Source organism: Podarcis tiliguerta (assembly GCF_965153285.1).
Source record: "Podarcis tiliguerta genome assembly, chromosome: 18".
NCBI lineage: Eukaryota > Metazoa > Chordata > Lepidosauria > Squamata > Lacertidae > Podarcis > Podarcis tiliguerta.
In genome coordinates, this window is record NC_139551.1 from 2,470,701 (window position 1) to 3,476,852 (window position 1,006,152).

At 49.4% G+C, this 1,006,152-nt stretch overlaps 32 protein-coding genes and 5 long non-coding RNA genes across 80 annotated transcripts in view; 9 read left to right on the forward strand and 28 right to left on the reverse strand.

The window, feature by feature from the left end:
• Positions 1–3,322: 3,322 nt before the first annotated feature.
• Positions 3,323–27,963, reverse strand: TBXA2R (thromboxane A2 receptor; the record flags this gene model as incomplete). Its single annotated transcript, XM_083421724.1, is given in 6 exon segments — positions 3,323–4,228; positions 4,472–5,160; positions 6,078–7,013; positions 27,801–27,833; positions 27,837–27,945; positions 27,947–27,963. Coding segments are annotated over 5 exon segments (1,365 nt in total). The 3' UTR covers positions 3,323–4,228; positions 4,472–4,890.
• Positions 27,964–34,746: 6,783 nt separating this feature from the next.
• On the reverse strand, positions 34,747–49,648 carry CACTIN (cactin, spliceosome C complex subunit). The gene is made up of 10 exons (XM_083421510.1): positions 49,390–49,648; positions 47,341–47,824; positions 44,811–44,906; positions 43,539–43,684; positions 41,806–41,968; positions 41,038–41,152; positions 40,327–40,519; positions 39,398–39,535; positions 37,522–37,796; positions 34,747–35,907 (listed from the first exon to the last, which is right to left on the reverse strand). Exons 1-10 carry the CDS (start codon positions 49,497–49,499, stop codon positions 35,417–35,419), a joined length of 2,211 nt encoding a protein of 736 aa, XP_083277636.1. The 5' UTR covers positions 49,500–49,648; the 3' UTR covers positions 34,747–35,416.
• Positions 49,649–63,979: 14,331 nt separating this feature from the next.
• Positions 63,980–82,202, reverse strand: CILP2 (cartilage intermediate layer protein 2). 2 transcript variants are annotated; one of them, XM_083421379.1, is made up of 11 exons: positions 81,743–82,202; positions 81,603–81,698; positions 77,646–77,732; positions 75,874–76,137; positions 74,858–75,049; positions 72,665–72,823; positions 71,027–71,341; positions 69,353–69,461; positions 67,772–67,929; positions 65,401–66,545; positions 63,980–65,358 (listed from the first exon to the last, which is right to left on the reverse strand). In XM_083421379.1, the coding sequence occupies exons 2-11, from the start codon at positions 81,664–81,666 to the stop codon at positions 64,153–64,155; spliced, it is 3,699 nt and encodes a 1,232-aa protein (XP_083277505.1). In that variant the 5' UTR covers positions 81,667–81,698; positions 81,743–82,202; the 3' UTR covers positions 63,980–64,152. The 2 variants fall into 2 exon arrangements, with proteins under 2 accessions (XP_083277505.1, XP_083277504.1); XM_083421378.1 differs by having other exon boundaries at positions 63,980–66,545.
• A 4,943-nt stretch (positions 82,203–87,145) lies between these two features.
• Positions 87,146–206,900, reverse strand: YJEFN3 (YjeF N-terminal domain containing 3; the record flags this gene model as incomplete). Its single annotated transcript, XM_083421875.1, has 7 exons — positions 206,568–206,900; positions 107,341–107,488; positions 102,211–102,319; positions 99,757–99,867; positions 97,572–97,685; positions 91,507–91,657; positions 87,146–87,345 (listed from the first exon to the last, which is right to left on the reverse strand). Exons 1-7 carry the CDS (start codon positions 206,647–206,649, stop codon positions 87,146–87,148), a joined length of 915 nt encoding a protein of 304 aa, XP_083278001.1. The 5' UTR covers positions 206,650–206,900.
• On the reverse strand, positions 111,305–183,492 carry ABCA7 (ATP binding cassette subfamily A member 7). Its single transcript, XM_083421318.1, has 49 exons — positions 183,351–183,492; positions 181,290–181,383; positions 179,956–180,097; positions 178,122–178,249; positions 176,681–176,802; positions 173,780–173,968; positions 171,850–171,939; positions 169,817–170,051; positions 167,917–168,056; positions 165,818–165,934; positions 163,593–163,772; positions 162,882–163,096; positions 161,814–161,999; positions 159,649–159,871; positions 158,472–158,693; positions 156,691–156,895; positions 155,173–155,292; positions 153,892–154,063; positions 152,781–152,912; positions 151,644–151,783; positions 150,868–151,005; positions 149,990–150,210; positions 148,978–149,044; positions 148,628–148,830; positions 147,889–147,931; positions 147,649–147,753; positions 142,361–142,515; positions 140,967–141,091; positions 138,789–138,887; positions 137,323–137,521; positions 136,017–136,111; positions 135,143–135,175; positions 134,136–134,241; positions 132,881–132,955; positions 131,672–131,841; positions 130,150–130,327; positions 128,386–128,501; positions 127,277–127,421; positions 125,133–125,256; positions 122,990–123,119; positions 121,174–121,294; positions 119,955–120,017; positions 118,967–119,073; positions 117,737–117,878; positions 116,753–116,887; positions 116,520–116,623; positions 115,333–115,425; positions 113,338–113,575; positions 111,305–111,820 (listed from the first exon to the last, which is right to left on the reverse strand). The coding sequence occupies exons 1-49, from the start codon at positions 183,417–183,419 to the stop codon at positions 111,689–111,691; spliced, it is 6,783 nt and encodes a 2,260-aa protein (XP_083277444.1). The 5' UTR covers positions 183,420–183,492; the 3' UTR covers positions 111,305–111,688.
• Positions 198,589–216,632, reverse strand: CNN2 (calponin 2). The gene is made up of 7 exons (XM_083421874.1): positions 216,472–216,632; positions 205,674–205,795; positions 204,093–204,159; positions 202,741–202,878; positions 201,290–201,406; positions 200,015–200,161; positions 198,589–198,961 (listed from the first exon to the last, which is right to left on the reverse strand). Exons 1-7 carry the CDS (start codon positions 216,532–216,534, stop codon positions 198,701–198,703), a joined length of 915 nt encoding a protein of 304 aa, XP_083278000.1. The 5' UTR covers positions 216,535–216,632; the 3' UTR covers positions 198,589–198,700.
• Positions 216,633–221,119: 4,487 nt separating this feature from the next.
• On the forward strand, positions 221,120–268,641 carry ARHGAP45 (Rho GTPase activating protein 45). Of its 4 annotated transcripts, none has more exons than XM_083421394.1 (24): positions 221,120–221,433; positions 230,786–231,086; positions 235,032–235,175; positions 236,742–236,826; positions 237,728–237,800; positions 239,310–239,388; positions 241,584–241,721; positions 243,443–243,507; positions 244,153–244,263; positions 245,323–245,403; positions 247,304–247,492; positions 249,534–249,671; positions 251,877–252,067; positions 253,929–254,065; positions 255,820–255,909; positions 256,178–256,267; positions 257,517–257,680; positions 258,836–259,024; positions 260,327–260,464; positions 262,300–262,535; positions 263,662–263,911; positions 264,486–264,579; positions 265,565–266,727; positions 266,988–268,641. In XM_083421394.1, exons 1-23 carry the CDS (start codon positions 221,344–221,346, stop codon positions 265,942–265,944), a joined length of 3,453 nt encoding a protein of 1,150 aa, XP_083277520.1. In that variant the 5' UTR covers positions 221,120–221,343; the 3' UTR covers positions 265,945–266,727; positions 266,988–268,641. The 4 variants fall into 4 exon arrangements, with proteins under 4 accessions (XP_083277520.1, XP_083277522.1, XP_083277519.1 ...); XM_083421393.1 differs by lacking the exon at positions 221,120–221,433 and adding an exon at positions 224,039–224,359; XM_083421396.1 differs by lacking the exons at positions 255,820–255,909; positions 256,178–256,267.
• A 664-nt stretch (positions 268,642–269,305) lies between these two features.
• On the reverse strand, positions 269,306–278,976 carry POLR2E (RNA polymerase II, I and III subunit E). 2 transcript variants are annotated; one of them, XM_083421955.1, is made up of 8 exons: positions 278,854–278,976; positions 276,597–276,771; positions 275,482–275,597; positions 273,662–273,742; positions 272,220–272,278; positions 271,412–271,490; positions 269,965–270,051; positions 269,306–269,878 (listed from the first exon to the last, which is right to left on the reverse strand). In XM_083421955.1, exons 1-7 carry the CDS (start codon positions 278,908–278,910, stop codon positions 269,986–269,988), a joined length of 633 nt encoding a protein of 210 aa, XP_083278081.1. In that variant the 5' UTR covers positions 278,911–278,976; the 3' UTR covers positions 269,306–269,878; positions 269,965–269,985. The 2 variants fall into 2 exon arrangements, with proteins under 2 accessions (XP_083278081.1, XP_083278080.1); XM_083421954.1 differs by having other exon boundaries at positions 269,306–270,051.
• A 7,926-nt stretch (positions 278,977–286,902) lies between these two features.
• Positions 286,903–294,185, forward strand: FGF22 (fibroblast growth factor 22). Its single transcript, XM_083421942.1, has 3 exons — positions 286,903–287,305; positions 291,685–291,788; positions 293,710–294,185. The coding sequence occupies exons 1-3, from the start codon at positions 286,918–286,920 to the stop codon at positions 293,902–293,904; spliced, it is 687 nt and encodes a 228-aa protein (XP_083278068.1). The 5' UTR covers positions 286,903–286,917; the 3' UTR covers positions 293,905–294,185.
• A 2,998-nt stretch (positions 294,186–297,183) lies between these two features.
• Positions 297,184–315,850, reverse strand: RNF126 (ring finger protein 126). Its single transcript, XM_083421861.1, has 9 exons — positions 315,695–315,850; positions 308,678–308,736; positions 308,207–308,270; positions 306,713–306,957; positions 305,062–305,130; positions 304,861–304,930; positions 303,739–303,832; positions 300,400–300,515; positions 297,184–298,268 (listed from the first exon to the last, which is right to left on the reverse strand). Exons 1-9 carry the CDS (start codon positions 315,767–315,769, stop codon positions 298,110–298,112), a joined length of 951 nt encoding a protein of 316 aa, XP_083277987.1. The 5' UTR covers positions 315,770–315,850; the 3' UTR covers positions 297,184–298,109.
• An 11,749-nt stretch (positions 315,851–327,599) lies between these two features.
• Positions 327,600–391,176, reverse strand: ARID3A (AT-rich interaction domain 3A). Of its 3 annotated transcripts, none has more exons than XM_083421629.1 (9): positions 390,702–391,176; positions 375,886–376,650; positions 371,124–371,421; positions 342,933–343,005; positions 335,760–335,943; positions 332,045–332,292; positions 330,678–330,983; positions 329,240–329,329; positions 327,600–328,751 (listed from the first exon to the last, which is right to left on the reverse strand). In XM_083421629.1, the coding sequence occupies exons 2-9, from the start codon at positions 376,269–376,271 to the stop codon at positions 328,591–328,593; spliced, it is 1,746 nt and encodes a 581-aa protein (XP_083277755.1). In that variant the 5' UTR covers positions 376,272–376,650; positions 390,702–391,176; the 3' UTR covers positions 327,600–328,590. The 3 variants fall into 3 exon arrangements, with proteins under 3 accessions (XP_083277755.1, XP_083277754.1, XP_083277756.1); XM_083421628.1 differs by lacking the exon at positions 390,702–391,176 and adding an exon at positions 383,122–383,219; XM_083421630.1 differs by lacking the exon at positions 390,702–391,176 and adding an exon at positions 383,122–383,198 and having other exon boundaries at positions 375,886–376,646.
• Positions 391,177–397,115: 5,939 nt separating this feature from the next.
• Positions 397,116–410,929, forward strand: REX1BD (required for excision 1-B domain containing). The gene is made up of 5 exons (XM_083421958.1): positions 397,116–397,229; positions 401,859–401,941; positions 404,262–404,466; positions 405,917–406,005; positions 410,500–410,929. Exons 1-5 carry the CDS (start codon positions 397,131–397,133, stop codon positions 410,570–410,572), a joined length of 549 nt encoding a protein of 182 aa, XP_083278084.1. The 5' UTR covers positions 397,116–397,130; the 3' UTR covers positions 410,573–410,929.
• A 5,037-nt stretch (positions 410,930–415,966) lies between these two features.
• Positions 415,967–443,970, reverse strand: CRLF1 (cytokine receptor like factor 1). 2 transcript variants are annotated; one of them, XM_083421791.1, is made up of 8 exons: positions 443,699–443,970; positions 428,614–428,895; positions 425,770–425,899; positions 423,998–424,167; positions 421,189–421,346; positions 420,199–420,367; positions 417,805–417,980; positions 415,967–416,205 (listed from the first exon to the last, which is right to left on the reverse strand). In XM_083421791.1, exons 1-8 carry the CDS (start codon positions 443,766–443,768, stop codon positions 416,182–416,184), a joined length of 1,179 nt encoding a protein of 392 aa, XP_083277917.1. In that variant the 5' UTR covers positions 443,769–443,970; the 3' UTR covers positions 415,967–416,181. The 2 variants fall into 2 exon arrangements, with proteins under 2 accessions (XP_083277917.1, XP_083277916.1); XM_083421790.1 differs by having other exon boundaries at positions 416,174–416,205; positions 417,801–417,980; positions 443,699–443,861.
• A 137-nt stretch (positions 443,971–444,107) lies between these two features.
• TMEM59L (transmembrane protein 59 like) lies at positions 444,108–480,012 on the forward strand. Of its 3 annotated transcripts, none has more exons than XM_083421788.1 (8): positions 444,108–444,493; positions 467,326–467,431; positions 468,976–469,070; positions 471,776–471,922; positions 473,627–473,735; positions 475,069–475,177; positions 476,754–476,952; positions 478,142–480,012. In XM_083421788.1, exons 1-8 carry the CDS (start codon positions 444,485–444,487, stop codon positions 478,298–478,300), a joined length of 933 nt encoding a protein of 310 aa, XP_083277914.1. In that variant the 5' UTR covers positions 444,108–444,484; the 3' UTR covers positions 478,301–480,012. The 3 variants fall into 3 exon arrangements, with proteins under 3 accessions (XP_083277914.1, XP_083277912.1, XP_083277913.1); XM_083421786.1 differs by lacking the exon at positions 444,108–444,493 and adding an exon at positions 461,551–461,918; XM_083421787.1 differs by lacking the exon at positions 444,108–444,493 and adding an exon at positions 461,551–461,918 and having other exon boundaries at positions 476,835–476,952.
• LOC310668649 lies at positions 460,920–461,494 on the reverse strand. Of its 2 annotated transcripts, none has more exons than XR_014506752.1 (3): positions 461,228–461,379; positions 461,058–461,086; positions 460,920–461,010 (listed from the first exon to the last, which is right to left on the reverse strand). It is a non-coding gene; the product is annotated as an uncharacterized lncRNA (long non-coding RNA). The 2 variants fall into 2 exon arrangements; XR_014506753.1 differs by lacking the exon at positions 461,058–461,086 and adding an exon at positions 461,437–461,494 and having other exon boundaries at positions 460,927–461,010; positions 461,199–461,363.
• A 965-nt stretch (positions 480,013–480,977) lies between the features above and the next one.
• Positions 480,978–493,988, reverse strand: SCAMP4 (secretory carrier membrane protein 4). Its single transcript, XM_083421941.1, has 6 exons — positions 493,840–493,988; positions 491,954–492,082; positions 489,786–489,942; positions 488,166–488,267; positions 487,040–487,157; positions 480,978–485,362 (listed from the first exon to the last, which is right to left on the reverse strand). The coding sequence occupies exons 1-6, from the start codon at positions 493,844–493,846 to the stop codon at positions 485,186–485,188; spliced, it is 690 nt and encodes a 229-aa protein (XP_083278067.1). The 5' UTR covers positions 493,847–493,988; the 3' UTR covers positions 480,978–485,185.
• Positions 493,989–502,080: 8,092 nt separating this feature from the next.
• Positions 502,081–506,305, reverse strand: UBA52 (ubiquitin A-52 residue ribosomal protein fusion product 1). Of its 2 annotated transcripts, none has more exons than XM_083422003.1 (5): positions 506,161–506,305; positions 504,707–504,828; positions 503,515–503,601; positions 502,424–502,526; positions 502,081–502,332 (listed from the first exon to the last, which is right to left on the reverse strand). In XM_083422003.1, the coding sequence occupies exons 2-5, from the start codon at positions 504,807–504,809 to the stop codon at positions 502,239–502,241; spliced, it is 387 nt and encodes a 128-aa protein (XP_083278129.1). In that variant the 5' UTR covers positions 504,810–504,828; positions 506,161–506,305; the 3' UTR covers positions 502,081–502,238. The 2 variants fall into 2 exon arrangements, with proteins under 2 accessions (XP_083278129.1, XP_083278130.1); XM_083422004.1 differs by having other exon boundaries at positions 506,186–506,293.
• A 3,738-nt stretch (positions 506,306–510,043) lies between these two features.
• Positions 510,044–524,859, reverse strand: FSTL3 (follistatin like 3). The gene is made up of 5 exons (XM_083421926.1): positions 524,308–524,859; positions 516,996–517,181; positions 513,581–513,796; positions 512,214–512,441; positions 510,044–510,763 (listed from the first exon to the last, which is right to left on the reverse strand). The coding sequence occupies exons 1-5, from the start codon at positions 524,366–524,368 to the stop codon at positions 510,711–510,713; spliced, it is 744 nt and encodes a 247-aa protein (XP_083278052.1). The 5' UTR covers positions 524,369–524,859; the 3' UTR covers positions 510,044–510,710.
• Positions 524,860–533,500: 8,641 nt separating this feature from the next.
• On the reverse strand, positions 533,501–544,844 carry LOC310668520 (serine protease 57-like). Its single transcript, XM_083421904.1, has 5 exons — positions 544,436–544,844; positions 540,663–540,837; positions 538,583–538,727; positions 535,141–535,401; positions 533,501–533,791 (listed from the first exon to the last, which is right to left on the reverse strand). Exons 1-5 carry the CDS (start codon positions 544,503–544,505, stop codon positions 533,639–533,641), a joined length of 804 nt encoding a protein of 267 aa, XP_083278030.1. The 5' UTR covers positions 544,506–544,844; the 3' UTR covers positions 533,501–533,638.
• A 1,259-nt stretch (positions 544,845–546,103) lies between these two features.
• On the reverse strand, positions 546,104–590,884 carry PIP5K1C (phosphatidylinositol-4-phosphate 5-kinase type 1 gamma). 12 transcript variants are annotated; one of them, XM_083421525.1, is made up of 19 exons: positions 590,681–590,884; positions 576,452–576,483; positions 575,769–575,861; positions 573,437–573,567; positions 572,303–572,420; positions 571,128–571,280; positions 570,394–570,693; positions 568,910–569,115; positions 567,767–567,850; positions 567,004–567,052; positions 565,325–565,409; positions 563,731–563,892; positions 560,705–560,843; positions 559,300–559,332; positions 558,259–558,369; positions 557,008–557,140; positions 553,768–553,842; positions 552,199–552,285; positions 546,104–549,589 (listed from the first exon to the last, which is right to left on the reverse strand). In XM_083421525.1, exons 1-19 carry the CDS (start codon positions 590,826–590,828, stop codon positions 549,587–549,589), a joined length of 2,142 nt encoding a protein of 713 aa, XP_083277651.1. In that variant the 5' UTR covers positions 590,829–590,884; the 3' UTR covers positions 546,104–549,586. The 12 variants fall into 12 exon arrangements, with proteins under 12 accessions (XP_083277651.1, XP_083277652.1, XP_083277648.1 ...); XM_083421526.1 differs by having other exon boundaries at positions 552,199–552,282; positions 590,681–590,878; XM_083421522.1 differs by having other exon boundaries at positions 557,008–557,136; positions 558,255–558,369; positions 590,681–590,878.
• Positions 590,885–592,874: 1,990 nt separating this feature from the next.
• LOC310668599 (UPF0449 protein C19orf25) lies at positions 592,875–600,137 on the reverse strand. 2 transcript variants are annotated; one of them, XM_083422013.1, is made up of 3 exons: positions 600,067–600,137; positions 596,645–596,806; positions 592,875–594,300 (listed from the first exon to the last, which is right to left on the reverse strand). In XM_083422013.1, the coding sequence occupies exons 2-3, from the start codon at positions 596,778–596,780 to the stop codon at positions 594,104–594,106; spliced, it is 333 nt and encodes a 110-aa protein (XP_083278139.1). In that variant the 5' UTR covers positions 596,781–596,806; positions 600,067–600,137; the 3' UTR covers positions 592,875–594,103. The 2 variants fall into 2 exon arrangements, with proteins under 2 accessions (XP_083278139.1, XP_083278138.1); XM_083422012.1 differs by lacking the exon at positions 600,067–600,137 and having other exon boundaries at positions 596,645–596,854.
• Positions 600,138–602,049: 1,912 nt separating this feature from the next.
• On the reverse strand, positions 602,050–606,423 carry MRPL54 (mitochondrial ribosomal protein L54). The gene is made up of 3 exons (XM_083422001.1): positions 606,273–606,423; positions 604,708–604,864; positions 602,050–602,288 (listed from the first exon to the last, which is right to left on the reverse strand). The coding sequence occupies exons 1-3, from the start codon at positions 606,376–606,378 to the stop codon at positions 602,156–602,158; spliced, it is 396 nt and encodes a 131-aa protein (XP_083278127.1). The 5' UTR covers positions 606,379–606,423; the 3' UTR covers positions 602,050–602,155.
• Positions 606,424–609,210: 2,787 nt separating this feature from the next.
• On the forward strand, positions 609,211–839,794 carry GAMT (guanidinoacetate N-methyltransferase). 3 transcript variants are annotated; one of them, XM_083421896.1, is made up of 7 exons: positions 609,211–609,259; positions 828,972–829,169; positions 833,245–833,390; positions 835,650–835,713; positions 836,247–836,314; positions 838,580–838,690; positions 839,441–839,794. In XM_083421896.1, the coding sequence occupies exons 1-7, from the start codon at positions 609,226–609,228 to the stop codon at positions 839,576–839,578; spliced, it is 759 nt and encodes a 252-aa protein (XP_083278022.1). In that variant the 5' UTR covers positions 609,211–609,225; the 3' UTR covers positions 839,579–839,794. The 3 variants fall into 3 exon arrangements, with proteins under 3 accessions (XP_083278022.1, XP_083278023.1, XP_083278024.1); XM_083421897.1 differs by lacking the exon at positions 609,211–609,259 and adding an exon at positions 620,919–620,967; XM_083421898.1 differs by lacking the exon at positions 609,211–609,259 and adding an exon at positions 827,824–828,044.
• APBA3 (amyloid beta precursor protein binding family A member 3) lies at positions 610,380–633,368 on the forward strand. The gene is given in 14 exon segments (XM_083421479.1): positions 610,380–610,525; positions 610,528–610,569; positions 610,571–610,581; positions 613,037–613,384; positions 618,136–618,868; positions 619,945–619,984; positions 621,178–621,323; positions 624,308–624,394; positions 624,557–624,715; positions 626,612–626,809; positions 628,820–629,032; positions 629,940–630,059; positions 630,693–630,833; positions 632,406–633,368. Coding segments are annotated over 14 exon segments (2,367 nt in total). The 5' UTR covers positions 610,380–610,468; the 3' UTR covers positions 632,478–633,368.
• Positions 635,495–695,496, reverse strand: TJP3 (tight junction protein 3). Of its 4 annotated transcripts, none has more exons than XM_083421451.1 (20): positions 695,338–695,496; positions 677,454–677,510; positions 675,879–676,003; positions 674,956–675,058; positions 671,650–672,121; positions 669,989–670,092; positions 667,534–667,696; positions 666,156–666,249; positions 664,957–665,015; positions 661,581–661,650; positions 660,595–660,751; positions 659,194–659,302; positions 657,918–658,137; positions 656,117–656,313; positions 653,932–654,027; positions 653,178–653,248; positions 649,634–649,945; positions 641,650–641,907; positions 639,731–639,783; positions 635,495–636,042 (listed from the first exon to the last, which is right to left on the reverse strand). In XM_083421451.1, the coding sequence occupies exons 2-20, from the start codon at positions 677,499–677,501 to the stop codon at positions 635,934–635,936; spliced, it is 2,820 nt and encodes a 939-aa protein (XP_083277577.1). In that variant the 5' UTR covers positions 677,502–677,510; positions 695,338–695,496; the 3' UTR covers positions 635,495–635,933. The 4 variants fall into 4 exon arrangements, with proteins under 4 accessions (XP_083277577.1, XP_083277575.1, XP_083277578.1 ...); XM_083421449.1 differs by lacking the exon at positions 695,338–695,496 and adding an exon at positions 688,123–688,790; XM_083421452.1 differs by lacking the exon at positions 695,338–695,496 and adding an exon at positions 688,372–688,786.
• Positions 702,144–754,662, reverse strand: APC2 (APC regulator of WNT signaling pathway 2). 2 transcript variants are annotated; one of them, XM_083421316.1, is made up of 15 exons: positions 754,446–754,662; positions 732,026–732,184; positions 730,796–730,886; positions 729,710–729,899; positions 728,799–728,907; positions 726,829–726,942; positions 725,771–725,848; positions 720,570–720,656; positions 718,391–718,778; positions 717,390–717,485; positions 714,657–714,796; positions 712,645–712,722; positions 711,512–711,628; positions 708,758–708,972; positions 702,144–707,742 (listed from the first exon to the last, which is right to left on the reverse strand). In XM_083421316.1, exons 1-15 carry the CDS (start codon positions 754,497–754,499, stop codon positions 702,228–702,230), a joined length of 7,431 nt encoding a protein of 2,476 aa, XP_083277442.1. In that variant the 5' UTR covers positions 754,500–754,662; the 3' UTR covers positions 702,144–702,227. The 2 variants fall into 2 exon arrangements, with proteins under 2 accessions (XP_083277442.1, XP_083277443.1); XM_083421317.1 differs by lacking the exon at positions 754,446–754,662 and adding an exon at positions 735,594–735,862.
• Positions 763,369–768,816, reverse strand: RPS15 (ribosomal protein S15). The gene is made up of 4 exons (XM_083421993.1): positions 768,757–768,816; positions 768,035–768,147; positions 765,241–765,475; positions 763,369–763,535 (listed from the first exon to the last, which is right to left on the reverse strand). Exons 1-4 carry the CDS (start codon positions 768,799–768,801, stop codon positions 763,422–763,424), a joined length of 507 nt encoding a protein of 168 aa, XP_083278119.1. The 5' UTR covers positions 768,802–768,816; the 3' UTR covers positions 763,369–763,421.
• Positions 763,542–765,377, forward strand: LOC310668681. The gene is made up of 2 exons (XR_014506789.1): positions 763,542–764,865; positions 765,204–765,377. It is a non-coding gene; the product is annotated as an uncharacterized lncRNA (long non-coding RNA).
• On the reverse strand, positions 773,787–827,447 carry DAZAP1 (DAZ associated protein 1). 11 transcript variants are annotated; one of them, XR_014506692.1, is made up of 14 exons: positions 826,962–827,329; positions 811,151–811,191; positions 810,308–810,474; positions 808,191–808,256; positions 804,885–804,989; positions 799,507–799,555; positions 793,790–793,872; positions 789,709–789,862; positions 787,695–787,724; positions 784,869–785,009; positions 784,201–784,383; positions 783,757–783,832; positions 780,244–780,333; positions 773,787–774,948 (listed from the first exon to the last, which is right to left on the reverse strand). XR_014506692.1 is itself a non-coding variant. In XM_083421768.1 (13 exons), the coding sequence occupies exons 1-12, from the start codon at positions 826,991–826,993 to the stop codon at positions 780,254–780,256; spliced, it is 1,134 nt and encodes a 377-aa protein (XP_083277894.1). In that variant the 5' UTR covers positions 826,994–827,331; the 3' UTR covers positions 773,787–774,948; positions 780,244–780,253. The 11 variants fall into 11 exon arrangements, 7 of the variants coding, with proteins under 7 accessions (XP_083277894.1, XP_083277895.1, XP_083277893.1 ...); XR_014506691.1 differs by lacking the exon at positions 780,244–780,333 and having other exon boundaries at positions 826,962–827,447; XM_083421768.1 differs by lacking the exon at positions 783,757–783,832 and having other exon boundaries at positions 804,885–804,992; positions 826,962–827,331.
• On the forward strand, positions 785,016–787,775 carry LOC310668659. The gene is made up of 2 exons (XR_014506764.1): positions 785,016–786,162; positions 786,241–787,775. It is a non-coding gene; the product is annotated as an uncharacterized lncRNA (long non-coding RNA).
• Positions 839,680–840,520, reverse strand: LOC310668679. Its single transcript, XR_014506787.1, has 2 exons — positions 840,080–840,520; positions 839,680–839,830 (listed from the first exon to the last, which is right to left on the reverse strand). It is a non-coding gene; the product is annotated as an uncharacterized lncRNA (long non-coding RNA).
• Positions 840,521–842,406: 1,886 nt separating this feature from the next.
• Positions 842,407–852,100, reverse strand: NDUFS7 (NADH:ubiquinone oxidoreductase core subunit S7). Its single transcript, XM_083421950.1, has 8 exons — positions 851,994–852,100; positions 850,090–850,126; positions 849,486–849,554; positions 847,517–847,637; positions 846,177–846,356; positions 845,075–845,121; positions 844,042–844,130; positions 842,407–842,606 (listed from the first exon to the last, which is right to left on the reverse strand). Exons 1-8 carry the CDS (start codon positions 852,007–852,009, stop codon positions 842,509–842,511), a joined length of 657 nt encoding a protein of 218 aa, XP_083278076.1. The 5' UTR covers positions 852,010–852,100; the 3' UTR covers positions 842,407–842,508.
• A 2,846-nt stretch (positions 852,101–854,946) lies between these two features.
• PWWP3A (PWWP domain containing 3A, DNA repair factor) lies at positions 854,947–875,133 on the reverse strand. 3 transcript variants are annotated; one of them, XM_083421550.1, is made up of 14 exons: positions 874,973–875,133; positions 872,923–873,053; positions 871,060–871,151; positions 870,479–870,573; positions 867,981–868,772; positions 866,226–866,336; positions 863,580–863,650; positions 863,391–863,467; positions 862,300–862,360; positions 862,064–862,139; positions 860,524–860,574; positions 858,782–859,212; positions 857,502–857,590; positions 854,947–855,880 (listed from the first exon to the last, which is right to left on the reverse strand). In XM_083421550.1, exons 2-14 carry the CDS (start codon positions 872,977–872,979, stop codon positions 855,790–855,792), a joined length of 2,094 nt encoding a protein of 697 aa, XP_083277676.1. In that variant the 5' UTR covers positions 872,980–873,053; positions 874,973–875,133; the 3' UTR covers positions 854,947–855,789. The 3 variants fall into 3 exon arrangements, with proteins under 3 accessions (XP_083277676.1, XP_083277674.1, XP_083277675.1); XM_083421548.1 differs by lacking the exon at positions 874,973–875,133 and adding an exon at positions 874,697–874,848; XM_083421549.1 differs by lacking the exon at positions 874,973–875,133 and adding an exon at positions 874,714–874,847.
• A 3,022-nt stretch (positions 875,134–878,155) lies between these two features.
• LOC310668654 lies at positions 878,156–880,257 on the reverse strand. Its single transcript, XR_014506759.1, has 2 exons — positions 879,531–880,257; positions 878,156–878,387 (listed from the first exon to the last, which is right to left on the reverse strand). It is a non-coding gene; the product is annotated as an uncharacterized lncRNA (long non-coding RNA).
• A 4,485-nt stretch (positions 880,258–884,742) lies between these two features.
• LOC310668457 (calcium/calmodulin-dependent protein kinase type IV-like) lies at positions 884,743–923,786 on the reverse strand. Its single transcript, XM_083421784.1, has 12 exons — positions 923,570–923,786; positions 922,640–923,236; positions 911,989–912,067; positions 911,673–911,735; positions 904,796–904,878; positions 903,333–903,405; positions 898,460–898,550; positions 897,445–897,519; positions 896,123–896,198; positions 889,386–889,512; positions 887,911–888,063; positions 884,743–886,603 (listed from the first exon to the last, which is right to left on the reverse strand). Exons 2-12 carry the CDS (start codon positions 922,738–922,740, stop codon positions 886,334–886,336), a joined length of 1,191 nt encoding a protein of 396 aa, XP_083277910.1. The 5' UTR covers positions 922,741–923,236; positions 923,570–923,786; the 3' UTR covers positions 884,743–886,333.
• A 9,684-nt stretch (positions 923,787–933,470) lies between these two features.
• Positions 933,471–934,684, reverse strand: LOC310668515 (prohibitin 1-like). The gene has a single exon (XM_083421895.1). The coding sequence runs from the start codon at positions 934,385–934,387 to the stop codon at positions 933,557–933,559; it is 831 nt and encodes a 276-aa protein (XP_083278021.1). The 5' UTR covers positions 934,388–934,684; the 3' UTR covers positions 933,471–933,556.
• Positions 934,685–939,375: 4,691 nt separating this feature from the next.
• EFNA2 (ephrin A2) overlaps positions 939,376–1,006,152 on the forward strand; it is a 182,254-nt gene continuing 115,477 nt past the window's right edge. Inside the window, exons 1-2 of one of the 2 annotated variants that reach the window (XM_083421970.1) lie at positions 939,376–939,397; positions 962,579–963,887. In XM_083421970.1, coding sequence (XP_083278096.1) covers positions 963,766–963,887 — 122 coding nt within the window. In that variant the 5' untranslated portion in view covers positions 939,376–939,397; positions 962,579–963,765. Of the gene's footprint in view, positions 939,398–961,848; positions 962,096–962,578; positions 963,888–1,006,152 lie in introns of those variants that run through there. The other variant, XM_083421969.1, reaches the window with a different exon arrangement.

Genomic DNA, 1,006,152 nt, shown 5'->3' on the forward strand with positions numbered 1-1,006,152 from the left:
CCTTGGCTCAGGGGTCGCATAACTCTATCCCCTCCAGCGTTTCTCCCGTGAAAATAGGGACGTCCTATTCCATCCCCTCCAACGTTTCTCCCCTGAAAATAGGGACGTCCTATTCCATCCCCTCCAACGTTTCTCCCCTGAAAATAGGGACGTCCTATTCCATCCCCTCCAACGTTTCTCCCCTGAAAATAGGGACGTCCTATTCCATCCCCTCCAGCGTTTCTCCCTTGAAAATAGTGACGTCCTATTCCATCCCCTCCAACGTTTCTCCCCTGAAAATAGGGACGTCCCATTCCATCCCCTCCAGCGTTTCTCCCCTGAAAATAGGGACGTCCTATTCCATCCCCTCCAGTGTTTCTCCCCTGAAAATAGGGACGTCCTATTCCATCCCCTCCAACGTTTCTCCCCTGAAAATAGGGACGTCCTATTCCATCCCCTCCAACGTTTCTCCCCTGAAAATAGGGACGTCCTATTCCATCCCCTCCAACGTTTCTCCTATGAAAATAGGGACGTCCCATTCCATCCCCTCCAACGTTTCTCCCCTGAAAATAGGGACGTCCTATTCCATCCCCTCCAGCGTTTCTCCCTTGAAAATAGCGACGTCCTATTCCATCCCCTCCAACGTTTCTCCCCTGAAAATAGGGACGTCCCATTCCATCCCCTCCAACATTTCTCCCCTGAAAATAGGGACGTCCTATTCCATCCCCTCCAACGTTTCTCCCCTGAAAATAGGGACGTCCTATTCCATCCCCTCCAGCGTTTCTCCCTTGAAAATAGCGACGTCCTATTCCATCCCCTCCAACGTTTCTCCCCTGAAAATAGGGACGTCCCATTCCATCCCCTCCAACATTTCTCCCCTGAAAATAGGGACGTCCTATTCCATCCCCTCCAACGTTTCTCCCCTGAAAATAGGGATGTCCTATTCCATCCCCTCCAGCGTTTCTCCCTTGAAAATAGCGACGTCCTATTCCATCCCCTCCAACGTTTCTCCCCTGAAAATAGAGACATCCTATTCCATCCCCTCCATAGTTTCTCCCATGAAAAGAGGGACGTCCTCTTCCATCCCCTCCAACGTTTCTCCCCTGAAAATAGGGACGTCCTGCACAGACCACCTTATTTCGTGAGGCTCCCCACCCCCCCGTGCTCAGGTCTACATGGACCCGAACCTCAGCCCGATCGCTCACATGCCCTGTTTTTTTTGCAGCAAAGCTTCACGTTAAGGAAAAACCAGCATCGTAATAAAAAAATAAAAGGTAATGTCAACACTAATTTTTTCAGAAGGAAGCCCCTCAACCTTCCGGAAGTCAACTCTCCCGCCTTTGACTGTGATGTACATAAAGTTTTGTTGGTTTGTTTTTGAAATAATTAAAAAGTTATTTAAAAACCATTCCTTTTTTTTTAAAAAAAGGGCATCGTTTCTACAAGGGCAGTGCCGCTCAATAGGCAGAGCACCCGCCGTGCGTGCAAAAGGTCCCAGGTGCAAGATAGTAGCATCTCCCAGGAAGGTTGGGAGAGATGCGTCGGATAGCCTGGAAACATGGAGAGATGCTGCCGGTCCGTGCAGACAGCCCTGGCTACGTGGACTGGTGGTTTTCCCTTGCAGATGAAATTCGGTTGCCAAGAGCTCCACGCAGCTCCCCAAGTTTCGCTCCTCTCCAGGGCTGTTTCCAAGCAATCTGAGACTGCGCCCATGTGAAGGCAACCTCTGCTCTGCTCTTTTCACGCCGCTGCTGGTTCTGGGAGACAAGCAGGGAGGGGAGCTGGTCACAGCAGGAGGGGGAGACCTCCTTGACTCTTCCCCAGCCGGACTCCTCTCTGCCTCTTGGCCCAGCTCCCTCTATTCACAACCATGAGAACTAATAACTTGCACTGCCTTCCCCATCCATTCTTCTCTTTGAGGCTGGGAGCTCAGGGATTCTGAGCTGCATGCTGGGATGTGCTTGTGCGTGCCAATAATAATAATAATAATAATAATAATAATAATAATAATAATTTATTGTTTATACCCTGCCCATCTGGCTGGGCTTCCCCAGCCGCTCTGGGAGGCTTCCAAAAAAATATTAAAATACTGCAGTACATCAAACATTAAAAGCTTCCCTAAACTGGGCTGCCTTCAGATGTCTTCTAAAGGTCTGGTAGTTGTTGTTCTGTTTGACATCTGGTGGGAGGGCGTTCCACAGGGAGGGCGCCACCACCGAGAAGGCCCTCTGCCTGGTTCCCTGTAACCTGGCTTCTCGCAGCAAGGGAACCACCAGAAGGCCCTTGGAGCTGGACCTCAGTGTCTGGGTAGAACGATGGGGGTGGAGACGCTCCTTCAGGTATACTGGACCAAGACCAAATCCCAGCTTAAGTGCCTTCATTACGCTGACGAGGGGACAAACCCTAAACCGTTACGAGGAGGGAACGGGCAACTAATCGCCCTGTTCAAATTGGAATTGACTCTTTATTGGCAAGAAACACGATCCACACGGACTTGGCGGGCTGTCAGGCCTAATGAGCACAGCAGCTCATTCCCTGTAGGTCTTGCCCCATGGATCAGTTGCCAAGGCTGAAAATCCCCGCTCCCCACAGCTGTCTTAACGCCCCTCCTCTCCAGGATTTCCCCCATGCAATCGGAGATGGCGCCAGCCGGAAGCCAACCTAACCTCCGCCCTTTTCATGCCGCTTCAGGTTCTGGGAGACCAGGGAGCTCGTTGCAGCAGGAGGGGAGACCCCCTTGCCTCTTCCCCAGCCGGACGCGTCTCTGCCTTTTGGCTTCCCTCCTCCGCTCCTGCCTCCGAGTCTGGACTGCTCTCTGCCACACACTCTCCCCGCTCACTAAGCCCTGTCGCCTCTTCGGTTTCCAACACCTCCTCCTCCCAGTCTTCTCCCCCTGACCACTCGCTGTCATCCCACCACCAATCCCCAGGCTCTGAGCCTTCTTCCCTTGACGGTCCCCTAGGCTGCTCCCCCCCCCCACACCATTCCTCCTGGTTCCTCCTGGTTCTGGGAGACAAGGGGAGCAGGCAGGAGGGGGAGACACCCTGGCTTCTTCAGCAGCCTGGCCCCACTGAAAGGAGCTTCCCCTCCTTTCCAGCCTCTGCTTCCGCCTCTGAGTCTGGACTGCTCTCTGGCACTGATTCTCCCCGCTCACTAAGCCCTGTTCCCTCTTCCGCCTCCAACACCTCCTCTTCCAGCCTTCTCCATCTGACCGCTCGTCGCCGCCCCACCACCCATCCCCGGGCTCTCAGCCTTCTTCCGTGGGGGGGTCCCCTAGGCTGCTTCCCCCCCTGAACCCAACCGGCACCCCGAATCAGAAAAACAACCACCACCAACGACCACAGGCAGGAGATGCCACAGGCTTTATTACGGCAACAATTATGCATGCAGTTGTGTCGCTCCCTCTTCCCACAACGGTCCAGGGACCCCCCAATTCTGGCTGCAGGATACAGAGCGTCCAAGCGCCACCCACAACGTCTGTCAGAAAGACAACCGCACCGTTCACTCGTCCTGTCCCTGAGTGAGCGTTCAGGCTCGACGCGGCCGTTTTTAAACATGCTATATTTTTGTTGCCACCAACACAACATGGGGAGGAGAGCTTCTGGGCTCAGGATCAGATGTCGAGGGGGCGTGCAGGATGAGACAGAGAGGGCATGCATGTATGCGTGTATCGCCACCCTGGGACCTGGAGGGTACAATGTGGGAGGTCAACAGCAGGGGGCGCCAGAGCCAACGGGAGGAAGGGCTGATGAATTCTACTTCCCACTGCGATCGAAATGATTCAACCGCCCCATTCCAAATCAGGTTTATTATCAAAAGTTTTAATGGGACGCGGGTGGCGCTGTGGGCTAAACCGCAGAGCCTAGGGCTTGCCGATCGGAAGGTTGGCGGTTCGAATCCCCACAACGACGGGGTGAGCTCCCATTGCTCGGTCCCTGCTCCTGCCAACCTAGCAATTCGAAAGCACGTCAAAGTGCAAGTAGATAAATAGGTACTGCTCCGGTGGGAAGGTAAATGGCGTTTCCGTGCACTGCTCTGGTTCGCCAGAAGCGGCTTAGTCCTGCTGGCCACATGACCCAGAAGCTGTACGCCGGCTCCCTCGGCCAGTAAAGCGAGATGAGCACCGCAACCCCAGTGTCAGCCGCGACTGGACCTAATGGTCAGGGGTCCCTTTAACTTTTACCCACCTACATTAAGGTTGACGTCCCCGTTTCCCTGATTTACAGCTTAGTCCTTTGACAAAATCCATCTCATAGAATCATAGAGTTGGAAGAGACCACAAGGGCCATCGAGTCCAACCCGCTGCCAAGCAGGAAACACCATCAGAGCACTCCTGACATATGGTTGTCAAGCCTCTGCTTAAAGACTTCCAAAGAAGGAGACTCCACCACACTGCTGGGCAGCAAATTCCACTGTCAAACAGCTCTTACTGTCAGGAAGTTCTTCCTAATGTTTAGGTGGAATCTTCTTTCTTGTAGTTTGGATCCATTGCTGTTTAGTAGGAGGTTGAAACGCGTACCTGAATTCATTGGAAAAAATCTGGTCACCTTAGCCTACATGCTAGCCGGGATTAACATCGCCGGAGGAGGCGAAAACATGCCCGGCTCCTTTGACCGGTCACAAACTTGGGAGACACGGGAGACGTTTAGCCCAACCCCTGGAAATAACGAAAACGCAGCTCATGCTAGGTTAGGGGTCACCGGTTTGGGGTTGGAGACCCGGCCCTGCGAAGGGCACAGAACTGTTGGCACGGGCGGCGGGAAATTGAGAGCGCTTTCGCCGCCCTGTTTATAGCACGGAGCGGCGCACATCGGTGCTGAGATGCTGCGGAGACGCGGGCGCCGGCTGGCTTCGCTGTGACCACGGAGGGGCTGTGCCACTTTCCCCTCCTGCCGTCGCAGACCCCCTGTCCTACTGGAGAACAGATTCCTGGGTGAATTTCCTCCTCAGGGAAGGGTTGAGCACCGGGTACAGCGAGACGATAGAGGGCCGAGTTTTGAAGCTGGGGTAGATCCTTCGCAGCACCGCCCGTCGGAAGAGGATGTAGACCCACGGGTCCAGGATCTGGTTCCAGGTTGCTACTCGAAGGTAGATGAGGAGCTGGATTTCGGTGTCCCGGGGGATCTGGCTGAGGGGCAAATCGCCTCGGGGAGCCCCGAGGGCCGTCTGTGCGATGAGGATCTGCGGGGCAGGGAAAGAGAATATGATGAAAACGATGCATAGATGGTATATTAAAGGTAAAAGGACCCCTGACCATTAGGGTCATGGGCCACAAGCACAAAGGTTTTCATTGATGTGCAAAACTGCAGTTCATGCCAACGACTCCCACAAGCTACCGTATTTTTCGCTCTATAAGACGCACCAGACCACAAGGCGCACCTAGTTTTTGGAGGAGGAAAACAAGAAGAAAAATATTCTGAATCCCAGAAGCCAGAACAGCAAGAGGGATCGCTGTGCAGCGAAAGCCGCAATCCCTCTTGCTGTTCTGGCTTCTGGGATAGCTGCGCAGCCTGCATTCGCTCCGTAAGAGGCACACACATTTCCCCTTACTTTTTAGGAGGGAAAAATGAGTCTTATAGAGCAAAAATTACGGTATCTATCTATCTATCTATCATCTATCTATCTATCTATCATCTATCTATCTATCATCTATCTATCTGTCTGTCTGTCTATCCATCTATCTATCTATATCTATCCATCCATCTGTCTGTCTGTCTGTCTGTCTATCCATCTATCTATCTACAGTATCTATCTATCTATCTATCTATCTATCTATCTATCTATCTATCTATCTATCTATCTATCATCTATCTATCTATCATCTATCTATCTATCTATCTATCTATCTATCTATCTATCATCTATCAATCTATCTATCATCTATCTATCAATCTATCAATTATCTATCTATCTATCTATCTATCATCCATCTATATCTATCTATCTATCTATCTATCTATCTATCTATCTATCTATCTATCTATCATCCATCTATATCATCTATCTATCTATCTATCTATCTATCTATCTATCTATCTATCTATCATCTATCATCTATCTATCTATGTTCCCTTTCTGTGGCTTATCCACTCACTCACCAGCAGGGGGAGCCAGCAGACGCTGGCGATGACCATGATGCCTAGCAGTTGCACCATCATCTCCACCTCGCTGTCTCGCCGCCGCTGGACAGACTCGGAGTCGTGGTAGACGCGGCAGAGGGTGACCACGCTGACCGTGTTGAGCAGGAAGGAGAGGCCAACACAGAAGAGGCCGAGAAGAGCGAAGATCAGGCAGAAGACCACGTTCCTGGGGTCGTGGAGCAGCGTCAGGAAGCACCAAGAGTTGGGGTACTGCAGGGTGTAGTCGCCCAGGCCGAAGACGGGCAGAAGGCCCAGGATGAAGCCCCCGGCCCACACCAGCCCCACCAACGTCCATGCCCGCCGTTTGGTCATCTTGGTGGAGCGCGAGAAGGGCCGGTTGATGCCCAGGAAACGTTCTCCGGCCATGGTGGCGCCGAGGAGCAAGGGGCACAGTCCGAAGAAGACCATGACCAGGCCCATGAAGTTGCAGAGGTGGCAACCGGGATCCACCAGCCTCCAGTCAAAGCGAGTGAAGTGGTACGGGACCACGATGGAGAACGTCAACAGGAGGCCCATGAAGTCAGTGGCCACCAGACCACAGAGGAAGACCAGGAAAGACGACCGTGAGCGGCTGTGCATCTTCCGGGAGGAGTTGACCAACACACAGAAGGCGAAGAGGTTGGAGGAGAGTCCGATGAGGCCAAAGACGGTGGAAAACCACGGCGAGGCGGCCGCGTCGCCGCGGTACGCCTCTGTGCCATTGGCGCTCCGGAAGCAGGAGCCGAGGGTGCGATTCTCGGTGGAGTTTGCCATCGCCCCGGCGCTCAGCGTGGTCCTGGGGAAGGAGACTCGTTGAGAGGTCCTCCTGGGTGCGAGGTGGCGGCGGTGGCCGGTGGTCTCGCAGCGCCCATCGCGCGGCGCGGTGGGGTCAGTCTCGGTCGTTGGGTGGCGGCTCTGAGCAGAGAGGGGGGGGAAAGAGACAGGTCTCATCTGGACAACCTGTTTATCAATCAGTCAATCAATCAATCAATCAATCAACCCATCGGTCAATCTTTACAGTGGTACCTCAGGTTAAGTAGTTAATTCGTTCCGGACTCTGTTCTTAACCTGAAACTGTTCTTAACCTGAAGCACCACTTTAGCTAATGGGGCTTCCTGCTGCCGCCGCGCCACGGGAGCACGATTTCTGTTCTTATCCTGAAGCAAAGTTCCTAACCTGAAACACTATTTCTGGGTTAACAGAGTCTGTAGCCTGAAGCATATGTAACCCGAGGTACCACTGTATTACGGTCCAGAGACCCAACAAATCGTCACAAAGCAACGCACAATTCGGACCGTTCAGGATTACCAACGGAAGAAGAACGGCAAACGAAATTAGTGGACTGTGCAGAACTCGATAAATGAACAGAAAGGATTCGGAACCTGCGGGATCAGAGATTCTTAGAGGACTGGAGTGCAGTGGTACCTCGGGTTAAGTACTTAATTTGTTCTGGAGGTCCGTTCTTAACCTGAAACTGTTCTTAACCTGAAGCATCGCTTTAGCCAATGGGGCCTCCTGCTGCCGCTGTGCTGCCGGAGCACGATTTCTGTTCTCATCCTGAAGCAAAGTTCTTAACCTCAAGCACTATTTCTGGGTTAGCAGAGTGTGTAAGCTGAAGCGTATGTAACCTGAAGCGTATGTAACCCGAGGTACCATTTGAAAAGCAATTGTAATAAACAGATTATGCTAGCAGGACTGCAAGAAGTTCTGTAAGGAGGACTTTGTGAAATAAGGCTTTGAAAAGAATGATTAGTTAAGGACAACTAAAAGTAACAGAGAAATTAAGAAATGCAGAGAAAGTGATAAAGAACGGAGAATCTTCAGAGGTTGTTGACAGAATTCTAAAATATTGTATAAGATAAGAAGTTATGTTAAATGATTGTTGGAACTTGTATGTGTGTGTATATATATGTGATGTATGGAAGTGAGAGCTGGGCCATAAAGAAGGCTGATTGCCGAAGAATGGATGCTTTTGAATTCTGGTGCTGGAGGAGACTCTTGAGAGTCCCATGGACTGCAAGAAGATCCAACCTCTCCATTCGGAAGGAAATCAGCCCTGAGTGCTCCATGGAAGGACAGATCCTGAAGCTGAGGCTCCAAGACTTTGGCCACCTCATGAGAAGAGAAGACTCCCTGGAAAAGACCCTGATGTTGGGAAAGATGGAGGGCGCAAGGAGAAGGGGACAACAGGACGAGATGGTGGGACACTGTTCTCGAAGCTACCAGCATGAGTTTGACCAAACTGCGGGAGGCAGTGGAAGACAGGAGTGCCTGGCGTGCTCTGGTCCAGGGGGTCACGAAGAGGCGGACACCACTAAACGACTAAATAACAACAACAATATATATATATATAACCTTCAAGGAAGGAGAACGCTCCACCTTCTGAAGGACTCAGTCCCGCTGTCAAAGAGCTCTTGCTGCCCCGAAAGCATCTCCCGATGTCTAGTCAGCGAGAATTGGGACCCCAGCCAGACTGCCATTGGCTTCTGCTCAGCAACTTGAGCTAAACCATTTGTGGAAAGTTAGGATAATCCCCTGTTCTCTGCATTGTTTAAAAGAACTTGTATCCAGCTTTTCGACAGTCCGATGGCCCCTAAATTATATGAAGACATCGGTGATGGACGAGTTTGTTCCCAGATCCTCCCTCCATCCCTCCCCAAACATCCCTCCTTCAACCATTCCTCATCAGGCTCAGTTTCCAGACCCTTGATCATCTCAGTCTCCCTCCTCTGCCCACCTTCCAGCTTGTCAACCTCCTTCTTAAATTGAGGCACCCAGAACTGGACACAGGATTCCAGGCGTGGTCTGACTGAGGCAGAATAGAGCGGGACTATGACTTAAATCAGGGACGCGGTTGGCACTGTGGGTTAAACCACAGAGCCTAGGACTTGCCGATCAGAAGGTCGGCGGTTCGAATCCCCGCAACGACGGGGTGAGCTCCCATTGCTCGGTCCCTGCTCCTGCCCACCTAGCAGTTCGAAAGCACATCAAAGTGCAAGTAGATAAATAGGTACCACTCCGGCGGGAAGGTAAACGGCATTTCCATGCGCTGCTCTGGTTCGCCAGAAGCGGCTTAGTCCTGCTGGCCACATGACCTGGAAGCTGCACGCCGGCTCCCTCGGCCAGTAAAGCGAGATGAGCGCCGCAACCCCAGAGTCGTCCGCGACTGGACCTAACGGTCAGGGTCCCTTTACTTTTTCGACTTAAATCTGGACACTAGACTTCTGTTGACGCAGCCTAGAATTGCATTCGGCTTTTTCCCGCCGCTGCATCGCACTCATTATGCGCTTCTGCCCACGGCTTAGGATCGGAGCGCTTACGAGATCGGAGCATTTGCTTCCTCCGATTCCGGGAATCTCTCCGAGGGGTCAGGATCGGCCCTCGGCATGTGTGAGATTGCCCTGCAGACATTTGACCCCGGGGATCAGACCAACATCGCAACTGCTTTGCCTCGGACCGTAAATCAAGGCTGTAATATAGTAGGAATTCCGATGGCTTCCAGGAACTGATGCAAGATGAGGAGAAGCCAGCCAAGGATTTGGGGCCGAGGGGCAACCAGCTGGGACGGCCCGCCCTTAGAAGCACAAATTTATTTAAGGAGGGAGCGTCCCGCTGGGAGCAGGGGGTCAGAAAACAGAAGCTGCGCAGCCCCATCTCATAGCTTGCCACTGACGCCATCCATGCCACCCACTTGAATCCCAGAGAATCTAGGGACTGTACTTTCATGGCGCTACAACTCCTAGCACAAACTACAACTCCCATGATTTTATTTTTTTTGGGAAGGCAGGTGCTTTTTCAGTAGGTGAAGAAAGACGGAACGGAAAGACCGCCGGAAAAGGAACCTATCGACGTCAGAAGCTGCCGTGTACAGTCTGAGCATAGAGTTCAGTTTTGTCTACTGTTACAGGAATTCTAAGGTCTTATATACCGTGTTTTTTGCTCTATAAGACGCACCAGACCACAAGACGCACCTAGTTTTTGGAGGAGGAAAACAAGAAAAAAATAATAATTCTGAATCTCAGAAGCCAGAACAGCAAGAGGGATCGCAGTGCAGCGAAAGCAGGAATCCCTCTTGCTGTTCCGGCTTCTGGGATAGCTGCGCAGCCTGCATTCGCCCCGTAAGACGCACACACATTTCCCCTTACTTTTTAGGAGGGGAAAAGTGAGTCTTATAGAGCAAAACATACGGTATATAGAAAATAAATGTTCATAAATGTACAAGGAAACACGTAAATAAGAAGTGCTGTTTTGGGGGCACAGGAGGCGGGCAGGTGTGGGGGACTCCCTGGTCCTGAATGGGGTAACTTTGCCCCTGAAGGACCAGGTGAGCAGTCTTGGAGTCATTCTGGACTCACAGCTGTCCATGGAGGCGCAGGTCAGTTCTGTGTCCAGGGCAGCTCCATCTGGTACGCAGGATGAGACCCTCCCTGCCCACAGACTGTCTGGCCAGAGTGGTGCATGCTCTGGTTATCTCCCGCTTGGATTACTGCCATGTGCTCTATGTGGGGCTGCCTTTGAAGGTGACCCAGAAACTACAACTAATCCAGAATGTGGCAGCTAGACTGAGGACTGGGAGCAGCCGCCGAGACCACATAACACCGGTCCTGAAAGACCTACATTGGCTCCCAGGACGTTTCCAAGCACAATTCAAAGGGTTGGTGCTGACCTTGAAAGCCCTAAACGGCCCAGTATCCCTGAAGGAGTGTCTCCACCCCCATCGCTCAGCCCGGACACCGGGGTCCATCTCCCGAGGGTCTTCTGGTGGTTCCCTCGCTGAGAGAAGCCAAGTTACAGGGAACCAGGCAGAGGGCCTTCTTGGTGGTGGCGCCCGCCCTGTGGAACACCCTCCCGTCAGATGTCAAAGAGATAAACAACTACCAAAATTTTAGAAGACATCTAAAGGCAGCCCTGTTTTGCTGGAAGCCGCCCAGAGTGGCTGGGGGGACCTGGGATGGAAAGGAAGGAAGGAAGGAATGAGAGAGAGAGAGAGAGAGAGAGAGAGAGAGAGAGAGATGGGCATTGAGGAGGGAAGGAAGGAAGGAAGGAAGGAAGGAAGGAGAGAGAGAGAGAGAGAGAGAGAGAGAGATGGGCATTGAGGAGGGAAGGAAGGAAGGAAGGAAGGAAGGAAGGAAGGAAGGAAGGAAGGGAGGGAAAGGAAAGGAAAGGAAAGGAAAGGAAAGGAAAGGAAAGGAAAGGAAAGAAAGCACATCTGCAAACTGAAATTCCGAAATCATTTTGAAATGACTCAAAGCCCTTCCTACCTTCTTCCTTGCAAGGGAGCACTTGGCCTGGAAAGCTAGAAAAGGAACGAGGCCGCGGGCCAAGAGAACGAGAGACGATCGCACAAGTCTCCAGAGGCTTAGACGACAGCTAATAAGTCACGGAGGGGGAGAAATCTGGCTCGAGGGGGAGAACCGGCGCACACCCCATCAATCCCCATCCCTGGCAGCGTTCCTGGGACGCCCCGGCCGAAAAGAGTCTGGAAAAGAGGGCCTTGCCCTTTTCGCTGGGGAAAATGTCACATCTGGTTGGCAGCTGGGGAAAGCGAGGAACGCCGGAAACCCCCACAGAGGTTTTTTAACGCCCATGGGGAAGGCTGGAAAGACCCAGGGCGGTCGGACAACCCCGTCCCTCTTTGCCGAGAACGCTGAGAGGCAGCGCGGTGCAGTGGTTATACTCTCGGGGCCATGACCTGGGGAGAGACCTGGGTTCGAATTCCGCCCCCCACTCAAGCTCGCTGGGTGAGCCGGTGCCTCTGCGTAGCTTGTCTCACAGCGGATTAAAATGGGGAGGAGAATAGTGCTTGCCGCCTCAAGCTGCTTAGAGAAAAGTCAGGAAACAGACGTAGAAAATAAATAAAATTGCAGCTCAGTTCGGGAAATTAAAGGGTGCCTCTTAGCACCTCTCAGCCCCCTGGGCATACTGCAACTCCCAGAATAATTTGGGGAACCCATGGCTGTTTCATATTGTCCTATTATTATTATTATTATTATTATTATTATTATTATTTACTTTTAACAATTATCATCACACATAAATCAAAATCATGAGCTCTTAAGATACCCCATAAGGGAAAAGGAGCAGGTTTCATATTGTCCAATTATTATTATTATTATTATTATTATTACTATTATTACTATTATTAACTTTTAACAATTATCATCACACATAAATCATAATCATGAGCTCTTAAGATACCCCATAAGGGAAAAGGAGCAGGTTTCATATTGTCCAATTATTATTATTATTATTATTATTATTACTATTATTAACTTTTAACAATTATCATCACACATAAATCATAATCATGAGCTCTTAAGATACCCCATAAGGGAAAAGGAGCAGGTTTTTTTTTTTCTTATAACAAGCGCATGCAAAGATGTCCTCTATTTCCCAAATAACTCGTCAGAAAGATCTGCCTGGTCCAGCCTCACGTTTCTCACATTGCACAACCAGATATTACATCCGGAGATTGCAGAAACTACAAGCGGAAGAGTTTTGGAGCCTGAGCTCGCTCGGTTTCCTCTTCCCTCCTCATTCCTCTTTCCTTTTGTGTTGTCTGCTTGGCCTCTGTTATTTTCTCCTACTGATAGGGAACACACTTAAGGACTCTAGACGGGCTCTGGAACACCTCATGAAGGAAAAGGAGCAGTTTTTTCTTATACCACCGGCACCGACGGACAGCAGCTGGAAGAGGTTTCAGACCCAAGGCTTACCTGGAGGTGGCAGGAATCGAACCCAGCACCTCCGAGCTGCAAAGCTGACGCTTTGCCACTGTACTGCTGCCCTCCCCCCTGTGCACTGCAGCGTCCTACTTAGAGTAGACCCATTCAGATGAATGGGCCTGGTTTCCTTCCGCCATCCCCCCGGAGAAAAGAGAGAATAAATTACTTTGCCCTGTTTCCTTCCAGATATCAGAAGGCAGGCATTGCATCTAAACATACCCAATTGCTCCACGCAGGAATCGATTTCTGCAGAGGATCGTGACCTGGGCAATTTATGACGGCGCCAATTCATCCCTCGCCCTTCCAAAAAGTTGCATTTGGAGTGTGTGGATATAGGATTGAAGCCCGGAAGAAACTGAGGAGGACTGAGGACACAACCTAAATTCCTGTCTTTGGGGCTTGTAGGAACACGCCTGGGGAAAGGTCTCCACCTCAACGGAAAAAGGACGCAGACATCCTCCGGCAGCCAGGAAAACTCAGAGGCTGGCCAGGTTGCCAACTTCCCAGGAAAGCCTGCTCCAGTGCCCTTTCTGTTGTTCTTGTTGTTGTTTAGTTGTGTCCGCCTCTTCGTGACCCCCTGGACCAGAGCACGCCAGGCCCTCCTGTCTTCCACTGCCTCTCGCAGTTTGGTCAGACTCATGTTCGTAGCTTCGAGAACACTATCCAACCATCTCGTCCTCCGTCGTCCCCTTCTCCTTGCGCCCTCCATCTTTCCCAACATCGGGGTCTTTTCCAGGGAGTCTTCTCTTCTCCTGAGGTGGCCAAAGTCTTGGAGCCTCAGCTTCAGGATCTGCCCTTCCAGTGAGCACTCAGGGCTGATTTCCTTCCGAATGGAGAGGTTGGATCTTCTTGCAGTCCATGGGACTCTCAAGAGTCTCCTCCAGCACCACAATGGGCCCTTTTGACGGCTCTCAAAACCCCAACTTGAGATGCAAAACCACCCACACCCTGTGGTTTCGTCTCCTAAAATGGGACCCTGTTTTCCAAGGATAGTCCAGGATTTACAGAAGCCGTTCCGGTTTCCAATTTGATCCCGGAATGTCCCGCTTTTCCTTGGGACCTCCCTATTTTCAGGGGAGAAACGTTGGAGGGGATGGAATAGGACGTCCCTATTTTCAAGGGAGAAACGTTGGAGGGGATGGAATAGGACGTCCCTATTTTCAGGGGAGAAACGTTGGAGGGGATGGAATAGGACGTCCCTATTTTCAAGGGAGAAACGTTGGAGGGGATGGAATAGGACGTCCCTATTTTCAGGGGAGAAACGTTGGAGGGGATGGAATAGGACGTCCCTATTTTCAGGGGAGAAATGTTGGAGGGGATGGAATAGGACGCCCCTATTTTCAGGGGAGAAACGTTGGAGGGGATGGAATAGGACGTCCCTATTTTCAGGGGAGAAATGTTGGAGGGGATGGGGTCACTGAGCTAACAGCTACCGATCTTTCGGCAAATGAGTATTGCTGCCTTTAATGGGAATTGATGGCTGGTGCCTGCTAGCTGAAACCCTGTTAATTCCTGGGTTTCGCTTCAACTTCTTCGTTCATTGCTCCATTTTTGCCTTGCCGCTTCCCTCTCCCAACTCAATCATCTTGCTAGGAGGGCGGGGCGAATTTATCGATTTATCTCCGTCCCGACACCCCCAGGCGCACTCAAGCCGAAGGAATGTCCCCTTGGCCCTCTGCGAGTCCTCTGAAAGTCCCCAAGCAATGGGTTCTAAAACTGCTTCCAGCTTTCCTCCTTTCCCATCCACGACTGCCGGCCTCACCCTGCCATTAGCAGAAATTAAAAATAAACCCCTCAGCTCGGGAAGCCTCGGACGGGAGTCGCTGGAGGGAAGGAATTTGCTGTTTTGTTTTGCCTCGCAAATGCCAACATAGAGGAGCTGGCCTGGGAACGGACCTGAGAGGCAAAAAACAGGCTCCGAATTTCGCCCTTCCACCCTCCTCAGTGTCAATGGCCACTGCCTTCTTTTCTGCGCATCGTCTCCACGGCCTTACTATTACTCAATATTATTACTGGACTTAACCATCCAGAAGTCCTTTTCTTGTTGTTTAGTCGTTTCATCGTGCCCGCCTCTTCGTGACCCCCTGGACCAGAGCACGCCAGGCCCTCCTGTCTTCCACTGCCTCCCGCAGTTTGGTCAAACTCATGCTGGTAGCTTCGAGAACACTGTCCCACCATCTCGTCCTCCGTCATCCCCTTCTCCTTGTGCCCTCCATCTTTCCCAACATCAGGGTCTTTTCCAGGGAGTCTTCTCTTCTCATGAGGTGGCCAAAGTCTTGGAGCCTCAGCTTCAGGATCTGTCCTTCCAGTGAGCACTCAGGGCTGATTTCCTTCCGAATGGAGAGGTTTGATCTTCTTGCAGGCCATGGGACTCTCAAGAGTCTCCTCCAGCACCAGAATTCAAAAGCATCCATTCTCTGGCAATCAGCTTTCTTGATGGTCCAGCTCTCACTTCCGTACATCACTACTGGGAAAACCAGAGCTTTGACTATACGGATCTTTGTTGGCAAGGTGATGTCTCTGCTTTTTAGGATGCTGTCTGGGCTTGCCATCGCCTTTCTTCCAAGGAGCAGGCGTCTTTTAATTTCGTGGCTGCTGTCACCATCTGCAGTGATCATGGAACCCGAGAAAGTGAAATCTCTCACTGCCTCCATTTCTTCTCCTTCTGTTTGCCAGGAGGTGATGGGACCAGTGGCCATGATCTTAGTTTTTTTGATGTTGAGCTTCAGACCATATTTTGTGCTCTCCTCTTTCACCCTCATTAGGCTGCATGGAGGCTCCATGGCGCAGTACCGGCTGACGGCCTTTGGCAGACAAAAACCCCCACCCGTGGCATTTTATCTAAATCTCCTACCGACGCCCCGTAAGCCACCGGCCCATCTTGGCACATCGCAGATTCCAGAAACGGATTGTGCGCCGGGTGGAAGGGGATGACGGCTCCTCGCCCCTTTCCCAGTCCCTGGGAACAACTCAGGTCACGACCCCTGGGTCATTAGAAAAGAATGTCAGCAAGCTGCAATAGGATGATAGCGGGTCTCCGGTTATCAAGCCATACAAGGGAAAAGCTCTGGGAAGGAGAGATAACTCTGGCACACTGCAAAGCGTGGTGCCCACAGACGCTGCGCCAATTTTGGTCCTTCTTCCTGACCCACCCTGAGAGCAGCCTCAGGGCCCTTTGTGATTTGCACCCTCTCTGAATCTGCCCCCTTCCCTTCGCCCTCCTTCCTCAGTAAGTTAAAAAGGTAAAGGACGGTTAAGTCCAGTCAAAGGCGACTAGGGGGTTGCGGCGCTCATGTCGTTTTCGGGCGGAGGGAGCCGGCGTTTGTCCACAGACAATTTTCCGGGTTGCGTGGCCATCAGGACCAAACCGCTTCTGGCGCATGGTGGAAACCAGAGCGCACGGAAACGCTGTTTACCTTCCCGCCGCAGAGGTACCTATTTATTTCGGTACCCGAAATGTCCCGCTTTTGCTTAGAATGTCCCTATTTTCATTAGGAGAAAACAATGACAAACCTAGACAGCGTCTTAAAAAGCAGAGACATCACCTTGCCAACAAAGATCCGTAAAGTTAAAGCTATGGTTTCCCCAGTAGTGATGTATGGAAGTGAGAGCTGGACCATAAAGAAGGCTGATCAACGAATAATGGATGCTTTTGAATTCTAGTGCTGGAAGAGATTCTTGAGAGTCCCATGGACTGCAAGAAGATCAAACCTCTCCATTCGGAAGGAAATCAGCCCTGAGTGCTCACTGGAAGGACAGATCCTGAAGCTGAGGCTCCAAGACTTTGGCCACCTCATGAGAAGAGAAGACTCCCTGGAAAAGACCCTGATGTTGGGAAAGATGGAGGGCGCAAGGAGAAGGGGATGACAGAGGACGAGATGGTGGGACAGTGTTCTCAAAGCTACCAGCATGAGTCTGACCAAACTGTGGGAGGCAGTGGAAGACAGGAGGGCCTGGCGTGCTCTGGTCCAGGGGGTCACGAAGAATCGGGCACGACTAAACAACAATAACATTTTCATTGGAGAAATGTTGGAGGATACGGAGTTATGCAAACCCAAAGCCATGGAGATAAGTAACCTTTGGAAGACACCTGAAGGCAGCCCATAACAGTATAGGGAAGTTTTTAAAAAAATGTTTAATGTTTCATTATGTTTTTATATATGTAGGAAGCCGCCCAGAGTGTGTGGGGTATAAACGATAACATTATTATCATTACGATACAGTGGTACCTCGGTTTTTGAACATAACCCGTTCAGGAAGACCCTTCGACTTCCGAAACGTTCGGAAACCAAGGCGCAAAGGGCGGTCTGCAAAAACTGTGGGAAAATAACATTTCCGCACAGTGGAAAGATGTTTGACTTCTGTTTGAAAACAGAAGCATTTACTTCCGGGTTTTCGGCATTCGAAAACCGAAATGTTTGACTTCTGAGATGTTTGAAAACCGAGGTACCACTGTATTATTATAATTATTATTATTATTATTATTATTATTATTACTGAATAGGTAAAGGTAAAGGGACCCCTGACCATTAGGTCCAGTCGTGGCCGACTCTGGGGTTGCTGCGCTCATCTCGCTTTACTGGCCGAGGGAGCCGGCGTACAGCTTCCGGGTCATGTGGCCAGCAGGACTAAGCCGCTTCTGGTGAACCAGAGCAGCGCACGGAAACGCCGTTTACCTTCCCGCCGGAGAGGTACCTATTTATCTACTTGCACTTTGACGCGCTTTTGAACTGCTAGGTTGGCAGGAGCAGGGACCGAGCAACGGGAGCTCACCCCGTCATTGCAGGGATTCGAACAGTCGACCTTCTGATCGGCAAGTCCTAGGCTCTGTGGTTTAACCCACAACGCCACCCACGTCCCTATTACCGACTAGGACGCGCCTATTTTAATCGGATAAATGTTGGAAGTTACGCACTGGCGCAGTCCTGCAGGAATCTCCTTATCTCATGTTTTGCCACAAATTGCATCAAGTCTCTCCTTCCACGCCTGTTTTGGAGGGTGAGATAACTTTGCTGCATCTTAAAATCTGGGTGACTGACCCAAATCCCTCCCTGTAACTGGCACAGAGGGGCTTCATGTCTGAGCAATAAATATTGTCTCAGAGGAGAGCTAGGATTTCATCATGGCAATGTTCCTAACTTTTCGTTTTCTGTTTCATGCAATCTCCCAGGGTTGATGTCGCTTGCAAGATTTTTGGCGTTTCCCCTCTCTCTTTCGTAGCTGGCCGTGGCATGTTTTGAAAATATGACGGTGATTGATTCGGCAATCTGGGTTCACGGCGTTCCTTGTGGACGCGCGAGAAACTAGGGACAGATCCTGCCGTCCTTGCTCTGCACCCAGACCCTGGGAATGGACTGGTTTTGTGTGTGTTTTTAGCCCCTGGCTGAATCTGAATCTCCAGGCACCAAGCGTTTTCCAGAACTGTACGGCACCCTCTCAAGAACGCTCAGCCTGAGCTCTTGAAGACCGGGGGGGGGGGGGAGAGATTTATAGCTGCCAAGAAGAACCGAAATGTTTAGATCTAGGCTAAGTGACGGCTGAAAGGAGCGCCCAAATATTTGGAGACTCGAAAGCCGAGCTGACACACAAGAGAGATTCATTTCGGCGCAGTGGGGGGGGGGGATAGGGTTTCATATGGAAGGTGTTTTTGGTTTTTTTCCTGACCGAACATATTGCAGAGGGGAAAGGAAGGAAAGAGGAGGAGGGAGGAGGAAAAGCGCGTTTCGAATCCTGAAAGGGAACAGAGATCTGAGGATGCAGGGAATGAGAAGCTCAGATTCACTTGCTTGCTCTAAAATATAGACGCACTTTTACGCTCACGAGATTGAATGTCTTGCCCTCGGCTGGACTTGAGGGGCGATGCCAACAGATCCCCTGTGGAGACGGCAGTCCCGAATTGGTGGCACATGCCCTTCTGGCTTGCCCTCTTGATAAAGACTTGAGGAATGAGATTATCACCCCTCCTTTATCGTCCATCTCAGGTCACCCAGCCACTGGCCCAGGGTCCTTTCCCTTGGCAGACCAAGATGAGAGAGAGAGAGAGATGGAGGAGAGAGAGAGAGAAAGAGAGAGAGAGAGAGAGAGAGAGAGAGAGAGAGAGAGAAAGAAAGAAAGAGGGAGGGAGAGGGAGAGGGAGGTGAGAGAGAGAGGAAGGAAGGAAAAGAAACAGAGAGAAGGAAGGAAGGAAGGAAGGGAGAGAGAGAGAGAGAGAGAGAGAGAGAGAGAGAGAGAGAGGAAGGAAGGAAGGAAGGAAGGAAGGAAGGAAGGAAAAGAAACAGAGAGAAGGAAGGAAGGAAGGGAGAGAGAGAGAGAGAGAGAGGGAAGGAGGGAAGGAAGGAAGGAAGGAAGGAAGGAAGGAAGGAAGGAAGGAAGGAAGGAAGGAAGGAAAGAAGGAAGGAAGGAAGGAAAGAAGGAAGGAAGGAAGTGTCCTTTCTCTTGGCTGACCCAGATGAGCAGGTGACAGCAAAGGTGGAAAGGTTTATAGCTGGGGCAATCAGAATAAGCCCCACTATTCAAAACCCTAAAATATATTGTATATAATTGACTTTTTATTTCTATTCTTCGTATATCGTGTTGTTGTTATATTGCTATGGCCGACGGCTGATGCAAATAAAGATTCATTCGTTCATGCTTGTTCCTCGCGTTTATCCATTTGTTTCTTCGTCTCCTGAGTTTATTTATTATTGTTAAGAGAGCGGAAGTATTCCTGTTAGGAATACTGGACTCAGAGCTACCTAAATATCAGGAGAAACTGTTTTTCGATGCCGCCAGAACGATATACGCCCAGAAATGGAAAGAAGAGTCGTTTCCAACTGAAGAAGATTGGCAATTAAAACTAACGGAATATTCACAAACGAGAAGAAACTTCCCGGAAGAACAAGAAATCGAGACGGCGGACTTTTTAAATACTGAATGGGGGAAATTTCGGAACCGTTGTAAAAAAAAACAACACATACTGAAGGGAGTGAGATAAGTATCTTAGGCAAGTTAAACTTGTTAGGCAAGGATGGCCCCTAGTAAGAATGACCACGTAGCGTATATGAATAGAATGAACACGTATATGGAGAGAATAGGACACGTAGTAATTTACTAACTGAGCATGCGTAGGAATGTAAGGTTGCCTTTCTCCCCCCATGCTCCAAGAAGGTGGGGTGCATAGGTGGAAGCATATGATTGGGTGTAAAGGGGGGGCAGGAGGAGAACTGAGGGGGATAAAAGCTGAATGCTCCTTTGTTTCAATGCGCCAGTCTTGGGAAACTATTCCACTGGTGCCCTTCTGTGCAGATGAAAATAAAACCTTTCTCTCTGAAGAAACTGGTCCCTGGTGCCTTTGTCTCCTCCGAGGTAGGGAGTGCGTGCTAAATGGGCTCAGGCCCTGGATCCCCGTGGTAAATAAGGCTTCAGATCTGGGGGCTCGTCCGGGATTCAGCCCCTCCCTAATACCTGGAGGCCAGGCTTGACCGCGGTGAACAGCTCCAAGGCCGTTGGCGAATTCCACGCGCGCACTCCACCAGATTCGTGGAGGGAGTCCGCCAGACCGCTTTGCAGTGGAGACACTCGGTCGAGAGAGAGAAAGGACCGGCCGGAGAAGGAGAAGGAGAAGGAGAAGGAGAAGGAGAAGGAGAAGGAAGGGGGTCTAGACGGAAAAAGGTAAGCCCAAGGGAAAGGGGCACGAGACCTGATCAGTCTCACCTGGCCGTGGCAATAAAGTGCCGCCGGGAAGGGAGGTAATGGCTGAACGGGGAAAAGGAGGTGGTTGGGGACCGGGGAAAGGGAGGTTTTTGGGGAAATAAAGTGTGTGAAGTGTGTCAAAAGTAATCCAGTGAAAGGATGAATGTTTGAGTGACCACGGCTTAGTGCCCCATGGTCAAGCGTGTGCAGGATTGTGCAATTAAGTCACAGTCTGTAGCGGAAGTTGTTTGCCTGGACAGAATTGTTTTTTAGGAGCGGATTACTTTGTTGAGACATGAGGTCGGGAGCAGGAAAATGCACCTCCCAGGGGGAAAATAAATGCACCCCTCTGAAATGCTTCCTAAACAACTGGAAGGCGACCACCAAAAATGATGATTGGGGATTCAAATTAAAGAAAGAGAGACTCAGAACACTTTGTGAAGTGGACTGGCCGACACAAGGGACTGGGTGCCTTTTTGAGGAAACTTTTGATTTGCAATTAATCAATCCCCTCTGGAGAAATATTATCAATGTCCACCCAGACCAAATCCCCTACATTTTTATCTGGAAAGCCAATGTGGATCAAAATCCCTCATGGCTTTGGGAAAAATAAAATTGTGACTGCCCAAGTCAAACTGTGTTCAGTACAATTACAAATTTGAAAAAACAGCAGTCTTGCCAGTCCCAGAAGAACAGTCCCAGAAGAAGAGGAGGAAGGAATAATTAGCCCCCTCCACCCTATGCAGCAACTGCACCAGGGCTAAATGAGGTACCCCCTACCCAACCCCCAAAAGCAAAGAGACTGAGGAAGAAAAGACAGGAGAAAAGAGGAGAGGAAGTTGAGAAGGTGAAATTCAGAAGGAATCAGGTGAAGTGGGCAAGCAGTCCAAAAGAGTATTTCTGTATGTGAATTGGCAGAAAGAGAAGATTTTAAAGAGCAGCGTGAGATAGAGCCAGTAAGCAATCCAAAAGAGTGAGCTGGATGTGGCTTCTTGGTTCTAGAAGCAGCACAATGCAAGGATGTGAAGTGACAAGAAAGAAACAGAAGGGTAGGCTTTGAGAGCCGCATAGGACAGAACTGTTAAAAAGAGAGACAATTAAAAAACCAAGAGATTAAAAGCCCTAGGATTACAATACTGACCATTGAGGAAATCCGCAAGATAAATGCCTTCAGGGCAGCGGACAATACTGATGTTGCAATTGAGGCAGCTAAAACTCCACTTTGATGGCCCACCCCACCGAGTGTACGACCCCTGGAGTCATCTGATGTCCAGGACCACAGACCTCCAAGCACTTTAAATCAGAATCCTTCTTTCGAAGAGGACCCAGCCAAAATAATTAGGAGTTTGTCTTCAAGCAGCCAGCAGCCAAAAATGCAATCCCGGAGGGTGTCCACGGGAGGGGCAGAAGACGCCTAGGGAAGAAGCCAGTGCGCCATCTGCAGGCAAGAGGGTCACTGGGAAAATGGAATGCCCACAGGCCCCACGCGCGACACGCCCGACACCCCCACAGGCTGAGAACAGCCACAAGCCCAGCCCTGAACTCCAGAAAAATGAAGGCAGAGGGCAAGAACAGGGATCTGTGCAGGGATACCCCATGGCCTGAACCCCACCTCACCAGCCCTAAGAGAAGGGAAGAAAAAAACTTACTAGGAAAAAACCAGGCCCAACAAACGCAGGTTCCCAGAAGCTGCCTGGCCCTGGTCCAACAATGGTTGCTCTGCACACAGAATGAGGTTTCTGAAAATGATTTCCCTCCCCCTTTGTTCAAAGACTGTTGAACTAACTGTTTCTCATTCATGCAAGTAACAGGACATCAGCTTTTTTTTTCTCCTTGTACCAGGCGCTTGGAGGTAGCTTCAGAGCGTTATCTCTTGGCTGCTATCCCAAGAGGAAAATGCTGCATTCTTACCAACCAGCTACCTTGAATCCCACACTGTCTGGATTTATGATTCAGCCACAAAAATTCCAGAAGGCCAAGGGTTACCCACCCCCCCTTTGCCTCAAGCACTAACCTGAAGAAATGACTTTCTTAAAAAAAAAAAAAAAAGCAAGTAAATGCTTTCTGTGAAAGAATTTATTTTTAGGAGCTACTGAAGAAGTGCAGCATGCTCAGATTAAAACGCTTCTGCACCATAGGAATTGATACTTTGAGGAATTTGAAACTTTGCCAGAAGCAAGGAGCGCATTGTTTTTTTTTTTTCAGAGACTGGCAGTCTTTGGCAAATCAACTGGAATTTGCAACATGGCTTAGAGGCCACGAGAGCTCTGAAACTTAGAGCACACGAATGAGACTTTAAGAAAAAAAAAAAAATCTCAGCTGGCAAAACTAAACCCAAGGAACAGAACTGTTAACCGCTTGTGAAGTTTCCTGCCAAGCATCTAGGCCTATACCTTAGGTGCAAATGCTATCTGTCAATGTGCAGTCGTTCTGCCGTGTGTTTTCTTTTTCTCTTCTCTGGACAGGTATACCAGCCAGAGGCTGTCCTGTTTCTCTACAGCTGTTAAAGTCACCAGCATCTGTGACACCTGATCTGCATTGGCCCCTTCGACTCACCCCAGACACCCAGACATCGCTCCAGCATTGTTGGAAGAGACCCAAGACGCCCCGACGCCCACCAGCCCTGCTCACGTCACTCCAGAAGCTGACGTTTTGCACGGCTCAAGAATCCAGCATGGATTGAAAGAGGACATTTTTACATTTTCTTTCCTTTCCTTTAGCATAACTGAACTTTATTGAAGGTACCTGTGCCTGATTTGCTTTACGCCACCCCTGCAGAGGAGAGTGTCCAGTGGGTCTTCTCTTTCAGCGTAATTACACCCCAACCCACTCTCTAGCACTTACCTAAGCCCCTCCAGGCGCATACAATGGTTCAAATATGACTGTGGGTCCCCGTGCTGGTATTTCTGCTGTCTTTGTCCTTTCAAATGCCAATACCACTCACAGTGACCAGACAACTGCTGCAATCAGGGGGGGCCCACCACACATATAATAAGTGGATTCAGGTTGCTGAGATGGTTGCGTTCTCTGCAAATCGGACCAATTGTGCCGTTTGCACTCTGGCCCCTGTAGATGCTCTGGGAGGAATGCCACTCCTCCCTGTGCCTTGGAATGAATCTTTGTGTCAACAAATGACGCCAGTGATGCTCAGACTTATGTGGGCACTTCCCACTGTGATCGTACCTTCCCAGCCCCAACTAACATGCCTGAGTCCGAGACAGGAACTTTTTCTGGTTCCAAATTGGCTGCATGCCTGGCCCGCTTGCTGACAGGCACCACATCTGCCCATGGTCAGGACGTTTACTGGGTGTGTGGCAGAAAGGCCTATCATGCCCTCCCAAGAGGATGGTATGGGGTCTGTTTTCCAGCCTACTTGATACCCCCCATGTGGATTCCTGACCAGATATTCTCTGCAACCCCTAGAAGGAGGCGTTCAGCTGACCTGGCAACACTTGCAGGTGGCAGCTCCCAGAATTGAGGCCAAAATCCGTGGCCTCTGGAAAGGATACTGGCCCATTGTGCTCCAGCCTCCTGGAATCGGGGAGAGAGAAAATCTCTGAGGCAAAGGAGGCCAATCTATAACTTGAACCGCATAATCAGACTCCAGGCAGTGGTAGAGATTGTTGCTAACACAACAGCCACGGCCCTTAGGCTAATTGACACGCAATTGGATGAGACACGCAATGCATTTCTTTCATTTTGGCTAAACAAGGTGGTTTTTGTGCAGCCCTCAACCTAACTGGCGGAGCATGTTGTTTTAATATTTCAGATCATGGTGAAGCCATCCGTGATTTGGCTGCCAGCATAGAAAAGGTGGCACACGTTCCGGTACAAACTTGGGAAGGCTGGAATATGTCCTGGTTAGACAAATTCCTACCAAGTGGTTGGCTTTGAGGACTGTTTGCTGTGATGATGGGACCACTGCTAATTTTGCTTCTTCTTTGCTTCTGTATCCCCCGCTTAATGCAATGTTTGCAAAATATGATGCACAGGATGGTCTCCCGTATGATGGGACCTCGTGTGCTTGCTTTAATGCAAGAATACCGTCCCCTCCCATTGGACGAACCTAGGAGTTAGGTTGTCCCAAAAGAACAGGTGGGAATTGAAGGGAGTGAGATAAGTATCTTAGGCAAGTTAAACTTGTTAGGCAAGGATGGCCCCTAGTAAGAATGACCACGTAGCGTATATGAATAGAATGAACACGTATATGGAGAGAATAGGACACGTAGTAATTTACTAACTGAGCATGCGTAGGAATGTAAGGTTGCCTTTCTCCCCCCATGCTCCAAGAAGGTGGGGTGCATAGGTGGAAGCATATGATTGGGTGTAAAGGGGGGGCAGGAGGAGAACTGAGGGGGATAAAAGCTGAATGCTCCTTTGTTTCAATGCGCCAGTCTTGGGAAACTATTCCACTGGTGCCCTTCTGTGCAGATGAAAATAAAACCTTTCTCTCTGAAGAAACTGGTCCCTGGTGCCTTTGTCTCCTCCGAGGTAGGGAGTGCGTGCTAAATGGGCTCAGGCCCTGGATCCCCGTGGTAAATAAGGCTTCAGATCCTTAAACTGGACTGACATAAGACCGAGCAGTTAAGTGCTGTTTTGGGGGGACAGGGGGCGGGCAGGTGTGGGGGACTCCCTGGTCCTGAATGGGGTAACTGTGCCCCTGAAGGACCAGTTGCGCAGCCTGGGAGTCATTCTGGACTCACAGCTGTCCATGGAGGCGCAGGTCAGTTCTGTGTCCAGGGCAGCTCCATCTGGTACGCAGGATGAGACCCTCCCTGCCCACGGACTGTCTCACCAGAGTGTTGCATGCTCTAGTTATCTCCCGCCTGGACTACTGCAATGCGCTCTATGTGGGGCTACCTTTGAAGGTGACCCGGAAACCGCAATTAATCCAGAATGCAGCAGCTAGACTGGGGACTGGGAGTGGAGACCACATAACACCGGTCCTGAGAGACCTACATTGGCTCCCAGTACATTTCCGAGCACAATTCAAAGTCTTGGTGCTGACCTTGAAAGCCCTAAACAGCCTCGGTCCAGTATGCCTGAAGGAGCGTCTCCACCCCCATCGTTCTGCCCGGACACCTGGGTCCATCTCCCGAGGGCCTTCTGGCGGTTCATTCACTGCGAGAAGCCAAGTTACAGGGAAGCAGGCAGAGGGCCTTCTTGGTGGTGGCGCCCGCCCTGTGGAACGCCCTCCCACCAGATGTCAAAGCGATAAACAACTACCTGACATTCAGAAGACATCTGAAGGCAGCCCTGTTCAGGGAAGTTTTTAATGTTTGATATTTTAGTGTATTTTTGGTTTCTATGGAAGCCGCCCAGAGTGGCTGGGGAAACCCAGCCAGATGGGCGGGGTACAAATAATAAATTATTATTAAAATATTATTATTATTTGAAGGGAGTATAAAATAATAATAATAATATATATAAGGAGATTAAAATTAGGGGTGCAGAGATAAGTGTTAACAATATAGGTAACGGCAGAAAGGGGGAGCGGGAGAAGTCAATTTGATTTGATGAAATGTATCTCTCCTGCTTTTTTCTATTTAAAAAAAATAATGAAATTGGAATTGGAAAAAAACAAAAACAAGAGAGCCCTGTATAATTGTTCTTTGGCAAGGCTGGGGAATTTTTTTTTTAATTTTTTTTTTACAAGAATGCTTTATCAGAGACTGAAGGCAATATACAGCCATCGTGACTCGATAGCCTTATCGCTCGAGATTAGAAAGCAAATCCGAGACAATTGGATGGAGTCTTGACAGCTGTCAATTATTACTGCCCCTAATGGCAACGTTCCGGATTGACAACTCTCAGAGTAATACCAGAACTCATTGCCGAATTTCAAGGAAGCCCGATGTTGAAAGATTCAGGAGGGATAAAAGAAAAAGTAGAATTAAACCAGATCAGGAATAAATAATTCTTTTTTAAAAAAAGAAGAGGGGGAAAATTCGTAGCATGTTTGGAAAATGATTGCAAACCACTTTAGACGTTAGCAGGGTTAGAATAAACCGAGCAGTTAATGTATAACTGGAATCAGGAAAATGGGGGGAAAGGGATTAATTAGAATATGCAAAAAGGAAAACAAAACAGAGGGGGAAAGGGAAGAGAAAAATACCTAAAAAGAGCATTTGTATATCAAGTTTCTAGACCTCATGGCTGCAAGAGATTGAATGTATTAAATTCAATCATTTAAATTCTGCCATTTATATGACTGCTTTAAAGCCGAAAATGATAAATAATACATACAAATGTAAATTTTTAAGGATTCGTAAAGTGAGGAACGCACTCCTTCGGGAGGCAGCAACGGACAGGGAGCACACAGGGATCAAATTAAGGGGGGACACACATCAAATGCCCCCCCAAACAATCCAAAGGATGTATTTTGAATGACAGGAGAGTGCCTTCAGTTCTCCATTCTTTCATCTTACTCCGTCTTTGTCCAGCCTCTCCGCAAGAGCATTTGAGGCACCCAGGGCCTCTGATCGCGTGCAGAGTGCATCTCTCCCTTGCCCATAGCAACTTTCAGAGCCTAGGAAGGCAAAATGAGGGCTTCTGGGTGAGAACACATTGCCCTTCCTTCCTTCCTTCCTCTCTTCCTTTCATCCTTCCTTCCTTCCTTCCTTCCTTCTTTCCTTCCTTTTCTTCCTTCCCCTCCCCTTCCCTCTTCAAAACCCATCTCTCTCTCTCTCTCTCTCTCTCTCTCTCTCTCTCTCTCTCTCATTCCTTCTTTCTTTCTTTCTTTCTTTTCTTCCTTCCCTCCCCCATCCCATTCCTCTTCAAACCCCCTGCCCTCTCTCTCTCTTTCCTTTCTTTCCTTCCTTCCTTCCTTCCTTCCTTCCATCCATACCCATCTCTCTTTCTTTCTTTCTTTCTTTCTTTCTTTCTTTCTTTCTGTCTGTCTGTCTGTCTGTCTTTCCTTCCCTCCCCAGCCCCTTCCCTCTTAAATACCCTTCATTCTCTCTCTCTCTCTCTCCTTCCTTCCTTCTTCTCTCTTTTCTTTTCTTTCTTTCTTTTCTTCCCCCCCTCCCCACCTCCCCTTCCCCCTTCCACTGCCCACATCCCTCTCCCCTCCAGTCCCTTCTCCCCATCCCTCCCTCTTCCCTTATCTCTCCCGGAGCCTCGCTTCCCCTTTTGCGCCTTGAAATAAAACCGCTCCCCCCCCCCCCCCCGGCTTGAGGATGTGCTCCAACAAGCCTTTGCTAAAAAAACAACAACCAACCATCAGGCTTGCAAAAGACTCACCACCAGCAGCATAAAAACCAGTATAAAAACCATCACCCTTAAAACAAGGATTTGGGCTACATACCCTTTTCCAGTCTAAGTTCCCAGAAGTTGAGCGCTAATTCTTGGGAGGCAGCGACGAGTCTGGTCCCTTTGCCCCACTTCGTCTGTCTGATGCATCTGAGAAAAAGCGCTTCTTTTTTTTTGGAGAAAAGGGAGGGACCAAGAGAGGAGGCTGGGCGGCTCATCCCTTTTCAGGGAAAAGATTGCACAGACAGAGAGAGAGATAAAGGAGGAGACTTGGAGGAGTTTCCCCCCCCCCCGGAGGGAAAACGGGAGAACTTCTTTTGGCTTTTTGGGAAGAGGCTTTTGGGAGGTATGTCAAGTTTCTAGACCTCATGGCAGCTTTTTATTTTCTATTAATCTATTTTCTATTAATTCATTCTATTAATCCCTGCATGTCAAGTTTCTAGACCTCATGGCTGCAAGAGAAAATGCCTAAAAGCATTCATATTTCAAGTTTCTAGACCTCATGGTTGCAAGAGAAAATGCCCAAATATCAAGTTTCTAGACCTCATGATTGCAAGAAAAAATGCCTAAAAGCATTCGTATATCAAGTTTCTAGACCTCATGGTTGCAAGGACTTATAAAGTTTGACTCTCTTTTCGGGAGGAAGGGAAATGATTCGCAGACTGACCGGCTTCCTGCAATTCCAGAACTCGAACTCACAGCTTCGCAGAGAATTGGCCTTGCCAGCGGTGGTTTATTTGGGATCTCCAAAGATGGGCAATACAAGTTGTTTTTTCGGCTTTCTGCGGGGATTAACAAGCCCTCTCAGATGACCTGTTTATTGAGAATTCCTCGTGATTTGTTTGCAAGAGGATTAGAGGACAGCCAAGGAGCAGCGAACGTTGTTTTGCAGGGATCTGGGATGATGTTTTGGCGCAGCAAGTGTGATCCGACACATCGCCTGTCCCTCCAAACACTAAAAATTATTTGATTCTATTCAGCGACGTTTCTGACCGTTTCGTTCCTTCGCTTTGCCCAGGAAACAGCTCGCCCGGGCGATGATAATGAAAAGAAACCCCAAAATGCCCATCAAAATGACCGCATAATTGGCAAAACCGTGTTTTCAGCTGAGAATTAATTGTCAATTAAGCGAGGCCTGCGGGCAGGAGAATTTTATAGAGGGGTGGGGAAGAAACGATTTGCCGAATGATGGGAACCACAACGATATGCTTTTAGGCGTTTTCTCTTGCAGCCATGAGGTCTAGAAACTTGATATATGAATGCTTTTAGGCATTTTCTCTTACAACCATGAGGTCTAGAAACTTGATATATGAATGCTTTTAGGCATTTTCTCTTGCAACCATGAGGTCTGGAAACTTGATATGCGAATGCTTTGGGGCATTTTCTCTTGCAGCCATGAGATCTAGAAACTTGATATACAAATGCTCTTAGGCATTTTCTCTTGCAGCCATGAGGTCTAGAAACTTGATATACAAATACTTTTAGGCATTTTCTCTTGCAGCCATGAGGTCTAGAAACTTGATATGCGAATACTTTTAAGCATTTTCCCTTGCAACCATGAGGTCTGGAGAATTGATATTTAGGCATTTTCTCTTACAACCATGAGGTCTAGAAACTTGATGTATGAATGCTTTTAAAGGCATTTTTCTCTTGCAACCATGAGGTCTAGAAACTTGATATACAGTACGAATACTTTTAAGCATTTTCTCTTGCAGCCATGAGGTCTAGAAACTTGATATACGAATGCTTTTAAGCATTTTCTCTTGCAGCAATGAGGTCTAGAAACTTGATATATGAATGCTTTTAGGCATTTTCTCTTGCAGCCATGAGGTCTAGAAACTTGATATTTGAATGCTTTTAGGCATTTTTCTCTTGCAACCATGAGGTCTGCAAACTTGACATGCAGGGATTAATAGAAAATAAAAAGCTGTCTCATGCAGAGCCAGACATGAGGATAATGAATCTTCGATAGCCCTTTCATCTTTTGTGGGGCTCGGCTGTGTGTCTTTTATTGGCCTTGACAGTTCTGCCGAAGAAAAACAGAGATAAAGAACTATGTAGCTGGGTGAATTGTAGCAGGAAAACAGAGCAAGAAAATGAGGCTGGTTAGTATATATAAGAGGAGAGCGCAAAATACGGTCTGAAGCTCATCATCAAAAAAATGAAGATCATGGCCACTGGTCCCATCACCTCCTGGCAAATAGAAGGGGAAGAAATGGAGGCAGTGAGAGATTTTACTTTCTTGGGCTCCATGATCACTGCAGATGGTGACAGCAGCCACGAAATTAAAAGACGCCTGCTTCTTGGGTGGAAAGCAATGACAAACCTAGACAGCATCTTAAAAAGCAGAGACATCACCTTGCCAACAAAGGTCCATATAGTTAAAGCTCTGGTTTTCCCAGTAGGGATGTACGGAAGTGAGAGCTGGACCATAAAGAAGGCTGATCGCCGAAGAATGGATGCTTTTGAATTCTGGTGCTGGAGGAGACTCTGGAGAGTCCCATGGACTGCAAGAAGATCCAACCTCTTCATTCTGAAGGAAATCAGCCCTGAGGGCTCACTGGAAGGACAGATCCTGAAGCTGAGGCTCCAAGACTTTGGCCACCTCATGAGAAGAGAAGACTCCCTGGAAAAGACCCTGATGTTGGGAAAGATGGAGGGCGCAAGGAGAAGGGGACAGCAGAGGACGAGATGGTGGGACAGTGTTCTCGAAGCTACCAGCATGAGTTTGACCAAACTGCGGGAGGCAGTGGAAGACAGGAGGGCCTGACGTGCTCTGGTCCAGGGGGCCACAAAGAGGCGGACACGACTAAACGACTCAACAACAACATGGGGATTAGCAGCTAATAAAAGTTTGGGTTCTCTTTTGTTTGGGGCTTCCATCTTGTTCCACCTGGTGGCAGGTGGGAGTCCTGTCGCGACCGTCTTCAATAAAGACCAAGCCTACTAGCTGCTGTTTTGCTCTGGTATTCCTGGCTGGTGTCCTTGCTTTTTGTCCAAGGGAGCCCTCAGATTTCTCTATTAACACCTCCACCGCCTTGCCCCCCACACTTCTGGGAATCCGGGCTTGGAGGAAAAGGCATTATGAAAGACAAAACGGCTTCTCTCGGCGCGAGAAGAATCCCCGGCGGGAGGTTGCTGGCGCCCTCGGGCCGTATCTCGTAGGGGTCTGGCACCAGGGCCCGGAGTTTATCTGCTCCCTATGGGACAGGGGGAAAGAGGCAGTTGGAGACATGCCATCGCTAAATGGAACAAGGCTCTGGAGGGGGGTGGCATTGGCAGAGGGGCGAAAAGACAGAGACGCTTTGCAGGAAATATCCAGCATGTGTGCCAGAGACAGCTGTTTGCAAGGAAAGTAGAGATTAAGGGGGAATCTTTGGCTTTCAGGCCCAGCTTACTCTGCAAGCACTCAGCCCAGAAAGGTAAAAAGCAGAGACATCACCTTGCCACAGAACCGGGAGGGAAACCGACAGAATAAAAGAAAACTACCGTATTTTTCACTCTATAAGACGCACCGGACCATAAGACACACCTAGTTTTTGGAGGAGGAAAACAATAAAAAAAATATTCTGAATCTCAGAAGCCAGAACAGCAAGAGGGATCGCTGTGCAGTGAAAGCAGCAATCCCTCTTGCTGTTCTGGCTTCTGGGATAGCTGCGCAGCCTGCATTCACTCCATAAGACGCACACACATTTCCCCTTACTTTTTAGGAGGGAAAAAGTGAGTCTTATAGAGCAAAAAATACGGTTTTTCAACCACAGAGCCTAGGGCGTACCGATCCAAAGGTGGGCAGTTCGAATCCCTGCAATGACGGGGTGAGCTCCCGTTGTTCGGTCCCTGCTCCTGCCCACCTAGCAGTTCAAAAGCACGTCAAAGTGCAAGTAGATAAATAGGTACCGCTCCGGCGGGAAGGCAAACGGCATTTCCGTGCGCTGCTCTGGTTCGCCAGAAGCGGCTTAGTCCTGCTGGCCACATGACCCGGAAGCTGTACGCCGGCTCCCTCGGCCAATAAAGCGAGATGAGCGCCGCAACCCCAGAGTCGGCCACGACTGGACCTAATGGTCAGGGGTCCCTTTACCTTTTTATATCAACAACCTCAGATGTGCAGATGACACAACCTTGATGGCAGAAATTGAGGAGGAATAGAGGAACCTTTTAATGAGGGTGAAAGAGGAGAGCGCAAAATATGGTCCGAAGCTCAACATCAAAAAAACGAAGATCATGGCCACTGGTCCCATCACCTCCTGGCAAATAGAAGGGGAGGAAATGGAGGCAGTGAGAGATTTTACTTTCTTGGGCTCCATGATCACTGCAGATGGTGACAGCAGCCACGAAATTAAAAGACGCCTGCTTCTTGGGAGGAAAGCAATGACAAACCTAGACAGCATCTTAAAAAGCAGAGACATCACCTTGCCAACAAAGGTCCGTATAGTAAAAGCTCTGGTTTTCCCAGTAGTGATGTACGGAAGTGAGAGCTGGACCATAAAGAAGGCTGTTGGCCGAAGAATGGATGCTTTTGAGTTCTGGTGCTGGAGGAGACTCTTGAGAGTCCCATGGACTGCAAGAAGATCCAACCTCTCCATTCGGAAGGAAATCAGCCCTGAGTGCTTTCTTATAAAAAGCTCAACAGCTTTGATTTCATAAAAAAAGCTCCACACTCAAAGCCACTCAAAGAGATCTTCGGTGTCAGATTTGGGGGTGCCCTGCCTGGTTCCTGATCTCTGGGGTGTCTGATCAAACATCCCTGACCCAAAGTAATTTCCTAGGCAGGTTTCTGCCCTCTCAGACATGACTCTGAAAGGCACGGCACAAAAGGAAAAAGGGATGCGTAGGGAGGAGGAATGGGGACGCCGACCCAGGGCACGAGTTCTACGTGTTTTTACAAGTTTCTGGAAGTAGATGCCCAGAGTTGTCCTTCAGGGTTTCAGGCGGCCCTCGGGAGGCGGAAAGCAGCCAAACTAGGACCCTCTAAACTTCCCCAGTCCTTCCCCCCCCAGAAACCGTGTTGTTTAAAGGAGGGAGGGGGGAATACCCCACGGAGAAAAGGCAATGAGGCTTCCGGGAAAGAGCTGGGAACATGCCCCATTTTCATCAGAGCTTTAAAATGTTTCAAACGCATCGACCCCCCCCCCAACTGCAAATTAATATTTGGATAGCGGTTCCAGTAAGTCCATTAAGGAATTATGACTTATGCATTTGTTTATCGGGAGGATCTAATGTCTCGCTCATTACAGAGTTCAGTTCTCTTCCGCCCCCCCACCCTCCCAAATAATAATAATCATCACAGATTGCAAAAGAGCTGATGAAGTCATCGCTTGTTCATTTAGGACATCTGTAATTCCACGAGAGGCGCAGACACCCGTTAGTTCAACCGCAAAACAAGTTTCTTGACCACGGGTGGGAAATCTCTGGCCCCAGGATGGCCCTCAAATGCGGCCCTGTGTGCCTCTCTACCTGGAAGTCATTTTGGACTCACAGCTGTCCATGGAGGCGCAGGTCAGTTGTGTGTCCCGGGCCGCTGTCTCCCAGCTCCATCTGAGACACTCCCTGCCCGCAGACTGTCTGGCCAGAGTGGTGCATGCTCTGGTTATCTCCCGCTTGGACTACTTCCATGCGCTCTACGTGGGGCTACCTTTGAAGGTGACCCGGAAACTACAACTAATCCAGAATGCGGCAGCTAGACTGGTGACTGGGAGTGGCCGCCGAGACCATATAACACCGATCCTGAAAGACCTACACTGGCTCCCAGGACGTTTCCGAGCACAATTCAAAGTGTTGGTGCTGACCTTGAAAGCCCTAAACAGCCCACTAGACCTGAAGGAGCGTCTCCACCCCCATCGTCCAGCCCAGACACTGAGGTAAAGCTCTGAGGGTCTTCTGGCACTTCCCTCCCTGCGAGAAGTAAGGTTACAGGGAACCAGGCAGAGGGCCTTCTCAGTGGTGGCGCCCACCCTGTGGAACGCCCTCCCACCAGATGTCAAAGCGATAAACTACTATCTGACTTTTAGAAGACATCTGAAGGCAGCCCTGTTTAGGGAAGCTTTTAAAAAAAAATATTGTGTTTTTAATATTCTGTTGGGAGCTGCCCAGAGTGGCTGGGGAAACCCAGCCAGATAGGCAGGGTATAAATCATAAATTAATATTAATATGATTACAGTGGTACCTCGGGTTACAGACGCTTCAGGTTACAGACTCCGCTAACCCAGAAATAGTACCTCGGGTTAAGAACTTTGCTTCAGGATGAAAACAGAAATCGTGCGGCGGCAACGGGAGGCCCCATTAGCTAAAGTGGTGCTTCAGGTTAAGAACAGTTTCAGGTTAAGAAAGGACCTCCGGAATTAAGTACTTAACCCGAGGTACCACTGTAATAAGATTATCATTATTATCTTTACCAGGCCCTCAGAATGTGGCCATGCTCCTCATCACACCCCAAATCTTTGAGTGCCAGTCACGACTGCTCCACAGAACGGGAAAACAAACCAGAGGATTCAGAAGGCAAGAAAGGGGAATAATCCCATCTTCCATTTGACAGCTCTTAACATCTGACGTGGGTGGCACTGTGGGTTAAACCACAGAGCCTAGGGCTTGCCGATCAGAAGGTCGGCGGTTCGATTCCCCGCAATGACGGGGTGAGCTCCCATTGCTCAGTCCCTGCTCCTGCCCACCTAGCAGTTCGAAAGCACGTCAAAGTGCAAGTAGATAAATAGGTACTGCTCCAGCGGGAAGGTAAACGGCGTTTCCGTGCGCTGCTCTGGTTCGCCAGAAGCGGCTTAGTCCTGCTGGCCACTTGACCCGGAAGCTGTATGCCGGCTCCCTCGGCCAATAAAGCAAGATGAGCGCTGCAACCCCAGAGTCGGCCACGACTGGACCTAATGGTCAGGGGTCCCTTTACCTTTACCTTCTGACGGGAGCTGGGAGTCCAGATCTGCTCCTCTTGCCCTGCTCAAAATTGGCGCATCCCCATCGACAAGAGTTTGCAAAAGACGGCAAAGGACAGCTCGGACCATCTAAAAAAATTTATTGTGCCTGGACAGCGCTCTCCGGAGAGAGCCACTGGGAGAACGGTTATACGAAAGGGCGGTTTGGCACCGCTAAAGAAATGTACACAATGCCATTGCTGCCCTGCTTCAGAAAATAACAAATACACGTAATCTATGCCTGGCAAATGGATCCGTTCGGTGTCGCAGGAATCTACACAAAGAGTCGGGGGTTATTGTTGGTGTCTGCAAGGAGGATGGGGAACACCTGCCGATTTTGGGGAAAGATGGGACACCAGGTGTATCTCAGATGTTCTCCAGTCCTGTTTCCAAAAAGAAAAATTCCCTATGCAATGATGGGCGGGTGACTCTGTTCGGAAGAGGAATCCCCGTCTTCTCCGGACGGGGAAATCCCATATCGCTTTTAAGAGTGCCTCTTAAAAGCAGAGATGGAGGAAAATAGGGGGCTCTGGAATCCGGACGGTTGGGAATTGCCGGGGGCCAGAACCCCACAACATCTAGAGGGGTGTTGGCGGCCCCTAAAACCGTAATGGAAAAACGGGGGTCCCTGCCGCCCAGCAAACAGCGCAGAGGTCGGGCATCTCGGCGGTTTGCGGCGATGCGGCCGCTTTCGACGCGGGAACGAGCCCCTTCCGCTGGCCTGGGGGGGGGGCACGGAGGAAGCCCCCCGCCCTCACCGCCGGTAGCGGTAGCGCTTGAAGTGGAACCAGAGCTGAAAGATGCCGTTGGCGAACTGGCAGCGGAAGCCGTGGCGGTGGGAGTATTCCCACTCCCGGTTGACGATCTTGAAGGCGATGTCTTCGTACGGGGGTCCGGCGTGGAAGCGGAGGGTGGCGAAGTCCTTGTTGTCCGGGCAAGCCTCCAGGAAGTACTCCGGCGTGGAGCGCTTGTTGATGAGGTCCGGGTAGAAGATGTTGAATTTGTAGCCCTGGACGATCTTGGGGGGCGGGTTGTCGAAGTCGTAGTGCGTCTGGTTGTACTTGTTCCACTCGAAGCCGGTGTGGACGCGGTTGAAGAAGCGGGGCTTGCGGGGACGGTACTTGTCGGCCCACAGGTAGGCCTTGCCCGTGAGAGGCATTTCCACGCTGAACTGGGCCTCGTCCGCCCCCATGCCCTCCTTGGCGCGGCGGAAGAAGATGTCCTCTGCGCTCTCGCTGGCGTCGCCTGGGGAGGGACAGAGGGGAGAGGGTGCGTGAAAATTCGGGCGCCTAGTGTGGCAGCGGCTAGACTGTGGAACTCCCTGCCAATGGATCTTAGGCCTAACTATGGAGATATTGTTGCCCTGCTGAGAAGGAATAAAATCATCTTCAGGTGGAAGTTCCCCCAAGGACTACCTTTCAGTTTTAAAAGAAGGAAAATAAAAATAAGATCAGTAGAGGACAAAGTAAAGTTCTTCTTTAAATACGAAGAAGGTTGATGGACTATATGGAATTGGCGGAAAGGACTGGCAGAATCCGGGACCTGGGAGAAGAGTCGGTGGAAGAAGATTGGAAAAAGTTTAAAGACTATTTACAGAAATATTGTAAAACTATGAATGTTAGAAAAATGTTGGAATGAGCTTACATGGCTTTAGTAGAAATGTTATAAGGAATTAAATGTAAATAGATTAATAGAGTATTAAAGGGAAAAATAAGGTTAGAATGTATTAAGATGATTACAGGATAGAAAACAGAGGAAGATGGAAAGGAATTGCTGAAACAATTAATAGAAGGGGAATACAAAAAGGGAGGCGTGAGGAGGTCGTGGAAATAAGTGAATGAAAGATAAGATAATGAAACTGTTGGATGTGTTTGATGTATTTTAAACTGTTTTTGTATTGTATTGTTTTTTTTTCTTCTTTTTTCTTTTTCTTTTTCTTTGTAATTGTTGGAAAAGTAATAAACATTATTTAAAAAATAATAATAAAGTTAAGCATTCCATGGGGGGGAAAAAAGGAACTCCCTGCCAGTGGATGTTAAGCAGGAAAGGCAGCAGTGGGCAGGCGGCCTTGGAGTCTGGATTTTGCGAGGATTCGGGCGTCTAGTGTGGCAGCGGCTAGCCTTTGGAACTCCCTGCTAATGGATGTTAAGCAGGAAAGGGGTGGGGGCCTGAGGGGAGGGCGTGGCTTAAGGGAAGGGGTGTGGTTTGAGGAAGGGAGCGTGGCCTTGGGAGAGGGGGCGTGGGCGGAGGAGAGGGGTGTGGTTTAAGGGAGAGGGGTGTGGCCTTGAGAAAGGGGTGTGTGGCCCGCAGAGAGGGGGTGTGGTTTAAGAAACGTGGGTGTGGCCTGCGGGGAGCGGCTGTGGGCTAAGGAGGGGGTGTGGCTTGTGAAGAAGGGTGTGGTTTAAAGAAAGGGGTGTGGCCTCAAGAGAAGGGTGTGCGGCCTGCAGGGAGGGGGTGTGGTTTAAGGAAAGGTGTGGCCTTGAGAGGGGTGCGGTTTAAAGAAAGGGGGTCTCCTCGAGAAAGGGGGTGTGGCCTGCAGAGAGGGGGTGTGGTTTAAGGAAAGGGGTGTGGCCTCAAGGAAAGGGTGTGGTTTAAAGAAAGGGGTGCGGCCTCGATAAAGGGATACGTGGCCTTCACAGCGGGGCATGGTTTAAATAAAGGGGTGAGGCCTCGAGCAAAGGGTGTTAGCTGCCCAGAAGGCGTGGCTTGAGGAATGTGGGCGTGGCCTGAGAAGAGACCTGAGGCCAGGTAGGCTCTTGCTTTTAGACCACAAGATCCGCAGGGCAGTTGCCCCCCACGGCGCCAAGCCAAGCCCTTCGACGCGGCCCCAGAGCCCCCCCAGCACCCTTCCCCTCCTACCTGTGACCTGGAGCTGCTGCCGGGAGAGCAAGAGCCGCTGGCAGTCCTCATCGGCCTCCACCACGTGGGCGTCGAAGGGCAGCTCGTGGGACGTCAGAAGGCGGGGGCTGTACTTGCCGGCGTCGTAGTCGTCCAAGCTCTGCTGGATGAGGTCCTCCTCCATCAGAACCGCCTCGCCGTCTCCCTCCGCCTTGGCCTCCGATTCGGGCTCGGCGCCCCCGGGCTCAGCCGTGGAGGTGCTGGGCTGCGCCTGGGCGCTGTCCTCCGGCTCCAGCCTGCAGAAAGGGAAGAGGGAAGTTGCTGTTGGGATACTGCCAGGGAGACAAAGTCCATCTCGACTCCACGTCGTCTCCGGACGTCCATTTATCTCCCGTAGACGCGCAGTATCAGCAATTAGCGACACGAGCTCCAGAAATAGCTTGCCACATTCCAGAGCTGATGCACGCTCTATCAGCAGATAATTCACAGCGAAAGATGCACGCAGGAGAGTATTATTCACAAGTTTATTCAGAACAAAGAAAAACATGACTGCCTGCTTCAGTGTTCCGGCACAGAGAGAGAAACGAAAGCAAAAGACACAACAGAAACATCCTGTGAACAGGAAATACGCAGACTCTGTGACTCACAAAGGCTGCTACCTTTTAAGGTGGAACGGAAATATCCTAACAGTTGCCCCCCTTCCGCTCTGAGCTGTCTACCAGCTCCACCCAAGACGTAGACTGTCTGGCCAGAGTGGTGCATGCTCTGGTTATCTCCCGCTTGGGCTACTGCAATGCACTCTACGTGGGGCTGTCTTTGAAGGTGACCCAGAAACTACAACTAATCCAGAATGTGGCAGCCAGACTGGGACCACATAACACCGGTCCTGAAAGACCTGCATTGACTCCCAGGAACGTTTCCACACACAATTCAAAGTGTTGGTGGCGACATTGAAAGCCCTAAACGACCCAGTATCCCTGAAGGAGTGTCTCCACTCCCATTGTTCAGCCCGGACATCGGGGTCGCTCTCCCGAGGGTCTTCTGGCGGTTCCCTCCCTGCGAGAAGCAAGGTTACAGGGAACCAGGCAGAGGGCCTTCTTGGTGGTGGCGCCCGCCCTGTGGAACGCCCTCCCATCAGATGTCAAAGAGAAAAACAAGTACCTGACTTTCAGAAGACATCTGTGTTTTAATATTCTGTTGGGAGCTGCCCAGAGTGGCTGGGAAAAACCAGCCAGATGGGCGGGCAGGCTGGGGGTCATTTTGGACTCACAGCTGTCCATGGAAGCGCAGGTCAATTCTGTGTACAGGGAGCTGTCTCCCAGCTCCATCTGGTACGCAGGATGAGACCCTCCCTGCCCACAGACTGTCTCGCCAAAGTGGTGCATGCTCTGGTTATCTCCCGCTTGGACTACTGCCATGCGCTCTCTGTGGGGCTACCTTTGAAGGTGACCCGGAAAGTACAACTAATCCAGAACACGGCTGCCAGAGTGGGGACTGGGACCGGCCGCCGGGACCATCGAACATTGGTCCCGAAAGACCTACGTTGGTCCTGTAAAGGTAAAGGGACCCCTGACCGTTAGGTCCAGTCGTGGCCGAGGGAGCCGGCGTACAGCTTCCGGGTCATGTGGCCAGCAGGACAAAGCCGCTTCTGGCGAACCAGAGCAGTGCACGGAAACGCCATTTACCTTCCCGCTGGAGTGGTACCTATTTATCTACTTGCACTTTGACGTGCTTTGGAACTGCTAGGTTGGCAGGAGCAGGGACCGAGCAACGGGAGCTCACCCCGTCATTGCGGGGATTCGAACCACCGACCTTCTGATCGGGAAGCCCTAGCCTCTGTGGTTTAACCCACAGCGCCACCCGCGTTGATCCTGAGAGCCCCCCAAATCCAGCTCACCTGCTGCTGCTACTGCAGCCTCCTGGGGGCGAAGTCTCCTTCTTAATGATGGGGAAGAGGGGCTCGCTCTCGACTCCTTGTTCCTGCTTCAGCTTGTAGAGTTTTTGGCGGAGGACGTCCTGGTGGCGCTCCCTCAGCCTGGGAAAGGAGGAGAAAACACAGAAAAGCTCAAGATACACGTTGATCTACCCACACTTTTTATCCCTGAGAAACGTAGGAAATAACAGAGTATTTATCCGAAAGTCTTCAAACTTAAAGGTAAAGATAAAGGGACCCCAGACCATCATTATTATTATTATTATTATTATTATTATTATTACTACCCCGCCCATCTAGCTGGGCCTCCCCAGCCACTCTGGGCGGCTTCCAACAGGATATTAAAAGTAAAGGGACCCCTGACCGTTAGGTCCAGTCGTGGCCAACTCTGGGGTTGCGGCGCTCATCTCGCTTTATTGGCCGAGGGAGCCGGCGTACAGCTTCCGGGTCATGTGGCCAGCAGGACTAAGCCGCTTCTGGCAAACCAGAGCAGCGCACGGAAACGCCATTTACCTTCCCGCCGGAGCGGTACCTATTATCTACTTGCACTTTGACGTGCTTTCGAACTGCTAGGTTGGCAGGAGCAGGGACCGAGCAATGGGAGCTCAACACATCGCGGGGATTCGAACCACCGACCTTCTGATCGGCAAGCCCTAGGCTTAACCCACAGCGCCACCCGCGTCCCAATTGCTTTTTTAGGGGTTGTTTTTAAAAGCCTGGAACAGATTAATCCATTTTGCCTTACTTTCTACAGGAAAGCCTTGGTTTTGGAATGCTTGGTTTTGGAACGGATCGAGTTTGAGAACCAAGGGGCCACAGTATTTTTAAAAGGTTACGGTCAGAAATTAGGCTGCCGTTGTGGGAAAGTGGTCCAGTCAGGGCGATCCACTCACCTTGCCCGGGCCATGTAGGCTTTCAGCTGCTGCAGGAGGCTCTCCCAGTAGCCTATGTCCAGGTTGGGGCCTCCGGCCAGGATCTTACCCTCAATGCCCTGGTAAATAACCTGCAACTGGTTGTAGGTTTTGCCTTTGAAGACGGACTGCACGTCGGAGCTGACCGAAGCGTTAACCCCTTCCCGGCGCTCGCCTGCAGGACGTAGGAGGGGAGGGAAATGCCGTCAGCACAGGAGAGGGGCCCAGGAACCTCGACGCCTCCCCGGCCGAGGAGTTGGGTGCGAATCCGGATGTTGTTCCAACCCCCAAGTTGATCTGAAGAACTGTGGGCTCCCTATCCTTTCACACAGAAGCTCTTTCTCTCGATACGATAATCTTTATTGTCATTGTCCCACACAGAACGACGAAATTGAAAAATCTACATATGACATTCAAAGCCTGCTATCCTAGCCTGGTTAGCCCCCTAAAAACTATGATACCCCATTTTAAAATACAATATACTCCCATAAAGGTAAAGGGACCCCTGACCGTTAGGTCCAGTCGTGACCGACTCTAGGGTTGCGGCGCTCATCTCGCTTTCCTGGCCGAGGGAGCCGGCGTACAGCTTCCGGGTCATGTGGCCTGTAGGACTAAGCCGCTTCTGGCGAACCAGAGCACACATTTTTGTTCCGCAAGCAAGGCTGGCCCTCCGATGCTTCAGTTCACACCTACCTGGCCCTTTCCCAGACGCCTCTAATTTGCGGAGCTTAGCGATTTCATCCTCAGTGATGATGGTCATGTCTCTCCAGAAATCCACATTTTTCCCTTGTTCCAGCTCCATGTAAACCTGGAAAACAAAGGGGGGAAACAGCTGAGGCTCTGGACTCATCTCAGGCCTGGGGGGGTGCGAATGATTTTCTTGACACCTGCCCCCCACAAAGAAATTACAGTGGTGCCTCGCAAGACGAAATTAATTCGTTCTGCGAGTTTTTTCGTAGAGCGAGTTTTTTCGTCTTGCAAAGCACCACGGCGGGGAGGGGTGGGGAGAAGCAGGGCAGCTGCCGCAGCCGGTCCTTGGACTCACCCGCGCCTTGTGGACACCGTGCAACGCGGCTGCTGGAGGGCGGCGGGGCTCAGGAGCGCGACTCCAGCTGCAACGCTGGCTGCTGGCGGCAACGGCTCCTGAGGGGAGCGCGCGAGGGCGGTGGGCAGCGGCGCGAGGCAGCCGGAAGGTGGGAGGGAGCCGGAGGAGCGGGGAAGTGTGCGTGCAGTGACCGTCGCCATGACACGAGAGGCAGGGCTGTTTCGTCTAGCGAAGCAAGCCCTTAGAAAAATCCGTCTTGCGAAGCACCTCAGAAAATGAAAAACGCTTTCGTCTAGCGGGTTTTTCGTCTTCCGAGGCATTCGTCTTGAGGGGTACCACTGTACTCCCGTTTTATATCGTTTAGGGCAGGGTGGGGAATGTGAAAATCGCCACGCTGCGTGGGATCGCAGCCCTACCTGAATGTCTTCTAGCAGGTCTTCCATGTCCGAGACGGTGAGGCCGTTCAGGAAAGTGTACGGCTCGTGCATCTCCACTGCCAGGTCGTCGTCCTCCGCGCTGATGTATTTGGCCAGGAGATCGATGGGCTTGGCCCGCCCGTCTCGGATACGAATCTTGGAGCTGCGGGGGGCGAGGAGAACACGAAGGAGACGAGGTCAGGCTGAAGGATGTAGAATACTCAAGCAAAAGTTTTATTTACAACCTGGCAAACACAAAGCTTTTAATGTTTAAAGGTAAAGGTAAAGGGACCCCTGACCATTAGGTTCAGTCGTAGCTGACTCTGGGGTTGCGAAAGTGCCACCGCGTCCGTTTTAATGTTTAGGGAAGCTTTTAATAGGTTTAATAGGTTATTGTATTTTAGTGTTCTGTCGGAAGCCGCCCAGAGTGGCTGGGGAAACCCAGCCAGGTGGGTGGGGTATAAATAATAAATTATTATTATTATTATTATTATTATTGCCTGAGCTCAGAGCCCTGCAGAATGAGGCCCTCCCACACGGATCACGTTTGCAACCCAAGCATCCACTGTATTATTATTATTATTATTATATTTTATTATTATTATTAAAAGCATGTGGGTCTTCTCTTTTGCAGGCAAATTCAAACGGCAACTTCTCCTTTTGTACACATCACCTTCTATACTTAATCAGCCTTGAAAACCACTCGCAGAAACAGTTCTTAAAGCTACAATAGTCTTTTCTGTTTCTTTGAAGAAGAAGAAGAAGGAGAGGAGTTTGGATTTGATATCCCGCTTTATCTCAAAGCGGCTAACATTCTCCTTTCCCTTCCTCCCCCACAACAAACACTCTGTGAGGTGAGTGGGGCTGAGAGACTTCAGAGAAGTGTGACTGGCCCAAGGTCACCCAGCAGCTGCATGTGGAGGAGCGGAGACGCGAACCCGGTTCCCCAGATTACAAAACTACCGCTCTTAACCACTACACCACACTGGCTCTTATAAACTGAGATCTATAAGCTAATCGCCAAACGGCACCTAAAGCGCAGGGGAAGGTCGCCACAACGGAATGCCTGGGCGCTTTGTTTTTTTTAAAATTAGATTTATTATTACTAACAATAATTTCATTTCATTTTTTACTTTAAAGGGGAGTGAAACTGATGAAATACGCAGAAATGGACAGATTGACGGGGAGAATTAGGAACCAACGTGACCAGAGATTCTCCGAGGACTGGAAGAAATTTACAGAGTATATCAAAAATTTCTGTGATGAGCAAATAAGGTTCGTTGGCTTTCAAGAAGCTCTGTGAAATTACTGTTAGAAATATTGTTTAAAAAATATGATGTGATTAAGAGTATTTGAGTGCAATATAATATTGGGAAATGTGATAAAAAATAAACGGAAAGTTATCAGACAAGCTGAGGGAAGTTCTGGAAAAAAGGGTTTAAGTTAAAAATGGATGTATAATTTTGTAAAAATGTTTTTTTTAAATGGAAAATCTAATAAAAAATATTTATTAAAAAAAAGAGGTGAGTGGGGCTGAGAGACTTCAGAGAAGTGTGACTGGCCCAAGGTCACCCAGCAGCTGCAGGTGGAGGAGCGGAGATGCGAACCCGGTTCACCAGATTACGAGTCCACCACTCTTAACCAAAACACCACACTGGCTCTCAGGATGATTTGGAGTCTCCCAGCCTCTGGCATCCCTGAAACCCTCATTCTTTCCCGCTCCCCTCACATACCGCAGCTTTGCCTGCTGCAGGTGGAAGTTGTCCTCTTGCTCCTCCCACGTCTTGAAATGCTCCGCCTCCTTTTCCCGCTGAAGCATCTCCAGCTCTTGCTCGCGCATGGCCTTTTCGCGCTCCCGCTCCAAGCGCAACTGCTTCACCTGCAGAGAGAGACCCGAGAACGAGGTCGGATGATGTGTGTGTGCAATAGACAGATACCGTATTTTTCGCTCTATAAGACGCACCTAGTTTTTGGAGGAGGAAAACAAGGAAAAAAATATTCTGAATCTCAGAAGCCAGAAGAGCAAGAGGGATCGCTGCGCAGTGAAAGCAGGAATCCCTCTTGCTGTTCTGGCTTCTGGGATAGCTGCGCAGCCTGCATTCGCTCCATAAGACGCACACACATTTCCCCTTACTTTTTAGGAGGGAAAAAGTGAGTCTTATAGAGCAAAAAATAGAGTGTGGGGCTACCTTTGAAGGTGACTCAGAAACTACAACTAATCCAGAATGCGGAAGCTACACTGGTGACTGGGAGCGGCCGCCGAGACCATATAACACCGGTCTTGAAAGACCTACATTGGCTCCCAGGATGTTTCCGAGCACAATTCAAAGTGTTGGTGCTGACCTTGAAAGCCCTAAATGGCCTCGTCACAGTATACCTGAAGGCGCGTCTCCACCCCCATTGTTCAGCCCGGACACTGAGGTCCATCACCAAGGGCCTTCTGGCGGTTCCCTCACTGTGAGAAGCCAAGTTACAGGGAACCAGGCAGAGGACCTTCTTTGTGGTGGTGCCCGCCCTGTGGAACGCCCTCCCACCAGATGTCAAAGAGAACAACAACTACCAGACTTTCAGAAGACACCTGAAGGCAGCCCTCTTTAGGGAAGCTTTTAATGTTTGATGTATTACCGTATTTTAATATTTTTTTTGGAAGCTGCCCAGAGTGGCTGGGGAAGCCCAGCCAGATGGGCGGGGTATAAATAATAAATTATCATTACCAACAAGAAAACTGATCTCGGTTTAAGTACATATGTACAAAGCAAAAACGAGAGTTAACTGCCCACAGAGCACCTAAACCCAAGTTCACAGGAGAGGGGAAGATTCAGCAGGCAATCAAAATCTGAATTACCGGTCAATTCCCCAAGGGTCAAACAAACCTGCAGCTCAGATCTTCCAGACCCTAGCGGTCCTCTCCTTTTTGTGGCACCAGGGTTTCATCTCTAAGGAAAATACACTCTGTGCATGCCCAGAGAAACCCTCCCCCAGCTCACTGCTCCTTTGGGTCTTACCTTCTGAAGCTCCAGTCGGTTTTCCTCCTGGATGCGTTTGTTCCGGTCTTTTAACTCCTTCTCCTCCAAGTGGCCGATTCCCTTCTTCTCCAGAGCCTGAGATGATAAATAAAATCGAGGCAGAGAGAAAAACGTTTTAACATTCAATCAATCAATCAATTTCCTTTATTCGACTGACAGTCAGAAATAAAACATTACATAATAATTATAGTCTATAACATCATAGGGGTACATAAATAAGGTAGGGCCACAGTACTAGACCTCTCACAGATAACCCACATCAAGACATTCAATTATACGCTTCCGACACTTGAGTGCCAGGAAAAGGAATTTAGCCACTGACAAAGTTGTTTTCCCAGAAGACTTATTTAGCAGATACGCTGTCTGCTTTCCTCTTTGTTGGGAACTGAGCTGGGGTAAATATGGAGTTATAAGATACTGTCTTAAATCGTTGTAGATGGGACAGCTCAGTAAAATGTGCTCTGTGGATTCTACCTCACCCAATGCACAGTGGCATAATCTCTGGTCATATGGGACTTCTCCATATCTTCCCTTCAGAACCGCCGAGTCAAGAACATTCAGCCTAGCCGCAGTAAATAGTCTGCGGTATTCCACGTAGTGGATATCCGCCAGGTAGCGAGCTGGAGCAGCCCGATACAACTGCTCCCCCAGAAACAACCCAGGTTTCACACGGGCTATGTCCTCCTGTCTGGCAATATCCCTTAATCTTTGAGCGATCACCGCCTTTGCATGGCTATACGTCATGGACTCTATATAAAGGGAGGACAGCCCGCACTTCTGCACTTCCTCCACTATCTCCCCTTCCCATGGAGATTTAAAGTTGTCCCTCAGAATCAAGGGGGCGAAACCCACCGGTCTGAAACAGAGCTTGAGCCATAGCCATAACATTCAAAGGAGGCGTTCCTTTCCCGAGAGGAAGGCCTCTTCTTAGATCAGGAACGGGAAACCTGGACCCCTCCAGAAACTGCTGGACTCGAACTCGCAGCTGCCCAATCAGCACAGAAGGGAAGGTTTTTAGCCCCTGAAGAGCCTTTTACTCCTTGTTACTGATGGAGGACTCCCTGGTCCTGAATGGGGCAACTGTGCCCCCGAAGGACCAGGTGTGCAGCCTGGGAGTCATTTTGGACTCACAGCTGTCCATGGAGGCGCAGGTCAATTCTGTGTCCAGGGCAGCTCCGTCTGGTACGCAGGATGAGACCCTACCTGCGTGTGGACTGCCTGGCCAGAGTGGTGCATGCTCTGTTTATCTCCCACTTGGACTACTGCCATGCGCTCTACGTGGGGCTACCTTTGAAGGTGACCCGAAAACTGCAACTAATCCAGAATGCGGCAGCCAGACTGGGGACTGGGAGCGGCCGCCAAGACTATATAACACCGGTCCTGAAAGACCTACATTGGCTCCCAGTACGTTTCCGAGCACAATTCAAAGTGTTGGTGCTGACCTTTAAAGCCCTAAACGGCCTCGGTCCAGTATAGCTGAAGGAGCGTCTCCACCCCCATCGTTCTACCCGGACACTGAGGTCCATCTCTGAGGGCCTTCTGGCGGTTCCCTCACTGCGAGAGGCCAAGTTACAGGGAACCAGGCAGAGGGCCTTCTCGGTGGTGGCGCCCTCCCTGTGGAACGCCCTCCCACCAGATGTCAAAGAGAACAACAACTACCAGACTTTCAGAAGACACCTGAAGGCAGCCCTGTTCAGGGAAGCTTTTAGTGTTTGATGTATTGCAGTATTTAAACGCTCCAGAGGCTTTAGGTTGCCTTCACTGAAGCCTGGAGAGCGAGAGGGGTCAGTGCGCACCGACCCCTCTCGCTCTCTAGGCTTCCAAGGTAGCTGCCTGAAGGCGACTGAACGCACCTTGAATGGCACCTTGTTTTATAGGGGGAGAACAAGGGGAAAAAAATTCTCCCCCTCTCTGCGCAGCACCTCCTGCCGCTTCACTGAAGGGGCGCTGGGCAGAGAGGGGGAGAATTTCCCCCCCTTGTTCTCCCCCTATAAAACAAAGTGCGTCCTATAGAACGAAAAATACGTACTGGAATGAAGTTACATGGTTTTAGCAGAAGTGTTATTAAGAATTATATGAATATTAATTGTTAATGTGCTAAAGTGGAAAATTTAAAGTTAAACTGTGTTAGGATAAATTATAGAACAAAAATTGAGAAAGAGGGAAAGGATTTGTTGAGTTAGCTAATTTGAACTAGAATACAAAAACGGGAGGTGCGAGGAAGTCGAGGAAACAAGCATATGAAAGATAATGAAATGAAAATTGGATGTGTTTAAATTTTTTCTTGTTGTTTTGTGGTATTGTTTTTTCTTTTTCTTTTTGTTGTACTGTTCGTTAAATTTTCATTGTTTCTTTTTTTCTTTTTGTAACTATTAAACTTTTAATAAATATCATTTAAAGAAAAAAAAAATAGAACGAAAAATACGGTAAACCAAATCCACCGCTTCCACATTGACCTCTTGGCTACAGTGCCAACATCCCGGGCTGCCGACAGCGGTCCGAAACTCACCTTGCTCCAGATGAAGGCTCCCAGAAGGTTGTTATCCCCAAAGGGGTTGTCGGTGTTGGTGTACCCCATGTACTCTTCCCCCCAGCCCATCTTCTCGCGCTTCTTGCGCTCCTTCGCTTCCTTCTTGGCCAGCCGCCGGGCCCTTTTCTCCTCCGGAGTCTCCAGAGCCTTAACCATCTCCTTCTGTTTTTTCTTGTCCTCTTTCAGCTGCAGCCGTTCCTGGAGGCTCAGCTCCTCGCCCAGGTCCCCCCGAGAGCTCTGCGAGCGGGATGGCGAAGGCGACGTCACGGAGGACACGGAGGATCGGGACCCGGACCGCTTCCGGGTCCTCTTCCCCCTCCTCTCGCTGCTACGCCCTCGCCTCTCCGGGGACGAATCCGAGCTTGGGGAGCGGCCGCGAGATCGTCGCTTCTTGTGCCTCTTCCCATGCCGTTCCTCGCTTTTCTCTTTCTTTTTCTGCCATTTCTGACTCTCTTCCTCCGAGCTAAGGAGAGAGAGAGAAATTTTGATTTGAGAGGGGCAGAACTCCAGCCAGAGGTAGCCCCCCAAGGGTTGGAGGCAAAATGGGGCAGAGGAATGAGCGAAAACTTTTAACAATTCTACAAGAGGCTAGTTTCTACACATACCCAGTGCATTTTTTCAGTGCTAGGTTGGCAGGAGCAGGGACCGAGCAACGTCAAAGTGCAAGTAGATAAATAGGTACCGCTCCGGCGGGAAGGTCAACGGCGTTTCCGTGCGCTGCTCTGGTTCGCCAGAAGCGTCTGAGTCCTGCTGGCCACATGACCCGGAAGCTGGACGCCGGCTCCCTCGGCCAATAAAGCGAGATGAGCGCCGCAACCCCAGAGTCGGTCACGACTGGACCTAATGGTCAGGGGACCCTTTACCTTTACCTTTATGCATGCCTAACTAGTGTTTATAGTTTAACTTTGTCCCCAACTTGGGGTTTGTTTAAATGCTCAGAAGAAATCTGATTGGTTCTTACGAACATTCTGTAAAAAGTTCTTTTGTGAATAAAACGAGGGGCTAGGGGTAGAGGCAGACAGAGAGATTATTAGATGCACCCTTCCCAGAGTCTTATTGGTTCAAGCCTCTGTGTGTATTCTTATTAATCAGAGTTCAATCCTTCCTTTACTTTGGACTACTGCAAAGCGCTCTACGTGGGGCTACCTTTGAAGGTGACTCGGAAACTAAAACTAATCCAGAATGCGGCAGCCAGACTGGTGACTGGGGGCGGCCGCCGAGACCACATAACACCGGTCTTGAAAGACCTACATTGGCTCCCAGGATGTTTCCGAGCACAATTCAAAGTGTTGGTGCTGACCTTGAAAGCCCTAAATGGCCCAGTATCCCTGAAGTAGCATCTCCACCCCCATCGTTCTGCCCGGACACCTGGGTCCATCTCCTGAGGGCCTTCTGGCGGTTCCCTCCCTGCAAGAAGCGAGGTTACAGGGAACCAGGCAGAGGGCCTTATCGGTAGTGGCACCCTCCCATCAGATGTCAGAGAAATAAACAACTATATGACATTCAGAAGACATCTTGAGGCAGCCCTGTTCAGGGAAGTTTTTAGTGTGTGATATTTTAGTGTATTTTTGGTTTCTATGGAAGCCGCCCAGAGTGGCTGGGGAAAGCCAGCCAGATGGGCGGGGTACAAATAATAAATTATTATTATTATTATTACTTTGTGAACGCCTCACACCAGGCGGTTCCTACTTATGGTTCCCCTCGGAGGCAGCTGCTGGGATGCTGGACTATGATCCCCCCCCCCCTGGCCTGAACCAGCTGCAGGGCACTTTTGACATGCTCAGGAGCACTCTTGCCACCTTACTTATTTGCCCCCTGAGCCAAAGGCACGCCGAAACCTAGAAGGAGAAGCAGCTTGGGGGGCTTAAGCCCCTTCCCCACATTTTAAGCACCTCGCTATAGGGGGAAAGAATCCCCTATAGAGACCTATAGGGGAGAAAAACAACAACCGCTCTACCCCGGGAGAACTCTATGGTCCGGAGACTCTATGGTCCCCAGGGCGGCGCCCCGCCGGGCTTCCCCGCTCACCTTCCACCCCGCTCTCTCCTCCTCCTCCTCTGCCTCCTCCTCTCCCGCTCCTCGGATCTGGACCGGCTTCTCCTCCGGCGCCGTTCCCTGGACCGGGACCTGGAGCCCATGGCCACTCTAGGCCTGCCCCCACGACTCTGGGCGCTTCCGGCCTATTTGAGGGCGGGCGCAGGGACTGGGGCCCTTCTTCGGCGGCGTCGCGCGTCGGGGCTGGCCTTGGCGGCGCCTGAGCAGAGAAGCGGAATCTCCCGCCCACCTAACAATTCACGCCCACCCCACCCTTAAAAAAAACACACCACCTGACGTGTCCTTGTGGGGGCTGCTTAGGGGTCGCGTGCGGCGAGGGTGACGGGGAGAGAGATTTAATTATTGGTCAGGCACTAGAGAGGGCAGATCACTTCCTAGTCTGAAACCCAGCGTTGTTCCATGCAGGCTGACCTACCTTGCAGGGGTGTCGTTAAGTAATCTCTGCAACCTGGAATAAATGATGTTTTCTGGGCATGGCTTGACTCTGATCACTTCCCTGCTTCAAGCCAGCACTGTATAATAATTAATAATCAACAAATAATCATTTATTAATTATTAATTAATAATAATTAAATAATAAAGAGGAATTAAAGAACCTCTTAATGAGGGTGAAAGAGGAGAGCGCAAAATATGGTCTGAAGCTCAACATCAAAAAAACGAAGATCATGGCCACTGGTCCCATCACCTCCTGGCAAATAGAAGGGGAAGAAATGGAGGCAGTGAGAGATTTTACTTTCTTGGGCTCCATGATCACTGCAAATGGTGACAGCAGCCACGAAATTAAAAGACGCCTGCTTCCTGGGAGAAAAGCAATGACAAACCTAGACAGCATCTTAAAAAGCAGAGACATCACCTTGCCGCCTCTTCATGACCCCCTGGACCAGAGCACGCCAGGCACTCCTGTCTTCCACTGCCTCCCGCAGTTTGGTCAAACTCATGCTGGTAGCTTTGAGAACACTGTCCCACCATCTCGTCCTCCGTCGTCCCCTTCTCCTTGTGCCCTCCATCTTCCCCAACATCAGGGTCTTTTCCAGGGAGTCTTCTCTTCTCATGAGGTGGCCAAAGTATTGGAGCCTCAGCTTCAGGATCTGTCCTTCCAGTGAGCACTCAGGGCTGATTTCCTTCCGAATGGAGAGCTTGGATCTTCTTGCAGTCCATGGGACTCTCAAGAGTCTCCTCCAGCACCAGAATTCAAAAGCATCCATTCTTCGGCGATCAGCCTTCTTGATGGTCCAGCACTCACTTCCATACATCACTACTGGGAAAACCAGAGCTTTAACTTTACGGATCTTTGTTGGCAAGGTGATGTCTCTGCGTTCCCGCATATTCTGCCTGGATTCCTTGCCTCCCCAAAACTGGGCAGGCATGAAAATGAAAATCCGCTCTGTGCCAGCAGCTTCTGAGTTTGCAATCATAATTCCGAGCCGTCGGACAAAAGGTGGTTTGGGTTGCTATTTCTGCCGCTGACGTGCTCTCCTGAGCTGCCGATGTTTTCTTTGGAGAGCCAAGCAGAACTGCAGGAATCTTCTGGGTTCTGCGTTACTCAAAGGGCCCCTTGCACCAGGGCGAAACCGACACCGGTTGGCTGAGAACCCCCAACCTTGAGAACCTCAAATCCTGGCTCGTGCCAGGATCCCTTTGGAGCCAATATTCCCGGGTCTGGAGGCAGCCGGTCAGAGGCACCGGGGAAACTCATGGGGGCAAAAGGAGGGGCAGAAGGATTCAGAGGTAGATTGCTCCTAGACATTGTAGCAGGAACCCCCCCCCCCCCATCATTCAGTTTGTACAGACTTCACACACACTCACACTCACTCACTACATACGCTACACTTCTGTTATAAATTCACAGAAAATCAACCATACATCAGATTTGCACTGTTCCACTTTCATTCTACTCCATATCTCAAGGACTAGCTAAGGGGGGTGACCTGGTGACGGTCAGCCATAATCCCCTGAGCGAGCAGTCACGTACCCGACTACTGCACCTGGAGGGGCATGACAAGCTAGATAAGCATCCTGATGGGCTCAGACTCACCATCATCATGAACACAATGGACTGCATATGGTTGTGTATTCAGGGCAGACAGCAACAAAAGGACCATGGCCGGATTCCCCTCAGGGGGAAGGAAACTGCACCTTTTCTTTGTTATTCACAACTGGTTCATGGGAGGGGGAGAAAGGAGGAACCAGCCAGGTGACAGGACACTCAGGTTACCACCACAACTCCTCCCTCAACCCCTCCTTTCTGTAATGTATGCATGATGTTTCTGGGGGTGGGCTTGACCTAGAGGAGGGGAATTTCAAAAGTTTTTATAAGGTCTGGCACACCATTGTTCTGGGTCCCTCCTCTCTCCTGCGAGTGAGGGGAACACCCTGCTGCAACAGTACAATAAAGGCCAAGCCTACAGGCTGCTGATTTGCTCCAATTTACTCTGGTTGGTGTCTTTACTTTTTGTCCAAGGGAGCCCTCGGATTTTTCCGGCAACAACATGGAGGGGAACCGAGAATATTCTGAGCGAAGAATTGGAAGAAACAAGATTTACCAACTATCGAAGAATGGCAGATGAAGATGATGGACTATATGGAACTTGCCAAACTGACCGGGAGACACCGAGACCAGAGAGAAGAGACGGTGGAAGAAGTTTAAGGAATATTTGGAAAATACAGCATCTGAAAAAGTAGAGACATCACCTTGCCAACAAAGGTCCCTATAGTTCAAGCTCACAGCGATCTACCTGTCGTGGTGTCACTGTCAATTCCTCTCCCCCATCTACTGCTGTCCTGACTTCCACCTTTCCTCTACAGCCATGTTTTGCCGGCAGATGAAAACAGGAGGTTTCTCTCCCTCCTCGCCCCCCCCCCCCCGCCCTGCCATGAATCTGTGTGATGGATGAGTCCGTTCAAAAATTTTTCAATTTTGCTTTATTAAAGACAGGTGGGAAACCTCCAGGGCTGAGGTTTGCTGCAACATGAAGGCCAACAGACCTCCGGAGGTAGAAATAGACTCTCTCTCTCTCTCTGTCTCTCCTCTCTCTCTCACACACAGACACACGCACACACACACACACACACACACAATGTAAAGTTTATAAAATCTGGAGCAAATGGGCAGAGCAGGAATCGGGCAATGTTGGGTTTTGGGGGATACCTGTAGCCCCCGGTTTGAGGATAAATCACTCCGTTTGCGGGGGTTAACACAACACGAGAGGTTCGTAGCACGAAACGAGCGAAAAACTTTGGCACCCATTTGGAGGGGATTCGAAATTTCAGGATGAGGCCGCAACAACGCCAAGCATTCCTACAATGAACAACTTTCGCATCTCTGTATGTGGGATTGCAACGGGCAAAAGTCTCTCTAGCCAAGGTTTGCAGCTAAACGCTACTCATTCTTCATTCTGGAAAGGATTTCGATAGCCCTAAATGGCCCAGTATCCCTGAAGGAGTGTCTCCACCCCCATCATCTAGCCCAGACACTGAGGTCCAGCTCCGAGGGCCTTCTGGCAGTTCCCTCCCTGCGAGAAGCGAGGTTACAGGGCACCAGGCAGAGGGCCTTCTCGGTGGTGGCGCCCGCCCTGTGGAATGCCCTCCCACCAGATGTCAAGGAAATAAACACCTACCTGGCTTTTAGAAGACATCTGAAGGCAGCTGTCATGGTCCGGTTTACGGGTGATCAAAGTACCGGCTGAGGACGTTGGGTCCAGGGGCAAGATGGCGGGAGCAGGAACGAGAGTCCAGAAGCCAGGAGTCATGAAGCCAAGGGTCCGAGGACCAGAAAGCAAGGAGTCACAAAGTCAGGGGTCTGAGGGTCAAGAAGCAAGGAGTCACGAAGTCAGGGGTCCGAGGGTCGAGAAGCAAGGAGTCACGAAGTCAGGGGTCCGAGGGTCAAGAAGCAAGGAGTCACGAAGTCAGGGGTCTGAGGGTCGAGAAGCAAGGAGTCACAAAGTCAGGGGTCTGAGGGTCGAGAAGCAAGGAGTCACGAAGTCAGGGGTCCGAGGATCAAAGAGCAAGGAGTCACAAAGTCAGGGGTCCGAGGGTCGAGGAGCAAGGCGTCAAGGAGCCAAACACAGCAAGGCAGGGAACGTGTTGCTGTGGCAAAGAGCCGAAGGGAAATGCTGACCTTATATCCCTTCCCGGCTCTTGCCACCAGGTGCTGTGAGTTACCAATTGGCCTCACCTGTGCGGCCACACCTTGCCTCTTCAGAACAAACTTAGGAAGGCCCCAGTCCTGCGAAGCCCTACTGGTCCCAGGCCCTGGCTCCTGCATGCACTCTTGACAGCAGCCCTGGGTAGGGATGTTTTTAACGTTTGAGGTTTTATCATGTTTTTAATATTCTGTTGGGACGCAGGTGGTGCTGTGGGTTAAACCACGGAGCCTCTTGGGCTTGCCGATCAGAAGGTCGGCGGTTCGAATCCCCGTGACGGAATGAGCTCCCGTTGCTCGGTCCCTGCTCCTGCCAACCTAGCAGTTCGAAAGCACGTCAAAGTGCAAGTAGATAAATAGGTACCACTCCGGTGGGAAGGTAAACGGCGTTTCCATGCACTGCTCTGGTTCGCCAGAAGCGGGTTAGTTCTGCTGGCCACATGACCCGGAAGCTGTACGCTGGCTCCGTCGCCCAGTAAAGTGAGATGAGCGCCGCAACCCCAGAGTCGGCCACGACTGGACCTAATGGTCAGGGGTCCCTTTATCTTTACTGGCTCACTGGGAAAACTTCACAAATTCATATACACATAAGAAAATAATAATAATAAAAAATCCTTCCAGTAGCACCTTAGAGACCAACTACCGTATTTTTCGCTCTATAAGACGCACTTGACCATAAGACGCACCTAGTTTTTGGAGGAGGAAAACAAGAAAAAAAATATTCTGAATCTCAGAAGCCAGAACAGCAAGAGGGATCACTGCGCAGTGAAAGCAGCAATCCCCCTTGCTGTTCTGGCTTCTGGGATAGCTGCGCAGCCTGCATTCGCTCCATAAGACGCACACACATTTCCCCTTACTTTTTAGCAGGGAAAAAGGGAGTCTTATAGGGCAAAAAATACGGTAAGTTTGTTATTGGTATGAGCTTTTGTGTGCATGCACATAGTTGATTGACTATTGCACACCAACACAGCTACCTACCTGTAACTAGAACTTTTTTTCTTTAATTTATTTGGGAGCCCCCCTGAGAGTGGGGCCCTAAGCTATAGCTTGGTTAGCTTTTGCGTAAATCCGGCACTGGACATAACTGCAAAAGTCACTATTACAATTAATTAGAAAAAAAATATGCTTTGCTGCCCTTAAAAAGAAGATGGAATTTGAGCAATTTTCTTTCAAGCCCCATTCTTCGACATCTGGAGTGCTTCTGAAAACAAAACGCCCCCGTCCGAAAGGCTTGGCTTGTCATCCGCAAGCTCTTCAAGACGCGTCATTATTCATATTTATTATACAAATATTGGGATGATTTAAGAGGCCGCGGGATCTTGAAAACAACTTGCTGCTAGTTTTGCCCCGTGCCAGACTTGCGGTTGGGAACGATCTGCCCCCAGAGAGGGTTACGGAGCCGGCGGTCTGATTTTTTTATCCACGTCGTCGGGGAAAAAAGAACATCTAAAACTGCAGGTGGGAATTTGTGTCTCAGGCCCTTCCACGGCTCGGTTCGAACTCAGGACATCGATCCGCCGAAATCTTGGGGGCACGGAACAGTTTGTTATCGGAAGCCATGGGCTCCGAGAACCCCAACCGAAACGGCGGAATTGAGGAAGTGTTGTAAACTAAAATTTTCCCTTATGGGGTATCCAAGAGCCCATATAGAGTCCTTACATGGGTTCCCTATTGGTAGGAGAGAATAACAGAGCACAGCACCACCCGCGTCCCCTCTCTCATGTAAAGGTAAAGGGACCCCTGACCATTAGGTCCAGTCGTGGCCGACTCTGGGGTTGCGGCGCTCATCTCGCTTTATTGGCCGAGGGAGCCGGCATACAGCTTCTGGGTCATGTGGCCAGCAGGACTAAGCCGCTTCTGGCGAACCAGAGCAGCGCACGGAAACGCCGTTTACCTTCCCACCGGAGCGGTACCTATTTATCTACTTGCACTTTGACGTGCTTTCGAACTGCTAGGTTGGCAGGAGCAGGGACCGAGCAACGGGAGCTCACCCCGTCATTGCGGGGATTCGAACCGCCGACCTTCTGATCAGCAAGTCCTAGGCTCTGTGGTTTAACCCACAGCGCCACCCGCGTCCCCTCTCTCATGTATACCCCCTCAAAAAAACTGTGGAATTTCTGAAACCGGCCGGGAATTTTGAGAAACAAAAGACGCCTCTCAGAACAGGGCCTTCGTGTTCTGGCAAAGGGGAGCCAGGATTTGAGCTGTTAAAAAACCTTTCTCTCGCCGCTTCTTCCTAGACACGAGGGGAGAAGGGTTGGGTTGTGCTTTTCACAGCTCGTTTCCTCCTCAAGGAGCTCTTTGTCTCGGGGAATTTGATGGTTTGTCCAGAGGGGAGCTCAGCTGACACGGTTTGGCCAGACAGACGGGCAGAAATGGAATCCGCTGGCGTGATTCGAGGGAGGAACTTGCAGCGGTGCTATTTTAACGGGAACACACCCCGAAACCCACATTAAGACGGGAGGCTCCCACCTCTCAGGCATAATCCTGTGAGACGTGGTGCAATTCCTCCGCAGAACCGCGTTGTTTCGAAATTGCATCTAGCGGGTTGGGATAGATGACCGCTGAAGGTCCCTACCGGCTCTACGAAAATCCAAATCGGCAGCTAACCCTGAAATCGTCCACTATGCGTTGAAAGCAGGGCCGGGCCACAGCCGTGGCTTCATAATGAAATCCTGGGAACTTTAGTTCTGGGTGCTGAGAGTTGTTCGGAAACCTGACCCCATTCCGCTTGTGGCGCTACAATTCCCAGAGTTCCCAGGCGCAGGACAAAGGCAGCTTCTTATCCAAGCCAGCCATGGGGACTAGAATCTTGCTTTTCGGGGGGAAAGGCAGAACATTGCACATAAGATGCCCTGGGTTCGATTTGGCATCTCCAGGCCGGAACCAGGAAGGCACCCAAAGCTGAGACCCCGGGGAGTGGCTGCCAGCCAGTGTTGCCAGACCAAAGGTCCATTTCCTAGGCACCCACATTCCCAATCTTTTTCCCCAAGCGTGGTTTTTCGGGGCCGATTCCCCGGCACAAATTCACAGAGCTTGGGGTCACCAGCAGCTCTCTCCATGGCGCTCAAGGATGTGGAGGGAAGGCAAAGCGAAGACAGGCGGGGCCTTGTTTGTGTTGGCCCCCATCCACCGCTAGTGCCAGACATGGCTCCCCCTTCCTACCCTGCGTGGATGGAGACGGCGGAAAGGAACAGGATGGGAGGGTGCTGATCTTAGCGCACACCCTGATTCGGGGTGTACGCTCATCCCTGTAATCTTCTGGAAGTCACGGCGAGAAATTGGGGCCACCCCCAAAAAGGCCCCGATACCTCCTGCCCTCCTCTTTGCTCTACCAACCTGCATTTCTCATCAGTCGCTCCTGGAGCCGCAAAGCAGGGCAAGGAAACAAATATAGAGAGGAAACCACAGGCCGCCCCAGAGGCTCGGGACGCTCATAAAACCCGACCGGACTCCGAGACGGGCGAGGGCATTCCGGCACGTTCCTCCGTCGCTAAGTCAGCCTTGGCTACAGAAAATGTCTCTGGGAACGGGGAAGGTTCCTGGGTTATCCTTGCTGCCGGGAAAGAGTTTTACCCCACGGGGAATGATGCCTCTAGGCCTATCTTGGCGCCTGCCCCCTCCAAACCGGGAACGAGAGAATTGGTCCGCTTTGGAGTTCCTCGTTTCCCCGGTTTCGTGATACACTCCCACGCATTTTTGCCTCAATCCGCCGTGCTGCAGAGACAAAACGTCCCCACGAAAGTTCGCCGGTGGTTTAGTGCAAATTTCTCCCCCTCCACACATTTCACTAGGCGTTCTTTACCCAACAGGAGCATTTTCCGCAAGCCCTTCTCCTCCGTATAATGCACCTTGATATATTACTTTTGCACGCCTGAGCACTATTTGCACAGGCATCGCCCTATCATGTGGGCGTTTTTGCACACACCTCGGTTCTCGGACTTAATTTCCGGGAGTCCATTCGACGCCCGAAACCGTTCGAAAATCAAGGCACGGCTTCCGATTCACTGTCTGCGCTCAATTGGATCAGATGTTCAGCTTCTGAAAAACGTTTGCAATCTGGAACACTTCTGGGTTTGTGGTACTCCGGAGCTGTTTTGTTCGACAGCTAAGCCGTTCGGCAACCAAGGTACCACTGTATTAAAGGTAAAGGGACCCCTGACCATTAGGTCCAGTCGTGGCCGACTCTGGGGTTGCGGCGCTCATCTCACTTCATTGGCCAAGGGAGCCGGCGTACAGCTTCCAGGTCATGTGGCCAGCAGGACTAAGCCACTTCTGGCAAACCAGAGCAGCGCACGGAAACGCCGTTTACCTTCCCGCTGGAGTGGTACCTATTGATCTACTTGCAATTTTACGTGCTTTTGAACTTCTAGGTTGGCAGGAGCAGGGACCGAGCAACGGGAGCTCACCCCATCATTGCGGGGATTCGAACCGCTGACCTTCTGATCGCCAAGCCCTAGGCTCTGTGATTTAACCCACAGTGCCACCCACGTCCCTACCACTGTATTACTGAAGGGCAAAAAGAAAAGCCTTGCTGATTCTAGGTCTGGCTTCTGGGATGCCAGTAACGGCTCCATGTTTGGTGAAAGCAGAACGTTTGAATTTTTATTTATATCTGCATTGTCCCTCTTGTATTCATTTGCGTGCTGTCTACACTGCTTTTTGCACCCAAATATTTGAGTATTTGCTTCTCGATCTGCTACTTTTTGGTTTACCGCTCCCTCATTGGATGTCCACACACAAATGCCTCATTTTTATAATGACAACAAGAACCTGGGACTTCCAGCAGGAAAAGCGATATTCCTTTCCTCCGAAAACAAAAGCAAGTTATTAGTCCTCATGGGTGTGAATAGAGAGGTGATTGAAATAGGAAGCTGCTTTCTACGAATATTGGTTTATCTAGTTCAGAGTGTCGTCCACCCTGACTGACGGAGGGTTTCAGTCAGCGGAATACAGTGGTGCCCCGCAAGACGAATGCCTCGCAAGACGGAAAACCCGCTAGACGAAAGGGTTTTCCGTTTTGGAGGTGCTTCGCAGGACGAATTTCCCTATGGGCTTGCTTTGCAAGACGAAAATGTCTTGCGAGTCTTGAGATTTTTTTCCTGCTCCCCACCCCCTTTTTCTAAGCCGCTAAACCGCTAATAGCCTTTTAGCAGCTAATCCGCTAATCCCTTAAGCCTTTAATAGCCGCTAATAGCCGCTAAACCGCTAATAGCGCTAATCCGCTAAGCCGCTAATAGGGTTGCTTCGCAAGACGAGAAAACCGCTAGACGAAGAGACTCGCAAAACGAATTAATTTCGTCTTGCGAGGCACCACTGTATTCCCATCCCTACCTGGAAACGGCGTTCAGGATCGAACCACGGACATTCAGCCGTTTCCCTGCTAAGCTACGGCCTTCCTGAACGAGGACCCATCTGAGCCGTGTCCTGAAAACCGGGGCGCGAAATGTTTTCCTCATCCTCCGATTACCTCTGCTGCAAACTCGCCAACTGGACGTTTTGAAAACCAGGTCTGCTTCTCCCGGAGCGTTTGATCTTGCCGCCGTGCGTTCCAAGAATGTTTGGGAACGGATCCTGGCTCGCCGGAGACATGCTGGGCTTTGCAGAAAAGGCTCCATGCCTTCACCCGTCGTATATAACGTTTCAACGCTTGGCACGAGCGGCTGGCCGCTCCGTTGCGTCTCGCAAAGCTCAGGAGAGTTGTGGTCCCCTGGCCGGGAGACAGGCGGACATCAATAATTTCCACCCCTTCCCTTTGGCAAGGCCTTGCCGCTCGTAGACTTTAATGTCTCGTTTTTGCTGAGAACACAAATCTCCGTACATAAAGACCCGGCGTAGGAGGGAACGGGAGCCCTGGGCCAACGCACATACCTGAAACATCTGGACTCTAAAGAATCTTTCTTTTCCAGACCCCTGAGACATGGGGGAGATGCTAAAAAAATGTAGTATAAACACCGACAGTTGAGGAACACTGGCCTGCGAGCGCTCCAGTTGGAGAACAGCCTTGACCAAAGGTGTCGTGGGCTTTGAAGACACTCGAACTCAGGACGCAAGGGAGAAACGTGCTAAGAGGAAGGCACGCTTAGCAAATCCACACCGTGATCATCTCCTGCCCGGAAACCTATGTCCCCACTGTGGAAGGACGTGGGGATCCAGAATTGGCCTCCACAGTCGCTTACGGACTCACTGTGAAAACCGTGTTCATGGAAGACAATCTTACTCGGCTACAAGGGATCACCAAAGAAGAGCGTCCAGATCAATGGAAGGGATGGTGCTTCGAACTCAGGATGCAAGGGAGAAATGTGCTAAGAGGAAGGCACGCTTGGCAAACCCTCACCATGATCTAGATTTAGTAAGTAAAGGACCCCTGGACAGTTAAGTCCAGTCAAAGGCGACTATGGGGTTGTGGCGCTCATCTCGCTTTCGGGGCGAGGGAGCTGGTGTTTGTCCGCAGACAGCTTTCTGGGTCATGTGGCCAGCAGGACTATACTGCTTCTGGCGCAACGGGATGCCGTGACGGAAACCAGAGCGCATGGAAACACCGTTTACCTTCCCGCTGGAGCGGTACCTATTTATCTACTTGCGCCAGTGTGCTTTTGAACTGCTAGGTTACTGGCCGAGGGAGCCGGCGTACAGCTTCTGGGTCATGTGGCCAGCAGGACTAAGCCGCTTCTGGCGAACCAGAGCAGCGCACGGAAACGCCGTTTACCTTCCCGCCGGAGCGGTACCTATTTATCTACTTGCACTTTTGACGTGCTTTCGAACTACTAGGTTGGCAAGAGCAGGGACCGAGCAACGGGAGCTCACCCCATCATTGCGGGGATTCGAACCACCGACCTTCTGATCAGCAAGCCCAAGAGGCTCCATGGTTTAGACCAGTGTTTCCCAACCTTGGGCCTCCAGCTGTTTTCGAACTACAATTCCCATCATCCCTGACCACTGGTCTTGCTAGCTGAGGATTATGGGAGTTGTAGTCCAAAAACAGCTGGAGGCCCAAGGTTGGGAAATGCTGGTTTAGACCACATGTCCATAAATGGCTTTAGATACCTATTAGGTCCGTAAATTACCATATAGCATATATTCAACACCAAAAACAGTGGCCATTTGTTGTGGGCAAAGGACAGCTGGACATAGAAAGGGCCCCATTACCTTCAGGAGCTGAGGGCCGCATCAAACCTAAATCCGGCCCTGGTGGGGTGCGCGGAAGTGAAATGAGACGCAAGACCACTTCGCTGGTGAAAACACAGTCATATATTTTGGCAATAAATAACGCATCTCCTTTACATATATATATATATATATAAAGTTGCTGTTTATGTGACCAACGGTGAAAGAGGGGTATCTCGTGGGGAAAACACTCATAATGGAAACGGCTTCTCATAAGAGCCCTGGCGGATATCGGGTCAACAGCCTTAGAATCATAGAATCATAGAGTTGGAAGAGACCACAAGGGCCATCGAGTCCAACCCCCTGCCAAGCAGGAAACACCATCAGAGCACTCCTGACATATGGTTGTCAAGCCTCTGCTTAAAGACCTCCAAAGAAGGAGACTCCACCACACTCCTTGGCAGCAAATTCCACTGTCAAACAGCTCTTACTGTCAGGAAGTTCTTCCTAATGTTTAGGTGGAATCTTCTTTCTTGTAGTTTGGATCCATTGCTCCGTGTCCGCTTCTCTGGAGCAGCAGAAAACAACCTTTCTCCCTCCTCTAGGTGACATCCTTTTATATATTTGAACATGGCTATCATATCACCCCTTAACCTCCTCTTCTCCAGGCTAAGACCCCTTGACCCCTCTACTTCTCCCATCCTTCCCGCAACCATCAACAATTATGTTACGTTCTTTCAGGGTTTCGCCGCTCGCGCATGCGCAGGTGTGCAAAACAACGTCACGCGCATGCGCAGAAGTGGCAAGTCGCGATCCGCGCTAACGCGGGTCGCGTTCTGCTCATGTTGCGAACGGGCCTCCGGAACGGATCCCCTTCGCAACCAGAGGTACCACTGTACAGATAACCCTTAAATTAAAATATATTTACTCTTTAACTTACCCGGTATATTTTAAATCAATTCCTTTTCTCTTCCTTACTCTTTCTCTCCTTCTTCTTTCGATAAGATATTTAATATTGTTGTTGTTTTTTTTGGGGGGGGATATATTTGGTAATAAGCTCTGTATTCTTTTTTTTATACTCTAATAAAAGTAATTTTTTAAAAAAATAAGGATATCCAACAATCCACAGGTGGGGCAGTTTGTGATTGACTGCCTCACCCTGTGCAATTTCCCCGTGGGTGTGTGGAGCTCAAGAGAGCTCTCAGGTGGCGCCGAGTGCGAGGGAAGACAGTCAAACAGGGGCTTGCGCTGGTGCAAGTTTGGTTCATAGGTCCATAGGTCCTCACCTGTGACCACTCACAGGAAAAGAGGAATGCCTATAGAGCGGTACCTCGATTCTCGAACGTCATCCGTTCCAGAAGACCGTTCGAGTTCCGCAAAGTCCAAAAACCCAAGGCGCAAAGGGCGGTCTGCAAAATCGATTGAGAAAATGGAAAAACGCGCCGTTCCGACTTCCGAGGCGCGTCCGAAAACCCGGTTTTCGGTGTCCGGGTTCCGAAACGTTCACCGGCGTCCGAGAACCAAGGTACCCGTATCTAGAAGAGACATTCGTTTTTAAATGCTGCTGGGATCCCCGTCCCCAGAAGGTTGGGAATCAGGGAATCGTCATTTGAAAAGAAGCACATCCTCTGGCAGCACAGAAACAAGACTCCAAAAGGACCCCCCCTTTTTTCTATTCATTGACTTGTTAGATATTTATATGTATAAAGGTAAAGGTAAAGGGACCCCTGACCGTTAGGTCCTGTCGTGGCCGACTCTGGGGTTGCGGCGCTCATCTCGCTTTACTGGCCGAGGGAGCCGGCGTACAGCTTCAGGGTCATGTGGCCAGCAGGACTAAGCCGCTTCTGGCAAACCAGAGCAGCGCACGGAAACACCGTTGACCTTCCCGCAAGAGCGGTACCTATTGATCTGCTTGCACTTTGAGGTGCTTTCGAACTGCTAGGTTGGCAGGAGCAGGGACCGAGCAACGGGAGCTCACCCCGTCGTGGGGATTCGAACCGCCGACCTTCTGATCGGCAAGTCCTAGGCTCTGTGGTTTAGCCCACAGCGCCACCCGCGTCCCTATTTATATGTATACATATGTCTATATAACATCCAGGTTTTTCAGAATGAATTCTGGGGGTGTGGGGTGTGGCGTGTGTGTGAGAGGCTTGCTCAGGATTCCTTGACTCGACTCCAAGCAATTATCTAGTCCTCATGAAGGAGCTGGCTTCAACTTCCATGCCTGAATTGTTGTGGGTTTGGTCTCGGGGTTCCCCTCCCAGCAATACAATTCTACGATTCTGTGTCAAACAAACAGGGGTTGGGGGGTGGCCGCAAGACTATAAAGATCTCCCCAGGGGTTTCCGAGTTTTAAATTACAGGTCAGCCTAAGAACATCAGAAGGCTCAAACCCATCTCGTCCGGCATCTTGCTTTCACCGGTGGACAAATCTGATGTCCCCAAAGCACAACATTGCCCCCCACTGCAAGCCAATGAGGCGACGACAAGGCTTTCAAGTTTGTTTGCGACATGTTAACATTGAGGGAAGTTGGAGGAAAGCAATCGAGGAGAGGCTGGGTACGTCTCCCCTTTTCTTTGATGGGGTTCCTGCTTCACGCTAGCGTTTTACATAGGGGTGATTCTTTGCTTGTATTCAGCTGGCTAAAGCTGAACCACGGCAGCCGGGAGTCAACGCCATTAGGCCTGGGGCGATTTAGTCGAAGGAAACCACGAATTGGGCGGCAGTTATGCCAATCTTAATCAACCATGTATCGTGCTATATGTACACTGTGTGTGAATACAGTGGTACCTCGGGTTACATACGCTTCAGGTTACATACGCTTCAGGTTACAGACTCCGCTAGCCCAGAAATATTACCTCGGGTTAAGAACTTTGCTTCAGGATGAGAACAGAAATTGTGTTCCGGCAGTGTGGCGGCGGCAGCAGGAGGCCCCATTAGCTAAAGTGCTGCTTCAGGTTAAGAACAGTTTCAGGTTAAGAACGGACCTCCGGAACAAATTAAGTACTTAACCCGAGGTACCACTGTAATGAATTGAACCTGCTGCCTATATTTTGGGACCCTCCGTGGGGGTGTGGCTTTCTATCCGTGGGGTGTGTCTTTCATTGGGGGCGTGGTTATCCTCGTGTGTGTGTGATTAGAGGCTCTCCTTGGGGGTGTGGCTATTCCTGGGGGGCGGCCACGACTATGGCACTCTCCTTGGGACCAGGGATACGGGGGCCAATCAGGATGAGCCCCTGCCCTTCACAATTTACCACTACACCCTTGGGGAAGACCACAGGCAGGGCGCGGGTTAAGGAATCGACACTGGGGAGTAACAGCAGGCGTGAGGCCAGGAGATTGTGTTTATCTTTCTTGGTTTCGAGGCATCAATCTGGAGGGAGGCGGGACAAAGCTTTCCTCGTGGATACACCTCCTCACTCAGTGCGAGAGAGATGAGGAACATGCCAGTTTCATGTGAAGACGACCCATCAGTTCTCTTCCTTGCTCACTGTCCGGTCTGTGAAGCACCCACCCTCCTCCTGCGGCTGGGGGTCCGACGGGCCTGCGCCGCAAACACGGTCCGCAACCCCGCCGGGTACGCCACCACCTGAGAAGCTCCCCGTAGCTGTTCGTTGCCCCCCATCTCACGCCGGATCTCCGTCAGTGTCTGGGCGGGGGCTTCAAGCAGGCGCTGGAAGAAGCTCTTGCGTCCCACCGGCCGTTCCTGGCAAAAGAAAGTGACCGCCGTACCCCGATCAGATTTCATCTCCCGCGAGAACCCGTCCGAGGTGCCGTCAAAGCAGCGGCCGATGGCGATTTCCTTGGCCAGGCGCGGGTTCTGGTCGGTCACGGTGTAGATGCCGTAGTTGTGCCCCAGCGGGTCCACGGGAGCTAGCATGGTGAAGGCAGAGGTGTCGTTGTTCTCCATGACAGGTGGATGGCGGCCGAGGTACTCCCTCAGGTAGCTGTTGACCGCCGTACGGCGGCAGCTCCCCTGTGGGATGACGGACACCAAAGTCCTGTCGACAAGTCCCTGGTCAAACAGCATTCCGCTGCACTTGAACTCGAGACAAGCAGCTGACGTGTTATACGTCTCGAGGTCCCGGACGCTCTGAGAGTCCCGCAGGCCGTAAAGTTGTCCTCGAGTCCTGGGGTGACTGCCCCCCACGTTTCGAGACCGGACCATGTATTGTTGAGGCCCGTTGATCTTCACCTTGATGTAGCAAGCCCGGAACTCTTGAGGATTGGGCCACCAGGAGAGGTAGTCCCCGGTCCACGATGTCAAGTCGCTCTCCTTGAAGGGCACCACATTGTACTCATACTTGTCCACTTCCACCCGGTAGAAGCGGAAGTGGTTGGCTGTGACGGGCGCCTGGTCGCAATCCCTCAGGCTCCGGTACGGGTAGATGGGACCGTTGGTCTCGTCAATGTTGTTCTGGTTGGGCTTGGCGAGGTTGATCTTGAAGGCCGTCTTCTTGAGGGCTGGGTCGTCGTGGTCGGATCGCCGGTAGCCCAGCTTGTTGAGGTACGGCTGAGAAACGCCCACGGCGCGAGGGTCAAGCTTCGGGCTGGACGCCACGGCCTCCAGCTCCTCCCCGCCCATTGTGGCAGTGACATAGGCTGTGTAGGCATCAGCCTGCTGGCCGTCGCAGAAGGCAGGAAGGCACGCACCATTGCGACCTGTCACCACGCTGTCAAAGCGGCCCCAGGCCTGAGGGTTGGACGGAAAGCCAGGCCGGGGTTCGAGGTTCACCAGGGTAACCACCACTCCCTCCAGCTGTTCGTTGGGGTTGAGCTTTTCGTTGATGTAGGCTCGGACCTTGACGAAGCAGCGGCGGTTTTCTGGCACGTCCAGGTTGAACAGCCGCCTTTCACGAATTTCCAGGTTGCCAATCAGGAAAGCCCTCTCCTCTCGTTTGCGGCGCCCTGCCGCGGCCCGCTTAAAGGAGGCCTCCTCTTCCCACAGACCTGTCACGGGGTTGAGGGACCAGAGCTTCATTTTCTGGACGTGCCCCGGCATCTTAATGAGCTCGGCGTCCATCTTGACCTCCACGCTCCTGGCCTCTAATCCCTGATTGCTGCCCTCTTCCCAGAAGTCCATGGAAAACATGCCGTACGTCCGGAGAGGGAAGAGGTCGCCTTCAGCGTTGATGAAATTCAAGTCGCTGGAGGCGGCGTTCACCGTGGCAAAGTCCCGTGGATCCACGAAGGTGACGCTGGCCCGTACGGTCCCATTGTAGGGCAACCCGTCAGGCCTGAAGAAAGATCCCGAGGGGATGACAATCTCCCCGATGGGGTCCTCTCCAGCTACATCTCCAAGCTGGATGACGTTGGTCTCCAAGGCTTGCAAGTCAACCGGCTCCTTCCTCCTTAACAACTTGACGTCCTGGTAGACGGCTCCACCGCGCTGATCAAACGGGAAGACCTTGACGGCCTCGACAAATTTCTGCGTCCGGTCCACAAACTTCACCACCAGCCTCTTTGTGTCCGGTGGGACCTCGATGGTGAAGGTGCCCTTGTAACCGGTGAAGCCGATCTTCTCGGCCCCCAGGTAGATCTCACCAAAACGCAGGGGTTCGCCATCGTCCGCTGCCGAAGCCTTGCCACGAACCAGTACCTTCGGCCGGGTGCACGAACTGCAGCCGCACTCCGCAACCACCTTGACGGGGAGGACGTACCCGATGCAGCGAATCTCCCGCACTTCCATGCGGCGCGTCCCGCAGCAATGCTGTGTGGCGTCCCGGCACTGCAGGCCGTTGGCGAGGCTGCCGGCACAGCGGGCATTGGGGCACTGGCCGACGTTGTAGAACTGGGAGCCGGTCTCCTCTTGGAAACACTCGTCGGGGAGTTTGATGAGATATTCTTCTGGCTCGGCAGTGCAGCCTGGGACGCCTGGGTCTGAAACGATAGAAGAAGACCGAAACAAGAGATCTGTTAGCAGCTGGTAGAGCTGTGCTGTGGCCAGTGGCGTAACGTGGGGGGTGCGGGGGGGGGGCCGGCCGCACCGGGCGCAACATCGGGGGGGGGGCGCTCGCACTCGCAGCTCTCTGCCCCTACCTGGCTCACTCACTCTCTCTCACTGCAGTGCTGGCTGTGCGAATCCGAGCCGAGCCGCCGAGTCGCCGCCCACTGTGGAGGGGAGGGTGCCAGGCGTGCGGTGCGGTGCGGAGAGAGAGCGAGGGACTATCTGGGGGAGGGACAGTGCAGGGGGGGGCGCAAATTACTTGCCTTGCCCCGGGTGCTGACAACCCACGCTACGCCACTGGCTGTGGCTCAAGAACAGGGCCGGGCGATACCTGGTTTTCAAGCTTGTGATGTACAGTGGTACCTCGGGTTGAGTACTGAATTCATTCCAGAGGTCCGTACTTAAACTGAAACTGTTCTTAACCTGAAGCGCCACTTTAGCTAATTGGGCCTCCTGCTGCTGGCGCGCCGCCGGAGCACGGTTTCTGTTCTCATCCTAAAGCAAAGTTCTTAACCTGAAGCACTATTTCTGGGTTAGCAGAGTCTGTAACCTGAAGCATATGTAACCCGAGGTACCACTGTATCACCAGTTAAACATTGCGAGGGACGCAGGTGGCGCTGTGGGTTAAACCACAGAGCCTAGGACTTGCTGATCAGAAGGTTGGCGGTTCGAATCCCCGCAATGACGGGGTGAGCTCCCGTTGCTCGGTCCCTGATCCTGCCAACCTAGCAGTTCGAAAGCACGTCAAAGTGCAAGTAGATAAATAGGCACCGCTCCGGCGGGAAGGTAAACGGCGTTTCCGTGCGCTGCTCTGGTTCGCCAGAAGCGACTTAGTCCTCCTGGCCACATGACCCGGAATCTGTACACTGGCTCCCTTGGCCAATAAAGCGAGATGAGCGCCGCAACCCCAGAGTTGGTCAAAACTGGACCTAATGGTCAGGGGTCTCTTACCTTTACCTAAACATCGCGATATACAGTGATACCTCGGAAATCGAATGGAATCCGTTCCGGAAGTCCGTTCGACTTTCAAAACGTTTGGAAACCAAAGCGTGGCTTCTGATTGGCTGCAGGAAGCCCCGTCAGACGCTCGGGTTCCAAAGAATCGAGCCTGAACCTCACCCAGCCCGAGTTTTGCCTCGAAGCAGGAATCTGAGCTCACCTATCACAGCCAACTGGGCCACGGAGGACTTGACGGAGCCGAGGTCATTGCTGGCTTTGCAGTGGTACGAGCCGGCCTGATATGGCCGCAGGTCCCTCAGCACTAAGCTGCTGTCATATCTGAGCACCTTGCGGTCCAGGAGGGTCCCGTTGTGGTACCTGGAGGAAGAGAGGAAATGGGGAAGGGGGAGATCAGAGGCCAACTGAGCGATCAGGGCTGCAAACAACAGTAAGCTCCTTTCCCTCTGGCTGGCTGTTGGCTCTTGTGAGCTTGGAAGCTCTCTGATGCTCCCCGATTGTAGCTGCCAACTTACAGATTTGAAAATAAGGGACCAGCAGCCTCGAAAATAAAGGATCAGCAGCCAAAATTAGGGATTTTAGTGAACCAGCAGCCAAACGAAGCCTCAAGTGGTGGTTCCCACAGCGCAGCAACCCGGCAAAGGGGATGCAGCAAGGAAAACCACCGTCACCTCTCCGCTGGGAAGCGCTGAGCAAAGGCGAGTCCCCAGGCAACACGGCCGATTTGATCGGCACAAGGCATGCAAGCTCCACCCTCCAGTCGTTCTTAGACTCCTTATTGGGTGAGCAACGCAGCCAAGCAACCCAGTTGGAGCCTCCCTCCTCCCTGGCCGGCAGGGAGGGAGGGAGAGGAGCTGCTTCCTTTGAAAACCGGGAAATTTAAGGGACATCATCAATAAAGGACAGCAGCGGGACATGGCACTGGGATAAGGGACTGTCCCACCAAATAAGGGACGGTTGACAGGTATGTCCCCGATGAGTGAAGACAGATGCAACGAAGACAGACGTAATAAGGGTGAAAATGGGGTGGAGGGGAAGTTTCAACAATGCCGTTGCGGGGCATTCTTCCGGCTTCTGGAGGTAACTTGAATTACGTACCTCACTGGCAGGCTTTGGTTAATATTTTGGGGTCTAATCTCCTGGTCTGGGCATTACTATTTCTGCAGCAGCATCTAGAGCAGCTGGAGAAACCAAGTCAGATGGGTGGCGTATAAATAATAAATTATTATTATTATAATATCATTCACTAGAGCCGCCCAGTCAGAACAGGCCCCCCCTCCCTGTTGAACTTCTGCCCGAAGACTTTTTTTTTTATTATTCCAGCATGAATTTTAATTGATGCTTGATTTCATCGTTTTGACTCGAATCATCTCTTTTTGTGCAATGAAATCAGCCCTGAGTGCTCACTGGAAGGACAGATCGTGAAGCTGAGGCTCCAAGACTTTGGCCACCTCAGGAGAAGAGAAGACTCCCTGGAAAAGACCCTGATGTTGGGGAAGATGGAGGGCACAAGGAGAAGGGGACGACAGAGGACGAGATGGTGGGACAGTGTTCTCCAAGCTACCAGCATGAGTTTGACCAAATTGCGGGAGGCAGTGGAAGACAGGAGGGCCTGGCGTGCTCTGGTCCAGGGGGTCACGAAGAGGCGGACACCACTAAACAACAACAACAATCTTTGTTGCGTATAAATTGTTTGATATTGGAGAGAGAGAGTGTATGCGTTTTTGAAAGGAGCCCCTTCCTCCTCCTTCCCCAGCAACGGGCCCCGATCCCAGGCACTCACCAGTAATACTTCATTGGCTCTGGAATACCCTGCGCTCTGCAGCAAAACCGTACGTTTTGTCCAACTGTCCTCACTTTCTCTTCCGGATGAGACACCATGTAAGGTTTTTCTGCCGGGAATGGACCGAGGGGGGGGGGGACAGGGGGGAGGGGAGAAACAGTATAAAATCAGGATAAATAAATAAATGACCTGTCTTTTTAAAAAGGCGCTCCTTTGAAGGTGACCCGGAAACTGCAACTAATCCAGAATGCGGCAGCCGGACTGGGGACTGGGAGCGGCCGCCGAGACCACATAACACTGGTCCTGAAAGACCTACACTGGCTCGCAGGATGTTTCCAAGCACAGTTCAAAGGGTTGGTGCTGACCTTGAAAACCCTAAACGGCCCGGTATACCTGAAGGAGCATCTCCACCCCCATCGTCCAGCCCGGACACTGAGGTCCAGCACAGAGGGTCTTCTGGCGGTTCCCTCCCTGCGAGAAGCGAGGTTACAGGGAACCGGGCAGAGGGCCTTTTCGGTGGTGGCACCCGCCCTGTGGAACACCCTCCTGTCAGATGTCAAGGAAATAAACAACTATCTGACTTTGGGAAGGCATCTGAAGGCAGCCCTGTTTAGGGACGTTTTAAGTGTTTGATGTTTTATGGTGTTTTTAATATTCTGTCGGGAGCCGCCCAGAGTGGCTGGGGAAACCAGATAGGCGGGGTATAAATAATAATAATTACCAACTGTATTACTTGGGTTATGAAGGCTCCCTAAGGACGTTAGAGCAAAGATTATGGGATAGTGCACACAGTGACTTGCGATCTCGATCACGCGCGGTCTGTAGTCCGCTGGCAGTAGGAGTTCAATATGGGCATGTCTTTAAGTTAACATCTTACATTAAAAACCTGGCAGTACCAAACTATCAAAGGCTTTTCACCAAAGCCAGACTAAACGTCTTTCCTTCTGCAGTGTTGAGAGGAGTTCCCTACCAGGACAGACTTTGCTCGTGTGCTCAAGACATCGATTCCATAAAACATATTTTGTTGCACTGTGCAAAATATGAGCAAGCCAGGGCTGAACTGAAATTACCCTTGCTGGTACCTTTCCCAGGAAAATCAGAGGCTCGCTATGTCAGGCTCCTATTAGAAGACCGGACAAACGCTAGAACATTAGCAGTGGCAAAGTTTTTATCTTTTGAACAAAATGCTTGTTTAACTTGGAGGTAAAGTAAAGGTAAGGGACCCCTGACCATTAGGTCCAGTTGTGGCCGACTCTGGGGTTGCGGCGCTCATCTTGCTTTATTGGCCGAGGGAGCCGGCGTGCAGCTTCCGGGTCATGTGGCCAGCATGACTGAGCCGCTTCTGGCGAACCAGAGCAGCGCACGGAAACGCCATTTACTTCCCGCCGGAGTGGTACCTATTGATCTACTTGCACAATGATGTGCTTTTGAACTGCTAGGTTGGCAGGAGCAGGGACCGAGCAACGGGAGCTCACCCCGTCATTGCGGGGATTCGAACCGCCGACCTTCTGATCAGCAAGTCCTACGCTCTGTGGTTTAACACCCACGTCCCTAACCTGGAGGTAGGCTGTCTGAATTGTGCATTGCTTTGCAACGATTTGTTGGGTCTCTGGACCGTAAGAAAGAATGATGATTATCTCAATGCAGCTAAGGAATTGGAGTCTGCCCTGTTACCTAGTCGATGGAGCACTAGGTCCACCACTGATGTCCGAGAGCTGTTGGCGATCACCGGGCCACTGCCTTGGGCAAACCTGTCGAGCTTTGCGCTGACGTTGACCCCGCTCCCGGCACAGATGCCTCGGACGGTGAATTGGCCGTGCCGGTTGCTCTTGGCCAGCAGGGCCAGGGGCCGGTCCTGGAGAAAGATCTGGGCGCCGGCGAGGGCCACTCCCTTCGCGCTCCGTACGGTGCCCAGGACGGTGTGATTGGGGCAGGTGCAGCTCGTACAGTCCTTGCTGGGGACGCCCACATCACAGCTGAGCTGGCAAGCTGGAAACACAGAGCCACAGAATTGTAGAGTTAGGAGGAAACTTGAAAGCCTTGTCATCGCCTCATTGGCTTGCGGCGGGAGGGCAATGTCGTGCTTTGGGGACATCAGATTTGGCCACCGGTGAGAGCAAGTGATGGCAGAAGAAATAAAGATAGAAAATAAGTAATGGAAGGAGGTAAGTGATGGCAAAAGTAAGTAAATAAGCGATGGAAGGAAGGAGGGAAGTGATGGCAGAAGAAAGAAAGAAAGAAAATAAATAGTGGAAGGAGGTAAGTGATGGCAAAAGTAAGTAAATAACTAATGGATGGAAGGAGGGAAGTGATGGCAGAAGAAAGAAAGAGAGAGAGAGAAAGAAAGAAAGAAAGAAAGAAAGAAAGAAAGAAAGAAAGGAAGGAAAAAGAAAAAGGAAAAAAAGAAAAAAAGAAAAAGAGTAATGGAAGGAGGCAAGTGATGGCAAAAGTAAGTAAATAAGGGACGGATAGAAGGAGGGAGGCAAGTGATGGCAGAAGAAAGAAAGAAAGAAAATAAATAATGGAAGGAGGTAAGTGATGGCAAAAGTAAGTAAATAACTAATGGATGGCAGGGGGGAAGTGATGGCAGAAGAAAGAAAGAAAGAAAGAAAGAAAGAAAGAAAGAAAGAAAAAGAAAAAGAAAGAGAGTAATGTTAGGAGGCAAGTGATGGCAAAAGTAAGTAAATAAGTGATGGATAGAAGGAGGGAGGGAAGTGATGGCAGAAGAAAGAAAGAAAGAAAAAAGAAAAAAGAAAGAAAGAAAGAAAGAAAGAAAGAAAAGAAAAGAAAAAGAAAAAGAGAAAAAGAGTAATGGAAGGAGGCAAGCGATGGCAAAAGTAAGTAAATAAGTGACGGATAGAAGGAGGGAGGGAGGTGATGGCAGAAGAAAGAAAGAAAGAAAGAAAGAAAGAAAGAAAGAAAGAGAAAATAAGTGATGGACAGAAGGAGGCCAGTGATGGCAGAAGAAAGAAAGAAAGAAAGAAAGAAAGAAAGAAAGAAAGAAAGAAAGAAAGAGAGAGAAAATAAGTGATGGACGGAAGGAGGGAAGTGATGGCAGAAGTAAGTAAGTGATGATGGATTGAAGGAGGCCAGTCACCAAAGATCTGTAGGAAGCGATGGTGTATGTGATGTAATTAGGTAGGTAGGTAAGTGATGGTAGAAGAAATGGAGGGGGGGGGTGATGGGTGGGTGGAAGGGAGGGAGGGAGGGAGGGAAAAGCAGAGGGAGAGGATAAGGGCAGGTGCTAGGATGGGGATACCTGACCAGGTGCAGAGAAGCTTTGCCAGAGGAGCAGAGAGAGAGGTTTGGTACCTGGACAGGGTGACAGCGAACATTTCTGCACTTCCGAGGGACGGCCGGGGCAGCGGATGAGCTTGGACTTCGGGCAGCTCCGCCGACGGACCCTCTTCCCTCCGCCGCCGCAGGTCTTTGAGCAGGGGCTCCAGGCCCCCCAACTGCTCCAATGGGGCTCTGTGGGGGCGGAAGACACAGGATTAGAACCCACTTCCGCACAAAAAAAGAGGTACGCTAAAAAGCAGAGACATCACCTTGCCAACAAAGGTCCGTATAGTTCCACTGCCTCCCCCAGTTTGGTCAAACTCATGCTGGTCCCTTCGAGAACACTGTCCAACCATCTCGTCCTCCGTCGTCCCCTTCTCCTTGTGCCCTCCATCTTTCCCAACATCAGGGTCTTTTCCAGGGAGTCTTCTCTTCTCATGAGGTGGCCAAAGTCTTGGAGCCTCAGCTTCAGGATCTGTCCTTCCAGTGAGCACTCAGGGCTGATTTCCTTCAGAATGGAGAGGTTTGATCTTCTTGCAGTCCATGGGACTCTCAAGAGTCTCCTCCGGCGCCAGAATTCAAAAGCATCAATTCTTCGGCGACCAGCCTTCTTTATGGTCCAGCTCTCACTTCCATACATCACTCCTGGGAAAACCAGAGCTTGAACTATACGGACCTTTGTTGGCAAGGTGATGTCTCTGCTTCTTAAAATGCTTGTTTAGCTTATATGTAAATCTGGCACCGGCCAAACTACCCCACGGGGGGGGGGGGGAGTATAATGTACGCAGAGAAGAGGGGGGTGGAAATCTCTGGCCTGCAGTCAGAATCAGGCCCAAACCTTAAGTCCAGGTCCCCGCCAGTCGCCCGAGACATCAGCTGGTTTTGCTGCAGATTATTTAGCTGATATTGCAGTGGGTCAGACTGGATGACCCCCCCAGGACGGAGGACCCCCTTCAAGCTTTTAAATTCCTGCTCTCCTGCCACTGCGCATGGCACGGACCCGTCTTGCGCCTCTGCTATTTCCATCGCGAAACCTCGGGGGGAAACATTCGGCTGCCGTTTTGGAAGAGCTTGAGAGGGAAGAAATGCAGAGGGTTTGCCAGCCCCCAGCCAGAAACCGAGAGAAAAAGACTTATTTGTAGAGGCTGCCCTCCTTTTTCCAGGCAAAACAAGGAGAAAGAGGCGATCGGATGACTCTCCCGCCTCAGCAAGAATGTTCAAAGCACGACTGAAAATGTACTTGGCATCTCGCGTTGGCGGGAGTGAGGTTCATTAAAAAAATAACTCTTGTCTATAAAAAACAACAACAGGCCGTTTTGGAGACCAACTACAACATTCCTGAAATTTTTCTTCGGTGATGGGCTGACACCATTGGGAAGAGGGGGACGGACAGACCTGTGTCTCCGTTTCCCAAATAATTGCCTCGCCTGTTCCGTGGACTTTTGCAAATTCACGAAGGAGGTGAGGAACATCTGAGAGTCCCTATTCACCCGGATTGACAGAAGCCGTCCCGGTTTCTGACTTGGTCCCAATTTTCCTTAGGACGTCCCTATTTTCAGGGGAGAAATGTTGGAGGGGATGGAATAGGACGTCCCTATTTTCAGGGGAGAAACGTTGGAGGGGATGGAATAGGACGTCCCTCTTTTCAGGGGAGAAACGTTGGAGGGGATGGAATAGGACGTCCCTCTTTTCAGGGGAGAAACGTTGGAGGGGATGGAATAGGACGTCCCTATTTTCAGGGGAGAAACGTTGGAGGGGATGGAATAGGACATCCCTATTTTCATTGGAGAAACGTTGGAGGGGATGGAATAGGACGTCCCTATTTTCAGGGGAGAAACGTTGGAGGGGATGGAATAGGACGTCCCTCTTTTCAGGGGAGAAACGTTGGAGGGGATGGAATAGGACGTCCCTATTTTCAGGGGAGAAACGTTGGAGGGGATGGAATAGGACGTCCCTATTTTCAGGGGAGAAACGTTGGAGGGGATGGAATAGGACGTCCCTGTTCTCACGGGAGAAACGTTTGAGGGTATAGGGCGCCCCTGTTTTCACTGGAGAAACGCTGGAGGGTGTGGTGGAAAGGCAAGGGCCGAAGGGGAGGCGTTAAGAGAATGAAGCATAGGGGCAAGAGCCTAGCTCAGGAACAGAGCAGCTGCTTTGGGTGCAGAACGCCCACAACAAACACAGCCCCGCCCAGCGGTACCCAACCCCAGGATTCACACTCGTTACCTCGGCAAGGTTCGTTGCTGCATGCCCGACGTTCGGCAGATTTCCCCGGGCATTTGGTCAGTCTCCCCAGGGCCGGTGCAGAGCTGTTCAAGCAGCTCCGGTGTCTGGTTTGGATGCCGTTCGTGCCGCAAGCCGTCCGTGAACAGGAGCTCCAGGAGGACCACGCTGACCACCCCAACCAGTCCGTGGGATCTTTCAAAGCGACGTGAAGCCAGGAGGGGAGAGAAGAAGGTGGAAAGGATATTTAGCGTGGGGAAAACATCTTTAAAATGCAATTGCTTTTTTAAAATATGGAGTTGGGAATCCTAAATTCAGCCCAGGTCTCTCTATCCGCCTGTTGGAACTCTCCCCAGGGGAAAAAAACCCTTCCTGAAGTCTCAAGTTGGAGGGTTCGATCCCCAGGTAGTGTGTTTAATTTTTATTTTTTATTATGAGGAAACTGAGCACGAAGTCTGCAAGTGTCAGCCCTGCGGGATCCAGCTGCAAATTACGGCATGCATTTTCTGGAGAAGTCTGACAATCTCTGAGCGTCCCTATTTTCCAGGATTTACAGAAGCCGTCCCAGTTTCTGATGCGATCCCAGAATTTTGACCGCACTTTTCCTTGGGACGTCCCTATTTTCAGGGGAGAAACGTTGGAGGGGATGGAATAGGACGTCCCTATTTTCAGGGGAGAAATGTTGGAGGGGATGGAATAGGACGTCCCTCTTTTCAGGGGAGAAACGTTGGAGGGGATGGAATAGGACGCCCCTCTTTTCAGGGGAGAAACGTTGGAGGGGGTGGTGTCTGCCCTCCCCTCCTCCCTCTCCCAATTAACCTCCGTCTCCAGGGCTCAGTGGAAAGTAGGAGAACAAGACCTTGTCTGGTCTCCAGAGTAGCCTGGCGATGCCATTGAGCAGGACACATTCCTAATGCAGCCCAGGGTGCTTCGAAGCCTTGGCGGCCATCACAAGATGTCCTTGTGATTGACAGGTGAGCAGTCCCGCCTGCAAGGGCCGGCCACCTTAGCGCTCTCACCTGGGGGGCAGAGGAACCGGACGTGGTAGTTGGAGCACGTTTTGCCCCCGGGCTGCTCCTGGTTGTGGCACCGGAAGCCTTCTTGGGGGCTGGAGTGAACCATCTCCCCAACTTCCTCCGGCAGCTCCCATTCGGTGGTCCGGGCTTGGATGGCAGAGGGCTGGGCGCAGACGCGATCCGGGTAATAGAAGCGGATGGCTTCAAGGGTCTCAAAATCGCCTTCGCCTCCCGGGTGGTCCACGTTGAACCAGGAGGTCCACTCGCCTGCAAAGGAGAGCTGGGGTTTAGCAGAGGCCGGTTCCCCCACCTCTGAGCTGGGGAGGCCTCCTCCATCTCACCCCCCCCCCCGGAGCTGGATTTATGTACAGCGGTAAGCAAGAACCTTTTAATGAGGGTGAAAGAGGAGAGCGCAAAATATGGTCTGAAGCTCAACATCAAAAAAACGAAGATCATGGCCACTGGTCCCATCACCTCCTGGCAAATAGAAGGGGAAGAAATGGAGGCAGTGAGAGATTTTACTTTCTTGGGCTCCATGATCACTGCAGATGGTGACAGCAGCCACGAAATTAAGAGATGCCTGCTTCTTGGGAGGAAGGCGATGGCAAACCTAGAAAGCGTCTTAAAAAGCAGAGACATCACCTTGCCAACAAAGGTCTGTATAATTAAAGCATTTCCCAGTAGTGATGTATGGAAGTGAAAGTTGGACCATAAAGAAGGCTGATCGCCGAAGAATGGATGCTTTTGAATTCTGGTGCTGGAGGAGACTCTTGAGAGTCCCATGGACTGCAAGAAGATCAAACCTCTCCATTCTGAAGGAAATCAGCCCTGAGTGCTCACAGGAAGGACAGATCCTGAAGCTGAGGCTCCAATACTTGGGCCACCTCCTGAGAAGAGAAGACTCCCTGGAAAAGACCCTGATGTTGGGAAAGATGGAGGGCGCAAGGAGAAGGGGACGACAGAGGACGAGATGGTGGGACAGTGTTCTCGAAGCTACCAGCATGAGTTTGACCAAACTGCGGGAGGCAGCGGAAGACAGGAGGGCCTGGCGTGCTCTGGTCCAGAGGGTCACAAAGAGGCCACACAGAGCCACCCGCGTCCCAAGTATCTTGGTAGGCTTGTGTAAACCACAATGTTTTTAGCAGGAACCGAAAAAAGAGACGGCGAAGTCGCCCGCCTGACGTCAAGAGGCAGGTAGTTACAAGGTCTAGGTTCTGAGGAAGGTGGAACAGGCATCCGGGGGCAACTGTAGTAGTGGAAATTGAGCTGGAAAAGGCATCAGATTAAACCAAATTTAAGGACATGGGTGGCGCTGTGGGTTAAACCACGGAGCCTAGGACTTGCCGATCAGAAGGTTGGCAGTTCGAATCCCCGCAATGATGGGGTGAGCTCCCGTTGCTCAGTCCCTGCTCCTGCCAATCTGGCAGTTCAAAAGCACGTCAAAGTGCAAGTAGATAAATAGGTACCGCTCCGGCGGGAAGGTAAACGGCGTTTCCGTGCGCTGCTCTGGTTCGCCAGAAGCGGCTTAGTCCTGCTGGCCACATGACCTGGAAGCTGTACGCTGGCTCCCTCGGCCAAGAAAGCGAGATGAGCACTGCAACCCCAGAGTCGGCCACGACTGGACATAATGGTCAGGGGTCCCTTTACCCCTTTAAGGAGGAATCGGGTGCAACGGCGAGACAGAACGGTCTGTTTGTTGCTTGCAAAATCTTCTCCGGCCTTCCCCCCCCAAACCCTCGGAGATAATTCCGTATTTCCAGGACAAAATGACCTACCAACCATTCCCGGGTCGAAACTCGAACGGGCGCTCTCTCTCTTCTTCTGTTCCTTGGCTGGGCGCGATTCGTTCTTCGCCGGTGGATCTGTTGGAAAATGTGCAACAGCCCGTTCAGAGAGACCTGTGGAACCGCAAGGCTTGCGACCACGATTATGTATGTTTTCGTCATTCCCGTTTAAGAGTACAGTGATACCTTGGTTCTGAAACGCCTTGGTTCTGAAATGCCTTGGTTCTCAAACGCCTTGGTTCTCAAACACCTTGGTTCTCAAACACTGAAAACCCAGAAGTTTTGCTGAATTTTCGTATGTGCTGTAAGCTGCCCAGAGTGGCTGGGGAAACCCAGCCAGATGGGTGGGGTATAAATAATAATAATAATAATAATAATAATAATAATTATTATTATTATTATTATTAACGGTCTTAGAGAAAATTTTCTCCCTCCCTCCTAACATCTGAGTTTGTATACATCTATTGAAGCTGTATGTGGGGAATTATTATTATTATTATTATTATTATTATTATTATTATTATTATTATTACCCCACCCATCTGACTGGGATCAAATCAGAAACCGGGACGGCTTCTATCAATCTGGGACTGTCCCTATAAAATCAGGACAGGCTGGGATGGTCTGTGACGGCAGTAAAGAATAGCAGTATATATTAAATTCTTCCCATTTTTTCTGTTTCGCCCCAGGATGTTTTAAATTGCATGTTTTTGGAAAGCTTTTTTAAAAAAGGGAGGTGGAATATATATCCAGCACTGGGTCTTTCCTTTTAGCAGAGCAATACAATCAGGCGATAGCAAAAACTGCAAGGTTTTTAGCAGCGGCGATTAGAATAAGATCTATTATTTGGTTATTGATGCAAAACACGCCCCTCCCCCCAAATGTGTTTTCTATAGTTTTTTACCTCTACCTTCAGTACATTTTATTGCTATAGCTAGTGGCTGTTGCAAATCAAGATTCTTATCCTCTTCTATATTCCCAGAGGAGACGGAAGGAATAATTCAGAATAATTCCTGCACGGGGCATTGACCAGACTCAGATCAGAAGGAAATTGTGCCGATATTGGAACGGAAATGCCGATTTAAATTTTGATTTAAACCATCCCCCATCTGAACCTCTCTGCGTGACTGAGATTTGTGCCGGGAGCAAACACACAAATAGACCCATTTCCCCTCCCTGCAAAGTAGAGGGCGTGAGACTCTTAATTTCAGGGTTGCGGGTTCGAGTTAGGCGCATTTTGGGCAAGAGAGCATTGCATTGCAGGGGGTTGGACTGAATGACCCTCGCGCTCCCTTCCAACTATTCTATTCTATGATTTAAACCCTTTTTTTAAAGAGCCTTGAAGGCTCTCATCGCCACTTCCAGTGGCAAGCAGTTCCGCCGAACCACAAAGTCCTTCCATCAGTCTGTGAGGAAGTTATTGCCCGAGGATTTCATCAGACGACCCCAGTATTATGGGGAGGCAGAAAACTCCCTTTCCCCCTTAATTTATTCATATTATTATTATTATTATTATTATTATTATTATTATTATTCTGCAGGGGGTTAGAATAAATGACATTTTCGGGTCTCTTTTAGCATTCGGGTCTAGTCTGAGTTCTCAGCCATATGGCCCCCCCGCAGACACCCAGATATTCCACGGGGGCCGCAGGCGAAATTATATAACTATAAAAATTATCAGTAAAGCTTCTATTTACAAGCAAAATAGCTAGCTTTCTGCTGGTAGGACAGGGGGGGGGGAGAGGAAATGAGGTCGGAAAGGGGGCCACGAAAAGGTCGAGAAACACTGGGTTAAGGCATGGTTAATGCCAAGGTTGCAGGTTCGAATCCTGTATGCGACGAAACTCAAAGATGGTACGATGAAGTTCTGTGATAATTCCCTGCCCTTCGCCCTAAGGTCCCAGGGCAGGTTATACAGCAATTAAACACAGTGTGTGTGTGTGTATGTGTGTAATTACATAGATATATAGATGATAGATAGAGATAGATGATAGATGATGATAGATAGATGATAGATGATAGATGATAGATGATAGATAGATAGATAGATAGATGATAGATAGATAGATGATAGATGATAGATAGATAGATAGATAGATAGATGATAGATAGATAGATAGATAGATAGATAGATAGATAGAGATATAGATGATAGATAGATGATAGATAGATAGATAGATGATAGATAGATAGATAAGATGATAGATAGATATAGATAGATAGATGATAGATAGATGATAGATGATATAGATGATAGATAATCGATAGGTAGATAGAGAGATCAATCGATCGATCGATCGATCGATCGATGATAGATAGATAGATGATAGATAGATAGATAGATAGATGATAGATAGACAGAAAGATAGCTAGATATAGATGATAGATAATCGATAGGTAGATAGAGAGAGATAGAGATAGAGATAGAGATAGAGATAGAGATAGATGATGATAGCTAGCTAGCTAGCTAGATGGATAGATAGAGATAGAGAGATATAGATATATAGATTATTACTTATTAAATTTATATACCGCCCTATACCTAGGGGGGGGGTGTTCCCTCAGGGAGGTTCACAGAACAAAATCAAGATATCAAAAACCACCCACAAAATACATAATAAGAATTAAACAACAACCCAATAGCCCGCCCCCCCACAAAAATACACATTTTAAAAGGGCGTAGGATGTAAAAAGTTCAGCACAACTTCCAACCGCAGAAATAAGGTGGATTCTAAAAGAAAAGGAAAAAGTCTTCACTTCCGCAAATTTCAGGGAGAGACGGTGATTTCACAGCTCAGACGCAACATTCACACATTTCCCTTAGTATTTTGGTCTCCCTTTTTGGGTGAATTTTTGTGTGTAGCTGTGCCTTGTAGCTGCTGGAGTTCGGAGGGGGGGGGCACAAAAATTATCTGCCCCCCTTTGTATTGAAATTTTCCTGCTTCAAATCCAACCTTTTCTGGATTTGCTTCAGGAAGTTTTTAACGTTTGATGTTCTATTGAGCTTTTAATATTCTGTCGGGAGCAGATTATTATTATTATTATTATTATTATTAATCCCCCTTGTCAGGTCTTAACCTTCAGTTTGCTTTGTCTCCCCACGAAGGCGTGACTCCCACCCTCTCGAATCGTACAAAATTCGCACACAACACCCCCCCCCCCAAAAAGACACACACAATTTCTGCAAGCAATTTTGCACAACGGGGAAATAAAATTTCCGCAAGGAATTCCCTCCCCCCCCCCATTATAAGGAGCCGAATCGAGCGCTAGCCCTACTCAGAGTAGACCCATTGGAAAGAACAGACACAGCCAACTGAAACCTGCGGAGTTCAACAGGTAGGATTGAATGGGCTGTAACCCAAATGTACAGCCGTTTTTGCAAAAAAATATACTCTTCCTCCTGACTGCAGGGGGGCACCCCCCAAAAAATGCACCCCCCCAAAAAAATAAAATAAAAGAAGGGGATTTCCCAGATCGCATTTCTGTTTTTTGGGGGGTGCCTCATAATATAATTTTAGATCCGGAAGACTAAATCCCCCTTTTCTCTTTTATCAGTAAGTAACATTTATATTTCTATAAATGTATATATTTATATTTATATAGGGGACGCAGGTGGCGCTGTGGGTTAAACCTCAGAGCCTAGGACTTGCCGATCAGAAGGTCGGCGGCCAACTTATATTTAATATGGGACCTCTTACCCTGCCATGTAAATTTTAATAAATCTCTTTTCCATGTGTCAAACCATCCAATTATAGGAATCATCCTGGTATTCAACGTGGGGCAGATTTGCAGGGACTTTCCGTGTTTGCGGCTCTGTGAACCGGTCACACCTGCCCCTATTTTCTGCCACCTCATTCCTGCTCCGAAAGGGGGGGTCAGGCTAGATGTCCTCCGGGGTGGCCCTGCGATTCGACGGCCGGAAACTGGGAGGACAAAAAAGGCGTTTACCTTGAGCCGCCACGCAGCCGAAAAGCACCAAGCAGAGGAAAACCTCCACCTTCCGGCCCTCCATCTCTCCGGCCTCGGGTTCGAATTCCTTGCACGCTTCCTTTCTTCTTTTTTCTCCTCCTCCTCCCAGGTTCGGACACACAGGAGACTCAGGGGTCCGGCGTCGTCCCTTCTCGCAGGTCTCTTTGAAACTGGAGCTGCGTTGGAAAAAGCAGGTCTTTATAGGAGGCCAGTTTCTCTCTCTCCCGTTGGCTCAGGGGCCTTTTTGGACAGCGAAGTCTTGACCGAGGGAAATAAGAGAAACTGGGGAGTCTCATCCAGTTGGGCAGAGCTGGAAGATTATCAGGAGAGCTTTCAAAAAAAATATAAAAATATTTTATTTTATTGTTGTTGGTTTTGGGAAGACTTCCACAGTAGCCTTTGCTGGTTTAGGCTGCTAAAATTGGACGGAATTTGGGAAGAATGAGAAGAGGCAGTAAAACCAGAAATGAGCTCATGTGGTCCTCGTTCCAGAGGTTTCATTTTAGATGTGTTCTTTTGAAGCCAGCGGTGCGTCGCTGTTTATTACAGACCACTGTTTTTGACTCGGGTCGTGTTTTTATTACGATTCGTTGCAGCCAGCCACGGATCGCCTTCCTAAGAATTCTGCAATGGAGCCTCGTCGGAAAGGCTGTGTGATTATTATCACAATAATATTATAATGATTTATTATTTATACCCCGCCGATCCGGCCGGGTTTCCCCAGCCGCTCTGGGTGGCTCCCAACAGAATATTAAAAACATGATAAAACGTCAAACGTTAAAAGCTTCCCTGAACAGGGCTGCCTTCAGATGGCTTCTAAAAGTCAGGTAGTTGTTTATTTCCTTGACATCTCATGGGAGGGTGTTCCACAGGGCGGGCGCCACCACCGAGAAGACCCTCTGCCTGGTTCCCTGTAACTTGGCTTCTCACAGTGAGGGAACTGCCAGAAGGCCCTCAGAGCTGGACCTCAATGTCCGGGCTGGACGATGGAGGTGGAGATGCTCCTTCAGGGTTACTGGGCCGTTTAGGGCTTTCAAGGTCAGCACCAACACTTTGAATTGTGCTCGGAAACATCCTGGGAGCCAATGTAGTTCTTTCAGGACTGGTGTTATGTGGTCCCGGCGGCCGCTCCCAGTTCCCAGTCTAGCTGCCGCATTCTGGATTAGTTGTAGTTTCCGGGTCACCTTCAAAGGTAGCCCCACGTAGAGCGCATGGCAGTAGTCTAAGCAGGAGATAACCAGAGCATGCACCACTCTGGCAAGACAGTCTGCGGGCAGGGAGGGTCTCATCCTGCATACCAGATGGAGCTGCCCTGGACACAGAACTGACCTGCGCCTCCATGGACAGCTGTGAGTCCAAAATGACTGTGAGTCCCATATGGTCTCAGCGGCCGCTCCCAGTCACCAGTCTGGCTGCCGCATTCTGGATTAGTTGTAGTTTCCGGGTCACCTTCAAAGGCAGTCCCACACATTTATATAGGGTGTTAGGGGAGGGGCAGTATCTTTGCCGGGGGCACGCCATGCTCCTTCTGGGGTCAATTTCTCCACCTTTGGCCCCTAACCTGCACTCAGCTATCACCTGCGGCTCCTAGAAGCCCTCAGCGTGAGACAGCGGAACCACCTGGGAACGGCTTTAACTGGTCGGCTAATCCAGGTGAGGGCAGCTAAACCAGGTAAAGGGACCCCTGACCATTAGGTCGAGTCGTGGCCGACTCTGGAGTTGCGGCGCTCATCTCGCTTTACTGGCCGAGGGAGCCGGCGTACAGCTTCCGGGTCATGTGGCCAGCAGGACTAAGCCGCTTCTGGTGAACCAGAGCAGGGCACGGAAACACCGTTTACCTTCCCGCTGGAGTGGTACCTATTTATCTACTTGCACTTTGATGTGCTTTCAAACTGCTAGGTTCGCAGGAGCAGGGACCAAGCAATGGGAGCTCACCCCGTCGTCTTGGGGATTTGAACCGCCCACCTTCTGATCAGCCAGCCCTAGGCTCTGTGGTTTAACCCACAGCGCCACCCGCGTCCCTTTCGGTTTGCCTACCCATGCCTTAAACAGTCACGGTTTCCCCTAGAGATTCCTGGGAACTGGAGTTTGAAGTTTGAAGTTATCCCCAGCTTGGTTTAACAGCCAGCCCCTCTTTTCCAGGGAATTCTGGGAACTGTAGTCCTGACCAAGGACTCTGCCCTACAAAACTGGGGTGGGGTGGGGCTTGCCCCCCAAAGCACCCGCCACCTGAGACATTTATCTCCCATTGATAAACAGAGGCAAGCAATTAAGGAAACAAAAAACCCGTATCCAGAAACTCAGAAGTTGATGGCTATGATATTTTTGTGTATTTGTGATGTGCTGTTTTCTTTTTGTTTACAAGAGATGTGCTGTTTTTCTTTCGTTCTGTTTCCCCTTCCCATCCCCTCTCTCTTTTTCTTCACCTAAGTTTTCTTTCTGTGTGTATATAGGTTGATTTTAAACCGATAAAGATTGCACTTGGAAAACAAGCAAAAGGTATTCGTCTCCCTCCGCCCAACGAAATAGAAAGCTAAAAAGTTTCCCGTGTGTGTGTGTGTGTTTGCAGGCACGAGGGCAATTTCCGGAAGCTTGCAAAGGAACCCGGGGCATTTTTCTTACCTGCATTCTGCTACACATACACATCCATGAGCTCTGCAGCTGCCAAATCGCCCCCTTTCCGCTGCCCCGGTCAGCCAGATTTATTCACAGATTCAGCAGGAAAAGGGATTAGGTCAACACAAACCATCAAATGCGGCCAGAGAACAGCCTTGCAAAATTGCAAAAGCAAACCTTCACGAATCGTTTCGGAAATCCGCGCACGGGGCAGATTTGCCGTTCATCGGTTCCCTGCCCCGCCGGAGACCCGTAGACTCACTCCGATGCCCTCATTTCAGTGGGCCTACTCTGAGTTAGAACTCGATTGAATACAGCCCAGAAATATTTTATTATTTCTTACCCAAAGGACCTGGGGCAGTTACGAGAAACACAACTTAAGCAGCCTACGAAAGAAACCTCTGTCCGTACCCCCCCCCCCAAATCAAGAACTGATTATCAGCAAATCGCTGTGTATCTTTTACGGACACAAAACACACACATGTCGTTCTTTGGGCCATCAAACTGTAGCCCAATCTAGCAACGAAGGGGAGGAAAAAAACTTCTAGTTGTGGCGGAGGTGAAATATTTGGAAAGGAGTGATTAAAAATGAAAACAGACACAGCACAAAAGTCCATTTTTGGCCTAGTACAAAACATCGGGTGGCATTTCTTTTTTAATGTTTTAAAAAGCATTTTGCGCACGAATCATAATTTACATTACCGGCGGTGGCCCGAAGGGGATCTGGGCAGGTTGAGAGCCCCCACCAGTCCCAAGTGGCTTTTTTCTAAGGTCATACAACATATTAAGCGGAGCTAAAAAGAAGAAGACAGACTTCAGCTAAGGCAGAGATACCCAAGCGGCACCCACCGGGTGCAGCTAAACTACAACTCTGACGTCTGGAGGGCCAGGGGTTCTGACATCCCTGATCGGCAAAGAGGCGGCTCCTGCTCTGAAAAAGGAATATTTATTTTAAATAGAGACCCTGACCCGGGAGGACTTAAACAGTGACAGGCATTACGTGGCTAATAATGTTCTACTAACATATATATAATAGGGACGCGGGTGGCACTGTGGGTTAAACCACAGAGCCTAGGGCTTGCCGATCAGAAGGTCAGCGGTTCGACTCTGGGGTTGCGGCGCTCATCTCGCTTTACTGGCCGAGGGAGCCGGCATACATCTTCCGGGTCATGTGGCCAGCAGGACTAAGCCGCTTCTGGCGAACCAGAGCAGCGCACGGAAACGCTGTTTACCTTCCCGCCGGAGCGATACCTATTTATCTACTTGCACTTTGATGTGCTTTCGAACTGCTAGGTGGGCAGGAGCAGGGACCGAGCAATGGGAGCTCACCCCGTCATTGCGGGGATTCGAACCGCCGACCTTCTGATCGGCAAGTCCTAGGCTCTGTGGTTTAACCCACAGCACCACCCTATTCTATTACATATTCTCTGCTTAAGAATTACTACAATTTGAGCTTCTGTTATCGCATGATTGCAGGTGTGGGACGATTGAAAGGCTTGTTTGCCTCGGTGATATTGAATTGAACACGTTCCCTAATTTTGTTCACATGGTATTGATTTATTTTATTAGTTGTATCTCCACCATATGCCCTCTATTCAAGAACTGTGAAATAATACAGGATATGTATGTGTTGTCGGAACACAATTAGCCACAGGTTGCCTGTTATTGTTTAAGTTTGCCCGTGCTTGCAACACAGGGGATCTACCGTATTTTTCGCCCTATAAGACGCACCAGACCACAAGGCGCACCTAGTTTTTGGAGGAGGAAAACAAGAAAAAAAATATTCTGAATCTCAGAAGCCAGAACAGCAAGAGGGATCGCTGCGCAGTGAAAGCAGCAATCCCTCTTGCTGTTCTGGCTTCTGGGATAGCTGCGCAGCCTGCATTTGCTCCATAAGACGCACACACATTTCCCCTTACCTTTTAGGAGGGAAAAAGTGAGTCTTGTAGAGGAAAAAATATGGTGTTTTGTTACGTATCGCCGACCCGGGAAGAGGCATTCTCTTCCACACAGCAGCGAATGCTGATTCTTCGATTAGGGGTCAAGAGAATCTGTGTCGCTTAGGACGCTGCAAAACTACAACTCCCATCGTCCCTGCCCATTGGTTGTGCTGGTTTCCGGGGCCGGTGGAATCTGCAGCCAATTTTTGGAAGAGGCATTTCCACACTTCCAGGAGGAAATTAATCTACTAGCTAGAGGCAGCTCATTCAATGATATTCAGAGTTGCAGATAAAGTGGTACCTTGGTTCTCAAACGTTGTCGAACAAATCGGCTCCCCGATGCCGCAAACCCGGACGTGAGCGCTCCGGTTTGCGGACGTTTTTCGGGAGCCGAATGTCCGACGCGGCTTCCGCTTGAGTGCAGCCCATCGGAAGCCCCTCGCCTTGGTTTCCGAACGGTTTCGGGAGCACGATTTCTGTTCTTATCCTGAAGCAAAGTGCTTAACCCGAGGTAACCTGAAGCATATGTAACCCGAGGTACCACTGTATGTGTGTGTGTGTGTGTGTGTATCGGAATGGATTAATCCGTTCTGTATTACTTTCTATGGGAAAGCAGCACGCCTTGGTTTTGGAACGCTTTGGTTTTGGAACGGAATTTCCGGAACGGATTAAGTTTGAGACGCAAGGGACCACTGTATTCCCAATCCTTAATCCTTGACCTAAAGAGGAGCTGGGAAGGATCATTTTCAGATTGGGAGCAGGCAGAATCTGTAGCCTTCCAGATTGGGCGGAAACGGCACCCTATAGCCTGCCCCACAAGCTACGGTGTGTATATTTCCAGAAGTCTAGGCGCAGAATTCGCCGGTTCTCAGGTTCTTTGCCCAACCTCTTGCCGCTTGGGAGAAGCCAATGGGGCTCTTTGGGGGGGGGGGGCGCGATGTGGGAAAGGAACTCCTAGGCCCCTCTCTAAAGAGAAACCACGTCGTCTGTGCCAGGGTACTCCGGGAAATTCAGTTCGAACTTTTTCTGCACGTCATAAGGCAGGAAGCGGCCAGCCACCAGGTGGTGCTTGCCCACAAACCGCGTGGCGCACTGTTTGGGGGCGGCCAGGGAGACGAGGACGTCGGGACTGATGCCGTCGGAAGTGCCCGTCTCCACATCCCAGCCTGAAAAGAAAGGGGGTTTTGGGGGGGACAGGGAAGAGAGAGGATAATCAGAAGCGTCTTGCTGGATCGAAGCATCTAAAGCCCACAGAGGCCACCCCTTATCTCTCTACCATCCCTGTTCTCTGTTCGTGGCGTTAGGGGGTAGACTGCTCTTGGGCATGGAGGTTCTATTGAGCTGACGAGACTGAATGTGAAAAGGATCTAGGAGTCTTGGTTGACCACAAACTTGACATGAGCCAACAGTGTGACGCGGCAGCTCAAAAAGCCAATGCAATTCTGGGCTGCGTCAATAGGAGTATAGCATCTAGATCAAGGGAAGTAATAGTGCCACTGTATTCTGCTCTGGTCAGACCTCACCTGGAGTACTGTGTCCAGTTCTGGGCACCACAGTTCAAGAAGGACACTGACAAACTGGAACGTGTCCAGAGGAGGGCAACCAAAATGGTCAAAGGCCTGGAAACGATGCCTTATGAGGAACGGCTAAGGGAGCTGGGCATGTTTAGCCTGGAGAAGAGGAGGTTAAGGGGTGATATGATAGCCATGTTCAAATATATAAAAGGATGTCACATGGAGGAGGGAGAAAGGTTGTTTTCTGCTGCTCCAGAGAAGCGGACACGGAGCAATGGATCCAAACTACAAGAAAGAAGATTCCACCTAAACATGAGGAAGAACTTCCTGACAGTAAGAACTGTTCGACAGTGGAATTTGCTGCCAAGGAGTGTGGTGGAGTCTCCTTCTTTGGAGGTCTTTAGGCAGAGGCTTGACAACCATATGTCAGGAGTGCTCTGATGGTGTTTCCTGCTTGGCAGGGGGTTGGACTCGATGGCCCTTGTGGTCTCTTCCAACTCTATGATTCTATGACTGCTCTTGGGAATGGAGGTTCTATTGAGTTGACGATACTGAATGTGGGAATGTTTATAAAAAAAATTCAAACAGTCTGGTTCCTGTATACCTGAAGGAGCGTCTCCACCTCCATCGTCCAGCCCGGACACTGAGATCCAGCACCAAGGGCCTTCTGGCGGTTCCCTCATTGCGAGAAGTGAGGTTACAGGGAACCAGGCAGAGGGCCTTCTCGGTGGTGGCGCCTGCCCTGTGGAACGCCCTCCCTTCAGATGTCAATGAAATAAACAACTCTCTGACTTTTAGAAGCCATCTGAAAGCAGCCCTGTTTAGTGAAGTTTTTAATGTTTGACGTTTTATCGTGTTTTTAATATTCTGTGGGTTAAACCACAGAGCCTAGGACTTGCCGATCAGAAGGTCGGCGGTTCAAATCCCCACAATGGGGTGAGCTCCCGTTGCTCGGTCCCTGCTCCTGCCAACCTAGCAGTTCGAAAGCATGTCAAAGTGCAAGTAGATAAATAGGTACCGCTCCGTCGGGAAGGTAAATAGCGTTTCCGTGTGCTGCTCTGGTTTGCCAGAAGCGGCTTAGTCCTGCTGGCCATATGACCTGGAAGCTGTACACCGGCTCCCTCGGCCAGTAAAGCGAGATGAGCCCCACAACCCCAGAGTCGGCCACGACTGGACCTAACGGTCAGGGGTCCCTTTACCTTTTTATGTAGTGAGGAAACTGCCCAGAGTGGCTGGGGAGGCCAGATGGGCGGAGTATAAGTAATAAATTATTATTACAGTGGTACCTCGGGTTAAGTACTTAATTCGTTCCGGAGGTCCGTTCTTAACCTGAAACTGTTCTTAACCTGAAGCACCACTTTAGTCAATGGGGCCTCCTGCCACCGCTGCACAATTTCAGTTCTCATCCTGAAGCAAAGTTCTTAACCTGAAGCACTATTTCTGGGTTGCTGGAGTCTGTAACCTGAAGCATATATAACCCGAGGTACCACTGTATTATTATTATTATTATTATTATTATTAGCCCTGAGATGGCTTACACAACCTCACACCACCCAGGGAAAAGCATATTCCAAACAACAGCAGTTGAATCAGAGAGCACCTTCGCTGTGGCTGAATTATTATTACAGGGATTACCGTATTTTTCGCCCTATAGGACGCACTTTTCCCCCTCCAAAAATGAAGGGGAAATGTATGTGCGTCCTATGGGGAGAATGCAGGCTTTCGCTGAAGCGTGGAGAGCGAGAGGGGTCGATGCGCACAGAACCCTCTCGCTCTCCAGGCTTCAGGAAGCTCTCCGCAAGCCTTGCAAGCCCAGCAGCTGTTCCCGTCGGGAGCGCAAGGCTTGCGGGCGGCAGCCTGCAGCCCGGAGCACGGGGCACCCTCTGGAGGACACCCTGTGCTTCGGGCAGGTGTCCGCAAGCCTTGCACACCCGGGGGGAGTTCCCCCGGGTGCGCAAGGCATGCGGGCAGCTGCCTGCAGCCCACAAGCTCGGGGGACAGCGGGGAGGCGGAGTGCCACCATCCCGCTGTTCCCCAACCTGGTTTTGGGGGGGAAATAAAGGGGGGAATTTTTTTCTTTATTTCCCCCCCAAAAAACTAGATGCGTCCTATGGGCCGGAGCGCCCTATGGGACGAAAAGTACGGTAATTGAGGAAGCGGGAGAGAACCAGCCTCTTTGAGCCGACGGAGAAGAAAACCTGGTATGGAAATGCCATTTCCCAAAAAACCTTTCTGCTCCGTCACGGTGCAGAGCGGCTGAAAAAGAAAGGAGGGAACGGAGGGAGAGATTTCTCAGATTCACCTCTCCTCGTTTGCTCTTTCTGATGGCGAAAGCAGAGACCCGGTTGCCGCTGTCCAGCCAGACACAGAGAGAAAAAAAAGGGACTATTTGGGTTATGACTTCATGTCTCGGTTTGGAGAAGCTGATGCCTCGCCGTTTTTTGAGCTTCCAATAGCTTCTGGAGACGGCTGCTGTTTGTGCCAGGCCGCTGGGGTGAAACTGGGCAGGGTGGCGGAAGGGGGGGCGTAATTCCTCAGACCACCGCGAGAGGCAAGGTTTCAGGCTAAGCCCGTAGGGCATGGGTGGGTAAACTAAGGCCCGGGGGCCGGATCCGGCCCAATCGCCTTCTCAATCCGGCCCACGGATGGTCCGGGAATCAGCGTGTTTTTACATGAGTAGAATGTGTCCTTTTATTTAAAATAATAATAATAAATTTTATTTATATCCCGCCCTCCCCAGCCAAACCCGGGTTCAGGGAGGCTAACAACCATAAAATAGTACAACCTTCTAAAATCATTCATTATAAAATTAATTCAAATCAAATTGATGGCAACCGTTAGGCTAGAGTTCTGTAAAGATTGCCAAAGGAGGGGGTCAGGCTGTGCCCTGGCCAAAGGCTTGGTGGAACAGCTCCGTCTTGCAGGCCCTGCGGAAAGATGTCAAGTCCCGCAGGGCCCTAGTCTCTTGGGACAGAGCGTTCCACCAGAACGGAGCCACAGCCGAAAAAGCCCTGGTTCTGGTTGAGGCCAGGCTAACCTCTCTGTGGCCTGGGACCTTCAAGATGTTTTTGTTTGAAGACCGTAAGGTCCTCTGTGGGACATACCAGGAGAGGCAGTCCCGTAGGTACGAGGGTCCTAGGCCGTAAGGTAAGGTAAAGGTACCCCTGCCCGTACGGGCCAGTTTTGACAGACTCTAGGGTTGTGCGCCCATCTCACTTAAGAGGCCGGGGGCCAGCGCTGTCCGCAGACACTTCCGGGTCACGTGGCCAGCATGACAAAGCCGCATCTGGTGAGCCAGAGCCGCACACGGAAACGCCGTTTACCTTCCCGCCAGTAAGCGGTCCCTATTTATCTACTTGCATCCGGAGGTGCTTTTGAACTGCTAGGTTGACAAGCGCTGGGACCGAGCAACGGGAGCGCACCCCGCTGCAGGGATTCGAACCGCCGACCTTCGATCGGCAAGCCCTAGGCACTGAGGCTTTTACCCACAGCGCCACCCGCGTCCCCAGGCCGTATAGGGCTTTAAAGGTTAAAACCAGCACCTTAAACCTGATCCTGTACTCCACCGGGAGCCAGTGCAGCTGGTATAGCACCGGGTGAATGTGATCCCGTAGCGAGGACCCCATAAGGAGTCTCGCCGCGGCATTCTGCACCCGCTGGAGTTTCTGGGTCAGTCTCAAGGGCAGCCCCACGTAGAGCGAGTTACAATAATCCAGTCTGGAGGTGACCGTCGCGTGGATCATAGTAATTCAACAGGGATTCGCCGGGGACACACACGACACAGCAGGCTGCTGTTCAGCAGGGGAAGCATACCAGATGGGACGTCCAGGCTGATGAGAGGGATCCGTATTTGCTTGAGCGTGGCCAGGATCGTACCGAACGGCTCCGGCAACTCGCCCGGCGTGGCCTCCACTCCGAGCAAGGCGTCAATCACCAGGTTGTAAGCGTCGCTGATCAGCTGAGTCTGACACCAGAGGAGAGGATGAGAGAGGAGGGGACTCACATCACAACCACGCAGTTGCGGGTTCCCCAAGTCTTATAGCTACACAAACAAGTTGTTGTCACCAGGTTGATGGACTATATGGAACTGATAGAAAGGACTGACAGAATCCGAGACCAGGGAGAAGAGACGGTGGAAGAAGATTGGGAAAAAATTAAAAATCTACCTAGAGAAATATTGTAAAATTAATGTTAGGAAATGTTGGAATGAAATTACATGACTTTAGTAGAAACATTATAAGGAGTTAAGTACAGTGGTGCCTCGCAAGACGAAAAGAATCCGTTCCGCGAGTCTCTTCGTCTAGCGATTTTTTCGTCTTGCGAAGCAACCCTATTACCGGATTAGCGCTATTAGCGGTTTAGCAGCTATTAGCAGCTATTAAAGGCTTAAGGGATTAGCGGATTAGCTGCTAAAAGGCTATTAGCAGCTTAGTGCCTTAGAAAAAGGGGGTGGGGAGCGGAAAAAAAATTGCAAGACATTTTCGTCTTGCGAAGCAAGCCCATAGAGAAATTCGTCCTGCGAAGCACATTGAAAAACGGAAAACCCTTTCGTCTAGCGGGTTTTCCGTCTTGCGAGGCATTCGTCTTGCGGAGCACCACTGTATAAATAAATTTTAAGGTTTTGATGGTAAGATAAGGTTAAAATAAATTAAGATAATTAAATGACAAAGCAGTGAAAGATGGAAAGGATTTGCTGATATAGTTAATAACTGGAATACAAAAAAGGGAGATGTGAGGAGGTCGAGGAAATAAGTTAATTAAAGATAAGGATAAATATTGGAGGTGTTTTTAATTGTTTTTGTTTGTGTTTTGATGTATTGTGTTTTTTGTTCTTTTTTATGTATTTTTATGTATTTTTTCCTTTTTCTATTTTTTTCTTTTTTCCTTTTGCTTTTTCTCTGTAATTTTTAAACTTCTAATAAATATTATTTAAAAACAAAACAAAAAACAAGTTGTTGTCTACCGAACGAGGTGCATGTAAAACACCGTGTGAAAGAATCTCGATGCAGCCCTTATTATTAATACTATTAGAGTGGTACAGTGGTATCTCTGGTTGTGGACACAATCCGTTCCAGGGTGTCGTTTGCACCCCTAAAAGTCTGTAACCAAAGCGGCGCTTCTGTGCATGTGCAAAGCGCAATAGAGCGCTTCTGCGCATGTGTGAAGTGCACAGAACGCTTCTGAGTGTGCGCTATTGCACATGTGGCGAAACCCAGAAATAACATTTCTGGGTTTGCTGCGCTCTTAACCCGAAAAAACGCAACATGAAGCGTTCGCAAGAAGAGGTATGACTGTACCTTGGTTCTCAAACTTAATCCGTTCCGGAAGTCCGTTCCAAAACCAAGGCGCACTTTCCCATAGAAAGTCGTGCAAAATTGATCAATCTGTTCCAGACTTTTAAAAACAACCCCTAAAACAGCAATTTAACGCGAATTTCACGATCTAATGAGACCATTGATCCATAAAATGAAAGCAATCATCAATGTACTGTGCTATACAATAAATAAGACAGTATTGTAGATGATAAAAATTAAAATTACCTTTTTTTCTTCCCTGCACTGATGATAAGTCATTGTTTGGGTGGGGGGGCTTTTATCCATTTTCACAGTCACAGTATCAATCAATCAGTAGCTGAACTGGGATCCACACAGTCACAAAAACAAATGAACCGAAAAAGCCTCAAAAACAAAAATGCAAAATAAATAGCAAAAGCGCCAGATTTAATCCACTCCGGAAGTCCGTTTGACTTCCGAAACGTTCAGAAACCAAGGCGCGGCTTCTGATTGGTGCAGGCTCCCCAGAAACAATAGCTGACAGCCGCGTCGGACGTTCGGCTTCCGAAAAACATTTGAGAACCGGAACACACACTTCCAGGTTTTCAGAGTTTGAGAACCAAGGCATTTAAGAACCAAGGTACCACTGTTTTACTATTATTTTTTTATTTGTACGCTGCCCAACTGACTGGGTTGCCCCCCCCCCCTGGTCATCTCACAGTCTCTGCCTCCAGCTGCAAACCTGCGCCCAATACCTTGCTGAGACAACATGAATCTCCTGTCTCCGCTTCAGGACTGCTGTCCGTGGTGCTGAATTAGTTCTGTAGCCACTGTCCAAGGTCCTGGACCTAGCTTGGCCTTAAGCCATCGGTTCTCAACCTGTGGGTCCCCAGATGTTGTTGGACTACAACTCCCATCATCCCTGAGCTCTGGCCTAGATCAAGGAAAGTAATAGTGCCACTGTATTCTGCTCTGGTCAGACCTCACCTGGAGTACTGTGTCCAGTTCTGGGCACCACAGTTCAAGAAGGACACTGACAAACTGGAACGTGTCCAGAGGAGGGCAACCAAAATGGTCAAAGGCCTGGAAACGATGCCTTATGAGGAACGGCTAAAGGAGCTGGGCATGTTTAGCCTGGAGAAGAGGAGGTTAAGGGGTGATATGATAGCCATGTTCAAATATATAAAAGGATGTCACATAGAGGAGGGAGAAAGGTTGTTTTCTGCTGCTCCAGGGAAGCGGACACGGAGCAATGGATCCAAACTACAAGAAATAAGATTCCACCTAAACATTAGGAAGAACTTCCTGACAGTAAGAGCTGTTTGACAGTGGAATTTGCTGCCAAGGAGTGTGGTGGAGTCTCCTTCTTTGGAGGTCTTTTAGCAGAGGCTTGACAACCATATGTCAGGAGTGCTCTGATGGTGTTTCCTGCTTGGCAGGGGGTTGGACTCGATGGCCCTTGTGGTCTCTTCCAACTCTAGGATTCTATGAACATCTGGGGACCCACAGGTTGAGAAAGGCTTACACCAGGCTTCCTCAACCTCGGCCCTCCAGATGTTTTTGGCCTACAACTCCCATGATCCCTTGCTAGCAGGACCAGTGGTCAGGGATGATGGGAATTGTAGTCTCGAAACATCTGGAGGTTGAGGAAGCCTGGCTTATGCAGACTCTATGGAAGAGCTTCCCCTCTATCCTCTTAGCTCAGTGGTTCTCAACCTGTGGGTCCCCAGATGTTGTTGGACTACAACTCCCATCATCCCTGAGCTCTGGCCTTGCTATCTAGGGGTGATGGGAGTTGTAGTTCAACAACATCTGGGGACCTACAGGTGGAGAAAGGATGTAGACTTAGCTGTTTTGCTACTAGGTCGGGGTCCTGTAAAATACAGAGAGTTGGAAACTCATCTCGCTTTTCTGGCCGAGGGAGCCGGCGTACAGCTTCTGGGTCATGTGGCCAGCAGGACTAAGCTGCTTCTGGCGAACCAGAGCAGCGCACGGAAACGCCGTTTACCTTCCCGCCAGAGCGGTACCTATTTATCTACTTGCACTTTGAGGTGCTTTCGAACTGATAGGTTGGCAGGAGCAAGGACCGAGCAACGGGAGCTCACCCCGCCGCGGGGATCCGAACCGCCGTCCTTCTGATCAGCAAGTCCTAGGCTCTGTGGTTTAACCCACAGCGCCACCCGCGTCCCTTAGATATGCATTACGATACGATAATCTTTATTGTCATTGTCCCATACAGAACAACGAAACTGAAAATCTACATCAGACATTCAGGCATTCTCTAGGATCCAAACTGAGTACAGAACATAAAATCAGCTACAACTGATCCTCACGGAAGCTGTCCCAAGACCAGATCTGACCCGCAACATTGCAATGTGCCGTCACTGCACATTAGGGAGCAACGAGACCCAACTGGCCACGAATCGGCATGAAATGAGCATGAAAAACATGGCACAGATGCTCACCAACGTTGCTCCCTCTATTATTTTTGCAAATGTCTTGGACACCAAAAAAATGTCTGCAAGCAAACTTCCAGCGTATTTCTGGCACGCTCCCTGCGGTTTCAAGCAGTAACATTTGGTATGATCCCTAATTTTAGCTCTCCAGAAGGACGCTTGCCATTTTGTTTTAACTTCTCTTGCAGCTGGCTTCTTCCTGAGCACAAACACTGCAAGATTATAGCAAACGGATCCGGCTTCTGTTGCGATTTAGCAAAAACTGCAAAGCCAAAGATTTTCGAAATAATGAGGGCAAGGGTCTATGACGCTGTGAGGTTAGGGCGTCCGTCCCAGGAACCAGCGAGGAACTGGGATATGACCAGAAAGCCACACACATACTCAAAACCTTTCTCTGTAATTTCTTTTCAGGACGTCAGGACACAAAAATGTCATTAAAAGAGGCTTGGAGATGGACGTCTCTTTTAAAACACAGAACAGGATGCAATTTGCGAGGCCACAACCAATCCCCCAATATCTAAAGTGAGGGCCTTGAGGATGGTGGGGAAAGCGTGGAATTCGATTCAATTCATATTTAAAGGCCGATCTACCATATTCAAGGGACGTGGGTGGCGCTGTGGGTTAAACCACAGAGCCTAGGGCTTGCCGATCAGAAGGTCAGCGGTTTGAATCCCCGTGAAAGGGTGGGCTCCCATTGCTCGGTCCCTGCTCCTGCCCACCTAGCAGTTCAAAAGCACGTCAAAGTGCAAGTAGATAAATAGGTACCGCTCCAGCGGGAAGGTAAACAGCGTTTCCGTGCGCTGCTCTGGTTCGCCAGAAGCGGCTTAGTCCTGCTGGTCACATGACCCGGAAGCTGGACGCCGGCTCCCCCGGCCAGTAAAGCGAGATGAGCGCCGCAACCCCAGAGTTGGCCACCACTGGACCTAATGGTCAGGGGTCCCTTTACCTTTTTTACCTCATTCACACTTCCTGAGAGAAGAGCAAACCGAAATAGGGTGGTACCTTGGTTTTCAAACGGCTTGGTACTCAAAGAACGTGGAACCCAAACGCTGCAAAGTAAGTGTTCTGGTTTGCAAACTTTTTTGGGAAGCTGAACGTGCTCCATTTTGAGTGCTACGCTTACGATTTGTGAGTGCCACACTTCCGTTTTGAGTGTTACGCTGAGGTCGGCCTGTTTTTGCTATTTATTTTGCGTTTCTGTTTTAGCGGCTGTTTTTCGTTTTGTTTTTGTGACTGTGCGGAACCCAGTCTGGCTACTGACGGATCGATTGTGCGACTGCAGTACATTGTTTATTGCTTTCATTTAATAATAATAATAATAATAATAATAATAATAATAATAATAATAATGTTATTTGTACCCTGCCCATCTGGCTGGGTCTCCCCAGCCACTCTGGGCGGTTTCCAACAAAGATTAAAAATACATTAAAATGTCACACATTAAAAACTTCCCTGAACAGGGCTGCCTTCAGATGTCTTCTACAAGTCAGGTAGTTGTTTATTTCCTTGACATCTGATAGGAGGGCATTCCACAGGGAGGGAGCCACCACCGAGAAGGCCCTCTGCCTGGTTCCCTGTAGCTTTGCTTCTCGCAGGGAGGGAACTGCCAGAAGGCCCTCGGAGCTGGACCTCAGTGTTCGGGCTGGATGATGGGGGTGGAGACGCTCCTTCAGGTATACAGGGCAGGTTAGGGCTTTCAAGGTCAGCACCAGCACTTTGAATTGTGCTCGTAATGGTCTCATTAGATAGTAAAATCCATGTTTGATTGCTGTTTTAGGGGTTGTGCTTTTAAAAGCCTGGAACGGATTAATCCGTTTTGCATTGCTTTCCATGGGAAAGCAGCGCGCCTTGGTTTCGGAACGCTTTGGTCTTGGAACGGAATTTTAAGTTTGAGAACCAAGGCACCGCTGTACAATCATCTGTTAACATCTGCCATCAAGAAGGAAACAGAAAAATAACTACCAAATTTTTAGATGACATCTTTTAGTGTTTAATTGGTTATTGTATTTTTGTGTTCTGTTGGAAGCTGCCCAGAGTGGCTGGGGAAACCCAGCCAGATGGGCGGGGTATAAATAATAAATTATTTTTGTTGTTCTTGTTGCACCAAGATGCTCCCTTGCAACTGAGGGACCAGAAAGACTTTGCTCACCTCCGCTGGCAGGTAAGAAAGAAATGGTATGTCCATCTTTTCGCACTGGGTGGTGAAATCCCGGAAGAGAGGATTCGAAGATCTCTTCGGGTAGAAAATGGTGGGCTCGTATTCCTGCAAGAAGAAACATGAGGCGGAGACAAAAGAGGAAGGGATACTACTACTACTACTACTACTACTACTACTACTAATAATAATAATAATAATGTTGTTGTTGTTTTGTCGTTTTGTCGTGTCCGCCTCTTCATGGCCCCCTGGACCAGAGCACGCCAGGCACTCCTGTCTTGATAGCTCTCACTTCCATACATCACTACTGCAAAAACCAGAGCTTTGACTATACAGACCTTTGTTGGCAAGGAGATGTCTCTGCCTTTTGAGATGCTGTCTAGGTTTGTCATCGCTTTTCTCCCAAGAAGCAGGCGTCTTTTAATTTCGTGACTGCTGTCACCATCTGCAGTGATCGTGGAGCCCAAGAAAGTAAAATCTCTCACTGTTCAAAAGGTATATCAGTGCATTCAAATCTGAATTGTCAAATTGTGTTGTTATTGGTATTATGGTTTTTGTTGTATGTGTCTTTTGCGGTTGATGTTTGTATCGAAAACACAATTCAACAATTATTTTTTTAAAAAGAGATGCAGAATCGCTGGGGTGAGGTTGAAGGAGAGAGAATGCTCTGTGTTAGCACTAAAAATATTGGCACCGTTGGCCGGGGTTTTCCTGAGCTTTGTAAACTGCAAAGAAAGCTCAGAGAGAAATGCATGGTTCTGCTTTTAATGCAAACGGCGCTTTAGCTTTTGAAACCCACAAAGCAACGGCCCCGGCTGGTTTGGCAGACTTTTAATACACCGTGTTTGCAGCGTACAAAGCACCCTGGAGTCTCTTTCTCGCCCTGAATTCGTCTCGCTAAGAAATAGCTCCAAGTCGCCCGGGGGAACGAGGAGGAGAAGGGAAAACAGGATTTCAAGTCCCCTTCCTTTTCTGAAATTTATTTCTCAGGGTTGAAGTGGTTTGCTTCCCCTTCCTGTGCCAACCAGCCTGCTTCTGAAATTTATTTCTTAACTTTTATTCAGAGTTTAAAACCCTGTCCGTTATCAGTTAGATATCCGGTTCCCTAATTCAGGAAGGCTGGAGTGTAGAGCAATGAGGGAAATGTCGCTTCAGCAAGGCTTCCACTTGAATAATAATAATAATAATAATAATATTTTTTTACACCCCGTCCAACATTTTGGAGGTCCCGAGCCACAAGGTGGTTAGATTGGTCTCAACGAGGGCCAGGGCCTTTTCAGTACTGGCCCCGACTTGGTGGAACGCTCTATCGCAAGAGACCAGGGCCCTGCGGGACTTGACATCTTTCCGCAAGGCCTGCAAGACAGAGCTGTTCTGCCAGACCTTTGGTCTGGACTCAGTCTGACCCCTATGTTTCCCTCCCCTTATGATCTTGATCTATGGGCTACTTTTAAAACGAGGCTGCATTTTAAATTGCATTTTAACCTGTATTTTAAATTGGTCCCCCCCCCATTATGTTTTTACTGTAATTTTACTGGTGTTAGCCACCCTGAGCCTGGCATTGGCTGGGGAGGGCAGGGTATAAATTATTATTATTATTATTATTATTATTATTATTATTATTATTCAGCGTCTTAAAAAGCAGAGACATCACCTTGCCAACAAAGGTCTGTATAGTTAAAGCCATGGTTTTCCCAGTAGTGATGTATGGAAGTGAGAGCTGGACCATCAAGAAGGCAGATCGCCAAAGAATGGATGCTTTTGAATTCTGGTGCTGGAGGAGACTCTTGAGAGTCCCATGGACTGCAAGAAGATCAAACCTCTCCATTCTCAAGGAAATCAGCCCTGAGTGCTCACTGGAAGGACAGATCCTGAAGCTGAGGCTCCAAGACTTTGGCCACCTCAGGAGAAGAGAAGACTCCCTGGAAAAGACCCTGATGTTGGGAAAGATGGAGGGCACAAGGAGAAGGGGACGACGGAGGACGAGATGGTGGGACAGTGTTCTCGAAGCGACCAGCATGAGTTTGGCCAAACTGCGGGAGGCAGTGGAAGACAGGAGGGCCTGGCGTGCTCTGGTCCAGGGGGTCACGAAGAGGCGGGGACGACTAAACAACAACAACAACAAATAAATAAAATGCAAATTTTAAAAAGGGGGGAATGGGGGGTGGCAGGTACCTACAAAGACACGCAGGTGACGGGCGCACACCAGACCAACCGCCCCGTTCTGTTCGCATCCGCAGACCACCAGCAATGTCGGCTGCTTCCTCGGCAGAGACCTCCGAGGGAAAACCTGGAACAAGACGCCTGGGAAAATTAGGGTGCAGGACGACGGGGTGTGGATGGGGGCTCAGGATAAAAACAGAGGCACCCGACGGGAGAGATCTGAGGACCAGAACCTCGATGGCTTCCATCAGGAATATAAGGAGGTATTTCTGGCAGCACATCTCCCCTTAGCTCTGTCAACACTGACTGACAGCGAATCTCCAGGATTTCAATCTCACAAGCCTCTCCAATAGTCATTTTAGACTCACAGCTGTCCATGGATGCGCAGGTCAATTCTTTGTCTGCCAGCTCCATCTGGTACGCAGGCTGAGACCCTCACTGCCTGCTGTCTGTCTGGCCAGAGTGGTGCATGCTCTGGTTATCTCCCGCTTGGACTACTGCCATGCGCTCTACATGGGGCTGCTTTTGAAGGTGACCCGGAAACTACAACTAATCCAGAATGCGGCAGCTAGACTGGGGACTGGGAGCGGCCGCCGAGACCACATAAGGCCAGAAAGAACTACATTGGCTCCCAGGACGTTTCCGAGCACAATTCAAAGAGTTGGTACTGACCTTGAAAGCTCTAAATGGCCTCAGCCCAGTATCCGTGAAGGAGCGTCTCCACACCAATCATCCAGCCCGGACACTGAGGTCCAGCGCCGAGGGCCTTCTGGCAGTTCCCTCCCTGCGAGAAGTGAGGTTACAGGGAACCAGACAGAGAGCCTTCTTGGTGGTGGCGCCTGCCCTGTGGAACGCCCTCCCACCAGTTGTCAAGGAAATAAACAATTACCAGACTCTTAGAAGACATCTGAAGGCAGCCCTGTTTAGGGATGCTGTTAATGTTTGATGTATTCCAGTATTTTAATATTTTTTTGGAAGCCGCCCAGAGTGGCTGGGGAAGCCCAGCCAGATGGGATGGGTATAAATAAATTATTATTATTATTATTATTATTATTATTATTATTATTATTACTGGCTGCCCCAGTGCAATGCAGTGCAAATAGCCGATTTCAAACCAGAGGTAAAACTCTGGGAAAATGAAATTTTAAAAATTGCCCAAATAGCAACTCAACTCCCCCCTGTGGTGGGGGGAGAGGGAGGGTTCCCCATTCCGCCCTCACCGCGGGCAGGGCCAGACTCCGAAAACCGCTCAGCATTTCCTCAGCGGTGGAGGGTCGGGAGAGGCTGCGAGCGATTAAAAATCCAGATGCGGCCGCTCCACGTCCAAAACTAACAGGACGAAAATGAAGGATACAGAGATGCTCTGGGCAACGTCAAAAAGAGGCGACTTTGGTGGTACCGGAAGGACGCGCTGGACCGAAGAACAACAGGCTGCCACCTCAGGGCGCTCGGAAACATAATAATATATATAATAATTTATTCTTCATACCCCGCCCATCTGGCTGAGTTTCCCCAGCCACTCTGGGCAGCTCCAAATCAAGTGTTAAAAACAATACAGTGTTAAATGTTAAAAGCTTCCCTGAACAGGGCTACCTTCAGATGTCTTTTGAAGATCGGATAGCTGCTTATTTCCTTCACATCTGAAGGGAGGGTGTTCCACAGGGTGGGCGCCACCACCGAGAAGGCCCTCTGTCTGGTTCCCTGTAACCTCACTTCTCGCAATGAGGGGACTGCCAGAAGGCCCTTGGAGATGGACCCAGATGTCCGGGCAGAAATATGGGGGTGGAGACGCTCCTTCAGGTATACTAGGCCATTGAGGGCTTTCAAGGTTAGCACCAACACTTTGAATTGTGCTCGGAAACGTCCTGGGAGCCAATGCAGGTCTTTCAGGACCGATGTTATATGGTCTCAGCGGCCACTCCTAGTCCCCAGTCCAGCTGCCGCATTCTGGATTAGTTGTAGTTTCCGGGTCACTTTCAAAGGCAGCCCCACGTAGACCACATTGCAGTAGTCCAAGCGGGAGATAACCAGAGCATGCACCACTCTGGCTAGACAGTCTGTGGGCAGGGTGGGTCTCATCCTGCGTACCAGAGGGAGCTGCCCTGGACACAGAATTGACCTGCGCCTCCATGGACAGCTGTGAGTCCAGAATGACTCCCAGGCTGTGCACCTGGTCCTTCGGTGGCACAGTCGCCCCATTCAGGACCAGGGAGTCCCCCACACCCGCCCGCCCCCTGTCCCACCAAAACAGTCCTTCTGTCTTGTCAGGACTCAACCTCAATCTGTTAGCCGCCATCCATCCTCCAACCTCCTCGAGGGACTCACAGAGGACCTTCACCGCCTTCGCTGGTTCTGATTTAAAGGAGAGCTCCGAGACCACGAGGGTTGCCAACCTGGCGCCCTCCAAACCAGAAAGTTTCCCTTCCTCCTCTTTCAGCTGTTTCCATCCCAGCTGGTAACCTGTGCTTACCTTGGTGACTGCCATGGCACATGCGTGACCCCAGATCTCAATCAGCTGCTGTTGTCCAAACCTAAACTCCTCCAGGAGTTCTTTATCGATCGCCAATGCTTCTGCTCTGCTGCAAGACACAGGAAAAGGTACATAATTCAAATAATCGAGCAACGGCTCTGTTGTTGTTGTTGTTTAGTCATGTCCGCCTCTTCGTGACCCCCTGGACCAGAGCACGCCAGGCCCTCCTGTCCTCCACTGCCTCCCCCAGTTTGGTCAAACTCATGCTGGTCGCTTCGAGAACACTGTCCCACCATCTCGTCCTCCGTCGTCCCCTTCTCCTTGCGCCCTCCATCTTTCCCAGCATCAGGGTCTTTTCCAGGGAGTCTTCTCTTCTCAGGAGGTGACCAAAGTCTTGGAGCCTCAGCTTCAGGATCTGTCCTTCCAGTGAGCACTCAGGGCTGATTTCCTTCAGAATGGAGAGCTTGGATCTTCTTGCAGTCCGTGGGACTCTCAAGAGTCTCCTCCAGCACCAGAATTCAAAAGCATCCATTCTTCAGCGATCAGCCTTCTTGATGGTCCAGCTACAACCATGAAACACAGCACTTGGGACCTCATACGCCGAAATCCTGTTTTCCAGAAGCCGTAAAAGGCCATATTTAGGTTTGATGAGGCCCTAAGCTACTGGAGGTAATGGGGCCCTTTATATGTCCAGCTGTCCTTTGCCAACAAAAAATGGCCACTTTTTTGTGTTGAACATATGCTATATGGTAATTTATGGACCTAATAGGTATCTCAGCAGAGACATCACCTTGCCAACAAAGGTCCGTATAGTCCAAGCTACGGTTTTCCCAGTAGTGATGTATGGAAGTGAGAGCTGGGCCATAAAGAAGGCTGATCGCCGAAGAACGGATGCTTTTGAATTCTGGTGCTGGATGAGACTCTTGAGAGTCCCACGGACTGCAAGAAGGTCAAACCTCTCCATTCTGAAGGAAATCAGCCCTGAGTGCTCCCTGGAAGGACAGATGCTGAAGCTGAGGCTCCAAGACTTTGGCCACCTCAGGAGAAGAGAAGACTCCCTGGAAAAGACCCTGATGTTGGGAATGATGGAGGGCACAAGGAGAAGGGGATGACAGAGGACGAGATGGTGGGACACTATTCTCGAAGCTACCAGCATGAGTTTGACCAAACTGCGGGAGGCGGTGGAAGACAGGAGTGCCTGGCGTGCTCTGGTCCAGGGGGTCACGAAGAGGCGGACACGACTAAATGACTAAACAAGGGGCCCCCCAAAGGCCATCCGGCCCACCCCCCGCAATGCACGGTTTTGCACTGTCCGATATAAGCCCCCTTTTCACACTGGAAAGCAGCTGGTCTCTCCTTCTCGCTGGATTGAGGCTCCCCCCCTCCCAAATAAATAAAAAAGAAATCTAAGGCTTTTCAGCTTCCCGCAGCGTTTGGTCCCGTCGCCACGGCAACCGCTAAATAAGAGGCCTTTGGAAAGAGAATCTTCCCACAATGCTATAATGGCTGGGCAGAGCTGGGGGGGCGGAGGGTGGGGGGCGAGTTAAGGGGGGCGACGGCACCGCAACTCCCTCTCCCCTCTATCCTCTCCTGGCTCTGTCCAGTCCATCACTCCAAGCTCCATTTCCCATCGTCTGGTACCCGAAACCAGAGGGTCTTATTTCAGACACCCATTTCCCCATCATCAGCTTTTCATCTTTTTCTGCTACCCAAACCAGAGGGTCTTCTATGAGACCCCAATTCCCCCATCATTTGCATTTCAACTTTTTCTGGTACCCAAACCAGAGGGTCTTCTATGAGGCCCCAATTTCCCCATCACCTACGTTCAACTTTTTCTGGTACCCAATCCAGAGGGTCTCCTATGAGACCCCAATTTCCCCATCATCTAATTTTCAACTTTTCTGGTACCCAAACCAGAGGGTCTTCTATGAGACCCCAATTTCCCCATCATCTGCCTTTCAGCTTTTCTGGTACCCAAACCAGAGGGTCTTTTATGAGACCTCAATTCCCCCATCATCTGCGTTTCAACTTTTCTGGTACCCAGACCAGAGGGTCTTATTTGAGACCCCAATTTCTCCATCATCTGCTTTTCAACTTTTCTCGTACCCAAAGCAGAGGGTTTTCTGTGAGCCCCACATTTTGTGCAAAGTCTGTGATGCGTTTAAATGAAAGACTTCTATAGATGGTAAATCTTGTTTCTTCCAATTCTTCGCTAGCGATATTCTCGCAGCTGTTGCGGCATACAGAAAAAAAGGAACATAGAAGAATGGCAAATGGAAATGATGGCCTATATGGAGCTTGCAGAACTGACCGGGAGGACCAGAGAGAAGAGATGGTGGAAGAAAATGGGAAGAAGTTTAAGGAATATTTGAAAAAAATAATGTTAATATTTAAATCTTAGAATAGCTTTGGAAGTGGAGATAGGCTGTAGGGTTAGAAGTAGAAGATAGCGTATTTTAAAATACTATTATTTGCAAGTGATAAAATGTGAAGTTATTTTAAGTGTGGTTAAAAAAAAAGATGGTTAGAAATTATGATATATATATAAACTGCTAAAGATGAAGTAAAATGAAAATCAGATAGGGGGGACTTGGGGAAACCCACTTAACAATGTTTAGAAAAATAAGGATAAGACAAGAATCTGTTTATGTTGTTTGTTTTCCTGTTTGTGTTATAAAATGAATTTTAAAAAATGGGGAAATTATATATATATATATATATATATATATATATATATTCTTTGACACTTTTGAATTCAGCCCTGGTGTTGTCTCCTTAAGAGTGGAACTGCAAACCCAAAAAACGTGCAAGACGAAAAAGAGATTTAACGGGTGGCAGAAATGCACACTCGTTTTCTCTCGTGCGCCCCACAACCCGAGGAGGAGACAGATTTAATAGCATCGCTGCAAAGGAAAATATATATCTTTCTCTGCTCCCAACACCCACATCACACTCGAGAGCGAAGCTTGTTTTATGGTTGCCATGGAGATCAGAGGCGAGCGAGTCGCTCTTTGCAAAACCCGCGTTTGCAAAGAGAAAAATAGGATTCTTTTCGGTGTTGCAACCACACAGATCTTCGCGGCCCATATAAACGAACAAATGCATATTCTGTGATTTTCCATGCATAAGAGTAGGGTTTTATTATTATTAAAAAATCATGTTAGAAATTTGGGGAGGGCGCGTCTTATACACGGATCGTGCATTAAAAGCTCAACTATTGTGGGCAATCGCTCCCCCCGTTTTCTTAATTTTGAGCGCCCCCCCCAAAAAAGGTGGCATCTTATACACGGGGGTTTGTTGTACACGGGAAAATACGGTAGAAAGAGAATTGAACCGAAGAACACAGATGTAAAAACCTCACAGGTATACCATGTTTTGAAAATGCAAATAATGTTCATTACTCTTTCAAGATGTGGAGGTTTTTTTGGGGGGGGGTGTTGTTTTAATTCTGGTTATGCATTTTGTGGTTTTGTATTCTGGTTTTATTCTGGGATCCGGCCTGAGACCTGCAGCATAGGGGGCAGGATATTAATTCAATAAATAATAATAATAATCAGCCCCTCCCTCTAATTTCCTCCTTCTCCTACCCCTGGGTACCATATTGTCTGTGGGAAAAAAGTATAATCTGAAAAGACAGAGAGCGAAACAGCACACATTCTTTTGCAGTTCATGGAAGTAGAATTTTAAATGGAAATTGGTTTTTAAAAAAGGAAGGTCAGGGCGACGGCGAAGCAAAAATCCAGCTTATGGGGCTGTGCGTGGGGAAAGGAGTTGTAAGGAGGGGCTACGGGATGGATCAGGCCCATCCGACCAAGTACCCCCAAGGAGAAACAGATCACAAGAGCGCCCCCCACCCCGCTCTGGGACCCCCCCAGCGACTGAAATTCGGAGGCATCACTGCCTCGGCAGCCATGTCGCCGGTGAATTCACCTAATTCTCGCCTAAAGCCATGTAGTTGGGTTGAATCCAGTGGAGGAGAGTTCCGCAGTTTAACCACCTGCGGTTCTGGGCTGGGCCTACGAAAGGATCGTTTTCTGGGCGCCATTGGCTCTGCACCGATCGCCTGCATGGGGTTCGTTCACACTCCCAGAGTCGCAGAACGGTAGAGAGTTGGAAGAGACCCCAGCGCTCATTTAGTCTGACCCCTTGGCGCAATGCAACATGTCCCATACAGGGCAGTGCTTTCTTTCCCCTTTAGAAAATATGTTTAGGAGTGTACTCTCGTTTTCCTACTCATATTGAAATAATAAAGGTAAAGGGACCGCTGACCGTTAGGTCCAGTCGTGGCCGGCTCTGGGGTTGCGGCGCTCATCTCGCTTTACTGGCCGAGGGAGCCAGCGTGCAGCTTCCGGGTCATGTGGCCAGCAGGACTAAGCCGCTTCTGGCGAACCAGAGCAGCGCACGGAAACGCCGTTTACCTTCCCACCAGAGCAGTACCTGCTTACTTACTTTGACGTGCTTTTGAAGTGCTAGGTTGGCAGGAGCAGGGACTGAGCAACGGGAGCTCACCCCATCATCGCGGGGATTCGAACCGCCGACCTTCTGATCGGCAAGCCCTAGGCTCTGTGGTTTAACCCACAGCGCCACCCGCATCCCTCAATTTAAGATCCACAAAATGTTTAGGGGTATGCGTCCCCCCAGAAAAATACGGGAATTGAACCCACGACCTTGCCGTTACCGGCATGTTCTAACCAGCAGAGCTCCCCAGTCCTTAAGTCAGCCTTCCCCAAGGTGGTGCCCTTTAGTCGTCGGACGACCGCACCCAAGTACCCAACCTGCCCAAAAATCGGTCCCCAAGTCGAGCTCCCTGATGGGTCATTTTTGGGCAGGTTGCCATCATCATCTGTCTACCTGGGTCCGTTGGCATTGAGGTACCCCTGGCTCCATCATGGACCCTGCCTGTCCCCCCCCCCCTCCATATTCGAGAAAACATGCCCCTAATTGCTTTGGCCCGCAAACCCATTTCCCAGCCCGCAACTACCGAGGCCAGCGCCTTAACGTTGCCTGGCTACAGTCGCAGACAGAATCGCAACAGGTGCAGCCTCCGGACAGGTGCGCAAAGAGCTTCGCGGGGGGGGGGGTGTGGCGAGAAAGGCTGGGGGGGGCTTCCCCGCAAGGCGGCCAACTTACCTTAAATACCGTAGGGGCTGGATCTCCTCTTTGCTGTGGGACGAGTTGCAAATGGTCTTCTCCATCGTCTGGGTGGAAAGAGAATTTTCTCTCCTTCCTGCCCCCCCTTTGCAACCCCAGGAAGGAAAAAAAAACAGCGACACCCTTTTTTTTAAACACCCACCCCCTGCTTTCTCTTTATTCTCCTTGCGGTTTATAAAAGATAGCAGAATGGGAAGAAACACCAGCGTGGGCACCGCGGCAATCAATTGGCTGTTTCTTCCTGGAGGAATATAAAAGAAAAATTCCCCCAATGGAAAAACGAGGGGGGAGAGAGAGAGAGAAGGCTGGTGGTTAACCCTGTGTGAGTGTCTGGAGGCGGCTGGAGGATGGATGGCGGCTAACGGATTGAGGTTGAATCCTGACAAGACAGAAGGACTGTTTTTGGGGGACAGGAGGCGGGCAGGTGTGGGGGACTCCCTGGTCCTGAATGTGGTGACTGTGCCCCCGAAGGACCAGGTGCGCAGCCTGGGGGCATTTTGGACTCACAGCTGTCCATGGAGGCGCAGGTCAGTTCTGTGTCCAGGGCAGCTCCATCTGGGACGCAGGATGAGACCTTCCCTGCCCGCAGACTGTCTGGCCAGAGTGGTGCATGCTCTGGTTATCTCCCGCTTGGACTACTGCCATGCGCTTTACGTGGGGCTACCTTTGAAGGTGACCCGGAAACTGCAACTAAGCCAGAATGCGGCAGCTAGACTGGGGACTGGGAGCGGCCGCCGAGACCATATAACACTGGTCCTAAAGGCTCCCAGGACGTTTCAGAGCACAATTCAAAGTGTTGGTGCTGACCTTTAAAGCCCTAAATGGCCCAGTAGACCTGAAGGAGCATCTCCACTCCCATTGTTCTGCCCGGACACTGAGGTCCAGCTCCGAGGGCCTTCTGGTGGTTCCTTCACTGCGAGAAACCAAGTTACAGGGAACCAGGCAGAGGGCCTTCTCAGTGGTGGCGCCCGCCCTGTGGAACGCCCTCCCACCAGATGTCAAAGAGAAAAATGACTACCAAACTTTTAGAAGACATCTGAAGGCAGCCTTGTTTAGGGAAGCTTTTAATGTTTAACAGGTTATTGTATTTTCGTGTTTTGTTGGAAGCCGCCCAGAGTGGCTGGGGAAACCCAGCCAGATGGGAGGGGTATAAATAATAAATTATTGAGAGCCCCCCAAGATGGCTAGCGGCACCGCAATTGTCTGCGGGGGCTCGCGAGGGGCAGACCCGACCATCTCCGTAAACAGATCTTAAAATTATTTTGTTATTAAGCAGCGCATAGAAAGCTTTCGGGTAATGATAAAAGATGCGTTCGGATCGGGTGCCTGGTTAGGTGATGTATCTGAATATGGATTTTTTCGGCGCATCCGTAACCCAAAAAAACGCAACCTGAAGCGTCTGTAACCCGAGGTATGACTATATATCGTATTGTTTTATTGCTGTGGCCGATGCAAATAAGAGTCATTCATTCATTCCTCCACCAACCAGCAGGGGTGCTAATGAGACCATCGCGACGCTCTGCCTCTCCGACTCTATGGTTCTACGGACAGACGCACAGAGGTAGCAAGAAGCATTCTTAACAGAACATAGCATAGTTTTATTCAGTAAATATATCTATATTTGTTTGTGTCCAGCATATAAGCATAAGGAGCTGAAGGCAGAAGATGTGATGGGGGTGAGCGGCCCCCGTCCGCAGAAAGGACAGCAATGTAGCTCGCCAGAGGCCGAGTTCGAATCCTGACACGTGAGCTAAACACTGCCAGCTGCAAATCGCCAGAACCCCCCGATTGTAAGAAGTGGGCACTGCCATGTCTTTGAATCCCAAAGGCGTTTTTTTCCCTGGACCACTCATTCCCCAAAACTATGCATAAAGGTAAAGGGACCCCTGACCATTAGGTCCAGTCGTTGCCGACTCTGGGGTTGCGGCGCTCATCTCGCTTTACTGGCCGAGGGAGCCGGCGTACAGCTTCCGGGTCATGTGGCCAGCAGGACTGAGCCGCTTCTGGCGAACCAGAGCAGTGCACGGAAATGCCGTTTACCTACATCTGCGGTTGCTGGACTACATAACCCATCACCCATGGCTGTACTGAAGACCGGGACTGACGGGAAGCTGGAGTCCAGGGACATAGACACTGCCATCCCTGATGAAGCATTCCCTGCTGCCTCTTGCAAATTGAGGCATTTATAAATACAGTGGTGCCTCGCAAGACGAAAAGAATCCGTTCCGCGAGTCTCTTCATCTAGCGTTTTTTTCGTCTTGCGAAGCAACCCTATTAGCGGATTAGCAGATTAGCGCTATTAGTGGTTTAGCGGCTATTAGCGGCTATTAAAGGCTTAAGGGATTAGCGGATTAGCTGCTTAAAGGCTATTAGCAGTTTAGTGCCTTAGAAAAAGGGGGTGGGGAGCGGGAAAAAACCTCAAGAATCGCAAGACATTTCCGTCTTGCGAAGCAAGCCCATAGAGAAATTCGTCCTGCGAAGCACCTCCAAAACGGAAAACCCTTTCGTCTAGCGGGTTTTCCGTCTTGCGAAGCATTCGTCTTGCGGGGCACCACTGTATTTTTTTGCATAGGCTGTGCTACATTTTATGTAATCAATAAAATAAAATAAATAAAGGCAGCGACAGCTGGGGGGATACATGCTTCCCTAGACCTCGAGTCAATGCCAATTCTAAAAAGAGGAATTTATCCCGGTGCTTTAGCACGGCAACTTTACTATTCCACCATTCCATCTCCTACAAAAATGCAATTTCGAGGGAAATCCGTGGCCCTTCAAATATTGCTGGACTCTGGCTCCCCATCACCCCCGGCTAATGGCCGTCTTGGATGTTGGGAGGCGGCAGTCCCAACGATATCTAGGGGGCCGTTGCCCCACAACCACCGGCCTCCAGTTCCTTCTCTGCTTTCCACGCCAGCTGCCTTGAAAACTCTCCCCCTCTTAACACCCCCGCCCTGAAAGTGCAGAGTGTACATTCACAGGTCGTGTGAGCCTCTAACTTTTTTTTAGAAAAAGAAGAAAAAGAAAGGACTTTTTTTTAAAAAGTGTGAAAAACGAAGGGGGCGGGTGGCGTCCCGGGCACTGGCCAGTCAGCGCTACGCGGAGCTTCCTTCTGCATCAAAATGAGGGAAGTTGTGGCTTTCGAGATTTTCCTTTTCTCCAAACCCCCATCCTTCCTGACCACCGGTCCCTGTAATTTCTGGGGGTCCTCATGTCGAACCCCTTGGGGGTTTAGGGGCAGCGATGTCTCAGGCTCTCCGATTTTAAATCTTCCTGCAGAAAACGACTTCCGCTGCGTAGCTCAGGAGCGAAACGCCTCCGTCCTTTAAAAGGGGGCACCCCAGAAAGAAATCAGAGGTTGCCGAAAGACTGGGGGTCCCAAATGCAAGCTGTAGGGCTCACCCCAAAGAACAGCCCGTCTATGACATTAGCGCCCCCAATTGGCAGTAGGGGGGAATCGCAGAGCAATTGCAAAGACGCTGAGATCCCAGAGCGTTCAACACATTCAACTGGTACAGAAGGAAATTAACTCGCAAAATATCAACAACTGCAAAGCAAGGGGGGGGTAGACTCATCTCAGGCTGGGCTAGCAGCAAAAGCGAGGATAAGTTATTTTATCGATGCACAGCAGCCAAACGCCAGCGTTCTCCCGTTCCGCCCCTTTATCTATCTGCAACCCCCCCCCAAAAAAAACCTTTGAAATTGTTGGTTTCTCTAACGCCGCCCCTGCCTAGCCCAGCAATTTAAAACCGGCTTGCACAAAGCTTTTTAAAGTTGCTTAAATAAATCCGCCCCCACTCGCCTTGTTGGGGCGGGGGGCGAGAGGAAACGAGGAGCAAATAAACCGCTCCCGTCTTGTAAACGAGAGCTTCCGGGATGTTTTCACAGCCGTGCTCAATTTTCAGCACGTGAGTCCCACCTAATACATACTTTGCGCGTGTGCGTATGCAAATACACGATTTTTGCACGGGGAGAAAATTCGGCAGAAGGCGAATCCCAGAAAAACAGCCCCATTTGAAGTTCGTGTATTGGTTCGGGACGGGCAAACGAGGTAGTTTCGGATCTCGATATTCATCTCCCGTCCCCCACGGCTCCGAAACCTAAAGAGAACCCTCTTCTCTGCTTTCCGGACCCCCTTACCGGAGGGATCGAAGGATGGGGGGCGCTGGCTGTTAAGTGTTGGCCCCAGAAAGACCCTGTCCTTACATTCACTCCTTTGAGACTCCGGGAAATGGGGGTTTCGCTTGTGTGGGTTCAACTCCACATTCAGGGCCGTGGAGACCACCCAATGCCCATCCTCAAAACGAGGTTCAAGTCCGGATCGTGTCTCTCAGACCCGGGTTTCTTCTACGTTCTTGTCCTCCAGGAAACCAAGAATTCTCCTCCAGCGGCTGGGGGCCGTGGGGTGGTCCGTGGGGCAACAATCATCGTCGCTTTGGTCTTTGGCGAAGTGAACGAACACCTTGCGGCAAAAGGGAACAGGGCGGTGAGGGAAAGGCAGAAGAGGATATAATAATAATAATAATAATAATAATAATAATAATTTATTATTTATACCCCGCCCATCCGGCAGAGCTTCCCCAGCCACTCTGGGCGGCTCCCAATCGAGTGTTAAAAACAATACAGCATTAAATATTAAAAACTTCCCTAAAGAGGGCTGCCTTCAGATGTCTTTTAAAGAAAAGATAGCTACTTATTTCCTTGACATCTGACGGGAGGGCGTTCCACAGGGCAGGCGCCACCACCGAGAAGGCCCTCTGCCTGGTTCCCTGTAACCTCGCTTCTCGCAGGGAGGGAACAGTCAGAAGGACCTTGGAGATGGACCCAGGTGTCCGGGCTGAACGATGGGGGTGGAGACGCTCCTTCAGGTCTACTGGACCATTTAGGGCTTTCAAGGTCAGCACCAACAGTTTGAATTGTGCTTGGAAACGTACTGGGAGCCAATGCAGGTCTCCCAGGACCAGTGTTATGTGGTCCCGGCAGCCGCTCCCAGTCCCCAGTCTGGCTGCCGCATTCTGGATTAGTTGTCGTTTCGGGGTCACCTTCAAAGGTAGCCCCACATAGAGCACATGGCAGTAGTCCAAGCAGGAGATAACCAGAACATGCAGCACTCTGGCCAGACAGTCTGCAGGCAGGGAGGGTCTCATCCTGCATACCAGATGGAGCTGCCCTGGACACAGAACTGACCTGCACCTCCATGGACAGCTGTGAGTCCAAAATGTCTCCCAGGCTGCGCAATTGGTCCTTCGGGGGCACAGTTGCCCCATTCAGGACCAGGGAATCCTCCACATCTGCCTGCCCCCTGTTCCCCAAAAGCAGTACTTCTGTCTTGTCAGGATTCAACCTCAACCTGTTGCCCGTCATCCATCCTCCATTACATTTTTTAATAGCGTTATTCTTTTCAAAACCGCTCCGTTTAGGACCGGCCGAAGTTTCCAAGTTACCTTCAAGGGCCCAGCCTCTAAAGTTAAGCTACTAGTCCCTACGAGTGCAGAAATCAGAACGAAACTGGGCGGATTCTCAGAAGCGAGAAGGGAAACAAGACAGGCAGGAGCCTTGTTTGGAAAGGGGGTTTTTGGGGGGAGGGGGTCCCCAAGGGACACGGGTGGCTCTGTGGGTTAAGCCACAGAGCCTAGGGCTTGCCGATCAGAATGTCGGCGGTTCGAATCCCCGCAATGACGGGGTGAGCTCCCATTGCTCTGTCCCTGCTCCTGCCAACCTAGCAGTTCGAAAGCACACCAGTGCAAGTAGAAAAATAGGTACCACTCTGGCGGGAAGGTAAGCGGCGTTTCCGTGCGCTGCTCTGGTTCGCCAGAAGCGGCTTAGTCCTGCTGGCCACGTGACCCAGAAGCTGTACGCCGGCTCCCTCGGCCAATAAAGCGAGATGAGCGCCGCAACCCCAGAGTCGGCCACGACTGGACCTAATGGTCAGGGGTCCCTTTACCTTTAGGGGGTCCCCACTCACACCACCGGCCTCACCTGGTCGAGAGTCGTTTGAGAGACGGAGTAATCTTCAATGTGGTAGGTGGCCCGGTGAGCCGAGAGGACGCTGAAGATCTTGGCCAGGGAGCAGCTGTGAGAAGGCAACTGGTACTGGAGGGTGCAATGATGTTTTTCCTTCAAGATGATTCCGGGGAAAGAATCCCGGATGAATTTCTCCACAGGGCCCAAGTCGGCGCTGGAGACCCGGAGGACGATGGTGTAACCATCTCCGAACCTAGGAAGAGAAACCGGGGCAGAACTGTACTTGGAGGGCTTGCCTATTGGTTCTACATGAGTTTCTGTTCTGAGCGGGCCTCCTGATTGCAATAATAATAATAATAATTTATTATTTATACCCCACCCATCTGGCTGGGCTTCCCCAGCCACTATGGATGGCTTCCAAAAAAATATTAAAATACTGTAATACATCAAACATTAAAAGCTTCCAAAAACAGGGCTGCCTTCAGATGTTTGGTAGTAAAAGTTTGGTAGTTACTTTTCTCTTTGACATCTGACGGGAGGGCGCCACCACCGAGAAGGCCCTCTGCCTGGTTCCCTGTAACCTCGCTTCTCGCAGTGAGGGAACCGCCAGAAGGACCTTGGGAGATGGACCCAGGTATCCGGGCTGGACAATGGGAGTGGAGACGCTCCTTCGGGTATACTGGACTGAGGCCGTTTAGGGCTTTCAAGGTCAGCACCAATGCTTTGAATTGTGCTCGGAAACGTACTGGGAGCCAATGTAGGTCTTTCAGGACTGGTGTTATGTGGTCTCGGCGGCCGCTCCCAGTCCCCAGTCTGGCTGCCGCATTCTGAATTAGTTCTAGTTTCCGGGCCACCTTCCAAGGTAGCCCCACGGAAAGCGCATGGCAGTAGTCCAAGCGAGGGATAACCAGAGCATGCACCACTCTGGCCAGATAGTCCATGGGCAGGGAGGGTCTCATCCTGCGCACCAGATGGAGCTGCCCTGGACACAGAATTGACCTGCGCCTCCATGGACAGCTGAGAGTCCAGAATGACCCCCAGGCTGCGCACCTGGTCCTTCGGGGGCACAGTGACCCCATTTAGGACCCGGGAGTCCTCCATAAGATCAGATGGGATTACTATGAGGAATTATAAAATCTGCACGATGAATGCATTGTGTTGACTGGATTTGATTCATTGAAAATAATTTCTGATCACATCCCACAAGCCTCTACATCTCTGCCATTTTCCCTCTACTTCCCAGTTCTCTATGTCTGACAAGCTGGGTGTGGCCTGCAGAGAGGGGGTGTGGCTTATGCGAGGGGTGTGGCCTGGAGCAAGGGAGTGTGGCTTATGTGAGGGTGTGGCCTAGAGAGAGGGGTGTGGCTTATGCGAGTGGTGTGGCTTATGCGAGGGGTGTGGCTTATGCGAGTGGTGTGGCTTATGCGAGGGGTGTGGCCTGCAGAGAGGAGGTGTGGCTTATGCAAGGGGTATGGAATGTAGAGGAGGGGTATGGAATGTAGAGGAGGGGTGTGGTTTATGTGAGGGGTGTGGCCTAGAGAGAGGGGTGTGGCTTATGTGAGGGGTGTGGCCTGCAGAGAGGAGGTGTGGCTTATGCAAGGGGTATGGAATGTAGAGGAGGGGTATGGAATGTAGAGGAGGGGTGTGGTTTATGTGAGGGGTGTGGCCTAGAGAGAGGGGTGTGGCTTATGTGAGGGGTGTGGCCTGCAGAGAGGAGGTGTGGCTTATGCAAGGGGTGTGGAATGGAGAGGAGGGGTGTGGTTTATGTGAGGGGTGTGGAATGGAGAGGAGGGGTGTGGTTTATGTGAGGGGTGTGGCCTAGAGAGAGGGGTGTGGCTTATGCAAGAGGTGCGGTCTGCAGAGAAGAGGTGTGGTTTATGCGAGGGGCGTGGTCTGGAGAAAAGGGGGTGTGGTCTGTGCAAGGGGTGTGGCCTTTAGGACTGAAATCCCACCCCCAAACAGCACATTATCAATACAACACACCCTTCCCCATCGCAGCAAGGGGCTTACTTGTTCTTCAGGTGCTGCACGCTCCCCAGACATCGAAAACGGCCGTTCACCATGATCGCCATTCTGGTGCAAAGAGCCTCGCACTCCTCCATGCTAGCAGGGGTGAGAAAGAGCGAGAAGAAAAGGCAGTTAGCTCCTTTCGGCCGATTCTTTAAGAAGGTGCCTCTCCGGTAAACGGCAGGGGAATCTGCACCTGTGGAATTTCTGCCTGGATATTCACCCCAGTTGCTGGGAGGGAGGATGGGGCCTTTTGCAGATCTGCCTGGCTAATAATAATAATAATAATAATAATAATAATAATAATTCATTACCAAAAATAACAGGAAGGCGAGAGAGAGAGATTTTGCCTTTGGCAGTTGGAGGATGGATGGCGGCTAACAGATTGAGGTTGAATCCTGACAAGACAGAAGGACTGTTTTTGGGGGACAGGAGGTGGGTAGGTGTGGAGGATTCCCTGGTCCTGAATGGGGTCACTGTGCCCCCAAAGGACCAGGTGCGCAGCCTGGGGGTCATTTTGGACCCACATCTGTCCATGGAGGTGGAGGTCAATTCTGTGTCCAGGGCAGCTCCATCCGGTACGCAGGATGAGACCCTCCCTGCCCGTAGACTGTCTGGCCAGAGTGGTGCATGCTCTGGTTATCTCCCGCTTGGACTACTGTGATGCGCTGTCCGTGGGGCTACCTTTGAAGGTGACCCGCAAACTACAACTAATCCAGAATGCGGCAGCCAGATGGGTGACTGGGAGCGGCCGCCGAAACCACATAACACCGGTCTTGAAAGAACTACATTGGCTCCCAGGATGTTTCCAAGCACAATTCAAAGTGTTGGTGCTGACCTTGAAAGCCCTAAACGGCCCAGTAGACCTGAAGGAGCGTCTCCACCCCGGACACCTGGGTCTATCTCCCGAGGGCCTTCTGGCGGTTCCCTCCCTGCGAGAAGTGAGGCTGCAGGGAACCAGGCAGAGGGCCTTTTTGGTGGTGGCACCCTCCCTGTGGAACGCCCTCCTGTCAGATGTCAAGCAAATAGGCAACTATCTGACTTTTAGAAGACATCTGAAGGCAGCCCTGTTTAGGGAAGCTTTTAATGTTTAATGTATTTTAATATTTTTTGGGAAGCCGTCCAGAGTGGCTGGGGAAGCCCAGCCAGATGGGCGGGGTATAAATGATAAATTATTATTATTTGTTTACCTGTGGGATGTGAGTACCACCGACCGGCCCTCCCTTATCACGCCAAGGATACAGTTCCATAGGAAGCGTTTGGCCCTCGGGTCCATCCCCGTCGTCGGCTCGTCCTAGAACCCGCAAACAAATGAAAATTCAAGCCTCGCCAAGTTCTTGCCCACCCCGGTTACACACAGCCCCCCTTCCGGCTCAAAAAACGGCCGGCGACACTAAAGGCGCCGCCGCTCCCGATCACTGACCAGGAAAATGACCGGCGGTGCTCCGATGAGCGCGATGGCCGTGGAGAGCTTCCGTTTGTTGCCGCCGCTATAGCGTCCGGCGGGCCTGTCCGCGTAGGCCGTCAGACCAAGCGTCGACAGCCCCCATTTGACCACCTGGCAGGGAGAGAGATACCGGTTGGGCAAGAGGTGGGGAGCCGGGCAGCAGGGGGCGCCAGAGCGAACGGCAGGCAGAGGCAACGGAGCCTAGATTTGCCCACGTCATAATAATAATACGGGCGTACCTTGGAAGTCGAACAGAATCCGTTCCAGAAATCCGTTCAACTTCCCAAACCTTCGGAAACCAAAGCGCAGCTTCCGATTGGTTCCCACACGGAAACTAAAGTGCAGCTTCCAATTGGAAGCCAACCAGACGCCCCGTTAGACGTTTGGCTTCCAAAAACCGTTCAGAAACTGGAACGCTCACTTCTGGGTTTAGTAAATATAAAAGGTAAAGGGGCCCCTGACCATTAGGTCCAGTCGTGGCCGACTCGGGGGTTGCGGCGCTCATCTCGCTTTACTGGTACAGCTTCCGGGTCATGTGGCCAGCATTACTAAGCCCCTTCTGGCGAACCAGAGCAGCCACGGAAACGCCATTTGCCTTCCTGCCAGAGCGGTACCTATTTATCTACTTGCACTTTGGCGTGCTTTTGAACTGCTAGGTGGGCAGGAGCAGGGACCGAGCAACGGGAGCTCACCCCGTCATCGCGGGGATTCAAACCGCCGACCTTCTGATCGGCAAGCCCTAGGCTCTGTGGTTTAACCCACAGCGCCACCCGCGTCCCTTGGTAAATATAGTTATCCTTTATTAGGCACGTTATCAAACAGACACTTTGGGTTTGGATCGTTCAGGAGCCGATTAGTTCAGGAGCAAGATACGACTGTAATAAACAAGCAAGGCACCATCTGAGCATGCTCAGAGTGCTTTTTCGGCCAGAGAGCCGGCCCTTTTTTTGCCACTCTCACCCCGGGAATTTCGGTTTCCGGGACCCCGCGCAGGCGAGAGTAGAAGACGAGATGTTCGCGTCCGGTTAGCAGGTCGTTGATGGCGTCAAATTGGGGGCAATAGCCCATATTCTGGTGGACAGCTTGGAGATCAGTGATCACGCTGTAGGTGGGGGGACAGTGAGGGTTAGGAAAGTGGGAACTGGAGAGACAGGCGGCTTTGAAGCAAGAAGCAAAAATCATAGAATCATAGAATCCTAGAGTTGGAAGAGACCACAAGGGCCATTGAGTCCAACCCCCTGCCAAGCAGGAAACACCATCAGAGCACTCCTGACATATGGTTGTCAAGCCTCTGCTTAAAGACCTCCAAAGAAGGAGACTCCACCACACTCTTTGGCAGCAAATTCCACTGTCAAACAGCTCTTACTGTCAGGAAGTTCTTCCTAATGTTGAGGTGGAATCTTCTTTCTTGTAGTTTGGATCCACTGCTCCGTGTCTGCTTCTCTGGAGCAGCAGAAAACAACCTTTCTCCCTCCTCTATGTGACATCCTTTTATATATTTGAACATGGCTATCATATCACCCCTTAACCTCCTCTTCTCCAGGCTAAACATGCCCAGCTCCCTTAGCCGTTCCTCATAAGGCATCGTTTCCAGGCCTTTGACCATTTTGGTTGCCCTCCTCTGGACACGTTCCAGTTTGTCAGTGTCCTTCTTGAACTGTGGTGCCCAGAACTGGACACAGTACTCCAGGTGAGGTCTGACCAGAGCAGAATACAGTGGCACTATAACTTCCCTTGATCTAGATGCTATACTCCTATGGATGCAGCCCAGAATTGCATTGGCTTTTTGAGCTGCCGCGTCACACTGTTGGCTCATGTCAAGTTTGTGGTCAACCAAGACTCCTAGATCCTTTTCACATGTACTGCTCTCAAGCCAGGTGTCACCCATCTTGTATTTGTGCCTCTCATTATTTTTTTTGCCCAAGTGCAATACTTTACATTTCTCCCTGTTAAAATTCAGCTTGTTTGTTTTGGCCCAGTTCTCTAATCTGTCAAGGTCGTTTTGAAGTGTGATCCTGTCCTCTGGGGTGTTAGCCACCCCTCCCAGTTTGGTGTCATCTGCAAATTTCCCAGTAAAGCTTTAATCTTACTACAAGACCACCACATATGATAAACAGAACCTTCTTTCTCTTTAGATTTCCAACACTTACTTGATTTAGATTTATGCGATTTCTCCCAATCGGCACTGACCTGTAGCCTTTCAGAAAGGCCTTCCCAGACGTGACCTCAGAGTCTCCCGTTAGCATTTTGAAAGTTGACGTTTTCCCGGCGCCGTTGACCCCCAAGAGACCGAAACACTGCGGGGAAAGTTTGGGTTGGACTTCTGCGCCAACACAGTGTGCGGACAGCGACTGGGGGAGCATAACTAAAAGGCCGTCCGCAATATCTTTGCTTTGTTTTATTAAAAAAAAAAATTACAAGCCATCAGTCCTCTTCACCAGCCCCCAGCAGCAGCTTACAAAACATTTGATCAGCTTAAATACAGTTTCAAATAATCAATTGTCCTCTCACATCCCTTCCTACACCCAGTGCAGAATGTACCGTATTTTTCGCTCTATAGGAAGGGGAAATGTGTGTGTGTCTTATGGAGCGAATGCAGGCTGCGCAGCTATCCCAGAAGCCAGAACAGCAAGAGGGATTGCTGCTTTCACTGCGCAGCGATCCCTCTTGCTGTTCTGGCTTCTGAGATTCAGAATATTTTTTTTCTTGTTTTCCTCCTCCAAAAACTAGGTGCGTCTTGTGGTCTGGTGCATCTTATAGAGCGAAAAATACGGTATTGGGGGGGGGGGAGTTTTGTGCCTGCAAGGCAGCTGCCAGTTTGAGCTGGGAGGCAGGGCTTCTTTGAATCTGGGTTTTTCCCATCCAAAGTCCGCTTCCTCAAGCTGTTTTTCCTTCCAAACTGCTAGATTGGCAGTAGCAGGGATCGAGCAATGGGAGCTCACCCCGTCATTGCGGGGATTCGAACCACCGACCTTCTAATCGGCAAGTCCTAGGCTCTGTGGTTTAACCCACAGCGCCACCCACGTCCCTATAATATAGCACAGTACATCCATTTATTTATTTTTTGACCCCTTGAAATCTCCCACGTTTCGAGAATATAATTTAGAATTAAATTCAGTTCCCCTAAATATGCCTCTCCTCAAGAACGCCCGGTTCCTTCCCCCGTGAGCTCACTTACTTCCCCCGGAGGGATCCCCACGCACAGGCGATCCACCGCTGGCTTCTTGGTCCTCCGGTAGATCTGGGGGAAGAATTGCAGACTAGCAGTCACATGTGAATTCCACTCCCCACCCACTAGGGAGCGCTGCCAGATTGACACATTTCCTGCATGTGATGGCTTGCGACTCGGGTTTGGACTAGGAACCAGAGGGGACTCAGTCCGCACCGGATCCTTTGCCTCAGACGGCATCTGAACCAAGTCTGGGGCCTGATCCTGAAGAGTCCCAGTCTGCACAGGTTCCCCTGCAACAAGCCCCAGCTGGGCCGAGTCAGGGGCCTGATCCTGCCCTGGCTCAAGATGCGGGGATGACCTCGTTGCCTTCAGCTGGGACATCCCTTACAGCTGCTCCACTACCAGAATCCGGAACGGATTCCATTGGGGAACCAAGGGACGACGGTAAAAGGTAAAGGTAAAGGGACCCCTGACCATTAGGTCCAGTCGTTGCCGACTGTGGGGTTGCGGCGCTCATCTCGCTTTATTGGCCAAGGGAGCCGGCGTACAGCTTCCGGGTCATGTGGCCAGGACTAAGCCACTTCTGGCGAACCAGAGCAGCGCACAGAAACACCGTTTACCTTCCCACTGGAGTGGTATATATTTATCTCCTTGTACTTTGACGTGCTTTCGAACTGCTAGGTTGGCAGGAGCAGGGACCGAGCAATGGGAGCTCACACCATCATCGCGGGGATTTGAACCGCCGACCTTTTGATCAGCAAGCCCAAGAGGCTCCGTGGTTTAGACCATGTGGTCATGTGGCCAGCAGGACTAAGCCGCTTCTGGCGAACCAGAGCAGCGCACGAAAACGCTGTTTACCTTCCCGCAGGAGTGGTACCTGTTTATCTACTTGCACTGGTGTGCTTTTGAACTGCTAGGTTGGCAGGAGCAGGGACCGAGCAACGGGAGCTCACCCCTTTGCGGGGATTCGAACCGCCGACCTTCTGATCAGCAAGTCCTAGGCTTTGTGGTTTAACCCACAGCGCCACCCACGTCCCTAGGGACGACGGTAGTAGCAATCAATTGCAAATGGCTGCAAAATGTGAGGGACTCAATTTAAAGTTCAGGGAAAACAAGAAGAGAAGGGGAACTGGCAGGAGCCTTCGCTAGCGAGACACGAACGCCTTAAGCAAATACATTGCCCGTTAAAACGTGCTGTGCGTTTGCCCCCCCCTGCCCCCCACACCTTCGTCAGCTGCTGCAGTACGAGGATGTCCGTGGCCGGTACCCCGCTGGTGACCCTCTTCCGTTCCTTGGCAACGTCCTCATCCTCTTCTCCCAGCGGGGACTCCTTGACCGGGGAGGGCCTGGAAGGGAAAGGCAACGTAAATACCCCTCCATCAGCTCTGCAGCGGCTGGCCGGCCCCACCAGTCCTCCTTTGAATAGGTAAAGGGACCCCTGAACATTAGGTCCAGTCGAAACTGGGCGGATTCTCAGAAGCAAGAAGGGAAACAAGACAGGCAGGAGACTTGTTTGGAAAGGGGTTTTTGGGGGGGAGGGTGTCCCCAAGGGACACGGGTGGCACTGTGGGTTAAACCACAGAGCCTAGGACTTGCCGATCAGAAGGTCGGCGGTTCGAATCCCCGCAATGACGGGGTGAGCTCCCGTTGCTCCGTCCCAGCTCCTGCCAACCTAGCAGTTCGAAAGCACACTGGCGCAAGTAGATAAATAGGTACCGCTTTGGTGGGAAGGTGAACGGTATTTCCATGCGCTCCGGTTTCCCCCATGCATTAGAAGCGGTTTAGTCCTGCTGGCCGCGCAACCCGGAAAGCGTTCTGCGGACAAACGGCCTGAAAGCGAGATGAGCGCCGCAACCCCATAGTCACCTTTGGCTGGACTTAAAGGTAAAGGGACCCCTGACCATTAGGTCCAGTCGTGGCCGACTCTGGGGTTGCGGCGCTCATCTCGCTTTCCTGGCCGAGGGAGCCGGCGTACAGCTTCCGGGTCGTGTGGCCAGCAGGACTAAGCCGCTTCTGGTGAACCAGAGCAGCGCACGGAAACCTTCCCGCCAGAGCGGTACCTACTTATCTACTTGCACTTTGAGGTGCTTTTGAATTGCTAGGTTGGCAGGAGCAGGGACCGAGCAACGGGAGCTCACCCCGTCGTTGCGGGGATTCGAACAGCTGACCTTCTGATCGGCAAGCCCAAGAGGCTCCGTGGTTTAGACCATGTGGTCATGTGGCCAGCAGGACTAAGCCGCTTCTGGCGAACCAGAGCAGCGCATGGAAACACCGTTTACCTTCCCGCCAGAGCGGTACCTATTTATCTACTTGCCCTTTGACGTGCTTTCAAACTGCTAGGTGGGCAGGAGCAGGGACCGAGCAACGGGAGCTCACCCCGTCATTGCGGGGATTCGAACAGCCGACCTTCTGATCGGCAAGTCCTAGGCTCTGTGGTTTAACCCACAGCGCCACTCGCGTCCCAGTCCTCCTTTTACCCCTCCCCATAAAGGGTCCCCTGATGGGCAGGGACGTCTTGCCGCTAGAGGCAAATGGCGTGGGGCGCCAGGGTGCCAGGGAAGAAGCGGAGGCTGGGGGCGGTTTAAATCAATTTGATTTAAACCAAATCCACCTTGCTTCCAACGTAGGAAACCTTTGCCCGACGCGGGGCGCGAACACAGAACCCTGAGATTAAGCGCCCCGCGCTCTGCGGAAGCCGGCGATCTTCAGGGAGCTGAAAATGGAGTCGGCAAGGCATGGGCGCAAAACTTTCCCGCATGATGGCTCCTAAAAAAATTTGGGACCCAATCCCCATGATTCTGCACAAAGAGCTGGTTCAAACAGGGTGCGCTTTCAAACAGCGGCTGCCCCCCAAACCTAAAAATAAAGTTAAGATTCTAGTCCTCATCGAGGTCAATAAAGGATTGCCTTAACGGGAGCGTACAAAGCTCCCTTTTATCAGCAGGCGGTTTGGTGCACCAAAGGCCACGCTGACCTCGAAGCCCTGCCTTTCCGCATGCGAGGCCGCTGGCTCTAACCACTGAGGCACACAGCCCCCTCACCGGAAAGAGAAGAAGAATTTGTACTGCACCAGGAGAGTGAAGGCAAAGAAAACGGCTCCTTCCACAGCCATGGCGAAGATGTTCTTGCCTGCTAAATCCCAGCTTAGAGGAGAAATGAATTTCTGGTCACCTGCAAGAGGGAAGAGATGTAAACATGAACTGAGAGCAGCCTCTACCGGCGAGAGAAAAATGGAGAGGCAGGCTTAATCGGTTTGCGGCTTTCTTCAGTTGTAGAGGGATAGCTGCCTGTCTGTGCAGCAGATTATTATTATTATTACAGTGGTGCCCCGCAAGACGAATGCCTCGCAAGACGGAAAACCCACTAGACGAAAGGGTTTTCTGTTTTTCAATGCACTTCGCAGGACGAAGTTCCCTATGGGCTTGCTTCGCAAGACGAAAATGTCTTGCGAGTCTTGAGATTTTTTTCGCTCCCCACCCCCTTTTTCTAAGCCGCTAAACCGCTAATAGCCTTTTAGCAGCTAATCCGCTAATCCCTTAAGCCTTTAATAGCCTTTAATAGCCGCTAAACCGCTGATAGTGCTAATCCGCTAATAGGGTTGCTTCGCAAGACGAAAAAACCGCTAGAGGAAGAGACTCGCAGAACGAATTAATTTCGTCTTGCGAGGCACCACTGTATTATTTATTACTTAGACCTGGCTGGTAGCCAGATTCTGCGCCCAGATTTGTAGACACAGATCATCTAGAATAAAATAGCTTACTAGGGAAATGCTGAAATCGCCCTTTGGGGCGCCTCAGGGTCAATTTTTGTGGTAGCCCAAATCTCAGTCGTACAGGTGTATGTATATATCTCAATTTTAACTCACCAGCTATTGCTGCAATCTGCTCTGATGGTATATTTCATCTTTATGCATGCTGTTTTTACTGTGTTATGCGAGCTGGCCTTTGACCGTAATAAATTATTGATCTATTACGTATACACGACCCATCTGACTGGGTTTCCCCAGCCCCTCTGGGCAGCTCACAATAGAGGATTGAAACACACGACAAAACATCAAACATTAAATGCTTCCCTAAACAGGGCTGCCTTCAGATGTCTTCTAAAAGTCAGGTAGTTGTTTATTTCCTTGACATCTGACGGGAGGGCAATCCATGGGGTGGGTGCCACTACCAAGAAGACCCTCTGCCTGGTTCCCTGTAACCTCACTTCTCGCAATGAGGGAACCGCCAAAAGGCCCTCGGAGCTGGACCCAGGAGTCCGGGGTGGAGACGCTCCCTCGGGGATACTGGACCTTTGAGGCTTTTTAGGGCTTTCAAGGTCAGCACCAACACTTTGAATTGTGCTCAGAAACATCCTGGGAGCCAATGTAGGTCTTTCAGGACTGGTGTTATGTGGTCCTGGCGGCAGCTCCCAGTCCCCAGTCTGGCTACCGCATTCTGGATTAGTTGTGGTTTCCGGGTCACCTTCAAAGGTCGCCCCATGTAGAGCGCATTGCAGTAGTCCAAGCAGGAGATAACCAGAGCATGCACCACTCTGGCGAGACAGTCTGTGGGCAGGGAGGGTCTCATCCTGCGTACCAGGTGGACACAGAATTAACCTGTGCCTCCATGGACAGCCATGAGTCCAGAATGACTCCCAGGCTGCTCACCTGGTCCTTCAGGGGGACAGTTACCCCATTCAGAACCAGGGAGTCCTCCACACCCGCCCACCTCCTGTCCCCCAAAACAGTCCTTCTGTCTTGTCAGGATTGAACCGCAATCTGTTATCCGCCATCCATCCTCCAGCCCGTTTTTGCTAGTGCCCAGCTTCCAGGTCGGCGGCGAGAGAAGCGATTGAATCATAGAATCATAGAGTTGGAAGAGACCACAAGGGCCATCGAGTCCAACCCCCTGCCAAGCAGGAAACACCATCAGAGCACTCCTGACATATGGTTGTCAAGCCTCTGCTCAAAGACCTCCAAAGAAGGAGACTCCACCACACTCCTTGGCAGCAAATTCCACTGTCGAACAGCTCTTACTGTCAGGAAGTTCTTCCTAATGTTTAGGTGGATTCTTCTTTCTTGTAGTTTGAAAGGGAAATGCTTTCTGATCGTGGAATAACGGGATTAAAGAATTGTACGGTTGGGAGGGACACCAAGGCACAACCGCTGTCTCGTTTGTTTGGCAGCCGCCAAGCGCCACTCACCGAAGCGCTCAAAGGCGTCCGCCATCGCCTGGTTCTTCACCATATCGATCAAACCGCGGCCAAGACAGAAGTGCGGAAAGATGAGGAAGACTTTTTTGAGGATGACGTTGATGTCGTTCAATTTCTGTTCGCGAAAGGGAAGCAAACACATGAACACGTATTTATTTAACTTTTTATAAAATTTCCCATGGATAACCAGGCTTCTCCGCCACAGGATTTCCAAGTTGGCGTCCCCAGTACAGCGTAACAACCGTTTCCTACATTACTATTACTATTACAGTGGTACCCCGCAAGACGAATGCCTCGGAAGATGGAAAACTCGCTAGACGAAAGGGTTTTTCGTTTTCTGAGGTGCTTCGCAAGACGGATTTTCCTAAGGGCTTGCTTCGCTAGACGAAACAGCCCTGCCTCTCCTGTCATGGCGACGGTCGCACGCTCGCTTCCCCCTCCTCCGGCTCCCTCCCACCTTCCTGCTGACGGCTCCTCCGGCTCCCTCCCACCTTCCGGCCGGCCTTCCGGCTGCCTTGCGCCGCTGCCCACCGCCCTCGCGCGCTCCCCTCAGGAGCCGTTGCAGCCGGAGTCGCGCTCCTGAGCCCCGCCGCCTTCCAGCAGCCGCGTCGCGCGGTGTCCACAAGGCGCGGGTGAGTCCAAGGACCGGCTGAGGCAGCTGCCCTGCTTCTCCCCACCCCTCCCTGCCATGGTGCTTCGCAAGACGAAAAAACTCGCTCTACGAAAAAACTCGCGGAATGAATTAATTTCGTCTTGCAAGGCACCACTGTACCGTATTTTTTGCCCTATAGGATGCACCGTCCCATAAGGTGCACCTAGTTTTTTGGGGGGGAAATAAAGAGGGAAAAAATTATTTCCCCCCCCAGGCGTGGGGCTGGGGCGGGGGAAGCCTGAGTTTCCCCCGACCCCAGCCCCCAGAACAAGCAACTCTCCGCAAGCCACGGGAGCCCAGCCTTCGGCATGCAGGCAACTCTCCGCAAGCAGCGGGAGCCCAGTGTGGGCTCCCACGGCTTGCAGAGATCTGCGCGAAGCCTGGAGAGCGAGAGGGGTCGGTGCGCACCAACGCCTCTCACTCTCCAGGCTTCAGTGAAAGTCTGCATTCGCCCCATAGGACGCACACACATTTCCCCTTCATTTTTGGAGGGGGGGAAAGTGCGTCCTATAGGGTGAAAAATACGGTACTACTTTATTTTTTTCCAAAAAAATTATTACATTTCCCACAATTTTAACAAATATAACATAAAAAAACACACAAGAAAACACATTGCAATACTAAAAAGAAACAAAATATATAAGCACATGTTACTTTTAAAACCCAATTTAACTTTCACTGTTATCTGACTTTCTATTCTTAGTTTATTTATTGAATTTATATTTGCCCAATACCCAAAGGTCTAACATTTCCAAATTCTGCAGCCCATTGTTTTGCAGGCCTCTAGTTTCCAGTCCTCCTGAAGGAGCCTGCTCTTTTTAAAAAATAATAATAATATTGGTGTTTGTTTAAGCTTCAAGGTATGCACACAATCTGCGCCTTACATAAATAAATGACGTTCCTTCAGGTATACAGGACCGAGGCCATTTAGGGCTTTCAAGGTCAGCACCAACACTTTGAATTGTGCTCGGAAACATACTGGGAGCCAGTATAGGTCTTTCGGGACTGGTGTTATATGGTCTTGGTGGCTATTCCCAGTCCCCAGTCTTACTGCCGCATTCTGGATTAGTTGCAGTTTCCGGGTCACCTTCAAAGGCAGCCCCACGGAGAGCGCATTGCAGTAGTCCAAGCGGGAGATAACCAGAGCATGCACCACTCTGGCAAGGCAGTCCGCAGGCAGATAGGATCTCATCCTGCGTTCCAGATGGAGCTGCCCTGGACACAGAACTGACCTGCGCCTCCATGGACAGATGTGAGTCCAGAATGACTCCCAGGCTGCGCACCTGGTCCTTCAGGGGCGCAGTTGCCCCATTCAGGACCAGGGAGTCCCCCACACCCGCCCGCCCCCTGTCCCCTCAAAACAGTCCTTCTGTCTTGTCAGGACTCAACCTCAATCTGTTAGCCGCCATCCATCCTCCAACCGCCTCCAGACACTCACACAGGACCTTCACCCCGCAAGGACCCAGTCATCCCCGTAGCCTACCTTGTCGGTGAAGAGCTCGAGAACAAAGGTGGCCACGCTCCCGTTGATGCCAATGAAGAGATTGACGCTTGTCAGAACCACGTAGGCCGTGCTTGGGACACTGAAGAGGAAAGAGGCTGGATACATCAGGGGGGTGATAGACCAGCTGGGGGCAGGCAAAGAGAGAGGAGGAAATGAAAAAGAGCCATTGAACCTTTGAAGAATATCCTAAATACAGCAGTGCCTTGGTTTTCAGACGCCTTGGTACTCAAACAACTCAAATGCATCCATTCTGAAGGAAATCAGCCCTGAGTGCTCACTGGAAGGTCAGATCCTGAAGCTGAGGCTCCAAGACTTTGGCCACCTCAGGAGAAGAGAAGACTCCCTGGAAAAGACCCTGATGCTGGGAAAGATGGAGGGCACAAGGAGAAGGGGACGACAGAGGACGGGATGGTGGGACAGTGTTCTCGAAGCTACCAGCATGAGTCTGACCAAACTGCGGGAGGCAGTGGAAGACAGGAGTGCCTGGCGTGCTCTGGTCCAGGGGGTCACGAAGAGACGGACACGACTAAACGACTAAACGACGACAACAACAATTACAGCAGTGCCTTGGTTCTCAAACAACTTGGAACCCAAACACTGCAAACCCGGAAGGAAACACTGGAAACCCGGCCCATAGGACGCACCTAGTTTTTTTTGGGGGGGGGAATCAAGGGGGGATTATTGCCCCCCCAGGTTTGCGCAGCCATCCCCAAGCTCCGTCTCCCTCTTCTGCCTTCAGGGACAGCCTCTCTAGCCAGTGGCGTAGCGTGGGTTGTCAGCACCCGGGGCAAGGCAAGTAATTTGCGCCCCCTAACCCGTGGATTTGCGCCCCCTAACCCTAACCCCCATATGTTGCGCCCAGAGCGGCCGGCCCCCCCCTGCACCCCCCACGCTACGCCACTGTCTCTAGCCTCCGTGACCTAATGGTCAGGAGTCCCTTTACCTCCCGAGACAGACGGATGTGAACAAACACGGCCAGAGAACCGTACTGCCAAATCTGGCGAAACTCAAACCCAGCTGTGTTTCGTTCTGCGTATTCTTTTGGGGAGCGTGGACTGAATCGAATCTCTTTCCCCCTTGCCCCTTACCCGTAGAGGAGGAGCAGGAGGATCAGAGCCGGAAGGTTGGCCAAAGAGACGTACGATTTTTGCTGGAAACAGAGGAAAATCAGCACCACCAAGAGAGCCGGAACGAGGTAGTTACACTGGAAGAAGAATGAGAAGACGCAAAGTTGAGTTTGGCATAACGTTGACAAGGGAAGGCTTGGATTCTTGGAACTCTGAACTGGTTTCCAATCTTTCTTTTTTAATTCTTTTTATTGAGTTTCTCTTAAGAAAGGGGAAAAAAAAGATCAAAAACAAAAAGAAAAAACAAAAATCAACAGATTAATAAGCAATATCCGTACATAACACAGGAATGACATTCATTACCGTTTTTGTCCTTTTCCTTAAAACATTATATTTTAAAATATTTAAACCTTTTCCCTACACCTCCCTTGACCTCCTACCCTCCCGTTTTCGGGTTTCTTAATAAGAAGTTCTTTCTTTTTTCTGCAGCTATTAATTGTTACTGGTTTGCGCGTCGTAAGACTTATATCAGACCTGCTATAGTTTTTAAGTCTCTGTAGTTACCATAAATTTGTTCCAATCATTAATAAACTTTGTATTTTTTTGGTTTCTAATTTGTTGTGTCATTTTTGCTGACTCAACATACTCATATAATTTTGCTTGCCAATCTCTGATCGTTGGGATATTTGGACTTTTCCAATTTTGTGCAATTAATATTCTGGTTTCCAATCTAACTGGTTTCCAATCTAACAGTAGGCCCAGCTGACTTGGGGACATTGGTTTCCGTGGGTCTACTCTGAGTAGGGCTTGACCAGCTGCAACACAAAAAGCAGCGACCATTTGTTGTGGACAAAGGACAGCTGGACATATAAAGGGCCCCATGACCTTCAGTAGCTGAGGGCAATGTTTTGAGACTACAATTCCCATCATCCCTAGCTAACAGGACCAGTGGTCAAGGATGATGGGAATTGTAGTCCCAAACATCTGGAGGGCTAGAGTTTGCTTATGCCTGGCTTAGGGCCTCATCAAACCTAAATCCAGCCCTGGCAAGTTCGCAGCGTCGGCCTCGCTGTGGCGCTTCCACTTCCGGGGCCCTCCTGATCACGTGCGTGGGCCCTCCCCCCAAATTTATTTTATTTTTAAAACAGACGTTTCCTTTAAAACGTAAAAATCCGCCCTGATGGGCCTGTTGGCCCTGCAAAATAAAAATAAATTAATGATAATGATAATAATAATAATAATTTATTACAGTCATACCTCGGGTTACAGGTGCTTAAGGTTGCGCAATTTTGGTTTGCACACCGCGCCAAACCCGGAGATACCAGAACGGGTTACTTCCGGGTTTTGGCGCTTGGGACCCCTGACCATTAGGTCCAGTCGTGGCCGACTCTGGGGTTCCGGCGCTCATCTCGCTTTATTGGCCGAGGGAGCCGGCATACAGCTTCCGGGTCATGCGGCCAGCAGGACTCAGCCGCTTCTGGCGAACCAGAGCAGCGCACGGAAATGCCGTTTACCTTCCCGCCGGAGTGGTACCTATTTATCTACTTGCACTTTGAGGTGCTTTCGAACTGCTAGGTTGGCAGGAGCTGGAATCGAGCAACGGGAGCTCACTTCGTCACGGGGATTCGAACCACCGACCTTCTGATCGGCAAATCCTAGGCTCTGTGGTTTAACCCACAGCGCCACCCGCGTCCCTATTAAACATTAAAAGCTTCCCAAAACGAAAGAGAACGTGTCCTGGTTTTCCAGGACGTATGGCAACCCTTGCTTCTCTCTCTCTCTCACCATATCCCAGGCAAAGTTGCCCAGCCAGTAGACGCCCGGCTTCATCCCGCTGACGATCTGGAGGTGTTTGGCTTTGCTGACGCGCTCCTCGATGAGGAAGAGGACGAAGCTGGCCGGGACGAAGGACATGGCGAACATCACACAGATGGAGACCAGCACATCCACTGATGTGGCCATCCTGCCAGGAAGGAGAATCGGAGGAAGACAGTAGAGTTGGCGAAGAAGGACCCCCTCCCATCTACTCTGACCCTCCGTGATGAAGGAGGGAGAGAAGGAAACAGGGACCAAGTGAGCTCATATCTTTAAAAAATAAATACCGTATTTTTTGCTCTATAAGACTCACTTTCCCCCTCCTAAAAAGTAAGGGGAAATGTGTGTGCGTCTTATGGAGCGAATGCAGGCTGCGCAGCTATCCCAGAAGCCAGAACAGCAAGAGGGATTGCTGCTTTCACTGCACAGCGATCCCTCTTGCTGTTCTGGCTTCTGAGATTCAGAATTTTTTTTTTCTTGTTTTCCTCCTCCAAAAACTAAGTGCGTCTTGTGGTCTGGTGCGTCTTACAGAGCGAAAAATACGGTAATCTTATTTATTTTCCACGCACAAAAAAAACAAATTTTAACACAGACAGTAAGTTACTTTATCTAGCCAACCCTTTCGTGATTTCCCTATTTACTCTTGAATGCTGTGTATTTCGCGCCAATGATATTGGATAAATCTGTCGTTTTAATCTATTTGTTTTAATAATTCACTCTCTTTTGCTCATCTTTCAAGCCCTGCTGGCATTCATAGCAGTTCTTTGAATACCCAGTAAAAAGTGTCCAGTCCTCAGTGAATTTTTCCGTCTCCATATAAAAGAACAGAAACGGTTTATTGACTATTTACAGACAAATTGTAAACAGATAAAAACCCTGGCAGGATTCTTGTAATAACTTGCAGTTACATAAGAGTATATATAGAAGTGTACATATGGTTAATTTGAATGTTATTTACATAAGAGTATATATTTAAAGAAGATTTAAAAATGAGTAAGTTAAGTTGGATACGCAGACGATATTAAAAATAAATTTAAGGGACCACAGAAAGAGGGGGAAGGAAGTTTTAAAATGTCCAAATGACTGTAAAATCAATGAAATGTAGATTATCTGAAAAGTGTAAGTAAAAATGTATTTTTTTTTTTTTTACGGCTAATAAGCTCATAGCATTTGGCCATAGCCGGCATTTAGATTGGAAGCTGGGTGGGGCAGAGACCACTCCCTGCTTCTTCATGTAAATGGTGCTAGCTAGATGACTTTGGAAAGTCCACAAGGACAACAGAAACTCGACCAAAACCCTCCCTGTCTGTGTGATCCCCAGGAACCAGAATTCAGAGGCAAAAACCAACCCAATTCCCGGTTTCCATGAACGGGATGCCGTCCCCCAACTCCAAGAGCAGTGGGAGCACCCACGAGCTTCCGTGATGTCACAGCAGCACAGCCAATCACGGCGCCCAGAGACCTCCCCAACGCTTCTGCACCATCTACTCACAGGGCCACCTCCGAAAGCTGCTCTTTGGTCAAGTTGAGCGGGTGGTTGATGGTCGTGATGCCGTAACGCGAAGGGTCAGCCCCGGCAGGTAGGCTCGCCCGCAGGAGACCGTTGTTTGCCACGTTGACGAAAGACACCATGGCATGCCAACCCTTGTTGTTGAACCACACCTGTGGGCAGGATAAGGTAAAGGTGAAGGGACCCCTGACCGTTAGGTCCAGTTGTAGCCGACTCTGGGGTTGAGGCGCTCATCTCGCTTTATTGGCCGAGGGAGCCGGCGTCCAGCTTCCGGATCATGTGGCCAGCAGGACTGAGCCGCTTCTGGCGAACCAGAGCAGCGCACGGAAACACCGTTTACCTTCCCGCCGGAGTGGTACCTATTTATCTACTTGTGCTGGTGTGCTTTCGAACTGCTAGGTTGGCAGGAGCTGGGACCGAGCAACACTATTAGTTGCGGTGCTCTTGTAATTATTACAGTCGTCTCTTGGTTTTCAAACAGCTTAGTTCTCGAACATATTGGGCCCCCAACGCCACAAATGTTCCAGCTTACGAACTATTTTTGGAAGCCGAACGTCCGGCGGGGCTTCCGATTGGCTGCAGAAGCCAATCCTGCAGGAGCGGGGATTCGAACCGCCGACCTTCTGATCAGTAAGCCCAAGGGGCTCGCCCGCCCAGTGTGGGAGAATGCGAATGCAGGAATTAGAGCTCGTGGGTATCCAGCAAAGTGGGATCTTCCAAGGTTCTTCGCTCCGTTAAACTGCGGAACTCACTGCTACAAGAGGCATGGATTGGCCCAATTCATGGAGGAAGGGGCTGTCGTAATGCTGGTGGTCAACAAAAGAGGTTCAAAGACTCTCTCAAGGCAAATCTTTAAAATGGAGTATAAACACCGGCAACTGGGAAACACTGGCCTGCGAGAGCTCCAGTTGGAGAACAGCCTTGACCAAAGGTGTTGTGGGCTTTGGAGACACTCAAACTCAGGACAAGAGGGAGAAACGTGCTAAGAGGAAGGCACGCTTGGCAAACCCTCACCGGGATCAACTCCCGCCCGGAAACCTAAGTCCCCGCTGTGGAAGGACGTGGGGATCCAGAATTGGCCTCCACAGTCCCTTACGGACTCACTGTGAAGACCATGTTTGTGGAAGACAATCTGACTCGGCTACGAGGGATCACCAAAGAAGAAGAAAAATAAAATATGCAGAAGCACACCTTCATATTCTGACGCGTTCTCAGCCCCTCAACGAAGCCACTGAGGTTATTCAGAAGTCTGTCGAGAGCACCCCCCTGTGACGAGATGGGAAAAAAGATCACAGTAGGGCTTAAATAGATCACCGTAACAACTTTTGTTATTCATTCGTTCAATACATGACCCTCAAATCAGCTCCTAGACATCAAACAATAACGAAGGAAGAAGCCACCGTCGAAGAAGATTGGGAAAACAAAATACCTAACTATGCAGGACGTATTAGATCATTTGAAATTCAAGAATGAAAAAGGACATTCATTTTTTGTATACCGTATTTTTCGCTCTACAAGATGCACCAGACCACAAGACGCACCTAGTTTTTGGAGGAGGAAAACAAGAAGAAAAATATTCTGAATCTCAGAAGCCAGAACAGCAAGAGGGATCGCTGCGCAGTGAAAGCAGCAATCCCTCTTGCTGTTCTGGCTTCTGGGATGGCTGCGCAGCCTGCATTCGCTCCATAAGACGCACACACATTTCCCCTTACTTTTCAGGAGGGGAAAAGTGAGTCTCATAGAGCAAAAAATACAGTATATAAAAAAGGAGACATGTTTAACGCATAGCATGCAAGCTTTGCGTACAGCTTTCTATATGAGCTGAACTTCTAAAAGTCACTTGTAACTTTTGTTTAATAGACTATTGTATTTTAATATTCTGTTGGAAGCTGCCCAGAGTGGCTGAGGAAGCCCAGCCAGATGGGCGGGGTATAAATACATTATTATTATTATTATTATTATTATTATTATTACAACAAGATGAATAAGGTTTAAAATTGTACTGTTGAGAATATAAGACAGTATATGAATAAGTATAAAATAATGAAGCCAGGATCGGAAGAGGAGGGAAGTCAATTAAGATTTACGGTTGAATTATTTGATTGTAATGGGAATTTGTTTTTGTTTTTTCATTATCATAAAGTTAATAAATTGTATACAGCGGACACGCGGGTTGCGAACGTGATCCGTGTGGGAGGCATGCTAGCAACACGCAGCGTCACGTGTCGTGATTCTGTGCATGCGCAAAGCGCAATTTAGTGTCTCTGCACGAGCGCCGGAACCTGGAAGCAACCCATTCCAGTACGGCCAGGTTCTGTGCGGTGCGCAACCTGAAAACGCGCAACCTGAAGCGTCTGTAACCCGAGGTATGACTGTATATGAAAAAAGAGATTTAGGATCACGCCAGCAGGTCTCCCTTGCTTTCCAACCACTGGCTGAGCCTCACCTCAGCAACGACGAGCCGGTCGCGGATCTCTCTTGCGACGGCGGCCACCTCCGACGGCGACGGCAGGGCCTGGAAACTGCGGCCGCCCAAAGAGAATCCGCCATACCTTGCGAAGGAAGAGGGAGGAGAGGTGTTAGCCTTGCAGGGGGAGGGCAGTAGGGTACCCCAACCCCCAGCAGATGAGATATCTGGGCTGAGATGGCCACTGGCTCCTAGGCTCATACAACAACAACAATCTTTATTACGGTCCAGAGACCCAACAAATCGTTACAAAGCAATGCACAATTCAGACAAGCCTACCTCCAGGTTAAACAAGCATTTTGTTCAGAATATAGGGATCATTGGTTCTTGCAACCACCGATAAAAACTTTGCCGCTGCTAATGTTCTAGCGTTTGTCCGGTCTTCCAATAGGAACCTGACATAGTGAGCCTCTGATTTTCCCGGGAAAGGGACCAGCAAGGGTAATATCAGTTCAGCCCTGGCTTGCTCATATTTTGCACAGTGCAACAAAATATGTTTTATGGAATCGATGTCTTGAGCACACGAGCAAAGTCTGTCCTGGCAGGGAACTCCTCTCAACACTGCAGAAGGAAAGAAGTTTAGTCTGGCTTTGGTGAAAAGCCTTCGGTAGTTTGGTACTGCCAGGTTTTTAATGTAAGATGTTAACTTAAAGACATGCCCATATTGTACCCCTACTGCCAGCGGACTACAGACTGCGTGTGATCGAGATCGCAAGTCACTGTGTGCATTATCCCATAATCTTTGCTTTAATGTTTTTAGGGCGCCTTCATAACCCAGGTAATACGGTTGGGGGGGTGACAGACCAATAAGCAGAATAAGCCCAAGAAATAAGCGGATGGTTTTCTGATTTGTGTGTATGTGTGTGTTTTTGCTCATATAACATCAAGACGACCACGGTCCTCACTCAACTCCAGGTCTTTCAAGACCCCCCGGAAACTGCAAGTTTCCAAGCCAGGAAAGGTTCGAATAAATGAACGCCGCTTACCGTTGTTCATTCACCCATTTTTTCGTCCGTAACCTAAAAAAAAAATGAAACAAGATCAAAAGTGAGTTTGTGGCGAGCTTAACACGAACCAACAGTGTTTTTAAACCAAACCACGGATTATCGGCTCAACACGCTGTCTGCATGCCGCAGATCCCGAAGCAATTCCCCCCCCCCCAAAAAAAAATATTAGTTTTCACAATATTATAAACAAACAAACACACAAGACAAACACACATAAATCATAGCCTTATTGAACATTACAGTTATTAACTTTGTTAAGTGACTTCCTCGCTTCCCTTTGGTTGAATTTCATTGCATGTCCTTTTAACGGTTTTCCAAATCCCAGTTTTAATAAAATTTAAGCATTAACATCCTTAGATCTTCACCTTATGGAATTAAACATATTAATTCATCACTTAATATAAATAAAATCCTTAGCCCATTAGGTATCTGCAAGCTATTTTCAGTTAGTTTAACTGAACAAATTTAACTAAGCAATCATTAAATTTATTCCATTCTTCCTGATACTCCTCCTCCTTCTGGTCCGGACTCTTCCGTTTAGGTCAGCTAGCTCCAAAAAATCCATCATCTTCATCTGCCATTCTTCTATTGTTGGTAATTCTTGGGTTTTCCACTTTTTAGCTAACAAAATACGAGCAGCAGTTGTGGTATACAAAAATAGTTTAACATCTTTCTTGGGCAATTCCAAACCTGTTATTCCAAGAAGAAAGGCCTCTGGTTTCTTTATAAATGTACATTTCAACATTTTTTTTCAATTCATTATAAATCTTTTCCCAGAAGTCTTTTACCTTGGATCCCGAAGCAATTTTGATGAGTGTGTGAGAGAGAGAAGAGAGATGTGTCGCCCACGTACCCTTGGCGGATGACTTTTGGGTAGGTCTTCACTAGGTAATCGGAGATGTTTCTCCCGGTGAGGTTCTGGAGAATGTCACCCGTGTTTCTCTGCATCTGGAAGGGGGAGTTCAGACAGGTCACCAAACCTGCGTCGCTGTAGCCTATTGCAGCTGACATAAAAAGTCAGTCTGAGGCTGTTTACACCTGGAGAGTTTGATTTACATCTCACAGAGCCCAGGAGCAAAGACCTCCAACCGCCACCCTTTCCAAGAGGGCGGATTTGCAATTCACATGTATAGTAACAGAAAACAATGGAGAATTATCAACTCAACTTAAAGCTCAAAGTCCCTTAGAAAACCGCAGTTATAAAAAAGAATAATTTATTATTTATACCCCGCCCATCTGGCTGGGTTTCCCAAGCCACTCTGGCTGGCTCACAACAGATGAAAAACGGAATAAAACACCACACATTAAAAACTTCCCTAAACAGGGCTGCCTTCAGATGTCTTCTAAAAGTCAGATAGTTGTTTATTTCCTTGACATCTAATGGGAGCATGTTCCACAGGGAGGGTGCCACCACGAGAAGGCCCTGTGCCTGGTTCCCTGTAACCTCGCTTCTCGCTTCTCGCAAGGAGGGAACCGCCAGAAGGCCCTCGGGAGATGGACCCAGGTGTCCGGGCAGAATGATGGGGGTGGATATTCTCCTTCAAGGTCTACTGGGCCATTTAGGTCTTTCAAGGTCAGCACCAACACTTTGAATTGTACCCGGAAACGGACTGGGAGCCAACGTAAGTCTTTCAGGACCAGTGTTATATGGTCCCGGCGGCCGCTCCCAGTCACCAGTCTAGCTGCCGCATTCTGGATTAGTTGCAGTTTCTGTGTCACCTTCAAAGACAGCCCTACGTAGAGCACATGGCAGTGGTCCAAACGGGAGATAACCAGAGCATGCACCACTCTGGCCAGACAGACTACAGGCAGGGAGGGTCTCATCCTGCGTACCAGCTGGAGCTGGGAGACAGCTGCAGTGTCCCGTATTTCATTTCCCATTTCAGTGTGAACTAAACCAATTATACTTAACCCTGGAAAAGACCCTGATGCTGGGAAAGATGGAGGGCACAAGGAGAAGGGGACAACGGAGGACGAGATGGTGGGACAGTGTTCTTGAAGCGACCAGCATGAGTTTGACCAAACTGCGGGAGGCAGTGGAAGACAAGAGGGCCTGGCGTGCTCTGGTCCAGGGGGTCACGAAGAGGCAGACACGACTAAACAACAACAACTTAACGCTGGCTTTTCATCAAAGTGGGGTGAGGGGTGTTGAGCTTTACCTGAGGAGGGGGCAGCCCCCCGGCCGCTTCGGGGCAATCCGGAAGCATCTTCCGGGACTTTCGGGAGCTGCACACACAGTCCGGAGATGGGTTGGCCGAAGTCCAGTTGCCGTTCTCGAAAAACGAAGCCAGCGCCGGCGACACTTCTGGGGTCACGAAGCCTTGTTCGTGGGGCGCTACCGACGAGCAAGGAGCCTTCCTGGAGCCCTCAAGGCAAGCAGCAGGTTATGGGGGGATGTGGCCGCAGGTTAGGGGTGCCCATTTGAATAAAATATTGAGGTGGGGGGCCAGGTAAGCCACACCCCACATAATCAATCACAGGGCAGAGCATGCACACACACTATTTGAATGGCAATGACCATCAACTTTGGGGACCCCCTCAAATCATCCCTAGCTAACAGGACCAGTGGTCAGGGATGATGGGAATTGTAGTCCCAAAACATCTTGCGGGCCGAGTTTGCCTACGCCTGGTTAATAAATTAAGGTGAAGGTAAAGGGACCCCTGACCGTTAGGTCCAGTCGTGGCCGGCTCTGGGGTTGCGGCGCTCATCTCGCTTTACTGGCCGAGGGAGCCGGCGTACAGCTTCCGGGTCATGTGGCCAGCAGGACTAAGCCGCTTCTGGCGAACCAGAGCAGCGCACGGAAACGCCGTTTACCTTCCCGCCAGAGTGGTACCTATTTATCTACTTGCACTTTGATGTGGTTTCGAACTGCTAGGTTGGCAGGAGCAGGGACCGAGCAACGGGAGCTCACCCCATGGCGGGGATTCGAACCGCCGACCTTCTGATCGGCAAGCCCTAGGCTCTGTGGTTTAACCCACAGCGCCACCCGAATTCCAGGTTTAATAAATAAATATCCTTTATTAGGCATAGCAAACCACACATTATGAAACAGACACCGTATGCAAAGTGTACAAAATACGAGCTCAACATAACAAAGTCAGATCTTTAACTCCAGAGAAAATCAATTTGCATAAGGAATACATTACAACACTACTCCATCACTGATCAATTAAGAACCGCTAAAATCTCTTTATAATGGCCCAGTCTTTCTACATGGACAGCACTCAAAAATTCAGCCACTATTAAAGTAATTTGATCATTTCTGTCCGAGAACAGTTGGTAGTATGGAATCGAACCTATTGAGTTTTAAGGCCTCTAATAATTGTCTTCTGGCGTAAATGCCAAAATCACAAGAAAATGTGCTCCGAAGAATCAGGTTCCTGTTTACTACGTTTGCAGAGACGCTCTGATTCTAGGGGACCTAAATATCTTCCTCTTACTATCATGGAGGGAAACATATTCAAGTAAGATTGATGTTATGATGGAAAATATTGAGAAAAACCAATAAACATTATTACGAAAAACAACAACAAACCCACAGGCCATGGTGGTTATGGAGGTTCAGGATCCACGAAACATATTAAATCTATGCCTGGTTTAAAGGCTGCTCTGCGAGGTACTCACAGATCCGGAAGATCCCTCACGCACTTGGTCCCAAAGCCGGGTTCACGGAGGAGAGATTCGAGGAGCCGGGAGGAGACAAGATCGCCCGTGGAATCGTCACTGAGCGGCGGGGAGAAGAACGAATGAATGAATCTTTGTTTGCGTCAGCCGTCGGCCAAAGCGATAAAACAACAATACGATATACAAAGAATAGAACTAAAAAGTCAATTACTGTATTTTTCGCCCTATAGGACGCACTTTTCCCCCTCCAAAAATGAAGGGGAAATGTGTGTGCGTCCTATGGGGCGAATGCAGGCTTTCGCTGAAGCCTGGAGAGCGAGACGGGTCAGTGCGCACCAACCCCTATTGCTCTCCAGGCTTCAGGAAGCTATCCACAAGCCTTCGGAGCGCGGCGGGAGTTCCCGTCGGGCTCCCAAGGTTGCGGATAGCAGCCTACATCCCGAAGCCTGGGGCGCTGATATCGGGCAGCCCCACAAGCTCGGGGGACAGCGGGGAGGCGGAGCGCACCTTCCCGCTGTTCCCCGACCTAGTTTGGAGGCTGCCAGCCCCACAAGCACAGGGGACAGATATCCGCAAGCCTGGGGAGACCGGCGCGACTTCACGCCAGGCTCCCTAGGCTTGCGGATAGCAGCCTGCTCTGGGGGCTGTGGTCGGGGGAAGCTCAGGGATCCCACGCCCCGCGCCTGGGGGGGAAATAAATTTTCCCCCCTTTATTTCCCCCCAAAAAAACTAGGTGCGTCCTATGGGCTGGTGCGCCCTATGGGACGAAAAATACGGTATATAAAATACATTTTGGGGTTTTGAATCAATGGTCAAATGGTGGATCTGATTCTGATTGCCCCAGCTAAAAAGCCTTGCCACCTTTGCCATCACCTGCTCATCTTGGTCTGCCAAGGGAAAGGACACTGGGGCAGTGGCTGGGCGACCCAGAATGGACGATAAAAGAGGGGTGATAATCTCATTCCTCAAGTCTTTATCAAGAGGACAAGCCAGAAGGGCGTGTGCCACCGATTCGGGACGGCCGTCTCCACAGGGACGTTTTCCGTGTGGGATCTGTTTGAATCATCCCTCAAGTCTTTGGATTAGATGATGAGTCTTTGGAAATTGTGTTTCTAAAGGAGCTTTTGTTATTGCCCAATGTCAAGGTGTTTGCATTATTTTGTTATGGATAAAGTTAGAGCTTAATAATTATCTCACTATTAATATGCTTCCTAATTGTATTTCACTATTAATTTAGGTAAAGGGACCCCTGAGCGTTAGGTCCAGTCGTGGCCAACTGGGGTTGCGGCGCTCATCTCGCTTTACTGGCTGAGGGAGCCGGCGTACAGCTTCCGGGTCATGTGGCCAGCAGGACTAAGCCGCTTCTGGCGAACCAGAGCAGCGCACGGAAACGCCATTTACCTTCCCGCTGGAGCGGTACCTATTTATCTACTTGCACAGCACCACCCGCGTCCCATCTTAAGTTAGAGCTTAATAATTATCTCACTATTAGTATGTTTCTAAATTGTATTTCACTATTAATATACTGGGATGCGAGTGGCGCTGTGGGTTAAGCCACTTGCCGATCAGAAGGTCAGTGGTTCGAATCCCCGCAACGGGGTGAGCTCCCATGGCTCAGTCCCTGCTCCTGCCAACCTAGCAGTTCGAAAGCACGTCAAAGTGCAAGTAGATAAATAGGTACCGCACCGGCGGGAAGATAAACGGCGTTTCTGTGCGCTGCTCTGGTTAGCCAGAAGCGGCTTAGTCATGCTGGCCACATGACCCGGAAGCTGTACGCCGGCTCCCTCGGCCAATAAAGCGAGATGAGTGCCGCAACCCCAGAGTCGACCACGACTGGACCTAATGGTCAGGGGTCCCTTTACCTTTACTTTGATTAATATACTTCTTAATTGCATTTCACTATTAATATACTTCTTAATTGCATTTCACTTTTAATATACTACTTGTTAACTGTATTTCAGCTCAACAATTACTTTGATAAAATACCTATTTTGCGATGTGCAATTGGCTTTAGATGCCTATGAGGTCCATCAATGACCATATAGCATATATTCAACCCAAAAAAACCAGCGACCATTTGTTGCTGGCAAAGGACAGCTGGACATATAAAGGGCCCCGTTACCTTCAGGAGCTTAGGGCCTCACCAAACCTAAACCCGGCCCTGGTTCTGAGACGTACCTGACGAAGGTATATTGAGGTCCGTACATCCAGGGTTCGAGGCGCAGAGGGGGGTACTTGCCGAAAGGGGGGACGATGAGGCTGAAGAGGAGGGCGATGCAGACGAAGACCGCCGGAAGCACAATCTGCAAAAGGAGGGAGCAGATCAGTGGCAGGCAAACTGTAGAATCGTGGAGTTCGAAGGGACCCCCAGCGGTCGTCTAGACCAACCCCGCGGTCGAGGCAGGAACACGCAGCTGCCGACCAGAGAATAATTGAACAATCACAGGCAACACGCAGCTACTGGATAGGACCGTTTATCTGTTATTGATTCATCATTCATTATTGGTTATATATACAGGATTGTCATTTCTGTAATTATATTGCATTTGAATATAATGGGTTTTGTTTTACATCGTTGCCAGCTGATGAAGGGTTACGATCGGAGCAGTTCGTCATCCGGAAAAAACTGAGGCTGCATTTTAAATTGCATTTTAACCTGTACTTTAAATTGTGTTTTTTCCCTATTATGTTTTACTGTAATTTTACTGCTGTTAGCTGCCTTGAGCCCGGCTCTGGCCGGGGAGGGCAGGGTATAAATAAAAGTATTTACAGTGGTACCCCGCAAGACGAATGCCTCGCAAGACAGAAAACCCACTAGACGAAAGGGTTTTCCGTTTTTCGATGCGCTTCGCAGGACGAATTTCCCTATGGGCTTGCTTCGCAAGACGAAAATGTCTTCCGAGTCTTGAGATTTTTTTCCGCTCACCACCCCCTTTTTCTAAGCCGCTAAACCGCGAATAGCCTTTTAGCAGCTAATCCGCTAATCCCTTAAGCCTTTAATAGCCTTTAATAGCCGCTAAACCGCTAATAGCGCTAATCCGCTAATAGGGTTGCTTCGCAAGACGAAGAGAGGGTTGCTTCGCTAGACGAAGAGACTCGCAGAACGAATTAATTTCGTCTTGCGAGGCACCACTGTATTATTATTATTATTATTATTATTATTATTATTAGGGGATTGCGACTGTCGAAAGGCTTGTTTGCCTCGTCGATACCGACGGACTGCATTTTCTAATTTTGTTCCTGCAACGTTGATCGGCTTCCGTTATCCGTGACTCCATTGCATATTTTTTGTTTAATGGGGGAGCGTGCCTGAAGTCTCGTTAAAGGCTCGGCTCGTTATTCGCCGTCGGAGGAGAGCCCGGACGGGCTCCGAAGATGGAGAGCCATTACAGCTCGGTCGCACGGAAGCGCCGGCAGGCCCTCTGTCTGGGATGCTTTAGCCTCGCAAGGGGGTTGGGATGGATGACCTCCTGGGGTCCCAATTCCAGTTCTATGCAGGCCAATCCCCGAGAGAGACCCCCAGCCCCCCAACCTCCTCCGAACCCGGACGGAAGAGGCGTCGGGCGTTGTACTTGCGCAAGAAATCCCCTGGTGCTCCTGCGGGCGTATAGAAGGCGCTTGGTGAAGAGGGCACGGAGTTGTTGGCGGAGCAGCGCCCAGTCCGTCAGTTGGCGAGAGGCCTGGACACCCATGCCCCTCAAGAGGTCTGTCTCCTTGGCTTCTTCCGCTGCCAGAAAAAAAGAGAGGGAAGCCGTGAAGCCGGAAATCTGAAAAAATCCACTAAGACAACAACAACAACAACAACAACAATAATAATGATTTTTTATTTATACCCCGCCCTCCCCAGCCAAGGCCGGGCTCAGGGCTGCTAACAAGCAGCAATAAAAATAAGTTGAATGAATACAACTTAGAAACAAAATTAAAATATTTAAACATTAAATGCAACCTAAAGCCAAACTGGAAACGGAGTTGTTGGATTCTAAAGTTCAAAATTTGTCTAAAATGTATACCGTATTTTTCGCTCTATAAGATGCACCAGACCACAAGACGCACCTAGTTTTTGGAGGAGGAAAACAAGAAAAAAAATATTCTGAATCTCAGAAGCCAGAACAGCAAGAGGGATCGCTGCGCAGCGAAAGCAGCAATCCCTCTTGCTGTTCTGGCTTCTGGGATAGCTGCGCAGCCTGCATTCGCTCCATAAGACGCACACACATTTCCCCTTACTTTTTAGGAGGGGAAAAGTGAGTCTTGTAGAGCAAAAAATACGGTAATTTATTGTTGGAGTGGCACACAAAGGACGAACAAGTTAAATACATGGTGATGGATTGGGCAAGAGATGTGGGACATAATGTTTGACGACTGGGAAAGGTTGTGGAGGAAAGGGGTCAAGGAGATTATTATTAAAGGAAAATATTATGAAAATGATGTATAATGGTGTATGGAAAACCGTTACAATGATATATATTGAAATTCAGTCAAGGGAATTTAAGGAAGTCACTTAACAATGTTATTAAGATTGGATTAAGTACAGTTATGATGTGTGTTGGTTAATTCAAAATTTTGGAAAATTAATTTTAAAAAATTGAATGAAGATAACGCAACCTTCTTTATTTACAAATTGCAATTGAAACTATTCCACACACACACACCCCATTGCAAATCAGTGATTTCCTTATCACATGGCTCAAAAACCCTTTGTATATATTTCCGTATATTAACTAAGAGTGCCATCTCTACCAGTTATCATGTCCTCAGGATCCAACACATCAGTGTCTTTTAATGTAATCCATTCCTTTAGCCATACCAATCATGCGGCCTCATAATATAATTCCAAATCTGGGAGCGCAAATCCTCTTCTCTCCCTTTTATCTATCAACACACGACGCTTAATTCTTGGTTTATTTCCGTTCCAGACAAATCTAGCTATTTCCTTTTCCCATTTCTTGAAACATTTCAATCCTCCTAAAATTGGTATTGTTTGAAACAAGAAAACCATTTTGGGCAAGATCTTCATTTTTACTAGCGAGATTCTTCCCCAAAGGGAGAGATGGAGCCTGGTCCAATTTTCCATATATTTTAAATATCTTTCCATGTTTTAATGTAATTGTCTTCATACAGATTTGTGGTTTTAGTTGAAATCCAAACCCCCAGGTATTTAACCTTATTTTTGATTACCAAGCCTGTTCTTTCTTGCAATTCAATTTTTTCTTCCTTGCTGCAATTCTTGCATGCATGCACAATTTTATTTTTGGCAACTCTAGCCCAGTCAGACCTAGCAAAAAGAAGTTCCTGGTTTCCCCCTATTGCCATTTAAAACTTCTTAATTAGTTGGTTGTTTATCATTTCCCATTGAGCTTTTTTTTTTGCAAAGCCACCGCACGTTAATAAAAGCATGATCAGCTCGTATACATTTCCAACATTCCAAATTTCAAAAAATTCCGCTGGAAAAACGTTCTCGGTTGCAATCAAGATTATTCAAAGCCCCTCATTACAAATCAGGTTCGTTATCAAAATTTTGCAGACTTTTCAGCCGTTTGAGAACTTGCATTTTTGGCCGAATATCGCCCAATTTGCAATGGGGGTAGTGGAATAATGTTGATTGCAACTGCGATTAATCGATAAGCGATTAATGGATGCATCGCAACCACTGAAGAATGCACCTTATTGTTGCAAATGGAAATAATTTTAAACTGCTTTCAACACGCCATTCTGACTGCTGTAACCTGAACCCAGGACCCTGGGGCGAAGGACGGGATTAATATTATTATTAATAATAATAATCCTGCCCCAAAGCTTCTTTTTTTACCTTTCTTGCGTCCTTTGATTTAAGCGTAAAGGTGGAGGAAGGAAGGAGAGAAAGGGAGAGAGAGAGAAAGAATAGAAGAATAGAAGGAAGAAGTTAGATGCATCTCAAGCCCTCCCTCCAGGATTCGCACCCAGAACTTCTTGTATTTTGAGAAGCAAGGAGGAAATTGAAAAGCCATTCTCATTCCAGCTCCCCAGTCTATTCTGTGTGACGCCACACCTGCTCTATGATGCCATTTTGTGTGATGCCAATTCCCCCTCCATGGCAGCCATCTTGCATGATGCCACACCTGCTCTATGGCGCCATTTTGTGTGATGCCATCCCCCTTCCATGGCAGCCATTTTGTGCGACTCAACACCTGCTCTATGGCAGCCATTTGGTGCAATGCCAGGCTACTTCAGTGGCAACCATTTTGTGTGATGACAGGTTACCTTCACGGCAGCTATTTTACGTGAAGCCACACCTGCTCTACGGTGCCATTTTGTTTGATGCTATCCCCCCTTCCATGGCAGCCATTTTGTGTGATACCAGGTTGCCTCCATGGCAGTTATTTTGCATGACGCCACACCTGCTCTATGGCAGCCATTTTACGTGACGCTACCCCCTCCATGGCAGCCATTTTGTGTGATTCCACACCCGCTCTATGGCAGCCATTTGGTGCAATGCTAGGCTACCTCCATGGCAGCTATTTTGCATGACGTCACACCTGCTCTATGGCAGCCATTTTGTGTAATTCCACACCCGCTCTATGGCAGCCATTTGGTGCAATGCCAGGCTACCTCAGTGGCAGCCATTTTGTGTGATGCCAGGCTACCTCCATGGCAGCTATTTTGCATGGCGCCACAACTGCTGTATGGCAGCCATTTTGTGTGATTCCACACCCACTCTATGGCAGCCATTTGGTGCAATGCCAGGCTACCTCAATGGCAGCCATTTTGAACGACACCACACTTACTCTATGACAGCCATCTTGCATGGTGCCACAACTGCTGTATGGCAGCCATTTTGTGTGATTCCACACTCACTCTATGGCAGCCATTTGGTGCAATGCCAGGCTACCTCAATGGCAGCCATTTTGAACGACACCACACTTACTCTATGGCAGCTATTTTGCATGACGCTACACCTGCTCTATGGCAGCCATTGTGTGTGATGCCACTCCCCTTCCATGGCAGCCATTTTGTACGGCGCCACTCCTCCTCTAGGCTGGCCCTTTTGTGACTCTCAAAAAGTAAACTGTGCCCGCTCTAGGGGGGGAAATTTTTAGAATTCCTGCTCCGCGATTGCAGTCATGGGATTTTTGTCTATCGCATGACGGTGTATGTTTTGACTCCACAGAGTGGAAAGTGACGGAGACAGGATTTTTGTGTTCTGTGAAGTGGGACTATTGTCCTTTTTTACTCCTTGCTGTCTGATGCTACAGAGAGAGGGAGCCATGTTGCAGTGCTCCGCTTCTGTTTATATGCAAATAAAGTAGATTAGCCAAAATGCTGAGGTCTGTCACGCAAACTGCACAGACTCTGCAGATCCCTAAGTGTGCTGATGTCTGTTGGCATCGGTCGCTGCGATGTTTGGGCAGAATAATAATAATAATAATAATAATAATAATAATAATAATTTATTTATACCCTGCCCATCTGGCTGGGTTTCCCCAGCCACTCTGGGCAGCTTCCAACATATCACTAAAATAAAATAACCTGTTAAACATTAAAAGCTTCCCTAAACAGGGCTGCCTTCAGAGGTCTTCTAAAAGTCTAGTAGTTATTTTTCTCTTTGACATCCGGTGGGAGGGAGTTCCACAGGGCGGGCGCCACCACCGAGAAGGCCCTCTGCCTAGTTCCCTGTAACTTGGCTTCTTGCAGCGAGGGAACCGCCAGAAGGCCCTCGGGAGATGGACCCAGGTGTCTGGGCAGAACGATGGGGGTGGAGACGCTCCTTCAGGTCTACTGGGCCAGTTAGGGATTTCAATGTCGGCACCAACACTTTGAATTGTGCTCGGAAACGTACTGGGAGCCAGTGTAGGTCTTTCAAGACCGGTGTTATGTGGTCTCGGCGGCCGCTCCCAGTCCCCAGTCTAGCTGCCGCATTCTGGATTAGTTGCAGTTTCCAGGTCGCCTTCAAAGGTAGCCCCACGGAGAGCGCATTGCAGTAGTCCAAGCGGGAGATAACCAGAGCATGCACCACTCTGGCCAGACAGTCTGTGGGCAGGGAGGGTCCCATCCTGCGTACCAGATGGAGCTGCCCTGGACACAGAACTGACCTGCGCCTCCATGGACAGCTGTGAGTTCAAAACGACTCCTAGGCTGCGCACCTGGTCCTTTGGGGGCACAGTTGCCCCATTCAGGACCAGAGAGTCCTCCACACCTGCCTGTCCCCAATCCCCCAAAAACAGTACTTCTGTCTTGTCAGGATTCAACCTCAATCCTTTAGCCACCATCCATCCTCCAGCCGCCTCCAGGCACTCACACAGGACCTTCACCATCTTCACTGGTTCCGATTTAAAAGAGAGGTAGAGCTGGGTATCATCCGCATACTGATGGACACCCAGCCCAAACCCCCTGATGATCTCTCCCAGTGGCTTAATGTAGATATTAAAATCATGGGGGAGAGGACGGAGCCCTGAGGCACCCCACAAGTGAGAGCCCAGGGGTCCGAAAACTCATCCCCCACCACTTTCTGGACACAGCCCAGGAGGAAGGAGTGGAACCAGAGGTTTCGAAGCTGCCGAACGATCAACCAGGAGGGAGAGAACATGCCAGTCGGGCATGTGACTCTGCCAGGGTCCTACTCGAGAGTAGGACGAGCTCCAGACACAAATACAGTTGGCCAACCCCAGCGGCGCACCGGTTCCGGAAACAAATCCATTGGCGCTGCGGACATGTTTCCACCCTGACCGGAGGGCAGCGATCCCGGCGCGGTGCGGACCTGAACCGTGGCAGATATCCTCTGGTGCCCAAGCAGAGGGTGGCACGGAACCGACTTTTTCCGGAACCTTCCGGCACTTTTTCCAGAACTTTCCGCCACTTACTTTTTCTGGAAGCTTCCGGCACTTACCGGGCTCGGCGTCCGCCGCTTCCGCATCCTCGCTCAGCGTCTGCAAGGTGTAACCAGAGGCCGGCGTGGACGTCCTGAGGTCGGCAGGGGCTGCCTCCATGTCTCCTGCCCAGGCGTGAAAGAAAATATAACCCAGTTGGAAAAAATTTGGAAAAACCAAATATTCCCAAAACCGAAAATGCGGGCAGAGTTGTGAATTTTTTTGTTGTTGTTCCACAAGACAGCTGGCCTTCACCTTACCTGCGACATCAACATTGGTGTCTTCTGCCACTTTCAAGAAGATCTGGAAGAAAAAGCAAAGTTGCGCTTTAAAACAGAGGGTCCCACCTCCATTCCCCACTCTCCAACTTCCGGGTCTCGCCACTCGCGCATGCGCAGAAGCGCTGATTTGCTCTTTGCACATGCGCAGAAGCGCCAAATCACGGCGCTGCGGTTTGTGGGTGTGCATCCGTCACGGATTATATCCGCAATCCGAGGTTCCACTGTATTGTAATTATATTATTAGCCTGCCGTTCTGTTTATTATATTATTATTAAATTATATTATTAAATTATATTATATTATTAGCGGGACGCGGGTGGCGCTGTGGGTTAAACCACAGAGCCTAGGGCTTGCCGATCAGAAGGTCGGCGGTTCGAATCCCCGCAATGACGGGGTGAGCTCCCGTTGCTCGGTCCCTGCTCCTGCCAACCTAGCAGTTCGAAAGCACGTCAAAGTGCAAGTAGATAAATAGGTACCGCTCTGGCGGGAAGGTAAACGGCGTTTCCGTGTGCTGCTCTGGTTCGCCAGAAGCGGCTTAGTCCTGCTGGCCACATGACCTGGAAGCTGTACGCCGGCTCCCGCGGCCAGTAAAGCGAGATGAGCGCCGCAACCCCAGAGTCGGCCACGACTGGACCTAACGGTCAGGGGTCCCTTTACCTTTTTATATTACTAGCCTGCCATTCTGATTGTTCTGTTTTCCTTTTTCTCGTTTACGAACCTCTTCCAGGCTGGTGTCCGAAATCCCGTACCCTGAGATCCCCAGTTCCGCCAGGCGGGCGTCCAACTCCCGGAACAGCTGCCCGAAAGCGCCATCTTTGGCTCCGCTGTACGGGAGGACGTAGAGGACTTCCTGGCAGACGTCCTCCACCAGCCGAGACCCGGGGACCAAATTTTGGATCACGGCCGTCAACTGGGGCACATCTGCACAAAAAAAGGAAAAAAACACAATGCAGAAACGTTTGGCGGCAGTCATTTCACCCCGAGCCTGGTGGATTCCCCATCCGCGCCCGTCGCTGGCATACAGCACTTTGGCAGGATTCGAATACGGTGCTTTGGCAGAATTCGCACCTGTGCCCTCGCTGTTCTGCTCACTGCCCAGACCGGTGTCGCAACTTCTTTCCGAGTCGCTGTCTGCCTGGAGAGGAGGAGTCGAAAGGAACAGCCTTTGGTGAGTTTGACTTTGACCCCCGTAGAACTTTTTAAAGCCCCTTGTATTAAGACGGATAAAAAGGTTTTAAATTTGGATTAAGAATGTAAGGGGCTTTATGGACGGGCAAGGAAAGAACAACGGAGTCAACAGGGGGAGTGGAAGGAAGTCAGCTGAGTCAAGATTTATTATTTGAATTTTTGTTGGTTGTGATGGTTATAATAACATAATGATTTATTATTTATACCCCTCGCATCTGGCTCGGTTTCCCCAGCCACTCTGGGTGGCTTCCAACAGAATATTAAAATATTTAGAAGACATCTGAAGGCAGCCCTGTTTAGGGATGCTTTTAATGTTTAATAGACTATTGCATTTTAGTATTTTGTTGGAAGCCGCCCAGAGTGGCTGGGGAAACCCAGCCAGATGGCCGGGGTATAAATTAATAATAAATAATAATAATAATAATAATAATATATTATTATTGAGGATGGACGGCCACTTTGACAGGATCCTTGCCTTAAGTGCAGCTCAGACTTAAGCGCGATTCCTTTCCAACTCTGGGTTTGTATAAATAAAAAATTATTATTATTAATTATTATTATTATTATTATTATTATTGAGAATGGACAGCCACTTTGACAGGATCATTGCCTTCAGCAGGGGTCAGACTTAAGCGCGGTTCCTTTCCAACTTTGTGCTTGTATAAATAAATTAATAATGATGATGATGATGATAATAATTTGTTGTCATTATAAAATTAATAAATTCTATTTCAAACAAAGAAAAAGAAAGCCCAATTAAGGAGCGTGACGTGTGTGTCCCCCACCAGTGACCCCCCCTCCCCGATCACCCCACATATCCCCAATAAATTGAAAGCTCTCCTTTCAAAGAAAACCACTGTCCTGTTTTGGGTTTTGCTTTGCTCAAGTTTACCTTTTTGCCGGCGGGGGCCACCACCCCGTTGACGCCCGCCGAGTGACGCCCCCTGCCCGCCTCCCTCTTCACCAGCGTCAGGTAGTATCCTGTGCCCAGCTTGGTCTTGAGGAAGAGCGAGGACCCACAGCAACAGAGGCGTCCCTGGGAGATGATGGCCACCCGGTCGCCCAGGAGGTCAGCTTCGTCCATATAATGCGTCGACAGGATGACCGTCCGGCCTGGGGGAAAGAGGGGGGGGGACGTGGGTCAGATTCGCAAAAACGTACCTTTCCTCTTTTTTTAAAATACAGTCATACCTTGGGTTAGGGACGCGGGTGGCGCTGTGGGTTAAACCACAGAGCCTAGGGCTTGCTGATCAGAAGGTCGGCGGTTCGAATCCCCGCGACAACGGGGTGAGCTCCCGTTGCTCGGTCCCTGCTCCTGCCAACCTAGCAGTTCAAAAGCACGTCAAAGTGCAAGTAGATAAATAGGTACCGCTCCGGCGGGAAGGTAAACGGCGTTTCCGTGCGCTGCTCTGGTTTGCCAGAAGCGGCTTAGTCCTGCTGGCCACATGACCCGGAAGCTGTACGCCGGCTCCCTTGGCCAGTAAAGCGAGATGAGTGCCGCAACCCCAGAGTCGTCCGCGACTGGACCTAATGGTCAGGGGTCCCTTTACCTTTACCTATACCTTGGATTACAGACGCGATTCTGCGATTCTAAGAGTGGCCTCCCCCAAGGCTCTACAGACTCTCAGAACAGAAATGTAAGTTCTTCCAGGGCAGATTCCTTAAAATACCTGCATAAAATTAATCGGGGAGGTGGCTTGATCCTGTGTGTCGAAATGCACAAAGAAAACCGCCCCCCCGCCCACCAAATAAAAACCCCACGACTCAGACCTGTACGGTATTTCAGCAAGAGGTCCCAGATGCCACGGCGAGAATAGGGGTCGACGCCGGCCGTCGGCTCGTCCAAAATCACCACTTTGGAGCCCCCCACGAAAGCGATGGCCACAGACAGTTTGCGTTGCATGCCTCCTGGAAAGATAAAATGTTGGAGGGGATGGAATGGGACGTCCCTCTTTTCAGGGGAGAAACGTTGGAGGGGATGGAATAGGACGTCCCTCTTTTCAGGGGAGAAACGTTGGAGGGGATGGAATAGGACGTCCCTATTTTCAGGGGAGAAACGTTGGAGGGGATGGAATAGGACGTCCCTCTTTTCAGGGGAGAAACGTTGGAGGGGATGGAATAGGACGTCCCTCTTTTCACGGGAGAAACGTTGGAGGGGATGGAATAGGACGTCCCTCTTTTCAGGGGAGAAACGTTGGAGGGGATGGAATAGGACGTCCGTATTTTCACGGGAGAAACGTTGGAGGGGATGGAATAGGACGTCCCTATTTCCAGGGGAGAAATGTTGGAGGGGATGGAATAGGACGTCCCTGTTTTCAGGGGAGAAACGTTGGAGGGGATGGAATAGGACGTCCCTGTTTTCAGGGGAGAAACGTTGGAGGGGATGGAATAGGACGTCCCTATTTCCAGGGGAGAAATGTTGGAGGGGATGGAATAGGACGTCCCTGTTTTCAGGGGAGAAACGTTGGAGGGTATGGACCCTGTTCATTCCTCTTGCCTTAGGACCCCCCTCCTTCTCCCCCATATCCTATGACCCCAAAACTCACCTGACAGGTTCTTGGTCTGATCTCTCCTCTTGTGGGGCAGACCCACATCCTGAATGATCTGTTCCATCTCTTCTCGGACTTGCTCTCCGGAGAGGCCCTTGAGGCGGCCGTAAAACCAGATATGCTCTTCCACCGTCAGGCTGGAGGGGAATGGCAAGTTTTTTGGGGAAGGGTGCGGTAAAGAGAGAGAGAAGACGTCAAGACCACGAGGATGCTAAATACTTTGCGGCGAAAACGCCATTAGATCAAACCGTAGGGGCTGGAAAAGAGATCCGCAGAGAAGACCTAGACGTGCCTTTCAGCTTCTCTATGTGTGGATTATTGCAATGCGTTCTACGTAGGGCTGCCTCTGAATAATAAATTATAATAATAAATTATTACTTGTCAAAGAGAAAAATAACTGCCAAACTTTTAGAAGACATCGAAAGGCAGCCCTGTTTAGGGAAGCTTTTAATGTTTAATAGGTTATTGTGTTCTGTTGGAAGCCGCCCAGAGTGGCTGGGGAAACCCAGCCAGATGGGCAGGGTATAAATCATAAATTTATTATTATTATTATTATTACTACTACTACTACAGTGGTACCTCGGGTTAAGTACTTAATTCGTTCTGGAGGTCCGTTCTTAACCTGAAACTGTTCTTAACCTGAAGCACCACTTTAGCTAATGGGGCCTCCTGCTGCCGCCACACGATTTCCGTTCTCATCCAGAAGCAAAGTTCTTAACCCGAGGTAATATTTCTGGGTTAGGGGAGTCTGTAACCTGAAGCGTATGTAACCTGAAGCGTATGTAACCCGAGGTACCACTTCTTCTTCTTCTTTTTTATTATTATTATTATTATTATTATTATTATTATTATTATCATCATCATCATCATCATCATCTGAGGCCCTTCTTCGTAAGCTTGCTCTGCGCGAGGTCCAGAGGGTGAAAACACAAGGACAGGGCCTTTTCAGTGGTGGCTCCTTTTGTGGGATGCCCTCCCCAGGCATTTTTTAGGCACCAGGCAAAAACGTTTTTTCTCTAACCAGGCAGATTAACACCCTATCCTTAAAACTGGGGGCCGCTGGGCGAGTTTGTTTTCGTGTGATTTTACGCTCGAAACCGAAGAGACAAACAGACGAGAAAATAACCGAGTTACATGTCAAAGAGGACGTTGTGTTGAGGACAGACACCCATCGTTCTCCGGATGATGTCCATGTCGGAGCAGATGTCCCTCCCCATCACATACGCCGTCCCGGAACTGGGGGGCAGCAAGCCAGTCAGGATGGACCTAGGGTATCGCAAAGAGGCAGGGAGAAATGAGCGATTCGGCAGCCAAACTTAGCTCCCAACAAGTCATCCTTAAGAGGTCAGCAAACTTTTTCAGCAGGGGCCGGTCCACTGTCCCTCAGACTTTGTGGGGGGCCAGACTATATTTTTTTGGGGAGGAATGAACGAATTCCTATGCCCCACAAATAACCCAGAGATGCATTTGAAATAAAAACACACATTCTACTCATGTAAAAACACCAGGCAGCCCCACAGATAACCCAGAGATGCATTTTAAATAAAAGCACACTTTCTACTCATGTAAAAACACCAGGCAGGCCCCACAAATAACCCAGAGATGCATTTTAAATAAAAGAACACATTCTACTCATGTAAAAACACCAGGCAGGCCCCACAAATAACCCAGAGATGCATTTTAAATAAAAGGATGTTTAAATGACTATTCCAAATTGCAAAACAGAAAATGTAAGAAATAAAGAAATAAAATGTTTACGGAACAAGTTATTGCTTTATCTTGTGTTAACTGCTTTGGGTATGTTTGTTTGTTTAAAAAGCAGTGTATTATCGTTATGAGATACCATCTTTTTTGCTCTATACGACTCACTTTTTCCCTCCTAAAAAGTAAAGGGGAATGTGTGTGCGTCTTATGGAGCGAATGCAGGCTGCACAGCTATCCCAGAAGCCAGAACAGCAAGAGGGATTGCTGCTTTCACTCAGAATATTCAGAATATTTTTGTTCTTGTTTTCCTTCTCCAAAAACTAGGTGCATCTTGTGGTCTGGTGCATCTTCTAGAGCAAAAAATATGGTAAATAAAAATAATTAGAGGAGAACGAACATCTTCATGCAGAGACCATTTTTAGCAGGAATGTGCTTCCTCGACAGATGTCTTTCGACAACATCTGGAGAGCTAAAAGTTCCCCAACTTTGAAAAATACACAGAAACTAACCTCCGGGTCAACATATTCCCGGCTCAACTTACATTGTGGTCGTCTTCCCGGCCCCATTGTGCCCCAGAAAGGATGTGATCTGGCCCTCGTAGAAGTCGAGGCTCAGTCCGTTGACGGCAATCTTCCCGCCGCTGTGATAGATCTTCACCAGGTTACGGATCGAGACCCCCACCTTTAGGTGGGCGGGAGGTTCCTCCATGATTACTGTGGGGAAACGAGACGCCGGGTCAGAAAGCTGTGTGCAAATGTGCATTTGTTCTGTTCCGTTCCATTCACAAGACGCAACCTCAAAGCACAGGTAAAGGACCCCTGGATGGTTAAGTTCAGTCAAACGCGGCTATGGGGTTGCTGCGCTCATCTCGCTTTCAGGCCGAGGGAGCCGGCGTTTGTCCGCAGACAGCTTTCTGGGTCATGTGGCCAGCAGGACTGAACCGCTTCTGGCGCACGGCGGAAACCAGAGCGCACAGAAACACTGCCTACCTTCCCGCTGCAGCGGTGCCTATTTATCTACTTGGACTTTGACGTGCTTTCGAACTGCTAGGTTGGCAGGAGTTGTGACAGAGCAACAGGAGCTCACCCCGTCACGGGGATTCGAACCACCGACCTTCTGATCGGCAAGCCCAAGAGGCTCAGTGGTTTAGACCACAGTGCCACCCACTCCCCTAAGGTAAAGGAAAAGGACCCCTGGACGGTTAAGTCCAGTCAAAGGTGACTATGGGGTTGCGGTGCTCATCTCGCTTTCAGGCCAAGAGAGCTGGCCTTTGTCTGCAGACAGCTTTCCGGGTCATGTGGCCAGCAGGACTAAGACGCTTCTGGCGAACCAGAGCAGTGCACGGAAACGCCGTTTACCTTCCCGCCGGAGTGGTACCTATTTATCTACTTACACTTTGATGTGCTTTCGAACTGCTAGGTTGGCAGGAGCAGGGACCGAGGAACGGCAGCTCAGCCCGTCATTGCGGGGATTCGAACTGCCGACCTTCTGATCGGCAAGTCCTAGGCTCTGTGGTTTAACCCACAGCACTTTATAAATCCCAATAAATCAAGAAAGTTTGGGGTGGCATGTTAAGAGTATATATACTGGTCTCAAAGGACACAGCATTTTTCCGATTCAAGGCACCAGACAGCATTTGCTTCCCTGCCATCCGAGACCACGAAGACAAGAGGCTAAAAGGGCTTTAAAGTTTTGTTCCATTGTTTACTCAGCTACAACAAAGCATTGAGAGATACGGTTGCCACACAGACTGGGGGAGGCTGCCCTCGAAAGGAGAAAATAGGCAAAGGGGCCACGCCAAAAAAGGCCCTGCAGGCTTTACCTTCGGCCGAGTTGAGAGAATTTGTAGGTATGGGGCATGGGGCGCCATCAGCCAAGGCCTCTCCGAACCAGTAACTCTTCTGGAATGGAAAATTCCATGGCTTGGGGATCCCATATTGGCCTGGAACACAAGCAGGCGACAAAAAATCAGGGTTGCCATATTTAGAAGAGCGAAAAAACGAGGACACGACTTCTGCTTTTAACTACAGATCGCCTCTCATTCTAAATACCCCTCCTCTATGTAGGCTTTAGAAGCTGTGACCCATTGCTAGAAGCAATGTTCTTAACTTTCTTTTTTTCTTTCTTTTGAAGGAATGGGTTTCTGTGCAGTCAGTTTGAAACTGACCCAAAATCCGCATTTTTCGTTCTCCAAGGGAGCATTTCTAAAATGCGTTAACTTGAGCTGTTGAGCAAATGCATAACAGGAACCCAGCTGTATAAACAAAGCGCTCTCCTTTATCAGTCCGTGACGGCAATCTATGGCCTTGACTGTTCCAGTGGAGCAGGGATGGCACGTCTGGGTCTTATCTTACATCCTGACCACACTCTCACGCACAGACCTAGTCCGGGAACAGCGCCAGGAGAGTTGGTGACCTTCTTACCCCAAGATAAGAGTGCCGGAACAGGAATACCCTTATATGGTCAAGAGTACAGGAAGAGGAACACCCTTTTACGGTTAAAAGTACCGGAGCAGGAACATCTGTGATGTCAACCTTCGTGTATAAGCTGACGTGGCTGGATTCCTGGGGAAGGGGGAGAGGGTGCCTGGAGGATATATATACTGCATGAATTTTCTCATTTCTTTGGACTTGCTGTGGACTGACCACGCAAGTGCCTTCTGCTATCCGGAGAGTAGAAATAAAGGAACTCTTTCTCTGAACCAGCCCTCGGTGTCATTTGACTCCTTCTTCCCTGTTCTGGGAGCAATGCTCTGTTAGGATATTTCCGTTCCACCTTAAAAGGGAGCAGGATGTTTGTGTCACAGCCTGAGCATTTCCTGTTTCACAGGATGTTTATGTTGTGTCTTTGCTTTCGTCTGTCTCTCTGCCGGAACTCTGAAGCAGGCAGTCATGTTTTCTTTGTTCTGATCAACGCAGAAATAAACTTGTAAATAATGCTCTCCTGACTGCATCTTCCGCTGTGTGCATTATCTGCTGATAGAGTGTGCATCGGTTCTGGAATGTGGCAAGCTATTTCTAGAGCTCGTGTCGCTAATTGCTGATACTGCGTGTCTACGGGAGATCAATGGACGTCCGGAGACGACGTGGAGTCGAGATGGACTTTGTCTCCCTGGCAGTATCCCAACACGCTCACCCTACCATCGCTAAAGTCTAATAAGGCTACACTTTATACCTTTCAAATTTGTACAGAAATTTTAATCCTGAAAAGGAGGGGAACAGAGGACGTATGGCAACCCTACGTGATCGGCCTGCAAAAACTACACCATGGAGGTCGCGGTTACAGCGCTGACTGGGATGAAATTCTCGCTGCCTTGAGAGAACGGAGGTGTGTCGCTTACCTGGGAATACGCCTTCGATGTACCAGGTGGCCAGTCCGTACAGGACGGCGTCCAGGAGCAGCAACCCGCCCGACGTGGCTAAGGTGTACCGGTCGCCTTCCACGGGGCTCGCGTTCAAGTTGTGCCACTGGATGCCCAAGCCCTGCTCCTCGTAGAGGGAGAAATATTCGCAGCCGAAACCAAAGGCGACAGGGGACAAGAGGCTCTGTCGTGAGGGAGAGACGGGGCGGGGAGAGGATGCTTAAAAAGCTGGACTGGTGCCCAGTGCGAATCACGCTGATCTACTGGAATGAATAATAATAATAACAATAATACTAATAATACAGTGGTACCACGGGTTACATACGCTTCAGTTTACAGACTCCGCTAACCCAGAAATAATGCTTCAGGTTAAGAACTTTGCTTCAGGATAAGAACAGAAATCGTGCTGCGGTGGAGTGGCAGCAGCAGGAGGCCCCATTAGCTAAAGTGGTGCTTCAGGTTAAGAACAGTTTCAGGTTAAGTACGGACCTCCGGAACGAATTATGTACTTAACCTGAGGTACCACTGTAATTGGGATCAGAGTAAAACAGCAACTCTCCACATACGCAAGCTCCAGTAGTGTGGTACCTTTGTGCTCCAACTTATTTTATTTTATTTGTTCTTTATCTTATATTTTGGAAATGTACATCCAGTTTTTTTCCTTTAATTTTTGTTGGGGGTCCCCAAGAGAGCGGGGCCCTAAGCTGTAGCTTGTTTAGCTTATACAGGGGTACCTCAGGTTACATACGCTTCAGGTTACAGACTCCACTAACCCAGAAATAGTACCTCGGGTTAAAAACTTTGCTTCAGGATGAGAACAGAAATCACGCGGCAGCAGCAGGAGGCCCCTTTAGCTAAAGTGGTGCTTCAGGTTAAGAACAGTTTCAGGTTAAGTACGGACCTCCGGAATGAATTAAGTACTTAACCCGTGGTACCACTGTAGTAATTTGTTTTTTATACCCTGCTCATCTGGCTGGGTTTCCCCAGCCACCCTGGGTGGCTTCCAGCAAAATATTAAAATACATTAATTTGACTGACACATGTCTGTTAATTTCCGGGGACAGGGTCTAACCCTGGGTTTTAGGATGTCGGAGAAGCAAGGCTAGAACATATGGTTGTATCCAATGTTGTTTAGGATAATGACATTTAAAAAATAGGGAGACGCCACATCATTTAAACAACAAGAGGGCATCTTAAAAAACAGTGATATCACCTTGCCAACAAAGGTCCGTATAGTTCAAGCTCTGGTTTTCCCAGTAGGGATGTACGGAAGTGAGAGCTGGACCATAAAGAAGGCTGATCGCTGAAGAATGGATGCTTTTGAATTCTGGTGCTGGAGGAGACTCTTGAGAGTCCCATGGACTGCAAGAAGATCCAACCTCTCCATTCTGAAGGAAATCAGCCCTGAGTGCTCACTGGAAGGACAGATCCTGAAGCTGAGGCTCCAAGACTTTGGCCACCTCCTGAGAAGAGAAGACTCCCTGGAAAAGACCCTGATGTTGGGAAAGATGGAGGGCACAAGGAGAAGGGGACGATGGAGGACAAGATGGTGGGACAGTGTTCTCGAAGCGGCCAGCATGAGTTTGACCAAACTGCGGGAGGCAGTGGAAGACAGGAGGGCCTGGCGTGCTCTGGTCCAGGGGGTCACGAAGAGGCGGACACGACTGAATGACTCAACAACAACAGGGATGGTTTTGGAACGAAGGAAAGCGAGGTTTTTTTTGGAGAGGGTGGAACAGACAGGGAAGAGATCCTCTCACCACAAAGATCCGCAAGGGGAAGGTGATCCGCTCTCGCCAAGCCACACAGAGGACGTAGGGCAGGTAGAACGAAAAGTAGATGATTCCGCCGCAAGCCGAGGCCAGGTTGGCTCTGGAGAAGAAGGTGCTGATGAGGAAACACTGGGAAATGGTCGCCACGGCAAAAGTGGCCAGGAAGAGGAAGACCACGGCGGGGTCGCTGTAGGGAAGGATGTCTCCCACCTAGAACAGAGAAAGGAAAACCTGTCAAAAATGGCTAACATTTGCTCGAATGCTAATGGTTTAGCTGTGAACAGAAAAGGACTCTGTTTTTTTTGGGGGGGGGGTTAATCAATTTGACATGAGCCAACAGTGTGACGCGGCAGCTAAAAAAGCCAATGCAATTCTGGGCTGCATCAATAGGAGTATAGCATCTAGATCAAGGGAAGTAATAGTGCCACTGTATTCTGCTCTGGTCAGACCTCACCTGGAGTCCTGTGTCCAGTTCTGGGCACCACAGTTCAAGAAGGACACTGACAAACTGGAACGTGTCCAGAGGAGGGCAACCAAAATGGTCAAAGGCCTGGAAACGATGCCTTATGAGGAACGGCTAAGGGAGCTGGGCATGTTTAGCCTGGAGAAGAGGAGGTTAAGGGGTGATATGATAGCCATGTTCAAATATATAAAAGGATGTCACCTAGAGGAGGGAGAAAGGTTGTTTTCTGCTGCTCCAGAGAAGCGGACATGGAGCAATGGATCCAAACTACAAGAAAGAAGATTCCACCTAAACATTAGGAAGAACTTCGTGACAGTAAGAGCTGTTCGACAGTGGAATTTGCTGCCAAGGAGTGTGGTGGAGTCTCCTTCTTTGGAGGTCTTTAAGCAGAGGCTTGACAACCATATGTCAGGAGTGCTCTGATGGTGTTTCCTGCTTGGCAGGGGGTTGGACTCGATGGCCCTTGTGGTCTCTTCCAACTCTATGATTCTATTTTATGAGGGAATAAGGTGAAATTACCAGAATAGTTATTATAGAGGCCTTAGCGAGCCTGAGCAAACGCTGCCGTTGCAAACTTAAAATAAAGGGGTGTATATTACTCTGCTGAAATTGGGTAGCTTGTTAGCACAAGTTGGACAAGGATATAATCAGACAATATATCCTCTCCTGCATCCCTGAACATTCCCACAGGAAGAATCTCACCTTGAGAATGAGGACTAGCAAGGCGGCACTGGCCAGGAAAGGGATGAAACTGCTAAGAAACCAACTGAACCACAGGGTACCGCTGCTCAGCCCCATGATCTTCATCGTCTCCTTCAAACGGGCTTCTTTCTCGTGGACCACCCCCTTGATGATCATCGCGACCGAGTAGATCCACGCCAACGTCATGAACAGCGGCAGCGAGCGGTTGAGGACGCGCAGGAATCTGGCAAAAAGCAGGTTGGGAGGGGAATCCACGTCAATCAGTGGAGCGACAGAAGCAGTCCTGAGCTGTTTAATGATCTTATTATCTAAAGGCTGAATGAATGAATGGTTTTTGCAGTGGACGTCCCAGGAACTCACTGGGACCTGGCTGCAACTTACACGAATTTATTTGTGCCGGCCAGCAGCCGTAGCAATAAAACAACAACAGGATATACGAAGAATAGAAATAAAAAGTCAATTGCATAAAATACATTTTAGGGTTTGGAATCAATAGTCAATTAGTGGACCTTATTCTGATTGCCCCAGCGAAAAACCTTGCCACCTTTGCTGTCACCTGCTCGTCTTGGTCTGCCAAGGGAAAGGGCACTGGGGCAGTGGCTGGGCGACCCGGAATGGACGATAAAAGAGGGGTGATAATCTCATTCCTCAAGTCTTTATCAAGAGGGCAAGCCAGAAGGGCATGTGCCACCGATTTGGGACAGCCGTCTCCACAGGGACGTTTTTCGTGTGGGATCTGTTGGAATCCCCACAAGGGCAAGACATTCAATCTTGTGAGAGTCAAAGCGCGTCTATATTTTGGAATTGCTGCATTATGCAGAGAGGGTGCCAGAGAGTCAGAATGGGAAGGTGGAAAATAGTCATACCATGGGCAAAATTTCCTTATTGTGGCCAAGCTGTTCTGACACTTGAGATCATTTAAAGGTAAAGGGACCCCTGACCAGTCGTGGCCGACTCTAGGGTTGCGGTGCTCATCTCGCTTTACTGGTCGAGGGAGCCGGCGTCCAGCTTCTGGGTCATGTGGCCAGCAGGACTAAGCCGCTTCTGGCAAGCCAGAGCAGCGCACGAAAACGCCGTTTACCTTCCCGCCGGAGCGGGACCTATTTATCTACTTGCACTTTGACGTGCTTTCAAACTGCTAGGTTGGCAGGAGCAGGGACTGAGCAACGGGAGCTCACCCCGTCATTGCGGGGATTCGAACCGCCGACCTTCTGATCAGCAAGCCCTTGGCTCTGTGGTTTAACCCACTCGCCACCCACGTCCCACTTGATATCATTTAGATGCTGACAAATTAGACTGTTTGCTTTACTAAAACCCAAAGTGAGTAGCAGTTGTGGTGACAAAGCACAAGAGTGAAGCTTCCGATAGACCATTTTAGACCAGGCGCTTTGGGGATCTTGCAGTGCTTTTGGGATATTAGACCGGGGGGATTTGAGTTTAGGCAAAGCCAAGAGTTCAATGTCCTGGGCCAGATCCATCATTCTGCCGAGGGAAGATTAGCCTCTAGGCGCAATGATGCGTTTGGGACACAGGGCGGGACAGAGAAAATTTGCCTGAAGAACTTTGACTGGACAGCTTCTGTAGCTCCAAGGTGAGTGCCTGTCCAGATCTGTGCCCCATATAATTGTTAGGATATTTCCGTTCCACCTTAAAAGGGAGCAGGATGTTTGTGTCACAGCCTGCGTATTTCCTGTTCACAGGATGTTTCTGTTGTGTCTTTGCTTTCGTCTCTCTCTCTCTCTGTGCCGGAACACTGAAGCAGGCAGTCATGTTTTTCTTTGTTCTGATCAACGCAGAAATAAACTTGTAAATAATGCTCTCCTGACTGCATCTTCTGCTGTGTGCATTATCTGCTGATAGAGCGTGCATCGGCTCTGGAATGTGGCAAGCTATTTCTGGAGCTTGTGTCGCTAATTGCTGATACTGCGTGTCTGCGGGAGATCGATGGACGTCCGGAGACGATGTGGAGTCATGATGGACTTTGTCTCCCTGGCAGTATCCCAACAACAGGTTATGGGCCCAGCACGCTTCCGCTGCGCTGGGGGGTCTAGCTTGGAACACTTTGAGGACTGATGGTATATGTTTACCATCTTTTGTGTGGAAAAAGCGTGTCTTGCAATTTTGGTGCATTGGGACACCTCTTCTTTTGCACATTTCTGACTTACATGTCGTCGACGTAGCAGGGATAAGGCATCTGTTGAATGTAGATCCCCACGCGGCCCTGCGGAGACGGCTCCTCGCCTTGGACCCGAACCACGGCCTGCTCCACGAGGTCTTGCACGTAGGCAAAGCCGCCCCAGACGTATCGCAGGTCGTCAAAGGGGTCAGCCGCCGGCCCCGGGTCCCAAAACCTGGTTAACGTTCACAGGAAGAGGGAAAGGGTTGAGAGTCCCTTTGAGCAATCCTGAGTGCACAATCCGTTTTTGTTTGTTTTGTGGTCAGGAGAACCTTTTATTCCATTTCTTAGCTGCTCTTCAAAAGATTCTCCCCCCCCCCAAAAAAAAAAAACCCCACACACAATCGTTTCTATTAAATCTCGAAAAATATTCCAGAACATTATCCAATTAAACAAACTGCAAACCCTAAACTTTCTTATTGACTAGGGCTTAGTCCGTCAGAAATAGCGTCCGGGCGGAATTTCCTGAAATTGGCAAAAATGTCTCGGAAAACATTTGGCAAACAATGCTGGAAGCGCTGGGTTTTTGTGTGAATTTCCTTAATAGCTCAACAACTTCGGGGGGGGGGGGTGATTTTGCATAAAAGGAAAAAAAAAATAGCTCAACTTTGGCCAAAAAAAGGAAAAGAAAGCTCAACAGCTTTGCCAAGACAAGCTCAAGAACTTTTGTGTCCGGATTTTCACTTTAAGAAATATGGCAACCCAATTATTGACTTACCATTTCCCAATGTTTGTTTACTCCATTTTATTAGTGTATCGCCATTGAAACCCCAGTATCGTGGGTTCTTTCATCAACCCACAGCTTATAATGCCACGCGCTTCAAATGCACGCTCGTCTGAGGTTTCTCTTTCCTCCTCCCCCCGCAATCCGCTTTCCTCTCGTGCCGTGCCTTTTCAGGCTGCAACCCTAAGGGGCGGGATCCTTTGCTCCCTCCTAAACAAGAGGAAGGAAAGCGCACGTGCGATATTTACGCCCAGAAGGCGGGGTTGGACTAGATGACCCGCGGATCCCTTTCCACGAATCTTTCTCAAACTGGGTGGGACAGCGGCGGCTCACCTGTCCTTGATCTTGTTGGTGCGGGTGACGTCATCTATGTCCATTCGGATTTTGAAGCGGACGTGCGGAGGGAGGACCCGGCCGAAATCGCTCTGGTTGTCCGGCGGCAGGAAGACCACCCCGGCCCAGAACTGGCGGTCCTCCAGTAGCCTCATGGCCTGCAGAACCAGCTGGTCCTCCGAGTCCACCGCCTCAATTTTGTTCAGGGAAATGCACTAGGAGAGAAATGTTCCCGTTGTCATGGGGTGGATCAGAGGCGAGGGCAGTTGCTCCTTAGGCAGAAGGTTACAAGTTCGATTCCTGACACCTTCAGGTTTGTATTTACCGTATTTTTTGCTCTATAAGACTCACTTTTTCCCTCCTAAAAAGCAAGGGGAAATGTGTGTGCGTCTTATGGAGCGAATGCAGGCTGCGCAGCTATCCCAGAAGCCAGAACAGCAAGAGGGATTGCTGCTTTCGCTGCGCAGCGATCCCTCTTGCTGTTCTGGCTTCTGAGATTCAGAATATTATTTTTCTTGTTTTCCTCCTCCCAGAACTAGGTGAGTCTTGTGGTCTGGTGCGTGTTATAGAGCGAAAAATATGGTAGTTAATCCCGGCCCAATCCCTCCGGGTAAGAACCCCCTGCCCAAAACCCTGCAGAGCTGCTACCAGTCCGGGCGGGCAGTGCTGAGCTCGCTGGGCAGGCAGCCTCTCCTGCGAGGGGCAACGCACCTCAATAAACTGGGACAAGGTGCCGATCGCAGCGTCCACTTCGTCGTAGGCCTGGCGCCAAGTGTAGGCTCGGCCGTCCGTCTCCGGCGACAGGAAGTCTCTCAAGGCCGACATGTTCCAAAACATTCCTTCCAGCTGCTGCTCCAGGAACTGGGCCACGCCGGGGGTCTCCAGCAGGTTCTGCGAGGGATAATAATAATAATAATAATAATAATAATAATTTATTTATACCCTGACCATCTGGGTGGGTTTCCCGAGCCACTCTGGGCGGCTTCCAACAGAATATTAAAATACAAGAATCTATTAAACGTTAAAAGCTTCCCTAAACCAAGGCATCCATTGTGAGGGAAAGGGACATGGGTGGCACTGTGGTCTAAACCTCTGAGCCTCTTGGGCTTGCCGATCGGAAGGTCGGCGGTTCGAATCCCCGCAAGGACGGGGTGAGCTCCCGTGGCTCGGTCCCTGCTCCTGCCCACCTAGCAGTTCGAAAGCACGCCAGCGCAAGTAGATAAATAGGTACCACTCTGGTGGGAAGGTAAACGGCGTTTCCATGCACTCTGGTTTCCGTCATGCGCCAGAAGCGGTTTAGTCCTGCTGGCAACGTGACCCGGAAAGCTGTCTGCGGACAAACACCGGCTCCCTCGGCCTGAAGGCGAGATGAGCGCCGCAGCCCCATAGTCGCCTTTGACTGGACTTAACCGTCCAGGGGTCCTTTACCTTTTTACCAATTGTGGGGAGAGATGGCGAAGGGGATTTTCCGGGGGCAGGCTTGCGCCCGAGAAAATGCCTCTCCGGACACGGAATTGCAGAGCTGGAAGCAAAAGCTTGATCCAATCCATCAAAATCCCATTTAGAACGGATAAATCTTGTTTCTCGCCCCAAGCCTTATATCCCAGCTGACCGGCAGGGAGTATTGCCGGTCATAACCAGAGCTGGTGAGGCTCATTCAACGGCAATGAGGAAACGGAGCCTTTTTAGTGTCGTCAGCCCAGCCCTGTGGAACTGCCTGCCACTGGAAATTCAGGATGTGCTTCCTGCGCCAAACAGAAATCATGTGGCGGCGGCGGCAGCGGGAGGCCTCATTAGCTAAAGTGGTACCTCAGGTTAAGAACAGACCTCCAGAACGAATTATCAATCAATCAATCAATCTTTATTACGGTCCAGAGACCCAACAAATGCTTACAAAGCAATGCACAATTCATACAGCCTACCTCCAGGTTAAACAAGCATTTTGTTCAGAATATAGGGATTATTTGTTCTTGCAACCACCGATAAAAACTTTGCCACTGCTAATGTTCTAGCGTTTGTCTGGTCTTCCAGTAGGAACCTGACATAGTGAGCCTCTGATTTTCCCGGGAAAAGGACCAGCAAGCGTAGTATCAGTTCAGCCCTGGCTTGCTCATATTTTGCACAATGCAACAAAATATGTTTTATGGAGTCGATGTCTTGAGCACACGAGCCAAGTCTGTCCTGGTAGGGAACTCCTCTCAACCTGCCATCCAGCACTGCAGAAGGACAGACGTTTAGTCTGGCTTTGGTGAAAAGCCTTCGATAGTTTGGTACTGTCAGGTTTTTAATGTAAGGTGTTAACTTAAAGACATGCCCATATTGTACTCCTACTGCCAGCGGAGTACAGACTGCGTGTGATCGAGATCGCAAGTCACTGTGTGCATTATCCCATAATCTTTGCTCTAACGTCCTTAGGGAGCCTTCATAACCCAAGTAATACAGTAGGTAATTATTATTATTATTACTATTTATTTATACCCCGCCTATCTGGTTTCCCCAGCTACTTTGGGCGGCTGCCAACAGAATACTAAAAACACGATAAAACACCAAACATTAAAAGCTTCCCTGAACAGGGCTGCCTTCAGATGTCTTCCAAAAGTCAGATGGTTGTTTATTTCCTTGACATCTGACGGGAGGGCGTTCCACAGGGCAGGCGCCACCACCGAGAAGGCCCTCTGCCTGCTTCCCTGTAACTTCACTTCTCGCAGGGAGGGAACCGCCAGATGGCCCTCTGTGCTGGACCTCAGTGTCCGGGCAGAACGATGGGGGTGGAGATGCAACAAAATATGTTTTATGGAATCGATGTCTTGAGCACATGAGCCAAGTCAGTCCTGGTAGGGAACTCCGAGGTACCACTGTAAATATTTTAATTGATAAATACCTCCTCCCAGCACAGACCCTTCCTCCGTTCCCGGTTTCAAGTTCAAGAGACAAACCTGAACAGCTCTCACTTCCGGACTCGAGTTCATGAACGTGTAGAGTTGAGGTCCCAAATCTTCCCACGCCCCCCTCACTTCACGCAAGACGGCCAAGTTCTGAAAAGTCCGGTTGACCTGGAAAACAGGCTCCCTTGAATTAGAACGGCGAAAACTCCCCCAAAAATGTTATTTTCTTTTCTTTTCTTTTTTTAAACTCTTTTTATTAATTTTGTATGCCAAACAACAAACAAAGAAAAAGAAAATTAATTAAGACACACCAATAAAGAAACAAAAAACAAAAAACATCAACCAAAGCATGAACATGTAAACAAACCAAAAGACAAACATAAATTAATACAAATAATAATTGACTTCCCTCCATCTCGGTTTTGGGTTATATAAAATAGTAATTCTATTCTGCAGTCTTCATTTTGTATCATCTAAACATCGCAAGGATTATATTAAACCTACTGTGATTTTTATATCTCTAGAATTTGATTCCATGTATGTTATAAATTTACTCCAGTCGTCAATAACAATAATGTTATTTTCAAAACAGCCCTGCGAGGTAAGCTAGACTGAGAGACTGCTCTGTGAGGTTTATAATGCATGTTTTCCCCTGCCTTCTGGAGATTTTTCTCTCTGATAGTCTGCCTACTGCAGCCTCCCTGGGTGCCCAGATTTCTCTCAAAAAGCCATTGACTTCCATAGCTGGGCTCTCTTGTAAACTGGGAAGACTGGGGAGTTGCCTATTGGTACCACTGATACATGTCAATTATTAACTTTTTAATATGAAGTGTTTTTATTTTCATATAATCAGATTATGGTGCCTCCGATTGGACTTTGTTTTGGTTGAAAGTCAAAAATTGGGGGGGCGTCTTGTACCCCGATAGAAAACGCAGGGGGGCCGACCTCCCCATTAAAAGCTCGGCAACTATTGGAGATCTAACCCCCCCCCCCAACAAGCTCAGTAAGTGACGTTGTAGTGCTTTAAATGAACGAGTGGGAATGTAGCTTTGGGGTCACAGGGGTTGCAATGGCATGGGGATATTTGCTCCCCTGGAAAGGGGAAAGTTTCCCCAAAATCCCGGTACCAGCAGACGAGAAGTCTAGAGAGACAGATCTCTCCCCCAAAAGGCAACCTGATATCCCAAACATAATAATAATAATAATAATAATAATAATAATAATAATAATAATAATAATTTATACCCCACCTATCTGGCTGGGTTTCCCCAGCCACTATCGGCGGCTTCCAATGAAAGATTAAAAGCACATTAAAACATCGGTCAGTAAAAACTTCCCTAAACAGGGCTACCTTCAGATGTCTTCTAAAAATCAGGTAGTTGTTTATCTCCTTGACATTTGACGGGAGGGCGCTCCACAGGGCGGGCGCCACCACCGAGAAGGCCCTCTGCCTGGTTCCCTGCAACCTCGCTTCTTGGAGGGAGGGAACCGCCAGAAGACCCTCGGGAGATGGACCCAGGTGTCCGGGCTGGACGATGGGGGTGAAGACGCTCCTTCAGGGATACTGGGCCATTTAGGGCTTTCAAGGTCAACACCAACACTTTGAATTGTGCTCAGAAACGCCCTGGGAGCCAATGTAGGTCTTTCAGGATGGGTGTTATATGGTCTCAGGGGCCGCTCCCAGTCCCCAGTCTGGCTGCCGCATTCTGGATTAGCTGCAGTTTCTGGGTCACCTTCAAAGGTAGCCCCACAGAGAGCGCATGGCAATAGTCCAAGCAGGAGATAACCAGAGCATGTATCACTCTGGCAAGACAGTCTGCAGACAGTGAGGGCCTCATCCTGCGTACCAGATGGAGCTGCCCTGGACACAGAACTGACCTGCACCTCCATGGACAGCTGTGAGTCCAGAATGACTCCCAGGCTGCTCACCTGGTCCGTCGGTGGCACAGTGACCCCATTCAGGACCAGGGAGTCCTCCACACCTGCCTGCCTCCTGTCCCCCAGAAACAGTCCTTCTGTCTTGTCAGGACTCAACCTCAATCTGTTATCCGCCATCCATCCTCCAACTGCCTCCAGACACTCACACAGGACCTACACCGCCTTCACTGGTTCCGATTTGAAAGAGAGGTAAGAGTTGGGTATTATCGTACCTCCGCCATGACCTTCTGCGTGGCTGGTGTTGGAGGGGCGTACAAGATCTTCCCGACGAAAAGGGGCTTGATCCCCCTCCACAAGATCCGAGAGAACGGGTTACTCTCCAAAGTCCGGATCAAATCTTTGCAGAAGGGACCTGCGGAAAAAGCAATCTGTAACCGTCAGGGGAAAGGCAACCGGGAACTTTCACATCTTCCCCAAATCTGAGCAACTCCATCATTTGTAGGCGCTGAATCCAAACGATCTGATTCTCAGGACTCAGCCAAACTGCTGCAAATGCAACGCTTTAAGTGCATTTTAAGTGCATTATACGAAGGAGAGAAAAAGCACTGAGTTCATACATTTCATTAATTTTACAATCATTTTTTACATTTCCAAGTTTGACTTCCTCCGCCCTCTTGCTCCGGTTCCTTAAAAAAAATTCGTTCCAGGGGCCACTAGGTGGCGCGTTGGAAGATGACTGACAATAACATCTCTCTGACCCATACGAGGTATTAAGGGGCTGCTATGGGAAGTAGGCAGCCTTCCCCCCCCCAAGGGTATGGGGGGGTCTGCCCTGCCAGCGGTGTTTACAATGCACCCCCTGATTCGAGAGATGGGGGTGCGGAACACTTGGCACAAGCCCTCGGTGGAGTCAGATCTTCCCGACGCCGATTCCAATCAGCACGTGCTGGTTGCTTCAGCTTGGAATTATAATTGGAACTAATTGGAGAATAATAGATTTGGAAGGCTGAGGCACATATATCAAGTGAAACTCGACGATAAAGACTGCTGACTAATGGATCTCTGCGACCGGGAGTGACGGATGGATAAGTAAATCTTTTGCTGAACTATCACTAAGAGAATGTATGGCTGGAATGAAGGGGGGGTGGAGGGAAAAACCTTTCCGATTTCCCTTGCATGATGTGATAATAATACCCTCCACCCCAGGAAGAATCAAGATCGTCACGTTCTAACAATTCATAAACAGAACTTTAAGATTTGTGTGGGAGGAAATATAATACAACAAGAGAAGATCAAACGGTGAGAAGGAGGAATTTCTATGACGCAGTTAAAAAGAAATGGCGTCTCGCCAAGACAGGCCGGTCGGAGAAGAAGACGAGGGGGAGGAGTATCAGAAGGAATGCTGGAATGCAAGTTTGACCTGACAGAGCCCCCTAATTAATTTATTTGATTTACCGGGCCAGCCTGAGGAATAATAATGGACAGACCGAAGATTATGGAAGTATCTAACAGAGGCTGTTCCTGAATAATATGAGTTTGGAAGACTACAAAACCCACACAGTGACACCAAATCTTTCAATCTGTTTGTGAAAATTATCAGAGATCGCAAAGAAAGGAATAAATGATAACAACAAGAAGAGAAAGAAGGTAATAAACGTCTATCCGAATCGAACTGGATGGAACTGTCGAACAAAAGCAGCAAATAAGTGATGTCTGGAGTCATCTGGAATTTGGAATCGTGCGGAGCTTGATATATGGGTACCCCCAAAAAATTTAAAATTTGGCTGTATAATCTGGAATTAATGTGATTTGAACAATGTGATATGATTGGCCTGTTAATAAAAATTATTTAAAAAAAAAAATTCGTTCCTTGCAACTCTACAATTCTACAAAATGGGGGAAATTAGGTTAAAGGTGTGTGAAAGAAAGTAATAGAAGTGGAAAGAAATTGCAACTGAGTAGATTGGAAGTCTAACACAAAGGGGGGGTGATGGGAAAAGAAATTATCTGTGGGATTGAGTGTAGGCATGTTTGAACATTTTTAAGGACTGTATGAAATGTATGTTTGTATGCTTGTATATTCGCAATATGTGTGTATTAATGCTGCATTATTTTAACAAAAGAAACTTTTCAAAAAAAAATCAAATAAAAAGACAAGTGTGTGTCACTCACTTGTGCCATTGTCCAAAGCGATCTTTTGCTCCGATTCGTTGCGACCGAGGAAGGACTTGACGTCGTTGTCCTCGTACCAATTCAAGGAGGGAACCTTGAGGCCTCCCCCTTCGGGGTGGCCGCAGACCAGGCGGGAGAAGACTTCGAAGGTTTGTCGGGCGGAAGACACCGGGTCCTGGCCAGAGAGAATCCAGAGAGCCTCGCGGAACTCCACAAAGCTGGTTGCGGCGGAGATCTGGGTCGCAGGGAGGTGATGTGGGTAAGAACGATGTGAATGTATAATGGAAAAATAAATAAAAATTATATATATATACAGTACGTTTCCGAGCACAATTCAAAGTGTTGGTGCTGACCTTCAAAGCCCTAAACGGCTTTGGTCCAGTATACCCAAAGGAGCATCTCCACCCCCATCGTTCTACCCGGACACTGAGGTCCAGCGCCGAGAGCCTTCTGGCGTTTCCCTCACTGGGAGAAGCCAAGTTACAGGGAACCAGGCAGAGGGCCTTCTCGGTGGTGGCGCCCGCCCTGTGGAATGCCCTCCCACCAGATGTCAAAGAGAAGAACAACTACCAGACTTTTAGAAGACATCTGAAGGCAGCCCTGTTTAGGGGAGCTTTTAATGTTTGGTGTATCACAGTATTTTAATATTCTTTTGGAAGCCGCCCAGAGTGGCTGGGGAAACCCAGCCAGATGGGCGGGGTATAAATAAGAAATTATTATTATTATTATTATATACAGTGGTACCTCGGGTTACAGACGCTTTGAAGGGGGAAGGAATAGGTTTCTGTGCAGTCAGTCTGAAACGGGACCCAAAATCCACATTTTTCCTCCTCCAAGGGAACGTTTCTAAAATGCATTAACTTGAGCTTTTGAGTCAATGTATAAACAGAAAGACGGCTGTATAAACAAGTGCTCAAAGCCCTCTCCTTTGTCAGTCTGTGACGGCAATGGATGGCCTTGCCAGTTCCGTGGAGCAGGGATGGCACGTCTGGGTCTTATCTTACATCCTGACCACACTGACGCACAGACCTTGTCAGGTCTGACAAGAGACCCGGGAACGGCGCCAGGAGTGTTCTCAGAGTTGGTGACCTCCTGCCCCAAGATAAGAGTATAGGAACAGGAACAACCTTTTATGGTCAAGAGTACCAGAACAGGAATATCTGTTTATGGTCATGGATGTCAACTTACGTGTATAAGCTGACGTGGCTGGATTCCTGGGGAAGGGGGGGGAGGGTGCCTGGAGGATATATATACTGCATGAAATTTCTCATTTCTTTGGACTTGCTGTGGACTGACCACGCAAGTGCCTTCAGCTATCCGGAGAATAGAAATAAAGAACTCTTTCTCTGAACCAGCCCTCGGTGTCATTTGACTCCTTCCTCCCTGTTCTGGGACCAACGCTCACCCTACCATCGCTAAAGTCTAATAAGGCTACAGCTTCAGGTTACAGACTCCGCTAACCCAGAAATAGTGCTTCAGGTTAAGAACTTTGCTTCAGGATGAGAACAGAAATCATGCTGCAACAGCCGGAGGCGCCATTAGCTAAAGTGGTGCTTCAGGTTAAGAACAGTTTCAGGTTAAGAACGAACCTCCGGAACGAATTAAGTTCTTAACCAGAGGTAAAGGTAAAGGTACCCCTGCCTGTACGGGCCAGTCTTGACAGACTCTAGGGTTGTGTGCCCATCTCACTCAAGAGGCCGGGGGCCAGCGCTGTCCGGAGACACTTCCGGGTCACGTGGCCAGCGTGACATCGCTGCTCTGGCGAGCCAGAGCCGCACACGGAAACGCCGTTTACCTTCCCGCTAGTAAGCGGTCCCTATTTATCAACTTGCACCCGAGAGTGCTTTCGAACTGCTAGGTTGGCAGGCGCTGGGACCGAACAACGGGAGCGCACCCCGCTGCGGGGATTCGAACCACCGACCTTTCGATCAGCAAGCCCTAGGTGCTGAGGCTTTTACCCACAGCGCCACCCGCGTACCAGAGGTACCACTGTATATATAAAGGGACAAGCTCATATCCATGCCACGACCTACCTCCTCGGCTAAAGATGAGGTCCCTTGAAGAAGGGTACGGAGGGAATCCACTGTGTTTGCAACCTCGGCCGACGCAGCACTCATGCGCTCCTGTTGAGAAGAAGAGGGATTTATTCCTTGTTTGGAGGCAGGCGTCCTTCGCTCACAACCATCTCCCGTCGTTTCGGAAGTTTCCGAAAGGGCAGACGTGGTAGATCCACATTTTAAAGCAGTGGCGTAGCGTGGGTTGTCAGCACCCGGGGCAAGGCAAGTGATTTTCGCCCCCCCCCCCCCGCTGCACTGTCCCTCCCCCAGATAGTCCCTCGCTCTCTCTCCACATCGCACGCCTGGCACCCTCCCCTCCACAGTGGGTGGCGACCCGGCGGCTCGGATCGGATTCGCACAGCCAGCACTGCAGTGAGAGAGAGTGAGTGAGCCAGGTAGGGGCAGAGAGCTGCGAGTGCGAGCGCGCTCCCCCCAGATGTTGCGCCCGATGCGGCCGGCCCCCCCTGCGCCCCCCACGCTACGCCACTGTTTTAAAGTGAGCTTCGTCAAATCTCTCTCGCTCCCCCTCCCTGCCCCGCCACACAGATTCCTCCTAACGGTAACCAAAATCATTACAGCGCTACCTTGGTTCTCAAACGCCTTGGTTCCCAAATGCCGAAATCCCAGAATTATGTGTTCCGGTTTTCGAACGTTTTTCGGAAGCAGAATGTCCAACGCAGCTGTCGGCTATTGTTTCCGGGACGCCTGTGCCAATCAGAAGCCACGCTTTGGTTTCTGAACCTTTCAGGAGACAAGCGGACTTCCGGAATGGATTAAGTTTGGCGCTTTTGTTTTTGCCATTTATTTTGCATTTTTGTTTTGGGGGCTTTTTCATTTGTTTTTGTGACTGTGCGGAACCCGGTTCAGCTACTGATTGACTGGCTGTGTGACGGCGGAAATGGATAAAAGCCCCCCATCCAAACAATGAACTACCATCAGTGCAAGTAACAAAATAATAATAATAATAATAATTTTTATCATCTCCAATACCGTCTTATTTACTTTATAGTACAGTACATGGATGATTGCCTTCATTTCATGGATCAGTGGTCTCGTTAGATAGTAAAATTCATGTTAAACTGCTGCTTTAGGGGTTCCTTTTAAAAGCCTGGAACGGATTAACCCGTTTTGCATTACGTTCTATGAGAAAGAACGCTTTGGTTTCGGAACGGAATTTCCGGAACGGATTAAATTTGAGAACCAAGGTACCACTGTACAGTGGTGCCTCGCAAGACGAAATTAATTCGTTCTGTGAGTTTTTTCGTTCTACGAGTTTTTTTGTCTTGCGAAGCACCAATGTGTATTGACAGTTTCCCATAGGAATGCATTGGCGGTTTTAAAAAAAAGGCGCAAGACGTTTTCGTCTTGCGAAGCAAGCCCATAGGGAAATCCGTCTTGCGAAGCAACTCAGAAAACGAAAAACTCTTTCGTCTTGCGAGTTTTTCGTCTTCCGAGGCATTCGTCTTGCGAGGTACCACTGTATTATTATTTTTCATTTGTGTAAAGGTAAAGGTAAAGGTACCCCTGCCCGTACGGGCCAGTCTTGACAGACTCTAGGGTTGTGCCCCCATCTCACTTAAGAGGCCAGGGGCCAGCGCTGTCCGGAGACACTTCCGGGTCACGTGGCCAGCGTGACAAAGCTGCTCTGGCGAGCCAGAGCCGCAAACGGAAACGCCGTTTACCTTCCCGCCAGTAAGCGGTCCCTATTTATCTACTTGCACCTGGGAGCGCTTTCGAACTGCTAGGTTGGCAGACGCTGGGACCGAACAACGGGAGCGCACCCCACCGCGGGGATTCGAACCGCCGACCTTTCAATCGGCAAGCCCTAGGCACTGAGGCTTTTACCCACAGCGCCACCCTTTTCATTTGTATACCGCTATACAATTGTATACCGCTCCACACCTACCGCGAGAATTTTGGCCCAGTCCACTTGGGACAGAAAGCGCCGTTCCAGGGATCGGAGGGTGACGTCCGGCAAAGCGCACAGGTTTTGCCGAAGCCCCTCAGCTGCCTCCGCGTCTTCGGAAACCAAAAATTTGGAGAGGATGGAAGCATTGCAAACTATCTGTTTCAAAGGCGTCCCGGCGAGGGAGAACTGGAAGAGGAGAGAGAGAGGAATCAGCGCCGTGAGAACGGCAACTGCTTGGCCCAAAAATGGAAGCAAAATGAATTACCAACATTAGAAGAACGGAAGATGAAATTGTTGGACTACGCAGAATTAGACAAGCTAACAGGAAGGATCCGAGACCGGCGGGACCAGAATCGTAGAATAGAATCATAGAGTTGGAAGAGACCACAAGGGCCATCGAGTCCAACCCCCTGCCAAGCAGGAAACACCATCAGAGCACTCCTGACATATGGTTGTCAAGCCTCTGCTTAAAGACCTCCCAAGAAGGAGACTCCACCACACTCCTTGGCAGCAAATTCCACTGTCAAACAGCTCTTACTGTCAGGAAGTTCTTCCTAATGTTTAGGTGGAATCTTCTTTCTTGTAGTTTGGATCCATTGCTCCGTGTCCGCTTCTCTGGAGCAGCAGAAAACAACCCTTCTCCCTCCTCTATGTGGCATCCTTTTATATATTTGAACAGGGCTATCATATCACCCCTTAACCTCCTCTTCTCCTGCCTAACCATGCCCAGCTCCCTTAGCCGTTCCTCATAAGGCATCGTTTCCAGGCCTTTGACCATTTTGGTTGCCCTCCTCTGGACACGTTCCAGTTTGTCAGTGTCCTTCTTGAACTGTGGTGCCCAGAGATTTACCGAAGACTGGACTAAATTTACTGAGTATTTGAAAAGTATTTGCAATGATCAGATCACGTTTGTAGGACTACAAGAAGTTCTGCGAGGAGTAATTTAAGAAATATTGTAAAAATAGAAAGGGAGAAATGACTTGTTAGAAAAAGTAAAGGCAATAGTAAGTTAAGAATTGCAGGAGAAATAATCAAGATGGAAGGCTATCAGGGATGCTGGAGGAAGCCCAAGCAAGGACATATGTATAATAATTTGTGTGGTATGTCTTAAAAAAAATTCGTGGCCGAAAGCTGCTGCCCACGTTCCCGGCCTCCTCATTCCTCCGGCTGTTTTGTCAGCCTCAAGTTTCTAATCCTCCAGAAGGAGGCTGCTCTTCTTTTCTTAAAATAATAATAATAATAATATTAATAATAACAATAATAATAATAATAATAATTTATTATTTGTACCCCGCCCATCTGGCTGGGTTTCCCCAGCCACTCTGGGCGGCTTCCAACAAAGATGAAAAATACACTAAAATGTCACATATTAAAAACGTCCCTGAACAGGGCTGCCTTCAGATGTCTTCTGAAAGTCAGATAGTTGTTTATAGCTTTGACATCTGGTGGGAGGGCGTTCTACAGGGAGGGCGCCACCACCGAGAAGGCCTTCTGCCTGGTTCCCTGTAACCTCACTTCTCACAATGAGGGAACTGCCAGAAGGCCCTCGGGAGATGGACCCCGGTGTCCGGGCTGAGCGATGGGGGTGGAGACACTCCTTCAGGGATACTGGACCGTTTAGGGCTTTCAACGTCGGCACCAACCCTTTGAATTGTGCTCGGAAACGTACTGGGAGCCAATGTAGGTCTTTCAAGACTGGTGTTATATGGTCTCAGCGGCCGCTCCCAGTCCCCAGTCTGGCTGCCACATTCTGGATTAGTTGTAGTTTCTGGGTCACTTTCAAAGGTAGCCCCACGGAGAGCGCATGGCAGTAGTCCAAGCGGAGATAACCAGAGCATGCACCACTCTGGCCAGACAGTCTGCGGGCAGGGAGGGTCTCATTCTGCGTACCAGATGGAGCTGCCCTGGGCACAGAACTTACCTGTGCCTTCATGGACAGCTGTGAGTCCAAAATGACTCCCAGGCTGCGCACCTGGTCCTTCGGGGGCGCAGTTACCCCATTCAGGACCAGGGAATCCCCCACACCTGCCCGCCTCCTGTGCCCCAGAAACAGTCCTTCTGTCTTGTCAGGATTCAACCTCAATCTGTTAGCCGCCATCCATCCAATAAATAAATAAATTAATAATAATAATAATAATAATAATAATAATAATAATGGTGTTTGTTTAAGCTTCAAGGTATACACACAAACCGCGACAAAACGTTTCCAAAATCTGAATCCCCGTGTTTTCTCGGCCTCAAGTTTCTAGTCATCCTAAAGGAGGCCGCTATTCTCTTTTTTTACAAAAAGAAATGGCAATATGGGTGCTTGTTTAAGCTTCAGGGCATGTGCATAAATTGCACCTTACGTAAATAAACGACCTTTTTTAAAAATAATGAATTTACATGTTGCTCTATACCCGGAGGTCTCAGCGCAGTTCACAGAATAAAATCAAAATATAAAACCACAAAATACATGATAAAAATAAAAACAACCGCCCAATAACCCCCCGCAACGGTTCAAAAATCCGCACCCCAATGTTTTGTCGGCCTCAAGTTTCTAGTCCCCCAGAAGGAGGCTTCTCTTCTTTTAAGTAAATAATAATAATAATAATAATAATAATAATAATAATAATAATAATGTTATTTGTTCCAGCTTCAAGGCATGCACACAACTCACGCCTTTGCGTAAATACATGACTTTCAGGCCTAACGCTTCCAAAATCCACATCCCAGTAATTTTAAAAACGGAAACACAAATTATTTGTTATAAGTCATACCAGTTCCTCGATTTAATTTGCCCATTTCCGAGACATTTCCACAGCCATTCCCCTATAGCTGGAACCTGAGAATCTCCCCACTTTCAAGCCCAGATTAAACGCATCAAGGCACTAGTCCTCAAGAAGGACTTTTACTTACCACCCGTGGGTCAAGCCTGGACCCAAGCAGTTCCTCCACGGCGGCGGGTGGCAGGGAGGCATCGGTCCAGAGGAAATGGGAAAAGGTCTCGTTTTCTTTCAGGTAGGTCCTCACTTGTAAATCTGGTAAAGGGGAGCGAGTGCGGATTACTTCCACAGAAACGCTGACAAAAACCGAAATAGGAAGCTGCTGAAACCAGGAAGACATGTGTAAATAGCTGCGAGGGGGAAATCTTGAACCCGGACCCGGTCGTACTATTGAAGAACTTGCGTTTTCCCTCTGCCCTCCTGGTTCCTTTCACCTCGTGTGTCGTGCAGGCAGGGACAAATCTTGCTTTTTAAACTTTAATCGGGAGCCTTTTTCGTTTGCTGGAAAGCGCTCCCACATCACTCCTTAAGAATCGGTAGCCGAGCTTGCCTTTTTCCTCTGCCCTGCCCATCCCTCTCACCTCGTATGCCGTTGCCGTTTCCCCATATTGCAACCTGGTTGGGGGATGATGACTGCCTTGCTTTTTAAAACTGATCGATAGATGATCCATCTATCTATCTGTGCTGCGTCCGGGGGTAACCCGTGAAACGCGGTCCAGGTCCGGTCCAGAATCCGGAGTCAGTCCGACAGGGCCAAGGCAGGAAACCAGGCAAGGACAGGTACAGGATTTCAGGTAGGATCTAGCATGCAGCAATGTTGCTCCCGCAACCTGGGGCGGGGTCCGACAGCCTTTTATCTCTGTCGGGGCAACGGCCGGTCCTGATCCCCCGGCGACTCACCTCCCTGTTTCGCCCGAAGGCGAGCACTCCTCCTGCGAGTACTCAGGTCTCTCCTTCTCTCAGACCTCAGTCTCTGCAGCTCGGGAGACGTCGGTGGGTTACTAGACCCAGGGCCGCCTCAGCCTCCCCTGACCCTACCAGTAGTGGAGCAGCTGTAAGCGATGGCCCAGCTGGAGGCAACGAGGTCACCCCCGCATCTGGAGCAGGGCAGGATCAGGCCCCGGACTAGGCCCAGCTGGTGCTTGTTGCAGGGGAACCTGTGCAGACTGGGACTCTTCAGGATGGTTCAGATTATGCCTGAGACAAAGGATCCGGTGTGGACTGAGTCTCCTCTGGTTCCGAGTCCGAGCCCCAGGCCATCACACTTTCTACCATATTTTTTGCTCTACAAGACTCACTTTTACCCTCCTGAAAAGTAAGGGGAAATGTGTGTGCGTCTCATGGAGCGAATGCAGGCTGCGCAGCTATCCCAGAAGCCAGAACAGCAAGAGGGATTGCTGCTTTCGCTGCGCAGCGATCCCTCTTGCTGTTCTGGCTTCTGAGATTCAGAATATTTTTTTTCTTTTTTCCCTCCTCCAAAAACTAGGTGCGTCTTGTGGTCTGGTGCGTCTTATAGAGCGAAAAAATCGCTATCTATCCATCCCAAATCATCGCAAGCTCTCACAAGCCCTTACCTGTTTGTGAGCTAACATTTCCGCTTATCTGACGCAAGGCGGACAGGAGCCGGGAAAAACTGCTTTGCGCTTCTGGGTTGTTCATTCGATGGACGACTTTCTGCACATCGGCAAAGAGGCGAGAAATACTGTTTGGGGAGGCGAGGGAGAAGGAGGAAGAAAGCTTTATTTTTATTCCGGTGAAGGTTTCCTTCCTTTCGTTTGATATAATAATATAATAATTTATTCTTTATACCCCGCCCATCTGGCTGGGTTTCCCCAGCCACTCTGGACGGCTTCCAACAAAACACTAAAACACAATAAGCTGTTAAACATTAAAAGCTTCCCTAAACAGGGCTGCCTTCAGATGTCTTCTAAAAGTCAGATAGTTGTTTATTTCCTTGACATCTGATGGGAGGGCGCCACCACCAAGAAGGCCCTCTGCCTGGATCCCCGTAACTTGGCTTCTCACAGGGAAGGAACCGCCAGAAGGCCCTCGGAGATGGACCCCGGTGTCCAGGCTGAGCGATGAGGGTGGAGATGCTCCTTCATGTATACTGGGCTATTTAGGGCTTTCAAGGTCAGCACCAGCACTTTGAATTGTGCTCAGAAACGTCCTGGGAGCCAATGTAGGTCTTTCAAGACTGGTGTTATGTGGTCTCGGTGGCCGCTCCCAGTCCCCAGTCTGGCTGCCGCATTCTGGATTAGTTGTAGTTTCCGGGTCACCTTCAAAGGTAGCCCCACATAGAGCGCATTACAGTAGTCCAAGCAGGAGATAACCAGAGCATGCACCACTCTGGCCAGACAGTCTGCGGGCAGGGAGGGACTCAGGCCACATACCAGATGGAGCTGGTAAACAGCTGCCCTGGACACAGAATTGACCTGTGCCTCCATAGACAGGTGTGAGTCCAAAATGACTCCCAGGCTGCGCACCTGGTCCTTCAGGGGCACAGTGACCCCATTTAGGATCAGGGAATTCTCCACACCTGCCTACCCCCCGTCCCACCAAAAACAGTCCTTCTGTCTTGTCAGGATTCAACTTCAATCTGTTACATGATAATGCATGTAAAACCGAGATGAAAAACACATGCTGAAAATTGCAGAGGGTTAGACTAGAGAACCTCTGGGGTACCCTTTTCCCAACCTTACAACTCTTACAGGCACCATAAACCAGGGTGGATTTGATTTAAATCACTAGTATGTAAGACTTGATTTAATTTTTTTTTCTTTTTACAGAAATACTCATTCTCTCTGGTATCATCTTAATATTTACAACCAGATGAAGGATTCATTTTTGGAATAATGAATTTCCAGAGTATATTTTACAGTTATATCCAAAATTACTGATTTGATTACCCTATTCGAAATGCACAGAGAGATAAATATGGAATTACCGTGAGGTTTAATAAATTGGCTGTTTCTATCAGGACAACTTTTCCGCCGCGCTTTGTCGGAAGGAGAAAAACAATCGTTTCCTTTGTAACAATTTAAACAATTGATTTAACTAAAACAATAGCATTGCTAGATGTATCTATGTATCTAGATGTGGTTAAACAATGGAAAAAACAACTTAGACTGAGTTTTGGAACACATGAAAAACTTAAAACAAACCTTTATTTCCTTATGAATAGCCTTTGGACTATAAATAGAAAACCTTTCGAAAGATTTTTTTTTCCTCCAAAAGCATTTTATTTTAAAAATACGATTGAAATGAAAAAAAAAATCCTATTTAAATGGGAAAAAATCCTATTTAAATGAAAAAAAAATCCTATTTAAACATTTAAAAATCCGATTTTTTTTCCATTTTTCGTTTAAAAAGTAATCAATTTTTAAATCCACCCTGTCACAAACTCACATGGATCGGTTGAAGTTATCCACCAAGCCAGGAGTCTCGCCGGCCGTCAGGTTCCGGAAGCAGGGATTGTTGATGTTGCAGACGATGCCCTGTAGCCAGGGCAAAGTCCCGGCGGACGGCAGAGCCTTGTTGGGAAAGTGACCTGCGTGGAAAGACGCAGAAACCGAGCGAGTCTCGAACCCGAGCCTCAGAGCCATCTTTCCCTACATTGCAGGGGGTGGACTAGATGTCTCTGGGTGTCCCTTCGCAACAATTCTGTGCTTCCATCATAGCCTCTCTGTTGGGGCCAACTCTGGGCTCCTCTCCTTCTCAGAAAATTTTATGTGTATAAACTCCGGCCCTCCAGGTGTTTCGGGACTACAAGTCCCATTATCCCTGACCACTGGGTCCTGTTAGCTAGGGGTGATGGGAGTTGTAGTCCCAAAACATGTGGAGGGCCGGAGTTTGCCTGTGCTTTATTGCATTTTTTAAAAAGCATGAATTAAACCTGAGGTCCAAATATTCAGAAAGAAAAAGGGGAAATACAAAAAAGGTAAAAATATTAAAAGAAAGGGGGAAGATAATAACGAAAAAGAATTAGTCAGGTACACGAAGTTGTACAAAGGGTACAAAGGGTAATTTAAATATTCTAAACGCCGGGTTCTCAGAAAGAAATTACCGTATTTTTCACTCTATAAGATGCACCAGACCACAGGACGCACCTAGTTTTTGGAGGAGGAAAACAAGAAGAAAAATATTCGGAATCTCAGAAGCCAGAACAGCAAGAGGGATCGCTGGGCAGTGAAAGCAGCGATCCCTCTTGCTGTTCTGGCTTCTGGGATAGCTGCGCAGCCTGCATTCGCTCCGTAAGATGCACACACATTTCCCCTTACTTTTTAGGAGGGGAAAAGTGAGTCTCATAGAGCAAAAAATATGGTACATTTGCAACCCTTCTTTTCTTTCTTTCCTTACAGTCGCTTTCTTCCTGTTCCGGAAAACTAGTTTGAATCTCTGCTATATGAGTTGACTTCCCTCTGTCTCCTTGTGGCTTCGACACTTCTATTAAGTGACAAATATCTGTACTCATTTATTAAAATCAGGTCCCCCCCCCCTCTCAGAATATTTCACCCTCCTAGCTGGTCCCTGAGCTCGCTCTTTCTTCCTCATCCACCCACATCCCTTTTTCCTTTTGTGCCGTAGCCTTTTTCCAATGGCGGAGAGTATCCCGGAACCACAATTCCCATCATCCCCGTCATGCAGAAAGCAAAAAGGATCCTTTCTGCCAGCACCGAGTCATCCATTTCCCGTAAGAAAAGTTGCAAAGATGGAGCTATTTTCACCCCTTTCACACTTACATTCGTGTTGCTCAAAAGGCGGGTGGGATTGTCTCACGGAGATGAGGATGAAAAACAAGAACAGGGGCCAGAGGACCTCGATGACCAGTTGCAACTGGGGAGACAAAAAGGGCAGGAATCAGGATCTTATTTTTGCAAAAAATAAAAAATCGCATCCATTCTTTCCTCATCCCCCCGCGATCCTTTTTCCTTTTGTGCCACGGCCTTTTCAACAGCAAGCACAAGAGCAGGAGCGCCAACAGCAAAATTTGACAGCGAAATTAAGAGACGCGAGCGTTTTACGGAAGGACGGATGATCTTTCTGGACTGTTTAAGGAAATATCATGGGATGGTGATCTCGTGAGCAGGATTTGTGCTATGAGCAACAGAGGCCCTTAGATGATAATATTGTGCTTATCAATGGATAGATAGATAAGACTGCAGCAGAAGGAGAGAAATGAGAAAGACGACAAAAATAAAAGACAAAATTGTGTTCGGATTGCGTATGTTAAAAAACATTATTCCTTGGAAAGGAATAATATGTAACGGGGGGGGGGGATAACTAGCCAAGTTTTTAATCAAAGAAGCAAGCTATAGGAGGGCCAAGCGTTTGGGTAATTTAAATAGGAAGCTGCTAAGATTCCCTGCACCCTTGAACTACAATTCCCATGGGCTTCATGCTGCAAACGTGACCTGCACATTTTTCTCTAGTCGGACACATGGGAAGAACAGAGCTTTCCCCCCGCTCACCCCAAGAGAAACCCGAGAGCTGCTATAACTCCCTGCACCCTTAAACTACAGTTCCCAAGATGCCTTGGGGGAAGCAAACACGATTCCACCCCCGCCCCCCCCCCCCGTCACCTGTAAAACATTATCATCACAGAGCTATGGCGCCCAGCGGCCTTAAACTACAGTTCCCGGGTTCTCTAATAATAATAATAATAATAAATATTATTTATATCCCGCCCTCCCCAGCCAAAGCCAGGCTCAGGGAGGCTAGCAACAATAAAACAGTACAACATTCTAAAATCATTTCATTATAAAATTAATTCAAATCAAATTGATGGCAAAAAATTGGGCTAGAGTTCTGTGAGGATTGCCAAAGGAGGGGGTCAGACTGTGACCTGGCCAAAGGCCTGGTGGAACAGCTCTGTCTTGCAGACCCTGCGGAAAGATGTCAAGTCCCGCAGGGCTCTAGTCTCTTGTGGCAGAGTGTTCCACCAGATTGGGGCCACGGCCGAAAAGGCCCTGGCTCTAGTTGAGGCCAGCCTAACCTCCCTGTGGCCTGGGACCTCCAAGATGTTTTTATTTGAAGACCGTAAGGTCCTCTGTGGGGCATACCAGGAGAGGCGGCCCCGTAGGTACGAGGGTCCTAGGTCGTATAGGGCTTTAAAGGTTAAAACCAGCACCTTAAACCTGATCCTGTACTCCACCGGGAGCCAGTGCAGCTGGTATAGCACCGAGTGAATGTGATCCCGCAGCAAGGACCCCATAAGGAGTCTTGCCACAGCATTCTGCACCCGCTGGAGTTTCTGGGTCAGTCTCAAGGGCAGCCCCACGTAGAGCGAGTTACAATAATCCAGTCTGGAGGTGACCGTCGTGTGGATCACAGTGGCTAGGTCAGGGCGAGAGAGGTAAGGAGCCAACTGCTTAGCTTGGCGGAGATGGAAAAATGCCGCCTTTGTTATAGCTGCAAGCTGCGCCTCCATGGAGAGAGAGGTGTCGAAGATTACACCCAAACTCTTAACGGACGGTGCTGGCACTAATTGCGCCCCCGCAAGAGATGGGAGTTGGAATATTCTTCTTCTTCTCTAGTCACCTCCATGCTGCGCACGGAAATCGCAAGCTTCCCCCTGAAAATTCTGGGGACTGCAAAACATAATTGCCGCAGAGCTATGGTGCCCTCAGGCCTTAAACCACGTTTCCCAGGGAGAACCCCCAGATACAGCCATCCCAGCAAACTAATAATAATATTTTTTTATTTATACCCCGCCCATCTGGCTGGGTTTCCCCAGCCACTCTGGGTGGCTTCCAGCAAAATATTAAAATGGAACTGAAAGCACCCGTGGCGCTACGACTCACCGTCTGCCGGCGCCGGTATGTGAAATTCTTCCAGAGTAACAGCGCCAGTTGGATGCCGAACCCCATCATGCGCCAGGAGGTCTGTGGTCCCCCCAAACATGCTCTACCGCGGGAGGCACATTGGGGCGATCTTAACGCAGGAGACCTGGAACAAGAAAATCAGCGTGCTGTTAACGAACAACGACGACAATAAATATTACAATTTATAGCCGATTCTACAATTCCGCGATGCGATTCCCCCAACCAGGGCCGGATTTAGGTTTTATGCGGCCCTCGGCTACTGAAGGCAATGGGGCCCTTTCTATGTCCAGCTGTCCTTTGCCAACAACAAATTGTCGTTGTTGTTTTGTGTTGAATTTATGCTATGTGGTCATTGATGGACCTAACAGGCATATAAAGCCATTGGCACATCGCAAAAGATGCATTTTATCAAAGTCATTGAACTGAAATACAATTAAGAAGTATATTAATAGTGAAATACAATTAAGAAGTATATTAATAGTGAAATACAATTAAGAAGAAGTATATTAACAGTGAAATAAGTACCGTATTTTTCGCTCTATAAGACGCACCAGACCACAAGACGCACCTAGTTTTTGGAGGAGGAAAACAAGGGAAAAAAATATTCTGAATCTCAGAAGCCAGAACAGCAAGAGGGATCGCTGCGCAGCGAAAGCAGCGATCCCTCTTGCTGTTCTGGCTTCTGGGATAGCTGCGCAGCCTGCATTCGCTCCATAAGACGCACACACATTTCCCCTTATTTTTTAGGAGGGAAAAGGTGAGTCTTATAGAGCAAAAAATACGGTATTTAGCTCTAACTTAAAATGATTTTTTTATCCACAACAAACTGAATAACGCAAAGGCATTTGGCAATGACAAACGTTCCTTTAGAAACACAATTTCCAAAGACTCATCATCTGGTCTCTAGAAACTCGCTATAACACGAAATAATAAGAGGTGTAAGTATATGATGCAAACTACTAATAATTATAAAGAGCAGAATGTAGGCACCCTATATATAGAAAGGAGCAAAGCAGTGATATTTTAGGGAGCAGGCTAGCAGGCCCTCTGATCTGAGTGTTATACTGAGGTCTGTCTGTTTTTGCTTTTTATTTTGCGTTTCTGTCTTTGCGGCTCTTTTCCGTTTTGTTTTCGTGACCGTGCAGAACCCAGTACAGCTACTGACGGATCGATTGTGCGACCGCAGCACATTGATTATTGCTTTCATTTTACGGATCAATGGTCTTGTGAAATAGCAAAACCCACGTTAAGTTGCTGTTTTAAAAAGCCCGGAACGGATGAATCCGTTTTGCGTGACTTTCTATGGGGAAAGCAGTGTGCCTTGGTTTTGGAACGCTTTGGTTTTGGAACGGAATTTCCGGAAGGGATTAAGTTTAAGAACCGAGGCGCCACTGTAGATAAATTTATTTTAGAAAGCGGGGAGGGGAAAAACGAAGGGTCCGCTCTCGACAAACAGCAAAGCCTTGCAAAGAGATTCTTCTATGACGCTGAAAAACACCTGTGTGCCCGCAACGCCAGAGGCGGTTATGGCATCATGGCAACTGTGCGCCAATTATGCGCCTCTCTCGAGGATGGGGAGAAGCAGAGTGCAGGGGCCTTGTCAACAAGCACCCTTGAGAGCCACAAATCATTTCGTCCGTCCGTCCGCCCAGCTCCGCAGAGAGAAATTTATCTGGGCCCCTTAAGCAGCAAGCAAGCTTGCCAGATGATTATCCTCCCGGGCAAAATATCAATTAAACCACTGTCGCCAGGGAAACAGATCTGCCAGGCAAAGTTAAGAGGATTTAGACCTTACCATCTTCAGCAAACTTTGCACACAAACCTCGGCTGCAAACACCAGCCATCTCACTTGACCAGACTCTGTTCCAAGTTTCTAGTCCCTAGGAACGGATGGGCTCAGATTTTTGCCTTTCTTTCGGCAGCCAGATTATTCATTTCCTAGAATAAGCTGTGCAAAAAAAGCCTATGCAAAAGCCTTTGACTGTGTCGACCACAGCAAACTATGGCAAATTCTTAAAGAACTGGGAGTGCCTGATCACCTCATCTGTCTCCTGAGAAATCTCTATGTGCGACAAGTTAGAACTGGATATGGAACAACTGAGTGGTTCAAAATTGGGAAAGGAGTACGACAAGGCTGTATATTGTCTCCCTGCTTATTTAACTTATATGCAGAATTCATCATGCGAAAGGCTGGGCTGGATGAATCCCAAGCCGGAATTAAGATTGCCGGAAGAAATATCAACCACCTCAGATATGCAGATGACAACACAACCTTGATGGCAGAAATGGAGGAGGAATTGAAGAACCTTTTAATGAGGGTGAAAGAGGAGAGCGCAAAATATGGTCTGAAGCTCAACATCAAAAAAAACGAAGATCATGGCCACTGGTCCCATCACCTCCTGGCAAATAGAAGGGGAAGAAATGGAGGCAGTGAGAGATTTTACTTTCTTGGGCTTCATGATCACTGCAGATGGTGACAGCAGTCACGAAATTAAAAGATGCCTGCTTCTTGGGAGAAAAGCGATGACAAACCTAGACAGCATCTTAAGAAGTAGAAACATCACCTTGCCAACAAAGGTCCGTATAGTTAAAGCCATGGTTTTCCCAGTAGTGATGTATGGAAGTGAGAGCTGGACCATCAAGAAGGCTGATCGCCAAAGAATGGATGCTTTTGAATTCTGGTGCTGGAGGAGACTCTTGAGAGTCCCATGGACTGCAAGAAGATCCAACCTCTCCATTCGGAAGGAAATCAGCCCTGAGTGCTCACTGGAAGGACGGATCCTGAAGCTGAGGCTCCAAGACTTTGGCCACCTCATGAGAAGCGAAGACCAAGCCCCCACAAGGCAGGAATACACATGGACCCAACCCGGGACGTCCCGCGTGAAAAGCAGTTGCTCTACTCACTGAGCGACGCTCTCTTTTTCCCATCGCCACAAAAAAACCCACAACCCTGCGCTTACCTTATTAAGTCGGCACGGAAATGTTCGGCGGTGCTTGCCCCCGTGCCGTTTCTGCAACTTTCAGCCCGAGGGGGGGGGTCCTTCTACCACCGAATCTGCCCCACAGACCTCACCACCCTACAAGCAGCCTGTGTGTGTGTGTGTGTGTGTGTGTCTCTGCCTGCCAGCTCCTTCGACCTTGCAGAATTGTACAGGTAACGTGAACCACAACGAGTCGGTTCCGCCTCTCGCCGGCAACGCCTACCAACTGGGCTCCCAGTCCACCGGCCCCAGTGGGGACCAGTTAACCACCTGCATCACACAGAAGCACGACAGCCTCCCCCTTTTTAATTGAAAATTTGATTTAATTTTAAAAGCCTTCTTCCTAGCAAGAAGCAAGGAGAGACACTCTCGCCCACGGAGCGAGGAAGCAGTGCCCCTTCCGTGCCCCCGCAACCCTAATCGGGCGATCCCTCTTGCCCGCATGGATAAAGGGTTTTGGAAGGAGCCAGAGGCGAAGGTTGAATTCCTTCTCCCGGGACTAATCTCCTTACAAAAGGCTGATCTCCTCCGGAGGGGGGGGGGGAGATTTCGCAGATGGAACAGCCCCACATCTCGGGGCCTGGAGGTTTCGCTCTCAAGAATTCAGAGCCCGATGGGGCCGGGTGTTCCCAATGGCCCCAACTCGCCGGGCAGTCAGTGGCCAGGAGTTCCATAGGCCCCATAAGGAAGGCTAGGCGTGACCCTTATTTGGAAAACAACGGCAAACAAGTGAAAACCCTAGCAGAATTAAGGTACAGTGGTACCTCAGGTTAAGTACTTAATTCGTTCTGCAGGTCCGTTCTTAACCTGAAACTGTTCTTAACCTGAAGCACCACTTTAGCTAATGGGGCCTCCTGCTGCTGCCGCGCCGCCAGGGCACGATTTCTGTTCTCATCCTGAAGCAAAGTTCTTAAACTGAAGCACTATTTCTGGGTTAGCGGAGTCTGTAACCTGAAGCGTATGTAACCTGAAGTGTATGTAACCTGAGGTACCACTGTATATAACACGGGTAGACAACTGAATCCGGCCCAGTCGCCTTCTCAATCCGGCCCGCGGACGGTCTGGGAATCAGCGTGTTTTTACACAAGTAGAATGTGTCCTTTTATTTACAATGCATCTCTGGGTTATTTGTGGGGCATAGGAATTCGTTCATTTCCCCCCCCAAAATATAGTCCGGCCCCCCCACAAGGTCTGAGGGACTGTGGACCGGCCCCCTGCTAAAAAAGTTTGCTGACTCCTGGTATATAATGTAGTTATAAACTGGACTTTATAATACAGTGGTACCTTGGTTCTCAAACAACTTGGAACCCAAACGCTGCAAACTCGGAAGTAAGTGTTCTGGTTTGCAAACTTTTTTCGGAAGCCGAACATGCTCTGTTTTGAGTGTTACCCTGAGGTCTCTCTGGTTTTGCTCTTTATTTTGCGTTTTTGCAACTCTTTTTCAGTTTGTTTTTGTGGCTCTGCAGAACCCAGTTCAGCTACTGATGTATCAATTGCGTGACTGCGGCACATTGATTATTGCTTTCGTTGTACGGATCAATGGTCTGGTTAGATAGTAAAATCCACGTTCGATTGCTGTTTTAGGGGTTGTTTTTAAAAGTCTGGAACGGATTAATCTGTTTTGCATTACTTTCTACGGGAAAGCAGCGCGCCTTGGTTTTGGAACGGACTTCCGGAACGGATTAGGTTTAAGAACCAAGGTAAAGTAAAAGGTAAAGGTACCCCTGCCCGTACGAGCCAGTCTTGACAGACTCTAGAGTTGTGCGCCCATCTCACTCAAAGAGGCCGAGGGCCAGCGCTGTCCGAAGACACTTCCGGGTCACGTGGCCAGCGTGACATCGCTGCTCTGGCGAGCCAGAGCCGCACACGGAAACGCCGTTTACCTTCCCGCCAGTAAGCGGTCCCTATTTATCTACTTGCACCCGGGAGTGCTTTCGAACTGCTAGGTTGGCAGGCGCTGGGACCGAACAACGGGAGCGCACTCCGCTGCGGGGATTCGAACCGCCGACCTTTCGATCGGCAAGCCCTAGACGCTGAGGCTTTAACCCACAGCGCCACCCGCATCCCTGATAAGAACCAAGGTACCACTGTAGTAATAACAATAACATTTATAACTGGGAACTTTTAAGGGAGGGATTTTTTGAACTCGGCCCTTTACTATCCTATGTGCTATGGCATTTTGGGACTTGGAGCTTTGAAGATGGCTTTTAAAAGACGGTTAATGCACACTTAATGCAAGGCTTCAGAAACTTTTGCTGGGAAGCCATTAATAATTCCACGATCAGCCCAAGACCAGGAATTCCAAGAAACCTTAACGATCTGGACTGTTTTGAAACCCGGGTCTCTGAAATGCCATATCTATGTTAAACAGTTGTCCAGAGGAACAGCTTCCCAATATACCGTATTTTTTGCTCTATAAGATGCACCAGACCACAAGACGCACCTAGTTTTTGGAGGAGGAAAACAAGAAAAAAATATATTCTGAACCACAGAGCCTAGGACTTGCCGATCAGAAGGCCGGCGGTTCGAATCCCCGCAATGACGGGGTGAGCTCCCGTTGCTCGGTCCCTGCTCCTGCCCACCTAGCAGTTCGAAAGCACATCAAAGTGCAAGTAGATAAATAGGTACCGCTCCGGTGGAAGGTAAACGGCATTTCCGTGCGCTGCTCTGGTTCGCCAGAAGCGGCTTAGTCATGCTGGCCACATGACCCGGAAGCTGTACGCCGGCTCCCTCGGCCAATAAAGCGAGATGAGCACCGCAAACCCAGAGTCGGCCACGACTGGACCTAATGGTCAGGGGTCCCTTTACCTTTAGATCAAGACCACCCCCAAAAACATCATACATACATCACAGAAGGGGTGTAGCTCAAGACCACCACCCCCAGATACATCATACCTACATCTAAGACCTCAAAACTCTTATCACAGTACAAAACACAAATAATAATAATGATAATACTAATAATTTATTATTTGTACCCCGCCCATCTGGCTAGGTTTCCCCAGCCACTCTGGGCGGCTTCCATAGAAACAAAAAATACAGTAAAATATCACAGATTAAAAACTTCCCTGAACAGGACAGAAAGTCCTTTTCCAAGTTTATTAAACAAGCCACTCACAAAGTTGCACATTTCTTAGAAGGTTACAAACAGAAAATAAACATGTTGTAAAATGTAACTAGATAAAATTATACTCACAGCAGCAGCTAGCAGTCAAGAGTCCTTTTACTGGTCAAAAGCACCAGGGCAAGATGTTCTGCAATTTGCATCTAGACTCCCAAATCCTTTATCCTTGCAAACCCACCCGGAGAACAGGCTAGGGACCAATCATCTCTTTAGGTTAATTACCAATTTACCAATGGCTGCATGATGAGAATATATCTTCTGATTGACAGGAGGCCAGCACAGCTGAACTTTGTTTAGGCTCAGAGACCTTGTTTAGGCTCTGTTCCAAGGCCTCACTTCCACATCAGGGAAAGGGAAAGGGACCCCTGACCATTAGGTCCAGTCATGACCGACTCTGGGGTTGCGGCGCTCATCTCGCTTTATTAGCCGAGGGAGTGGGACACGGGTGGTGCTGTGGGTTAAGCCACAGAGCCTAGGGCTTGCTGATAGGAAGGTCGGTGGTTCGAATCCCCGCAACAGGGTGAACTTCCGTTGCTCAGTCCCTGCTCCTGCCAACCTAGCAGTTTGAAAGCACGTCAAAGTGCAAGGAGATAAATAGGCACCACTCCAACGGGAAGGGAAACAGCATTTCCGTGCGCTGCTCTGGCTCGCCAGAAGCGGCTTAGTCCTGCTGGCCACATGACCCGGAAGCTGGACGCCGGCTCCCTCGGCCAGTAAAGCGAGATGAGCGCTGCAACCCCAGAGTCGGTCACAACTGGACCTAATGGTCAGGGGTCCCTTTACCTTTAGATCAAGACCACCCCCAAAAACATCATACATACATCACAGAAGGGGTGTAGCTCAAGACCACCACCCCCAGATACATCACACCTACATCTAAGACCTCAAAACTCCTATCACAGTACAAAACACAAATAATAATTTATTATTTGTACCCGCCCATCTGGCTGGGTTTCCCCAGCCACTCTGGGCAGCTTCCATAGAAACAAAAAATACAGTAAAATATCACAGATTAAAAACTTCCCTGAACAGGACAAAAAGTCCTTTTCCAAGTCTATTAAACAAGCCACTCACAAAGTTGCACATTTCTTAGAAGGTTACAAACAGAAAATAAAAACGTTGTAAAATGTAACTAGATAAAATTATACTCACAGCAGCAGCTAGCAGTCAAGAGTCCTTTCACTGGTCAAAAGATGTTCTGCAATTTGCATCTAGACTCCCAAATCCTTTATCCTTGCAAACCCACCCAGAGAACAGGCTAGGGACCAATCATCTCTTTAGGTTAATTACCAATTTACCAATGGCTGCATGATGAGAATATATCTCCTGATTGACAGGAGGCAAGCACAGCTGAACTTTGTTTAGGCTCAGAGACCTTGTTTAGGCTCTGTTCTGAGGCCTCACTTCCACATCAGGGAAAGGTAAAGGGACCCCTGACCATTAGGTCCAGTTGTGACCGACTCTGGGGTTGCGGCGCTCATCTCGCTTTATTAGCCGAGGGAGTGGGACGCGTGTGGCGCTGTAGGTTAAGCCACAGAGCCTAGGGCTTGCTGATAGGAAGGTCGGTGGTTCTAATCCCTGCAATGACGGGGTGAGCTCCCGTTGCTCGGTCCCTGCTCCTGCCAACCTAGCAGTTCGAAAGCACGTCAAAGTGCAAGGAGATAAATAGGTACCGCTCCGGCGGGAAGGTAAACGGCATTTCTGTGCGCTGCTCTGGTTCGCCAGAAGCGGCTTAGTCATGCTGGCCACATGACACGGAAGCTGGACGCTTCCACATAGTAAAGGTAAAGGGACCCCTGACCATTAGGTCCAGTCGTGGCCGACTCTGGGGTTGCGGCGCTCATCTCGCTTTACTGACCGAAGGAGCCGGCGTACATCTTCCGGGTCATGTGGCCAGCAGGACTAAGCCGCTTCTGGCGAACCAGAGCATAATAATAGAGATTGACAGGAGTGGGGAAGGAGAGAAAAGACAGCTAATAATAATAATAATGTTTATACCCCGCCCTCCCCAGCCAAGGCCGGGCTCAGGGCGGCTAACAAGCAATAATAAAAACAAGTTGAATGAAGACAACTTAAAAACAAGATTAAAATACAACAATTAAAATATTGAAACATTAAAATATTAAAATGCAGCCTCATCGCAGGAGGAGAAAGGAAAAAGGAAAAAGAAAGAGGGGGAGGGAATCAAATATACTGTAATTTATATTTTATATAAACCCAGCTCCCTTCAAGGGGGTTTCAACTTGATTGATTTCTTACCTGCCGGCTCCTTTTTTCGCGGCGCGGCCCCTTTAAGGGGAGACCCCCTCGCCGCCTCTCCCCCGCATTGTTCGCAACAGCGGCGGAGGATCAAAGGGAGTTGTGTAAGCAGCAGGCCACGCCCCCTCGCCGGCCGGCGTTCGGATTTGGAACGCCGGTGGGCGGAGGCCCCGCCCCGGTTTAAAGCGCAGGGGTTACCGGAGGGCGCGTGACGTCAGCCTCAGCATCCTTCAAGGTGACGCAGCAGCTTGTTTTGATGATGGTGGCGATTTTATGATTTCTACCCAGCCACTCTGGGTGGGCCGGCTTGCAGCACATTAAGAAATTGGAAACTGTACACAGCTGGCATACACAAGTGATTGCAATTATTGATCTCAGTTTATTTTTATATTTTTAAAAATAAAAACCCAGTATGTGTTATATATATAGAGAGAGAGAGAGAGACAGAGAGTAATATATGTGTTTTATATATATATATATATGTATATATATATGTGTATATATATATGTAATACTATATATATGTAGTATTATATATACAGTATATGTAAATATATATATGTATATACAATATATATATATAATCACACACACTGAGTATACACACACACACACACACTCTCTCTCTATATAAATATATAATGTGTAATATATATATATATATATGTATGTATATATATATTACACATGTAATATATATATATCAAATATATAGAGTAATAGATAATGTAATATATCATGTGTAATATATGTTTATATATATATATATATATATATATATATATGTAAGACTATATATATGTAGTATTATATATATATATATGTAGATATATATATGTATATGTATATACAATATATATATATAATCACACACACACACACACACAGTGTGTTTGTATTATATATATACAAACATACCTCATGTTATGTTTGCTTCATCTTACATTCTTTCCGTTTACGTCCCGTGGCGACCCGGAAGTACCAGAAAGGGTTACTTCTGGGTTTCGCCGCTGCGCATACACAGAAGTGCTAAATCGCGCTGCGCACCTGAGCAGATACGGCCCTTCAGGTTGCGCTCTTTTCATGTTGCGAACAGGCCTCCGGAATGGATCCTGTTCACAACCAGAGGTACCACTGTCTTTTATATATATATATATATATATATATATATATATATATATATATATATATACACACTGTATTTATTTTATTTTATTTTATTGCTATAGCTAGTGGCTGATGCAAATACAGCGGTACCTTGGTTCTCAAACGCCTTGGTTCCCAAATGCCAAAAACCTGAAAGTAAGTGTTCCGGTTTTTGAACGTTTTTCGGAAGCCGAACGTCCAATGCAGCTGTTGGCTATTGTTTTAATTTTTATCATCTACAATACTGTCTTATTTATTTTATAGCACAGTACATTGTTTATTGCTTTCATTTCATGGATCTATGGTCTGGTTAGATAGTAAAATCCATGTTCAATTGCTGTTTTAGGGGTTGTTTTAAAAAGTCTGGAACGAATTCATCCATTTTGCATTGCTTTCTATGGGAATTGGTTTTGGAACGGAATTTCCGGAACGGATTAAGTTTGAGAACCAAGGTGCTGCTGTAAAGACTCTTCTGATCTATCCGTGTGTCGAGATGTTTAGTGGATGGTCTATTGCAAAATGGAAAACCACGTATCGCCCAGCCCTAATATAATCAAAACACACAATGTCATCACCCTTTTGACAGACACACACAATTGGAAAAAAAACGCACACCAAGGTTTGTTCTGCTTTTGAAGCACTTTATTGCTTATATTCAAATATTGCAGTTTCACATTTATTTATTTTTTTGTCCCAGTTACGTCCCTCTTCCGTTTCACAGGATAAAACACAACCCACTCTCCAGCAAGGAAAATAAAGTTTGCGGCGCCTGTTATCCGTACAGTTATGGGGGAACACTGTCCAGTTTACGTTTTAAAAAAGGTAGGACATTTAGCAATGAAGAAAGAGCCACATTTTTTTTGGGGGGGGGGTGAAGAAGCCTTTTTTAAAAATTAAGAAACACACAAGGAATGGCATTGGCCTCGAGGTTTAAAAAGCAGGGAAGGGAGAATCTGGAAGTCCTGGAAAGGCCAACCCCAAATTTAAATACAGCGGAAACCTGGCGCCGCGAACTAGAACTCCCAGCAGCCGATGTGGCAAATGTCAAGAATGGTGATTCCAGGGCATCAGATTCCCCATGCTTGGAATAAGGGGCATTTTATAGCAAAAAGAACCCCCAACATCTTTGCTAAAAACATATTCTTAAGGACTAGCACCCCTGCTATCGCAGTGAGCGCAAACCAAGAGACTTCTGCGACAAAATAAGAATTGCAGGCAGTCTTTTTTTCCTGGGGGGTACGCAGAATGGCAGAGTTGGAAAAGACCCCAATAAGCCTCGCAAACTTATTTTTAATATTTCCATCCCAGTTGATCTGCGTTGGGTTAGAAATGTCTGATTTGTATTGCTGGTTTTCTTATTATTGCTGAAATCAGAGCTTTCCCCCCCCTGGGGGTACACAGGAATACGCACACCCCTAAAAACATTTTGTGAATCTGTGTACTTTTGTCCATTTACTGTATATGGTTTCCCCCGATTTGAACGGTAAAATGGTGATTTTCTTGAGTAAATGGTTTTTAAAGAAAAATAAAAATTATTATTATTATTTAAAGAAAAAAAGCACTGATTGCAGGAGATTGTGGACGGGCGATATGAGTTGTTCATAGGCGGCTAGTGTTCCCCCTCGCTTCTGGAATCAGAAACAGCCTTTGTCTCTGAAGAGACACAGATCAGATTCTGCAAATATTAAGTCTCAAGAGATCTGTGTAGCTCCGAAGTCTGCAACTATCCCCCCAAAGTCCTACTGAGAGCCAACAGAAATCGACGAGACGTTCATATACAGGTCAACTCAAGAGTAGGAGTTAGCAGGAAACATCTTAGTGGACGATAGCTTTCTACTTTCCCCAAACTTGGGTTTGGTTTTTTAAGACTACAATTCCCATCGTCCATGAAGCACAGGTCCGGCCAAGTTTGGGATGATGGGAGTTGTAGTCCAACGAGAACTGGAGACCTAAGTTTGGGGAATCTAACGGGTTCCTTGACTGTGATCTTTTCTGTAGTCTTTCCGAACTTTTTTCCACATCCATTAGCAAACAGACAATTTAGTGACTCGTATCATCATGAGATTCCCTACAGAGAAATTAAGGCTATTTGATGGAATGCTTATAAAAGATTTAAGATGTGCGGACATATTTTTTTAAAAACAACATACTGGTCCCTCAGCATCACAACAACAAAAATAGATCCTTTAAGCATTATATAAAGGCTTACAAACTTATTTTCAATTTCTTTCTTTTTAAAAAAGAGGAGTTTTGGTTTTATTTAGGAAAGGAAGAATTCTTGGTCCCTTAAAAAGAGTTATGTAGCAGCAAGAAATGGACACCTAAGGCCTCTGAGGAGAAGAGGGGTGCAGGGAGGAGATGTTGCAATCTTGAAAGCCTTTTCAAGTGGCTAGACCTCATTGAGTTAGGCAACCGACACCCCATAATATAAGACCTCTGCTGCCCCAAGCACTACGCAAACAGGCTACAGAGATAGCGATCCTGGCACAATCAAAAATCCCCAAAGACAGGGACGGCAGCTAGATCTTCCTAAAATTATTAAAACCGGATCTCGACCTCCGTGTGGCAATTTGAGCTTGCAAACGAGCTTTTGATAAGTATCGCCGTCGACATGTGAATCAAGAAATTTGCAGTTTCGACTGAACGTCAAGGTCTAGCGGCAGAAAAAAAGTTTTCAACCGGACTTCAAAACCGAAGGCACCAAGGTGAACTGAACCGCGTTAAGTGCTGTAGATTAAAAAATGTTATTTTTTTTTACCTTCTACAAGCCACGTTTGGTGTGAAATCGGCTACGGATTCCACAGGCTTCATATTTTAAAAAAATAATAATCTAAGTTTCTAGTCCCTGTGATGGACGTATTTAGAAAATAGGTATTGTCCTTGAAGCCCTTTCTGGGCCTTTCCCTCCAGTTTATCTTCCTTTTCCCAGTTTGCCCCTTGCCTGAATCGACGTTAATATCCCTTGCACACAAAAATAAAACAAAGGACCTCCGTTCTGAAAAGACACCAATAAAATGCATGGGAACCGTCGTCAATTTTGCATAATTCAGGTTCCAGCAAGGAAGGAAAAATAAAATCGACCTTGCAGAATAATTATGATTATTTTTTAAAGTGGGGGCAGTTCAAAAGGCTATATGTGTACACCACCACTCCATGTGAGCACAGAAGGCTGGGCTGTTTTCTTGCTACAAAAAACACACACAACAACCCAGGATTTGCAGTGTTTTCTAGACCATATGGTTGTGAACATTGTGGTCTGTGGACGACGCGGGATTCCTCGCCAGTTCAGGAAAGCGATTGCACAACATCAGGCTTATTTTGCCCAGCCCAATTTATCTCTGGCTCTCTGGAGCCTCATGGAATTGTCAAGTTGGAAGGAGACCCCCAGCGTTCATCTAGTCCAACCCCATGAAATCTCAGCTAAAGCATCTTAACAGAACATTTCCTAGCACAATTCAAAGCGTTGGTGCTGACCTTGAAAGCCCTAAACGGCCCAGTAGACCTGAAGGAGCGTCTCCACCCCCATCGTCCAGCCCGGACACCGGGGTCCATCTCCCGAGGGCCTTCTGGCGGTTCCCTCCCTGCGAGAAGCGAGGTTACAGGGAACCGGGCAGAGGGCCTTCTCGGTGGTGGCACCTGCCCTGTGGAACGCCCTCCCGTCAGATGTCAAGGAAATAAGCAACTATCTGACTTTTAGGCGACATCTGAAGGCAGCCCTGTTTAGGGAAGCTTTTAATGTTTAACAGGTTATTGTATTTTAGTGTTTTGTTGGAAGCCGCCCAGAGTGGCTGGGGAAGCCCAGCCAGATGGGCGAGGTATAAATAATAAATTATTATTGTTGTTGTTAATGCCATCGGAGTGCATTTTTCTCCGAGTACACCCACTGGAAAATCAATCGGCCAGGGTTTCAACGGGTCAACTCAGCAAATGGCTGATGTGGGATGACAACAACCGCTATTGCAAAAGCGTCTAACTCTCATGAGTCTGCGATCTACTCCCAGTATGAAAAAAGCTTGTCCCTTTATATATACAGTGGTACCTCGGGTTAAGAACTTAATTCGTTCCGGAGGTCTATTCTTAACCTGAAACTGTTCTTTAACCTGAAGCACCACTTTAGCTAATGGGGCCTCCTGCTGCTGCCGCACAATTTCTGTCCTCACCCTGAAGCAAAGTTCTTAAACCGAAGCACTATTTCTGGGTTAGCGGGGTCTGTAACCTGAAGCGTCTGTAACCCGAGGTACCACTGTACACCCACCATCCACCCATAGCTATCAACTTACAGGTTTGAAAATAAGGGACCAGCAGCCTTGAAAATAAGGGATTTTGCCGTTGTAAAGAGTTACATACATTGGTAGGATTGACAGATGCTGTCAATCTGGCATGAGGTGGTTGCGGCGCCGCAGCGGCCGCTGAAGCGCCGCCCTTCTGCGTCCCTCCCCATCCCCTCCTCTTCCTCCTCCCTCAGGCCGCCCCCTCAGCCGCCGCCACCACTGCCGCCTCCGGGCTCACGGTTGGCGTGGGCGAGTCTCTCTCGGGCGCAGAAGGGCCGATGGAACTCCTTGCACCAGGACGACGACGACAGCGCACGCTCTCTCTCGTGGCGGAGGACCCCGAGCCGCTGCTTCCCTCCCGATCCGGGCGAGCATGAAACCCAGGAAATTTAAGGGACAGCAGTAGGACACGGCGCTGGGATAAGGGAGTTACCCGCCAAATAAGGGACGGTTGACAGCTATGCATCCCTCCAGCGCTAAAGGAAACTACAGCCATACCTCGGGTTACAGACGCTTCAGGTTGCGTTTTTTCGGGTTGCAGACACATTCGCAACCCGAGCGTCCACCGTACTGCCATTCGTCAGCAGCAAATGCCAAACAACCGCCCGCTGGACGCACCGTAGCGAGAGAGAGGGGTGGGGTTGGGGGACGGAGACCTTAATTCCACAGCATTCCCCATACAGCGATCGGTTACGATCCCGTGATCGACCCAGATCTCTCTGGGATCTGCCTGTGGATCGCAGCCGGCCGCTTGGACATCCCTGGCGTGTTAAATCCAGAATCTTGATTTAATCTCACGGGTTGGTGGTGTAAGCACAGCCTTAGATCTGGGCCCAAATAGACTCCCTTTCTTAAAAAAAGAAACAACGAATGGAAGACCTTTGTTTTAATCCAGGCGTCCGCAACCTCGGCCCTCCAGATGTTTTGAGACCACAATTCCCATCATCCCTCACCACTGCTCCTGCTAGCTAAGGATGATGGGAGTTGTAGCCCAAAACATCTGAGGGCTGAGGTGGAGGGAGCGTGTTTTCATCTCTGCTATGCGGAGAAAAGGTTCTCATTCTTTTGAAAGTTGCAAATACAGTGGTGCCCCGCAAGACGAATGCCTCGCAAGACGGAAAACCCGCTAGACGAAAGGGTTTTCCGTTTTTCAATGCGCTTCGCAGGACGAATTTCTCTATGGGCTTGCTTTGCAAGACGAAAATGTCTTGCGATTCTTTTCCGCTCCCCACCCCCTTTTTCTAAGGCACTAAGCTGCTAATAGCCTTTTAGCAGCTAATCCGCTAATCCCTTAAGCCTTTAATAGCCGCTAATAGCCGCTAAACCGCTAATAGCGCTAATCCGCTAATAGGGTTGCTTCGCAAGACGAAAAAACCGCTAGACGAAGAGACTCGCGGAACGGATTCTTTTCGTCTTGCGAGGCACCACTGTATATAAAGATTGCAGTATCTGTGGCAATTAAAGAGGCAGAAACTGTACAATGGTGATTTTCCGGGGGGGGGGTCGGGGGGAAATCGGAGGGAAACACCCCCCCCCAATTCCTCAGGCTCATTGCTCCTCTCCTTCCTGGTAGTAGTAATATTCAGCCGAGTTCCCGTCATTGTGCGCCGCGTTGGCCGCCTCGCCGGCGTTGCCCTGGGGGCAGTACTTGGGGTCATAGATTTGGCGGCCCAAGCCGAAAACCTGCCCGCTTTGGTTGGCCCCCTGGTTGTAGCCCATCTGTAGAGACATGGAACTGTCGTCGCATTTGTCCGTCCCCAGCTTCGAATCGTAGATGTGCCGCCTCGTTCCCGGAGCGGTCATCCCCACCTGATCAGGAAGGGAAATATTAAAAAGAAAAGAGGAAGAATTTGAGCTCCTATGCACAACACCGTTAAGAGTTCGGGTGGGCGATAGTGGAAGCAGAATTTTCATCTCAATCGGCCACTAGCCATAGCAATGAAATAAAATGAAATGTGCTGAAGGTACAGGTAAAAAACTTACCGTATTTTTGGCTCTATAAAAATAAGGGGAAATGTGTGTGTGTGTGTTATGGAGCGAATGCAGGCTGCGCAGCTATCCCAGAAGCCAGAACAGCAATTTAAGAAGATTTAAACATTTCTGAGGAAAACTGGGTGCTGTACTTTCGCCCACAGATATGTGGAATTTTGAGCGAAATATACTTAGATCTCAGAGAGGATGAAACCGACCGATTCCTTCACATTTAAAGAGAGAGCGGAAGTGTGCCCTGCAGAACGGAGCCAAAAATCCTTCCATGATATTAAAAGAAAACCGGCAGAGATTTATGCCCAACTGGGGAACCGAATAAAGCTCTGGTGGAAGCGAGTAAAGTTAGAACTGTCGATGAGCTTAAACAATTAATCAGTTTAGAGCAATTTTATAGACAGGTTCCTGCGCAGTTAGGCTGCCACACATTGGAAAACGGAAGCAATTACTTCCGGGTTTTCAGGGTTCGAAAACCAAAAAATTCGGCTTCTAAGACACTCAAAAACCGAGGTACCACTGTACGTTATTTTATTTTTTTTAATGTAATTTGGAAATCTATGTAATATCGGGCAGCAAATAAGGGCTGGATGGTGAACCATCAAAGCAGGGGAAGTCAACTTTTAAATGTGTATTCAATCTGATGTCAATTGGTTAAAGTATTTTGGAAAGCAGTAAAAAAAAATTAACTGGCAAAAAAAATAAAACCCGCATCCACTTTCTAAACAGCCAGGTAGTCTGGACTGGACAAGAATTATTAATTTTTTTAGCAAATAATACAGCAAAAATCACCCGCCTGGTATCAATTGGCAAGGAGTTCCAAAGATCAGAGTTCTTACCGACGTGGAATTGGCACAATTATGCGGCAACTGTCCTTACCTGACTAGCACATTTGTTTGTTCCCATTTGGAGGCTGATGGTGGAATGGTCCATCGGAGGTAGGATCTGGTTTTTGGGGTCGTAGAGGTGTCTCCGGGTTCCGTAGGCGGTCATCCCAGACTGGCTGGCGCATTTGTTGGTGCCCATCTGAAACCGGGGAGGTTTGGGAGTTACTACGGCTAAAAGCAGAGACACCACCTTGCCAACAAAGGTCCGTATAGACAAAGCTATGGAGGAGACTCTTGAGAGTCCCATGCTCCTGCCAACCTAGCAGTTCGAAAGCACATCAAAGTGCAAGTAGATAAATAAGTACCACTGTGGCGGGAAGGTAAACGGCGTTTCCGTGCGCTGCTCTGGTTCGCCAGAAGCGGCTCAGTCCTGCTGGCCACATGACCTGGAAGCTGTACGCCGGCTCCCTCGGCCAATAAAGCGAAATGAGCGCCACAACCCCAGAGTCGGCCGCGACTGGACCTAACGGTCAGGGGTCCCTTTACCTTTACCTAAGGAGTCTCAAGGGGATGTGGGTGGCGCTGTGGGTTAAACCACAGAGGCTAGGGCTTGCAGATCAGAAGGTCGGCGGTTCGAATCCCGCGACAGGTGAGCTCCCCTTGCTGGGTCCCTGCTCCTGCCAACCTAGCAGTTCGAAAGCACATCAAAGTGCAAGTAGATAAATAGGTATCGCTCCGGCGGGAAGGTAAACGGCATTTCCGTGCGCTGCTCTTGTTCGCCAGAAGTGGCTTAGTCCTGCTGGCCACACGACCCGGAAGCTGAACGCCGGCTCCCTCGGCCAGTAAAGCGAGATGAGCGCCGCAACCCCAGAGTCGGTCACGACTGGACCTAACGGTCAGGGGTCCCTTTACCTTTATTATTATCCATGAGGCCAGACATCCCAGGGATGAGCTGATGTTCATTAGGCCTGACAGTCCACCAAGTCTGTGCAAATCCGTGTTCTTGCTAATACAGTGGTACCTCGGGTTACATACGCTTCAGGTTACAGACGCTTCAGGTTACAGGCTCCGCTAACCCAGAAATATTAAGAACTTTGCTTCAGGATGAGACGAGAAATTGTGCGGTGGTGGCAGGAGGCCCCATTAGCTAAAGTGGTGCTTCAGGTTAAAAACAGATTCAGGTTAAGAACGGACCTCCAGAACGAATTAACCCGAGGTACCACTGTAAAGAATTGAACTCCAGCTCGGTCGGTGTGATTTATTCCTGGCTCGTTAGGAGTAAACCTCCAGGTAATTGCTGGGCTCTGGCGGCAACAGCGTCACCCACCTGCAAACCGATGACACACTGTCCGGCTTTCAGCTTCGCGTCGTCAAAACACCGCTCCTGCTTCTCGGAATATTTCACACCAATGTCGACTCCGCTGTCAATCCCCTTCGTCTTGGCCTGGGAGGGGGAGTAGAAGCACCTTAAAGCAAACCTCGCCCGGTCAGTCTCAAAACTGGCTTAAAACTTTTGCAGATTTTGATTGCGTCTCCGCAAGTCTCTAGTCCTCATGGCCCGTGAGGAATAGACTCTGCAAGCAGAGGGGGGGACTCTTCCTACAGGAAGAATCTTCCACATTTACTTAATATACCGTATTTTTTGCTCTATACGACTCACTTTTTCCCTCCTAAAAAGTAAGGGGAAATGTGTGTGCGTCTTATGGAGCGAATGCAGGCTGCGCAGCTATCAACAGAAGCCAGAACAGCAAGAGGGATTCCTGCTTTCACTGCGCAGCGATCCCTCTTGCTGTTCTGGCTTCTGGTGCGTCTTATAGAGTGAAAAATACGGTAGCTCTTTGGGTGTATTGCCGGCCCCCTTTTGCCACATCCTTGCAAAGAATTATTCAGGACAAGCCTGGAGCTACCAAACTGAATATTAAGGAATTTATATTTTAACACCATAGGCTAGGAATTAAATTTCTTACAGGGTTCTTTACTCACTAAGTTTTGGAAGAAAGCCCTGGACCAAATAAATAAGACTGTATGGAAAGAGTTAAAATTTTCATCAGCCACTACCATGCTGGTGCAGACCAGTCAATCAGCCACCCCAGCGTGGTGCAGCCAATCAGCTGCCACCACCCTGGCACAGCCCAGCCAATCAGCCATCCCGACAGTGCAGCCCAGCCATTCAGCCACTACCACCCTGGTGCAGCCCAGCCCATCAGCCACCCCATTCTGCGGCACAGCCACTACCACCCTGGCACAGCCCAACCAATCAACCACCCCATTGTGTGATGCAACCAATCAGCCAGCACCACCATGGCACAGCCCAGGCAATCAGCCACCCTATTCTGCAGCCCAGCCAATCAGCCACTACCACCCTGGTGCAGCACAGCCAATCAGCCACCCCCCCCCCAGTGCAGCCCAGCCAATCAGCCACCACCACCCTGGCACAGCCCAACCAATCCACCATCCCATTGTGTGGCGCAACCAATCAGCCACCCTATTCTGCAGCACAGCCAATCAGCCACTACCACCCTGGTGCAGCCCAGCCAATCAGCCACCCACCCCCCGGTGCAGCCCAGCCAACCAGCCACCCCATTGTGTGGCACAACCAATCAGCCACCACCACCCTGGCCCAGCCCAGCCAATCAGCCACCCCATTCTGTGGCACAGTCAATCAGCCACCCCCACCATGCCACAGCCCAGCCAATCAGCCTCCCCATAGAGGCCATGGGGCACTGGGCACTGTCGTTCAGCCCCAAGAAGGCGCCCGGTTGCGCAAGCTTGACTCACCATGCCCGCCAGCGCCAACAGCGACACCTGGACCTGGGTCATGTTGCCGTTCTCAAACAGGTCGTTGGCTTCGAAGACGTCAACGGGCTTCAGGCCGTAGCTCATCATGGCTTTGATGAAGTTGGAGAGGTTCTCAAGCTGCCGAAGGAAAGGGAAGCCGGGTCAAGGCTGGCGACCCCTAGAAGCCCCTTCTCACAAAATTAGGGGACTCCTTTTAAATCGTCTGGGGTTCCTGTTGGGTATTATCGGTCCGTTTCCGGAAGGGGCAGAGCTCACCCCCGATATAAGTACCAAGGTGGAGGTTGGCAGATTGTAAAAACAGTGGTACCTTGGTTCTCAAATGCCTTGGTTCTCAAACGCCTTGGTTCTCAAATGCCTTGGTTCCCAAATGCCTTGGTTCTCAAATGCCTTGGTTCCCAAATGCCTTGGTTCTCAAATGCCTTGGTTCCCAAATGCCTTGGTTACCAAATGCCTTGTTTCCCAAACGCCGAAAAACCGGAAGTGAGTGTTCCGGTTTTCGAACGTTTTTCAGAAGCCGAACGCCCGATGCAGCTGTCGGCTATTGTTTCTGGGGAGCCTGAGCCAATCAGAAGCCGCGCCTCGGTTTCCGAACATTTCGGAAGTCAAATGGACTTCCGGAACGGATTAAGTTTGGCACTTTTGTGTTTGTTCTTTATTTTGCGTTTTTGTGGCTTTTTCAGTTCATTTGCTTTTGTGACTGTGTGGAACCCAGTTCAGCTACTGATTGATTGATTGTGTGACTGCGGAAATGGATAAAAGCGCCCCCCCCCAATCCGAACAATGACTATCATCAGTGTGGGTAAGGGGAAAAAAATAGTTTTTACTTTTGTCATCTACAATACTGCCTTAATTATTTTATAGTACAGTACATTGATTTATGGGACGCGGGTGGCGCTGAGGGTTAAACCACAGAGCCTAGGGCTTGCCGATCAGAAGATTGGTGGTTCAAATCTTCTGCAACCCCAGAGTCGGCCACGACTGGACCTAATGGTCAGGGGTTCCTTTACCTTACATTGATTTATGCATTTTATGGATCAATAGTCATATTAGATAGTAAAATTCATGTTAAATTGCTGTTTGAGGGGTTGTTTTTAAAAGTCTGGAATGGATTAATCTGTTTTGCCTTACTTTCTATGGGAAAGCAGCGCGCCTTGGTTTTGGAACGCTTTGGTTTTGGAACGGAATTTCTGGAACGGATTCAGTTTGAGAACCAAGGGACCACTGTATGCTTCCCCTGCCCCCAGAACACAGGTCAGCCTTAAAGGCATTCCTGAGGCCTCCCTAAAAAAGAATAAAATCCCTTAGTCGTATCAAATCCGTATCGAACATACCTGGTGCCAATTGAGGCCTGAGCGATTAATTTTCCTTATCGAACCCGGCTGAAGTTTGTTCATTAGCCTGGGGAGGGAGAACACAAAAACAAACATGTAAGGTTTCGACGCCATGTTGGGCAGGAGTAGGTAAAGGTAAAGGTACCCCTGCCCGTACGGGCCAGTCTTGACAGACTCTAGGGTTGTGCGCCCATCTCACTCAAGAGGCCGGCGCTGTCCGGAGACACTTCCGGGTCACGTGGCCAGCATGACATCGCTGCTCTGGCAAGCCAGCGCAGCACACGGAAATGCTGTTTACCTTCCCGCTAGTAAGCGGTCCCTATTTATCTACTTGCACCCGGGAGTGCTTTCGAACTGCTAGGTTGGCAGGAGCAGGGACCGAGCAACGGGAGCGCACCCCGCCGCGGGGATTCAAACCACCGACCTTTCGATCGGCAAGCCCTAGGAGCTGAGGCTTTTACCCACAGCGCCACCCGCGTCCCTAGGGCAGGAGTAGGACTTTCCCCAAATAATTAAAGAACGGTTTTTCAACCATTCTGCCTATCGTTACAAATATGCCAGCGAGCGAGCTGGTGTATTGAAGCGATGATTCTCCAACATCAACATCGTTGGACTGGCCATGTTGTTCAGATGCCCAATTATCGGCTTCCAAAACAACTCCTCTATTCCGAACTTGAAAATGGAAAGCGTAATGCTGGTGGTCAGCAAAAGAGGTTTACAGACAAGGCAAATCTTTAAAAATGTAGTATAAACACCGACAACTGGGAAACACTGGCCTGCGAGCGCTCCAGTTGGAGAACAGCCTTGACCAAAGGTGTCCTGGGCTTTGAAGACACTCGAACTCAGGACAAGAGGGAGAAACGTGCTAAGAGGAAGGCACGCTTTGCAAACCCTCACCGGGATCAACTCCCGCCCGGAAACCAATGTCCCCACCGTGGAAGGACGTGTGGATCCAGAATTGGCCTCCACAGTCCCTTACGGACTCATGGTTAAGAGCGTATCTGAAGAAGTGTGCATGCACACGAAAGCTTATACCAATAACAAACTTAGTTGGTGCTACTGGAAGGAATTTCTTTATTTTGTTTTGACTACGGCAGACCAACACGGCTACCTACCCGTTAAGACTGTGCTCATGGAAGACAATCTTAGGTAAAGGTAAAGGGACCCCTGACCATTAGGTCCAGTCGTGGCCGACTCTGGGGTTGCGGCGCTCATCTCGCTTTATTGGCCGAGGGAGCCGGCGTACAGCTTCCGGGTCATGTGGCCAGCAGGACTAAGCCGCTTCTGGCGAACCAGAGCAGCGCACGGAAACGCCCTTTACCTTCCCACCGGAGCGGTACCTATTTATCTACTTGCACTTTGAGGTGCTTTTGAATTGCTAGGTTGGCAGGAGCAGGGACCGAGCAACGGGAGCTCACCCCGTCATTGCGGGGATTCGAACCGCCAACCTTCTGATCGGCAAGCCCTAGGCTCTGTGGTTTAACCCACAGCGCCACCCGGGTCCCTTGGCTCACCTGAATCCGTTATAAAACAAAATTTTAAAAAATATATACCACACATGAAACACACGTGCCTACTCACTCGCAAAGTGCAACACCATCTTTCAGCCCCTTCTGAAAATCGGGGCCGATGTCTCTTCCGGTGATGCTTTCTATCCATGACCTTAATTCTGCTTCCTTCTGAGGGTCGTATTTCAGCGCAAGCTGGAGGGGGAAAGAGAAGAGAAACAGATTCAAAATTCCACAAAGAGCACTCGCTAAGGGCTGGCCAATGGTGTTAGAAATCAAGTCACGTACAAGGTGCGACCGGAAGGTTTGGTGAATGGTCACAGAAATCAGACAGCGAGAAATATCCGAACGTGCAACCGGCATCGGAAACCCACCAAATTACAATTATGTACGGAGGTGAAAAGCAATGACAAACCTAGACAGCATCTTAAAAAGTAGAGACATCACCTTGCCAACAAAGGTCCGTATAGTAAAAGCTCTGGTTTTCCCAGTAGTGATGTACGGAAGTGAGAGCTGGACCATAAAGAAGGCTGATTGCCGAAGAATGGATGCTTTTGAATTCTGGTGCTGGAGGAGACTCTTGAGAGTCCCATGGACTGCAAGAAGATCCAACCTCTCCATTCTCAAGGAAATCAGCCCTGAGTGCTCACTGGAAGGACAGATCCTAAAGCTGAGGCTCCAGTACTTTGGCCACCTCATGAGAAGACTCCCTGGAAAAGACCCTGATGCTGGGAAAGATGGAGGGCACAAGGAGAAGGGGGCGACAGAGGACGAGATGGTGGGACAGTCTTCTTGAAGCTACCAGCATGAGTTTAACCAAACTGCGGGAGGCGGTGGAAGACAGGAGGGCCTGGCGTGCTCTGGTCCAGGGGGTCACAAAGAGGCGGACACGACTAAATGACTAAACAAGAACAACAAATGTTCAAATATTTCTCGCCGTCCGATTTCAGTGAAGATTCCGGTCATGCCTTGTATTTTTTAACTGGTGCGGGTCCAGTTGCGACCGTGTGGAGATCTCTGGGCACCAGGGTTGCAATGGACGTTTCCATCTGTCTGGCCCCTCCATCTTTCTTAAGCAGGGAACCAGAAAGAGCTTATTCCTTGCATTTATCTATCTCCGTTTTTCTCCATCATGGTTCTCCAGATGTTTTGGGACGTGCATCCATTTTCCTCTTGCGTACAAGCCTCCAGAACGGATCCCGTCCACAAAACATGGTTTGACTGTATTATTATTTAATTTTGCTTCCATTTCCCCCAACTTACAAAAGCAACATTTAGCAGGGCTATGAACCATTCTATCTATCTATCTATCTATCTATCTATCTATCTATCTATCTACAGTGGTACCTCGGGTTAAGTACTTAATTCCTTCCGGAGGTCCGTTCTTAATCTGAGACTGTTCTTAACCTGAAGCACCACTTTAGCTAATGGGGCCTCCTGCTGCCGCCGGAGCACGATTTCTGTTCTCATCCTGAAGCAAAGTTCTTCACCTGAAGCACTATTTCTGGGTTAGCGGAGTCTGTAACCTGAAGCGTCTGTAACCCGAGGTACCACTGTATTTAAAACCCTTTTCAAAGTTCTGCTACTTAAATTATAAGCCTGGGGAAAGAAAACGAAAGCGCAAAACAGCTCAGCGACGAAGCAACTTAAGTTTTTCCCCATTTTATCACGGGGCAGCTACAGGAGAAAAGGAAGTTAAGTCAAGGGAGTCGTCGACTGGGAAAGATTGAGAATCTCTGGCTACGCTGGCTAGCAACAGCAGCTCTCCAGGGTTGCAGACTCAGGGGGATACCTCGAGATTCGAACTCAGGACCGGCACGCTCTATAGCACCAAACTCCAGCCCTTCCGCTGGGCAATTATGAGTTTGGGCGCTTGCGTAATCAAAAGCCTTTCTTGCCCCAATGTGCTTGCCGGTTACAAAAGAAGAAAGAAAAGAAAAAAGCCGGAGAGAATGAAGAAATCCCATAATAACCTGGACGAACAGGGCAAGCTTGATGCCACAGGCTGGCGGCATGTCTCAACTTCCTGCTGAATGAGCAAGAAACAAGGAGAGGTGTGCGGCAAGGCCTTCTTGGCAAAGACGTCGTACGCTTCCGTGTTCCTTTCAGGGTCATTTCTCGGCCTCAATAAAATTTGAAACTTTGCTATTTGGGCAAAAAATAAGACCCGCCGCTATGAACAAAAACACGCCTGATTCAGCCACACAGGTCCATATCCCTGCAGCCCTGGCGCGAGACAGAAACTGTCTTGTTATATAAGATCCAAACAGATCTGGCACCTGTGCCAACTTTCAGGGTGTCTGCGGAGACGCTCAGGAGAAGAGATTTGGGCAGTGCCAGTTTTAGGTATAAGCTAAACAAGCTGTGGGAAGCGGTGGCGCTGTGAGTTAAACCACAGAGCCTAGGGCTTGCCGATCAGAAGGTCGGCTGTTCGAATCCCCGCAACGACGGGGTGAGCTCCCGTTGCCCGGTCCCTGCTCCTGCCAACCTAGCAGTTCGAAAGCACGTCAAAGTGCAAGTAGATCAATAGGTACCACTCCGGTGGGAAGGTAAATGGCGTTTCCGTGTGCTGCTCTGGTTCGCCAGAAGCGGCTTAGTCCTGCTGGTCACTTGACCCGGAAGCTGTACGCCGGCTCCCTCGGCCAGTAAAGAGAGATGAGCGCCGCAACCCCAGAGTCAGCCACGACTGGACCTAACGGTCAGGGGTCCCTTACTTTGGTTTACGAACTTAATCCATTCCGGACGTTAGAGGGAAGGAAGGAGTTGATGCCTTATTTAAGCAATGTTATTTTTTGATACCGAAATGTAATAAAATATGGAATACTTAATAAAAATTATATTAAAAAAGGAAACGTCAAATCTTCACCAAGGCCAACTATCCAGACTGGTCCTACGTGGGCCAGAAAAAAGCCAGGGAAGTCCCCAAATAGGAGTTCTAGTACAGAAGGAAAAAGATAAAAGGGGGAACTCAGCAGCCTGAGTTTAAGACTCTCTGCCAACTGAGCTAAACCCTCATGTAAACAAAGGTGCCAAGTGAAAAAACGAGAAGCTCTTGGCTTTGATGCAGACTTGAGTTGCGTGCCCTTTGGCAAGTCTCTCCGGTTTCTTAGCCGATGCCCGTCTTAACCGAGCCGCCCAGGTCCTCAGGGAATGCTAAGGGGTCAGTTACGTGGCGCCATCAAGCACGCGAAGCGTGGCCCCCGCCGCTTGCAAACTGGGTTGGCTTACAACAAGAAGGCACCCGGTTCCCGGCCCATCAGCACATTTTGAAAGGAGACTCTCGCCGCTCAGCGATTCTCCTCCTCTGCAGCCGCGTTCCGCGCCCAAGCCGGAGGGGGAACAGACAGTATGCCACAACTGCTGCATGGCTCTTACTAGCCAAAAAATGGAAAACACAAGAACTACCAACAATTGAAGAATGGCAGGTGAAGATGATGGAGTTTATGGAGCTGGCTGATCTCACCGGGAGAATCCGCGACCGGAAAGAAGAGGAACATCAAGAAGACTGGAAGAAATTTAAAGACTATTTGAATAAATGTTGTTGTTGAGTCGTTTAGTCGTGTCCGCCTCTTCGTGACCCCCTGGACCAGAGCACGCCAGGCCCTCCTGTCTTCCACTGCCTCCCGCAGTTTGGTCAAACTCATGCTTGTAGCTTCGAGAACACTGTCCCACCATCTCGTCCTCTGTCGTCCCCTTCTCCTTGCGCCCTCCATCTTTCCCAACATCAGGGTCTTTTCCAGGGAGTCTTCTCTTCTCCTGAGGTGGCCAAAGTCTTGGAGCCTCAGCTTCAGGATCTGTCCTTCCAGTGAGCACTCAGGGCTGATTTGCTTCCGAATGGAGAGGTTGTATCTTCTTGCAGTCCATGGGACTCTCAAGAGTCTCCTCCAGCACCAGAATTCAAAAGCATCCATTCTCCGGCGATCAGCCTTCTTGATGGTCCAGCTCTCACTTCCATACATCACTACTGGGAAAACCAGAGCTTTAACTATACGGACCTTTGTTGGCAACGTGATGTCTCTGCTTTTTAAGATGCTGTCTAGGTTTGTCATCGCCTTCCTCCCAAGGAGCAGGCGTCTTTTAATTACGTGACTGCTGTCACCATCTGCAGTGATCATGGAGCCCAAGAAAGTAAAATCTCTTTTGCATAAATACTGTAATATTAAAGATATGTAACCACTTGAAAGAAACAATTAGGCCTAGGGTTAAACTGGGATCCAATCTATAAATAAGAAAATGTACGATAAGGAAAGCGATGTAATATGATTAGGACTGTGATACAGTTTTTTGAAATACTGATATTGGAAACTGCTACATATAACTACTAAGAAATTCAGATGGAAAAGATTTGAGGAAGTCAGGTACTATGTTTATGAAGATGGATGGTACTTAATTTTAATTAATTAAGTGGTAATATGCTGTATGTATCTTTTTTCTTTTTATCTCTTTTTTTCATCGTTTTTCTGTTTTATTCTGTTTGTTTTTATTACTGTTAATTCTTTTTTATTATGTTTATCTACTGAAAATAATAAATATTATTTTAAAAAAACAAAACGAGGGTGGAACAGAGGCTCCGATTCTTGATCCGAGAAAAAGAGAGAGTTCCTTTCAGATGTGCGCTCTCATTGTTTTGCAGGGGGTTGGTGATTTTCTCACGTCAAAATGAGAGTAGCCCCTAAACATTTTTTTTTTAAGAAAAAAAAAGCACTGGCTGAAATAAAGTTGGGGGAGCGATTCTCGCGAGCGGCACAAAATAAAAATAAATAGCGACCCCAGTGGGAAAACTCAGGACCCAAACCAGCCACTAGGTCCAGAAGTTCCAGGTTCAAATTTCGCCTTTCCCAGGAACTCAGCAAATGACTGTGTCAGACACAAGTCACCAGCCCCTGTTGATTGCTGTTCCAATGTCTCCGCGCTGCTAGCTGAGCGACTCATGAGGAAGTGGAATGAGATACACTTGGATGGCAATGATTCAGATTTGCTCACACGCACAAGTTTGGGAGAAGACCAAAATCCCCTGAGCGTGGAAACTCCCCTCCAGCCTTTTCAATAGATTGCCTCTTTCCAGATTTGGCCTTGTCCTTGATTTAAAAAAAAATACTTTCGCAACAGGCCATGCCCTCAAAGTCCAGTCTCCATCCAGATAGCTGCTAAAATCCCAATGAAAAAGATAAATAAACAAACTGCGACCTGTCAGCAATAACTAGATCTATTCGTACTTTCCGACAGCAATGACTGACATTTCATCTCCTTCTATTCCTCCACCCCAGTTGCTCACTACAGCAGCTTACTTCACCGAAGACTCGAATCTGAGTTTGTTTACTTCCTCCGCCCTCCTCGTCCATTTTCCTTTTATGCCTCGTCTTCTCAAAAAATTAAAAATAAAGGTGATTTTAGAGGCCTCGTTGGGCCGAGGAGTTAGGTAGTTTGCATAACTTTCCATACAAGTAAATTTTAAAAGCACAACTTTGCTGCCGCGTTAACCAGCTTTCTCTCGAGCTTTTTGGGTTAGCAGGGCGACCTGCGATTTGCACCCAGAACGCAGGGATGAAATCACCACACGCTCGCTGCCCTATGGTGGAATCGCACGGGGTGGAAAAACGGGAATTCCTTCTAGACTTTGCCATGTCTCGGCACGATTAGATGGCTCTGACGAGACTCCAGAATGAAAACAAAAGTGGTTCCCAGGCAGTTTCTGGCACGCAGCCAGAACAAGACCAAACTGAAGCAACTGGGAGTGGGTGGGAGAAAACTGGGGAACCGAGCGCAGCTCTAGGATTTGCAAGATATCAGAGTCAAAAGGGGTCAGAGCAGTGTCATAAATGCAGATATATAAGCCAGGCACCGAACGTGGCACCTCGAATGCCTATTCACCCTGGGGTTGAGATGGATGACCCTCAGAGCCCTTAGAACAATTCTACGATTCTGTGATCTCAGCTCGACTGTGGCTTGTTCTGACAACAATTCACTTAGTCCCAGTATGCGAAGAGGAGGAGAAACACGCAGAGGAAATGTAAACGGCATTAACTAAGCACTGGGGCAGAGGTTTTTTAGAAGAAGAAGAAGAAGAAGAAGAAGAAGAGTTTGGATTTGATATCCCGCCTTTCACTCCCTTTAAGGAGTCTCAAAGCGGCTAACATTCTCCTTTCCCTTCCTCCCCCACAACAAACACTCTGTGAGGTGAGTGGGGCTGAGAGACTTCAGAGAAGTGTGACTGGCCCAAGGTCACCCAGCAGCTGCATGTGGAGGAGCGGAGACGCGAACCCGGTTACCCAGATTACGTGACTACCACTCTTAACCACTACACCACACTGGCACTACACCACTTTTAAACCGTTTGCGAATTCCATTTCAAATGACGGGACAGCTAAACGCCTCTGCCCTCTCCACCTTGCTCTTAACTTTCCTTGCTGCGGCAATGGAGGACTTGCGTGTGAGTCAACTGGCTTGGCGGAGATAATAATACAGTGGTACCTCGGGTTACATACGCTTCAGGTTACAGACGCTTCAGGTTACAGGCTCCGCTAACCCAGAAATATTACCTCGGGTTAAGAACTTTGCTTCAGGAAAAGAAGAGAAATTGTGCGGTGGTGGCAGGAGGCCCCATTAGCTAAAGTGGTGCTTCAGGTTAAGAACAGGTTCAGTTTAAGAACAGACCTCCAAAACGAATTAAGTACTTAACCCGAGGTACCACTGTAAAATTTGTTATTACAGTGGTACCTCGGGTTACAGACACTTCAGGTTACATACGCTTCAGGTTACAGACTCCGCTAACCCAGAAATATTGCTTCGGGTTAAGAACTTTGCTTCAGGGTGAGAACAGAAATCGTGCTCCGGTGGTGCGGCAGCAGCAGGAGGCCCCATTGGCTAAAGTGGTGCTTCACGTTAAGAACAGTTTTCAGATTAAGAACGGACCTCTGGAATGAATTAAGTACTTAACCCGAGGTACCACTGTATTATTATCGGCTGCCAACCTGGTGCCCAGAAATATCCAATTGGACCTGTGCTGATAGCAAAACGTACCTGGGGGACGGCTAACGCTGCTCTGTAGGGCTTGGTTTTAAGACCCTTGGCCGTCATTCTTTGCCACCGGGACAGGTAAGGGTCGTCCTGGGAGTTTTGAGTAGTCTATGCCCTTCCTCGCCCCCTTAATCTCCTGGGAGTTGCTTGCCCTCTGTGCCCAAGAGACAGCACACAGGCGGTGGCAGCGAGGAAGAAGAGGCAGGCAATGGGCAGAAGGTCAAGAGGTTTCAGAAGTTGGCAGTGCCCTCTACGCCACTGCCACGGCCCCCCCAAAACCTTGCACCACGGTGATACAATGGGCTGAAGATTTTGGAGATACCTCGGGTTACATACGCTTCAGGTTACAGACTCTGCTAACCCAGAAATATTGCTTCGGGTTAAGAACTTTGCTTCAGGATGAGAACAGAAATTGCGCGGCAGCAGCAAGAGGCCCCATTAGCTAAAGTGGTGCTTCAGGTTAAGAACAGTTTTAGGTTAAGTACGGACCTCCGGAACGAATTAAGTACTTAACCCGAGGTACCACTGTATTCAGTTAGAATCCTGGGGAAGGTTGTGGAAGTAAGGCATTAATTTTACTGCATGCAGTGCACTTGAAGAAAATGTTATGAAAATGATGTAGAGGTGGGATTGAACACCAGCTAAACTTGCCCAGGTGGCGCTGTGGGTTAAACCACAGAGCCTAGGACTTGCCGATAAGAAGGTCGGCGGTTCGAATCCCCGCAATGACGGGGTGAGCTCCCGTTGCTCGGTCCCAGCTCCTGCCCACCTAGCAGTTCGAAAGCACGTCAAAGCACAAGTAGATAAATAGGTACAGCTCCGGCGGGAAGGTAAACAGCGTTTCCGTGCGCTGCTCTGGTTCGCCAGAAGCGGCTTAGTCATGCTGGCCACATGACCCGGAAGCTGTACGCCGACTCCCTCGGCCAATAAAGCGAGATGAGCGCCGCAACCCCAGAGTCGGCCACGACTGGACCTAATGGTCACGTAACAACGGTGAGGACTGCAGCGAGCCAGCTGGCTCAATGCGAAACTTCAGTTGCCAACCCAGCACCCACAAATTGCCACGCAGTTGTGTCAGTAGCGCCTGGGGGATTTCGAGCGCTGGGCAAGAGGTTCCAGCGAGGACGAAGGCAAAGCTTTAAGCCAGAAATAACCCCAAGGAGGAACAACTTTCAGCCACCAACTTGCACGGCTCTGAAAAGAAGATGAGACAAACTGATGGAGCGAAGGTAACAAGGTAAAGGACCCCTGGACGGTAAAGTCCAGTCAAAGGCGACTCTGGGTTGCGGCGCTCATCTCGCTTTCAGGCCAAGGGAGCCGGCGTTTGTCCACAGACAGCTTTCGGGTCGTGTGGCCAGCAGGACTAAACCGCTTCTGGCGCAACGGGACACCGTGACGGAAACCAGAGTGCACATAAACACCGTTTACCTTCCTGCCGCATTGGTACCTATTTATCTACTTGCACCGGCATGCTTTCAAACTGCTAGGTTGGCAGGAGCTGGGACAGAGCAACGGGAGCTTGCCCCGTCGCGGGGATTCGAACCGCCGACCTGCAAGCCCAAGAGGCTCAGTGGTTTAGACCACAGCTGGTTTATTTGTTGTTGGGTTTTTTTTTTTTAAAAAAAAGGATCTATTTTTTGCATCCCAGGTACTGTTTTGCAAATATCAAAGCAGTTCAGAGATGCTTTCGAATAACCGCGTTAAAAAATAAATAAACTTTTTCGGAACGATCTGTTTGAGTTTTAAAGATTTGTTTTTGAGAAAAACCAGAGGCTGAGAAGGAGGGTATGTCAAAAGGAACTGCTACTGATTTTAACGTATTAGCAACTTTGTATTAATGCAACCTTTTTATCAGTAGCTCTGCATTTTTGTCACATTTTGTTTAGGTTTGTTATTGAGATGAGCGATAACAAACTTAGTTGGCCTCTAAGGCGCTAATGGAAGGAATTTTTTAATTTTGTTTCGACTAGGGCAAACCAACACGGCTCCCTACCTGTAACTTTGTTTAAGCTGCCTGCTTTTGCCTTTGGGGTTTTGTATGTTGCTTAGAGATGTTTTCAAATATATCAAGCAGTACAGAAATCAAATGCCAACAAAGGTCCGTATAGTTAAAGCTATATTTTCCCCAGTCGTGATGCATGGAAGTGAGAGCTGGACCATCAAGAAGGCTGATCGCCGAAGAATGGATGCTTTTGAATTCTGGTGCTGGAGGAGACTCTTGAGAGTCCCATGGACTGCAAGAAGATCCAACCTCTCCATTCAGAAGGAAATCAGCCCTGAGTGCTCACTGGAAGGACAGATCCTGAAGCTGAGGCTCCCAGACTTTGGCCACCTCAGGAGAAGAGAAGACTCCCTGGAAAAGACCCTGATGTTGGGAAAGATGGAGGGCGCAAGGAGAAGGGGATGACGGAGGACGAGATCTGCTACTTGTTTCTTTGACTATGTTTGTTTACTTGTTTGACTTTTTTTAATAAATGTATTTGTTTTAAATTAATAAAGATATATAATTTTTTTAAAAAATGAAATAAATAAAAATAAAATGCACCCAGAGCGCACTACTTCTCCACCTCACGGGGTTGTCGCTGGGATTAAATGATCCATAAACGTTGCCCCTTTGGAAGAAAAATGTGGATATGTCTATGTGCACATGGGCATAGCTGCGCCACCCCCCCCCCCGTCAATAAAAATATTTAACTGAGGTTCTGCCTCCCCGCACAACATAAAGCCTGCCCCCCTAACATAAATCCTGTGTGTGTGTGTGTAATAAATAAATTAAATAAATCCAGAACGCTCATGGAGAAAGCCCCGTTTCCAGAGCTGCCTAGCTCGCAGGGTTGGTGTGCGATTGAATCGGTGCTGCGGGGGGGGGGGGGGGAGAAGACCCACATACGCCAGCTAGAGTCCCTGGTAGGTGGGGGGGGGGGGAATGGGCTCTGGACTGCGTTAAATGGATGCAATTCGTGCGTCGAATAAACCCGCAGCGCTCTCGGCGCCGCCTCTCCAAAGCCGCCTACCTCGCAAGGTTGTGTTAGGGATTGAATCAGCGCTGGGGGGGTGGGGGGCAGAGACCGACATACGCCACCTTGAGACGGGGTGGGGGGGGCGTGGTGGCTCTAGCCTGCCTTCAATAAACGCAAACCGCCCGCCGGATAAACCCGATGCGCTCGCGGTGCCGCCTCTCCAAAGCGGACTACCTCGCGCGGTTGTTGTGGGGATTGAATCGGCGCTGGGGGAGCGGGGGGGGGGAGAGAGAGAGAGACCCACATACGCCACCTTGAGTCCCAGATGCGTATGTTTGGGGGGGGGAGTGGGCGCTAGACTGCGTTCAATAAAGGCAACCCGTCGGCCGAATAAACCCGGAGCGCTGGCGGCGCCACCTCTCCAAAGCGTCCTACCTCGCGAGGTTGTTGTGGGGACTGAATCACCGCTGGGGGAGCGGGGGGGGGGGAGAGAGAGACCCACATGCGCCACCTTGAGATCCTTGGGGGGAGGCGGGAAGAGGGCGCTAGACTGCGTTCAGTAAAGTCAACCCGTCGGTCGAGTGAACCCGATGCGCTTGCGGCGCCGCGTCTCCAAAGCGGCCTACCTCGCGAGGTTGTTGTGGGGATTGAATCGGCGCTGGGGGACTGGGGGGGGAAGGCAAAGACCCACACTGAGATCCTTGTGGGGGGGACGGGAAGTGGCTTCTAGACTGCATTCAATAAAGGCAATCCGTCGGTGGAATAAACCCGGAGCGCTCGCGGCAGCGGCTGCGGCGACGCCTCTCAAAAGCGGCCCGTCCGTGCGCCCAGGGCGCATTTACGCATTTGGCGAGGGGCGCATTTGGCGAGGGGGCGCGCGTCGGGACCCCTTACCCGGTTCTTGACTTCGGCCGACAAGCCGTAGCTGGGTCCCTTGTTGAACTGGTTGTTGCTCATCCTGTGCCGGGGCAGGGCGCTGTCTGGCGGGGCAGGCGCGCTCGCCACACGCTCCAAAAGCAAGGGAACCCGCTCCGCGCGCCTCCGCCCGCCCTCCGCCAAGTTTTTGGGGGCCAGCCCAGCGCCGCCTCCCGCGCGCTGATTGGCCGCCAGTTGAAATAGCCTTATAAGGGCAGAAAGAGCCGAATTCCTGCAGGATGGTAGTTTCCTGTGTGTGGGTCTCCTTCGAGAGGAAAAGAAAGCGAAAAGGAAAAGCGAGAAAAAGCGCAAATTCCCCGCAAAGGTCATAGAAATCGTGGAGTTGAAGAGACCCTACGGGTCATCTAATCCAACCCGCCCTGCAACGCAGGAGCGCCCAGTTTTGCGGGCATTGCTCCGCACTTCCTCTCTCCCTGCGTCTTTGAAATAGTAGACATTCAACCGGTGAAGCTGAAACTTAAAACGGCTTTGAATCCTGCCGACTGTCATAAAGTCCCCTCTCCCCTGAGCCTTATAATGGGCTCCTAGCAAGGTTTGCGGGTCCTCCAGTTTTGGGGACAGACAGGCATTCAACTGGTGAAACTGAAACTTAAGTTGCTTAGGGGGAAAAGCGTGGCCCTTCACCCGAAGCCTTGTAATGGGCTCCTGGTGGCCTCCCGTGTCTGTGACAGGTAGACATTCAACTGGGGAAGCTTTTGGTCACGCTGCTTAGGTTACGGTTCACACCTTAACAGATTTTTGCCGTTGTTTATGGGGTGAGGACACTACTATAATTATGACTATTACTTTGCCCTGTTAAGACTTGATATAGATTTGGAAGTAAGGCAGTCATTCAAGTGGTGAAGCTCAGGTCAAGAGGCGAGGTTTGTGGGTTGGCTGCGTGGCCACTGGGCGCTCTGCTGGGTTGGTGCTGAGCTTGGAATCCCTAAACGGCCCAGTATCCCTGAAGGAGCATCTCCTCCCCCATCGCCTAGCCCGTACACTGAGGTCCATCTCCCGAGGGCCTTCTGGCGGTTCCCTCCCTGCGAGAAGTGAGGTTACAGGGAAGCAGGAAGAGGGCCTTCTCAGTGGTGGCACCCTCTCCTATCAGATGTCAAGGAAATAAACAACTACCTGACTTTTAGAAGACATCTGATGGCAGCCCTGTTTAGGGAAGCTTTTTTATGTCTGATCGCTTTATTATTATTATTATTAATATTCTGTCGGGAGCCGCCAAGAGTGGCTTGGGGAAACCCAACCAGATGGGCAGGGTATAAGTCATAAATTAGTAGTAGTAGGAATAGTCATAGTATGTCACCTTGATATCTTTGATGAAAAGGTGAGATATAAATGAATAATAATAACTATTCATTTGACAATTATTCATCTGACAAGGTCAGAATACACACACACACACACACACACATATATGTATAGAAAGATATATAGATATATACACACACACACATCTTAAATGCAGCTCTCTGGGAAACCCAGTCAGATGGCGGCATATAAATATTAATACAGTGGTACCATGGTTTGCATACTCAAACCCTGAAGTGCGGGTCGTGGTCTGAAACCTTTTTTTTTAATTACAACCCTTTTTTTTATTACAAACAATTATTATTTTTTTGGAGGCCCCATTGGCAAAAGTGCGCTTTGGGTTACAACCTGTTTTGGTTTACAAACAGACTCCGGGAATGGATGGTGGTTGTAAACCAAGGTAAGGGACCCCTGACCATTAGGTCCAGTCGTGGCCGACTCTGGGGTTGTGGCGCTCATCTCAGTTTAGTGGCCGAGGGAGCCGGCGTACAGCTTCCAGGTCATGTGGCCAGCAGGACTAAGCCACTTCTGGCAAACCAGAGCAGCGCACGGAAACGCTGTTTACCTTCCTGCCAGAGCGGTATCTATTTATCTACTTGCACTTTGAGGTGCTTTCGAAGTGCTAGGTTGGCAGGAGCAGGGACCGAGCAACGGGAGCTCACCCCGTCATTGCGGGGATTCGAACCGCTGACCTTCTGATCGGCAAGTCCTGGGCTCTGTGGTTTAACCCACAGCGCCACCTGCGTCCCAGTAAACCAAGGTATACCACTGTAATTGTTATTAAGAAGAAGAATTATTATTATTACAATGGTACCACGGGTTAAGTACTTACATTCGTTCCAGAGGTCCGTACTTAACCTGAAACTGTTCTTAACCTGAAGCACCACTTTAGCTAACGGGGCCTCCTGCTGCTGCCGTGCCGCCGGAGTACGATTTCTGTTCTCATCCTGAAGCAAAGTTCTTAACCCGAAGCAATATTTCTGGGTTAGCGGAGTCTGTAACCTGAAGCGTATATAACCCGAGGTACCACTGTATTTAGAAAGCCTACAGAAGGGAGGGGGCATTTAGAGAAGGCCCAGACTTTGAATGGCATAAAAAGGCCTTATTTAAAACAACCAGGGGGGAAACCACCTTGCGCCCCTTTAACCGGCTCAAAAACATTCTGCACCCCTTTAAAACCATACACAATTTGGCTGAGCTGGTTTCAGGTTCTGGGCGGAGCCGCCTCCCTCCCTCTTATCAGATTTCCTCAGAATTGTGTCCTTAAAACTTGATCTCTTAGGAGGCGTGTCTCTGAAGAAGCAGACGTCATGGGACTGGCAGAGTCTTGGGATTTTTGGAATAGCTCCCGTTGTTCACCAAAGGTTCCTCCGCCGCCGCCCTGGGAGAGCCGATCTCCTTACACAAACATACTTATCAGGAGAGTGGTTTTTTTTGTGTGTGCTATAATTCCCTCCCACCCCGGAAAAAAGACTCTGCGCCATCCGGGGGGGGGGACAAAAACCCCTGCGAGGTTCTCCTCGCTAGCCCTGTGATTTCCCTGTTTAGGATGCCAAGCCGGTGACATCATAAGGACTAGTCGCTCAAGGCCAAGTGGATCGAGAAAGCAGGATGGGGGGGGGGGTCTCCATGGGCAGGGGCGGCAGGGAGGCAGCTGCCCCTCCTAGATCAGGGGTCAGCAAACTTTTTCAGCAGGGGGCCAGTCCACTGTCCCTCAGAGCTTGTGGGGGGCCGGCCTAAATTTTGAAAAAATAATAATGAACGAATTCCTATGCCCCACAAATAACCGAGAGATGCTTTTTTTTAAAAAAAGCACACATTCCACTCATGTAAAAACACCAGGCAGGGCCCACAAATAACCCAGATACGCATTTTAAATAAAAGCACACATTCTACTCACGTAAAAACATGCTGATTCCCAGACCGTTCACAGACCGGATTGAGAAGGCAATTGGGCCGGATCCGGCCCCCGGGCCTCAGGAGAAGAGAAGACTCCCTGGAAAAGACCCTGATGTTGGGAAAGATGGAGGACGCAAGGAGAAGGGGACGACAGAGGACGAGATGGTGGGACAGTGTTCTCGAAGCGACCAGCATGAGTTTGACCAAACTGCAGGAGGCAGTGGAAGACAGGAGGGCCTGGCGTGCTCTGGTCCAGGGGGTCACGAAGAGGCGGACACGACTAAACGACTCAACAACAACAGTAGTATTGCAAAAAGAGCAACAAATGAAACCTCAAACTAAAGCACGTAATAAATCACAAAAAGTCTGCAAACTGATGCTTTTGCAGTTGGTTTTACACTTGCAAAACTGCTAGGAAGCCACTGTGGCGTCTAAGCGAGATAGAAAATGTTTGCCTGTTCCTTTTTTTATAGCTTGATGACGATTGCCTCCAGTAGGGGGCACCAACATAGCAGAATTCCCCAAAGCCCGGAACCTAGGAAAGGTCTGATTAAATAGCTCTTCAAATCTGTAGCAAAATTCGCTCTCCCTCCAAATTCAAAGTTCTGCACATTCTCCGGTGCCTCTTTTTTTAGCAAGCGGTTTCCTCCAAATTTTGTGCATCGGTCTTACCGACAAGTGCATTTTAATGCACAGCTAACAGACAGACCCCCTGGCATACATTACTGGGTTGGAAAAGCACGTTGCAAAATTCAGGGAAGTTTGCAAGTCGAAGGCACAATTACAATCTTGGAAAACACGGATGTTGTAAGGTAAAGGTAAAGGGACCCCTGACCATTAGGTCCAGTCGTGGCCGACTCTGGGGTTGCGGCGCTCATCTCACTTTACTGGCCGAGGGAGCCGCTGTACAGCTTCCGGGTCATGTGGCCAGCAGGACTAAGCCGCTTCTGGCGAACCAGAGCAGCGCACAGAAACGCCGTCTACCTTCCCGCCGGAGCGGTACCTATTTATCTACTTGCACTGGTGTGCTTTCGAACTGCTAGGTTGTCAGGAGCAGGGACCGAGCAACGGGAGCTCACCCCGTCATTGCGGGGATTCGAACCGCCGACCTTCTGATCGGCAAGTCCTAGGCTCTGGGGTTTAACCCACAGCGTCACCCGCGTCCCTTCCAGCACATATATAAAAACACAATAAAATATTTTTTTTAAAGGCAAAATACAGGGTGGCCTTTGGACGGCCCGCATCTCTCTCTCTTGCAGGTTGCGGCCCGCAAACCGGGGTTAGGGAGGGAGAGGAATCGGCCCAAAAAAGGGGGCAGAAAGAAGAAAGAGAAAAAACAAGTAGAACTTCCCCTCTGCTCCTAACCACACTCTCTCTCACACACACTGAGCTTTTCCTGTGTAGATTTGAAGGGTGTGTGTGTCAGACAAAACCGAGCCAGGAAGTAAGTTTGCAAGCGTGTGCTCTGAGCCGCAGGCAGCCCCGCCAAATCCTGAGCTCATTTGGCACCTGGAAACGCCTTTTGGGGGGAGCTGTGGTCCGTCAGATGGCGGGGAAAGCAACCCCTGGCCAGTGAAGGCACCCCGGGTGCCGAATCGTCCGGGACGGGTTTGGGGTTCAGAGGGCACCATGTTTTCGAGGAAGAAGCGGGAGCTGATCAAGACGCCGTCGATTTCGAAGAAGGGCCGGGGAGGAAGTCCTGTGCCGCCGTCCTCTCTGGTGAGTAACGGGGTTGCGTCCGCGGGGCGTTGCGAAACGGGGGGTGGGCACCCCGGGCGGCGTTTTCACAAGAGGTCGCTGGGCTGCGCCTCCAACGGATCGCGGCGGCCGTTCATTGGCTCCGACTCGCCCCGAAAAAAAGGGCATCGTGGATTTGGGGGGAAGGGTTCAGGGCGGCTCAAATGTTTCAGGGGACGGAACAAGTCCTCTGCGGAGGAAAGGTTGCAGCTTTGGGGGGGCTTCTTAGCTTAGAGAAAAGGTAATAATAATAATAATAATAATAATAATAATAATAGTCATATAATTTATTTGTACCATTGGTTGTCACTCTGAGTGGCTTCCAGCATATATAAAAACATGGCAAAACATTAAACCTTGAAAACCTTGAAATAACAATAATAATAAAATAATAATTATTATTATTTATTTGTACCCTGAGTTGCCTCAGCTAACGTCTTCCAGCATATATAAAAACACAGCAAAACATTAAACCAGGCTTCCTCAACCTCGGCCCTGCAGATGTTTTCGGCCTACAACTCCCATGATCCCTAGCCAGCAGGACGAGTGGTCAGGGATGATGGGAATTGTAGTCTCAAAACATCTGGAGGGCCGAGGTGGAGGAAGCTTGCGTTAAACCCTGAAAATGTCAGGAGACCTATTAAAATGACCCTGGGCATGGAGAAAACGGGGGAGAGGAGCGTTTTCCTCCCTCCCCAAGGGCACTAAAAGCCGTGGTCGAGTTTTCAGGGCGGATAAAAGAAAGGCGTTCTTCGTTAACCGGTGGAACTCGCTGCAGCAGGAAGCAGCTGCAACCACCAAACTGGCATTGTTGTTGTTGTTTAGTTGCTTAGTCATGTCCGCCTCTTCATGACCCTCTGGACCAGAGCACGCCAGGCACTCCTGTCTTCCACTGCCTCCCGCAGTTTGGTCAATCTCATGATTGTAGCTTCGAGAACACTGTCCCACCATCTCGTCCTCCGTCGTCCCCTTCTCCTTGCGTCCTCCATCTTTCCCAACATCAGGGTCTTTTCCAGGGAGTCTTCTCTTCTCATGAGGTGGCCAAAGTCTTGGAGCCTCAGCTTCAGGATCTGTCCTTCCTGTGAGCACTCAGGGCTGATTTCCTTCTGAACGGAGAGGTTTGATCTCCTTGCAGTCCATGGGACTCTCAAGAGTCTCCTCCAGCACCACAATTCAAAAGCATCCATTCTTCGGCGATCAGCCATCTTCATGGTCCAGCTCTCACTTCCATACATCACTACTGGGAAAACCAGAGCTTTTACTATACGGATCTTTGTTGGCAAGGTGATGTCTCTACTGGCTTTAAGAGAGGGTGAATTCATGAAGGAGAGAGGGCTATTGATGGCTACTGGGAGCTGGAGTCTGTGGTCATTTTATTCCCCGCACCCCCCTTTTAGGACAGATCCGGCGGTGCCAATATTGGGGGTGTTTTGTTTTTTCGCTTTTCGTTTTTGTGGAAAGCGCTCCAAGCGAGGTTTCGCTTCCTGTCGGCAGGCCAGACGTCAAGCCTGCAAGATCCGAGTGGGTGTTTTCGGTACAAGAACCCAGCAGCGGACCTGGGTTCAAAATAACACCCGGCGGCTGGAGCTGGGTGCGAAATAACGGCCAGAGAAGGGGGGTGGAAGCTGGGAGGGCAGATGTTTTAATGTATTTTAAATATTTTGTTGGAAGCCGCCCAGAGTGGCTGGGGAAACCCAGCCAGATGGGCAGGATATTATTATTGTTATTATTTTCAAATAAGATTTATTATTTTCAGTAAATAAGCATAACACAAAAGAATTAACAGTAACAAAAACAAACAAAAGAGAAAACAAAAAAAGATAGAAAAAAAATAAGAACATACAATACAGCATAATGCCACTTAATTAATTACAATTAAGTACCATCCATCTTCATAAACATAGTAATTGACTTCCTCAAGTCTCTTCCGCCTGAATTTCTTAGTAATTATCTGTAGCAGTTTCCAATATCAATATTTTAAAAAACCACATCACAGTCATAGGATAATAATAATAATAATAATAATAATAGTAGTAGTAGTAGTAGTAGTAGTAGTAGCAGGGAGGTCAACAGTAGAGGGCGCTAGAGCCCCTCCAATTCTGCATAATGGGGGGGGGCTCTCTCTCTTTTGTTTCACAGAGGGCTGTAGAGGCTGAATAGAGCCCCCCCCCTTACTGACAACCAGTCCTGCCTGTCATTTCCCTCCTATCTCTCTCTTTTTTAAAAAAAATAAGAATTTGTTAAAGTTTTTTGCCACGAGACAAAAGCAACCAATCCAGATAATTGCAGAGAGAGAGAAACAAAACAACAACAAAAAAATGGAAATAAAAGAAGGGGGGGAGGAATTTTTTTTAAAAAACCTTCCTTCTCTATAAACTCAGCGCTGCTTTAAAGAATAAAGTGAAATACGGCGGCGGCATCTGACGCCCCTCCCAAAAAATCGCTTTTATATTTCTGTTCAGTTTTGCACAATTCAGGGCTGCAGAAAGAGGAAGCCGTCCGAACCGCCTTCCTCTTTGCTCAAGTTTGTGGCTTTTTCCCCTCCGCCCGCCCCTTCTAAGAAGCTGCGCCCGGTGGGTGCTGGGTGCGTCGTAAATTTTTTCGAAAAAAGGAAAACCACCCCGGAATAAAACTAAAACCCGCAAGCTTTCCAGAAGCGATCATGGGTGTGGCGGCTCTCAAAATCCGCCTGGGCGCTGGAGGGGCGCCCTAGGCCTCGAAATCATCCGCGCCCTCTCTGCCTAGTGGGGTTCGTGGTTTTTGGGGGGGCAGCTCGATCGTGGCCATGCACGGAAACCGGGGCAAAAGCAGCTACAGCCCGTATTCGGCCGGACTGCGGAGGAAAGTCTCGAAAGCCGGCGGCCACGTCTTGGAGACTGTCTCCAACAGAGCCAGTGTTTGGCTGAAGGTACCAAACTCCCACCAGGTTTTCGGAAGGGCAGCGAGGGGCTGTGTATGTTCTGGTAATTTTAAACAATTGATTAGAAATATATATAAACGTACAACAACGATTTAGACTCCGAATATCCAGATTGCTCTGAATCTCCTGGCTGCCCCTCATCCTTTCCATGGGGCCTAATGATAATATTTACAACGACATTTCAATATTTATCCACACTTCTAAATTAGCCACACTTTCCGTTACTTTGCAAGTGTGGTTAAAATGCTGCCAATGTTTGAACCTGCTTGCAGCAGTCTCATAAATAAATCACAAACTTTTCCCATTGTTTTTTTAAAAGTTATGGTCTTTGTGATTTTCGAGTTAACTTTGCTGCTGGGATATCATTTTCTAAAAATGAAAATCCGTGCAAAAATCTGCCTTCGGATTTGCATTGTGTCGCAGAAAGCACATGGGAAGGTGTGTGTTTTTAGTCTAATGGGTGCATCTGCGCACCTAAAATACACTTCTTGAAAATACAACACACCATTAGGAAGCGTTTGGCTGAAGATATTTTCAGCAAACTCCCACCGGGTTTTTGGAAGGGCAGCGAGGGGCTGTGGTTTTCAAGTGGGAAAAAATCCTGCATTTTGGAGGTCGATGTTCCTCGTGCTCTGGTCCAAATTTCCTTTGCTTAAAGCGCCTTACAGTCCCTTTATAGACAGGGTGGGTGGAAAGGGACGACGAAACCGTTCCTGGGAGATCGAAAAGACACGTCACGCGAGGAAAGCGGTGTGGGGAGGGAGGAGGGCAAGCTCAAGCACTAGTTTTGTTAAAATAAGAAATCGCCGCAAGACGTGGACTATAAAGTGCCGTATTTTTCGCTCTATAAGACGCACCAGACCACAAGACGCACCTAGTTTTTGGAGGAGGAAAACAAGAAGAAAAATATTCTGAATCTCAGAAGCCAGAACAGCAAGAGGGATCGCTGCTTTCACTGCGCAGCGATCCCTCTAGCTGTTCTGGCTTCTGGGATAGCTGCGCAGCCTGCATTCGCTCCATAAGACGCACACACATTACAACTTACTTTTTAGGAGGGGAAAAGTGAGTCTTATAGAGCAAAAAATACGGTAATTACCCTTCGAATTGTCACATTTCTCCAAATTTTGTAATGCAATTTTCGGCTCAAAAACAAAGTTTTTTTTCTTCCTAATGGTGTGTTGTGGTTTCCAGAAGCGTATTTTAGGTGCAGAGATGCACCCATTAGATTAAAAAATTGCCTTCCCATGTGTTTTCTGTGACGCGATGCAAATCTGAAGGCAGGTTTTTGTACGGATTTTCGTTTTTAAAAACTCAGAAATCACAAAGACCATAACTTTTAAAAAAACAATGGGAAAGGTTTGCGATTTATTTATGACACTACTGCAAGCAGGTTCAAACATTGGCAGCATTTTAACCACACTTGCAAAGTAACGGAAAGTGTGGCTAATTTAGAAGGGGGGAAACTGGATAAATATTGAAATGTCATTGTAAATATTATCATTAGGCCCTGTGAAAGGGATGAGGGCAGCCGGGAAATTCAGAGCAATCTGGATATTCAGAGTCTAAATCGTTGTTTGTTGTATGTTTATATTTTTAATCCTCTTTCTTTTATTAAATTTGATTAAAAAATATAACCTCTGTTGTGCTCTCTTCAACAGCAAAGAGCCGATGAAGAGAGCACAGCAGAGGTTATATTTTCTGAGAATCCTCCGGAAAAACAATCTCTCAAAGGACCTGTTGATGGCATTTTACCATTGCACTGTGGAGAGTGTATAAACTTATGGTCTGTGCATGTGGTTTGGGAGCTGCACGGCCAGGGAAAAAACAATGCTGTCCAGGGTTGTAAAGACTGTGGAGAGAATAATTGGGTGCACTCTTCCCACCTTGGATCAAATCTACGCTTCCAGGTGCCAGAAGAAAGCTGCAGAGATAGCGCAGGACAGTGCGCACCCCGGAAATGATCTATTTCAGCTTCTGCCTTCTGGAAGAAGGTACAGGGTTATAAAGACTAGGACTAGCTGCCTGAGAAACAGTTTCTATCCAAATGCAATTCTGGTTCTAAAAACAGCATAAGGAGTCTCTATAGTATATTGTATTTTAAAATGGGGTTTCAGAGTTTTTAGGGGTTTATGTAGATTTTCTATTTCATTGTTCTGCATGGGACAATGACAATAAAGATATCGTATATCGTAAAATTACCAATATATATATATATATACACTGTATTTTTCGCTCTATAAGATGCACCAGACCACAAGACGCACCTAGTTTTTGGAGGAGGTAAACAAGAAAAAAAATATTCTGAATCCCAGAAGCCAGAACAGCAAGAGGGATTGCTGCACAGTGAAAGCAGCAATCCCTCTTGCTGTTCTGGCTTCTGGGATAGCTGCGCAGCCTGCATTCGCCCCATAAGACGCACACACATTTTCCCTTACTTTTTAGGAGGGGAAAAGTGAGTCTTATAGAGCCGAAAATACGGTATATATCACAGATCCATGTGGAAACATACGTGAAGTTACGCAAAGGTGGTCTCCCTGTTCTGAGTCATTGCACCCTTCGAATTAAAAGCGGGGCTAAAAGTGGAAGCCGTATTATTAGAACAACGATAATATTTGCTACCTATGTACATCACAGTATCCCAGGGGTCTCTGTCTGGTGGCCACGCCCCTCCTCAGGCCACACCCCTTCACCTCAGGCCACACCCCCATTGCTTTGCACCTTCCTTGAATGTTTTCGGCTGGCTGCAAGGAGGAATGAGAGATTTTGTGTGAGGAAATAAGGATGTTTTTCCCCACCTATATTGGCTGCTAACCCCAGAAAAGGTTTTCTGGAAGCAGAAGCGGTCCTTCGGCCAAAGGAGGTTCCCAGACCCCCCCAGATGTAAGAGATAAACGCCTTTTCTAAGGTGGCTCTCGTCGCGTCGGAAAGGGGTCCGAGGGTCATCCAGCCCCACCCGCTTTCCAATGCAAGAATCTCGGCTCAAGAAAGATGGCCATCCGAACTCTGCTTAAAAGCCTCCAAAGACACCGTCCCACGGTCGAAGTTCTTCCCCACGTTGAGCCGGAATCTGCTTTCTCGTCGTCCGAATCGGGGATAGAACTCGAACCCGTGGCTTCAAGCCGCGAGAAAGGAGGTTCCGACTCAACTTCAGGAATAACTTTCTGACGGGAAGATCTGTTTGACTGTGGGACGGAAGGTGGACTCTCCTCCTCGGAGGCTTGGACTCCTGCCATGCGCTCTCCGTGGGGCTGCTTTGGAGGCGACCCGGAAACTGCAACTAATCCAGAATGCGGCAGCTGGACTGGGGACTGGGAGCGGCCGCCAAGACCATATGGGACTCACAGTCATTTTGGACTCACAGCTGTCCATGGAGGCGCAGGTCAGTTCTGTGTCCAGGGCAGCTCCGTCTGGTACGCAGGGTGAGACCCTCCTTGCCCGCAGACTGTCTGGCCAGAGTGGTGCATGCTCTGGTTATCTCCCACTTGGACTACTGCAATGCGCTGTCCGTGGTGCTACCTTGGAAGGTGACCCAGAAACTGCAACTAATCCAGAATGCAGCAGCCAGACTGGTGACTGGGAGCGGCCGCTGAGACCACATAACACCGGTCTTGAAAGACCTACATTGGCTCCCAGGACGTTTCCGAGCACAATTCAAAGTGTTGGTGGTGACCTTGAAAGCCCTAAACGGCCCAGTAGATCTGAAGGAGCATCTCCACCCCCATCGTTGTACCCGGACACCGGGGTCCATCTCCCGAGGGCCTTCTGGCACTTCCCTCCCTGCGAGAAGCCAAGTTACAGGGAACCAGGCAGAGGGCCTTCTCGGTGGTGGCGCCCTCCCTGTGGAATGCCCTCCCACCAGATGTCAAGGAAATAAACAACTACCTGACTTTTAGAAGACATCTGAAGGCAGCCCTGCTTAGGGAAGCTTTTAATGTCAGATGTTTTATTGTGTTTTTAATATTCTGTTGGGAGCTGCTCAGAGTGGCTGGGGAAACCCAGCCAGCTGGGCTGGGTATAAATAAGAACTTATTAAGGTAAAGGTAAAGGTACCCCTGCCCGTACGGGCCAGTCTTGACAGACTCTAGGGTTGTGCGCTCATCTCACTCTATAGGCCGGGGGCCAGCGCTGTCCGCAGACACTTCCGGGTCACGTGGCCAGCGTGACAAAGCCGCATCTGGCGAGCCAGCGCAGCACACGGAAACGCCATTTACCTTCCCGCTGGTAAGCGGTCCCTATTTATCTACTTGCACCCAGGGGTGCTTTTGAATTGCTAGGTTGGCAGGTGCTGGGACCGAGCAACGGGAGTACACCCCGCTGCGGGGATTCGAACCGCCGATCTAACGATCGGCAAGTTCTAGGCGCTGAGGTTTTACCCACAGCGCCACCCGCGTCCCTTAAGAAATTATTATTATTATTATTATTATTATTAAAGCAGAGGTTGAATGGGCACCTATCAGCGATGCTCTACCTGAGATTCCTGCGTCAGAGGGGGTTGGATTAGATTATTATTATTATTATTATTATTATTATTATTATTATTATTATTATTATTATTATTATTATTTATACCGCTCCCATCTGGCTGAGTTTCCCCAGCCACTCTGGGGAATATCTCTTAGAGATATTTTCCAAGTCTACAAATCTATAATTTCATGATATCCAATAAAGCCAGCAACTGGGATGTGGCCTAAGGCCAGTGGTCAGCAAACCTTTTCAGCAGGGGTCCGGTCCACTGTCCCTCAGACCTCGTGGGGGGCCGGACTATATTTTGGGGGGGAAATGAACAAATTCCTATGCCCCACAAATAACCCAGAGATGCATTTTAAATAAAAGCACACATTCTACTCCTGTAAAAATACGCTGATTCCCGGACCGTCCGGGGGCCGGATTGAGAAGGCGATTGGGCCGGATCCGGCCCTCGGGCCTCAGTTTGCCTACCCATGGACTAAAGCAGGCATAGGCAAATTTGGTTTTGGGACTACAATTTTGTCCAATTCTGCAATTCAGGAAACAGATTCAGACGTCTGGTAAAGAGTATTGTTAGCCCAGAAATGGAAGCAAGAAGAAATTGCAGAATTGGACAAAACAACAGGAAGGATTCGAAACCTGCGGGACCAGAGATTTACAGAAGATTGGAAGAAGTATATGAATTATTTGAAGAGTAACCAACAAATTACGCTAGTAGGACTACAAGAAGTTTCGTAAGGAGGAATATACGAAGTGTTTACAAGGTAGATAAAAGATAGAGATATTGGTTACGAGTTTGAAATGTGATAGGGAAGATAAGAAATGCATACTGAGAGATTAGATTGGAAAATTTTCACACAGGACTGATGGAAGTTAAAAATTTGAATAAGATGTAAAAGCATGTTTAATGACTGTTGAAAATGATACGTTAAAAAAAAATTATATATATATAAAAATATGTTTTTTGGGACTACAGTTCCCATCATCCCTGACCACTGGTCTTGCTAGCTAGGGATGATGGGAGTTGTAGTCCCAAAACATTTTTTTTTTAATATATAATTTTTGGGCAGAGGTCATACGGCTACGGTTTCTCAAGCGCCGGCAAGATTGACGTCAAAGCTAAAGTCATTGCTGTTGAGCAATTGTGGTTCCTAAGATACCACGAGACTCAACCGCTCCACTCCGTGGAATAATTTGCAGAATGTGGATTTTTTTGCAACAAAGGGCTGGACCTTTTTCCGCCCACGTGAACCTTCAAAAAGAGGATTCGGCAAATTCCCAAATCACAATTAATTAATTCATTGCCCATTCTTTTTTCTTAAATTTCAAACTTTTCCAAAAGTCAAACTTCTCCAAAAGTCAAAAACAATCAAGAACCCCGCTCCCACAAACACTTAGTATTTTTACTTAAATTTGAAATTTCCCCAAAAGTCAGAACAAACGGATAACCCCCCCCCCCTCGCACAAATGCCTCTTCTTATTAAATTTGGAAATTTCACAAAAGTGACACTTTCCCCAAAGAAACGAATCAAGACTCCCCCTCCCACAAACACCTTTTCTTATTTATTGAAATTGAAATTTTCCCCAAATTCAAAACAAAGAGTGAACCGAGTGCCTATTGGTTCTTCCAAGGCGTTCTGCAGTTGGTGGGGCCAAAGGCTCTGAGTTCTAGTTCTGCCCTGAGTGACCCGAATGGCTTTTGCTTCTTCCAAGGCGTTCTGCAGTTGACGGGGCCAAAGGTTCTGAGTTCTAGTCCTGCGCTGAGTGCCTATTGGTTCTTCCAAGGCATTCTGAAGTCGCTGGAGCCAAAGGCTCTGAGTTCTAGTCCCGCCCTGAGTGATCTGAGTGCCTATTGGTTCTTCCACTGAGTTCTGAACTTGGCGGAGCCAAAGGTTCTGAGTTCAAGTCCAGCCCCGAGTGACCCAAATGCCTTCTCCTTCTTCCCAGGAGCTGCCGCGCCGCGATGGCCTGGACTCCTCGACCTCCTCCAGCCTGGCGGACCTCTCCGCGCCCACCCCGGCCGGCACCCTCAAGCGCCCCACCAGCCTCAGCCGCCACGCCAGCGCCGCAGGGTTCCCCCTCTCGCCGGCCGTCCCCCGGGGCCTGGGAAAGGCCGCCAAGGCCTATAGCCCCTGCGACGGCGGAGAGGGCAGCCTGATGGAGCCGGAAGAAATCTCGCAACTCCTGGCTGACGTGACCCGCTTGGCCGAGCCCCTGGAGAAGCTGCGGGACGTGGTTCTACGGGAGGGTAAGTGGTCGGGGGCCGGATTGAGCTTCGATGCGGCCCTCAGCTCCTGAAGGACCTTTCTATGCCCAACCACAAATCGCCGTTTGTTTTGCGTTAATAATAATAATTTATTGTATTGCGCATGTTCTGCACCTAGAGGTCGCTGGCTTGACACTGTTTTGCAATGCATATGTTCTGCCGCTAGGTGTCGCTGTGGCAGTGGGACCCCCAAATACAAAGGCTGTGTTGTATTGTGCATATTCTGCCCCTAGAGGTCTCTAGTGTGGCACTGTATTGCAATGTGTCTGTTCTGCCGCTAGGTGTCGCTGTTGTACTGGGACCCTAAATACAAATATAATAATAATAGTAATAATTTCCAGCCTCCCAGAATTTCAGCACCTCTTGTGATAGTTTGACCCCGTTCTGTTTTAATAATAATAATAATTTATTATTTATACCCCACCCATCTGGCTGGGTTTCCCCAGCCACTCTGGGCGGCTTCCAACAAAACACTAAAATACAATAACCTGTTAAACATTAAAAGCTTCCCTAAACAGGGCTGCCTTCAGATGTCTTCTAAAAGTCAGATAGTTGTTTATCTCCTTGACATCTAGTGGGAGGGCGTTCCACAGGGAGGGCGCCACCACCGAGAAGGCCCTCAGCCTGGTTCCCTGTAACTTGGCTTCTTGCAGGGAGGGAACCGCCAGAAGGCCCTCGGGAGATGGACCCCGGTGTCCGGGCTGGACGATGGGGGTGGAGACGCTCCTTCAAGTCTACTGGGCCTTTGAGGCTGTTTAGGGCTTTCAAGGTCAGCACCAACACTTTGAATTGTGCTCAGATATAATAAATAACATATTATTATTATTATTATTATTATTATTATTATTATTATTAATGTCCTGGGAGCCAATGGAGGTCTCTCAGGACCGGTGTTATATGGTATCAGCGGCCGCTCCCAGTCCCCAGTCTGGCGGCCGCATTCTGGATTAGTTGCAGTTTCCGGGTCACCTTCAAAGGCAGCCCCACGTAGAGCACATGGCAGTAGTCCAAGCGGGAGATAACCAGAGCATGCACCACTCTGGCCAGACAGTCTGTGGGCAGGGAGGGTCTCATCCTGCGTACCAGACGGAGCTGCCCTGGACACAGAACTGACCTGCACCTCCATGGACAGCTGTGAGTCCAAAATGACCCCCAGGCTGCATACCTAGTCCTTCGGGGGCACAGTGACCCTATTCAGGACCAGGGAGTCCCCCACACCTGCCCGCCCCCTGGCTCCCAAAAACAGTCCTTCTGTCTTGTCAGGATCCGACCTCAATCCGTTAGCCGCCATCCATCCTCCGTCCGCCTCCAGACACTCACACAGGACCTTCACTGGTTCTGATTTGAAAGAGAGGTAGAGCTGGGTATCATCCGCATACTGATGGACACCCAGCCCAAACCCTGCGTCCTTTGGGGAGCGGCTGCCAGTCCATGTTGGCACTATTGAGCCAGATGGGACCTGGCAGCCCTGAGTTGGCAGTTTTGGGGAAAAGGAACGGCGTGTCCGCCTGGTTTTGCAACTGCCAGCTGGTGACGGCCTCTGGGGACAGAGAGCGAGGCGGTTGCCACATCAGACGGTGGCAAGAGGGTTTGCTGCAAGGAGAGGGATGGCAAGTTTGTTGCTTCCTGCCTCTATTTTCATCTGCCTCCCTTTCCTGCTTACGCCGAGCCTGCGGCAGCTGGCAGCACCCTGATAAAACTATCGTGGGCGTGTCTGGGTGCCCGTCGCCCTCCCCGCAATGTCCTCTGGCTCAGGCTTGCAGTCGTGCGCCGTCGTGCCGCGAGGCCTGAGTTCGAATTCTGACCCAGCCACGAAATTCGCCCCGGGTGGCCTTGGGGACAGGGCAGCCACTGCCTCTCTCAGCCGAACCGGCCTCCCAGGGTTATTGTGAGGGTCGCAAGCTTGTTAGGAGCTGGGAGATCTGGGTTCGAGTCCCGACCGAGCCACAATGAGGGGACGGTCGATTGCCTCTCTGCCTAATCTACCTCGAAGGGTCGTTGCAGGAGGGGTCGTTGAGGAGGAGGTGAACTGTGCAGGGGAAAAGGAAAGGTGGAAATATAAATGCTAAAAATAATTAAAACGTATTGGGGGAAATTGCCGCCACCTGAAAAAAAAGGACCTTAGTCAAAGCTGCATACAAGACGGGAAATTGCACTAATATTCTGCTGAGTTTTTGTAAGGGTTTAGTTTTAGTTTTAGTCTTAGTTTTTAGTTTATTTAGTGTTTAGTTTAGTGGTTTAGTGTTTAGTTTTCAGTTTTTAGTTTAGTTTAGTTTAGTTTAGTTTTTAGTTTAGTGTTTAGTTTAGTTTTTAGTTTAGTTTAGTATTTAGTTTAGTTTAGTGTTTAGTTTAGTGTTTAGTTTAGTTTTTAGTTTAGTTTTTAGTTTATTTAGTTTTTAGTTTAGTTTAGTTTAGTGTTTAGTGTTTAGTTTAGTTTAGTTTTTAGTTTAGTTTAGTTTAGTGCTTAGTTTATAGTTTTTAGTTTAGTGTTTAGTTTAGTTTTTAGTTTAGTTTAGTTTTTAGTTTAGTTTAGTTTAGTGTTTAGTTTAGTTTTTAGTTTAGTTTAGTTTAGTTTTTAGTTTAGTTTTTAGTTTAGTTTTTAGTTTAGTTTTTAGTTTAGTTTTCATTTTGTTTTGTTTTTATGGCAACCGGGTGCAAAACCTGCAGAACCCGAGTTTGAGAACTGGAGAAATTAGGAGCGAAACCCGACGTTCGCTCCTTCCTTCCCGAGCGGTGAGAACGCAAAGAAACGGTGGAAGTGGAAGATACAATCTGGGCGGTTGATGGTTCAGGGATGGGGTCAGCGGTCAAGCGGTCAAGCGGGTTATCTCCAATGTCACAAGAGGCGGTCACTTCCTTCTTTCCAACTTCCCTTCCTGGAGGTAAACAGGAAGAGAAACATTCCAGAAAACTCCTTGGACAGAGGTTGCCAACTTACCGGGTTTGGGGGGGGGAGGAACAGTACTATGCTCCTCCCCAAATAATTGTGGGAGTGGTAGTTTCGGGCGCTTGCTCTGCCCCAAAGAATTGTGGGAGTTGTAGTTTCGGGCACTTGCTCCGCCCCAAAGAATTGTGGGAGCTGTAGTTTCGGGCGCTTGCTCTGCCCCAAAGAAAAATGGGAGCTATAGTTTCGGGCGCATCCTCTCCCCCAAAGAATTATGGGAGCTTTAGTTTGCTCTGCCCCAAAGAATTGTGGGAACTGTAGTTTGGGGCATATGCCCTGCCCAAAAGAGTTCTGGGAGCTGTCGTTTGCCATCTTGGCGTCCTGTAAAAAGAATCTTGGGCGACGGTAGTTTAAGGTGTGCTGCAAGCTGAAAAGGAAAGCCTTATTTCCCCCAACACAGAAAACTACAATTCCCAGAGGGTGTGTTGTTGTTTTTTGGCAAGACAGATTGATTGTTAAATCGCTCTGGATAATATAGCGCTCTGGGGGAATAGGGGTTCTCGCATCCCCACGATCACCCAGTGAGCTTCGTGGCAGAGCAGGGATCCTACTCTCCATAGCTGTAACCACTACACCGCTGCTGCCTCCCGAAGCAGCGGCTGGATTTCTCACCCCATTAAAAAACTGCGCATCTCTCCTGCCCCGAGGGGCAAATGATAATGTAATTGTGGGTTCTGGGACTTATGGGGAGGAAGGCAAGGAGCTCAAGAGGCAGAAACAAATATTGGAACTATAGACTTGGGAAGGGACCCAGCGGTCATCTAGTCCAACCCCGAAATGCAGCTGCCTTAGACGGGTATCGAACCTGCAACCTTGCCGTTATCAGCTCTAGCCAGGTGAGCTGTTTGGGGGGTCCGTTCTGCTTTTCTCCTTCTTGCTGAATCCCGCATCAGCGGGACGGCGGACAGAAATCCAACAGGCGCAGCACATGCTAGGATTGCACCGACGGGCCGTAACCGGCAGGTCTCCTCTCTCTTTTGCAGACGGGCTGGAGTCTCGCCGGGCGCTGGCCCACGAGAGCCTGGGGGACGCCTTGCGGATCCTGCGGCAGGTGGTCGCAAAATACCCTCTGCTCAACACGCTGGAGACGCTGACCGCGGCGGGGACGCTCATCTCCAAAGTCAAAGGTCAGTCACACGCTTTGCAAAATGACACGCGGCTGAAATTCCTCACTTCCCCAAAACTCTCCTTTATTTTCTAAAAAAAACACCACCTCCGTAAATTTAATCCAAATGTGATACAGTGGTGCCTCGCAAGACGAAAAGAATCCGTTCTGTGAGTCTCTTCGTCTAGCAGTTTTTTCGTCTTGCGAAGCAAGCCCATTAGCGGATTAGCGCTATTAGCGGCTATTAAAGGCTTAAGGGATTAGCGGATTAGCTGCTAAAAGGCTATTAGCAGCTTAGTGCCTTAGAAAAAGGGGGTGGGGAGCGAAAAAAAATCACAGGAACTCGCAAGACATTTTCGTCTTGCGAAGCAAGCCCATAGGAAATTCGTTTTGCGAAGCACCTCCAAAATGGAAAACCCTTTCGTCTAGCGGGTTTTCCGTCTTGCGAGGCATTCGTCTTGCGGGGCACCACTGTATTTTCTAAAAAAAACACCACCTCCGTAAATTTAATCCAAATGTGATATATGCATTAGGAAAGTGCTTTTTTTCTGGGGATGAAAGACAGGGGTACACATACCCCCTAAACATTTTGTGAATCTTTGTACAGTGGTACCTCGGGTTAAGGACTTAATTCGTTCCGGAGGTCCGTACTTAACCAGAAACTGTTCTTAGCCTGAAGCACCACTTTAGCTAATGGGGCCTCCTGCTGCTGCCGTGCCGCCGGAGCACGATTTCTGTTCTCGTCCTAAAGCAAAGTTCTTAAACTGAAGCACTATTTCTGGGTTAGCAGAGTCTGTAACCTGAAGCATATGTAACCTGAAACGTATGTAACCTGAGGTACCACTGTATTATTATCTCCGCCAAGCCAGTCGACTCACACAAAAGTCCTCCATCGTCCTCCAAGTTTTTTCCAATTTACTGTATTTATTTTCCCCAATTTTTAACTATAAAATGGTGGTTTTCTTGAGTCTAAATGAGAGTACCCCTAAACATTTTATAAAAGGGGAAAAAAGCACTGCATATTGTGGGACGCGGGTGGCGCTGTGGGTTAAACCACAGAGCCTAGGGCTTGCCGATCAGAAGGTCAGCGGTTCGAATCCCCGCAATGACGGGGTGAGCTCCCGTTGCTCGGTCCCTGCTCCTGCCAACCTAGCAGTTCGAAAGCACGTCAAAGTGCAAGTAGATAAATAGGTACCGCTCCGGCGGGAAGGCAAACGGCGTTTCCGTGCGCTGCTTTGGTTCCCCAGAAGCGGCTTAGTCGTGCTGGCCACATGACCCGGAAGCTGTACGCCGGCTCCCTCGGCCAATAAAGCGAGATGAGCACCGCAACCCCAGAGTCGGCCACGACTGGACCTAATGGTCAGGGGTCCCTTTACCTTTACCTTAGGGTAATATCACAAGATCAATTTTCGTAAGAATGCACTGGAGTATATTACATTGCAATTTTTTAATTTCTTTTTATATATATGCATATTTGTTTTCTCGTCCCCTCCCCCTCATTTCCTCTCCCCCCTGTGTATCACTTTATTCTTTTATCATTGCACTTCTTCAATGAATATATTAATAATAATAAAATAATAATCCGTAGGTTTCCATTACGAATCCAACATCGAAACTGACAAACGAGAATTCGAAAAGGCCCTGGAGATGATCGCCGTTTCCTTCAGCGGCACGTAAGCAGAGGCCTTTTTTGTGCGTGCTTCCGGGTCGTAAAATCAGAGGGGGCCCTTTAGAGGACATCCAGCTCAACCCCCACTCAGGGGATGGAAAATTGGGGTTAGATGTGGCTGGGCAGCCTTTGCTTGAGGTTACAACAGCTTTTAAACAACCTGTGATAGCCAGGCCCACCCTAAACATTTTCCTGGGTATTTAGTGACTTTTCTGGGATGAAATCAGAAGGCCGTTTTGGTCCCTGAGTATGATATTGATTTTTTGGGGGGGGGGGAGAAGATGTTAAATTACCGTATTTTTCACTCTATAAGACGCACCAGAACACAAGACGCACCTAGTTTTTGGAGGAGGAAAACAAGAAAAAAAAAATATTCTGAATCTCAGAAGCCGGAAGAGCAATAGGGATCGCTGCGCAGTGAAAGCAGCAGTCCCTCTTGCTGTTCTGGCTTCTGGGATAGCTGCGCAGCCTGCATTCGCTCCATAAGACGCACACACATTTCCCCTTACTTTTTAGGAGGGGAAAGGTGAGTCTTATAGAGCAAAAAATACGGTAACTCAAGGTGACATTACCTGGAGACGATTTGGGGTTTGTGAATGAGGAGGAACAACCTGATTTTGGGAAGAAGCGACTCAGCTACACAACTGCAAGAATAGTGTGCATTTTCAGCGCACTGTACAAACGAGACACTAGGTGGCAATGGTGAGCTAAGGGCAAATTCAATATATTTTTCCAAAAAGCATTTTCACAGCGTTTTTTTTACATGCATCTAGATTCCACCCTGGTCCATTGGGTAATTAATGGAGGCGAACGAACCAGAGAGATTGGGGGCAAAGTGCAAAATTAATGTGCTTGTTTCGTCACTCGTTTTGCTTTATGAATGTGCTTTTTCTCCCCCCAAACAGGGTCTCCGAACTCCTCATGGGGGAAGTAGATAGCAGCACCCTTCTCTCCATCCCTCCTAGTGACCACAACCAGGTGAGGCATCCCGGCTAATGAACGAACAACTGAACTCTTTATAGCTGAAAGCTAAATGCCGTCACAATTGGCCACAATGCGTAGAATACAAAGAACTGGCTTGAAACTGAAGCACAAGAACAGCAAAGCAAACATAAGGTAAAGGGACCCCTGACCATGAGGTCCAGTCGCGGCCGACTCTGGGGTTGCGGCGCTCATCTCGCTTTACTGGCCGAGGGAGCCGGCGTCCAGCTTCCGGGTCATGTGGCCAGCAGGACTAAGCCGCTTCTGGCGAACCAGAGCAGCGCACGGAAACACCGTTTACCTTCCCGCCGGAGCGGTACCTATTGATCTACTTGCACTTTGACGTGCTTTCGAACTGCTAGGTGGGCAGGAGCAGGGACCGAGCAACGGGAGCTCACCCTGTCACGGGGATTCGAACCGCCGACCTTCTGATTGGCAAGTCCTAGGCTCTGTGGTTTAACCCACAGCGCCAGCTGCGCAAAAGTCATGCCTGCATAAATTAAGGACTCCACATCTCACTCCCCCTTATGATACTTGTCTTGGTAAAGGGACGTGGGTGGCGCTGTGGTCTAAACCACTGAGCCTCTTGGGCTTGCCGATCGGAAGGTTAGGGATACGAATCCCCTCGACGGGCTAAGCTCCCATTGCTCGGTCCCTGCTCCTGCCAACCTAGCAGTTCGAAAGTACGCCAGTGCAAGTAGATAAATAGGTACCACTCCGACGGGAAGGTAAACAGCGTTTCCGTGTGCTCTGGTTTCCGTCATGCGCCAGAAGCGGTTTAGTCCTGCTGGCCACGTGACCCGAAAACTGTCTGTGGACAAACGCCGGCTCCCTCGGCCTGAAAGCGAGATGAGCGCTGCAACCCCATAGCCATCTTTGACTGGACTTAACCGTCCAGGGGTCCTTTACTTTTTTACCTTTTAAAAGTCTGAAATGGATTAATCCATTTTGCATTCCTTTCTATGGGAAAGCACACCTTGGTTTTGGAACGCTTTGTTTTTGGAACGGACTTCCGGAACGGATTAAGTTTGAGAACGCGCGAGAATTTTAAAAGCAAGCCCTGAAACAGCAATTTAACATGAATTTTGCTATCTGACGGGACCGTTGATCCGTAAAACGAAAGCGATAAACAATGTCACACAATCAATCCATCAGTAGCTGGACTGTGTTCCACACAGTCACAAAAACAAAAGGAAAAACAGCCGCAAAAACAGAAATGCAAAATAAATACCAAAAACAGACAGACCTCAGCATAACACTCAAATCGGAAGCGCGACACTCAAAACGGAGTACATTCGGCTTCCGAAAAAGGTTCGCAAACCGGAACACTTCCTTCCTGGTTTGCAGAGTTTGGGTTCCAAGTTGTTTGGGTACCAAGTCGTTTGAGAACCAAGGGACCGCTGTAACACCCAGATTGAGGATGTTCAGATATGCGCGTGCATCTCTGACTTTCGCGTGGTTGGAAATTCCTCGATCGTAGGACTAACGACGTTTTCTCGCCCCCAGTCGATGGAAAATCTCTACGGGGGAATTCCTGGACAAGGCGGGGAAGGCATCTCAGACGGCATGGAAGGTTTTACCTCGAGTAAGTGTGAATCTCTGTCGCAGTGGCGTAGCGTGGGGGGTGCAGGGGGGGCCGGCCGCACCGGGCGCAACATCTGGGGGTGGCGCGCTCGCACTCGCAGCTCTCTGCCCCCTGCTAAAATCCACGGGTTAGGGGGCGCAAATTACTTGCCTTGCCCCGGGTGCTGACAACCCACGCTACGCCACTGCTCTGTCGTGGCTTTCTGGCCTGCCTTTTTCACTAATGCACACCGGTTTCACTAATGTTTGCGCATTGATCCAACCCCCCACGAATGGGACCTTGATAGGGCCATAATCAAACGTCAGGCTCCTTTTTTTGAGCGATAGCATGCTGCCCCACCGTGCTAAAATGCCTGGAAACAAGAAAACAAGACCCCCTTCTGGGAAGCTTGGAAGCAGGTCTTCCTAATCTAAACAGTATATTGAGACAACAACAACAAGAAGAATAACAACTACACACACACATACTGCTGGGTTTTCCCAGCCACTCTGGGCGATTCCCAACAGAATATCAAAAACACGATAAAAGATAAAATATTAAAAGCTTCCCTAAACAGGGCTGCCTTCAGATGTCTTCTAAAAGTCAGATAGTTGTTTATTTCCTTGACATCTGACGGGAGGGCGTTCCACAGGGCAGGCGCCACCACCGAGAAGGCCCTCTGCCTGGTTCCCTGTAACCTCGCTTCTCGCAGGGAGGGAACTGCCAGAAGGCCCTCGGGAGATGGACCTCAGTGTCCGGGCTGGAAGATGGGGGTGGAGACGCTCCTTCAGGGATAGTGGGACATTTAGGGCTTTCAAGCTCAGCACCAACACTTTGAATTGTGCTCAGAAACGTACTGGGAGCCAATGCAGATCTCTCAGGACCGGTGTTATGTGGTCTCGGCGGCCGCTCCCAGTCACCAGTCTGGATTAGTTGCAGTTTCTGGGTCACCTTCAAAGGTAGCACCACGGACAGCGCATCGCAGTAGTCCAAGCGGGAGATAACCAGAGCATGCACCGCTCTGGCCAGACAGACAGCAGGCAGCAAGGGTCTCATCCTGCGTACCAGATGGAGCTGCCCTGGACACAGAATTGACCTGCGCCTCCATGGACAGCTGTGAGTCCAAAATGACTCCCAGGCTGCACACCTGCTCCTTCAGGGGCCAGATACAGCCGTAGTTGGAGGCAGCAGGTTGCTGGAAGTAGACGCTTCTCATGGAACCTCCAGCTCCCAAGCCAGTCTATCCGGATTCTTGGGTTCTTAGGGGCTCCTGCGAGAATATAGATGGATTTTTCGGAGCTAGCTGACTTGACTGGAAGAATCCACGACCAGAGAGGAGTTTCAGGAGGACTGGAGGAAATTTAAGGACTGTTTGAATAAATATTGTAAAATTAAAAATTAAACATCACTTGAAAGAAACAAATAGGCCTAAGATTAAACTAAGGTACCCCTGCCCATACGGGCCAGTCTTGACAGACTCTAGGGTTGTGCGCCCATCTCACTCAAGAGGCCGGGGGCCAGCGCTGTCCGCAGACACTTCCGGGTCACGTGGCCAGCGTGACATCGCTGCTCTGGCGAGCCAGAGCCGCACACGGAAATGCCGTTTACCTTCCCGCTAGTAAGCGGTACCTATTTATCTACTTGCACCCGGGAGTGCTTTCGAACTGCTAGGTTGGCAGGCGCTGGGACCGAACAGCGGGAGCGCACCCCGCCGCGGGGATTCGAACCGCCGACCTTTCGATCGGCAAGCCCTAGGCACTGAGGCTTTAACCCACAGCGCCACCCGCGTCCCTAAGATTAAACTAAGTTATAATTAAATAGCTGGGATTTAGAATATCAAAAAAAGTGAATAAGATGGATTATAATTGGAAATTGTTGTAGTTTAATAATGATATTGGGAAGTTGTTGCTTTCAACTACAAGGAAACTCAGAAGGGAGGGACTAGAGGAAGTCAGCTAAGATGTTTAAAAGGTTGGATTTGTGTAGAATTAAGTTGGTTGTCATTGTTTATCTGTTTATTGTTCCTTTTTCCGTTCGTTGATGTGTTTTTCTTTTTTTCCTGCTTTTGTGTGTCGTTCTGCTTTGCGGTTTTTGTTATGATTGTGGAAAATCTAATAAAATAATTATAAAAAAGAGACTATAGATGGGCTCAGGGCCTAGATCCTGAAGGTAGCCCCTTCTTACGTCTCGTGCCTCTCTTCTCGTTCTCTCCCCAGTCCGTCTGTCGGCCGAAGAGGTGGACGTCCTCCTGCAAAGGTGCGAAGGAGGAGTCGAGGCGGCTCTACATTACGCCAAAAACGTCTCCAAGTATATGAAAGACCTCATGTATTACCTGGAGAAAAGGACTGCCCTAGGTGAGCAGGGCGAAGGAGGGAGGGAAGTGGCAGGGATTTCTTCCACTCTGTTGTGGACAGTGCTGGATATTTACTACAGTGGGACCCCTGACCATTAGGTCCAGTCGTGGCCGATTCTGGGGTTGCGGCGCTCATCTCGCTTTACTGACCGAGGGAGCCGGCGTACAGCTTCCGGGTCATGTGGCCAGCAGGACTAAGCCGCTTCTGGCGAACCAGAGCAGCGCATGGGAACGCCGTTTCCCTTCCCGCCAGAGCAATACCTATTTATCTACTTGCACTTTGAGGTGCTTTCGAACTGCTAGGTTGGCAGGAGCAGGGACCGAGCAACGGGAGCTCACCCCGTCATTGCGGGGATTCGAACCGCCGACCTTCTGATCGGCAAGCCCTAGGCTCAATGGTTTAACCCACAGCGCCACCCACATCCCTACTACAGTGGTACTTTGGGTTAAGTACTTAATTCGTTCCGGAGGTCCGTTCTTAACCTGAAACTGTTCTTAACCTGAAGTTATAATCCAGAACTTTGCTTCAGGATGAGAACAGAAATTGCATGGCAGCAGCGGGAGGCCCCATTAGCTAAAGCAAAGTTCTTAAACCGAGGTACTATTTCTGGGTTAGCGGAGTCTGTAACCTGAAGCGTATGTAACCTGAAGTGTATATAACCCGAGGTACTACTGTATAAGCTAAACAAGCTATAGCTTAGGGCCCCACTCTCTTGGGGGCCCCAAAAAAATTTAAAGGAAAAAAAACTGAATGTACATTTCCAAAATATAAGATAAAAAACAAATGAAAGAAAAACAAATGAAAACAAATGAAAGAAAACCTACATCCAGCAACAGTGTTTTGTTTTGTGTAGGCTCCTCTGGTGTAAGTCAGTGGTGGCCAAACTTGGCCCTCCAGCTGTTTTGGGACTACAATTCCCATCACCCCTGACTACTGGTCCTGTTAGCTAGGGACGATGGGAGTTGTAGTCCCAAAACAGCTGGAGGGCCAAATTTGGCTACCACTGATGTCAGTCACGGGCCCCGCCTGCTCCCTAAAATATCCCTGGTTTGTTCCTTTCTATATATAGGGTGCCTACATTCTGCATGGACTGGTTGCATGGAAACATGGGCAAATGGCTTGAGATACCTATGAGGTCCATAAATTGCCATATGGCATATATTCAACACAAAAAACAGCGACAATTTGTTGCTGGCAAAGGGCAGCTGGACACAGAAAGGGCCCCATTACCTTCAGTAGCTGAGGGCCTCATCCAACCTAAATCCGGCCCAAATCTTTTACATCTCCGTTATGCCCAAAATTCACTGTTAACCTACAAGTGTTATTCCAGTCCTGCTAACAGTTTTAACTGTTTGCAGTGGTGTTTTGTTTTTTAAAGATAAATTATTATTTTCCCCCTTTCCTTATTTTGATCTTCCTAATTTCTGATTCTCCCGGTCATTCGTCACAATCCATCAACTGAATCTGCCATCCTTTTCTGAAAATTATTAAAAAAGAGTATGACTCCCAGGTCGTAGTCTGAAACAATAACCCAGGAAAGGGAGTCTGCAAGAAAAGTTAGCTCTGTATTGTTTTTAATACTTGATTGGGAGCCGCCCAGAGTGGCTGGGGAAACTCAGCCAGATGGGCGGGGTATAAATAAATTATATTATTATTATTATTATTTTAAATATACATTTTTATTTACAAAAATACATTCTCTTTTCCCTCCCTCTGCCCAGAAATGGAGTTTGCCAAGGGTCTTCAGAAGATGGTAAATTCTTGCAAACAGACCATCAGTCAGGAGGTAAGATGTTATCCCAAAATGCAGTGGGGTGCAGCCATTTCTAAATTTATTTATTTTTTATACCTGTTATCTCACCTTTCCTCCAAAGCCCAACCTTTTCTTTGGGGGGTGAGGGCCAGGGAAGCAGAATTGTTGCAACCGACAATTCCACATTCTGAATTTACCCCAAGATACCGTGTTTTTCGCTCTATAGGAGGCACTTTTTTCCCTCCAAAAATTAAGGGGAAATGTGTGTGCATCTTATGGAGCGAATGCAGGCTGCTTGGCTTCAGCGATAGCAACGGGAAGCCTCCGAAGCGCAGAGGGATGCTCTGAAAGGTGTTAAAATATGGTACAAAGATATCTTTATAGCGATGAGCATGAGCAGTTAAGGTGATTTTTTAAGATTTATAGCCGAACAATTACCCGTTTGCTTTAAACTATGAATTCATCAACTGCCTAGCTCTAGTCTTTTCACGTAAACGACTTCTACGATGCTAAGCGATGCAAGATTTCTCCGTTTAATTCAGTCAACACTGAGCAGAACTAAAGTTTTGGGGAAATTCCGTAAAAACAGGTTCGAAGGACCTGGTGTTTTGTCTGCCTTCTGCTCCTGTCCTTTTCGCTCCTTGCACAAAATGACCCCCATTTTTTCCTCCTTCTCAGCCTTTCATGCCCTTTTTCTCCATCTACTCCCTGGCGCTGGAACAAGACGCAGAGTTCGGAGTCAACTCGCAGCAAGCGGCCGTCACCTTGCGGTCGGAAACATTCCTGCAGGTAAGAGGGGAGCTGGTGGAAAGAGCACGTCCCCTGTTCTTTCAGATGTGGCGGCAGCGACGGATTTACAGTGGCACCTCGGGTTACATACGCTTCAGGTAACAGACTCCGCTAACCCAGAAATAGTGCTTCAGGTTAAGAACTTTGCTTCAGGATAAGAACAGAAATTGGGCACCGGCAGCGCGGCAGCAGCAGGAGGACCCATTAGCTAAAGTGGTGCTTCAGGTTAAGAACAGTTTCAGGTTAAGTACGGACCTCCGGAACAAATTAAGTACTTAACCTGAGGTACCACTGTACCTATCAGCTAATCTATCACAGAGCCTAGGGCTTGCCAATCAGAAGGTCGGCAGTTCGAATCCCCGCAATGACGGGGTGAGCTCCCGTTGCTCGGTCCCTGCTCCTGCCCACCTAGGAGTTCGAAAGCACCTCAAAGTGCAATTAGATAAGTAGGTACCGCTCTGGCGGGAAAGTAAACGGCGTTTCCGTGCGCTGCTCTGGTTCGCCAGAAGCGGCTTAGTCCTGCTGGCCACATGACCCGGAAGCTGTACGCTGGCTCCCTCAGCCAGTAAAGCGAGATGAGCTCCGCAACCCCAGAATCGGCCACGTCTGGACCTAATGGTCAGGGGTCCCTTTACCTTTACCTTTAATCTATCAATCAATCGATCAGGAGCTGAACTGGGTTCCGCACAGTCACCAAAACAAATGAACCCAAAAAGCCTCAGAAACGCAAAATAAACAGCAGAAACAAAAGCGCCAAACGTAATCCATTCCGGAAGTCCGTTTGACTTCCAAAATGTTCAGAAACAAAGGCGTGGCTTCTGATTGGTGTAGGCGACCCGGAAACAATAGCCGACAGCCGCATCGGACGTTTGGCTTCCGGAAAACGTTCAAAAACCAGTACTTCTGGGTTTTCGGTGTTTGGGAACCAAGTCATTTGTGTACCAAGGCGTTTGAGAACCCAGGTACCACTGTATCGCAGTGTTGAAAACCAGAAGTCGCCCAGTTACAGCCAAAGGACTTAGCCACTCCTCATCCCTCCCTGTTATTTTTCCTCGTCAGCCGCTGGCAACCAGGCGCCTGGAGCATGAAAAGCGTCGGAAAGAGGTCAAGGAGCAATGGCACCGGGCTCAGCGGAAACTGGTGAGGATCTGGGGCTCAGGGGGGCATTTAGCTGCGATCCCCACATTGCAGGTGGTTGCACATAGACCTTCCAACTCCAAATGCATGGGGTCCGAGTTTTGATTTTTCCTCCTCCCTCCCCGATCCACTTTCCTTTACTGCTGTGTCCTCTTATGATCGCAACCCCCCTTCTTTGGGTGAACCCAGGTGCTTTTAAACGGGCTGCGTGGGTAGGATGGCCCAAAGCAAAAGTGTGCATCAATTCAAAATGCTGCAGACAGAATAAAATAAATTCAAATCTGAGTGGCATTGAACAACATTACCACTTTTCACCACGATGGTGAGAAACCATTGCATCTGGTTAACTCCAGTCTTGCAGTTTAACCAGATGCAAATTCACCCGACAGTTTCTTCGTTCAACCAACATTTTACCAACTTCTTAATAATAAGAATATTCTTAATAATAATTTATTTATACCCCTCTCATCTGGCTGGGTTTCCCCAGCCACTCTGGACAGCTCCCAACAGAATATTAAAAACACGATAAAGCATCAAACATTAAAAGCTTCCCTAAACAGGGCTGCCTTCAGATGTCTTCTAAAAGTCAGATAGTTGTTTATCTCCTTGACATCTAGTGGGAGGGCGTTCCACAGGGAGGGCGCCACCACCGAGAAGGCCCTCTGCCTGCTTCCCTGTAACTTGGCTTCTCGCAGTGATGGAACCACCAGAAGGCCCTCGGAGCTGGACCTCAGTGTCCGGGCAGAAAGATGGGGGTGGAGACACTCCTTCAGAGAATATCGTGGGGGATTTTTGCCGCAAGCCTTACTGAAATCAAGACATACTATGTCCGTTGCGTTCCCCTGATCCACCGATCTCGTAGTTTTTACTGAAAATAAAATGAGATTTTAAAATGATGGCATATGTGGAGCTGGCTGACCTTACTGGAAGAATCCGCGACCAGAAAGAAGAGGAATAAACAAAAAGAGTGGAAGAAATTTAAGGACTGTATGAATAAATACTGTGATATCAAAACTTAGAAATTACTTAAAAGTACCAGAATGGGCCTAGGATTAAATTAAGAGTTAATTAAATAAAAAAAAGATTTAGAACCTAAAGGAAAGTTAAGAAATTTTATTTTAATTGGAATACTGTGTTTTTTAAAAATGATACCAGAAAACTGCTACATTTTAATTACAAGGAAATTCAGATGGCAGGACTCAGAGGAAGCCCAAAATATGTTTATGAGGTTAGAAGTCTAAATAACTGATTAATTTGTGTTGTTTAGGTGATTACGTTGTTTAGGTATTTAGGTACCTTGTTTTTTATTTTATTTTTTTGTTTATATTTGCGATCGTGTCTTTTTTCTTTTGTTTCCCCCCCCCCGTTTTTCTTTTGCTGTGATGTGTGTTATATTTGTAAGAAAGATAATAAAAATTACAGTGGTGCCTCGCAAGACAAAAAGAATCCGTTCCGTGAGTCTCTTCGTCTGGTGGTTTTTTCGTCTTGCGAAGCAAGCCCATTAGCCGATTAGCGGTTTAGCGGCTATTAGCGGCTATTAGCGGCTATTAAAGGCTTAAGGGATTAGCGGATTAGCTGCTAAAAGGCTATTAGCAGCTTAGTGCCTTAGAAAAAGGGGGTGGGGAGCGAAAAAAACCCCCAAGAATCGCAAGACATTTTCGTCTTGCAAAGCAAGCCCATAGCAAATTTGTTTTGCGAAGCACCTCCAAAACGGAAAACCCTTTCGTCTAGCGGGTTTTCCGTCTTGCGAGGCATTCGTCTTGCGGGGCACCACTGTATTTGTAAGAAAGATAATAAAAATTATTTTTTAAAAAAGAAAAGAAAACGAAACGCGATTTGTTTGGGATGGCATGTTTTTGGGAAGCAAGACAGGGTCTTAACTTGTGTGGCCCCCTCCCAATAGCAAGAGGCCGAGAGCAACCTCAGAAAAGCCCGGCAGATGTACATGCAGCGCTCGGAAGAGTCCGAAAAGGCCAAGCATGTGATGGTGAAGGCGGAAGAGGAGCAGCTGGGGTCTAGCGCCGGCAGCAGCACTGCAGCCACGAAAGCGCTCGACAAGAAGAGGCGATTAGAGGAGGAAGCCAGGAACAAGGTGGGTCATAAGTGGGGAAGGGGGGAAAATGGACCCTTGAAATGAGGGTCCCAAATCTGTGCAGGAAAAACTGACGGGCAAAGGTCCAATTTGCCGTCCTTCGGAACCACAAAAGACGGGAACCTCCGCTCCTTTTTTCTTCTATAATAATAATTTTATTATTTATACCCCGCCCATCTGGCTGGGCTTCCCCAGCCCCTCTGGGCGGCTTCCAAAAATAATATTAAAATCCTCTAATACGTCAAACATTAAAAGCTTCCCTAAACAGGGCTGCCGTCAGATGTCTTCTAAAAGTCTGGTACTTGTTTTTCTCTTTGACATCTGGTGGGAGGGCGTTCCACAGGGAGGGCGCCACCACCGAGAAGGCCCTCTGCCTGGTTCCCTGTAACTTGGCTTCTCGCAGGGAGGGAACCGCCAGAAGGCCCTCGGGAGATGGACCCAGGTGTCCGGGTAGAATGATGGGGGTGGAGACGCTCCTTCAGGGATACTGGGCCGTTTAGGGTTTGAAAGGTCACCACCAACACTTTGAATTGTGCTTGAAATGTCCTGGGAGCCAATGTAGGTCTTTCAGGACCGGTGTTATGTGGTCTTGGCGGCCGCCCCCAGTTCCCAGTCTAGCTGCCGCGTTCTGGATTAGTTTCAGTTTCCGGGTCACCTTCAAAGGTAGCCCCACGTAGAGCGCATGGCAGTAGTCCAAGCGGGAGATAACCAGAGCATGCACCACTCTGGCCAGACAGTCTGCGGGCAGGGAGGGTCTCATCCTGCGTACCAGATGGAGCTGGTAAACAGCTGTCCTGGACACAGATTTTAAAGAAAGGTTTTCATTTATACTTTTCAAGTCTATGCATTTTATTAGTTCTACAATCAATTTGTCATTTCAAAACCTGACTTCCTTCCCCGCTCTTTCTGCGGTTCCTTAAAATTGTTTTTTAATACCCAAATTCATTTCACCTGCTCATTTAATTATCTGCAGTAAATATATGCCCTTATGAAAACTGCAGCTTATTACGATAATCCTCCTAATGTTTTTACCCGTTTCCAATTTTTCTGTAAATATTCGATAAGCCATTTCCATTCTTTTATAAACAGTTTGTTATCTTGATTTCTTGTTGTTCTGGTAAGTTTCGCCATTTCTGCATCTTCTGTTGGAAGGTGGGCTCTGCTGTTCTTAACTCAAAACATTATACAGTGGTACCTTGGTTCTCAAACTTAATCCGTTCCAAAACCAAAGCGTTTCAAAACCAAGGCGTGCTTTCCCATAGAAAGTCATACAAAACGGATTAATCCATTCCAGACTTTTAAAAACAACCCCTAAAACAGCAATTCAACATGGATTTTACTAACGAGACCATTGATCCATAAAATGAAAGCAATAATCAATGTACTGTACTATAAAGTAGATAAGGCAGTATTGTAGATGATAAAAATAATGTTTTTTAAAATTCTTGCCTGCACTGATGATAGTCATTGTTTGGATGGGGGGCTTTGATCCATTTCCGCAGTCACACAATCAATCAATCAGTAGCTGAACTGGGTTCCACACAGTCACAAAAACAAATGAACCGAAAAAGCCTCAAAAATGAAAACGCAAAATAAAAACAAAAGCGCCAAACTTAATCCGTTCCGAAAGTCCGTTTGACTTCTGAAATGTTCAGAAACCAAGGCGCGGCTTCTGATTGCTGCAGGTGCCCCGGAAACAATAGCCGACAGCCGCGGCAGACGTTCGGCTTCCAAAACTCCTTCAAAAATCGGAACGCTTACTTCCAGGTTTTTGAAGTTTGAGAACCAAGGCGTTGTTTGAGAACCAAGGCGTTGTTTGAAAACCAAGGCATTGTTTGAAAACCAAGGCGTTGTTTGAAAACCAAGGCGTTGTTTGAAAACCAAGGTACCATTGTATCCTTTCCTCATAGCGGACTTGCACCAGAAGCTTAAATCGTTAGGGTCGCCCCTTTTTTCTTGAGCTGAAATAACAGGGGGCTCTTGTCCTCGCTGCCCACCCCTTGCCTCTCTTGGCGACGCTAACTCTCCTTGCCCGCCCCAGGCCGACGAGGCGATGGCCACTTACCGGACGTGCATCGCCGACGCCAACACGCAGAAGCAGGAGTTGGAAGATACAAAAGTGACCGCCCTGAGGCAGCTCCACGAAGTGGTCAAGCAGAGCGACCAGATCATCAAATCGGTGGGTCTCTCAAGCGCTCGGCGGCGTGATTCCGAACATCTCTCTGCCACTAGCAACTTGCTTTTCGTTTAAACCGCAACCGAGACGTGTCCGTACCCAACTTTGGTCTCACTGTGAGCCTTGGCCTCCTCCAGGTTAAACAAGCATTTTGTTCAGAATATAGGGGTTATTTGTTATTGCAACCACCAATAAAAACTTCGCCACTGCTAATGTTCTAGCGTTTGTCCGGTCTTCCAATAGGAGCCTGACATAGTGAGCCTCTGATTTTCCCGGGAAAGGGACCAGCAAGGGTAATATCAGTTCAGCCCTGGCTTGCTCGTATTTTGCACAGTGCAACAAATTATGTTTTATGGAATCGATGTCTTGAGCACACGAGCCAAGTCTGTCCTGGTAGGGAACTCCTCTCAACACTGCAGAAGGAAAGACGTTTAGTCTGGCTTTGGTGAAAAGCCTTCGATAATTTGGTACTGTCAGGTTTTTAATGTAAGGTGTTAACTTAAAGACATGCCCATATTGTACTCCTACTGCCAGCGGACTACAGACTGCGTGTGATCGAGATCGCAAGTCACTGTGTGCATTATCCCATAATCTTTGCTTTAACGTCTTTAGGGCACCTTCATAACCCAGGTAATACAGTTGGGGGGGGGGGAGACAGACCAATAGAGGTGGCTTTTTTAGCCATGGCTTTCTGCCATTTGCTGACAAATTCTTCATTGGTCAGGTGTTGGTACAAACCCTTCCCTGGATCAAACCCTGAAATCCGGAGCCAATGTTTTAGGGCAGCCCACCACGCTTTAGTTGAAATTGGGCATTCACCAGCCTCTAACAGAAGTATGGGGTTGGGGACACAGTTGGGTATATTTTATACACACACACACACACACACACACACACCGTATTTTTCGCCCTATAGGACACACTTTCCCCCCTCCAAAAATGAAGGGGAAATGTGTGTGCATCCTATGGGGCGAATGCAGGCTTTCGCTGAAGCCTGGAGAGCGAGAGGCGTCAGTGCGCACCGACCCCTCTCGCTCTCCAGGCTTCAGGAAGCTGTCCGCAAGCCTTGCGCACCCGGGGGGAGTTCCCGTGGGCTCACAAGGCTTGCAGGCGGCAGCCTGCAGCCCGGATCGGCGGGGGAAATAATTTTTTTTTATTCATCCCCCCCCCCAAAAAAAAACGAGGTACGTCCTATAGGCCAGTGCGTCCTATAGGGCAAAAAATACGGTATATATTATAATAATAATAATGGTGGTGATGGTGATGAAAGGTAAATTTGATTTGTTTTCTTGCTGGAACCTGAAATATGCAAAGTCGACAACTTGCAGCTCTACGTTTCCAACGGTTCTGCGGCAGGTCGGATCAGAGGCGTATCGTGGGTTGCCAGTGCCCGGGCCTTGGGGAGGGGAGGGGGACGGACGGAGTATGCATGCACATTGCGACCACAGAGATAAGAAAAGAGTCGTTCCGGTGTCTGGAGAGGTCGCTTCCTGCTTCGTTCTCAACAGAAGCGCACAGCTGTGTCGGCATAGCGCCGGGTGTCGAAATTCGGTGCCCCTGATGGTTCTGCGCTGCCACGGGCACACCCTCCCCTTGCTACGCCACTGCGATGGATCAGACCCATAGCTGTCAAGCGTCCATTATTTGGCGGGAAAGTCCCTTATCCCAGCGCCGTGTCCCGCTGCTGTCCCTTATTGATGGATGTCCCTTAAATTTCCCGGGTTTCAAAGGAAGCAGCTCCTCTCCCTCCCTCCCTGCCGGCCAGGGAGGAGGGAGGCTCCAACTGGGTTGCTTGGCTGCGTTGCTCACCCAATAAGGAGTCTAAGAACGACTGGGGGGTGGAGCTTGCATGCCTTGTGCCGATCAAATCGGCCGCCTTGCCTGGGGACTCGCCTTTGCTCAGCGCTTCCCAGCGGAGAGGTGACGGTGGTTTCCCTTGCTGCATCCCCTTTGCCGGGTTGCTGCGCTGTGGGAACCACCGCTTGAGGCTTCGTTTGGCTGCTGGCTGGGCTTTCTGCCTTTGGCTCGGAGGGGCTCAGAAGTCGAACATCCCTGTGCTTGGAAAATCTCTTATTTTGGCTGCTGATCCCTTATTCCAGAGGCTGCTGGTCCTTTATTTTCAAGTCTGTAAGTTGACAGCTATGATCAGACCTCCTGCTGCCTTTCCTCTGACGTGTGTCCCCTGCTTTTTCCGTCCGCAATCTCCAGGCGACCATCTCCTTCTTCCAATCCATGCACATGCAGACAGCGCCTCTGCCCGTCTACTTCCAGACGCTGTGCGAGAGCAGCAAACTCTACGACCCCGGGCAGCAGTACGCCTCACACGTCAAGCAGCTGCAGCGGGGAGACGAGCCCGAGACCCAGTACGACTTCGAGCCCTACGTCTCCAACAACAGCTGGTGGGTGATCCTGGGTTCGAATCCTGCCCCTACCGCTTTCCAATTCCTGAGGGAAGGTCACAGGCAGAGCAACTGCTCTGCGTGTAGAAGGCAACGGGTTCAATCCCTCGTGGCGTTTCCGGGAAGGTCGGATAGCTCGGCAGATGGAACGCGAGACTCTTGATCTAATGGTCGCGGGTTCGAGAACCGTTTTGCGCAAAATTCTAGCCTTGCACGGGGTCAGACTGGATGACCCCCGAGGTCCCCTTCCAACTCTACAGTTCTGATTTTAAAGTACTGAGCGAGTGTTCTGCTACAACAGGGAACCTAACTTGCATTGCTAAGCTTTGAAGTTGCAGTATTTAATTAATTAATTAATTAATTTATTATTATTATTATTATTATTATTATTATTATTATTATTATTATTATTTATTGCTTACAAACGACCCATCTGTCTGGGTTTCCCCAGCCACTCTGGGCGGCTCCAGACAGAATATTAAAAACATAATAAAACATTAGACATTAAAAACTTCCCTCAACAGGGCTGCCTTCAGACGTCTTCTAAGTTTCAGATAGTTGTTTATTTCCTTGACATCTGGTGGGAGGGCGTTCCACAGGGTGGGTGCCACCACCGAGAAGGCCCTATGTCTCATTCCCTGAAACCTCACTTCTCGCGGGGGGGACACCACCAGAAGGCCCTCGGAGCTGGACCTCAGTGTCTGGGCTGGACGATGGGGTTGGAGACGCTCCTTCAGGTATTCTGGGCCATTTAGGGCTTTCAAGGTCAGCACCAACACTTTGAATTGTGCTCGGAAACGTCCTGGGAGCCAATGTAGGTCTTTCAGGACCGGTGTTATGTGGTCTCGGCAGCCGCCCCCAGTCCCCAATCTAGCTGCCGCATTCTGGATTAGTTGCAGTTTCCAGGTCACCTTCCAAGGCAGCCCAACGTAGAGCGCATGGCAGTAGTCCAAGCGGGAGATAACCAGAGCATGCACCACTCTGGCCAGACAGTCTGCGGACAGGGAGGGTCTCATCCTGCATACCAGACAGAGCTGCCCTGGACACAGAACTGACCTGCGCCTCCATGGACAGTTTAAATCTTTGCCGTCGGGCTCTTTGGATAGATGCAATTCAGAAATCTGTTTGTCTCTGAAGCCAAGAAGCTAAGGTCATGGGAGCTGCCGTATTCTGAAGCCCCGTCCACACTGTACAGGAATAGCTCCATCCGCAGAGCCCAAGGCCCTTCATCCCAGGGTTGTGGGTTCGAGTTCCACATTGGGCAAAAGACTCCTGACTTGTAGGGGATTGGACTAGATGACTCTCAGGGTCCCAGCCAATTCTGCAATTCTGTGATTCCAGGAAGGCCCTGTCAAGCTTCTGCCTGTCAGTTGTAGATGACACTGAACAAGAATTTCCCCCCAAGTGGGTAGCCCTGCCAATTTTGGCAACGGGTCGGGTTTGACGGACTCTTCCAAGCTTTCTGCTGGGAATTGGGTGGCGCTGTGCGTTAAACCACTGAGCCTAGGACTTGCCGATCAGAAGGTTGGCGGTTCGAATCCCCGCAATGACAGTGTGTGCTCCCGTTGCTCGGTCCCTGCTCCTGCCCACCTAGCAGTTCGAAAGCACGTCAAAGTGCAAGTAGATCAATAGGTACCACTCCAGTGGGAAGGTAAACGGCGTTTCCGTGCACTGCTCTGGTTCGCCAGAAGCGGCTTAGTCCTGCTGGCCACATGACCCGGAAGCTGTACGCCGGCTCCCTCGGCCAGTAAAGCGAGATGAGCGCCGCAACCCCAGAGTCGGCTACGACTGGACCTAATGGTCAGGGTCCCTTTACCTTTACTTTATCCAAGCTTTCTGAGGGTCTCCGGTCCCCCCACAGGTCTCCTCTGCCCCGTGCGAGAAAAAGCAGCTTCACCACTGGCGATTTACCGGCAGCGAGCGGATCTGAAGCGTCTGGCAAAGAGGCAGCAGAGGGCGAGGGAGCGCAGAGCCGGCCGGCCAACCCCGAGCGGCGAGGTGAGTCTTCTTTCGCACTCGCAGCCCTCAATAAAAGCTGCACACACAAACACCTCAATTTTTGAAGTCAGGACAAATTCGGCAAGATTGCAACTTGTGCAAAAAAACGCTTAGCGGAACTTCCATGGCCACAGGCAGTCTACTGCCTTTTGCAAGACCTGCAGGGAGTAAATGGCAAGCAAGGAATCCTGAAGAGGCATTTCTGAGTAACCAAAGGAGTAAAATACCGCATTTTTCACTCTATAAGACGCACCAGACCACAAGACGCACCTAGTTTTTGGAGGAGGAAAACAGGGAAAAAAATATTCTGAATTTCAGAAGCCAGAACAGCAAGAGGGATCGCTGCGCAGTGAAAGCAGCAATCCCTCTTGCTGTTCTGGCTTCTGGGATAGCTGCACAGCCTGCATTCGCTCCATAAGACGCACACACATTTCCCCTTACTTTTTAGGAGGAAAAAAGTGAGTCTTATAGAGCAAAAAATACGGTAAGGTGGTTATATTTTACCTGCCTTCCTCGCGCACATCCCCGAAGCAAGATTCAGGCGCAACCAAAATTATCCAACCCCCACTGTAGATGAGGTTTATTATCAAAATTTGCAGAATTCCTGCCGTTTAATAAAAGGAGAATTTCAGCTGAATTTCGGGGCTGACCTAGGCTTAAAGGATCTGTTGCGTTGAGCTATTTCAATGGACTTGCTCTTTGCAAACAGCTGAAAGTCTGCGAATCTTGATAATAAACCCAATTCGCAATAGGGGGTTGGATAATTTTGATTGCGGCCGTACAAAAAGCCAGAGAAGCATCTCAGTGCCGTGAAACAGAATAATAACAGGCGATGAAATAAATAAGACAGGATTGCAGGTGATAAAAATTATTATTTTCTTTACCTGCACTGATGACGGTCGTTGCTCAGATGAGGGGCTTTTATCCATTTCCACAGTCACACAATCCGTCAATCAGTAGCTGAACTAGGTTCCACAGAATCACAAAAACAAATGAACCGCAAAAGCCTCAAAAACGCAAAATAAAGAGCAAAAGCGCCAAACTTAATCCGTTCCGGAAGTACGTTTGACTTCCGAAATGTTCGGAAACCGAGGCGCGGCTACTGATTGGTGCATGCGCCCCGGAAACAATAACCGACAGCCGCGTCGGACGTCCGGCTTCCGAAAAACGTTCGAAAACCGGAACACTTACTTCTGGGTTTTTGGCGTTTGAGAACTAAGGTGTTTGAGAACCGAGGTACCACTGTATATTGAAGAAAGAATAAAATATTATTATCTTTTAAAAAAACTATTTGAAAAATACACATAGGCAAGCATTAAAACACTTGGACAAAGATATATAAGACGCACTAGATATATAAAATATATATAAGACGCACCAGACCACAAGACGCACCTAGTTTTTGGAGGAGGAAAACAAGAAAAAAATATTCCGAATCTCAGAAGCCAGAACAGCAAGAGGGATCGCTGCGCAGCGAAAGCAGCGATCCCTCTTGCTGTTCTGGCTTCTGGGATAGCTGCGCAGCCTGCATTCACTCCATAAGACGCACACACATTTCCCCTTACTTTTTAGGAGGGAAAAAGTGAGTCTTATACAGCAAAAAAACCGGTATATACACATGATATGATATATATATAATGCACACCACCTTTCCAATTCCTGAAAGGGACAGTCTCGCAAAGGCAGGGAATTTCGCCGCGCCCAAACTCAAAACGACCCGGTAACAAAACCTTGCCCTGTAATTGGCTCCTCAGGTGGGCGGGGCCACCAGCTGCACAAATCGTGGCCGACGGCTATTGCGGAGACAAAGGGCAGCCTCGAATCTGGTCCCACCGCCAGCTCAGGTAGCGTCACAAAGACTTGGCCGGGACCCCGTGGGGTCATCCATCCCAACCCCCCGGTGATGCAGGAACCCTGGCCCACGAGTTGGGTGGGCTCGAACCATCCACCTCCCTGGCGCTTGGGAATCTTCTGTAGGCCATGCCCCTTCTCCCCAGACCCCGCCCCTTCCTTGCGCCCGGGTGGGACATAAAGAGCCGGGTGCGAGTGTGTGCACCGTGGAAAAGTTGTCCTTGATCTCCCCTCCTGACTACGGGTTTCCTTCTCGGGTAGGTGGGTCCCCCCAGAAGTCCCAGGCGGTGCCGAGTAATGGGATGTCCCCCGGAGACGAGTCGGACGGGAATTCGCCTTCCTTTGAGCAAAGTACGTTCTGGGGGGGGTAGAAGTGCAGCCCGTTGTTAGCCGAGGGGTGGGGTAGGGGGTCGGGCGTGGAAGGGGGCAAGGAAGATACCCGGTGGTCCTGAGGACGAGAGACGCAGTAGCATGGAATATGGGATTGCAGGGGGCAGGGATTGCCTGCTAGTGGCAGAATATGTACAATACAACAGAGCCTTTGTACTTGGGGCCCACTGCAACAGCGACACCTAGCGGCAGAACGTATGCATTACAATACAGTGTCACGTTAGCGACCTCTAGGGGCAGAATGTACACAATACAACACAGCCTTTGTATCTGGGGTGCAACTGCAAACGAAAACGCAAAATAAATAGCAAAAACAAAAGCGCCAAACTTAATCCGTTCCGGGGGTCCGTTTGACTTCTGAAATGTTTGAAAACCGAGGCGCGGCTTCTGATTGGCAAAGGCGCCCCAGAAACAATAGCCGAGTCAGACTTTCGGCTTCTGAAAAACGTTAGGAAACCACTTACCTCCGGGGTTTTGGCGTTTGGGAACCAAGGCGTTTGAGAACGAAGGTACCACTGTACTTACATTCCAGTAGTTCGAATTGCTCTCGTTTGCACCTTGAAAGCAGGACTTTTGGGGCAGCTAAACCAGCTGTGCTGGTCCTGAGGGTTAGCCGTGCGGCAAGGTCCGAGTCCAGTCCGAGAGTGTGGGTTGGAGGCTGTCCGTCAAAGCTGAAGCTGGGTCCAAGGCAGGGAGTCGGGTGAGATCAGGAACTCTGGCAGAAGAGCAGGACAGGGTGCAGGCAGGAACAGGCTACCAGCAATGTTGCTCCTGCAACCTGGGACTGGGGCTGGCTGGCTTTTATCTCCCCCGAGGCCTAGGGCGGCCCCGGTCCTCAGGTGACTCGCCTCTCCTGGCCTGGAGGTGAGCCCTCCTCCTGTGAGAACTTAGTTCCCTCCGCCTCTCTGCCCTGAGCCTCTGCAGCTCAGGAGAGGCTGGAGGGTTCCCGGACCCAGAGGCAACCTCAGCTTCTTCTGACGGGGCTGAGAGTGGAGCACCTGCAGGCAATGGGTCCTCCATCACCTCAGGAGCCAGAGCAGACTCACCTGCGGCCCCAGCACAGGTGAGGACCCTTCAGGCTCAGGGCCCAGCCCTGGCTCAGCTGGTTCTGGAGGCAGGGACTCCTGTGCAGGCTGGGATTCCTCAGGTTCAGCCTCCGAGTCCGAATCCCAGGCAATCACACCGGCCCTTTCCCCTCCCCGATTCCCAGGTATCGACGACATGACCCCAGAGATCTCGACGCCCACCGGCCCTTTCCGCCACATGGGCTTATCCAAAGCTGCGCAGACCCACCGACTGAGGAAGCTGCGGGCCCCTTCGAAATGCAGGGAGTGCAACAGCTACGTGTATTTCCAGGGAGCCGAGTGCGAGGAGGTAGGAAGCGAACTGCAGGGTGGGTGGGCTGGATGACCTCTGGGGGAACCCTCCTTCCAACTCTACGATTCTACAATTCCATTTCGAATGGGGGTGGGGACCAATCCGTCAATAACTCAGATTCCTTCAAATGTTTTAAATCTTAGCTGGGTTCCTATCCCTAAAAATAAATCTCTCTAGGTAGCCCACTCTCCTTTCATATTTAGTTTCTTTACCGATATTGCTTCCAGTGGGGAAACCCACCATGGAGTTCTAAAAAGTAAAGGGACCCCTGAGCATTAGGTCCAGTCGCGGACGACTCTGGGGTTGCGGCGCTCATCTCGCTTTAGTGGCCGAGGGAGCCGGCGTCCAGCTTCCGGGTCATGTGGTCAGCAGGACTCAGGCACTTCTGGCGAACCAGAGCAGCGCACGTAAACGCCGTTTACCTTCCCGCCGGAGTGATACCTATTTATCTACTTGCACTTTGACGTGCTTTCGAACTGCTAGGTTGGCAGGAGCAGGGACCGAGCAATGGGAGCTCACCCCGTCATTGCGGGAATTCGAACCGCCGACCTTCTGATTGGCAAGCCCTAGGCTCTGTGGTTTAACCCACAGCACCACCCACGTCCCTTAAGTTGCCTTCTTGTTGTTTAGTCGTTTAGTCGTGCCAGACTCTTCGTGACCCCCTTGACCAGAGCAGGTCAGGCCCTCCTGTCTTCCACTGCCTCCCGCAGTTTGGTCAAACTCATGCTGGTATCTTTGAGAACACTGTCCCACCATCTCGTCCTCCGTCATCCCCTTCTCCTTGTGCCCTCCATCTTTCCCAACATCAGGGTCTTTTCCAGGGAGTCTTCTCCTGAGGTGGCCAAAGTCTTGGAGCCTCAGCTTCAGGATCTGTCCTTCCAGTGAGCACTCAGGGCTGGTTTCCTTCCGAATGGATCGGTTGGATCTTCTTGCAGTCCATGGGACTCTCAAGAGTCTCCTCCAGCACCAGAATTCAAAAGCATCCATTCTTCGGCCATCAGCCTTAAGTTGCCTAACCCTACTCTAAAAGCAGCCAAGGGGGGGGGGGGGGGGTGTGGCAGGGCAAGCGGCGCCACCCGGTGGCCCTTTCTAGAACTGGGCGGCACCCTCCTCTCACGCCGCTGGTTTTCCCCCTGCCTCTGTCGCCCGCAGTGCTACCTCGCCTGCCACAAGAAATGCCTGGAGACGCTGGCCATTCAGTGTGGGCACAAGAAGCTCCAGGGGAAATTGCAGCTTTTCGGAAGGGACTTTGCCCAGCAGAGCCGCCTCAGTTCCGACGGGGTTCCCTTCATCGTGAAGAAGTGTATCTGCGAGATCGAGAGGCGGGCGATGAAGACGAAGGTGAGCAGGGTGGATAAACAAAACCCAATGATTCAGATTTTATCTTGGTTGTGGTCAGGGCTGTCTTAAGCATACCCGGCGCCGTGGGGCAAAGATCCTACCGGCGGAGCCCCCCTTCCAGAGTTGCTGATCTTTTTTAAGGAGGGCGACGCGCCCAGCTTTGCAGGGCTGGAGGAGGCGGGCATAATAATAATAATAATAATAATAATAATAATAATGTTGTTTAGTTGTTTAGTCGTGTTCGACTCTTCGTGACCCCATAGACCAGAGCACGCCCAGCACTCCTGTCTCTTCTTCCATTGAGTTTTATCGGCAGGGATACTGGAGTGGCTTGCCGGTTCCTGCTCCGTTAATAATAATAATAAAAATAACAATTTATTATTTATACCCTGCACATCTGGCTGAGTTTCCCCAGCCGCTCTGGGCGGCTCCCAATCGAGTGTTTCAGTTCTTTCAGATGATATAATCCTTTCAGTAAAGGTAAAGGGACCCCTGACCATTCGGTCCAGTCGTGGCCGATTCTGGGGTTGCGGCACTCATCTCGCTTTACTGGCCGAGGGAGCCGGCGTACAACTTCCGGGTCATGTGGCCAGCAGGACTAAGCTGCTTCTGGCGAACCAGAGCAGCGCACGGAAACACCATTTACCTTCCCGTAAAATATACAGTAAAATAATAATAATAATAATAATAATAATAATAATAATAATAATAATAATGTATTCTTTATACCCCGCCCATCTGGCTGGGTTTATTTATTGATTTACATTTATTTGTTATGTGCGCATGCAGGCAATAATTATTTACTTATTTATTTCCCCCCAAATTTTTTTTTATTGGTTTTCCAAAATTTTAAACGGACAAACAGACATACATCTTAGCTCTACTTGATCCAATCTTTGGAACATTGTTAAGTGACTCCCTCAAATCCCCCTGGCTGTGTATCATTGTAATAGTTTTCCAAAACCTATTTTCCCATAAAATTAACTGAATCCCTTAACCTCTTACTTTGTTTTCGTTTTGACTTTAAACATATTATTCTCTAAAAATCACACAATTAAATCCTAAGCCTATCTGGAATTTGCAAGCTTTTCCAATGAAGATTTCACTAAATAGTCTTTGAATTTCATCCATTCCTTCTGGTACTCCTCCTCCTTCTGGTTGCGGACTCTTCCAGTCATGCAGACAATCATTATTATCCCCTATTAAATTGCCCTGTCGTTGGCGATTTGCGATCCATCGGTGGGTTTCGGGTTGGAAGCTTGGGCACTCCGGTCTCTAAACGGTTCGCCACCACTGCTCTAGGGCATCTACCGCGTCAACGGCGTGAAGACCCGCGTGGAAAAGCTGTGCCAGGCATTTGAGAACGGGAAAGAGTTGGTCGAACTGTCCCAGGCCTATCCTCACGACATCAGCAATGTGCTGAAGCTGTACCTGCGGCAGGTGAGTCTCCCCGGGACGGTGGGTGGGACCTGGGCGGTCTTTGGGCTGGAAGGTGGCAAAACTGAGAGCTCCCTTCTCCATGCGGAGAAGGAATCATAGAATCATAGAGTTGGAAGAGACCACCAGGGCCATCGAGTCCAACCCCCTGCCAAGCAGGAAACACCATCAGAGCACTCCTGACATATGGTAGTCAAGCCTCTGCTTAAAGACCTCCAAAGAAGGAGACTCCACCACACTCCTTGGCAGCAAATTCCACTGTCGAACAGCTCTTACTGTCAGGAAGTTCTTCCTAATGTTTAGGTGGAATCTTCTTTCTTGTCGTTTGGATCCATTGCTCCGTGTCCGCTTCTCTGGAGCAGCAGAAAACCACCTTTCTCCCTCCTCTATGTGACATCCTTTTATATATTTGAACATGGCTATCATATCACCCCTTCACCTCCTCTTCTCCAGGCTAAACATGCCCAGCTCCCTTAGCCGTTCCTCATAAGGCATCGTTTCCAGGCCTTTGACCATTTTGGTTGCCCTCCTCTGGACACGTTCCAGTTTGTTAGTGTCCTTCTTGAACTGTGGTGCCCAGAACTGGACACAGTACTCCAGGTGAGGTCTGACCAGAGCAGAATACAGTGGCACTATTACTTCCCTTGATCTAGATGCTATACTCCTATTGATGCAGCCCAGAAGAAACACTTTATTTTATGACAGGCACTTGTTCTGCATTTCTTAATTTCTCTATTACTTTTAACTGTCCTTAGCTAATCATTCTTTTCAGTCTTCCTTGCAATATTTCACAAAGTCCTGCTTCTCGCAGTCCTACTAACGTAATCTCGCTTTTCAAATACTGTATTTTTTGCTCTATAAGGCGCACCACACCATAAGACACGCCTAGTTTTTGGAGGAGGAAAACAAGAAAAAAAATATTCTGAATCTCAGAAGCCAGAACAGCAAGAGGGATCGCTGTGCAGCGAAAGCAGCAATCACTCTAGCTGTCCTGGCTTCTGGGATAGCTGCGCAGCTTGCATTCGCCCCATAAGACGCACACACATTTCCCCTTACTTTTTAGGAGGGAAAAAGTGAGTCTTATGGAGCAAAAAATACGGTAGTTCAGATATTTACTCCACTCCTCTAAGAATCTCTGATCCCACAGGTTTCAAATCCTTCCTATTAACTTATCAGATTCTGCATAGTCCATTAATTTCATTTGCCATTCTTCTTTCGTCGGTAATTCTTCTTGCTTCCATTTTTGTGTTGTTATTGTTGTTTGAATTTATATACCGCCCTATACCCGGGGGTCTCAGGGCAGTTCACACAATAAAATCAAGATATAGGTAAAGGGAGCCCTGACCATTGGGTCCAGTCGTGGCCGACTCTGGGGTTGCGGCACTCATCTCACTTTACTGGCCGAGGGAGCCGGCGTGCAGCTTCCGGGTCATGTGGCCAGCATGAATAAGCCGCTTCTGGCGAACCAGAGCAGCGCACGGAAACGCCGTTTACCTTCCCGCCGGAGTGGTACCTATTGATCTACTTTGACGTGCTTTCGAACTGCTAGGTTGGCAGGAGCAGGGACCGAGCAACGGGAGCTCACCCCGTCGTCGCGGGGATTCGAACCGCCGACCTTCTGATTGGCAAGTCCTAGGCTCTGTGGTTTAACCCACAGCGCCACCCGCGTCCCTCAAAATCAAGGTATAAAAACCACAAAATACATAATAGAAATAAAAGCAGCAACTCTGATGGCGTTTCCTGCTTGGCAGGGGGTTGGACTCGATGGCCCTTGTGGTCTCTTCCAACTCTAGGATTCTATGATTCTAACTCAATAGCCCCCCTCTCGCCCCGTCCAGCTCCCGGAACCCATTATGCCATTCCGCATGTACAACAGCCTTATGGGGTTGGCCAAAGAGAGCCTTCAGGGAGGAGCCGAGGGCAGACCTGGGAAGAGTATCGCCGAGTTGGTGGACAGAGGACCTGAGACCGAGAAGGTGGTCGTGGCGCTGGTGACGAAGCTGAGGGACCTTCTGAAGGAGCTTCCGTCGGAGAACTTGTCAACCCTAAAGTACATCGTTCTGCATTTGAGGAGGTAAGTGGGAGAGGGAGGGGACTGCTGGCTGGCGACCCTGCCTCCAATAAAAGGGTGGTGGTGAGATTTTCCCTCCCTTCCTTCTACAACAGCCGGTACAGTGGTACCTTGGTTCTCAAACTTAATCCGTTCCGTTCTGGAGGTTCCACAAGCTCAGGAGTCTCGGCGTATTGGCCTAAACCTGTGACGTCACCAACCATCTCTTTCCCCGCCAAATGTAATTTTTTAATTGGCTGTGTGCCTTGTAGGCAATACAGTGGTACCTTGGTTCTCAAACTTAATCCGTTCCGGAAATTCCGTTCCAAAACCAAAGCGTTCCAAAACCGAGGCGCGCTTTCCCATAGGAAGTCATGCAAAACGGGTTAATCCGTTCCAGGCTTTACAAACAACCCAGTTTAACATGATTTTTGCTATCTAACGAGACCACTGAATCATAAAATGAAAGCAACAATCAATGTAGTGTACTGTAAAATGAATAAGCCAGTATTGGAGGCGATAAGAATTAAAATTACTTTTTTTCCTTACCTGCACTGATGATAGTCATTGTTTGGATGGGGGGCTTTTATCCATTTCCACAGCCACACAATCAGTCAACCGGTAGCTGAACTGGGTTCCACATAGTCACAAAAACAAAACGAGCCGCAAAAACTCAAAACAAATGGCAAAAACAGACAGACCTCAGTGTAACGCTCAAAACCATCAGACGTTAAAGAGAACAACTACTACCAGACTTTTAGAAGACATCTGAAGGCAGCCCTGTTTAGGGAAGCTTTTAATGTTTGATGTATTACAGTATTTTAATATATTTTTTGGAAGCCGCCCAGAGTGGCTGGGGAAACCCAGCCAGATGGGCAGGGTATAAATAATAAATTATTATTATAAAACGGAAGCGTGGCACTCAAATCGGAAGCGTAACACTCAAAACGGAGCACGTTTGGCTTCCAAAAACAGTTCCCAAACCAGAACACTTCCTTCCGGCTTTGGGTTTCACGTTGTTTGAATACCAAGGCCTTTGAGAAGCAAGGTACCGCTCTATTTAGAATGAGAAGACCCCGCTCCCTCGGTGCTGCAAAACAGACCCGGGTTCCCTTGTGAACTGTGCCGTCCTCCCCGATTCTGCCCCCAGGATCGTCGAAGTCGAACAGGAAAACAAGATGACCCCTGGCAATCTGGGGATTGTCTTTGGCCCCACGTTGATGCGCCCGAGACCCACGGAGGCCACCGTTTCCCTCTCCTCGCTGGTCGACTACCCGCATCAAGCCCGCATCGTCGAGGCCCTCGTAACCTTCTACCCTGCCATCTTCGAAACTGGCGGCGCTTTGCCGGAAAGCCCCGAAGATGCGGTTCGGGAAGATGGCGACGCAGCCGAGAACCAGGTAAGGGGGGCAATTTTCGGGGAGGTTGCTGTTGCAGAGGGAGAGTTTCCTGAGCGGGGACTGCTGGATTTTTGGGAATCTTCAGGGTGGCAGGAGAGGATATATTGTTTAATATCCTTCCTAACTTGACGCGGATGGCGCTGTGGGTTAAACCCCAGAGCCTAGGACTTGCCGATCAGAAGGTCGGCGGTTCGAATCCCCGCAATGACGGGGTGAGCTCCCGTTGCTCAGTCCCTGCTCCTGCCGACCCAGCAGTTCGAAAGCACATCAAAGTGCAGGTAGATAAATAGGTACCACTCCGGCGGGAAGGTAAACGGCGTTTCCGTGCGCTGCTCTGGTTCGCCAGAAGCGGCTTAGTCCTGCTGGCCACATGACCCAGAAGCTGTACGCTGGCTCCCTTGGCCAGTAAAGAGAGATGAGCGCTGCAACCCCAGAGTTTTGAGATTCAGAACAATCTCTTTATAATGGCTTTGCAATTGATATTGTTGTATGTTTATTTTTTTTAATCAAATAAAAATCACTATTTTAAAAAATAAATAAAATACCTCAGCAACGTCTTGCATTCTACGTGCAGGGAGACACATGCCAGCCGTCGGACGACACAGACCTGTACCTCACGGCCTCCGCTGAGCAGGCAGAGGCTGCTTTTCACGAGGACCTGTACAGAGGTGAGGCGGAACACACCTGTCCGAAGGTGGGACGCTGGGTGATAATACTATATTTTCCTTTCTACAATTTATTATACTCTCCCAGCTTCACCTTAAGGTCCCAGGCGGGTCGTGGAAATTAAAACACAATGTGGAAAGCAGTTTGAAACCGAGGCGGCCCCATAATTGTCAACGCAGGCACACACTCGCAGTCTCTCTCTCTCAGCCGGCTCGCCTCGCAGGGTTAGTTTGAGGATAAAATGGGGACGGTGAGCCACGAATATAGATCTGCTTGGTGGAAGGACAAGGGAATAAAAAAAGGAAGGCAGTACACTGGTACCTCGGGTTACATACGCTTCAGGTTACAGACTCCCCTAACCCAGAAATAGTACCTCGGGTTAAGAACTTTGCTTCAGGATGAAAACAGAAATCGTGTGGCGGCAGCAGGAGGCCCCATTAGCTAAAGTGGTGCTTCAGGTTAAGAACAGTTTCAGGTTAAGAACAGACCTCCGGAACGAATTAAGTACTTAACCCGAGGTACCAGTGGCTGGGGAACCCTAGCCAGATCGGCAGGGTATACATAATATACAGTGGTACTTCGGGTTAAGTACTTAATTCGTTCCGGAGTTCCGTTCTTAACCTGAAACTGTTCTTAACCTGAGGTACCACTTTAGCTAATGGGGCCTCCTGCTGCCGCCGTGCCGCTGGAGCACGATTTCTGTTCTCATCCTGAAGCAAAGTTCTTAACCCGAGGTACTATTTCTGGGTTAGCAGAGTCTGTAACCTGAAGCGTATGTAACCTGAAGTGTCTGTAACCCCAGGTACCACTGTATTATTATTATCATCACCATCATTATTATTATCATTATTATTTTTATTATTATTGCTGGCCCACCTAGCAGGGATATTGAGGATAAAATGGGGAACCCACACAGATCTCCTTGGCAGAAGCACAAGGGAGTAGAAAAAGGAAGGCAGTAATGAGTTGCATTTTATCCCAACACAGAAGACAGCACTCGTTTCATCGATTCGGACTCTGATCCCGAAGACTCTGCAGAGGCGGCCATCGAGGGGCCCCCGCGGCGAGGCAGCGAGACCAGCGGCGACGAGGAGACCCCGTCTGCGGACGAAGCCAGCGAGGAGGGGACACTGAGCCGCACTTACAGCGTCGGTCAGTCGGACTCCGAAGATGTCTCTCCGTTGCAGCGCTGCCCGACCCGGGAGGAAGGCCGCTGCGATGTGGACGAAGATGGCGTTTTCGGGAGAGAGGGAGATGGGGAGAGTGCGGAAGGGCAGGCGGGAAGGCCGCCGGAGGCTTGCAACACCAACCAGTCGAACAACGTGGCGTTTCGGCAACCGCCTTTCGGCTACAAGGCGTTAGAGTAGTTTCCCCAGCCTCGAAAAAACGGTCCGTATGCGTAAGACGGGCCAACGGAGAAAAGCCAAGTCCCGCAGTTCTTGGTGCCCTATCTAACCCGCCTTTCAACGCAAACCTGGTTATCCTTTCGCCCGTTTTGGAATTGGCCGCGAAACCGGAGCGTGCCGAAATGAAGGTTTCCGTGTGGTTTCGCAGGCTCCCAACCTCTTTTGCACGAGCGACGTGTTAAAAAGAACAGATACAACGCCACCGCAATTTATATTTGCACCGTCCTGTCCTTGTTCGCAGAGGTTCTCGGTTCTCTGCCACAAACTACCCGGAAAAGCAGCCCCTTTCAAAGTACTGATTTGAAGGACCTTCACTTTAGCCAAGCAGAACTCTTTGTTTATTTTGCTACGGATAGGGTTGGGTTTTTAAATGCCAGCCCCTTCAGCTATGTCATTGTGTTGTTTTTTTAAAAGTCAGGGTACAAACTGACCGTGGGGGAGGCTTGCAGGGTTACGTGGTACTCGAAAGGTTGTGATCCACCCTTTCCGGGAAGCAAGCGCCGTCGCGGACTTGCTACTGAACAGACAAGCGCCGGATTGCAGCCTGCTGGTGATGGTTGCAGTTTGCTTTTCGCACCCGGCTCCAGAAAATACGCCTAGCTCATTAAGCCAGAAAAAGAATTAAGCAAAAGTCTTTCTTATACGAGATGGGTTTGTTGGACGAGCGGATCCCAGCTCAGGATTTCAAGCTAGAGCAACCTGCATCCTTTAGTGAACAGAAGATGGGTGCGTCGATAACTTACCGTATTTTTCGCTCTATAAGATGCACCAGACCACAAGACGCATCTAGTTTTTGGAGGAGGAAAACAAGAACAAAAATATTCTGAATCTCAGAAGCCAGAACAGCAAGAGGGATCGCTGCGCAGTGAAAGCAGCAATCCCTCTTGCTGTTCTGGCTTCTGGGATAGCTGCGCAGCCTGCATTCGCTCCCTAAGACGTACACACATTTCCCCTTACTTTTTAGGAGGGGAAAAGTGAGTCTTATAGAGCAAAAAATACGGTAGTTCAGATTTTAAGAGGCTTTTCCCGACTCTAGCAGTCGATGCGTTGCTGGGAAAAGGCTGTGGCTCGGTGCTTTATAGAGCATGTTTGGTGTTTAGGCGGCTGCGATCTCCGGTATCTCCCAGTTTAGACTGGGAGAGACTCCCTTTCTCCGAAACCTTGGAGAATCGTCGCTAGCTGGTGTGGCCAGTATTGAGCTAAATGGACCAGTGGTCAAAACTCAGCATAACACAGCTTTAAACCGATTCAGGACAAATTCTTGGCATTAGGCAGCTTCCAATTTCTCCACCCCTAGGTACCCAAGAGATTATTTACCTCTGAACAAAACACGAGAGGGCGGCGACCGTGGCTCTCACTCGGGCTGGGCAAAACCTAGTTTTCAACACAGCGGCCAAAATGCTGCATTTATCTACTCATCTATCACGTCTGAAATAAAGATGGAGCTATGTCGAGGCGTCCGCCGGCTTCACGGTTCCCCCAATTGTGATTTTTTGCGTACACAAACATCGCAATCCACGATGTACTACCAGGTCAAAAATTACGAAAGTGGCACCACGATACGGACTTCAAACCAGTTTGGATGATATCTGTCCAGCCCTATACACACCCAGTCACCCGGTATAAGTGTTTTATATATATATATATATACATGTTTTTAGCATTTTGTCGGGAGCCGCCCAGAGTGGCTGGAGCAACCCAGTCCGATGCTGGCATATTAATAATAATTATTATATTGCTTTAAAAAGGGGGCAGGTCTGGGTTGCTCCAGCCACTTTTTAAAGCTTTTTCTTCCGGGAGGTCAATTAACTTGCCAAATCCTATGCAAAAACCATTTTCAGCATCATTAAGGAGAGCTCCGATTTAGATATGGCCCAAGACACCCACCTAATCCAACGGCCCGTTCTCGCGGTGTCCTGGCAGAAGCTGAGCGCGACGGCGCTGCCTAGTGGCAAGGGCTTTCGAAGAACCAAGGTGCCTCTTTCGAGACTCCGTCGTGCTTTAATGGGATGGCGGTTCCCAGCAAAGGGTGGCGCTGTGGGTTAAACCACAGAGCCTAGGACTTGCCGATCAGAAGGTCGGCGGTTCGAATCCCCGCAATGATGGGGTGAGCTCCCGTTGCTCGGTCCCTGCTCCTGCCAACCTAGCAGTTTGAAAGCACGTCAAAGTGCCAAGTAGATAATTAGGTACCACTCCGGCGGGAAGGTAAACGGCGTTTCCGTGCGCTGCTCTGGTTTGCCAGAAGCGGCTTAGTCCTGCTGGCCACATGACCCGGAAGCTGTACGCCGGCTCCCTCGGCCAATAAAGCGAGATGAGCGCCGCAACGCCAGAGTCGGCCACAACTGGACCTAATGGCCAGGGGTCCCTTTACCTTTAATGGGAACAGAGGCAAAAGAAATCTCAGCTTCCGGAGAAGGCAGGAACGGTACCGTGTGTGTGAGTTTTGTTTCATGCGTCAAGGATGGATGAGGGGAAAGAGTGTGGAGGTTCAGCTCTTAATAACCTCAGCTTTTTAATTATTTGTACATAAGGTACCCCTCCCTGTGTTGGAGAGCCTGCCTGTTTGGCAGCCCGCTGGTTCGCTTTTTAAACTGCTGCAATCGCAATCCTGGACTGATGCTTTCGTTAGGTATGAAAATAAAGTAAGCGTACACCATCTGTTGGAGTTGTGTGTCAATTTCCTCCCCCCGTCCCCGCAACAATTGACAACCACCCTGGAAATAGCTTTGGCAAGAAGTCTCCAAAATACCTGTAATACCTCGCTGGTTAATAACAAAGTGTTGTTAAATTCAAAGTGTTGGTGCTGACCTTGAAAGCCCTAAACGGCCCAGTATACCTGAAGGAGCGTCTCCACCCCCATCGTCCAGCCCGGACACCTGGGTCCATCTCCCGAGGGCCTTCTGGTGGTTCCCTCCCTGCGAGAAGCGAGGTTACAGGGAGAGGGCCTTCTCGGTGGTGGCACCCTCCCTGTGGAACGCCCTCCCGTCAGACGTCAAGGAAATAAACAACGATCTGACTTTCAGAAGACATCTGAAGGCAGCCCTGTTTAGGGAAGTCTTCAATGTTGGATCTTTTACTGTGCTTTTAATATCCTGTTGGAAGCTGCCCAGAGTGGCTGGGGAAACCCAGCCAGATGGGCAGGGTATAATCAATTATTAATTATTATTATTATTATTATTATTATTATTATTATTATTATTATTATTATTATTATTATTACACAACTGGGGGCATCGTTCCTGCCATGGTTTCCCTTTTCAGTTTATTCCTACAAAATGTTAGGCACTTTCCAAGCGCTCAACAATAATCCTAATAAACGTCATTCGTTCTAACGCTTTATTGAAACGATAACCTTATTAAGACAGTCGAGGCTCCTTTTGAAAGAGGTGGATTTCCCCCAGCAGTGATCAGCAAAGCAGAGAAGGGAAGAGGGACGTTCTCAGGAGTCTAGAAAACCCTTTTCCTCACAAACGGTTTACTGCAAGCAGAGAGGCCTCCACATAGATCCTCCATTAAGGCTTCTACATCCAAAGCACAAAGCCAAAAACCGCTTCCAGGCCACCCCATCAGTGTAAGCAAAATATCCCTGGGCCCAGTTCAGCTGGGGGTGGAATGATCAGCAGGGTGCTTATTGTGAAGTTAGCAACCGGTTCCACTTCAGACCATGAGATCTAGAAGCTTGGGTGGTTCGAAGCAGCGATCGTCTGTCCAAGAAGACGCCCACCGGCCTGGGATTTCCCTCTGAGGAGAGACACAAACACCCAAATTCCAATCCTTGCGGTCGCTGGGAAGGCAGGTTTGCCGTCCATGCGCTGCGTGCCGGACGGAAAATTGACGGAACCGCGAGGCGGGACAGGAGAAGTGTTGGTATCTTGTTAGGTATGCTGGTCAAAATCTGTCAAAGAAACGTTTCTCAGCAAAGAAGAGCTCTCTGAAATGAGGCCGCCCACATTTCCTCTTAAGGTAAGGAGATAAGAGTACCTTGCTATGTAGTTCTGCCGGCTACTGCACCAGCCGGTAGGTGATATACCGTCCGGCCGTCTCGCTGGGACGAATGATCTTCACCACCTGGAAGAAGGCAGTTGTCAAAATCAGGAACTGTTTTCAAAATCAGGAAATGATTTGGGAGAAAGCAAGTAAAGTGGTACCCCGCAAGACGAATGCCTCGGAAGACGAAAAACTCGCTAGACGAAAGGGTTTTTCGTTTTCTGAGGTGCTTCGCAAGACGGATTTTCCTAAGGGCTTGCTTCGCTAGACAAAACGGCCCTGCCTCTCGTGTCATGGCGACGGTCACTGCACGCACACACGCTCGCTTCCCCGCTCCTCCGGCTCCCTCCCACCTTCCGGCTGACAGTTAGTGCCTCGCGCCGCTGCCCACCCCCCTCGCGCGCTCCCCTCAGAGAGCCGTTGCAGCCGGAGTCACGCTCCTGAGCCCCGCCGCCCTCCAGCAGCCGTGTCGCACGGTGGCAACAACGCGCGGGTGACTCTGAGGTACCGGCTGCGGCAGCTGTCCTGCTTCTCCCCGCCGTTGTCAGTGTTTAAATGCAGTGGTGTTTCGCAAGACGAAAAAACTCGCACAACGAAAAAACTCGTGGAACGAATTAATTTCGTCTTGCGAGGCACCACTGTACTGGTTTCAAAATCAGGTACTGATTTGGGAGAAGGCAGGAAGAGAGCCAGTAGCCTTTTTTAAAAAATACACGCGTAATATATTGGAATCTGTTGGCAGTGGTGATGGCAGCTAATTTCAGTAGTTAAAAAAACATGAGACTAAGCCCCCCACCCCCTTTAAATTAACTCAGAACAGATCTTAATGTTGTTCTCCTTCCCATGACTGTAAAACAAGCATCTCCAACGGGTAAAAACGGGGCTTTTCCTCCTCCCTAAAAAAAGGTCAACAACTTTGACCTTTTTTTAACTAGATCACTGAAAATTTTTAATTCTGTGAGTAGATCGCAGTCTCTTGGGAGTTGCTGTAGAGCAACAGAGAGGCCATTGGGACGCGGGTGGCGCTGTGGGTAAAAGCCTCAGCGCCTAGGGCTTGCCGATCGAAAGGTTAGAGGTTCGAATCCCCACGGTGGGGTGAGCTCCCGTTGTTCGGTCCCAGCGCCTGCCAACCTAGCAGTTCGAAAGCACTCTCGGGTGCAAGTAAATAGGGACCGCTTACTAGCGGGAAGGTAAACGGCGTTCCGTGTGCTGCGCTGGCTCGCCAGATGCAGCTTGTCACGCTGGCCACGTGACCCGGAAGTGTCTGCGGACAGCGCTGGCCCCCGGCCTCTTGAGTGAGATGGGCGCACAACCCTAGAGTCTGTCAAGACTGGCCCGTACGGGCAGGGGTACCTTTACCTTTACCAGAGAGGCCATGAACTGGTTCCTGTCCCCTTTGATTCACAAGTGGCCCAATGGTGGCCTGTCCGCAAGTCCTTACCTGGCCTCGCTTGATTCCAAAGTAGCGAGCCACCGGGTCCCCGGCCTGTATCCTGGGTAGCTGGTTCTCTCGGAGCTTACTGGGAGAAAGCAGTTAAGGGAAAGCAATCCGTCCGTTTCACCTCCCCGGGAAGAAAGAAGGCAAAGCGTAACAAGCCAGGTTCGATTCGGGGAGAAGCTGAACTCATTCAGCTCCACGCTTGTGACAACTAGCGTCAGACCAGGGCGGTGGGGGGGGGGACCCCTTTTGGCCCGAGGGCCACGCTCCCTTCCGAGGGCCACATTCGGAGGGCCAAAGGGGATGAAGAAATCAACACAGAAGCTGTGTGGTACAGGGGTTAGTGTCAGTGTTAATTATCTTCCTCATGTATTTTGTGTTTTCGTAACATGGCTTTTGGGACGCGGGTGGCGCTGTGGGTTAAACCACACAGCCTAGGACTTGCCGATCAGAAGGTCGGCGGTTCGAATCCCCGCAATGACGGGGTGAGCTCCCGTTGCTCGGTCCCAGCTCCTGCCAACCTAGCAGTTCGAAAGCACATCAAAGTGCAAGTAGATAAATAGGTACCACTCCGGCGGGAAGGTAAACGCCGTTTCCGTGCGCTGCTCTGGTTCGCCAGAAGCGGCTTAGTCCTGCTGGCCACATGACCCAGAAGCTGTACGCCGGCTGCCTCGGCCAGTAAAGCGAGATGAGCGCCGCAGCCCCAGAGTCGGCCACGACTGGACCTAATGGTCAGGGGTCCCCTTTACCTTTACTTAACATGACTTTTGAGACCTACGAGGATAGGGCAGCAGAACGAAAAGAAGGATACTATCGGGCCAGTAACTCGGTCACCTCCTCTTTCGTCATGACAACATGTTCAGGAACCAACTGCAGAGGTGGAAAGAAAGAAAGGTATAATAAGAATAAGAACAATTTATTATTTATACCCAGCCACTCTGGGCGGCTTCCAACAGAACCTAAAATACAATAACCTATTAAGCATTAAAAGCTTCCCTAAACAGAAAAGAAAAACCAATTTAAAATACAGGTTAAAATGCAATTTAAAATGCAGCCTCATTTTAAATTAGCCGATAGATCAAGATCGTAAGGGGAGGGAAACAGAAGGGTCAGACTGAGTCCAAACCAAAGTCCAGGCGGAACAGCTCTGTCTTGCAGGCCCTGCAGAAAGATGTCGAGTCCTGCAGGGCCCTGGTCTCTTGTGACAGAGCGTTCCACCAAGTCGGGGCCAGTACTGAAAAGGCCCTGGCCCTAGCTGCGACCAATCTAACCACCTTGCGACTTGGGACCTCCAAAGTGTTGTCATTTGTGGACCTTAAGGTCCTCCGCGGGGCATGCCAGGAGAGGCGGTCCCGTAGGTACGAGGGTCCTAGGCAGCATAGGGCTTTAAAGGTCAAAACCAGCACCTTAAACCTGACCCTGTACTCCACCGGGAGCCAGTGCGGTTGGTAAAGCACTGGATGAATGTGATCCTGCGCCGAGGATCTGGGCCGCATCAATAGGAGTATAGCATCTAGATCAAGGGAAGTAATAGTGCCACTGTATTCTTCTCTGGTCAGGCCTCATCTGGAGTACTGTGTCCAGTTCTGGGCACCACAGTTCAAGAAGGACACTGACAAACTGGAACGTGTCCAGAGGAGGGCAACCAAAAAGGTCAAAGGCCTGGAAACGATGCCTTATGAGGAACGGCTAAGGGAGCTGGGCATGTTTAGCCTGGAGAAGAGGAGGTTGAGGGGTGATATGATAGCCATGTTTAAATATATCAAAGGATGTCACATAGAGGAGGGAGAAAGGTTGATTTCTGCTGCTCCAGAGAAGCAGACACAGAGCAATGGATCCAAACTACAAGAAAGAAGATTCCACCTAAACATTAGGAAGAACTTCCTGACAGTTAGAGCTGTTTGACAGTGGAATTTGCTGCCAAGGAGTGTGGTGGGGTCTCCTTCTTTGGAGGTCTTTAAGCAGAGGCTTGACAACCATATGTCAGGAGTGCTCTGATGGTGTTTCCTGCTTGGCAGGGGGTTGGACTCGATGGCCCTTGTGGTCTCTTCCAACTCTAGGATTCTATGACCCCGTAAGGAGCCTCACTTAGCACCTCTCCCCACCCCACCCCCAATTTCCAACGCCCACTTTCAGAACCACCGTTTTAGAACAACCCAGAGCATTGGTTGTGGCTTTGTTCTCATCTTCGAAGCTTTCTGTTGCATAAGCGGCATTTTCATAGTGTTAAATCAAACAGACGAGACGCCTCACCTCGTGTTCTGTGATGTTGATCAGCAGCTCTTGCTGAAGGAACTGCTCAAGGATATACTTGGGAGCCATGTCTACAAGAGACTGAAAAAGAGCAGGAGGAGAAGGGGCATCAGCTAATGTCAGGCTTCAGGGAATCAGCTTCCTCCCCACACCACTCCCTTGGCAGTAGATAAGCAAAGCAAAGGAAAATGAGCTTTCGAACTGCTAGGTGGGCAGGAGCAGGGACCGAGCAATGGGAGCTCACCCCGTCATTGCGGGGATTCAAACCTAGTCGCGGGGATTCAAAGTCCTAGGCTCAGTGGTTTAACCAACAGCACCACCCGTGTCCCTAAAGGCAAAGGTACCCCCTGACCATTAGGTCCAGTCGTGATCGACTCTGGGGTTGCAGCACTCATCTCGCTTTATTGGCCGAGAGAGCCAGCGTACAGCTTCCGGGTCATGTGGCCAGCAGGACTAAGCCGCTTCTGGCGAACCAGAGCAGCGCACGGAAACGCCGTTTACCTTCCCGCCGGAGTGGTACCTATTTATCTACTTGCACTTTGACGTGCTTTTGAACTGCTAAGTTGGCAGGAGCAGGGACCGAGCAACGGGAGCTCACCCCGTCATTGCGGGGATTTGAACCGCCGACCTTCTGATCGGCAAGCCCTAGGCTCTGTGGTTTAACCCACAGTGCCACCCGCGTCCCTTAGGCACTAGGTCAGCAGTCCCTGAACCAAATAACATCGGCACCAAGGAGAATAACAACCTGCACCAAGGTACCATATTTTTCCGTGTACAACACGTCCCCGTGTATAAGACGCCCCCATATTTTGGGGGACTACAATTTAAGAAAATGGGGGGAGATGGCCCAGAGTTGTTGAACTTTTCCTGGGGGAAGGATTGCCCTGAGTTGTCGAGCTGTTTCGGGGAATGCCGAAAACCACTCACCCGACTCGCAAACGCTGAGATTCGAACGTGCCGCCAAAGCAAACAAGCACCTCTCAGCTCGCCAACAATTGCCCGCCCAATTGTGGCAGCAACAGCCAATCCTAAGCAGCCCTTGCCGCAGCCACCAATCACACACCTGAGCACCGGTGACGAGCGGCTGCTCGTGGCTGAAACAAATTGCCCGTCCACTCTCTGCACTATCTGTGTGTAAGACGACCCCCGATAAACCCACAAGGGGAGAGTGGCTACGTCAGCTCTCGGAATACTTAGAATTAGCCAAATTGACAGATATAATAAGACAAAAACCAAAAAGTGAAGTTAAAAAAGAATGGGAGTGCCTAAATGAAGGCCTCAAAAACCAAGGTTCGAGGGCAGAAGTCTGGCTGAGTCTGGAATAACCTTGCGAAGTGAAAGGATATGAAAGAAGGATTTATATCTAGATGTTAGGAGAGAGAGGATGAAGAAAACAGGAAAACAGAATGAAAGATAAAGGAGGTGCTGTGGGATTGGTGGAAGTCAATGTTTTGTTGTTGTTTCAGTGTTTATAATTATAACTTGCAAGATACGGATTTGTTTGGGGGTTTTTTGTTTTGTTTTTGTTGTCTTTTTTAGTTTTCGAATGTTGATTTTCGTGTGCTGTGTATTGTTATCTTTTGATATCTATCGTGTTGTTGTTGTTGTGTGGGAAATACTAATAAAATTCATTTTTTAAAAAAGACGACCCCCGATTTTTAGCATTCTTTTTGAGTAAAAAAACCAAACCCTCGTCTTACACACAGAAAAGTACAGTATTTCTTTGCCTGCAAAGGTTCGCTGCCTAGCAAACGTCTGGTGCCCAAACTAGCGCCAGCTGTGCCCTCTAGGTTGGACACTGCAAAGCCGGACTTGGCTACCTGTTTAGCTGATGGGGTCATGCCCTGCTGAACCACGATGAGAGCCCGAGTGATGTTTTCCTCCTGCATCCGTTGGCAGTACATCTTAATGGTCTTAATCCCAACCTTGGGCTCCTCTGCAAGGGAAGAAAGAATAATAGTTTATACCCCACCCATCTGGCTGGGCTTCCCCAGCCACTCTGGGCGGCTTCCAAAAAAATATTAATATACTGTAATACATCCAACATTAAAAGCTGCCCTGAACAGGGCTGCCTTCAGATGTCTTCTAAAAGTCAGATAGTTGTTTATTTCCTTGACATCTGACGGGAGGGCATTCCACAGGGCAGGCGCCACCACCGAGAAGGCCCTCTGCCTGCTTCCCTGTAACTTGGCTTCTCACAGTGAGGGAACTGCCAGAAGGCCCTCGGTCTTGAAATACCTACATTGGCTCCCAGTACATTTCCGAGCACAATTCAAAGTGTTGGTGCTGACCTTTAAAGCCCTAAATGGCCTTGGTCCAGTATACCTGAAGAAGCGTCTCCACGCCCATAGTTCTGCCCGGACACTGAGGTCCAGCGCCGAGGGCCTTCTGGCGGTTCCCTCATTGCGAGAAATGAGGTTACAGGGAACCAGGCAGAGGGCCTTGTTGGTAGTGGCACCCGCCCTGTGAAACGCCCTCCCGTCAGATGTCAAAGAGAAAACCAACTACCAAACTTTTAGAAGACATCTGAAAGCAGCCCTGTTTAGGGAAGCTTTTAATGTTTAATAGGCTATTGTATTTTAGTGTTTTGTTGGAAGCCGCCCAGAGTGGCTGGGGAAACCCAGCCAGATGGGCGGGGTATAAATAATAAATTATTATTATTATTAAAACAGAAAGGGGTCAAACCATCACAAGAGGTGCTGAAATTCTGGGAGGCTGGGCAGTTACAATGGAATGGTCTCGTTGGTGGGGTGCATATTTTTATTGTAACTTATGATTATTACTTCGTCAAAATAAAAAGCTCCAAAAATAAAAAATAAAGCACATCCTGCTGAAAGAAAAAAAGAGAAAGCTAACCAAGCCTCGGAAGAAGACGACACAATCAAACCAGCAGTTGAAAGGGGATCAAACCTTTTGCTGAATGCCATCGACTCACCTGGGAAGAAGACAAACATCTGATCGGTGGGGTCGTCGTTGTGGGCTACCAACACGGTGAGGTCCGTCCGCCGGGGTCGCCCTTCGCTGGGCTTGTCGCCAAACTGGGCTTTGAATTCCTCCAGGGTCTGGTCCAACTCATCCTGGGTGACTAGGTAACCTCGATCGTGACACAGCTGGAGAGATTTGGAAGTAAGGAAGAACAAGAGGGGAGAGAGAGGTCCATTGCAGGTTACAGCAACAGCCAAGGCGACATTTTTCCACCCCAAAGAGCCGCTAGCTCCCAAAATTTAAACGGCAGTTTCTTTATCCCAAGATAACCTGTCTCTGCTTTTAAAGATGTTGTCTAGGTTTGTCAATGAAATTGGCGTCTTAGTCTCTCCCAACCTTATGCAGGTAGAAACACTGCGATGAGGGCAGTGCTGCAAAAATTGTGCAAAAATTCAGAATGGAAATGAGTTGCAGGGGGGTGGCTGGGTGTGACAGAACGACGGAAGCAGCCCCCTCCAGGAAACCCGAGCGGGGAATTCAGAACTCCGAAATCGACGGAGAGATGCAGCCGGGAATAATTTTGAGAGGTTTCCCCCAGCTGACAGCAAGTTATTAAATGATAAGGCAGGGAGGGCCAGGAGATCTTGGCCACCAGCCTAATTGCTGGCGGGGGGGCAGAGACAAGATCTCACAGCTTGCAGGGACAAAAATCTCGTAGCGGCAGACTCGGCTCAAGAAGGCAGAAGGGGTGTTTTGCCCCTTAAGCATTCCCTAACCTGGTGCCCACGAGCTCTTTTGGAGCTGGAACAAACTCCTGCAAGAGGTGGCCAGGCCAATAAAATGACAAAAAAGGGGTTTCCGACTAAACCTTAGGTGCCACGTGATTCTAGTTCCACATTCGTAAGAAATCAACCTTTTAGTGTGTCGCCAGTTGCCCTTCGGCCCCTTCATGGATCCCTGCCTTGCCATGGCGAAGGGGCTTGAATAACTCAGAGAAGCTATTAGCTATGCCCTGCAGGGCCACCCAAGATGGACAGGTCATAGTGGAGAGCTTTGACCAAACGTGATCCACCTGGAGCAGGAACCGGCAAGCCACTCCAGTATCCCTGCCAAGAAAACTCCATGGACAAAGACAACAGGCAGGCATGAAGGAGGTATGTAATGTCAATCTGTTTGGGGTTTCTTTTTTTAGCTTTTGTGTTGTTTGGAAAGCAGGGTCGTGAAATTTCCCCTTGGATCTCCCCGCTTTGCCTTTTTTTGTTTGTTTGTTTGTTTTACATTCAAGCAAGGGGCATATTTTAATGGAATAAATAGATAAAATAAATAGATAAATAAATAGATAGGTACATAAATAAAAAGATAAATAAATAAACAGATAGATAAATAAATAAAGAATAAATAGATAAAATAAATAAATAGATGAAGCTATTTCCTCGCTGGGAGCATTTCTCCCCTGCTTTCCCTCCAAAAGACTCATGGGGGGAAGGAAAGTATGTGTGTGTGTGGAGGGGGGAATAGTAATGTCAATCTGTTCCGGGGTTTTTTTTAAGCTGTGTGTTGTTTGGAAAGCAGGGTCGTGACAGCAGCCACGAAATTAAAAGACGCCTGCTTCTTGGGACGAAAGCAATGACAAACCTAGACAGCATCTTAAAAAACAGAGACATCACCTTGCCAACAAAGGTCCGTATAGTTAAAGCTCTGGTTTTCCCAGTAGTGATGTATGGAAGTGAGAGCTGGACCATCAAGAAGGCTGATCGCCAAAGAATGGATGCTTTTGAATTCTGGTGCCAGAGGAGACTCTTGAGAGTCCCATGGACTGCAAGAAGATCAAACCTCTCCATTCTGAAGGAAACCAGCCCTGAGTGCTCACTGGAAGGACAGATCCTGAAGCTGAGGCTCCAAGACTTTGGCCACCTCAGGAGAAGAGAAGACTCCCTGGAAGAGACCCTGATGTTGGGAAAGATAGAGGGCACAAGGAGAAGGGGACAACAGAGGACGAGATGGTGGGACAGTGTTCTTGAAGCTACCAGCATGAGTTTGACCAAACTGCGGGAGGCAGTGGAAGACAGGAGGGCCTGGGACAGGTGAGGCTGCTGATCCCTTAATTCCCCTCCAGGACTGTCTTGGCACAACGGCCCTGCCAGGTAGGCTTCCGAAGTACTGCGCACGCGCGATGAAAGGGAGCCCCCCCTCCTCCCCCCACCTCGTTCCCGGTCTCTTCCGACCCCCGCTCCCCGCTCCCCTTCTCCCTGCCCGCCCGCCCAGACCTGCATGATGGTTTTCCGGATCTTCCACAAGCGGTACGTCTCCTCCTCGTCGTCCATGGCGCCCGGCGAAGAACACGAATGACACGCTGCGCAGCCGCAATAGGGTTTATAAAGCCCCCGACGAAACTACGCATGCGCAAAGCGCGTCGACGGGGCGACGTTTTATGACGGAGAAGGCTTCACGCATGCGCATAGAGAATTCAAGGACTCGTCACTAACGAGCGCCCGCAATGGCAGTTCTGCGCATGCGTGATTTTTTAAAAAGCTATCGTGGGTTTCTCCAGCGCCGTACTGCGCAGGCGCCAACGCTTCCGGTTGCCCTGCTGTCGCTATAGCAACGCTGGGACCATAGAGATACTAACCAAGGGGGGAAAAATGAAGAGTAGTGCTAGGGACACAAAAGTTGAGGTTTTTGTTTGGGGGGAAGTTAACCCTATAAATGGCTTAAATGCACAAAAACCCAATATATTGGCTTTTTTCTTTTTGTTTTCATTTTATATTTTTACTTTTTTGTATATTTTATTTTATTTTTGGAAGATTTGGATGCAATGTTTAATTCATGCCTTCCCTGTCATTTTAAAAATGCAATAATTTTATATAATAATAATAATAATAATAATAATAATAATAATAATTTATTTATGCAATATATTAGCTGCAGGGAGATGGAATTGGCAGATATGCAGATTCTGCTGAGCTACAACACCCAAGAAAGAACTTCAACTCCCAGGAAAGAACTACAACTCCCAAGGAGAGAGAAAAACTACAACTCCCAAGGGAAAAAACTACAGGTCCCTTTTTTCTCAGGCGGAAAAGCCTCTTCTGCATAGAGGCATTCCTCCAATAATATCAAGCTGCATGCAGGTCCCCCATTGCAGACAAAAGAAGAGGCATTCTCTGCTCTCCGGAAGGGGTTCCCTCCAACATTTTTAATTTTTTATTAATTTTCTTTTCTCCCATTAGCATACAACTTACACAACATCTCTCCCTCCCTGATTTTGGACTTCCCTCAACTTCCATTTCTGATTTATTTACCTCACTAATATATTCTGCCATTTTCTACAAATATCGTATTTTTCCCTTTTATTACATTATTTGTTCTCTATCCATAAAGTTGTGAATGTCGATTTAAACCCTACCGTCAGGTCAATCTTCTTTCTTAGGTTCTGCAGATATAATATAAAAGGTTCCCCTTCATTTCCAAAATCCCTCTTGTCCTTTTCCCGAAGTCTGTCCACCAGCTATGCTTTTTTTTCGGGAATTATAGGGACAGAACTACCTGAATTGTATAGGAATTTATTCATGTTTGCGACTTCAGCGGCAAGATGGAAAGAAAGAAAGGTGATGGACTATATGGAATTGGCTGAAATGACCGGCAGAATCAGAGACCAGGGAGAAGAGACGATGGAAGAAGATTGGAAGAAATTCAAAGATTACCTACAGAAATATTATAAGATTAATGAATGTTAGGATGACATCAGATTGAATGCAAAAGGTTAATAGTATAAAGTTGTAATATTAGATTTAATATTTTAAGATATTAAGGAGATTAAGTTATATTAAGATACCAAAATTAAGACAATGATCAATTAAGACAGAAGGAAGGGATGTGCTGACTAAATATATGATTTGGAATACAGTGAAGGGAGGTGTGGGGAAGTCGGAGAAATAAGTAAATGCAAGAAATATTATGAAGATGGAATTGTTTTTATTATTTTTTTCTTTTTGATGTGTTTTGTTGTTCTGTGTTTTTGTAACTTTGTATTTTTCTGCTTTTTTCTGTTGTTTTTTGTCTCTTTTTTGTGTAAAAAAACTAATAAAATATTTTTTAAAAAAAAGATGGAAAGAAAGAAAGGGAGAATGGATTTTTTAAAAAACTTATGTAATATGCAGAAATGTGTGAAACTTACCGGAAGAATTAAGAAATCCCGATAAAACTTTTTATAAAAGAACAGAAATGGTTTATTGAATATTTACAGATAAATTGCAAACGGAGAAAAACATTGGCAGGGTGACTGTAACAACCTGCAGCTTCGTAAGAGTATATATTTAAAGTGGATAATTAATTTGAAATTAATCTTTATAATGAAATGTTTCTAGAATGTTGCACTATTTTATTGTCGTTAGCCGCCCTGAGCCAGGCTTCAGCTGGGGAGGGCAGGATATAAATAAAATTTATTATTATTAATATTATTAAATCAGCAGATTAAATGAATTTGCGTATGCAGAAGGCATTTTTAAAAATAAATTTAAGGAACCGTGGAAAGAGGGGGGAAGGAAGTCAAATTTGCAATGCGAAAATGATTGCGAAACGAATGTATAAGCCTGATGGGTATAAATAGAAACTTAAAAAATAAAATAAATAAATGTGCCTTAGTCATGCCCATTCATTTCAATGGGCTTACTCTGAGTATGACTAACACCCAGACATTGTAAATATCCACCTGCATGATGCGCAGGGGGGGGGGGGGAAGGTAAACAAGCGTGAGCTCATGGGGAAATGAAAATCCAAAAATAATACAGACAATTATGTTAAAGAGCTTAAAATGACGAAGGCACAAACCGGCTCGTCGGCTGATGTAACGGGGTAGAATCCTGCCCTCTTGACTCAGGCTGCAGAGGACGTCTCCTTTGCAACCCAAAGGCAGGGCTGAAAACACTTTGAAAGCACATGACTCCTCCCTTAAGAATTCCAGGAATTGTAGCTTAACCCAACTACAATTCCCGGCACCCTGGGCAGAACTACGGTTCCCAGGGTTCCCAAGTGGTGGGTGGACTTCTGCGGGTTTCCCCCCCTTTTCTTTAATGTATAGTACAGCCTAAGAATAGAATACAATAGAATAGAATAGAAAATGAAAATAATAATAATAATAATAATAATAATATATTTCGGCGCGTCCGTAACCCGAAAAAACACAACCTGAAGCGTCTGTAACCCAAGGGATGACTGTAAATATAGGTAAAGGTAAAAGGACCCCTGACCATTAGATCCAGTTGTGACCGACTCTGGGGTTGCGGCGCTCATCTCGCTTTACTGGCCGAGGGAGCCGGTGTACAGCTTCCGGGTCATGTGGCCAGCAGGACTAAACTGCTCCTGGCGAACCAGAGCAGCGCACGGAAACGCCGTTTACCTTCCCGCCGGAGTGGTACCTATTTATCTACTTGCACTTTGATGTGCTTTCGAACTGCTAGGTTGGCAGGAGCAGGGACCGAGCAACGGGAGCTCACCCCGTCATTGCGGGGATTCGAACCGCCGACCTCCTGATCGGCAAGTCCTCGGCTCTGTGGTTTAACCCACAGCGCCACCCGTGTCCCTTGACTGTAAATATCAATATCAATAAATAAGACCCCAGTCCTCATTGGTTTCGGAATAAAGGGCTGGTCTCAGTGGCGTAGCGTGGGTTGTCAGCACCCGGGGCAAGGCAAGTAATTTGCGCCCCCTAACCTGTGGATTTGCGCCCCCTAACCCTAGCCCCAAGATGTTGCGCCCGGTGCGGCCGGCCCCCCCTGCACCCCCCACGCTACGCCACTGGCTAGTCTCAAGCAGCAGCGTCGGATACAGAGCCAGATTATGCCTGCACTGGCTGGCAGCTGCTCCCCAAGGTTTCAGGCGGGGGGGGGTCTCTCTCTGCCAGCCCTACCAGGATATTCCCTTGGCGATGGAACCTGCCTTCTGCATGCAAAAAAAGAGATTTTGCAGGAGAAATCAGAGCACTGTGCCCCTTCCGCCGGTCTTGCAAATATTATGCAGATCTGTGGCGGAATTAAAGAGTTTCCTGTTTGTTTGGCTGGACAGCTGCCGAGTCAGCAGAGTTGACTGGGCCAGAGTTATGTATCTAGGCTAGTTCCTCTCCCTCCCAGGAACGGTTAGGAATGATGCCAGGAAATGAATCAGGAATTTAAAAGTGCAGGCATGCGCAATATATGTAGTCCAAGTACCTGTAATGGTTTTGTTTTATTTTTGTTTTTTAAAAAGAGGGTGCAGGGAAAGGGCAAATGATATGCGAGAATGGATGAGGAAAGGACTTTGTGTGTGTGTATGTGAATTTTTTATTTTATATATAAAATAAAAATGATTATAAGTAAAATAAAATGATATATACAGCATATACAGAGAAACGTTGGAGGGGATGGAATAGGACGTCCCTCTTTTCAGGGGAGAAACGTTGGAGGGGATGGAATAGGACGTCCCTCTTTTCAGGGGAGAAACGGTGGAAGGGATGGAATAGGACGTCCCTCTTTTCAGGGGAGAAACGTTGGAGGGGATGGAATAGGACGTCCCTCTTTTCAGGGGAGAAACGGTGGAAGGGATGGAATAGGACGTCCCTATTTTCAGGGGAGAAACGTTGGAGGGGATGGAATAGGACGTCCCTCTTTTCAGGGGAGAAACGTTGGAGGGGATGGAATAGGACATCCCTATTTTCAGGGGAGAAACGTTGGAGGAGATGGAATAGGACGTCCCTCTTTTCAGGGGAGAAACGTTGGAGGGGATGGAATAGGACGTCCCTATTTTCAGGAGAGAAACGTTGGAGGAGATGGAATAGGACGTCCCTCTTTTCAGGGGAGAAACGTTGGAGGGGATGGAATGGGACGTCCCTCTTTTCAGGGGAGAAACGTTGGAGGGGATGGAATAGGACGTCCCTATTTTCAGGAGAGAAACGTTGGAGGAGATGGAATAGGACGTCCCTCTTTTCAGGGGAGAAACGTTGGAGGGGATGGAGTTATTTAACCCCCTAGCCAATGGCCTTTAGGAGTCTTCTGAAAGCAGCCTTGTATAGGGAACTGTTTTTAAATTTATCATTTTATTATTATTATTATTATTATTATTATTATTATTATTATTATTTATACGTTGGAAGCCACGCAGAGCAGCCGGGGCAACCCAGTCCAGATGGATGGGGTGCAAAGAATAAAATTATGACGATGATGGAATTGGACGTCAAGCCTAGCTGTTGCGAAACCAAAGCATCACCTGTTTGTGGATAACCAAAAAAACAGGTCAGAGACGACGATGACACCATTCCACACGGGCAAAACACCACAAGGAAGCCCAAAACAGGTGATGAGATAACCCTTTCCACGCTTGTGCCAGGTAACTTGTCATTTTAAAGAAATGCCACCCTTCTGGTTGTTGTTATGGCAAATCTTCCCAGGTAAGCAGAAGTCAAAACGAAAGGAAAGATGTTTCTAGGATGCTATGAATCCCATAGAATAGAGCAAACTTTTCCAGCAGGGGGCCGGTCCACTGTCCCTCAGACCTTGTGGGAGGCCGGACTATATTTGGGGGGGGGAAATAATGAACGGATTCCTATGCCCCACAAATAACCCAGAGATGCATTTTAAATAAACGGACACGTTCTGCTCATGTGAAAATACGTCAATTTGCGGACCATCTGTGAGCCAGGTTGAGAAGTCGGTTGGGACGGATCCGGCCGCCGGGCCCCATGGCTGGACAGTCAAAGCTCTGGTTTTCTCAGGAGTGATGTATGGAAGTGAGAGCTGGACCATAAAGAAGGCTGATGGCCAAAGAATGGATGCTTTTGAATTCTGGTGCTGGAGGAGACTCTTGAGAGTCCCATGGACTGCAAGAAGATCCAACCTCTCCATTCGGAAGGAAATCAGCCCTGAGTGCTCACTGGAAGGACAGATCCTGAAGCTGAGGCTCCAAGACTTTGGCCACCTCCTGAGAAGAGAAGACTCCCTGGAAAAGACCCTGATGTTGGGAAAGATGGAGGGCACAAGGAGAAGGAGGCGACAGAGGACGAGATGGTGGGACAGTGTTCTCGAAGCTACCAGCATGAGTTTGACCAAACAGCGGGAGGCAGTGGAAGACAGGAGTGCCTGGCGTGCTCTGGTCCAGGGGGTCACGAAGAGGCGGACACCACTAAACAACAACAACATTTATTTGAGATTTCTGCAGCAGCATTGCTGCTATATCTGTCCCCAGGTTTCCACCTCCCAGAAATGTTTGCAAAAGAAAGCAGGGCAAATATTTCCTCCCAGGGCGGTGCGTTCTCGCCGTTTTGAGAGCAAACGGGTTCGGCATGGCCTCAAATGACGCAGGAGACTGGAACAGCCGCATTCCCCGCAGGCCGGGGTTTTTGGGAAAGAGAATTTGGGTCATTGCCGAGCTTGGAGGAGCAGCCAAAAACTGTCAGTGGAACGTGTGTTGCTAGCCATCCTTCTGCACTATGGCTAACCCTAACCCTATAGGGCTGTGTCCTAATTTGCATTGCGTTCGCAACATCACACCCAGGGCCGGATTTAGGTTTGATGAGGCCCTAAGCTACTGAAGGCAATGGGGCCCTTTATATGTCCAGCTGTCCTTTGTCAACAACAAACTGCCGCTATTCCTTTGTGTTGAATATATGCTATATGGTCACTGATGGACCTAATAGGTATCTCAAGCCATTTGCACACATTGCGCTGCAACCAGTCCCTGCAAAATGTAGACACCCTATATATAGGGTGAAGGGACCCCGGACCATTAGGTCCAGTCGTGGCCGACTCTGGGGTTGCGGCGCTCATCTCGCTTTACTGGCCGAGGGAGCCGGTGTACAGCTTCCGGGTCATGTGGCCAGCAGGACTAAGCCGCTTCTGGCGAACCAGAACAGCGCACGGAAACGCCGTTTACCTTCCCGCCGGAGGGGTACCTATTTATCTACTTGCACTTTGATGTGCTTTCGAACTGCTAGGTTGGCAGGAGCAGGGACCGAGCAACGGGAGCTCACCCCGTCATTGCGGGGATTCGAACCACCGACCTTCTGATCGGCAAGTCCTAGGTTCTGTGGTTGAACCCACAGCGCCACCCGCGTCCCTCACCCTATACATAGAAAGGAGCAAACCAGGGATATTTTAGGGAGCAGGCGGGGCCCATGACTTACATCCTAGGAGCCTGCACAGCACAAAACACTGTTGCTGTAGGTAGGTTTTGTTTTATTTGTTATCTTATATTTTGGAAATGTACATCCAGGTTTTTTTTCCTTTAAATTTTTTGGGGACCCCTAAGAGAGCGGGGCCCTAAGCTATAGCTTGTTTAGCTTATACGTGAATCCGAACACGTAAAATACAAACATGCAAACAGCTAATAGTCTGTACCTTTTGATCATGAACCCGATTTGAAATGGGTTTTGAATCGTTTCGATTGCAACTGCATATATATATACCGTATTTTTTGCACTATAAGACTCACTTTTTCCCTCCTAAAAAGTAAGGGGAAATATGTGTACGTCTTATGGAGCGAATGCAGGCTGCGCAGCTATCCCAGAAGCCAGAACAGCAAGAGGGATCGCTGCTTTCACTGCGCAGCGATCCCTCTTGCTGTTCTGGCTTCTGGGATTCAGAATATATTTTTTCTTGTTTTTCCCCCTCCAAAAACTAGGTGCGTCTTGTGATCTGGTGCATCTTAGAGAGCAAAAAATACGGTATATGTGTGTGTGTGTGTGTGTGTGTGTTCTTAACATAACCTTTGCCTATTCATTTTGCATGTGTGTGTCAGCCTCGCCGAACCAAAACAGGATGGGATTTGCAAAGCGCCGTCCGGTGCCAAAGGCACAGAACATCTGGCCAACTGCAAAACAGATTTATGAATGGGGAATAAAATTCCATTCACAGCCACACCCTAGCTCCGCCTCGAAGGTTCGGCGATTGGCTGTCGGGGGGCAGGCCCAGCCAATGCCGGGCTTCCTGGTCAGAAGGAGGGAATGTACGGCTGGAATTCTTGTCAATGAGAGAGCTGTTTGGGTTCACGCGAGGCTGGCACGCACCTCCGTCTCCCGTCAAAGCTAGATTCTCCCGGGAGCTTTGGCAAAGCGAGAATAAACCGAAAGAGGAGCTTCGAGCTTCCGAGTTGGGGATTCTGGAAGGTGCGGCAAGGCGCTAGACCTCAAGGAAACCGCTGCCAGCTTCTGGAAGGCGCGGCAAGGCGCTAGACCTCAAGGAAACCGCTGCCAGCTTCAAGTCTGCTGCCGAATCCTCTGATCGAGACCGGCGAAACAACAGCAGGATCACAGATCTGCAGGATCACAGATCATCTAGTCCAACCGTCATGACGCCGTTCGTAGGATGTTAACCGCGCCCAACGGTGACCCGTGGGACCTCAGGCCTCGCCGCCGAATCCTCGCCGGGCTGCCTTCTGAAGCCCCATGGTGGCCCTCGCCCGAGAGCTGGGCGAAATTTTCTGGCATGGGTCACCAGGACCCACCGACTGCCCACGCAGCCTGGTGTTTTTTGCTGCTGGTCTGGCTCGCCAACTCTGCCTTGGGGCACGGAGACACGGCTTTGCAGCCGCACGGCGGGTATTGGTGGCCGAGGGGGGGCAGGCCCGCCCGCAGCTACCCCCACCTCCAGGGCGACGCGCGGAGGAGGCGGCTCTACTCGTCCACTCACTACTTCCTGCGCATCGGCGGGGACGGCAAAGTCGACGGCACGCGTCGGGTCGAGTGTCCAGACAGTAAGTCTCGCTTCCATTTGATGCTTTTGAAGCTTCTGTTGTTGTTGTTGTTTAGTCGTTTAGTCGTGTCCGCCTCTTTGTGACCCCCTGGACCAGAGCACGCCAGGCCCTCCTGTCTTCCACTGCCTCCCGCAGTTTGGTCAAACTTATGCTGGTCATTTCGAGAACACTGTCCCACCATCTCGTCCTCTGTCGTTCCCTTCTCCTTGCGCCCTCCATCTTCCCCAACATCAGGGTCTTTTCCAGGGAGTCTTCTCTTCTCCTGAGGTGGCCAAAGTCTTGGAGCCTCAGCTTCAGGATCTGTCCTTCCAGTGAGCACTCAGGGCTGATTTCCTTCCGAATGGAGAGGTTTGATCTTCTTGCAGTCCATGGGACTCTCCAGAGTCTCCTCCAGCACCAGAATTCAAAAGCATCCATTCTTCGGCCATCAGCCTTCTTGATGGTCCAGCTCTCACTTCCATACATCACTACTGGGAAAACCAGAGCTTGAACTATACAGACCTTTGTTGGCAAGGTCATGTCTCTGCTTTTTAAGACGCTGTCTAGGTTTGTCATCGCTTTTCTCCCAAGAAGCAGGCATCTTTTAATTTCGTGGCTGCTGTCACCATCTGCAGTGATCATGGAGCCCAAGAAAGTAAAATCTCTCAGCTTGCCAGTTCCTCCTCCAGGTGGATCACGTTTGGTCAAAACTCTCCACTATGACCTGTTCATCTTGGGTGCCCTGCTCAGCATAGTTCATAGCTTCTCTGAGTTATTCAAGCCCCTTCACCATGGCAAGGCAGGGATCCATGAATGGGAAGCAAGCTTCTAGCCCTCATTAAAGCAGAAAAGTGCACTAGCGTCCTCAATGAAGCAAGCCTGGGGAGGAAAGAGTCAGGGAGCTCCTTTAGGGGAAACTTTGGTGGTTCCAGATTTTGCCTGCCTCTCATCCTCCCTGGGAGTTGTAGTTCAGCAGCGCCCGGTGCGCTAAAGGTTCCTGACGCCAGCTTTAGGAGAGCAGAATCCTAATTTCAGACGCAGTGATGCTTCTGAATCGTGGCTGCCGAAACCAAAGGCGAGTGATCTTGTGTTCGAATTCTGACAAGTTTCCTGCTTTGAGAACAGGGCTAGTTGATTCTGATTCTCACTGGTGAAGCAAAGCTAGCATCCTAAACCAATGGAGTAAGCTCCTTTGGGGTTCACCTCCGACTCGACACCGTTAGCAAATGCACTCTGAACGGGCGAAACTTCCAAGTTGCCAAATCAGTTTAGTGTCGGTTTTTACGGATAAGGAAGTTGCACAAGTCCTGGCGGTTCTGCAGAGACGTGTGACTGATTATTCAGAGTTTGTTTGTTTTTAGAAAATTGCAGTCTGTATGACCTCAGAGTTCCTCTCATCACAACGACTGCGTTTTTTCATGCTTCAGAGAGAGCGCAGAATCCAAAACAGACTTAAGCTCCAGGTTGTAGGTCAAAGCTCTCAGTTCCCAAAGGGCCTGAGTTGTTGTGATGTGTTTGTTGCTGTTGTTTAGTTGTTTAGTCGTGTCCGACTCTTCGTGACCCCCTGGACCAGAGCACACCAGGCCCTCCTGTCTTCCACTGCCTCCCGCAGTTTGGTCAAACTCATGTTCGTAGCTTTGAGAACACTGTCCCACCATCTCGTCCTCCGTCGTCCCCTTCTCCTTGCGCCCTCCATCTTTCCCAGCATCAGGGTCTTTTCCAGGGAGTCTTCTCTTCTCATGAGGTGGCCAAAGTCTTGAAGCCTCAGCTTCAGGATCTGTCCTTCCAGTGAGCACTCAGGGCTGATTTCCTTCCGAATGGAGAGGTTTGATCTTCTTGCAGTCCATGGGACTCTCCAGAGTCTCCTCCAGCACCAGAATTCAAAAGCATCCATTCTCCGGCGATCAGCCTTCTTGATGGTCCAGCTCTCACTTCCATCCATCACTACTGGGAAAACCAGAGCTTTTACTATACGGACCTTGATTGGCAAGGTGATGTCTCTGCTTTTTAAGACGCTGTCTAGGTTTGTCATTGCTTTTCTCCCAAGAAGCAGGCGTCTTTGAATTTCGTGGCTGCTGTCACCATCTGCAGTGATCAAGGAGCCCAAGAAAGTGAAATCTCCCACTGCCTCCATTTCTTCCCCTTCTATTTGCCAGGAGGTGATGGGACCAGTGGCCATGATCTTCGCTTTTTTGATGTTGAGCTTCGGACCATATTTTGCGCTCTCCTCTTTCGCCCTAATTAAAGGGTTCTTTTATTCCTCCTCACTTTCTGCCATCAAGATTGTGTCATCTGCATATCTGAGGTTGTTGATATTTCTTCCGGCCATCTTAATTCCGCCTTGGGATTCATCCAGCCCAGCCTAGCCTAACCTTGCTCTTAAGTGCCTTCATTATGCCAACGAGGGGACAAACCCTAAACCGTTACGAAGAGGGAACAGTCAACAAATTGCCCTGTTCAAGTTGGAGTTGATTCTTAGCAAGAGACTTGGTGGACTGCTAGACCCCCGTTGGTCTTGCTCCATGGATCAGCTGCCAAGACTTGAAACCCCCACCTCCCCAAAGCCGTCTTAAGTCCCCTCCTCTCCAGGATTTCCCCCATACAATAGGAGACTATGCCAGCGTGAAACCAACCTGCCCTACGCCCTTTTCACGCCGCTGCTCGTTCTGTGAGACCAGGGGAGAGGGGAGCTGGTTGCAGCAGGAGGGGGTTCTTCAGCCCCCCCCCCCCGCTCACTGCAATAATAATAATACAGTGGTGCCCCGCAAGACGAATGCCTCGCAAGACGGAAAACCCGCAAGACGAAAGGGTTTTCCGTTTGCAGAGGCGCTTCGCAAGACGAATTTCCCTATGGGCTTGCTTCGCAAGACAAAAATTGACGAAAATTTTTGGATTTTTTTTCCGCTCCAAAACCCCTTTTTCTGAAGCGCTAAGCTGCTAAAAGCATTTTAGCAGCAAAACCGCTAATCCCTTAAGCCTTAAAAAGCCGTTTTTAGCCCTTAAACTGTCAATAGCGCTAATAGCACTAATCCGCCAATGGGCTTGCTTCGCAAGACAAAAAAATCACAAGACGAAAAGACTCGCGGAACGGATTCTTTTCGTCTTGCGAGGCACCACTGTAATAATAATAATAATAATAATAATAATAATAATATATTTATTATTTATACCCCGTCCATCTAGCTGGGTTTCCCCAATCACTCTACAGTGGTACCTCAGGTTACATACGCTTCAGGTTAAATACGCTTCAGGTTACACACTCCGCTAACCCAGAAATATTGCTTCAGGTTAAGAACTTTGCTTCAGGATGAGAACAGAAATCGTGCTCCAGCGGCGCAGCGGAAGAAGGAGGCCGCATTAGCTAAAGTGGTGCTTCAGGTTAAGAACAGTTTCAGCTTAAGAACGGACCTCCGGAAGGAATTAAGTACTTAACCCGAGGTACCACTGTATTTTAGGCAAGTGTCCACAAAAATGAATATAATCGTGAATATACCATAACGCAAAAAAAAATTTTGCGTTGTGTTGGGTTCAACTGCTTGCCAGAATATGACCATTAGGTAAAACTGCAAACAAAAAAAATGTGTTTTGATTGGGATGAATTAAAACTGAAACGCCGAAGGATTTCTGCGAGGATATTTTAAAAATAAAACCACAAATCGCTGCGGATGTTCAGAGAGCTGGATCGAAGAAAAGTTACGTATGGGGAGAAAAAAAAAACGGACGTTTCCTTCCGTCTCTTAACTCTGGGGCTCTTCTGGCCTACCTCACTTTGTTGTTTGTTTAGTCGTTCAGTCGTGTCCGACTCTTCATGACCCCCTGGACCAAGAGAACGCCAGGCCCTCCTGTCTTCCCCTGCCTCCCACAGTTTGGGCAAACTCATGCTGGTAGCTTCGAGAACACTGTCCCACCATCTCGTCCTCTGTCGTCCCCTTCTCCTTGTGCCCTCCATCTTTCCCAACATCAAGGTCTTTTCCAGGGAGTCTTCTCTTCTCATGAGGTGGCCAAAGTCTTGGAGCCTCAGCTTCAGGATCTGTCCTTCCAGTGAGCACTCAGGGCTGATTTCCTTCCGAATGGAGAGGTTGGATCTCCTTGCAGTCCGTGGGACTCTCAAGAGTCTCCTCCAGCACCAGAATTCAAAAGCATCCATTCTTCGGCGATCAGCCTTCTTTTTGGTCCAGCTCTCACTTCCATACATCACTACTGGGAAAACCATAGCTTTTACTATACGGACCTTTGTTGGCAAGGTGATGTCTCTGCTTTTTAAGATGCTGTTTAGGTTTGTCACTGCTTTTCTCCCAAGAAGCAGGCGTCTCTTAGGTTGTCGTAAATGAGGAGAAGGAATTTAAGTGCAATTTTAAAAAAACAGAAATAAATTAAGGGCTTTTCCCCGTCTCTTCCAGATATCGTGGAGATCCGATCTGTGCGTGCGGGGATCGTGGCCATCAGGTCAGTCCACAGCCGGTTCTACTTAGCGATGAACAGAAAGGGGAAACTCTACGGCACGGTAAATATTCACAGCGGCGTCTCCTGCAAAACAGCGCCCTGCTGTCAATCGGCTGCTGTTACCCTGATGGGCGGGTGACACCAGTTGATGCGATGGGGCGAGATTTAGTTCTGCAGAGTCCTCCCCCCATCCACAATGGGTCAACCCTGGTGAACCCATGTATTACTAAGAATAAGAATAAGAATTTATTATTTATACCCCGCTCATCTGGCTGAGTCTCCCCAGCCACTCTGGGCAGCTCCCAATCACATGTTAAAAACAATACAGCATTAAATATGAAAACCTTCCCTAAACAGGGCTGCCTTCAGATGTCTTTTAAAGATAGGATAACTACTTATTTCCTTGACATCTGAAGGGTGTACCACAGGGTGGACGCCACCACCGAGAAGGCCCTCTGCCCGGTTCCCTGTAACCTCACTTCTCGCAATGAGGGAACCGCCAGAAGTCCCTCGGAGCTGGACCTCCGTGTCCGGGCTGAACGATGGGGGTGGAGACGCTCCTTCAGGTATACTGGGCCGTTTAGGGCTTTCAAGGTCAGCGCCAACACTTTGAATTGTGCTCGGAACGTACTGGGAGCCAATGCAGATCTCTCAGGACCGGTGTTATGTGGTCTCGGCGGCCGCCCCCAGTCCCCAGTCTGGCTGCCGCATTTTGGATTAGTTGCAGTTTCTGGGTCACCTTCAAAGGTAGCACCACGGACAGCGCATCACAGTAGTCCAAGTGGGAGATAACTAGAGCATGCACCACTCTGGCCAGACAGTCCACGGGCAGGGAGGGTCTCATCCTGCGTACCAGATGGAGCTGCCCTGGACACAGAATTGACCTGTGCCTCCATGGACAGCTGTGGGTCCAAAATGACCCCCAGGCTGCGCACCTGGTCCTTCAGGGGCACAATGTCCCCATTCAGGACCAGGGAGTCCCTTGATGTCAGATGATTTGAGAGCTGACTGGCTCACCTGTCATGGTTGGGATTAGAGAGTAAGAGATAGATCTGACCCGCTGTGCCAAAAAGTTCCCCCTAAGACTGGTAGGCTGTGCGGCAGAGGCTGAATCCGGAAAGCTTTTGCATGCTCGGCCGTTGACGACTCACAGCCCTTCCCTGAGAATTCGGGCATATTACCCAAACCAGAAGCAAGAACATAGTCCTCATGGTTCCGTTTCGAAGCCGGTTTCTTCTGCTAAACGACAAGGAGGCGTCTGCCTCAGCATTGTGCAAGCTGCAGCTGTCTGGGGGCCAGCCCAGATGTCAGGGATTAAAAGGGGGGGGTCTCTTCTGCATGAAAGCAGTGACGGATTTAGGTATAAACAAGCTCTGGGTTGCGGGTGGCACTGTGGGTTAAACCATAGAGCCTAGGACTTGCCGATCAGAAGGTCGGCGGTTTGAATCCCCGCAATGACGGGGTGAGCTCCCGTTGCTCGGTCCCTGTTCCTGCCCACCTAGCAGTCTGAAAGCACCTCAAAGTGCAAGTAGATAAATAGGTACCGCTCCGGCGGGAAGGCAAACGGTGTTTCCATGCGCTGCTCTGGTTCGCCAGAAGCGGCTTAGTCCTGCTGGCCACATGACCCGGAAGCTGTACGCCGGCTTCCTCGGCCAGTAAAGTGAGATGAGCACCGCAACCCCAGAGTCTGGATCTCGCGGGGATTCGAACCGCCGACCTTCGGATCGGCAAGTCCTAGGCTCTGTGGTTTAACCCACAGCGCCAAGCGCGTCCCATAGCATATATTCAACACATAGCGTTTATTCAACACAAAAAACAGTTGTTGACAAAGGGCAGCTGGACATATAAAGGGCCCCACCACCTTCAGGAGCTGAGGGCCTCATCAAACATCAATCCGGCCCTGCTTGCAAAGGCAGGTGTCCTAACGTCCGAGCTGCGGCCGCTGGATCAAAACCAACCTCCGCCTCCTTTTCTCTCTGCAGAAAGCGTACACCCCCAGCTGCAACTTCGTGGAGAGGATCGAGGAGAACGGCTACAACACTTACGCTTCGTTGCTTTGGCACCATGAGGGGCGCCCCATGTTCCTCTCCCTCAACGCCAAGGGCGTCCCGCGAAAGGGGCCCAAGACCCGGAGACAGCACCTCTCAGCGCACTTTCTGCCCATGCTGGTCTCCTGACGGATAGTTGGCAACACACCATGGACACGTATTGCTTATCAAATGCCTTCTTACATTGAGTATTTAAAAAAAAAACCAACAACTTTCGGGTGAGAGGGGGGTTATTTATTACTTTTGTACAAAAAATAAAGACGCGCCGGCGTACGACGCCGGAATGGAAAATCCCAGGTTTGTTGGCATCGCCTTTGTCGCCGTTTTCGGAAGCTCAGCCGGGACCAAGTCCTTGCAGGTCCACCAGAATGTTTTGGGGAAAGGTGCTGCAAGACTTTGGATGGAGGGCCTAAGGGGCTAGAATCATAGAGTTGGAAGAGACCACAAGGGCCATCGAGTCCAACCCCCTGCCAAGCAGGAAACACCTTCAGAGCACTCCTGACATATGGTTGTCAAGCCTCTGCTTAAAGACCTCCAAAGAAGGAGACTCCACCACACTCCTTGGCAACAAATTCCACTGTTGAACAGCTCTTACTGTCAGGAAGTTCTTCCTAATGTTTAGGACTAGCGGCAGGGTGACCAAGTTGTTGTTGTTTAGTCGTTCAGTCGTGTCCGACTCTTCGTGACCCCATGGACCAGAGCACGCCAGGCACTTCTGTCTTCCACAGGGTGACCAAAGCTCTGTTTAAAAACCTTCCAAGAAGGAGATACTGGGGCCAGGCGATATATCATCCAGTAGTTTTCAAGCTGGCAATATATAGTTGAACGCCGGCTCCTGAACGCCTCCATTTTGGAACGTTTTGGCTCCCGGACACCAAAAACCCAGAAGTATCGTATTTTTTGCTCTTTAAGACTCACTTTTTCCCTCCTAAAAAGTAAGGGGAAATGTGTGTGCGTCTTATGGAGCGAATGCAGGCTGCGCAGCTATCCCAGAAGCCAGAACAGCAAGAGGGATTGCTGCTTTCGCTGCGCAGCGATCCCTCTTGCTGTTCTGGCTTCTGAGATTCAGAATATTTTTTTTTCTTACTTTCCTCCTCCAAAAACTAGGTGCGTCTTACGGTCTGGTGCGTCTTATAGAGCGAAAAATGCGTTAAATGCTTCGGTTTTCAAACGTTTTTCAAAAGCCGAACGTCCAACGCGGCTTCCGATTGAGGGCAAGAAGCTCTTGCAACCGATCGGAAGCCGCGCCTCGGTCGTCCAACGTTTCGGAAGCCAAACGGGCTTCTGGAATGGAACAACTGAGGTTTGACTGTATCGCAAAACCTGATGTGTTTTTCTGCGCTGTGCAAAACTCACAATGTGGTGGGGGAGAACCTTTGAAGCCAGATTCTCCCGATTCCTGTAGCCCCTGTTAACTTCGCCGGCTCAGCTCCCCCCACCAGCCTCTTGCATGGGGCAGCGAATCGCAAGAGGAGCACTGGCAAAAATCACAATGCAGGGAAAACCGTGAAGCCAGCCGATTCCTTTACATAGGTAAAGGTAAAGGGACCCCTGACCTTTAGGTCCAGTCGTGACCGACTCTGGGGTTGCGGCGCTCATCTCGCTTTACTGGCCGAGGGAGCCGGCATACAGCTTCCGGGTCATGTGGCCAGCATGGCTAAGCCGCTTCTGGCGAACCAGAGCAGCGCACGGAAACGCAGTTTACCTTCCCGCCGGAGTGGTACCTATTTATCTACTTGCACCAGTGTGCTTTTGAACTGCTAGGTGGGCAGGAGCAGGGACCGAGCAACGGGAGCTCACCCCGTTGTTGCAGGGATTCGAACCGCCGACCTTCTGATCGGCAAGTCCTAGGCTCGGGGGTTTAACCCACAGCGCCACCCGCGTCCCTAAAGGTAAAGGGACCCCTGACCGTTAGGTCCAGTTGTGGCCGACTCTGGGGTTGCGGTGCTCATCTCGCTTTATTGGCCGAGGGAGCCGGCGTACAGCTTCCGGGTCATGTGGCCAGCAGGACTAAGCCGCTTCTGGCGAACCAGAGCAGCGCACCGAAACTCCGTTTACCTTCCCGCCAGAGTGGTACCTATTTATCTACTTGCACTTTGACGTGCTTTCGAACTACTAGGTGGGCAGGAGCAGGGACCGAGCAACGGGAGCTCACCCCGTCATTGCGGGGATTCAAACCGCCGACCTTCTGATCGGCAAGTCCTAGGCTCTGTGGTTTAACCCACAGCGCCACCTGTGTCCCTTCCTTTACATAGCTCTGCCCTTATTTCAGACATTGCGATATATCGGTTTCCGTTGGTTCGGGTCCTCCCCTCCGGAGCAGTAGGGGAAAAATCTGGCTCTATCTCCCATATGGGAGGGTTGCCACACATCCAGAATTTCCCGGGATTCAAACAGCGAAAATAACACCCGGGGGGTGGAATTTGGAAAAAACGACACAGCGTCTGGGGTTCCTGGTAACAGAACCAGGAAGCGTGTGTTTAGGTATCACTCTTTGCATTTATGAGGCGAATTCTCCCCAAAGAGCTCAATAACTTTTTGGGGGATTCCCTCCTCACCCCATCAATGGTTCCTCTTCATCCTGGAGAAGAGTGACTAGTGGGGTGCCACAGGGTTCTGTCTTGGGCCCGGTCTTATTCAACATCTTTATCAATGACTTGGATGATGGACTCAAGGGCATCCTGATCAAATTTGCAGATGACACCAAACTGGGAGGGGTGGCTAACACCCCAGAGGACAGGATCACACTTCAAAACGACCTTGACAGATTAGAGAACCGGGCCAAAACAAACAAGATGAAGTTTAACAGGGAGAAATGTAAAGTATTGCACTTGGGCAAAAAAAATGAGAGGGGTGAAAGCACTGATTATTATTATTATTATTAAAATAAAGTATTTTCTACACGGACCGTGAATCTCTTGCAGCCCTAACCGAAGACGTTCAAGCTTCTAGTCCCTGTGAAGGAGCAATTTAAACAGGAAACCTAAGAGAACCAGGGTACCACTGTAGAGACATTCCCTCCAGAAGAGAAGAACTTCTTCTTCTAAGAACCGGGACATCCCTGTAGATGTAAAAGGACTTTCAACTCCTATTGTTGCTAGCCAACATGGATGACACCTGGGGATCAAGAAGATGTCAAGTTGGCCACCCCCGACTTAGATCTGAGGCCTGATTTTCCATTCCAGGACAAATTCCTAGATCATACTGTTGGAAGGGACTATAAATGCCTTGCAATGCAGGAATCTTTCGCCCAGCGTGGGGCTCGAACCCACAGCCCTGAAATTCAGACTCTCACGCTCCACCGACTGAGGGTTTCTCCCAAGGAGGTGATAAAATTAGGCCACCGTTTCAAATCAGGCGTTTATAACTCAAAGATGCGGGAACGAACCCAAACATGCGTGTACAGGATCCGAGCTGAAATGTCCGTTTATTTCAACAGCAGTAATAATTTAACATTATAAAAACCCCTTTCTCAACGCCGGGCTGCCCAAAAAAGAAAAAAAGGGGGGGGGGAGGGAAAGGGTGATGTTAAAACAGGGGAGGGAGCGGGGGAGAGGAAACTAACGAACCTGAAAATGTGGGTCCGGTCGTTAGGGTATGCTTTCCGCACACGACCTGTGTCCCCCCCCCCCAAAAAAAACCCTTCCTTGGCTGGCTTTCTTTCTCCCAGCTAGGAAGTAGAAAAATCCATTAGGTTGGGACGGGAGGGAAGAGGGAACAAAAGGCTTAAGGAACTGAAAAGAGACCCCCCCCCCAAAAAAAAAGATGGTCGAAATGCTTTAAAAAAAAACAACCAAGCTACTAACAGAAACGATTTCCGCTCAAAAAAAAAAAGAGAGAAAACCCCAAAAAGTCTCACTTCAGTGCTTCCACGTTCCTTTGCCGGGTTTTTCCTCAGAGAGTCTGCGTTTTTTTAAAAAAGGGTGGGCTTCCCTCGTAACCCCCGCTCCCACCCCGGAGAAAACAAAACGCGAGAGCGCCCGAAACACCCTTGCGGGGGCGAAGAGACAAGGGTGTGTTTGTGTGTGTGTGTGCGAAGGACCTCGGAGTCATCGCAGTTCACGGGGGGAAATGTGTCGTGGGGGGGGGGGTCCCCTGCCCCACACCCTGCCGCCTTTGCTCTGTTCCAGGGCTAGGGGGTTTCCTCTCCCATCCCCACCCCTCCACAGAGACCCGCCCGCCCCCCAGGTGGGGAGGAAGGGTGCGAGGCGACAAAAGGGCGCGAGAGCAGCGACGTTTTTGTTTCGTTTTTTGCTTGCGATCGAAAGGTGTGTTTCGTTTTCCGACCCGACTCCCCCCCCCCCCAAACCTCCCGCCCCGCCGTTGTTCCGCTCTCACGAGTTGTTCGCCGCGTTCTCGTTACTCGGCGAGCTAGAGGAAGAGGAGGAGGAGGAGGAAGACGAGGAGGCGAAGTTCATCGCCGAGAGTCCCGGGGGGTTGGTGGCAGTGTTCTGTCCGCTGAGGCTCTTCCGGCAGACGGGGCAGGTGTCGTGCTGGAACGAAACGCGGAAAGGGAGAAATTGAGACGGGCCGTCGCTTCCGTAGACGCCCGGTCTAATTTCTAACACTGGCACTTGACTAATAATAATGATTTATTATTTATACCCCGCCCAATGGGATGTGGGTGGCGCTGTGGGTTAAACCACAGAGCCTAGGACTTGCCGATCAGAAGGTCGGCGGTTCGAATCCCCGCAAAGACGGGGTGAGCTCCCGTGGCTCTGTCCCTGCTCCTGCCAACCTAGCAGTTCAAATTACAAGTAGATAAATAGGTACCGCTCTGGCAGGGAGGCAAACGGCATTTCCGTGCGCTGCTCTGGTTCGCCACAAGCGGCTTAGTCCTGCTGGCCACATGACCCAGAAGCTGTACGCCGGCTCCCTTGGCCAGTAAAGCGAGATGAGCGTCGCAACCCCAGAGTCGGCCACGACTGGACCTAATGGGCAGGGGTCCTTTTTTTACCCCGCCCATCTGGCTGAGTTTCCCCAGCCACTCTGGGAGGCTTCCAAACGAGTGTTACAAACAATACCGCGTCAAATATTAAAAACTTCCCTAAACAGGGCTGCCTTCAGATGTCTTTTAAAAATAAGATAGCTGCTTATTTCCTTGACATTTGATGGGAGGGCGTTCCACAGGTCGGGTGCCACCACCGAGAAGGCCCTCTGCCTGGTTCCCTGTAACCTCGCTTCTCGCAGGGAGGGAACTGCCAGAAGGCCCTGGGCACTGGACCTCAGTGTCCGGGCAGAACAATGGGGGTGGAGACACTCCTTCAGGTATACAGGACCGAGGCCGTCAAGAGCTTTCAAAAAGATCAGTCAGATCACCTCTCTCTAAATGTCCGTTGGCACTCTGGAAAAACTGCCAACAGGTTTGTGGTTTTACGGTTGGAGGATGGATGGCGGCTAACGGACTGAGGTTGAATCCTGACAAGACAGAAGTACTGTTTTTGGGGAACAGGGGGCAGGCAGATGTGGAGGATTCCCTGGTCCTGAATGGGGTAACTGTGCTCCTGAAGGACCAGGTGCGCAGCCTGTGAGTCATTTTGGACTCTCAGCTGTCCATGGAGGCGCAGGTCAATTCTGTGTCCAGGGCAGCTCCCTCTGGTACGCAGGATGAGACCCTCCCTGCCCGTGGACTGTCTGGCCAGAGTGGTGCATGCTCTGGTTATCTCCCGCCTGGACTACTGCCCTGCGCTCTACGTGGGGCTACCTTTGAAGGTGACCCGGAAACTACAACTAATCCAGAATGCGGCAGCTGGACTGGGGACTGGGAGTGGCCGCCGGTACCACATAACACCGGTCCTGAAAGACCTACATTGGCTCCCGACGCAGCTATCGGCTATTGTTTCCGGGGCGCCTGCACCAATCAGAAGCTGCACCTTGGTTTCCAAACATTTCGGAAGTCAAACGGACTTCCGGAATTGATTACGTTTGGCGCTTTTGTTTTTGCTGTTTATTTTGCGTTTTTGTTTTTGAGGCTTTTTCGGTTCGTTTCCTTTTGTGACTGTGCGGAACCCAGTTCAGCTACTGATTGACTGGTTGTAAGACTGCGGAAATGGATAAAAGCCCCCCATCCAAACAATGACCATCATCAGTGCATGTAAGGGAAAAAACTATTTTTAATTTTTATCATCGACAATACTGTCTTATTTATTTTATAGTGCAGTGGTACCTCGGGTTACATACGCTTCAGGTTACAGACTCCGCTAAGCCAGAAATAGTACCTCGGGTTAAGAACTTTGCTTCAGGATGAGAACAGAAATCATGCGGCAGCAGCGGGAGGCCCCATTAGCTGAAGTGGTGCTTCAGGTTAAGAACAGTACCAGGCTAAGAACGGACCTCCAGAACGAATTAAGTACTTAACCCGAGGTACCACTGTACAGTGCATTGATTCTCGCTTTCGTTTTATGGATCAATGGTCTCGTTAGATAGTAAAACTCATGTAAAATTGCTGTTTTAGGGGTTGTTTTTGAAAGTCCAGAACGGATTAATCTGTTTTGCATGACTTTCTATGGGAAAGCAGTGCGCCTTGGTTTTGGAACGCTTTGGTTTTGGAACGGACATCCAGAACGGATTAAGTTTGAGAACCAAGGTACCACTGTATTGAAATTCTCTCTCTTCGCAACTCACCTGTTCCAGCCATGGAACTATGCAGCCGTCGTGAAACAAGTGATTACAGGGCAACTGCCGGACACTCTCGCCCGCTTCGTAATCTTCCTTACAGACGGGACACTCCAGACCGGAACCTGCGGTTGCAGAACAAGGAACTTTGGGTTGATTTACTGGCCCGCGTTGTAATAAACAAACAAATAAGTAAATAAATAAAGGGGGGGGGACCTGGCGAAAGAAGCAACAACCTTTTGAATCATAGAATCATAGAGCTGGAAGAGACCACAAGGGCCATCGAGTCCAACCCCCTGCCAAGCAGGAAACACCACCAGAGCACTCCTGACATATGGTTGTCAAGCCTCTGCTTAAAGACCTCCAAGGAAGGAGACTCCACCACACTCCTTGGCAGCAAATTCCACTGTCAAACAGCTCTTACTGTCAGGAAGTTCTTCCTAATGTTTAGGTGGAATCTTCTTTCTTGTAGTTTGGATCCATTGCTCCGTGTCCGCTTCTCTGGAGCAGCAGAAAACAACCTTTCTCCCTCCTCTATGTGACATCCTTTTATCTATTTGAACATGGCTATCATATCACCCCTTAACCTCCTCTTCTCCAGGCTAAACATGCCCAGCTCCCTTAGCCGTTCCTCATAAGGCATCGTTTCCAGGCCTTTGACCATTTTGGTTGCCCTCCTCTGGACACGTTCCAGTTTGTCAGTGTCCTTCTTGAACTGTGGTGCCCAGAACTGGACACAGTACTCCAGGTGAGGTCTGACCAGAGCAGAAGACAGTGGCACTATTACTTCCCTTGATCTAGATGCTATACTCCTATTGATGCAGCCCAGAATTGCATTGGCTTTTTTAGCTGCCACGTCACCCTGTTGGCTCATGTCAAGTTTGTGTGGTTGGGTGGTTGTGGGCACTTTTCCTTCCACGTGGGCTGGGAGATTTCGGATCCTTAAAAAATATTTACAGCCCTGTTCCCCCGGAATTTCCCCAACTGTCAAGTGAAAGACTCTCTGGCCCCTACCATCAATTTACTTGAATTTAACTGGTGTTATATACAGTACAGGGACGCGGGTGGCGCTGTGGGTTAAACCACAGAGCTTAGGACTTGCTGATCAGAAGGTCGGCGGTTCGAATCCCCGCAATGACGGGGTGAGCTCCCGTTGCTTGGTCCCTGCTCCTGCCAACCTAGCAGTTCGAAAACACCCCAAAGTGCAAGTAGATAAATAGGTACCGCTCCAGCGGGAAGGTAAACGGCGTTTCCGTGCGCTGGCTCTGGTTCGCCAGAAGCGGCTTAGTCCTGCTGGCCACATGACCCGGAAGCTGTACGCCGGCTCCCTCGGCTAATAAAGCGAGATGAGCGCCACAACCCCAGAGTCGGCCATGACTTGACCTAACAGTCAGGGGTCCCTTTACCTTTTTATATACGGTACGATAGCATCCAGGGCCGGATTTAGGTTTGATGAGGCCCTCAGCTACTGAAGGTAATGGGGCCTTTTATATGTCCAGCTGTCCTTTGTCAACAACAAATTGCTGCTGTTTTGTTTGTGGAATATATGCTATACGGTAATTTATGTAGCTAATAGGTATCTCAAGCCATTTGCACATGCAGAATGTAGGCACCCTATATACGGAAATGAACAAACCAGTGATATTTTAGGGCAGGCGTAGGCGAACTCTGGCCCTCCAGATGTTTGGGACTACAATTCCCATCATCCCTGACCACTGGCCTTGTTAGCTAGGGATTATGGGAATTGTAGTCCCAAACATCCGGAGGGCCAGAGTTTGCCTACGCCAGTTTTAGGGAGCAGGCGGGGCCCATGACTTACATCACAGGAGCCTACACAACGCAAAACACTGTTGCTGGATGTAGGTTTTATATTACAGTGGTGCCCCGCAAGACGAATGCCTCGCAAGACGGAAAACCCGCTAGACGAAAGGGTTTTCCGTTTTTCAATGCGCTTCGCAGGACGAATTTCCCTATGGGCTTGCTTTGCAAGACGAAAATGTCTTGCGAGTCTTGAGATTTTTTTTCGCTCCCCAACCCCTTTTTCTAAGCCGCTAAACCGCTAATAGCCTTTTAGCAGCTAATCCGCTAATCCCTTAGACCTTTAATAGCCGCTAAACCGCTAATAGCGCTAATCCGCTAATGGGCTTGCTTCGCAAGACGAAAAAACCGCTAGACGAAGAGACTCGCGGAACGTATTAATTTCGTCTTGCGAGGCACCACTGTATTTGTTTTTTATCTTATATTTTGGAAATGCATATCCAGACTTCTTTTCCTTTAAATTTCTGGGGGCCCCCAAGAGAGTGGGGCCCTAAGCTATAGCTTGTTTAGCTTATACGTAAATCCGGCACTGATCACACTGTTTGCACAACGAACATTTCAACTCCTGGTCCTTAACCTCTGACCGTGCTGCCAGCTCATCTGGATAGAGGGTTTAGAAAGGCGGGTGTGAGTCTGTTTTTATGTCCCTTTTCCCCCCACCCCGAAGAATGCCCCCACGATGACCCTGTCTGAAGTTACAAATGCAATATCTATCTATCTATCTATCTATCTACTATCTAGAAATCAGCAAAACCAAGCATAAAAACAAGCGATGTCATGAGATGTTACCGTAGTTTTCACTCAATAAGACACACCTAGTTTTTAGAGGACGAAAGGGGGAAAGCCCCGGTTTTTTTGGGGGGTCAGTTCACAGTTCACAGCTTTTTTGCAAAGGGGAAAAGCCCCTTTTTTTGAGGATCAGCTCAAAGTGGTTGAGCTTACTTTGCAAAGGGGAAAAAATCCTGTTTTTATGGGGTTCAGCTCACAGTTCTGCAGCTTCTTCCCAGACAGATAATCTAATCAGCCAGTCACATGTCGCTGGGGAAACAAACAACCTCCGTCTGCAGAACATTCAGCAATGGAGGCCTGGGCAAGGGAGCCAGCGATCGACCACACATTCGCTCTATAAGACGCACAGACATTTCCCCTTACTTTTTAGGAGGATAAAAAAGTGCATCTTATGGAGTGAAAAATACAGTATACAGTGGTGCCTCGCAAGACGAAATTAATCCGTTCCGTGAGTCTCTTCGTCTTACAGTTTTTTTGTCTTGCGAAGCAACCCTATTAGCGGCTTAGCGGCTATTAACGGCTTAGCGGCTTTAAGAAAAAGGAAACAAACTCGCAAGACGTTTCGTCTTGCGAAGCAAGCCCATAGGGAAATTCGCCTTGCGGAACGACTCAAAAAACGGAAAACTCTTTCGTCTAGCGAGTTTTTCGTCTTGCGAGGCATTCGTCTTGCGGGGCACCACTGTATTTTGGGGGGAGGGTGTGAGAGGAGAAAAGAAATGCGGAAGGAAAAAAGAGACTAACCTACGTGTTCTTCTGTTATGTGGATCGTGGGAAGCGCTTGGATTTTCTCCTTGTCCGCCGGAGGAGGCCCTGTGTTCTCGAACTGATTCAGAAGCTGGAAGAGAACAGGGATGCGGGAGGTAAAGGTAAAGGTACCCCTGCCCATACGAGCCAGTCGTGTCCGACTCTAGGGTTGTGCGCCCATCTCACTTAAGAGGCCGGGAGCCAGCGCTGTCCAGAGACACTTCCGGGTCACGTGGCCAGAGTGACGAAGCCGCTCTGGCGAGCCAGCACCAGCACAGCACACGAAAACGCCGTTGACCTTCCCGCTATAAAGCGGTCCCTATTTATCTACTTGCACTTAGGGGTGCTTTCGAACTGCTAGGTGGGCAGGAGCTGGGACCGAAAGACGGGAGCTCACCCCGCCGCGGGGATTCGAACTGCCAACCATGCGATCGGCAAGCCCTAGGCGCTGAGGTTTTACCCACAGCGCCACCCGCATCCGGGGACGTTTTTTGTGCATGCTTCCGGGTCGTAAAATCAGAGGGGGCCCTTTAGAGGGCATCCAGCTCAACCACCACTCAGGGGATGAAAAATTGGGGTTAGAGGCGGCTGGGCGGCCTTTGATTGAGGTTACAACAGCTTTTTAACAACCTGTGATACCCAGGCCCACCCTAAACATTTTCCTGGGTGACTTTTCTGGGATGAAATCAGAAGGCAATTTTGGTCCCTGAGTATGATATTGATTTTTTTTGGGGGGGGGGAGATGTTAAATTACCGTATTTTTCACTCTATAAGACGCACCAGACCATAAGAGGCACCTAGTTTTTGGAGGAGGAAAACAAGGAAAAAAAGATTCTGAATCTCAGAAGCCAGAACAGCAAGAGGGATTGCTGCGCAGTGAAAGCAGCAATCCCTCTTGCTGTTCTGGCTTCTGGGATAGCTGCGCAGCCTGCATTCGCTCCATAAGACGCACACACATTTCCCCTTACTTTTTAGGAGGGAAAAAGTGAGTGTTATAGAGCAAAAAATACGGTGATTTTTATTTTACTTTTGGAAATGCGGACAGTGTCTCTGCAGAAGACGGAAGCGACGCAGATTTCGAAACCAACGGTTCCCCCCGGAAGGGCAGAGAGGTTTTACCTGGGTAATGATGGCGTCTAAGCCGTTGGCTCCCCAGGCGTAGTCCATCGGATTCGAATGCAGGACTCCCCTTCAGGAACGTAACGATAAATGGGGTTGGGGGGGGGGGAGAGAAGCAGAGAGGAAGGGTTAAGATTTCCGCCGGGACCAAAAGGCCTCTGGGAAAAAGGACGGAGTGGGGGGGGGGCGTTGTGAACTCACCAAGGCCCCACGCCTAGGTTCGGTATCGTGGTGGGGGCGATGATGCCGTTGACCAGTTGCTGAATGATTCTGCGGAAAGAGAAGGGAGGTGGAGAGAAGGAAAAGTGAGCGGACTGCCGGGAGAAAGAGGAAAACTCGCGAACGCCGATCCTCAAGGCTTTGGGACTCCGACTCAGCACCAATCCTGACCATCGTGCCTGTATCTTTTCTCTCATGCTCTATCTGCAGCTCTCAGTTCCATCAGGCAGGGCGGGAGAAAGGGGGGGCGGGAATAGCGCCCGAAGTAAACCCGCAGATCTGACCATCTATGCTAGTCACTACAAATCTTTTTTTTTTTTAATAATATTTATTAGAAGTTTAAAAGTTACACAAAGAAGAAGAAAAAAGGAAAAAGAGAAAGAAAAAGAAATTTTAAAAAATTACATAATAAAAAAGCAACAACAAAAACACAATACATCGATACCCAAAAAACACAAAAACAAATAAGAACACCTCCACTCTTTATCCTTATCTTTCATTATTTCCTCGACCTCCTCACACCTCCCAATTTTGTATTCCAGTTATTAATTATATCAGCAAATCCTTTCCATCTTCCACTGCTTTCTATCATTTAATTATCTTCGTTTATTTTAACTTAGTTTATTTTAACCTTATCTTACCATCAAAATCTTAAAATTTATTTATACTTAACTCCTTATAATATTTCTACTAAAGTCATGCAATTTCATTCCAACATTTCCTAACATTCATTAATTATACAATATTTCTCTAAATGAATTTTTATATTTTTTTTCCCAATCTTCTTCCACCGTCTCTTCTCCCTGGTCGGAGTCTGTCAGTCCTTTCTATCAGTACTAGTCACTACAAATCTATGGGAGAAGGGCTTGCGGTCCTTTCTCCGCTTTCCCCCAATATGCTTAGCCCTTGGAACACCTGCCCGCGCCTCCACCTCCTCTGAACTGCTTTCTCTATGGTTGCCCTCGCTCTCCTCTCAAGGCTCCTCAGCAATTCATAGGCCGCGCCAGGCTGCCCATCTCATCCGGGTCCTTCGCGGCGCAACTGCAGTATGGCCTAGCGGGAGGGGCGGTGGGCAGAGGGGAGGCCCCAGGCAGAGACACTCAGTTCGGTTTGAAAATAAGAGAACAGCAGCCTCGAAAATAAGGGATCAGCAGCCAAAATAAGGGATTTTCCAGGGAGCACAGGTATGTTCAACTTTGAACCCCTCCGAGCCAAAGGCAGAAAGCCCACCCAGCAGCCAAACGAAGCCTCAAGCGGTGGTTCCCACAGCACAGCAACCCGGCAAAGGGGATGCAGCAAGGAAAACCACCGTCACCTCTCCGCTGGGAAGCGCTGAGCAAAGGCGAGTCCGCAGGCAACACGGCTGATTTGATCGGCACAAGGCATGCAAGCTCCACCCCCCAGTCGTTCTTAGACTCCTTATTGGGTGAGCAATGCAGCCAAGCAACCCAGTTGGAGCCTCCCTCCTCCCTGGCCGGCAGGGAGGGAGGGAGAGGAGCTGCCTCCTTTGAAACCCGGGAAATTTAAGGGACATCATCAATAAGGGACAGCAGTGGGACACGGCGCTGGGATAAGGGAGTTTCCCGCCAAATAAGGGACGGTTGACAGCTATGCTGGAGTTGTGTACTCTCACCCTTCCAGCGTGGGGACGCCTTCGTGCCTGCCGGCGGCCCTCCGCGCCGTGAACCTCGCCCGGGGCTGCCTGGTGCCGTATCTGTGCCGGGACTGGTTTTCCCTCTCACGCCGGTTTTCTGCGTCCCGGTTGTCCTCGGGCTGAGCGTTGGACCCGAAGGCCGGGAACTCGAAGGTGTCGTCGATGATCCCGAAGGCGAACTGCCCGTAGCCCTGGGGCAGGGTGAATAAGTGCTGGTCGGCGTTCTGGAGCGGAGGGGGAGAGGGTCAGGGGCGTTGGGAAGACGCCTTGTGTACGGGTGCGGGGTTCTAGCTCCGCCTACTCCTGCCTCTGGCCCCGCCCACCGCTGGAAGATCCCGCCCCAGAAAGGTACGCTGCCCTCATTCATTCATTCATTGAATTTACCGTATTTTTTGCTCTATAAGACTCACTTTTTTCCTCCTAAAAAGTAAGGGGAAATGTGTGTGCGTCTTATGGAGCGAATGCAGGCTGCGCAGCTATCCCAGAAGCCAGAACAGCAGGAGAGATTGCTGCTTTCGCTGCGCAGCGATCCCTCTTGCTGTTCTGGCTTCTGAGATTCAGAATTTTTTTTTTTCTTGTTTTCCTCCTCCAAAAACTAGGTGCGTCTTATAGAATCATAGAGTTGGAATAGACCACAAGGGCCATCGAGTACAACCCCCTGCCAAGCAGGAAACACCATCAGAGCACTCCTGACATATGGTTGTCAAGCCTCTGCTTAAAGACCTCCAAAGAAGGAGACTCCACCACACTCCTTCGCAGCAAATTCCACTGTCAAACAGCTCTTACTGTCAGGAAGTTCTTCCTAATGTTTAGGTGGAATCTTCTTTCTTATGGTCTGGTGTGTCTTATAGAGTGGAAAATACGGTGTATGCAGCCCTATAAGGGATACGGGTGGCGCTGTTGGTTAAACCACAGAGCCTAGGACTTGCCGATCAGAAGGTCGGTGGTTTGAATCCCCGCAATGATGGGGTGAGCTCCCGTTGCTCGGTCCCTGCTCCTGCCAACCTAGCAGTTCAAAAGCACGTCAAAGTGCAAGTAGATAAATAGGTCCCGCTCCGGCGGAAAGGTAAACGGCGTTTCCGTGCGCTGCTCTGGTTCGCCAGAAGCGGCTTAATCCTGCTAGCCACAAGAACAGGAAGCTGTACGCCGGCTCCCTTGGCCAGTAAAGCGAGATGAGAGCCACAACCCCCAGAGTCGGCCATGACTGGACCTAATGGTCAGGAGTCCCTTTACCTTTACAGCCCTATACCCGGAGGTCTCAGGGCGGTTCACAAAAAAGATCAGACAGAGGCCTCCGCTTCCAGCCATAGATAACCTCCGCCTGGCAAAATTAGTCGTCTGGAAACGACCCTGACTCGCCCAAAGGCAAGCACTATTTTGCCAGCAGCCCAACTCCATCCTTTCCCTCCCAGCTTCCAAATTCTGGCAAAAACACGCCAGTGCAGAATCAACCTGCCACGCTCGGCGCCTCACCTCGAACGGGTGCCTGCTCTGCTCGCTGGTCGACGCCGAAGAGTTGGATCCATTTTCGACGTTCCTGAAAAGATTTCGAGATAAAAGAGCGAGCTGAAGGCAAGCAGGCAAGAAAGTAGCGTCGACACCTGCTTAAAAAACACACCTCTAAGGCAGGAGAAATGAACAAGTCTGTTGTTTCTCTCTCTCTCTCTCGGCTGCCGATTCCTTAATGTTGACTAGCTACTTGTGATGAACCTGTGCCCTTCAATCCGCGATTGGTCTGTGCTTGACAACAGTCAAGCATTAATTAAGGACTCGTCGTTCCTCTTCCTTGTCTCCCCAGACCGGCTTTTGCCCGCAAGCTGTGGCCATCTTGGGGTCTGACCGCCGCCCGAATGCGGCCCCCACAACCCGAAAAGGAGGCCCCGCCCCCAAAACTGCAAACCAGCAAAATCTCGTTTTGTCCCATATCAGAGAGTTGGGCTTTACCTAGGTTCTTCCGGCAACTCTTCGATAAAGCCAGATTCGCACCGCGGGCAGATGTAGTCCTGCGGGGGGGAAAAACCAGTGCAAATTAGCTTTATAAAACAACAACAATAAATGCACGCAATTGGGACTCTCTCGCACCCAGAGGAAGTCGCTTGCAAAATGTAACCCACATTTAAGAATTGATGTTTGCTGCGACCAAGCCTTGTCCCTTTAAAGGGGTGAGCCCTTTCTTCCTTTTAAAAGGAACTTCCTTGCAAATGCTTACAGCAGTAATACTAATAATAATAATGCAAATTTATTATTTATATCCTGCCCATCTGGCTGGGTTTCCCCAGCCACTCTGGGCGGCTTCCAACAAAATATTAAAAATACAATAAAACTCCAAACATTAAAAGCTTCCCTAAACAGGGCTGCCTTCAGGTGTCTTCTAAAAGCCAGATAGTTATTTATTTTCTCGACATCTGAACGGAGGGCGCCACCACCGAGAAGGCCCTCCGCCTGGTTCCCTGTAACCTCACTTCTTGCAAGGAGGGAACAGCCAGAAGGCCCTCGGAGCTGGACCCCGGTGTCCGGGCTGGAGGGCTGGGCGATGTATCGGCGAATCATTCGAAATCTACATGGCAGTGTTGATTTTGAAATTTCAGATCAAGCTATATACGGCGAATCGTCAGCGTTTCGCACAAGGCCTCCTCATTGCCCAAAGAACCGCCCGAAGCCCACTCCCTCCGTAGCCCAGCCACCCCCTAATATACTGGCGCAGGACCAATTGTGACCACATGGAAGATGTTCGGGTGCCAAGTTGCCATCTCTATTTAGCAGGTAAGAAAAACAGCTCCTCCATGGCATTTATCTCCTAACCTTTTAGTCTGGGAATGAAGTTTTACAAAGTACAGAAGCCGCCATTCTGCTACATCCTCATGTTTAAAAGGTTCTCCGGTCTACTCAAAGGCAGAAGTCGTTTTCCCACTATCTGTATTCTTCAAAGCCGTTTGCTCCGGAGACAGGCTATGTCTGCCTGGGGCTCTCTGTTATTTTCTCTTTCATTTTTGCATTTTGTATTTCAGCATGCCGTACCTTTTTTTGCTTCCGCTGAGTGCAGGAAGCTCCTGCGACCAACCAGAAGCCGTGCCTCAGTTGTTGAACGTTTCGGAAGCCGAACAGGATTACGTTCAACAACGGAGGTTTACTATATAAGGTAAAGGGACCCCTGACCATTAGGTCCAGTCGCGGACGACTCTGCGGTTGTGGCGCTCATCTCGCTTTACTGGCCGAAGGAGCCAGCGTACAGCTTCCGGGTCATGTGGCCAGCAGGACTAAGCCGCTTCTGGCGAACCAGAGCAGCGCACGGAAACACTGTTTACCTTCCTGCCGGAGTGGTACCTATTTATCTACTTGCACTTTGACGTGCTTTCGAACTGCTAGGTGGGCAGGAGCAGGGACCGAGCAACGGGAGCTCACCCCGTCATTGCGGGGATTCAAACCGCCGACCTTCCAATCGACAAGCCCAAGAGTTCTGTATTTCGCTTTATAAAGGTAAAGATAGAAGGACCCCTGTCCATTAGGTCCAGTTGTGGCCAACTCTGGGGTTGTGCCGCTCATCTCGCTTTATTGGCCGAGGGAGCCGGCGTACAGCTTCCGGGTCATGCAGCCAGCATGACTAAGCCGCTTCTGGCGAACCAGAGCAGCGCACGGAAACACCGTTTACCTTCCTGCTGGAGTGGTACCTATTTATCTACTTGCACTTTGACGTGCTTTCGAACTGCTAGGTTGGCAGGAGCAGGGACCGAGCAACGGGAGCTTACCCCGTCATTGTGGGGATTCGAACCACCGACCTTCTGATCGGCAAGTCCTAGGCTCTGTGGTTTAACCCACAGCGCAACCCGCGTCCCTCCCTTGACTGTATATAGGGCTGTATTAAACATATGAGGTGCCGGGGTGCACAGATCCACCTTGGCTAGTCGCCTGCAAGCGTTCTGTACTCACCCAAAGGCGAGCAGCTACTTATATGCAGCGTAAGCCCCAGGGAGGGGAAGGGGGCTTTATGCTAACAGTCCTGTTCTTCCTCCGCACAACTCCCACACCTTCCAGACAATCCCTCATTGCCCAACCAGACTAAGGCGAAACGACCGTCACAACTTGTACTCTCAGTGCGGTTAAATTATGCCCTTTATGGAAAATAAAATCTAAACAAGACTATTATCTCCAGCACGTAATTGAGCGCTGCAAGGAAGGCAACAATGACAGATTATTATTTTTTAAAGAAGCTCTTCTGCTTAACAGCTTAAGAAATCTGGAGGAGCTTCGTGGACGTATTCGGGATCCGTTCAGCAGAAAAAGCGTCCGGGTGGAATTTTAGAAAATCCGTCCAAACGCCCAGCTCAATAAGCTCCGAGATTTTGCAAAACGAGCTCAACGGCACCAAAAGAAAGCTCGACCGTTTTTGCGTCCGGATTTTCGCTTTTTTTTGCAAACACGGAAGCTCTAGTTGAGGACTACATTTCCCATCATCCTGGACGCATGAACCTCGGGAAAGGCCTGCTGGCTGGCTCGGGCCCAGCTTCCTGTCCCCGCAGGGGCCAGCTAGATGGGAAGCCCCCTGAGCAGGGCCTGAGCAAAACTGCAACACCCCCCGATTGGTATTCAGAAGGAGAACACAGCCATTATGGTTGGTACCCATTGCCAGCCTCCTCCTCCTGTGGCAGTGAGTTCCATAGGTTTTTTGTTATTATATACCGCCCTATACAGGAGGTGGGTGGCGCTGTGGGTTAAACCACAGAGCCTAGGACTTGCCGATCAGGTCGGCAGTTTGAATCCCCGCAATGACAGGGTGAGCTCCCATTGCTCGGTCCCTGCTCCTGCCCACCTAGCAGTTCGAAAGCACCTCAGAGTGCAAGTAGATAAATAGGTACCAATGCAGCAGGAAGGTAAACGGCGTTTCTGTGCGCTGCTCTGGTTCGCCAGATGCGGCTTAGTCCTGCTGGCCACATGACCCAGAAGCTGTACGCCGGCTCCCTCGGCCAGGAAAGCGAGATGAGCGCCGCAACCCCAGAGTCGGCCACGACTGGACCTAATGGTCAGGGGTCTCTTTACCTTTACCGCCCTATACACAGGGGTCTCAGGGCGGTTCACGGAATAAAATCAAGGTATAAAAACCACAAAACACACAATAAAAGTAAAAGCAACAACCCAACAGCCCCACTCCTATAAAAAAACCCCACATTTTAAAAGGGCATAGAATGTAAATCAATTCAACCAAAGGCCTGGTTAAAAAGGAACGTTTTTGCCTGGCGCCTAAAGGTGTATAATGAAGGCACCAGGTGAACTTCCCTGGGGACAGCATTCCCACAAACAGGGAGCCACTGCAGAGAAGGCCCCGTTTTTGGGTTGCCACCCTCTGCACCTCTCGAGGAGTTCAACTCACTGATGCCTGGAGGAGAACTTCCCTTTTAGCCGTCCCCAAAATCTCCTGACATTCAGCTTCCTTGGACTTACATGAATTCTAGGGTTATGAGGAAGGCGGGTAAAATATACTGTATTTTTTGCTCTATAAGACTCACTTTTTCCCTCCTGAAAAGGGGAAATGTGTGTGCGTCTTATGGAGCGAATGCAGGCTGCGCAGCTATCCCAGAAGCCAGAACAGCAAGAGGGATTGCTGCTTTCGCTGCGCAGCGATCCCTCTTGCTGTTCTGGCTTCTGAGATTCAGAATATTATTTTTCTTGTTTTCCTCTTCCAAAAACTAGGTGCGTCTTGTGATCTGGTGCATCTTATAGAGCGAAAAATACGGTACTTTTCTCTACAGCGCATTGTTTTGCACACTGTCAGTCGCATTTTCCCTGAACTCAGCCCCCACCCAAAAAGCCTTTCCTCAGGAGTTCCCCACGTTCAACATTGGTCACTTTGGGAACCGTTCGATCAAACCGCCTGCACCTTTTTCAAAATAAATAAAATGTGTTGCAAAGGGGCTTGGGACAAGACGACCGGCTGGAAGCTTTCCAGAGCTCCCGTTCTGATTCTGCGATAATAAATATATTTTGCCACGGACCCAGCTCCACGCACAACTGCCAGGGGGTTTTTGGGGGAGGGAGAAAATAATAAAACGTCCACGATTCTTCGATTGAGCCAGCAGCTGAGGAGAGACACATGGGCGGGCAAGGCCGAGAAAGAGATAGCGAAAGAGAAAGAGAAAGCAGGCCTTGAGAAAGATCGAAGTCATGCTGACTGAGTTGATTTCATTTGTAAATGCAAAATGGAACCTCTGTGTTCCAGCATAGTCTATCCCTGGCTGCTGGCAGGCGACGAGGGGACGCTGTTCCTTTCAGGCGTTGCTCGTAATAATAAATAATAATAAATTGTATTTATACCCCGCCCTCCCCAGCCAAGACGGGGCTCAGGGCGGCTAACACCAGATATAAAGCAATTGATTGAAATACAACTTAAAAACAGTAGGCCAAACAGGCCTGGTGTTTAATCAATGCCCTTATTAAGTGGAACCTCCTTGGGAAAGAGAAGTCTACCCTCGCTTTGGGGGGGAAAGAGGGGAGAAAAGAGGTGGGGCTTCAACACCCCCAACCCAGCCAACCCACATACAGCGGCAAGGCCTGGGTTTGGAGGAGACGGGAGGGAGACCCCCCCCCTTAGCCAGCAACTGGGATGGGCGCCCCCAACGACGGACACAACTCCACCACTTTTAGAGGAGCCCCCCCCCCCCGTTTACCAAAGCAAGGGGGCAAAACCCTCCGTTGCAAACAGGCCCAAAACACCCCCTGCAAGAAAGGACTTATATAAATGGGAGGAAACAACATCCGGCAGTGGAGCCTCCGGGGCAAAGAGCAGTCTACCCCCACCAAAAAAAAAAGAGGAGACAAGGGGGGAGGGCAACACCTCCCCACTCAACCCATCTTTACCTTGATGGGCAAAAGCCTCCGCTGCAAACATGCCCCCCCCAAAGGGCTTATATAAATGGGAGAAGGAAGCAACGCCTGGCAGTGGAGCCTCCAGGTGGGAGAACAGTCTATCCCCCCCACACACAAAAAAAAGAGAGAGAAGAGGGCGGAGGGCAACACCTCGCCCCCAACTCTGCCCCCCCCCCGAGAACCAGCCTTGCAATGGCACCTGGAGTGGGGGGGGAAAGGAGGGGAGCCTACACTATCCTCCCTCCATGAAAAAAAATGACAAGGCACCTACCTACCTGGATAGGCAAAACCCTCCACTGCAAACATGCCCCCCCCAAAAAAAAACTGCCCCCCAACCCCCACCAAAGGACTTATATAAGGGGGAAAGGAAGCAACGCCTGGCTGTGGAGCCTTCAGCTGGAAGAGCAGTCTACCCCCCCCCACAAAAAAGAGGGAGGGCAACACCTCCCCACCCAACCCATCTTTACTTTGATGGGCAAAAGCCTCCGCTGCAAACAGGCCACCCCCCCAAAAAAGGACTTAAGTGGGAGGAAGCAAAGCCTGGCAATGGAGCCTCCAGGTGGAAGTGCAGTCTACCCCCCTGCCCCCTAAAAAGGGAGAGAGAAGGGGGGAGGGCAACACCCCCCAAGCCTTCTTTACCTTGATGGGCAAAACCCTCCACTGCAAACATGCCCCCCCAAAGACTTATATAAGGGGAGGAGTGGAGCCTCCAGGGCAAAGAGCAGTCTACCCCTCCCCTCCTCTTAATTGGGGGGGCCCTCCCCCTTATTTGGGGGGAGAAAACCCTTAATTGGGGGGAGAAGGAAGCAACGCCTGGCAGTGGCAGCCAGAGGGGGACGGGAAGGGAGGGGAGCCTATACTATCCTGCCCCCAATTAAAAAAAATGACACCTACCTACCTTGATGGGCAAAGCCCTCCACTGCAAACATGCCCCCCCCCCCCCAAGACTTATATAAAGGGAGAAGGAAGCGACGCCCAGAAGTGGAGCCTCCAGGGCAAAGCGCAGTCCCCTCCTCTTAATTGGGGGGGGGGGGGCTTGGGGGAGAAACCCCCTGTCTCATCCCCCTCCCTCCCCACCCCCCAAGGAGGCCCAGGCGCCATTCTCCAGTAGTGGAGCCTCCAGGTGGGAGAGCAGTCTACCCCCCCCAAAAAAAAACCCTCCACTGCAAACATGTCCCCCCAAATAACACCCCCCAGAGAACCAGCCTTGCAATGGCACCTGGAGGGGGGGGGAGGAGGGGAGCCTACACTATCCTCCCCCCAATAACATAAATGACAAGGCACCTACCTACCTGGAGGGGGAAAACCGTCCACTGCAAACATGCCCCCCCCCTAAAAAGGACTTATATAAGGGGAGAGGGAGTGGAGCCTCCAGGTGGGAGAGCAGTCTACCCCCCCCCCACAAAAAAAGAGAGAGAAGAGGGGGGCAAAACCTCCCCACCCATGCCCCCCCCTAAAAAGGACTTATATAAGGGGAGAGGGAGTGGAGCCTCCAGGTGGGAGAGCAGTCTACCCTTCCCCTCTTCTTTACAAGGCTTTATTGGGGGGGGGGCTTGGGGGAGAAACCCCCCGTCTCATCCCCCTCCCTCCCCACCCCCCAAGAAGGCCCAGGCGCCATTCTCCAGTAGTGGAGCCTCCAGGTGGGAGAGCAGTCTACCCCCCCCCAAAAAAAAGGAGAGAAGAGGGGGGAAACACCTCCCCACCCATAAAAGGACTTATATAAGGGGAGAAGGAGTGGAGCCTCCAGGGCAAAGAGCAGTCTACCCCTCCCCTCCTCTTATTTGGGGGGGCCTTGGGGAGAAACCCCCCCCTGCCTCCCCCCCCAAAGGACTTATATAAATGGGACGAAGCAACGCCCAGCAGTGGAGCCTCCAGGGGAAGGGACAGTCTACCCTTCCCCTCCTCTTCACAAGGCTTTATTGTGGGGGGGGGGGGCTTGGGAGAGAAACCCCCCCAAGAAGGCCCAGGCGCCCTCCTCGCGTAGTGGAGCCTCCCCCCGGCAGCGCAGTCTACCGGCCTTCCCCGCCGGGCGTTGCGGAGCGGCGGGTCCTCGGGCCCCGGAGCGGAAGCGGGACCGCCCGCTAACGGCCCCCCGCGACTCACCGGCAAGCGCGGGGCGATCTCGGCCGAGCAGCAGTGGCAGAAGTAGCGTCCCGGCTGCGGCGAAGCCTCCGCCATCTTGTCCCCTCCTCCCTCCTCCTCCTCCCTGACGGGAGGCCAAGCCCCGCCCTCGACGCGCCGGCGACGTCACCGCGTCGGGACGGGGACGACGGCGGCCCGCAAGGGCCAGAAAAGCATCGAGTGGCGAGGCGCGAGAAACACTTCCTCCTCCGTCAACGCTCAGCGCGTTGGTCTAGACCGGCCGCTTCCGGTCTCGGAGGCGGGATTTCCTGTGTGTGTGTGAGGGGAGATTGATGGATTCCTCTCGAAGCGAGGGTTGCCCATAGTCATGCGCAGATGGGCCTCCGCGTCCGGAATTTCCCGGACGGCGCCCGGGGATATCCGGACGGGTAGCAACCCGGTGCCGGAAGTGTAGATTTGGGGCGGATTTCCTTGAAAAAACCTCAGAAACGTCATTCCCTTCAAAATAAGATACTGTATATATATATATATATATATATATATATATATATTTGCTTTCGTAGATTTTCACGGGTACAGGAATGCAGGTTTTGGTGTCCTCGGGTGTCTTCCCGTGTAAAAGTTGGGGTGTCTAGGCGACGTTTCGACGAGGTCTCACTCGTCATCTTCAGGCTGGTGCTTTCGGCTTCTTGTTACTGGAACAGAGCAGGATCTCAGTGTTTGAGTTCCTATAAATACTGTTGAGGAGGTGTGGTGTATAGCCTCCAATGTTCTGGGCAGAGAGGAGGTTCCCAGGCTAGTGTGCCTTTTCTTCTTTTGTTCCTTAATTACTTGAGGGATATCTTGAGTGATTTCTTGAGTGATTTCCTGAATCCCACTTAGGTGGGTCATTAGGTGTGGATTAGTTGCTAAAGCCTTCGTGTCTTGAACTCTTGAACTTTGTGAAGAGTTTTTCTGAGAAGATGGCTGTACTGCACTTGGTTGTGCTCTGGCTTGGCTTCGTGTATAGGGGCGAGCTGTGGTTTTGTGGCCTGTGCCAGCCAGATCTGTGTAGGGATTGCAGGGGGGTGCAGCATCCGGAGGTGCCACCCTGGTTTGGCTACTGGATGGTGTCTGTAATTTTGCAGATTCCAAATTGCTCTTTAACATGGAACATCACCACAAGAGAATAATCATGGAAGCCATCGAGATAGAGAAACACCCTCACAACATGAACAAGCGTGACGACACATCCCGCTTGCCAGACATCTGGAAATTAGCCCTCCCCACAAAATCTGACACCAGATCCAGAGGCACACAGAACGCCATCACCAATCAACCACACCAGACCCAAACCCAGACCCTCTCCACAGATAAATTACAGACACCATCCAGTAGCCAAACCAGGGTGGCACCTCCGGATGCTGCACCCCCCTGCAATCCCTACACAGATCTGGCTGGCACAGGCCACAAAACCACAGCTCGCCCCTATACACGAAGCCAAGCCAGAGCACAACCAAGTGCAGTACAGCCATCTTCTCAGAAAAACTCTTCACAAAGTTCAAGAGTTCAAGACACGAAGGCTTTAGCAACTAATCCACACCTAATGACCCACCTAAGTGGGATTCAGGAAATCACTCAAGAAATCACTCAAGATATCCCTCAAGTAATTAAGGAACAAAAGAAGAAAAGGCACACTAGCCTGGGAACCTCCTCTCTGCCCAGAACATTGGAGGCTATACACCACACCTCCTCAACAGTATTTATAGGAACTCAAACACTGAGATCCTGCTCTGTTCCAGTAACAAGAAGCCGAAAGCACCAGCCTGAAGATGACGAGTGAGACCTCGTCGAAACGTCGCCTAGACACCCCAACTTTTACACGGGAAGACACCCGAGGACACCAAAACCTGCATATATATATATATATATATATATAACAGGTCAACAAATAGGAGAAATAAAAGGACTAAACTAAAAGTAAAATATATAAAATAAAATAGAAATAGAAATAAAAGGACTAAAAATAAAATAAATAAAATAAAAGGACTAAAAATAAAATAAATAAAATAAAAGGACTAAAATTTGTGTCCAAATTTTCAATTATTATTATGGAAATACTGCCTCTCATTGTGTAAATAATGTTCTTTCCTTTTCGTCTTTTGAATTTTTTTTATTTCGTATCTTTATTTTTTCTTTTCCGCTTTTTTGTCCCTTTACAAATTTTCAAGTCCCTACATAATTTCCTTTTTTCTTCATATATAAAGATAGCATATCATGTTTGTATAGATATGTACATTTTTAATCAGCAAAGAATTAAAAGAAAATTCAAAAAAGAAAAAAAGCAAGCACGCAAGTGGAAGTAGATAAATAGGTACCACAGCAGCAGGAAAGTAAATGGCATTTCCTTGCTCTCTGGTTTCCGTCACGGTGTCCCATTGTGCCAGAAGCGGTTTAGTCCTGCTGGCCACGTGACCCGGAAAGCTGTCTGCGGACAAACATCGGCTCCCTCGGCCTGAAAGCGAGATGAGCGCAGCAACCCCAGAGTCGCCTTTGACTGGACTTAATCATCCAGGGATCCTTTACCTTTTCCATAGGGGAACGGGTGACGCTGTGGGTTAAACCACAGAGCCTAGGACTTGCCGATCAGAAGGTTGGCGGTTCGAATCCCTGCAATGACGGGGTGAGCTCCCGTTGCTCGGTCCCTTCTCCTGCCACCCTAGCAGTTCGAAAGCACACCAGTGCAAGTAGATAAATAGGTACTGCTCCGGCGGGAAGGCAAACGGCATTTCCATGCGCTCTGGTTTCTGTCATGCACTAGAAGCGGTTTAGTCCTGCTGGCCACACGACCCGGAAAGCTGTTTGTGGACAAACGCTGGCTCCCTCGGCCTGAAAGCGAGATGAGCACAGCAACCCCATAGTCACCTTTGACTGGACTTAACTGTCCAGGGGTCCTTTATCTTTATCTTTTTACATGCATAATGTAACAGAAACGCTTTGGGCGTTTTTTGTATGTTCTCATGAAGACAGACTTACCCTGCCATCTATCTGTCTATCTATCTATCTACCTACAGTGGTGCCTCGCAAGACGAAATTAATTCGTTCTGCGAGTTTTTCGTCTTGCGAAGCACCAATGTGTATTGACGGTTTCCCATAGGAATGCATTGGCAGTTTAAAAAAAAAAGGCACAAGACGTTTCGCCTTGCGAAACAAGCCCATAGGGAAATCCGTCTTGTGAAGCAACTCAGAAAACGAAAAACTCTTTCGTCTTGCGAGTTTTTCGTCTTCCGAGGCATTCGTCTTGCGGGGCACCACATAAATATCTATGTATCTATCTATCTATCTACCGTATTTTTCGCTCTATAAGACGCACCAGACCACAAGACGCACCTAGTTTTTGGAGGAGGAAAACAAGAAAAAGAATATTCTGAATCTCAGATGCCAGAACAGCAAGAGGGATCTCTGCGCAGCGAAAGCAGCAATCCCTCTTGCTGTTCTGGCTTCTGGGATAGCTGCGCAGCCTGCCTTCGCTCCATAAGACGCACACACATTTCCCCTTACTTTTTAGGAGGGAAAAGGTGAGTCTTATAGAGCAAAAATCTAGTGGCCAGTCTAATGGTTCCAAAACGCTTAAGTTCAAATGCACCACCCTCCCTGTACATGAATGCCCACCGCTGCTAGTTTGCAGCAAAACTGCTCCTGTATATGCAGGCTCCATGGCGCAGTCCCGGCTGACGGCCTTTGGAAGACAAAAAGCCCCACCAGTGGCATTTTATCTAAATAACCATACCGACGCCCCTTAAGCCACTGGCCCGCCTTGGTACATCGCAGGTTGAAAGCAAGATGAGCGCCGCAACCCCATAGTCTCTTTTGACTGGACTTAACCGTCCACGGGTCCTTTACCTTTTCCTTAGGGGAGTGGATGGCGCTGTGGTCTAAACCACCAAGCCTCTTGGGCTTGCCGATCAGAAGGTCGGCGGTTCGAATCCCCGCGATGGACGGGGTGAGCTCCCGTGGCTCGGTCCCTGCTCCTGCCCACCTAGCAGTTTGAAAGCACGTCAAAGTGCAAGTAGATAAATAGGTACCACTCTGGCGGGAAGGTAAACAGTGTTTTCGTGCACTCTGGTTTCCGTCATGTGCCAGAAGCGGCTTAGTCCTGCTTCCCACACGACCCAGGAAGCTGCCTGCGGACAAACGCCGGCTCCCTCGGCCTGAAAGCAAGATGAGTGCTGCAACCTCATAGTTGCCTTTGACTGGACTGAACTGTCCAAGACAGGGGTCAGCAAGCTTTTTCAGCCATGGGCCGGTCCACTGTCCCTCAGACCATGTGGGGGGCTGGACTTTACAGTGGTACCTCTGGTTGCGGACATTATCTGTTCCGGGGTGCCGTTCGCACCCTGAAAAGTCCGTCACCAGAGCGACACTTCTGCGCATGTGCAAAGCGCAATAGAGTGGTTCTAAGTATGCGCGAACCATGCAGAACGCTTTTGCGCATGTGCGAACCATGCAAAACGTTTCTGCGCATGTTGCCGCGTTCTTAACCCGAAAAGACGCAATGTGAAGCGTTTACAAGAGGTATGCCTGTTATTTTGGAGAAAGAAAACGAACGAATTCCTATGCCCCACAAATAACCCAGAGATGCATATTAAATAAAAGGACACATTCTACTCATGTAAAAACACACTGATTCCCGGACCGTCCAGGGGCCGGATTGAGAAGGCGATTGGGCCAGATCCGGCCCCCAGGCCTTCGTTTGCCTACCCCTGGTCTGGGGGTCCTTTACCTTTGCTGTGTGAAAAGTTGAGGAATGATAGAGGCACCCCCCCTTTGGAGCTGCCCCCCTTTGGAGCAGGGCTGGGGGAAGCACCCTGGGAACTATAGTTTGCTCAGGGTGCCGGTGGCGCAGGACGTGGGTGGCGCTGTGGGTTAAACCACAGAGCCTAGCACTTGCCAATCAGAAGGCCGGCGGTTTGAATCCCCGCAATGACGGGGTGAGCTCCCGTTGCTCGGTCCCTGCTCCTGCCAACCTAGCAGTTTGAAACATATCAAAGTGCAAGTAGATAAATAGGTACCGCTCCGGAGGGAAGGTAAAGGGCGTTTCCGTGCGCTGCTCTGGATTGCCAGAAGCGGCTTAGTCCTGCTGGCCACATGACCCGGAAGCTGTACGCCGGCTCCCTCGGCCAATAAAGTGAGATGAGCGCCGCAACCCCAGAGTCGGCCACGACTGGACCTAATGGTCAGGGGTCCCTTTACCTTTACAGGGTGCTGGGCGGTGTTGTGAAGACCCCCTACTCCCTTCCCAGAGCTAAAACTCCCAAAGCAAATTAATAACCAATCCCTCTTCCTGGAGAACTGGGCTCTCCCATCGACTCTCAGCACCCTCAGCCAACTACAATTCCCAGATGCGTTGGGGCTGTTAAAAGTCGTATATACTGCTTTAAATGCATATAAAGGGGTGCTTTGGTTCTCAAACGCCTTGGTACTCAAACAACTTGGAACCCAAACACTGCAAACCCGGAAGTAAGTGTCCCGGTTTGTGAACTGTTTTCCGAATCCGAACGTGCTCCGTTTTGAGTGCCACGCTTCCGTTTTGAGGTCTGTCTGTTTTTGCTATTTATTTTGCATTTTTGTTTTCGCGGCTCTTTTTCATTTTGCTTTTGCGGCTGCGTGGAACCCGGTTCAGCTACTGACGGATTGATTGTGCGACTGCAGTACACTGTTTATTGCTTTCATTTTATGGATCGGTGGTGTCGTCAGACAGTAAAATCCATTTTCAGTTGCTGTTTTAGGGGTTGTGTTTCGAAAAGTCTGGAACGGATTAATCCATTTTGCAATACTTTCCATGGGAAAGCGCACCTTGGTTTTGGAACGCTTTGGTTTTGGAACGGACCCCTGGAACGGATTAAGTTTGAGAACCAAGGTGAACAGGATCAGGGAACTTCATAGGCTTCCAAAAACCCAGACACACAAAACACACAAACACACAGATGACAAGACCACCTTCAGACAAATCTCCTTTCCTCCTCTTTTTCCTTTTTTAATATTTCTCCAACTTTACAAGGTTACAATCGTTTTAAATATTTCTGAAGTTTAAATACAATCTGTAATAATAATGTTATAAAATGTAAACTTTTTCAGTGTTTTTTTTTATTATTTTATTTCTCTCTTAAGTCACAAAGGTTAATAATACCTGAATGTTTTGCGAAAACGTGATATTCTTTCTTAAGGAAAAAAAAAACCAACAACAACACACGAAAAACAAACAAACGAAAAAAACGAAACGAAAAATAAAAAGCGCAAAACGCAGAGGCTGCCTTAACCCCCCCTCCCCCAAAAAATACCCCCGCCGTGACGAAAGGCAGCCCCCTGCGGTTTTCAGAGGTAGAATGTGGTTTATTTTTCGATTTTTATTTTCTTTCCTGAGTCAAAAATCTACCTACGTGGTACAGATTGCATATCTTTGCTGCTCGTTCAAATCTGATTATTTCCTTTGAAGGAGAAAAAAAAAACAAACACAACCCCAGAGTCGGGGAGAAAAAACACACCCTGAAATTACATCTTATTTAAAACTTGATATGCAGAGAGAGAGAGAGAGAGAAAGGAAGAAGGGGTTTGCACCCCCCCCCAGAAAAAAAAATCAGACCCACCCCGCAAAAAAACACAGTGTTTGTACAAATGTAACACAAATCCTATTACTACCAGCTAAAGTCTTCCCCTTTTCGCTTTTCACAAGCGAACTAGACGTAAAATGGAATTGCGAGTTGGGGGTCCGCTCAGAAAATCCTTGCTTTTGTGGGAAAGGTGTAACTGAAAAACAACAAAACCCCGAAATCCTGCAGCTATTTTTAAAGTTTTTTGGGGGGTCCGCAAACCCAACCTCTGCAATCTCGCTCCCACGAATCTTGCCTCGAACGCAGTCTCTTTTTGTGAAAATTTGCGCAGAAATCGAGAACCCGGAAAACGTTGATGGCAGGGTGCGATCGAGCGGCGAAACATTCCCCCAAAAAATAAAATTTAAAAAAGGGTTTCCCCAAGCGTCGCCCCGTTCTTGGGAGCGCGGAAAGCCCTGGGTCGGAATTCGCACCCGGCACACCCCCAGCCGCCATCACCGCAAGCAAATTTTATTTTATTTTGGTTTGTTACCTGTACACCCAACCCAAACCCGTATCCCACCCGCCACCCCGACCCTCGCAGCCCCTCCAGAATACAATCAAGATCCAGACAGCATTTTCAACATTCCCCCTGAGTCGCCATCGAACCCTTAAAAAGCAAAATTTCTGGCCTGAGAATGAAGGAATTACGCCACGTTCCTTGAGAGAGACACACACTTAAAAAAAAAAAAACAACCCACAAGCATACACACTTTTATATATATTTATATAAATTTGGATATAGAATTTCTGACTCGCCCACCCACGCTAAAAACTCCCCTCTCTTTTTCTCTCTCTCTTTTTTAAAAAATATGTCTAGGGTGGGGGGAAATTCACACAAACACACACACAACACACACACACACGCCTGGCAACAACAACTCCTTCCAACAAGGAAAATGGGTTGCACGTCAGAGAGCAAGGGTCTCTTCTTTAGGGAAAGGCGGCTGGAGGTTCTGGGTTCGAGTCCCGACTCCGGCCGTTTCGCTGACACAAGGACAGAGTGAGTGTGCGAGGCAGTCATTTGGGCAGGGTATAAATAACAAAATTACTATTCTCAGACTGGCCCTGTGCACACCACACAGCGGCCAAAGCCTGGCATTTAAAATTCAGGTGATTGTCTCGGTTTACAGGCCTTTACCTCCAAACCCAGACCGCAAAAACGCCTAACCGCAAAGTTCCGCGTTTCACCTCGAACCCAAAACCCTCTTTTTATTTTTGGACAAGCGTCGGTTCACCCAACCGACCTCAAATCGTAGTTAAAAGCAACGTACGCAACATCCCTTCAAAACACCTCCCCTAAAAATAAAAGAATATTGGGAACTGTAGTTCACCCCCTAACGGTGCTATAGTTCCAAAGACCCTCAAACTATAATTCCCAGGATTTTGGGGTGTTTTTTTTTTTAAAGGGATGGTGCATATTCTGCCTTAAGAACAGAGGTATTTCCTATACTTTCCAAGTTTGAAGACAGACAGCTGTGGTTTAACCGGGTTCCATCGAAGCAGCCAGATTTGCGTATCGGGTTCGTAAACCGATTTTTGACCCATCTCTGTGTCTCCAGGCGGAAAAGGGAGGGTTTCACACCCAGGATTCGGCGCGGCAGCTCGAGGACCCGAAAGGAAAGGCAGGCAGGCTTGCCCAATGGGTAGATTTTTTAAAAAGAAATTATTTTCAGGGGTGGGGAAGGCAGGAAAGTCTGCGAGGGGAAGACCCACAAGAGAGATTGGTATGAGGTGGGTCAACGCACCTGAAAACGGAGTTTAAAAAACAAAAATACTAGGCAGATGTTGAAGGAACAGTTTGCCCCCTCTCCCTAGATCCATACCTGCCCCACGGCCGACGGACGCCCTGGGTCCGTGCGAGAGGCCATTTCACCCGCAACTCAAAGCAGACACTTTTGTGATCCGCGGTACCCGTATGGTTTGATTAGTAAGCTTTCCAAAAAATAAAAAAAGGGGGGGGCTGTTTGCGATACGAGAGGATTGGTGGCAGCCGTGGGATCTCGCAAGCAATATTTCTATATATTTCCGGGCTGGGTAGCTTGGGGGCTGGATTCTGAGATTCTTAAGGCAGCCGCAAAATGCAACATTGCTTTGGTGATGGGGGGTGTCGCTTCCTTGCCTCTCCCCACTGATATCAGCCGCCAATTGGGGCCCATTCGCTTCAATGGGTCTACTCGGAGGAGGAGGCAAGAAGGATCCGACACGCCCAGACTGCCCCAAGTCCGGGGTTCACTTGCAAAGTCCTTAAATTCACTATAGGGCGACTCAATCAGAAATAGTGCCCTTCTTTCTCTTCCCTAGAGAAATAGTGAAAATGGGGGCCAGTTCAGAGGGGGGGGGTGGATGTTAACTGCTACCGCGCTGGAAGTGGGTACCCAATGTATTCAGGGTGCAAGAAATAGCCGGAACCGCACTGCCGGCTCCAAAGGCTTTTGAGGTGCGCCGAAAAACTGCCCAAAGCAGTTCCGCAAAGGAGTATAAAATCTGATTTACGGGACACCTGCATCTCTGTTTGCTGAGCTGTCGTTTTGAAAAAAGAGGAGCGGGAAGCAAAGAGCTATTCCCGACGGGATCTGAGAGAGCTTTATTATTATTATTATTTAAAAATAATATTTTAAATAATAAAATAATATTTTAAAATAATAAAAATAAAAGGACGCCGAATTTAAAGGCTATCAATGCCCCTCAGGCTGGAAGTCCCATTCCAGAAATCGGCAAGCCCAATTTTTTAAAAAGCAACATCGATAATTAAATGTAAAAAAACGCTCGCAGCGCTACAATTCCCAGTGCCTTGGGCAAACTACGGTTCCCGCGAGGTTGGGGAGGGGAATGTCGTGTGCTTTTAATTTAATAACGCAGCCTAAAAAAAACCCCACAAAAACCACCTTAAGATATTCTCGGTTGTGCTCTCCAAAACTTTGGCCACGTTCCGAAAGCGGGAACGATGTGGGCAGAAAATGGATTTTTGTTTTTCTGGGTGGCAGCACTCTTTGGGGTCCGTGGAGAAGAGAGATCCCTTTGTCCGTTCCTCTGCCAGCATCTAAATATAAGGTAGGGGAGACTTCTTTGACCACAGGCCTCAAAATAGGCTCCAGAAGAGTCAAATCACGTTTAAGCACTGCAGTGCCCCTGGAAACCGTCGTGGTTTTCCCCAAAGAGAGTTGTAGTCTTGTTACGGGCGCCAGGAGCCATCAGGAGACCCGGGAAATTCCCCTCTATAACATCTTAAGAATGGCACAGCAACCAACCCCTCTTCCCCCGGTGAGCCCCGGGAACTGTAGCTCTGGCCACGGGGGAACAGGGCGCTCGCCTCACAACGCTCAGCACCCGGCACAAAACTACAGCTCCCAGGAACCACAACGGTTTCAAGGGGAACCGGGCGCTCAGGGGATGAGGACGCTCAGTGTCTACAGGGTTCGCCGCCAATCTAGAGCCGTCCGGGTGCGTTGCGCTACAACTCCCAGAGCGCACGGCACCCAAAGTCCAGAGGGCGCCAAGTCGATACCCAATGGAAGATATATTATTAGTGGGTTTGGGGGAAATAGGAGCGATGAGATGCACCCTGTAAAAATTCCTAGAGCCTTGAACAGAACATTTAAAAACGTTCCCAAGCAAAAGTCTGGGTTCTACAGCCTTATTATTAACGGAGGGAGAGAGAGAGAGAGAGAGAGAGAGAGAGGGAGGGAGGGAGAGTTGTCGCTATTGGATCCCAGAAAGCGACAAATTCTAAAAATCATTTTTAAAAATATATAGAGAGAGAGGGAGGGATAAGCCTTTTGTTCGTTCCAAAAAGCAACCGTCTGCTTAACGGTGCCGGCAGAAACAAAACAGGACTGGGTCAAAACGGGGTCTCCTTTAGGGAGACAATAATCTGTTTTGTTGAGGGGGGGGTCCCAGTGGCGTCTTCTCCCAGCCCCCAACCCCAGTTAAGAAATTAAAACCAGCACATGAGGGGACAAGGAGGTGATAGAGAGATGGTTTGAGAGCCCATGTTGGTAGTAGTTTGAGCGTTTTGCTTCGCTTCGTTAAAGGAAAGCTGAATTTCTAGAAATATTTCTGGGGAGGGGGTCCGGCAAAGAGAAGACACTGGTGGGGGGGAGGAGATATTCTGATTCAAGAATCCTCTCCAATCTGCCCACCCCCGGGGGAACTGGAAAGGAGGAGAAAGGGATACGCTGAGGTAGATATGCCAACACAACAAATTGTCGTCGTTAAGTCGAGGGGGCTCTCTGGCGGCTAGCCGCAAATATTTGAACCCCCTCTTCGAAATGGTGGGCTTCCCCCCCCCCCCGCCGCCTGGTTCTACAAGAAGTGAGATTCCTGCCAAAGTCAAGGACGCGGCCCCTATATTCAAAGGAAACCACAAATGAGTTTGGAGGGAGTAAGGGAAAAGAAAACCACAACCCCAAATTTTATCCTCTCCGCCAGTTGCGCCCCCAAAACATCGCCAAAACCCCCAGCTCGCCACGCTACTCCTCAGCAACGCACCGTTGCGGGAAATCTGAAAGAACTGCAACCTGGCGCCCTCTGCAAACTACGTTTCCCGGGTTATTTGCAGGGAAGCCCTGTGCTTCGAATGCTCACGGAAGATGTGATGTCTGGAAGCAAAGTTAAAAAACCGGTTTCGTCCTGGCAAAAGCCAGTCCGATGTCTGAGGTCCCCAAGCACCCTCTGCAAAGTATGGTTCGCGGGATTATTTGCAGGGAAGCCCTGTGCTTCGAATGCTCACGGAAGATGCGATGTTAAAAAGAAGGTTTTTTTTTTTTTACTGGCAAGAGCCAGTTGTGGAAATGGTGACGTCTGAGGTCCCCAGTTTTCCTGGGCGTTGGGGAGACATCAAGCCCCACAGACTTTGCAGAGGTTAATGCTGTGGTTTTTAAATTATTTGGGAGCTGGAGGCGAGTAAAAACAGCCCAGTGGGTTTTTTGGTGTCGTTGTTTTGCCATCGCAAAGGATAAATGTTTGAGGGTAAGGGGAGCGAGACGCTAAGACGCAGGCAATCCTCCGATTTCCACGCAAAGAAATCTCCGTACAAAAATATCACCCCGTGAAATCCCAAAGCAATTGCTTGCGCGCTCCCCCCCGACCCACCCCAATATGTAGAAAAAAACCCACCTGAGCTCGTTCGTCAAAGACAATTGTCCCCAAGACCCCCTCCCCGCAAAAAAAAAAAGCCCCTGCCAGTGTTACACGAAAAGATTTGGGGAGCGAAAGTGCAGCCGTATCGTCACCGGAAAACACACCTGAAGCAACGCGCGTTAAGAGGATAACCGCCAAAATAAAAACCTACAGAATTTGCTCTATAGATCTGCTTTCGCTTTTTCTTTTTTGGTTGTCTGTATTCCGAAAACAAAAGAAGTTTCTATTTACACACACTCCCCCCCCGAATTTTCCTTATATATGTTTCGAGAGCGGTTGTTGTTTTTTTGTAAAAAAGAAAACAAAAACGCAATAGCTAAAAGCTTTCCCACTGCCCCCCTTCCCCCCCCTTTTGTAAATGCTGTTTGGGATGGGGTTTAAAAAAAGGATTTCGTTCTGAGACCACCTGCACCCTGAGACCGCCTGACGAGAGCTGTCTCCCCGCCACCGCCCCGGACAAAATAAAAATAAAACACAGTGCAAAAGTGTGAGTTCGCATGAGGTAAGGAGTTCTGTGACTACAATGCATTACGTCAAAATAAAATAAAATAAAAAGAGCTAAAACCACAGTGTTTTCCATCTGGCTCAGAAATCATCGGCGCTCAATGCGCCCCCCCCGCCCCCAGCCCTCCAAAATCCAGGATGAAAGCTTTCTTTGTTTTCGTTTTTTGGTTCTTCTATTGATATCTTTAATGCTGGGCACTGGGGGAAATATTTGGTGGAAGAGGGGAGAGAAAGAGGAGGGAGAGATTAGGAACCAGCGGCTCCCCCACCTATTTCCCCCCCCCCAAAAAAAAGTTTGGTTATTTTGGTGTCAAGCTGAGATGGGTTGGGATACCTCCCACCGTTCCTGGTTGGGGTACAACCAAAACATCTCCCTGCAGCAATGGCAAAGAGGTTCCTTTATTTTGGGGGGGGGATTTGGGGGACAGGCGCCTTCCAGACCCCCCCTTGCCCCTCGGAAACAAACAAGGCGTGTGTGTGGGTCCATCTCTCCCCTCTCTCCGGAAAACACCCCCCAGGAAACCCCCGTCCGGACAGGCGGATAAGGGTCCAAACCGGGGATCTTTTCTCGCCGACCGTGCGTCGCCGAGACGGGGGCTATCGGCTTTGGCAGGACGAAGAGGAGAAGCGGGGAGGGTGTCCTTAAGGCGACGAGGAATTGGTTGAGGTAGACGTCGGCGCGGCGGGGAAAGCAGTCTGGGGGGCGCTGGCGGCTTGCCCGCCCTGCGAGCCACTGCGACCGCTGTTGGAGTTTCCTTTGCTGTGGGAGGACGAGGGCCCTGGAGTCTGGGCGAACAGCACACCTGGAGGAGGACGGAAGAAGACACTTGGTGGGCCGCCGGAACCCTGGACCCGTTCCTTCTCCCCAGCCTAAACACCCGACCGGTCCCTTAATCCCGGTTGCATCAGACGTTTCTGAGCACAATTCAAAGTGTTGGGGCTGACCTTGAAAGCCCTAAACGGCCCAGTATACCCGAAGGAGCGTCTCCACCCCCATCGTTCTGCCTGGACACTGAGGTCCAGCTCCGAGGGCCTTCTGGCAGTTCCCTCCATGCGAGAAGTGAGGTTACAGGGAACCAGGCGGAGGGCCTTCTCGGTGGTGGCGCCCGCCCTGTGCAACGCCCTCCCTTCAGATGTCAAGGAAATAAACAACTCTCTGACTTTTAGAAGACATCTTAAGGCAGCCCTGTTTCAGGAAGCTTTTAATGTGTAATAGATTATTGTATTTTAATACTCTGTTGGAAGCCGCCCAGAGTGGAAACCTTTCTGAGGTTCCTTCAACCGGGTTTACCTGTATAAACGATGCCGTTGAGCTCAACTGACATGTTGATGCTGTTCGTCCCGTTGGTGGCCAAATTCATGGCGGAGTCTTGGCGGTTTTCTGGAAGGCAAAAAAGGAGGGGGGTAAGACAGAGGCAGGCAGACAGCCGTTTCCCTTCCGGGGGCGGGGCCAGGGGCAGGCAAAAGTGGGCGGGGGAAGAAATGCAAATTTCCACACCTGTACAGGTGCCTAAGGGACGTGGGTGGCGCTGTGGGTTAAACCACAGAGCCTAGGACTTGCCGATCAGAAGGTCGGCAGTTCAAATCCCCGCGATGACGGGGTGAGCTCCCGTTGCTCAGTCCCTGCTCCTGCAGACCTAGCAGTTCGAAAGCACGTCAAAGTGCAAGTAGATAAATAGGTACCACTCCGGCGGGAAGGGAAATGGCGTTTCCATGCACTGGCCTGGTTCGCCAGAAGCGGCTTAGTCCTGCTGGCCACATGACCCGGAAGCTGTACGCCGGCTCCCTCGGCCAGTAAAGCGAGGTGAGCGCCGCAACCCCAGAGTCGGCCACGACTGGACCTAATGGTCAGGGGTCCCTTTACCTTTATCTTTACAGGTGCCTAATGTCCACACACAGATCATTATATAATAATAATATATTGTTTATACCCCGCCCATCTGGCTCGGCTTCCCCAGCCACTGTGGGCGGCTTCCAAAAAAAATTACAATACTGTAATACATCAAACATTAAAAGCTTCCCTAAGCAGGGCTGCCTTCAGATGTCTTCTAAAAGTCTGGTAATTGTTGTTCTCTTTGACATCTGGTGGGAGGGCGCCACCACCGAGAAGGCCCTCTGCCTGGTTCCCTGTAACCTCACTTCTTGCAGGGAGGGAACTGCCAGAAGGCCCTCAGTGCTGGACCTCAGTGTCCGGGCAGAACGATGGAGGTGGAGACGCTCCTTCAGGTATACTGGGCCGTTTAGGGCTTTCAAGGTCAGCACCAACCCTTTGAGTTGTGCTCGGAAACGTACTGGGAGGCAATGTAGGTCTTTCAAGACCGGTGTTATGTGGTCTTGGCGGCCGCTCCCAGTCACCAGTCTAGCTGCCGCATTCTGGATTAGTTGCAGTTTCCGGGTCACCTTCAAAGGTAGCCCCACAGAGAGCGCATTGCAGTATTCCAAGTGGGAGATAACCAGAGCATGCACCACTCTGGCCAGACAGTCTGCGGGCAGGGAGGGTCTCGTCCTGCAGACCAGATGGAGCTGCCCTGGACACAGAATTAACCTGCGCCTCCATGGACAGCTGTGAGTCCAGAACGATGGGGGTGGAGACGCTCCTTCAGGGATACTGGGCCGTTTGGGGCTTTCAAGGTCAGCACCAACCCTTTGAGTTGTGCTTGGAAACGTCCTGGGAGCCAACTGAGGTCTTTCAAGACCTCCATCTGGGCAAGGCAAGAGATCAAGGATACCTGGAGAGCGGGTCCCTTGGCTGTTAATGCGGATACTCATGGGGAGCTGGGCTGTCATGGCCAGGAGATTCTGCTGCAGTGCCCTCTGCATCAACCGCTGCTGCTCGTCCGTCACCAGAGCAATCTTCTTCTCCGGTGGCTCCCCGGACTCCAGTTTCTCCCGCAGGTGCTCCAGCGCGGCAGCTTGAGCCACCGCCGCCGCCTGGGCTGCCGCCGCTTGGACGGCTTGGGCCGCGATGGCCGGGTGGCCCGCCAGCGAGACGGGCAGGCGGCCGGGCACGCCGATGGGGATGGCCGTCTCCTCCTCTGTTGCAAGAATGACAACAAAAAGGAAAGCTCCTTTAGCGCAAAGAAGTGCAGACAGGTGAGATGGAGAGCGATGCAGGGAGACAGATAGATAAACTTTATTCGCCTTAGCCAACGGCCATAGCAACATAAAACCAGCAATACAGTGGTACCTCAGGTTAAGTACTTAATCCGTTCCAGAGGTCTGTTCTTAACCTGAAACTGTTCTTAACCTGAAGCACCGCTTTAGCTAATGGGGCCTCCTGCGGCTGCCGCGCCGGCAGAGCACGATTTCTGTTCTCATCCTGAAGCAGAGTTCTTAACCTGAAGCACTATTTCTGGGTGAGCGGAGTCTGTAACCTGAAGCGTATGTAACCCGAGGTACCACTGTACATACAAATAAAAAGACAGCAGAAAGGGCAATCAAATGACCAAGACTATCGTTCAGATACAGTGGTACCTTGCAAGATGAATGCCTCGCAAGACGAAAGAGTTTTTTGTTTTTTGAGTTGCTTTGCAAGACGAATTTCCCTATGGGCTTGCTTCGCAAGAGGAAAACGTCTTGCGCCTTTTTCTTAAAACCGTCAATGCATTCCTATGGGAAACCGTCAATGCATTTCCTATGGGAAACTGTGCTTCGCAAGACGAAAAATTCACAAGACGAAAAAACTCGCAGAATGAATTAATTTCGTCTTGCGAGGCACCACTGTCGTATCACTCAGACGGGCTGAGCTCCCGTTGCTCGGTCCCTGCTCCTGCCAACCTAGCTGTTCGAAAGCACGTCAAAGTGCAAGTAGATCAATAGGTACCACTCTGGCGGGAAGGTCAACGGCGTTTCCGTGCGCTGCTGCGGTTCGCCAGAAGCAGCTCAGTCCTGCTGGCCACACGACCAGGAAGCTGTACGCCGGCTCCCTCGGCCAGTAAAGCGAGATGAGCGCCGCAACCCCAGAGTCGGCCATGACTGGACCTAATGGTCAGGGGTCCCTTTACCTTTTTAAGCCAACCCGGGAGACCTTTTAGGTTGAACAGAGGGGCACAAAACGTGTGCGGAACCAAACGCGCAAGGCAATCGTCTGCCGTACCTTTTTTGATTTTCGGGACGGAGGCCAAGGAGCTGCCATTAGTGGTCGACGGCAACCCCAGCGTTGGCACTTGGAGCTTGGGCGAGGACAGCATCCCATGGGTGCCGCTGGGCGAGTACGTGAAGATGGAGCCGCTGAAGCCTTGCCGGCGACCCTCACGGCGGTTGCTGTCAATGGCGGCTTGCAACTCATTGGGGTTGCTCAGACCTCTCTTCTCACACTCGTAGGGGTACAAATACTTCATGTACCTTTGCAGGGAAAAAGACACACACACAAATCAATCATTTGCGCTTTGTTCGATTCAACGCACGCTGCCAAGATGGACAGAGTTGGCACCCTATTCCAATGGAATGGGACGTCCCTATTTTCAGGGGAGAAACGTTGGAGGGGATGGAATAGGACGTCCCTACTTTCAGGGGAGAAACGTTGGAGGGGATGGAATAGGACGTCCCTATTTTCAGGGGAGAACCGTTGGAGGGAATGGAATAGGACGTCCCTATTTTCAGGGGAGAAACGTTGGAGGGATGGAATAGGACGTCCCTCTTTTCAGGGGAGAAACGTTGAAGGGGATGGAATAAGACGTCCCTATTTTCAGGGGAGAAACGTTGGAGGGGATGGAATAGGACGTCCCTATTTTCACGGGAGAAACATTGGAGGGGATGGAATAGGACGCCCCTATTTTCAGGGGAGAAACATTGGAGGGGATGGAATAGGACGTCCCTATTTTCAGGGGAGAAACGTTGGAGGGGATGGAATAGGACGTCCCTATTTTCAGGGGAGAAACGTTGGAGGGGATGGAATAGGATGCCCCTCTTTTCAGGGGAGAAACGTTGGAGGGGATGGAATAGGACGTCCCTCTTTTCAGGGGAGAAACGTTGGAGGGGATGGAATAGGACGTCCCTATTTTCAGGGGAGAAACGTTGGAGGGGATGGAGTTATGCAACCCCCAAAATCAAGGAGATAGGGAAGTTTTTTAAATGTTTGATGGTTTATTGTGTTTTTCTAGGTGTTCTGCACACACACACACACACACACACACACGGTGCTTTTTCGAATCTTCTGGCAGCATTTAAGGACAGGCAAGACGCTGCTTCTTTTTTTAAGAGAACGGAAGTCGGGTTTACAGCTACGAAGGAGTTAACAGCTCTCCTCCCACTCAACTCCCCCCCCCCGCTCCACCCCTCCCTCCCCACCCACAAATCCCCACCCACAAATCCTTTTTCCGCCACCTGGTCCTCTGAATTCCAGACTAATTAACTTTAGCCTTGATTAGGGTGGATGTAATAGGTGGGGGAAGAGAATGGGAAAGAAGGAAGAAGAAGAGAGAAAGAGAAAGAGAGAGAGAGAGAGAGAGAGAGAGAGGAGAAAGGATGGGGTCAGAATGAGCCCATTCCCCCGCTTTCAAAAATTCAAGGGTGCGTCTCCATATAGAATTATACGTAAATTTATTCCCAATGCACCCTTGATTCACTGGAAACTACCATAGTTTTTGCTCTATAAGACGCACCAGACCACAAAAAGCACCTAGTTTTTGAGGGAGGAAAACAGGGGAAAAAATATTCAGAATCTCAGAAGCCAGAAGAGCAAGAGGGATTGCTGCGCAGCGAAAGCAGCAATCCCTCTTGCTGTTCTGGCTTCTGGGATAGCTGCGCAGCCTGCATTCGCTCCATAAGACGCACACACATTTCCCCTTATTTTTTAGGAGGGGAAATTCGAGTCTTATAGAGCAAAAAATACAGCAAGCCTTCCTAAAGAATTACGAACCCCCCAAAAAGAAAATAGGATGAAAACCGCCTCCCACCCCACGGCCAAACGTGGAGTCGGAATCTCCTTCCTTCTGACGTGAAGCCACGGGTTCGAGTCCTGCCCTCTGGAGTGGGAGAAAAGAATCTCTCTCTGTCTTCCGCAGCACAGTCCTTGAGATTTATTTATTTCTGAAGACGGCCCTCCCATCTCCGTTTTCTCCGGCCCCAAAACAGCACCGCGGCTTTCCGTTTCGGCAGCCGCAACCCTGGTTTAAAGGAGCCGTTTGGCGCCAGGTTTATAGATAATGTCTCTATCTTATAGAGATATACAGCGGTACCTTGGTTCTCAAACAACTTGGAACCCAAACACTGCAAACCCGGAAGGAAGCGTTCCGGTTTGCGAACTTTTTTCGGAAGCCGAACGTGCTCCGTTTTGAGTGCCACGCTTCCGTTTTGTGTGTTACGCTGAGGTCTGTCTGTTTTTGCTATTTAGTGTTTTTGTTTTTGTGGCTCATTTTGGTTTTGGTTTTGTGACTGTGTGGAACCCAGTCCAGCTACTGATTGTCTGACCGCAGTACATTGTTTATTGCTTTCATTTTATGGATCATCGGTCTCGTCAGATAGTAAAATCCATGTTCAGTTGCTGTTTTTAAAAGTCTGGAACGGATTAATCCGTTTTGCATTCCTTTCTATGGGAAAGTGTGCCTTGGTTTTGGAACGCTTTGGTTTCAGAACGGACTTCCGGAACGGATTAAATTTGAGAACCAAGGTACTACTGTACCGGTTTGATACACTGTCAAAAGAACCAGTCTTCTACAGCAGTACCTTAAGAACGGAAGTCCCTTCTTAAACCAAAATTGTTCTTAAACCAAGGCGCACTTCCCCTGAGGCCTCCCACCGCCAGTGCCGTTCCACTGTTTGGCTTCCGTTTTCAGACCGAGGTAAAGTTCTCAAACCGGGACACTATTTCCGGTTTTGCAGAGTTCGTAAACCGAATCGTTCTTAAACCGGACTGTTCTTAAGCCGAGGTACCACTGTAGTGGTTTGATATACAGTGGTACCTCGGGTTAAGAACTTAATTCGTTCCGGAGGTCCGTTCTTAACCTGAAACTGTTCTTAACCTGAAGCACCACTTTAGCTAATGGGGCCTCCTGCTGCCGCCGGAGAACGATTTCTATTCTCATCCTGAAGCAAAGTTCTTAACCCGAGATACTATTTCTGCGTTAGCGGAGTCTGTAACCTGAAGCGTGTGTAACCTGAAGCGTATGTAACCCAAGGTACCACTGTATTGTCAAAAGAACTGGTCTTCTATTTTAACTGATTGTCTGATTTTATGTTAACGTGTTATACATTTGAGGTTAGCCGCTCTGAGCCCGGCTTCGGCTGGGGAGGGCGGGATATCAATAAAAATTATTATTATTATTATTATTATTATTATTATTATTATTATTATTATTATTCTATATATGCCCCGGGCAGCTCAAATAATAATTGCAGACCAACCAAAAACAGCTTTAATTCTTAAAACAGGTCTCTGAGTACCACTCACTCTGCAGCTTTGCAACAGAGAAAACTACATAGGATTTGAGATTACAGTGGTGCCTCGCAAGACGAATGCCTCGCAAGACGAAAAACTCGCAAGACGAAAGAGTTTTTCGTTTTTTGAGTTGCTTCACAAGACGAATTTCCCTATGGGCTTGCTTCGCAAGACAAAAACGTCTTGCGCCTTTTTCTTAAAACCGTCAATGCATTTCCTATGGGAAACCGTGCTTCGCAAGACGAAAAATTCACAAGACGAAAAAACTCGCAGAACGAATTAATTTCGTCTTGCGAGGCACCACTGTATGACCATTTCACACGGGGCGAAAACCCACCACTATGAACCGGCAGCTGCGCCCCTTTCTTAAAGCGGCAGCTCCGGCCCCTGGGAACATCCCGGGGGCCGTTCTGGGTTGCGGGGCAAGACTTACTGAGTGCGCAAGGTGAAGGCAGCGCTGGTGATGGACGTGGGCAAGTTCAGGCCTTTTGTGATCTCCCGCCAGAGCTTCTTGTTGATCACCTCCACCAAGCCGCCCTTCTCGGTCACAAGGACATAGAGCATGTACAGATCGAGGACCTGCTTGGCCATGATGGGGATGCGGTTGACCGGCGTCCCTGCAGATAAAAAGAGAAAGCAGCAAAATTAGCAGATGGGCAGGGGCCGAATTGCAGCCTCGCTCGCCGGCTGAAGCTGACCGTGGCAGCGACGAAAGTTTCCGATAACTTTCCGATATCTCTCCAAAAGACTGCGGCAACCGAATTCGGCACGGAATCACAGAATCGGAAGGGACTTCCAGGGCTCATCCTAGCCAGCTAAAAATATCCATTGATAATAATAATAATAATTTATTATTTATACTCCGCCCACCTGGCTGAGTTTCCCCAGCCACTCTGGGTGGCTCCCAATCGAGTGTTAAAAACAACACAGCGTTAAATATTAAAAACTTCCCTGAACAGGGCTGCCTTCAGATGTCTTTTAAAGATAGGATAGCTGCCTATTTCTTTGACATCTGAAGGGAGGGCATTCCACAGGGCGGGCGCCACCACCGAGAAGACCCTCTGCCTGGTTCCCTGTAACCCCGCTTCTCGCAATGAGGGAACCACCAGAAGGCCCTTGGGAGATGGACCCAGGTGTCCGGGCTGGACGATGGGGGTGGAGACGCTCCTTCAGGGATACTGGGCTATTTAGGGCTTTCAAGGTCAGCACCAACACTTTGAATTGTGCCCGGAAACGTACTGGGAGCCAATGCAGATCTCTCAGGACCGGTGTTATGTGGTCTCGGCAGCCGCCCCCCGTCACCAGTCTAGCTGCCGCATTCTGTATTAGTTGCAGTTTCCGGGTCACCTTCAAAGGCAGCCCCACAGAGAGCGCATGGCAGTAGTCCAAGCGGGAGATAAACAGAGCATGCACCACTCTGGTGAGACAGTCTGCGGGCAGGGAGGGTCTCATCCTGCATACCAGATGGAGCTGCCCTGGACACAGAATTGACCTGCGCCTCCATGGACAGGTGTGAGTCCAAAATGACTCCCAGGCTGCGCACCTGGAAGCTTGTTGTGAAATGATTCCATCAACGCCTTTAAAAGTTCCTTTCATTTTTATTTTCATTACAACTGCTGCTGCTATGACAGACCAGACCAGCAAGTTCGGGTTACGAGGCGGGATTCGAACCGGCAGCTCCCTCGACTCGCCCCTCAAGTTTCTGAGCCGCGGGGCACAGTCTCCGCCGGCAGAACCAGGCATGCAATCAGAAGGGCAGGTTCCCTTCCTGATATAGACAATTATAAGGATTAGGAAGGCATTGCAAAGATTAAGGTAGACCGCCACTCGCTGCATTTTGGGGTAGATGTATTTTCCTGTGCTTGTCCATGGGCAAATGACCCCGGAAATAGCCTCTCCACCCCCATTGTCCAGCCCGGACACCGGGGTCCACCTCCGAGGCTCTTCTGGCGGTTCCCTCCCTGCGATAAGCCAAGTTCCAGGGAACCAGGCAGAGGGCCTTCTCGGTGGTGGCACCCGCCCTGTGGAACGCCCTCCCATCAGATGTCAAAGCGATAAACAACTACCTGACATTCAGAAGACATCTGAAGGCAGCCCTGTTCAGGGAAGTTTTTAATATGTGACATTTTAGTGTATTTTTCATCTTTGTTGGAAGCCGCCCAGAGTGGCTGGGGAAACCCAGCCAGATGGGTGGGGTACAAATAATAAATTATTATTATTATTATTATTATTATTATTATTATTATTACTATTGCGTAGATCTGGGTTATTTCGAAAGTTGCGTGAAGTTTTTCATTCAGCGTTCAGTGCTTGACAGAACCGACCGCATTATTTCACTGCTTTCTGCTATTATTATCATAATCAGAGGGTTGTTTTTTTAGGGGGGGGGAGATTTGATCCCTGGTCTCTGCCATGACCAGCGCTCTAACCATTACACCGCGCTGCCTCTCTTCATCGGATATGCTCTATTTGCACGCCTGCCTGTTCTGAAACAAACACCCTGGCAGGTTTCAGAAAGCAAACAGGACTCTGTTGCTGCTTCCGCAACACCTTTGACCAAAGACAAGCCACAGAGCCTCCAATTTGCATCAGACTGTTTTTCTGGCGCATTCAAATCGCGCCCTTTCCGCATCTGCTCGGGGCCGAAATGAGAGAGAGGGAGAAAAACAGAAAGAGAGAAAGAAAGAAAGAAAGAAAGAGAGAGAGAGAGAGAGAGAGAGGGAGAGATGGGAGAGATTATCAGGAGGTTTGGGCTGGGTGTCCATCAGTATGCGGATGATACCCAGCTCTACCTCTCTTTTAAATCGGAACCAGTGAAGGTCCTGTGTGAGTGTCTGGAGGCAGCTGGAGGATGGATGGCGGCTAACGGATTGAGGTTGAATCCTGACAAGACAGAAAGACTGCTTTTGGGGGACAGGAGGCGGGCAGGTGTGGAGGACTCCCTGGTCCTGAATGGGGTAACTGTGCCCCTGAAGGACCAGGTGCGCAGCCTGGGAGTCATTCTGGACTCACAGCTGTCCATGGAGGCGCAGGTCAAATCCGTGTCCAGGGCAGCTCCATCTGGGACACAGGATGAGACCCTCCCTGTCTGCCAACTGTCTCACCAGAGTGGTGCATGCTCTGGTTATCTCCTGCTTGGACTACTGCCATGCGCTCTCCGTGGGGCTGCCTTTGAAGGTGATCCGGAAACTACAACTAATCCAGAATGCGGCAGCCAGATTGGAGACTGGGAGCGGCCGCTGAGACCACATAACACCGGTCTTGAAAGACCTACATTGGCTCCCAGGACGTTTCTGAGCACAATTCAAAGTGTTGGTGCTGACCTTGAAAGCCCTAAACGGCCCAGTATATCTGAAGGAGCGTCTCCATTCCCATCGTTCTGCCCGGACACTGAGGTCCAGCACCGAGGGCCTTCTGGTGGTTCCTTCACTGCAAGAAACCAAATTACAGGGAACCAGGCAGAGGGGCTTCTCAGTGGTGGTGCCCGCCCTGTGGAACGCCCTCCCGTCAGATGTCATAGCGATAAACAACTACCTGACATTCAGAAGACATCTTAAGGCAGCCCTGTTCAGGGAAGTTTTTAATATGTGACATTTTAGTGTATGTTTCATCTTTTTTGGAAGCCGCCCAGAGTGGCTGGGGAAACCCAGCCAGATGGGCGGGGTACAAATAATAAATTATTATTATTATTATTATTATTATTATTATTATTATTATTATTATAGAAAGAGAGAGATATATAAAGAAAAACAGAAAGAGAGAAAGAGAGAGAAAGAAAAAGAAAGAGAGAAAGAAAAAGAGAGAGAGAGAGAGAGAGAGAGAGGAGAGGTGGGAGACAAAGAAAGAAAGAAAGAAAGAAAGAAAGAAAGAAAGAAAGACGCTTTTAACTCTCTGCAGGTCCAACGTTTTGCATTCGCCTCAAAACATTTATATCCTGCGACGATTCAAGCCGCGAATCTCATCAGGCGATTTCGGGGAACAGTATCTCTCCATCTCTCCTCTCTCTCTCTCTCTCTCTCTCCTACCTCACAGGGTTGTTGTCAGAACAAAACAGGGTGGAGGAGGCAGAGGATCATGGCCACCAGCCCCGACCTCCTTGGAAGGAAAAGGGCAGAGCATGCTTAACAAGAATAATAATAGCTATGATGATGATGATGATGATGCCGTCATGAGGTCTAGAACCTTGAACAAGCAGCGAAAACCCGAGGTTCTTGGGGAAACTGAATCCTGGCCCATGAACAAAAAAAAAGACAATTTTGGCACACAAATGGGTATGGACACGCCTAGTTAGCGGACAAAAGGAGCGGCTTTCAAAAGGGGGGCAAAACAAACCCCGCTTCCCCCTCTAATTGATTTATTGCTTCCTTAAAGCTGAAAGGAACAATCGGGAGGAGAAAACAAGAGCCAACGGCAGCCGCCCATCAACCAGAAGATTTTTGTGTGATGGTGTTGTCCTCCGACAATTTTATTGCAGGAAGGAACGGGCCATTTTCCAGGATTAAACCGTGTCCGGCCAGAGGATGGGCCGGCCGGCCTATGGCTTGGATCCCAGGAGAGAGAGACTTTAAGGGAGGATGCTGGGGGGGGGGTCTTGGGGGGTGGGAAGGAGGAGAGGTCTTTTTGCAGCCTTAACTATCCTACCTGTAAAATGGGCAGTTTATTTACAGCCTGTGAAATGGGGGCAGTGAGAGATTTTGCTTTCTTGGGCTCCATGGTCACTGCAGGTGGTGACAGCAGCCACGAAATTAAAAGACGCTTGCTTCTTGGGAGAAAAGCAATGGCAAACCAAAACAGCGTCTTAAAAAGCAGAGACATCACCTTGCCAACAAAGGTCCATATAGTTAAAGCTCTGGTTTTCCCAGTAGTGATGTATGGAAGTTAGAGCTGGACCACAAAGAAGGCTGATCACCAAAGAATGGATGCTTTTGAATTCTGGTGCTGGAGGAGACTCTTGAGAGTCCCACGGACTGCAAGAAGATCAAACCTCTCCATTTGGAAGGAACTCAGCCCTGAGTGCTCACTGGAAGGACAGATCCTGACGCTGAGGATCCAAGACTTTGGCCACCTCAGGAGAAGAGAAGACTCCCTGGAAAAGACCCTGATACTGGGAAAGATGGAGGGCACAAGGAGAAGGGGACGACAGAGGACGAGATGGTGGGACAGTGTTCTCGAAGCTGCCGACATGAGTTTGACCAAACTGCGGGAGGCAGTGGAAGACAGGAGGGCCTGGCGTGCTCTGGTCCAGGGGGTCACGAAGAGGCGGACACGACTAAACGACTAAACAACAACAAAGGGACCCCTGACCGTTAGGTCCAGTCGTGGCCGACTCTGGGGTTGCGGCGCTCATCTCGCTTTATTGGCCGAGGGAGCCGGCGTAGGACTAAGCCGCTTCTGGCGAACCAGAGCAGTGCACGGAAACGCCGTTTACCTTCCCGCCGGAGAGGTACCTATTTATCTACTTGCACTTTGACGAGCTTTCGAACTGCTAGGTTGGCAGGAGCTGGGACCGAGCAACGGGAGCTCACCCCGTCATTGCGGGGATTCAAACCGCCGACCTTCTGAGCGGCAAGTCCTAGGCTCTGTGGTTTAACCCACAGCGCCACCCGCATCCCTTAAACCCACAAAAGCATCTTGCAATTTCCTTTACACCCGTCCTCGCCCATTGCACACCCCCCCCCCCGTAATCGTTTCCTAGATGCACATTCCGGTCGTGCAAAGCTCTTGGGACAAGACCATCTGCTTCTCTGCCCCCACAACCGCCCCCCCTTCCCAGCAATCGGATTCCTTGACTTAAGGTAAATCTCTCCTCTCCCCACCACCTTTGTCGACACTCCCTTCAGCTGCCAGCCAGCGTGGGTTTCTATTGCCTAGTAAAACCCACATTAAAGGGACGCAGGTGGCGCTGTGGGTTAAACCACAGAGCCTAGGACTTGCCGATCGGAAGGTCGGCGGTTCGAATCCCCGCAATGACGGGGTGAGCTCCCGTTGCTCGGTCCCTGCTCCTGCCAACCTAGCAGTTCGAAAGCACGTCAAAGTGCAAGTAGATAAATAGGTAGCACTCGGGCGGGGAGGTAGACGGCGTTTCCGTGCGCTCCTCTGGTTCGCCAGAAGCGGTTCAGTCCTGCTGGCCACATGACCTGGAAGCTGAACGCCGGCTCCCTTGGCCGGTAAAGCGAGATGAGTGCCGCAACCCCAGAGTCGGCCACGACTGGACCTAATGGTCAGGGGTCCCTTTACCCTTTACCTTAAAACCCACATTAGGCAATGTAGCAGCAGAAGTCTCGGCGTATTGGCCCAAACCCGTGACGTCACTAACCATCTCTTTCCCCAACCCCTGCGACTGCTGCAAAGCAATTCTTTTAATTCTTTTACCAGGCAATCTTTGAAGACATCGCAGGTTTTGCTTTTTAATTGGAATGGGTGAGATCAACAATTCACCTCATTGATTAATTTTAAGGACACCTGAAAGATGTGGTCTCTATATCACAGACCCAACCTGCTTGCTCTTTAATTAACATTGTTACTCGTTCATTATGCACCTTTGGGCGCCAGGGAAAAACATTCCTTTTTAACCAGGCCTTTGGTCGAACCGATTTTTCATTTGATTTTATATGTTGTGGTCTTGTTGTGAACTGCCCTGAGACCTCCGGGTATAGGGCAGGGTATACCGTATTTTTCGCTCTATAAGACACACCAGACCACAAGACGCCCCTAGATTTTGGAGGAGGAAAACAAGAAAAAAAATATTCTGAATCTCAGAAGCCAGAACAGCAAGAGGGATCGCTGCGCAGTGAAAGCAGCGATCCCTCTTGCTGTTCTGGCTTCTGGGATAGCTGCGCAGCCTGCATTCGCTCCAACATAAGACGCACACACATTTCCCCTTACTTTTTAGGAGGGGAAAAGTGAGTCTTATAGAGCAAAAGATACGGTAAGTTGAATTAATATTAATAATAATAATAATAATGAATAAATAATAAAATAATCTCTAAGCTGTTTGTGCACTTCCACCTCTTAGGTAGGAAATTACCTATTTTACATAGATCTAGTTCCAGGGTCTATGTCATGGGTAGGCAAACTAAGACCCGGGGGCCAGATCCGGCCCAATCACCTTCTCAATCTGGCCTGCAGACAGTCCAGGAATCAGCGTGTTTTTACATGAGTAGAATGTGTCCTTTTATTTCAGATGCATCTCTGGGTTATTTGTGGGGCACAGGAATTCGTTCATATAATTTTTCCTTCAGAATATAGTCTGGCCCTCCACAAGGTCTGAGGGACACGGACCGGCCCCCTGCTGAAAAAAGTCTGCTGGCCCCTGGTCTATGTAAAATATTGTATAAGGGTGTTTACGTAAACGTAAAACTGGATAAAATGCATAAAGGATTTTTTTTAATTGCCTTTTTTCCGTCGGAGGAGGAGCAGAGATTGACGCAACAGAAATATTTTTCTGCAAACTGGCACGCCCCTCGCTGTGAGTATGTGTGTGACCTTAGCAAGCACAGAGGAAGATTACCCAAAGCTGGCTTTGCAAATGCCTCCGTTGCAAAAGATTTGCCGGACAGACAGACAGGCAGGGAGGGAGGGAGAAAGGGGTGGGTTGTCGTCTCACCTCGCTTCTGCATGAAGCTGAAGAGGTCGTCAAGGAATTCCTTCCTTTTCGGGTCTCCGTCGAGTTCGTAAAGCTGCAGGCGGAATAAGACGAAAGAGACACGTTATTCGGAGACCATTTCTAACGGGGTGACACGAAAACGCCACCCTAACTCCCAGCGCCGAGACCCAGAAATCTCGTTTTCGCTTTTGGTATTTTTTTTATTTGTTAAGTAAAGGTAAAGGTACCCCTGCCCGTACGGGCCAGTCTTGACAGACTCTAGGATTGTGCGCCCATCTCACTCAAGAGGCCGGGGGCCAGCGCTGTCCGGAGACACTTCCGGATCACGTGGCCAGCGTGACATCGCTGCTCTGGCGAGCCAGAGCCGCACACGGAAACGCCGTTTACCTTCCCGCTAGTAAGCGGTCCCTATTTATCTACTTGCACCCGGGAGTGCTTTTGAACTGCTAGGTTGGCAGGCGCTGGGACCGAACAACGGGAGCACACCCTGCCGCGGGGATTTGAACCGCCGACCTTTCGATCGGCAAGCCCTAAGCGCTGAGGCTTTTACCCACAGCGCCACCCGCGTCCCAAGCGCCACCCGCGTTATTTTTCCTCAATTAATAAAGAAGAGTGTATTTTATTTCAAACTTATACGGCATTCCAAACATTGTTGCTCTTTTTTTTCTTTTTTTTGGAATATGCTGTTTATTAAGTTTTCATTTTCAACAAACAAAAATATCAAGTCTTTTGACATCTATCTTACTTTATGCTCCACAGAGCCATTGACTTCCCTCCTTCCCTTCCGCAGGTTTTCTTATTCCAACCTTTAATTCACAGTTTCATTAGTAAAAGACTAAAGCATGATATTTATGATATCGCTTTTGGTATTTTTAAGGTTCGCAATCAGGTCTGAAGCAAAGCAATACCTATACAACCAAGTTCCCAATTACCGTATTTTTTGCTCTATAAGACTCACTTTTCCCCTCCTAAAAAGTAAGGGGAAATGTGTGTGCGCCTTATGGAGCGAATGCAGGCTGCGCAGCTATCCCAGAAGCCAGAACAGCAAGAGGGATTCCTGCTTTCGCTGCGCAGCGATCCCTCTTGCTGTTCTGGCTTCTGAGATTCAGAATTTTTTTTTTCTTGTTTTCCTCCTCGAAAAACTAGGTGCGTCTTGTGGTCTGCTGCATCTTATAGAGCGAAAAATACGGTAGTCCCCCCCCCCCATGAACCGAAAACACTTGGCTGCAGGTGATGGTTATCGCTGCGATTCCAAAAAAACAGGAATTCAGTTCGAGTTGCTCGGATTCTGCTACTGATGATCAATTTCATCACGGTCTACATCTTTCTTTCTTTTTGGTAAAGATTTTTTAATTTCGTTCGATAAGGTCTATAAACCCAGAGAGAGGTCTATATAAGGTCGATAAGGTCTATAAACCCAGAGACGGTAAACGGCATTTCCGTGCGCTGCTCTGGTTCGCCAGAAGCGGCTTAGTCCTGCTGGCCACATGACCCGGAAGCTGTATGCCGGCTCCCTCGGCCAGTAAAGCGAGGTGAGCACCGCAACCCCAGAGTCGGACACGACTGGACCTAACGGTCAGGGGTCCCTTTACCCTTAAAGCAAGCAAGGAAAATGAATTAGCCACTCAGAAAACTCAGGGCATGGTTAGAAAAGCACCCTCGACCCCAAAGACCTGGTCTCTTCGTGGGGACGCAAGGGAGCCGGCAAATTGCTAATTTCCCGAGGTTCCCCAGGAAACAGACTCGTCAGGTTTGTCTCAGCCTTAATGGTTAGGCAGAAAGATGTGTTCTTTAAACCCAAAGGCGCCCGGCTCGAGGCAAAGGGAGTGGGGGACCCGGGGACAGGTGGAAGCTTTTGTTTTCAAACGCGCCGCCGAGCCCAGCCCTGCAGCTAATGAGAGGCTCCGCGGGCAGAGAAATCTGCCAGGTCAGCAACTCTGCAAAAAATGTACACAACGTCCAGAGCCCCGTGTCGTCCCGCTCTGGGCGAAGGAGAGAGGTGCGGTCCCGTGTACAGCAGCAGTCGAAAAGCACAGGCGAATTAGCAAGCTGTTCCTCAATTTCCCATGCTTCGAACCTAAGAACAGCCCTGCGGCTGGATCAGGCCCAACTGGGACCCTCCTAAGGCAGGATCCTGTCCTCACCGTAGACCACTAGATTCCCCAGAGGGAATCTATACAGTGGTACTTCAGGTTGCAGACGCTTCAGGTTACAGACTCCGCTAACCCAGAAATAATACCTTGGGTTAAGAACTTTGCTTCAGGATGAGAACAGGAATCGCGCGGTGGCAGCAGGAGGCCCCATTAGCTAAAGGGGTGCTTCGGGTTAAGAACAGTTTCGGGTTAAGAACGGACCTCAGGAACGAATTATGTACTTAGCCTGAGGTACCACTGTAATTGGGATCAGAGTAAAACAGCAACTCTCCACACCCGCAAGCTCCAGTAGAGTGGTACCTTTGTGCTCCAACTTAATGCGTTCCGGGTGTCCGTTCCAAAACCAAAGTGTTCCAAAACCAAGGCGTTCCAAAACCAAAGTGTTCCAAAACCAAGGCGTTCCAAAACCAAGGCGTTCCAAAAACAAGGCGCATTTTCCCATGAAAAGCAATGCAAAACGCACTAATCCGTCCCAGATTTTTAAAAACAACCCCTAAGACAAGCAATTCAACATGGATTTCACTATCTAACGAGACCATCGATCCATAAAACGAAAGCGACAAACAATGTACTGCAGTCGCACAATCAATCCGTCAGTAGCCGGACTGGGTTCCACACTGTCCCCCCGAAAAAGAGAGCCACAAAAAGGCAAAATAAATAGCAAAAAGAGACAGACCTCAGCGTATCGCTCAAAACGGTAGAATGGAACGCAAATCGGAAGCTAACAATCAAAGCGGAGCATGTTCGGCTTCCGAAAAAAGTTCTTAAACCGGAACGCTTACTTCCGAGTTTGCAGTGTTTGGGTTCCAAGTTGTTTGAGTACCAAGGCGTTTGAGAACCAAGGTACCACTATAACTAGCATACAGAGGAATTTATGGCCAACGCCACTGTGGCTTGTCTTTCCTATTTTAAGGTTGGGACGCGGGTGGCGCTGTGGGTTAAACCACAGAGCCTAGGACTTGCCGATCAGAAGGTCGGCGGTTCGAATCCCCGCAATGACGGGGTGAGCTCCCGTTGCTCGGTCCCTGCTCCTGCCAACCTAGCAGTTCGAAAGCACGTCAAAGTGCAAGTAGATAAATAGGTACCGCTCCGGCGGGAAGGTAAACGGCGTTTCCATGCGCTGCTCTGGTTCGCCAGAACCGGCTTAGTCCTGCTGGCCACATGACCCGGAAGCTGTACGCCGGCTCCCTCGGCCAGTAAAGCGGGATGAGTGCCGCAACCCCAGAGTCGGCCACGACTGGACCTAATGGTCATGGGTCCCTTTACCTTTACCGCCCTATACACAGGGCGTCCAATGCAGGGAGATTCTGGCTCCCCACCAACCGAATCGCAACACCCATGACCTCCGGCGTGTGACGGCAACGCGCCTCTCCCCCTTGGCAAGTTGCCTCTCCCCTCGCTGGGTTCCCCGGCGGGCGGAAACTGGGTGCCCCTGCTCCCAGCTATTAATAGGCAGCTGTCAACAGGAATGTTTCTCTCTGGCACCAGTTGCTGACCTCCTGGCCGGTCCTCCCGTACGTGTCACGTCAGTCGGAAGCCGAGATACCCCGCGTGGAGTTTCCAAGCCCCCGGGCTCTCGCTTCTATTTATTCCCCCTGCCCTGCCCGAGTTGGCTACATGCAGCTACGGCGGAGGAACACATTCAAACGGCGGCCAAAGAGCATAGATGTCAAGCGTCCCTTATTTGGCGGGAAACTCCCTTATCCCAGCGCCGTGTCCCGCTGCTGTCCCTTATTGATGATGTCCCTTAAATTTCCCGGGTTTCATGCTCGCTCGGCTCGGGAGGGAAGCAGCGGCTTGGGGTCCTCCGCCGTGAGAGAGCGCGCGCACATGAGGTGTCGTGGGCTTTGAAGACACTCGAACTCAGGACACGAGGGAGAAACGTGCTAAGAGGAAGGCACGCTTGGCAAACCCTCACCGGGATCAACTCCTGCCCGGAAACCTATGTCCCCACTGTGGAAGGATGTGTGGATCCAGAATTGGCCTCCACAGTCACTTACGGACTCACTGTTAAGACTGTGTTTATGGAAGACAATCTTACTCGGCTACGAGGGATCGCCAAAGAAAAATTCAATGCATTAACTTTGATATGTGTATTAGGGTAAGAATATATACATCTATATATTAACGTACGGTAATATAACCGTATCCCCCCACTAACTTGTTTTTCTTTCGTTTCCCCCCTCCCGCCATCTTTTCATAATAAATGAGTGTCTTCTAAGAAGATACTAACTTTAAAAAGTAGAGACATCACCTTGCCAACAAAGGTCCACATAGTTAAAGCTATGGTTTTCCCAGTAGTGATGTATGGAAGTGAGAGCTGGACCATAAAGAAGGCTGATCGCCGAAGAATGGATGCTTTTGAGTTATGGTGCTGGAGGAGACTCCTGAGAGTCCCATGGACTGCAAGAAGATCCAACCTATCCATTCTGAAGGAAATCAGCCCTGAGTGCTCACTGGAAGGACAGATCCTGAAGCTGAGGCTCCAAGACTTTGGCCACCTCATGAGAAGAGAAGACTCCCTGGAAACGACCCTGATGCTGGGAAAGATGGAGGGCGCAAGGAGAAGGGGACGACAGAGGACGAGATGGTGGGACAGTGTTCTCAAAGCTACCAGCATGAGTTTGACCAAACTGCGGGAGGCAGTGGAAGACAGGAGGGCCTGGCGTGCTCTGGTCCATGGGGTCACAAAGAGTCGGACACCACTAAACAACTAAACAACAACAACAATATAACCGTATACCCCCCCATCTCACTTAATTTCCTTCGTTTCCCCCCTCCCACCATCTTTTTATAATAAATGCATTTCTTCTAAGAAGATACTAACTTAAAAATAAAAATCCAGCAACTATTCATCGAGCCGTTTACTCAAAATCCAAACAAAACCTTTCGGTTTCATGGGTGTAACCAAACTGAGCCAGAGACACCCCCAGAGAATTCCACTGCCCCCCCCGGGGGCTATACACACACACCCCACACACTTTGGAAAACGCTAGGTTTAAAAGAACAGCAATGGATAAAAACAGCCTCCCCCAGCGCACCTTCAAAACAAAACAGGAAGTGGATTCCGTAATTGGCGCCTGTTCCGCAACTTCCTGCAAAAATCCGTCGACTTTTTAGACCACAAATGCACAGGGTGGGGGCAGAATTGCCCTGGTTCAGGGGGTGCTTCCAGCAGGCGGCGGCCCCAATCCGATTTTTACAAAAATGTTCGGGCGGGCGTAGACAATTTCAGGCTTGCTGCATCTCAAAAAGCCAAAAACCGGCGACACCCTGAAAGCTGCTGTTGAGCTTTTCTTAGGAAACCCCCAAAATTGTTGACTTTTTAAGTGGCTAGTTCTCATGGTTTCCAAATTTCAGATTGGAAGGAAGAAGGAAGTTATGCAAGAATTGATTTTCTTTTCTTTCTTTCTTTCTTTCTTTCTTTCTTTCTTTCTTTCTTTCTTTCTCTCTATCTCTCTCTCTTTCCTTCATCCATCCTTCCTTTCTTTTCAGATCTCACAGAATCTCGGAATTATCGTTTTTTGCTTTTTTTGCTTTTAAGCGCTTTATCGGTTGAAAACTTCGTAATGTAAACGTACAATAGATATTACGAGCAAAACGAGAAATAAAAACAGTTATTCTTTAACTAATGCTTTCTTTGTGGGTCTGTTTGTGATTACGTTTGTCAAGACCACTGATCTCCCCCTTGCACTCCCGATCTGAATTCCTTAAATACACGCTTAAACTTCTGTTTCTACGTATTATTTGACTTACTATAAACTTTGTCCTATTTGCACACCGAAGTTCATTCAAGACCTGCCAACGGACTGATCTTTCGACAATGCTCTTTTATATAAAACTCTGTAAAATAACCCTCCCACTTTTTCAAATGTAGTATCTCTTAACCTCGCCGATAACCTTGCCAGTTTGGCGTATTCTCTTATTATTATTTTTTGCCAGTCTGATTTAGATGGAATTATCGCTTTTGAGACAACATCTTAAAAAGCAGAGGCATCACCTTGCCAACAAAGGTCCGTATAGTTCAAGCTCTGGTTTTCCCAGTAGTGATGTATGGAAGTGAGAGCTGGACCATCAAGAAGGCTGATCGCCGAAGAATGGATGCTTTTGAATTCTGGTGCTGGAGGAGACTCTTGAGAGTCCCATGGACTGCAAGAAGATCCAACCTCTCCATTCTTAAGGGAATCAGCCCTGAGTGCTCACTGGAAGGACAGATCCTGAAGCTGAGGCTCCAAGACTTTGGCCACCTCATGAGAAGAGAAGGCTCCCTGGAAAAGACCCTGATGCTGGTAAAGATGGAGGGCACAAGGAGAAGGGGACAACAGAGGACGAGATGGTGGAACAGTGTTCTCAAAGCTACTAGCATGAGTTTGACCGAACTGCGGGAGGCAGTGGAAGACAGGAGGGCCTGGCGTGCTCTGGCCCAGGGGGTTACGAAGAGTCGGACACAACTAAATGACTAAACAACAACAACATCGCTTTTGAGAAAGAGAGGCTCGAGGCAAAACGCTACAACCGCCGGACCTGAGAACCCGGCGGATAGGGAGGGAGGGGTGGCAAAAAAAAGATAACAGAAATTGAGGAACCGAAAGCAACTACTTGCAGGTGAAGCGAACCCGTTAAATGAGTCGGCACAGAAACAAACAGGTGCGCTGGGGCTGCACCAGTCATTAAAAATAAAACCACACGACCAGGCTGTGTTGCGTACATGCAAAGAGATTCTAAAAGGGGAAGCCAAGAAGGTTTCCTCCCCGTTAACGCAGCCGTTTGCAACCCAGAGGGGCTTGACTACTACAATGGGGGGGGGGGGTTGGCGTGGGGCTGACCCTCGGAGACTGTTCAGAAAACCTCTCCATTATGGCCGCCGTCCTGGGTGCGAGAGGGAGGAGAAAATCTCCGTTTAGAAGAGGCATCCCCTTTTAAGGGCGGCAAAGGATGTCGTGGGGACCCCGGTTCCCATCCATTCCCCACCCCGCCAGCTCAGGGACGATGGGAGATGTAGTCAGGCAATATCCAGAGATAGTAAAGGTAAAGGGACCCCTGACCATTGGGTCCAGTCGTGGCCGACTCTGCGGTTGCGGCGCTCATCTCGCTTTATTGGCCGAGGGAGCCGGCGTACAGCTTCCGGGTCATGTGGCCAGCAGGACTAAGCAGCTTCTGGCGAACCAGAGCAGCGCATGGAAACACCGTTTACCTTCCCGCCGGAGCGGTACCTATTTATCTACTTGCACTTTGACGTGCTTTTGAGCTGCTAGGTTGGCAGGAGCAGGGACTGAGCAACGGGAGCTCACCCTGTGGCGGGGATTCGAACCGCCAACCTTCTGATCGACAAGTCCTAGGCTCTGGGGTTTAACCCACAGCACCACCCGAGTCTCCACAAAGTAAAGGTAAAGGACCGTTGCTCGGTCCCTGCTCCTGCCCACCTAGCAGTTCGAAAGCATGTCAAAGTGCAAGTAGATCAATAGTTACCACTCTGGCGGGAAGGTAAACGGCGTTTCCGTGCACTGCTCTGGTTCGCCAGAAGCGGCTCAGTCCTGCTGGCCACATGACCCGGAAGCTGTACGCCGGCTCCCTCGGCCAATAAACCTAATGGTCAGGGGTCCCTTTACCTTTAAGTTGCTGCTGGGGGCTGCTTTGGACAAGATACGGAGACTTTTCCGCATCTTGCTCAATGAGAACTAGAAGCGCAGAAAAGGATCTGGAAAAGGTGGTGATGGAGGAAAACCCCAAAGCCTTCAGCTCCTGGCAGATGTCTAAAATCACACCCTGTCTCTCATGTCTCGTCACACTGCCGCTTCAACGGGGATGTACGCTCGGCATTTATCACTCCTGTTATACAAAAATCTCCAAACGGGTCCAAACTTCAATGTCTAAAACTCCTGGTAGAGGACAAGGATCTAGAGGTCACGCTAAGGGTGGCCAAATTCTGTGCCACTGCCATAAAATTTAGGGAACAAGGTGTAAAGTGGTACCTCGGGTTACAGACGCTTCAGGTTACAGACTCCGCTCACCCAGAAATAGTGCTTCAGCTTAAGAACTTTGCTTCAGGATGAGAACAAAAATCGTGCTCTGGCGGTGCGGCGGCAGTGGGAGGCCCCATTAGCTAAAGTGGTGCTTCAGGTGAAAAACAGTTTCAGGTTAAGAACGGACCTCCGGAACGATTTAAGTACTTAACCTGAGGTACCACTGTACTACCAAAATCATTTAGGTTTTAAATGACAATTTTAGGTTATATTTTAATATATATTTTTAACTGCCACTATGTCTGTATTGCCTCTGTTATAACCAACTGCAATTCCTGTTGTGTTTTATGCTTTTCCCGATATTGCAAGCGAGCCGGAACTGGTCTGTGACCGTAAGAATAAAATTCCACTACAATCGCACCTACATTCTTGAGCGGTGAGCAAAGAGCTGCAATCAGCTCCCCGCAATCCCGAGTTCGAGAGAAATGGATAGCCCGCTCGGCTGTAAACGGGAACGGCCGGACGGCTTCAGCCTTCCCAGAAATGCGAGGAATGTCGAAGGAATTCGTTAAATATATATGTGAGTGCCTGGAGACTCTCCCACCAATTCCAGCTTCGCCCTCCTCTAAAAAGAACCCCCTCCCCAGCTGTCGGAAGTGAAAAGCTAGGCTGCAACCAGAAGTGGAACCTACAGCTGCCATGGCAGTGTACCTTGTGAGTGTCTGGAGGCGGTTGGAGGATGGATGGCGGCTAACAGATTAAGGTTGAATCCTGACAAGACAGAAGGACTGTTTTGGGGGGACAGGGGGCAGGCAGGTGTGGGGGACTCCCTGGTCCTGAATGGGGTAACTGTGCGCCTGAAGGACCAGGTGCGCAGCCTGGGAGTCATTTTGGACTCACAGCCATCCATGGAGGCACAGGTCAAATCTGTATCCAGGGCAGCTCCATCTGGTGCGCAGGATGAGACCCTCCCTGCCCGCAGACTGACTGGCCAGAGTGGTGCATGCTCTGGTTATCTCCCGCTTGGACTACTGCCATGCACTCTACGTGGGGCTGCCTTTGAAGGTGACCCGGAAACTGCAACTAATCCAGAATGCGGCAACTAGACAGGGGACTGGGAGCGGCCGCTGAGACCACATAACACCAGTCCTGAAAGACCTACATTGGTTCCCAGGACGTTTCCGAGCACAATTCAAAGTGTTGGTGCTGACCTTTAAAGCCCTAAACGCCCTCGGCCCAGTATACATGAAGGAGCAGCTCCACCCCCATCGTTGTACCCGGACACCTGGGTCCTGCTCCGAGGGCCTTCTCGGTGGTGGCACCCGCCCTGTAGAATGCCCTCCCACCAGATGTCAAAGAGAACAGCGACTACCAGACTTTCAGAAGACATCTGAAGGCAGCCCTGTTTAGGGAAGCTTTTAATGTTTGATGTCTTGCAGTGTTTTAATATATTTTTTTGGAAGCCGCCCAGAGTGGCTGGGGAAGCCCAGCCAGATGGGCGGGGTATAAATAATAAAATTATTATTATTATTATTATTGCTAGATGCCTGCGGATCGGGTCCCATCCTGGGTCAATTCCTTTCCAGAAGCAACCGGCTGGTTAAAGAGCATGCAGCAGAGCGCAGAATCACAGGAAGCAGAGTCAGGCCATTGGTGTTCATTGGTTCTCAGACTCGGAAGTCCGTTCCGAAACCAAAGCGTTCGAAAACCAAGGCATGCTGCTTTCCCATAGGAAACAAGACCGTGGATCCATAAAATTAAAGCTACAATCAATGTACAGTGGTACCTCAGGTTACATATGCTTCAGGTTGCATACACTTCAGGTTACACACTCCGCTAACCCAGAAATAGTGCTTCAGGTTAAGAACTTTGCTTCAGGATGAGAACAGAAATTGGGACCTCCTGCCACCACCGCACAATTTCTGTTCTCATCCTGAAGCAAAGTTCTTAACCTGAAGCAACACTTAACCTGAAGCAACACTTCCTTCCGGTTTTGCAGTGTTTGGCTTCCAAGTTGTTTGAGTACCAAGGTGTTTGAGAACCAAGGTACCCCTGTATCCGACTTTTACAAGACATCTGAAGGCAGCCCTGTTTATTTTAGGGAAGTTTTTTAACGTTTAATGTTTTAGCCTGTTTTTAATACAGTGGTACCTCCGGTTAAGTACTTAATTCATCCTGGAGGTCTGTACTTAACCTGAAACTGTTCTTAACCTGAAGCACCACTTTAGCTAATGGGGCCTCCTGCTGCCGCCACGCCGCCGGAGCACGGTTTCTGTTCTCATCCTGAAGCAAAGTTCTTAACCTGAAGCACCATTTCTGGGTTAGCGGAGTCTGTAACCTGAAGCGTATGTAACCTGAAGCGTATGTAACCCGAGGTACCACTGTATTCTGTTGGGAGCCGCCCAGAGTGGCCGGGGAGGCCTGGCCAGATGGGCGGGGTATAAATAATAAATTATTATTATTATTATTATTTGTTTGTGCATGGGGGGGGACTAGAGGGAGTTGTGGGTCCAGCCTCGTCCGCCTCCTCTCCAACTGACCCTCCGCCCGACGCTGAAGGAGTAACGTAAGCCGGGCCGTATCCATGACAGCAGGTGTGCACAGCTGCCGAAATGTCACACCAGGCTGAGAATCCTTGCGGATTCCTCTCCGGTTCTCAGTCTCCCCCTCCAGAGGGACAAAAAAAACCCCACAACAGGCATCTTCCGGAAGGAGGAGGAGTCCAGAGGCCCGCACGATTAAAAAAATAAAATAAAACGAGCCCCGAACCTGTCAAGCCAGGAAGAACGGCAGAATCGGAAGGCGGAAGGGTGCCTGCGAAGATCATCCATTCCAACCCTCTTCTAGGAATACTACTAGTAATAATTTATTATTTGTACCCCGCCCATCTGGCTGGGTTTCCCCAGCCACTCTGGGCGGCTTCCGCAAAGACCCAAAATACACTAAGATGTCACACATTAAAAACTTCCCTGAACAGGGCTGCCTTCAGATGTCTTCTGAATATCAGGTAGTTGTTTATCGCTTTGACATCTGGTGGGAGGGCGTTCTGCAGGGAGGGCGCCACCACCGAGAAGGCCCTCTGACTAGTTCCCTGTAGCTTGGCTTCTCGCAATGAGGGAACCGCCAGAAGGCCCTCGGCGCTGGACCTCAGTGTCTGGGCTGGACGATGGGGGTGGAGACGCTCCTTCAGGTATACTGGCCCGTTTAGGGCTTTAAAGGTCAGCACCAACACTTTGAATTGTGCTCGGAAACGTACTGGGAGCCAATGTAGGTCTTTCAAGACCGGTGTTATGTGGTCCCGGCGGCCGCTCCCAGTCCCCAGTCTGGCTGCCGCATTCTGGATTAATTGCAGTTTCCGGGTCACCTTCAAAGGTAGCCCCACAGAGAGCGCATGGCAGTAGGCCAAGCGGGAGATAACCAGAGCATGCACCACTCTGGCCAGACAGTCCGTGGGCCGGGAGGGTCTCATCCTGCATACCAGATGGAGCTGCCCTGGACACAGAACTGACCTGCGCCTCCATGGATGGCTGTGAGAATGACCCCCAGGCTGCACACCTGGTCCTTCAGGGGCACAGTTGCCCCATTCAGGACCAGGGAGTCTTCCACACCAGCCTGCCCCCTGTCTAGGCAGGAATCCGCAGTTGTTTTTATGGACGACGATCGAAAACCGCGGCAGAGGAGGATTAAACCACAAAGAAGTTCACAGGACACACAAGCCTGTCTTGGTTTGTTAAGGTTCGGGGGCCGGCCGTGCGAGGGAGGCGAGGCGAAAGAGAGAGAGAAATGGAAGCAAGAAGAGTTACCGACGACTGAAGAATGGAGGATGAAGTTAATGGACTATGCAGAATTAGATAAACTAACAGGAAGGATTCGAAACCGGCGAGACCAGAAATTCACGGAAGACTGGAGTAAATTTATGGACTACCGTATTTTTCGCTCCATAAGACGCACCAGACCACAAGACGCACCTAGTTTTTGGAGGAGGAAAACAAGAAAGAAAATATTCTGAATCTCAGAAGCCAGAACAGCAAGAGGGATCGCTGCGCAGCGAAAGCAGCAATCCCTTTTGCTGTTCTGGCTTCTGGGATAGCTGCGCAGCCTGCATTCGCTCCATAAGACGCACACACATTTCCCCTTACTTTTTAGGAGGGGAAAAGTGAGTCTTATAGAGCAAAAAATACAGTACTTGAAAAGTAATTGTGAAGGACGACTTGCAGGGTTGCAAGAAGTTTTGTGGGGAGTATTATTGGAAGTATTGCAAAAATGGACAAGGGGGAGGATGATTCGTAAAGGCAATATAAAGTTAAGAAATGCATAAGAAGTGGTTAAAACGGTGGATCATCAGAGGTGCTGACGGAAGTCCAAAAAGATTGTATAAGTGATAAGTTTTGGGGTACATTTTATAATTTATATGTTAAAATTAATAAAAAATATTTTTAAAAAAAGAGTGAGAGAGGGGAAGGGAGATAAGTGACCTAACCAACTAGGGGGATTGTTCGAACTCGGAGCTCCGGCAAAAATAACCCGGCACCTGAGCCGGTTTCCCGGTCAGACTGGCTGCGGCAAAACCACGGTCCCAAGCTCTCCCCTATGGGAACTTCAAGAAAAAAGTTTGGCCGTAAATGAAATGTCACTGACCACGTACAGACTGCCCCTCGGGTCTGTTTCAGAGCCTACGATCTATGGGCTAGTATTAAAATGAGGCTGCCTTTTAAATTGTATTTAAACCCGTATTTTAAATTGGGGTTTTTCTCCCCCCCCCCCTTATGTTTTTATTGCAATTTTCCTGGTGTTAGCCAGTCCTTTTATAGCTCTGTTTAGATAATAATAATAAATTTTTATTTACCGTATTTTTCGCTCTATAAGACACACCAGACCACAAGACGCACCTAGTTTTTGGAGGAGGAAAGCAAGAAAAAAAATATTCCGAATCTCAGAAGCCAGAACGGCAAGAGGGATCGCTGCGCAGTGAAAGCAGCAATCCCTCTTGCTGTTCTGGCTTCTGGGATAGCTGCGCAGCCTGCATTCGCTCCATAAGACGCACACACATTTCCCCTTACTTTCTAGGAGGGAAAAAGTGAGTCTTATAGAGCAAAAAATACAGTATATCCTGCCCTCCCCAGCCGAAGCCAGGCTCAGGGCGGCTAACAACAATGAAATAATACAACATTCTAAAGAGATTCTAGAGTAGGTTATGTCTTGATAACGTAAACGTTTTTAGTTTTTTGTATCGATCCAGTACATTTCCTTTTAATTGTTGAATTATTCTGTGTGCATTGCGGCAGCCTTTGGCTACCTGCAATAAAACTGACGGACCGACAGACAGATAAACTTCGGAGCTTCACCATTTTATAACATGCAGATAAAAATATACGTTGAGAAACCAGAGATAGGAGCTGGAGGGAGGGTATCTGTTTAGGGGAGGGCTGGGAAAAAATGCGGGAGGGAAGCAATTTGGATGATGTATCTTCGTTAAAATTGCTATGTTGAAATTCCTAATATATTTTTTTTAATTATTATTTATAATTATTTCATTTTATTTATTATTCCTAATCATTTTTTATTTTTTATTATTATTTATAATTATTGTATCTTAATTATTATTCCTAATCATTTTTTTATTTTAATTTTTATTTATAATTATTGTATCTTAATTATTTTTCCTAATCATTTTTTATTTTTATTTTAGTTTATTTTTATTTATAATTACTTTATCTTAATTATTACTCCTAATCATTTTTTTTATTTTAGTTTATTTTTATTTATAATTATTTTATCTTAATTACTATTCCTAATAATTTTTTATTTTTATTTTATTATATCATTATTTATATTTATTTTATCTCAATCTTTATTCCTAATATTTTTTTATTTTAAAAAGACCCTCAAAAAAATAATAAATGGTCTGAATCCGTGTTGTTAAGGCATCTTTCGCGAGCGGCTTGCAAATGTTGGGACCGTAAGCAGAACTCACACGCCCAGGAGTCGATTTCCAGACAGCTGCTGGCTGCGAGGGGCAGATTATCTGCCCGGCCGGCTAATGCAGAGAAAGCCCTAATCAATATTTTAGAAGAAAGTAAATTGACCCTCCTGCGGTCATTACGGGAGAGACGCAATCCATCTCTCGCGCAGCCGGCACATCCGCCGAAATCCACCGGGTTCCTTTTTTCCTTCCTCTCCAACCCTAGCCCCAATCCCTGGGCACGCTTGCAAAAGAGGAGGGAATAGACCCAGAATATCTACATTTATGGGGTGGCGCTGTTAAACCACAGAGCCTAGGACTTGCAGATCAGAAGATCGGCGGTTCGAATCCCCGCAATGACGGGGTGAGCTCCCGTTGCTCGGTCCCTGCTCCTGCCAACCTAGCAGTTCAAAAGCACCTCAAAGTGCAAGTAGATAAATAGGTACCGCTCCGGTGGGAAGGTAAACGGCGTTTCCGTGCGCTGCTCTGGTTCGCCAGAAGCGGCTTAGTCCTGCTGGCCACATGACCCGGAAGCTGTACGCCGGCTCCCTCGGCCAATAAAGCAAGATGAGCGCCGCAACCCCAGAGTCGGCCACGACTGGACCTAATGGTCAGGGGTCCCTTTACCTTTATCTACATTTATATATATATATATATATATATATATATATATATATATATATACAGGTGAAGCTCAAAAAATTAGAATATCGTGGAAAAGTTCATTTATTTCAGTAATTCAAAGGCGAAACTAATATATGAGAGAGACTCATGACATGCAAAGAGAGATATGTCAATCCTTTATTTGTCATCATTGTGATGCTCATGGCGTACGGCTGATGAAAACCCCAAATGTTCATCACAATGATAAGAAATAAAGGATTGACATACAGTGGTACCTCGGGTTAAGTACTTAATTCATTCCGGAGGTTCGTACTTAACCTGAAACTGTTCTTAAGCTGAAGCACCACTTTAGCTAATGGGGCCTGCTGCTGCTGCTGCTGCCGCGCCACCGGAGCACAATTTCTGTTCTCATCCTGAAGCAAAGTTCTTAACCTGAAGCACTATTTCTGGCTTAGTAGAGTGTGTAACCTGAAGCCTATGTAACCCAAGGTACCACTGTATCTCTCTTTGCATGTCGTGAGTCTATCTCATCTATTAGTTTCACCTTCTAAGTTGAATTACTGAAAGAAATATGCAGATGATCTCTTGCACAGCTCACCTGGGTTTGGATTGGTGGAAACCCAGCTATGGATTTTGTTCCTGCGGGGGGGGAGGCTGTGGGGCGAGACTCAGTCTCCCTTATCTGTGAAATGGGCTGTGTTTGCTAAACATAAGAGACCTCGACACCAGTTTGGGCCAGGAGAAAAACGCCTGTGTCAAAACACAGAAACATCCAGAGAAAGTCACAGAGCACACTGGTCACCGCGAGACAGAATGGTGCAACCTTCCAGGCCTAAACAGAACGCCTCATTTTGGCCGGTCCTTTACAACTTCCTTGGGAATCAATCCCAAAACTCGGGCGGGTGAGGAAAACGCTTTTATTGCCCAAAGGAGCTCTGTTGTGCCCACACAGTGGCTTAAATTGCCCCGCCATTAAGAGGGAAAATAAAATATTTTGGTGTTTTTTAAAGAGGTCACTGTCAGCAAAGGTTTGTTGTTCCCGGGGAGGCCATAAAGAGTCTAGACGCTCCCATAAAATAGACAAAAACTAGAAAGGCGAGGAGGCCAGGTGGGCGGAGGAGAAAGGAAGACAGGAACTGCTGTCAGCTTGGAAAATAAAAAAATAAGACAAGAGGGAGGTCAGGAACCGGGACGAGATGAAAAGGGATCAAGGCATTAAAAAGGTTTGCAGCTGGCGAGAAAATTAGGAGAGGTTCTATGAAGGCACGACGGTGACCTATTCCGGTTTGGATTGTCTCGGAATACGGGGACATAGGGACCTGTGGCTCGCCGGAAGTTGAAAAACTACAGTTCCCATTGTTCTTTGCCGCTGTCCGCAAGCTAGCCGGCTGGCGCTACTGGGAGACACGACGGGGCACCAGTTCCCCCAGTATCCCTGCTCGAAGAGGAGGCGTTATTGAGAGGGTTCTGCCCCAGCTTGGTCGCAACCCCTTCCTGGAGTCCTGTGGGTTCTGGGCGCCCCATTTGAAGGAGGGTGCCGACAAGGTGGAAGGAGGGCAGCCAGGGAACTGGAAACCGATCCTGATGAGGAACGGTCGAAGGAGCTGGGTATGTTTAGCCTGGAGAAGAGGAGATAGGAGAGCCGTCTTCCAAATATCGGAAGGGCTGTCGCAGGGAGCAAGCTCGTTTTCTCCTGCTCCGGAGGGCAGGACTCGAACCCGTGGCTTCAAGAGGCGAGGAAGGGGATTCCGACTAGACATCTGACAGCAAGAGCTGGGAACGGTTCTCCTTCCTTGGAGGTTTTTAAGCAGAGGTCAGGCGGCCATCTGTCCTGGATGCTCCAGTTGAGATTCTTGGACTGTAGGAGCGGGGTCAGACTAGATGACCCTTGGGTCCCAACGCTACGATTCTATGAATTTGTCCCTTTTTCCAAAGCCATCCAAGTCGGCGGCCGCTCTTGCCTCCTGCAGAAGCCAGTTCCATAGTCCAACCTTCCCTTTTACCCGCCCTGTCCTGAAATCTCCCGGCGTTCGGTACCCGCGCCACGGGTTCGAGTCTCCCCGCCCCTCCTTAAGAAAAACACCTCTTTCCCTTCATACACCAACAGGTGAAAGTTGAAAAATTAGAATATCGTGGGAAAGTTCATCTATTTCAGTAATTCAACTTAAAAGGTGAATCTAATCTATGAGATGGACGCGGGTGGCGCTGTGGGTAAAACCTCAGCGCCTAGGGCTTGCCGATCGCATGGTCGGCGGTTCGAATCCCTGCGGCGGGGTGAGCTCCCGTCTTTCGGTCCCAGCTCCTGCCCACCTAGCAGTTCGAAAGCACCCCTAAGTGCAAGTAGATAAATAGGTACTGCTCCGGCGGGAAGGGAAACGGCGTTTCCGTGTGCTGCGCTGGTGCCGGCTCGCCAGAGCAGCTTCGTCACGCTGGCCACGTGACCCGGAAGTGTCTTCAGACAGTGCTGGCCCTTGGCCTCTTTGAGTGAGATGGGCGCACAACCCTAGAGTTGGACACGACTGGCCCGTACGGGCAGGGGTACCTTTACCTTTATCTATGAGATAGACTCATGACATGCAAAGAGAGATAGGTCAAGCCTTTATATGTTATCACTGTGATGATCATTTGGGGTTTTCATCAGCTGTACGCCATGATCATCACAATGATAACACATAAAGGCTTGACATTAGGTCCGTACAGTCAAAGCTATGGTTTTCCCAGTAGTGATGTATGGAAGTGAGAGCTGGACCATAAAGAAGGCTGATCGCCGAAGAACAGATGCTTTTCAATTGTGGTGCTGGAGGAGACTCTTGAGAGTCCCCTGGACTGCAAGAAGATCAAACCTCTCCATTCTGAAGGAAACCAGCCCTGAGTGCTCACTGGAAGGACAGATCCTGAAGCTGAGGCTCCAAGACTTTGGCCACCTCATGAGAAGACTCCCTGGAAAAGACCCTGATGTTGGGAAAGATGGAGGGCGCAAGGAGAAGGGGACGGCAGAGGACGAGATGGTGGAACAGTGTTCTGGAAGCTACCAGCATGAGTTTGACCAAACTGCGGGAGGCAGTGGAAGACAGGAGGGCCTGGCGTGCTCTGGTCCAGGGGGTCACCAAGAGGCGGACACGACTAAACGACTCAACAACAACAACAACAAAGGCTTGACTTATCTCTCTCTGCATGTCGTGAGTCTATCTCATATATTAGCTTCACCTTTTAAGTTGAATTACTGAAATAAACTTTTCCACGATACAGTGGTGCCTCGCAAGACGAAATTAACTCGTTCTGCGAGTTTTTTCGTCTTGTGAATTTTTCATCCTGCGAAGCATGGTTTCCCATAGGAAATCCATTGACGGTTTCCCATAGGAATGCATTGGCGGTTTTAAGAAAAAGGCGCAAGACGTTTTCGTCTTACGAAGCAAGCCCGTAGGGAAATTCGTCTTGCGAAGCAACTCAAAAAACAAAAAACTCTTTCGTCTTGCGAGTTTTTCGTCTTGCGAGGCATTCGTCTTGTGAGGTACCACTGTAATCTCATTGTTCGAGTTTCTCCTGTAATTAGCGCAAACCCACCAGAAAGGACATCGCTTCCTGGATGCCCGGGGGATGCTTTGAAGGCAACCGTCTACCTCTTCTTTTTTTTTCGTTTTGTTTTTTGGCGGTGGGGAGGAGGAAGGAAATTGCCGCAGCAGCAGGAGGTGTGTCGCACAGAGTCTCAGAATTGCTGCGTCAGATTCACCGACCTGCTCCCTGCAACCCGGTGCCTTGCCAAAACTTGCACAACCCAAGAAAGGGAGAAGAAAAAGTCCGGTGTCAAGGGGGATGGGGTTTTTTTTGGGGGGGAGGAGATAGTGGGAGAGAGTAATATATTTTGCAATCCAATCAAAACCTCCCGGGGTCTGACCTGCAAGCCAGGGACGTCGTGCAACCCAGCTTTTTAATTCGCGGAATCAGAGAACTGGAAAAATGACGCCAAAGGTCTTCTTGTCTGACCCCCCTTGCAATAAACATCCTTTCCTTACGCTGCCCCCTCCCCTCGCCACAGGTCGCCCAAAGTGCCCCGAAGAACCCAGAACTTAAGCGATGGGGTTGTTTTGTGTGTCTGTGTCCACACACACACACTCACACACACGTTTGCGAGAGTGGGTACGCTTGGAATTTGTTTGTGTGCACACGTGTTATTAGGGCCATTGTAAACATGCAAGAAAAGGTCCGTTTGCGTGTCCTGTTCAGAGCAGACCTGCTTAAATTAATGAAGCTAAATCAATCACGTCTATTCTATTCTATATTCTATTCTATTCTCTATTCTATTGTATTCTCTATTCTCTGTTCTATTTTATATTCTCTGTTCTCTATTCTCTATTGTATTCTATTCTATATTCTATTGTATTCCATGCTATATTCTATTCTATATTCTGTTCTATTGTATATTCTATACTCTACAGTGGTACCTCAGGTTACATACGCTTCAGGTTACAGACTCTGCTAACCCAGAAATAGTACCTCGGGTTAAGAACTTTGCTTCAGGATGAGAACAGAAATTGTGCTCCATGGCGCGGCAGCAGCAGCAGGCCCCATTAGCTAAAGTGGTGCTTCAGGTTAAGAACAGTTTCAGGTTAAGTACGGACCTCCGGAACGAATTAAGTACTTAACCCGAGGTACCACTGTATCCTGTTCTCTATATTCTATACAGCCCTGTTTAGGGATGCTTTTCATGTTTAATAAGACTATTATATTTTAATATTTTGTTGGAAGCTGCCCAGAGCGGCTGGGGAAACCCAGCCAGATGGGCAGGGTGTAAATAATAAATTATTATAGTATTATTACTATGAACGGTTTGCTCATTGTAGGCACGAACGGCCAGGAAGGACCAGGGCCCCTTTCCACGCAGACGGGTTTTTGCAGAATGATGCAAGGCCACGCAAGGAAACCGATGTCTTCACCCAAAAGTGGTGGCAGGGAAAAAACAGTGCTGTGGGAACCCTCAGCTTGCAAGGCAGGAGTTAGAATATGGGGAGGAAATAAGAGAGAGAAAATAGGAAGTTCTGCTGAGAAATCAACAGCCGCAACAGAAGATCTTCCAGTAACTCGGTCAGTTTTCTACAAACACACACACACACACACAAACACGCTTTGAACAACAAAGAGTTCCGGCACGCAACGTCCGAATTACGCAAGGTTTGCTCGGGGGGGGGGGCTCCCTAGGAAGCTATCGCCCTGGGTGGGGGGCCGGATGGTGGAGACGAACCCAGCCCTGTCTTGTTGAGTCACAGAATAGGCACCTTGCAGCGACGCTTTCTTTCCTCCACCCTGCCCGTTGCGCTTTCCTCTACTGCTGTGCCCGGCGGACTGCAATTCTCCCCCCCCCGACACACAATTATTATTAAATTTTCTGTTTTTACAATGTGAACCTCGTTCAGAGGAGCTGAACATTTCAAAAGCCGAACGCCGAAAACCTGGAAGGAATTGCTTCCGTATTCGAAGGAGACTCGGAAGTCGAGCGTGTTTTTCCATTTTCTCAATGGAAACTGCCAAACGTTTCAGAAGTCGTACAGTCTTCCGGAACAGATTACGTTTGACAACTGAGGTTCCGCTGCACTCTTTCCACGGTTCATTCTGCATATCATAAATCCCAGCATATTTTACGATTTTTTTTTTCTACGTTTATTCAGACTTTGAGGTGTTTTGAGATTGAGCTTTATTAGAATTGGAAAATATATAAAATTCTGTGATATAGGAGGAGAGGAGGAGAGACAGGAGGAAAGGAGGTCTATAGGCTCTAAGGCATGGGTAGGCAAACTAAGGCCCAGGGGCCGGATCCGGCCCAATCACCTTCTCAATCCGGCCCGCAAACGGTCCAGGAATCAGCGCGTTTTTACATGAGTAGAATGTGTGCTTTTATTTAAAATGCATCCCTGGGCTACTTGTGGGGTATAGGAATTTGTTCATTTTTTTCAAAATATAGTCCGGCCCCCCACAAGGTCTGAGGGACAGTGGACTGGCCCCCTGCTGAAAAAGTTTGCGGACCCCTGGACTAAGAAGCCAAAGAGGTAAAGTGGTCAGTAATGATGTCATTATATACAGTGGTACCTCAGGTTACAGATGCTTCAGGTTACAGACTCTGCTAACCCAGAAATATTACCTTGGGTTAAGAACTTTGCTTTAGGATGAGTACAGAAATTGCGCGGCGGCAGCAGGAAGCCCCATTAGCTAAAGTGGTGCTTCAGGTTAAGAATACTTTCAGGTTAATAATGGACCTCCAGAACGAATTAAGTTCTTAACCCGAGGTACCACTGTATATTCAAACGAAAAATTATTTTAAAAAATAACAACCACCATGGATCCCTAACCGGGCTGGGCTAGATGACCGGTGGAGGTCCCTTGCAACAGCACAATCCTACCCGTCTGAGGGAAGTGAGAGCGAAGGCTGATCGCCGAAGAATGGATGCTTTTGAATTCTGGTGCTGGAGGAGACTCTTGAGAGTCCCATGGACTGCAAGAAGATCAAACCTCTCCATTCTGAAGGAAATCAGCCCTGAGTGTTCACTGGAAGGACAGATCCTGAAGCTGAGGCTCCAAGACCTTGGCCACCTCATGAGAAGAGAAGACTCCCTGGAAAAGACCCTGATGTTGGGAAAGATGGAGGGCGCAAGGAGAAGGGGATGACGGAGGACGAGATGGTGGGACAGTGTTCTCGAAGCGACCAACATGAGTTTGACCAAACTGCGGGAGGCAGTGGAAGACAGGAGTGCCTGGCGTGCTCTGGTCCAGGGGGTCACGAAGAGGCGGACACAACTAAACGACTAAACAACAACACCCGTCTGAGCAATGAGACTTTGTGCGTTTGCGAAAGAGAAAAGCCGGCTTTGGGGATTGCCTTTCCCCGATACGCGACGCAGCAGCCAGCGCTCGCCTTTGGATCCCGGCCAGCGTTCAAGCGCTTGGCTGGGAGTCCCGCTTGGCCCCGCTCCAAGGAGAAGCCGACTCAGCTCTGAACGCTCTCCAAGCTCAGCTGGTCGGCCGCAGGCTTGGCAGGGAGACGCCGGGGGAAGAGGAGGAGGAAGGAACGCAGGAATGTAAACAGAACAGGGCTCGGAGGAGCCTGCGTGCCAGAGCTTGCCAAAGCGCTAGCGCCGCCACCTCCGGGGCCGTCCCGCGAAGGAGGACTTTGGCAGCGGCACAGCCGGGTGACTTCTTAACCCCAAAGCGCGGCTCCGAGGAGGGTTGTGGTTGCCGCAACCCAGCGTGCATAGAGAGAATCCTGACCTGGGTTAGAAATTTGGAGACAGAGCGGTACCTCGGCTTACATACGCTTCAGGTTACAGACTCCGCTAACCCAGGAATAGTGCTTCAGGTTAAGAACATTGCTTCAGGATGAGAACAGAAATCGCGCGGCAGCAGCAGGAGGCCCCATGAGCTAAAGTGGTGCTTCAGGTTAAGAACAGTTTCAGGTTAAGAATGGACCTGCGGAACGAATTAAGTACTTAACCCGAGGTACCGCTGTATAGCCCCAAAAAGATGTTAGACTGTTTTTGTATGCGGAAATGTGGAAAATCAATAAAAAAAGTTTTTTTGGGGGGGGGAAGAAACTCGGAGATATATACGTCGGGCGCCCCACGGCTCCTTAAACCGTGGGCAGGCAAACGAAGGCCCGGGGGCCGGATCCGGCCCAATCGCCTTCTCAATCCGGCCCGCGGACGGTCCAGAAATCAGCGTATTTTTACACAAGTAGAATGTGTGCTTTTATTTAAAATGCATCTCTGGGTTATTTGTGGGGCATAGGAATTTGTTCATTTCCCTCCCCCCAAAAATATAGTCTGGTCCCCCACAAAGTCTGAGGGACAGTGGACCGGCCCCCTGCTGAAAAAGTTTGCTGACCCCTGCGTTAGATGCTGTGTAGTCAATTAATGCTTAGTTGATAAGGAGCAGACTTCGAGCTCCTAGGGAGGTGAAGGGAAGCTCAAAATTGCACTCACGGTGCCTGGGGAACCTCAAAATCTGATCCAGGGGTGTTTTGCGGGAGTAAAATTACAGTAAAATCATAATGGGGGGAGAAAACCCAATTTAAAATACAGGTTCAAATGCAATTTAAAATAAAAAAAGGCGACCATAGATAGCTGAGAGCAGTGGCGTAGCGTGGGTTGTCAGCACCCGGGGCAAGGCAAGTAATTTGCGCCCCCTAACCCATGGATTGCGGGTGGCGCTGTGGGTAAAAGCCTCAGCGCCTAGGGCTTGCCGATCGAAAGGTCGGCGGTTCGAATCCCCGCGGCAGGGTGCGCTCCCGTTGTTCGGTCCCGGCGCCTGCCAACCTAGCAGTTCGAAAGCACTCCCGGGTGCAAGTAGATAAATAGGGACCGCTTACCAGCGGGAAGGTAAACGGCGTTTCCGTGTGCGCCTCTGGCTCGCCAGAGCAGCGATGTCACGCTGGCCACGTGACCCGGAAGTGTCTTCGGACAGCGCTGGCCCCCGGCCTCTTGAGTGAGATGGGCGCACAACCCTAGAGTCTGTCAAGACTGGCCCCGTACGGGCAGGGGTACCTTTACCTTTTAACCCATGGATTTGCGCCCCCTAACCTATGGATTTGCGCCCCCTAACCCTAACCCCCAAATGTTGCGGCCGGCCCCCCCTGCACCCCCCACGCTACGCCACTGGCTGAGAGTCCAATAATATTTGGGTGGGGGCCCCAACGGACGCACCCCCTGCCTTTAACCAGCACTGTGTCATCGGCACAGGGGAAAAACAACAACACAGCCAAGACTTTCGAATTCGGGACCGCTCCGACCTGCGGACCCCGCAGCCAAAAATCCAGGGCGTCTGGCCTTGCTTACCCAGCCGAGTGCGCCCCACCCAGGGAATTAAGCGGGCTTGCGACTCCTTATCTCGGACACACCCTGCCATGCTTCCCGCTATCTCTCTCTCTCTTCCCCCTCCCAAGGTCTTGATTCCCAGAGGCAGCGACTTAGGCGGCCGACAAGAGCCAAACAGAACCGCCCCAAAGTTTCCAAGCCGAAAGGGAGGAGAAAATAAAGGGTCGACATCCGCCCAAGTTCTGGGGTAAAGGTAAAGGGACCCCTGACCGTTAGGTCCAGCGGTGGCCGACTCTGGGGTTGCGGCGCTCATCTCGCTTTATTGGCCAAGGGAGCCAGCGTACAGCTTCCGGGTCATGCGGCCAGCAGGACTGAGCCGCTTCTGGCGAACCAGAGCAGCGCACGGAAACGCTGTTTACCTTCCCGCCGGAGTGGTACCTATTTATCTACTTGCACTTTGAGGTGCTTTCAAACTGCTAGGGTGGCAGGAGCAGGGACTGAGCAAAGGGAGCTCAACCTGTCGTGGGGATTCGAACCGCCGACCTTCTGATCGGCAAGTCCTAGGCTCTGTGGTTTAACCCACATTGCCACCCGCATCCCTAGCTCTTTGGTAGCTGGACAATAAAGAAGGCTGATCGCGGAAGAATGGATGCTTTTGAATTCTGGTGCTGGAGGAGACTCTTGAGAGTCCCATGGACTGCAAGAAGATCCAACCTCTCCATTCGGAAGGAAATCAGCCCTGAGTGCTCACTGGAAGGACAGATACCGAAGCTGAGGCTCCAAGACTTTGGCCACCTCATGAGAAGAGAAGACTCCCTGGAAAAGACCCTGATGTTGGGAAAGTTGGAGGGCACAAGGAGAAGGGGACGACGGAGGACGAGATGGTGGGACAGTGTTCTCGAAGCTACGAACGTGAGTCTGACCAAACTGCGGGAGGCAGTGGAAGACAGGAGTGCCTGGCGTGCTCTGGTCCAGGGGGTCACGAAGAGGCGGACACAACTAAACGACTAAACAACAACAATATCCAGCTTGATTAAGTCATACAGAGATGCAGTGGGCAGACTCTCCCAAGGGGGGGGTGGCTAGAATCAGCCTCCACCCTCCAAGGCTCGACTGGAGACCCTAAATAGCCACTGCCGGATGTTACTGAGCTTGGTGGTCTGACGCTCCGGCTTAGCGCGAGGCTGCAGGGGACTCATCCAGAGATACAGCGGGGAACCTCTCCGCACCAGAAGCAAATCAGCACCCCCACCCGAGGAAATACAAGACGAAAAGTCGGCCGCCATTAGCGAGGGGGGAAAGCTTGCCTCCTTGCACAGCAGAGACTCGCCGAGAGAGGCGACAGGGAACCTCTCCCACCTCCAAGGTACTCAAAACAGCCCTTATCTGAGAATGAAACCTTAAAAAACCAAAATCCAATGTATGGAACCAGGAGGATATACAGAACCAAAGCAATTTTCTCCTGAAACGACGAAGGGCTTGTTTTCAAATTACTCCTGCCGCTTTGTTAACAATTAATAGTAATTATTTATTTATTTATTTTCTTTTTCCTTTCTCCTCCTGTGATGAGGCTGCATTTTAATATTGTAATGTTTCACTATTTTAATCTGGTTTTTAAGTTGTATTCATTCAACTTGTTTTTTTTATGGCTTGTTTTTGCTCCCTGAGCCCGGCCTTGGCTGGAGAAGGCGGGGTACAAATAAATAATAATAATAATAATAAATAATAATAATAAATAAAAAACCTCTCTCTCTCTCTCTCTCTTCCCATCTGGATTCCATCTGCTGCTGTTTGGTTTGAGGCAGATTTTTCTCCCCCCAAATTCCCAATGTATTTACAACTCAGACATCAAAGGAGGCTAGTCCTCTAGGGAGAAGAGCCTTGCAAAGAGAGCGATTTCCTTCTATTAACTCTACAGCTTTCCTGATTCAATACCCAGACCGGACTGATCAAACAAGGAGCGAGGGAGCCTGCCGGAAAGAAAGGAAGGATTTCTTTCTCCACAAAAAAAGGAAAAAAGAGTAGATTTTTGGGTGGGGGAGGTCGGAGCCGCGAAATTACTGCTTTCTCTTCCTCTCTCTCTCTCTCTGTGTGTGTTTCTGATCAGTTTGTTGCAAACGACATCTCTTGCAATAATTGCCGGTGGAAAAAAACAGAAGAAAGAAAGAAAGAGAGAGAGAGAGAAAGGAAAGAGAGAGAGAGAGAGAGAAAGGAAAGAGAGAGAGAAAGAGAGAAGATTCATGCAGATAACCGGATGAATTGCAGGCCGCAATTCCAGCTACACATGCGAACATTCGTCGAAATGCAAACTTCTCCGCGCAGCGTGCAGTTAAGCTGCAAAGCTTGCTCTTTGCGGGAGGCACCAAATGGCCACCCACCCAGACGGGCTCGAAATTCAAACCCGCGGGGAAGGAGAGAGCTAGCTGCGACCCAATATCTGAAGCAGCAGCGCCCAGTGCGATCCGAAAGCCCGCTGCGCCGAAGAAGAGCTCTGTGAGATCCGGAAGCCTGCTAAACATGAAAACGTGGGCTATTTCCACACACACCCCAGGACGCCGGAAACACATGCGCCGTAGCAAGAACGTTAAGAAAAGCACCTTCTTATAATGCCCAGCTTTTCTTATGTTCTTAATACCTTGTGTGCGTTTGGGAATCCTGGGGGAAATACCCGTTTTTATTTCAGCAAGCTTTCAGGCCGCACAGAGCTCTTCGTCGGCGCGGCAGGCTTTCGGATCACACAATGCGCTTCCCCAGAGCAGCTATTGGGCCGCAGATAACTCTTTTTTCTCCGGACGCCGCCATTCAAAGCGACCCAAAACGCTTTCTTTATAAAATAAAATACGAAAGCCAATCCCTATCCATTCTTAAGGAAATCAGCCCTGAGTGCTCACTGGAAGGACAGATCGTGAAGTTGAGGCTCCAAGACTTTGGCCACCTCATGAGAAGAGAAGACTCCCTGGAAAAGACCCTGATGTTGGGAAAGATGGAGGGCGCAAGGAGAAGGGGACGACGGAGGACAAGATGGTGGGACAGTGTTCTCGAAGCTACAAACATGAATCTGACCAAACTGCGGGTGGCAGTGGAAGACAGGAGTGCCTGGCGTGCTCTGGTCCAGGGGGTCACGAAGAGGCGGACACAACTAAACAACTAAACAACAACAACAAATGTTTGCTGGCTGAAATTAGAAAAGGGTCTCTTTAAGGAAATGCAAGAACGCCGTCTATTTAAACTGCAGCACATATAAAGCAAAGTTGCGGGTCGAGGCAAAACCCGGACGAGCTTGTTCCAAACAACCGTAGCGCTGTTGTTTTTTATTGCGGCACCCAGGAAAATCTGGCTGACGCCAGTCCGTTTTGCCAGGGGATAAATATTTCCAGACTAGCAAGATTCTCTCTCGACCCCCCCCTCCCCGCCACTCTTGCGGACTTTGACACGGCTGAATTTCAAATGGAAAAATTCGGCTTATCTTTGTCGTAAACACACACACACAGCCTTAGCCAAAGCCACACAAAGGAAGGAGAGGCTGAAGAAGCGTTTTCAGATTTCAACAATCTCCCTTCAAGCCCCAAACCTTTATAAAAACACCGGGTCGCAAATCCCATCACTCCCAGCCAACAATCTAGGGGTGCGAGTCGGAGAAAGCAGCCCTCGGAAAACGCAGGTTGTGCAGAGCCCCTGGACCCGTGCAGAGTGCTTTTCAGCAGTAATAATAATAATTTATGATTTATACCCCGCCCATGTGGCTGGGTCCCCCCAGGCACTCTGGGTGGCTTCCAACAAAACACTAAAATACAATAAGCTATTAAACATTAAAAGCTTCCCTAAACAGGGCTGCCTTCAGATGTCTTCTAAAAGTTTGGTAGTTACTTTTCTCTTTGACATCTGACGGGAGGGCATTCCACAGGGCGGGCGCCACCACCGAGAAGGCCCTCTGCCTGGTTCCCTGTAACCTCACTTCTCGCAATGAGGGAACCGCCAGAAGGCCTTCGGAGCTGGACCTCAGTGTCTGGGCAGAACAATGGGGGTGGAGACGCTCCTTCAGGTATACTGGACCGAGGCCGTTTAGGGCTTTGAAGGTCAGCACCAACACTTTGAATTGTGCTCGGAAACGTCCTGGGAGCCAATGTAGGTCTTTCAAGACCGGTGTCATGTGGTCTCGGCGGCCGCTCCCAGTCCCCAGTCTGGCTGCCGCATTCTGGATTAGTTGCAGTTTCCGGGTCACCTTCAAAGGTAGCCCCAAGTAGAGCGCATGGCAGTAGTCCAAGCAAGAGATAACCAGAGCATGCACCACTCTGGCCAGACAGTCTGCGGGCAGGGAGGGTCTCATCCTGCATACCAGATGGAGCTGCCCTGGACACAGAATTGACCTGCACCTCCATGGACAGCTGTGAGTCCAAAATGTGTCCCAGGCTGTGCACCTGGTCCTTCGGGGGCACAGTCGCCCCATTCAGGACCAAGGAGTCCTCCACACCCGCCCGCCCCCTGTCCCCCAAAAACAGTCCTTCTGTCTTGTCAGGTTTCAACCTCAATCCGTTAGCCGCCATCCATCCTCCAACCGCCTCCAGACACTCACACAGGACCTTCACCGCCTTCACTGGTTCCGATTTGAAAGAGTTTGGTAGTTTCCCACCTTTCCCAGCCGAAGCCCCAGGCTTGTCCGCCGAAAAAGAAAGTTTCCCGTGGAAGCTTACCTGCTTGAACTGTTCCTCGTAGGTCCAGTCGCCGTGGTCCAGGGGTTGGGTCGGCACCTGCGACAGGTGGGGCAGCGAGGCCGAAAGTCTCTCGGGACCCCCAGCCAGTCTGGACGTCTCCCCCCTGTAGGGCAAGGTGGGCTGCTGCTTGCGGAGAAGCGGGGGGCCCGGGCTCGAACAGGCAGCCTGCCCGGACATGGGGACCCCTTCCTCCTCCTCCGCCATCTCCTCCTCGTCGTCGTAATCGTCCTCTTCCTCAAGGTCTTCGTCGAATTCCTCGTCGGCCCATTTGGCTTTCCTGGGGAGGTCCAGAAAGAGGAAGAGGTCAGCGGCCGAAGGAACGCCTAGCTCAGCACCGCAGGCACAGGCCGGCAGCATATCCCACCCCCGGGAACCGCCGTCCGCTAGGCTACGGGCCTTTTCCCCCTCTAGAGAAAAGCAGGTTTCTAGTCATCAAGTTTCTTAACCCGGAACTGGCCACTGCAGTGGTACCTCGCAAGACGAATGCCTCGGAAGACGAAAAACTCGCTAGACGAAAGAGTTTTTCGTTTTCTGAGTTGCTTCGCAAGACGGATTTCCCTATGGGCTTGCATCGCAAGACGAAAACGTCTTGCGCCTTTTTTTAAAAACGGCCAATGCATTCCTACGGGAAACCGTCAATACACAGCGGTGCTTCGCAAGACGAAAAAATTCACAAGACGAAAAAACTCGCAGAACGAATTAATTTCGCCTTGCGAGGCACCACTGTAATTTGATTCTGAATTGGCTTTAGAATGAATTGATTTTAGAATGTATTTCAATTAATTGGTTGTGATTTTATGTAAACTGTGTTACTTTTACTGTTGCTAGCTGCTCTGAGCCCGGCTTCGGCCGGGGAGGGTGGGATAGACGGTACCGTCTTTTTCGCTCTATTGGACGCACCGGACCAACGGAGGGGGAGAATGGGGGGGGATTTTTTCCCTTGTTCTCCCCCTCAAAAACAAGGTGCGTTCAAGGTGCGTTCACTAGCAGGCCCACCGAGCTTGTGGGGCTGGCGGTGGGGGGGGGAGCGCTGTTTTCTCCCACCACCAGCCTCAAAGATCCCTGAAGCAGCTGCACTCCAAAGGCTTAAGGCTTCAGGGATATCCTTTTTAGCCTCCGCAGGGTGCCTTCACCCTGCCGCCCTGCAGAGGCTTTGCGCAGCCGTCCCAAAGCCGGAACAGCGAGACGGAGGGCTGCACAGCGCCCCGTCTCGCTGTTTTGGCTTCGGGGACAGCAGGCTGCTCTCTGCAAGCCTTCAGAGCCCAGCGGGAACTCCCGCCGGGCTCCGAAGGCTTGCAGAGAACGGCCTGAAGCCCGGGGTACACAGCGCTGTGCTCCCCGGGCTTCGGGCTGCAGCAGTGGCGTAGCGTGGGTTGTCAGCACCCGGGGCAAGGCAAGTAATTTGCGCCCCCCCCCCCCGCTGCACTGTCCCTCCCCCAGATAGTCCCTCGCTCTCTCTCCGCACCGCACCGCACGCCTGGCACCCTCCCCTCCACAGTGGGCGGCGACCCGGCGGCTCGGATCAAATTCGCACAGCCAGCACTGCAATGAGAGAGACTGAGTGAGCCAGGTAGGGGCAGAGAGCTGCGAGTGCGAGCGCCCCCCCCAGATGTTGCGCCCGGTGCGGCCGGGCCCCCCTGCACCCCCCACGCTACGCCACTGGGCTGCAGGCAGCTGTCCGCAAGCCTGCGGAGCCCAGCAGGAACTCCCGCCGTGCTCCGAAGGCTTGTGGATAGCTTCCTGAAGCCTGGAGAGCGAGAGGGGTAGGTGCGCACCGACCCCTCTCGCTCCCCAGGCTTCAGCGAAAGCCTGCATTCGCCCCATAGGACGCACACACTTTCCCCCTTCATTTTTGGAGGGGGGAAAGTGCGTCCTATAGAGCGAAAAATACGGTAATTGGTTGTGATTTTATGTAAACCGTGTTACTTTTACTGTTGTTAGCCGCTCTGAGCCCAGCTTCGGCTGGGGAGGGTGGGATATAAATAAAATTTTACTACTACTATTATTATTATTAGGAAGCAGCAGTCAGAGCCAGAAGGTGGCACAGGTTTTAAAAGAAAGGCCGGGATCCTTTAGCTGCTAGATGGCCCTTGCGGGGTCCCCACTCCCAGCTCTAAACGCATGTCTCCAGTCTGGAGCTCCCATTAGGGTCTCTGAACAATCGATTCGGCAAATTATTCAGAACACTACTACTACTACTACTACTACTACTAATAATAATAATAGTAATAATAAAAGGTAAAGGTAAAGGTACCCCTGCCCGTACGGGCCAGTCTTGACAGACTCTAGGGTTGTGCGCCCATCTCACTCAAGAGGCCGGGGGCCAGCGCTGTCCGGAGACACTTCCGGGTCACGTGGCCAGCGTGACATCACTGCTCTGGCAAGCCAGAGCCGCACATGGAAACGCCGTTTACCTTCCCGCTAGTAAGCGGTCCCTATTTATCTACTTGCATCCGGGAGTGCTTTCGAACTGCTAGGTTGGCAGGAGCTGAGACCGAACAACGGGAGTGCACCCCGCCACGGGGATTCGAACCGCCGACCTTTCGATCGGCAAGCCCTAGGCGCTGAGGCTTTTACCCACAGCGCCACCCGCATCCCAATAGTAATAATAGCTGTCAATTTTTCCCTTTTCTTGCGAGGAATCCTATTCGGAGTAAGGGAATTTCCCTTAAAAAAGGGAAAACGTTGACAGCTATAATAATAATAATAATAATAATAATAATAATAATCAGTTGTTGCTTGGATTTTTCCGAGGGGAGGGGAAATCTCTCCAAACTTCGGAAAACACAGCCGCTTTCAAAACAGCTGGAAATTTTTCAGAGAGGGATAAGGAACTTAAATCGAAAGCTCTCCGGGCATTTAAGGGGGTGGCAGCGAGTGGGGGGGGAGAGAACCTGTCAAACTGGTCTCTCCTCCCTGTTTATATTGTCTCCTGACCCCAAGCAGATCAGGGTGGGGCAAGGAAGCGGCAGAGACACAGGAGGCCAGTCAGGGAAACTGATTTTTCAAGTTATTTCCCAAGGATCCAAACTCTTTGCTATTTTTCCAAGCTGGGGGACGAGAATCCTTGCAAGCGCCTTATTAAATCACCCAACCTGAGTCTTTTTAAAAACTTTCCTTCTTCTCTCCTTTAGAGAAACACTTTCCAAAATAAATTAATAAAAATCAGCAGAAATGCAAGCTTATTTTGTTCCCGCCAGCTCCTTTCTTTCCACCTTTTAAGGCATCCTTCCTCAAGATGTGGGTCCCAGATGTTGTTAGACTACAACTCCCATCACCCCTAGCTAGCAAGGCCAGAGCTCAGGGGTGATGGGAGGTGTAGTCCAACAACATCTGGGGAACAGCTGAGCTAAGAGGATAGAGCGGAAGCTCTTCCATAGAGTCTGCATAAGCCGTAGGTCCTCCAGATGTTTCAAGACTACAATTCCCATCATCCCCGACCACTGGTCCTGCTAGCAAGGGATCATGGGAGTTGTAGTCCCAAAACATCTGGTTGAGGAAGCCTGGTGCAAGCTGAGCCTTTCTCAACCTGTGGGTCCCCAGATGTTGTTGGACTACAACTCCCATCACCCCTAGCTAGCAAGGCCAGAGCTCAGGGATGATGGGAGTTGTAGTCCGACAACATCTGGGGACCCGCAGGTTGAGAACCACTGTAATAACAGTTTTGCAATTCTTTTTATTGCGGCGAAAAGGGGAGATTCGGCTCTGCGGCCGGGCCTGTTTATTACGTAATTCAGTGGGGCTTGGAAGTGCCTCGTTCTAAACCAAACCATGGGTCCCACTCATCATGCCCGCTCTGGCCCCAGCAGCTCTCCAGGGTTGGGGGCCACCGGGGAAGAGCTCCCGGCCCTACCGTTGGGGACTGAACCCGAGGCCTCCTGCTCGAAAAAGCTTGTGCTCAACCGCTGAAGATGCAGCCCTTTATCAAAGCATCAAGCAAGGCTGTAGTCCTCATTGTTTTCGGTTGGCTTCAGAGGAAACTGCCTCTTGCGGAGCCAGCCCTAAACAGAGTTGCCGCCAGGGATCTTTGGAGAGAGCAAAGGCACAGAGGTACCTTGGTTCCCAAACTTTAATCCGTCCCGGAAGTCCGTTCCAAAACCAAAGCGTTCCAAAACCGAGTCGCGCTGCTTTCCCATAGAAAGCAATGCAAAACGGACCGTCCCAGGCTTTTAAAAACAACCCCTGAAACAGCAATTTGACGTGAATTTTGCTATCTAATGAGACCGTCGATACATAAAATGAAAGCAATATACGATGAGCTGCAGTCACAAAAGCAAACTGGATTCCACGCAGTCACACACACACAAAAAGAGCCGCAAAAAGCAAAATAAATAGCAAAAACAGACAGACCTCAGTGTAACACTCAAAACGGAGCACGTTTGATGGACCTAATAGGTACCGTATTTTTTGCTCTACAAGACTCACTTTTTCCCTCCTAAAAAGTAAGGGGAAATGTGTGTGTGCATCTTACGGAGCGAATGCAGGCTGCGCAGCTATCCCAGAAGCCAGAACAGCAAGAGGGATTGCTGCTTTCACTGCGCAGCGATCCCTCTTGCTGTTCTGGCTTCTGAGATTCAGAATATTTTTTTTCTTGTTTTCCTCCTCCAAAAACTAGGTGCATCTTGTAGTCTGGCGCGTCTTATAGAGCGAAAAATACGTTAAGTACGTAACCCGAGGTACCACTGTACGTAAATCCGGCACAGCCGGTCCCCATCGCTCCGGGATAAAGAGCAATACTCACATCTCCTCGTCCTCGGAGACCGCTTCCCGCGGGAACACCCCTCCGTCATCTTCCTCCTCCTCCTCCTCCTCTTCTTCCTCCTCCGCCGAGCCGCGGCTGGCCTCCGACGGGCCGGGGCTCGACGACTGGCTCAGGCCGGCAGCCGCCTCCCGCATGGCCGCCAGTGCCGCCATCTGCGCCCGCTGGATCCGGGCGCTCTCCGGTTCCCCTGCCTCCTCGGCGGCGGGCTCCTGGCTACGGCTGCGGGAGTAGGCCATCACGGCCGCGGCAGGAACCGGAAGCGCGCCCGGCAAGTCGGCCGGCGGAGGCTGGCGCGACTCCATTTCTTGTTGCAGCCGCGCTCTCTGTTGCCTCTGCAAATTCTCCATCACCGCCTGCAGCTTCATGGCCCGGCCGGCGGTGGGCCTGGCGGGGGCCGCCACCGAGGAGCCCTCGCCCTGCAAGGGGGGCGCCGGAGGGCAGGGTCCGGGCGGCGGAGGCAACGCCGTGGGGGATGCCGTCGAGGGGCCTTTCTGCCCCAGCGGTCCTGGCGGCTGTGGGAAAGGGGTTCGGGTGCCAAACGGTTCCTCGCAGGGCACGGGTTTCAGAGGCCAGCCGCCATGCCTGGCCGCGGGGTCCCTCCGCTTCCCAGCCGCCCCGAACCGCGCCGGCGGGGCGGTCCTGCGGTGCTCCCGGGGGCTTTCCCGAAGGGGGTGTTGGGTTCGAGAGGCGTGCTTCGAGGCCGGGGCCTCTTCTGCGTCATCTAGGCATCAGGGAAAGCGCTGCCTGGAAGAACAGGGCAGAGAGAGAGAGAGAAAAAAAAAAAAAAATAGGCACGTTAGCACAATGAGGACTAGTAAACTGACTTCGTTTCCCGCTCCCCAAGCGACAGGGACTAGAAACTTGATTTACAGCCGCTTCGTTGGGTTAGGGAACGAACACACCCAGAGCAGACCTCGACATATTCGCACAAAAAGAGGAAGGAAAGAGAGAGGGGAGGGATAAGTTTATTCTTTTCGGTTTTAACAAAAGAGAAGGAAGGGGAGGTTCAGCTTGGGCAGGAAGAAACAGACAGACGGGGCGACTCCAGTTGCCGTTTGAAGTTAGCAGAATCTGACCTTTCAACCCGTGCTAGAGGCTGAGATAGATAGATAGATAGATAGATAGATAGATAGATAGATAGATGATAGATAGATAGATAGAGTAAAGGTAAAGGGACCCCTGACCATTAGGTCCAGTCGTGGCCGACTCTGGGGTTGCGGCGCTCATCTCTCTTTACTGGCCGAGGGAGCCGGCGTACAGCTTCCGGGTCACATGGCCAGCATGACTAAGCCGCTTCTGGCAAACCAGAGCAGCGCACGGAAACGCCGTTTACCTTCCCGCTGGAGTGGTACCTATTTATCTACTTGCACTTTGACAAACTGCTAGGTTTGCAGGAGCAGGGACCGAGCAATGGGAGCTCACCCCGTCGCGGAGATTCAAACCGTCAACCTTCTGATCAGCAAGTCCTAGGCTCTGTGGTTTAACCCACAGTGCCACCCATGTCCCATAGATAGATAGATAAATAGATAGATAGATAGATAGATAGATAGATATAAAAGCTAATTGTCAAATGGCCTTCTCGGTGGTGGCGCCCATCAGATGTCAAGGAGATAAAGACCTTTTAGAAGAAGGCAGCCCTGTTTAGGGAAGCTTTTAATGTTTGGTGTTTTATATAGTGTTTTTAATTTTCTGTTGGGAGCCGCCCAGAGTGGCTGGGGAAACCTAGCCAGATGGGCAGGGTATAAATAATAAATTTATTATTATTATTTTCATTTCTATACAGCCTTATAATTCAAAGGGCATTAAAACACCCAATGAAAACAATCCGGGGGGGGGGGGAATAAACTCAAGGAAAATATTTCAGACCCTTCTCTAAGAGCGTTCCCTATATTTATTTGCTTAAGGACCTGGGAGATCTGGGTTCGAATCCTGCTCGGTCCTGAACCTCGCTCAGCCTACCTCGCCGGGCCATTATAGGGATTAAGTGAGGAAGTGAGCAAAACCATGGGCTCCTTGCAGAAAAAGTTGGGAAAATATTCTAATAATAATAATAATAATAATAATAATTTATTATTTATACCCCGCCCATCTGGCTGGGCTTCCCCAGCCACTATGGACGGCTTCAAGTGTTAAAAAAAATACAGCATTAAATATTAAAAACTTCCCTAAGCAGGGCTGCTTTCAGATGTCTTTTAAAGAGAAGATAGCTGCTTATTTCCTTGACATCGGAAGGGAGGGCGTTCCACAGGGTGGGCGCCACCACCGAGAAGGCCCTCTGCCTGGTTCCCTGTAACCTCGCTTCTCGCAATGAGGGAACCGCCAGAAGGCCCTCGGGAGATGGACCCAGGTGTCCGGGCCGGACGATGGGGGTGGAGATGCTCCTTCAGGGATACTGGGCCGTTTGGGGCTTCAGCACCAACACTTTGAATTGCACTCGGAAACATACTGGGAGCCAAGGCAGATCTCTCAGGACCGATGTTATATGGTCTCGGCGGCCGCTCCCAGTCCCCAGTCTGGCTGCCGCATTCTGGATTACTTGTAGTTTCCAGGTCACCTTCAAAGGTAGCCCCACGGAGAGCACATGGCAGTAGTCCAAGCGGGAGATAACCAGAGCATGCACCACTCTGGCCAGACAGTCTGCGGGCAGGGAGGGTCTCATCCTGCGTACCAGATGGAGCTGCCCTGGACACAGAACTGACCTGTGCCTCCATGGACAGCTGTGAGTCCAAAATGACCCCCAGGCTGCGCACCTGGTCCTTCAGGGGGACAGTGACCCCATTCAGGACCAGGGAGTCCCCCACACCAGCCTGCCCCCTGTCCCCCCAAAACAGTACTTCTGTCTTGTCAGGATTCAACCTCAATCTGTTAGCCGCCATCCATCCTCCAACCGCCTCCAGGCACTCACACAGGATATAAAACGCAGCGAATAATCTCTTCTGGCTGAGCTGCTTAAGAAAGTTGGAGAAGCCAGACAGGTTGCCAACACGGCAACCAAAAATCTCCACGTGGTGATGATTGGACCCACGCCAGTCATAAAACGCCAGTCGCTTCTCAGCTTCTGCGTAAAACAGGTTTCAAGAGTCGACAGCCATTAAGCAACTGGTCCGGCTGGTGAGTCCAGAATCAAGTCGCCGGATCTCAAGGAATGCTTTTTTTGACCTGCACACTCTCTCCTAATATTTAACCCAGTGGGCAGCTGGCAAACCAAAGACAGACACATAATTCTGCTTTGGGGTCCCCTGGAAACCCGTTGCATCTCGCCATAGGCGACCGAGCCAAGGGGCTGTATTTTCAAATATTCTGGACGGTTTCCTCTTTGGAAAGAGGAATGTCTCAGGGACAGTCTCCTGCAACCTCGATTTTTTTTTGAGGCGATGCTCCTCTCCAGGAAGAGGAAAGATAATGTACGTTTCCATGTTTTTGTTTTGGGTGTGTGTGTTTTTAAAGATATCTTATATAGGCACAAGGGACACAGGTGGCGCTGTGGGTTAAAACAAAGAGCCTCTCTCTTCGTGAAACAGATTCAGGAACTCACCGCCACAGGGTTATAGAAGGGCATTGGGCAAATTAAAAGGAGAAGGCAGAATCTGTTTCTCAGCAGCCGTTCGCTCCCCATCGCTAGCTGGGCTCTTAAAGGATTAAAAACCCAAATTATAAACCTGAAGGCGAGACACTCAGTCCTGGAAAAAAAATACCTATTTCCAGCTAGGTTCAAGCGTTCCCAGACACACGATGGCCCCGTCTCGCTCGATTTCTGAGCGCATTCGGCAAAGCGCATCTTATGGCACACCCTATAATAAGAGACTTACTCAGAGGAGGACCCACTGAATTTAATGGGCACCTGCGTTAGCCGAGGCCATTTTGACGGGTCTCACAGCATTGGATACCTATGTTTACATATATATATATATATATATATATGCAGGTTTTGGTGTCCTCGGGTGTCTTCCCGTGTAAAAGTTGGGGTGTCTAGGCGACGTTTCGACGAGGTCTCACTCGTCATCTTCAGGCTGGTGCTTTCGGCTTCTTGTTACTGGAACAGAGCAGGATCTCAGTGTTTGAGTTCCTATAAATACTGTTGAGGAGGTGTGGTGTATAGCCTCCAATGTTCTGGGCAGAGAGGAGGTTCCCAGGCTGGTGTGCCTTTTCTTCTTTTGTTCCTTAATCTGACACCAGATCCAGAGGCACACAGAACGCCATCACCAATCAACCACACCAGACCCAAACCCAGACCCTCTCCACAGATAAATTACAGACACCATCCAGTAGCCAAACCAGGGTGGCACCTCCGGATGCTGCACCCCCCTGCAATCCCTACACAGATCTGGCTGGCACAGGCCACAAAACCACAGCTCGCCCCTATACACGAAGCCAAGCCAGAGCACAACCAAGTGCAGTACAGCCATCTTCTCAGAAAAACTCTTCACAAAGTTCAAGAGTTCAAGACACGAAGGCTTTAGCAACTAATCCACACCTAATGACCCACCTAAGTGGGATTCAGGAAATCACTCAAGAAATCACTCAAGATATCCCTCAAGTAATTAAGGAACAAAAGAAGAAAAGGCACACCAGCCTGGGAACCTCCTCTCTGCCCAGAACATTGGAGGCTATACACCACACCTCCTCAACAGTATTTATAGGAACTCAAACACTGAGATCCTGCTCTGTTCCAGTAACAAGAAGCCGAAAGCACCAGCCTGAAGATGACGAGTGAGACCTCGTCGAAACGTCGCCTAGACACCCCAACTTTTACACGGGAAGACACCCGAGGACACCAAAACCTGCATTCCTGTACCCGTGAAAATCTACGAAAGCATATATATATATATATATATATATATATATGCAGGTTTTGGTGTCCTCGGGTGTCTTCCCGTGTAAAAGTTGGGGTGTCTAGGCGACGTTTCGACGAGGTCTCACTCGTCATCTTCAGGCTGGTGCTTTCGGCTTCTTGTTACTGGAACAGAGCAGGATCTCAGTGTTTGAGTTCCTATAAATACTGTTGAGGAGGTGTGGTGTATAGCCTCCAATGTTCTGGGCAGAGAGGAGGTTCCCAGGCTGGTGTGCCTTTTCTTCTTTTGTTCCTTAATTACTTGAGGGATATCTTGAGTGATTTCTTGAGTGATTTCCTGAATCCCACTTAGGTGGGTCATTAGGTGTGGATTAGTTGCTAAAGCCTTCGTGTCTTGAACTCTTGAACTTTGTGAAGAGTTTTTCTGAGAAGATGGCTGTACTGCACTTGGTTGTGCTCTGGCTTGGCTTCGTGTATAGGGGCGAGCTGTGGTTTTGTGGCCTGTGCCAGCCAGATCTGTGTAGGGATTGCAGGGGGGTGCAGCATCCGGAGGTGCCACCCTGGTTTGGCTACTGGATGGTGTCTGTAATTTATCTGTGGAGAGGGTCTGGGTTTGGGTCTGGTGTGGTTGATTGGTGATGGCGTTCTGTGTGCCTCTGGATCTGGTGTCAGATTTTGTGGGGAGGGCTAATTTCCAGATGTCTGGCAAGCGGGATGTGTCGTCACGCTTGTTCATGTTGTGAGGGTGTTTCTCTATCTCGATGGCTTCCATGATTATTCTCTTGTGGTGATGTTCCATGTTAAAGAGCAATTTCAGTTGGAAAACCAAGGGGTCTATGAAATACCCTGCAAAGTCTGCCCAGCCACGTACATTGGACAAACAAACAGACGAATAAATGCACGGATCGCAGAACACAAGAATGCCGTCAAAAAAGAAGAAAAAACTTCCTCTCTTTTCCAACACATGAAAGAAACAGGACACGAAATTAATTTTGCAGATTCCAAATTGCTCTTTAACATGGAACATCACCACAAGAGAATAATCATGGAAGCCATCGAGATAGAGAAACACCCTCACAACATGAACAAGCGTGACGACACATCCCGCTTGCCAGACATCTGGAAATTAGCCCTCCCCACAAAATCTGACACCAGATCCAGAGGCACACAGAACGCCATCACCAATCAACCACACCAGACCCAAACCCAGACCCTCTCCACAGATAAATTACAGACACCATCCAGTAGCCAAACCAGGGTGGCACCTCCGGATGCTGCACCCCCCTGCAATCCCTACACAGATCTGGCTGGCACAGGCCACAAAACCACAGCTCGCCCCTATACACGAAGCCAAGCCAGAGCACAACCAAGTGCAGTACAGCCATCTTCTCAGAAAAACTCTTCACAAAGTTCAAGAGTTCAAGACACGAAGGCTTTAGCAACTAATCCACACCTAATGACCCACCTAAGTGGGATTCAGGAAATCACTCAAGAAATCACTCAAGATATCCCTCAAGTAATTAAGGAACAAAAGAAGAAAAGGCACACCAGCCTGGGAACCTCCTCTCTGCCCAGAACATTGGAGGCTATACACCACACCTCCTCAACAGTATTTATAGGAACTCAAACACTGAGATCCTGCTCTGTTCCAGTAACAAGAAGCCGAAAGCACCAGCCTGAAGATGACGAGTGAGACCTCGTCGAAACGTCGCCTAGACACCCCAACTTTTACACGGGAAGACACCCGAGGACACCAAAACCTGCATTCCTGTACCCGTGAAAATCTACGAAAGCATATATATATATATATATATATAGACATGGGTGGCGCTGTGGGTTAAACCACAGAGCCTAGGACTTGCTGATCAGAAGGTCGGCGGTTCGAATCCCCGTAATGACGGGGTGAGCTCCCGTTGCTCGGTCCCTGCTCCTGCCAACCTAGCAGTTTGAAAGCACGTCAAAGTGCAAGTAGATAAATAGGTACCGCTCCGGCGGGGAGGTAAATGGCGTTTCCATGCGCTGCTCTGGTTCGCCAGAAGCGGCTTAGTCCTGCTGGCCACATGACCCGGAAAAACTGTCTGCGGACAAACGCCAGCTCCCTCGGCCAGTAAAGCGAGATGAGCGCCGCAACCCCAGAGTCAGCCAGGACTGGACCTAATGGTCAGAGGTCCATATATATATAGATATATAGATATATAGATATATAGATGGATAGATAGATAGAGATAGATGATAGATGATAGATAGAGAGATAGAGAGATGATAGATAGATAGATAGATAGATAGATAGATAGATAGAGATAGATAGATGATAGATAGATAGTTATACAGATATATAGATATATATAAGCAGCCTGTAAATTTTCAGAACAGATAAAAGCATTGAGTGGACTCTGCCAAGCAAATCGGCTACAGATACGAACCGGTTTTGATCCCGCGCGCAAGCAATAACATGGCCACACACCTTCTCCTCTCTCGCACAACTGCCACGGAAGGCGACCACGAACCTTTCTGATGTCAGAGGGCGCTGCGGCCAATCGGAAGCTGCCCCGCCTCTCCATTGACCGCGGCCAACAGCTTTCATTGACAGAGCCTCGCGAAGGTTTCCGCCCTTCCTAACTCATATCCGGGAAGGTTATCGACGCCTCTGGAAAAATACCGAGCAGCTGGGAACTGCGATCGGGGAAAGTCGCTTCCCACTGGCTGAACTTCCAGTATGAGGGGCAGTCTACCTCCCAAATACCAGCTGCTGGCAATCCCACCCAACCCAAGGCAGAATTGCGGCAGGTGCGCTCAGGGCCAGCTTGCAAACAAAACGAGCCACCCCCAAAGTACCGTATTTTTTGCTGTATAAGACTCACTTTTCCCCTCCTAAAAAGTAAGGGGAAATGTGTGTGCGTCTTATGGAGCGAATGCAGGCTGCGCAGCTATCCCAGAAGCCAGAACAGCAAGAGGGATTGCTGCTTTCACTGCGCAGCGATCCCTCTTGCTGTTCTGGCTTCTGAGATTCAGAATATTTTTTTTCTTGTTTTCCTCCTCCAAAAACTAGGTGCGTCTTGTGGTCTGGTGCATCTTATAGAGCGAAAAATACGGTACTGGTTATTCTCTAGCAGGGGTCAGCAAACTTTTTCAGCAGGGGGCCAGTCCACTGTCTCTCAGACCTTGTGGGGGGCCAGACTATATTTGGGGGGGGGGGAATGAATGAATTCCTATGCCCCACAAATAACCCAGAGATGCATTTTAAATAAAAGGACACATTCTACTCATTAAAAACACACTGTTTCCCGGACCGTCCGCGGGCCAGATTGAGAAGGCGATTGGTCCGGATCCAGCCCCCGGCCCTTAGTTTGCCTACCCATGTTCTTGAGTAACACACAGCTTTTAAGGTTCTCATCCGGTTGGCGGATTCCGCTTCTAGTTAACTACACAATCTGCTTTCTTACAACCACCTAGAACCAACCAATTTATAAGTCCGCTTCACACCCCAAACCAGGCACCCCCAAACTCAGCCCTCCAGATGTTTTGGGACTACAACTCCCATCATCCCTGACCACTGGTCCTGTTAGCTAGTGATCACGGGAGTTGTAGTCCCAAAACATCTGGAGGCAGAGTTTGCCTTTACCTTTACCCCAAACCTTATAATACAACTTTTTCAGTGGGGGGCACTCTTAAGGAACAGCCTCGGCCCAGTATACCTGAAGGAGCGTCTCCACCCTGGACACCGGGGTCCAGCGCCAAGGGCCTTCTGGCGATTCCCTCCCTGCGAGAAGCGAGGTTACAGGGAACCAGGCAGAGGGCCTTCTTGGTGGTGGCGCCCGCCCTGTGGAACGCCCTCCCATCAGATGTCAAGGAAATAAACAACTACCTGACTTTTAGAAGACATCTGAAGGCAGCCCTGTTTAGGGAAGCTTTTAATGATGCTTTATTGTGTTTTTAATATTCTGTTGGGAGCTGCTCAGAGCGGCTGGGGGAAACCAGCCAGATGGGTGGGGTATATATAATAGAAGTATTATTAGTATTACAGAAAATCTGCAGATTTCGCACCCCTTAGATCCACTTTATACCTGGAACCCGCAGCTGCTCAGTTCAGAAAGAGGAAGGAGGGGATTTGAAGAATGGCGGAGCTGCCGTAGGAACATCTCTCTCCTAAACCACCCCGCGTGCTAAAGACATTAATTCTTTAATGATCTTGTAGGAGGCAGAGCCGACAGACAAAGGGGAACTCACAGAAGCCCCTTGCAAGCTTACAAAAAAAGAAAGAAAAAACTCCTACAGGCGTTTCCGCTTTTCCAGCAGAGTCCAGATGTTAAGGCCCTACAGTGCGAGAAAGAAGTTATAAGACATCTGGTTTGCAAGAATCCATCTCTCTCTCCCAGCATTCAACTGAAGCTAAATAAAAATCAGTTAAACAGGCACAAGGATTCTCCCCATCTTCCCGAAACAAATCGCTTTTGAGAACTTCTGAGCAAATCCCGTTGTTGTTGTTTAGTCGTTTAGTCGTGTCTGGCTCTTTGTGACCCCCTGGACCAGAGCACGCCAGGCCCTCCTGTCTTCCACTGCCTCCCGCAGTTTGGTCAAACTCATGCTGGTCGCTTTGAGAACACTGTCCCACCATCTTGTCCTCTGTTGTCCCCTTCTCCTTGTGCCCTCCATCTTTCCCAACATCAGGGTCTTTTCCAGGGAGTCTTCTCTTCTCATGGCCAAAGTCTTGGAGCCTCAGCTTCAGGATCTGTCCTTCCAGGGAGCACTCAGGTCTGATTTCCTTCAGAATGGAGAGGTTTGATCTTCTTGCAGTCCATGGGACTCTCAAGAGTCTCCTCCAGCACCAGAATTCAAAAGCATCCATTCTTCGGCGATCAGCCTTCTTGATGGTCCAGCTCTCACTTCCGTACATCACTACCGGGAAAACCATGGTTTGAACTATATGGACCTTTGTTGGCAAGGTGATGTCTCTGCTTTTTAAGATGCTGTCTAGGTTTGTCATTGCTTTTCTCCCAAGGAGCAGGCGTCTTTTAATTTCGTGGCTGCTGTCACCATCTGCAGTGACCATGGAGCCCAAGAAAGTCAAATCTCTCACTGCCTCCATTTCTTCCCCTTCTATTTGCCAGGAGGTGATGGGCCCAGTGGCCATGATCTTTGGGTTTTTTGCTGTTGAGCTTCAGACCATATTTTGCACTCTCCTCTTTCACCCTCATTAAAAGGTTCTTTAATTCCTCCTCACTTTCTGCCATCAAGGTTGTGTCGTCATCTGCATATCTGAGGTTGTTGCGTCACTTTGAGATCTAGGGGGCAGAGTTTGTAAATGGAATTCAAGTCGGAAAACAGCAAGGGAGAAATGCGCTAAGACCGGCACATGCTTCAACTGTGAGCACAAAGCCAAGCCAGCCTTCTGCTCCATTCATCGGCCCAAACCTCCAGGTTGGCGGCCTTGCCCCTGCCTCCAGTGGCAGGCAGTTCCACCGTTTAACTCCGCAAAGAAACCCTTCCTGAATCTTTATCAGCTTTATCGGACGGCCACAAATTCTGGTGTTAGGAGAGAGGCAGGAAAATTCTTCTCTGTCCTCTTTCTCTACGCCGGGATTAATTTCAAAGCGCAAAGAGGGCCCTTTGTTGTTGAAAACAGCTGTATCTCCCGCACTGCAAGGGGGCTGGACTAGATATCTCTGTGGGTCCCTTCCGTATTTGGTGCCAGCCATCCCAGTGGTGGCGAACATAAGGAGGGTTGTACATAGAAGATACTCCTTTTTCTCTTCTTTGGCGATCCCTCGTAGCCAAGTAAGATTGTCTTCCATGAACACAGTTTTAACAATGAGTCCGTAAGTGACTGTGGGGGCCATTTCTGGATCCCCACGTCCTTCCACAGTGTGGACATTGGTTTCTGGGCAGGAGTTGATCTCGGTGAGGGTTTGCCAAGCGTGCCTTCCTCTTAGCACGTTTCTCCCTCGCGTCCTGAGTTCAAGTGTCTTCAAAGCCCAGGACACCTTTGGTAAAGGCTGTTCTCCAACTGGAGCGCTCGCAGGCCAGTGTTTCCCAGTTGTCAGTGTTTATACTACATTTTAAAAGATTTGCCTTGTCTTTTGTTGACCACCAGCATTGCGCTTTCCATTTTTAAATTCGGAACTCCTTTCAAGGAGTTGGAGATGGCGTTTATAAGTGGTCCATGTTTCACAAGCATACAGTAAGGATAGCTTTGTAAACAAGCCTTTTGGTTTCCCTGCCTAAGATAAAACAGGCAGCCATGTGCTTCCATGCGCAGAGTGCATTCTCCGGACAGAGGAGATATTTTCACTGCCCAAATGGCGGGTCTCCTCTGCCGATTCTGCACTGACTTGTGGGACCAACTCAGTTTTAAGAGTCAGTTAAGAGGAGACGATTGCACCCAGGGAGGAAAATTTCACTTCCTGGCTCGGACGGAAGTGTACCATTCGAGAGCCGAATGGCGCACAGAAAGTCCCCTCAAGTGGTTTGTTTAATTTTAGCTTCGGCCACAAGCCGGTTTAAGAAACGGGCCGAGAGGGGCGTTTGCTTCCATGCTCAGCTCCACATGCAAATGTCTCTAAACGACACCTTAAGATCTGCAAAAGTCCATCTGTCCAATTGCTGGATTAGACGGGCAACGATGTGAAAATTTGCAGAGCGGGGAGAGGGGGTGTTGCGCGACCTTGCCAGTGACTTTTTAATATATTTCTCTGGACCTCTAATAACGTTGTAAATCATTGCCTAACCGAGATTCCCCCGTGGGGGAATAAATAAAAGAACACACACCCAGAGGCACTTTCAACATTCCGTCACACCTTTGTGTGACCAATAAACCCAGGACCGGAGGGGTGGGGCTCTGCAACTAGTTGGAGGGTCACCTTTAAACTTCGTCACCAAAGCAAGCAATGAAGAGTCGCCCCTATGGAGAAATACGTAGTGAATAATTGGGGTTGGGGGAAGCCTGGCAAAAACATCCCACTGGCCACTTTTAAAAACGTGCATTTCATCTGTCTTAATATGTAGATGGGACGCGGGTGGCGCTGTGGGTTAAACCACAGAGCCTAGGACTTGCCGATCAGAAGGTTGGCGGTTCGAATCCCCACCACGGGGTGAGCTCCCGTTGCTCAGTCCCTGCTCCTGCCCACCTAGCAGTTCGAAAGCACATCCAAGTGCAAGTAGTTAAATAGGTACCACTCCGGCGAGAAGGTAAATGGCGTTTCCGTGCGCTGCTCTGGTTCTGCTGGCCACATGACCTGGAAGCTGTACGCCGGCTCCCTTGGCCAATAAAGCGAGATGAGCGCCACAACCCCAGAGCCGGCCACGACTGGACCTAATGGTCAGGGGTCCCTTTACCTTTAATATGTAGATAAGAGACTGCGCTCGCCATGGCCACAGAGATATCTGCTAGCTGGCAACAGGGGACTCTGTTTATTCTACGCTGTGGTGAGCCACACAGCACCCCCAAATTATCTCAAAGTTTCCTGCCTCAGAAGGTCATCGGAAGAGTCTAGCTCAGGGGTCAGCAAACTTTTTCAGCAGGGGGCCGGTCCACTGTCCCTCAGACCTTGTGGGGGGCCGGACTATATTTTGAAGAAGAGAAAAATGAATAATTTCCTACGCCCCACAAATAACCCAGAGACGCATTTGAAATAAAATCACACATTCTACTCACGTAAAAACACCAGGCAGGCCCCACGAATAACCCAGAGACGCATTTGAAATAAAAGGGCACATTCTACTCATGTAAAAACACGCCGATTCCTGGACCGTCCGCGGGCCGGATTGAGAAGGCGATTGGGCCGGATCCGGCCCCCAGGCCTTAGTCTGCCGACCCATGGTGTAGCTGTTGGACCCCCAATTCCAGCATTTTGCTCTCAACTGGCGAAAACCCCGTGACCAATTCCCAGCAGCTGACATTCAGAGGCATTTATTGCCGCGGACAGATGAGCGAGAACAGAAGTCACCATTAATAGCTTTATCCTGCACGGTTGGTGTATGAAACCCATTTAGAGGGGCCAGAATCGCTGTTTAAGTCTCTCCAACACACACACACACAACAACAACAACAACAACAACAACAACACAGTTGACTTCTCGGCTGAAACACTTTTAACTCCAAAAACTCCCCCCCCCGCAAGAAATAGGTGATAATCAAACCTCCTCACCCCCAAGAAATAGGTGAGGATAATCAAACGGGAAGGGGAGGTTCCCTGCTGTCTCTCTGCATGATTCACAAAGCCAAAGGACCTCCTAACTCCCAAGAAACAGGTGAGGATAATCAAATGAGAAGGGGAGGGTCCCTGCTGTCTCTCTGAATGATTCACAGAGCCAAAGGACCTCCCCACCACCCAGAAATAGATGAGGATAATCAAATGGGAAGGGGAGGGTCTCTGCTGCCCCTCTGAATGATTCACAGAGTCAAAGGACGTGGCTCCTGGCCTTGAGGGCAAGCAGACCTCCCCAGTTCAAGACACATTTTCTCCTCGCCTCCTCCAAGAAGGAATCGTCTCCTTCCAAAGAGGAGTCGCCACCCCCCTGAGAACAGAGACTCACGCAGGAGAACGCCCCAACTTTTTACATATTAAAAAAATAAAATAAAACCACTGCTTTTGGGATCTGCCTGCTTCTCTGTTATTTTAAAAAAACGAGGGTGCCCACATGGTGCTAACCACCGACTTCCTGTCTTGGCAAGTTTGGGCCGGGTGTCCTTTGAGGAAACTTTTCAACTCTAGGATATTCTAGGAGATACAGATCATTTCAGGGAAGAAAAGAGAGGGAGCGGCTGATCGGTTTTGGAAATAAAGAGCTGGTTAAAGCTGAGAAGGTCGTGGTGGTTTGTGTTTTTTTAAAAATAAAGAGAGTCATGCTCTTATCAGAGAGGGGCGTGTGAATCAGCCGCCAGGCCTTTAGAATAATCCAGTATGTACATTTTATTTCCCCCTCACCCAAGAGTTTAAAATAGCTTGTGTGTGGAGAGAGAGAGAGGCCACTATAAAAAAAAAAACATTAACAGAGAAAGGATACAGACCTGTACATATATATATATATAAAATTTGTAGATATGCAAACCTTTTGCAAATCGATCTTTTAAAAAGCACACATAGTCAGCCGCACATTTTCTGCAAATTATCCCCCATGGCCATTGCAAAGGTAATAATAGGAATAGCAGCGTATTGGGCCTAAACTCTGCATAGGATAGGAAACGGGGGTGGGGTGGGGGGTGGGCTGTCTAAAATGATTGTGCCCAGAAGGGGATGGGGGGGACAGGAGAGGTTTAGGTGTGTGTGTGTGTGTGTGTTGTGTGTGTGAGACGCCTCCCTTTCCCCAGCTTAATCACATCAGATAAATTTGATGTGAAATGTGCTTTTCTTTAAAAAACAAAACAAAAAAGCCAGCCACAGGGAACAGTCTAAGGAACAAATATTTTGGGGGCATAGATCCATTAGAGCTTCTACACTCAAAGTCCCTTCCAAGCAAACCTACACTTTCAATTTTTAAAAATATATATATATACAAACCAATACAGTATTAATTAAAATATCGCATGATCTTGGCCGATCTTTTAATGCCTACCGTTTCTCAGAACCTCCTGGAGAGCAGACCCCCTTTAGTAAAAGCCTAACTTCGGCGGGTCTACTCTCGTGTAGGATTCGGCTCAGCGATAACTGCGCGCTTGCAACTTAAGCTTGGCAAAAATGTATCCAGAGCCACGCGCACACACACACGTTTTGGGCTTCGTTTAGGAAGTTATTAGCCAACAAGAAACATTTTAACTTGGGTACATAAACATCCGAACCCATTGCGAGAAAGTATCGCTTTTTTGAAAAAATATAAATAGATAAATGTTGGCACCACTTCGCCAAACACGCGCCCGCGCGTATTTACGCACGGCACCCTACAACCCCGGCTTTGGAGGAGGCGGAGGAGGGGGCTGGGGAGGGGGGAGAGGAAAACACACACATACACCCCCCCCCCAATTCGCAAATTCTTATTTAGCAAGTTGCAAAAGAAAATAGGGTCTTACCCTGCAAAGGCGGCGGCTGGAGCAGCTTCATTTTCTCCGCTTCTCTTTCCCTTCCAAGGCGAAAATAATAAAATTACGCACGCCCTCCGCCCCAAGCAGGTGATCCAAGAAAAGGGAGGAAAAAAACCAGCTTTCCAAGAGACCGGGTCCTTATTGATCCGTCGCCGTTTTGCCCTGCGCGCGCGCGCAAGCTGCGCCTCTCTTGTTTTATTTCAGCGCAGCCAGCCTCCTTTATCGGGCTCCCATCTGCAAGTTTCCTTTTACAAGAGAGGAGGCCATGGCGGCGGCTGCGGCGGCGGCTGGCTGGCTCCTTTCGCCACCACCTCCTCCTCCTCTTGCTGGGTCGCTGGGTGCCTAAGGCGTGCTCAGCAGCGCAGGAGAGACAAATCATAGGATGACAAAATAGCAATCAGATGCAAATTCCTAACCTCTGAATCAGGGCCCGGACACCGGAGAGGGGTTGGGTCCCGGGGCTCCAGGGGACGTCGCGCAATTCCGCTCCTCGCGGAAGGAGGGCGTGCGCAAGAGAAAAGGGTTTTGGCATTTCATTCCCCGCACACAAGTTTCTAGTCCTCACGGTGAAGCTGCTTAATGAGCTTAAAATAGCCAACGCGCGCAGGCCGGGAGCTACAGGTCCCAGCACCCTTAGCAAAACTACAGTTCCCAGCTCCCTTGGCACGCTGAGGCTTCCAGCGCCCAGGAGAAACTGCAGTTCCCGGCGCCCTGAACAAACTGCACTTCTCAGAATGCTTAAACTACAGTTCCCAGAGCCCTGACGGACAGTGGCGTAGCGTGGGGGTGCAGGGGGGGCCGGCCGCACCGGGCGCAACATCTGGGGGGGCGCGCTCGCACTCGCAGCTCTCTGCCCCTACCTGGCTCACTCACTCTCTCTCACTGCAGTGCTGGCTGTGCGAATCTGATCCGAGCCCCCGGGTCGCCGCCCACTGTGGAGGGGAGGGTGCCAGGCGTGCGGTGCGGAGAGAGAGCGAGGGACTATCTGGGGGAGGGACAGTTCAGCGGGGGGGGGGCGCAAATTACTTGCCTTGCCCCGGGTTAGGGGGCGCAAATTACTTGCCTTGCCCCGGGTGCTGACAACCCACGCTACGCCACTGCTGACGCCTGTAACAAACTGCACTTCTCAGAATGCTTAAACTACAGTTCCCAGCACCCTTGGCACGCTGCGGCTTCCAGAGCCCTGGAGAAACTGCAGTTCCCGGTGCCCTGAACAAACTGCGGTTCTTGGAACGCTTAAACTACAGTTCCCAGAGCCCTGACGGAACTACAGTTCTTAACAATCTACAGTTCCCAGCTCTCTTGACATGCCCTGGTTTCCAGAACCCTTAACCACAGTCCTCAGCGCCCTGAAGCAGCGCCCAGCACCCTTAAATTACAGTTCCCGGGATGCTTGGTTGGGGGCGCCTTAAATGTGCGGTGCGGCTAGCGGCGTTGCAACGCCAGACTCGCACAGATCCCAAATTAAGGGCAGCTTTAGGCAGGAAGGTGGAGAGGCAGTGCGGCCTGGTGGTTAGACTGCCAGACTGGGACCTGCGTTCAAATCCCTTGCTGGGCTATGAAGCTCAGCGGGTGACTTTGGGGTCCCTGCTCTGCTTGCAGCCAGCAGGGCCAATGGTTAGGGGGCGATTATTCATCCGTAGTTGTATTCATTCAACTTGTTTTTATTATTGCTTGTTAGTCGCCCTGAGCCCGGCCTTGGCTGGGGAGGGCGGGGTATAAATAAAAATTATTATTATTATCATTATTATTATGACAATGGTCCCATGTTGTGTTGTACTGTTGTACCATGTTGTGTTGTACTGTTGTACTGTTTTGTTGTTGTTCGCCGCCCTGAGCCCGGCTTCGGCTGGGGAGGGCGGGATATAAATAAAATTTATTATTATTATTATTCCTCCAGGCGGCCTACGTGGTCGTTTTAATTTCCCCGTGGGTGCGTTTCAGGGCTGAGCAGGGAGCAGCGGAAGGGCAAGGATTCGAAACCTCCAGTCCAAGTCCAGTGCTCTAACCACTAAACCACACTGCCATCCCCTCAAGTGGAGTCCAAAAACAGCCACAGATGCCCCATATTCTCTGACTCTCTGAGATTGCCAACTGTCCTCTTTCTCTCCCTTGTGCAAAATAAAAAAGGGGGGGAGACCATGAAAAAATGTGACATTTTTGGTTCTTTGCAGACGCTCCCTAGAAGTCCTGGCAAAGTCAGTTCCGCCTCTCTCTCTCTCTCTCTCTCTCTCTCTCTCTCTCTCTCTCTCTCTCTCCATTTAAAGGAACCGCATCCCTTTTTCCACCCAACTTCCGCCCCCTCCCGCAGCTTCAACATTTCCATTAATACCTAACTAACCAACCCCATAATTGGAACTGGATTAAGTACTGTAGATAGGTTTGTTTTTATATCGTGAAAATAGACGGGAGGAAAAGTGAATTGTGCAAAGGATAGGCTGGCCAAGATCAAAGGAAACAAAGATTATTATTTGGGTTCTTTAAAATAAAACAAAAAATGACACATTCCCCCCCCCCCATGGATTTCAGAACAAATATGTCCCAAACATTATAATGCAAGGAGTTGTATTGACAAGGCAGGGAAATCCTACTCAGAGTAAACCTATTGGAATGAATGGATCTGAATTAGTTGTGTCCTTTGATTTCCTGGAGAATTCCTAGTTAGGGGGAGGGAGTGGCTTGTTTCGGCTCTTGTTTTTATTAAGTATTTTGTATTGTTGTTTCACAAATCCCACATCAAAATCCGATACACAAGTTTTTCCCCTTTTGCATAATCAGCTTCCCATCCCATTTCCTGGAATTTTCTTCTCTTTTCCACCCTTAGCTGCAACTTATCTTCCCTCTTTTATATCATAATAATAATAATAATAGTGTTTTTATCTTGTATAAAGGGTAAAACTCCTGCCAACCTAGCAGTCCGAAAGCACGTCAAAGTGCAAGTAGATAAATAGGTACCACTCCAGCGGGAAGGTAAACGGTGTTTCCGTGCGCTGCTCTGGTTTCGCCAGAAGCAGCTCAGTCCTGCTGGCCACGTGACCTGGAAAAACTGCGGACAAACGCCGGCTCCCTCGGCCAGTAAAGCGAGATGAGCACCGCAACCCCAGAGTCGTCTGTGACCATATAACACCGGTCCTGAAAGACCTATACTGGCTCCCAGGTCATTTCTGAGCACAATTCAAAGTGTTGGTGCTGACCTTGAAAGCCCTAAATGGCCCAGTATCCCTGAAGGAGCATCTCCACCCCCATCGTCCCGCCCGGAGACTGAGGTCCAGCTCTGAGGGCCTTCTGATGGTTCCCTCCCTGCGAGAAGCGAGGTTGCAGGGAACCAGGCAGAGGGCCTTCTCGGTGGTGGCGCCCGCCCTGTGGAACGCCCTCCCACCAGATGTCAAAGAGAAAAACAACTACCAGACTTTTAGAAGACATCTGAAGACAGCCCTGTTTAGGGAAGCTTTTAATGTTTGATGCTTTACCGTATTTTAATCTTTTGTTGGAAGCCACCCTGAGTGGCTGGGGAAGCGGGGTATAAATTATAATATATTATTATTATTATTATTATTATTATTATTATTATTATTCTCCAAGGCGCTAATTACATGCAACCTGTCCGCTTAGTTTATCCTCACAGCAACCCTGTGAGGTATGCCTGGCCTGGAAAGATTGTGCCTTGCACACACCCACCCGCGGTTTCATGGCAGATTGGAGATTTGAACCCAGATCTTATCGTCAGACATTTAACAACTGGTGCCAAACTCATGCTGTGCCAAGAGGGAGCCCTTCAGGGCTTATAGAAATCCTACTGACAGGAAGGGAAGTTGGCACAGGCGAGGGAATGAAGGGATATATAAAACAAATCATTAAGTAAACAAGAAATACCGGTTTCTTTCCTTCTTCTTTCGCAGTAAAAAAACGATAACAACCGCCCAAAGCTCTGCAAAACTCCATTGCAAAGTGCTTTAGATTTTGAAAGGCCCTTTTGATTAATTCTAGGCTGGTGTGTGTAACAAAACAAGAATCCAATATCTCTGCTCAGACCAGGTCCCTCCACAGAGCACGCCAGGCCCTCCTGTCTTCCACTGCCTCCCGCAGTTTGGTCAAACTCATGTTGGTAGCTTTGAGAACACTGTCCCACCATCTCGTCCTCTGTCGTCCCCTTCTCCTTGCGCCCTCCATCTTTCCCAGCATCAGGGTCTTTTCCAGGGAGTCTTCTCTTCTCCTGAGGTGGCCAAAGTCTTGGAGCCTCAGCTTCAGGATCTGTCCTTCCAGGGAGCACTCAGGGCTGATTTCCTTCAGAATGGAGAGGTTGGATCTTCTTGCAGTCCGTGGGACTCTCAAGAGTCTCCTCCAGCACCAGAATTCAAAAGCATCCATTCTTCGGCAATCAGCCTTCTTTATGGTCCAGCTTTTTGAGAGCACTTTGGAGATCTTTATTCTCCACCCAGACCAACCCTTCCCAGAGTTCCCAGAGGTTTTGGGCATCTGTTTCGAGAGGCAATGGAGTATAGCTCTGTGGGTGAAATCAAACATTTTCAGCAGGCGCTGAAATAAAGGGGGGGGGGGAATAGATAGCATAGGTCTAGAAGTTTGACATTTGTAACATATCTCAAGCTGGTAAATTAAGGTTACCAGACGTCCCCATTTCCTGGGGACAGTCCCCAGATTTACAAATCAGCCCCCTGAGAAAATCCATCCATTCCAACTGAAGTTGAAAAGTGTCCCCGGATTCATTGAAAAAAAATCTGGTAACCTTCCCGTAAATTTACATTTATTATCTCAGGCCCTTTATTTTAGAGTAGAGTATATAGATTTTAATTTTTAGATGGTTAGATTCATTTTTGTCAATATGGGATGTAAATCTCTAAAAGCAATCAGTCAATATAATTGTCAAAAGTTATATTTTAGAAAGAAAATATGTGTGTCGCTTTTTAAAACAAATAAATAAATAAAGCATTGTCTTCATGCCTTGATGTCAAGGGGCAGGCAGTTCCAGAGTTGTCACAGTAACTATTGTGAAATTTTTGTTTTTTGTTGGTATAAATAAGGAAGCATTAGTTTTGCAATCAGCACTGATCCCAATACAGTGTATCATTGTTGTTGCTCCTGTCTTCCACTGCCTCCCACAGTTGGGTCAAACTCATGCTGGTAGCTTCGAGAACACTGTCCCACCATCTTGTCCTCCGTCGTCCCCTTCTCCTTGTGCCCTCCATCTTTCCCAACATCAGGGAGTTTTCTCATGAGGTGGCCAAAGTCTTGGAGCCTCAGCTTCAGGATCAGTCCTTCCAGTGAGCACTCAGGGCTGATTTCCTTCAGAATGGAGAGGTCTGATCTTCTTGCAGTCCATGGGACTCTCAAGAGTCTCCTCCAGCACCAGAATTCAAAAGCATCCATTCTTCGGTGATCAGCCTTCTTTGTGGTCCAGCTCTCACTTCCATACATCACTGCTGGGAAAACCAGAGCTTTTACTATACGGACCTTTGTCGGCAAGGTGATGTCTGCTTTTTAAGATGCTGTCTAGGTTTGTCATTGCTTTTCTCCCAAGAAGCAGGCGTCTTATAATTTCGTGGCTGCTGTCACCATCTGCAGTGACCATGGAGCCCAAGAAAGTCAAATCTCTCACTGCCTCCATTTCTTCCCCTTCTATTTGCCAGGAGGTGATGGAACCAGTGGCCATGATCTTCAGTTTTTTGATGTTGAGCTTCAGACCATATTTTGCATTCTCCTCTTTCACCCTCATTAAAAGGTTCTTTAATTCCTCCTCACTTTCTGCCATCAAGGTTGTGTCGTCATCTGCATATCTGAGGTTGTTGATATTTCTTCCGGCAATCTTAATTCCGGCTTGGGATTCATCCTTCTTATACAGTGGTACCTCAGGTTAAGTACTTAATTCGTTCCGGAGGTACGTTCTTAACCTGAAACTGTTCTTAACCTGCAGCACCACTTTAGCTAATGGGGCCTCCCGCTGCCGCTGGAGCCCGATTTCTGTTCTCATCCTGAAGCAAACTTCTTAACCTGAAGCACTATTTCTGGGTTAGCGGAGTCTGTAACCTGAAGCGTCTGCAACCTGAAGCGTATGTAACCCGAGGTACCACTTGTATGGGCTAAATCTTGGGTTGCAGTGACCCTTCCAGGCCTGCAGAGAGCAGCAGAGGGCCTTGTGCCACAACCACGTGGCAGCAGCAGGAAGTGCCGGGTTGACCATAGAGGTGTTGACCATAGATGTAAGAAATTGTAGAGGAGCCTGAATTTCCCCCACGGTCACTTTCAAGAGCACTTGGTTGGAGAAGGAAAGATGGGATCAGATCAAAAACCGAGCATTAAATCAAGGAGAGGAATGAATTAATGCATTGGTCTCTGAGTGTGGGAGGGGCACAATTATTATTATTTGGGGGGGGGGGGAGACTTTTTATAGTGATCCAGGAAATGCCATGCCTAGGTGGAGGGAAGGGTCATCTCTATTATTTTCGTGCCTCTACGGTGCCGGTGGAGGACAGCCTGGGAAGAACCAGAATTGCTGCAATGGTGAGAGCAAGGGATCCCCTTAAAATGAGGCTGGGGGCTTCCCTCTGCATTTGCATGGGAGGGCCAAGGGCGCTGCAAAATTGCAATGGGCAGCAATTGCTGGGGGGAGGGAGCAGAGTCCAAAATTTAAGAGGCTTTTGCTGCAAACCCTGCAAAAAAAACCCCCAAATACAGTAAAAGGAAATTTGGAATTAAAAGTGGCGATACCAGCAGCGGCCACCGGAGGGCGCGCGCACTTTATAAACTTCCTCGTTCTGTTCATTCCTTTCCCATCTAAGCTATTATTCCCAGCACGGACCGGCAGCAGCAGAGCTTTCTGACAAGCTTTTTTCTTCTTTTTCTTTTTCTGGCCCAGCTTTTCTGCGGGAATTGGAGGTGGGGAGCAGGGAAGGGTTTCGGCCCCCGGCAGCGCACCCAGAAAGGGACATGGGGAACCATTAATGCGCAAATAAATAATAATAATAATAATAATAATAATAATAATAATAATAATTTATTATCTGTACCCCGCCTATCTGGCTGGGTTTCCCCAGCCACTCTGGGCGGCTTCCGACAAAACACTAAAATACAAGAACGTATTAAACATTAAAAGCTTCCCTAAACAGGGCTGCCTTCAGATGTCTTCTAAAAGTTTGGTAGTTATTTTTCTCTTGGACATCTGGTGAGATCTAAGATTCGAATGCTGTACTTACATGTCCCTTGCTTGAGCCGACTGAGCGGAGCGTTTCAGGGCGGTAGAGCTCGAAACCATGAGGACTGGAACCTCGGCTCATTTTTATTTGAAGCCGGCGATCTCTGCATTGCAGGGGGTGGATTAAATGACCATCAGGTCCCTTCCAACCGTATGATTCCGCAATTCTATAAGTCTATTCCAGGTCTCAGATTCGACCCCCAGTAGCCTGGTGTGCCTGTTTCTTCCTATTTAAAACCGGGTCTTTTAATTCAGAACAATGAGGACTGGAAACTTGACTTCTGAGCTCTCAGGGAGCAGTTCTGATGTTCTCGGGTTAGGCTAATTGATCGGAGGAGAATTAGCCTTCCCGCTGATGTCAGACTCTGGGGTGGGGGGGCGATATCTATGTCTCCCGACCCTTGAAACCCCTGCCAGCACGGTCGATGGCCGTCCGGGAGTCGTAGCTGGAATGCACGGGCACAGTCTATTGTTGTTGTTTAGTCGTGTCCGCCTCTTCGTGACCCCCTGGACCAGAGCACGCCAGGCCCTCCTGTCTTCCACTGCCTCCTGCAGTTTGGTCAAACTCATGTTCGCAGCTTCGAGAACACTGTCCCACCATCTCGTCCTCCGTCGTCCCCTTCTCCTTGCGCCCTCCATCTTTCCCAGCATCAGGGTCTTTTCCAGGGAGTCTTCTCTTCTCATGAGGTGGCCAAAGTCTTGGAGCCTCAGCTTCAGGATCTGTCCTTCCAGTGAGCACTCAGGGCTGATCTCCTTCCGAATGGAGAGGTTTGATCTTCTTGCAGTCCATGGGACTCTCAAGAGTCTCCTCCAGCACCAGAATTCAAAAGCATCCATTCTTCGGCGATCAGCCTTCTTGATGGTCCAGCTCTCACTTCCAATAATAATAAGAAGTTATCCCTGGTGGTTGAGAATGGCTGCATCCCAACCCTATGGGCAAGGTATAAATAATAAAATTATTATTATTATTATTATTATTATTACTACTACTACTACTACTACTACACGGCCGCAACGTTCACAACAGCCCTGTAAGGCCGGCTGGCGTCCTTTAAACCCATATTCCAGACTGAGGGCAAAGACAGCCTGGCTGGCTGTTCCTTCTCTCCCGCACTAAAGGGTCGGTGTCGGGAGGCGAGACTCGAACCCAGCACCCGCCAGTTCCAATCAGTCAGCGGGACAGGGAAGGGGGGAAACATTAGCTTGTCTGAGATGGGACACACACAGACCCCAACTGCCGCCCCAGGATGGATAGATGTTTCCGCCAAGGCAGGGGCGGTTTGGGCGGCCTGCCACGAAGGCGTTTTGGAGCCCCATGGCCTGGAAAGCGCATTTAAACTGTCGGTTTTAATTGGGTGGGGGAACGGAAACACCACCCCCCCCCAGCTGCTGTTGTTGTGCCTGGGGGGTTTGGCGCAGGCTGTCAATTTCTCCTGCAACCCACCCACAACTTTCTTTGCAACAGGAGATTGGGGGGGAAATTTGTCTGTGCATGCCAAAACTGCGTCCTGGAGGTGTCTCTGAATTGATGCCGTCTGCCGCGAGGCCGGCAGTTTGCTGTAGAAACGGGACAGAGACCAGGAAGCCGGCGGGTCTGTGTATATGGGGCATATCTCTTATTTATTTACATTTTTTAATTAACATTCAACGAGACGATCCACGATCCGGCGAGCCCACAGCCAGGCATGACGCAAAGGACTTGTTCTTCTAAGGATCGTAAAGTTGGATGGTGTATTATTGTTAAAATTATTGTGTTGAAATTTCCAATAATATTTTTTTAAGTTGGAAAGGGGTCCCCGGAGGTCATCCATCCCAACCCGCTTGCAAGGCAGAAATCTCGGCTAAACAGAGGACCACCCAACCACCCTTGCAAGCGGGTTGGGATGGATGGCCGGGGAAGCTCAGCCAGATGGTCGGGGTATAAACAAATTATTATTATTAATAATATTATAGTCCAGCCCCCCACAAGGTCTGAGGGACAGTGGACTGGCCCCCTGCTGAAAAAAATTGCTAACCCCTGATTAAGACCCTTCCCCTTGGTGTAGGAGGAGGAGAAAAAACACAGCTGCGGGTTTCGCCTGCGATTCCTACCTCCATCACAAGGGGGTTGGTTTGGATGACCCTCAGGAGACCCTCCCAGCCCCCCAATTCTGTGCCGCCGGCGTGTTCCTTTGGCCCAGGCCAGGCTTCAGAACAGCCTAGCGGAAACCTCCTTATGGAGTGTGATCGAAAGCCAGATTTGGCACGGAAGCCAAACCGGACACCGTCCGTTCCAGAGCTCAGGTTTTTGGGGAATGGGGGCCGGAGTTTTAGGTTTGTGGACTTGCCAGCTCAGGGTGGGGGCTTTGAAACCCATATCCCCAACCCCTTCCAGCCCACGATTTGCACGTAATATATACCTATATTTCTCGAAGCGGAATGAAGCCCGCCGTCGCTGTGGGTTCCTTGTTTTGCACACACGCAAAACAGAGAGACTTTTAAAAACGATTATTTCTTCTCCTCTTGTTTCCTTCCATCGCTTTGTTTTCTGCGGCCGAGACTCTTTTAATAAAATAGAGAGAGAGAGACTTTTAATGTACCAAAGACTATACAGAGCCAAGGTCTAGCTGCCGGCAAGAGCTGGTTTTGGCAAGGAGAGCATAGCCCAAGCGTGGCAGGAAGATTTAAAGACAATAAAAGAATAACATTTAAGCATTTCATGGTAGAAATGGTTTCTTTATTTGTTTGCAGAATATGGGTAGATATTTGAGAGCGGCTGGCTGTTCTGCTACAGACATTGTGCGAATACGAAAGCTCAGAAAAGTGAAAGGCTTTTTGTTCTGTTTCTTCGTCTCAAATTAGACCTGATATAAATTAGTCCTGACGTCTCTCTCTGTGAGTTTCTGTACGTCTTTCAGATATATATGCAAGAGGCTAATTTATAATGGTATTTTGGGAATCACTCATGGGGCTGCATGGTTTTATACTTCCTGGGTCAGCTGTGACCACATTATCAGAGAATTGTCAAATCGGAAGGGACCCCGGCGGTCATCCAAACCAACCCCCAGCGATGCAGGAATCCTTGGCCTAGAGAGCTTTGTGACACTGTCAGAATTCGAACCCAGGTCCTGGCCCGGCCCTCTCTAACCACTACTCTCCCCCACTGTCTTCCTAGACTTCTTCTGCTATAGGGCAAACTCTATAAATTAAGTAGGCCAGTAAATACAGTGGTACCTCGGGTTACATACGCTTCAGGTTACAGAAGCCGCTAACCCAGAAATAGTACCTTGGGTTAAGAACTTTGCTTCAGGATGAGAACAGAAATCGTGTGGCGGCAGCGGGAGGCCCCATTAGCTAGAGTGGTGCTTCAGGTTAAGAACAGTTTCAGGTTAAGAACGGACCTCCGGAACGAATTAAGTACTTAACCTGAGGTACCAGGTATACAGTGGTACATCGGGTTAAGAACAATACGCTATACAAAGAATAGAAATAAAAAGTCAATTATGTACAATTGGGACGCGGGTGGCGATGTGGGTTAAACCACAGAGCCTAGGACTTGCCGATCAGAAGGTCGGCGGTTCGAATCCCCGCAATGACGGGGTGAGCTCCCGTTGCTCGGTCCCTGCTCCTGCCAACCTAGCAGTTCGAAAGCACGTCAAAGTGCAAGTAGATAAATAGGTACCGCTCCGGCGGGAAGGTAAACGGCGTTTCCGTGCGCTGCTCTGGTTCGCCAGAAGCGGCTTAGTCCTGCTGGCCACATGACGCGGAAGTTGTACGCCGGCTCCCTTGGCCACTAAAGCGAGATGAGCGCCGCAACCCCAGAGCCGTCCGTGACTGGGAATCTCAGGAGAGGAAAGCCGCTCTTGTGATCGAATCCTGCCACGGTACCAAGAGCTTCGGCCCCTCGCTCCATCAAAACACATCTCCCAAGCTTAATTCCCTTTTTCGTCCATTTGCAGTTGGAAGCGGACGTTCAGACCCTCGTCCACCGCTTCTATGCCCTTCAGAGCGAACGGGTCGAAGCCTACCACCTCTTCGAAGAGTGAGTATCGCCGGCCGGTTGGGGTTTTATTTAGTTGGGGTGGGGGACGTGGCCAGAGTGGCTTCCCGTTGAGGTGCCCGATTGAGGCCTCTGAGAATGCCTGGCCTGGACCCGAAGTTATGGGACTACAAAGCCCATCGTCCACTGCCAGCTCGGCCAACAGCACTGGACGATGGGCGTTGTAGTCCAACTTTCTAAATATGAGCTCCACGGCGACGCATTGGGTACATATACGCGCGTCCCACTACGGGGCGTGTTTTGCGCCGCGTCCTAATGTTATTATCCTGCGATCTTATTCTTCCTGCTCTCAACGGCTGTTTATTATTATTGCTTCGTTTCGTTTGGCTGGTTTGTTTTCAAATAAACAACAGCAAATAGAGAAGAGGACCCGAAAACGCCAGGATCCCAGCAACCCAAGTTTACCGTTGGCCGGTTTTCAGGACCCCAGAAAGGTGGTTTCGAGACCCCCTCAAGGATCTCACCCCCATTCTTTTCTGGGCTGCCCCCAATTTCCGTGCCTCTCCGTCCAACAGGGGAAGGAGGCCCAGAAGGGGTGGGGGGGTCCCCTCCCCGCTTTTCCTGCCGCACCCAGGGCTTTTTTTGGCTCGGGTGCCCCCTGATGAACACCAGATGAGCAGAACGGGGGGTGGAAAACCTCCCTCCCTAAACACCTGTCTTCGATTTGCAGAGAGAAGGCGCTCTGGAGCGAAGTCTCTGGGCAGGGGGGCGGTAATTGACTTCTGGGGAATCGAGAACCGAGACCCTCCGGCAACCCCCCACGACTCCGACCGAGCGGGCCTGGCTTCTCAACCGCCCCCCCTCCCGCCAACCCACTTGGCAGGGGTGACGTCCCCCCCCCCTGGCCAGGCAGGCTGGTGTGTGTGCGATCCTAATTCACCCATGCCTCTTGCAAACCCAGCCCAGCGAGGCCACGCCAAAGGGGTGGGGGCTTTTTAGATTTGGGAGAGGGACGCGGGTGGCGCTGTGGGTTAAACCACAGAGCCTAGGACTTGCCGATCAGAAGGTCGGCGGTTCGAATCCCCGCAATGACGGGGTGAGCTCCCGTGGCTCGGTCCCTGCTCCTGCCAACCTAGCAGTTCGAAAACACGTCAAAGTGCAAGTAGATAAATAGGTACCACTCTGGCGGGGAGGTAAATGGCGTTTGCTGCGCTGCTCTGGTTCGCCAGAAGCGGCTTAGTCCTGCTGGCCACATGACCGGAAGCTGTACGCCGACTCCCTCGGCCAGTAAAGCGAGATGAGCGGCGCAACCCCAGAGTCGGCCACGACTGGACCTAATGGTCAGGGGTCCCTTTACCTTAACTTTACCTTTAAGATTTGGGAGATAGCCCCAAAGGCATCTAGGCCAACCCTCCACAATGCAGGGTTTTTGCTTTTGTTTAAATCCCTGTACAGGGCTGCCTTCAGATGACTTCTAAAAGTCAGATAGTTGCTTATTTCCTTGACATCTGCTGGGAGGGCGTTCCACAGGGCAGGCGCCACCACCTAGAAGGCCCTCTGCCTGGTTACCTGTAACCTCACTTGTCTCAGGGAGGGAATCGCCAGAAGGCCCTCAGGAGATGGACCCAGGTGTCCGGGCAGAACGATGGGGGTGGAGATGCTCCTTCAGGGATACTGGGCCATTTAGGGCTTTCAAGCTCAGCACCAACACTTTGAGTTGTGCTCGGAAACGTCCTGGGAGCCAACGTAGGTCTTTCAAGACCGGTGTCATGTGGTCTCAGCGGCCACTCCCATTCCGCAGTCTAGCTGCCGCATTCTGGATTAGTTGCAGTTTCCGAGTCTCTTTCAAAGGTAGCCCCACGTAGAGCGCATGGCAGTAGTCCAAGCGGGAGATAACCAGAGCATGCACCGCTCTGGCAAGACAGTCTGCGGGCAGGGAGGGTCTCATCCTGCGTACCACATGGAGCTGCCCTGGATGCAGAATTGACCTGCGCCTCCATGGACAGCTGTGAGCCCAAAATGCCCCCAGGCTGCTCACCTGGTCCTTCGGGGGCACGGTTACCCCATTCAGGACCAGGGAGTCCTCCACACCTGCCCGCCTCCTGTCCGCCCAAAACAGTCCTTCTGTCTTGTCGGGATTCAACCTCAATCTGTTAGCCGCCATCCATCCTCCAACCGCCTCCAGGCACTCACACACCTGATTTAAAAGAGGCCATTGAGGTCCTTCCCAACTCTCCGATTCTGTGCCAGGAAGCACAAAGTCGGGACATTCTGCATTCGGCCCAGACCTCGGTCTTCAGGTCCAGGCAATGGGTACACCGCTGCTTCTCTCAACTCTTTTCTCCCCCCTCTTTCCCGCCAGGGGCCACCGGGCGTATCTCCGAAGCGGCCCCAACTACGACTTCGCCCGCTACCGCCAGCTGGTGCACGAGATCACCCAGGCCTTCAGTGGGATCTCACGGGAGATCCTGCAGATCAAGGAGCAGCTGGAGGGCCCCCGCGGGCGGCCTGACCTCGCCCAGCACCTGGGGCGCCTCCAGGAGAAGGAGAAAGAGAAACTCGAGCTGGTGAGAGAAAGAAGGGGCGCGTGGAGGCCGGTCTCAATTTGCGCCCATTTTACAGATGCAAAAACTGATCCCCTTCCGGTTTTGTGCTAGAAGAGTGTTTCAATCTTGTAATCGGGATCGGTGGTGCCTGGAATATCAGGTGCGGACGTCCCTTGAGAGCTTTGGGGTTTTTTGAGCGGCTTGTGTGTATATGTATTCATGGAATCATGGCATTGGAAGCGGCCTAGCTCAACCCCCTGCAACGCAAGGATATGCGGCCGTCCCTTACGGGATTCGAACCTGCCACCCTGTCACTGTCTCCCATCTGCAACAGATGCTTCGGCTAAAGTTTCCTTCATTGCAGGGGGTTCGACTAGATGACTCTGGAGGTCCCCCTTTCCTGCTCTAGAATTCTTTAATTCTTACCACGCTGTAACCGGCTGAGCTACCCAGCTCGCAAAAAGCCGGAACGCCCCTTGCGCAATAAACGCCTCGTTTATTGTTTCGCCTTGCGAACTGACCTGATCTCTCTTTCAAACGAACGAACAAATATTATTTACAGCAAAAACGGCGGTGGGGGGGGAGAGAAAGTGATAAGAGACGGCAAATCATCAGAGGTGTTGACGGAAGCCTAAAATAGTGTATAAGTTACGTGTGTGGTTGTTAGAAATGATATGTTAAAAAAACTAATAAAAGTATAAAAGGGGGGAAAAGAAAGCTTTAGCAAAAACATTATTTTGTTAGGTAAATCCTGAAATACTGGCTTATTTCGTTCTATAATAAAACATTTAAAAAAAATTACACTGGTGCCCCGCAAGACGAATGCCTCGCAAGACGGAAAACCCGCTAGACGAAAGGGTTTTCCGTTTTGGAGGTGCTTCACAGGACGAATTTCTCTATGGGCTTGCTTCGCAAGACGAAAATGTTTTGCGATTCCTGGGGGTTTTTTTTCGCTTCCCACCCCCTTTTTCTAAGGCACTAAGCTGCTAATAGCCTTTTAGCAGCTAATCCGCTAATCCCTTAAGCCTTTAATAGCCGCTAATAGCCGCTAAACCACTAATAGCGCTAATCCGCTAATGGGCTTGCTTCGCAAGACGAAAAAACCGCTAGACGAAGAGACTCACGGAACGGATTCTTTTCGTCTTGCGAGGCACCACTGTATTTATAAATGAATATTATTGCGCTTATAGCCTGCCTTTGCTCTCAGGGGCTAATTCTCTCTCTCCCTCTCTGCCTTCCCTTTTAATCTTGACAACAGTCCTGTAAGGTTGGTTAGTGACCAGCCAGAGGTTGGATTCAAACCCAGGTCTGCTCCTGCCTTTCGGGTCCGGGTCGCTAACCACTGCACGGCACTGCCCCTCTTGCACACTGCCGCCCCAGCAAACTGGGGAGAGGGGGGGCTGGTGATTTCTGCGCCCCCTTTCGTCTCCGCCGTGAGGGTCTCACCTCCTCGTTTCTCTCCCCTTCCCAGACAGCTCAGCTGCAGCTTGCGAAACAGAATGCTCAGGACCACCCCGGCGTAGAAGCCCACCCCCAAGAGGTTCGGGAGCTCAAGCAGAAGTAAGTGAGGGGGACCCCTGTGGTTGTAAATTGGAAAGAGGGGTGCAACGCTTTTGCTTTTAAACAACACCCCCCCCCCCCGGATTGCATAAAGGCTCTCCAACCAGAAAAAAACCAAATGCGTTTATTTTTATTTCCCAAAACTCGACCATAACTCTCAAAGTGTCTGCATGCAGAGACGCCTCTCAGTCCTTGTTTTAAGAGGGGAGTCCTGTTGGTTTCAGGCTTGTTGTTGTTGTGTCGTTTAGTCGTGTCCGACTCTTCGTGACCCCCTGGACCAGAGCACGCCAGCCACTCCTGTCTTCCACTGCCTCCCGCAGTTTGGTCAGACTCATGCTGGTAGCTTGGAGAACACTGTCCCACCATCTCGTCCTCTGTCGTCCCCTTCTCCTTGCGCCCTCCATCTTTCCCAACATCAGGGTCTTTTCCAGGGAGTCTTCTCTTCTCATGAGCTGGCCAAAGTCTTGGAGCCTCAGCTTCAGGATCTGTCCTTCCAGTGAGCACTCGGGGCTGATTTCCTTCCGAATGGAGAGGTTGGATCTTCTTGCAGTCCATGGGACTCTCAAGAGTCTCCTCCAGCACCAGAATTCAAAAGCATCCATTCTTCGGCCATCAGCCTTCTTGATGGTCCAGCTCTCACTTCCATACATCACTACTGGGAAAACCAGAGCTTTTACTATACGGACCTTTGTTGGCAAGGTGATGTCTCTGCTTTTTAAGACGCTGTCTAGGTTTGTCATTGCTTTTCTCCCAAGAAGCAGGCGTCTTTTAATTTCGTGCTACAAAAGTAGAAATTAACAATTTGGGGAGAAAGTAAAAGGGGGGCACAGCTGGGAGAGAGTCAGTGTCTGGGGGGGGTTAAACTCCTCCCCCCCCCCCGTGGACCCACTGCCATATCTGTGGGTTGTGGTTTTTGGCCCAGATCCTGTATATTTTGTCAAACAGAGCTCTGACAGAAGTTCAGGAATCTGTGTTGATCTGTCGGAAGTCGGGTGGGCTGGTTCTTGCTAGTTTCAGATTTGACCCTAACCTGCATGAAACTCACCTAAAATTGACAATTTTTAAAAAAAATGGCTCAGAAGACAAACTGGCTCCCTTTCCTGCCAAAGTCATGCCGGGGAAACAATTAGATTTAATTTCCATGCCCAACTCAAATTCACGACCCCTTCAGTCCGTTGGCAATCCCAGTTCATTTCTCACAAAAACCTTGAGAAAAAGCAAGCTTAAATCTGTTTTTGTGGACAGCTCAGTCGGTAGAGCGTAAGGCTGTTTAATCTCAAAGGTCGTGGGTTCGAGTCCCATGCTGGGCGAATGGTTCCCAAATTGCAGAGGGGTGGGCTGGATGATCCTCGGGGTCCCTTCCAACGATACAATTCGCTGCAAAATAGTATCCTACCCGATAAACTCACGCCTCCCTGCTCTAATATAGCGCCCGTGTCTTTTCTGCCGCAACAAATCTCTCTGAGAAAAGGGGTGCTCTTTTTGGACCGACGGGACCTGATCTCCCACAATGCCCCCCCTGGTCGCAGTCTCCCACAGTGCCCCCCCGGTCGCAGTCTCCCACAATGCCCCCCCGGTCATAGTCTCCCCCAGTGCCCCCCCAGTCGCAGTCTCCCACATTGACCCCCCCGGTCGCAGTCTCCCACAATGCCCCCCTGGTAGCAGTCTCCCACAATGCCCCCCCTGGTAGCAGTCCCCCCCGGTGCCCCCCCCGGTAGCAGTCTCCCACGGTGCCCCCCCTGGTCGCAGTCTCCCACAATGCCCCCCCCTGGTAGCAGTCTCCCACAATGCCCCCCCTGGTCGCAGTCTCCCACAGTGCCCCCCCGGTCGCAGTCTCCCACAGTGCCCCCCCGGTCATAGTCTCCCCCAGTGCCCCCCCAGTCGCAGTCTCCCACATTGACCCCCCCGGTCGCAGTCTCCCACAAGGCCCCCCCGGTCGCAGTCTCCCACAATGCCCCCCCTGGTAGCAGTCTCCCACAATGCCCCCCCTGGTAGCAGTCCCCCCCGGTGCCCCCCCCGGTAGCAGTCTCCCACGGTGCCCCCCCCATGGTCGCAGTCTCCCACAATGCCCCCCCCTGGTAGCAGTCTCCCACAATGCCACCCCTGGTCGCAGTCTCCCACAATGCCACCCCCGGTCGCAGTCTCCCACAGTGCCCCCCCCGGTCGCAGTCTCCCACAGTGCCACCCCCGGTCGCAGTCTCCCACAGTGCCACCCCCGGTCGCAGTCTCCCACAGTGCCACCCCCGGTCGCAGTCTCCCACAGTGCCCCCCCCCGGTCGCAGTCTCCCACAGTGCCCCCCCCGGTCGCAGTCTCCCACAGTGCCCCCCCGGTCGCAGTCTCCCACAGTGCCCCCCCTGGTCGCAGTCTCCCACAAGGCACCCCCCCCAGTAACAGTCTCCCACAGTGCCCCCCTGGTCGCAGTCTCCCACAATGCCCCCCCTGGTCGCAGTCTCCCACAGTGCCCCCCCTGGTCGCAGTCTCCCACAGTGCCCCCCCTGGTCGCAGTCTCCCACAGTGCCCCCCCTGGTCGCAGTCTCCCACAGTGCCCCCCCTGGTCGCAGTCTCCCACAGTGCCCCCGCTGGTCGCAATCTCCCACAATCCCCCCTTGCTTGCAATCCCCCCCGGTAGCAGTCTCCCACAGTGCCCCCCCCGGTCGCAGTCTCCCACAGTGCCCCCCCGGTCGCAGTCTCCCACAGTGTCCCCCCCGGTCGCAGTCTCCCACAGTGTCCCCCCCGGTCGCAGTCTCCCATAGTGCCCCCCCTGGTCACAGTCTCCCACAGTGCCCCCCCTGGTCACAGTCTCCCACAATGCCCCCCCGGTCGCAGTTTCCCACAATGCCCCCCCGGTCGCAATCTCCCACAATGCCTCCCCTGGTCACAGTCTCACACAATGCCCCCCCCCGGTCGCAGTCTCCCACATTGCCCCCCCCGGTCGCAGTCTCCCACATTGCCCCCCCCGGTCGCAGTCTCCCACATTGCCCCCCCCGGTCGCAGTCTCCCACAGTGCCCCCCCCGGTCGCAGTTTCCCACAGTGCCCCCCCCGGTCGCAGTCTCCCACAGTGCCCCCCCCGGTCGCAGTCTCCCACAGTGCCCCCCCCCGGTCGCAGTCTCCCACAGTGCCCCCCCGGTCGCAATCTCCCACAATGCCTCCCCTGGTCACAGTCTCACACAATGCCCCCCCTGGTCACAGTCTCCCACATTGCCCCCCCCCGGTCGCAGTCTCCCACATTGCCCCCCCCGGTCGCAGTCTCCCACAGTGCCCCCCCCGGTCGCAGTCTCCCACAATGCCCCCCCGGTCGCAGTCTCCCACAGTGCCCCCCCCGGTCGCAGTCTCCCACAGTGCCCCCCCCCGGTCGCAGTCTCCCACAGTGCCCCCCCCGGTCGCTGTCTCCCACAGTGCCCCCCCCGGTCGCAGTCTCCCACAGTGCCCCCCCCGGTCGCAGTCTCCCACAGTGCCCCCCCCGGTCGCAGTCTCCCACAGTGCCCCCCCCGGTCACAGTCTCCCACAGTGCCCCCCCTGGTCACAGTCTCCCACAGTGCCCCCCCGGTCACAGTCTCCCACAGTGCCCCCCCCTGGTCGCAGTCTCCCACAGTGCCCCCCCCGGTCGCAGTCTCCCACAATGCCCCCCCCGGTCGCAGTCTCCCACAATCTCCCCTTTCTCCCACAGTGCCCCCCCGGTCGCAGTCTCCCACAATGCCCCCCCCGGTCACAGTCTCCCACAGTGCCCCCCCCGATCGCAGTCTCCCACAATGCCCCCCCTGGTCACAGTCTCCCACAGTGCCCCCCCCGATCGCAGTCTCCCACAGTGCCCCCCCTGGTCGCAGTCTCCCACAATGTCCCCCCGGTCGCAATCTCCCACAATGCCCCCTTTCTCCCACAATGCCCCCCCTGGTCGCAATCTCCCACAATGCCCCCTTTCTCCCACAGTGCCCCCCCCTGGTCGCTGTCTCCCACAGTGCCCCCCCTGGTCGCAGTCTCCCACAGTGCCCCCCCGGTCGCAGTCTCCCACAGTGCCCCCCCCTGGTCGCAGTCTCCCACAGTGCCCCCCCTGGTCGCAGTCTCCCACAGTGCCCCCCCTGGTCGCAATCTCCCACAATCCCCCCCTACCTGCAGTCTCCCACAATCCCCCCTGCTTGCAATCTCCCACAATGCCTTGGGTGGAGAGGCAGAACCGCTCTCTCTCTCTGGACCCAGACCCCTTTACAGGATAGATTTTGCGGGGTGTGGGTTGGTGTGGAGATTCAGAGCCCCCCAAAAAAACCCTTTTTATTTTTGCAGAAGAGGGGTCTTTGGAGAGGTCCCCCCCCCCCCGATTGCTCTGCTTCGGCACTTGGGATTTTTGGCTTCCCACGGGCCATTGGATCGCTGCGTTTCATAAACAAGCGGCGAGGGCCGGGGAGGGAGGTGGGCAGGGCCGGGCGGCCCGAGCCAAGAGCGTGCCTAATCGCCTCCATATGCTCCTTTATTTATCGTTTCCATCCGCCCGAAACAGGCTAATTCAAACCATCGAGGCAATCAGCGAAATTCTCCAAGATTTCAAGTACGATTCTGAAGAAAGCTCTTGACGGGACGTCCCACAGGAGGAGGAGGAAGGAGGTTTTTTTCGGCGGGGGGGGGGGGAGAGGAACACCCCCTGCAAGCGAGCAACGTTCGGATCGCTCTCTCCCCCCCCAGCCCCCCTGCCCGCTTCCTTACCCGGTCTGGGTTCTGACCTGCCTCGCACGCAGGCCCGACGCGAGGGGCTTGGCCGGACGTGCTTTGGCCCTCTGCCCGGCACGAAAGGCTCCAGACCCACGCCGAACGAGCCCAATAAAGACTTCTCCCTAGACTGGGAGGGTTGGCTGAAGCTGGAGATGTGGGGCAAGCGGGTGGGAACGTTCTCCTCGTTCGTTTTGAGTCAATAAAAGCCAGCCTCTTGTTTACTTGACTGTTTGCAGGACTCCTTTTTCTCCAAACCTAAATCCATTCCACCGGGACGTGCGATGGTTGGGCAGGGTGTGGGCGGACGGACAAGGTGGGGAGGCGAAATTTGCCGGCCATTTGCTTGCCCCCGTTGTTAGAAGTTTATTGGCATCTGGGCGTCTTGAGAGGCAATGGAGTGCGCTTCCGGGGGTGAGGCCCAAACGGCTGTGTTAGCGGCACGGAAGTAATGTCCCCGGGGTCGAGAAGCAAGAAGTCACAAAGTCAGGGGTCCAAGGGTTGAGAAGCAAGGAGTCACGAAGTCAGGGGTCCGAGGGTCGAGAAGCAAGGAGTCACGAAGTCAGGGGTCCGAGGGTTGAGAAGCAAGGAGTCACGAAGTCAGGGGTCCGAGGGTCGAGGAGCAAGGAGTCATGAAGTCAGGGGTCCGAGGGTCGAGAAGCAAGAAGTCACGAAGTCAGTGGTCCGAGGGTTGAGAAGCAGGGAGTCACGAAGTCAGGGGTCCGAGGGTCGAGGAGCAAGGAGTCACGAAGTCAGGGGTCCGAGGGTCGAGAAGCAAGGAGTCACGAAGTCAGGGGTCCGAGGGTTGAGAAGCAAGGAGTCACGAAGTCAGGGGTCCGAGGGTCGAGGAGCAAGGAGTCATGAAGTCAGGGGTCCGAGGGTCGAGAAGCAAGAAGTCACGAAGTCAGTGGTCCGAGGGTTGAGAAGCAGGGAGTCACGAAGTCAGGGGTCCGAGGGTCGAGGAGCAAGGAGTCACGAAGTCAGGGGTCCGAGGGTCGAGAAGCAAGGAGTCACGAAGTCAGGGGTCCGAGGGTTGAGAAGCAAGGAGGCACAAAGTCAAGGGTCTGAGGGTTGAGAAGCAAGGAGTCACAAAGTCAGCATGAATGTATTGCCAAGAATGTTGTTTTTATTTCAGACATTGCAAATTATAGACAAAACTGACTGTTTCAAGAAGTGGCAAAAAGACATATCTAGATTTGTCTGGCAGGGCAAAAAGCCAAGGATAAAATTCAAAGTATTAACTGATGCAAAGGAAAGAGGAGGCTTTGCCCTGCCAGACCTGAAACTTTATTATGAAGCAGCAGCTTCTTTGCTGGCTAAAAGAATGGCTACTTCTTGAAAACACTGACATTTTGGATTTAGAAGGATTTAATAACGCCTTTGGTTGGCATGCATATCTATGGTATGACAAGGTTAAAGTGCATAGAATGTTTAAAATTCACATTGTTAGGAATGCATTGTTTAAAGTTTGGATGAGGTATAAAGATTTGCTTGAAAACAAGACTCCAAGGTGGTTGTCTCCAATGGAAGCAAAAGCACTAAAAAAACTCAATATGGAGGCCAACTGGCCAAAATATTGGGAGATTTTAGAACAAGACGGAGATAAATTGAAATTACAGAGTTTTGATAAATTAAAAAGTAAAGTCTGAGATTGGCTTCACTATCACCAAATAATGGAGGCTTTTAAAATGGATAGAAAAATTGGCTTCCAGGTGGAAAAATCAAAATTGGAAACAGAACTGCTAGAACCCAAAACCAAGATTTTGTCAAGAATGTACAACTTCCTGTTGAAATGGAATACACAGGATGAGGAAGTGAAATCAGTGATGGTTAAGTGGGCCCAAGACCTGGGTCATAACATAATGTTCGCTGACTGGGAACGGTTATGGACCACTGGTATGAAATTTACGGCATCTAATGCTTTAAGAGAGAATATTATGAAAATGATATACAGGTGTATATCAGTCAAGCTTGCAAAAATCTATCACTTACCTGACAATAAATGCTGGAAATGTCAAGAGGTTGAAGGTACATTCTTTCACCTTTGGTGGACATGCCCAAAGATAAAGGCATTCTGGGAGTCACGAAGTCAAGGGTCCGAGGGTCGAGGAGCAAGGAGTCACGAAGTCAAGGGTCCGAGGGTCGAGGAGCAAGGAGTCACGAAGTCAAGGGTCCGAGGGTCGAGAAGCAAGGAGTCGTGAAGTCAGAGGTCCAAGGGTTGAGAAGCAAGGAGTCACGAAGTCAGGAGTCCGAGGGTTGAGAAGCAAGGAGTCACGAAGTCAGGGGTCCGAGGGTCGAGAAGCAAGGAGTCACAAAGTCAGGGGTCCGAGGATCAAAGAGCAAGGAGTCACGAAGTCAAGGGTCCGAGGGTCGAGAAGCCAGGAGTCACGAAGTCAGGGGTCCGAGGATCGAGAAGCAAGAAGCCAAACACATCAAGGCAGGGAACGTGTTACTGTGGCAAAGAGCCGAACGGAAATGCTGACCTTATATCCCTTCCCGGCTCTTGCCACCAGGTGCTGTGAGTTACCAATCAGCCTCACCTGTGTGGCCGCGCCTTGTCTCTTCAGAACAAACTTAGGAAGGCCCCAGTCCTGCAAAGCCCTACTGGTCCCAGGCCCTGGCTCCTGCACGCACTCCTGACAGATGAAAACGGGCACAGAAAGGGGGTGCGGTAGGGGCGGGTCGCCCTGGGTGTTGCCACTGAGGGGGGCGTGACAAAATGCCGGGCGGCACTCACTGCGGAACCTGCAGCGCGCCCGAGCCACGCGTCTCTCCTGGGAGCGATGCGGTGGCTTGGGGGCCTGCAGGCTCCGCGCTGCCTCAAAACGGTTCACCCGCTGCCTCCGCCTAGCTATAGGGCGGCTGAGCGGGAGGAGGCAGGCAGACTTCTCAGAGGCCCCGTGGATTGTGTTGACCCGGACCCCACGGGCAGTTAGTCCCACCACTGGGTGCAGGGCACACGCCCTGCCCCGGCCACCCGAACGGCTTGCTCCACCGCTGGCTCCCCCCCATGCGCGGCTCGCCCTGCGCCCATGGATGTCTCAGCCCCCGGAACTCTCACTGCAGTGACCCCAGGACGCTTGTCCCGCCCCCATGGCTCTTCGGCTTTGTGCAGGATTTACTCCTGAGCATTTCTCTTCTCTTGGAAGATATCCTGCAAGGCAGCGGAGATTTAGGCGTTTCCGTGTGCTGCTCTGGTTTGCCAGAAGCGGCTTAGTCCTGCTGGCCACACGACCCGGAAGCTGTACGCCGGCTCCCTCGGCCAGTAAAGCGAGATGAGCGCCGCAACCCCAGAGTCGGCCACGACTGGACCTAACGGTCAGGGGTCCCTTCACCTTTTAGGGACGCGGGTGGTGCTATGGATTAAACCACAGAGCCTAGGACTTGCCGATCAGAAGGTTGGCGGATCAAATCCCCGCAATGACGGGGTGAGCTCCCGTTGCTCGGTCCCTGCTCCTGCCAACCTAGCAGTTTGAAAGCACATCAAAGTACAAGTAGATAAATAGGTACCGTTCCGGTGGGAAGGTAAACGGCGTTTCCGTGCGCTGCTCTGGTTCGCCAGAAGCGGCTTAGTCATGCTGGCCACATGACCCGGAAGCTGTACGCCGGCTCCCTTGGCCAGTAAAGCGAGATGAGCGCCGCAACCCCAGAGTCGGCCACAACTGGACCTAATGGTCAGGGGTCCCTTTACCTTTTTTTATTTTTCTTCTCTTGGAAGATATCTCACAAAACAAGGTTTAGGGTTCAGGGTTTTCCTAGATGGGCTCCTTTCCCAGGCGGACGAGCTCTGCCGGTCCCTTGCCTCCCTCTCCGGAACGGGCAGAAACCGCCTTCGTCATCTTAGGGCCCGCGATTCGTCGCGTCCGCCCGTCGTTGCAGCTTTTCAGAGGCGGCGTTGTGGGAACTGCAGCAGGTCTTGGGCTTAGGGGGAACGGCCGGGGGCCAATCTCGCTTTGTGATGTCTGCAGTGAAACGAATCACGCAAGGGTAGAATCATAGAATCCTAGAGTTGGAAGAGACCACAAGGGCCATCGAGTCCAACCCCCTGCCAAGCAGGAAACACCATCAGAGCACTCCTGACATCTGGTTGCCAAGCCTCTGCTTAAAGACCTCCAAAGAAGGAGACTCCACCACACTCCTTGGCAGCAAATTCCACTCTCGAACAGCTCTTACTGTCAGGAAGTTCTTCCTAATGTTTAGGTGGAATCTTTCAGCTTTGCTGAAGGGGTGCTGCGCAGGAAGGGAAAGCTGCGCAGGGGAGAGAGGGGAGCACTCATGCTGCGCTCAGGAGGCTTCGGGCAGCTATCCCTGAATCCAGGAGCGTCAAGAGGGATCGGTGCGCACCGATCCCTCTTGCTCTCCTGGCTTCAGCGAAAGCGGCTCAGCCTGCATTCGTTCCATAAGATGCACACACATTTCCCCGTTATAGGAGGGGGAAAGTGTGTCTTATAGAGTGAAAAATGCGGTAAATGATGTCCACAAAACTTATGCTGACAAATAACACGGAATCTGCTCACCACCACCTTTGCACGCCCCTGCGATTGTGAATATGCTTTGGAGGCCTGGACCAAGTGACCCATATGGCGCCCCCTCCTTCTGGACCTGCGCTTTGGCCTCATCCGGAGCCTGGGCTCTTTGGTTTAGAGACAATCCTGGTCTCCCTAGCTAGACGATTTCTTACGCCCAGATTCCTGTGGTCTTGGTAAGACCCTCTCGTTAAGGAAGGGGTGCTTTGGGCTGCGACGGAGCCTGCGTAGATTATGGGGTTTGGGAAAAGAAGACCATAAGACGCACAGAAACTCGGCTGAGAGACAAACACACAACGCACACGTCGTAACATTTATTTGGAGAAGAAGTTTGCAGAATAAAACGAAATCCACGAGGCCCCTTTTTTCTGGGTTGGCTTTTATCCCCGTCTCCCAACTCGGAGAAAGGGCTCCTTCGCCATACCAGTCCCCAAATTTTAGTGGTACCAAAAACCTCCCTGCAGCACATATATACCGTATTTTTTGCTCTATAAGACTCACTTTCTCCCTCCTAAAAAGTAAGGGGGAATGTGTGTGTGTGTGTTATGGAGCAAATGCAGGCTGCACAGCTATCCCAGAAGCCAGAACAGCAAGAGGGATCGCTGCTTTCACTGCGCAGCGATCCCTCTTGCTGTTCTGGCTTCTGAGATTCAGAATATTTTTTTTTCCGTTTTCCTCCTCCAAAAACTAGGTGCGTCTTGTGGTCTGGTGCGTCTTATAGAGCGAAAAATACGGTATATATAGGGGTAAAGGCAGAGACATTTCCGGCTCTCCCTTTTCCCGGATTTCGAAAGGGGAGGCTGGCGGTGGTTTGCCGGTTGGTGGCGGGTTCAGGTGCCGACGCGGCTCCACGCGGTTCTTCGGCGCCCCCTTCTGGTGACGCTGCTCGCCACCCGGGAGAACCGGCCGCCCGACTGCTTTTATTCGTCTTGGGCCCTTTCCTGCCGCCGCTAGGACTTATCGCCGGAGAGGACCTGAGAAGGAAAGAGAGAGCGTGTGAAATGTGAGATTGCTGCAAGGTTCGCCTCCGCTGACCTCGTTCCTTGGTGGGATGCATAGAACCATAGAATTTCAGCGTTGGGAGGCGAGGGTCATCTAGTCCAACCCGCTGCAGCGGGACTCGAACCCGCGACCCAGGGGTTAATTGTCTCGTGCTCTAGCGGCGGAGCCATCCCAGGGGTGTGGCCACCGTCGTTATGATGTCTTAAGATGGGAGGATCCAACGAGGATTCCAACATTTAAAAACATGATAAAGGAGAAAAACAACTCTCTGACTTTTAGAAGGAATCTGAAGGCAGATTTTCATGTTTGATGTCTTACTTTGTTTTTGTAATTTGCTGGAAGCTGCCCAGAGTGGATGGAGCAACTTAATAATAATAACTAACATTAGTATTTTTAGTATTAATTTTGAAAATGATTTTTTATTAATTTTTAGTTACAAAAAATCCAATACATGTCACATTGTATCAATACCAAATTACCATTCCAATTCAAGTATAGATCAATTAAAAAGCCAATTACACATTTTAGATGGCCTTCTGTGTGCCGGATTTCAAGGGAAGATAATTTCATTTAATTCTGCTTCCATAAGGTAAAGGGTAAAGGGACCTGTGACCAATAGGTCCAGTCGTGGCCAACTCTGGGGTTGCGGCGCTCATCTCGCTTTACTGGCCGAGGGAGCCGGCGTACAGCTTCTGGGTCATGTAGCCAGCAGGACTAAGCCGCTTCTGGCGAACCAGAGCAGCGCACGGAAACGCCGTTTACCTTCCCACCAGAGCGGTACCTATTTATCTACTTGCACTTTGACGTGCTTTCGAACTGCTAGGTTGGCAGGAGCAGGGACCGAGCAACGGGAGCTCACCCCGTCATTGCGGGGATTGAAACTGCCGACCTTCTGATCGGCAAGTCCTAAGCTCTGTGGTTTAACCCACAGCGCCACCCGCATCCATAGTCTTACTGAAATGCAATTACATTTCAGCTTTCATCATAATCCCTTATACAACAGCTACAATCTTTTCAACTTCCATTCATATTAACACAATTAATAATTTGTATTCCTGCAAGCAAAGTTCTATATCCTTTATTTTTCCTGCTTGTAACATTCATTTTCTATTTCTGTTTCTTTATTTTGCCCGTATTGTTTCTTTTTGCCCTTGCAAAACATTATATCTTCATTCTTCCTGGTCTCCATCATGCCCTCTTTATTCCTACTTGCAAAAGGCAGGTCATCGAGGAGCTGTGTCCACTGGCGTAGCGTGGGTTGTCAGCACCCGGGGCAAGGCAAGTAATTTGCGCCCCCTAACCCGTAGATTTGCGCCCCCTAACCCTAACCCCCAGATGTTGCGCCCGGTGCGGCCGGCCCCCCCTGCACCCCTCCACGCTATGCCACTGGCTGTGTTTTCCTCCTCGCTTGTTTGCCGTCGGCACGAGCCGATTCGCCATAGGCGATCGGCCGCTTTTGTTTCTTTTTAACAGCGCCAAATTCGCCACACTGATCCTTTCTACTTGCTGCAAGGACAGCTCAGGGGCTGACAGGGGAGATGGACGGATGGGGGTTTGTTTTCCTTACCTACCTGGTTCCGTGTTTTGTGCGACTTCTGGAGCGAGACCCGCCACTGGTCGTACATTTTGATGCTCAGGCTTGCGCAGCTTCCGTGTTTCCGCATCCAGCCGAAAAACTGTTTCAGCTCCCGGCGCAAAGTGTTGTTGTGCTCCCCGCTTTTGGGCTCGCAGACCCCCGGCGCCCGTCCTGAGAAGGTTGGGAGAGGGAGGGGAGAGAATTAGATAAATTAACTTCATTACCTGGGTTATGAAGGCGCCCTAAAGACATTAAAGCAAAGATTATGGGATAATGCACACAGTGACTTGCAATCTCGATCACACGCAGTCTGTAGACCACTGGCAGTAGGGGTACAATATGGGCATGTCTTTATGTTAACACCTTACATTAAAACCCTGACAGTACCAAATTATCGGGATGCGGGTGGCACTGTGGGTTAAAGCACTGAGCCCAGGACTTGCCGATCAGAAGGTCGGTGGTTTGAATCCCCACAATGACAGGGTGAGCTGCTATTGCTCGGTCCCTGCTCCTGCCCACCTAGCAGTTCGAAAGCACACCAGCGCAAGTAGATAAATAGGTACCGCTCCAGCGGGAAGGTAAACAGCGTTTCCGTGTGTTGCTCTGGTTCGCCAGAAGCAGCTTAGTCATGCTGGCCACATGACCCAGAAGCTGTACGCCGGCTCCCTTGGCCAGTAAAGCGAGATGAGCGCCGCAACCCCAGAGTCATCCACAACTGGACCTAATGCTCAGGGGTCCCTTTACCTTTACCAAATTATCAAAGGTTATTCACCAAAGCCAGACTAAACGTCTTTCCTTCTGCAGTGTTGAGAGGAGTTCCCAACCAGGACAGACTTTGCTTGTGTGCTCAAGACATCGATTCCATAAAACATATTTTGCTGCACTGTGCAAAATATGAGCAAGCCAGGGCTGAACTGATATTACCCTTGCTGATACCTTTCCTGGGAAAATCAGAGGCTCACTATGTCAGGTTCCTATTGGAAGACCGGACAAACATTAACAGAGGCGAAGTTTTTATCTGTGGTTGCAAGAACCAATGATCCCTATCTTTTGAACAAAATGTTTGTTTAACCTGGAGGTAGGCTGTCTGAATTGTGCGTTGCTTTGTAACGATTTGTTGGGTCTCTGGACCGTAATAAAGATTGATTGATGGATAAATTAACAGGAAGGATTCGAAACCTGCGGGACCAGAGATTCTTAGGAGACTGGTGTAACTATATGAACTGTTTGAAAAGTAATGGTAATGAACGGATCACGCTAGAAGTTTTGTAAGGAGGACTATTTGAAATATTGCAAGAAAGACTCTGAGAAGAACTGTTAGTTAATGATAATCAAGAGTAATAGAGAAATTAAGAAATGCAGAACACCGTATTTTTCGCTCTATAAGACGCACCAGACCACAAGACGCACCTAGTTTTTGGAGGAGGAAAACAAGAAAAATAATATATTCTGAATCTCAGAAGCCAGAACAGCAAGAGGGATCGCTGCGCAGCAAAAGCAGGAATCCCTCTTGCTGTTCTGACTTCTGGGATAGCTGCGCAGCCTGCATTTGCTCAATAAGACGCACACACATTTCCCCTTACTTTTTAGGAGGGAGAAAGTGAGTCTTATAGAGCAAAAAATACGGTAAGCGATGAAGAACGAAAGATCATCAGAGGCGTTGACGGAAGTCTAAAATATTGTATAAGACAAGAAGTTACGTTATATGAAATGATACGTTAAAAAAACCAATAAAAATGTATTTTAAAAAGGAGAGCGAGGGGAGAGTCGTGAGGAAGGCAAGAAGGAATTCGCAGGCGTAGCTCAAGTCGGGAGAATGCAAGACTCCGAACGTCAGGGTTGTGGGTTTGAGACCCGTGTCCAGGGCCGGATTTAGGTGTGACGAGGCCCTTAAAAAGTCTGGGAACGGCTACTCTGAACCAGAAAGAGCCAGGCACTCTGGTCTGGCTGCTCCTTCCCCCTTGATCATTTTGACTGCCCTTCCCTGGACCTTTCGCTTTCCCTGCCTGGAAGCGAAAATCAGGTGTCCCCTCCAGTAACCAGGAAAAGGAGAATGACATCATCTGCGAAGCTCTGGCCTGCGAAGGGTGTGAGCTTTCGGGGACGACTTCCGAGCTGGGAAATAAAAACAAGACCTCCAGTCTGGCCCCAGGACAAATTATCCAGGTGCTGGGCATATGAGGAGGCTGCGATTTCTCAAGAGACAATTTCTCCCCATCCCCAAAGCCTGAGTTTTTGGCACAGGTCTGGTTCTCCGGACGCCTGCTCGGGTTTCTGGGGAGAGGGGAAGAGGCGGCCGCGGCTAGGGAGGGACCCCCGAGCGAGGGGATCGCGGATGCAGCTGCGAGCGCCAAATCTCCGGGGCCGCCGGGGCGAGGGGGCCACGCACCGTTGCGAGGGGTCGAGGCGGCCGTAGGGTTGCTCCATTCGCTCCAGATCCCGGCCTTCTTGGAACCGTAGATGCCAAAGGGGTTGCAGCGCACCTGGACGAAGTAGACCGTGCCGGGCCTCAGACCCGCCAGCCGGCACGAGGTTTGGTTGCCCACGTTGTCGACCACCTGCGGCGGGGGAGAAAGAGGCGTCGGAAAGGGGGGCTTTTTTGCAGGACGGAGACATGGCCAGCTTTACCTGGAAATGTCGGGGGTTGAGGTCTAGGTGAAGCAGGCATGCCCAGCCCCTCCAACATTTCCCCTGTGGAAATAGGGACATCCTATTCCATCCCCTCCAACGTTTCTCCCATGAAAAGAGGGACGTCCTATTCCATCCCCTCCAATGTTTCCTCCCTGAAAAGAGGGACGTCCTATTCCATCCCCTCCAACGTTTCTCCCCTGAAAAGAGGGACGTCCTATTCCATCCCCTCCAACGTTTCTCCCCTGAAAAGAGGGACGTCCTATTCCATCCCCTCCAACATTTCTCCCCTGAAAATAGGAACGTCCTATTCCACCCCCTCCAACGTTTCTCCCCTGAAAATAGGGACGTCCTATTCCATCCCCTCCAACGTTTCTCCCCTGAAAAGAGGGACGTCCTATTCCATCTCCTCCAACGTTTCTCCCCTGAAAATAGGGACGTCCTATTCCATCCCCTCCAACATTTCTCCCATGAAACTGGACTTCATAAAGAAAAGTGGGACGTTCCGGGATAAAATCAGAAACCAGGGCGGCTTCTCTAAATCAGTGATGTCCCTGGAAATTTGGGACGCTTGGAGAGTGTGCTTTTGCCCCAAAACATTTTGGGTTTAGCTGGCGCTGCTCGCCATTGGCTCTTCTCTCCGCACATCACTGCCTCTGGCTCCACCGCCCCCCATTCGAATGCCCCTCCCGTCGCCCCCCCCAAGGAGTTTCCATGGCGCCAGGCCCCCGCCAGTGGGCGAGACCCTCACCTTCCACTCGGTGCTGTCCTCTACACGGTACTGAATCTGGTACTTGGCTTGGAAGAGGAAGTCCTTCAGGGCCGGAGGGGCACTCCAGCGGACACTTAGCTGGTCCTCAAGGTCGCCAACGCGGTTGACGTGGACATCAGATGGTGGGTCGGTCGTGACTGTTGGGGGAGCGCAACAGGCAGTGCCAGATTTATGTATAAGCTAAACAAGCTATAGATTAGGGGCCCACTCTCTTGGGGGCCCCAGTAAAATTTACAGGGGGAGAAACCTGAATGTACATTTCAAAAAAATCACTTTAATTGCTGTTTTAGGGGTTGTTTTTAAAAGTCTGGGACGGATTAACCCGTTCCGCATTACTTTCTATGGGTCTTGGTTTTGGAACGCTTTGGTTTTGGAACGGACTTCCGGAACGGATGAAGTTTGAGAACCAAGGGACCACTGTATTCTTGGAAAATACGTGGACCGAGTGGTTCGTCTCGCTGAGTTACCATTAAGTTTCCATTGCGCAAAAAGTGCTCAGATGGTTCCGTTCCACCGTGTAAATATTTCCTTTATTTTCTAAAGAATGCAAATTCTCCCCCCCCAAAAATAATAGTTCGATTGTTCTTTTCAGTTTCGTTGTTCCGTATGGGCAATGGCAATAAAGATATCGCATCGTATAATTGTTGCAGATGAAACCGAGATATCTCCAGAACAGGGTTCTTTTTGCCTTTTAAGGGAGTTTAACCTTGCTTCTCGCAGACTTGGGACCTACACATCTCCCCCGCCTATGGGGCACAGCGATCGCACGTGCAGGATTTGACCTCGGCGGGCGTCCAGGCACAAAGGGAAAGGGTTAAGGAGAAGCAGATGTCTGGAAGCCGCCAGAAAGGGAGAGCGAGATCTAGGAGAGAGATCTCCTAATTAAATTAAGAGACCAATTCCGCTCACATACAAGATATTTCCTGCTTTCGCCTCGCCGGGACGCCCGAGACAATCCCAGTTTCTCCCCCCCCCCCGCGTTTCCTGACTCTGCTAATGAGGTCATCGCCTCCCCTCTGCGTGATGTCACAGGTGCCCGCAGTGACATCACCACACCACGGAAAGTGGGTTTTACGGGCTCGGGAATCGATGGGAAGGCCAGGAGTCGAAATAACATTTTGCCTCCGGTGGCGTTTAGCCGGGATTATCGGCGTGCGATTTCCACATGGACGGAGGCTGAGACACAATACAGTGGTGCCCCGCAAGACGAATGCCTCGCAAGACGGTAAACCCGCTAGACGAAAGGGTTTTCCGTTTTTCAATGCGCTTCGCAGGACGAATTTCCCTATGGGCTTGCTTCGCAAGACGAAGATGTCTTGCGAGTCTTGAGATTTTTTTCCGCTCCCCACCCCCTTTTTCTAAGCCGCTAAACCGCTAATAGCCTTTTAGCAGCTAATCCACTAATAAGCCTTTAATAGCCGCTAATAGCCGCTAAACCGCTAATAGCGCTAATCCGCTAATAGGGTTGCTTCGCAAGACGAAAAAACCGCTAGACGAAGAGACTCGCGGAACGAATTAATTTCGTCTTGCGAGGCACCACTGTATGGGAGTCATCTTCAGATATCTGAAAGCTTGCCTCCAGCCGCTCCAGATGGTTGTTGTTGTTCTAATTATTCTAATTATTTTTAATTCTTTATACCCAGCCCCCATCTGGCTGGGTTTCACCACTGGCATTGGGCGGCTTCCAGCAAAATATTAAAAAATAAAATAAAATCCAAACATTAAAAAAAAACCCTTCCCGTTGTAGGACCAGAATTGAGGGGTTTAAATGTCAAGAAAGGAGATTCAGCCTGAATTTTAGAAGGGAATTTCTGACCGCAAGAGCTTGTTTGACGATTGTAGAAAGTGGTGGAACTTTCCTTCCTTGGAGATTTTCGGGCAGACAGTTCAGGGGCTCTCCAGCTATGATCCAGCACTGCAGAGGTTTGGACTAGATTTCCTCCAGGGGTCCCCTTCAACCCCCTGCTGAGCTCCAACCCCCCCCCCCACACACACATAACCTGATATCCCGGTTATGAAATTTGAACCGGCGGAGGACTTGCAAGAGATTTCTGATCGCCAGCAACAGAACTTGCAGATTTCTGCAAAAATGTTTTATCTTTCCTTTTAAAAAAAACTTTAAAAAAGAGAGAAAAGATCTGCTCTGATTCTTCTCCACTAGCGATATATATATCGCTCTATAAGACTCACTTTTTCCCTCCTAAAAAATTAAGGGGAAATGTGTGTGCGTCTTACGGAGCGAATGCAGGCTGCGCAGCTATCCCAGAAGCCAGAACAGCAAGAGGGATTGCTGCTTTCGCTGCGCAGCGATCCCTCTTGCTGTTCTGGCTTCTGAGATTCAGAATATTTTTCTTCTTGTTTTCCTCCTCCAAAAACTAGGTGCGTCTTGTGGTCTGGTGCGTCTTATAGAGCAAAAAATATGGTGATTCGTTCCGGAGTTCTGTTCTTAACCTGAAACTGTCCTTAACCTGAAGCACCACTTTAGCTAATGGGGCCTCCTGCTGCTGCCGCGCTGCCGGAGCACGATTTCTGTTCTCATCCTGAAGCAAAGTTCTTAAGCTGAAGCACTATTTCTGGGTTAGCGGAGTCTGTAACCTGAAGCGTATGTAACCTGAAGCGTGTGTAACCCGAGGTACCACTGTATACAGAGCTGCCTGTTCCTGATAGGGGGAAAACACACATTTTTTACATGCAGAAACTCACTAAGATGGTTTTCTGGGAATGAACAGCCCATAACCAGCAACAGAAGCACCATCTCTGGATGAAAGAGCTCATAGGACTTCCTTACCTACGTCCACGATGTCCAGCATGACCACGTCGGACGTGGATTCCCCCAACCGGTTGGTGGCTACGACCCAAATCTCGTAGGGCGTGAAGAGGGCCAGATCCTTTGGGATGTGGCAGGTGTAGGGCCCGGCCGTGTGATATTCCCGGCAGACGTTGTCTCGCCCGTACCACCTAGAATGGAAGCGCCAGGATACCGTCGTCATGGGATACGGAAATAGCAGCCAAGTACAACAACAACATTAAATGGGACGCGGGTGGCGCAGTGGGTTAAACCACAGAGCCTAGGACTTGCCGATCAGAAGGTCTGCGGTTCGAATCCCCGCGATGACGGGGTGAGCTCCCGTTGCTCGGTCCCTGCTCCTGCCAACATAGCAGTTCGAAAGCACACCAGTGCAAGTAGATAAATAGGCACCGCTCCGGCGGGAAGGTAAACGGCGTTTCCGTGCGCTGCTCTGGTTTGCCAGAGGCAGCTTAGTCCTGCTGGCCACATGACCCAGAAGCTGTACGCCGGCTCCCTTGGCCAGTAAAGCGAGATGAGCGCCGCAACCCGAGAGTCGGCCACAACTGGACCTAATGGTTAGGGGTCCCTTTACCTTTACAACATTAAAAAGAGGAAATAACCTTGGGCACTTCAGAGATCGACTGTCCCTGAAACCGGAGGCTACATTTAGCATCAAGTCCATTTTTAGATGCATCCAGTCGCTTCAAACTGCAAAATATTAATACCTGCAATGGACACAGCATGAAAGGAACGTGGTTTGGGAGGGATGAGGAAATAAGAAAGCTCAGGGACTTCAGAGATAGACTGCCTCTGAACCCGGAAGCTGCATTTAGCATCCTGGCCAATAGAAATGGATAGAGCGACTCAATTGATCCAACTACCGTATTTTTCGCTCTATTGGACGCACCGGACTATAGGAGGAAGAGAACAGGAAAAAAATTTTTTTTTCTTGTTCTCCCCCTCTAAGTCAAGGTGCGTTCTGTGCATTCAAGGTGCGTTCACCCGAAGCCTCCGGAGCCCAGCGGGAGTTCCTGCTGGGCTCTGGAGGATTTGGGTTCCTTTCGACCTGCTCTTTGGGGCTGGCAGTGGGGGGGGGAGCGCTGCTTTCCCCCACTGCCAGCCCCAAAGACCAGGTCGGAGAACAGCGGGAAGGCGGCGCTCCGCCTCCCCGCTGTCCCCCCAGCTTGTGGGGCTTGCGGTGGGCAGAAGCGCTGCTTTCCCCACCGCCAGCCTCCAGACCAGGTCGGGTTTGGAGGCTGCTATCCACAAGCCTTGGGAGCCCGCGGGAACTCCCGCCCGGCTTGAGGGGGCGGACTTTGGATGGGAAAAACCCAGATTCAAAGAAGCCCTGCCTCCCAGCTCAAACTGGCAGCTGCCTTGCAGGCACAAAACTCTCCCCCCCAAAATACCTTATTTTTCACTCTATAAGACGCACCAGACCACAAGACACACCTAGTTTTTGGAGGAGGAAAACAAGAAAAAGAATATTCTGAATCTCAGAAGCCAGAACAGCAAGAGGGATCGCTGCGCAGCGAAAGCAGAAATCCCTGTTGCTGTTCTGGCTTCTGGGATAGCTGCACAGCCTGCATTCGCTCCGTAAGACGCACACACATTTCCCCTTTTTAGGAGGGAAAACGTGCGTCCTATAGAGCGAAAAATACGGTAATCCTTGGATTTTTGTCTCACCTGGGAGGCATCTGCACCCTGTTGGGCTTAAACAGAGCTTCCGATCCTTTGCCAGGCCAAGCCCCCTGCCCCTCTCAGGACCATACCTCAATTTGTACTTCAGGGTATAATTGGTGTGCAGGTACGTCTCTCCCTCTGTCCCAGGTGTCCACCGGCAGGTGAGGTCCTTTAGATTTTTGGACCAGCAGGAGATGTTGGTCGGTTTCTCTGGCGGCACTAGAGGATGAAAATATAGAATGATGATGATGATGATGTATTTATACCCCACCCATCTGGCTGTGTTTCCCCAGCTACTCTGGACGGCTCCCAATAGAATATTAAAATCACGATAAAACATCAAATACTTCCCTAAACAGGGCTGCCTTCAGATGTCTTCTAAAAGTCAGCTAGTTGTTTATTTCCTTGACATCTGATAGGAGGGCTTTCCACAGGGCAGGTGCCACTACTGAGAAGGCCCTCTGCCTGGTTCCCTATAACCTCACTTCTCGCAAGGAGGGAACCACCAGAAGGCCTTCAGGAGATGGACCCAGGTGTTCAGTCCGGACGATGGGGGTGGAGATGCTCTTTCAGGGATACTGGGCCGTTTGGGGCTTTCAATGTCAGCACCAACCCTTTGAATTGTGCTTGGAAACGTCCTGTGGGCCAATGTAGGTCTTTCAGGACCAGTGTTATATGGTCTTGGCGGCTACTCCCAGTCCCCAATCTAGCTGCCATGTTCTGGATTAGTTGCAGTTTCCGGGTCACCTTCAAAGGTAGCCCCACGGAGAGCGCATGGCAGTAGTCCAAGCAGGAGATAACCAGAGCATGCACCACTCTGGCGAGACAGTCTGCGGGCAGGGAGGGTCTCATCCTGCGTCCCAGATGGAACTGCCCTGGACACAGAACTGACCTGCGCCTCCATGGACAGCTGTGAGTCCAAAATGACTCCCAGGCTGCGCACCTGGTCCTTCAGGGGCACAGTTACCCCATTGAGGACCAGGAAGAGACAAGTCATTAGAGTGTGATGTTAACATGGAAACAGACATGCTTAGCTCATGAAAAAGAACAGCCTGTTTTGCGAGGGGAAACAGAAACTCTTGTCTTGCTTGGCACAGTAAAATGTTTAAAGCTTGTCCTCTGGCTAGCAACGATTTGGACCGGGGCGTTTGTGTGCCGCTGCGGCAGGGCGGGCGTTGGAGCAAAATCTTTCCCTTTTCCCAGCCGGAGGTTCCCATCTTTCCGAGCGGAGTATCTTAAAAATAGCTTGCGATAAAAATCTTACGAATATTGATTTGGACAACTGCAATTTGGCAGCGGCCCGCCAAAATAGCTTTTTCCCGGGGAAACGAGCCCTTGTTGGCTAACGATGGCAGGCCCTGCTACGAAACTCCGGAGACCACGAACCGTTTTTATTACCCAAAGGCCTGGGAATAAACGGCCAAGGCATGTTAGCGTGGGAAAAAGGGGCCAATGGGTCTGGCAATGGGAGAGGTTGGATCTGGAGGTGGTTGCTTGATCCAAGTGCGACAGAAGACAGAATCGGGATTCAAAAATGGAGACTGGAGAACAAAATGAATTTCAGGAGGGAGAAACTTCAGGTTCTGCAGTTAGGCACGAAGAACCAAATGCACAGATATAAACATGGAGGGCACGGACATCTGGCTTACTAGCAGTACGTGGGGAAAGGATATGGGGGTCTTAGTGGACCACGAGCTGAACGTGAGCCCACAGTGTGATGCAGCAGCAAAAATGGCGAATGCTATTCTAGCCTGCATCCACAGAAGTCTAGTGTCCAGATCAAGGGAAGTCATTGTCCCAATTTATTCTGCTTGGTTCAGATCACACCTGGAATACTGTGTCCAGTTCTGGGCTCCACAATTTAAGGAGGATGCTGACAAGCTGGAAGGTGGGCAGAGGAGGGAGACTGGGATGATCATAGAATCCTAGAGTTGGAAGAGACCACAAGGGTCATCGAGTCCAACCCCCTGCCAAGCCGGAAACACCATCAGAGCACTCCTGACATATGGTTGTCAAGCCTCTGCTTAAAGACCTCCAAAGAAGGAGACTCCACCACACTCCTTGGCAGCAAATTCCACTGTCAAACAGCTCTTACTGTCAGGAAGTTCTTCCTAATGTTTAGGTGGAATCTTCTTTCTTGTAGTTTGGATCCATCGCTCCGTGTCCGCTTCTCTGGAGCAGCAGAAAACAACCTTTCTTCCCTTCTCTATGTGACATCCTTTTATATATTTGAACATGGCTATCATATCACCCCTTCACCTCCTCCTCTCCAGGCTAAACATGCCCAGTTCCCTTAGCCGTTCCTCATAAGGCATCGTTTCCAGGCCTTTGACCATTTTGGTTGCCCTCCTCTGGACACGTTCCAGTTTGTCAGTGTCCTTCTTGAACTGTGGTGCCCAGAACTGGACACAGTACTCCAGGTGAGGTCTGACCAGAGCAGAATACAGTGGCACTATTACTTCCCTTGATCTAGATGCTATACTCCTATTGATGTAGCCCAGAATTGCATTGGCTTTTTTAGCTGCCGCGTCACACTGTTGGCTCATGTCAAGTTTGTGGTCAGCCAAGACTCCTAGATCCTTTTCACATGTACTGCTCTCAAGCCAGGTGTCACCCATCTTGCATTTGTGCCTCTCATTTTTTTTTGCCCAAGTGCAATACTTTACATTTCTCCCTGAAATGTCAGGGAGACCCCGAGGGCTGCTTTTTGTCTGGCTGATGCAAAAGCCAGACTAGGGCACCCCAAATTTTGCAGAAACACAAGGAAATGTTAGGGGTCCCCCACACACACACCCATTTCACAGACTCGGCCACTGAAGATCCCGCCGGACGGTGGAACGGAATGGAGTTGCCTAGAAATGGGCAAGGCCGGCTGGCTGGCTATACTACAAAATTTTGTTGCAGGAGAGGGGAGGTTTTTTTCCCAGACGTACATCCTACGTAGAGACAGGATCCAGCCAAAATGCCTCCGCCTTCCTTGCTGTGGCAGACTAGGTTGTCTCCCGACTGCTGCTGTGATCCGTTCAGGTTAGAGATCGTGACACCCAGGGTGTTGGTGCTGAGGACTTTGTACGTCTGCGCCGGGAGCCGCCGGCCGTTCAGAGTCCAGTAAAGGTCCTCAGCTCGCAGGCTCGAGTCGGCAGCAACCGAGCAGTTGGCCGTGAGCGAGGAGCCGATGCGGAGAGTCGGGTCTTGGGGGAGGATGACGGCCGGGTCTGCAAGGGAAAGGAGCGAAGAGAGAGAGAAAGAATAATGGGCAAGGAAGATCAGGAAAAGGTGCGCAGCCTGGGGGTCATTTTGGACTCACAGCTGTCCATGGAGGCGCAGGTCAATTCTGTGTCCAGGGCAGCTCTATCTGGTACGCAGGATGAGACCCTCCCTGCCTGCAGACTGTCTGGCCAGAGTGGTGCATGCTCTGGTTATCTCCCGCTTGGACTACTGCCATGTGCTCTACGTGGGGCTACCTTTGAAGGTGACCCGGAAACGACAATCAATCCAGCTAGACTGGTGACTTGGAGCGGCCGCCGAGACCACATAACACCTATCTTGAAAGACCTGCATTGGCTCCCAGGATGTTTCTGAGCACAATTCAAAGTGTTGGCGCTGACCTTGAAAGCCCTAAACAGCCCAGTATCCCTGAAGGAGCATCTCCACCTCCATCGTCCAGCCCGGACACCTGGGTCCATCTCCCGAGGGCCTTCTGGAGGTTCCCTCCCTGCGAGAAGCGAGGTAACAGGGAACCAGGCAGAGGGCCTTCTGGGTGGTGGTGCCTGGCCTGTGGAACGCCCTCCCACCAGATGTCAAGGAAATAAGCAACTATCTGACTTTTAGAAGACATCTGAAGGCAGCCCTGTTTAGGGAAGCTTTTAATGTTTGATCTTTTATCGTGTTTTCAATATTCTGCTGGGAGCCGCCCAAGGTGGCTGGGGAAACCCAGCCGGATGGGCAGGGTATAAATAATAAATTATTATTATTGCTCGGCTCCCAAGCCATATCCCAGGACGTTCTCCGACGTACGGGGCGTCCCTCGCTTTGCAGATTGTTTCCATCGCTATTCTACCGTACGTATCTCTTTCATGAGATTTCTTCCTCGCCGGGTTGCCAGAACGAAACGAAAACCTCAGAGCGATTTACAAAGACAAGATCTCTTGACCGAAAGCTCAGGAGACACCCTATTCCTGTGACTGCAATTTGTTCTTTAATTCTGGATTTCGGAAGGTCAACCAGATGTTTTTTTAACATCTGCCGCTCTGGCAGATGTCGAGAAACGCATCGGTTATATTTGCACTAGGAGCAACCTTTTTGGGGCAACCTTTTTGGGGAATGTAAGTGCCAAACCCCAGGATTAGGCTGACCAGAAGAGATGTTTTTTGAAATTCTGGACATTGTAAATTTGTCCTGGTCTGGTGCATGCATGCAAAGCCTTCTGTTCTGTAGCTTGGTGATTTGTGCTTATATGGTCTCGCCATGGCCATTGGCTGTGAACAATAAAAAAAACCCAAAACTGCTGGTATTGAAATTTTTAAATACAGTGGTACCTTGCAAGACAAATGCCTCGCAAGACGAAAAACTCGCAAGACGAAAAACTCGCAAGACGAAAGAGTTTTTTGTTTTTTGAGCTGCTTCGCAAGACAAATTTCCCTATGGGCTTGCTTCGCAAGACGAAAACGTCTTGCGCCTTTTTCTTAAAACCGTCAATGCATTCCTATGGGAAACCGTCAATGCATTTCCTATGGGAAACCGTGCTTCGCAAGACGGAAAATTCACAAGACGAAAAAACTCGCAGAACGAATTAATTTCGTCTTGCGAGGCACCACTGTATATGAGATTGACTCGTGACATGCAAAGCAAGATATGTCAAGCCTTGATTTGTGATCGTTGCCATGATCATGGCGTACAGCTGGTGAAAACCCCAAATTAACCATCTCAGAAAATTAGAATATTCAAGCAAATCAGCAAAACAAGGGTTGCAAATCGAGCAAGATTGGACCTCTGAGAAGCAGAAGCACGTCGCGCTTTGCATGTCACGAGTCGATCTCATATATTAGTTTTACCATTCAAGTTGAATTCCTGAAATCAATTAACTTTCCCACGATATTCTAATTTTTCGAGTTTCACCTGTATTGCAACCCACCTTGGGACCTGTTGGCGAAGGGTGAGGTATTTTGGAGCTAAAAGGGACCCTGGAGGTCATCCAGCCCAACCCCCCCCCCCCAGAAATGCAGGAATCTTTTACCCAACTTGGGATTCGAACCCACGACCCCTGAGATGAAGAGTCTCGTGCTGTACCGAATAAATGGATTAATACTCCTCCTCTTTTATTACGTTTATTATGTGCACTTTAAATGTGCTTTAAATGTACGGTTTGGATTAATAAGAATAAATAAACAAATATTAGTAGTAATAAATATTCCAAACCGTACCTTGAAAGTATGTTCTATCCTTTCACACACACACACACACACACACACATGATTTTATAATTTACATTTCAAAATATTTATTTAAACAACTTTAAATCAATGGCTTCCCTTATTCTCTGTGTATCATCCATCCCCGCATATTTTACTGAACGAAACCATTCAGCAATCCATTGATACATCCATCAAAACTTATTTACGCTGCTGAGTTTATCTTAATGGTCAATGAACACAATTTTCACCCATATATTCAATCAACATTTCCCATCCTTTTTTAAATGTGCTTCCCCAACATCAGGGTCTTTTCCAGGGAGTCTTCTCTTCTCATGAGGTGGCCAAAGTCTTGGAGCCTCAGCTTCAGGATCTGTCCTTCCAGTGAGCACTCAGGGCTGGTTTCCTTCTGAATGGAGAGGTTTGATCTTCTTGGAGTCCATGGGACTCTCAAGACTCTCCTCCAGCAGCAGAATTCAGAAGCATCCATTCTTCAGCGATCAGCCTTCTTGATGGTCCAGCTCTCACTTCCATACATCACGACTGGGAAAACCAGAGCTTGAACTATACGGACCTTTGTCGGCAAGGTGATGTCTCTGCTTTTTAAGATGCTGTCTAGGTTTGTCATCGCTTTCCACCCAAGAAGCAGGCGTCTTTTAATTTCATGACTGCTGTCACCATCTGCAGTGATCATGGAGCCCAAGAAAGTAAAATCTCTCACTGCCTCCATTTCTTCCCCTTCTATTTGCCAGGAGGTGATGGGACCAGTGGCCATGTTCTTCGTTTTTTTGATGCTGAGCTTCAGACCATATTTTGCACTCTCCTCTTTCACCCTCATTAAAAGGCTCTTTAATTCCTCCTCACTTTCTGCCATCAAGGTGCCACCTGCATATCAGAGGTTGTTGATATTTCTTCTGGCAATCTTAATACTTGGAGGCTCAAAAATGAGATCATAGTATCATCGAATTGTAGATTCGGAAGGGACACCCAGTGTCATCTAGTCCAGCCCTTTGCATCTTCAACTGAAGATGCCCCCCCAGATTAAAAGTGGGGAACCTTTGGCCCTCACAATGTTCCTGAGCTATGACCCCGCAAGTGTGGGGTGCGAGTTGTAGCCATCAACACCTGGAGGGCAAAAGGCGTTGGCGTCTCAGACTAGGGAGAGACACGAGTTCGAATCCAGCTCAAGTGGGTGGCTTTGGGGGCCGGTCACTGCCTCTCAGCAAAACCTACCTCATAGGGTTGTTGGGAGGGTTTAAAAGGGGGGGGGGAGCGACACACAGCACACCTCGAGCTCCGTCGGAGGAAACGCCAGGATGTAAACATACAGAGGTATCTTTCGATCTTGCGGGATGCCGGCTTCCACCGCCGTTCGGAGTCCGACAACATCTGGAGAGAAAGCGCCGATTCCACTCCCCCCCAACCCCCCCCCCATGCCCTGATCCTTTGCAAGGCTAATTGATCCTTCGGTGGGAATACGGCCCGCAACATCTGGAGCCACTCAGCGAAAGGGCAACCAAATATTGAGGTAATTGGTTCCGTCTGCGGAGAGCCAAGACGGATTCTGCTGAGCATCCGTAGCAGCAGAGGGGGAAAGCTCCTCCTTAGTTGTTCCGATTGTGCCATTCAGCTTAGTATTGTCCACACGGGCTGGCAGCAGACCCGCGAGGGTTTCAGGCAGGGTGCCCCTAGCCAACTCTGTCTGGGGACGGCGGGTTCCGAACCCGGGGCTTTCCGCATACGGAGCAAAAGCTCTGCCCATACAGAGCGGCTATTCTTCCCTTAAAAACAAAGCAAGATTCTAGTCCTTATGGGGTTGCCAGTTCCCCCCCCCCCCGATATGTCCTCTTTTTCATGGGTAAATCGAGAGTCATCATAGCAAACTTGGCCATTGTGTCCTCTTTTTTATTCAAAATATGGCAACCCTAGCCGGGATGTTAGGGGAGGGCTAGTACCCTCTGGCGGGGGCACACTATGCCCCTTCTGGGGTCAATTTTGGCCCCTCATCCTGCACTCAGATCTGACCTGTGGTTTCTAGAAGCTGCCGGCATGAGACGGTGGCCACAATCCCGGGAAACGGCTTCAACTGGCCGGCTAAACCAGCTGAAGGCAGCTGATGGGTCTCAAACCCTCAGTGAGTTAGGGCAGGGGTCAGCAAACTTTTTCAGCAGGGGGCCGGTCCACTGTCCCTCAGACCTTGTGGGGGGCCGGACTATATTTTGAAAAATAATAAATGAACGAATTCCTACGCCCCACAAATAACCCAGAGATGCATTTTAAATAAAAGGGCACATTCTAATCATATAAAACCACGCTGATTCCTGGACCGTCCGCGGGCCGGATTGAGAAGGCGATTGGGCCGGATCCAGCCCCCGGGCCTTAGTTTGCCTACCCGTGAGTTGGGGCTTGAGAAGACAGGCTATGTCGGACAGAGAGGACGAGAGCAACACTGGGTCCAACGGTCAAGAAGGCGGTTTCTACAAGTGATGTATGGAAGTGAGAGCTGGACCATCAAGAAGGCTGATGGCCGAAGAATGGATGCTTTTGAATTCTGGTGCTGGAGGAGACTCTTGAGAGTCCCATGGACTGCAAGAAGATCAAACCTCTCCATTCGGAAGGAAATCAGCCCTGAATGCTCACTGGAAGGACAGATCCTGAAGCTGAGGCTCCAAGACTTTGGCCACCTCAGGAGAAGAGAAGACTCCCTGGAAAAGACCCTGATGTTGGGAAAGATGGAGGGCGCAAGGAGAAGGGGACAACAGAGGACGAGATGGTGGGACAGTGTTCTCGAAGCTACCAGCATGAGTTTGACCAAACTGCGGGAGGCAGTGGAAGACAGGAGTGCCTGGCGTGCTCTGGTCCAGGGGATCACGAAGAGTCGGACACGACTAAACGACTAAACAACAACAACAACAGAGTACAGGACGTCCCCAAACCACAGCAATTACCAAAGGATGCTGGATCCGTCTGTCCCCGACGAAGAAGGGGAGGGAAGGGGCAGGAAAACAGCGGAGGAGTCTACACAAATCTGCAACGCAGGCCAAAATCTTTCCAGGATCTGTTTTCCGGAGGGATTTCGAGGCCGGCGGAGATGGTGGACCCCAAATTTTCCACCCGTCGTTCTAAATGCTAGCGAAAACCAAAAAAAACCCCCAGAGGTCTGGAGGACGGCTGCTGTTTTCCTCCCATAGTCCTCCTTCCTTCCTTCCCCCCAGATGCAAGAACCCCCTAAAACATGTGTTTTAAAAGGAAAGGTGTGATATTTTCACACTGGGAGAGGAAAATCTTGGAGCTGCGCTGGAGAGGTTATGGGGAGTTTCAGTCCCACTATACCTGTGAAGGACTTTATCACTTTCTCCTTCTATTTTTATTTATTTTCTCCTACTGATCAGGTGTTAAGTTATGCCGGGAAGTGAAACCAGATTTCCAAGGTGTCAGAGACATTTATTTGCTTTTGCTTTTTTCGAATGGCTGGCTTTTACCGCACCTCCATCTCTCTCTCTCTCTCTCTCTCTCTCTCTCTCTCTCTCTCTCTTTCTCTCTCTCTTTTATTATTGCTACTTTTTAAAACAGCTGGAGGAGACCAGAATTGCAGCAATTGAAATTGCAAACTTTCCCTCCTCTATCCCTCCTTGTATATTATTATTATTATTATTATTATTATTATTATTATTATTATTATTATCCCGCCTTTCCCCCAGACCCAGGAGCCAAAGTCCGCTTGCACAAAGCAACACGGCACGGATAAAACACGAAAAGCTAAAAACGTATGTGACATCGCCGTTGGCAAGTAATCAGACGATAACGGAATCTGAGCAATATCGGGAAAAAAAAAAATCTATTGAAAATGCAGATAACGGCAGCAGTCAAAACATCACCACGTTTTTATTTCCTTAAAAGCAGTCGGTTGGTAGAAGAAAGTCTTTATCGGCCGGCAAAAGGACAGCAAGGAAGGAGCCAGTTTGGCTTTCCTAAGCAGAGAGTTCCAATCTTGCCTGAGAGGAGCCACCACCGATAAGGCCCTGCCACATTCCCAACAAGGATAAAGCAGCTTTTTCTGTTTTATCTGTGTTTTTGTATTTTATCTGCAAGCCGCAGATTGAGCCCTGACCTGGACAAAAGGCAGGCTATTTTTATTTTTTTATTTTTTTTATTATTATTATTATTAGTGTGGCTGCCCCTGTTCTGGCCCCTGCAATCCACAATCTCAAGCCATACGTCCAGAATTTCCCGGGATTCGGCAACCTGAAATTCACATCTGTGCGAAATTTTCGGCAGCCATTTAAAATTGCTCAAAAACTGGGTGTGTGTTTTTTTTGGGGGGGGACGGACTCAAGAACTTTGATCACCACCACCCCTGCCAAAAAAAAGGTCAATAACTTTTGTGTCCGGATTTGAACTATCCTGAAATACGGCTACCCTAACTCTGAGTATAACTGGGCTGGATTGAGGGACCGAGAATTCGCAACGTTAAAAAATTGCAAGCATTAAGAACGGGAAACGGGGAGTGTTAATGTCATTTTTCAAACAAAAATCTGTCGGAAGCTGCGCCAGAAGCAACAGCAGAGAATAATATTATTATTATTACTATTATTACTACTACTACTATTATTATTATTATTATCATTATTATTATTATTATCCACTATTTTCCTCATGGGATTCAAGGTGGCTTACAGGCAAAACTAAGATCCCCCAGAACCAGTCTTTTAGAACATTGATGGGCTTAAAACTATACGCATCTATAAAATCTTCCCAGTTCCAAAACCTTTCCTCGCCACATATATTTAACCCTGCGTTTATTTGAACGGAAACGTCCGCTAATCCCGGGACATTTATAGTTCTATAAAACATGACGGACATCCCTTTTATTATTTCGGCTTTTATTGCGCTGGACTAGTCCTTTAAAAGGGGGGAAAGCAGCCAGATTCTGAACCAACAAATACATGTTTCGGGGGAAATATTCTTATTTTATTATCTATGAGCTTGGCGGGTGGAAGGGAGACAGATTGCAGCCGGTTTGCCAGGCCAATCCAAGTAATTTTTTTGCGCTAGCCAAGAGAATGAACGGACTGCTTGCGTTTTTTAAGAGTGCATTTCAAGTACTGATCTGGCGCACTTATTGATTTAAAATCGCATGCATAACCTTGATGCACACCTGCAAAGTACAGTGGTAACTTGGTTCTCAAACGCCTTGGTTCTCAAACACCTTGGTTCTCAAACACCTTGGTTACCAAACACCGAAAACCTGGAAGTGAGTGCTCCGGTTTTCAAACGTTTTTCGGAAGCCAAACATCCGATGCGGTTGTCGGCTCTTGTTTCTGGGGCGCTTGCGCCAATCAGAAGCCGCGCCTCGGTTTCCGAACATTTCAGAAGTCAAACGGACTTCCGGAACGGATTAAGTTCGAGAACCAAGGTACCGCTGTATTAGGCTCTTTGGGTTTTGCTATTCATTTTCTGTTTTTATTTCGGAGGCTTTTTCGGTTCGTTTGTTTTTGTGACTGGGTGGAACCCAGTTCAGCTGGTTTGACTAACCCTAACTGCTGTGGGTTAAACCACAGAGCCTAGGACCTCCCGTCAGAAGGTTGGCGGTTCGAATCCCCGCAATGACGGGGTGAGCTCCCGTCGCTCGGTCCCTGCTCCTGCCAACCTAGCAGTTCGAAAGCACGCCAAAGTGCAAGTAGACAAATAGGTACCGCTCCGGCGGGAAGGTAAACGGCGTTTCCGTGCGCTGCTCTGGTTCGCCAGAAGCGGCTTAGTCCTGCTGGCCACATGAACCGGAAGCTGTACGCCGGCTCCCTCGGCCAATAAAGCGAGATGAGTGCCACAACCCCAGAGTCGGCCACGACTGGACCTAACAGTCAGGGGTCCCTTTACCCTTTTAACCCTAACCCCCGCCCAAATTAAAGGAATACGTCCAGCTGTCCTTTGTCAACAACAAATTGCCGCTGTTTTTTGTGTCAAATATATGCTATATGGTAATTGATGGACCTCATACAGGCATAGGCAAACTGGGCCCTCCAGATGTTTTGGGACTACAACTCCCATCATCGCTAGCTAACAGGACCAGTGGTCAGGGATGATGGGAGTTGGAGTCCCAAAACATCTGGAGGGCCTAGTTTGCCTATGCCTGACCTAATAGGTATCTAAAGCCATTTGCACCTAATAGGAGCCGACACAACACAAAACACTGTTGCTGTATGTAGGTTTTATTTGATTTGGGGTTTTTTATCCTATATTTTGGAAATGTACATCCAGGGTTTTTTTTCCCCCCTTTAAATTTTTTTTGGGGGGGTCCCAAGAGAGTGGGGCCCTAAGCTATACAGTGGTACCTCGGGTGAAGTACTTAATTCGTTCCGGAGGTCCGTACTTAACCTGAAACTGTTCTTAACCTGAAGCACCACTTTAGCTAAGGGGGCCTCCCGCTGCCGCCGCACCGCTGAAGCACGATTTCGGTTCTCATCCTGAAGCAAAGTTCTTAACCTGAAGCACTAGTTCTGGGTTAGCGGAGTCCGTAACCTGAAGCGTATGTAACCCGAGGTACCACTCTAGCTTGTAAATACGGCACTGAGACCCACATTGGGCGAAAGATTCATGCCTTGCTGTGGGGTCAGATTGGATGACCCTGGGGGGTCCCTTCCAACGCTATGATTTTATGATTCTGTAAAAAAAAATGGTATAAGGTCTCCTTCCAAGACTCGGCTCTTGAGAAACACGAGAAAGGTCTCCGCTCCCAAATTGCAGTTCCGCGGATCTGACCCCGGGGATCGCACAACAGCCTGACAAGGTCTGCCATGTCTGACTCAACACAGGTTTGGCCAGGGAGTTAATCCGGCCTTCGTGATCTTGGTTAAGTCAGAGTATTTCGAGGTGTTTGCGGTCAATTTCTAGAATGTGGGTTTTAAGGGGGCAAGGGGTCACTATTGGGGTTCCCCCCCAACGTTCGACGTCTCCATTTCCCGCCTGGCAAAACGGCAGCGTCGCAGAAACCTAATCCCGACGGAAGCTCGTTAGGACGTCTCGCTAATTGAAGTCAGGAGGTGGAAGGCCGGCCGAAGACATTGAGGTTATGGCCTCGGAGAGAGAGAGAGACAGCTTACAAGACGTTCTGCATTTTGCAGTTTGGGAGCGGAGACCCAAATTAACCTCTGGAACGCCCTGCCTCATGATAACAGGCTTCATCTCTGTGCTGTTTTTGACACCCCACTTGAAATATTTCCATTGTTTGCTAGCCTCTTGTTATATCAACCGTCTTACTTTTTCTTTGTGGTCATTCTATTGTCCTGGCCTGGAGAAAAGGCATTATTTTTTTATTATTATTATTATTATTATTATTATTATTATTATTATTATTATTATACTTGATGCATTTTTTAAAGCTGTTTCCTAGTCTGTTGTTATTTCAACTTTCCAGAAGACATAAATTATTGATTTTTCATAGGGGTCGTTATTATTATTAATTAATTAATTGATTGATTAAATTTGATGCACGTTTTAATCTGTTTCTTAGTCTGCTGTTATTTCAGCTTTTCAGAAGCTATAAATTATTGATTTTCCATTGGGGTTATTATTATTATTATTATTACTATTATTATTATCTGTATACCGCCCTTCATCCGCAGATCTCACCAACTAAAATGACAATAAAAGCCCCCACAAAATACATCCTGGAGAGAGATTCCACAAATGGGGAGCCACCACAGACAAGGCCCTGTCTTTTCCAGCTCTTTCAGCTAAGAATCTGGAGACGAGAGGGATTGAAAGCAGCGTCTTCTGCGTGCAAAACAGGCCTTCCTCCACCTGCTTCAAGGCCTTAAAAATAAGGATTCTAGTCCTAGTGTTTCTAGATAAACAGGAACACACCTAGACAGCATCTTAAAAAGCAGAGACATCACCTTGCCAACAAAGGTCCGTATAGTTCAAGCTATGGTTTTCCCAGGAGTGATGTACGGAAGTGAGAGCTGGACCATCAAGAAGGCTGATGGCCGAAGAATGGATGCTTTTGAGTTCTGGTGCTGGAGGAGACTCTTGAGAGTCCCATGGACTGCAAGAAGATCAGACCTCTCCATTCTGAAGGAAATCAGCCCTGAGTGCTCACTGGGAGGACGGATCCTGAGACTCCAATATTTTGGCCATCTCAGGAGAAGAGAAGACTCCCTGGAAAAGACCCTGATGTTGGGAAAGATGGAGGGCACAAGGAGAAGGGGACGATGGAGGACGAGATGGTGGGACAGTGTTCTCGAAGCGACCAGCATGAGTTTGACCAAATTGTGGGAGGCAGTAGAAGACAGGAGGGCCTGGCGTGCTCTGGTCCAGGGGGCGGACATAACTAAACGACTAAACAACAACAAATACCAAGACTGACCTGCAGCTCAGTATTGTCTGCACTGGCTGGTAGCATCTGTCCAGGGGAGCAGGCAGAGTGATGCTCTTCCATCGTGCAAAAGAGACCTGGAGACTGAACCCAGAGCCTTCTGCCTGCCAAGCAACCGTCCTCCCTATTGCCCTTCATTTAAAAGGAACCAAGTCTCCAGTCCTCAAGGGAATAAACGCTTTTGAACGGAGGCCTTTTCCCGCCCTACCTCAAGACACCAGAGATCAAACCTGGTGCCTTCTACATGCCAAGCAGCTGTCCTCCCCCTTGCCCTTCCTTTGAAAGGAACCAAGTCTCCAGTCCCCAAGGGAATAAACGCTTTCGAATGGAGGGCTTTCCCAGCCCTACCTGAAGTCGCCAGGGATCGAACCCTGAGCCTTCTACATGCCAAGCAACTGTCCCCCCTCTTGCCCTGCCTTTGAAAGGAACCAAGTCTCCAGTCCTCAAGGGAATAGATGCTTTCGAACGGAGGCCTTTCCCAGCCCGACCTGAAGTCGCCAGAAATCGAACCTCTGGCCTTCTGCATGCCAAGCACGTGCTCCCCCCCCCCCCCGAGAAATCGAACCTCTGGCCTTCTGCATGCCAAGCACGTGCTCCCCCCCCCCCGAGCCACCCAGAGGGGGTCAAGGAAGGGAGCCTTTTGCCGAAATCCCCCAGAGTGGGGCCCAGCTGCGGACGGACACAGGTGTAGCTCTGAGCCAGTGTTCAGTTTCACTCCAGATCCTCGCTTTGTACGTGTGCAGAAACTGTGTTTTTCCCCCCAAACGAGCTTCTCAGCTGCGTGTATTTGCATTGCGACTGTCCCACCAGCGACAAGTAAAAACCCACCACCTCCTTGGACAAACCTCTCACCCTGAAGAGGAAATATAAACTTCCTGTATCAGGAGCAGAGCATTTCTGTGCTTCCCTGAACCACTAAAGACAATCACCTCCTGTCTTTTCGGAGCAGGACGGACGAGATCCGTTCCAAGAACGAAAGCTAAATTTTGCGTTTACAGCCCTCGAGGGTCCGGTGTGTGTGTGTGTGGAAAATCCACTTTCTCCTGGAGAAAGTTCGTAGGGCCGAAACGCCAAATTTCGACGGCCGGCAAAAGTCCTCCTTGCAGAAACTTAATACGGCCATCCAGGCAACTAAGGCCTTTTTTAAAAAAAGTGTGGGAGAAAGAATTAAAATAAAGCTTTTAAGGCTTTTAAAGCGAATTCTCCCCCCACCCCGGTTTGGAGAGATTTCTGGCAAAGACCCGAGTGATTTGGCAACGGGCCACAGACGGAGGATGAGAGAAGGCCACCCTCACGACTTTCTAACATTAATTATTGGGATTAAAGAGAAGGAAGAATATGTAGAGAATTTACTTTGATCAAGGTTTCTCCTTGTTCTTAAGACAAAGGAGCAGGGTGGTTTTGGTGTGTGTGAGGATACGGGACAGATTTGCCCTTGTTTTCGGCGTGTGGGGATATCTGGCCATTTCCAACTTTGCAAGGTTTACACAGCCATTCTTTGTTTTCATTCTCAAACTTCCACTTTCCTCTATTGTTTCCCGCGATCATAAACTCCAATCAATATGAGGCAGAGAGCTGGCCTTCTCGTAGGGAAAAATAGATATATATACGACTGTAAATCATTGTGTACGTACGCCAATGACCCCCCCAAACAAACAAACAATCAATAAATACATACATATGTTTCATGGACAGCAAAGAGCAGACAGAGATTCTCCACTATTTTGAATCTAGGGGATCCAGTGGATTATCTCGCATCCTCCGCTATGCAGTAAGAAGACCGATCCTCTAGCATTACCGGGAAATTATATTATTATTCTGGAAGCAAAGAATGGCCCCCTTTCTGTGGCCCTACAGAAAGGTGAGGTGTGTGGATTGCTATTAATATTATTATTAGGTGCGGAATATATATATTTTTAAGCAGGACATTTTTTGCTACAAAGTTTGGCCCCAGGGATCTGTGAGGTTTGACGAAAGGTCTCTCTAGAAGAAAACAACACTGAAAATAAAAGTGTTTCAGGTATAAAAACGATAAATCAAGAGCGACACAGCAGTTTGCTGCCCCTAGAGATCTGTCTTGGGGATTATGTGAGAGATACAGTAAGCAAGAGATCAGTCCTTGGGATTCTACAGGGTTTTGAATTCTTTGGCGGGTGCGTAGATTTTTGCTCTTATGCTCCAAGGCTTCTGGAGGGTGGACGGTAAATGGCAGGGTAGGATTGGCCCAGGATTTCATGTGCATTAGTCATTATCGCTTTGGGAAGTTCTGGGTTTTGGAGAGGGAATTGTTCTCTTCTGCAGTCCTCCATCGGTAGGACCGATTAACCATTTTGATTCGGCTGCAAAAGTGGATGCCAATTTCCCACCTTCCATTCCAAAATCCTGCCGCCCTCCCCGAAAAAATATTGTTTTTTGGGGAGGTACTATTATATGGATTTTTTTACACACGCTTATACAGGAATAAAGAACAGGTCTTTTGCAGGGGTTTTATGACTGGCAGAAACTATACATAGGAAGGTTGCACGAAGGAGTTTTATTCTTACCGAAAAGGGGGAGAGGAAAAATGAATCGCAAAGTGGAAGGCGGTTGCTTAAAAACAGCAGGTTTAAGGGAAAAAAGAAGAATATTCGATATTTCTGGGTTGTAACGAGGCGGGGTTGGGTTTCAGGTTTTTAGATACTCTTTCCCCCAACCCCCCAAAAAAGGAGGGAGAGAACTTTACCTCCAGTATATGAGGACTGAGGTCTTTGTTCGGAACATGCAACAGGTTTCAGTCTGAGGTTTGGGGCATCATCTTGGCGGTCCCTATCCTGACACTTTCTGGTGTGTGAAAAACAGACCATTTTCTTCACCTGATTTAAAAAGGGGGAAGGCTTAACAGGATATCTAACTCAGTTCCCTTTGTTATCAGACTTTTACACAGACACACACAATTTTTGGTGCTATCCTTTCCCCCCCACACACACCTCCTCTCCGAAGGATTAAAAATAATAAATAAAACATTTTTGTGTGTATATACACACACACACACAAACACACAAACCCCCTGGCCTGCCTTGGCCACACACAGCCCGCACAGCTAAATTAAGAAAGAACTCACTTTCCTTTGCTCTTTACGCAAGTGAATTTCCTGACTAGGACAAAGACGCAAAGGAGGGGGGGGTGTCTTTCAATATGCCCCCCTCCCTACCGGTTTTTCCAACCACTGGCATGCTTAGATTTATTTATTTTCTAATGCATTTTTTGGGGGGAAGGGGGGTGGGAAGCGTGGGGGGGAGAAAGGATTCCAAGCTAGTAAATAAAAAAATAAATTAAAAAACCCAGAAAGCAAACTCTGTTGGAACAGCGGAGATGTGAAGTTTTTGGATGTGAAAATCAGATTCAAGCACGGGGGGGGGGGGGGGGGCGGCTTGCGGAAGAGATGGGGAAGGTGGTCCCGAATTTGGCGGACCCCCCCCTCCCCACATTGCAACACCCCCCTCTTTTCCTAAATCAATCCCCACCCAACCCCAAAAACGCATGCCCAAGTTTGCCACGCGCAGTTACCCTGAAAGGTGGTTTATAATTTTTGAGAGAGTGAAGAAGGAGGAGGAGGAGGAAGAAGGAGAGAGGGAGGGAGGGAGATTCGGAGCCGGGGTGGGGTAAGGAATTAATCCCCAGAGGCGTTTTAAAGGAGAGAGAAAGAAGATCTTTAAAAATTGCGCTCTGTGTGTGTGTTTTGTTCACACGCAGAGAGAAAATCACAGCGCTTCGAAACTCCCGGTGGCGCTTTCCCTTCCAATCTCTTATTAATGGGACGTTTTGCCTGGCACGGCTAAGGTTCATCCCTCCAGCCGCCCACGACCAAGAAAAATAATCAATTTTCTTGTTTAAAACAGGTATTATAAGGGCCTTTTTCTCCTTCCCGAGCTGGACAACGCAGTGTCCCTTTTAAATAAAAATAAGGACACACGTTCCCAAAAATGACCCTTGGGCATCTATTTGTTTCTTAGGTGGAAGAGACTGCTTTTTAAAAAGTATTGAAATAGCCACGGTTTCCTGTGCCCCCGCTCCGCAAAGAAAAGGAAAACAAACGCGCCCATCACCGTCGCCTCCGGGCGCCCAAGTCTTAATTCCACCATCTATTGCAATTCCGGCTGCGCCAGGCGCCCATCTGCCCACCAGAAAAAAAATAAACGAACAGATAGATAGATTAGAAATTACGCAGGAGAGATTCCGGACGGCTGTACTCACACATCAGGGAATCCACGCGGAGGAGAATCCACAGGCACAGAACAAATACTTTGTTCATGATGCAGAACATTTAAAAAAAAAACCTATATATATGAAATGAAATGGGGAGGAAGAAAACCGTCCCTTCTCTTATTCTTCCCTGAGAGCTGCTTCTTTTAAAAAAAGCGCAGCTAGATAGATAAGGTTTTTTTTTTCTGCCCTCAAAGCTTTTTTTCCTCCTCCGTTCCTCCAAAAAAAAAATTATGGAGAGACAAACAAGAGATTTCCTAAGCAAGTCTGAACAGTTCAGCTTGACATGTTCCTTAATGCGCTTTTTTACACCCCGCCCATCCCCGCCCCTCTGGCCTTTTTTTATTATTTTTTTGGGTGGCGGTGAGAGTCAATGAAGTTGAAATTAGCAAGTCCTTTTCTGAAATGGACCTGCAAGGCGAGAGACCCTCCTGGAGACGCGTCGCATCCTTAGGGGCGTCTCTCTCAAAATCTCTCCACCCTAAACCCCTTTCCATTTCTCTCCTCCCGCAAAAAAACACCTCTTTTTTCCCCCCAATCCCGCCTGTTGCTCAATCAGCAAGCAGAAAAGATCATTTCTGACTCAGGGCAATAAATACCTACTCAACCCCCCCCCCCCCGCCCTGCCCCAATCCTTTTGGCACATCTATTCAAGACTGCTTTCTTTTGTAAGGAAAATCATTTCTTTCTTGGGGAGCTGGGGAAAAAAATCTCGCAAGGGAAAAAAGGTCTTTCTCTCTCGCGCGCGCAAACCACCCCCGTTGTGTTCTCCGCGCAATGGCTGAGGTGAGTAATACGGGACGGGGGGGGGCGCAGTCCAGTCTTGCAACCCCCTGAAACCCTCTCTGACCTCAGCAAGACAGAGGAACCGGACGCCTGGGTTTATTCGCGTGCCAATGCAGTTTGAATAAGCTTTCCAACGCAGGGCGAAAACGTGCGCGCGCGTGTTTTTTTCGAGGTATGTCTAAACTTTGTTTTTCTTTTTTTTCTGATTCAACTGTGCAGGCTTTAGGGTTGCGCAGGGCTCCGCCGCAGGCGTTGCTGAAGAGTTCTGTGTGACTTCAAAAGCTTGCAAAGTGGTTTGGCTTCCTTCCTCTTTTTCCCCAAACCCCCCACCAAAAACCCTGATTCTGCTTCCATATAAGTAACCTGTCCGTCAACAAGCACCCCCAAAATTGAAAGGTACAGAAAAAGAATTTCTCAGGGTGGAATGGGTGGGGTCCCCCCCCCCCCAGTATTCAGGACAAGTCTGTGTCGAACTTGAAATCTACCCCCACCCCAGAGGTTCCTGGAATGGGGGGGCTCCTCTTTATCCATCTCTCTCTTTATCTATCTATAATTGGGGCCGATTCAACTTTGTCAGTTTTTGAGTAACACAGGCCTTGACGAAGAGTTCTGAGTAAGTTAAAAGGTTGCCAATTGCTTCGGTTTCCCTCCCTCCCTGAAAACCTTTCCTGCCTCCACATAACCCCAGGAAACCTTTCTATCGGTGAGCACCTGCAAAAATAACAATAATATGCAGATAAAGTCGGCTTTTAGAATCACACACAGAGATCTGTCATTGAGTCGGTAGAGCACGGGACACTTAATCTCAGGGTTCTGGGTTCAAGTTCTGCGATTTCTGCATTGCCGGGGGTTGGGCTGGATGAACCATGGGGTCCCTTCCAACTCTACATTGCTACGAGGCCTGGGAAACGCCCCCTGTTTGGGCCAAGGAACTTAACCGGACTGCAAGGAATTTCCTATATAATGTTTTAAGTGTGTTGTAATTGTATTATACAAATGTGACACAAGACGGCGCTGATGAGCTAAGGGCAAATTCCATATATATTTTCAAACGGTGGCGGGGGGGTTGTTTGTTTGTTTCAAAGAAAGCTACTCTGCTTCCAGGGATGCGGGTGGCGCTGTGGGTTAAACCACAGAGCCTAGGACTTGCCGATCCGAAGGTCGGCGGTTCGAATCCCTGCGATGACGGGGTGAGCTCCCGTTGCTCGGTCCCTGCTACTGCCAACATAGCAGTTCAAAAGCACGCCAGTGCAAGTAGATAAATAGGTACCGCTACAGCGGGAAGGTAAACGGCATATCCGTGCGCTGCTCTGGTTCGCCAGAAGCGGCTTAGTCCTGCTGGCCATATGACCCGGAAGCTGTACGCCGGCTCCCTCAGCCAGTAAAGTGAGATGAGCGCTGCAACCCCAGAGTCGGCCACGACTGGACCTAATGGTCAGGGGTCCCTTTACCTTTACCTTTAAGAACCATTTTATAGGGATGCCATGCTACTGTGGTCTGAACCACTGAGCCTAGGGCTTGCTGATCGGAAAGTTGGCGGTTCGAATCCCCGCAATGATGGGGTGAGCTCCCGTTGCTTGGTCCCTGCTCCTGCCAACCTAGCAGTTCGAAAGCATGTCAAAATGCAAGTAGATAAATAGGTACCGCTCCGGCGGGAAGGTAAACAGCGTTTCTGTGCGCTGCTCTGGTTCGCCAGAAGCGGCTTAGTCCTGCTGGCCACATGACCCGGAAGCTGTACGCCGGCTCCCTCGGCCAATAAAGTGAGATGAGCGCCACAACCCCAGAGTCGGTCACGACTGGACCCAATGGTCAGGGGTCCCTTTACCTTTACTCTGCTTCCAGATCTCACTTGCTAGAAACTGCAGGCGGGGAGATTTGCTCTCGTTTCAAATCCTGCTTTTGGTTTCCCTGTTGGGGCAACTATTTGGCCACTGTGAGAACATGGGGCAGCTAGACTGGGGACTGGGAGCGGCCACCAAGACCACATAACACCAGTCCTGAAAAACCTACATTGGCTCCCAGGATGTTTCCAAACATAATTCAAAGCGTTGGTGCTGACCTTTCAAACCCTAAATGGCCCAGTATCCCTGAAGGAGTGTCTCCACCTCCATCGTTCTGCCAGGACACCTGGGTCCATCTCCTGAGGGCCTTCTGGCGGTTCCCTCCCTGCGAGAAGCGAGGTTACAGGGAAGCAGGCAGAGGGCCTTCTTGGTGGTGGCGCCCGCCCTGTGAATCACTGCGGATGGTGACAGCAGCCACAAAATTAAAAGACACCCGCTTCTTGGGAGAAAAGCAATGACAAATCTAGACAGCATCTTAAAAAGCCAAGCCATTACCTTGCCAACGAAAGTCCGTATAGTTCAAGCTCTGGTTTTCGCAGTAGTGATGTACGGAAGTGAGAGCTGGACCATCAAGAAGGCTGATCGCCGAAGAATGGATGCTTTTGAATTCTGGTGCTGGAGGAGACTCTTGAGAGTCCCATGGACTGCAAGAAGATCCAACCTCTCTATTCGGAAGGAAATCAGCCCTGAGTGCTCACTGGAAGGACAGATCCTGAAGCTGAGGCTCCAAGACTTTGGCCACCTCATGAGAAGAGAAGACTCCCTGGAAAAGACCCTGATGTTGGGAAAGATGGAGGGCACAAGGCGAAGGGGACGACAGAGGACGAGATGGTGGGACAGTGTTCTGGAAGCTACCAGCATGAGTTTGACCAAACTGCGGGAGGCAGTGGAAGACAGGAGGGCCTGGCGTGCTCTGGTCCAGGGGGTCACAAAGAGGCGGACATCACTAAACGACTCAACAACAACAAAAGTCCTCATGATTCTGAATGAAGGACTGATTTAACTTGCACCGAATAAGATCATCAGTCCACCTGTCTCAAACTTCCAGGCAAGGGTCTCTGTCTCCCTCGTCCCCTGGGATCCTCCGCAGGGCGACAGCCCTTCTCCAGCTTCACTTTCCGGGGTGCCTCTGAGCACGAACAGAGTTCCTTCACACACACACACCTTTGCCAAGTAAACGTAGCCAGGCCAGAAAGCTGGATTTGCAGTCTGCAAGGAACAAAAGGAGAAAAACGGCTTGAACGACAACGAGCAAATTTCCAGGAAGAAAAGGGAGTAAAATTTGATGCGAGGCGGGCAGACAATTGTTCGTAAGGTCAGGCAATGACAGTCTCTCCCCCCCCCCTTTTTTTGCAAAAACCGCTTGTGCACGGTTTATCCTGGGGGGCCGGTTTTGTGTATCACACACCCACTGAGTCACCCAGCTGCCGGGAATTTGTTTTAGTGGCTATTTTCTCTCGACCTTTCGCCGGATGAATCACCCATCCCACACCAAGCGGGACAAATCTCGGACGAGGAGGAAAACCTCCCAACGGAGTTACTCTCTTTAGCCAGGCCTCAAAAGAGGAACCACCACCACCCTGCTTCTAAAATAAAAATTTTAAAAATCCCTTTTTTGGGCACGGAGGGCTCCACCTCTTCCCCAGGTTTTGGTTAACGTAACTGAGATTTAATTAAGAATTTTTATTCGGGGTCGCGGGGATTGGCATTCTCTGTCCACCCCCCCAGGTTTGCTTGCCAGAGGTCCTGAGTTCGAATCTCCAGCATCTAGGAGGAGACAGAAACTCGGCTGTTCTCATGAGGACTAGAACTTTAGCTTCTGGTTATTTCTTTTTAAAAAAATCATATACAAGTTAGCCTTGGTGAAGACCTGACGTTTTTCTCCCCCCAAAAAGTTTTTGATTGAGTTCCACTGAAATGAGGCTGCATTTTAATGTTTTAATGTTGTATTTTAATCTTGGTTTTTTTAAAAGCTGTATTTTAATCCATTGTTTTTTATATTTCGGTGTTAGCCGCCCTGAGCCCGGTCTTGGCTGGGGAGGGCAGGGTATAGATAAAATTTATTATTATTATTATTATTATTATTATTATAATTATTACAAGGATCTCTCGTTGACAATTTGCACAGTCCGTACACAACTGAGGATAGCCGTCAAACAGAAGCCGAACCAAAAATAAATAAACCACAGGTAGGCGTGTAAAGTAGCGACAGGAAGGATTTATAATGCAACAGTTAAACAAGGCAAGGTGATACACAACGTGGGCACTGTTGTGTCATGTGTGGCGCAGCAGCATAGCTCAGTCGGGAAGAGCACAAAGCTCTTGATCTCAGGGTTGTGGATTCATAGAATCATAGAGTTGGAAGAGACCACAAGGGCCATCGAGTCCAACCCCCTGCCAAGCAGGAAACACCATCAGAGCACTCCTGACATATGGTTGTCAAGCCTCTGCTTAAAGACCTCCAAAGGAGGAGACTCCACCACACTCCTTGGCAGCAAATTCCACTGTCGAACAGCTCTTACTGTCAGGAAGTTCTTCCTAATGTTTAGGTGGAATCTTCTTTCTTGTAGTTTGGATCCATTGCTCCGTGTCCGCTTCTCTGGAGCAGCAGAAAACAACCTTTCTCCCTCCTCTAGGTGACATCCTTTTATATATTTGAACATGGCTATCATATCACCCCTTAACCTCCTCTTCTCCAGGCTAAACATGCCCAGCTCCCTTAGCCGTTCCTCATAAGGCATCGTTTCCAGGCCTTTGACCATTTTGGTTGCCCTCCTCTGGACACGTTCCAGTTTGTCAGTGTCCTTCTTGAACTGTGGTGCCCAGAACTGTGGTGCCCAGAACGTGATTCGAGTCCCACGTGGGGCAAAAAAGATTCCTGCATTGCAGGGGGGTGGACTACAGAACCCCTGGGTGTCCCTCCCATAGCTATGATTCTAGGATTCAGAGTCAATATATCAGCCAAGCAGGGTCCATGTTCCTCCTTGCTGGCAAGCAAAAGAAAGGGCTGTGCTTCAGCACTGGATCGGAGTAAACAGCAGCCAGGTTTTCTGCGGACGGCTGTTGGTTCCGATTTATCGCGAAAGAGCGGATTTTTCCCAGGGCGAAGGCAAAACTGCTTTCTAGGCCCAAGGCCGGAGGAACTCTGCACAAGCCCTTTTAAAGTCAGGCCAAGCAGGTAGAATCACAGAATTTAGGAGATGGAAGGGACGCTGAAGAATATGAAATTTCCCCCCTCCAGAACAGCAATAGGCCACATTTTAGTGCACCAAGTATTAAGATTTGCCCCATCGAACTCCCCCCCCACACACGGTCCAGTCCAATATTTGAGGCATTATTGTATTTTAATATTTTGCTGGAAGCGGCTGGGGAAACCCAGCCAGAAGGGTGGGGTATAAACAATAAATTATTATAATATTATTATTATTATTATGGTATATATACGTCAGCTTTCCAGGTTCGTGATGGCGCAGGCCGTTTGTACGGAACTGTGAGGACTAGAAACTTGCTTCGTCTCTTTCGGGGAACTGGCCGTAGCTCAGCGGCGGAGCGTGCAAGCGAGCCCCGGGTGGACATCTTGTGGCGGGGGGTTCCACAGGCGCCGCTCGACACATTGTGGAGTTGGAAGAGACCGCCTAGGTCATTTGGTCCACACACACACACACTGTTTGTGGGGTGTACAACATCCCTAACAGTTGGCCACTGTCGAAATACCTTCTTCAGAGGAGAGTCCCTCACTGCCTGAGGTTTAATTGGCTTATTACCATGGGGGGGTTTTAAAACGCAAGGGCCATTTTCCTTTGTGTGAAGCCTTCTGGGGGCCACCGGCCTGCTGTAGCTGGGGCAAAGGGGGCTGAACTAGATGACTCAGGGGGCCCCATCCAACTCTCTGAATAAAATCGCTATACATTTAAAGCCTCAAAAAGTTCCTGGAACTGAAATTCCCCTCTGCACCCTTAAACTACAGTTCCCAAAATTCTCCGTATTTTGCGTACTGTGGGTCTGCCCCAATTGTGCCCTGGCTGCGTGCGCAACATACACCGAAAACCCCCGCATTCACGAGGTCTGGGAGTTATAGTTTCCGCGCTACAACTCCCGGCGCCCTGAGCAAACTGGTTCTTCGGGACGGGGTGGGAGATGCGCTTTGAAAATGCGGCGCTTCGCTCACATAGCGCAAACTTGCATTTCTCGTTTGGCGGTGGCGGCGTTTACTCGGGAGTAAGACATCGCTGTGTTCGATGAGACGCCCCGCTCCGAGGTAAGCATGTGCCAGGAATCGTGGCCCTCGCAAAACTCTTGGCTGTTAGAAAGAAACATCTGACTTTGTGGCGTGACAACTCAGCCAAGATGTATGCTACATCCTTCCTTTTCTTAAAGGACTTTGGGGGCAAATAAAAGAGGCAGAAATGCGAAGAATCCCGCAGACTTAGAGTGTTTCCCACTTGAAATCTTTACTCACTACCATTGCCAGATTAATAGCTCATTTATTAACCTCCTTCGCCCCTTTTAACTCCTTTCTCTCCAAATAGGGGATAACAAAGAACTTTTCTCTTCTTGGAACGCAGCAGAAAACCCCATTTCCCCCCACAATGCAAGGGGAGTGAAAGGGGCGGTGCCTGGAAGGGTCAAGGGGTGGAGCTAGGCAGGTAGGGGTGGGGCTTTGGGGTGGGTGGGGCCTGGGGGACGCAGATCCGCCGCAGGTGAGACAAAATTCAAGAATTATCTTCATCTCCGTCAGCCAGGATGCTAAATGCAGCCAAGTTCAGAAGCAGTCTATCTCTGAAGTGCCTGAGCTTTCCTATTTCCTCTTCCCTCCCAAATCACGTTCCTTTTATGCTGTGTCTCTTGCAGTTATTCATATTGCACGGGATGCATAAAAACCGGATCCTTTTGGAAACGAAGCATCGTCCGGACCCGTTAGATATTATTCAAAACTTTACCTACAGAACGTCCTTCGAAACAGACATCGACTGATGCATCCAAACAGGTCCGTACTAAGACATACACCAGTCCGAGGCAAAGGCTCAGCATCTTATGAAATAATTCCAACAAACCGAGAAATAGAGGAGAAACAGGAGTTCCCCTCCAACGTTTCTCCCCTGAAAATAGGGACGTCCTATTCCATCCCCTCCAACGTTTCTCCCCTGAAAAGAGGGACGTCCTATTCCATCCCCTCCAACGTTTCTCCCGTGAAAATAGGGGCGTCCTATTCCATCCCCTCCAACGTTTCTCCCGTGAAAATAGGGGCGTCCTATTCCACCCCCTCCAATGTTTCTCCTCTGAAAATAGGGACGTCCTATTCCATCCCCTCCAACGTTTCTCCCCTGAAAATAGGGACGTCCTATTCCATCCCCTCCAATGTTTCTCCCCTGAAAATAGGGACGTCCTATTCCATCCCCTCCAACGTTTCTCCTGTGAAAATTTTTTGTTTAGTCGTTTAGTCGTGTCCGACTCTTCGTGACCCCCTGGACCAGAGCACGCCAGGCACTTCTGTCTTCCACTGCCTCCCGCAGGTTGGTCAGACTCATGTTTGTAGCTTCGAAGACACTATCCAACCATCTCGTCCTCTGTCGTCCCCTTCTCCTTGGGCCCTCCATCTTTCCCAGCATCAGGGTCTTTTCCAGGGAGTCTTCTCTTCTCCTGAGGTGGCCAAAGTCTTGGAGCCTCAGCTTCAGGATCTGTCCTTCCAGTGAGCACTCAGGGCTGATTTCCTTCAGAATGGAGAGGTTTGATCTTCTTGCAGTCCATGGGACTCTCAAGAGTCTCCTCCAGCACCAGAATTCAAAAGCATCAATTCTTTGGCGATCAGCCTTCTTTATGGTCCAGCTCTCACTTCCATACATCACTACTGGGAAAACCATAGCTTTTACTATACGGACCTTTGTCGGCAAGGTGATGTCTCTACTTTTTAAGATGCTGTCTAGGTTGGTCATTGTGAAAATAGGGACGTCCTATTCCATCCCCTCCAACGTTTCTCCCCTGAAAATAGGGACATCCTAAGGAAAAGTGGGACGTTCCGGAATCAAGTCAGAAACCAGGACGGCTTCTGTAAAACCGGGGCTGTCCCAGGAAAACAGGGACAGTTTCGAGTTTCTGTGACCCTATTGTGGTCATACTTATTTTGGGAGGGAAGATAAGCGATGACGGAGCGAAATAAAAGAAAACTGGTCTTCCCGGGTCTCGACAGAAGGCCTTCAAGGAAGTGGCGCTTGGCACAGAGAAAGAGAGAGACGGGAGAGGTTTTTGTTTTGTTTGCTAGCGCACAGTGCGGGGGCGATGTGGAAAATTGCTTTATCCCTTCGAAGGAGCTGTTGTGTTTGAGTTTCCCTGCAAGCCCAAGCGGTCTCTCTCCTCATCCCTTCGAGAGAAACTAGACTTCGCATTTGGCACGCAGGTGGGTCTGGACAGGGGCCAGAGTGGAAGAACAGGGTTTGGTTTTGGGGCTGTACAGAAACTGACCTCCTTCTTAATTCCCCTTTTTATCTTCTGCACCAAAGAGCCTTCCTGGATCAGGGCCAGCGGCCCAGCTAGCAGGGCATCCTGTTCCAATAATAATAATAATAATAATAATAATAATAATAATAATTTATTTATACCCCACCCATCTGGCTCGGTTTCCCCAGCCACTCTGGGCAGCTTCCAACCAAATATTAAAAACAACACAGTGTCAGACACTAAAAACTTCCCTAAACAGGGCCGCCTTCAGTTGTCTTTTAAAAGTAAAACAGTTGTTTATTGCCTTGACATCTGGTGGGAGGGCGTTCCACAGGGCGGGCGCCAACACCGAGAAGGCCCTCTGCCTGGTTCCCTGTAACCTCACTTCTCGCAGGGAGGGAACCGCCAGAAGGCCCTCGGGAGATGGACCCCGGTGTCCGGGTTGAACGATGGGGGTGGAGATGCTCCTTCAGGGATACTGGGCTGTTTAGGGCTTTCAAGGTCAGCACCAACACTTTGAATTGTGCTCGGAAATGTACTGGGAGCCAATGGAGGTCTTTCAGGACCGGTGTTATGCGGACTTGGCGGCTGCTCCCAGGCCCCAGTCTGGCTGCCGCATTTTGGATTAATTGCAGTTTCCGAGTTAGCTTCAAAGGTAGCCCCACGGAGAGCGCATGGCAGTAGTCCAAGCGGGAGATAACTAGATGCCCAGAGAGAACGGAGGAATCAAGATAGACTGCCTGTGGCCCTGGAAGCTCCATGAAAACATAACACAGCCCTTCCATCTGGAATCTCCCAGCGTTCAGCTGTCTCGGATTTCCATGCCTTCTAGCGTAACGAGACTGGGAGGGGAAAGTTTCCTCTTTCTGTTTTCCTCCAGGCTTTTGCATAATTTCCACAAACTTCCCATTCGCCTTCCCTTTCAACCGGGAAGTCCCAACGCCTGCCGTCTTTCCTCCTCGGAGCGTCTCTCCGTCCCCAAAGGAGCCTTTCAGGACACAATTGCAGAATCACATCCTGACTAAATCCCAGTTGTGCAATTAAAATGGGCTTTTAATGCTCTTAGGTAATAAAACCGGCCTCTCTCTCTTACACACACAAACACACACACACAAAAAACCCCAAACTTGTAGCAATAAGGAAATTGACAGCGCTGCGCCGCCGAAAGGTGTGGGGCAACCTTTTTATTGACAAAATGTTGCCTAACCTCAACTCAACGATATCAAGAAGGATTGCTTGTTCAAACAGCAAACGTCATCTCACAAAATTTCTGCCAGCCTGGCTCAACATTTCCTTTCCCTGGCTGGCAGCAGCAGGTGGGTCTCTATGGTTTCAGGCAGGGGACATTGCTAGCCCTACCTGGAAATCGTCGAGTTGGGACACCGGGGGGTCATCCATCCCAACCCCTTCCAATGCAGGAATCGCAATTCAGTATTGACCGGCAGCTGCTTTTGGGGCGTTCAGACGGCGAGTCTTCCACAGCCCTACCTCGAGATCTTCTGCAGATGCATCCTTTAAAAATAAACTAAGATTCTGGTCCTCAAGGTTGTGGAATAAATGGCTTCGGGTAAAGGCCTTCCCTGGCGCTACTTGGAGGACAATTGAACCCTGGGGCTTGCAGCTGCCCTATTCATGAGAATAAGATAATAATATTTAACCTCTGGAAAGGAATCATAGAATCATAGAGTTGGAAGAGACCACAAGGGCCATCGAGTCCAACCCCCTGCCAAGCAGGAAACACCATCAGAGCACTCCTGACACATGGTTGTCAAGCCTCTGCTTAAAGACCTCCAAAGAAGGAGACTCCACAACACTCCCTGGCAGCAAATTCCACTGTCGAACAGCTCTTACTGTCAGGAAGTTCTTCCTAATGTTTAGGTGGAATCTTCTTTCTTGTAGTTTGGATCCATTGCTCCGTGTCCCCTTCTCTGGAGCAGCAGAAAACAACCTTTCTCCCTCCTCTATGTGACATCCTTTTATATATTGGAAAGGAAAGCCGCAAAACCGAGCCGTCTTGCCTGGAGAAAGAGGGGAGGCCGAGAGGGGAACAGACTGTAAATATTAGCCTCTTGCAAAGAGACGGGGAGGTTTTTCCTATTAAAACCCGGGCAGTTCTGGAGTTGAACTCTGCATATTGTGAGCAGGTGCATAGAGCGGTTTTCCTGCCAGGGCGCATAAATCTCAATTCCTCTCATCTTCGCCGATCGTCCCAAACACACAAATGGCCAGGGCGGCGTTCAAGGTTGCCAACTGACCTGAAAGCGTCTAAAACCTTTGCTGACAGGAGTGGTGCAGAGCTAACAATTTGCTCATAAATACAAGGAAGACAAAGGAACTTGTGGTGGACATCAGGAGACAGAAGAGCAATGTCCAGCCACTTTTGATTGATGGGGTCTGTGTGGAGAGGGTAACAACGTTCAGATTTTTAGGCATTGAATTACAAGAGGATCTGTCCTGGAGTGTCAACACAAGGGGGCTTGTGAAGAAGGCGCAGCAGAGACTGTACTTTTTGAGAATACTAAGGACCATGCTTAAAGCACAGGAAACAGACATAGACAAACTGTCCCCAACCCCATCTCCACTAATTCCCACTATTCCATCACGCAGCCCAAAACCTCCAGGTAAAAACCTGGCAAACCAAAGGCCCACATCGCCTAACAGACCTCTATAAAAATAACAAACCCTTCCGTGGATGCAGCCTAGCATTCTCCTTTTTTGCTGCTGCATCACACTGCGGGCTCATGTTCTCCTTTTGGTCCACCACAAGACCCTAGCTCCTTTTCTCATGTCCTGCTAGTAGGCCAGGTGTCCGCCATCCTATATTTGTGTGTCTGGTTCTTCCTAACTGCATCTGCAGCTAGCCAGGAGGCAGTCGGTGGCAGCAGCGCTCCTAAGTACCAATCGCCGGAAACCGCAGAGCGCCTCTCGCACTCAGGACAACGCTTGCAGGCTTTCCAGGTCGGCCGCTGTGAGAACAGGACGCCAGACATACGACAGGGTCGCCTTGGGCCTCATGCAGCCACACTTCGTCACACGACTTAACGCTTCACATTTCGTGTCTGAAACAGAGCAGAATTGGATGCAAAAATTCATCCAATATACCCAGTATCCATGAAAGAGCATCTCCACCCCCACCGTCCAGCCCGGACACTGAGGTCCAGCTCCGAGGGCCTTCTGGCAGTTCCGTCCCTGCAAGAAGCAAAGCTACAGGGAACCAGGCACAGGGCCTTCTCAGTGGTGGCGCCAGCCCTGTGGAACGCGCTCCCATCAGACGTCAAAGAGATAAACAACTACCTGACATTCAGAAGACATCTTAAGGCATCTTAAGTTTTTAATGTGTGACATCCTAGTGTATTTTTTGTCTCTGTGGAAGCCGCCCAGAGTGGCTGGGGAAACTTGGCCAGATGGGCGGGGTACAAATAATAAATTATTATTATTATTAGGGAGCGAACTTTGCAAAAGTGCAGCTGTGCCCCCCCCCCAAAAAGAAGACTTATCCAGAACTGGAACCCACGAGAATTGCAAAACCACATCGCGCCCCCTTCCTTCTCCCTGGGCCATTGCGCCCGTTCCAATTTTCTTAACCCCTCCCATGTGTTCCCCATTAAGCCGCGGGGGGAGAGGGGTTTGCGCAAGGCAATAAATTACGTTAATGAGGTTTGGTGGAGAAAGGGTGGTATCCGCAGCGGGGGTTTGGGGTGGAGATGAAAGGGAAAGCTGGTTTGGACGGGGTCGGACGCTGCAGGGGGGGGGGAGGCGGGCTGACGCAGGTGGGAAGAGAGATGGTCTTGTTCTCCCGTTCACATGTGTTGCGGAACTGGAGTCATAAATCACACACCTTCTGGGGTCAAGGGTGCATCTTTGACTTGCAGGGGGGGCTGCAGAACTTTGCAGACCCCGGTGAAAAACGAGGCTTGCATTAGACATCTGAAGCGCGTTGGGAAAGTGTGTGGCGCTCCCCCCAAAGAACCGTGGGAACTGTAGTCTTCCTACCGTGGCGCTACAGTTCCCAGAAGGGTGCGCCTTGCGCCAAATATCCCAAACAATTAAACCCCTGTGTTGCAAACCATTATGGTAATATCCAAGGCAACACGACGGCCAAGCACAACAATGCAATATCCATATAAACTTTTTATATACCGTATATACTTTTTCCCTCCTAAAAAGTAAGGGGAAATGTGTGTGCGTCTTAGGGAGCGAATGCAGGCTGCGCAGGTATCCCAGAAGCCAGAACAACAAGAGGGATTGCTGCTTTCACTGCGCAGCGATCCCTCTTGCTGTTCTGGCTTCTGAGATTCAGAATATTTGTTTTGTTTTGTTTTCCTCCTCCAAAAACTAGGTGCGTCTTGTGGTCTGGTGCTTCTTATAGAGCGAAAAATACGGTAATCTATACGGAACATTGAACAATCTCTTGTTTATTTGGCTCTATATTTTCAAGAGAATCCATCAAGTGTGCGTATTTTGTGACTTTCAGAGATTCATAAGATTTCTGATGGTTTTGCAGAGAATGCGTATTTCATATTGTTCAATGTTCAGTATAGATTATATAAAGAGTTTATATTGATATTGCATTGTTGTGCTTGGTCGTCGTGTTGCCTTGGGTATTACTGATACAGTGGTACCTCGGGTTATATACGCTTCAGGTTACACACTCCGCCAACCCAGAAATAGTGCTTCAGGTTAAGAACTTTGCTTCAGGATGAGAACAGAAATCGTGCTCCGGCGGCGCGGCAGCAGCGGGAGGCCCCATTAGCTAAAGTGGTGCTTCAGGTTAAGAACAATACCAGGCTAAGAACGGACCTCCAGAACGAATTAAGTACTTAACCCGAGGTACCACTGTAGTTCGAATCGGGGGAAATAAAGACAGTAAACGGACAAAAGGACAAAGATTAGCAAAATGTTTTGGGGTATGCGTACCCCTAGGGGGGAAAGCACTGTATAAATTCAATAAATAATTTCCCCATACGCCCTAGAAACGCAAGGCACAGATTCCCTACACGCCAATGGCACATCCAAGATGCTCTGGAGGGGAAATATGAGGCGATTGCAAAATGTCTTTGATCGTGATTACAAATTAACGGCTCCCTCCTTCCTTGGGAAGCGAGTGATGGACCCAGGGACGGAGGCGGTGGGGTGGCGTAGGGGGAGAAGCCCCCCCCCCCGACAACAGGGTGGTCAAAAAGTACGGGAGGCCAGCCTTGACCCGAACCGATTGGTGTTTTGACAAGCCGTGCACCCGCTGAGAATTCGGAGCGGGATGCCAAGGCGCCCGCTGCTTTCTGCCCTCGTCTCGCACGGATCGTTGGCAAGCCAAACAGATGTTCACGACCGGGGAACAGGATCCGAGCCACATTCCTTGGCCATGATGCCATGGCGTTCCCGGACGGGCCTTTCGCCACCTCGGAAGACGGATGAGGGCGGCCGAGCTGTCACCACGGGCCTGATGAAAAATGGGGGGACCAGGCACGGTGACATCATCGGCCGGGGTGTTGAAGCGACGGGGCACCTGGCATCCGCATGACATCACTTTGTACTCTAGTAAAGCAGACCGTCTCATTTGTCAGCGCCGAAATGGTAGCGAGCGTCGGAACGACTTGGCCACAATAAGGAAATTTTGCCCGTGGTACAACTATTTTCCACCTTCCCGTTTCAACTCTCCAGCACCCTATCTGCATAACCTGTTGTTGTTTAGTCGTGTCCGCCTCTTCGTGACCCCCTGGACCAGAGCACGCCAGGCCCTCCTGTCTTCCACTGCCTCCCGCAGTTTGGTCAGACTCATGCTGGTAGCTTCGAGAACACTGTCCCACCATCTCGTCCTCTGTCCTCCCCTTCTCCTTGTGCCCTCCATCTTTCCCAGCATCAGGGTCTTTCCCAGGGAGTCTTCTCCTCTCATTAGGTGGCCAAAGTCTTGGAGCCTCAGCTTCAGGATCTGTCCTTCCAGTGAGCACTCAGGGCTGATTTCCTTCCGAATGGAGAGGTTTGATCTTCTTGCAGTCCATGGGACTCTCCAGAGTCTCCTCCAGCACCATAATTCAAAAGCATCAATTCTTCAGCGATCAGCCTTCTTGATGGTCCAGCTCTCACTTCCATACATCACTACTGGGAAAACCAGAGCTTTCACTATACGGACCTTTGTTGGCAAGGTGATGTCTCTGCTTTTTAAGATGCTGTCTAGGTTTGTCATTGCTTTTCTGCATCACCTAGCAATTCCAAAATATAGACGCTCTTTGACTCTCACAAGATTGAATGTCTTGCCCTCGGCTGGACTTGAGGGACGATTCCAACAGATCCCACACAAAAAACGTCCCTGTGGAGACGGCAGTCCCGAATCGGTGGCACATGCCCTTCTGGCTTGCCCTCTTGATAAAGACTTGAGGAATGAGATTATCACCCCTCTTTTATCGTCCATTCCAGGTCGCCCAGCCACTGCCCCAGTGTCCTTTCCCTTGGCAGACCAAGAGGAGCAGGTGATGGCAAAGGTGGCAAGGTTTTTCGCTGGGGCAATCAGAATCAGATCCACTGTTTGACTACTGATTCAAAACCCTAACATGTATTGTATATAATTGACTTTTTATTTCTATTCTTTGTATATCGTATTGCTGTTTTACTGCTATGGCTGGTGCAAATAAAGACTGATTCATTCACTTAGAGGGGCTAAGACCATCGGAAGAGTCCGGAGGCTGGCTCAGGCCAGGCAGTTCAGTGTTCTCACCACGGCCGAATGCCCCAAAGAGCTTAGGAATATGGATGAGGCTCGTCATCAGCACCCGAAAGAACCAGCCGGGTTGCAAGAGCTGCAGCTAAGTGAGAGAGTCCTAATGGGTGGGCCTTTTCTCCACCCCCTAACCTATCTGCAAGGTTAATAATAATAATAATAATAAATTTATTTATTTATACCCTGCCCATCTGGCTGGGTTTCCCCAGCCACTCTGGGCGGCTCCCAACAGAATATTAAAAGCACAACAGAACATTCAACATTAAAAACTTCCCTAAACAGGGCTGCCTTCAGATGCCTTCTAAAAGTCAGGTAGTTGTTTATTTCCTTGACATCTGACGGGAGGGCGTTCCACAGGGCGGGCGCCACCACCGAGAAGGCCCTCTGCAAAACTGGCATGCCTCGTCTCTTGCATTTATTTATTTTTAAAAAATAGAAATGTGTTTTCTTAAAAAGAGGAAGGTATTCTCCCTCTTGGGTGGGGCAGAAAATGTCCCATCCTAAGACAGACTTTTAAACCGATGCTTGCTGTCAACGCATGCATGCAGAATCTAAAAGCTTAAAAATTACTTTCCTGTCTCGGTGCCACAAAATTCTCCACCACTCATCCCCAATATGCAAAGGATTGATTTAGAATTTTAGATGCATATGTTGCAATGCCCTGAGGCATGTTTGGCACCTTTCCTTGCATCCCCATCTTGCGCTGGCCATAAAACATCAGAGGTGGCGTCTAATGAATCGTTAAAATCCACATGGATTCCTATATTAAAATCGAGAACAAAGGAAGCCCCCTTTGCCTTCTGCGAGGCAGAAGCTCTGCCTCTGAGCCAATGAGTTTGCGTTCTTGCTTATTTCCAAACAGCTCTGTTGGTTAGAGCTTGGTGCCGATTGCGCCGAGGTTGCAGGTTCGATTCCCGTATGGCACAGCCGCATATTCCTGCATTAGAGGATAGGTAAAGGGACCCCTGACCATTAGGTCCAGCTGTGGCCGACTCTGAGGTTGCGGCGCTCATCTCGCTTTACTGGCCAAGGGAGCCGGCGTACAGCTTCCGGGTCATGTGGCCAGCAGGACTAAGCCGCTTCTGGCGAACCAGAGCAGTGCACGGAAACGCCGTTTACCTTCCCGCTGGAGCAGTACCTATTTATCTACTTGCGCTGGCGTGCTTTTGAACTGCTAGGTTGGCAGGAGCAGGGACCGAGCAACGGGAGCTCACCCCGTCATTGCGGGGATTTGAACCGCCGACCTTGTGATCGGCAGGTCCTAGGCTCTGTGGTTTAACCCACAGCACCACCCGTGTCCCTAATGCATTAGAGAATAATTTGCACCTAAATATTACTAAGACAAAGGAGATGGTGTTGGACTTCTGGAGGAATAAAGGGGAACCTGCCCTGTTGTATATTGGGCAGAGTATACTGTGTGGAGAGTCTCCTACACCTACTTCACCCTCCCTTGAGCCCCAGCACCTATTTCCTCCTTCCCCAACCCCCAGCACCTATTTCTTCCTCCCTCCCTTGAGCCCTGGCACCTATTTCCTCCTCCCTCCCTCCTCCTCCCTCCTTTGAACCCCAGCACCTATTTCCTCTTTCCTCAAGCCCCGGCACCTATTTTTCCTCTTTCCTCCCTCCCTTGAGCTCCAGCACCTATTTCCTCTTCCCTCTCGCATTTCTTTCAGCCCCGGCACCTATTTCCTCTCCCTCCCTCGAGCCCTGGCACCTATATCCTATTTCCTCAAGCCCCGGCACCTATTTCTTCCTCCCTCCCTCCCTTGAACCCCGGCACCTATTTCTTCCTCCCTCCCTTCCTTGAGCCCCGGCACCTATCTGCTCCTCCTTCCCTCGAGCCCCGGCACCTCTTTCCTCTTTCCTCAAGCCCCGGCACCTATTTCTTCCTCCCTCCCTCCTCCCTCGAGCTCCAGCACCTATTTCCTTCTCCCTCCCTTGAGCCCCGGCACCTATCTGCTCCTCCCTCCCTTGAGCCCCGGCACCTCTTCCCTCCTTCCCCCCCCCTCTCTCCCAGGCTGCTCCGCTGCTCGCCCGGCGCGCCCCCGACGCTTCTCCTCCTCCTCCTCCTGCGCGCGCTCCGGGCTCCCTCGGCTGCCTTCCTCCTCCTCCTCCTCCTGGTCCTCTTCTTCTTCTTCCTCGGGCCTCTCCATCTTCTCCTCCATCGCAGGCGGGCAGGATGGCCGAAGGCGCGGCGCTGCTCCTTTTCCTGCTGCTCCCGCGGGCCGGGCTGGCGGCCCTCGGCGGCGCTTCTCCTCCTCCTTCTTCTTCATCATCATCCCCTTCTTCTTCTCCTTCTCCTCCTCCTCCGCCGCCTCCTTCGTCTTCTCCTCCGCCGGGAGACGGCGACCCTTTCTCGGCTCAGCTGGGCGATATCTCCGCTTGCCAAGCGCGCTGCGCGCCCAGCCTCCGTCTCCAGACCCCCGGCGCCAAGGTAACCCACCCAGGGGCGCGCGGCGCAGGCTCCTACTCCGAGTAGACCCCTTGCCCCCAGAGGGGGAGACAGGGAGAGAGGAAAAACCCACGTTCAAGCTCGCCCCGTGGTTCCAATGGGTCTACTCGGAGTCGGGGATGGCGTTGCAGGCAAGCCATTCAGAGAAATGGCACCGCCGGGCGCGCACGCCTCAAACGCGCAAGATCCGTGCACGGCTAAAAGCGAATGTTATATTTAAAAGCAGCGAAAGATCTGCTCCTTCAGCACCCGAGATGTGCGCGCGATTAAAAGCGATTCTATTGAAAAGCAGGCGTGGATTTTGCTCCTTTGAGCACCCGAAATTCGTGCGCCATTGAAAGCCATCGCATTGAAAAGCAGGGGTAGATTTGCTCCTCGAAGCAACCCAAGATTCGTGCTCAGTTCAAAGCGATTGTCGTATTTAAAAAAGCAGGAATAAATTTGGTCTTTTAGCGTCTAAGGTTTCTGCTCTTTCCAAGGTGGCCTTTTTCCGCCAAGGTCTTGTTTTCGGTTCAAACGCACCCAGAAATTCCCGAGGAGAATCAAAAATAACGCAGATAAATCGCCTTTGATGCCTGTCTCTGCCTGCGCCCCCCCCCCCCGCTCCTCGTGGCCCCCTAAACTGAGAAGAATACCAGCATCCATCTTTTCCAGGCTGGAAGGAAAGAGAGACGGGAAAGGTTTAAGGGAAGAAAAAAACAGGAGGGGGAAAGCAATTTTTAAATAAAAATGAAACATGCCATTTTAAAATGATCCGTTTTGATTGGGGGGGGCATATCTGGTGTATTGCTTTATTTAGGTGCGAGGTCCTTTAATTTATTTCCCCCCCCCTGCATGTGGGATCTGCTTTCTGCAGGTAGCACTCCATCACTGCCCCCTCCCGCCCGTCCATCGGCAGAAAACTGCTTCGGATAAAGAAGCCTCACTCTGTCTGATTTTTATTTTTGTTCGTCTATAGCTCCCCTCCCCCCCCAGCTAAAACCCACCCATCTCTCTTTCGCAGACACGCAACCTATACTTGTTTCCAAGGGGCTTTCGGCCTCTGCCTTTGGGGGCTGAAATACTCAGAGTAGACCCACTGGAACAAAAGGAGACGACCTGTGTGCCGTTCCGTTTAACGGGTCCGCGCTGCGTAGGATTTAGCTGCAGACAACCTGAACTGTGCAGGGGATTCTGTCTCCCAAAACATCTTTTGTTCTTCTGCATTCAATTTTTATTTTTTTGGGGGGGTTTGCATAAGCCGTGTTTGCGACACACACGATTAATTTTGTGCAGTGCTGGGAAAGGAGCAGGGAATGCACTGAGAGAAGGGGACGTGATTAAAATAAGCAGGCCGAGGTTGCAAGCTATGCTATATTTTTAAATCCTTAAATTCTTTAAGGCGTTTAAAATTTCTTGGCCCGTTTAAATACGGCCTCTGGTTTGGAGGTCAGTGTGGAGGACTAGTGTGTGTGTGTGCGCCCCTGTTTTCCTCCGCTGCTTGCTGGCAATTTCCTGATAGACTGTTCTTGGCCATGGAGGTTCTATGCAGCCACCCACCTCTCTCCTTGGTGCTGATCCGGAGCCAACGGAGGGGCGTGACTTGTGTTGCTGAATCGGGTCAAAGAGGCTGCTCTCATGTCCTTCCTGTCAGTCAAATGTTCCTGGGACAATTGCAAAGGTGATGCAGCGAAAACTTTAAACCCTCCCTCTAATTCCGCAGGAAGGCAAATTAAAAATAAGAATGATATTTTTTCCCCCCTCTCTGTCGGATTAATTTTAAAAACGTCCTCTTCAGGCTTGCTTTTATTTCATTTTTCTGTTTTCAAATTGAATTTTCTATTCATTAAAGAAGACTTTGGCCCGTTTCCCAACCTGCTGTCGAATGGCATCTATTTATCTGTTTCGTAAGATCTTTGCACCGCTGGATTGTAAAAAGGAAGGCAAACGGGAAAAACCTCAGGGCAGTTTGCAAAAAAACCCCCCAAAACCTCAAAGTTAGTGCAGAGATGGACAGTACGCTTAGGTTAACAAGGAAGGGTAGATTTGGGTTGAACATTAAGGATCCCTGACCATTAGGTCCAGTCGTGATCGACTCTGGGGTTGCGGTGCTCATCTCGCTTTATTGGCCGAGGGAGCCGGCGTACAGCTTCCGGGTCATGTGGCCAGCAGGACTAAGCTGCTTCTGGAGAACCAGAGCAGCGCACAGAAACGCCGTTTACCTTCCTGCCGGAGCGGTGCCTATTTATCTACTTGCACTTTGACGTGCTTTCGAACTGCTATGTGGGCAGGAGCAGGGACCAAGCAACGGGAGCTCACCCCGTCATCGTGGGGATTCGAACCGCCGACCTTCTGATCGGCAAGTCCTAGGCTCAGTGGTTTAACCCACAGTGCCACCCGCGTCCCTGGGTTGAACATTAGGTGAGAGCAATTTGACAAGCGAGACATTAACCAGGAGGGGTACCTGAGTTTTTGTATCTCAGGGTTGCCTGCATTAAGCGATGTACATGGATATTTTATATATATATATATATATATATATATATATATATATATATATACTTGTGTTATTTATATGCAAGCATTTGGCGCTGTGGGTTAAACCACAGAGCCTAGGGCTTGCTGATCAGAAGGTCGGCGGTTCGAATCCCAGCAATGACGGGGTGAGTTCCCGTTGCTTGGTCCCAGCTCCTGCCAACCTAGCAGTTCGAAAGCACACCAGTGCAAGTAGATAAATAGGTACCACTCTGGTGGGAAGGTAAATGGCGTTTCCGTGCGCTGCTCTGGTTTGCCAGAAGCGGCTTAGTCCTGCTGGCCACATGACCCGGAAGCTGTACGCCGGCTCCCTCAGCCAATAAAGCAAGATGAGCGTCGCAACCCCAGAGTCGGCCGTGACTGGACCTAATGGTCCCTTTACCTATATAGGGTGCCTACATTCTGCATGGACTGGTTGCACGGCAACATGGGCAAATGGCTTGAGATACCTATTAGGTCCGTAAATTACCATATAGCATATATTCAACACAAAAAAACAGCGACAATTTGTTGTGGACAAAGGACAGCTGGACATAGAAAGGGCCCCATTACCTTCAGGAGCTGAGGGCCTCATCAAACCTAAATCCGGCCCTGGCAGGATTGTACGAAAGTTCGACCCACCCAGCAGGAAATCCAAAAACAAATATGAATTCACCCTCGTCACTCTTACCATTGCTGGTTATTCCTCCAGCTCTCCAACTCTCTTTCTCGGCTGGACAGCTGCTGCACAAGGTCGTCAATTTTCCCTTTGAAAAAGAAAGGAAACATCTTTCAGATTTCCCACCTATTCCACCTCGACAGACGACTTTTGGAAATCTCCCTTTCTCCCTGCATGGCCCGGAATGGGGGAGAAATGCGGCCCCCATGGACTCTCTGTCTGGCCCCCGGAAATCTCCCCAGGCCATCGGTTGCGGGTCCTTTGGCCGAGATCCCTGCATTGCAACGGGTTGGGCTAGATGACCGCTGGGGTGCCCAGCTAGATGACTGCTCTGGTTCGCCAGAAGCGGCTTAGTCCTGCTGGCCACATGACCCGGAAGCTGTACACCGGCTCCCTCGGCCAATAAAGCGAGATGAGCGCCGCAACCCCAGAGTCGGCCATGACTGGACCTAATGGTCAGGGGTCCCTTTACCTTTACCTTAAATCTGTCCCTATTGAAATAAATTAAATAAATTGTCCTTAGAGACTAACTAAGTTTGTTCTGGGTATATACGCTTTCGTGTGCATCGACACTTCTTCAGATACCCTGAAACAGAAGTCACCGGACCCTTATATAGAGAGAGATAGATAAAATGTAAAGAAATCTACAATAAAAAAGGAATATACAAGAGGATAGACAAGAAGTCCAAAGTGTTGGTACATATATGATTTTGGAATAGTTTTTTCTCCTTGTTTCTTTTCTTTAGGGATATAAACTTTGTATACATGCTGAAAAAATTATATTATAATAAGCCTTGTGATGTAATATGATAATGTTAACCGATGTAACTTAAGAACGTTAATAAATAAGTAAAACTCTCATATAAAACTCGAGTCGTGCTCAGGAGAAAACGAGCTTGCTCCCTCTTCTCTGTGACAGCCCTTCAGATATTTGGAATATGCCTCTCCTATCTCCTCTTCTCCAGGTTAAACATACCCTGCTCCTTCAACCGTTCCTCATCAGGCTCGGTTTCCAGACCCTTTGACCATCTTGGTCACCCCAAGAATATTCTTGTCGATACCCTTCTTAAATTGTGCTTCCCAGAACACAGGACTCCCAATTTGGTTCTGACCCAGGCAGAACAGATTATCTGACCGGGACACTAGATTTTCTGCGGCGTTTTCCAACTTTTAAACATTGGCTGAAAACTTTTCCGACCAGGCGATTAAAACAGTTCCTTCCAAAACGGTTCATCGCCGCCCATTTTTCAACGAATGGTTTTTATTGCCCTTAGCAGCAAACATATATACAAGAGAGACAGGGGCCTGCAAATATTTCCTTTGATAAATATTTTAAAAATATATCTCAGCTACCCACCCGTACAACGCCCCTTGAAGATAGGCACAAATCTTGTCAAGCATTCTCCCGTATTCTAGGCTCCGGGTGGCGGGGGCCGAACTCACATCTCCCCGCTCAAAACTACCTTTTTCGTTTTCCTGCTCTCCACCTGCATAGCCCTAAACCTCTGGCTCCCATCCATTGGTCACACCTAGACGTGACCAAGAGACCGAACGTTGGGATTGGGTTTTGTATAGGGTGAAATGGAAGGAAACGGGACCGGGAGGGAACTCTGATTCTGTGACAGCGGTGGGACATTGTTGTTGTTGTTGTTTAGTTGTTTAGTCGTGTCCGCCTCTTCGTGACCCCATGGACCAGAGCACGCCAGGCCCTCCTGTCTTCCACTGCCTCCTGCAGTTTGGTCACACTCATGCTGGTAGCTTCGAGAACACTATCCAACCATCTCGTCCTCCGTCGTCCCCTTCTCCTTGTGCCCTCCATCTTTCCCAGCATCAGGGTCTTTTCCAGGGAGTCTTCTCTTCTCCTGAGGTGGCCAAAGCATTGGAGCCTCAGCTTCAGGATCTGTCCTTCCAGTGATCACTCAGGGCTGATTTCCTTCAGAATGGAGAGGTTTGATCTTCTTGCAGTCCATGGGACTCTCCAGAGTCCCCTCCAGCACCAGAATTCAAAAGCATTTATTCTTCGGCGATCAGCCTTCTTTATGGTCCAGCTCTCGCTTCCATACATCACTACTGGGAAAACCAGAGCTTTTACTATACGGACCTTTGTCAGCAAGGAGATGTCTCTGCTATTTAAGATCCTGTCATTGTGCGGGGTATGCAGAATGCTTTAATTTCTCTCTCCTCTCTTCCCTCCCCCCCATAATATTTTTTTTCCAGGATGCCGTCCTCAACGCCTGCTACCGGGGCTGCCGGCTGTTTTCCATCTGTCATTTTGTGGACGCCACGGCCGACCTGAACGCAACGAGAGTCGAGTGCGAATCGGGTGAGCCCCTCCTCCTTACAAACAAAGCCCCCCCCCCCGTCTCCAAACCTCGCTCGGTTACATTATCCAGAACTTCCTTTCCACTTAAACGGCTGTCATCTCCCCACCGCCTAAATTCTGCAACTGATTCCCACAGACAGCCGAGCGGAGGGGAAGGATAATGGAAAATTGCAGGTGGGGACAGGCACGAAACAAGGGGGGGGGAACCCTCCCCTCGTAGGATGCGATTAACTCTGCAATAGACTCTGTCTTTTTAAAGGCAGTAAAGTCTCAGCAGGGGATGCAGGTGGCGCTGTGGGTTAAAGCCTCAGTGCCTAGGGCTTGCCGATCGAAAGGTCGGCGGTTCGAATCCCCATGGCGGGGTGCGCTCCCGTTGTTCGGTCCCAGCGCCTGCCAACCTAGCAGTTCGAAAGCACTCCTGGGTGCAAGTAGATAAATAGGGACCGCTTACTAGTGGGAAGGTAAACGGCGTTTCCGTGTGCGGCTCTGGCTCGCCAGAGCAGTGATGTCACGCTGGCCACGTGGCCCGGAAGTGTCTCCGGACAGCGCTGGCCCCCAGCCTCGAGTGAGATGGGCGCACAACCCTAGAGTCTGTCAAGACTGGCCCGTACGGGCAGGGGTACCTTTACCTTAAAGTCTCAGCAGCGTCTCTCGGTTGGGAGGTAGCAAAACCAGAGCAGGGACTCGTTCAGGGAGTCGAGGTGTACCCTCCTTTCGGAGGCAGGTTGTTCCGCTGGGAGATTCCCCCCAAACTCGCAGCCAAGTGCAGAGACGCGACAGTGCGCCTCGCCCCATCGGAAAGAGCGCAGACTCCATGGTCGGCCAACAGGTGCGAAAGAAGGATAGAACCTTCTTTATGTATGCCACAAAACAGCAGCAAGAATACTTATTGCGCAGTATTGGAAGACATAAGAACTACCCACTCTGGAAGAATGGCAGATGAAGGTGATGGACTACATGGAATTGGCAGAAATGACCGGCAGAATCAGAGACCAGGGAGAAGAGACGGTGGAAGAAGTCTGGAAGAAATTTAAAGACTATCTACAGAAATATTATAAGATTAATGAATGTTAGGATGACATCGGATTGAACGCAAAAGGTTATTAGCAATAAAGTGGTGAAGGAGTATAGAAAATTCAAAAGTTAAAAGGTGTAAAACCAAAAGGTTTAATTTGTTAGGATATTAAGGAGATTAAGACATATTAAGATATTAAGATAAGATAGAGGGAAGGGATTTGCTGATCAAATATATGAACTGGAATACAGTGAAGGGAGGTGTGGGGAAGTCTGGGAAATAAGTAAATGCAAGGAATATTATGAAAATGGAATTGTTTTTATCTGCTTTTTCTTTTCTTTTTTATTGTTCTTTTTGTCGTTTTGTGTTTTTATATTTTTGTATTTTTTCTGTTGTTTCTCTTGTTATGTAAAAACCTTAATAAATATTATTTTAAAAAAAGGAAAGAGCGCAGACTCACGCAGAGACGCGGCAGGTAACCTCTCTTTCCCCCCAATCTCTTCCTCCCCCCCCCACCTCGAAAATTTAGCCTGTATGGAAGCTTACGCTGGCGGCGATGAACAGTTTGGCTGTACGACGGGATGCAGAACTCAGCTGCCGGAGACGGACAGCCGGGGAGAGAAGGTAATTTGTCTCCTAAACCAGTGCCGGATTTACGTAGAAACTAAACAAGCTATCGCTTAGGGCCCCGCTCTCTTGGGGGCCCCCAAAAAAAATTAAAGGGGAAAAAACTGGATGTGCATTTCCAAAATATAAGATAAAAAACAAAATAAAACCAACATACAGCAACAGTGTTTTGTGTTGTGTAGGCTCCTAGGATGTAAGTCAGTGGTTGCCAAACTTGGTCCTCCAGCTGTTTTGGGACTTTAATTCCTATCACCCCTGACCACTGGTCCTGTTAGCTAGGGATGATGGGAGTTGTAGTCCCAAAACAGCTGGAGGGCCAAGTTTGGCCATCACTGATGTAAGTCATGGGCCCCACCTGCTCGCTAAAATATCCCTGGTTTGCTCCTTTCTATATATAGGGGGCCTACATTCTGCATGGACTGGTTGCACGGCCACATGTGCAAATGGCTTGAGATACCTATTAGGTCCATAAATTGCCATATGGCATATATTCAACACAAAAAACAGCGACAATTTGTTGTTGGCAAAGGACGGCTGGACATATAAAGGGCCCCGTTACCTTCAGTAGCTGAGGGCCTCATCAAACCTAAATCTGGCCCCGTCCTAAGCCTTTTTTGTAACGGCGAATGTGCAGAGACCCTGGATAATTTGCAGATAAATTGTAAACAGATAAGAACATCGGCAGGATTATTGCAACTGCTATTGCCGTTTTATAAGAGTATTTATTTAAAGCAGATTAATAAATGAGCGAATTAAGTTAATTGGGACACGCAGAAGATGTTAAAAATAAGGAACCGCAGAAAGAGGGGGGAAGGAAGTCAAGTTTCGAAACGTTGAAATGATTTCAAAATCGGTGAAATGTATAAATTTGAAAAGCATAGATAAACTTAAAGCAAATAAATAAGTTAAACCGCAAACAAGCCTAAAAGGGGTGCTGGAACCCCAAACCTCTCTCTTCGAAAGCACGGTGTCCAGATCAGTGGCGTAGCGTGGGTTGTCAGCACCCGGGGCAAAGCAAGTAATTTGTGCCCCCTAACCCAGGGCAAGGCAAGTAATTTACGCCCCCCCCCCCCGCTGCACTGTCCCTCCCCCAGATAGTCCCTCGCTCTCTCTCCGCACCGCACCGCACGCCTGGCACCCCCCCCTCCACAGTGGGCGGTGACCCGGCGGCTCGGATCGGATTCGCACAGCCAGCACTGCAGTGAGAGAGAGAGAGTGAGCCAGGTAGGGGCAGAGAGCTGCGAGTGCGAGTGCGCCCCCCCCCAGATGTTGCGCCTGGTGCGGCCGGCCCCCCCTGCACCCCCCACGCTACGCCACTGGTCCAGATTACTACTAAACTGGCAAATGTGTGGGTTTGGCGTCGAAATCTCAGCCTAGAGGGATGGCGTTGCTGCTTTCGCCAGTTTTGTGAGACCGATCAAAGCGGCAGGGGGAAAATATGTGTGTGTTGGGGGATTAGAGAGCCATTCTTTAGGCTTAAAAACAGCTTAGGAGGCTGGTTCCTCCAGACGTGGGCAGCGAACATCCTGTTGCCGAAACAACTCATCATGCCACCTGTCTCTGCGGGCAGAATGTGCGTCTGCAAATGTGTGTCGGCGCAGGCTTTTGGATCGCAATGTGGGCTGCAGGGAATCTGAATCCTGGCAAGACAGAAGGACTGTTTTTGGGGGAGAGGGGGCGGGCAGGTGTGGAGGACTCCCTGGTCCTGAATGGGGTAACTGTGCCCCCGAAGGACCAGGTGCGCAGCCTGGGAGTCATTCTGGACTCACAGCTGTCCATGGAGGCGCAGGTCAGTTCTGTGTCCAGGGCAGCTCCATCTGGTACGCAGGATGAGACCCTCCCTGCCCACAGACTGTTTCGCCAGAGTGGTGCATGCTCTGGTTATCTCCCGCTTGGACTACTGCCATGCGCTCTACGTGGGGCTACCTTTGAAGGTGAACCAGAAACTGCAACTAATCCAGAATGTGGCAGCTAGACTGGGGACTGGGAGCGGCTGCCAAGACCGCATAACACCGGTCCTGAAGGACCTGCATTGGCTCCCAGGACATTTCCGAGCACAATTCAAAGTGTTGGTGCTGACTTTTCAAGCCCTAAACGGCCCAAGTATACCTGAAGGAGCGTCTCCACCTCCATCATCCAGCCCGAACACTGAGGTCCAGTGCCGAGGGCCTTCTGGCGGTTCCCTCCCTGCGAGAAGCGAGGTTGCAGGGAACCAGGCAGAGGGCCTTCTCGGTGGTAGCGCCCACCCTGTGGAACGCCCTCCCGTCAGATGTCAAGGAAATAAACAACTATCTGACTTTTAGAAGACATCTGAAGGCAGCCCTGTTTAGGGAAGCTTTTAGTGTTTGATGTTCTGTTGTGCTTTTAATAGTCTGCTGGGAGCTGTCCAGAGTGGCTGGGGAAGCCCAGCCAGCTGTGTGGGGTATAAATAAAATTATTATTGTTGTTATTATTATTATTATTATTAACCTTGCAGATAGGTGAGGGGGTTGAGGACAGGGCCCACCCATTAGGACCCTCTCACTTGGTTGCAGTTCTTGCAACCTGGCTGGTTCTTTCACGTATAACTGAATGAATAAATCGGTCTTATTTCCCCATATACTTGGTCTGGGTATGAAATCATCCCCACCACACACCTGTAAGAAACCGACCTTTCAGGATTTGGGGAGTTTTCAGATTGGCTCACGCCTATCTTCGCACAGGTCCTGGAACCAAAACCCGCCTCGTTCTCCGTCTTTGACCTCGTCTCCAGCTTCTGCAACGATATCGTCAGTTCAGCGCAGAGTTTCATTTCCTCCACGTGGACCTTCTACCTTCAGGCGGACGACGGGAAAGTCGTTGTTTTCCAGGTGGGTGCTGCTGGCAGGGTTGGGGGGGGGGCAGGTGGCAAAACCAGGGAGCGGTGGGTGGGGGGAGACTCAAACGAAACAGAGGAAGGGTGCTTTTTTATTATTATTATTATTATTATTATTATTTTCACAAAGTGATGTTGTCGTTGAGTCGTTTAGTCATGTCCGCTTCTTCGTGACCCCCTGGACCAGAGCACGCCAGGCCCTCCTGTCTTCCACTGCCTCCCGCAGTTTGGCCAAATTCATATTCGTAGCTTCGAGAACACTGTCCCACCATCTCGTCCTCCGTCGTCCCCTTCTCCTTGCGCCCTCCATCTTTCCCAACATCAGGGTCTTTTCCAGGGAGTCTTCTCTTCTCATGAGGTGACCAAAGTCTTGGAGCCTCAGCTTCAGGATCTGTCCTTCCTGTGAGCACTCAGGGCTGATTTCCTTCCGAATGGAGAGGTTTGATCTTCTTGCAGTCCATGGGACTCTCAAGAGTCTCCTCCAGCACCAGAATTCAAAAGCATCCATTCTTCGGCGATCAGCCTTCTTGATGGTCCAGCTCTCACTTCCATACATCACTACTGGGAAAACCATAGCTTTTACTATACGGACCTTAGTTGGCAAGGTGATGTCTCTACTTTTTAAGATGCTGTCTAGGTTTGTCATTGCTTCCCCCCTCAAGATTATCACAAAGTGATAATCATGCATAAATAAGAATAAAAATGGGCACCCAGCACACACAAGACCATTCCGTTGTAACTATCCAACCTCCCGAAATTTCAACCCCTTTTGTGATGGTTTGACCCCTTTTCGATTTTAGCAGTACGAATTTTACAGACACCTGCCGTATCTCCTCATAAAATCATTTCTCCTGGAGTAAATATACGAACTATTTGAAAAGCGATTGTAGTGAACAGATTACGCTAGTAGGACTGCAAGAAGTTCTGTAAGGAGGACTATTTGAAACATTGCAAGAAAGACTATGAGGAGAATTATTAGTTAATGATAATTAAGAGCAACAGAGAAATTAAGAAATGCAGAATAAGTGATAAAGAACAGAAAATCATCAGAGGTTTTGACGGAAGTCTAAAATATTGTATAAGATAAGAAGTTATATCATTGTTGGAAATGATATGTTAAAAAAACTAATATATATAGATATATAATTTCTCCTGCGTATTCCCCGTCTTAGGAGGCAAACCGCAATACAGTGGTGCCCCGCAAGATGAATACCTCGCAAGACGGAAAACCCGCTAGACAAAAGGGTTTTCCGTTTTGGAGGTGCTTCGCAGGACGAATTTCTCTATGGGCTTGCTTCGCAAGACGAAAATGTCTTGCGATTCCTGGGGGTTTTTTTTCGCTCCCCACCCCCTTTTTCTAAGGCACTAAGCTGCTAATAGCCTTTTAGCAGCTAATCCGCTAATCCCTTAAACCTTTAATAGCCGCTAATAGCCGCTAAACCGCTAATAGCGCTAATCCACTAATGGGGTTGCTTCGCAAGACGAAAAAACCGCTAGACGAAGAGACTCACAGAACGGATTCTTTTCGTCTTGCGAGGCACCACTGTATACAGAAAAAATTCTCTGCAGAAGCGTTCCCTGTGCATTTCGAAGGTTTCATACATAACCAGATTCCTGCATTGGAAGGGTTGGACTAGATGCCTCTAGGGGCCCCGGCCGATTCTGCGATTCTAAAGACTTTCCTTCTTTTTATCCTCAGTCTCAGCCAGAGATCGAGTATCCGGTTCCAGAGGTCCAGGCGCCCAAATCGGAGGTTTTGGAGAAGGCGTGGGCGCCATCCACCTCCAACACTTTGAAGCCCCACACAGGTAAGAGAGTATTGATTTCGCCTCTCCTGGTCTGCCCCACAGAGGACCTTAAGGTCCATGGATAATAGTTTAGAGGTCCCAGGCCCTAAGGAAGTTAGATTATCCTCCACCAGGGCCAGGGCCTTCTCAGTGGTGGCTCCGACCTGGTGGAATGCTCTGTCCCAGGAGACCAGGGCCCTGCAGGATTTACCGTATTTTTTGCTCTATAAGGCTCACTTTTTCCCTCCTAAAAAGTAAGGGGAAGCGTGTGTGCGTCTTATGGAGCGAATGCAGGCTGAGCAGCTATCCCAGAAGCCAGAACAGCAAGAATGATTGCTGCTTTCACTGCGCAGCAATCCCTCTTGCTGTTCTAGCTTCTGAGATTCAGAATATTTTTTTTTCTTGTTTTCCTCCTCCAAAAACTAGGTGCGTCTGGTGGTCTGATGCGTCTTATAGAGCAAAAAATACGGTAACCTCCTTCCGCAGGGCCTGTAAGACAGAGCTATTCTGCCTGGCTTTCAATCTGAACTTAGCCTGATCTTTTATTCCCCTTCCTTCCGTCCCCTTCCGCTTTTTATGAAGATTACCCGCTCTGGGACCCCACAGCTAATTCTCCCCTGGTCTCCTCGCTGGCCCAAACAGAACTAATTTAGCCAGCTAGCCCAGGTGATCATCTAATGTTTATTGGATGGATTTCCCCCCCAAAATTGATTTTTCAATTCTAAATTTATTGTTATTCACTTTTTATATCGTATTTCATGCTGTTTTTTGTTGCGTTAAGTGTTTTAAATTTGTCGTTAGCTGCCCTGAGCCTGGTTTTTTTGAACCGGGAAGGGCGGGGTATAAATGAAAACTTATTTATTTGTTATTATTTAATCGCCTGCCCTTCAAGCCCAAGGTCCCAGGGCAGGATGCAACCCTTAAAAGGCAAGACGGAAAGCAGTTTTAAACAACTCACGATCACAGAAATATGGCACGTGCGGAAAAGACACAACTCATATGTCAGAAGGCCACAGAGGTGCATATTTTGCCTTCGACATAAGATGCGCTTGATGCACCTATGTGGAGAGGGGTCTCCGCAGTTTAGGGGTCGCAGTGATTTATCGCATGGCGATTTCCACCCGCTGGAGCCTTCGTATGATGGCCAGCCTGCTTGGAAACGATTTTTAACATCCTTGCAAAACCCAGGACGCCAGGGAATTTGGGAACGCCGCAAAACCGCTCCTGGGTTTATTGCAAACTTTCCCTCTCCCGGCTGCTGTTGGCGGTCTGCATTATTTCCTCAGCCCTCCACTTATGGGTCTCCTTTTCTGCCCCCTATTTCCCTCCCCGCACGCTTTCCTCGCCCCTTCAGGCCTTCGGGAGAAGCCCCCCGTGGAGGAGCCGAAAGCCAGAGCGAAATCGTCGCCCCCGGCAGAGACCCAGGCGCCCCCAGAACACGACTTTCTGGGCTGCATGTCCAAGTAAAGAAGTGGGGGGGGGGGCATATTTGGGGTACAGGGAGAGGAATGGGGGGTGGGATTGAGGATAAATGTGCAGACAGAGGCTGTCATGGGTCCAGGATACGTGGGGGGGGGGGGAGGACGTCAATATCCGCTTTATTTTCGTATTTATTTGATTTTTTGTTTGGAAAGTCAAGTTCCTAGACCTCATGGAGCCAAAGCTATGCTCAGAGTCTGTGGTTGGTGCCTGAAGTTCTGCAAAGCGGTTGGGCAAAAAGGAGGTGGGGGGGGGAACCTTCCCATCTTTGCCCCCCACCCCACCTTATCACCACCAGCAAACAACATAAACAAACCATAGGCACTAACTAACAACATAATCCTTTGACATTGCACATAACTCCCGACTCACCTTATTGTGCTTTTTGCACCCTACCAGCTCCTGCCAACCTAGCAGTTCGAAAGCACGTCAAAGTGCAAGTAGATAAATAGGTACCGCTCCGGCGGGAAGGTAAACGGCGTTTCCGTGCGCTGCTCTGGTTCGCCAGAAGCGGCTTAGTCATGCTGGCCACATGACCCGGAAGCTGTACGCCGGCTCCCTCGGCCAATAAAGCAAGATGAGCACCGCAACCCCAGAGTCGGTCATGACTGGACCTAATGGTCAGGGGTCCCTTTACCTTTAGGGACACGGGTGGCGCTGTGGGTTAAACCCCAGAGCCTAGGACTTGCCGATCAGAAGGTCGGTGGTTCAAATCCCCACAATGACGGGGTGAGCTAGTTGCTCGGTCCCTGCTCTTGCCAACCTAGCAGTTCGAAAGCACATCAAAGTGCAAGTAGATAAATAGGTACCGCTCCAGCGGGAAGGTAAACAGGTTTTCCGTGCGCTGCTCTGGTTTGCCAGAAGCGGCCTAGTCCTGCTGGCCACATGACCTGGAAGCTGTACGCCGGCCTTCTCGGCCAGTAAAGCGAGATGAGCGCCGCAACCCTAGAGTTGGCCACGACTGGACCTAATGGTCAGGGGTCCCTTTACCTTTACCCTATATGCACTTCATTATTATTATTATTCTTTCCCGCTACTTGTCAAAAGAAATTTTCATTTTTATAATTTCCTTACACTTCTAAATCTGTCAGGAGCATTGCACGGCCGCAGTACTTTTTAAGATATTCTTTGAATATTATCCAATCTTTACTAACTTTCTGGTTTGGTTTCCCTCTTATTGTCCCAGTCGTTTTCGCAAGTTCTAAATATTCGCTTGCCAATCATTTTTTTATAGTGGGAATTCTATCACCTCCCCAATTTCCAGCTTTTAAAATCCCAGCCGCTGTGGTTGCCTACACGAAAAGGGTTCTTTTTCCGTATTCACTGGAAATTGTATTGTAACAAACCTTTGAGGGGCGGGGCCAGAGGCGAGGAGGCGGGGCCAGCTGGGAAAGTGGGCGGGGTGCAGATGGCGGAGGGGCGGAGCTCCCACGGAAGGGATGCTCACCTGGCCAGACTCACCTGTTCCCCTCTTCCACGTTGTTGACGGTCCTTTCCCCCCACCCTTTCCCCACCCGCCGCCGCCGGCCCCCCCTCCCCGTTTCCCTCTCCCCCCACCAGCCAGTTCGAAGCGTCCGCCCCCTCCATGGCCGGCCATAATCTCGTCGTCTCTCTCTGGCGGGGGGCCTCTGGGTGTTTCAGACGTTCAGGGCTGCCGCGATGGATCTTGGCCGCTTGTCTCTTCCTCTCCATCATGGTGATGTTGTGGCTCAGCTGCGCGAGTTTGGTGACCGCTCCGGATCAGCACGTCAAGACGCAGGTAGGGCTTGGGGGCACAGCCCCACGCTGCATCCAAATTCTTCCCTAGGCACTCACAGCTGTCCATGGAGGCGCAGGTCAATTCTGTGTCCAGGGCAGCTCCATCTGGTACGCAGGATGAGACCCTCCCTGCCCACAGACTGTGCGTTGCTCTGGTTCGCCAGAAGCAGCTTAGTCCTGCTGGCCGCATGACCCGGAAGCTGTATGCCGGCTCCCTCGGCCACTAAAGCGAGATGAGCGCCGCAACCCCAGAGTCCGTCACGACTGGACCTAACGGTCAGGGGTCCCTTTACCTTTACCTAGACTTTTAAACACAACCCCTAAAACAGCAATTGAACATGAATTTTGGTATCTAACGAGACCATTGATCCATAAAAATGAAAGCAATAAACAATGTACTGCAGTCACACACTCCAATCATCAGTAGCTGGATTGGGTTCCACACTGTCACAAAAACAAAACAAAAAGAGCCACAAAATCAAAAACGCAAACTAAATAGCAAAAACAGACAGACCTCAGAGTGACACTCAAATCGGAAGTGTAACACTCAAAACGGAGCACGTTCGGCTTCCAAAAAGGGTTCACAAACCAGAACACTTCCTTCCGGGTTTGCAGTGTTTGGGTTCCAAATTGTTTGAGTCCTGAGGCGTTTGAGAACCAAGGCACTGCTGTAACGGTTCCTTTTCAACAACCGGTGTGTGCATTTTATAAAATACGATAAATAAAACGAAATAACCATGGCCCTCAAAGTGAAGTTGGTTTTGCTCCAAGTCGAACTCCCCGTGGCGTTAGCAAAATACAGTGGTGCCCCGCAAGACGAATGCCTCGCAAGACGGAAAACCCGCTAGACGAAAGGGTTTTCCGTTTTTCAATGCGCTTCGCAGGACGAATTTCCCTATGGGCTTGCTTCGCAAGACGAAAATGTCTTGAGATTTTTTTTCCGCTCCCCACCCCCTTTTTCTAAGCCGCTAATAGCCTTTTAGCAGCTAATCCGCTAATCCTTTAATAGCCTTTAATAGCCGCTAAACCACTAATAGCGCTAATCCGCTAATAGGGTTGCTTCGCAAGACGGAAAAACCGCTAGACGAAGAGACTCGCGGGACGAATTAATTTCGTCTTGCGAGGCACCACTGTATTCTTTCGAAGGAAAACAAACGGGCAAATCTTCTTTCTCTCCTCTTTCCCCTCAGCCCCTGAGCATCAACGGGGACAAAGAATACCTCGAAGACCTGGATAGCACCCTTCCATATTCCCTCCGGCCGGTAATCGCCGTCGCTATCTGCCCGGCGGAGAACGAGGAAGCGGCGCTGCTGCCCGTCAAAGTGGATTTAGACAAGACCGCCCTCTAAGGACGACCCCTGCCCCTTATCCCACCTTGAACCCCTCCACCACCAACCTCCCCTTGTACCCCCTCCAACACCCCAGATTTCCTCCTGTTTTCCATCCAGCCCCTCGCCGCAACACCACCCTTTCCGACATCACCTGGTCTCTCGCCCAGGTTTCTTGAACTCGGTACCTTACTGGCAGAGGCGAAGGCAGGGCCTCATATTTTTTAGCAGTGACGTCTTGCGGGTTGGGAAGGGGCAGGCGGTCGTGGTTTTCGAAAACCGCCGCGTAGATTTGAAATCAACTCGCCGTTCTCTGGGGAGTAGGCAGAGTTCGGCCTGCTTCGGCCCTGGGTTCAAATCAATGTGCCTCTGACATGGGGGACAAGAACGCACATCCCTGCCTGGAACTCGCTGCGAGGCAGCGTAGACGATGCCGAACTAGGCAGGCGATTCGGCTCAGTATTAAGGCAGCGTTCCTGCTCAAGTTCGGAAGAAGAGAGGACCAAAACCTCTCAGCGACTCAAAAGTCCAGAAGGTCCCGAGTTCAGGTCTCGACATCTCCCAACAAGGCCTGGGTGCAAACGTCCCTTTCATACCATTCAGAACCTGTGTTGTTTTTGGTGGTGCCCGGTTTTTGTTCCGTTTTGCACTGATGTCCGCCGGGGGGGGGTCCCCATCTCCTACGCCCCTCCCGGCACGCAACCCGTGACCCCCTGGCACTTAAGGGGGGGGCCACACGCCAGCTTTGATCGCTTGTACATTTCGCCTAACGCTCGTTTCTCTTGTACAGAGGTTTAACTTATTTCCCGACTCCTTCAGTCTCTTTCTCCCGCCCTTGCCGTCCGTAACTTCTGAAGCGATGAGACTCTTTAAAAAACACGCCCCAAAATATCAGGTGTGGAAGGCAGTCAGCCAGGGGGCGGATATATAATTTGGGGTCGTTTTGCTATCAGTATCCATCCCAGCTTCCGCAACGGGCTCACCCTGTGTGTAAAAAAAGCTGAGCTGCCATTTGTACAATCTTCTCAACTGAATAAAGCTGTTTTTCCCCCAAACCTCCCAGTCTCCTCCGCTCACCGCCGTCCATTTTTTGGGCATCGAAAAATAGCAAGACACCAGTGGATCTGAGCTAAGCGCCCGCACCTGTCTATCTTAACCTTATATATCTCTTTTCGTCTGTCCTGGAAGTGTTGCAAGAGGAATGGTTTGTTCTTAAGTTGTTTCCCCCCTGTTTGATAATGATAACAAAAATCAGGTTGGGGTCCAAGGTGCAGAAGATGTTGGGACACGTAATAATAAGGATAATAATTTTGTTATCTGTTACCCTGCCAGCCTGGCTGGGCTGCCCCAGACCCTTTTTAATCCGAAAGCGGAAGTGCAGTTTTTGTTTGTTAGAAACAACCCAGAAGCCCAAAGCTGTGGGGTATTTTTGGGGAGAGAGGATGGGGTTAGGAGTACAGGTATAGGGAACAACAGGATTTCCGTTGTTGGGTCTTCAGCTCCAATCACTCCTAGCTAGCACAACCGACGACGGAGGACGGTACCCCAGAAACATCTGAATTTCTAAAGGTTCCCCTTTATCTTCGGGGTAGGCCGCAGTCTTGCAAATACAAATCTGCTGGCCCAAAGAAAATAACCTTGGTTGTCGAATTGCACAAATTCTACCGGACCGACGCGCCCGTTTCAAACCTGCATATGTTTGCGTATGAATAAAGATGCTTTGGAAGAACGAAGCAGGCTCCCTGGTTTTTTAAAGCTGCCGGTCTGCGAATAGGCGCACAAATTCTGCTTGCTTTCCTCCTGACAACTGATGGGGAAAGCCGGAGCACAGGGTCGGGGGAAAACATCGCTTCGTAGAGTTCACAGCTGTCTCTCTGGCCTCTTTGTGTGTGTGTGTGTTGCAGGGGGGAACGTTTGGTGGCAAGAAGACGGCTTCTCTCATGGCGCGGAGAACGGAAAGGAAGTTTCTCACTTCGGTTGGAGAAAGCCGCTGTTTTCGTCTGCCACCCTGCTGCAAAATTCAGGCAGCAGCTGCTGGCGGCCAGCGAGGCATGGATGAAACGAGATCTTTTGGGCCAGCTGTGTCCAGCTGAATCTCAGCAGGTCAGCCAAGGACAACGCTCCTTTTTTGCTCTCCGGGCCTGGAAAGAGAGAGATAAAAAGTTCTATCTCTCTCTTGCCTGGAAAGAGAAGTTTTGCAGCAGAGCGTCGGAAGCCCTGCGTGGAGCCGTGTTAGAAAAATGTGCCGGTGATTAGGAACGCGGCATTCTAGGATAGGGGTGTTTTTGGAAACGAGAGCAGGGCAGAAGACTTAAATGTTCTGCAGATCAAAATCTTGATCTTTCCCTCCCACTATTCTAGGCTATGAGAGATTTTACTTTCTTGGGCTCCATGATCACTGCAGATGGTGACAGCAGCCACGAAATTAAAAGACGCCTGCTTCTTGGGAGGAAAGCAATGACGAACCTGGACAGCGTCTTAAAAAGCAGAGACATCACCTTGCCGACAAAGGTCCGTATAGTTCAAGCTCTGGTTTTCCCCGTAGTGATGTATGGAAGTGAGAGCTGGACCATCAAGAAGGCTGATCGCCGAAGAATGGATGCTTTTGAATTCTGGTGCTGGAGGAGACTCTTGAGAGTCCCGTGGACTGCAAGAAGATACAATTTAATCATCGCACAAAACACACAGAGGCTCTTCCTTTCCAGTAGGCAAACTTTTAATTCCGTTTTTATTTTTAAAGTCACCAAAAATCGCCCAACGAGATCATCCCGCGATGCAAAATAAAAAATCAACGTGACGGATAGAGAGTTGGTAGAGTTGAGACCCCACCCTCACTTACCCGCCCCTCCAAAGAAAGGCATCGGTTAGTTCCCTTGTGTAAACATGGTGTTACAAACGTATTTTCCTGTTTATTAAACAACAACAAAAAGAGAGTTATCGGTAGGTTATATTAAGACGACAACGGGAGACCGTACACTCTGCGTGGAGATCCAGTTTTTTGAGATTTAAGAAAAACAGATCGCACGTGGCTCCGGAGGTGGATCTGCGATGCTAGAAAAAAGGGTGGTTTTTCGTTTCGGGGGAGAGACAGAGATCTTGAACGTGGGGGGCATGGCATCGAAAAGACTACAATTCCCAGGGTTCCCTGGGGTCAAAAAAAAAGGGTGCAGGAGAAAGGGGAAAAACAGGCCAGTTTTGTGGCTCTCCTAGATTTCTAGGAAGTATTTGGCGGACGTTTGCCGCTTTGGCTTGGTAACGTAAAAAACCACACACACAACCACAACACCCCCGGTGCGCAGAACGTGGACCCCCCAAAAACCCAAGTCTCTCCTTCTAAGGAGTTCGCTAGGTTTGTTTCGTATAAATGGGGGGAGACTTCTCCCCCAAAATGAAACAGTAGAGTCCAGAAACTTGGCTTTACACTGGTGCAGTGAGATGGGAAAGCGATGTGGTTGGGTTTTTTTAAACATAATTCTGCAACCAAGCAGAATTGGAACCCGCCGCTTACAGCTCAGAGGTCGCTCAGCACCCCTATTTGCAAAGCGCTCCCCCCTCCCTGAAAGATTGGGGGGGCCACGATCCAGGCACTTTGCTGCCAACTTGGGGAGGTAGGCGACCGCTCCGTCAATTCCGCAGGCGTCTTATAAACACCCGGATGCTCCTTCGACCCCCCCCCCAAAAAAAAACACCCCATAGGAGAAAGGGGTTCAGGAGAAAGCAACAAGGGGGTTTGAAACGCCCGGCCTTTGGCATTTTTTGGGGGGGGGGGGTGGAGATGCAAAATAATCGTAATAATTGCCGGTGTTGATTTAAGGCAGCGGTTCTGATGTTGTCCGAAACATCTGGAGGGCCGAAGGTTTGGGGACGCCAGCTTTAGGGTATGGCAGGTGACGTCCGAGCGGTTCTCAACCTGTGGGTCCCCAGATGTTGTTGGACTACAACTCCCATCGTCCCTGAGCGCTGGCCTTGCTAGCTAGGGGTGATGGGAGTTGTAGTACAACAACATCTGGGGATGTTGAGAAGGGCTGGTTTGAGGAAACGGTGGCCGGGCTTGGAACGCCAGGAAGCGGGCAGGTGGGGGGACGGACGGACGACACACCTTAAGGGGTCTGAATCTGGGGGGCTCCCCACACCCCCCAAAAGTATTCCGTAGTGTGCGAGAGGAATGGCTCTGTTTGCAAGATATGTAGGAATGTCTCTATTTGAGAGGCAAAGTTGGGGGGGCGACGACTGCCGCCCTGGCCCCACGGTCAACGATGGAGCCCATCCTTATCTGGGGTGAGGAGGGGGACAGCCAGGTTCCTTGCCCCCAGTGCAAAACAGGCCGGGTTTGTGGACTCTTGAGCTGAGGGTCGCCGCCCCGTAAGGAGGTTTTCGGACCCCCGCGGCTTTCGGGTTGCCCGGTGCAAGATTTCGCCGCGAGAGAGGCGAGAAGTTCAGAGAGTAGTTACAAGACGTTGGTCCTTTCGAGTAAGAAGGGGAGGAACGCCCCCCCCTCTCCTCAGGTGTAAACAAAATCACACACCCCGTAGGAAATAAAATAAAAGCAAAATCAAGTTGCGACGGGAGGGTGTGTTTTTTTGCAATCTCCGGTAAGGCACATGTCGTTAAAAGACAGCTGACCCCAACGCTAAAGTCTGCGCTGGAAATTTAAGGCGGTTTCGCACTGCTCTAAGCAGTCCCCCCGAAACCACGACATCTTGGGAACTATAGTTTCCCCCAGGGTGGTGTTGTTAGGCAAGCCATAGTCCACTCGATGGGTGGTTTAATTATCTTGCCAAGGGAAATCGCTGGGGACTGGACGGAATCAGGGTCTCCTAAGCACACTGGGCGCCCCCGGGAAAACTACAGTTCCCGGGAGTCTTTAGGAGAAGCCAGGACTGCTTAAAGGGGGCACGATACTGCTCTGAATTTTTAGGGGGCCTTAAAGACCACCCCGCTTTTTAGCCCTGCCCCAATTCCGGCTCCGTCCCGTAAAAAAAGCTTTCACATTAGTAGTTTCCACCCAGCCGCGCCCCCCCATCGCTCTGGGTGTTTTGAGAAACCCACGTACCCCCCCCGGGAAATTTCCTGGTTAATGCATTCTAATTCCGCTCCTCAAAGGGGGAAGCAGAATAGCTAAGGCGAGACAAGGAAACGAACGGGCGCATTTTGATTCCGGCAAGGCGTGGGGAGGCGAAAATGAGCCCCCCCCCCAAACACACAATGCAGCTGTTTGCAAAATATAAAAACAGCATGCAAAATATAAAAACAGCACGACGACGCCACTTTGTAAACAGTTCGTGGCTTCCCCGAAAGTAATCCTGGGAGTTATAGTTCGCGAAGCGCGCCGGGAATTGTTCGGAGGTGCCTGCCTCCCCCCGCACCCAACTACCGTTCCCAAACTCCCCCTCTAAGAGGCGCCAACTGGCAAACTGTAGCTCCACAAAGAGAACGCAGAGAAGCAACCCCCGGCGGCCTCCGCAAGCTATAACTCCCGGGATTCTTTGGCGGGGGTGGAGGGGGAAAGCCATGGAGGTCTGAAGCGGTCCCACGGCGTTTTTAATGGACGGTGCGGATGGGGGAATAAAGGAGAGCAAAATTCTGGGGGGGAAACATACAGCGTTTGCTGGTTCCAAAATGAAATTTTCGACCGAGGGGTCCAGTTCTGTCTCGGTTATGCTGGGAGTCAAAGCCAAAAACCAGGTGGGTTTCCAAGAGGGAGTAAAGGCCGGAGAAGGCCCCCACCCCATAGGCACCGTCGCCCAGTCCTGTGGGGATCAAGGCTGCTGTGATATGTGGGTGGAAGTATGTTAAGTGCTGTTCAGAATTTGTGGGGCAGGCCCAGTTCACCCCACTGCTTCCTGCTTATAGCGTGGGTGTCTGGGGGTCGCAGCTGGCGGCCACGGGCCCGATTCAGCCCCAAAGTGGAAACTCGGAAGGCGAAGCTTTGCTGAGTTGAAATCTGCTGGGATGCGATCCACCAGAACCGAAGAGAGAAGCCCACTACCGTTTGGGGGTTCACAAACGGGGGGTGTTCCTTATCTAAGTTGGCATTTGGGATGGGAATGAGTAGCAAGGAAGCAGCGAAAAAACATACACAGCCCTAAACCGATCCAGACTTCCAAGAAAAACACCCTCTTTTCCCCCTGGAGTTAACATTTCAGTGTTTCCCCCGGTCACCCCAAAACAAATCCCTGCATGCAGAAACTGAGCACAGAGACAGATTCTGGTTTTCCACCTGCGGGGACTTCCTCGGTTTTTCGCGCTTCCCCCACAATGTTATCTTATGTTCTCTCTCATCGCTGCGGCCTCAAAGGAATGGCAGGCGACGGGCAAAGCCGTTCTTGGGCACATAACAAAAAAATAATTGTAATCAAAGGCTTCTTTCTCCTCCTCTCACAACTATTTGCATGAGCGAAGGCTCCCGAAAATGAGGCGAAAAATGCAAAACAGCCCGCAGGCGAAGAAGGTGGCGGTGATCCGTTGCTCTCTTAGGCGAAAGGTGGACCGCGAAGGCAGATTTTAGGAAGGTTTAAGGACGTGACTTTTCGCCCTGGGCCTGTGTCGTTCATCCATTGGCAAAAAAAGGAAAATGGACACAGGCAGAATAGAGGAATAAAAATGGCAGCTCACATCCCTCAAGAAAAACTAGTCAGACGTTGGCAAAAGCCACGCTTCTTGCAGTTCTAAACCAGCAAGCTCCTCCAAGTTCTTCTGCGGTCGCCAAAAAGGCAAAGATAACATTGAGATGATTTGAAACAAAAAGATAGATGGGGGGGAACCAGGGCAAAGACCGCGGACGCAGTGCGTGTTATTCTTCCGCCCAGAATTATTTTTAAAATCCACAAAAACTGCAAAAATTTGCACAGCGATCCGAAAAAACAAACGATCCGGGCGCAAGTCTGACGGGAGATGGCTTCGAACTCACGGCCACCTGCCTCCGGGAGGGTAGTTGGGGACGGTCGGGTACTCAGGGAGACTGTTCCCAGAGAAGTTGCTGAACTGAGCTTCCCGGCTCGGGGGGTCCCGCCATGACCCGGTCTGCCACTCGTCCTGAGCTTTCTGGAAGCTTCCGCCGCCGCCGCGGTACAGCCGGTGGACCTGGTTTCGGAGAGGGAGGGGAGTTTAAAAGGCGGGTCAAAACGGGAGCATCTCGAACTCAAAACCCCGCGGACAGCGCTTCCGGGAAGTGCCGAGAACTACGGAATATTCCCCGTTACCAGCTAAAAATAGCGCGCGCGATTGCACACATCACGGCTGTCAACGTTTCCCTTTTTTTAAGGGAAATTGTGGCACTGTGGGTTAAACCACAGAGCCTAGGGCTTGCCGATCAGAAGGTCGGCGGTTCGAATCCCCGCAATGACGGGGTGAGCTCCCGTTGCTCGGTCCCTGCTCCTGCCAACCTAGCAGTTCGAAAGCACGCCAGTACAAGTAGATAAATAGGTACCGCTCCGGTGGAAAGGTAAACGGTGTTTCTGGGCGCCGCTCTGGTTCGCCAGAAGCGGCTTAGTCCTGCTGGCCACATGACCGGAAGCAGTACACCGGCTCCCTCGGCCAGTAAAGCGAGATGAGTGCTGGAACCCCAGAGTCGGCCATGACTGGACCTAACGGTCAGGAGTCCCTTTACCCTTATTCTGAATAGGATTCCTCGCAAGAAAAGGGAAAAGTTGACAGCTATGGCACACACACACACACCCCCTTTTGTGCATGCCCCAACCCCAGTCAGACTCTAGTCGGTAAGACTTGAATTAAATCATATATATTTTTACAGAAAGACTCATCCTTGCTGGTATAAATCTTCACATTTACATGCAGGTGAAGGTTGTATTTTTGGAATAATACATTTTCAGAGCAGTTTTCACAGCTGTAACAAAAACTGCTGATTTGGTGGTCCTACTAGAAATACGTGGGATGCGGGTGGTGCTGTGGGTTAAACCACTGAGCCTCTTGGGCTTGCCGATCAGAAGGTCGGCAGTTCGAAACCCCGCAATGACGGGGTGAGCTCCCATTGCTCGGTCCCTGCTCCTGCCAACCTAGCAGTTCAAAAGCACGTCAAAGTGCAAGTAGATAAATAGGTACCGCTCCAGCGGGAAGGTAAATGGCGTTTCCGTGCGCTGCTCTCGTTCACCAGAAGCGGCTTAGTCCTGCTGGCCACATGATCCGGAAGCTGTATGCCGGCTCCCTCGGCCAGTAAAGCGAGATGAGCGCCGCAACCCCAGAGTCGGCCACGACTGGACCGAATGGTCAGGGGTCCCTTTACCTTTACTAAAAGGTACGCCTGCCCGTATGGGCCAGTCGTGTCCGACTCTAGGGTTGTGCGCCCATCTCACTTAAGAGGCCGGGGGCCAGCGCTGTCTGGAGACACTTCCAGGTCACGTGGCCAGCGTGACGAAGCTGCTCTGGCGAGCCGGCACCAGCGCAGCACATGGAAACACCGTTTACCTTCCCGCTATAAAGCGGTACCTATTTATCTACTTGCACTTAGGGGTGCTTTCGAACTGCTAGGTGGGCAGGAGCTGGGACCGAAAGACGGGAGCTCACCCCGTCGCGGGGATTCGAACCACCGACCATGCGATCGGCAAGCCCTAGGCGCTGAGGTTTTACCCACAGCGCCACCCGCGTCCCTTTACCTTTACTAGAAGTACGTAATTTACTATGAAATGATTGTGAGGTTCAACAAGTTAACTGTTTACATTTAGGCAACTTTTCTGCTCTACTTTATCGGAGGGAGAAAAAGAACCGTTTCCGTAACAGCAATTTAAACGAAACCTCGCTTACCCGCAGAAGGCAAACCAGCATCACCAGTGCTGAAAACGTAAACATGATCGCCGGGATGAGCATGATGACAGCAGCGCCAACGCTCGTGCCAAAGAACGTCACGGCCGCAAGCCAACCGCTGGAAGAGGAGAAAAGGGCACCCGGTCATTGCTGAATGGGGAAGCTTGCATTCTGGCGTAGACCTTCTCATAAAAGCTTCCTGGCTCTCATTTTCAGCAGTTCCCCGGAGACAAGGCCAAAGGCCTTCCTAGTCTAGCTCAGGTAGGTTGGTGTTTGAGACACGAGTGAGGAGCAGGGAAGCATCAAAAAAGCATATGCAGCCCCAAAGTCCTCAACCAATCAAGACTTCCAAGAAAAGCAGCCTCTTTCCTCCCCGGAGTCAACATTTCAGTGTTTCCCCTGGTCGCCCCGAAACAAATCCCTGCATGCAGAAATTGAGCAAAGAGAGAGATTCTGGTTTTCCACCTGCGGGGACTTCCTCCATTTTTAGCGCTTCCCCCACAACGTATCTTAAATTCTCTCTCACTGCTGCGGCCTCAAAGGAATGGCAGAGATCGAGAACGGGCAACGCCGTTCTTGGGCACGTAACAAAAAATAATAATAATAGTAATCAAAAGCTTCTTTCTCTCCGCTCACAACTATTTGCATGAGCGAAGGCTCCCGAAAATGATGCGAAAAACGGGGCAGACCTTCTCATAAAAGCTTCCTGGCTCTGATTTTCAGCAAGCAGAGCGGGAGTGTTAAGACATCAAACTGGTGCCATTTGCAAATCATTAAGTGGCGCAAATCTCATCCATGCCCAAACCTGCTTGGGCGTCCGTCTGTCTGTCCTACAGCCCCTGTCAGGCTCAACAAGGCTTGCTCCGGGCTAGAGGCCCATCGTAAGCCGTGAGATATTCTTCTTTCTGGTCTTGGAGGGAATATTATTTGTGATGTGTTAAGACGACGACGCAGAGAGCGAGCTGATCTATGGGGCCCTCTCGCCTAACCCAGAAGGACAGCTCCTTAAGATGTTCCAGAATGCGGCAGCTAGACTGGGGACTGGGAGCGGCTGCTGGGACTCGTCCGTCCGACTTCCAAAGCACAGCTGTGTATCCTCAATCTTTTCAGAAACGGATAAACTTACCACGCTCCCCAGCCGCCGATGCCGACAGCTTGAATGGTGGTCAGGACGAACTGGGCTCCGAAGACAAAGAAGAAAGCCATGAAGTTAAAAGAGCTGTCCGACCTGTGTGAGGAAAGAGAAAAGAGGGAGGATTCAGCGGAGGCCAGGAGTCCTCAAATGGATGAAAACACTGCAGAGAGGGCCTTCTCGGTGGTGGCGCCCGTCCTGTGGAACGCCTTCCCGCCAGATGTCAAGGAGATAACGACTGGACTTTTAGCAGACATCTGAAGGCAGCCCTGCTTAGAGAAGTTTTTTAATGTTGGATATTTTATTGTATTTTTAATAGTCTGTCGGGAGCTGCCCAGAGTGGCTGGGGAAGCCCAGCCAGGTGGGTGGGGTATAAAAAATAAAATTTCTTGTTGTTGGGTAGGGTATAAATAATAAAAAAATTGCCGTTGTTGTTGTTAAGAGTTTGATGTTTTATTGTGACTTCACAATTCGTTGGATATAAGAAAAAATAAGAACGGAAGCTAGCTAATAATTGGTTTATTAGGCTGTGAGTTTAGTTCGGCAGTAAGTTAGAATTAAGAGATCAGGGGAGGAGAAAATAAAGGTTTGGGAAGGGGAAAATAAGAGGAAAGAGAGGAAGGGAAGTCCTACGTTTTCCTCCACCACCACCCCCCAAATATGTAAGAATTTTGAAACATAATAAAAATGCAAATAGACAGAAATTTTAAAATTACCGTATTTTTTGCTCTATAAGACTCACTTTTCCCCTCCTAAAAAGTAAGGGGAAATCTGTGTGCGTCTTATGGAGCGAATGCAGGCTGCGCAGCTATCCCAGAAGCCAGAACAGCAAGAGGGATTGCTGCTTTCACTGCGCAGCCATCCCTCTTGCTGTTCTGGCTTCTGAGATTCAGAATATTTTTATTTCTTGTTTTCCTCCTCCAAAAACTAGGTGTGTCTTGTGGTCTGGTGCGTCTTATAGAGCGAAAAATACGGTAAACGTTCTCTCCGGTAGTTCAGAAAGGCTGCATCCTAGCCGGATGGGCGGGGTATAAATAATATAAAAGAATAATAAATATTATAATTTAAAGTTTGATGTTTTATTGCGGTTTCGTAAGGCAGCGAGTGCAGAAGACGCTGCTTCTGAACGCCGCAAGGAGAAGGGCAGCACTTGCGGAGCTAGATTTCTCCTTGCAGAGAGGTTTTTAAAAGACAACAAAAGGAGCCCACCCACAGGGCTCTTAGCAACATAAGGAGGTTGGAGGGACGCCGGTGGCGCTGTGGGTTAAACCACAGAGCCTAGGACTTGCCAACCAGAAGGTCGGCGGTTCGAATCCCCACGACGACGAGGTGAGCTCCCGTTGCTCGGTCCCTGCTCCTGCCAACCTAGCAGTTCGAAAGCACGTCAAAGTAGATAAATAGGTACCGCTCTGGCGGGAAGGTAAACGGCGTTTCCGTGCGCTGCTCTGGTTCGCCAGAAGCGCCTTAGTCCTGCTGGCCACATGACCCGGAAGCTGTACGCCGGCTCCCTCGGCCAGTAAAGCGAGATGAGCGCCGCAACCCCAGAGTCGGCCACGACTGGACCTAATGGTCAGGGGTCCCTTTACCTTAAATACCGATGGACGGGCAATTTACCTAAAGGCTTTGTAGACCGGCCGGAACCAGCAGACGTAACCACAGGGGCTGAAAGCAAGCAGCCAGAGGAGCGCCAAGCCGAAGTTGGCCCCAGAACCGCCGGCGATCCACCAGGCCAGGCAGGCGATGAGATTGACGCCCAAGGTGATGCAATAGACTGTAGAAGACGGGAGAGAGAAAAAAAGGGAAAGAAATGTCTTAAGGCGACAGAAATGGGTTTGGATAGCTCAGTTGGCTGGGCGTGGTGCTGATTTAACGCCACGGTTGCGGGTTCGATTCCCTTAAGGGACACAGCTGCAAATTCCTTTTTCTATTTTATATACAGTGGTACCTCGGGTTACATGCGCTTCAGGTTACAGACTCCGCTAACCCAGAAATAGTGCTTCAGGTTAAGAACTTTGCTTCAGGATGAGAACAGAAATCATGCTCTGGCGGCGTGGCAGCAGCAGGAGGCCCCATTAGCTAAAGTGGTGCTTCAGGTTAAGAACAGTTTCAGGTTAAGTACGGACCTCCAGAACGAATTAAGTACTTAACCCAAGGTACCACTGTATATATATAATTTTTATAGGTTTTTGCACATGTTTTCCAAACATAACATCCCATCTTATACAACATAACAAACCTTTGGCTATCACAGCCTAGGACTTCTGTCAACCTCGACTAATGAGTTTCCTGACTTTCTTTCTGATTTCGCATTTTATTTTAATACAGTGAGGGGGGTGGGAAAGTATTTGACCCCCTGCTAAATTTGCCCGTTTGCCCTCTGACAAAGAAATGACCAGTCCCTAATTTTAACGGCAGGTTTATTGCAGCTGTGAGAGACAGAATAACAACAGAGGGCCTTCTCGGTGGTGGCGCCCGCCCTGTGGAACGCCCTCCCTTCAGATGTGAACGAAATAAGCAGCTATCTTCTCTTTAAAAGACATCTGAAGGCAGCCCTATTCAGGGAAGTTTTAAATATTTCATGCGGTATTGTTTTTAACATTGGTTGGAAGCCGCCCAGAGTGGCTGGAGAAACTCAGTATAAATAATAAATTATTATTATAAATTATTATTAACAGGAAAACCCCCAGAAACCCAGAAGACAAAAGTCATGTAACTTTAATCGAAAACTACCTTTAGGTTGGAAGGATGGGTGGCAGCTAACAGACTGAGGTTGAATCCTGACAAGACAGAAGGACTGTTTTTGGGGGACAGGAGGTGGGCAGGTGTGGAGGACTCCCTGGTCCTGAATGGGGTAACTGTGCCCCTGAAAGACCAGGTGCGCAGCCTGGGAGTCATTCTGGACTCACAGCTGTCCATGGAGGCGCAGGTCAATTCTGTGTCCAGGGCAGCTCCATCTGGTACACAGGATGAGACCCTTCCTGCCTGCAGACTGTCTCTCCAGAGTGGTGCATGCTCTGGTTATCTCCTGCTTGGACTACTGCAATGCGCTCTCCGTGGGGCTGCCTTTGAAGGTGACCCGGAAACTGCAATTAATCCAGAATGCAGCAGCAAGACTGGTGACTGGGAGTGGCTGCCGGGACCACATAACACCGGTCTTGAAAGACCTACATTGGCTCCAGGGATGTTTCCGAGCACAATTCAAAGGGTTGGTGCTGACCTTGAAAGCCCTAAACAGCCTCGGTTCTGTATACCTGAAGGAGCATCTTCACCCCCATCGTCCGGCCCAGACACTGAGGTCCAGCGCCAAGGGCCTTCTGGCGGTTCCCTCCCTGCAAGAAGTGAGGTTACAGGGAACCAGGCAGAGGGCCTTCTTGGTGGTGGCGCCCGCCCTGTGGAATGCCCTCCCTTCAGATGTGAAGGAAATAAGCAGCTATCTTCTTTTTAAGAGACATCTGAAGGCAGTCCTGTTCAGGGAAGTTTTTAATATTTAATACTGTATTGTTTTTAACATTTGATTGGAAGCCGCCCAGAGTGGCTGGGGAAACTCAGCCAGATGGGCGGGGTATAAACAATAAATTATTATTATTATTATTATTATTATTATTATTATTATTATTATTATTATTCCCGACTGGTGACTGGGAGTGGCCGCTGGGACCACATAACACCCAATTTAAAAAATTTTAAATCCCAATTTAAATTTTTTAAAATCCCATTGATTTTTCATTGATTTTTATCCACCCCGAACTTCGTTCCCCACCCCCACCCCGAGGGAAACTTACAGATCCATAAGTGATAGATCCGTCTCACCAGCGTCTGGTGATCAATGGGAATCTCGTCGGCAAAGTTCTGGTAGAAGCACGGCTTCAGCGGGATGAATTTCGGAAGTGGAGGGAAGTTGTTGACTTTCTCTGGGAAAGGAACAAGAAAAATCAAAGTGGGGGAAAGAGGTTTGTGAAACGGCGCTTCCGCCGCCGGAAGGTTAAGCCGGCGACTCAAAAATCCCTGAAAACAGATAGGAGGAGCTGTCCATTACGGAACCGGTTCCGGAGACATGGTGAATCCTGCTCCTGCCAAGCTAGCAGTTCGAAAGCACATCAGAGTACAAGTAGATAAATAGGTACTGCTCCGGCGGGAAGGTCAACGGCGTTTCTGTGGCTGCTCTGGTTCGCCAGAAGCGGCTTAGTCCTGCTGGCCACATGACCCGGAAGCTGGACGCCGGCTCCCTCGGCCAATAAAGCGAGATGAGCGCCGCAACCCTGGAGTCGTTCACGACTGGACCTAATGGTCAGGGGTCACGGAAACGCCGTTTACCTTCCTGCCGGAGCGGTACCTATTGATCTACTTGCACTTGGACGTGCTTTCGAACTGCTAGGTTGGCAGGAGCAGGGACCGAGCAACGGGAGCTCACCCCGTCATTGCAGCGATTCGAACCACTGACCTTCTGATCGGCAAGTCCTAGGCTCTGTGATTTAACCGCTTTCGCCGCCGGAAAGTTAAGCCGGCGACTCAAAAATCCCTGAAAACAGATAGGAAGAGCTGTCCGTTACGGAACCGGTTCCGGAGACATGGTGACTCTGGCTACTCCCTAACTGATGGCAAGATTTACGCTCCCAATCTATTTCTTGGCACCACTTTATGTGCCTCCCCGTTCTACCTTTCAGTGCTTTATTACAGCTCTTCTCAAAGCTGCATTCTATGCTCTGTTTTATCGGACTAACAACCTCCGCCGTTAGGTTGCAGGAAGTCGCAGGAAAGGAAAAGCTGAGCTCTCTTCCAGCCCCCCCCCCCCCGAATGAGAGGCATTATGAATGAGTCTCTATAGCCTCACAGGGACGCGGGTGGTGCTTTGGTTTTGGAATGGACTTCCGTTAATGGATTAAGTTTGAGAACCAAGGTAGGAGACGTGTACATTTCAGCCCAGTGAACAGCAGGCCTTTTTGCACAATTCTCAAAACAAACACAAGTGCAACAGAGAAATGTAAAGTATTGCACTTGGGCAAAAAAAATGAGAGGCACAAATACAAGATGGGTGACACCTGGCTTGAGAGCAGTACATGTGAAAAGGATCTAGGAGTCTTGGTTGACCACAAACTTGACATGAGCCAACAGTGTGACACGGCAGCTAAAAAAGCCAATGCAATTCTGGGCTGCATCAATAGGAGTATAGCATCTAGATCAAGGGAAGTAATAGTGCCACTGTATTCTGCTCTGGTCAGACCTCACCTGGAGTACTGTGTCCAGTTCTGGGCACCACAGTTCAAGAAGGACACTGACAAACTGGAACGTGTCCAGAGGAGGGCAACCAAAATGGTCAAAGGCCTGGAAACGATGCCTTATGAGGAACGGCTAAGGGAGCTGGGCATGTTTAGCCTGGAGAAGAGGAGGTGAAGGGGTGATCTGATAGCCATGTTCAAATATAGAAAAGGATGTCACCTAGAGGAGGGAGAAAGGTTGTTTTCTGCTGCTCCAGAGAAGCGGACACGGAGCAATGGATCCAAACTTGTGGTCTCTTCCAACTCTATGATTCAATGATTCTAGGTATCAGAAGTGGCCTGAGAATCACAGGGTTGCACGAATAATATAGTCCAACCCCCTGAAATCGAACACTGTTTTTCAGACCGGCAGGGCGGAGAAGGCTCAAAACCGTTCCCGTGAATCTCGTTACCTGCCATTTTGTCCTTCGGGTGTTTCTCACGGGGCGGTTTTCAAAGTCTGAGTCGACCCTACGGGAGAAAAGACAAAAATTCTGAGCCTCAGCAGAACATTTCTCCTTTCTTCAGGGCAGAGGACGCCCATCTAAACGGAAAGCAAGTTAACTCGGCAAAGAAACAAAACAGCGAAGCAGCGTTTCATCGACCCCTGAACCGAATAAAGTGGTATCTCAGGTTACATACGCTTCAGGTTACAGACTCTGCTAAGCCAGAAATAGTGCTTCAGGTTAAGAAATTTGCTTCAGGATGTGAACAGAAATCGTGCTCCGGTGGTGTGGCAGCAGCAGGAGGCCCCGTTAGCTAAAGTGGCACTTCAGGTTAAGAACAGTTTCAGGTTAAGAACGGACCTCCGGAACGAATTAAGTACTTGACCCGAGGTACCACTGTACTTAGCCACACAGGTGATTTAAAGCAGGGGTCAGCAAACTTTTTCAGCAGGGGGCCGGTCCACTGTCCCTCAGACCTTGTGGGGGGTCGGACTATATTTGGGAGGGGAAGGAACGAATTCCTGTGCCCCACAAATAACCCAGAGATGCCTTTTAAATAAAATAAAACATTCTACTCACGTAATAACACACTGATTCCTGGACCGTCTGTGGGCCGGATTTAGAAGGCAATTAGGCTGGATCCGGCCCCCGGGCCTTGGTTTGCCTACCCTTGATTTAAAGTTAAGAAATATCACACAATTTTACAGTTCGGAGGAACCCCAAAGCTCATCCAGACCAACCCCGTACAATGCAGGAATCTCGACTGAAGCATCCATGACAGATGACTGTCCAACCGCTGCCTTCCGTCTCACAGACTAACAGCTCCCACTATCGGAAAGTTGTTCAGAATCTCCTCTCTTGTCACCTGAAGCCACGGGTTCGAGTCCTGCCCTCCAGAGCAGGAGAAAACAAGCTTGTTCCCTCTTCCGTGTGACAGCCCTTTGGATATTGGAAGAGGGTTCTCCTATCTCCTCTCAGTCTACTCTTTTCCAGGCTAAACGTACCCAGCTCCTTCGACCGTTCCTCATCAGGCTCGGTTTCCAGAACCTTCTGCACACCTTCCAGCCTGTCAACACCCTCCTTTAAATTGTGGTGCCCAGAACTGGACACAGGACTCCAGGTGTGGTCTGACCAAGGCAGAATAGAGATTCCGACTAAACAATAGGAATACAGTGGTGCCTCGGGTTAAGAACTTAATTCGTTCTGGAGGTCTGTTCTTAACCTGAAACTGTTCTGAACCTGAAGCACCACTTTAGCTAATGGGGCCTCCTGCTGCCACCGCACGATTTCTGTTCTCATCCTGAAGCAAAGTTCTTAACCCGAGGTACTATTTCTGGGTTAGCGGAGTCTGTAACCTGAAGCTTCTGCAACCCGAGGTAGAACTGTAACTTCCTATCGTTTGGCAGTGGAACAGGTTGCGGAAAGAGGGTCTTCGGTAACTGGGGTCCCCCCCCCAATTTGCCCACCTGTAAACTCCAATACATGGGACACGGGTGGCGCTGTGGGTTAAACCACAGAGCCTAGGGCTTGCCGATCAGAAGGTTGGCGGTTCGAATCCCCGCAATGACGGGGTGAGCTCCCGTTGCTAGGTCCCTGCTCCTGCCCACCGAAAGCACGTCAAAGTAGATAAATAGGTACCACTCCGGCGGGAAGGTAAACGGCGTTTCCGTGCGCTGCTCTGGTTCGCCAGAAGCGGCTTAGTCCTGCTGGCCACATGACCCGGAAGCTGTACGCTGGCTCCCTCGGGCACGACTGGACCTAATGGTCAGGGGTCCCTTTAAACTTTGATACGCAGCGGGTTAATACGGCCATGCTCCGTGGAAACCAGCCACAGCCTCCTCCTTTCATCCGGGCAGACAGAAGACCCTTTTGTCCTGGGTGCCTTTTTCCAAAAAGCACCCAGGGAGAGTAATACAAAGAGGCTTGTGTGTCTCTCTCTGCTCAGAAGCAGCCATTTTTTAATTTTTAATTTTTTGCCAAGCAAACAGGAGCTGCTCCGCTAAAGGGTGGGAGGGCTGAATCCTAGCATAAAAACCCCAAACGATAATAGAGAATATTCTATTATTTCAAATAGAGGCATTCCTCCAATGGAAGGGACAGACAAATGACGACAACACACGTTTCTCGCCTACCAGGTTGTATTCCCTTCTCTTAGGAATAAATGGCTCTCCCAAACCAAGGTGTGCGATAGTGGGACAGAATTCTCCTCTGTGTGATCTCTTATGAATTAACCCGAGGAGGAATCATTTTCCTAAGGAAACCCTACCTAAAAAAGAGCCGCCACCAAGCCTTAAAAACGGGCATCCGTGTGTACGGGACCGCCTCTCCTGGTATGCCCCACAGAGAAACCTACGGTCTGCAAATAAAAACATCCTGAAGATCCCAGGCCACAGAGAGGTTAGGCTGGCCTCAACTAGAGCCAGGGCTTTCTCGGCTGTGGCCCCAATCTGGTGGAACGCTCTGTCACAAGAGACTAGGGCCCTGCGGGACTTGACATCTTTCTGCAAGGCCTGTAAGACAGAGCTGTTCCACCAGGCCTTTGGTCAGGGCGCAGCCTGACCCCCTCCTCTGGCAATCTGCACAGGGTCTTGCTTGCTGGTTGCCATCAATTTGTTTTGATTGATTTTATGGTGAAAGTTTTTAGAATGCTGGATTGTTTTGCTTGTTGTTAGCCGCCCTGAGCCCAGCTTTGGCTGGGGAGGGCGGGGTATAAATAAAATTTATTATTATTATTATTATTATTATTATTATTATTATTATTATTATCGCTGCAGGGTTCTTAAAAATTTAAATGAAGAAGAATAAAATAACACCACCTGGTTGAATTCAATTAAATACCATATTTTTCGCCCCATAGGATGCACTGGCCCATAGGACGCACCATGTTTTTTTTGGGGGGGGGAATAAAGGGGGGGAAAAATTATTTCCCCCCTAGGCGCTTGTGGGGCAGGCAGCGGGGAGAAGCGCTCTTCTCCCCGCCGCCCGCCTTCAGATCAGGTACGGGGACAGCACGAAGACGCGGTCTGCCTCCCCGCTGTCCCCGGAGTTTGCGGGGCTGGCGGCGGGGTCTCCCCGCCGTCAGCCTCCATACCACTTCGGGAGACAGCGGGATGGCGACGTTCCGCCTCCCCGCTGTCCCCCGACCTTGTGGGGCTGGCGCTGGGGCTCTCTTGAAGCCTGGAGAGCGAGAGGGGTTGGTGCGCACCGACCCCTCTCACTCTCCAGGCTTCAGCGAAAGCCTGCATTCGCCCCATAGGACGTACACACATTTCCCCTTCATTTTTGGAGGGGGAAAAGTGCGTCCTATAGGGCGAAAAATGCGGTACCCTCTCCTTATTCGCCTGCTCAACTCGCCCTGATGTTTTGTCCCTCTAGCTGGGAACAAAACCCTCGAAAGCTGGGTCTAGGATCACATGCCTGCCTAGTTTTCCCCAAATACAGTGGTGCCCCGCAAGACGAATGCCTCGCAAGACGGAAACCCGCTAGACGAAAGGCTTTTCCGTTTTGGAGGTGCTTCGCAGGACGAATTTCTCTATGGGCTTGCTTCGCAAGACGAAAATGTCTTGCGATTCCTGGGGGGTTTTTTTCCGCTCCCCACCCCCTTTTTCTAAGGCACTAAGCTGCTAATAGCCTTTTAGCAGCTAATCCGCTAATCCCTTAAGGCTTTAATAGCCGCTAATAGCCGCTAAACCGCTAATAGCGCTAATCCGCTAATAGGGTTGCTTCGCAAGACGAAAAAACCGCTAGATGAAGAGACTCGCAGAACGGATTCTTTTCGTCTTGCGAGGCACCACTGTACCATGGTAGCAAATGAGGTTCAGTGCGGTTTCCTGGCTTTGGAGAGTTAGCTGTTTTCAAGCATGCGGCTTGCAAGGGAGTTAGCAGTTTGTTCCAGATCACAACCAGGTTCCTGGAAGCACCAGGGATCGACCTGCACTGCAGACTTAATAATAGCGATAATAATAATTTAAAATCAAGACTTTAAAAAAAATCACATGAGCTGTCAGATTGCCCCTTCTCCTTCCAGAGAACTGGATTTTGGTCTGGCAACCGATTTGCAGAACTCTCGGAGGAAGCCGTGACTCATAAATTGCTCATCCTCTTAACAAGAATGTGCAACTTGTCCCTTTGAACGGATACAGCAGCCAGGGATCTTCTTAGATTCTCTAAGTGAGATCCAAAGTCAAGTCGTGACATCAATATCACCTCCAGAAAGCCGTCCTAGAGAAGACTCAAGTCAATATAATCACCCCAACTGCTTGCTTTTACATGCTATCCATACACACATATATATATATACACATATATATTCACCCTCAAGGGTGATTTCACTTTCTTGGGCTCCATGATCACTGCAGATGGTGACAGCAGCCACGAAATTAAAAGACGCCTGCTTCTTGGGAGAAAAGCAATGACAAGCCTAGATAGCATCTTAAAAAGTAGAGACATCAACTTGCCAACAAAGGTCCGTAAAGTAAAAGCTATGCTTTTCTCAGTAGTGAGAACTGGACCATCAAGAAGGCTGATCGCCAAAGAATGGATGCTTTTGAATTCTGGTGCTGGAGGAGACTCTTGAGAGTCCCATGGACAGCAAGAAGATCAAACCTCTCCATTCTTAAGGAAATCAGCCCTGAGTGCTCACTGGAAGGACAGATCCTGAAGCTGAGGCTCCAAGACTTTGGCCACCTCAGGAGAAGAGAAGACTCCCTGGAAAAGACCCTGATGTTGGGAAAGATGGAGGGCACAAGGAGAAGGGGACGACAGAGGACGAGATGGTTGGACAGTGTTCTCGAAGCTACCAGCATGAGTTTGACCAAACTGCGGGAGGCAGTGGAAAACAGGAAGGCCTGGCGTGCTCTGGTCCAGGGGGTAACGAAGAGGCGGACACAACTAAACGACTAAACAACAACATATATATATATTTATATACACACACACGCCTGGTGCTTAGAAAAACAGTAAACACCTGATGCTTAAATAAATGTTATTTAGTTGTTCAAAGTGAAAATAAAAAAACGAGCAAAACCAACTGTTGCATATCAAACACAATGCACCGCAGCAAAAAACCAACTAAAGCAAATATAAATATTGCTGCAAAGTCAAGTCCAGCAAATGTAATTGCTCTATTTTATGAGCTTGTCTCAGGGCGGTGCACAAATATAACTTAATAATAGTAATGATGAAAATGATGATGATAATTGTTTGTGTGTGTGTTTGTACCCCGCCCATGTGATGGGCTTGCTCCAGCCACCTCTGGGCAGCTTCCAGAATAAATGTTTTCATTTATTCTGCAAAAAAACAACTAAAGCAAATGCAATTGTTGCTGCAAAGTCAAATCTAACCAATATAATTGCAGTATTCTATGAGCTTCTCTCAGGGCCGTGTACAAATATAATGACAGTAACAATGATAAGGATAATAAATATTTATTAAAACATATTATAAAAACACAGCAAAACCAACTGTTGCATAGCACTGCACTGCTACAAAACCAACTAAGAATGGTAACAATGAAAACGACAGCAACAAGAGTAATAATAATGCCAAACATAATAAATATTATTTCCATACCCCCAAACCAACTGTTGCACAGCAAACTCAACGCACAACTTTGCAAAACCAAATGAAGCAAAAGCAATTATTGCTGCAAAGTCAAATCTCACCAATACAATTGCACTATTCTAGGAGCTAGAGCGGCGTACAAATATAACAATAGTAACAACGGTAATAATGACAACGACAACAATATTAATAATAATAATGACGACAACAACAACAATAAATATTATTTACATACCCAAACCAACTGTTGCATAGCAAACTCAAGGCACTACTCTGCAAAACCAACTAAAGCAAATGCAATTCTGGCTGCAAAATCAAATCTAACCAATATAATTCCACTATTCTATGAGCTTAATAATAATAGTAACAATGGTAATAACGAGAAGGACAACAATAAACATTATTTACATACCCGAACCAACTGTTGCACAGCAAACTCAATGCACCACTTTGCAAAACCAACTGAAGCAAATGAAATTCTTGCTGCAAAGAGGAATTGAAATACCGGCCCAGCAACGGCCCCCGTTGCAAACGGAGCTCCCCCGCCTTGCACACGCGCCGAGCGTGCAACACGCGCCCTTTGCCCGGGCTCCTGGTGCAAGCCCCGCCCCCTCCCCCCAGCCAGCCAATCAGCGGCGTCCCCGGGCCTGAGGGCGTTTTGGGAAGCGGGAGCCGCGGCTCCGGGTCCGTTACCTCCGCCGACGCCTCCGCCAGCATCTGCCGCCGACGCCAACACCGCCCTTCGCTCTTTTCCACCGGCCCTCCGGTCCCCCGCGGTGCGCCTCTGGGAGTCGTAGTCCTCGAAGAGGCTCCCCTCATAGGGCGTCGCGGGAGGCGGGACTGCAAGTCCCGTCGGCCACCGCGGCCGGTCACGGGACAGCCGTCAACACCGCCCTCCGCTCTTTCCCCCGCCCTCCGTTTCCCCGCGGTGGCCCCTGGGAGTCGTAGTCCTCGAAGTGGCTCCCCTCATAAGGCGTCGCGGGAGGCGGGACTGCAACTCCCGTCGGCCACCGCGGCCACTCACGGGACGGCCGTTGGCGGGCGGGAGCCTAGGGGGAGAGAGAGGCAAGAAAAGAACATAGACTTTGGTAGACTCGCACGCGGGGACGGAGTTGTGGGATTCGTTTGGGAAGGAAGAAGCTTCACGCGGCCAGCAGGTCCAAGACTGAAGCCCAAAACAATTGTTGTTGTTTAGTCGTGTCCGCCTCTTCGTGACCCCTTGGACCAGAGCAGGCCAGGCCCTCCTGTCTTCCACTGCCTCCCCCAGTTTGGTCAAACTCATGCTGGTTGCTTTGAGAACACTGTCCCACCATCTCGTCCTCTGTCGTCCCCTTCTCCTTGCGCCCTCCATCCTTCCCAAGATCGGGGTCTTTTCCAGGGAGTCTTCTCTTCTCCTGAGGTGGCCAAAGTCTTGGAGCCTCAGCTTCAGGATCTGTCCTTCCAGGGAGCACTCAGGGCTGATTTCCTTCCGAATGGAGAGGTTGGATCTTCTTGCAGTCCATGGGACTCTCAAGAGTCTCCTCCAGCACCATAATTCAAAAGCATCCATTCTTTGGCGATCAGCCTTCTTTATGGTCCAGCTCTCACTTCCATACATCACGGCTGGGAAAACCAGAGCTTGAACTATACGGACCTTTGTTGGCAAGGTGATGTCTCTGCTTTTTAAGGATGCTTTCTAGCGTCAAAAAGTTCTTCCTGACGTCGGAATCTCCTTCCTTGTCACTCGAAGCCGTGGGTTCAAGTCCCACCCTCCAGAGCAGGAGAAAACGAGCTTGCTCCATCTTTCAGATATTTGAAGATGAGGCAGTGAGAGATTTTACTTTCTTGGGCTCCATGATCACGGCAGATGGTGACAGCGGTCATGAAATTAAAAGACGCCTGCTTCTTGGGAGAAAAGCAATGACAAACCTAGGCAGCATCTTAAAAAGCAGAGACATCACCTTGCCAACAAAGTTCAAGCTCTGGAGTTCAAGAAGTGCCTGGCATGCTCTGGTCCAGGGGGTCACAAAGAGGCGGACACGACTAAAAGACTAAACAATAACAACAAGCATCCCAGTGGCAATTGAGGCCACTGGCAACCTCAAGTCTGGACATTGGGGTTGCCCTTGAGCCCAGTTCCAGAAAGCTCCAGCTGGTTGCAAAATATGGAGGGAAGAAGATTTCTGTGGTTTTATAACTTGATTTTATTCTGTGAACCACCCTGAGACCCCTGGGTATACATAAAGGTAAAGGGACCCCTGACCATTAGGTCCAGTCGCGCAGTGGCGTAGCGTGGGGGGTGCAGGGGGGGCCGGCCACACCATCTGGGGGTTAGGGTTAGGGGCGCAAATCCGCGGGTTAGGGGGTACAAATTACTTGCCTTGCCCCGGGTGCTGACAACCCACGCTACGCCACTGCAGTCGCGGACGACTCTGGGGTTGCAGAGGAGTCTCTATGGGAGTATATTGTATTTTAAAATATCATATCAGAGTTTTTAGGGGGCTAACCAGGCTGGGATAGCAGGCTTGTTGGTTTCTGAATGCGTGATGTAGATTTTTGCAATTTCGTTGTTCTGTACGGGACGATGACAACAAAGATTATCATATCGGCAGAGGATCTGGACTCAGTAACTGGGCCAAGCAAACCATTTAAGAGACAGAGACACTCTTTGTTCGGTGCAATGGAAGTTTTATTCTAACGGGCAAGAACCAAATGCCCAGAATGAACAGGTGTTAGTTTCGGCAAAGTAGCACGATACCCAGATTTTGGGAGGGACCGGGGGGAGAAGAGACGCTCCGCCGCGTGCTCTGTCTCTCTCACTCTGTTTACTTGACCTTCTTCTTGGGGCGCAGGTTGTTGGTGTGGCCGCACTTCTTCTTGCGGCAGTTGACGGCCCGGGGGTGCAGACGGGCGTAACACCTGTAAGGGGAACAGCGCAGAAACAGTGAGGCTCTGGACTAGAGGATAAGGATCCGTCCCGGCAAGCATACCACCCAGCCAGACAACTTACTTGCGGCAAATCATCTTGTCGCAGTTGTATTTCTGGGCCAGCTGGCGAAGAGAGGGCTCGATGATTCCACCGCGGAGACGAAGAACCAGGTGGAGAGTGGATTCTGAGCAAGGGAAGAAAGCAAAATTAGCAGGTCCTATACTGGTGTTTTTTTTGGGGGGGGGGAGACTGGGGGCAGCCAGCCTGGGAACCCAGCTTCACGGGGACTCCAGGAATTCTAAATCAGCGTCGCCAGTTATGGGGGACATCAGGAATTAGGCAGAAAGGAGCAGAATTAGACACAAGACAACGGAAATAAATAAAATGAGATCACACATGGGTGAAGGCGAACAGGGGGTATAGGGGAATTTGAAGTATTATTTATAATCTAAAAGCTTTAATATAAAATTTCTAGCTGTGTTGTATTTGTATATATGGAAAAGAGAAGTTTAGAGTAATTAGGTATATTTTAATTTCGTTAATTGGGATACAGGTGGCGCTGTGGGTTAAACCACAGAGCCTAGGACTTGCCGATCAGAAGGTCGGCGGTTCGAATCCCCGCAATGACGGGGTGAGCTCCCGTTGCTCGGTCCCTGCTCCTGCCAACCTAGCAGTTTGAAAGCACGTCAAAGTGCAAGCAGATAAATAGGTGCTGCTCCGGCGGGAAGGTAAACGGCGTTTCCGTGCGCTGTTCTGGTTCGGCTTAGTCCTGCTGGCCACATGACCCGGAAGCTGTACACCGGCTCCCTCGGCCAATAAAGCGAGATGAGCGCCGCAACCCCAGAGTCAGTCATGACTGGACCTAATGGTCAGGGGTCCCTTTACCTTTAATTTAGTTAGTTAGTTATGTAATAGGTTTATACTAGAAAATGAATATGGATGTTGAATTTGATGTTTGTAATTTTTCATTTTTGGAAATAAAAAACAAACAAACAAGAAGAAGAAGAAGAAGAAGAAGAAGAAGAAGAAGAAGAGACTGGCGTCCAGAAGAAGAAAAAGAAGAGACTGGCGTCCAGAAGAAGAAGAAGAAGAAAAATAATAATAATAAGAGACTGCCGTCCTGTGTGGCAGAAGGGGGCCGGGGTGTGGTGTTCTCCACCCCAGAAGCGTACCTTTCTGGATGTTGTAGTCAGAGAGAGTGCGGCCATCTTCCAGCTGCTTCCCCGCGAAGATCAGACGCTGCTGATCGGGAGGGATACCTGCAAAAGGAGATGTTATGAAAATCCCGTCTGCAGGAAAGCCCTAGGCAGAGTCAGACCCACCGGCCCAGGATTGGCTACACTGGCTGGCAGAGGCTCTCCGAGGTTTCAGGCTCTTCCTCTATATCAACAAAGCGAGATTGTAGTCCTCATGGTTCTGAAGAAGCAATACAGTACAGTGGTACCTCAGGTTAAGTACTTAATTAAAACAAAGATGATGGGATAATACACACAGTGACTTGTGATCTCGATCACACGCAGTCTGTAGTCCGCTGGCAGTAGGAGTACAATATGGGCATGTTTTTAAGTTAACATCTTACATTAAAAACCTGGCAGGACCAAACTATCAAAGGCTTTTCACCAAAGCCAGACTAAACGTCTTTCCTTCTGCAGTGTTGAGAGGAGTTCCCTACCAGGACAGACTTGGCTCGTGTGCTCAAGACATCGACTCCATAAAACATATTTTGCTGCACTGTGCAAAATATGAGCAAGCCAGGGCTGAACTGATACTACCCTTGCTGGTACCTTTCCCGGGAAAATCAGAGGCTCACTATGTCAGGCTCCTATTGGAAGACCGGACAAACGCTAGAACATTGGCAGCGGCAAAGTTTTTATCGGTGGTTGCAAGAACCAATGATCCCTATATTCTGAACAAAATGCTTGTTTAACCTGGAGGTAGGCTGTATGAAATGTGTATTGCTTTGTAAAAATTTGTTGGGACTCTGGACCGTAATAAAGATTGATTGACTTAATTCGTTCCGGAGGTCCGTTCTTAACCTGAAACTGTTCTTAACCTAAAGCACCACTTTAGCTAATGGGGCCTCCCACTGCCGCAGCGCAATTTCTGTTCTCATCCTGAAGCAAAGTTCTTAACCCGAGGTACTATTTCTGGGTGAGCGGAGTCTGTAACCTGAAGCATCTGTAACCTGAGGTATCACTGTACAGGAATCTGCCTTGTTCTAAGCTAGGTCGAACTAGCTTGCTACTGTCTGCCTTGACTGGCAGAAGCTCGCAAGGATTTCAGAAGCCGCTGGGGAGGTTGAAATGGGGACATTCTGCACGCAGAGCAGGTGTCCTGCTACCCCCAACAGTCAACCATTCTCACCTTCCTTATCCTGGATTTTCGCCTTGACATTCTCAATAGTGTCACTAGGCTCCACTTCAAGGGTGATGGTTTTGCCCGTCAGGGTCTTCACAAAGATCTGCATCCTGGCAGTTGAGCGTCACCTGAAAGGGGGGGGGGGGAGAGATGAAGTGGTTAAAACAAATCAATATCAGGATCGCCACTTCACAGATGTGGAGAAGGGAAGCAGAGAGGTGCTTCTTTAAACCCTCCTGGTAAATTCAGAGGCACACGAATCACACCGCTTAAGATGGGAACCTAGATATTAAAATCCTACATTGAATATTACCCTGTTATGCCCCCAATAATGACACAATAATGGTTGTGAGCAATACTGGGGGAGGGCCTAAACAAAATCAACACTGTTTTAAAGGCTGAGATCCCCTGCTTGCTTACCTGGGAGTAAGCCCCCACTGAACATACCAAATCCATTACCCTTATAAGACTTAACCACCAGCCCTTCAAACCTTTTTGAGTCCCAGGGGGGCAGTTCAGATGGCAATGTATAAAAAGCACAGAGCAAACACATTAGGTTATATCTGTGTGTCCCCCCCCAAAACTGGGTGGGGTTTTTTTTGTGTGTGTGTGTGTATAGACACACAAGTGGGTGGGTATAAAACAAAGAAATATAGGACACGATGTAATTTACAGACATGAATAAAACGAAACAGAATACAGAAAAGCAGCAAGGTGTGTATATGTAAACAAACAAACATACATACATACACATACATACCTGTTCTGTTTTGGGGTTTTATGTCATATATATGTGTGTGTGTGTGTGTATATATACTGTGTATACACACACACACATACATATATACAAACCCAGAAACTGACAATGTTATAGATGATAGATAATAAAATGCAGAATTATAAATGTAACATAACTTAAGAATATAACATAAAACCCAGAAACAGATAGTTATAGATATAAAACACAGAAATATAAATATAACACAAATTATGAACCTAACATATAACCCAGAAACTGACACGGTAATAAATACACACACACACGTCTGTTTCTGGGTTTTCTGTCCTATTCATAATTTGTTATATTTTCTCTCTTTCCTTCTCTATGTAATAAAACGCACAATTATAAATATAGCCTAAATTGCGAACGTGACATAAAACCCAGAAAGGGCCACTGATACAAAGTAAATATATATATAGAAAGAGAGAGAGTAAATGATAATTTTTGGGGGGGAAAAGAGTAAATATTTTTTTTAAAAAGAGTAAATATATATATATATATATATACACACACAGTAAATGATAATTTTTTAGGGGAAAAAAGAGTAAATTATAATCTTTTTTTTTTAAAAAGTAAATGATAACTAAATACACGAAAGGACGAAAAGGCCTCCCGCCTCCCCCTCCCGAAATGAAAGGGGCGAAAGGGGGACCCAGGCGTCCGAGGCGAGGCCACCCACCTTCCACGCGGCCCTCCTGCTTCACCTCCTGCCTCGCCGAACGGAAAGAAAGAGGAGCCGGAAGCGGAAGCCGAGCTCCCACGGGCGACTTCCGGCGCCGCCGCCTCTTCCTCCTCCTTCTGCGCCTCCTCCCTCTCGCTCTTTCTGTCGCTAAGCCACGCCCACCTCCGGCCTGGCGTCACAGACGTCGCCCCGCCCACGGATCCAAGCGACGCAGCACGCACGCACCTCCCTCTCTCTACTGGGACCGCAGAGCTATGAAAAGGTAAGAGCGGAGATATGGTGGGACGTTTCCGGGTTCAACATGCATCTTTATATATATATATTCCCTTAAAACGCCCCTCCCCCAAAGCAGCACGCATTTAATTGCTATTCTTAAATTAATGTTTATTATTGCATTTAGATACAGCCCTATACCCGCGATTCCTCCTCCTCCTCTTCTTCTTCCTATTATTATTATTATTAGCTGTTATATACTGCCCTATACCCGCACTTCACATTATTATTATTATTATTATTATTATTATTTGCTGCATTTACATACCGCCCTATACCCACAGTATATTTTTAATTTAATTTTTATTAATTGCATTGAGATACCGCCCTATATCCGCGATTCCTCCTCTTCTTCTTCTTCTTCCTGTTATTATTTATTAGCTGTTATATACTGCCCTATACCCGCAGTTCACATTATTATTATTATTATTATTATTATTATTATTATTATTTGCATTTACATACTGCCCTATACTCGCAGTATATTTTTAATTTAATTTTTATTAATTGCATTTACATACCGCCCTATACCCGCGATTCTTCTTCTTCTTAGCATTTATATACTGCCTTATACCTGCAGCATATCGACACAAAAAACAGTGACAATTTGTTGTGGACAAAGGACAGCTGGACGTATAAAGGCCCCCATGACCTTCAGGAGCTGAGGGCCTCATCAAACCTAAACCCGGTGCCGTCATCACCCATCTCCTCGAATCATAGAGGTGTAGAGGATGAGACCCCCAAGGGGCACCCATCCTGACCCCCTGCAATGCAGGATTTTTTTTCCACGCCATGTGCGACTCGAACCCACAACCCAGAGATTCAGAGTCCCAGGCTCTTCCTCCATGCTGGAGGAAGAAGGCAGGAGTTTGGGGTTTCTGTGCGCAGGGAGGCGATTACGTTTATGTTGTTGTTGTTGTTTAGTCATGTCCGCCTCTTTGTGACCCCCTGGACCAGAGCACGCCAGGCCCTCCTGTCTTCCACTGCCTCCCGCAGTTTGGTCAAACTCATGCTGGTAGCTTCAAGAACACTGTCCCACCATCTCGTCCTCTGTCGTCCCCTTCTCCTTGTGCCCTCCATCTTTCCCAACATCAGGGTCAATTCCAGGGAGTCTTCTCTTCTCCTGAGGTGGCCAAAGTCTTGGAGCCTCAGCTTCAGGATCTGTCCTTCCCGTGAGCACTCAGGGCTGATTTCCTTCAGAATGGAGAGGTTTGATCTTCTTGCAGTCCATGGGACTCTCAAGAGTCTCCTCCAGCACCAGAATTCAAAAGCATCCATTCTTCAGCCTTCTTTATGGTCCAGCTCTCACTTCCATACATCACTACTGGGAAAACCATAGCTTGAACTATACGGACCTTTGTTGGCAAGGTGATGTCTCTGCTTTTTAAGATGCTGTCTAGGTTTGTCATTGCTTTTCTCCCAAGAAGCAGGCGTCTTTTAATTTCGTGGCTGCTGTCACCATCTGCAGTGATCATGGAACCCAGGAAAGTAAAATCTCTCACTGCCTCCATTTATTCCCCTTCTGTTTGCCAGGAGGTGATGGGACCAGTGGCCATGATCTTCGTTTTTTTGATGTTGAGCTTCAGACCATATTTTGTGCTCTCCTCTTTCACCCTCATTAAAGGGCTCTTTAATTCCTCCTCACTTTCTGCCATCAAGGTTGTGTCGTCATCTGCATATCTTAGGTTACATTTATACAGCCGCCCAAATACTGGGTGCTCTGCAAAGCCACCGGCGATCTTAACATGCCCAGAGGCCCACTTGTCATCCTGTGCCTTAAACACCTAAGAAACCCTCTCATGGAAAAACTTTGAACCGTCGTCTCTCGAGACAGACAGATGCCAAGAACAAAATAGCTGCATTTCTATAAACAGTCAGTGCCTTCTCATTTTAAAAAAAAACCATTGGAACTTCCTACCTATTGATGTCAGCCTTTGCAGTGTTCTTTTTGTCACCCTTTAACATTTTTTCCGGAGAATCCTGCCCGCATGTTTAGAAAGCTGATGATAGTTTCTGTTTTTAGTCTGTCATTGTAACTTTTTTTGAAAACCTTTGATTGTTGCTGCTGATGTTTCAAATTGATGGTTTTATTGTTTCCTCGAGGATTTCCTTGTTTGCAATCAAGCGGTGTGTAAGTTTTATGAAACAAATAAACAGGCCCCAAACTGGAAATCACAGTCGTACCGTTTCCAGCAAATGGATGACACCGGGGTCAGCAACCTTTTTCAGCAGGGGGCCGGTCCACCGTCCCTCAGAACTTGTGGGGGGCCGAAGAAATTTAAAGACTATCTACAGAAATATTGTAAAATTAATGAATGTTAGAATGATGTTGGATTGAGGTTAAGGGTTTTTTTAGTAACAATGGAATGAGGGAGTATGCAAAAATGGAATGTTAAAAGGTGAAAAGTTAAAGTTATAATATATTAAGACCAAGATAAAGATAAAGGTAAAGAGGGAAAGGATTTGCTGAATAAACAAATTGAACTGGAATACAAAGAGGGGAGGGGAGGGGAGGTCCGGGAAACAAGCGAATGCAAGATATGATATGTTATGAAAGATTGAGTTGTTTTTAAGTGTTTTTTTAGTTTTGTATTTTTGTATTTTTCTTTTTTCTTTTTGTAATGTTATGGAAAAGCATAATAAAATATTATTTTAAAAAAAAAAAGAAATTGTGGGGGGCCGGACTATATTTTTTGCGGGAAATGAACGAATTCCTATGCCCCACAAATAACCCAGAAATTCATTTTAAATAAAAGCACACATTCTACTCATGTAAAAACACGCTGATAGCCGGATCTATCTATCTTTCCCTTCCTTCCTTCCTTCCTTCCTTCCTTCCTTCCTTCCTTCCTTCCTTTTCTTTCTCTCCTTCCTTCCTTCCTTCCTTCCTTCCTTCCTCTCTCTCCTTCCTTCCTTCCTTCCTTCCTTCCTCTCTTCTTTCTTTCTTTCTTTCTTTCTTTCTTTCTTTCTTTCTTTCTTTCTTTCTTTCCTTCCTTCTTCACCCACACACCAAATTACAGGTGAGTGAATCAAATGGGGCCTAAGGGCTCTAGCCAACGCTAGCTTCTCCTCAGAGTAATCCTACTGAAGCTAATGGCTACGACTAACACAGCTCCATCCATGTCAATGTCTCCGTAGCAGAATTTAGCTGGATACATTCCTAAAACAGTGAGCCAGCCTGTTTTCCTGCCAGCCTAAACTTTGGAACTACCTACCACTGGATATCAGGCAGGCGTCCTCAGAGTCCTCTTTTCGGCACCTGCCCCAAAAAACCACCACGTTTTTGTTTAGACATGCTTGCCCATCTTATAAATACATTTAGAAAGTTGCTTTGGGTTTTAATCTGTCGTTCGCCGGCTGCTATTTTAACTTAGAGGGTGGTTATAAATGAGATTGTGTTGCAAACCACTCGGTGATCACCGGATGAAGGACCGTGGATAAATTTAATTTCAACCAATCATTAATAATAATCATCATAATAATCGGACAGGTAAAAGAAACGTGTAAAGAGATCGGGACACAAAGGTATTTTTTGTTCTTGTTTTTATAGAAAATAGGCTTTTTTAAAAAATGTAGAAAGAGAACAAGAAACAACATCTTTTTTAAAAACAACAACAACAACACCCAGCTTATGAGGCACTCGGTGTGACCATAGTGGTGAATTTAAATTAGAGAGAGATATATAAGTATATATTTTTAAAGGCTAAAAACTGGTAATTTGTCTGGGTGAGTTCCCGCCCCAAAGTGTGCCGATTGGCTTGATCTCTGTGATGTCACGGAATGTTTGTGGGAAGAGTCAGCAACGGGATGTTAACAAACGACGCAGCTTCGGGAGTTGGGGCAGGGCCTGAATTTTCCGCTCAGCACAGCGAAAAACCTCCCGCAGGATTTTAGGGCAGGGATAGGGTGTTGCCGAGAGGCAAGTAGAGAGCAGAGAACCCCATACTGATCTGAGCTAAGCTGCTAGACCTCAAGAACTGCAGTCCTGGCTTCCCCCTCGCTCTCACAATGTGGAGTAGATCTCCCACCGCACTATTGGAGGAGAATTCTGCAGAGTGGGGGGTGCCCAAAAGGAGGATGAGGAGGAAAAACTGGGGCAGATATGCTTAGGTGACATCAGCCGAGATATCTATCTATCTGTCTATATATATATATAAATAAGGCTGTCGTCGTCTTTTGGTCTTAATAAATATCAGATATATACGGTCTGTACATCGTTAACAGATAATGCCCCAGGCGTGTCGTCGGGAGTCGGATAGATCACAACGGCAGGTTCAGATGTAGTTTTCCTCGGCTTCATCTGTGTCCAGCGGGTATCGGTTCGGAGCTACGGGAGAAATCAAAAGAGGAGAGGGCAAAATTCAGGATTTGCACAGAACGGCACCGTCAGCGTGGGCGGCGGATGCAGAAGTCAGGCCTCTCTGCCCGCAAAGAACTTACAATCTGGAGGCAAAATTCCTCCAACACCCAACAGAATTATGGGAACTGTAGTTTGCCCCTCCCACAGCTACAATTGGGGGAATTGCTAATGGGGGTCTAAAGGATAACAGAGCAAGACAGCTTGGTGGCCAGAAAGAGGCGGACAAGGCACCATCCAACCACCTTAGGGCCTCCGGATCTGTGTAGAGTTTTTTATTCTCCCAAAGATATCCCACAAACAGGACCGGATTTAGGTCTGATGAGGCCCTAAGCCAGGCATAAGCAAACTCCGGCCCTCCTGATGTTTGGGACTACAATTCCCATCATCCCTGACCACCGGTCCTGTTACCTTTGAAGGTGACCCGGAAACTACAACTCATCCAAAATGTGGCAGCTAGACTGGTGACTGGGAGCAGCCGCCGAGACCACATAACCTACACTGGCTCCCAGTACGTTTCCGAGCACAATTCAGAGTGTTGGTGCTGACCTTGAAAGCCCTAAACAGCCCAGTATACCTGAAGGAGCGTCTCCACCCCCATCGTTCTGCCCGGACGCTGAGGTCCAGCTCCGAGGGCCTTCTGGTGGTTCACTCGCTACGAGAAGCCAAGTTACAGGGAACCAGGCAGAGGGCCTTCTCGGTGGTGGCGCCCGCCCTGTGGAATGCCCTCCCGTCAGATGTCAAAGAGAAAAATAACTACCAAACGTTTAGAAGACATCTGAAGGCAGCCCTGTTTAGGGAAGCTTTTAATGTTTAATAGGTTATTGTGTTTTGTTGGAAGCCGCCCAGAGTGGCTCTGGAAACCCAGCCAGATGGGCAGGGTATAAACAATAAATTATTATTATTATTATTATTATTATTATTATTATTATTATTATCATCATTACAGTGGTGCCCCGCAAGACGAATGCCTCGCAAGACGGAAAGCCCGCTAGACGAAAGGGTTTTCCGTTTTCAGAGGTGCTTCGCAGGACGAATTCTCTATGGGCTTGCTTCGCAAGACGAAAATGTCTTGCGATTCTTGAGGGGGTTTTTCGCTCCCCACCCCCTTTTCCTAAGGCGCTAAGCTGCTAATAGCCTTTTAGCAGCTAATCCGCTAATCCCTTAAACCTTTAATAGCCGCTAAACCGCTAATAGCGCTAATCCGCTAATAGGGTTGCTTCGCAAGACGAAAAAACCGCTAGACGAAGAGACTCGCGGAACGAATTCTTTTCGTCTTGCGAGGCACCACTGTATTATTATTATTATTAGTACCCTGCAGGGGAAACCCCTAACTCGCTGAGGTTTGAGACCCTAGACACACTGGGGCTGAAACCATGCCAAACAGAGTTTCGGGTCCCAACCCCGGGGGGGAACTTACCTGTGCAGCTTCCATAATGTCGGACGCCAATGGACCGCCCCAGGAAGCAGGTGGCTCTTCGGAGATGGCAGGTGGAGGGGTACGTGACATTGTTGTTCCCGCAGATCGCATGGTCAATGTCGGTGGGGTCCGGGCAAGGGGCGGCCCGGCACATAACGCAGTGGGCGCTGGCAGTCTGGTCCACGACACACGTGTGGGTTCCGGGACACACGACCGTGGAGCATGATTCTGCACAAGGGGACACACACACACACATCAGAGAAATAATAATAATAATGATTATTTATAATTTATACCCCACCCATCGGGCTGGGCTTCCCCAGCCACTATGGGCGGCTTCCAACAAAATATTAAAAAGATAATCAAACATTTAAAAACTTCCCTAAACAGGGCTGCCTTCAGATGTCTTCTAAAAGTCTGGTAGTTGTTGTTCTCTTTGACATCTTGTGGGAGGGCGTTCCACAGGGAGGGCGCCACCACTGAGAAGGCCCTCTGCCTGGTTCCCTGTAACCTCACTTCTCACAGTGAGGGAACTGCCAGAAGGCCCTCGGTTCTGGACCTCAGCGTCCGGGCAGAACGATGGGGGTGGAGACGCTCCTTCAGATATACTGGACCGAGGCCGTTTAGGGCTTTCAAGGTCAGCACCAACACTTTGAATTGTGCTTGGAAACATACTGGGAACCAGTGTAGGTCTTTCAAGACCGGTGTTATATGGTCTCAGCGGCCACTCCCAGTCCCCAGTCTAGCTGCCGCATTCTGGACTAGTTGTAGTTTCCAGGTCACCTTCAAAGGGAGCCCCACAGAGAGCACATTGCAGTAGTCCAAGGATCAAGATCAGCTGGAACTTTGGGCGAGCTGTCCCCGCTTTCTGTCATGAAATTCTACTCAATACAGCAGTACCTTGGTTCTCAAACTTAATCCGTTCCGGAAGTCTGTTCCGAAACCAAAGCGTTCCAAAACCAAGGTGCGCTGCTTTCCCATAGAAAGGAATGCAGAACGGATTAATCCATCCCTGGCTTTTAAACGAACGCCGCAAACCCGGAAGTGAGTGTTCCGGTTTGAGGACGTTTTTCGGAAGCCGAACATCCGACTTGCCTTCCGATTGAACGCTGGAAGCTCCCGCAGCCGACCGTAAGCCGTGCCTCAGTTTTCGAACATTTTCAGACATCGAACGGACTCCCAGAATGGATTACATTTGAGAACCAAGGTACGACTGTGTTGGCGCAAGCCACGGTTTGTCCGATAACCTGCCGGACCATTTGCGGTTGGGTTTAACAAACCATAGTTTCTAGAGCGCTTGTGTTTTTCGTTAGTCAAACTTTGGAAGATGCCCGTGGTGGGAGTTTGTAGCAGGGAGAAAAGCTTACTTTTGCACCGGCCTTGATACATGACTTCCAGGTCGGGTTGTCCTCTGCATTTTGCTGTCAGAAGCTCACATTCGTCTCGGTAGGTGAAGCCATCGGATCCACACACCTGAAGTTTCCGGGACAGGTTGGTGCAATCTGGGGCGCAGCTACAGTGTGGGCGTCCATATTTCATTTTGCAGACTTTTCCCGGACCACAGTCCACCCCTTCGCAGCTCTCTGAGGAAGGAGGAATTGAGAGGTGGTTATTATTATTATGGGACGCGGGTGGCGCTGTGGGTAAAACCTCAGTGCCTAGGGCTTGCTGACCGTATGGTCGGCGGTTCGAATCCCCGCGGCGGAGTGAGCTCCCGTCTTTCGGTCCCAGCTCCTGCCCACCTAGCAGTTCGAAAGCACTCCCGGGTGCAAGTAGATAAATAGGGACCGCTTTATAGCGGGAAGGTAAACGGCGTTTCCGTGTGCTGCGCTTGTGCCGGCTCGCCAGAGCAGCTTTGTCACGCTGGCCACGTGACCCGGAAGTGTCTCCGGACAGCGCTGGCCCCCGGCCTCTTAAGTGAGATGGGCGCACAACCCTAGAGTCGGACACGACTGGCCCGTACGGGCAAGGGTACCTTTACCTTTACCTTTATTATTATTATTATTCATCTGAAGCACGGCAGAGCAGTTAAATTAAAATCTGCAGAAAGCAAAAGGAAACGGAGAGAAGCAAAATCGTACCCTCCAACATTTCTCCAATGACAATAGGGGCGTCCCGTTCCATCATGATAATTTTACTATTTATACCCCACACAACTTACTGGGTTGCCCCAGCCACTCTGGGTAGCTTCCAACATATATAAAAAATGTAACAAAACATTAAACATTTTTAAAAATACCTTCCCTATACAGGATTGCCTTCAGGCGGCTCGGGGGTCGGATAACTCCATCCCCTCCAACGTTTCTCCCCTGAAAATAGGGACATTCTATTCCATCCCCTCCAATGTTTCTTTGATGAAAATAGGGACGTCCTATTCCATCCCCTCCAACGTTTCTCCCCTGAAAATAGAGACGTCCTATTCCGTCCCCTCCAACGTTTCTCCCCTGAAAATAGAGACGTCCTATTCCGTCCCCTCCAACGTTTCTCCCCTGAAAATAGGGACGTCCTATTCCATCCCCTCCAACGTTTCTCCCCTGAAAATAGGGACGTCCTATTCCATCCCCTCCAACGTTTCTCCCCTGAAAAGAGGGACGTCCTATTCCATCCCCTCCAATGTTTCTCCCCTGAAAATAGGGACGTCCTATTCCATCCCCTCCACCGTTTCTCCCCTGAAAAGAGGGACGTCCTATTCCATCCCCTCCAACGTTTTTCCCCTGAAAAGAGGGACATCCTATTCCATCCCCTCCAACGTTTCTCCTCTGAAAATAGGGACGTCCTATTCCATCCCCTCCAACGTTTCTCCCCTGTAAAGAGGGACGTCCTATTCCATCCCCTCCAACGTTTCTCCCCTGTAAAGAGGGACGTCCTATTCCATCCCCTCCAACGTTTCTCCTCTGAAAATAGGAACGTCCTATTCCATCCCCTCCAACGTTTCTCCCATGAAAATAGGGACGTCCTATTCCATCCCCTCCAACGTTTCTCCTCTGAAAATAGGGACGTCCTATTCCATCCCCTCCAACGTTTCTCCCCTGAAAATAGGGACATCCTAAGGAAAAGCAGGATGTTCCGGGGTCAGATCAGAAACCGGGACAGCTTCTCTGAATCCGGGACTGTCCGTGGAAAATAGGGACACTTGGAGGGTCTGGTATTTAAGCAGAGGTCAGATGGCCAAGAGGCCGGGATTTTCCCGTTGAGATTCCTGCATTCCATTGGTTTGATGACCCAAGGATTCCCTAAAATTCCACGCTTCTCTTAAAAACGACGCAAGATTGCAGTCCTCATGACACCCCCGGGACAAGTTGGAGGGTCTGCAAAACTGGGGTTTGCAAGGATGTGCCTGAAAACTTGGGTTTTGCAGGAGAGGGGAGTTTTTCCCCCAAGACTTTCCACGGAGAGCTTTTTCTCGCACAATAGACGCCCCTGTTCCTTCGCCGGCTTCCGTGACATGAAAACAACAAGTCAGAGAGAGGGAAGGATCTGTCTGGGGGAGGCAGCCGAGATGGGGGGAGCCCCTTGTCTCTGTGGGGAAGGAGGGAGAGTCTCAGGAGACAGACGGGGGCATTATGTTGGAGGGTCACCCCAGGGCAAAATTAAAAGTCTGGCAGAGTTGGGAGAGGGGCGAGACGCACAGTCCCCCCCCCCTTTGAGACGTGGGTGGGCTCTCTCTGGCTGTCTGGGAAAATGTCACCCCCCCAAGGCAAGTCTGGGGGTGGGAAAAAGCAGCGCCCGTTTTCCCGGCAGCGTCCTGCCCCAAAAGGAGGGCGCAAAGAACCAAATCTAGGGTTGCCGTATTTCAAACAGTGAAAATCCGGACACAAGACGCACCTAATTTTTGGAGGAGAAAAACAAGAAAAAAAATATTCTGAATCTCAAAAGCCAGAACAGCAAGAGGGATCGCTGCGCAGCGAAAGCAGCAATCCCTCTTGCTGTTCTGGCTTCTGGGATAGCTGCGCAGCCTGCATTCGCTCCATAAGACGCACACACATTTCCCCTTACTTTTTAGGAGGGAAAACGTGAGTCTTATAGAGCAAAAAATACAGTAGCTACCACTCCGGCGGGAAGGTAAACAGCGTTTCCGTGCGCTGCTCTGGTTCACCAGAAGCGGCTTAGTCCTGCTGGCCACATGACCCGGAAGCTGTACGCCGGCTCCCTCGGCCAATAAAGCAAGATGAGCGCCGCAACCCCAGAGTCGTCCACAACTGGACCTAACGGTCAGGGGTCCCTTTAGCTTTACCTTATGCATATATATATATATTAACACACACACACACTCACACACCGTGAAGATGCTTTTTTTAAAACAACAACACACATTTCAAAATATATAAATTGAATTTGCCATTAGCTCGCCACCGCCACCTAGTGTCAGATTAGCACAATGCGCTTAAAACACACTTAAAAACGATCGCTGCAAAGCAAATAAAAACATTAGCAGGATTTTAAGAGCAAATGCTATGAATAATACGGAGAGTTAATATGTGGATTATGAAATAATATGCAGTTGAAGATGCGATGGTGGGAAGCCATTTCAGAGAAATCTCAATAGACGGTTATGCAGCTGGCCTTGTCGTAATTTTTCTGTTTCGTAAAACCAAATGAAAATGCTTCTAAAAGACAGTTGAAACATTTTATTTGCCGCTGTAGTCTGCCCTCTGCCAAAGAGCTCCACCTGCCTGACTTTTTCCCCTTTGCTCTGGCGCCACCTACTGCTGGCTCCCAGCTTCCACGGCACCTTCATAGTGGTGGCCCCTTGCATATATTTTTTTTAAAAAGGCCCTCTACCTTTGCAAGGGTGACAGGTCACGAGCCCCAGGATCCGGAGGAGGCTGATCTTGTTGTCTGGGTGTGAGGCATTTGACCAGGCCATGTCCGTGCTGCCGTTGGCGCAACACTCCTCCCAGCTCACGCCGGTCCGGACGATCATGGTGCATTTCGCCTCGCGCCCTTGCTGCAGCCAGCAGATGCCGCCTGTTTGGGGAAAAGGGGCCGTTAGAACGGAATATCGGCTCTTAAGAGATTGGTTAGCTCGCGGAACTCACCGCCACATGACTGGCCAGCTTACGTGACTTAGACCAGCATTCTGTCGTCACAGCTGCCGAATGCCCATAAAACAACATTCGTTCATTCCCCCCCACAAAATATAGTCTGGCCCCCCACAAGGTCTGAGGGACGGTGGACCAGCCCCCTGCTGAAAAAGTTTGCTGACCCCTGATATAAAACAAAAAAAGGCTGCAATTCTAGACTGGGAGTTGTTGAGCATAGAGCATTAGACTCTGAATCTCAAAGTCGCGGGTTCGAGTTCTGACTCGGGCCGACATTGCAGGGGGTTGGAGACCCTGCGGGGACCTCGCTCGCCGCAGACCTTCAAAACAAGCTGGCGAGGGCTGACCCCCTCATTATTGCCCCCCACCCACAACAAACCTGATCTCTTCTTCGCCCCCCCCCCAAACCCCCTGGACAGACAAACTGTGCTTTGTTTGGCTCTTGGAGTGAAAGATCAGGCCTGAGCGTGTGAGGTCTGTCTGGGACTTCTGATTTGCCCCCCCCCCCAGTGCTCATGGCATCCTCAAACCTAACCCCCCCCCCCCGAAAAAAAAGTACTACCCAAGACAGCCTGCGGCAAAGCAGCCAGCCAGCTGGCAGCCGATTCAAAAGGCTGTTTGTTCCTTAATCTGGTGAACGAATCGTTCATTTTTTTGGAGAGCAAAGCCCCCCGGGCCATTCCTGTCTGGGGTGCCCCAGACACTCCCACGTTTCAGGAGGGGGGGGGAGCTTCCCCATCCCACCCCCAAGGCTCCTCAGTTCAGGAGAGGTGCCCTTTCTCAGTGTTATAAGAAAAAACTGCTCTTTTTTCCCTTATGGGGTATCCAAGAACCTGTACGGAGTCCTTATGGAGGTTCTGTTGCAGGAATTTATGTATAGGTTTTTTGGGGGGGGGTTGCCCCTCCAGCAGATATCACGCACATGCAGCCCACTACCAAAACCAGCACAATCGCTTTTGTGACTTTTGCGATTTGCCCCACAAAACACTTCATCGCAGTTTCTTCCTATCTATTCAAAAGGGCTTTGCTGCACAATACCAAATGTAAGAATCACTGATAAATGTACCGGTGTACTGGCTCACTGGGGAAACTTCAGAAATTTATCTAGACAGGTGAGCTCAGCTCCTCAGCAGCCCCTCTGCCTGAGGGATAATCCCTGGCCTCCTGATACCTGAGTGCCAGACAGGTAGCCATGCCAGAAATAACAAACCCAGATGAAGACAAAAGGGTGTGATGAACTTGGCTGGGAAACAGAGAAATGTAAATATCTTTTTTGTTTCACTTGATGGGTGTTTGGTGGAGGGCGAGGGGAACCATGGGGCAGGGTCCAGGATGCTCAGATTACGGCCACCAGACCTCCCCTTTCATGATGCAACCGTGATGTATTAGTGATGTAGTTGGGGGGCTGTAACATGGGGATTAGCAGCTAATAAAAGTTTGGGTTCTCTTTTGTTTGGGGCTTCCATCTTGTTCCACCTGGTGGCAGGTGGGCGTCCTGTCGCGACAGTCTTCAATAAAGACCAAGCCTACTGGCTGCTGTTTTGCTCTGGTATTCCTGGCTGGTGTCCTTGTTTTTTTGTCCAAGGGAGCCCTCAGATTTCTCCGTTAACAGTTCCCTATCAGTAGGAGAAAATAACAGGCCAATGTTATAAGAAAAAACTTATGGTGTATCCAAGAGCCCATATAGAGTCCTTAAGAAGGTTCTCCATCGGTCAGAGAGAATAACAGAGGCCAACCAGAAAATATTGAGAAGCAAAGCAGCCAGTAAGCCTGATCTTTCTTAATCTGTTGCAACAGGGTCCTCCGCTCACCCCACGCAGGGAGGGGGGAGAGGAACCCAGAACATTGGTGTGCAAGCTCTTATATAGACTTTTGAAATTACCTGCCCTGTAGCTCAAGGTAAAGGTAAAGGGAGGCCTGACCATTAAACTGCTAGGTTGGCAGGAGCAGGGACCGAACAACGGGAGTTCACCCCGTCCTTGTGGGGATTCGAACCGCCGACCTTCTGATCGGCAAGTCCTAGGCTCTGTAGTTTAACCCACAGTGCCACCTGCATCAAGACCACCCCCCAAAACATCACACATACATCACAGAAAGAGGTGGTCCCCAGCAGAAATGGGAGTGTGTTGCTTCTCTCCTGTCTGCCAGGATACCCCATCAAGCCTTATCAATTGCCTTTTCTGGGTAACCTGGCCATGCCTTGGAGATGGTAAACACTTAGTTCCTGAATCTCTTAGGCATATTGATAACTTTGCTGAGCTTGACAGATACTTTCCAGACTGTATTTGCAAACTAGTACAGACATCACTTTGCCAACAAAGGTCCGTATAGTTCAAGCTCTGGCTTTCCCAGTAGTGATGTATGGAAGTGAGAGCTGGACCATAAAGAAGGCTGATCGCCGAAGAATGGATGCTTTTGAATTTTGGTGCTGGAGGAGACTCTGCAGAGTCCCATGGACTGCAAGAAGATCAAACCTCTCCATTCTGGAGGAAATCAGCCCTGAGTGCTCACTGGAAGGACAGATCCTGAAGCTGAGGCTCCAAGACTTTGGCCATGAGAAGAGAAGACTCCCTGGAAAAGACCCTGATGTTGGGAAAGATGGAGGGCACAAGGAGAAGGGGACGACGGAGGACGAGATGGTGGGACAGTGTTCTCGAAGCTACCAGCATGAGTTTGACCAAACTGTGGGAGGCAGTGGAAGACAGGAGGGCCTGGCGTGCTCTGGTCCAGGGGGTCACGAAGAGTTGGACACGGCTAAACGACTAAACAACAACAATTTGCAAAGGGAGGTGTAAGCCCCTACAGTCCAAAGACCATTGGAAAGCTTTCCCCGTTTCCTTCCTCCTTGCAGAGAAATATTTGAGGTCAATTTGGGAGAGTCAAAACAGCTTCAGGATTGCTCTCCTGTATTATTGCAGACACAGGGACGCGGGTGGCGCTGTGGGTTGACCCACAGAGCCTAGGACTTGCCGATCAGAAGGTCGGCGGTTCGAATCCCCGCAATGAAGGGGTGAGCTCCCGTTGCTCGGACCCTGCTCCTGCCAACCTAGCAGTTCGAAAGAACGTCCAAGTGCAAGTAGAATAAATAGGTACCGCTCCAGCGGGAAGGTAAACAGCATTTCCATGCGCTGCTCTGGTTCGCCAGAAGCGGCTTAGTCCTGCTGGCCACATGACCCGGAAGCTGTACGCTGGCTCCCTCGGCCAATAAAGCGAGATGAGCGCCGCAACCCCAGAGTCGGCCACGACTGGACCTAATGGTCAGGGGTCCCTTTACCTTTACCTTTACTATTGCAGACAGGTGGTTTATAGACTTATGTATGTGTTTGCCTTGTACGTTTATGAACATTTATTATATATATAAGACCTTAGAATTCCTATAACAATCAGCAGCGAGGACACCTTCCAGAACCTTTTTAATTGGAGAGCTATTTAATTTTGAAGCCGCTGGTCCTCATGGTTCTGCAGATGGCAGAACACGCCTGGCTGGCTCTGCCAACCTGCCAAGGTCTCGGCAGATTCACAGAATCAAAGATTTGGGGGTTTTACACCCAAAGGTCATCCAGCCAACCCTCTGCAACGACGCACCCTCCTCCAAGTGTCCCGGTTTTCCTGGGACAGTCCCGGAATTACAGTCAGAGTTGGGCTAGCTAGATGACCCCTGGGGGCACATTCCAACTCTACAATTCTATTGTTATATGACTCCTTTAAATCTTAAGCAACTGCAGGGCTGTGCCATGAAAAAACAGGAAGCTTGTTTCCTCCTGCTCTGGAGGGCAGGACTCGAACCCGTGGCTCCACGTTACGAGGAGGGAGCATCTGACTCAAAGTCAACATTGCTTTCTGATAGTAAGAGCTGTTTGATGGTGAAATGGACTCCCTTAGGGAGTGGAGGAAGGTTTTTTTGCAGAGATGATGATGATGATGATTACCCTGCCTATCTGACTAGGTTGCCGTCCGCCAAGGAGAGGGGTTTCTTAGGTGTTTAAGGCCACAGGATGAAAAGTGAGCCTCTGGGCATGTTAAGATAGCCGGTGGCTTTGCAGCGCACCCAGTATTTGGGCGGCTGCATAACCGCAATCGCCTCCCTGCGCCTAACCCCCCCAAAAAAAACCCTGCCTTCCCCCTCCAACATGGGTAGCTCAGTCGGCAGAGCCTGACACTCTTAATCTCACGGTTGTGGGTTCGAGTCCAACACGGGGCGCAAAGAAATTCCTGTGTTGCAAGGATCCAACCCTTTTGATTCTATGATAGGATTTGACCCGCATCGTCCGCACTGGGGACTTCTATTTCCCCAGTTCTAACCCCCTTTAATTCAGGAAAGGGACAGGAGAATAATGTGCTAGCAATTCAACCGAATGACAGAGGGCCTTCTTGGTGGTGGCGCCTTCCCTGTGGAACGCCCTCCCACCAGATGTCAAAGAGAAAACGAACTACCAAACTTTTAGAAGACATCTGAAGGCAGCCCTGTTTAGGGAAGCTTTTAATGTTTAATAGGTTATTGTATTTTAGGGTTCTGTTGGAAGCCGCCCAGAGCGGCTGGGGAAACCTAGCCAGATGGGCGGGGTAATAATAATAATAATAATAATAATAATAATAATAATAATAGTTGTTGTTGTTGTTATAGCAAGGATAGTAAGCCCTCTCTTGGCCGCAGGAAACTCTCAACCCCAAAGAGAGCTTTGAAACTCTAGACGTTTTGCTGGAGGTGGAGGGAATAAAATAAAATGAAGCATTTGGCCTGCAGGTCTGTCTGCCTGCCTGTCTGACTTGGCCCCCGCTTCCCATCAAAGAGGGACGTCTTGTGCAATTTCACTCGAAGAAGAGTCTCGACCGCAGGTAAAGCCCTGTTGAAAGATTAATTTCCCCACTTCAAAGGAAGCGTCTCCTTTTTCAAAAACCCCACCTGGTTCGGGAGCTCGGATTCCAGTCTCGCTATGCGAGGGTCCCCCCTCCCCAAAAGGGAGGCATGTTTTCGCTTAAAACATCCCATAATTTGCAAACGCACAGATTCAACTGCTCAGAACCCTCCGATCTATCGCCGGCAACCCTAAATTCCAAGCCTACATCCTCCCAGGACTTTGGGCTCCTTCATTTAATTAATTTATTCGATTTGCACATCTCAGGGCGGTTTTTTGCAGCAGCAAAAATACAGGAGGCTCCTAATCTTAGGTTTGTGGCTGTGAGCCCCACATTGGGCATAAGATTCTTGCATTGCCGAGGGTCAGGCTGAATGACCTTTGGGTTCCCTTGCAACTCTACAGTTCTATGAAAATACGGCTTTTCAAACAGCGGCAGCGGGGTACTGTTGCTGGCTTCTACTTTTGTTGGCTAGTACGTTGCGTATCTTTGCGCTTTTATGTTGTAAGCCGCCTTGCGGTCCTCGGATGAAAGGCAGCGTAGAAATTTAATATATACATAATTTTTTAAAAAATAAAATAATATTTTTTCCTCCGCAATGCAGGAATCAAAGCCCAAGCATTCCTGACCCCCCCAAAGGAGCCCCCCAAAACCTGCTTTTGCATTAAGTTTCTGCACCTCTTGAATGCAACAAAAACACACAAAAAGGTTACTTTTCCAGCTCTACAATGCATCCTTTTTGGTGAGAGGCGACCAGAGCCGTACGCAGTGTTCCAAGTGCGGTCACAGAATCACAGAGTTGGAGTCATCTAGTTCCCCCCATGCAACGCTGGAATAGACAGCTGTGTCGTGCATGGAGTTCGAACCCGCAACCCTGGCATTATCGCGCCATAGATTTTGCCGTCAGTTATCTCAGCGGAGAAAATTCATGCTAGAGGCACCACAAACGCAGCTAGTTTCGTGGACCGTCTTTGTCAAGGGTTCAGATCTGTCTGGCGTGTAAAATAATAATAATAATAGATAGACGCTTTAATGCTCATGTGCAGAAACCCACGCACATGGTCACTAAGGCACTGATTCTATGATTCTATGAAATGTGTGCAAACCATGACAGTCTCTTCCGATTCTATTGCTTCTTTCCAAACTTCCCAGCTGTATCACTTTAGAGAAAACCTTCGGAACTCCCCGCCACTTGAGATAAGGTAGGCGCATTCGCCACACTCTTTCTGCCGCCCGCTGAATACATTTTCTGTTTAGACGAGCCGCCCCCGATGTTTAGAAAGTCACTGCAAGTTTCATTCGGTTTTTAGTCTATTTCAGCTTCTCGAAAGTCTTAAATCACTGTCATTTATTTTTATTATTGATAATTTATTGAAATTTTTTTTAACAATCAAGAACTCGGGGGGCGCATCATTAAAAACCACCCTTTAATTCCTAACCACCTCTTGCTTTTAAAACCATTTTAAATGGATGGAGGGCATATTTTATCCTCTCCTTTTCAAACCCTCTTAACAGTGACCATACCAGAACTAAAATAAGTTTAACTCCACACCCCACCCCACCCCCCGCGCAACTAAAAACATATCCCTTGACTTATCACCTTAAAAATCATCACAGTCTCCTTCTGCAATCCCCTAAAAGCTTGGGCTGGTAATTGATTAATTTTTGGTGTTTTTGATATTGTAATTTTAGGGAATCTTTTAATGTTTGATGCATTACTGTATTTTAATATTTTGTTGGAAGCCGCCCAGATGGGCGGGGTATTATTATTATTATTATTATTATTATTATTATTATTATTATTATTATTATTTATGATGATGATGATGATGTAATAGCACAGTATACTACTACTACTACTATTAATAATAATAATTCGGCCCACCCACATCCATTCCAGGGAGTCAGAACTGGGTTGGGACTGACTGCCGAAAGTTTTTAAACTAATTCAGCGATCCTGCTTGAGTCCCGCACTCTGCACATGCTTAGACGCCCTCTTTTCCATCCCATCCGACGTTCTAAGCGCCGGGGTTCTTGGGGAACACCCGCGTTCCCTTGTCCCCGGGGAGGCCTGGGAAACCACTCCACCTAACTCGGGGTTTCCTTGGGCTCCTAAAACCTGGAACCTGGAAGGAAAAGGAGGTTGGGGGTGTTGCTTAAAGCATGGCACCCCATTTCCCCAAAAATGTACTTACCTGAGAGGGAGCCCTCGCCGGCAGCGCAGAGCGCGCTCAGCAGCAGAAGGCAGAACTTCATGGCGATGCGCAGAGATCCACAGGGGGAAATAAAATTAGGAACGTCCAGGAAAGTTCAGATTCTTGTCCCTCCCAAGGAGGAGCGAAGTCTCAGCAGAGAGCAGGCACCTAGCTTGGGAATAATCCGGGGTCCTCTTTGGCACTGCCTTCCCGGGAGGGTGTTTGTCCCCCTTTTAAAAGCACCCCCCTGCCGTCTCCTCTCCCCGCGTCCTCTCTCTCTCTCTCTCTCTCTGAAGTGTGTGAGGGTGTCTGTAACAGTCTGAATCATAGCTCCACGGGAGGCGGTGTCGAGGGCAGCCAGTAACGTGTCTGGGGAGTGTATTGCGCCCCAGGCCAGCCTGAATGCGGCCAAATCCGGATCGTTAAGAGAAGCATCAATAACGCGCCCTCCCGGGTCGTGGCGCACGCCTGTGCGCTCTCGTTGCGCGCGATGGGAGCGAGAGGCGGCGCAGCTGGCGACGCGCGGCGCTCCTCTTTCCCTCTCCCTCCTAAACTTCTGGATTGGAAAGATTAGCATCCTTCACGTCCACCTCCTCATTCCCAAATTTTTCATTCCTGGAAATGCTTCTCCAAAGTCGTCGTCCCCCGCGCGCCGCAGAGAATCTCCTCTCTCTCTCTCTCTCTGTTTCCCTCTCCCTTTCCAAACGTCTCCTGTCTGGGGTTTTGGGAACGCACCAGAAAACCGCCGCCTCCCAATTGTTTTTGAAACCTTTCCAGCATGGCGACTCGCGGTGGTTTTGCAATCCGGAAGATTGGACGGAGTGGCAGGCATAGATCCAAAGCGCCTTCCACCAAGCCAGTCCCTTCCAGAGATTCCCGGGAACTGTAGCTTCGTGGTGATGGGAGTTGTAGCTCCGGATGTGGGCCGAACCACGGCAGTCCGCTTTGTGCTTTAAATGGAACGGTGTAAGCGCAGGCTGCGTTTAGGGCAGCCATGTCCCAAGTCCGTTTCGCGGGCCTGCTGGTCAATTTATTTTGGCCCCTGTGGTCGTATATGTCTTGGGGTAAAAAAAAAAACTTTAAAAAAGCTCAGCAACTTTGGGATAAAATCCTAAAAAAAGCTAAATCCTGAAAAAGAATCTGTGGCATTGGGTAATTTGCAAACTGACCCCAAATGATGTTGTTGTTGAGTCGTTTAGTCGTGTCCGCCTCTTCGTGACCTCCTGGACCAGAGCACGCCAGGCCCTCTTGTCTTCCACTGCCTCCCGCAGTTTGGGCAAACTCATGCTGGTAGCTTCGAGAACACTGTCCCACCATCTCGTCCTCCGTCGTCCCCTTCTCCTTGCGCCCTCCATCTTTCCCAACATCAGGGTCTTTTCCAGGGAGTCTTCTCTTCTCCTGAGGTGGCCAAAGTCTTGGAGCCTCAACTTCACAAAAATGTACTTTCCCCCAAATGTACTTTGCCCCTTAGGAATAGGGTGGCTTTGGTCCCTGATTTGGCCTTGACAAAAATATCCAGTCTCTCCCCCCCCCCCCCCCCGGTCTATTTGCATGCTTAAAGGTAAAGGGACCCCTGACCATTAGGTCCAGTCGTGGCCGACTCTGGGGTTGCGGCGCTCATCTCGCTTTATTGGCCGAGGGAGCCTGCGTACAGCTTCCGGGTCATGTGGCCAGCAGGACTAAGCCGCTTCTGGAGAACCAGAGCAGCGCACGGAAACGCCGTTGACCTTCCCGCCGGAGCGGTACCTATTTATCTACTTGCACTTTGACGTGCTTTCGAACTGCTAGGTTGGCAGGAGCAGGGACCGAGCAACGGGAGCTCACTCCGTCATGGGGATTCAAACCGCCGACCTTCTGATCGGCAAGTCCTATCAGGTGTCAAAGAGAACAACAACTACCAGACTTTTAGAAGATATCTGAAGGCAGCCCTGTTTAAGGAATCTTTTAAATGTTTGATGTATTACAGTATTTTACTATTTTTTTTTGGAAGCCACCCAGAGTGGCTGGGGAAGCCCAGCCAGATGGGCGGGGTATTAATAATAAATTATTATTATTATTATTATTATTATTATCATCATCATCATCATCATCATCATCATCATCACACAAACACTCTTTTACTTGTGCAAATTTCAGGCTGCTTTAGAGCAGTTGACCAAACTTACAGACTTCGCGTGGGCTGTATGGTTGTAGAAGTTGTTGTTTTGGAAACACGTTGTGCAGTTGCTTTTTGTTCCGTTGCAGAACTGGATCAGGCCAAAGGGAGCCCAGCACCCTGGCCAAATACCCCGAAGAACCTTGGAGTGCAGATAGACTGCAACTGTATCTAGAGGTTCCGTAAGAGCAAGGGGGAAAACCCCGGCTTGCCAGATCAGGCCTAAGCATTCCCACCCTTGTCTAGCACCCCGTCCTGAGGGTGCCCCTTACGAGGAACCTGAAGGCAGGATCCGAGCACAAGAATCCGCAAAAGCAAGGCCAACGGGTGCATTCTTACTAACCCTCTGCATTAGGTCATTTCCACATCCCGGTTTCCCAAGAAAGCTTCAGTGCCAGATGTTTCGAAAGCAGCCAAGCCTTTCGGAGACGGAGGGAGGGGATTTGCAGATGTAATAAAAGATAGCTTGCCTTTGCCGCGCTGAGTGTGTGTCTCATCAAATCCTCGAGTTCAGACCAAACTCTGGGAGGGCGGTTTTGTTATGTCTGCCTGCAGGCGGGAGTTTCCAGTGAAACGCAGGAGGCAGAATGCAAAATTCCACACCCTACCAAACACACAGCAGCAGCAGCAGAGAGAGAGAAACCGCAACCGATTAAATTTCTGCTATGGCTAAGTTGGACCGAAATCCCTCCTGACCCAGTCCCCCCCCCCCTTTGAAAACAAGGCCCATTCCCTCCCGATTTTGATCTTTCAAGGGAGCAGACTGGGTGCTGACTCTGCAGGAAGAGTAAAAGTCCCTTAGCGTATGGTGGTGTTGTTTTTTGAAGCTGAGAAGTTGAGGCTCCAAGACATCACCTTGCCAATCTAGGTCCGTATAGTTAAAGCCATGGTTTTCCCAGCACAGTGGTAGCTCGGGTTAAGCCCTTAATTCATTCCGGAGGTCCGTTCTTAACCTGAAACTGTTCTTAACCTGAAGCACCGCTTTAGCTAATGGGGCCTCCTGCTGCCACCGGAGCACGATTTCTGTTCTCATCCTGAAGCATAGTTCTTCACCTGAAGCACTATTTCTGGGTTAGCAGAGTCTGTAACCTGAAGCATATGTAACCTGAAGCGTATGGCGTATGTAATCCGAGGTACCACTGTAGTGATGTATGGAAGTGAGAGCTGGACCATAAAGAAGGCTGATCGCCGAAGAATGGATGCTTTTGAATTCTGGTGCTGGAGGAGACTCTTGAGAGTCCCATGGACTGCAAGAAGATCAAACCTCTCCATTCGGAAGGAAATCAGCCCTGAGTGCTTACTGGAAGGACAGATCCTGAAGCTGAGGCTCCAAGACTTTGGCCATGAGAAGAGAAGACTCCCTGGAAAAGACCCTGATGTTGGGAAAGATGGAGGCACAAGGAGAAGGGGACGGCAGAGGACGAGATGGTGGGGCAGTGTTCTCGAAGGGACCAGCATGAGTTTGACCAAACTGTGGGAGGCAGTGGAAGACAGCAGTGCCTGGCGTGCTCTAGTCCAGGGGGTCACGAAGAGGCGGACACGACTAAACAACAACAACAACAACAACAACATGGAGTCAGTAGTGGGAATGGCGAGGCAAAAGACCCTGGGCCCAAGCACACATGCATATTGTATAAAGGTGCAAAGCCCTTCTTTCGCACCCTGTGAAACATAAATGTTTTTTAAAAACTGGGCAACGGCTGCCCGCCTGTGACTCCCCAGCCTTCACTGATCTCCTCCCCCCTTCGTTTTGACTGATCAGGGGAGGCTTGGGAGTCGCAGGGTTTCCCAGTTTTTTAAAAACTCTGCGCATTTATGTTTCACAGGGTGCGGAAGAAGGGCTTTGTACCTTGCCTGGCAGAGAAACCGCACACCTTGCGCCCTTCCTGGGCAACTGCCACCTGCTCGTGACTCCCGGGCCTCCCGATCAGTCAAAACAAAGGGGGCAGGAGATCTGTACCGCCGGACGTCCCCAGTTCCCCCGTGGCGGCAGCAGCAAGCAGCTCCTGAAGCCAGCCAGAGCCAACGGCGCTACCAGGCTGGCTGAGGCTGCCACTACCACGTTTCCCGGGGACAGATTTGCAAATCTGGGGACTGTCCCCGGAAATGTCTGGTAATCCTACCCAGTGGCGTTGCGTGGGTTGTCAGCACCCGGGGCAAGGCAAGTAATTTGTGCTCCCTAACCCGGGGCAAGGCAAGTAATTTGCGCCCCCCCCCCCCCGCCGCTGCACTGTCCCTCCCCCAGATAGTCCCTCGCTCTCTCTCCGCACCGCACCGCATGCCTGGCACCCTCCCCTCCACAGTGGGCGGCGACCCGGCGGCTCAGATTGGATTCGCACAGCCAGCACTGCAGTGAGAGAGAGTGAGTGAGCCAGGTAGGGGCAGAGAGCTGCGAGTGCGAGCGCCCCCCCCCCAGATGTTGCGGCCGGTGCGGCCGGCCCCCCCTGCACCCCCCACGTTACGCCACTGATCCTACCTTAGCGGATCAGTTTGCGCAGGAACACAAAGAAGCGTGCTGCAGAATTTGAGGCAGGATCCGGCAATGGAGGCAGGAACTGGGGAACTCCCTCCCACACAGACAGAGGGATAATAATAATAATAATAATAATAATAATAATAATAATAATAATTCATTATTTATACCCCACCCATCTGGCTGGGCTTCCCCAGCCACTCTGGGCGGCTTCCAACAAAATATTAAAATACTGGTATACATCAAACATTAAAAGCTTCCCTAAACAGGGCTGCCTTCAGATGTCTTCTAAAAGTCTGGTAGTTGTTTTTCTCTTTGACATCTGACGGGAGGGCGTTCCACAGGGAGGGCGCCACCACCGAGAAGGCCCTCTGCCTGGTTCCCTGTAACTTGGCTTCTCGCAGGGAGGGAACCGCCAGAAGGCCCTCGGAGCTGGACCTCAGTGTCCGGGCTGGACGATGGGGGTGGAGACTCTCCTTCAGATATACTGGACCGAGGCCGTTTAGGATGCCTGCCAATTTGGCTGGCCTGCTGCCAAGACCTTCAGGGCTCTTGTCTATGACCTAGATCTTCTGATAGCTCTCAAAGCCCTTTGTCTTTCCAGACATATTGGAAGCCAAGCGCTAAATCTGTGCCAAATGGAGCTTCCAGGCCTCAGGGGCAGTCTACCTTGAAAACGCAGGCAGTTACACAGAGACAGCAGAAAGAAGCAGGCCGTTTTGAGAGCTTCCCGTGAGGCCATCTGGCAGACAGGACAGGCAGCTGGACTAGACTTTTGTGATCCAGGCAGGCTTTGTGTTCATCCTTAGGAGATTTGACGTCCCTTAAAATCCCCTAAAGTCCTAGCATCAAGAGATTGAAAACCCAGACTGAGAGAGAGAGAGGAGCAAACAGGCAGAATTTTGCAGGCTATAAAAGGAGAAAAGCAGAGCGTCACATTCCAAGAGGGTTTGCGTAGGTTTTTCCTTTTCCAAAAAATGACGCAGTTTCGCCGTCGCCGGGCGCTTTCTCTCGGCTCGGGGATAAACAAAGACGCTCAATTTGGATTAAGTCTGGGGCTCCCAAGCGATGGATCTGTAAATTTAATTTCCCCCTCTCCAGTGTCTAATTCTCCCCCCCGGCTCTCCCCTTTCCCCCCATCCGTAATAATAATAATAATAATAATAATAATAATAATAATAATAATAATAATATTTATATCCCGCCCATGTGGCCAGGCCTCCCCAGCCACTCTGGGCGGCTCCCAACAGAATACTAAAATACAATAATTAATCAAATATTAAAAACTTCCCTAAACAGGGCTGCCTTCAGATGTCTTCTAAAAGTCAGGTAGTTGTTTATTTCCTTGACATCTGAAGGGAGGGTGCCACCACCGAGAAGGCCCTCTGCTTGGTTCCCTGTAACCTCACTTCTCGCAGGGAGGGAACCGCCAGAAGGCCCTCGGAGCTGGACCATCAGTTTGTGATTTGGGGAAGGGAGGAAAGGAGAATGTTAGCCGCTTTGAGACTCCTTAAAGGGAGTGAAAGGCGGGATATCAAATCCAAACTCTTCTTGCCAATCAGAAGGTTGGCGGTTCGAATCCCCGCAATGACAGGGTGAGCTCCCGTCTCTCGGTCCCTGCTCCTGCCAACCTAGCAGTTCGAAAGCATGTCAAAGTGCAAGTAGATAAATAGGTACCGCTCCGGCGGGAAGGTAAACGGCGTTTCCGTGCGCTGCTCTGGTTCAGCAGAAGCGGCTTAGTCCTGCTGGCCACATGACCTGGAAGCTGTACGCCGGATCCCTTAGCCAATAAAGCGAGATGAGCGCCGCAACCCCAGAGTCGGCCACGACTGGACCTCATGGTCAGGGGTCCCTTTACCTTTGGTATGTGTGCAGGAGATCAGACATGGGGACAAGGGGTTGTTCCTCCAACCCCAACCAATCCTGCAACTCCTTGAGGGACCATGACATGCCTGGGAGGTCGCCCCAGCCCTCTTGGCCTCGTCCCTAACCACTGATCCATCCTGTCCCCTTTCCAGACGCCTCTTTCCTGAGAAAGGGGTGAGGGAGGCTGGCCCATCAGGACACAATTAGGAGACGTGTTGTTTTTGGTGCCCTGTCGACTCGTCTCCCTCGCCCTCGCCCGGCTCTTTGCTCTCGTTCCCGGTTGTCCTTGGCTGGGCTGGAAAACGACGCCACAAAGTCAAAACAGATGGGAGATGCTTTCGGCCGATGGGAGGAAAGCGTTTTCCGCCAGAGCCGCTGTCCCGAGGGCCGGATTTCGGTTTGATGAGGCCCTCAGCTCCTGAAGGTAATGGGGCCCTTCATATGTCCAGCTGTCCTTTGTCAACAACAAATGGTTGCTGGTTTTTGGTGTAGAATATATGCTATATGGCAATTTGTGGACCTCATAGGTATTGAAAGCCATTTGCCCATGTGGCCATGCAACCAGTCCATGCAGAATGTAGGCACCCTATATATAAAGGTAAAGGTACCCCTGCCCGTACGGGCCAGTCTTGACAGACTCTAGGGTTGTGCGCCCATCTCACTCAAGAGGCCGGGGGCCAGCGCTGTCCGGAGACACTTCCGGGTCACATGGCCAGCGTGACAAAGCCGCATCTGGCGAGCCAGCGCAGCACACGGAAACACCGTTTACCTTCCCGCTGGTAAGCGGTCCCTATTTATCTACTTGCACCCGGGGGTGCTTTCGAACTGCTAGGTTGGCAGGCGCTGGGACCGAACAACGGGAGCGCACCCCGCCGCAGGGATTCGAACCGCCGACCTTTCAATCGGCAAGCCCTAGGCGCTGAGGCTTTTACCCACAGCGCCACCCGCGTCCCTACCCTATATATAAAAAGGAGCAAATTGGTGATATTTTAGCGAGCAGGCGGGGCCCATGACTTACATCCTAGGAGCCTACACAACACAAAACACTGTTGCTGGATGTAGATCTTATTATATTTGGTTTTTATCTTAGATTTTGGAAATGTGCATCCAGGTGTTTTTTTTCCTTTAAATTTTTGGGGGGGCCCCAAAAGAGCGGGGCCCTAATCTATAGCTTGTTTAAAGGTAAAGATAAATGTTGGAAGCCACCCAGAGTGGCTGGGGCAACCCAGTAAGATGTTTGGGTTATAAACAGTAAAATTATCATTATGGAACGGGACGTCCCTATTTTCATCTGGGAAATGTTGAAATATCTCCAAGGAAGGAGATCACACCGACTTGTGAGGGTGTCAAAACGGCTCTGTTGAGCAGAAAATTATTCCACAAAACCACACACAGATAACCATTCTCTCTCTCTCTCTCACACACACACACACACACACTGTGGAGTCTAATGGGAACACAGTTCCTGCTTTTATAAAACGGAGGGTTTATTTTTGATTTTTTTAAAAAGCTTTTGTTATTCCATCTCCATCGCTTCCTTCCTGAGGGGAGGACAGAAAATTCTCCCCAACGCAGCCTTCCCCAAAGAGAGACACACACACACACAAGCTGCTCCAATTCAAAACGTCTGTAGTACGTAACGGATCCAGGCGATGTATTTCGAGATGCGAGTGTAGACGTCCGGGAACCGGCGGTCTCCGCAACGGCGTCCGTTGAAAGAGACGATCCCGTGGACTCTGGAACCGCAAAGCAGGGGTCCGCCCGAGTCGCCCTGGCATGCGAGGGAGACAAAGGTCAGTGTCACTGATACCTAAAAAGGTAAAGGTACCCCTGCCCGTACGGGCCAGTCTTGCCAGACTCTAGGGTTGTGCTCCCATCTCACTCAAGAGGCCGGGGGCCAGCGCTGTCCGAAGACACTTCTGGGTCATGTGGCCAGTGTGACATCGCTGCTCTGGCAAGCCAGAGCCGCACACGGAAACGCCGTTTACCTTCCCGCTAGTAAGCGGTCCCTATTTATCTACTTGCACCCGGGAGTGCTTTCGAACTGCTAGGTTGGCAGGCGCTGGGACCGAACGACGGGAGCGCACCCCGCCGCAGGGATTCGAACCGCCGACCTTTCAATCGGCAAGCCCTAGGCGCTGAGGCTTTTACCCACAGCGCCACCCGCGTCCCTACCCTATATATAAAAAGGAGCAAATTGGTGATATTTTAGCGAGCAGGCGGGGCCCATGACTTACATCCTAGGAGCCTACACAACACAAAACACTGTTGCTGGATGTAGATCTTATTATATTTGGTTTTTATCTTAGATTTTGGAAATGTGCATCCAGGTGTTTTTTTTCCTTTAAATTTTTGGGGGGGCCCCAAAAGAGCGGGGCCCTAATCTATAGCTTGTTTAAAGGTAAAGATAAATGTTGGAAGCCACCCAGAGTGGCTGGGGCAACCCAGTAAGATGTTTGGGTTATAAACAGTAAAATTATCATTATGGAACGGGACGTCCCTATTTTCATCTGGGAAATGTTGAAATATCTCCAAGGAAGGAGATCACACCGACTTGTGAGGGTGTCAAAACGGCTCTGTTGAGCAGAAAATTATTCCACAAAACCACACACAGATAACCATTCTCTCTCTCTCTCTCACACACACACACACACACACTGTGGAGTCTAATGGGAACACAGTTCCTGCTTTTATAAAACGGAGGGTTTATTTTTGATTTTTTTAAAAAGCTTTTGTTATTCCATCTCCATCGCTTCCTTCCTGAGGGGAGGACAGAAAATTCTCCCCAACGCAGCCTTCCCCAAAGAGAGACACACACACACACAAGCTGCTCCAATTCAAAACGTCTGTAGTACGTAACGGATCCAGGCGATGTATTTCGAGATGCGAGTGTAGACGTCCGGGAACCGGCGGTCTCCGCAACGGCGTCCGTTGAAAGAGACGATCCCGTGGACTCTGGAACCGCAAAGCAGGGGTCCGCCCGAGTCGCCCTGGCATGCGAGGGAGACAAAGGTCAGTGTCACTGATACCTAAAAAGGTAAAGGTACCCCTGCCCGTACGGGCCAGTCTTGCCAGACTCTAGGGTTGTGCTCCCATCTCACTCAAGAGGCCGGGGGCCAGCGCTGTCCGAAGACACTTCTGGGTCATGTGGCCAGTGTGACATCGCTGCTCTGGCAAGCCAGAGCCGCACACGGAAATGCCGTTTACCTTCCCGCTAGTAAGCGGTCCCTATTTATCTACTTGCACCCGGGAGTGCTTTCGAACTGCTAGGTTGGCAGGCGCTGGGACCGAATGACGGGAGCGCACCCCGCCGCGGGGATTCGAACCGCCGACCTTTCGATCGGCAAGCCCTAGGCGCTGAGGCTTTAACCCACATCGCCACCCGCGTCTGGACGGTTAAGTCCAGTCAAAGGCGACTTTGGGTTTGCAGCACTCATCTCTGTGTGGCTTCCAACATATATAAAACACCGTATTTTTTGCTCTATAAGACTCACTTTTTCCCTCCTAAAAAGTAAGGGGGAATGTGTGTGCATCTTATGGAGCGAATGCAGGCTGCGCAGCTATCCCAGAAGCCAGAACAGCAAGAGGGATTGCTGCTTTCACTGCGCAGCGATCCCTCTTGCTGTTCTGGCTTCTGAGATTCAGAATATTTTTTTTCTTGTTTTCCTCTTCCAAAAACTAGGTGCATCTTGTGGTCTGGTGTGTCTTATAGAGCGAAAAAATACGGTAATATATAAAGGTAAGGTAAAGGACCCCTGGGACGTGGGTGGCGCTGTGGGTTAAAGCACAGAGCCTAGGACTTGCCGATCAGAAGGTCGGCGGTTCGAATCCCTGCAATGATGGGGTGAGCTCCCGTTGCTCGGTCCCTGCTCCTGCTGACCTAGCGGTTCGAAATCATGTCAAAGTGCAAGTGGATAAATAGGTACCGCTCCAGCGGGAAGGTAAACAGCGTTTCCGTGCGCTGCTCTGGTTCGCCAGAAGCGGCTTAGTCCTGCTGGCCACAGTCTGGAACGGATTAATCCGTTTTGGCTTACTTTCTATGGGAAAGCAGCGCGCCTTGGTTTTGGAACGCTTTGGTTTTGGAACGGACTTCTGGAACGGATTACGTTGGCGAACCAAGGTACCACTGTATATGGTTTCGCTTTTCATATTTTGATTTTGAGCTGTCGTTAGCAGCCGCTCTCTCTCTCTCTGTTTTATATATAGATTATATAAAGAAATCTTTTGCAGAAACGAAATAAATAAAAACCTGGAATTCGGAATTCAAGAAGGCGCCAGGGTTTCTGGTTCAGAAAATTCTGATTTGGGCACCCCCCCCCCCAAAAAAAATAACACTCACCGAGCAAAATCCCCGGAGACTGGGGTCAGTGTTGGCGGCGCAGATCATACAGCGATGGATTTGGCCAGCCCATGATACATTGCATGCTTTCCGGTCGACAATGGTTGTGTTGGCCTCCATCAGTATGGTGGGGATCGTCCCAAAATTGGAGGTGTCCCCCCAGCCCGTCACGTGACACATGACTCCCGGGCGGGGGTCGGTGTTGGCTCGTGGGATCCTGACACGTTGAACAGCGTGATTGAAGACGGCCGAGCCATTCAGCTGCAAGGTGAATCGGGGGGATGTTTAGTGCTGGCATTAAGCTTTGTCTCCCTCTAGCGGCAGAACAGGGTATTTAAGCAAGGACAACTGTGACTCAAAATTGTTTCGAGGTCCTCTATTTGTGGGTGGTGCTCTGGCCTAAACCACAGAGCCTAGGACTTGCCGATCAGAAGGTCGACGGTTTGAATCCCTGCAAGGACGGGGTGAGCTCCCGTTGCTCAGTCCCAGCTCCTGCCAACCTAACAGTTCGAAAGCATGTCAAAGTGCAAGTAGATAAATAGGTACCTCTCCGGCGGGAAGGTAAACGGCGTTTCCGTTTGCTGCTCTGGTTTGCCAGAAGCGGCTTAGTCATGCTGGCGACATGACCCGGAAAAACTGTCTGCGGACAAACTCTCTCGGCCAATAAAGCGAGATGAGCACCACAACCCCAGAGTCGTCCACAACTGGACCTAACAGTCAGGGGTACCTTTACCTTTTTATTCTGGGTTAAAGAAGGTACGCACAGGAAGGCTGATGGGCGGGAAATGAAAGACCCTGTGTGAGAGGCAGGTTAAGGGAGATCTGCCAGGTTAGGAGGCTGGAAGAAGTTATTTAGAGAAGTTATTGAGCGAAAGGCTTCGTGCCTGCACCCGAGAGTGGATGCTAGGATAAGACTAAACCATCTCTGTAGAAGAAAGAAGCCACCGCCAAAGAAGACTGGCAAAATAAATTAACCAACTATGCAGGGCATATTACATCATTTGAAACCCAAGAAAGAAAGGACATTTTTTAATTTTATTTTTAAAAAGGAGTGGAAATGTTTACTGCATATTTTGTAAGCCTTCTGCATAGGTTTCTGCATTAGCTGGACTTCAAAATGTCACTTGTTATAAGATGAATAAGGTTGCAAAATTGGATGTTAAGAATATAAGAGATTAAGGACATGTGTTATCGTCTTCCAAAGCAGCTACTCTATTCCGAACTTAAAAATGGAAAGCGTAATGTTGGCGGTCAACAAGAGAGCTTTAAAGACTCTCTCAATGCAAATCTTAAAAAAATGTAGTATAAACACCGACAACTGGGAAACACTGGCCTGCGATCGCTCCAGTTGGAGAGCAGCCTTGACCAAAGGTGTCGTGGGCTTTGAAGACACTCGAACTCAGGACACAAGGGAGAAACGTGCTAAGAGGAAGGCACGCTTGGCAAATCCACACCGGGATCAACTCTCACCTGGAAACCTATGTCCTCACTGTGGAAGGACGTGGGGATCCTGAATTGGCCTCCACAGTCACTTACGGACTCATTATTAAAATTGTGTTTTGGAAGACAATCTTACTCAGCTACGAGGAATCACCAAAGAAGAAGAAACCATTTTTCTTAAAGCACTACCGTCTCCGCTGTGTCTTCCATTCCCCAAAGGGACACAGACTCTGTGGGCTCTTGCCGCCGTTTGGCAGAGAGACCAGCAGGCACCCGGCTTTTGTAACAACACGTAAAGGTAAAGGGACCCCTGACCATTAGGTCCAGTCGTGGCCGACTCTGGGGTTGCGGTGCTCATCTCGCTTTACTGGCCGAGGGAGCCAGCGTACAGATTCCGGGTCATGTGGCCAGCAGGACTAAGCCGCTTCTGGCGAACCAGAGCAGCGCACAGAAATGCCATTGACCTTCCCACCGGAGCGGTACCTATTTATCTACTTGCACTTTGACGTGCTTTTGAACTGCTAGGTTGGCAGGAGCAGGGACCAAGCAACGGGAGCTCACCAAGCAATGGGATTCGAACCGCCGACCTTCTGATCGGCAAGTCCTAGCCTCTGTGGTTTAACCCACAGCGCCACTCGCATCCCTGGGGGAGCCTTAAATTTATACAAAGCAAAGCTGGCCCAAGACGTTTTGCTGCCTGAGGCAGCCTGCTATTTAAATCGGCCCTTTATTCATGAGGTCTAGAACCTCAACTTCATATTTAAGGCAGTGATTTCTATTGCATTTCTTGACAGTTCCAAACCTCGCTCCCCATTTGTCCAGAGTTCACATGTGGTCATTTGTCAAAAGATCATACTGCCACCTACTGGTCTGGTTTTTTGAGACAGGGCACACCAGTGAACATGTCACAGCCTTATGGTGCATGCTCTGGTTATCTCCCGCTTGGACTACTGCCATGCGCTCCACGTGGGGCTACCTTTGAAGATGACCCAGAAACTGCAATTAATCCAGAATGCGGCAGCCAGACTGGGGACTGGGAGCAGCCGCCGAGACCACATAACACCAGTCCTGAGAGATCTGCATTGGCTCCCAGGTCGTTTCTGAGCACAATTCAAAGTGTTGGTGCTGACCTTGAAAGCCCTAAACGGCCCAGTATATCTGAAGGAACATCTCCACCTCCATCGTTCAACCCAGACATTGAGATCCAGCTCTGAGGGCCTTCTGGTGGTTCCCTCATTCCCTCTTCTAAAAGTCAGGTAGTTCTTTATCTCCTTGACGTCTGATGGGAGGGTGTTCCACAGGGCAGGTGCCACCACCGAGAAGACCCTCTGCCTGCTTCTCTGTAACCTCACTTCTCGCAGGGAGGGAACCGCCAGAAGGCCTTCGGAGCTGGACCTCCATGTCCGGGCTGGATGATGGGGGTTGAGACGCTCCTTCAGGTCTACTGGTCAAATCAACCTTGTCTGATTTTCAAAGTTTAAGCTGCAAAGGATAATACTCTACTGAACTCACTCCCTTTGAGCAAGGAAGGATAATACAGTGGTACTTCAGGTTACAGACGCTTCAGGTTACAGACTCCGCTAACCCAGAAATATTACCTCGGGTTAAGAACTTTGCTTCAGGATGAGAACAGAAATCGTGCTCCGGCGGCACGGCAGCAGCGGGAGGCCCCATTAGCTAAAGTGGTGCTTCAGGTTAAGAACAGTTTCAGGTTAAGAACGGACCTCCGGAACGAATTAAGTTCTTAACCCGAGGTACCACTGTAACTGGACAATATATGGTCTGAATCCATTCCTACAGCTAGCCTGCTGAGCAAAGGTCAATTTTGCAACCATTGACCCACCCCAATTTTACCTGTGGCCCTGTCCCCCGCTATCAACCGGCCCCCGAAAAATTGCTCAGGAGGGATTGTGGCCCCCAGGGTTAAAAAGGTACCCCCCCCCCAGTAAGGTACTTTATAGAGCAGGACGTATTTAGCTAGAATTTCCCCTGCCCCACTCACTTTGAGCAAGCGGATGTCGTTCGTCACGGTTCCAGAGTTGTAAAGTGGGTGAGCGATGGATTCTCGGATCCCGAAAATCTGCTGCGAGGCCTCAGGGGCCGCGAGGGAGTGGGCGCCAAGCACGATGCGGACAGACGGCGATCGCCTGGAGTTTCAGTTTGGAAAGCACAGTTAAAAAGCAGCAGATACTGACTGATTTGATCAGACAAAACCCAAAAAGTATAACCCAGAAGCAATGACAAACCTAGACAGCATCTTAAAAAGTAGAGACATCACCTTGCCAACAAAAGTCCGTATAGTTCAAGCTCTGGTTTCCCCAGTAGTGATGTATGGAAGTGAGAGCTGGACCATCAAGAAGGCTGATGGCCGAAGAATGGATGCTTTTGAATTCTGGTGCTGGAGGAGACTCTTGAGAGTCCCATGGACTGCCAGAAGATCAAACCTCTCCATTCGGAAGGAAATCAGCCCTGAGTGCTCACTGGAAGGACAGATCCTGAAGCTGAGGCTCCAAGACTTTGGCCACCTCAGGAGAAGAGAAGACTCCCTGGAAAAGACCCTGATGTTGGGAAAGATGGAGGGCGCAAGGAGAAGGGGACGACAGAGGACGAGATGGTGGGACAGTGTTCTTGAAGCTATGAACATGAGCCTGACTAAACTGCGGGAGGCAGTGGAAGATAGGAGGGCCTGGCATGCTCTGGTCCAGGGGGTCACAAAGAGGCGGACACAACTAAACAACTAAACAACAACAATTGATTGTGTTTAGAATAGATTTAGGAAACCTTATTGATTATAATATTTGTATGAGATTGTGTGGGGAAACTACAGAATAACAGATACAATTTTGCTTAAAATGTATATAGGAAGTGCAGTGTAAGCAATGGAAGTCAATCAATGGAATTTTATTATTGAGATATTTGTAGAATAAATTTGGAAGAAATTCTTCCAACTTTTCTTCTTATTTTTTCTTTTCTTCCTTTTTTCTTTTTTGTTCTTTTTTATATGTGTGTGCTTATCTGAAATATGTATGTATGTATTTGCAGTATTTTGCTTGTATTTTGTAATAATTATGTTAAATAAAATTTAATTTAAAAAAACAGCCCAGCAGATATAGGAAGGGAAGGCAGGAAAATCCAGACAGAGGAAACAGCCCAGACAGGCAGCTGTCTATTTTACTGGCCCAGGTTCTGCAGAAAACCCATTGAACATTTGTAGGAAATTGCTCTTTTAATCCGGCAGCACCTAAACTCTGGAACTCCCTGCCACTTGACACAGGCAGGATTCTCCGCTGTCGTTCTTTCAGTCCCTGTGAAAAACGTTCCTGTTTAGACGAGTCCAACCAGACATGTGGGATGTGGACGTACGATCTAATCTGTCCTTGGTTTATTGCTGAGTTTTTAATCTTAGAAAAGCAGTGAATGGTCCCCTCAACGTCACCCAGCGAGGATTGTGACTGAGTGGTGGATTTGAATCACACATGAAAAACATAAAACAAATCCTTATTTCCTGATGAATAGCCTTTGGACTGGGAAGGGACACGGGTGGCGCTGTGGGTTAAACCACAGAGCCTAGGACTTGCCGATCAGAAGGTCGGCGGTTCGAATCCCCGCAATGACGGGGTGAGCTCCTGTTGCTCGGTCCCTGCTCCTGCCAACCAAGCAGTTCGAAAGCACGTCAAAGTGCAAGTAGATAAATAGGTACCGCTCCGGCGGGAAGGTAAATGGCGTTTCTGTGCGCTGCTCTGGTTCGCCAGAAGTGGCTTAGTCCTGCTGGCCACATGACCCAGAAGCTGTACGCCGGCTCCCTCGGCCCATAAAGCGAGATGAGCGCCGCAACCCCATAGTCAGGGATTGGACCTAATGGTCAGGGGTCCCCTTTACTTTAGCCTTTGGACTGTAATGTAACTTAAATAGAAAATTATCTTTAGAAAGATCCCCCCCCCCCGGCATTTTATTTTAAAAATCCGATTTAAATCCAGAAAATCTGATTTAAATAAGAAAATCAGATTTGTAAGAAAACCAGATTTGTTTCGATTTTTAAAGAACAGGATCATTGATTTTTATCCACCCTGGTTCCAACTTACCTGGGCATCAGGCAGTGAGCCGCCGTCATGACCCACTTTCGCCGCACCAAGAACCCACCGCAGACGTGTGCCCCATTCACCTGGATGGAGGCCATGAAGGGCTGGGAATGGGGCACAACTTCGTTGCCCCCGATAACCCAGCCCCCCCAAGCGCTAGGGGCGAAGAACCAGAGACCTGTGCGAGAAAAGGCCGTTGGATGAATTGGGTCAGAAAACGTCCAGCAGGTTGCGGCAGAACTACCGTATTTTTCGCTCTATAAGACACACCAGACCACAAGACGCACCTAGTTTTTGGAGGAGGAAAACAAAACAAATATTCTGAATCTCAGAAGCCAGAACAACAAGAGGAATCGCTGCGCAGTGAAAGCAGAAATCCCTCTTGCTGTTCTGGCTTCTGGGATAGCTGCGCAGCCTGCATTCGCTCCATAAGACGCACACACATTTCCCCTTACTTTTTAGAAGGGAAAAAGTGAGTCTTATAGAGCAAAAAATGTGGTATTTAAAAGCAGTTGTTCTCCAAAGTTGTGACCAGAGACAACAAAAGGAACATTTACAGTTGGAGCTCGGAAGTCGAACGGAATCCGTTCCGGAAGTCCGTTCGACTTCCAAAACGTTCAGAAACCAAAGCGCGGCTTCTGATTGGCTGCAGGAAGCTCCCGCAGCCAATCGGAAGCCGCGGAACCGGACATTCAGGTTCAAAAGAACGTTCGCAAACCGGAACACTCATTTCTGGGTTTGCGGCACTTGGGAGCCGAAATGTCTGAGTCCCAAGGAATTTGGGATCAGAGTTAAGACTGTATGCAGTTTCAGCAGAGTACGGAATAGTTTAGGCCCCAAAGGGTATTATTTTATTTGCAGAGTAAGGATAGGTATATTTTCAAAATGACAGTAAGGGTGTTATTCGATGATTCTCCACGGCGTGTTGTTTTCAGCAGGGCTTTTCCACTCTTTTCCATGGAGAGCGGCTAATGGATTGAGGTCGAATCCCGACAAGACAGAAGTGCTGTTTCTGGGGGACAGGGGGCGGGAAGATGTGGAGGACTCCCTGGTCCTGAATGGGGTAACTGCCCCTGAAGGACCAGGCGCACAGCCTGGGAGTCATTTTGGACTCACAGCTGTCCATGGAGGCGCAGGTCAGTTCTGTGTCCAGGGCAGCTATCTACCAGCTCCATCTGGTACACAGGATGAGACCCTGCCTGCCTGTAGACTGTCTCCCCAGAGTGGTGCATGCTCTGGTTATCTTCTGCTTGGACTACTGCCATGCGCTCTCCATGGGGCTGCCTTTGAAGGTGACCCAGAAACTACAACTAATCCAGAATGCGGCAGCTAGACTGGTGACTGGGGGCGGCCATTGAGACCATATAACACCGGTCTTGAAAGACCTACATTGGCTCCCAGTATGTTTCCGAGCACAATTCAAAGGGTTGGTGCTGACCTTGAAAGCCCTAAACGGCCTCGGCCCTGTATCCCTACATCTCTAAAATCGGAACCAGTGAAGGCGGTGAAGGTCCTGTGTGAGTGTCTGGAGGCGGTTGGAGGATGGATGGTGGCTAACAGATTGAGGTTGAATCCTGACAAGACAGAAGGGCTGTTTTGGGGGGACAGGAGGCGGGCAGGTGTGGAGGACTCCCTGGTCCTGAATGGGGTGACTGTGCGCCTGAAGGACCAGGTGTGCAGCCTTGGAGTCATTTTGGACCCATAGCTGTCCATGAAGGCGCAGGTCAATAGGTCGTAGGTTCGAGCCCCATGCAGACAGACTATCCTCCACCAGGGCCAGGGCCTTCTCAGTGATGGCTCCGACCTGGTAGAATGCTCTGTCCCATGAGACCAGGGCCCTTCAGGATTTAACCTCCTTCCGTCGTGCCTGTAAGACAGAGCTATTCTGCCTGGCTTTTAATTTGAATTCAGCCTGATCTTTTATTCCCCTTCCTTCCCTCCCCCTCCCTTTTCATGAAGATTACCCGCTCTGAGACCCCACAGCTAATTCTCCCCTGGTCTCCTCGCTGGCCCAAGTAGGACAAATTCAGCCAGCTAGCCCTGGTGATTATCTAAAGTTTATTAGATGGATTTCCCCCAAATTGATTTCTGAACTTTGAATTTTATTGTTATTCATGTTTTTATACTATATTTTTTGCTGCTTTTACAATTGTCTTAAATTTGTTGTTAGCCGCCCTGAGCCCGGTTTTTGAACCCGGAAGGGTGGGTATAAATAAAAATTTATTATTATATTATTATTATTACCCCTCACACGCAGCAGAGAAGGAAAAACCAAAGTGTTGCTTCAGATTAAACTGAAACAGCCGTATGACGAAAGGCGGCAGATAGATGCGAACTGATGTGGTTTTACATGAGGAAGAAAGGTGGGAGAGGAACCTTGGGGAAAATATACTGTGTAATATCTAGAACTGTAGAGTTGGAAGAGACTATCGGGACCACCTAAAAACTTGTTTGCGTTTATTTAGCGATAAAAGCATTCATGCCCCTGGCCTATTCGTGTCTCCGAAAATTTTTACACATCGCTTGGGAAGACAGGCGAACGAACGCCAGTGTATTGGAAGAAGCAAAGATGGCCAGTGTCAAAGCAATGATTCTTCAACATCAACTTTGTTGGACTGGTCATGTTGTGCGGATGCCTGATTATCGTCTTCCAAAGCAACTGCTCTATTCCGAACTTAAAAATGGAAAGCGTAATGCTGGTGGTCAACAAAAGAGGTTCAAAGACTCTCTCAAGGGGAATCTTTAAAAATGTAGTATAAACACCGACAACTGGGAAACACTGGCCTGCGAGAGCTCCAGTTGGAGAACAGCCTTGACCAAAGGTGTCGTGGGCTTTGAAGACACTCGAACTCAGGACGCAAGGGAGAAACGTGCTAAGAGGAAGGCACGCTTGGCAAACCCTCACCGGGAACAACTCTCGCCTGGAAACTTATGTCCCCACTGTGGAAGGACGTGGGGATCCAGAATTGGCCTCTACAGTCCCTTACGGACTCACTGTTAAAACCGTTTTCATGGGAGACAATCTTACTCGGCTAAGAGGGATCGCCAAAGATGACGACAACGACAAGTGCCTCAAGGTGGCAGAGATCGTAACCCGAACGCACCCAAAGCTTCCCATCTGGGAGTCATTTTGGACTCACAGCTGTCCATGGAGGCACAGGTCAAATCTGTCTGCCTGCAGACTGTCTCGCCAGAGTGGTGCATGCTCTGGTTATCTCCCGCTTGGACTACTGCAATGCGCTCTACGTGGGGCTTCCTTTGAAGGTGACCCAGAAACTACAACTAATCCAGAATGTGGCAGCTAGACTGGGGACTGGGAGCGGCCACCGAGACCATATAACACCGGTCTTGAAAGACCGACATTGGCTCCCAGTACGTTTCCGAGCACAATTCAAAGTGTTGGTGCTGACCTTTAAAGCCCTAAACGGCCCAGTATCCCTGAAGGAGCGTCTCCACCCCCATCGTTCAGCCCGGACATTGAGGTCCAGCTCCGAGGGCCTTCTGGCGGTTCCCTCCCTGTGAGAAGCGAGGTTACAGGGAACCAGGCAGAGGGCCTTCTCGGTGGTGGCGCCCGCCCTGTGGAACGCCCTCCCAGCAGATGTCAAAGCGATAAACAACTACCTGACATTCAGAAGACATCTGAAGGCAGCCCTGTTCAGGGAAGTTTTGAATATGTGACATTATAATGTATTTTTCATCTTTGTTGGAAGCCGCCCAGAGTGGCTGAGGAAACCCAGCCAGATGGGCGGGGTACAAATAATAAATTATTATCTTACCTGCTTGGAGAAGGAAAAGGAAGAACCTTGGCCTTCTCGCGAGGAGGAACGCCCGAGAGGCTTTTGCCATCTTCAAGGAACGGGATCTGTATTCGAGGGATCTCTGGGCTAAAGGATTCGACCGGGAGAATAGATCTTTGGAGGGGGCGGAAGGAGTCTTGTGTACCCTTCTTTTAGGGAAGTAGCTCAGAGCTTAAACCGGCGACTAACCCCACAGTGGAGGTCGGTGGTGTGCCTTCCTCCTCGTCAGCGCAAGGAATGGATCCGGGAAGGCATTACTCAAACCAGCGTGGTTTCCTCATCCTGGGGGGATGAGGAAACATTTTCCACAAGGCCCCCTGAAGAGGAAGAGCGAGTCCAGCCTCAGAAGAGGGGGCGAAGGGGGAATGGGAGCCATTACTCTGGTATATCTAAATTCAAAAACTCCTTCAGTAGCACCTTAGCAATAACAAACTTAGTTGGTCTCTAAGGTGCTACCAGGGACGCGGGTGGCGCTGTGGGTTAAACCACAGAGCCTAGGACTTGCTGATCAGAAGGTCGGCGGTTCGAATCCCCTGAGCTCCCGTTGCTCGGTCCCTGCTCCTGCCCACCTAGCAGTTCGAAAGCGCGTCAAAGTGCAAGTAGATAAATAGGTACCACTCTGGCGGGAAGGTAAACGGCGTTTCCGTGCGCTGCTCTGGTTCGCCAGAAGCGGCTTAGGCCTGCCGGCCACATGACCCGGAAGCTGTACGCCGGCTCCCTCGGCCAGTAAAGCGAGATGAGCGCCGCAACCCCAGAGTCGGCCACGACTGGACCTAATGGTCAGGGGTCCCTTTACCTTTTAAGGTGCTACTGGAAGGAATTTTTTTTATTTTGCTTCGACTACGGCAGACCAGCACGGCTACCTACCTGTATGTGGTATATGTGGTATACAGCGGTTCCGCTCCTTTCTCCTGGGCCGTGTCTAGAAAGTGGTGTTGGGGGATGAGTGTTCGGACCCCTGGGCTCTCACTTGTGGGGTGCCTCAGGGCTCCATCCTCTCCCCCGTGTTTTTTAACATGTATATAAAACCGTTCGGAGAGATCATCCGGGTTTGGGCTGGGTGTTCACCGGTACCTATTTATTTAGGCTCTGTGGTTTAAGACCACAGTGCAACCCGTGTCCCAATAATAATAATAATAATACCGTTATTGTCATTGTGCCACCTGTGTACAATGAAATTAAACGAGCCTCCCCCCCCGAAAAACACTCAATCGCTTATCGAACAACACACCACCTCGCAAGTCAATTTCGCTATGTTACGCTCATATTTTCTATTATTTATATGCCGCCCAAAGCAGTCTCTTCCATGAATTTGCCCAACCCCCTTTTGGAAGCCATCCACGCTGGCCTTCCTGTGGCAGGCAGTTCCACAGTTTAATGCTGTGCTCCGCGAACGACTCTCGAATCTCCCTGCTGGCTTTACAGTGGCTCTGTACTGTTTATTTACACATGATCTCAACACATGGTGCTGCTTAAATCTTTTAATTATCTCTCAAGTTTCTTTTTTTTGGGGGGGGGTGTGGAAAGCCCCAGGGAAGCAATTTATGAACGAAATGAGCGGTTCTGTAAGAACGCTCAGCTTGATTGCAGCCGAACGGAGGAAAGAAAGAAAAGTGAGGAGGGAAAAAACACAACCCAACAAAGGAGTGCTTTTATCATTCTATTTTATTAGATATTTCCAAAAATAAAAGGGGGGGGGGAATGGAATGCCAGAAGGCGGCGATGGACGACATTGCATACAAGAATCCCACCTTGTCTCCGTACGGTTCTACGCCTGCATACAGAAATCTGGTTTGTTGTCGCCTCTTTTGAAAAGAACGGAGGGGCAGGAAGGAGGAAGAAGCACAATGGGATTGTCCACTTACAGGAAAGAGAACTTTTTCTTTTTTTAAAAAAAAAACCCAAAACACCGAAATTCTCCTTAAATAAAGCGTTTTAGTAATAAATTACAACAGTTAAAAACGAGCGGCGCGGGGGGGGGGGCCCCCACACCTGACGGGAGCGGAAATAATAATAACAATAATAATAAAAATAATAAAATACGCTTCGACGTCCCAAGCCTTTGGGCTGAACGGGAAAAGAGGTACGCCCCTGAAGGGATCGAAGGGCACGGCCGGGTCGCGAGAGACCCCCCCAGCCCTTAAACACACCAAGGAAGAGGGGGGGGAGATATGGGGAAGTGGAATAAATGCCCCCCCCCAGGAAATAACCTGATGTAACAGCGGGAAAGGCGCTCCTGTTTCGTAGGAAGAGGTTACATTCCTCCCCTTTAAAAAACAACAACCAGGATTTTGTTTCCCGCCCCCCAATATAAGAAGTTTTGGATCTTCTATATGGGAGCCGAAAAGCTCTTGGTCTATAATAGAAAGGATGATGAAATCATCACACACTTCGGGGGGAAAAAACAACCCCACAGCTTATTTACAAAGGGCGGAGGGGTAGGAGATAAATCTTTCTTTAAAAATCAAGAGAGGGGAATTATTTCTGTCGGGATGCATTTGTGGATATACGCATATATATATATAGATCGAGAGAGAAAGGAGACCGCCTCTGGTTTTACAGCAAAACTACAATGGTTCGTCTCAAACACAGCGATTTACACTTCTGGGAGGGGGCAGGGGGCGAGGAGAAATCCCAAACAGAAGAGGTGATATGTGACCGTCGACATAGAGCAAGCCCTGCAGGATTTCTGCTCCCTTCTGTACAAAGCGCGTCAAAACGGGGGTGAGCTCTCAGTTCCGAAAACACGCTGCAAAACGCAAAAAGAACCGGGATATAAATATATATATATATTTATAATGTACATACAGGCACGCACACGCCACGGGTCTAATGTAGACTTCTAAGAAAATAGGTCCGATGTCGCTCCCTGCTGGCCCAGAGCACCGATTTTGTCTTTCCTGCTGAAATGGGGAGATGGGTGGGAAGGAGGAGCTCTGACAGGGTGGGATCAGCTGTTTTGGGGTTGCGGGGAAATTTAATAAAAGGGTGGTAGCGAACACAGCACGAGCAGCGGCGAGCAATGGCAGCCGGGACAGACTTGGCCAACCGGGCGCCCCCAGGCGGCTCGGACTACAGCGAGAGCTTCCACGGAGAGGTCTTTGAGGGCGGATTGTCAAGATGGGAGATGGGAGGAAAGGCGGGCGAAGGAATCAAGTCCGCTCACCAGGAGAAACGCCAAAGGTTCACAGAGCTTTGCAGCTGGCTCTCAGGCACCCTAAATATCTTCCTGTCGTTGAACTGCAAAGCCAAACGACTCTAGAAGTTGGTGGCAGGTTTCTTTGACAAGGAGGGAGAGATCTCTCCCCTCAAGTCAAAGAAAGGATCGCTCCGATTCCGGATCGCTCGTGGAGGCAGATGGCTAGGACGCCCAGGAAGGGCAAGGAGAGCGTTTCTGTGTTTCAAAGGCATATTTGAGGCTCTGCCGCGTGGCACGGCTTTCTCTTGAAGGCTGCGCTGAGAGAGAAAAGACCCTTTCGCTTCTCAAGGGCTATTGAAGGAAACCGCTTCCCCAAAAGGACATTTGTCCGTGCAAACAAAACAGACGGCGAGCGAGCGAGCGTACGCACAGGAAAGCTAACGCAGCCTCGGCTGCGGAAATATCTCGCCTTCGCCGTCTTTTCAGGGACGTGCCTGGGGCAGGCCTTTGAAAAACCTCCAAGAAGCTTTGAACTGCAACTCCCGCCAGCTGGCCGGCTGGGGGGCTGATGGCAGCCACGGCCCAAAATGTCAGGAGGGCTGGATTTGTGACGCCCGTCCGCCGTTCCGGCACGCGACAGGCCTCCTCTTGAAGGAACCGCGATTCGTCTTGCCTGGGTCTTGGTTTCGAAGAGCAGCGTACGAAACGCTCAAACCGGTTCCGTCCCAAAGACCAGGTGGGCGGAAATTGTTAGGATGGAGAATTTTTAAAGAGGAAAAAAGCGCCTGCCTCGCCCGCAAAGCCTCGCCAGACAGCTCTTCCCTCTGCCTGTTGCAGCCTGCGGTGATAACCAACTCCGGTTGACACTCGGAGGCATGGAAAAGCCGCCTCCTGCGGGCTGAAAGGTCCTCCAAAGTCGATGCGAGACGTGGAGCCGTGCAAAAACGCCACCCAAAGCTTCGGTGGAAGCGAGCTGCCTTTGGTCACCGGAACAGGGGACTTGTTTCTTGCGCTTCTTTCAGGAACGCAGATCAACATGGCAAGAGGCAAGGAAAGAGCTGTCTCTCAACCTCACCGCTGTCTCGTCGAAATCTCTGGGCTTGGCAAGCTGTGCGCAGAAGCCTTCGCTTAAAAGACTTGTGCGCCGAAGAGCCCCTGTGGATTTTGGGGGAGAAGGCCCGGCCCCAAACCGACACACAAAAACACGCACAAAATGCTCAATGTTGAAATGAATGGCTCGCGGGAGCCAAAATGACTGCTTCTGTGCCACGTCCACGGAGACAGCCTTGCCAAACCTGCCACAGCAGTATTTCTGACCACGGCGATTTCCTCGGGGGCTCCTTGATCTCCCCACTTTCTGAGCGAAAAGCCGTTCCCCATTTCCCGGGGAATCGAAGGGGGGGTGCGGCCACCCGGGTGACCAACCGCGCAGGTTCACAACGCCGCCCCCCTCTCCTTCGCGCCCCCAAAAGTGCAGTAAACTGTTCCTTAATAATAATTCTTTAAAAGAAAAAAAAAGCACGACAGTGCTACAATTCTGTGCAAGGACGGAAAAAATAAATACATGATTTTAAAACAAAACGAAGAGAGGAAGTTCACAGTATCACATACAGATAGGTAGCTACAATATAGTGCACTTTGAGGGGGGGTATATATATATGTATAAATTGGTCACTACCCAGAATTAAGGGGCCCTTTCCCAGCTTGATACACGCCCCCCCCCCAAAGAAGGAGGAGCTGTTTACAGGTCTCTGCGTGGATGGATATAAATTCGCATCTTGAGGGGGGGGAGGAGGGAGAGAACGAGATGCGGTCGATGGAGGTTTTTCTTCCTGTCTTCCCCGGGACGGGTCGGGATCCAGGAGGTGCGACGACGCCCCTGCTCCCCGTCCCAGCTGAGCGGCAGCAGGGCTGGGCGAGAGGGGACCCCGCGACTGGTGGCAAGAAGGATGATCCGTTTCTTGGGGTTGGTTGGGGGCTTTGCATAGAAGTTACTGCAGGAGGGAGACAAAAAATGGAAAGAGAAAGGAGTCACTGGAAGAGCAAAACAAATCGGTTTCTGGATGGTATTACAGTGGTACCTCTGGTTACATACGCTTCAGGTTACAGCAGTGGCGTTGCGTGGGTTGTCAGCACCCGGGGCAAGGCAAGTAATTTGCGCCCCCCCCCCCCGCTGCACTGTCCCTCCCCCAGATAGTCCCTCGCTCTCTCTCCGCACCGCACCGCACGCCTGGCACCCTCCCCTCCACAGTGGGCGGCGACCCGGCGGCTCGGATCGGATTTGCACAGCCAGCACTGCAGTGAGAGTGAGCCAGGTAGGGGCAGAGAGCTGCGAGTGCGAGCGCGCCCCCCCCCAGATGTTGCGCCCGGTGCGGCCGGCCCCCCTGCACCCCCCACGCTACGCCACTGGGTTACAGACTCCGCTAATCCAGAAATAGTACCTCGGGTTAAGAACTTTGCTTCAGGATGAGAACAGAAATCGTGCTCCAGCAGTGAGGCAGCAGCAGGAGGCCCCGTTAGCTAAAGTGGTGCTTCAGGTTCAGAACAGTTTCAGGTTCAGAACGGACCTCCGGAACGAATTAAGTACTTAACCCGAGGTGCCACTGTACTATCCTGCAATCTATGCTCGGGGCAGGTGCGAAAAGGGGGGTTCGGAAAAAGGAATCGACGCACGGCGCCAGCCCCACTTGGCCGGCCGAGACTCATGCGCCGCCTTCGTACAAACTGACATGTGTATTGTGGGCGTAGTAAATCCCACAGTGATTGTGGGGACAGACGGCTGCCGGCGTATGGCCCTTGTTGATATAAAGTTGTCGGACTACAACTCCCATCATCCCTGACCGCTGGGAGTTGTAGTCCGACAACAGCGGGAGAGCCCCAGCTTTAAAGGCTGCTTTAAAGGCTGTGTTGTCCGTCACTGCAGAAAGGTCACGGTTCTTTTTCAGAGTTCCACTGCGTTTTTTCAACAACCTGCCCACCCAAGATCGTGGAAGCTCTCGCACCTGAGACAGAATGGAAGGCTCATTTGTGAGGTAACCCGCTGGCAGCTATAACTGCTTAGGAATTACACCCGACTACAAAATTCTCCATTTCGTTCACTGATATAACCCATGAAGGGGTAAACAGGTAATGGAGAAAGATTTCTGTAGTTCAAGATTCTTGGATTAATTTAAAGGTAAAGGTAAAGGGACCCCTGACCATTAGGTCCAGTCATGACCGACTCTGGGGTTGGGGTGCTCATCTCGCTTTATTGGCCGAGGGAGCCGGCGTACAGCTTCTGGGTCATGTGGTCAGCAGGACTAAGCCGCTTCTGGCGAACCAGAGCAGCGCACGGAAACGCCGTTTGCCTTTCCGCCGGAGTGGTACCTATTTATCTACTTGCACTTTGACGTGCTTTTGAACTGCTAGGTTGGCAGGAGCAGGGACCGAGCAACGGGAGCTCACCCCGTCGTTGCGGGGATTCGAACCGCCAACCTTCTGATCGGCAAGTCCTAGGCTCTGTGGTTTAACCCACAGCGCCACAAGACCCTTAATGTACCACCTGATACCCCTTATATCCCTCCCTGGTCGCTGAGATCTTTGGGGCGGTCACTCTCAATTGCTCCCCCTCCCATGGCTCAGAGTCATGGTGTGTAGGCCACACCAGGAGCTGTGCAGCCAATTTTGAGGGTCTGACTCTGTGGAGCGTCCTGCTGGCTGAGATCCAACAGGTGCCCTCCCTGCTAAACGTCAGGCGCTAGATTCCAGCAGGGTTCTCAAGTTCAAAAATGCGCTATGCCCATTTTTTAAACTTTAGGTTTTGCCTCGTGGTTTTTGCATGCTACAGCGGAACCTCGGTTTCCAAACGTCATCTGTTCCGGAAGAAACGTCCGACTTCCGAAACGTTTGAAAACCGAATGTGGATTCAACAGGGAGACTCGAAAACGGAAGCCTCGTCGGATGTTCGGGTTCCGATAAAACGTTCGAAAAACCGGAAAGCTTGCTTTCAGGTTTTTGGGAGCCGAAAGAAACGGAGCCGTTTGAGAAACGAGGTTTGAATGTACAGTGGTGCCTCGCAAGACGAAATTAATTCGTTCCGCGAGTCTCTTCGTCTAGCGGTTTTTTCGTCTTGCGAAGCAACCCTATTAGCGGCTTAGCGGATTAGCGCTATTAGCGGTTTAGCGGCTATTAAAGGCTTAAGGGATTAGCGGATTAGCTGCTAAAAGGCTATTAGCGGTTTAGCGGCTTAGAAAAAGGGGGTGGGGAGCGAAAAAAAATCTCAAGGCTCGCAAGACATTTTCGTCTTGCGAAGCAAGCCCATAGGGAAATTCGTCCTGCGAAGCGCATTGAAAAACGGAAAACCCTTTCGTCTAGCGGGTTTTCCTTCTTGCGAGGCATTCGTCTTGTGGGGCACCACGCACGCTGTTGTTTCGACCAGTTTGTCGCGCAAACTGGTTTTGTGTGGCCGTCCACAGCAACACAGGATCTACAAAAGTTGGGAATAACAAGGCAAGCTTTCAGGGGCATGCAACGAGTCCGCTTCATCAGGACATGGTCAGAGAAGGAGCTTTTTCCCCGTGACCCAAACGGTTATCTCATGCACACACACACCCCAGTGACTTACTGTATCGCTCTCCTCGTCGGAGACAGAGTGGATCTGAGTGTTATAATGGAGCGGCGAATACACCCAGCTCCGTTCGTCTGTTGGCTGCTGCACAGCAAAGCAAGAGCAGAGGCAGGCAGGAGAGGAAAACGAAGAAAGAGAAAGAGAGAGAGAGAGACAGATGAGAATAAGGACAGTTCGGAGCACAATTGTGTAGCAGGAAAGAGAAAGAGAGCGCGCAGAGCACAGGCCAGCCTTTCTCCAAACAAAGGGGTTGCCTTTCGGATATTTTAGGGCGGTGGCTTCCCTATCCGCCCCCCCCCCCTTCTGCAAAAGAACACAAGAAGAATCTGGGTACAAGTTTCTTAACTAGGAAGACAGCACAGCCGGGTTTGAGTCCTGATGGAGGTGCAACAGCTAGGATAAGGCAGAAAATTTTGGGGAGATTTAGCCGTGGAAGTATTAACTGGCCGCACGTTCCTCTATAATTTAACTATTCGATAGCTGCTCAGGGAGACCAGAACAACGAATTAGGAAGAGTCTTCCATGAGCTCACTATGAAGCCATCTATGAACACCATCTCCTGGTCTGCCCCGCAGAGGACCTTAAGGTCCATGAACAACCATAGCTGAGGTCCTGGGCTCTAAGGAAGTCAGACTATCCTCCACCAGGGCCAGGGCCTTTTCAGTGATGGCTCCGACCTGGTGGAATGCTCTGTGCCACGAGACCAGGACCCTGCAGGATTTAACCTCCTTCCGCAGGGCCTGTAAGACTGAGCTATTCTGCCTGGCCTTTAATTTGAATTCAGCCTGATCTTTTATTTCCCTTCCTTCCCTCCCCTTCCGCTTTTATGAAGATCACCCGCTCTGAGGCCCCACAGCTAATTCTCCCCTGGCCCAAGTAGGACCAATTCAGCCAGCTAGCCCTGAGGCTTATTTCCCCTAAACTGATTTTTGAATTTTATTGTTATTCATGTTTTTATACTGTATTTTATGCTGCTTTTATAATTGAGTGTTTTAAATTTGTTGTTAGCCGCCCTGAGCCCGGTTTTTGAACTGGGAAGGGCGGGGCATAAATAAAAAAATATTATTATTATTATCTACTCCTGTCTTGCCTTGGCCTCAGTTTTCCCCATCTGCAATATGGGGTGAATACCGACCTACCTTACAGGGCGGTTGTAGAAATATTGCAACGTAACTACATAAACTAGCTGTTCGTGTTAGAGAAGAAGAGTTTGGATTTGATATCCCGCCTTTCACTCCCTTTAAGCAGTCTCAAAGCGGCTCACATTCTCCTTTCCCTTCGTCCCCCACAACAAACACTCTGTGAGGTGAGTGGGGCTGAGAGACTTCATAAAGTGTGACTGGCCCAAGGTCACCCAGCAGCTGCATGTGGAGGAGCGGAGAATCGAACCCGGTTCCCCAGATTACGAGTCCACCGCTCTTAACTACTACACCACACTGGCTCTCAGTGTTAGGGCCGGCTAGCTTAGCACTGCGAGCGACATTCGGCCTCAAGGAAAAAGGGGGTCCCTCTGCTACCACGGCACTTCGAAGCTGTAGCTGAGCCCCGCCAGCGGATTTCACTTACGTCCCCAGAGGAAACTGAGGCGGCTCGGAGCCTGCGCAGGCGTGGGGAGTAAATCCAGTACCTTCCGTCTGTGAACTGGGTGCCGCACGGCAGGGCAGATGATGGAAGATTTTTGGGGGGGGATAAAGAAAGCAGGGAGAGGGAGATGGGAAAGGATGAATGGGAGGTGGAGAAAGAAAGAAAGAAAAAAAGATGATGTTGGAAGGGGTGAGAATGAATGATCATGAAACAGAGAGAAAAAGCTGATGGAGGCAGTTTTTGGAGGGGAAGAGGAGGACTATTGCTGGAACCCAAGCTGCATGGAAAAGGTTTTGCTGGAGCTCAGATGCATGAAGGGGGATGTTGTTGCAGCAGGACCCCCCCCCCCCCCCATTGCAGGAAGGCATGCAGGGATGCAACTCAGGTCGACACCCAAAAAAATAAAAGGTAAAGGTAAAGGGACCCCTGACCATTAGGTCCAGTCGTGGCCGACTCTGGGGTTGCGGCGCTCATCTCGCTTTACTGGCCGAGGGAGCCGGCGTGCAGTTTCCAGGTCATGTGGCCAGCAGAACTAAGCCGCTTCTGGCGAACCAGAGCAGCGCACGGAAACGCCGTTCACCTTCCCGCCAGAGAGGTACCTATTTATCTACTTGCACTTTGACAGGCTTTTGAAGTGCTAGGTTGGCAGGAGCAGGGACCGAGCAACGGGAGCTCACCCCGTCCTTGCGGGGATTCGAACCACCGACCTTCTGATCGGCAAGTCCTAGGCTCCGTGGTTTAACCCACAGCGCCACCCGCGTCCCGTCAGATAGTAAAATCCACGTCAAATTGCTGTTTTAGGGGTTGTTTTTAAAAGTCTGGAATGGATTAATCTGTTTTGCATGACTTTCTATGGGAAAGCGTGCCTTGGTTTTGGAACGCTTTGGTTTTGGAACAGATTAAGTTTGAGAAGCAAAGTGCCACTGTACAGAACCTGACCCCCTTGGGCTCATTGAACTCCGTATCACGTACGATGGCTAGCAAGGTCTTCCCTGGGGCAAGTTTTCTTTCCAAATCCTACCTGGAACGGCTGAACTGAAGAAAGGGAAGCCACACCTCCCATAGCTGCAGAACCAACGAATACCGGAGAATGTTGGGTTTGTTTTTTAGGGGGGCGGGAGGAGGAATGACACACTCAAACCCCCCCCCCCAAGAAAGTCAGAAGCACAGCACTCCACAACTGCCAGATGGCCAATTCCGAACAGCAAATGTTATAATGAACAAAGCAACCGAGGCAGATTGCGCTTCCACTTCGCATGCGTTTCAAACCACACGGCGCAGGTTTTCTTTTTTTAAAAAAAGAGCAAAACGAAAAGCAAAACAGGAGCCGATTCCCTTCCGCAGCTGTTTAGAGAAGCTGCGTTGCAGAGCAAAGGAGAGGGGGCAAGAGGAGGGGGGGAGGGCAGATCCGAGGCAGGATCCGGCAGGGGGCGTGTGCTGCTTTCCCCCTTCGGCTGAAAGGGCTGGGGCTGGAGTCACGGCCGAATACAACTGGATGAATACGACCTAACGTGTCGAGGCCGTTTGACTTGGGACATTGGAACCCAGGGAGCATCTCCTGTCTTGCTTAAAGAAAAACATGGCAGCACTTCCTGTCTTACTGAAGCCACTTCCGCCCTTAACCTTGCCACTTCCTCGGGGAAACGAGTCTCTTTTTCTACTTATTTACGGTAGGCATTGCAAAAACAAGATGCCATGGAGGGACAGGGATGAGGAACGTCTGGTTTACGTTCTAGCAGGTTTGACAAAAAGCGAACAGACGGGATTTGGCGTGAGAATCTGCGCCCACTCCAAATACACACACGCACACACTTTAGCACCCAGACTCACTTTGACCCTGATTTCAGCCTCCCTAGACTTCGTCCTCTGAACCCGATTCCGGCTGGAGAGAAAAGAAGCAAGGCCGGTTCACCGATAGCTCTTGGGAGTCATTGCCTCCTGGGTTGTCTACCCAACCCAGGGGAAATACAGCAAGCCTGCCTTACAATGGCAGCTCTCCAGGGTTCGAGGCAGCAGCCCTGACTCTGAACCTGGGGCCTCCTGCGTGGGAAGATGCTATACCGCTGCGCTATGTACCGTATTTTTTGCTCCATAAGACACACCTGACCATAAGACGCACCTAGTTTTTAGAGGAGGAAAACAAGAAAAAAATATTCTGAAAGAAGCAGTGGATGTATGATTTCTGTGGTTCATGCTATGGCCACAGACACGAGATGTGATTTGAAGGTGAGTTTGTGGGGTAGCCCAATGCAAAAATCCTGAGGATCCATGTGGATCTGTGCTTTGTAACCACGTTTTTGCACCATTGTGGCCCCACAAAAGAGTGGATGTGTGTGTTTTTGTGCAGGCTATAGCCATGGACATGCAATGCGATCGGATGGTGAGTTTGGGGCGACCCAATGCAAAAATCGTGAGGATCCGTGTGCTTTGACCTCCCCCTTTCCAGGCAGCCTCCTTTATCGCTAGCATCCCTTATCTCCCTCCAGATCGCTTGCCGATCAGCTGCTTTTTTTCAACACCCCCTTCCCTCTTGTTTGCCTTAGCATCTTTTCCTTAGCCGGAGCAGTTTTTTGCTCCTCCTTTTCTTCTAATTTCTCGTTTTGGTATTCCTGTCTCCTCTCCTTGCAAGTTCGCTGTCTTTACCTCCCCCCTCCCAGGCAGCCTCCTTTATCGCTAGCGTCCCTTATCTCCCTCCTGATCGCTTGCCGATCAGCTGCTCAGCGGTTTCAACACCCCCTTCCCTCTTTCTAAAAAACAAAAAGCACAACCTGCTTTTTGCCCCTGGGCAATTCGGCTCCAGGGACCATGCATGACGCACAGACATTTCCCCTTACTTTTTGGGAGGAAAAAATTGCGTCTTATGGAGCGAAAAATACGGTGCTTTTATTTTGAGCGGAAGCTAACACCCTAGTCCTCATGGTTCCGAATAAAGCGCTGGCTTGAACGGGAGCACCAGGAAACTGCTTTCTGTAGAGGTCAATATCGTACACAAGCAGCTCTCTGGAGTTTTGAGCCCGTGACGTTCCCAGTCCTACCCAGAGATTTGAACCCGTACCTTCTGCCCCCCCCCAAAAAAAAACCAGATTCTTTGCCCCCGAGCCACAGCCCAGCTGGTGTTTTTATGAACTCGAGGGGGAAAGAAAAAGAGGGAGAGGAGGCACAGTGAGGCCAGTCGCTTTTCTGACCCCCGCCGTTTTCCTTCGTTTATAAAACGGAACTTACAAAATATATATCCGGGACGGGGAGGTCCTCCTCGTCCGAAGCTTGGCTGGCTGGCTCGGAGGCCTGGCTGGCTGTCTCCACCTCCGCCGACGCCTTCGCCAGCACCGTGGCGCAAGCCAGAGAGGTCGCCTCCCTGGAAAAAGATCAGAAGTGTGGAAAGCACAGTCTGAGTCTGGGATATTTGCTTGCAGGAGCAGCCCTCCCCACTGCAACCCCTCAGGGCGGTTTTGCCGAAACCGCAAGGCCGCACAGAGTCAGGCCATTGGGTCGGCCTCGCTCAGGACTGTTTGCACTGACCGGAAGCAGCAGCCGCCTGAGGTTTCCATGCAGCCCTGCCTGGGGACTGGGTCAGGGCCATTTTGCTTGCAAAACCGAGCTTGGCCCCTTTCCAAAACTAAGTGCCTGTCCACCTGTCAGCAGAGCCTGCTCAATCCTTGCTCTAGCACAGGGGCTGCAAAGGGACAGCGGCTTTTTGAACACTCCCCTGGGACGTTTTGCATGCGTTACAAAAACGTAACTCCCGCAGATAGAAAGCTTGCACGCCAAAGACAGAAGCAGCCTTTTTTTTAGAAAAACCTGGCTAGCGTTAACCCCCACCCCACCCCACAAACATAGGGGAGGTTGTCAGTTTGCATTTCTTAGTGCAGAAAGTATTGGTCTGATGTCTTAGAATCATAGAATCATAGAGTTGGAAGACACCACAAGGGCCATCGAGTCCAACCCCCTGCCAAGCAGGAAACACCATCAGAGCACTCCTGACATATGGTTGTCAAGCCTCTGCTTAAAGACCTCCAAAGAAGGAGACTCCACCACACTCCTTGGCAGCAAATTCCACTGTCAAACAGCTCTTACTGCCAGGAAGCTCTTCCTAATGTTTAGGTGGAATCTTCTTTCTTGTAGTTTGGATCCATTGCTCCGTGTCCGCTTGTCTGGAGCAGCGGAAAACAACCTTTCTCGCTCCTCTATGTGACATCCTTTTCTATATTTGAACACGGCTATCATATCACCACTTAACCCCCTCTTCTCCAGGCTAAACATGCCCAGCTCCCTTAGCCGTTCCTCATAAGGCATCGTTTCCAGGCCTTTGACCATTTTGGTTTCGATTTGGCCGGTGCCCTCCTGACCCTTTCAACAGGGAAAGGCCAAGGAATTGGGACATGAGACACTTCCTATATGCAGGGCAGGTCCTCTGTGACCCCCCCCCCCATGTGCCTGGAAAGCTTTCGCATGCGTCCCAGAGCAGCAACTTGCCCTGACCCTGCGGCAGCCATGTCTGGGACCACGATCTCGACTTCACACTTGGGCTTGAGTTCCACCGTGATTTGCTGGAGGTCATCTTCTGCCCGGAGCTGTTCGCGAGACCTGCGGGTTTGGGAGGAAAGGAAATTATTATTGTTGTTGTTGTTGTTATATTCATTTCTATACCACTTTATACTTTTAAGAAAAACCTCAGTTTACAGCATATTAAAACATCAATAAAATAATCCAAAAGCAAAGTCAAAATATAAAACGTACAAAGTAACGTAATTAACAGGAAACTAAAATACTATCTTAAAAGATTACAAAATAAAACAGTACAAAGGTCAACTACAGAATACATATTTAACACAAACGAAGCCAACTTAAACCTTTCAAAAGAAATCATTACTAAGTGAAGAAAATATAAAATGCACATATAGGTAAAGGTAAAGGGACCCCTGACCATTAGGTCCAGTCGTGGCCAACTCTGGGGTTGCGGCGCTCATCTCGTTTTATTGGCCGAGGGAGCCGGCGTACAGCTTCAAGGTCATGTGACCAGCAGGACTAAGCCGCTTCTGGCGAACCAGAGCAACGCACGGAAACGCCATTTACCTTCCCGCCAGAGCGGTACCTATTTATCTACTGGCAGTTTGACGTGCTTTCCAACTGCTAGGTTGGCAGGAGCAGGGACGGAGCAATGGGAGCTCACCCCGTCATTGCGGGGATTCGAACCGCTGGCCTTCTGATCGGCAAGTTCTGGGCTCTGTGGTTTAACCCACAGCGCCACCCACGTCCCTTAAAATGCACATATAAAACAGCATGATTAATGAGAGAATGAAATATTATCATAAGCATGACACAACTGAGATGGCGACTGGCTCCAAGGTCACCCAGTGAATTCCCTGGCTGAGTGGGGATTCAAACCCTGGTGCCCCAGGTCACTGCTCCAATTTATTAGGCACGTATTAGGCCCGGGGCACTGAAATCTACAGATGGTCGTGATGATCCACTCCTGGGAGGCACAAACTGTTAGAGCAGAAGCACTCGACTCACCTCCCATCATGTCCCGAGGACTGCGTACGCCGCCTGCGAAGGAACAAGCAGGGCATGAAAAAGCTAAAACTTTCAGCGTTGAATATTCTTTTGATCTATATACCTGTTGTACGGAATGACTCTATATACCTGTTGTACGGCAATGGCGCCCTAATGGCAGCCAAGAGACCATTGCTGATGAATTGGAAGAATTAAAAATATTATCTGCTTTAATCGATGGACTGGGAATATGACAACGCTCACAACTTACGGACGGGCAGCTTACGGATGCAAACTTCGTTTGGATAAATTGGACAGCGCTTGGCATCCGTTTATACAGAACGAAGCAGGCGATTAACACCGACATAAAACAATACCTTGGAAGCCTAACGGAAGCCGTTCTGGAAATCCCTTCGACTTCCAAAACATTTCGGAAGCCACGTCATATCCCAACAGAATATAATAATTAAAAAGTGGGGAAAAGCAAACATTACAAACTACCCTAAACAGGGCTGCCTTCAGATGTCTTCTAAAAGTCAGGTAGTTGTTTATTTCCTTGACATCTGATGGGAGGGCGTTCCACAGGCAGGGCGCCACCACCGAGAAGGCCCTCTGCCTTAAGAGACTTTCAACATCCCTCAAAGTATGCGCAGGTCCCCCTTTTTTGTATTGTGCCAATACGCCACGAGCCCCCTGTTTTCCCGCAAAGGCAATTAGAATCATAGAATCATAGAGTTGGAAGAGACCACAAGGGCCATCGAGTCCAACCCCCTGCCAAGCAGGAAACACCATCAGAGCACTCCTGACATATGGTTGTCAAGCCTCTGCTTAAAGACCTCCAAAGAAGGAGACTCCATCACACTCCTCGGCAGCAAATTCCACTGTCGAACAGCTCTTACTGTCAGGAAGTTCTTCCTAATGTTTAGGTGGAATCTTCTTTCTTGTAGTTTGGATCCATTGCTCCGTGTCCGCTTCTCCGGAGCAGCAGAAAACAACCTCTCTCCCTCCTCTATGTGACATCCTTTTATATATTTGAACATGGCTATCATATCACCCCTTCACCTCCTCTTCTCCAGGCTAAACATGCCCAGCTCCCTTAGCCGTTCCTCATCGTTTCCAGGCCTTTGACCATTTTGGTTGCCCTCCTCTGGACATGTTCCAGTTTGTCAGTGTCCTTCTTGAACTGTGGTGCCCAGAACTGGACACAGTACTCCAGGTGAGGTCTGACCAGAGCAGAATACAGTGGCACTATTACTTCCCTTGATCTAGATGCTATACTCCTATTGATGCAGCCCAGAATTACACTGGCGAGACCCGCTAACATCACCCTGTTTGCTGTCTCGGAAGTCCCACCCAAAGGACGGTGATCAAAAACCCCCCGAAATCTGAAAAGGGCTTATTGAGAGAGGCGCCTGGCTGTTCTTACCTGTACCTGGGCTGTTCTGAGGACTCGGAAGGAGACCTCTCGGGGACGGAGAGAGAGGTGGACGAGAGGGTAGTGGCGATGGAGGCGGTGGTGGCTTCTTCGAAGGACGGAGGGGTGCACGGGAGCAAGTCTGGCCGGCCTGTCGCAGTGGAGAAAAAGGAGAGGACGTTTTTAGCTGCTGCAGGTTGTTAAAGTTTGTGGGTCGTAAAAACTTTGACCCACTGCTGCAACGCCCGTGCAATAAATTTGATTTATTGCCACTCCGACAAATTCCAGTGGCGCCCTCACGCTTCCACTCACGTGCTGCCACTCTTCTCAGTTGCCGGATAATAGCAGAGTTTAGGTAAAGGTAAAGGGACCCCTGACCATTAGGTCCAGTCGTGGCCGACTCTGGGGTTGCGGCGCTCATCTCGCTTTATTGGCCGAGGGAGCCGGCGTACAGCTTCCGGGTATGTGGCCAGCAGGACTAAGCCGCTTCTGGTGAACCAGAGCAGCGCACAGAAACGTCGTTTACCTTCCCGCCGGAGTGGTACCTATTTATCTACTTGCACTTTGACGTGCTTTCGAACTGCTAGGTTGGCAGGAGCAGGGACCGAGGAACGGGAGCTCACCCCGTCATTGCGGGGATTCGAACTGCCGACCTTCTGATCGGCAAGCCCTAGGCTCTGTGGTTTAACCCACTGCGCCACCCATGTCCCTCATAGCCGAGTTTACATGCAGTGTAAAATGGCTTGCCTGCGTCGACGTGGTGTCTTCAATAACTCAGTTCGACACCAGTGCTTCTAATCTAACACTCTTTATTTAGAATTGTAACAAACTGAAAACCTACAGAATCTAGCTGCATGCTTGCAGCTTTCTGCCTCTAACAAAAAACGAAACTACCTTGCTCACATTCTCAAACAGACTGAGCTCAGCCCTCACGGAGCACAGATCAAAGGAAAATGCCTGGGTCATGTGGGCAGTGCACCCAATTACTAAGAACGCTTCTGGAGTGTTAACTCTTGGCTGTCCAGAACCACAACATAGGTTCGTTGGCGTGAGCGCAAATAAGGGTGTGGAAGGGGGCTGGCCCATAGCTGTCAACTGTCCCTTATTTGGTGGGAAAGTCCCTTATCCCAGCGCCATGTCCCGCTGCTGTCCCTTAGTGATGGATGTCCCTTCAATTTCCCTGGTTTCAAAGGAAGCAGCTCCTCTCCCTCCCTGCCGGCCAGGGAGGAGGGAGGCTCCAACTGGGTTGCTTGGCTGCGTTGCTCACCCAATAAGGCGTCCAGAACGACTGGGGGGTGGAGCTTGCATGCCTTGTGCCAATCAAATCGGCCGCGTTGCCTGGGGACTCGCCTTTGCTCAGCGCTTCCCAGCGGAGAGGTGACGGTGGTTTCCCTTGCTGCATCCCCTTTGCCGGGTTGCTGCGCTGTGGGAACCACCGCTTGAGGCTTCGTTTGGCTGCCGGCTGGGCTTTCTGCCTTTGGCTCGGGAACTGACTGACTAAAATCCCTTGTTTTGGCTGCTGATCCCTTATTTTTGTGGCGGCTGGTCCCTTATTTTCAAATCTGTAAGTTGACAGCTATGGGCTGGCCACACACACGTCTGCACAGCCACCCTCTAATGACACAAGGGAAACCGAGTCCTACTCAGGGCGAAAGTGGCGGCACAGCTGTTCTCTCCCCTTTTTCCGGAGAAGACATTGGTCTCGCCAGGGACGGGAAATTGTTCCGTAGGGAGTTAAGCAGCCCCTTCGCTGCGGTGAGGTTCCCGGGAGAAGCTGGGGTGTGTGCAAGGTATCAAAATCTCCTCGCAGGGAGAGGCAGCGGAAGCGGCAAACTTGGTTCTGGTTCAGCCACAAATTCATTCATAAACACATCCATTCATAAACACAATTCATTCATAAACACAATTCATTCATAAACACAACCGCCACCTCCGGGCCCCAGAACAGAGAAGGGACAGCTCAACTCTTTCCAGGACAACTTTCTACTAGCTAATCGGAGAGGGTGTCGGAAAGCGAATTCTTACCTTCCTCCCTACTTTGGGTAACGTTAGCACCTGCGACGGCACAGTAAGAAAATTGGAGGAGGAGGGAGAGAAGAAAAATATTTGTGGGATGGTGCTGGTATTTTGAGATACGCTATTTGCCAGTAATGATACACCGGGCACAAGATATAGGGTATAATATACTACTTGGATCATGGTAAAAGCTGTGAAAAGAAAATTTAAAATTTACAGCCTGCAGCTCATTAAAAGAAAACTATATGAAAATGATGTATAGGGTTTGACACCTGCAAAGCTTGCTAATATGTATAAAAACTTGTCTAATTTATGTTGGAAATGTAAGGAAAAAAGAAGGTACTTTTTCCACATGTGGTGGACATGTAAAAAAGGTAAAGGGCTCCTGGGAAAGGATATATAATGCAATGAAAAAGATGTTCAAAAATACGTTTGTTAAAAAGCAAGAGGCTTTTTTACTAGGGATATTAGGAGATGAAGAAGCAAAAGTGATTATTTATGCATATTGGAGATAATTAAATAAAATTTGGAGATAGTTAAATAAATGAGATTTAGATTGTTAAGAAAAGTTAAGAAATCTGATTCTAAATGGTATACTGGTTTTTTGGGGGGATAATGATATTGGAAACTGCTAGATTCAGATACAAGGAAATTCAGATGGGAGGGACTAGAGGAAGTCAAATAATATGTTTATGAGATTGGAAGTTTAAGTAATTAATTTGTGTTGATTAAGTGTGTGCTGTTATATTTTCTGTTTTGTTTTAGCAGTTCTATTTGGTTTTTTTGTCTTTTTTGTTTTACGGAATGTGTGATATTTGTATAAATTTAATAAAAATTATTGGGGGGGAAAGAAAGAAAAGAAAAATGTTGTTATTAGAAAAACTGAAAATAATATTTTTTTAAAAAAAAGAAGAGACACGCTGTTTGCACTGTAGGGTGTGGGGGTGCCAGAGAGCAGGTCGACCGCTAAGGAACAGCTGCAGGGGAGGGGAGGAGGGGGGCCAACAGGCGATGTGTGTTACCTTCGTCGTCTAGGGTGGGGTAGCTCCTGGCCCCCCGGAGGTCATACTGGGCTTCATCCTTCTCCGAGGGGAGTTGGCTTGCCGAAAAGGCGGCCAGGGGGCCAGAGGGCTTGACGGCTAGCAAGGCACTCCGCCCTTTCTTCGAGGGAGAGACCCTCAGAGCTGCAATTGGGGGGGGGGGAGATGAAGAGAGCAACAGCAACGTTAGGTTGGCTCAGCGTTTGGAAAGGAAAGACGTGCAGAGATGGATGCTCTGGCCTGTGTCAAGAACGTTCCCCAGCCAAAGGAATGCAGATAAAGGTAAAGGGACCCCTGACCATTAGGTCCAGTCGTGGCCGACTCTGGGGTTGTGGCGCTCATCTTGCTTTATTGGCCGAGGGAGCCGGCGTACAGCTTCCGGGTCAAGAGGCCAGCAGGACTAAGCCGCTTCTGGCGAACCAGAGCAGCGCACGGAAACACCGTTTACCTTCCCGCCGGAGAAGTACTTATTTATCTACTTGCGCTTTGACGTGCTTTCGAACTGATAGGTTGGCAGGAGCAGGGACCGAGCAACGGGAGTTCACCCCGTCATCGCAGGGATTCGAACTGCCGACCTTCTGATCGGCAAGCCCTAGGCTCTGTGGTTTAACCCACAGCGCCATCCACGTCCCTAACACAGCAGATACTTATTGTCAGAAGGTAAGACTTGCAGCTCTGGAGACCTACGTGGTTCAATCTAGCATCTAGGCCAGGCTTCCTCAACCTCGGCCCTCCAGATGTTTTGAGACTGCAATTCCCATCATCCCTGACCACTGGTCCCGCTAGCTAGGGATCATGGGAGTTGTAGGCCAAAAAATCTGGAGGGCTGAGGTTGAGGAAGCCTGGTCTAGGCAGATATTCCCAGGTCCTCGGTTTGTCCGCAGACAGCTTTCCAGGTCATGTGGCAAAGCAGGACTAAACCGCTTCCGGCGCAACGGGACACCGTGACGGAAACCAGAGCGCACGGAAACGCCGTTTACCTTCCCACCGGAGAGATACCTATTGATCTACTCGCACTGGTGTGCTTTCGAACTGCTAGGTTGGCAGGAGCGGCAGAGCTTTCTCCTGTGGGCTGCAATGTGGGTGGGGTGGGTGGGCAATGTGGGTGAAATACCTGGGGGACGTGGGGCCAAGGAACAACAGAAGTGTAATACAGTGGTACCTCGCAAGATGAATGCCTCGCAAGACGAATGCCTCGCAATATGAGTTTTTTGTTTTATGAGTTGCTTCGCAAGATGAATTTCCCTATGGGCTTGCTTCGCAAGACAAATTTCCCTATGGGCTTGCTTCACAAGACGAAAACGTCTTGCGCCTTTTTCTTAAAACCATCAATGCATTCCTATGGGAAACCGTCAATGCATTTCCTATGGGAAACCGTGCTTCGCAAGACGAAAAATTCACAAGACGAAAAAACTCGCAGAACGAATTAATTTCGTCTTGCGAGGCACCACTGTAAATGCTAAGAAGAGCAATCTCCTAGCACGTTCCAAAGGGAACGTGGAGGAGATGCAAAGTCGGTTTCGGCTCACACAGTTTTCCTCCCCAGCAAAAGCAAACAGACCACACACACACTTACAGGTACTCTTCCTGAACACCGTATTGGTCATGAATTTGAAGAACCTCTCTGCATAGAAGCTGGGCCTGTGGACCGACACTGTGTCCTAGGGAAACAGGGAGGGAGATGGAGGAGTCATTATCCGCAATTCCCAGCCGGGCCTCGGAGGCAGAACAAAACCAGAGTCAAGCCGGTGCTGCGAGTCACCTTCGCAAAGCTATAAATTAAACGCTTTTTTGGGAGGGTTTGTTTCCGGTGCCTGCCTATAATTGCAGTCCTGATTAAAGCTTCCTGTTTTGATCTTGGCAGTCGGCCGTTTCATTATCATCTTGGAATGGTTATTGAGTTACATCACTCATTTAGATTATTTCTGTATTTGCTTCACATTTCCAAAATAAAAAGAGAGAAATTCTAATCGGTTTGCAACTTTCTCCCTTAAAAAAAAAGAATCAAATGCAACGTTACAAAGAAATTAAAAGAAAAACAAATGAAGAGCATTTACATATTTATTTGCTTTTATTTACTTAGTCGTACCTTGGAAGTCGAACGGAATCCGTTCTGGAGGTCCATTCGACTTCCAAAATATTCGGAAACCAAAGCGTGGCTTCCGATTGGCTGCAGGAACACTCGTTTGTGGGTTTGGGCTATTCGGGAGTCAAAAAATTCGAGAACTAAGCTGATCAAAAAAACTAAGGTATGACTGTATCACCTTTATCTTCCAGGGATGTACATGGTGTGTGCAAACATACACACACATATATACAACAATTAGGTAAAGGGACCCCTGACCATTAGGTCCAGTCGTGGCCGACTCTGGGGTTGCGGCGCTCATCTCGCTTTATTGGCCGAGGGAGCCGGCGTACAGCTTCCAGGTCATGTGGCCAGCAGGACTAAGCCGCTTCTGGCGAACCAGAGCAGCGCACAGAAAAACTGTTTACCTTCCCGCCGGAGCGGTACCTATTTATCTACTTGCACTTTTGACGTGCTTTCGAACTGCTTTAAATGCAAGATTCCAAATTGAGAAAATGGGGGGAGACTGCCCAGAGTTGCTGAGCTTCTTTTCGGGGGGACGCGGATTGCCCAGACTTGTTGAGCTATTTTGGGAGGGGGCTGCTGAAAATCGCTCACTCGCAGGACTGCCACAGCCAATCGCCCGCCCATCTGCCGCAGCAGCCAATAGCCAGCGGACCTTGCCACACCCACCAATCACCCGCAAAAACGCCGCTGACAATCTCCCACTTGCGGCAACCAACAATCGCTCGTCCCGCCTCTCCGCTATCCGTGTATAAGACGACCCCCAATTCTTAGCATTCTTTTAAGAAGGGAAGAAGAAGAGTTTGGATTTGATATCCCGCTTTATCACTACCCGAAGGAGTCTCAAAGCGGCTCACATTCTCCTTTCCCTTCCTCCCCCACAACAAACACTCTGTGAGGTGAGTGGGGCTGAGAGACTGCACAGAAGTGTGACTGGCCCAAGGTCACCCAGCAGCTGCATGCGGAAGAGCGGAGACTGGCTCTCGAATAACATGGGTCTTTTAAAACAACATAACCTCTGCTTATACACGAAAAAATACGGTATGCTCCTTCTGAGGCAGTGAGTGCTGGGATCAGCTTTTCAACTTTTAAAATAAAAAACAGCTCGTCAGGTTAAATGCTAAAGCAGCTCTGTGAACCGAGCGGCCTGTTGTGCCGAAACTCACCCCGTCGTGGACAAGAGCCTTCCACGTGTGCTCCAGCTTCTTGATGAATCTGGGTTGCAAAAGGAAGAAAGGAAGAAAGGAGTGAATTACGGAGCGAATGCAGGCTGCACAGCTATCCCAGAAGCTAGAACAGCAAGAGGGATTGCTGCTTTCGCTGCGCAGCGATCCCTCTTGCTGTTCTGGCTTCTGAGATTCAGAATATTTTTTTTTCTTGTTTCCCTCCTCCAAAAACTACCGTATTTTTCACCCTATAGGACGCACTTTCCCCCCTCCAAAAATGAAGGGGAAATGTGTGTGCGTCCTATGGGGCGAATGCAGGCTTTCGCTGAAGCCTGGAGACCGAGAGGGGTCGGTGCGCACCGACCCCTCTTGCTCTCCAGGCTTCAGGAAGCTCTCCGCAAGCCGTGGGAGCCCGCGGGAAGTCGCGCCGGGCTCCCATGGCCTGCGGAGAGCTGCTTGCATTCCGAAGCCTGGGGCGCGTGCCCTGGGCTTCGGGCAGATATCTGCAAGCCTGGGGAGACCGGTGTGACAGCAGCCTGTTCTGTGGGCTGGGGAAGCTCGGGCTTCCCCCGCCCCAGCCCCGCGCCGGGGGTAGGGTTCATTATTCCCCCCCCAAAAAAAACTAGGTGCACCCTATAGGCCGGTGCGCCCTCTGGGGCAAAAAATACGGTAGTTGCTTCTTGTGGCCTGGTGCGCCTTATAGAGCGAAAAATACGGTGTTTTCATCGCCCACAAATGGAGGAGACATGGAGGGAACACCTACCTGTAGGACTGGAGGATATCAATGATTCCCACGTGGAGGAGAAGGCGCTCGCCTTTGCCATTCACGGCTGGAATGCCACCCATTCTGAGAGGGAGGAGAGAGAGAGACACCAGACCTGTCAACATCCCCTGGCTGCAACCAGAAACACGCTCAATGCTTCGTTCGTGTATAATGAAGATCATCAGGGGGGTTGGGCTGGGGGTTCTCTAATAGGTGAATGATAACCAGCTCTACCTCTCCTTTAAATCAGAACCAGCAAAGACAGTGGATGTCCTGTGTGAGTGTCTGGAGGCAGCTGGAGGATGGATGGCGGCTAACAGATTGAGGCTGAATCCTGACAAGACATAAGGACTGTTTTTGGGGGACAGGGGGCAGGCAGGTGTGGGGGACTCCCTGGTCCTGAATGGGGTAACTGTGCCACTGAAGGACCAGGTGTGCAGCCTGGGAGTCATTCTGGACTCACAGCTGTCCATGGAGGCGCAGGTTAGTTCTGTGTCCAGGGCAGCTCCATCTGGGACGCAGGATGAGACCCTCCCTGCCCGCAGACTGTCTGGCCAGAGTGGTGCATGCTCTGGTTATCTCCCGCTTGGACTACTGCCATGCGCTCTACGTAGGGCTACCTTTGAAGGTGATCTGGAAACTACAACTAATCCAGAATACGGCAGCTAGACTGGTGACGGGGGGCGGCCGCCAAGACCACATAACACCGGTCTTGAAAGACCTACATTGGCTCCCAGTACATTTCCAAGCACAAGCCAAAGTGTTGGTGCTGACCTTGAAAGCCCTAAACGGCCTCGGTCCAGTATATCTGAAGGAGCGTCTCCACCCCCATCATTCTACCCGGACACTGAGATCCAGCACCGAGGGCCTTCTGGCGGTTCCCTCACTGTGAGAAGCCAAGTTACAGGGAACCAGGCAGAGGGCCTTCTCGGTGGTGGCACCCACCCTGTGGAACGCCCTCCCACCAGATGTCAAAGAGAACAACAACTACCAGACTTTTAGAAGACACCTGAAGGCAGCCCTGTTTAGGGAAGCTTTTAATATTTGATGTATTATAGTGTTGGTGGGCAGCTCTTTCTGCTTCTCTGACAGCCACTGCAAGGAAGAGGGGCAAAGGCAGACCCCCCAACCTGCTCCACTTACGTGTCATCCGTATCGATAGACTCCCCGCGGGCGGCCCCGCCCTGGATGGACTCCATAGCGGTGGAGTACAGGGCCTTCTGCCCCATAGGCCGCTTCTCGTCAGAGGTGCTCTGGGCCCCGTCCGCCTGCCGCTCCCGCTCTTGCTGGTCCATGTTGTGCACCCCCAGGAGCAAGCTGTAGTCCATGATCTTGAAGCTTTCGAGCACCTGGGGAGAAGAGGGCGGCTTGACCAATAGCCCTGGGTTGGCTTCACAAGTTAAGCCCACAAGACCGGGAGCTGGCGGGACGCTGAGGAGTAGGGGCTGGATTGCGATGAGTTGGCACCAGGAGACTGACGCATAGCTGTCAACTTACAGATTTGAAAATAAGGGGCCAGCAGCCTCGAAAATAAGGGATCAGCAGCCAAAATAAGGGATTTTAGTCTGCCATCTCCTGAGCCAAAGGCAGAAAGCCCAGCCAGCAGCCAAACGAAGCCTCAAGCGGTGGTTCCCACAGCGCAGCAACCCGGCAAAGGGGATGCAGCAAGGGAAACCACCGTCACCTCTCCGCTGGGAAGCGCTGAGCAAAGGCAGGTCCCCAGGCAACGCGGCCGATTTGATCGGCACAAGGCATGCAAGCTCCGCCCCCCAGTCGTTCTTAGACTCCTTATTGGGTGAGCAACGCAGCCAAGCAACACAGCTGGAGCCTCCCTCCTCCCTGGCCGGCGGGGAGGGAGGGAGAGGAGCTGCTTCCTTTGAAACCCGGGAAATTGAAGGGACATCATCAATCCGGGACAGAAGTGGGACACAGCGCTGGGATAAGGGACTTTCCCACCAAATAAGGGACGGTTGACAGCTATGGACTGACATGGAAGAAGGGACCAGTGGTCTGTGGGACCCTGCAGCAGAGACGAGAGACAGAGGCAGGAGAAGCTGCAAGATCGCAGAGGGAAGAACAGTCGCCCCCCAAGCCCTCCAGCTCCACAGTCTCCCAGGGCCAGGCGAGGATTGAAGTGGGAGGAGGCAGAAGGAGACTCCACGCAGAGAGGAGTCTTCGCCTGCTTGCGCACTGCTCATAAGCCAGGGCCTCTCTGTTGAGGCCTACCTGGACTCCTGAGATAATCTGAGGCTCTTTTTTGCATGCCTCTTCCAGGAGAAGTCTGGAAGGTTGCAATGGGTCTTTTCTGTGCTGGCTCCCCGTCTGTGGAATGCTCTCCCCAAGTAGAATCGCCTGGCAGGTTCATTATACACCTTCCTTTTCAACCAGGCCTTGGGGTGATTAACAACTTATACCTCTTTTAACGCCGCCTACCTTCCTGCTGCAGTGGTGCCTATTTATCTACTTGCACTGGTGTGCTTTCGAACTGCTAGGTTGGCAGGAGCTGGAACGGAGCAACGGGAGCTTACCCCGTCGTGGGGATTCGAACCGCCGACCTTCCGATCGGCAAGCCCAAGAGGCTCTGTGGTTTAGACCCCAGCGCCACCCGCGTCCCCTGCGCAACCTACCAAGCAGTCCCTCTGCAGTGTCTTGACCACGGCGCTGAAGGTGTCCGTGTCCAGCATGATCCCGTCCGGCATGTCCTGCATGAAGTCCAGGTCCTTGTAGGTTGGGCTGGACTTCTCCTTCTCCTTCTTGGAGGCCCGGCGCTTGTAGGTCGAGCCCTTCAGGTCGTACTTCAGGTGCATCTTCACCACCCGGGGCAAGATGTTGTTCATCACCACCACCCGGATGTTCTTGCCCCCGGACTGGACGCAGTAGAGGCCGTAGAATTTGGGCAGCAGCGTCCGGGGGTTCTGGTTCAAGTTCTAAAAGGTAAAGGGACCCCTGACCATTAGGTCCAGTCGTGGCTGACTCTGGGGTTGCGGCGATCATCTCGCTTTACTGGCCGAGGGAGCCGGCGTACAGCTTCCAGGTCATGTGGCCAGCAGGACTAAGCCGCTTCTGGCGAACCAGAGCAGCGCACGAAAACGCCGTTTACCTTCCCGCCGGAGTGGTACCTATTTATCTACTTGCACTTTGAGGTGCTTTCAAATTGCTAGGTGGGCAGGAGCAGGGACCGAGCAACGGGAGCTCACCCCGTCATTGCAGGGATTCGAACCGCCGACCTTCGGATCGGCAAGTCCTAGGCTCTGTGGTTTAACCCACAGCGCCACCTGCATTCTGGGGATTATTATAATTACATCTCTGCAGATTCCCGCTGCAACAAAGGACCCCGAGAGCGTCTTCCGCTGGGACGTACCATGTAGTAGCCAGGAAGCAGCTTCTGGAGGAATTCCGCCTCCTTGTGCATGACGGTCTTGATGATGAATTCGTCGTCGCTGGTGACGTAGAAGAGGGAGCCGCTGGCCCCGGGGTTGGACAGCTCAATCAGGGGCTCGTTGCACAGGGAATACTGGGCGGGAAGAAAAGAGAAAAGGCGTTCAAGGATGCGGCAGGCGTTGATGGCAACTAAGAGGCGGGCAAAATCGAGGGGCCTCTGAGACCCACCGCGAAGACGCCCAAGCCTGGGGTACCGTATTTTTCGCTCTATAAGACGCACCAGTCCACAAGACGCACCTAGTTTTTGGAGGAGGAAAACAAGAAAAAAAATATTCTGAATCTCAGAAGCCAGAACAGCAAGAGGGATCACTGCGCAGTGAAAGCAGCAATCCCTCTTGCTGTTCTGGCTTCTGGGATAGCTGCGCAGCCTGCATTCGCTCCATAAGACGCACACACATTTCCCCTTACTTTTTAGGAGGGAAAAAGTGAGTCTTATAGAGCAAAAAATACGGTAATGCTTCCTTGAGACAGCGTCGTTCCAGGGCATTCTGGAGAAATCGAGTCAGGAGGGACAGTGGCAAGTTTAAGAGCTGCCCAATCCTCAACATTCAGCCCACCCACTTTCACCGTCTGCAAATGAGGCCTAATCGGCAAATCTATACGATTAATTTACTGGTGGCCTCTTTAGTTAGACAAGGAGATAACAAGAGATGTCACCTAGCTAAGCACAAGGGGAAAGAAACTGCCATCAGCCACAAGCTTGAGGGGCTCTGCTCCCCGTTTTACAGGTCCAGCTCAGCCTGCCTCTGCTGTGGCAGGATGAGGACCTTCGGCACTCAGAGCCTCCCCCAACCAGCCCCAGGAGGCTGAGCTGCTCACATGGGGAAGCCGAGGCTGAGTTGCTGAAGCAGCCATCAGCGGGAAGGAGAAAATTTATCACCCAGCACCACTCAAGGGCTTTTAAGGTAGCATTTGCCCGGATGAGCCACAAATGCCCCCCCAGGGAGTATTTTGGGAGCCAAAGGACAACTGCATAATGAAATGGGATACACATATTCTGAATCTCAGAAGGCTTTTGTCTTAATCTCTTTGTCTTACAGAGCAAAAAATACGGTGTTTTTGCCCTTTGGAAGAGGGGAAAGGAGCCGTCCTCACCAAGTAGTCATCTGGGCGGATGCCGAACAGCTCTCGGAAGTAGCGGAAAGCAACGGGCGCGTACGTCTTGAACCTGAAGTCAGGGTAGTGGTGAGCTGGGGTGAGGTTGCTGCCTTCGCTGTGGCACGAGAGGAAGAAGAAGACGACACAGAGAACAGCTCAAACTCTCTCTTCTCCACCCACAGAGCTCTTGTTACAGTGCAGCAGAGCCGGCTAGTGTTTGTCCCCAACTTTCCTCTAGGAAGCTCAAGGTGGCAGAAACAGACCTGCCCTTAAAACAGGTCTGTCCTTGAAACCTAATGACCCCCCAGAGGTGGTAAATGTTAGGCCAGGCAGCGGGCCGGGAAGCCCTCCAACCCTCTCTGCCCAGCCCTCAATACCAGTGTTAGAAACTCAGATTTATAAGCTAATGGCCAAATGGCTCCTGAAACCTGGGTTACAGTTACTATAAAGGTAAGCTTTTAATGTTTAATAGGTTATTGTATTTTAGTGTTTTGTTGGAAGCTGCCCAGAGTGGCTGGGGAAACCCGGCCAGATGGGCAGGGTAGAAATAATAAATTATTATTACAGTGGTGCCTCGCAAGACGAAATTAATTCGTTTCGCGAGTCTCTTCGTCTAGCGGTTTTTTCGTCTTGTGAAGCAACCCTATTAGCGGCTTAGCGCTATTAGCGGTTTAGCGGCTATTAAAGGCTTAAGGGATTAGCGGATTAGCTGCTAAAAGGCTATTAGCGGCTTAGCGGCTTAGAAAAAGGGGTTGGGGAGCGAAAAAAAATCTGAAGAATTGCAAGACATTTTCGTCTTGCAAAGCAAGCCCATAGGGAAATTCGTCCTGTGAAGCGCATTGAAAAACGGAAAACCCTTTCGTCTAGCAGGTTTTCCGTCTTGCGAGGCATTCGTCTTGCGGGGCACCACTGTATTATTATTGCATGCGGGGTGGGAATGGGGAATGTAGTTTGCTGCCCCCGCCTCGGCCACTACTGATACACAGCCCCCAGGAAGCTGATTAGGAGAGAATAAGGTCCATGGCTTGCTCTCACTGCTACACCCCTCTAGCCATCTCTCCCATCATGTTTGTGGCCAAGAGCTGCTGTTCAAATTGGGCTTCACCCTGCCACCTCCAGCAGCCAACTTACCTGGGGAAGAAAATGCTCTCCACCACGTAGAAATCTTGCATTAAGACATCCCTCTCGGGCTTGGAGCTCAGGTTCCCCACCGTGTAGCCGATCCCAAGCTGAATGGCTCCCTTGAGCGTGGTGGACGTGGTCTGAGGACAGACAGGGTCAGAGCAGGTGGGGTTATGGCACGATCTCCCCAAGCGGGCGTGGGGGCACCTGTTTCTGGCTCACCCCTCCATCTATCTGCCAGGAGAACCCATCGCCATACCCAACGCTCTGCTAACATGCTGAACGTGGGGCTGTGCTTGGGAGACGGCTGAAACTTCAGCTGGTCCAAAATGCAGCTGCTAAATTACTGGTTGGGGTGAGATCTCGTTTCAAAATAGCTGCACTGGCTGACAGATAGATAGACAGTTTATTACGGCCATAGGCCCATATTCAGTACATCATACAGCAACACAGGTATAACAAGATAAAATTAATAAATTAGATTACGTTAAAATCAAGTACATCTCAGGCCGTAAGTTTCCAAATTCCATTAGAATAAGAACAATATAGCACTTAAAATATCAAATTATCAGTATAAATCAATATTATTTAGGCAAAATCGATAATCAATAATCATAGAGTAATCCATTTTTTCCTTTTATAGGCTAATACTGTTATCAGAAATCTGGCAACAGAAAGGGACCTACTCGGATCAGAATCTTGCAATAAATGCATTAGCTGTGTTCCCAAGGAGTCACCTGAGATTTCCAATAATAAAGGGGACAAAAATCTGATCCGAGAAACTGAATGTAGTGAACAACGGAATAGTATATGTTGTAAAGATTCTATAGATCTATTATCACATACACACACCGCTGAGATGTGACCATTGGAAAATCTATTATTCAGGACATTGGAAGGGAAGGAGTTAAATCTTGCCTTAATAAAAGGCATATCATCTGCTGGTTCAAAATGCAGCTGCTAAATTACTGGCTTGGGTGAGATCTCGTTTCAAAATAGCTGCACTGGCTGACAGTTCATTTCTGGGCCCGGTTCGAGGTGCTTGTGCTCAGGTCCCGAATACCTGAAAGATCGCCTCCTTCTCTACAGGCCCTCTTCAGGTGCTGAGATCGAAAACAGAGGGGCGTTCTGGTAATTCCTCCGCCCTCAAGAGGCTCAGGGTGTGAGTATGCGGTGGCCCGAGAGCGGGGCCTTCTCCGTGGTAGCCCCTACGTTGTGGAACCGCCTTCTCGCAGAGCTGTCTCTGACACCTTCACTATACTGCTTCTGGAGATGGCTGAAGACACACCTCTTGAGGTGCATACAGTGGTACCTCGGGTTACGTACGCTTCAGGTTACAGATTCCGCTAACCCAGAAATAGTGCTTCAGGTTAAGAACTTTGCTTCAGGATGGGAAAAGAAATCGGGCTCAAATCGCGGCACAGTGGCAGCAGCGGGAGGCCCCATTAGCTAAAGTGCTGCTTCAGGTTAAGAACAGTTTCAGGTTAAGTACGGACCTCCGGAACGAATTAAGTACTTAACCCAAGGTACCACTGTATATATTTTAGGACCCACCTTATTTTCACAAGTGTTGTTTTAAACCAGCGTTTGTCAGACTTGGGTCCCCGGCTGGACTACAACTCCCACGCTCTACGTGGGGCTCCCTTTGAAGGTGACCCGGAAACTACAACTAATCCAGAATGCGGCAGCTAGACTGGTGACTGGGGGCGGCCGCCGAGACCACATAACACCGGTCTTGAAAGACCTACATTGGCTCCCAGTACGTTTCCGAGCACAATTCAAAGTGCTGGTGTTGACCTTTAAAGCCCTAAACGGCCTCGGCCCAGTATACCTGAAGGAGCGTCTCCATTCCCATCGTTCTGCCCGGACACTGAGGTCCAGTTCCGAGGGCCTTCTGGCGGTTCCCTCATTGTGAGAAGCAAAGCTACAGGGAACCAGGCAGAGGGCCTTCTCGGTAGTGGCGCCCGTCCTGTGGAACGCCCTCTCAGCAGATGTCAAAGCGATAAATAACTACCTGACATTTAGAAGACATCTTAAGGCAGCCCTGTTCAGGGAAGTTTTTAATCTGTGATATTTTACTGTATTTTTTGTTTCTATGGAAGCCGCCCAGAGTGGCTGGGGAAACCCAGCCAGATGGGCGGGGTACAAATAATAAATTATTATTATTATTATCCCACCATCCCCGACCACCCGCTAGGGATGATGGGATTTGTAGTCCAACAACAAGCTGGGGACCCCAGGTTTGGGAAATGCAGCTTTAAATACCGTGTTTTAACACCGTAACCCACCCTGGAGACCTTAGGAGAAGGGCAGGAAACATATAAAGAAACAGGAAGGGTACCTTCTTGTAGGTCGTCTCGCCTGATGCATCAACCCCACGATGGCCGATCTTCTTGCCCTGCCCGGCCCCCGGCTGCCCTGTCAACGAAGGTGCCTGAGGCAGGAAGGATTTCGAGGTCAGCCAAAACATCGCCAAGGTAATAAATAGTAATTTTTTAAAACAACGCCTACTTCTGCAGATCAGGGAGCGAATCCTCTGGGACTGTTGGCCACTTAGCTGAGCTCAGGCCACAAATCACTCTCCCAAAAACTACAGTGGTGCCCCGCAAGACGAATGCCTTGCAAGACGAAAAACTCGCTAGACGAAAGAGTTTTCCGTTTTTTGACTCGTTCCGCAAGACGAATTTCCCTATGGGCTTGCTTTGCAAGACGAAACGTCTTGCGTGTTTGTTTCCTTTTTCTTAAAGTCGCTAATAGCCACTAAGCCGTTAATAGCCGCTAATAGCCGTGCTTCGCAAGACGAAAAAACCGCAAGACGAAGAGACTCGCGGAACGTATTGATTTCGTCTTGCGAGGCACCACTGTGTATGGAGAGAACAAGAAGCCACCACCCCCCAGGACCCTGATTCTTTCTTGGAACCACGTGCCCTGGCTTGGATGACGATGGGACACCGAGTGGGACCCCTGATGTTTATCTGAGTCTCAGGAAAAGGTCAGGACAGGAAAAAAAGCACCTGAGCTCACCTCTGTTAGGACAGCCTTGCTCACCGCCGGCCCTGAGGAGGGAAAGAGAGAGTCAAGGTAAGGAGGAATATCTCAGAACTCCAACAGGTAACTGCTGCAGAGCCCAGGGAGGTGGGAAGAGGGACCCACCTGGCAAAGAGAGCCTGGCCTTCAGCCCCATTGCCTAAAAAACCCACCCCTCTTCTTCCAAATTAAACCGATTTGACATTCCCCTTCTGTTCGCCTTGACTTGCTGTGATGCTCAACACACGTGGGAACAAGTCCCTATTCAATGCAGTGGGATTGACGTCCAAGCCAACGCAAAAAGAATGCCTTATGTGCATTGATCAGGAGTCTAGTCCACATCAAGGCAATCTGAGGCAGCTTATATACCAGGTGGGGAACCTCATATTGCCAAATTGGGACGGGAAATGTCACGGTCCGGTCTACGGGCGATTGAAGTCCCGGCTGAGGACGTTGGGACCGGGGGCAAGATGGCGGGGTGGGAGCAGGAACTGGAGTCCAGAAGCCAGGAGTCAGGAAGCCAAGAGTCTGAGGGTCAGAGAGCTGGGAGTCAAGAAGCCAAGGGTCCGAGGGTCAGGAAGCAAGGAGTCATGAAGTCAAGGTTCCAAGGATCAAGAAGCAAGGAGTCACAAAGTCAAAGGTCCGAGGATCAAGAAGCAAGGAGTCACAAAGCCAGGGGTCCGAGGGTTGAGAAGCAAAGAGTCACGAAGTCAGGGGTCCGAGGGTTGAGAAGCAAGGAGTCACAAAGTCAGGGGTCCGAGGGTTGAGAAGCAAGGAGTCACAAAGTCAGGGGTCCGAGGGTTGAGAAGCAAGGAGTCACAAAGTCAAGGGTCCAAGGATCAAGAAGCAAGGAGTCACAAAGTCAGGGGTCCGAGGGTTGAGAAGCAAGGAGTCACAAAGTCAAGGGTCTGAGGGTTGAGAAGCAAGGAGTCACGAAGCCAGGGGTCCAAGGATCAAGAAGTCAAGGGTCCGAGGGTCGAGGAGCAAGGAGTCACGAAGTCAGGGGTCCAAGGATCAAGAAGCAAGGAGTCACAAAGTCAGGGGTCCGAGGGTTGAGAAGCAAGGAGTCACAAAGTCAAGTGTCTGAGGGTTGAGAAGCAAGGAGTCATGAAGGCAGGGACCCGAGGATCAAGGAGTCACAAAGGCAGGGGTCCGAGGGTCGAGAAGCAAGGAGTTAAGGAACTGAGATCCGAGGATCAGGAAGCCAGAAGTCAAATGCAGCAAGGCAGGAGACGAGTTGCTGTGGCAAAGAGCCGAAGGGAAAAGCTGACCTTATATCCCTTCCCAGCTCTTGCCACCAGGTGCTGTGAGTTACCAATCGGCCTCACCTGTCCGGCCGCGCCTTGCCTCTTCAGAACAAACTTAGGAAGGCTCCAGTCCTGCGAAGCCCTACTGGTCACAAGGCCTGGCTCCTGCATGCACTCCCTCCAGAGAAGGAATGGCTATGTTCTTTCGGAGGAAGTCTGCCTCTGAATATCAAATGCTGGGAATCACGGGGGGCGGAGTAGAGAGATGCTGTGGCTCTCAGCTCCTGCCCGTGGGCTTTCCACAGGGGGCATCCTGTAGATAAGACCCCCTTTGGCCTCATTCAGCTGCTGCAAGGCTCTTCCGATGTTCTTAAAACTGGTCCGTCAAGGACAAAGGTTCCAGCTTAAACCCACAATCCCCACCTCAGTACAGTACGGTGAAATGTCTGGCCGTGTGAGACACAAACCATCCAAAGTGCTGAGACCCCATCCACGTCTAGTCCCTCGGAGCAGATTTGGCAGACTACTTGTAATGGTTCTAGGGGTTGCTCGTGCGTAAGTTGCCGCCACTCCTGGCTAGGTTGCCTGGTTGAACCCTTTCTGTCTGGACAGCCCCAAGTTCCGTGGCTGCCTCAGTTGCTGGCAGAATCCGCCAGTGGGCGTTTCTTGAACCTCTTCCAACATAGAAGCTGTTTGACGCCCAGTCTCCTCCTACTCTGCCTGCACGGAAGTCTTCTGCGCAAGGTGGGTGTGGGCAACGGAGTACTCGTGCCCTCTCTGCTGGTCTCCGGCGAGGAGTCCTGGAGCCACCTCTCCGATTCCCCCATCTCCCGCCCCTTCTTCACTGGTGTTGCACTGATTTCCTTCCCCAGCGGATGGGCTACCTCTCTCCCTACTGGGACCCTCTCCGGCATCCCTCTGGAGCCTCCTCTCCGCCTCCAGCTCCGATGGCAGTTCCCTGACACTACTCAATGGCTGGATTCATCTAATGAATTAGCCCTGCGAAAGGACTTTGGCTCGCACAGCGGGGTCTTTCCACCGCACCCTTCGCCCTCCAAAACTGATTTGCTGGGAGGAAGGTTTGTTCTGTCCGGCAAACCGAATTGCAGGTGCAAATGCGATGCTGAAGAACAAATTATTATTCTTTAACCTCCCTCCTCTCCACCAACTTTTAACAGTCCGGGAGGTAGCCTAGGCATGCACTCAGCCAATGAAAAGCTTATTCAACCATCCCATGGACTTTCAGAGTCCTGAAGTCTATCTTCATCACAGGGACTGGGAACTTGATTTTTAGGGGTATTTTTTTGTTTTTGTTTTTATAGCAGAGTAGGAACAGGTGCCCTGCTCGGCATATTTCATAGCTTCTCTGAGTTATTCAAGCCCCTTCGCCACGGCAAGGCAATGATCCATGAAGGATGGATGCTTCTGAATTGTGGTGCTGGAGGAGACTCTTGAGAGTCCCATGGACTGCAAGAAGATCCAACCTCTCCATTCTGAAGGAAACCAGCCCTGAGTGCTCACTGGAAGGACAGATCCTGAAGCTGAGGCTCCAATACTTTGGCCACCTCATGAGAAGAGAAGACTCCCTGGAAAAGACCCTGATGTTGGGAAAGATGGAGGGCGCAAGGAGAAGGGGACGACGGAGGACGAGATGGTGGGACAGTGTTCTTGAAGCTACCAGCATGAGTTTGACCCAACTGCGGGAGGCAGTGGAAGACAGGAGGGCCTGGCGTGCTCTGGTCCAGGGGGTCACGAAGAGGCGGACACGACTAAACGACTCAACAACAAAGGGACAGGTATCCTGGGAGCTAGATTTGGCACATTCTGTGTTGTTTTTTTCTGGCCTCAAACCAAAGCCCAGCTACACAACCCCCAAAACTACCCATTATGATGCGGGTGGGGATGTAAACCGAAGCCTTTTAACACATACAAACAACGACACTGCGAGAGCACTGCTTCTAGGGAAACTGGGCTGGCTAATCCCATCTCTGCCAACTGTCAAAATTCCAGCACTGGAGATTAGCTTTGCAATAACGACCGCAATCGGCTTTGCCTTGCCGCATTTAAGTACCTAATAAAAAGTCCCCAGGGATGAACGGAGTCCAGGTTGGGGGGGGGGGGTAAGAGAAAACCCATAGATAAGCATAATTAATAAATAAATAAAGATGCGAGGCGGGACTGGGAGACCAAACGAAGGAACCTCACACACGAACACACCGGGCTATTGCGTCTCAAATGCGCAACGGCAAAAATCCGATTTGTGACACGGGCCGAAAGGAACGCCTCTCGCTGGCGGCTTGCCAGGGGTATTAAGGGGGGCACTTATCTCTTAAGCCCGCTGACAGATGGCCTGCTGCAAAAATAAATAAATAAATGCCAGTGACAACAACTCATTTAACTCCGGTGGCGTGAGGGTGAAGCTGTGGAGCCGGGGAAGCGAGGGCTATTGCGACCTAGCCTTGCTTATCGAGTGCTGCTCACGTCTCCCAAGACTGCACCAAGAAGCACCTTGCCTGTCACTATCCGGGCGTCCTCCACATGTTGGGGGCCACAATTCCCTGCATCCCAAGTGCACACACACCTGGAAGGCTAATGGTGGCCAAAGGGCGGCTTGCATGAACCTGCCTCCCCCCTTCCATGATGATTATTAGGACGTTTAAATGCTGCATTTCCTCCAAGCGTGGGATAAAAGGTACTCAGCCCACCTTCTCTAACCTGAAACCATCATTATCTATAGCGCTTCTACTGCCGAGCGGTGGAGCTACTGGTAAAGGGACCCCTGACCATTAGGTCCAGTCGTGGCCGACTCTGGGGTTGCGGCGCTCATCTCGCTTTACTGGCAGAGGGAGCCGGCGTTCACCTTCCGGGTTATGTGGCCAGCAGGACTAAGCCGCTTCTGGCGAACCAGAGCAGCGCACGGAAATGCCGTTTGCCTTCCCGCTGGAGTGGTACCTACTGATCTACTTGCACTTTGACGTGCTTTCGAACTGCTAGGTTGGCAGGAGCAGGGACCAAGCAACGGGAGCTCACTCCGTCACGGGGTTTCGAACTGCTGATCTTCTGATCAGCAAGTCCTAGGCTCTGTGGTTTAACCCACAGCGCCACCCGTGTCCCTGGAGCTACTGGTATTCATCATTAAATAGCTACTTACTGCGTTTACATCCTGCCTGCCTTCCAAGGTGGCACAAGTCATCCACCCCACCACCAATCCCCTTCCCATCTTCACAACAGCCCTGCAACATAGGTTAGGCTGAGAGACTGTGACTGCCTCTCTCTCCAAGGTCGCCCAGCTGGGCGTTGGGGATTTGAAACCCAGGCCTAAACCAACACTAGGGTCTGGCTCACAAGACCCTGCCTTCTGGCTTGAGGTCGCTTACAGCCCAGCTCATCCAAACCCCCACCCCGCGAAACCAGTCATGAGTACCAGCAATGGGGTATTGAGTAAAGGTAAAAAAAGTAAAGGACCCCTGGATGGTTAAGTCCAGTCAAAGGCGGCTATGGGGTTGCGGTGCTCATCTCGCTTTCAGGCCGAGGGAGCTGGCGTTTGTCTGCAGTCAGCTTTCCGGGTCACGTGGCCAGCAGGACTAAACCGCTTCTGGCGCAATGGGACACCCTGATGGAAACCAGAGCGCACAGAAATGCCATTTACCTTCCCGCCGGAGCGGTACCTATTTATCTACTTGCGCTGGCGTGCTTTCGAACTGCTAGGTTGGCAGGTGCTGGGACAGAGCAACGGAGACTAACTTAGTTGAGTACTAACTGGGGGAGAAAGAAGAGAAAAGGCCTCACATCTTCTCCCTGATGTTATGTCGGAATCTCCTTACTTGTAACTTGAAGCCACTGGCTCCAAGTCCTAGCCTCCGAAGCAGGAGAAAATAAGCTTGCTCCATCTTCCATGCGACAGCCCTTTAGATATTTCAAGATAGCTATCATAGCTCTTTAACGGACATCTCTCTGGCCACTGTGAGATCAGGATGATGGCCTCGAGATGGGCCCGTTTTGCCTCATCTGCTTATTTATTCATCGAATCATAGAATCATAGAGCTGGAAGAGACCACAAGGGCCATCGAGTCCAACCCCCTGCCAAGCAGGAAACACCATCAGAGCACTCCTGACATATGGTTGTCAAGCCTCTGCTTAAAGACCTCCAAAGAAGGAGACTCCACCACACTCCTTGGCAGCAAATTCCACTGTCAAACAGCTCTTACTGTCAGGAAGTTCTTCCTAAGGTTTAGGTGGAATCTTCTTTCTTGTAGTTTGGATCCATTGCTCCGTGTCCGCTTCTCTGGAGCAGCAGAAAACAACCTTTCTCCCTCCTCTATGTGACATCCTTTTCTATATTTGAACATGGCTATCATATCACCCCTTAACCTCCTCTTCTCCAGGCTAAACATGCCCAGCTCCCTTAGCCGTTCCTCAGAAGGCATCGTTTCCAGGCCTTTGACCATTTTGGTTGCCCTTCTCTGGACACGTTCCAGTTTGTCAGTGTCCTTCTTGAACTGTGGTGCCCAGAACTGGACACAGTACTCCAGGTGAGGTCTGACCAGAGCAGAATACAGTGGCACTATTACTTCCCTTGATCTAGATGCTATACTCCTATTGATGCAGCCTTTTCATTTTGTTTAACCTTGTCTGGGAACCGACAAGGGAGAGTATCAAAACGCCACACACCCCAATGCAAAAATCACGTAAGTAAAAGCGACGCACTTCAGTGCCTGGCGACGGGGCCAAACTCTGGTCAGAGGTAAGAACTCACACCACGAGAACTCTGGTAAGAAGTCATGCTGCGAAGGCATTTATGTGTCATCCGGAAAGGGAAGAAAACAGGAGCAAGGAAACGCAGGCAGCTGCAGTACACACACACACACACACACACACACACACACACACAGACCAAGCAGAAGGCTGAATGTCTGGTCTAATCAGCTCAACACCCAACCCAAAATGCAGAAAGGAGACATTAATGAGGACCCACAAGCGCTCTGGCAGCTCAAGTCTAGACAACTTAAAGGCAGGGAGAACCCAGCGAGCCATGCCTTCGAAACGTGTCCTGAAACGACCGCCTAGGCATCCTATGGAGAGCCAGAGAGAGAAAGAGACAAAGGTGGCTTTTTGTGTGCCTCAACCCTACAGCCCCACTGGCTATGTAGAGCCCTGCTATGGGTCAGCTCCATAAATTAAGCCGGTGAACAAATTTGGGGAAAGCAAAATGGCTGTGAAACGTTTCCCTTGAAGCTGGATTGCTTCAATGGGTGTTCCAATGTGCTGTAAACCGCTTTGAGGTTTTTCTTTAAAATTTGAAGCGATATAGAAATGGAACAAACAACAACAGCAACAACAAATTCGGTCGAGGAAAAAATGGCACCTAGGCGTTCCATCGTGGCGACTGTAAAGGTAAAGGGTAAAGGGACCCCTGACCATTAGGTCCAGTCGTGGCCGACTCTGGGGTTGCGGCGCTCATCTCACTTTACTGGCCGAGGGAGCCAGCGTACAGCTTCCGGGTCATGTGGCCAGCAGGACTGAGCCGTTTCTGGCGAACCAGAGCAGCGAATGGAAACGCCGTTTACCTTCCCGCCGGAGCGGGACCTATTTATCTACTCGCACTTTGATGTGCTTTCGAACTGCTAGGTGGGCAGGAGCAGGGACCGAGCGACGGGAGCTCACCCCGTCATTGCGGGGATTCGAACCACCGACCTTCTGATCGGCAAGTCCTAGGCTCTGTGGTTTAACCCACAGCGCCACCGTAACCTAGGTTAAAAGCGCCATTTGGTGATTAGCTTATATATCTGAGTTTCCTAACACTGGCTAGATGGACCTCTCTGTCTCTCTCTTTCACCATATAAATATATCTCTGCCTAAGCTCCAAAACCAGCTCCTCAAAGGAACTGCTCTCCACTGCCGCAGGCTAAGGCCAGCCTTGAATCACGCTCTCATTACTCATCCTGGCTGGCGGAGCTTGGCGTTCCAGCCCTCTGTACCGCCGCGGCAAAGGATCAGAGTTCCACCCTCCCGTCCCAAACTCCACCCCGGGGAGCCAGAATCAGTGTGGGCTGAAGATGCTTCTCTGCCTGGAGCAGAATTTACTCACACTGCGCTCACTCTGTTAGGGCCAACTGCTTTAAACGATCTCGCCGCACCACCAAGGCATCAAACCCTGCCCATTAATCCTAGCGGCTGAAGCAGCCTTGTACCGTATTTCCCCAGAGAGGGAAAACTCTGGACTTTTCTTTTTCTAAATGCAGCATCTTACTCCAGCCAAAAAAAGGCTCCCAGAGCAGCTTACACACACCATCTATTAAAATAAGGCAGTCTACTTCCTTCCCGTGGGAGATGGGTGGTGCTGTGGGTTAAACCAGAGGCTAGGGCTTGCCGATCAGAAGGTCGGCGGTTCGAATCCCCGCAATGATGGGGTGAGCTCCCGTTGCTCGGTCCCTGCTCCTGCCAACCTAGCAATTCGAAAGCACGTCAAAGTGCAAGTAGATAAATAGGTACCACTGCGGCGCGAAGGTAAATGGCGTTTCTGTGCGTTGCTCTGGTTCACCAGAAGCGGCTTAGTCCTGCTGGCCACATGACCCGGAATCTGTACGCCGGCTCCCTCGGCCAGTAAAGCGAGATGAGCGCTGCAAGCCCAGAGTCCTCCACAACTGGACCTAATGGTCAGGGGTCCCTTTACCTTTACCTTACTTCCTTTCCAGATGCAGTGAGCTCTGCTCCTCAGCTCTCCCACTGCCATCATCACCAGGTGGTGCCAAGGCTCAGGTCCGGTGCCCGAAATCTGCCAGGCACATTTCTCCAACGAGCGCTGGTCTGATGGCAACCATGTGGAGATCTCTGGATGCCAAGTTTGGCGACAGACATCTCCATCTGGCCGGCCCCTCCAGCTTTCTTAAGCAGCTCAGCGGAAGAGCTTTCTCGCTGCACTGATATCGCAACTTTTTCTGCAAGGAGAACACGGTTCGCCCCCGTCCTCAGTTAATCCCTACAACAACCCTGAGAGGTAGGCTAAGAGTCTGCAACCGACTCAAAGGTCATTCAGCGAGCTTCGGGATTCGAACCCTGATCTCCCAGGTCCTCGTCTGACACTCTATCTAGCACACCTCACTGCCCTCCTAGAGCACTTCTGCTATGGGGCAGCTCTACAGACCAAGGGGGTAAATAAATATGGCGTCTCCTAAAATTCAGAAAGTTGTTTCATCTCCTTTATATCTGACGGGAGGGCGTTCCACAGGGCGGGTGCCACCACCGAGGAGGCCCTCTGCCTGCTTCCCTGTAACCTCGTTTTTCGCAGAGGGGGAACCGCCAGAAGGCCCTTGGAGCTGGACCTCAGTGTCCAGGCTGGACCATGGGGGTGGCGATGCTCCTTCAGGTACACGGATCTTAAACAACCCGTTTTAAAACAGCTGTGCTGGTCGCCATTTTTTTTCGAGGCGCTCACAAATGACTCAGGTCCCAAACACCTGAAAAGGCCTCCTACTTCCCGGAAGACCCTCTCGGGTGCCGAGGTTGGCAGAGCAGGCCCTCTTGGTAGTTCACCCTCCCTCAAAAGCTCAGGTGGGTGACGGGCCAGGGAGGAGAGCCTTCTCTGCGGCAGCCCCAAAGCTGTGGGACTCCCTCCGCACAGAGGTGAGCCTACAGCTTTCAGAGAATTCTGAAGATTCACCCCTTCGGCCTGGCTTTCAACACTTGAGGACCCACCAGGTTTTCATGGTTTTTGAGTTGTTTACTTGTGGCGCTGTGGGTTAAAGCCTCAGTGCCTAGGGCTTGCTGATCGAAAGGTCGGCGGTTCGAATCCCCGCGGCGGGGTGCGCTCCCGCTGTTCGGTCCCAGCGCCTGCCAACCTAGCAGTTCGAAAGCACTCCCGGGTGCAAGTAGATAAATAGGGACCGCTTACTAGCGGGAAGGTAAACGGCGTTTCCGTGTGCGGCTCTGGCTCGCCAGAGCAGCGATGTCACGCTGGCCACGTGACCCGGAAGTGTCTCCGGACAGTGCTGGCCCTTGGCCTCTTTGAGTGAGATGGGCGCACAACCCTAGAGTCTGTCAAGACTGGCCCGTACGGGCAGGGGTACCTTTACCTTTACTTGTTTTTAACACCGTGTTCCTGCATGGCTATGGGCCCTGGGACCTCAGGGTGAGCAATAGATAACATGAATGCCACAGGTTTGACAGAGGAAAGACTTCGGGGGGAGAGGAATGAAAGGACATCTGTGTACCGGGGGAGGCCTTGAGATGTGCACATCAAACCAGGGCATGTTTTTAAAGCCTGCATCAAACACCAATCCTGTTATTACCGTGAACATGATTTGAATCCCAGCGTCACCCACACGCAAAGAGGGTGAAGGTGGAGGGGGGGGGGAGAATAAACAATCTTGATTTATACGGCTTCATTGTCACATGCTGGTTAAAGGGTGTTACAAATGACTCACGGAGGGAGGGGTCCAGCTTTTTAACCATGCTATTTTTAATTTGGGGGGGGGGGCTGCGAGTTCTTTTATCGCCTGAGGCTATATTTTGCATCCGATGTGTTGCCGTTAACAGAGAAAGTAAGCAAGACGCTATTAGAGATGGGTTTTCTTTCCGCTGATGAGGGTTGCATTTAAAAAAAAATTGAAAAGATTTCATTTATACCTTCCATCTCCTCAAAAAAAGTGCCCCCTACACTGAGGTATGGATGGCCTCAAAGTCTGTTTAAATCCAACCAGATTAAAATGTTTAAGAGGCAACTGAGATATTTCTGAAACTGCTGATGGCCCTGGTTTTAAAACGCCTGCCTGCTGCCTCAAAGAGCAGTTCTCTCAACTCCAGGCATTTTGGAACATCTCCTCAGGGGAGGAGGCTCAGTTTTTTCCTGACCTTAAAAATAAATTCCAAACTGACCTGGCCAGGGGGAGCATCCACTGAAGACACAGTCAGCAGGAGTAGAAATGGGGGTGGGGACAGCGCCAGAAACTCAGATATATTATCTATTTGCAAAATGGCACCTTAAACCCAGCTTACAGTAGCCGCGATGAATTACCTAGGTGCTTTTAATGCAATTTATACTTATTGTTATTATTGCTGTTTGTTTTATTTCCATATCGCTTCGTATTTTGAACAAATCACAAAGCTGTTTACAGCACGTGGAAACAAACTATCCAGAATAAAACAAATTCAAGCTCCAGGGGAAACGTTTCAGATCTTTCTCTAAGTGGCATTTTGTTTTCTCCAGTCACCAACGAGGCATCCAGGGATCTCCACGTGGTTGCGACTGGGCACACGCCAGTCGCAAAACGTGGCTGGCACCCGGTTAACCCTAGAGTCGGCCGCGACTGGACCTAATGGTCAGGGGTCCCTTTACCTTTAATAGGAAGCTATCAAGTAATGACTGGGGTTCAAACCCCTACTCAGCCATGAAGCTCACTGGGCGGCCCTGGCCCAATTAATGGCATTTCAGCCTAGCCTACCTCTCAGTGTTGTTGAGGGGATTAAATGAGACGGGGAGAGCCGTATATACGACGCCCGGAGCTCCTTAGAGAAAAGGGTGGGACCGGAACAAACCCCCTTTACTTGGGTGCCAGTCCTGTTGGACTCAATGGGGCTTACATCTGAGTAGTCACATGAAGGGTGCGGTCTCCTCTACTGGCCTGCGTCATGACTTGGCAACGCTTGACGGCTAATGGCTGTAATCCAAGCGTGATGCAGCCTGTCACCCATCAGTAATACCTGGGTCACGGCCACTATGAGTCACGCCGGCCGAGCAGGCCAAGTGAAATAAACGATAATTACCGTATTTTTCGCTCTGTAAGACGCACCAGACCACAAGACGCACCTAGTTTTTGGAGGAGGAAAACAAGAAAAAAAATATTCTGAATCTCAGAAGCCAGAACAGCAAGAGGGATCGCTGCGCAGCGAAAGCAGCAATCCCTCTTGCTGTTCTGGCTTCTGGGATAGCTGCGCAGCCTGCATTTGCTCCATAAGACGCACACACATTTCCCCTTACTTTTTAGGAGGGGAAAAGTGAGTCTTATAGAGCAAAAAATACAGTAAGACCCATAACAGCCAGAGGTCTATCCTTGAGTAGGACTCAGCACTGCCCATGACGGCTAATGCTCTAGGTAATGGGTTGATTCCAACCCTAAGATGACGAGGGCGATTCCCCTCTAACCTATCCCACCCAGTGTTCGAAATTTGCCAGGGGCCAGACACATTTTGCACATGACATTCGGCCTGGGAAGACGCCGGGGTGTCAAGATGGCACCCGGACATCTCCATCGTCTGGGGGGATCATTGGGTCTCGGCTGTTTCCACATCCTAATACACCACCCTGTAGAATCAGTTGTGTTTTATCTGCACAACTGCAATGAATTTTAGAAACCGAAACCCTTTTTTCCATGCAACCCGAGTAGGAGCTGAAGCAGTTCAGGAAAAGAGGTCCCTGAATCAAGCGACTTTTCATCTTTTAAGTTCTCAAAGCTCCTCACCAGGGGTCAGCAAACATTTTCAGAGGGGCCGGTCCACAGTCCCTCAGGCCTTGTGGAGAGCCAGACTATATTTGGGGTGGGGGGAATGAACGAATTTCTGTGCCCCACAAATAACCGAGAGATGCATTTTAAATAAAAGGACACATTCTACTCATGTAAAAACACACTGATTCCCGGACCATTTGCACTGAGAAGGCCATTGGGCCTGATCCGGCCCCCGGGCCTCAGTTTGCCTACCCATGCTCTTGATCTAGCTCAAAGTTGTCGTCTGAACTAGCCAGATTAATTTAATTGAGAAGCAATCATTCGAACTAGCCCATCATTTGAAAAATGAGACTTTATAGAGCCGTTGTGCCCAACAATGGCAACTATGGTAGGTACTGCATTTTGGTGACTGCAACCTTTGTTTAAAGAGCCGTTTGGTGCCCCCATATTATTATTAATAAACAAGATTCGAAGCGTTAGGCTGGCAGTGCTGATTCCTCCTTCCTCTTCCCCAAAGCACGCCATATGACTATTACTTATTACTTTCCACGGTTAGCAGTAAACTAGAATTATGGTAATAGGATGATGATTTCCCCCTCAGCCACCCAGAGTGCAGCATATCATTATTAATATTCTCAGTAATGTTATTAAATTCAAAGTACGGTAGTGGGATGGCGCTGATCGCTGCCCCCCTCTCACCACCCCAAAATAGCTCAGTTACTGATATTACTAATGTTAAGAATAAGTTAGAATTATAGTATTAGCATGACAGTATTCCCCCCCCCCATACATTTTAAGTAATGGCATGGATAAAAATATTAAGACTACTACTGGGAACAATATTATTAACAACAACCCAAATACATTTCAATTAACTACGGCAGTAATAATCCCGATAGCAACACCAGTAATTACAACAACAGCAAGAATAACAGTAACTGGTATGGCTTCAAATAGGATGCTGAGATTCTTGCATTGCAGAGGGCTGGGCTAGATGACCGCTGGGGGTACCTTACAGCACCACGATTCTACGAAGATTATTATTAATAACCCTAACGCATTTCATTTAAGGGTGCCAGTGAGAATAATGTCAATACCAGTAGCAACAGGAAGAATAACTCCTACCATTAGCAACCCCAATACATTTCAATTGACGTCAGGAGTGACACCAATAACAATAATGACAATAGGCTAATCCAAGGGACGACTCTTGCTGATTGAAAACTGCATTATTAACAATATTACAAACTGGGTGTTATATAACATTAATACTAATAATAGGAGGAGCAACGACAACATTATTAACAACCCGGATGCATTTAATTGATGACGACAGACACGATGCGAATAATAACAATACCGACGATAACTGTATGATTGATACCGACAGCGCGGTTATTGCGAATTGAAATTTCAAATATGCATTTTGATAGCTGGGATAGCTCAGTTGGCAGAGAATGAGGCTCTCGGTATCCGGGTTGGGGGTTCGAGCTGCATGTTAGGCAAAAGATTCCTGTATTGCAGGGGGGTGGACTAGAGGACCCTCAGGGCCCCTCGACACTCTACAAGTCTATGATTGTCATGCACTATAGTAGTAGTATTATATTATATTATATAAACATAAATATTCTCTATGTGTATAAAAAATATTCCGTTTGTGTGTATATGTGTGTGTGTGTATGTATAAAATCTTATGAAGGATATTATGAAGTAAGGGATATATTCCCAATATTTAATTGGAGGATGATGTTTATACACACACACACACACACAGGGTGAGTCCTTTAAAAGAGGCCCCATGGATACAGAGGACACATGTTCCTCCACAGTGCCTCTTTTAAAAGACTCACCCTGTATATATAGTACATATAATTAAATTATATATATAATTTAAACATGTGTGTGTGTGTATATGTCAATATTTAACATGATTATCACCCTGAGGGTGGGAGCCTGATATATATATATATATATATATATATAGTGTGTGCATGTATGTGTGTGTGAAAATATCTATTTCTGTATCTGATTACCAATATTGAATATGATTATTCCCACCAACGGGGGGGTCTGGTTCCCCCTCCTACTATTAAATTTTATATGTATATACATACATATACATATATATATATATACACACACACACACACACACACACACATATACATATGTGTGTGTGCATATATATATATTTATATATATGTATATATAAACATATTTTTGTGTGTGTGCATGTATGTGTGAAAACATCTATATCTATATCTGATTACCAATACTGAATATGATTATTCCCCCCGACCGGGGGGGGGGAGTCCAGTTCCCCCTCCTACTATTAAATTATACACACACACACACACACACACATGTATATAAATACATATATGTGTGTGTGTGTATAATGTGTGTGTCTAAAACATATTTTTGTGTATGTGTGAAAATATCTATATATCTGATTACCAATATTCAATACGATTACCCCCCCCCGTTGCCCCCCTCCCTCCCCCCGTTGCCCCCCCTCCCTCCCCCCCCCCGCTCACCTGCTCCGGCCGCCTGAGGCTCCCGCAGCACCGGCGCCCCCCAGCTGCTGCCGCCCCCTCCTCCTCCTCCTGCCTCGGCCTCGAGGGCTCCTGCCCCGGCCTCTGCCCCTGCGGCGCCGCCGGCCTCGTCGGGCGCCTCCAGCTCCATGGCCGGCGAGGGAGGGCGGCAGGCAGCGCGGGAGGCAGGCCGGGCCTCGGCTCTCCTCAGCTCCGCCGCCGCCGCTTCCCCTCCTGAGGAGACGCCGAGAGAGAAAGAGCCAGGCGGCAACGCGCAGGCGCAGGCTCCGAGCCGCTCTGGCCGCCGCCGCACGCTCGGTAGGATGGGGCTTCGGCTTCTCCTGCGCAGGCGCGAGAGCGGAGGTTCCTGGCTGGCGCGGAATGCGTTCTTGTGCGCAGGCGCCCGCTCGCCGCAGGACGAGAGGGGCGGGCTAGAGGAGGCCTTTCCGGAGGGGCCGCTCTGGCCGCCGCCGCTCGCTCGCTCTGAAGCACAAAAGGGAGCGTTCGGAAGGGCTTGGGAAGGGTCGCTGGCGGCGCTCCTTGTGCGCATGCGCGCCTAGGCTGTTTGCCAGCTGGGGCGCGTGGCGCTGGTGCAAATTATTATTATTATTATTATTATTATTATTATTATTATTATTATTATTATTATTAACACCAATCCTGGTCTGCTTGCCAGCCGGTGCACATTGCACATGGCATGGGTGATAATGGTGATGATGATGATGATGATAATAATAATAATAATAATTTATTATTTATACCCCACCCATCTGGCTGAGCTTCCCCAGCCACTCTGGGTGGCTTCCAAAAAAATATTAAAATACCGTAATACATCAAACATTAAAAGCTTCCCTAAGCAGGGCTGCCTTCAGATGTCTGGAGGTTGTTGTTCTCTTTGACATCTGGTGGGAGGGCGTTTATAAGGTAAAGGTAAAGGGACCCCTGACCATTAGGTCCAGTCGTGGCCGACTCTGGGGTTGCAGCGTTCATCTCGCTTTATTGGCCGAGGGAGCCGGCGTACAGCTTCCGGGTCATGCAGGACTAAGCCGCTTCTGGCGAACCAGAGCAGCGCACGGAAACGCCGTTTACCTTCCTGCCGGAGCAGTACCTATTTATCTACTTGCACTTTGACGTGCTTCCGAACTGCTAGGTTGGCAGGAGCAGGAACCGAGCAACGGGAGCTCACCCCGTCATTGCGGGGATTCGAACCGCCGACATTCTGAAGAAGAAACCAAGGACTTCTTCACGGAGCACAAACTACGCTCCCGCAGGCTACCTTGGACTGCTTTAAAATGGGATGAAATAGATTCACGGAGGACAGGAATATCAAAAGCTACTAGCTATGCTCTGCCTTCCACAGTCGGAGGCAGCGGTGCGTCTGAATACCAGCTGCTGGAAACGTCAGGAAGGGAGGGAGCAGCCTAATATTAATAATAATAATGATATACCATATTTTTCACTCTATAAGACGCACCTAGTTTTTGGAGGAGGAAAACAAGAAAAAAAATATTCTGAATCCCAGAAGCCAGAACAGCAAAAGGGATTGCTGCGCAGCGAAAGCAGCAATCCCTCTTGCTGTTCTGGCTTCTGGGATAGCTACGCAGCCTGCATTCGCTCAATAAGACGCACACACATTTCCCCTTACTTTTTAGGAGAGCAAAATATACGGTATTATTTGTACCCCGCCTATCTGGCTGGGTTTCCCCAGCCACTCTGGGCGGCTTCCAACAAAGATTAAGAATACATTAAAATCCCGCTTGTGGGTTTCCTATAAGGGACATCTGCGTAAAAGGTTTAAAAAGGTAAAGGACCCCTGGACGGTTAAGTTCTGTCAAGGGGGTTGCAGCGCTCATCTCGCTTTCAGGCTGAGGGAGGCGGCATTTGTCCGCAGACAGCTTTCCGGGTCATGTGGCCAGCAGGACTAAACCGCTTCTGGTGCATGACGAAAACCAGAGTGCACGGAAATGCCGTTTACCTTCCCACCGCAGTGGTACCTATTTATCTACTTGCACCGTCATGCTTTCGAACTGCTAGGTTGGCAGGAGCTGAGACAGAGCAACGGGAGATCACCCCGTAGCGGGAATTCAAACTGCCGACCTTCCGATCGGCAAGCCCAAGAAGCTCTATGGTTTAGACCACAGCGTAGCCACTGTGAAAACAGCGACTGCCTAGGTACATACACGCAGAGAGCCGAACGTTGTCCGAAAACTGCATTTTAATAACAGCTCCTTAAGTTAAACCAGAGGTGAGAACCAGCAGCCTCGGCACCTAGCTTTTTCGCTTTCGATACTGAAACACCCATCCCGACAAATGAACAAATGACGCCCCCCTCCCTTTCCTCTCTGCCCCCCCCCCCGGACCCCCAGACACGAACAACTTCTGTTTCACTTTCCTGACAAATCAGCTCTAGGCACAAATCTAGTGGGAATTCCGTTCACAGTCACCAAACCCACGTCACGATGGAGCCTACGTCAAAACACCAAAATGAATCCGGAAGCCGTCGAGCCGCCGCCCACCCCAACCCTGCTCCCTCTCAGAGTCCGTCAGAAACCGGCCTTCTTCTTTGCGCCGCTCACGGCGGAGGGGCGCGGGGTCTGCCCGCGGGGCCCTGCTTTTCGCAGACTGGAGAGCAGCCTCTGTTTGAAGAACCTCTCGCCGTACTGGAGTCCGTTCAGGTGCCTCAGCGCAGGGGGCATTTCCTCCCGCGAGACGCCCACGTAGACGGGGATGACCTTCGCCCCCTCCCGGTGCACCGCGTGGTCGAGGTTCCACTCTGCCACCCGCCGGCACCAGGGGTCGGCCACCGAGCGGGGCGTCAGGAGGAGGATGGCCACGCGGCTCGCCTGGATGACCTCGCCCACCGCGGAGAGCTCCGGCCGCCCCGCCACGTGGTCCTGGTGCTCCACGTACCCTCGGAAGCCGTGCTCTGCCAGGAGCTGGCAGATGGCGGTGGCGACGGCGTCGTCATCCAGGCAGTACCAGAGGGAGTAGTCGTAACGGGGCAAGGGGGTTGTCATGGCCGAAGTGACGCAAAAATGCGGGGGGACGAAGAAAAACGGCAAAAATAATAGCGGGCTAACCCTCCCTGTTCGCCCAGCCCCTACCCTCAAAAGTCCACCTGTCCCAGCTTAGAAGGGAGAGCTCCCGACGGTAACAGCTTGCCTTAAGTCTGTGCGGACGAAATGAAAGAAGGCCCCGGAAGGGAGAGCGGATGTCATGAAATCTGGGGAGGCAAACCGCGCCGTCGTCAAGGCGGCGCGGAACGGGGCAACTGCTTTGGCACACATTCACAAGACCGAGCACACAGACAGTGTTTGAGTGGCGTAGCTTATGCATGCTGGAGCCGCCGCTGTCAGCGGAGGCGCGATACGGGCCGGCCGCTCGGGGCGCTTGGTCGCTGGCCTGCCTCCCGGAGCGGGCGTCATCTCACAAGGCTCTCTGCTTCATCTCCAAGATGCCCTGCTCTAGAGTCGCTCCGGCCAGCTTGAGCTCCTCACACTTCTCCTTCAGCAGGCTGCAGGCCATCTGGAGGCGGTGGTTCATTTCCACGTATGACTGGGTCAGCCGGTAGAGGCGCTCGCGCTTGGCCTCAGGGTCTTCGTTCTTGGTTGGGGAGGGCAAATCTGAGCGCAGGTGGAGGGGGAGAGAGAGAGAGAGGTAAAACAATGGAGGCGTGCTTTTCCAGGGCGGATGAAAATCAATGATTTTTAAAACGAAAAGGAGAAGGTGGATTTCTTGCATGGGACTCGAACCCACAAGCCTGGGACTAAGAGTTTCATCAACAATAATAACATCATTGGTATGGCTGTGACTACAATTGTTATTGCTATAAAAGGTAAAGGTGACAGTAAGAGCTGTTTGACAGTGGAATCTGCTGCCAAGGAGTGTGGTGGAGTCTCCTTCTTTGGAGGTCTTTAAGCAGAGGCTTGACAACCATATGTCAGGAGTGCTCTGGTGGTGTTTCCTGCTTAGCAGGGGGTTGGACTCGATGGCCCTTGTGGTCTCTTCCAACTCTAGGATTCTATGATTCTATTCTATGATTCTATTCTAGGTAAAGGGACCCCTGACCATTAGCGAGAGTCAAAGCGCGTCTGTATTTTAGAATTGCTAGGTGATGCAGATAGGGTGCTGGAGAGTCGAAATGGGAAGGTGGAAAACAGTCATGCCATGGGCAAAATTTCCTTATTGTGGCCAAGTTGTTCTGACGCTCAATATCATTTAAAGGCTCAATATCCCTTTACCCTTTAAAAGGACCCCTGACCATTAGGTCCAGTTGTGGCCGACTCTGGGGTTGCGGCGCTCATCTCGCTTTACTGGCCGAGGGAGCCGGCGTACAGCTTCCGGGTCATGTGGCCAGCAGGACTAAGCCGCTTCTGGCGAACCAGAGCAGCGCACGGAAACGCCATTTACCTTCCCGCCGGAGCGGTACCTATTTATCTCCTTGCACTTTGAGGTGCTTTCAAACTGCTAGGTTGGCAGGAGCAGGAACCGAGCAATGGGAGCTCACCCCGTCATCGCAGGGATTCGAACCGCCGACCTTCTGATCGGCAAGTCCTAGGGTTTGTGGTTTAACCCACAGCACCACCCGCATCCCTGTATATTACTATACAGGGCGGATAAAAATCAATGATTTTAAATGATTTTATTTTAAAAAAGTTATCTACGTCAGATTTTTACAATAAAATGGCTTCTGGCAGTAAAATCTTTCTAAAGCTTTTCTGTTTCAATTACATTATAGTCCAAAGGCTATTCATCAGGAAATAAGGATTTGTTTTAAGTTTTCCATGTGTGCTAAAACTCAGGTTTTTTTCCCAATTGTTTAACCACATCAGTTAACAAACATGGATACATATGCTATAATGTTATTGCTTTACTTAAACAAATTGTTTAAATTGTTATTAAGGAAATGATTTCCCACCCTCTCCTTCCAATAAAGTACAGCAGAAAAGTTGTCCAAATATAAACATTTATCTCCTTACACCTCACAATCATTTCGTAATTATCGGTCTATGTATTTCTAATAGTATAACCAAATCAATAACTTTTGATATAGCTGTAAAAACTACTCTGGACATTTATCATTCCAAAAACGAAACCTTCCTCTGGTTGTAAATATTAAGATTATGCCAGCAAAAATGAGTCCTTCTACAAAAAAAAGATTTAAATCAAGTCTTACTGACTAGTGATTTAAATCGTGATTTAAATCAAATTCAACCTGTAGCTTTCCATGCAAGAAGCTCCAAGGTTCAAACTCCAGGAGCTCCCCACCTGAAACCCTGGAGATCTGCTTCCGGTCAGTGTAGGCAGTAAATCACACTGTGCATAATAAAGAGTTAAGTCTTTATTAGCCAGGACAGGTTCTGCCCAGACTTGGCCGGGTGTCAGGCCTGATGAGTATAGTAGCTTCATCCCCACAATAGGTAAAGGTAAAGGGACCCCTGACCATTAGGTCCAGTCGTGGCCGACTCTGGGGTTGCGGCGCTCATCTCGCTTTACTGGCCGAGGGAGCCGGCGTACAGCTTCCGGGTCATGTGGCCAGCAGGACTAAGCCACTTCAGGAGCAGCGCACAGAAACGCCGTTTACCTTCCCGCTGGAGTGGTACCTATTTATCTACTTGCACTTGATGTGCTTTCAAACTGCTAGGTGGGCAGGAGCAGGGACCGAGCAACGGGAGCTCACCCTGTCGCGAGGATTCGAACTGCCAACCTTCTGATCGGCAGGTCCTAGGATCTGTGGTTTAACCCACAACGCGACCATCCCCACAGTATCAGCTGCTAAAACTAAAACTGCCCATCTCCTCACAGCTGTCTAAGTCTCCTCCTCTCCAGGGTTTCCCCCAAAGCAATCTGAGACTGAGCTTGGGGGTCTTGCCTTTGCTCCTAACTCTTCATGCCTCTCTTGGTTTTGAGAGGCAAGGCACGTGAATGAGCCCCATGGGGAAAGGGGGGAAAGGGGGCTCCGGTTACCTTCGCTGGGCTCGGCCAGGAGGACGAAGACGGGGTCGTTGGGCTGGGCGCGCTGCACATCTTCGAGAATCTGCTCCGTGCTGGGGGGGTCGGGGCGTGAGGGCAGCACCACTCGCTTCTTGGCCTTGGAGGTCATTGCTCAGAAACAGCTGCCAGGGGGCACTGGAGGGAGAGAAAGGAGGGGTGGGGATCAGAGGGGGCGCTTGGAGAGAGACGAGGGTCCCAGGGGATCCCAGGAGGTCGTTCGGAGCAAGGCCGTAGCTCACCGGTAGAGCGCCTGTTGCAAGTTTAACAAATTAAGTACTTAACCCGAGGTACCACTGTGTTAAAAACACGATAAAACATCAAACATCAAAAACTTCCCTAAACAGGGCTGCCTTCAGATGTCTTCTAAAAGTCTTGATGCAGTGGTACCTCTGGTTAAGAACTTAATTCGTTCCGGAGGTCCGTTCTTAACCTGAAACAGTTCTTAACCTGAAGCACCACTTTAGCTAATGGGGCCTCCCGCTGCTGCCACGCCGCCAGAGCACGATTTCTGTTTTCATCCTGAAGCAAAGTACTATTTCTGGGTTAGCGGAGTCTGTAACCTGAAGCGCCTGTAACCTGAAGCATCTGTAACCCAGGGTACCAGTATAGCATCACCACCAGCCAATCAGCCAATGGGAGCCATAGCCCTGCAATATTTACAGCCCCACCGATTCCTGATCTAAAGATATTTTGTTGCCTGGCATTGTTCGATCAAATGCAAATTTAATCTAAAGCAACTGGGGGCTGCAACTCCCGGTAATTTATTTCCAGATGGAGGGGAAGGCCTCTTCTCTGCTTCCCATAGTCCTATTTTATTGAGGACCATAGAACAGGGCTCATTTGAACAGGAGCTGCCGAGTCACAGAATCATAGAGTTCGGAGGGACCCCCTGGGTCATCTAGACCAACCCCCTGCAATGCAGGAATCTTCTGCCCAACTTGAACCCAGAACCCTGAAATTCAGAGTCTGGTGCTCTGCCGACTGAGCTGTCCCAGCTTCTTTTTATTTTTATTTCATTTTTAGAAGGGCGACAGCTCAGGGGGCAGAGCTTCTGCAAAGTCCCAGATTCAATCAATTTCCAGGTTAAGGCTGGAGGGCTGCTGCCAGTCAGTGTAAGACAAGCCAGAAGGATCAACCATCGGATTCAGCTTCCCATTTAAACCATCGCCTGATTCGGAGCCCCATGAGGACTGGAATCTTACTTTTTTAAAAAATCAAATAAATGAAAGTGTGTAGCATCGGTTTTGCATGCAGAAAGTCGCAGGTTTAATCCCCCCCCCAATGCCATGGGATCTCTAGGTCGGAGGGGGAAAGACCCCCTTCCTGAAACCGCTGCCATTCAGTGACTTGGATAACCCCCTCACTTAATTAAAACAACAAAATTTGCAGTGGTCAACCAGAGTTTCCAGAAAAATCAAGCCAAAGGAAGTATTTTCTGCAGTGGTCTTATTTCCGTTAAAAACAAAAACTGGAAGGAATCTTAACTTTCCCCCTTATCGGCATGGTGGGTAAAGAGCTGGACCAAATTGCCAAATCTCTCCCCCACTGCCATCCTCACTCTGGCAAGCCTTCTCCCCATAACCTGCCCCCCCCCCCCCGCAAATCCTTTCCTCTCAGTCCCTCTCTGACCAGCCTCTCAGCATGCAAATCCACCGTGCGCTGCCCTAATAATCCTTCCGCAGAACCGCAGTTGAATTAAATTTGTGGATTCATGATGGGTGTGTGTGTCTGTTGCTATATTTTGGGTGGAAAGGGATTTTCTCGGGGGGGGGGAAGGAAGGAGAGGACAGTTGTAGGGATAAATCCTATCTTCTTTTCTTTCCAAAAAAATTCTCCGGTTCCCCCACACCCTCCCCCCCAGGATGGTTAGAAAGGACAGCCCATTCATCCGAAAGGGGTTCGAGAACATTCAGTCACAGCTCTGCAGTGTCTGTGCGAAGAAGGGGCTCGATGCAAGACGCGTACGGGGGGGGGGGGGAGAGATCAGGGATATATATATATATGGAAGAAAAAGAAGAGAGAATATAACCGTTCTGCAGATACCACACCCACCACCCTTTCTGCAATTTCCAGCTCTGGGTAAAACTGCAGCCTCTATTTTCTGTCCATCGCAAAGCAAGACTCATTTCTGGTCCGTCCGTGTCCCCCCCATCACTAAAACCGCCCCCCTAACCAACATTGCTTTTCTTCACACACCCCAGGGGGCTATTTTTCCTGTTCTTTACACTCCCCCCACCACAAAAAACCCCTCAATTTTCACCACCCAGCCCCGATTATGACATCTCACCTCTCCCATCTCCATCATCTCCATCAAGACCTTTCCTGCTTCGACGCCAAACCCCCACCACCAGGTTTTCTCTGTACCTAATTCCCCCCCCCCACTCCAAGTTTCTCTTCCCCCTCTCCCCAGATTCCTCCCACTTCCCCCCCAATACACACAAGTCACCCCACCTAGGCGCTGTCAAACACACGCCGCCTCCCGTCTCTAAGCCTCTCAAGGAACGGCTATTGCAGCTTATTCAGCGCCCCCCCCCAAAAAAACCCCAAACAAACCCACACCTGGCCCTATTAGTTTCCCACCCTCGTTCCTTCAAACAGATCTCTTCCTCCATTGTCCCACCTGCACCCTTCTTTTACAGCCCCCCCCCCAATTCCATTCATCATCTGGGCTCTTTCTGCATCTCCACCTCCAATAAGAAGAAGAAGAAGAAGAAGAAGAAGAAGAAGAAGAAGAAAAGCACCCCACCATCACAAAGGACCTCAGTTATTTCTATCCTTGTTCATTTCGTCCTGGTTCCTCCCCCCCCCCACAAAAAAACCACAATATTCCACCCCATAGCAGCCTTCCCCTGGGTTTCTCTCCTTTTATCAACCCCCCCCCCCCCATGTTATCTAACCATTAGCAGCAACCACAAAAGCCCCCCCCCCGGGGGGGGAAATGCTTTCTGCCTATCCTTCCCCCCCCCCAAAAAAACCACAAATTTTCTCTCCTGTAGCCCTTTGGGGGCACTTGACACGTCGCCCACCCCCCACCCAAGACGAGACCCCACCACAAATAACCATCATAGTTCCTGCCCCCCCCAAAAACCACTCCCACATTTGTGTCTCCCCCCCATAAAAAAACACCCACTTACCTCTTCCCCCCCAAGTAGGACCCATTTTCCTCATCCCTTCTCTGCCCCCCAAGTCAAAAGCCCCCACCCCACATAATTTAAGGCCCCCCCACATATTTGCGACCCCTCAAAAAACCCCATATTATACCCCCCCAAAATAGGACCCATTTCCTTCCTCTTTCTCCCCCCCCCCACAAGTCCACAAAGGTTTAACCCCCCCCAGGTTAACCCCCCCCAAAAAAACCTCCCCCTCCCCCCAGGTAGCCCCCCTTCCTTCCTCACCTGCTCTTCCTCCCTCCTCCTCCTCCTCCTCACCTGAATCCCTCCCTCCCTCCTGGCCCCGCCCCTCCTTTGGGCCCCGCCCACTTCCTCCTGGGGAGGGCAGCGACTTCCGCTTTCCCGCCGCCGCCGCCGCCTCACTTCCGGTGGTCGGGTTGTTTTTCTATGGAGCGAAGCGCCGGCGGAGAGCGGCGCTCTAGTCCTCCGGCGTGCGTCTCTATGGCCTCCGCATCGCCTTCCTCTGTTGCCAAGGCGGGCGAGCTGCGGGCGGGAGCGTAGAGCTAGGAAAGGGGAGAAAAGGGTAGAGGGGTAGGTCTCGCGGCGGAACGGCGAGACCAAATGAGGACGTTGCTCTTCTACAGTTGCCATCAAGAATGATCTATTGCAAATCGGGTTTGTTATCAAAATGCAAGGGGTTTCTCCCCAAATTCAGCTGAAAATGCAACTTTGCTCCTTGCAGACAGCTGGAAGTCTGCGCCTTTCGATAATAAACCTGATATACGATACGATATACGATATCTTTATTGTCATTGTCCCATACAGAACAATGAAATTGAAAAACTACATAAAACATTCAAAAACTCCTAAAAACTCTGAAACCCCATTTTAAAATACACTATACTATACCATAAAACCCCTAAAAAACTCTGAAACCCCATTTTAAAATACACTACACTATACTATAAAATACACTATACTATACACTATACACTATACACTATACTATAAAGGTAAAGGTACCCCTGCCCGTACGGGCCAGTCGTGTCCGACTCTAGGGTTGTGCGCCCATCTCACTCAAGAGGCCGGGGGCCAGCGCTGTCCGGAGACACTTCCGGGTCACGTGGCCAGCGTGACATCGCTGCTCTGACGAGCCAGAGCCGCACACAGAACGCCGTTTACCTTCCCGCTAGTAAGCGGTCCCTATTTATCTACTTACACCCGGGGGTGCTTTCGATCTGCTAGGTGGGCAGGCGCTGGGACCGAGCAATGGGAGCGCACCCCGCTGCGGGGATTCGAACCACCGACCTTTCGATCAGCAAGCCCTAGGCGCTAAGGCTTTTACCCACAGCACCACCCACAGCACTATAGAGACCCCTTATGCTGCGTTTAGATCCAGAATTGCATTTGTGTAGAAACTGTTTCTGATTCGCAAAGGGGGGATAAGTTTGGATCATTTTTGAGGCAACTGTATGTGAAAAATATTGGATGTATATCTGTGTATTCTGTATATTTGATTGACATGTTTGAAATGTCTGGGGAAACCCATGTCGAAAGCGATGATTCTTTGAGCAAATTTCCTAAAAAAGCCCAGGGACTTTAGGCATTCTGACGATTAGCATCCCTTTACGTGACAGCAGCAGCCAGAATGCTAACAGCAAAATACTGGAAGAGTGATTGAATACCTACAAAAGCTGAGCGGCAACTAAAGTTATGAGAGTACCTTGAACTGGCCAAAATGACAGAATTAATAAGAGATCACTCAGGTGATAAGGTAAAAAGAGGAATGGGATTGCTTAAAAAATTATCTGAAAAGATTTGGTACTTGCTTGTGCTTACGAATAATTTCACAGACATAATGCGGGGGGGGGGGGCTGATTTCAATAAATGAACACAGAATACTTGTTATGTAAGAGAAGTGTTGAACCCGCAAAGAGATATGAGGGAAGTCAATTAATATAGGAGGGATTCAAACCAGTTTTCCGGAGCAGAAAGAAAAAAACCGGAAAGAAAGAAAGAAAAAGAAGGAATGAAAATGCATATTTAAATTAATATTTAAATTAATGTTTATATCCTTTGATTAACTTGGCATATTTGTATTTGACAAATTCTTTTTTGTCTTTTTATATCTTTATTTTTCTATGTATCATTTCTTTTATTTATGGATATCTGGACGTAATGTTTAATTTATGTTTCTTTCCTGTGATTTCTAAAAAATGCAATAAAGTAATTTAAAAGAAGAAGAGGGAGATCACAGGGACTACCCTGCAGGGTTGAGGTTTTTATTGGCCAACTTTTACACCAGAGGGAGACATAAAAATAGAAAACAAGGTCCTTTCCCAGAAACCAACCGCTGCTTTCACAGCTCTCCGCATCAAAACGACCGGACCTTCTTGAGTTTGTTTTCCTGCCAAACGTTCAGCTTTCGCAGCTTCCGCCAATATTCGTGAGTCTCCGGATCCATCTCCTCCAACTTCTTGGGGGGCCCGAGATGCATCTGAAAAAGCCTGGAAAGCGTGATAGGAATTTTGAGGTCTTAGATATATGGCAATGTTCATAACCGCACGTACATAGATCAGCACAGGAAGACCGACCGGAAGCCATTTTGATTCTTAAACTGAGCAAATGTTTTCTCTGCAAGGTCAAAGTGGGAAATCTCCCATTGTCTCTTTCCTCACAAATCTTCTCTTAAGGGTATGTCTGTGTTTGAATAGGGTGTGAGCCTGTGACCTGGCCCAGGAACTAAGTATTTATCACTACAAAAGACTGGCCGGGCTCCCCAGGAAATTCAATCAAGTGACCTGCCAGACAGGAGATAAACAAGGACAGGAGAAAAACAACATTCAAATTTCTGCTGTAGACCGCCTTTTCTGTGATGTAGGTGTGATGTATCTGAGGGGTGGTCTTAGGTTACACCCCTTCTGTGATGTATGTATGATGTTTCTGGGGGTGGTCTTGATCTAAAGGTAAAGGTAAAGGTACCCCTGCCCGTACGGACAAGTCGTGTCCGACTCGGGTTGTGCGCCCATCTCACTTAAGAGGCCGGGGGCCAGCGCTGTCCGCAGACACTTCCAGGTCACGTGGCCAGCGTGACAAGCTGCATCTGGCGAGCCAGCGCAGCACACGGAAATGCCATTTACCTTCCCGCTAGTAAGCAGTCCCTATTTATCTATTTGCACTTTGACGTGCTTTCGAACTGCTAGGTTGGCAGGCGCTGGGACCGAGCAACGGGAGTGCACCCCGCCGCGGGGATTTGAACCGCCGACCTGACGATCGGCAAATCCTAGGCGCTGAGGTTTTACCCACAGCGCCACCCGCGTCCCCTGATCTACAGGGTGGCAATTTCAAAAGTCTTTATAAGGTCTTGCATGCCATTTTTCTGGGTCCCTCCTCTCTCCTGCAGGTGAGGGGAGCACCCTGTTGCAACAGATCAATAAAGGCCAAGGCTACAGGCTGCTGTTTCGCTCCAAGTTATCCTGGTTGGTGTCTTTGTTTTTGTCCAAGGGAGCCCTCAGATTTTTTCCGTTAACAAAGGGAAAAGTGATGGGGTGAGCAGAGAAATTGGGAGAGGGAATTGCGAGAGCCAGCCTGCCGTGACGGTAGAGAGTGCCTCATTGCACCTAGAGGCTAATCTTCCCTCGGCAGAATGACGGATCTGGCGCAGGACACTTAACTATTGGCTTCACCTAAACTCAAATCCCTCCAGTCTAATATCCCTAGTGCTGCAAGATCCCAAAAACACCTGGACTGAAATTGTCCATCAAAAACTTCACTGTTGTGGTTTATCCCCACAACAGTTACTTACTTTGGGTTTTAGTAAAGCAAACAGTCTAATTTGTCAGCGCCTAAATGATATTGGAGGGACGCAGGTGGCGTTGTGGGTTAAACCACAGAGCCTAGGACTTGCTGATCAGAAGGTCAGCGGTTTGAATCCCCGCAATGACGGGGTGAGCTCCCGTTGCTCGGTCCCTGCTCCTGCCAACCTAGCAGTTCGAAAGCACCTCAAAGTGGAAGTAGATAAATAGGTACCACTCCGGCGGGAAGGTAAACGGCATTTTCATGCGCTGCTCTGGTTCGGCAGAAGCGGCTTCGTCCTGCTGGCCACATGACTGGAAGCTGTACGCCTGCTCCCTTAGCCTGTAAAGCGAGATGAGCGCCACAACCCCAGAGTCGGCCACGACTGGACCTAATGGTCAGGGGTCCTTTTAAAGGGTAAAGGGATATTGAGCCTTTAAATGATATTGAGCGTCAGAACAACTTGGCCACAATAAGGAAATTTTGCCCATGGCATGACTGTTTTCCACCTTCCCATTTCGACTCCCCAGCACCCTATCTGCATCACCTAGCAATTCTAAAATACAGACACGCTTTGACTCTCGCGAGATTAAATGTCTTGCCCTCAGCTGTTCTTGAGGGACGATTCCAACAGATTCCACACGACAGACATCCCTGCGGAGATGGCAGTCCCGAATCGGTGGCACATGCCCTTCTGGCTTGCCCTCTTGATAAAGACTTGAGGAATGAGATTATCACCCCTCTTTTATCGTCCCAGTGTCCTTTCTCTTGACAGATCAAGTTGAGCAGGTGACGGCAAAGGTGGCAAGGTTTGTCGCTGGGGCAATCAGAATAAGGTCCACTATTTGACTATTGATTCAAAACCCTTACTTCTATGCTATGGATTCAAGTTAAAAGTAGTTTTGGCTACTGGATATATTTCGGGCATGGGGATGGGGGGGGGCAGAGACCTTTCCGAAAAAGTTGTTCTTCTGATTCAAAACGGGACCCTGAGGTTCCTCAACGCACTGTCCCCGGAATCTCTATCTCGTTGCACACATCCTGTGGACTAGAAACTTGATTTGTTAATTTAAAAAAACCAGATGTCTAAATTTCTACAGAAGGTTGGCTCTTCGTCTGCCGCAAACTCACCATTCCGGATATTCCGAGTCCGGCTTCAAAGCTACTTCCGGGCCTTCCTTGTAGATGTTGACCCCCACGGCGTGGGTGGTGAGGATGGCGGCGTCTTTGCAGACTTCGGGACCCTTCATGTCTTCTTTGGTGGGGCCTTTCCCTCTGAACTTTACACCTGGATGAAAACAGAAAGAGAAGGGAAATGATCCATAATGAACTGGGGGGGGTGGGGGGAATGTTGCCTCCATTGTCCTTGAGGTTGCTGGGAAGGGAGCAATGAGGAGCAGGTCCTAAAACTGGTTGGGAAACAAAATAACTCTATGATACACTGGACAATAGATATAGGACATAATATAGATTTTAATCTCTGGGGGGAACTTTGGAAGAGCGATCTGAAGTCTACAGCATGTTATTCCTTGAAGGAGAAGTACCGGAAAATGATTTCCAGATGGTATTTTACTCTGAGTAGGCTTCCTAAGATGTATAAGACAGAATCGGATATGTGCTGGAGATGCAATGAGAATGGGGGTACGTTCTATCATATGTGGTGGACCTGTAAAAGGGTATTGGGGGGAAAATTCATAATGGATCGGAAAAAAATTAGAATCATAGAGTTGGAAGAGACCACAAGGGCCATCGAGTCCAACCCCCTGCCAAGCAGGAAACACCATCAGAGCACTCCTGACATATGGTTGTCAAGCCTCTGCTTAAAGACCTCCAAAGAAGGAGACTCCACCACACGCCTTGGCAGCAAATTCCACTGTCGGACAGCTCTTACTGTCAGGAAGTTCTTCCTGATGTTTAGGTGGAATCTTCTTTCTTGTAGTTTGGATCCATTGCTCCATGTCCGCTTCTCTGGAGCAGCAGAAAACAACCTTTCTCCCTCCTCTAGGTGACATCCTTTGATATATTTGAACATGGCTATCATATCACCCCTTAACCTCCTCTTCTCCAGGCTAAACATGCCCAGCTCCCTTAGCCGTTCCTCATAAGGCATCGTTTCCAGGCCTTTGACCATTTTGGTTGCCCTCCTCTGGACACGTTCCAGTTTGTCAGTGTCCTCCTTGAACTGTGGTGCCCAGAACTGGACACAGTACTCCAGGTGAGGTCTGACCAGAGCAGAATACAGTGGCACTATTACTTCCCTTGATCTAGATGCTATACTCCTATTGATGCAGCCCAGAATTGCATTGGCTTTTTTAGCTGCCGCGTCACACTGTTGGCTCATGTCAAATTGATTAAAAGCCCCCAAAAACCAGAGTCCTTTTCTGTTGGGGATAATTCAGATGGAAATTCTCAGGTGTCAAAAAAGGCTATTTATGTACGCAACAACTGTGGCCCGTGTTTCGTTAGCCCAAAAATGGAAATGAGGTTCCAAAAATTAGCCCCAAAATGAGCGCAGTGCAGTCTGCCTGCAAATTGGCCAATACAATACAATACATTGTCTACCTGCAACATTGTCTACAGTCTACCTGCAAATTGGCCAATACAATGCAATGCATTGGCCCTCTGACCATGTGCAGAGTTCCCCCAACCAGCCTCCCTTTGCAAAGCCCACCCCCCCCCCCGAGATCCTGGCTTACCGCCGGCCTTCTTGGCGTAGTTACGGAGCCCCGGGCTGGGCCAGAGGTCGCTGCGGGCCGGGGAGAGGCGGAGCACGGCCCGCAGCTGCAAGCCGGAGAGAGCCATGAGTGCGGAGAGGCTGCCCGGGCTCCGCGGAGGCGCACGGAGTCTGCGCGGGAGCCGGAGAGCATCCTGGGAAATGTAGTCCGCTTCTCTGAATTTTTTAAACATTTATCTATTTACTTTTTTTGCAACGCAAAATGCAATTGCGTTGGACCGCCTGTTCCTGATGATGTGGCTTGTTTTACTGATAACATTTTATTAATTTTCAAAAACTAAAAATAAAAATAAAAAGAACATTTTAAAAAAATACAAATTTTTATTTTATTTTATTTTTTGAAGTTTGCACATTGCAATTAGCAGAGACTCTTGGTAATGTGGCTTGTTTTATTGATAAGATTTTATTACTTTCCAAAAAACAAAAAAACAAAAAAACAGTAAAAAAATCATAGAAAAAAAATTTTTTTTTTTGAAGTTGTGATGAACTCTCTTTATATACATACACACACACACACACACACATATATATATGTACACACACACACACATATATGTATGTATGTATATATATGTATGTGTATATATATATATATATATATACACATACACACACACTGCACATTGCAATTAGTAGAGACTCTATAGCCTATAGCTATTTGTATTGGCTGCATAGGGTCATATAATCCAATATCAGAAATACTCAGAGTAGACCTATTGATAAATTCCACCATTAGAAATACTCAAGAGTTAGACCTATTAATGGAGACTCTCAGCCTTAAATTATATTGGCTGCATTTTTTGTTGTTGTTGTTTAGTCGTTTAGTCGTGACCCCCTGGACCAGAGCACGCCAGGCCCTCCTGTCTTCCACTGCCTCCCCCAGTTTGGTCAAACACATGCTGGTAGCTTCGAGAACACTGTCCCACAATCTCATCCTCTGTCGTCCCCTTCTCCTTGCGCCCTCCATCTTTCCCAACAACAGGGCCGCCGAAAGCATATAACACCGGTCTTGAAAGACCTACACTGGCTCCCAGGATGTTTCCGAGCAAAATTCAAAGTATTGGGGCTGACCTTGAAAGCCCCAAATGGCCCAAGTATCCCTGAAGGAGCATCTCCACCTCCATCGTCCAGCCCAGACACATGGGTCCATCTCCCGAGGGCCTTCTGGCAGTTCCCTCCCTGCGAGAAGCGAGGTTACAGGGAACCAGGTAGAGGGCCTTCTCGGTGGTGGTGCCCTCCCTGTGGAACGCCCTCCCGTCAGATGTCAAGGAAATAAACAACTATCTGACTTTTAGAAGACATCTGAAGGCAGCCCTGTTTAGGGAAGGTTTTAATCTTTGGTGTTTCATTGTTGTTTAGTCGTTTAGCCATGTCCGCCTCTTGGTGACCCCCTGGACCAGAGCACGCCAGGCCCTCCTGTCTTCCACTGCCTCCCGCAGTTTGGTCAAACTCATGTTGGTCTCTTCAAGAACACTGTCCCACCATCTCGTCCACCGTCGTCCCCTTCTCCTTGTGCCCTCCATCTTTCCCAACATCAGGGTCTTTTCCAGGGAGTCTTCTCTTCTCATGAGGTGGCCAAAGTCTTGGAGCCTCAGCTTCAGGATCTGTCCTTCCAGTGAGCACTCAAGGCTGATTACCTTCAGAATGGAGAGGTTGAATCTTCTTGCAGTCCATTGGACTCTCAAGAGTCTCCTCCAGCACCAGAATTCAAAAGCATCCATTCTTCGGCGATCAGCCTTCTTTATGGTCCAGCTCTCACTTCCGTACATCACTACTGGGAAAACCAGAGCTTGAACTATACGGACCTTTGTTGGCAAGGTGATGTCTCTGCTTTTTAAGATGCTGTCTAGGTTTGCCATTGCTTTTCTCCCAAGAAGCAGGCGTCTTTTAATTTCGTGGCTGCTGTCACCATCTGCAGTGATCATGGAGCCCAAGAAAGTGAAATCTCTCACTGCCTCCATTTCTTCCCCTTCTGTTTGCCAGGAGGTGATGGGACCAGTGGCCATGATCTTCGTTTTTTTGATGTTAAGCTTCAGACCACATTAAATTCCATGGACAATAACAACACAAAAAACAGCGGCCATTTGTTGTTGACAAAGGACAGCTGGACATATAAAGGGCCCCATTACCTTCAGTAGCTTAGGGTCTCATCAAACCTAAATCCGGCCCTGGAATGGGTTCATGCAGTCCCCGTTAAGTTTCCAACGAGGGAACCTCGCCCTCAGGCTCTAAAAGGGCCCCCATCCGACCCTGTCCTGTGCATTTTCTTCTAAGCAGGACGGTGCAACATTCTGGGTTTGTTCCGATATTTTAAAATTCACAATAAGGATAACGTTCAACTCTGGGTCTTGTTAACGGAAAAATCCGAGGGCTCCCTTGGACAAAAATAAAGACACCAACCAGGATTACTTGGAGCAAAACAGCAGCCTGTAGCCTTGGCCTTTATTGATCTGTTGCAACAGGGTGCTCCCCTCACCTGCAGGAGAGAGGAGGGACCCAGAAAAATGGCATGCAAGACCTTATAAAGACTTTTGAAATTGCCACCCTGTAGATCAAGACCACCCCCAGAAACATCATACATACATCACAGAAGGGGTGTAACCTAAGACCACCCCTCAGATACATCACACCCCTCAGAGACATCACAGAAAAGGCGATCTACAACAGAAATTTGAATGTTGTTTTTCTCCTGTCCTTGTTTATCTCCTGTCTGGCAGGTCACTTGATTGGATTCCCTGGGGAGCCTGGCCAGTCTTTTGTAGTGATAAATACTTAGTTCCTGGGCCAGGTCACAGGCTCACACCCTGTTCAAACACAGACATACCCTTAAGACAGGATTTGTGAAGGAAAAGGCAATGGGGAGGTTTCCCACTTTGACCTTGCAGAGAAAACATTTGCTCAGTTTAGGAATCAAAATGGTTCCAGGTCGGTCTTCCTGTCCTGATCTATGTACGTGCTTGGTTGGTACGCTTATGAATGTTACCATAGATCTAAGACCATAAAACTCCTATTACACTATCCCTGCCGAAAGGAAGGTCTGTTTAGGCGGAGGCCTTTTCCTCGTTGATATTTTGCTGACATATGAAAGACAACGATGCTCCATCATGGATTTTTAAACAGAATCTGATACCCCAGCTCCCTAAAAGGCAACTTGATCTGCTTGCAAAGAGATCTTCCGAAAGCCCGGTGAAAGAAAGCAGGTTAAAGAGGAGAGAGGCGTCTTATTACGACCAGAAAGAGCGCGTGAGAGAGGATTCGCTCCCCGGTTTGATCTTCGAAGCAAATTTCGTCAGAGAGGGAGCTTCTTCAGCCCCAAACCGTCGCAGGGGTATCTTTCTACCCCCTTCAAAAAGATCAAGCTGATTCAAGTAGGTTTTTGCTTTTCAAATGCATGTGCGTGCGTATATATTTTGATCAAAGCAATCTGCAAGCTTCGGGGTCACACAGGACTCTTCTCCGTGCTCAAAAGGGCCACGGCCGCTCTCTGTTTGACCCGGTGGAGGCTCAAGCTGATTCAGGTGGGTTTTGCCTTTTAAATGCATGTGCGTGCATATATATTTTGATAAAAGCAATCTGCAAGCTTCTGGGTGACACAGGATTATTCTTCGCGTTCAAAAGAGCAACCACCGCTCTCTGTTTGACCTGGTGGTCAAGCTGATTCAGGTGGGTTTTGCCTTTTAAATGCATGTGTGCATGTATATATTTTGATAAAAGCAATATGCAAGCTTCTGGGTCACACAGGATTATTCTTTGCATTCAAAAGGGCTGCCTCGGCTCTCTGTTTGACCCAGCGGAGGGTCAAGCTGATTCAGGTATGTTTTGCTTTTCGAATGCATGTGCGTGCATAAATATTTTGATAAAAGGAAACTGCAAGCTTCTGAGTGACACAGGATTATTATTCGCGTTTAAAAGGGACACCTCGGCTCTCTGTTTGACCTGGTGGCTGATCAGTCCTTTGGAGGCTGATGGGAGCACCGTGCAACCAAGAAAACTACACCTCCCAGAATCCTTTATTCCTTTCTTTTCCCCTCCTCTCCACACATGCTCAAAGCACAGGGAGAGAAAAAGACCCAACAGGAAGAAAAAGAAGTTAAGAGAAAGGATTTTCAAGTTGCAAGGGGTAGAAAAACCAAACAACAAACAATGCCCTGACCCGGAATGAGCGGGCCGGATCCTGCTTGCAAAAAGCACCAAAACCTGCGCGTTTGCAAAGCTGCTCTACTCCCGGGCGCTCCTCCTCCCCAGCAACAACAAAAAAACTTTTCCAGAAAGTGAGTTTTTCCCTCTTAAAAAGTTTGCATCCGCTTCGTTTTGCTTCTAAACCGTCTGAAATGCAACCAAAACAGTGTGAAATAATCTGGCAAGTTTATAGATCTGTTACACATCAAGCCAGGCAAAAATTAATTCAATCTGAATTAAAAAAATTTGGGTGGTTTGAGGGCAACGACTGGCAATTTTCCTATATCTGAGTTCTGTGTTTTTGTTTAATTTTTGGGTGGGTTTAGTTGTGTCCGTTTCAGTCCTTTGGGTCCAGGGTGGTTTGTAAATACTTTAAGTAACAATAACTCTGCCTACTCCTAAGTAAACAAGCCACACAAACCCAGAATTCACTGCTTGCTTTTTTTTAAAAGGCTTGCAAAAGCATCGCAATTCAGTTCTGATTTCAATCACCTGGGAGTCAGCCCTTGAATTCAGTAACGGGGTTAGACTTCCACCTGAAGGCTGCAACTGTAAGCACATATTGGATGTGGGAATCATTGGGAGTAAACATGTGTGGATTTGCCTTGTGAAAAAGCACGCCCGGAATTTGGAATTATGCTTGCAAAACCATTGATAGCTGCAAATATCTCTTAATTTCTCAAATGTCTGGGGAACATTTATTGTTGTTTTGTTAAAAAAATAAAATAGATGAGTCCTGTTCTCTGAAAGAAAATCTGCAGACGGCAACCAAATTGTGCCATTTCCTTTTCTGAAATCATTACCTGTCAGTTACGTTGTCCTTGCTTTTTTAGCCGCCCTTCGCAAATTTAATTGAATTTAATTGATTCGACCACCGTAGCAAAACTTCTGAGTGCTTTTACGAGAAGGGTTGAAACGACCTGCGAAGGATGAGTTCAAAAACCATAGGAAACGTTTTTCTAAAAAAAAAAAAGAAGGCAAAAAAATTAAAATCTGCAGTAAAGTAAAAAGTAAAAACATGTCTGGCCAGTTTTGCCTGAACAGAAACATTTCAAGCCGATTATCTTAGCATATATCGGTGCCTGAAGCACATTGCAGTTGTCCAAAATTGCAGCGAAGTTCAGTAAATTATAATATTTTTTGGCTACCGTGAGAACAAAATACCGGATTAGATTTGTTTACCGCATTTATACCACACCTTTTCTTCTTAAACCACAGAGCCTAGGGCTTGCCGATCAGAAGGTTGGCGGTTCGAATCCCCGCAATGACGGGGTGAGCTCCCGTTGCTCGGTCCCTGCTCCTGCCAACCTAGCAGTTCGAAAGCACGTCAAAGTGCAAGTAGATAAATAGGTACCGCTCCGGCGGGAAGGTAAACGGCGTTTCCATGCGCTGCTCTGGTTCACCAGAAGCGGCTTAGTCCTGCTGGCCACATGACCCGGAAGCTGTACGCCGGCTCCCTCGGCCAATAAAGCGAGATGAGCGCCACAACCCCAGAGTCGGCCACGACTGGACCTAACGGTCAGGGGTCCCTTTACCTTTCTTCTTAAAACGGTGTGAATTTCTCTTCCCAGATCCTGGGTCCATTTAAATCCCGACAACAACCCTTTGAGGCGGGTTGGGCTTTGAGTATCAGCACCCCCCCCCCCCAAGCAGTGCTAGAATCTCAGATACAGTGGTCCCTTGGTTCTCAAACTTAATCTGTTCCGGATATTCCGTTCCGAAACCAAAGCGTTCCAAAACCAAGGCGCGCTTTCCCATAGAAAGCAATGCAGAACGGATGAATCCGTGCCGGACTTTTAAAAACAACCCATAAAACAGCAATTGAGCATGAATTTTACTATCTAGCGAGACCATCGACCCATAACATGAAAGCAATGAACAATGTAGTGCAGTCACACAATCAACCAATCCATCAGTAGCTGAACTGGGTTCCACAAGGTCACACACACAAAAAGAGCCGCAAAAACGCAAACTAAATAGCAAAAACAGAGAGATCTCAGCGTAACACTCAAATCGGAAGCGTAACACTCAAAACGGAGCACGTTCGGCTTCCGGAAAAAGTTTGCAAAGCGGAACACTTCCTTCCGGTTTTGCAGTGTTTGGGTTCCAAGTTGTTTGAGAACCAAGGCGTTTGAGAACCAAGGCGTTTGAGAACCAAGGGACCACCATATAACAAAAATACAAAACCGTGTGAGCGTCCGCAAGTTTGTTCCATGCATCCCTTTCCACATTCCAATCTGCAACATCTGTATTATTATTATTTTTAAATGCTGTTCTACATTTAGGGCAAACGCTAGAAATTAATAAATGCTAGGGTTTGGGTTGTTTGTGATGCGGAAGGAGAATGCAGGCTGCAAATTAATTCCTAGGGTTAGTGAAGAGGAAACAAAACCATTTTTGTACATTTTTGCTCATTTTACCGGGGTAACCTGGGGGGATTTCTAGCACAGACCCCAAAGGAACTTCACGGCGAGGTGGGTGGTGGGATTTGAATTCGGGTCTCCCCGGAGCCCGGTCTTGTATGCTCGCTTTCGTTTTCAAGTGTAGAGCTATTCCCTGCCCCATCATGACCGACAGCGAGATGGACTGCAAGTCGGAGGCGAATTCGGTGACCGACCCCCCAGAGACCCTCTCCATGGACTTAGAGGAGCACATGGCGACAGAACCCGAAGCCCCCGGAAAACCCGGAACAGACGCTTCTTCCGTCTGGGAACAGCCCAATCCGTCTCCTGGCCGTCTGCAACCCCACGTCCCAAAAGCAGACTCGGTGATCTCTGAATCAGCAGCGCCCGAGACCCAGAGCGGCTCTGATATTGCTGAACGATCTAACTGGCTTTTGAATCCGCCAGATTCCAGCCCCCGAGCTTGCAAGCAAGCGGTCAGCCAAGCCTGCAGGTAAAACCCGTTTTTAAACTTCATACAAGTCCGCGCCGCAAAGCAGGAATCGGGCTGGCCTTTCCCATTTTGCTGAAATGGTGCGCTGTCTGGGGGGGGGGGGTCGGTCCTGGTGCGAAATACGACCCCCCGGGACGGTTGAAGTGGGGTAGACCGCCACAGCACAGGATCCCTGGGCCCCCAGACGCTGCCAGAGGAGGTTCGAGGTTCTTGTATCATCCCGTACGAGTCTGCCTGGGTTTTGACATCTTTGGAGAGGCCCCTCTCTCGGTTCCACTTGGTGGGGACGAAGAACAGGGCCTTCTCGGTGTTGGCTCCTTCCAGGCAACTACCTGCCTAGGGAAACCAGGTTGGCTCCCTTCTCGTTGTCCTTCCGGTGGCAGCTGAAAACCTTCCTGTTCCACCAACAGGCTCTTGGGATATTCTGATTAAGGGTGGTATAAGGATTTAAAGGGATTTAAAGGTCTAAACCACAGAGCCTAGGGCTTGCTGATTAGAAGGTCGGCGGTTCGAATCCCCGCAATGACGGGGTGAGCTCCCGTTGCTCGGTCCCTGCTCCTGCCAACCTAGCAGTTCGAAAGCACATCAAAGTGCAAGTAGATAAATAGGCACCGCTCCGGTGGGAAGGTAAACGGCGTTTCCGTGCGCTGCTCTGGTTCGCCAGAAGCGGCTTAGTCCTGCTGGCCGCATGACCCGGAAGCTGTACGCCGGCTCCCTCGGCCAGTAAAGCGAGATGAGCGCCGCAACCCCAGAGTCGTCCACGACTGGACCTAATGGTCAGGGGTCCCTTTATCTTTACAACTGAAATTCCAAGACGTATCTGGGATCCGTCCGTCAGAAACAAAATCGGTAAATATGTCCGGGGCAACCCATGTCAGGATCAGGGCCAGATTTAGGTTGGATGAGGCCCTCAGCTACTGAAGGTAATGGGCCCTTTATATGTCCAGCTGTCCTTTGTCAACAACAAATTGTCACTGTTTTTTGTGTTGAATATATGCCATATGGCCATTTATGGACCTAATAGGTATCTCAAGCCATTTGCCCATGTGGCCGTGCAACCAGTCCATGCAGAATGTAGGCACGCTATATATAGAAAGGAGCAAAGCAGTGATATTTTAGGGAGCAGGCGGGGCCCATGACTTATATCCTAGGAGCCTACACAACACAAAAAACTGTTGCTGTATGTAGGTTTTATTTTATTAGTTTTTTATGTTATATTTTGGAAATGTACATCCAGTTTTTTTCCTTTTTTGGGGGCCCCCAAGAGAGTGGGGCCCTAAGCTATAGCTTGTTTAGCTTATAGGTAAATCCGGCACTGGTCAGAAGTGTTGATATTTTGGCAGAAAATCTTCAGTGCATTCGGAGATTTTGCAAAACGAAGCTCAACAACTTTGTAAAAAAACAAACAACTTTTGTGCCTGTATTTTCACTTTTTGAAATATGGAAACACTTAATAATAGTAACAACAACAACAACAATAAATGGCTTTTTTAAAGGAAACAGCTAGGGCTGTGATACTTTCCTTGTAATTATCTGCATGTTTTGAATCCATCTTATATACATTTGGGCTCGCCACTTAGACAGGGGTTTCTTTCGGAGGCTCTCAAAAGGCCGTTTCGTTCCTGCAGACATTTCAGAACCGACTGCGAAACGACACCCCAGACTTATATATTTGTTGTTGTTTAGTTGTTTAGTCGTGTCCGCCTCTTCGTGACCCCCTGGACCAGAACACGCCAGCACTCCTGTCTTCCACTGCCTCCCGCAGTTTGGTCAGACTCATGCTGGTAGCTTCGAGAACACTGTCCCACCATCTCGTCCTCTGTCGTCCCCTTCTCCTTCTGCCCTCCATCTTTCCCAGCATCAGGGTCTTTTCCAGGGAGTCTTCTCTTCTCATGAGGTGGCCAAAGTCTTGGAGCCTCAGCTTCAGGATCTGTCCTTCCAGTGAGCACTCAGGGCTGATTTCCTTCTGAATGGAGAGGTTTGATCTTCTTGCAGTCCATGGGACTCTCAAGAGTCTCCTCCAGCACCAGAATTCAAAAGCATCCATTCTTCGGCGATCAGCCTTCTTTATGGTCCAGCTCTCACTTCCATACATCACTATATATATATATACCGTATTTTTCGCCTTATAGGACGCACCTTTTCCCCTCCAAAAATGAAGGGGAAATGTGTGTGCGTCCTATGGGGCGAATGCAGGCTTTCGCTGAAGCCTGGAGAGCGAGAGGGGTCGGTGCGCACCAGCCCCTCTCGCTCTCCAGGCTTCAGGAAGCTATCCGCAAGTCTTGCAAACCCGGCAGGAGTCCCCCTCGGGCGCGCAAGGCTTGCGGGCAGCAGCCTGCAGCTCAAAAGCTCGGGGGACAGCGGGGAGGCGCAGCGCCGCCACCCCGCTATTCCTCGACCTGGTCTGGAGGCTGGCGGGGGGGGGAGAAGCAAGCTTGCTTCTCCCCCCTGCCAGCCCCACAAGATCGGGGGATAGAGGGAAGGCGGAGCACCGCCACCCCGCTATTCCCCCACCTGATCTGGAGGCTGGTAGGGGGGAGAAGCAAGCTTGCTTCTCCCCCCCGCCAGCCCCACAAACTCGGGGGACAGCGGGGCAAGCCGCTGCCCCACGGAGGCTAGAGAGGCTGTCTCTGAAGGCAGAAGTGGGAGACGGAGCGCTCCGTCTCCCTCTTCTAGCCTGGGGATGGCTGCGCACACCTGCGGGGGAAATAATTTTTTTTCCCTTGATTTCCCCCCCCCCCCCCAAAAAAAAACTAGGTTCGTCCTATGGGCCGGTGCGTCCTATAGGGCGAAAAATACGAGATATATATATATATATATATATATATACACACAAATTATAAAATGTACCACAAAACATATCACTTATACAATATTTTTAGACTTCCATCAGCACCTCTGATGATCCACCCTTTTAACCACTTCTTATGCATTTCTTAACTTTATATTGCCTTTACATCTCATAACAAATCCTCCTCCCCCTTCTCCATTTTTGCAATACTTCCAATAATACTCCCCACAAAACTTCTTGCAAACCTACAGACGTCGCCTGATCTTCACAAATATCTTTTCAAGTAGTCCGTAAATTTACTCCAGTCTTCCGTGAATTTATGCTCCCGCCGGTTTCGAATCCTCCCTGTTAGTTTATCAAGTTCTGCATAGTCCATTAACTTCATTCTCCATTCTTCAATTGTCGGTAATTCTTCTTGCTTCCATTTTTGGGCCGGTAATATTTTTGCTGCTGTGATTGCATATAAAAAGAGCTTACATTCCTTTCTATTTATATCTGTGGTAATAATTGCTTGCCCCCTGCCACTCGCTCCACACTCCCCAGTCTTTGCTCTCTGGCCAGAACAGGTCCCCTGAGCAGTCCAGGCAGGCAAGAATTATTATTTTTACAAAACAGGACAAAATCGCACTGGTGGAGCTGCCACCACTCCCTTAACCCGGGGAACTCCAAGCCACAGCCCAGGGAGAGAGCTGCGCCTCAATTAGTACCGGTTTCCCCCAACCCTGCAGTTTGTAACTACAGGCAGAAATATACACAGTAGAGCGTAACCAAGCGTAAAGCTAGGATTAGCTAATTCCCCAGAAAGGCACACAACTAAAACAGTTTCTTTTCTTAAAAAATGATTTTAAAAGGAACATAAGAAAACATGCAAACTTGCAGGCACATCGCTTGAGATTTACAGAAACAAAAATAAAAACGTTATAGAATATAACTAGCTCTCTACATACTCACACTACTTTGCAGGTTAGGATAGAAAGAGTCCTTTTAAGTCCGCAGATGAAAAGAGCAGCGTTTTCCCATCACAATAGGCTGTAGATGTGACGATTAGCCGGGTACAATGCGGATTGCAGAGCACACTTGACCAGCCATTTCCCAGATCTTTTATCCCTAATACACACGTGGGAACGGAACCCCCAAACCAATCATAACTTTGGATTATTTTCCAATTCTCCAATGACCGACTTGCGGATTAATCAATCTAACGCTTGGCAGCTGGGCCAATTAGGAACCCAGACCAGATCAAGGGGTATCCTCCCTTCCTGGAGACTATGCAGATGTCCTCAATTCTCAGACAATTAAGGTAGATAACATCACTGAGAAAATGTGAATAACATAAGACCCAGGTGCTAGATCCTTCAGGAAATCAAGCTTCCTCTCCCACCATAAACTCTTCTCACCCTGGCCGCCTGTTAGTCTAGAGTTAAAGGAACAGGACTTCTTTCCCAGGGTCCTTGTGGCTTGCCGGTTTCCCACAAGGCTTCACTTCATTACTTGACCAAGGAATGGCTTTCAAAAATATACTAACTTTACTACAATATCACTCCCCACAATGCCCAGACACCCCTGACTTCTCATAGAATCATAGAATCATAGAGTTGGAAGAGACCACAAGGGCCATCGAGTCCAACCCCCTGCCAAGCAAGAAACACCATCAGAGCACTCCTGACATATGGTTGTCAAGCCTCTGCTTAAAGACCTCCAAAGAAGGAGACTCCACCACACTCCTTGGCAGCAAATTCCACTGTCGAACAGCTCTTACTGTCAGGAAGTTCTTCCTAATGTTTAGGTGGAATCTTCTTTCTTGTAGTTTGGATCCATTGCTCCGTGTCCGCTTCTCTGGAGCAGCAGGAAACAACCTTTCTCCCTCCTCTATGTGACATCCTTTTATATATTTGAACATGGCTATCATATCACCCCTTAACCTCCTCTTCTCCAGGGCTGAACCTTGCTTTTCCTCCAGCAGGGCCTCAATGGAGGCGTCACCCGAACCCGTGGCCGGGGACCCTGGCTGGACGCCGGGCCCCCAGGAAGCCTTGAAAGAAAGCGACCTGTCGCCCGCAGACCCGGCCGAGCTTCTCGTAGAAATGGAAGATGCGGACATCGTCCGGGACGAAGAGGAAGATGCCCCGGATTCCGATCACCTTCATCTCCACGGCCTCTTGACCCGCCTGCAGCGACTCAGCCCGAATTTCGAAGACCGATCGCCCACGTCTGAAGACGGTCTTCTGCCTGCCTCTGACGGCGAGGAAGGCCGAGTTTCCGAAGGCGACGGAGACCCTCTCCTGGCGCCAGAAGAGTGCCAGGGGGCCCCTTGCCCGCTCCACATCGCAACGGGGCACGGCTTGGGGGCTCCGCCGCGCCCACGGAGGGGGCGAGGGCTACTGTCGGCAGAAGTTGAGAGCGAGGATCTGCTCAGCCTCCTTCGCTACGAACGGGGGTCCCCTTCCGACGCGGGCGCGGAGACGCCCCTGGCTCGCTCGGACGTGGTGGCCGGGAGCAGCCGCCCCGGGGGAACGGCCCCAGGGGGATTGGCCTTGGACAGGGCTCAGGGGGAAGGCCCCCGTCGATGGAAGGAGCCGCCAATCTCCTCCTCTGATTCCGTTTTGGGGGGACCTTCGCCGGAGCCGGGATGGAGGCGGCCGGTTCCGGGGTCCGCCCGCGATGAGGAGGCGTCCTGCTCTTCAGACGTGGTGGTAAGCGTCTTGTGAGGGGCACACCTTGTACCAGGTTGAAGCGCCAATGGCGGTTACCGTAGTAGTAATAATAATAATAATAGATTAATTTTATTGTTTATACCCTGCCCATCTGGCTGGGTTTCCCCAGCCACTCCGGGCAGCTCCAAACAGAAAATTAAAAACATGATAAAAAGTCAAACGTTAAAAACTTCCCTAAACATGGCTGCCTTCAGATGTCTTCTAAAAGTCAAATAGTTGTTTGTTTCCTTGACATCTGGTGGGAGGGCGTTCCACAGGGAGGGCGCCACCACCAAGAAGGCCCTGCGCCTGGTTCCCTGCAACCTCGCTTCTCGCAGGGAGGGAACCGCCAGAAGGCCCTCAGGAGATGGACCCAGGTGTCCGGGCTGGACGATGGGGGTGGAGATGCTCCTTCAGGTATACTGGGCCATTTAGGGCATTCAAGGTCAGCACCAACACTTTGAATTGTGCTCGGAAACGTCCTGGGAGCCAATGTAGGTCTTTCAGGACCGGTGTTATGTGGTCTCGGTGGCCGCTCCCAGTCCCCAGTCCGACTGCCGCATTCTGGATTAGTTGTAGTTTCTGGATCACCTTCAAAGCTAGCCCCACGGAGAGCGCATGGCTTTAGTCCAAGCGGGAGATAACCAGAGCGTGCACCACTCTGGCCAGACAGTCTGCGGGCAGGGAGGGTCTCATCCTGCCCTGGACACATAATTGACCTGTGCCTCCATGGACAGCTGTGAGTCCAAAATGACCCCCAGGCTGCGCACCTGGTCCTTCAGGGGCACAGTGACCCCATTCAGGACCAGGGAGTCCCCCACACCTGCCCGCCCCCTGTCCCCCCAAAACAGTCCTTCTGTCTTGTCAGGATTCAACCTCAATCTGTTAGCCGCCATCCAGTGGTGAAGACAGAGCAAGGGCCTTTAGAAGAATAAGGGAGCTTTCATTTGACTTTGCTTTTCATATGCACGCCGCCTTTCTGCGTCTCAATGCACGAGGCGGTTTGCAAGCCGACTAAGCAACGTTCAAAGGAGGACGTAACTGACCGTGAACCTCTTGTTTCCCTCTTTGAACAGGATAAAGCGGATTTGTCGTCCTTGCCTACTTACAAGGAAGGTGAGCGAAGGAGGTTTTTTGTCCCACTCACAGGAAGAGGCTTCTGCGTTGAGGGTCGGGGTATTTCAACGTGTGGGCATGCCGGAACCCTACCAATCTTGTTGTAAATGAAAATTTGCCCTTTTCCCTTATGGGGTATCCGAGAGCCCATATAGAGTCCTTACATACCGTATTTTTCGCTCTATAAGACGCACCAGACCACAAGACGCACCTAGTTTTTAGAGGAGGAAAACAAGAAAAAAAATATTCTGAATCTCAGAAGCCAGAACAGCAAGAGGGATCGCTGCGCAGCGAAAGCAGCAATCCCTCTTGCTGTTCTGGCTTCTGGGATAGCTGCGCAGCTTGCATTCGCTCCATAAGACGCACACACATTTCCCTTTACTTTTTAGGAGGGAAAAAGTGAGTCTTATAGAGCAAAAAATACGGTAGGTTCCCTATTGGTAGGAGAAGATAGCAGAGGCCAACCAGAGAATATTGAGAAGCAAAGCAGCTTGTAAGCCTGATCTTTATTGATCTGTTGCAACAGGGTGCTCCCCTCACCCGCAGGAGAGAGGAGGGACCCAGAAAAATGGCGTGCAAGGCCTTATAAAGACTTGAAATTGCCATCCCCAGAAACATACATCCATCACAGAAGGGGTGTAACCTAAGACCACCCCTCAGATACATCACACCTACGTCACAGAAAAGGCGGTCTACAACAGAAATTTGAAGGTTGTTTTTCTCCTGTCCTTGTTTATCTCCTGTCTGGCAGGTCACTTGATTGGATTGCCTGGGGATCCTGGCCAGTCTTTTGTAGTGATAAATACTTAGTTCCTGGGCCAGGTCACAGGCTCACACCCTGTTCAAACACAGACATACCCTTAAGAGAAGATTTGTGAGGAAAGAGACAATGGGGAGGTTTCCCACTTTGATCTTGCAGAGAAAACATTGGCTCAGTTTAGGAATCAAAATGGCTTCCGGTCGGTCTTCCTGTGCTGATCTATGTACGTGCGGTTATGAACATTGCCATATATCTAAGACCTCAAAATTCCTATCACAATCTCATACAGAAAAGAGGGGAGTTGCTCTTGTTTCAGGTGCAGAACTTCCCCCATGTGGACTAGAAACTTGAGGGTTGAGGGAAAGGGGTTTTTTTTTGCTTTGTTCCATTCCACGTTCCGTTAAGAAACGGGCCCTTTCGTCGTTTAATCCAGTCCCAGGCCCCTGCGAGCCCGAAGATCTGCTGGACGGCGTGATCTTCGGGGCCAAGTACCTGGGCTCCACGCAGCTGGTCTCCGAGAGGAACCCCCCCACCCACGTCCGCATGGCCCAAGCCCAGAAAGCCGTGGACAGGATCAAGGTGAGATCCAAGGGGAGCAGGCAGCTGCGGCAACCTCTGTCCCCAGAGTTGTGTAGAGGCAGCTTTGGTCCAATCCAGCAAGGGTTCCTTTAGCATTCCTAATTCCACCTAAGCGGAGCCTCCAGGTACAGACGCAGTCTATCTCTCTCGGCACCTGCTGGCAGGGGCAGAGTGGAAGAGGTTTGTGGACTTTTCGTTGGGGAAATCTGGCTGTTCAACTCTGGAAGTAGGATGCTGGGCTAGAGGGGTCTGTGGTCTGGTCCATGTTGCTCCCTCTGCCGGCCATCATTTGCCCCATGTTATTCCATTTGCCGGCCATCACTTGCCCCATGTTATTCCATTTGCCGGCCATTACTTGCCCCATGTTGCTCCCTCTGCCGGCCATCACTTGCCCGACTGCGTTTAATTTCCCAGCCATCACTTGCCCCATTTTGCTCCCTCTGCCGGCCATCACTTGCCCCTCTTTGCTTAATCTGCCAGCCATCACTTGCCCCATGCTGCTCCATCTCCCAGCCATCACATGCCCCATGCTGCTCCATCTCCAAGCCATCACATGCCCCATGCTGCTCCATCTCCAAGCCATCACATGCCCCATGCTGCTCCATCTCCCAGCCATCACATGCCCCATGCTGCTCCATCTCCAAGCCATCACATGCCCCATGCTGCTCCATCTCCAAGCCATCACATGCCCCATGCTGCTCCATCTCCAAGCCATCACATGCCCCATGCTGCTCCATCTCCAAGCCATCACATGCCCCATGCTGCTCCATCTCCCAGCCATCACTTGCCCCATGCTGTTCCATCTCCCAGCCATCACATGCCCCATGCTGCTCCATCTCCCAGCCATCACTTGCTCCATGCTGCTCCATCTCCCAGCCCTCACTTGCCCCATGCTGCTCCATCTCCCAGCCCTCACTTGCCGCATGCTGCTCCATCTCCCAGCCATCACTTGCCCCATGTTGCTCCCTCTCCCAGCCATCACTTGCCCCATGTCTCTCCATCTCCCAGCCCTCACTTGCCCCATGCTGCTCCATCTCCCAGCCCTCACTTGCCCCATGCTGCTCCATCTCCCAGCCATCACTTGCCCCATGTCGCTCCATCTCCCAGCCCTCAATTGCCCCATGCTGCTCCATCTCCCAGCCATCACTTGCCCCATGTTGCTCCCTCTCCCAGCCCTCACTTGCCCCATGTCTCTCCATTTCCCAGCCCTCACTTGCCCCATGCTGCTCCATCTCCCAGCCCTCACTTGCCCCATGTCGCTCCATCTCCCAGCCCTCAATTGCCCCATGCTGCTCCATCTCCCAGCCCTCACTTGCCCCATGTCTCTCCATCTCCCGGCCATCACTTGCCCCATGTCTCTCCATCTCCCAGCCCTCACTTGCCCCATGTTGCTCCATCTCCCAGCCATCACTTGCCCCATGTCTCTCCATCTCCCAGCCCTCACTATCCCCATGGTGTTCCATCTCCCAGCCATCACTTGCCCCATGCTGCTCCATCTCCCAGCCCTCACTTGCCCCATGCTGCTCCATCTCCCAGCCCTCACTTGCCCCATGCTGCTCCATCTCCCAGCCATCACTTGCCCCATATCTCTCCATCTCCCAGCCCTCACTTGCCCCATGTCTCCCCATCTCTCAGCCATCACTTGCCCCATGTCTCTCCATCTCCCAGCCCTCACTTGCCCCATCCTGCTCCATCTCCCAGCCATCACTTGCCCCATCCTGCTCCATCTCCCAGCCATCACTTGCCCCCTGTTGCTCCATCTCCCAGCCATCACTTGCCCTATGCTGCTCCATCTCCCAGCCATCACTTGCCCCATGTCTCTCCATCTCCCAGCCCTCACTTGCCCTATGCTGCTCCATCTCCCAGCCATCACTTGCCCTATGCTGCTCCATCTCCCAGCCATCACTTGCCCCATGCTGCTCCATCTCCCAGCCATCACTTGCCCCATGCTGCTCCATCTCCCAGCCATCACTTGCCCCATGCTGCTCCAGCTGCCAGCCATTACTTGCCCCATGTCTCTCCATCTCCCAGCCCTCACTTGCCCCATGCTGCTCCATCTCCCAGCCCTCACTTGCCCCATGTCTCTCCATCTCCCAGCCCTCACTTGCCCCATGCTGCTCCATCTCCCAGCCCTCACTTGCCCCATGTCTCTCCATCTCCCAGCCCTCACTTGCCCCATGCTGCTCCAGCTGCCAGCCATTACTTGCCCCATGTCTCTCCATCTCCCAGCCCTCACTTGCCCCATGCTGCTCCATCTCCCAGCCCTCACTTGCCCCATGTCTCTCCATCTCCCAGCCCTCACTTGCCCCATGCTGCTCCATCTCCCAGCCATCACTTGCCCCATGCTGCTCCATCTCCCAGCCATCACTTGCCCCATGCTGCTCCATCTCCCAGCCATCACTTGCCCCATCCTGCTCCATCTCCCAGCCCTCACTTGCCCCATGCTGCTCCATCTCCCAGCCATCACTTGCCCCATGCTGCTCCATCTCCCAGCCATCACTTGCCCCATGTTGCTCCATCTCCCAGCCCTCACTTGCCCCATGTCTCTCCATCTCCCAGCCCTCACTTTCCCCATGTCTCTCCATCTCCCGGCCATCACTTGCCCCATGCTGCTCCATCTCCCAGCCATCACTTGCCCCATGTCTCTCCATCTCCCAGCCATCACTTGCCCCATGTCTCTCCATCTCCCAGCCCTCACTTGCCCCATGTCTCTCCATCTCCCAGCCCTCACTTGCCCCATGTTGCTCCATCTCCCAGCCATCACTTGCCCCATGTTGCTCCATCTCCCAGCCCTCACTTGCCCCATGTTGCTCCATCTCCCATCCATCACTTGCCTCATGTCTCTCCATCTCCCAGCCATCACTTGCCCCATGTCTCTCCATCTCCCAGCCCTCACTTCCCCCACGTCTCTCCCTTTCCCGACCACCCCGTCTCTCTATTTCCTGGCCATCGCTTGCCTCAAGACGTCTGCCTTTGCGTTACAGGCCCCCGAAGGAGAATCACAGCCCATGACGGAGGTGGACCTCTTCATCTCCACGCAGAGGATCAAGGTCCTGACGGCCGACTCCCAGGTGCGTCCCTCGCGGGCTTCCGGGTAGCCTAGCGGCAGAGGCCGAAGCGGGGCTCGAGTTCGAGGATTCGCCAGGAATTTCCGAGTGCCAAAAACACTCGGCCAAAGCCCGGCTCCTATTCCTTGTGACTTCTCTCCTTCCTGTCCCCCTCTCTGCTCCCAGGAGGCGATGATGGACCACCTATTGCAAACTATCTCCTACATCGCCGACATCGGGAATATCGTGGTCCTCATGGCTCGCCGGAAACTTCCTCGCCGTGCCGATTCCTCTGCCGAAAAGCAGCTCTACAAGATGATCTGCCACGTCTTCCACTCGGCGGATGTGAGCCTGGGGAAATTGGGGGCCGGGGCAGAACCTCGGGGGCCGTGTGTGTGTGTGTGTGTGTGAGGTCCCGTGCAGAAATGGAAAGGAGAATGCAGAGAGCTGCGTTTTGAAATCAAGTTTCTAGTCCATATGACTAGTGTTCATCAGTATGCGGATGATACCCAGCTCTACCTCTCCTTTAAATCAGAACCAGTGAAGGTCCTGTGTGAGTGTCTGGAGGCGGTTGGAGGATGGATGGCGGCTAACGGATTGAGGTTGAATCCTGACAAGACAGAAGGACTGTTTTTGGGGGACAGGGGGCGGACGGGTGTGGAGGATTCCCTGGTCCTGAATGGGGCGACTGTGCCCCCGAAGGACCAGGTGCGCAGCCTGGGAGTCATTTTGGACTCACAGATGTCCATGGAGGCGCAGGTCAATTCTGTGTCCAGGGCAGCTCCATCTGGTACGCAGGATGAGACCCTACCTACCTGCAGACTGTCTGGCCAGAGTATTGCATGCTCTGGTTATCTCCTGCTTGGACTACTGCAATGCACTCTCCGTGGGGCTACCATTGAAGGTGACCCGGAAACTGCAATTAATCCAGAATGCAGCAACTAGACTGGGGACTGGGAGCGGCTGCCAAGACCACATAACACCGGTCTTGAAATACCTACATTGGCTCCCAGTACGTTTCTGAGCACAATTCAAAGTGTTGGTGCTGACCTTTAAAGCCCTAAACGGCCCAGTATACCTGAAGGAGCGTCTCCACCCCCATCGTTCTGCCCGGACACTGAGGTCCAGCACTGAGGGCCTTCTGGCGGTTCCCTCATTGCGAGAAGTGAGGTTACAGGGAACCAGGCAGAAGGCCTTCTCGGTGGTGGCGCCCGCCCTGTGGAACGCCCTCCCTTCAGATGTGAATAAGCAACTATCCTATCTTTAAAAGACATCTGAAGGCAGCCCTGCTTAGGGAAGTTTTTAATATTTAACGCTGTATTGTTTTTAACACTCGATTGGGAGCCGCCCAGAGTGGCTGGGGAGACTCAGCCAGATGGGCGGGGTATAAATAATAAATTATTATTATTATTATTATTATGACAAGTGATAAATCAATTTAAATTGGTAGTCGGTAAGACTTGATTCAAATCAATTCCCCCCCCCCCCCCCGACAGACTTGTTATTCCTGGTGTAATCTTAATATTGACATCTAGAGGAAGGTTTCGGGTTTTTTGAATAATGAATTTTCAGAGCAGTTTTTACAGCAATATCAAAAATGACTGATATGGTTTTACTATTAGAAATACATAGATAATTATAAAATTACAGTGAGGTTTAGTAAGTTAACTGTTTATAATTGGGCAATTAATGACAATTTAAACAATTTATTTAACTAAAACAGTGACATTATAGCGTATGTATCCATGTTTGTTAACGGATGGAGTTAAACAATTTTTATTTATTTATTTTTTAAAAAACAGACTGAGTTTTAGCACACATGAAAAACTTAAAGCCAATCCTTATTTCCTGATGAATAGCCTTTGCACTATAATGTAACTGAGATAGAAAATCTTTAGAAAGATTTCCCCCCCAAAAGGTATTTTATTTTAAAAATGCAATTTAAATAAAAAAATCCCTTTTGCATTAAAAAATCAGATTTTTTATTTGATTTTTTAAAAGTTCAAATTGTATTTTTTGTTTTAATTTTTTCATTTAAATTTTTAGAAATCAAATAAAAAGATCAGATTTTTTAAAAAAATCATTTATTTTTATCGGCTCTGTGTGACAGTAATAATTGTAGTCACAACCATGCCGATGATGTTGTTATTGTTGATGGCTCAGTCAGTAGAAAATGCGACTCTTAGCCCTGGGGTCCTGGGTTCGAGTCTCACGCCGGAAACCCGCCTTCTCCTTCCGCAGGCTCCCTTGATAGCCCAAGCTATCGGCCAAGCTTTCAGCGTCGCATACCAGCATTTCCTGAGGGCCAGCGGCATCGACCCCGACCAGCTCCATCCCCGGCGGTGCGACGATGACGAGGGCGACGAAAGCTTCGTCCCGGGGGAAGAGCTGTACAACGGCGATTTGGCGCATTTCTCCAAGCAAGAGAACTGTAAGGAAGTAAGGACGGATCTTTCCCCTCCTTTCCCCAGAGGTGGGTGGGCGGAGAGCTCACCTGCATTGTAGGGGGTTGGTCTAGATAAATAATAATAATAATTTATTATTTGCACCCTGCCCATCTGGCTGGGTTTCCCCAGCCACTCTGGGCGGCTTCCACAAATACAGTGGTGCCTCGCAAGACAAAATTAATTCGTTCTGTGAGTCTCTTCGTCTAGCGGTTTTTTCGTCTTGCGAAGCAACCCTATTAGCGGATTAGCGCTATTAGTGGTTTAGTGGCTATTAGCGGCTATTAGCGGCTATTAAAGGCTTAAGGGATTAGCGGATTAGCTGCTAAAAGGCTATTAGCGGTTTAGCGGCTTAGAAAAAGGGGGTGGGGAGCGAAAAAAAATCTCAAGACTCGCAAGACATTTGCGTCTTGCGAAGCAAGCCCATAGGGAAATTCGTCCTGTGAAGCGCATCGAAAAACGGAAAACCCTTTCGTCTAGCAGGTTTTCCGTCTTGCGAGGCATTCGTCTTGCGGGGCACCACTGTACCAAAAATACACTAAGATGTTACACATTCAAAACTTGCCTGAACAGGGCTGCCTTCAGATGTCTTCTGAATGTCAGGTAGTTGTTTATCTTATTGACATCTGGTGGGAGGGTGTTCCACAGGGAGGGCGCTACCACCGAGAAGGCCCTCTGCCTGGTTCCCTGTAACCTCACTTCTCGCAATGAGGGACCTGCCAGAAGGCCCTCGGAGCTGGACAGAACGATGGGAGTGGAGACGCTCCTTCAGATATACTGGGCCGAGGGCGTTTAGGGCTTTCAAGGTCAACACCAACACTTTGAATTGAGCTCGGAAATGTCCTGGGAGCCAATGTAGGTCTTTCAGGACCGGTGTTATGTGGTCCCGGTGGCTGCTCCCAATCCGTAGTCTGGCTGCCATATTTTGGATTAGTTGCAGTTTCCGGGTCACCTTCAAAGGCAGCCCCACGTAGAGCGCATTGCAGTAGTCCAAGCGGGAGATAACCAGAGCATGCACCACTCTGGTGAGACAGTCCGCGGGCAGGGAGGGTCTCATCCTGCGTACCAGATGGAGCTGCCCTGGACACAGAATTAACCTGCGCCTCCATGGACAGCTGTGAGTCCAAAATGACTCCCAGGCTGCACACCTGGACCTTCAGGGGCAGAGTTACCCCATTCAGGGCCAGGGAGTCCTCCACACCAGCCTGTCCCCTGTCCCCCAAAAAGCCACCTTAGTTACTCACCCCATCACGGGGATTTGAACTGCCGACCTTCTGATCGGCAAGTCCTAGGCTCTGTGGTTTAACCCACAGCGAAGATCATTTAGGCGTTGACAAATTAGACTGCTTGCTTGACTAAAACCCAAAGTGAGTAACTGTTGTGGGGATAAACCACAAGTCAGACCTCACCTGGAGTACTGTGTCCAGTTCTGGGCACCACAGTTCAAGAAGGACACTGACAAACTGGAACGTGTCCAGAGGAGGGCAACCAAAATGGTCAAAGGCCTGGAAACGATGCCTTATGAGGAACGGCTAAGGGAGCTGGGCATGTTTAGCCTGGAGAAGAGGAGGTTAAGGGGTGATATGATAGCCATGTTCAAATATAGAAAAGGATGTCACATAGAGGAGGGAGAAAGGTTGTTTTCTGCTGCTCCAGAGAAGCGGACACGGAGCAATGGATCCAAACTACAAGAAAGAAGATTCCACCTAAACATGAGGAAGAGCTTCCTGACAGTAAGAGCTGTACGACAGTGGAATTTGCTGCCAAGGAGTGTGGTGGAGTCTCCTTCTGTGGAGGTCTTTAAGCAGAGGCTTGACAACCATAGGTCAGGAGTGCTCTGATGGTGTTTCTCCTGCTTGGCAGGGGGTTGGACTTGATGGCCCTGGTGGTGTCTTCCAACTCTAGGATTCTATGATTCTATGTTTTGGATAGACACACTGAAAGATCACACCAGTTCTGACAGACGTGGTGCCCCACTTATTCCTGCCCTGTGTTCCCCTTTCAGGTCATCATCCACAAGCAGAAGGGGGAGATCCTGGGCATCGTGATCGTGGAGTCGGGCTGGGGGTCCATCCTGCCCACCGTGGTGGTAGCCAACCTCATGCACAAAGGAGCAGCGGAGCGGTCAGGGAAGCTGAGTATCGGAGATCGCATCATGTCAGCCAACGGGACCAGCCTGGTGGGGTTGCCCCTGGCTTCCTGCCAGGGCATCATACGGGTGAGCGACGGCGGGGGAGGAGACTCCTTTTCCTTCCCAGGGCTGGTGGGACGCCGAAGGGAAGAAGGCTCAGAGTCTGGGAAGCAGTGGTGGGACGATGATACGTGGTGATACGCCCATAGCTGTCAACCGTCCCGTATTTGGCGGGAAACTCCCTTATCCCAGCGCCGTGTCCCCCTGCTGTCCCGGATTGATGATGTCCCTTCAATTTCCCGGGTTTCAAAGGAAGCAGCTCCTCTCCCTCCCTCCCTGCCGGCCAGGGAGGAGGGAGGCTCCAACTGGGTTGCTTGGCTGCGTTGCTCACCCAATAAGGAGTCTAAGAACGACTGGGGGGTGGAGCTTGCATGCCTTGTGCCGATCAAATTGGCCGCGTTGCCTGGGGACTCGCCTTTGCTCAGCGCTTCCCAGCGGAGAGGTGACGGTGGTTTTCCTTGCTGCATCCCCTTTGCCGGGTTGCTGCGCTGTGGGAACCACCGCTTGAGGCTTCGTTTGGCTGCTGGCTGGGCTTTCTGCCTTTGGCTCGGAGGCGCTCAGAAGTTGAACATACCTGTGCTGAGTGCTCAGATCGGAATCGGATAGATACGTCATCGACGGCCCACTTACCCTTGCAGCGGGGGCACATGGCGGGGGAAAAAGAAATCCCTTATTTTGGCTGCTGATCAAGGCTGCTTGTCCCTTATTTTCAAATCTGTAAGTTGACAGCTACGGATACGTGTGGTTTAAACCACTGAGCCTCTTGGGTTTCCCAATCGGAAGGTCGGCGGTTCGAATCCCCGCGAGGATGTGAGCTCCCATTGCTCAGTCCCTGCTCCTGCCAACCTAGCAGTTCAAAAGCACACCGGTGCAAGTAGATAAATAGGTACCACTGTAAGCCAGCTCCTCAAATTTCCGTGCTGTCCCTTCCCAGGATTTGAAAAGCCAGACTGTGGTGACCCTCAGCGTGGTCCACTGCCCGCCCGTCACCACTGCCATCGTGCGGAGACCTGATGCGAAATACCCGCTGGGGTTCTGCGTGGAGAACGGCATTGTGAGTAACTTAGGTGGCTCGAGCGAGCGAGCCAGGCTGGGTGGTGAAAAGTTTTGCGGGGTGTTTTTTGGAGGGTAGGCGGGGATTGGAGTGAATTTAAATAACAAAGCAAACTTGCAAACGGAGCTGCGTTAAGACCTTTGGAGGCCCATAACACTGGAAAGATTTGCATAAATATGCATAGATGCATATTTCATATGTGCATATATCAAATATGCATAAATATATGCATATATATATGTGAGGCGGGTGGCGCTGTGGGTTAAACCACATAGCCTAGGACTTGCTGATCAGAAGGTCGATGGTCCGAATCCCCGGGACAGGGTGAGCTCCCGTTGCTCGGTCCCTGTTCCTGCCCACCTAGCAGTTCGAAAGCACACCAGTGCAAGTAGATAAATAGGTATTGCTCAGGTGGGAAGGTAAACGGCATTTCCGTGCGCTGCTCTGGTTCGCCAGAAGCGGCTTAGTCCTGCTGGCCACATGACCCGGAAGCTGTACGCCGGCTCCCTCGGCCAGTAAAGCGAGATGAGCGCCGCAACCCCAGAGTCAGCCATGACTGGACCTAATGGTCAGGGGTCCCTTTACCTTTACCCAACTCTTAAACAGGATCCCTCTGTCTTCTTCCTGCTCCAGATCTGCAGCCTCATGCGAGGGGGGATCGCAGAGAGGGGCGGGATCCGCGTGGGACACCGGATCATCGAGATCAACGGGCAGAGCGTGGTGGCCATGCCACATGAGAAGATCATCCAGATCTTGACACAGGCGGTCAGCGAGGTGGGCATCAAAGCATCCCTCCTCTGCAAAGGATTATTTATTGAGATGCTGAATTTGCAAGTACAGGAACGCACCCAAATCGCATGCATTTGGCTTCACGGGCAGAGCAAAAAAATTAAAAAGGGGTCAGCCTTCCGAGAGGGGTGGGAAACTTTGACAATCTGCAGGGGTGTGGGGGTTTTTGTGGAAACAATAGTTGTAGTAGTAATAATGATGATGATGATGTTGTTGTTGAGTCGTTTAGTCGTGTCCGCCTCTTTGTGACCCCCTGGACCAGAGCACGCCAGGCCCTCCTGTCTTCCACTGCCTCCCGCAGTTGGGTCAAACTCATGCTGGCAGCTTCAAGAACACTGTCCCACCATCTCGTCCTCTGTCGTCCCCTTCTTCTTGCGCCCTCCATCTTTCCCAGCATCAGGGTCTTTTCCAGGGAGTCTTCTCTTCTCATGAGGTGGCCAAAGTCTTGGAGCCTCAGCTTCAGGATCTGTCCTTCCAGTGAGCACTCAGGGCTGATTTCCTTCAGAATGGAGAGGTTTGATCTTCTTGCAGTCCATGGGACTCTCCAGAGTCTCCTCCAGCACCAGAATTCAAAAGCATCTCTGCTTTTTAAGATGCTGTATGGGTTTGTCATTTCTCCCAAGAAGCAGGCGTCTTATAATTTCGTGGCTGCTGTCACCATCTGCAGTGATCATGGAGCCCAAGAAAGTAAAATCTCTCACTGCCTCCATTTCTTCCCCTTCTATTTGCCAGGAGGTGATGGGCCCAGCGGCCATGATCTTCGGTTTTTTGATGTTGAGCTTCAGACCAGATTTTGTGCTCTCCTCTTTCACCCTCATTAAAAGGTTCTTTAATTCCTCCTCACTTTCTGCCATCAAGGTTGTGTCATCTGCATATCTTAGGTTACATTAGGTTACATCACTACTGGGAAAACCAGAGCTTTTACTATACGGACCTTTGTTGACAAGGTGATGTCTCTGCTTATTAAGATGCTGTCTAGGTTTGTCATTGCTTTTCTCCCAAGAAGAAGGCGTCTTTTAATTTCATGGCTGCTGTCACCATCTGCAGTGAGTTTGACCAAACTGCGGGAGGCAGTGGAAGACAGGAGTGCCTGGCGTGCTCTAGTCCAGGGGGTCACAAAGAGTCGGACATGACTAAACAACAACAACAACAACATTAGCAAAGTCAACTTTTTTTGTTGGGTGGCACTGGGGAACAAAATTTTTGTTGCATTGACACCTGCAGTCGTTCTAACCTAATTTCGACGTGCTGATTTCACAGCTGAAGTTGGTTTTGTTCTGTAAGCTCTAGTTGGGTTTTTTTTTTTTAATTCATGTTTTTCACTTTTCACCGTAATCTTTGTTTTCCACAGTGCAAGAATTCAACATTTTATTAAACGCATAGCCAAAGTAGTACAATAGGAGTATAAATGGAAGTGACTTGCATTTGAAAGCAGCATTTGAAAGAACATATAAGAACGGCTGAAAAATCTCACGCAACAGAAAATGGCCAAAAAAAATTGTTCCCCAGTGATATCGCTTTAAAAAAAAAACACCCCTTGTGTCTTTTTTATTCCAGGTTCACATCAAAACCATGCCGGCATCAACTTACCGTCTTCTGACCGGACAGGAACAACCCGTTTTCCTATGAAGGGAGGTGTTTTCTTGGGGCAGCGGCAAATCTACACCTGCTTAACAAGTTGCATGCAACCCCTTCTCGCTTCGCAAACCAGACTCTGTGCACCAAAAAGGCGTCTTCACTGAATTCAGACCAGCCCGCCTCTCAACAGGACTTTTTCTCCACCCGGAATCACAGGAAAAAAAGGTTTTATTTTGCTTTAACTGGGAGCGTGTGTTCGTGTGCGGTTTATTTTTTGGGTGCTGGTAAATTGTCCATCTTCAAGCGTTGCCCTGCGGTTTCGGAGATGTGGGTTTTTGTGTGTGTGTGGAATTGTTTTCTTGGTCAGGACATGGGAAGCCGCTAAGAAGCAGTGGGAGAGAGGCTGTACCCCACCACGATGCTGGTGGATAAATAATTTTTTATATATTGAAATAAATGCTGCCCTTGTGTTAAAATTTGCATGTTCTGGAAATAAAGGGAAAGAGCATAGCTGGGAAGGGATTACGCGGGAACTGTTTTTTCCTTGAGGTGCTGGATTTCCTGATTGCGTGGAAACAATTTTTCCCCCTTGAGGTGCTAGATTTCTCCTTGCAGGGAGGTTGGGTTATATATTATAAAGAGACAAAATTCTTTGCAGTGGGACAGTCTACACCCACCTCACTGTGTCTTTCTAGAATAGACCAGATATCTCCACCTCTCTCTCTCACACACACACAGTCCTGCAGTGCGTTAAAAACTTTGGCGGCTGGTCTTTGCAACTAGAAACAGGCCTAAAGCAAACCTTGCAGCAGGCGTCCATCCACAAACCTTTCAGTAAGCGGTGGGGGACGTGCTGCCTTGCCGATCGTCAGCAGAAATACTAAAAAACAAATATGTCTGGACCGATTTATCACTTCACAAGGGTGTGAGCGAATGCAAAAATCTGCATTTCCTGCAGTCGGAAATCCAGCATCTCAGGGTAAAAGGTTAGGGCAGAGCCTAACCTGGCAGTTTGTATTTTTATTTTTTAGAAAAACCTTTAGGGTGAGCACATGCGCAGCTATCCCAGAAGCCAGAACAGCAAGAGGGATTGCTGCTTTCACTGCGCAGCGATCCCTCTTGCTGTTCTGGCTTCTGAGATTCAGAATATTTTTTCTCTTGTTTTCCTCCTCCAAAAACTAGGTGCGTCTTGTGGTCTGGTGTGTCCTATAGAGAGAAAAATACGGTATTTTCGGGGGGAGTGTTTTGTGCCTGCAAGGCAGCTGCCAGTTTGAGCTGGGAGGCAGGGCTTCTTTGAATCTGGGTTTTTCCCATCCAAAGTCTGCCTCCTCAAGCTGTTTTTCCTTTCCCCCCCTCTCCACTGGTGAGTGGAAGACTGCAATTTCCCCCAGCTTGAGAGGCGCTTTTAAGCAGGGAAGTGGTTGGAAGTGGGAGGGTCAAATAGGCCCTCGCCAGCATACCGTATTTTTCGCTCTATAGGATGCACTTTTCCCCTCTCCAAAAATGAAGGGGAAATGTGTGTGCGTCCTATGGAGCGAATGCAGGCTTCCGCTGAAGCCTGGAGAGCGAGAGGGGTCGGTGCGCACTGACCCCTCTCGCTCTCCAGGCTTCAGGAAGCTATCCGCAAGCCTTCGAAGCGCGGCGGGAGTTCCTGCCGGACTCAGAAGGCTTGCGGATAGCAGCAAGCTCCGGGAGTGAAGGCGAGGTTACGTGCAACCTTGCCCCTGCTTCCGAATCCATTCTGGGGGCTGGGGGAAGCTCAGGCTTCCCCACCCCGCGGCTAAAAAGGAAGCCAAGACAGCGAGCGGGATCTATCCTGCTCACTGCCTTGGCTTCTTTGCTCTTTGGGGCTGGGGGGGAAATAATTTTTTCCTCCTTTATTTCCACCCCCAAAAACTAGGTGCACCCTATAGAGCAAAAAATACGGTATTTTCTCTGCTCAAACAGGCAGCCTCTTGTGACTCTCTCATTTTAACACGGCCTTCAGCCCCTGAGGGATCCTCATTTCTGCATTTACAATTCCGACAAACAATTCGCTTTAACTTCCCGATTTCTCTATTCTGAGAAACAACCTGAGAAGCTCCGTTGAGGCGAACGGATTTGCGTTGTTGTTGTTTTTAACGATGTGAACGTTTTAGGAAACGAAAGATGAAATAAATTTGCAAGGATCTCCAGGAAAAGCTACCATATTTTTCGCCCTATAGGACGCACCGGCCCATAGGACGCACGTAGTTTTTTTTGGGGGGGGGGAATCAAGGGAAAATGTTTTATTTCCCCCCCCAGGTTTGCGCAGCCGTCCCCAAGCTAGAAGAGGGAGACGGAGTGCTCCGTCTCCCTCTTCTGCCTTCAGGGACAGCCTCTCTAGCCTCCGTGCGGCAGCGGCTTGCCCCGCTGTCCCCCGAGTTTGTGGGGCTGGCGGGGGGGAGAAGCAAGCTTGCTTCTCCACCCCCCCGCCAGCCTCCAGACCAGGTCGGGGAATAGCGGGGTGGCGGTGCTCCGCCTCCCCGCTATCCACCAAGCTTGTGGGGCTGGCAGGGGGGAGAAGCAAGCTTGCTTCTCTCCCCCCCCCCCAGCCTCCAGACCAGGTCGGGGAATAGCGGGGTGGCGGTGCTCCGCCTCCCCGCTATCCCCCGAGCTTGTGGGGCTGGCAGGGGGGAGAAGCAAACTTGCTTCTCCGCCCCCCCCCACCAGCCTCCAGACCAGGTCGAGGAATAGCGGGGTGGCGGCGCTGCGCCTCCCTGCTGTCCCCCGAGCTTTTGGGCTGCAGGCTGCTGCCCGCAAGCCTTGCGCGCCCGAGGGGGACTCCTGCCGGGTTTGCAAGACTTGCGGATAGCTTCCTGAAGCCTGGAGAGCGAGAGGGGTCAGTGCGCACCGACCCCTCTCGCTCTCCAGGCTTCAGCGAAAGCCTGCATTCGCCCCATAGGACGCACACACATTTCCCCTTCATTTTTGGAGGGGGGAAAGTGTGTCCTTTAGGGCGAAAAATACGGTATCTGGAGTTTTCAGCTCCTGCCTACCCGACCCAAAGCCTGACATACACACACAAAAACCCAGAACTGAAACGCAGCTTAAAACAAGCTATTTATTAAGGCAAAAATCCAGAGGGGTGTTTGAGTGCTTCTCCGACAGCGAGAGATCAATAACGGAGGTTTTTAATATTATTATTAAAAAACTGGCCCAAACTTTGCAGGTGTGCATGGAGATTTATTTATTTTCCATCTCGTTTTTTAAAAAAAGAACCGATTTGCCTCGAGGTCTTTTGTTTAAAAGCTGCGAGTTGTTGGCACAGATCGTCCCCCCCCCCCCCCCCAGATCGTGGGATTTTCGGAGCAAAGGGTGGTGCCGCGAAGAATTAGGACCTGAGTTTGGGGTCGGGGGGTCCTGATCCGCGTGGACCCGGGGCTGGTAAGAGGGCATACGGGGTGTCGTAGGCACAGAATTTCCAAATGGGGGGAAAAATAACACAACGCACACCGTGTATTCCTCCAATCGGCAAACCCCAACAGTCTAGAGGTCTGTGGCAGGCCCCCAGTCGTAACCGTAGTCTTGGTCCGACTCGGAGTCGTAGGTCTGAGCGTGGGTGAATTTCTTCCGCAGGGCATCGTGTTCATATTCCCTGGGGGGAGAGGAAAACCAGGTTGCAAAACTGAAGCAAAAGAGGATCTTTATTTCTAGTCGTTCAAGCCTACCGGACGGTACGATGCGGCCCCCCTGTGGCAGTTTATTTCCTGGTGTAAAAGGTAAAGGGACCCCTGACTATTAGGTTCAGTCGTGGCCGACTCTGGGGTTGCGGCGCTCATCTCGCTTTACTGGCTGAGGGAGCCGGCGTACAGCTTCCGGGTCATGTGGCCAGCAGGACTAAGCCGCTTCTGGGGAACGGGTAGCTGTGCGCAAGCTGCAGGAGGGCTCCCCCGGCTTGCGCAGAGCTGCCTCTTATCCCGAAGCCCCGGCGCGCTGAGCAGTCGCGCCGGGGCTTCGGGTAGCTGTGCGCAAGCCGCGGGAGGGCTCCCCCGGCTTGCGCAGAGCTGCCTCTTATCCCAAAGCTACCCGAAGCGACTGCTCAGCGCGCTGGGGCGTCGAGATAAGAGGCAGCGCTGCGCAAGCCGCAGGAGGGCTCCCCCGGCTTGCACAGAGCTGCCTCTTATCCTGAAGCCCCGCGCGCTGAGCAGTCGTGCCGTGGCTTCGGGTAGCTGTGCGCAAGCCGCGGGAGGGCACCCCCAGCTTGCGCAGAGCTGCCTCTTATCCTGAAGCCCCGCGCGCTGAGCAGTCACGCCGGGGCTTTGGGTAGCTGTGCGCAAGCCGCGGGAGGGCTCCCCCGGCTTTCGCAGAGCTGTCTCTTATCCCAAAGCCCCGGCGCGCTGAGCAGTCGTGCCGGGGCTTCGGGTAGCTGTGCGCAAGCCACGGGAGGGCTCCCCCGGCTTGCACAGAGCTGCCTCTTATCCTGAAGCCCCGCGCGCTGAGCAGTCGTGCCGTGGCTTCGGGTAGCTGTGCGCAAGCCGCGGGAGGGCACCCCCGGCTTGCGCAGAGCTGCCTCTTATCCTGAAGCCCCGCGCGCTGAGCAGTCACGCCGGGGCTTTGGGTAGCTGTGCGCAAGCCGCGGGAGGGCTCCCCCGGCTTTCGCAGAGCTGTCTCTTATCCCAAAGCCCCGGCGCGCTGAGCAGTCGTGCCGGGGCTTCGGGTAGCTGTGCGCAAGCCACGGGAGGGCTCCCCCAGCTTGCGCAGAGCTGTCTCTTATCCCGAAGCCCCGGCGCGCAGAGCAGTCGCGCCGGGGCTTCGGGTAGCTGTGCGCAAGCCGCAGGAGGGCTCCCCCGGCTTGCGCAGAGCTGTCTCTTATCCCGAAGCCCTGGCGCGCTGAGCAGTCGCGCCGGGGCTTCGGGTAGCTGTGCGCAAGCCACGGGAGGGCTCCCCCGGCTTGCGCAGAGCTGCCTCTTATCCCAAAGCTACCCGAAGCGACTGCTCAGCGCGCTGGGGCGTCCGGATAAGATGCAGCGCTGCGCAAGCCGTGGGAGCCCTCCCGCAGCTTGCACAGAGCTGCCTCTTATCCTAAAGCCCCGTGCGCTGAGCAGTCACGCCGGGGCTTCGGGTAGCTGTGCGCAAGCTGCGGGAGGGCTCCCCCGGCTTGCGCAGAGCTGTCTCTTATCCCGAAGCCCTGGCGCGCTGAGCAGTCGCGCCGGGGCTTCGGGTAGCTGTGCGCAAGCCACGGGAGGGCTCCCCCGGCTTGCGCAGAGCTGCCTCTTATCCCAAAGCTACCCGAAGCGACTGCTCAGCGCGCCGGGGCTTCGGGATAAGATGCAGCGCTGCGCAAGCCGTGGGAGCCCTCCCGCAGCTTGCACAGAGCTGCCTCTTATCCTAAAGCCCCGTGCGCTGAGCAGTCACGCCGGGGCTTCGGGTAGCTGTGCGCAAGCTGCGGGAGGGCTCCCCCGGCTTGCGCAGAGCTGTCTCTTATCCCGAAGCCCCAGCGCGCTGAGCAGTCGCGCCGGGGCTTCGGGTAGCTGTGCGCAAGCCGCGGGAGGGCTCCCCCAGCTTGCGCAGAGCTGCCTCTTATCCCGAAGCCCCGGCGCGCTGAGCAGTCGTGCCGGGGCTTCGGGTAGCTGTGCGCAAGCCGCGGGAGGGCTCCCCGGCTTGCGCAGAGCTGTCTCTTATCCCGAAGCCCAGGCGCGCTGAGCAGTCGCGCCGGGGCTTCGGGTAGCTGTGCGCAAGCCGCGGGAGGGCTCCCCCGGCTTGCGCAGAGCTGCCTCTTATCCCCAAGCCCCTTATCTCTGTGCCTTCTCCCTCTCTGCGCAGCGCCTCTCCTGTGAAGGAGAGGCGCTGCGCAGAGAGATAGAGAAGGTGCAGCGCCCCTTGAGCGAGAGGCGCCTGTTGTGCGAAGTCAGAGGAGGAACAGAAGGGACTCTTTCTGTTCCTCCTCCTCCCGCTTGGCAGCGACACGCCTGTCCAACGAAGCCCGAGGAGGAACAGAAGGGTCTCCTCCTGTTCCTTCTCCAGTTTCGCTGAAGGGCCCTGTGCCTTCTCCCTCTCTGCGCAGCGCCTTTCCTGTGAAGGAGAGGCGCTGCGCAGAGAGAGAGAAGGCGCAGCGCCCCTTCAGCGACGCGTCTCTCCTGGCTTCTGCTTTAGCCCTGCGCAGCCTCTTCAGGCAGGGGGAGCCTTCATCCCGCTGCCCTGTAGAGGCTTGGCACGGCTATCCCAGAAGCCAGAACAGTCACACGGTATCCCAGAAGCCAGTTCCCTCTTGCTCTTCTGGCTTCTGGGGTTCAGAATATTTTTTTCTTGTTTTCCGCCTCCCAAAACTAGGTGTGCCCTACAGTCCGGTGCGCCCTGTGGTGCGAAAAATACGGTACATTTCCAAAATATAACATAAAAAACAAATAAAATAAAACCTACATGCAGCAACAGTGTTTTGTGTTGTGTAGGCTCCTGTGATGTAAGTCATGGGCCCCGCCTGCTTGCCTGCTCCCTAAAACATCACTGGTTTGCTCCTTTCTATATTTAGGGATGCCGGTGGCGCTGTGGGTTAAACCACAGAGCCTAGGGCTTGCCAATCAGAAGGTCGGCGCTTTGAATCCCCGTGATGGGGTGAGCTCCCGTTGCTCGGTCCCTGCTCCTGCCAACCTAGCAGTTCGAAAGCACTTCAAAGTACAAGTAGATAAATAGGTACCACTCCAGCGGGAAGGTAAACGGCGTTTCTGTGCTCTGCTCTGGTTCGCCAGAAGCGGCTTAGTCCTGCTGGCCACATGACCGGGAAGCTGTACGCCGGATCCCTCGGCCAGTAAAGCGAGATGAGCGCCGCAACCCCAGAGTCGGCCACGAGTGGACCTAATGGTCAGGGGTCCCTTTACCTTTATATATAGGGTGCCTACATTCTGCATGGACTGGTTGCACGGCAACATATGCAAATAGCTTGAGATACCTATGAGGTCCATAAATTACCATATAGCATAGGTTCAACACAGAAAACAGCAACAGTTTCTTGACAAAGGACAGCTGGACATATAAAGGGCCCCATTACCTTCAGTAGCTTAGGACCTCATCGGACCTAATCCGGCCCTGGTCGGAGGGCTGCCAAAAACTGACAATGTGGACTAGTAACTTGAGCAATCATTCACAACTGCAGCCAGCGCACAGGATCGTTGGATCGTTGACCGGCCAACCGCCCTCTTTTAAAACTTTTGCTGCAGCCCCTAACCCGTCTCCTCGACCCCCAAACTCTTCACCTCGTGCCCTTGGAAACCAAAAATCAGCCCTCCCACTCGGGTGGTCATTTTCCCAGTACCCCAGAATGCAAAAAGCAAGTTTGGAGGCGCTACCTGATTCCGTAGTCTTCCATCCATTGGCCTTGGGGTTGCTGGTTGCCGTCGTGCTGGAGAGGGAAGAAAGAGGAATCAGCAGGTGAGAACCACAGGTCTTAAAATGGGTGGTTTCCCAACAGCTGAGGCTCCGGATGTCGCCAGGACTACAACTCCCATCATCCCTGCTCGCTAGGCATGATGGGTGTTGTAGTCCGACGGCAACCGGGGACCCAAAGTTTGGGATTCAAGGCGAATCGCTTCCCATTTGCACCATTGTTTTCAAAACCGGGTTCGGGGTTTTTAATTTGCTGGAAGCAGCCCAGAGCGGCTGCGGCGACCCAGTCCGATGGGCGATGTACAAATAATAAAATTATCGCAAGCTGTGATGGCTAGGCTCTGCCTTTGTGGTCAGGGGCAGTGACGCTTTTGAAGAACAGCCGCTGGAAACCACAGGAGGAGAGGGGCGCACTGGACCATAGCTCACATCTGACGGGAGGGTGTTCCACAGGGCGGGCGCCACCACCGAGAAGGCCCTCTGCCTGGTTCCCTGTAACCTCACTTCTCGCAATGAGGGAACTGCCAGAAGACCCTCAGAGCTGGACCTCAGTGCCTGGGCAGAACGATGGGGGTGGAGACGCTCCTTCAGGGATACTGGGCCGTTTAGGGCTTTCAAGGTCAGCACCAACACTTTGAATTGTGCTCAGAAATGTCCTGGGAGCCAATGCAGATCTCTCAGGACCGGTGTTATGTGGTCCCAGCGGCCATTCCCAGTCCCCAGTCTGACTGCCGCATTCTGGATTAGTTGTAGTTTCCGTGTCACCTTCAAAGGTAGCCCCACGTAGAGCGCATTGCAGTATTCCAAGCGGGAGATAACCAGAGCATGCACCACTCTGGCCAGACAGTCTGTGGGCAGGGAGGGTCTCAGCCTGCGTACCAGATGGTTTGAATTTATATACCTCCCTATACCTGGGCGTATAGGTTCAGGGAATAAAATAAAGATATAAAACCACAAAATACCTAATAAAAACAGCAACCCAATACCCCTCCCTCCTCACACACAAAAAACACATTTTAAAAGGGCAGAGGATGCAAATCGGAACAGCCAAAGGCCTGGTTGGAAAGGAACTTTTTTTGCCTGGTGCCTAAAGGTGTGTAATGAAGGCGCCAGGCAAACTTCCCTGGGGAGAGCGTTCCACAGACGGGGAGCCACTGCAGAGAAGGCCCCGTTCTCGTGTTGCTACCCTCCGGACCTCTAGAGGAAGAGGCACACGAAGGAAGGCCTCAGAAGATGATCTCAGGGTCCGGGTAGGTTCATATGGAAAGAGGCGTTCGCTGAGGCATTGCGGTCCTGAGCAGCTTAAGGCTTTATGGGTCAAAACCAGCACTTTGAACTGGGCCCGGAAACTAATTGGTAGCCAGTGCAGGCGGACCAGGACTGGGGTAATGCGCTCAAACTGTTCTGTTTCTTGCTACAGTAACACCCTCATCACATGGGCTGCCCAGCAATGCAGCAGAACGGGGATCAGGTTGGAGTAGATGACCCCTAGGAACCCATTTGGGGGCTCCTTACCTGCTTAACTAGGGACGCGGGTGGCACTGTGGGTTAAACCACAGAGCCTAGGGCTTGCCGATCAGAAGGTCGGCAGTTCGAATCCCCGCAATGACGGGGTGAGCTCCCGTTGCTCGGTCCCTGCTCCTGCCCACCTAGCAGTTCGAAAGCACCTCAAAGTGCAAGTAGATAAATAGGTACCACTCCGGCGGAAAGGTAAACGGCGTTTTCGTGCGCTGCTCTGGTTCACCAGAAGCGGCTTAGTCCTGCTGGCCACATGACCCGGAAGCTGAACGCCGGCTCCCTCGGCCAGTAAAGCGAGATGAGCGCCGCAACCCCAGAGTCGGCCACGACTGGACCCAATGGTCAGGGGTCCCTTTACCCTTACCTGCTTCACTGGGTAAGCCAAAGCAGCCGCTACTCTCTCGCTGAGGTTCTGATCCGTGGTTTGCTCGGTGGGTTCCGAGGAGCGAGCCAGGGCCGGCTCCTGATAGGATTCGTCCAGCTCCTGGTCAGTGTAAGCTTCGCCTTCTGCGTCCGTCTCATCGTAGTCACTGTTGGCTCGGCTATCACAGGTCAAGTAGCCCGGGCTGGTGGGAGAGGGCTGGTTCAGCAGGTCCAAGCCTTCCTCGGCTGGAATATCCACCTGGGCGGAAAAGGGAGGCAGGTGAGTTTATTTTAACCTAACCTGAGTATCACTCACCGTATTTTTCGCTCTATAAGACGCACCAGACCACAAGACGCACCTAGTTTTTGGAGGAGGAAAACAAGAAAAAATATATTCTGAGTCTCAGAAGCCAGAACAGCAAGAGGGATCGCTGCGCAGTGAAAGCAGCAATCCCTCTTGCTGTTCTGGCTTCTGGGATAGCTGCGCAGCCTGCATTCGCTCCATAACACACACACACATTTCCCCTTACTTTTTAGGAGGGAAAAAGTGAGTCTTATAGAGCAAAAAATACGGTAATGATTAAAAAAACAAACCTCAAAGCCGTTTATACAAAATATAAATTTACTCCTTGCACATGGTGTGTCGCTCTGGAATTCTAATAGCCCGCCCCCAAGCCGGTCCGTTTTTAAAAACCACAGCGCATAAAAACACAGGGCAGCTTCTGAAAGTTGTTAAAATATGGGCAGTTTTGAAAAAGGTGTTAGGGGAACTTGCAGTTTGGGTGAATTAGGCCGGAACGATCACTTACAGTTACTGGAGAGGCTATATTTACGCGGGAACGGATTCCTCTCGTCGGGAACCATTTACAGGATGAGCAGAGACGAAAGGTTTTGCCTCTCAACACGCTGGGAGAGAACAGCTAAACAGCTCTGTGACCCTGCGGCAGGATTTAGCCGAGGCAGAAAGGCTACGAAACAATTTCTAGACAAAACAGCACTTTTGCAGGGTTCAAGGCAACACACGCCTTAGCCAGAAGTCCAGAAGAAGAAAAGATATTTTGCTTTTCTGCAATAACACCCGCCTTCTCAAATAGTTTTGCATTCTCAGGCGAGGCAGTGGCAATTTGCAGACAGCTCAGACCGTCAGCCAACGATGCTATCTTTGCTGCACGTTCTTGAGAAGCAGATAAGTTTACACCAATGTGTTTAGTCTTTGGGTTTATCTTCTCAGGCTGTGACAGCCTCCACGGTCCTCAGAGAGATTAGCTGCTGCTGTTTCTAAGACTTTCTTGTCTTTTGCGATCCCTCGTAGCCGAGTAAGATTGTCGTTCCCCAAACACGGTTTTAGCAGTGAGTCCGTAAGTGACTATGGAGGCCAATTCTGGATCCACACATCCTTCCACAGTGGGGACATTAGTTTCCGGGCGGGAGTTGATCCCGGTGAGGGTTTGCCAAGCGTGCCTTCCTCTTAGCACGTTTCTCCCTTGCGTCCTGAGTTCGAGTGTCTTCAAAGCCCAGGACACCTTTGGTAAAGGCTGTTCTCCAACTGGAGCGCTCGCAGGTCAGTGTAATTGCTGGTGTTTATACTACTTTTGCCTTGAGACAGTCTTTAAACCTCTTTTGTTGACCACCAGCATTACGCTTTCCATTTTTAAGTTCGGAATAGAGTAGTTGCTTTGGAAGACGATCATCAAGCATCCGAACAACATGACCGGTCCAACGAAGTTGATGTTGAAGAATCATCGCTTTGACACGGGTGATCTTGGCTTCTTCCAGTACACTGGCATTAGTTCACCTCTTCCCAAGTGATGTGTAATATTTTTTTGAGATACCGTTGATGGAATCTTTAGAGAAGTTGGAGATGGCGTTTATACGTGGTCCCCGTTTCACAAGCATACAGTCAGGGTGGTAGTACAAGAGCTTTGTAAACGAGCATTTTGGTTTCCCTGCGAATGTCCCGGTCCTCAAACACTCTGCGCTTCAATCGGGAGAAAGCCGCACTCGCAGAGCTCAGGCGATGCTGGATTTTGGCATCAATGTCGGGCCTTGTGGAAAGATAACTGCCCACGTAGGAGAAGTTTCCAAGACCACGCAGTGGTTGAAAAAGCCATTGTGTTTCTCGGCAGGCAGAGATCGCAATAAGGGATTTAGCATTCGCAGAAGACAGCGAAATGGAGGATTGCTTCTTGTATGGCCAGCTGATCATGCCTTGACCAAACTGAAACAGGTAACCACTGGTAGATTTCTTGCCTGCGGCATCTCTTGCCCATTGGGCATCAACGTAACCAAACCAGAGCTTGCTCGTCAGCTAGAAGATGAAGTTGAAGAGACACCTTTTAGGTGTGCATGAGTTGCTGGACAGAACGTCAAATCAGCTCGAGTAGGGCGTAGGCATAGGACGTCAACAGACAAGCCCCCAACAGAATGCCCATTGCCTTTCTGTATTGCTTCTTATTAGGGACGTGGGTGGCGCTGTGGGTTAAACCACAGAGCCTAGGACTTGCCGATCAGAAGGTTGGCGGTTCGAGTCCCCGTAACAACAGGGTGAGCTCCCGTTGCTCAGTCCCAGCTCCTGCCAACCTAGCAGTTCAAAAGCACCTCAAAGTGCAAGTAGATAAATAGGTACCGTTCCAGCGGGAAGGTAAACGGCATTTCCGTGCGCTGCTCTGGTTCGCCAGAAGCGGCTTAGTCCTGCTGGCCACATGACCCGGAAGCTGTACGCTGGCTCCCTCGGCCAATAAAACGAGATGAGCGCCGCAACCCCAGAGTCGGTCATGACGGGACCTAACGGTCAGGGGACCCTTTACCTTTTATTGCTCCTTATTGGGCAAAGGCACAGAAGAGCCAAGATTTTCCAAAACTTGACCCCCAAGAGTATCTCAAAAACCTTGGCTTCCGACATTCAAAATCGCACACGCCAAAAAAGCAAGCAATTTTGCCATTTTCTGCGACTGGTTGAGAAGGAAAATTGTCAGAGTGTTAATGCTCAATTTGTGTCCCAAGACACAAGGTCTTGTGAGGTTGGCAAGGTCTTTGAATTGCTGAGAGAGCTTGTGAAGAGCGGAGCTTCATCTTGGTCCTAGCAGGCCATCGTAAAGGACCATGTAGGTCCACCTGAAATCCCGAAGCTTGGGGTACAAACAGGGATCGCGTTTGCTTTGAGAAAACGCTTCCACGAGTCAAGACACTGTTGATTTCTCTTTCCAAGCTCCAGCAAGCTTGCTCAGGACCATAGGTGCTTTTTGCAAAGCTCGCAGACAGGATCAGGGTCGTTTGGCTCTTTAAAAGCAGGTTGGCTCCTGCAGAGATCCTCTTTGAGATAATACAAAAAGACCGGTTTTTTGGCGCTTTTCTGCTTTGCAAGGTCTCGCCAAACCTCTGCAAAGTCTGGGTTTGTATCTGTGAACTCAGCACTATGCTGAAATCGCTTGCATCCACCAAGACTTTGACTCTGCTGTGATAACAGATGAATGTCACAGGGTGTCTGGAGCACAGTCTACTCCTGTTGTGTTGGATGAATTTCAGCTGGTAAGGTTCAAGGATGTGGACGCTCAGATCAGTCAGGGTGACCAGTCGGGGTCTAGACCCTTGCCCCTCTTGGCTGATAAAAAACATCAGGGAGGGAACAGCTGGCTGGGCCAGGGAGGTGATAAATGCCTCTTTACGAAAAGGGGTGGTCCCTGCCTGTTTGAAGTAGGCTGTTGTAAAACCACTTCCTTAAGAAACCTTCCCTGGATTCGAGAAAACAGAAACTACCGGCCAGTTGCTAATCTCCCTTTCCTGGAACACATTGGCGACTAATATACACACAATAATTACCAAAATGATTATGCATTCTTTGTCAATCTTCTGAGAAAAATGCAAAGCCACACAGACTTGCGAACTACCCAGTTTGCAAGTCTCCATCCTGTTTCAGCCTAATTGAATACCGTTTCCCCAATCCTCTGGTGTGTATTATCAGTGATTCTTCCAGCGAAAGACAACGCCTTTTGCTTGCTTGCCCTTCATTATCCGATTGCGCAAAATCAGCAGCGGGCTGGGAGATTCTCTATCTTAAACATCCACAGTTGAAAAATCTGCTCCTTCGACTTGGGGATTACTGCCCTTGCCATTGTTCATCTCTCTGCAAGTTCCAGTTCTTAGCAATGCAAAACTTCCCCTTCTACTTTCCAATAGCCTTTGGGGCGAGGCACACCTAGGATTTTTGCTTTTGCAGATTCCTTCCTTCCTTGCAACCGGCTCTTTCTTCCTAGTCCAGTCCACCCATCCTTTCTCTTCACTTCTCTTGAAATCCACTCCCCTTCTCGCTGGCTTTCTTGCTGGAATGGGAAGGCTTTTGGAAAGGAAACTTTGGGAAAATCCGTTTGGGGTTCCAAACAAACGCCTGGGCCCATAACCTGTTAGAAATGCTTGCTGCTTGGGTCAATAAGATTTATTTGATCACTTACAGTTTCTGGAGTTCAGAGGCTTTATTCATGAAACAACTTTATAGGATGAGTAAAGATGAAAGAGACAAAGACACGTTGGGAGAGAACAAGAATATTACTTGGAACCGGTGATGTTTAGATTGCCCTCCAGTAGTTTAAAGCAACTCATGCATTAACTAGAAGCTCAGAAGCAGGAAATGTATTTGCTTTTCTCCAACAAAAATCAGGGCGGTTTCGAAAGGTTCAGTTCACCATCTTGATTCAAAATAACCCCCCGTTTTATCCAAATATAGAGGAAAACCAGTTCCCTGATCTCAGGACGGATTGTGCAAAATCTGGATCAAATCAGGCATCCAAATATAGATGAAACCAGCTCCTGATCTCAGGAACTGTCATGCAAAGTTTGGTCACGATATCCTAAGAGGTGTTCAAATCCAGAGTGACTGGGCAGCCGTCCAAATTGCACAGAAGATACATTAAAATTATCAGTTAAAAGCCAGAAGTTAAAAACCAAGCGGACCTAAAAAATAATAAATTCAAAACATCAATAAAGCCAGCTGTTCAAAATATACATTACAAGGAGAATTTACCTATTAAAATGCATGCCAACTTATACATTTGAGTAGAAGTTGTTGGAGATCATTGGACAGGCATTTATTGATTTTGTTCCGTTTGAAATGTGTTTCTTGTAAAACACCTCAAAGCAATTTCACAAGGAAAAGCATCAGCAATAAAAACAATTAGAACGTTTTGTTAAAAACCCAATGAAAACCAGTTTCACCTGTAAGATCATTGAGGGCAGAGAAAAGAAATATCTAAGAAAACAGGAAATTTTCTGCAAATGTGTTAGAATTTTCTGCAAATTTTCTGCAAATGTGCTAGATGGAAGTTATTTTCTGCAAATGTGCTAGATGGAAGTTATTGCCCATAAGCTTAAAAGGTTTCCTGGAGAAGGTCGCAAACTTCCTCGTTCTTTTTTAAAAACACAACCCCAAAATCGGTCCAATGAAAAAGAGAGAGTAAGAAAACATTATTACAGAGAGACACCAGATGGCAAAAAGCAGCTCAAAAAATGCAAACAATTGGAAGCCCATTCTTTAATGATAAAAAGGTAAAGGTACCCCTGCCCGTACGGGCCAGTCTTGACAGACTCTAGGGTTGTGCGCCCATCTCACTCAAAGAGGCCAAGGGCCAGCGCTGTCCGGAGACACTTCCGGGTCACGTGGCCAGCGTGACATCGCTGCTCTGGCGAGCCAGAGCCACACACGGAAACGCCGTTTACCTTCCCACTAGTAAGCGGTCCCTATTTATCTACTTGCACCCGGAGGTGCTTTCGAACTGCTAGGTTGGCAGGCGCTGGGACCGAACGACGGGAGCGCACCCCGCCGCGGGGATTCGAACCATCGACCTTCCGATCGGCAAGTCCTAGGCACTGAGGCTTTTACCCACAGCGCCACCCGCGTCCCTTCTATTCTTTAATGATGCACAATGCTAAAAACAAATTAATATTATTAATTAGTATGAGTTAGTACTACTAATTAGTAGTATTAATCGGAAGCCAACCGTTCTTCTTTGAAAACGCGATCGTGCAGCATGTTGTATGCTGAAAGAAAATGATAGCTGTACCTCGGCTCCCGAACAATCAAAAACAAGAAGTGACTGTTCCGGTTTTCGAACATCCGACGGGGCTTCAGGACCTTCCCGCAGCCAATCAGAAGCCATGCTTTGGTTTTCCAACGCTTTGGAAGTCGAACAGACTTCCGGAACGGATTCTGTTTGACTTCTGAGGTACGACTGTATATGAAAATGATGAACCGGTGGTATTTGATTCCTAGTAAGTTAGCAAAAATGTATAGGACAAGTACGAATACCTGCCGGAAATGTAAAGACAAAGAAGGTACCTTTCATCATGTGTGGTGGACGTGTAAGGTAATAAAAAAAATTCTGGGAGATGATATATAATGAAATGGAAAAAAAGTGTTTAAAATAACTTTTGTTAAATAAAACAGAAGCTTTTTTAATTAGGAATTATAGGTACCGAGATTCCAAAGGACTAGAAAAGACAACAAGCCGCAAAATTAACTGGAAAGCTCAGGAACAAAGAGGATAAGAACTTTTAAAAAGAATGGGGGTAAATTATAATTTATTTAGGAAATCATTGCAAGCAGATGAAAACATTAGCAGAGTTTTAATCTCACTTATAAGGTAACAAAGACTAGGGGGAATTTGGACGGAGAAAAAATGTGGATAATGGATTGTTATACTGTTGTAAATATTGACATTAGGACCCATGGAGGGGATGGAGGGGGGGAAGTCTTGAGATTCAGAACAATCTCTTTATATGGATTTTTAATTGATTTTGCTGTAAGTTTATATTTTTGTAACGGCTTGGCTCTCCCACAGAAGCGAGACAGCAGCAGTAATTATCTCAGGTTTATTGCTCAAACACATAAATCACTCCAGAGCTCCTTCACGCCGTGTCTGACTCCAAGTTTGCAGTTGCTGAGCCTAAACTCTGCCCCTTCCTCTTCCAACAGGGGAAAAAACCCTTTCGCTTCCGCTCTTTTCCCCTCCTCTCACTGACCTTCGAGTTTTTGGGCTAGCTATTCCTGGCCTGGCCAATAGAAGGGGAAGAAATGGAGGCAGTGAGAGATTTCACATTGGGCTCCATGATCACTGCAGATGGTGACAGCAGTCACGAAATTAAAAGACGCCTGCTTCTGGGGAGAAAAGCGATGACAAACCTGGACAGCATCTTAAAAAGCAGAGACATCACCTTGCCAACAAAGGTCCGTATAGTTCAAGCTCTGGTTTTCCCAGTAGTGATGTATGGAAGTGAGAGCTGGACCATAAAGAAGGCTGATGGCCGAAGAATGGATGCTTTTGAATTCTGATGCTGGAGGAGACTCTTGAGAGTCCCATGGACTGCAAGAAGATCCAACCTCTCCATTCGGAAGGAAATCAGCCCTGAGTGCTCACTGGAAGGACAGATCCTGAAGCTGAGGCTCCAAGACTTTGGCCACCTCAGGAGAAGAGAAGACTCCCTGGAAAAGACCCTGATGTTGGGAAAGATGGAGGGCGCAAGGAGAAGGGGACGACAGAGGACGAGATGGTGGGACAGTGTTCTCGAAGCTACGAACATGAGTTTGACCAAACTGCGGGAGGCAGTGGAAGACAGGAGGGCCTGGCGTGCTCTGGTCCAGGGGGTCACGAAGAGGCAGACACGACTAAACAACAACAACAATTCCTGGCTTCTCCCCTTCCGTCTCCGAGCTAAGAGTGGAATTTTGTGGACCTTTGCTATCTGCTGCCTGCTCTCTGTTCTCTGAAGCTATGGCACTCGGCTGCCTCACCTCCCTCTCACATCCCAGCTCACATTCCAATCTCCTCATCTCTCTTTGCCTGCTTTCATTCCCAGCCTCTCTCAGCTCCGGAACGAAGCTGACATTTTAAAAAATCAAATGTAAACTGTTTCATTAAAAAAGAGAAAACGCCAGCGTGCCACAACCGCAGCGTAAGACGTGAGATCCAGGTTCCGATACCCCAGACGGCACCCACCTGCTCCTCTGTCGTCCATACGGGTCGGGCTTGCTGCACCCGGATGATGTCCTTGAGGCTCTGGTACCAACTGTTGGAGCCGCCAGCCAGGCTGATGGTGGCCGTGAAGATGTGGCTCCAGTCCTTCCGCATCTTGCCAGCCTGGGCGTAGAGGCGGCGCGAGCTTTTCTTGGATTCCGGGGCCAGCCACTGGCGCATGGCTTTGACGCCCTGGCGGCTGTCCGGCTCGCAGAAGACCACGATGGGGAAGTACTGGACGTAGTTGAGTCTCTCCACGGCTGCCGGGGTGATGTCCAGAAGCGCGTGTTTATCCTGGGAGACAGGAAAGCGACAGATGAGGCCGTCAATCATGCATCCAGGGCAGCTATCTATCAGCTCCATCTGAAACCAGGTGCGCAGCCTGGTTGGCATTTTGGACTCACAGCTGTCCATAGAGGCGCAGGTCCATTCTGCGTCCAGGGCGGCTGTCTGCCAACTCCATCTGAGACCCTCCCTGCCCGCAGACTGCCTGGCCAGAGTGGTGCATGCTCTGGTTATCTCCCGCTTGGACTACTGCAATGCGCTCTCCGTGGGGCTACCTTTGAAGGTGACCCGGAAACTGCAACTAATCCAGAATGCGGCAGCCAGACTGGGGACTGGGAGCAGCCGCCGAGACCACATAACACCGGTCCTGAGAGATCTGCATTGGCTCCCAGGATGTTTCTGAGCACAATTCAAAGTATTGGTGCTGATCTTGAAAGCCCTAAACGGCCCAGTAGACCTGAAGGGACGTCTCCACCCCCGTCCATCTCTCGAGGGTCTTCTGGCGGTTCCCTCCCTGCGAGAAGCCAAGTTACAGGGAACCAGGCAGAGGGCCTTCTCGGTGGTGGCACCCTCCCTGAGGAACGCCCTTCCACCAGAGGCCAAAGAAGTAAACAACTACCTGACTTTTAGAAGACATCTGAAGACCCTCCCTGCCCGCAGACTGTCTGGCCAGAGTGGTGCATGCTCTGGTTATCTCCCGCTTGGACTACTGCAATGCGCTCTCTGTGGGGCAACCTTTGAAGGTCACTCGGAAACTGCAACTAATCCAGAATGCGGCAGCTGGACTGGTGACTGAGAACCGCCGGAACCATATGGGACTCACAGTCATTTTGGACTCACAGCTGTCCATGGAGGCGCAGGTCAATTCTGTGTCCAGGGCAGCCATCCCCCAGCTTCATCTGGTACGCAGGATGAGACCCTGCCTGCCTGCGCATTGTCTCTCCAGAGTGGTGCATGCTCTGGTTATCTCCCGCTTGGACTACTGCCATGCGCTCTACGTGGGGCTACCTTTGAAGGTGACCCGGAAACTGCAACTAATCCAGAATGCGGCAGCTGGACTGGGGACTGGGAGGGGTCGCCGAGACCACATAACACCGGTCCTGAAAGACCTACATTGGCTCCCAGCACATTTCCGAGCACAATTCAAAGTGTTGGTGCTGACCTTGAAAGCCCTAAACAGCCCAGTATCCCTGAAGGAGTGTCTCAACCCCCATCGTCCAGCCCAGACACTGAGGTCCAGCTCCGAGGGCCTTCTGGTGGTTCCCTCCCTGCGAGAAGTGAGGTTACAGGCAACCAGGCACAGGGCATTCTTGGTGGTGGCGCCCCCCCTGTGGAACACCCTCCCACCAGATGTCAAGGAGATAAACAACTATCTGACTTTTAGAAGACATCTGAAAGCAGCCCTGTATTTATAATGTGTGATGTTTAAATCTGATTTAAAAGACAAGACATTGCATGGTTCAGGAGAAATAAATAATAATAATAATAATAATAATAATAATAATAATAATAATAATATTTATACCCCACCCATCTGGCTGGGTTTCCCCAGCCACTCTGGGCAGCTTCCAACCAAATATTAAAAACAATACAGCGTCAGACATTAAAAACATCCCTAAACAGGGCTGCCTTCAGTTGTCTTTTGAAAGTAAAATAGTTGTTTATTGCCTTGACATCTGCTCAGTTGGCCCCTTTGCTGCAAGGAGCAGCACCCAGAGTCTCCAAGTACAGATGGTGACCTTCCCTAGAAAGCTTCTGCCAATCAGTGTGGACAATGCTAAGCTGGAGTGACCAATGCATTGACCTGACAGAAGGCGGCTTCCTGTTTAAATCACCCCTCTGTTGAGAGCCAGTGTGGTGTAGTGGTTAAGAGCGGTGGACTTGTAATCTGGGGAACCGGGTTCGATTCTCTGCTCCTCCACATGCAGCTGCTGGGTGACCTTGGGCCAGTCACACTTCTCTGAAGTCTCTCAGCCCCACTCCCCTCACAGAGTGTTTGTTGTGGGGGAGGAAGGGAAAGGAGAATGTGAGCCGCTTTGGGACTCCTTAAAGGGAGTGAAAGGTGGGATATCAAATCCAAACTCTTCTTCTTCTTTTTCTGTTCAGAACTGTGGTGGCCACGTGGGATTGCAATGAGGAATTATGAAAACGTAGCAAGCCATTGTGTCAGCAATGAACGCATTGCTTTGACTGGGCTTGAGCCATTTCACACGAGTTCTGATTCCATCCCACAAGACTCTGCATCTCTGTCCATTTTCTGTACTGTCCATTTTCTATGCCTGACAGGCACATAAAGGTAAAGGGACCCCTGACCATTAGGTCCAGTCATGGCCGACTCTGGGGTTGCGGCGCTCATCTCGCTTTACTGGCCGAGGGAGCCGGCGTACAGCTTCCAGGTCGTGTGGCCAGCAGGACGAAGCCGCTTCTGGCGAACCAGAGCAGCGCACGGAAACGCCGTTTACCTTCCCGCTGGAGCGGTACCTATTGATCTACTTGCACTTTGAAGTGCTTTCGAACTGCTAGGTTGGCAGGAGCAGGGACCGAGCAACGGGAGCTCACCCCGTCATTGCGGGGATTCGAACCGCCGACCTTCTGATCGGCAAGTCCTAGGCTCTGTGGTTTAACCCACAGCGCCACCTGCGTCTAAGCATTCTAAAACACAGACCAGTTGCTTCACCAGGCATCCTGGGTCATAAAGACAGAAGGTAGCTCTGATGCAGCTTTTGTTAGTTTAGTTAATCTTAGGGCCAGGGAGACAGTTCAGGAAACAGAGTTCACAAGGATATGGTAAATACTATATTGTCCTGTTTACTGCCTGTTTATGACCTCCGGGGTTTGCTAAATGCATTCCTCCTTGATTCCTGTTTAATTTATGCATGCTCAAAGTAGTCTTTGTAGTTAAAAGGATTTCTTGGATCTAACTTCGTACCCACATGGTGGTTGTTTTTGAAATGCTCTGAGGACCTCGGATTGGTTCTTACAAGCGCTGTGTTAAAAGTTATTTTGTTAATAAAAGGGACCTGGGCCAGGGTGTGAGAGATTATTATTGGCACATTCTCCAAGCCTCGTGCGTTTTGTTTTAATCAGGGTCCGCTCCTTTCCTTCGCCTTCAGAACACAACACAGAACCATGAGGACTAGCGTCTTATTTTGACGGGAAGGGCTATAGAGCGAGGGGGCATCTGCTTCCCACCCCCTTGGACCCGGGTTTTGTGACGTTCCCGCCACCTCAGACCTCTAACCTGTTTTGCAATGTGCCACACAGAGTCCAGCTTGATAACCTTCGACGAGCTTCCTTCTCTTGCCACGCTCTCTAAAAATGGGGAGAGAAAGAGAGAGAGAGATGGATATTGTTTTTCCATCTTTGACTGCGCAAGAGTCGGTCAAAGCACAGTGAGTCGGACTACATATGAAGACCTGGCCCTCCCGGCCCCACCGGAGCATAGCTGTCAACTTACAGATTTGAAAATAAGGGACCAGCAGCCTCGAAAATAAGGGATCAGCAGCCAAAATAAGGGATTTTCCAAGCACAGGTATGTTCAACTTCTGAGCCCCTCCGAGCCAAAGGCAGAAAGCCCAGCCAGCAGCCAAATGAAGCCTCAAGCGGTGGTTCCCACAGCGCAGCAACCCGGCAAAGGGGATGCAGCGAGGAAAACCACCATCACCTCTCCGCTGGGAAGCGCTGAGCAAAGGCGAGTCCCCAGGCAAGGCGGCCGATTTGATCGGCATAAGGCATGCAAGCTCCACCCCCCAGTCGTTCTTAGACTCCTTATTGGGTGAGCAACGCAGCCAAGCAACACGGTTGGAGCCTCCCTCTTCCCTGGCCGGCAGGGAGGGAGGGAGAGGAGCTGCTTCCTTTGAAACCCGGGAAATTCAAGGGACATCATCAATAAGGGACAGCAGCAGGACACGGCACTGGGATAAGGGAGTTTCCCACCAAATAAGGGACGGTTGACAGCTATGCACCGGACTCGGGTCGTGGGGAAGAAGGCTCACCTGCAATCTCAAACTGATCCGGCAATTCGGTGCTGAGTTTCTGCATGGCAATGTCGGCGATGGGTCCCAGGATCACGACCGGGCGCTTAAAGGTTGCTGCCAGGAAGGAGGAGGAAGGAGAAAGTCAGAGGGGTCTTGCTTATTTATTGCATCTATATCCCCCTCCATCTCGGAGGAGATATAATACTACTACTACTAACAACAACAACAACAACAACTATTATTATTATTATTATTATTATTATTATTATTATTATTATTTATTTGTACCCTGCCCATCTGGCTGGGTTTCCCCAGGCACTCTGGGCAGCTTCCAAAAAAGATAAAAAATACATCAAAATGTCACACATTAAAAACTTCCCTGACCATGTGCATGCTTCGGACTACAACTCCCATCATCAACTGCTGGCCAGCATGGGAATTGTAGTCCAAAAAGATCTGGAAGGCGCCAGGGTCCCAAAGGCCAGTGGTGAAGCCTCGTTCATAACATTGCGTAAACAAACCCAGTGTTTTTCCCCCCCTAATAAAATAAAATGTTTAGGGGTACTCTCATTTTGACTCAAGGAAACCACCGTATTATAGTTCAAATCGGGGGGAAATAAATACAGCGGACCCTCTGGATACAGATATAATTCGTTGCAGGGGTCCATACATATCCTGAAAAATCTGAAAGTATAGGCGCCACTTCTGTGTATGCGCACAGTGGGATAGAGCACTACTGCGCATGCGGCGAAACCCGGAAGAACACACATCCGGGTTTGCTGCATTTGCAACCCAAAAGTTACGTTTCTATATGGTAAATGGACAAAGGTACAAAGATACAGTGGTACCCCGCAAGACGAATGCCTCGGAAGACGAAAAACCCGCTAGACGAAAGGGTTTTTTGTTTTCTGAGGTGCTTCGCAAGACAGATTTTCCAAAGGGCTTGCTTCGCTAGACGAAACAGCCCTGCCTCTCCTGTCATGGCGACAGTCACTGCACGCACGCACGCTCGCTTCCCCGCTCCTCCGGCTCCCTCCCACCTTCCTGCTGACGGCTCCTCCGGCTCCCTCCCACCTTCCGGCTGATGGCCGACCTTCCGGCTGCCTCGTGCCGCTGCCCACCGCCCTCGCGCGCTCCTCTGAGAGAGCCGTTGCCGCCAGCAGCCAGCGTTGCAGCCGGAGTCGCGCTCCTGAGCCCCGCCGCCCTCCAGCAGCCGCGTCGCGCGGTGTCCACAAGGCGCGGGTGAGTCCGAGGTACCGGCTGCGGCAGCTGTCCTGCTTCTCCCCCCCCCCTCCCTGCCGTTGTTAGTGTTTAACTGCAGTGGTGCTTCGCAAGACGAAAAAACTCGCTCAACGAAAAAACTCGCGGAACGAATTAATTTCGTCTTGCGAGGCACCACTGTACAAAGATTCACAGAATGTTTAGGGGTACACGTACCCCTGCGTCCCCCCCCAGAAAAAAAGCATTGAAAATACCCAAATATACTATTATTGACCTTGTTAAAGAAGAAGAAGAAGAAGAAGAAGAAGTAGTAACAATAAATTTTATTTATACCCCACCCTGCCCAGCCAAGACTGGCTAACACCAGGTATAAAAACAATTGATTAAAATACAACTTAAAAACAAGATTAAAACACAACATTAAAATGCAGCCTCATTTCAGGAGAAACTCCAATCAAAAACTTTTTTGGGGGGGGTGAAAACGTCAAATCTTCACCAAGGCCAACTATCCAGACTGGTCCGACATGGGCTATAGCTTTGGGACGTGGGTGGCGCTGTGGGTTAAACCACAGAGCCTAGGGCTTGCTGATCAGAAGGTCGGCGGTTCGAATTCCCGCGATGACGGGGTGAGCTCCCGTTGCTCGGTCCCTGCTCCTGCCAACCTAGCAGCTCGAAAGCACGCCCAAAAGTGCAAGTAGATAAATAGGTACCGCTCCGGTGGGAAGGTAAACGGCGTTTCCGTGCGCTGCTCTGTTTCTCCAGAAGCGGCTTAGTCCTGCTGGCCACATGATCCGGAAGCTGTACGCCGGCTCCCTCGGCCAGTAAAGCGAGATGAGTGCCGCAACCCCAGAGTCGGCCACGACTGAACCTAACTGTCAGGGGTCCCTTTACCTTTAAAGCTATGGCTTGTTTAGCTTATATGTAAATCCAGCACTGCCCACCGCTCTTGGGAGTCCCCAGAAATAAAGCAAACTGCCCTCACCTTCCTTCAGAACGACCCTCTCGTACGGCGGGTAGTGCCCTTGTTTGGTGAGGGCAGACAGGTCCTCGCGACTCTTCCGCAAGTTCCTCTTTGCTCCTCGCAGGCCCCGTAGTTTCCAGAATTCGGCCCGCGGCCCCGAAGAGGCGGCTCCCGATGTGGCCTTGAGGACGGACTCCAAGCTGGCAATCTGTTCCGCCCTGGGGTGCAAAGGAGAACCACAGGATGGGTTGGGTTCTTGGCAATGCCCCATTGATTCTCTATGGGGTTCAGGTCAGTCAGGCGAGTTTGCTGGCCAATGAAGCACAGTAATCCCATGAGATTGCACCCATGACACAACCTTCATGGCAGAAAGTGAGGAGGAATTAATGAGCCTTTTAATGAGGGTGAAAGAGGAGAGCGCAAAATATGGTCTGAAGCGCAACATCAAAAAAACGAAGATCATGGCCACTGGTCCCATCACCTCCTGGCAAATAGAAGGGGAAGAAATGGAGGCAGTGAGAGATTTGACTTTCTTGGGCTCCATGATCACTGCAGATGGTGACAGCAGCCACGAAATTAAAAGACGCCTGCTTCTTGGGAGAAAAGCGATGACAAACCTAGACAGCATCTTAAAAAGCAGAGACATCACCTTGCCAACAAAGGTCCGTATAGTCAAAGCTCTGGTTTTCCCACTAGTGATGTATGTAAGTGAGAGCTGGACCATAAAGAAGGCTGATGGCCGAAGAATGGATGCTTTTGAATTCTGGTGCTGGAGGAGAGAGAGTCCCGTGGACTGCAAGAAGATCCAACCTCTCCATTCTGAAGGAAATCAGCCCTGAGTGCTCACTGGAAGGACAGATCCTGAAGCTGAGGCTCCAAGACTTTGGCCACCTCATGAGAAGAGAAGACTCCCTGGAAAAGACCCTGATGTTGGGAAAGATGGAGGGCGCAAGGAGAAGGGGACGACAGAGGACGAGATGGTGGGACAGTCTTCTTGAAGCTACCAGCATGAGTTTGACCAAACTGCGGGAGGCAGTGGAAGACAGGAGGGCCTGGCGTGCTCTGGTCCAGGGGGTCACGAAGAGGTGGACACAACTAAACAACTAAATAACAACACCAAAAAATGCAGTCAATATAATTTAAGGGCTAGAGTCTCCATTAATTCCAATTGGTCTAACTCTTGAGTATTTCTAATGCTGGAATTTATCAATAGGTCTACTCTGAGTCTTTCTAATATCGGATTATATCACCCTGTGCAGCCAATACAAATAGCTATACAGTCTCCGCTAATTGCAGTGCGAGTCTTAACTAATATTGTACGAAATATTGCAATATTGTGCAGTCAGTAAAGGTAAAGGGACCCCTCATCTTGCTTTACTGGCCGAGGTAGGTGGCGTACAGCTTCCGGGTCATGTAGCCAGCAGGACTAAGCCGCTTCTGGCGAACCAGAGCAGCGCACGGAAACGCCGTTTACCTTCCCGCCGGAGTGGTACCTATTGATCTACTTGCACTTTGACGTGCTTTGGAACTGCTAGGTTGGCAGGAGCAGGGACTGAGCAATGGGAGCTCACCCTGTCATTGCGGGGATTTGAACCGCCGACCTTCTCATCGGCAAGTCCTAGGCTCTGTGGTTTAACCCCCAGCGCCACCCGCATTCCGTGCAGTCAGTACTGTATACAATTTAATACACTGGTTCCAAGGTTGTCTACTCTGACTGGGACTACCCCCTTGTAAATTAAGCCAGATTAAGGGGTCACAAAGAGTTGGACACGACTGAAGAACGTAGGGACCTTCAGATACAGCCCATCTCCACCCAGGATACCTGTTTCGGTTTGGGATAATGCCCTTGTCCAGTTCCTGGAGATCTTTGCCCATTCGCATGGCAAGCCAGCTTCCGACTTTCCCCCGGTACATGGTGTCCACCACGTGGAAGACCTCGCCCCGGGTGAAGCTCAGAGCAGAGGGGGCGTCCTTCTCGAAATCGAAATGGGTGCGGATGTAGAACGAGTCACCCACGTTGGACTTCACCATCTTCCTGTAGACTGATAGGAGGAGAGAGAGAGAGAAACAAAGGCTCGAACATTTTGATGTACAGTGGTGCCCCGCAAGACGAATGCCCCGCAAGACGAAAACCCGCTAGACGAAAGGGTTTTCCGTTTTTCAATGCGCTTCGCAGGACGAATTTCCCTATGGGCTTGCTTCGCAAGACGAAAATGTCTTGCGATTCTTGAGGGGTTTTTTCGCTCCCCACCCCCTTTTTCTAAGCCGCTAAGCTGCTAATAGCCTTTTGGCAGCTAATCCGCTAATCCCTTAAGCCTTTAATAGCCGCTAATAGCCGCTAAACCGCTAATAGCGCTAAGCCGCTAGTAGGGTTGCTTCGCAAGACGAAGAAACCGCTAGATGAAGATACTCACGGAACAAATTAATTTCGTCTTGCAAGGCACCACTGTATTTTTAATCTTTGCTGGAAACCGCCCAGAGCGGCTGGGGAAACCCAGCCAGATGGGTGGGGTACAAATAAATTATTATTATTATTATTATTAATCCCAGGCAGGCGACATTGCTCTCTATAACGCATCAGTAGGCAAACGAAGGCCCGGGGGCCGGATCCGGCCCAATCGCCTTCTCAATCCGGCCCGCAGACGGTCCGGGAATCAGCGTGTTTTTTACATGAGTAGTGCTTTTATTTGAAATGCACCTCTGGGTTATTTGTGGGGCCTGCCTGGTGTTTTTAAAGGTAAAGGTAAAGGGACCCCTGACCATTAGGTCCAGTCGTGGCCGACTCTGGGGTTGCGGCACTCATCTCGCTTTACTGGCCGAGGGAGCCGGCATACAGCTTCTGGGTCATGTGGCCAGCAGGACTACGCCGCTTCTGGCAAACCAGAGCAGCACCGTTTACCTTCCTGCCGGACTGGTACTTATTTATCTACTTGCACTGGCGTGCTTTCGAGCTGCTAGGTGGGCAGGAGCAGGGACCGAGCAACGGGAGCTCACCCCGTCATTGCGGGGATTCGAACCGCCGACCTTCTGATCGGCAAGTCCTAGTTAAGCAATGGCAAATGAGGGCTGGAGGGACACGACAATGGCGGGTTACTCACTGTCCTGCTTATTCTGAACGTGCAGCGCCACCTCTTCGCCTGGCGACAGCTCCAGGAGGTACTGAATGGCCTCTTCGCGGGTGAGGTTATGAAAAACTTGCTCGTTCACCTGTGGGCAGGAGCCGGGGAGCAAGGAGTAAGGAAGCAGAGATAACAATGTTCCGCACCTCTGTCTGAACGCACACTTGTTTTCACCTCTGAAATAAGACTCTTCCAAACTGCTCTGAGCAGTGCTTCTTAGTAGAGCATAGGTAAAGGTAAAGGGACCCCTGACCGTTAGGTCCAGTCGCGGCCGACTCTGGGGTTGCGGTGCTCATCTCGCTTTATTGGCCTAGGGAACCGGCTTACAGCTTCCGGGTCGTATAGCCAGCAGGACTGAGCCGCTTCTGGTGAACCAGAGCAGCGCACGGAAACGCCGTTTACCTTCCCGCCGGAGTGGTACCTATTTATCTACTTGCACTTGCATGCTTTCGAACTGCTAGGTTGGCAGGAGCTGGGACCGAGCAACGGGAGCTCACCCCGTCGTGGGGATTCGAACCGCCGACCTTCTGATCGGCAAGCCCAAGAGCAGGCATGGGCAAACTCAGCCATCCAGATGTTTTGGGACTACAACTCCCATCATCCCTAGCTAACAGTGTGGGATGTGAAACACAAAAGCAGTAAAGTACAACATTCCTAGAGCGAACATGTTTACACATGGGGAGGAATGTTTGTCCAGCCGGCAGGTAAACTTCCTGTTTCCTTCTGGGCTGGGACAGACTTCCTCTGCATGTGACTACAGGTGGGCGTGGACTCACCTGTGCAGGTAATGACAAAAGCACAGGGCAGGGCAGCCATCTCTCACTCTTTGACTACATGCATCAAAGAAGCAACATCTGCTTAGCCAAAGATGCTCTCTTGGCCTCCAGCCCAGAGAGGACAAAGGGACTGTCTCCTTATGAGATAGTTTCCAGGTATATGTTATGCTAAGTCTGCCTTCTGGGATCTGATTGTGAACAGAATGTGAGTAAGCTCTTTTTATACTTTTATAGAAGACTGTGTCGTGTCTTATCTTTTATGAGGGATTAAGGGAGAAATACCAGAACAGTTATTATAAAGGGTTTAGCGAGCCTGAGCAAACGCATCCGCTGTGAGTTTAAAAGGGGGAATGTTACTCTGCTAAAATTGTGAACTTGTTAACACAAGTTGGAAAGGCTATAATCAAACAATATATCCTCTCCTGCATCCCTGAACATTCCCACAAACAGGAGCAGTGGTCAGGGATGATAGGAATTGTAGTCTCAAAACATCTGGAGGGCCGAGTTTGCCCATGCCTGCCTGAGAGGTTCAGTGGTTTAGACCACAGCGCCACCCGCGTCCCCATCACAGACCTTGCGGAGATCAGGCGAGGGATCTGCTTACCTGAAGGATCTGGTCTCCTTCCTGGATCCCTTGGCTCTCGGCCGGGCTGCCTTCCTGCACCCCGGCGACGAAGATGCCGACATCGTTGCCGCCGGCCAAACGGAGACCGATGCTCTTGGCTTTTATGAAACGGACCACTTTCGAATCGGGGCTGTATCTGAAACCGGAGAGGACGAAAAACGCTCTCAGGGAATGTGAATGTATGGTTATCGGGATGTAATCTTGACCTGGCAGGGCCCCCTGAGATATACCGTATTTTTTGCTCTATAAGACTCACTTTTTCCCTCCTAAAAAGTAAGGGGAAATGTGTGTGCGTCTTATGGAGCGAATGCAGGCTGCACAGCTATCCCAGAAGCCAGAACAGCAAGAGGGATTGCTGCTTTTGCTGCACAGCGATCCCTCTTGCTGTTCTGGCTTCTGAGATTCAGAATATTTTTTTGCTTCTTTTCCTCCTCCAAAAACTAGGTGCGTCTTGTGGTCTGGTGCGTCTTATAGAGCGAAAAATACGGTAGATTGGCAAGCCTGTGGAAATCAACGGACAGACTATGGGAATGTTTTTTTACGGAGGTGTGGAAATGGCGTCTGTCCTTTATGTGATATGACTCTTGGAGAGTGCAAAACCCACACAGGAGATGCTTGTTTTCAACCCGCTTGTGAAGATTATCAGAGATCACAAAGAAAGGAATAGAAGATGAGGAAAATAACAAAGAGACTATCTGGACAGAACTGGATAGAACTGCTTAATTAAAGCAGCAGCGAGAGTGATGTTTGGACCCCTTTCGGAGCTTGAAGTATGGGCACCCCCAACAAAAATTTTAAAATCTGGCTGTATAATTTGGAACTAATGTGATTTGGAATTAATGTGATTTGATTGGCCTGTTAATAAAAATTATATTTAAAAAAAAGAAAGAAAAAGAAAAACGCTCTCAGGGACAGGATGCGTGCGGCCAGCTCTGGAAGTGCTAGGACTCTGCCAAGCTCCTTACCCATAATTTGCGCTGGTCCGGGAGGCGTCGGCGTGGGCATCGTAGTCATTTTCAGGGCTCCCTTGGACTTCTGGCGAGGGGGACAGGACACAGAGACAGTCTGAAAACCACAGCCTCCATTTCTTTTTTTTTTTAAATAATTTTTATTGAATGATTTTACGTTACAAAAAACAATACAGTGGTACCTCGCAAGACGAATGCCTCGCAAGACGAAAAACTCGCAAGACGAAAGAGTTTTTTGTTTTTTGAGTTGCTTCGCAAGACGGATTTCCCTATGGGCTTGCTTCGCAAGACGAAAACGTCTTGCGCCTTTTTCTTAAAACCGTCAATGCATTTCCTATGGGAAACCGTGCTTCGCAAGACAAAAAAATTCACAAGACGAAAAAACTCACAGAATGAATTAATTTCGTCTTGCGAGGCACCACTGTACAGCCATACTACCCCTAAATATAATTAAGAAATAAAAATTACATACATCGATATTTAGTTTATTTGTTATTTACCGTCTTATTTCCTCCCAAACATTGCATACAACAACACACATATGTGCAGACACCCACACACCCGCACACAAAATGATAATAATGAAAGTAAATATTTTCCCCCCTTTTATCTTCCAAAATATTTTCTTCAACTTTGACTTCCTGTCAAGTCCCTTTGCATAAATTTTATCTTACATTTGAATGTACACAAAACAGTCAACCTTTCTATATAATTTTCCTAATACATTCTGAAAACATAATAAATCCTTAATTGCTGTCCACCTCCTTTTAGTTCCTTTATCACTTGAATGCTAGCACGGAGTCAAAACTATTACTGTATTTTTGAACGTATCTTCTATAACCATCCCATTTTCCCGCAAATTTTTGCTTTGAGTTTCCTCTGAGCTTACTAGTCAGTCGAGCCGTCTCCACCAATCCCTGTAATTTGATTTGCCAATCTGTTATTTTTGGAGCCTCGTGATCTTTCCATCCCTTGGCCACAAGTATACAGTGGTGCCCCGCAAGACGAATGCCTCGCAAGACGGAAAACCCACTAGACGAAAGGGTTTTCCGTTTTGGAGGTGCTTCGCAAAACGAATTTCTCTATAGGCTTGCTTCGCAAGACAAAAATGTCTTGCGATTCCTGGGGGTTTTTTCCGCTCCCCACCCCCTTTTTCTAAGGCACTAAGCTGCTAATAGCCTTTTAGCAGCTAATCCGCTAATCCCTTAAGCCTTTAATAGCCGCTAAACCGCTAATAGCGCTAATCCGCTAATGGGCTTGCTTCACAAGACGAAAAAACCGCTAGACGAAGAGACTCGCGGAACGGATTCTTTTCGTCTTGCGAGGCACCACTGTACCTCCATTTCTAGACTAGGGTTTTCCCGGTAACCGCCCTAAAAAATGGCTTCTGGGCGGATTTTTGCCAATCGGAAAAATGTCTGGGGAAACTGAGGACATAAGGCAAGAATTATTATTTTTTAATGCTCAAAAAAATGCAAAAATAACCCCCCAAGCGTATATTCTGGGGGCGGTGTCCCCCCAAAAAGCTCAACAACAATTTCACGGGCAACCCGTTGGCACCACACATTTTAAGATTAATAGTTTAATGTTTGTACCCCACCTGTTTGACTGGGTTGCCCCAGCTGAATATGAAAACGCAGTGAAGAATCAGGCATTAAAAAAGGCATTTAATAATAATATTAAAACACAAAGGCGCAATATGGTTTCAGCACCCTGGACAGAGCAGAAGGTCTTTTACTGCACCCATTTCAAAGCACGCGGAAACTGACCAAAGCTGAACCCATAGCACACCCTTAAAAGCAGAAGCAGTCCACTTTAAACAGTCACGGCTTGCCCCAAAGGATCCTGGGAGATATAGTTTGCTGAGAGTTGTTAGGAGACCCCCCCCCAAGGCTACGATTCCCAGAGTTCCCTGGGACAGAGGGACTGGTTGTTAGGCTGGGAAACGTAGTTCTGCGAGGTCATGAGAGGGTTCTCCTGAGGGTTAGCAGCACCCTGAATAAAAACTACAGATCCCAGAATTCCTGGAGTGTTTAAAGCGGTATTGAAGTTCTTTCAACGGTGGGGGTGGATGGTAATGGATGGATTGAGGCTGAATAACAACAAGACAGAAGGACTGTTTCTGGGGGACAGGGGGCGGGCAGGAGGGGGGGACTCCCTGGCCCTGAATGAGGCAACTGTGCCCCTGAAGAACCAGGTGTGCATCCTGGGAGTCATTTTGGACTCACAGCTGTCCATGGAGGCGCAGGTTAATTCTGTGTCCAGGGCAGCTCCCTCTGGTACGCAGGATGAGACCCTCCCTGCCCGCAGACTGTCTTGCCAGAGTGGTGCATGCTCTGGTTATCTCCCGCTTGGACTACTGCCATGCGCTCTCCGTGGGGCTACCTTTGAAGGTGACCCGGAAACTGCAACTAATCCAGAATGCGGCAGCTAGACTGGGGACTGGGGGCGGCCGCCGAGACCACATAACACCAGTCCTGAAAGACCTACATTGGCTCCCAGGACGTTTCCGAGCACAATTCAAAGTGTTGGTGCTGACCTTGAAAGCCCTAAACGACCCAGTATCCCTGAAGGAGCGTCTCCACCCCCATTGCTCTGCCTGGACACCTGGGTCCATCTCCCGAGGGCCTTCTGGCGGTTCCCTCATTGCAAGAAGCCAAGTTACAGGGAACCAGGCAGAGGGCCTTCTCGGTGGTGGCGCCCACCCTGTGGAACGCCCTCCCACCAGATGTCAAGGAAATAAAGAACTATCTGACTTTTAGAAGATATCTGAAAGAAGCCCTGTACAGGGATGTTTTTAATGTTTGCTGTTTCATTACGCTTCTATATTTGTTGAAAGCTGCCCATTGTGGCTGGGGATACAGAGTCAGATGGGCAGGGTACAAATAATAAAATTATTTTTTATTATTATTAATAGAAAGTGTGATTGGGGCCTTTACTCAGTCCATCATGTCTGCATCTTATGGAGTATTTACGGATAAGGCAGAGACTTCAACTGCTCTATGGAGGGTGTCAGGGGCAGAAAAGGAGTTGGGGGGAAATCGAGCCCCCAAAATGGAGGTTTCTCCACTGCTGGGATAGACAAACAAGCCCCTCCCCATTTGGATAGAAAATCTAGTCACCCCGAAACCCTCTGCCCAGGCACACAAAATGCAAATTCAAGGGCACCTTTGCAACCTGGCAAAAACATCTGGCGGGGAAGGGCCAGGGGAGAAGGATCCAGGGGCCAGATTGAGAGGCCTGGGGGGCCACATCTGAACCCTGAACCACCCCCCCCAGGCCTGAGTCCCTGCCGTAAAACCTCTCACCCACCTTCAAAGCCAAAAACCAGCCACCTTGACAGAGAGATGGGAGAGACAGGAGATGGACTCACCGCAAAGTGGGGGCGTCATCGATTTTTCGGGTGACGTTTGCTCGGAGCGCCGTAGGGTCCTGCGTTTGGGGAGGGAAGGAGATTTTTTGAAAAGCACTAGAGAAAAAAGGGAATTAATGTGAAGGGAGTACTGTACTTGGAACTTGCAAAAGGGACCGAATTATTACGGAATAAACCAACCGATGTAGTCCAAAAGGAGTGGGAAGGCTTTAAGACTTATCTAATGAGGCAAGGTTCAACAAGCAAAATTTGGCCGTGCCTAGAATAAATGCAGGAGGAGACAAAATGCTTCCTTATACCAGGGGACAGCAACCTTTTTCAGCTGGACAGGAGAGAGAGAGAGAAAGAGATGATAGATAGAAAGAGAGAGAAAGAGAGAAAGAGAGAGAATGAGACACACACACACACAGAGAGAGAGAGAGATAGAGATAAATAGATAGATAGATAGATAGATAGATAGATAGATAGATGATAGAGAGAGACAGAGAGAGAGGGAGAGGGAGACAGGGAGAGAAAGAAAGAGAGAGAGAGAGAGACAGACAAACAGACAGACAGACAGAAAAAGAAAGAAAGAAAGAAAGAAAGAGAGAGAGAGAGAGAGAGAGAGAAAGAAAGAGATGATAGATAGAAAGAGAGAGATCGAAAGAGAGAGAGAGACACACACAGAGAGAGGGAGAGAGAGAGATAGAAAGAGATAGATAGATAGATGATAGATGATAGATAGATAGATGATAGATAGATATAGATAGATAGATAGATAGATAGATAGATGATAGATAGATAGTTATAGATAGATGATAGAGAGAGAGAGGGAGACAGGGAGAGAAAGAGAGACAGAGACAGAGAGACAGACAGACAGAGAAAAAGAAAGAAAGAAAGAAAGAAAGAAAGAAAGAAAGAAAGAAAGAAAAGAAAGAAAGAAAGAAAGAGATAGGGAGAGAGAGAGAGAGAGAGAGAGAGAGAGAGAAAGAGATGATAGATAGAAAGAGAGAGAAAGAGAGAAAGAGAGAGAATGAGAGAGAGAGAGAGACACACACACACAGAGAGAGGGGGAGAGAGAGAGAGAGACAGAGAGAGATAAATAGATAGATAGATGAGAGAGAGAGAGAGAGAGAGAGAGAGAGAGAGACGGTGGGGGGACAGGGTGGGCAAAGGAAATGAGAAACCCCCCCCCCCCGGCATCTCAGAGAGAAGCTTACGGGGCCGGATTCCACTTTGGAGATGCTGGCGAGTCCGGCCCGCTTGCTGGGGCCGCTGGAGTCGGCGAGATGTCCGAGCCGAGGTCAGAGATGTCTTCGGGAAAAGAAAAGAAAGAGAAATAATTTCACGGTGCGTCACCTCTGCCGGTAAAAACTTTGAAAACAGAAGCATTTATTTCCGGGTTCTCGGCGTTCGAAAACCGAAACGTTCGGCTTCCGAGGCACTCAGAAACCGAGGTACCACTGTATATATAAAAGAAAGAATAAAACCGACTTTAAGCTTTTCTTGAATGATGTGACCCCCCCCCCCAAGTTTTCTTTTACCTTTATTTCAAAGTTTTGATAAAAAATATTTTTTAAGGAAAGAAGGATTTTGATGTGGCCCTGCTGGAGTTTTGAAAACGGTTTTATTTCAGGAGGGGTCTACTCTGAGTTGGGAAACTCCCTCCAAGTCTGCTGGTGCAGTTTGGAAGTGATCTTTCCCTTTTTTTAAAAAATAATAATAATTATTAAATGTTTTATAGTTATAAAAAAAGAAAAACAATACATACATTCAACAGACAATACAATACAACAATACAACAAAAAACCCAAAAACATTTAAACACACATCCAAATTTCATATCTATATCTTTCATTTGCTTATTTCCTTGACTTCCTCGCACCTCCCTTTTTTGTATTCTAGTTCAAATTAGCTGGTTCAACAAATCCTTTCCCTCTTCTTCAATTTTTTGTTCTATAATTTATCCCAACACAATTTAACTTTAAATTTTCCACTTTAACCCATTAACAATTAATATTCATATAATTCTTAATAACACTTCTGCTAACACCATATAACTTCATTCCAATACAGTGGTGCCCCGCAAGACGAATGCCTCGCAAGACGGAAAACCCGCTAGACGAAAGGGTTTTCCGTTTTGGAGGTGCTTCGCAAAACGAATTTGCTATGGGCTTGCTTCGCAAGACGAAAATGTCTTGCGATTCCTGGGGGTTTCCCCCCCCCTTTTCCCAAGCCCCTAAGCCGCTTAACAGCTGATCGCTAAGCCGCTTATCAGCTGATCTAAACCACTAATAGCCTTTTAGCAGCTAATCCGCTAATCCCTTAAGCCTTTAATAGCCGCTAAACCGCTAATAGCGCTAATCCGCTAATGGGGTTGCTTCGCAAGACGGAAAAAACCGCAAGACGAAGAGACTCGCGGAACGGATTCTTTTCGTCTTGCGAGGCACCACTGTATTCTTCTAACATTTATTAATTTTGCAATATTTCTGTAAATATACTTTAAATTTTTTCCCAATCTTTCTTTCCCAGCTCCTCACATGATGGGACCCCCAGAGGGCATCCGGACGTGCCCTCGCCTCCCTGCCCCTCACTCACCATCCAGATGGGAGCTTTCGCTCTCGCTGTCTCTGACTTGGGGAATGTTCACCAGAAATTGGCTATTGTCCCGAAGGACCACGAGAGTCAGCCGCCCTTCCGAGAGCTCGATCAGCCGCCGTGTCTCCTCCAGGGACAGGTTCTCACTCGATACTCCATTGATCTGGAAAGAGAGGAGATTCTCTTGAACCCGGAGATTCAGCATCTCATGCTCAGCCGACTAAGCTGAGAGCTGTTAGAAGCTCAGGAAATGTACAGTGGTGCCCCGCAAAACGAATGCCTCGCAAGACGGAAAACCCGCTAGACGAAAGGGTTTTCCGTTTTGGAGGTGCTTCGCAAAACGAATTTGCTATGGGCTTGCTTTGCAAGACGAAAATGTCTTGCGAGTTCTGCGGGGGTTTTTTCCCTCCCCCCCTTTTCCCCCAGCCCCTAAGCCGCTTAACAGCTGTTCTCTAAGCCGCTTAACAGCTGATCTAAGCCGCTTATCAGCTGATCCACTAAGCCGCTAATAGCCTTTTAGCAGCTAATCCGCTAATCCCTTAATAGCCTCTAATCCCTTAATAGCCTCTAATCCCTTAATAGCTGCTAATCCCTTAATAGCCGCTAATAGCGCTAATCCGCTAATGGGCTTGCTTCGCAAGACGAAAAAAAACGCAAGACGAAGAGACTAGCGGAACGGATTCTTTTCGTCTTGCGAGGCACCACTGTATAGGACTAGCTCCAACATGCCATCATGTTATTGTTTTAACTAAACGAATTGTTTAAATTGCTATTAAGGAAAGGGTTGTTTTTCTCCACAGTGGAAACGTTGTCCAAATGTAAAGAGTTAACTTGTTAAACCTCACAATAATCATTTCCTAGTTATCTGTCTTATGTATTTCTAAGTAAAGGTAAAGAGACCCCTGACCATTAGGTCCAGTCATGGCCGACTCTGGGGTTGCGGCGCTCATCTCGCTTTATTGGACGAGGGAGCCGGCGTACAGCTTCCGGGTCGTGTGGCCAGCAGGACTAAGCCGCTTCTGGCGAACCAGAGCAGTGCACGGAAACGCCGTTTACCTTCCCACCAAAGCAGTACCTATTTATCTACTTGCACTGGTGTGCTTTCAAACTGCTAGGTTGGCAGTAGGACTAGCTCCAACATGCCATCATGTTATTGTTTTAGCTAAACGAATCGTTTAAATTGCTATTAAGGAAAGGGTTGTTTTTCTCCACAGTGGAAACGTTGTCCAAATGTAAAGAGTTAACTTGTTAAACCTCACAATAATCATTTCCTAGTTATCTGTCTTATGCATTTCTAAGTAAAGGTAAAGGGACGCCTGACCGTTAGGTCCAGTCGTGCCCGACTCTGGGGTTGCGGCGCTCATCTCGCCTTACTGCTGCGCCTCCCCGCTGTCCCCCGAGCTTTTGGGCTGCAGGCTGCTGCCGGCAAGCCTTGCGAGCCTGCGGGACCTCCCGCCGGGCTTGCAAGACTTGCAGAGAGCTTCCTGAAGCCTGGAGAGCGAGAGGGGTCGGTGCGCACCAACCCCTCTCGCTCTCCAGGCTTCAGCAAAAGCCTGCATTCGCCCCATAGGACGCACACACATTTCCCTTTCATTTTTGGAGGGGGGAAAGTGCGTCCTATAGGGCGGAAAATACGGTACATACGCTTCAGGTTACAGACTCCGCTAACCCAAAAATAGTGCTTCAGGTTAAGAACTTTGCTTCAGGAGGAGAACAGAAATCGTGCTCCAGCGGCGCAGCAACAACAGGAGGCCCCATTAGCTAAAGTGGTGCTTCAGGTTAAGAACAGTTTCGGGTTAAGTACAGACCTCCAGAACGAATTAAATACTTAACCCGAGGTACCACTGTATTACCCTTTTTTAATGTGGTATGAAAATTTAATAAACAAAGATAAAACAAAGATAAAAAAGGAAGGATATTAATAAAGAATATATCCTCTCCGGCCACCCTGAATATTCCCATAAATTGCGGGTGTAATCAGTGGCGTAGCGTGGGTTGTCAGCACCCGGGGCAAGGCAAGTAATTTGCGCCCCCTCCCGCTGCACTGTCCCTCCCCCAGATAGTCCCTCGCTCTCTCTCCGCACCGCACCGCATGCCTGGCACCCCCCCCTCCACAGTGGGCGGCGACCCGGGGCAAGGCAAGTAATTTGTGCCCCCCCCGCTGCACTGTCCCTCCCCCAGATAGTCCCTCTCTCTCTCTCCGCACCGCACCGCACGCCTGGCACCCTCCCCTCCACAGTGGGCGGCGACCCGGCGACTCAGATCGGATTCGCACAGCCAGCACTGCAGTGAGAAAGAGTGAGTGAGCCAGGTAGGGGCAGAGAGCTGCGAGTGCAAGCGCCCCCCCCCCAGATGTTGCGCCCGGTGCGGCCGGCCCCCCCTGCACCTCCCATGCTACGCCACTGGGTGTAATTCCTCCGAGATTTGAACGAAGACGCTCTCCCACCCAACTCACCTTCAGTATGAGGTCTCCCTCCTGCAAAGAACTGTCCTTCGCCGCCAGTCCAGTGTCCGTAATGTGTTTAATAAAGATTTGGCTCCCCAATTTCAAGCCGAACTCTGTATTTTTGTCAGGTTTTGGGAGAGGGAGGAGAGGGAAAAAACGAAGACATTTGGGTGAAATGAACGGCAGATTCTGCGAGAGTTCTTCAAGCGCTTTCGAAGGACGGAGGGGGGGGGGAGGCAGATAAATCAATGGAATATGTAGAACTGACAAATAGGAATAAGGAACCGGAAGATGGGAGTTGTTAAGGAAGAATGGAAAATTCTCAGAATTATATCTGAAGAATTATGCAAAGCAGGACAAAGCAATAGCGGTATTAATCTAAATCCAGGAGTTTAAAGTAGTTAAAATACAGCGGGAATATTTAAATAAAAGGGGGAATTGGAATATGCAGTTTTAAAGGATAAATCAATCTTCCTCTTCTATTGATTTTCACCGGATGCCATAACCTGCATGCTTGGTTCTGTGCACCTTATTAAAAGGAAGTGAAAAATCTTTTTTATTTATTTATGCGTGTAACAACTGTGGCTCATGTTTTGTTAGCCCAAAAATGGAAAACGAGCGAGGTCCCAACCAAAGAAGAGTGGCAGCTTAAAACTGATGGAATATGCGCAGCTTGCGGACTTAACATATAGAATAAGAGAACAATAAGAACATACGTTTAGAGAAGACTGGAAAACGTTTATTAGAATATATGAGCAATAATTGTGTACAGCTGAAAACGCTGACAGCATTAAGATAAATTCAACGGTGAAAATTAAGTTTCGATGGGTGTAATAATGGAAAACCGATTGGTCTAGTTTTTGTAAAATATGCAGGGATTTATGATATGCAAAATGAACCAAGGGAGGTCATTGATATCTTAAGGATGCATGGCGAAACGTACGGGAAGAATAAGAAATCAAGATAACAAAACTTTTCTAAAAGAATGGAAATGGTTTATTGAATATTTGCAGATAAGTTGTAAACAGATAAGAACATTGGCAGGATTATTGTAATAACCTGCAGTTTTACTCTTGATACACAGTCGTACCTTGGTTTTCGAACAGCTTAGTTCTCGAATGTTTTGGCTCCTGAACGCCGCAAACCCGGAAGTGACTGTTCCGGTTTGTGAACTATTTTTGGAAGCCGAACATCCGATGGGGCTTCTGATTGGCTGCAGGAAGCTCCTGCAGCCAATCGGAAGTCGCGCTTTGGTTTCTGAAAGTTTTGGAACTCTAAAGGACTTCTGGCACGGATTCCGTTTGCCTTCCAAGGTACCACTGTATATTTAAAGAAAATGAACAAATGAGCAAATTAAGTTAATTTGGATATGCACAAGATATTAGAAATAAATTTAAGGAACCGCAGAAACGGGGAAGGAAGTCAAGTTTCGAAATGTCAAGATGGCTGTAAAACTAGTGAAATGTATAAAATTAGTGAAACATATAAAATTGAAATATATAAATATAAATTATTCTTTTAATCTATATATCATCTATCTATCTATCTATCTTAAGGATGCAAAATGCTTACCTGAAATTGCAAAACAGAAAAATTAATAAAAAAGGCGAAGAATCTCTACGTAAAAGGAAAAAAGAGGAGGGGGAAATTGGGGTGGAAATCCCGCTCACCTTCGCTCTCCTTGCTCTTTACCAGAACGGAGCGGACCGGTTTCATCGGCACGTCTTGCTGCGGAAGCCTCTTGAACCCGGATACCAGGGCCAGCCCGCTAGCGCTGCCCCTGTGGCTGTACCCATTGGTGAAGCGCTGCCGGTCTGACCCGCTGTCTTGGCTCCGCCTCCGGTGCCCGCCGTCTTGGCTCCGCCTCCTGCTCCGAACCGGGTGCCTGCGGGGGGCGTCTTCCTCGTCCCGGTAGCGCCCGGAGCTCCTCTCGCTGGACGAATCGCCGTCGTAGCCGCGGTTGTGCTCCGCCTCAGCCTGGCGCCGGCCGCCAGCCACCAACCCGCCCCGTGCGGAAGGCGCCCGGTAGCCGGCATCCTCGTCGGAGTCGCCGTCGCGCAAAGCGGGGCTGGAGAGAGGAAGGCTTTTGGGCGGGCTGGGCTTGGCTACGGGGAGGTGCACTTTCCGGGGGCGCTTGACCGTCTGTGAGAGGAGAAAACGAAATACAATGGTACCTTGGTTCTCAAATGCCTTGGTTACCAAATGCCTTAGTTCTCAAACGCCTTAGTTACCAAATGCCTTGATTCTCAAACGCCTTGGTTCTCAAACGCCTTGCTTACCAAATGCCTTGGTTCTCAAATGCCTTGGTTCTCAAATGCCTTGGTTCTCAAACGCCTTGGTTCTCAAACGCCTTGCTTACCAAACGCCTTGCTTACCAAATGTCTTGGTTACCAAACGCCTTGGTTCTCAAAAGCCTTGGTTACCAAATGCCTTGGTTTTCAAATGCTTTGGTTACCAAATGCCTTGGTTCTCAAATGCCTTGGTTACCAATGCCTTGGTTTTCAAATGCCTTGGTTACCAAATGCCTTGGTTCTCAAATGCCTTGGTTACCAAATGCCTTGGTTCTCAAATGCCTTGGTTCTCAAATGCCTTGTTTCCCAAACGTCGAAAACCCGGAAGTAAGTGTTCCGGTTTCCGAATATTTTTCGGAAGCCGAACGCCCGACGCGGTTGTCGGCTATTGTTTCCAGGGCGCCTGCGCCAATCAGAAGCCACACCTCGGTTTCTGAACATTTCAGAAGTCAAACGGACATCCGGAATGGATTAAGTTTGGCGCTTTTGTTTTTGCTCTTTATTTTGCGTTGTTGAGGCTTTTTTGGTTCATTTGTTTTTGTGACTGTGTGGAACCCAGTTCTGCTACTGATGGATAAATGGATTGTGTGACTGCGGAAATGGATAAAAGCCCACCATCCAAACAATGACTATGATCAGTGCAGGTATGAAAAGTATTTAATTTTGATTCCCAGATACGTCTTGGAATTTCAGTTGTAAAGGTAAAGGGACCCCTGACCATTAGGTCCAGTCGTGGCCGACTCTGGGGGTTGCGGCGCTCATCTCGCTTTACTGGCCAAGGGAGCCGGCGTACAGCTTCCGGGTCATGTGGCCAGCAGGACTAAGCCGCTTCTCGCAAACCAGAGCAGCGCACGGAAACGCCGTTTACCTTCCCGTCGGAGTGGTACCTATTTATCTACTTGCACTTTGACATGCTTTCGAACTGCTAGGTTGGTAGGAGCAGGGACCGAGCAACGGGAGCTCACCCCGTCATTGTGGGGATTCGAACCGCCGACCTTCTGATCGGCAAGTCCTAGGCTCTGTGGTTGGACCCACAGCGCCACCCGCATCCCTTGTATACAAGTTACATCTCGGTAATTATAATAGATCGCTATCAATCCAGAAGTCAGAAAGCCTATGCTCTTGCGAGTGGGGCCCTAAGATATAGCTTCTTTAGCTTACAGTGGTACCTCGGGTTACATACGCTTCAGGTTACATACGCTTCAGGTTACAGACTCCACTAAGCCAGAAATAGTGCTTCAGGTTAAGAACTTTGCTTCAGGATGAGACCAGAAATCGCGCGGTGGCAGCGGGAGGCCCCACTAGCTAAAGTGGTGCTTCAGGTTAGGAACAGTTTCAGGTTAAGAACGGACCTCCGGAACGAATTAAGTCCTTAACCCGAGGTACCACTGTATACGTAAATCTGGCACTGCATCCAACTCCACAGATCGATGACTAGGAAGAACTTTCCGGCGCAAAGAGCTCTTCAGTTCCCTCGGGAGATGGCAGGCTCTCCTCCAGAGGTTTTTAAACAGAGGTTGGGCGGCCATTTGTCAGGGATTCTGCAATTCCCACACAGCCGGGGTTGGACTAGATGACCCTAGGGGCCCGACCTGAGTGAAACCCTTGACGCAGACACAAAGCTTTTGCCTAAACGGGCTTGTAATACTCTCTGTGTCCTAAATATGCCGGTTTGTGTCTAATTACCGTATTTTTCGCTCTATAAGACGCACCAGACCACAAGACGCACCTAGTTTTTGGAGGAGGAAAACAAGAAGAAAAATATTCTGAATCCCAGAAGCCAGAACAGCAAGAGGGATCGCTGCGCAGTGAAAGCAGCAATCCCTCTTGCTGTTCTGGCTTCTGGGATAGCTGCGCAGCCTGCATTCGCTCCATAAGACGCACACACATTTCCCCTTACTTTTTAGGAGGGAAAAAGCGAGTCTTATAGAGCAAAAAATACGGTAGCCTACATTGTAAAAAAAGACACAAAAATTGTGTGCGACAGGCTGCGGTTGGGGGAATCTGCTAACTCAGATTTTGTTAAGAATGCGCCGAGAACGTCGGAGTTATACGGCCTTGAATCAGCGATAGGAGTGGAAACTCTGTTCCGTCGGATAATAACCGGCTCGGACAACGCAGGCCTGCTTTCCCTCAAAGCCTCCGTTTCTGTGTATGCATACAGCTAAATACTGTATTTTTTGCTCTATAAGACTCACTTTTTCCTCCTAAAAAACGTATGTAACCAGAGGTACCACTGTAATAATAATAATAATAATAATAATAATAATAATAGTTCTATGTTCTGTCAGGAATACCCTGTTTCAGTCTCTACAACCACAACAGGCGCTGCAACCTTCCAACAGTTTGACTTCACCTCCGGAGAAAGGCCAATGTCTGAACGCGTCGCAGGGCGGGTTGGACTTGATGACCTCTTGGGGTCCCACCCAACAAATTCAACAATTGTTACCAGCGCACACAGAGCTGCCGTTCTCTCACTGGGAAATGAGCCGCCCCAAAATCTGCAGGGAGACGATCGAAATCCGGGAATTGTAGTGTCGGTAGGCGCCAACCCCGTGAAACTGCAGGACTCTTTTGCCCCGTGCAGGACTCGAACCCACAGCCCTGAGGTTAAGAGTCTCATGCTATTACCCACTGAGCTGTTGCTTAATTTAAAGGCATGTCTCTTCCGGAGCTCTTACTCACAATGTTGGCGGCTTTCCCGCAGCCTTTCAGGGTGTGGATAGCAAAGGAGGAGGACACATTTTCCATGGAGATTCCATTCACCATGGCTATCTTGTCCCGGGTCCTGAAAAAGATGAAAGCCTTGTGAGACGGGCCAAGAGCAATCAGCAAACAAAAAAATTCTGACTCTCCCAAACCATTAAAAAAAAACCTTTCGAGGATTCCATAGAAAGCTCATTTCCCTCTTTCCTGGCTGCTGTGTGGGTTTGCCAAGCCACGGTTTCCAGTTTGTTCACTTCCAGCAAAATAGACTTAAGATCAAACCATGGTTTGTGGGTTTGCCAAGCCACGGTTTCCAGTTTGCTCGCTTCCAGCAAAGTGGACTTAAGATCAAAGCATGGTTTCTGGGTTTGCCAAGCCACGGTTTCCAGTTTGCTCGCTTCCAGCACACTGGACTTCAGATCAAACCATGGTTTCTGGGTTCACCAACCATGGTTCCCTCTTCGTTCGCTTCCAAAACACTGGACTTAAGAGCAAACCACGGTTTCTGGGTTCACCAACCATGGTTTCCAGTGTTCTCACTTCCAGAAAACTGGACTTCAGATCAAACCATGGTTTCTGGGTTCACGAACCATGGTTTCCTCTTCACTCGCTTCCAGCAAACTGGACTTAAGATCAAACCATGGTTTATGGGTTCACCAACCACATTTTCCAGTTTGCTCGCTTCCAGCAAACTGGACTTAAGATCAAACCATGGTTTGTGGGTTTGCCAAGCCACGATTTCCAGTTTGCTTGCTTCCAGCAAACTGGACTTAAGATCAAACCATGGTTTCTGGGTTCACCAACCACAGTTTCCAGTTTGCTCGCTTCTAGCAAACCGGACTTCAGATCAAACCATGGTTTCCTGGCAGCCTGCTAAAGCTGCCTGGTTTAAGGCTACTCACTGGAGCCGGCCATCAGCTGGGCCCCCGGGCACCACGTCGGAGATGATGATGGATGTGTCTCCGTCGACGCCGCTGGGGCGATCCCGGCCTCCCGATATGGCAATGCCAAAGCCCCTCCGGGGATCCTGCATGGAAAGAGGCCCAAAGCAGATGTCAGTTCCCTTCTGCACTCCAATTTAATTTGATTCCAGTTTGTTTGCTTCCAGAAAACTGGACTTAAGCTTAAACCATGGTTTCTGGGTTCACCAACTAATGTTTCCAATTCTCTTGCTTCCAGAAAACTGGACTTAAGATCAAACCATGGTTTGTGGGTTCCCTAACCATGGTTTCCAGTTCGCTCACTTCCAGAAAACTCGACTGAAGATCAAACCATGGTTTCTGGGTTTAGCAACTATGGTTTTCCGTCCGTTTGCTTCCAGAAAACTGGAGTTTAGATCAAACCATGGTTTGTGGGTTTACCAACCATGGTTTCCTCTTCGTTCGCTTCCAAAACACTGGACTTAAGAGCAAACCACGGGTTGTGAGTTCACCAATCATGGTTTCCATGGTTCCAGAAAACTGGACTTAAGATCAAACCACAGTTTGTTGGTCTGTTGGTTGAGCAAAAAAGGGGTGAAGAAGCTTCTGCAAACTTCTTTGTGGATGCGCCGGGGAGGGGAAGGGAAAGCTCACCAGGTCTTTTTTTTCCAGATTTGATGAAGTGAAGGGCCGTGGTTGGAATTGTGGAGGTTTTTTTTTTAGGATTTTACCCCAGGAGATAATCTGCCACAGGGTCTGGATTAAACCGACCGGTGGGCCGGATTGGGTCCCCAAAACGGACTTTGGGCATGCCTGCTGTATACTATATTTTCCTTCTCCTTTCAAGCATTAATATATTTTTTTAAAGCAAAAACACACACAAATCAGAAAACCATCCGCTTATTTCTTGGGCTTATTCTGCTTATTGGTCTGTCACCCCCCAACTGTATTACCTGGGTTATGAAGGCGCCCAAAATACGTTAAAGCAAAGATTATGGGATAATGCACACAGTGACTTGCAATCTCGATCACACGCAGTCTGTAGTCCGCTGGCAGTAGGAGTACAATATGGGCATGTCTTTAAATTAACACCTTACATTAAAAACCTGGCAATACCAAACTATTGAAGGCTTTTCACCAAAGCCAGACTAAACGTCTTTCCTTCTGCAGTGTTGAGAGGAGTTCCCTACCAGGACAGACTTGGCTCGTGTGCTCAAGACATCGATTCCATAAAACGTATTTTGTTGCATTGTGCAAAATACGAGCAGGCCAGGGCTGAACTGATATAACCCTTGCTGGTCCCTTTACCGGGAAAATCAGAGGCTCACTATGTCAGGTTCCTATTGGAAGACCTGACAAACGCTAGAACGTTAGCAGCGGCAAAATTTTTATCGGTGGTTGCAAGAACAAATGAGCCCTATATTCTAAACAAAATGCTTGTTTAACCTGGAGGTAGGCTGTATGAATTGTGTATTGCTTTGTAACAATTTGTTGGGTCTCTGGACCGTAATAAAGATTGTTGTTGTTGTTATTCTGCTTATTTCTCAAATCACTCACCCTGCTTAGCGTTACTGTATACTGTTCCCAGATTATCATCTCCTCCATGTCTGCAACCTAGGAAAAGAAGGAAAACGTTATAAAACAACTTTAGGGATATACACAATCAGAAAGAGAGCAGGCAGCCAAAGAATTAGCCCTTTATGTCAAATCAATGTCTGATTTACTTTCTGTTTTCTCTCTTAAAAAGCCCCTTTTACACATTGGAGGGGGTTGGACTTAGATGCCCCTTGAGGGTCCCTTAAAAGGTAAAGGTAAAGGGACCCCTGACCATTAGGTCCAGTCGCAGACGACTCTGGGGTTGCAGCGCTCATCTCGCTCTATAGGCCAAGGGAGCCGGCATACAGCTTCTGGGTCATGAGGCCAGCAGGACTAAGCCGCTTCTGGCAAACCAGAGCAGCGCACGGAAACGCCGTTTACCTTCCTGCCAGAGTGGTACCTATTTATCTCCTTGCACTTTGACGTGCTTTTGAACTGCTAGGTTGTCAGGAGCAGGGACTGAGCAACGGGAGCTCACCCCGTCGCGGGGATTCGAACCGCCAACCTTCTGATCGGCAAGTCCTAGGCTCTGTGGTTTAACCCACAGCGCCACCTGCGTCCCTTTGAGGGTCCCTTGCAACTCTATAATTCTATGATTTTCAGCTTCCTCACCTGCTCTGTCCTTTCCTTCGACTCTCCATTGCCAACTAACACTCACTACATTTATGCACATGTGGTGGAAGCGTAAGAGAATTTTGGGATAGCATATATAATGATATTTTAAAAGATATTTAAATTCTCTTCTCCCAAAAAAACCTGAGGCCTTCCTATTAGGAACTGCCGTATTTTTCGCTCTGTAAGATGCACCAGACCATAAGACACACCTAGTTTTTGGAGGAGGAAAACAAGAAAAAAATATTCTGAATCCCAGGAGCCAGAACAGCAAGAGGGATTGTTTCACAGTGAAAGCAGCAATCCCTCTTGCTGTTCTGGCTTCTGGGATAGCTGCGCAGCCTCCATTCGCTCCATAAGACGCACAGACATTTACCCCTTACTTTTTAGGAGGGAAAAAGTGAGTCTTATAGAGCAAGAAATACAGTATGTCCATGGAAATCAAGAGAAATCGTAAACCTCTTTCATGAACGCAACCACAGCGGTTAGGATTTTAATAGCAAATCATTGGAAAAGTGATAACATAACCCCACAAAAACCAACTGGCAAGCAAAAATGAGAGAATATTTACAACTTGCAAGGATGACAGGGAGATTAAGAGGAAGCTCAGTACCAGAAAGTTAATAAAGACTGGACAATGTTTAAAGAATACCTTAAAAACCATTGTGACAACGGTCAACTCCTGGCAGACTTAGAATGAATCTTGAAATACAAAGAAAGTCTATAGCAGAATGTTCTTGATAAGAAATGGAGAAAAAATAATAACAATAATGAACTGTGTACAGATTAACAAAATGTAAATTAGTACAATGAGAAGAATCGGAAGTTCATGTCGAAGCTGTGTTGGTGCTGTAATGTAGTTTGTATTATAAGTATTGTCTAAGTTAAAATGATGAGTTATGTGTAAATTGATGTTGATTGATGTTTAATGAAGATTAAATTTTAAAAAAACACCACCCACATACCCCCTTTCCTTAATCCATCGCCTATTATTATTATTATTATTATTATTTATATACCATCCTATACCCAGAGGTCTCAGGGCGGTTCGCAGAACGAAACCAAAATACAAAACCACAAAATATATAATCAAAATAAAAACAACAACCCAATACCCTGCCCCTTACTTCCGCAACCCTTCCCTTCAGGCATAGAATCACAGAATTGTGTCGTTGGGTTCCCCGAGGGTCATCTAGGCTGACCCCGTGAAAATGGAGGAATCGTGTTGCGCCTCGAGCTCAAGATCTCCCCCACAAAGTTGCTCTCACCCCAGGGACCCCCGTTCGTGAGAGTTTTGTCCCAGCTGAACTAACAATTCCACACTCCTCGTGGCAAGCAAGCCGCTGACATCTCGACGGCTCCCTTTCTCCTCCCCTGCCAACTTGGAATGTTTGGGGACATTCCGTGACCTCACAGAAGCACGAGCCAAACAGCGGCTAGAAGATCACAAGCGGCCTTTTTCTCCTGAAAAGAGATCAACAGGATCCCTCCAGGGCACACCGCAGCTCAGATACGATACAGTGGTACCTCTGGTTAAATATTTAATTCGTTCCGGAGGTCTGTACTTAACCTGAAACTGTACTTAACCTGAAGCACCACTTTAGCTAATGGGGCCTCCCGCTGCTGCTGCGCCGCCGGAGCACGATTTCTGTTCTCAGCCTGAAGCAAAGTTCTTAACCTGAAGCACTATTTCTGGGTTAGCGGAGTCTGTAACCTGAGGCGTATGTAACCTGAAGCATCTGTAACCTGAGGTACCACTGTACAATACGATAATCTGAAACTGAAAATCTACACCAGATATTCAGAAACCAACAAGCCTGCTATCCCAGCTATCCCAGCCTGTGTGCCCTCTAAAAACTCTGATACCCCATAATTAAATACAATATACTCCCATAGAGACTACCTTAAAGGTAAAGGGATCCCTGACCATTAGGTCCAGTCGTGGCCGACTCTGGGGTTGCGGCGCTCATCTTGCTTTACTGGCCGAGGGAGCCGGCGTACAGCTTCCAGGTCATGTGGCCAGCAGGACTAAGCTGCTTCTGGCAAACCAGGGCAGCACATGGAAATGCCGTTTACCTTCCCGCCGGAGCGGGACCTATTTATCTACTTACACTTTGGGGTGCTTTCGAACTGCTAGGTGGGCAGCAGCAGGGACTGAGCAACGGGAGCTCACCCCGTCGTTGCGGGGATTCGAACTGCCGACCTTCTGATCGGCAAGGCCTAGGCTCTGTGGTTTAACCCACATCGCCACCTGCGTCCCTTTGAGGGTCCCTTGAAATTCTATAATTCTATGATTTTCCGCTTCCTCACCTGCTCTGTCCTTTCCTTCGACTCTCCATTGCCAACTAACTCACTACATTTATGCACATGTGGTGGAAGCGTAAGAGAATTTTGGGATAGCATATATAATGATATTTTAAAAGATATTTAAATTCTCTTCTCCCAAAAAAACCTGAGGCCTTCCTATTAGGAATTGCCGTATTTTTCGCTCTGTAAGACGCACCAGACCACAAGACGCACCTAGTTTTTGGAGGAGGAAAACAAGAAAAAAAATATTCTGAATCTCAGAAGCCAGAACAGCAAGAGGGATTGCTGCACAGCGAAAGCAGCAATCCCTCTTCCTGTTCTGGCTTCTGGGATAGCTGCGCAGCCTCCATTCGCTCCATAAGACGCACAGACATTTACCCCTTACTTTTTAGGAGGGAAAAAGTGAGTCTTATAGAGTAAAAAATACGGTATGTCCATGGAAATCAAGAGAAATCGTAAACCTCTTTTCATGAACACAACCACAGCGGCTAGAATTTTAATAGCAAATCATTGGAAAAGTGATAACATAACCCCACAAAAACCAACTGGCAAGCAAAAATGAGAGAATATTTACAACTCGCAAGGATGACAGGGAGATTAAGAGGAAACTCAGTACCAGAAAGTTAATAAAGACTGGACAATGTTTAAAGAATACCTTAAAAACCATTGTGACAACGGTCAACTCCTGGCAGACTTAGAATGAATCTTGAAATACAAAGAAAGTCTATAGCAGAATGTTCTTGATAAGAAATGGAGAAAAAATAATAACAATAATGAACTGTGTACAGATTAACAAAATGTAAAATAGTACAATGAGAAGAATCGGAAGTTCGTGTCGAAGGTGTGTTGGTGTCGTAATTTGGTTTGTATTATAAGTATTGTCTAAGTTAAAATTATGAGTTATGTGTAAATTGATGTTGATTGATGTTTAATGAAGATTAAATTTTAAAAAAACACCACCCACATACCCCCTTTCCTTAATCCATCGCCTATTATTATTATTATTATTATTATTTATATACCATCCTATACCCAGAGGTCTCAGGGTGGTTTGCAGAACGAAACCAAAATACAAAACCACAAATATATAAGCAAAATAAAAACAACAACCCAATACCCTGCCCCTTACAGCAACCCTTCCCTTCTGGCATAGAATCGCAGAATCGTATCGTTGGGACCCCGGGGGTCATCTAGGCTGACCCCGTGAAAATGGAGGAATCGTGTTGCCCTCGAGCTCAAGATTTCCCCCACAAAGTTGCTCTCACCCCTGGGACCCCCGTTCGCGAGAGTTTTGTCCCAGCCAAACTAACAACCACACGCTCCTCGCGGCAAGCGAACCGCTGGCATCTCGACGGCTCCCTTTCTCCTCCCCTGCCAACTTGGAATGTTTGGGGACATTCCGTGACCTCACAGAAGCACGAGCCAAACAGCGGCTAGAAGATCACAAGCGGCCTTTTTCTCCTGAAAAGGGATCAACAGGATCCCTCCAGGGCACACCACAGCTCAGATATGATACAGTGGTACCTCTGGTTAAGTATTTAATTCGTTCCGGAGATCTGTACTTAACCTGAAAATGTACTTAACCTGAAGCACCACTTTAGCTAATGGGGCCTCCGCTGCTGCTGCGCCGCCGGAGCACAATTTCTGTTCTCAGCCTGAAGCAAAGTTCTTAACCTGAAGCACTATTTCTGGGTTAGCGGAGTCTGTAACCTGAGGCATATGTAACCTTAAGCGTCTGTAACCCGAGGTACCACTGTACAATACGATAATCTTTATTGTCATTGTCCCATACAGAACAACAAAACTGAAAATCTACACCAGATATTCAGAAACCAACAAGCCTGCTATCCCAGCTATCCCAGCCTGGTTAGCCCCCTAAAAACTCTGATACCCCATAATTAAATACAATATACTCCCATAGAGACTACCTTAAAGGTAAAGGGACCCCTGACCATTAGGTCCAGTCGTGGCCGACTCTGGGGTTGCGACGCTCATCTCGCTTTATTGGCCAAGGGAGCCGGCGTACAGCTTCCGGGTCATGTGGCCAGCAGGACTAAGCCGCTTCTGGCGAACCAGAGCAGTGCACGGAAACGCCATTTATCTTCCCGCCAGAGCGGTACCTATTTATCTACTTGCACTTTGACGTGCTTTCGAACTGCTAGGTGGGCAGGAGCAGGGACTGAGCAACGGGAGCTCACCCTGTCGTGGGGATTTGAACCGCTGACCTTCCGATCGGCAAGTCCTAGGCTCTGTGGTTTAACCCCTAGAGACTACCTTACACTGCGTTTAAAACCAAAATCGCATTTGGATAGAAACTGTTTCTCAGACGGCTAGTCCTGGTCTTTATAAACCTATACCTTCTTCCAGAAGGCAGAAGCTGAAAGAGATCATTTCCGGGGTGCGCACTATCCTGCGCTATCTCTGCCACTTTCTTATGGCACCTGGAAGCATAGATTTGATCCAAGGTGGGAAGAGCGCACCCAATTATTCTCTCCGCAGTCTTTACAACCCTGGACAGCATTGTTTTTTCCCTGGCCGTGCAGCTCCCAAACCACACACACAGACCATAAGTTAATACACTCTCCACAGTACAATGGTAAAATGCCATCAACAGCTCCTTTGAGAGATTGTTTTCCCGGAGGATTCTCAGAAAATATAACCTCTGCTTTGCTCTCTTCATCAGGTCTTTGCTGTTTTCTCCCAGGTTAGGTCTCTCAACTCCATTCCCAGAAATCGAAACACCAAGACCTGTTCCACGCACGTCCCCTCAGTAATAAGAGTTGTGTATTTATGGAAGTTGATGCTCCGGGCATTGGGGAATAGCTGCTACCAGGTGAGGTGGCAATGAGGGAAATCTTTTGCTTGCTGCTCCTTTCTCAGCCAGACTCTAATAACTTGTTGTTGTTTAGTCGTTTAGTTGTGTCCGCCTCTTTGTGACCCCCTGGACCAGAGCACGCCAGGCCCTCCTGTCTTCCCGCAGTTTGGTCAAACTCATGCTGGTCTCTTCGAGAACACTGTCCCACCATCTCATCCTCTGTCGTCCCCTTCTCCTTGCGCCCTCCATCTTTCCCAGCATCAGGGTCTTTTCCAGGGAGTCTTCTCTTCTCCTGAGGTGGCCAAAGTCTTGGAGCCTCAGCTTCAGGATCTGTCCTTCCAGTGAGCACTCAGGGCTGATTTCCTTCAGAATGGAGAGGTTGGATCTTCTTGCAGTCCATGGGACTCTCAAGAGTCTCCTCCAGCACCAGAATTCAAAAGCATCCATTCTTCGGCGATCAGCCTTCTTGATGGTCCAGCTCTCGCTTCCATACATCACTACTGGGAAAACCAGAGCTTTAACTATATGGACCTTTGTTGGCAAAATGACTCCTGTCTTCCACTGCCTGATGCAGTTTGGTCAAAGTCATGTTTGTAGCTTCGAGAACACTGTCCAACCATCTCGTCCTCTGTTGTCCCCTAATAACTAAAAGGTCCCCTAATAATTTTATAGACTTTTGTCATGTTGCTCCTCACGCCCCTTTACTTTAAAACTAAATAGTCCCAAACCTTTCAATCCCCTCGATCATCCGAGTCGCCCCTTCCTGAACTTTTTCCAATGTCCGCTTTGAGAAGAGGCGACCAGACCCCAAAAGCACCATAGATTTCTACAATTGCGTTAACAACCACCACCACCACAATTTATTATTTATACCCTGCCCATCTGGCTGGGTTTCCCCAGCCACTATGGGCGGCTCCCAGCAGATTAATAATAATAACAATAATTTATTTATATCCCGCCTGCCCCAGCCGAAACAGGGCTCAGAGCTGCTAATAACATAAAATCACAATCCATTAATTGAAATACATTCTAAAATCAATTCATTCTAAATATTAAAAGCACAACAGAACATCAAACACTTCCCTAAACAGGGCTGCCCTCAGATGTCTTCTAAAAGTCAGATAGTTTATTTCCTTGAAAACTGATGGGAGGGCGTTCCACAGGGTGGGTGCCACCACCGAGAAGGCCCTCTGTCTGGTTCCCTGCAACCTCGCTTCTCGCAGGGAGGGAACCGCCAGAAGGCCCTCAGCGCTGGACCTCAGTGTCCGGGCCGGACAATGGGGGTGGAGATGCTCTTTCATGGATACTGGACCATTTAGGGCTTTCAAGGTCAGCACCAACACTTTGAATTGTGCTTGGAAACGTCCTGGGAGCCAATGCAGATCTCTCAGGACCAGTGTTATGTGGTCCCAGCAGCCACTCCCAGTCCCCAGTCTGGCTGCCGCATTCTGGATTAGTTGTGGTTTCCGGGTCACCTTCAAAGGTAGCCCCACGGAGAGCGAATTGCAGTAGTCCAAGCGGGAGATAACCAGAGTATGCGCCACTCTGGCCAGACAGTCTGCGGGCAGGGAGGGTCTCATCCTGCATACCAGATGGAGCTGCCCTAGACACAGAATTGACCTGCACCTCCATGGACAGCTGTGAGTCCAGAATGACCCCCAGGCTGTGCAGCTGGTCCTTTGGGGGCATAGTCACCCCATTCAGGACCAGGGAGTCCCCCAAACCTGCCCGCCCCCTGTCCCCCCAAAACAGTACAGCTGTCTTGTCAGGATTCAACCTTAAGCATAGATTTGTACGGCGGCAATAACGATGCCTTCATCGCGGGGGGTCAGACTAGATGACTCTAGGGGTCCCTTGCAACTCTACCATTCTATAAAATCAGCCCTTTTTATTTCCCTAAATGACCCCTAGCGTGGGATTTGCTGCTGCAAAACAAAGCACTATCACGTGTGACAAAACGCTATCTGTCCCCTCCCCAAAATCAATGCAAACCAAGCCAATTTTTTATTTACTTCTAATTGAAGAAGGGAGCTGTTTACGCTTGCTTTTAAAAACGAGCTTTTTTTACTAGCCCCGATTTATTTAATTTATTTTATTTTCCGGAGGGTATATAGAGTCTGTAATAATTGGCTTACCTCAGGTGGGGGTCTAAGGCGATAATGACGCCTTGAAATCTGCCACTCAGAAGCATGGAGGTATTTCTATAAGCGGATCAGCTCTTTCTTTGGCTGAAAAACCTGGCTCTCTTTAAAGAAATAAATAACTTAACTGCCAGCAGGCAGATAAAGCATTCCAAGAAGTTTTGGAAGAAGGGGGGGGCGGGAATAATTCGTGGTGAAATTAGGTCAAGGTGGCTGAAGAAAGGATGTGGCGAATGTTGCTGAAAGGGAGAGGAAGAGAAGGGGGGGGAGAGAAAGAACGAAAGAAAGAAAGAGGCAGAGAGAGAGAGAGAGAGAGAGAGAGGGAAAGAAAGAAAGAAAGAGGGGGGAGAGAGGGAGAAAGAAAGAAAGAAAGAAAGAAAGAGGGGGGAGAGAGGGAGAAAGAAAGAAAGAAAGAAAGAAAGAAAGAAAGAAAGAAAGAAAGAAAGAGAAAGGGGAAGAAAGAGAGGGGGAGAGAGAGAGAGAGAGAGAGAGAGAAAGAAAGAGAAAGAGGGAGAGAGAGAGAGAGAGAGAGGGAGAGAGAAAGAAAGAAAGAAAGAAAGAAAGAAAGAAAGAAAGAGGGGTCTACGAAATACTTCGGTGGAGGGTTAAAAGGTAAAGGTAAAGAGACCCCTGACCATTAGGTCCAGTTGTGGCTGACTCTGGGCTTGCGGCACTCATCTCGCTTTACTGGCCGAGGGAGCCGGCATACAGCTTCCGGTTAACTGCGGGCAAAAACATTATATGTGCCCGGCCTAAGATAAAAATATTATATGTGCCCAGCCGAACATCTTTCCATAAAAGAAATCCCTTCTTTGCCGGGGCTCCAAGGCGACCCCTTCCAACTCTTAACGATTTGCACAGCTCGTAGTTAAACTATGGAACTCCCCGCCACAGGAGGCCGGGATGGTCCTCGACTTGGATGGCTTTAAAAGAGGGCAAGGGAAATTCACGGAGGAGGGGAGTCTGGCTTTCGGTGACCACTAGGCATGATGGCTATAGCCGGCTTCCCCGGTTGGGGGCAGCAAGGCTCCTGAACGCCAGTTTCTGGACACAAAGGAGGGGAGAGGGGTGTCTAGTTTGGGTCCAGATTGCGGGTTTGCCATTGGGGTATGTGGATGGTCTGATCCACAGGTCTCTTCGGATACCCATGTGTAATTCTGCGGTCGCCGCCTTGCCCCAATACTGCCTGCTCTGACCGACAGCCGTTCTCCAGCGTCTCAGGCTGAGAGAGGGGTCTCTCCCCTCCAAAAAAAATCACATTCTTAACCAGGGAGGAGGATGCAACCTGCAACCTCCGGCGCTTGCAAACGCCGGCGCTCTACCCACTCAGCGACATTCCCCTCATGCCTCTTGAAGTCCGTACAAATGGAGGAGGCTCTCAAACGCTCTCAAGGTTTCCTGAATCGCTCACCTGGATGTAAAAGCTAAAGGGACCCCTGACCATTAGGTCCAGTCGTGACCGACTCTGGGGTTGCGGCGCTCATCTCGCTTTACTGGCCGAGGGAGCCGGCGTACAGCTTCTGGGTCGTGTGGCCAGCAGGACTGAGCCGCTTCTGGCGAACCAGAGCCGCGCATGGAAATGCCGTTTACCTTCCCGCCGGAGAGGTACCTATTTATCTACTTGCACTTTGATGTGCTTTCAAACTGCTAGGTGGGCAGGAGCAGGGACCGAGCAACGGGAGCTCACCCCGTCATTGCGGGGATTCGAACCGCCGACCTTCTGATCAGCAAGCCCTAGGCTCTGTGGTTTAACCCACAGCGCCACCCTTGTCCTCACCTGGAGAGCCAGGCCCCAAATGGGTAAACAGCCACTCTCACAGAAAGGCCAATCCCACATTCCTGGGACACTGAAACTACAGGAAGTCCCCTTTGTTGTCCTAGTGAGAGCGGTTCACGCATAGCCAACACCCAAACAGAGCTTCGCTCCTCTGCCCTTTCGAAACGGCAGGGTTAATATCAGGCCAAGAGGCCACAACAGGCAGTTTCTCCATGCCAGGAGACAAGACACACCTGTTGGATTTCTGTCTGTTTTACAAGGAAGCAAGGTGGAAAACTTCGGTTGCAGGGAGAGGTTGACTCCTAAACTGCAGTTTTCCCCACGAGAAAGAAGCAATCCGCCTTTTTCATCCGCAAAACCCAGGATCCCCCCACCCAAAAACCCCCACAACCCCAGTCCTCTTGACTCGTGGCAAAATGCACTCTGCACGCACCCAGAGACACAGCTTTCAAACTCCGTGTCCAAAGGACGCCCTGGATTAATCTAAACACTCTAACCCAGAAAGAAAAGTGGTAGGTACCTCTGAGCATGTCCAGAGCGCCAGGCCCTCACCCCCAAATTAACAACCCACCTGCCCATAGCTGTCAACGTTTCCCTTTTTTAAATTCCCTTATTCCAAATAGGATTCCTCGCGAGAAAAGGGGAAAGTCGACAGCTAGGCGCCTGCCTCAAATGGCCGTGAGATTAAGGCTGCAAATTTAAAGCACACACACCCCAGGGGAAAAATAATCTGGGGAACTGTAGCGTGCAGCTACACGCTACGGTTCCCAGGCTCCTGTCCTTTCAATTAAACGCGGCTCAGGTTACACGTTTCCCTCCGCAACCGCCTTGCCAGAAAAAAATAGAGAAAACAAGAATGTTGTTAAGCTGGGCGGACAAACCTCCTCGTTTCCCGGCTCAGAGATAAGCCCGTATTTCTTTGCAGGCTGGAAGTAGGTCGTGAGGTGAAGGCTAACACAGAACGCAAAATCTACTTGCCTGAAATCGCACGGCCATGGTGCTCAGAGCCAGCTTGGGCCAAACATCTTTGCCAGGTGGGAAACAGGTGTGCTCACCTGTCCGCAGCCCCGAGGAGATTTGCCCAGGCCCGACCGAAGGCAGGCTTCCAGAATATATATATTTATATTCCAGGTTTTCTCCCCCCTGTCGCCTCTGGTTTTCCTTCCTCTTCCGCACCCCGGGCCCCACCTCTTCCAGCGAACAGGTGTACCCTCCCCAAAGACACACCTAGATTCCAGGTGGAGCCAGAACTCTCCAGTTCCCTCGCCGGCTGGCAGAGGCCCCCAAGGAAAACCGCTCGGTCCAGAGAAACTTCAAAAACAGGGAATTCTCGGCTGCCTCTCGCAAAGAAAACATCTCCCAAGATCTGCCTCTGGCCGGCTCGCGACGGACCGGGGGTTTCCGATAACCACAAGGACACTGAGAAAGCAACAAAGGCTGAAATCCTATCCGGGGCCGGACACCGGAAGCGGCCTTATCTGGAGTCGGCTCCCTCTCTCTCTGTGGTGTCGCCAGCACGGGCTGGCAGCTGCCGGCCAGGATTTTGGAGGTCTCCCCTCCCGCTGCCAAGTAGCGGAATCGAGGCCGGGAGATTTTGCAGGATGGAGCTACGGAAATAAATAAGGCTGGACCGGGAGAGGCCGGCTGCTGTTGGGCTGGACTGCTGCAATGCTATCTTTACGGGGCTTTCCTTTCGCTCGATAGGGCACGACGCCGCAGCACGATCCTAGAATTGTAGAGGGGGGAAAGGGACCCCGGAAGTCATCTAGTCCAACCCCTTGCAATGAAGGAATTTGCACGTGGAATTGGGTCTAAGAGTGTAGCCCCCAACTTGGTGCCCTCTACGCGTCTCGGACTACAACGCCCATCGTCCACTGCTAGCTTAGCGGTGGACGATGGGCGTTGTAGTCCGAAAGCTGGAAACCGGTCGGCTGGGGGGGGGTATTGTTTTGTTTGTTATTATGCTGTGTATTTTTATGTGTTTTATATTGCAAGCCTACCCAGACATGCGGAATGTAGGCATGTGTTTTTTCATCCGCTTATTAGCTTATCCTTGATTTTATTTTCTGAACGTTTTATGCTTGTTTTTTAATATATAGTCTCCCTGTTTTATTCTTCTTTGAAGTTCCGTTGCAACCAAGCAGAATAGAACCCTTGCAAAACAAAAGAATAAAATAAATTTAAAAAACACGTCGACTTGGGTCTAAGAGTGCAGCCCCCAACTTGGTGCCCTCTATGCGTCTTGGACTACAACGCCCATCGTCCACTGCTAGCTTAGCGGTGGACGATGGGAGTTGTAGTCCGAAAGCTGGAAACCTGTTTTGTTTGTTATTATGCTGTGTATTTTTGCGTGTTTTATATTGCAAACCGCCTTGTGGATCCTCGGGTGAAGGGTGTATAGAAATGTTATTATCAATAATAATGAAATCCAAAACCTGCGCCAGCGGGGGCTTATGGGAGTTATAGGAGCAGGTAAACAGTGCCTCCATGCAGCAGTTTTATTCTCATAAGCCTGAAAATCCAGGGCTTACCTTTGCTCCTCAATCATCTATCCCTCTTTCCCTATCTACCTTTGCATTCCACTTCTCTCAGTGGCAAATATTGACAGGCGGCTGTGAAAGGGGAAATCTGTATTTGAGGTTAGCGGACTCAAACAGACACAAAGACCGGTGGTTGGTCAACAGCGGACGGGGTCAGGTGGGTTAGGAAAATCCCACAGGATCTTACAAATCTATTTCTCGGAGCTCAGAATTGCAGCTAGATCGCAGACAAACAAAGGACAGACTCAGAAATTGACCCCTTTGGCTTAACCTCTTAGGCTCCGCTGCCTTCATTTCAACTCTGGCGCTAGTGTCCCTCTCCATTTACAGATTTGCAAGGTCCTCGGGGCAGAGATCTTAAAAAGCCAGCTCTCCGGAATACCTCGGCGGAAGCATTTTCCCCCAGAATGCACATTCGACTGAAGCTTGCTCAGATGGTTTGCTTCTTTAAAAGAAAAATCGGACAATTTTACATTGTCTCATGCTAGGCCGCAAAAAGCTGGACTGGATGAATCCCAAGCCGGAATTAAGATTGGCAGAAGAAATATCAACAACCTCAGATCTGCAGATGACACAACTTTGATGGCAGAAAGTGAGGAGGAATTAAAGAACCTTTTAATGAGGGTGAAAGAGGAGAGCGCAAAATATGGTCTGAAGCTCAACATCCAAAAAACAAAGATCATGGCCACTGGTCCCATCACCTCCTGGCAAATAGAAGGGGAAGAAATGGAGGCAGTGGGAGATTTTACTTTCTTGGGCTCCATGATCACTGCAGATGGTGACAGCAGCCACGAAATTAAGAGACGCCTGCTTCTTGAGAGAAAAGCGATGACAAACCTAGACAGCATCTTAAAAAGCAGAGACATCACCTTGCCAACAAAGGTCCGTATAGTTAAAGCTCTGGTTTTCCCAGTAGTGATGTATGGAAGTGAGAGCTGGACCATCAAGAAGGCTGATGGACGAAGAATGGATGCTTTTGAAATCTGGTGCTGGAGGAGACTCTTGAGAGCTCCATGGACTGCAAGAAGATCAAACCTCTCCATTCGGAAGGAAATCAGCCCTGAGTGCTCACTGGAAGGACAGATCCTGAAGCTGAGGCTCCAAGACTTTGGCCACCTCATGAGAAGAGAAGACTCCCTGGAAAAGACCCTGATGTTGGGAAAGATGGAGGGCAGAAGGAGAAGGGGACGACAGAGGACGAGATGGTGGGACAGTGTTCTCAAAGCTACCAGCATGAGTTCTACCAAACTGCGGGAGGCAGTGGAAGACAGGAGTGCCTGGTGTGCTCTGGTCCAGGGGGTCACCAAGAGGCGGACACGACTAAACGACTAAACAACAACAACAACAGGCCGCACAGGAAGGTTTGAGGGTTTTGGTCTTTTAATATTTTGTTGGAAGCCACCCAGAGTGGCTGGGGCAACCCAGTCAGATGGGCGGTACATAAATAGTAAGAATTATACCCAGGACCTGAAGCCGATAGTCTATATTGCAAAGCGCTTACGTTTCTTCAAAAAGGGGCTTGAGCATCCATTCGGCACCCCCTCATTAAAAACCTGAAATATTTTTAGAGACGAATGGGAGGCCTTTCGTGGACTATTTAAAAATATCTATATGAAATCATAACTGTTTATGTCTGCTACGATGACCGTAGCCAGGAGGATATACGCTCAGAAATTGAAAGAAGACTCTCATCGCAGGGCAAAATTTATGGGAAAATAAGGAACCAAGAAGGGGGAACCTTTATAAAAGACTGGGGGAAATTTGTGAATTATTTGAAATGCTATTGTACAGTACACATGTAAGCACATTAGCAGGATTACGGTAACGCAAACAAAACAGTTAAAATTAATGTTTAAAGACAACAACAACAACAACAATTTATTTATTTATACCCAGCCCATCTGCCTGTATTGCTCCCGCCACTCTGGGCGGTTTCCAACCCAAATAAAAACATCAAGCATTAGCAGTAAAAATCTGATCCAATATAAAGAGTCACAGTAACTTTAAAATAAACAACTCATCTCAAACAAAGCAACATTCAACCATCCATCAGAACCTAATAGTAAACGCTAAAATTAAATACTGTATCAGCAAATAATCATTAAACAGTTTACAGTTTAGACTGTAATCGAGCAAAGGTAACTATTAATTGGAGAGATACAGTGTTATAAATTAAAAAATGTAAGAAACTGCAAAAGAAGTCAATATATATATATAAACTTGCCGGGAAAGATTGGGTTGTCTTTATCTCAAAAGTAATATTGGAAAAGTGAAAAATAAAATTTACAATAAAAATACAGTGGTACCTCGGGTTAAGTACTTAATTCGTTCCGGAGGTCCATTCTTAACCTGAAACTGTTCTTAACCTGAAGCACCACTTTAGCTAATGGGGCCTCCTGCTGCCGCCGCACCGCCAAAGCACGATTTCTGTTCTCATCCTGAGGCAAAGTTCTTAACCTGAAGCACTATTTCTGGGTTAGCGGAGTCTGTAACCTGAAGCGTATGTAACCTGAAGCGTATGTAACCCGAGGTACCACTGTATATGACATCAGGGGTCGGATTTGAGATACGAGGCGGCTTAGTTTGATCAGAATCAAGCACAGTACAATGGTACCTAGGATGGCAAAAGAAATCCGTTCCGGAAGTCCGTTCGACTTCCAAAACGTTCGGAAACCAAGGCACGGCTTCCGATAGGCTGCAGAAAACTCCTGCAGCCAATCGGAAGCCGCGACGGACGTTTGGCTTCCAAAAGAACGTGCGCAAACCGGAAGGTTCAGGAGCCAAAACGTTCTGACTCGCAACGTGTTCAGAATACAAGGTACGGCTGTATACAGTTCCACTATTAATACTAAATACATGAGTTTTGGTAAGTGAGCCATCATAGCCGCTAGAGGGCTGTGAAAATTTGCATCCTGGGTTTCTTAGACTCTTAGTATCTGAAACCCAAGGAGCACATGGGTTGACAAATCTGAAATCTATTGGCGTTATTTCCTACGGGCAGTTGTCCCGTTGGCAGACCAACTCTGTGTTGCACGGTTATAAATGAAAGAGGCTGATTTCAATATGAAGGTGCCTTATGTTGAGTTATTCATCATGAGCAGGCAAACTAAGGCCCTGGGGCCAGATCCGGCCCAATCGCCTTCTCAATCCGGCCCCGTGGACGGTCCGGGAATTAGCATGTTTTTACATGTGGAATAGGGATGCGGTTGGCGCTGTGGATTAAACCACAGAGGCTAGGACTTGCCAAACAGAAGGTCGGCGGTTCAAATCCCCGCAATGACGGGGTGAGCTCCCGTTGCTCGGTCCCTGCTCCTGCCAACTTAGCAGTTCAAAAGCACACCAGCGCAAGTAGATAAATAGGTACCCCTCTGGCAGGAAGGTAAACGGCGTTTCCGTGCGCTGCTCTGGTTCGCCAGAAGCGGCTTAGTCCTGCTGGCCACATGACCCGGAAGCTGTACGCCAGCTCCCTCGGCCAATGAAGCCAGATGAGCGCCACAACCCCCGTGACTGGACCTAATGGTCAGGGGTCCCTTTACCTTTACATGAGTAGAATGTGCCCTTTTATCTAAAATGCATCTCTGGGTTATTTGTGGGGCATAGGAATTCGTTCATTTCCCCCCCCCAAAAAAATATAGTCCGGCCCCCCCACAAGGTCTGAGGGACAGTGGACCGGCCCCCTGCTGAAAAAGTCTGCTGACCCCTACAGTGTTAATCCATGAGCCCTGTATTACTACTGCCTCTGACTGGCAGTGGATGGGGGCAATTTTCAGAACCACCTGCAGCTGAGAGAGGGGATTGAACCTATCACATTCTGCATGCCAAACAGCTGAGCTGTGACCCTAGTCAGAATGGCTGTGTTGGGGCATTACTAGGAGTAGAGGAAAACACCCCCAAAACAGCAGCAATAAAGGCTGTTTATTTATCTGATATTTTAATGGTTTTAATGGATTGCATCCAGCATTAATTCAACTCACAGAATACATGAATGGGTCTCAGTTAGCCACACATGCCCTTTCATTTCAGTGGGTCTACTTTGAGTACACAGGTGGCACTGTGGGTTAAACCACAGAGGCTAGGACTTGCCGATCAGAAGGTCGGCGGTTCGAATCCCCGCAATGACGGGGTGACCTCCCGTTGCTCGGTCCCTGCTCCTGCCAACCTAGCAGTTCGAAAGCACACCAGCACAAGTAGATAAATAGGTACCACTCCAACGGGAAGGTAAACGGCATTTCCGTGCGCTGCTCTGGTTCGCCAGAAGCGGCTTAGTCCTGCCGGCCACATGAACTGTACGCCGGCTCCCTCGGCCAATAAAGCGAGATGAGCGCCGCAACCCCAGAGTCGGCCATGACGGGACCTAATGGTCAGGGGTCCCTTTACCTTTTTACTTTGAGTACTGCTCAGCTTGGATGCAACGGTTCTGCTTCGAGTAATAACTTCATTGGATTCAGCTCTATATTTACTGTGGAAAGCTTTTGAGGGGGGCGATCGCTGCAAAATCCTGGACATTTGCTTACACACGGAAAAATGTGATATATATTTTGAGTTTCTCAGATATTAAACGGGGGGGGGGGACCAATGATATGCCACCCTCAGCTACTTGCAGGGGACTAAAAGTAAGACAGAAATGCAATAAAAAATACAAGAAGGGGACGCACATACAGTTATACCTCTGTTAAGTTTCCAGAGAAGCGAACTTTCTCATAAAGGCCATGAAGATTTTATAACGCAGCCATACATTTAACTGAATTGCCTTCGGGCGTTTGAGGGAGAGGCAAGGTGTGTCTTCAAACAACAACAGGGATGAAGAAATTCGTGCCACTCAGCCGAAGCCTATCCCTGCCTACTCAGGAGTCAGCCCCACTGGGCCCAATAGGGCTTCTCGCTGACTCCCAGGTAAGTGAGGCTTGGCGGCGGCCGGGTGACTTTAAACGAGGTCACTGGGATTATTTTGATTTTGGCAGCCTTGCCAAAAAGAAAAGATCTACTTCGCCTCTCCAGAAAACGCCGCTGGCTGGGCGCTTTAGGCAAAGATCCACGGGGGTTGAAGAAACACATTTGCGAGTTTGAAAAGGGAGAGAGGGCTGAGAAGGAGGGGAGGAATCGAAAACAGGAGCCACGTGCAGAAAACCAGGAAGTCGCCTTTGCTACGCAGACACCTTCCCCACCGCCGCATAGGGTTTGCCTTCCCTGTAAGTCCTACTCAGAGTAAACCCAGCGAAAGTCGTCGACCCCCGCTTCCCCATGCAACACAAGCGCGTCTAGGAGGCAAGTCAGGGCAGGAAACTGCGCTCTGCTACTCGGGAGTAAGTCCCGAGTAGGGGGGGACGCCTACACTCCGAGGTACCAGAACGAACGCCCTCAAAAACACCAAACTTGCAAGAGACTCAGTCCACCTGTAGGGCCCTTTGGTGGATCGGGGCGTGGAGCGAGCGCCGGGATCGGGGCCCTGGGAAGCAATCCCGGGGGTGGGGGCTCTCTTCCTTTCCGAAGTGGGGGGGGGGCGCAAACAGCGTCCCCTCCGCATTCAGCCACCTGCGCTCTCCAAATAAGGCGTGCGCCCTGGGCGCAAAGACGCTTTATGGAGAGGTTGATTTGGGTTAGGGAAGTGGGGGCGCCCGCTGCTGCCCCCCCCCCCCCGCGCTCCAAGACTAACCTGCCAAGCTGGGGGGCTCCTCAGCGACGGCTCTGGGGCGCAGGAGCCCCAACGAAGCGCGGGGCGATCCGGAGCGCAGACTTTCCTCCTCCTCCTCCTCCTCGCCTCTTGTTTCTTTCCTTCCTTCCTCCAAGCCGGGCGGGCAGGTGTGCTGCCTTTTGCCCAGGAATGCGGCAGAGCCGCTTGCCTTTAACCCCTTCCGCTCAGGCCCAGGGAGAGCGCCGAGTCTCGTTAGGAGGAGTCCGGCCGCTGGTCCATCTATAGCTCCGTATTGCATGCACGGACTGGCAGCATCTTTCTGGAGCTCCTAGACCTGCCTGGAGAAGCCCACTGGGGATTGATCCTTTTTTTCGCTGGCGGAACTGATGCAAAGAATTCCATTCCATATGGAATCAAAAGTGTCCGGCGGGAAGGGAACCCCAGAGGTCATCCAGCTCAACCCGGTACAATGCAGGAATCTTAACTAGATCATCCAGGACAGATGGCCATCCAACCTCTGCAAGGAAGAAGAGACCACCACCTCCCGGGGAGACCGTTCCACAGTCCAGCAGCTCTCCCTGATGTCCTTCCCGTTAAAATAAAATAAGTTTCTAGTCATCATGGCTATAAACGATACGCTGGTTTCAATATGAAGCTGTCTTGTGTTGAGTCAGGACGTTAATCCACCCTCCTCTGCAGTAGCGTAGCGTGGGAGGTGCAGGGGGGCCGGCCGCACCGGGCGCAACATCTGGGGGGGGCGCTCGTAGGTCTCTGCCCCTACTAAAATCCACGGGTTAGGGGGCGCAAATTACCGTATTTTTCGCTCTATAAGACACACCAGACCACAAGACGCACCTAGTTTTTGGAGGAGGAAAACAAGAAAAAAAACATTCTGAATCTCAGAAGTCAGAACAGCAAAAGGGATCGCTGCGCAGTGAAAGCAGCAATCCCTCTTGCTGTTCTGGCTTCTGGGATAGCTGCGCAACCTGCATTCGCTCCATAAGACGCACACACATTTCCCCTTACTTTTTAGGAGGGAAAAAGTGAGTCTTATAGAGCAAAAAATACGGTACTTGCCTTGCCCCGGTTGCTGACAACCCACGCTACGCCACTGCTCCTCTGACCGGCGCTGGCTTTCCAAGGTTTCAGGATGGGGGCAATTTCATTCTGCATGCCTAGCAGCTGAGCTGTGACTCTTGTCAAAACGGCTGTGTTGGGGCATTACTAGAAGGGGGGCCCCCAAAAAAACAGCAGCAATAAAGCCTGTTTATTTATCTGATATTTTAATGGATTGCATCCAGCATTAATTCAACTCACAGAATAAATGAATGGACCTCAGTTAGCCACACACGTCCATTCATTTCAATGGGTCTACTTTGAGTCTGGCTCAGCTTGGATGCAACAGTTCTGCTCTGAGTAATAACTTGGTTGGATTCAGCCCTATATTTACAGTTTTCGTTGCTGTTTTTAAAAATCGAACATTTATACTCTTTCATTGCAAGGTGCTTAGAGATTGGTTTGCTTGTTTATTAAGCTGTACATAAATCTGGTTGAATAAAAATAAGTATCAGTACCTACTCTGAAGCAAAGGGACGCGGGTGGCGCTGTGGGTTAAACCACAGAGCCTAGGACTTGCCGATCAGAAGGTTGGCAGTTCGAATCCCTGCGATGATGGGGTGAGCTCCCGTTGCTCAGTTCCAGCTCCTGCCAACCTAGCAGTTCGAAAGTACGTCAAAGTGCAAGTAGATAAATAGGTACCGCTCCGGCGGGAAGGTAAACGGCGTTTCTGTGCGCTGCTCTGGTTCGCCAGAAGCGGCTTAGTCCTGCTGGCCACATGACCCAGAAGCTGTACGCCGGCTCCCTCGGCCAGTAAAGCGAGATGAGTGCTGCAACCCCAGAGTCGGTCACGACTGGACCTAATGGTCAGGGGTCCCTTTACCTTTATCTTACTCTGAAGCAAATGCACAATTCAGCTCAAAAGACACAGGAAGTCAGGTTGGGAACAGGGAAGTTCTGACATTGGAACCTGTTTTGAGAAGGTTGATGTTTGCACAATAAAGGCGTAGGACAAAAGTGCCAAAAAAATAAACATATAAATCATTTTTTTTATGGGGCAGAAGTAAGTTCTCACTGAATATGGTGGAATTTACTCTTTCAGTGTACCGTATATACTTCTGCGATTGAGTTTCTTTTGAAACTTTATAGTTAGGCTGAGAGTGAATGACTGGTGCCCATTCGAACCCGGGTCTCTCCCAGTGAAGCGATAGCTGGCAAACTTTTGCCTTTTATGTCAGAATTTCTGCCCTTTTGGTTTTTTATTTGTGATTTTCAGTTTGGTGCTGGAGGAGACTCTTGAGAGTCCCATGGACTGCAAGAAGATCCAACCTCTCCATTCTGAAGGAAATCAGCCCTGAGTGCTCACTGGAAGGACAGATCGTGAAGCTGAGGCTCCAAGACTTTGACCACCTCAGGAGAAGAGAAGACTCCCTGGAAAAGACCCTGATGTTGGGAAAGATGGAGGGCGCAAGGAGAAGGGATGACAAAGGACGAGATGGTGGGACAGTGTTCTCAAAGCCACCAGCATGAGTTTGACCAAACTGCGGGAGGCAGTGGAAGACAGGAGGGCCTGGCGTGCTCAGGTCCAGAGGTAAAGGTAAAGGGACCCCTGCCCATTAGGTCCAGTCGTGGACGACTCTGGGGTTGCTGTGCTCATCTCGCTTTACTGGCCGAGGGAACCGGCATACAGCTTCCGGATCATGTGGCCAGCATGACTAAGCCGCTTCTGGAGAACCAGAGCAGCGCACGGAAACGCCGTTTACCTTCCCGCCACAGCGGTACCTATTTATCTAGTTGCACTTTGACGTGCTTTCGAACTGCTAGGTTGGCAGGAACAGGGACTGAGCAACGGGAGCTCACCCCGTCATCGCGGGGATTCGAACCGCCGACCTTCTGATCGGCAAGTCCTAGGCTCTGTGGTTTAACCCACAGCGCCACCTGCGTCCCTCGCGTGAAAGGTGGGGGGGAGTTAAATGCCACCCTTTGCAGAATGGAAATTATGGGGATGAGCTGGATGACCTGTTAAGGTCCCCTTCCCTATTAGCAATTCTAGGAATCTGGAGTCCCCAAAGGGGCTTCCTTTGCAGAAATAGGGTCTCAAACCTTTGCAAAACAAATCCGCCTTTGTTATGTAAAAAGCAAACAAGGGAGGGTAATGTGTCTGGGGAAGGGAAAAGGCCTTTTGTTCGGTTTGCCTTTCCAATGCCCCCCCCCCCAGTAAATTCTGTTATCTGTGATAGTCAGCTTACCCCTCTCTGGCATTTCGGAGTCTGATTTCTATCCTCCCTAACCATTGGTCGAGGATCGTAAGGTCGGCGGTTTGAATCCCCGTGGCGGGGTGCGCTCCCGCTGTTCGGTCCCAGCGCCTGCCAACCTAGCAGTTCGAAAGCACTCTTGGGTGCAAGTAGATAAATAGGGACCGCTTAGTAGCGGGAAGGTAAATGGCATTTCCGTGTGCGGCTCTGGCTCGCCAGAGCAGCGATGTCACGCTGGCCACGTGACCCGGAAGTGTCTTCGGACAGCGCTGGCCCCCGGCCTCTTGAGTGAGATGGGCGCACAACCCTAGAGTCTGTCAAGACTGGCCCGTACGGACGGGGTACCTTTACCTTTTTTAACCATTGGTCACGTGGGTGGCGCTGTGGGTTAAACCACAGAGTCTAGGACTTGCCGATCAGAAGGTCGGCGGTTCGAATCCCCGCAATGACGGGAGCTGCTCAGTCCCTGCTCCTGCCAACCTAGCAGTTCAAAAGCACGTCAAAGCGCAAGTAGATAAATAGGTACCACTCCGGCGGGAAGGTAAACGGCGTTTCCGTGCGCTGCTCTGGTTTGCCAGAAGCGGCTTAGTCCTGCTGGCCACATGACCCGGAAGCTGTACGCCGGCTTCCTCGGCCAGTAAAGTGAGATGAGCGCCGCAACCCCAGAGTCGGCCACGACTGGACCTAATGGTCAGGGGTCCCTTTACCTTAACCATTGGTCATGCTGGCTAGGACGGGCCAGCGAACAGCTAACAGGATTTTCCTCCCATTCTTTTCCAAATGCAAGAGCAGTGATTAGTGTGTTGACTTGGAAGATTAGGGTTCAAATCTCGCCACTCGGACACGGATCTCGCTGGGTGGCCGTCGTCTGGTCAGCTGGCCCACCCAGTCTTGTGTACACTGACTGGCAGCATCCGCGCTCTGGAGTTTCAGGCCGGGGGTCGAAACCGGGTCCTGTGCGTGGAAGGCACTGCCTCTGCTATTGAGGGTCAGGAAACCGAGCCTGATGAGGAATGGTTGAAGGAGCTGGGTATGTTTAGCCTGGAAAAGAGGAGGTACCTGAGAGCCGTCTTCCAATATCTGATATCAGAGGGATCAAGCTTGTTTTCTCCTGCTCTGGAGGGTAGGACTCGAACCCGCGGCTTCAAGTGGCGAGGAAGGAGATTCCGACTCAACATCCGCAGGAATTTTCTGGCAGTCAGGGGGTTGGACTGGATGACCCCGAGGTTCCCCTCAAACTGCAGCCCTCTGATGCTGAGTTGTTGCCCTTTCCTTAGAAATGGAGCAAGTTTCTGGTCCTCAAGGTTCCGTGTAAAGGCATATTAAGCGTCTAAGCCACACACACCCCATCTTGGTCAGTGTTACTCACACTGGCAGGCAGCAGCTGGGGTTTCGCTCTCTCCCTGCCTGGAGACACCAAATATTGAACCAGGGGGACTTTTGCAGCCAGAGCGCCCGCTCTACCTCTGAGCTGAGCCGGGCTGACAAGGGGGTGTGGCCTGGAGGAAAGGGGTGTGGCCTGTGGAAGTGGGAGTGACCTGGAGAAAAGGGGGTGTGACCTGGAGAAAAGGGGGTGTGACCTGGAGGAAAGTGGGAGTAGCCTGGAGAAAAGGGAGCGAACTGGAGGAAAGGGGTGTGGCCTGGAAGAAGTGGGAGTGACTGGAAGAAAGGGGCGTGCCCTAGAGGAAGGTGGGAGTGGCTTGGAGGAAAGGGGAGTGGCCTAGAGGAAAGAGGGTGTGGCCTGTGGAAAGGAGGCGGCCTGGAGAAAAGGGGCATGGCCTGGAAGAAGTGGGAGTGGCTGAAGGAAAGGGGTGTGGCCTTGAGGAAAGGGGCGTGATATGTAGCCAGGGGAGGCACAGAAGGGCCAGATAGGGAGAACTAGAGGGGGGCATTTTTCGACTTTGGGGCTAATTTCCACTCCACCCACCCCACTCCGCCACGTAAAAGGTCCTCACCCACCCACCCCTTATCCTTTCCCCCCTCCCCTTGCTTAAACGTCTCCCCCACCCCAAATAAATCAAATAAACTCTTTTTTTCGTTTTTAATTCAACTGGTATTAGTGCCCATAACACAGGAGACTAAAAGTGGAGTCCTAGACAGGGCGACTCGGACGCAAGCCCCACTGAGCCCAATGGACGCTCACCTCCAGGTAAGCAGGTGCGCAGGATCGCGGCCTAATACATGCAACCGAGAGTTGAGGTTAAGGCTCTCTCTTTTCCCCCTAACCCCCTTCGCTTTGTGTCCCCCCCCACCGTCATAGGATTTGACCTGTCCCATTCAGGGCAAGTTCACTCGCAACGGCTGCCCCGCACAGCAGGGGGAGCGGCCATTCTTGCATTGCGGGGGGTTAGTCTAGATGACTCTTCGGGTCCCTTTCCAATGCTACAAGGTCTGTGATTCGGCAGACGTCGCTGGAGCCCAGGTCCCATCGCCCCTGCCGCCCCGGCTATCGGGGATGATGGGAGATGTGATCCAGTTAACATCCCTGGCCAATAATAATAATAATAGTAATTTTATTATTTATATGCCTCCCAACTGATTCTTAAAGTTTGTGTCTGTGGTTTCCAGGAAAGCAGAGGAGGGCAGGAGACACACTGCCCCCAAGGTGGAACGGGCAAAAAAGGACTAATCCATCTGGCGATGTTATCCGTCCATCCAAAAAATAGTCGCTGGCAAAAGGAGGAGTCTTGTGTAAGCCAAGCCACAAGCGCCTCTTGACCACGTTGCTTGCAAAGGGCGATCGGAAGTGGGGAAAGATCCGTGTTCGAAACGGAGCGTGTCTGTACGAGGCCGAGGATACGAATTCGGCAAGGGGTGCTCGTGAGGGAACGGTGAGATAACTCTTCCGAAAGCTCATAATCCAAGCAGGAAGGGTGTTTTCCTGTGGGAGAGCACCCTGTTTAATTCTGAACGGGGCGAAGAACTCCCGGCCTCAGTTTCTCCGACCGACGGCGGGGGAGAATCGCTCGCCCTCATCCTCACAGATTGGGTGGTTGTGCCCCGATCTAGTGTGGTGTAGTGGTTAAGAGCGGTAGTCCCATAATCTGGGGAACCGGGTTCGCGTCTCCACTCCTCCACATGCAGCTGCTGGGTGACCTTGGGCCAGTCACACTTCTCTGAAGTCTCTCAGCCCCACTCACCTCACAGAGTGTTTGTTGTGGGGGAGGAAGGGAAAGGAGAATGTTAGCCGCTTTGAGACTCCTGAAGGGGAGTGAAAGGCGGGATATCAAATCCAAACTCTTCTTCTTCTTCTTCTATCTCGTAGCACCACCACCGACAGCCACGTTGACCCCGGAGTATGAGGTGGGCTTTGGGCATCTCTTGGTGCGTTAAGAAGTCCGAGAAGCCGTTTCGAAAGGGAGGAAGGATTCGGTGGGTATGAAAGGAATCTCTCCCCAGCGATCAGCCCAAGAAACAGCTCCCCCAGTCCTGTGTCAATATGGAATCAAAAGCTCCCAGATCCCTCCTCGCTTTGCTAAGAAGCAAGGTGGGGACTTAGCAGGCGGTGACAAAGTCTTTAATAGAAAATAAAACGAACGAAAGATAAGCAAACGGAGACAAGCTTCTGTGTTCGTACAGAGGTGCGGCGGCCGGGGCTGCTCAGACCTGCACTTTTTGAATCTGTTTCTCGTTGTCCGCGGGCTCCGCCATGGGGCTGGGCGTGTAGTTGAAGGGGGTCACCCGGGCAGCCCGGCTCGGGGAGCTGTGCCTGCTTGGGGGGAAGTTCCCGAGGGAGCTGACGGGCACCTCGTGCGTGAAGGAGATGGGCACTGCCGCGGGGGCCTTGCCTGGATTGGGACCGCCTGCCTCTCCCGCTTCCGAGGGGAACGTGAGATGCGCAGCCTTGGTTTCCATCGTCGGAGAGGTGCTGGAGTTGGTTTTGGCGGCGGAGAAGTCTTCCGTCTGCACGACGGCGTCGCTGGTCTTCCGCAGGGCCTGAGGGGCCTCTTCCTCCTCCAAAGTGCTGACCAGCGGCAGGGCCGTGGGAGGGAGGGTGGTCTTCAGGATGTGGGGAATGTCCTCGTCTCGGATGCGCTTCCACGTCCCCCTCACCATCTCTCGCTGTGCCTCTTCGGCCTGCTTTTCCGGCGCTCCCTGAGGAGGCACCACGGGGAGTTTGGGCCCCTCATCGCTCTTGTTCTTCGTGGGCTCTTGGCAACCGGCAGTGGCTGGGCTGCCCGTCCTCTTGACAACATTGATCTGAGGCGACGACGAGTACCGTTTGAATGGCTCCGGCGGGCCGTTGCCCGTTTTGACCGGGAGCCTGCAGGGGCTTTCCGAGCTCGTCCGCCTCGGAGGCCTCATGCCCGCCGGGACCCCGTGGCTTGACAGAGGTCCCCGCGAGACGACGGGCCGCTGCATAAGCCCCGTGGGCTTGTCCGCCTTGAGCTCGTCGCACCGGGAGGAGCAGAGGAAAACGGGCGGCAGACCGGGGCGGCCTCTCCGAGGTGAAGCGGCCGGGGAGAGCGTCGAGTTCGGCTGCGGTGACGAAAGCTCAGGCCGGTGCCTCATGAGCAGGCCGGACGACTCCTTGATGAACGTCAGCTGCCTCAGGAAGCCAGAGCGGTCTGACTCGCTGGCGGCGGACCTCGCGGAGGACATGCGGACCAGATTGAGGTGGCTGCTTTGCAGGGTGGGCTTCCCGCCGGTCTGGGGCCTTGTCCCTCTGCCTCTCCCCACCTGCTCCTCCAAAGTAGGCATGGCGTTCCGGGCTGGCAGCGTTTTCTTCACCGGCTTCTGCATGAAGGGGATACGGACGGGAGACTTCTGGGTCTTGTGTTGCTTGGGAACGGGAGACTTCTGCACTGGCTTGGGGTTCTGGCTGGGAGATGTGGCGTTCCCGTTTGCCTTCCCAGCTTCCCGAGTCGGTATCTGCCGGCCGGGCGGCTGCGAAGGGGACGTCAGCTTCTTCTGGTTGGGCTGAGACGGCGTGGACGTCCGGGACGACCCCGAGGAAGGGGCTTTCGTCATCCGGGCCGGCGGAGTCGCGCTGCGTTTCGGCAAGGTGAGGTCCACTATCTCCGAGATCTTCCCCGGCCTGTGGAGGCTCCGAGACCTCTGCTGGTTCAGGCTGAGGTTCTTCACAGGCGCTTCCTGCTTCGCTGGGGCTCCTGCCTTCTTCGGGGCGGCTCTGGGGCTCTGTGCCGGCGAGTCCTTCGCCACGTTTGGCATGTAGATCACCGTCCGGCCTCGGAAGACCACCGGCAAGTTGGTGAGCGGCTTCTGCTGAACGTTCTTCTCCGCCCGACTGTTCTGGGCCCTGGGACCTCCTGTGGCGACCTTCTTGCCGTCCTGGAACACCCTCGGAAGGTCTTTCTTCTCCACGTGACGGCCGGGGACCTTCCTGCCTGCCTTCTTCTCCTTCCTCTCCAGAGACAGCTGCAGCGTGGATCCCGACGACAGGCCGGACATGAAAGAGAGAATGGAGTCCGATTCCGAGGATGGGTCGCGGGCAAAGGAGGAGGCCGCCTGGTGCAGCCAGGTGACAATGGAGTTGGCTCCTTCCTGGATTGCCTTCCAGTCAACACTGTCCAGGTCTGAGGCGGCTTCGTCCGGCGTGGCCTCTGGCTTCCGCTCATAGGGCTTCCTCCCCTTCCTCTCCTTCTCGCCCTGCTTCCTTTTCCCCGACTGCCTCCTCCTCTTGGCCGCTGCCGACCCGACACCCTTCGGTATCAGGTTGTCGTCCGAGTCGCAGCTGAGGGAGCTCCCTGAGCTGCCCCTCCGCTTGGCCAGCGCTGCCCGCATCTCCTGCCGCCGGCTCAAGGCCAGCTTGGCTCGGCCGTACAGCTGCCCCCTCCCATCTGCGTGGCACAGCTCCACGTCACTCAGGGAACTCAGAGAAGAGCTGAGGGAATAGCATGGCGGTGTCTCGTCCGCAATGAGGTTGCTGCGCAGCTTGGCGGCCATCTTGGTTTTCGGCGGCGGCTGCCTGGAAGCAAACTCGGCCTCTTTCTTGACCCAAGCTTCCTTTCTTTGGCCTTTGCCGGGCGCTCCGGCCTTCCTCCTGGGCGAACGTCTCACCCCGAGTTCCGCCAAGTCGTCTGAGTCGTTCTCGTAGAAGCAATAGACCGCCTCTTCGGTCGGCGTGGTGTGGCAAAGCGACTGGAAGACCATGTCGCTGCTGCCGTTCTCCTGAGGGGCGTCTTTCCTGGAACGGCTGCCTTCCGAGCTGGCCCTCAGGCTGCCCTGCCTCACGAGCGTCAACTCCAGGTTTCTGAGGGGGACGTGTCCTCGCTTGGACTCGGCCGACTGGGCCCGGCCTGTGCGGAGTGGGCTGGTGTGGCTCGAGCCCGTGTTGTGCTTGTACGCGGACGCCACCCGGGTCGGCGTGGAATGGCTGGAGGTTATCCTTCCGGCCCGGAAGCCTCCCACCTCACCCTGGGCCGCCTCCATCTTGAGGCCTAATCCGCGTGGGCCCAGAGCTTCCCTCCTCCTCCCAGAGCACCGCCTCAAGTCCGCCTCCTCCTTCGTCGGGTACTGGAGCGTCTCGTCGCTCAGGGAAGCCGCGCTGGAGAAGTTGACCGGAGTCCCTTCAGCCGAGTCAGTGAAGGAATCCTCATCGCCGACGTAGTCTTTGCTGGGCCTCGTGGCGGCCGCCGAACGCCTGTGCTTGGGGATACCCAGGTGAGAACTGGCGGGGACCAGCATATAAACCGGGACGTGCACTGGCTTCTTGGTTTGAGGGTTGAGAACCTGGCCCGGAAACCCGGAGACGAGAGACGTCCGCACTTTCCGGAAGCGTGACGGCATGGCTGAATTGATGCACTCCTTCAAGATCTCGATGTCTTCGTCGGAGGTCAACTCCAGGCGCTCTGGCTTCCTCTGGCTCTCGGCGGCCCTCTCTTCCTCATGCGCCGCGAAGCCCAGGCTGCCGCTCCTTTCGGGGAAAGGGGGCATCAGCTTCAACTCCACATCCTTCTGGACGTAGTGTTCGTGGAGAGGAAGAGCGCTCAAGCTGGAGGCGCAGGAGAAGTTCTCGTTGGGCTTCTCCACGGTGAAGTAGACCATGGAGTCGAGGTCTTGGGGCACTTGGAACCGCTCCTTGAAGTCCGTGATCTCCATGAACTTCTTGACGTTGTTCTCCCACTGGATGTTGAACTGGCTCGCCTCCTTCTCCGGCTGACCGCTCAGCTCGAACAGGGGTGTTTTGCTGCGGCTGGGGGGCATGGTCTGCCCGGGACTATCGGGCAGCTCACTGGGACTGATGGTGCCGCTGATCATCTCGCTGCAGGGCTCGCTTTGGATGGAACTGGCGATGGACGGACTCTCGAAGCTGCCCAGCGAACTGACGGAGCTGCAGCGGCTCATCACCAGCGGCGTCTCCTGTATGTAGTTCTCTGAGGAGCTGGACGGCGTCAAGTCCTCCGGCCGGCAGGGCGAAGCTCCGCGGAGGAAGACCTTCTCCTTCTTGGGGAAAGGGATGGCGATGGGCTGCGAGGCGGCCGGGACAGCCTCCGCTTGCCCTCCCTTCCGCGCCTCCTCCATCTCGGCCACCTCTTCCACCTCGATGATCTCCAGCGAGGAGTCACTGTCCGTCTCGTTCTCGCTGTGGCTCTGCCCATCCAGGATGTTGTCGGCCGAGGAAAGCGAAGACAACGAGCTGCAACGAGAGAAACAGATAGGCGTGTCTTCCACCGAGTACTTCTGCAGCTGTTCTTGCCCCGCGGGGGCTGGGGGCCGAGCGGGAAGCTTCTCAGGAATCTTGCTCAGGTTTCCGATCGACTTCAGCGACAAGAAGGGACCGGCTCCCTGCGGCCCGACCGTTTCAGGCGCTGAGCTACCGGCCCCAATGCTCTCCACCAGGGGGACATGTTGGTAGGACGGCGAGAGCTTAATCGTCTGGACTTTGGGGTCTGCGTTTAGCTCATTGCTCGGAACTTTCGTCTGGGGTTCTGGCTCCTTCTCGGCAACCGCGGCGTCAGCTTTCGGGAGCTTCACAAGGTTTTCCAGCTTTTCTGCCGCCTCTCCTGTCCCGTGACGTTTCTTTCCCGGCACCTCCGCCTTCTCCGGCCTGTTGCTCAAGATGTTTTTCAGGTCCAGGCGGCTGGGCCGCTTCTGGTAGCGATGCAGTTCGTCTTTAAAATCCAAGAAGGACGTTCCGGTGCACGGCTTCATGTGCTCCTTGGTGCAGTAACCGTCGCTGGTGCTCCCGCTGTTGAGGCTGTCGTTGGAGAGGCTGGTGTAGGCCGTCTTCAGCCGCAGGAGGGTGTGGGCACGGCACAGGCCTTCCCGCTTGGCAAAGCCGCTGGCGTCCGACAGCCGGCACGGCGAGCACGACTGGGCGCGGGCCTCATGCACCTCCTCCAGCCCCAGCTGCCAATCCAAGCAGTGGTCCTCAGAACTGAGGCTGAAGCTGTCGTCCGAGGATGTGTGGAGGACAGAGATGTCCTCCACCAGCTTGTCGATCTTGGCCACGGCGGTGGAGATTTTGTTGGCCAGCTTCTCGGCTGCCGCGGAGACGTCCTCGTCCGGGCGGAGCAGCGAAGGGGCCACCTGGGCAGCTTCCACCGGCCGGCTCCCGTCCTTCTCGGGCTCAGGGCACCTCCGTGGGGCTCGCGGCAACGCCTGCCCTTGGAGGAAGGAGGAGTTCAGGAACATAGAAAGGACAGAGGCGTTCCCTGTCTCGGAGGCGTTGGGGCCCTCGTCGTCGTCAAAGCACCCCGAATCGGAAGCATAGTCTTTCACCAAACTCTCCATGTGCCTTATGGGCTTTTTGGTGTTCTGTGTCTTCAAAGTCTGCTTCTCCAGGCTGTCAAAGGCCTCGGCCAGGTGTTTTGTGTCCAGCTCGGCCTCCAGCGCCTTCTGCTTCCTCATATAAAGCGACGGCATACAGGACCCCGGCGAGATGACCACAGCGTCTTTGTATTTCGGGGGGCGGTTGGCCAGGAGGTTCCGCAAGGCTGCCGCGCTGCCCATGGCGATCATCTTGTGCTTGGAGTGTACGAGGTTTCGGAGCATGCTGACGGCGCCCAGGTCCCACAGGAGCTCCTGGTCTTTGGGGCTGCGGGCCGAGAGGTTCCACAGGGTGCCGCAGGCATTGCTGACGATGGTCAGGCTGTGGGACTTGAGATGCTGCAAGAGGGTCTGTAGGCAGCTGTGGTCTCTCAGGACTTGCCTGGAAGACAGTCGGGTGGGGAATACATTAAAAACAACAACAGTGGCATGGGCCTGCGTTTGCTGAACAGTGGTGCCTTGGTTCTCAAACTGAATCCGTTCCAAAACCAAAGCGTTCCAAAACCAAAGCCCACTTTCCCATAGAAAGCAATGCAAAACGGATTAATCCATTCCGGACTTTTAAAAACAACCCCTAAAACAGCAATTGAACGTGAATTTTGCTCTCTAACGAGACCATAAAATGAAAGCGGTAAACAATGTAAAGGTAAAGGGACCCCTGACCATTAGGTCCAGTCGTGGCCGACTCTGGGGTTGCGGCACTCATCTCGCTTTACTGGCCGAGGGAGCCGGTGTACAGCTTCCGGGTCATGTGGCCAGCATGACTAAGCCGCTTCTGGCCAACCAGAGCAGCGCACGGAAACGCTGTTTACCTTCCCGCCGGAGCGGTACCTATTTATCTACTTGCACTTGACGTGCTTTCGAACTGCTAGGTTGGCAGGAGCAGGGACCGAGCAACGGGAGCTCACCCCGTCGGGGGGATTCGAACCGCCGACCTTCTGATCGGCAAGTCCTAGGCTCTGTGGTTTAACCCACAGCGCCACCCGCTGTACAATGTACTGCACTATAAAATAAACAAGACAGCTTTGTAGATGATAAAAATTAAAATCAAACTTTTTTCTTTGCTGCACAGAAGCACAGCTTCTGATTGGTGAAGGCGCCCCGGAAACAATAGCCGACAGTTGCATCGGACGTTCGGCTTCCGAAAAATGTCCACTTACTTCCGGGTTTTTGGCGTTTGAGAACCAAGGTACCACTGTACTCAAACACCTTGGAAGTGAGTGTTCTGGTTTTCGAACGTTTTTCGGAAGCCGAACATCCGATGCGGCTGTCGGGTATTGTTTCCGGGGTGCCTGCGCCAATCAGAAGCTGCGCCTTGGTTTTTGAACATTTCAGAAGTCGGAGGGAGGGAGATGCGCCCAGTGGCGGCCGAGAAACAGAGGGAGAGAGTCACTGACCTGTAATCTTCCTTGGTAGCCACGAGGCTGGAGACATTCCTTAGGATCCCTCCTCCGCTTTCAATGATGGCCAGTGAGTTGCTTTGGCATTTATAGGTGAGGGTGCTGACCAGGAAGCCAAGGGCCCCATCCACCAGACAGATGGCAGCTTTGTTCTCCGTACTGTGAGCCGAGAGATTCCACAGGGCGCTCAGGATGCTTTTTAGGGTTGATTCCTAGCACAGAACAGCAGAGAGACAGAGGAAATGAGGCTTTGTTCGCCCCTGGCATTCTTATTACAGTGGTACCTCGGGTTACATACGCTTTAGGTTACAGCAGTGGCGTAGCGTGGGTTGTCAGCACCCGGGGCAAGGCAAGTAATTTGCGCCCCCCCCCCCCCGCTGCACTGTCCCTCCCCCAGATAGTCCCTCGCTCTCTCTCCGCACCGCACCGCACGCCTGGCACCCTCCCCTCCACAGTGGGCGGCGACCCGGCAGCTCGGATCGGATTCGCACAGCCAGCACTGCAGTGAGAGAGAGTGAGTGAGTCAGGTAGGGGCAGAGAGCTACGAGTGCAACCGCGCCCCCCCCCAGATGTTGCGCCCGGTGCGGCCGGCCCCCCCTGCACCCCCCACGCTACACCACTGGGTTACAGACTCCGCTAACCCAGAAACAGTGCTTCAGGTTAAGAACTTTGCTTCAGGATGAGAACAGAAATCGTGCTCTGGCGGCGTAGCAGCAGCAGCAGGAGGCCCCATTAGCTAAAGTGGTGCTTCAGGTTAAGAACAGTTTCAGGTTAAGTACGGACCTCCGGAACGAATTAAGTACTTAACCCGAGGTACCACTGTATTAGTATTATTTTGTGACTTTTAATTCTTTTTTTATTTTACACATTTTTATTGTTTTTAACATATCATTTCCAACAATCATTTAACATAAATTCTTATACAATATTTTGGACAACAACCGCTGAAGATTTTCCATTCTTTATTACTTATTCTGCATTTCTTAATTTCTCTATTACAGTCATACCTCTTGTTACGTTCGGTTCAGGTTACAGTAGTACCTCGGGTTAAGTACTTAATTCGTTCCAGAGATCCGTTCTTAACCTGAAACTGTTCTTAACCTGAAGCACCACTTTAGCTAATGGGGCCTCCCGCTGCCGGAGCATGATTTCTGTTCTCATCCTGAAGCAAAGTTCTTAACCTGAAGCACTATTTCTGGGTGAGTGGAGTCTGTAACCTGAAGCGTATGTAACCCGAAGTACCACTGTACGTTCTTTCAGGATACGTCCCGTGGCGACCCGGAAGTGACGGAACGGGTTACTTCCGGGTTTCACCGCATGCGCAGACAGACGCTCAAAATGACGTCACACGCATGCGCAGAAGCGGTGAATCGTGACCAGCGCAGACCTGGGTTGCGTTCTGCTCATGTTGCGAATAGGGCTCCAGAACGGATCCCGTTCGCAAACAGAGGTACCACTGTACTTCTAATTATCATTAACTAATCATTCTCTTCCTAATCTTCCTTGCAATATTTCACATAATCCTCCTTACAGAACGTCTTGCAGTCCTACTAGCGTAATCTGTTTATTACAATTGCTTTTTAGATAGTTCAAATGTTTACTCCAGTCTTCTAAGAATCTCTGGTCCCGCAGGTTTCGAATCCTTGTTACATGTTTGTCCCAGGCGTTTGGAGCACTATGGTAAACATAAAGGTAAAGGGACCCCTGACCATTAGGTCCAGTCGTGGCCGACTCTGGGGTTGCGGTGCTCATCTCGCTTTACTGGCCGAGGGAGCCGGCGTACAGCTTCCGGGTCATGTGGCCAGCAGGACTAAGCCTCTTCTGGCGAACCAGAGCAGCGCACGGAAATGCCGTTTACCTTCCCGCCAGAGCGGTACCTATTTATCTACTTGTACTTTGACATGCTTTTGAACTGCTAGGTTGGCAGGAGCAGGGACCGAGCAACGGGAGCTCACCCCGTCATTGCGGGGATTCGAACCGCCAACCTTCTGATCGGCAAGCCCTAGGCTCTGTGGTTTAACCCACAGCGCCACCCACGGAGCACTATGAGTCCACTTTAAATCAACCGTGGGCTTCTCTCTCAGAGGATCACGGGAGCTGTGAACCGCCCTGAGACCTTCGGAGGAAGGGCAGTACAGTAGTAACCTCAGAAATTGGACGGAATTCTGGAATTCCATTCTACTTCCAAAATGTTCGGAAACCAAGGCACGGCTTCCGCTTGGCTGCAGGTTGCCCGAGAGAGAGGATGGCCATTGCCGCATTTGCCCCAACGAGATTCTGCCATCGACAGACAATGTACTGCCAAGACCACATAACACCAGTCCTGAAAGACCTCCATTGGCTCCCAGGACGTTTCCAAGCACAATTCAAAGCGTTGGTGCTGACCTTGAAAGCCCTAAATGGCCCAGTATACCTGAAAGAGCGTCTCCACCCACATCGTTCTGCCCGGACACTGATGTCCAGCTCCGAAGGCCTTCTGGCGGTTCCCTCATTGCGAGAAGTGAGGTTACAGGGAACCAGGCAGAGGGCCTTCTTGGTGGTGGCGCCCTCCCTTCAGATGTCAAGGAAATAAACAACTATCTGACTTTTGGGAGACATCTGAAGGCAGCCTTGTTTAGGGAAGCTTTTAATGTGTGATCTTTTACTGTGTTTTTAATATCCGGTTGGAAGCCGCCCTGGGGGAACCCAGCCAGATGGGCGGGGTATAAATAATAAATTATTATTATTATTATTAGCCGCTTCCCGGCTCACCTTGTTGGCCCGCAGGGCGCACTGCATCAGCCCCGTGACACTGCCGACCTCCCTCAACACCTTCTTGCTGTTCATGTCGGCCCGCCAGGAGAGGTTGCGGAGGATGCTAGAGACCACCTGAGAGGAGGAAGAAGAGGAGGATCAGGAAGGGAGCGGAGGGAAGCCGATTACTGATCTTGGAAGGGCACAGAGTTCAAATGACGGTAGCCAGCGGCTTTAGAAGGCTGCAGTGTGTGTGCGTGTGACTTGGCTAAACTCAGAGGGATTTGCCGATCCCGGACTAAACTATGGAACTCCCTGCCAATAGACACCAGGCTTCCCTGTGCTCTTTTCGGCGCCTGCTAAAAACATCTCCGTTCGGAGAAGCCTATCCAGGTGTATAGAATGTGTTTTAATCTGCTTTTTAGGTCACCGGTTTTTTTATTTTAAAAAACGGTTTTCAGTGGTGGTTTTCAGCTGGGGGGGGTTGCTGACAATTTCACCGCTTTATTCTTTGTGTCGTCGTTTTGCCTTTGCATCTGGGCGACATAGAAATCTTGTGCGATAAATAAATAATATAAATCGGGGAAAATATATGCTAAGATGCCTACAAATGTCCACAAATGTCTGGTTCCGCCCAATATATATATATATATTTAAACAACCAATGTGGGAATGTGGAGAACTTAACAAGTGTGTGGAAGCCTTCTGCGGAGATGTGGAAGTCTTCTGCAGAACTGTGTGGAAGTATGTGGAAGTCTGCTGCCAAAGTGTGTGGAAGTCTTCTGCAGAAGTGTGTCGAAGTGTGGAAGTCTTTTGTGAAAGTGTGTGGAAGTCTTCTGTGAAAGTGTGGAAGTCTGCTGCTGAAATCTGTGGAAGTGTGGAAGTCTTTTGTGAAAGTGTGTGGAAGTCTTCTGCTAAAGTGTGTGAAAGTATGTGGATGTCTTTTGTGGAAATGTATGGAAGTCTGCTGCGGAAGTCTTCTACAGAAGTGTGGAAGTCTTCTGCTGAAGTCTGTGGAAGTGTGGAAGTCTTTTGTGGAAGTGTGTGGAAGTCTGTTGTGGAGGTCTGCACAGAACTGTGTGGAAGTCGGCTCGGGAAGCTTGCTGTGGGCAGACGCAGTTCACCCACCCTTGCCTTTGAGCTATCCTTACCTGGTGGAGCTCTTCACTTTCAGACGCCAACTGCGCCACAATAGCCTGCATACATCTCTGGCGGGAGCACAACGTCGCCTGGGTGGGGGTGGGGCAAAATGAGAAACAAGGGAGGAGAGGTGGGGAGAAGGGTCATCATCTGAGAAACTGCTGTGGTCTCCCATCAAAACCAGCTCGCCCCTTTTGCCTTCAAATGCTCCTCATTTCTGCATTTCGCCTCCAAAGCGCAATGCGCCCATAAACACTGGACTGGTGGCTCCCCAACATTTTTTGGGGGTGCTCTCCTTTGGTTCCACAAACTCATCCCCAGTGCTCCTCTACCCCACCATATAAGAAAGCATTGTTCAGTGGTTTGCTGGACCGACTGCAGAAAATCATAAATTCAAAACAGTGACGGTTCATCTAGTACACCGGCTGAGACCCTCCCTGCCCGCAGACTGTCTCGCCAGAGTGGTGCATGCTCTGGTTATCTCCCGCTTGGGCTACTGCCATGCGCTCTACGTGGGGCTGCCTTTCTGGTGACCCAGAAACTACAACTAATCCAGAATGCGGCAGCTAGAATGGGGAGTAGGAGCGGCCACCGAGACCATATAACACCGGTCCTGAAAGATCTACATTGGCTCCCAGAGTGTTGCATGCTCTGGTTATCTCCCGCTTGGACTACAGCCATGCGCTGTCCGTGGGGCTGCCTTTGAAGGTGACCTGGAAACTACAACTAATCCAGGATGTGATTACCCGATTGGTGACTGAGAGCAGCCACCAGGACCATATGAGACTCTCAGTCATTCTGGACTCACAGCTGTCCATGGAGGCGCAGATCCATTCAGTGTCCAGGGCAGCCATCTCCCAGCTCCATCTGGTACGCAGGATGAGACCCTCCCTGCCCGTAGACTGTCTGGCCAGAGTGGTGCAAGCTCTGGTTATCTCCCGCTTGGACTACAGCCATGCGCTCTACATGGGGCTGCCTTTGAAGGTGACCCGGAAACTGCAACTAATCCAGATTGCGGCAGCCGGACTGGGAATTGGGAGCAGCCACCGAGACCACATAACACCGGTCCTGAAAGATCTCCATTTCCGAGGACGTTTCCGAGCACAATTCAAAGTGTTGGTGCTGACCTTGAAAGCCCCAAACGGCCCAGTATACCTGAAGAAGCGTCTCCACCCCCATCATTCAGCCCGGACACTAAGGTCCAGCTCCGAGGGCCTTCTGGTGGTTCCCTCCCTGCGAGAAGTGAGATTACAGGGAACCGGGCAGAGGGCCTTCTCCGTGGTGGCGCCTGCCCTGTGGAATGCCCTCCCATCAGACGTCAAGGAGATAAACAACTATCTGACTTTTAGAAGACATCTGAAGGCAGCCCTGTTTAGGGAAGTTTTTAACGTTTGACGTTTTATCGTGTTTTTAATATTCTTTAGGGAGCTGCCCAGAGGGGCTGGGGAGGTCCAGGCAGATGGGCGGGGGGTATAAAGAATACATTATGATGATGGCAGCTTTTCAAAGTCCGATAGGGACCCACAGCTCTGGCGCTGCCCCTCGGAACCCCTATAGATGCTTTGCTCGCACTCAGCCTTTCCCCTGAACCAATTGCAGGTGCCTGGACTTTTCCCCACATGTTACCGTATTTTTTGCTCTATAAGACTCACTTTTCCCCTCCTAAAAAGTAAGGGGAAATGTGTGTGTGTCTTATGGAGCGAATGCAGGCTGCGCAGCTATCCCAGAAGCCAGAACAGCAAGAGGGATTGCTGCTTTCACTGCGCAGCGATCCCTCTTGCTGTTCTGGTTTCTGAGATTCAGAATATTTTTTTCTCTTGTTTTCCTCCTCCAAAAACTAGGTGCGTCTTGTGGTCTGGTGCGTCTTATAGAGCGAAAAATACATTGCTTTCTTTTAGTGCTTTCAAGCCTCAGAAATTTCCGCGCTTTGGGTTTCCATGGGCCGAGTGATGCCGAAATCTCTGCAAAGGGAGAACCCTCGGCTTTCTTATCTGCCCAAGTCCATTCCCACCCCCCACAGTACCTTGTTGACAACGTCCCCAAATGTGAGGTTCGTCAGAGCCATGCCGGTGTAACGCCGCAGGGCCAGATTGAGGGGGTCACTGGTCATTTGGTGCATTTCGTAGTCCACCTGCAACAGTTCGGCAACGGCCTGCAAACCGCCTAGGAAGAAGAAAAGGGAGGCTTCTGTGTTTGACCCCAGACGTATTTAAGAGCACCTCTTTCTCTCTCTTTTAATGTCATTTTTATTTGTTATCCATTTTGTAATTGTTATGCACTGAGTTGAATAGGATCCAAAATGCAGCAGTCTGATTGGTCCTAGAACAATAGAATTCAGAATGCAGCAGTCTGATTGGTCCTAGAACAATGCAGCAGTCTGATTGGTCCTAGAACAATAGGATTCAGAATGCAGCAGTCTGATTGGTCCTAGAACAATAGGATCCAAAATGCAGCAGTCTGATTGGTCCTAGAACAATGCAGCAGTCTGATTGGTCCTAGAACAATAGGATTCAGAATGCAGCAGTCTGATTGGTCCTAGAACAATAGGATTCAGAATGCAGCAGTCTGACTGGTCCTGGAACAATAGGATTCAGAATGCAGCAGTCTGATTGGTCCTAGAACAATAGGATTCAGAATGCAGCAGTCTGACTGGTCCTAGAACAATAGGATCCATAACGCAGCAGTCTGACTGGTCCTAGAACAATAGGATACAAAATGCAGCAGTCTGATTGGTCCTAGAACAATGCAGCAGTCTGATTGGTCCTGGAACAATAGGATTCAGAATGCAGCAGTCTGATTGGTCCTAGAACAATAGGATTCCGAATGCAGCAGTCTGACTGGTCCTAGAACAATGCAGCAGTATGATTGGTCTGCAGGAGCCACCCAATCCAGCTCCAGGTGGAAGTGAATCCACAACCTGATTTGCCTACAGGAGAATCCCGGAATTAGCCAATCACATGCAGCCCATTGTGTAAATAATGTATATAAAGTAGATATTGTGGGGGAACTTCCATTCTTCCTCACCACTATGAGCTGAATAAAGAGCATGAAATCCACTCTCGACTCCTAGTATATTTCAGTAATATACAGTCATACCTTGGGTTACAGATGCTTCAGGTTGCATTTTTTCGGGTTACAGACTGCCGAAACCTGGAAGTACTGGAACGGGTTACTTCCAGGTTTCGGTGGTCGCGTATGCGCAGAAGTGCTAAATTGCGCTTTGCACATGCGCAGAAGCACCAAATCGCAACCGGCGCCACTGCAGGTTGCGAACATGCAAGAATGTTACTCGGCCAAAAATGGAAACCAGAAGGAAGTCCCAGCAAAGGAAGAACGGATACAGAAACCTAGCTTAGGGCTACGCAGAAATTCGTGAAACTTACCAGAAGAATAAGAAATCAAGACAAACTTTTTTAAAAAATAAAAGAATGGAAATGTTCTGTTGAATATTTAGAGATAAATTGTAAGCAGATAAGAAGATTGGCAGGGTTATTGTAATGACCCGTAGTTTTATAAGGGTATGTATTTAGATGACTAAACGAGCAAATTAAGTTAATTTGGATATGCAGAAGATATTAAAAATGAATTTAAGGAACAGCGCGGGAAGAGGGGGAAGGAAATCAAGGTTGGAAATGGTAGAATGATTGTAAAATTAGCGAAAGGTCTAAACCTGAAAAGCATAAATAATTTTTTTTTTTTAAAAAAAGGAAGAAGAACAGAGCTGTGGAATTGTAGAGTGAAGGGAACCCCAAAGAGGATCTACCTCAACCGCCGGCAAGGCAGGAATCCGAGAAAAGCAGGGAGAGGGGACAGAGAGCGAGAGACAAGCAGGACGGGGTAGATATCGGCCACATTTTATTTATTTTATGCAGAAAGTAATTATGGCTAGATAGTCACAGACACAACCTCAGATCTGCAGATGACACAACCTTGATGGCAGAAAGTGAGGAGGAATTAAAGAATCTTTTAATGAGGGTGAAAGAGGAGAGCGCAAAATATTGTTTGAAGCTCAACATCAAATAAACGAAGATCATGGCCACTGGTCCCATCACCTCCTGGCAAATAGAAGGGGAGGAAATGGAGGCAGTGAGAGATTTGACTTTCTTGGGCTCCATGATCACTGCAGATGGTGACAGCAGCCACGAAATTAAAGGACGCCTGCTTCTTGGGAGAAAAGCAATGACAAACCTAGACAGCATCTTCAAAAGCAGAGACATCACCTTGCCAACAAAGGTCCGTATAGTTCAAGCTCTGGTTTTCCCAGTAGTGATGTATGGAAGTGAGAGCTGGACCATAAAGAAGGCTGAACGCCAAAGAATGGATGCTTTTGAGTTCTGGTGCTGGAGGAGACTCTTGAGAGTCCCATGGACTGCAAGGAGATCAAACCTCTCCATTCTGAAGGAAATCAGCCCTGAGTGCTCACTGAAAGGACAGAGCCTGAAGCTGAGGCTCCTCATGAGAAGAGAAGACTCCCTGGAAAAGACCCTGATGTTGGGAAAGATGGAGGGCACAAGGAGAAGGGGACGACGGAGGACGAGATGGTGGGACAGTGTTCTTGAAGCTACCAGCATGAGTTTGACCAAACTGGGGGAGGCAGTGGAAGACAGGAGGGCCTGGCGTGCTCTGGTCCAGGGGGTCACGAAGAGGCGGACACAACTAAACGACTAAACAACAACAAGCGTCACAGACAAGGGATTCTACGGCATCATATTTTGTGGGAGGGAAGGAGAATGATAGAAACTTAATTTCTACTTACCCAGCTCGTTCATAGCCCGGCGATAATCTTCGTCGAAGGAGAGTTTCATGATAGCGCATGTGGCTTGGCAGATTTGCGGCTCGATAGGGACGGGCCCTGCCAAGAAAAACGTATATGATAAAGCGCTGAGAAATGTGGAAAATATGAAAACAACGAGAAGAGGCAAAATGATAATACTGGACATATTCTTCAGAGGTCCAGACTATGGGGAGCCCGGAAAAATTAATAATTAACAATTCGGACTGTAATTTGGTCGTGTTTAAAAATTTTAGTTTATTGTTTTTAATTGTGGATATGTTGATTGGTTGTTTTTATTGGAAAATCAAGAAAAATGATTTTAAAGGAAAAGTATACACGAGATGTATTTATAGATAGTTGAGCTCAGAAGGGCAACTCTGCAAAAATTAACCTCTCTCAGCGGTGGACTCTGCCTTGAGACCCAGTCGAAGGGACCTAGGGATTGCTTATGGAGCAGAGTGAGGCCATGTCGTTCAGAACTGACTGGCAGAGGCCCTCCAGGGTTTGGGGCAGAAAATGCTCTCCTGAACCTTCTTGCACACCAAGCAGATGCTGTCCCCCTAAGCTAAAGGTAAAGGGTAAAGGGACCCCTGACCGTTAGGTCCAGTCGTGGCCGGCTCTGGGGTTGCGGCGCTCATCTCGCTTTACTGGCCGAGGGAGCCGGTGTACAGCTTCCGGGTCATGTGGCCAGCAGGACTAAGCCGCTTCTGGTGAACCAGAGCAGCGTATGGAAATGCCATTTACCTTCCCACCGGAGCGGTACCTATTTATCTAGTTGCACTTTGACGTGCTCTCGAACTGCTAGGTGGGCAGGAGCAGGGACCGAGCAATGGGAACTCACCCCGTCATTGCGGGGATTCGAATTGCCGATCTTCTGATCGGCAAGTCCTAGGCTCTGTGGTTTAACCCACAGCGCCACCCGCGTCCCTTGGCTGGACTTAGTAAAAATGACCTTTACCTAGAGAGCGAGAAGGTGGTTTTACCTGCTCCCCTCTCAGGGGTCTTTGCTCCCTCCTTGCCGTGAGCCTTCAGCCAATCCCAGCAGGTCTCCGAATAGGAACGGATCTGCTCTAAAACGTGTAGGACTCGCATCTCCTTCTTCGCCTGCCCTTCGTCGGGCTGCGAGAAGACGATGTTGTGCAGGGCAGCGTTGGCCCGCATGCGACAGTCCTTCCCAGCGGCTCCGGGGCTCTCGGGGGCTCCCGGTTCCCGGTCCGTGTCATGGAGAATCTGGACGAGGAGGGGCAGGCAGCCGGACTTCCGCATAGCCAGACAGCTTTCCTGGGAGCTGGACATCGCCAGCAGGGTTCGGGACATGTCCTCCTTGTCCCGGGTGGCCAGCATGGAGAGGAGCCAGAATACCACCTCCACCTGCAAAAAGGCGGAAAGGGAGAATCAGGTGCAGTTATTAAAGGTAGCCACCAGGGGGTGCTCATGTCAAAGCTTTAAAAGGGTAAAAGAGTATTGGGGAACGATGGAGAATGAATCGAAAAAAATGTTTAAAGACTATTTAGTTAAATTAATGGGAAAAGGTTGCAAATACCAGATAGGCTTAGGATTTCAATATGTAATGTGATGAATTAGTATGTTTAATGCTGAATTGGAAAGAAAGAAATCTGGTAAGTAGTTGAGTTAATTTTTTAAGAATTTAGGTTTTGGAAATCTGCTGAAATGTTATACACTGAAATTCAACCAGGGGGATACAAGGAAGTCACTTAACAATGATACAAAGTTTGGTTTAAATATGGCTGAGATTTATGTTTGTTTGTTTATATGTTTGCTTTAAATTTTTTTTGGAAAAAAAAATTTAAAAAAAGAAAAAAATGTTTAAAAGCAAATGGGATGGTTTTAAAAATCATTGGTGTAAATATGGTTCCCTAAGTAGTACAGTGATACCTTGGTTCTCAAATGCCTTGGTTCCCAAACACCAAAAAGCCAGAAGTAAGTGTTTCAGTTTTTGAACATTTCAGAAGTCAAACGGACTTCTGGAACGGATTAAGTTCGAGAACCAAGGGACCTCTGTATTTGGTGTTTTTGGTTTTGCTATTTATTTTGCGTTTTTGAGGCTTTTTCGGTTTGTTTATTTTTGTGTGGAAGCCAGTTGAGCTGATTGATTGATTGATTGATTGATTGATGGTGTGACTGTGGATAAAAGCCCCCCATCCAAACAATCATCAGAGCAAGTAACAAAAAATAACAATTTTAATTTTCATCATCTACAATACTGTCTTATTTATTTTATAGTAAAGTCCATTGGTTATTGCTTTCATTTTATGGATCAACGGTCTCGTTAGAGAGTAAAATTCATGTTCAATTGCTGTTTTGTTTTTAAAAGTCTGGAACGGATTAATCCATTTTGCATGACTTTCTATGGGAAAGCGCGCCTCGGTTTTGGAACGGACTTCCGGGATGGATTAAGTTTGAGAACCAAGGTACCACTGTACTTGGATGTGCGCAGATTAAATTTTCACAAAATGGGAAAGGAAAAAATTGGAGGAAATATATAAAGAAAAGGATGTAAGTATGTTAGAACACAGTACATAAATAAGGAAACAAAAAGAAGCGATGAAGCTGTAATAGTCTGCAGTGTTTGGGTTCCAAATTGTTTGAGCATAGCTGTCAACTGTCCCTTATTTGGCGGGAAAGCCCCTTATCCCAGTGCCATGTCCCGCTGCTGCCCCTTATTGATGATGTCCCTTAAATTTCCCAGGTTTCAAAGGAAGCAGCTCCTCTCCCTCCCTCCCTGCCGGCCAGGGAGGAGGGAGGCTCCAACTGTGTTGCTTGGCTGCGTTGCTCACCCAATAAGGTGTCTAGAACGACTGGGGGGTGGAGCTTGCATGCCTTGTGCCAATCAAATCGCCGCCTTGCCTGGGGACTCGCCTTTGCTCAGCGCTTCCCAGCGGAGAGGTGACGGTGGTTTTCCTTGCTGCATCCCCTTTGCCGGGTTGCTGCGCTGTGGGGACCACCGCTTGAGGCTTCGTTTGGCTGCTGGCTGGGCTTTCTGCCTTTGGCTCGGAGGGGCTTAAACATACCTGTGCTGGGAAAATCCCTTATTTTGGCTGCTGATCCCTTATTTTCGAGGCTGCTGGCCCCTTCTTTTCAAATCTGTAAGTTGACAGCTATGCGTTTGAGAACCAAGGCACCACTGTAAAACCAATTTACCTTGTTGCCCTGCTGACTCCCATCGTCAGGGTGGGTAGGAATCTCAAGGCTACCATCCTCTTCCAGGCCGGAGAGTTTCCCGCAGAGCTGGGGGGAAAGAAACATATTTAAAATAATTGTTTTGTTTTCTTAAAGCAAATCTGCCAGGGTTCACCATGCTGGCAGAGAAATCCCCAGAGGGACTGGGACTCCAGGAGACCAGGGTTCGAATTCTGACTTCAGCAACCTGGGTGGTTTTTGGACCAGCCTCGCGTACCTCACAGGATTGTCGTGAGGAGCTAAAACAAGACAGAGAGTTTTCTGGAAAACTTAATGTTAGATTGTGTTAAGATAAACTATGGAACAAAAGAAATTGAGAAAGAGGGAAAGGATTTGCTGAATTAGCTAATTTGAACTAGAATACAAAAAAGGGAGGTGTGAGGAAGTCGAGGAAACAAGTAAATGAAAGATAAGATATGGAAACTGGATGTGTTTTTAAATGTTTTGGGTTTTTTTTCTTGTTTTGATGTATTGTTTTTTCTTCTTGTCTTTTTTTCTTTTTTCCTTCTTATTTTTGTTGTTAAATTTTTTACCGTTTTCTTTTATACTTGTATACTTTTTTTTCTGTAACTATAAAACTTTTAATAAATATCTTTTAAAAAAAACAAAACAAAACAAGACAGAGAGAAGGAGAGCCACATACGCCACCTTCAGCTGCCCGGAAGATGGGACATAAATTTTAAAAAGAATATCAATAATAATAAATGCAATTGATTGATCCATCAGTTATGTTGCAATTTTAGGTTGTGGACGGCTGTGGGATCTATGGATGAAGGGCTGTATACAATTATTATTATTATTATTATTATTATTATTATTATTATTATTATTATTATTATTATTTTACATTTGTATACAGGTAAATGGGACGCGGGTGGCGCTGTGGGTTAAACCACAGAGCCTAGGGCTTGCCGATCAGAAGGTCGGTGGTTCGAATCCCCGCAATGACGGGGTGAGCTCCCGTGGCTTGGTCCCTGCTCCTGCCCACCTAGCAGTTTGAAAGCACGTCAAAGTGCAAGTAGATAAATAGGTAGTGCTCCGGCAGGAAGGATAAACGGCGTTTCCGTGCACTGCTCTGGTTCGCCAGAAGCGGCTTAGTCCTGCTGGTCACATGACCCGGAAGCTGTACGCCGGCTCCCTCGGCCAGTAAAGCGAGATGAGCGCTGCAACCCCAGAGTCGGTCACAACTGGACCTATTGGTCAGGGGTCCCTTTACCTTTATACAGGTTAATAATAATAAATCGGGGGGAAATAAATACAGTGAATGGATGAAAGACCACCATCAAGGGTAGCAACGGAACCGACAATTCACTGTGCTAGAGAAGAAACTAAAAATTTTGAATCTCTTTAGTCTCTTCTCCTGCTAGATTCACAAAATGTTTAGGGGTATGCTAAGGAAAAAAGCACTGACTATATCAATAAAAAAGGGAACATTTTCACTAGCAACCCTGACACTGAGGTCCAGCTCCGAGGGCCTCCTGGCGGTTCCCTCCCTGCGAGAAGAGAGGTTGCAGGGAACCAGGCAGAGGGCCTTCTTGGTGGTGGTGCCCGCCCTGTGGAACGCCCTCCCTGCAGATGTCAAGGAAATAAACATCTCTCTGACTTGTAGAAGACATCTGAAGGCAGCCCTGTTTAGGGAAGTTTTAAATGTTTGAAGTTTTATTCTGTTTTTAATGTTCTGTTGGGAGCTGCCCAGAGTGGCTGGGGAAACCCAGCCAGATGGGCGGGGTGTAAATAAAAATTATTATTATATTCTGTTCTTAATCTGAAGCACCACTTTAGCTAATGGGCCTCCCGCTACTGCCGGAGCACGATTTCTGTTCTCATCCTGAAGCAAAGTTCTTAACCTGAAGCACAATTTCTGGGTTAGTGGAGTCTGTAACCTAAAGCGTATGTAACCCGAGGTACCACTGTATTAGGGGATGACCTCTTCACAACCCATTTTTAAGCTGAGAACAATAAGGACTAGAATCTTGCTTGCGCCTGGAGAGAAGGGTCACGGCCCCTCCATCTCCTTAATCCTTAATTTATTTCATTTTACTCTTTGCCAAAAGGAAAGCGCACACCAATAAATAAATTTTGGCGTGAGGTTAGGATACAGAAAGCCACACAGACCTGGCTTCCGTCCCGGCAAATTTTGGTGGCACCAGGTTGTCGGGAGAAGGCAGCTATCGCCAGCCAAACCTTTCTCCCATTTACACACAGAAGTTGGCAGCTGTGCCAAATCTGGTTGCGGCCATCAGGCCAGCTTGCCCCCCCCCCCCCCGCTTTGCTGACCTACTTCTCGTCGCCACGGCAACTGCCTCCCTGTTCCACAGGGACGCTTGAACAAAAAAAATGAGCTTTCTTTTCTTCCTCATTGGGGAAAGAGAACGGGGAAAGGAGAACAAGTGGTTTGGTCCCTGGAATGAGGCACAAATCCATCCTTATTCTGTCTGAGGCTCAGGACCAAATCACAGCCCTGGCATTTGCCCGTCGAAGGATGCTCACAAGGACAGGAAAAATAGGGTTGCAAAAATGAAAAAACCTTCTCCTTTTAAACACCCCTCCAGTGCCAGATTTACTGTAAGCTAAACAAGCTAGAGAGCTGGACCACAAAGAAGGCTGATTGCCGAAGAATGGATGCTTTTGAATTCTGGTGCTGGAGGAGACTCTTGAGAGTCCCATGGACTGCAAGAAGATCCAACCTCTCCATTCGGAAGGAAATCAGCCCTGAGTGCTCACTGGAAGGACAGATCCTGAAGCTGAGGTTCCAAGACTTTGGCCACCTCATGAGAAGAGAAGACTCCCTGGAAAAGACCCTGATGCTGGGAAAGTTGGAGGGCGCAAGGAGAAGGGGACGACGGAGGACCAGATGGTGGGACAGTGTTCTCGAAGCTACCAGCATGAGTTTGACCAAACTGCGGGAGGCAGTGGAAGACAGGAGTGCCTGGCGTGCTCTGGCCCGGGGGTCACAAAGAGGCGGACGCGACTAAACGACTAAACAACAACAACAAAACAAGCTATAGCTTAGGGCCCCAAAAAAATTTAAAGGAAAAAACAACCTGGATGTACATTTCTGTTAGTGGGCCAGCTGTCCCCCATTTTTCAGACAGCTTTCTCACTAAGTTCATAAATTGGCATTTGTCCCTGTCAAAACTCATTTGGTTTGCTTTGGCTCAGTTCTCCAATAAAGACAAAAACACAAATAAAATAAAACCTACATCCAGCAACAGCGTTTTGTGTTGTGTAGGTTCCTAGGATGCTTGCCTGCTCCCTAAAACATCACCGGTTTGCTCCTTTCTGTATATAGGCTTTTATTTTATTTGTTTTTTATCTTATATTTTGGAAATGTATACCCCCCTTCAGTTTTTTTGGGGGGGAACCAAAAGAGTGGGACCCTAAGCTATAGCTTGTTTAGCTTATATGTAAATACGTACCGTATTTTTTGCTCTATAAGACTCACTTTTCCCCTCCTAAAAATTAAGGGGAAATGTGTGTGCGTCTTATGGAGCGAATGCAGGCTGCGCAGCTATCCCAGAAGCCAGAACAGCAAGAGGGATTGCTGCTTTCGCTGCGCAGCGATCCCTCTTGCTGTTCTGAATATTTTTTTTCTTGTTTTCCTCCTCCAAAAACTAGGTGCGTCTTGTGGTCTGGTGCATCTTATAGAGCGAAAAATATGGTAAATACGGCACTGTCTAATCTAGTCTCTGCAGGAAAAGGCTCATTTTTTTTATCTGTCTGTCCTACAGATACGAGGATTCGAATTCGCAGGCAGCAGGTGGTCTCCTGCCATTCTCTGTGTGACAAGCTGGGGCTGTCACAGCGTTCGTTCCAGCGAGCGGACATCTCCGCCTGGCTGCCATGACGGCTTAGCATCACGGGTACCAAATCTCCGCCTGGGGGGTCGGGACGACAAGGGGGAGGAAGAGGGAAAGGGTTGTGTTGAGACCCACACATCCTTCTGCGACGGACCAGTTTAGGGGCGGGTCTGATCCTGATCATGAACTGGGAAGGTGCAGGGGTCATGGGTGTAGCCAGGTGTTTTTTTTTGGCGGGGGGGCCAAGACACCCAGCTGCCACCCTCCTGTCGATACGATGTTGTTGTTGTTGTTTAGTCGTTCCGTAAACAGGGCTGCCTTCAGATGTCTTCTAAATGTCAGGTAGTTGTTTATTTCCTTGACATCTGATGGGAGGGTGTTCCACAGGGCGGTCGCCACCACCGAGAAGGCCCTCTGCCTGCTTCCCTGTAACCTCACTTCTCGCAATGAGGGAACCATCAGGAGGCCCTTGGAGATGGACCCAGGTGTCCGGGCTGGACGATGGGGGTGGAGACGCTCCTTCAGGGATACTGGGCCATTTAGGGCTTTCAAGGTCAGCACCAACACTTTGAATTGTGCTCGGAAACGTCCTGGGAGCCAATGTAGGCATTTCAAGACCGGTGTTATGTGGTCTTGGCGGCCAGTCCCAGTCCCCAGTCTGGCAGCCGCATTCTGGATTAGTTCTAGTTTCCGGGTCGTGACTCGGATGAAGGAATTGAGGGGATCTTTGTCCAATTTGAGGGTGGCACCAATTTGCGGGTGGCACTAATGTCGCAGAAGACAGAGTCAGGACTCGAGATGTCCTTAATGGGTTGGAGAATTGGGCCAAAATGAACCAACCGAATTTTGACAGGGACAAATGTCAGGCAGAAAGAACCTTTTGAATTCTGGTGCTGGAGGAGACTCTTGAGAGTCCCATGGACTGCAAGAAGATCAAATGCATCCATTCTTACGGAAATTAGCCCTGAGTGCTCACTGGAAGGACAGATCCTGAAGCTGAGGCTCCAATACATTGGCCGCCTCATGAGAGGAGAAGACTCCCTGGAAAAGACCCTGATGTTGGGAAAGACGGAGGGCGCAAGGAGAAGGGGACGACGGAGGACGAGATGGTGGGACAGTGTTCTCGAAGCGACCAGCATGAGTTTGACCAAACTGTGGGAGGCAGTGGGAGACAGGAGGGCCTGGCGTGCTCTGGTCCAGGGGGTCACGAAGAGTCGGACACGACTAAACGACTAAACAACAACAGAAAGAACCAGCTGCATGAAAAATGGAGGACATCTGGCTTACTAGCAGATCATGTGAAAAGGATATTGGGGTCAACACTGATCTACACACACACCCTTCTCCAAGCCCCCCCCTCACCTGTGGCTCTGATTGCTGGACTTTTTCTTGAGCTTCAATCACCTCTTTGTCAATCTCCTCCAGCCGAGACGCCCGGATCTGAATGGTGTTTTTCAAAAATAAAAAACCTTGTATTATTTACCAGCAAGTTCGCTTCAAACCACATCTGCCCACTCGGCCGTTTCGATCACAGGGTGGGTGGCAATATTAAAACACAATGTTAAAAACTGTTCAGAACAACATTGGTTGACGATAATAAAAGAAAATAAGATAACATCACAATAATTTTATATATCATTTTTATACTATTTAATATTAATATTATAATAATATTAATAATATGTAAAGGCTCTTGCCCACTGGTCCCATCACCTCCTGGCAAATAGAAGCTGTACGCCGGCTCCCTCGGCCAATAAAGCGAGATGAGTGCCGCAACCCCAGAGTCGGCCACGACTGGACCTAATGGTCAGGGGTCCCTTTACCTTAAATGATCTCTAGCGTCAGAACAGCTTGGCCACAATAAGGACATTTTGCCCACAGCATGACTATTTTCCACCTTCTCATTTCAACTCTCCAGCACCCTCTCTACATCACCTAGCAATTCCAAAATATAGACGTGCTTTGACTCTCATGAGATTGAATGTTTTGCCCTCGGCTGGACTTGAGGGACGATTCCAACAGATCCCACACAAAAAACGTCCCTGCGGAGACGGCCGTCCCGAATCGATGGCACATGCCCTTCTGGCTTGCCCTTTTGATAAAGACTTGAGGAATGAGATTATCACCCCTCTTTTATCGTCCATTCCGGGTCGCCCAGCCACTGGCCCAGTGTCCTTTCCCTTGGCAGACCAAGATGAGCAGGTGATGGCAAAGGTGGCAAGGTTTTTCGCTGGGGCAATCAGAATCAGATCCACTATTGATTCAAAACCCTAAAATGCATTTTATATAATTGACTTTTTATTTCTATTCTTTGAATATCGTATTGTTGTTTTATTGCTATGGCCGATGGCTGAAGCAAATAAATAAATATTCATTCATTCATTCCAGCTCTATACTTCTACGATTTTTATGATCCTCACCTGGGCTCTTTGTACCATTTCGTCTGTCGTCCCAAAACGCTCCTCCATGAGGGTGCGGATGTGTTGGGCTTCGAATTCGAGCTGTTGGCGGATCAGGTCCATCTGCATCGAAAACTGGACAGTGCCACGGGAAGAGGCCGGGTTAAAAATACAAACTCCTGTGTGTTTGAGTTGGCAAACCCTCCCCTGGAAAGACTGATTTATGGTGCTACTGGTCTGGGGAAATTAATGAGCAGACGCTCATCGGAACAGACTAAAATGGCGCCTGCCGCTCGAACAGAACTGTTGGATCATCATGTGGTGATTTAAGGAGAGCCTTACAAAGTTCACACAGAAACATAACAATGTTTGGTTTGACTCGCCTGCGGAACAACCCAGAGGCTATTAAGAAGAAAAACGATAACAACAAGAAGACTGGAAGATGGGATTTGTGAACATCAAAAGCAGCAGAAATATGAGATGATTGGACCCTCACTGAGCTCGGAACATGGGAACCCCCAACAAAAAATTTAAAATTCGGCAAAATATTCGGACTACATAATATGTATTGGTATAATTTGGAATGATTAATGTGATATGTCTGGATTGTTAAATGGAAAACTTAATAAAAATTATTACTAAAAAACAAAAAAACGCAAATTCCATCTGTCCACTGTCCCTCTCCCTGAGCAGTCCCATAATTTTTAGGGAGGTGGATCCCAGATATTTGCATTTGCTTGCAAAACACCCCCAATTGGAGAATATTCCAATTTCCCACCCCTGTCAGGTTTCGCCGACGCTGCTCATTTGGAGTTGCCGCCAATGGAGTTTTACTCAGAGTAGACCCCACTTAAATGGTTAGGCCTCAGTGAATCGTGCCGTCGATTTCGATGGATCTGTTCTGAGTAGGACTTGCACTGTACGCAACCTTTCCTTTGCCAATTCTTTTTTTTTTAAATGGCTGAAACGGTTAAAAAAACCCCCTCTGAATTTGGCTGAGAGAATCTTCTAGATCATTGCTCCCCCCCAAAAAAAGATTCCTGGACACCATCGTTTCTTGAGGGTGCTGGGAATTGTAGCTCAGCGGGTGGGGGAACTACAGTTCCCAGATTCGTTTTAAAAAACAACCTTAAAAGATTGCATCAAGCAGTGTTAAAGCAATAAAGCGTTAGGCGATGGACTTTTGTCTTAACATAATCAAAGACTCGGGGTTTTGTGGGATTGCTTCAAGCCCTCTCAAAATAAACAGATTGATTGATTGATTGATTGATTGATTGATTCAATTCACCCAGCCCTAAAATAGCCCGGGAGATGTCAAGAAATGTTACCATATTTTTCTGTGTATAGGATGCCCTGAAGTAGAAGATGACCCCTATTTTTCGAGCCCCAAATTAAGAAATAATGAATTGCAACGTCCCATGTATAAGACGACCCCCGATTTTAAACTTTAAAAAAATAAATAAATGGGGGGGAAATATAGTCTTATACGTGGAAAAATACAGTACCGTATTTTTTGCTCTATAAGACTCACTTTTTCCCTCCTAAAAAGTAAGGGGAAATGTGTGTGCGTCTTATGGAGCGAGTGCAGGCTGCGCAGCTATCCCAGAAGCCAGAGCAGCAAGAGGGATTGCTGCTTTCACTGCGCAGCGGTCCCTCTTGCTGTTCTGGCTTCTGAGATTCAGAATATTTTCTTTCTTGTTTTCCTCCTCCAAAAACTAGGTGCGTCTTGTGGTCTGGTACGTCTTATAGAGCGAAAAATACAGTAATTAGACACAAACCGGCATATTTAGGATACAAAGAGAGAGTATTACAAGCCTGTTTAGGCAAAAGCTTTGTGTTTCTGCAATGTTTTTCGTTTACAGCTTCTCTTTCCGCAGAATCTTTCTACCCGCAAGCAGACACACCAGGGACTAGGAACTTGAGAAGAGCTTTGCACACCCGCACACCCCTGGTATGCCAAGAGGGGGGGGGCATGGGTTTCCAAAACTCACCGTCTCCACGTGTGGGAGCTCATCCAGCCTTTTGGAGAGGCTTTGGAGTTGAGTATAGTACCACAATTTCTCCTTCTCCTCTTTTTCAATCTCACTCAGGAGAAAACATCTGCGAGAGAGGAAAGGGGGGGGGTGAGTAAAGCTTAGTGGGAGGGCATCAGTCAGAAAAGGAAGGGTCCTCACCCCCCAAGAAAGAACCATAGGAACTTTCTTGGGGGGTGAGGTCCCACCCCAGAGGACAGGATCACACTTCAAAACGTCCTTGACAGATTAGAGAACTGGGCCAAAACAAACAAGATGAATTTTAACAGGGAGAAATGTAAAGTATTGCACTTGGGCAAAAAAAACGAGAGGCACAAATACAAGATGGGTGACACCTGGCTTGAGAGCAGTACATGTGAAAAGGATCTAGGAGTCTTGGTTGACCACAAACTTGACATGAGCCAACAGTGTGACGCGGCAGCTAAAAAAGCCAATGCAATTCTGGGCTGCATCAATAGGAGTATAGCATCTAGATCAAGGGAAGTAATAGTGCCACTGTATTCTGCTCTGGTCAGACCTCACCTGGAGTACTGTGTCCAGTTCTGGGCACCACAGTTCAAGAAGGACACTGACAAACTAGAACGTGTCCAGAGGAGGGCAAGCAAAATGGTCAAAGGCCTGGAAACGATGCCTTATGAGGAACGGCTAAGGGAGCTGGGCACAGCGCCACCGGCGTCCCTAAAACCACAAAATACATAATAAAAAAATATAAACAACCCTCCCCCCCCCCCCGCTCAATGGCAAGGCTATGATCTCAAAAGGGGAGGCTGGCTCAGACTGCATTTGTGGATGGAAAAAAAAGAGAAATTAACTGAGATGGGGGAGGTTTGGCTTGCCACCTCCAATGGTGACCTCATCGCCCCCCTCACCTCTCTCTGTCAAGCTCCTCCAGTAGTCGGATCGTGGCCCGGCTGAGGTCCAACATGCTGTCCTTTCTCTGTAGGGAGCCGGGGTGAGCAGGGCTGCCTTCGGGGCTGTGATCCTGGCTTATGGGTTCGGGGAGAAGAGCCGGCGGATGAAATTTGAGGTTGTACAAGCTGCTGATGTCCATCTGCAGGGCTGGAGCAGAAGGTAAAAGGTAAAGGACTCCTAGGGGGGAGGTGGGTGGCGCTGTGGGTTAAACCACAGAGCCTAGGGCTTGCTGATCCAGAAGGTCGACGGTTCAAATCCCCGCAATGACAGGGTGAGCTCCCGTTCCTCAGTCCCTGCTCCTGCCCACCTAGCAGTTCGAAAGCATCTCAAAGTGCAAGTAGATAAATAGGCACTGCTCCGGCGGGAAGGTAAACGGTGTTTCCGTGCGCTGCTCTGGTTCGCCAGAAGCGGCTTAGTCCTGCTGGCCACATGACCCGGAAGCTGTACACCGGCTCCCTCGGCCAATAAAGCGAGATGAGTGCCGCAACCCCAGAGTCGGCCACGACTGGACCTATTGGTCAGGGGTCCTTTCAAAGGACTCCTGGATAATTAAGTCCAATCAAAGGCGACTATGGGGTTGCGGCGCTCATCTCGCTTTCGGGCCGAGGGAGCCGGCGTTTGTCCGCAGACAGCTTTCCGGGTCATTTGGCCAGCAGGACTAAGCCGCTTCTGGCAAACAAGAGCAGTGTACGGAAACGCCGTTTACCTTCCCGCTGGAGCGGTACCTACTTATCTACTTGCACCGGTGTGCTTTCAAACTGCTAGGTTGGCAGGAGCAGGGACCGAGCAACGGGAGCTCACCCCGTCATTGCGGGGATTCAAACCGCCAACGTTCTGATCGGCAAGTCCTAGGCTCTGTGGTTTAACCCACAGCGCCACCCGCATCCCAAGGCATAAATAAATTATTATTGTTGTTGTTAAATGGAGAGGTGACCTGTGGAGGGAACCCACCGCCTGGGCTAATCGTTGTTTTGGGACCCTGCTTGGGAGCGACACCCACCCCAAAATGAACAAAGATCTCTTGGATTGTGATTCCCACCCACCTTTCAGTTGGTCCAGGACTTCCATCTGACCTGTTGAAACCATCATCTTGGCCTCCTGTTCCAGTTTTCCCTGGAGGTGCTTCAAGACTTCCTGGAATGGACAAAAAATGGGAGAGACAGAAAATGGATTGGATGCCTCATTGCAAAGAGGTGGAGCGAATGTTCTTTCATATTTGGTGGACAGGGTAAAAGAGTATTGGGAAATAATTCACAATGAATTGAAAAAAATGTTTCCCAAAAGAAAGCAGAGTCCATTTGGTTGGGGATGATTCAGGCAGAAATTCCCAGGTGTCCATCTTTCTCAGCATAGCTGTCAACTTACAGATTTGAAAACAAGGGACCAGCAGCCAAAATAAGGGACCTGCAGCCTCACCTGTTCCAGGCACTCCAGTCTTCCTTTCCTCCTGCAGTCTGGTCAAACTCATGCTGGTAGCTTCGAGAACACTGTCCAACCAACTTTGTAACCAGAGGGTCAACTGAATAGAATCTGAATCACATGCACCACAAGGCCTATGCAGCCTCAACTTAAGATGGCTCCCCGGTCTGGCTTTGCACTGCAAAGTTTGCAGCAGCACGTGCAACAAAATGGCATCCAGCATTCAAAAACCTCCTCGGCTTGCATTAACTAGCCACACACAAGGCATGCAAGCTCCACCTCCCAGTCGTTCTTAGACTTCTTACTGGGTGAGCAACACAGTTGGAGCCTCCCTCCTCCCTGGCCGGAAGGGAGGAAGGAAGGAAGGGAGAGGAGCTGCTTCCTTTGAAATTTAAGGGACATCATTTAAGGGACATCCATCAATAAGGGACAGCAGCAGGACATGGCGCTGGAATAAGGGACTGTCCCTTCAAATAAGGGACACTTGACAGCTATGTTTCTCAGCGAGATCTGTTCCTTTCCTTAAAATAAAGCAAGATTGTAGTCCTCATTGACCTGAATTTAATAGAAACAAGAATCTGTCCATCTTTCTCAGCAAGATCTGCTCCTTTCCTTAAAATAAAGCAAGATTCTGGTCCTCATTGATCTGAGTTAAATAGGAACAGGATCTGAATTGAACAGGAATCTGTCCATCTACCTCAGGATTGAACCTGGATTGGACCTTTCGCATGCCAGGCAGATGTCTTACCCGCGAGCTCCTCTCCTCTCCTTTAAATAAAGCATGATTCTAGCCCTCATTGATCTGAGGCTGAGGGCTGTTGCTAATACACTTAACCACAGCCTCCCTTTCTCACCTTCATATCTGAAGTCTCATTTTCCAGCTTTGACAGGTGGTTGGAATTGTCCTCTAGCTCCCTCCGAAGGTGGGTGTTCTCTGTCTTCAAGGCCTCCACCTGCCGGACCAGCTGGTCGTAGGATGCGATGGATGTCGACATCTTCAGCTCCTCCGTCAACTGCAGAGGGGCAGAAAGGGACAGGTGAGGGGGCTTTGCTATCGTGCGCCAGGAATAATAATAATAATAATTTATTGTTTATACCTCGTCCATCTGGCTGAGTTTCCCCAGCCACTCTGGGCGGCTCCCAATCAAGTGTTAAAAACAATACAGCATCAAATATCTAAAACATCCCTAAACAGGGCTGCCTTCAGATGTCTTTTAAAGATAGGATAGCTGCTTATTTCCTTCACATCTGGCAGGAGGGCGTTCCACAGGGCGGGCGCCACCACCGAGAAGGCCCTCTGCCTGGTTCCCTGTAACCTCACTTCTTGCAATGAGGGAACCGGCAGAAGGTCCTCGGTGCTGGACCCCAGTGTCCGGGCTGGACGATCCGGGTGGAGACGCTCCTTCAGATATACTGGGACGAGGCTGTTTAGGGCTTTCAAGGTCAGCACCAACACTTTGAATTGTGCTCGGAAATGTACTGGGAGCCAATGCAGATCTCTCAGGACCCGTGTTATGTGGTCCCGGCGGCCATTCCCAGTCCCCAGTCTGGGAGCTGCCGCATTCTGGATTAGTTGTAGTTTCCGGGTCACCTTCAAAGGCAGCCCCACAGAGAGCGCATTGCAGTAGTCCAAGCAGGAGATAACTAGAGCATGCACCACTCTGGCCAGACAGTCTGTGGGCAGGGAGGGTCTCATCCTGCGTACCAGATGGAGCTGCCCTGGACACAGAATTGACCTGCGCCTCCATGGACAGCTGTGAGTCCAAAATGATTCCCAGGCTGCGCACCTGGTCCTTCAGGGGCACAGTTACCCCTGAAAACACAAGCACGGACATTCAGCGTGTCCAGGTTGTTTGCCGGTCATAGACAGAAACCTGGCAGGCATCTCCGCGATTCCCTACGGCCCTTTCATCGCGACGGGCCTAACTCTGATAACAAGCGCTGGGAATGCGAGCTGCAAAACCACAAACTTTGGGAAGAGACCCCCCCAAGGTCTAAGCATTGTTGCCTATTGTGCACAAACCCTGTTGGAATAAATTATTCTTATTATTAATATTATTCTTATTATTAATTTATACCCCGCCCATCTGGCTGGGTTTCCCTAGGCACTCTGGGCGGATCCCAACAGAATATTAAAAACGCGATAGAACACCAAACGTTGAAAGTTTCCCTAAACAGGGCTGCCTTCAGATGTCTTCTAAAAGTCAGATAGTTGCTTATTTCCTTGACATCTGATGGTTGGGTGCCACCACCGAGAAGGCCTGAGATACCATGTGCTCCCCTCGCCTGGTTTAGTCGGCCATTGGAAGCCGTTTCCTGGAATTGTGGCTGCTCCCCCCCCCCCCAAGGTACGTTCCCCCCCCCCCGAGGTACTGCCCCTCCCCTCACACCCCAGGCAGGGCTGGGAAGACCCCCTACCCAAATCTGTCAGTCAAACGGTCAGCCATACTGATTAACAGCACAAGATTCCTATTTGCTTTTCGCTCAGAACCATGAGGGCTAGCGTCTTGGGTTCTATTTGTGGGGCGGAGACCCTGCCTCATCTGAAGAGAACCTGACCTGCCTTCAGGAGGGCCCAGGGGTGACCGCCTCCCCACCGTATCATCTCCAGAAAGGGGGCCCGGGAAGAGCCTGAAAGTCTGGGAAACTACCGTATTTTTTGCTCTCTAAGACTCACCTTTTCCCTCCTTAAAAGTAAGGGGGAAAGTGTGTGCGTCTTATGGAGCGAATGCAGGCTGCGCAGCTATCCCAGAAGCCAGAACAGCAAGAGGGATTGCTGCTTTCGCTGCGCAGCGATCCCTCTTGCTGTTCTGGCTTCTGAGATTCAGAATATTTTTTTTCTCGTTTTCCTCCTCCAAAAACTAGGTGCGTCTTGTGATCTGGTGCGTCTTATAGAGCGAAAAATACGGTACTGCCAGTCAGAGCAGCCAGGTGGGACCGTGGGTCTGACTCAAAGTGGAGCAGCGCCCAGTTTTCCCTATTGGAAGCCCCTGTCTTCATATGCAGGGCAAGCCCCTAACTCCCCGAGGGTCTGAGACCCATCGCCCCCCCCCTCACCTACAAATATAACCCAGTGACTGTTTGTTGCAAGCTGGTCGGCCGTAGGCTCACCCATCTTGGACCCTGAGATATAAGTCCCAAGCACAAGACTTAGGGGTGGCCCCCTGGCAATGTCGCCTGGGCCGTGCCCCATGCCAAAGACACACAGAGACGCAGAACCCACTCCTCCCCTCACGCCCAGCCCAGTCCTTTCTCTTCCTCGCCACTCCCCTGCCTAATCCCTGGAGACGGAGGTTAATTGGGACAGGGAAGGTAGGAGGAGAGAGAGAGAGTCTATGCAATAATTTGCACCCAGTCCCTGCTGGGCTGAATCCTGCAAGCAGCATGCACAATCTTCTTGTTGTTGTTTAGTCATTTAGTGGTGTCCGCCTCTTCGTGGCCCCTGGACCAGAGCACGCCAGGCCCTCCTGTCTTCCACTGCCTCCCCCAGTTTGGTCAAACTCATGCTGGTCCCTTCGAGAACACTGTCCCACCATCTCGCCCTCTGTCGTCCCCTTGTGCCCTCCATCTTTCCTAACATCTGGGTCTTTTCCAGGGAGTCTTCTCTTCTCATTAGGTGGCCAAAGTCTTGGAGCCTCAGCTTCAGGATCTGTCCTTCCAGTGAGCACTCAGGGCTGATTTCCTTCAGAATGGAGAGGTTGGATCTCCTTGCAGTCCATGAGACTCTCAAGAGTCTCCTCCAGCCCCAGAATTCAAAAGCATCCATTCTTCAGCGATCAGCCTTCTTTATGGTCCAGCTCTCACTCCCATACATCACTACTGGGAAAACCATAGTTTGAACTATACGGACCTTTGTCGGCAAGGTGATGTCTCTGCTTTTTAAGATGCTGTCTTATAAATATATATGAAAATTAAAGGCACATTCTCCTAACCTGGAGATTTAAGCCTGCTCCCTGCCATTACCTGGAGACCAGGTTAGCGCAGGTAGGTTTGAAAACCCCTCACCTGCTCTCTTCTCCCTTTTTCTAAATCGGCGTCCCCACAGATCAATGGCCACAGTCGTTTTTTACAAAGAACGGAGCCCCCTTTTGTCTCTTTCTGCCCCCCCCTCCATCACCCATCTCGGTCTCCCTTTCATCCCTTTGTCTCCCTGCCTTTCTCAGAGCGGACTCCGTTCCGCTGCCTCCTTCCTTTCTCTCCCCACTTCTGGGGGCTCCTCGCTGCCTTTGTGGCTTCCCCGTCACCCCCTTTTTTCTCCATCTTCCCCACAACTCTCTCTTCCCCACAAGCACACCTGGGGGTCTCTTGGAACACCCCTATTCCCCCCTAAAAAAAATATCCCTGAGGTTATTCTTACGGAAAAGGAGAATGACGGAGAACATCAAACAGAGGAAATAGAGACAATGAAGACCCCTTACTCACAAACGCCAGCCGGGTCTCTGTGGGACCCCAACCTCTGATCTCAGGCTGTCAGTTCCTGCAAATTCCTCCACTCCTCGGTTCCACAGCCCCCTTGGGGGTCTTCTTATGGGTCCCTGTGGGCTTGGGGTCCCGGCAAGCACGCAACGTCCCCATTTTTTCTTAAGGAAATAAATTGCTTTAGGCGGAGGGCATTATCCGTGGTTTAAATGTGAGGGGAGATACAGGAGAGCTGTTTGTCTCCGTCGTGGGGTCCTTGCCTGCCAATGACAAGTCACGTGGTGGGTGTATTGAGCCAAATAGCTGTGAGAAGGCCCCCCCTTCTCCAATTGCCACCCCGCAATCTCAGCACAAGCCGTACAAGGCAGGGCTGGTTTCTCCGGCTGAGCTCCTTCTATCGCTTTCAGAGCGTTTTCAGGGGAAAGTCCTGGATTTACAGAAGCCGTTTCTGATTCGATCCCGCAACGTCCTGCTTTTCCTTAAAGGTAAAGGGACCCCTGACCATTAGGTCCAGTCGTGGCTGACTCTGGGGTTGCGCCGCTCATCTTGCTTTACTGGCCGAGGGAGCCGGCGTACAGCTTCCGGGTCCTGTGGCCAGCAGGACTAAGCCGCTTCTGGCGAACCAGAGCAGCGCACAAAAACGCCGTTTACCTTCCTGCTGGAGCGGTACCTATTTATCTACTTGCACTTTGACGTGCTTTCGAACTGCTAGGTTGGCAGGAGCAGGGACCGAGCAACGGGAGCTCACCCCGTCATTGCGGGGATTTGAACTGCCAACCTTCTGATCGGCATGTCCTAGGCTCTGTGGTTTAACGCACAGCGCCACCCGCGCCCCTTAGGACGTCCCTATTTTCACTGGGGAAATGTTGGAGGGGATGGAGTTACGCAACCCCAGAGCCAAGGAGACAAGTAACTATGCAACCTATAGAAGACATACAGTTAATTGGGATATGCAGAAGGTATTAAAAATGAATTTAAGGAACGGCGGAAAGAAAGTCAAGCTTTGAAACGTCGGAATGATTGCGAAATCAGTGAATGGTATTAATCTGAAAAAGCATTGTTAAAAATAAATAAATCAGAAACCGGGGTAGCGTCTGTAAATCTGAGACTGTCCCTGGAAAATAGGGACCAAATTGTTCGCCTTCCTCAGAGCAGGCCTGTCGGGAATGAATGCCTGAGGCTCCTTCCTTTCAATGGGTCTCCTCTGAGGAGGACTCAGCTAAGAGATGGCACACGCTGTCAACAGAGTCCAGATTGTGGGCCTTTCCCCCCAGGGCAGCGACGAAGATTTATCTGTGCAAGGGTTTCCGAGGGAGAAGGGAGTTGAAGCGAAGGCTGTGGCAGCTGCTCTCCGCAAACCAGCGCCCGGGGTGGGGGTCCGCGGCTGCCCACCTCGCGTCTCTATGCCCACAGAGCCATGTGCCTCTGCCCAGGGCCCAGCCGGCACATGGCAGAGCTGTCACATGCGTGTGTGGGCATCGGACGCTGATTCTCCCGAGCTAAGCAGCGGCAGCTACACACAAGTCTGAGCACGTGCTCCTAGAGCGAATTCTCTCTCTTTTTTTATAATAATATTTATTAAAGGTTTTATAGTTACAGGGAAAAAAAAGAAAAAAAGGCAATAGAAAATTAACAAACAATACATCAAGAATAAAAGAAAAAAAACAATACATCAAGACAACAAAAAAGACAAAAACATTTAAAAACACATCCATTTTCCATATCTTTATCTTTCATTTACTTGTTTCCTCGACTTCCTCACACCTCCCTTTTTTGTATCCTAGTTCAAATTAGCTAATTCAGCAAATCCTTTCCCTCTTTCTCAACTTTTTGTTCTATAATTAATCTTGACACAATCTAACTTTAAATTTTCCACTTTAACCCATTAACAATCAGTTTTTACTTAATTCTTTTTAACATTTCTGCTAAAACCATATAACTTCATTCCAGTATTCTTCTAACATTCATTAATTTTGCAGTATTTCTGTAAATATACTTTGAATTTTTTCCAATCTTCTTCCATCGACTCTTCTCACTGGTCTCGGATTCTACCAGTCATTTCCGCCATTTCCATATACCTAGAGCGAATTCTCAGGACCACCTCATGCCTGGTCCATCGAGGTCCATGCTGTCTGCACTGGCTGGCAGCAGCTCGCCAGAGTTTCACACGGGGTGTGTGTGTCCCCAACCCTACTTGCAGACACCAGGGTTTGAACCTGCCACCTTCCCCACGGATGGAGGCCTTGGCCCCCAGCGACGGCCCTTCCTGCAGAAGTTAAGTCGCTAGCCCTCAAGGAGAACGGTCCTCAAGAAGTTAAGTCGCTGGTCCTCAACAAGAACCGTCACATGACTGATAGCAAGTGAGATGGGAAAACAACTGTGTGGAATAGACTGTGTGGAAACAAGAATATTAACTAAAGGATTTGCTTTGTAGAAGATATGGAAAGAAAATGAAAGGCTCTCTAAGATGACGCACTTAACTTATGAGACAGACTACCACTAAGTTGGGAGATTGATAGTCAGAAGGGGAGGCGAGCCATTGCTTTGTTACCATGTTTGGATTGTGTCTTTGAGTCGGCAAACCCTCCCCTGGAAAGACTGATTTACGGCGCAACTGGTCTGGGAAAATTAATGAGCAGGCGCTTAAGACATTGGAACAGACTAAAATGGCGCCTGCCGCTCAAACAGGACTGTTGGATCAGCGTGTGGTGATTTAAGGAGAGCCTTCCAATGTTCACACAGAAATATAACAATGTTTGGTTTGACTCGCCTGCGGAACAACTCAGAGGCTATTAAATGACAACAACAAGAAGATTGGAAGATGGGTGGAACTGGCGGAAATGACTGGCAGAATCCGAGACCAGGGAGAAGAGTCGGTGGAAGAAGACTGGGAAAAATTTAAAGTCTATCTACAAAAACATCGTAAGATTAATGAATGTTAGAAGGATGCTGGAATGAAGTTATATGGTTTTAGCAGAAATGTAATAAAGACTTAAGTAAAAATGGATTGATCACGGGATAAAATGGAAAATTTAAGGTTAGACTGTTAAGATAAATTATAGAACAAAAATTGAGTAAGATGGAAAGGATTTGCTGAAATAGTTAATTGAAATAGAATACAAAAAAGGGAGGTGTGAGGAGGTCGATGAATCAAGTTAATGAAAGGTAAAGATATGGAATATTGGATGTGTGTGTTTAATGTATTGTGTTTTTTTCTTTTTTCTTTTTCTCTTTTTTTGTATTGTTGTGGTGTTTTTTTAAATTGTAATTGTAATGTATCTTCTGTTAACTTTATATTGTTTCCTTTACTTTCTTTTTTCCCCCTTTCTGTAATTTCCAAACCCCTAATAAATATCCTAAAATAAAAAAAATAAAAAAAATTAAAGATTGGAAGGTGGGATTTGTGAACATCAAAAGCATCAGAAATATGAGATGACTGGACCCTCACTGAGCTCGAAACATGGGAACCCCCAACAAAAAATTTAAAATTCGGCAAAATATTTGGATCACGTAATATGTATTGGTATAATTTGGAATGATTAATGTGATATGATTGGATTGTTAAATGGAAAACTTAATAAAAATTATTATTATTAAAAAAAAAAGGGTTCGGGCGAAAAGGGCTGATTTAAATAGGAAACTTGCGATGCTCCGGGTCAAGTCGTTTGACCTGTATGCTAGAGACCTGGTGCTTTTAACCAGAGAGGCCCCAAACAGATGGCAGGTTGCCAAATGAGAGTATTGGCTTTGAAATTAATGGGCAGCTAAAAGTAAACTTGCAGTTCTTAGAAAGCCAACACAGACCAAGTTCTGTCCTCAATGATCCAGAGTGCCTTCCATCATATTCGGCTGGTGGCCCAGCTATGCCTCTATCTGGACAGGGATAGCCTTACTACAGTGGTACCTCGGGTTAAGTACTTAATTCGTTCCGGAGGTCCGTTCTTAACCTGAAACTGTTCTTAACCTGAAGCACCACTTTAGCTAATGGGGCCTCCTGCTGCCGCCAGAGCACGATTTCTGTTCTCATCCTGAAGCAAAGTTCTTAACCCGAGGTAATATTTCTGGGTTAGTGGAATTTGTAACCTGAAGTGTCTGTAGCCCGAGGTACCACTGTACTGTTGTCTATGCTCTGATAACCTCTGATAACAGCTTAGATTACTGCAATGCGTTCTACGTAGGGCTGCCTCTGAAGACGGTTCGGAAACTTCAGCCGGTGCAGAATTCAACGGCCAGGTTGCTCGCCGGACGGCAAGACGGTTTGAGCATCTTACACCCATCCCGGTCTGACTGCACTGGCTACCGATCAGTTTCCAGGCCCAATTAAAAGCGCTGGTTTTGACACATAAAGCCTTAAGCGGCTGAGGACTGCAAGACCTCAAGGACCGGCTATTCCCATATGACCCTGAGATCATCTTCTGAGGCCCTCGTCCCTGTGCCTCCTCCTCGAGAGGACCGGAGGGTGGCAACACAAGAACGGGGCCTTCTCTGCAGTGGCTCCCCGTCTGTGGAATGCTCTCCCCAGGGACGTTCGCCTGGCGCCTTCATTATACACCTTTAGACGTCATGCAAAAATGTTCCTTTTCAACCAGGCCTTTGGTTGAGCTGATTTACATCCTATGCCCTTTTAAAATGTGTGTGTTTTTTAAGGGGGGGCTATTATGTTGTTGCTTTTATTTTTACTATGCATTCTGTAGTTTGATATTTTGGTTTTATTCTGTGCACTGCTCTGAGACCCCCAGGTATAGGATAATAATAATAATGTTTAGTCGTTTAGTCACGTCCACCTCTCCGTGACCCCCTGGACCAGAGCACGCCAGGCCCTCCTGTCTTCCGCTGCCTTCCGCAGTTTAGTCAAACTCATGCTGGTAGCTTCGAGAACACTGTCCCACCATCTCGTCCTCCGTCGCCCCCTTCTCCTTGTGCCCTCCATCTTTCCCAACATCCGGGTCTTTTCCAGGGAGTCTTCTCTTCTCATGAGGTGACCAAAGTCTTGGAGCCTCAGCTTCAGGATCTGTCCTCCCAGTGAGCACTCAGGGCTGATTTCCTTCAGAATGGAGAGGTTGGATCTTCTTGCAGTCCATGGGACTCTCAAGAGTTTCCTCCAGCACCAGAATTCAAAAGCATCCATTCTTCGGCGACCAGCCTTCTTTATGGTCCAGCTCTCACTTCCATACATCACTACTGGGAAAACCAGAGCTTTAACTATACGGACCTTTGTTGGCAAGGTGATGTCTCTGCTTTTTAAGATGCTGTCTAGGTTTGTCATCGCTTTTCTCCCAAGAAGCAGGCGTCTCTTAATTTTGTGGCTGCTGTTACCATCTGCAGTGATCATGGAGCCCAAGAAAGTCAAATCTCTCACTGCCTCCATTTCTTCCCCTTCTATTTGCTGGGAGGTGATGGGCCCAGTGCTATTATTGTAATTTTGGGGTGCCTCTGCCCCAGATTTCCAGGTGTATCTCACTGAGCCCAAGTGCTGCGATTCCACCTTCTCAAATGAAGCCTTTCTGTTTAAGACCAGGCCCTTCTCCACACCGGGACGGCTGCAAACAGAGCCTGCAGCTGTTTCCTCTCTGTCCTGAGCACCGGGCATTCCAAGATAGACTGCGCTGGCACACAGAGGCTCCCCTGAGCCCCTTGCGCTACCTTGACAGACTTCTCCTCCTTGAATGTGACCAACCCTTAAACAACAAAGGGAGCGGGTGAGAGAAAGGAGACTGCTAGGCCTGATTTGCAGAATCCTCGGTCCAGTATATCTGAAGGAGCATCTCCACCCCCATCGTTCTGCCCGGACACTGAGGTCCAGCACCGAGGGCCTTTTGGCAGTTCCCTCACTGCGAGAAGCCAAGTTACAGGGAACCAGCCAGAGGGTCTTCTCGGTGGTGGCGCCCGCCCTGTGGAACACCCTCCCACCAGATGTAGAATCATAGAGTTGGAAGAGACCACAACGGCCATCGAGTCCAACCCCCTGCCAAGCAGGAAACACCATCAGAGCACTCCTGACATATGGTTGTCAAGCCTCTGCTTAAAGACCTCCAAAGAAGGAGACTCCACCACACTCCTTGGCAGCAAATTCCACTGTCGAACAGCTCTTACTGTCAGGAAGTTCTTCCTAATGTTGAGGTGGAATCTTCTTTCTTTTAGTTTGGATCCATTGCTCCGTGTCCGCTTCTCTGGAGCAGCAGAAAACAACCTTTCTCCCTCCTCTATGTGACATCCTTTTATATATTTGAACATGGCTATCATATCATATCATGTTAAAGAGAACAACTACCACCAGACTTTTAGAAGACATCTGAAGGCAGCCCTGTTTAGGGAAGCTTTTAATGTTTGATGTATTACAGTATTTTAATATTTTTTTGGAAGCCGCCCAGAGTGGCTAGGGAAACTCAGCCAGATGGACATGGTATAAATAATAAATTATTATTAATTATTATTATTATTACTACTACTATTATTATTATCATCCAATGCACCTGATTTCATGGGAGCCCAGAGAGGGAGAGGAACAGTGAGAAAGAGGTGGAGATGTCCAAAAGAGAGAAGGTGGGGAAACATAGAGAGACAAAAAGGCGCACGCTTGCCCCTGGAATCTTGTGGCGGTGAGTTCCACAGGTCTTCGTTCCACCTGCCACTGTACCGGTTTGCCAACCAATCACCCACGCGCCATAAGGAGACACAAGGGGAAAACCACACACCTCTCCTCTCTTGCCACTCTCAATTGCTCATCAGCCGCCTCCGCAAACATCTCGCTCTAACCACGTCATCCTCCCTCAAAGTGGCAAAAAAAAAAACCCGCTCTAAAAAGACGTTGTTGAGCCACAGATGTCATTCTCCTAGGCTGATAGGCTATGATGGCCGCTGGGGAGTTCTTACATAGCTCAATAGTATCTCGAATTGAAGGAGCGGGTCGGAAGGGACCCTGGTCCATGGAGGCGCAGGTCAGTTCTATATCCAGGGCAGCTCCATTTGGTACGCAGGATGAGACCCTCCCTGCCCGCAGACTGTCTCACCAGAGTGGTGCATGCTCTGGTTATCTCCCGCTTGGACTACTGCAATGCGCTCCACGTGGGGCTGCCTTTGAAGGTGACCCCGAAACTACAACTAATCCAGAATGCGGCAGCCAGACTGGGGACTGGGAGCGGCTGCCGAGACCACATAACATCGGTCTTGAAAGACCTACATTGGCTCCCAGTACGTTTCCGAGCACAATTCAAAGTGTTGGTGTTGACCTTTAAAGCCCTAAATGGCCTCGGTCCAGTATACCTGAAGGAGCATCTCCACCCCCATCGTTCAGCCCAGACACGGAGGTCCAGCTCCGAGGGCCTTCTGGCGGTTCCCTCATTGCGAGAAGCCAAGTTACAAGGAACCAGGCAGAGGGCCTTCTCGGTGGTGGCGCCCGCCCTGTGGAACGCCCTCCCACCAGATGTCAAAGAGATAAACAACTACCTGACATTCAGAAGACATCTGAAGGCAGCCCTGTTCAGGGAAGTTTTTAATGTGTGACATCTTAGTGTATTTTTGGTCTTTGTTGGAAGCTGCCCAGAGTGGCTGGGGAAACCCAGCCAGATGGGCGGGGTACAAATAAATTATTATTATTATTATTATTATTATTATTATTATTAATTGAGCCCAACCCCTGCAATTCAAGAATAGGCAGCTGTCCCTGACAGGAATCAAACCTGCAACCTTGCTGTTATCAGCACCGAACTCTAACCATGGGGTGCACCCAAGGCCTTGGAAAAGAGGCCTTATAAACAAAACTGAAACCCTTTTAGGATTGTTTTTTTTTGGAGGTGGTCGCCCTCCGGCCGCCTCGAATTGCCCCCAGGGAGCAGTTTTGCAGTATCACCCGGAATAACCCACTTATTCCAGAACCACGTACCACGGTGAAGCCCCCACCCCTTCTTTAAATGCACCGTGTTTTCGTTTTGCAGGGGAGACAGATTCGGGGGGGGGGGGTTCAGTGAGTGGAATTTGCCCTTTTAAAATCAGAGAGAGAGAGAGAGAGAGGAGTTGGGGAGGGGGCTGGGAGGCCTCAGAATAAATAAATAACCTTTCCTTCCCTGCCCCCACGGAGACAAAAGGCTAGCTACCTTTCTTCAAAGCCTCATTCATCTTGCATTGGAAAGACAGCCCCTAGTGACTTGTCCCATACAGTGAATAAATCAGAAAGAAATGGGTTTTTTTTTAAAAGGGGGGGGGAGAGAGATGGGGAGGAAAGCAACAGAGGGCTGGCGCCAGCCAATAGCAGCCCAGAACATGCTCCTGTGTAACCATGGCGACAGCCAATGGCTTCCAAGATGATGGATATATATATACACACACACACACACAGAGAGAGAGAGAGAGAGAGAGAAAGAAAGAAAGAAATAGTCTTTTTCTCTGTATCCCCCTCCTCCCAATAGATAGATAGATAGATAGATAGATAGATAGATAGATAGATAGATAACTGGAGAAGCCAGCCTTCCATTTTGATCTGGTTTTGACTCAGGAGCTCAGATTTATTTTTAATTTTTTAAAGTGGGGTGGGGGGAGGTGGCAGAGAAAATAATGGGTGGCAGATGTCCCCCTGCCCTCGCTGGCCAAGATTTTAATCTGCGCCATACACTGAAAGCATATCCCAGCGCATTGGTTTTTCCACCTTTCAAAAGGATTTTGGGAACTGCAGTTTTGTCCTGGGCGCTGCAAATTGCAGCTTCCTCCGAGGGGTGGGTGGGTGGGTGGGTGGGAAAACTACAGTTCCCGTGGTCCTTTGTGTGCGTAGAGGAGGACATGCTTATTATATATCGTAAAACCCACATACACCGAAAGCCCTCCGAGCGATCGACGGAAAAGGATAAGAGAATAAGACTCCCACTGAAATAAAATAAAATTGCACCCTTAAGGTAAAGTGTACAGGCTAAAAACGACAATAAAACAGACTGAACAAATTAAAACCCCTAGGAACTTTCTAAATGCCTGAGCTTTAAAGGATATCCATTGGATGTGCTTTGAACACATGATGTTAGAACCCGTCTCTGCCCATTCTCACTCGCTGCCCGTTATCCATGGAGAACGTTGGGGGAGAAGAGGGATTGGATGGGGAGAGGAGCAGAGAATCGCTTGGGAAGACAGGCGAACTAATGCCAGTGTACTGGAAGAAGCAAAGATCACCCGTGTCGAAGCAATGATTCTTCAACATCAACTTCGTTGGACTGGTCATGGTGTTCGGATGCCTGATTACCGTCTTCCAAAGCAATTGCTCTATTCCGAACTTAAAAACGGAAAGCGTAATGCTTGTTTTGTTGTTTAGTCATTTAGTCGTGTCTGCCTCTTCGTGACCCCCTGGACCAGAGCACGCCAGGCCCTCCTGTCTTCCACTGCCTCCTGCAGTTTGGTCAAACTCATGCTGCTGGCTTCGAGAACACTGTCCCACCATCTCGTCCTCTGTCATCCCCTTCTTGTGCCCTCCATCTTTCCCAACATCAGGGTCTTTTCCAGGGAGTCTTCTCTTCTCCTGAGGTGGACAAAGTCTTGGAGCCTCAGCTTCAGGATCTGGCCTTCCAGTGAGCACTCAGGGCTGATTTCCTGAAGAATGGAGAGGTCGGATCTTCTTGCAGTCCGTGGGACTCTCAAGAGTCTCCTCCAGCACCAGAATTCAAAAGCATCCATTCTTCGGCGATCAGCCTTCTTTATGGTCCAGCTCTCACTTCCATACATCACTGCTGGGACAATCATAGCTTGAACTATACGGACCTTAACTAGAGTGGTTAAAAAATCCATCCCCTCTTCCCAGGGAACTTTGGGACTCACAGCACCCAGACCAAACTACAGTTCATTGAGGGGGAAACCTTGGCTGTTCAAAGAGGGCCAAGACTGTTTTAAATTTATAGTGCAGATGGGAACTTTAGGGATATTTGATGCCTGCTCTGTCCAGGGTGCTGAAATAATTCTAGCTCATCCTTCTTGAACTCTGCATACTTTGAAGGACTTGCGAAAAGTCGCCCAAATGGAAATTCTCCCTTCCCTGTTTTTATGTACCCAGGTAGACCCTCTGTTGTTGCTTTTAAACTATATATTTATAGGCTGCCAGCACAGCTGTTGCAACCGGTGGGTCCCTGTCCAATGTAGGCCCATTGAAAGGGAATGACCTGGGTCCTTCCAATGAGTCTACTCTGAATCCAATCCAGTAGGAGACGACGTGTGGTCTTCGCAAAGGGGTTGGTGACTTTAATTTGCCTAGAGCTTAAAATAACCGAAGTGGGGAGGGTGGGTGATCTGAGAGAGATCTCTGGGATCTAGAGTTTCCCTGGCAGTCAGAGGAGGTGTGAATGGTTGGTTGACAGCTGCCTTGAGCCAAATGCTTTCCCCAAGAGCGTTTATGACATTAATTCATAATGAATAGTCAGTCTTAAAATAGACTTGACCTCCAATGACTATCTTGGTTTTCTACATTTTTCTTTTGGAGGGTTGGAACCTCACACACACACACTAAAAAGAAGGAAATTTTACTTTTCTTCTTCTTTGGCGATCCCTCGTAACAGAGTAAGATTGTCTTCCATAAACACGGTCTTAACAATGAGCCCATAAGTGACTGCGGAGGCCAATTCTGGACCCACACATCCTTCCACAGTGGGGACATAGTTTTCCGGGTGAAGGTTGATCCCGGTGAGGGTTTGCCAAGCATGCCTTCCTCTTAGTACGTTTCTCCCTTGCGTCCTGAGTTCGAGTGTCTTCAAAGCCCACGAAGCCTTTGGTCAAGGCTGTTCTCCAACTGGAGTGCTCGCAGGCCAGTGTTTCCCAGTTGTCGGTGTTTATACTACATTTTTTTTAAGATTTGCCTTGAGAGGGTCTTTGAACCTCTTTTGTTGACCGCCAGAATTACGCATAGTAATTCCTAGTAATTTAACCATTGTAATATGATGATGATGACGACGACGATTTATACCCTGCCCATCTGGTTGGGTTTCCCCAGCCACTCTGGGCAGCTTCCCACAGGATATTAAAAACACAACTAAACATCAAACATTAAAAGCTTTCTTTTGGCAAATCCTACATAAGAGTAAAATAAATTCAGGTTTAAGGGGGTAGAGGGGCCGTGGCCCTTCTCTCCAAGTGAAAGCAAGATTCCAGTCCTCATTGTTCTCAGCCTAAAAAAGGGAATTGTGGATTGTGGAGAGATCATCCCCTAATAATAATTTATTATTTCTACCCCGCCCATCTAGCAGGGTTTTCCCCAGCTCCCAGCAGAACATTAAAAACAGACTAAAACTTCAAACATTAAAGACTTTCCTAAGCAGGGCTGCTTTCAGATGTCTTCTAAAAGTCAGATAGTTGTTTATCTCCTTGACATCTGACGGGAGGGTGTTCCACAGGGCGGGCGCCACCACCTAGAAGGCCCTCTGCCCGGTTCCCTGTAACCTCGCTTCTCGCAGGGAGGGAACCGCCAGAAGACCCTCGGGAGATAGACCCCGGTGTCCGGGCTGGAGATGCTTCCTTCGGGTATACTGGTCCGTTTAGGGCTTTCAAGGTTAGCACCAACCCTTTGAATTGTGCTCAGAAACGTCCTGCAAAAGCACCCAGGTTTTGAGATTCAAAAGGAACAGGAGAGACATCCCCCTTCTCCTCCCCCAACCAATAAATAAATAAATTGATAGGGGCATTTGCGCCTTACATCTCCCTGCCAAAATACAGAATTTGGAATTAAATTTGTGGCTGGGGAGCAGATCGAGTGAACATATTAAACTACAATCTCAGGGGTCTTAGTTATCAACCCAGATGTTGTGGGGAGATTAACAGCCTGGAAGGAGATTCCATCTGTCACCCCCGGGGCCAAGCCAGCGTCACATATCTAACGTGTCATATTAGATGAAAGAGAAAAACACTGGGAGAGTTAAAAGAAGAAAATCACGAGCGTTAAAATGAAATTATAGAACAGGAGGGGAGGAAGTATATATTAAAACAGCAAAGGAAAAGGGTTATCCAACTCAGAGTAGACCTATTGAAATTGGCCCAAGCCTCCCCATTAATTTAAATGGATCTCTGACGTTAGACACTATTGATTGGTTTGCTTTTAGAAAGCCAGAATGCCTCTGATTTGCTTGTAGATTATTGCTTCCCTCATCAAAGGATCCTGGCATCTGTCATTTGGTAAGGGTGCTGGGAATTGTAGCTCCGTGAGCGGGGGAACTACAATTCCCAGGATTGTGGGGTTTTTTTATTGCTTTTTTAAAAATAAAGTTAAATGGAAACATTGCATTGCTCAGTGTTAGAGCAATAGTTTGTTAAGCAATGCCTTAACATCGATCAACACAATCAAATATTTAGGGCTGGGGGGGGGGTTATTTAAAGCCCCCGCAAAATAAACATATATTGATGGAATGTTTAATTTCTATACTGGCACAATAGAGTAAAAATATTTCTAAGTGGTGTTCAGAAAACTGAAGCACATATACACCTCAGAGGGAGAGGAAGGAAGGAAGGAAGGAAGGAAGGAAGGAAGGAAGGGAGGGGAGAGAGAGAGGGGAAGGAAGGAAGGAAGGAACGAGATAGAGGAAGGAAGGAAGGAAGGAAGGAAGGAAGGAAGGAGAGAGAGAGGAAGGAAGGAAGGAAGGAAGGAAGGAAGGAAGGAAGGAAGGGGGGAGAGAGAGAGAGGAAGGAAGGAAGGAAGGAAGGAAGGAAGGAAGGAAGGAAGGGAGAGTGAGAGAGGAAGGAAGGAAGGAAGGAAGGAAGGAAGGAAGGAAGGAAGGAAGGAAGGAAGGAAGGAGAGAGGGAGAGGGGAAGGAAGGAAGGAAGGAAGGAAGGAAGGAAGGAAGGAAGGAAGGAAGGAAGGAAGGAAGGAAGGCTTCACCAAGGCTAAACCTAGCTAGTGCTGTTACGGTTAGTCATATTCTTTCATTTCAAGGGATCTACTCTTGAGTCCAGAGGGAGGGACCAGATCCAATGGCTTCAAGTGACAAAAAAAGGAGATTCCAACGAAACATTAGGAAAGAACTTTCTGAGGCTAAGGGCCATTGAGCAGTAGACTGGACTCAGAAAGGGGCAGAGTGTCCTTTACTGGAAGATTCCAAACAGAATTTGGGCGGCCAATTCTCACGGAGTCTTCAGCTGTGATTGCTGTACTGCCCCAGGGGGTGGGCTGGATGGCCTCTGGGGGTCCCACATTCCATGATTCTGTGAAAGCTGGACACGGGGGCCCCAAAGCAAAAGGAGCAGCATCAAAACGAAAGAACTAAGTTAGTGAAAAACAAAGAGCAGGAATCATTAAGATGAAAGGAAAGAGAGAGAGGGAGCAAGAAGGAGAGAGAAAAAATATCCCAAATTAAATCTGGATCTAGTCTGGATTTATTCAGCTGCTTTATCGTATTATTATTATTATTATTATTATTATTATTATTATTATTATTATTATTATTATTCTGCTCCGTTCTACTGGTTTTGGATTGTTGGAAGCTGTCCTGGTTTGTTTTGTTTTAACAGGAAAGGAAATAACTTTTAAAATAAAAATAATAAGCATGCATCTAGAGGAGTTCTTGTGGGAAAGGAGGAAGGGAATTAAAATGCAAAAAGGGAGAGGGAATTTAAATGAAAGGGGAAGAAAAAAAGAAGGGAGAGGAGGAAGAAAATTGAGCAAGAATTGGAAAGGGAAAGGGCCTGAAAATGGGGGGGGGGGGGGACACACGCTTTAGTGGCTGAATCTTTTAGGGCCTGGATATGTTCCAGGGAAAGGGGAGAGGGGCTAGTCTCTCCCGCTGCACCCCCCCCCTATACACTCACACCCTGCAAACCCCCCCAGGGGGGTTAAACAAACAGGCTGTTGTTACCAGTTCCTGCTAATTGAAATTTCAGTCAAGATCCAGGGCGCAGGAGGAGATTAAAGGAGGGGAGGCGAGAAAGAGGAAACCCAACTCTGGCAAACAAAGAGGCCCCAGGGGGGGAGAGGGGGGGCACACAAGCCCCCAGAAGCAGCCCCCCTCCCTCTCATGTCCTGCTAAGAGGAAACATATCCCAGTTTGACAACTGGGAGGCAAGGTCAATGCAATTGCTGGATAGGAGCAGTGGAATCAATATATCATCACACACCCAGACGCGACATGCAAACACAGTTGATGCTGGAGATGGGAGGATACTCCCCCCACAGAGGATGGGGTCACCATGGCAACCGGGCCTGACTGGTACCCAGCTTTGCCTAGAGCTCCCCTCCAGAGGAGGAGGAGGGCAGGATGCAGACAGCCTGCTACAGGATGGGGAAGGGGGGAAGGTCGTGGAAATGATGGTGGGAGGAGTAAAACAGACCCCCCCCCAAAAAAAAACCTATTAAAGAAACAATTCTGGGAAGGAGGGGGGAAGGTAAAGGGGGTCCCGGCAAGCTTCTTGTTGTTTAGTTGTGTCTGCCTCTTCGTGACCCCCTGGACCAAAGCATGCCAGGCCCTCCTGTCTTTCCGCAGTTCGGTCAAACTCATGCTGGTCGCTGTCCCACCATCTCGTCCTCCGTCGTCCCCTTCTTCTTGCGCCCTCCATCTTTCCCAGCATCAGCGTCTTTTCCAGGGAGTCTTCTCTTCTCATGAGGTGGCCAAAGTCTTGGAGCCTCAGTTTCAGGATCTGTCCTTCCAGTGAGCACTCGGGGCTTTTTTCCTTCCGAATGGAGAGGTCTGATCTTCTTGCAGTCCATGGGACTCTCAAGAGTCTCCTCCAGCACCAGAATTTAAAAGCATCCATTCTTCAGCCATCAGCCTTCTGGGTTTTTGTTTTTTAAACTATAAAAAGTGTGTGTGTCTCTCAGCGGCTTCCAAACCGGGGAAGGGATTAATGTATGCGTCTTAAGTGCTAAAGGAGGGTGGCCGCTGCCTCTCTGTGTGAGTCCCTGCTGTGATGTGGTGTCAGTCTCTGTGTACAGAGGTGGCTCTCTGCGCAAGTCCCTCTGTCCTAGGGACTATTGCGCTGCAAATCCATCTCTCCTCCTCACCAGCCTCTCCTCTGCCTCTCTGCATGAGTCCCCGGTTCCTTCCCATCCACCTCCACTGAGGATGGAGTGTTCTGATGAATCTCTGTACAGTGGTACCTCGGGTTACAGACACTTCAGGTTACAGACTCCGCTAACCCAGAAATAGTACCTTTGCTTCAGGATGAGAACAGAAATCATGCTCCAGCGTCGCGGCGGCAGCAGGAGGCCCCATTAGCTAAAGTGGTGCTTCAGGTTAAGAACAGCTTCAGGTTAAGAACGGACCTCTGGAATGAATTAAGTACTTAACCCGAGGTACCACTGTACTCTGTACAGTGTACCCGCGAGGGACGCGGGTGGCGCTGTGGGTTAAACCACAGAACCTAGGACTTGCCGATCAGAAGGTTGGTGGTTCGAATCCCCGCAATGACGGGGTGAGCTCCCGTTGCTCGGTCCCTGCTCCTGCCAACCTAGCAGTTCGAAAGCACGTCAAAGTGCAAGTAGATAAATAGGTACCACTCTGGCAGGAAGGTAAACGGCGTTTCCGGGCGCTGCTCTGGTTCGCCAGAAGTGGCTTAGTCCTGCTGGCCACATGACCCAGAAACTGTACGCCGGCTCCCTCAGCCAATAAAGCGAGATGAGCGCCGCAACCCCAGAGTCAGCCACGACTGGACCTAATGGTCAGGGGTCCCTTTACCTTTACCTTTACCACTGTACTGGGTTATCCCGGGGAGGCAGACACAGAAGAATCTCCACCGCAAGAGAAGAGGCGGCCTGTCGCATCTCTGTATGAGCGACTGAGGGCTTTGGGTATCTCATCTTCCAGACCTGCTCTGAGATCCGCCCGAAGCAACATAGGGGATGGGCTACTCAGAAGGAGGTCAGGTCTCTGAAAGCAAACCCTTTTTTGACTTTACACTTGCATTCCAAATCCTTTGATGTTTAGGATGCATAAAATATCTCCGTACTGAAACTCTGGAGCACTGCTGCCAGTCTGTGCAGAGCTAGGTAGGGGATAAGGCAGTCTGTTATGATGTTAGCTGCCCTGAGCCCGGCTCTGGCTGGGGAAGGCGGGGTACAAATAAAAATTCATCATCATTATTATTATTATTCAGAACCCTTCCTGAATCTGCTGTCTTCAATCAGAGCAATTGTTCAGAAAGGTTTTTCGCAGGCTATTTCACAAAGGCCAGTCCTTTCCAAGTATGGAAGTGAGAGCTGGACCATCAAGAAGGCTGATCGCCGAAGAATGGATGCTTTTGAATTCTGGTGCTGGAGGAGACTCTTGAGAGTCCCGTGGACTGCAAGAAGATCAAACCTCTCCATTCGGAAGGAAATCAGCCCTGAGTGCTCACTGGAAGGACAGATCCTGAAGCTGAGGCTCCAAGACTTTGGCCACCTCAGGAGAAGAGAAGACTCCCTGGAAAAGACCCTGATGTTGGGAAAGATTGAGGGCGCAAGGAGAAGGGGACGACGGAGGACGAGATGGTGGGACAGTGTTCTCGAAGCTACCAGCATGAGTTGGACCAAACTGCGGGAGGCAGTGGAAGACAGGAGGGCCTGGCGTGCGCTGGTCCAGGGGGTCATGAAGAGGCGGACATGACTAAATGACTCAACAACAACAACAAGTCCTTTCCAAAGTTCCTGGAAAGAGCAAACACCAGCTTCTCTTTCTCCCCACTCTAAAATAACAAATAAATCCCACCCCTTTCCTAACCCATCGAAGCTCGTGTGAGCACAAATCTGTCCAGTGTCCATGCAGGTAACTCTAACCTTGGGACAAAGGCTTGCCTGACAACCTCCTAGCCTGCGATCAGCTTAGTAACCGGTGAGATTGCTGTAGGATCTACCATATTTTTCGCTCTATAAGACGCACCAGACCACAAGATGCACCTAGTTTTTGGAGGAGGAAAACAAGGAAAAAAATATTCTGAATCTCAGAAGCCAGAACAGCAAGAGGGATCGCTGCGCAGTGAAAGCAGCGATCCCTCTTGCTGTTCTGGCTTCTGGGATAGCTGCGCAGCCTGCATTCGCTCCATAAGACGCACACACATTTCCCCTTACTTTTTAGGAGGGGGAAAGTGAGTCTTATAGAGCAAAAAATACGTTAGTTATCTTTGGGGTGGTGGAAAGGAATGGGAGACAAACCAGTTTGCATTGGGGATGGCACCAGATCGCCGTTCCGAACCGAGGACTCAAGAGATTGACCTAAGAGTCGGCAAGTGCTGAGTTCGAATCTTGTCTCTGTCTGGAACTCACAATGGATGGGTTGAGGCAGGTCTTTGTCTCTCCCTTCCCACCAAAAAATATGGATGATAATAATACTGGATTACCTGACAGGGGTGGTTGTTAATACTAATACTAACTTTATTTATACCCCACCCATCTGGCTGGGGTTTCCCTAGCCAATCTTGGCGGCTCCCAGCACATATAAAAACATCATATAGGATGGTTTAAGGATTGTTTCTTTATATCTACTGAATGTAAATGTAAAGAGGCTTTAGCTAAGTGGCAGGGCGCCCATGGCAGGTTCCACACTTGGCACCCCCCCCCGCCTGAAACCTTATAGAGCTGTTGCCAGTCAGTGTGGGGAATATTGAGCTAAATGGAGCCACGGTCTAAGGCAGCGTTCTGTTCACTTTGGCCTTGTAGTGATAAGGACTAGAATCTTGCTTTATTTTTAAGGCAAGGTCCGGGACATGCAGAAGGTTCCGCTGCCTGAAACCCCCAGACAGCTGCTGCCAGTCTGTGCGGACAGCACTGAGATAGGTGGAACCACGGGGGTACCGACTCCGTATAAGGCAACTGATGCAATCGAAAGAACACACATTGTTTTGTTATTGTGCATCAAACATCCCCGGCTCTGAGCCTTGGAACATGCAAAGTCATTCCAACAGCGAAATGGAGCCTCCTGGGCGAGGGCAGTCTACCGCAAAAACGCCAGGGGTGCAAACTAGGGGCGTTCCACTGCCGCCTTTCTTGTCTGCATCGTTTTTTTTCCAGAGGGCATGTGTCCAACCATTTCTGGACACAGAACGCTCTATTAGATGGGCTGGTTTTTTGGGACGGATCCAGCAAACCCATTCCGAACGCTCGCTTGTTTTTTTTTTTTTCTTTCTTCCAGGGCGTTGGTGTCATTTGGCTAAACTCGGAGACGTTCTTTTTCGGCCTCTCTCTCTTGCCTTCCCCTGTGGACGCCAGCCAACGGGCCAAGCCTTTTGGAAAGGGGCGGTGGGGGAAAATGGCGCTCCTTTGGTTTGGACCAGCATCAAATCCACACACACACACACACACACACACACTGCCTCTTGCATCCCCAAATGCCTGCCAACACACCTTTGTCTGGAGTTGTCATCGCTAGGCAACAAAAATGTAGAAAACAGATACCCGTCCCTCGTCCTTTTTGCAAAGAGGGGGTGTTTGTGTGCCTGTAATCACGACAGCAAGATGGATGGAAAAACAGACAGCAAGACAGATAGCCAGCCAGCCAGCCCAACGATTTCTCACCAAAGGAGCTTGCAACAACCAAAGCGCAATATTGGCCATCGTTTAAAACACACACACGCCAGTGTAGCACAACCGAAATGAGATTGTGGCTCTGGGGGCTGCCGCCGCAGCGTTAACAAGGCTCAAAACCGCAATCTGGACCTTGCAAAATTAAAACGGCAACCGTCCCTGCCACCCTCCACAGCTTGCACCCTGAATTTGCGGCTCCCTGTTCCCCCAAGGGCTGTCCCTGGTTGTCTAAACCCGCAAGCTGAGAGGGCCAGTGGTTGCATTAGAAAAAAACACACAAACACAAACGCACAGATTGAAGCTTTTTGTTTGCCATCGACGGCTATCGTTTGAGAGCCGGAAAGCAAGCATATTGGAAAAGGCAGGTGCATCTCTTTAAGGAGGAAGGCAGCGAAAGGAAAAGGACGAAGCGGCCTTACCTCATCGCCAAAGAAGGTTGAATGGAGAAAGGTCAGAATCCAGAACAAGCCCATGTAGTTCTCTGCATTCTCTGCCACCCTTTGGGCTGATTCTCCCCTCCCTCTCTGATGGATGCAGATGGGCTTGGCTGGCTGGCTCTGGCAAGGACGGAGGCGGCAGCAGCGCTCTCCAGCGAGCGCTAGGGAGCGGTGCAGAGTCAGTCCACCGGGTTGCTAGGGGGGGAAATGTGGCCAAGAGAATATTGCAGGAGGAGGAGGTGGATGAGGCTGCAAGGCAGCCTGGAAATTTTATTTTTGTTTTCCAAAGGACAACCCGCTTTCATGCCCGCCCACCTGTGCCAAAAGCATCACTAGGCGAGCCTGGAGATTTCCCTTCCCTGAAAACTCTGGGGAAGGGCCGGCGGTCAGGGGCTTTTAACCCACCCTGGGGTGCCCAGAATGATGGTCCACACTGGCCTCTGTCCCTCTTTCCTTCGCTCCCTCCTCTGTTGCCCTTTGGCGTCTCCGCAAGGCTTGCAGGGTTGTTTGTTGCAGCAGCCCTGGCTGCAAGCTCCGTGGGGGAATGGTGCCTCTGGGGTTCGCCATGGGGGATGCTTCCTAGGCCCCTGTGGGGCAGTGTGAAGAGGCTCCTCTCTTTGGGGCAGCTCAGAGAGGCGAGGGGTGGCAGAACAGGGCACCCTAGCCCCACAGGGCTGCCCTGTGTTGCTCCTTTATTTGCCCAATCAAGGTTTGCAAAGTCTGCGGAACTGCCGCTGCTGCAGGCGCCACAAAAGGCCCGTTCCACATTTCTAAGGACTTGATCCTGTCGCGTGGCGGTACTCCGACTGTGGAACTCCCTGCCACTTGACACCGAGCCTTCACGGCGCTCTCTTCAGCGCCTGCTACAAACGTTTTCGGGTTTGGCAAGCCTCCCCCGATGCTCAGATAATCGGTGTCATGGTCCGGTTCATGGGCGATCGAAGTCCCGGCTGAGGACGTCGGGACCAGGGGCAAGATGGTGGGTGGGAGCAGGAACGAGAGTCTAGAAGCCAGGAGTCCGAGGGTCAGGAAGCAGGGAGTCAGAAGTCAAGGGTCTGAGGGTCGAGGAGCAAGAAGTCACGAAGTCAAGGGTCCGAGGGTCGAGAAGCAAGGAGTCGTGGTCAAGGGTCTGAGGGTTGAGAAGCAAGGAGTCGTGAAGTCAGGGGTCCGAGGGTCGAGAAGCAAGGAGTCACGAAGTCAGGGGTCCGAGGGTTGAGAAGCAAGGAGTCACGAAGTGAGGGGTCCGAGGGTTGAGAAGCAAGGAGTCACGAAGTCAGGGGTCCGAGGTTTGAGAAGCAAGGAGTCACGAAGTCAGGGGTCCAAGGATCAAGAAGCAAGGAGTCAAGAAGCCAAACGCAGCAAGGCAGGGAACGTGCTGCTGTGGCAAAGTGCCAAAGGGAAATGCTGACCTTATATCCCTTCCCGGCTCCTGCCACCAGGTACTGTGAATTACCAATCAGCCTCACCTGTGCGGCCACACCTTGCCTCTCCAGAACAAATTTAGGAAGGCCCCAGTCCTGCAAAGCCCTACTGGTCACAGGGCCTGGCTCTTGCACACACTCCTGACAGCCGGTGCGAGTTTTAACCTGCTTTCAGCCGACACTAAGCTTTTTTCAGTCTTGTGACTGTTTTATCTTTTTCCTAAATGACTTTGTCGACCTTTTAAAAATGCATATATATACTCAGCAGCTCACAAATTTTACGAAACAAATAAACCGGGCTCTTCCGATGTTCTAGCTACAAAGCTGGCATTCGCATTTGCCTGCGCAGGAAACAAAACACTTACAATGGTACCTTGGGTTTAAGAACAGCTTAGTTTATGAACAACTTGGATTAAGAACGCTGCAAACCCGGAAGGTGTTTTGGTTTGTGAACTTTGCCTTGGAATAAGAACACGTTTCGCTTCCTGTTGAGTGTGTTCCATTTCATGCCCCACAGAGGACCTTAAGGTCCATGAGTAATCATAGTTTAGAGGTCCCGGGCCCTAAGGAAGTCAGACTATCCTCCACCAGGGCCAGGGCCTTCTCAGTGATGGCTCCGACCTGGTGGAATGCTCTGTCCCTTGAGACCAGGGCCCTTCAGGATTTAACCTCCTTCCGTCGTGCCTGTAAGACAGAGCTATTCCACCTGGCTTTCAATTTGAACTTAGCCTGACCTTTTATTCCACTTCCTTCCTTCCCTCCCCCCCCCCCCCCCATTTTATGAAGATTACCCGCTCTGGGACCCCACAGCTAATTCTCCCCTGGTCTCCTCGCTGGCCCAAACAGGACTAATTTAGCCAGCTATCCCTGGTGATCATCTAATGTTTATTGGATGGATTTCCCCCCAAATTCATTTTTGAATTCTGAATTTATTGTTATTCATGTTTTATTTTGTGTTTTATGCTGTTTTTTGTTGCATCAATTAAGTGTTTAAATTTGTTGTTAGCTGCCCTGAGCCCGGTTATCTGAACCGGGGAGGGCGGGGTATAAATAAAATATTATTATTATTATTTGTAAATAATATTTGTATATTCTGAACAAAATGCTTGTTTAACCTGGAGGTAGGCTGTATGAATTGTGTATTGCTTTGTTGGGTCTCTGGACCTTAATAAAGATTGTTGTTGTAAATTGTGTTCCCTGCTGCTATGGGAAAGCATGCCTTGGTTTAAGAACGCTTTGATTTCAGAACGGACTTCCGGAACGGATAAAGTTCGTAAACCAAGGTACTGCTGTATATCCACTTCAAACTGCAAAGAACAACCCTTCCTTCAGGTGTTTCTGAAGAAGACGACGACTGAGCACACCTCCCTTTGTCTCGACTGCTTCAAACTCAATTGAACAGGAATCTCCACCCTTGTGCTGAAGACGCTGCCTTGTTTATATCAAAATACACTCACAGGAGAGATTTCCTGGTCTCTTAACTGCTGCCCTTGATCCCAGGAAGGGCAGCTTGGAAGATGAAGGACTTCTGACCGTCTTCAGGCCTTTTCGCTCCCTTTAGAAGATAAAACCGGCCTCAAGAAACAGATCTACGCAGCCTTTCAGATCCAGAGACGGCTGCCCTGCCAGGTGAGGACTGCGCTGAAAACTCAAACTTGCAGACTTTGCTTTATCCCTTCAATCTCTTTCTAAAGCTACAGCAGAATGTTTTTTTCTTTTTCAACGTCTCGAGTCCTGGGCGGAGGGACGCGGTTGGCGCTGTGGGTTAAAACAGAGCCTAGGGCTTGCCGATCAGAAGGTCGGCGGTTCGAATCCCCGCCGGGTGAGCTCCCGTTGCTCAGTCCCCTGCTCCAGTTCGAAAGCACATCAAAGTGCAAGTAGATAAATAGGTACCGCTCCGGTGGGAAGGTAAATGGCATTTCCGTGCGCTGCTCTGGTTCGCCAGAAGCAGCTTAGTCCTGCTGGCTACATGACTCGGAAGCTGTACACCGGCTCCCTCGGCCAGTAAAGCGAGATGTGCGCCGCAACCCCAGAGTCGTCCGCGACTGGACCTAATGGTCAGGGGTCCCTTTATCTTTACCTTTACCTTTGTCCCACAGAGCCTAGGGCTTGCGGATCAGAAGGTCAGCAGTTCAAATCTCTGCGACGGGGTGAGCTCCCATTGCTCAGTCCCTGCTCCTGCCAACCTAGCAGTTCAAAAGTACAAAGTGCAAGTAGATAAATAGCTACCACTCCGGCAGGAAGGTAAACAGCGTTTCTGTGCGCTGCTCCGGTTCGCCAGAAGCGGCTCAGTCCTGCTGGCCACATGACCCGGAAGCTGTACGCCGGCTCCCTCGGCCAGTAAAGCGAGATGAGCGCCGCAACCCCAGAGTCGGTCACGACTGGACCTAATGGTCAGGGGTCCCTTTACCTTTACCTTAGTCCTGGGCTGAAGACGCCAGTCCTTTCTCAAAAACGGTACTTGGGCTGAACTGTTTTGAGGAACTTTCATTCTTGCGTTTCAGCTAAAACAGGGATCATTGTTGTCTTTCACTGGAGGGGGAAGAACCGCAGAATGCGTCCCTCTGCACCCCTCCAACAGGCCCCTGTAACGCTCCTCAAACCCTGATCCCGCCTCTGGTTCCCAAACTCGGGTCTCCGGCTGTTTTTGGACTACAACTCCCATCATAGAATCATAGAATCATAGAGTTGGAAGAGACCACAAGGGCCATCGAGTCCAACCCCCTGCCAAGCAGGAAACACCATCAGAGCACTCCTGACATATGGTTGTCAAGCCTCTGCTTAAAGACCTCCAAAGAAGGAGACTCCACCACACTCCTTGGCAGCAAATCCCACTGTCAAACAGCTCTTACTGTCAGGAAGTTCTTCCTAATGTTTAGGTGGAATCTTCTTTCTTGTAGTTTGGATCCATTGCTCCGTGTCCGCTTCTCTGGAGCAGCAGAAAACAACCTTTCTCCCTCCTCTATGTGACATCCTTTTCTATATTTGAACATGGCTATCATATCACCCCTTAACCTCCTCTTCTCCAGGCTAAACATGCCCAGCTCCCTTAGCCGTTCCTCATAAGGCATTGTTTCCAGGCCTTTGACCATTTTGGTTGCCCTCCTCTGGACACGTTCCAGTTTGTCAGTGTCCTTCTTGAACTGTGGTGCCCAGAACTGGACACAGTACTCCAGGTGAGGTCTGACCAGAGCAGAATACAGTGGCACTATTACTTCCCTTGATCTAGATGCTATACTCCTATTGATGCAGCCCAGAATTGCATTGGCTTTTTTAGCTGTCATCTCTGACTGCTGGTCTTGCTAGCTAGGGATGTTGGGGACTGTAGTTCAAAACCAGCCGGAGTTTGGGAAACACTGATCTGGTCCAACCCCTCTGAAATACAGGAATCTTTTGCCCAATTCGGGGCTCAAACCAGCAACCCAGAGATCAGGAATCTCACGCTCTACCAGACTGAGCTATCTGCAATAAAAGTCCCTGTTAGGGGGAAAAGAGGACATAAAGACATATGATGATAATAATAGATCATACAGCAATAATTGCCGGGACGCGGGTGGCGCTGTGGTCTAAACCACAGAGCCTCTTGGGCTTGCCAGTCGTAAGGTCGGTGGTTCGAATCCCTGTGATGGAGTGAGCTCCTGTTGCTCCGTCCCTGCTCCTGCCAACCTAGCAGTTCGAAAGCAAGCCAGTGCAAGTAGATAAAGAGGTACCACTGCGGTGGGAAGGTAAACAGCGTTTCCATGCACTCTGGTTTCTGTCACGGTGTCCCATTGGTTTAGTCCTGCTGGCCACATGACCCGAAAGCTGTCTGCGTACAAATGCCGGCTCCCTTGGCCTAAAAGCGAGATGAGTGCCGCAACCCCATAATCGCCTTTGACTGGATTTAACCGTCCAGAGGTCCTTTACCTTACCTTTATATATTACAGTGGTACCTCGGGTTACATACGCTTCAGGTTACACACTCCACTAACTCAGAAATAGTGCTTCAGGTTAAGAACTTTGCTTCAGGATGAGAACAGAAATTGTGCTCCGGCAGTGCAGCAGCAGCAGGAGGCCCCATTAGCTAAACTGGTGCTTCAGGTTAAGAACAGTTTCAGGTTAAGAACGGACCTCCGGAACAAATGAAGTACTTAACCAGAGATACCACTGTATTTTATATATGTTGGAGGCCACACAGAGTGGCTGGGGCGACCCAGTTAGATGGGCGGGGTATAAATAGTATACCTTTACAGGAATAATGTGAATAATTTTGATTGCAGTGGAAAGCTGCTCCCACAGGGACCCATGGGGACAGAACTGTTTCTGACCGTCCTGAGCGGCACCAGCGGGCAGGCGCCCAGGCTGTGCCGTGCTGGCCTGGCTCTGTTTGCTGCGGTCCGGCTCGGATCCCTGGCCCTGGGTGCAAGAACCCTTTGGCGGGACGAGGCAGGGGACCTGCACTGCGACACAGCCGCCCGGGGCTGCCTCTTGGCCTGTTTCGACGACGCCTTCCCGGTCGCCCCCTTCAACCTATTCCTGCTGCAGATGGCCAGTCTCCTGACCCACGGCACGGCCTGCTCCTGCGTTTTCCGCCCGCCCAGCTTCCAGGGGAGGAGCGGCTGGAGGCAGGGCCCGTCCCATGGCAAGAGGCGGCTGCAGCAGCTGCACTGGCTCAGCCTCCTGGCCAAGGCGGCCCTGGAAGGGATTTTCCTGGCGGTTTTCCATGGACTGTACACTCGCTACCCGCCGCAGCTCCACTGCCCTCCGTCCGTCTCCTGTCCCGACGGGGTTCTGTGCACCGTCCATCAAGCCAACTGGAAAGACGCGTTCAACCTCTTCGTAGCTGGGGCTTCCTGGGCCTCCTTTGCGCTGTGTCTCCCTGGGTTGTACTCAGCGGCATCCGAAACCTTTCACTGCGCATCGGGCCCAGGGAAGAGTCAACTGGAACGGCCTCTCTTGATGCCGGATGTTTGACACCTGTCTCCACCCCCATCCTTCTGCCCGGACACTGGGGTCCAGCTCCGAGGGCCTTCTGGCGGTTCCCTCCCTGCGAGAAGTGAGGTTACAGGGAACCAGGCGGAGGGCCTTCTTGGTGGTGGCACCCTCCCTTCAGATGTCAAGGAAATAAACAACTATCTGACTTTAGAAGACATCTGAAGGCAGCCCTGTTTAGGGAAGTTTTTAAATGTTTGATGTTTTATTGTGTTTTTCATATTCTGTTGGGAGCCGCCCAGAATATTATTTGTACCCTGTACAAATAATAAAATATTATCATTACATCGCCAGGGTCTCTTCTGGCATCGGTCACCTGACCTGGAGGTGCTGCATTCAAAGCAGCTGTTTTGCCACGGAGCTATGCCCCTTCCCTTAGAAATACCGTATTTTTTGCTCTATAAGACTCACTTTTCCCCTCCTAAAAAGGGGGAACGTGTGTGCGTCTTATGGAGCGAAGGCAGGCTGCGCAGCTATCCCAGAAGCCAGAACAGCAAGAGGGATTGCTGCTTTCGCTGCGCAGCGATCCCTCTTGCTGTTCTGGCTTCTGAGATTCAGAATATTTTTGTTCTTGGTTTCCTCCTCCAAAAACCAGGTGCGTCTTGTGGTCTGGTGCGTCTTATAGGGCGAAAAATACGGTACTCTAGTCCTCCTGTTTCTGAATGGGCTAATTTAAGCAGGAAGCCAACTGGGGCCAAGCCAGCAAATTGCACCCTGGAGCTCAATATTGTCCACACTGGATGAAAGCAATGGCTCTCCCGGGTTTCAGGCAGGGGGCCAGCCCTAGTTGGAGAAGCCCTCAGGGTCTTCCTGCGGGCAAAACCCTGAAGAGGTGCTGGCAGCCAGTGGAGACAACAATGAGCTTAGGACAATGGTTTGATTCGGTGTAAGGTAGGAGGACTTCCCAAGGGACACGGGTGGCGTTGTGGGTTAAACCACAGAGGCTAGGACTTGCCGATCAGAAGGTCGGTGGTTCGAATCCCCGTGACGGAGTGAGCTCCCGTTGCTCGGTCCCTGCTCCTGCCAACCTAGCAGTTCAAAAGCACCTCAAAGTACAAGTAGATAAATAGGTACCGCTCCGGCGGGAAGGTAAATGGCGTTTCCGTGCGCTGCTCTGGTTTACCAGAAGCGGCTTAGTCCTGCTGGCCACATGACCCCGAAGCTGTACACCGGCTCCCTCAGCCAATAAAGCGAGATGAGCGCCCAACCCCAGAGTCGGCCATGACTGGACCCAATGGTCAGAGGTCCCTTTACCCTAGAAGGACTTCCCCTGCCTGCAAAAGCAGGCTCTGGCAGTTTGAGTGGATAATGGTCTAGAAGGCGGTTTCTGCGTGTGCTGTGGAGGGGAAAAGTGAGGGGCAGAATGAGGCCCGTCCACCTGAGAAGGAAGTCCCTCCAAGAGAAGGAAAACTGACCCTAAACTTCTGCTGCCTCCAGAGAAGAGAAGGCTAAGGAGCAAATCCTACACAAATCTGGAGTGCAGTGCCTTGTACACTTGCTTCCTGCAACTCGGCTGGTGCTAAACAACATGCTCTGATTTCCTTTGGACCCCAATAGCAAGGCAGAGAAAGGGGTCTTGTCGTCGGGGCAGCCCAGGACCTCCAGACACACTGCTCAGGCTTGTGCCCTGGGGTTGGGGGGTCACTTCGGTGCTAAAGCAGTTAGACTTCAGATGCCAACAACTGCTTTGCAACGCTCCCACATCAAGATCTAGGCTCTGAATGGAATCGGGTTTTGCACAGCCTTTGGGTCAAGTGTCGGGGGAGAAGAGATTTCTTGGCTGCAGTCTCGTTCTCCCTACTCCTTGCCACCTGGGTGCATGTTTAATATCCTGCCCCCTAATTTTCACCTAAGGGACGCGGGTGGCGCTGTGGGTTAAACCACAGAGCCTACGACTTGCTGATCAGAAGGTCGGCGGTTCGAATCCCTGTGACCGGATGAGCTCCTGTTGCTCTGTCCCAGCTCCTGCCAACCTAGCAGTTTGAAAGCACGTCAAAGTGCAAGTAGATAAATAGGTACTGCTCCGGCTGGGAGGTAAACGGCGTTTCCGTGCGCTGCTCCGGTTTGCCAGAAGCAGCTCAGTCCTGCTGGCCACATGACCCGGAAGCTGTACGCCGGCTCCCTCGGCCAATAAAGCGAGATGAGCACCGCAACCCCAGAGTCGGCCACGACTGGACCTAATGGTCAGGGGTCCCTTTACCTTTACGCTGGCCAGAGTGCCTGGGGAATAAATAATAATAATGATAATCATAATATCATTATTATTATTCTAGTCCTCCTAGTTACCGGTATTATTATTTTTTAAGATACAGCATATGTAGAGCCCCACATTTCTATAGGCAACAGCCCATCTCACAAATTCTACAATGGTGTAGTCAACACAAGAGGAAAAACCCCGGTGTCATGAGGTGAAATTGGGTTTTCTTGTTGCTCCTCACCACCGCAAGTGTAATTCGGAGAGTGCAAGAGAAATTGTTCGGGAATGCCCCTATCCAAAAGCAATACAGGCAATATTGTTGGGAAACTCTTTTATTTACACGAGAGACACAACTCTTCCCAAGTCCCCTTACTTCAGAGGAATGAACCGAGAGGAGTGGGTGGCCCCGATTCCAGGTCGGCCGTGCTTAACGGGCTTGTAAGTGATGGAGAACTCTCCCAAATAGTGGCCAATCATTTCAGGCTGAAAGAGAAAGGAGCGAAACGAGATTTGTTAGCACTCTGGCAATCTTCCTGGTGCTGTGATGAAGGAGGGTGTTTTTTGTTTGTGCATCTGCAGAAGAATGCTAACGTTCTGCCTGAATTTTTAAAGGCGCAATATGCTTTTTGTTCTTAAATGACACAAGTCACAAGCAACGAATAAATCGAACAAGGAAGAAATAATGTACTCAATATATTTATGAACTTGTTTTCTGTGAAACGACTCAAGCCCTACGCAACTGCAAGGTTACCTTTGTGTCAAGGGTGGCGAAAACAGAGTAAAACAATCACACCAGAAGAACAGCAAAGTTTGGAGATGGAGGCAGTTAATGCAAAGGTGGTTAATGCTAGATGGTTGGCAAAATTGCTTTTCTTTACCTGGGGGGTTTACTAAACTGTTTAGAATGTTTGTGGGTTTGTTTGCCTTTAAAACCATCAAGTGGTGAGTGCATTTTGTTAAATGAAAAGAAATGCTGAGACAATTAAATGGGTGACAAATGTGGTCCGCATTAGACCTTAAAAATCCCCATCAGTCTGCATAGTGAGATTTGAGACTCTGTATTGGGAGTCAAGAGTTTGTGTTGCGTTGACACAAAAAGCTGGGCAGTGACTGGCAACGCAATGTCTACAACCGCGGAATTTCCCAATTTTGCAAATCTGGTAGGTGCTGATTTTTTAATAAGAGGACGCTTTTAACCTTAAAGCCATGTTGACGTTACTGTCTTATGATTAATTAGGCATCAACCTGCTAAATTCATTTGATTGTTCAGTTTGCAAGCTCTTTTAATTACAGTTTCCAAGAGATTGAAAACTTACGACCCTTGTGGTCTCTTCCAACTCTGCAATTCTGGGTCCAATTCAAAGTGCTGGTCTTGACCTACAAAGCCTTAAACGGTTCAGGACCACAATACCTCAAGGAACCCCACTTTCCATATGAACCTACCCAGACCCTGAGATCATCTTCTGAGGCCCTTCTTCATGTGCCTCCTCCTTGAGAGGTCCGGAGGGTAGCAACACGAGAGCGCGGCCTTCTCTGCAGTGGCTCCCTGTCTGTGTAACGCTCTCCCTAGGGAAGTTCGCCTGGCGCCTTCATTATACACTTTTAGATTCCCTTTTAACCAGGCCTTTGGTTGATCTGGTTTACATCCTGCGTCCCTATAAAATGTGTTTTTGTTTTGTTGGGGGAGAGGCTATTGGTTGTTGTTTGAATTTTTATTATGTATTTTGTGGTTTTATATCTCGATTTTGCTCTGTGAAGCGCCCTGAGACCCCCGGGTATAGGGCGTTATATAAATTCAATAAATAATACAGTGGTGCCCCGCAAGACGAATGCCTCGCAAGACGGAAAAACCGCTAGACGAAAGGGTTTTCCGTTTTTCGATGCGCTTCGCAGGACGAATTTCCCTATGGGCTTGCTTCGCAAGACGAAAATGTCTTGCGAGTCTTGAGATTTTCCCCCGCTCCCCACCCCCTTTTTCTAAGGCACTAAGCTGCTAATAGCCTTTTAGCAGCTAATCCGCTACGCTAAGCCTTTAATAGCCGCTAAACCGCTAAGCCACTAATAGGGTTGCTTCGCAAGACGAAAAAACCGCTAGACGAAGAGACTCGCAGAACGAATTAATTTCGTCTTGCGAGGCACCACTGTACTAAGAAGGAGCTGTTCCTCCCCAGCCACCAACCCTCCTCACCTTGATTTCCACCTGGTTGAAGGTCTTCCCATTGTACACGCCAACCATGCTGCCCACCATCTCCGGAAGGATAATCATGTCTCGCAGGTGGGTCTTGACCACCTCTGGCTTCTCCATGGGCAAGGCTTCTTTCTTGGCCTTGCGCAGCCGCTTGAGGAGAGAGTGCTGCTTGCGGCGCAGGCCGCGGTTCAGCCGCCGGCGCTGGCGGGCGCTGTAGAGCTGCATCAGCTGCTCGCTGGGAACAGAAAAGGAACGGTCAGGCAGAAGTTAAAGGGCAGGCAGAAGTTTTTTTTAAAAAAATGCTTTTTATTGAGTTTTTCACAAACAAAAATAAAACTTAATCTTTTACAATCATCATTTTTATGTCATCTTATTTACACTGCGTAGTTTCACGCCCAGACTTCCTTCCTTCCCTGCTTCGGTTTTCTTAATTTAAATCTTCTCTTGCAGATTCTTATTTACCTTCTATACACATCACAGGATTTACCGTATTTTTCGCAACATAGGACGCACTTTTTCCCCTTCAAAAATGAAGGGGAAATGTGTGTGCGTCCTATGGAGCGAAGATGCCATAGCCCCGCGACCCTCTCCCAGCTGGAGAAGTGACATGCGACTATGGCAGCAGCCTCTCCGCTGCGCCTTTCCGCTGCTCCCTGGGGCTGGTGGTGGGCTTCCCCCCGCCAGCCCCAAAGAGCAGGTTGAAAGGAACCTAAAGCCTGGAGAGCAAGAGGGGACGGTGTGCACAGACCCCTCTCGCTCTCCAGGCTTCCAAGGCAGCCGCCTGAACGCACCTTAAACGGCACCTTGTTTTAGATCGGGAAAACAAGAGGGGGAAAATTCTCCCTCTCTGCGCAGCGCCTCCTGCCGCTTCGCTGAAGGGGCGCTGGGCAGAGAGGGGGAGAATTTTTTTTTCTTGTTCTCCCCCCTCTAAAACAAGGTGCGTCCTATTGTCCGGTGCGTCCTATGGTGCGAAAAATACGGTATGTTAACGCTGCTACAGTTTTTAGACTTCTATAGTTACTTCTTATGTATGCAACAAATTTACCCCACTCTTCTTCAGACTTTGTCCCTTTTTGGTCTCAAATTTTGTAAGTCATGTTAGCTAATTCTGTATACTCAAAAAATTTAGCCTGCCACTCCATTACTGTTGGGGTCTCCTCTAATTTCCACTTTTGAGCCACAAGGATCCTAGCTACCACTGTAGCATATTGAAATTATTTACAATCCTCCTTTTTTACTTCCTCCCCTATTATCCCTAATAGAAAAGCCTCCAGTTTTTTCAGGAATGTGTTCTTAAAAAGTTTCTTCAGTTCATTATATATTAAATCCCAAAACTGGGCAGGCAGAAGTTAAAGGGCGTCAGTGGTCAATCCCAGGTGCCCAGAGGGGGTGGGAATCAGAGCAAGGACAGCAGTGTTCGGAATCAGCCAGGCGCATTTCGCACCTGGGTCCCAAACCACTTGCAACTAAGGGAAGATGCCCGGAATCTTCGCCACATGGGGATCCTTGTAGCCGGACTGTTTTCACACACTAATACGCCAACCTGCAGAATCCTATCCGTTATATTTTAGCTGCAGTCAGAAGGGCTTTCTGGAACCAAAATGTATTTTTCTGCGCGGCCTGAGCAGGAGCGGTGAATGCCGTTATACAGTGGTACCTCGGGTTACATACGCTTCAGGTTACAGACTCCACTAACCCAGAAATAGTACCTCGGGTTAAGAACTTTGCTTCAGGATGACAACAGAAATCGTGCTCCGGTGGCACGGCAGCAGCAGGAGGCCCCATTAGCTAAAGGGGTGCTTCAGGTTAAGAACAGTTTCAGGTTAAGAACGGACCTCCGGAACGAATTAAGTACTTGAACCCGAGGTACCACTGTAGTGAATGGTTGTTGCTTGTCTTCACTTAACCACCCCCCCCCCCCAGCTACCCTGCTCAGGGTTGTGAAGAATATTCTTACGTTATGAATGGTCTAAGAAAAAGGGCCTTCTCGGTAGTGGCGCCCTCCCTGTGGAACGCCCTCCCACCAGATGTCAAAGAGAACAGCAACTACCAGACTTTTAGAAGACATCTGAAGGCAGCCCTGTTTAGGGAAGCTTTTAATGTTTGATGTATTATAGTATTTTAATATTTTTTGGGAAGCCACCCAGAGTGGCTGGGGAAGCCCAGCCAGATGGGCTGGGTATAAATAATAAATTATATATATTATTATATATACAAAAAGAGGTCGGAAGAGGCCAATATAGATGTGGGCTGCCCCTGGATCAAGGGATTTTCCTTCTTTCAAGTTCTCAAAGCTCTCAACCCAAGCTCAAGGTTGTCCTCTGAACTAGCCGGATGTTTGACTGAGAATCAATCACAGCCCATCCTCTGAAAAATAAGACTTTTGAGACGTCTTGCCCCCAAATGGACATTTTCACAATGGCAACCTTGGTTTAAGGATCCATTCGGCACCTAGATGATATACCAGAGTTTCCAACACTGGAGACATAATTTCCATTTCACCCCATGCTCCAAATTAACCAAATTCAGATCTACCACCCTGAAGATGGCCACACACACACCATCCAGAAGACCAGCTGAGCTCGCTGCTTCAACACCACGAAAAAAGGGCTTGGGTTCAGCCTCAGACTGGTGGTTAAACTAAGGCAGCTTTTGCCAAGCTGGCAAGTTATGGGCAGCAACCTCCACCAGAAACGGCATCGTCCAGCTGTGCTGACTGTGGACGATGGGAGATGTGGTACGAAAAGGGGACAGGAAGGGTGTAAACGACGGAAAGGGAAGAGGATTCTCTTACTAGGACATGTCGAGCAGCTGGTCCAGGTCCACACCCCGATAGGTGAACTTCCGGAAAGTACGCTTCTTCTTCTGCTCCACTTCCGCCTGCCCAGAGAGAGGAAATGAAAGGCGCTCACACCAGGGAAAAGGTAAAGGTACCCCTGACTATTAGGTCCATTCGTGACAGACTCTGGGGTTGCGGCGCCCATCTCATTCTATAGGCCGAGGGAGCTGGCATTTGTCCGCAGACAGCTTCCGGTCATGTGGCCAGCAGGACTAAGCCGCTTCGGGCGAACCAGAGCAGCGCACGGAAACACCGCTTACCTTCCCGCCGGAGCGGTACCTATTTATCTACTTGCACTTTGACGTGCTTTCGAACTGCTAGGTTGGCAGGAGCAGGGACCGAGCAACGGGAGCTCACCCCGTCGTTGCGGGGATTCGAACCGCCGACCTTCTGATTGGCAAGCCCAAGAGGCTCCGTGGTTTAGACCATGTGGTCATGTGGCCAGCAGGACTAAGCCGCTTCTGGCAAACCAGAGCAGCGCACAGAAACGCCGTTTACCCTCCCGCCGGAGCGGTACCTATTTATCTACTTGCACTTTGACGTGCTTTCGAACTGCTAGGTTGGCAGGAGCAAGGACCGAGCAATGGGAGCTCACCCCGTCATCGCGGGGATTCGAATCGCCGACCTTCTGATCGGCAAGTCCTAGGCTCTGTGGTTTAGCCCACAGCGCCACCCACGCCACACCAGGGAAAGGGTGTATCAAATACACAAACCCACTTCATTCTGCCCTCATCCAAAACACAGAGAACACACCTGCAAGTTTCCTCAACTTGGCAAGCCTTGCCAGTTTGAGAGACAGTGTAGGGCAGTGGTTAAAGAGCGTTGGACTGGGACCTGGAAGACCAGGGTTCAAATCTCTCCATGGAGCTCACTGGGTGAACCTGGACCCAGTCACTGAGTCTCAGCCTATCTTACAGGTTTGTTGTGGTGATTAAACAAGGAAGGGGAGAAAGTCACAGAGAACGCCTTGGAGGGGGATATAAAACGAAGCGAACGTCTAAACCCACACGGCTCCTGGCTTGGAAAGAAACTGCTGGCACTTAAGGCCTCACTCTGATCATGCTCAGAGGCAACGGCAGTATTCCTCCCTGCCCCACAAAGACCCCGAAGGGCCTAGACGCAGGACCTGAAATGCAGTCGGCTGGCTTGGTTAGGGTGTGGTGTTGATAATGCCAAGGTTGCGGGTTCAGTTCCCATGCGGGTCACCTGCACTGCAGGGGATGGGGTCCCTTCCAACTCTACAATTCTATTAAACCCCAAAAGACACTCTACTCATGCTCAGAGGCAGTCTTGTGCGAACGCCACCAGCACCCACCCCATATTCTCCGAAGAGGGGAGACCTGGACTTTGTGACAAAAGTGCTGGAAATCTGCTCCTATTCAGGGACCATGTTAACATCCCCTCTCGCCCCAATATTTGGAAGGTATCTGTGGCTGGGGTCCCTTTCCAGCACTGTGATTCCTCTCCCCTCCTGCCATATCTGAAAACAGTCCTTTCTTGTCCTGCTGCCTTGCTGGTCACTCTACCCATGCTCAGAAACACAGAGGTTTTTTTAGCGCCTCTCTTCTGAAGAAAACTGAAAATAAAGGCACTGGAGCTTAAGTCTTGCTGGAACTCTACTCATGCTCAAAGACACAGTTTCCTTAAGTATCCCGTGCCCTTTGAAGATAGCTTTGAAAATACAGGCCCTGGAGCTTAGGCCTTGCTGGACGCTCTGCAAATGCTCAGAGACACCATTTCCTTAAGAGTCTCCCCCTCTCTTCTGAATAAAGCTTTGAGAATACAGGCCCTGCAGCTTAAGCCTTGTTGGACGCTCTACCCATGCTCAGAGACACCATTTCCTTAAGAATCTCCCCTTGTCCTTTGAAGATACAAGCCCTGCAGCTTAAGCCTTGTTGGACGCTCTACCCATGCTCAGAGACACGGTTTTCCTAAGAGCCTCCCCCTCCCTTCTGAAGAAAGCTTTTTGAGAATATAGGCCCGGGAGCTTAAGCCTTGCTGGGCGCTCTGCCTATGCTCAGAGGAATAGTTTTCTAAGAGCCTCCCCTTCCCTTCTGAATAAAGCTTTGAGAATACAGGCCCGGGAGCTTAAGCCTTGCTGGACACTCTACCCATGCTCAGAGACACGGTTTTCCTAAGAGCCTCCCCATCCCTTCTGAATAAAGCTTTGAGAATGCAGGCCCTGGAGCTTAAGCCTTGCTGGTCACTCTACCCATGCTCAGAGACACCATTTCCCTAAGAATCTGCCCATGTCCTTTGAATATAGCTTTGAGAATACAGGCCCTGCAGCTTAAGCCTTGCTGGACACTCTGCCCATGCTCAGAGACACAATTTCCTTAAGAGCCTCCCCTTGTCCTTTGAAAATACAAGCCCTGCAGCTTAAGCCTTGCTGGACACTCTACCCATGCTCAGAGGAACAGTTTTCTTAAGAGCCTTCCCCTCCCTTCTGAATAAAGCTTTGAGAATACAGGCCCGGGAGCTTAAGCCTTGCTGGACACTCTGCCCATGCTCAGAGACACCGTTTCCTTAAGAGCCTCCTCGCCAGGCACTGGAGCTTAAGCCACACGGGATCAGGCGCTGCAGAGACACCTATGCTCGTGCCGAGGACCCCTTTCCAGACCTAGGCCTGGGCTACCCCGCCGTTCCATTCGTCTCGCCGCCCGCCGGGCTTCCCACCCCGCTCACGCCCTCCTGCCCCCGCCGGTATAACCGGGGCCCGACCCCACTCCGCGAACAGCCAAGTCCCTCCGGCCCCCGCCGCCCTCCTCCGGCCGGATGGAGCCGGATTGCGCGCCGCTTCAGAAAATACCCACCATCTTGGTCGCAGTCTCCTCCAGGAAAAGGCCGAGATCCCGCCCGGTTTGCTCCTAGTCTCGCGAGAACCGGCGGCTTCCGGGCGCAGAACGGAAGGCCTTTCTCGAGCGCACGCCCACCGCCGGCTTCAAGGGCTCTCGCTTCCGCCCATAGAGCAGGCCGGCGGCTCTGTGCGCACGCGCGAGGTTCTTAAAGGAGCCGCCGGCAAAATAAGTCGGGGTTCTGCAACGTGGCGCCCTCCGGGTGTTTAAAACTGCTGCTGGGGCTGCAGCCCAGATATTATTGGGGTGAAGGGTGGGCAGTAATTCAAATTACTGAAACAATTAATTACTACTTTTAATAATAGCAAATTTGAGTGCGAAACTGGTCTCTGCGTTTTTTGCTGTAGATAGATTAAATTGTGCAAATTGCTGAATGGGCATTTAATTGGATCGATTCATTTAATGGAATGATTGATGTATGGTGGTGGGGAAGAATGATTTTCGTTTGCTTCATTGCTAATCAGGTTTTGGGTTGGGGTTTTTTTTTTTAAAAAAAGGTGAAATTCGTACTTTTAGGTTAAATTTTCATTTTCAGTTATTTTGCTTCCTGATCTTTAAAGGATGCTTGGATTTAGTCCTTTGCCATGTATTTCTGTGATCCTGACCCCCAGGTTCTGGTAGTCTGAAAAAGGAAGATTTCACCACAAGCCTCTAGATCTGCACCGCGACTCGATTTTTGTCTCCTGTTCCTTGCCTTTTCTCTGAACTGAGACGCCCCAATCTTTCTCCATAAGGGATCGCCTTTATCATTTTGGCTGCTCCCTTTCTGAACCATCTCCTAGGGGTTACGGTGGCCATCTACTCACCCATCTCCCCATACATACATACATACATACAGGTAAAGGGACCCCTGACCATTAGGTCCAGTCGTGGCCAACTCTGGGGTTGCGGTGCTCATCTCGCTTTACTGGCTGAGGGAGCCGGCGTACAGCTTCCGGGTCATGTGGCCAGCAGGACTAAGCCGCTTCTGGCGAACCAGAGCAGCGCACGGAAACGCTGTTTACCTTCCCGCTGGAGCGGTACCAGTGTGGTGTAGTGGTTAAGAGCGGTAGTCTCGTAATCTGGGGAACTGGGTTCAATTCCCCGCTCCTCCACATGCAGCTGCTGGGTGACCTTGGGCCAGTCACACTTCTCTGAAGTCTCTCAGCCCCACTCACCTCACAGAGTGTTTGTTGTGGGGGAGGAAGGGAAAGGAGAATGTTAGCTGCTTTGAGACTCCTTAAAAGGAGTGAAAGGCGGGATATAAAATCCAAACTCTTCTTCTTCTTATCTACCTGCACTCTGAGGTGCTTTCAAACTGCTGGGTTGGCAGGAGCAGGGACTGAGCAATGGGAGCTCACCCCATCATTGCGGGGATTCGAACCGCCAACCTGATCAGCAAGTCCTAGGCTCTGTGGTTTAACCCACAGTGCCACCTGCATCCCTATACATGCATACATATAAAATTTGTGTAGAAAGGGACTCCGGATGCTTTGCGTTGCAGTTTAGAGGTTTTCCTGGTCAAGTGCTTTTATAAATTTTGTTAAAATACACACACACACGGCTCTCATCACACTCAGCCAGCACTACTATGGAAGCCAATGGGAATTGTATTCCAAAACACTGACTGTGGGGTGTGACTTAGGGGAAGCTTGAAAGGCTAGGATGTAAGTTTCCCCTCTGAACACTTAGTCTGAGTGCACCAGCTTTTAAAATGTTACGGAGGGTATCGAAGTGGTACATTAGCAATCACAGAGCTGTATCTCTTTTGACAACATGTTAACCGATTTAGTGTTCACAAATTTTGATCAATGAGCAGCTCAGATCAACACAGGCTTGCGGCCCGTGTTTTAAAGCAGCAAAGCCCAAGATGGTGAAACGGCTTTTTCCGAACCTGCCAGGGGGAAAAAAAAAGTCAGGAAAATGCAGCTTCGGTTCAGGAATCGAAGAACGTTGAGGGTTGAAGCAGCAACCTTTTGTTATTTCACCAAACCCAGGATGGTTCAATGTCTTAGGCTGCCTTTTATCACAGGAGGGTGTGTGTAAGGTGACAAAGACTGATTTTTGCTGCCTTAAGGGTGGGAAGTATGAAAGATCGCAGAAAGGGCGTTTTCCGTATTGACCAGGCTGCTGCTGCCACTGACCCACCACCTGTGGGGAGAAGGAATGCAGCCATACCTCGGTTTGCGAACGTGATCTGTGCGGGAGGCACGTTCGCAACCCACAGCGCTGCGTCTGCGAAAGCGTGATGCAATTCTGCGCTTCTGCGCATGACTTCATTTTGCGCTTCTGTGCATGCTGTAGAGTATTGCTTTCCTGTTAAACCCGGAAGCACCGTATTTTTCACTCTATAAGACGCACCAGACCACAAGACGCACCTAGTTTTTGGAGGAGGAAAACAAGGAAAAAAAATATTCTGAATCTCAGAAGCCAGAAGAGCAAGAGGGATCGCTGCGCAGCGAACCCTCTTGCTGTTCTGGCTTCTGGGATAGCTGCGCAGCCTGCATTCGCTCCATAAGACGCACACAGATTTCCCCTTACTTTTTAGGAGGGAAAAAGCGAGTCTGATAGAGCAAAAAATATGGTAACTTCTGGGTTTGGCGCAGCCCGCAACCCGAAAACGCACCACTCACAACCCAAGGTATGACTACAGAACTGACACAAGGGGGGGGGGGGAGAGACGGTGGACTTTCCATTAGTGGCTGAAAAACACACAAGCTTCAGAGCCACACAGAACCTTTCTAGTGGCTGCCAGCCACCGATCCAACCCAAAGTGGTGTTTCATGGAGCTTACGAGCTATGGTGAGAAACTCAAGTGTTGTTTTTTGTGTGGGGGTGCAGGCAAGGAAAGAAGAAAAGAAAGTAGAGACAGGTTTGTGTTTCTAATCCAAATGTACTTCTCTTTATTCAAACCAGGGGTGATCACTGGTTAGTGCAAAATGCACCATTTATTTTTTAATTTCATTTTCGCCTGAGGGATATCTACATCTTCGCAAGGCCTCCGTTAACCCCCTTTAAAGAAATCTACATCCCAAAAAGGATTTATTTTTATTTTTATTTTTTAAGAACTGAAGCCCAGATTGAAACGCTGTGCTTCCAAAGTGACCCCGCTGCCTTTCCCAACAATTCTCTTCTTCCAGACTGTTGTCATCAAGCTCAGGAACCAATAACAAAATGACCAACACACAGAGTAGATTCCTTTCTCGTTTTTTTTTTTAACTCCCAGAGTTTCTGGACCAACCACACTATAAAGGAGGTTGGGAGCTGACCCTTGCTTACTTCTAAGCAGTGCTAACGGAAACCCTGTTGTGTTTTTTTTTTTTTCCTCTTTTAAATTAAAAAATAAGCCAGCATACATAGTAGAAAATTTCTCTTAAAAATCTCACAATCTGTAAATGTATATATATTTTCTTCTTCTTCTTTAAACATAAAAGTTTACAATATATGGTAAAACAAAAGGCTCAGGGGAAAAAAAAAATTTAAATTTCCAACAAAAATATAGAGAAAGAAACCTGAAGTTTGTTTTTTTGTTTTGTTTTAATTAAAGCTGAAGACGTTTTTAAAACCCTGTAAGTTTGAACCAGTGACACTCTCTTTATTTGTGCTGATGGGTTAAAGAAAGGAAAACAAAAATTAAAAACTGCAGTCCAAACACCACCCACGGCTTCGCTTGGAAAAGCTTTCTCCTCCCCTAGCACCCCCTTCCCAAGATGTTACGTTTTGTGTTTTTTTTTCTCTCCCCCCCCGCCCCCCCCCTCCAGCAAAGTAGGTGATTGTCACAAGTTCATATAAGTCTGGGATTCCTGGGTTTCGGCTGGTACCAGATATCCTGCTCTGGACAGAACTCCCTGATTTCTAGGTGCTAGCGTCGGTAAGGGTGGAAACCTTGAACGTTATGGTTCTGTCCGCGGCCAAAACCACTGCCCCCTGCAGGCGGCCCACTGGAGGGTGGTACGGAAGGGCCTCCGTAGGAGGGGGGCTGTTGGCTGGGGTCGGCAAAGCCTTGTCCAAAACCACTCAAATCTTGTCCGTATCCTAGAAGGGAGAGAAGAGAAAAAAAAGAGGAGGGACGGGGGGGAGAGTTGGGAGGTGAGCTCCTGACGCACAAGGCGAGGCCAGAACACAGCGCAATTTAAACATTCGCAAGAGTGCGCGGGGTCGTGCGCACAAAGCCCCCGGACCCCCACGGAGCTGTTAGTTGGTGCAGTGTCAAGGATGGGGGGGTAAATGAGGGGAGGGAGAACAAGAGACAACCCCAAACTCGCCCCCCACGGTTTTAAAGCTTCCTACTGCCAGCTCCTTTTTTTTTTTTTGGCAAGTCCACCCCCCGCCTGGGGAACCCACAAGTCGTATCACAGAGGGTTCGAAGCGTCCTGATGTTTTTGTGAGGCTAGTGGATCACCCAAGACGTAGGGGCAACATGGAATGGCAGGAGCCGGGGGCGTTGTACCCACAGAGCAGCAGTTCTCAACCTGTGGGTGCCCAGATGTTGTTGGACTACAACTCCCATCATCCCCGAGCTCTGGCCTTGCTAGCTAGGGGTGAAGGGAGTTGTAGTTCAACGACATCTGGGGGAGCCACAGGTTGAGAAAGGCTGGCATAGAGGCTAGTGGCGGAGGGCGGCAAGTTCTGGAGGGCGCCATGGAAGAGGCGGAAGCTGGACGCAGCGCCTCCTGGCATCAGCTTGCCCTCAAGCCGCTGCCCACCTCCTCCAGCCCTGCCATCCTCCCTTAAAAAAGGTTGACAACTCTGAGAAACTGGGGGCGGGTGGAGCTTTGCACAAAGGCACCGGATATGCTTAAGACGGCCCTGGCAGGAGTCCCTTTTGCAAAAAATCACTTTAGGGCAAAATAGGCTTGACCAAATCTGCAGTTACTCCTAAAAGCAAACTTGGGGAGAATCTGCTGCCTCGGACCAGGGGTGAAGAACGTCTTCCTTTTCTATTTTTTATTTTATTTTAGTAAGTTTTTATTGTTAAAATAATTCATCATTAATACATATACAGTGGTGCCCCGCAAGACGAATGCCTCGCAAGACAGAAAACCCGTTAGACGAAAGGGTTTTCCATTTTTAGCTGCGCTTTGCAGGACGAATTTCCCTATGGGCTTGCTTCGCAAGACGAAAATGTCTTGCGATTCTTGAGATTTTTTTTCGCTCCCCACCCCCTTTTTCTAAGCCGCTAAACCGCTAATAGCCTTTTAACAGCTAATCTGCTAATCCCTTAAGCCTTTAATAGCCGCTAATAGCCGCTAAACCGCTAATAGCGCTAATCCGCTAATAGGGTTGCTTCGCAAGACGAAAAAACCGCTAGACGAAGAGACTCGCGGAACAAATTAATTTCGTCTTGCGAGGCACCACTGTATATTACAAATATACAAGCATACAAACATACATTTCATACACTTTTAAGGATTGTATGAAATGTACGTCTTCCTTTTCTAGATTGAAGGCCACAGCGACTCTGACCGGTACAGAAACAGGTCCTTATCATCACCTGCCCACTAAATCCTTTTAAACTGGCGATGGGCCTGGGCCTGCAATGCAGAAGGCTCTGTCACTGAACTACCCCTCACCGACTCCAGTCTAGGTGCCGATTGCGGTTTACAGCTGGCAGTTAAATCTCTGGCTCGTACAGGACTCTTGTGAAAAACAGCCCAGATCCCCAACGGCTCAGGTAAAGCCATTGCGCCAACCTAAGTGCATTTGGCAAGGCGATGCAGCGATTTCTCCAAGCGGCAGAGGATTCTTACGGGGCAGGTTCTTGCAGTGAACCTTCACTGCCTGAAAGTCAGGTCTGCCTCTCACCTTCTTTGCCAACATTCCAGACAACTCACTCGCACAGGCTTGCGCGTATATTGTGGGAACAGGGAAGCCTTGGAAGAGCGGACCCGCCTGCTTCTTCCGCAAAGAGGAAAATCAGTTTTCCTGTTTGTGCAAGCCCTCGTTTCCAATGTTGCAGCGCTCGTGCCAGGAAAAAAACTCGTGTGCCAAGGTTTCTGTGCAAGTGAGCTGGCTGGAAGAAGGGGCCGCTTCCTCCATGCCTTCCTCGTCACTGGGATGGAGAACGCTCTCAAAAAACAAACTAACAAACCCAGAGGCTTGGGATATTTTTCGAGAAAGTTCAAAGAAAGGAGGCATATGGCAGAGGGGTGGGAAGAATCGCCACTCTGGTTTGGAAGGCCTGTTGCCCCGAAGCAAGCAAAAGCAGACTCAGAAGACAGCAAAGACTGGTAATAAAGAGACGCCCAATGTGACCAGAATATGGACAGTGGCGACCAAGAAGCTTAGATTGCTTCAAGAAGTTCTGCAGCTCCACCTTTGCCCTCTTATTGCAGAGCTAAATAGGGTCATTAATGATGCTAATAGCCTAAAGAACAACCTGTGAAAACCTTTTACCTGACCATATCTACAAAGGCTGCCCAATCGCCTCGAAGCATCCACTTAGGAATGCCCACAAGCCAGCAGGGCCCTTCAATGTGCTACCTTAAAAAAGGTAAAGGACCCCTGACAGTTAGGTCCAGTCTCAGACGACTCTGGGGTTTGCGGCGCTCATCTCGCTTTACAGGCTGAGGGAGCCGCCGTTTGTCCGCAGACAGTTTTTCCAGGTCATGTGGCCAGCATGACTAAGCCGCTTCTGGCGAAACCAGAGCAGTGCATGGGAACACCGTTTACCTTCCCGCCAGAGCAGTACCTATTTATCTACTTGCACTTTTTGGCGTGCTTTCAAACTGCTAGGTCGGCAGGAGCAGGGACCGAGCAACGGGAGCTCACCCCGTCGCAGGGATTCGAACTGCCGACCTTATGATCGGCAAGCCCAAGAGGCTCAGTGGTTTAGGCCACAGTGCCACCCGCGTCCCCGGTACCTTAAACGTCATGCCAAAAGGATGTAAAAGCTGTCTCTCTGTGCAGCAGTGGAGCTTTGAAATGTTAAGGGAGGGGAAAGGCTAAGAATTCACAGCTCTGAACTTCCTCACACTTTTGACAATCACGTGCTCCTACAAAGCCGCAGGTCCATGTGAACTCAGGGCCTTCTGCATGCAAAGCACCGTCTCTATGTCACAGAGCTGATCTCTGCTCCTCCTGCTGAATGCCGAAGCATTGTGCTCTGGGGCCTACAACTTTCCCAGCCTAAACGAAAGCCCCTTTTAAGCCGTGGCCAACCACCAAATTGCCAGGGAGTAGAAAGGTGTCCCTTTCGTGCCTGCCCTCACCAGGCACGTCCAGATCTTCCCTCCTGTGGAAGGCATGTGTGCTCCCCCATACATTCAAAGAGGTTGGATGCCTTCCTTGAAACCACCCTACACTCGCTAGAGCTTCTGGATCAGCCTGTAAGGCAAGAGGCTGGTGGCTGGGGCGGTACTGTGGAAGGCATGCGTGCTCCCCCATACATTCAAAGAGGTTGGATGCCTTCCTTGAAACCACCCTACACTCGCTAGAGCTTCTGGATCAGCCTGTAAGGCAAGAGGCTGGTGGCTGGGGCGGTACTGGTTAGCCCAACCGCTGAAAGCTTGCAACTAATAATAATAATAATAATTTATTATTTATACCCCGCCCATCTGGCTGGGTTTCCCCAGCCACTCTGGGCGGCTTCCAAAAGAATATTAAAATACTGTGATACATCAAACATTAAAAGCTTCCCTAAACAGGACTGCCTTCAGATGACTTCTAAAAGTCTGGTAGTTGTTGTTCTCTTTGACATCTGGTGGGAGGGCATTCCACAGGGCGGGCGCCACCACCGAGAAGGCCCTCTGCCTGGTTCTCTGTAACTTGGCTTCTCGCAGTGAGGGAACCGCCAGAAGGCTCTTGGAACTGGACCTCAGCGTCCGGGCTGAACGATGGGGGTGGAGACGCTCCTTTAGGTATACTGGACCGAGGCCGTTTAGGGCTTGAAAGGTCAGCACCAACACTTTGAATTGTGCTCGGAAACGTACTGGGATGCCTTTTTCTCCTCCCTCCTAAACCCTTTTCTTTCTGCGCTGCGTCTTTTAGACTGCAAATCTGAGAGCGGGGCCGGGATTTGTGGGCTGCCTTGGAAGGTTTTATTCAGCCGAAGAGTGGGATAAAAACGATTTCCATAAGCAAGGGTGAATATCCCAAGGCACTTGTCTCATCTTTGCAACAGGAGAGATAGGAAGTAGGTGTACCCACCCATTTTTATCATGAATAGGGAGATTTTGATTGATGGGGTCTGTGTGGAGAGGGTAACAGCGTTCAGATTTTTGGGCATTGAATTACAAGAGGACCTGTCCTGGAGTGTCAACACAAGGGGGCTTGTGAAGAAGGCGCAGCAGAGACTGTACTTTTTGAGAATACGAAGGAAAAACCATCTTCCGCAGAAACTGCTGCTTGCCTTCTATCACTGTGCCATTGAGAGCGTGCTCACTTATGGCTTACGTGTGTGGTACGGAAGCTGTACTACCCAGGACAGGATGGGGTTGTGCAGGGTTGTTAAGGCAGCAGAGAGCATTGTTGGCTGCCCACTCTCCACCTTAGAGCAGATTTATGCCACAAGGTGCCATAGGAAGGCACTGGACATAGTAAAAGATCCATCGCATCCTGGTCACTGTCTCTTCGAGCTCTTGCCGTCGGGACGGAGATACAGGACGATGAAGACAAGAACGAGCCGTCTTAAGAACAGCTTCTTCTCCAGAGCGATCTCGGCCCTGAATGGGAAGCCCGGACTTTGAAAGTCAACTAATCTCCCTTGCTGTATCATACTGTATTGTTTAATTAGTGTTTTTATGGAGCAGTCAAGTAATTTCGTTGTCCCCGAAGGGGGCAATGACAATAAAGATATATTATTATTATTATTATTATTATTATTATTATTATTATTATTATTTCACCCCACTCTTTTTAAAAAACAACAACACAGTACCTAACCCTACTCTAATTATTATTATTTTTTTGGCCAAAGCTGCATTGTGCCTTGTTTTTATGCGGGATGCCTCCACCCACCACAATTCCATTGTACACCCCCCCCCCAAAAAAAAGGAAGAGGGGGAAATGCTCTCTTCAAACACAGCTCAAGGTCCTCGCCCCCAAATTTCTCCCAAGAGAAGCCACCCCCTTTCCACTGCCCGATCGCGGTACTACGAATTAATTAAGCCAACGCCCCAGGGCAGCGGGGTGGTTTGAACAAGAGCGGCAGCTGCGTGAGCTAGAGAAACCTTCGGGGGGGGGGGGGGAAATGTCTCTTCTTCTCCCTGCTCCCCCAAAGAGGTGACACCCCTGCAAGGAAAAAGAGGTTACTCTTCCCCCACCCCGCCCCCTTCCATCCACACAAGAGATCACAAGCAAGAGGATTTGGTGTAAATAGGCTCCACCTACCTAAGGTAACTCACTTCTCAGCCTGACCATAAGTGTGTAAACAAAGAATTGGCCCGAAGCCTGAAGGGTCTTGAGAATAGGTACCCAGGCCTGGCAAGAAATGGAGGAGACCAGGGTGACTAAACCCCCAAGAGAGCCCTGTACAAAAACCTACAATTCTCTCGGAAAAGGGGGGGGCGGAGGAGACTTACCCAAAAGGCAGCGCTTCGGGGTCACCCTAGCTGAAAAGAACAACGCTGCACCCCGACAAGGGCGTAGTTAAGGGCCAGAACTGTCCCGGCCATGTCTATATATATACACACACACACGCACACACCCCACTGGCGGGATCTTAAAAACAGCTAGGCGGCTTTAACGTGATAAAACATGCAGAACAGGGGGAGCTGGAGAAAGGCATATACATGTAAGAAAGGGCTCTTCGGAAGTTGTAAATACGGAAGCATCACATTTGGACACGGAACGACGGGCTGTGGATTGCAGCTCTCCGTGTCTGGTAACATACATTTCAAGGAATCCTGCCCTATATTGAGGATTTCTAGAGGAGACATTTCTCGGAACACGCTGAGGATTTAACACCCTAACTTTATTGTCTTTTAATTTATTGTCTTTTAATCTTTTAATTGTAAAGTATTGCACTTGGGCAAAAAAAATGAGAGGCACAAATACAAGATGGGTGACACCTGGCTTGAGAGCAGTACATGTGAAAAGGATCTAGGAGTCTTGGTTGACCACAAGCTTGACATGAGCCAACAGTGTGATGCGGCAGCTAAAAAAGCCAATGCAATTCTGGGCTGCATCAATAGGAGTATAGCATCTAGATCAAGGGAAGTAATAGTGCCACTGTATTCTGCTCTGGTCAGACCTCACCTGGAGTACTGTGTCCAGTTCTGGGCACCACAGTTCAAGGAGGACACTGACAAACTGGAACGTGTCCAGAGGAGGGCAACCAAAATGGTCAAAGGCCTGGAAACGATGCCTTATGAGGAACGGCTAAGGGAGCTGGGCATGTTTAGCCTGGAGAAGAGGAGGTTAAGGGGTGATATGATAGCCATCTTCAAATATATAAAAGGATGTCACCTAGAGGAGGGAGAAAGGTTGTTTTCTGCTGCTCCAGAGAAGCGGACATGGAGCAATGGATCCAAACTACAAGAAAGAAGATTCCACCTAAACATTAGGAAGAACTTCCTGACAGTAAGAGCTGTTCGACAGTGGAATTTGCTGCCAAGGAGTGTGGTGGAGTCTCCTTCTTTGGAGGTCTTTAAGCAGAGGCTTGACAACCATATGTCAGGAGTGCTCTGGTGGTGTTTCCTGCTTGGCAGGGGGTTGGACTCGATGGCCCTTGTGGTCTCTTCCAACTCTATGATTCTATTCTATCATTCTAATTTCCCTACATTTCTCTTTCACCCATTTTCTCTCTCAATGAGCATTCGAAGCAGAGCATTGATTGGAAACAGGCTGCAAAAAACTCCTGAGACACATTATTTCGGAATGCAAAGGAAATAACCCGCAGCTATTAGGACAGAACTGAAGGGGTCACAGCATTTAAAAAAACAAAAAGGCTTATTTTAAATACCGACGGCTCCCTTCTTACATCACTGTATCTCAGCTTAATCCTGGTCATTGAAAGGCAAAAGTTGAGGAAGCCTTGGGAACCAGACGCTTGTGCAAGGATGCAGGCTGCAATGTAGGATGAAGTTTGGGGCCAATAGGCTACAAGAAACCAGCTACTGGGGACGGCAAGAGGGGAGAGTGCTAGGGTTTTGGCTACTGTGAGAATAGGTTGCTGGCTACTGGGCCACTGGCCTGATCCAGAACAGACACTTCTTATGTTCTTCCTCCAAATAGTCCCCCTCAAGACCCTGTTCACTTTGTCAAAAAGAAATCTCCCTCTTTATGGGTTTGACTAAAAGAAGGTCAACTGGGACCGGCTCAGTATTTGGGGGTAGCCTGTTCCTTTCCTTGATACTGGGACGAAACTCTTTCCGTGTAAACGGTTAACTGGAAGCCCTGACAACAAAATGGATGATGAGGGGAAAACTTCCATCCGATAAGCACATGCCGTCGCGTGCAGATAATTTCAACAAGGTGCTTCCCGGCAGTGTTCAGATTAACAAAGCTTTCTGACACATAGAGATCAAGATGCTTTTATCCCCCCTTCTTGATGGCTTCTCAAGGTTTCACTTCAAACACTCGCAGGCATCTTGTTCCCTCCCTCCAAGCCCCAGTTAGAAGCCTTCTAAGTCATTTGACAAAAAAGAAAAAAAAAATCTTCCAATAGCTTTAGCACACAGGGCATTTCAAAGTCAAGAGCAGCCCCCAATCTGGTTGGTTTTTTTAAGCAGGAGGGGGACACAGGAAGCTTGCTGAATCAGTAGGATTTTATGCATTTTGAAGCGTTAACTTGAAGAGTCTGTGGTGAGCAGCCCCGATTTTGGGGAAGGTGTTCAAAGAGCATCTTCTATACCACTCAGACTAAACATGGAATTTTCTACGCAACTCCAATACTGGGCTCAATGGATTCTGTACTGATACAGATGACCAGCGCTCAGAAAGCCTACTGGGGGGGGGGAGGCGATCTTAGAGGTCACATGACCTCTTCCTGCAGCCACCCAAGATTTGGCTACTGAAAGCCTGGAAGTGGGCATCTTCTTGTACCAACAACCTTACAGGAAAGGTGTGTTGTTCTACAAAGGAGGATGGAGGAGGAGGAGAACAAGAAGATGACGACAACAACATCCCTTTGGGGCAGCAGCAAATTAAGAGTACATGGTATGAGAGAGGGGTCTCTGCATAAACTCTGGAATTGTGGCATTGGGAAAGGAAGTTATTTAGGATCACATGGATGGAGGGCTTAGATCAACTGGTGTCCACTGATCATGATTCTACATGTAACTGATTAAGTTGAGATGCAGAAGAGACCTTGTTCTTCCTTTGAGAGTTTAGCCCTGATGTTTCAAAAACAGGTTCGAATGGTACAAGTCCTCAACAAGTTACAGAACAAAATGTGCTCAGCTGGAAGGCATAAAAGACTTCTTTCATCAGACTGCGGAATCCTGGAAATTCAGAAGCAAAGCCTACTCTGGAGCCAAGAGGGCAAGATTAAGAATCCCTGAATCTCCTGCAATACTGAAATCTGATAAGACTTTGGTGCAAGAAAATGAGGGTTTAAAGTTTCATGACTATGTACTGAGAATAATATTTGGGTGGTGCTGAAACAGAGTCCTACGGAAATTTGAAAAAAGACCTTCTTATAACTAGAAATTGTACAAAATCTTAGTTTGGTGTGGGAATCTGCATATCCCTGCAAATCTCAAGGTGTAGGAGAAGAAGAGACCCAATTTTGCAGCTGCAATATCCGTAAGGTGCAACTTAAGCCTGCAAATTCAGCTACCCTGAAATTGTTTGAATTTACGTAGATGCAAAAAATGACAAGTCAGACGACCTTTTCAGAGTCCCGCTCAAGACTTAGAAGTCAGGGACTAGTTGCTAAAAGACAAAAAAGGGCCTACTTACATTATATGCCAGAAATTCGTGCAGATTCATAGCCCCCTCCCCTCTACTTCTCAGGGTAACAGCAATGTCAAGACAGCTGAAATTCAAGTGGTTGTTATCAGACTTTCAGTTTATCCTACCCTCCATCTCGTGGATTGGCACCATGTTGACATGACGCAGCCCTGTCGGATCTCAAGGGCCAGCTTTCACATCGCAAGGATGATTGCCGCAAGCCTAAACCCTCCAGAGGCTAATCTATGACAGGCAGGGCTCCCCCCTCCCACCCTTTAAAAAGGCAGAAACAAGAAGACAACCAGAACGGATGCTTTGGATACCCTTTGCAAGCAAAGCCCCAATCCTGTTCTCTAGCGGAGCTATCGTGAACGAAATAAAGGGGACGGGGAGGAGAAGGGAAGCAGGCAAAGGCGGAAGAGGAGCCACACAGACCCCAAGGCCGTCACTTACCAAACTGACTATAGGGGAAATCTGGCTGGGCGGTTGGTGGCTTGTTCATGTCCTGAGTTGGCTGAGATGGCGGTGGCGGAGGGGGGAAAGCGAGTGGTGTCGCCCCGGGAGTGGCAGGTGGCGGAGGGACGCCTGGAGGAGCAAACTGGTCTGGTGGAGGTGGCGGGCCACCGTATCCAAAACCTGAGGAGGCCGGGGGGCAGCGGGGAAGGAGAAAGAAAGAGAAGTCACGGAAAGCGTGAGCGGGGAGGCCCACGGAGGAAGCCCTGAGCCGATACCTGAACCGCGCAACTCAAGGCTAGGAAAGGAAATGGGCCTCAGGGAGCTTTCCTCCTCTAATTATTACTCACCCACCAACCGGGGACCAGGAGGGGAAATTCAAATGGAGCCAGTGTTCGGAAGAGGGCAGAGCAGCCTTCCCCCAACCCTGGTGGCTCCCCAGATTTTCTGGGCTGTATCGGCCAGGGTCAGAGCATCATAGCACCTTCTGAGACTTCGCGCACTGGCTGGTATTGTGCCAGTGACACGCTCCTGGCTTGACCTGCCTTACAGGGTTATTGTGAGAATAACACGGAGTGGGACAGGCGCGTGGGAGGCAGGGTATATACACACACTACGTAGGGCCCCCCCTCCCCGAGTTGTGCCGCAAAGAGGTCAGGAATACTCACTGAAGGGCGGAGGGGTCCCATATCCCTGCGGGAAGCCCTGCGGGGGAGCGAATCCTCCTGGAGGGGTCGAGACGATGTACGAGGTAAAAGGCGGTGGTGGAGGTGGAGCTCCTCTGCCTGGAGGAGGGGGGCCATACCCACCTGGGGAAAGGTAGGAGCAGCCAATGAGGAGGAGCTTGAGAAGACAGGGAGAGGTTACAACGCCCCAAGTCGGCTCCATCAAGCTGGGAGCGACCTACGAGGCTTGGGGAGGTCTTCAAAACCCACTGCACCAACATCAAGTAGCTAACTTGACTTAGGTGTTTTCCACCCAGGAAGTATAGCATTTAAGAGGTTCCCTCCACCCCCAGCCCCACAACACGGTGCTTAATTGGGTTAAAGGTAAGGTGAAGGGGCCCCTGACCATTGGTCCAGTCGTGACCGACTCTGGGGTTGCGGCGCTCATCTCGCTTTATTGGCGTACAGCTTCCGGGTCATGTGGCCAGCATGACTAAGCCGCTTCTGGCAAACCAGAGCAGCGCATGGAAACGCCGTATACCTTCCTGCCGGAGCGGTACCTATTTATCTACTTGCACTTTGACGTGCTTTCGAACTGCTAGGTTGTCAGGAGCAGGGACCGAGCAACGGGAGCTCACCCCGTCATTGCGGGGATTCGAATCGCCGACCTTCTGATCGGCAAGCCCTAGGCTCAGTGGTTTAGACCACAGCGCCACCCGCGTCCCCTCTTAATTGGGTTACTGATCCTCAAACGGTAAGACAACAGACATATAGCGTGGGTGGCGCTTGAAACGCCACATAAAAACTGAAGCCCTTGTTTGGGGAGGCTGGGTGTTGTGGGACTACAACTCCCATCACTCCAGACCACTAGGGCTGATGGGAGCTGGAGTACAATACCGAGAGGACCCCAGGTGCCCCACTTCTTCTTACAAGAGAATACATGTAATGTGAAATGACAACGGGGTGGATGTTTGGAGGAGTGGGTTGCTGTTGTTGTTTTTTGAATTGGCTCTGCAAGTAGGATTCCAAGGGGCACTCTCCAAAAATACTTCTTACTACCTCATTCGCTCCCGCAACATTTGGTCACTTTTAAAGAAGTAGAAAATCAGTAGCTACCAGTCCAGTTTTGGGGCCACATTCTTAAAACTGCCACATGGCAGGGTCCAGTTTTCTTGTACGATCTGACTTAAATAAGTACCTATCCAATTAAGATGTGGCATCAAGCTCTCATCGAAAGAGAGGCACAGCAGTCTTAACAAACTGCATATTCCTGCCCCCTCTTCCAGCTGCTTAAAAGGTCAAGGGACCCCTGACCATTAGGTCCAGTTGTGACTGACTCTGGGGTTGCGGCGCTCATCTCGCTTTATTGGCCGAGGGAGCCGGTGTCATGTGGCCAGCATGACTAAGCTGCTTCTGGCGAACCAGAGCAGCGCACAGAAATGCCGTTTACCTTCCCGCTGGAGTGGTACCTACTTATCTACTTGCACTTTGAGGTGCTTTCGAACTGCTAGGTTGGCAGGAGCAGGGACCGAGCAACGGGAGCTCACCCCGTCAAGGGGATTCGAACCGCCGACCTTTTGATCGGCAAGCCCTAGGCTCTGTGGTTTAACCCACAGCGCCACCCACGTGCCTTCCAGCTGCTTAGGGGGTTAAAAATCCTAAATGCACAAACAGGCAGCAGAAATGATTTTCCTCGGGTCGTACTCCTTCAGCTTTCGCTGTTAGCGGGGCTGTCGAGGGCTACTGCCTACATGAAGTTGTGGCTTGTTTCAAACAAACATTTGGTAGCTCACCCCACTTCTGAACTGGGCAGAGCCCAGCTCTTCCAAGCCAGCCAAGGGGCTAGCATGGTGGAGAAATAATAAAAGAGCACAGCTTTAATCCAGCCGTTCCCACGGTTCTCAGAGAGCCAGCTTTCAAAAAAAGAGAGAGGACATTTGTCTTTGCTGTACTGGGAAAATGAAGGCTTACGGGACCAGGCCTTTAAAAGGCAGGGCTTCTTTTTGGAAAATGGAAAAAGCTAGTTCATTTTCCCCTCTTCCTCCCCTCCCCACCCCCTAATCTTTTCAGGTTGCCAATGTGCAACAAATGACTAACATGAGTTAATGCGGGCTAGCTACATTTGTGGCTGCTTTCGTTTATCATTAGTACAGTCACACCTTGGGTTCTCTTAACAGAATGCGTTCCGGGAGTCTGTTCCGGTCCCGGAACCGTTCGAAAACCAAGGTGCGGCTTCTGATTGGCCGCAGGAGTGTCCTGCAGCCAATTGGAAGCTGCGCCGGACCTTCTGTTTCCAAAAATCATCCGGAAACCGGAACACTCACTTCCGGGTTTTGATCGTTTGGGAGCCGATTTGTTTGGGAGCCAAGGCGTTTGAGATCCAAGGCACAACTGCCCACCTGACTTGGTTGCTCCCTTTCCCCCTCCTTGACACTTGAATTAAGGCAGAGGGTCATATGGAATTAAAGCCAAGGGTCACACCTATCCCTGCCAACAAAGATGAAAGAAATCCCTTTCCCTGGCCTGAGCTCTCCTTGCTTATCCCACCCACCCAGCTCATGCACACAAGAACCCTGGGAATTCTTGCTCAAGGGGCTTCTTGCAAATTTGCAGTGAAGAGTTCTTGGGAGGAAAACTGCAGAGGCACCAAGCCGATGCTAAAAATTCTGGGTTGCGTGCAACAAAACCACTGTAGAACCACTGAAATTAATGGGCTTAAGTTCATTCCCTTTCAACGGCTCTACTCCAAGCACGACAGCCCTTTGATTTGCTTTATTTAGGCTTAGGATATTCAATATACAAGGCCTTCAACAACTGTGACGTACTTACCGAGTGCTTGTCCCGCTGGTACCCACATCCCTAAAGTGGGGGGGGGGGGGGGAAGAAGAGGAAGAGGGCAGGGAAGGGAGAGGAAAAAACACACACAAGACCAGTCAAGATACCATGCCTGTTTGACCGGGACAGTGCTCAGTCGTTTTACAACCTCATCATTTCAGAACTGTGGGGATGTCAAGAAGCGGAGCCTAGCGGGAGAGTTGTTTGGGGCTCTTCTGAAACGCAGCATTTGAAAAACAGCGCCTGGGATGTGGCCGCAGACTCTTTTAAGCTACAGAGGCCTGCATACTTGACATGTTGAAAGTACAGTGGTGCCCCGCAAGACGAATGCCTCGCAAGACGGAAAACCCGCTAGACGAAAGGGTTTTCCGTTTTGGAGGTGCTTCGCAAAACGAATTTCCTATGGGCTTGCTTCGCAAGACGAAAATGTCTTGCGAGTTGCTGCGATTTTTTCCCGCTCCCCACCCCCTTTTTCTAAGGCACTAAGCTGCTAATAGCCTTTTAGCAGCTAATCCGCTAATCCCTTAAGCCTTTAATAGCCGCTAATAGCCGCTAAACCGCTAATAGCGCTAATCCGCTAATGGGGTTGCTTCGCAAGACGAAAAAACCGCTAGACGAAGAGACTCACGGAACGGATTCTTTTCGTCTTGCGAGGCACCACTGTAAATGAAAGAGGAGTTCCAAACCCGCATTTGGCTGTCGCAAACCGCTGCCTGCACCTCTACCGATGAGACACTATCACTTCCGCGCAGGCAGCATCTGCTGCAAGCTCCAGCCGAAGGAGGGCTGGAGGCAGGGCTTGCAAGAGGCAGAGGAGGAAGGTTCTTGACCCCTCTCAAATGGGCTGCCAAGGTCCAGGGGTGCTTCAAAACAGTCTGGATCGTGCCTGTTTCGAAGTTATTTCAGCATGGAACTTGATTGGGGGGGGGAGGAACCCCCTTTCCAATCACCTACCGTATTTTTCGCTCTATAGGACGCACCTTGTTTTAGAGGGGGAGAACAAGAGAGAAAAAATTCTCCCCCTCTCTGCACAACGCCCCTTCAGGGAAGCGGCAGGAGAAACGGAGCCCCTTTCATTTCTCCTCCCGCTTAGCTGAAGGGGCACCTACCCTTCAGCGAAAGGAACTTGAAGCCTGGAGAGGCTTCAGCGAAAGCAACGCGAAGCCTCCGGAGCGTGGGGGGAGCGCTCCCACTGCGCTTCAGAGGCTTTGCATTGCTAATCGCTGAAGCCAAGGAGCCTGCATTCGCTCCATAGGAGGCACACACATTTCCCCTTAATTTTCGGAGGGGAAGATGTGCGTCTTATAGAGCGAAAAATACAGTACTCCCTAGGAGAGGCTGGCTGCTGGGTCAGGCCCAAGGGCACCCCATCCTCCTGTCCTCGCCATGGCCCACCAGATGCCCCAACGGGACGTGAGTGCGGCAGCAGCTTTCCCCTGCCAGCAGCTGGCGCTCAGAGGCGCTGACGGCCTCTGACCACGGAGAACCTGAAGATGCCTGGGGACAGAGGGATAGCGGCAAGCGTCCCTTATTTGCCGGGACAGTCCCTTATCCCAGCGCCATGTCCCGCTGCTGTCCCTTATTGATGATGTCCCTTAAATAAGCTCCTGAAGGCAATGGGGCCCTTTCTATGTCCAGCTGTCCTTTGTCAACAACAAATTGTTGCTGCTTTTTTGTGTTGAATATATGCTATACGGTAATTTATGGACCTAACAGGTATCTAAAGCCATTTGCACGCAACAAAATATGTACTTTATCAAAGTAATTGCTGATCCCTTATTTTGGCTGCTGATCCCTTATTTTCAAGGCCGCTGGTCCCTTATTTTCAAATCTGTAAGTCGACAGCTATGGACAGAGGCAGAGCAGATTGCCCTTCGGCACCCTAAACTAGCAAGATATTTGCAGGGGCTGCCAGTATCTGCTCGGAGGAGCTTGTTCGCGTAGAGAGGAATGAAGGCCAAGCCTGATTTGGCCCAGGAGCGTCCCGCAACCAGCGGCGAAGTGGTACCTTGAGGTCCGTATCCTTGCTGCCAGGTAGGTGGGGGCTGCCCTGCCCAGCCGTTGGCAGCGCTTGGCATGATCCGGCTTCCCCACTGGCTCGTGCCCGTCGGCCCTGGCGTCTGGCTCTTGCTATCCCGAGGCTCGGCCCGCTTCACCTCCACCTAGACAAAGAGAGCGAGGCGCTCAGGGAGGGGAGGCTGCCGGTTAGCTCGCCGCCGCTGCCCCCCCGCACTCTGCCCGTCTTCACACACACCCTTAAGTTTAACACTTAAAAAGCAAAAGCTCATATCTTAGCACCTTATGACTTACGGCTAAGAACTTAATCAAAGAATTACAAGCTTTTTTTCTTTTTCTTTTTTAAAGACCACTAGTTTAGAGAACAAAAAAGCAAGTGTTTCTCGGGTACAATGGGTAGTTCAAGAGGAAGCCGCTCCGAAAGTCTCCGCTCCGTAAAGCGGTTAAGGATAAAAGGTGTCCCCGGGTGTGGTTTTTTCTCTTCCGCTATGTCTGCTGGTTGGCTTGCTCACGTAACAAGCAGGCAGCGGCGTCTTCTCGACAGACTTTCGGTCTCCGCACACAGCTCTGGTGCCTGGCTTCGCAGGTAAGAAGAATTAAGTTTGCTAGCAAGGTTGAGGGGAACAACACGGAAGAAAGGTACAAAGGCTTTAAGCCAGACCTCTTTTTTTTGTGTTTTGGCAGAGTGGCGATGAGGAAAGTGTTGTAATTTGTGGCCAAACATGCCACACAGCTAAATTGCAATTTCGGCTTTGTTCATACCTGAGAAACACACATTCAGTTTCCAGTTGTTGTTGTTTTTTTTTTAAAAAAGAAATTCCTATTTATAAACTTATTTCTTTTATTATTATTTAGAAGTCTAATGGAAGATAGAGACTTACCTTCCCCAGGCTAACGCTTAAAGAACCTCAATTAACTCAAACAATGTCAGAAGGAATGGATGTGATAAGAGAACCTTACATTACATCTAACAAAAAAGTAAACAAACATGCAGGTAATAAAAAATGGACAGTTGAGTCAATAAGAAGCAAAACCTTCATACTGTGTTAAGTCAGAGGACAAGCGCTTTTGTTCTGTAAATAAGGTAGATGTGTGTGTGTCACACATAAAGTGAATGCACCCCAGTGCTTTAATGATATGCCTGGACAACTTAATACAAACTCCCTGTCCAAGATAAACTTCACAGCCGGTTTTAAATCCAAATATGAAGCTCATTTTGAAATTTGGCATGGGGTGGGGTGGCAGAAGATCAACTCTGAGTTATTAAGTGAAGCTGAGCAATGGGGTCATGAAAGGGAGAGAGAATAAACCCCCGTTTTAAGCTTGTGCTGATGTCGGGACGCGGCTAACAATTTGGACGTGCTCAGCCACGCTTTAATAACTCGAGAATCTTTGCCTCCAAAAGAGCCAAGGACGCAGTTTGAAGGCCAAAGCCATAGCAACCTTACTAAAGCTGAGCAGGCCTTCTCTGTGGTCGCTGCCTGGATAGAAGACCACCTAGGAGCCCTGCGTAACTTTCCTGAGCTCCCTGGAGGAAAGCCCGAATATAAACGCCACGAAGCGAAACGTATGAAATGTGTGTACTTTAGATTAACTCTGCTTCTGCAAGGCTGCGCAAGTCAGCGCAGATAACAGGCCTCCCAATGTCCCTGAAGCATCCCTCCTCTCTTTTTTGTCGACCCAAATCTTGCACTGAGAGGGTGCTGGAAACAAGCAATTTCCCACCCCTATGCCCCAAGCCCCAAACCTTGAGACAGTTTGGTTGCTCATTTAATATGGCAAAGGGGTCGGGTGGGGAGAATAAGTTTCTGTAATCAAGGGCAGAAGAGAAAGAAGGCAGCGCGGCTTTGCCGACGCTGCTGTTTCAGGGGTTTATCGGGGAGCAGCAGCGCTGAGGAAAGTTCAAAAGCCGCCGTTAACGATGGGTGGAATTACCAAAATGGCTGGGAACTTGTACTCTACCTGGTCGGCAAAAACGTATTTGGCACCCAAACATCGATGGCTCCAAGTCTGCCTTTTCTCCAGCCACTGGCTGAGTAACATGGCATTTATATCGCTGCAATCTTTGCCATATTGAGATTTTGGCTTCAGCTTTGTGCAAAGACAAAGATGAGCAGGGACTTTTTTGCGGTGAGGGAGGGATGGAGAGCATGGATTTTGAAACCAACTCATATCAGCCAGTTCTCTCCTGGGTTCCCAGAACTGGTGCTACAGAATTTGATTAGCAGCTGGCGAAACGAGTGAAGCAGTAGCTCCAGCTCCAACTCAGAAGATTTCAGCAATATTTTAAAACTGCGTAACTATTTATGCATTAACTAGGATATCCTGGCAGGACTTTCCGGATAGCAGAGAAATACTGAGCTTTCAAAAATACAATCAGCTTCTCATTGTGAATTACAAAGCTTGAGAACTGGGAGAGCGTTGGGCGTTTTAAAAACCCAGGAGTCTGTCATCAAATGTTTGCGGTTCCAACCCAAACTGGAGAGCCACGAAGAACACTTTAGTTTTTGCACAAGAATCTCTTCGTCGCCCTTTCACCTTTATCAGAAGCTGGGGCAATTTAGAGGCTGAGGCAGCTCTCTGAAACTTAAGCCACTCCTTCCCCTGACTCGCTCGCTCACGTGAAGCCACGCTGAGAGCCAAGGGACTTAAAAGCCGAGTGAGTTAAGAAAGCAGAGTCGCTTCACCCAGAAGTCTCTCGGAAGCGCTGACAACACAGTATGAAGATGACAACAACCAAAAGGTCACTTAACTGCATCGTGGTTAAAAACGCTATTATAGGTAAAAAGAATATGTGGATTCGTATCGAAGTCTCACAGTAAGTGACCCATTTTTTTTCCTCCCCGGTTTGAACCATTCCTTCACGATGCTTCGGTCAGTGTTTTGTTCAAATCTCGCCTTTCAAAGGCTGCTGTGCTCCCCTTCCCCACCCGTCCTCCCCAGCTGGAATATGGAATAAAAGGCACACACATCTGAAGGAGTGGTAATGGGAAGCTGAGCCTTTGGCAACGTAGAGATTTCACTGGCGTTGCAAAAAATAAAACAAAAATCACCTTCTACAACAGCCCTGCTGCTCCTGCCTGCCTTCTACCAGCTTGTTACCATCACACCTCCTTAACACCTTCCAGTAGAACGTCTAAAGCAAAACCTCAACGCTGCTTGCCTTAGTTCTTGTGAACGCAGCCAAACGCCATGACGAAATCGCAAGTGGGGTCCTCAGCTATTATTTTAACCCGAGCCGCCCACAAATGGTCCTCAAATGCTCGTCAGCAGTTTCCCAAATTTCCAGGCCTGCACTGCACAAATTGAGAGTGACCCCCCCCCCACTAACCAGCCCCTACAGAGGGGTGTTGTATGGAGATGAACAGGCTAGTCTGGTCGGGCACAACCGCCTCAGGTCGATAAATGACTGCTTATTGGGCAGAGATCAAGTGCTTTGCCAGCATCCTTCCTCATCCCTCTGACAGTTCACTGCCAGGCTTACGCAGTTCAGACTTCCAGAAAACCAGTGGTTTAGCCAACCACAGGAGACTTGCATTAATGCATTTTTCCCCAAGCTGAGGCTGATGGGAGTTGTAGTAGAAAACCTCTGGAGGGCACCAGCTTAAGGAAAAATGTGTTAATGCTCAAAGATATGAGGTAGCAGGAGCATAGAAGCACAGCACCTGTTCTTGGTCTGCTAAACGCTAATTTATTAGACCAAGATCATTACACTGCCTCTCAGGGGGTTTTCCCCCCCATCAATCTTCTCTGCAATAAACTTTCAGGGCCTAGAAATGCAGCCTGAAAGGTGCTGGTTTAAACCTTCTCAGTACCATACTTTGGAAGAAGTTACTTCTTAATTGGTGGAAATGTGGAAGATTAAATTCTCTGTTCCAAGGTGATGGAGACTCGTGCGATAAAAACAAGTCACTCAATGAAGCTTCACCTGTGAGGATTCTTCTCTGTCACCCCTTGTGTGTGTGTCCCCCTCAAACACTCCCCCCCCAAGCTGCTCCTATCCGCCAGCCAAATTGCCAGTTGCTCCAAGGCTCAGCTTTGTCTTAAGGTAAAATAAAACTACAACTACACACTTTTTTGCCCATGATGTCGTGAAAATGCATGTTGACAGCCTGGTCCACTGATTGTTCGTCCTCGAAAGTAATAAATCCAAAACCTAGCCAACGACGAAGAGTGAATCAAGGTAGCAGGGTGTTGTGACACAAAACAGGATGATGAACAGTATTAGGGGCGAACCAAGGGTTCAAGCAAAGGGTTTCAGGTGACTTCCCAATGGCAAGATCTTCTGGGGCCAAGGGTTGGTGGGAAAACATGATAGCTCCCTGTTTATTGTCGCTGGAAATTTGGCTGACGGAGAATATATTACGGGCAGTACTTCCAGGGGCAACCTGTTTGCCCTGCCAATTCATTCCATGAATAAATATCTGAGAAAATCCCAAACACAGTCCTACGCAGAACACACTGCGTCCCCTTGGAAAACTACCAATGGCCAAATCCAGGACCACTATTAGCTGACGCAACTGCAGCCTTTCGCAAAAGCGGCTTTCTAAAAAACAAAAAATGAATTTGGGGGTGGGAAATGGCGTTGGGGTGGGGGCGTTGAATCGTTTCCCCCCTGAAACCCAAGATTTCCCCCTTGGTTTAATTTTCGCTTTGCAGCTAGTGCTGACAGCAGCCATTTATTGCTCTAAAGCGTTCAACAGAAAAAAATAAATAAAGCTACAGTCTCTGTAACAGTTATTGTCTCTCTAAGCTTATCCAACATGGTTGGGTAAGCCCATGGAGCCTTATCGTAGAAAAGGTTCATACTTAAAAAAGACACAAAGATACAGGCCAAGATAGATCGCAGCAGGTCAATATTCTGCTGTCAGCAACGAGAGCAGGGTCGGGGGGCGGAATCAAATTAAAAATAAATGGGCTGTGGGGGACTTTTAAGAGCATCTCCAACACGTAAGAGTATAAATGAAGCCAGGTCCACGATGCAGCAGCCTCTACAAAGAGTGGCTCTTTTGCTTGTCTGCAGGCAGATGGAAGTCTTGGCAGGACAGAAGTGGAAAGATGGGTGTTTCTGCACCCGAGAGACAACCGATTCAGAAACGTCCACTATTTATAATGGGGGGAGGACGTTATCAGGGACAGCTACTGATCGGAAGAAAAATGTGCTCTTTTGCTCTTCGCTCAAGGTTAGGACCATAAAGAAGGCCGATTGTCGAAGAATTGATGCTTTTGAATTATGCTGCTGGAGGAGACCCTTGAGAGTCCCATGGACTGCAAGAAGATCAAACCTCTCCATTCGGAAGGAAATCAGCCCTGAGTGCTCACTGGAAGGACAGATCCTGAAGCTGAGGCTCCAAGACTCTGGCCACCTCATGAGAAGACTCCCTGGAAAAGACCCTGATGTTGGGAAAGATGGAGGGCGCAAGGAGAAGGGGACGACAGAGGACGAGATGGTTGGATAGTGTTCTCGAAGCTACCAGCTTGAGTTTGACCAAACTGCTGGAGGCAGTGGAAGACAGGAGTGCCTGGCCTGCTCTGGTCCATGGGGTCACGAAGAGGCGGACACAACTAAACGACAACAAGGTTAGGAAGAAAAATGAGAGGCAAGCAAGGAGATTCAAAGAAAGGAGGATTGCAAACACCAGAAGGGAAAACTAAGCAAAAATTCGAGAGTTTCCCAGAAGCGGAGATCTGGCAGACCCAGATAAGAGGCGATGGGGTCACGGGGGTTGGCAGGGAGGTCTTTTGGGAATAAGGAAGACAGCAAGGAAAGGGCGTATGGAAAACCAAAACGTTGTCAGGGAGGCAAGCGCTAAGAGGCTGTTGGATCAGAACTGCTTCTATAAGAATGTAGCGCAGGTGGACAAGGGGTGGGCAAGCTGAATGATTGCTTGACAACAGGAGGGGGAGAAGGTTGTTGAAAAGCTCTTGGGGACCCTAGCAGCACTTAAGGACACTGGAAGAAATGTTAACTTCACAAGGAGATTTCCCTTGAAGCCCAGGAAGCTTTGCCGAAGAGGAAAATGGGTGCGAAAGGCCTAAGAAGACTGAAACACAAGGAGTTTTGAGAAGGGGAAAGCCTAAGGTTTAAGAACTCGTTGCGAGGGGGAAAGTTTGGCATTTTGGGGTGGGAGAAAACAGATGGGTGCACCCACCTAAAGGTTGGGGATCAGCTCAGCTGTGTTTGTCTGTTTTTTGGAAATTGTGAACTCTTCCTCCCTTAAGAGGGGAGATTGCTACGTTCCAGGACTAGATGAGTAGCCGGCTGCATTCTGAGCCCCAAGCCGCAGTTTGGCTGATCGCGGCAGCTCTCTCAAGTTCACCTCAACGAGCTTTGAGAGCTGATCTGCAAGGGAGAAAAGCACCTCAAGGCCAAACGCCCCATCTGATCCACCACATCACACTGTCATTCAGGAATTTCTCTGTGAGCCCAGAGACTCAAACCACCAAAAACAATGCGAGAGGTTTTGGACTCGTGCAAATTTTGCGTTCTGCAGATGTGCAGATTTAGCTGCATGCTGCATGCAATTCAAAGGTGCTCTTAATTTTCAGTAGCAGGCAAGCTAAAAAAAAGCAATGACCGTGACGAGTTTCTGAGAGCCAGTGTGGTGTAGTGGTTAAGAGCGGTGGACTCGTAATCTGGTGAACCGGGTTCGATTCTCCGCTCCTCCACATGCAGCTGCTGGGTGACCTTGGGCCAGTCACACTTCTCTGAAGTCTCTCAGCCCCACTCGCCTCACAGAGTGTTTGTTGTGGGGGAGGAAGGGAAAGGAGACTGTTAGATGCTTTGAGACTCCTTAGGGTAGTGATAAAGCGGGATATCAAATCCAAACTCTCTTCTTCTTCACCTTAAGTGCTACCTCAGTGTTCAGCCACAGTAAACCTTGCCTTAGTATAAAGCTTTGCTTTTCCATGAAGCCATTTTCCAAGACAAGATTGCAACAAGAGTCGTAGGACTTAAAAGCGTAACATTTACAAAGCTGCTCTTCGTAAGTAAGCAGCGTAACAGACCCCGACCAAAAAAGTGGACCAAATTCCTCTATAGGACATCTGCATCCTTCCCATCAGTGGTCCTCTCAAATCTATAACTTGGTGCTAAGTTGGAAAACTGGTAGGATGCGGTGGCGGCAGGGGGAACCAGTTTATATCACAGCTCAGTCATGAAATCACTAGCTGGCTGAAAGGAAGCCAATTAGTATTCAAGCGCACATTCCCCTTCTGTAAAATGGGAATAAGGAGTGGGTGCCCAGTATACGGGTCAAGCTTCCTAACCGCCATACAAATGACTGAGCAGAGATTTTAAGATGAAAGAAGGAAGTTTAAGATCTTAAGAGGGCAAGAGCTTGAGCAGAAAGAGACACCAAGAATTGGGACAGGGAGTAGTGCGTTTTCTAGGATGCTTAAGAGAGGAACTAGGACGGCCAGGGAGACTTCACAAGTTATCAACATGATGCATCCAATAGCGAGCAACACAGGGCAGCCACTGATGAAAGAGGCATTTGCTCTTCGCATCCCCCAGGGGTCTAACCGACACGTTGACACTTGCAGTGAAGTTCACAGCTGTGCAACTGAGTGAAGGAAGCATAGGGTTGCAATGGAAACCGCAGGACGCCGCAGACAAAAGCGGTTAAGAGGAAAGCGGTGTAAACGCAAGAGTCATGTTTGCCCGTAGTCGGAATGGGTGGATTGCTAGTGCAGGCTGCAGGATCATGCCCAACCGGCTGAAAGCTGCTGGCTGTGAGCCGAGCCGGGCCCAATCTGCCACACCAACTTGCCACCCATGCTTGGCATCCAGCACCGGACACGCTTGTTGGTGTACAAGGCTGAAGCTAAACACGGCTGCCCGGCAGTTCACGCCCTTCAAACCTGCTGGTGGTAGCTACTTGCATAAGTGAGGCTTTAAGGCAAAAGACAAAACCTCGGAAGGAAGCCTTCAAAGTTTCCTGCTTCGTCACTGGGAAAGTTGAACTGCGAGAGCTTTAGGGGGTCGTTTAAGTAAAAAAAAAATCATCACGTCTGGGTCTTGTTTTCCTGGTGAGCACAAGTGCGGGAACGATGGTTCAAAGTAGTGGCAAGGTTCTTTCACTGCCTCTCCCAACTTTAAAGGGGGCGGGGAACCATGCAAGAAGATGCTGCTCTTTACTGGGCCAGTGAATTTTTCTGTTGAAACAGTGCAAAGCTGTTGCAAAACGAATTAAAAGGCATCAAAACAAGAGAAAACCGCCCGCCCCCACTCCTCCTGCCCCCAAATATTGAAAACTTTCAAGTTTACACTCCAAATAAAGGCAGAAGCCCGAACCCCTCCTCCATTTGTGGAAATGGCCTGTACCTCTGTGATAATCTATCACCTAGAGAGAAGAAAATCTAAAGAGATATTAATCACAAACAGTTCACAGAGAGAGAGAGAGAAGAAAAGGAAGGGGAGGGGGGGAAGAAAGAACTTAACGTTTACTGTACTTTTACTATGAAACACTTAAATATGCCACTAAGGATGTATGTCTAAATTAAAATAAAAACTAAGACTTAACAGCTTAATCAATATGAAGTGAAGAATTTACATATTGCTTTAAAATAAATGGAGTCAACAAGGAAGAGTGGAAAAGTCTAGATGGCAAACTGTTTCCTAGCATGTCTGACATGCTACCGAGTGGGTTAGGTGCAACTCACGCAGATGACGTTTTTGTTTGGAAAAAATACTGCCTCTAAGAGCCGACTGAAAAGTGATTGCTGGAATGGAAAGCTAGACAAGACAAGGGCCGGTTCCCGCTGGGGCTGAAGCTGAGAAGGCACTGCTGACTCAGCCTTTGGAGTTCGGGGAGAAACTGCCTACTCACTCAAACATAAAAGCAGTTATCCCTCAAGGGTAACAGGGGGCTTGCCTAGATCCTCGTCTGTGAAACTTTTCAAGAAGCAACTTAACAGATGTGGCCTTTGGCCAATGCTTTTAGCTGAAGCCATTTAACCACAAAAAAGGGCAAAGCTGAACACATGTTCTAATCTTGCAGTTACTGATAACTGCAGCCTTGGAAAACAGATTTTAAGAGCCTGTATGCTGTAAAAAATAAGGGACGCGGGTGGCGCTGTGGGTTAAACCACAGAGCCTAGGACTTGCCGATCAGAAGGTCGGCGGTTCGAATCCCCGCGATGACGGGGTGAGCTCCCGTTGCTCGGTCCCTGCTCCTGCCAACCTAGCAGTTTGAAAGCACGTCAAAGTGCAAGTTGATAAATAGGTACCGCTCCGGCGGGAAGGTAAACGGCGTTTCCGTGCGCTGCTCTGGTTCGCCAGAAGCGGCTTAGTCCTGCTGGCCACATGACCCGGAAGCTGTACGCCGGCTCCCTCGGCCCATAAAGCGAGATGAGCACCGCAACCCCAGAGTCAGGGGTTGGACCTAATGGTCAGGGGTACCTTTACCTTTACCTTATGGCTCTAAAAAAGGGGGGGGATAGGAGAATGTGTACATTTAATGACTGCTTCTTTTCACTCCTTCTCCTTCGCCTATTTGAAACAAGCGGCTCAATCCAGGTGTCAACCTTTTCGTTAAAGAAGACACCTTTTGGGGGAACGGGCAGGTAGGGTGGAGACAGAGACGGACATTTAACACCTGACTTCAAAAGCAGTAACACACTGGAGGATGGAATTGCATGAATTACATGTAGCAGTTTGTTCAGTGGAATAATTTCCCGAGGCAATGTAAACAATATAGATATATTGTGTGTTGATGTTGTGAAAGTTTGCCATCTGACATAGGGAGAGGATAAAGAAATTTCAAGGACAAACTAGATTCTCCTTTACCTCGGGGCCGCTGCTTCTCTGCATCATAGATCATGACCACTTCAGTGACCTAGAAAAGAGAGAAGGGGAAATTCGACTGATGACGCTCCCACAGGAGGGTTAACACACGGCAGCAGCTAGCGATAAGCATCTGATAGGAAGCAAGGCAGAATAAGCCGCTGGCAAGTACCCTTCCCCAAGCAAGGGCTGAGAGGCAGAAGACCACTCGTGGCTCTTTCTTCTTCCAGGTGTTAATATATAACTGCAATAAACTTTTTTTAAAAAAACACAAATGGATAACTGAGAAAGCAATGCCAAAGTGCAAACCAAAGTCGCAGATCGGTAGAGGGCAACCTCCCCACCGGTCTTTTAAAATTCTCCAGACAAGGTGCAGATTAATTGTGCTGAAGCGGCAGAAAACGCATCTTGCTAGGAGCAGGGAGAAAAGCAGATGGCCCTGGAGAGTGAGGACGGATGCGTGAGCTGGAGGAACAAACAAGGAACACAGAGCATGTTTTCTAGCCATCTTAGTAATTGTTTCAAGCAGGCAGAACTCCCCAAGGTGGCAGAGTCTGCTCATATAAACAGGTGGCCTGCGTTAACTACCCTTTGCTAACCTCTGTACCTCGTTTATTTTTTCAAGGGGCAATCTAGAGGCTAGTGCGTGATAAGCAAGGGAAAGAGAGCCTCAAATGACAATCAGGGCTCCTAAAAAGATGTATTTTTCACTCCTGAATAACTGGTGCCATTTACCGTATTTTTCGCTCTATAAGACGCACCAGACCACAAGACGCATCTGGTTTTTGGAGGAGGAAAACAAAAAAAATATATATTCTGAATCTCAGAAGCTGGAACAGCAAGAGGGATCGCTGCGCAGTGAAAGCAGCAATCCCTCTTCCTGTTCTGGCTTCTGGGATAGCTGCGCAGCCTGCTTTTGCTCCGTAAGATGCAGACATATTTCCCCTTACTTTTTAGGAGGGAAAAAGGGAGTCTTATAGAGCAAAAAATACGGTAATGCTTCCTTGAGACAGCGTCGTTCCAGGGCATTCTGGAGAAATCGAGACAGGAGGGACAGTGGCAAGTTTAAGAGCTGCCCAATCCTCAACATTCAGCCCACCCACTTTCACCGTCTGCAAATGAGGCCTAATCGGCAAATCTATACGGATTAATTTACTGGTGGCCTCTTTAGTTAGACAAGGAGATAACAAGAGATGTCACCTAGCTAAGCACAAGGGGAAAGAAACTGCCATCAGCCACAAGCTTGAGGGGCTCTGCTCCCCATTTTACAGGTCCAGCTCAGCCTGCCTCTGCTGTGACAGGATGAGGACCTTCGGCACTCAGAGCCTCCCCCAACCAGCCCCAGGAGGCTGAGCTGCTCACATGGGGAAGCTGAGGCTGAGTTGCTGAAGCAGCCATCAGCGGGAAGGAGAAAATTTATCACCCAGCACCACTCAAGGGCTTTTAGGTAGCATTTGCCCGGATGAGCCACAAATGCCCCCCCAGGGAGTATTTTGGGAGCCAAAGGACAACTGCATAATGAAATGGGATACACATGGGTCCACCCGGGGCGAGTTAAGGTTTGAAAAGACAACTGGTTTGGCAGGGTTCAGGTTACCAAGCATGAACGTCGATCTTACTAACATGGGTCAATTCCCATTTGGGACCTGCCCAATTACGCCTTGCCCATTGTTTGCCCCACCTCCCCACGAAAACCCCCTCAAGCAAACAGGAGCATCATGTTTCTGATTCATCTGGGCAAAAGTAGTCATTAGCTGCTGAACAAGTTCAAGTTTACACATTCGCTGTTGGGAAAAGCTAGTTCCCCGTTTTTAATTGCGCGTCTCAAGTTGAATTCCAGTCTGCTTCCGAAACTGACCAAACTACAGTGGTACCCTGGGTTAAGTACTTAATTCGTTCCGGAGGTCCGTACTTAACCTGAAACTGTTCTTAACCTGAAGCACCACTTTTAAAAAAACAAGATTAAAATACAACATTAGGATGCAGCCTCTTCACAGGAGGAGAAAGGAAAAAGAAAGAGGGGGAGGGAATCAAACTGATTCTAAGCCAAAGGCCAGGTGGAACAACTCTGTCTTACAGGCCCTGCGGAAAGAGATCAGATCCCGCAGGGCCCTGGTCTCATGAGGGAGAGCGTTCCACCAGGCCGGAGCCAGTGTTGAGAAGGCCCTGGCTCTGGTTGAGGCTAATCTGACTTCCTTAGGGCCCGGGACCTCTAGGCTGTTGCCATTTATGGCCTTAATACCCTGGCACAGGTCCTTGCCCACCCTTCCACCTGCGCCTCTCAAATCCATTCTGTTCCAGCACACCTCAGAACCAATTTCCTGGTGCTTCCTAAAGCTGCTGCCGGAACTCCTTAAATTCCTGTGGAAATTTGGGGGTTTGGGAAGGAAGGGAAACTATGAAAAATCAGCAGGACACCTGGGGGCTTATTCCAAAGGTAATATTTGCAGGGAAGCAAGGAGGACAGGGAGACAGATAACCCTAGTTGGACTTACTATTATTAAATTCATTACCCACCCTTCAACAGCAGGCCACTCTGCCAGCGCATTAAAATTACTCCCCCCCGATCCCAACTCAGTACCAGCATAAAAAATACCCCCATTTTTCTATTTTGGAAATCATTCAACTCTTTTCCTGAGTAAGCCAGTGATAGTTTAGAACAGGGGTCTGCAACCTTTAAGACAAAAAGAGCCACTTGGACCCGTTTCCGAAGAAAAAAAAACCTGGGAGCCGCAAAACTCGTCATTATAAAAATAACTTTTTTGTCACTTTTTTATTATTTCTTTGTTTGACCCCTCAGAATTACTCCTCCTCATAGAAATAAACGTTAAATTAACAAGTTACCTTTTTTGTGTGTGTGTGTGTTCTTCACTCCCCTTCAAAACAGTGACCAGCGTACGTGCCCCCTTTCAATGCAGTGACCAGCGTACATGTCCCTTACAATGTAGCGGGCGGGCGGGAAGGTGACGTCGGGACGGTGCGTGACTAACGCACGCACTGCCCCCATGCGACGTCACAGCCAGTACAGCGCCCGCCACAGTGGGGAGTGTCGGGGCGCACAATGCGCCTCCTCCCCTCGCTAGTATCCGCCCCGGAGCCGTGGCAAAGGTTTAAAAGAGCCACATGCGGCTCCGGAGCCGTGGGTTGCAGACCCCTGGTTTAGAACGAAAAGGTCCACAGAAACCCAAGCCTCTGAGAAAGGGAAGAGTTCTGGGGGAAATCATGCTTCACCCCTCATGTGTTACACTGGTAACACTCCAGGCGTAAACCTACGCAAATCCGCTGTTGTGATTAAATAGGTTTTTCTTGTATTAACAAAACCCTGTTTTCAAAGCTTGCTGGTGCAATTCTTCCTTTTCTTTTCAGGCCCTAGGTGCCTGGAGCACAGAGATAAGGGCCAAAGCCTGCCCGGAACTGGGAGTCTACCATTCTCTCTCTGCTCCAAACATAAGCAGCTTGTAAATTAAAGTATAAATGCAGGCAACCTATGTCCAAATAATGATGAGTTGTTTGGAGACTTACCTGCTTTGGGGGTGGGTGGGAGGGAGAAAGAAGAGGGGTGAGGAGGGAGGGGGGGAGTGAAGAATGTGGCCCACTTGAGAACAAAGCACGAAAATGATCTGCGAACCATTTAAGCAAATGGCACCTTGACCAAAAATAGTCAGTGGAAGAGCTACTTCTGTGAGTTGGCATTTTCACTATCAACCAGCCCCAATGGAAATCCCCACTCCCTGGCTCTAAGAAAGGGTGGTCATCCGTTATCAGGTGCAAGAGAAGCTTGCTAGACACACACAACTCAACATATCCCTGCTACATTACACCCTTGCGTTGGATTTTGTTATAAGCCAGGACTGGGGGGGGGGGGGGGGCTAGTTGACCAAAGAGTGAGGAATGGATATAATTAATTTGTTTACTACTATACAGGTGAAACTCAAAAAATTAGAATAGCGCGGGAAAGTTCCTTGATTTCAGGAATTCAACTTGAATGGTGAAACTAATATATGAGATCGACTCGTGAAATGCAAAGCGTGACGTGCTTCTGCTTCTCAGAGGTCCAATCTTGTTCGATTTGCAATCCTTGTTTTGCCGATTTCCTTGAATGTTCTAATTTTCTGAGCTGGTTAATTTGGGGTTTTCACCAGCTGTACGCCATGATCACAAATCAAAGCTTGACATATCTCGCATTGCATGTCATGAGTCTGTCTCATATATTAGTTTCACCTTTCAAGTTGAATTCCTGAAATCAAGGAACTTTTCGATGATATTCTAATTTTTCGAGTTTCACCTGTATATGACTGGGGGACCACTGAGCCCCTCACCAGAGGCTCCAGCTTTCGGGTGGGGGGGGACCCCTAGAGACGGTCAGGACATCAAGGGAGATCTCACACTGGTTGGTCAGTCCACCCTGAGAAGACAGAGGGGCAAGAGCAGACTTCATGGCATCAAATTAATACCAGCCAAAAAATTATTTCTGCCACAAAACAGTACAAAGACACACAAAAGCCATGCTGTCTACATTTTGCAAAAATCAGACATCCTTATGCTGGATCAATGGGACTTTGAGAAGAGGCTAAACCATGGGCTCAGGATTCTGAAACCAAACACCTTAGAACTAGGGGCTTTTATGGCAGATGAAGCTGATGGACTACATGGAAATGGCGGAAATGACTGGCAGAATCTGAGACCAGGGAGAGGAGTCGATGGAAGAAGATTGGAAAAAATTTAAAGTATATTTACAGAAATACTGCAAAATTAATGAATGTTAGAAAAATACTGGAATGAAGTTATATGGTCTTAGCAGAAATGTTATAAAGAATTAAGCAAAAATTGATTATTAATGGGTTGAAGTGGAAAATTTAAAGTTAGATTGGGTTAGGATAAACTACAGAACAAAAATTGAGAAAGAGGGAAAGGATTTGCTGAATTAGCTAATTTGAACTAGAATACAAAAAAGGGAGGTGTGAGGAAGTCGAGGAAACAAGTAAATGAAAGATAAAGATATGGAAATTGGATGTGTTTTTAAATGTTTTGGTTTTTTCTTGTTGTTTTGATGTATTGTTCTTTTATTATTATTATTATTTTTGATGTATTGTTTGTTAAATTTTTCATTCTTTCTTTCTTCTTTTATACTTTTTTTCTGTAACTATAAAACTTTTAATAAATATCTTAAAAAAAAAATATAGAACTAGGGGCTTTTATGACTAATGCCCAGAAATGCAGGTTGGTTGGTTTTTAAGAAGGAGCAGACAGCCACAGGAATATTTCATGTTGATGAGGCGAAAAATCGAACTCCAGGTGTAGAGGAGGGAATGGAGATGGAGGAGATGGGAGAAAGAAGCTGCTTTCTGGAGACCTGATGCCTGCCAGCGCAATAAACTCACCACTCCGAACTTCTTGAAGTATTCCCTGAGCTCTGTCTCGCCGCAGTTGTGAGGGATCCCACCGACAAATATTTTATTAGATTTGTTATCGCTCCTGGATCCTTTCTGCTAAGACAAAAGGGACAGAAACGGCGGCAATTAAAACTAGGATGTATCCTTCAAAGTGATGCTTGTTCCATGCCTGCGGAAGCGCCGGTCCTTTTGACGGCCGAGCAACTTCTGCCTTAAAGGAAGAGGGGCAAAAGGGTTCTTTCAAATTGGACTTAAAATTCAGAGATGGACCAAGCTGCGCTCTCTAACTTGTCTTGCAGCCTGCAGTTCAGATCCGGCTCAAAGACACACACCCTCCCAAAAAACCACAACCAACAACAACATTCGTTCATGCGGCCAGACTGCCATTTGTCAGCATGTGTCTCCACTGCAAATGGCAGAGGGGCTGTATTTTTCGCTCTGTAAGACGCACCAGACCACAAGACGCACCTAGCTTTGGGAGGAGGAAAACAAGGGGGAAAAAATTCTGAATCCCAGAAGCCAGGACAGCAAGCAGGATCACAGCTCAGCGATCTCGCTTGGTGTCCTGGCTTATGGGATAGCCGCGCGCAGCCTCTCCTGGGCAGCGGCATGAATTCTCTCCCTGCCCAGGAGAGGCTCCGTGTGGCTAAGGCTCCCCCAAGAGCTGCACTCCCTTTAAAGAGCACATGGAGCGTGTGTGCGGCTCTTTGGGCCCCCAAGAGCCACACACACGTTCCATGCGGCTCTTTAAAGGGAACGCTGAGCAGAGCCTCCCGCCTGCATTCGCCCCATAAGACGCACACACATTTCCCCTTACTTTTTAGGAGGGGGAAAGTGCGTCTTATAGAGCAAAAAATACGGTATATATGAGGCAGCACCAGTGGGGTGGGAGTTGAGAGAGATGTTTTCAATGGGTAAAGGTAGAGAGGAAGTCCATTCCTCTTACCATTTGTATTGGTCATAGAATCATAGAGTTGGAAGAGACCACAAGGGCCATCGAGTCCAACCCCCTGCCAAGCAGGAAATACCATCAGAGCACTCCTGACATATGGTTGTCAAGCCTCCGCTTAAAGACCTCCAAAGAAGGAGACTCCACCACACTCCTTGGCAGCAAATTCCACTGGCGAACAGCTCTTACTGTCAGGAAGTTCTTCCTAATGTTTAGGTGGAATTTTCTTTCTTGTAGTTTGGATCCATTGCTCCGTGTCCGCTTCTCTGGAGCAGCAGAAAACAACCTTTCTCCCTCCTCTATGTCACATCCTGGTCCTCTTATCTGAGTTTTGTAGGGGCTTTTGAGCAAAGGCTATTGGGGGGCTAGGTCACCTCCCTAACCCCCCCCCTCAATAATTCAACAACTGAAGCGGTGAACAGTAGTCACAAGTCTTCCTGTCCTACTGGAAGGAAGTGCTGATGCGTTGTGCTACAAATGTGCGCCCAGGGTGCTGAAATGCCATATTTGCATGTGGATGGAATCACATCGGCCAGAAGGTGAACAATTCAGACGTTACCTGTCTTGAAAACCAGCTGCACCTAAAAGGCTCACGCTACTGGAGCAGGCACCTTGGAAAGACTCGCCAAGTTAAGTTGCCGTGCGTGAACTGAACTCTGCCTGCGCGTGGAAGTGCTGTTAAGAACACTGTAATTATTTCTTCCCCGCCCACGCCTCCTCCGTATAAGTGAGATGGGCAGCGATCAAGTACAGCAAACAGGACAAAGGTGAGAAGGGAGGGAAGGATTTGATAGCAAGGGCTGATTATCAAGGAAAGCAGAGTTGCAGTGCAGGTCCGGAAAAGCTTGGCAGAAATGGAGGCTGAAGGCATGGCTTGAGAGCAGAGGAAGAGAGAGGACACTCTGTGGAGAGCATACCGTATTTTTCGCTCCATAGGGCGCACCGGACCATAGGGTGCACCCAGTTTTTAGGAGGGGAAATCAAGAAAAATAATCTTATTTCCCCCCCAGCCCCAAAGAGCAGTGTACAGAATGCGTGCAACCTCTCCCTGCCGGAGGGGTTGCGCGTGGCTATGGCACAAGCCAAGGCAGCCAGTGGGATGGATCCCACTGGCCTGTTTTGGCTTCCTCTTTAGCCCCACGCAACCTCTCCCTCCCGGGAGAAGCTGCGTGGGGCTAAAGAAGCCATAGCCCCGTGCAGCCTCTCCCTGCCGGAGGGGCTGCGCGTGGCAATCCCTGAAGCCTGGAGAGCGAGAGGGCTTCAGCGAAAGCAACACGAAGCCTCTGGAGCACAGAGGGAGTGCTCCCTCTGCGCTTGGGAGGCTTAGCATTGCTATCGCTGAAGCCAAGGAGCCTGCATTCGCTCCATAGGACGCACATACATTTCCCCTCAATTTCTGGAGGGGAAAAAGTGCGTCCTATAGAGCGAAAAATACGATAGTTAAAAAACAGGGACAAGGATGGGAGTGGGAGAAGGGAATGGGCCGCTGAGAGCTCACAGGCGTGGATGGAGCCGAAAGCAAGGGGACAGTATGCCAGGGAACCTGGAACCGATGTGGGTGGCAAATGGAGACACTGGCAGAAAACCCCAGAGGGCAGATGTGTAGGCAGAACTCTGGAAAAATCCCCAAGCTGAAGAGACTTACCCTACATGCTCCCAAGGCTGGGCTGCTCCTAATTGACAGGAGAAGCTGACCCAACAGAACCCCTTGACTTCACAAATCGAACAAGCACACTAGGACATTCGGTGGACCCTTCATTGTGGTAGCAACTGCTCCCCAGTGAAGCCAGCTAAGCTACTTAACTACAACAAGGGAGGTCAGGAAATGAAGACACGTTTGGTCACTACGGCTAATGCCTTTCCTGGCCTGTGCTGACTGTTCCTGGCTCTTATAACACTTATGGCTCCTTTCTATTCCCCCCTTGAACAATTCCTTTGCGGGGGAAGGATAGACATAATATAAACATCAATAATAAATATTCATTGGGCAAGGAGGCATCTGAACACAACAATGTTCATGTGTCAGTGTTAACATGCCCCCCTGCAAGCAGCAGGTATACACATATCAAAACCACAGCTAACCCTCCCCCCCCCGAGCGCCAGATCGTGAAGATCAGCGGGTTCAGCTGAGCACACTGAAACATGGCTGCTTTCAGCGAGCGGTGACATCTGGTAACCCAGTCCCCAGAGCTTCATTTGTTTGCGGCTGAATTTTGCTGCCCTGCTTACAGCGGGTTAACGAAGCTCCTCAGAATTTGGACATGGGAAACAAACACTGGCAGCTCAGTAAGGGCACCGAGGGAGGAAAGAGCGGAGAGCGACGCACGCCAAAGCGGCTTCCTTACCCATCCCTCCTTTGATCGGGTTCTCTCTGGCTGCATTCCGCGAGGGGTGCAAGGCTTTGGATCAATCTGTCAAACAAGGGAGAGGGTGAAACAGGAGGCAGGGCAAGCCAGAGTTTAGTCTGAAACGAAAAGGAGACCCAAAGCTGGCTTTGCCCGATGCTGGCGTTCAAACAAGCAAGCTGAGCGGAGACCCGGAGGTCCTGCCCTCCTGTGGACAGCTGAAACCGTCTCTCAAGAAGCCCACAGGGGCAAATCTAACACAGGCAGATGTGTCCCAACTCAGCACAGTCATGTTCTCTAAAGGCAGCCACCAGGCTATGTGGCAGGAGGAAAGAAGGGATGGCAGGGCCTTTAAATCAACGCACAGCTGAGAGACCAGCAATGTTTAGCTCCTCCTCTCCTTGTACATTCTAATCAGTCGTTACAAGAAACTGCTAACGAAGAACTTGTGCCCAAGCCTCCTTTCTTTCTTCTTTCTGAAGGAGCGTCTCCACCCCCATCGTCCAGCCCGGACACTGAGGTCCAGCACCGAGGGCCTTCTGGCGGTTCCCTCCCTGCGAGAAGACAAGTTACAGGGAACCAGGCAGAGGGCCTTCTCGGTAGTGGTGCCCTCCCTGTGGAACACCCTCCCACCAGATGTCAAAGAGAACAACAACTACCAGACTTTTAGAAGACATCTGAAGGCAGCCCTGTTTAGGGAAGCTTTTAATGTTTGATGTATTACAGTATTTTAATATTTTTTTGGGAAGCCGCCCAGAGCGGCTGGGGAAGCCCAGCCAGATGGGCAGGGCATAAATAATAAATTATTATTATTATTATTATTATTATTATTATTATTATTATTATTATTATTATTCCTCCTCCTCCTCCTCCTCCCCAATCCCTTTTCCACGCCATGTCTTTGAAATCCCTGAGGGCAGGGACTGATTTGGAAGCTGCCCTGGGAGCCTTTTAGTTTCGTTTTGCTCAAGAGCCGAGTAAAAATGCTTTGGATAAATACAGGCAGGCTAGGAAACTGTGAATCAAAGTGGACCTACCAGTCGCTCTCAGGGCTGGCTGCTTGCCCACTCCTCCCTAGCGTGTGAATGGCCACTCGCCTGCGAGTCAGGGCTGGCAAGGACCAGGGCAGTGACGCTGCTGCAAACTGGAAAGAGAGCTGGGCCTTAATCCCCTTCGGGAAACTGATGGGCAGGTTGTCAGGTCCAACGCTGGTGGACCGATTTGCAAGCCTGCCACACTTTCATTTCGCAAGAGCATGACAGCAGCCCCCTGCCAGACTTCGCAAATCCAAGAGACAGCAGAACACACAAGGGCAGCTTAACCTGGTGCGCGGCCCCCTGACCAAGAGATACTTTGGGGTGGTAGCAATTCCAAAAACAGGAAAGGAGGGTTCATCTAGCAGTCAAGCGGAGAGGGGAATCTCGCTGTTCTCCACCCATGATATCGTGAGCAGATGTTAAGGTATGGGGGAGAGCATGTAAAAGAAAGATAAAAACCTATTCTTGTATGCCACGACAGCAGCAAGGACTATGTTAGCCCAGAATTGGAAAACAGAAGTAATACCAACTATTACTGAATGGCAGTTCAAAATGATTAATTATGCGGAACTGGCTAGAATATTGGGGAGAATAAACGATCAGCATGAACAAAAGTTTTATGAAAATTGGAGTAAACACTTGGATTATATAAGAGACAACTGTAAATCTTTAAAGACACTGGCAGGATTTGATTAATGTCAACAGCTTATGATCAAATAGATAAATGTATAAAATACGTGACATAATGAAAATATATGATACTTACCGAAGGGGAGGAAGGAAGTCCAAAGCTCAATAGAGCTAATGTTATGTATGAGATGTATTAATACAATGAATGTATTGGAATGTATGTTTGATGAAAACTAATAAAAATTTAAGTTGAGAACATATAAGAGAAGTGCTGAAAGTTCTCCTAAAAGCCGAGTACTAATTAGGTTTGGCCTCAGTTCAGTCACATATGGAAGGAGCAATTGCTCAACCAAAGCTTTTAATTATTCAGTCAGTCACAGTCACAGTTGCCTGCTTAGCTTAAGAAATAACTGGAAAAGCAATCACTCCCCCACCCCACCCAAAACTTACATTTCGGCCATCTAATGTGTGAGGCCTGCTGGCCAGGACTGTCCCCACACAATTGGGATCTTTGAATTTGACGAATCCAAACCCTCGCGACTGATTCGTCGTCTTATCTTTCATTATAACACAGTCGACAACTTCCCCATACTGGGAAAAGTAGCTGCGGAGAGTTTCTGTTGAAGAAGCACACACACACACACGCATTTTGTTGAGGACGATTTGCCGGGAGACAGAACGTGGGCCGAGACGGAAATAAATGCACCCCCACAACACATGGTCTCAAGCTGGCTTGCACTTTTTTTGAGAACATAAGGAAAGCCCGCAGCCAACAGCCCATCTAGTCCAGCATTCTGTTCTCGCAGTGGTGAACCAGAAGCCTGTGGGAAACCCGCAAGATGGCAGACATAGCCCCGGCAGGGCAACCAAAATAAATGCTTGAAGTATTCGTTACCTTAAAATGGGTTCCCAGCCATTCAGTGCTTTGAGAAGCAGCGGAACGCTGTTCAGAACAGACTCGTAGGGTCCACAGAAGGACAGCTTAATGGTGGAGGCAAGAGAGCCAAGGCACAAGGAGCAATTTGTAGTTATAGGGAGGCTTGTTTTAATAAGGCTTGAGGATTTGTGCTCTCACTCGCTAACCACTATCCTCCCAGTAGCTCCCCACCCCCAGCTCTCAGACAAGCAACCCATCTTGCCGGGCACATCTGAGGCTGCACTGGCCTCAGGGAAACCCAAATGCTTTGGCCTGAGGCAGCCCTCCCAAAGCCACGATACAACGAGAGCAGCAGCCCAGAGGTAGGGGATCTGAACCTCCGTAAGATGTGCATGGTCAATTGAGGAAATGATTACCTTGCGTGGTACTCCAGTCAAGGCCACCCACAAACAGCTTTCTGGAATTCAAAGAACACAAAGGTTAGTATCTGCTCTGTGTATCTGCCCCTTGAAATCTTGACAGCCCACAATCTACATACACGCTCTTCTAGAAAGGTGCTATACCATAATAGGCAGTGTGCAGCAGTGTGTGCATGCTTTGTAGATTGTAAATGTAGTACTACCCAAGGGTTACCTCAGCACTTTTACTTACCTTATGAACAAACGTGTCAGAACAAAGCAAAATTTCTTATTGATCATTACTCCACCACACCATTGCAAAAGCACAATATTAAGAATGTACGGAGTGCTGGTTTATATATAGAGATATATTGTGAAAAGATGTGCCAATACTTTACAGTCTGAATCTCATTCCACTCAGCTGCCCTTTGAAGAAAGCCTTTGTTCTGTCCCTTTTACCAAGACTAAAACAGAGGTAGCAGTTTCCCAAGGCAACCCAGAAAGGTCACAGCTCAGCTGATATTTCAACTTCGATCTCTCGCTAACACCCTATTCACTAGACCACAAAGGCCCCGGAAAGCCATTCTGGCAGGCCGTTTGTTTCCCCTAAACTGATTCAGACAAACCGTTTGCGCCTCGGGAATTGAACTGCATCCCGGGGAGGTGTCCAGCAAGCAATTCACTACCGGCAGCAACAACTTTTTGCAAGTGCCCTTTTATATTTTGCAGGCGGCGAGGAAGGACCTCACAGCTGCTGCAGTGCTCAAGCGACCTACTCAACAAGTCCACCTAGCCTATGCCCAGCTTAGGGCTTGAACTGCCAGCAGAGGGCCTGGCAGGCTCTCCATCAAGAATACCTCCTCGGTTTTCTAGACGCACTCCTGCCAGCACTAGAACCTTAGGTGCACGGTAACGTAACGGTGTAATTTGAACACTAACGCTGTCATATGAGCATGGGAACACTAGGACTGTGGCTCATTAGGGCTTCGAAGCCAATGGAACTATTACAGTCAAAGAGTGTGCCATGGGGCAGGGAGAGGCAGAGCCCGGGTGCTCCAGGGGTTCTTCAACCCCACCAGCCCCAGCCATACATCAGGGATGATAGGTGCTGGAGTTTAGCAACACCTGAAGAGCCACAGGTTCCCTATCCTTCCCACCTGGGGCATTTAAGCTTTTTGTGCCCTATCCCTCTATGCTAGAGATGCACACCTGAGCCCTCCCTGTGAATGCACTCTCCGCTTGCTGGGCAGAAAAATATTTTCATTGTTTTAAGCTCCAGCGCCGGAACAGACAAAGCTCATCATTGTACCCCACAAGGAGAGTCAATCTTCAGTCTAAGTGCCACATGTAAAAAAACAACAACCCCAAGGACATAACTCTACACACACACACACAATTTTTGGGGATACATATGCCTCCCCCGGGGACGCGGGTAGCGCTCTGGGTTAAACCACAGAGCCTAGGACGTGCCGATCAGAAGGTCGGCGGTTCGAATCCCCGCGATGGGGTGAGCGCCCGTTGCTTGGTCCCTGCTCCTCCCCACCTAACAGTTCAAAAGCACGTCAAAGTGCAAGTAGATAAATAGGTATCACTCCAACGGTGTTTCAGTGTGCTGCTGTGGTTTGCTGTGGCTTAGTCATGCTAGCCACATGACCCGGAAGCTGTATGCCGGCTCCCTCGGCCAGTAAAGTGAGATGAGCGCCGCAACCCCAGAGTCGGTCACGACTGGACCTAATGGTCAGGGGTCCCTTTACCTATCCCTCCTCCACAATAAAGGATTCTCTTCGCTCCCCCATTAACACAAGCAGATACCTGAACAAGGCCAAAAAACACTGGGCCTTGGTTCTAGGTTCTACCCACACATTGGGATTCCTCTGCCGCCGCCGCCTCCCAAGCCAAAGGATCTTCAAGGCCACTGAAGTATGAGAAAATCCTTCCACCTCAGTTCACGCTTTCTCATGCTCGCTTTCATTAAGGCAAACAGTACCATCCATCAGCAATGCAAACGGCAACACGCTCCGCTTGCACGCCATATGGGTGGGAGAGGGACTGTTGGGAAAACACCAGCGGCAGAGACAAAGGCTTCCCTCAAAGGTGCAGCAATTCAAGACCCAGGCGCCATCAGCTTCCCATCACCTCCAGCACCAGGATACAGCTCAGACTGACAGATGTTAAAAATCCGCCCCCCACCCTCCTCCAATTAACAAAGTTTACCCCTCAAGGGTATAGAATCATAAAATTGTAAAGTTGGAAGGACAGCTATGCCTATTTATCTTGTTCCCCCAAACACTCCTGGGGTGGGAAAGAGAACAGAGCAAGCAATTAACTCTTGGGGTTTTTATTGACAAAAGGAAGGTTGGCAACTTTTGGTTTCAACTGGATGCCCAGTTCTGGACAAGAGCAAGCTTTCAGTTCATATTACATTCAGTCCTGAGACCCACTTTTTGGAGGGAGGTACAGAACAGGGGGCAGGGGAAGGCAGAATCAGAGATGTCTCTGAGCACATGCTCAGCTAAGGAATTGGCTTTCAGTAACAGAATTGAACTCAGCTGTCACTGGGCTAAGAGGAGGCAAAACCACAAATAGAGGAACAGACCTCCTGGCTGGCAAACAAGTTGTTAGTGAATCCCCAAACACAATGACATGATTAACCCCACAGGTGGGGGAGCCAGGTGTATGGCAGGAGCTGTTGAAAGGAAACTTAAGCACCACAAAAACATCTAATTGTGCGTGTGCTTCTCTAGGGAAGCAGGAAGTCTTCGGCGCAGCGCAAACGTGGCTCAGGTTAAAGCAGGCTCAAGCCAGACAAAAGAGGGAGGCCAGGCTATAGGTCTCTTAAGTGGCCCTCACCAGCCTTCCCTAACCTGGTGCCCTCCAATGCAATGGGTTACAACCCCAAACAGCCCCAGCCAGCTTGGCTGCATGACGCTGAAGTTGATGGGAGGTGCAGTTCAAAACATCTGGAGGGCACAAGGTAGGGGAAAGCTGCTTTCCAGGGTCTCAGGCAGATGGGTCCCAAATAAGCTGGTACTTAACACTGTTTAAACTAACAATGTCAGGGACTTGGGTTGGGACCTTCTGAATGCAAAGCGGATGGCGGTCCCTGCCCAGACATGTTCACCCATGTGGATAAAGAAGTCAAATAAGCACACTGTTTTTGTCTTAATTATGAGAAACAGTTCAGCAATAATGAGAGATACGACAATGGCAAAATGACAAGCACACCGGCTGGGATGCAGAGCTGTAACACAAAGCAATCTTCCCCACTGGCGGGGGGGGGGGTGTGGAGTTACACTGAAAGTGTTATCTATAGATATTTTACAAATAAATACATGCATGTTTAAGAACAAGCATAAAATCCCTTGCTGATCTTAACCCAGCAGCTATGTTGTGTCGATTAACTTGTGGCTGAGAGGATTTGTCTCCTCAGCTGGTGCTAAACTACTCTCTCTTTTACTCAGGATTCTAGCCCTCATGGTACAAGATGATGTACACAACCATGCAGACCATGCTTGGAAAATACTCCCGTCTGCGGCCCAGCATTAATTGTGCCTCTCTACTGCTCATTACAGAAGCATCCTTCTCCTCTATCACCAATTATGGTTTCCCAAAAGCATACGGAGAGCAGGTGTAGTGTGTATCAGTGTTAGAAACTCAGATATATAAGCTGGGCACCAAATGGCTCCTTAAACTAGAGTGGCAGTCACCATAATGGAATGCAGAGTTGTAGTTTTCAATACAGCTTTTTTGATCCCGAAATTAATTCTGATTGCGCAGATAAAATATAATGGGTAGGATTCTACGGGATGTGTTGTTGGTGTGTGAAAAGTCAAGATCGAAGGATCCCCAGGCATGAACCTCCAGGTGATGGAGACGTCAGGTGCTATCCTGGTGCCTGAGCATCTTCACTTGGTTGCAAGTGGCCAATAGCCAGGTGCATAATGCGCCTGGCAAATTTTGAATGCTGGTATGTATATGTCCATGGGACACGGGCGGCACTGTGGGTTAAACCACAGAGCCTAGGGCTTGCCGATCAGGTCGGCGGTTCGAATCCCCGCAATGACGGGGTGAGCTCCCATTGCTCGGTCCCTGCTCCTGCCAACCTAGCAATTCAAAAGCACATCAAAGTGCAAGTAGATGTAAAAAAACAACAACCCCAAGGACATAACTCTACACACACAATTTTGGGGGATACATATGCCTCCCCCGGGGACGCGGGTAGCGCTCTGGGTTAAACCACAGAGTCTAGGACTTGCCGATCAGAAGGTCGGCGGTTCGAATCCCTGCAATGGGGTGAGCTCCCGTTGCTTGGTCCCTGCTCCTCCCCACCTAGCAGTTCAAAAGCACGTCAAAGTGCAAGTAGATAAATAGGTACCACTCCGGCGGGAAGGTAAACGGCGTTTCCATGCGCTGCTCTGGTTCGCCAGAAGCGGCTTAGCCATGCTGGCCACATGACCTGGAAGCTGTACGTCGGCTCCCTCGGCCAGTAAAGCGAGATGAGCGCCGCAACCCCAGAGTCGTTCACGACTGGACCTAATGGTCAGGGGTCCCTTTACCTTTTTATGTATCCAGCAGAAGAAAGCCAAGAGCCAGGGCTCTACCTCATAACAGCAACCCAACCTACAAATGCAATACAATACAACATGTGACCCTTGGTGGGTAGGAGAGGGCAACATCATGTACCCTTCTCCCATGACACCACAGCAGTAATGAGGACAACACTTGACGTCACAATGTTGCTGCTTCATCTACAATTCATTCACTAAGGGAGAACTCTGGTCTCCACCACCGCCACCCAACCCCAAGCAAAGACGAACCAAGCCAGTGTGGTGTAGTGGTTAAGAGCGGTAGTCTCGTAATCTGGTGAACCGGGTTCGATTCCCCGCTCCTCCACATGCAGCTGCTGGGTGAACTTGGGCTAGTCACACTTCCCTGAAGTCTCTCAGCCCCACTCACCTCACAGAGTGTTTGTTGTGGGGGAGGAAGGGAAAAGAGAATGTGAGCCGCTTTGAGACTCCTTAAAAGGAGTGAAAGGCGGGATAGCAAATCCAAACTCCTCCTCTTCTTCTTCTTCAAGCAGACCTCCCCATGCAGAGAAGGCAGTTCTTTTTATATCTCTTTCTCTGGGCACCAAGATAAAAGAACTACCCTACCCGATGACTAATGGCTTTGTCTTGTCAACTTGATCCAGAAAACTGGATCTACTCTGCAGGCGAGCCACACCCTGAGGATGGTTGCCATCAGACAGACGAGTCTCGCTGGAAGCTAGTTCTAAGCGCCACGGGAGGCTGAGCAACAACAGGTTCTTTGAGGGAAATTTTGCTGCACAGGAGACTTATGACAGCATCGTGAACTTCCATCACTGCTGGTATCGCCAGGAAGGTAGAACTGGAACCCAGTGTCTAAGGCTTGCTTTGCATGTGGAGTGACCCAGGTTCGATCCAGGTCGACACCTCCAGTTAAACAGGAGCAGCTGATGTAAAAGGCCCCTTCTGAGCCCCTAGAAAGCCACTTCCTGTTGGGGTATAAAACACTGGGCAGGATGGACAAATAGCCTGACCTGGTAAAGGCAGCTTTCAATGCTCCTATGATCTCTAATGCAGGCAGGATGCAGTGGAGGCAGGGGAAAGTACTCTATTATTAGTATTAGTATTATTGCTGCTGCTGCTGCTGCTTTACCATCTGGCGAACTAGAGCAGCGCACGGAAACGCTGTTGACCTTCCCACCGGAGCGGTACCTATTTATTTACTTGCACTGGTGTGCTTTCGAACAGCTAGGTTGGCAGGAGAAGGGACCGAGCAACGGGAGCTCACCCCGTTGCGGGGATTAGAACCGTGACCTTCTGATCAGCAAGTCCTAGGCTCTGTGGTTTAACCCACAGCGCCACCCGCATCCCAGCCCTTGCTTAAGATCAGACAAATTCAGGTTTATCCGAGCTCTTGAAATCTACCACTGGGAAAACAGACATCTAACAAAAAGAACTTTCCTTTTTTTTTTTTAACTAGTGCAGAGTTCAGGGCAGCTTTCCGTGCAAACGCATAAATACCGCTCCAAGTGTTTCAGCTCGCTTTAATAATGCGCAGTGCCCATCAATGGCTGTGCAGAAAGCACAGAGTGTGCCTACGGAGGAGGGTTGTCCAGGGACATCAATACCGAGAGATGTCACCACCACTGTTAGCAAGGCAGGACTCCAGCGCTCACCCACAATCTTATCACAAGCTTGGCTGAAGCAGGCATCAAGAGATGCCCAAGCAGAGTCCCAACCGCACAGGTCTAATGAATACTTGAGAGGCACCCTATTATTCACCAATGAAAGGGGGAGAAGCAACTTGTGTGGAACTAATGGCTACACTGGAGGGGTACTACTTAATTCTTGGATGTCAGGTGTGTGTGACTAAAACAACTTGCATGCAAGGAAGTTCACGTGCTGAAATATAATCTATTGATGAAGCACACTCATTCTAGAGGGCTAAGGCAATTTGAGGATGTTGACGCTAGGAATCTTTTCCACATACAAAACGCTTTCCCATTCTCATTGACTTGCAAAAATTCGGAAAGGTAGAGAGCATTAAGATTCCCATGTTACAAAAAACTGAGGCTGAGATGTTGCAAGTGGCACAAGGTCACCCAACAGAAATGACAATAAATGACAAACTATGGATATGGGGTTGGTTTTACTTGTCCCTGACCCTCCTCTGGCATGATCCCTAACACATTAAATCCCATTTCCCCCCTTTTACTGAGCAGCCAACATTCCATTAAAATTACTGTACCCCCCCCCCCGCCTCAAAACATATCCTAAGCCAAGCATCTCTCTGCAAGGAGGAGGGACTTTGAAATCTTTTCAGTCTTCCAGCTCTATTGTAAATTATTTCTGGCCACCTTGACAAATATTCAGACAAAAAAAAAAAAAGTGCAGGGTTTTCTGAGGTCAAGCAGAGCAGCTGTATGTAAATAAAGTGTGGCTATTTATACACAGCTCCATAGATTGCCACAAGCTAAGACAGTTTTGGCCTTTGGCTTTGTGTTAGATGGGATTCTGGTACACTGAGCAAATGCAGAACAAACTGCCGCTGCAGCCTGAAGATGGCATGGAGAAATAAATAAATAAACAGACCACGAGAGAAGCAAGCTACCTTGCACCAAACCGTTCCAACAAAACCTCTCATCTTCCAGCGCTCGGTCACTGCCATCTTAACTATTTTACCAGCAGCTCATCTCCTATGCCATGGGGAACCGGGTTTGCTTGACCCTTCATTTTAAGCAACACTTTCCTTAATGCGAAAACAAAATGCTACTAACAACAGCAACAACAACAAGGAACAGGTACTTCTACATACCTAACTGAAAGCCCTAAGGAACAGGGCAGCAAAGCACAGAAAAGCAATCCATATTATTTATAGGCTCTCGCTCCCTTGGATTATTTTGGGCTCCACCGGAAGGTCGAGATAGAAATTTAATAAATAAATAGTTTTAACGGCCATGGAGAATTTTCTCCGGCTAGATGCAGTCCAATTCAGACTGATTTGGTACTAAGCACCACTGAGCTTGCTGCTGAGGAACCATATGTAGGATTTGGATGAGCACCCTCCGACTTTTGGTTTTAGGTCCTGTGCCATTTTTATGAATTTGCTGTATGTGAATTGTGTGCTAAGCATCCAACAAACGGCCCTCCTCTTTTTTTTGCATTGGGCTGCATCAGATGCAGCGCCAAACCATGGTGTGGCCGACATGGGTGAATAGAAGAAGAAGAAGAAGAAGAAGAGGAAGAAGAAGAAGAAGAAGAGGAGGAGGAGTTTGGATTTGATATCCCGCTTTATCACTACCCGAAGGAGTCTCAAAGCGGCTAACAATCTCCTTTCCCTTCCTCCCCCACAACAAACACTCTGTGAGGTGAGTGGGGCTGAGAGACTTCAAAGAAGTGTGACTGGCCCAAGGTCACCCAGCAGCTGCATGTGGAGGAGTGGGGAATCGAATCCGGTTCACCAGATTACGAGACTACCGCTCTTAACCACTACACCACGCTGGCTCTCCAAAGGACAGCCTTAAAGGAGCCTTGGGCTTGCGCGCTCCCTCTCCTCGCTCTGTGTGCATGGCAATTCTGTCCCTCATTTGCTTCCAGGAAAGGATGCAATTGCTGAGCACGAGGTGAGGAAGAAGGGCAAGGATGCAACAGCAGCACAAGCACCTTTTATCAGATTCGGCCAGTATGCAGGCTGCAACCCATTTCTGGATGGAGACAGTTTGGCAACAATCACCCATGCTCTGTTACCTGAGATGGATGTGGGATTGCCTCTGAAAATGGCCTGGAAGATGCAGTTGGTCAAGAAAAGCACCGCAAGATTAACTGGGGCTAATCTAGTCTGTTTCTGTGCTCCATTTAAACCTTTAAGGCTCTAAATAACTTCAGACTAAGTGACCTGGAAGGCCACCTTCTCACATACATACCTGCCCACACCTTACGATCCTCTTTGGAGGGCCTGTTCCAGCTGTCCCTGCTGAATGAAGCAAGGCAGGCAACTACCAAGGAGAGGAGAGGGCACTTTGGTGAAGCAATAGCCTTCCCAGAAAGGCTCACCCAGTGGCGTAACATGGGTTGCCAAAGCCCGGGGCGAGGCAAGTAACCTTGGCACTGTCTATCGATAGGCGGGAACTAAGGGGCAAAAGCTAAGCAACATACCCGAGTAGCAGCCGTGGCGTCCCGTGAGCACTGAGCATGGCAGAGAATGGAATGGGGGATTGGTCGGGAGCAGGGTTCTTTCCAAAGCCCGTGCAGAGGACATTGGGAGATTTAAATGTGAGAGGGAGGGCACACTATTTTTAAAATTTATTACAACTACTTTCTTTTGAAATTTTGCACCCCTAAGAATATTTACGCCGCTAGCAACCGCCCCTGTGACCCCACCAATGCTACGCCGCTAGCCACTCGCCTAGTAAAATTTCGTGATCTTTCTGGTGACAGGTGAATATAATTTTTTTCTAACCAGCCCTTTAAAATTACTTAAGTAATTTAGACCTCTGTTTTTTAATGGTGGGGTGCATCAAGTTGTGTTGTGTTGATGCTGTTCTTGAATGGCTTGATGTTTTACTTTGCATTTTAATTTTTTTATAACTTATTTACTGTACGTCACCCAGAGAACTTTATGTTATGGGATGCCCTGCTAACACAGCAAACAAACGAAATTAAATCAGAGGCTCCTTGCAGGCTCTCTCTATCTCTCTCAGAAGCAAACCAAGCTCTGCCATTGTGCCTAAAATCAGCCCATTCCTATTGCATTATCTTTCTGTTCACCACAGAAGAAAAACACTTTCCTATGAAACCACAAATAACCAGCAAGCTACAAATAAGCTTACAAATCCAATTTATTAAAATAACACAGATTATTCTGGCCACATTTACTGTGCCACATTCCACAGGATCAGGAAATTAAAAAAACCCATTTGCTATTAGAATTTTATAAGGACACCCAGAATCAACAGCACCCGTAACGTTGAGAATTTTGCTGTTGCTAACTGACATCAGGATCTAGCACTTGTTAGGCCAACAAGCAAAGAGCATTCCTTGAATCATTATGAAGGAAGTCTAGAGGAAATCCAGTCCCACTTGCAATGGGTCTACAGGTTGCTTGTCCAGTCTCACATATACCTTGACCTAGACCAAGGGACGTGGGTGGCGCTGTGGGTTAAACCACAGAGCCTAGGACTTGCCGATCAGAAGGTCGGCGTTTCGAATCCCCACAACGGGGTGAGCTCCCGTTGCTCGTTCCCTGCTCCTGCCAACCTAGCAGTTCGAAAGCACATCAAAGTGCAAGTAGATAAATAGGTACCGCTCCAGCGGGAATGTAAACGGCATTTTCCGTGCGCTGCTCTGGTTCACCAGAAGCGGCTTAGTCCTGCTGGCCACATGACCTGGAAGCTGTACGCCGGCTCCCTCGGCCAATAAAGCGAGATGAGCGCCGCAACCACAGAGTCGGCCACCACTGGACCTAATGGTCAGGGGTCCCTTTACCTTTTTAGACCAATAATGGGGAACCTATGGCTCTACAGATGTTCATGAACTCCCATCATCCCTGACCATTGGCCATGTTGGCCATGTCCAACATCTGGAGGACCACAGGTTCCTTATCACTGACATAGGTGGTCTACACTTACCTATTTTAGTCTTTGTGGCCTTTTAAAAATAAATATTTACTGCATTGTTGCCTGAAGTGGATTTGCACTGGTCATAGGTGACTGCTAAGAACCTTTGGGCTTTTCAGTTACCGTATTTTTCGCACTATAAGACGCACCAGACTACAAGACGCACCTAGTTTTTGGTGGAGGAAAACCAGAAAAAAATATTCTGAATCTCAGAAACCAGAACAGCAAGAGGGATCGCTGTGCAGTGAAAGCAGCAATCCCTCTTGCTGTTCTGGCTTCTGGGATAGCTGCGCAGCCTGCATTCGCTCCATAAGACGCACACACATTTCCCCTTACTTTTTAGGAGGGAAAAAGGGAGTCTTAGAGAGCAAAAAATATGGTATATTTTTCACCTGAGGTGAAAAACAGCTCAGTTTAAAAATTTAAAATTCAGCTCATATGAACAAGGCTGATAGAAGCAGCTTGTTTCCTGCCATCTTGAGTGCTACTCTGACAATGGTAAGGCAGTATAGCTTATCAGTATTTTTCTTTTAAAAATTACTGCAGCAGCAACAACGTACCGTATTTTTTGCTCTATAAGACTCACTTTTTCCCTCCTAAAAAGTAAGGGGAAATGTGTGTGCGTCTTATGGAGCGAATGCAGGCTGCGCAGCTATCCCAGAAGCCCGAACAGCAAGAGGGATTGCTGCTTTCACTGCGCAGCGATCCCTCTTGCTGTTCTGGCTTCTGAGATTCAGAATATTTTTTTTCTTGTTTTCCTCCTCCAAAAACTAGGTGCGTCTTGTGGTCTGGTGCGTCTTATAGTGCGAAAAATACGGTACTTGATGTTTTACCAAGTAACAAAGACAGGGCCCAACCTCAAGACACTTAAAGCAGAAATGTCAACAGCGGCTTAGCAACACACTACAAGGAAAGAGCTTGCAAGGAATGAATGTCTTTAAGTGCATTTCAGATGGGAATACGAGTTAGCTTTATGAGGGATGGTGTAAGACTCAAGGAAAAGGTAGACTTTGATGAGAAAATGCTTCACAACTCACAGAGCAGAAATCTTCCCAATGAGTAGAACCCAAAGGACGAGCCATTCTTCTTGTCACATCCCCAAAAGTATTCAGATGACTGTCTACTTGTAACCCTGGCATAATGTTTATACTTTTGCCACCATGCTCATTCTGCATGCCGTACTCTTAAGCATGGGCCTGATAGTAGAAGAAACTTTATGATCAAACTGCTTGATATTAAACTAAATGTGAAGCAATGTGCGGAGGCGTAATCTAAATATTATAGGTAAAGGTAAAGGTACCCCTGCCCGTACGGGCCAGTCTTGACAGACTTTAGGGTTGTGCGCCCATCTCACTCAAGAGGCCGGGGGCCAGCGCTGTCCGGAGACACTTCCGGGTCACATGGCCAGCGTGACATCGCTGCTCTGGCGAGCCAGAGCCGCACACGGAAACGCCGTTTACCTTCCCGCCAGTAAGCGGTCCCTATTTATCTACTTGCACCCGGGAGTGCTTTTGAACTGCTAGGCTGGCAGGCGCTGGGACCAAGCAACGGGAGCGCACCCCGCCGCAGGGATTCGAACCGCCAACCTTTCGATCGGCAAGCCCTAGGGCGCTGAGGCTTTTACCCACAGCGCCACCCGCGTCCCTCTAAATATTATAGTTACTGGTTTTAAGCATCTTTTCCATTTTCAGCATAGTAAAGTTTCTTCGATTTCAGGCTATGTATGCTTATTTCCTATAGAATGGCAGCTTAGTGAGCTAGGGCTTAGATATATTCCCCCAGCTCTTTTCCTACATACTGTACTGCAGACATCCTGTTCAACATTTGGAGCACGGTGACTAAGGACGACATATACAAAGACTCAACCAGTGAGCTATTTTGAGGTTATAGATTAAAAGCATGAAATCCCTTAGAAGGCTTTACAAAAGTAAACCCCCCCTTTCTCACCCCCCCCTTCAAATTCAGCCATTCCCAGGATGGAAATTGATCTGTGGAAATCTGCCCGGGAACAAGAAATATAAAGGCACGTTGGGCACCCCAGGAGGTCTTATCTGCATGTGGCAGAGACGTAAAAAACGAGATACAAAAGAGAATCTTCTTTTTAAAGCCTTTATCCCTCCAGTGTGGGCTGCCTTGGACTCAGAGGCTGAAAGCAAAGCCATGCCTTTGCCAGCCGTGCTCAACACAAGAGGGGAAAGCTCCGTGCATCATGGGGCAGCATTGATGAATCACCAGTGTTCTTGTCCTACACAGGTTCTCAACCTCCTTCAACTGCAGGAAGGCGACTTAAGAGAGAGCAAAGGTCCGAATATGATGGCTTGTATAGGGTCACAAAGGGACAAGGAGGAGCATGGGTCAGCAACCAATGCCCCCCCTCCCCTCACAAAGTGTGCAGAGGGACCTCAGATAATAATTGGAGCGCTTCGCTCCAAACAGCAAGGAGCTGCCGCAGATCCCAACCTGATGACCTTGTGCCCCAGCTGCAGGGCCAGCTGCCAGCTGCTCCACAGCCTTAGATTTGTACTGCCAAGCTAGAAATCCATCACCCAAAAGGTAGCAAACAGGATGCCAGAGGATGTGGGGGTTTGGGGTGTGTGTGTTGTGAGAGGAACCCCAAAACCCATGTCAGAGGACAACAAATGACCTGATTAGGGAGCTGGATATGAGCCCACAATCTCACTACAATCTCGATCTATATCCACATGTTACCTAAGGAGTAATTTAAGAGCACCTGAGAGGTATTATCCCCAACAGTGTTATCACTGTATACACCAACATACGTCCTCAACAGTTGAATCACCTTCCTGTGTGTTTTGGAAGAAAAGGAATGGAACAAGTCCAGTACCTCAAGAATAAAAGCATACAGTATTCAGCATACAGTATGTTGAAAGAACCTTTCACTGCCATGTCTGCTCCAGCGTCCAATAATACAGGAGACAGATCTTTGCGTATCTGTTGTGAGCCCTCTGGTCTAATACAACCCACCCACTGGGGTCTCAAGGCCCAACAGCAGCCACCTCCCCATTGGAGGTTGTGCTCCAAGTCCCAATTCGCTTATCTGTAAGTAGCAATCACAGACCAAGAGCCCCCTAGAGAGAACCCTCCTCCAAGTTAGGACGGTGCCATATGGGCTTTCTGGAAGCACCTGGTTCAGTAATGTGGAAAGCGGGCTTTGGGCGCAACAGACCAAGCAAGGTTCTCGTTTTCCTGAAATCCATTTGTGCACTTAGCTCCCCCACCCCCTGGCTCTGCTGATGTTATATCCCACCCCATGCTCTCTTTCACCTTCTGGGGCCTTAACCCCCACAGTGCCCACCCATTATTATTTTGAATCCAACCCACCCTAATTAACAGCTCATCCTTTTGGCACAGAGAAAGGTTGGAGATAGATGGAGGGAGGATGGCTTTCGTTTCTCGCAGCTCCTCTCACCCCCCCCCCCAAAAAACTGGCCCTCTCCCAAGCCCTCAACTTCAATCCCACCCCCAAAATAGAGAAGAGTTAAGACCCCTTGACCCACCTTGCCCTGCAGTGCAGAGGGGGTAAGAGAGACAAGGGATAGAGGGTACAGAGAAGCGTGTGCTGGCCACGGGGGCAGGGGGGGGGTTCCTTTGGAGAAACTCCTGCCTCATAGCTGAAAAAGTAGGAAGGTTAACCCAGCTTCCTCCCTCCCCACCTCTTCCTGGGGGAGAGAAAGATCTGAAACTAAAGAGAAAGGTCCAAAATAAAGGGAAAATGAACATTATTAGGTGGTTGACTTTCAGCAGCCCTCCTTGCTGATCGTCGGCCCCCTCCCCAAAATTTATGGCTCTTGTCGCAGAGATAGATGGAAGGGGGAAAGCAGTAAGGAGGGTGGTTGCGAAGGGGGAGAAAGGCCCTTCCTTTTCACTGCAGGGTCCTCTGTTGGGGTGGGGATAGAGAGGTCACTCTCTTCTCCAGCCAAATCCAAGAAATCCCTCAACATCCAGGATAAAAAAAGAGAAAGACAGGTAAAGAAGAGAAGGGGCTGAGACCTGTCTCACCCAAACAGTAATAAGGTGTGAGAGTGTGGTCTTTTGGGGGGGGGTCTCCTTCTTTTTTCCTTCCCTTACAACAAGGCTACTATGTGAAAACAGAGGAAGAGGGGGTGTCCTCCCTGTGACCCCCACTTTCCCCCCACGTGACAGGGCCTTCCCCCTAAATAGTAAGAGTGGTCTTTTTTGGGGGGGCTCCCTCTTTCCCCCCTTACATCATGGCTACTATGTGGAAACAGAGGAAGAGGGGGTGTCCTCCCCGTGACCCCCACTCCCCCCCAAGTGTGGTCTTTTTTGGGGGGTGGGGGCTCCCTCTTTTCCCCCTTCCTTTACAGCAGGTCTACTATGTGGAAACAGAGGGGGTGTCCTCCCTGTGACCCCCACTTCCCCCAAGTGTGGTCTTTTTGGGGTGTGGGGGGGCTCCCTCTTTCTTCCCTTCCCTTACAGCAGGACTACTATGTGGAAACAGAGGGGGGTGTCCTCCCCGTGACATCCCCTCCCCCTGCCCCTCACACGTGACAGGGCCTTCCCCCTAAATAGTAAATGTGGTCTTTTAGGGGGCTCCCTCTTTTTCCCCTTCCCCCCAAGTGTGGTCTTTTTTGAAGGTGGGGGGCTCCCTCTTTCTTCTCTTCCCTTACAACAAGGCTACTATGTGGAAACAGAGGAAGAGGGGGTGTCCTCCCTGTGACCCCCACTTTCCCCCCACGTGACAGGGCCTTCCCCCTAAATAGTAAGAGTGGTCTTTTGGGGGGGCTCCCTCTTTCCCCCCTTAAAACAGGGCTACTACGTGGAAACAGAGGAAGAAGGGGGTGTCCTCCCCGTGACCCCCACTTCCCCCCAAGTGTGGTCTTTTTGGGGGGCTCCCTCTTTCCCCCCTTTCCTTACAACAGCGCTATGTGGAAACAGAGGAAGACGGGGGTGTCCTGCCCGTGACCCCCACTTCCCCCCACGTGACAGGGCCTTCCCCCTAAATAGTAAGTGTGGTCTTTGGGGGGGGCTCCCTCTTTCCCCCCTTCCCTTACAGCAGGGCTACTATGTGGAAACAGAGGGGGGGTGTCCTCCCCGTGACCCCCACTTCCCCCCTCGCCCTGCCCCCCCCACATGTGACAGGGCCTTCCTGCTTCTCCCCAAGTGTGGTCTTTTTGGGGGGGCTCCCTTTCTTCCCTTACAACAGGGCTACTTTGTGGAAACAGAGGAAGAAGGGGGTGTCCTCCCCGTGACCCCCACTTCCCCCCAAGTGTGGTCTTTTTGGGGGGCTCCCTCTTTCCCCCCTTCCCTTACAACAGCGCTATGTGGAAACAGAGGAAGAGGGGGGTGTCCTCCCCGTGACCCCCACTTCCCCCCACGTGACAGGGCCTTCCCCCTAAATAGTAAGTGTGGTCTTGGGGGGGGGGCTCCCTCTTTCCCCCCTTCCCTTACAGCAGGGCTACTATGTGGAAACAGAAAGGGGGGTGTCCTCCCCGTGACCCCCACTTCCCCCCCACGCCCTGCCCCCCCACACGTGACAGGGCCTTCCTACTTCTCCCCAAGTGTGGTCTTTTGGGGGGTGGGGGCTCCCTTTCTTCCCTTACAACAGGGCTAACAGAGGGGGGTGTCCTCCCCGTGACCCCCACTTCCCCCCCACGCCCTGCCCCCCCACACGTGACAGGGCCTTCCCCCCTCCCTCCCCCCCCTCACCCGATCTCGTCGGCGCTCCCCACGCTGTTCATGGCGGGGGCGCGAAGGCCCTGGGCCCGCTCGGCTGCCCCTCCGCCTCCTCTCTCGCCGCTGCCTCTTTCTGCTTCCTCCTTCGGCGCTGAGGTGAATCCGAGCGGGGTTTTGAGGGGGGGGGGGGGAAGAGAGGAGGCGGCGGCGGTTGTGGCCTCTGCTGAGGCGGCTTTCTCTCTCTCTTCTCTCCTTCCTCTCCGGCTCCTCCGCCGCCGCCTCTCCTCCTCCTCCTCTCGGGGCTTTTCCTATTTTACCTCACACAAGAGGGCCCCGGCGACCAGCAGCAGCAGCAGCGAGCGGGCGTCGCGCGCATGCGCAAGCGGCACGCACGCACACGCGCGCGCTCTCGCCCCCCTCCGCCTCCCGTTTCCCTGCGGCCGCCAACCGCCGCTCCCGGCCGGACAGCGCCGCACTGCGCTTGCGCCAAAAGCGCGAGGAGGAGACTCCACTCGCTTTCTTTTCCTTCCTACGCTCCACCCACTGTTCGCCATTGGCTTGGTTCTAAACGGGGTTTACCGCAGGGGCGGGAGGGCGACGCGGGGAGCTGAAGGGAGGAAGAGGCGGCGCGCACGCGCGTTGCTCGTCAAGGTGGGTTTTTTTCCGCGAAAGGCATTATGGGAGGTGTAGTTTTTTAAAACAATAATTCGTTAGTGTAGGCGGAGAAAACGTCTCGCCTTCCTAAAAGGATGATGGGAAGCGTAGTTTGTAGCCGCTCGCACGCAGAGCACGTCTTTGCGCCCGCCTGAGGGGTCAGAAAGAGGGGGTTAGAGGAGAAAGGGGCGCATGCGCTGAGGAAACATAGCGTATTTTGCCGCCGCAAGGCTTCATGGGGGTTGTAGTCCGTTGGGCTGAGGGGAGGAGAATGGAATTATTATAGGAAAAGTTTTCAGGCCATTTGTGTGTGGGGGGGGAGAATGTCTGTTTTAAGAGGATTAAATAGATTATAAGGGGGAAGGAAAATAAGCTTTTGGTGCCAGCTCCTCACAAAAGCCTTTTAGTAGGAAAGAGACACTCTGTACATGCTCAGAGACACCTTTTATCCTGAACTCACCTGTACGTGATTGTGCATGGAAACTAACCTACTGGGAAAAAAGTTTTAAAAATGCATTCACTGCTTGGCTCATTTGGCCTCTGGTGGCCCTCATAAAGTATTCCGTTTCCTCAGGGCCAGTATAAATTACATTATGGTGCATATTGGGGCAAATAAATAAATAAGCAAATAAATTTCACGTGGACCACGAATAAAACCTTGAGGGGTCTTGATGGAGACGTCGACCTAAGTGTGCAGCAGCCGTGACAAAGGCAAATCCCATGCCAGGGATAATAATAATAATAATAATAATAATAATAATTTATTATTTATACCCCGCCCATCTGGTTGAGTTTCCCCAGCCACTCTGGGGGAAAGGAGCTGAAAATAAAACCGCCAGTGCCATGAATGTCATCTTACAGATCTATAATATTATTATTAATAATAATTTATTATGTGTCCAGTTCTGGTCGCTTCATGTCAAAAAAAGGATATTGCAGAGTTTGGGAAAGTTTCGGGAAAGGGCAACAAAGGGGAAGGAGGAAAGGTTGCAGCATTGAGGATTATTATTATTATCATTATTATTAGTTTGGAGGAAAGGCGAGCCAGAGAGGCGACCCAAGACAGAATTATACGTGGCCTGCAGAAAGCAGACAGATACCATATTTTTTGCTTATACGTAAATCCAGCACTGGGTGAGTGCCTGCAAGAGTTATCCAGCAGGTGTCCCCTCGTTCCTTTCCCATTTGGAAATGGGCGTTGCAAAATGAGAGGGGGGAGGCATGGCATCACCCTTCCCTTTTCAACTCAGCACTCCTGAGATGCAGAGTCAGCTGTTTTCCCCTCCCCTTCGCCCCCCAGCTTCATCTATTTAAAGCCAACTTATTTAAAGTCCAAAGGAGTTCCTGCTGGGATCTGTTAAATCTCCAGCTCTCTCTTTCTCTCTCCAGCTCCAGCCAACATGACTTCCTCCTCCGAAACCGCCCAACCGATTTTCCTGGAAGGGGAGAACTGCAAGCTGTCCTGGAAAGAAGCGGCCGCAGGGTATGACACAACGGACACCCACCTGGAGATCATGGGGAAGCCGGTTATGGAACGCTGGGAAACTCCCTACATGCATTCCCTCGCCTCCGTGGCCGCTTCGAAAGGTAGGACGGTGCATTTACCGTATTTTTCGCTCTATAAGACGCACCAGACCACAAGGCGCACCTAGTTTTTGGAGGAGGAAAACAAGAAAAAAAATATTCTGAATCTCAGAAGCCAGAAGAGCAAGAGGGATCGCTGCGCAGCGAAAGCAGCAATCCCTCTTGCTGTTCTGGCTTCTGGGATAGCTGCGCAGCCTGCATTCGCTCCGTAAGACGCACACACAGATGTATTTTTCACTCCTGAATAACTGATGCCATTTACCGTATTTTTCGCTCTATAAGACGCACCAGACCACAAGGTGCACCTAGTTTTTGGAGGAGGAAAAAATATTCTGAATCTCAGAAGCCAGAAGAGCAAGAGGGATCGCTGCGCAGCGAAAGCAGCAATCCCTCTTGCTGTTCTGGCTTCTGGGATAGCTGCGCAGCCTGCATTCGCTCCGTAAGACGCACACACAGATGTATTTTTCACTCCTGAATAACTGATGCCATTTACCGTATTTTTCGCTCTATAAGACGCACCAGACCACAAGGCGCACCTAGTTTTTGGAGGAGGAAAACAAGAAAAAAAATAAGACGCACACACATTTCCCCTTACTTTTTAGGAGGGGGAAAAGTGAGTCTTATAGAGCAAAAAAGACGGTATGTTTTGTTTCGCTGCATTCCACTTTTCCTCTCTCCCTGTTGAATCTACGCAACGACCCTGCGAAGGCAGGCCAGGCTGAGAGGCCAGCGGCTGGCTTGCAAGGTAGCCCAGTTCGCTTCAGGGCCAAGTGTTGGGAGAAAGGAACCCGGTGCCAGCCTGACACGCTAAATCGCAATGTTGTGGTCGTTGGAGGTTTGTAGGCAAGCCTACCTTCAAGGGGTATTGCTGCCGTAGTCCAAATTCCCCGCTTTCGCGGTAGCGGCCAGAACTGGTGGACATCCCACAAAGCTGAATATTGCAAGATTCGGGAAAGGCGGAAGAAAAGACAGCTCAGGGTTGGACTACGGAACTCCCTGCCACAGTAAGGAGGTGGTAATGTGTCCGAATACCAGTTGCTGGAAACCGCAGGAAGGGAGAGTTGTTCTTGTGCTTGCGGCCCCCCGTGATAATAGGGTGATGAAGCCAGGGGGCTCCCTTTGGCTCGATGCTGCAGCCAGGCTCTCCTACGTTCCCTTTCTGGTTCAACGTTGCCAGCCTATCCTAAGCTACTCCTTGTCTGAAAGACTCTGGGTTCTACCCAGCTATAACCTCTGCCCTAGAGTAGACCCGTTGGAAGGAATGCTCCGAAGTTCGTCAGGCCCATTAATTTCAGCGGGTCTCCTCCGAGTAGGGCTAGCGTTGGCGGCAACACATTCCCTCTCTGGCTGCACCGACACCCTAAAGCACATTCCGCTCCCACCCAAGGGGAAAAGAAAACCCCCGGGAACTATACGATATACAATATCTTTATTGTCATTGTCCTATGCAGAACAATGAAACTGAAAAACTACATAAAACATTCAAAAACCCCTAAAAACTCTGAAACCCCATTTTAGAAAACACTATACTATAGAGACTTCTTATGCTGTTTTTAGAACCAGAATTGCATTTGCGTAGAAACTGTTTCTCAGGCGGCTAGTCCTGGCCTTTATAACCCTATACCTTCTTCCAGAAGGCAGAAGCTGAAAGAGATCATTTCCGGGGTGCGTACTATCCTGCGCTATCTCTGCCGTTTTCTTATGGCACCTGGAAGCGTAGATTTGATCCAAGGTGGGAAGAGGGCACCCAATTATTCTCTCCGCAGTCTTTACAACCCTGGACAGCATTGTTTTTCCCCTGACCGTGCAGCTCCCAAACCACACACACAGACCGTAAGTTAATACGCTCTCCACAGTGCAATGGTAAAATGCCGTCAACAGGTCCTTTGAGAGATTGTTTTTCCAGAGGATTCTCAGAAAATATAGTTTGCCCTGCAGTGCTACAACTCCCAAAGAGACATAAAACTTGTCTGTGTTTATATGATTTGGATCCACGCACAGCTGATGAAGCCCCTTGGGGCGAAACAGGGGAATATCCAGAAATCCTTCTCTTGTCTACCTGTGCCTCCAGTGCCAGTGTCTTAAATCTACCAACCTTATCATATTCATTTGACACTTACAAGACTATTTCATGGTACTCTTCTAAGGAATACACCAGACAGAAAAATACAAGAGAAGATGAAGAAATTAGACTGACAAAATAGGAATTGCATTTTGTACATACTGGACATGGTGGCTAACTGAACAAGCTACATTTTAATATGTTATGTCACGATGCTGACTTTGACGTTATGAGAAGCTGCATCTAATTTTGAGAAGTAAAGGTAAAGGGACCCCTGACCATTAGGTCCAGTCGTGGCCGACTCTGGGGTTGCGGCGCTCATCTCGCTTTACTGGCCGAGGGAGCCGACGTACAGCTTCCGGGTCATGTGGCCAGCAGGACTAAGCCGCTTCTGGCGAACCAGAGCAGTGCACGGAAATGCCGTTTACCTTTCTGCTGGAGTGGTACCTATTTATCTACTTGCACTTTGACATGCTTTCGAACTGCTAGGTTGGCAGGAGCAGGGACCGAGCAACGGGAGCTCACCCTGTCGCGGGGATTCGAACCACTGACCTTCTGATCGGCAAGTCCTAGGCTCTGTGGTTTAACCCACAGCGCCACCCGCATCCCTATAATTTTGAGAAGTAGCTTCTAGTAAATGACAATTGTTAATATACAGCCAATTACCTCTACGTGTTTTTTTTCAAGTGGATTTGCGTAATATAGGCAATTCTAGTGGTTTTGAGCTACAACTTCCAGCACCCTTTAGCTAACATTCCAGGGATTATCGTATTTTTTGCTCTATAAGACTCACTTTTCCCCTCCTAAAAAGTAAGGGGAAATGTGTGTGCGTCTTATGGAGCAAATGCAGGCTGCGCAGCTATCCCAGAAGCCAGAACAGCAAGAGGGATTGCTGCTTTCACTGCACAGCGATCCCTCTTGCTGTTCTGGCTTCTGAGATTTAGAATATTTTTTTCCTTGTTTTCCTCCTCCAAAAACTAGGCGCGTCTTGTGGTCTGGTGTGTCTTATAGAACGAAAAATACGGTATTGGACGTGGGCGCAGCAGTGAAGGAATGTGCTTTAGCCTTTTCCGCCCCTCACCCCAAGTCTTCCTGCCTGAGACCTCCTTGTGTTGCAGCAGAGTTAAGAATAGCCACTCTGCAAACTATCTCCCCCTTTAAAAAAAACGCTTGTCTGTGGGTTCGATTCAGGGGTCGGGCTTTTCCCGACAGCTGCAGGCTGAGACGTGGAATATAAGTCTAACGGAAGAATGATTCTCTTGGATAGAGCAAAAAAAATCTAGAATTTTCATACAGTATCTTTATATGTTAACAGTGAACCCTGGCCTTTTCGTGTTTATCCAGAAGGCCAACACACGCACTTTTGTCTCTGGCAATATTTAAGGGGGGCATGCTCCCCTCCCCCCGATGATAGGCAATGCCATTCAAATGGTGTCCGTGCTCCGCATCTTGTGATTGATTATGCGGGGCAGGTCTTTCCTGGGCCTCTCCAATATTTTATTCAAATTGGCACCCCTGCTTCCAGACTGATCAGGCATGTGTTGGGGGGTGGGCAGCCAATTTAGAAGCCGACTTTTGAATTTCGGACCCAAGACTTTTTTTTTGCTCGTACTGCACTTGCTGCCTGCATTGAATCGTAAGTAAACTTTTTGTTCAACAACAACAATTTTATTATTGATACCCCGCCCATCTGGCTGGGTTTGTTTATCTTACTTAAAGTGTGCTTCATTCTATGCAACGGGGGTGAAAGGGGGAGGGTCAGCAGACCCCAAAGAAAAGGCATTAAAAGCCGCAATTGCCTTATTCCTGCGCTTTAGCAGGCTGCAAAATGTAAGAGCCTTTGACTCTACTGAAAAGGCTTCGCAGCCCATTCACTTTTTCTATTTCTCCCACACATAGGTGGGAAAGGAGGTTTTAATGTCCCTCTGCAGATTTAACCCTCGATCCGTCTCCTTAGTCCGCTCAAAGAGTCACGGCCGCTAACCGGACCTCCTTGCTGTTGTGTGTCGCACTCAGGGGGCCGGGTGCTGGAGGTGGGTTTCGGCATGGCGATCGCCGCCACCAAAATCGAGGAGTTCAACATCGAGGAACACTGGATCATCGAGTGCAATGAGGGTGTCTTCCAGCGGCTGAAGGAGTGGGCGAAAACACAGCCTCACAAGGTATGTCAGAAGAGCCCTAAGGCTGAATCAGGTCATAGAGGGGTGTGTGTGTGTGTATATATACACACACACATATACATATACATATACATATACATATACATATACATATACATATACAGTGGTGCCTCGCAAGACGAAAAGAATCCATTCCGTGAGTCTCTTCGTCTAGAGGTTTTTTCGTTTTGCGAAGCAAGCCCATTAGCGGATTAGCCCTATTAGCGGTTTAGCGGCTATTCAAGGCTATTAAAGGCTTAAGGGATTAGCGGATTAGCTGCTAAAAGGCTATTAGCAGCTTAGTGCCTTAGAAAAAGGGGGTGGGAAGCGGAAAAAAACCCCCAGGAATCGCAATACATTTTCGTCTTGCAAAGCAAGCCCATAGCAAATTTGTCCTGCGAAGCACCTCCAAAATGGAAAACCCTTTCGTCTAGCGGGTTTTCCGTCTTGCGAGGCATTCGTCTTGCGGGGCACCACTGTACTCTCTCTCTCTCTATATATATACATATTTTCAGGTATACACAAGCACCGTATTTTTCGCTCTATAAGACTCACCAGACCACAAGACACACCTAGTTTTTGGAGGAGGGAAACAAGAAAACAAAAATTCTGAATCTCAGAAGCCACAACAGCAAGAGGGATCGCTGCGCAGTGAAAGCAGCAATCCCTCTTGCTGTTCTGGCTTCTGGGATAGCTGCGCAGCCTGCATTCGCTCCATAAGATGCACACACATTTCCCCTTACTTTTCAGGAGGGGAAAAGTGAGTCTTATAGAGCAAAAAATACGGTATGACCCATATATTCAATAAACGTTTTAAGGATGTTAAAATGAATGTTTCAAGTTGTAAAATTTTCTGTTTTACAACTTGAAACATCCTTAAAACGTTTATTGAATATATGGGTAATAATTGTGTACACCTGAAAATGTTGGTAGCACTGAGATAAATTCAACAGTGCAAATAGTCTGATGGAATAATGGAATACTGAATGGTATAGTTTTCTGTAAAATATGCAGGGATTTATGATGTGCAGAATGAACCATGGAAAGAGAAGAAGGGGAGTCATTGCTGTTTTAAGGATATATTAAAACCATCCAAAGAAGGGGAGCCCACCACCTTCTGAGGGGGCCCATTCCACGGACAGGACGGCTCTCACACCCAGTATATCCTTCCTCGGGTTTAGTCAGAAGCTACATAACTCAGAGTCAGTGGCGTAGCGTGGGTTGTCAGCACCTGGGGCAAGGCAAGTAATTTGCGCCCCCCCCCCGCTGCACTGTCCCTCCCCCAGATAGTCTCTCTCTCTCTCTCCGCACCGCACCGCACGCCTGGCACCATCCCCTCCACAGTGGGCGGCGACCCGGCGGCTCGGATCGGATTTGCACAGCCAGCACTGCAGTGAGAGAGAGTGAGTGGGCCAGGTAGGGGCAGAGAGCTGCGAGTGCGAGCACGCCCCCCCCCCAGATGTTGCGCCCGGTGCGGCCGGCTACCCCTACACCCCCCACGCTTCGCCACTGCTCAGAGTGGTTCTCTTCCTTTTGATGATTTTCATAAAACTTTCAATTTTGCGATCTGAAATAAGCATTTTACTTTGAAATATCGAACAACTTCCCTTCTTCCCTTTCCATGGTTCATTTTAAAAACTCAGAGTGGTTTTTCAAGGTTTGTGTCTAGAGGGGGAAAAGCCCTTATAGGATCCATTCTTTCCCACGCACCCTCGCACCCAGGCCTGACCTGCAAAAGACGAAGCGGTTTAAAGTTTGCAATGTAGGCGCGATTCCGGGAGGGGCTGGCACACCCCCTACCAAGAAGCCTGGGATTGAATTTGCGGATTAGTGGCAGTACTGTTGTACCTTGGAAGTCAAACAGAATCCTTTCCGGAAGCCCAAAATGTTCGGAAACCCAAGCGCGGTTTCCGATTGGCTGCAGGAATCTCCTGCAGCCGATTGGACATCTGGCTTCCAAAATATAGTTCACAAACCGGAACAGTCACTTCCGGGTTTGCGGCGTTCGGGAGCCAAAACGTTCAGGAACCAAGGAACGTTCGAAAACCAAGGTACAAATTTTAATAATGTTTTTCTGCTTCAATTTTATTTCTTCTTTTGAGTCTTCTTTGCTCTCCAACAGCCCCTCTCTGACCCAAAGAACCAAACCAGGTTAAACTGCAAACCGAGAGGAGTTGGTCAAACTTTTCAGAGCCGATTCCCAGCTGCTGAGTCAGTTGAGTGGTCAGTCATTAACCTCCTCTCCTCTGCTCTGGTCCCAAGGTCGTCCCTTTGAAGGGGTTGTGGGAGGACGTCGTCCCCACCCTGCCCGAAGAACATTTCAACGGTAAGCAAGAGACCCGATTAAAAAGGTTTCCTCCCTTTCTTTCAGGACGCCACAACTGGTGGGCGTCCAGTTAAGCTGAACAGGCTCAGGACGGGTCAAATAAAGCCGTTCTTCGCCCCGTGCAAACTGTGGAACTCCCTGCCACAGTAGGCAATCAGGGCCAACTTGGATGGCTTTAGAAGGGGATTAGACAAATTCATGGAGGGGAAAGGCCATCAATGGAATCTATGTTCTGCCTCCTGGTTGGAGGGAGAAATGCTTTTGAATTCCAGAATTAGGCAATAGTAACGCACGCCCCGCCCCCATGCGACGTCACAGCCAGTACAGAGCCCGCCACAGTGGGGAGTGTCGGGGCGCACAATGCGCCTCCTCCCCTCGCTAGTATCCGCCCCGGAGCCGCGGCAAAGGTGTAAAAGAGCCACATGCGGCTCTGGAGCCGCAGGTTGCAGACCCCTGCTTTAGGAGGTGCGGGAGACTCCTAAGTTGGCAAAGTAACCTTTTCTGTTTTCCTGTTTCTTTCCTGCAACCTCCAGGAATCCTCTACGACACGTACCCTCTCTCAGCTGAAACCTGGCACACTCACCAGTTCAGCTTCATCAAGGTAAGGCGTGACGGCAGTCGCAAAAAGCAAGGTAAAGGTAAAGGTACCCCTGCCCATACGGGCCAGTCTTGACAGACTCTAGGGTTGTGCGCCCATCTCACTCAAGAGGCCGGGGGCCAGCGCTGTCCGAAGACACTTCCGGGTCACGTGGCCAGCGTGACATCGCTGCTCTGGCGAGCCAGAGCCGCACACAGAAACGCCGTTTACCTTCCCGCTGGTAAGCGGTCCCTATTTATCTACTTGCACCCCAGAGTGCTTTCGAACTGCTAGGTTGGCAGGCGCTGGGACCGAACAGCGGGAGCGCACCCCGCCACGGGAATTCGAACCGCCGACTTTACGATCGGCAAGCCCTAGGCGCTGAGGCTTTAACCCACAGCGCCACCCGCGTCCCCCTATAAAGGGGTAATGGGCCCCTTTATACGCCCAGCTGTCCTTTGTCAACAACAAATTGTCGCTCTTTTTTGTGTTGAATACATGCTATAAGGTAATTTATGGACCTAACAGGTATCTGAAGCCATTTGCACATAATTGTTGAACTGAAATACAATTAAGAAGAATTATATTTTGGGGGGTCTCCAAGAGAGCGGGGCCCTAAGCTATCGCTTGTTTGGCTTATACGTAAATCCGGCACTGGCTGAAATCACGTGATGCGAGTTTTAATCTGTTTTTCGTTTATTGTCCTTTCTTTTCGAAAGTCTTAAATCGTGGCTGCCAGATCTTCTAAATTTAATACAGTACAGAAAAAAGTTCTGAATCCATTTTGTCTCTCCCAAATGACCTCAGATATTTCTCTGCAAGGTCAAAGGAAATGAGGAGCCTCCCCTCTGTCTCTTTGCTCACAAATCCTGTCTCAAGGCACATTTAAGGTATGAATAGGTTGAGCCTGTGACCTGGATTCAGGAACTGAGTAGTCCAGAGGAGGGCAACCAAAATGGTCAAAGGCCTGGAAACGATGCCTTATGAGGAACGGCTAAGGGAGCTGGGCATGTTTAGCCTGGAGAAGAGGAAGTTAAGGGGTGATATGATAGCCATGTTCAAATATATAAAAGGATGTCACCTAGAGGAGGGAGAAAGGTTGTTTTCTGCTGCTCCAGAGAAGCGGACACGGAGCAATGGATCCAAACTACAAGAAAGAAGATTCCACCTAAACATTAGGAAGAACTTCCTGACAGTAAGAGCTGTTTGACAGTGGAATTTGCTGCCAAGGAGTGTGGTGGAGTCTCCTTCTTTGAAGGTCTTTAAGCAGAGGCTTGACAACCATATGTCAGGAGTGCTCTGATGGTGTTTCCTGCTTGGCAGGGGGTTGGACTCGATGGCCCTTGTGGTCTCTTCCAACTCTATGAGTCTATGATTCTATGATCATAACAAAAGAGTGGCCAGCATGCCCAGGTAATTCAATCAGGTAACCTGGCAGACAGGTTGTAGTCCGCCTCTTCTCTGATGTACTGGGGGTTGGGCTTGGGCTACACCCCTTCCGTGATGTATGTATGATGTATGGAGGGGCGGTCTTGGGTTCCAGGGTGGGCAGTGCAAAAGTCTATATAAGGGCTTTGCACACCTTAGGACAAAGGGGGTCCTCCACCTCTCTCCCTGTTGCAACAGCCTTAATAAAAGATCAGGCTTACTAGCTGCTTTGCTTCTCAATATGCTCTGGTTTGCCTCTTTTATTTTCTCCTACCAACAGACGCGGTTAAGGGACGCGGGTGGTGCTGTGGGTTAAACCACAGAGCCTAGTGCTTGCCGATCAGAAGGTCGGCGGTTCGAATTCCCGGTGACGGGGTGAGCTCCCGTTGCTCAGTCCCTGCTCCTGCCAACCTAGCAGTTCGAAAGCACGTCAAAGTGCAAGTAGATAAAATAGGTACTGCTCCGGCAGGAAGGTAAACGGCATTTCCATGTGCTGCTCTGGTTCACTAGAAGCGGCTTAGTCCTGCTGGCCACATGACCCGGAAACTGTACACCGGCTCCCTCGGCCAGTAAAGTGAGATGAGCGCCTCAACCCCGGAGTCTGTCACAACTGGACCTAATGGTCAGGGGTCCTTTTACCAACAGAGAACCTACAAAAGGACTCTGTATAGGCTCTTGGGTACCCCATAAGGGAAAAGGAGCAGGGCTTTTTTTCTTATAACATTCCTAACTTCAGATACGGGGATGCAACCAGCAGGGACCCCCAACCTTTCCAGGACAAAAATCCCCAGCAAAGCGTCCTGGGGGGAAAGAGCCCCACAAAGTCTGCCATAACTCCCATCCCTCCCCACTTTCCTGCAGGGCCATGCTTACCGCCTTCTGAAGCCCGGAGGTGTCCTCACCTACTGCAACCTGACCTCTTGGGGAGACCTCCTCAAGAACAAGTATTCGGACATCGAGAAGATGTTTCAGGTGAGGGCGAGGGAGGGCTTTGCAGGCGGGTGGAGGCCAGGGAACAAGAGCTCTGCGTCCGTGCGAATTCTAGTCTGGCTCCCGCAAGTAATAATAAATTTTTATTTATATCCCGCCCTCCCCAGCCGAAGCTGGGCTCAGGGCGGCTAACAACAATCAAAATAATCCAACATTCTAAAAACATTCATTATAAAATTAATTAAAATCAAATTGATGGCAACCATTAAGCAAAATTCTGTGCAGATTGCCAGAGGAGGGGGTCAGGCTGCGCCCTGACCAAAGGCCTGGTGGAACAGCTCTGTCTTGCAGGCCCTGCGGAAAGATGCCAAGTCCCGCAGAGCCCTAGTCACTTGTGACAGAGCGTTCCACCAGATTGGAGCCGCGGCCGAGAAAGCCCTGGCTCTAGTTGAGGCCAGCCTAACCTCTCTGTGGCCTGGGATCTTCAGGATGTTTTTATTTGCAGGCCGTAAATTTCTCTGTGGGACATACCAGGAGAGGCGGTCCTGTAGGTACGAGGGTCCTAATAGACCCACCCCATAGATTTAAACGGCTCTCGTCGCCATTCCTCTTCCTTGGATCGTTATACGAAAAAAAAAACCCCAAGGAAAACTGTGTTTTAAAATTCTCTGCTCTCTGGCACCCTCTGGTGTCGGATGTTCATAGCGCGTTCAAATTGCTGGTTCTTTACAACCGCGTGTCTTGTGTGGTGGGTTTAAAGTCTCCTCAAGGCGCTTTCCTCCCGCATTTTAGGAAACGCAGGTGGAGCACCTGGTGGAGGCCGGTTTCAAGAAGGAGAACATCCACACAGCCGTCATGGACCTCGTCCCTCCGTCTGACTGCAGATACTACTCCTTCCCCAAAATGATCACTCCCGCCCTCATCAAGTAGAGCTGTCAGCCCGTTCCCCCACCACCGGCTAGCTCTCTGAGGAAGGGCATGCTGACCGCAGCAGGAGCAGCCGAGACGGTCCGCTCTTTTGCGGCCAAACAGAAATCGGGGAGGGAGGCGGCCTCTCGTTTTTCGAGCCTCCGGGCACATGGACACGAGCCCTTTAGCCAAAAAAATTGCAGTCTGTTCTGTCGATCAAGAGAATTCTTTTCCACATTGCCTTGTCTCCTTTCATCTCTGCCGAACGGCAAACTGGGTGTAGGAGAAGGAGGAGTTTGGATTTGATATCCCACTTTATCACTACCCACAGGAGTCTCAAAGCGGCTAACGTTCTCCTTTCCCTTCTTTCCCCACAACAAACACTCTGTGAGGTGAGTGAGGCTGAGAGACTTCAGAGAAGCGTGACTGGCCCAAGGTCACCCAGCAGCTGCAGGTGGAGGAGCAGGGAATCGAACCTGGTTCACCAGATTACGAGTCTGCCACTCTTAACCACTACACCACACTGGCGGCAGCTTGGCGCCGAGCGATGCATGTAGAAGGTCTGTGGATCGATCCCTCCGGTGGCGTCTCCATAAGCAGGGCTGCGGTAGACCCTTCTCTGCCTGCAAGACCCCACACAGCCCCTGCCGGCCCTTGTAGAGAGATGGGCTTCTGGTCTGATTTGGTAACAGGCTGACTCCTGTTCAAATTTGCTTTTCCATTCAGAACCATGAGGACTAGGGACATGACTTTTCAGCTCAGCACCAGTGTGGCCTGTGGAAGGCGCCGGGTTACATCCCCGACATCTCCATGCGGGAGAACGGCTACCAGCCAGTGTAGACCGTACTAAGCCGGATGGATCAGTAGTCTGGCTACATATAAGTCACCAGCCTATCTTCTGTTGCTGTAGTAAAGGTAAAGGGACCCCTGACCATTAGGTCCAGTCGTGGCCGACTCTGGGGTTGCGGCGCTCATCTTGCTTTAGTGGCCGAGGGAGCCGGCGTACAGCTTCCGGGTCATGTGGCCAGCAGGACTAAGCCGCTTCCGGTGAGCCAGCGCAGCACACGTAAATGCCGTTTACCTTCCCACCAGAGCGGTACCTATATATCTACTTGCACTGGTGTGCTTTCGAACTGCTAGGTTGGCAGGAGCAGGGACTGAGCAACAGGAGCTCACCCCGTCATTGCGGGGATTCAAACCGCCGACCTTCTGATCGGCAAGTCCTAGGCTCTGTGGTTTAACCCACAGCACCGCTCGCTGTAACAAGGCTCTAAAGCAGGGGTCAGCAACCTAAGGCCCACTGGCCGGATGTCGTTTGACCGGCCCCCGAACTGAGCTGCCTGCTGGTGTGCTGCGCTAAATTAGCACAGCGCGGTGCGGTGCGAGCTAAACTAGCTTCTGCGGCGCCGGAAATCGCGTCTGTGCAAACGCCGGAAATCACAAGCGGGACCAATCTGGCCCACGCAAGATAAACCTTGCCGACCCCTGCTCTAAAGGCGGACGATTGGTCCATGCAGCCTGCTGAGGACTACTCTGTCTGGCAGCAGCTCTCCAAACAGAGGTCTTTTTTACACCCACCTTCCTGCCTCCAAAGCCCAAACTTTTATCCCCTGAGCAAACAGGCTGCCTTCCGGAAGTCGACCCGAACGACGCTGGGTCTCATCCCGCTCTTGCTATCGCAGTTTCACATTTACCGTATTTTTTGCTCTCTAAGACTCACTTTTCCCCTCCTAAAAAGTAAGGGGAAATGTGTGTGCGTCTTATGGAGCGAATGCAGGCTGCGCAGCTATCCCAGAAGCCAGAACAGCAAGAGGGATTGCTGCTTTCGCTGCACAGCAATCCCTCTTGTTGTTCTGGCTTCTGAGATGCAGAATTCTTTTTTCTCTTGTTTTCCTCCTCCAAAAACTAGGTGCGTCTTGTGGTCTGGTGCGTCTTATAGAGCAAAAAATGTGGTATATCCCAACTTATTCCTAACAAAGGAGCTCGACTCGATGTGTTTAGTTCTCCCCTCCCTCATTTAATCTTCACAAAAAACGTGAGAGGTTGGTTAGGCAGAGAGCTAGCGACTGGCCCGTAGTCACCAGTTGCAAAATGTTTGAATGGGGTGTGTGTGTGTTAGCGTTGCCTGAACCGCAACTTCAGCTTTTAAAAAGAAAAGCTTCTAGTCCCCCTGATGGTGTTGTTTAGTTGTGTCCGACACTTCGTGACCCTGTGGACCAGAGCACACCAGGCACTCCTGTCTTCCCCTGCCTCCCGCAGTTTGGTCAAACTCAGGCTGGTAGCCCTCATGATGGTAATACAGTGGTACCTCAGGTTACATACGCTTCAGGTTACAGGCTCAGCTAACCCAGAAATAGTGCTTCAGGTTAAGAACTTTGCTTCAGGATGAGAACAGAAATTGTGCTCTGGTGGTGCGGCAGCAGCAGGAGGCCCCATTAGCTAAAGTGGTGCTTCAGGTTAAGAACAGTTTCAGGTTAAGAACGGACCTCTGGAACGAATTAAGTACTTAACCCGAGGTACCACTGTATGCCTCAAACCTTTGAAGGTGACCCAGAAACTACAACTAATCCAGAATGCAGCAGCTAGACTGGTGACTGGGAATGGCTGCCGAGACCACATAACACCGGTCCTGAAAGATCTTCACTGGCTCCCAGTACATTTCCGAGCACAATTCAAAGTGTTGGTGTTGACCTTCAAAGCCCTAAACGGCCCAGTAGACCTGAAGGAGCGTCTCCACCCCCATCGGCCAGCCCGGACACCGGGGTCCATCTCCCGAGGGCCTTCTGGCGGTTCCCTCCCTGTGAGAAGCCCTTGATTGTGAAAAGAGACAGGCCACCAAACCAATGTACTCTCTATATATAATTGCAAACTTGTAGAGAAAGCTGTGTGCAAAATGCGCTAAACCACGGGCGCCACCGTCATTTTCGGGCCCGCCAGCCGACGTGCCGTTGCTACTTCCGGTACCAAATCTGGAGTCGTTTTTCCCGCTTGATCTTGCGCTGCAGCTGCAGAATCCCGTAGAGAAGAGCTTCGGCTGTGGGGGGGCAACCTGCGAAGAAGGGGGTTCGCAGTCAGACCATCACAGGGCAGAGGCAAGGCGGTTGTCCAGGCCGGAACCTCCTTGTATTGCATAATGATAATAGAACCGTAAAGTTGGAAAGTATCCTTAGCCCAAGCCCCTAAGGGATAACAATAGCAATAATGATCTGTTTTTTTATATGCAGTACATCTGACTGGGTTGCCCCGGCCACTCTGGGTGGCTCCCAGCAAATTATGAAACATCAAACAATAAAAACCTCCCTAAACAGGGCTGCCTTCAGATGTCTTCTAAAAGTCAGATAGTTGTTTATTTCCTTGACATCTGATGGGAGGGCGTTCCACAGGGCGGGCACCACCACCGAGAAGGCCCTCTGTCAGGTTCCCTGTACAGTGGTACCTCGGGTTACATATGCTTCAGGTTACAGACTCCGCTAACCCAGAAATAGTACTACGGGTTAAGAACTTTGCTTCAGGATGAGAACAGAAATTGTGTTCTGGCGGCACAGTAGCAGCAGCAGGAGGCCCCATTAGCTAAAGTGGTGCTTCAGGTTAAGAACAGTTTCAGTTTAAGAACGGACCTCCGGAACAAATTAAGTACTTAACCCAAGGTACTACTGTAACCTCACAACTCACAGGGAGGGAACTGCCAGAAGGTCCTCGGAGCTGGACCTCAGTGTCCAGGGTGGACGATGGGGGTGGAGACGCTCCTTCAGGGATACTGGGCCGTTTAGGGCTTTCAAGGTCAGCACCAACGCTTTGAATTGTGCTTGGAAATGTCCTGGGAGCCAGTGTAGGTCTTTCAGGACTGGTGTTATATGGTCTTGGTGGCCACTCCCAGTCCCCAGTCCAGCTGCCGCATTCTGGATTAGTTGTCGTTTCCGGGTCACCTTCAAAGGTAGCCCCACGGAGAGTGCATGGCAGTAGTCCAAGCGGGAGATAACCAGAGCATGCACCACTCTGGCCAGACAGTCTACGGGCAGGGAGGGTTTCATCCTGCATACCAGATGGAGCTGGTAGACAGCTGCCCTAGACGCAGAATGGACCTGCGCCTCGATGGACAGCTGTGAATGCTTCTGAATATCTGTCGCTACAAACCACAGAGGGAGAGAGTTGTTCTGGGGCTCAGAACATGCTTGTGGGCTTTCCTTGGGGGAATCCTGTTGGCCACCCATGCTGGACGGGCCCGATCCACCGGAATGGACCTGCGCCTACATGGATAGCTGTGAGTCCAAAACGACTCTGCAAGGAGGCCGGATCTCAAGTCCAGAGTCATCACCAGCCACTTTGGACTCCATGTCCTGGGCTGATGGGAGTCTGAAGCGGCTGCAGGCTGGGGAAGAGCAGCCAAGGAGAGGCAGCTAGCAGAATCAGAGAACCGCAGAGTTGGAAGGGCCCCCCAGCGGTCATCTAGTCCAACCCCCAGTGACACACGTCGTCTTGTTTACCTGGGACGTAGATGTCCACCGGCACGATCCGGTCGCAGCCACGAACCACGGAGTAAGAGTAATGGTAGTAGCCGCCACCGTTAGCACAGCTGAAAATAGCAGGACAAAAAAACAATGGAGGGCAGTCCAGTGTTTTAGCGAACGTATTATTCAGTATTTAAGCCATCTTTTTGGTGTCGCAAACTCACCCCCAGTGCCCCCGACCCTATAAAAAAACGTTATTCGGAAGAGCAGTTTGCACAGCCCACAAAGGACGATAACAGCGTGATGAAATTCCAACAGGAGTGGTTGATTGCATGTGTTCAAAATCCCATTTAAACTATTTAAATCTGATTATTTCAACCAAACGGATGGACTTTATCCCATGATACCAGCTTTTCGAAATCTGATTATTATATTTGCACCTCTGACACCCTTGGCTGCCCCCCCCCCAAGAGGTGGCACTGCTGATTATGGGATACGTCGGTTTAAACGTTTCCCCCTCCGCGGAAACGTCAGGGAGTGCGGTTTGCAGGAGGAGGAAAGATTCGGTAGAGACAGCAGCAAAAGCGTGTCAGAGCCTAGAGTTCAAATCACGGGCGACAACCAGCAGCAGGGAGATGAACGAAGGTTATAAGCTTGAAAAATGATTACAGTGGTGCCCCGCAAGACGAATGCCTCGCAAGACGGAAAACCCACTAGATGAAAGGGTTTTCCGTTTTTCGATGCGCTTCACAGGACGAATTTCCCTATGGGCTTGCTTCGCAAGACGAAAATGTCTTGCGAGTCTTGAGATTTTTTTCCGCTCCCCAGCCCCTTTTTCTAAGCCGCTAAACCGCTAATAGCCTTTTAGCAGCTAATCCGCTAAGCCTTTAATAGCCGCTAAACCGCTAATAGCACTAATCCGCTAATGGGCTTGCTTCGCAAGACGAAAAAACCGCTAGACGAATAGACTCGCGGAACGGATTAATTTTGTCTTGCGAGGCACCACTGTACAAAGTACACCCACTTTCCCCGACAACAATAGGAAAGAAATATTTCCATTTTTCTTTACCTCCCCATGGAGACTACGTAGCGTGGCTCAGGCATCTGGTCATACACCTGTCGAAACAAAGAAGACGACGAGTTTTGCATGCTGGAGTCAAAATGAGTTGCAGAGACCTGGGATCTGCAAAGCTTAGCAAGTTTATTTTTATCTATTGAATGTGTGCACCGCCCTTCATCCTACAATCTCGGGGTGGCACACAGGGTGGAAACACAAGATAGAAGCGCAAAATAAATTGTTAAAACAGCAACACACCCACCCCGCGCGCAAAAAAACCACACACATTAAAAATTTCACAGAATATCAAAGGTACGGCTGTACAGATTATAAACAAACCAATAAATCAATAGAAACTAATAATAATAATAACAACAACAACAACAACAACAACAACAACAACAACAATAATAATTGCTTCTGCCCTTTAAAACTTTGTACTCTGCCTGAGGGCTGTGTTCCCTTCTGGATACCATCATCATTATTAGTTTCTATTGTTTTACTGGTTTATTTATAATCTGTACAGTGGTACCTTGGGTTACATACGCTTCAGGTTACACACTCCGCTAACCCAGAAATAGTTCTTCAGGTTAAGAACTTTGCTTCAGGATAAGAACAGAAATCGTGCTACAGCGGCAGCGGGAAAGCCCCATTAGCTAAAATGGTGCTTCAGGTTAAGAACAGTTTCAGGTTAAGAACGGACCTCCAGAACGAATTAAGTAATTAACCCGAGGTACCACTGTATTATGTTTTTATATATGCTGTAAGCTGCCCAGAGTGGCTGGGGAAACCCAGGCAGATGGGGTGGGACAGAAATAATAAATAATAATAATAGTAATAGTAATATTATTATTATTATTATTATTATTATTATTATTAAACCGTTTACAGTTATGCCCAAGTTAATATAACCACCAGCCCCAACTAAACATTTTACCAACCCCAACAGAAGCAAAACAAGAGGAACCAAAATTTTAAATTGTTTAAAACATTTCGCCTTTAGACCTGCCCTCTGCCAGCAGGCGGCCCCCCAGAAGCGAATATGGCCCTCGGGCCAAACCAATGTCTCCCATTGTCCCTGAAAGTGCCGCCTCTTGGATTCCACCCGGCCTACCTTCCGAAGGGCAGGTGCCATCTTATTGGTGAGCGTGCCCGCCACGATCATGACGTCGGCTTGCCGGGGGCTGGCTCGGAAGACCACCCCGAAGCGGTCCATGTCGTAGCGGGGGGCAGCCATGTGCATCATCTCGACGGCGCAGCAAGCCAAGCCGAAGGTCATCGGCCACAAGGAGCTCTGTGGGCGGAGGAGATGCTCAGCATTGAGATATGAGCCGCGAGGTAAAGGTAAAGGGACCCCTGACCATTAGGTCCAGTCGTGACCGACTCTGGGGTTCCAGCGCTCATCTCACTTTATTGGCCGAGGGAGCCGGCGTACAGCTTCCAGCTCATGTGGCCAGCAGGACTAAGCCGCTTCTGGCGAACCAGAGCAGCGCATGGAAATGCCGTTTACCTTCCCGCCGGAGCGGTACCTATTTATCTACTTGCACTGGTGTGCTTTCGAACTGCTAGGTTGGCAGGAGCAGGGACCGAGCAATGGGAGCTCACCCTGTTGTGGGGATTCGAACCGCCGACCTTCTGATCGGCAAGTCCTAGGCTCTGTGGTTTAACCCACAGCGCCACCCGCATCCCTATGAGCCACTAACTTTTATTTTAAAAACTAGAGGCTTTTCTATTAGGAATTGTAGGTGCTAATACAGTGGTACCTTGGTTCTCAAATGCCTTGGTTCTCAAACAACTTGGAACTCAAACACTAGCAAACCCGGAAGTAGGTGTTCTGGTTTGCGAACATTTTTTGGAAGCCGAACACGCTCCGTTTTGAGTGTTACGCTGAGGTGTGTCTGTTTTCGCCATTTATTTTGCGTTTTTGTTTTTGCGGCTTCCGCATTTGGGAAAGTGTGGCTCGGGGTAAAACACAGGTATATAAGGCTTGAGGGCCTGCAGGAGATGTTACGGGCAGGATGGACTAAGTCTCTAGCAGCAATTAAACAAAATAATAATAATAGGGACGTGGGTGACGCTGTGGGTTAAACCACAGAGCCTAGTGCTTGCCAATCAGAAGGTCGGCGGTTCGAATCCCCACAATAACAGGGTGAGCTCCCATTGCTCGGTCCCTGCTCCTGCCCACCTAGCAGTTTGAGAGCACACCAGCGCAAGTAGATAAATAGGTACCACTCCGGCGGGAAGGTAAACGGCGTTTCCGTGCGCTGCTCTGGTTTGCCAGAAGCGGCTCAGTCCTGCTGGCCACATGACCCGGAAGCTGTACGCCTGCTCCCTCGGCCAGTAAAGCGAGATGAGCGCCACAACCCCAGAGTCGGCCACGACTGGACCTAATGGTCAGGGGTCCCTTTATCTTTACCCTTTAATAATAATAATCCTCGCAAAGCTGCCACTCACCCGCCGAGCCCAGTTGATCAAGTCGTCTAGCTTGGTGATGACGTACTCCCCTCGGCTGCTAGGAAGGTACGACTTCTTCTGAACGACGGTGCTGGCGCTCTTCTGCTGAAGCTGAGCAGAACTACGGAGGAAAGGATACCATCAGGGCGCCATTCCCTGCTGAGGAATCACAGGGGGTTGGGCTAGATGACTCCCTTAGAACCCAGTTTCATGGCTCTTGTTATCACTCCAACCGTGCTGGTTTCTGACTGCATGAACAAGAGCTGGGTGCAAATTCCGGTATCGGCTGCACAGACCTGTGGAACTCCCTCCCACAAGAAGTTAGTCAGGGACAAGTTAGGCATCGAGTCCAACGAGGAGACGCCACCCCTACTGGAGTTTCAGATGCCCGGTCAAACTGTTTAATTTCCAGTGGCCTTTGCACCGCCCTGGATGGATCTCAGATGTTCTCGGGTGGAGATATAAAATTCTTGGTGTTTAAAAATGTCTGAGTTTTAAATTGCTTATATGTTATCGTTGCTGGGGGTCGTTTTGAGACCTACATGAGTGGAAAGCAGGATATACCGTATTTTTCGCTCTATAAAACGCACCAGACCACAAGACGCACCTAGTTTTTGGAGGAGGAAAACAAGAAAAAAAATATTCTGAATCTCAGAAGCCAGAACAGCAAGAGGGATTGCTGCGCAGTGAAAGCAGCAATCCCTCTTGCTGTTCTGGCTTCTGGGATAGCTGCGCAGCCTGCATTCGCTCCATAAGATGCACACACGTTTCCCCTTACTTTTTAGGAGGGAAAAAGTGAGTCTTATACAGCAAAATATACGGTAAATAATCTTAGAGAAGCGTATGAGATATGAGATCTGTCATCAAATATTGGAAGGGCAGTTGTCCCATGGGAGACGGAGCCAGCAAGGACCCGAACCAACTGATTCAAACATTCTAGTGGTAATAATAATAATAATAATAATAATAATAATAATAATAATTTTTATTTATACCCCGCCCTCCCAAGTCAGGGCCGGGCTCAGGGCGGCTTACAAGCAATAATAAAAACAAGTTGAATGATTACAACTTAAAAACAAAATTAAAATATAGCATTAAAATATTGAAACATTAAAATATTGAAATGTAGCCTCATCGCAGGAGGAGAAGGAAAAGAAAAAAGAAAAAGAGGGAGGGAATCAAATTGGCTCCAAGCCAAAGGCCAGGCGGAACAACTCTGTCTCACAGGCCCTGCGGAAAGAAATCAGAGCCTGCAGGGCCCTGGTCTCATGAGGCAGAGCGTTCCACCGGGCCGGATCCAGTGTTGAAAAGGCCCTGTCTCTTGTTGAAGCCAATCTACCGTATTTTTTGCTCTATAAGACTCACTTTTTCCTTCCTAAAAAGTAAGGGGAAATGTGTGTGCGTCTTATGGAGCGAATGCAGGCTGCGCAGCTATCCCAGAAGCCAGAACAGCAAGAGGGATTGCTGCTTTCACTGTACAGTGATTCCTCTTGCTGTTCTGGCTTCTGAGATTCAGAATATTTTTTTTCTTGTTTTCCTCCTCCAAAAACTAGGTGCGCCTTGTGGTCTGGTGCGTCTTATAGAGCGAAAAATACGGTAACTTCCTTAGGGCCCTATCAAACAGTAAGAGCTGTTTGATAACAGACCAGTCTCCCGTAGAAGGTGGTGGACTCTCCTTCCTCCTTTTTAAGCAGAGGTTGGAAGGCCATGAGTCAGGGATTCTTTTGCCGCAACCCCTGTATTGCTGCGGGTTTGGCTGGATGACCCCTGGGTTCCCCTTCCAATGCTACAATTCTATGAGGCAGGCTAAGCTGAGAGGTGGGCAACCGGCTCGAAGAGAGGCGATCGGAAGCGAGGTCTCCCTGGTTTGTGGCTGCCCCGCAGCGGCTCTCAAAGCTGCTTTCCGCCTGCCTCACAGAATCCCCCCTGGCTGCCCGGCGACGAGGGGGGTGTTTGGGGTTCGGCCTACCTGTCTGTGCTGTCCGTCACGGGCGTCTGATGGAGCGAGCGAGCGGGTGCGCTGGACACCGCGAGCGGCCTGTTGGGAGACAGCGAGAAGTCGTGGGTCTCAAAGTGGGGCTCGTGCACATCGCTCGAAATCAGCACCCCACCCCAAAGTTACATTAGCATCCTCCTTTAGTGGGGCAGAGGGACGCGGGTGGCGCTGTGGGTTAAACCACAGAGCCTAGGGCTTGCCGATCAGAAGGTCAGCGGTTTGAATCCCCACGACGGGGTGAGCTCCCGTTGCTCAGTCCCTGCTCCTGCCAACCTAGCAGGTCGAAAGCACCTCAAAGTGCAAGTAGATCAATAGGTACCGCTCCAGCGGGAAGGTAAACGGCGTTTCCATGCGCTGCTCTGGTTCGCCAGAAGCGGCTTAGTCCTGCTGGCCACATGACCCGGAAGCTGTACGCCGGCTCCCTCGGCCAGTAAAGCGAGATGAGCGCCGCAACCCCAGAGTCGGTCACGACTGGACCTAATGGTCAGGGGTCCCTTTACCTTTAAAGAGCCGAAATAATCAAACAATTGGGCTCAGTGTTCTCTAAGAGAGTGAGAATTGCCTTAGGCATACTTACCTCCAAAGGGACAGGCCACGCAGGGCAACGCGGGAAGCTGGAAATAAAACCACAGCGTAGTTGAGCACAGATTAAATTCCACAGAGATCATACAAATGGATTTTTGCAGAGCTAAAAATGGACGCAGAGACTTGAATAGATGAGAAATCAGGAACTGCGTAGAGGTAGAAGGAAGTCATCAAATAAATCAGGGAATAAAACCAGAGATTAGGTACAGATAAGAAAGCGAGAGTTGCGAGGAGAAAAAGATAAGGTCAAGATAAAAGGATCTCTCACTGGAAATATGTGTTTAGAATATCGTCGATGATGGTTTGTATTTATTAAACAGCTGCATGTTTTTGACAAGATTTTTTCATTTGAATTTTTTTGTTTTTGTCTTTTCTTTCTTTTTTCTTTTCGTGTAGATTCTTTGTCTTTTCTTTCTTTTTTCTTTCCGTGTAGATTCTTTTTATAATAGAATAATGTGGTTCATTATGTGTAACATTTAATGTGCAAATAAAAATTAATAATAATACAGTGTTACCTCGGGTTAAGTACTTAATTCATTCCGGAGGTCCGTTCTTAACCTGAAACTGTTCTTAACCTGAAGCACCACTTTAGCTAATGGGGCCTCCTGCTGCTGCCGCACGATTTCTGTTCTCATCCTGAAGCAAAGTTCTTAACCTGAAGCACTATTTCTGGGTTAGCAGAGTCTGTAACCTGAAGCGTATGTAACCTGAAGCGTATGTAACCTGAAACGTATGTAACCTGAGGTAGCACTGTAAATACAATTCTACCATTTTTGTTCAGAGGGAGCATAAGGCACTGTCCTATGCTTGCTGGCTTCCGAAGGCAATTAAGGGACAGATCCAGCGCCCGGGCTCTGTGCCTGAGCACCTGTTCCACTTGCCTTCGCCCGACAACATCCCCGCCACTTTCCAGTCACCCGAGGGACCATCTCCAGCTTCCTAGCGAAAGGCTCATATTACCAAGACACGTTGTTGTTGAGTTGTTTAGTGGTGTCCGCCTCTTCGCAACCCCCTGGACCAGAGCACGCCAGGCCCTCCTGTCTTCCACTGCCTCCCGCAGTTTGGTCAAACTCATGCTGGTAGCTTCGAGAACACTGTCCCACCATCTCGTCCTCCGTTGTCCCCTTCTCCTTGCGCCCTCCATCTTTTCCAACATCAGGGTCTTTTCCAGGGAGTCTTCTCTTCTCCTGAGGTGGCCAAAGTCTTGGAGCCTCAGCTTCAGGATCTGTCCTTCCAGTGAGCACTCAGGGCTGATTTCCTTCAGAATGGAGAGGTTGGATCTTCTTGCAGTCCATGGGACTCTCAAGAGTCTCCTCCAGCACCAGAATTCAAAAGCATCTATTCTTCGGCGATCAGCCTTCTTTATGGTCCAGCTCTCACTTCCATACATCACTACTGGGAAAACCAGAGCTTGAACTATATGGCCCTTTGTTGGCAAGGTGATGTCTCTACTTTTTAAGATGCTGTCTAGGTTTGTCATTGCTTTTCTCCCAAGAAGCAGGCGTCTTTTAATTTCGTGGCTGCTGTCACCATCTGCAGTGATCCTGGAGCCCAAGAAAGTAAAATCTCTCACTGCCTCTATTTCTTCCCCTTCTATTTGCCAGGAGGTGATGTGACCAGTGGCCATGATCTTCGTTTTTTTGATGTTGAGCTTCAGACCATATTTTGCGCTCTCCTCTTTCACCCTCATTAAAAGGTTCTTTAATTCCTCCTCACTTTCTGCCATCAATGTTGTGTCATCTGCAGATCTGAGGCTGCTGACCTTTAAAGTTTGGAAGGGGGGAGTTCCTGGTCCCTTGAGCCCCCCCTGCTGGCCTGGGGGGGGGGTCAGCCAGCAGGGGAAGCCCACCCCCCCAAAATATACCCCCCACCCACCCAGCCCAGCCCCCACCTCACCTGCCAGAGTCGCCATTTCTGCAGCCCTTCAAGCCACCTTCTCCCTCCCTGGGCGGAGCCAGGCGGGTCCTGTTCCCTAAAGGCTCCGGGTGGGGAACCGACGCCACCGGCGCCACAGTTCCGCCCTGCAAAGGTTCCGCTTCCGGCTCCTGGCGGCGCCGCCTGCTGCTGCTGCAGCTGTTGCTGCTGCCACCTAGTGGCGAAGGGGAGGGATAGCAGGCCTTCCCTTTTCAAGGTCAAAAATACATTATACTGTAGTAACAAACTGGCTTAGGGAAGTTGTTTTATTTTTATTATTTTTATTATTTTATTTTTTTCTATTGGATTTTTTTAAATGACAGAGGAAGCAAGAATTAAGCATGGCATCCAAATGTTCAGAAGGAAAATGCAAAAAAGAAAAGAAAAATGATAAATAATAATAAAAAAGACAAAATAAAAATAAAATTGTGCTTGAAATACAGCAGCTCTTTGAAATCAAGGTATAGTAGCAAACTGGCTTAGGGAAGTTGTTTTTTATTTTATTTTTTCTATTGCATTTTTTAAAAATGACAGAGATAGCAAGAATTAAGCACGGCATCCAAATGTCGAGAGGGAAAAATACAAAAAAAGTTAAGAAAGAGAAAAGAAAAATGATAATGAAAAAAGAAAAAGACAAAATAAAAATAAAAATGTGCTTGAAATAACTGCTTCCTGCTTTGTTGCCGGCGCGGCCATCTTGGTTCCTGGCAGAGGCTCCCTTGCCCTTTCTTGCACACACATATTTTTTATAGCGTCCCTAGTTTTCCATCCACCAATCCATATTCCCAGCAACCTCCCTTGATGCAATCTCGCGCGCCCCAGCTTGCATTACTATTTTATTTTTGCAAAAATAAAATTAAAAGGAATATATATTAAAAAAAAGGCAAGCTTCCCACCGCGTCCCTGGGTGGGCTCGAACCACCAACCTTTCGGTTAACAGCCGAACGCGCTAACCGATTGCGCCACAGAGACCCAGCTGCCTCTCTCGCTGCCACCGCCGAACTTAGGAAGGAGGAACCGCATTGCACAACCCAAAAGCATGAATTGCCAGCTTCTCTTTTGTGTGCAAGGTGAAAGGAAGGTTTTTATTGTTCCTACCAACCAGAGGAGGCCAGCTAGCCTAAATCATTATTTATATATATATTTAAATATAATTTTTATTGATTTTAATATATAAAATAAACATATAAAATAAAATAAACATATAAAATATATAAAATAAAATAAAGATATAAAATAAACATATAAAATATATAAAATAAAATAAACATATATGAAACAAAATAAACATAGAAAATATATAAAATATTTTATATAACATATAAAATATACCACAAAACTTATCACTTATACAGTCTTTTTAGACTTCCGTCAGCACCTCTGATGATCCACCCTTTTAACCACTTCTTATGCATTTCTTAACTTTATATTGCCTTTACATCTCTTAACAAATCATCCTCCTCCTTCTCCATTTTTGCAATATTTCCAATAATACTCCTCACAAAACTTATTGCAAACCTACAAACGTCGTCCGATCTTCACAATGACTTTTCAAATAGTCCGTAAATTTACTCCAGTCACCCGTGAATTTCTGCCCACGTCAAAAAGTTTGATCTTGTTCCAGTTATTAACTTTGTTCAGTGACTTCCTCGCTTCCCCTTGGTTGAATTTCATCGCATGTCCTTTTAACGGTTTTCCAAATCCCAATTTTTATGAAATTTAACTTAAACATTAACATCCTTAGATCTTCACCTTATGGAATTAAACATATTAACTGTAATTTTCAATAAGGCTATGATTTATGTTTGTTTGTTTTGTGTGTGTTTGTTTGTTTATAATATTGTGAAAACTAATAACATTTTTGGAAAAGTTTGATCTTGTTCCGGCTCCCTCCCTCCCACCCTGTTCACCACTTTGCCCCCCTCTTGAAAAAGCTGTCTATAATAAATATTCTTGAAATAAACCGCTCTATAAATCGACGATTGCAATCTCAACGCAGCACCCACGAACGGGCAGGTCTTTGCCCCAAGAAGCTTACAGGTAATTTATTTAGGCCAGCCCGTTAATTATTTTGTTATTACATTAGTACCCCCGCTTTTCCCGTCAAGGACACGGTTCTCCCCCTTCCAGTTTGACCTTCATAACAACCCTGGATAACAACCAGCTATTTTTTGGACGACAACTTCCATCATCTCCTGCTATGTAGAAATATCTAGAGACCCAAGTTTGGGAAACTGGTTTAGACGGACGCCTGGCCTGACCCAGAGCTGAAAGATGGGAAAGACAAAGGTCAGATGCCAGAAATTACTGTATTTTTCGCTCTATAAGACGCACCAGACCACAAGACGCACCTAGTTTTTGGAGGAGGAAAACAAGAAAAAAAATATTCTGAATCTCAGAAGCCAGAACAGCAAGAGGGATCTCTGCGCAGCGAAAGCAGCAATCCCTCTTGCTGTTCTGGCTTCTGGGATAGCTGCGCAGCCTGCATTCGCTCCGTAAGACGCACACACATTTCCCCTTACTTTTTAGGAAGGGAAAAGTGAGTCTTATAGAGCGAAAAAGACGGTATCGGGAGACCCAAGTTTGGGAAACTGCTCTAGACGGACCCCTGGCCTGAACCAGAGCTGAAAGATGGGAGAGACAAGGGTTAGATGCCAGAAATTAAATTGCTTTTTTGTGTTATCGCTACACCCCTTGCCGGCTTTCGCTGCCAGCCCTCCTCTCAGAAGCCCGGAGAAGCGATTTATGATTATTTCCAAGCTGCAAACTTCCAGCATGCAACACTATCTGTGTCCCTCGCTGCTGTTTTTGCAAAAAGAGAGAGAAAGAACCCCTCTATTAAAAATAATAAAAAGAAACTATTGAGAAAACAGCTCGATGGTTGCCCAGTCCAGTTTTGCAATTCTTCCAAAGGACGCAAGAAACCAGTCTGTCGTGGTTTTGAGAAGTTTTATTGTTTGATTTAAAAAAAGAGAATTTTGCACGGAAAGCTTAAAAGATGGAGAAAGGATGGAACGATTCGGTATGGGTGGAAGAAGGTTTAAGGCTGTTTTAGCTCTCATCAAATTAATAATAGCCGCGCCGGCTGGGTTTTAAAATTCATAACGGGAATGGGGATGGAAGACTGCGAACCTAACTGAGGTGATTCCTGTCTGTGACGGGAAGCAAAAGCCCCTAATTTGATGCACCTCCAGCTTTTGAAACCTTTGCCAAAAGCAGGGCGAACTGGATTTTAGACGACGACAGCGGAATGTACAGCAAAGTTTTTCCTCTTCGGGATCCAGAGAAGCCTCCGGAAGCCATTTAAAAGGGGAGCGGGGTACAAGCGTTTCCTATGAACAATGAGCACACGCATTTTTAATTTATTTTTTGCTTCCAGACATCCGTTCAAAATGGTTTGGGCTACAACTCCCATCAGCCTGGGGCTGTAGTTCAAAACATTTGGTTTGCTGACACCGGGGGAGTAAGTCTTCTCTCAAACTGCCACTGGTTCCTGCGCAAGCCGTCACAAACACCGATATATTATTTATTTTGGGGCTGTCCCAAGGCAGAGAGAGAGAAGGTTTCACTGCCACAACAGTCCAGTTCGCTCTGACGGGATTGTCATGGTTCTGGTATCACATGTACTTCTTACAGTATATTTGATACACACATATATATATATTTAAAAATAAAGGCTCTTGTGTCCTATACAGAATACGCACTTCCTATTTCATGTCACAGCTCTGGTGTAGAACTTGTTCTGTGTCCTCCGGGATGGGGACGAGGGGAAAAGGCTTCACAGGCTGGCTTCCGGAGGAGGCCTCTTGCTCTGCAGATTCCGCCTTCTTTTCTTTTCTAGGATTTCTTCCTCGAAGATTTCTCTTTCCCTGAAGGATAAAGAGACGGAAAAGGGGGCGGCGGGGGACACACAACAAAATCTAAGCTCATGGATTCAAAAATTAATACAGTAACGTGTGGAGAAGTTAACGGAGGCTCGTCTTAGAATCATAGAATCCTAGAGTTGGAAGAGACCACAAGGGCCATCGAGTCCAACCCCCTGCCAAGCAGGAAACACCATCAGAGCACTCCTGACATCTGGTTGTCAAGCCTCTGCTTAAAGACCTCCAAAGAAGGAGACTCCACCACACTCCTTGGCAGCAAATTCCACTGGCAAACAGCTCTTACTGTCAGGAAGTTCTTCCTAATGTTTAGGTGGAATCTTCTTTCTTGTAGTTTGGATCCATTGCTCCGTGTCCGCTTCTCTGGAGCAGCAGAAAACAACCTTCCTCCCTCCTCTATGTGACATCCTTTTATATATTTGAACATGGCTATCATATCACCCCTTAACCTCCTCTTCTCCAATATCACAGCAACAGTCTTCAATACCACAGCAACAGCAGACTAAATTTTGGTAAAGACATGGATGTTTGGAATGATATAATAATTTATTAGATTCAGGTGGGTAGCCGTGTTTGTCTGACACAGTCGAAATAAATCAGAAAAATAAGAAATTGTCCCACAGCACCTTAGAGACCAACTAAGTTTGTTCTGGGTATAAGCTTTCGTGTGCATGCACGAAGAAATGTGCATGCAGATGACAGCTTATACCCGGAACAAACTTAGTTGGTCTCTAAGGTGCTGTGGGACAATTTCTTATTTTTTAAAATAATTTATTATTTATACCCCGCCCATCTGGCTGGGCATCCCCAGCCACTTTGGATGGCTCCCAACAGAATATTAAAAACACGATAAGATGTCAAAAACGTCCCTAAACAGGGCTGCCTTCAGAGGTCTTCTAAAAGTCAGGTAGTTGTTTATTTTCTTGACATCTGATGGGTGGGCATTCCGCAGGGCGGGCGCCACCACCGAGAAGGCCCTCTGCCTGGTTCCCTCAACCTCGCTTCTCGCAGGGAGGGAATCGCCAGAAGTGCTGCTGTTTCTTTACCTGAATTGCTCTGACCACAGATGCATTTGTGGAAAACTCATGGAGTATATGATTAAGCCAACTGGGGACGCAGGGTGGCGCTGTGATCTAAACCACAGAGCCTCTTGGGCTTGCCGATCAGAAGGTCGGCGGTTCGAATCCCTGCGACGGGGTGAGCTCCCATTGCTCTGTTCCAGCTCCTGCCAACCTAGCAGTTCAAAAGCACATCAACGTGCAAGTAGATAAATAGGTACTGCTGCGGCGGGAAGGTAAACGGCGTTTCCGTGCACTCTGGTTTCCTTCACAGTGTCCCGTTGTGCCAGAAGCGGTTTAGTCCTGCTGGCCACACGACCCGGAAAGCTGTCTGCGGACAAACGCCAGCTCCCTCGGCCTGAAAGCGAGATGAGCGCCGCAACCCCATAGTTGCCTTTGACTGGACTTAACAGTCCAGGGGTCCTTTACCTTTACCTTTTTTTTAAGCCAACCATAACTAAAGGGGGAACCCAGCAATACTATGGCATTCGCTCCCGTTTTTGCAAGTTTCCCCAAAGCCGTTATAGATAAGAAGCGACGGAAGGAGTTACCTTTGGCTCACCAGAGGCCCTCTCAAGTATATCTCTTCCGCTTTCTTGTAGTCGATATGGTCCACGGCTGAAATGGCGTAGATGATGGCCTGGGGGCAAAGAGAAAGAAAATTTGCAAGTATGTTTGACACAGGGAAGCGGGTGGCGCTGTGGGTTAAACCACAGAGCCTAGGACTTGCCGATCAGAAGGTCGGCGGTTCGAATCCCCGCAATGACGGGGTGAGCTCCCGTTGCTCAGTCGCTGCTCCTGCCAACCTAGCAGTCCGAAAGCACGTCAAAGCGCAAGTAGGTAAATAGGTACCGCTCCGGCGGGAAGGTAAATGGCGTTTCCGTGCACTGCTCTGGTTCGCCAGAAGTGGCTTAGTCCTGCTGGCCACATGACCCGGAAGCTGTACACCGGCTCCCTCGGCCAGTAAAGCGAGACGAGCGCCGCAACCCGAGAGTCATCCACGACTGGACCCAATGTTCAGGGATCCCTTTACCTTTTTATGTTTGACACATTCATGGAGGAAGGGTTCTGGAATGCAAAGGAAGGGCCGTGGCTCAGTGGTTAGAGCACCTCCTTTGCATGCAGAAAGTTTGATCTCCAGGTGGGGCTGAGACCCTGGAGAGCCACTGCCAGCCAGTGTGGGCAATATTGACCGAGGGTCTAACTGGCCGTGTGTGAAAACCGGCACCTTATTCAAAATCGTCAGGGCTAGAATCTTAGTTCGTCTTTAGGGGGAGAACCGCAGCTTAGTGGCGTAGTGCTAAGGATCCCATATTGATGCTTTTGAATTGTGGTGCTGGAGGAGACTCTTGAGAGTCCCATGGACTGCAAGAAGATCCAACCTCTCCATTTGGAAGGAAATCAGCCCTGAGTGCTCACTGGAAGGACAGATCCTGAAGCTGAGGCTCCAATACTTTGGCCCCCTCATGAGAAGAGAAGACTCCCTGGAAAAGACCCTGATGTTGGGAGAGATGGAGGGCACAAGGAGAAGGGGACGATGGAGGACGAGATGGTGGGACAGTGTTCCCGAAGCTACCAGCTTGAGTTTGACCGAACTGCGGGAGGCAGTGGAAGACAGGAGTGCCTGGCGTGCTCTGGTCTGGGGGTCACAAAGAGGCGGACACGACTAAACGACTAAACAACAACAGCGACAAAGGATCCCATGTCCGATCCGTGGCAGCATTTTCAGGGAATCTGTGAAATCCCGGAGAGCAGCTGCCAACCAGTGCTGGTAGCACCAGTTCAGGGAGCTCCTTGTGTCCCAACTCCTTAAAAAAAGGCCGCGATTTACCTCGGGGAACAAGACGTCCAAGATGAACTTGATACTGTCCCTTCTCACTTCGGGTAGCACCTTGGGGTCTGCCTCCTGGTAAACCCGCCGCAAGTAGTTGAGAACGAGTTCCTGTTGGTGGTCGTCCTCCAGGTAAACCTCCATGCAGGGCAGGTACGGCCGGGCGACGACAAAGTCGCTGAGCCAGCGCGACGGCTTCTTGCTCCTTAGGATGGAGCGGAGGTGGTCGTCCGCCCCCTTGGACTTCACTATGAACTCGACGATGCGCTCGTTGGCTTTGTCCCGGGCGGCCCGAGCTCGGTCTGGGAGGACTTTCCGGGGGGGCTTAGCAGGCGACGGCTCGGATGGCGACTTGCCCGGGTCTGCTTCCTCCGCCTCCGGAAAGGTCTCCTGCGGCGGTTCGTGGAGGACGCCTGTTCGGACGGAGTAGCCTCGGGGGGAGGAAAGCAGACGGCAATGTCACGGTTTCTTTCCCCCCCCCCCCAATTTTTTTTATTGGTTTTCACAATATTATAAACAGACAAACAAACACACAAGGCAAACAAACATAAATCATAGCCTTATTGAAAATTACACTTATTAACCTTGTTAAGTGACTTCCTCGCTTCCCCTGGGTTGAATTTCATTGCATGTCCTTTTAACGGTTTTCCAAATCCCAATTCTTATGAAGTTTAACTTAAACATTTACATCCTTAAATCTTCCCCTTATGGAATTGATATGTTTAATTCCATAAGGCAATGTCACGGTTTCTGCGGGAAGGCACAGAGAAAAGCCTACCTTTCTCTCAGGTATCATGGACAAAAAAATCATTCATTTATTGAATTTATAAACCGCCTTATACCCGGAGGTCTCGTGGCGGTTCAAAAAATAAATAAATCACAATATATAAAATAAAAATACAATAACGCCACCCCTCTAAAGAGCCACGTTTTAAAAGGGTATGGGGTGTAGATCAGGTCAACCAAAGGCCAGGTTAAAAAGGAATGTTTTAGCCTAGTGCCTAAGGGTGTATAGTGAAGGCGCCAGGCGAACTTCCCTGGGGAGAGCATGCCACAGATGGGGAGCCACTGCAGAGAAGGCCCCGTTCTCGTGTTGCAACCCTCCGGACCTTTCGAGGAAGAGGCACACGGAGGAAGAAGAAGAAGAATAAGAGTTTGGATTTGATATCCCACCTTTCACTCCCCTTCAGGAATCTCAAAGTGGCTAACATTCTCCTTTCCCTTCCTCCCCCACAACAAACACTCTGTGAGGTGAGTGGGGCTGAGAGACTTCAGAGAAGTGTGACTGGCCCAAGGTCACCCAGCAGCTGCAGGTGGAGGAGGGAGGAATCGAACCTGGTTCCCCAGATTACGAGACTACCGCTCTTAACCACTACACCACACTGGAGGGCAAAATATTATGTTCCTTCCTCCCCATCCCTCTGGTGAAACATCAAAACTGGACAGGAAGGGACACGCTATGGAGAAGAAACGTGTGCACAATACCCATTTTGCAGGAGAGGAAACTGACAAGGGCTAGGACTTGTCTCACTGCCACAGAAGGAAAACGCCTACTGTATACCACGTCCCAAGAAGCCACAGACCTCCAACTCCCCAAAAGGAACTTAATAAAAAACAAAAATTGGGAGACAGTGAGGTCTTGGCTGTGTGTATACATGCAAAGGGAACCTTCTTTGATTTTGTTCCTTCTTTAGGAAACTTGAATCAAAGCAGCGCGTTTTAATAGGCAACGAATTACTCACTCATCTCGTGGGCGTAATACTCCAGGAAGGACCCCGTGAAAGATTCGCAGCCTGGGGACGGGGAGAGAAGAGGAAGGTTTCTCGACTAAATCCCATTTTGGAGATTTCAAGTTATGTCACGCCATCGCAGAACTTTGTTCCCAAGCCGACCATGGATTTAAAAGCAAGGCTTGAGTGGTCATACATTGAGTGAGCTTCTGCACTGTCTCTTTGTCACACTCTAGAGTTACCAAAGGCCACTAGGTTTCCCTTTAAAGTCTCCCTTGCAATATATGGTTCTGATGGCTTATTCATATATATTTATACATAAAAGACCAAGCTTCCAAGCTTGAATTTCATTCTTCATTCATAAGCAGCAGAATTCCCTGTCACCCACTGTGATGGCCTGGGATTCGGACTCGGATGCTGAACCTGAGGGATCCCAGTCTGCACAGGATTCCCTGCCTCCAGAACCAGCTGAGCCGGGGCTGGGGCTTGAGCCTGAAGGGTCCTCACCTGTGCTGGGTCCGCAGGTGAGTCTGCTCTGTTTCCTGAGGTGATGGAGGACCCATTGCCTGCAGGTGCTCCACTCTCAGCCCCGTCAGGGGAAGAGGAGGTTGCCTCTGGGTCCGGTAACCCTCCAGCCTCTCCTGAGCTGCAGAGGCTCAGGGCAGAGAGGCGGAGGGAACTAAGTTCCTGCAGGAGGAGGGCTCACCTCCAGGCCAGGATAGGAAAGTCACCAGAGGATCGGGGCCGCTCTATGCCTCGGGGCAGATAAAAGCCAGCCAGCCCCAGTCCCAAGTTGCGGGAGCAACATTGTTAGTTGCTAGTTCCTGCCTGAACCCTGTCCAGCTTTCCTGCCTGAGCTCCTGATCCGCCCTGGCTCCCTGCTTGCAAGCCTGTTCCTGACTTCACCCGATTCCCTGCCCTGCACCCAGCTTCAGCTACTGTCAGGGAACTGCCATCAGTGTCCGAGGGAGAGAGCAAGCTCCGAAGGGATCCCAGAGAGTGTCCTTGGAGTGAGAGGGGCAGCCCATCTTCTGGGGGAGAGAATCAGCATAGCTCCAGTGGATAAGGGGGGCAGATGGGGCAATCGGCGAGGTGATCCCATGACTCCTTGCCTGGGACCAGCGGGGAGAGTAGGGGTCCTCCGCTGCCCACGCCCTCCTTGCGCAGAAGGCTTCCGCGCAGGGAGAGTAGGCGGAGATTGGGCGTCAAAGAACTTCTTTGCTAGAAGAAGTTGAAGAAACGCCCACTGACGGATTCTGCCAGTGATTGAGACGGTCACGGGCGAGTGGCTGCCCGGACAGGAAAGGTTCACTCAGGCAACCCAGCCAGATGTTGGGACAAGCTTACGCACGAGCAACCCCTAGAACCATTACAGCTACTATGGGCTGCCTCCACGTTGCACCTTTGACCACGGACAGGACTTGGACCTCGCCTCTCGGGTAGCCCACGGGACCAGCACAGGAAGAAACAGAATACAGAGTTCTTTTGCTACTGGAAAGAGAAGACACTCCTCACCCCCCCCCCCCAGCCCCACTCCGCTGGCTAAGCTTACCTACTCGAACTAGGTAGTCTGTTATCAACTTGATGCACCAGTCGATATCTTGAGGGTGACTCTCTTTGGCTCTGGCCTGGGGGCAAAGTCATAGCAAAACGGGAAAAGAAACAGAATATTATCTCCCCTGGGGAACACAAGCAGTGCTTTTTGTGGAAGACACAAATGCAGAGCGGAGACCAAGGATCACGCGCCCCCCCCCCAAGAAGCTCACACCTTTGCCGTTTAAAACTTACTATCAGTTTTCCCTTTTCCTTGCATTCGTAGTGTTTCAGGTTTCTGAACGAAGTGCAGAAGCTGCAGGGGGAAGGCGGAGGGAAAAGGGATACGACGGGTTAGCAAGGGAAAAAATCTTACTGACGGCCGCAAGAACACAGATGGCTAGATACTAGAGAGAAGCAAAGCGTTTTAGTCAGGGGTTCCCCAACGTTTTTTGGGGGCTCTCCCCCTTTGGTTCTCTAAAAATCACCCCCCCCCCCAGTTCCTGGAGGGCACAAGGAAAAGGGGACGACAGAGGACAAGATGGTTGGACAGTGTGCTCTGGTCCATGGGGTCACGAAGAGTTGGACACGACTAAACGAATAAACAAGTCCAAAAATTATTGGCTCCTGGTGGAGTACAGGATCAGGTTTAAGGTGCTGGTTTTAACCTTCAAAGCCCTATATGGCCTAGGACCCTCATACCTATGGGACCACCTCTCCTGGTATGCCCCACAGAGGAACCTACAGTCTGCAAACAAAAACATCTTGGAGGTCCCAGGCCACAGGGAGGTTAGGCTGGCCTCAACCAGAGCCAGGGATTTTTCGGCTGTGGCTCCAATCTGGTGGAACGCTCTGTCACAAGAGACCAGGGCCCTGAGGGACTTGGCATCTTTCCGCAGGGCCTGCAAGACAGAGCTGTTCCACCAGGCCTTTGGCCAGGGCACAGCCTGATCCCCTCCTTTGGCAACCCTCACAGAAGTCTAGCCCAATGGTTGCCATTAATCTGATTTGAACTGGTTTTATAATGATTTTAGAATGTTGTATCATTTTGCTGTTGTTAGCCGCTCTGAGCCCAGCTTCGGCTGGGGAGGGCAGGATATAAATAAAATTTTATTATGATTATTATTTATTCAGCAATGGGTGAGAAGGGTTTCAAATTCAGACCTACACCCAACACGCACCCAACACTCCTGGCTGAGAAAGCAGAGCAGAAATAAGTTGTTTTTTTTCTGCCATTGCCTGTAGGAGCAGTTTAGAGAAAGCTCTGTGAACATGCCGGGCATCAGAGCAGCTCAGCCAATGGGTGATCAGAACCCAGACCGGGACTGCATTTAAGCTGCACTTACCCTTTGGATTTCATGCTCAAAGTGTCCTGGATGAGGATGACATTGGCCTTCCTGGCTTTCTGCTGCACTCTTTTCACCTGCCGGGAAGAGAAAACCCCTGTTTCATGCCTACCCCATCCCCTTGCAGGAAGTCCGGGAGAACAGCCCCTTCCACAAAGACGCAACAAGACAGAACGTTTTTATTCTTACCACTGCTGGCCAAAAGGGTTGTCTTGGCATCCTGCACCAAACCAGCATCCCGGCTTTGATGGTACAGGGCTCTAAAGGCAGAACGGAAACAGAGGTTGGAGGCCGGAACGGGGTATTTCCCTTCTGTTCCGAGTTAAGGCAGTGTGGTGTAGTGGTTAGAGTATCGGACTAGGACCTGGGAGACCAGGGCTCAGAACTCCACTGGGCCCATGGGGCTTGCTGGGTGTGACCGTGGGGGTCAGCCACAGCCTCTAAGCATAGCTGTCAACTTACAGATTTGAAAATAAGGGACCAGCAGCCTTGAAAATAAGGGATCAGCAGCCAAAATAAGGGATTTTCCAGGCACAGGTATGTTCAGCTTCTGAGCCCCTCCGAGCCAAAGGCAGAAAGCCCAGCCAGCAGCCAAGCGAAGCCTCAAGCGGTGGTTCCCACAGCGCAGCAACCCGGCAAGGGATGCAGCAAGGGAAACCACCGTCACCTCTCCGCTGGGAAGCGCTGAGCAAAGGTGAGTCCCCAGGCAACGTGGCCGATTTGATCAGCACAAGGCATGCAAGCTCCACCCCCCAGTCGTTCTTAGACTCCTTATTGGGTGAGCAACGCAGCCAAGCAACCCAGTTGGAGCCTCCCTCCTCCCTGGCCGGCAGGGAGGGAGGGAGAGGAGCTGCTTCCTTTCAAACCCGGGAAATTTAAGGGGCATCATCAATAAGGGACAGCAGCGGGACATGGCACTGGGATAAGGGACTGTCCCTCCAAATAAGGGACGGTTGACAGCTATGCCTCTCAGGCTGGCCTACCTCACAGGGTTGTTGTGAGGATTAAACAAGGTGTACCACCTTGTTCTCAGTGGAGAGAAAGGTGTAATAGTAATAGTAATTTATTATTTATACCCGACTCATCTGGCTGGGTTCCCCAGTCACTCTGGGCAGCTCACAACAGGATATTAAAAATAAAACATCAAATATTAAAAACTTCCCTAAACAGGGCTGCCTTCAGATGTCTTCTAAAAGTCTGGTAGTAGTTCTTCTCTTTGACATCTGGTGGGAGGGCGTTCCACAGGGTGGGTGCCACTACCGAGAAGGCCCTCTGCCTGGTTCCTGGTAGCTTCACTTCTCACAGTGAGGGAACCGCCAGAAGGCCCTCGGAGCTGGACCCCGGTGTCCGGGGTGGAGACGCTCCTTCAGGTATACTGGGCCAAGGCAGAGACAACTATCAGAGGGAGAAGGCTGACTGTTAGGGGGCTGCGTCACCATGGGACAAGCCACTCCATTTTAGTTTTTGCGATCTGGACCAAACCAAGGTTGGATTTGAAATGTGCCCTAAATCAGATTGGGGTGGCCTGATAAGAAACGCACCCACCACTTTACATGTGTGCCTCTTCTATCAAAAAAGAGAAGACTTGAAACGACAATGGGTTGAAATATCAGATCAAGATTTCCCCTCAATGCCACAGAGAGGTGGATGGGGAAGTCTTGGCAAAAGAGATAAGTGATGGATACTGTACAATGTATGTATAGAAGCGGTTAAAATTGCATAATTGCATAGTTATCTCCCGCTTGGACTACTGCAACACGCTCTACGTGGGGCTACCTTTGAAGGTGACCCGGAAACTGCAATTAATCCAGAACGCGGCAGCTAGACTGGGGACTGGGAGCGGCCGCCAGAACCACATAACACCGGTCCTGAGAGATCTGCATTGGCTCCCAGTACATTTCCGAGCACAATTCAAAGTGTTGGTGCTGAACTTTAAAGCCCTAAACGGCTTCGGTCCTGTATCCCTGAAAGAGCATCTCCACCCCCATCGTTCAGCCCAGACACTGAGGTCCAGCTCCGAGGGCCTTCTGGCGGTTCCCTCATTGCGAGAAGTGAGGTTACAGGGAACCAGACAGAGGGCCTTCTCGGTGGTGGCACCCGCCCTGTGGAACGCCCTTCAGATGTGAAGGAAAGAAGCAGCTATCCTATCTTTAAAAGACATCTGAAGGCAGTCCTGTTTAGGGAAGTTTTTAATATTTAACACTGTACTGTTTTTAACACTTGATTGGGAGCTGCCCAGAGTGGCTGGGGAAACTCACGCCAGATGGGCGGGGTATAAATAATAAATTATTATTATATTATTATAAATACAAGTTTGGTTAAAAAAAAAAGATTCTATGATACTGCCAGGGGAGATTTTACAGAGGGTTCCGACTGCTTCTCAGGAGGTGTGGGGTAGTGGCTACAGATTGCTGGACTAGGACCTCCAACAGATTCCACACGAAAAACGCTTTTGTCCCTGTGGAGATGGAAGTCCTGAATTGGTGGCACATGCCCTTCTGGCTTGCCCTCTTGATAAAGACTTGAGGTTTTTAGCTGGGGCAATCAGAATCAGATCCACCATTTGACTATTGATTCAAAACCCACAAATGTATTTTATATAACTGGCTTTTTATTTCTATTCTTTGTATATCGTATTGTTGTTTTATTGCTATGGCCGACGCAAATAAAGATTCATTCATTCATTCACTGCTGAACTAGGACCTGAGAAACACCACGGTTCAAATCTCCACTCGGCTGCATTAAGCTCCCTGGCCAATCGCCATCTTACAGCCTGACTTACCTCACAGGGTTGGCGGCCAAAGGCCAAACCAGAAGATGGAGAACGGGCCTCACCTGGGTGCAAGAGGATGCTGGGGAGTTCCTCATCCTCATCGTCCCTGGAAGATGGGCTGTGACTGTACCTCCCAATGGGGCTAAGCCGCAGGGAAGAGGCAGGTGCGAATCCTGTCAAAGGAAAAGGCGTTAATCACTTTCAGCTTTTACTACAGAGTACTGAGATCTTCATCACCTTGCCAACAAAGGTCCGTGTAGTTAAAGCCATGGTTTTCCCAGTAGTGATGTATGGAAGTGAGAGCTGGACCATCAAGAAGGCTGATGACTGAAGAATGGATGCTTTTGAATTATGGTGCTGGAGGAGACTCTTGAGAGTCCCGTGGACTGCAAGAAGATCAAACCTCTCCATTCGGAAGGAAATCAGCCCTGAGTGCTCCCTGGAAGGACAGATCCTGAAGCTGAGGCTCCAAGACTTTGGCCACCTCAGGAGAAGAGAAGACTCCCTGGAAAAGACCCTGATGTTGGGAAAGATGGAGGCACAAGGAGAAGGGGACGACAGAGGACGAGATGGTTAGACAGTGTTCTCGAAGCTACCAGCATGAGTTTGACCAAACTGCGGGAGGCAGTGGGAGATAGGAGTGCCTGGCGTGCTCTGGTCCAGGGGGTCACGAAGAGGCGGACACGACTAAACAACTGAGAAATAACAACACTGAGATCTTTTCTCTCTCCTTTTTCTTAAAAAAACAAACCAACCTGCTGCTTTAGTGGGGAGAGGGAGAGAACCACTTGTGCATTGCAAGGTGTGCACAGGATGTGCAGAGTCAGGAAGAATTGTGGGGCGGGAGCTGCCCTGGCCTCCTAGCCTGAGAGATACCTCAGTTGCTAGAGCATGAGACTCTATGGGACTGCCTCTCCCGGTATGCCCCACGGAGAGCCTCAAGGTCCATAAATAGCAACACCCTAGAGGTCCCGGGCCCTAAGGAAGTTAGATTGGCTTCAACCAGAGCCAGGGCCTTTTCAACTCTGGCTCTGGCCTGGTGGAACGCTCTGCCTCATGAGACCAGGGCCCTGCAGGATCTGATTTCTTTCCGCAGGGCCTGTAAGACAGAGATGTTCCGCCTGGGCTTTGGCTTGGAGCCAATTTGATTCCCTCCCCCTCTTTCTTTTTCCTTTCTCCTCCTGTGATGAGGCTGCATTTTAATATTTTAATGTTTCAATATTTTAATTGTTGTATTTAATCTTGTTTTTAAGTTGTATTCATTCAACTTGTTTTTATTATTGCTTGCTAGCCGCCCTGAGCCTGGCCTTGGCTGGGGAGGGCGGGGTATAAATAAAAATTATTATTATTATTATTAAATCTCAGGGTTGTGGGTTTGAGTCCCACCCTGGGCAAAAGATTACTGCATTGCAGAGGGCTGGACTAGAGGATGATTGTGGTCCCTTCCCAACTCTATAATTCCTTGATTCTAGGATCAACGCCATTCCAAGAACAAGAAGAAGAAGAAGAAGAAGAAGAAGAAGAGGAGGAGGAGGAGTTTGGATTTGATATCCCGCCTTTCACTCCCTTTAAGGAGTCTCAAAGCGGCTCACATTCTCCTTTCCCTTCCTCCCCACAACAAACACTCTGTGAGGTGAGTGGGGCTGAGAGACTTCAGAGAAGTGTGACTGGCCCAAGGTCACCCAGCAGCTACATGTGGAGGAGCGGAGACGCGAACCCGGTTCCCCAGATTACGAGACTACCGCTCTTAACCACTACACCACACTGGCTCCAACACACAAGCACCTTCCTCCGCCCTGCCAAAGCACGCAAGCTACCTTCTTCGTCTTCAGAATCCAGAAGCTGGAACTGTTTCAGGCTGAAGGACGCATCCTGCCTCTGCCCCGCCTTGCCTGCCGAAAGAGACTCTGCAGAGGAGTCCAAGTCCCCCGGACGACTCCTTCCTCGATTCCGTTTCTGCCGCCTTCCCTTCAGGCGCCTGCTGCCGTTGGGGCCTCTGTTGTATCTCCCTCCTTCCTCTCCCCTGGCTGGTTCAGCTGAAACGCATCGGGCGGGGGAGCCCAGCAGTTTCTTCCGCACCCCGGGCCCTGCGAACCTGGGCCGGGGCTTTCGAGAGGCGGCCGCCGGGGTGCTCGTTCTGTTTGGCGAGGGAAAGCCGCCGCCCTTGCCAGACCTGCCCCGAGATGGGCAGCGCCCCTCGCCCCTCTCCTTAAAGGACTGCAGCCGCCTCCGGCCTGAGTCAGATTTGGGCGACGGTTCCTGCTGTTTCTGGGGGGTGACGGTCGCTGCTGCTTCAGAAAGGGAGCAGTTCTGGCCAGCTGCCTCCCCAAAGTGTTGTGGTTTAGAGACAGGAGACACCTTGGAGCCGAGGCAACACTCGACGGTACTCTCCCTGCTTTCTCCCTCGTGCGGGTCCCTTGGAGACTGGAGCTGGCGACACTTAGCCGGACGCCCCGGCGACGCTCCGGCGGGGGTGACCTTCGGGGGTGACACTTTGCCTTTCCGCCCCTTGCGCGAGACGGAGTTTCCGCTCAGGATATCCAGGGCCATCCGCAGAGCATGCCGGTAGATCAACTCATCTATGGCTTTGCGGTTTTTCTTGCTCTGACCTGTTGAGATAATAATAATAAATAATAAAATTTTATTTATATCCCACCCTCCCCAGCTGAAGCCGGGCTCAGAGCGGCTAACAACAGTCAAATGATACCACATTCTAAAATCATTTCATTATAAAATCAGTTCAAATCAGGTTCGTGGCAACCATTGGGCTAGAGATCTGTGACAATTGCCAAAGAAGGGGGTCAGGCTGTGCCCTGGCTAAAAGCCTGGTGGAACAGTTCTGTCTTGCAGGCCCTGTGGAAAGATGTCAAGTCCAGTAGGGCCCTAGTCTCTTGGGACAGAGTGTTCCACCAGATCGGAGCCACAGCCAAAAAAGCCCTGGCTCTGGTTGAGGCCAGCCTAACCTCTCTGTGGCCCAGGACCTCCAAGATGTTTTTGTTTGAAGACCGTAAGGTCCTCCGTGGGACATACCAGGAGAGGCGGTCCCGTAGGTACGAGGGTCCTAGGCTGCATAGGGCTTTAAAGGTTAAAACCAGCACCTTAAACCTGATCCTGTACTCCACCGGGAGCCAGTGTATAGCACTGGGTGAATGTGATCCCGCAGCGAGGACCCCATAAGGAGTCTCGCCGCAGCATTCTGCACCCGCTGGAGTTTCTGGGTCAGTCTCAAGGGCATCCCCACGTAGAGCAAGTTACATTAATCCAGTCGAAAGATGCGTCGAAAGGACTCAGAAGCCGAGTTTGCCCTCAACTACCCCCACCCCGGCCAGCCCTGTGTCATTCCTCTCTGAGCTGCTTGCAGAGGGAAAAGGCAGCATATAAACGAGACCATCGTAACCAGATGGAAACACTAGAGGAGAGATTTGCAGCTATTTTGCTCCCCTCCTCGCTGGATAGCTATGAGGATTGGCTATACCCAAAGGACCGGTAGCCCCCACCCTTGGTAAAAGGTAAAGGACCCCTGGATGGTTAAAGGTAAAGATAAAGGGGACCCCTGAGCATTAGGTCCAGTCGTGGCCGACTCTGGGGTTGCGGCGCTCATCTCGCTTTATTGGCCAAGGGAGCCGGCGTACAGCTTCCAGAGCAGCGCACGGAAACACCGTTTACCTTCCCGCCGGAGCGGTACCTATTTAGCTACTTGCATTTTGATGTGCTTTTGAACTGCTAGGTTGGCAGGAGCAGGGACCGAGCAACAGGAGCTCACCCTGTCATTGCGGGGATTCGAACCGCCGACCTTCTGATCAGCAAGTCCTAGGTTCTGTGGTTTAACCCACAGTGCCACCCGCGTCCCTGATTACTATTATACAGCCTTTTAAATGTGTTTTTGGGAAGGAGGCGTTATTGGTTTTTTCCCCTGCTTTAACTATTTATTCGTGTTGCTCACTTGTGTTAGTAACTGCCCCGAGATCTTTTTATGAAGGGTGGTACAGTGGAACCTTGGTTCTCAAACGGCTTAGCTGACGATCAAATCGGAACCTGAACACCACAAACTCGGAAGTAAATGCTTTGGTTTGTGAACTTTTTTCAGAAGCCGAACATCCGATGCCGAACTGTCGGCTATTGTTCCCGGGGCACCTGCGCAAATCGGAAGCCGCGCTTTGGTTTTCGAACTTCCAGCATGTTCGAGAACCAAGGGGCCACTGTATATAAATCTGATAAATCATCATCATCGTTATCAAATAATTCTGGATCCCAGTCGCTGGAAGACATGGGAGGAGAGAAGGCTCTTGTGCTCAGGTCGTGCCCCGGGGGTTACCTTCTGAGGCGTCGGGTTGGCCACTTAACCGAGAGGCGATGATGTTGATGTCTTCCTCCTGCAAAGGTTTAACGTCTGCGTGGCGCACAACAATCCTTTTAAGAAGTGAGAGAAAGCGGTTAAACACCCCCACCATAAGGTAAAGTACCCCTGGACGGTTAAGTCCAGTCAAAGGCGGCTATGGGATTGTGGCGCTCATCTCGCTTTCAGGCCGAGGGAGCCGCCGTTTGTCCGCAGACAGCTTTCTGCGTCATGTGGGCAGCAGGACTAAACCAATGGGACACAGTGACAGAAACCAGAGTGCATGGAAATGCCGTTTGCCTTCCCGCCGCAGCGATACCTATTTATCTACTTCCGCTGGTGTGCTTTCAAACTGCTAGGTTGGCAGGAGCTGGGACAGAGCAACAGGAGCTCACCCCAGCGCAGGGATTCGAATTGCCGACCTTCCGATCGGCAAGCCCAAGAGGCTCAGTGGTTTAGACCACAGCGCAACCCACGTCCGTACCCCCACCATACCGTGGTCCCGTCCAGCAGCGTCAACTGCAACAAGGGAGCTTGAGATGCTGGACGTGCAACTTAACTGTTTTTCCAGGCAGAGGATTTCAACCAGAAGGGTTCTCGGCGTGCTCTTCAGATCTTGTCGCCTTCTGGAAGTCCGGCCGGCGGACAAAACCTGAAGGATGCAGGAACGTAACGTACGCTTGTGAGATTTCTTAACGTTAATGTCCCACAGGGCAGGTCTCAACAAAACAGAACAGTGTAAAGACAAGAAAAAGATGTAGGTCGCACTAATAATAATAAAGGTAAATAATTTCCTTCACTTTAAGTAATCTTATCACTTGAAATAGTAAAGTGGACTTTTAACTCTGGAATAGCGATGGGGGTCACAGAATGGTGCCTATGCGTCTGTTTGAAAATTGTGGATTTTTAAAAAAAGTGATCCCAGCCTAACATGCAAGCGAAAACATAAGTTGTGTTCTTTTTCTTTGCGCTACTGTCATCGCTGTTACAATTTGCGCCCAAGCTAATTTCAACTCCCACTGCAGTGACCTGTAGGATACAGTGCATTTAATGCTGATATTCCACATTTATTTGCGTGGAACTTACTTCCAAATAAACGTGCTTAGGATTTCAGTCTTAATATTTTTCTCTTACTCCTTTCCTTTTCCGTGAACCGCCCTGAGACCTCTGGGTATAGGGCAGTATATAAATTCAATAAATAATAGATAATAGATAAGAAGAGAAATATCTGATTTTTTTTATTTATTGAATTATAACCTGCCCTTCCTCCTGAAGGAGCCCCAGTTGGCAAAAGCAGGTTCATCTTTAAATAAAGAAACACCTTTAAATAAATAAATTGGCTGAGGGGCCGTAGGAAGCTGCTCCGGTCCCGATCCAAGTGGGGAGGGCTGCTGGTGGGACAACCCATCAATGCTGCCAGAGACCCCCTGCTATACCTCGGGGGGAAATATCACGGGTATCCTAAACTTCCTCCAACATCCTGGTGTTGTTGTTTAGTCGTGTCTAACTCTTTGTGACCCCATGGACTGGAGCACGCCAGTCATGTGTCAGGCACGCCAGACACATTCATCCTGGTATAGCGTAGTAGTAGTAGTAGTAGTAATAATAATAATAATAATTTATTATTTATACCCCGCCCATCTGGCTGGGCTTCCCCAGCCACTCTGGGCGGCTTCCAAAAAAATTTAAAATACTATAATACATCAAACATTAAAAGCTTCCCTAAACAGGGCTGCCTTCAGATGTCTTCTAAAAGGTCTTTATCTCCCTGACATCTGATGGCCGCCACCACCGAGAAGGCCATTTGACAATTAGCTTTTATATCTATCTATCTATCTATCTATCTATCTATCTATCTATGGGACACGGGTGGCAGCGGGAGGCCCCATTAGCTAAAGTGGTGCTTCAGCTTAAGAACACTCAGGTTAAGAACGGACCTCCAGAACGAATCAGGTACTTAACCCAAGGTACCACTGAAATAGTAGTAATTTATTATTCATACCGCGCCCATCTGGATGGGTTTCCCCAGTCACTCTGGGCGGCTTCCAACAAAACACTAAAATACAATAACCTATTAAACATTAAAAAGCTTCCCTAAACAGGGCTGCCTTCAGATGTCTTCTGAATGTCAGGTAGTTGTTTATCGCTTTGACATCTGATGGGAGGGCGTTCCACAGGGCGGGCGCCACCACCGAGAAGGCCCTCTGCCTGGTTCCCTGTAACTTGGCTTCTCGCAGTGAGGGAACCACCAGAAGGCCCTCAGAGCTGGATCTCAGAGTCCGGGCAGAACGATGGAGGTGGAGACGCTCCTTCAGGTATACTGATATACTGATCGCCTTCCCATAGCAGCCACTGGTAGAGATGGGGAGCAGAGCAAACAGAAAGGAGATAAAAAGGTCCCGAGCTTCTCAAATTAATATCACCTTTGCAGGCCACCACCGTTTCTTCCACGTGCAAAGGATGTACTTTGCCTTCTTCATGGTTGCCGTTCATGGAGGATAGCAGGCAAGCGAGGATTTGAGGCGAGGGCTGGTGACCGCCAGGTTTCAAGGATCTGAAAAGACAAAATATCCCATTAGCGCGCCTTCGCTTGTAAAACGGCGATTCCTGCATTGCAGGGGCTAGGCGACGCTTGGAGTCCCTTCCGACTCTCCGATTCTGTGAAAAGCAGCCTCGTCCAATGGAGAACCTAAGAAGAGCGTAACTGGATCAGGCTAGCCCAGTGTCCTGTACTCACATCAAGACTCTCATCAAACTTCATAATGATAATATCAGTAATAAATGAACCTAGATATCTCCCACCAGCGCAATAAAGCGCCTTTGACTGTTTTTATATCCTATGAACTGATTAAGGGCAGTATGTTGTTGTTATTGTTTAGTCGTGTCCGCCTCTTCGTGACCCCCTGGACCAGAGCATGCCAGACCCTCCTGTCTTCCACTGCCTCCCGCAGTTTGGTCAAACTCATGCTGGTCGCTTTGAGAACACTGTCCCACCATCTCGTCCTCCGTCGTCCCCTTCACCTTGTGCCCTCCATCATTCCCAACATCAGGGTCTTTTCCAGGGAGTCTTCTCTTCTCATGAGGTGGCCAAAGTATTGGAGCCTCAGCTTCACGATCTGTCCTTTAGACCACAGCACCTCCTGCGTCCCTTAAAATTTTTTGTGTTGTTATTGTCCATGGTCTGAAGCTGAACATAAAAAAAAAACTAAGATCATGGCCACTGGTCCCATCACCTCCTGGCAAACAGAAGGGGAAGAAATGGCGGCAGTGAGAGATTTTACTTTCTTGGGTTCCATGATCACGGCAGATGCTGACAGCAGTCACGAAATTACTTTGGCCACCTCATGAGAAGCCTCCCTGGAAAAGACCCTGATGTTGGGAAAGATGGAGGGCACAAGGAGAAGGGGACGGCGGAGGACGAGATGGTGGGACAGTGTTCTCCAAGCCACCAGCATGAGTTTGGCCAAACTGTGGGAGGCAGTGGAAGACAGGAGGGCCTGGTGTGCTCTGGTCCATGGGGTCACGAAGAGGCGGACACGACTAAACAACAACAAAAGAATATGTATTAGGACAATCCTTGCCGACAAAGGTGGTACCTCGGGTTAAGTACTTAATTCGTTCCGGAGGTCTGTACTTAACCTGAAACTGTTCTTAACCTGAAGCACCACTTTAGCTAATGGGGGCTCCTGCTGCTGCCGCGCTGCCAGAGCCCGATTTCTGTTCTCAACCTGAAACAAAGTTCTTAACCTGAAGCACTATTTCTGGGTTGGCAGAGTCTGTAACCTGAAGCGTATGTAACCCGAGGTACCACTGTAGTTCAAGCTCTGGTTTTCCCAGTAGTGATGTATGGAAGTGAGAGCTGGACCATAAAGAAGGCGGACACGACGAAACAACTAAACAATAACAATACTAAATCTAATAAATAATAATAATAATAATAATCAGGGACGGGATTTGAGTTCCCCTCACCCAGTTTTCTTTGAGCCCCCCCTCACCCCGTTTTCTTGAGACAGTTACCTCAGCCACCCCATTATGGGGGTGAGATTGGCGGGCTGCGTGAGGGTCGAGGGGCGTATTATGGGATAGGGAACTCTCACTTCCTGGAATGATAATAATAATACCGTCATAGGTTTTCGTCACCAACAGCTCCCTCCTGGCGAATTCCTTTTAAACTATTGTTATGAATTCATTATTTACCTCAGGCCCCTCACAACGAGGCGGGGGAAATGGGGAGGCGGGATTCGAACCTGCCACGCCTCGGGACCGTCTAGATTTTGAGGGGGTTTCGTCTTCCCTCTTCCCTTTTGGTCGTTGACGCGAGGTTGACAGGCCACGCCCCTCGCCCCTCCTCCTTACTCTCTTCGTCGCCGCTGGTTGGAGACTTCCTTGCCTCGCCCCGCCTCCCCTCTCTCCGCCCAGCCAATCCGCGCGAGGGATTTACCCGCCCCCTCCTCCCACGGACTCCCAACTTACCTCACCAAACCGCCTCGACTCCCGCGAGAGGCGCGAGCGACCAATCACAACGCGGTAGGCGGGGAGGGGGGGAGGGGTTTAGGGGGTCGTCATGGCGGCGGCTTGTTTGCGTACCCGCCTCCGGAAGAGTCGCGTGCAAATGCGGAACGGTTTCTTTTAGCCCTCTGGCCAATCAGGATGGAGAATGTGACGTCACTCGCCGGCGCGCTCGCGGGGTGGGCCGTTCCCGTTTCCAGCTCCGCCCCTCGAAGTTTGTGGCTTTTGCGCCTGCGCTTTCCCCCTCCTGGCGCGAGGAGGCTATTTTGGACCAACGGTCGTCCGTGCGCAGTTTGAAATTGGGTGGGGAAACACCAGCCAATCGGAGCGCCGTTCGGCTGCGCCGCCGCTTCTGATTGGGCACTGCTGCTCCGCTCTGCTCCGTCATCATGCTTTCCCGCCTTTTTCGCCCTCTGAGGGAAACTGAGGGAAACGCTTTTACCTTTTTTTTAATGGTGGCTTGAAGCTGTCTCCCAGCTCCATCTGGTACGCAGGATGAGACCCTCTCTAGCCACAGACTGTCTCACCAGTGATGCATGCTCTGGTTATCTCATGCTTGGACTACTGCCATGCGCTCTATGTCTCTATGTGGAGCTGCGTTTGAAGGTGACCCAGAAACTGATAGCCCCAAAGTGGAAAACACAGTAAAAGACGCCTGCTTCTTGGGAGAAAAGCAATCACAACCCTAGACAGCATCCTAAAAAGCAGATACATCATCTTGCCAACAAAGCTCCGTATAGTTCAAGCTCTGGTTTTCCCAGTACAGTGGTACCTCGGGTTACAGACGCTTCAGGTTACAGACTCCGCTCACCCAGAAATAGATTTCCCCAGCCACTCTGGGCAGCTCCCAACAGAATTAAAAGCACAATAAAACATCAAACATTAAAAACTTCCCTAAACAGGGCTGCCTTCAGATGTCTTCTAAAAGTCAGATACAGCGGTACCTCGGGTTACATACGTTTCGGGCTACATACGCTTCAGGTTACAGACTCCGCTAACGCAGAAATATTGCCTCAGGTTAAGAACTTTGCTTCAGGATAAGAACAGAAATCATGCTCCGGCGGAGCGGCAGCAGCGGGAGGCCCCATTAGCTAAAGTGGTGCTTCAGGTTAAGAACAGTTTCAGGTTAAGAACAGACCTCCGGAATGAATTAAGTATTTAACCCGTACTTAAGCACTGTAATTGAGGAGCTTTTGCTACTTTGTAACTCAGCCATGTTTTTCCTTCCACTGCAACTTTTCTGACTGATGTATGCAAAAGCACACGAACCTGACCTGTGAAGGGTTTGCAATTTTTTTGTTTTGCTTTTTGTAATTTTTATCGAAGTTACTTACAACACAAATCTACTACAACAACTAAAACAAACAAATCCAACGCCATAACATTTAAAACGAAACAAACTTCACAACAGTACACTTCCAACAAAGAAGAAACATAAAAGAGAAATAAATGACTTCCTTTATCCTGTACACGGCTTCCTTATTTACTTTTTATAAACTGTTTGTAAGTTTTAACCAAACGTGTGGTCCTTTCCTATTCTGGAAGAAGAAGAGGGAAGTTTTGGAACTCAGAAGGACATGCTTTAACCGTCTTAACAGCCTATATTTCCAGGCTTTACTTTGCTGCATATTTTGTGATTTAAAATCTCTGTCACCAAAGAGTAAGGGACCCCTGACCATTAGGTCCAGTCATGGCCGACTCTGGGGTTGCGGCGCTCATCTCGCTTTACTGGCCGAGGGAGCCGGCATACAGCTTCCGGGTCATATGGCCAGCAGGACTAAGCCGCTTCTGGCGAACCAGAGCAGCGCACGGAAACGGCGTTTACCTTCCCGCTGGAGCGGTACCTATTTATCTACTTGCACTTTGAGGTGCTTTCGAACTGCTAGGTTGGCAGGAGCTGGGACCGAGCAACGGGAGCTCACCCGTCATTGCAGGGATTCGAACCGCCAACCTTCTGATCGGCAAGTCCTAGGCTCTGGGGTTTAACCCACAGCACCACCCGCGTCCCTAAAGGTAAAGGGACCCCTGACCATTAGGTCCAGTCGTGGCCGACTCTGGGGTTGCGGCGCTCACCTCGCTTTCCTGGCCGAGGGAGCCGGCGTACAGCTTTCGGGTCATGTGGCCCGCATGACTAAGCCACTTCTGGCGAACCAGAACAGCGCACGGAAACACCGTTTGCCTTCCAGCCAGAGTGGTACCTATTTATCTACTTGCACTTTGACGTGCTTTCAAACTGCTAGGTTGGCAGGAGAAGGGACCGAGCAACGGGAGCTCACCCCGTCGCGGGGATTCGAACCCCTGACCTTCTGATCGGGAAGTCCTAGGCTCTGTGGTTTAACCAACAGCGCCACCCGCGTCCCAACATCAAAGAGTACTTACCCCAAATTTGGATCTTGGCATCCCGGGAATTCTCCTTTCTATACCTGCTTTTCCCTTGAACCAACAAGTTCACTTTTAAATGAGGACTGAACTGAATTTCTCTCTAACATCCCTAACATGCCAGCTGGGTCTGACGGGAACTGCGGTCCATCTAGAGAAGGTTGGCATATATCGACTATGTACACACTACTCCCATCCCAGATAACCCCGAGTGCAGCCAATCATTTGGAAACCTGCTACTTTCAAACAACAAGCAACACAATCACAAAACCGGCATGTAGGATGCGGAGGCATTGGGTTGTGTGTGTTCCATAATACATTCAAAAGCAGATAGGCAGCTTTGGAGAGAGAAAAAACCCTGCCTCTTCAGGCTTACAGCTATTTGTTTTAGGACAGAAGGTCTGGCGCTCGAGCATGGCCTCAAGTCAACCCAATATGGTTTTCCCATTTACTGAGCTCTTGGGAAGAGGGGGCATCTGAGGTAGGGACTGAGAGAGTTTCCCTTTGTCCTTTCCTGAATTATTTCTGTTCTGTGCCTCAAACCTTTGGCTCCTGGTTTCATTGGAGACAGTTATAGAATGAGTTCTGAAACTGGAGCTTGATTTATAGTCACGCTGGCTGGGGCTAATGCAAGCTGCTGTCCTAAAGACCTGAAAGGCCCTAAAGTTCTAGCTTGACCTATATACCGTTTTTTTAATGCTCTAATGCAATGTTTATGTGCAAGAATATCAGCAGCGTGATGCCTTTTCGAAAAGAACCAGTCTCGGAGATTTACAGATATATTTTATTGACAGTAGTATGCTTCCGTATGTACCTATAACACCAAAAGGGTCACAAATGTGTTGAATTGCTAAATTATTATTATAAGAGGCTAGTCTGAAACACCCACATTTCTAAAACTCACAACTGCTTTTTTTTCAGAGCTGTTTTGTCTCCCGCCGAACCACTGTGATTTCAACAGCATAATGCAGAACTACATGTCTCCATGAGTCAAGAAGTTCTGAAGGTAAATCAGGAACATCTACAACACTCTATATATTTTTATGTACATATTATCATCATTCCCAGCCCCCATCAACACAGAGTCACTCATTCCTTCTATTTCTGATGCTCTGGTGTGTCAGTGCTGATGCTTATGTAACCAAAACGACACAGCCAGTGTGCAAGAGGGAGGTAATGACAGGTTCACTGAGCCCCGGGGGTTTACATTACAGAAATACAAAAATATGGTAAAAAGCCCTGAAAACCTTGGGGTGGGGAAGAACTCAAAAGCATTCTAATGAGGATGAGTGAACGCTGATCGTTCTCAGTGTCCAGAGAATGCTCACTGCTAGGAGATAAAGAAAAAGAAATAAAATCAGGTAGGAGAGGAATTGGAATGGAGTTCCCAAAAGGAGGTCATGGCTGGCTGAGAAAGTAACCAGGAGGATTCTACACTCGATTGCAGGTTTGCTCTCAGGAAACAGCTTGCTGTCATTCGTGCTGCGGTTTCCGGGACAAGTTGCAAGCAACCCTGACATCTTCCTTTCCTAGTCTTGTACACGGATGTACAATTTGTCAACCGGGAAAATGGGATTCATTTTCTCCACTTCTAGTTTAGCGCATGCTGAATAGCATTTGCATGCCAGGTTGACCCCAGCCAGATAGATTAAAAACAAGGTCCTGTGATTTTTTTGAGGCCCCACTGGACGTCCTTTTTATATTCATGACAATTTGTGCTTGTGATAGTATCGTGATGGTTTCTACACCATCCGGCTTCCAATACCACAAAAAGTTTTTGGAATGGATTCATTTCCAATTGGCGCATGTCCCGTAACTGAAACCCTGTAACTTTTTGTATCACAAAACCTGCCTCTCTGGATGGCATTGATGCAGTAACACTGGGGAAACATCACAGAACAGCGGTGGAATGATGTGTGGATGGTCCGGTATCAATGCACTAATAGTGTGCCATTATGTCAATTGCACGTTACAGAGGTACACCTGCAATAAATAAATTACGCACACCCGTCTGGGGGGCTCCGAAATTGTGAACCGTGTCGCACTAATGAAACAAACCACCAGAGAGTTGAACAATACAAGCGTGATGACAGCAGCTGCTCTCTGACTTCCAAATAAAAAAAGTCTCATTTTCCCTCTATACATTTTAAAACATATGAAGTCTTTAGTGACAGATGGCTACACTGTCAGCCCTTTCAAGAGATGAAGATCTCCAAGACTTTGTAAATGTCTTTTCTTCTTCGGTTTTTGTAAATTTTCCTTTAGCCCTTTTCTTTTGGAATCCTAAATTTCAGCCAAAAGAAAAGACTGAACTCAAAGATCTAGAATGTCCCCCCCATTTTTGCATTAATAAAACTTTTCTTGGAAGGTTTATATCTAAAATTTGCAAAGGGGGGAATGCACATTTGTATTGTTTAGGGGGGAGGTCTTAACGTCTATGGGTTGAGTAGACCCATTCAAACTGACCGACCTCTGTGAGTCATATAAGTTAATTTCAATGACTCATATTTTGAGTATTACTGATGTCTGATAGAACCCTATGTCCGTCGGTGGTGGTATGTGAACACAGTCACCTGAATTTCCAACTGGAATAAATCCCCCCAAATGTCTCCATGTGAGGATCAAAGAGCAAACAAGTGGTCGTAGGAAAATATATTTACAGTGCAGCCCTGTGTATGTTTGCTCAGAAGCAAGTCTCACTGACTGCAGCCTGCCAGCAGAGCCACGCCATAAATTTAAAGCAAACAGCTTTCCCCCAAAGAACCCCAGAATCATGGTTTAAGAGTGCTGAGAACTGTAGTTCCCTGAATGGGAAATTATAGCATAACTCTCAACCGTCCCTTATTTGGCGGGAAAGTCCCGTATCCCGCTGCTGTCCTTTGTTGATGATGTCCCTTAAATTTCCCAGGTTTCAAAGGAAGCAGCTCCTCTCCCTCCCTCCCTGCCGGCCAGGGACGAGGGAGTCTCCAACTGTGTTGCTTGGCTGCGTTGCTCACCCAATAAGGAGTCTAAGAACGACTGGGGGGTGGAGCTTGCATGCCTTGTGCTGATCAAATCGGCCGCTTTGCCTGGGGACTCGCCTTTGCTCAGCACTTCCCAGCGGAAAGGTGATGGTGGGTTTCCTTGCTGCATCCCCTTTGCCGGGTTGCTGCGCTGTGGAAACCACCGCTTGAGGCTTTGTTTGGCTGCTGGACGACTAAAATCCCTTATTTTGGCTGCTGATCCCTTATTTTCGAGGCTGCTGGTCCCTTGTTTTCAAATCTGTAAGTTGACAGCTATGAATTGCAGTTCCCAGGCTTTAGAAACTTACCATGGGCTGAACAAGCCCCATTGAATTAAACGGAACTTGCTTCTGAGCAGGCATGTATAGCCTGCGATCAGATACATACTTTCCCAGGAGAAAGCACCTTCAAAAACAATGGGGCTTAACAACTGAGTAACTATGCATAGAATCACAGCCTTTAAGGTGCCTGTTTCTAAAAAACCAGGAAAACAAGAGGTAAAGGTAAGTCTGCGCCAGGAGCAGCCAGGTGTTGGGCTTCGACTCTCAGCAGCCAGCATAGCCAATGGTCAGGTAAGTTGGGGGCTGTAGTCTGACAACACCTGGAGGGCAGCATTCTGACAACACCTGGAGGGCAGCAGGCGCACACACACACAGCAATTTCCAACCCTCGCCTTCCTTACATCGGTTGCGCAACTTTTAAAAACTTTGTGCGCAATTAGTTTTTGTAAAATCTGCGCCTCCAAAATGCACACGGTTAAAGTGGAAAACATTGTTTGTCTTCACAAGCCCTTTGATAAGTATGTCCTGATGGGTGCATATATTAACCAGAAGAAGGCTCTTCCTTACATCTTTTTGTGCATGTAGCTAAAGACAATGGGGTGATGTTGCTGTTTTTTGCAGGTTTAAACATTTTCTTGTATTCCCCACCACCACCTTTCTCCCAACGAGCTCAAGTTGACATGCATGGTTCTGTCCTCTCGATTTTATCTTCACAGTACCCTTGTGGGGTAGCTTGGTTGTAGTGTTAGGTCCCATAGGTCGCCCCAATTCATTTGCATTCATCACCCTTGTCAGTTTCCTTCCCTCCACTGCTAGCTCCTTGCCGATTTCTTATTCACAAACTTGTTAACAATCTAAGTAAAAGCTGCCAGAAATCCAAACTGCCTTAACAGTGTAAGCAAACACGCTCACCGCCCCTGCCCCCCCGAATTTAAATGGCTTTTTTTCAGTGTCCCAGAGCACCTAAAAGACAAATGTAGGGAAAACATCGTTCTCACCCAACACAGCAGCCACTTTTACCAATATTTTTGTACAGGTTAGGGATGGCTGTTCTCCACGTTAAACCAAGGTCATTATAAGCAATGGACATGAGCGTTAGCCCTTGGATTCCAGGCGATGTTTCATAGCAAAAGGTTGCATCGATAGACCTAAGTTTTGGGTTTCAACCAAAATACTGTGTCAGTAGTCTGTTCCGCTCAGAAGTCTTTAATATGTGCGTTCTTTCATTCAGACACTTGCGGAAGAATATTGCCATGTATTTGCGAACGCTTCTGGGAAGGTTAATTGGAGGTTAAAGGGGTGTTTTAGTTGCTTTTCGAAGAGGGCAGAGGGCGTTTTCAAATACAGTGGTACCTTGGTTCTCAAACGCCTTGGTACTTGGAACAACTTGGAACCCAAACACTGCAAACCCGGAACTAAGTGTTCTGGTTTGTGAACTTTTTTCGGAAGTCGAACGTTCTCCGTTTTGAGTGCCACGCTTCCGTTTTGAGTGTTACGCTGAGGTCTGTCTGTTTTTGCTATTTATTTTGCGTTTTTCTTTTTGCGGCTCTTTTTTTGTTTTGTTTTTGTGACTGTATGGAACCCAGTCCAGCTACTGGGATTGTGTGACTGCAGTACATTGTTTATTGCTTTCATTTTATGGGTTGATGGTCTCGGTAGATAGTAAAATTCATGTCAAATTGCTGTCTTAGGGGTTGTTTTTAAAAGTCTGGAACAGATTAATCCATTTTGCATGGCTTTCTATGGGAAAACACGTCTTAGTTTTGGAACGGACTTCCGGAACGGATTAAATTTGAGAACCAAGGTACCACTGTAATCATGTTCACTCTAGCAGTGAAACCAGCCACAAGATCATCCTCTCGGCAAGGCCAACTGTTCAGGTGTGGATTTTGATGAGGTGGTAATGACCCAGTGGCCTTGCCACACATAACACACAAACACAAATTTTTACATTCTTTCTGATGGCTTCCAGCCACAATGGCTTTTGTTCCTTTTCCACTGTTGGAGGCAGTATGTCTCTGAACAGTAGCTGCTGGAAGTCAGAAGGGTGTCATCAGGTTGGCCGCCATGAAGACAGTATGCAGGACTAGATGGGTCTGATGCTTTGGCCTGATCCGACAGGCTCTTCTCATGCTTTTACGGTTGTGAAACATTGTGGGGATTTTTTTATGAGGCAGCCAAACTGCTATTGAGAGCCAGTGTGGTGTAGTGGTTAAGAGCGGTAGACTCATAATCTGGGGAACCGGATTCGCTTCCCCGCTCCTCCACATGCAGCTGCTGGGTGACCTTGGGCTACTCACACTTCTTTAAAGTCTCTCAGCCCCACTTACCTCACAGAGTGTTTGTTGTGGGGGAGGAAGGGAAAGGAGAATGTTAGCCGCTTTGAGACTCCTTCGGGTAGTGATAAAGCAGGATATCAAATCCAAACTCTTCTTCTATTTCTCACGAATGCCTCGAGGTATGGAAATTATCGCACAGAACCGAGCCCGGCAATTGTGGAGGGTGTTCAGAGGAATGGTGGCGTTCTTTTTCCCAAGTCAAATGACTGGCTGCTAGCTAGAATTGCTATGTTGGAGGCAGTACGACTCTGAACAAGTGGGGAAGAGTTGCTTTTACGCTGTGGTCCTTGCTCATGGGCTTGCTTTGCAGGACTTTGGCCTAGATCCAGCAGCCAGGCTGTTTGTGGTTCCGTTTATACAAAACTGTAGAATCCCGACAAACAGAAGGAGGAAATTCCTCCTGTGAAGAAGCTAGGAACCAATGTTTCCGTGTGTTGAACTGCCGACCAATGAAACGTCTTCTGTAAAGGTGTTTCTTTTTTTAAACGGGGAGATTCATTTTGCTGTTACCCCAAGCCAGATTGACAAATCATAGTGATCTCCATTTACTTCTGCCTCCAACATTAAAATCAGAAGCTTCTTGAAGCTCCTACCTCCTTGCGATACTCCGCCAAACACACATTCTGATGGCGCTGCAGTCTTCATCTCGACTATTTAATTTTAAAAAGGCTGTTTCAAAGCTTCAGAGGGCTGCACTTTCAGGAGAGGGGAGATCAGAGGTTGTGAAAAAGCCCTGCGGCGATAGATTAAGAGGACTAGTTATGTTTAGCTTAGAGTTGTAGAATTCTAGAGTTGGAAGCCTCTTCTGAAAGCAGATAATTCTGCTGTGTCTCTGTGGTAGGAGTGACTGAATATTGTGGTCACATGCCAATGCAACAAGAAGGAGAGAGAACAGATTCACCTGCCCTTGGAAGGAGACAAGGCATGGCCCTAGCAGGGAACCACTGAGATAGATAGGCAACCTGCCCCCTCACTCTCTGAGTTTTACCGGGGAAACTTTGAGGCTCCCTGGAGCGTTATTTAATTAATTAGATGTATGAATTTGTTTAAGGGATGGGGGTGGTGCTGTGGGTTAAACCACAGAGCCTAGGGCTTCCCGATCAGAAGGTCGGCGGTTCGAATTCCCGTGACGGGGTGAGTTCCCGTTGCTCGATTCCAGCTCCTGCCAACCTAGCAGTTCAAAAGCACGTCAAAGTGCAAGTAGATAAATAGGTACCGCTCCAGCGGGAAGGTAAACGGTGTTTCCGTGCGCTGCTCTGGTTCGCCAGAAGCGGCTTAGTTCTGCTGGCCACATGACCAGCTATACGCCGGCTCCCTCAGCCAATAAAGCGAGATGAGCGCCACAACCCCACAACCTTTACCTTTACTATGAATTTGTTTAATGAACTGAACTTGGGATATGTGGAAATCTAAAGTTGAGGATACAGTTCTGGGGAAAGCCCGTAACCTCAAGTGTTAAGAGAGCATCAGCTTTGTATCTGGAACAACCCCCAGCATTTATCAGTGGGTCATCTGAGACCCCTGCAGAGAAAATGTGGGACTTGATGGGCTAAGTTTTGTGACCTGTGATAAGGCAGCTTAAGATATTCCTGGGGGATGAGGACGCATTGCAAGGAGTTTATACATCACAGAGGGTAGGGAGCCATGAATTCTTATGTCCACCGTTGGAGACAGTACGTCTCCAAATACCAGTCTCTGGTTTTCTTTAAAGGCATAAAGAAAGTGGACATTGAAGCTGGATGTCAGGGACCTCCCTTCCCAGAGCGCCAACGAAGACGCCGGGGAAGAAGGGGGACAGGCTGAGGGGAGTAGAGGCTTAATTCCTTCCCACACTAAGAGTGATGGAAGCCTCTCGCATCCTGGAATGCAGGCTATAAATTCCCACAAGGCAGACAGAGCCTGCTTCAGAGGAGCTGCCGCTGTTAGATTCGGCTCAAGAGGAGGACAAGGGGCAGGCTGTCCCCAAGTCCCATCCGGAGAAGATTGAGCCTTGAGGGCTCGGACTGAAACTGCTGTGTAAATACTAAATAAACCTCAGGGTAACAAACCTGCCAGCTTGACGCGTCTCGGTGTGAGAGAGACATCATAAATCCTGACAGTGAAGGGCAGAGAAAAGGCAGGACCTCTTAAGACTGAAGACCATGAAACTATGGAATTTGCTCCCACCAGATCTAGTGGTGACCCCCAGCTTTAAAAGCAGGTTAAGCAATTCACAGAAGATAGGTGTATCCAGACACAGATAAGTATGTGACCTGGCGTGTAGCACTTTTTGCAACTGCTGCTAGGAAAATCAGAGCAAATTATATAGCCAAGGTAGCCATTAACTGTAAAGGAGATGAATTTATTTGATCCTATCTATCTACCTCAGGCTATGCTCTATCTTTGTCACCAAACTCTGAGTATAAATTGCGCACTGTATTAATTGATATTGTTTTTAACATTAGTGACCATGTGATGATTTTAGCTTATGAATTTTATTGTTTAATGTTTTTATTTGTACATTGGGGTACTTTTATACCTCTGTTTAGAGTACGTACTGTTTTAATAATATAAATGTTTTAAGTCTTTTTTATCAATTCAGTATATTTTCTTTTAATTGTCAAATAATTCTGTGTACATTGCGGCAGCCTTTGGCTATGTGCAATAAAACGGACTGAGACTGAGATAGGTGTATCGGGGCTATGAGCCACGGTGGTTGTGTTCTACCTGCCCTGTTGGGGGAAAGGTGCCTCTGAAGACTAAGCCACTGGGAATCACAAATGGGAAAGTGTGCTGCTGCAGTCCTTGTTTGCAGGCTTTCCATCGGCGCATGTGGACCACCATGAAAACAGGACGGCGGACTAGATGGCCCCACTCTGGCTTGATCTGGCTGCAAGGCTCTTCTGATGGTCTTAGTTTAAAAGCCCGTCTCAAGTTTTCTTCCTTTGATAGCCTTTTTCCTCCAAAGATCCATTGGTTGGGAGAGGGATTTGAAAAATACGTTCTGGAAAGAGGACGTTGTTGAAAAATTGTGGGGCGGGGGGGCGGAATAACTGCCGTAGACGACAAACTTCTCTTCAACACAGCACCCTTTTTAAGCAAAGCTACACACTACAACATCACTGCCTCCTAACACCTGCTAGCTTTCAAGATAGGTTGCTCCTTCGTCGTCCGAGAATGCCGTCTTAAAACGCGCCAAGTGGCTTTGTTTATTTATTTCCATCCTTTCTTCTTCATCTTTTTTGCCTTCTTGTTTTTGGTCTATCTGCTGCGGTGATGAGGACAGACTTCCCTCCCCTCCCTATCGACGTCTGTCAGGAGCAAAGCAACCAGGCTTGCATGGGGCTAACTTTCGCCGCTGGAGCCGTTGAGTGCTGCGGCCGTGGCACCGTGGCTCTCGTCGAGCTTCTCTGAGGCAGCTGGCACAGGATCCACCACCCCGCCGGTCCTGGAGGGTGTCTGCTTGTAAGCGTGGTCCTCAAGGAGGAGGGCGCCCCTTGCTCCTTGGACCAGTTCCGGTTCCTTGGGGGTGTCTTGGTGCCGTCCGTTCCTGGAGCTGTCATGGTGGCCGTGGTTGCCAAGCCGGCTAGATGCTACCACAGCTTTCATCGCAGCCTGTGTGAGACACATTGAGAAGAGGGGAATCAAATTTTTAAAAAATATTCTCACCAATTATTGCCATAACTTAATATCAGTACAGTCATACTTTGGTTCAACTCCCCAAAACGTTCCAAAACCAAGGCATGGCTTCCAATTGGCTGCAGGAGCTTCCTGCACTCAAGCGGAAGCTGCGTTGGACGTTTGGCTTCCAAAAAAAGTTTGCAAACCGGAACACTCACTTCCGGGTTTGTGGCTTGGGGAGCCAAAACGTTGGAGTCACAAGGCATTTGACGTAGTATCAATGCTAGTATATTTACCTAAGAACAATCAATAAAACAACAATAGGATATACAAAGAATAGAAATAAAAAATCAATTATATAAAATACATTTTAGGGTCCTGAATCGGCAGTCAAATAGTGGACCTTATTCTGATTGCCCCAGCTAAAAACCTTGCCACCTTTTCTGTCACCTGTCCCTCTTGATCTGCCAAGAGAAAGGACACTGGGCAGTGGTTGGAGGACCCAGAATGGACAATAAAAGAGGGGTGATAATCTCATTCCTCAAGTCTTTATAAGGAGTGCAAGCCAGAAGGGCATGCGCCACCAATTTGGGACTGCCATCTCCACAGGGACGTTAGCAGCGAGGTTAAAAACTGCAACACCTACCAAGTTAAAAAAGCTACCAGCCACCATATTCTGTGGCAAGTTTCTGTTGTTGTTTATGCGCTTGTAATGAAAGAAGCCAGTAGTGATGTATGGAAGTGAGAGCTGGACCACAAAGAAGGCTGATTGCCGAAGAATTGATGCTTTTGAATTATGGTGCTGGAGGAGACTCTTGAGAGTCTCATGGACTGCAAGAAGATCAAACCTCTCCATTCTGAAGGAAATCAGCCCTGAGTGCTCACTGGAAGGACAGATCCTGAAGCTGAGGCTCCAATACTGTGGCCACCTCATCAGAAGAGAAGACTCCCTGGAAAAGACCCTGATGTTGGGAAAGATGGAGGGCGCAAGGAGAAGGGGACGACAAAGGACGAGATGGTGGGACAGTGTTCTCAAAGCTACCAGCATGAGTTTGACCCAACTGCGGGAGGCAGTGGAAGACAGGAGGGCCTGGCGTGCTCTGGTCCAGGGGGTCACAAAGAGTCGGACACGACTAAATGACTAAACAACAACAACAAATGAAAGAAGAGGAGTAAGACTGGTAAGTCTACAGCGTATGTGTGTACATAGTGGCTGTGTTTTAGAGACTGCGCTCCTCGGCTTCAGCTTATTGCCTCCATTGCTATGCCAACCCCGCCGCAGCTCTTTGCGCCATTATTACCTTCAGCTTGCGCCTTGCGTTGAACTCCTGTAGCTTCTTCTGCGTGCTGTCCATGTGGGCGAACTTGGCAGCTTTGCCCATCACCCAGGGGTGCTCCAGAGCCTGTTGCACTGTGAGCCTCTTCTGGGGGTCCAGAACGATCAGTTTCTGAACCTGGAAAAGACCAGCGATGACAAGGTGGGTGATGAGGCCTGGATGCCTTGATTCTGCTCAGAGGCTTGGATGCTTGACATTATTACTGTATTTTTCGCTTTATAGGACACACTTTCCCCCCTCCAAAAATTGAGGGGAAATGTGTGTGCGTCCTATGGAGCAAATGCAGGCTCCTTGGCTTCAGCGATAGCAACGCTAAGCCTCCGAAGCGCAGAGGGAGCACTCCCTCCGTGCTCCAAAGGCTTCGCGTTGCTTTCGCTGAAGCCTGGAGAGCGAGAGGCATCGGTGCGCACCGACCCTTCTTGCTCTCCAGGCTTTAGGGATAGCCGTGCACAGCCCCTCCGGCAGGGAGAGGCTGCACGGGGCTATGGCTTCTCTAGCCCCGCGCAGCTTCTCCCGGGAGGGAGAGGTTGCGTAGGGCTAAAGAGGAAGCCAAAAAAGCCAGCGGGATCCATGGAACAGGGATGCAGAGGTGTGGATTGATCAAGAATCATATCAAAATAGTTTAAACCCAGTCAACGCAATGCTTTCATTGCTGACACAGATGGCTTACTCTGTATTTGTTATAATTCCTCATAGCAATCCCACCTGATCACTACAAAGGGGTCTTACCAGGAAAATATTAGAACACATTTCAACCTGGACAAGCCAGCTTGAATTGCGTATTGTCTTAAGAAACTCACATGAGTTTGCAACCAGTTTTCTGCTGTGTAAAGGGGAATGCGCTCTGCTAAATAAAGGAACTTGCTAATGCAAGTTAGGAAGGATATTAATAAACAATATAGTTAAAGCTCTGGTTTTCCCAGTAGTGATGTATGGAAGTGAGAGCTGGACCATAAAGAAGGCTGATCACCGAAGAATGGATGCTTTTGAATGATGGTGCTGGAGGAGACTCTTGAGAGTCCCATGGACTGCAAGAAGATCAAACCTCTCCATTCTGAAGGAAATCAGCCCTGAGTGCTCACTGGGAGGACAGATCCTGAAGCTGAGGCTCCAAGACTTTGGCCACCTCAGGAGAAGAGATGACTCCCTGGAAAAGACCCTGATGTTGAGAAAGATGGAGGGCGCAAGGAGAAGGGGACGATGGAGGACAAGATGGTTGGATAGTGTTCCCAAAGCTACCAGTATGAGTTTGACTAAACTGCGGGAGGCAGTGGAAGACAGGAGTGCCTGGTGTGCTCTGGTCCAGGGGGTCACGAAGAGTCGGACACGACTAAACGACTCAACAACAACAACAACAACAACAACAATATCCTCTCCTGCCACCCTGAACATTCCCACAAGCTGGCTGCCCTGTCTGGGTAGGGCTCAAAGCAACTCACCAAATCCTTGGCGTTGAGAGACACTTCATCCCACCACGGAGAGACAAACTCGTAGTCACAGTTTAGGATCCTGCTGTACATATATTGGTCTCCTCTCGGGTCAAAAAAAGGCTCAAAGCCGCAAAGCCTGGGGATTTTTTTTAAAAAGAACAGGAGAAGAAGAATAAAACACCTGTAAATGGTTTACATAAAATATTGAGGAGAAATATTGATGATAAACGGACACACACAGGCCAACATGTGTTGTAAAAGGTAAAGGGACCCCTGACCATTAGGTCCAGTCATGACCGACTCTGGGGTTGCGGCGCTCATCTCGCTTTATTGGCCGAGGGAGCCGGTGTACAGCTTCCAGGTCATGCGGCCAGCAGGACTAAGCCACTTCTGGCGAACCAGAGCAGCGTATGGAAACGCCGTTTTCCTTCCTGCTGGAGCGGTACCTATTTATCTACTTGCACTGGTGTGCTTTCGAACTGCTAGGTTGGCAGGAGCAGGGACCGAGCAATGGGAGCTCACCCCGTCATAGGGATTCGAATTGCCGACCTTCTGATCGGCAAGTCCTAGGCTCTGTGGATTAACCCACAGTGCCACCCGCGTCCCTTGACGTGTGTTGTAGTTACCCTCAATTAATAAAGCTCTAAATAACTGAGGATTCTGTCCGCTACTTCTCTCTGTGAGTTACTGGTTGCTAAACCACATGATTTCAGCAGGCACACATACAACGAATAACTATGGCTCCAGAACTATGCCACTCCCACCACCCCACAAAATACCGAAGTACAACTAAATGATCCATCAATCTACTGACAAAACTCATGTGATTAATCGACTAAGGTTTCAATAACTGGGCACCAGTCCTTGCAGAATCCTAACCCTCTGAAGATTCCTCTGGTGAAGTAATGGATCTGACGTTTGAGGGGCGTAGCATGTTTTTCAAGTTCATGCTTCCTTTGCTGCAACATAGCCTTAAAATAAGGTAGGGTAAAGGTAAAGGCCCCTTCATGGATCACTGCCTTGCCGTGGCGAAGGGGCTTGAAGAACTCAGCCGAGCTATGAACTATGCCGAGCAGGGCACCCAAGATGAACAGGTCATAGTGGAGAGTTTTGACCAAACGTGATCCACCTGGAGCAGGAACCGGCAAGCCACTCCAGTATCCCTGCCAAGAAAACTCCATGGACAAAGACAACAGGCATATAAAAGTTATGACGCTGGAAGATGAGCCCCTCAGGTCGGAAGGCGTCCAACATGCTACTGAGGAAGAGCGGAGGACAAGTACAAGTAGATCCAGAGCTGATGAAGCGGCTGGGCCAAAGCCGAAAGGACACTCAGTTGCGGATATGCATGGAAGCGAAAGGAAAGTCCAATGCTGTAAAGAAAAACATTGCATAGGAACCTGGAATGTAAGAACCATGAACCTGGGTAAGTTGGATGTGGTCAAAAATGAGATGGCAAGAATAAATATTGACATCCTGGGCATAAGTGAACTAAAATGGACGGGAATGGGCAAATTCAGTTCGGATGACCATCATATCTACTACTGTGGGCAAGAAACCCGCAAAAGAAATGGAGTGGCCCTCATAGTCAACAAAAGAGTGGCGAAAGCTGTACTGGGATGCAATCTCAAAAATGATAGAATGATCTCGATACGAATCCAAGGCAGACCTTTTAACATAACAGTAATCCAAGTTTATGCACCAACTACTGGTGCTGAAGAAACTGAAATTGACCAATTCTATGAAGACTTACAACACCTTATAGAAGTGACACCAAAGAAGGATGTTCTTCTCATTATAGGGGATTGGAATGCTAAAGTAGGGAATCAAGAGATAAAAGGAACAACTGGCAAATTTGGCCTTGGAATTCAAAACGAAGCAGGGCAAAGGCTAATAGAGTTCTGTCTGGAGAACAAGCTGGTCATCACAAACACTCTTTTCCAACAACACAAGAGACGACTCTACACATGGACATCACCAGATGGGCAGCATCGAAATCAGATTGATTATATTCTCTGCAGCCAAAGACTGAGAAGCTCTATACAGTCAGCAAAAACAAGACCTGGAGCTGACTGTGGCTCAGATAATCAGCTTCTTATAGCAAAATTCAAGCTTAAACTGAAGAAAGTAGGAAATACCACTGGACCAGTAAGATACAATCTAAATCAAATCCCTTATGAATACACAGTGGAAGTGAGGAACAGGTTTAAGGATTTAGATTTGCTGGACAGAGTGCCTGAAGAACTATGGATGGAGGCTCGCAACATTATACAGGAGGCAGCAACGAAAACCATCCCAATGAAAAGGAAATGCAAGAAAGCAAAGTGGCTGTCCAATGAGGCCTTACAAATAGCGGGGGAGAGAAGGCAAGCAAAATGCGAGGGAGATAGAGAAAGATACAGGAAATTGAATGCAGAATTCCCAAAAATAGCAAGGAGAGACAAGAAGGCCTTCTTAAACGAGCAATGCAAAGAAATAGAGGAAAACAACAGAATGGGAAGAACCAGAGATCTGTTCAAGAAAATTGGAGATATGAAAGGAACATTTCATACAAAGATTACCATAATAAAGGACAAAAGTGGTAATGACCTAGCAGAAGCAGAAGACATCAAGAAGAGGTGGCAAGAATACACAGAGGAATTATACCAGAAAGATATGGATGTCTTGTACACCCCAGGTAGTGTGGTTGCTGACCTTGAGCCAGACATCCTGGAGAGTGAAGTCAAATGGGCCTTAGAAAGCATTGCAAATAACAAGGCCAGTGGAAGTGATGGTATTCCAGCTGAACTATTTAAAATTTTAAAAGATGATGCTGTTAAGGTGCTACACTCAATATGCCAGCAAGTTTGGAAAACTCAGCAGTGGCCAGAGGATTGGAGAAGGTCAGTCTACATCCCAATCCCAAAGAAGGGCAGTGCTAAAGAATGCTCTAACTACCGCACAATTGCACTCATTTCACACGCTAGCAAGGTTATGCTTAAAATTCTACAAGGAAGGCTCAAGCAGTATGTGGACCAAGAACTCCCAGAAGTGCAAGCTGGATTTAGAAGAGGCAGAGGAACCAGAGACCAAATTGCAAACATGCGCTGGATTATGGAGAAAGCTAGAGAGTTCCAGAAAGACATCTACTTCTGCTTCATTGACTATGCAAAAGCCTTTGACTGTGTCGACCACAGCAAACTATGGCAAGTTCTTAAAGAAATGGGAGTGCCTAATCACCTCATCTGTCTCCTGAGAAATCTCTATGTGGGACAAGAAGCTACAGTTAGAACTGGATATGGAACAACTGATTGGTTCAAAATTGGGAAAGGAGTACGACAAGGCTGCTTATTTAACTTATATGCAGAATTCATCATGCGAAAGGCTGGGCTGGATGAATCCCTAGCCGGAATTAAGATTGCTGGAAGAAATAGCAACAACCTCAGATATGCAGATGACACAACCTTGATGGCAGAAAGTGAGGAGGAATTAAAGAACCTTTTATTGAGGGTGAAAGAGGAGAGCGCAAAGTATGGTCTGAAGCGCAACATCAAAAAAACGAAGATCATGGCCACTGGTCCCATCACCTCCTGGCAAATAGAAGGGGAAGAAATAGAGGCAGTGAGAGATTTTACTTTCTTGGGCTCCATGATCACTGCAGATGGTGACAGCAGCCACGAAATTAAGAGACGCCTGCTTCTTGGGAGGAAAGCAATGACAAACCTAGACAGCATTTTAAAAAGTAGAAACATCACCTTGCCAACAAAGGTCCGTATAGTAAAAGCTATGGTTTTCCCAGTAGTGATGTATGGAAGTGAGAGCTGGACCATCAAGAAGGCTGATCGCCGAAGAATGGATGCTTTTGAATTGTGGTGCTGGAGGAGACTCTTGAGAGTCCCATGGACTGCAAGAAGATCAAACCTCTCCATTCTGAAGGAAATCAGCCCTGAGTGCTCACTGGAAGGACAGATCCTGAAGCTGAGGCTCCAATACTTTGGCCCCCTCATGAGAAGAGAAGACTCCCTGGAAAAGACCCTGATGCTGGGAAAGATGGAGGGCAGAAGGAGAAGGGGACGACAGAGGACGAGATGGATAGACAGTGTTCTCGAAGCTACAAACATGAGTCTGACCAAACTGCGGGTGGCAGTGGAAGACAGGAGTGCCTGGCGTGCTCTGGTCCATGGGGTCACGTAGAGTCGGGCACGACTGAACGACTAAACAACAACAAAGGTAAAGGACCCCTGGAGGGTTAAGTCCAGCCAAAGGCGACTACGGGCTTGCGGTGCTCATCTCGCTTTCAGGCTGAAGGAGCCAGCGTTTGATCACAGACAGCTTTCTGGGTCATGTGGCCAGCAGGACTAAACCGCTTCTGGCGCAACGGGACACCGCGACAGAAACCAGAGCGTGCAGAAACGCCGTTTACCTTCCCACCGCAGCTGTACCTATTTATCTACTTGCACTTTGACGTGCTTTCGAACTGCTAGGTTGGCATGAGCAGGGAACGAGCAACGGGAGCTCACCCCGTCGTGGGGATTCGAACCGCCGACCTTCCGATCAGCAAGCCCAAGAGGCTCAGTGGTTTAGACCACAACGCCACCCGTGTCCCTTAAAAAAACAACAACAACACACACAAATCTGCTTCTTGGCTCTCAGCATCAGTGTCTATTCAGTCGTGGTGGGGGGGAGAGTTTTGGGAAAAAAATAATCATCCGTTCGCTGCAGAAATGTTTAAGCAAAAAGCCTCAGGGCTGCATTTACTTTCAACTTGGCTAGAGATTGTGTGTGTGTGTGTGTGTGTGTGTTTGTAAATCCTAACAAGCCAAACCAATGGAAACCCAACCTATTTTGACGGGCTGTGACCGCCATCTGTTCCATTTAGGTCAATGGAAACAGCGGCAGCGGGCAGGAGAGAGAAAGGAGGTCAAGCCTCCCTTTGTCAGTGTCGCTGCGAGGGATGGTACAGAAAGTGGCTAACCTTACTCTTGCTACATCCCTCACCCTGATCCCTATGGGTTTTGATGCATGCAGTTCTCGGGGGGGGGGGGGGGAGGGGATTCATGTTACAGTACCGCCTTAGTGAAGTTCTCTCCCCTGCCCACAAACAACAGTGCGTCCTCCAGGCTCCCTCCCCAGCTGTTCACATCAGCACAGCTTCATTCGTGTCAGGTTCGCTTTCTGTTTGTGTACATGCCAGAGGGGCATCGTGTGGGATGTGATCCATGAGAGGCAGTCAAGTACAACCTTCCTGGTAATGCTAGAGAAGACATGCGAGGGAGTGTTTGGTCTAGCCAATCAAAAACTTCCTGTTTCCTCCTGGCTGGAGCATCCTTCCTTTTGCATGTGATAGAAGGTGGCCGTGACCTAACCTGTCCAGGTAACAAAAGGACGAGTCACGCAGCACACCTCTTTTTTTTTTTTTACTTCCTTCTTTTTTTGACTAGCTTTTAGCTAGGAAACCACAGAGCCTAGGACTTGCCGATCAGAAGGTCGGCGGTTCGAATCCCCGCAACCGGGTGAGCTCCCGTTGCTCGGTCCCTGCTCCTCCCAACCTAGCAGTTCGAAATCATGTCAAAGTGCAAGTAGATAAATAGGTACCGCTCCGGCGGGAAGGTAAACGGCGTTTCCGTGCGCTGCTCTGGTTCGCCAGAAGCGGCTTATTCCTGATGACCACATGACCCGGAAACTGTACATCGGCTCCCTCGGCCAGTAAAGCGAGATGAGTGCCGCAACCCCAGAGTCGGTCACGACTGGACCTAATGGTCAGGGGTCCCTTTACCTTTTTACTCTGCTAGCAGAAGCACTGGGATTATTCCCCCATATGGGGTAGATCCACATGTACATATTTGTAACCAAGTCTGCCTTTAGGAATCCAACTGTGAACTGATGTGAGTCAACTTCTTTTATTGACTTTGAATAAGATTGTGGCTTCTTTATTCTTATAAAAGGGATTCAAGGAAACTTACAAGGAATGTACAATTCAATCTGAGGGCAGACTGAGTTGTATAATAGTGAGAGGCTCACACGAGCCTGCAACCAGCTATCTGCTGGGCATGTAAAAAGGGGAATGTAACTCTGCTAAGTAAAGGAACTTGCTAGTGCAAGTTAGGAAGGATATTAATAAACAATATGTCCTCTCCTGCCATCCTGAACATTCCCACACATCAGTGGGATGTCTTTATCCCCATGCAAACGTTCTCATACCTTAGCTAGAGGTGACTTAGAAATGGCTTAAGGGCTCCAGTTTGGGAGCTGATTTGTTCAGCAGCTAAACCAGGGACGCGGGTGGTGCTGTGGGTTAAACCACAGAGCCTAGGACTTGTCGATCAGAAGGTCGGCGGTTCGAATCCCTGCAATGACGAGGTGAGGTCCTGTTGTTCGGTCCCTGCTCCTGCCCACCTAGCAGTCTGAAAGCATGTCAAAGTGCAAGTAGATAAATAGATACCGCTCCGGCAGGAAGGTAAACGGCGTTTCCGTGCGCTGCTCTGGTTCGCCAGAAGCGGCTTAGTCCTGCTGGCCACATGACCCGGAAGCTGTACGCCGGCTCCCTCGGCCGGTAAAGCGAGATGAGCGCCGCAACCCCAGAGTCGGTCACGACTGGACCGAATGGTCAGGCGTCCCTTTACGTTTAGGTCTAAACCATTTGAGTACCAAGGTACCACTGTAGAGGCAAAGGCGTTTCGCCCATTGGGCCTGCGCACAGATGAAGCTGGAAGGAGGGGAGAGGAAGGAGGAATCGCGATGTGTCAAAGCATTTTAACGTTACTCACAAGATATATGTGATGACACCGACAGACCACATATCCACTTCTGGGCCGTAGGGAGAACCGTGGAGAATCTCGGGTGCTGGAGGCGTTGGAAGAGTGAAATAAAATTGGAAAAAAGATAGGAGCACAGGCAGCTAGCATATGCATCATCCTTCGCCCACCCGTTCCTCTCTCTCTCTCCCCCCCCTGCTCCTTTCGCGCTCAGCCATGCTTTCACACCTGCCGCAGTTAGTTTGTGGGAGGCGTTGACAGGCTTGCATCCTTTGGAAGCTGCCAAGGCGGAGGAGGAGGCAGCAGCAGCAGCAGCAGCGGGGCATATTCTTAATTTACCACTTATTCCCCAGTGAGTTGCATGTGTGCATGAGATTTCGAAAGGGTGAGAAAGACTTAGCTCCTGGTGGAGGAGGAGGAAGGGAAAAGCTCACAAGGTCAGGCACAGATCTTTGCAGGGCTGGAAGGATCCGTCCAATTCAGTTTCCCCGTCTTAAATTCAATCCTTGCAGTGATCTGCGAATTCGTGCCGTGTCCCCTCCCAAGTCTTCTCCAGGAGAAAAACACCCCCAACCCCCCCCCAACTCAATGGTTCCCAGACCATTTATCATCTCGGTCGCCCTCTGTGAACGTTCTAGCTTGCTAATAATAATAATAATAATAATAATAATTTTTATTTATACCCTGCTCATCTGGCTGGGTTTCCCCAGCCACTCTGAGCGGCTTCCAACAAAAGACTAAAAATACATGAAAACGTGGTCATTAAAAACTTCCCTAAACAGGGCTGCCTTCAGATGTCTTCTAAACGTCAGATAGTTGTTTATTTCCTTGACATCTACTGGGAGGGTGTTCCACAGGGCGGGTGCCACTACCGAGAAGGCCCTCTGCCTGGTTCCCTGTGAGGTAATGTCCTTCTAAAACTGTGGCGCCCAGAACTGGACACAGGACTCCAGGTTGGGGGAGGGGGTCCTGACAAATTTAATATTTATTTACTAAATTTATATACTGCCCTTCGTCGTACGATCTCAGTGTGGTTCACGGAATAAAATGCAGGATAAAAACAATGAGATAATTAAAACAAAACAGCAAAACAATGCCATCATCATCATCATCATTATTATTATTATTTTCTATCCTGCCCTTCGTCTTTGCTTTAATAATAATAATGGCATTGTTCTTAACCTGAAGCACTATTTCTGGGTTAGCAGAATCTGTAACCTGAAGCATATGTAATCCGAGGTACCACTGTATATTATGCCCTCTCTCTTGGCACAGAGTTCTAGTTTCGACAGCCCCTAAACTAGCTGGGTCCCCCTCTGCTTTCGCCCACTCACCACAGTATCCGGGGGTGCCACACACTGTCTTCATCGTGTCCTGCTCATCCACAATCTTGGACAGTCCAAAATCACCTGGTGCAAAATGGAGAGGGAGGGACATATTTCAACATCAACAACAACAATCTTTATTATGGTCCAGAGACCCAACAAATCGTTACAAAGCAATACACAATTCATACAGCCTACCTCCAGGTTAGACAAGCATTTTGTTTAGAATATAGGGCTCATTTGTTCTTGCAACCACTGATAAAAACTTTGCCACTGCTAACGTTCTAGTGTTTGTCCGGTCTTCCAATAGGAACCTGACATAGTGAGCCTCTGATTTTCCCGGGAAAGGTACCAGTAAGGGTAATATCAGTTCAGCCCTGGCCTGCTCATATTTTGCACAGTGCAACAAAATATGTTTTATGGAATCGATGTCTTGGGCACACGAGCAAAGTCTGTCCTGGTAGGGAACTCCTCTCAACCTGCCATCCAACACTGCATAAGGAAAGACGTTTAGTCTGGCTTTGGTGAAAAGCCTTCGATAGTTTGGTACTGTCAGGTTTTTAACGTAAGATGTTAACTTAAAGACATGTCCATATTGTACTCATATTGACATATATGAGTACCCATATTGTACCTATATTGACATATTTTAAAGGCGACCTCGTTAAAACAAATGGGACGAGCTCTGTTCTCCCCACCCCCAATCTTTCCCACTAGGATAGCTGCACTCAGGTGAGATGTGACCAAGGAAGCGCAGCCTCTCAAAAGATCCAGAACGGTGTTTTCCCAAACTTGGGTCTCCTGCTGTTTTTGGACTACAACTCCCTTCATCCCTAGGTAGCAGGAATGATGGGAATTGTAGTCCAAAAACCGCCAGAGACCAAAAGTTTGGGAAACACTGATCCAGACCCCTCTAGCTCCCTTAGATCCTCAGAGTTGGCATGGGGCCAGAAGGAAATATTATGAGACAAAACAGAACATTTGCCTGGGAGATCATTTTGGAGGTGGTGGTGGGGGAACGTACCAATTTTGAGAGGAGCATCTGGAGAGAGATCTGCGTAGAGGAGATTCTCCGGTTTCAGGTCACGGTGGACCACACCATTCGCGTGCAAATACTGTGGAAGACAACGAGGGGAAAGGTGAAAATACCCTCCAGGTGGTGTTATTTAAATTGCTTTTATTCAACATTTCTTTGGGTTACATGCATCATGGGAAAGCGAGCCTTGGTTTTGGAACGCTTTGGTTTCGGAACGGACTTCCGGAATGGATTAAGTTTGAGAACGAAGGTACCACTGTACTTTCTGTTATGTACTGAAGTTCTCACCCTGGGCCAGCAGGGGGATACTGTAGATAGTTATGCAAATGAAGGATCGAAAGTGACGTTCAGTGATTGGATAGTTTGTATGCAAATGAAGGATCGAAAGTGACGTTCAGTGATTGGCTAGTTACAGAAAATGGTTACTGTTGCATTCTAGTGGAGCTCTATATGAGCAGGCTGACTGAGCTCCTCAGCTCAGTTCTGTTCCAGCTTACAAATAAAGAGCTGCTTTGGAAGAATCGCTGTGTTGTCTGATATGTTCGCCCACAACCTAACACTTTCTACACATCTGAGGTTCCCAGAAACTGGGGTTCAGAGGCCTCGCTGCCCCTGACATCGTAGGGAGAACACAGAAATTTCAGGGCAACCGGTTTCAACGCGGGAGACGATCCGTGACAGTTGTCAAAATCCACCCAAACTGTTACAAGCTGAACTTTGCTTTTATTTTTGCCCCCTAGAGTCTGCAAGCCATTTGTACGATTCACTCAACTTGCAGGCTGCTTTAATCTTTTGCTGCCAGGGCGCTATTATTCTGCCTGTGCAGAATGGTGGAGTCGAAATCTCCGCAGAGCATTTACGTGGGATACTGTCCTTTAGGATTTTCCTCACCTCATTAAAAACCAAAAAGAAAGGAAGAAGAAAAAAAAAATACCCTTGGTTTCCATGGAAACAGTCTCACACTGACCTTTAATAAAGAGAAAGGGTGACCTAGCTAATATTCTCTGTACGTAGATATATCTGTGTGTGCCAAATATATATATAAGATTTTCTCACACACGTGTAATCAGTGCTTTTTTTCCTGGGGGATACGCACACCTCAAGCATTTTGTGAATCTTCGTACTTTTGTCCATTTACTGTATTTTCCTGATAAAATGGTGATTTTCTCGCGTCAAAATGGGTGGGACGCGGGTGGCGCTGTGGGTAAAACCTCAGCGCCTAGGACTTGCCGATCGCATGGTCCGCGGTTCGAATCCCCGCGGCGGGGTGCGCTCCCGTCGTTCGGTCCCAGCGCCTGCCAACCTAGCAGTTCGAAAGCACCTCCGGGTGCAAGTAGATAAATAGGGACCGCTTACCAGCGGGAAGGTAAACGGCGTTCCGTGTGCTGCGCTGGCTCGCCAGATGCAGCTTGTCACGCTGGCCACGTGACCCGGAAGTGTCTCCAGACAGCGCTGGCTCCCGGCCTATAGAGTGAGATGAGTGCACAACCCTAGAGTCTGTCAAGACTGGCCTGTACAGGCAGGGGTACCTTTATCTAAACATTTTTTTAAGAAAAAAGCACCACATGTAATATACGTATACATGTGGCCAACGTTAGTCCAACTCAGAGCAGACACGGTGGCGCTGTGGGTTAAACTACAGAGCCTAGGACTTGCCGATCAGAAGGTCGGCGGTTCGAATCCCTGCGACGGGGTGAGCTCCCATTGCTCGGTCCCTGCTCCTGCCAACCTAGCAGTTTGAAAGCACGTCCAAGTGCAAGTAGATAAATAGGTACCGCTCCGGCGGGAAGGTAGACGGCATTTCTGTGCACTGCTTTTGTTTGCCAGAAGCGGCTTAGTCCTGCTGGCCACATGACCCAGAAGCTGTACGCTGGCTCCCTCGGCCAATAAAGTGAGATGAGCGCCGCAACCCCAGAGTCAGTCACGACTGGACCTTAATGGTCAGGGGTCCCTTTACCTTTACCTTACTGTTATGAGAATTACAGGGACTAAGATATAAAATAAATGTTCATAAATGTACCAGGCAAACACATACATAAATATAGAAACCACATGTCTGAAACAGTGCAGGAAAGCAGTCCTAAAGCCATTTTGACTCTTTCAGTGACCTCAAATATTCTTCTGCAGTTTGAATGGAAATGGGAAAAGCCTTGTCTCTCGGCTCACAAATCCTGCCTTAAGGGCACATTTGTATATGAATGGGGTGAGCCTGTGACCTGGACTCAGGAATTAAGTATTTATCACCACAAAAGAATGGCCAGGCTGGCCAGGTAAATCCAGGTTAACAGGTTTCCTGCCAGACAGGATTCTGCTGTAGACCTCCCCTTCTGTGATGTATGTATGATGTTTTGGGAGGTGGACTTGAGCTACAGGGGAGGCAATTTCAAAAGTCTATATAAGGGCTTACACAACATCCTTCTGGGTTCCTCCTCCTTCCCTGTGGGGGGGAGTGGGGGACCCTTTTCCAACAGTTTAATAAAGATCAGGCTTTCTGCTTTGCTTCTCAATATTCTCTGGTTGGCCTTTGTTATTTTCTCCTACCGATAGAGAACCTACATAAGGACTCTATGCGGGCTCTTAGATACCCCGTAAGGCAGGCTTCCTCAAACTCGGCCCTCCAGATATTTTTGGCCTACAACTCCTGTGATCCCTAGCTAGCAGGACCAGTGGTCAGGGATGATGGAAATTGTAGTCTCGAGTTTGAGGAAGCCTCTACCTTAGGTGCCTTCTTGGAGTAGAACTTAGCCACATACAACCCGGAAGATAGACAAACAGACATATGTATCTTTACAGAGACACGCACACCGACTCCTCTTGAACTTCTGGGCTCATGTTTTAAAGAGCCTATGGCATCAGCTGACCTCTCCTAAAGGTGCATGATGGTCAGCTGATCTCTGGTGCTGAAGGTAGCTTAGTGCTGATTGCCCAGGTGAGATGGGTCCTTACCATGTGTGCGTTTGTGTGCCGGCAGGGATGCGGGTGGTGCTGTGGTCTAAACCACTGAGCCACTTGGGCTTGCCGATCGGAAGGTCGGCGGTTTGAATCCCCACGATGGGGTGAGCTCCCATTGCTCAGTCCCTGCTCCTGCCAACCTAGCAGTTCGAAAGCACGTCAAAGTGCAAGTAGATAAATAGGTACTGCTGTGGCGGGAAGGTAAACGGCGTTTCCATGCGCTGCTCTGGTTCTCCAGAAGCGGCTTAGTCCTGCTGGCCACATGACCCGGAAGCTGTACGCCGGCTCCCTCAACCAATAAAGCAAGATGAGTGCCGCAAACCCCAGAGTTGTCCGCAACTGGACCTAATGATCAGGGGTTCCTTTACCTTTTAACTTTTCCCAAATGGGATGTGGGTGGCGCTGTGGGTTAAACCACAGAGCCTAGGACTTGCTGATCAGAAGGTCGGCAGTTCAAATCCCCGCAATGACGGGTGAGCTCCCGTTGCTCGGTCCCTGCTCCTGCCAACCTAGCAGTTCAAAAGCACGCCCAAAAGTGCAAGTAAATAAATAGGTACGGCTGTGGCAGGAAGGTAGACGGCGTTTCCGTGCGCTCTGGTTTCCATCATGTGCCTGAAGCAGTTTAGTCCCGCTGGCCACATGACCCGGAAAGCTGTCTGCGGACAAACGCAGCTCCCTTGGCCTGAAAGCGAGATGAGCACCACAACCCCATAGTCGCCTTTGACTGGACTTAACCGTCCAGGGGACCTTTACCTTTTACCTTTTGTGCGCCAGCTATTAACCCTCACAGGACTAACTTGTCCTGCCCTACAGCAAATAACCCCCCCTCTCCCCCCTTTTGTTCCGCCTGGTGGTCCCTTGGCATCCGCTTTCTCTGGCTCCTCTCACCCAAACAAACAACAGATGCCGTGCAAATTGTGTTACCAGCCTAGGGAGCTGCTGGTGCCAATCTTAATTTCACAGGTTGCCGATTGCAAGAGATTGGAAAGACGGGGAGCTTTAAAAGATAGTGACAGTTAATAAAAATGAAATAAAACACACACACACACACACACCAGCGAGGCAGGAGGTGGCCATTTCACTCACGTCGGAAGGTATGAGAAAGCAGCAGCTCAGCTTTGCAAGGATTAGCATAAATGGAACTTTTGAGGAAGTTGCTGAATTTCGGTCTGCCCCGCACCCGGGGATTGTGTGGCGTGGGGACCTTGTATTTCACTAAGGCTGTGAACACATTATCTGCTAGTTTGTTCTTTTTCTCAGTTTGGAGCAAAGCTGATTTGGGGGAGGAAGCTGCCTTGAAATGCAGGATATGCGCACTTGAGCGACTTCAAATTCAGTGAGGTTGTTCCTCCGCTCTGTGATTTGCCACACAGACCAGAAAAAGGGCATCGGTGTTTCTACCCGTTGCCCATTCCCTGATTTGTTTCCCCGGGCCGAACTCCCGTTCCCAGAAGCAGCCATCCGAGTGTGTGCTCTCATCTGAGCATGCTCAGTGGCTGCCTGAAAGGGACACACCTCAGCTCGACTGCGGTTTCCGTTTCCCATTCGGAGGAAAGCTAGTTTGCAGGAAAATACACATTGAACAGGAATATCTCTCAGGAATCTGCAGGGTATAGACTGCTAACATCATTGTGTGTACTCAGCTTCCAACGTCAGTGGTGGAAGCATATTGGAGCCAGAGTATTATGTACATATAACACTGGTCCTGAAAGACCTACATTGGCTCCCAGGACGTTTCTGAGCACAATTCAAAGTGTTGGTGCTGACCTTTCAAGCCCTAAACGGCCTCGGCCCAGTATACCTGAAGGAGCAGCTCCACCCCCATCGTTCTGCCCGGACACTGAGGTCCAGCTCCAAGGGTCTTCTGGAGAGAAAAAAAAAACCCGAACAGGAGAGAGGGATGACTTACGGAAACAGCTTCCAGGATCTGCTTCACCACGTGAGCTGCGTCTTTCTCGCTGTAGAAACCCCGTTCAACGATCCTGAAAGAGGGCAGAGGTTGGCACAAAGTGTTGGGTTCGAAAGTTGCCATGTTTTCACTTTGCCGGGTGGCACTGTGGGTTAAACCACAGAGCCTAAGACTTGCCGATCAGAAGGTCGGCGGTTCAAATCCCCGCAATGATGGGGTGAGCTCCTGTTGCTCGGTCCCTGCTCCTGCCAACCTAGCAGTTTGAAAGCACGTCAAAGTGCAAGTAGATAAATAGGTACCACTCCAGTGGGAAGGTAAAGGGCGTTTCCGTGCGCTGCTTTGGTTCGCCAGAAGCGGCTTAGTCCTGCTGGCCACATGACCCGGAAGCTGTACGCTGGCTCCCTCGGCCAATAAAGCGAGATGAGCGCCGCAACCCCAGAGTCGGTCACGACTGGACCTAATGGTCAGGGGTCCCTTTACCTTTACTTTACCAGTGGGAAGAGCAAAAGGAGATGTGAATATTTTGGGACATATTCCTCATCATCATCCTCAAGGCGATGCATTGATTTCTGGGGGCCCGTTTAACTTATTTTATTCATTTTGTTTATTTCGTAAAATTTATACCCTGCTCGAGCGGTAAAATGGGTCCCTTCTGAGTATGGCTCTCGTTGGAATAGCAGTAATATTGAAAGAGTTCAACCAGCGCAGCCCCGGTACCTCTGCATAGAGTTTGTTTTGCTAACTGTGAAACAACATTTTATTTAAAAATATATATATACAGTTTTGTATATGAGACGAGATTGTCTCTGCTCATGTGCAAAGCGCATGTTTAAAAACGAAGCCCTTTGCACACTTGGAGCAATGAAGTGTAGATAACTGGGCATTTGAAAGGACAAGCTTTCTGGCACTGGAGTGAGCGGAACTTTTTTTTAGTGAGTGTGATGGAGGGAGAGAATAGAGATTGCAGAGAATCTGCAGCGGGAATTGACAGTGATGGTCGAGAATGGCCATCATAAAGTACCGTATTTTTTGCTCTATAAGACTCACCTTTTCCCCTCCTAAAAAGTAAGGGGAAATGTGTGTGCGTCTTATGGAGCGAATGCAGGCTGCGCAGCTATCCCAGAATCCAGAACAGCAAGAGGGATTGCTGCTTTCGCTGCGCAGCGATCCCTCTTGCTGTTCTGGCTTCTGAGATTCAGAATATTTTTTTTCTTGTTTTCCTCCTCCAAAAACTAGGTGTGTCTCGTGGTCTGGTGCGTCTTATAGAGCGAAAAATACGGGTACTGTAGTCCTCAACACCCCCCCCCTCTCTATCCCAACACACACACACACACACAATAACACACACAGCTTCTCTGCAGGTCGCTCTGACACAAATTACCATCCCTTTCCCCTTCCTCGGTGCAATTTGTCACCTTTTATTAAGAACCTGCCAGTTCGGCGGAGGGCTTCTTGCTGGTTACCTGTCAAACAGCTCGCCACCTGTCACCAGCTCAAGGATGAGGGTGATCTGCGAGGTAGTCTCAAAGATCTCTTTGAGTTTGATCTAAAAATAAAAAAAGAGATAAAGGAGGTTGAGCAGGGGGGAATGGCATTTTAACTTTGAGGCAAGCTGGTCTCCAAATACGAAAAAGCAACTCACAAACCCACACGGACAAGGATTGTAACTACGTATGCTTTGCATACATTAGATACCAGGTTCAATCTCTAGCCTCTCCATGTAGAATAATAGAATTGTAGAGTTGCACCTTGCCAACAAAGGTCTGTATAGTAAAAGCTATGGTTTTCCCAGTAGTGATGTATGGAAGTGAGAGCTGGACCATCAAGAAGGCTGTTCGCCGAAGAATGGATGCTTTTGAATTCTGGTGCTGGAGGAGACTCTTGAGAGTCCCATGGACTGCCAGAAGATCAAACCTCTCCATTCTGAAGGAAACCAGCCCTGAGTGCTCACTGGAAGGACAGATCCTGAAGCTGAGGCTCCAAGACTTTGGCCACCTCATGAGAAGAGAAGACTCCCTGGAAAAGACCCTGATGTTGTGAAAAATGGAGGGCACAAGGAGAAGGGGGTGACAGAGGATGAGATGGTGGGACAGTGTTCTCGAAGCTACCAGTATGAGTTTGACCAAACTGCAGGAGGCAGTGGAAGACAGGAGTGCCTGGCGTGCTCTGGTCCAGCGGGTCACGAAGAGGCAGACACGGCTAAACGACTAAACAACAACAAGAGTTGGATGGGAGCCCGGGGGGTCATCTAGCCCAACCCCCTGCAATGCAAGAATAGGCAGCTGGGGATCGAACCTGCAACCTTGGCGTTATCTTCACCACGCTCCAGCCAACCGAGCTGTGCATGTAACGTAGGGAAATGCGCCCATCTGAAATCCACCTAGCTCAGTCGGTGTGGAAACTGCTGAGCTAGATGGACCCAGTGGTACAAGCACAGCCCTCGTTTCTCTCTAGATCTGTCATATTCAGAACCATATCCTGGTAGGCTGGGGGAAGATTCCAGCCTGAGATTTGCTGCCAGCCATTGTAGACAACACTCAGTTAGATGGAATAGGGGTCTGACTCAGGATGCTTGTGAAACATGGACCGCTTGTAAATGCCATCTCCAACTCCTCGGAAGATTCCATCAGCGGCCTCACCGAAAATTTTTGCACATCACTTGGGAAGACAGGTGAATTAAAGCCAGTGTACTGGAAGAAGCAAATACACCAGTGTCAAAGAGATGATTCCTCAACATCAACTTTGTTGCACTGGGCATGTTGTGCGGATGCCTGATGATCGTCTTCCAAAGCAACTCCTCTATTCTGAACTTAAGAATGGAAAGCATAATGCCAGCGGTCAACAAAAGAGGTTTAAAGACTCTCTCAAGGCAAATCTAAAAAAATGTAGTTTAAACACCGGCAACAGGGAAACACTGGCCTGCGAGTGCTCCAGTTGGAGAACAGCCTTTACAAAAGGTGTCGTGGGCTTTGAAGACATTCGAACTCAGGACGCAAGGGAGAAACGTGCTAAGAGGAAGGCAGGCTTGGCAAATCCACACTGTGATCAACCCCCGCCCAGAAACCAATGTCCCCACCATGGAAGGACGTGTGGATCCAGAATTGGCCTCCACAGTCACTTACGGATTCATTGTTAAAACCGTGTTTATGGAAGTCAGTCTTACTCGGCTACAAGGGATCGCCAAAGAAGTACAGTACATTGATTATTGCTTTCATTTTATGGATCAAGGGTCTCGTTAGATAGTAAAATTCATGGTAAATTGCTGTTTTAGGGGTTGTTTTTAAAAGTCTGGATCCGATTACCGTATTTTTCCATCTATAAGACACCTCCATGTATAAGATGCCCCCTATTTTGGGGGGCTCCAATTTAAGAAAGGGACGCGGGTGGCGCTGTGGGTAAAAGCCTCAGCGCCTAGGGCTTGCCGATCGAAAGGTCGGCGGTTCGAATCCCCGCGGCGGGGTGCGCTCCCGTTGCTCGGTCCCAGCGCCTGCCAACCTAGCAGTTCGTAAGCACCCCCGGGGGCAAGTAGATAAATAGGGACCGCTTACTAGCGGGAAGGTAAACAGCGTTTCCGTGTGCGGCTCTGGCTCGCCAGAGCAGCGATGTCACGCTGGCCACGTGACCCGGAAGTGTCTGCGGACAGCGCTGGCCCCTGGCCTCTTGAGTGAGATGGGCGCACAACCCTAGAGTCTGTCAAGACTGGCCCGTACGGGCAGGGGTACCTTTACCTTTTAATTTAAGAAAGGGGGGGGGGAGAGATCTATCAGTGTATGACACCCCCAAAATTTGGACATTATTTTAAAGGAATAAAACCAGTCTTATACACGGAAAAATACGGTAATCTGTTTTGCATTCCTTGCTATGGGAAAGCGCGCCTTAGTATTGGAACGCTTTGGTTTTGGAACGGACTTCCGGAATGGATTGAGTTTGAGAACCAAGGTACCACCGTGTGTGTGTGTGTGTGTGTATATATATATATATATACACACACACACACACACACACACCACACCTTTTCAGCCAGGGAGATTTCCTGCTTGCGTTCTTAACAGCAGCACATCTGGAAATAGACAGTTGTGAATGCGTTTTTTCCCCTCCCCTCCAGGGAGGAGGAAAGACTTGGAAATTGCATTTAAAACAAAACAAAAAAGAAGAAGAAAACAAGAAAATGTCACGGTTTCTTTAGACTTTTGGTGACACCGCACATTTCATGGCACTTTCATGATTAAAACCGCAGCTGCTGGAAAGATCCCGCCGTGTAAGTGACGCTGGGAGAAGGAGGAAGAGGCTTAATGCTCCCCCCCCTTCCTTTAATACGTGGCGGCGCAATCTCTTATTAACTTCAGAAGTTTACAATCCTATTATCGCTCCCTATCAGCCGCCTGCAAGCAGGGGAGGCTGCAGATAGGAGTCGCAAAAGGGTAAATAACAGAAATAGAATTCCATATATATTTATATATGTGTGTGTGTGTGTGTGTGTGTGTGTGTGTATCTATCTGTATATAGATAGACACACACACACACACACACACACACACTGGTACCTCGGGTTAAGTATTTAATTCGTTCCGGAGGTCCGTTCTTAACCTGAAACTGTTCTTAACCTGAAGCACCACTTTAGCTAATGGGGCCTCCTGCTGCTGCTGCGCTGCCAGAGCACGATTTCTGTAACCTGAAGCGTATTTAGCCTGAGGTACCACTGTATATATGAATGAACATCTGAGTGAACAAAGAAGCTTGCGAATGTGAGGGGTGCATGTGGAAATCCTAAACGCCCCCCCCCCACGAAACTATTGGTTATTAGAGCAAAAAATTAGGTCAACGACAGCTTGGAATAATGGCTGTTCGTCCTTCAAGTTGCTGTTACGCTTGTTTTTTTTTTTAAAAAAAGAAAATATTGTTTGACTGTTTATTTTATTAGGGTGCAGCGGCCTTCAGCCCCTGCTAAAAACCTGTTCAGTAAGGCAAGCCTATGCAGATATGTAAAGCCAGCAGGTTTTAATATGTACCGTATTGGCCTGAATATAAGCCGTACCCGAATATAAGCCACACCTTTAAAATTGGAGGGGGGGTACGACAAAAAATACCCGAATAAAAGCCACTCCATTTCTCGCTCCCTCACTTCCCGGCCTTGGGGGAGACTATGCAGGGGGCGGGCGTTGCTTTGCTGCGATCCTGGCGCTGTTTACCCCGCGCTCCTGGCTGCATACCGTAAGGTCGTGAACATAAGCCGCACTTCAACTGCCCCTCGCCCGCTGCTGAAGCAGTTACGAGAGCTGGGACCAGGCAGGAGGAAAGAACGGACTCTCCTGGACCCCTTCAAAGCCCTGGTTTTCTGCAGGGTTTTTTAAGGGGGGTGCCTAGTCCTCCCCTCATCGCTCATCGACCCCCAAAGCGCCCGTCTTTAGTAGGACTAAGCGTCGGGTGCTGCCATTCCTCTCTGCAAAAAACCTGGAAGTCATAAAAGTGAGACTTATATTCAGGCCAATACGGTAATTTCATTTTATAGTGTGCACAGTCCAATCGATTGATGTAATGCCGGTTTTATTAATATTTCTATAGCACTCAGGGCTGTGGTTTCTAAGTGGTGTCAAACAGCATTTGGAATGCTGTGTACAATTCTGGCTGCTTCGCCTCAAAAAGGATACAGTCAAACCTCGGTTGTTGGACGTAATCTGTTCCGGAAGCTCATTCGGTTTCGGGGAGCTCCCGTTGCTCAGTCCCTGCTCCTGCCAACCTAGCAGTTCGAAAGCACGTCAAAGTGCAAGTAGATAAATAGGTACTGCTTCGGCGGGAAGGTAAACGGCGTTTCCGTGCACTGCTCTGGTTCGCCAGAAGCGGCGTAGTCATGCTGGTCACATGACCCGGAAGCTGTATGCCGGCTCCCTCGGCCAATAAAATGAGATGAGCGCCGCAACCCCAGAGTCGGTCACGACTGGACCTAATGGTCAGGGGTCCCTTTACCTTTACTAGCCTCATTGCCTATTTGCTGCCTAAGTGTCATTCAGAAGCATGGCTTCCTTCAGTTATGTTTGCCATCATCATCTTCTTCTTCGGTGATCCCTCGTAGCCGAGTAAGATCATCTTCCATAAACACGGTCTTAACAGTGAGTCCGTAAGCGACTGTGGAGGCCAATTCTGGATCCACACGTCCTTCCACAGTGGGGACATAGGTTTCCGGGCGGGAGTTGATCCCGGTGAGGGTTTGCCAAGCGTGCCTTCCTCTTAGCACGTTTCTCCCTTGCGTCCTGAGTGCGAGTGTCTTCAAAGCCCAAGACACCTTTGGTAAAGGCTGTTCTCCAACTGGAGCACTTGCAGTCCAGTGTTTCCCAGTTGTCGGTGTTTAAACTACATTTTTTTAGATTATAGGGGTTTTTTTAGCTTCTGAATACCAGTTGCTGGAAACCACAGGAGCAAAGAGGGCTGCTATACTTGGCTCCTGCTTGCTGGCTTCCCATGGGCAACTGGCTGGCCATTACGAGACCAGCATGCTGGATTTGGCTTGATCCACTGGTCTCTTTCACTCACTGGCTCAGATCCTCAAACCTGCACCTCCAGAACTGTTGACAGCTTCCCCCCTTTCAAGGAATTAACTTCTCTTTTACAGAGCAGCATCCAATTCCTAGAAGGATACGATCTCGCAACTCGGCAGACTTCCATAATGTGCCACGGAAGTCCAATATATGGGGATGTTATTCGAATCGTCACGCTTTGCAGCTTAAAGGCAACCTATTAGAGATTATAAGGAGAGTGTCCTGGGGGATTATCCCACATCCGGCAGCTGAAAGGCTCTGTGGATATTGATGGTGATAGGGCCCAGGTGCCCCCATGGGATGCCTAGCTGATTTTAGAGACAGTCTTTGTGTACGCGATTTACCAGCCAGTCACGAAGGACACTGACCCTCCGGTTGCAAGGAGCCCCAAATCACAACCTTTCAAAAGACAGCATTAAGCAACCAGGAAGCGCTGTCTGAAATTGAGCTTCAGCTGCTGCGCTCTACATGGGGCTACTTTGGAGGTGACCCGGAAACTGCAACTAATCCAGAATGCGGCAGCCAGACTGGGGACTGGGAACAGCCACCAAGACCATATAACACCACTCCTGAAAGACCTCCATTGGCTCCCAGTACATTTCCGGGCACAATTCAAAGTGTTGGTGCTAACCTTGAAACACCCGGAACAGACTTGGCCCAGTATACCTAAAGGAGCATCTCCACCCCCATCGTTCAGCCCATTTCACTGAGGTCCATTTCCGAGGACCTTCTGGTGGTTCCCTCCCTGCAAGAAATGAGGTTACAGGGAACCAGGCAGAGGGCCTGCTCAGTGGTGGCGCCTGCCCTGTGGAATGCCCTCCCATCTGATGTCAAGGAAATAAACAACTATCTGACTTTTAGAAGACATCTGAAGGCAGTCCTGTTTAGGGAAATTTTTAATGTTTGATGTTTGATCGTGTTTTTAATATTCTGTTGGGAGCTGCCCAGAGTGGCTGGGGAAACCCAGCCAGATGGGCAGGGTATAAATAAGTGTTGTTGTTGTTGTACCACAGCCCTCTGTCTTGCCAGGTTCAGAAAAGGGCATGGAGAGGCTCTCCTATTGGAAAAAGGCTTTTAAGGCTTCATCTTGATCGCCCATCCTCTGATGCGGCATCTCTAGTGGTTCCCCACGTGACCCCTGAGGTCCACTTGGAGAAAAGCAATGACAAACCTAGACAGCATCTTAATAAGCAGAGACATCACCTTGCCAACAAAGGTCCGTATAGTTAAAGCTAAGATTTTCCCAGTACTGATGTATGGAAGTGAGAACTGGACCGTCAAGAAGGCTGATCGCCGAAGAAAGGATGCTTTTGAATTCTGGAGCTGGAGGAGACTCTTGAGAGTCCCCTGGACTGCAAGAAGATCAAACCTCTCCATTCCGAAGGAAATCAGCCCTGAGTGCTCACTGGAAGGACAGATCCTGAAGCTGAGGCTCCAAGACTTTGGCCACCTCATGAGAAGAGAAGACTCCCTGGAAAAGACCCTGATGTTGGGGAAGATGGAGGGCGCAAGGAGAAGGGGACAACAGAGGACGAGATGGTAGGACAGTGTTCTCGAAGCTACCAGCATGAGTTTGACCAAACTGCGGGAAGCAGTGGAAGACAGAAGTGCCTGGCGTGCTCTGGTCCATGGTGTCACGAAGAGTCGGACACGACTAAACAACTAAACAACAACAAGGGTTCAAGCCTTTGGTGTGGCAGGCCCCTGACCTGCGGAACTCTCTCCCACCCCCCCAGGTCATTCACACTCTGACACACCCGTTCTATCCCAAACATCGTGCTCTTTTCGCCAACTCCCCTTAACTTACAATATTCGGATGCGACAGCCTCAACAGCACACCGATTTCGGTCCTGACGATTTTCTTGTCGATCTGAAAGCGAAGAATAGAGTGCATCTTAAGGACCCCCCACCATTTTCCCGTTGTTTTTGCCAACTTGGAGAGACCTGCTGAAGGTAAGCAGGGACACAGGGACCAACTACAGATGAATTCTGGCCAAACCTGATGATCACTCCCTTCTCTTAGACTCTGTCTCACTCTGACCTTGAGGTGGAGTGGGGAATCCCTGCAAAGATCAAGCAGCCTCATCTAATCGTTCCTCGTTTGAGATGGCATTGGCACTTACCGTTTTCTTCAATATTTTGGCAGCGTATTGGACGTTAGTTCCTTTCTCCTCACAGCTGTACACCACCGACGTGGCTCCCCTAAAGAACCGGGGGACAGAGAGAGGTGATCACACATTCCCCCCTCCCAGAATGTATATACAGAATGAGTTTTTTTCCTATTTTTTTTTAAAAAAGAAAATAAGCAATAGATCCTATTCCTATTGGGAGAAATAACCAACCAGGGAATTGCCAGAAGCCATATCAACGTGTTTATTTATATTCATTTATTTTTGCTATTTCATCTGAGTTTTAAGTATCTGACCAAGAAGCTTAGCATGTAAATGACATTTTAATTGTCTTTCTGGTACCAATCACAGGTCTTTCAAGGCTACTTTCTTTTTAGGCTATTCCATTGGGAATCTTATTAATTTTTTTGCAGCTGTTGTGTTTTTCTTTTTAATAATAATAATAATAATTTATTATTATTTATACCCCACCCTTCTGGCTGGGCTTCCCGGCTTCCCCAAAAAATATTAAAATACTGTAATACATCAAACACTAAAAGCTTATTATCATTATATGCCGTAATTCCCCCTTCAAAGTTCAACTGAAGGACAGGATATCAAACAACAACAACAACAATCTTTATTACGGTCCAGAGACCCAACAAATCGTTACAAAGCAATGCACAATTAATACAAGCCTTCCTCCAAGTTAAACAAGCATTTTGTTCAGAATATAGGGATCATTGGTTCTTGCAACCACCGATAGAAACTTTGCCACTGTTAACGTTCTAGCATTTGTCCGGTCTTCCAATAGGGACCTGACATAGTGAGCGTCTGATTTTCCCGGGAAAGGTACCAGCAAGGGTAATATCAGTTCAGCCCTGGCCTGCTCATATTTTGCACAGTGCAACAAAGTATGTTTTATGGAATTGATGTCTTGAGGACACGAGCAAAGTCTGTCCTGGTAGGGAACTTACATTAAAAACCTGACAGTACCAAACTATCGAAGGCTTTTCACCAAAGCCAGACTAAACGTCTTTCCTTCTGCAGTATTGGATGGCAGGTTGAGAGGATATCAAACAAACAAGTAGTGATGTCACTATTGCACTGTAATTGTGAATGGATCATAATGTTTTAGGAGGCAAGCTAAAGAACTTTATTGAAATCATTGCAGGAAGGGATGGTCAGAACTGTGTTTGAATATATTTTTCTTTCATAATTTATATATTGCTTGATTGCAGGGGAATAAAACCCTCAAACTGATTAACGATAAAACCGAAGCCATCTAAGTTGGTGGCTATCACCACCTCCTGTGGCAGCGAGTTCCGCAGGTTAACAATGTGTTGCATGAAGAGGGGCTTTATTTCTGCTCTTGAATCTTCCAACATTCGGCTTCATCCGCAAGTTCTAGTGTTATGAGAGAGGGAGGGAAACTCCATCCACTTCTTCCATGCCAGGAATAATTTTACAGGTGTCAATATCATGTCACCACATAACCCAACAAGCACGTTTTGACTTGTGTAAACGTTTTTGTGAAGCACATTCCACTAACATGCATTTTCAGTGCACACTTTCCCCCTTATGCACTGGTACCTTGGTTCTCAAACTTAATCCGTTCCGGATGTCCGTTCCAAAACCAAAGCGTTCCAAAACTGAGGCGCGCTTTCCCATAGAAAGCAATGCAAAATGGATTAATCCGCTCCAGACTTTTAAAAACAACCCCTAAAACAGCAATTTGACATGGATTTTACTCTCTAATGAGATCACTGATCCATAAAACGAAAGCAATAATCAACGTACTGCAATCAGTTCATCAGTAGCCGGACTGGGTTCCATACAGCCACGAAAACAAAACAAAAAAAGAGCCACAAAAACGCAAAATAAATAGCAAAAACAGACAGACAGACCTCAAAATGGAAGCGTGGCACTCAAATCAAAAGCATAACACTCAACACGGAGCACGTTCAGCTTCCGAAAAAAGTTTGCAAACCGGAACACTTACTTCCGGGTTTGCAGTGTTTGGGTTCCAAGTTATTTGAGAACCAAGGCGTTTGAGAACCAAGGTACCACTGTATGTGCATTCGGAGAACTACACTGCCAGATTCAAATTTCGATCCAGCAAACTTTTTTTGGGGGGGGGGGGCGGCACTAGGATGGGGAAGTTTGGCCTTTCCTGGGATTGTGGATTCACACAACTGGGTGCAGAAGGGACTTAGAGACCAGCCCCCAGTCCTCATGCGTGCTTCTGGCTTGCCTTTGCTAAAACAGTTTTTAATTAAAAACCGCAATGCTAAAGAAGCTCTAAACCTTTAAGCGGCTTTGGAGCCCGAAAGGGACCCCGTCTGGCCCAGGCCTGGGGACTTGACGGCCTCCGTCCCTTCTGAGCAGATTGGCAAATTTGTGTTTACGGGGAGATTACATGCTGATCAGCACAGGCTGACAAGAAATGCTTCGGGGGGGGGGGGAGCGAAATGGCTCGTGCGTCGCACAGCCTGGGAGTTGGCTTCCTGAGGTGCAGCCAGGGACACCCGCATACCCGCCAAAATTAATAATAATAATAATAATAATAATAATAATAATAATAATAATAATAATAAATTATTTATACCCTGCCCATCTGGCTGGATTTCCCCAGCCACTCTGGGCAGCTCCCAACAGAATTAAAAGCACAATAAAACATCAAACATTAAGAACTTCCCTAAACAGGGCTGCCTTCAGATGTCTTCTAAAAGTCAGATACAGGGGTACCTCGGGTTACATACATTTCGGGTTACATACGTTTCAGGTTACAGACTCCGCTGACCCAGAAATATTGCCTCAGGTTAAGAACTTTGCTTCAGGATGAGAACAGAAATCGTGCTCTGGCAGCGCGGCAGCAGCAGGAGGCCCCCGTAGCTAAAGTGGTGCTTAAGATTAAGAATAGTTTCAGGTTAAGAACGGGCCTCCGGAACGAATTAAGTACTTAACCTGAGGTACCACTGTAGTTGTTTTATTTCCTTGACATCTGATGATTTATGTATGATGATAAATGTTAAAAGTGAAAATGAATCAAAAAATGTTTTAAAAAAGATCATAGCCAAGTAATTATTTATTGTAACTTAAAAGTGAATTTCTGTTTCTGTTCCATTATTTGCTGATGTCTTGAGAGTTAACTTTGATGCGCACTACTGTATCCCAAAGGATTATTGAATATTTCTTTTTTTATATATAAGCCGTTCCATTTCAAAGTTAAGACCTTTTTGTATCGGACATTGGCTCAGGATTTCAGTGTTTAATCTAGGGAAGGGTTTGTACCAACACCTGACCAATGAGGAATTTGTCAGCAAATGGCAGAAAACCATTGCTAAAAAAGCCACCTCTATTGGTCTGTCACCCCCCCAAGTGTATTACCTGGGTTATGAAGGTGCCCAAAAGATTTTAAAGCAAAGATTATGGGATAATGCACACAGTGACTTGCGATCTCGATCACACGCAGTCTGTAGTCCGCTGGCAGAAGGAGTACAATATGGGCATGTCTTTAAGTCAACATCTTAGATTAAAAACCTGACAGTACCAAACTACCAAAGGCTTTTCACCAAAGCTAGACTAAATGTCTTTCCCTCTGCAGTGTTGGATGGCAGGTTGAGAGGAGTTCCCTACTAGGACAGACTTGGCTCGTGTGCTCAAGACATCGATTCCATAAAACATATTTTGTTGCACTGTGCAAAATATGAGCAGGCCAGGGCTGAACTGATACTACCCTTGCTGGTACCTTTCCCGGGAAAATCAGAGGCTCACTATGTCAGGTTCCTACTGGAAGACCGGACAAATGCTAGAACGTTAGCAGTGGCAAAGTTTTTATCGGTGGTTGCAAGAACCAATGAGCCCTATATTCTAAACAAAATGCTTCTTTAACCTGGAGGAAGGCTGTATGAATTGTGTATTGCTTTGTAATGATTTGTTGGGTCTCTGGACCGTAATAAAGATTGATTGATTGATTGATTATTATAAGGCGTGTGGTCTTCGTTGTACATTGCCGCCTTGCAGCAATATAGAAAAGGCGCCGTGCAAATTAAAAGTGAAATGGAAATGCTAGGAAACAGCAGCTCTTAACATCCATCAGGATGATGGAAATAGCGGCGTCTCCGGAATCTGCATCAGATATACTTCCTCTCGCTAAGAATAGCCTGGTTTTGGCATCTGTTCCGCCGAACCTCATTATCTGCAGCAGCAGGTGGATGGGAAAGTAAAATTAGCTGTGCTCACTTTGCCCCTTCCTTCCCCAGATCCTTTGCAATTTCCTCCTGCCCACATCTCTGTATATTTCCAGCAGCATAAGCAAAACCAACTTTGACGTCAGATGCTGACAAAATGCCTGAAACTCCATCTTTGGTGGAGATGGAGCAACAGGAGCCTTCCTGGTGCTGAGTCAGGCCACTGGCCCAGCCTGATTGGCAGGCTGTGGTCATTTCCAAAACAAATACAGTGGTACCTTGGTTGTCGAACTATAATAATAATAATAATAATAATAATAATAATAATAATAATAATAATAATAATTTATTTATACCCCGCACATCTGGCTGAGTTTCCCCAGCCACTCTGGGCGGCTTCCAATCAAGTATTAAAAACAATACAGCGTTAAGTATTAAAAACTTCCCAGAACAGGGCTGCCTTCAGATGATAGGATAGATGCCTATTTCCTTCACATCTGGCAGGAGGGTGCTCCACAGGGCGGGCGCCACCACCGAGAAGGCCCTCTGCCTGGTTCCCTGTAACCTTACTTCTCGCAATGAGGGAACCGCCAGAAGGCCCTCGGAGCTGGACCTCAGTGTCCAGGCAGAACGATGGGGGTGGAGGCGCTCCTTCAGGTATACAGGACCGAGGCCGTTTAGGGCTTTCAAGGTCAGCGCCAACACTTTGAATTGTGCTCGGAAACGTACTGGGAGCCGGTGCAGATCTCTCAGAACCGGTGTTATATCGTCCCGGCGGCCACTCCCAGTCACCAGTCTAGCTGCCGCATTCTGGATTAATTGCAGTTTCTGGGTCACCTTCAAATGTAGCCCCACATAGAGCGCGTTGCAGTAGTCCAAGCGGGAGATAACTAGATAACAAATCTGTTCCGGGAGGCTGTTTGACTCCCGGAACCGTTTGAAAACTGAGGCGTGGCTTCCGATTGAGCGCAGGAAGCGCCTGCAGCTGATCGGAAGCCGTGTCGGACGTCTGGCTTCCGCAAAACGTCCGCAAAACAGAACACTCCCTTCCAGGCTTGCGGCGTTCAGGAGCCAAGCCGTTTGACAACCAAGGTACCACTGTAGAGCAACAGTCCAGTCCTCAGGATTCGGAATAAAGGGCTGATTTCAATAGGAACCTAGGAGAGGAGCTTTTTAAAGTCTGATTTACACCTCCAGCGCTCCTCTGCTGCCCCCTTGCCTTTTAGTGTCCTACGAGGTAACCCCACCGCCCTCCAGGGGGCAGTGTGGTGTAGTGGTTAGAGAGGTGGACTCGTAATCTGGGGAACCGGGTTCGCTTCCCCGCTCCTCCACATGCAGCTGCTGGGTGACCTTGGGCCAGTCACACTTCTCTGAAGTCTCTCAGCCCCACTCACCTACAGAGTGTTTGTTGTGGGGGAGGAAGGGAAAGGAGATTGCTGACCGCTTTGAGACTCCTTAAGGTAGTGATTAAGCGGGATATCAAATCTACTTTAGGAATGTCTACTCTAACCATTACACCACACTGTCCGCCCAGACACATTTCCATGCATTACACTGAGATTCACCTGACATATTCTCCATGCACATGGAAAGTTATAAAGGAGGGTAAAAGAAGAAGAGATAGATAGGTTGAAATTCTTGTAGGATATGATCCATGAGAGACAGTCAAGTACAACATTCCTTGTAATGCTAGAGAAGACATGCGAGGGAGTGTTTGGTCCAGCCAGTCGAAGCTTCCTGTTCCTCCTGGCTGGAGCATCCTTCCTTTTGCATGTGATAGAAGGTGGGCTTGACCTTACCTGTCCAGGTAACGAAAGGACGAGTCACGCAGCACCCTTCTCTCTTTTTGACTTCCTTCTTCATTTGACCAGCTTTTAGCTAGGACTGCTCTGCCAGCTCTCAGCTAGCAGAAGCACTGGGATTCTTCCCCCATATTGGGTAGATCCACATGTACATATTTGTAACTAACTCTGCCTTCAGGAATCCAACTGTGAACTGATGTGAGTCAACTTCTTTTATTGACTTTGAATAAGATTGTGGCTTCTTTATTCTTTGAAGAGGGATTCAAGGAAACTTAACAGGAACGTACAATTCATTCTGAAGACAGGTTGAACTGTATAAAAGTGACCGGCTCACACAAGCCTGCAACCAACTATCTGCTGTGCATGTAAAAAGGGGAATGTAACTCTGCTACTACTCTGGGACACAGGTGGAGCTGTGGGTTAAACCACAGAGCCTAGGACTTGCTGATCAGAAGGTTAGCGGTTCGAATCCCTGCGACGGGGTGAGCTCCTGTTGCTCTGTCCCTGTTCCTGCCAACCTAGCAGTTCAAAAGCATGTCAAAGTGCAAGTAGATAAATAGGTACCGCTCCAGCAGGAAGGTTTCCGTGCGCTGCTCTGGTTCGCCAGAAGCGGCTTAGTCCTGCTGGCCACACGACCCAGAAGCTGTATGCCGGCTCCCTCGGCCAGTAAAGCGAGATGAGCGCCGCAACCATCGAGTCGGCCACGACTGGACCTAATGGTCAGGGGTCCCTTTACCTTTACCTTTAACTCTGCTAGTCCAATTAGGAAGGATATTGATAAACAATATATCCTCTCCTGCCACCCTGAAGCTCCCCACAATTCTTTGGAAGCTGAATTTTGCAAGCAGAGCAACCTTGCATGTTGTGAAAGGGGGGCTGGAGTCACGACTAGAAAGGAGCAGTGTTCTTAAGGAAGGGCTTTTGCAAAATTCCAGATAATCTCTTAAGTGAAAGCAACTGTTCTTCTCTCACTCCCATGAGCCAGATGGAAAATTAACAAAGGCTAAGGTGTCTGTTTGTTCAATTTGGCTGAGCATGCCTTAAGAGAGATACCACGGAGGCGGTGGCAAGACTGAAAGAAAGGCGATGAAACAGTGAAATGAATTCTGCTTTTTCTCCCTCCCTCCCTGGGAGAGCCAGAGAGAGAGAGAGAGAGAGAGAGAGAGTCTATGTCCCTAATTAAGGATTTACCCAACGGCTCTGTTACAGCCACCGCACTGATCAGGATTAATATCCCCCAAATATAAGCATTTTAAAAACACATCTCAATGTGTATTTACTAGAAGAGCATGCCAGGAGCTTCCTAAAGACCCAACACATTTACCCCCACCGCCGCTTGAACGTTCACCAAGTGATTAAACATCACCCAAGGAAACTAAAGGTAAAAGGTAAAGGGACCCCTGACCATTAGGTCCAGTCGTGACTGACTCTGGGGTTGCAGCGCTCATCTCGCTTTATTGGCCAAGGGAGCCGGTGTACAGCTTCCGGGTCATGTGGCCAGCAGGACTAAGCCGCTTCTGGCGAACCAGAGCAGCGCACGGAAATGTCGTTTACCTTCCCGCCTACTTGCACTTGGACGTGCTTTCGAACTGCCAGGTGGGCAGGAGCAGGGACTGAGCAACGGGAGCTCACCCCGTCATTGCGGGGATTCGAACCGCCGACCTTCTGATCGGCAAGTCCTAGGCTCTGAGGTTTAACCCACAGCGCCACCACCGCTTGAATGTTCACCAAGTGATTAAACACCACCCAAGGAAGCTAAATATCCTGCAAAACATCATCGCTATCTGTGTTGGGTAGTGTTTAGATTGTCGGACGACGACCTGAGAGAGACCAGGATTCAAATCTCTCTACTCGGCCCTGAATATCCCAGGGTGTGTGGCTTTGGGTGTGGCCAACCTCTCAGACTCACCTACCTTGCAGGGTTGTGGACAAAAATGGCAAGAGGGGGCTTGCTCTTCAGGTTAATGAAAAAAGCGAGCAAGAGTTGTTTTATGATTTCTTATTGTCAGTTCAAAGAAGTCCTTGGCAGCTCTGCTGGGGTGCGAGACATCCACCCAGGCGTGTTTCTGGCGGCAGGCATGCGCACCCAGAGGTGCAGAATGCGAACCAGTGCTTATCGGCTGCTGAGCGCAATGGGATTGACTCCCATGCAGAGTTTCACAGCTTTCGTTGTGAAAATCAAAGGGGGGCGGTGCAAGGTGGGGTGGGGTCTGAACCCTGAAGGGCAAAAGACTGGATTGCCCGCTAGGCAGATTTAAGCACGTGCTTAGGGGCAGTAGCACAACAGGGGCACCAAAAGGAAAAAGGAATGTATATTTTTTGGAAAGAAGTAGACATTTGCAGACACATGCGGCCCTCCAGACCTTGGTGTCTGGCCCCCAAAACTCTCCCAGGGCACAGTCCTCACCAACCTCCCACAGAGCTGTTGTCGGTAAGTGTAGACAATACGGAGCTAAATGGGGCAAGGTCTGATTCAGTACATTGCACTTTCTTAATTTCCTATTTAAATTCAGAATCACGAGGACTGGAATCTTACAGTACATCACCTAACAGTATGCAGGTGGTAACACCTAACAGACGTGGGTGGGACTGTGGTCTAAACCACTGAGCCTCTTGGGTTTGCCGATCAGAAGGTCGGCGGTTCGAATCCCCACGACGGGGTGAGCTGCCGTTGCTCTGTCCCAGCTCCTGCCAACCTAGCAGTTGGAAAGCACGCCTGGGCGAGTAGATAAATAGGTACCAACGTGGTGGGAAGGTAAACGGCATATCCGTGCGCTCTGGTTTACGTCACGGTGTCCTGTTGTGCCAGAAGTGTTTTAGTCCTGCTGGCCACATGACTCAGAAAGCTGACTGCGGACAAACACCGGGTCCCTTGGCCTGAAAGCGAGATGAGCGCTGCAACCCCAGAGTTGCCTTTGATTGGACTTAACTGTCTAGGGGTCCTTTACCTTTACCTAACAGTAAGGGAACTCCTATGGTTGGGGCAATCTGCTTTGCTAGCAGATTTCCCAAATTCAGTCCCCAAAAGCATCTCTGGGGCAGGAGGGCTGGAAATATTTCCCCTGCCTGAGACCCCCAGAGAACCGCTGCCAGACCGTGTCAACAATCCTGGCGCCATTATTTGTGTGCCTCCTCCACGTGAGGTCTGGATGTTGGCAACACAGAGAGCAGAGCCTTTTCTGCAGAGGCTCTGCCATTTGTAGAATTCTCTCCCCAGAGTGGCTTGCCTGGCTCCTTCATTATACACCTTTAGGGAGCAGGCAGGGCCGGATTTAGGTTTGATGAGGCCCTAAGCTACTGAAGGTAATGGGGCCCTTTCTATGTCCAGCTGTCCTTTGACAACAACAAATAATTGCTGTTTTTTTTCTTGAATATATGCTATATGATCATTTATGGACCTAATAGGTATCTAAAGCTATTTGCAGATTAGAAATAGGAGCTTACCCAACACTGTTGCTGGATGTAGGTTTTATTTTATTGGTTTTTTTATCTCATATTTCGGAAATGTACATCCAGGTTTCCCCCCCCCTTTAATTTTTTTGGGGGGCCGCCAAGAGAGTGGGGCCCTAACCTATAGCTTGCTTAGATTATACGTAAACCTGGCACTGGGAGCTGGCAAAAACATTCCTCTTCTACCAGGTTTGGGGGTGATTAATATTCTGGAAGGGAGGGCTATTGGTTCGCTTTGTTTACGTTCTTGTTTTTATTCTGCACTTTGTGTTTTTATGCTTTGGACTGCCCTGCCAGCTTTGGATGAAGGGCGGTATGCAAATCAATTAATAATAATAATAATAATAATAATAATAATAATAATAATAATAAGTGGAGCAGTGTCTCAGTATAAGGCACCTATTAAAACCAGCCTTTTATTTGGAAACATGAGGACTGGAATCTTGTTACTGTTTTAGAGGAAAGACTGCAGCTCAGCGGTAGAACACCTCCTATGCCTGCTGAAGTTCTGGGTTCAATTCTCAGCGGCATTTCCAAGTAAAGTTGGGAAAGGTGGCTTGCCTGAGACCCTGCAGCGCTGCTGCCCACCCGTGTAGACAGTATGGGGCTAGATGGACCAATAGTCTGATTCAGTATAAGGTGTGTTACGTCCCAACTTAAAACCAGTCCTGTATTCGAATCCACGAAGCCTGGAATCTTACAGGGAGTTTCCAAACAGCGAAGTAACTCACACAGCTTAGCGTTTCAGCACCTGCTTTGGACGCAGAAGGTGCCGGGTGCAATTCTCAATATCTCCACGTAAGCCTGCCCCAAATCCCGGAGAGCTGCTGCCAGCCAGTGTAGACTGTACTAAGCTAGATGGACTAGTGATCTTCAGAATAAAATGGCTTCCCACCCCTTTGGTCCCTCCAAAGTGTCATGCATGCCGATGATAATACAGTGGTACCTCGGGTTAAGTACTTAATTCGTTCCGGAGGTCCGTTCTTAACCTGAAACTGTTCTTAACCTGAAGCACCACTTTAGCTAATGGGGCCTCCTGCTGCTGCCGCACCGCCGGAGCACGATTTCTGTTCTCATCCCGAAGCAAAGTTCTTAACCCGAGGTATTATTTCGGGGTTAGCGGAGTCTGTAACCTGAAGCGTATGTAACCCGAAGCGTATGTAACCCGAGGTACCACTGTAACAATAAACAGCCAGAGGGAATTCTAGATCCCATCCTTACCTGCCGAGTTCCGAGCCCATGATGTAGAAATCCTCAAGGACTGCATCCCTGCGGGATCCTTCGATCCAGTACTCGTCCTCCAGCGGCTTTGAGGTGGGCATCTTTGGGGCAGAGGCGAGGGTCCTTCCCGGAGGCGAGGAGGCTGGCTTTTCGCTTGGCCCTCTTAAAGCATCGCAGATGGGCAGGCGGGGAGGGAGCGGCGGAGATGGGAAAGCAATTTCCAGGATTATCCGGGGAGGATCAGAATAAAAGTCCTCAAATCTCCCTCCTCCGCTTCCAGCTCCACACAAGAGGGTGGCAGGTGGGCCTCTGCTGCGCTTCTTCGCTGGCTGGATGGAGCCCCTCGGGCCGCCTCACACGCTCCTTGCACGCTCCTTACATGCGCGTTTTGCACGAGGCCCCCAGCTGCCTCCTGCAAAAGAAAGGCAAGCGAGTCTTTGCCTTTAGAGATACCCCTTGAGGTTTTGGGGTGCCTGAGAACTCCTGCACGCTCTCTCACTCAGGCCTGGGTTGGCCACCTCCTCCAGGTGGCCAGGTGATGAGGTGTCTTCTGCTTCTGGACAAAGTCTCCGTCTTTTTCTACATCATGGGGATCACCTTGAGGAATAATAATAATAATAATAATGTACCAATCTGGCAGAGTAGGACAAGTCAAGTTATTCCTGTCCCCAAACCCCAAACCACCCTCCCTCCAGGCCATTGCAAATATTTTTAGGTGTGGGGGGTCTAACCCGGAGAGGAACGCTCCCCCACCCACTCCAGTTTCAAGATTTAAATCCAGGATTGCTGCTGGGGTTGGCGTGGGAACCCCTGTTTTGCCAGGTGCCCAAGAAAAAGATACGGCCCTTGCTTGCTCCTCTCCAGTAATTATAACAGTTACAGCATCTATATTTGGAAAATAAACCCCACAATATCAGCGGCTTTCCAAACCTGGGCTGCAGCCTTCCTTTCGGCGAGGTTCAAGTTTCACATGGCGGAGTGCAATTTCTCCCTCCGGAGCGGTCCTCCGCTCCTGCTCTGGTGGATGATGCTCAGAGGATGCTCAGAGACCACGCCCGGGAGAGACAACATCCCGGTGACCTCTATTTGAGAAAGTGTGGCTTGCCAGCTTCAGCCTCAACTCGGCTCGCTCCTGCCACCCAAAGGCGCCTGCGTTTCATTGCCACTTCCTCCGGCGCTCCAGAGCAGAGATGCTGCAGCATGAGGAACTCATTTCGTATCCTGCCAAGCTAGGGGATCAGGGAATCGTACCATTGCAGAGTTGGAAGGGACCGCTAGGGTCATCTAGTCCAGCCCCCTGCAATGCAGGAATCTTTTGGGACTCAAACCCACGACCCTGAGATTAAGAGTCTCGTACTCTACCAACTGAAGACAGGAGTGCCTGGCGTGCTCTGGTCCATGGGGTCACGAAGAGTCGGACACGACTGAACGACTAAACAACAACAACACTCTACCAACTAGGGATGCAGATGGCGCTGTGGGGTAAACCACAGAGCCTAGGACTTGACGATCAGAAGGTCGGCAGTTCGAATCCCCGCAATGACGGGGTGAGCTCCCGTTGCTCGGTCCCTGCTCCTGCCAACCTAGCAGTTCGAAAGCATGTCAAAGTGCAAGTGGATAAATAGGTACCGCTCCGGCGGGAAGGTAAACGGTGTTTCCGTGCGCTGCTCTGGTTCGCCAGAAGCGGCTTAGTCCTGCTGGCCACATGACCCGGAAGCTGTACACTGGCTCCCTCGACCAATAAAGCGAGATGAGCGCCGCAACCCCAGAGTCGGCCACGACTGGACCTAATGGTCAGGGGTCCCTTTACCCCTTTTACCTTACTCTACCAACTAAGCTATAGCAGGTTTAACCTGACTGTTTGCTTGTGAAACATGGACCACTTATAAACAGCAACTCTACTTTACACTTCTTGACATTACAAACATCAGAGGACCCAAAGGGGCTAGCCGAGCCCATCTAGTGAAACACAGACCACTTATAAATGCCATCTCCAACTCCTCGGAAGCTTCCATCAACGGTGTCTCAGAAAGTTTTCACACATCACTTGGGAAGACCGGCGAACTAATACCAGTGTACTGGAAGAAGCAAAGATCACCAATGTCGAAGCAAGGATTCTTCAGCATCGACTTTGTTGGACCAGTCATGTTGTGCAGATGCCTCTTACTCGCCTCTTCTCTAAACTAAAAAAGCAACCCTGTGTCAGGAGGTTTTTAACGTTTCATTTTTAAAATTATGCTTTAGTGTGTGTTGGAAGCCGCCCACAGTGGCTGGGGCAACCCAGTTGGACACGCAGGGTATAAATAATAAAATGATTATTATTAAATGATAATGATGATGATTATTATTATTTATTATTAATATTAAGATTGCCGGAAGAAATATCAACAACCTCAGATATGCATATGACACAACCTTGATGGCAGAAAGTGAGGAGGAATTAAAGAACCTTTTAATGAGGGTGAAAGAGGAGAGCGCAAAATATGGTCTGAAGCTCAACATCAAATAAATGAAGATCATGGCCACTGGTCCCATCACCTCCTGGCAAATAGAAGGGGAAGAAATGGAGGCACTGAGAGATTTTACTTTCTTGGGCTCCATGATCACTGCAGATGGTGACAGCAGCCACGAAATTAAAAGACGCCTGCTTCTTGGGAGAAAAGCGATGACAAACCTAGACAACATCTTAAAAAGCAGAGACATCACCTTGCCAACAAAGGTCTGTATAGTAAATGTTTTCCCAGTAGTGATGTATGGAAGTGAGAGCTGGACCATAAAGAAGGCTGATCGCCGAAGAATGGATGCTTTTGAATTCTGGTGCTGGAGGAGACTCTTGAGAGTCCCATGGACTGCAAGAAGATCCAACCTCTCCATTCTGAAGGAAATCAGCCCTGAGTGCTCACTGGAAGGACAGGTCCTGAAGCTGAAAATCCAAGACTTTGGCCACCTTGTGAGAAGAGAAGACTCCCTGGAAAAGCCCCTGATGTTGGGAAAGATGGAGGGCACAAGGAGAAGGGGACGACAGAGGACGAGATGGTGGGACAGTGTTCTCGAAGCTACCAGCATGAGTTTGACCAAACTGCGGGAGGCAGTGGAAGACAGAAGTGCCTGGTGTGCTCTGGTCCAGGGGGTCACGAAGAGGCGGACACGACTGAACGATTAACAACAACATTATTAAAAGGGCTCGAATGCTGCCAGCTTTCTTCCTAGGGAAATTGCTTTATGTTCTAAAAATCATCCAACATCCAGCTTTGCGGAGATGCCCTTGTGATCAGGTGCTGTGGCAAATCCTACTCAGCCTCCTCTTCTCTTCACTTTGGCATCCTCCGGGCAGTCGCTGGTCTTTGAGCTGCCCCCCAACCACCCCAAAGAGAGGTGCTTCCTTATACTGCCCCACAGGGGCCTGGGACTTGTCTGTCGATTCCCAACAGCAAGTGCAGGCAGACTGGCTGGCTGCGTTCCCTCGCCCGCATGCTTGCTTGCTCCATGGCCGCCTCAGCCCCTGGCACCCAGCACCAAGTGGCCAAACCCAGAGGCACCATTCGCTTATGGAGCTTGTAGCCAGGGGTGCTGCAATAAACAGCCGTGCCAGTCTTTGGGAGGCAGAGACGCGAGAGGGCATCAGAGGGGGGAGGGAAGAGAAGAGGGGCAGAGGCCAGTGTTGCCCACGCACCCCTGACCATCCTTCAAGGCACCCCAGGGAGCCATGGCACACGGGTTGAAAACCACTGTTGTAAGGGAAGGAGAGACCAGGGACCTTTGCCCAGCCCTAGAGATAGATGCAAGTCCTTATATTCCGCTGGGCAGCTGCTGTCGTGGGTAATGGCCACAGGGCGGGGCTATTGGCCTCTTTATCAGTGTCGCTGTGGCTTTTCCTGATGGGTTTTGTTCTGTGTTCCTATTTGTAGCCTGCTTTTCTGTGTGGATACCAATTAAAGTGGCTCGTGGCAAAAGTGAAAAATGGAAAATACCAGAAACGGGAATGTAGAACGGGGGAACTTAGCTAAACTGAGTCAGGCCAATTAATAATACTAACACTACTATTTTAAGACAGCATCTTAAAAATTAGAGACATCACCTTGCCAACAAAGGTCAGTATAGGAAAAGCTCTGGTTTTCCCAGTAGTGATGTACGGAAGTGAGAGCTGGACCATCAAGAAGGCTGATGACTGAAGAATGGATGCTTTTGAATTCTGGTGCTGGAGGAGACTCTTGAGAGTCCCATGGACTGCAAGAAGATCAAACCTCTCCATCCTGAAGGAAATCAGTCCTGAGTGCTCACTGGAAGGACAGATCCTGAAGCTGAGGCTCCAAGACTTTGGCCACCTCATGAGAAGAGAAGACTCCCTAGAAAATACCCTGATGCTGGGAAAGATGGAGGGCACAAGGAGAAGGGGACGACAGAGGACGAGATGGTGGGACAGTGTTCTCGAAGCTACCAGCATGAGTTTGACCAAACTGCGGGAGGCAGTGGAAGACAGGAGGGCCTGGCGTGCTCTGGTCCAGGGGGTCACGAAGAGGCGGAAACGACTAAAAGACTAAACAACAACAATACTATTGCTGCTACTGCTACTGCTACTACTACTAATTTATTACTTATACCTCACCCATCTAGGCGGCTCCCAACCGAATATGAAAAACACCATAAAGCATCAAACATTAAAAACTTCCCTAAACAGGGCTGCCTTCAGATATTTTCGAAAAGTCAGACAGTTGACTCTGACTCTGAACCAAAGTATGATTTAAAAAGGAAGACTGGAAGCCGCTTTTCCCCGAGCCACAACCTTGCTGCATCACTGACTGCTCTGCACTGAGTGGCAGCAGAGCTCCAGGATTTTGGAAAAGGGCTGCCTTCTCAGCCTTACCTGGGGTCTGAGCCCAAGACCTTCTGCCTGCGAAGCAGAAGCTCTACTGCTGAGCTATGGGTCTTTCCCCAAAGTGAAGGCCTCTCTTTTAAGAACAGCGCAGCACATCTTCCTTTGTTTTGCATTTAAAACCTTTCCAAAGGAGTAAAGGGGTGAAGGCGTTAAACCTTCTGGCGGGGAAAGGAAATTTTAACATCAAGATGCAGCAGATCACAGGTTAAAAGGCGCCTGGATTTTATCTTCTCCCTTCTTTTAAAAAGATGTTGGAAGGCAGACGAGGGAGAGAGAGAGAAGGATGGGGGTGCACGATGGAGAGCCGGACCCCCAAACTTTGGATTGAGGGGTGCGAAGCCTTTAGAACGAGGGAAAAGCAATGTCTTAAAAGGAGACCCAGATTGATGCAAAATCTCACTATCTTCAAGCCTCATTTTCAACTGCCAAAAGGGTCAGCAAAACTTCCTGTCTTGTCTCTCACTTTCCCTCCCCCCCAAAAAAACCCCCCCTGCTTCCTTCTCTGTAGGTTGGCAAAGGGATCAGACCAATAGGCCTGATTTGGTATAACCCAACACCCTATATCCCTATTCACATTCCCACCCACCCCCAAACCATAAGAACTGTAATCTTGCTTTATTTTAAAGGAAAATATTCAGTGGTTAAGGGACATGGGTGGCGCTGTGGGTTAAACCGCAGAGCCTAGGACTTGCCGATCAGAAGGTCGATCAGAAGGTCGGCGGTTTGAATCCCCGCGACAGGGTGAGCTCCTGTTGCTCGGTCCCTGCTCCTGCCAACCTAGCAGTTCGAAAGCACGTCAAAGTGCAAGTAGATAAATAGGTACCGCTCCGGCGGGAAGGTAAAGGGTGTTTCCGTCCGCTGCTCTGGTTTGCCAGAAGTGGCTTAGTCCTGCTGGCCACATGACCCGGAAGCTGTATGCCGGCTCCCTTGGCCAATAAAGTGAGATGAGCGCCGCAACCCCAGAGTCGGCCACGACTGGACCTAATGGTCAGGGGTCCCTTTACCTTTACTATTTAGTGGTAGAGTACAGATTCTGAATGCAGATGGCGCCAGGTTCAGTTTGCCCATGGGGCAGGGCGCACCGCGGGGCCTCCGGAGTCTGCCTGCCTCCTCCCACTCAGCCGCCCTACAGCTGGGGGGGAGGCAGCAGGCGGACCATTTGGGCAGCACGGAGCCTGCACGCGCCCAAGCCACCATGTCTCTCCCAGGATAGATGCGTGGCTCCGGCACACTGCAGGCTCTGCGGTGAGTGCCGCCTGGCATTTTGTCACCCCCTCAGTGGTGACACCCGGGGCGGTCTGACCCACCGCCCCCCCTTTCTCCGCCCCTGTGAAGGATGCTGAACTAGATAGGCCTCCTTTGGCCCAACACAGCTGCTGGGATCTTCTATGGAACCTCCAGCTCCAGAGACAGTCTATCTGAACTTCTAGGTTCTTTGGGGTATTATGTTCTTAAACAGATCCATAATCTGATGTGGGTATAGAGAAGACTCCCTGGAAAAGACCCTGATGTTGGGAAAGATGGAGGGCACAAGGAGAAGGGGGCGACAGTGGATGAGATGCTTGGATAGTGTTCTCGAAGCTACCAGCATGAGTTTGACCAAACTGTGGGAGGCAGTGGAAGACAGGAGTGCCTGGCATGCTCTGGTCCAGGGGGTCACAAAGAGTCGGACACGACTAGACAACAACAGCATAAGGTCTGCATCCTATATTTTGGGGCAGGGTCCAGCCATGCCGTCGGGTGACTTCAGACACCGGTCTTTAAAGCTTGCGTACTTCTTAACCCAGCACTGCTCTGGCCCTTGGCGCTTTGGGGCCTGCGGCGCATCTGTTAATCCAGCCCAGCCCACCTGTTCCCCAGTGCTCAGGAGACCAGGCAGAGAAGCTGGCTCTGAGCGCCGTATCCGCCGCAGCATGTAAAAGACGGTGTTAGAATTCTCCGCCAGCCCAAGGACATTCTTCCGCCTCTGGGATCATCCATTTGCAGGCTCCCAGAAGGCAGACGATGTCCTTGCACCGGTGAGGAATTCTAACATGGTCTTTCTCTTGTACCTACAAGGTAGGAAATTAGCGCTCCAGCAGGGGCAAGCGAATGAGGTCGCGCCTCGCCATGGGTTCCTCCGACGGCGTTCGGGATATTGAATATGCGAAATGCGTGCTAATGGGATTTTAATAACACGCTCCATTTCTTCCGGCTGGTTAGCGAGCGAGGAGACGGCCCTCTCCTTCCACTCCTCCGTCTGGATTCGACCCTTCCAACCCGTTGCGCCAGGGGCTCTGAGACTCTTCGATCTGGGGGGGCGATACTCGGCTCCCCGAATTGTCAGACTTGGCCCCTGGCAAAGGGCAACACAACAAAATTCCCTTTTTCTGCGGTGCTGGGAACTTGAATCCGGCTCCCTCGACACACGGTTCTCCCCAGATCTGGCTCGCAGATGACAACGCTTTGGCTCCCAGCCACCGGTGTTCAGCGAGCTGTGAAAAGGGAGGGGAGTGGAAGACTGATTATCTCATGGAATCGTAGATTGGTAGAGTTGGACAGGGACCAAAGTGCCATCTAGTCCAGCCCCCTGCAAAGCAGGAACATCATGTGGGGGTTCAAGGACAGAGGAAAAAGGAAGAATGAATGACTCAGCCAACAATAAATAAAACAATAAATACGATAGACAAAGAATAGAAATAAAATGTCAATTATATAAAATACATTTTAGAGTTTTGAATCGGTAGTCAAATAGTGGACCTTATTCTGATTGTCCCAGCTAAAAACCTTGCCACCTTTGCTGTCACCTGCTCATCTTGATCTGCCAAGAGAAATTACCGTATTTTTTGCTCTATAAGACTCACTTTTCCCCTCCTAAAAAGTAAGGGGAAATGTGTGTGCGTCTTATGGAGCGAATGCAGGCTGCGCAGCTATCCCAGAAGCCAGAACAGCAAGAGGGATTGCTGCTTTCGCTGTGCAGCAATCCCTCTTATTCTGGCTTCTGAGATTCCGAATATTTTTTTCTTGTTTTCGTCCTCCAAAAACTAGGTGCGTCTTGTGGTCTGGTGCGTCTTATAGAGCGAAAAATATGGTACATGGTGGTAGTGGCTGGGCGTCGTGACATTGAATGAATGAATGAATGAATTTTTATTTGCATCAGCCATCAGCCATAGCAAAAGAACAACGATATGATATACAAAGAATAGAAAGAAAAAGTCAATTATCTAAAATACATTTTGGGGTTTTGAATGGTCAAATAGTGGATCTTATTCTGATTGCGCCAGTGAAAAACCTTGCCGCCTTTGCTATCGCCTGCTCATCTTGATCTGCCAAGAGAAAGGACACGGTGGCAGTGGTTGGGCGACCTGGAATGGACAACAAAAAAGGGGTGATAATCTCATTCCTCAAGTCTTTATAAAGAGTGCAAGCCAGAAAGGCATGCGCCGATTTGGGACTGCCATCTCCACAGGGACATAAGCGTTTTTCGTGTGGAGTATTTTGGAATCACCCCTCAGGTGCAGCCGAGGGCAATACATTCAATCTTGCGAGAGTAAAAGCGCGTCTATATTTTGGAATTGCTAGGTTATGCAGAGTCGAGATGGGAAGGTGGAAAACAGTCATACCATGGGCAAAATTTCCTTATTGTGGCCAAGTTGTTATGACGCTCAGATTGTTTCACTTTACCCGTAAAAGAAAGATTGCTGTCGTTTGGAGCCAGGTTGCTGCTCACTGACTCGTCTGCGGCACAACTGGCGTGTGGTGGCGTGGACCTGAGAGCCACGCTGAGGTTGGCACCTGGAACCCGCCGCCCTCTGCTTGGCTGCCTCTGGTTCTCTGGCTCTGGACTGCAGTCTGCCTGCCGAGGTTGGACACTGAGTCCCCACTGGAAATAAGTTGTTGTTTAGTTGTTTAGTCGTGTCCGACTCTTCGTGACCCCGTGGACCAGAGCACGCCAGGCACTCCTGTCTTCCACTGCCTCCCGCAGTTTGGTCAGGCTCATGTTTGTAGCTTCGAGAACACTGTCCCACCATCTTGTCCTCTGTCGTCCCCTTCTCCTTGCGCCCTCCATCTTTCCCAGCATCAGGGTCTTTCCCAGGGAGTCTTCTCTTCTCATGAGGTGGCCCAAGTCTTGGAGCCTCAGCTTCAGGATCTGTCCTTCCAGTGAGCACTCAGGGCTGATTTCCTTCAGAATGGAGAGGTTTGATCTTCTTGCAGTCCATGTTCCCTTAATTCAGAACAATGAGGACTGGAATCTTTATTTTTAGAGGAAGCACCATTGCTCAGTGAGAGAGCAGGTCCCATGTTCACTCCCCCTAGCATCTCTAGGTAGGGCTGGGAATGACCCCCCCACACACTGCTGCTGCCGGTCAGTGTGGACAATTCTGAGCTGGGTGGATCAATGGTCTTGACTTGCTAAAAGGTAGCTTCCTATGTCCCTATAAGCCTTTCCCCTGCAGGAAAAGGCTGGGTCTCAGGCAAGTTAACTTCGGGCCTGGGCAACTCAGACCATCTCAGAAGAACCATGCCTTCCAAAAATGCCACAGAGGAACCAGAGAGGGCAGTGGTAGGATGGGGGAAAGGGAGCCAATTCCATGTTTGCAGACCTGCTTGGCAGTGTCCTCTGTTTAAACATATTTATTTATTTGCTGTGGATAAAACACTGAGCTCGGCGGATGCTGGAGATGAAACAGTGATAAATAATCATTATCCTTAGACAGCCATCTCTCTCTCTCTCTCTCTCTCTCTCTCTTTCTCTTTCTCTTTCTCTCTCTCTCTTTCTCTCCCTCCCACCCCCTCCTCTTCCCTCCAGCTCAGAGAAACTGGATGCAAATCCAGCCGTCCCACCAGCCCCCTCCCGAAATCTCAGGAACATAACAGGGACACCAGAAGGACATGAGACAGAGTCAATGTATTCCGTTTTCCAGGGGAAAAAGAGATATGAAACGAAAACCAAGCAAGGCTCTCTGTTTGAAAGGAGTCGTCGGCAGTCAGGAGACATCAAGGAAGCCTGGAATTGTCTCAGATATGAGAAAAAATAATATTCTAATAGAGATACTTTCTGAGAATCCTGGTTGGGTTATTTTCTGTGCCTTGTTTTTAACGCGGGGGACTTGGGTTCGCCGTTTCCTTTCGGATAAGATCTTCTGCCCTCCGCCCTCGCCAGCCCAGTCATCATGGCCACAAAGATGCATTTATTTCTCTGCAGCCCACTCAACCATGGAGCTTTCTAAGCTCCATCTAATAAGACCCCATGTCCTTCTCAAAGTAGAACCCCCATTAAAATTACCAGGACTACGTAGTCACATCCACTGCAGTTGTACCTCAGAAGTTGAAAGTTCCAAAAGCAAAGCGTTCCAAAACCAAGGCGCGCTTTCCCATAGAAAGCAATGCAAAACGGATTAATCTGTTCCAGACTTTTAAAAACAACCTCTGAAACAGCAATTTAACCCGATTTTTGATCTCTAACAAGACCATCGGTGCATAAAGTGAAAGCAATAATCAATGTGCTGTACTATAAAATAAATAAGACAGTATTGTAGATGATAAAAATTCAAATTAAATATTTTTCTTACCTGCACTGATGATAGTCTTTGTTTGGATGGGGGACTTTTATCCATTTCCGCAGTCACACAATCAGTCAAATTAGTAGCTGAACTGGGTTCCACACAGTCACAAAAACAAATGAACCGAAAAAGCCTCAAAAACGCAAATAAATAGCAAAAACAAAAGCGCCAAGCTTAATCCGTTCCGGAAGTCCGTTTGAAATGTTCAAAAACCAAGGCGCAGCTTCTGCTTGGTGCAGGGCCCCCGGAAACAATAGCCGACAGCCGCATCGGACGTTCGGCTTCCGAAAAATGTTCACAAACCAGAACACTCACGTCCGGGTTTGCGGCATTCGGGAGCCAATCCGTTCGGGAACCAAGCTACCACTGTATAATTTTTATATATATAAATAAGCAATGAAAACAAACAGAGGGATTTCCAATGCATTTTAATCAGGACATCTTGAATTTTCAATCCCCCTAAAAATGGGGAAAGCTTTAAAATTGCGGCTAAATCTATTAGGATGTGGATGCCAGCTTCACTTGCTGGGCTGGCTGGACCAACGTGGGCAGATAGGTGACGTTGCGGGACGGCGCAAGGTGGAAAGCAATGTCCTCAGCTGCCTCGATCTTGCGCAGTTCGATGAGTCCGTCGCCCGCCGAAGCCAGCGAGCTGGCGATGAGCTGAGCGGCCTTTGCGTCACCTTCGGCGGAGAGAACCGCCGCGGCTTTCAGCTGCCCAGCCTTCTCCACTATGAACCTGGCCCTTTCTGCTTCCTGCTGGGCCACTTGCTTCATTTCGACGGCCTCCACAAACTCCTTCCCGAATGTAAGGTGCGTCAAGGAAACGTCGTCCAGGACGAGACCAAAGGGGGCTGCTCTTTCCACCAGTTCTTCGCTGACCTGCCGGGAGACCAGCTCCCATTGGGCGATGAGCTCGCCGGCGTCGAAACGAGCCACCACCGACTTCAGGGTCTCGGTCGTGATGGAGGGCAGCACCCTCTCGTCGTAGTCCTCGCCCACCCTGGTGTAGATCCAGGGAAGCTGCGCCGCCACCGGCCTGAACAAGATCCTCAGGGTGATGTCCACGTTCTGTAGATCTTTGCTGCCGGTGACGACCGGGATGTTGCGCGGGCGAGAGCGGCAGTCGAAGATGACCGGTTTCTGCACCCAGGGGACGAGGAAGTGGCTCCCTTCTCCCACCACAACATCCCGGACGCCCCGGAACCGGTCAAAGATGACGGCCTTGTGGCCCGCATCCACGGTGTAAACAACAGAGTTGACTATGCCACCGGCAAGCGCCAGACCCAGGCCTAGTCTGCTCATGGTTTCAAAGATCTTGGTGGCCATTGGGCTCTTCACGACTCGTGGCGACCCGAACTCCACGTGAGCGCTCAGCCAAGTCCCCCGGTTGTTCTGTGTTCATGTAAAATCTTTGCCCTCTCACCTACGGGCCGATGGAATCGGAAGCCCTTCCGATTGCAGTGGCAAAGGAGCGAAGGAAAGTGGTGCACACCCAAAGCCATGTGCCCCAAATCTCGAACCCCCATGTCAGGGTCTCTTTTGGGGGCTCTCAGGGGTTGACAGCCTTGCGACACCACTGGGGCCTGCCTTGTGATGTCACCGCCCCACGACATCGCCGAGCCCTGCTTTGTGATGCCGCAACTGGAAAAAGGACAGGAAATGGCGCTGATTGGAAGAGGGGCAGCACAGCCAACCCCAAACTTTTGCAGGCACAGACAGTAGTGGAAGAGGGAATCCTGTGTGACCGCTCTGACAGCGTCGAGAGCACCAACCATCATGGATGTGCAATAATTTTAAAAAGGGTATCTGGGAGGGATCGTATGTTCTTCCACAACTGTCAGAGGTGGTCTGCTTTTAAACCACTGAGCCTCTTGGGCTTGGCGATTGGAAGGTTGGCAGTTCGAATCCCCGCGACGGGGTGAGCTCCCGTTTTTCTGTCCCAGCTCCTGCCAACCTAGCAGTTCAAAAGCACACCAGTGCAAGTAGATAAATAGGCACCACTGCGACGGGAAGGTAAACGGCGTTTTCGTGTGCTCTGGTTTCCGTCACAGTGTCCCGTTGCACCAGAAGCGGTTTAGTCATGTTGGCCACATGACCCGGAAAGCTCCTTGTGGACAAACACTGGCACCCTTGGCCTGAATGCGAGCTGAGCGCTGCAACCCCATAGTTGCCTTTGACTGGACTTAACCATCCAGGGATCCGTTCCCTTTTTACCTTTTACATCTGAGTAACAGTTGTTGGGGTCACACATGGGCAGTGTGGCTCAGGTTCTGCTTGAGGCATCTGGTTGGCTGTTTTGCTGGTCCTGAGGATTAACCATGAGGTGAGGTCCAAATCCAAGGGTGCAGTAGGGAGACAGTCCCTCAAAGCTGAAGCTGGGTCCAAGGCAGGGAGCCGGGTGAGGTCAGGAGCTCCAACACAGAAGCAGGCCAGGGTGCAGGCAGGAACAGGCTACCAACAACGTTGCTCCCGCAACTTGGGACTGGGGCTGGCCGGCTTTTATCTGCCCCGAGGCATAGGGCGGCACTGGTCCACAGGTGACTTGCCTCCTCCTGCGGGAACTTAGTTCCCTCCGCCTCTCTGCCCTGAGCCTCTGCAGCTCAGGAGAGGCTGGAGGGTTCCCGGACCCAGAGGCAACCTCCTCTTCCCCTGACGGGGCTGAGAGTGGAGCACCTGCAGGCAATGGGTCCTCCATCACCTCAGGAACCAGAGCAGACTCACCTGCGGACCCAGCACAGGTGAGGACCCTTCAGGCTCAAGCCCCAGCCCCGGCTCAGCTGGTTCTGGAGGCGGGGACTCCTGTGCAGGCTGGGATTCCTCAGGTTCAGCCTCCGAGTCCGAATCCCAGGCCATCACAGCCGCTGTGAGGAGAGGCTGCTGGACCAGAAAGACCATTGGCTTAATCCATCACACTCTTCTTAGGTTCTTGTGGAACCTCCAAGTTCAGAGACACTCTATCTAGATTCTTAGGTTCTTTGGGGCATTTGGCCACTGTGAGAAGAGGATGCTAGGCTCGATGGGTCCCTTTTGGTCGGTTTCCGCTTCAGGGCTTTTTCGACGTTCCGGCGTTATTTCAACTAAACCTGTCCTCTCGTCCAGCCAGTTCCGCTTTGGGCTTTGTCGAGACTGGGGAATCGCCCCTTTCAAACCGAGACGCTTAGCTCTCTGCTCGTTTGCTTTTCCGACTTGAAAAGAGGAAGGGAATTAATTATTTTGTTCTCTCATTATGCCGGAATAAAATCTTATTTTAAACGGGAACGGAATCGACTTCCTGGGACTACTTTACATCTGTGGAGGGAGGACACCTGATGACCTCCCTTCCTTTTGTTCACTTAAAAAATAATAATAAAGCACGTATATTTAATTTCTCCACTGCCATGCTCTTTCTAGAAATATAGAAAAGGGGAATTAAAGTATTTGGAAATCTCCACTCTCCATCTCTCCCTCTCTCTATTCATGTCAGTCCCTCAGCACCAAATCCTTTCTAATAGCAGACCTCCAACGCCCATCATGCTTTCTGGAAAACGTAGAGCTTCTAAATATAAAACTTTATCGGCGGAGAAAATCCATTCTTTTATAACCCAGAGCAAAATGCTAACTAAGGCCCTCTTCAACTTTCTTACTAGCAGCCAAGAGGGTTTGAGGCATGCATTATCCTGGAGCCTTCTGAGACCAGAGCGTGTTCAACTGTCAAGGGCTGTGTAGGCCTGAGGCAAAGTGGCCCCTCCATTTTTGTACGTGGCCATGATGAGGGGCACTGTTGACTGTTTTTCAGGAGGGCGGGTTGATTTCTTTTGGGGTTGGTGGTGGTGGTATTTCTACAAAAAGCTCATTGTGCTCCCAGCCTGTGCAAAACCATAGTTGATAGCAGCGTAGCATTGATCCACAGCACCGGGGAATTAAAAAATGGCGGCCATCAGCATAAGGAACTCAAAGAGTTGGTGTCTTCTTCTTCTTTGGCGATCACTTGTAGCCAAGATGGTCTTCCATAAACACAGTTTTAACAATGAGTCCGTAAGTGACTGTGGAGGCCAATTCTGGATCCACATGTCCTTCCACAGTGGGGACATAGGTCTCTGGGCAGGAGTTGATCTGGGTGAAGGTTTGCCAAGCGTGCCTTCCTCTTAGCGTGTTTCTCCCTTGCGTCCTGAGTGCGAGTGTCTTCAAAGCCCATGACACCTTTGGTAAAGGCTGTTCTCCAACTGGAGCCCTCGCAGACCACTGTTTCCCAGTTGTCAGTGTTTATACTACATTTTTTTTTAGATTTGCCAGGAGAGAGTCTTTGAACCTCTTTTGTTGACCACCAGCATTACGCTTTCCATTTTAAAGTTTGGAGTAGACGAGTTGCTTTGGAAGATAATAATCAGGAATCCGAACCACATTACCAGTCCAACAAGGTTGATGTTTCAGAATCATCACTTCAACATTGGTGATCATTGCTTCTTGGTGTACACTGGCGTTAGTTCGCCTGTCTTCCCAAGCGATGTGTAAAAATTTTCGGAGACAAAGTTGATGGAAACTTTTGAGAAGAAGAAGAAGAGTTTGGATTTCATATCCCGCTTTATCACTGCCCGAAGGAGTCTCAAAGCGGCTAACAATCTCCTTTCCCTTCCTCCCCCACAACAAACACTCTGTGAGGTGAGTGGGGCTGAGAGACTTCAGAGAAGTGTGACTGGCCCAAGGTCACCCAGCAGCTGCATGTGGAGGAGCGGAGATGTGAACCCAGTTCACCAGATTACGAGACTACCGCTCTTAACCACTACACCACACTGGTTCCACCTTCCACCACACTGAGGAGTCGGAGATGGTCACACAGCCCCTGACATTACTCTATCTAAAAAACTGATAGTGAGTAACTAAGCAGGAAAGCTCGCATGTCAAAATGTGCACTTGGTCTAGACGCCAAGCCTTGTGAGGAGCAGTTGAAGGAGCTGGGTATGTTTAGCCTGGAAAAGAGGAGACCAAGAGGAGATATGAGAGCCATCTTCAAATATCTGAAGGGCTGTCACATGGAAGAGGAAACAAGTTTTTTTGCTCCTGCTCCGGAGGGTCGGACTCGAACCCATGGCTTCAAGCGGCATGAATGGCGATTCTGACTCAACATCAGGAAGATCTTTCTGACAGTGAGAGCTGTTTGACCATGGGATGGAAGGTGGTGGACTCTCCTTCCTTGGAGGTTTGCAAGCAGAGGTTGGGTGGCCATCTGTCCCTCCCAACTCTACAATTCTATGGTTCTGTGACTTGGGAGTGGTAGCTCAAAACAGCCATGCTGGCTGGGGCTTGTCAGGAGTGCGTGCAGGAGCCAGGCTCTGGGACCAGTAGGGCTTCGCAGGACTGGGGCCTTCCTAAGTTTGTTCTGAAGAGGCAAGGCGCAGCCACACAGGTGAGGTCGATTGGTAACTCACAGCACCTGGTGGCAGGAGCCGGGAAGGGATATAAGGTCAGCATTTCCCTTCGGCTCTTTGCCACAGCAACTTGTTTCCTGCCTTGCTGCGTTTGGCTTCTTGCTTCCTGATTCTTGGACCTTGGCTCCTTGCTTCTCAACCCTCGGACCCTTGACTTCGTGACTCCTTGCTTCTCAACCCTCGGACCCTTGACTTCGTGACTCCTTGCTTCTCGACCCTCGGACCCCTGACTTCGTGACTCCTTGCTTCTCGACCCTCGGACCCTTGACTTCGTGACTCCTTGCTTCTCGACCCTCGGACCCTTGACTTCGTGACTCCTTGCTTCTCGACCCTCGGACCCCTGACTTCGTGACTCCTTGCTTCTCGACCCTCGGACCCTTGACTTCGTGACTCCTTGCTTCTCGACCCTCGGACCCATGACTTTGTGACTCCTTGCTTCTCGACCCTCGGACCCCTGACTTCGTGACTCCTTGCTTCTCGACCCTCGGACCCCTGACTTTGTGACTCCTTGCTTCTCGACCCTTGGACCCATGAGTTCGTGACTCCTTGCTTCTCAACCTTCGGACCCTTGGCTTCCTGACTCCTGGCTTCTGGACTCCTGTTTCTGCTCCCAGCCCGCCATCTTGCCCCCGGTCCCGACGTCCCCAGCCGGGACTTTGATCGCCCGTGAATCGGACCATGACAGGGCTTATGGGGGATGCAGTATAAAGGCAAGACTGCCCTAAGGCTTTCCCGTGAGCAGAGCACCATTGCTGTAACCACTACACCACGCTCCCTCTTCCCGCCACGGTCTCGCCTCCTGCCATTGCCTCCTGCCAGACTTTCCCTCTCTCGTTTCCCCCTAGAAGTGAGTTGTCTCGCCTGTGACTGAAACACACTTTGGAACTGTCAGCCGAGCCGGCAGAGAGCCCTCGTTAGCATTTCGCTCCAGGTAAAAGAATGGATTTTCTCTGCTGATAAATTCATATATTTATAAGCTCTATATTTGCTGAAAACATGAGAGAGAGAGTGGGGAGGAAGACTGGCTCTTGGAGAGCAGGAGGCAGAATGGTGCTTTTTTATTATTTTATTTTTCGTCTGGGAGATTAAAGGTAGACTCTTGTCCCCCTGGCACCAGAGTATTTATGCTGGCTGATGTCTCCTTCCCAGGAACGAGAACTCCGGGTCGCGGCGGATAGTTTTATCAAAATGTCAGCTCAGTGTGCATTGGCAGTTGGGGGGAAGAAGAGAGAGAGAGTGCAGAATTCCATGTTAGGGATTATTAGGGACCGGAGTGAAGAAACAACTCCATACAAATCTGACGTACGGATGTATTTCGGAACGCCATAGATGGCCTTGCACGTCCCATCTCACAGAGGACCAGAAAGCGCTTCAGAGACAGTGGTCTAAACCACTGAGCCTCTTGGGCTTGCCGATTGGAAGGCCGGTGGTTCGAATCCCCGCGACGGGCTGAGCTCCCGTTGCTCTGTCTCAGCTCCTGTCAACCTAGCAGTTCGAAAACACACCAGTGCAAGTAGATAAATAGGTACTGCTCCGACGGGAAGGTAGACAGCGTTTCCGTGTGCTCTGGATTCCGTCCCGTTGTGCCAGACGCGGTTTAGTCCTGCCGGCCACATGACCCGGAAAGCTGTCTGTGGACAAACTCCGGCTCCCTCGGCCTGAAAGCGAGATGAGTGCCGCAACCTCATAGTCGCGTTTGACTGGACTTAACTGTCTAGGAGGTCCTTTTACCATATCCAATGTTAGCCAAACTGTGAGAGTAGATCCACTGAAATTAACTGGCGTGGCTACTTTAGGCCCGTGAATTCCAGTAGAATTTTGTTGGGTCATTCCTGCCTTGTAGGGCGGTTGGTCTAGGTGACCCAGTGGGTTTCCAACTCTAATATTTGATTATAAGTCTCAGGGAGCCCAAACTATTGAGGCGATGGTGGACCGCGTCGGCTTCTTGGAAAGGGAAAGGCGAAAGCGTTTGCGGCTTTTAAAAGCCAAATATAGAATCATAGAATTGTAGAGTTGGGAGACACCAAGGTTCAAGTCCTCCCACTCAACCAGGGCCAGATTTAGGTCTGATGAGGCCCTAAGCTACTGAAGGTAATGGGGCCCTTTCTATGTCCAGCTGTCCTTTGTCAACAACAAATGGTCGCTGTTTTTTGTGTGTTGAATCTATGCTATATGGTAATTGATGGACCTAATAGGTATCTAAAGCCATTTGTACATGAAGCTGGTCTGTGACCGTATTAATAAATTCATTCATTCATTCATTCATTTGTACATGTTGCTGTATAACCAGTCCATGCAGAATGTAGGCACCCTATATATAGAAAGGAACAAAGCAGTGATATTTTAGGGAGCAGGCTAGCAGGCGGGGCCCATGACTTACACCACAGGAACCTATGCAACACAAAACACTGTTGCTGGATGTAGGTTTTATTTTGTTTTTTATATTTTGGAAATGTACATCCAGTCCCCCCCTTAATTTTTTTCAGCCCCCCCAAGAGAGTGGGGCCCCGAGCTACAGCTTGTTCAGCTTATACGTAAATCCGGCGCTACGCGACTCAACCAGAAGCTCGCTGGGTGTGTCACTGCCTTTCAGCCTAGCCTACCTCTCAGGCTTGTTTGTAGGTTTTTTTTTTTTTAAAAAAATATTTATTAGAAGTTTAATAGTTACAGGGGAAAAAGGGGGAAAAAACAATAAAAAATTTAACAAACAATACATCGAAAAGAAAAAGAAAAAACCATACATCAAAACAACAAGAAAAACAAAAACATTTAAAAACAAATCCAATATTTCCATATCTTTACCTTTCATTTGTTTCATCGACCTCCTCTCACCTCCCTTTTTTGTATTCTAGTTCAATTAGCTATTTCAGCAAATCCTTTCCATCTTTCTCAATTTTTTGTTCTGTAGTTTATCCTAACCCAATCTAACTTTAAATTTTCCACTTTGGCCCATTAACAATCAATTTTTGCTTAATTCTTTATAACATTTCTGCTAAAACCATATACCTTCATTCCAGCATTCTTCTAACATTCCTTAATTTTGCAGTATTTCTGTAAATATACTTTGAATTTTTTCCAATCTTCTTCCACCGACTCTTCTCCCTGGTCTCGGATTCTGCCAGTCATTTCCGCCAATTCCATCAGCTTCATCTGCCATTCTTCCCGGGTGGGTAGATCTTGTGTCTTCCAATTGTTTGTAGGGTTTAAATGGGCAGGGGGAAACCCACGTACCCCACCTTGAGCTCCTTGAAGGAGAAAGGTAAAAATATGTAGGCGATCAATCAACAACTTCAATTTTTGTTGCCTGCTAAGCCTCCCCAGATGTTTAGAAAGCTGGTGCGAATTTTAATACGTTTTCCTTATTTACTTTTTTTTCAAATCATTGTTGTTCATTTTTCTTATTGATAATTTTATTGCTTTGCCTTTCTTTGGTAAACTGCTTTTTTTGTGGGGGGGGGGGGGGAATACAACCAGGCAGTATGTAGATTTTATGAAATCAACTAATAAATAATAAGTTTTCCTCTCCGGGGCTCATTTTTGCAGCCCTTGAATTTAAAATACAGGTGTGTGTGTATATATGCAAAATAGCAGCTGCGCTGGTTAAAAAAAACAGGGTGGGGTGGGGAGTAAGGTAAGCCTCCTAACCAGTGCTTTTTTTTCTGGGGGTACGCATACCCCTAAACATTTTGCGAATCTCTGTACTTTTGTCCATTTACTGTCTTTATTTTTCCCAATTTGAACCTCGAAACAGTGATTTTCTTGAGTCAAAATGAGAGCACCCCTAAACATTTTTTTTGGGGGGGGAAGGCCCTGATCCTAACATTTCCCCAACTCTCCCCGAAATCCACCTCCCCCCTCTCTATATTTTGCTCGGAAAAGGGGAAATGTCTGTAGCAACCGCAGGAGTGCAAAGTGAAATTCTGGACGGTCAAAGGAGAAGGGAGACGGGGGCATGCGGATGAGAGAGGGGGAAAATATGTTAGGGATCTAAAGGCTTGGAATTAGAAGAATTGGAGCGAAGGGGGGGGGAGTCCAAAGAGAGTGCAAAGGGGGGGGGGGTTAGAAGGGAAAGACAACAGAAGTGGGAGACCATGGGGACTTCCAGAGAGGGTCTTAGAAATTCAAAGCAGCCTCGCATAGACTCAAAAGCTCTGTCATTCAGAGCTCCAGGACAAGAGATCACCGAGCCTGGAACCAGAACAATGCCAAATTGTTCCGGGAAGGTGGGAAAATCCAGGGTCTCAACGCTCTCCGCTCAGACCAGCGGTTCCGCTAGTCAAACAAGCGTTCCACTTGAATCGATTCTGGACACCGCGTTAGCATAATCCGGCCCCCCTCCACCCACACCCGGCCCCCCGTCTCGCTATGACAACTTGAAGGAGAATTCGGGGAAGGCCGGTGAGTGACAGCCGACGCCGCGCTGACAAGGCGAGAAGATTGGGGGGTGGATTGGACGGTTGTGTGTTTTTTTTGGTTTTAAACCAAAAGACTTCGTATAAATAAAAACGCATCGTTTTTGTCGCTTTCGGAAACCCCGAATTTTTCTTCTGCAACTTTTCTTCTCCGCTGCAAAAATTCGCCTGTCACTGCTGTGGCAAGGTTGTGTGGCAGCCGGTTGCAAAATGGCTTGCTTTGTGGTCTCCTTCTGTTCTCTCGGCGTGGACAGGCCTCAACCCCCCCCCCCCAAAAAGCCGGTCATTCCTCTCTTGGCACAATTCCCCCACTCCACACACACACACACACACACACACACACAGGATTTCCCTGCTGTTTGACAGGCGCAAATGAGAATCGGCATTTTACGCCTGCCGCGGGGAGGCGAGGAGTGCATATCCGGGTGCTGCCCCCCCATGTGGGAAACCGGCCTTGTCCCCTGCCAATCTTCCCCCGGCGCCGAGTGCGTCGCAGTCCGGAAAGACATGTACCTCTTGTGTAAATGGAGGAGAGGCAGCTTTGTTTGCGGCCCAGAGGTCAAGAGGCCCCCTGCTTGACAACATGTTGATGGTACCTTGGAGAAGTGAGGGGGTCACACCCCACTGTTTCGCCGCAACGCATGGAGAAGGCTGTGCTGTGCATCCCCAGAGCCTCGTCCGCCTCCCCAAAATGAGGAGCGTAGAACGGGTCAAAGAGGTCCCAGGTTTAATCCCAAGCAGGTAGATCTGGGAATGTCATTGTCCTTTATCATCATCATCATCTTCTTCTTCTTCAGCGATCCCTCATAGCTGAAGAAGAAGAGTTTGGATTTGATATCCCGCCTTTCACTCCCCTTCAGGAGTCTCAAAGCGGCTAGCATTCTCCTTTCCCTTCCTCCCCCACAACAAACACTCTGTGAGGTGAGTGGGGCTGAGAGACTTCAGAGAAATGTGACTGGCCCAAGGTCACCCAGCAGCTGCAGGTGGAGGAGCAGAGACGCAAACCCAGTTCCCCAGATTACGAGACTACCGCTCTTAACCACTACACCACACTGGCTCTGAGTAAGATTGTCTTCCATAAACACGGTTTTAACAATGAGTCCGTAAGTGACTGCGGAGGCCAATTCTGGATCCACATGTCCTTCCACATTGGGGACATAGGTCTCCGGGCGGGAGTTGATCACAACATGACCAGTCCAACAAAGAATCCTTGCTTCAACATTGGTGATCTTTGCTTCTTCCAGTACACTGCTATTAGCTCACCTGTCTTCCCAAGTGATGTGTAAAAATTTTCGGAGACACCGTTGATGGAATCTTTCGAGGAGTTTGAGATGGTGTTCATAAGTGGTCCACCTTTCACAAGCGTACAGTAAGGTTGGTGGTGCAGTAGCTTTGTAAATGAGCATTTTGGTTTCCCTGCAAATGTCCTGGTCCTCAAACACTCTGCACTTCAGTCAGGAGAATGCCACACTCGCAGAGTTCAGGCGATGCTGGATTTTGGCATCAATGTGAAAGGACTGTGGAAAGATAACTGCCCAGGTAGGAGAAGTGATTGACACTTTCCAACGTTACACCATTGAGTTGGATTTCTGGCACGGCAGAGGGGTTATTTTGTACTTGTTGGTGCAGCACTTTGGTTTTTTGGATGATGAGCGACAGGCCAAGCTTTTCGTAAGCTTCTGTGAAGATATTTAGGATGGTTTGGAGGTCATCCTCTGAGCATGTGTGCACACACATGCACACAGGAGTTTTATGGATCGATGGTCTTGTTAGACAGTAAAATTCATGTTGAAGTGCTGTTTTAGGGGTTGTTTTTAAAAATCCAGAACGGATTAACCCATTTTGTATTACTTTCTGTGGGAAAGAGCACCTTGGTTTTGGAATGCTTTCGTTTTGGAATGGACTTGCGGAACGGATTAAGTTGGAGAACCAAGGTACCACTCTCTGTGTGTGCGCATATACATAATATTTGAAGAGCTGTCACCTGGAAGATAGAGCAAGCTTGTTTTCTTCTGCTCTGGAGTAAAGGTAAAAGGTAAAGGGACCCCTGACCATTAGGCCCAGTCGCGGACGACTCTGGGGTTGCGGCGCTCATCTCGCTTTACTGGCTGAGGGAGCCAGCGTACAGCTTCCGGGTCATGTGGCCAGCAGGACTAAACCACTTCTGGCGAACCAGAGCAGCACACGGAAACACCTTTTACCTTCCCGCTGGAGTGGTACCTATTTATCTACTTGCACTTTGAGGTGCTTTCAAACTGCTGGGTTGGCAGGAGCAGGGACCGAGCAACGGGAGCTCACCCCGTCATTGCGGGGATTCGAACCACAGACCTTCTGATCGGCAAGTCCTAGGCTCTGTGGTTTAACCCACAGCGCCACCCGCTTCATATTTAGACCACCCCTTTATTCAGAACGAGGAGGACCAGAACCTTGGTTGTTGTTTAAGGGAAGGGACAAAGCTCACTGGTAAACCATTCTGCCTTGCATCTAAAAGGTCCCAAGCTCAACCGGCAGCACCTCCAGTTACAACTGGGAATCCCCCCCACCTGCAAACCTGAAGAGCTGTTGCCAGTCAGGGTAATAATAATAATAATAATAATAATATAATATAATAATAATAATTCCTACAGATTTTTTTTTTGGGGGGGGCGGTGAAAATACAAAGATCTGGGTTTTTTATTTTTTAAAAAAACCCATGTAGTAACTAGTAATCACAGTCATAATAATAATTTATACCCCACCCATCTGGCTGGGTTTCCAATAACCTTCAGAGTTCCCAAATCTTTACAGTATGCTACGGGTACTTTTCAAAACTGCTTTCCAGCCATTGAACCCTGAAACAATTCTTCAGAACCCTCGGTTTTGTCTCCTTCGATTCCTACAGATTTTTTTTTGGGGGGGGGGGGAGGCGGTGAAAATACAAAGATCTGGGTTTTTTATTTTTTTTAAAAAAACCCATGTAGTAACCAGTAATCACCTGCAGGGGGTGCAGTTCCCATACATTGAGGAACAAGGTCCCAATTTGCAGGGCAGGGGGAAAGCAGATCGCTCTTCTGTGGAGCAATTAAGCAGAGGTTAAGGAATTATTGCGAACAATTTAAATTAACGACCTTAATAAAGGTGAGTGGACCTGGTGAGATCAAACATTGCTTTTTAAACAAAACACAAAAACAAAAAAACCCAGAGAATTTTTCTTTAATGTGCCTGGCAAATTATTATTCCCCACCCCACCCCAAACTTTGCAATGTGAAGCTTTGATTTCCACCCCGCTCTCATTCCATTCCGTTCTGCACATATTAAGGCTCAAAATATGAAATCTATTAATTGGACTGATTCAACCAACCCATCTATTGATGGCGTATTGCGGCTGTGATCCTGTGGGGAGCAAACTGCACTGAACAGTTGTGGGGCTTAAGAAGGTAAAGGGACCCCTGACCGCTAGGTCCAGTCGTGGACGACTCTGGGGTTGCGGCGCTCATCTCGCTTTATTGGCCGAGGGAGCCGGCGTACAGCTTCCGGGTCATGTGGCCAGCAGGACTATGCCTCTTCTGGCGAACCAGAGCAGCGCACGGAAACGACGTTTACCTTCCCGCTGGAGCGGTACCTATTTATCTACTTGCGCTTTGACATGCTTTTGAACTGCTAGGTTGGCAGGAGCAGGGACTGAGCAACGGGAGCTCACCCCGTCATTGCGGGGATTCGAACCGCCGACCTTCTGATCGGGAAGTCCTAGGCTCTGTGGTTTAAACCACAGCGCCACCTACCTCCCCCCCCCCAGTAACATGGTTGCATGCTAATGTCAGTAGCCTTGATTGACATTGAAAGAAAATAGCTTCATAATCGGGGTGGCTGATGTGATTGGCACGGAAATGCCATTTACCTTCCCGCTGGAGTGGTACCTATTTATCTACTTGCACTTTGATGTGCTTTCGAACTGCTAGGTTGGCAGGAGCAGGGACCAAACAACGGGAGCTCACCCCGTCACAGGGATTCGAACTGCTGACCTTTTGATCGGCAAGTCCTAGGCTCTGTGGTTTAACCCACAGTGCCACCGCGTCCATTAAATAAAATGTTATATATATATATATATATATATATATAAAGAGTTGTAGAGTTGAAAGGAACCCCCAAGGGTCATCTAATCCAACCCCGTGCAATGCAGGAACCAACGCAGGAATTTGGTTGGAGAAAAAGCGAGGAGGAGAGGATGTGATAGTGTGAAATGATGCCTGGCTTGCAGAAATTGGAGAGAGAGAGAAGCTTCTCTCTAGAACTCCTAGACATGCTGGAAGACCTGGGGCAGGTGAAAGAAAGTTCTTCACACAATGCATTGCTGAACTGTGACTATCGCTCCCGATTTTGGGTGGCTTTAGAAGAGGGAAACATCAACTTTGTTGGACTGCCCATGTTGTGCGGATGCCTGATTACCGTCTTCCAAAGCAACTACTCTACTCCGAACTTAAAAATGGAAAGCGTAATGCTGGTTGTCAACAAAAGAAGTTCAAAGACTCTCTCAAGGCAAATCTTTAAAAATGTAGGATAAACACCGACAACTGGGAAACAGTTGCTTGCGAGCTCTCAAGTTGGAGAACAGCTTTGACCAAAGGTGTTGTGGGCTTTGAAGACACTCGAACTCAGGACGCGAGGGAGAAACGTGCTGAGAGGAAGGCACGCTTGGCAAACCCTCACCGGGATCGACTCCCACCCGGAAACCTATGTCCCCACTGTGGAAGGACGTGGGGATCCAGAATTGGCTTCCACAGTCACTTACGGACTCACTGTTAAGACCGTGTTCATGGAAGACAATCTTACTTGGCTACGAGGGATCGCAGAAGAAGAAGAAGAAGAAGAAGAAGATGGCAAACATAACTGAAGGCAGCCATGCTCCTGAATGCCAGTTGCATTCACAAGAAGGGAGAGTTGGTCTTGTGTTCGAATCCTGCTTGCTGGTTTCCCACAGGCCACTGTGAGAACAGGATGCTGGACTTAGAAGAGTTGCCGATCTGAACCTGCAGGCTCCTCTTATGTTTGACATACGTCTACCCTTCTTTTAAAATCAGCTAAGACTCTAGTCCTCATCGTTGCGAACAGAGAAGCCCAGGGGGCCGAATCGCCCCCATTCCTGTCCTAATAAATCATAGCACTGAAATCTCCCTTCCCTCTTTGCTTGGCTTTCTCCAGTGGTTACCTCCGCGGCTAATTTTCTGCCAAGCTCTTGAAGCGAATGGCTTCCTAATTGCTTCATCTCTCGCGTAAAAAGGAGGAGAATAAGGAGAAGGAATCCTTCCATTGTAACTCATCCTATCGAAGACACTCCTTTCCTTTGTCGCGGCCTATTATCGCCACGTCTGCTTTCGCTCCCTCTTCTCCCTTCTCAATCCACCCTGCTCCTGTCCCGGGTTCCGCTCGCTCGCTCCGGAACGACTAATTAGAAAACGGGCCCTGTCTCGGAAACCCTCGGCCGCAAACGACAAGTGGCGAGGGGGGAGAGAGAGAAAAAATCAATTTTACAGTTACAGGAGCAGAATGAATGGAGGCGGCGCGTTAAGAACAGGCGAGAGGGAGAAAGAGATACCTTTGCCGGCATGTCGAAGGTGCTAAGAGGGAGCAGCTGTGTGGAATCTGATAAGCTGGAAGACACTGGCGCAGCCAGGCACAGGCCGGCCCTATCGTGAGGCAAAGTGAGCCGGCTGCCTCGGGTGGCAGGTTGCTGAGGGTGGCGGTGGCAGCAGCAGCCCATTCGCCCTCACAGTGGCGTCCCCAAAAGAATAATGGAAGCTGTAGTTAGTTAAGGGTCCCGATCGCCTCTCAGAGCTATAATTTCCATAGTGGCTTTAACAATCAATCCCCTTCATTGGAAACTATTTTACACCTGCCCTGCCCTTCCTTACAGTGGTACCTCGGGTTACAGACACTTCAGGTTACAGACTCTGCTAACCCAGAAATAGTACCTCGGGTTAAGAACTTTGCTTCAGGATGAGAACAGAAATCGTGCTCCGGCAGCAGCAGGAAGCCCCATTAGCTAAAGTGGTGCTTCAGGTTAAGAACGGACCTCCAGAATGAATTAAGTACTTAACCCGAAGTACCACTGTACTTTCCTCACAAGGTAGATTTCCCTCTGAAAGTTGGCCTATACAGTGGTACCTTGGTTCTCAAACTTAATCCGTTCTGGGAGTCCGTTCGGCTCCCAAAACCGTTTGGAAACCAAGACAGTTTCCAATTGGCTGCGGGAGCTTCCTGCGTTCAATCAGAAGCCGTGTCAGACATTCGGCTTCTGAAAAATGTTCGCAAACCGGAACACTCACTTCTAGGTTTGTGACGTTCAGGAGCCGATTCGCTCGACAACTAAGCCATTTGAGAACCAAGGTACCACTGTATTTACATCTTCTCCAAGGCCACTTAGTCATGCAGATTCATTTCAGTGGGTTCTACTCCGAGTAAAGGTAAAAGATAAAGGACCCCTGGATGGATAAGTCCAATCAAAGGCAGCTATGGGGTTGCGGCACTCATCTCGCTCTCAGGCCTAGGGAGCTGGCCTTTGTCCACAGACAGCTTTCCGGGTCATGTGGCCAGCAGGACTAAACTGCTTCTGTTGCAATGGGACACCGTGATGGAAACCAGAGCACACGGAAACGCCGTTTACCTTCCCGCCGCAGTAGAACCTATTTATCTACTTGCACTGGTGTGCTTTCGAACTGCTAGGTTGGCAGAAGCGGTGGCACTGTGCTCCAAACCACCGAGCCTCTTGGGCTTGCCGATCAGAAGGTCGGCACTTCAAATCCCTGTGATGGTGCTGAGCTCCCACCATTGCTCTGGCCCAGCTCCTGCCAACCTAGTAGTTTGAAAGCACACCAGCACAAGTAGATAAATAGGTACCACTGCGGAGGGAAGGTAAACAGCGTTTCCTCACTTCTTCCTTTTAGCTGTCGGGGTTGATTCTACCAACGCTCGCTTTTCCCCAGATCCCTCTCAAAGTGTGGGTGAGTGCACTTTTATTTTGGCTCAGGGCTGATCCCAGGAGGGGGGGGGGGGGGAGACGTGACGAGAGCAGGTGGCCTCCAGAACACTCACTCAAAAATCCAGAGAAGCCCAAAGACCTAGATATAGATTTGTGGCTCCTGTTCCAGAACAATGGAAGCGAATTATGGGGAGGAAAACCCTCAGCCCTGACACACAGCTTTTTGTCTACAAAAATGCATCTAGTCCAGCGATGACTTGGGATGGAGGAGGGATTTGATTCATTCGACTGAAAGCCGAATCGATAAAATTTGCACCTCCTGAATCAACTCGCAAACCTGAACGCAGCCAGCCTCCGAAATGTGTTCATCTGCCACGTTTTGCAGTTCCCCAGCCAAGTAACGTTTCGAAAAAATGCATATGGTGAGGGCAAAGTGTGCCTGAAAATGAAAACATTTATAAGAATAATAATGTACAAATGTGCATAATGCTTTGCAAAAATGTGCACCATTGTCAAAACCTGCAAACAACAACATCATGCTGTTGAATTTGCTGAAAATTCTGGGAATTGTTATGGTTTTTTAAAAAAGAAAACTAGCAAATCGCTGCAAAACGTGGAAAACAGATTGAAGGTTGGAAAAATGAGAAACGGACATATCTTTCCATCCTCATTGCAAAGTTTTGAATAATTATTTTTACATTTATTATTACATGGTCATTTAAAGTGCACTTTAGATGGCCCCCCAGCACCCCAAGGCTGCAACTGCTGATCTTCCCTGGCTAGCTGAAGAGTACCGTACTTTTCGCTCTATAAGACGCACCAGACCACAAGACGCACCTAGTTTTTGGAGGAGGAAAACAAGAAAAAAAATATTCTGAATCTCAGAAGCCAGAACAGCAAGAGGGATCGCTGCGCAGCGAAAGCAGCGATCCCTCTTGCTGTTCTGGCTTCTGGGATAGCTGCGCAGCCTGCATTTGCTCCATAAGACGCACACACATTTCCCCTTACTTTTTAAGAGGGAAAAAATGAGTCTTATAGAGCAAAAAATACGGTATTTAGGGATGCATTTGGTTGCCAACACCTCCCCATCCTATGAACTAAGTTCCACTGTTCCGACTGCCGCTCTCAAGCCATAACTCTCCCGTTGTTTTTTTGCTGACAGCGGAAAGGCAGCGTTTCCCCTGAGGGATGAGATACAAATGCTTCTGGGACGCCCAGTCCATAAGAAAGAGATTCTCCCGCCCTCAGCACTCCCTCCCTCTTCCCTCCCCACAATGGATGGTGGCTGCGTTGCGTAGTGAGTGCTTAGAGAACCTCCTAATGTACTCACCGCCTTGATTGATTTCCTGGAGCAGCTCTGCTCTCTGTAGCGCCACAGAGAAGCAGTAAATCTGGGCCGGCAAGACAGCGTACTTTTCCGGGGCCTGCCACCGATGCCCCGTGGAACTACAGCGAGTCTTTTGCAAGCACATGCACACATCAGAAGACCTCGGGGCCGGATTTAGATTTGATGAGGCCCTAAGCTACTGAAGGGAATGGGGCCCTTTCTATGTCCAGCTGTCCTTTGTCAACAACAAATTGTCGCTGTTTTTTTCTGTTGAATAAATGCTATATGGTAATTTATGGACCTAATAGGTATCTCAAGCCATTTGCACATGTTGTCATGCAACCAGTCCATGCAGAATGTAGGCACCCTATATATAGAAAGGAGCAAACCGGTGGTATTTTAGGGAGCAGGCTAGCTGGCGGGGCCCATTTCTCACATCACAGGAGCCTACACAACACAAAACACTGTTGCTGGATGTAGGTTTTATTTTGTTTTTTATCTTATATTTTGGAAATGTAAAGGTAAAGGGTAAAGGGACCCCTGACCATTAGGTCCAGTCGTGGCCGACTCAGTTGCGGCGCTCATCTCGCTTTATTGGCTGAGGGAGCCGGTGTACAGCTTCCCCTGAATGAGGCCAAACTTTGATTCCCAAAATGTTTAGGGGTATGCGTACCCCTGCACCCCCCCCCAGAAAAAAGCACTGATGATAATTTATTACTTATACCACACCCATCTGGCTGGCTTTCCCCAGCCACTCTGGGAGACTCCAAAAAGAATATTCAAAACACGATAAAACATCAAACATTAAAAACTCCCCTAAACAGGGCTGCCTTCAGATGTCTTCTAAAAGTCAGATAGTTGTTTCTCCTTGACATCTGATGGGATGGCGTTCCACAGGGCGGGCACCGCCACCGAGAAGGCCCTCTGCCTGGTCCCTTGTAATCTCACTTCTCACAGGGAGAGAACCGCCAGAAGGCCCTCGGAGCTGGACCTCAGTGTCCAGGCAGAACGATGGGGATGGAGATGCTCCTTCAGGTATACTGGGCCATTTAGGGCTTTCAAGGACAGCACCAACCCTTTGAATTGTGCTTGGAAACATACTGGGAGCCAATGTAGGTCTTTCAGGACCGCTGTTATACGGTCTCAGCAGCCATTCCCAGTCACCAGTCTAGCTGCCACATTCTGGATTTGCTGTAGTTTCCTGGTCACCTTCAAAGGTAGCCCCATGTAGAGTGCATGACAGTAATCAGATGTTGGAAGGGACCCCGAGGGTCATCCAGTCCAACCCCCTCCGATACAGGAAACTTTCGCCCCACCGACAACCACCCTGAGCTATGTTACAGCAGATCACCTGCTTTGGATGCAGGAGGTCTCAGGTTTCCATCCAGGTATGGCTAGGGAAGACTCCCTGCCTGAAATCCTGGTGCCACTCAGCGCAAGCAATATCCACGGTCCGACTCAGTAAAACACAGCTTCCCAAATCCTTCTATTCTAACGTGCCGGTGGTCTCCCGGGACCCCCGACAGACATGCAGCGCTGGCTTCACAGCTCTGTCCTCTTGGCAAGGTGTCACCCTTTTCATCTAGCTATCCCGTAATGAGTCCTTTCTTTCGCGTCTCCTTCCTCCTAATTGGAAGGGAGGGGGCAGGCATCCTTGAATCACCCTTTTCTCAGTGACCCTCTTGCCGCCCCCTCTCCCCATTTCCTCTCTCCTTGGAAAATGGTCCTTCCGTCTCTTCCCCAAACCCCTTAATTATTCCAGGTTCTGAAATCTCCATTCCCACCTGGGGGAGGGGGGCAATTATGGAAGATCTGGTTGCTTGGAGCTGTAATTCGCAACTTTACCCTTCTGGGTTCAATCAAGCGGGCTCTGGGAATGGGAAATGAATTTGTCTCTCTGCGTGTGTGTGTGTTTTTTTGTGTGCGTACGTGTGCAATGAAAGCAACAACAGACTTGTGTTAAAAAAAAACCAGGGGTGCTTCCAGAATATTTGTCTGCGGACGATTCACATCCTCCATTTGTTTACAAGGAGATTAATAATAATAATAATTTTTTATTTATACCCCGCCCTCCCCAGCCAAGGCCGGGCTCAGGGCAGCTAACAAGCAAGTTGAATGAATACAACTTAAAAACAAGATTAAAATATAACATTCAAAACGTTAAAATATTAAAATGCAGCCTCATCACAGGAGGAAAAAGGAAAAAGAAAAGAGGGGGCGGGAATCAAATTGGCTCCAAGCCAAAGGCCAGGCGGAACAACTCTGTCTTACAGGCCCTGCGGAAAGAAATCAGATCCCACAGGGCCCTGGTCTCATGAGGCAGAGCGTTCCACTAGGCCGGGGCCAGTGCTGAAAAGGCCCTGGCTCTGGTTGAAGCTAATCTAACTTCCTTAGGGCCTGGGACCACTAGGGTGTTGCTATTTATGGACCTTGAGGCTCTCTGTGGAGCATATCGGGAGAGGCGGTCCCATAGGTACGAGGGTCCTAGGACATGAAGATGCGGGCTACTTGTTTGTTGATCTCCTAAAGTTTATACGCTGCTTGATTGTAAAACAACAACAACCGCAAAGCGGTTTACAAAAAAAGAGGACAAAACAATAAAATTAGTAATAAGAAAAATTAACAGCAATCATTTAAAATATTAAAATATTAAAATATTAAAAAATAATAAAAATTGTCCAGTAGCACCTTAAAGGTAAAGGGACCCCTGACCATTAGGTCCAGTCGTGGCCGACTCTGGGGTTGCGGCGCTCATCTCACTTTACTGGCCGAGGGAGCCGGCGTACAGCTTCCGGGTCATGTGGCCAGCAGGACTAAGCCGCTTCTGGTGAACCAGAGTAGCACCTTAGAGACCAACTAAGTTTGTTCCTGGCACATTTTGACTACGTCAGACCAACGCAGCTGCCTACCTGAATCTAGCAATCATTTAATATTTTCTAAAAGTTAAAACAGACTACAAACATACTAAAAGTCTCATTGATTTTCTAAACATCTGAGTGGGCTTGTCCTAACAGAAATGTATGTAGTAATAGTAGTAGTAATTTATACCCCACGCATTTGGCTGGGTTTTCCCATCCACTCTGGGCAGCTCCCAGCAGAATATCAAAAACACAATAAAACATCAACCATTAAAAACTTACCTAAACAGGGCTGCTGTCAGATGTCTTCTGGCAGTTCCCTCACTGCGAGAAATGAAGTTACAGGCAACCAGGCAGAGGGCCTTCTTGGTGGTGGCGCCCGCCCTGTCTCTGCTTTTTAAGATGCTGTTTAGGTTTATCACAACAGTAGAATGAGTATTATGTAGCTCCTGTAATAAATGGTGCCTGTTCTGCAGACTGGAGCTGTCGAGTCAGTGCATATGGGGTGAAATAACTCTCTCTTTAGACCACTGGTGTCCAAACTTTTCTCAAAGAGGGCCAGATTTGATGAAGTGAAGGGCCATGGGGGCCAACCAAAGGGTTAGCCAAAGTTGTTAACCTTGTTTTTTTTTGGGGGGGGGGGATTGAAGATGTTGAGTGTTATGTACTGAGTTGAATAGGATCCAAAATGCAGCAGTCTGACTGGTCCTAGAGCAATAGGATCCAAAATGCAGCAGTCTGATTGGTCCTAGAACAATAGGATCCAGAATGCACCAGTCTGATTGGTCCTAGAACAATAGGATTCAGAATGCACCAGTCTGATTGGTCCTAGAACAATAGGATTCAGAATGCACCAGTCTGATTGGTCCTAGAACAATAGGATTCAGACTGCAGCAGTCTGATTGGTCCTAGGACAATGCAGCGGTATGATTGGTCTGCAGGAGCCACCCAATCCAGCTCCAGATGGAAGTGAATCCACAACCTGATTGGCCTACAGGAGAATTCCGGAATTAACCAATCACGTGGGGCCCATTGTGTAAATAATGTATATAAAGGACATTCTGGGGGAACTTCCATTCCTCCTCACCACTATGAGCTGAATAAAGAGCATGAAATCCACTCTCGACTCTGAGTATATTTCATTGAGCTTTTTTTAGGGTTTAAGTTGTTGAGGTGTTTTTAGGATTTTACCCCAAGAAATAAACTGGGGCCGGATTAAACTGACCGAATGGCCGGATTAGGCCCCCAAAATGGACTTTGGACATGACTGCCTTGGTGTTGTTGTTTAGTCGTGTCTGTCTCTTTGTGACCCCCTGGACCAGAGCACACCAGGCACTCCTGTCTTCCACTGCCTCCCGCAGTTTGGTCAAACTCATGCTGCCCGCTTTGAGAACACTGTCGTCCTCCGTCGTCCCCTTCTCCATGTGCCCTCCATCTTTCCCAACACCAGGGTCTTTTCCAGGGAGTCTTCTCTTCTCATGAGGTGGCCAAAGTCTTGGATCCTCAGCTTCAGGATCTGTCCTTCCAGTGAGCACTCAGGGCTGATTTCCTTCAGAATGGAGAGGTTTGATCTTCTTGCAGTCCATGGGACAGTGCTTTCCCCCCCTAAAATAAAATGTTTAGGGGTACTTTCATTTTGACTCAAGAAAATCACCTTTTTTATACAGTGGTACCTCGGGTTAAGTACTTAACCTGAAACTGTTCTTAACCTGAAGCACCACTTTAGCTAATGGGGCCTCCTGCTGCCGCCGCGCCGCCAGAGCACGATTTCTGTTCTCAACCTGAAGCAAAGTTCTTAACCTGAAGCACTATTTCTGGGTTAGCGGAGTGTGTAACCTAAAGCGTATGTAACCTGAGGTACCACTGTAGTTCAAATTGAGAAAAATAAAGACAGTAAATGGACAAAAGTACAAAGATCCACAGAATGTTCAGGGGTATGCGCACCCCTGCATCCCTCCAGGAGAAAAGTGCTGATAATAGAAATGATAAATAGCAGCACAAAGCACAGAGTCCATCTCAAAAGAATTTGTGGCTTGAAATGTGGCTAAAATCCACACTTGGCCGAATTTTGCAATGTAATTCTCCGACAAAAAACTGCGTGCATTGGGGAAAGGTGTGTGTGTGTGAAAATGCACATGTTTGTGAAAATAGCACACACACACACACACACACATTTGGAAAAAAATTGTCTGCAAATTAAGTGTCATTGCATACAAAACACTGGCAAAATCCAGCTGGATTTTTTATTTTTTACTAACCATAGATCTAAGGCAGGCCCGTCCATTCGTTTCAGGGGGTCTACTCACGAGGAGGGCGAACCTCCGATACAACCCAACGTCTCCCTTAAAAGAAGCGAGAGCGAAAGCAAGCATGCTTCGTATCTGACAGTGATCCGTGTCTGGTTTATGTTGCGCCGATGTACCCAAAACGGCTCTCTGTTGTTAGGTGACAACAGAGATGACAAAGACATTTGACACCCCCCCCCCCCAATAATATAAAAAAGAGGGGAAATGACAAGGAGCAATTAGAAGGTGGCAGAGCAAAGGGAACACACAGAGAAAGCAGTTGACTTTTTACATAGATCTCCTAAATCTAAAGGAAAAATGGCAGGATATTTTAAAAAGGAAGATCCCACAGACTCGGCTTGTTGTCTCAAAGGCAATGTCTGTTTTGTGGGCAAGTGGTTGAAGCATTGGACTCCTTGAAGGCTAGGCTTGGACATGAAGCCCATCAGGTGTCAAGGAAATAAACAACTATCTGACTTTTAGAAGACATCTGAGGGCAGCCCTGTTTAGGGAAGCTTTTAATGTTTGATCTTTTATCGTGTTTTTAATATTCTGTTGAGAACCGCCCAGAGTGGCTGGGGAAACCCAGCCAGATGGGCAAGGTATGATGATGATGATGATAGAGGGATCAAGCTTGTTTCCAGGATCAAACCAATGGATTCCAAACAAGAAAGGAGATCCCGACTGAACATTTTGAAGAACTTTCTGTCGCTGAGAGCCATTCAGCAGCAGAACACACGACCTCGAAAGGTCTCTCCTTCCTTGCAGGCTTTTAAGCAGAGGTTGGATGGCCAACTTATTAGGGATTCCGTAGAGAAAAGCAATGACAAACCTAGGCAGTATCTTAAAAAGCAGAGACATCACCTTGCCAACAAAATTCCATATAGTTCAAGCTATGGTTTTCCCAGTAGTGATGTATGGAAGTGAGAGCTAGACCATAAAGAAGGCTGATCGCTGAAGAATTGATGCTTTTGAATTATGGTGCTGGAGGAGACTCTTGAGGGCCCCATGGACTGCAAGAAGATCAAACCTCTCCATTCTGAAACAAATCAGCACTAAGTGCTCACTGGAAGGACAGATCCTGAAGCTGAGACTCCAATACTTTGGCCACCTCCTGAGAAGAGAAGACTCCCTGGAAAAGACCCTGATGTTGGGAAAGATTGAGGGCACAAGGAGAAGGGGACAACGGAGGACAAGATGGTGGGACAGTGTTCTCGAAGTGACCAGCATGAGTTTGACCAAACTGCGGGAGGCAGTGGAAGACAGGAGTGCCTGGTGTGCTCTGGTCCAGGGGGTCACGAAGAGGCGGACACGACTAAACGACTAAACAACAACAAAGCAGTGATTCTGGACCTGCGGGGCTCCCTTCCAAGTCCATGATTCTGTGACTCAGGTGAAGGAAACTGGTCTGGGCACATTCCAGCTGGGCCGCTGAGCCTCCAGGGACCTGGGGCTTGGAAGGGCAAGGGCGGGTGTGCAGCTTTGAGCATCACCATCATTGCTCATTGGGAGCCCCCCAAATATTTGATGATCCTTGACGCTCTGCCCTCAGCGAGGGAACATGCCGCCGCCTCGGAGGGCGGTGGTAAGAAGGTGGTGCTTGAGCGTGCACAAGGGGCGATTAATTATTGAATAACCCGCATCCGAAGGATAAGAAAGAAGCTGTATAAATGCATATTATTACGGCGTAATTAGTGCCATACATTTTCCTTCTCTCTCTCTCTGTCTCTCCCCAAGCCTCTCCCCCCTACATATCTCTCACATGCACAAACAGCCCAATGTGTACAGGAAACCAGGGTGGGGTTTTTTTGGGGGGGGTGGTGGTCCAAGAATATTTGTATCTGCATAAATCTCCCTCTTCCCTGCTCCGATCCTATAAGCCCTTTCCATCTCTGTCATCTGCGTATCTATATTTGTAATCTCTCAACCCCCACCCCATTTCTCATTTCTCTCCGTCATATTCATCTTCTCTTTGGCATTTTATAGGCCCTTTTATGAGATTACGTGGCAGAGGCGGTTTTTGACGGGGACTGTGTCGGGCTGAGGTGTGCGAGGGAGGCATTGGCAGAGGCAAAGTGGCTCTTCAAATCCCCATTTCTGGTGGTGTGGACCGGAAAGGAGGCCAAAAAGGGCTCTCAAACCCTCCACCTCTGGTAGCGTGAACAGGAAGATAATTTCTTGCATAGCCAAAGGGCTCTCTAGACGCGGGTGGCGCTGTGGTCTACACCACTGAGCCTCTTGGGCTTGCCGATCGGAAGGTCGGCGGTTCGAATCCCCACAACGGAGTGAGCTCCCGTTGCTCTGTACCAGCTCCTGCCAACCTAGCAGTTCGAAAGCACACCAGTGCAAGTAGATAAATAGGTACCGCTCCGGCGGGAAGGTAAATGGTGTTTCCGTGCGCTCTGGTGTCCATCATGGTGTCCCGTTGTGTTCTGGTTTCCGAACGTTTTGGAGGTCGAACGGACTTTTGGAACGGATTCCTTTCGACTTCCGAGGTACGACTGTAGTTCAGGTGATGGAGGGATCCTTTGGGGTCAGGCATGACCCCTATCCTATACAGTGGTACCTCGGGTTACGTACGCTTCAGGTTACAGACTCTGCTAACCCAGAAATAGTGCTTCAGGTTAAGAACTTTGCTTCAGGATGAGAACAGAAATCGTGCGGCAGCAGCGGGAGGCCCCATTAGCTAAAGTGGTGCTTCAGGTTAAGAACAGTTTCAGGTTGAGAACGGACCTCCGGAACGAATTAAGTACTTAACCTGAGGCACCACTGTATCTGCAACCACAGAATCATAGACCCATAGAATCCTCTAGTTCAACCATTTGCAATGCTTTGAACCCTCCAGCGAAGGAGAGTCCCAATGCTATCCCAATTTATTATTATTATTATTATTATTGCTATCATTTCCTTAAACTCCTGAAATAAACGACAAGCCAGTGTACAGCATAAAACACAAAACAGCAACAAAGTCCCTACCTGTAGGCTTACGATCTGCATAAGGAGACACGGGAAAGAAGGCGATAAGAGACAGTGTGTGTGTGTGTTGGGGGGAAACAACCAGTCAGATAGGAGGAGCCTTGGGGAGACGGATCAATCTTGAGACATTCCTTAGAGAGGGGAAACATGAAAATATCTGGAGGCAAGGAGTTCCAAAGATAAGGCTCCACAACAGGAAAAGGCATTAAGCGATGAGAAGAGTTTCAGTGTTCCTATCTGCATTTTATTGGGGAAATGTTTCCAGGCTGAGGGCCGTATTTCCTTCTGGACCAGCTTCCGGGGGCCATGTGCCCATGGTGGGTGGAGCCAGAGGCAAAGAGGGCGGGGCAATGCATGTAACTGTTGTTGTTTAGTTGTGTCCGCCTCTTCGTGACCCCCTGGACCAGAGCACACCAGGCCCTCCTGTCTTCCACTGCCTCCTGCAGTTGGGTCAAACTCATGCTGGTAGCTTCGAGAACACTGTCCCACCATCTCGTCCTCTGTCGTCCCCTTCTCCTTGTGCCCTCCATCTTTCCCAACATCAGGGTCTTTTCCAGGGAGTCTTCTCTTCTCATGAGGTGGCCAAAGTCTTGGAGCCTCAGCTTCAGGATCTGTCCTTCCAGTGAGCGCTCAGGGCTTATTTCCTTCAGAATGGATAGGTTGGATCTTCTTGCAGTCCATGGGACTCTCAAGAGTCTCCTCCAGCACCTGAATTCAAAAGCCTCAATTCTTTGGCGATCAGCCTTCTTGATGGTCCAGCTCTCACTTCCATACATCACGACTGGGAAAACCAGTATATAATTTTGTAAAAATGATTTAGAAAGAAAGAAAGAAAGAAAGATAAAACTTTGTGGAGTCTACTAGCCACAATGTCTATTTCCCTCTTCCAGTGTTAGGCCTTCAAATACCAGTCACTGGGAATCACAAGTGCAGAGACTTTTTAAACCCGGCCTACTTTTAGGGGATCTTGTGCAAATGACTGAGAGATGATACACCTTTGGGGAAAGCATTGCATGAAAATTTGTTTTAATTCATTAATTTAACACACTAGGAGGTGGGTGGGCAGGATTTATCGGGGCGGGCGGGGGGAGCAACTAGGAGCTGAAACGCAACTGGTTAATCCAATGTTAGGTCTACTCACTGGAGTTAAAGAACACGATTTACCAAGATTCATTCATCCCAGTGGGTCTACTCTTGAGTCGAATTTCGCTGGAAAACCCACAAGAATCCTCTCCTTCCAGTTTCGGCCAACCTATTTTCTTTTACCGTCCTCAACCTTCCCATCTGCATTATGGGGACAATGATGCCTCACAGGGTTGTTGTGAGGAAGAGCCGCGCTCCGAGGGATTTTAGAACGCCGTTAGGAGAGGAATAGAGGGTTGCATCTTTACTTAACATTCCCATGAGCCAGTGAGAACCAGCTTAAAGCCATTGCCTTCTTGTGTGTGTGTGTGCAAAGCTTTGTGGTAATTTTAACCAAAGAGGGGTCAAAATATAGAACAGAAAGTGGATTTGAGAAAAGTCACTTCCCAAGGAGTAAATGCAGCTGGGCTTACTTCTGAGTAGACGTGCAATAGGGATTTGCACTGCAAAAGTAAGTGTCGAGTCTGCCGTGCAAATCTGTCGCACGCCCACCGGAAAACGAGCCCCAGTTGATCTCCCATTTTATAAATTGCAAATCCGCAAATTGCAAACTGGCCTTTACCGCTCAGTGTCTGCTCGTTACCATTTTGGCTTCGTTTTTCAGATTTATTTGCGGGCTTTGTTGTTCTTAGCTGATTTTTTAAATTATCTTGCGTGCAAACCAACCTCGGAAGGCGGTTGATAAACCAGTGGCGATAATAAATAAGTAAACGAGCGTCGACAGCAACAACAACAGTGGGCTTGCAGCCACTGAAGTCCTCAACTAGAACACTAGATTTTCACTGGGTCTACTCTGAGTAGGGAAAGCTAGCTGGCCAATATCATCATAATCTGCAATCAGGTTGAAGACAAAGGAATGACGACCCCCCCTCCTTATAAAACAAGAAACCCCCCATGAGCATCCAGTCTTATATTTTTTTTGGGGGGGAAGACCCCCACTTTAAAGAAAGCTTTGGTTTTCTGGGTTGCACCTGAAAGGGAAAAATCTCTTTCCAGCTGCTGCGTTGACTTCTTGCAGAGATTTTTTTTTTAATGACCCCCCCCTCCTCCTCCATTTCCACGCTCTTTCCTTCTGGGGCTCCCCCCCCCCCACTCTCATTCTCCTTCCTCTCTCTCTCTCCCTCCTCAACAGAGCTGAAATTGACTTAAAAAAAAATAAAAAATCTCCAGGAAAAAGGAGACCCACATGGCTTTGGTGGGGGGTGTGGCTCGGCGTCACCGGCCAACCAACCTTGAGACTTGGGGGCCCCGCCCCTGTTGAGTGCTGGCGGGGGGGGGGGAGACATTGCTGGGGAAAGGGAGAGAGAGAGAGAGAGAGAGAGAGAGAGAGAGAGAAGGAGGGAGGGAGGGAGGGAGGGAGGTGGTTACTTTAGGCTGACCGGCCAAGTGGTAACAATGTTTCTGTATCAAGAGTAGGGGGGGGGCACAGAAAGGAAGGCAGGTCTCCCTCTTTCTTTTCTTTTTTTTGCAAAAGGGAAAAAAAAGGCATTGAAGGCAAAAAAAGAGAGGGGATTAAAAAATAAAGCAAGAAAGAGAGAGAGAGAGAGCGTGCAGCGGTAAGGCTTAAAAGAATCCACAGAGGAGGGGGGAAAGAACCTTTTTTAAAAAAATTATACACAGAGGGATTTTGTTTGTTGTTTTTGGTGCCACCTGGAAAAAAACAAAACCTCAAGGTGGGGGCAAGCATGTTTTATTCAGGAAATAAAATGATGAAATGCATGCATTGGAAATGAAAATGAAATCTTGCAAATTGTGTGTGTGCGCGTTGGGAGGGGGAGGCATTTGGTATAGCATTTAATTTTTTTGCATTTTTGGAGGTGGGGGGATGAGGGGGAGGAGGGGGGAGGTGTTGTTTGAAGGCCTCCCCACCCCAACTTGCAATCTTAATGCCCCCCCCTTTTCCCCCTTCTTACCAGTTGCAAGGAAAGCTTAGGTGGCACAATAAAAAAAGGGGGGTGGTTGAGTGAAAAGGGGAAGGAAAGTAAGATTACCCCCCTTTTTTCTTTTCTTTTCATTCTTTCCTTTCTCATGAGAGAGAGAGAGAGCAAGATTTCACTTTGTGCTTTTCGCAAGGGGACGAACCGCTCCCTTTCCCCCTCACCGCTAAAACTTTGTGTTATTTACATCTTCCTTCCTTCCTTCTTCCATTTCTTCAGGAAAAGACAACACGGGGGTCCCATCTATTACAAACAGAAGCAGAAGAACCACAAGGCATCTTTTCTCTGCTTTGAAAAAAGCAAGGACCCAAACCCGGGAGCAAGTTTTGAGTCCTCGTTCTTTGGGGGGGAGGGTGATTCCTATTTTTCTCTTTCTTTCTGCAAGAAATTCATCTCATCTTCTCGGCCAACCGGTTGCAAATTGCAGAAGGAAAGCCCGCGACAAGGTTTTTATTTCATTTCATTTTTTAAAAACTTCTTTTTGGAAACCAGGAATTTGTCTGAATGCAAAGTTGTCGGTTGGTGGCCTTTTTATTTATTTCTTTCAAATGATATGCTAGGATTAGCTGCTCTCCAGAGACGAGAGAGCACCTCAAAGTTTGCTTGCTGACTCCACAGCAATTTTCCCGTCTCTCTCTTCCCCACCCCCAGCAAGAGTGGGGAGATTCTGGGCCAGTTGTACGACATGCCGAGGTTCCCTGCTATAACCTCTCAGCTGCCTTCTGCTTCCTCCAGTATTTTTGAGCCCAAGTTATCCAGTTTCTTAGAGATGGAACCTCTCTCCTCCCTGCTCCATTTATGAAGAGTTTGAGAGAGCTGGAAGTAACTCAGACCTTGGGAACCGAAAGTTGCGGTGATGTCTTCTTATGGAGTGTAGGGTCCGGAAGACCCACGCCACACCCTATCTGTTCCTAGATAACACACATCTCTTGTCTATCTATTGAGAAGCCTTCTGTTGCAAAAGCAAATTCTGATCGCCCCACCAATGAGCTCTTGCAAAACGCTGATTTGCAGTATATTTTGGCTACCAGGACGCTTGCCTATACCCGCCACCTTTCACGAGAAAAGAAGGACCATTCTGCCAGCGAAAGCTATTGGGATTCTCTACCATGGAATGAATTAGGGATGTGCGTGCGATAGTTTGCATCGAGAGAGAGAGAAGTGAAAGGAGGAGGAGGAGGAAGAGAGACACAGGAAAAAGTCTGGACTGTCCAGGGGAGTCCTAACCTCCCCGAAAAACGCACCGAAAGAGCTATCCGCCAGAAAGCGCTTGTGCAAAGTGCAATGACCTGCTTGCCTTTTTCCTAAACCCACCACCCACACAAAAATTCCCCGCAGCTTTTCGTGGAACAAAAGAAAGAAGGGGAGAAGAGGTGGAAGAAAAGTGGAGGAGAAGGGGGGGTACGATGCCGAATTTGGAGGTAGCTGCGCTGCTGGTGGCCCTGGTTGGGGTTTGCGTGTGGACGGACGACAGCAGCAAAATTATCTCCGATCGCTATGCGGTGTACTGGAACAAAAGCAATCCCAGGTAGGAGGGGAGCCAGGAGGAGACCCCCCCCCCATCTTATTGCATGTTTTAGACCTTGGGGACTGTTGCCCTGTCAGTTTTTGGGTGTGCATGTTTTGGGTGGCGGCTGTAACCCAAAGGAATGATGTACACAAGGCACTGTTATAGTCCATGCATTATTATTATTATTATTATTATTATTTCCATATATTTTTGTGTTGGAAGATTCGGGAGGAATGGCGAAACTTCTTTTTAGAAGGGGAAAATAAATGAATCTCACAGGCTGATACTTGGGGGATCTCTTCTGATCCCACTCAAATGAGCCTTTCTTGCGGACTTGCCTGAAAATTATGATGATGTAAAAGGAAGCCCAGTCTTGCTAATGATGTCACTGTTGGAAGGGGGAAAGGTTTTTAAAAGTGTATGGGTTTTTTTTAAATTATTATTATCTTGTCTGTCTGTCTGTCGTTCAAAGTCATGGCCAGGGAAACCAGGGTTTTCACACGCGGCCTGGAGGAAGTTTGACCACAAGTGTCTCTCTCTGTCTGGTAAATAATTCCAGAGAAATCAGACGAAGGTCTCGAAAGCAAAACTTCCAGGCAGAAAAGGGTTGCTATATCTCTGTGTGAGGTGCCCTTCTTTTTAAACTCCCACCACGCTCCTGTGTCCTGAATTGCATCTAGGTTGTCGAGACAGTTCAGACACAAGTTCTGGGTTTGCACCCAATGTGAAGTCCTCCTCAGACTATATCCATTTAACTTCATGGATGCAACTAACTGTGGCCCATTAATTTCAAAGGTGCAGAACTTAGTTGGATACAACCCTCTGCGATTAATTCTTTGCTAAGTGGAAAGTGATTCTCTCCCCCCCCCCCCCAGTTTCCCCTATTGAACTCAATGGGGCTTATTTCTGATCTATCTCTCTATGAATGATGATATTGTCGGTCTCTTTAGGATAACTGATATGCCGGGGGGGTTTTTTGTCAAACTTTTGGACTTACTTTGCCTTATTTTGAAGAATTGGGGGGGGGGTGCTTATCAGTTTCTCTTGAGGCTGACATTCTGAGTGCGTGTTTGAATATTTTCATCTATCTGTTTCCCCGTTTTTTCAAGGCTTAAGTTCGAGAAGTTTCGCTGCGGTCTGGTGGTGGTGGGGTTACAGAAATATATTTTTTCTTAACAGCTGTTTTACGTTTGGAATCTGAACCACCGAAGAGTGTGTGTGTGTGTGTGTGTGTGTGTGTGTGTGTGTGTGTGTTGAGGAGGGAAATCATTCTTCCAGAAGTCAATTCTCGGAAGTTGTAATTCTGGGCAGCCAAGAGGAACAAAATGATAACAGTTTTCAGCAGAACTGCAGACTGTAAAATCAATTACGCGTCACTTACAGGGTTGCATCTTGTCAAATTAAAACACCAGTTCTCTCTCTTACACACACACACACACACACACACACACACACAGGAGACGAGACAGTTCTTGACCTGTTTCCTTGTGTTTCCCCCCAACATCTAACCTGCTGGACAAAAACCATCTCTTGCCTGCTCCTTGAAAAATCTTGGAAGGGAAATCAAAGTTTTTTTTAATAAAATAAAATAAAATAAAAATAAAGTAAGGAACCTTCATTTCCAAACCGGCTTGTGGCCATAGACTCCATGGGGATACTTTTAAGTTGGGCCGCTCTCTCTATGGAGTGCTGAAAGGTTAGCGAAGCTCATCATGGCTTCATAAGGTTTTCGCTTGTGTGATGGCAAAGTAGGTTAGCTTTCTCTCTCCATCCTTCCCTGCTTTCTAAAGATTCGTTGGGCAAGGGAGTCCACGACCTACAGCCTTGGCCGTGAACTTCAGGTACATCCCGGCCGCCTTTTGGATTTGGTTTCTGAGTCGATCTCGGTGTGCTGCATCCATTTCTGGTACCCCCAAAGTGGAAGGGAACCCCCACCTTCCAGATCTTACAACGTGAACATGAATTAGAGCAATCAGCTGGGAGGGAGGGGGCCGTGCTGCTCTTTCGGGGGGGGGCACCCTCTTTCTCTGTCCACCGTAAGTGTGCGGTTCCAGAAATGGATGGTTCCCCTTCTCTCCTCGAGAGCTCATAGCAGCTTTCTGAAGTCTCAAGCAGTTGAGAACAGGCTGTTTGGACCACGTCCAAAATTCTGATGGCGCATCGTGAACGACAGGATTCCCTCCACCTCCTCCCTAAAACCCCTTAAATGTTGCAGATAATTTTTATTTCTATTTAAAAGATACCCCCCTCCCAAAAAACCCCACCACTCCTCCTCCTTTTGTTTTGAAATCCCCCTTAAATTAAAGGAGAAAGAGCGATGAGAAAACGTTAGTTGCTTCTTATCTGAACTTTGTTTCAGTGTTTTCAGTTTTTTTCCAGTGTTCGTATCCCCCCCCCCCATTTAAAACATAAAGATCCTGGGGCACCCTATTTCTTTATGCGCTTTTAGACAAGCTGTGGCACCCCCCCACCTCCCCAGGTGTGTTAAATAGGGCCAGTTACCGCAGCTTGTTCCACTGAACTCCTTTTGATTTACATGCAATTTTTCTAAACAGAAAGCTTCGGCCGTTTTTGCCCGGAACGGTCTCGGATTATTTGCGGGTGCAAAATTTCGAGAGTCCGGGGGCCCTTTTCTGCTTGGAGGCTTGGACACTCCTTGCTGTCCCTTTGGTCGACGGCCCCAGCAAAGATGGCTATTGTTGCAGGGCCCCCCCCCCAGCTACTCGCTGAATGGGCAGCAAACAAAACGGAAAAAATCTGTTCGCGAATGCAAAAGCGAACCTTTCCGGTTGTGCAGAAACCTGGCGAAACGCAGAATAAAAATATTTGCATGGTGCCCAGCTTAAGAGAAAGTCACCCACCCACCCCCACTCACCCACCCCCCGTTTTCTCCATATATCCCCACATCTCAGTGGAAGATAATCCCCCCCTCCGGTCCCCACTCTCGCTGTGAGAAAGCTCCGAAGGGGAACGTTTAATAGCAAAAAATCTCTCTCTCTCTTTCTCTGTCTCACACCCCCTAGCCCGTTTCCTGCCATTATGAATGAGGGCCTTCATTCTGGAGATGAAATGTTTTAAAATTTGAGGGGAATTCGTGACCTCTTTTCAATGAGGACCTCTGTGGCGGGTCGGGCCGGGGGAAAGGGGGTCGGTTCGCCAGGCCGCCTCGGCCTCCCTAAATCCGGCTTCCTGAATTACTGACCAGCTGGGTCTGGTACGAAACATCCGGGGGCTGTCTGTAACCCAGCGGGCATCTGTGGCACCTTCTTCGCCCGCAACCAGGAGGTTGCAAGCCCCATCGAGACAATACCTTGTTTCTACGCTCTCCTGCCATTGCTCACCTAACATTTGGGGCTGACTCTGGCTTTGGGGGCCGCAACCTCCGATTATATTTCCCTGGGTGATTTTGCATTTTTGCAATGGGCTTTTTGGGGGTCCACATCTTCCCCCTTCAACTCCTTTTCGTTAATATATATATGTGTGGGATTGATCAAAACAAGAGCCGTGGTCCCATCTTGAGACCACAATAGATACGCCGCCTGTGTTCGCGTGGTGTACGATTTCTTGCCGCAAAGGTGGACATCCTTTGGGACGGCAATGGTGTGGTTTTTGTTGTTGATGTTTGCATGTATGATTTCCTCGCATCGCTGTCCATCGCTATGATGGCTTAACGAGAACCGTTGTGTCCTATTCAACCTTGAGATTGCCCCTCTCCCAAGGCCCACGATGCAGGGCTCTGCCCGACCCAAATCCTACTCAGAGTAGACTCGCTGAACTGAACGGACCTAAGACAACCATCTCCCTTGATTTCAATGGATCTGCTCTCCTGAGTTATGACTTAACGTTGAGTACAATCCGTAGCTTTTAAGAAACAGAGACTATCCTAATTTCTCGTATTTCCCTCCCTGTCACGAACAAATTAATGTTTAGCACGGCAGCAGCAACACCTTCGGGTTAGTGTATGTGTGTTCTGGTGGAGGCGAGGGTCTAAACTTTTTTTTTAAAAAAAACCAAGAATATGGAAATGAGGAATGGAAGGAAGCTAGTGGATTTTAGCCACCTAAAACAAGCAGTGGTCATACCTAGCGTGGACTCGTCCTAAGCCAGGGGTCAGCAAACTTTTTCAGCAGGGGGCTGGTCCACTGTCCCTCAGACCTTGTAGGGGGCTGGACTATATTTTGAAAATAATAATAATGAACGAATTCCTATGCCCCACAAATAACGCAGAGGTGCATTTTAAATAAAAGCACACATTCTACTCATGTAGAAACACCAGGCAGGCCCCACAAATAACCCAGAGGGGCATTTTAAATAAAAGCACACATTCTACTCATGTAAAAACATGCTGATTCCCGGACCGTCCGCAGGCCGGATTGAGAAGGCGATTGGGCCGGATCCGGCCCCCGTGCCTTAGTTTGCCTACCCATGTCCTAAGCTGTTGTGGTCCCCCCCCCCTTTCTGTTTCTGCTACTTTTGGTATGAATTTGCATCTTGCACCGTCGCTCAATTTGGTTTCAGATCGGTGGGGTTTGCACAGGAAATCTCAGAGTTCCTCTGTGGTTTTTTGCTATCTTCTCCTCTGCTGGCTTAAACCCCTGCAAACCCCCCCCCCCTCCTCAATTATTACTTCTTTGAGGTGGCAGTGGAGGAGAGACAAATCAGGTGGGATTCTTGACACTGACCGTAGCAAGATCCGGCCAACGATGCTGCGAATCTTATAGGGCGTGAGATGAAGGAATGGGTCTTCTGTGGCCTAAAGTCAAGTGGCCTGAAAAGGGTCCATTGCGTGGGCAGCTGGCCCCACATGGGGAGAGCGGATCCCGAGGGATATGGGATCCGCCCGAGGACTTCAAAGGCAGCAATGGCCTGCAACCTGGAGCAATAAAAGGTCACCCTCTGGATTTGAATAACACCGATTAGCCCATGTTTCCTTTTGAGGACAGCGATTCTCACTACTGAAAGATTCCAAGGACTTTAGAGAATAATAATAATCCATGAAACATAAGGGAGGAAAACCCGGTTTCCCCAGTACTGACCCAGCACAGATTGGCGAAATATATGCACACCCAAAGTTGGCAATTTTGGACTGGGCGATATATCCATTGCAGACCAGCAGTTGCCTCACAATTAAAAAAAAGGAGGAATCTGAATACATGTAATGGATGCTATCGAATGGTACCTTATCCCTCTCTTTGCGAGACGGGGAGTCATTCAAAACGATAAACCTTGCATGGTCATATGTGTGTTTATCTATATCTATATCTCTTTGCTCATCCCGTCCTCCCCATTCTATCCCTGCCATCTGGAACCCAACGTTTCCATCCCAGGGCACATGTGACTCACCCGGTAAAAAAATGAGAGAGAGAGGAATGCCCTCCTTGATAATTGCGTCTAAATTAAAAATCAATTGTAAATTGAGACGCGGGAAGCGGTCGCCCCTTCCGAACGCAATTTTAGATCACCCGCAGGCATCCTTGATATCTTCGACCCGCCGCCGTGTTTTATGTGGTCGCCGTGGGTCCGGAGAACGTGGGGAGATGTTTATTAAATATGTCTCTGTGTCGGCTGTTGATTGAAATCACAGCGGGAGGGACGGGTTAGGTACATGGGCCGGGACGGATGCACTTTTCTGGGTTTGAATGAAGGGGTGTGTGTGTGTGTGTGTGTGTGTGTGTGTAGGGCATGGTGTTTCCACCCCCAAAACCCCCCAAAACAAAGCTGAGCCGGAATCGAAGGCCCAGCATCTCCTAGACCCGTCTCCGAAGACGGCCGCCATGTTTATATTCCGGGACTTGGAAAGAGACTAGTTTCCATATTGGTTTGTGTGCCTCGCGGAGAATACATCAGTGCCACAGACATGGTGGAATTGTTGGTTGGTGGGGAGATATTGAGGTGGGAGGAGGGCGGATATTGCCTCACTGGAGCTACGAAAGTTGACCGGCAGCAGGCAGTGAATCTCATGTTTTATATCTCAGGGCACCGCAACTGGTTTTCTTTTCTTAAATGGCTTTGCCATCAGATAGGCACCCAAAAGGGTGTGTGGATTTTACAGTCCCAATATTTTTGTAGGGTTTCACCAGGAGTGCCTGCCTTTCGCTTGTCTTCTTCCCCCCTCCCCTCTCGGATTCTTTATTTTAATCTTTCCATCTAATGATTAGGACGTAATACTTCCTTGGTGCTTGGAGCCTAATTCTCCATAAAGCTGATATTCTGAGGCGGGTCCATTGTATCGCCACCACCAGAGGGTCGAATCAACTTTGGTGGAGTCACACACACACACATATCAATCACCATGCTTTTTTAAAAAAACCGCGTTGATAAAATCATTGCTTTTGTGTTGTGTGTGTGCGTGTGGAAATGTGTACAAGAGAAAAGTTTCAAAAAACAGCCCCGTTCTGAGAAGGGGGTGACGATTCCGTCAGAAGCCCCAGCAAATTCCAGTTCTTCGTGCCGGCATGATTGGATAAATCATTTCCAACGTAACAGAGGGAAAGATTTGTTTCTCGGCTACATCCAACCTGCAACGGTGTAATGGGCAGTTTTGGAGTAATTCCGGAATGACAGTTTTCCTGCCGACAAATGTAATTCCTGAAAAGGCCCCCACATTTATATATATCAATCTCTGTGGAAGGGGGAGAGAGAGATAGAGATAGATAGAGAGACGGGTAAATGGCCGGCTATTTTCTCCCTCGATTGTCAACGCAGGTACATCCCATTATTTCATCTTCCTTTGCCCCCCTGGCCTGTATTTAGCTACACAAGTGTTTTCTTTCCTCCAATTTTTATTATCATCATCATCATTATATATATATAAAAAAAACTTTGACGTGACGGCCAGTCGCCTCTGGCTGTAAACATGTGGCCGTCGACTCCACGCTTGACCACAAAGAAGTTCTTGGGGGGCAGCGGGGGGGGGAACGTTTGCCTCTCCTGGGTTCGTGATGGCGCAACAACTTCGCCATGTTCTCGCTGGGTCTTCTTGCAGGCGATTCCATTATCTGTATCCTTGATGGGAGCTACCTGAAGCTGCTCTTCTTGATAGGGAGATGGGGAGCTTTCCGGATAGCGACTGGCTTGTGGGCTTTCCAGGGCTGCTCGTGGTCGGAACCAGAATGCAGATGTTTCTAGACAGATGTTTGGCCCGATCTGGGAAACGTGGCCCTGAGGAGCTGGCTTGGGGGCTAACCCCATTGTGTCCAGCTAAAATTTAGATGTCCTAAATAGGAATGTGGGAGGGCTGCCTCCTACCAACTCAGTACAGCTAGGGCTCTCCAAGGTTTCAAGAAGCAGGCATCATTCCCTGTCCCTACCTGCCATGTCGTGATTCCTGCATTGCAGGGGGTTGGACTAGATGACTCTCTGGGTCCCTCCCAACCCTACAATCCTGTGATTCTGCGCCACGGGGGATCGAACCAGCGACCTTCCTCTTTCAAAGCAGGTGCTCTGTCACCTAGGAGGGGCAACATCCCTTTGCGCATTTCTCTGGGTCAATTCAGGTCCATCCCAACGGCCTTAAGGCCTCCAGGGTGGCCTGCGAAGATTCGCGCAGACAAGACTCAGCTCTCCTGTTCTCCTTCCTCTTCCTGAACGAACGGCTTCGCATGTTTGGGACCGCCTGAAAACAAAGTGTGTAAGGGCATCTTTCAACGGCTCCTCCTCGGACCAAAGTCTGATCTGACTGTCCCAAATGCCGGTTGCGAGTGGTGAGACCTGTGTCCAGCTTGTGGACATCTCTTGGGGCAGAAAGCTGGGCCACGAGAGGGGCCAGGCTTCTCTGACGTTCTCCGCTGTCTTAATTGGCACGGCTGAAATCTGAATCCGATATCCTGACGAGCTTTGAGGCCCCTTCGGATGGGGTAGAGACATCTTCATAGTCTCCAAAGCCTCTTCCACCAGGTGCCTCCAATCTCTCTGGTTTGGCAATATCTTGCCCCGCGAAATGTCCCCTCTGGACGTACGGCAAGATCCCCTTCTTTCATTGGCAGGGCAAGCCGGTCGGCTGCATTCACCGACCGGCTATCCCCGCCGCCGCAAGGTACCGCCTGGCAAAATGGCTGCCTGCCACCTCCTTGCAGATGAGCCTGGTCCTTGCAGCCCCGTAGGTTGAAGATCTCAGTCCATGTTGTGTAGGAGGAGGGTGAAGGCATTGGTGATGCAGCTCAGATTTGTTCGCCTGGAGCGAGGGCCACAACAACTCCCAAACTTTCCCCCAACCACTTTCAAATATGGCTGCTTCTCCCTTCCAGGTTCCCTCCACAGAGTTGACCAATTGGTTTTTGTATGTGTGCGCTTTTGAGATATCTCCTCTTTCTCGGGTCTTGGCTATCTGGACACAGTCCTGCTTTTCTTGTGGATTCTTCAATAAATAAATTACCGTATTTTTCGCTCTATAAGACGCAGCAGACCACAAGACGCACCTAGTTTTTGGAGGAGGAAAACAAGAAAAAAAATATTCTGAATCTCAGAAGCCAGAACAGCAAGAGGGATCACTGTGCAGCGAAAGCAGCAATCCCTCTTGCTGTTCTGGCTTCTGGGATAGCTGTGCAGCCTGCATTCGCTCCATAAGAGGCACACACATTTCCCCTTACTTTTTAGGAGGGGAAAAGTGAGTCTTATGGAGCAAAAAATACGGTAAACCAATGGTTCTTTTGCAGATTCTCGGTTTCCCTCCTCCAGGGCCAGTCTGTGTTACCTTCTTTTCCATCCCACAATCTCCCGCAGGAATGCATTCGCCCCTCGCCCTGTACACGAATCTTTCCGTAAAACAGACTCAGTAGGAACCGCCCCACGGAAGGTCTCTCCCTCTGCCTTCCTTCCCCTCACCCTATTTTTTAAAAACCTCGTGCTTTGGGGGACCTTAAAAAGAAAGAATAAGTTCTCGCCTCAGAATCCCTTCAAACGTCTCCTTGGCCCGTCCCCCCCTTTTCCAAACCGTTAAATCTGCTTAGCGCCTCTTCGAGGTGGATAGGCCGCACGGTTAATAAACGGCAGATGCAAACAAGGTCCAATTTCTCCGACTAGATTTTTTTGTGTGTGTGTTCTCTCTCTCTCTCTCTCTCGGGAGCACAATTCCTTTCCCTACAGGTTACTCATTTGGCATCCAGATGCCGTCTCCGTGCTGAATTGGAAATGAAGGAGAAGCTTCATGCTGGTTTGTGGAGTAAAGATGGGACTTTCCCCCAGCATCGCTGTGCGGCTACACCGTCCCCCCTCCCCAAAAAAGAACCTTTAAAAAGCTTTATTTCAAGTTCAACCTGCTTGAAGAAAGAGCCACACGCCAAGCGATTGGGTCCGCTTGCAAAAAATAAAAAAAACACTAGCCCATTCCTGTCAGTTTTCCACCCATGTTTGTTCCACCTTGGTTCAGTTATATCTGTGCTATCGCCCACCACGTGCATCTTAATAGATATATTTCAAAACGCCTACGGTTTCTGTGCATTTTGAAAGCGGTGGGTCGTACGGGGGCACCCCACTTTCGAAAGCTTGGGGGCATCGCTGGCTAAGTCTATAGGTATGCACAGCTCAGGTCGGCACCGCGGGAAATGCAAACCATGTCGTAGCTTTTGGTGTCGTTGTCGTGATGCATACATAAAACTATGCGTATAGCGCACTGGCGTGGATACATCCGGCTGTCCAACGCGTTTCGCGGAAATACACCATATGTAGCATATATATATATATATATATATATAGAATGTCCATGCGCACAAAAATGTACATTTCATAGGCATTGCACACATTCCATGTACTGAACATGTGTGGGTGTTTGTGGGTGGGTGTGTATAGCGTTTTTAATCTGTTGAGTAGGTTAGACATCTCTAAGGGGTAATACACTATTTTGTGTATGTATGCAGACACATACACAAACCTTTTTTTGTTGTGTATCGTTTCATTCTAGTGGTCTGTCGCAGAAAGGCTGGAGTAAAAGCTGCAAGCCTGTTTGCGCGTGATACAAAGTGAAATAAAATGTGTCTATACCATGGGTAGGCAAACTAAGGGTGAGTTACAATGTTAAAAAACTTAAAACTTGCAATCATGAAAATAAGGTGGTGGGTCCTAAGACTCTCAAAGGCCGGGATAAAGAGGTGCGTCTTCAGGAAGCTGTAGAAGAACATGGGTAGGCAAACGAAGGCCCGGGGGCCAGATCCGGCCCAATCGCCTTCTCAATCCGGCCCGCAGACAGTCTGGGAATCAGCGTGTTTTTACATGAGTAGAATGTGTCCTTTTATTTAAAATGCATCTCTGGGTTATTTGTGGGGCATAGGAATTCGTTCATTTCCCCCCCCCAAAAAAATAGTCCGGCCCCCCACAAGGTCTGAGGGACAGTGGACCAGCCCCCTGCTGAAAACGTTTGCTGGCCCCTGCTGTAGAATGAAGGCGCCAGGCATACGTTTGTGAGGAGGGAGTTCCACAGCTTAGGGGCCACCACAAAGAAGGACCTCTCCCCTCCTGGGCCGCTGCCTCCCCAAACCTCTGATGGTGGAGAAACTACCAAGAGGGCGCTGACCTCAGCACCTTAAGAGGTTCCATAGGGCAATACTTCAGATATTTGCAAATATATATCTATATATTAAGAGGAATTACAGCGGAATTGACTAGGTCGGAACAGACCATAGCTTTGGAATGCACCAGTGCATACTTTTATCAGCATGCACACAAATATTGTATATTTGCTTGTAGCGGATGTGTTGCACTTAATAATAATAATAATAATACCCCGCCCATCTGGCTGGGTTTCCCCAGCCACTCTGGGCGGCTCCCAACAGAATATTAAAAGCACAATAAAACTTCAAACATTAAAACCTTCCCTAAGCAGGGCTGCCTTCCGATGTCTTCTAAAAGTCAGTTAGTTGTTTATTTCCTTGACATCTGATGGGAGGGCGTTTCACAGGGCGGGCGCCACCACCGAGAAGGCCCTCTGTCTGGTTCCCTGTAACCTCACTTCTCGCAGGGAGGGAACCGCCAGAAGGCCCTCGGGAGATGGACCTCAGTGTCCGGGCTGGACGATGGGGGTGGAGACGCTCCTTCTAGCATATATACGCAGGTGCATATGCTACATTCTTTACAGGGTGTATTCCCTGGCCTTGAAGAACTTGGCATCTAAATTTTGACAACACGGACAGGATGGGGGTGAAACTTGTGATGGGGATTTCCCTGAAGTTTATTTTAGAAGGGGGGGGGGAGGTTACGGCGGATACGGAAAGCATAGCCAGAGGTCTTCTTCCTCTGTTGTTGGAAGCAGTTGATGCTTCTGAGTGCCAGGGAACCGCAGATGGGGAGAGTTGCTTCTCCTGAACTCGGGTCCTGCTTGGAGTGGACTGGACTGGATGGGCCTTCATTGGGCCGGATCCAGCTGTCAGGATCTTACGCCGGTGTGAGGCAGCAAGGACAATTGCTGTGTGCATAAGCTTCATATACGGATAGGGATCAGGACTGCGGAATACGCTTAAAGGTTTTCTGGATAAGAGTTTCCTGAGAAAACACGGGGACTAAGAGATGTTTAGGCAAAGGTGGCCTCCTTCCCCTATTCTATCTATCTATCTATCTATCTATCATCTATCTATCTATCTATCTATCTACTGTATCTATCTATCTATCTACTGTATCTATCTATCTATCTATCAATCATCTATCTATCTATCTATCTATCTATCTATCATCTATCTATCTATCTATCTATCTACTGTATCTATCTATCTATCTATCTATCTATCTATCTATCTATCTATCTATCTATCCATCTAGGTTGAATCCAACTAAGATTTACTTCCAGCAGACCTATTGAAATTACCATACACAAATGAGTTGGGTCTATTAATTTCAATAGGTCTAGACAACTCTTGCTTCTGGGTAGCTGGAAAGAAAAAATGATTTTATAGCGTAGCCAGCTGAATTCTACTCAAGAGTAGACAATTTGATATGAACAGGCAGAACTGAGTTGCACTCTATGGTTTCAATTCATCTGCTAGGGATCGTAGTCATGTTTTTTATTCCATTGCCTTCAAAACTGGCCCCGTCACTGTTGCCCTAGCCCATGGGTAGGCAAACTAAGACCCGGGGGCCGGATCCGGGCCAATCGCCTTCTAAATCCGGCCCGCGGACGGTCTGGGAATCAGCGTGTTTTTACATGAGTAGAATATGCCCTTTTATTTAAAATGCATCTCTGGGTTATTTGTGGGGCCTGCCTGGTGTTTTCACATGAGCAGAATGTGTTCTTTTATTTAAAACGCATATCTGGGTTATTTGTGGGGCATAGGAATTCGTTCATTTCCCCCCCCAAAATATAGTCTGGCCCCCCCAAGGTCTGAGGGACAGTGGACCGGCCCCCTGCTGAAAAAGTTTGCTGGCCCCTGCCCTAATCTATACTTTTTCTACAGCTTCACCTTATCCCTAAATATTTTTTGGGGGGCCCTTACAGCCCCCACAATACCACAGACACCACTTACTGTGGTTCAGGTTTATTTTAAGCTCTGTTTTACGATACCCACCAGTGCAATTGGATTGTCCGCCAGCCGTCGGAATGTGTCACCAGTAATATTCATGTTATCCATTTCTCTGTCTAGATCTGGTGGTGGTGCACGGCTGGGAGACTTTTGCATTTATAGGTTGGCGGGGGACGGTCCGATCCCTGGAAAACACCCCCTCCGTCCGCCCAGAGAAAGGTCTGCTTTAGTGTAAGGTTTTGATTTTTGATTTTTTCCGCCCTTTTCGCCTGCTCCATCGTGAGAGCGCACAGGGCATTTTGCAATATCCTCCCCACGTGTCCCCAAAAAATAAAATAAAAAAGACAGAAGAAGCTGAGCTGGAATATCCTTGCTCCTCACTTTTAACCAGACCTGTTTTTTGACGTCCGAGGCAAAAATACAGCCAAGTATAGTTACCTTTAGCTCCCACTGCCGTCAGCCTTTTCCCTCCCTGCTCCCAAGTACTAATCACTGAAATATTTTTGGTGGGTCCAAATATCTGCTTCTGGTCTTTTTTATTTTTTATTTAATATTTTTCCGGTTATTTCTCGCTTTTCAAATTTTGTTCTATAGCAAACCCCCTCCTCGTTTTGTCGCAGCCAAGCTTAAATTTCCACATACTTTTTACGCAGGAGCAAAAGCCATTGAATGCAGCTGGACTTCCTTTGGAGTAAGGGTGAAGTCAAAAGATGCACACCCCGTCAATGTCATATTATTATTATTATTATTATTATTATTAGCAATAATATTTGTACCTTTCCCTGCCTTCCGGGATATAGAAGATAGAAGCCCTGATGGAAGCTAAAAAGTAACTAGCCACAAACCCCACCATCTCCCCCCTATAGATTTTGGTCTCGATTTGGCAAATGCAAACCACCCAAAAGGAAAACAGCGAGGGTTATTTATGTCGGGTGATCAGGAGGTGTCTTTTAAAATTGTTGGCTCGCGGCCATGTTGGGTCTACAGAGCGAGAGGCGTGAATGAGACACGGGAGGCGATATTTACTACAAGGAAAACTAGCTTGTTAATAATAAGAATAAGAATAATAAGGTACTTTGTCAACAAACTGCACACTCTTTTTTAAAGGGGTCCAGACAGCAACACTGACATTGCTGTGACTTCTAAGACGTTTGCTCCAAACTAATAAAATAATAATAATAATAATACCTTTTGCATTCCTTTCTCGGTATTTGAAATTCACAAGAGCCGCTCCACGGTGGGACGTTTTGGGTCACCATCTCTTGGGCATCCGAGAAAAGGAGTTTGGTTTGGACCCTCAAAAAAACCTGTCTTTATTTGTTCCATAAAATGTATACAGCGCTATTAAAAAACAAAACTTCTCAAAGCGGTTTACTAAAATAAAATAAAATATGAAGCAATAAAACAGTCACTTTGAAAAATGAACAGCGGCAAAATTTAAGACATTTGCAAAGTTTAAATAAGAAGAGATTAAAAGCAGATCAAAGCCCCCGTCTACTTTCGAAACATCTGGGGAGGCGTGCCTATACAGAAAGGTTTTTAGCCAGTGCCGAAAAGAGTATCCTGCCCCGATATCAATAGGCAAGGAGTTCCATAGTCTAGCCACTTTAAAAGAACAAGTTCTTTGTAAACGCTTTGATCAAAATGCTGCCTGAATGTGGCACAGAGGTCCCTGTTTACCGGGGAGACGGTCCCTGGCTGCTAACCCTATATTTATTTTGGGGCGATGGTGTGTTTAATAATAATAATAATAATAATAATAATAATAATAATAATAATTTTATTATTTATACCCCGCCCATCTGGCTGGGTTTCCCCAGCCACTCTGGGCAGCTTCCAACAAAACACTAAAATACAATAACCTATTAAACCTTAAAAGCTTCCCTAATTGGGGCTGCCTGAAACATTGTTCCATAGTACAATGTCCCCCCAGATAAAAATCTCTGGGTGATGGATGGACACCTTTGGAGAGCATGGATGATAAGGCAGTTGCATGTGCCCTAATGTGCTGGATGCAAATTCTCCCCTCTGCATCCGCCGAGGTCTGTTTTTGAACTGTTTATAATATATACCCGCATTTTTCGCTCTATAAGACACACCAGACCACAAGACGCACCTAGTTTTTGGAGGAGGAAAACAAGAAAAATAATAATCTGAATCTCAGAAGCCAGAACAGCAAGAGGGATCGCTGCGCAGCGAAAGCAGCAATCTCTCTTGCTGTTCTGGCTTCTGGAATATCTGCACAGCCTGCATTCACTCCCTAAGACGCACACACATTTCCCCTTACTTTTTAGGAGGGAAAAAGGGAGTCTTATAGAGCAAAAAATACGGTAATTACAGGATAGGACTTCTTTATTTTTCTCAAATATATTGGCATGCGGGGAGGGGCCCTTCTTGGCTTCCCGTCCCGTGCTGAGAAGGGCCATGCAGATATTAAAAGAATAAATCCAGTTGGCAGGGGTCTTCTCGCAATGTGCAGCAATGGAGTCTTGCAGCATGATCCAAACTGGTATTTTCTGTGGAGGGTATATGCACCTGCCTTGGAAGCAGAATTTTAGGAGTTCTGGAGCAGGACATATCCTAAACATAGCTGTCAAGCGTCCCATATTTGGCGGGACAGTCCCTTATCCCAGCGCCATGTCCCGCTGCTGTCCCTTATTGATGATGTCCCTTAAATAAGCTACTGAAGGTAATGGGGCCCTTTCTATGTCCAGCTGTGCTTTGTCAACAACAAATTGTTGCTGTTTTTTGTGTGTTGAATATATGCTATATGGTAATTTACGGACCTAATAGGTATCTAAAGCCATTTGCACGCAACAAAATATGTATTTTATCAAAGTAATCGTTGATCCCTTATTTTGGCTGCTGGTCCCTTATTTTCAAAGCTGTAAATTGACAGCCATGATCCTAAAGCTGGGAAATATTTTCTTCTGCCTGAAAATGCAGTTGTACTAGGTAACACTACACAATTTGGCTTAAAAAAAAATAAATACCCTCCCCTTCTCTGAAACGTCTACATTTCTCCCTTTATTTCTGTTCTCTCTCGTGAGCAAGTGAGTTGTGCGAGTTTCGCTTAAGGCTAGAGGCGGAGCCCAGCGATGGCTGGATTTTTACCAGTCAAAGGTTTTTTCTCTTTCTGCGTATAACTGGAAACCTACGTAGCATCTTGCTAGGCATAAGCCAATGCGGTGAGAAACCCTGCGCACCTTTACTCAGAAGCGAGGTCCTTTATGTTCCGGCTAAAGCGTGCAAATGTTGCAGTCTTGTAGGCTGGACTCTTCCTTAATTTTAAAGGCTGCACTCTAGGGAGAGGGCTTGCTATAAATGCAGGAAGTTCTAGCCTGAATTGTTTTCAGCATCTCTAGGTACAGTGGTAACTCAGGTTAAGTACTTCATTCGTTCCGGAGGTCTGTACTTAACCTGAAACTGTTCTTAACCTGAAGCACCACTTTAGCTAATGGGGCCTCCTGCTGGTGCCGTGCCGCCGGAACATGATTTCTGTTCTCATCCTGAAGCAAAGTTCTTAACCTGAAGCACTATTTCTGGGTTAGCGGTGTCTGTAACCTGAAGCGTATGTAACCTGAAGCGTATGTAACCCGAGGTACCACTGTAGTTGGAAAAGGTTTTGTGGCTATCACATCAAACTAGTCCCCCCCCACGCCTGCTTTCACCCCACCATGCTGAAGAGTTCTGGATAACAAAAAAACGTCCTCCTTATCCCGTGACATTTTTAAAAAAAATAGTTTTTATTAAGTTTTACAGTTTATATTCAACACAATCATCATTATCACCAAAAATATATATACGTGAATCCCAACCTTCCCCCCCCCCATGACTTCCCTCAACCTACTCTTCTGGGTTTTTAAATATTTACTCCTACTTATTTTATTCTACCTTAATTTTGTATTCTTTCAACCGAATATTCTTACATTCTTATCATTTTTATACCTTTTTTTTAAATTGCATCTTACACCTTGCCGTTTTCCCAATTATTGCACCTTAACTTTTACACTTGTTTTCTTAATTGTAAGTGTTTACTCAAACCCTGACATTGAGGCCACTTCTTTACAGTGTTTCTGTAAGTACACCACACAGTTCCCAATCTTTTTAAAAGTCTCTATTATATAATTATATAATAATATAATAATAATTTATTATTTATACCCCACCCATCTGGCTGGGTTTCCCCTATTGTCCTTGTCTCTGAATTTTCCTGTGAGCTTCGCCATTTCAGCGTATTCCATCAGTTTTGCTTGCCGTTCTTCTTTCGCTGGTGTCTTATCATCTTTCCATTTTCGGGCTAGTTATATCCTAGCCGCTGTTGTCGCATACATAAATAACTTCTTTCGCTCTTTTGGCAAGTCTTGACCTATGATACCTAGCGAGAAAGCTTCTGGGTTTTTTTAACAAATGTTGTCTAAAACATTTCCCCCCAATTCATTGTAAATCATTTCCCAACAGCTTTTAGTTACTTTACAATTCCACCCCACGTGATAAAACGTGCCCTCGTTATCTCATGACATTTTCAGTTTAGTCCAAATTTAGTGGAACCTCAGAAACCGAATACCTTGGAACTCGTAGGTTTTGGCTCCCAAATGATCGAAAACCGGAAGCGAGTGTCCCGTTTTCTGAACCAGTTTTGGAAGCCAGGCGTGTTCTGCAGCTTCTGATTGTGTGCAGGAAGCTCCTGCAGCTAATTGGAAGCCACACCTTGGTTCCTGAACGGTTCCGGGAGTCAAACGGATACGAGTCGAACGGACTCCTGAAATGGATTAAATTTGAGAACCGGGGTACGACTGTATTGTCTGATTGCGAGCTTCCAAAGGGTAGCTGGTTGGTTTTCCCCCTACCCTTTCCCCCTTTTGCAATGTAGCAAAGGCTAATTCCTTCTGTGAGGTCACAGCCGTGGCCGGCGAGATAACCTTGTGTCATGGGAGCAGCGGCCAATCTATCGTCTCAAGGTGCCCTGAGCAGCGTCCCAAAGACTGAGGGAAACCTGCCACTATCTAGCTGTGCGCACAAGGTAAAGGTAAAGGGACCCCTGACCATTAGGTCCAGTCATGACCGACTCTGGGGTTATGGCGCTCATCTCGCTTTATTGGCTGAGGGAGCCGGCATACAGCTTCCGGGTCATGTGGCCAGCATGACTAAGCCGCTTCTGGCAAACCAGAGCAGTGCACGGAAACGCCGTTTACCTTCCCGCTGGAGTGGTACCTATTTATCTACTTGCGCTGGCATACTTTTGAACTGCTAGGTTGGCAGGAGCGGAGACCGAGCAACGGGAGCTCACCCCGTCGCGGGGATTCAAACCGCCGACCTTCTGATCGGCAAGCCCTGGGCTCTGTGGTTTAGACCACAGTGCCACCCTTTATCCAATCTAGGGACCAGGTTTTTTGACCTGGCAACTCCAGAGGCAAATACGAGCCCCGTTTGTGGATTCCACACCTCACACCCTCCTTTCTTTCTGTGTGTGTTTGCGGCTGCTTGCGCTACCAGGAAAATAATAATAAATAAATAATACCCCGCTCCTCACGCAGCAGCAAGCGACGGCTTTGTCAACAGAAAGAGATACCCATCTTGTCTATTACAGAATCCTTGGCAAAAATTGTCAGATAAACCCGTGCACATTTATTTACGATGTCCTAATCCCACCTTTCCCCCCAGAAGAGCTGAGGACGGCAAGCGTGTCTCCCCCTCCTTTCCATATTTATCATGACAGCAAGCCTACAAGGTGGGCTGCAGTGAGGAATTTACGAGGGGCTCAAGTTTTGACTCTGGGGATATACCGTATTTTTCTTTCTATAAGACGCACCAGACCACAAGACGCACCTAGTTTTTGGAGGAGGAAAACAAGGGGGGGAAATATTCTGAATCTCAGAAGCCAGAAGAGCAAGAGGGATCGCTGCGCAGTGAAAGCAGCAATCCCTCTTGCTGTTCTGGCTTCTGGGATAGCTGCGCAGCCTGCATTCGCTCCATAAGACGCACACACATTTCCCCTTACTTTTTAGGAGGGAAAAAGGGAGTCTTATAGAGCAAAAAATACGGTATATTCTCTAGTTTCTCAAGAAAGGAAAAGGAAATACAAACATTCCACAATCTTCAGCGCAATTCTCCACATTTCCACATCAGGGTTTTTTTAAGTCCTCATGAAAATTCATTTCCCCCCAATAGCCCTAATTTTTGTTTATTTTGCTTGGTAAACACATTTTCGCAGAGCGACTCCCCCTAATATGATTCATTTTTGTATGTCGTCTTCATGAACGTGTGCATTTTTATACACACTTTGCTCTAGCGTATAATAATAATAATAATAAATAATAAATTCATTATTTATACCTCGCCCATGTGGCTGGGCTTCCCCAGCCACTCTGGGCATCTTCCAAAAAAATATTAAAATACTATAATACATCAAACATTAAAAGCTTCCCTAAACAGGGCTGCCTTCAGATGTCTTCTAAAAGTCTGGTAGTTGTTGTTCTGGCTTCTGGGATAGCTGCGCAGCCTGCATTCGCTCCATAAGCCGCACACACATTTCCCCTTACTTTTTATGAGGGAAAAAGTTAGTCTTATAGAGCAAAAAATACGGTAAATCTGACACCGCTCACGGGTGAGTTAAACCCTCATATTCCAAGACTTGCTTTCTAGATTTGGGGGTGCCTGGACTCATTCCACCCCGACTGAGCTCCGCTCCTCTACCACCAGCGACTAGCCCAGCCCCTTTTCTGTGAATAAGAGATGTGCCCCTTGGCATCGTCCCACAACTGTGTCACCTGTGTTGGCACGGATTGCTTCACAACCCATTTGGTGAGGACAGAATCGTGACATACGTCCAGCAACCCATGTCGGAAGTGTTGAAGGTTTGCGAATTCCCTTAAAGAAAGCGCAACAACTTTTGTGTCCGGGTTCTCGCATTTTGAAACATGGCAAGGTGGCGCTCTGGGTTAAACCACAGAGTTTAGGACTTGCCAATCAGAAGGTCGGCGGTTCGAATCCCGGCGATTGGGTGAGCTCCCGTTGATTGGTCCCTGCTCCTGCCAACCTAGCAGGTCGAAAGCACATCGAAGTGCAAGTAGATAAATTGGTACCGCTCCGGCAGGAAGGTAAACGGCATTTCTGTGCACTGCTCTGGTTCGCCAGAAGCGGCTTAGTCCTGCTGGCCACATGACCCGGAAGCTGTACGCTGGCTCCCTTGGCCAATAAAGAGAGATGAGCGCCGCAACCCCAGAGTCGGCCACAACTGGACCTAATGGTCAGGGGTCCCTTTACCTTTACCTAACCCTACGTGAGTTATCTGTTTATCTCTGCAGCACCATTAAAACGCAACAGGGCGCTGTAGCTGTCTCCCAGTTAGGGATGGGCTTATCACATGCAATTCAATAATTCCTTGGTAGAAAATTTGTAACGCAAAGGGACGTTTGCATTGGAGCCCATTAAAGTTGCTTGGCTGAGGATTGGGACCAGGAGGACGGCACACAGAAATATGAGGCTGGCTTTGATTTTGTTTTTTTCAAAAATGTGTGTGTAATTCAGGTATGTAACTAAACCAGATACTTTCAGCACCTAGCAGAGACTGGTTCAGCCTGGAATCTCTGTCAAGGAACTGGCAATGAATGAATTTGTACAGTTCTGGTTTCCCCGTCTTCAGCCTGATATGCTACATTTCCACCCTAGAGGGTGACTTTATTTTATTTAAAAAATAGTTCTTGCAATTTCCCAGTAGTGATGTATGGAAATGAGAGCTGGACCATAAAGAAGGCTGATCGCCGAAGAATTGATGCTTTTCAATTATGGTGCTGGAGGAGACTCTTGAGAGTCCCATGGACTGCAAGAAGATCAAACCTCTCCATTCTGAAGGAAATCAGCCCTGAGTGCTCAATGGAAGGACAGATCCTGAAGCTGAGGCTCCAATACTTTGGCCACCTCATGAAAAGAGAAGACTCCCTGGAAAAGACCCTGATGTTGGGAAAGATGGAGGGCACAAGGAGAAGGGGACACAGAGGACGAGATGGTGGGACAGTGTTCTCGAAGCTCCCAGCATGAGTCTGACCAAACTGCGGGAGGCAGTGGAAGACAGGAGTGCCTGGCGTGCTCTAGTCCAGGGGGTCACCAAGAGGCGGACACGACTAAATGACTAAACAACAAGTCCTTGCAAACGTTTGCCGGTGTTGCTGTGTGGGCCTCTCCTAACTGTCTAGCAACTTTCCCTGATGCACATTTTTTAATGTTATTTTTCACAAGTGCGCACAATTGCACATGCTTCCTCCTCCTCATATATGATTCTCTGAGTACAGTGGTTCCTTGGTTCTCAAACGCCTTGGTACTCAAACAACTTGGAACCCAAACACTGCAAACCCAGAAGTAAGTGTTCCGCTTTGTGAACTTTTTTCGGAAGCCGAACGTGCTCCGTTTTGAGTGTTACACCGAGGTCTGTCTGTTTTTGCTATTTATTTTGCTTTTTTGTTTTTGCTGCTCTTTTTCATTTTGTTTTTGCGACTGTGTGGAACCCAGCCCAGCTACTGATTGATTGATTGATTGATTGATTGTGTGACTGCAGTACACTGTCTGTTGCTTTCGTTTTATGGATCAACGGTCTCGTTAGATAGTAAAATTCACCTTAAATTGCTGTTTTAGGGGTTGTTTTTAAAAGTCTGGAACGGATTGATCTGTTTTGCATTAATTTCTATGGGAAAGCGCGCCTTTGTTTTGGAACGCTTCGGTTTTGGAACGGACTTCTGGAATGGATTAAGTTTGAGAACCAAGGGTCCACTGTATGTGCGATCCTCGGATGAAGGGCAGGATAGCAATTTAAGAAATAAAATAAATATGGACCATTGCTATTGAGTTGGCAGTAGGCAGTTTCCTATCACTGTGCTATTGCAAACTTCTTCATTCTTTTGGGGGGGGGGTCTTGTTTCCCCTTCTCGACCCCCTTCCTTTATTTGAAATCCCATCGGACTATGAGTACCCGGAAACTTGCTGCTATTTGCAACATATTCCTGGGCCCAGATTCAGGATTTTGGAACTTCTGAAACAGTGCCTAGAACCAGGATGAACGGGGCACAGCATAGCCAAAGTGCATTTCTCGAAGGTGGGAAATCTACGTCCTACAAATTAGATTTCCGAAACAGAAACAACGGCTTAGTTACATAGTCTTTCTCTCCAGATTTAGCCCCATGGGTGGGAGTTGAACCGGGTGGCATTCACTTTGAAACGGAGTGTGTGTTGGATTGTGACCTGAGTTTATTTACTTATTTCTTTTATATACCTCCTCAAGGCAGCGCGCGCAGGGTTTAATCCTCATTTAACCCCCACAACAACCTTGCGAGGCAGGTTAGGCCGAGAGGCGGTGTGACAGGCCCTCAAGGTCACCCAGCTAGCTTCGCGGCTCACTGCGGGGGGGTTTTGAACCCCAGCACTCTCACCAGTACACCATACTGCCAGGTCACAGGTCAGTTGTCACAAAAGCGCATTTTCTCCAAATAAGCATAGAAATGCGGGGGGCCTTTTTTGTCCATCTGGCGCTGCTTCTCCCCCCATTTTCTTTTAAGCTTATGAGTAAAATTATTAGACGATTTCTGCTGGATCAGGCACATCTAGTCCGGCATATGCTTCACACAAGATGAATCCATCAAGCAGGATTCGAACACAGGAGCGCACTGTGGCTTCCAGCAACTAGGATTCAGAGGCATTACTGCAATGGAGGCAGACGCAGTAGCCACCGATATCCCTTCTCCGTGAATTTGTCCGATACAGTGGTGCCTCGCAAGACGAAAAGAATCCACGAGTCTCTTCGTCTAGCGGTTTTTTCGTCTTGCGAAGCAAGCCCATTAGCGCTATTAGCGGTTTAGCGGCTATTAAAGGCTTAAGGGATTAGCGGATTAGCTGCTAAAAGGCTATTAGCAGCTTAGTGCCTTAGAAAAAGGGGGTGGGGAGCGGAAAAAAACACCCCAGGAATCGCAAGACATTTTCGTCTTGCGAAGCAAGCCCATAGAGAAATTCGTCCTGCGAAGCACCTCCAAAACGGAAAACCCTTTCGTCTAGCAGGTTTTCCGTCTTGCGAGGCATTCGTCTTGCAGGGCACCACTGTACTCTTTTAAAGTCATCTGGGTTAGTGGATGTTAGTTGCTGCTTCCTGCTGGAGAGAGTTCCGCAGTTTAACAACCTTTGGATTTCTGGCAGCTGGTCTCCAGTGGAGACCAGTCGCCAAGCTAACTTTTATTTTTAAAAGTCAGTTGGCCTTAATGCTTTTGGATTCTTCTTCTTCTTCTTCTTCCTCCTCCTCCTCCTCCTCCTCCTCCTCCTCCTCTCGGCTTATTTTCCCTTCCTGCCTGATTTATGCTGTCTGCTTCTCATGTTTCTTTTGGTATTTAATATATATATATATATTTGTTTTAAAAGTGTATATGATTTATTGATCCTCGGCTTGTTGGCTTCATCGAATCTTCCCTCCTTCCGCCTTGAGGGCTTCTGATTGGGGGCAGAGAAACAGGATTTTAAAACAATCCCCTTTAAAGCAAAAGAAATACACATACAAAATCTGCTCTGCCGGCAACCACAGAGCCTGTAAGCTGGCAAGCAGGGAAAGTAAATACGAGCATTCACAATATCATTACAAAAAACTCACGAGAGCGAAATCAGCAAGACGACGGAGCTTTATTTTCCCAACGGGAGTGTTTTAAACTGGCCCAGTTTCACTGAGGCCTTGAGTTTCCCCCCCCCCCAAAAAAATACTGGCCCTGTTCCTTCAACCGAGTAGCTGAATTGCAAACGAAATATTTCACCTCGCTGTTGAGCAAACAAGCGAGTGGTGGAATCGGGGGCTGTTTCTCGTTGGACCCCTAGACTGCAAAATCTGGGAGCCCCCTTTTCCATGATTTTGTGAGCCTTTATTGCTCAGCGCAGAATTTTTTTAAAAAAATAAATTCTGTGCCCCCCCCAAACACGCAACCTGCTCCCTCCTGCCTTGTTGATGCAGCTGTTCTGCTCAAGTGCTCCCCGCCGTCAGAGAGCTAATTATCACTTAATGAGTCTCCGAACTGCCAAACGAGAGACCCGAACGCAGGGTCGGTGTGTGTATATACCTACCGGTCGGGGAGGGGGGGCGCGAGGAGCATGTTGGGGATTGGGGAGGGAAGAAAGGCTTGAACGCTTTGCTGGCAGAGCTTTTGTTGCTGAATCCTACCCGAAGAAGCATCATTCTCACAATATGTTCATTTCGGTGTATTCCCTGCCCCCAATACATGTGAACACCGGTTGGTTGCAGAACTGCATTGCAAAATTCGGCCAAGGGCATGTGTCGAAAGGAAGGCTGTGTTTTGCTTCTTGTGTTGTTTCAGATAAATTTGCCTTAAAATGAGAACTCTTTTGAGTTTCTTCCTGTCCATACTCTTGACAGCTTTTGAGACCTCTCCGTTGTTCTCCTTCTTCTTTGGTGATCCTTCATAGCCGAGTAAGACTGTCTTCCACAAACACGGTTTTAACAGTGAGTCCGTAAGTGACTGTGGAGGCCAATTCTGGATCCCCACATCCTTCCACAGTGGGGACAGAGGTTTCCGGGCGGGAGTTGATCTTGGTGAGGGTTTGCCAAGCATGCCTTCCTCTTAGCACATTTCTCCCTTACATCCTGAATTTGAGCATCTTCAAAGCCCACGACACCTTTGGGATAGGCTGTTCTCCAACTGGAGCACTCGCAGGCCAGTGTTTCCAAGTTGTCAGTGTTTATACTACGTTTTTTAAAATTTGCCATGAGAGAGTCTTCAAACCTTTTTTCTTGACCACCAGCATTACGCTTTCTATTTTTAAGTTCTGAATAGAGTAGTTGCTTTGGAAGACGATAATAGGCACCCGCACAACATGACCGGTCCAACGAAGTTGATGTTGAAGAATCATCGCTTCAACACTGGTGATCTTTCAGTACACTGGCATTACTTCACCTGCCTTCCCAAGTGATGTGTAAAAATTTTCAGAGACACCGTTGATGGATACCTGAAGGAGCGTCTCCACCCCCATTGTTAAAACCACCTTGATTGTCCGCGTGGATATGCCTGAATTGAGATGACAGGGGTCTTTTCCAAACAGACAGGCAGAGGGACTTTCCATAGGGGTTCGACTCTGAAAAGGTGATGCTCACGGAGTTCTGTCACCACACTGCTGAAAACTTTTCTTTTTTTAAAAAAATCAAATTCATTTGATTTCTAGTTTTCCCAAGGCAGAGGAGTTGAGTGACGTTCTGACGGGGCTAATGCTCTCTCGTCAACATTTTCTCTCTTTAAAAATGTAAGCAGGACGGAGCGACAAAGATGATCAAACGCGGAAGGATTCCCTGTAATGTCCTGCCACGTTCTGGGGGTAACAACAGAAGAAAGCACCCATTTCTGGCCCCTGAACTGTTCGTCCTTAAAAGCAACTCTGATTAAAGAATGGCCATGGCACGTTTCATGGCATGAAACAAAAGAAGTACCGTACTTTGTTAGGCCTGCTTGCAAGATCTTTTAAGAAATATCCCATATGCTGTCAAATCATACGAGAATTCCATGCTGGAACGGGGCAATCCATAAGAATAATTGCCCCGTTCGATGTGTAAAGGGAAGGGCCTCGTTTCAGATATTAATAATAATAATAATAACAACAACAACAACAACAACAACAACAACAACAACAACAACAACAACAGTAATAACAACAATAATTTTATTTATAAGCAGCCCACCAAACTGGGTTGCTTTGTGCACAGAAAATCTCAGGAATAATAATAATAATAATAATACCCCGCCCATCTGGCTGGATTTCCCCAGAATTGGGCAGCTCCCAACAGAATTGATAATAATAATAAAAAATGGAACATCAGACATTAAAAACTTTCCCAAAAAGGGCTGCCTTCAGATGTCTTCTAAAAGTCAGGTAGTTGTTTATTTCCTTGACATCTGGTGGGAGGGCGTTCCACAGGGCGAGAAGGCCCTCTGCCTGGTTCCCTGTAATCTCACTTCTCACAGGGAGGGAACCGCCAGAAGACCCTCAGAGCTGGACCCCAGTGTCTGGGCTGAACGATGGGGGTGGAGACGCTCCTTCAGGTATAATGGGCTATTTAGAGCTTTAAAGATCAGCACCAACCTTTTGAATTGTGCTTGGAAACGTCCTGGGAGCCAATGTAGGTCTTTCAAGACCAGTGTTATATGGTCTCGGCGGCCGCTCCCAGTCCCCAGTCTGGCTGCCGTGTTCTGGATTAGTTGTAGTTTCCGGGTCACCTTCAAAGGTTGCCCCACGGAGAGCGCATGGCAGTAGTCCAAGCGGGAGATAACCAGAGCATGCACCACTCTGGCCAGAAAATTTATTTATACCCTGCCCATCTGGCTGGGTTTCCCCAGCCACTCTGCAACGCAGGGTTCTTTCACCCAACATGACCCTGGGATGAAGAGACAGAGGGTGTAAGCAAAGGTTTGCATGTGCTGGGCTTGTCCTGTGGGTTCTGACATTCTTTATGGGCTGGGACATCCACCTGGGTCCCAGGTCATGACACCTAGGTTAACCACACATTTAAAGCACTATGACACCACTTGGAACAGTCAGGGCTTCCCCCAAAGGATTCTGGGAGCTGTGGTTTGTTACGGGTGCTGAGAGTTGACAGGAGGGTCCGATTCCCCTCTGTGAACTACAGTTCCCAGTGTGGTTTAGCAGCCAGCCCCTCTTCCCAAGGAACTCTGGGAATTGTAGCTCTGGGAGGGATTTGGGGAGGGTCTTCTAACAGCTTGGCGCCCTAAACCAGCGACACCTCCCAGAATCCTTTGGAGGGAAGCCATAATGCGAGAGAATATGGCCTTTGACTTCCTAACCATGAACTTTAATGGGTCTACATTGAGTATGTCTGCCAGTAGATCCAAGCTGACCACAATGGACGAGGTCAGGCGGGGTCAACGGAAACCACGCTCTCGTGGGCCGGCTTCTCGTTTCATGGCGGACCGCCCAGCTAGCGGCGGATTCCGCCTCTTCATGTGTCAGACGGAGGGGTGGGAAGGGGGCAGGCCTTGGCAGACCCATAAAAAAGGGTCTGCCCTCCAGGGAGTCCGGAATCCGCCCCCTAGCTTCCGCCGCCGCCCACCCACGCCCTACTCCGATTGAAGTCACCCGCTGTGGCTCCGTGGGGGCAGGCAGGCAGGCGGATCCGAAACTTCAGAAGTTTGGGTGGGAAGGGAAAAGTCAACGTGACACTTGGGGGAGAGAAAGAAGGCAGGGTTCACTGGAATTTTAATTAAGATGGGCGGTGACCGGCCCTCCGTGATCTCAGTATTGACAGCGCACACGATTCCTTCCCTCCGGTCCAAGTTATCCCGATTCCCCCTGACCTTCGTGGTTGCACAAATAATTTAAGAACAATTGCACAGAATTGACCCGTCCCACATAATCTGCCTGCCTACCAACCCTGCCATCTCTCTATCTTTGCCATATTCCAGACTCTATCTCATCTCAATCTCTTCTTCGCTTAACGGGCAGATCCAATACATACGTGTGTGTTTTAAAATATATACAAATCTTTCCAACCTTTTCATTATACACCTTTAGGCGCCAGGCAAAAGCGTTTCCTTTTCAACCAAGCCTTTGGTTGATTTGATTGACATCCTACGCCCTTTTAAAATGTGGATTTTTTTGGAGGGGGGGCGGTGTTATTGGGTTGTTGTTGTTTTATTTTGATTATATCTTTTGTAGTTTCATATTCTGATTTTGTTCTGCGAACCGCCCTGAGACCTTTGGGTATAGGGCGGTATATCAATCAATCAATCAATCAATCAATAAAAAGTTAAACAGGGGCGTAGCTCTGGGGCAGACCATGCAGTCGGTCCCAGATACAATATCCGTTGGCGTCTCCAGGTAGGCCTGAGAGATGCCCTCCGTCTGAAACCCTGGACAGCCACAGTGTAGACAAAAATATGGATCAGGGTGTGACTCGTTGTAAGGCAGATTCCAGGACGCCCAGATGGAAGGATGTCAACACCAAGGAAGGAGCGTAAATCTATTATCCGTCCAAGGAGAGTTTGGTGGTGGGATTGAGGAATATGTCTCATCGCCAAGTCAGTCTGGGTGACATTCTACGGCATCCTTTGTCAAACATTGGGGAGGATGCATGTGTGTGTCACCGTGTCGAAACGGCTGGACTCCGGTCCCCCGTCCAGTTTGCGAATTCACCCGCGGAGCGAAGGGGGGCGAGCCGACAGATGTCAAACATGCCCCCCTTTGGCCCCGGGGTGCCAAAGGTCCGGGCTCTTCCTTTTTCCTCCTTGCTTGCTAATATTGATTACCTAGAGGGGATGGAAATGCGCCTTCCTTATTACAGAGAGGGACGCGGCAAGGTTGTGTTAAATGAATCCTTGATTTGTAGATCAACCTGGCTTGGAGGAAACTAGAGCAGCCTTTCGGGATGTTAAGAGAGGGAAAGGAGGGCGGGAGGGAGGGGCGGGCGAGAGCCAGCCGCGTTTGATCTTTCGCTCGGTTTTGCCAACAGCATCTTAATGAACCTGGCCCTGCGAGAGCCATTGGCCTAGGCTCCGTCGTCTTCCATGTTACCGCCGTCGCCAAACTCTTCAGGGCTGCTGGGAGAATCTTGTCTTCACCCCATGCTTGTCTTAACCACCTCTTTGAAGCCACAGCACCCCGGGGGTGTCGATGAACCAATGTTGACATTGAGGACAGCTTTGGGTGGAGAGAGAAAGAGAGAGGCTGATCTATATTAATCGAGTGGCTTCCCTTTTTTAAAAGCAGAAGCCGCATAAAGAAAAGTTAGCGCAAGGTGGCATTTTGCGTCGGAGCCGTTGCGCACGGACACAGGTCAATGTTTTCCAAATGGGTCCCAGGCGGACGCCATTGCTCAAAACAGGATGGAGATTGGGAAAATTATGTTGCCGGCCGACGTTGTTTTGACCACAGTTCTGACCAGAGAATGTTACCCGATCTTCGGAGAGGGAGTTTGTTCGTGGGTCTTTCCCCCCCCCCCCATCCTTTTCGATTCCTCTGGGTCAGAAAGCATATCAAAGGAGGGGCGTGCACCTTTTTTAAGCTTCCCCACTGAAACATTTCCTGTTCAGCCTCTCCCCCAAAACTGGAAGCTTCCATTTTATGCCTTTCTTTCTCTTTTCGCGATGGTGGGGTTGCCTTCATTTTTCTGTTTTAAAAAGAATGTCATGCTAAGTCGCTATTGTTACATCTTTTTAAAAATCTTTTTTTTTGGGGGGGAGGACTCTTCAGTTAACCCCCTTCGCTGCCTACCCAGCGTTCTTTGGGTTTTAAACCACCGTAGTCCGAGCAAAGATCTTGACACCCAAATGATCCACCGTTGTGTTTCTTTCTCCGAAATATTGCTGCACTCTCTGTCCCGCTGAATAGTCTACGAGGAGTCTGACATTGCAAAAGGTGGAGTTGAAATGGCCACAACTGTGTTGCAATCAGTGCCGGATTTACGTATAAGCTAAACAAGCTATAGTTTAGGGCCCCACTCTCTGGGGGCCCCCCAAAAATTTTAAGGAAAAAAACAAACCTGGATGTACATTTCCAAAATATAAGATAAAAAACAAATATAATAAAACCTACATACAGCAACAGTGTTTTGTGTTGTGTAGGCTCCTCAGGTTAAGTACTTAATTCATTCCAGAGGTCCGTACTTAACCTGAAACGGTTCTTAGCCTGAAGCACCACTTTAGCTAATGGGGCCTCCTGCTGCCGCCGTGCCGCTGGAACACAATTTCTGTTCTCATCCTGAAGCAAAGTTCTTAACCTGAAGCACTATTTCTGGGTTAGCAGAGTATGTAACCTGAAGCATATGTAACCTGAGGTACCACTGTATAAGGATGCCTACATTCTGCATGTGCAAATGGCTTGATATACCTATTAGGTCCATAAATTACCATATAGCATATATTCAACACAAAAAACGGCGACAATTTGTTGTTGACAAAGGACAGCTGGACATATAAAGGGCCCCATTACCTTCAGTAGCTTAGGGCCTCATCAAACCTAAATCCGGCCCTGGTTGCGATAAACAATAGGATTTTAGGGATGGCATTTTGCTCTGAGACCCCTCCTCATTTTGAGAGGTGTCCCCTCTCGCATTAGGTCTGTTGCAGGAGAACCAACCTGTGGCACCTTATAGATACAAAGCAAATTATTTTTATGGCTTCACGCTTTTTCGGGCTGCAGTCCACGAATGCTGGTGTCGTACTACATTTGGGTTAGACTCACAAGGTGCTGTAGGATTCTCCAGATTTCCTAACTGACTGAGAAAAACTTTTAAACAAAGAACTCCATAAAACTGTTCGTGTGGCCCTGCTACAATGCTAAAAACAGTTGCGGCCGTATTTTTAGTTTTAAAATAAAAACACACGTCCGAATCTCACTGGCTATCTATATGTGTGTTTCGCAAACACAGGGTAGAGATATACAGTTGGGCGTCTTGCATATTTCCAGGCGACGAATGCTGGAAGAGAACTTCTGATTTGGGCAAAGAATTCTCTTGAAATCTAAGCTGCTCGTTGCGTGACTTTCCAGGCAGCTGCGTGCTGCAGATGAATTTTCAGGGGGCTGGCCCTGGTTCACATCTGTACCCGCGGCATGTTGAACTGAAACGAGAGAACAATGTGAATTTTATCTAGGTAAGATCTCCTTAAAATACGTTCCGGCAGTGGTACGGTACATTTAGTTTTGTGGCCTCCTCGGCTCGTACTCCAAGGAACAATTTCTTTTTTGGCTTGGTACGGAAACATATTTCGTAGAATTGCGGCGGAAGGAGGGGACATTTGAGTCATTTTATCGTGTTTTTAAAATATTTTGGCTTTGGAACAGCCTAGCAGTTTCCGTTCCCCCAGTTCCCCCACTTGAGAAAACAGAAGGGGTGCTCAGCCTGCGAAGGCGAATATTCTCCTTGCCTTGGAGAGAACGACCCCCATTTAATAGCAGAGTTTGGGGCTCGTTTGAGAGTAGGATTTTGCTTAAACAATGATTGGGGAGGGGGAGATATATAGCCTGGATTTTCCATAGAGAGCCTGAAAACAATTCAGCCAAGCAATTGTCCCTTCCCCTCGCCTTCTCTGAAAAGGATGGTTTTACACCAAAATTTCATGGCAGTGAGACAAAGCGATTGAACTCTCGCTGACGTCAAGGAGTAGGGCTGTGGGGCCTGACGGAAGGGCTAGTCTCTCCCCTCCGTTTGGATGCTAGGTGGGAAAGGAAAACCTAGCCGGACTGTGGGTTGAGTCTTGTGCGTCCCTCCTGGGGTCTCCACCTCTGATCTCCCCCCTCTCCATCCCCCGAGGGATGAGCCACAAGATTGCGCCTGGATACACCGTGATCGCTGGCGACGTAGGCGATCGGCGCATCATAACAGACGCAGCAAACACACTGGTAGCAAAAGCCAAAGGTGGGGTGCAGCGGAGGGAGAGATTACTTAGTGGTAGAGTTGTTTGCATGGCTTTTGGAGTCCCCGTCTTGCTAGGATGTTTTGGGTGGAGAGTGTGGGGTTCTTGTGGTTAAGAAGGGGAGATGGAGGCCTGATAGACTCTTGCACCTTTGGCTGGGGAAATAGGAATACACTGGTACCTCTGGTTAAGAAATTAATTCGTTCCGGAGGGCAGTTCTTAACCTGAAACTGTTCTTAACCTGAGGTACCACTTTAGCTAATGGGGCCTCCTGCTGCCGCTGTGCGATTTCTGTTCTCATCCTGAAGCAAAGTTCTTAACCCGAGGTACTATTTCTGGGTTAGCGGAGTCTGTAACCTGAAGCATCTGTAATCCGAGGTACCACTGTATAACCTTTAGAATATTGGGATTATCGAGAGGACAATTCAGCGGCCGGGCATCAGACTTTAAAAAGATGCTTAGTCTCCTTTCTGGAATTTATTCTTTTAGTCCGCTCTCTTTTTGCAGGTGGGCAATTTTATCTGGCTGTTTCTTCTTCTTCTTCTTCTTCTTCTTCTTCTTCTTCTTCTTCTTCTTCTTCTTCTTCTTCTGCGATCCCTCCTAGCCGGGTAAGATTGTCTTCCACAAACACGGTTTTCACAGTGAGTCCGTAAGCGACTGTGGAGGCCAATTCTGGATCCACACGTCCTTCCACAGTGGGGACATAGGTTTCCGGGCGGGAGTTGATCATGGTGAGGGTTTGCCAAGCGTGCCTTCCTCTTGGCACGTTTCTCCCTCTTGTCCTGAGTTCGAGCATCTTCAAAGCCCACGACACTTTTGGTAAAAGCTGCTCGCAGGCCAGTGTTTCCCAGTTGTCGGTGTTTATACTACATTTTTCAAGATTTGCCTTGAGACAGTCTTCAAACCTCTTTTGTTGACCACCAGCATTACGCTTTCCATTTTTAAGTTCGGAATAGAGGAGTTGCTTTGGAAGGAACAAACCTGCCAAGTGCCTCTGTTTTCCAGAGGCAGCCCCAGATTTACAGAAGCCATCCCGCTTTCTGATCTCACCCTGCTTTCCCTATTTTCACCGAAGAAATGTCGGAGGGCATGGAGTTATGCGACTCCTGAGCCAAGGAGATAAGTAACTCTAACAACTTTCAGAAGGCATCTGAAAGCAGCCCTGTATGGGGAAGTTGCTTTTTAAATGTTTCGTTGTGTTTTTGTATCTGTCGGAAGCTGCCCAGAGTGGCTGGAGCAACCATTTCAGGTGGGCAAATAATAAAACCATTGTTATTATTATCACGGAATCAAATGTCCCTGTTTTTATCGGAGAAACATTGGAGGGTATGTCGGAGAAGTCACCCATGTGGGGTTGCTTTGAGACCTTTTCTTTTCGACTGGATAAATGTGAGCGATAATAAAGATCGAGTGAAACACCAAGAAAGAGGCCATGGTGGCTGCCTTCGAGGTGGCCACAACTTTCATCCTGGCCGAGGTGGATTTGTCCGATGAAGCAGCAATCTTTCCGAAGCTCGCCGTGATAGGAGAAGCCCCGCCGGTTCGTTCGTGTCCCTCCACACCCCTTGGCGTGCTCACTCCCCCTTTGCAACGCAGCTTATCATCTGGTGGTTGGATCGAGGTTTCCGACGAGGGTGGGTCTCTCGTTCCGGCTGCGTGCCTTGGCGAGGGGCTCGCGACAGATTCGCCCCTCCTTGATTCGGAAAGGAAATTGCGTGCGGGAGCGTGTAGGTGGGAGGCAAAGGCAGTGCACCTCAGGAATTCTTTGTATATGAGAGTTTTGGTACACGGCTGGAGGAGCCGATGGGTCTCGTGTGTGTGAAAGAGAAGGGGAAACAGTTGGGATGAAGAGAACTGGGGTTTCTTTCTTGCAAGTCTGTACGATCAGCACGGAGGGAGGAATACCTGGATCCACCCCCTCCACGTAGGCCAGCCGTTCCCGACCCTGTCCGATCACCTGAAATTTGGTGAGGGTCTCAGCGAGGGACCATTCAGTTTTTTCCGCCTGTTGCAGCAATTACAAAGAGCTGGGCTCCATGCTGCATAATATTTAATCGCCTCTTCCATTCCTCACATTGCCTTTCGTCGTATCGCGCTGCAGTTTGCCTTCCCTTAGATTTCAGACCGTAACGGAATAAATTTCCTTGGGTTTGCAAGAAATCGGTATTTCAGTGCGGCGGCACCGGCGGAACTCCCTGCCTATTGAGGCAGCACTTTTCGGAGCCTGCTAAAAACGGTTTTGTTTACTCAGATCTGCAGAATGTGTCCTTTAATCTGGTTTTCAGTTTATTGCCGAACTTAATTTTTAACATGTTCTTTTTGAGTAGTTGTGGGGCCTGCCTGGTGTTTTTACATGAATAGAATGTGTGCTTTTATTTAAAACGCATCTCTGGCTTATTTGTGGGGCATAGGAATTCATTCACCCCCCCCCAAAAAAAAAATAGGTCGGCCCCCCACAAGGTCGGAGGGATAGTGGACCGGCCCCCTGCTGAAAAAGTTTGCTGACCCCTGGGCTAAGCCTTCTGCCTCTATTGTACATTGGCAACCCAACCACCTTCTGTATCTGCCATACAGATGCCGTCCGTCCTCTCTGTAATAATTAAGACGGTTTAATCAGGTGTTTTATCTCACATTGAGATGGGATGCACTCCAAATACGGCTTATTATCTGGACAAGGCATTTGAGGAAGGCCATGGTGTGCCCCTCCCCTCGCGACGTGTCCGAAAGGCAATTAATAAATTGGCGAAACCGAGCCTCCTTTTATATATATATTGGCTAGGACAGAAAATTATGCCGTTGCCATCCCCGACCGAGAAAGGCAGGTGGGACTCACGCAATAACTCCCAGTATTATTAAGAATGTTAATATTAATGTGCGGAGATTAATAAGTTAATCATGGGAAAAAAATGGAACGTTATTAAAATGAAATCTGCTGTAATGCAGTTGCTTCTGCTGGATATATAATTGCATAGAAAGAGAGAGCGTCTGTGTTTGGCCACAGATATTTTGGACTCGGATAACGTCAAAGATGTGATATTTCAGTTTTGGTGGAACTGGAGGAGAATCTGTATATGGGGGGGGGAGAGAAGGATCTGGGGGAAGCACGATATCCCCCAAATCATAACCTGTGGGCTGCAGCTAACGTTTGCCCTCCTCGGAGTAGACCCACTGCAAGGGAAGTAGATGGTTTGCTTTGTTTCAGTCGCGGTCTCCCAGTTTCTCTGTGTGTTTTAAAAGTTCACAAACCACTTGCACAGGACTCCTCCCCTCTGTTGTTTTCTATTTTATTTTTGAGATGGGCACAAATAACATTTGCGGGAACAAATGTATTTCAAGCCTCGTCCCCCCCAGATTCTCATTGCCATCGTATACAAAATAGGACCACCTCTTGAACAAGTTTGAATTGTAGGCGTTTCTGTTCCTGTTGCTAATTCAGAGGCCTTCTTCTTCTTCTTCTTCTTCTTCTTCTTCTTCTTCTTCTTCTTCTTCCTAAATCCCCACATAGGTTTGTTCTGCAGGTCAACTGATGGGATGCATTTCTGCACACATTTTTTGCCTAATCTGCACATTTTTGCAAGCCGTTCCCGCAAACGCAACGCATTTCTTGCGCATCGTTTTCACTCGGAAACTCATATCTGTGTGCACTTTTCACTAATAGATGCATTTTTGGGTTTGTGTGTGCGTGCTGGAGGCCGCCATCTCAAAGGCTTCCTCCCGACAGAAGTCAATCAATCAACCAGTCAGTCAGTCAGTCAATCCACACATTCATGCCTTGTATATCAGACCTATTTTAACTAAATTCTCAGGCAGATCTGATCGTTGTTATACTTCCCAATTTTTGTCAGAGTCCACTAAACAAAATCGGAATCCAAGTGGCAAAATTGTCCTCATCAACATGTATTAGGGAAGTTTTTAATGTCTGATGTTTTATTGCGTTCTTAATATCCTGTTGGGAGCCGCTCAGAGTGGCTGGGGCGGCCCGGCCAGATGGGTGGGGTATAAGTAATATATTATTATTATTATTATTATTAGGAACCAGATGAGCAAATTTTCTTACCAACCGCATTGGACAACTTCTTCTAATGAGACAACACAAGCACAACATCCTAGCTCTTTGCCATGCTGTCTGGGTTTTTTTTATTGGAATTTAGTGGTTGAGCTGTGATTGATTGATCAACGCCGGTCATGATCAGGGGAGACCCATTGAAATGAAAGGCTTTGATTGGTCCATTTCAGTAGACAGAATTTGGTCGGATACAGCCCAGCATTTGGAGGAGGGCAGATTTCTAAAGATCATGGCATTTCGGTCCATGAATCCAGTAGTGTAATGAATTTCTCCCTCCGTTCCTCTACAGAGGACTGCAGTCTCGTTCTTCTCGAAGCCTCCAAGTGGCCGAGACCCAGCCATCTACCGTATTTTTCGCTCTATAAGATGCACCAGACCACAAGATGCACCTAGTTTTTGGAGGAGGAAAACAAGAAAAAAAATATATTCTGTACCCCAGAAGCCAAAACAGCAAGAGGGATCACTGCGCAGCGAAAGCAGCGATCCCTCTTGCTGTTCTGGCTTCTGGGATAGCTGCGCAGCCTGCATTCGCTCCATAAGATGCACACACATTTCCCCTTACTTTTTAGGAGGGAAAAAGTGAGTCTTATAGAGCAAAAAATAACTCAACAATAGTCTCTCGTGATGGTCTGGAGGGATCTCAGCTTCCAAATGTCCCCCTGCAGATCTTGTGTGTGTTTCCATCACTGCGCAAGAGCCTCTCCCACCCTCTCAATTTCCGAAGTCTCCCTCCCCGCCGACGCTCGCCCTGTGCCAACTGGGTTTCGAAAGCCAGGCTTGCATTAGCAACCCGACCGCAACTGTGTTTGTCCCTCTCTTTCTCTGCCTTCGTTAAAAACACGCACGCACAAAACCCTTAAGAATGCGTGGCGGAAGGTTTAATCTGGCGACGGATCTGGCTGAGCATCTTATAAAAGCAAATGTGCTGGCGACGTCCCCTCTCCGGATGAGCAGTTACAGGGTGGAGGTGGACGAGAAGCAGTTTGCGGCTCTGCATTTGAGTACGTGTGTGTGAGAGAGAATCTGGATGCATCCATTAACCCCACTCCAAGTCTGAGGGTAAGGAGGCCTCTTTCCTGCCCCGCTGACTCAATATACGATATGCGATACAACATAAAGGTAAAGATAAAGGGACCCCTGACCATTAGGTCCAGTCGTGGCCGACTCTGGGGTTGCGGTGCTCATCTCGCTTTACTGGCCGAGGGAGCCGGCGTACAGCTTCCGGGTCATGTGGCCAGCAGGACTAAGCCGCTTCTGGTGAACCAGAGCAGTGCATGGAAACGCCGTTTACCTTCCCGTCGGAGCGGTACCTATTTATCTACTTGCACTTTGAACTGCTAGGTTGGCAGGAGCAGGGACTGAGCAACGGGAGCTCACCCCGTCATTGCGGGGATTCGAACCACCGACCTTCTGATCAGCAAGTCCTAGGCTCAACATACAACGTTGCCAGCTTCAGCACAGCAACGCTCAAAATTCGTCGGATGATGGCCTGTGCCACAAACTAGATAGAATGAGCACTCGTAGTAGAGTGCTCTCTACACTGATAGCTATAGTCTTATACAGTCTTATATAGTCTCAAACGCCTTGGTACTCAAACAACTTGGAACCCAAACACTGCAAACCCAGAAGCAAGTGTTGCAGTTTGCAAACTTTTTCCGGAAGCCGAACGTGCTCCGTTTTGAGTGTTATGCTGAGATCTGTCTGCTTTTCCTATTTATTTTGTGTTTTTGTGGCTCTTTTTCGTTTTGTTTTTGTGACTGTGTGGAACAGCTACTGATGGATTGATTGTGTGACTGCAGTACATTGCTTATTGCTTTCATTTTATGGATCAATGGTCTCGTTAGATAGTAAAATTAATGTTCAATTGCTGTTTTAGGGGTTGTTTTAAGAAGTCTGGAACGGACTAATTCGTTTTGCATTACTTTCTATGGGAAAGCACGCTTTGGTTTTGGAATGCTTTGGTTTTGGAACGAACTTTTGGAACGGAATAGGTTTGAGAACTAAGGTACTATTGTACGACGTTGCCAGATTCTGCACAGCAGCGCTCAAAATTCTGCAAACCCGGAAGTGACTATTCTGGTTTCCAAATGTTTTTTGGAAGCCAAACATCTGACGCGGCTTCTTATTGAGTGTAGGAAGCTCCTGTAGCCAATTGGAAGTTGCATCTTGGTTTTCGAACATTTTCAGAAGTCGAACGGACTTCATTGGAACCTCAGGTTAAGTACTTAATTCATTCCGGAGGTCTGTTCTTAACCTGAAACTGTTCTTAACCTGAAGCACCACTTTGGCTAATGGGGCCTCCTGCTGCCACTGCGCCAACGGAGCCTGATTTCTGTTCTCATCCTGAAGCAAAGTTCTTAACCTGAAGCACTATTTCTGGGTTAGCGGAGTCTGTAACCTGAAGCCTATGTAATCTGAGGTACCACTGTAGACACATTCAAGCACCTGAAACTGCGCACATCGCTGCAAACCCAGAAGTGAGGATGAAAGGGGGAACATTGTACATGCCGTGACATCTTTGGAAGATAAAAGTGGTACAGTATATAAGTGCAAGGAAAAATGCTCAAAACTCTTGAGAAGGCGACAGGGTGTCAAACTCCCTTATTACACTCATTCAACTTCTCAAAATCAGGGACAGGATCGAAAATCAGTTACTTAGAGTAGACCCATTGACTAACTTAGCCACGCTTATTAATTACACTGTCTTGAGCCGCCTACAGAATTGTCTCTAAAGCAGGGTTAAGAAATTCCCTTCCTTTCACAATCCCACTCGTTTTCATTATTAAAGACATCATTCATTTCATTATTCATTTGTTTTATTTTTTTCAAAAAATCTCTGCTCGTCTTTTCGTTATCCTTTCATTAAATTTGCATTTGTTTCATTACCTTTCGAATCCATTCCTGTTTCCGTGTCTTGTCTTCCATTTGCTTGGCCCAGTTGATTCGGGACTCCCCCAAATGTCCCAGAAACTTTCTGGAAGAATAAAATAAAATAATTAATGGCAAGCCTCCTTCTCTTGGAGTGATCAGTGGGTCCAAATCATGAAAACAAACTCTCCTTTAAGTTGTAAGTTGTTTAAAACTGACTTTAATGCTGTGTTTTGATGCTGTGACACACCCCGGGACCTTAGGATGAAGGGCAGGTAAATGATGAGGATGATTGATATTTTATTTCTTGCTTAAACAAATAAAAGTAAAGGGACCCCTGACCATTCGGTCCAGTCATGGCCGACTCCGGGGGTGCGGCGCTCATCTCGCTTTACTGGCCGAGGGAGCTGGCATACAGCTTCCGGGTCATGTGGCCAGCAGGACTAAGCCGCTTCTGGCGAACCAGAGCAGCGCACAGAAACGCCGTTCAGGTCTGTAACCTGAAGCGTATGTAACCCGAGGTACCACTGTATGTGTGTATATATATAGAGAGAGAGAGAGGGAGGGAGAGAGAGAATGTGTCCGTCCCCCCAAAAGATCTGAGGGACAGTGGACTGGCCCCCTGCTGAAAAAGTTTGCTGACCCCTGTTTTATGATGCCTCTTGCCACAAGTCAGAATTTTAACACCTGACACAGTGCTCTCGTGGAATCTCCATGTTCAGTCATTGTCTATCTCTAAGTGCCAGATGCTTCAGAGAACAACAGAGGGGGGCTGGTGTCTCTATCCTCGTGTGGCAGGACACATGGGGCTGGACTCCAGCTGCCAACATCCCTGACCCAGTGGCGTTGCGTGGGTTGTCAGCACCCGGGGCAAGGCAAGTAATTTGCGCCCCCTAACCCGGGGCAAGGCAAGTAATTTGCGCCCCCCCCCGCTGCACTGTCCCTCCCCCAGATAGTCCCTCGCTCTCTCTCCGCACCGCACCGCACGCCTGGCACCCTCCCCTCCACAGTGGGCGGCGACCCGGCGGCTCGGATCGGATTCGCACAGCCAGCACTGCAGTGAGAGAGAGTGAGTGAGCCAGGTAGGGGCAGAGAGCTGCGAGTGCGCCCCCCCAGATGTTGCGCCCGGTGCGGCCGGCCCACCCTGCACACCCCACGCTACGCCACTGCCCTGACCACTATGCATGCTGGCTGTTGGTCCTGATGGGAAAGAGCTACAAGTCCTCTATCTCTGCCCTGTTTTAATGGCAGGGGCTGCTGCTGGGAGACACAGTGATGGTTTGGTCCAGCAAGACGATTCTTAAGCAACCCCCAAGATTTTCTTCTTCTTCTTCTTCTTTCTATTTTTGCAAAAATTAGCTGCCTCTCAACCCAAAGGGGGCGGGTGGAATCCTCTGGGAAATTTTTCACTTCTTGGGTTTCGAAAGAATGAATTAACATCCCAGGAGCAACTCGGGTGCAATGATGTTCATTTAAACGCCAACTCTGGGGATGGCGGTCAAAGTCTATTTATTACTTAATTTAACACAACGCGGCGCAGATTGGAAGCACAAGAGAACAGGATCTCTCCCCCCCCTTTTCCCCCCCACTTCCTGACGCCCCGATGGGCGATGGGGGAGTTTCGAGAGGTGGAGCTGATCTAATCTCTGCCATAATTCCATTTTCTATTAAAAGCTTCAGGAGCTCTGGGCCTCTCGTCTCCTCACCTGACACCTCTCCCAAGCCAGCTTGGCTAATAAGACGGCGCTTGAGAACAGGGGTGGGCAAGCTGCGGCCCCATGGCCTAATTTCATGCAGGGAGCAAGGGGGGGGGGAAGGGAGAGAGGAAACTGGGGAGACAGAGAGGGAGGAAAAGGGTGAGTTAGAAAGAGGAAAGAAGGCTGAGAGTCAGGTAGAGAGAGAGAGAAGGGGCGACTGAAAAAGTGGAAAGAAGGTATTGGCGTTCACCTTTGACCCACGCCACACCTGTATGTTGCCCCTAACAGATTCTTCCAGGGGGAATGTGCCCCCCCCCAAAGGGGAATAGTTGCCTACACCGCTCAGAAAAAAGTACAGTGGTACCTCGGGTTACATACACTTCAGGTTACAGACTCCGCTAACCCAGAAATATTACCTCGGGTTAAGAACTTTGCTTCAGGATGAGAACAGAAATTGTGTTCCAGCGGTGCGGCGGCAGCAGGAGGCCCCATTAGCTAAAGTGGTGCTTCAGGCTAAGAACAGTTTCAGGTTAAGTATGGACCTCTGGAACGAATTAAGTACTTAACCTGAGGTACCACTGTACTGATCATTTCTGTTGAAATCCAATTCCGAAAATCTCGCACCAACTCACATCCCTACCATAAATGATGATATGTATCAAATTGCACATATGAATCTCCTGATTCCCTTGAAGGGAACCTCTCCCACAACTCTTGCTGTTCTCTGTGTGTTGGAAGGAGTGACAGACTGGATTTATCATTACCTGGGGAAATAATTAATCGCTGGGTAGGAGAAGACCAGCCCTCCGTCTCCACCTCTCTGGGGACCCTGTCAGAGAGGGAGCTCAGCACCCCACCCACTCTCGCGCTGCTTGATTTCATGATGGATAGTGTCTGCTTGAGTTCTATGGTCCATCAGCCAAGGGGCTGAGTTGGGGTGTGCTTGTGGGACAGAGCAACTAGGAGTCGCCCTTATGGGTGGGAAACTTCCATGGAGGCTGATAGCTAGGACTGAATATCCAGAGAGCCACACCACTAAATGAGAAAGGAGGGGAAACCTAAGGAGCTCCCTTATACCACCAAGTCAGACGATTGGTCCATCTCACTCAAGGGACGCGGGTGGTGCTGTGGTCTAAACCACTGAGCCTCTTGGGCTTGCTGGTCAGAAGGTTCTCTCCGCTAACCCAGAAATATTACCTCGGGTTAAGAACTTTGCTTCAGGATGAGAACAGAAATCGTGCTCTGGCAGTGCGGCAGCAGCAGGAGGCCCCATTAGCTAAAGTAGTGCTTCAGGTTAAAAATAGTTTCAGGTTAAGAACGGACCTCCAGAATGAATTAAGTACTTAACCCGAGGTCCCATTGTAAAAACACGCTGATTCCTGGACCATCTGCAGGCTGGACTGAGAAGGTGATTGGGCTGGATCCGGCCCCTGGGCCTTAGTTTGCCTACCCATGTCATAAAATATAGGTGAGCAGCTCCATTAGGAACCTGGGCAGCCAGCTTAAACCAAGTCAGGCATTTGGTCTATCTCACTCAGTGTCGCCTACAACAATTGGCTGGCAGCTGCTGTCCAGGGCAGGAGTCTTCTCAGGATCTACCAGGAGAAGCCACTAGGGATTGAACATGGCACTTTCTGCGGCAAAACAGGTGCTGAGCCCCTAAACATAAAGTGGGATTCGAGTCCTCAGTGTTTTGAATAATGGGCTGAATTAGATGAGATGCTAGGAAGCTCTCCTATTCTAGGTTCATCTATCTACCTAGCGGGACGCGGGTGGCGCTGTGGGTTAAACCACAGAGCCTAGGACTTGCCGATCAGAAGGTCGGCGGTTCGAATCTCCGCAATGACGGGGTGAGCTCCCGTTGCTCAGTCCCTGCTCCTGCCAAGCTAGCAGTTCGAAAGCACGTCAAAGTGCAAGCAGATAAACAGGTACCGCTCCAGCAGGAAGGTAAATGGCGTTTCCATACGCTGCTCTGGTTCGCCAGAAGCGGCTTAATCCTGCTGGCCACATGACCCGGAAGCTGTACGCCGGCTCCCTCGGCCAGTGAAGCGAGATGAGCGCCGCAACCCCAGAGTCGGTCACGACTGGACCTAATGGTCAGGGGTCCCTTTACCTATCTACCTGGCATTTGAACCTAGGACTTTTAAACCATGTGCGCTATAGCTTTCCCCCTAAAAATGAAGCAAGATTCAAGTCTTCACTTCCTTGCTTACTCCATAGGTAACAGAGCAACCAGCTCAGAAGCTACAGTGGTACCTCGCAAGACAAAAAACTCGCAGAACGGAAGAGTTTTTCGTTTTCTGAGTTGCTTCGCAAGACGGATTTCCCTATGGGCTTGCTTCGCAAGACGAAAACGTCTTGCGCCTTTTTTTAAAAACACAGTGGTGCTTCGCAAGACGAAAAAATTCACAAGACGAAAAAACTCACAGAACGAATTAATTTCGTCTTGCGAGGCACCACTGTAGTTCTATGGGGCTTGACTTTCTCCTGAAGGGAGACCAGGTTGTCGAGTTGAAAAGAGCCGGCTAGGTTTAGCCTGGAAAAGAGAATTTAGCTCTGTGCTCAAAGTTGGGGGTTGCATGCTTCAATTTAGGTCTCTGCCATTGTGGTTTGCACCGTCGATAGTTGGGTTTGCCCAACAAAAGAATGAAACTAAATGAAACTCGTCACTGCCGCGGTCCTCAGAGAAGCGTTTTTGAACGAGTGATGAATTGGGAGGTTCCTCAAAGCTGAGCACAGTGTTGGTCTCCCAAAATGAAGTGCTCTTGAGGCAAAGGGCTCCTTGCCCTGGACATTCCACTGAACCGATCTCTC

Coding starts and splice junctions, on each gene's coding strand:
- CACTIN (XM_083421510.1), bottom strand. CDS start 49,499: ATGGGCTCCAGGTCCCGGTCCAGGGAACGGCGCCGGAGGAGAAGCCGG. Junction 47,825..49,389: donor AGGAGAGAGCGGGGTGGAAG/GTGAGCGGGGAA, acceptor CTCTCTCCTTAG/CTCGGAGGAAGAGAGTCAGA. Junction 41,969..43,538: donor CTGCAGCAGGCAAAGCTGCG/GTATGTGAGGGG, acceptor CGCCCCCCGCAG/CTCCAAGATTCGTATCCGAG.
- CILP2 (XM_083421378.1), bottom strand. CDS start 81,666: ATGGAGGGCCGGAAGGTGGAGGTTTTCCTCTGCTTGGTGCTTTTCGGC. Junction 71,342..72,664: donor TTCGCTGTCACCCTGTCCAG/GTACCAAACCTC, acceptor CTGTGTTTCCAG/CTTGCCAGCTCAGCTGTGAT. Junction 69,462..71,026: donor CCTAGTGCTCCATCGACTAG/GTAACAGGGCAG, acceptor CATTCCCGGCAG/AAAAACCTTACATGGTGTCT.
- ABCA7 (XM_083421318.1), bottom strand. CDS start 183,419: ATGATGGGGTTCGGCATCCAACTGGCGCTGTTACTCTGGAAGAATTTC. Junction 155,293..156,690: donor CATCGAAGGCGTATTCCCAG/GTAAGCGACACA, acceptor CTTGTGTTCCAG/GCCAATATGGGATCCCCAAG. Junction 121,295..122,989: donor AAATTCTTCTTCTCTTTCCG/GTGAGGGGGCTG, acceptor TTTCCCTTCCAG/GCCCTCCCCGGTCAAGGAGT.
- CNN2 (XM_083421874.1), bottom strand. CDS start 216,534: ATGAGCAACAACCAGTTCAACAAGGGACCCAGCTACGGCTTGTCGGCC. Junction 202,879..204,092: donor CAGGCCTCAATTGGCACCAG/GTATGTTCGATA, acceptor TTCCTTCGGCAG/CTTGAGAACCTCTCCAACTT. Junction 198,962..200,014: donor CAAACAAATGTGCTAGTCAG/GTAAGGACAGTT, acceptor CTTCCTGATCAG/GTGGGGATGACCGCTCCGGG.
- ARHGAP45 (XM_083421393.1), top strand. CDS start 224,237: ATGCACGGAAACCGGGGCAAAAGCAGCTACAGCCCGTATTCGGCCGGA. Junction 224,360..230,785: donor GAGCCAGTGTTTGGCTGAAG/GTACCAAACTCC, acceptor CCTTCTTCCCAG/GAGCTGCCGCGCCGCGATGG. Junction 239,389..241,583: donor CATGGAAGGTTTTACCTCGA/GTAAGTGTGAAT, acceptor TTCTCTCCCCAG/TCCGTCTGTCGGCCGAAGAG.
- POLR2E (XM_083421955.1), bottom strand. CDS start 278,910: ATGGACGACGAGGAGGAGACGTACCGCTTGTGGAAGATCCGGAAAACC. Junction 276,772..278,853: donor TCCGGAAAACCATCATGCAG/GTCTGGGCGGGC, acceptor AAATCTCTCCAG/CTGTGTCACGATCGAGGTTA. Junction 273,743..275,481: donor TGACCCCATCAGCTAAACAG/GTAGCCAAGTCC, acceptor GCTCTTTTTCAG/TCTCTTGTAGACATGGCTCC.
- FGF22 (XM_083421942.1), top strand. CDS start 286,918: ATGTTAACCGCGCCCAACGGTGACCCGTGGGACCTCAGGCCTCGCCGC. Junction 287,306..291,684: donor TCGGGTCGAGTGTCCAGACA/GTAAGTCTCGCT, acceptor CGTCTCTTCCAG/ATATCGTGGAGATCCGATCT. Junction 291,789..293,709: donor AGGGGAAACTCTACGGCACG/GTAAATATTCAC, acceptor TTCTCTCTGCAG/AAAGCGTACACCCCCAGCTG.
- RNF126 (XM_083421861.1), bottom strand. CDS start 315,769: ATGGCGGAGGCTTCGCCGCAGCCGGGACGCTACTTCTGCCACTGCTGC. Junction 308,271..308,677: donor GAGTTGCCGGAAGAACCTAG/GTAAAGCCCAAC, acceptor AAATCTTTTCAG/GAACGTCGAAAATGGATCCA. Junction 298,269..300,399: donor TAGTTCCATGGCTGGAACAG/GTGAGTTGCGAA, acceptor GTTTCGTTCCAG/CACGACACCTGCCCCGTCTG.
- ARID3A (XM_083421629.1), bottom strand. CDS start 376,271: ATGAAGCTGCAGGCGGTGATGGAGAATTTGCAGAGGCAACAGAGAGCG. Junction 332,293..335,759: donor GCCTTCACCTTGCGCACTCA/GTAAGTCTTGCC, acceptor TTCCCTGCAAAG/GTACATGAAGTATTTGTACC. Junction 329,330..330,677: donor CCAAGGGACCCGCTCTCCAG/GTATCCTTGATC, acceptor TTTGCCTTCCAG/AAAACCGCCAAGACTCCGCC.
- REX1BD (XM_083421958.1), top strand. CDS start 397,131: ATGCCATGCCTAGGTGGAGGGAAGGGTCATCTCTATTATTTTCGTGCC. Junction 404,467..405,916: donor AGAAAGAGAAACTCGAGCTG/GTGAGAGAAAGA, acceptor TCCCCTTCCCAG/ACAGCTCAGCTGCAGCTTGC. Junction 406,006..410,499: donor GTTCGGGAGCTCAAGCAGAA/GTAAGTGAGGGG, acceptor CGCCCGAAACAG/GCTAATTCAAACCATCGAGG.
- CRLF1 (XM_083421791.1), bottom strand. CDS start 443,768: ATGTTCTGCATCATGAACAAAGTATTTGTTCTGTGCCTGTGGATTCTC. Junction 428,896..443,698: donor CCGCGTGGATTCCCTGATGT/GTGAGTACAGCC, acceptor TTTCCCTTGCAG/ACCCGGCCGTCATCCTCCCC. Junction 417,981..420,198: donor CGCCTCGACCCCTCGCAACG/GTGCGTGGCCCC, acceptor CAACCTTCTCAG/GACGGGCGCCGGGGGTCTGC.
- TMEM59L (XM_083421786.1), top strand. CDS start 461,664: ATGGCCGAAGGCGCGGCGCTGCTCCTTTTCCTGCTGCTCCCGCGGGCC. Junction 467,432..468,975: donor GAGAGTCGAGTGCGAATCGG/GTGAGCCCCTCC, acceptor TCGAAAATTTAG/CCTGTATGGAAGCTTACGCT. Junction 469,071..471,775: donor CGGACAGCCGGGGAGAGAAG/GTAATTTGTCTC, acceptor ATCTTCGCACAG/GTCCTGGAACCAAAACCCGC.
- SCAMP4 (XM_083421941.1), bottom strand. Junction 488,268..489,785: donor CCGGTCTACAAAGCCTTTAG/GTAAATTGCCCG, acceptor TTCCTCACACAG/GTCGGACAGCTCTTTTAACT. Junction 485,363..487,039: donor TGCTGGTTTGCCTTCTGCGG/GTAAGCGAGGTT, acceptor CTCCGAAACCAG/GTCCACCGGCTGTACCGCGG.
- UBA52 (XM_083422003.1), bottom strand. CDS start 504,809: ATGCAGATCTTTGTGAAGACCCTGACGGGCAAAACCATCACCCTTGAA. Junction 502,527..503,514: donor TGACTACAACATCCAGAAAG/GTACGCTTCTGG, acceptor TCCCTTGCTCAG/AATCCACTCTCCACCTGGTT. Junction 502,333..502,423: donor GACAAGATGATTTGCCGCAA/GTAAGTTGTCTG, acceptor TTCCCCTTACAG/GTGTTACGCCCGTCTGCACC.
- FSTL3 (XM_083421926.1), bottom strand. CDS start 524,368: ATGAAGTTCTGCCTTCTGCTGCTGAGCGCGCTCTGCGCTGCCGGCGAG. Junction 517,182..524,307: donor CGGCGAGGGCTCCCTCTCAG/GTAAGTACATTT, acceptor TTCCCCAAACAG/GCGGCATCTGCTGGCTGCAG. Junction 513,797..516,995: donor GACCTGTCACCCTTGCAAAG/GTAGAGGGCCTT, acceptor CTCCTTCCTCAG/AGAGCTGCGAAGGGGTGGAC.
- LOC310668520 (XM_083421904.1), bottom strand. CDS start 544,505: ATGGCAAAAGCCTCTCGGGCGTTCCTCCTCGCGAGAAGGCCAAGGTTC. Junction 540,838..544,435: donor CCTTTTCCTTCTCCAAGCAG/GTAAGATAATAA, acceptor TTTCTCGCACAG/GTCTCTGGTTCTTCGCCCCT. Junction 535,402..538,582: donor ACGACATCCGCTTGCTCAAA/GTGAGTGGGGCA, acceptor TTCACCTTGCAG/CTGAATGGCTCGGCCGTCTT.
- PIP5K1C (XM_083421525.1), bottom strand. CDS start 590,828: ATGGAGCTGGAGGCGCCCGACGAGGCCGGCGGCGCCGCAGGGGCAGAG. Junction 569,116..570,393: donor CACTGCAGAGGGACTGCTTG/GTAGGTTGCGCA, acceptor TCTTCTCCCCAG/GTGCTCGAAAGCTTCAAGAT. Junction 557,141..558,258: donor ATGGCTGCCGCAGGGTCAGG/GCAAGTTGCTGC, acceptor ATCTTTTTCCAG/GGAGGCGACCTCTCTGGCTT.
- LOC310668599 (XM_083422013.1), bottom strand. CDS start 596,780: ATGACCTCCAAGGCCAAGAAGCGAGTGGTGCTGCCCTCACGCCCCGAC. Junction 594,301..596,644: donor CCTGGCCGAGCCCAGCGAAG/GTAACCGGAGCC, acceptor ACCTGCGCTCAG/ATTTGCCCTCCCCAACCAAG.
- MRPL54 (XM_083422001.1), bottom strand. CDS start 606,378: ATGGCTCTCTCCGGCTTGCAGCTGCGGGCCGTGCTCCGCCTCTCCCCG. Junction 604,865..606,272: donor CTACGCCAAGAAGGCCGGCG/GTAAGCCAGGAT, acceptor GTTTTCATCCAG/GTGTAAAGTTCAGAGGGAAA. Junction 602,289..604,707: donor GACTCGGAATATCCGGAATG/GTGAGTTTGCGG, acceptor CACGCTTTCCAG/GCTTTTTCAGATGCATCTCG.
- GAMT (XM_083421896.1), top strand. CDS start 609,226: ATGGTTCCAGGTCGGTCTTCCTGTCCTGATCTAT. Junction 833,391..835,649: donor CGAAAACACAGCCTCACAAG/GTATGTCAGAAG, acceptor TCTGGTCCCAAG/GTCGTCCCTTTGAAGGGGTT. Junction 835,714..836,246: donor GCCCGAAGAACATTTCAACG/GTAAGCAAGAGA, acceptor TGCAACCTCCAG/GAATCCTCTACGACACGTAC.
- TJP3 (XM_083421449.1), bottom strand. Junction 656,314..657,917: donor ATTATCCCAAACCGAAACAG/GTATCCTGGGTG, acceptor TTTGCACCCCAG/GGCGGAACAGATTGCCAGCT. Junction 639,784..641,649: donor TGGCTTACCCAGTGAAGCAG/GTAAGGGTAAAG, acceptor TTCCCTCTCCAG/CACGACGGCAACCAGCAACC.
- APC2 (XM_083421316.1), bottom strand. CDS start 754,499: ATGGGCTTGTTCTGGATTCTGACCTTTCTCCATTCAACCTTCTTTGGC. Junction 732,185..754,445: donor CAACCTTCTTTGGCGATGAG/GTAAGGCCGCTT, acceptor GCCCCTCTGCAG/TTGACGGAGGAGCTGAAGAT. Junction 714,797..717,389: donor CCGGGCTATGAACGAGCTGG/GTAAGTAGAAAT, acceptor TCTTCTTCCTAG/GCGGTTTGCAGGCCGTTGCC.
- RPS15 (XM_083421993.1), bottom strand. CDS start 768,801: ATGAAGTGGGTTTGTGTATTTGATACACCCTTTCCCTGGTGTGGC. Junction 768,148..768,756: donor CACCCTTTCCCTGGTGTGGC/GTGGGTGGCGCT, acceptor CCCTGGTGTGAG/CGCCTTTCATTTCCTCTCTC. Junction 763,536..765,240: donor TCAACCAGGTGGAAATCAAG/GTGAGGAGGGTT, acceptor TTTCTCTTTCAG/CCTGAAATGATTGGCCACTA.
- DAZAP1 (XM_083421764.1), bottom strand. CDS start 826,993: ATGAACAGCGTGGGGAGCGCCGACGAGATCGG. Junction 787,725..789,708: donor GCAAGGATACGGACCTCAAG/GTACCACTTCGC, acceptor CCCCCACTTTAG/GGATGTGGGTACCAGCGGGA. Junction 785,010..787,694: donor ACCAGCGGGACAAGCACTCG/GTAAGTACGTCA, acceptor ACCTTTCCCCAG/GTGGGTATGGCCCCCCTCCT.
- NDUFS7 (XM_083421950.1), bottom strand. Junction 844,131..845,074: donor TACGTAGTCTCCATGGGGAG/GTAAAGAAAAAT, acceptor TGCTATTTTCAG/CTGTGCTAACGGTGGCGGCT. Junction 842,607..844,041: donor GGTGGACATCTACGTCCCAG/GTAAACAAGACG, acceptor CCTTCTTCGCAG/GTTGCCCCCCCACAGCCGAA.
- PWWP3A (XM_083421550.1), bottom strand. CDS start 872,979: ATGAAGAAGGCAAAGTACATCCTTTGCACGTGGAAGAAACGGTGGTGG. Junction 863,651..866,225: donor CAGCATCCTCTTGCACCCAG/GTGAGGCCCGTT, acceptor TTCTGCCTTTAG/AGCCCTGTACCATCAAAGCC. Junction 860,575..862,063: donor AGACTACCTAGTTCGAGTAG/GTAAGCTTAGCC, acceptor CCCCGTCCCCAG/GCTGCGAATCTTTCACGGGG.
- LOC310668457 (XM_083421784.1), bottom strand. CDS start 922,740: ATGCCCACCTCAAAGCCGCTGGAGGACGAGTACTGGATCGAAGGATCC. Junction 897,520..898,459: donor AGATGCTCCTCTCAAAATTG/GTACGTTCCCCC, acceptor ATTTTGCACCAG/GTGATTTTGGACTGTCCAAG. Junction 888,064..889,385: donor CTCTCAACGCCAAGGATTTG/GTGAGTTGCTTT, acceptor GGTCTTTTCCAG/GTTCAGAAACTGATCGTTCT.
- LOC310668515 (XM_083421895.1), bottom strand. CDS start 934,387: ATGGCCACCAAGATCTTTGAAACCATGAGCAGACTAGGCCTGGGTCTG.